The sequence below is a fragment of the Manis javanica genome, chromosome 2, assembly GCF_040802235.1.
Source record: "Manis javanica isolate MJ-LG chromosome 2, MJ_LKY, whole genome shotgun sequence".
Taxonomy (NCBI): Eukaryota; Metazoa; Chordata; class Mammalia; order Pholidota; family Manidae; genus Manis; species Manis javanica.
In genome coordinates this window covers 92100209-93240230 of record NC_133157.1, presented here as the reverse complement: position 1 = coordinate 93240230, position 1140022 = coordinate 92100209, and the positions used below count along the sequence as shown (strand labels likewise).

General features: G+C 47.0%; 16 protein-coding genes, 2 long non-coding RNA genes, 1 other non-coding gene and 2 pseudogenes across 78 annotated transcripts; 13 read left to right on the top strand and 8 right to left on the bottom strand.

Moving 5' to 3' along the window:
* Positions 1 to 73407: 73407 nt before the first annotated feature.
* WNK2 (WNK lysine deficient protein kinase 2) lies at positions 73408 to 180053 on the bottom strand. 17 transcript variants are annotated; one of them, XM_036991180.2, is made up of 31 exons: positions 179830 to 180053; positions 178807 to 179450; positions 151399 to 151571; positions 151023 to 151243; positions 147719 to 147876; positions 146929 to 147017; positions 145385 to 145604; positions 141327 to 141606; positions 138441 to 138643; positions 136035 to 136166; positions 135541 to 135732; positions 133931 to 134464; positions 131727 to 132020; positions 131199 to 131248; positions 130502 to 130667; positions 130300 to 130416; positions 129784 to 129954; positions 129615 to 129660; positions 129031 to 129150; positions 111336 to 112126; positions 110945 to 111014; positions 109344 to 109382; positions 108970 to 109049; positions 108190 to 108875; positions 105831 to 106045; positions 104852 to 105040; positions 104051 to 104149; positions 98138 to 98182; positions 96618 to 96859; positions 76021 to 76132; positions 73408 to 73603 (listed from the first exon to the last, which is right to left on the bottom strand). In XM_036991180.2, the coding sequence occupies exons 2-31, from the start codon at positions 179446 to 179448 to the stop codon at positions 73578 to 73580; spliced, it is 6402 nt and encodes a 2133-aa protein (XP_036847075.2). In that variant the 5' UTR covers positions 179449 to 179450; positions 179830 to 180053; the 3' UTR covers positions 73408 to 73577. The 17 variants fall into 17 exon arrangements, with proteins under 17 accessions (XP_036847075.2, XP_073084999.1, XP_073085000.1 ...); XM_073228898.1 differs by having other exon boundaries at positions 135541 to 135714; XM_073228899.1 differs by lacking the exon at positions 98138 to 98182.
* Positions 180054 to 220990: 40937 nt separating this feature from the next.
* Positions 220991 to 229466, top strand: NINJ1 (ninjurin 1). 14 transcript variants are annotated; one of them, XM_036991307.2, is made up of 6 exons: positions 224486 to 225059; positions 225277 to 225313; positions 227067 to 227292; positions 227652 to 227844; positions 227942 to 228104; positions 228981 to 229466. In XM_036991307.2, exons 1-6 carry the CDS (start codon positions 225022 to 225024, stop codon positions 229035 to 229037), a joined length of 714 nt encoding a protein of 237 aa, XP_036847202.1. In that variant the 5' UTR covers positions 224486 to 225021; the 3' UTR covers positions 229038 to 229466. The 14 variants fall into 14 exon arrangements, 11 of the variants coding, with proteins under 11 accessions (XP_036847215.2, XP_036847210.2, XP_036847205.2 ...); XM_036991313.2 differs by lacking the exons at positions 224486 to 225059; positions 225277 to 225313 and adding an exon at positions 221048 to 221369 and having other exon boundaries at positions 227946 to 228104; XM_036991309.2 differs by lacking the exons at positions 224486 to 225059; positions 225277 to 225313 and adding an exon at positions 221057 to 221369 and having other exon boundaries at positions 227655 to 227844.
* Positions 229467 to 234791: 5325 nt separating this feature from the next.
* CARD19 (caspase recruitment domain family member 19) lies at positions 234792 to 247406 on the bottom strand. Of its 2 annotated transcripts, XM_017653534.3 has the most exons (6): positions 247273 to 247406; positions 238099 to 238241; positions 236615 to 236768; positions 235628 to 235684; positions 235423 to 235494; positions 234792 to 235062 (listed from the first exon to the last, which is right to left on the bottom strand). In XM_017653534.3, exons 1-6 carry the CDS (start codon positions 247277 to 247279, stop codon positions 234947 to 234949), a joined length of 549 nt encoding a protein of 182 aa, XP_017509023.2. In that variant the 5' UTR covers positions 247280 to 247406; the 3' UTR covers positions 234792 to 234946. The 2 variants fall into 2 exon arrangements, with proteins under 2 accessions (XP_017509023.2, XP_036847219.1); XM_036991324.2 differs by lacking the exons at positions 238099 to 238241; positions 247273 to 247406 and having other exon boundaries at positions 236615 to 237036.
* A 106-nt stretch (positions 247407 to 247512) lies between these two features.
* On the top strand, positions 247513 to 256070 carry LOC140847753 (uncharacterized). Of its 2 annotated transcripts, none has more exons than XR_012127875.1 (3): positions 247513 to 248999; positions 251970 to 252158; positions 255281 to 256070. It is a non-coding gene; the product is annotated as an uncharacterized lncRNA (long non-coding RNA). The 2 variants fall into 2 exon arrangements; XR_012127874.1 differs by having other exon boundaries at positions 253760 to 256070.
* On the bottom strand, positions 252197 to 266618 carry SUSD3 (sushi domain containing 3). Of its 3 annotated transcripts, none has more exons than XM_017653529.3 (5): positions 266111 to 266605; positions 258306 to 258494; positions 256667 to 256811; positions 256019 to 256156; positions 252210 to 253223 (listed from the first exon to the last, which is right to left on the bottom strand). In XM_017653529.3, exons 1-5 carry the CDS (start codon positions 266196 to 266198, stop codon positions 253028 to 253030), a joined length of 756 nt encoding a protein of 251 aa, XP_017509018.1. In that variant the 5' UTR covers positions 266199 to 266605; the 3' UTR covers positions 252210 to 253027. The 3 variants fall into 3 exon arrangements, with proteins under 3 accessions (XP_073084998.1, XP_017509018.1, XP_017509024.1); XM_017653535.3 differs by having other exon boundaries at positions 253074 to 253223; positions 256045 to 256156; positions 266111 to 266607; XM_073228897.1 differs by lacking the exon at positions 258306 to 258494 and having other exon boundaries at positions 252197 to 253223; positions 266111 to 266618.
* A 10997-nt stretch (positions 266619 to 277615) lies between these two features.
* Positions 277616 to 308995, bottom strand: FGD3 (FYVE, RhoGEF and PH domain containing 3). Of its 7 annotated transcripts, none has more exons than XM_036991349.2 (17): positions 308855 to 308993; positions 302512 to 302669; positions 301826 to 302345; positions 296389 to 296478; positions 295575 to 295711; positions 293946 to 294102; positions 292223 to 292361; positions 291625 to 291683; positions 290218 to 290364; positions 289987 to 290079; positions 288632 to 288711; positions 287676 to 287706; positions 286805 to 286909; positions 285641 to 285700; positions 281465 to 281623; positions 280053 to 280193; positions 277616 to 278531 (listed from the first exon to the last, which is right to left on the bottom strand). In XM_036991349.2, exons 1-17 carry the CDS (start codon positions 308957 to 308959, stop codon positions 278412 to 278414), a joined length of 2301 nt encoding a protein of 766 aa, XP_036847244.2. In that variant the 5' UTR covers positions 308960 to 308993; the 3' UTR covers positions 277616 to 278411. The 7 variants fall into 7 exon arrangements, with proteins under 7 accessions (XP_036847244.2, XP_073084996.1, XP_073084994.1 ...); XM_073228895.1 differs by having other exon boundaries at positions 302512 to 302637; positions 308855 to 308985; XM_073228893.1 differs by lacking the exon at positions 308855 to 308993 and adding an exon at positions 308672 to 308777 and having other exon boundaries at positions 302512 to 302637.
* Positions 308996 to 393367: 84372 nt separating this feature from the next.
* Positions 393368 to 446655, top strand: BICD2 (BICD cargo adaptor 2). Of its 3 annotated transcripts, none has more exons than XM_073228890.1 (8): positions 393368 to 393725; positions 423540 to 423752; positions 430169 to 430321; positions 431585 to 432019; positions 432595 to 433602; positions 433758 to 433909; positions 434865 to 435075; positions 444512 to 446655. In XM_073228890.1, exons 1-8 carry the CDS (start codon positions 393486 to 393488, stop codon positions 444812 to 444814), a joined length of 2715 nt encoding a protein of 904 aa, XP_073084991.1. In that variant the 5' UTR covers positions 393368 to 393485; the 3' UTR covers positions 444815 to 446655. The 3 variants fall into 3 exon arrangements, with proteins under 3 accessions (XP_073084991.1, XP_017509036.2, XP_017509037.2); XM_017653547.3 differs by lacking the exon at positions 444512 to 446655 and adding an exon at positions 436769 to 438842 and having other exon boundaries at positions 434865 to 435145; XM_017653548.3 differs by lacking the exon at positions 444512 to 446655 and adding an exon at positions 436769 to 438842 and having other exon boundaries at positions 393369 to 393725.
* A 6642-nt stretch (positions 446656 to 453297) lies between these two features.
* LOC118967079 (centromere protein L-like) lies at positions 453298 to 463967 on the bottom strand (annotated as a pseudogene).
* A 6492-nt stretch (positions 463968 to 470459) lies between these two features.
* IPPK (inositol-pentakisphosphate 2-kinase) lies at positions 470460 to 514379 on the top strand. Of its 5 annotated transcripts, none has more exons than XM_073228887.1 (14): positions 470460 to 470689; positions 475684 to 475731; positions 477068 to 477163; positions 480932 to 480998; positions 482271 to 482392; positions 483676 to 483765; positions 498188 to 498246; positions 498555 to 498627; positions 501273 to 501552; positions 503208 to 503358; positions 503749 to 503851; positions 509909 to 509988; positions 511844 to 512754; positions 513101 to 513235. In XM_073228887.1, exons 1-13 carry the CDS (start codon positions 470609 to 470611, stop codon positions 512064 to 512066), a joined length of 1473 nt encoding a protein of 490 aa, XP_073084988.1. In that variant the 5' UTR covers positions 470460 to 470608; the 3' UTR covers positions 512067 to 512754; positions 513101 to 513235. The 5 variants fall into 5 exon arrangements, with proteins under 5 accessions (XP_073084988.1, XP_073084989.1, XP_073084987.1 ...); XM_073228886.1 differs by lacking the exons at positions 470460 to 470689; positions 475684 to 475731 and adding exons at positions 475871 to 476154; positions 513906 to 514379 and having other exon boundaries at positions 513101 to 513167; XM_073228888.1 differs by lacking the exons at positions 470460 to 470689; positions 475684 to 475731; positions 513101 to 513235 and adding exons at positions 475858 to 476154; positions 510636 to 510786 and having other exon boundaries at positions 511844 to 512028.
* Positions 513932 to 788537, bottom strand: CENPP (centromere protein P). Its single transcript, XM_036991366.2, has 8 exons — positions 788183 to 788537; positions 762249 to 762430; positions 760527 to 760615; positions 741322 to 741410; positions 705233 to 705329; positions 515443 to 515522; positions 514434 to 514525; positions 513932 to 514084 (listed from the first exon to the last, which is right to left on the bottom strand). Exons 1-8 carry the CDS (start codon positions 788398 to 788400, stop codon positions 513942 to 513944), a joined length of 990 nt encoding a protein of 329 aa, XP_036847261.2. The 5' UTR covers positions 788401 to 788537; the 3' UTR covers positions 513932 to 513941.
* ECM2 (extracellular matrix protein 2) lies at positions 514540 to 602338 on the top strand. Of its 4 annotated transcripts, XM_073228883.1 has the most exons (11): positions 514540 to 515323; positions 551798 to 551847; positions 581055 to 581362; positions 585397 to 585585; positions 587501 to 587962; positions 589928 to 590043; positions 591521 to 591656; positions 594583 to 594740; positions 596542 to 596681; positions 597730 to 598056; positions 601249 to 602338. In XM_073228883.1, the coding sequence occupies exons 3-11, from the start codon at positions 581062 to 581064 to the stop codon at positions 601412 to 601414; spliced, it is 1995 nt and encodes a 664-aa protein (XP_073084984.1). In that variant the 5' UTR covers positions 514540 to 515323; positions 551798 to 551847; positions 581055 to 581061; the 3' UTR covers positions 601415 to 602338. The 4 variants fall into 4 exon arrangements, with proteins under 4 accessions (XP_073084984.1, XP_036847260.2, XP_036847258.2 ...); XM_036991365.2 differs by lacking the exon at positions 551798 to 551847 and having other exon boundaries at positions 587501 to 587659; XM_036991363.2 differs by lacking the exon at positions 551798 to 551847.
* ASPN (asporin) lies at positions 613135 to 634591 on the top strand. The gene is made up of 8 exons (XM_073228889.1): positions 613135 to 613342; positions 618933 to 619195; positions 622064 to 622176; positions 625950 to 626163; positions 627210 to 627320; positions 630527 to 630620; positions 630958 to 631096; positions 633332 to 634591. The coding sequence occupies exons 2-8, from the start codon at positions 618955 to 618957 to the stop codon at positions 633527 to 633529; spliced, it is 1110 nt and encodes a 369-aa protein (XP_073084990.1). The 5' UTR covers positions 613135 to 613342; positions 618933 to 618954; the 3' UTR covers positions 633530 to 634591.
* OMD (osteomodulin) lies at positions 643105 to 665769 on the top strand. The gene is made up of 4 exons (XM_017644009.3): positions 643105 to 644388; positions 649048 to 649093; positions 660571 to 661523; positions 662069 to 665769. The coding sequence occupies exons 1-4, from the start codon at positions 644364 to 644366 to the stop codon at positions 662389 to 662391; spliced, it is 1347 nt and encodes a 448-aa protein (XP_017499498.3). The 5' UTR covers positions 643105 to 644363; the 3' UTR covers positions 662392 to 665769.
* Positions 672252 to 701146, top strand: OGN (osteoglycin). Its single transcript, XM_017644013.3, has 6 exons — positions 672252 to 672544; positions 674481 to 674574; positions 691166 to 691324; positions 693288 to 693490; positions 698592 to 698687; positions 699455 to 701146. The coding sequence occupies exons 1-6, from the start codon at positions 672371 to 672373 to the stop codon at positions 699623 to 699625; spliced, it is 897 nt and encodes a 298-aa protein (XP_017499502.1). The 5' UTR covers positions 672252 to 672370; the 3' UTR covers positions 699626 to 701146.
* LOC108400270 (single-stranded DNA-binding protein 2 pseudogene) lies at positions 743645 to 745149 on the top strand (annotated as a pseudogene).
* A 220-nt stretch (positions 788538 to 788757) lies between the features above and the next one.
* Positions 788758 to 822018, top strand: NOL8 (nucleolar protein 8). 7 transcript variants are annotated; one of them, XM_073228875.1, is made up of 17 exons: positions 788763 to 788920; positions 789856 to 789999; positions 790555 to 790617; positions 791986 to 792064; positions 793440 to 793575; positions 794047 to 794117; positions 795691 to 797530; positions 798771 to 798887; positions 799346 to 799468; positions 799732 to 799822; positions 811915 to 812053; positions 812767 to 812841; positions 818239 to 818510; positions 819760 to 819886; positions 820431 to 820501; positions 821055 to 821137; positions 821610 to 822018. In XM_073228875.1, the coding sequence occupies exons 2-17, from the start codon at positions 789861 to 789863 to the stop codon at positions 821658 to 821660; spliced, it is 3477 nt and encodes a 1158-aa protein (XP_073084976.1). In that variant the 5' UTR covers positions 788763 to 788920; positions 789856 to 789860; the 3' UTR covers positions 821661 to 822018. The 7 variants fall into 7 exon arrangements, with proteins under 7 accessions (XP_073084980.1, XP_073084979.1, XP_073084976.1 ...); XM_073228876.1 differs by having other exon boundaries at positions 789773 to 789999; positions 821058 to 821137; XM_073228873.1 differs by having other exon boundaries at positions 789773 to 789999.
* LOC118967081 (uncharacterized) lies at positions 821029 to 824601 on the bottom strand. Its single transcript, XR_005053881.2, has 3 exons — positions 824247 to 824601; positions 822233 to 822320; positions 821029 to 821161 (listed from the first exon to the last, which is right to left on the bottom strand). It is a non-coding gene; the product is annotated as an uncharacterized lncRNA (long non-coding RNA).
* A 15-nt stretch (positions 824602 to 824616) lies between these two features.
* On the top strand, positions 824617 to 937856 carry IARS1 (isoleucyl-tRNA synthetase 1). 4 transcript variants are annotated; one of them, XM_073228870.1, is made up of 36 exons: positions 824633 to 824765; positions 825273 to 825363; positions 828729 to 828792; positions 830389 to 830514; positions 831201 to 831357; positions 831613 to 831732; positions 833707 to 833789; positions 845130 to 845247; positions 858307 to 858454; positions 861852 to 861939; positions 862223 to 862283; positions 864963 to 865058; positions 867600 to 867722; positions 868196 to 868287; positions 868848 to 868946; positions 870493 to 870619; positions 871830 to 871903; positions 872267 to 872461; positions 874001 to 874087; positions 876016 to 876099; positions 877028 to 877172; positions 878603 to 878723; positions 880938 to 881029; positions 882096 to 882173; positions 883012 to 883133; positions 883503 to 883605; positions 883849 to 883932; positions 885752 to 885926; positions 888055 to 888167; positions 889667 to 889762; positions 896719 to 896895; positions 897690 to 897795; positions 907932 to 908057; positions 911550 to 911693; positions 912384 to 912536; positions 937356 to 937856. In XM_073228870.1, the coding sequence occupies exons 3-36, from the start codon at positions 828749 to 828751 to the stop codon at positions 937436 to 937438; spliced, it is 3840 nt and encodes a 1279-aa protein (XP_073084971.1). In that variant the 5' UTR covers positions 824633 to 824765; positions 825273 to 825363; positions 828729 to 828748; the 3' UTR covers positions 937439 to 937856. The 4 variants fall into 4 exon arrangements, with proteins under 4 accessions (XP_017521015.2, XP_073084971.1, XP_073084973.1 ...); XM_073228872.1 differs by lacking the exon at positions 828729 to 828792 and adding an exon at positions 825610 to 825762; XM_073228871.1 differs by lacking the exon at positions 828729 to 828792.
* LOC118967094 (small nucleolar RNA SNORA84) lies at positions 827362 to 827494 on the top strand. Its single transcript, XR_005053899.1, has one exon. It is a non-coding gene; the product is annotated as a small nucleolar RNA SNORA84 (small nucleolar RNA).
* Positions 937857 to 950871: 13015 nt separating the features above from the next.
* Positions 950872 to 1006260, bottom strand: ZNF484 (zinc finger protein 484). 3 transcript variants are annotated; one of them, XM_073228880.1, is made up of 5 exons: positions 1005931 to 1006227; positions 982310 to 982419; positions 964774 to 964900; positions 964411 to 964506; positions 950872 to 958896 (listed from the first exon to the last, which is right to left on the bottom strand). In XM_073228880.1, exons 2-5 carry the CDS (start codon positions 982310 to 982312, stop codon positions 956588 to 956590), a joined length of 2535 nt encoding a protein of 844 aa, XP_073084981.1. In that variant the 5' UTR covers positions 982313 to 982419; positions 1005931 to 1006227; the 3' UTR covers positions 950872 to 956587. The 3 variants fall into 3 exon arrangements, with proteins under 3 accessions (XP_073084981.1, XP_073084982.1, XP_073084983.1); XM_073228881.1 differs by having other exon boundaries at positions 982310 to 982416; XM_073228882.1 differs by lacking the exon at positions 964774 to 964900 and having other exon boundaries at positions 1005931 to 1006260.
* Positions 1006261 to 1130677: 124417 nt separating this feature from the next.
* On the top strand, positions 1130678 to 1137552 carry LOC108407894 (NUT family member 2F-like). The gene is made up of 9 exons (XM_073220063.1): positions 1130678 to 1130815; positions 1131087 to 1131255; positions 1132860 to 1133577; positions 1134429 to 1134557; positions 1134910 to 1135049; positions 1135378 to 1135784; positions 1136339 to 1136455; positions 1136782 to 1137087; positions 1137196 to 1137552. The coding sequence occupies exons 1-9, from the start codon at positions 1130678 to 1130680 to the stop codon at positions 1137550 to 1137552; spliced, it is 2481 nt and encodes an 826-aa protein (XP_073076164.1).
* The last annotated feature ends 2470 nt before the right edge of the window (positions 1137553 to 1140022 follow it).

Below are 1140022 nucleotides of genomic sequence, written 5' to 3'. Positions count from 1 at the left end.
TCTTATGGCTGAATAATATTCCATTATGCATATATACCATGTCTTCTTTATACATTCATCTACTGATGGACACTTAGGTTGCTTCCATATCTTGGCTATTGTAAATAGTGCTTCAGTAAACATAGGGGTGCATCTGTCTTTTTCAAACTGGGCTGCTACATTCTTAGGGTAAATTCCTAGAAGTGGAATTCCTGGGTCAAATGGTATGTCTATTTTGAGCTTTTTGAGGAACCTCCATACTGCTTTCCACATGGTTGAGCTAATTTACATCCTCACCAGCAGTGTTGGAGGGTTCCCCTTTCTCCACAACCTCACCAACATTTGTTGTTGCTTGTCTTTTGGATGGAGGCAATCCTCACTGGTGTGAGGTGATAATCTCATTGTGGTTTTAATTTGCACTTCTCTGATAACTAGCGATGTGGAGCATCTTTTCATGTGTCTGTTGACTATCTGAATTTCTGCTTTGGAGAACTGTCTGTTCAGCTCCTCTGCCCATTTTTTAATTGGATTATTTGCTTTCTGTTTGTTGAGGTGCATGAGCTCTCTATATATATTGGATGTCAACACTTTATTGGATCTGTCATTTATGAATATGTTCTCCCATACTGTAAGGTACCTTTTTGTTTTATTTCTGGTGTCCTTTCCTGTACAGAAGCTTTGCAGCTTGATATAGTCCCACATGTTCATTTTTGCTTTTGTTTCCCTTGCATGGGGAGATATGTTCATGAAGAATTCGCTCATGTATATGTCCAAGAGATGTTTGCCTATATTTTTTTCAAAGAGTTTTATGGTTTCATGACTTACATTCAGGTCTTTGATCCATTTCGAACTTACTTTTGTGTATGGGGTTAGACAGTGATCCAGTTTCATTCTCTTACATGTATCTGTCCAGTTTTGCCAGCACCGTCTGTTGAAGAGATTGTCATTTCCCCATTGTATGTCCATGGCTCCTTTATCATATATTAATTGACCATATATGTTTGGGTTAATGTCTGGAGTCTCTATTCTGTTCCACTAGTCTGTGGCTCTGTTCTTGTGCCAGTACCAAATTGTCTTGATTACTGTGGCTTTGTAATAGAGCTTGAAGTTGGGGAGTGAGATCCCCCCTCCACACTTTATTCTTCCTTCTCTGGATTGCTTTGGCTATTCGGGGTCTTTGGTGTTTCCATATGAATTTTTTAATTATTTGTTCCAGTTCGTTGAAGAATGTTGTTGGTAATTTGATAGGGATTGCATCAAATCTGTATATTGCTTTGGGCCGGATGGCCATTTTGACGATATTAATTCTTCCTAGCCAAGAGCATGGGATGAGTTTCCATTTGTTAGTGTCCTCTTTAATTTCTCTTAAGAGTGTTTTATAGTTCTCAGGGTATAGGTCTTTCACTTCTTTGGTTAGGTTTATTCCTAGGTATTTTATTCTTTCTGATGTAATTGTGAATGGAATTGTTTTCCTGATTTCTCTTTCTATTAGTTCATTGTTAGTAAAGCCACAGATTTCTGTGTGTTAATTTTATATCCTGCAACTTTGCTGTATTCCGATATCAGTTCTAGTAGTTTTGGAGTGGAGTCTTTAGAGTTTTTTATGTACAATATCATGTCATCTGCAAAAAGTGACAGTTTAACTTATTCTTTACTAATCTGGATTGCTTGTATTTCTTTGTTCTGTCTAATTGCCATGGCTAGGACCTCCAGTACTATGTTGAATAACAGTGGGGAGAGTGGGTATCCCTGTCTTGTTCCCAATCACAGAGGAAAAGCTTTCAGCTTCTTGCTGTTCAGTATGATGTTGGCTGTGGGTTTATCATATACGGCCTTTATTATGTTGAGGTACTTGCCCTCTATACCAATTTTCTTCAGAGTTCGTATCATGAATGGATGTTGAATTTTGTCAAATGCTTTTTCAGCATCTATGGAGATGATCATGTGGTTTTTGTGTTTCTTTTTGTTGATGTGGTGGATGATGTTGATAGATTTTCAAATGTACCATCCTTGCATCCCTGGGATGAATCCCACTTGGTCATGGTGTATGATCCTTTTGATGTATTTTTGAATTTGGTTTGTAATATTTTGTTGAGTATTTTTGCATCTACGTTCATCGGGGATATTGGTCTGTAATTTTCTTTTTTGGTGGGGTCTTTGCCTGGTTTTGGTATTAGGGTGATGTTGGCTTCATAGAATGAGTTTGGGAGTGTCCCCTCCTCTTCTATTTTTTGGAAAATTTTAAGGAGAATGGCTATTATATCTTCCCTGTGTGTCTGATAAAATTCTGAGGTAAATCCATCTGGCCAGGGGGTTTTGTTCCTGGGTAGTTTTTTGATTACTGCTTCAATTTCTTTGCTGGTGATTGGTTTGTTTAGATTTTGTGTTTCTTCCTTGGTCAGCCTTGGAAGGTTGTATTTTTCTAGGAAGTTGTCCATTTCTTCTAGGTTTTCCTGCTTCTTAGCATACAGGTTTTCATAGTATTCTCTAATAATTCTTTGTATTTCTGTGGGGTCTGTCATGATTTTTCCATTCTCATTTCTGATTCTGTTGATGCATGTTGATTCTGTTTTTCTCTTAATAAGTCTGGCTAGAGGCTTATCTATTTTGTTTATTTTCTGAAAGAACCAGCTCTTGGTTTCATTTATTTTTTCTATTATTTTATTCTTCTCAATTTTATTTATTTCTTCTCTGATATTTATTATGTCCCTCCTTCTGCTGACTTTAGGCCTCATTTGTTCTTCTTTTTCCAATTTCAATAGCTGTGACATTAGACTATTCATTTGGGATTGTTCTTCCTTCTTTAAATATGCCTGGATTGCTATATACTTTCCTCTTAAGACTGCTTTTGCTGCATCCCACAGAGGTTGGGGCTTTGTGTGGTTGTTCTCATTTGTTTCCATATATTGCTTGATCTCTATTTTTATTTGGTCATTGATCCATTGATTATTTGAAAGCATGTTGTTAAGCCTCCATGTGTGTGGGGTCTTTTTGCTTTCTTTGTAAAATTTAGTTCTAGTTGTATCCTTTGTGGTCTGAAAAGTTGATTGGTAGAATTTCAATCTTTCTGAATTTACTGTGGCTCTTTTTGTGGCCTAGTATGTGGTCTATTCTAGAGAATGTTCCAGTGTGCACTTGAGAAGAATGTGATCCTGTTGCTTTTGGATGTAGAGTTCTATAGATGTCTATTAGGTCCATCTATTCTTCTGTGTTGTTCAGTGCCTCTGTGTCCTTACTTATTTTCTGTCTGGTGGATCTGTCCTTTGGAGTGAGTGGTGTGTTGAAGTCTCCTAGAATGAATGCATTGCATTCTATTTCCTCCTTTAGTTCTGTTAGTATTTGTTTCAGGTATGTTGGTGCTCCTGTATTGGGTGCATATATATTTATAATGGTTATATCCTCTTGTTGGACGGAGCCCTTTATCATTATGTAATGTCCTTATTTATCTCTTGCTACTTTCTTTTTTTCGAAGTCTATTTTGTCTGATACTAGTACGGCAACACTTGCTTTTTTCTCCCTGTTGTTTGCATGGAATATCTTTTTCCATCCCTTGACTTTTAGTCTGTGAATGTCTTTGGGTTTGAGATGGGTCTCTTGTAAGCAGCATATAGATGGGTCTTGCCTTTTTATCCATTCTATTACTCTGTATCTTTTGATTGGTGCATTCAGTCAATTTACATTTAGGGTGATTATTGAAAGATATGTACTTATTGCCATTGCAGGCTTTAGATTCGTGGTTACCAAAGATTCAAGGTTAGCTTCTTTAGTATCATACTGTCTAACTTAACTCACTTATTGAGCTATTATAGACATTGTCTGGTGATTCTTTATTTCTCTCCCTTCTTATTCCTCCTCCTCCATTCTTTATATGTTAGGTGTTTTATTCTGTGCTCTTTTGTGTTTCCTTTAACTGCTTTTGTGAGTAGTTGATTTTATTTTTTTCCTTTAGTTAGTATTTGGTTGGTCTGCTTTCTTTGCTGTGATTTTATTTTCTCTGGTGACATCTGTTTAGCCTTAGGAGTGCTCCCATATAGAGCAGTCCCTCTAAAATAGCCTGTAGCGGTGGTTTGTGGGAGGCAAATTCCCTCAACTTTTGCTTGTCTGAGAATTGTTTAATCCCTCCTTCATATTTAAATGATAATCGTGCTGGATACAGTATTCTTGGTTCAAGGCCCTTCTGTTTCATTGCATTAAATATATTATGCCATTCTCTTCTGGCCTGTAAGATTTCTGTTGAGAGGCGGAGCCAACATGGCGGTGTGAGTAGGACACTGGGAATCTCCTCCCAAAAACATGTATATTTTTGAAAATACATCAAATACAACTAATCCTAAAAGAGAGACCAGAAGACACAGGACAACAGCCAGACTACATCCACACGTGCGAGAGCCCAGCGCCTGGTGAAAGGGGTAAGATACAACCCCCGGCCAGGCGGAACCTGAGCACACCTCCCCCCAGCTCCTGGCGGGAGGGAGAGGGAGCCCAGGACTGCTAAACACCCAGCCCCAGCCACCCGCACCAGAGTGCAGACACAGTGCATGCGTGGAGGGCTGGAAACTAGGGAAATAGGGCAGCAAGACCTCTGAGCAGGTTCCGAAGCTGATGCCCCTGTGACAAAGAAAAGCGAGTGCTTTTTGAAAGTCTTAAAGGGACAGGGACATAACAGCTGGATGGATACAGCACAAGTCACAACCCAGTGGCTGGAAATTACAGGGAAAACCGGGTGCACTAAGCCCCTGGGCAACATCTCTGAGACCCCTCACGGAGGTGAACAGCCAAACAGCCCCCCAGGTCCATTACCCCTCTGGGTGCTGCGAAAGCAGAGAAACAGCCTATGGCAGACTCCGCCCACAGAAAGGGAAATTCCTCCATATCAGCTGGGCAAGACACAAAGACCCAGTCTACACGCAATTATGCAACACAAGCCACTAGGCGTCGCAGTTGCCCAGTAAAGAAAGGCCAGTAGCAAGTGAAAAGTTTGGCCCTCCCAGCTGACACTCAATAGCACCTGCCAACATGAAAAGGCAAAAAAATACAATACAGACAAGACTAACCCAGACAGCTTCGGCATCTGCCACATCTTCCCCTGAGAAGGAACCTGGGGAGATAGATTTAACCAGTGTTCCTGAAAAAGAATTCAAAACAAAAGTCATAACCATGCTGATGGACTTGCAGAGAAATATGCAAGAACTAAGGAAGGAGAATACAGAAATAAAACAAGCTCTGGAAGGACTTCAAAACAGAATGGACGAGATGCAAGAGACCATTAATGGACTAGAAAACAGAGAACAGGAACACAGAGAAGCTGATGCAGAGAGAGATAAAAGGATCTCCAGGAATGAAAGAATTCTAAGAGAGCTGAGTGACCAATCAAAACAGAACAATATACACATTATAGGGGTACCAGAAGAAGAAGAGAGAGAAAACAAGATAGAAAGTGTCTTTGAAGAAATAATAGCCGAAAACTTCCTGAAAATAGGGGAAGAAATGGCCTCTCAGACCACAGAGGTACACAGAACTCTCATGACAAGGGATCCAAGGAGGGCAACACCAAGACACATAATAATTAAAATGGCAAAGATCAAAGACAAGGACAAAGTATTAAAGGCAACCAGAGAGAAAAAAAAGGATACCTACAAAGGAAAACCCATCAGGCTATCATCAGACTTCTCAACGGAAACCCTACAGGCCAGAAGAGAATGGCATGATATACTTAATGCAATGAAACAGAAGGGCCTCGAACCAAGACTACTGTAACCATCATGAATATCATTTAAATATGAAGGAGGGATTAAACAATTCCCAGACAAGCAACAGTTGAGGGAATTTGCCTCCCACAAACCACCTCTACAGGGCATCCTACAGGGACTGCTCTAGATGGGAGCACTTCTAAAAAGAGCACAGAACAAAACACCCAACATATGAAGAAGGGAGGAGGAGGAATAAGAAGGGAGAGAAATAAAGAATCATCAGACAGTGTCTATAATAGCTCAATAAGTGAGTTAAGGTAGGCAGTAAGATACTAAAGAAGCTAACCCTGAACCTTTGGTAACCACAAACTTAAAGCCTGCAATGGCAATAAGTTCATACCTCTCAATAATCACCCTAAATGTAAGTGGACTGAATGCACCAATCAAAAGACACAGAGTAATAGAATGGATAAAAAAGCAAGATCCATCCATATGCTGCTTACAAGAGACTCACCTCAAACCAAAAGACATGCACAGACTTAAAGTCAAGGGATGGAAAAAGATATTTCATGCAAACAACAGAGAGAAGAAAGCAAGTGTTGCCGTACTAGTATCAGACAAAATAGACTTCGAAAAAAAGAAAGTAGCAAGAGATAAATAAGGACATTACATAATGATAAAGGGCTCCGTCCAACAAGAGGATATAACCATTATAAATATATATGCACCCAATACAGGAGCACCAACATACCTGAAACAAATACTAACAGAACTGAAGGAGGAAATAGAATGCAATACATTCATTCTAGGAGACTTCAACACACAACTCACTCCAAAGGAGAGATCCACCAGACAGAAAATAAGTAATGACACAGAGGCACTGAACAACACACTAGAACAGATGGACCTAATAGACATCCATAGAACTCTACATCCAAAAGCAACAGGATACACATTCTTCTCAAGTGCACATGGAACATTCTCCTCTTCTCAAGTGCACATGGAACATTCTCCAGAATAGACCACATACTAGGCCACAAAAAGAGCCTCAGTAAATTCCAAAAGATTGAAATCCTACCAACCAACTTTTCAGACCACAAAGGCATAAAACTAGAAACAAACTGCACAAAGAAAGCAAAAAGGCTCACAAACACATGGAGGCTTAACAACACGCTCCTAAATAATCAATGGATCAATGACCAAATCAAAATGGAGATCCAGCAATATATGGAAACAAATGACAGCAAAAACACTGAGCCCCAACTACTGTGGGACACAGCAAAAGCAGTCTTAAGAGGAAAGTATATAGCAATCCAAGCATATTTAAAAAAGGAAGAACAATCCCAAATAAATGGTCTAATGTCACAATTATCGAAATTGGAAAAAGAAGAACAAATGAGGCCTAAGGTCAGCAGAAGGAGGGACATAATAAAGATCAGAGAAGAAATAAATAAAATTGAAAAGAATAAAACAATAGCAAAAATCTATGAAACCAAGAGCTGGTTCTTCAAGAAAATAAACAAAATAGATAAGCCTCTAGCCAGACTTATTAAGAGGAATAGAGAGTCAACACAAATCAACAGAATCAGAAATGAGAAAGGGAAAATCACAACGGACCCCACAGAAATACAAAGAATTATTAGTGAGTACTATGAAAACCTATATGCTAACAAGCTGGGAGACCTAGGAGAAATGGACAACTTCCTAGAAAAATACAACCTTCCAAGACTGACCCAGAAAGAAACAGAAAATCTAAGCAGACCAATTACCAGCAATGAAATTGAAGCAGTAATCAAAAAACTACCAAAGAACAAAACCCCCGGGCCAGATGGATTCACCTCGGAATTTTATCAGACATACAGGGAAGACATAATAGCCATTCTCCTTAAAGTTTTCCAAAAAATAGAAGAGGAGGGGACACTCCCAAACTCATTCTATGAAGCTAACATCACCCTAATACCAAAACCAGGCAAAGAACCCACCAAAAAAGAAAACTACAGACCAATATCCCTGATGAATGTAGATGCAAAAATACTCAACAAAATATTAGCAAACTGAATTCAAAAATACATCAAAAGGATCATACACCATGACCAAGTGGGATTCATCCCAGGGATGCAAGGATGGTACAACATTCAAAAGTCCATCAACATCATCCACCACATCAACAAAAAGAAACACAAAAACCACATGATCATCTCCATAGATGCTGAAAAAGCATTTGACAAAGTTCAACATCCATTCATGATAAAAACTCAGCAAAATGGGTATAGAGGGCAAGTACCTCAACATAATAAAGGCCATCTATGATAAACCCACAGCCAACATTATATTGAACAGCGAGAAGCTGAAAGCTTTTCCTCTGAGATCAGGAACTAGACAGGGATGCCCACTCTCCCCACTGTTATTCAACATAGTACTGGAGGTCCTAGCCACGGCAATCAGACAAAACAAAGAAGTACAAGGAATCCAGATTGGTAAAGAAGAAGTCAAACTGTCACTATTTGCAGATGACATGATAGTATACATTAAAAACCCTAAAGACTCCACCCCAAAACTACTAGAACTGATATCAGAATACAGCAAAGTTGCAGGATACAAAATCAGCACACAGAAATCTGTGGCTTTCCTATACACTAACAATGAACCAACAGAAAGAGAAATCAGGAAAACAACTCCATTCACAATTGCATCAAAAAAATAATAAAATACCTAGGAATAAACCTAACCAAAGAAGTGAAAGACTTATACTCTGAAAACTACAAGTCACTCTTAAGAGAAATTAAAGGGGACACTAACAGATGGAAACTCATCCCATGCTCATGGCTGGGAAGAATTAATATCATCAAAATGGCCATCCTGCCCAAAGCAATATACAGATTTGATGCAATCCCTATGAAACTACCAATAACATTCTTCAATGAACTGGAACAAATAATTCAAAAATTCATATGGAAACACCAAAGACCCCGAATAGCCAAAGCAATCCTGAGAAAGAAGAATAAAGTAGGGGGGATCTCACACCCCAACTTCAAGCTCTACTATAAAGCCATAGTAATTCAGACAATTTGGTACTGGCACAAGAACAGAGCCACAGACCAATGGAACAGACTAGAAGATCCAGACATTAACCCAGACATATATGGTCAATTAGTATTTGATAAAGGAGGCATGGACATACAATGGCAAAATGACAGTCTCTTCAACAGATGGTGCTGGCAAAACTGGACAGCTACATGCAGGAGAATGAAACTGGACCATTGCCTAACCCCAGATACAAAAGTAAACTCAAAATGGATCAAAGACCTAAATGTAAGTCATGAAACCATCAAACTCTTGGAAAAAAACATAGGCAAAAACCTCTTAGACATAAACATGAGTGACCTCTTCTTGAACATATCTCCCTGGGCAAGGAAAACAACAGCAAGAATGAACAAGTGGGACTATATTAAGCTGAAAAGCTTCTGTACAGCAAAAGACACCATCAATAGGACAAAAAGGAACCCTACAGTATGGGAGAATATATTTGAAAATGACAGATCCGATAAAGGCTTGACGTCCAGAATATATAAAGAGCTCACACGCCTCAACCAATAAAAAACAAATAACCCAATTAAAAAATGGGCAGAGGAACTGAACAGACAGTTCTCTAAAAAAGAAATACATATGGCCAACAGACACATGAAAAGATGCTCCACATCGCTAATTATCAGAGAAATGCAAATTAAAACTACAATGAGGTATCACCTCACACCAGTAAGGATGGCTGCCATCCAAAAGACAAACAACAACAAATGTTGGCGAGGCTGTGGAGAAAGGGGAACCCTCCTACACTGCTGGTGGGAATGTAAATTAGTTCAACCATTGTGGAAAGCAGTATGGAGGTACATCAAAATGCTCAAAACAGACTTACCATTTGATCCAGGAATTCCACTCCTAGTAATTTACCCTAAGAATGCAGCAATCAAGTTTGAGAAAGACAGATGCACCCCTATGTTTATCGCAGCACTATTTACAATAGCCAAGAATTGGAAGCAACCTATATGTCCATCGGTAGATGAATGGATAAAGAAGATGTGGTACATATACACAATGGAATAATACTCAGCCATAAGAAGAGGGCAAATCCTACCATTTGCAGCAACATGGATGGAGCTGGAGGGTATTATGCTCAGTGAAATAAGCCAAGCGGAGTAAGAGAAATACCAAAGGATTTCACTCATCTGAGGAGTATAAGAACAAAGGAAAAACTGAAGGAACAAAACAGCAGCAGAATCACAGAACTCAAGAATGGACTAACAGGTACCAAAGGGAAAGGGACTGGGGAGGATGGGTGGGTCAGGAGGGATAAGAGGGGGGAGAAGAATGGGGGTATTAAGATTAGCATGCATGGGGACTGGGAGAAAGGGGAGGGCTGTACAACACAGAGAAGACAAGTAGTGATTCTACAACATTTTGCTATGCTGATGGACAGTGACTGTAAAGGGGTTTATAGGGGGGGACCTGGTTCTACAGAGGATCAAATCCTAAGTTGGCTATCCCAAAAATGAACTAAGATACGATATGAAAAAGAACTTCCAACATCAGCACTCTCTGGAAGACTCATGCCAGAAGATGATCATCAAAAAACCCCAACAAAGTTCCACGCGCTGCTACAGGTGTAGATGCACTCATCCCACCAGTTCCTGGACTTGCCATGGGAATGAAGAAGGAGATATCTAAGCTGGCCTGTGCCTACAGTAAAACAACAAATTTGACTGGATCTATACTGTTGGAACCCAACCAAGAATTAGGAGAAGTGCAAATTGTAGCGCTCCAAAATCTTACAACTACAGACTATTTACTGTTAAAAGAACATATGGGATGTGAACAGTCCCCAGGAATGGGCTGTTTTAATTTGTCTGATTTATCTCAGACTGTTCAAGTTCAGTTGGACAATATCCACATAGATAAGTTTTCACAAATGCCTAAGGTGCCTAACTGGTTTCACTGGAGATGGCTGGTAATTATAGGTATGCTTTGGTTATGTAACTGTACTCCTATTATGTTAATGTGTCGGCACAATTTAATTAGTAGTTTAAAACCTATACATGCTTATGTTACTCTACAAGAAGATATGTCAAAGAAATAATCTTCCCATGTTTTCTTCCGCCTTCTACTTCTATAACTTTTCTTCTACCTTCCTAATTACAACCCTTAAATTGAATTTGTCCCTCATATTGAATTTACTGTGTATCATAATTCTTCCAAGTGGTAAAGATACCTCAAGACAAATGCTGGGCATAGAATCCACAGGGCATAAATATTCAAAGAAGTAAAAAACTAACCTTTTCAAACAATAAGGCTTCTCTCTCACTTACCAACTTTACATTTCCCTGTATGGCCCCGGAAGATGACTGGTTATCCAGAGACGGGTAAGATTCCTCAAGGGAGGAACAACCTAAGACAGGCACAGTCACAGGGGGCCATCAGGTGAGAAATTGGGGATCAACAGAGGTGAGGCTTAGAACCTCTCCTCCCTGTTCTGAGAGAAATCTGCTGCGTCCGTGGATGTTTTATTGCCCTTGTCTAGCTTGGATTAACACATAGTCTACAGGCACACACCTGATCATCTACATTTGCTCTCTTACAACATTAAACTATGTTTTCTACCTTTATCTTGCATCTACCTACCACTTCAGCATTTTATTAAAAATAATAATAATAAAGAGAGAAATGTATCCACATATAAATCAAGTATAAAAATCAAAAGAATATTCATATTTGACCTGATTGTTTACAGTTTGTAGTGCGTGATCAAAACTGAAAGTTTCTGTGATGACTGCCCTTGTACTGTTCACCATGTAACTTATTCACTATGTAAGAATTTGTTCTCCATGTAAGAACTTGTTCGTTACACTTCAGAAGATTGGAGACTGACGAAAATTAGGCTTGGGGTGGATTAATGATTGTGCATTGAGCATTGACTCCCCTATACAGAATTTTATTGTTGTTAACAACCATTTGATCAATAAATAGGAGAGATGCCCTCACACACACAAAAAAAAGTACACACTTCCACTTGTAAAATAAATAAGTAACTGGGACATAATGTATAGCATAAGAAATATAGTCAAAATATTGTAACAACTTGGTATGGTGATAGCTGGTACCTACAATTATCATCTATATAAATGTTGAATCACTGTGTTGTACACCTGAAACTAATGTAATACTGTGTGTCAACTACCCTTTAATAAAAAATAATTATCTACAAAAAAAAAATTTCTGTTGAGAAGTCTGATGATAGCCTGATGGGTTTCCTTGGTAGGTGAGCTTTTTCCTCTCTCTAGCTGGCTTTAAAACTCTGTCCTTGTCCTTGATATTTGCCATTTTAATTATTATGTGTGTTGGTGTTGTCCTCTTTGGGTCCCTTCTGTTGGGAGTTCTGTGTGATTCTGTGGTCTGAACGATTATTTACTCCCCCAGTTTGGGGAAGTTTTCAGCAATTATTTCTTCAAATACACTTTCTATCCTTTTTTCTCTCTTCTTCTTCTTCTGGTACCCCTATAATGTGGTTATTGTTCCTTTTGGATTGGTCACTCAGTTCTCTTAAAATTGTTTCATTCCTGGAGATCCTTTTATCTCTCTTTGCATCAGCTTCTCTGTGTTCCTGTTCTCTGGTATCTATTCCATCAATGGCCTCTTGCATCTTATCCATTCTGCTTATAAATCCATCCAGAGAGTGTTTCATTTCTGTAATCTCCTTCCATATGTCATCCCTTAGCTCTTGCATATTTCTCTGCAGCTCCATCAGCATGGTTATGACCTTTATTTTGAATTCTTTTTCAGGGAGATTGGTTAAGTCTATCTCCCAAGATTCCTTGTCAGGGGAGGATGTCTGGATTCGTCTAGTCTGTATCAAATTCTTCTGCCTTTTCCTGGTGATAGAGGCAGTTGTTGGCATGTGTGTTGGCTGGGAGAATGTCCCTTCTTGCTGGTTTGTGGCCTTCCTCTCCTGGGAGAACAGCGACTCCTAGCAGCTTGTGCTGGGCAGCTGCATGCAGATGGGGTCTTTGATTCTTGCCCAGCTGCTATGGAGTTAAGCTCCGTGGTCGCTGTGGTTGTGGCCTGCCTTGGGCTGCTGCTCCACTATGGCAGAGTGGTGTCAGAGGGGAAATTGGCGGAAGGCTGTTTATCTCCATGAGGGACCTCCGAGCTGCTCTGCTGTCCAGGGGGTTAGGACGCCCAGAGTTCCCCAGTATTCCCAGCTACTGAGCTGATTGCACCGGGGCCCTTCCATCCAGCTGTAAGGCCTCTGTCCCTTTAAGATTTTCAAAGGGCACTCACTTTTCTTTTGTCCCAGGTGCGCCAGCTGTGTGGACCCGTTCACAGGTCTTACTGTCCTGTTTCCCTAGTGTCCAGCACCCCACTCACTGTGTGTCAGCACTCCGGTGCAGATGGATAGGGCTGGGTGTTTGGCAGTCCTGGGCTCCCTCTCCCTCCCCACTCTGACACCTCTCCTCCCACCAGGAGCTGGGGTGAGGGGTGCTCAGGTCCCGCCGGGCTGCAGCTTGTATCTTACCCCCTTCGTGAGGCACTGGTTTCTTGCAGGTGTGGATGTAGTCTGGCTGTTTTCCTGTGTCTTCTGGTCTCTCTTTTAGGAATAGTTGTATCTGTTGTATTTTCAAAAATATATATGGTTTTGGGAGGAGATTTCCACTGCTCTACTCATGCCGTCATCTTGGCTCTGCCTCCTCTACATCTCTTTTATATTGTGTATCCATTAACAAATTATTGTAGCTATGGTTATTTTTAATACTTTTGTATTTAGCTCTTATACTAGAGTTAGAAGGGATTTTCACATCACTATTATAATACTAGAATTCTGAATTAACTCTGTATTTACCTTTACCAGTGAGTTTTATACTTTTATTTGTTTTCATGTTAGCAATTAGTATCCTTTTCTTTCAGCTTGAAGAACCCCCTTTAACACTATTTATAAGGCCTGTCTCATGATGATCAGCTCTTTAAGGTTTTGTTTGGGAAACTTTTATGTTTCCATCAATTCTGAAGGACAACTTTGCTGGGTAGAGTTTTCTTGGTTGGTTGGCTTTTTTCTTTTAAAACTTTGAATATTTTATCCCATTCCCTTCTGGCCTGCAGGGTTTCTGCTGAAAAATCCTATCTGATGATAATTTCATAGGGGTTTCATTTGTATGTAGCAAGTTGATTTTCTCTTGCTGCTTTTAAAATTCTCTCTGACTTTTACTTTTGACAATTTAATTGTAATGTGTCTTGATGTGAGTCCCTCTGGATTTATCTTTTGTGGTAGTTTTCTTGGCCTCCTAGATCTGGATGTCTGTTTATTTCCCCTGGTTTGGAAAGTTTTCAGCTATCATTTCCTTGAATAAGCTCTCTGCCTCTCTGTGTTCTCTTTCTGTGACACCTGTATGCATGTATTGTTCTATCTGATGGTGTTACATAGTCCCTTAAGCCATCTTCACTGATTTTCATTTTGCCCCTCAGATGGATAATTTCCACTGACCTATCTTTTATTTCACTGACACTTTCTTCCATTTGCTCTAGTTGCTGTTGAGTCCCTCTATTGGATTTTTCAATTTAGTTACTGTGTTCTTCAGTTGGTACTTTTTAATGTTTCCCATATCTGTTGAAATTCTTATTTTGCTCATGCATTGCTTTCCTTACCTCAGTGAACATCTTTAAGACCATTATTTTGGACTCTCTACCAGGTAAATCATTTACCTCCATTTCATTAAGGTCAGTTTTGGGGGATTTATCTTGTTCTTTCATTTGTAACATACTATTCTGTTCTTCATTTTCCTTAGCTTTCTGTGTTGGTCTCTGTGCATTCAACAAAACAGCCACCTTGACAGACTGGTTTTTTATAGGAGAAGAACCCTGTCGATCCACCTAGCCTGAGCTTCTAGTGGCCTCTCAAACCTTTGTGATTGTTCAAGTTGCTGTGCTAGTGGCTTCCAATAGTGTGCCAAAGGTGTAGAAAATTCCCAGATACTTTTTCAAGCTCCTGGAGGACCAATCATTGCCTGCCCTTGAGATCCCCACTGCAGGCTAATTGAAAGCCTCACCTTCAAGCAGCGGCTGGGAAAGTCAAGACATTCATATGCACTCTGGCCTCTACCAGAAAGAAACAAGGAACTTTTGTTTTTTCCTCCTCACGCTCTCTACCTAAGGGGACCAGCCATGGGAGTGCTTGTACACCCATGTAGAAACATGTTTTTTGTGGCCCTAGGGAACCCATGAAAGCAGAGATCTGTCAGTTCCCAGAAATAAGTAATTTGGGAGCTGGTCCCTCAGGTGGCAGCCATAACAGTTGGGATACTAGATATGTGGATATGATATCTTCAAAGATAAGCTGGAGACTTGGTTTTATTGTTGGAATGAGCCAAGGACAAATGTGTCTGCTAGTTCTCCCCTGGGTGGGACCCAGTCAGCTCCCATGTGCAGGGAGATTAGAAGCCAGGCCCTCAGGCAACAGCTGGTAAGGTATGCAGTCATCCCCTTCCAAGGAGACACTGTGAGATGGACATTTTTGCCCATTCCCTCTGTACTGAGCTTGAGGGTACACATGCAGGGAGTGCTCACATGTCCACGTAAAAACTGCTTCCTTACACCTGACACTAGTTTTGTTATATGTCAATTATACCTCAATTAAAAAAAACCTGTATGTTTCCTATGGTCTTTGGGACTCATGAATGCAAGCACTTTTGGCTCTCATGGCCAAGGAATATGGGCGCCTATTACTCAGGTGGCAACTTTAAAAGTTGGGGCATTAGATGTGTGGTCCAAACCCTTCACTCCTCATGCAGAAGCTGGGAGCCAGGGGCTGCCTCCTGATTGCAAGGTGCTGTTCAGGGTGTTTATGGGTAGTGCTTCTCAGCCTTTCTCTCATCTCAATGTGGGTGTTTTCTCAGTCCTCTGATGTACAGAACTCACTCAGCTGGTTTCTGAATTTCTCTTAAAGGGAATTGGTCTATATGTTGCTGTATATTTGGTGCTTCAAGGGAAAAGGGACATTCAGAAACCTCCTATGTCACCATCTGGGTGATGTCCAGTAAATAATTTTTTTAACTCTCCAAATAAAGCCCACATAGGCAATTTCATATTGTACATAACTAATGGCTACCCCCCACCCCCACACTCATTCTCTGTCCTCTCTCTTGGCCAGTACCTCAGGGCTGACCCTTGTGGACAGCAGTACACAGGTATCTCATTTTGTAGGCTCCTGGTTGGCTTTGGTCAGTGCATGGAGGTCATAGAGCAAGCAGAGAGAGCGATGTCAGGGCATTTCGATCTCCTCCCCCTCCTGCCTGCAGGGGCTGGATTACACTAAGGTAGTAAACCCCTACAGCTCCAGCCCTCCCTGGCCAGTCACACCATCCCTGCCCATGTCCTTTCAGGCCTGCTTGGTAACATCCTCCCACTCTCACTAGACCCCAGGTCTCTAAACATCCTGTGCTATTTGCCTTAGCCCTGGCCACATCTTGGTCATGAAGCCCATTGTGAAATTCTCTTCTAAATCACAGATGAGTATATGTTTTATTTTATGAAAAATTCTGACAAGTACATAAAACTTATCTAATTATTATTAAATAAAAGTAAAATTAATCAATGATAAACAATATAAATAGATAATTTTTTTAATTTTGCACAAGGGAAAGCTAAGCATTTTAGTTTATATTATTTAAAAGTAGAAAAGTTTTTTCCAGAGATTGCTGTTGATCAATCAGATTGTGTTATCAAAAAGAGGAAAATAGTCCCCTTCCTTTCCAGGTTCTTCCAAAGATGTATTCATCAAGCCCTTCCCTTCCCTTGGTAACAGGTCACCCTGCTATTAGAGAATTGCCTCTCCTTCATTCTTTGTGGATCTGGAATGGGTCCTAAATGTGACTCCAGGACCTTCTGGCTATAATTATGGGCACATGACCCAAACCAGGCTAGTCAGCTTCTCTTATCAGGATCATGTAAGGGGAAAGTGAAAAGATTTCTCTTTCTCTAAGTCTACTATCTGAGCTGATGTAAGTCAGAAGTTCCTGTGGCTGATTTCTACACTGTGACTTCTAACACTACTTCAGAGAGGAAGCCCAGTTGGGGAAAAAAGAGGAGACTCACACTGGAGTCACATTATTTGACCTCTTAGATCCGCTTATGTCTGATGTCCTCTCCCCTCCCATACCTCAAAGTTATACAAGCCATTATTCACTCAGCAAAGTTGCAGGATACAAAATCAATACACAGAAATCTGTTGCATTCCTATATACAAATAATGAATTAGTAGAAAGAGAAATCAGAAAAACAACTGCATTTACCATTGCATCAAAAATAATAAAATACCTAGGAATAAACCTAACCAAGGAGGTGAAAGACCTGTGCTCTGAAAACTACAAGACACTTATGAGAGAAATTAAAGGAAACAACAATAAATGGAAATCTATACCATGCTCGTGGATAAGAAGAATTAATATTGTCAAAATGGCCATCCTGCCTAAAGCAATCTACAGATTCAATGAAATCACTCTCAAAATACCAAAAGCATTCTTCAATGAACTAGAACAAATAATTCTAAAATTTATATGGAACCACAAAACACCCCACATAGCCAAAGCAATCCTGAGAAAGAAGAACAAAGCTGGGGGTATTATACTCCCTGATTTCAAGCTCTACTACAAAGCCACAGAAATCAAACCAATTTGGTACTGTCACAAGAACAGACCCATAGATCAATGGAACAGAATAGAGAGCCCAGATTATAAACTCATATATATATAATCAATTAATATATGGTAAAGAACCATGGGCATACAATGGGGAAATGACAGCCTCTTCAACAACTGGTGTTGGCAAAACTGGACAGCTCCATGCAAGAGAATGAAACTGTCTAACCCCACACACAAGAGTAAACTCGAAATGGATCAAAGACCTGAATGTAAGTCATGAAACCATAAAACTCTTTGAAGACAACATAGGCAAAAATCTCTTGAACATAAGTATAAGCAATTTTTTCCTGGACACATCTCCTTGGGCAAGGGAAACAAGAAATGAACAAATGGGACTACATCAAACTAAAAAAGTTCTGTAGAGTGAAGGACACCATCAACAGAACAAAAAGGCATCCTACAGTATGGGAGAATATATTCGTAAATGACTCATCTGATGAAAGGTTAACATCCAAAATATATAAAGAACTTACACACCTCAACACCCAAAAAACAAATAAACTGATTAAAATATGGGTGGAGGACTTGAGAAGACATTTCTCCAAAGAAGAAATACAAATGTCCAACAGACACATGAAAAGATGCTCCACATCGCTAATCATCAAAGAAATGCAAATCTAAACCACAGTCAGATATCACCTCACACCAGTTAGAATGGCCACTATCCAGAAGACAAGAAATAACAAATCTTGGTTACAACTGGGAGAAATGGGAATCCTTTTACACTGTTGTTCGGAATGTAAATTGATGCAACTGCTATAGAAAGCAGTATGGAGGTTCCTCAAAAAACTAAAAATAGAAACACCATTTGATCTAGTAATTCCACTCCTAGGAATTTACCTGAAGAAAAAATCCCTGATTCTAAAAAATATATGCACCCCCGTGTTTACCACCACACTATTTGCAATAGCCAAGATATGGAAGCAACCTAAGTGTCCATCAGTAGAAGAATGGATAAAGAAGATGTGGTACATATACACAATGGAATACTATTGAGCCATAAAAAGAGAAGAAATCTGGCCATTTGCAACCACATGGGTGGACCTAGAGGGTATTATGCTCATTGAAATAAGCCAGGTGGAGAAAGACAAATACCATATGATTCCACTTATTTGTAGAATAAATTTTTTAATGAAAAATGCAAAGCCAAACAGAGGGACAAAACAACCATATAATCATAGACACTGAGAAGTGACTGGTGGTTACCGAGAGAGAAGGTTTGGGGCAGTGTGTGGCAGGGTGAGGGAGAAAAAGGAGAACAATAATTTGTAATCACAATATAAGTTGTTCACAGGGACAGTAATACAGCATGGAGAATAGTAGTCAGTGTTTCTGTAACCTCTTTCTACATTGATAGATAGAGGGGATGAGGATTTAATAATGTGGGTAACTGTTGAACCACTGTGTTGTACATTTGAAACCAATATAAGATTGTATATTAATAATACTTCAATAAAGAAAATTGTACAAGCCAAAAAAAGAAGAAAGTAATCAGTGTTAGTAGTTTTCTTGATATTTTTTATGTCTTCAAAAATAGATTTAATGATCAAATACCTCTCCACTAAATAACTATGCTGAAATTGAACATTTCATAATGCATTGGTTTTTGTATATCGTTCTGAACGTAATCATAGAATACAAATAATTTTGGAATGTGTAGACTTAGTTTTAAAAGAGTTTAAAAAGCGAATTATTACTTTTTCTAACCGAAATTCAAAAGCAGACTATATGCAAGGTGCGATGGAGCACCTTCAATTCCAAATGACAGGGTAACCGTTTTCATCACCTCGTGAGACCGCCTAAAATTAGAGGAACAGCATAAAAAATATATTAAATCTACAGCTGTAAAGAAAGCAGAAAAAAACATCAACAGATAAGAGTTATTTCTAAAGGCGAGCTAGAGGGGGAGGTAATCGGCTTGGCGGGGCAGAGGAGGATCAACCCCGCAGAGCTTGCGAAGAGCTCCCGCAGGGAGAGCGCCGCCCAGGGCCGCGGGACCAGCTTTCAGCGCCTGCCCGCAGGGCGCCGACCGGCTACGCGCCCGCCTCTCCTCCCCTGCGGGGCCCGGGTGGGCGAGCATCACTGTCCTTGACTCTGGCTAGAGACCACAGATTTGTTTTCTATTGACACTGAAACTTAGCAGATCCAGACCCCGGGACACCAGACGCATATGAGAGGTGAGGCTCTGAGCTGAAAAAGGGGAAAAAATCTTTTCAAGGATCTGCAGACCCACCATGAAATCCTTGGCGCTCTCCCTTCAAGAGGAAGGAGATACTGGACCACCTCTGGTCGTCGGGCTTACGTCCACCCCAACCCAGGGGCCATCAAAGTGCCCCGGCGTCGGCGGACACGGGCCTGCCCAGAAAAGCACTCGGTAGATGGCAGCAGTGGCCTTCCTGAATCACGGTAATGCCAGTTCCCCAGCGATGGTCTGGGCAGCGCGGTACAGGAGCTCTGGACACTGGCCAGTTAACGGTCCAGATTAATCACTCAAAAACCTTTGCACACGCACGCACATGCACACGCACGTACAGGCTGTGTACACTGTTTGTAAGGTGATTTTTTTCAACATCATAACATATTGGAACAAAACTTCATATCACAATTGCACATCCAGGTCATAATTTATAAATAGCCACACTGTAGGGTGTTGCATGGACCAATATTAAATGAACCTCTTACTGTGGGACACTTAAGTAGTTCTTCCTTCCTCATCCTCCTTCCCTGCCCTCCTCACTCCTCCCCCCAGGGTGGCCCTGGACAGGCCCCCCCAACAGGCACCATCAGTGCGGACTCCGTGCGCTGGGCGCCCCCTGCCTGATCACACCTGGCGCCTGGTCCACCCACCTCCTGTCCAGCCAGCTTGAGGCAGACTGGGCTCAGCGCCACCTCATCCACCCCCGGGCTCAGACAGGAGCACCTGTCCCCAGAACCCTCCCCCGAGAGGGAAGTGACAGAATGCCAGTAGAGGTCAGTTGGGGCCGATGGGCAGAGCTCAGGCCAGGGCCTGATGTGAAGCATGCAGGCTCTGACGAGGACCCAGGACCCGCAGGGAGGTGGCTGGGGGGAGTGAGGAGGTTCGTGGGAGGGCCTGGAGCCCAGCTCTCCTGTGTGACTTCCCAGCAGCAGCCCAGGACCCTCACACAGTGAACTGTCCTGTGCTTCTCTTACAGTGGTCCCGCTCCTCTCTGTTTAATTCAGATCTCATTATTTAAATGAAGCTTACATAGGTGTGATACAGCATTGTAACTGCCATGTAGCCTTTTAATGGAGATAGTTTTAATTCTATGAATACATTATTTCCACAATATGTGACCCCTAGAATTACATAATGTAAGAAAGTATTTAAATTTTGGTAAAAAGACCCCTTCCAATTGTCAATAATTTTTGACATGGATGGAAATGTTGAACAAGAAAGGCTGTTTTTTATGCTATAAATTGTTATTAAAAATCTGTGTATATAACAAAGCGAAACTGAAGGAACAAAACAACAAACCACTCACACACTCCAAGAAGGGTCTAGTAGCAGTTACCAAAGGGAGGGGGTTGGGAAGGGTGGGTAGAGCGGGAGGAAGAAGGGGATTAAGGAGCACTATAATTAGCACTCACAATATAGGTAGATCACCGGAAAGGCAGTACAGCACGGAGAAGACAAGTACTGACTCTATAGCATGTTACAACGCTGATGGACAGTGACTGCAATGGGGTGGGTGGGTGGGACTGATAATATGGGTGAATGTTGAAACCACAATGTTGCTCATGTGAAACCTTCATAAGATTGTGGATCAGTGATTCCTTAATAAAAATAAATAAATCTGTGTATATAAATATGCCTGAATAAATTTTGGTTGGTTTGAAAAACGATGCAAGTAAAGGAAGATAAACAACAAACTTCCCTGTTAAACTTGCATAACGTTATGCAGGTTCATCAACTAATTTAGGGACTGACGGGCAATCGTTTGGCTTTTACTGTATTGTGTTTATACTTTGTTGTTTTGTTTAATTGTTCCTAAATTTTATGGAGTTGAAACAGTTTTTCATCTGACAACACAGTGCTCACATGCCAAAACACAATGCATATAGGAGGCATTTTAGCTGGCATGCCTGTTTCATAGGAAAATGTGAAATTGAAAGACCTGTGAATTCTGCAAAAAATTTTAGATCAATAAATGGAGAAAATAATTGCACACACATACATGACTTGTATGTACCCTAGATCTTCAAACACACACACAACAGGGTTCCCTGAAAATCAGAGGGGGTTCCAACAAAACCTCAGCCAAACAGTAAAGCCAAGACATGGATGGTTCCCCACACGATCCCTCCTGTTGGGGAATGGGGGTGAGGCAGAGACACAAGGCCCCAAACACCAGCAACAGGGCAGCTATCCTGCGTGCGCCAGGGCGCTTGGGGAAGAAGAGGTGTCATCTAAGCCCAGTAAGGAGCTGACAAGGAACCCTGGCCCGTGGCTCCCCTTCTGGCTTCCCACTTATGAGAGCACCAAACATCAGCAACCAAGTGCCTGTGTGTGCGTGCCGCCCCAAGGATAGTGTTCTGGGCGGAGCCGGCCAGACGAGGCCTGGAACCCATGGGAAAGACCAGGACTATGGACTCAACATCTAAACTCTGTGGGTCCATGGCCTCTTCATATCCACTTATTTAAATCTGCTGAGCTTCTGTGACATCATCTGCAAGTTCTAGGGGCTTGGGAGGCAATGACAGAAGACATAGCCAAGAGGCCGGTGGAACCCGGGGCTGACATTCTAGTAAGGGGCAAGGTCAAAACAGGGCAAATAGAATGTGGAACCCCTGATTTATGATTAAAGATGATTTACGATTAAAGACAGAGGCTTCCTCCTAAAACCGCATATAATACTAAAATATAATACAACTAATCCGGAAAGAGGACTGCGCCACACTGCATACACCTAGAGAAAAGAGCAGACATCACAGAAAAGGGTAACGTACCAAAGCTGTGGCCCGGCAGGACCCAAGCCCTTCCCCCACCCCAGCTCACCAGTGGGAGGAAGAGAAACAGAGTGGGGAGGGAGTGGAGGCCTGGGACTGCTGAATACCTAACTCTGGAGGTCTGCTCTGGGAGCACAAGCCTACATTTCATGGTGCTTGCATGGTACTCTCATGATTAAGGGGTTGGAAAGCTAAGACAGGCAGAATTCCTGAAGGCATCTCCTCAAGCAAGGGAAACAAAAGCAAAAATGAATTCATGGGATTACATCAAACTATAAAGTTTCTGTCCATCAACAGAACAAAAAGGCATCCTTCAGTATGGGAGAACACATTTGTAAATGGCATATCCGACAAGGGGTTAACATCCAAAGTATATAAATAACTCACATGCCTCAACACCCAGAAAGCAAATAATCCAATTAAAACATGGGCAGAGGATATGAAGAGACAGTTCTCCAAAGAAGAAATTCAGATGGCCAACAGACACATGAAAAGAGGCTCCACATCATAATCATAAGGGAAATGCAAATTAAAACCACAATGAGATATCACCTCACACCAGTAAAGATGACCAGCATTGAAAAGACTAAGAACAAATGCTGGCTAAGATGCGGGAGAATGTGGGACCCTCCTTCACTGCTGATGGGAATGTAAGCTAGTTCAACCACTGTGGAAAGCAATATGGAGTTTCCTCAAAAAACTAAAAAAAGAAATACTGTTTGCCCCTGGAATCCCACTCCTTCGAATTTACCCAAAGAATACAACTTCTCAGATTGAAAAAGACATGTGCACCCCTATGTTTATTGCAGCACTTTTTACAATAGCCAAAGTATAGAAGCAACCTAAATGTCCACCAGTAGATGAATGGATAAAGAAGAGGTGATACATATGTACAATGGAATGTTATTCAGCCATAAAAAAGAAACAAATCCTACCATTTGCAACAGCATGGATACAGCTGGAGGACAGTATGCTCAGTGAAATAAGCCAGGCAGAGAAAGACAAGTGCCAAATAATATCCCTCATTTGTGGAGTATAACAAGCAAAACTAAAGGAACAAAATAGCAGCAGACTCAGAGACTCCAAGAAGGGACTAGTGGTTACCAAAGGGGAGGGGTGTGGGAGGGGGTGTGGGGAGGGACAGAGAAGGGGATTGAGGGGTATTGTGTTTAGTACACATGGTGTGGAGGATCATGGGGAAAACACCATAGCACAGAGAAGGCCAACAGTGAATCTGTGGCATCTTACTGCACTGATGGACAGTGACTGCATTGGGGTATGGGAGGTGACTTGATAATATGGGTAAATGTAGTAACCACATTGTTTTTTCATGTGAAATCGTAAGAGTGTACATCAATAATACCTTAATAAAAAATTTTTTAAAAAAGGAATGTGGAAATCCTGCTCTGCAGACAATCAGGGTGACACGTGCCAGCAGTGATGGGTCACACCCAGGTAACATTTAGCTGCCATCAAGGTAAGAAGAGGCAGTTGGGAGGGTCGAGGAGAATATTCCAGAAAGAAAGCACAGGTGATCTAAAGGACCTTGGGCCCTGACTCTGGGTCTGGGGGATGGACAGGGTGCGGGTCTGGAGGGTGAGTGGGGCCCCAGACACAGGCAATATCCCAGGCAGTGAGGGTCCCCAAGATGGCCGGTGCTGGTGGACCGTTGTGACTCGTGTCCACCCTGGGCCCCATGGTTCTGGGGCTGGCCTGGGGGATCATGGAGATGAAGAGAGGTGGGAACTCTCTGATGGCCCTGCTGACCCCACAGTGGGGATGCTCCTCCTGGCCTGAGCAAAGTGCCCACAGCAGACCCGCCAGGCCAGACACAGAAGGAGGCATATGAGCTGCCCCTGTGGTCTGACTGGAAGGCATGTCTGGCACCCACCGGTTCCCAGGAGGTGAGGAGCTCCTACAGGGACCCACCCAGGGAAGAAAGGCTGAGTGTGGCCCATGGAGGCCTCACAGCTGTGCTGGGGCCACACGATGCTGCTGTTGGGGGAAACCAAGGTGCCCTTGCAGTCTGGTCTCTGAGCTCATGGCAGAGAAAGACTGAACTAGAAATGTAATGTGGGGCACACTGCAGCTGGTTGGGCCGCTGTCCCTGCCCCTGAAGTGGGAAGGAAGGTCAGAGAAGGCTCCCCGGAGGAGGGGGCCCTGAACTGAAGACAATAGGCATCGTCTACAGGCTCTTCAAACTCCAGGTGCTTTACCATCACTTGGAAACCGTGTTGCAGTCGATTGTGATCCATCAGGCCCCAGGGTGGACATGGGGCCCTGCACTGCCCACATGATGCCCATTAGCGTACTCATGCCCACTGTGGGCACTCCTGGGTTCTCAGGGGGTCATACTGCATGAGCGAGTGGGATGCATGGGAGGGACATTTCCGGAAGAAGCCACTGCACAGCACATCACAAGCTCCTGAACAGCCAAGGCAGGGATGATGGTGGCTGGTTCATGCAGGCATCATCTGGGGACTTGGCCTCAGGCAGGCTGAGCACTGACCGCTGAGACGTTCCTATCCCTGCAGGCTCCTTGGGTGCAGCCATGGGGGAAGCCAGAGGAGCCTGCAGGATAAGGGCCTGGGGCGTCCCCCCAGCTCCCACTGACAAGGCAGCCTCAAGCTGCCTCTGTCCATGGGCTGAGTCTGCAGGGTGCTCCTGGGACTCCTCAAGCCCCCACTCCCCTGTGTCCCCTCAAGCTTGGAGAGTGTATTGGTTGGGTTGCCCCTGCCCCAGGCTCCTGCCCATTGTTCCCTGTTGGTAGATCACCACAGTCTGCTACTACAATTTGAAAGAGCACAGATTCATTATCTCACAGTTTGGGGGACAGGAACCCAAAATCAGTCTCTGTGAGCTAAAGTCAGGGTATTAGCAGGCCAGCTCCTTCTGGGGCTCCTTCCACCTTTTCCAGCCCCTAGAGGTCACCTGCATCCTTGTCTGCAGCCCCTTCTCCCACCACCCAGGCCGTGAACAGCACCTTCCCTCCTGGCTGATCTCGGCGTCTGTCATCCATCTCTTCCCGGACCCTCTGCCTCCTCCTGTAAGGACCCCTGTGATTGCATCGGGCCCACCTGGATAGGCAAGGACAGTCTCCCCATGTCAAATTCCTTCCTTCACCACTTCTACAAAGGCCCTTTGGCCATGTGGAGGGTGACATATCCACAGGCTTTGGCCATTAGGACGAGGACATCTCTGGGGGCCCACTCTTCTTCCCACCCCACAATGGCTCTGCATTGCTTCCCACAGCCTCTCCTGTGGTTCCCCAGTCCCTAGACTTATAAGCCTCCTCAAAGTGGCTACTCCCAGTGTCATCTGTTTCCCTGATAACACATCCTTTTGTTCCATCCTTGGCGTTTATTGAAATACTGGGTTGAGAAGGTCAACTTACTTAACATTTAAACAAATATCTTTCCAAATAAATACATCAGAGTAGTTTACTGATAATTTAACTGTTCTTTGGAAATATGCAAAGTATGAATGGATATCTTGGTGGGTTCTAGACCTAAGGCTCCCTGACAAGGCAAGAAAATGAAAATCATTACTTCAAAAAGGTTACAGTTTTCAATTATTCTGTGCAGATTTGGTATAATGCAAAACAACTGTGATTAATATGCTAAGGGATTTAATGGGCAATGTGCACAGAGATGGGGATTCTAGAAAGAATGAATAGGAAATCTTAGAGATTAAAAACACTCTTAGAGAAATGAAAATCTCTTTTGATGGGCTCATTAGTAAACCAGTAAGCTCTGAGCCACCAGATATATCAATAGAAACTTCACAACTGCAAAGCAAATGGAAGAAATGACTAGAGAATATGGAAGAGAATATGTAAGCACTGTAGGACAACCACAAAAAAGTGTGATGTATGCACCATGTCAACAGAAGGAGAAATAGAAGAAAGAAGATGTATTTGAAGAAATAATACCTGATATTACCCAAAATTAGAGTCAGGTCCAGGAAGTACCAGAGGGTACCAAGAACCTAAATGATAACAAAATAAAAGGAAAGAAAGAGGAAATTTTACCTTTTCATGTTAACTCAAACTACAGAAAATCAGAGAGCAATCCAGTGGGGACGAAGGTGATCATGCACACCACCCTGGCTCAGAGCAGCACAATCAGAAAACTCTCAGCCATGAGCTTTCTCTGGAGGGGAAGACAAACTGTACATTTGTCCTATGTTCAGGATTCTCAGGGGCTGCCTGAGGTGCAGGTTTCTGACTTGCTGGTCTCAGGGTTTAAAAGACCAGGTATAACCTGAAACTGAGAGCAAAACATGTGGACAGTTTGCAGCTCCTCTTGAGGATCTACAGTGCAGCAAGCAAACATCAGGGGAAACCTGAGAGTTTAGTGCCTCCAACAGAAACGGCAGACCTCCAGGGGCTCCCTGGTGAGGGTTTTCCCAGGTGAGTACCATCCATAGAGATCTGCAGGTGGCTGTTCTATCAACACTGACACAAACACACAGGGCCAGGGAATGTTAACAAGTATGGCAACATGTCCCAAACAAAGGTACAAAATCAGTCCACAGAAACCAACTCCAAAGAAAAGAGGTGTTTGAGGTTATTGTAAAAAAATCCTCAATAACCATCAGAGAAACATTCAACAAGGTCAGGAAAATGATGTGCAAACAGAGTATTTCAAAGGACAGCTTGAAAATATTTAAGTAAAACAAAATTATACCTGAAGGATACAATAAACTGAAAAATTCACTGGGAAGGTTCCCAATGTCAGACTTGATGAAGCAGAAGGAGCAATAAGTGGACTAATAGAGAAGTCATTTCAAATTATCAAGTCAGAGGAGCAGAAAGAAAAAAGAATTTAAAAAGTGAAGAAAATTGAAGGACAGGTGGCTTAAAGATGGCAGCATGAGAAGTGAGACAGAAACCTCCTCCCAAAACCACATATCATACAAAAATAGAGCAAATACAACTAATCCTGAAAAAGCAACTGGAAAAAAAGACTGTGACATGCCACCTACATCTGGTGAAAAGAGAAGACCTCATGGAAAAGGGTGGAGTAGCAAAGCTGTGATTTGACAGAACCCAAGCCCTCCCCCCACCCCAGCTCAATGGTGGAAGGAAGAGAAACAGAGCAGGGAGGGTGTAGAAGCCTAGGATTGCTGAAAACTTAGCCCTGGAGATCTGCTCTGGGAGCATGAACATATACAACATGGTGCTCTGGAGATTAATGGGGTTAAAGGGCAAAGACAGGTGGAATACTTGGTGAGACTGAGATTCCAGTCACTTGTGGACAATGGGTACCCATAACCAGCCACTCTGGGACAAAAGAAAGGTGGGCACCTTGAAAGACTGCCTAACAGTGAGAAGGCTGCTAAAGGGACAAGGATTGCACAGAGCCTACTGCTCAGGAGAAAGGACAGGTGGACAAAATCATCCCTGCACACTCAGCCCAGCAGGTTGGGAACTTTCAAGAGTTTTAGGTGCTCCATCTGCCTGGCTGGTGACACTTGCTGAGGTGCCCCCACTGCAATATGCACATTGCTGCTCCTTCCTGTTGGCCAGCACTGGTTTGCAAACCTGTAGCCCCTGTCATCGTGCAAGGACAGCAGGAGGGAAGCCCTGCCGACAGGAGCTATGGGGGCGTAACACAGAGTCTCTTTCCTGCACACTCAGCCCACTGGCCCTGGCAGTGGAGGCAGACACTGCAGCCGGGAAGAAGGAAAGAGAACTTCCCTCCTGGCAGGCACCAGTGCCTCTTTCCTGGGAACCCTGCCATCACTCCAGATGCTGAGCAACTCATGAGAGTAGAGCTTCTGGGGACTAGAGGGTGCCACCTACACAAAGTTATTATTCCATTGTAATCATTACAAATATGAAACAGCAAAAGAACCTGACACAAACCAAAATACCACAAACACCAGAAAGATGGCTAAGTGAAACTGAAATCGCCAATCTTCCAAAAAAGATTTCAAAATAAAAATCATAAACATGCTAACGGAGCTACAGAAAGCCCTCATGGAGGACTTCAAGAAAGAGATGGAAACTTTGAAAAATACATTACCTGAAGCAAAACATACAATGGAGGGATTTAAAAGCAGATGAGATGAAGTAGAGGAAAAGGCAAATGAAATAGAAATTAGAGAGCAGGAATACAAAGATGCTGAGGCACAGAGAGAAAGAAGGATCTGCAGAAATGAAAGAATATTAAGAGAACTGTATGACCAATCCAAATGGAAGGCAATATTTGTATTATAGGGGTACCAGAAGAAGAGAGAAAAAGGGACAGAAAGTCTCTTTGAGAAAAGAATCACTTAAAACTTCCCCAATGTGGGAAAGGAAATAGTATCTCAGGCCATGGAAGTGCACAAATCTCCCAACACAAGGAAACCAAGGAAGACAACACCAAAACATATAATAATTAAAATGGCAAAGATCAAGGACAAGGACAGACTATTAAAAGCAGCCATAGAGAGAAAAAAGGTCATATAGAAAAGGAAACCCATCATTCTATCATCAGACTTCTCAGCAGAAACCTTACAGACTAGAAGGGAGTGACATGATATATTTAATACAATGAAACAGAAGAGCCTTGAACCAAGAATACTCTACCTAGCAAGATTATCATTTACATTTGAAGGAGGGATTAAATAAGAAAAAGTTGAGGGAATTTACCTCCCACAAGCCATCTCTACAGTGTACTTTGGAGGCACTACTATGGATGGAAGTGCTCCTAAGACTAAATAGCTGTCACCAGAGAAAATATATAAAACCACAGCAAAGGAAGTAGACCAATTAGTTACTAAGCAAATGTAAAACTAAATCATCTACCCACAAAGTCAGTCAAAGTATACACAAAGAGTACAGAATGTAACACCTAATATATAAAGAGTGGAGGAGCAAGAAAAAGAGGGGAAAAAAAGAACCTTTAGATTGTGTTTGAAATAGTGTACTAAGTGAATTAAGTAAAACTGTTAGATAGTAAAGAAGCTACTCCTGAACTTTTGGTAACCACAAATCTAAAGTCTATAATAGCAATAAGTAAATATCTATCAATAATCACACTAAATGTCAATGGTCTGAATGCACCAATCAAAATACATAGTTACTGAATGCATAAAAAAATAAGGCTTGTCTATGTGCTGCCTACAAGAGACTCACTTAAAACCCAAAGATATACACAGACTAAGTGGGATGGATGAGAAGATTAGGCACAACAAATGCTAGCAAGGATGTGGAGAAAGAGGAACTCTCCTACACTGCTGGTGGGAATGCAAACTAGTTCAACCATTGTGTAAAGCAATATGGAGATTGCTCAAAAAAGTAAAAATAGAAATACAATTTGACCTAGGAATTTCACTCCTAGGAATTTACCCAAAGAAAGCAAAATCTCAGATTCAAAAAGACATGTTCATCCTTATGTTTATTGCAGCACTATTTACAGTACCCAAGATATGGAAGCAACCTAAGTGTCCATCAGTGGTTGAATGGATAAAGAAGATGTAGTGAATAGACACAATGGAATACTATTTAGCCATAAGAAAGAAACAAATCCTACCATTTGCAACAACATGCATGGAGCTAGAGGGTATTATGCTCAGTGAAATAAGCCAGGCGGAGAAAGAGAAATACCAAATGATTTCCCTCATTTGTGGAGCATAACAGTGATGCAAAACTGAAGGGACAAAATAGCAGCAGACTCACAGATTCCAAGAAGGGACCAGCACTTACCAAAGGGGGTGTGTGTGTGTGGGAGGGTGGGTGAGGAGGGAGGGAGAAGGGGATTGAGGAGTATTATGATTAGTGCACATGGTGTGAGGGGTGACAGGGAAGACAGTGTAGCACAGAGAAGACAAGTAGTGACTCTGTGGCATCTTACTACACTAATGTTCAGTGACTGCAATGGTGTATGGGGTCGGGACTCAATAACATGGGTGAATGTAGCCACCACATTGTTTTTCTTGTGAAAGCTTCATAACAGTGTATATCAATCATAACTTAATAATAAAAAAATGAAGGGATGGAAAAAGATATTTCATGTAAATAACACAGAGAAAAAAGCAGGAGTTTCAGTACTTGTAACAGACAAAATAGACTTCAAAACAAAGAATGTAACAAGAGAAAAAGAAGGACATTACATAATGATAAAGGGGTCAGTCCAACAAGAGGATATACCCATTATAAATGTCTATGCACCCAACATAGGAGCACCTATGTATGTGAAACAAATATTAACAGAATTAAAGGGGAAAATAGAATGCAATGCATTTATTTTAGGAGATTTGAACACTCCACTCACTCCAAAGGACAGATCAAACACACAGAAAATAAGTAAGGAGACAGAGGCACTGGAACAACACATTAGAACAGATGGGCCTAAGAGATACCTAAACAACACTCCAACCAAAAGGAGCAGGGTACACATTCTTCTCAAGTGCACAAGGAACATCTTCAAGAATAGATCATATACTAATCCACAAAAAGAGCCTCAGTAAATTCAGAATTGAAATTGTACCAACCAGCTTCTCAGACCACAAAGGTATGAAACTAGAAATAAATTATGCAAAGATAACAAAAAAGCTCAAAAACACGTGGAGCCTTCACAACATGCTCCTAAATAATCAACGGATCAATGACAAAAAAAAAAAAACAAAAACAGAGATCCAGCAATATATGGAGACAAATGAAAATAATAATTCAACACCACAAAATCTGTGGGAAGGCTGTGGTAAGAGGGAAGTATACTGCAGTAAGGCTTACCTCAGGAAAGAACAATGCCATAGGATTAGTTTAAACTCACAATCAATGAAACTAGAAAAAGAAGAACAAATGAGGCCCAAAGCCAGTAGAATGGGTGACATAATAAAGATCAGAGCAGAAGTAAATATATTCAAGAAGAATAAAACAATAGAAAGAATCAATGAAACCAGGAGCTGGTGCTTTGAGAAAATAACATAGATAAACTCCTAGCCAGACATACCAAGAAAAAAAGATAGTCCACTCACATAAACAGAATCAAAATGAGAAAGGAAAAATCACTATGGACACCACAGAAATACAAATAGTTAATAAAGAATATTATGAAAAATTATATGCTAACAAATTGGATAAGCTAGAAAAAATGCACAACTTTCCAGAAAAATACAACCTTTCAAGAACGACCCAGGAATAAATAGAAAATCTGAACAGACCAATTACCAGCAATTATATAGAAGGTGATCAAAAAACTACCTAAGAACAAACACCCTGGACCAGATGACTTCACTGCTGAATTTTATACAACATTTAGAGAAGACCTAATACCCATCCTCCTTAAAAATTTCCTAAAGGTAGAAGAGGAAGGAATACTTCTAAACTCATTCTATGAGGCCAGCATAACTCTAGTACCAAAACCAAGCAGAGACACCACACACACAAAAAAAAAATTACAGACCAATAAGCCTGATGGACATAGATGCAAAAATATTCAACAAAATATTAGCAAATCAAATTCTAAAACTCATCAAAAAAGACAATCTGTCATAATCAAGTGGGATTTATTCCAAGGATACAAGGATGGTACAATATTCGAAAATCCATCAACATCATAAAGCACCACAACAAAAAGAAGGACAAAAACCACATGACCATCTCCATAGATATGAAAAAGCATTTGAAAAATTCAACATCAATTTGTGATAAAAGCTCTCAATAAAATGGGTATAGAGGGCAAATACCTCAACATAATAAAGGCCATATATGACAAGCCCACAGCCAACATCATACTTAACAGTGAGAAGCTGAAAGCCTTTTCTCTAAGATTGGGAACAAGACAAGGATGCCCACTCTCCCCACTTTTATTCAACATAGTTCTGGAGATCCTAGCCACAACAATCAGACAACACAAATTTTAAAAAGGCATGCAGACTGGTAAGGAAGAAATTAAACTGTCACTGTTTGCAGATGACATGATATTGTACATAAAAAACACTAAAGAAACAACCTCAAAACTACTAGAACTAATAACCGAATTCAGCAATTTTGCAGGATACAAAATTTATACACAAAAATCTGTTGCTTTCCTATATACTAACAATGAATTAGCAGAAAGAGAAATCAGAAAAACAACTGCATTTACCATTGCACGAAAAAAGTATAAAATACCTAGGAATAAACCTAACCAAGGAGGTGAAAGACCTGTGCTCTGAAAACTACAAGACACTCATGAAAGAAATTAAAGAAGACACCAATAAATGGAAACACATCCCGTGTTCATGGATAGGAAGAAATAGTATTGTGAAAGTGGCCATCCTGCCTAAAGTGATCTACACATTGAATGCAATCCCATTCAAAATACCAACAGCATTCTTCAATGAACTAGAATAGTTCTAAATTCATATGGAACCACAAAAGACCCCGAATAGCCAAAGCAATCCTATGAAGGAAGAATAAAGTGGGGGGAATTTGATCCCTGACATCAAGCTCTACTATAAATCCACAGTAATCAAAACAATCTGGTACTGGCACAAGATCAGACCCATAGACCAATGGAAAAGACTAGAGAGCCCAGATATAAACTCAAGCATATGTGATCAATTAATATACAATAAAGGAGCCATGGATATACAATGGGGAATCGACAGCCTTTTCAACAACTGGTGTTGGAAAAAAAGGACAACTACTAAAAGATGGCAGCGTGAGAGGAGAGACAGAGGCTTCCTCCTAAAACTGGATACAATTAGAAAATTTAATTGGTGCAACTAATCCTGAGGGAGCAATAGGAAAGAGGATGGCGTCAGACTGCACACACCTGGAGAAAAGAACAGACCTCAGCAAATGGGGTAACGTACCAGAGCTGTGGTTCTGCAGGACCCAAGCCCCTCCCCCACCCAACCTCACCAGCGGGAGGAAGAGAAACAGAGCAGGGAGGAAGTGGAAGGCTTGGGACTGCTGAATACCTAGCTAAGGAGATCTGCACTGGGAGCACAAACCTACATTTCATGGTGCTTTCATGAGACTCACATGACCACCGGGTTGGAAAGTTAATACAGGCAGAGTTCCTGCGGAGACTGGGATTTCGGCTGCTTATGGAAAGCAGGGATCCATATCCGGCTGTGCTGAGACAAAAACTTATGCCTGTGTGACCAGCCCACTGGCTCAGGCAGTGGAGACAGGCACAGTAGCCAGGAGGCAGGGAACAGCTCTTTCCTACCCCAGGTGCCAGTACCGCTCCCCTGAGACCCCTGACATTGCTTCAGGGGCTGAGCAGCTCCAGAATAGAGCTTCTGGACACTAGAGGGCGCCTTATACAAACATGAAATGCCAAAGGAACCTTGTCCAGAGTAAAATTGTTAATACAACTCCTGAGAAAGATTTAAATGATATGGACCTCATGACTCTTCCTGAAAGGCAGTTCAAAATAAAAATCATCAACATTCTAATGAAGGAATGGAAAGATATCCAAGAATTCAGGAATGAATTCCAGTCACAGATCCAATCATTGAAGAGCACAAAGGAGGGTATTAAAAGCAGGTTGGACATGGTGGAGAAGATGATAAATGAAATAGAAACTTGAGAAGAGGAATACAAAGAAGCTGAGGCATAGTGAGAAAAAAGGATCTCTAAAAATGAAAGAATATTGAGAGAACTGTGTGACCAATCCAAGCGGAACAATATTCACATTATAGGGATACCAGAAGAAGAAGAAGAGAGAGAAAGGGATAGAAAGTGTCTTTGAGGAGGTAGTTGCTGAAAACTTCCCATATCTGGGGAAGGAGATAGTCTCTCAGGCCTTGGAAATCCACAGATATCACAACAAAAGGGACCCAAGGAAGACAAAAACAAGACACATAGTAATTAAAATGGGAAAGATCAAGGATAAGGAGAGACTGTTAAAAGCAGCCAGAGACAGAAATAAGATCACATACAACAGAAGGCCCATCAGGCTAACATCAGACTTCTCAGCAGAAACCTTACAAGCCAGAAGGGAGTGGCATGATGTATGTAATGCCATGAAGCAGAAGGACCTGGAACCAAGATTACTTTATCTGGCAAGATTATCATTTAAATTTGAAGGAGGAATTAAACAATTTCCAGATAAGCAAAAGCTGAGAGAGTTTATCTCCCACAAACCATCTCTGCAGTCTATTTTGGAGGCACTGCTATAGATGGAAGTGTTCCTAGGGTTAGATAGCTGTCACCAGAGGTAATAAATCTACAGTAGAGAGGGTGGAGCAGCTAATTGCAAGGCAAATGCAAAATTAAATTGACTATCCCCAAAGTCAATCAAGGGATAGACAAAAATACAGAATTTGATATCTAATATATAAAGAATGAAGGAGGAAGCAAAAGGAGGAGAAATAGAAAAGAACCTTTAGATTGTGTTCATAACAGCATACTAAGTGAGTTAAGTTAGACTCTTAGATAGTAATGAAGTTAATCTTAAACCATTGGTAACCACGAATCTAAAGCCTCCAATGGCAATAACTACATACCTATCAATAATCAGTCTAAATGTAAACGGACTGAATGCACCAATCAAAAGACATAGAGTCACTGAATGGATAAAAAAAAAAACAAGACCCATCTATATGCTGCCTCCAAGAGACTCACTTTAAACCCAAAGACATATGCAGACTAAAAGTGAAGGGATGGAAAAAGATATTTCATGCAACTAACAGAGAGAAAAAGCAGGAGTTGCAGTACTTGAATCAGACAAAATATGCTTCAAAACACAGAAAGTAACAAGAGACAAAGAAGGATGTTACATAATGATAAAGGGGTCAATCCAACAAGAAGATATAACCATTATAAATATCTATGCTCCCAGCACACTTACATATGTGAAACAAATATTCATTGAATTAAAAGCAGTAGAATGCAATGCATTCATTCTAGGAGACTTCAACACTCCACTCACTCTGAAGGACAGATCAACCAGACAGAAAATAAGTAAGGACACAGAGGCACTGAACAGCACATCAGAACAGATGGACCTAACAGACAACTACAGAACTTTACACCCAAAAGCAGCAAAATACACATTCTTCTCAAGTGCACATGGAACATTTTCAAAAATAGATCATATACTAGGCCACAGAAAGAGCCTCAGTAAATTAAAAACAATGAAATTGTACCAAGCAGTTTCTCACACCACAGGGTATGAAGCTAGAAAAAAATTATGCAAAGAAAATAAAAATCCCACAAACACATGGAGGATTAACAACATGCTCCTAAATAACCAATGGATCAATGAGCAAATAAAAAACATAGATCAAGCAATATATGGAGACAAATGACAACAATAATTCAACATGGCAAAATCTCTGGGATGCAGCCAAGGCCATGCTAAGAGGGAAGTATATTGCAATACAGGCCTACCTCAAGAAAGAAGAACAATCCCATATAAGCAGTCTAAACTCACAATTAATGAAACAAGAAAAAGAACAAGAAATGAGGCCCAAAGTCAGTAGGAGGAGGGACATAATAAAGATTAGAGCACAAATAAATAAAATTGAGAAGAATAAAACAATAGAAAGAATCAAAGAAAGCAAGAGCTGGTTCTTTGAGAAAAATAAAAAAATAGATAAACCCATAGCCAGACTTATCAAGAAAAAAAAGAGAGTCTACTCACCTAAAAAGAATCAGAAATGAGAAAGGAAAAATCACTACAGACACCACAGAAATACAAATAATTATGAGAGAATACTATGAAAAATTATATGCAAACAAACTGGATAACCTAGAAGAAATGGACAACTTTCTAGAAAAATACAAACTTCCAAGGCTGACCCAGAAAGAAACAGAAAATCTGAACAGACTAATTACCAGCAATGAAATTGAACTGATAATCAAAAAACTACCTAAGAATAAATCCCCTGGATGAGACAGCTTCACCACTGAATTAACATTTAGATAAGACTTAATACCCATCTTCCTTTAAGTTTTCCAAAGAGTAGAAGAAGAGGGAATACTTCCAAACTCATTCTCTGAGGCCAACATCACTCTGATACCAAAACCAGGCAAACACACCACAAAAAAAGAAAATTACAGACCAATATCCCTGATGAACATAGATGCAAAAATACTCAACAAAATATTAACAAACCATATTCAAAAATACATCAGAAAGATCATCCATCATGATCAAGTAGGATTTATTCCAGGGATGCAAGAATGGTACAACATTTGAAAATCCATCAACATCATCAACTACATCTATAAAAAGAAGGACAAAAAACCACATGATCATCTCCATAGATGCTGGAAAAGCATTTGACAAAATTCAACATCCATTCATGATAAAAACTCTCAACAAAATGGGTATAGAGGGCAAGTACCTCAACATAATAAACGCCTTATATGACAAACCCACTGCCAACATCATACTTAACAGTGAGAAGCTGAAAGCTTTTCCTCTGAGATCGGGAACAAGACAATGATGCCCACTTTCTCCACTTCTTTGCAACATAGAACTGGAGGTCCTAGCCACAGCAATGAGACAACACAGAGAAATAAAAGGCATTCAGATTGGTAAGGAAGAAGTTAAACTGTCCCTGTTTGAAGATGACATGATATTGTACATAAAAAACCCTTAAGATTCCACTTCAAAACTACTAGATCTAATACTTGAATTCAGCATTGTTGCAGGAAACAAAATTAATACACAGAAATCTGTGGCATTCCTATACACTAACAATGAAATAGCAGACAGAGAAATCAGGAAACAATTCCATTCACAATTGCATCAAAAAGAATAAAATACCTAGGAATAAACCTAACCAAGGAAGTAAAAGACCTCTACTCTGAAAACTACAAGATACTCATGAGAGAAATTAAAGAAGATACCAATAAATGGAAACACATCCCATGCTCATAGATGGAAAGAATTAATATTGTCAAAATGGCCATCCTGCCTAAATCAATCTACAGATTCAATGCAATGCCTATTGAAATGCCAACAGCATTCTTTAATGAACTAGAGAAAATCGTTCTAAAATTCATATGGAACCACAAAAGACCCCAAACAGCCTAAGCAATCCTGAGAAGGAGGAATAAAGCTGGGGGTATTACACTCCCCAACTTCAAGCTCACAAACCAACAATAATCAAGACAATTTGGTACTGGCACAAGAACCGACCCACAGACCAGTGGAACAGACTAGAGATCCCAGATATAAACCCAAGCATATATGTTCAATTACTATATGATAAAGGAGCCATTCACATACAATGGTGAAATGAGAGCCTCTTCAACAGCTGGTGTTGGCAAAACTGGACAGCTACCTGCAAGAGAATGAAATTGGATTATTGTTTAACCCCCTACACAAAAGTAAACTTGTAATGGATCAAAGACCAAAATGAAAGTCAGGAAACCATAAAACTCTGAGAAGACATCATAGTCAAAAATCTCCTGAATATAAATATGAGCAACTTCTTCCTGAATATATCTCCTTGAGCAAGGGAAACAAAAGCAAAAATGAACACATGGGCCTACATCAAGCTAAAAAGCTTCTGTACAGCAAAGGACACCATCAATAGAACAAAAAGGCATCCTACAGTATGGTAGAATATATTTGTAAGCAACATATCTGACAAAGAGTTAACATCCAGAATATATAAAGAATTCATATGCCTCAACACCAAAAAAAGCAAATAACATGATTAAAAAATGGGCAGAGGATATGAAGAGACAATTCACCAAAGAAGAAATTCAGATGGCCAACTGTATAAAGTTTTAGTAAGGCTAAGGACATCATCAACAAAATTAAAAGGCATCCTACAGTATGGGAGAATATATTTGTAAATGACATATCTGACACAGGGTTAACATCCAAAATATATAAAGAACTTACACACCTCAGCACCCAAAAAACAAAGAACCCGATTAACATGAAAAGATGCTCCACATCACTAATCATCAGGGAAATGCAAATTAAAACCACAATGAGATATCACCTCACACCAGGAAGGATGGCCAGCATTGAAAACTCTAAGAACAACAAATGCTGACGAGGATGTACAGAAAGGGGAACTACTACACTGCTGGTGGGAATGTAAACTAGTACAACCATTGTGGAAAGCAGTGTAGGAGGGTTCCGCTTTCTCCACATCCTTAGCACTTTATATTCTTAGTATTTTCAATGCTGGCCATCCTTACTGTTGTGAGGTGACATCTTATTGTGGTTTTTATTTGCATTTCCCTGATGATTAGTGATGTGGAGCATCTTTTCATGTTTCGGTTGGCCATCTGAATTTCTTCTTTGGAGAACTGTCTCTTCATATCCTCTGCCCATTTGTTAATCGGGTTCTTTGTTTTTTGGGTGTTGAGGTGTGTAAGTTCTTTATATGTTTTGGATGTTAACCCTGTGTCAGATATGTCATTTACAAATATATTCTCCCATACTGTAGGATGCCTTTTAATTTTGTTGATGACGTCCTTTGCCTTACAAAAACTTTTTAGTTTGATGTAGTCCCATGAGTTCATTTTTGCTTTTCTTTCTCTTTCTCAAGAAGAAGGGTTCAGGAAGAAGTTGCTCATGTTTATATTCAGGAGGTGTTTGCCTATGTTGTCTTCTAAGAGTTTTATGGTTTCATGACTTACATTCAAGTCTTTAATCCATTTTGAGTAACTTTGGTGTGGGGGGGTTAAACAATAATCCACTTTCATTCTCTTGCATGTAGCTGTGCTGTTTTGCCAACACTAGCTGTTGAGGAGGCTGTCATTTCCCCATTGTATGTCCATGGCTCCTTTATCATATATTAATTGACCATATATGGTTGGGTTAATATCAGGGCTCTCTAGTTTGTTCCACTGGTCTATGGGTCTGTTCTTGTGCCAGTACCAAATTGTCTTGATTACTGTGGCTTGGTAGAAGAGCTTGAAGTTGGGGAGCATAATTCCCCCTGCTTTATTCTTCCTTCTCAGGATTGCTTTGGCTATTTGAGGGCTTTTGTAGTTCCATATCAATTTTAGGACGATTTTCACTAGTTCATTGATTAATGCTATTGGTATTTTGATAGGAATTGCATTGAATCTATAGATTGCTTTAGGCAGGATGGCCATTTTGACAATACTAATTCTTCCTATCCATCAGCACGGGATGTGTTTTTCTATTTATTATCTTTAATTTCACTCATGAGTGTCTTGTAGTTTTCAGAGTAGAGGTCTTTTACTTCCTTGGTTAGGTTCATTCCTAGGTATTTTATTCTTTTTGATGCAATTGTGAATGGAATTGTTTTCCTGATTTCTCTGTCTGCTATTTCATTGTTAGTGTATAGGAATGCCACAGATGTCTGTGTATCAATTTTGTATCCTGCAACGTTGCTGAATTCAGATATTAAATCTAGTAGTTTTGGAGTGGATTCTTTAGGGTTTTTTATGTACAATATCATGTCATCTTCAAACAGGGACAGTTTGACTTCTTACTTGTCAATCTGGATGCCTTTTATTTCTTTGTGTTATCTTATTGCCATGGATAGGACCACCACTACTATGTTGCATAGAAGTGGGGAGAGTGGGTACCCTTGTCTTGTTCCTGATCTTAATAGAAAAGGTTTCAGCTTCTTGCTGTTAGGTATAATGTTCACTGTCGTTTGTCATATATGGTCTTTATTATGTTGAGGTACTTGCCCTCTATACACATTTTGCTGAGATTTTTTATCATGAATGGATGTTGAATTTTGTCAAATGGTTTTTCAGCATCTATGGAGATGATTATGTGGTTTTTGTCCTTTTTGTTGATGTGGTGGATGATGTTGATGGATTTTTGAGTGTTGTACCATCCTCACATCCCTGGATTAAATCCTACTTGATCATGATGGATGATCTTCTTTATGTATTTTTGAATTCAGTTTGCTAATATTTGTTGAGTATTCTTGCGTCTATGTTCCTCAGGGATATTGGTCTGTAATTTTCTCTTTTTGTGGTGTGTTTGCCTCATTTTGGTATCAGAGTGATGTTAGCCTCACAGAATGCATTCAGAAGTATTCCCCCCTCTTCTATTTTTTGAAAACTTTAAGGAGAATGGGTGTTAGGTCTTCGCTAAATGTTTGATAAAATTCAGGGTGAAGCCATCTGGTCGCAGAGTTTGTTCTTAGGTAGGTTTTTGATTACCAGTGCAATTTCATTGCTGGTAATTGGTTTGTTCAGATTTTCTGTTTTTACCTTGGTCAGCCTTGGAAGTTTGTATTTTTCTAGAAAGTTGTCCTTTTCTTCTAGGTTATCTGGTTTGTTTGCATATAATTTTTCATAGTATTCTGTAATAATTATTTGTATTTCTGTGGTGTCCGTAGTGATTTTTCCTTTCTTGTTTCTGATTCTGTTTATGTGAGTAGACTTTTTTTTTTCTGGTTAAGTCTGGTTAGGGGTTTATCTATTTTGTTTATTTTCTCAAAGGACCAGCACTTGCTTTCATTGATTCTTTCTATTGTTTTTTTCTTCTCAATTTTATTTATTTGTGCTCTAATCTTTATTATGTCCCTTCTTCTACTGACTTTGAGCCTCATTTGTTATTCTTTTTCTTGTTTCATTAATTGTGAGTTTGGACTGCCTATATGGGATTATTCTTTCCTGAAGTAGGCCTGTATTGCAATATACTTTCCTCTTAGCACAGCCTTGGCTACATCCCACAGATTTTGCTGTGTTGAATTATTGTTGTCATTTGTCTCCATATATTGCTTGATTTCTGTTTTTATTTGGTCATTGATCCATTGGTTATTCAGGAGCATGTTGTGAAGCCTCCATGTGTTTGTGGGATTTTTCATTTTCTTTGCATAATTTCTTTATAGTTTCATACCTTTGTGATCTGAGAACCTGGTTGGTACAATTTCAATCTTTTTGAATTTACTGAGGCTCCTTTCAGGCCTAGTATATGATCTATTCTTGAAAATGTTCCATGTGCACTTGAGAAGAATGTCTATTCTGCTGCTTTTGGGTGTAGAGTTCTGTAGTTATCTGGTAGGTCCATCTGTTCTATTGTGTTGTTCAGTGCCTCTGTCTCCTTACTTATTTTCTGTCTGGTTGATCTGTCCTTCAGAGTGAGTGGGGTGTTGAAGTCTCCTAGAATGAATTCACGGCATTCTATTTCCCCTTTTAATTCTGTTAGTGTTTGTTTCACATATGTGGGTACTCCTGTGTTGGGAGCACAGATATTTATAATGGTTATATCTTCTTGTTGGATTGACCCCTTTATCATTATGTAACATCCTTCTTTGTCTCTTGTTACTTTCTGTGTTTTGAAGCATATTTTGTCTGATTCAAGTACTGCAACTCCTGCTTTTTCTCTCTGTTAGTTGCATGAAATATCTTTTTCCATCCCTTCACATTTAGTCTGCATATGTCTTTGGGTTTAAAGTGAGTTTCTTGTAGGCAGCATATAGATGGGTCTTGTTTTTTTTTTATCCATTCAGTGACTCTATGTCTTTTGATTGGTGCATTCAGTCCGTTTACATTTAGACTGATTATTGATAGGTATGTAGTTATTGCCATTGGAGGCTTTAGATTCGTGGTTACCAATGGTTTAAGATTAACTTCATTACTATCTAAGAGTCTAACTTAACTCACTTAATATGCTGTTATAAACACAATCTAAAGGTTCCTTTTCTTTTTCTCCTCCTTTTTCTTCCTCCTCCATTCTTTATATATTAGGTATCATATTCTGTAGTTTTTGTCTATCCCTTGATTGACTTTGAGGATAGTTAATTTAATTTTGCATTCGCTTATTAATTAGCTATTCTACTTTGTTTACTGTGGTTTTATTCCCTCAGGTGACAGGTATTAAACCTTAGGAAAACTTCCATCTATAGCAGTCCCTCCAAAATAGACTGTAGAGATGGTTGGTGGGAGGTAAATTCTCTCAGCTTTTGCTTATCTGGAAATTATTTAATCCCTCTTTCAAATTTAAATGATAATCTTGCCAGATAAGGTAATCTTGGTTCCAGGCCCTTCTGCTTCATTGCATTAAATACATCATGCCTTCTGGCCTGTAAGGCTTCTGCTGAGAAGTCTGATGTTAGCCTGATGGGTTTTCCTTTGTATGTGATCTTATTTCTCTCTCTGGCTGCTTTTAATAGTCTGTCATTATTATTGATCTTTGCCAATTTTATTACTATATGTCTGGGTGTTGTCTTCCATGGGTCCCTTGTGTTGGGAGATGTGTGTATCTCCATGGCCTGAGAGACTATCTCCTTCCCCAGATTGGGGATGTTTTCAGCAACTACCTCCTCAAAGACACTTTCTATCCCTTTCTCTCTCTCTTCTTCTTCTTCGGTACTCCTATAATGTGAATATTGTTCTGTTTGGATGGGTCACACAGTTCTCTCAATATTCTTTCATTTTTAGAGATCCTTTCTTCTCACTATGCCTCAGCTTCTTTGCATTCCTCTTCTCTAGTTTCTATTTCATTTATCATCTTCTCCACCATGTCCAACCTGCTTTTAATACCCTCCTTTGTGCTCTTCAATGATTGGTCTGTGACTGGAATTCATTCCTGAGTTCTTGGATATCTTTCCATTCCTCCATTAGAATGTTGATGATTTTTATTTTTAACTCCCTTTCAGGAAGAGTCATAAGGTCCATGTCATTTAAATCTTTCTCTGGAGTTATATGAATTTTACTCTGTACCAGGTTCCTTTGGCATTTCATATTTGTATATGGTGCTCTCTAGTGTCCAGAAGCTCTACTCTGGAGCTGCTCAGCCCCTGAAGCAATGTCAGGGGGTCTCAGGGTAGTGGTATTGGTGCCTGGGGGGAGGAAAGAGCTGTTTCCTACTTTCAGGCTGCTGTGCCTGTCCCCACTGCCTGAGCCAGTGGGCCGGTCACACAGGCATAAGTTTTTGTCCCAGAGCAGCCAGATATGGATCCCTGCTTTCCACAAGTGGCTGGGATCTCAGTCTCCCCAGGAACTCTGCCTATATTAACTTTTCCACCCGGTAGTCATGCAAGTCTCATGAAAGCACCATGAAATGCAGGTTTGTGCTCCCAGTGCAGATCTCCAGAGCTAGGTATTCAGCAGTCCCAGGCCTTCCACTCCCTCCCTGCTCTGTTTCTCTTCCTCCTGCCAGTGAACTGGGGTCAGGGAGGGGCTCGGGTCCCATGGAGCCACAGCTCTGGTATGTTACCCCATTTGGTGAAGTCTGCTCTTTTCTCCAGGTGTGTGCAGTCTGACGCCATCCTCTTTACTGTTGCTCTCTCAGAATTAGTTGCACCAACTATATTTCCTAACTGTATATGGTTTTAGGAGGACGCATCTATCTCTCCTCTCATGCCGCCATCTTTAAACCTCTCATAAAATTGGACCACATTATTTTTCAATGTGAAACCTTCATAAGAGTGTATATCAATAACACTTTAATAAAAAATTTTTAAAAAAAGAAGGTGTGGGTGGAGAAACTGGCAAGATGGCGGCGTGAGTAGAGCAGCAGAAATCTCCTCCCAAAACCACATTTATCTATGAAAATATTAAAAAGACAACTCTTCCTAAAATAGAGACCAGAAGACACAGGACAACATCCAGACCACATCCACACCTGCGAGAACCCAGCGCCTCATGAAGGGGGTAAGATAGAAGCCCCGGGCCGGCTGGACCCGAGAGCCCCACTCCCCAGCTCCCGGTGGGAGTAGAGGAGTCAGCAGGGAGGAGGGAACCCAGGACTGCTGAACACCCAGCCCCAGGATTCTGGACCATAGTGCAGACACAGTGCATGTGCGGGGTCCCAGATGCTAGGGAAACAGGGCAGCAGGACTGGTGAGTGGGTGCCTGAGGCTGACACCAGAGAACAAAAAAAACGGGAGCAGCTTATTTTTTTTTCTTTTTGGCGAGTGCTTCTTGGAAGCCTTAAAGGGACAGGGACCCCAATGCTAGGGAAACAGGGCAGCAAGACTGGTGAGTGGGTGCCTGAGACCGGCGCCTGAGGATAAAGAAAATCGCGTGTTTTTCCCTTTTTAAAAAAATTATTTATTTAATTTTTTCTTTCTTTTTTTGTTGCTGTTGTTGTTTTGGTTTGGAGAGTGCTTTTTGGAAGTCTTATAGGGGCAGGACAGGACACTTAGCCCAGAGGCAGGAATTCTGGGGATCTCTGGGCACTATAACCCCCTGGGCAGCAGGGAGCACAGAGGCCCATTACAGAGATAAATAGTCTCCCAGCCGCTCCCCCTCCAACGCGGCTCCACCATTTTGGAGGAGCAGCCCGAGCCAGGCCACGCCCACAGCAACAGCAGAGACAAACTCCATAGCAACTGGGCAGGAAGCAAATGCCCTGTCTGTGCACAGCTGCCAAGCACAAGCCACTAGAGGTCACTATTCTCCCAGGAAAGGAAGGCTACAAACCAACAAGAAGGAAAGCTCTTCCAGCGGTCACTCGTACCAGCTCTGCAAACTATCTCTATCACCATGACAAGACAAAACTACAGGCAGACAAAGATCACAGAGACAACACCTGAGAAGGAGACAGACCTAACCAGTCTTCCTGAAAAAGAATTCAAAATAAAAATCATGAACACAATGATGGAGATGCAGAGAAAAATGCAAGAGCAATGGGATGAAGTCCGGAGAGAGATCACAGATGTCAGGAAGGAGATCACAGAACGGAAACAAACCCTGGAAGGATTTATAAGCAGAATGGATAAGATGCAAGAGGCCATTGAAGGAATAGAAGCCAGAGAACAGAACGTATAGAAGCTGACATAGAGAGAGATAAAAGGATCTCCAGGAACAAAACAATACTAAGAGAACTATGTGACCAATCCAAAAGGAATAATATCTGTATTATAGGGGTACCAGAAGAAGAAGAGAGAGGAAAAGGGACAGAAAGTCTCCTTGAAGAAATAATTGCTGAAAACTTCCCCAAACTGGGGGAGGAAATAATTGAACAGACAACAGAAATACACAGAACCCCCAACAGAAAGGATCCAAGGAGGACAAAACCAAGACAAATAATAATTAAAATGGCAAGGATCAAGGACAAGGAAAGAGTTTTAAAGGCAGCTAGAGGGAAAAAGGTCACCTATAAAGGAAAACCCATCAGGCTAACATCAGACTTCTCGACAGAAACCCTACAGGCCAGAAGAGAATGGCATGATATATTTAATGCAATGAAACAGAAGGGACTTGAACCAAGGATACTGTATCCAGCACAACTATCATTTAAATATGATGGCGGGATTAAACAATTCCCAGACTAGCAAAAGCTGAGGGAATTTGCTTCCCACAAACCACCTCTACAAGGCATCCTACAGGGACTGCTCTAGATGGGAGCACTCCTAAAAAGAGCACAGAAGAAAACACACAACATATGAAGAATGGAGGAGGAGGAATAAGAAGGGAGAGAAGAAAAGAATCTCCAGAGAGTGTATATAACAGCTCAATAAGTGAGCAAAGTTAGGCAGTAAGATACGAAAGAGGCTAACCTTCAACCTTTGCTAACCACGAATCTAAAGCCTGAAATGGCAATAAGTACATATCTCTCAATAGTCACTCTAAATGTAAATGGACTTAATGCACCAATCAAAAGACACAGAGTAATAGAATGGATAAAAAAGCAAGACCCATCTATATGCTGCTTACAAGAAACTCACCTCAAACCCAAAGACATGCACAGACTAAAAGTCAAGGGATGGAAAAACATATTTCAGGCAAACAACAGTGAGAAGAAAGCAGGGGTTGCAGTACTAATATCAGACAAAATACACTTCAAAACAAAGAAAGTAACAAGAGATAAAGAAGGACACTACATAATGATAAAGGGCTCAGTCCAACAAGAGGATATAACCATTCTAAATATATATGCACCCAACACAGGAGCACCAGCATTTGTGAAACAAATACTAACAGAACTAAAGAGGGAAATAGACTGCAATGCATTCATTTTAGGAGACTTCAACACACCACTCACTCCAAAGGATAGACCCACCGGGCAGAAAATAAGTAAGGACACAGAGGCACTGAACAACACACTAGAACAGATGGACCTAATAGACATCTATAGAACTCTACATCCAAAAGCAACAGGATATACATTCTTCTCAAGTGCACATGGAACATTCTCCAGAATAGACCACATACTAGCTCACAAAAAGAGCCTCAGTAAATTCCAAAATATTGAAATTCTACCAACCAATTTTTCAGACCATAAAGGTATAAAACTAGAAATAAATTCTACAAAGAAAACGAAAAGGCTCACAAACACATGGAGGCTTAACAACATGCTTCTAAATAATCAATGGATCAAGGAACAAATCAAAATAGAGATCAAGGAATATATAGAAACAAATGACAACAACAACACAAAGCCCCAACTTCTGTGGGACGCAGTGAAAGCAGTCTTAAGAGGAAAGTATATAGCAATCCAGGCACATTTGAAGAAGGAAGAACAATCCCAAATGAATAGTCTAACATCACAATTAACGAAACTGGAAGAAGAAGAACAAATGAGGCCTAAAGTCAGCAGAAGGAGGGACATAATAAAGATCAGAGAAGAAATAAACAAAACTGAGAAGAATAAAACAATAGCAAAAATCAATGAAACCAAGAGCTGGTTCTTTGAGAAAATAAACAAAATAGATAAGCCTCTAGCCAAACTTATTAAGAGAAAAAGAGAATCAACACAAATCAACAGCATCAGAAATGAGAACAGAATAATCACGACAGACTCCACAGAAATACAAAGAATTATTAAAGACTACTATAAAAACCTATATGCCAACAAGCTGGAAAACCTAGAAGAAATGGGCAACTTCCTAGAAAAATACAACCTCCCAAGACTGACCAAGGAAGAAACACAAAAGTTAAACAAACCAATTACGAGCAAAGAAATTGAAACGGTAATCAAAAAACTACCCAAGAACAAAACCCCGGGGCCGGACGGATTTACCTCGGAATTTCATCAGACACACAGAGACGACATACTACCCATTCTCCTTAAAGTTTTCCAAAAAATAGAAGAGGAGGGAATACTCCAAAACTCAGTCTATGAAGCCAACATCACCCTAATACCAAAACCAGGCAAAGACCCTACCAAAAAAGAAAATTACAGACCAATATCCCTGATGAATGTAGATGCAAAAATACTCAATAAAATATTAGCAAACAGAATTCAACAGTATATCAAAAGGATCATACACCATGACCAAGTGGGATTCATCCCAGGGATGCAAGGATGGTACAACATTCGAAAATCCATCAACACCATCCACCACATCAACAAAAAGAAAGATCTCACTCCCAAACTTCAAGCTCAAAAACCACATGATCATCTCCATAGATGCTGAAAAAGCATTTGACAAAATTCAACATCCATTCATGGTAAAAACTCTCAGCAAAATGGGTATGGAGGGCAAGTACCTCAACATAATAAAGGCCATATATGATAAACCCACAGCCAACATTATACTGAACAGTGAGAAGCTGAAAGCATTTCCGCTGAGATCAGGAACTAGACAGGGATGCCCACTCTCCCCACTATTATTTAACATAGTACTGGAGGTGCTAGCCACGGCAATCAGACAAAACAAAGAAATACAAGGAATCCAGATTGGTAAAGAAGAAGTTAAACTGTCACTATTTGCAGATGACATGATATTGTACATAAAAAACCCTAAAGACTCCACCCCAAAACTACTAGAACTGATATCGGAATACAGCAAAGTTGCAGGATACAAAATTAACACACAGAAATCTGTAGCTTTCCTATACACTAACAATGAACCAATAGAAAGAGAAATCCGGAAAACTATTCCATTCACAATTGCATCAAAAAGAATAAAATACCTAGGAATAAATCTAACCAAAGAAGTGAAAGACCTATACCCTGAAAACTACAAGTCACTCTTGAGAGAAATTAAAGGGGACACTAACAAATGGAAACTCATCCCATGCTCATGGCTAGGAAGAATTAATATCATCAAAATGGCCATCCTGCCCAAAGCAATATAAAGATTTGATGCAATCCCTATCAAATTATCAGCAACATTCTTCAATGAGCTGGAGCGAATAATTCAAAAATTCATATGGAAACACCAAAGACCCCGAACAGCAAAGCAATCCTGAGAAAGAAGAATAAAGAGGCGGGGATCTCACTCCCAAACTTCAAGCTCTACTACAAAGCCATAGTAATCAAGACAGTTTGGGACTGTCACAAGAACAGAGCCACAGACCAGTGGAACAGATTAGAGACTCCAGACATTAACCCAAACATATATGGTCAATTAATATTTGATAAAGGAGCCATGGACATACAATGACGAAATGACAGTCTCTTCAACAGATGGTGCTGGCAAAACTGGACAGCTAAATGTGGGAGAAAGAAACTGGATCATTGTCTAACCCCATATACAAAAGTAAACTCAAAATGGATCAAAGACCTGAATGTAAGTCATGAAACCATCAAACTCTTGGAAAAAAACATAGGGAAAAACTTCTTAGACATAAACATGAGTGACTTCTTCTTGAATATATCTCCCTGGGCAAGGAAAACAACAGCAAGAATGAACAAGTGGAACTATATTAAGCTGAAAAGCTTCTGTACAGCAAAAGATACCATCAATAGAAAAAAAAGGAACCCTACAGTATGGGAGAATATATTTGAAAATGACAGATCCGATAAAGGCTTGACATCCAGGCTATATAAAGAGCCCACATGCCTCAACCAACAAAAAACAAATAACCCAATTAAAAAATGGGCAGAGGAACTGAACAGACAGTTCTCTAAAAAAGAAATACAGATGGCCAACAGACACATGAAAAGATGCTCCACATCGCTAATTATCAGAGAAATGCAAATTAAAACTACAATGAGGTATCACCTCACACCAGTAAGGATGGCTGCCATCCAAAAGACAAACAACAACAAATGTTGGCGAGGCTGTGGAGAAAGGGGAACCCTCCTACACTGCTGGTGGGAATGTAAATTAGTTCAGCCATTGTGGAAAGCAGTATGGAGGTTCATCAAAATGCTCAAAACAGACCTACCATTTGACCCAGGAATTCCACTCCTAGTAATTTACCCTAAGAATGCAGCAATCAAGTTTGAGAAAGACAGATGCACCCCTATGTTTATCGCAGCACTATTTACAACAGCCAAGAATTGGAAGCAACCTAAATGTCCACCAGTAGATGAATGGATAAAGAAGATGTGGTACATATACACAATGGAATACTACTCAGCCATAAGAAGAGGGCAAATCCTACCATTTGCAGCAACATGGATGGAGCTGGAGAGTATTGTGCTCAGTGAAATAAGCCAAGTGGAGAAAGAGAAATACCAAATGATTTCACTCATCTGAGGAGTATAAGAACAAAGGAAAAACTGAAGGAACAAAACAGCAGCGGAATTACAGAACCCAAAAATGGACTAACAGGTACCAAAGGGAAAGTGACTGGGGAAGATGGACAGGCAGGGATGGATAAGGCAGGGGGAAGAAGAAAGGGGGTATTAAGATTAGCATGCATGGGGGGAGGGAGAAAGGGGAGGGCTGTACAACACAGAGAGGACAGGTAGTGACTCTACAACATTTTACTATGCTGATGGACAGTGACTGTAATGTGGTTTATAGGGGAGACCTGGTATATGGGGGAGCCTAGTAAACATAGTATTCCTCAGGTAAGTGTAGATTAACGATTAAAAAAAAAAAGAAAGAAAAGGGGTATTACTCCTTGATAGGATAAAACTAATGGTAAATCAAAGATTAACGCATGCTTTAAATATCCTTAATTTTGATCACTTAAAGGGTGTCAGACGATCGGATATGGAGGTACACTTTTCTGATAATATTCCTTTCTCTTAATAAAAAAAAAAAAAGCAGTTCCTGTGTGGTGACCTCCAATGAGTTCTACACAATGGTGGTATAATGGGTATATCAAAGTGTGGGCAAAGGGTCTGTTTGTTTTTATACATAAGATCAAAGCCTAATTTGGCTACCCAGAAAATGAACTAAGATACGATATGAAGAACAACTTCCAACATCAGCACTCTCTGGAGGACTCATACCAGGAGATGATCATCAAAAAACCTCCACAAACATCCAGGCGATGCTGCAGTTGTAGCTGCATCCATCCCACCATTTCCTGGACTTGCCATTGGAATGAAGAAGGAGATATCTAAACTGGCCTGTGCATACAGTAAAACAACAAATTTGACTGAATCTATACTAATGGAACTCAACCAAGAATTAGGAGAAGTGCAAGTTGTAGCGCTCCAAAATCTTACAACTACAGACTATCTACGGTTAAAATAACATATGAGATGTGAACAGTCCCCAGAAATGGGTTGTTTTAATTTGTCTGATTTCTCTAAGACTGTTCAAGTACAGTTGGACAATATCCATCATATCATAGACAAATTTTCACAAATGCCTAGGGTGCCTAACTGGTTTCCTTGGCTTCATTGGAGATGGCTGGTAATTATACATCTACTTTGTTTATGTAACTGTATTCCTATTATGTTAATATGTGTATGCAATTTAGTTAATAGTTTAAAACCTATACATACTTAAGTTACTCTACAAGAAGATATGTCAAAGAAATAATCAATCCTCCCATGTTTTCTTCCATCTGCTACCTCTATAGCATTTCTTCTTCCTTCCTAATTACAACCCTTAAATAGAATTCATGCCTCATATCGAATTTACCGAGTATCATAATTCCTCCAAGTGGTAAAGATACCTCAAGACAAATCCTGGGCATAGAAGCCACAGGGCATAAATCTGCAAAGAAGTAAAAAGCTAACCTTTGCAAACAATATGGCTTCTCTCTCACTTACCAACTTTTCATCTCCCTGTATGGCCCCAGAAGATGACTGGTTAGCCAGAGACGGGTAAGATTCCTCAAGGGAGGAACAACCTAAGACAGGCACAGTCGCAGGGGGGCCATCAGGTGAGAAATTGGGGATCAACAGTGGTGAAGCTTAGAACCTCAACCCCACTGTTTTGAGAGAAATCTTCTGCATCCGTGGATGTTTTAATGCCCTTGTCTAGCTTGGATTAACACATAGTCTACAGACACACACCTGATCATCTACAATTGCTCTCTTACAACACTAAACTGTTTTCTACCTTTATCTTGCATCTACCTATCACTTTAGCATTTCATTAAAAATAAAAATAATAGTAATAAAGGGAGAAATGTGGGATCCACATATAAATGAAGTATAAAAATCAAACAAATATTCATATTTGACCTGATTGTTTACAGTTCATAATGCGTGATCAAAACCGAAAGTTTCTGTGATGACTGCCCTTGTACTGTTCACCATGTAAGAACTTATTCACTATGTAAGAATTTGTTCACCATGTAAGAACTTGTTCGTTATGCTTCAGAAGAATGGAGACTGATGAGAATTAGGCTAGAGATGGATTAATGATTGTGCATTGAGCATTGACTCCCCCATACAGAATTTTATTGTTGTTAACAACCATTTGATCAATAAATATGAGAGATACCCTCTCAAAAAAAAAAAAAAAGAAGGTGCAGAGTGATTAAAAATGGCCGCGTGAGAGAAGAGACAGAGACTTCCTCCTAAAACTGGATACAATTAGAAAATTTAATTGGAGCAACTAATCCTGAGAGAGCAAATGGAAAGAGGACGGCACAGGCTGCACACTCCTGGAGAAAAGAGCAGACCTCAGCAAATGGGGTAATGTACCAGACCTGTGGCTCCATGGGACCTGAGCCCCTCCCCCACCCCAGCTCACCAACAGGAGGAAGAGAAACTGAGCAGGGAGGGAGTGGAAGGCTTGGGACTGCTGAATACCTAGCTCCGGGGATCTGCGCCGGGAGCACAAACCTACACTTCATGGTGCTTTCATGAGACTTGCATGACTACCGGGTTGGAAAGTTAATACAGGCAGATTTCCTGGGGAGACTGGGATTCTGGCTGCTTGTGGAAAGCAGGGATCCATATCTGGCAGCTCTAAGACAAAAACTTATACCTGTGTGCCCGGCCCACTGGCTCAGGCAGTGGAGACAGGCACAGTAGCCAGGAGGCAGGGAACAGCTCTTTCCTACCCCCAGTACCGCTCCCCTGTGACCCCTGACATTGCTTCAGGGGATGAGCAGCTCCAGAATAGAGCTTCTGGACACTAGAGGGCGCCTTATACAAACATGAAACGCCAAAGGAACCTTGTCCAAAGTAAAATTGTTAATACAACTCCTGAGAAAGATTTAAATGATATGGACCTCGTGACTCTTCCTGAAAGGGAGTTCAAAATAAAAATAATCAAAATCCTAATGGAGGTATGGAAAGACATCCAAGAACTCAGGAATAAATTCAGGTCAGAGATCCAATCATTAAAGAATACAATGGAGGGTATTAAAAGCAGGTTGGATATGGTGGAGGAGATAATAAATGAAATAGAAACTAGAGAAGAAGAATACAAAGAAGATGAGGCACAGAGAGAAAAAGGGATCTCTAAAAATGAAAGAATATTGAGGGACCTGTGTGACCAATCCAAGCAGAACAATATTTGCATTATAGAGATACAAGAAGAAGAAGAGAGAGAAAAAGGAATAGAAAGTGTCTTTGAGGAGGTAGTTGCTGAAAACTTCCCATATCTGGGGAAGGCGATAGTCTCTCAGGCCATGGAGATCCACAGATCCCCCTACACAAGGGACCCAAGGAAGACAACACCAAGACACATAGTAATTAAAATGGGAAAGATCAAGGATAAGGACAGACTGTTAAAAGCAGCCAGAGGCAGAAATAGGATCACATACAAAGGAAAGCCCATCAGACTAACAACAGACTTCTCAGCAGAAACCTTACAAGCCAGAAGGGAGTGGCATGATGTATTTAATACCATGAAGCAGAAGGGCCTGGAACCAAGATTACTTTATCCAGCGAGATTATCATTTAAATTTGAAGGAGGGATTAAACAATTTCCAGATAAGCAAAAGCTGAGAGAGTTTACCTCCCACAAACCATCTCTGCAGTCTATTTTGGAGGGACTGCTATAAATGGAAGTGTTCCTAGGGTTGGATAGCTGTCACCAGAGGTAGTAAAATCATGGTAGGGAGGGTGGAGCAGCTGATTGCAAAGCAAATGCAAAATTAAATTGACTATCCCCAAAGCCAATCAAGGGATAAAGAAAAAGTATAGAATCTGATACCTAATATATAAAGAATGAAGGAGGAAGAAAAAGGATGAGAAATAGAAAAGAACCTTTAGATTGTGTTTGTAACAGCATACTAAGTGAGTTAAGTTAGACTCTTAGATACTAAGGAAAGTAACCTGGAACCTTTGGTAATCACGAATCTAAAGCCTGAAATGGCAATAAGTACATACCTATCGATAATAACCCTAAATGTAAATGGCTGAATGCACCAATCAAAAGACATAGAGTCGGGGGCGGAGCCAAGATGGCGGCGTGAGTAGAGCAGTGGAAATCTCCTCCCAAAAACACATAGAGCTATGAAAATATAATAAAGAAAAATCTTCCTAAAATAGAGACCACAGGACACAGGACAACATCCAGACCACATCCACACCTGCAAGAACCCAGCGCCTTGTGAAGGGGGTAAGATACAAGCCCCAGCCCGGCGGGACCCGAGCGCCCCTCCCCCCGGCTCCCGGCGGGTGGAGAGAAACCGGAGCGGTTTTTTTTTTGGCGAGCGCTTTTTGGAAGCCTTAGAGGGACGGGCCCCCGTTGCTGGGGAGGCAGGGTGGCGGGACCGGTGAGGAGGTGCCTGGGAACGGCGCCGGAGGACAAAGAATATCCCGCGTTTCTCCCTGCGAGACCTGGGGGCGGGTGCCTGAGACCGGTGCCTGAGGACGGAGGAGGTCGCGCGTTTTTCCCCTTTTTTTTTTTTCTCTTTTGGGCGAGCGCTTTTTGGAAGCCTTGAAGGGACGGGGACCCCAGTGCTAGGGAGGCACGATGGCGGGACTGGTGAGCGGGTGGCTGGGACCGGCGCCTGAGGACAAAGAATATCCCCCACTTTTCCCTGCGGGACCGGTGGGCGGGTGCCTGAGACCGGCACTTGAGGACAGAGGAAATCGCGCGTTTTTCCCCTTTTTTTTTTCTCTTTTCTGCGAGTGCTTTTTGGAAGCCTAAAAGGGACAGGGACCCCGGTGCTAGGGAGGCAGGGCAGCGGGACTGGTGAGCGGGTGCCTGGGACCGGCACCTGAGGACAAAGAATATCCCCCATTTTTCCCTGTGGGACCGGTGGGTGGGTGCCTGAGACCAGCACCTGAGGACGGAAGAAATCGCGCGTTTTTCCCCTTTTTTTTCTCTCTTTTTGCATAGTGCTTTTTGGAAGCCTTGAAGGGACAGGGACCCCGGTGCTAGGGAGGCAGGGCGGCGGGACTGGTGAGCGGGTGCGTGGGACCAGTGCCAGAGGACAAAGAATATTGAGCGTTCCTTCCCTGCGGGACCGGTGGGTGGGTGCTTTTTGGAAGCCTTGAAAGGACAGGGACCCTGGTGCTAGGGAGACAGGGCAGCAGGACCAGTGAGCGGGTGCCTGGGACCGGCACCTGAGGACAAAAAAAAAAAAAAAAAAAAAAAAATCGCTTGTTTTTTCCTTTTTTTTTCCTTTTTTTTTTTTCTCTTTCTTTCTGTTCCCTCTCTCATTGTTGCTGTTGTTGTTTTGGTTTGGAGAGTGCTTTTTGGAAATCTTAAAGGGGCAGGACAGGTCACTTAGACCAGAAGCAGGGAATCTGGGGATCTCTGGGCACTCTAACCCCCTGGGCAGCAGGGAGCACAGAGGCCCCTTACGGAGATAAATAGTCTCCTGGCTGCTCCCCCTCCAACGGGGCTCCACCATTTTGGAGGAACAGCCCCAGCCAGGCCAAGCCCACAGCAACAGCGGAGATAAACCCCAAAGCAACTGGGCAGGAAGCAGAAGCCCTGTCTGCGCACAGCTGCCCAGCACAAGCCACTAGAGGTCGCTATTCTCCCAGGAAAAGGCTACAAACCAACAAGAAGGGAAGCTCTTCCAGCGGTCACTTGTACCAGCTCTGCAAACTATCTCTATCACCATGAAAAGGCAAAACTACAGGCAGACAAAGATCACAGAGACAACACCTGAGAAGGAGACAGACCTAACTAGTCCTCCTGAAAAAGAATTCAAAATAAAAATCATGAACATGCTGACAGAGATGCAGAAAAAAATGCAAGAGCAATGGGATGAGATGCAGAGAAAAATGCAAGAGCAGTGGGATGAGATGCAGAGAAAAATGCAAGAGCAGTGGGATGAAGTCCGGAAGGAGATCACAGATGTCAGGAAAGAGATCACAGAAGTGAAACAATCCCTGGAAGGATTTATAAGCAGAATGGATAAGATGCAAGAGGCCATTGAAGGAATAGAAGCCAGAGAACAGGAACGTATAGAAGCTGACAGAGAGAGAGATAAAAGGATCTCCAGGAATGAAACAACACTAAGAGAAATATGTGACCAATACAAAAGGAAAAACATTCGTATTATAGGGATACCAGAAGAGGAAGAAAGAGGAAAAGGGATAGAAAGTGTCTTTGAAGAAATAATTGCTGAAAACTTCCCCAAACTGGGGGAGGAAATAATCGAACAGACCATGGAATTATACAGAACCCCCAACAGAAAGGATCCAAGGAGGACAACACCAAGACACATAATAATTAAAATGGCAAGGATCAAGGACAAGGAAAGAGTTTTAAAGGCAGCTAGAGAGAAAAAGGTCACCTATAAAGGAAAACCAATCAGGCTAACAACAGACTTCTCAACAGAAACCCTACAGGCCAGAAGAGAATGGCATGATATACTTAATGCAATGAAACAGAAGGGCCTTGAACCAAGGATACTGTATCCAGCACGACTATCATTTAAATATGATGGTGGGATCAAACAATTCCCAGACAAGCAAAAGCTGAGGGAATTTGCTTCCCACAAACCACCTCTACAGGGCATCCTACAGGGACTGCTCTAGATGGGAGCACCCCTAAAAAGAGCACAGAACAAAACACACAACATATGAAGAATGGAGGAGGAGGAATAAGAAGGGAGAGAAGAAAAGACTCTCCAGACAGTGTATATAACAGCTCAATAAGCGAGCTAAGTTAGGCAGTAAGATACTAAAGAAGCTAACCTTGAACCTTTGGTAACCACGAATCTAAAGCCTGCAATGGCAATAAGTACATATCTTTCAATAGTCACCCTAAATGTAAATGGACTTAATGCACCAATCAAAAGACATAGAGTAATAGAATGGATAAAAAAGCAAGACCCATCTATATGCTGCTTACAAGAAACTCACCTTAAACCCAAAGATAAGCATAGACTAAAAGTCAAGGGATGGAAAAACATATTTCAGGCAAACAACAGTGAGAAGAAAGCAGGGGTTGCAGTACTAATATCAGACAAAATAGACTTCAAAACAAAGAAAGCAACAAGAGATAAAGAAGGCCACTACATAATGATAAAGGGCTTAGTCCAACAAGAGGATATAACCATTCTAAATATATATGCACCCAATACAGGAGCACCAGCATATGTGAAGCAAATACTAACAGAACTAAAGAGGGAAATAGACTGCAATGCATTCATTGTAGGAGACTTCAACACACCACTCACCCCAAAGGATAGATCCACCGGGCAGAAAATAAGTAAAGACACACAGGCACTGAACAACACACTAGAACAGATGGACCTAATAGACATCTATAGAACTTTACATCCAAAAGCAACAGGATATACATTCTTCTCAAGTGCACATGGAACATTCTCCAGAATAGACCACATACTAGCTCACAAAAAGAGCCTCAGTAAATTCCACAATATTGAAATTCTACCAACCAATTTTTCAGACCACAAAGGTATGAAAGTAGAAATAAATTCTACAAAGAAAACAAAAAGGCTCACAAACACATGGAGGCTTAACAACATGCTACTAAATAATCAATGGATCAATGAACAAATCAAAATAGAGATCAAGGAATATATAGAAACAAATGACAACAACAACACTAAGCCCCAACTTCTGTGGGATGCAGCGAAAGCAGTCTTAAGAGGAAAGTATATAGCAATCCAGGCACACTTGAAGAAGGAAGAACAATCCCAAATGAATAGTCTAACATCACAATTATTAAAACTGGAAAAAGAAGAACAAATGAGGCCTAAAGTCAGCAGAAGGAGGGACATAATAAAGATCAGAGAAGAAATAAACAAAATTGAGAAGAATAAAACAATAGCAAAAATCAACAAAACCAAGAGCTGGTTCTTTGAGAAAATAAACAAAATAGATAAGCCTCTAGCCCAACTTATTAAGAGAAAAAGAGAGTCAACACAAATCAACATAATCAGAAATGAGAATGGAAAAATCACGACAGACTCCACAGAAATACAAAGAATTATTAAAGACTACTATGAAAACCTATATGCCAACAAGCTGGAAAACCTAGAAGAAATGGACAACTTCCTAGAAAAATACAACCTGCCAAGACTGACCAAGGAAGAAACACAAAAGTTAAACAAACCAATTACAAGCAAAGAAATTGAAACAGTAATCAAAAAACTACCCAAGAACAAAACCCCGGGGCCGGACGGATTTACCTCGGAATTTTATCAGACACACAGAGAAGACATAATACCCATTCTCCTTAAAGTGTTCCACAAAATAGAAGAAGAGGGAATACTCCCAAACTCATTCTATGAAGCCAACATCACCCTAATACCAAAACCAGGAAAAGACCCCACCAAAAAAGAAAATTACAGACCAATATCCCTGATGAATGTAGATGCAAAAATACTCAATAAAATATTAGCAAACAGAATTCAACAGTATATCAAAAGGATCATACACCATGACCAAGTGGGGTTCATCCCAGGGATGCAAGGATGGTACAACATTCGAAAATCCATCAACATCATCCACCACATCAACAAAAAGAAAGACAAAAACCACATGATCATCTCCATAGATGCTGAAAAAGCATTTGACAAAATTCAACATCCATTCATGATAAAAACTCTCAGCAAAATGGGAATAGAGGGCAAGTACCTCAACATAATAAAGGCCATATATGATAAACCCACAGCCAGCATTATACTGAACAGCGAGAAGCTGAAAGCATTTCCACTGAGATCGGGAACCAGACAGGGATGCCCACTCTCCCCACTGTTATTTAACATAGTACTGGAGGTCCTAGCCACGGCAATCAGACAAAACAAAGAAATACAAGGAATCCAGATTGGTAAAGAAGAAGTTAAACTGTCACTATTTGCAGATGATATGATACTGTACATAAAAAACCCTAAAGACTCCACTCCAAAACTACTAGAACTGATATCGGAATACAGCAAAGTTGCAGGATACAAAATCAACACACAGAAATCTGTAGCTTTCCTATACACTAACAACGAATCAATAGAAAGAGAAATCAGGAAAACAATTCCATTCACCATTGCATCAAAAAGAATAAAATACCTAGGAATAAACCTAACCAAGGAAGTGAAAGACTTATACTCTGAAAACTACAAGTCACTCTTAAGAGAAATTAAAGGGGACACTAATAAATGGAAACTCATCCCATGCTCATGGCTAGGAAGAATTAATATCGTCAAAATGGCCATCCTGCCGAAAGCAATATACAAATTTGATGCAATCCCTCTCAAATTACCAGCAACATTCTTCAATGAATTGGAACAAATAATTCAAAAATTCATATGGAAACACCAAAGACCCCGAATAGCCAAAGCAATCCTGAAAAAGAAGAATAAAGTAGGGGGGATCTCACTCCCCAACTTCAAGCTCTACTACAAAGCCATAGTAATCAAGACAATTTGGTACTGGCACAAGAACAGAGCCACAGACCAGTGGAACAGATTAGAGACCCCAGAAATTAACCCAAACATATATGGTCAATTAATATTTGATAAAGGAGCCATGGACATACAATGGCAAAATGACAGTCTCTTCAACAGATGGTGCTGGCAAAACTGGACAGCTACATGTAGGAGAATGAAACTGGACCATTGTCTAACCCCATATACAAAGGTAAACTCAAAATGGATCAAAGACCTGAATGTAAGTCACGAAACCATTAAACTCTTGGAAAAAAACATAGGCAAAAACCTCTTAGACATAAACATGAGTGATCTCTTCTTGAACATATCTCCCCGGGCAAGGAAAACAACAGCAAAAATGAGCAAGTGGGACTACATTAAGCTGAAAAGCTTCTGTACAGCGAAAGACACCATCAATAGAACAAAAAGGAACCCTACAGTATGGGAGAATATATTTGAAAATGACAGATCTGATAAAGGCTTGACGTCCAGAATATATAAAGAGCTCACACGCCTCAACAAACAAAAAACAAATAACCCAATTAAAAAATGGGCAGAGGAACTGAACAGACAGTTCTCCAAAAAAGAAATACAGATGGCCAAGAGACACATGAAAAGATGCTCCACATCGCTAATTATCAGAGAAATGCAAATTAAAACTACAATGAGGTATCACCTCACACCAGTAAGGATAGCTGCCATCCAAAAGACAAACAACAACAAATGTTGGCGAGGCTGTGGAGAAAGGGGAACCCTCCTACACTGCTGGTGGGAATGTAAATTAGTTCAGCCATTGTGGAAAGCAGTATGGAGGTGCATCAAAATGCTCAAAACAGACCTACCATTTGACCCAGGAATTCCACTCCTAGGAATTTACCCTAAGAACGCAGCAATCAAGTTTGAGAAAGACAGATGCACTCCTATGTTTATTGCAGCACTATTTACAATAGCCAAGAATTGGAAGCAACCTAAATGTCCATCTGTAGATGAATGGATAAAGAAGATGTGGTACATATACACAATGGAATACTACTCAGCCATAAGAAGTGGAAAAATCCAACCATTTGCAGCAACATGGATGGAGCTGGAGAGTATTATGCTCAGTGAAATAAGCCAAGCGGAGAAAGAGAAATACCAAATGATTTCACTCATCTGAGGAGTATAGGAACAAAGGAAAAACTGAAGGAACAAAACAGCAGCAGAATTACAGAACCCAAAAATGGACTAACAGGTACCAAAGGGAAAGGAACTGGGGAGGATGGGTGGGCAGGGAGGGATAAGGGGGGGGGGAAGAAGAAGGGGGGTATTAAGATTAGCATGCATGGGGGGGAGGGAGAAAGGGGAGGGTGGGCTGCACAACACAGAGAGGACAAGTAGTGACTCTACCACATTTTGCTAAGCTGATGGACAGTAACCGTAATGGGGTTGTTAGGGGGGACCTGATATAGGGGAGAGCATAGTAAACATAGTATTCTTCATGTAAGGGTAGATTAAAAATTTAAAAAAAAAAAGAAAGAAAGAAAGAAAAGGGGATTACTCGTTAACAGGATAAAACTATTGGTAAATCAAAGATCAACGCATGCTTTAAATATCCTTAATGTTGATCACTTAAAGGGTGTCAGATGATCAGCTATGGAGGTACTCTTTTCTGATAATATTCCTTTCTCTTAATTAAAAAAAAAAAAAAAAAAAAAGCAGTTACTGTGTGCTGACCTCCAATGAGTTCTGCACAGTGGTATAGAGGGCATGTCAAAGTGTGGGCAAAGGGTCTGTTTGTTTCTACGCAGAAGATCAAGGCCTAGCTTGGATACCCAGAAAATGAAATAAGATACGATATGAGGAGGAGCTTCCGGCATCAGCACTCTCTGGAGGACTCGTGCCGGGGGATGATCATCAAAAAGCCTCCCCAGGGATCCGGACGATGCTGCGGTTGTGGCTGCATCCAGCCCACCGTCTCCTGGACTTGCCATAAGAAGGAGGAGGGAGATGTCTAGGCTGGCATGTGCATACAGTGAGACAACGAATTTGACTGGATCTGTACTGTTGGAACTCAACCAGGAGTTGGGAGGGGTGCAAGTTGTAGCACCCCAAAATCTCATGACTATAGACTATCTATGGTTAAAAGAACATATGGGATGTGAACAGATCCCAGAAATGGGCTGCTTTAATTTGTCTGATGGTTCAAGTACAGCTGGAAAATATCCATCATATTATAGATAAATTTTCACAAATGCCTAGGGTGCCTAAATGGTTTTCTTGGCTTCACTGGAGATGGCTGGTAATTATAGATTTGCTTTGTTTATGTCACCGTATTCCTATTATGTTAATATGTGTGTGCAAATTAGTTAGTAGTTTAAAACCTATACATACTTAAGGTACTATACAAGAAGATATGTCAAAGAAATAATCAATCCTCCCAAGTTTCCTTCATATGCTACATCTATAGCTTTTCTTCTTCCTTCCTAATTACAAACCTTAAATAGAATTCGTGCCTCATATCGAATTTACCGAGTATCATAATTCCTCCAGGTGGTAAAGATACCTCGAGACAAATGCTGGGCATAGAAGCCACAGGGCATAAATCTGCAAAGAAGTAAAAAGCTAACCTTTGCAAACAATATGGCTTCTCTCTCACTTACCAACTTTACATTTCCCTGTATGGCCCCGGAAGATGACTGGTTAGCCAGAGACGGGTAAGATTCCTCAAGGGAGGAACAACCTAAGACAGGCACAGTCGCAGGGGGGCCATCAGGTGAGAATTTGGGGATCAACAGAGGTGAGGCTCAGAACCTCACCCCCCCTGCTTTGAGAGAAATCTTCTGCATCCGTGGATGTCTTGCTGCCCTTGTCTAGCCTGGATTAATACTTAGTCCATAGGCACACACCTGATCATCTGATCATCTACATTTGCCTTCTTACAGCACTAAACTATGTTTTCTACCTTTATCTTGCATCTACCTACCACTTCAGCATTTTATTAAAAATAAAAATAATAATAATAATAGGAGAAATGTGGGATCAACATATAAATCAAGTACAAAAATCAAATGAATATTCATATTTGACCTGATGGTTTATAGGTCATATTGCATGATCAAAACCGAAAGTTTCTGTGATGAATGCCCTTGTACTGTTCACCATGTAAGAATTTATTCACTCTGTAAGAATTCGTTCACCATGTAAGAACTTGTTCGTTATGCTTCAGAAGATTGGAGACTGACGAGAATTAGGCTTGAGATGGATTAATGATTGTACATTGAGCATTGACCCCCCTATACTGAATTTTATTGTTGTTAACAACCATTTGATCAATAAATATGAGAGATGCCCTCTCAAAAAAAAAAAAAAAAAAAAAAGACATAGAGTCACTGAATGGATAAAAAACAAGACCCATCTATATGCTGTTTACAAGAGACTCACCTCAAACCCACAGACATGCACAGACTAAAAGTCAAGGGATGGAAAAAGATATTTCAGACAAACAATAGGGAGTAAAAAGCAGGTGTTGCAGTACTAGTATCAGACAAAATAGACTTCAAAACAAATAAAGTGACAAGAGATAAAGAAGGACTTTACATAATGATAAAGGTCTCAGTCCAACAAGAGGATATAACCATTATAAATATATCTGCACCCAACACAGGAGCACCAGCATATGTGAAACAAATACTAACAGAACTAAAAGAGGAAATAGACCACAATGCATTCATTTTAGGAGACTTCAACACACCATTCACTCCAAAGGACAGATCCACCAGACAGAAAATAAGTAAGGACACAGAGGCACTGAACAACACACTAGAACAGATGGACCTAATAGACATCCATAGAACTCTACACCCAAAAGCAGCAGGATACATATTCTTCTCAAGTGCACATGGAACATTCTCCAGAATAGACCACATACTAGGCCACAAAAGAGCCTCAGTAAATTCAAAAACATTGAAATCCTACCAACCAACTTTTCAGACCACAAAGGTAAAAAACTAGAAATAAATTGTACCAAGAAAGCAAAAAGGCTCACAAACACATGGAGGCTTAACAACACGCTTCTAAATAGTCAATGAATCAATCACCAAATTAAAATGGAGATCCAGCAATATATGGAAATAAATGACAACAACAACACAAAGCCCCAACTTCTGTGGGACACAGCAAAAGCAGTCTTAGGAGGAAAGTATATAGCAATCCAGGCATATTTAAAGAAGGAAGAACAAACCCAAATGAATAATCTAATGTCACAGTTATCAAAGCTGGAAAAAGAAGAACAAATGAAGCCTAAAGTCAGCAGAAGGAGGGACATAATAAAGATCAGAGAAGAAATAAACAAAATTGAAAAGAATAAAACAATAGAAAAAAATCAATGAAACCAAGAACTGGTTCTTTGAGAAAATAAACAAAATAGATAAGCCTCTAGCCAGACTTATTAAGAGAAAAAGATAATCAACACACATCAACAGAATCAGAAATGAAAAAGGAAACATCACTACGTACCCAACAGAAATACAAAGAATTATTAGAGACTACTATGAAAACCTATATGCTAAAAAGCTGGAAAACCTAGAAGAAATGGACAACTTCCTAGAAAAATACAACCTTCCAAGACTGGCCAAGGAAGAAACACAAAATCTAAACAAACCAATTTCCAGCAAGGAAATTGAAGGGGTAATCAAAAAACTACCCAAGAACAAAACCCCCAGGCCAGATGGATTTACCTCAGAATTTTATCAGACATACAGAGAAGACATAACACCTATTCTCCTTAAAATTTTCTGAAAAATAGAAGAGGAGGGAATACTCCCAAACTCATTCTATGAAGCCAACATCACCCTAATACCAAAACCAGGCAAAGACCCCACCAAAAAAGAAAATTACAGACCAATATCCCTGATGAATGTAGATGCAAAAATACTCAATAAAATATTAGCAAACCGAATTCAAAAATATATCAAAAGGATCATACACCACAACCAAGTGGGATTCATCCCAGGGATGCAAGGATGGTACAACATTCGAAAATCCATCAACATCATCCACCACATCAACAAAAAGAAAGACAAAAACCACATGATCATCTCCATAGATGTTGAAAATGCATTCGACAAAATTCAACATCCATTCATGATAAAAACTCTCAGCAAAATGGGTATAGAGGGCAAGTACCTCAACATAATAAAGGCCATATATGATAAGCCCACAGTCAACATCATACTGACCAGCGAAAAGCCGAAAGCTTTTCCTCTGAGATCGGGAACCAGACAGGGATGCCCACTCTCCCCACCGCTATTTAACATAGTACTGGAGGTCCTAGCCACGGCAATCAGACAAAACAAAGAAATACAAGGAATCCAGATTGGTAAAGAAGAAGTCAAACTGTCACTATTTGCAGATGACATGATATTGTACATAAAAAACCTTAAAGACTCCACTCCAAAACTACTAGAACTGATATCGTAATACAGCAAAGTTGCAGGATACAAAATTAACACACAGAAATCTGTGGCTTTCCTATACACTAACAATGAGCCAATAGAAAGAGAAATCAGGAAAACAATTCCATTGACAATTGCATCAAAAAGAATAAAATACCTAGGAATAAACCTAACCAAAGAAGTGAAAGACATATACCCTGAAAACTATAAGACACTCTTAAGAGAAGTTAAAGAGGACACTAACAAATGGAAACTCATCCCATGCTCTTGGCTAGCAAGAATTAATATTGTCAAAATGGCCATCCGGCCCAAAGCAATATACAGATTTGATGCAATCCCTATCAAATTACCAGCAACATTCTTCAACGAACTGGAACAAATAGTTCAAAAATTCATATGGAAACACCAAATACCCTGAATAGCCAAAGCAATCCTGAGAAAGAAGAATAAAGTGGCGGGGATCTCACTCCCCAACTTCAAACTCTACTACAAAGCCATAGTAATCAAGACAATTTGGTACTGGCACAAGAACAGAGCCACAGACCAGCGGAACAGATCAGAGACTCTAGACATTAACCCAAACATATATGGTCAATTAATATACGATAAAGGAGCCATGGACATACAATGGGGAAATGACAGTCTCTTCAACAGATGGTGCTGGCAGAACTGGACAGCTACATGTAAGAGAATGAAACTGGATCACTGTCTAACCCCATACACAAAAGTAAATTCAAAATGGATCAAAGACCTGAATGTAAGTCATGAAACCATAAAACTCTTAGAAAAAAACATAGGCAAAAATCTCTTGGATGTGAACATTAGCAACTTCTTCATGAATATATCTCCCCGGGCAAGGAAAACAAAAGCAAAAATGAACAAGTGGGACTATATCAAGCTGAAAAGCTTCTGTACAGCAAAGGACACCATCAATAGAACAAAAAGGTACCCTACAGTATGGGAGAATATTTTAGTAAATAACAGATCTGATAAAGGGTTGACATCCAAAATGTTTAAAGAGCTCACGCTCCTAAACAAACAAAAAGCAAATAATCCATTTAAAAAATGGGCAGAGGAGCTGAGCAGACAGTTCTCGAAAGAAGAAATTCAGATGGCCAACAGACACATGAAAAGATGCTCCACATCACTAGTCATCAGAGAAATGCAAATTAAAACCACAATGAGATATCACCTCACACCAGTAAGGATGGCTTTTGGATGGCCATCCAAAAGACAAACAACAACAAATGTTGGCAAGGTTGTGGAGAAAGGGGAACCCTCCTACACTGCTGGTGGGAATGTAAATTCAGTTCAACCATTGTGGAAAGCAATATGGATGTTCCTCAAAATGCTCAAAATAGACTTACCATTTGACCCAGGATTTGCACTTCTAGGAATTTACCCTAAGGATGCAGCACTCCAGTTTGAAAAAGACAGATGCACCCCTATGTTTATCGCAGCACTATTTACAATAGCCAAGAAATGGAAGTAACCTAAGTGTCCATCAGTAGATGAATGGATAAAGAAGATGTGGTACATATACACAATGGAATATTATTCAGCCATAAGAAGAAAACAAATCCTACCATTTGCAACAACATGGATGGAGCTAGAGGGTATTATGCTCAGTGAAATAAGCCAAGTGGAGAAAGACAAATACCAAATGATTTCACTCATCTGTGGAGTATAAGAACAAAAGAAAAACTGAAGGAACAAAACAGCAGCAGAATCAGAGAACCCAAGAATGGACTAACATTTACCAAAGGGAAAGAGACTGTGGAGAATGGGAGGGTAGGGAGGGATAAGGGTGTGGAAGAAGAAAGGGGGTATTATGATTAGCATGTATAATGTGGGGGGGGGGAAAGGGGAGGGCTTTGCAACAGAGAAGACAAGTAGTGATTCTACAACATCTTACTATGCTGATGGACAGTGACTGTAATGGGGTTTGTGGGGGGGACTTGGGGTAGGGGAGAGCCTAGTAAACATAATGTTCTTCAAAAAAAAATAAGAAGAAGAAGAAGAAGAAGAAAGGGGAAAAAAAGAGATGACTAACTGATTAGTTATTAAAAATCAGTGAATTATATTGGAGTATAGTAATGAGAAAAAAAAAAAAAGAAGTGTGCTATGGTGCCCCAGAAGTTCAAGATTCTTTACTCTCTAGTGCCTGGTTCTATCTTGTAGGGGCCCCAGCTCTTGGTGTGCCATGAGTGGGGCCACCTGTTTGTGTGGCTTCTGTAGTGGTCTAAGCCTGGGCAGGCAGTCTGCTTTGGCTGCTCCTTTGTGATCAGCTCAGGAGTCTCTGCGGAGCTTGCTGTGGGAGGGGCCGCCCTCTGCCTGGCCTGCAGCAACAGCGCGGCTGCAGGGTTATGGGCCGGACAGGCTGATGTGCTGCCCCAGCCTGATGCAGAGCACCAGGTAGGGACACCTACGGGGAGGAAGAGGCACTTGGGGCTGGCTCCCACAGGCACCTCCCTGGTTGGGCTGAAATGTATCCAGGCAAATTGGGAGAGTCTCCCTCTGCCTGCCAGGCAGCAAAGTCTGATGCTGCCACTGGGCCACGTGGGTTGGCTCCCAGTAGTGCATTCAGGTAGGAGCCTCAAGGCTGCACTGCCGGCGAGGGGGATGGAGCGTCTAGTGCTCCTGAGATTTCCCGATCTACTGGGCCAAGAAGGGCTGGGGAGATGTGGTGTACCTGCTCTTTCTCCTGAGGAGAGAGCTCGGTCCAAACCTCGCCCCTCTGGCACCCCTCCCACTGCTAGCAAGTCCTTCAAACTGCCGTCTCTACTCTGGCTCTCAGAACTGGCAGCGTGTGCCTGTGCTCCACACCGGCTGGAGTCTCAGCCTCCCAGAACGTGCTGCCTGTCCCTGGTGTCCACCCCGCTACTCACCAGAAACCAATATAATGCGGGCCCATGATCCCAGGAAGATCCCCAGGACCAGGTGTGCAGCGCTCCCGGGCTCCTGCTTGCTCCCCGCTGCGTTTCTTTCTCCTCCAGGTAGGTTGCGGTCGGGGAGGGCTCGAGTCCCGCCCAATCTCGGCTTTGTCATCTCACCCTTTTCTGTGTGGTCTTCTCTTCTTCCTCAGGTGCAGGGGGTCTGTTCTTCAGTCTTCAGATTATCAGGTTTAGTTGCATTTGCTTTATTTTCTTCTTTTATGTGTTTTTGAGAGGAGGTTTCTGCTTTGCCTTCCTATTCCACCATCTTTAATCCTTGAGCTGTACAACTTACTCAGATTTTTTCTTCTTTTTTTCCTAAAGTTTTACACTTAGAGGTTTTATATTTGGGACTATGATCCATTCTGACTTGATTTTCACATAATGGTAAAGTATGAATCAGAGTTTATGTTTTACACAACTGACCCAGCAGCATTTGGTGATAAGTGATCCTTTCCACACAGAATTACCTTTGGTTTTGTTGAAATCAGGTGTTCATGCATGTGTAGGTCTGTTTCTGAATTCCTTACTCTTTTCCCTTGGTTTATTAATCTATCTTGGTGCCATTAGCCCACAACTGTGATCACTATAGTTCCACATATGATTTAAAATCAGGTAGTGTTAGTCCTATGGTTTCACTCTTTTTCAAAGTTACTTTGGGTGTTCTAGGTCTTTTGTGTTCCCACATGAATTTTAGAATCAGCTTCTCAATTTCCGCAAAACATACCAGCTCAGAGTTAGGCTGGCATTGCACTGAATCTTTGGTCAATTTGGAAAACTGACATTTTTAACTTTAAACCAGTGAACTTAGCATATTTCCCCATTTATTGGAGTCTCTTTGCTTTTTCTCAGCTTCATATAGGTGCTATAGGTCTCTCACAGCTTTGGTCAGATTTATCTCTAAGTATTGCATAATTTTTGGCATTATTATATTAGTGTTAATGTTATATTGATTAATTTTTGAAAGTTGAACTATCCATGAATTCCTGGGACAAATTCTATTTAGTCATATATTGCTGCATTCAATTGGCTAATATTATGTTGAGAATTTTGGTAGGATATTGTTCTGTTGGTTTTGTGGAGAGGGCATTTGTCATAGAATGAGAGCAGAATTACCTAGAAGAGTTTGTATAGAATTTGCATTATATCTCTCTTAAATATACATAAGAGTTCATCAATGACACCATCTGTGCCTGGAGTTTTTTTGTGGGGGGGGGGCGAAGTTTATTAACTACAAATTTATGTCAAAGACATAGGGCTATTCAGGTTATCTGTCTTCTTAAGTAAGCATTGGGGATTTGTGTATTTCAAGTAATTTGCTTATTTCATCTAAATTGTCAAATTAATTGGCATAAAAATGTCCATAAAAACCTTTATAATCCTTTTAATACTATGGAATCAAGCTTTGTCCCCTCTTATTTGTGATATTGGCAATGGTGTCTTCTTTTTTTCTTGATCAGTCTAGCTAGTGAGTTTTCAGTTCTATTGGCTGTCTCATGTATCAGCTTTTGGTTACTTGATATTCTCGATTTTCCTGTTTTCTATTTTGTTCATTTTCATTACTCAATTTCTTAATGCTTACTTTGGACTTTATTTCTTCTTTTGCTGGTTTGCTAAGGTGGGAGATGAGGCTCTGATGCGATCTTCTTCCCCAGTGTAGGCTGGGTCCTGTTGGTTTCCTCCTGAGTGATGCTCACACAGTATGCCTCCAGTTTTGCCATGTTGTGCTTGCATTTTTATTGTTTAAGTTTTTCTAATTTCTCCTCCGATTTCCTCTTCAATTCATGGACTATTTAGAAGTGTGTTATCTCACTCCAAGATATTTGGCTGTTTTCCAGAGATCTGTTCTTGATTTACAACTTAAATCCATTTCAGCCAGAGAACCCCATTTGTATGACTTGAATCTTTTATTGTCACTTGTTTTTATGGCCAGAATGTGGCCTACTTTGGTACATGGACTATGTAAACATAAAAAGAATATGTGTTCTGCCATGGGTGGGCCATTTTAGAAATGTCAGCAGGCCATGCCTGTTGAGCATGGTGCTTGTCTTCTGTCCTTAGTGATTATTGGGGTCACTGCAGAAACAGGAGGGATCTCCACCCAAAAATTGGTTCAGATATTGAGACTGATGATGCTCATACACACACACACACGTTGAAAAGGTTTGTACTCACACAATGGGGCTTTTGGATCCAAAATGGATTGAGGGAGCAGGGGAGGGAGCCTGGCTTGGAGTTTTGATGGTGATTGGGGGTAGTGTCAGGATGAAGCTTCCACTTACGGCGTGGGTTTCCCACAGGCCAAGGAGCCAAGAGCTTCTTAGCGTGCCCAGGTAAGGACAGAGGGGATGAGGGGTAGGGAGGCTTCTGTAGCGGTCAGTCAATAGTCAGACACCAAAAACAGAATCAGATTCTATTATGGCAGTTTCTGGTCCACTTGTCCTGTCAGTCATTGAGGTACCCATCAAACATCCAAATATCCAGCTACAGTTGTGAACTGGCCTGCTTCTCTTTGCTGTCTGGGTGCACTCTGAAGCTCTATTACTGTGAGTGTTTAGAATTGTATATTCTCCTGATAGGTGGGCCTCTTTCCATTACGCATGCTTGCCTGTGCCTCACAGTCGGCCTCACTCTGGAATCTGCATTGAGATCAGATAGTCATTCTGGCCCCCTTCTGATGCTGAGGGCTCACCTGCCCACCCTGGCTCTGTGTGTCTTCACATGTAAAATCTGACTGTATGCATCGCTGGGTCTGTCCTTGCATCCCATCTATTTCTTTTACCCAAAGTGGTCAGACCTCCTGAACTATTACAAAATGTGTCCATGAATATGAAGTCTATCACCTGACTATTTGTTTTTTGTCTGTTTCCCTTTCTCTCTTTTTTCTGTCTGTGCACACTGGAGTTCTGAGCCAAGCACTCTGCATCCATGCACTGACCAGCACAACGCAGCTAGCCTGGCGTGTTCACTCCTGGCCACTGCCTGCAGGGCATGATGCTCATGCTTTAGGGTGGGAAGGGGGGCTCAGCGCATCCCCCGTGAGCTCATGTGGGGCCCAGCCAAGGGAGCAGAAGGTAATTCCTTTCAGTTTTCTGCCACAAGTTTGTCTCGACCCTTGCCCATTCCTCCTTCTCTTTCTTTGTATCTATATATTTGGTACTCAATATTTTAGCTTTAAAATATGTGTGTGCAAGTAGACACAAGTATAGATAATTTTTACCTTACAAATGGATGGTGTACCCAAATTATTTAATAAGTCCTGTGATATGGATCAAATGTTTGTGCTTCCCCCAAATTTATATACCTGAAGCCCTAATCCCCAGTATCTGGTGATAGGGCCTTTAAGGAGGCAATTAAAGGCAAATGCAGTCATAGGGGTGGGGCCCTGATCTGATAGGATTAGTGTCCTCATGAGAGGAAGAGAGCAGAGCCCACTCACTCTCCACATACACACGAACGCCATGTGAGCACACAGCAAACTGGTGGCCATGGGAAGGGGCCTCAAAATGAAGCCCACTTGCTGGCCCCTTGCTCCTGAACCCCCAGTCTCCAGAGCTCTGAGAACAAATGTGTATTGCTGAGCTGCCTGATCTGTGGTACTCTGTTACAGAGGCCACAAATGCTGTGTGTTTGAGTTTCCCAAAGAAACAACAGAGTGATCAAGGTTGGGCTCCCCGACTAGACACACTCAGTGACATGGAAGTGTGGAGCTAGACCGGCAGAAGCAGGTATGTGGAGCCCTGGGCAGGTTTGCTGTTGTGTCCAGGTTTCTCCAGTCACAGTCAGCCACCTCTTTACTAGGACACACAGGTCAGGGTTGCTGCTGTTCAATCAATCAGAGCAGCTGGGGGGGCTGAGCACCTGGAATGAGAGCCAGAGGAATGGGTGCATCTGGTGAAGCTGCCCTCCTGCCCCGGGGGTACCAGGCAGAAGCTGCTGTGGCAAAGGGACCTGGCACAGGTGTGCCCTTCCCACCCAACCAGCAGCAGGGAGCAGCCACCTAGGCTCCCAAACGGAGCTTGTCTGCCATGGCTCATCCAGCAGCAGCTGAGCAAGGTGACTGCTGTCCTGGGAGGTGTGGGATTCAAAAGATGCCCTTAAGTTCTGCCTTTGGGAGGTTGAAAACCAAGTGTGACACTCTTGTGCACAAGCGAGTCCCCTGGGGGTCTGGTGAGAGGTTCCCACAGACCCTGCCACAGAACTCCGCAGAGAGGACATTCAAGGAGGCTGGGAGGGCCAGGGGGCAGGGGAACAGCAGCACAGCGGTAAGGAGCCAGTCGTGGACATATCTGCCAGGGAGGCTGGCCACAAAGAGCCTTGGACTCCAAGATGGGGGTGGGGCTTGTCCTGGGGGCTCGAGAGAGCCACTGGGCATTTCTGAGTAGGAATGAGGCTGGGTGTGCAGGAGACCTCACCCCAACCTCACGGTGGCTTCACCATCACCGTCAATGGACACTCCCCCACTGTGCTGACCAGCACACCAGTCCAGATCTGCTCCCAGACAGCATCCCCTTCAAGAAGGACCTGGCAGCACCCCGGGTGGGGGCAGACTCTATTTGGGGTCCTGGGAGGTATGGGGTGCTGACTGGCTCCCACTCTGGAACATGTTGGGGAAATGGTGAGCTTCATCCCAACTCCCCCCTCCCCTGCAAACCTACCCCTAGGAAGGAATCTTGGTGCTGCCTACACAGAAATTTGGAGGAGCCCCTGGCCCTGGGCCCTCATGACCAGGGGCTGCCAGGACCGCCTGTGTGCACACTGGGCTTTCAGACTTCGGCATCTGTCCTTGTCACGCTCACTGTGGCTCGTGCACTATTTTTACCATCTTACTGCTGGTCACAACTACCTTACCACCAAGTTTCCACCGTTAGCACCTGAACTGCTGCTTAATTGGATGGGGTGAATAAATTTGCTCTCTGAAAAGGTGCATTACCACTGCCAACAGAGTGTCAGCTGCAGGAGCACAGACAAGATGGAAACACAGGCTGTCCTTGTGCCCAGGCACACAAGGGCTCTGTCCCCCACGGGCTGTGGCACCAAGAGCTGGTGAGCGGGGTGGGCACCCCAAGGAAGTGGGGTAGGGCACACCCTAACTGTGCCTGCATGCCCCCAGGAAGCCCCACTGCTGGTCTTCTGCCAGCCAGGTGGACAGGACTTGATCTTCAGGGCTGGTGGTTTGCTGGGATTAACACAAATGACATCTGGGGACCGCTGGGGCAATGGCAGTCACATGCAGCACTGGGGGCTTCAGCAGTAGCCCTGCCCCACACTCGTCACTAGACGTAACACCAAATCACACTCAGAGGTTAAGGAAAACAAAGATGCAATTTCCCACCTGACACAAGCCCTGAGCTCTACCCAACCCCACTGGCCAGGCCATGTGGCACCCCTGGGAGGCCCCAGCAGGTCCTGCTTCTCCCATTCTGCACCACGGCATGCAGCCTTGCCAGGGCCTGCGGCCCGTCCCACCAGGACCAGAGGTCTCAGACCCTGGGAGGGCCTCTCTGGGTGGTGCACATCGACTCTGGAAGCCAGGCGGTTTCTGGCTGCTGTGGGAGCCACCTTGTGCCTGGGGCTGGGGTAACGGAGCAGGGGAGCCCAAGGGCTGGCATAATGAATGGCAGAGTCTATGCAGGTTGGGGTCAGCAGCCTAGACAGGCACCACCACTTGGCCTCCCGAGACCAAGGCCGCAGGGACCCACAGAGAACAGGGCCTGATGCGGCATGATGGGCGACCACCTGAGAACAGCCAGGCACCCACAACCAACATCTTTGACTGCTTCCACGCAATGGGGGAACTCATGGCCCGGCCACCCTGTCTGGCTGCCGTCCTGCCCAAGGACCTGGGCTTACAGGCGCTGTAAAGCCCTGTATACACACACAACCATCCCCACAGCAGGAGCCCCTCGCCAGGGCACCCCCACCCCTCACTTGCTCACCACTGTCCCAGGCCACTGGAAAGAAGAATTTGAAACACCAAAGTCCTTTTTCCCCCAAAATATTTTTTATTCTTGCATTACATTTGTTTCCAGTTGTGAATAAAAAATGCTTAGAAAGTGGTTACAAAACACCATGAACTGGATACGGGGTGCAGCTCTCCCTGTCCTTGCGTGAGGACACAGGGCCTGGAGTGGGGTGGCTGCCTGTGGGGTTCAGTCGAACTTCTCACTCTCAGAATCTAGAAAACAAAACCGCCACAACTCATTACTGGCCTAGTGTGGCCATACCAGGCCCTGGGCAACAGATTGGCGCTGCCCAAGCTGCCGCGCCCCTCAGGGGGCCATGCAGGCCCCATGCCCGCACTGTGCAGACCCCAACAGCCACTGCCGCCTGGCCCCCTTCAGCACTGAGCAGCTGCCCAGCCAGACAGGGCCTCTCACACCTGCACGCCCACAGCACCAGGCTCTGGGCTCTTCCAGGGAAGCAGCCACCAGAGGGCACTGGCCCCTGCCCAGGGCCATCGCAGGATGAGCACCAAACTGGCTGGGGACCCCTCCTTCAGGGCAGGAGGCCAATGAGGGCAGGCTGCACAGGAGCACTAGCTGAGCCCACGGGGCCCCTCCCTAAGGCTCTGTGCCTACAGGTCAGCAGAGCCCCTCACGTGACCCTGGCCAAGTGCTCTTCACAGGCCTGTGAGCCCAAAGATGACCCAGGGGAAGGGACAGAGGAGCCCTGCCGCCCCAGCTCTGTCCCCAGTGAGTCATGTGCTCTGGCTTTCTGCAGTCAGCCAGTGTGGACAGGGCTCCATTGACCACAAGACGCACGCCCTCCCGCCCTCCCCAGGGCAGAGCCCACTGCATGCCTAAATGCAGCTCGATCTCAAAAGTGGTTGGAAGCCAGTGAACAGGCTGACCAGGCCCAGAGCCAAGACAGCCTGGAGTCCTTGGGTCCCAGACCACACCTGGAGGGCACCATGCGCAGAAGACAGGGTCCTACCTGCCACGCCACAGTCATCCCCTAAGCTGGGTGAGCTCAGTGCCAGCATACCTGGCTCCTGCCCGCCCACCATTCCACCCCAGGCCTCTCATAGCTGCCCACCTCCTAGGCAAGTATCCACAGGGGCACCGAACTGGGCACAAAGCCCACCCACCTGGCTGCCTGCTCCTGTTCTCACACTCAGCCAGTCTGCTGTTTTCACATGGACAGAGGGTAACAAAAGATCTTGTCCCACACCGTTTTCAAGCAAAGATGTTTATTTTTCTCCTTAACATATACAATTTCTTGGGGATGCTGTGCACTGACTGCCCAGGTACAAGGCCAGGACTCCTACCTCACATCCGGGACAGTGGGGCGAGCCTGAGGGGGTGGCTTCCTCCGCCCTCAGGAACCAGGCACATGAGATTCCCAACCAAGGGGCCTGGGGTCATGCCAAAGAGAGCAGAAATTTCTCACTACAGCATCATGCCCCACTGAGACTCTGCAGTCACCTAGAAGATTTAATTCTAAAAGAATTGATGGAATACTATATTTAGACCAAAATGACTTGGCCGGTCCTAGTGAAGCCCCAAGTACAGCACAGCTGTACAACTCCAGGGGCCAGCTGCCTCAGCAGGAAGCGGGGCGTCTGAGCTGGGGAGGAGCAGGCCTTCACCTCCCACCAGGCGCTGCGTGGCACCTGGCTGGGGTGCATCTGTCTGAAATCTCTAGGAGAGGAATACCCCCACCCGGAGGGGCAGCCTTGGTGCCTGGAGAGCAGCCTGGGCACCAGCACACAGCAGAGCCCAGGATAGGTAAGGGAGGAAGGCCGCAGGCGGGTGGGTCTCTGCTGTGCTCCCACACCCCCCACACACCCACCCCCATTCTCACAGCAGCCCCACCTGTGATGGGGCAGGTGGTGTGTTTGGTGACCACTCCCATCCCCTACTCCGTTCACCTAGCATTTTCTGCAGGCTCCACAGAGCCAAACACGGGTGCTGGCTGTTACTACTCTGACTTTTTTTTTTTAAGGCATTTACAACAGAAAATTAAATATCAGACTTTAGCTTCCGATTTGTAAACCACTCATATCTCTGCAACTTAAAATGGGGAATAAAGAACATCAACACCCAAACCCACTGTAAAGGAAGTACACCTTTTCCAGTGTGATTTTTTACATCTTCCATCATAGAAAGAAAAGCAGGAATTCAAGGCACTCTGCTTTGCAGATACTACAATACTCTAACCATCAATCCAAAGACAGGAGAGGGTGCAAGGCTGTGGGAACACCACAGGAACCTAAAAGGGAGCAGGTCTGCAGCAATAAAGGAAGCAACGATTGCGTGTCACTGAGCACCCACAGCAGGTGGGGCAGGACCAGGAGGCCAAAGCGTGACCCCGCTCCTCTGGGCCATTCAGTCCGGCATGTTCCATCGGCAAGTGTTAGGACAGAAGGCTATATGATTCGCAGCCTAGGGCTGGGCAAGCTAGCTGCAGGTGGCCACAAGAACACAGGGAGCGCAGGCGTGCCCACTGAGCCCAAGCCTGGCCCCGGGACAGGGCTCCAGCTACCCACCTGGGCTGCCCAGGGCTCCCAGGACACTGGAGCTTGGAGCAGGCTTCTGAACTGGCCCAGAGGCAGTGCACAGGGTGGGGCTGGGAGGCCAGAGAGGGCAGTACCTGGTATGGGCCCGAGCAAGGCCAGGGCGGCTCCAGGAATGGCCGAGGTGTGGGAAGGACCAGGCACCGGGACCAGACACGGCATCCCCACTGTTCTTCGAGGCATATTCATCTACAACATAGAAAAGGAAAGCATGCTGGCTGCAATCAACTGGCCTCCCCCAGTGGCTCCAGGGCCACTATAGTCTCTCCATGCTCAGGAGACTATGGTCCCAGGGCCTGCCATGGAGTGTCTTCTAACAGCTGACAGCAGTGACAGTGTGGGGCAGGGGAGCAGCCACCTGCTCTCCTTCACTCCTCAGAGCTGCACTCCAGCCACTTCTAGGGCTATACACCCAGGTGTCCGTGGGCCAGGGTGGGCTTTAGAGCAGATCCTGCGGGCCTGGCTCCCAAGGGCACAGTGAGTAACCTCACACCCCACCCAAAGGCCGGCTGCCTGACTGGTCAGGGTCATTACAGAAGGACTGGAGCAGCTGAGAGGTGCACGGGTGTGTGTCCAAAGCCTGGGTATCTGTGGCAGGGCAGGCCCTGCTCTCCACACCAGAAGAGGAGCACTACAAAGACAGGGGTGTGAATGGTGATGCCTCTGAGAAGAGGACAGCCATGATGTGGAAGCCTGCTGAGGCCACGTCAGGACAGGACCACAGACCTCAACCCTAGACACCAACGTCAGCAGACCTAGACCAACAATTACAAAAAGACAGCACATCAGGCCAAGAAGTGTTGACCCCAGGAAGGCGAGGCTGCTGTCCCTGGGGAAACGGCTGCCCCTCGGCTCAGTCACACCAGAGGGGGAGAACCAGGTGGTGCTCTCCACAGGGGGAGGAGAGTGTCTGGGGAGCCCCACGTTCTTGCATGGGAAGCACAGCATCGAAACAAAGCTCGTATTACTCAAATTAGGTTGTTGGAAGTTTAGGGTGTTATTTATAATCCCCAAGGTAACTCATAATAAAATAACTAAAATACACAGTAAAGAGGAAGGGAATCAGAAGTATACACTATAAAAAAACAACTAAGCTTTTTTAACAGCAATAATGGAGGAATAATAACTTGTAAGACATACAGAAATCAAATAGTTGAATGTCAGAACTTGTTCCCTATCCATAATTACTTTAAATATAAATGGACTACACTCTCCAATTAATAGGCAGAGATTGGCAGCACAGATAATAAAACATGGCTGCTATCCATGCTATCCATGAGAGACTCACTTCAGATTCAGAGACACAGAGGTTGAAAGTAAATGGAGGGAAAAAAGAGAGCTGGGGTGGCTATTTTATCATAAGACAAAATGGATTTTAAGTCAAAAATGTTTACATTAGACAAAAAAGGATTTTATATGCCAATAAAAGTTTTGGTCCATCAAGATATAACAATTATAAACATCTATGAACCTAACAACAAAGGCCCACATTGAATGCTGCAAACCAGAAACTGACAGGATAAATAGCCAATTCTATACCAATAATTGTAGACTTCAATATTTTGTTTTTATAAAGCAATAGAACAACCAGACAAATAAGAGCAAGAACACCAGAACATCACCTTAAGCCCAATGCCCCTCCCACTCACTCAGGGACAGCAGAATACACATTCTTCTCAAGTGCACACTGAACAGGCAGCCTTCTTGAGTAGGCCACATTAGCCCATAAAACAAGTCTTAATAAATCTCAAAAGATTGTCATAATAAAAAGTATCTTTTCAAACACAACAAATGCAATTAGAAATCAATGTCAAAAAGAAAACTAGAAAACTGACTCATACACATAGAAATTAAACAACATACTCTTAAACAACCAAAGGATCAAATAAATAATCACAAGGGAAATTAGAAAATACCTGGGGAAAAATGAAAAGGAACACACATCAAAATCTATCAACTATTATCAAAGAAGAGTTAGAGTGAAACTTGTAGTTGCAAATCCTTATATTAAACAAGATCTTAAATCAACAACCTAACTATACAGCATAATAAACAAAATAGAGAATAGAAAAACAATAAAGAGAAATCAATGAAACCAAAAGTTGTTTCTTTGAAAAGATGACCAAATAGAAAAAGATTTAGTTACCAAACAGATAACTTACAAGTAACTGAAGAATTCCTAGAAACACACCAACTACCAAAACTGGCTCAAGAAGAAACAGAAAATCAGAATAACTAGCAATGAGACTGAATTAGTAAGCAAAAACCTCTCAACAAAGAAAAGGGTAGGACCAGATGGCATCCCTGGTGAACTGTACCAAATAAATCAGAATTAAAATTAATCTTTTCAAACTCTTCCAAAAAGCTAAAAAGGTGGGAACACTTCCTTAGCCCATTCTATGTGGCCAGCACTATCCTGGTACCAAAACCAGATAAATACAATGCAAGAAAAGAAAATTACAGACTAAAACCTCTGCTGAATACTAATGCAAAAATCCCCAATAAAATATTAGCAAACTGAATTCAGTAGCATATTAAAATCAGTATACACCATGCCAGGTGGGATTTATCCCAGGCATGCAGGGGTGGTTTAACATAGGAAAATCAATATAATGCACCATTAATAAGATGAGAGAAAAAATACATGATCATCTCAACTGCGAAAAGGAATGTGACAAAATCCAACACTCTTTCATAATAAAAGTACTCAACAAACTAGAAATAGAATGTAACAAGCTCAATATGATAGAGGCCATATATGAAAAAAAACAGAGCTAACATCATACCTATGGTAAACTTTTCCTCTAAGATCAGGAGCAAGAAAACAATGCCTGCTTTTGCCACTTCTATTCAATATATTAGAAGTTCTGGCCAGAGAAATTAGGCAAGAAAAAAAAAGAGCATCCAAATTGGAAAGGAAGACAGACATGTTTAGAGATGACATGATCTTATGTACATACCCTAAAGAATACACAAACACACACGTGTGCGTGCACACACACACTCTTACAGCTAATTCAGAAATTCAACAAAGTTGCAGGGTACAAAACCAACACACCAAAATCAGTTCATATGCTATTTCTACAAACAATGAACAATTTAAAAGAAGATTAAGAAAACAATTACATTTTACAACATTAAAAAGAATAAAATACTTAGGAATAAATTGAAGGAGTTGAAAGACTTATACATTGAAAACTACAAGAAGTTTCCAAAAGAAAGTAAGAGGTAAATAAATGGAAAGACACTCTGTGTTCAGGGACTGGAAGACTTAATATTGCTACTGTGTCAATACTACCCAACGTGATACATATTCAATGCAATCACTATTAAGTCTCAATGGCATTTTTTCAAAAAAGGGAAAAACCCATCCTAAAATTCATACAAGTTCTCAAGTGACCCCCAATAACCAAAACAATCTTGAAAAACAAAGTTGGAGGATTCACAATTTCTGATTTCAAAACTCACTGCAGAGCTATAGAAATCACAACAATGTGGCACTGGCACAAGGACAGATGTATAGACCAATGGATCAATAGAGGCCAGAATAGACATTTGTATATATGGTCAATTGATTTTCTACAATGGTGCCAAGACCATTCAGTGAGGAAAAGCAGTCTTTACTCCTTTTTAATCGATATAGTTGATAAACAATTGGTTTCAGGTGTACAACACAGTCATTCAACAACTACCTTACTAAATGCTCACTATAAGTGTAGTTCCATCTGTCACCATACAAATATATTATGACATTATTGACTATATTCCCTATGCTGTGCTTTCATCTCCATGACTAATTTATAATTGGAGCTTGTATCTCTTTATCCCCTTCACCCATTTCATCCAACCCCCACCTCTATATCAACCACCAGTTTGTTCTCTGTATCAAATAAGAGTATATGTCTGTTTTGTTTCATCATTTTTTTATACTCCACATACAAATGAAATGATGTTGAATTTATTTTTCTCTGACTTACTTCACGTAATACCCTCTAGGTCAATCCATGTTGCAAATGGTAAGATTTCGCTCTTTTTCAAGGCTGAATAATATTCCACTGCATACATGTACCACATCTTTATCCATGCATCTAGCAATAGGCATTTGGTTTTCTTCCATACCTTGGCAATTGTAAATAATGCTGCAATAAACAGAGTACATATATCTTCAAATTGGTGGTTTTGTTTTCTTTAGGTAAATACCCAGAAGTGGAATTACCAGATCATATGTATTTCTATTTTTAATTTTTTGAGAAACCTCCATACTGCTTTCCACAATGGCTGCACCATTTTACATCCCCACCAACTGTACACAAGGGTGCCCTTTTCTCCACATCCTCACCAACACTCATTACTCCTTGTTTTGTTTTGTTTTCCTACTAGCCATTCTGACTGGTGTGAGGTGGAATTTCACTGTGGCTTTTGATTTGCATTTTCTTGATGATTAGTGATTTTGAGCATCTTTTCATGTGTTTGGTGGCCACCTTTGTCTTCTTTGGGAAAAAAATCTAGGTAGGTACTTTGCCTATTTTTTAATCAGATTGTTTTCTGGTGCTATGCGAGACTTTATATATTTTGGGTATTAACCTCTTATCAGATATATCATTTGCAAATACATTCTCCCATTCAGTAAAGCTGCCTTTTCATTTGTTGGTTTCCTGCTGAAGCTTTTTTAGTTTGATATTGTTCCACTTATTTTTTACTTTGTTTCCTTTGGAGAAATATATCCAGAAGAAAATTACTAATGCCAGTGTTTGTTTACTGTTTTATGATTTCAGTTCTTATATTTAGAACTTTAATCCATTTTGAGTTTATTTTTGTATATGGTATGACAGGAATCCAGTTTCATTCTTTTGCATGTGCTGTCCAGTTTTCCCAACACCATATACTGAAGATAAGGTCTCTTCCCTATTGTATAGTCTTTCTTCCTTTGTAATATAGTAATTGACCATATAAGTGTGGGTTTATTTCTGGGCTCTTTATTCTGTTCTATATAACTATTTCAAGCTTATTTGAAACCAGGAAGCATGATACCCCCAGATTTGTTCTATCTCAAGATTGCTTTGGCTATTCTGGATATTTTGTAGTTCCATACAAATTTTAAGATTAATCACTCTAGTTCTGTGAAATATGCCATTGGCATTCTGATGCAGATTGAATCGAGTCTGTAGATTACTTTGGGCAATATGGCCATTTTAAACAATATTAATTCTTCCTATCCATGGGCATGGAGTATCTTTCCATTTACTTGTGTTGTTTTCAGTTTCTTTCATCAATGTCTTAGGCTTTCAGACTACAAGTATTTCACCTCCTTGGTTAGATTTATTCCTAATTTGTTTATTTTCATGGAATTTTAAATGAGATTGTTTTCTTAATTTCTCTACTAATTCATTATTTGCATATAGAAACAGTCTATTTATGTATATTGATTTTGTATCCTGCAAGTTTACTGAATTCATTTATTAATTCTAATAGTTTTTTGGTGGAGTCTTCAGGGTTTTCTACATATAGCATCAGGTCATCTGCAAATAGTGACAATTTTACATCTTCCTTACTAATTTGGATGCCTTTTATTTCTTGTCTGGTTGTTCTTTGTTGACTACGCTGACTTCTCACCATTGAGTATTATGTTGAGGGTGGGTTTGTCATATATGACCTTTATCATGTTGATACATATTCCTTCTATATAAACTTTGTTGTGTTTTTATTATGAATAGATGTTGAATTTTGTCAAATGTTTTATCAGCATCTATTGAGATGATCATATGATTTTATCCTTCTTTTGTTGATATGGTATATCACATTGATTGATTTGCAGATATTGAACATCCTTGTATCCCTGGAATAAAATCCACTTGGTTAACAATCCTTTCAGTGTATTTTTGAGTTTGGTTGGCTAACATACTGTTGAGGATTTCTCCATCTAAGTTCTTCAAGGATATTGGTTTGTAATTTCCTTTTTTGGAGCATTTTTGTATTGTTTTGGTAGTTTTGATATTAAGGTGATTTTGGCCTTGTAAAATGGATTTGGAAGTTTTCCTTCCTCTTCAATTTTGTGGAACAGTTTGAGAAACCTTGGTATTAACTCTTCTTTAAATATTTGTTAGAATTCTCCTGTGAAACCATCTGGTCCTGGATTTTTGTTTATTGGCAGTTTTTTGATTCTTGATTCAGTTTTATTACTCATAATCAGTCTGTTCAGATTTTCTATTTCTTCCTGGTTCAATCTTGGGAGATAGTATGTTTCTAGGAATTCACCCATTTTTTCCAAGTAGTCCAATTTGGTGGCATGTAATTTTTCATAGTAACCTCTTATAATCCCTTTGTATTTCAGTGGTGTCAGTTGTAACTTCTCCTCCAGTTCTGATTTTATGAGTCCTCTCCTTTTTTCTTAATGAGTTTAGCTACGAGTTTAGTGATTTTATCTTTTCAAGGAACTAGTTTTTAGTTTCATTGATTTTCTTTTTTTGGTCTCTATGTCATTTCTGCTCTGATCTTTAGTATTTCCATCCTACCAACTTTAGGTTTTGTTTGTTCTTTTTCTGTTTCCTGTAGGTGTAGAGTTAGACTGTTTATTTATTTCCTATTTCTTCAGATAGGCCTGAATCACTACAAGCTTCCTTCTTAGAACTGCTTTTGCTGTGTCCCAAAGATTGTGAACTGCTGTTTTTATTTTTATTATTAGCTAAGTACTTTTTTATTTCCTCTTTGATTTCTTGTCTCTTATAATAGCTTTGGTTTTAAAGTTCATTTTGTCTGATACAAGTTATGCTACTGCAGATCTTCTTCCATCTGTTCAGTTTCAGTCTGTGTATGTCTTTAGGTCTGAAAGAGTCTCTTGCAGATGTGTATAGATGAACCTTGTCTTTTACCCATTCAGTACCCCTATGTCTTTTGAGTGGAGAATTTAGTCCATTCACATTTAAAGCAATCACTGATAGGTATACTTATCACCATTTTTTTAAATTGGTGGGGAGCTAAGATGTCGGTGTGAATAGACGAGCAGAAATCTCCTCCCAAAACCATATATATTTTTGAAAATACAATACAACTATTCCTAAAAGAGAGACCAGAAGACACAGGACAACAGCCAGACTACATCTACACCTGAGAGAACCCAGCACATCGTGAAGAGGGTAAGATACAAGCCGCAGTCCAGCAGGACCCGAGCACCCCCCACCCCAGCTCCCGGCGGGAGGAAAGGAGTCAGAGCAGGGAGGGAAAGGGAGCCTAGGATCTAAACAACCAGCCCTAGCCATCCGCACCAGAGCACAGACACAGTGCATGCGTGGGGTGCTGGATAGTAGGGAAATGGAACAGTAAGACCTGTGAGCGGGTCCCTGCAGCCAGCGCCCCTGGGACAAAGAAAAACGAGTCTTTTTTGAAAGTCTTAAAGGGACAGGGACCCCACAGCTGGACAGAAGTGTCCCGGGACACTTAGCGCAGCAGCTGGGAATCCCAGGGAACTCCAGGTGCCCTAACCCCCTGGAGGCCCCTCAGGAAGATAAACAGCCTCTCGTGGGTTTCCCCTCAGATACCGCTCTGCCATAGTGGCAGAGGCCACACCCACAGCAACCAGGCAAAGCTTCTTCCACAGTGGCCGGGCAATAATTAGAAGCACCTTCTCCACTCAGCTGCCCAGCACAAGTTGCCAGGGGTCACCATTCTCCCAGGAGAGGAAGGCCACAAACCAGCAAGAACGGATGTTCTCCCGGCCGACAGATATGCCAACTCCCCACAACTAGCTCTATCACCATGAAAAGAATTTGATACAGACCAGACTAACCCAGACATCCTCCCCTGACAAGGAATCTTGGGAGATAGACCTAACCAATCTCCCTGAAAAAGTATTCAAAATAAAGGTCATAACCATGCTGATGGAGCTGCAGAGAAATATGCAAGAGCTAAGGGATGAAGTCCAGAAGGAGATTACAGAAATGAAACAAATCCTGGAAGGATTTATAAGCAGAATGGATAAGATGCAAGACGCCATTGATGGAATAGAAATCAAAGAACAGGAACGCATAGAAGCTGATGCAGAGAGGGATAAAAGGATCTCCAAGAATGAAACAATATTAAGAGAACTGTGACCAATCCAAAAGGAACAATATCTGCATTATAGGGGTACCAGAAGAAGAAGAGAGAGAAAAAGGGATAGAAAGTGTATTTGAAGAAATAATTGCTGAAAACTTCCCCCAACTGGGGGAGGAAAAAAATTGTTCATACCACAGAAGTGCACAGAACTCCCAACAGAAGGGACCCAAGAAGGACAACACCAACACACATAATAATTAAAATGGCAAAGATCAAGGACAAGGACAGAGTTATAAAGGCAGCTAGAGAGAGGAAAAAGGTCAACTACAAAGGAAAGCCCATCAGGCTATCATCAGACTTCTCAACAGAAATCTTACAGGCCAGAAGAAAATGGCATGATATATTTAATGCAATGAAACAGAAGGGCCTTGAACCAAGAATACTGTATCCAGCACGATTATCATTTAAAGATGAAGGAGGGATTAAACAATTCTCAGACAAGCAAAAGTTGAGAGGATTTGCCTCCCACAAACCACCTCTACAGGCTATTTTAAAAGGACTGCTCTAGATGGGAGCACTCCTAAGGCTAAACAGATGTCACCAGAGAAAATAAAATCACAGCAAAGAAAGCAGACCAACCAAATACTAACCAAAGACAAAAAATAAAATCAACCACCCACAAAAGCAGTTAAAGGAAACACAAAAGAGCACAGAATAAAACACCCAACATAAAAAGAATGGAGGAGGAGGAATAAGAAGGGAGAGAAATAAAGAATCACCAGACAGTGTCTATAATAGCTCAATAAGCGAGTTAAGGTAGGCAGTAAGATACTAAAGAAGCTAACCCTGAACCTTTGGTAACCACAAATCGAAAGCCATCAATGGCAATAAGTACATATCTTTCAAAAATCACCCTAAGTGTAAACGGAATGAATGCACCAATCAAAAGACAGAGAGTAATAGAATAAATAAAAAAGCAAGACCCATCTATATGCTGCTTACAAGAGACCCACCTCAAACCCAAAGACATGCACGGACTAAAAGTCAAGGGATGGAAAAAGATATTCCATGCAAACAACAGGGAGAAAAAAGCAGGTGTTGCAGTACTAGTATCAGACAAAATAGACTTCAAAACAAAGAAAGTAGCAAGAGATAAAGAAAGATATTACATAATGATAAAGGGCTCAGTCCAACAAAAGGATATAACCATTATAAATATATCTGCATCCAACACAGGAGCACCAGCATATGTGAAACAAATACTAACAGAACTAAAGGAAGAAATAGAAGGCAATGCATTCACTTTAGGAGACTTCAACACACCATTTACTCCAAAGGACAGATCCACCAGACAGAAAATAAGTAAGGATACAGAGGCACTGAACAACACACTAGAACAGATGGACCTAATAGACATCTATAGAACTCTACATCCAAAAGCAACAGGATACACATTCTTCTCAAGTGCACATGGAACATTCTCCAGAATACACCACATACTAGGCCACAAAAAGAGCTTCAGTAAACTCAAAAGGATTGAAATTCTACCAACCAACTTTTCAGACCACAAAGGAATACAACTAGAACTATTGTACAAGAAAGCAAAAAGGCCTACAAACACATGGAGGCTTAACAACATGCTCCTAAATAATGGATCAACAACCAAATTAAAATGGAGATCAAGCAATATATGGAAACAAATGACAACAACAACACAAAGCCCCAACTTCTGTGGGATGCAGCAAAAGCAGTCTTAAAGAGGAAAGTATATAGCAATCCAGGCATATTTAAAGAAGGAAGAAGAATCCCAAATGAATAGCCTAATGTCACAATTATTGAAATTGGAAAAAGAACAAATGAGGCCTAAAGTCAGCAGAAGGAGGGACATAATAAAGATAAGAGAAGAAATAAATAAAATTGAGAAGAATAAAACAATAGAAAAAAATCAATGAAACGAAGAGCCGGTTCTTTGAGAAAATAAACAAAATAGATAAGCCTCTAGCCAGACTTATTAAGAGAAAAAGAGAATCAACACACATCAACAGAATGAGAAATGAGAAAGGAAAAATCACGATAGACCCAATAGAAATAAAAAGAATTACTGAAGAATACTATTAAAACCTATATGCTAACAAGCTGGAAAACCTAGAAGAAATGGACAACTTCTTAGAAAAATACAAACTTCCAAGGCAGACCCAGAAAGAAACACAAAATCTAAACAAACCAATTACCAGCAAAGATCTTGAAGTGGTTATCAAAAAACTACACAAGGAACAAAACCCCCGGGCCAGATGGATTTACCTCGGAATTTTATTACACATACAGAGAAAACATCATACCCATTCTCCTTAAAATTTTCCAAAAAATAGAAGAGGAGGGAATACTCCCAAACTCATTCTATGAAGCCAACATCACCCTAATACCAAAACCAGGCAAAGACCCCACCAAAAAAGAAAATTACAGACCAAAATCCCTGATAAACATAGATGCAAAAATACTCAACAAAATATTAGCAAACCGAATTCAAAAATACATCAAAAGGATCACACACCATGACCAAGTGGGATTCATCCCAGGGATGCAAGGATGGTACAACATTCGAAAATCCATCAATATAATCCACCACATCAACAAAAAGAAAGACAAAAACCACATGATCATCTCCATAAACACTGAAAAAGCATTCCACAAAATTCAACATCCATTCATGATAAAAACTCTCAGCAAAATGGGTGTACATGGCAAGTACCTCAACATAATAAAGGCCATATATGATAAGCCCACAGCCAACATCATACTGAACAGTGAGAAGCTGAAAGCTTTTCCTCTGAGATCAGGAACAAGACAGGGATGCCCACTCTCCCCACTGTTATTCAACATAGTACTGGAGGTCCTAGCCATGGCAATTAGACAAAGCAAAGAAATACAAGGAATCCAGATTGGTAAAGAAGAAGTTAAACTGTCACTATTTGCAGATGACATGATATTGTACATAAAAAACCCTAAAGATTCCACTCCAAAACTATTAGAACTGATATTGGAATATAGCAAAGTTGCAGAAAATCTGTGGCTTTCCTATACACTAACAATGAACTAATAGAAAGAGAAATCAGGAAAACAATTCCATTTACAATTGCATCAAAAAGAATAAAATACCTAGGAATAAACCTAACCAAAGAAGTGAAAGACCTATATCCTGAAAACTACAAGACACTCTTAAGAGAAATTAAAGAGGGCACTAGCAAATGGAAACTCATCCCATGCTCTTGGCTAGCAAGAATTAATATCGTCAAAATGGCCATCCTGCCCAAAGCAATATACAGATTTGATGTAATCCCTATCAAATTACCAACAACATTCTTCAACGAACTGGAACAAATAGTTCAAAAATTCATATGGAAACACCAAAGACCCCGAATAGCCAAAGCAATCCTGAGAAGGAATAAAGTGAGGGGGATTTTGCTCCCCAACTTCAAGCTCTACTACAAAGCAACAGTAATCAAGACAATTTGGTACTGGCACAAGAACAGAGCCACAGACCAGTGGAACAGAATAGAGACTCCAGACTTTATCCCAAACATATATGGTCAATTAATATACGATAAAGGAGCCATGGACATACAATGGGGAAATGACAGTCTCTTCAAGAGATGTGTTGGCAAAACTGGACAGCTACATACATGTAAGAGAATGAAACTGGATCACTGTCTAACCCCATACACAAAAGTAAATTCAAAATGGATCAAAGACCTGAATGTAAGTCATGAATCCATCAAACTCTTAGAAAAAAACAGAGGCAAAAATCTCTTGGACATAAACATGAGTGACTTCTTCATGAACATATCTCCCCAGGCAAGGGAAACAAAAGCAAAAATGAACAAGTGGGACTATATCAAGCTGAAAAGCTTCTGTACAGCAAAGGACCCATCAACAGAACAAAAAGGCATCCTACAGTATGGGAGAATATATTCATAAATGACAGATCTGATAAAGGTTTAACATCCAAAATATATAGAGAACTCATGCACCCCAACAAACAAAAACAAATAATCCAATTAAAAATGGGCAGAGGCGCTGAACAGACAGTTCTGCAAAGAAGAAATTCAGATGGCCAACAGACACATGAAAAGATGCTCCACATCGCTAGTCATTAGAGAAATGCAAATTAAAACCACAATGAGATATCATCTCACACCAGTAAGGATCCCCACCATCCAAAAGACAAACAACAACAAATGTTGGTGAGGTTGTGGAGAAAGGGGAACCCTCCTACACTGCTGGTGGGAATGTAAATTAGTTGAACCACTATGGAAAGCAGTACAGAGGTTTCTCAAAAAGCTCAAAATAGACATACCATTTGACCCAGGAATTTCACTCCTAGGAATTTACCCTAAGAATGCAGCAGCCCAGTTTGAAAAAGACAGATGCACCCCTATGTTTATTGCAGCACTATTTACAATAGTCAAGAAATGGAAGCAGCCGAAGTGTCCATCAGTAGATGAATGGATAAAGAAGATGTGGTACATATACACAATGGAATATTACTCAGCCATAAGAAGAAAACAAATCCTACCATTTGCAACAACATGGATGGAGCTAGAGGATATTACGCTCAGTGAAATAAGCCAAGTGGAGGAAGACAAATACCATATGATTTTACTCATCTGTGGTGTATAAGAACAAAGGAAAAACTGAATGAACAAAACAGCAGCAGAATCACAGAACCCAAGAATGGACTAACAGTTACCAAAGAAAAGGGACTGGGGAGGATGGGTGGGAAGGGAGGGATAAGGGTGGGGAAAAAGAAACGGGGCATTATGATTAGCATGTATAATGTAGGGGGGGCATGGGGAGGGCTGTGCAACACAGTGAAGACAAATAGTGATACTACAGCATCTTACTATGCTGATGCAACTGTAAAGGGGTGTGGGGGGTTCTTGGAAAAGGGGGGAGCCTTTTCCAAGTAAACATGTTCTTCATGTAATTGTAGATTAATGATAACAAAATTTAAAAAATTGCTTACCTGGTTCTGTGATTCTTTCTTCTTCTCTTGCTTCCTTCCCTGTGCATGATGACTTTTAGTGTATAGGTTAGGTTCCTTTCTCTTTATTTTTCATGCATCTATTGCAGGTGTTTGGTTTGTGGTTACATGGGGTTCATGTATCACATCCTACATACATATAGCAGTCTGCTAAGTTGCTGATCCCTTAAGTTCAAATGCATTCTAACAGCACATTACTCCTCTCATTTTATGTATACGATGTCATACCTTTTTATGTAATGATTCTCTTAATTTTTAGATGTAATTGATTTTACTACTTTTGTTCTTTAACCTTCATACTAGCTTTTAAGTGGTTGATCTACTGCCTTTATTATATGTTTGCTTTTACTATTTATATATTTTTTCCTTTCATAAATTTTGTTGCTTCTAGTTATGGTCTCTTCTTTTCCTCTTTAAGAAGTTCCTTTAACATATCTTGTAAGGTTGGTTTAGTGATGGTGAACTCCTTATGTTTATCTGAGAAACTTTTCTCCTTCCATTCTGAATGATAACCCTGCTGGGTGGAGAATTCTTGGTTGTAGGTTTTTTTTGCTTTCAGCACTTTGAATATATCATGTCACTCCCTTATTGCCTGTAGCATTTCTCCTGAAAAATCAGCTAATAACCTGACAGGATTTCCCTTGTACATGACTTGTTTCTTTTCTCTTGCTGCTTTTAAGATTCTCTGTCTTCGATCTTTGATATTTTAATTATTAATGCCTTGGTGTGAATCTCCTTAGGTTCATCCTGTTTGGAGCTCTCTGTACCTTCCCTGGGTTCGGTAGACTGTTTCCTTCCCCAGTTTAGAGAAGTTTTCAGCTATTATTTCTCCACGTAAGTTTTGACTACTTTCTCTCTTCTCCTTTTGACACTCCTAGGATGTAAATGTTAGGATATCATGATGTTGTCCCAGAGTTTCCTTAACCTACCTATTCTCATTTAAAAATTTTTTTCTTTTTCTACTGTTTAGCTTGAGTGCCTTCTATAACTCTATCTTCCAAACTGCCAATCTATTCTGCATCCTCTAATTTGCTGTTGATTCCCTTTAGTGTATTTTTCATTTTATTGTATTCGACTCTGATTTATTTAAATTTTCTCTTTACTGAAGTACTCTCTGAGCTCATCCATTCTTCTCTCAAGTCCAAAAGCCACTTTATAACCATTACTTTGAACTTTTCATCAGGTAGACTGGTTGTTTCATTTAGTTCTTTTTCAGAAGTTTTGCTTTGTTCTTTGCAGCTTATTCATGTCTCATTTGGTTTAACTTTTTGGTGTTTACTTCTATGAATTATAGGTAAAACAGCTACCTTCCCTAGTCTTGAAAGAGTGGCCTTGTGCAGGAATATCCCCTGGATAGACTGTGTGTATCTGGAGTTTTGGCTGACTGGCTGGAACCAGGTGGCCATGGGCCCAGGCTGTCCCAGTGCTGGGACTCCCAGGTGGGTGTCGGGCTGGGGGCGAGTTGGCTGCAGTCTGGAGGACTTCTGGGTGGACCTCAGTAGAACTGCTGGATTTCCAGAAGGTGCATTTAGATGTGGGTGGGGACTGGAAGGCTACCTGGGTTTCATTTGGATCTGGTGTGTGTGCCCAGATGGTGCTGCCCTCTGGACTATCAATGTGCAGGGGGAATGTAAACAAAGGCACTTGCCAGCACCTCTGACCCTGGAGAGATTTCTATAGTTTAGGTGCTTTAGTTCTGAGAATTAGCTTCCTTCACTTACAGTGTAGTTCCCCTTTAAATGTGTTTTTTTTTTCCTGTGCCCCAAGGAGGCCAGTCTGCCCCCCAGCCCCTCAGTGTCCCTCCACTGCAGGACTGTGTTGAAACGGGGTCACCACCATTGCCCTGTCTCTGCCTCTCCAGCCATTTTCCATGAGATCTCTGTAGTCTTAGCTGTGCAGAAGGTGTTTGCTCAGGTCTCAGTTACTCCTCAGGATGAACTGCTCTGCATGTAGGTTAGATTTGATGTGTGCATGGGAGGAGGTGGGCTCAGATTCTTTCTACAAGCCATCTTAAGGACAGTTTTTCAATAAACATGGGAAAACTGGATATCCACATGCAAAAGAATAAAGATGAACCCTTACCTAACACCCCATACAAAAATTAATTAAAAATTGATAAAAAGCATAAACATAAGAACTAAAAGTATTAATATCTTAGAAGGATACATGAGGAAAAAACTTTGACATTGGATTTGGCAATTTCTAGGTAAATGAACACAAAGACATACAAAGGAAAAAACACATTGGTCTCCATGAAAAGTAAAAACTTTTGTGCATCAAAGGACACTACCCACAGAGTGAAAAAGTAACCTGCAGAATGAGAGAAAATATCTTCAAATCATATATCTGATAAGGGACTAATATACAGAATATATAAAGAACTCCCACAACTCAACAACACAAAAATCATAAACAACCTAATTCAAAAACAGGCAAAGGACTTGAATTGTTACTTCTCCAAAGAAGATATACAAGTGGCCAAGAAGCTCAAGAAAAGAAGCTTAACGTCTCTAATCATTAGGGAAATGCAAATCAGAACTCCATACTAATTAGAATGGCTGCTATAAGAAAATGATAAAGTACTGGAAAGGATGTGGAGAAATTGGAACACTTGGAACTGTTGGTGGGAATGTAAAATGCAGCCACTGTGGAAAAGTTTGGTGAGTCCTCAAAAAGTTAAAATAGATTACCATATGATCCTGTGATTCTACTTCTGGCTATATACCCAAAAGAACTGAAAGCAGATATTTGAACACTCATGTTCATGGCAGCATTATTTACAAAAGTTAAAAAAAGAAGCAACCCAAGTGTGCATCAACAGATGGATGGATGAACAAAATGTGGTCCATCCACACAATGGAATATTATTCAGCCTTACCCAGGGAGGAAATGCTGACACCTGCTCCAACTTGGATGAACCTTGAGGATGTTAATGATAAATGTAATAAGGCAGTTATAAAAAGGCAAATAGATTCTACCTACAGGTCTCTGGAATAGTCAAATTCATAGAGATAGAAAGCAGAACGGTGGATGCCAGGGGTTGGGGGAGTAGGGGGGGGAATGTGAGTTATTTTTCAATGAGTATGTTTTGGTGTTGCAAAATGAAAATTTCTGGAGATGGATGATGATGATAGTGATAGCTGAACAATATGTATGTATTTAATGCCATTGAACTGGCACTTTAAGATGGTTAAGATGGCAAACTTTATGTTACGTGTTTTATCACAATAAAAATAATTGGAAAAATAAAGAATGACATTCTGACACAGGCTACAACATGGATGGACCTCAAAAATATTATGCTCAGTGAAAAAAACTCAGAGAGGAAAGGGCAAATGCTGTGTGACTCCACTCATATGAGGGACATAGAGTCGCCAAATTCATAGCAATAGAAAGCAGAATAAAAGTTAAATAACCAGATGTACCAGAGGGGACACTGGAGTTATTTCTTAATGAGTAGTTTCTACTTGGAATGATGAAAAAGTTCTACCGTATGGTAGTTGCACAACATATATGCACTTACTGCTACTGAATTATACACATAAAAATAGTTAGAATGGTAATGTTATATAGATTTACCCTAATAAAAAGAATAGACAAATTAAACACCCGGGTAAGAATCCCAGCCCTTTGAATCACAGGATATGCACTGTTGACTGGCAGAGCAAGGCCCAGCATGGGCTGACATCTGAGCAGAGCCTGGCCTGCCTGCCCAGAGCCCAGGGTGCATATGCCACAGGGCCTTGGGCTGTGTTAAGGATTCTCAACTTTGTCAAAGGAAAATGGATAATGGATTTGAGGATTTGGGCTTGCTGCAGCATCAGGAGGGTGTAGCAGTCAGAGGGGAAATCTGGGAGGGTCAGACTGAGGGTGTGGATGTGGGAGGGAAAGAATGGGGTGACCTCATCATGGGTGGGGCAGTGAGCAAGACTGACAACGGAGACCAAAAGTCACAGAACTGAAAGCAGAGTTTGTTCCCCTACCGTAGTGCAATCAAGCTAAAATGATGTAATGAAAAGATCGTGAGAAAATTAACAACTATATTACTTCAAGTCACAGTGAAAATTACAAAGTATTTTGAACAGAAGTTTAAAGAAAATGCTGCATACCAAGGCCCTCGGACACATATAGAGAAAATAAAGGTTCCTGTGGCCAGGATTCTCACCTGGCCCTGGCTGGCTTGCTCACTGCACAGGAGTGGGCAAAACATTGCTATTGACTCTATATAAAGAGCTCCACCCAGTGCTCTGGGCGACATGGTGGCACGGCTGCAGCAAGGCTGGAGGAGAGCAGAGGCTGGAGTGGTGGCAGCACCTGTAACAGAGCCTGAGACGGCTGCAGGGGCAGAGGGGCCCAGAAGCAGAGCCCAGCTTGCTGCGTGCAGACTCGCTCTAGTGGTCGGGATTCTAGCGCTTGACCGGCCACCGTGGAAACAGAGTATAAATCCTTTCACCCCAAGAATGTTCCCTTTTTCAGTCTCACCAAATCAAGAATGAACTTGCCCAGGGCTGAAACCTTCAGGTAAGACAATTGGTGACGTCAGCAGGATTCGCTATAGACTGAAGGAAGAGGCTGCCCTCATGGAAGAAGTGTTTCAGGGGCTGCCCCTGTGGATGGGGAGACTTTCAGTGTCCGCCAGTGGGCAGGCGGTCTGAGGTGGCTTGCCTCCTAGAGGGCTGGGGCCCTCCCCTAGGCTGGGGACAGGTGGAGGTGACACCTGAGGCAGTAAAGTTGGCCCTCAGCAAATTAGAGAATTCCTTAAAGAAACAGTGCCCATGAGGCCGCAGGAACGGTGGGATGGCTTTTTCTCAGTGTTAAGAAAGGCCATTAGGGAGAAAGACGTCCTCCTGCAGGAAGCACGAGAAGAGGCAGCACCAGAACATGAGCTGCGAGGTGCCACAGAGGAGGTAAAACATTTGTTGGTGACTGAAATGGCATCACTGCGAGGTGCTGTGGAGATGGTAAAGGATGTCACAGCAGCACGAGAGAATGCAGCATGAGAATGTGGGCTGCGAGGTGCTGTGGGACAAGTGAAGGGGGTAGGGGAGCCGTCAGCCCGAGAAATGGAGGAGGAGCCAAGGTTTGATGAACAGGTTGGGGTGGAGGCCGTGCTGGTGCCAGAGGCATCAGCCTTCTTTGTTGAAAGCCCGCTGGGTTGAAAACTGGCTGAAAGCCTGCCCAGCGGTAGTAAAGAAAATGAAGACACAGCAACAGTGGGTTCCTCTAGAAGAGGTGCAGCCCCCCTCCCTACTAGATGGTGGAGCGTTCTCTGCTCCGCCCCTGTACTCAAGCTGAGCTGGTGGGTTTGGACTCCTGACAGCAGAAGCCCTCGGAGTCAGTATCAGCTTGGCTCCTGCATCTGTGGGACATAGGTGTTGATAGAATTATTCTGTACAGTTTAGAAATGTTTACAAAACTAGCTTCCCTGAAAACTCACCCTGCCCTGAGGCAGAGACTGCAAAATGCACATCAGACACCAGAAAATCACTCTCTCCTCGATTGGATTATGGCCACTCTGGGATGTGTGGCCCAATCAGGATGATTTACCATCCTCCCCTGCTAGATGGCAGATGTATGCTGAGCTCCAACAGGTGTTACAGGACCTAGGCATGAAAAATGCCATTTATACTCCAGAGAATTTTGGCCCAGATGAGATTTTTACTGCAGGGATGAGAAATGTGTGCTTCAAATGGCTCCCCCGTCCCTCTTTGGGCCCCTAGTGGCCAGTTGTGCCCCTCACTTATGACAACCCATAAATGAGGTTACCCATATGGTAGAAGACTTGGGAGAGGCTGAAGCAATGACAGCACAGAAAGAAGTATGGTCCACTACTCAGAGGAAGAATTTAAAGGGCCCTGTGAAGGTCAAGAGGACCCAGATGTGGGTTGTTTTGATAAAGGCAGGGGCAGAGAGAAACTGGATTGGAAGTCAAACAGATTTGTACTGGAGCTATGGCAACAGACGAAACCACAGCAGCAGTTCCAGCCATTGAGAACAAAGCAGCAGAGGCCAGAGACAGAGCCACAAGTCTGTCCTGTGTGTCTGTAAGACTTCCTGCTGGAGAGGCTGGAGAAGCCCTCCAGGCTGGAGAAGGTGGGTTTTGTAGGGCCCACCTGTGGTCCCTTTGGTTAACTCATCTGAGTAGAAATGGTTTGAATACAACTGGGATGACCACTTGGAGGCAATGGATCTCCTCAGGCTTGAGGGTTATTATAATTTGTAATCTGTACCATAATTTTTGTTATCTGTATATTGTTATAGCTTCTGCTCTAACTCTGGAATTTGGTTACAATGTTCCAGCTTTCTCGAATAGAGACAATTATGGAAGATTGAGGGCACATAGATGAAGAGGTGAGAATCCTGGAGGGTTGAAGTGTAGAGAAAATGAAAGTTCCTGTGGTCAGGATTCTCACCTGGCCCCGGTTGGCTTGCTCACTGCACACGTGTGGGCAATATGTTGCTATTGACTCTAAGTGCTCTGGGCTGCACAGCTGCAGGAGAGCAGAGGCTGGAGTGGTGGCAGCGCCGAGGACAGACTGAGACAGCTGTGGGGGTGGGGAGGCCTAGAGGCAGAGACCAGCTTGCTGTATGCAGACTCGCTCTGAGGTGTATGGGATTCTAGCACTTGACCTGCCACCGTGGGAATAAAGTTGGGTATAAACCCTTTCTCCCAAGAACATTCCACTGTCACTTCTCGGTCTCACCAAATCAAGAGTGAACTTGCCCAGAGTTGAAACCTCAGGCAAGACAATGCAGCTAAAATCATTTGATTTTTATAGCCAAATGCTGGTATTATAAACAAAGAAAGGGTAGAAACTGACAAACCACACATCTCAAGAAACTTTCTAGAACAAAAAAAGCAACCCAAAGGTAGAAGGGGAGAAATAATAAAAAGAAATTAATGAAACATACAATAAAGAATATCATCATTAAAGCAAAAATGAATTCTTAGAAAAGGCTAATAAAATTTGTAAACCCCTAAGGAGACCACATAAGGAGAAAGAGAGGAGAGAGAGAGAGAGAGACAGGGAGACAGAAAAAAACAGAAAGAAGAAACAGTATTCAAGTGGTACTGGAATCATAAAAGAAATTATATCCGTAAGGAAAACCTGACCCTCAAGGGATGGGGAGATGTGTGCTAAACACATCAAGGAGTCAGCCCCAGTGTGCGGAGAGGGGCACGTGGAAGCGTGGTGCAGGACTCTTCTGCATGACTGAAGTTTTTCATGCAACTCTGGGCTCACATGGCTTCATCAGTGACCTCAGTTAAATTTTTCTAAAAGAGAGAACTCAGTGTGGCCCAAGCTCTTCCAGAGACTGCAAAAGAGATGGTCGGCCCTCCTCCAAGCAGGTGTGACGCCAGCAGTCTGGTGCAAGGTCACCATCACACCACAAACCCAGCACCACACTGGCTGAAACCCACCAAGGGGTGGCCCCAGTGTGGCATGCAGACCCACCCACTGGGCCAGCTCGGGGTCAGAGGGAGGCCGCAGCACCCACCAGCTCTGGGCAGGGCTGGTGGCTCTGCTGGGGTCTGGGGCTGTGGCCCTGCCCTGCCACCTCTCCCGCCCCAGGCAAGCCCACGCCCTGCACCCCACTTACAGCCTGTGCCTCGCTGGTGGCTGGGGGCCAGCCCCGGGCCCCCACACCATGCTTCAGCTGGTTGAGGGAGGGCTTCAACTGCGTAGCCACAGCCGTCCTGCAGGCCCACTCGTCCACCAGCTTGTGCAAGTCGTCTGTGAAAGGGCCCCTCTTGTTGTTGCTGTTATTCGCCTGTGCCTGCACGTGCAGGGTGGGCGGGGGGCCTGGCTCAGGGCCTGGGGCCAGGCTGCTGGTGGAGGACCCTGGGGAGACACACAGGCCAGGGTTGGTGGACCTGTGGCAGCACCACTAGCCAGCTAGCCACTCACACAATGGTGTCGCTTAGGCCAGGCAACACCTTGCTTCAGGAGATGGTCTGCACTCGGGGGCCCACGAGCCAGGGTGGGATGTGGTGGGGCTTCCACAAGCTATGCTAGGGTACCAGGCAGATGCCACCCATCTCTTCAGCTGGGCTAGGACCCCAGCAGCCAGTAGCCCTGCCCAGGACCACCAGTCTCCCGTGCAAGGGAGCTCAGAAAACTCCCGGTGCAGCAGACAAAGCAGGGCAAGTTCCTTGGGCCTCAGTGCTCTGATCACAACATGAGGACTCAGAGGGCATGCCATTGTGCTTTGAGCAGAGTGCTGAGCATCTGCCTCTGTCCTTCCAGCGAAGGCACTCGTGGTGTGGAATTTAAGACACAGAAATGTGCCTCTCCCTACCAGAGCATGGAGGTGCAGGCTCGGCACATGGGCTGATGCCACAGAGGGAAGACGGTGAGGCCAGAGACCAGAAGGCCTGGGGCTGTGGTTCAGGGAGAGCTGGCACACATGGTACCCTAGGCCATGTCACCGGAAGATTTCTTTTAAGTAACCAAAATGGGACTTTCAGAAGTTTTTTTTAATTATGTCCCCTTCATCCCTCCCAACACATAATTTCTGCTTGACCCCTTTCAATTTAGAATAAGCCATTTCTAAATTTAAATTCTCTGCATTAAAAAGATAGCCTAATGACCATCTCTTCAAGCAACCTGTTGCAAAATGTAGTTTACTTTAGTGGCTAGCAATGAAGCACAGACACAGTTAAACATTAGTGATGAGATTTTATATACACGGAGCTACTTCTACATGAACATTTCAGCCAGAAAAGAAAAAAGGAAAAAAAGGAGAGGCAGGAGATGCAAGCGGCAGCCCAGGTGAACTGATGCCCGTTTCGTCCCAGCATCTCCCCTCTGGGGGCACTTATCTTTAGCACCTCAGGGAAATACTCATTCCTACAGTTTTAGAAAAGGAGCCAATTAATGATTGGTACTGGGGGCACTCCAGAGGAGAGCCTGAACTGGCAAGGAGGCACAAATTCTAGGAACCAGGAGACGCCAGATGGAGGCGAAGGGGCGCCCCAGGAGGGTGGGTGCAGAGTAGGCCCACACCGCCCACCCGCCAACCCCTCAGCTCTGGCTTGGCCACAGAAACTCTGATGTGCACCAGCCACAGTGAAGCCCATGCGGTGAAGAGCAGACAAGGGGTAAAAACCCAATAATTACGACTGCTGTGCTCTTTGCCCAGACAGAGACGCTTCAGGGCAGACCCTGCAAGGGAAGAAGAAATGACACAGGACCACAGGGTTAGGCAGGACAGCACACACAGGGGACAGGCCACCACTCTAGGCAGAAGTCATCAGTGTGCGCGGAGGAGCAAGGCTAGCAGCTTAGGCAGAGGGGCCGGAGCTGGGCTAGCAGGGTGGCCCCGAGTCAGTGCCTAGGGTGGAGGTGAGGGCCCAGCCCCAGCCTCAGGTACAAGTGTGTGTGTCTCTAGAAGCATATTCCCAAAAAAAGGAAAGAAGAAGAAAAGCAAAACCAAACAAGGCAAAGCGCACTGCTTGGCTTCCAAACATAAGGCTTTTGGGAGCCCCACTGGCTGATGCGGGAAACCCAGTAAAAGTCAGCCAGGAGGGCTCTCAGTGGAGGGTGAGGCTCTGCAAGGCCCACGGGAGGTTTTCCAAGTACAAAAAGATACATTGTTTTGCAGGTCTGAGGCCAGTTCCGGATTCCGGATGGCTGCCCTGACCAGCCCAGTGGTGGACATCAAGGGGGAAGGGCCAGTGGTCCTGTCTAGTGGGTGGGAGGCAGGGCTGGCCTGCTTCCCTGCAATGCTGCTGCCTCAGCTGCTGTCCCATCTGCAGGGGGGCCTCCCTGCCATTGGACCCCCACTGAGATGCTGGACCCGCACGCCCCAGAGGCTGTCTGTGCCAGGATAGTTAGCAATGTGCTGACTTCAGAGTCTGCCAGGACCTGATGGCCAGTGCCCTTTGGGAGGGCAGAGAAGCTGGCCTTTCAGGAAGCTGGGCAGGCAGAGGTAGGAGGCACGAAGGCTCAGGCATCCCCAAGGTCACTCAGCAAGGCCACATGGCATGGGAGTCTGTCTACACTTCTGCCCACAGCTCTGACCACGAGCATGCCACCTGCACACGCTATGCTCTGCCCAGGCACCCGCTGCAATGCCATCCCCAGCATGCTGGCGGGCAAGGCAAGATGCAACCTCCTGCATTTGGGGAGGGGGTAAAGGTGGGCCTAGGCTCCTGGGGAAGAGCTACATGCATGCTATTTGGAAACGTAGCTCCAACTGAATTGTTCTTATTTCAGCTCACGTGGCATGTTCTCTGCATCTGACTTGGGGAAAGGAAGGTGATGAACTGTCAGGGTCTCTACTGTGCCAATTAAAACAGAGGCCAGGTGGGGTCCAGACTTCAGTGCTCAGTGGGAGCTTTGAAGGGCCCCTGTGCATTTGTCCTGAGATGGAGCTTTGCGGGGGGTTTGGGACCCACAGGGGCTCTTAGGCTTTAGGGGCAGGGTCCCAGTTCTGGGACTGCTGAGCATGGAGTGAGCCCAGAGCCCCCGCAGTATCCCTATGGCTGTAGCATCCTCTGGACTGCAGCAGTCCCTATAGATGCCCTGAGGAGAGGACCAGGGGCCAACTATCCTGCTAGGTTCCCAGAGGCAAACAGGAATGGACTTCCTAACATGGTCTGTGCCTGCAGGTAACTCCCAGTATGACTGAGCCCCGCATTCAGACTGATACCTGTGTTCAGACTGATGTCTCCCTAGCAAGAACGCTTAGCACAGGAGTGCAGCCTGCCTGGTCACCGGAAGGAACCTGGGCCTGCAGTCAGAACTCTGAATTTTCTTCTGGGAACCTAGCATCGGGGCCATCAGCTGCCCCAGGAGGCAACACCCAGAGCTGAACACAGGCTCCGAGGACCAGGGCACAGGCAGCTGCCAGTCTTCAAGGTGGACCTTTAAACACAAACCAACCAGACTGGGCCCCTCCGCACCGAGGTCACGCTGCCCAGCTAAATATAGAGCAGCAGCCAAGGGGCCACTACATGGCCGGTGCCCGGCCCGTGCTCGCCAGAGCCTTGTCCATCCTTGGGTGGCCCCTTGGGTCTCCTCCCCAGTGTCTGTGCCTGGCCTCGGTCTTGCTTTTGATGGCCATCGTGCAGGTGGACAAAGCTCCACCCAGCCGTACTCACGATGATCCACGCTGGTGTATACACCCTCTGGGCTCTGACAACAGAGTCACCTTCTACAAGGCAGTACTGCATGGGTGCAGGGGCTCAAAGGCCACACAGGGCCCGTGGGATGCCCCACGTGATGCCCACACAGGGCCCCCATGGAGCACGATGGCTTGGACCAGCCCACCCTGGTTCCCGTGGACAGTGGAGGTCTCCCCTATAGGATTTTGTCCTTAAACAGGTCTTGGGAAGAGCTGGCCTCAAGGCCCCAGAATTACTTGGGGAAGCTTCCAGAGGGCAGCCTGGGGGTGGAGAGCCATGCAGCTTGTGAAAGGGCAGCACACAGGACAGCCTGGTACCCCATCCTTGTACAGCACCTATCTGCAAGGGACCCTCATGGCCAGGCCAGGCCTGCGTGCCATAGGACTCCTGCTCAGCCACCCACATGCACTCTGGCATGGAAACAGGGGCTGCCCCCGGTGTGGACAGACAGCCTTGCAGGGTACCCACCCCACAGAGCCCAGAGGCTGGCTGCTAGGAGCACGCCTCCCATCCAAGGGAATTCGATGAGGCCGGACTGTATGTCAAGGGCCCAGGCCTGAGGGGGTTCCACAAGGACAAAGCTCACCAGGAGCTCTGGGGCAGCTGGGGCCCGGAACCTCCCGCTAGCCCATGACAGCAGGCACACCTCCACGGGTCGGCTCCCCTAACAGCGACATCAGACACTGGCAACAAATGACCCTGCAGTGCCAGAACGCCATTCGGGCCGTCTCCACATGGAGCCACCAGGTTCTCCAGCTGAGGAAGATGGCAGAACAGAAGCAGCCCACCAGGCAGGCTTTGCGGGGGTGTCCTCCCTGGAAGCCCTGCCAAGGGCTCTCTGCCACACTGCTGCAGTAGGTCCCCACAGGAGAGGCTGAGCATGCTGGGTGAGGGCAGGCTCCGGGGGCTACGCGGCGGCACTGGGGGTCCCAGAGACAAACTTGCCACAGCATAGGCACGAGGCTGCTAACACGCATGAGGAGGACACACAGCAGACGCCATGATCCATGTGTGGTGCGGCCCAGAGGCTGGGCACCTGCTCTGCACAGATGATGGCCCGAGGCAGGCGAAGCCCATGGGCCTGAGCTCTGACCGGCAGGACAGCAGGATGGCAGGACACCAGGATAGATGACTTCTGCAACCTGTCCGTCCCCCCAGCCACTGCAGCAGTGGTCCAGGTCCCCAGGGAGGGCTCTGTGCTCAGACCTGAACCCGTGCCCATCTGCCCCAGGGCACAGCCTTCCCTGGGGCCTGACCCTGCTGCTAACGGCAGGCCTGTCCTGGCACCCACCCCTTGGAGGCAAGGAGGCGTCACGCCCTACCCCACGCTCTCTGGCCTCTACCAGTCTCTCCCACACAGGCGACCTCCCGGCCTGGAGCTGCCTGTGGCTTGACCAGGAACCCTGCCAATCTCAGGCCTGGCCTGGCCTGGCGCCTGCCCTAAGGTCACAGAAGCCCGGCCTTCTTTCTCTGTCTCTGTTCAGTCTATGGTAACAGTCACAACACCTTCTCTAGTTCGGTCTCTGCTCCGGCTGGGCAGTGCCCTGTTCACGGTGGCAGCACTCAGCCGCTCCCCTCGCTGCCCCGGACCTCCTTGGAGCGCCTTCTCCTGCAGATGCCTGCACACTTCCACAGACACAAGCACAACCTCCCTTGAGGCCTCAGAGTCCCTGGTCACTCAGGGACCAGCAGACAGATGGCGGTTCCAGAAGGGGCCCGGAATGCCGGGCATGCACCGGGGCACTGGAGCACCAGAACGGGAGGGGTCCCAGCATCTTCTGCCCTTAGTGCAGGTTGTTGGGTGTGGAGGTGAATCTCAGCTGAGTCTTCACACGTCCCTGTTCAAGTGGCCAGGGGCAGAGGGCTCAAGGCAGGAAGCCTCACACACTCCCCTGCCTAGTAACTGCGCCATAAGGGACTCTGCTGGGAGCGCCTGAGAGGGCAGGTGGCTCACAACCCAGAGCCAAGGCTGCGGGCACCACCTCGACCAGCTGGTCCGGGGCCCACCTGCCCAGCCGTGCCTCACACATCCCTTCCTCCTGCCACAGGGGCAAACTCGAGACCTCAGCCCTTTGTCTTGTGGAGCCCCTAGCTCTTTAATCTTACAACAATTAGTGAAACAAATGAAAACCCTTAAAAAGGGAAAGCAAAGCCAGGGGGTCCACAGGTGAGTAGGGGTGGCCTCAGAGTGGGCAGGTGCTGATCGCTCACACACCTTTACCCTGGGCCCCAGGAAAGCACACAACGCCAACCTGCCTCCCATGCCCAGTCCACAGCCTTCCTGGTAAGGGCGCAGCTGCCCTCTGGGGACCCAGGTGCTGCCACGCTGCGGTTCCCAAGGGAGCAGTACACACTGGGTCAGAAGGGGGCCAGAGAGCGACGGGGAGGTGAGCTGGGGGCCGGGCACACGCAAACCTCCTCAGTCCCGCTCCCACTTGGTGGCTAACCAGCAGCTCATGCAGGGCACCTGCTAGTAGACGGGTAGGGCTGGGCAGTCCCTGGGCGGGTCTATGTGGCCCTGTACCTCCTGGAGTACCCTGATGGGGATGGACACCCACTGTGGACATTATCTTGGGTCCCAACAAACACAATGTATCTTTATTGTACCAGCAAAAAGCCACATGCCCCAAACAAGCATGTCTAATCCAATTGGTAAGCTTAATTTTTATGTTAAAAAATGAAAACCTGAAAAACCCAAGGCTTTTGATTTATTTGCCAATTGTGCTGAGATAAAAATGATTTTGGATGGCCCCTTCAGGATCACCATCTCTGGACACAAGTCCCTGGGAACCAGCAGGGCATCCCAGGGACTCTGAGGATGACTGGACTGAGTTTGGGCTTATCAGAGGAATGGTGTCTCTGGCCTCATTTCTGCAGTCTGAGAAAAGTAGGAAACACAGCAAGTAAAGTGCTCCATCCAGAGAGGAGGCCGGGAGGGCCGGGCTGGAGGAGGCAGAGAAGAGGCTGGGAGGGCCGGGTTCAGGGGAGGCAGAGAGGAGGCCGGGAGGGCCAGGCTTGGGGGAGGCAGAGGGCCGGGAGGGCCAGGCTGGAGGAGGCAGAGAGGTGGCCGGGAGGGCCTGGTTGAAGGAGGCAGAGAGGAGGCCGGGAGGTCCAGGCTGGGGGGAGGCAGACAGGAGGCCGGGAGGGCTGGGCTGGAGGAGGCGGAGAGGAGGCTGGGAAGGCTGGGTTCTGGGGAGGCGGAGAGGAGGGCAGGAGTGCTGGGCTGGGGGGAGTCAGAGTGGAGGCCAGGAGAGCTGTGTAGGCAGAACCTGGCAAGACCAGGGAGCTCCCAAGAACCAGGGTGAACCCAAGGGGACCAGAGGAAAAAAGGGCAGGGGGATCCCATCTGGAGCACGTTCTCAGCATTTCCACGTGCAGGGGTGGGATGGGTTAAGAGCACTGACATGGCCTTCATACAGTGACACCCTCCAGTGACTGCAGAACTGTCCCAGCTTGCTACATGCATGTCTTCAAAGTCCAGACACCAAGCCTGTAGGGAAGGCGGGGCTGCCTTTGTTGTTGCTGTAACTGTGGACAGTGGACGTGTATATTTGCCACAATTGCAACAGAAATAAAATCACATCCAACATAAGAAAAAATTAAACTAAGGCCAAGAGAAACAGAGAGCACCATGGGGCATAAGGGCAGAGCGGGCAAGGCTCGGGTGGGCGAGCACTGCACATGCTTTTGGAGCCCGGGCCCCAAGCCGAGAGCATGCACTGGCTGGCGCTTTCTGGGGCCAGGAGAGCAGGTGCGGACAGGGCCCCGTTTCTGACATAAACAGGTAACTTCAGTGGGGTAGGGGAGGCTTCCTACAAAATGTGTGGAAGGAAATGAAGATAGGGAAGGGTAGGGGAGAAATCAAGGGCCAGGAGATGATAAAATACAAAGAACAAATACAGACAGATGGACACAGACACGGGTCCACTGAGGAATCGAGCGCGAGGTTTGCTACTAGACTTATACGTCAGCCTCTCAGACGTTGGGTGGTAAATCGTCCAGCCTGCAAATGAATATAAAGGGAAGAAAACAGAGAGAGAGGCATCAAGTACAGTGTCTAGGATTCCTGCTACACACCATCAGCCGCATCAGCCTCGTCACTTAGCATCCGCAGCTTCACGTGGCCCAGCCTGGAGGACTGTGGCCACTGACTGCGTAATGGAAAGGAGGCAGCGTTGCAGTGGAACAGACATGGACCCTGGGACAGCGTGCAGGGTGGGGGTCAGGGGAGGACGCTGTCAGCAGTCTCTGAGACTGCTCTGGACAGAGCAGCAGGGTACAGCACCTCATCGCAGCAGCTGCGCCCACGGCAGTGGTGATAGGCACTTCCTCCTCAAGGCCCAACTCCCAGCTCAGAGCTGTGCCCTGATCCCCCCAGCCAGCCTTCCTGACGGAGGACCCGTGTTCTGCAGGCCACATGGCCAGATGTCTAGGGCCTGGCAACTGGCACAGAACACACATCTGACCTCTCCATGGTCATGGCGCATTCCCCAGGCTGGCTCTACAAGGCACACCTCCCTGAGAGCGGCTTACAGCCTTACAGCAAGATTCGCGGTGGGTGGGCCATCCACTCTTCATTCAGAGGCTATGTCTAACACGTTTCTTTAAGAAGCTGTCAGCAGCCCCTGCTGCCACTCACGTCCCCTCTACACCACAGGGGCCCTGCTTGCTGGTACATGCTCCAGACGGGCAAGCTGGGAATCACCTTGGCCACGTGCTCCACCTCCATCAGTGGCTAAGCCGGGGCAGATGTCCGCACACAGAGAGGCCCGCACGGAGCAAGGCTGCTGGGTCTGTATTGCCTTCCCACTGGGGTCTGAAGCTGCTGTGGGCCCCGCCCCGGCTTGGGCAGGGTCCTTAGCAGAAGGGGCGCTGCTGCAGTCTGACAAGTGACCTGGGGGCAGAAGGTGACAGGCACGCTGAGGCACTGCAGGACAACCCAGCCAGCACAGAGCAAAACCTGACCTCCTGCCCTTTTCTGGGTGACCTTGGGGAAGTCAAGTCCTTGCAGGAAATGGGCGTGTGGCTGAACACCCATGTGGGGGTGTCAGGAAGGTTAAAGAAAATGACCACAGTCTCTGCCAACTGCCAAGGCAATGCCACTGTGGTGGAAGTCACACAGTATGTGTCAGTTGGCACACTTGGGCCCAAGTGGGCAGTGTACTTCCTCACACTGATCAGGCTCCTGTTAGCTTTAGGAAATAGCACTGTGTAATTTATGTAATTCTTGCAATTCATGGACTTGGACCCTGCAGATCACCCACTGAGAGGGGTGCTTATGGTCGGCTCACTCCTGGCCCACGCAGGGGTTTCAGCCTGCTGGATCTCAGCCTGAGTGCAGGGGCTCAGGGCCATGGCTAACAGGCCTAGGAGTCCAAACCATCCTCCCCTTCCCCTGAAGGCAGCCACTCGATATCCCCCTCCACAGGTGACACTCGCCTGAGAATCGGGGGCCCAAGAAGCCCCTGGCCCAGGAAGCACCCTGGGAGGAGCAGGTGGGTGAAAGGGCCCCCCAGCAGGCCTGCCTCACCAGCCTTCCCTCTGGGCAGAGGCCCTGGCCTTCCACACCTGCCGGCTCCCCCTCCAGTGAAGGCAATTTCCAGAAGCCTCTTCCAGGGCTGGGTGCCTGCCCCTGCATGCCCTGCCCCTGCCCCAGCCCCCCCGTCAAGAAGGAGCCAGCCAACCTGTGCTGGAGGCCACGGCCTTGAGCTGCTGTACCAGTGGGGTCAGTAGCTTGCCGGCCTTCAGCTTGCTCCTGCTGCTCTTCCTCCGACATCCGGCAGGGGGCGCTGTGCGGAAGAGGCCCAGGTCGGGCGGCAGCGGCTTGCCCAGGCGGCGGTACAGGGCCTCCACCTCCTGCTTCTGCTGGCTCTGCAACTCAGAGATCTCCCTCAGGTGCCTGTGGGAGGGGAGAGGGGGACAAGTGGGCATCCCAGGCGTTTCCAGCATGCGGCTACTCCAGGAGGGTGGTGGTGGGTTGGGCTTGAGGGGTGGGGAGCACCTGCAGCCCAGCCTGGGGAGATGGGCCACTTATAGGAACACAGAGACACTTAACTGTCACTTTGTTTTCCCCTAAGCCAAGCGGGGGATACGGCCACGAACACACCCAGTGACAGAACTGCGTGCAGGCTGGCTTGGGAACAGTGAGTTACCGGGCATCGAGACTCACAACACTGCTGTGCTGGGAGTTGGGGGAACAACAACACCCATCCACACTACAACACAAACCCTGCGATAGACACAATGGAGGAGACGCAGTCATAGCCCAGCCTGAAGGCTGCCAGAAGTGTTCCTTCCAGGTAGGGGACGCTGCTGAGGAGCAAGTGAACAAGGTACTGGCTGCCAGCCAGGGCCTGGGGCACCACCTGGCAGCCGCCAAGACCCTGGGCGTGGAATGGAGGCTGACAGGTGGACTTGCTGAATGTGGGCAAGAGAAGTTTCTAGAACAAGCCAGGGAAGGGCTGCCTGGTCCCTGTCGGCCCCCTGTGGAGACTCGGTTGATGCTCCCCTGCCTGCCAACCCTCCTGCCACTTCCTGGCCAACAGCTGATGCCAGGCCCTCAGGAGACTCTGGTGGGTCCTGGTCGCCTGGCCAGAGGCTCAGCCCCTCTGCCTCCCCCACAGGGGCAGCCTGTCCCACCATGCCCAGGTAGGAAATGTGTTTTTAAGGTTGGACAAGGCAGCAGGTCCTAATTATATCTCTTGCATCTTCAACGGCTGCCACCTTTGTTTTAGAAAAATAACTCTCAACAGTAAACCGCTGATGCATGAGATCAGCCCTGACTGGCTGTGACATTCTGAGGTGCAATGGTGGAAGGGGTGCATCCCACTCAGGAGGGTATGGGGGAGACCACTCTCCCACTCCCACCCCAAAGCCCAGCCTAGTGTTGCCCCTTGGCTGACTTGGGCATCACCAAGCCAAGGCCCGAGGGCTCTGAGAGCCACAAAGGCTCAGGGCGGCCCCTGGGTGCCCACATGGTGCCCAAGGGGTGTGATGCAAGCCACAGCCCTCCTATCCAGCAGGACCAAGTCCCTCATTTCAGGACCAAATCTCCCCACCCCCTTCTAAACTGCCCCCTTCCCACTTTGCTCACCTCCCTCCCACCACTGGACAGTGCCTAGACTCACTCCTTTCCCTCCTCCTGGCCCTTGCCCCAGGTCCGCAGGTCCCCAGACTACAGGCCCCACCCCTTCTAGCCTGCAGGCACTGCCAGGCCTATGTGTTGCCCTGCAGGCCCCCTGGAACCACAGCAGCCACTGTGGGTTCTCTAGCACCCAGAACCCTCCTGGTGCCTGCATGGCTCCCCTCCCTGTGCAGGGCAGCAGTGCCTGTGCCCCCATGCCTCCGTGTTCCAGTTGACTGCAGGCCCCCAGGGTGTCCCCCAAGGGACAGTGGACAGACCAGTCCCACTACCCTGGAAGGGCCCCTCTCATGCTGCCAGTGGCCCTTCCCCACCCAGCACTGTGCTGTCTGGGTACCAGGAGGAGGGGGCTACAAAGATCCTGCAAGTCTCCAGCGAGGGGGCACCATGTGGGTCCCCAGGCCATACCCACAGCCCCATGGAGGGACCAGAGGGAGGAAGGGCACCAGTCCTTGCTCTGCACCTGCCATCTCTGGGCCAGTCTGGCCAGCTCCCAGCTAGAGGTCACTCCTTTCCAAGAACACCAGCCTCTCCTCCTCAGTACCTACACTGTGTGCCCGTCCTGAAGATTTCCGTGGGCAGCTGCATCTTGGTGTCCCCAACCACAGTTGGGCAAGTGATATTTGCTGGGGAGAGTACTAGGGTGAGGAAGGTGGGGACTGTCCTGCTCAGAGCCACAGATGGGACCAGGGACCCAGCCGATAGGTGGCAGGGACATGGCCTCTGTCCTGTCACCCAGCCCAAGTAGATTCACATGGACATGGTGGGAATGGGCCTGAGCTGCCCATACTTCCTGACTCATGGCCTGGACCCCACAGCCCGCCTGCTGGTCATGTGGACATGGCGGGAATGGGCCTGAGCTGTCCAAGTTCCCCGACACTGGCCAGTCCTACAGAACCTACTTCTCTCGCAGACTCTGCAGCTCCTTCCTGATGTCAGTATCCTCCATCTCTGAGTCATTGTCACTGCTGATGTAGGACGACTGGGAGTGGAATGAGGTCACACTGATGGTGGGGACCTTCACGCCTGTCCTGCTAGGCGTCTCTGGGCCAGGGGAGCATGCCCCTGCGGACCTGTGCAGGAAGGCGCCGGCCTTCTTCATGAAGTCGCTGGCCACACCGTCACCGCTGCTGGGCAGGGAGGTGTGCTTCTGCATGGGAGAACTCCTGTGTGGGCGCTCATCCCCGGAGTCGCTGGACACGGGCTCACCCACACCGACCTCAATGGAGGAGGCCGTCTGTGCCCGCCGCACAGCCAGCTGCATATCAGGACTATGGGGGACCTCATCCAGGTACACATCAGGTGGGGCAGAGTACCGTAGGCTGTGGGGGGAGGCCAGGGTCCACTCATCCTGGGTGCTGACCACCGAGAACCGGCCCACAGTTTTGGCTGGCGAGCTGCTGCCCTGCTGCCCTGGCTGAGGGGACCCCAAGGCCAGAGCACCCTGCAGCCGAGGGTGACCGGACTGGCTGCCCTCAGTCAGTGTCCCCAGGAAGCTCTGCATTGGTTCAGCTGAGGTTTCCCCAGGGACCCTGCTGCTCCAGACTGTGGGCTCCAGATGTGCAGGGACGGCAGAGGCAGTGGTGGCCTTGGGAAACAGTGGAAAGGAAAAGATTCCACAAGAACACCAGCAGACAGCAAACCCCTACTGGCCAAGTGTTCCATCGGAGAAAACTCCTTACCTGGGGGGCGATGGGTACCTCACGTGAATGGGAGGCCACTTGTCCTCCATCAGAGCCCAGCATGTGGCTCAAAGACAATGCTGCTGTAGGAACATCAGAATCGTTACTTGGGCAGCTGCAGGGACCAAGGCAGGGATGGCGGGAGGCCCAGCTGACAACAGCGGGAGAGCAGTCAGCGGGAGGGAGAGGCAGCTGGCAGTGAGGACCCAAGTGTGTGCCCGTAGCAGGTAGGAAAACTAAAAACACCCCTTCCCATCCTAACCCCACCATTTCACAAGAGGCACCCCATGATGACCCAGGGATGGGAGGTGTCAGCCTGACCACTTGGGTCCCTGCAGGCACCTGCTCCAGACCCTCAGAGGTCCTCTACACACCTGATGGCATCCTGACGGCATCACCTGTCTCACCTGCATCTGTACACACAGAAGAGTATCACTCTGTCTCACCTGCCATCCCTACTGGCTGATGGCCATCACCTGTCTCAGTTGCCATCTCTGCTCACCTGATGGCATCACCCTGTACTGTCATCTCTGCTCATGTGATGGTGTCACCCTGTACTGTCATCTCTGCACACCTGATGATGTCACCCTCTATTGTCATCTTTACATACCTGTCTCTCCCTGACATCTGATAATAAGGGCTCTATGAGGTCCTGATCAGTAGGGCTGGTCCCTAACCCTGCTTCTCCAGTGTCTAGGAAGGGTCCCTGTCATCTGAGGCTGCCTCAGTCTCATACCCCATAATGGGGACACATGATGATATTTCTGACCTGCTTTCCCAGGACTGCTTTTGTGTGGGAGGCTGGCCTGAGCTGAGTCCCACGCATGACAAAAGCAAGCTGTGGGCAGGCCAGGGCTGTATCAGTCCCAAGGTGGGCAGACAAGCCACAACAGGGAGCCAACAGGCCTCAGCAAAGTCATAGGGCTGCCCCTTGCAGCTCCTAGGGACACCCAGAGCCATCAGCATACACCCCCAAGCCCATGGGCAACGCCTGGCGCCCCTCCTCACAGGCTGCAGGGTGTCATCCAACTTGTCATTTCCACCTGCAGGAACCAGCCACACTCCCAACAGCACTTCGTTTTGGGAATACTCTACCAGAGAAGTTTACCTTTTCAGACTAGAACCCACTTCCTTACAGCCGCCCAGGAGGTCTGCACTGGGAGGAGGAGACCCCGGGGGATCCAGGCTTGCAGGCCCTGGCTGCCCACGGTGCATACCCACCCAAGGGCAGAGGGGCCAAGGCAGGCACCGACTCCCACACGGCCCTGCCTCCTCCCTCCTGCAGCGTGCTCCTGCTGCACCGGGACCCTCACCTTCCCCAGGCAGACACCAGGGGCCACAGCACCCAACCCCACCCCTCCAGGTGCAGCGTCTACAATGACCGCAGCGCCCTGGGTCCAGCCAGAGCCCAGTGGGCTCTGCAAGCTGGGGGTCATGCCTGCTGCCACCACACACCCAGCGTCCTGCTGCAACGGCAGCTGAATCCTTACCTTGCTAATCCCCCAAGAAACTCCTGCACCTTAGGAGGTCAGACCAACTCTCTTAGACTGAGACACTGGTATTCAGGTGGTCAGACGTGCACTAGAGCAGGAGCTCACCCAGAATGGCACAATACTCAAGTGCACAGGGGAAGTCCCCTCTCAGGACCTTCACTCTGTGCAAAGTTAACTGCAAGCATCATGTACCTTCTAAAGAAATGCAGGGCTGGGGAATGCCTACCAGAGAGCATTAAGAGCACTAGGGGGTTTGAACGAGCCTGACTCCCACTTGCAAGACAGAGGACTTCGTGGGCTATGCATATGTGGTTTGGGCTAGACCTCAGTGGGCTTTAAGTAAGGCATCATGATGGGCTCTGGCCACATCAGGCCCACCTAAGATGGTGCAGGGGTGAAGGGTGGAGATGCAGAATGTTCTGGAACAAGGGAGGCTGGTGACACCTCAAGAGCAACAGGGATGGGGACCTGGGGCTCATTACCTGTCACTGGTGAGGATGTGGCCTGCATCAAATTGGCCCCTAACTCATGGGCTGTTTCTGACTTTTCCAACTGGAGGAAGACACAGAAGGGAAAGAGCCATGAGCCTCACATTGACATCTCTGCGGCTAAACTGCAAGTCCCCTGCTGGAAGGCTGGGCTTCTCCCCAGGCCAACCCACACAGGGCCCAATCCTGGGCTCCATACATGCTGGTCCACCCAGCTGGGTCCTGCCCCTGCACACACATGCCCCAAGTCCCCAGACAAATCACTTGTTGCAAACACATGTATGCAGGTGGGGCGCAGGGCTGAGGCCAGGCATTCTGCACCACTGGGACACCTGCCTGCCTGGGCTTGCCCTGAACAGAGCCTGTGGGCAAGGATGGCACTCACCGAGGGCTGGGGCAGCAGGGCCTGGTCCCCCACAGAGGGTTCCATGTGGGGCTGGTCCCCTCTCTGGGGCTCCAAGGCCAAGTCGCGGTCGCCTGCCTCCATGGGGGTCCCAGCCAAGGCTGAGGACATGGGCACATGCTCCTGGTAGAGCAGAGTCCGCAGCTTCTCATCCAGGCTTTTGATGGTGCTGTCCACAAAGCCCACCCTGGGGGGCAGCCCTTCCCCATCCGACTCCAAGGCTGAGGGAGGCTGGGGCAGGGCAGTGGGCCCCAGCGGGGGACTGGGGAGCTGGGGGACAGCCAGGCTGATAGCTCCCACTGCAGCGGGAAGCGGGGGGAGGGGCTGGCCCAGGGCAAGCTGAGCGGCTGGAGCTGGCAGGGGGACCCCCTGGGTGCTGGCCTCCCTGGCTGAGGCAGGCTCCCCGAGTCCTGTGGAGTGGGGGGGGACCTCCAGAGGTGGGGCACAAGGTCTTTGCTCCACACCCAGGGATGGGGTGGCAAGCTGGGTGTCCTGAGTCTCTGCCAGTGGCTGGGGGGTCTCGTGTTCACTGGCCATTGCCTGAGGGGTCCTTGGGACCCCTGCCTGTACACCCATTGCTGGCTCTGGCTTGCGGCTGGCAGCTGGTGTAGCCATGTCCTGAGGCAGAGCAGTCACAGGAGTGGGGGACGGCACGGAAGGGGCTGCCGCATCACCAGGGGGATCCCTGGGGCCCAGCTGGCTCATTAGCTGTGGACCGGTGGGGAAGACAGGTTTTTCGCTCAAGGACAGCTGGTCTTTACAGGGCACCGTATCTAGAAGAAATAGGGAAGATGTCTCTGCACCAGCCAACTCTAGTCCTATTTAGCTGGCTGTCCATCAGCCAAAAAAGTGACCTCTCAGAGCTGGCAGCATCCCGCACACCGGCCTCCCCAGACATCTCTGCCATCTGGAGGCCACCAGCTTCCCGCGTCTGGCCACCAGCCCCTCCCACTGCCCTGGCTGACCCACTCCTCCCTCCGCTCTTCCCTCAGCTCCTAGATCTGGACACCAGGTGGGAGGTGGCAGGCGGCACTTCCCAAGTGGCTGGGCCTTTGAGCCCACCTCTCTTTACTTAAAAAGGCAAAAAAAAAAAAAAAAACCTTTCTGTTTTTGAAAACACAAACACATACAGCAAAGAAAAGCTAAGATTAAAAGGAAAGTGCCAGCCCCTCAACCCCAAGCCCTGCACACTTGCAGTGGCTGCTTTCTGCACAGCAGGCCCTGCACTACACGGCCTGGCTTAGCTCTGCCTAATTTGAGCGCTCGCCACTGGACTCTTTCCTGCCTGGCTTCTCTGAAACCCTCTCTAGGACACATGTCCACGTGGTACATCTACAAACGGTTCTGCCCCACAACTCTCCCACCACCACACCATGGGGCTGAGCACTCTGGCTTGCTGCCAGCTGAGCCTTGAGCAATACCAATGCAGTGTGTGTGCACTGGCTGAGTGTAGCCAGGACTGGGAGTTCTGGTCAGCAGGGCCTCACCTTCAGGAGTAGACACCAGCCAGCTACCCAAAGCAAGGTGCCAGTTCCTCCCAATGCAGCCTCTGAGCACTCCGGGCTTGCGCCCTCCCCAAGGCATCCTGGGGCTGCTACCAGATCTTAGTGTGATTTTGTTTTTTGTTTTGTTATGCCAAGAACACACAACATGCTCTAAAGAGCTGCCCTCTTGAAATTGTAGGTGCACAACCCCATACTGTCACCTAGAGGTGTAATGTCAGACAGCCGGCCTCTAAAACTCATTCACCCTGTTGGAACCCGACACTGGGAACAGCTCCCCAACCCCCACCCTGGACCCACCCTTTACTCTCTGCTTCTGCCTCTGACTCCTCCAGGGACCTCATATAAGTGGAGTGGCAAGTATTTGTCTTTTTGTGACTGACTTATTTCACTGAGCATAAAGTCCTCCAGGTCCATCCATGTTGTCACAAATGGTAATAATTCCTTCTTTTTAAAGGCTGAATAATATTCCACTCTGAGTAGAAATCATACCTTCTTTATCCACTCATTTGTCAATGGGCACAGGTTGTTTCCCTGTCTTGGCTACTGTGAATGACACGTGGGGGTGCAGCTACCTCTTCAAGATCATGACTTCATTTCCTTTGGATAAATACCCAAAATGGGATGCAAGATGATATGGTATTTCCACTTTAAATTTTTTGAGCAACCTCCATATTGTTTTCCATGGAGGTCACATCATTTTACATTCCTACCAACAGAGCACAAGAGTTCCCTTTTCTCCATACCCTCACCAGCACTTGACTTTTTTTTTATACTAGCCATCCTGACAGGTATGAGGAGATATCTCATTGGGTTCTGATTTGCATTTCCCTGATTGGTGATGCTGAGTACCTTCTCATTACCTATTGGCCATCTGTATGTCTTCTTTGGAAACATGTCTATTCATTTATTTGATTACTTGGAGATGTGTTTTTTGTTTGTTTGCTTGCTCATTGAGCTGTATGAGTTCCTTAACATATTTTAGTTATTAACTCCTTATCAGACTTACGATTTACAAATATTTTCTCCCATTCTGTAGGTTGCCTTTTTATTTTGTTGTTTCTGTTGCTGTACAGAAGTTTTCGGTTTGATACTTACAATTTTTGCTTTTGTTCCTTCCATTTTTAGTGTCATATCCAAAAAATCATTGCCAAGATCAACCTCAAGGAGATTTTTCCCCCATGTTTTCCTCTATGAGTTTTATGGCACCGAGTCTTATGTTGAAGTTGGTAGTCCATTTTGAGTTGATATTTGTGAGTGGCATGAGATAGGGGTCCAATTTCATTCTTCTACCTGTGAATATCCAGTTTTCCCAGAACCAATTTATGAAGAGACTTTCACCATGGCATGTACTTGGCATTCTATGGTTAGTTGACCATCTAAGCATGGGTATATTTCTGAGCTTTGTTCCATTTGTCTGTGTCCGGTTTTTAGGCTAATACCATCCTGTTTTGATTACTACAGCTTTGAAATGTAGTTTGAAATCAGGAAATTATATGCCCCCAACTGTTCTTTCTCAAGATTACTTTAGCTATTTGGGGTCTTTTGTGATTCCATATGAATTTTAGGATTTCTATGAGAAACGGCATTGGAATTTTGATACGGATGGCACTGAAGCTTTAGATTGCTTTGAGTAGTATGGCCAGTTTAATGATATTAATTCTTCCCATCCATGAACATCAAATACTGTCCCATTTATTTCAATGTCTTTCATCAGTGTCTCATAGCTTTCAGGTCTTTCATCTCCCTGGTGGAATTTACTCCGAAGTGTGTTATTGTTTTTCTTGCTATTGTAAACTTATCTTTCATTTTCTTGTTAGTATACAGAAATGCAGCTTATTACTGCATGTTGTTTCTGTATCTGGCAATATCACTGAGTTCATTTATTAGCTGTAACAATTTTTGGTGGAGTCTTTAAGGTTTTCAGTGCATTAGATTAAGTCATCTGCAGAGACAATTTTACTTATTCCTTTCCAATTTAGATGTCTTTTATTTCTTTTTCTTGCCTAACTGATGTGGCCAGGACTTCCAAGATTATGTTGAATATAAGTGATGAGGGTGGACATCCTTCTCTTGGTCTAAATCTAAGAGGAAATGCTTTCAAATTTTCGCTCTTCAGTATGACATTACTGTGCGCTTGTCAAATCTAGCGTTTATTATGTTGAAATACATTCCCTTTATATCTTATTTGTTGCAGGTCTTTTTATCATGAGATGATGAATTTTGCCAAGTGTTTTCTCTGCATCTATTGACATGATCAATATGGTTTTATCCTTCACTGCTAATGCAGTGTACCCCATTTATTGATTTGCCAGGATGAATCAACTTACATCTCAGGAATAAATCCAACATGATCATGGTGTATGATTCTTTTAATATGCTGCTGAATTGGATTTGCTAATATTTTGGTGAGAATTTTTGCATCTTTATCTATCAAGGATACTGGCCCATAATTTTCTGTTCTTGTAGTATCCTTGTCTGTCTCTGATATCAGAGTAATGCTAGCGTGGTAAAAAAAGTTTGGAAGTATTCCCTCCTTAATTTTTTTGGAAGAGTCTGAGAAGGGCTGGAATGTATTCTTCTTTCAATGTTTAACCACAGGAATAAAGATGGCAGCATGAGAGGAGAGACAGAGGCTTCCTCCTAAAACTGGATATAATTAGAAAATTCAATTGGCGCAACTAATCCTGAGAGAGCAACAAGAAAGAAGACAGCACAGGCTGCACACTCCTGGAGAAAAGAGCAGACCTCACCAACGGGGTAACACACCAGAGCTGTGGCTCCACGGGACCTGAGCCCCTCCCCAACCCCAGCTCACTGGTGGGAGGAAGAGAAACGGAGCAGGGAGGGAGTGGAAGGCTTGGGACTGCTGAATACCTAGCTCTGGGGATTTGCGCTGGGAGCACAAACCTGCATTTCATGGTGCTTTCATGAGACTCGCATGACTACCGGGTTGGAAAGTTAATACAGGCAGAGTTCCTGGGGAGACTGGGATTCTGGCTGCTTGTGGAAAGCAGGGATCCATATCTGGCTGCTCTGGGACAAAAATTTATGCCTGTGTGACCATCCCACTGGCTCAGGCAGTGGAGACAGGCACAGTAGCCAGGAGGCAGGGAACAGCTCTTTCCTACCCCCAGTACCGCTCCACTGCAACCCCTGACATTGCTTCAGGGGATTAGCAGCTTCAGAATAGAGCTTCTGGACACTAGAGGGCGCCCTATACAAACATGAAATGCCAAAGGAACCTTGTCCAGAGTAAAATTATTAATACAACTCCCGAGAAAGATTTAAATGATACGGACCTCGTGACTCTTCCTGAAAGGGAGTTCAAAATAAAAATAATCAAAATCCTAATGCAGGTACGGAAAGACATCCAAGAACTCAGGAATGAATTCAGGTCGGAGATCCAATCGTTGAAGAGCACGATGAAGGGTATTAAAAGCAGGTTAGATACGGTGGAGGAGAGAATAAATGAAATAGAAACTAGAGAAGAGGAATACAAAGAAGCTGAGCACAGAGAGAAAAAGGACCTCTAAAAATGAAAGAATATTGAAAGAACTGTGTGACCGATCCAAGCGGAACAACATTCGCATTATAGGGAAACCAGAAGAAGAGAGAGAGAAAGGGATAGAAAGTGTCCTTGAGGAGGTAGTTGCTGAAAACTTGCCATATCTGGGGAAGGAGATAGTCTCTCAGGCCTTGGAGATCCACAGATCTCCCAACACAAGGGACCCAAGGAAGACAACACCAAGACACATAGTAATTAAAATGGGAAAGATCAAGGATAAGGACAGACTGTTAAAAGCAGCCAGAGGCAGAAATAAGATCACATACAAAGGAAAGCCCATCAGGCTAACATCAGACTTCTCAACAGAAACCTTACAAGCCAGAAGGGAGTGGCATGATGTATTTAATACCATGAAGCAGAAGGGCCTGGAACCAAGATTACTTTATCCAGCGAGATTATCATTTAAATTTGAAGGAGGGATTAACCAATTTCCAGATAAGCAAAAGCTGAGAGAGTACCTCACACAAACCATCTCTGCAGTCTATTTTGGAGGGACTGCGATAGATGGAAGTGTTCCTAGGGTTAGATAGCTGTCACCAGAGGTAATAAATCTACAGTAGAGAGGGTGGAGCTGCTGATTGCAAGGCAAATGCAAAATTAAATTGACTATCCCCAAAGTCAATCAAGAGATAGACAAAAAGTACAGAATTTGATACCTAATATATATAGAATGAAGGAGGAAGAAAAAGGAGGAGAAATAGAAAAGAACCTTTAGATTGTGTTCATAACAGCATACTAAGTGAGTTAAGTTAGACTCTTAGATACTAAGGAAAGTAACCTGGAACCTTTGTTAACCATGAATCTAAAGCCTGAAATGGCAATAAGTACATACCTATCGATAATCACCCTAAATGTAAATGGACTTAATGCACCAATCAAAAGACACAGAGTCACTGAATGGATAAAAAAAACAAGACCCATCTATATGCTGCTTACAAGAGACTCACCTCAAACCCACAGACATGCACAGACTAAAAGTCAAGGGATGGAAAAAGATATTTCATGCAAAGAATAGGGAGAAAAAAGCAGGTGTTGCAGTACTAGTATCAGACAAAATAGATTTCAAAACAGATAAAATAACAAGAGATAAAGAAGGACATTATGTAATGATAAAGGGCTCAGTCGAACAAGAGGATATAACCGTTATAAATATATATGCACCCAACACAGGAGCACCAGCATATGTGAAACAAATACCAACAGAACTAAAGAGGGAAATAGACTGCAATGCATTCATTTTAGGAGACTTCAACACACCATTCACTCCAAAGGACAGATCCACCAGACAGAAAATAAGTAGGACACAGAGGCACTGAACAACACACTAGAACAGATGGACATAATAGACATCTATAGAACTCTACACCCAAAAGCAACAGGATACACATTCTTCTCAAGTGCACATGGAACATTCTACAGAATAGACCACATACTAGGCCACAAAAAGTGCCTCAGTAAATTCAAAAACATTGAAATTCCACCAACCAACTTTTCAGACCATGAAGGTATAAAACTAGAAATAAATTGTACCAAGAAAGCAAAAACGCTCACAAACACATGGAGGCTTAACAACATGCTCCTAAATAGTCAATGGATCAATGACCAAATTAAAATGAAGATCCAGCAATATATGGAAATAAATGACAACAACAACACAAAGCCCCAACTTCTGTGGGACACAGCAAAAGCAGTCTTAGGAGGAAAGTATATAGCAATCCAGGCATACTTAAAGAAGGAAGAACAATCCCAAATGAATACTCTAACGTCACAATTATCAAAATTGGAAAAAGAAGAACAAATGAGGCCTATATAATATAGGAGGGATATAATAAAGATCAGAGAAGAAATAAACAAAATTGAGAAGAATAAAACAATAGAAAAAAATAAATGAAACCAAGAGCTGGTTCTCTGAGAAAATAAACAAAATAGATAAGCCTCTAGCCAGACTTATTAAGAGAAAAAGAGAATCAACACACATCAACAGAATCAAAAATGAGAAATGAAAAATCCCAACAGATACCACAGAAATACAAAGAATTTCTAGAGACTACTATGAAAACCTATATGCTAAGAAACTGGAAAACCTAGAAGAAATGGACAACTTCCTAGAAAAACACAACCTTCCAAGACTGACCAAGGAAGAAACAAAATCTAAACAAACCAATTACCAGCAAAGAAATTGAAGCAGTAATCAAAAAACTACCCAAGAAAAAAAACCCCGGGCCAGATGGATTTACCTCGGAATTTTATCAGACACACAGAGAAGATATAATACCCATTCTCCTTAAAGTTTTCCAAAAAATAGAAGAGGAGGGAATACTTCCAAACTCATTCTATGAAGCCAACATCACCCTAGTACCAAAACCAGGCAAAGACCCCACTAAAAAAGAAAATTACAGACCAATATCCCTTATGAACATAGATGCAAAAATACTTAACAAAATATTAGCAAACCGAATTCAAAAATACAAAAGGATCATACACCATGACCAAGTGGGATTCATCCCAGGGATGCAAGGATGGTACAACATCTGAAAATCCATCAACATCATCCATCACATCAACAAAAAGGACAAAAACCACATGATCATCTCCGTAGATGCTGAAAAAGCATTTGACAAAATTCAACATTCATTCACAATAAAAACTCTCAACAAAATGGGTATAGAGAGCAGGTATCTCAACATAATAAAGGCCATATATGATAAACCGACAGCCAACATCATACTGAACAGTGAAAAGCTGAAGGCTTTTCCTCTAAGATTGGGAACAAGACAGGGATGCCCACTCTCCCCACTGTTATTCAACATAGTACTGGAGGTCCTAGCCATGGCAATTAGACAAGACAAAGGAATACAAGGAATCCATATTGGTAAGGAAGAAGTTAAACTGTCACTATTTGTAGATGACATGATATTGTAAATAAAAAACCCTAAAGACTCCACTCCAAAACTACTACAACTGCTATCGGAATACAGCAAAGTTGCAGCCACAAGAACAGAGCCACAGACCAGTGGAACAAAATAGAGACCCCAGATATTAACCCAAACATATATGGTCAATTAATATATGATAAAGGAGCCATGGATGTACAATGGGGAAATGACAGTCTCTTCAACAGATGGTGCTGGCAAAACTGGACAGCTACATGTAAGAGAATGAAACTGGATCACTGTCTAACCCCATACACAAAAGTAAATTCGAAATGCATCAAAGACCTGAATGTAAGTCATGAAACCATAAAACTACTAGAAAAAAACATAGGCAAAAATCTCTTGGATGTGAACATTAGCAACTTCTTCATGAACATATCTCCCTGGGCAAGGGAAACAAAAGCAAAAATGAACAAGTGGGACTATATCAAGCTGAAAAGCTTCTGTACAGCAAAGGACACCATCAATAAAACAAAAAGGTATGGGAGAATACATTCATAAATGACAGATCCAATAAAGGGTTGACATCCAAAATATATAAAGAGCTTACACAACTCAACAAAAAAAAGTGAACAATCCAATTAAAAAATGGGCAGAGGAGCTGAACAGACAGTTCTCCAAAGAAGAAATTCAGATGGCCAACAGACACATGAAAAGATGCTCCACATCACTAGTCATTAGAGAAATGCAAATTAAAACCACAATGAGATATCACCTCACACCAGTAAGGATCCCCACCATCCAAAAGACAAACAACAACAAATGTTGGCGAGGTTGTGGAGAAGGGAACCTTCCTACACTGCTGGTGGGAATGTAAATTAGTTCAACCACTATGGAAAGCAGTAGGGAGGTTCCTCAAAAAGTTCAAAATAGACATACCATTTGACCCAGGAATTTCACTCCTAGGAATTTACCCTAAGAATGCAGCAGCCCAGTTTGAAAAAGACAGATGAACCCCTATGTTTATTGCAGCATTATTTACAAAGCCAAGAAATGGAAGCAACCTAAGTGTCCATCAATAGATGAATGGATAAAGAAGATGTGGTACATATACACAATGGAATATTATTCAGTCATAAGAAGAAAACAAATCCTACCATTTGCAACAATATAGATGGAACTAGAGGGTATTATGCTCAGTGAAATAAGCCAGGTGGAGAAAGACAAGTACCAAATGATTTCACTCATATGTGAAGTATAAGAACAAAGAAAAACTGAAGGAACAGAACAGCAGCAGAATCACAGAACCCAAGAATGGACTAACGGTTACCAAAGGGAAAGGGACTGGGCAGGAGGGTTGGGAAGGGAGGGATAAAGGTGGGGAAGAAGAAAGTGGGTATTATGATTAGCATGTATCATGTGGGGGGTGGGAGAAGGGGAGGGCTGTGCAACAGAGAGAAGACAAGTAGTGAGTCTACAGCATCTTACTACACTGATGGACAGTGACTGTAATGGGGTTTGTGGGGAGGGACTTGGTGAAGGAGGGAGTCTAGTAACCATAATGTTCTTCATGCAATTGTAGATTAATGATAATAAAATGAAGAAAAATTAAATAAATAAATAAATAAATGTTTAACCAGTGAAAGCCACCAGGTCCTGGACTCTTCTTTGCTGAGTCTTTTGATTACCAATTTAATCTCCTTGCTAGTTATAGGCCCATTCAGTATTTTATTTCTTCATGATTCAGTCTTGGTAGTCTGTATATAGCTCTAGAAATTTATCTGTTTTGTCTTAGGTTATCCAATATAACGGCATGTAATTTTTAAGTATAATTGACATAAAATACACTATTATTTTCAGTTGTATATCATGATTCATTATTTTTATACATTTTGAAATAATCAATGTAACTCTAGTTACTATCTATGACCATAAAGTGTTATTACAATATTATTGACTATATTCTGTATGCTGTACATTATATCCCTGTGACTTAAAACTGTAAGTTTGTACATCTTGATCCCCTTCACCTACTTTACCTGCCCCCCTAGCCCCTCCCACATCTGATAACCAACACTTTGTTTCCTGTCTCTATAGTTTTGTTTATTTGCCTTGGTTTTTAGATTCCACATATAAGTAACATCATAAAGCTTTTGTGTATCTCTGACTTATTTTATTTAGCACAATACTCTTCAGTCCTTTTCATGTTGTCAAAAATGGCAGTATTTCATTTTTTTATAGCTGAGTTATACTCCACTGTCTGTATGTACCTTATCCTCTTTATCCATTCACCTATATCAGTGATTGCATCCATATATCTTTGCTATTATAATAATGCTGCAATAAACATAGGAGTACATGTATCTTTTGAATTAGTGATTTTGTTTTCTTTCAGGTAAATTCACATAAGTGCAATTACTGGGTAGTATGGTATTTCTATTTTTAATTTTTTGAGGCACCTCCATACTGTTTTGCATAGTGGCTGGACCAATTACATTCCCATCAACAGTGCATGAGGGCTCCCTTTTCACCACAGCCTCATCAACATTTGTTTCTTATCTTTTGGATAATGGCCATTCTGACTGGTATGAGGTGATTTCTCACTGTGGTTTTGACTTGCATTTCCCCGATTAGTGATGTTGAGCATATTTTCATATGTCTGTTGGTCATCTGTATGCCTTCCTTGTAAAAATGTCTATTCAGGTCCTCTGACCATTTTTGTTGTTCTTGTCTGTGGGATTTTTTGGTGTTGAGTTATATGAGTTTACAATATATTTTGGATATTAACTCCTTAATGGATACGATTTGCAAATATATTCTTCCACTCAGTAGATTGCCTTTTCATTTTGTTGATGGTTTCCTTTGTTGTGCAGAAATTTTTTAGTTTGATGTAGTCCCACTTGTTTATTTTTGCTTTTGTCTCCCTTGCCTAGGGAGATGCATCCAGAAAAAAACTAAGACTGATGTTAAACTGCTTACTGTTTCCTTCTAGGAATTTTATTGTTTCATGTCTTACATTTAAGTCTCGGTCCACTATGAATTTATTTTTGTATTTGGGATAAAATAGTGGTCCAGTTTCATTCTCTTGCATGTAGCTGCCCAATTTTACCAACACAATTTTTTGAAGAGACTGTAATTTCCCTACTGTGTATTCTTGGATCATATCTCATATTAATTGACCAAATGTAAGCATGGGCTTATTACTGGGCTCTATTCTCTTCACTGATCTATGTGTCTATTTTAATACCAGTACCACACTGTTTTGATCACTGTAGCTTTGTAGTATAGTTTGAAAGCAGGAAGTGTGATACCTCCAGCTTTGTTCTTTCTCAAGAGTGCTTTCACTATTAGGGGTCTTTAGGGGTTCCATACATATTTTTGGATTCTTTGTCCTATGTCTGTGAAAAATGCCATTGCTATTGTGATGGAGACTTGCACTGAATCTGTAGACTGTTCTGGGCAGGATGGCCATTTTAACAATACTAATTCTTCCTATCCATGAGCATGGAGTATCTTTCCATTTATTTGTGTCTTCTTCAATTTCTTTCATCAGTGTCTTACAGTTTCCAGAGTACAGATTTTTCACTTCCTGGGTTAGACTTATTCCTAGGTATTTATTCTTTTTGATACAATTATAAAGATGCAACTATTTGCTCATTATTAGTATATGGAAATGCAACTGATTTTTATATGTTAATTTTGTATCCTGCAATTTTATGGAATTTATTTATTAGTTCTATTTTTATTAATTTATTTACTTTTTGGTGAAGTCTTTAGGGTTTTCTCTCTATTGTATCATGCCATCCACAAATAGTGATGATTTTACTACTTTACAATTTGGATGCCTTTAATTTCTTTTTCTTGCCTAATTGCTGTGACTAGGACTTCCAATACTATGATGAATAAAACTGGTGAGAGTGGGCATCCTTGTCTTGTTCCTGATCTTAGAGGAAAAGCTTTCAGCTTTTCACCACTGAGTATGATGTTAGCTGTGAATTTGTCATATATAGCCCTTATTATGTTGAGGTATGTTCCTTCTATACCCACTTTGGTGAGATTTTTATCATGAGTAGATGCTGAGTTTTTTCAAATGCTTTTTTCCACATCTATTGAAATGATTCTTTTTATCCCGTTTTGTAAATGTGGCATATCATGTTGACTGATTTGTAGATGCTGAGACATCCTCGCATCCCTGGAGTAAATCCCACTTGACCATGATGGATGACCTTTTTGATGTATTTTTGAATTCAGTTTGCTAATATTCTGTTGAGTATTTTTGCATCTATGTTCATTAGGTATATTGGTTTGTAGTTTTCTTTTTTTGTGGTGTATTTGCCTGCTTTTGGTATTAGAGTGATGCTGGTCTCACAGAATGAGTTTGGAAGTACTCCCTCCTCTTCTATTTTTTGGAAAACTTTAAGAAGGATTGGTATTAGGTCTTCACTAAATGTTTGATAAAATTCAGCAGTGAAGCCATCTGGTTCTGGAGTTTTGTTCTTAGGTAGTTTTTTTATTACCAACTCAATTTCATTGCTGGTAATTGGTCTGTTCATATTTTCTGTTTCTTCCTGGGTCAGTCTTGAAAGGTTGTATTTTTCCAGACAGTTGTCCATTTCTTCTAGGTTATTCAATTTGTTAGCATATACTTTTTCATAGTATTCACTAATAATTCTTTGTATTTGTGGTGTCTGTACTGGTTTCTTCTGTCTCATTTCTGATTCGGTTTATGTGTGTACACTCTCTTTTTCTTGATAAGTCTGGCTAGGGGTTTATCTGTTTGTTTTCTCAAAGAACCAGCTCCTGGTTTCATTGATTCCATTGTTTTATTCTTCTCAATTTTATTTATTTCTGCTCTGATCTTTATTATGTCCCTCCTTCTATGGACTTTGGGCCTCATTTGTTCTTCTTTTTCTAGTTTCATTAATTGTGAGTTTAGACTGTTCATTTGGGATTGTTCTTCTTTCTTGAGATGAGCCTGTATTGCTATATACTTTCCTCTTAGAACTGCCTTTGCTGCATACCACAGAAGTTGGGGTATTGAGTTACTGTTTTTAATTGTCTCCATATACTGCCTGATCTGTATTTATTTGGTCATTGATCCATTGATTATTCAGGAGCATGTTGTTAAGCTTCCATGTGTTTGTGGGCTTTTTTTGTTTTCTTTGCATAATTTATTTCTAGTTTCATACCTCTGTGGTCTGAGAAGCTGGTTGGTATAATTTACTTGGATGTGGTATATGATCCTCTTAATATGCTGTTGAATTTGGTTTGCTGATAGCTTGATGAGGATTTCTGCAGCTATGTTCATCATTAATATTAGTCTATTTGTGTGTGTGTGTGTGTGTGTGTGTGTGTGTGTGTGTGTGTGTGTGTGTGTGTGTGTGTGAAGCCTTTGTCTAGTTTTGGTACCAGGATAATGGCTTTGTAAAATAAGTTTGGAAGTATACATTCCTCCTCAGTTTTTTGTAATAAGTTAAGAAGGATAGAACTAACTCTTCTTTAAATATTTGGTAGAATTCACCTGTGAAGTCATTTGATTCTGGATTCTTGTTTTTTGGGAGTTTTCAAATTATTGATTCAGTTTCATTACTCACAATCAGTCAATTCAGATTTTCTAATTCTCCATAATTGAGTCTTGGGAGGCTATTTATCAATTTCTCCTAGGTTGTAATGTTTCTTTTTATTCCTGGTAATTTTTTTTGCTCTGAAGTCTGCTTCGTATGTAAAGCCATTCCAGGGGTCCTTTGATTAGTGTTTGCATGGCATATCTTCTACCATGTTTTTCTTTTAATTTATCTGTATATCATTAAACTTGATGTTTCTTGTAGATACCAAATACTTAGGTCAAGTTACATTTTTAAAATCCATTCATACTATCTCTGTCTTTTAAGTAATGTGCTAAGATCACTTATAATACTTCAATTATTGGTATGCTTATATGTTGGTCTATGATTTGTTTCCTGGGTTTTGTATTCCCTTTTAAAAAATTCCTGTTTCTCCTTGTTTTCCTTTTTGGGGGATTATTTGAATTTTTGTTCATATTCTGTCTTAATTTATCCATTATGATTTTGACCATATTTCTTTAAACAATTCTCCTAGTGGTTGCCCTAGGAATTACAAAATACACACTAAACTTTTCAGTCTACTTGGAATTAGTATTTTATTACTTCAAGTGGAATGCAGAAGTATTATAACATACAGGTCACTTTATCACCTCCTACCATAGTTGTGTCATCACATCTACATATATTCCAAGTCCCATCAAATGAAGTAATTTATTTCAAATGTCAGGCATGTTTTAAAGAACTTAAGAGGAGAAGAATAGTATATTATATGCACCCAGATACTTACCATTTCTATTCCTCTTCTTTCAGCCCTGATATTCCAGACTTCCTTCTGGTATCATTTGCTTCTGTGTGAAGATCTTTAACAACTATTTTAGAGCAGGTATACTGGCTATAAATTCCCTTACTTTTCTTTTCCTAAGAATGGCTTTATTTCAGTTTCATGCCTGAAGAATATTTTCTCTGAATACGGAGGTCTGGGTTGACAGTTATTTTTAAAATGCCATGTTGTTTCCTTCTGGCCTCCATGGTTTCTGGAGAGAAGTGAGCAATCATTGAACCAGTGTTGCTCTCTAGGTAATGCACTATTTTTCTTTGACTGCTTTCACAATTTTTTTTTGTCTTTAGTTTTCAGCAATTTAAGATTTGTCTATGTATGGATTTCTTTGGGTTCATCCTATTTGGTATTTGTTTAACTTCTTGAATCTGTAGGTTTATGTCTTTCCCCGTATTTGGCAAGTTTTCTATATTATTTTTTCAAATATTTTTCCAGCAGTACACTCTCTTCTCCTGGGACTCATGCCACAAATGTTAGTCCTTTGCTATTGTCCCACAGTCCTTGAGCCTCTGTTCACTTTTTAAAATCTTTTTCCCTATGTTCTGATTGGATAGTTTCAGATATTTTAGTTTTCAACTTTAAAATTTCCATTTTTCTCTTCTTTGTACCAACTTTTTTATTTTACATTTTAACATTTTTTTCAAGAATGTTTGTGATTGCATGTTCAAGTATTTTTAAGTAATTGCTTAAAGTCTATCAGACTGTCAGATTATTACAACATCTAAGTTATCTTGTCAGTGTCATGTGTTTGTGACTTTTACCAATGCAAGTATATATTTTTATGGTTCTTCATTTGATGAATAACTTTGGATTGCATTGGTTGGATTGGATTAGAATGGGTTTTGAATAATATTATGAGATCCTAAAACCTATCATAAATGCTGATAGTTTTGCTTCAGCTGATGATTGACCTGATTAGTTTCAAGTTTCAAGTTACAACCTGCCTTCTATGAGCTGTAGCTACAACGTCAGTCTAGTTTTCAATGTCTTTGCAGTACTAATCTGATCAGAAACGTGTGTGTACCACTCAGGGGCCAGTAGGGAATCTGGATGGGAGTCTATCCATTAGCTCAGTTCTCCAAGTTTGTTATATGCTAATTAGGATCAGACCCGTGCATGCACAGGTTGGGGGTGAGTTCATAAACAACTTTGTGGGGTTGCTTTCCAAAGCTTCTCCCTTTCTGTGATCTCTCTGGTACTTCCTGGTTCCCAGGGGTCCCCTTTCTGAGGCTGTGGCTCAACAGTTGTGAGAAGCAGGGTGAAGAGGCAGGACAGAAAGAGAAAAATATGTAATGAGTTCTGGTCCTGCACTCTGAGCCCCGGCCCCACGCAACAGAAAGGGAAACTCTTCCCTCTCACAGTTCTGGCTCCTGTTCCCTGCTGCTGCCCCTCAGAACCACCTGGAGGCTGGGGCACAAGAGAAGGGGAAAATGAAAAGCAGAGAGAGACCTGCCCCCAACTCTCTAAGCTATAGGACTTCCTTTCCTTGCTCTTTGAGCCAAAATGAGATGGTGTCTCCTGGAGTTTCTCTGTCTGCACCCAGCACTCACTTTGTTTTCACACCGCCCTTATCTCAGGCCAGGATGCACCAGAGGGAAAATGCTCAGGTTACCACCAGCTCACAGGTCCTTGGAATTCTGGTGTTTCTCCATCCTCTAGCTGCTACTTACTTCCCAAGTCCTCAAAGAGCTGTGCGGCCAACTGTATGGCTAGGTTCAGCAGAGAAGAGCCAGTTGTGTGTGCCCACTCCATCTTTCCCAGAAACAGAACTCTCTGCCTAGTTATTTTTCATTATGTGCCAAGCATTGTGTTCACAAAATTGTTTGTACAAGTATTGTGAGAGCCAAAACAGTGTTCCATCCCTGCAGGGAAGACCTGTGTAGTTCTGGCTGAGCACATGACACTCCAAGATCACCTTCATGGGGGCACTGTGCTCTGCGGTGGCTCCTCTCTGCCTGGCCTGCCTATTTCCCAGAGGCCTCTCCTTCTCCAGCACAGCCCTGGAGCAGGGCCACCTGCTCGGCCTGGGGGCTCTGAGCACCTTTTCTCTACCCTGTTGAACTGTCAAAGCTTCCGTGCTCCACCTCTTAACTACCCTGCAGGAATGGGAAATGCCCCCAGGGGAACAGGGCCAACGTTGAACTCACCCACTTCCTGGGTCTCCATCCACCCTAGACCCTGGCCTGATAATTCTCCACCGTCTTCACATTTCCCAGATACCATCAAGCCAATGATCTTTAAAACATGTCCAACTTTTTGGTCATCCTCAGTGAATGGTTAAACCCACATTAACAGATCTGCTGTCCCTGCACATGGCTGCCTCCTTTCTCCTTTACAGATAAAGAAACTGGCTATGAAAGGTTTCCTGAGGTCAGCACATAGGTGAGGAAACCAGGGTTTGACTCTAGGTGTGTCTTCTTAACCACTGCACCATACTGAAAATTAGCTTTATTTTTATGAGGGCTTTTCTCCCCCCAGTTGTCTGTGTGTGCTAAAATCAAGACATAATAGATAAGCATATTCTTACTTAAAATGGAGCCACTGCAGACAAAGCAGCTTCTCTCTGACCCCTAAGTCCAGGCTGGGCTAGGAGATTTACCAGAGGCTACCAGGTCTGTTTATGGCTCTACTGTGGATTTTGTTATTAGGCTGACCTGTTTCCCATGAAACCATCTCCAAAAGTATAACAGAGGTCACTGGAGACACAATACGAAATTAAAAATGATTTACAGGTATTTCTCATGAATATACCATAAAGTTAGCTCAAGTTATATAATTGGCAACTTTTTTCTGCTAGCTTACAGGAAATTAAATCTTAAATCTGTTCAAGTAACTGTTTTCAGCTTCCTAAGGGACCACAAAACCAGGATTTAACTAACAGCTCCAAGGACAAGTTTGCTGGCATCTGTTCACACAGGTGCAAATCACTATCCAAGTGCTGGTTTTCCATGGGGACAATTTAAAATCAGTCACAGCCCTGAAGGGACAATCTCACCCCACCCATGAAACAAGTAGAACAAGCAGGGGTGTGTCCCTGCAGGTGGGTGGGCAGAGGGAAGGGGCAGGGACTTCAGGAGCCACTTGGGGTCAGAGGCCTGTCAATGCCCACCTGTGCGGCCTGCACAGTGAAGGTGAGGGCGGACCCAAACCCTTGACTTACCTCATTCACTGGGAACCAGTCTGCAGGCTGCTCTGAGCTGTGAGGCAACAGTGCAGGCTGAGCCAGCAAAACATGAGCACAGATAAAGCCAGGATAGGGACCAACGAGGTGATGCCAGGAGGAGGCATGCCAAAGTACCAGTGTGGGGGCTGCAGGTTCTGGCTGCTCCTACCTTGGCTGGCTTCTGGCTGCAGGGAGCTCAGAGGAAGCTGGGTGGAGGATTCGGGGGCCTCTGATGCTGGGTGCTCAGCCACTGGACAGATGATAAACCATCGCTTCCCGGTGTGCAGGACTGCGGGCAGGACAGAACAGCAGATGAGCACACCAGTGAGTCCTCCCACTGCCGGCGGGGCCCCTCATTGCCTATACCCGACCTGAGTGACAAAACCTGCCATGGAAGGCTTAGGGGACATGCAGCTTCTCAGGAGACCTCCCTGGCAGCCATTGCCTCACCCAGCTACCCCCAGCAGAGCTTGGTACTGGGATACCCATGGTGCTGTTAGTGAAGGGGTAATGCCGCCCGCGGCACCAGCAGGTGGTGGGGTCCACACCACGCTCAGTCCCCACCAGGGCCAGATGTGGCTCCCCAGACAGGGGATGCTCACCACACACTCCAACAACACCCCTGTGTGACAGCCAGACCCCCCACAATATGCTCAGTGGAGCTCTTATCAAATGCCTCCCAGAAGACAGGGCGGGCGATGACGGCCGCACCCCCAGGCTTGTCAGGTTCAGGGGGCCGGGAAGCAGACGCACCATTCTGCTGGTACACAGGGGCGTGTGCTCGTGACTGGTGACTCTCCTGCAGGTGGAGACTGGAATCAGCAGACCGCAGGGACGAGAGGACTCATGCTCTCAAACACAGAGACGCCTCCCTCCTGGCCACCTCACCCAGCACCACAGACCCACTGGGGCTGGGACGCACCTCCCTGGCACCCAGGCTGCAGGTGCTAAGGGGCGGTGGGCTCGTCCCTGGGTCAGAGCCATGGTCCATGTCTGTGTCTTCGCTGAGCATGTCCTCAGCCTTATCCATGATGTCCTTCATCTGTTCGATGAAGGTCTCGCGCTCGGCCTGCAGGATGAAGTCGTGCTCCACCTGCAACAGCATACAGCCCTGCTGCACCACCCCCAGTGCCGACCCCTCAGGGCCCCACTGGCTGAGTGGCCCGGGTTCTGCTGGGCACTAAGCCAGGGAGAGGTGATGGGGCCAGGGACCGGACCCCGCCTAGGGGCTGCATGGCTCAGCAGAAGATATGGCTGGACCAGCCCCTCTCAGGGGCAGAGCAGGCAGCCACCTGCAGAGGCCGAGGGGAGGCAAGGCTGACAACCAGCTGCCCCCTGGCAGGGCTGGTAGGCACACGCTCAAGAGACCTGGAGGAGAGGGCCTTGTGTCTGGCACATGCCGCTGACTGCACAGACCAGACAGGATGCCCAGCCTCACCATGTAGGTGGCGATCTCGTCGGGTGCATCCCCATCCAGGTCGAACTTGAAGGTGACCATCTTGTGGTTGTGGGTTTCCAGCTGGCACTCCACCATCTTGTCACCCGTGTTGCACACCTGCGGGACCCTCAAGGGTGAGACCAGGCCAGAGACTGCGCCCAGTGAGCCCTGTGCCCGCAGGCCTGCCTGCCCAGCTACTCACGTTCAGGATGGTGAGCCGGGGCCGGCTGGTCCTCTCCTGGCGAGAGCGCGCACGCGTGGACCTACGGTGGTGCTTCCGGGCGGCCTTGCCTTCCAGCCTTCCCCCACCAAACACGCCATCACAGTCGCTCATCTCCCTTCCAGAGGCAATGTCAGCACCTCCGTAACTGCAGAAGAACCAAGAATGTCCCAGTGCCCACGAGAGCAACTTGCGAGCCAACCTCATGCAGGGAGCTTGGTTTTTCAGTAGACAGCCAGATGCGCCAGCATCTGCGTGTGCTCAGCCAGAGAACTGGGGGTTCTGAAACCAGCCATGACAGGCAGAGACCCCGCGCCCACCAGCAGGGCTGCAGCCCTTCCTGCTGCTGTCCTAGGTGGCACTGACCCACTCGAAGCACCCAGAGACTAGGTGTGGGCTGGACTCTGCCTTCCCTGCAGCCTCCCGCAGCCTCCCGAGCCAGCCAACCCTCTGCCCACAGCCTCTCCCTCCTGGAACATCCTCAGCACCAGAGCCTGGTGCCAGGGCCCAGGACCCAGAACACAGCCAAGAGCACCGCAAGACCAAATTTCAACAGTGCCAACAGCCCTGCGAGGAGCCCTGGTGCTCTTCCAGGTGAAGCCGGAGACAGTGGCCTTGCAGGAATGGGGCATGAGGGCCAGCCCGCACCACCCACCCAACCAGGAGGCTGGGCTGTTACCTCTCACAGCTCTGCGGGAGGCCAGGCTGCTTGTCCTGCAAGGCCTGCTCCTGGAATGAAACCACAAAAAGGAGGACAGCTTACATCCACTGTCCCTGGCTGGCCACCCCACCTGCTGACCCCCTACCTCTGGCCCAGCCTCTGCCCACTCCCCTCCAGCAGCAAGCCCACCACACAGGGCAGTGCCTGGGGATTTTATCCTGTCAAACGCTTAGAGCCAAGCAATTCCTAAAAGCTGGGCCACCCCCTCCCCAATCACGCTGACCTCTTCTAGCCATCCCTGTGAGTGAGCACACAGTCCAGGAAGGCTTGTTGGAGGCCTTCCATCACCTCCGAGGTAACACGTCTAAATCCAAGGGACAATGACACTCTCCCCCAAGGAGCTAAAGGGAGGTGTGGCCCCCAATCCCAGGACAGCGGAGCAGGTAAGAACAGTGCCCGGGCTGTCCTGTAAGGCGGGGCACTGCCACGATGCGGGGTCGGGCTGGGACGGCATGCTGGGCCCTGGTCTGTGGGGTGGGCACACACCTCCAGAATGGGCCCCGCCGCCAGCTGGATGGGAGAGCGGGGGCCTGTGATTCCAGGTCCCCGGGGCAGTGGCAGGGCAGCGGGAGGCGGGAGAGCAGCAGTCGGGACAGGCAGGCTCTGAGTGGCCGCCAGCACCACGGGGGCCAGGGAGCCAGGCAGCCGAGGCGGCACATCAGGGGCGGCGGGAGGCAGCACTTCTGGCAGGGGTGGGGAGAGGACGGCAGCGGGCGCGGGCACTGCAGGTATCTGGGTGGTGACATCCATGACAAACGGAGGCGGGTGGCCAAGCAGGATCTGGGGGCACAAGGGACAGGAACGCCAATCGGGGGGGAGGCCTTCGCTAAGGGTACCTGGGGTTCAGGCATGGGGGCACACAAGATGTAGGTGATGCCGACGTCCCTGTCCATGGCCCACTGGCAGGTCCTGGCCTTGGGCTCATCAACATTCAGATTTAACAGAAACAACAAGAATAGGCACTCAAATCTAAAACCATTTATGAACCTTTAGCCAAGCACGTGAGAAGCTGTGGGGGTGGCAAACACTTACACCATGTGGGCCCTCCCATGCGGAGACCCTGACCGCCACACTGCCCCCTTCCCAGCCCCTTCAGGCCTGAGCCTGCACCCGTCCCTGCCACACATGGACGGCCCTGACCCAGGCCTTCCTTGGGTGGCTCTGGGCCTACCATCCCTTCTAACAGCTCTAGGGGTGGAGGGAGGGCCTGGCCTGAAGGGCCAGGAGCCCCCAGCTGCCCCTGCTCGGGGTTGAGGCCCAGAATGGCAAGGACCTGAGGCCGGCCTGCTGGCGTGAAGCCTGTCAGTGCCTGCGTGGGGTCAGACACTGAGGCCACAGCTGTGAGCCTTTCTCTCCCGGAAGGAAGCCTGCTGCTGCATTCAGCGGGGTCTCTGCCCTCAGCACAAGAAGGCCTGTGGGGCAGCCAGCCCAGCCCACCAACAAAGCCCAGGCCTTCTTCAGCTAGGTAGTGGGGCGGCCGCCAGGCCTGACCGGAGACCTCTGAGAGCGCAGCACCTCCCAGGGCCCACGGTGTGCAGGCCAGCACTGGCCGCAAGGTGCTGGGCCAGCCCTAACCACAGACAGGCCCCCTTGGGTTTCCCCAAGCAGCCCTGCCCCATGAGTCGTGCTACGGGGTGATACGCAAGCAGGCGCCCGCTCACACAGCACACTGGGCTGCTGACCTCCTCGCACACCAACAGCATCCTGCCGGGCGACAAAAACCTCCCCTCCCTTCTCCATGTACAAACCCTTCTGGAAACAAGGTCCAGAAGAACTAACACGCTCCTTACTGCAGACTGGAGTGGGTGCACGAGCCAGGGGGCCAGGCACTGCTAGAGGCTCGGGATGGGGCTTCACAGCAGATCAAATGGGGGCCGCCAGCCTGCCTTACAGGGGGGCAGTCCAAGCTCCCAGGGCAAGGGGCACACCCAAGGAGCGCAGCCGCCAAGGCTGGCAGGGCAGGGCCAGGAGGGCAGCCCCTGTGCCGGCTCCTTTCCTCACTCAGGATAATATGGCAGCCCTGCAGTTCTGAAACACACGTGGGCTGCACAGGTGTGTGAAGCCACGAGGCCCACCCACCCAGTGACACGGCCTGTGTCCCATATCACCGTCAGTGTGGAAGGCTGCCTCAGCACCCCACCTGACTCTGGGACACCGTCCTTGCCCACCATGACCACCTCGGAACCCACAGCCCCTGTGCCTGACACAGCCCAGTCCACTTCCCCTAAGGACCCTGTGTGACTCATTTCCTGGCTGCCAAGAGTGGAGTTACCACAGCCTTGCTCTGACAGGTGACAAGACGGGCAGTGTGAGCTTCCCAGGTGCCCAGAGAGGGGCTGATGTAGGCAATCCTTCAAGGAGGCTGCCAGACCCTGCCCAGTAAGGCAGGCGCCTCAACACCTGCTTGGTCCGACACTCACATCCCAGGAGCTGCTGGCCCTTGGAAAGGGCCACTAGCGGGACCTTCAGCCACCCACTCCTGTGCCTCCTGACCTGCGCTGGGCAGCAGGACACAGCGTATGCCCCCAGGTTGAGGATCCACCATGAGGGACAGCACTACTGTGCACCTGTCCCAATGTGACCCCAGGCCAAGGAGCTGAGCAGGAGCAGAGGCCTGGGAGCCCTCACCCTTGGTGCTCAAGGGGTTCCCAGTGGCTGGAGGATGGGTGCCAACCAGTAGGCTGGATTACCTGGCTCCCTGCCGCAGCAGCCTGCGCCGAGAGGCAGGTGACACTTGGCTGGTGCAGCTGCGGCAGCGTGGGGGGCACCGGCTGTGGAGGGGTGGCCCGCACGCTCTGCACCACATGGAGGGGAGAAGGTGGCACATCGCCGGGCACCACCTGTGGGAAGGTCACTGGGTACACAGGCTGGGCTGGGAGCTGGGCCACAGCAGGGTGAACGGACAGGGCAGCCACACCCTGTGGGGCCACAGCCAACAGAGGGATGGCAGTGGCTGCCACATTTGGCACAATGGTCCGGCATGGCATGGCCAGAGGTGCCCCAGCAGGATGGGGCAGCTTGACCGCCTGCAGTGACATGGCTGGCGACGTTGGCAAGGAGGCGGCATTGAGTGGGAGGCTGGGCAGGAGGACAGTGGGGGGGAAGTACTGAGGCGGGGCAGGCATGGTGGGCCCGCTGACGGCTGGCTGGTCGGGGGGCGCTGCCGGGATACTGTTGACGGTGGCCACTGGTGCGATGGGGGGGACGCCAGGGAGTGGAGGCACCTGGAAGAAACAGAGTGCTTCAGCCCCCCAGGGTGTGGCTGCCCGAGAGCTAACCCCAGGTTCTGTCCCAGCACACAGCTGCGCAAGAGCCACTGGGCAGAACCAGGCATACAACTCACACAGAAGGCAGGCAGGACGCCTGGTGGGGCGCAGACTGCGCAGCCCTGGGAGCACCCCCAGGGCACCATGGCAGGAGGGCCCTTGCATGACCACCACGCAGCGCCACTGACACGAGCTTGGCAGGCTCGGCATGCTCCCACTGAAGGCCAGTCTGTCAGAGCCACCACTGGCCCAACCACTGGAAATCACTTTGCCCGGTTCCCCCAGTCTGTGCAAATTCACTGAGACCAGACCCTTCAGCAGGGTGGCACCGCTGCTGGGCTGGGGGAGCGCAGTGTCTCCCCCGGCAGAGCCCCAGAACCTCCCATGTCTGGTCTTCCACACTCAGCACACCAGGACCTGACCTTGTAGATTTAGCACCTCAAACATTCACAAACTTCAAAAGAGGCCTTTCTTTAATACAAAGCTTTTCTGGTGAGGGCACATGAGCAGCCCACAGCACATCTGCAAGTGATGCAAGGGCAGCAAAGACATGTGAGCCAACCTCCTGTGCGTCGGAAAGACACTGAATGCCATGAGCACCGATGAGCAGGACGGCAATTTAACCAGATGGTGAAAGGGACCCAATGGGCATGACAAGGACAAGGCTGGCTGACAGGTGGTAGCTGCCAGAATCTGCCGCGGGTACCCCTAATGTGCAGGGACACCCGGCCTGCAGTATGAGATAGCACTTCCCAGCCAGCCCTGAGGACACTGATGGACCCAGGAGCTGAAAGCTGTCCCGCATGACCACCGATGGAGTTGGTCAACTGATGGTCGCCAGCCACGTGCTGCCCAGAGTCACTGGTCATGCAGTGCTCCTCAGACCCCAAGGAACACCAGCACGTGGATGTACCAGGGACAGGCACTGAGGGAGGTGGGCACAGGCCACCCAGCCACCCCATCAGTAGGAGTATTCCCACCCCACACCCAAGACTGGCAGCCAGGCTGGGCAGAGGGCGGCGGAGGAGAGGTACCTGAGCAGAGACTTGGGCAAGTGGCTGCAGGGGTGCTGGTGGCTTCTGGAGGGGCTTCAGCTGGGCAGAGGCCACCACCTGGGTAGTTGGAGCCAGGTACGGAGGCAGGTGGGGGGGCACCGGCTGGAGCGGGCCCATGGGCAGCGGGGCCAGGACCGGAGGCAGGGGTCCCGGCTGGGTCAGAAGAGAAGGCTACAGGGAGGGATGCACTTAGACCAGCGCCTGCAGAGATGCCCCCACACTCTGACAGGACAGAAGCCAACTCACACACTGCCTTGAGCCGGAACTCACAGATGAATGAACTCCACAGCTACAAGACCCACGAAGACCCAGGGAACCAGCCCAAGGAAAAATGCAGGGGCCCAAGCCTGCCAGGGGGCTCACAGACTCAGGCCCCGGCCTGAGGCCAGCTGAGCTGAAGCCTGCAGACAGGGCCAGGCAGCTTGCCACGGAGACCAAGGCTGATGGTGGCCAGAGGGCCAACCTGCACTCACCTGGTGGCAAGGGGGTGCAGGGGCACTGGGCGGTGGCAATACAGGGGCGAAGCTCAAGGCCAGCTCAGGGAAATGCTGCTGGGGGTGCGGAGGGTGAGAGGGGATGGGGCCGGAGCCCATGGACAGGACAGGCTGCAGAGGACAGAAGGCCATGCTCAGCCACTGCCCTAAGGACCCCACCCAGGCTGCCACTTGGCAGGCACAGGGACCCTCCTTCACTCCCAGCGCCTGCCGTCCTGCTAGAGCACTTTCCTGCAAAGGATTCGGCACAAGAAGGATATGCTGGCTCCTAAACCCAGAAGAGCCCCAACTCCCAAGCAGGGAGTATTTGGACATCAGCTCTGTGACTATTACACAGCTGTGAGACGAGATCAGCATGAGGTTGTTGGAGAACCGTGGAGAAACACTTGTCACAACATTCAGTGAGGGGACATGTGCTTCTTATCTACTGGACTATATAAAATGCATATGTGCAGATTCGTTCACAGGTGGAAGACAGAAACATGGGGACAAACAGCAGGACAGAGCTGGAGTGGTGAGGACTCCAGTGACTTGGCCCCCAGGAGAGAAGCGGCCACATGCATGCGCCCTGACATACACTGCTGAACGGACCCGGTTGGGGAGTCAGAAATCTGAGCACTGGCTGTTGAATGCTATTAAGGAACAGCAGCTGATTCAGCTTTTAGGTGTAATAACAGTGTTGGGTTTTGTTTTCAAGAGCCCTGATCCTACAGATACAGACTATGATGTTTATGGCCAATCATCTTTCTGGGATTTACTTTAAAATACTGGGGATGTGAGAAGATGTGCTACAGGGGGACAGGTTTCACCAGAGTGGGCCTCTGAGCTGAGGCCCTGTTCTGCACATCAACAGAGGAAATTCTCTGGATTTCTGGATGAAATGGGTGACGGTGATTTCCAACACTGTCACTGGTCTTGTCTTTCACAGTAAATGCTTTATGCAGAGCTGCTTGGCTGGCACAGAACTGCTCTTCTCTACCTGGAACCATGGAGCAGAATGAGCTACTGGGCACCTGTTCCCGGAGCCCCAGCCCCTGGCCCAGTGGGAGGGGCTCCATCAGCCTGGAGGCCACCACCCTCCTGTGCTGTCCCTTCCCCTTCATGGGTCACAGGGAGGCAGGAGGGCAGCACACCTCCCCAGCAGTCCATGGCACACCCGGGGCCCCGAGGGCCTACCCTTCCCTCCAAGTTATGTGTAACATGGGCAACAGCTCTAGCCGGCTCTGTCCGGGGTGTGTCCAGGCTGAGCCTTTGCCTCCCCCACTTCCCACCCTGTGCTCGAGCATCTCAGACAGCACTGCAGGGCCCGGGCAACAATGCATGGCATGGCGAGGGCAACCCTGGCCCTGCCTAGGAAGAAAGGGAGCCAGCGGAATGTTCCAGCTGTCACTGCTTGGAGCCCCAGAGCCGAGAGCTCTGAAGCTGCACCTCCTTTTCCTAAATGAGCTCTTCAGCCTTTAACCCACATTTCCCTTCATCCCGAGAAATAAGCAAAACTGCAAATGCAGACTGCATGAGTCCTGGGCTCCGGTCGGCAGAGCCACAGGCTTGACCTGCTTTCCTGAAGGGCGTTGAGTCCCCCAAGTGGCAGAAGGGGTGGGATGAGAGAAGGCTGCCCAAGGCTATGCGCCCAGGAGGCGCCCAGGGCACTGGGAGTTTGAGGAACAGCAGGCGGGTGGCTCCCTGGGGTGGGGGTGCCTTGACTGACCCACATCCAGGCCTGAGGCCTATCTCCCTGGGACCCCCTTCATTGCCTGGATCAAGGCCAGCTGCTCTGCGGCCAGCCACTCGTGACTTTGAAGCAAGGGACTGTTTTGCTTTCTTTGGCATTAAATCATAATTCAAACCAAAAAACAAAGATCAAATGCAACTCCTCACCCAGCAATTTCCACCCCACCTACCTCTTTCCCTCTCACAAATTTTCCCACTGGCATAAGCACCAGGTCCCTTCAACCCTGCTTCTCAGCCATCACTCTTGCCTCTAACTAACAGCTGCATAAAACCCAGTGGGGAAATGCCAGGAGACACCCCACCATCCCTCAGTGAAGCTGCACACTGAGCCAGAAGCCAAGGTCTAATTTCTACAGATGAGGCCCTTCTGTGACCTTTGCAACAGTCCGGGATAACTGCAAGCCCAGCCGGGCCACCGAGTGGGACCCTGCCAGCATTACTGCAGCTGTGCAAGCACAGGGCTGTCTTCTGTTTTCCCATCTGGTGGGCCTTCCAGGGTCTGACCCAAGCTACTCCAGCCTGCAGCCCCACAGTGACCTGCGAGGACAGAGCCCCATGAGCGGCGTCTGCACAGCCAGGAACTGACCACAGGCCAGTCACAGACTCCAGGCAGTGGAGACACGGGCTCTGGCCCAAGGGGATGGGCTGACTCACCTTGGCGGGCTGCTGGTAGGACCCCACCGAGGGCAGGCTGCACGGCAAGACGGGCCCATCCCCCAGGCTCACAGGGGGGCTGCATACGCACTGGGCCGCAGATGGTGTGGCGTCTGCCAGGGAGCCCAGCACCACGCTCTGCTGGCTGCTCTGTGAGTCCGAGTACACGGTGGAGCCCTGGCCGCTGTCGAATGTGCTGTCCGCTGTGGAGGACAAAGGCATGGCTCAGAGTAGCCCAGGGGCCACCCCAATGGCAGACCACTCACATCTCAGGGAAGCAAGCGTGGGCTCAGATTGAAGTGCTAAGGTAGCCCATGTTTTCTTCCACAAAACAGAGACCTGGTCACGCTTCCAGATCATGTGAAGTGACACATGCATGTTGTGTCAGACAGGCAACTACAGGACATGTGGAGCACTGCCCAGCAGCCTCCCCCATATTGCCTGCAGTCTGAGAGTGCTCACCCCAGGCTGCCATGCGTCCCAGTTGGGCCCCATGCACAGCCCTCTTTGGGCAGCACAGCCGTATCCACTCAGCCGGCCTCAGAGCTGGCCTGGGAGGTAGGCATTCACTTGGCTCTTCAGAGCACAAGGGGCCTTGGGAGGCTGGCAGAACATCCAAATCAGGAGAAGTGATGTCGCCTTTTGGGCAGGCATTTCATGGGAGGATCCTCAGGACTCTGACCACCTTCACTCACCATGACCAAGAGCGCAAGGGGAAGACACGATGCAAATATGATCCCTCGCATCGTGGGCCTGGCCCTAAGCTGACCGTGAGTGGGGGCCCCAGAGGCTCTGCAGCCCAGGATAGCTCAGCCAACCTGGAAGGAGCTGCCCGTACATGGGGCACAGACAGGACCCCACTCGCAGGCGCAGGGCACCAAGGCGCACCTGGAAGGTGCATCACTGTGTGGCCATGCCAGAGAAAAGCAAAAAGCAAAACCCTGTTTGAAATGGCATTTTCCATTTACTGCTTCCAGAGTCTGAAAGCTACACATACAATTTCCCACCTACAACCACCTAGCTATCTCTGTGGGTGCCACTTTTCATAGTGCCTGTCTGTTGTAATTTAAACAAATATGGTAAAGGGGGAGGGCTGCTAGCTTTGCATCAAAATAATTTGTCCTGAGGCTGATCAGAACTTTTTTTAACCTCAGAAGACTGTTAAGGATGCTGGGGTCTCATTGTACAAAGCCAGCTAGACAAATGGGTCTGATTTGTAATGAGGTGGCATGTAGTCATTTCCACTTATAAAGAGAAAAAGACAGAGATGGAGAAAAAAAGACAGAGACAGAGATGGAGAGGGAGAAACAGAGACAGATAGGCAGGAGAGAGACTGGGAATGTGTACAAACCTGACAAATTTCACACGAAGCACCTCTAACCATGTATGTGACATTTTGAGTCTTTAAAGTGAATGTGCTCACTATTTATATAATTAAAAATTATGTTTAAGGTTACTAACAGATTATACTCTGGAAGGGCTGGGCACTGGCCCAAGCCCTCTGCTGAGCTTGATCCGACTACAGCTGGAGCTTCAGAAAATGTACTGGATGGAGGGTCATAAAGTGGTCGCAGGCTGCACCTGCCTACACACAGAGTATGTTTGCCCATCTTGGTGCCTGAGACAAGGGCCCCTTCTCTAGTGACACATGTGCCACCTGGCATCCCCATCGATCTACCTTTATGAAGCCCAGCACGGTCCAGGCACCCTTGAACACCATGGCCTGAGACCACCAGCCACGGGCTCTGACCACAGCCAGGCACAGAAGCATGCGTGCCAGCTGTTGGATTGTGGAACAGAGGGAGACATGGATGTTTGCATGTGTGTGCACACACGTGTGCCACACACATGTGCATATCTATATGCCTGGTGCCCTTGCACATGTGCATGATCACATGTGTTGACTCTCAAAGTCACATTTAAAGACGTAACATCAGTAACCTCTGAGGAGGAAAATTACTGATTTTGCTGTACACCCTCTGGGCTTTTTGAATTATATATGATATAACTACGTTATCAACTTAAGAAATTAACAAACAGGTAAAAATGTGTTTGAGAAGTGTGGCCACAGTGTGAAGCACACAGATTTGTTCTAGTTGGACAGGATGGAACTGTGTGCAGAGAGGGCATGTCTGAGCCTCAGGAGTCAGTCCTCATGACAACTCCAACCACAGCGAGCATGTTCTAAATCTGAGGTTGTTTCTCTTCAAAGTGCAACAAAAAGAGGTTTCTTAATTCCTTCCCAGAAACTGTTCAACCAACAACCAAGATCTTTAACTGTAGGAATGTCTGATGTGGAGAGCTTTCTCCTGCAGAAAGTGTGCACTCCTTAAGAAATTTTTTGGTTCATCGTAAAAGGGAGCTGTGATGGAGTGATTTCATTCTCCAAAGCAAACCTGAGTGGGCCAGGGGGAAGTAAATGCTAACAGCCAGCCAATGGTTTGAATTCAAACAGCCTCCCCGGAAGAATGCTTAGCTTGATTTTTCATGATAAACGGAGGATGTGCCTATTAAATAAACTACACAGGCTATTTCAGTCTTTCCACACCAACACCCAAAATAGCAGGCTCAGCAGGTGAGCAGGCTCTGCAATTCTACTCTGCCTTTACCCACAGGACAGAGAGCTGCATTTTCTGGATGCAGAGGACAGACGTGCAGAAATACCAGGCTCTCATCCAGGTGCAAAGTGATTCCCAGCGAGTCCTGGGTGGCACCCCCGGGAAGCACACTGAGGGCCTCAGAGGGCTGGCACTAGAGGGAGGTAATCTGGGGACGGATGATCCTGGTAGTTGAGGTCATAGCACCGAGTCCCCTCCCTGGAAGGCCATGCCTGCCTAAGGCCCACACGATGAGGGCAGAGGAGGGGGCGTGGAGGGGGGCACTCACAGGCCAGGGAGGTGGCACTGACTGGCAGCGCGGGGGTCAGGTGCTGGTCAGCCTCAGGCTCCTCAGGCTCCGGCGGCCCGGCCTGGGGGTGGTAGGTCACCTGCGCCTGCAGGGGCATGGCTGGGCCCCTGGCCTTGTCAGGGCTGCTGGGGTCCTGCTGTTCCTGGGGTTGCAGCGCCGGCCAGATCCTCTCCCGCCGCCACTGGATCAAGGCCACACGGTCACGGATGGACTTGGCTACAATTTTCATGTCACTCTCGTGGAAGAATCCCGACTCAATCTGCAAAGGGAGCCGCCTCCTGGTTACTGGGGCCAGGGCCCCCCGCCATCTGCACCACTGCCTCCTGTCTGTGGGGTCTGCACCCCAGGTCCCCTCCTCTGCCCCTCCATCTCACTGGATGGCACGCTGCATCAGAGCAAGGACATCCTTGGGAAGTAAAGGGGGTGTGCAGGCCAGCATGGGCGCCAGGCTTCCCACGGCAGACATGGGACATTCTGAGCATCCACACACGCACAGTGACCCCCCGGCTGCTGGAGGGGGGCGCCCACAAGGGACACACGAGAGGGCCACCCGCGCGGCCCCCACCTCTCCTGGCGACTGGCCGTCTGTCTCTCCCTCTCTTTTCCTTTCTACCTCCCCTTTCCTCTCTGCCTGTCTCTCTCTCCCTCTTCTCTGTATGTTTCTGTCTCCTCCTGTCTCTGTCTCTCCCTTTCTGTCTGTCTGTCTCTGCCTCTCTTCCCCCCTTTCCAGCTCTCTGCGGTCTCTGTCTCCCCCCTCTCTCTTTCTATCTCTTCTGTCTCTCCCTTTCTGTCTCTGTCTCTGTCTCTGTCCAACCCTCCCTCCCAAGGATCACTTTTTCCCACCAAGTTGTCATGAGTGACCCTATGAAACAACTCTCCAGGCTGGAAACTGTGGCCAACTGCCAGGTGAGCACATGTGGACCCCAACCTGGCCCTGGCAGCCCCAGCTGACACCCCCAGCCACACCTCATGAGGGGCCCCAAGTGGCAGCACCCCGAGATGCTCCCAGGTCCGACCTCAGAGACTAACAGGCCACAAGTGCCTGGCGTGGCATTCAGAGTGACCTGCTCTGTGACAGCAGGTGACAGCACTGCAGCACAGGGCCCGCTCAGTCTGCAGGCAAACAGTGGAGAGCCGGGTATTTACACAGCCTCAGGCAGGTCCCACCAACCAGACACTGATCGTAGCACGCAGAGCCCCAGGCAGACAGATGCCCTCGACCATCATCACTGTGCCCTCAGGAAGGGCCTGCCTGGGAGAGGGCACAGTCCAACCAACCACCCCTACAGACACGCTGGCGTGAGGAAAAGAGAGGCGGGAAGGCAGCAGGGTGGTGGCGCAGCAGCAGGCAGGGCCTGCCTGAGCTCTTACCCTGCAGGCATCGTGGAGCAGTGGGGCTGTGGGCAGGGCTGAGCTTGTTCAGCTGATGGCCGGGCAGACGTGGGGACAGGCCCTATTGGTGCATTTGGGTGATAGGCCAGGGCCTCATCTCAACAGCCTATGTATGAGTTGGTGACTGTCCAAAGCTCACTTCAGAGGACAGCTCCTCTTGGCAAAATGAGCCGAGATGGGTCTGCCGCAGGGCCTGCACAAGGCCTGTTCCCCACCCCCTCCGGGCCCAGCTGGAGGCAGGGACGTGAGGAGGTCTGCAAGCGGCCAGGACTGAGCAGATCCGTGGAGGCGGTGGGGCCCTGAGGCCCACCTGACCAGTCGTCCAGCAGATGCACCGCTGCCACTTCTATTTTCTGCCCATGACCCACTTCTCCTCTCATCTCTCCGCGGTCACCCCCACCCTCCTCTCCAAGGGCTTCTTCTATCTTTTCCCAAACAAGAGGATTAATCCACATTCTGTGCCACCCCAGATGGCCCCATGTGAAGGCCAGAGGGAGGGCTGGCACTGCGGACCCGAGATCCCCCAGCAACCAGCCCCCGACCCTCCCTCCCTGGGGCTCCCCACCAAGGCTCACTGCCAGATCAAAGCCAGCCAGGTGCCCAGAGAACTGGCTCTTTATCAGCCCCCAGGGTCCTGCATCGATTCAGATCCACACGTGATCCCTGGAGCCCCCCCACCCCCAGAACCGGGCAGGCGGTGATTTCAGGGGCTGAAGAGAAAGCTGTCCGTGGCCTCCCTCCCACCCTCAGGCAGCCTCCTCTGGTTCTAGAACATCTTCAACATCCATCACTCGCTAATCTCTGGAGTTGACAGGAAGGCAGCCCAGCCCCAAAGGGACAGGGGCCCAGGAGAGGTGGGGCATCCATGCTTCTGCCTCTTCACTTTGTAAAATAACATCCTTTGAGGGTGACCCCAGCATTTCCTTGTGGGCCTCGTCTCTGAGTGTTCTATGTTTTGAAGAAGTAGGTGTGTTGGTACAGTTATCAGTAGGGGGACAGAAGCCTGAAACGCTGCCTCACAGGGCCCCCCGGTCGGCCTGGCCCAGGACAGGAGGCAGCCTCCGCCTGGGGACTCTTGCACAGCTTGGGGGAGGAGCAGAGGCTACTGCCTGGTCCAGGGCCCAGCAGCGACCCAGTGGCCCTCCCTGGAGCTAGGAGCAGCAGCCAGGTGGGACCAAGGCACTGGGTTCCCACAAGGGCACAGGCCTGCAGCGGGCTCACCACAGGCCTGGGTGTTCTGCTCCCACACAGCGCATGTTTTCTAACTGGACAGCAATGCGCCTTCTGCTCAGAGGACATTTCCCATGAACAGCTTTTAAAGGGGGTGGCGCTTGGCCCAGGGGCTCCGCTGTGAGCTTGTTGAGATGCTGCACTGAGAACCCAGTCCATGCCGGGGACTTGGAGAGGATGGCCAGGCCTGCAGGTGTTGCACACAAGGGCCTGGGCAGGAGGCTGTGCTGTGTCCAGGCAGAAAAGGAAGGAGGAGTCCTGCTGCTACTGTGGGCAGGCAGCTCCAGGAACCACTGCAGTCTCACAGACAAGGAGCACACGGGACAGATAGGGAGCCCACAGGGGTGGCCCCATGAATCATGTCCTCGATGTGCCGCCTCGTGGAGTCTGCTATCCTCATTGCACTGCTGGCCACCACCCAAATCCCATCTTGGGCAGGAGGCTTTCCTCTGGTGCACAGACCAGGCACCGTGCTCAAGGAGACAGACTGCAGCTTGCCACGTGTGCTCTCTGGGTGTCCTTGCCTGCAGACCTCAGCACCATGTGGACATGCCTTCAGGCAGCCCAGGGAACCCACCTGTCTGCAGGCAGATATTCCCCCCACTCCTCTGCCACCTAGATGGCATGGCTGCACTGGGTCACCCAGTCCCTGCCATCCCTCCAGGATGGTCTCAACACTCAGCCCGCACCCCAACCTAATGTGACCACAGTGAACACAGGGAACACTTCACACAGCCACCTCATTTTTCCTGCTGAGCAGGGCCCCACACCTCCACCAGCCTCAGGGCTGCACCTGCTTCTCAGCCCAGGGAGAGTAACCAGGAGGAACCCTCAGGCACACCTGGTGACTCATGTGCCAGGAGCAGTGTTATGCTCACGTAGCATGGGGAGAGAAGGCACCTCTGGGGTTGTGGGTTCTGGCCGGCGGCCACACTCTCACTGTCCTGGGAAACACACGCTCACTTTCCCTCTCGCTCCCTTTTGCCCGTAAAATCAGTGTCTGGCTTCTCACATTCACCTCCTTCCCTCTGGACGCTGAGCATCTGTGCAGCCTCACTCCGACCAGGCTGCCCAACCTCAGCACCCCTCAAACACATGGAGATTAAACTCACAGACCCATGATTATGCAAGGCCAGCAAGAACCTGGTCAAAGTGCGGCCTCTCCTCATACACCACTGACCTGTCCACCCCCCCATGGATCCCTTCACACCACCTCAGGGCTGACATTCTGTGTCCATGGCAGGGACATGATCTATGTGGACCTCCACAGCCACTGGCGGGGACCCTGGTTCCCAGAAGTACCAGCTCACCTGGGACCATGCTCCTTTCCTGATCATTCTAATCTTTTCTTCGTTCTCACATGGATTTGCCAAGGCCCACCCACCGCCTGCTGCAGTGCGCCAGCACCACGTTACCATCTCCTGGGCCACATCATCAGGTGTCTCCCTCTCCAGGTCAAAGGTGAACTCGATGGCCCCATTGTCCTTGGGCTTGCCCTTCAGTTTCTTGGGGTCCTCGACCCAGAGCCGCAGGGCAATGGTGGACTTCCTGCCATGGTCCTCCTCCGCCAGCTCCACCCTCACGCCAGTGTCCTCTGCAAAGAAGGCGTGGCTGAGCAGGTCCTTGATCTCATACCTGGAGTTGGGGGAAAGGAAGTGACAGGCAGGGGACCCCCGGACAGGAGTGTTGGACCATGCCCCATCCAGCTCCCTCTAGAAAGCTCCCTGGCTAGACTACCCAGTGGGCAGGTGCTGCCTTCAGGAAAAGAACACAACAGTTTACATCTGCATTCTCTTAACTCCCAGGGACAAACACTACATGTGAATTCATCTCACTGTATAGCTTTTAAGACCTTTATTTCTCTCATAACAAGTAAATATTCCCATTGTGTAAGATTCAGAAAAGGACTTTTAAACCAGGCTGTGCACTGCAGACACAGGTGCTGGTAAGCTTCCAGGTGTCACAAAGATACCTACCTGCAGGTAAGTCTGAGCTGGACTGGAGGAGACAGACCCCCCACTTCCCACAGCCCTGAGGGATCCTGGCCTCCTGGAAGCAGGGATGGTAGGGTAGGGGGGTTCAGAGGCTCCTCAGGATGGGGCTGGGGCAGCTGCCAGTGTGGCCTTGGTAACCACTTCGCCACCCCACCTTAAACATTAGCTCAGTCTGGTCTCCACCAGGAACAGGCAGTGAGCTCCGCGTCCTGGCTTTCTCCAGGTCCTGTGGTCACCACAGACTGCCAGCTCCCTGACTGCTGCTGAGGCTCCAAAGCCCATGCACAGGTACCACCCATGAAAGGGGATGGCCAGTAAGCAGCAACAGATGCCAGTGGGACCTCTGGGGGCTCTGTCCTGGTCTGGGAGTGACTTCGCAGGGCCAGTGCTCCCTAGGCACTGCGTGGGTGGTCATTTCTGAACTTTTCTGATATGTTACATTTTGCAACTTTTTAGCATTTTGTATTAAAGAACAAAACATGATAACCTGCAGGAGGCAAGAGAGAAGGTCCGGGACCAGGCCAGGGCTTGTGTGAGATAAGACAGGAGTGGAAAAGGTCAGTGACCAGAGCTGGGTGTGCAGGGCGGGGAGGGCACAGAAGGGGCGAGGATGGGAATAGGGCTCAAAACACTTGCTCAGCTTCCTGGCTGCCTAGCTGAGACTGGGATGGCCTGAAGTTGAGCAGGGAGGGAGCAGGGCATAGGGGTGCCCTGCAGGCCAGAATGGAGAGACCCAACAGGGACAACAGGGAAAAGCAGGGGCCCCCGCACTCCAGTTTGTGTGGGTGGGCAGCAGCCAGCAAGGGGCCCAGGATGGTCCCCAAACCAGGATGCTGCTCCAGGTGGCAGAGGGCTGTGGCCGGCCCCCCCAACTCCCAGGCCTGTCTAGAGAGGCCCTACAGCGAGGGTGCCACTCTTCTGGAGGGAGCAGCCCCAGACCCAGCACCACCTGCCCAGAACCTCACCTTTCCTCCTTGTTTTTGCAGATGCACTCCCCAATGATCTCCTTGATTTCGGGGTCATGCACTTTCTCAAAGCTGGCTGGCTTGATGCCCTGAAGACAAGCAGAGTCACCTGTCACCAGCTGCTCCCGGGTTCTGCTTCCAGGGCATCACTTGAACCCCAGCAGAAGAGAAGGCACTGCTGTTGCCACCCCACAGGCACTTTCACTCCAAGTCCCTCCAGAAGCTGTCTGGAGCACTCAAGTCTGGGGGGATGCCTCTCACACACACCTCACAGCTGCCCATGCCCAGGGAAGGGGGGCAGGCAAGTGCCTGGACCAGGACCCGCCCTCAGAGCAGGCCTTTCCCATGCATGCTCCTTGAGGATATGTGAGCATTTGTGGTCACTGCCACTCGCCACATCGTGGCCACCATGGGCTGGCTTCCAAGGCCTGGTGGCTCGACGCTTTGCAAGCATCCGTGCCATGGCGTTCCATGGCCAGAGGCCAGGCCAGATGACTTTCCAGGTTGAGCGCATCAGTGAGCAGCTACTGCTAGGTGGCAGGCAGGGAGCAGAGTGCAAACCCCACAGGTACACAGGATTCCAGGAGAAGCAGGGACCAGACCCAGAGTCTATTTGCAATCTGCTGGGGGAGGGGCTTGGGGTATGGGCAATGAATTTTTTAACATTTTAAACGTGTTGAGGGCTCAACTATCACATTTCTCCTCCAGCAAGACTCTGGCTTCTGCATCCCCACGCTGGCCTTTGTGCCCATGCCCCGCTCGCAGGCTGTGTGTAGCACAGCGCACTCACACAGGTGACCTTGCGGTAGATCTGGGCAGCATTCTGGCACTCCGAGTAGGGGTACTCGGACGTGGCCATCTCCAGCATGCACATCCCAAAGGCGTACACGTCCACAGACTCGTCATAGTGCTCCTCGTACATCTCAGGGGCCATGAACTCGGGGGTCCCTGTGCCCAGGAGCAATGGACACAGGGTCAGTGGTCCCCTCTCCTCACCACAAGCCTCCCCACACCACCCACGGGCTGGCCCTGCCCTGTGCTCCCCACCAGTCCTAGAACCTGGGATGCAAACAGGAGTACTTTGAAATTCCCCCAGACCCTTCTGATTCCAGGGCAGGTTGGTTCACAGGGATGGGAACCCCACAAACTCCCAGCTGCCACAGTGCTAGGACACTACTGCCAGGGATCGGGTCTGACTGAAGTCTGGGGTGCCTCTCACCCACGAGTAGGACTGAGCACACGCCTCCTGCCACGGGCCTGACAACTGGGGCAGACAGAATTTGCAGTCACCAGAGTCGCTTAGGCTGTAAAGCCCAGAAAGGCCCCGAATGTCCCCAGACTGGAGCACCCCAAACAGGGCACCAGCAGCCCCATGACCTTCTTCCTGAGGACAGCCGCCTGCAGGCAGGTCCCAGAGAGGTGTCAGGGTGGGGGCTGCATGGCCATTCTAAGCACAAGAGGTTTTGAAATGATGTTCACTCTGAATTTTTACAGATGTGGGAGACCTAAAACAGCCTGGTCTCTCCCCATTCTAACAGGCTGAGCACATGCCAGGATGACCCACCCAGCGGGGCAACAACTGGTTTTCCTTAGTCACACAGATCTAGGCTTTTTAATTTTCCTGTAACAAACCTCTGGTTTAAAAATCACAAAATGCTTTTATTACAATAGGTTCAACTGAGTATGTGTCAAGCTGAATGCAAAAAACGACACCATAAACTTCTCTCATTGTTGATTTTAGAAAAGACTTCAAAATGTTTTTTTAAAAAGCAGATGCAAAACAGCCCAAACTCACTATTGTGTTAAGAACACACAGGAGGCAGGGGATGGGGGGTCATACAATCTGCTTGGCTTCTCTGAGATGCAGGTAGATTTCAGGTGATTTTAATTTTTTCCTGCTTCCCCATAATTTCAATTTAACATACATACATTCAACAAAAAAGTTAACATTTTGGATAAGAAACAGGGAAAACAAGAATCTGTGTTTAGATTTTCATATGTACATAAAGAATTCTGGAAGATTCCATCAGAAATAACAAGAAGTGGGTAGAGAAAGAACAGGAGTCTGAGACCTTACACCAGGAGTTTTTCATTCTTTTGAGTTTTTGAACCACTGATGGCACTGAAAGTGTTTTGTGTTGGCCACATCCATCCTCAGGAAGAAGGAAGGAGGGGAGCCCAGGACTGTTGGCGGGAAGCCTGGAGCTGAGCCAGCATGAGAGACCCCACTCAGCCACCCACCCAGGGAACCACCACCGCCCAGCTCGGCCTCTTCTGAGACCCTTACAAACCAGGAAGGCTGCTCTGCAAGAAACCCCCCGAGGCCCAGACAGTTCTGGGGCACGGGGGTGGGGGGCCCTGATCCCTGCTTCCATACACGTGCTTGGGCCACAGACATGCTGGAACCTTCTCCCCTCCTCACACTGTCACTACTTAAACTTGAATGTTAAGAACATGTGTCCAGGGCCCTCTGGTAGATGCACCTCCCCGGACCCATGACCCCACATTCCCCGCACCCACCATACCTCTACCTGCAGGGGCCCAGCCAACATAAACATAAGAGCCCGCTGCATCAGTGTGAGGCCCGGGTGGCCCTCAGGGACAAATCCAACAAAGGGCTTGTACCCCACAGCTCTGTGCATACCCGTGTCCGAAGCCAAGGCCACGGCTCCATGAGGACACTGCCAGGGCCCTGGGCACCTTCCCATGCTGTCAGCTAACACAAGCCCCCAGGGCCTCACCAAGCCCCTTGGAGCAGGGGGCAGCACAGCAGGGGCCACAGCCACCAGGTATCCCAAGTGGGCCACATCTAAAGTACAAACCAAAATACCTGCATAAAACCCCCAAGAGCCATGCTCAGGAATGGGTCCATGGCATCAATTGCCCCCTGACCCAGAGAACCCTGGACACAACACCTCCATCTGACAACCCCCACTCGGCTACTGCCCAGACATGTTCATCAGCCTCCTGGGCTCCAGCTGAGCAAAGTTGGGTGACCAGCTGAGCAAAGCTGGGTGACCAGCAGCCCTGCAGAGCTGGGCACCCAGTATGGGCTTGGGGCCCCCTGTGCCTGCTGGAAATAGCCAGCCCACAGCTAACCCTACCATACCACCTGGCCCATGCTCAGCAACCTGAAACCCTGTTTCTGAGAGAGAAACAGCTGCCAGCCAGAGAAATCCCAGTGGACTCTACCAGATGCCCCCACTTCCAAGGCCAAATCGGCAAAACCTGCCCAAAACCGTGGGCAGCTCAGAAGCCTAGAGGTGCCCTGTTGCCAGGCCCTCAGCCTGGGGAGACTGAGGTCTGGGTCAGGCCCTGCCCCATCACTCTGCTCTCCCGGCTCCATAGGGCACCCCCAGGCAGCCGCCCTGTCCCAGATGTCCCATTCCAAACCCACCACCCCACCAGAGAAGTTTCCAGGTTCTCAGCAGTTTCATTTTCCATAAAGAAGCCAAGTTCTGTCCCCAAACACACAGTAAAAACATACACTTGCAAAGCCCCAAGATCACCCTCTTGTCCTGCTTGTGTGGAGCCTCAGTCCACAAGGGAGCTTCTCCTGGCCCCATGCCATCCGTCTGATCTGATCAGGGCTTCTGGAGCTGCACCCTGGAGCCACTGGCCCTGCAACACCTCAGCCCCACCTGGGCCCAAGGATGGTCCCACCTACCCAGGCCATGGACTTCTCCCACCCTCTGTGCACCTGGCCCAACCCAAGCCCGTGGATGGGCCCACCCACTGTGTGCCAGGATCCGACCTAGCCAGAAAGGCCCAAGGGGTGGGGGCTTCTCAGAAACAGAAAAGCCAGCAGCTACACTGTCTCCCTAGCCCCATGTCCCACATGTTCGCTCCTGCCTGAAAACCCCATGAGCTCCCTTTCATGGCTCTCCTGGCCTGAAGCTCCTGTCTTCCTGCCCAATGACACCAGCTCTGGCCTCAGTGGCCACACAGTCCCTGTAGGGCCTCCTTCCCCTCCCAAGTGCTAACAGCCTACAGCCCCAGGGGCACCGCTGGGCTCACCCCCCGACCCACACACCACCAGGGACTCGCAGGCCGTTCAGGGCTGCAGCCTGAAGCACGGGGGCACAGGGGCTCACCTATCACGCTCTTAGCAAAGGATGCTCTCTTGAGGGTGGCCAGGCCCAAGTCGCCAATCTTTACGGAGCCAGTGGGCCCAGTGATGAAGATGTTGTCGCACTTGAGGTCACGGTGGATGATGGGGGGTGTGCGGGTGTGCAGGAACAGCAGGCCCTTGAGGATCTGCCGGCACCAGCTGCGCAGAACCTTGGGCTTCATCACCTTGAACCGCTTCAGGTACCTGCAGGGGCCGCTCATGGGGAGGCGCTCTCGCGCATGTGTCACCCAGGCAGGGGTACCCCATAGGGGGCTCCCACCAGCCAAGAACCTGCACACCAGCCCCGCAGCCCCTGCACCTAGCCAAGCCCACCACGAGGCCCCAGCAGCCGTGCTCACGTCTTTAGTGTCCCCGAGGTCATCAGTTCAGTCACCAGCACGATGCACCGTTTGCCCCTGGCACTGGACTCCCAGAAGTCATAGAAGCGCACAATGTTGGGGTGCTGCAGGCCCTTCAGCATCTCCGCCTCCTCCTTGAACCGCTGTCGCTCCAGCTTACTGAGCTTGCGGTCCTGTGAGAGTACATGGCTGAGGCGCTGCCTCACCACAGAGCCCACCCACGAAGCCAGATCTGCAGTGGCACCCGGACAGCAAGGTGGCCAGTGCCAGCCACACGGCCCCAACATCCATGACAGACAACCCTACTGCCACTGAGCCCTGCATGGGGAGCTCCGTGGAAAGATGTGTGGGCTGGAGACCTCAGAAACCCAGCTCACACCCACACACTTCCTCCCAAGCACCCTGGCCAGCTCCCAGCACCCCGCACTGCTCAAGGAAGCAGCACCCTCTGCCTCTATGGTACACATGAAAGGGTGCACTGGCCACCTGCTCCCATGCCCCCACCCCACCAACAGCTGCCCCTGTCCCACCCCTGCAGCCTGGCCCTTCCCTCCTGAAGCCCTGGGATATCCTCAGCACAGAGCACTCTCAATCTTCACCCTCACCTCTGGGGGGCCCATAAAGCCTTCTCCCCTGTGCCAGGTCCAATGCACCCACAGAGCCCACACCTACACCCTCCCACCAGGAAGGGGATGTAAACAAGGAACAGTGAGTGTGAGGTGTTCCAGGAAGACAGGAGCAGGTAGATTGGGGCAGACAGAAGGAGAAATCACACCTGAGGGGAAGCATGAGCCGAGACCCCTCAGTCCTTCCCGAAGACCCCCAAGGATGTCAGGCTCAACTCCAGCAGGTCCAGACAGGCGGGGCCCAGGGCAACGACGGGGCCTCCTGGCTAAGGAGTTCTACCCCATGTACAGCAGTGCCCCTCAGGCCTTCTTCCTCCTGTCAGCCCCAGCCACAACCCTCATCAGCCTCTTCCTGCTCCACCAGAGCAAAGACCAGGGGGGATCATAGGCACCCCTGGTCCCAGGAAGGAAACTCAGGGACAAAATCAACTTCAGAAAAATCTGGTTCACATCCTCTTAAGGATCCAAGAGGCTGACACACGAAGAAGAGCAAGCTTCCGCTTAAGGGAACAACCCAGGAGAGCAGCTGCAGATTAAGTCTCCATGTCTCAAAACAGGATGGCCTGAAATCCAAGGACACATATTGTACAAGAGAATCAACATTTTATCTAGATAATAACATGGAAACATGCTCTGCCCATCAAAAATGATGGTTTATACAAGAAAATAAAATCACCAATTGACAGAAACCATCCTCAGTAACACATTTGACACAGACCCGCATCCAGAGCACAGTGCTCCCGCAACAACATGGAAACACACCACACCGGAAGATGCAGAGACAGCCAAGAAGCATGTGAAAAGGTGCTTGGCATCATGAGTCACCAGGAAAATGTCAGTTACAACCATAAGACACCACTTCACACCCACCAGCAGGCTAACATATAGGACCATTCCAACTGCCCAGACAAGCTGAGCCCTCCGGGCACACAGCTGCTGGAAGTGTTAGGTGGCGCCAGTCCACCACTGGGCAGAGATACCCCCGGCAGGGTTCAGACCTGCTCCAGCCCACTCCCCTCTGGTGCCCGCCCAAGACGAGGAAGACATATCCACACTGGTGGGAACACAGGATTCAGAGCAGCTCCATGCAGGGAAGCCCCAGCTGCACACACACAGAACTAATGTGAGGCTGACACCCAACGGCCCAGGAGATGGTCCCTGTTGTCACAAAGGACGTAGCATTTGTCAGAGCTCAACAACCTGTTGCACCACAGATCTGTTCTGTTCTATGTAAGAAGTCCTGAGTGCATGGAACAGGAGCTCCAGGAGGAGAGAACAGAGATCAGAAAGAAGGAGAAGGTGGGCAGCACGTCCCTGAGCAGACTGGGGACCACCTGGCACAAAGCAGGTGCCATGGCCAGGTCAGAGCACATTGGTGCACGTCACCTTCCAGTGCCACTCAGACCCTGAGGACGGGCCATGTCTTCTAAGTGCTGACTCCCACCTGGAGTCCTACACGCAGCCGAACAGGCCCTGAACCATGCAGTCCACACACACACTCAGGCACACGAGGCACTTCCAGACCCCCAAGTGAGACAGCCACAAGAAGAAACATTTCCACAAGACAGCATGATGGGGTGAAGGATAGGCAGCACACTGGCCCACTCAGTCTGGGGGGATAGGCACCGGTTTTGGGGAACAACACCTGGTTCCCTTCCAACAACCTGCCAGGGCCTTCGCACAAACTCAGACCCCCCCAGGGTTCCGGAGTGTATGTATGTGCTTCCACCAGGATTTCAGCACCGACCCACAGTAGTGAAAGATTTCCCTGTGGCTTCTGAGCAGGATGCTCAGGCCTAAGTGACACAACCAGCCAACCCAGGACTGAGGCAGAGAACGCCTGGCTAGCCAGCACCTCCACTCCCGCGCTAGCTGCAGGTGACAGACCCACACTCAGCTCCCCTCGGAGCTCAGCCGGGCTCTCGGGTAGAAGGGGACCTCTCACAGTCTAAGCCACCTGGTTACTTTTAACCTGGTGACACACACCGTTCGATAATTTAAAAGGTCGGCTGGTGTATCCGCAGAGCCCTGCCCAGAGTCACCTGCAGTCCGCGGCCCTCAGAGGACTGGCCCAAAGCTCTCGCCACCACTCCAACCACTGGTGGCCCATCAGGTTGGCAGCTCTGTGGAGGCAGAGCCCCCCATCCACCTGGCACACTGGCACTCTCGTGGGATGCGTGCCTAACCAATGTGCTGGGTGACCCGAGGTCACCAGCCAGGGCAGCACACCTGTGAGGCCCCAAGTCTGGCCAGAGCCAGTTTGCTCTGGAGATTTGGCGTTTTGATGGGTGGGTTCCCTGCTTACATAGGGACAGGGTGGGCCCCAGATGGGGTCTGGGGACACAGTGGGCCTGGAATTGGGGGTCACTGGCCCCCTCCCAGCATCTTTGCACACCTTAGCCTCTGGTGGATGTGACCCAGGCCCAGCCCTGACTGTGGGGCCAGCACATCACCCAGTGCCCTTCCATCCTAAAGCAGAACAAAGGTGCTGGGCCCAGGGCCCAGGGCCCTGGGATGTCTCTGGGGTGGTGAGTACACAGGGTGGAGATGCGTGGGCAGGGCGCTGCCATGGCCAAGCTCCTGCTCCTGGTGCTGTCCATGTACCTCACATAGCCAAAAGACAGCTGCTGAGGATCAGAGCGCACAGGAGACAGATGTGGGCCGCCTGGGCCAGTGGGGACCCAATGGCCTTGGAAGATGGGTACCTGCAGGCCAGGCATCCTGGGACAGAGGGTCCTGTGTGCGAGGATGAGGCCCCAGGGACAGGGGGTCCCGAATGGTCTGCAGGTGGCACTGGGCCCTGCCTTGGGGCTGGCGGCTTGGTAGGGCTGTCCCAAACCCTTGGCTGAGCTTCCACAGGGCGACAGAGGTGATGTCGCCACACTTCTGCTGTGAGCTGCCACCGCCCCATGTGACTGCAGCTGAAATCTCCTTAACCCCATTCCACTCCGCGATAAAGGATGCGGCAGTGCAGGTGGCCAGCGTGTGCTTTTCCTAATTCACATTTCATATAAAGTTATCAAAATGTAAAGTCCTCCTGCCACTGCCACGTTAAGACATGTCCACATTTTGGGAAGCACAGACCCCACTCAAAAGGTCCGCGGAGTCACAGAAAAAGGAAGGTCCCTATAAAGGCCACCAGGGCCCCTGCCTATCCAAGAAGCAAAGCCACCCACAGGCAGCCTGTGAGCACTACAGAAAGGCTGTGGGAAAGCAGGCTGCCCACGTGCGAGCCAGCATCTCAGTCACGTCATCAAGGTTTCAGTGGCTGGAAAGGATGGTATCTCCAGCACTTGATAGTGGGGACATGTTTAATGCTCTTTGAAAGGCTCCCAAGGAATCTTACCGTCTTCTGGCCGTTTTACGAGCATGTGAATGAAAGTGTCTCTAGCCCCAGCGGGGTCTTCCACTCCCACACACCTAACGACACAGCTCTTCCTGGAAGTCTTCCTGCCCACATCTCTCTACCACACTGTGAAGTGCTGCAGAATTTGGGATTTTGTTTCCTCTAATCTTTCAGCTCTGAGGCTACACGTCCTTGTGGATCGCCTTACTGGACAGCAGGGCACAGCTTACCAGAGACAGGTGTCTGGGCACCACTTCTGGCCAAGCGGAGAGCCCTGGTCCATTCCGCACCCTCATCCTGGGTGAGCCCCAGCTGCCACTGAAGTCAGGCCACACTGGTTCTGTTCAGCTCTGGCTCAGGACAGCAAGCAGACAGGGGGGTCCAGTTTTGGCCACGTCACAGAGCAGCCCATTAGGACTAGATGGCAGCCCCATCAGGGCCTCCTCCAGGTCCAGGACAGACAGTGGTGTCTGTCGCCACCCCCTAAGGCGGCCCCCACCCCTCAGCCCTCACTGGGGTCTGTGTCACTTTGTTCTGGGTGAATATGACTGTGTACCCCCGACCCCCATCAGTGTCCCCATTCCCAGCATGAGCATGGAGGGTCAGTTTGGGACAAGCCCTCTGTGCTGGGTGCCTACTAGGGCTCTGGGTCACAGGTAGGGACCCCATCCACCCCAGATCCACCCACTACCTTTTTCACAGGCACAGACAGAGCCATAGGTGGAAGCCAGTGGGCAGGGCAGGACAATGGCTGCTTGGGCACACAGCTTCGGGCTGCCAGCATCCCCACATGCAGTAGCCCACTCCGCAGGCCCCCATCCCACAAAACCCCTCCTGGGATGTCAGGCCTCACAAGGGCCACAGAAAATCCCAGAAGGTGGGCAGATAGCCATGGCCAGGATGGGCTTCCTCTGGTACACCCCAAGCCTACCTCCCTGGCAAGGCCAGGACAGTCAGCCCTCCACTGTCCAGCCAGCCACGGGGTCTTGCCTCCATGTCTGGGCTCACTGGCCTCATCTCCTCCACACAGCAGGAAAGGACTCAGGGCTCTCCCGGAAGAAGGGGAACGCAAGGCAGCAGGGTGCTGGGAAGTGGGGTCTGCGAGGCCAGGGCAGCAGACCCACAGAGTGTAGCCGCTGAGGATGGCTTCGCTTCTCTCAGGGAAAGGCCGGCACCCCAGGCCTGAGCTGGTCATCAGAGGGTAAGATGCAAACAATCCAGTAAGGCAGCAAGGGAGGCCCGCCTAGCACTCCTTCCTCAGGCTCCCCAGAGGATGCCTGGACTCCCACCTGACCAGCAGGGTCAGCACTCCCGAGCCGACCCGCAGGCTCAGCAGGCAGAGGCTGGGAAGTGGCCACCCCTGCACCTGGTCACACCACAAGTCTGGTTTCTAGGAAGGACCCCCACCCCCAGGTCACTTCCCCTAAAGGACACCTTAAGACAGATGGGAACACACCTGGATACAGACCAGCCATGACGAACACCTCAAGGCAGCAGAACAGGACAAAAGCAACATGTGTAAGATATGCTCCAAAGTTTTCCAAAACTGAAGCAAGACTTCCAGACTCAGGTACAAGCTGTGCCATAAACCTGAGCAGTTTAAATACAAAGAAAACCATACTCGGCGGCACACTGCCATAAAATAAAATGAAACGGAACAAAAATCTCAGAAGCAACATCACAAAAGGCAGGCCGGGTGGGTAGACAAAACTCAACACTCAAGGCCCTCGCATTGCTTGGAAGGTGGCAGATGTGCCGGTTCTTGGCAAATGTTAATAACTCAGGGGTATGTGTTCTAATCCTAGCAGAACCACTGAAAAACAGAAGAATGCAGAACAAACTCCGAACTGCCAAAGCCACAGCTCAGGCACAGTTCATCCAGTCGAGGGCAGACGCAGCTGAGGCCAACCTCAGCTGTCACACCGGTTGCTTATGTGGACATGCAGGTATGTCATGAAACAATGACCCTGTGAAATGAAGTAAAACAAAGTGACGGGAAATAAGCATGCCACCCATCACCCTGCTCCCTGTCACCCTCCACACTCCTTGTCGGTGGCCCAGCCTGCAGCCAGGGTCTCCCAGAAGTGGAGCCACCCATGCTGCCCCAGTCACATGTAGGAAGACAACACCCATCCTTCCCAAGCTTGGGCTGGAATTCTGGAGGCACTGAGAGCCGGTGTTCAGTGGGGTTCCTGAAGGCAGGTTCCTCCATAGGTGATGTGAAGCCACCTCCCCACATCACCTTCAAAAAACTGGCCCCTTCAGAAGCTGAGTCTGGCACTCCCAGGGGCTTCTCCACATCCACCTGTGATGTCTCATCTCCAGCAGGTGGGAGCACTCAGTGAAACCCTGAGGTCTGGCCCTGAGCAGAGGGCTGGGAGGGCCGCGTGCATCTCCTTGGCACACACATCCTGACGGGGGGAGCCCCACCTCCTCCACATCCCCTCCTTCTCCCTTCAGCTTTCACCGTCGGCCACAACCTGCTGCACAGCCATGTGCGAGCCCACAAAAGTGACTTGGACACAAGCCCTCTGCCCACAGGGCTCGCTCTGAACCATGCAGGCCAACGCTGCCCCCTTGGGTGGAGGGGTCCAGCACCTTGGCCAGTGGCCAGTCAGTGCAAGACCCACCGGCTGGGCACTGCTGCTCCAGAAGCATGCCATGGCCACAGGTACCACAGGGCCTGAGGGTCCCCAGCCCTGGGACCAGGGCCCAGCAGGTTCCCCAGATGGGCTGGGGGTGCCCTCACATGCTGGGGCCCCTGGAGGTGAGCCACCCAGGGCACAGCCCACACTTGGCTCAACCTCAGTGCTGGCACTGCCAAACCCAGAGCAGCCCAGGAAGAAAGGGGGCATATCCTGTTCTGTAGGGAGATCTCCAAAGAGCCTGGGGGTGTACCATGATGATGGACACATGAGCAATGCACAGGTCAGAGGGAAACATCAAGCGTAAGTGAGCAACTGCAGGACAGAGGAGCAGAGAAGGCTGAGAAAGGAAGCAACGCCAGCACACACTTGGGCCACACAACGGGACACAGGCCACACAGCACACAGTGGGTCATGTCACACAGGCCACAAGGCACACAGGTCATGTCCCATAGCAGGTCACCTGTCACATCATGTCATGGCCCCCTCTCCCTGTAGGGTGGGGTGGTTTTACTCTTGCCCATCTGCATCTTGCAAACATCCCATTCTAAACTGTACAAAGGCCAGCGACCTCTGGGCACTCCCTCCAATACCAGAGCCAACAATCACCTCCCAGATGGGGATGCACGGCCAAGCCTACCTGGGGCAATGACCGCCCCATCCCCTATGACCGGCCCCCAGGAACTTCCCGTCCCACTGCTCAAGCACCTGTGTGTCCCTGAGCCTGGACCCCAGGAAGGCAGGCCACATTAACCTATCCCCCAAAGCCTGGACAGAGAGGGACCACAGTGGTGTGCTGGGCTCTGCCAGGGGACCCCCTACCTGGGTGTGTGGTCTACCCCTGCCCTCCACTTAGCACCCCCAAGATGAAGGACCCCCAGGTGGAGGGCCTGCTCTCTCATCCCCCCTCTTCTGACTCAGCTGCCCAGGAATGTGGACCTGAGTCCAGGTTGCGGCTCTGCGGACGTGGTGGGTGCAGGGGAAGCCCAGCTGTTGACAGCAGCTGGAGCACACGGAGCTCTGGGTGGACAGGGAGCACTGCGAGGGTCCCAGGGCCCACGCAGGGCAGGGTGCAGTCTGACAGTCACCCCCAGCTCACCCCCGTAAGGCCTCTGTGCAGACAGCCAGGCGCTCCACCCAAGCAGGGCTTGCAGGGTCCCTGGTCACCAGCACAGGCCTGGGAGCCCGTGGCACCTGGCCTTCCCACACCTGCCCAGCCGCATTCACCTGGCACCTCTCCCGAGACAAACAGCTCTGCCACCCCCATACTGCATGGGCCTCCGAGAACCACACACAGAATCAGCGAGGCCTGGGGGTGGCACTTAGGGGGATGGAGACACCAGGCCAGTGGCACTGTACATACAGCGGTAAATGGACCAGCCACCCCCAGGGCCCTGACTATCATCCTCACAGCACAACCCGTTCCCCACAGCACCAGTGTTCAGCAGCATCCCTCTGGCCACAGCTGGCCACAGGTGGGCTCCCCCAACCATGGTGACCCGATGACTCTCCAGGCCAGGGCCACGGCTCAGCTGTCCGTGTCCCACAAACTGCTCCTGTGGGCTTCCTCACCCATGACATGGGGATTCTTCTTACAGGGGTCCTGAGACAGGGCCACTCGCCCAAAGGGCAGGACATGCTGTGCTCATGGCCTCCTCTTGTTGGGTCCCTGTAATTTTCTGCAAAACAGACACACAGAGCAGCCCCCAGCCCTGGAAGGAACCTCGAAGCACCACACAGCCACCGGGTGGCCACACAGCAGGGCCACGCCAAACAGCAGGTCACAAATTACACACCAGTTCATGTGGCATGCCACACCATGGGCTACATGTCACACCACCCTCACTTGGCCACACAAGCCAGACGCCTACTCCTGCCATTTGGCCTGCACCCCCCTTGTCCTCAGATAGGCCCTGAAGCCCCCCAGAGCCCAGACCGGCTGTGCACCCCTTGGGAGACACAAAGATCGCGGCACAGAACTGTACCCACCCAGTCTCCATGTGCCTTTCCATCGGGCACTGCAGTGGGAAGGCCACGTGCTCAGCATGGCACCAGCCCTCTGTTCCCCACAGGAAAGCCATCCAGAGCCGAAACACCTGCCTACACATCTGGAGGTCTTCACTGAGAGGTTATTTATAGCTGTGGACACATCACTGGACATTCCCAGGTGGCCTGCTGGTGGTGATGAAGGCCACGTGGTCCTTGGGGCCATGCAGAGCCCTGGCTGCTAGGGAAGCAGGAGCCGGGTGAGCCTGCATGTGGCCGTACGGCTGCCCTGTCCCCCGCATCCCCATCCTCTGCAATTCCCAAGTGTCTGAGCCTGAGGGCCTCTGGGTTCTCGCCAGGTGTGTCACAGCAGGCTGCGTACACCCCAGCGGGGACACCACGGTGCCTGTTTCCTCGGCACTTCCTTTGCTGTCCTATCAATGGCCTCAGGTTTGCACTGAACATGCTCACCAGACAGAACGCCTGATTCTGTAAAACCCACAAACCCTGAGCGCTCCTCCCTGGTGGATGGCGGGCCCCGAGGGAGAGGTGCCGGCCATCTGGCCCTGAGCGTGACCACGTGCCATGGTCGGGCCTCCCTGCTGGATGGGGAAGGACAAGGTTCCCTCAGAAACCTGGGCAGGTCTGCATGTGGGCGTGTGCTGGGACTAAGTGAGGAAGACACAGAGCAGGAGCTCCGACAGGACTGAGCAGGGCAGCGGGAAGGACCCTCACAGTCCTTTATGCCTCCGGCCTATGGAGACTCACATGATGGCAAGTCAGGGTTACAGTGTTGGGGTCTGGCCCTCAGGAGGCAGCCGACTGGCCTTGCCCCTGATTTGGACACATCTGGACACGCAGTTGGGGCGACCTAGCCAGAAGCAGGCATTGTGGGTGACCCCACACTCCCCTGCAAGTTGCTATCACCCCCACTCACCAGATGAAGAGACAGAGGGTCAGAAAGCTACTCTCAAGACACCAGGGTCTGCAGACCCAGACGCCCCCAGAGCACCCTCCCCGGGACACCAGGAAAAGGAGTGGGTGAGCCTCAGAGGGGCTGCACCAGGCTGGACTCGCTTGCCAAGGGGGCATGGCTCTCTCCCTGATGGCAGGCCTTGTCCACAGGACCCCTCTGGGAAGGCTCTGTATGCACAGGACCCAGGTAGCCCTCAGGCATGGTGCCCCAGAGCAGAGCTTCCTTGAACACCGCCCAGCTCTGTCTGTGTGGTTCTCACTGAAACCGTAAAAGTCAACACCAAAGATAAAATAAAATAAAGTCTCTCCACAGCGCCAAAAATACCTCCCCATGGGATGAGGGAGCTGACGCCAGCTTCCACAGCAGCAACTGTTACCATAGATACAGGGCTCCAGTCAGTGTGGGAAGTGGGGGAGGCAGGGGAGGGGACAGAGATGAGGGAGGAGAACCGAGGGGGGGGTTACAGAGGTGGGGGCAGACATAGGGAGAGGCACAGGGACTGGGGAGGTGGGCAGAGGTGGGGGACAAGGGACAGAAGCGGAAGAGGGGAACAGAGGGAGACAGGGATGGCGGGCAGGACGAGCCACTGTGGTCGGAAGGGACAGAGAAGACGTCCCCTCCACACCCCCAGCCCCATCAGGTCCGAGTGAGCAGGTGTGCACAGAACACCGGAGGGGGCTGGCAGGACTCCCGCACCAGGGGGAAGTAGGAGAGCAGCCACTGTTTCTGGCTGGGGCACAGCAGGTAGAAGCATCCCGAGAGCCCCTTTCACCATCCTGACCCCCACTGAGGCCCCACACCTGGGCCTGGGGCCCGCCCTCCCTGCACTCTCCCTCCTTGCCAGGCAGACCCCAGCTGTGGGCACTGCGGGCTCTGAGATGGGGATTGAGCTGTGACAGGGGTTGAGCACAATGCCCCCCAGAGCCAGGCCTGGTGCAGGAGCTTTCCAGATGGAGCCCCGAGTCCTCCTGCCCCAGCCACCCTCTGCCTGGGCTGCTCCAGCACTGCACATGCAGCCACCAGGCTTTGTCCCTGAGCCCTGTTTCCACATCACCCCCAAAAGCCTTCCATAGTCCCTCACGTCCACTGACCAGGCAAGATGGCAGACAGGCCCCCAGCGTGCCCTCATGGCCTGAGCAATTCCACTCCAGCCCACTCCAGACACACCCCCATGAGCGCTGGCCTGGACCCACTAAGGCCCTAGCCCCACTCAGAGCGAGCCCTGCCCATAAGCCCTGACAGCCCTCCACTGGGCCCGCCCCTCGGCTGCGCTCCATCCACGTCCCGGGGAGGCAGGGTGGCTCCCTGTGGCTGTCCTTGCAAAGCCCCTCTTCTGCTGCCCAAACAGCATTCAGGGCCAAAGGGAGAGGGCTGCCTTATGGTTGAGGTGCAGCTCACAGGGCTGCTTTCTTCTGGCACCGCGTGACTCCTCTTGTCAGCTTCTAGGGCCTTAGCGTTCCCTGGCCCAAGGCCCTCTACAGCACCTTCTGTGGCATGTCTCTCTGGAACTCTGCCCTCCTTATCAAGGTCCACTGGTGACCTTGGCCCCCCCATCTCCCATCCTGGGTCCTCAACTCAGTGCATCTGACAAGCACCCAGCCCCACCAGGGAGCATATTCAGTCGGGGTGTGAGGCTGTGGACGCCTCCAGCCTCCCTCCCCCAACCCGCCTGACTCCAGGCCTGGCCCCAGGGGCCACCCCCTTCCAACATTTCCTGGGGCAGCACCACCATCTCTTAACTTGCTCTTCCTTCTCTAAATAAAGGAGGAAACCCACGTAGGGCATCTTCAACTGCATCTCCTCCACTGCTCCCAGCAGGGCCCCTCTGTCCACAAGCCACATCTGTGTCCTCTCCTGGCCACGTGTTCCCAGGGCCACACACCATTGCTGGCTGGTGTCATCACTCTAGCTCCACTCAGGGGCTTCAGCAGAGTGCACTCAAGGTTTCTGATGGCGCCTGTCCCCAGGCCTGACAACCAGCCACCCTCAGAGCCCTCCCAGCCCCAGGCGGTGGGCTCCCGCGGGACCCCAAGCAGAGGCACTGCTACAGGGACTCTCTAGCCAACAGAACTGCAAAGCAGCCCTGGGCAGTGGAGGCCACCTCCAGGACAAATTCTGTGGGCCCCAGTCCCCCAGGACAAGCCAGCAGCCCGGCTGCCACAGGACTCGAGGAGGGGACGCTGGCCAGTCTGCCCAGAGTCAGAGAACCTCCAGGGGACCATGCTGGCTGTTATCACACGTTAGTAGTTACACTCAGAGGCAAAGGCCTTTCTAAACTCTCCAACAGGCCATGCCTGTGCCAGCCCCACCTACGGCATTTGTCTTTCCCAAAGAGAATACATGACAGACAGCCTCTGTGGAAAGGCCATCAGCCACAGAGCTCCCACCCTCCCAGAGCACAGCCCCCAGGCCAGGCTACCACCACAAAGGGCTCCCCATTCCCATGGAAGCACCTGTGGGCAAGCAGGCCTCTTCCCTGGCATACAAACCCAAGACAACACAGTCACAGAGGCCAGCAAGGCCTGACAGGGCATCTTCACTGCACATGTGGTCCGCATATAGCAGCCAGCTGATGGGGGGGCCGGGCTCAGATACCACTGCTGCCACACACAGGCCACAGGGGCCCAGACACAGGAGCAGAGCAAGGAGCAGGGCCAAGGGCAGGACAGTGACAGCAGGAACACAGAAGCAAGCCCACAGGAGCACAGTGAAGGAGCTGGACCATGGGAGCAGGGCCACGGGAGGAAGGTCAAGTGGAAGGACCACAGGAGGAAGGCCATAGCATCAGGACCACAGGGACAGAGTCAGAGGGCAGGACCACAGGGACAAGCATGTGACATGCCCGTGGCTGCCGTGCCAAGCACACCAGGGCCCAATGGTGCTGGGTGGGCACAGACCACATGCTGTACTATCGGGCACGTATGCCAAATCCCAGTCCCCTGGGTTCCTCTGAGCCCCTCCCCAGGGCCTGGGGCCAAGGGTTTGTCTTACCCCAAGTTACATCTGAAGGGCAGGACCCAACTGTGACCTCCAGACAGCTGGCAGCCTGGTTCCAAGTGGAAAGCTGGCAACACTGCCTTCATCCCGCCTTGCCAGGCTGCCAAGGGCCTGCCCCACCCATGGACATAAAGGGCCTGCCTCAAAACACATCCATAACCACTCCAGGAAGCAGCCAGCAGGGCCAGAACTTATCAGCGTCACCTTCCTGTTCCCTTCTGAGAACAGAGCAGGCCTTTGTGTGTTGCCATCATCATCATCCAATATTTACAGAGACTGACAGACCTTTCCAGGCAGACAGGTTTGAGCCCAACGGCTGGCGGCCTAGGGCATGAGGAGGCACCAGTGAGCAGGCAGGGGCTGGACATCTGGACCCAGGGCTGGCTGCCACAGGGGCAGAGGGGCTGGCCCTCCATGCTTGGGCCTTCCAGCAAGCTGAGAGGGACTGTGAGACTGCAGCCACCCAGGGCAGGCAGGGCCTCATGCTGCCAAGGACCAGGGAGAGAGCAGCCCCGGGCCCCGCCCACCTCAGCCTCCAGCCTCCAGCCTGTAACTGTCCAAATGGGAAACCGCCCATGTGTCGGGCAGTGATGGACAGACTGACAGACTGCAGACGCCCACATGTGGGAAAGCAGCCAACCTCTGATCCACATGGCTGGGGCCCACTCTCTAGGGCACCGTCAAACACACACCGCTGCTGTCACACAGGCCACGGGGGGCAGGCACGGAAGACTGGACACACTGCGTGACCCACACGCAGGAGTTCTGGCACAAGCAGGCAGTCCACAGGACAGGGAGCGGCATGCTGCCCGAGCAGGGCCTACGGGGTGGAGGCCTCCCGGGTGGGCCCACAGCGTACTTGGCTGCCTGCCCCGGGTTCCCTCAGGCCTGCCCTCTCTGAGGGACGGCCAGCTGAGCACACTCAGCTCCCAGCAAAGGCAGTTATGTGCAGACTCCCCCCCAGACAGAGTGGGTCTGCGGCCTCAGCAGCTTCAGAGGCCGCAGAACACATCCCATGCAGGCTCCTCATGGCCCAGGGGGTGCCATCCAGCGGATGTTAACCTCCAACTTGCAGAGGCAGCTAAGCAAGGCAGGAGAGACCCCTGTGGCTGGGCTCAAACCCAGGAGATAGTGGGGGTGAAGTAGATGGGTCCACTGGTGTTGAAAGGCCAGGAACCCTACCCACAGACAACACCACTGAGGCCAGAGACCACAGTACAGAGCCAGGGATGCCCCGTCTCACACCCACACCCACCCCAAGTGACTTCAAATGACCTGCACTGATAGAAAAGCTGCGGTGTTCTCCATCACCCCATGGTGAAACCAGAAATCCCCCAGTGGCCCAGCCCAGCCCACCAGAGGCAGCAGGAGCCAGTGGCCCAGCCTGGCCCTCCCCAGGCAATGGCCCTTTCCCCCTGCCAGCTCCTCCAAGCAGGATCACCCCCACCCCCATGTGTCAGCTCCAGTTCAGGTCTCCCGGGCACCTGCACAAAGCGGCTCCTGCCCTGGCCCCACATCCTGGCCCAGAGCCCTCAAATGCCAACTTGGGAGTGGCTGTCTTGGGGAAGAACCACTCCCACTAGGATGCCCCAGGACATTTCTGGAAGCCTGCCTCAGAAGGATGGCCCCACGGAGGGCAACTTTATCCCCAGGAACACAACAGTCCTGGTGACAGGCTGTCTCGCCAGTGGGTCTCAGCCCCAGACAAGCTCACTATGGGTTCAACGTGACCAAAGAAATGACAGCAGAATGTTATTGGGGTGAAAGGGTTTATACCCAACTTTATTCCCATGGTGGCAGGTCAGTCACTAGAATCCCATCCACTCAGAGTAAGTGTGCATGCAGTAAGCCAGTCTCTGCCTCTGGGCCTCTGCCTGTGCAGCCGTCTCAGGCTCTGTCCTTGGCACTGCCACCACTCCAGCCTCTGCTCTGCTCTCCTGCAGCTTTGAAGCCATGCCACCATGTCACCCAGAGCACTGGGTGGAGCTCTTTATATAGAATCAATAACGACATATTGCCCACACGTGTGCAGTGAGCTAGAGGGCCAGGTGAGAATCTTGGCCACAGGAACCTTCATTTACTCCACACCTGCACCCCCTCCAGGATTCTCTCCTCTTAATCTACGTGCCCTCAATTCTCTGCAATCGTACCTGTGCAAGAAAGCCAGAACATTGTAACCAAATTCCACAATCACAACAGAAGCTACAATATACAAATAACAAAAATGATAAATTTTAATAACCCTCCAGCCTGAGGAGATGCATTGCCACCAAGTGGTCATCCTGGCTGTATTCAAACCAATTCTAACAAATGAGTTAACCAAAAGGACCATGCATGGGCCTTGCACAATGCCCACCATCTCCAGCCTTTCCAGCAGAAAGTCTTGCAGACACACAGGCCGATCCTGTTGATTTATCTCTGCCTTCTGCTTTGTCCTCAGTGGTCCGAACTGCTGTTCCAGTCTCAGTTGTTGCCACAGCTCAGTATTCTATTTGAGTTTCCATCCAATTTCTCTCTGTCTGCTCCTGTCTTTATCAATCAACCCACATCTGGGTCCTCATGACCTACACTGGGCCCTTTAATTTCTTCAGGAAGCAGACTATTTTTTCTGTTCTCCCATTGCTTGAGCCTGAGGATAGAAGCAGAGCACGGAGTGCTCCACAGCCTGGGAAGGGGGTTGCAGTCTCCTAAAAGAACCTGCGGTTGCCAAGCCTTTAGTTTCTTTCCGGCTTTCCACCAGCTTTCAGCCAGGTGGGGTTTCAACTGAGGAGGGGCTGATGCCTCCAGCACCGGTGAGACAGGGACCATGAGTGTAGAGTGGGGTGAGGGCCTCCGGAAAAAGCAAGGCAGGATATGTACAGTCAGAGCAATGTAGCTGCATGCAAGGAAACCCCCTACCAAAACTCTGGGTTAAACACTAAGCTCTAGAGTCATTCTTCAGTGAGATCAGTTAATACTCCCCAGATAACGAAAAGTAGCCCATGGTTTTATTATGCTAACCATTTGTAATCATGTGTAAGATTCACTTCAGCTAAAAGGCCCAGGTCTATGTGCTGTCTTTCCTCCTTCAGATCTGATGAGGTGATCTGCAAACTGGGCAACTAATATAGCAGGCAGGCCCAGCTGTAAACAACATAATAAAAGGCAGGAAGGATTCCATCTTAAAGATAAGATTGTATTTTAATACCCAGGAAGTTAAGAACATTCTTAACTTACTCTTTAGCAAACAGACAATATACCTCAGCCCATATTGGGGACTGGGTAGGTGGTCTTGTTTGATATCCTCCCACACCAAGATGCTAGTATCTCAGGGAACAATCAGAGCAATAAATTTCTTGTGTTAAGTTAATTTTAAGTATTCAGGGACCACTTAACAAGTTCACACCCCTAAGCCCTTTATCACATTCCCAACTGCCTATAAAACCCCTAGACAACCACCACTACTGGCTCTCCTGTCCCCTCCTGGCCTGAGCTGGGAGCTCTGTCCTCTCACCTTACCTCTACATAAAAGCCTCTCCCTGCCTCTCCTACCTTGAGTGTTTGCTAAGTTCATTCTTTGACTCCCGGAACAAGAACCCCAGCATCCAAGAACCCCAGCATCACTGGCAGGGCCTCCACCAACACCTGTTCGTCAAACATCCACTCCTCCTCTATTTCTGGGGCTGACAGCTCCACTACATCCTTCACCTGCCCCCCTGGCGGCCTGCGTTGTTCAGCTTCTTCTCGGACTACCCTGGCATCCTTTACCATCTCCACAGCACCTCACAGTGATACCATTTCAGTCACCAACAAATGTTTTATCTCAATGGCTCCTCGCAGCTCATGTTCTCGTGCTGTCTCTTCTCGTGCTTCCTGCAGGAGGACATCTTTCTTCCTTATGGCCTTTCTCAATATTGTGAGAAAAAAACACCCCACAGTTCCCACAGCCTCATGGGTACTGTTTCTTTAAGGAATTCCCTGTTTTGTTGAGGGCCAACTTTACTGACTTAGGTGTCACCTACACCCCTTCCCAGTCTTGGGGTGGGGCCCAGTCCTCTAGGAGGCAAGCCACATCAGACCACACATCCACTGGGGGACACTCGAAGGTCTTCCCACTCATATGGGCAGCCCACTGAAGCACCCCTCTGTTAGGCAAGAAAATAGATATGAGCAGGATGGAAAGAGAATAAGGCCAGGAAAAAGCCCCCTAAAAAAGACCCAGAGTTAATCTGTTAAAGCTCAAAAAGCCAGGAGCAACTTGGCTTTGAGACAGAGCAGGAGGCCACCTTCCTTCTGGATGTCCCTGGGGCGGGATGGGGAAGCAGCCTGGCTGAGAAGATGCACGCACAGGGCACAGGGGTGGGGAGGCAGCCCCACATGTCAGGCCCCAGCCCCAAGGTGAGAGAGTGTTTGGAAAACTGTGCCCAGCTACAGGCAGGGCTGGGGCTGAGCCCACCATGAAATAAGCGCCAGGCTGGGGAGACTGGTGGCTCTGACCCTGGTGGCAAGTGGAGCTGCAGGCTGTGCTGTGACTCCCCACCACTACACACAGTAGCACAGCCCACAATCATGATTCTGCAAAAACACCCTGAACAGGAAAAAGAAACAAGAAGGATGCTTCCCCAGGCAGAAACTGCAGTGTCAGAGGAAGGGGGCTGGGGCAGCTTTCCTTCTCCCAGGCTTCAGCATCTGCCCCCTCTGCCACCGTCCCAGGAGCAGATGTAGCTGTCAACACCCTCACATTGGCCTGCCCTCCACTGCCACCCCCTCCATCCTCACAGTCCCTCTCACTGCAGGGCCCAGGGTAAATGGGGAGACACGGGGTGAATGGGGGCCAGATACAACCCAGACCCGATGGAGCATCTTGCTGGCAGTGGGCCCCATGACAGGGCCTCCTCCTGCAGGACTCCATGCAGATCACTGCCCAGGGCTCCCCGTCCAGGCAGACGGGGGGCCATTCCCACTCAGGCACTTGGGTAGGAAGGCAGGAGGCCACGGCCCCGAGCCAGCAGCAAGCCACACCCAGCCTCCTGGCAGCAACCCCCACCCCACCCAGGCAGCCCACTTCACATCTGGCCCCGCTGCTCACTGCCCACTGGAACGGAACCAACAGGATCAGATTTAGTTTTCCTGGGTGATTCCAAAAGGATCATCTGGCCTCTGTGGCCTCAGGTCAAAGTTCTTAGGGGCAGCAGAGTGACCCCTTGCAGAGCCCCTTCACCACCACACATGTACACACCCCAGCCAGGAGACCCCAGTTGGAGTGCTTATGAGAGGCTAACCTGACCTGCGTCTACAACCTATACCAGTGCACCCGCGCCAGAACTGCAGCCCACATGTGTTCCAACAGAGCCCCATATCCCAGCTTGCGGACTCTCTCAGAGAAAAAGGCAATGCCCCAAAGACTCAAAACAATGACAAAAAAAGGTGGAGGGACTGTTCTAGGTTAAAGCAGACACGACTACCAGATCAACACACGATTCTTGCCTGGATCCTAAATCCAAATAGGAAAACTAAGGAGCACAAGTGGGAGGCACAGTCCATGTCAGATGTGTGGCTGAGCAGCCAGATGAAGTGCGAGAGTGACGCCAAGCTGTGGTTCTGTAGGAAAACATCCTCACTACCCCAGGAGGTGTGTGCTCAAGTGTTCAGGGCACATGGAGAGCATGTGCTGTACAGTGATACAGCAGGTGTGGTAAAGTGTCAGCATGCCATTTCAGTCACCAACAAAGTTTATTTGGGGAACTATGTCCCTAAGTTCCCCAAATAAAAATGGAGAAATGAAGACCAGTCACTGGCAGAGGGGAGGAGGCTCAGAGGAGGGAAGGGAAGAGAGTTGGTGGCAGGCAGGGGGCCAGGTGGCCTCCCCCAGAGGGCCAGGGAGGGGAGGGGAGGAAGTCCCTGCTCCAGACACAGATGCCCAAGGAGGGAGGGGCAGGGCAGGGAGAAGCATGCGACCCTGCAGGCACCCACAAGCAGGGGAGTGTGGGTTGGTTCTGCTTGAGAGGCAGGCCCAGGTGGAGGGCCTCATCGTACATGGGCACCAACAAAAGCTTCTGTGGAGGGCTGAGGTAACCAAGACAGACACAGGCAGGGGTCCCCCACCTAGAGGGTACCACCCCCTCCTACCAACAAAACATATTGTGCCCAGCCCCAGGGAACAGATCATAACTCATCTACACCATCAAGCCTTTCCTAGATGCCATTGCAGCTAAGGGAGGCCACACAATCCCATTCTAACCAGAGAAACCAAAGAAACCTATGGGGAAACATTTTTCTTCATAGATTAAAATATGGACACCCAACCAACTCTCCACATAACCACCGATTTTGCTTCCTGCCTTCAAACGTGGTTGTGATGCCTGGTGCTGTGGCAGCCTCTTTGCAGTTATAAGGCAAAAAGACTAGGCACAAATCCAACCTGGCTGAGAGTAAAAGAAAAAGCAAGGAAGCACCATTATCCCTGCTGATACTTCTGAGCCACTTGGGCCCTCGGCTGGCCATCCCCAGGTTTCAGATTCTGGGGACAAAGGTCTGCATTGCTTAGGCACACTTGGCTCACAGCTGGGAACTTTCACAGCTCACCTGCTCCTGAGCAAGAGCTAGGAGAGCAGGGGGGGCCTGGGAGGAAGAGTGGACATCAGAGTGGGAACAGGTCCCTCCAGGGGGCTTCTCACCTGACACAGGTAGGGAGTTGAGGGCAGGGCAGGCTTTCCATCTAACTCCAAGCCTGCCAAGAGCACCACTAATGAACGGGATGGGAGCCCCCACAATGTTTGCAGTGGAACCAACACATGCTGTGGGAACACCTGCACCTCTACCAACAGTTGACCAACACGCCACTCCCCAGAGCCCATCCTGTTCCCAGGAGGGGATGGGAAAGTGAAAGAAAACAGGGAGGGAGAGATTCAGATCACAGCAGGCATCCTAAAGGCTCTGAGAAGTCCTGCAACAGCGACACCTGCCTGACCCAGCACTCCCCCAGCCCCCTTTCTGCACCAATCCACTGGACACATGTACAAGATGTCGATCCAGGGGAGAGGTCTGGTAGTGCCACCAGCCCATATCACTGAGCTTGGGTGTGAGCCACCTCCCTGGACCTCCTGTTCATCTGCACAGAGTCCTGAGACTTCTTAAGGTGGTTCTGAGGCTTGATGAGCTCATACATGGTCTAAGGGTCCAAGAAAGTCCACACCACGCCACAGCTTCCTCCCTGCCCTGCCCTCCTGCTCCCAGTCTATAGCCAGCTGACAGCCAGGCCTGGACCTCCCTTCTGAGAAGGCCCCCCAAGCCAAGCCAGAACAGGCCTGCACAAAGCATCAGGACCCAGGGCACCAAGCCTCAGTCAGCAGTCCCCTGACCCTGCTGGCTCCTCTGCCCAGGGCTCCCACCATGATGTCTTTCACTTCTGGAGAGAGAGATCACTCCCAAACACTCTCGGAGACGCGCCCAGCTGAGGGGAGGTGGGCGCAAGGGGGACTGCCTGCCTGGGCCTCCCAGCAACAGGCAGCTGAAAGCAGACACTCAGGGAGCCCACAACCGTGGCCACCACTCTGTGGCTCATGAGGCTCTGCCCAACCCCCTGCCTCCCCCAAAGCACGCCTCAACAGAACTTTCTAGAAAAGCTCTCATATGGCTCAGAATATCAAGCACAAGCACAGGGATAAACCCTGACCACACACAGCCTCTCCTCAAACAAACACCCACAAAGCCAAAAGATACTCTAGCAACAAATAAAAAGACTTGAAAAGCTGTGACAGGAGCTATAATTGTAAAAGATGTGTCCATGAAGGAGAACTTGAAAGTAATACACAAAAGTAAAAGTAGTTGTATTCACTTGTGTTAGGAGTGGTTTTTCCATTTGCAAATTTCTTTAGCAAAGCTGTGACACTTTTTTTTTAATTAACAGACTATTTTTTAGAGAAGTTGTAGGTTTATGGAAAGAACAGAAAGTCCAGAGTTCCCAAGTGCTCCCCTTTAGCAGTCTCCCCTACTGCTAACATCTGGCATTGCTGTGCTGCAGTTACTGTGACTGATGAGCCAAAACTGATACATGGAAGTCCATGGCTCCCCTCGGAGTCCCCTCAGCGTGTTGGACATTCTCTGAGTTTGGACAAGGACATGTACCCACCATTAGTGTCACACTCTAAAAAAAGCAGCTTCACTCCCTAAAAGTCCTCTGGGCTCCACCTGTTCACCCCTCCTCCCCCGGGCCCCTGGCAGCCCTGATCTCCTGCGTCTTGCCTTTTCCAGAATGTCACAGAGTTGGAATCATGCAGTATGGAGCCTTTTCAGACAGGCCTCTCTCAGAGATATGCACTTAGGTTTCCTCCATATCATTTCATGGCTTCATAGCTCATTTTTTTTAAGGCTGAGTAATATGCCCTTGTCTAGATGGACCACAGTTTATTTAACCAGTCACCTACTGACGGGCATCTTGATTACTTCTGTTTTGGCAGTTATGAATAAAGCTGCCATTAACACCCCTGTGCAGCTTTTTGTGTAGACTTAAAGTTTTTAACTCATCTGGTGCATTTTCTGGATCGTATGGGAAGAGTTAAGCCATTCAGTTGTGCAAGAAATGTCAACTGCCTTTCAGAGTGGCTGCTCCATCCGCATTCCCACCAGCAGTGAGCTCCTGATGGTCCACATCCCCGCCAGCAGTGGTGTTGTCAGTGTTCTGGATTTTGGATATTCTTATAGGTATGTAGTGGTTTCACTGTTGTTTTAACTTGCATTTCCCTGATGACATATGAGGTGAAGCATCTTTTCATGTGCTTATTTGCCATCTCTGTATCATCTTTGGTGAAGTGTCTGTTAAGATCTTGGCCCATTTTTTAATCAGGTTGGTTGTTTTCTTACTGCTGAGGGTTAAGAGTTCTTTGCATATTCTGGATAACATTCCTATATCACATGTATGTTTGGCAAAGATTTCCCCCCAGTTTGCATCCTTTCTTTCTATCCTCATATACTGCCTTTGCAGAACAGATGATCTCATTTTAATGAAGTTTATATTATGAAGTTTTTCTTCCACAGATTGTCACATTGGTGCTATACCTAAAATGTCATTGTCAAACCCAAGGAGTCTTATGGTTTTGCACTTTACATCCCAGCCCACGACCCATTTGGAGTGGACGGAGTAAAGCCTTCTCAGCAGGGAGGTCCAGGCCTGGTGTCAGCTGGCCTCTTTTGCACAGGGATGTCCAGTTGTTCCAATGCCCCTTGTTGAAGAGCTGACCTTTGCTCATTGTGCTGCCTTTGCTCCTGTGTCTGAGGTCCACAACTATTTATGTGGGTCTATTTCTGGGCTCTCTGTTCTGTTCCATTGAACTATATGTCTATTTACCAGCACTGCAAGGCCTTGATCTCTTTTCTTTTATTATTTTCTAAAAAGTTAACATATATTTAAAGAAAGTTGACTTAATTTAAAGGTAGTAATCAAGTATTCTGGGAAATCTTAGAATTCAGCCTTTCAGATCAGAACAGGATTTGAACCCTGTCTGAATAGAGAAAGGCTGCAGTCAACCTTGCACAGGCTTCTTTCTGGCTCTGAACTATCCTTGCCCAGGACCCTTCACTCAAAACACAGCCCCTGCACTGCCTGGTCAGAGGCAGATCCAAACCTGCTTTTCAGAGATCCCAGCTACTGTGTTCACACTGTTTCCTTATCAGCAGCATAAATGATAAGGAGGCAGCAGCCAGGTGCTTCCAGAGCCAGGCCCTCAGCCTGCTTGCAGGCACTGCCCTCCAGGCTCAGCCTACTCTCCACTCCACTAGGCTTTCCAGAGCTGTTTGCAAGGGGAGCAAGCATGGAGCAAGAAGGGGCTTCACTCTGAGTACCCACTACGTACTCAGTGGCATGACTCAGTCCCCATGGCTCACTGAGGGACGGCTAGCACTATTCCCACTGCACAAATGGGCAAACCAAGGCTCACATAGGCAGGTGCCTTCCCCCGGGCTTCCTCACTGGGGCCCCTGCTCTCGGGGGCATTTCTGTGCAGCCTGGCTGGAAAGGCTACCCCACCCCACCACTGCAGGCTGACACCAGTTTCCACCTCACCACTCATCCAAGCAGACCAGGAGGAGACCCAAGCACCCAGCCCAAACCTCTGCAGGACCCGGGGAAGTTCTCTTCCATCAAAGTAGTGACCTGGAGCTCAGTGTCCTGACCTTGGGTGTTGTCCAACTCCAGCCTAAGCAGCCCAAGCCACAGGCCCCAGTAGATGTCTAAGGCCACGCACATAGCCCCAAGTCTCTGCAGTTCTGGAAGGCGAGTGCCAGTGGGGGGCCAGCCCAGGCCTGCAGGACAGCCTCTGCCCACACTCACCTCCTCACCCCACACCTCCTGAGGACCTGCTCCCCCATTGTGATATGCTCTGTCCTGCTCACTGTGTACCCTGGGCTGAAACTGGGCACATGCTCAACAAATGTGGGCTGAGCCAATGAACCAAACCAGCCTGCCCTGCTTCCCACCTCCCACCCCCACCCCGACATGGACATAGAACCTTCTGGAACAGCCACTCCCTCTCCTCCACGTCATGATTTTTTCCCACCACTATCATGTTCTGGCTAACAGCCCACTAGCAAAGCTTGCCCACCTCAGAGTAAGCCCCCAACTTCCACCTGGAAGTGGCTCCATGGGTGGGGAGACACCACTAGCCCTCCAAGCCAGTTAGACAGTTGGGGGGTTCTCACTCTGGGGCCCACATCACTGATTTGGGCCTAATCAGGTTCATCCCAGCACCCACATGCCAGGGCCTCCAAGGACTCCCTGAAAGGCACCCACTTGGCCACGGGAACACCTGCTTCCAACAGGGAATGAGCCATAACATGCCCACAGCAGTGACCTGGAGCCCAGGGGCACATCCATCACCGGGGACCACATGCACTGCCACGTAGGCACAAGGCCTCTGGAGCTGGGCGTCCCATTCTGCACTGGAGGGCGGAGGGAAAGCCCTGTCTTCACAGGCCTCTTGTGCAGCTGGCGCCAACCCTTCTCACCAAGCAAACTAGAACCATGGGCCGTGTGGCGCACAAAACAGCCCTCAGGCAAGCACACTCAGGGTTGGCATTCGAACTGACTTCAAATTACAACTCTCCCAACAAAATTAAGCTCTTGGGAGATTAAAAAACTAAATATTAAAAAGCAGGGTGACCACCAGCCAAACCATGCTCAACATCGTGCTCCAGCGAGCAAGCACTACCCCCTCTGCACGCCCTCCCAGCACCCGGGGAAGCAGGGTGGCTATGGGGGCTGCTCAACATCACAGGGCATGTGCCTGGCTGGTCCACGAAAGGCAACGGTGCAACCTGTGCCTGTAGAGGTGTGCCAGCTTAGCGCCCAGCACAGGTAGAGCCCCCACAGCCACAGGAGGGACTGGGCCACACGGATGGCAGGCAGCCCCAGCTATACTCCGAGGACAGTGAGAGTCCAGTGGGCTCGGCATGGCCGCACACAGCTAGCCCTCATGAGCACCATCCCATCCCTGGGCCTAGGCAGGTGAGCAGGACACATGGCGCCTCCTTGGCCGCATAGAGAGGATGCGGGCATGTCACACCATCTGGTCCAGTGGTACCCATGTCTGCCAGCCCCTCCTGGTCCACAGCCCAGGCCATCACCATCCCACAGGGCCCAGCTGCCCTCAGGCAGCACAGAGAAGCATGACAGCACCTGGTGGATGCAGGCTCCTGTCCCTGCCTGGTGAGGACTCAGCCCCCAGGGGTTCTCTGTAGGACCCACATGACCCTGTGAGGCCCCTGCAAGTGCTCTGGGCAGAGCCTCAAGGACCAAAAGCCCCATGAAGCAGAATGAAACGCATGCTGGGCAAGGCCCAGATGTCAGCATGGGAAACTGAGGCTCCAGGGGGCCCCAGGAGACAGTGCCTGGTCCTACGGCAGCCGTTGAGGACCTTCCACGGAGGACCTGAGATCTGTCTCCTCTAAAGGCAGGGGGCCACTTGTGGAATGGGGCTGAAAACCAAGGCTCTCTCCAAGATCCCAAGGAAAACAGGAGAAGCAAGCAGACTAGGAGAGGCCAACAGGCCACCTCTGGTGAGGTTTCCAGACACAAGTGGTCTGAGTTGGCAGTGATTTCCCTCCTGGAGACCCTCGCCAGCTCAGAGGTGGCTGCAGGTAAGAGGGTGTCCAAGCTGCGCAGGACAGCACTGGTGGTCCAAACCTGTCCCCCAGGCAGCCCAGAGCCAACGAGGAGCCCCCAGCTACCCCAGCACTGGTGACAAGACAGGGTCTGGCAGGACCAGAGCCGGCCCAACATGCCACAGGGACATGGGAAACATGACCCAGAGCAGAGCAGCAGTCCAGGCATGACTGTGCTTCCCCCACCACTCCTGTGCTATGTGCTGGTGCCAGGGACAAACATTCATTCAAAAGAAGACAGACAGGAAGTGATACTTTAAAATGGTCTCCCAAAAAGCAGCATCGGCTTTGGCTGCCTGGAGAAGTCAGGAGGTGGCAGGTCTGGGTGCCCTTTGCTGTAAGGCCAATGCATAATCCCACCAAAGCCCTTTCAATACTAACTTATGGAAGGAAATTGGTAGCCACAAGATCTGACGTCCTTCAAGCCAGGGCCAGAAGTGAGGCCTTTCCTCCCTAGGGGACTCTGGAAAAGGCAAGCGGGTGATGCTGTCTCAGTTCAAGGGGAGGGGGGCAGTGCCAAGCCCCAAGTGTCCCAAGGGTGAGAGAAGAAAACAGTCTGCAGGGTCAGTTTCCGGGAATTCCAAAGCTGCCGGGCAGGCACTTCTCGGAGTAAGGAAGGCAGTGGCAGGGTGGGAGGAATCCTGCAAATCTCCCCATTAAAGGCAATGCTCCCAGAACCCGGGGAGCCCTGGGGACCTCTGGAGGGTGACCGTCTCCATGCCGTGCAACGAGAAAGCCCTGCACCAGGCACAAAACCAGCACCCACCCGTAACCCTCCCCAGTGCATGGCAGTCTGGGAGGCCGACTCATCTCCTCTCCTGAGTGGACGGCCACACCAGGCTGGTGATCTCCCATGAGGCTTAGACCCACCTCTGCCATCTGTGTCCTCACCAGTGACCTTGGGAGGTGCTCGACAATAAAACAGGATAAACAGCTTTCTGGTTGGGGAGCAAGCAGCTAACACAGCAGGTTCTGGCTACTGTCCTCAGCTGGTCAAGGCCCCCTCAGACCCACCAGCAGGAGGCAACTGACCCTAAATGCTGCACAGTAGCCTGGAACAAACGTTAACACTGCCCTCTTGTTGGGGAACACATGGGGACGGTATCCCTGCTGGAGAGCTCCCAGTATCTCCTGCTCAAGAACTGTCACCAGACAGACTAGGAAGCCATCTCCAGCCCTCCCACCATCACCCTGCAGCACCCAGGAGTAAAGGCTTCTGAACAGTGGCCACACGCCACCCCAGCATAGCTCCACTCTGCTCAGGGACCTGAGGCAGAGCCGCCTCCCTTGCCTTAAAGGGAATGGGACTCAATGACCTCCCAGGCCCAAGTTTCCTGCAATGCCTCAACAAGCTCAGCAAGGCTCTGCAGAGAGTCCCAACTCAGACTGCTGCCACGGCAGCCCTTCTCCTGCCCCCAGCCTGCAGAGGCCACTCCAGGCAGAGCAGCACTTGGCAAGACTGAAACAGTGGGGAGGGGAGGCACAGGGCCACGCTCCAGAATGCGGAATTCTCCCTTATACTCACACAGCAGGGATGCCCAGCTCACTCTCATGCCATCCCCAGGGTCCCCACAGCCCCCAGAGGCCACCCCTCAGCAAGGCCCAGAACCTAGGCTGTGAGGGCCAGGAGCTGAGTTCCTCCTGAAGGAGGCCACAGGATGCCACCAGCCCTGCCATTAAAAGTCCACATTTCCATGGCAGGACCATGGGCCTGCAGAGAGGAGTGGCCCCTGGGGCTTTTTGTCTCTGGAGCCAGCTCAAAATGGGTGGACACCCAAGGAATTAGCCCACTCGCATGTGCCCATGCACACACACAGGTCACCCTGTAGGGCCCTGGAGGCAGAACCAAATCCCATTTCTGGGCCAAAAGGCAGGCAATCTGCAGCAAGGCAGGCAAGCCTGGCAGCTCTGGCTAACTTTACAGGGCACTGGGGTAGGTTTACACCACGAGGCCGCTCTCACACAGGCCAGCCTCGTGCTGACAGCTGCCCCCTCCCCCCCGCCACAGGAGGGAGGGCTATGAACACCCACTGGCCCAGGGCAGCTCGAGTTACCATTTATACAATCTTCCAGGACTGTGACTGACACACCAACATGAGGGTAAGAGGATAAAAAATGCATGTCTGGAGCCTCTGCACCCAAAAACACCCCACCACACCTGCATTCTCCATGACTTGGTTTAAGGCCTCTCACCACCCACCTTGTAACCAACAGGCCCCAGGAGCCCCGAGAGACCTATATCAGCCCTTCAGGCCCTAACCAGCAGGCCCCACCCCTGACAGAGGAGAGAGGATCAGAAGAAGTCACTTTGGCTTCCACCCTGCTAAGGGCACCTCCACCTTTTAAGACATGGGAGGTGCTCACCTGCAAGCAGCTCCCTGTCCCCCAGCCCCTGCGGGCTGCCTGGACACACTGCTTCTGCAAAGGCACGACATGCAGACAGCCTGGGTCGGTTCGGCGGAGCCAGGAGTCAGAAGCAGAACACTGACAGTAACCCAACCCCCAGGGGCCCACGCTCTGCCACGTTAAAACCGCACACCGGGCGGTCCGACACGCAGCGCCCAACGCGCGCCGCACACACTGCCCACAGCCGGCCGCCCGGGGGCCCTTGGGCCAGGTGGGGCCGCGGGCCAGAGCAGGGCACGCAGCGGGACGCACACGCACTCGCCCCCCACACCCGCACCCGCAGGCCCTCACCTGCAGCTCGCACCAGGCCACCTCTACCCAGGTCTCCGTGTCTAGCCCCTTGTAGACCGTCTTGAAGGAGCCGCGACCCAGCTCGATGTCGAACTTGAGAAAGCGGCCGTCCAGGGAGGTGGCCACGGCCTTGAGGTCGTCCTCGTCGTCCTGCTCCTCCTCAGGCTCATCTCGGCGTGCGCGCCCCGGCTCGGGCCTCGCCTCGGGCGCCCCCGCGTCCCCCTGCCTGGAGGCTACCGCTTCCGGCTCCTGGGGGCCGCCGGCGGGCGTGGGCGCGGGATCAGGCCCAGGCTCCGGTGCGCCCGCGGGCTCAGGGCCGAGGTCGACGGGGGCGCCGGGCGGTGCGGCGGGCTCAGGGGCGGCGGCGGGGCGGCTGCGGGCGCGCTCGGCGATGAGGCGGCGCGTCTTGCAGAGCAGCTGCACCCGGCGCTGCAGCGGCTGCGGGGGCTGCGCGCCCAGCGCCTCGGCTACCTCCAGGCTCGGCGGCTCCTCCTGGTCTGAATCCACCACGCTGCGCCGCAGGAAACGCTGGGGCCCGGGCCGCGCCGCCCGCGTCCGCGGCACTGCCGGCGGCTCCATGCCCGTGGGCCCCGCGCCGCGCCCGGCCTCCCTCAGCGCGCCGGGGCCGCCATCGCCATCCATCTCTGCGGCAAGGACACCAGGCCTCGTGAGCGCCAGCCCGCCGCACCTGCCCGGGCCGCAGATGAGACAGCGCCGCGGGCCCGCCCCCGCCCGCCCCACCGCCCCGCCACCGACGGCCCCGCCACACAGCCCTGAGGAGGGGGCTGTAGAGGGGGCCGGGAGGTCTGGTGGGGGGACGGCACCCGGGGTCCCAGAGGAGGGGCACTTGGGCCCTGCCCAGATCCCAGGAAGGCGACCAGCAGGTCGCAGGGGTGGGAGGCACCAGCCAGGCGGCGGCTCCACAAAGGACAAGGCCTGGGGCTCTGGAGGGGCGCGCGAGGAGGGGGCTGCGGCCGCCCGGCGCGCACACAAAGGCGGCGGGCGGGGGTGCTCGGCACTCACAGGGCAAGCGGGCGCCGTCCATGCCCGCAGCCCCGCAGCCCGAGGCAGGCGAGGTGCACGAGGCGGATCTCCGGGCCGGGGTCCGCGCTCGGGGCCGGGTAGCTCGGAGCCCGGGTCGGCGCTTGGGGCCGCGGTGCTCCCTCGAGCGGGCCGCTGCGGAACCGCGCTCCCGCGTGCTGCTCCTGCTCGGCGCGGCTCCGCTCCGGCACCGGCTGCGACCCGGCGCGCGGGGAGGGCGGAGCTTCGGCTGCCCGCCCCGGCCGGCGCGGTGGGGCGGGGCCTGGCACGCCCACCTGGCCCCGGCGCGCGCGGCCACCTGCGGACGGGCTCCGGCCCCGCCCGCGCGCCGGGACCTCGCAGCGATCGGGGCCCCCAGGTCCTAGTGAACGCTCCGTAGAGCTGCTGGCCGGAAGGCCCCCGCGCGCTGCCGAGAAGAGGCGCAGGCGTACGCCTCACCTAGTCCTCCAGGCTCGCCAGACCTCGCAGGCCCACGCCAAACAGAATGGGCAGGCTAGAAGGTGGAGGCTGGGGCGGTGGTCCCCCACTCTCAGAAGGGCCATGAGCCTCCTTGACACCCCAGCCTGGGCTAAGCCTGGTCGGCAGTGGGAGTGTCCTTTCCTCTTCCCACTTAGATAAGACCTATCAGGGCCTCACCACCAGAAGTGCACCATAATGCCCATTTTGCAGTTAAACAAACCGAGGCCCTCAGACAGAAGTATCTACCCGGAATCCCAGAGCTCCTAAGGCAGAAGCTGAGCTAGATGCCAGTGGACAGAGGCTTGACCCACAGCTTTCTTCCCACATGGCTGCCAAATGCCAGCCACCCCACCAGCCTTCCCTGTAGCCCTCCCACCCCCTTCCTCCTCCAGACACCCAGACAAGTCCCTCTGGGCTGCTTGAGTCTTATTGCAGGGAAATGGCCTATGGCAAAGACCTCACTGCTGGTCTCTGAGTCCCACTCCATGCAAGGCCCTGAACTCTCATCTCTCAGTAGTCCTCAGTGACCTTGTGACATGCAAACACTGGCGCACTCTACGTGAGGAAACAGAGGCACTGGGAGACCACTGTCCCAGGGGAGATGTCAGGCTGTTCTCACCTTGGTCCAGCTCCCCTGCACATGAATACTATCAAACTCAAGGGGAGCCCCTGGGCTCCAAGCCACTGGCACAAAGTAACTCATGCAACATCAAGCCCTCACAATTAGAGAGAAGGTGTGCCAAGCTGACTGCTACCCAGAGCAGCAGGACTTTGGAGCAAGGCCTGCAGGATACTGGCATTGGGTGCAGGATCCAGCTGAGGCCGGTATCTCTTCCCACCTGTTCAGTGCCGCCCAGCAATGCTCACAGAATTTACACCATGGAAATGGGCAGATGCCACAGACCAGGGCTTCTCCCCACAGTGAGTGGCTCCACTGCATACTGGCACCAGGCTGGGCATTTGGCACATGCTGGCTAAATATATTCTCCAGTGCTCATATCTACCTTGGGGAACGTGTCCATCACATAGCTCAGACCAGGAAGAGACAACAGATGCTGGCTCTGTCAGCCTGAGGCCCCTGTGAGGTGGGGATCTGAGTGGGACTTCCCAGGGTGGGGCATTCCAGGCAGAAGTGGGGTAAGGGAGGCTCTTTCTGTCTTCCCTGTGGAGGCAGAGACCCCAGCCTTGTATGGCCTTGGGTGAGTCCCCTGGTCAAGCCTCAGTGTCCCCTGCAGAAACAACCTGACCAACCTGTTTGTCCACCTCCAAGTTCTCCAAGTTGCCAAGTTCTCCAAGACTCAGCCAGTCCTGGAGGGCACCCAGAGTCCCAAGCCTCTCCATGCTGGCAGCACCCAGGCCTTCCAAGGGAAAATCGTGAAACAGTGGAGCTAAATGTGTCTGGACAGACGCATGGAAGTCTGGCCTCCCCACTCCTGGGCCATGCTGGCAGCCTGTGGGCACCACACACCTGGTGATGGAAGAGCTGGCTGCCCTCCACCCCGTCACCAACTGGCTGCTGCCCACCCCCAGCTGGTAGATGCACACACTATGACAGCAGTGTCCCCACACACTGAAGCCAGGGTTTGGGGAGGGAAGAACCGTCTTCATGTGCTCCATGAGCCCTCAGCAATGGTTTCAGGCAGCCCTGCTTACACGTCTTCCATGACAGGGAGTTTATTCCCTCTGATGACCATGACCATTGGAGTCCACAGCTGAGCATCTAGCAGACAGGTCATAGTCCCTTTTGCAAGAACCCTTGGGCTGGGCTCAAAAGCAGGTCCTGGGATCCAGGAAGAGGGAGCCTGACAGACTTTGGTTCCAGGGTTTTGCCAGGGTCACTGTGTCCTTACCCAAGTCACTTGACATCTCTGAGCCTCTATCTCCCTGGGACAGTGAGCACTGCCCACCTGCTGTGCTGGCCTTGTTGAAGCCCACACAGCCAGGATTGTGGAAGGACATCCCACAAGCCACAGGCCCCAGGCTGGTGGTAAAGCTTCTCTTTGCTACCTGGAGCAGCCTTCTCTGCAGCTGTCTTCCGAGTGGGCCCAATGAGGGCCAGCACAGAAATGTTTCCACTTTAAGTAGCTTGCTCATGACCATGGACCTGGGACCAGCGTCCCCCACACCTCCCACATCTGTCCCCTCAGCTCCCCAGGACTTCAGTACCAAGGAGCCCCAAGCAAGTCAGTCCGCCCTGGAGTCTCAGCCTGGTCAGGGCGGACCCCTGTGGGCTCACACCTGCCCTGCACTTCTGGGGCCATGCCACCACCTAGTTTGTGAGCTGGATGCAGTGGTGGTGACCAAGGGGCAGGGAGGGGAGACAGGGCCTGCCTCTGCCTGTACCCAGCTTGGCTCACTAGTGGGAGGATGGGGTCTGCCCTTGCCCCGAGGGGGCCCACCACAGGTACTTTTGGGGTGGGTCTGCCTCTGGGTAGGCTCTGGCTGCCCGGGCCTGTGGCCAGTCTGGTGGTCAGACCCAGCACAACAGGGCCACCTCCTGAAGGGCCCCACACAGGCCACTGCATGGGGAGGTAGGCCCTCACTGCAAGGGGCCTCTCAGCATACACTGGTCGCTTGTGGGAGGGCAGGTGGGGGAGGGGTCTGGGAGAGGAAGGGCAGGGAGTGAGGGGCAGTTAGGATGTCCTGGGGGGACCTTCGGAGGGTGCTGGGGCCAGCAGATGGGGGTCATGGCCTCTGAAGTTGGGGCTGCTGCTCCCTACAAGGCACGTGCTGCGAGGGTAAATGATGTACCTGGGGCAATTCACCACACTGCTCACTTTTCTCAGGTGGTGTAGCATTTCCTCTACCCTAAAATTTAAAAACAGGTGTTGATTTTTTAAATAACAGCTTCACTGGGATAAAATTCACTCTTTCAAAGTGTGCAATCCATCAGCTTTGAGTGTATTCATAGAGGTGTGTGTGGTCACCACTAACTCCAGGATGTTTCCTTCACCTGGGAAGAACAGGCGTGGGAAAGTGCCTGCCTTGCCAGCCCAGGACCCAGCCAGCACGTGCTGCTGCAGTTTGCCTGCTCAGGACTCCCCGCTCCATGGGATCCATGCACTGTGACCCTGTACGCCAGGCTTCTCACAGTGTGGTGTTTCCACATCACCCGTGCTGTGCCTCACTCCTTTTCACAGCCAGATAACATGCCATTGAAAGGACACACATACTGGTTTTTTATGAGTACATACTCTTTACAGAAAATTTAAAACAGAAACAGTGGAAATAAACAGTTTTTTAAAGTTGTCTATGTGTCACTACCTGAGTAAGTGGGACTCCCACAGTGTCCTCCTGGCAGGCACAGGCCTGCTAGTGCACAGCTGTCCACACTGAAGATGCTCAGAGCTGGCATCAAAAAGCAAACTGGATTCGAACCTTTTTCTCCTTTGCATGGAGTCCTTTTTATCACATTTCACTCAGGCTCACACAAATACTAGGTTGGATGTCCTGGTTTGGGCCAGAGCACAAGGCTGTAGCCCTCAGATATCCTGGGACACATAGGTGCTTAGAATCCTCCAGCCAGCTGAGGACCACTCCCGCACGGTGCCACTCGGATCCTGGCCCTGGGGCTTTTCAAATGGACACACTTTTCCAATGGTCTGTTTCCATTTTCTGTTTAAGAGCCTGAGGGAGAACAGTGAGTTAGACTCACTGGTCAGTCCTGCCTTTACATCAGCCTGAGCGGTGGGGACTTCAGTGCAAAACTGCTAGTCAGCTTCAGAGGAGCCAGCGAGGTGTTGGGGCGGAGGTAGAGCGGGTAGCTGCAGCGCATCAACCTGACCAGTCCCACTGGGGGCAGCCTGCCCTCCATCCCAGCCCCTTCAGGACACACCACGGAGTGCACATGGGAGGCACTGCCACAGACTCCCCGTCACCTGCTGTCAAGCCCCGTTAAGTGTCTCAGAGCAGGACCTAAGCTGGTGTGCAGACAGAAGGGCCACATGGCCGACAGGCTTGCAGAGGTCACAAAACTTGGGGGTAGGCAGAAAAACCCTGGCCGCTTTCCACGCTCCATCTCCCCTTAAATCCAGGAATTTGGCCTGGGGATCTTTAAAAGCTCTCAGCATCCAGAAGGGGGCAGGTCACTGAGCATGGGTGGTGGTACCCCAAGGAATCATGCTGCTAAAAGGACAATAGTGGTGACATGACCAACACTCCCGCGCATGGGCCATGTGGGCTATACCAAGCACTGGGCCATCTTTGCAGGAAACCTGCTTGCCCAGTGCCATCCTCAGGTGGTCCAGTTCCAGCTCGGAAACTGCAGAGGCTCAGCAGAGAGCTGGGAAGGGCCCCCACCCTGAGCTGCTCTAGTCTTGACAGCTCAAGGGGAAGGCTCTTGCCCCCTGGTGTGAGCCCCACAGCCTCCTCTCTCCATGTGGCCCCTGTATCCAACTCTACTGGCTCTGCTCCCCCCCACTACCCATGCCCCCAGCCCACCTCAGGCCCCCATCTATACCCACTAGGCAGGGGACAGAGGGCTCCCCACCAGGCTTCTCCTGCCAGAGCCTGCACACCTGCACACACCTCCCCTATCCTCTGAGGGAGCAGCCCACATGCCCTCCATGCCTGGGGCTGAGCCCCACCAGAGGTGGCAGGCCCTCTGGGCAACCCAGCTTCCTCTGTCCCCAGCCCAGGTGTGAGGTGTTGCCTGGGTCCCTGCAGAGCCCCATTTGGGTAGAACCGAATCCCTTCTGCTGAAAGCACCTCCCAGGGGCCCCAGTCTCAGCCCAGGCTCTCTACTCCAGCTCCAAACTCCTTTCTCTCACAGGCGCCACGCTAATGGACCAGCCATGCAGTCAGGACCCTCCCTAAGTTACAGCGTGACCTCAGGCCTAACCACATCTGTGCACTGCCCTCCAGAGTGGCCACTGCCCAGCGAGGCCTTGAATTCTGGATCATGTTCTCCTGTGGCCTGGGGTCCCCCTGCCCCAGTGGACCCCCTGGGGAGACTGGCTCAGGCTCCCTGAAAAGCCATTTGTGGCTGGACCAAGAGCCTTAACACCATGGATACCCTTTGAAGCAGCAATTCCTCTTGGGGAGTTTCCTCAAAGCTAGTGACCAGCCATGCGGGTGGCCCTGCACAGAGACCTCCAACAGAACTCTAAGCACAAACAGAGGAAATGCTTAGCCACTGGGAATGTTTGAGGAAAACATGTTATTCCTCATAAGCAATACGATGAAGCCATTAAGTGCTTGTCCCAGAGTACAATATTTCACAGGAAGGGATCAGAGAGAAAGCTGTGTGCCTGGGAGGACCAAGTGGAAACACAATGAAATATGGCCACAGGGGCTGTGGCCCTGGTGCCCTTCTCTGCACCTGCCTAGGGCGGCTCTGCCAGCGACTGCCTAGCTCTGGGGAAGGGCGTGCACTGACAGGGTAGACCCACAGAGGGTCAGCCAAGCACTAATCTGGGGGCACAGCCAGTTCACATCCTGGCATCACCTACTGGTTGTGACCCTTGACCCTTGGCTAATTCCTCTGGACTTCAGTTGGGAATTGTGGCTGGTAGAGGCATGCTCCTCCCGGGGATATGGGTGAATTGCAGAGGAAGTCTGGGGGCCCCACACTGGGGGACTGAAACCAGTGGGCTGCCCTCTCCCTGACCCTGCTGCCCTGCCCTGCAGTTCTCCTTGTAGGTGGGACCTGCCCACAGAGAGAGGAGCAGTTCCATCTCCACAGGGGGTGTGGGGGCTTGGGGGTGCAGGCCACGGGCTCATGCGGACGGAGCAGAGGGGAAAGCATGAAGAGCCAGGCAGTCACAGACTCTGGTTCCCGCCTATTAGGTGTGGCTGCGGCCCTCGGGCTAGAGCCCTGGTCACTGTCCAGAACAGGTGCTGGCCGGTGGCCGAGGAGGGCTGTCCTGCCAGCAGGGGCAGCTGACGCAGGCTCTGGGCTGGCAGGGGCCTCTCCTGCCCACGCTGCCCCTGTGAGAGTCTGGTAGGGGCTGCACACCACTCTGCATCATGTGGAAAAGGCTTATGCCACCAGGCAGGAGCTCGGCCTGCCTGCTTTGGGCTTTTCCAGCAGACTCAGTCAGAACTGGGGCCTGCTCCTTTAGGAGTACCCGCTCCTTCAGACTGGAGAGGTGCCCAGGTGACAGACCCCATCATCAAACACCCTGTGCATACCAGGCTTACATGCTCATGTGGGAGACAAAGGTGCCCAGGCAGAGGGAAAGGTGTGGGGGGAAGAGGGGAGGCAGAAGATGAAACATGTCATTTTCTCCATGCAGGAAGACACACATCCCAAAGCTGGGTCTGTTGTGGATGCTCACTACACACAGCTGCTGCATTCTGTGACATCACTGCAAACACTGGTTTGGTGAACATTGAACCACAGGCCCTGGGGAGCAGGGATGGGGCCCACAAGCCTGGGGCACATTTTCATCAATGCACCAATGCATACGTGGCTATGTGTGCTCTGTTTGTGCTGTCGCTCATTGACACCTTCAGTCAACAGCACGAGACTCACTGGAACGAAGCTGGTCTAAAAAGTGCCATGCTCTCTCCGGAGGCCCTCTTGCACTCAGGAACATGAGATGGCACTTCAGCACTGTGCTTGGGGCCATTTTAAACAGCGAAATCACCGTCAAAAGGCACAAAAAGGCAGAAAACACAATGCAAGAGATTGTGGACAAGACACTTGTTTGCATAAGGGCTTGTCCTCCACACCAACCAGGCTTCATCACTCAGCCTGTCCACAGGCGAACTTGGGAAGACAAGTATTGATCATGGGGTCACAAACAAATTTTAGCAAGCAGGTAAATTCCCAAGTATGGAATCCACAAGGAATGAGCATCAGCTGGGTTCACACCTGCAGAAAAGACACATGAATTATTTACGTAAGACTCTGCCTGCCATAAGGTAGAAAGACAAAGAACTCACTTATTCATACAGTTCCCACAAATCAGCAAGTAAGGACCAGCAACCCAACAAAAGAGCAGGCAAGCTGTGGAAGTTGAGAAGTAACAGAAAAGGAATAACATTGTCTCATAAATAGAAAGGCCGTGGATGCACAAAACCAGTTTGGTCTCCCCAGAACAATCAGAAGGCAGATGAGATGAAAGGGCAGTTCCTGCGCGGCCAGGCGGTCCTCATTTCCATAGTGAGGCCCATGGCCAGAGAGAGCGCAGACAGGCAGCCCTTAGGAAAGCAGTCTGACTGCCATGCTTGTTCCTAACTGGAGACAAGCAGAGATTTAGGCCTAGACTTTATGTTTATCTCAGAGTCATTAACAATGCCAAGAGGCTGGAAACCAGCAGGAAGGCCTAGCAAACTTATTAATTAAGCTACAGGGTTTGAGATCACTTGTCACTGCAGCAAACACTGTCTGATACGCTCAACGCTGGGTTCCTGGCACCACAAAAGAATGGTGGAAGCTCAAGGAACAATCATTAAAACAGCAAATGACTCAAAGTACTGTGAGAAGACACACCAGATATATTGGTGGAATTCTCTTTCTTTTCTCTGGTGTTTTCAAATGAAAGTTGCAGCAGGCCCACAGCCAGGCCAGCCCTGAGACAGCTGCCGGATCAGAAGCTTTTCTATCATGGTAGGTTTTGCCCAATCACCCTCGGGACCTACACTCCCGCCAGCCACGTGGCCTTGCCTACAGAGCACTAACTGACTTGCATCAGGAGGAGAGGAGAACCCTGGTGGCAGTTTAATTTCTGTGTGTCCTACGACGTGGGGCTCAGCCTTTGCTCTCGGATCCAGGGCTGCTGGACCAGCCAATCGTCTTTTCTATTGCCTGCTGTCATCACCCTGCCCCAACTCCAGCCCCAAACAACCACTCTCAGTTCCTTAGGGGTCAAGTCTCCTGGGTCAGCCCTGGCCTGTAAGTCACCTTGCAGAGAGATGGACCCCTGCACGCTGTGCAGCCCTGGTAAAATCGCCCTCATGATGACCCGTGCAGGGTGCCTGCCCCCACTGGCTCCAATGCCAGACTTCCAGGTGTGCCCAAGCTGATGGAGGCAAATCGTGCTGGGTGAGTGAGCCCAGCATGCTCCTCCCAGGCCCTGCCACCCCAGGCCACACCCTAGTCTGGGCACTGCCACAACCTCACCCCTTGGGCCTCAATTTCCCATCTGTCCATGGCGTCATGGTGCCACTGATCCCCAAGGTCACTGTGAGAGTGACAGGATATGTTCAGTGCTTTGCACAGGCAGCCTAGGCTAGGGCATACAAGGGTCAGTCACTGCAGCTAAGACCCCGGGCTCCAAAGCCCCCAGCCTCCCCCAGATCATGCTGGGCCTGGGTGAGCACCCCAGTCCCAGGCCCCACAGCCAGCCTGCACTGTGGTGGGGGTGGGGGCTGCTGTATTGGCCACTTAGCCCACACCTGGTCTCTGCTGGCCAGAGCCCACCACACTGGACACCAGGCACCAATGAGGCCAGTCTCCAGGCAAGGTCAGTAGGGGACCCCAGACAGCTGCCTCCACTGCTCCCAGGTTCCCAGGCTGCCTGCAGCCCATACCAGGAACCGGGGGTAGAGCCAGGGTCCCCCATGCCACCTGCACTGATGGCTGTGGGTGCTCTTGGGTGGCACCTGGGGATAGACCAGCACCAGCTCCACTCATGGGTCCCAAGGCAACCACTTCAGGAACTTCCAGGGTTTCCCCAGGAAAGGTCAGGCCCTGACAGCACCCTGCTGGGGTTTGATCTCCTGTGGTCAGTTGTGTGGTGCAACCAGCTCGGAACTTCCTCACAGCAGCATTTAACCCACCCTTTCCCACAGAGACACGGTGGTGACATGTAGCTTCCGGGCGGCCAGGGCCTCTCCCTCCCCTGCCCAGCCCAGCTGCCCACAGCCACAGGAAGGTCAGCAGCTGTGTGTGCAGGGCTATTTTCTCCACAGAGGTCCTTTTGCCCTGGGTTTACCAGGTGGGTGGGTCAGTCCTTTGTATCCTTTCACTGATTTATCTGTTTCTATGGTGACCCCTTTCAACTGCACACACTACACACCAGGAAAGGGTGACACCAGAGAGTCACCTCCAGGCATGCTCACAGGGCACCCTGGTCCTGGCACCCCTGAGGTGGCCCTGTCCTGCTCTCGTGGCAGTCACAGCCCAGATGTAGTGGCCAGTTTCCTGCAGTTTGGCCCCCCAGTGAGCCCCCATGCCCTGTGACTAACTTGCCCAGGACCGGGCAGGCAGGGAGGCCTGGGGACCTTTCCTAGGGTGTGAACGCTCTGTCTGGAAGGCACAGGGGGCTCCACCAAGGCCCTGCCCAGTGTGTGGGTGCACATGGCCTGGGGACTGTGGTCACAGGCTCCCCACACTGGTGACATTGATGTGATGGCACGTCTCAGGGAGGCCGCTTGGCACACCATGGTCCAAGCCTCTCCTGGGCCGGGTGCTTTCAGGAACTTGTCCTGTGTGCACTCTGGGGACTATGCCACTGAGCGTGCTTGCACGAGCTCCCACTGTGCTGGGCTTTCCTGGGCTGCACCTACATGGCCTCACCCTAACCTCACTGCAGATGGTCTCCAAAATGCCTAGAGGTCAGATGGTGAGGCAGGCAGATCTTTTGGCAGTTCTGAGGCAGGGCCGGTTGTAAAACTGTTTGTTGTTCAATTACTTAAATTAATCTACTCTGAGCTCCTACTTGTCCCCTACTTTGGACCTGGAATTGACCCTAGTGAAGGTGGGCTTTAGGACATGGGTCTGCGATCTCCTTGGCCTGCTGCCTTTCCTGGCCTGGGTTGCGGCGAGTAGCATATCCGGGACTCAGTGACACAACTGGCTCTCAGGCCCCACACTGCACTGAGCAGCAGCCTTTGAGGTTGAGGCATAACTCACTCACCGTGATGTTCCCCTATGACGGCACGCAATGAAGCGCTTGCCAGCGCATCAGACAGGTGTGGCAGCTACCCTGCCACAGCCAGAGGGCCCTCCCTCCTCACCCCCCCTGGGTGGCCTGGCTCTCACACCCCAGCCCAGGGACCACACCAGAGTCACACTGGCTCCAAGGAACTGGCCACCCCCACTGCACCCACCACTCACCACTTCAAAGCAGAGAGGAAAGGGGTTTTGAAACTGTAGTTCGGCCTAAAGACCACGAAACCAGATGCTCCAAGACGGCAGACAGGAGTATGGGAGCCACAGCAGCCACTCCAAAGTTTGAATGTGTCCCAGCTGCTCACTGTCCTTTTGAGATTCAGAGATGGTCAGACTTGAATGTGGAAAGAGGGACCTGGCACCTTCGGCACGGAGGCAGCCACATGTGGCTGCCCATGCAGAACCTACAGGTGAGTGCCACTCGGAGGCTGCTGCCCTGGTACCAGTGCCCCCCGGTCAGCCTGCGAGCCCACCAGGCAGGTCTCCAGACCGCTGCCGCTGGCAGGAGCCCTGACTCCACGCAAAACCCGAGCCTGCCTGCGGGTGAACCAGCACACTGGCTGTGCGCACTCAGCCAGCCCTGATGGCCGCAGGCATGTTGCTGGCCACGGATGCAGAGCCCACGGCGGATGTTCCCCAGTCCAGCTTCCCACCTGCCAAATGCACCCTGCCCTGTGTCAGGAAATAAAACATCTCTTTCTTGTTCTAGAAAGGAACCTGGAATACTGACAGTGTTCCAGAGAGCTGCCATCACTGTGGTTTCTTCTGTGAAACTGAGAAAGTGGGGAAAAAGTCACAGCAGCCAGACAAAAGACACACACACACCCCTCTCCTCCCTACCCCGCCACCCCCTGCTCACTCCTCCCCTCCCTTCCTACCCCCTCCCCACTCTTTTCCTCCCCAGCCCCTGACCACCACGAAACCACTTTCTGCCTCTGGACCTGCCTGTTCTGTTCTGCGCATCTCATATAAACAGAATCACACACCACGTGCCTTCTGTGTCTGGCCTCCTTTGCTCCATGGATCTTCCTGGGGGCCCACCATGGCACAGTGAGGGCCAGGACTTCACTTCTCCTGTGGCTGACTGATGTCCCGTTGTGCAGGGGGACCCCCTTCCATGATCCATCACCTGAAGATGGACATTTGGGCTGTTTCCACTTAGGGCTGCTGTGAACACCTGGGGCATGCATTTGGGTGTCCCTAAGTGGGGTTTCTAGGTCAACCCATGAGGGCCCCCAAGCAGTCTCAGCAGTGACAGCACCCCATTCCACCGTGGGGTCCTGGGCGCCGGTTTATCCACACCCTTGCCAGCACCCACTCTCCACCTCTGCAGTTCTAGCCACCCTGCTGGGGGTGAGACGTGTCCTGCCCATGGTCCCCACTGTGTTTCCCTGACGGGTAGTGGTTGATTTGTAGGGGTTTTCTGTATACTTTGGACACCAGACCCTGGTCAAACCCTGCCCACTCTGTGGGTGTCTTCCATTCTTTTGGCATGGTCCTTTGATTCACAGATGTTTGATTTTGAGGAAGTTTGTCTGTCTTCCTTTGGCTGCCTGGCCAACGACCTTCGCCTGAGTTCTCCCCTCTAGCCTGCCGAGTCCCTGTCCCCAGGGCCATGGACGCAGGCGCCCTGCGCCCCCTGCTGGCGCTCGGCCATGCACACATGCGAATGGGGCGCGCCCTTGGCAAGCACCCAGCACAAGCAGTTGAGGAAGGTCGGAACTAGCTGAGGACATCTATGCTCAGGCACTCTTCTGAGAAGGGAAGGGGAGGTAAACCCATGTGCTCCCAGGCCATGGCCACCTGCCACTGGTCCTCCTAGGACATTGAGGTGCAGATGCCTGTCCCCACAGAGGATGAAGCTGAGACCCAACAGGTCCAGGGAGGGGCAGGTCAGAGGCCCCACGGTCCTGCTCCTGCCAGGCTGGCTGGCCCAGACAGCAAAGGTACGGTACAGAGCAGGACCATGAACAGGCAGCCCAGCCTCAGCCTCGCATGGGTAAACACACACCTGTGTCCGTTTCATCCCTTCCCAGCCTGGGATTTGGGAAGGAGACTGAGCACCATGGGGTAGTGGGCGCCCAGGGGGTTTGCACACAGATGGCAGGCTTGGAGGCATTCTTTAAATTTTTGAGTCACTTAAATATGACCATTCAAAAATTTAAAAAAGGATGCTCACAGTGTCCTGTAATTGATTATACTGGGTGTACAGCTCTGAACAGAGTAGCTCCCATGGGGCACCACTTTGTGTGTTGAGATGGGGTGTGGATTACTTCCTATTCGGGATGAGGGGACTGGGGGACTGCCTTATGCTCTGAATGTCATTCCGTGGAAGAGCAGGAGGCCAGAGTAAGCAATGGGCCTCCAGGCACGGAAGTATCTGCTCTCAGACTTCAGCAGGCTCAGGACTCTGAGCCTGCGGAAACATGGATTCCTGGCCTTGCCCCGACCCTCTGCTTCAGTGGGGCTCAGGCAAAAGTCTGGGAGTCTGCACCTCTGAAAGTCCCCACTAATGCTGGGCTGGTCCTGAGACAGCCTGAGAACAACCGGCCCGGAAGACCCCTGCTGGCACTAAGTACCTCTAGGGGCAGGAGTCGGGGGGGTTACACCAGCATATACCCTGTGAATTTTATATTGTGGTATCATGCTATGTAACAGAAATTATATAAGCAAGATTTAAACTTCAGAAATCATTAGAACCTATGAGAATTGGGTATGTGTGGCAGAGATGGTTAAGTGCCCTACACAACCCATTCCCTTCTTCCTCAGTCACAGAAATCCTGAACTTCAGTTGGGAACATGGATGCCTAAGATAGAAAGTACATCCCCCACTCACTTGCATCTGCATCTGGCCACATGGCTAAGTTCTGGCCGTAGATGTGAGCATGTCCAGAAACTTCTAAGAAGTCTTAGAGTATAGGGCGAACCCTTCTTTCTCTCTTGCTCCTTCCCAATGTCTGGGATGCAAGCATGATGACTGGAACTCAAACAGTCAACTTAGGCCATTAGGTAGAATGGCATAGCAAGAAGATAGGAGGGACCCGGACCCCTGACAGTGTGGAACTGGCATCCTAGGCCCGTCCCGCTTGCCTTGGGACATCGTCCACATAATAAGAAGAATGTCTCTTGCTTGAGCAACTGGTACTTTGGAGTTTGTGTCATTCACAGTCACACTCAGCTGTGTCAATAAGTGACACAGTATATGAAGTAGCTGGCATAGCACCCGGCCTGTCATAGTTGTTCCAGCTGAGGATGGATCAGTTGCACAGTCGCAAAGGGATGGGGTAGGAATGAGTCAGGCCTGGGATCCTAGGTGGGGCATTGATGTAGAGAAAACCATGCCCAGCCTTGGCCCAGTGGCTGGATGTCAGGCCTTACTCTCTGAAGGCCATCACTGCCAAACAAGATGACAGGTGTCAAGCCACATGCTCTTCTGACCACACATTCTGCCAGTTGAATTAGATTTCCCTCTGGGTGATTTGGAGTGAGTCTTCATTTCCTGGTCATCTGCTGTTTGGGTGGCAGGAGCCTCCTCTGGGTACCAGAGGAGAAGCAGCCAAGGTTGAAATGTCCCACAGATGTCCCAGGGGCAGAGGGGCCATGTTGGTTTTCCCAGGGAGGCCCCGATAGCCATGTCATGCACAAGGGAGTGGAAAGGCTGCACAAGGGAGTGGAAAGGCACAAGGGAGTGGACATACATAAAAATAGGTGACAGGAAGCTCAGAGTGGAGGTGTGAGCATGTGTGAGTGTATGTAGCTGTGTGATTGTGAGCATGTGTGTACATGTGAGTGATTATGTGCATGTGAGCATGTGTGTGTATATATGTGTATGCATCTGAACATGTACTGTGTGAGTAACTCTATGTGTGAGCACATACATGTGTGTTTGCATGCATGTGAGCAGGTACATGAAGCTCACTTCAAGGTGTCCAGGGAGCTGCCACACACCCAGCAAATGAGCGATAAATGCACAGTGACATGTACATACAATGGGACATCATTCCGCTTTAGGAAAGATGGGAGCCCTGGACACCTGCTATAGCGTGGATGAACCTTGAGGACATAACGCTGAGTGAGAGAAGCCAGGCATAAAGGACGAGCACTGTCTGATTCCACCCCGGGGAGGTCCCTGGAGCCATCAAATTCACAGACACAGAAAGCAGCATGGGGGAGCAGGGGCTGGGGAGGGGGAGAGGGCTAGTGTTTAGTGAGGACAGAGGTCCAGTTTGGGAGGATGAGAAAGTTCTGGAGGGGATGGTGGGGGTGGTCACACAATAACATAAATGTGCTACATGCCACCATGCACTTAACAGTGGTTAAGATAATTAAGAAATATTTATCTATCTACATACATATCTACTCTTATGTATCTATCTGTCTTTACAAATATTGGTAGGCATTGTGTCTGACTGGTCACCGAGCCTCTCTCAGAGGGACCCCTGTGACTGTACCGTCTGTGTCCAGTCAGGGGGTAAGGACCACGCAGACCTGAACAGGACACATAATACAGTAAGTCAGTGAGTGCTGAGAAGACACAGAAAGCTCCAGGAACCCCAGGGCTGGGGGCCTCGCTTGGACAGGATGGGGTCTTGGTGGAGAAGGTGTGCCTGTGACCCACTAGACATCAGGGAAGTCCCGGCCTGCACAGACCTGGTTGGTTTGTAGCTGCCACAGAGCAGGTGCTATGCCTGAAAGCCTGGCACGAGGCAAGCTCAGGGTCTCAGGACAAGAGTGGAGGCCTGGGGTGCAGAACCTGCATTGAGAGGCCCTGGGAGGTAATCACCAGGCCAGGGTGGGGCTGCAAGGTGGCAAGGGAATGCCACTGGGCATGCACTGGGCGCCAGATGTCCTCACCCATGCCGTGGGCCCTCAGCTGGCAGAGCACCTTCCCCTCACCGGGGAGCCCCACGTGCACTGTCACCATGGAGGAGAAATGTCTCCCCAGGGCAGGCAGTTAAGGGGTTCAGAGCACAGACACACAGTGTCCTGTGGGAAGACGCCTCCTGGACAGAAAGCCAATAAGATGACCACGAAAACACATGACCATAAAATCTGATGGACTGGACCCCACATTGCAAATTTCTGCTGATCAAAACACACCATTGAAAAACCATAGATAAGACTCATACTTGGAAAATTATTTACAATAACTGTATCTGAAAAAGGACATGTAAAAATTAATACAGGGAGACCTCACTAAAGGTGGAGTTAAGAAGCCAGAAAAGGAACACTACCATACCTTGTCAATCACAAGAAGAATTGTTAATCACAGGGAAGATCATCAATCACAGGCCCCAACAGGGAAAGATGTATACTGCATCTCTTGTAAGAAACCGACCCCCCACCCCCACAGCTCAACCAGTGAGAGACTCTCATCACCCTGAACTACTTTTCTCCAGTGGTACTGCCTTCAGAGCACCCCCTGCCCACTCCCCCTTCTTCTCCATGAAGTAACGTTCTTCTCCTGTTTGTGGGATTGGCCTGTGGTTTTGCAGTAGCTGCAGGTCCCGAATTGCAATTCTTTGCTGTTCCTGAATAAACCCATTTTGCACGTAAAATAATTGACTTTTATTTTTAAGGTTAATGTTACGTGGTGGCAGGAGTGCGATCCAGAGATGACCCCCAACAGCTCCAAGGCTGGCAAGCAAACAGGTGCAGGTGCCCACAGAGCCTACTGAGCTCACTGCTGTCTTGTTGCCCCTGAGTTGGAGGTAAGTTTTCTCCTAGATTTTGAGCTCCACTCTCTTTGTATTTTTGAGCTCTCCAGGCTTTATTTGCAATCTGATTTAAGACCTGTTCTTTCTGAGGGTAGGTACTCTTTTGGCCTTTGGTCTTTATCCTTTGGGTTTTGAATTGTTCCCTTGGAACTGTGGTAGCCTTTAGTCTGATCCTTTGGGAACCAGATGTTCCTGTTGAAACTCTGCTGTCTAGGAATCTTCATTTGCTCTAGAGAAAAACCTCTAAGAAATGAGATCTCATCCAAATGCTTTAAGTTGGTTCCCTTCTGCGACCCTCAGTGGTTTTATGTTTAAAAATTATGGTCTGGGATCACAGGAAGATGGTGGTGTGAGTAGTTCAGAAGAAATCTCCTCCCCAAAATATATATATTTATGAAAATACAATAAATACAACTATTCCTAAAAGAGACACCAGTGGATGCAGTACAACAGCCAGGATACATCTACATCTGCGAGAACTCAGCATCACACAAAGGGGGTAAGATACAAGATGCAGCCAGGCGGGACCCGAATGCTCCCTCACCCCAAAACATGGCGGGAAGAAAGGAGTCAGAATTGGGAGGGAGTGAAAGCCCAGGACTGCTAAACAACTAGCTCTAGAAATCCGCACCTGGAACGCAGACACAAGGTGCACGGGGTGCTGGATATTAGAGAAACGGAAAAGCAAAACCTGGGGGCAGGTCCCCACATCCGGCGCCCTGGAGACAAAAGAAAAGTGAGTGCTTTCTGCAAGTCTTAAAGAGACAGGGACCCCATAGCTGGACGAAGTTGTCCCAGCAGCTGGGAGTACCAGGGAAACTTAGGCACCCTAAACAGAGGCAGTGCAGCTCTGAAGCCCCTCACAGGACTAGGCAGCCTGCCAGTCGTTCCTCCAACTGGCGCGGACCCCGACACATGGGCCCAGTAGCAGGAGAGTGGGAGTGTGCACTGGGGCAGAAGGGCTAGAAGGAACTGAGAGCAGACCCGTGCGCTGCAGGGCTCACCCGCAGCAGTGCAACCAAACAGCCCAGGTGTGGCGGCAGTGAATCCAGAGCCTGGAAAAGCCCTACATGCACCAGCAGTGGAGCCAGAGGGAGCAGGTGTGCTCCCAGGAGCCAACCAGAATCCCAGCCCAATATGCACAGCCGCCCGGGCCAGACCCAAAGGCCGCTGCTGCCACACAGCTGCCCGGCAGGGTCACCGCTAGCACGGAGGAGCTCACCTGGCATGCCTGCCACTCCCAGCAGGGCTCCACGCTGCTCTGACGGACACCTCACCCACAGCAGCTTAGGAGATTAACCCGGTGGCTGCTCCAGGAGTGCAGGCAGCCATCACAGGCAGTGGAGAAGGGCAAGGCATCCAGCAAGCAGGAAAGGACTTTCTTCTCCCAGCTGACACACCCGCAACCTGCCTACACCCACTGCAATCACCATGAAAAGGCAAAAAAATCTGATTCAGACCAAGATAGTTACACCTGAGAAAGGATCTGCAGAGGCAGACCTAACCAGTCTCCCTGAAAAAGAATTCAAAATAAAAATCATAAACATGCTGACAGAGCTGCAAAGAAATATGCAAGAGCTAAGGGATGAAGTCCAGAGGGAGATTACAGAGGTCCGGAGGGAGATCACAGATGTCCGGAGGGAGATTACAGAAGTGAAACAAACTCTGGAAGGATTTATAAGCAGAATGGATAAGATGCAAGAGGCCAATGATGGAATAGAAACCAGAGAACAGGAACACTTAGAAGCTGATGCAGAGAGAGATAAAAGGATCTCCAGGAACGAAACGATATTGAGAACTGTGTGACCAATCCAAAAGGAACAATATCCACATTATAGGGGTACCAGAGGAAGAAGAGAGAGAAAAAGGGATAGAAAGTGTCTTTGAAGAAATAATTGCTGAGAACTTCCCCAAACTGGGGGAGGAAATAGTTGCTCAGACTACGGAGGCACACAGAACTCCCAGGAGACAGGATCCAAAGAGGTCAACACCAAGACACATAATAATTAAAATGGCAAAGATCAAGAACAGGGACAGAGAATTAAAGGCAGTCATAGAGAGTAAAAAGGTCACCTACAAAGGAAAACCCATCAGGCTATCATTAGACTTCTCAAGAGAAACCTTACAGGCCAGAAAAGAATGGCATAATATATTTAATGCAATGAAGCAGAAGGGCCTTGAACCAAGGATACTGTATCCAGCACGACTATCATTTAAATATAAAGGAGGGATTAAACATTTCCCAGACAAGCACAAGTTGAAGGAATTTGCCTCCCACAAACCACCTCTACAGGATATCTTAGAGGGACTGCTCAAGATGGGAGCACTCCTAAAAAGAGCACAGAACAAAACACCCAACATATGAAGAATGGAGGAGGAGGAAAAAGAAGGGAAAGAAATAATCATCAGACTGTGTTTATAACAGCTCAATAAATGAGTGAGGTCATACAGTAAGGTAGTAAACAAGCTAAACTTGAACCTTTGGTAACCACAAATCTAATGCCTACAATGGCAATAAGTACATACCTTTCAATAACCACCCTAAATGTAAATGGACTGAATGCACCAATCAAAAGATACAGAGTAATAGAATGGATAAAAAAGCAGGACCCATCTATATGCTGCTTACAAGAGACTCACCTCAAACCCAAAGATATGCACAGATTAAAAGTCAAGGGTTGGAGAAAGGTACTTCATGCAAACAACAGAGAGAAAAAAGCAGATGTTGCAATACTAGTGTCAGACAACACAGACCTCAAAATAAAGAAAGCAACAAGAGATAAAGAAGGACATTACATAATGACAAAGGGCTCAGTCCAACTAGAGGATGTAACTATTATAAACATATATGCACCCAATGCAGGAGCACCAATATATGTGAAACAAATACTAACAGAATTAAAGAAGGAAATAGAATGCAATGCATTCATTTTGGGAGACTTTAACACACCACTCACCCCAAAGGACAGATCCACCAGACAGAAAATAAGTAAGGACACAGAAGCACTAAACAACACACTAGAACAGATGGACCTAATAGACATCTATAGAACTCTACATCCAAAAGCAACAGGATACACATTCTTCTCAAGTGCACATGGAACATTCTACAGAATAGACCACCTACTAGACGACAAAAAGATCCTCAGTAAATTCCAAAAGATCGAAATCCTACCAGCCAACTTTTCAGACCACAAAGGTATAAAACTAGAAATAAATTGTACAAAGAAAGCAAAAAGGCTCATAAATACATGGAGGCTTAACAACATGATCCTAAATAATCAATGGATCAATGACCAAATTAAAATGGAGATCCAGCAATATATGGAAACAAATGACAACAATAACACAAAGCCCCAACTTCTGTGGGACGCAGCAAAAGGAGTCTTAAGAGGAAAGTATATAGCAATCCAGGCATACTTAAAGAAGGAAGAACAATCCCAAATGAATAGTCTAATGTCAAAATTATCGAAATTGGAAAAAGAAGAACAAATGAGGCCTAAGGTCAGCAGACAGGGAACATAATAAAGATCAGAGAAGAAATAAATAAAATTGAGAAGAATAAAACAATAGAAAAAATCAATGAAACCAAGAGCTGGTTCCTTGAGAAAATAAACAAAATAGATAAGCCTCTAGCCAGACTTATTAAGAGAAAAAGAGAGTCAACGCACATCAACAGAATTAGAAACAAGAAAGGAAAAATCACGACGGACCCCACAGAAATACAAAAATTATTAGAGAATATTATGAAAACCTACATGCTAACAAGCTGGAAAACCTAGGAGAAATGGACAACTTCTTAGAAAAATACAACCTTCCAAGACTGACCCAGAAAGAAACAGAAAATCTAAACAGACCAATTACCAACAATGAAATTGAATTGGTATTCAAAAAACTACACAAGAACAAAACCCGCGGGCCGGATGGATTTACCCTGGAATTTTATCAGACATACAGAGAAGACATAACACCCATTCTCCTTAAAGTTTTCTAACAAATACAAGAGGAGGGAACACTCCCAAACTCATTCTATGAAGCCAACATCACCCTAATACCAAAACCAGGCAAAGACCCCACTAAAAAAGAAAATTACAGACCAATATCCCTGATGAACGTAGATGCAAAAATACTCAACAAAATATTAGCAAACCGAATTCAAAAATACATCAAGAGGATCATACACCATGACCAAGTGGGATTCATCCCAGGGATGCAAGGATGGTACAACATTCGAAAATCCATCAACATCATCCACCACATCAACAAAAAGAAAGACAAAAACCACATGATCATCTCCATAGATGCTGAAAAAGCATTTGACAAAATTCAACATCCATTCATGATAAAAACTCTCAGCAAAATGGGCATAGAGAGCAAGTACCTCAACATAATAAAGGCCATATATGATAAACCCACAGCCAGCATTATACTGAGCAGCGAGAAGCTGAAAGCATTTCCTCTGAGATCAGGAACAAGACAGGGATGCCCACTCTCCCCACTGTTATTCAACGTGGTACTAGAGGTCCTAGCCATGGCAATCAGACAAAACAAAGAAATACAAGGAATCCAGATTGGTAAAGAAGAAGTTAAACTGATACTATTTGCAGATGGTATGATACTCTACAGAAAAAACCCTAAAGACTCCACTCCAAAACTACTAGAACTGATATCGGAATACAGCAAAGTTGCAGGATACAAAATTAACACACAGAAATCTGTAGCTTTCCTATACACTAACAATGAATCAATAGAAAGAGAAATCAGGAAAACAATTCCATTCACCATTGCATCAAAAAGAATAAAATACCAAGGAATAAACCTAACCAAAGAAGTGAAAGACTTATACTCTGAAAACTACAAGTCACTCTTAAGAGAAATTAAAGGGGACACTAATAAATGGAAACTCATCCCATCCTCATGGCTAGGAAGAATTAATATCGTCAAAATGGCCATCCTGCCCAAAGCAATATACAGATTTGATGCAATCCCTCTCAAATTACCAGCAACATTCTTCAATGAATTGGAACAAATAATTCAAAAATTCGTATGGAAACACCAAAGACCCCGAATAGCCAAAGCAATCCTGAAAAAGAAGAATAAAGTAGGGGGGATCTCACTCCCCAACTTCAAGCTCTACTACAAAGCCATAGTAATCAAGACAATTTGGTACTGGCACAAGAAAAGAGCCACAGACCAGTGGAACAGATTAGAGACTCCAGAAATTAACCCAAACAAATATGGTCAATTAATATTTGATAAAGGAGCCATGGACATACAATGGGGAAATGACAGTCTCTTCAACAGATGGTGTTGGCAAAACTGGACAGCTACGTGTAGGAGAATGAAACTGGACCATTGTCTAACCCCATATACAAAGGTAAACTCAAAATGGATCAAAGACCTGAATATAAGTCATGAAACCATTAAACTCTTGGAAAAAAACATAGGCAAAAACCTCTTAGACATAAACATGAGTGACCTCTTCTTGAACATATCTCCCCGGGCAAGGAAAACAACAGCAAAAATGAGCAAGTGGGACTACATTAAGCTGAAAAGCTTCTGTACAGCTAAAGACACCATCAATAGAACAAAAAGGAACCCTACAGTATGGGAGAATATATTTGAAAATGACAGATCCGATAAAGGCTTGACGTCCAGAATATATAAAGAGCTCACACGCCTCAACAAACAACAAACAAATAACCCAATTAAAAAATGGTCAGAGGAACTGAACAGTTCTCTAAAAAAGAAATACAGATGGCCAACAGACGCATGAAAAGATGCTCCACATCGCTAATTATCAGAGAAATGCAAATTAAAACTACAATGAGGTATCACCTCACACCAGTAAGGATAGCTGCCATCCAAAAGACAAACAACAACAAATGTTGGCGAGGCTGTGGAGGAAGGGGAACCCTCCTACACTGCTGGTGGGAATGTAAATTAGTTCAACCATTGTGGAAAGCAGTTTGGAGGTTCATCAAAATGCTCAAAACAGACCTACCATTTGACCCAGGAATTCCACTCCTAGGAATTTACCCTAAGAACGCAGCAATCAAGTTTGAGAAAGACAGATACACCCCTATGTTTATTGCAGCACTATTTACAATAGCCAAGAATTGGAAGCAACCTAAATGTCCATCGGTAGATGAATGGATAAAGAAGATGTGGTACATATACACAATGGAATACTATTCAGCCATAAGAAGTGGAAAAATCCAACCATTTGCAGCAACATGGATGGAGCTGGAGAGTATTATGCTCAGTGAAATAAGCCAAGCGGAGAAAGAGAAATACCAAATGATTTCACTCATCTGAGGAGTATAAGAACAAAGGAAAAACTGAAGGATCAAAACAGCAGCGGAATTACAGAACCCAAAAATGGACTAACAGGTACCAAAGGGAAAGGAACTGGGGAGGATGGGTGGGCAGGGAGGGATAAGGGGGTGGGGAGAAGAAGTGGGTATTAAGATTAGCATGCATGGGGGGGAGGGAGAAAGGGGAGGGTGGGCTGCACAACACAGAGAGGACAAGGAGGGATTCTACAACATTTTGCTAAGCTGATGGACAGTAACCGTAATGTGGTTGTTAGGGGGGACCTGATATAGGGGAAAGCATAGTAAATGTAGTACTCTTCATGTAAGTGTAGATTAAAGATTAAAAAAAATAAAAGAAGGAAAAGGGGGATTACTCCTTGATAGGATAAAACTTGGTAAATCAAAGATCAACACATGCTTTAAATATCCTTAATGTTGATCACTTAAAGGGTGTCAGATGATCAGCTATGGAGGTACTATTTTCTGATAATATTCCTTTCTCTTAATAAAAAGAAAAAAAAGGCAGTCCCTGTGTGCTGACCTCCAATGAGTTCTGCACAGTGGTATAGAGGGCATGTCAAAGTGTGGGCAAAGGGTCTGTTTGTTTCTGTGCAGAAGATCAAGGCCTAGCTTGGATACCCAGAAAATGAACTAAGATACGATATGAGGAGGAGCTTCCGGCATCAGCACTCTCTGGAGGACTCGTGCCGGGGGATGATCATCAAAAAGCCTCCACAGGGATCCGGGCGATGCTGCGGTTGTGGCTGCGTCCACCCCACCGTTTCCTGGACTTGCCATTAGAATGAGGAGGGAGATGTCTAGGCTGGCATGTGCATACAGTGAGACAATGAATTTAACCAGATTTGTACTGTTGGAACTCAACCAGGAGTTGGGAGGGGTGCAAGTTGTAGCACTCCAAAATCTCATGACTATAGACTATCTACAGTTAAAAGAACATATGGGAGGTGAACAGATCCCAGAAATGGGCTGCTTTAATTTGTCTGATTGTTCAAGTACAGTTGGACAATATCCATCATATCATAGATATATTTTCACAAATGCCTAGGGTGCCTAAACAGTTTTCTTGGCTTCACTGGAGATGGATGGTAATTATAGATTTGCTCTGTTTATATCACCGTATACCTATTGTGTTAATATGTGTGTGCAAATTAGTTAGTAGTTTAAAACCTGTACATACTTAAGGTACTCTACAAGAAGATATGTCAAAGAAATAATCAATCCTCCCATGTTTTCTTCCATATGCTACATCTATAGCTTTTCTTCTTCCTTCCTAATTACAACGCTTAAATCGAATTCGAGCCTCATATCGAATTTACCGAGTATCATAATTCCTCCAGGTGGTAAAGATAGCTCGAGACAAGTGCTGGGCATAGAAGCCACAGGGCATAAATCTGCAAAGAAGTAAAAAGCTAACCTTTTCAAACAATATGGCTTCTCTCTCACTTACCAACTTTACATTTCCCTGTATGGCCCCAGAAGATGACTGGTTAGCCAGAGACGGGTAAGATTCCTCAAGGGAGGAACAACCTAAGACAGGCACAGTCGCAGGGGGGCCATCAGGTGAGAAATTGGGGATGAACAGAGGTGAGGCTCAGAACCTCATCCCCCCTGCTTTGAGAGAAATCTTCTGCATCCGTGGATGTTTTGCTGCCCTTGTCTAGCTTGGATTAATAAGTCCATAGGCACACACCTGATCATCTACATTTGCCCTCTTACAGCACTAAACTATGTTTTCTACCTTTATCTTGCATCTACCTACCACTTCAGCATTTTATTAAAAATAAAAATAATAATAATAATAAAGGGAGAAATGTGGGATCAACATATAAATCAAGTATAAAAATCAAATGAATATTCATATTTGACCTGATTGTTTCTGGTTCATAATGCGTGATCAAAACCGAAAGTTTCTGTGATGACTGCCCTTGTACTGTTCACCATGTAAGAATTTATTCACTATGTAAGAATTTGTTCACCATGTAAGAACTTGTTTGTTATGCTTCAGAAGATTGAAGACTGATGAGAATTAGGCTTGAGATGGATTAATGATTGTACATTGAGCATTGACACCCCTATACTGAATTTTATTGTTGTTAACAACCATTTGATCAATAAATATGAGAGATGCCCTCTCAAAAAAAAATCAATGAAACCAAGAGCTGGTTCTTTGAGAAAATAAACAAAATAGATAAGCCTCTAGCCAGACTTATTAAGAGAAAAAGAGAGTCAACACACATCAACAGAATTAGAAACAAGAAAGGAAAAATCACGACGGACCCCACAGAAATACAAAAATTATTAGAGAATACTATGAAAACCTACACGCTAACAAGCTGGAAAACCTAGGAGAAATGGACAACTTCCTAGAAAAATACAACCTTCCAAGACTGACCCAGAAAGAAACAGAAAATCTAAACAGATCAATTACCAACAATGAAATTGAATCGGTAATCAAAAAACTACACAAAAACAAAACCCCCGGGCCAGATGGATTTACCTCGGAATTTTATCAGACATACAGAGAAGACATAACACCCATTCTCCTTAAAGTTTTCCAAAAATAGAAGAGGAGGGAATACTCCCAAACTCATACTATGAAGCCAACATCACCCTAATACCAAAACCAGGCAAAGAACCCACCAAAAAAGAAAATTACAGACCAATATCCCTGATGAACGTAGATGCAAAAATACTCAACAAAATATTAGCAAACCGAATTCAAAAATACATCAAGAGGATCATACACCATGACCAAGTGGGATTCATCCCAGGGATGCAAGGATGGTATAACGTTCAAAAATCCATCAACATCATCCACCACATCAACAAAAAAAAGGACGACAAGAACCACATGATCATCTCCATGGATACTGAAAAAGCATTTGCCAAAATTCAACATCCATTCATGATAAAAACTCTCCACAAAATGGGCATAGAGGGCAAGTACCTCAATATAATAAAGGCCATATATGATAAACCCACAGCTAACATCATACTGAACAGCGAGAGGCTGAAAGGTTTTCCTCTGAGATCGGGAACAAGACAGGGATGCCCACTCTCCCCACTGTTATTCAACGTGGTACTAGAGGTCCTAGCCACGGCAATCAGACAAAACAAAGAAATACAAGGAATCCAGGTTGGTAAAAAAGAAGTCAAACTGTCACTATTTGCATATGACATGATATTGTACATAAAAACCCTAAAGACTCCACTGCAAAACTGCTAGAACTAATATCAGAATTCAGCAAAGTTGCAGGGTACAAAATTAATACACAGAAATCTGTAGCTTTCCTATACACTAACAATGAACCAATAGAAAGAGAAATCAGGAAAACAATTCCATTCACAATAGCATCACAAAGATTAAAATACCTAGGAATAAACCTAACCAAGGAAGTAAAAGACCTATACCCTGAAAACTACAGGACACTCTTAAGAGAAATTAAAGAAGACACTAACAAATGGAAACTCATCCCATGCTCTTGGCTGGGAAGAATTTATATAGTCAAAATGGCCATCCTGCCCAAAGCAATATACAGATTTGATACAATCCCTATCAAAGCACCAACAGCATTCTTCAATGAACTGGAACAAATAGTTCAAAAATTCATATGGAACCGTCAAAGACCCCGAATAGCCAGCACAATCCTGAGAAGGAAAAATAAAGTGGGGGGGATCTCGCTCCCCAACTTCAAGCTCTACTACAAAGCCACAGTAATCAAGACAATTTGGTACTGGCACAAGAACAGAGCCACAGACCAGTGGAACAGAATAGAGACTCCAGACATTAACCCAAACACATATGGCCAATTAATATTTGATAAAGGAGTCGTCGACATACAATGGGGAAATGACAGTCTCTTCAACAGATGGTGTTGGCAAAACTGGACAGCTACATGTAAGAGAATGAAACTGGATCACTGTCTAACCCTATACACAAAAGTAAACTCCAAATGGATCAAAGACCTGAATGTAAGTCATGAAACGATAAAACTCTTAGAAAAAAACATAGGCAAAAATCTCATGGACATAAACATGAGTGACTTCTTCATGAACATATCTCCCCAGGCAAGAGAAAGAAAGGCAAAAATGAACAAGTGGGACTATATCAAGCTAAAAAGCTTCTGTACAGCAAAGGGCACCATCAATAGAACAAAAAGGTATCCTACAGTATGGGGGAACATATTCATAAATGACAGATCCAATTAAGGATTGAAATCCAAAATACATAAAGAGCTCACGTGCCTCAACAAACAAAAAGCAAATAATCCAATTAAAAAATGGGCAGAGGAGCTGAACAGACAGTTCTCTAAAGAAGAAATCCAGATGGCCAACAGGCACATGAAAAGATGCTCCACATCGCTAATCATCAGAGAAATGCAAATTAAAACCACAATGAGATATCACCTCACACCAGTAAGGATCGCCATCATCGAAAAGACAGACAACAACAAATGTTGGTGAGGTTGTGGAGAAAGGGAAACCCTCCAACACTGCTGGTGGGAATGTAAACTAGTTCAACCATTGTGGAAAGCAGTATGGAGGTTCCTCAGAATGCTCAGAATAGAAATACCATTTGACCCAGGAATTCCACTTCTAGGAATTTACCCTAAGAATACAGAACTCCAGTTTGAAAAAGACAGATGCACCACTATGTTTATCGCTGCACTGTTTACAATAGCCAAGATATGGAAGCAACCTAAATGTCCATCAGTAGATGAATGGATAAAGAAGATGTGGTACATATACGCAATGGAATACTACTCAGCTATAAGAAAAAAACAGATCCTACCATTTGCAACAACATGGATGGAGCTAGAGGGTATTATGCTCAGTGAAATAAGCCAAGTGGAGAAGGACCAGTACCAAATGATTTCACTCATATATGGAGTATAAGAACAAAGGAAAACTAAAGGAACAAAACAGCAGTAGAATCACAGAACCCAAGAATGGACTAATAGTTACCAAAGGGAAAGGGGCTGGGGATGATGGGTGGGAAGGGAGGGATAAGGGCAGGGAAAAAGAAAGAGGGCATTACAATTAGCATGTATAGTGCATGGGGGACACGGGGGGGAGCTGCGCAACACAGAGAAGACAAGTAGTGATTTTACAGCATCTTACTATGCAGATGGACAGTGACTGCAAAGGGGTATGTGGGGGGGACTTGGTGAAGGGGGGAACCTAGTAAACATAATGTTCTTTCTGTAATTGTAGATTAATCATACCAAAATTTAAAAAAATTAAAATTAAAAAAAATTATGGTCCATCCTCATGTGTATTTCTGACTAAATGGGCCAGTTTATCCAATGGTAATGTAGAATACCAACAGCTATTTTATGGAACATTTGATCTCCCCAAACTTGTTCTTCTCAAAATTAAATTAGAAAATTATGGCTCAAAAAGAAGAAAATTGAATGGGATGCCTGCATTGACTGGTATTTTGAAGCTTCCAAATAATTTTAGGAATCTTAAATTGCCTCTCTGACAAACACAATGTCTAGACTGAGGCAGATAAACAACCAAATAAGCAGAAAACAGCTTCTGAGGCCTGTATTCCAATCCCCCATTTTCTCTGATCCAGGACTCCAGGCAGCCCCCTCGTGCCCAGGCCGTGGAGTCCCAGCCATCTTCTTTCCCCCTCCGCACTGCCCCAACTCCTCTCTACCTCAGTCTCCCCATCCTAACTCTGTCAACAAATTTAAAAGCTGGTGTCTAAAGTTAAGTCTTCTGAGCATCTAAATAAACCCAAGTTTCTCATGTTCCCTGTCCTAAGGGAACATTGTGAGTCATAGTTACAGAGTTTCCTGAGGTGATTCAGGACCCCCATAGGTGTTTTGAGAAATCTGACACACATAGGCATTCAAACTTACCAACCTGGGTTCTGAGATTTGTATCAACTCATCCACATGGCTGCTGCTGATGGCCAGGCCAGGCACTGGATGAAACTGGCTAGATGGGAACATCCTGAAAGGGATTTGGAGAAACAGACCCCTAACCTTTGGCAAAATGCTAGAACACTCGCTGGAAACCTCCACTGAGCAATTACAGTAACTTTTCCTAAGCCTGTGGGTTGGGATAAGGTTCAGGCTCACACACAAAGCCTGAGGCACCTGTTCATGACTATTCCAATCAACTTCAGATCATTTTTGAGGAAAATTCTGATCTTTTAGATGCTGAATCCATATGGGTAGGCTTTAACTCTGTTTATTAATGGGCTGAATTGGGGTCTTTCCCTTCTAGTTAAAAGGACCAGAATAGAATGGGAAACTATGTCCACTCCAGATCTAGTCAATTTGCAAGCCAGCTTGTGTGTGCCCTAGATGAGTCACCTAGACGAAAGACCACTAAAGTCCTTAGCTTTCAGCTCTTGGAAATGAAAGCCCCTAAACAAAAAACCAAAACCTCCTAGTGTTTGCCGTCACTGCAAAGAGCCAGGGCGCTGGGGGAAATCTGCTGCAGATTCCAGCTCTTCAAGCACCTTCAGCCCACTAGCCAGCCCTCCCAATGTCCTGATGCCCAGCGATGGGGCTCCAAGGAGCTGCAGAGGCTCTTCCCAGCCCTTCTCCTTAATTGGCTTGGAGGAACCAGCCTGGGTGGGAATGAATCTCTCTCTGTCCTTTTTGACTCTGGGGTTACACTCTCTGTGCTCAACCCCACTGGTATAAACCAGCCCTCACCTCAGAATACTAAAAAATAATGCAGGTCTCAAATAAACCCTGACAGGTTTTCCTGTGTCTGGACCTATTCCCTTTTGTTTGGGGCCTTGGGAGACACACACCCTCTTCTCCTTAGTTCCTCTGCCCTATTCATTTATTGGGCTAAGGTTTCTTAAAACTGTATGCATCATGCCAGAATTTCTTTCTCTCAAAAGGAGGAAATAATTCTAGAATTTTAGAATAGTAATCAAAATAACCAAGCAGAGGGATTAAGAGACTTTAAAACATCTTTTATTTTATACTATAGCTGAGTCTGGGGACACAGATCATTCATTCCTATTGGATCAGCTAGCATCCTCATTATGGGTGAAATCTCCAACTGACATTGTCAGCACCCACAGTGCACCTCCCTTCAAGATTCAAATAGATCCCTCAAAACCTCTCCCCATAGTTAATCAACATGCTGTAAGTATTGAGTATTGATACTTATTGATACCTCAATTCAAGGCATCGAGCCCATGATAGAAGATCACAGGCTCAGGGCCTCAGCCCTGCACTAGTCCCTGTGATACCCCTGCTTCACCTGCTGCCCTTCTCAAACCTCTTCCAGGAAGGGAGTATCCACCTGTTAAAACTTTTGACCTTTAAGGGGCACGAAGTCTCTCAAGGAAGATGGCAGTCTGCTCACATGCAGGTTCAATGTTTAGGACATAGGACCACATTTGAATCCAGGTGGGCTTCGTGACACCCTGCACTTCAGAACCTAAATCTGAGCACCAGCTTCCTCGGACCGGCTGGCTCCTGCTTGTGGTTCAGCCTCTGCATGCTTCACCAAAAAATGATAAAACTGGCCCTTTTTTGAAAGATGGGGATGACATGGCTTTGGGAACTTTAAAGAAGGGCCTGATAAAGCTGTTGGAAATCCTAATTATCAACTTCCCTCTCTCCTGTCAGTACGTGAGAGGGAACGGAATGCCCTTGGAGTCCTCGCCCAGAAGCATGGGGACCATCCCCAACCCACAGGGCATTACACCACAGTTAGACCCATGGCCCAGGGGTATCCCCTTGCTTCAGAGCCATTCCTGTCACTGGCCTTTACTAGGCCTATGGACAGAATGATAGCCTTCGTGAACCAGTGTTGGTGGGAAACATCAGTAGGCCACAAAAGTGCTGACCGTGCTTGCACCTCCTGCACAAAGTGCAGCCCTGGGAAACCCAGGCATTTTGAACTGCCCTGTGGACCAAGCACTCAGGATTTGGGAGAGGGACTTCATATGGCTTCCCTGTCTCATGGATATAAATATACTTAAGTCATGGTTGTATGTTTTCTCACTGGACCAAAGCTTTCCCTTGTAGACAGGCCACTGCTGTTTCTGCGGCTAAAATTTCTGTTAGAAAAGATTTCCCATCGTTGGGGAAGCCCGTTCAAACTTTGCTGTGGCGAGGGAGCCCACTTACTGGCCTGGCGCTGTGGCTAGCCTGTGCCATCAGGGCGGCTTTATGACGGTCTCTGTGAGGGAGCCCACTTACTGGCCTGGCGCTGTGGCTAGCCTGTGCCATCAAGGCGGCTTTATGACGGTCTCTGTGGATGGATATCTTCATCAGTCTTCAGGGTTAGTCGGATGCACTTAGGGCACTACTGCCACCCAGTTGGCAAAATTTGTAGAGACCCTCCACACACCTTGGCCAAAATCACTGCCATTATTCCTAAGTCTCAGATACCCCGCTTTGGGACTCATGGACTCGTCCTTTTGGAGAGTCACAGGACGTCCAGTGCATGTGGCCCTGCCTCCTTTGCCCCACGGTGGATAAAAGGAGGCCCCTCAATATTGTGGAGACCCAATTCCTTCTATTAAAAATAACCATGCTTTAGCAGAGCAGTCTTCTCATGGTGCACTCAGCCTTGCACCTCCAGGCTGCAGCACATCAGGGACTGCTAACCCATCTTTGTGCCAGCAAACTCCAGGGAATAGACTCTTGGACTCACATGGCATCTAAAGAAAGCACCAAACTGTGACTAGGCCTGCCCCTCATCTGGCGACCTGAAAATAAAGATTTCCCAGAATTGGAGCAGATGAGGTCGGGTGAAACAGCTTCCCCACGGGGTCTGGACCAGGCCTGTTAGCAGGTTTAGCACTTACAGTCTCTCTTTTCCATCCAGGCTAGTACCTGACTCTGGATTCTTATCCAAATTTATAGTCTCTGAATTTACAGCCTTACAGGCTGTGTCACTGATACTACAGTTGTCCCCAAACTGTTCTTTTGAGATAGCAGCACTCTTTTAAACAGCTTTGAAGTTTTGCTGCTTTGCAACAGGTCACCAACTGTTTACTTCATGTTTGTGCCCTCTCTAGGTCTGCCCGCACACGACTGGGGATCTCAGTGTGCTCCTAGAGCATGCACTATCCTGCTTCCATGGCCACTTTAAGCAGGGTTTGCCCCCTCGGGGAGACCTATTCTGTGCCAAGTTGGAGTAAGTGCCAATAAATATTTCAGTTGGCTACTTCCAGGCCTAGGGTCCTGGTTTAGGACCATCCTGCGATTTTGAATTATCATGTTACTTTTGATTCTGTACTTGCTGCCTGCACAACCTTTGTACAAGGAGATGACCTCTGGTGCGTACAGGCCTGATGGATGTGGGCTCTGGTTGGAGGTGCGCAGGAGCTCCCTCTGACCCCACTCTATGTGGATGTGCCCTCACCAGGGTTCTGATCTGTACAGTTTCCCTCCAACATGGGGCAGGACTCCCAGGAAAGATTCCTCCTGGCACCATGGGACAAAAGGCCACTGAATTAAGAAAATATGACACCTGATCAGTGACGCTTCCAGATAAAGATCTCGATCAAAAGTCAGAAATGTGAAAACTAATCAAGAGAAACCGCACTGACATGAAGCTGGGAGACCAGAAGGGGGAGCTCTCATGCCCTACCTGGGACATCAATCACAGGAAGGATCAGATAGTCAACCAGAGGCCCCACAGGAAAGGTGGGCGTTGCGTCTCCTACACAAACCGACCGCCCTCGGAGCTCATCCGGAGAGAGATCCTCATCACCCCGAACTGCTTTTCTCCAGTGGGCTCGCCTTCAGAGCACCCCCTCCCTACTCCCCCTTCTTCTCCCTAATGTTCCTCTTTTTTGTGAAACTGGCCTGTAGTTTTGCAGTAGCTACTTGTCCCAGATTGCAGTTCTCTGCTGTTTGCAAATCAGTTTTGCTGGTAAAATAGCTGACTTTTATTTTTAAGGTCAACAGATGTGTATGTACAATATATAAAGAACTTTAGAAATCAAGGCTAAAAAGATGAACAATCAAAATTTTAAATGAGCTGAAGACTTGAATAGACACGTCACAGAAGGTTCACACACGCCTTGGGCACAGGAAGGTACTGCCCACACCATCAGCCACTGAGGGGGTGTCCATGAACCTCAGAGGCACGTCTGCAAACCACTGCAACTGGGAAAATTTAGGAGACAGAAAACACCCAGGTGAGGGAGACGATGGGGCCTGTGGGCTGCACTTTGCTGAAAAGAGGCAGCTCAGCTCCCTGGAGATGGCCTGGCAGGTCCTTACACAACAGAGCACATGCTCACCAGGGACTACCCTGCACTTGCCCATCAGGGGTGAGGTCACTCAGCACCTGAGTCCTTGCACACCACGTTCAGAGCAGCCTCTCTCAGATGGAGGCCGCCTCTGCGGGCCAGCAAAGGATGAAGCCAGGGGCCGAGAGGCGGGAGCCACTGGTCCCAACCACACTGTGTCACCGCGTTTTGTGAGTCAAAGGAGCTAGACACACAACGAACGATCCTGTGCCGCCTGTGACCCCAGGACGGGCAGAAGGGTCAGAGCAGGTGCCTCTGTCTGGGAGGGGCCTGGCTGCAGGCCGAGGGGCCTTGTGCACAGGGCTGTGAGAACAGCATCTGTGGAGGCCACCACATGTCCTCCAAATACGTCGGTCTGAGCCGCCTGCCCCCCTCACTCTCAGACTGTCTGTCTGTCTCTCCCTTTGTTTCTCCCTCCGTCTGTGCCTCTCCTTCTCTCTCTCTTTCTCCCTCTCCATCTCTGCCCCTCCCTCCCTCTGTCTGTCTCAGTCCCTGTCCCCTGTCCCCACTCCATCTTGTTTACAGGAACTGTTCTCTTCCATCTCTTCTGTCTGCTCTGGGTCGGGACAGCCAGGGCTGTGGTGGGCAAACAGGGACTGTGTCACCCCATCTACCCCCATACGGGCTCGGTGGTAGAGGCCTCCCTGACCAGCTGTGGCCCCTGAGTGAACTCCTGCAGCCTCAGGCCCATTGGCAAGTGTGACAGGGTGGACAGACAGATGGGTCCTGCCCATGCCACGGGTCTGGGCACCCTGCTCACAGCGGTGGGCTTGCACCATGTCTGTCTCTCGTAGACCCACCTTGGGTTCCTGCAGACCCTGTGCCAAGGCCCAGAGCCTCGGGGCTTAGGGACATGAGCGCTCTCAGGCAGTCCCCCAGCTGACGCCTCTGGCCAGGTGCCCCGCCTCCCTGTGTGAGCTGATGGTGGCCCCAGTCTGGCCTGGGCTTGAGCCCACCCTGGCCCTGACCTCACAATCCTGGCCTGAGCCAACGAGCAGCTCGACCACCCACTAGCAGGGCCATCCCCACAGCCACCAGAGGAAAGCACTCCCACAGCCTCCCCCAACGACTAGCCCTGTGGCCCTCTGGGCCTCAGTTTTCTCAGCTATAAAATGGGATAATAGCCTCCCACAGCTTGGCTTGCGAAAGACGTGGGCAGGCCGTCCCTCCTACTCCAGGACACCCTCCACCAGGGCTGGGGTGGGCTTTCCTCAGCACCCAGGCCAGGGTGGGGGACTCCACCACAGGCTCTCACTGGGGCTTATCTGGGCCAGGATCTACTCCCAAGCGATGCCCTCCCTCCTGGCAGGTTGGTGCGGGTGGCTGTCCTCACAGCATGGCAGCAGCTCCCAGAGCAACAGACCCAGGAGAGAAGGGCAGCACCTATGAGGGCCTCTCTGACCCGGCCCAGAAGTCACACACCTCCACCTCTGCCCTGAGTCACTGCTGGGGCAGCCTGCACATGACAGCTTGGGAATGAAAGCTGGGCTGAGGGGCCACTCGAGGCTGGCTCTCTCACCCAGTAGATTCACTTTTAGAAATTTATTCTTGCCCTTAAGGCCGCCATCTCTGTTCCCAGCCTCATACAGATGTATGGTAACAAGCGAAAATCACAGTTCGTAAGTTGATATCCTTCTTTTCTCTGAAATTACGTTGTAAACCCTGTTCCATGTTACTATGTGTCCTTCAAGAGTACATTAAGGTGACTGACAGGATTCCCACCCAGTGACCAGAACACAGCGTGCTCCTGTTGGAAAGACAAGTTATTTCAGAACTGCCATGCTTAGTGGTCATGGGACTGCAAATATATTCATGCTTGTGCATTTTGTTTCTCTGTGTTGTTTTCTAAGGATGAAGTCACAGATTTGGGACTATATGGGGTGGAGTGAGTGTTTTACTCCCTCTCGATGTGTATTTAAATGTCCTCCTTCCAGGAGTCATCCAATGTACCTCTCCGTCAGCTGCACTCACAGGCGCCATGCCCCTCTTGGACCCTACACCTGCTTCTTGCTGTGGTATCGGATCCCCAGCAGTCATCTTGGGCCACGAGGCTACTTTAGGGAAGCAAGTGCCACACTGCAAGGCAGAAAAGAAAGATCCCCAAGGGTATCGTGGAAGAGCCATGCCAGCCTTAGATTTCCTATTTCCATATGTTTGTTTCATGTGAGAGAAAAGATCTCTGAGGTTTAGATCTCTGTTATGAGCTACTTCTTAACCTCTTCAAACATTACTAGGATTGGCTTTAGCATGCTAAAGATTTCTAAGTTATTTACAGGTGTCGAGTGGGACTCAAGTGTCACCTCACAGTGCATTTTGGGAGGGACATTATAGGCAGAAGGAGAAGGACAGCCATTCTCAGGGACACAGAAGTAACTTCCTGGAGTGTGAAGCTGTCTGCTCTCATCTCAGTGGAGAGGGTATCAGGTGTGACACGGACTCACACCTTCACGTCATGGGGAGCATTGGAGCAGAGCGTCTGGACGGAGGCTTCCCTGTGGGTCTGTGCTTCCATCCTCTCTCCCTATGCCTCTGTCTCTGCCTCTCCTCCTTCCTGCGCTCTCTCCCCCTGCCCTTAGCAGGAGAGGGGCCAGCGAGTCCCCTGTCCAGGACAGGGAGAGTGACTCACCATGCACATGGGCGGGTTGCACAGCTTGGAGGAGAAGCTGGGAAACTGACTCCCTGCGAAGCAGGAGAGCCCAGCCCTGCTGGCACTCTGTGAAAGGCTATTTCTGTCCTCCTTGTGCTCAGATGGAGACACACCATCCAGCCGACAAATGCCCCTTTGTGCTGGATGGGTTTCCATCAACTTGTGAGATGCCCTTAACAAGAGCTGGCTACACAGTGCCCTGGGCTCTGACCAGAGAAGGCCTGCTGGGTCCTGGCCCCCTGCCAGCCTACAACACTAAAACACTATGTCTGCCTTCCACGTGCTCCTGGTGGGAAGGAGCGAGAGTCGGCCTTGGGCAGGCTGCGTAGCCCCCAGGCCGCAGGCAGCAACTGTGAAGTCAAAACGGAATATCCCCACTCCCCAGTCCTCCCTATCAGCCTTGAAGAGCAAGGAAAGAACCAAAGTCCAGCCGATGGAGCAGGATACCATGAACTTGGAAGAAGCTGTTGAGGCCACCATGTTCAGAAGCACAGACCAGGTCTTCCAGCAGTCAGGCAACAGCCAGAGAGCACCAGGCTGGGTTGAAGTGGGTCCCACACCTGCCTGACACCCTACAGCTGTGCCCAACAAACAAGGTCCCCCAGGAAGAAGGCAACCTCATCATCCACCACGAGATACTCATGGCAGGACCTCACCTGGTCGCTGGGAAACCAATACAACCCAGTCAAAACCACTACTTGATTCAAACTCCCACCAGGCTCAGCCTGGGACCCCTGGACCAGCTGTGCTGGCCTCCCCAGGACCTGGGTAGAAATGAGGGGATGGGCAGGCAAGCCGCATCCCTCAGTGGTTCTGTATTCCCAGCTGAGGCAGCACACCGATGCCTCCTGGACAGGTGCCCTGCAGGCATAGGTGCAGGGGCAAGGAGGTCGAATCCACGGGCCAGCCTGGGGTCTGAGGTGGGCTGTGCTTCCCAGAGAAGAGAGAAGGGCCTGAGGCAGCCTGGCAGTCCTGAGCCTCCCCATGACCTCAGGAGCTCCCGGCACTGTCTGGGGTGGGGTGGGCAGGGTGGGCTCAGGAGACCTGGGTTCAAATCTCAGCTCTGGGAGCCTCAGTTTCCCCCTAGGGAGAGCACACACGAAAGCCCAGCCTGCCACAGCAGCCCTGCTGGTGCCACCCTCGGCCTCTTGGTGGCAGTGTCTCCTCTTGGTTGTGACCTATGGGATCCTGGTCCTATCTGGTGACTAGACCCCAGCAGCCGGGGCAGGAAGCATCCTGGAAGCTGTGGTGCTAAAAGAGGAGCCCCCTGAGCCTCAGTGTCGGGGGGGCTAGAGGGGCAGGAAGAGTGGGGGTGCCGCTAGGGTACCCTCAGGGACACAGGAGGCTTCCTGGAGGAGGGGGACCCCAGACTTGGAGAATAAGGAGACTCTGACTCTGGGCAAGGGGAGGCGGGGAACGGGGATTGTGGGCTGGGTTCATCAGCAACTGTCCTCTGAGCACTGGGGCTGGGTGCAAGGCCCAGGCTGGGCCTCTAGCCCAGATGGCTTTCTGGGCAGGCCAGGGCCAGCAGATGCCCTTCAGGAGAGGAAGTGGGTACCAGACAAGACTTGACCTGCCAGCAACCACTCTTCACCAGACCACAGACCACTGCCCCACAAGGTCCCAGACACCCATCCAAGCTCCATAGTCACCTGTGGCCCAGCAGCTGCGTGGCCTGAGTCAACGATTGAAGTCAGGGCCAAGAATATAGAGCCTGGCAACCTGTCATTAGTGGTTTGCAGACCATGGGCTGGGCCAGGCCACCTGGGTCAAGGGACACATGGGCCTGGATAAAGAGGACATGACCAGGGCATGCCCCAGGCAGCCATCAGGTATGGGCTGCGGTTCAGCAGGGCCTGGGGCTTTGTTTATGGGGAGGGGCAGGGGGGCACAGGGCAGACAGTATATATGCAAATAAGAATGGTGCTTTCAGGAGCTAACCCAGACAGAGCACAGGGTGAGGGGGATCCCAGCCACTGCAGACAGATGGTCTGTGGTTGGGTGACAGGAAGGAACCCACCATGCAGAGGCCTGGAGGCAGGATCTTCAGGTGGAGAAAAAGGGGTGCAAAGGCCCTGAAGCAGAGAGGAGCCCATGGGACAGACAGGTGGCAGAGCGGAGGGGATGCAGGTGCACAGAGTCCAGGAGTGAGGATTTTCACAAGAAGATTTCAGAGGGATTTAAACTGGCCAATGACATAATCTGATTTGCTTTTTCAAAATAGGATTGGGGGAGACAGGGAGTGTTTCAATCTGTTATCTGTTCTGTGTTTAAATGTATTTATTAATGAAAAATATATTAGTATTTAGATAAGCTCTGAGTATCAGAAAAAAACCCAGAATTACAGTGTCTTCAAAAAAGATCATTCTTTTCTTGAGGTGGGCAGCCCAGGGAGGTTCAGTGCTGCAAGCCCTGGGGACACAGGCTCCTTCTTCTTTAGCTTTGCTGCATGAGACTCCCAGGCCTAAGTTTGCCTCATGGTCCAACACAGCTGCTGGAGTTCCAGCCATTACATCCATATTCCAGGCAGCAGGAAGGACGAGGTAATGAAGAATGGCACAGCTCCACCGTTTAAGGTCCCTTCCCTGATGTTGCACACTTCCTTCCATTGTCAGGATGTAGCCATTCGATCACCCAGCTGCAGGAGAGGATGGGAAATGAGCTTCTACTCTGGGAAGCCATTTGCTGAGCTACAGAATCAGGAGTCTGTGACTGAGGGAGAAGGGGAGAACCAAAGGGAGGAAAGCACTGCCCCTGCCACCTTTGCCCTGGCTGCTGGGTACAGGGGCTGTGCTGGGCATAGATGCCCACAGGGGACAAGAGGAGTCAACCTTACCACACCTTGGAACATGGATGCACAAAGGAGCATGACAGATGGCCGGGTCATGGACATTGCCTCTCACTGTCCTCTCCCCCAGCAAGGGCTGGTCCTTCCTGCCTGCTGCCTGGAGGTTAATGGCTGTGTGATATTCCAGAATGCGACAGCCATAACTCAGCCACTCACTGTGGTGGGTGCCTGCTTCTGGGTTCAGGGTCTTCCAGGGTTGGCCATGCTTTATTGGCAGCCTTGGTCATGTCACATCTCACTGGGGGCCCCCTTCACCATACCTGGCCTGTTAGCACCAATCAACCTCCTCCGTCTCTACAGTGGGGGTGATGACAGCACCTCCTCACAGAGCTGCCTCCATCCTGTCTCCTGGAATAGGGTAGCCCACTAGCTGCTGGGGAATGGTCCCCAGGGTGGGTGAGGCAGGCAAGCAGCCCCCAGTGCGTGCCTGTCCTCCTTGGCAGTGGGCATGTGCAGGCTGGCCTGGGTCCGGCAGAGGCAGGGGCAAGCACCCACCTGCCTCACTAAGCCTGGGGTGCTGCAGAGGTTCACAAAACGTGGTTTATGTGAAAGTATATCTTCCCAGGCCCGAGGTGACACGTTGTGCTGTCCCCATGTGACTCCCAGGGGCTGCAGGGCTGAGGCCCCTTTCTGGCCAGGAACCCGTGTCCCTCCTGACGAGGGGTGATGGGGCCAGCCTCTGCCTCCTGCAGGACTGGAGCTGCTGCCTCTACATGGAGTCACCTCTGGGGCCTGCTCTGGGTGGCAAAGGGAGAAGGGACTGGCATTCAGGCCTCTGTTGTCCTCCCCCAGGCTGGATCACCTCATCTGCATCTTCCACACAGGAAGTGCATCTCCAGGCTCACCCAGCTCAGAAGGGACAGGTGACCTCGGCACCGCTGTGCAGCAGGCGTGTCTGCGTGTGTGCACTGGCTGCCTCTCAGCCCCCCGCCATGTGCCCGTGCCTTGCTGGAGCATGCCGGCCTGTTCCTCCCCAGCCAAACCCCTCTCTGGCGACAGCCCCAGAAGGTCCCTTCCCCATGGTCCTGGGCCTCAGGTCAGTGTTTGGGACATGCGTCAGTTGCTCACGTGTTCATGACATCTCTCCAGGAGATTTGGAAGTCATGCAGGTGTGAGGTCTGCCTCTTTCCATCTGCCCTGGGAACTGCCTGGAAACAGTTCACAGGCAAAGGAGGAGGACACCACAGACCCAGGAAGCCACCCATGAGGATGCACGCAGGGGCAGGCGGGGCTGCTGTGGCTCAGGGGGAAGGAGAGCCATCCAGGCCCCGGAGGCCAGCAGTGGGGGTGCCACACCCCAGCTCTAAGTGCTCACCTGTTTGGCCTCCATCTATCCTGCTTCCTCCTTCTGGCTGAGGGAATGCTGCCCCTGCGTGGGGATCTGTCCCATACGGCTGACATGGGGTGTGCTTTCGCGTGGGTGGTATCAACATTTGAAGTTGATCTCCAGTTGCTCGGAACAGTCAGGCATGGGGTATGTGGGCACAACAGTAACTGTAATGTGTAAGTGCTTAAACGGGCCGCCGCGCCCAGACCTGCCCGGAGCCCTGGGCACCCGTGTCCTGCCCACGCAGCCCCGAAAGCAGGAGCAAGGCAGCAGCCCTCTGGAGCCATGTTGTGGCAAAGAGCGCCTTCTCCATGGGATGGCCTGGCAGGGGCAGAACCAATCGATGCCCCCAGGACTCACAGGCCCTGGGAGGCGTGCCGGGCTGGCCGTGCTCATGCTTGCATACATGGGGCCTGGCAGTCTGAGCTGTGGGCTTCGGGACTTGAGAGCTGTGGCCAGGATGAGCTCCCGCGCAACCCCACACCCTATGCCCCAGGAACCCAAGAGGCAGAGTGCTGAGGAGTGGAGCCCGAAGGCTCTGTGAGTGGATGGGAAACCACCTTGCCACCCATCCCCCATGCCGGGAGGAGTGGGCTTCCTGGTTTAGTGGAAGATCCCTGTTCTGATGAATCCCCGGTGACCTGCACTTTCTTTGTCTCCGGTTTCACTTATAAAACTTCCCCCCACAGCAGGGCAGGCACAAGCCGGGTGGGAGCCCCATGCCCACAGAGCCGCCTGCTGTCCCACAGGCTGCCAGGCGTCCAGCTCACATATTCTCCCAGGGATTCTGAGCGCATCCTCGGGGCCTCTCCCCTGTACCGTGTGGAGGATGCCCTCTCCCCAGGGCTTGAAAGCAGAGGCACACCTGGCCCCACGCGGGGGTGCCCTGGCTGCTTCGGTGCAACCTCAGCGCCTAGGACAGGGCCCAGCATGGGGCAGGTGCTGGTGAGTGCAGGGTGCCAGCTAGTGCCCGGCTTACTGCCATGGGGACTGTGCTTACCCGTGCTGGAGAGCTCATGCCCACACAGCCAACCTTGTGCTAAGGCACCATGTTGCCTGGCAGGTGGGGACACTGTGACACAGAGAGGCCAAGCCACCTGCCTGAGCCCACTAGCACTTGTGAGGGACCACCCTGCCAACACAGGGTGGCTGAGAAGGCCAAGGGGGACTGTGCTTGCTGCACACTGTGGGTTTTGGGGACATCAGCAGACATGAGGAGGAAGGTAGGAGGCGGGAGGGGCAAAAACAGCTGGGGCTGGAAGTGGGCTTCAGGGTCTGGACTAGGGGACTTGGTGGCCCCAACTTTCCTTACCAGCCCAGGAGATATTGCCCAGTCCCTCCGCCCCCGCATGCTTGGGAGGGGCCTGCCTCAGGCCTGAGGCCTTGAGGCTTCCTGGTAAACAAGGGCCGACTGAGCGGGGGCCTGGAGGAGCCAGCGCTCTCTGGCTGCCAGAGCGGCTAGCACATAGGGAGCCGCCACAGGCTCTGGCCCGCCTCCCGCCTGGAGAAGCAGGAGCTGGCACAGAGCCGGCGGTGATCCGCTTTGTGCCTCTCCCAAGAGCGCGTAGGAGGCTTTCGTGCCTTCATTTACCGGGAGGAAAGGCCGAAGCTGGGCGTGCAGGCCCAGACCCAGGTCTCCCGGGGCGCAGACCAGGAGCTGGGCTGTCAGGGCGCGCACGTGGGCCCCAGGTTGGTCGCGCCCGAAATGGCCAGGGCAAGGCTGATTCTAGGCCATATTTAATAGGTTAGAAGGGTCCACGACGGGGTCGCAGAGGAGGACGTGCCTTGCACACGCTGATGTGAAACCTGGGCCTGGGGAAAACACGCTGCTCCCGCCCTTCTCGCCAAGACAGGGAGCGTCCCCGGAGGCCCCCGGGCTGGGCCTGCAGGCCCCCGGCCCGCCCCGGTTGGGGCGGTGTCTGGGGGCGGGCCGGGGGGCGGACGCTCAGCCGGGTCCCCGCCCGCGGAGGCGCGGGCTGCGCTCAGGCTCGGAGCTAGGCGGCCCCAGCGGCCGCACCATGGACTCGGGAGCCGAGGAGTACGAGCTCAACGGCGACCTGCGCCCGGGCTCGCCCGGCTCCCCGGACGCCTCGGTAAGCGTCCCGCCCGCGCCGCTGTGGGGCCCGGGCCGGCGCCCGTCTTCTCTGGGCGCCTCGCTCGCGGCTCCCCGGGCACCTGCGGGCGCTGGCCGGCTGAGCGCAGCGCCCGCACTGCAGGGTGAGTGGGGTCGCCGCGTCGGCGCGTCCCCTACATCCCGCCCCGTCGGGGCCCCGAGAGGTGGCCCCACGTTGCGGCCATCGCTGCAGGTGAGGGGGGCGCGGGCGGAAGTGCGTCCGCGGCCGGGCCAGGTGCTGCCTACGCCCACGCGGGCGCCCCCCTCCCCCCTCCCCCCCACCGCCCGGGCCTCTAACTTCGCCCCCGCATTTCCTCCCGCTCCCGCCCGGAGGATCCCAGCCTCTGGGCCCCCGGCCAGCAGTGGGCAGACAGTTACGTCACCCCACGGTGTCCACAGCGACCGCACAATCTGGTGCGTGCTGGTGGGGAACTTGGGGCCGCTGTGGCCCCGCTGGCACCTCTACTTGCAGGCTCCTGCGGCTGGTGCAGAACTGGCCTGCACCCGGGAGCATTCGGCCCAGGCAGGAGCCAGGCAGTGCTTCTGCCCCAACATCAGAGCATGTGCCTTCCAAGCGTCTCTTTCCATAGTCCCGGGCGCGACCTCTGATGACTTGTTGACTTTGGCTGTTCTTTCGGTTTCTACCCCATGGGGATGGAGCAAGGACAGCAGCCTCTCAACCGTGTGAGCCAGGCTGGAGCAGACTGGTGCTGCCCAGGGTGGGCGACCAGTCCTAGGCCAGACCGTGGTGACAGGCCGTGTTCAGGGGTCAGGGGCGACCGGAGCCGGCCCCCACGCGTGCCCCTGGTCCCACCACAGTGATCCTCCCTGCCCTTTACCATCTTGGCGGAGCCTTTCCAGCGCCCAGCCTCCATGCGGCCATTCAGGAAAGCCTGATGGCCCTAGGGCAGCACAGGACGTTTATTCCAAGTGAGAGGTGAGGATAGTGAGGGCTCAGAAAAGCCCTCATGTGGCCCTGCCGCACATGTGAGCACTTTGGACCAAGGGGCCGCATGGCGGAGAGGCTGCTTCACCTCTGGGCCATCGATCCTGAGTGCACAAGGGGAACCAGTGACCCTATCTGCCTTCAGGGAAGTGAGGCAGCAGGCCAGCGACTAATGGGGCAGGTGGGCTTGAAGGGAGGGGCCCTGCTCACCTCCCAGCCCTTGGCTGCACCCTCCTCTCCAAGCCTGACCTGTTCACCGTGGCTTCCACAGGCACGATGGGCACACGGCAGGCCCGCAGGGTCGAGTGGATGTGCTCAGGGATCACTGCATGGGCTGTGGGGCCAGTTGGGGGGCACTCGGCCCCAGCCACGTAGCCTCTGTCTGAGCCCTAAGCCCAGATGGACTGGGCTGAGCTCCCAGGGGCTTGTGTGTTGGAGGGCAGTAGCGGGCTCAGGAAAACTGCCTGCACCGTGAGGATGCTGGTCCTGGGCCCCGGAGGACCAAGTAGGCTGAGGGTGTGACCTTCTGCAATGAGAGGAAGGGTGTCCCAGGCAGAGGGCACAGCCCAGAGAGAGGCCCAGAGGCTGGACCACAGGGCACACTGAGGCTGGGGAGGAGGCATGTGACTGGAGGCCAGGCCCTCTGCACCTGGGGTTCAGTTCCAGGAGGAGGCTCCAGGAGGGGTGGCAACCTCAGGGCCCCTCTACTTGCCCCCCTAGGGCCCAGGACCCCAGCGGAGCTCCCCAGCATCACCTTCCCCTTCCCACCATCAGGACCTGCTCGCTGTGTTCTTGGCACATCACTCTCTGCCTCAGTTTCTCACCCATGTGATGTGATAGCAGTGCTGCCCTCGAAAGTGTGGTGAGCACAAGTGTGAAGTGCTGCCACTAGCAGGGCACGCTGTTTATTCCTACCTGCCCCACAAGACCTTTGCCAGGACGTGACTCCCGGGCAACTGTTTGGAGAGGGCAGCACCTGCCCTCCTGGCCAACCCTCTAGGTGCTGCTGTGTCCACTTCAGGCTCCTGAGTGGGTGCGGGGTGGGAGGAAAATCTTGCTGGGATGAGGGGCAGACCTGGGGTCTTCAGACATGTGCTAACTGGAGCAGAAGCTGTGGACAGCAGGGTGTGTAGGCTGGGTCACTCCTGTACTCCAGCATGCCCCTGGGGTGGGCAGACTGACTGTGCGCCGCCAAATAGCCTTGGGCAGTGCAGAGCTTCTTGAGCCCACACACATCACATCTGCCCTTGTGTGAAGCTGGCAGGCCTGCTCACCCCGAGGCTGCACACCAGGAGGAGTGTCCATGTAGCCGCTGCACAGATGAGCCTCAGGTGCTCCCTCCGTGCGCGCAAGGCCCAAGACTCTCACATGAGGCTGGCCACCAGGGTCTCTGCGGGAGTGGGCTGGTGTCTTTGTTAAGTCAGCTCATGTCTGGGGGGCAGCAGGGGGAAAAGTAAGCATTTTGTTGTGAGAGTGGCCCTCGGCTGAATCATGCTGGGTGGCCGGGTGTCATGGCTTGGGGGCAGCTGTGTTAGACCCTGCAGGTGGCACTGGACCCAAGGCCAGCTGAGGACATAGCAGGAAGGTGGCAGGAGAGTGACGTAGCCCCTGGGGCTACATCTGGGTTTTGCACAGCCCTAGCTGTTGGGGGGAAGTTTGCTGTTTTTTTCATTTCTGCTTTCCCAGCAGATCCCGAGGCTGTTGAGGTCTTGGCCAAGTTAAAAAAGCATGCCTAACGTGGCTCTGGGGTCACTGTGGGCCAGTGCTGAGCCCACAGGAAGCAGGTCTGCCCAGCCCACGCCCTGTGGCCGTGGGAACCCCAGTGAGACTTCCTGCCATGATGCAGAGGGCAGAGCTGGTGGCCCCTGCGGGTGTGTGCCCTCAGGCCTGTGGGCAGGCTCCTGCAGCTGAGCCTGCTCCTACAGTCCTCTCAGGTGTCTCCCCTGCACGTGCCCTCCCCACCCCGACACTGCCCAGCCCCTGTGCTGCCCCCACCTGAGTGGAGGGGCTCTGGTGGGCCAGCAGCTGGAGCTCAACCCCCAGGCCCTGTTCTTAGCTCCCATGGCCATTTCCCCGGCTTGACCACTTCCCCAACTTATCGTCCCCCTTGTGAGAGATTTGGTGTGGAGTTACAGAGTTGTGCAGCCCATTTGCTAGGCAGTGTGACCAAGCTGGTGGGGAGGCTGGGCGGTGAGGGGGAGGGACATCCAGCCCTGCCTGTGACACTGTTCCTCATCCAGGCCCCTGCAGTCCAGACCCACAGGGATCCTGGTGGACTCCCCAGGACAGGGCCTCCCTGGGACTCACGCAGTAGCCAATCCCTGCCCAAGGCTCAGCTCCATGCAGCCCCCTGGACCTCCTCCCCAGGGCAGATCTGAGGCCAGCCTACTGTCCCAGGCAGCCCTTGGCATGGGGCAGGATTGAATTCTTATCTGCCTTCCCTTGAGGTGGCCCTGGGAACTCCCACCCAGCCTTAGTCTCCAGCTCCCCTTTCACCTCCAGCAGGGAACCCACTGGGGATGCTTCCCAGAGGGTGTAGAGATGGGGAGACAGGCCGGCAGAGGGGAGTGTGCTGCCAAGCCACACTGCCAGGCTGTGGTTAGCCAGGGCTTGACTGCCCCCAGCCAGTGAGCCAGGAGCCTCAAGCCATTGCTCCGTATCAGTGCCCAGGTTGAGCAGGAAGCAGATGGCTGCGTGGGCAGGAAGCACCCTATACCAGGAGAGGTACGTGGCCAGGGCCCTTGCTTGCCTCTTCAAGGCTCTGAGACAGTGGCCCAACCTCCAGAACCTCCCAGAGTGCCTACTGCGGCTGGAGCTTGGGGCAGGGGGCCTCTGGGTGCTCAGCACCCTCCAGGGGGTCCGTGATATCAGTTACCAGGCTCCTGATCCCAAGAGCCTGGGTTCAAATCCCAGTGAAGCCTTCATGTGCTGTTGGTTTCAGACAAAATGCCTCCCATACTAGCCTCAATTTACCGATGGTAAGTGGGTGTGGGGACAGGGGGCTCCCTGGGGGAGGGCACGTGTCTGAAGGACAAGTAAGATAATGGGCTGTGCCTGGGGCACCCAAGGTAGAAAGCAGGGCACACCCGTACTGGGGTGCTGCCGTGACGCCCATGTTGTGTGTGCGAACATGCCCGTGGCTGCATGGCTAAGAAAGACTTGAATGGTTCCAGAGAGCTCAGAATAAAAAGAGCAGAGCTTCCCTCCGCTCGCCAATTAGCCTGGGCATATGCGCATTTGTTTGTGTATGTGTGTATACACATTATGCATGTATGTTTATACACGTGTGTGTGTTTGTGTATGGATGTGTATGATGCATGTGTGCATATGCTCATGCATGTATGTATGTGGGTGTGTGTATGTGTGTATATGCTCACATATGTGTATGTATGTGTGGTGTGTGTAGGTAGGCTTGCATTTGTATATGTTTCTGGCTCCCCTGCTCCCTGCAGGTGGGAGGTTCCCTTGAGGTCTGCATCTGTCTTTGTGTCCCTAGGACTGGGGACTGGGGTGAAAGGTGGCATGGGCTTAAGGGAAGGCACTTGGGTGGCAGCAGTGTGCAGGTATGGGGCAGCCTGCCCAGCTGTTAGTGGAGAGGCGAAGGCCTGGCTGTGTCTGGAATGCCCCCAAGAGGGCCAGGCTGCAGGGCCCAGAGAGGTGTCCCAAGTGTGCTTGCACTGAGAATGTTCAACCAAGTGGATTTGCTCCACAAAGTGCCATTGGGAGAGGTGGGGCAGGTAACTCAGCTACCAGTGTCCTGCGTGCCAGCCTCCCTTCTTCCTGGGCATGTTCTTCTAGAATAAATTCAAGCCTAAGAAGGCAGACAGAGCGAGGTTCCACCCTTCAGCAGGTCTCTCTTTTTCCGTGGTGAAATGTCCAGCTGGAAAAAGTAGGGGCAGCCATAAGTGCTGGGCCTGCTCCTGGGCTGGCAGCCACTCCTGGGCCCACATCTTCCGTGAGCTTAGAAACAGAATCTCCCAGGTGACTGGTCCCAGGAGGCTGCGGCCTAGGGCCTGGGCCCAGGGGCACCTGTGAGCAGGGGGCCAGAGCCAAGGGGCACAGGCTTGTCTTGGGGCCTGGGCAGAGGCAGCTCAGTCTCAGGGGAAGAACTGCCTTCCAGTGGTAGCGGTCCCCAGAGATGAGCTCCTGTCTACCACAGAGGTGAGCCCTCTCTTGCCTTGTACCCACTGCCCTCCTCCAGCCCTAGAGAGAATGACCTGTCTGTCCTCCAGCAGAAGATATGGGAGCTTCCTGGAGGCAGTGGCCTCTGGGCAGGGCCTAAGGAATGTAGGGCACTTGGGGGTGGCAGGCTGGCCCTGCAGCCCAGAAGTGTGCTCAGGCCAATGAACGTGAGGGCAGCATGTTGCCACCGCAGCACTGAGGGCAACTGCAATAAAGGAGCTCAGATAGGGTTTTTAAAAATAAAAATGAGGGACACTAAGCTCAACTGCAGTGTGAACTGCTGAGATCTACTGAGCACAGCTGTGTGCCCTGCACAGCAGGGAAGTGGCATGGGTGGATGGGCGTTGGTCAGCTGGGAAGGCCTGTTTCATATCTGGACAAGTGAACTGGGTCCCCCACATGTCACTTGACGCTGGCCACCAGCCACTACGCAGACCTGAGGAGAGGCTGGAGAGGCAGGCACCCAGCAGACAGGTGATGGTGGTGGCTTCCCTGGGAAGCCAGTGTGCCCTTGTGCCCTGAGGCTGACACCCCCCGACTCTCACGCAGCCTTCCCACTGGCGCAGGAACCGGCCCATCAACGTGAACCATTACGCCAACAAGAAGAGTGCGGCCGAGAGCATGCTGGACATTGCGCTGCTGATGGCCAATGCCTCCCAGCTGAAGGTGGTCATCGAGCAGGGCCCCAGCTTTGCCTTCTTCATGCCGCTGGTGGTCCTCATCTCCATCTCCTTGGTGCTGCAGATCGGCGTGGGTGTGCTGCTCATCTTCCTTGGTGCGTGGAAGCAGGGCCCCGTGTGGAGAGGGCTGGGCCGCCCACCTTGGCTGGCTTTGCTTGCACAGCCTGGGATGGGGCGCTTACCACCTGACATGCTCTAGGCATGGGGGTTTGCCGGCCCACCTCGCTCAGCCCTGTGCAGCCCCGAGGGCCCCTGTGTGTCTGTCCTACCTGCCCATGCTGAGGACATAGGAAAAGAACTGAGGTGTATTGAGCACCTACCATGTACCAGCTGGTCCTTACAGTCCACAGGGACTAGAGGGTGGCCCCTAGGTGAGGGTCTGGACTAGGTCATAGCTGTGTGACATCGGGCAGGTTACTTGACCCTCTGGGCCTTGGTCTCCCTGCCTGTAAAGTAGGTGTAAGGACGAGGCCTGGAGTTGGTGTGAGGATTGCTAGGTCACTGTGCATAGTGCTCAGAGGTGCCTGCTCAGCGCTCTGTGCCTTCAAACCCAGACCTGGCCGTGGGCATGCCTTGCGGTCACTGACCAGACACTGGCTGCTTGTGAGAAAACAGGGGTTGCAGGGAGATGGACGTCAGGCTGCCAGGTGAGCCCACTGCCCGCGGGTGTTAATGCAGGTGCGTCCCTCTCTGGGAGATGCACTCAGCCCACCCGCAGCACCCCTCAGCGTCCACTCCCCCCAGTCAGGTACGACCTCAACAACCCTGCCAAGCACGCCAAGCTGGATTTCCTCAACAACCTGGCCACGGGCCTGGTGTTCATCATTGTAGTGGTGAACATCTTCATCACTGCCTTCGGTGTCCAGAAGCCTGGGGTAGACGCAGCGCCCCGGCAGTAGGGGCTCAGGTGAGCCGCCCCTACACCTTCTGGCTCCCATGTAGGCCTGGGGGGCTCCAGCCTTTCACACCCAGCCCCGTGAGCACGCAGAGTAGGCGCACCCGCCAACGTACAGCCCTATCCTTGCCCAAAGAGGCCAAGCACCCACCCAAGGTCACCTTGCTTGGAGCAGGAGCAGCAGGGAGGCAGGCAATCCTCTAGCACACCAGACAAAGCAGCCCCTCCTGTATGGGCCCAGGGTGCCCAGACATAGCACCCAGGGAGTGGAGACACATGGAAGGTGGGCATGTGCCATGTGCCCTGCATCGACCCTGGCCAAGGCTGCATGGCATCAAGGCTACCCCTTAGGAGGGTGGGCCCCTTGGCCCACCAGCAACGCCCCAGGGCTGAGAGGACAACAGGCTTCCCAGGCCCAAGTGTTGGGAACATCCTAGAGAACTTTCCAGAACACTGGGAGCATGCACCCCTGCCCAAGCCTTGGCCATCAGCCCTACCTAGTGCCCAGCTTGCCGCCTGACTGCTGGCCCCCAGGTGCTATTATATTCATGCCCTGCAGAACCCTCTGGATGCCAGCCTGCTCCCTCACACGTGGTGGGGTGACCAGGCCATTTATTAATCACCTGCTGTGTGTCCCAAACAGCCCTTCCTCTCCCATGGGTCAGCCCAGCCCCTGCTCCCTCCCCAAGGGAGGGACACAGTGAGGGCAGGCCTCTAAATCCTGACAGTGACCCAGGAGGGGAAACTTTGCCCAGGTTAGCCCTGGGCCCTGCTGATGCCAGAGGCAGAGGCTTGTGGGCTGGTCACTGGATACACCGCTGAGGCAGGGCCACCAGGGCAGGGTGGAGGCCCGGCAGCCCTCACGCCTCTCCTGTCCCTTCTTTGCAGATGCCCCCATCACACCCTGCTGCAGCTGCCAGACCCCGGGAGCCACCTGACCCCTGAGGTCTACTCCCTGCCTGAGGCATTCCCCGAAACCACTGGAGCCCTGACCGGGCCCACTGGACTGTGTCCCGGGTTAAGCCTCCCATGGTTAGGCCACCAGGGGCCAATGCATGGCCTGCTCTGCCCTCAGCTGCTCTCCCTGGAGTGTGGGCTGGTGAGGTCCGAGACAGAACTGGCGAGCCCCCAAGGAGGGTTGTCACCACGGCCACACGGCAGGCCCAAGGATGGACTGGCCAGGGCCAGAGGGGTGGGGAGACACCCTACCCCATGCCAGCTGTGGGCGGCCCACAGCCTCCGTGCTTCCTGGACCACCAGTGCCCCCTGTCCACTGCTGTGAGTGCTGGTACGGCCATCTGCCAGCCATGCCAGGCAGGCCCCAGCCCCACTTTCCTAAGCAGCCACACCAATAAAGCTAGCTGAGGCCCCTGCTCCAAATTGTGTAGCTCCCAGTGCAGCCCTCTCCCCACTTCCCCAGGCCCTGCCCCTGCCCTGCAGGCCCCAGCCCACGTGGGCCCCCCGACTTCTGACATGGCACCCCACATGTCCTCAGGACACGCAGCCACAGGTCCCTGGCCAGCCTTTCAGGGAGGGCTCCAGTTCTCAGGCTTCCTGCAGTTGGCACACACTCCTCCCCTCCAAACCCACAGCCCAGACCCCTGCTGCCTGAGCTGCTGACCAGTCAGCTGAGGGGCTGAGGAGGGCAGGGTTCGTACCAGGTATGGGCCTGCCTGTGGGTCCTCACCTCACCTGGATGGGAGCCCTGTCCGCCTTCGAGGCCTGCAGGGCCAGAGCCCACCCACCACCGCCTCATCCTTCCTTCCCAACCCCCCACCTCGCCCGCACCTCCTCATCTCCTTGGGGCATAAGCTTGCCCTCACTTGGCCCCTCCAGGTGGGATACCTGGCCCCCCACCTGCGGCCTTCGCAGCCTCTCTGAGCCACACTGTTGGGGCACGAGCCCTCAGAGCTGCCAGGCCCCTCCCCCTCGTGGTTCTTCCAGCAACCGTCTGTGCCTGGGGCAGCCAGCACTGGGTCCTGGTCCCACGGGACCTTCAGGTGGCCGGGCCTCTATGGTGTGAGTGACGGTAGGTAAACAGTAGCGCATTGGGGTTAGCTTGAGGTGGCCTGCCTTAGGCTTGCTTTAAAATACTCCAGGACAAGGGGGGAGGGGGAGGTGCCACAGAGCTGAGCCAGGCCACAATCTGGTGGGAGTCCTCGTGTCCCCCTAAGGATGGTGGTTGACAGTGACCCACCTGTTGGGACGAGGCCCACCAGGATCAAGGCGCGCAGGCGGACAGTGAGTGAGCGTGTTCCCAGCCACAGGGCAAGGTCCCGGGCAGACACAGTGGGGGTCGGGCCAGCCCTCCTGCTGTGTCACTGTGGCATGCTTCACCAGACAGCTGGGCTTTCAAGCTCACACCTGTGACCTGCTCCCCTACCTGCCCTTGTGTCAGTTGGCCTGATGCTCCCCATCCAGTCCTCTTTGCTCTCCCCTCCTGGCTGTCCCAGTGTGTCCAGGACAGCTCCAGGCCACTTGCCCAGGCCAGCCTGCCTGGGCCTGGCAAAGGTGGTGGCCTCCCAGCACCAAGTCCGGGGTGCTGGAGTGCGTGTCATGTGGGCAGCCATGTGGGGTGGCAGCCCCTGTGTTGGTCTCACAGGGCAGGACCCTGGTGGCATGGTTCCCCTTTCAGCCAGGACAGGAAGTTCGCCAGAACATAGCTGGAGTAGAGTCCCCCATGGCTAGACTGAGTCCTTGGCCACCAAGTCACAGTGCTGGGGACCCTGGGGAAAGGGCTAAGCAGTGGGCGGGTCTATGTGGCCCAGCCTCAGGTGGCCCCCAGGATTCATAACAGCCCCCACCTTCCCATGCGGAAGCAGCAGGCTCATCCTGGCCCTCCAGACACTGTCCAATCTCAGGGCCTTGGCATGTGCTGCCCTCTCCAGGGCACTGTGCAGCAGGCCCTCTGGGCTTACTCTGCCTTTGGTGCTGTGTCTGAGCCCTGCCTGCCCAGCTGTGCCCCAAGAAGGGTTCCTGGGGGAGGGTCAAGAGGCTAAGGCTTGAGTGGGAGAGGAGGCAGCCCCCATTCATGCCTTCCTCCTGTGTGCTTATGGGACCTCATGCTCAGCTGTCCTGCCAGATGCCACCACCTGCAGCCTTGTCCTTGGCACCGTGTGAGGCATATCGTAGGTGCTGTCCATGCGAGCTGGGCCCTGTGTGTGTGTCAGGATGCCCAGGCCACAGCGAGTGCAACAGCCCTGGCAGGAATGCAGCCAGCCGCCCCCTGCTCAGCTTTGCCCTCTCGGGATGGTGGGGACCTGAGCGTAAGTGGGGGGTGCTTAAGAAGGATGTGCACATGCAAGGATGCAACAGAGAGCTGGACGCTTGGGAGTGGAGACGGGGTGGAGAGGGTGGCATGGCGCAGCTGGAGGACAGGTACTAGCTTGCCTGCCAGGAGGTAAGTGGTCTAGGTTGGTGACAGATGACATGTGGGTCACAGATGGCAGGAGAGGGCATGCCGGCTACTCCAGCTGTCCTGGTCCCTGCACCTCATGTGCAGTGAAGCTGTTACTGCGCAGCTAACCCAGTGTGTCCCTACTGTCCCCATCTGACCTGCACTCAGGATGGATGAGGGTTGTCTGGAGACCGCCAGGGGCAGAGGGACTGAGCTGGCAGCCGTGCTGTGTGCGGGTGTCCCTCCATCTTTCATAGGCAACCAATGCTCTTCCAGCCCCTCTCGCATTCACTTCAGGGCAGACACCACTTTACTGGGTGCCCAGCCAGCGGGCCCTGCCCTCATCACCATGCACTCAGGGCCCTGCTGCCCCACCTGGGACAACTCGGGGGTTGCCAGGCCAGCACAGAGGGAGGGGCCCTCAAGCCCAATGGCACAATGCTGACCAGGGACTGGATGCCACCCCTGTGTCTGCAGGGCCAGGCCGTCCTGGCCCTGCATAGTCAGCAAGCCCTGGAGGCTCCTGGAGTTGTGCAACATACAGCTCCAAGTCCAGCTGTGAAACAGCCTCTGTCCCCACGTGGCCAAAGCCACATGCCACGCCTGTGGCGTCAGGGCCAAACGGGTCCCAGGACCCCCACCTCTGGAGAGCACCTCCTCACCTCTGCTTACCCTGCTGCCTCCCCAGCCCACACACCCCCTCAGCCTCCTCCCTCCTCCTCTCCCCTCCTCCTCACGTCCCTTTATTGCCCTGCCCTGTAGTGGGGGCTCCCCCCTTCCCTGGCAGTCCTAGGGAAGGGGCAGACTGCCCAGGTGGCAGGTGGGGCGGCCTGGTGGGGACGGACTGAGCCTAGACATGGCTGCCCCTTGCTCACCTCCTGAGCCCCAGCCTAGGAACAGAGGCCCTGCGTGCCCCAGGCAGTCGACAGGGGTGGCCGGGACCTCAGTGGAGAGGTGGGCAAAGGCCTGATCATGACCAAGGGCTGACTCTGGGCAGTGAGGGAAAAGCCTCGGTGGGTCGAGGTTGGAAGGGGAAAGTAAGCAAAGGAAGAGAGCCAGCGGGAGCCTGGGTGGGCACCCAGCACTGCAGCTCAGCAGGCAGGTCCTGGGGCCCCGGGCAGGCACTGCCCTCCCCACCTGGGGAGGGGACCCCTGTCACAGGCTCACCCGAGCAGCGGCCTCCCTTGTGTCAGGCGCACAGTGCCACGGTCTTCCTGCTGCAGGCCTGCCGGGCCTGCCTGTCTGGGTCGGTTCCCTGGAGGTGCTGTCCTAGTTTGAGGCTGCTCCAGCAAAGGCCCACATGGGGAGGCTTGTAAGCAGCAGATGTTTATTTCTGGAGGCGTGAAGCCTGCATTGTGGCACCAGCAGACTAGGTGTCTGGTGAGAACCTGCTTCCCCGGGTGTGCTCCCATGGCAGGAGGGCTGAGGGGCTCCCATCACGGGGGTTATACCCTCATGACCTCATCCCCTCCCAAAGGCCTCACCTCCTAACACCCTCGCCCTGGGGGTTAGGAATCAATGTGTGGATCTGGGGGCACAAGTCTTCACACTATCACACTATGGCCTGTGTTTTCTATGACGGTGACATTTTAACACCACTTGGTCTCCCTTCACCTTCTGGGGCAGCTCTGCCCTGACTGACCCTTCATCTGGTCAGCCTACCACCTTCACCAGGAGAGCAAGACAGGCACAGAAAACACCCTAGGAAGAGATCTACCCGAGTTGGTGTTGCAGCTCAAGATGAGTGGGGGATGCAGACTGGACAGCAGCCACAGGGGTCTGCTGACCTCGAGAAGCCCCGCCGCCTCTGACAGTATCCAGGACAGGTGCGGGCACCTGGCCCCTGGTCTGGCCGGCCAGCCAGTGTGGCAACAGAGCTGGTTTGTCAGGAGTCTGGAGCACGGCACACCTTTCCAGTCACCAGGTGTCCGGAGGAGGGCTGGAGGGGAGCAGGTAGGTTCATAGGCCACTCGCCCACCCCCGAGCAAGGCCAAGTGGGGCTGTGCGCAGCACACAGCGCGGGGGCAGTGGCCTGCCCTAGGCACATGTACCCCCACCTCCCCCACACGCTCAACCGCCAGCCTGAGACCAGCTGCCCAAGCACCTCCGGAAACCCCATACCCTGTGGAAAATGCAAACTCATGATGATTCTTGGGTGGACAAATGTGCTTGTTTCCTTAAAAACAGGCTTGGGGTGGGGTGGGGGTAGCAGACGGGGTTGGCAATCAGGAGGAGGGCCTGAGCCTGGCGTGTGAGCATGTGTTTGCATGTGCATGTGTGTGCACGTGAGTGTGTGGAGGGAGGGGTGGTAGAACCCCATCTGGGCTGCTGAAGCCTTCTGCTCTGCAGTGGGGGTGGAGGTGCCCTGTGAAGGGGCGCCTGCAAGAGGGCAGGGGTGTCTGGGACCCAGTGTCAGGGATGTGGTTGCTCACAAGCCCCCAGGGTTGACAGTGGGTGCAGAGGGCGGGGCCCTAGGCCCGCTTGGACTCGTACACCCCCCCTCGCGTCCACAAGAGATGTGGGCACATCAGGGTCCTAAGCCTGAGGCCAGCAGGTGACAGGCAGCACACGCACCCTGATGGAGAGGACAGGTCTGGTCCCTGATCAGGAGAGGCCAGGTTCAGTCAAACCCCAGGCTGTTGAGGACGATATGAGGAGCAGGAGCCCAAAACTGTTTTTCATCTCTATAAGTTCTAGAAGGTTCTGTGGACTGTTCTGAGTCTTGACCCCCTGGAATCCAGCACAAGATTCTGTGTTCTTTTTTAGGCTCTCACCATAGCTGTGCCTGACCCTGCCCCAGACCTGCCAAGCCCAGGAGGCAGGGGCTCTGCTCCCAGGACTTGGTACGGGGCAGGAGAGTTGTTGTTGATTCTGGTGCCTGGACAGGGACAAGGGGGCTGAGGCAGTGGGCCTCCTTGGACACATCATGGAAGGGGAATAGGGACAGTGGCCGAGCTCAGATCCCCTCACATACCAGGTGACTCTTTCCTAGCTGAGTGACCTGTTTCCTCTTTGAGAAGTGGGGGACCGCAGCTCACCTGCCAGGAGGAATTGGTTCAGGGGCATCTCAGGTGTGTGGCTGGCACTCCCCTACCCCCACCTGAGGCTGCAGGTGGGGAGTGGGGTCCGGAGAAGGGCCATGGAGGGGACAGACACATGGCAGGGAGCCCACGTGGGGGGGTGAGGCGCAGGCTGCAGGAGTTCAGAGGGCGGCCTGGGCAGGACCTGGGCCCAGGCTGGACGCGGGACACTGGGAGCCCTCAGGTCAGCCCCTGCCAGGAGAAAATGCACAGGAGCCAGTATCATCTAGAAAACTGAGTGAAGAGATGAGAGAAGCCTCCACATTTAATTCCGCTGAGCTACTTTGTAAGGCAAGGGTGAGCACTTAACAGGATTATAAATACAGGAAGCAAGTTCATAGAGAAGATGCTGTTCACCCCAGGGCAGGGCTGGGGTGTCAGAGCCTCAGTGGGGCATCTGTGAGGAAGGCCAGCAGGAAGCGGCTGACGTGCCTGTCAAGGATGATGGGGGAGAAGCCCAGGACGCGCCTGGCCCCTGGCAGCACCCTGGGGTCTGGAAGACAAGGGGGTCTCAGCCCTGCCAAGGTGGACTCCTCTGAGCCCCACTGCAGAGCACATCAGCCCACCACAACCTCAACAACTTGGTGTGGAGGGAGAGGACAGTGGGGCTTTCCCACTGGGCCATGACACAGGCCCAGACGTGGGGTGCTGTGTGCCTCATCCTGTGAGGGGCTGTCACCCCCAGGCACGGGCGTGATGGCCACCCGGGCTGGGCCTGGTGGGCTTGGGCCCCACCGCATATTTCTCCTGCGCTGTGCAAGGTGGGCCCTGCACCGTGCTGCCCACGGGGAGGGAACATGCATGGAGGGCCAGAGGGTGGGGGTGGGGGTGGGGGGTGGCCAGCAGCACTCACCGCGAGGGCGGCCATAGGCCAGGAGCGCCAGCCCTATGGCTAGGCCGAGGTAGGCCAGGAAGGCCACCGGTCCTGCGGAGACAGACAGGGCTGCCTGAGCCTAAGGGCGCCCCACCAGCCCCAGGGGGCCACCCAGCAGGAAGCCGGAAGGAGCCTGCCTGGGCAACAAGCCCCGAGGCTGAGGCCGAGCCAGGGCGAGCTTTACCCCTGTCACTGTGTGCGCGGCCGGTGCCCGAGGCTAGCTCTGTGCAATCTGAGTTCTCTGGAAGCAAAGTCACAGGAGTGGTTAGTGGAGGGCCAATACAAAGGAACCCAGGGGGCTGCTGAGGCCCCTCCCACAGAGCCCTGGGGGAAGTGGGGAGGGGAAGGGACCCTGCAGTTTGGAATCTTGTCCTTTTGTCTGCTTCCTGGGACCTGGATGGCCACAGGGTGGGGCCAACACCCGCCTGTCCAGTCTGATGGTGTGCACAGGACAACAGGGCCTTCTGCCCCCACCCCCCGCCTCCTGGGGCTCCCCAACCAGCCACGTTATGGTGGCCCGCCAAAGGAACCAGGAGTTCAGAAGGTGTCTGATTCACAGCAGGACTGTGGGGCCCTGGCTGCTAGCATGACGGGACGTTTGGGTGCTGGAAGTCAGGGCCCAGTCCTGCTGGCCTTTCCTTGGGGTCAGAGGAGCCAGCCCTGATGGCCTAGGATGAGCCACCCTGTCCCTTGGGATCTGCAGCCTCTCATGCGAGAATCGAGGGACAGTAGCTGCTGTCCCCGGGGACTGAGCGACCATTCCTGCCTACAGCTCCCTGTCCCCACCCTGCAGCTCAGAGGATCCTCCAGGCTCATGTGCCTTCTGGGCCCACAGGGAGGGCCCTCTAAACCAATACACATGCCCTGGACCAGCTGTCTGTGCTCTACACAAACACCCACACTGTGGCGACCTCGTGGACATCCACTGTGGGGTGAGTTCACTCAAGGCTGAGGCCGCCCACAGTGTGAGCCAGTCCCATGAGAGCGTAAGGTGTACTAGTTACAGAGATGCTAGTTTTGTGTGAAAATTTGCACAGAGAGAAGAGGGACAGGAGGTAGGGACAAGGAGACTGAGGAACAGAGACAAAGGGAGACAGAGGACAGAGAGAGACACACAGAGCTCTGCATTGTCCAGACTTTCCTCTGGTGGAGGAGGTGGTGGGTGGCTTACGGGGGGCAAGCCGGCTGGGCAGGTGGCTGTGCAGCAGCTGGGCATGGATGTATAGGGCCCGGTAGAACTCCTGGCAGTCCCTTTCACTGCTCCGCTGCAGGTGGCCCAGGAGGTCACACAGCCGCACGCGCAGGGATGCTTTGGGGTTCCGAAACTGGGGGCATAAGGGAAGATGAGGTGCGGAGTGGCAAAGGTGGCTGTGGGCTGGAGGCCCCAGCTTCCTCATGGGGTGTCCCACCCAGGTGCTCTGAGCACCCAGGGATGGGGTGACCAAGAGCCACGCCCACATGGGGGTGGGGCAGAGAGCGCACATCACAGCAGGCCTGTGGAGGCCGGGTCAGGTCACCAGGGAGGTTGGCAGCAACACTGTTGAAGTGGGGGGTCCTCGTGCTCACGTGGAACTTCACAGGTCACTTCACCCCTAAGACCAGGTCTATCATTTGTAAAAAAGGAGTAAAAAACCCACATGTAAGGATAAGCTCGACACAATGATGGTGTAAGTGGTAACTTAGTTTATAAGAATGTGACTCAACCATTCAATAAATTAAGAGATAAGAAAAAAATGTGGCTTCTTTGAAGTGTTTCTTGGAGAAATGTGTTGTTCTAAGGTCAGGGGACAGGGCACTTGGCACTGACCCCATGACCTAGAGGCTGTGATCTGGTGCTGCCACCTGGTGGCACCATGTCATTTTACATGGAATCAGTGTTAACAGAAACTGCAAAGCCAAGTGCCCAGCAGGCGCCCCAGGTACCTGAGGAAAGGAATTGTGCAAGTGTGTGCAGACAAGCACACTTCTTGTATAAACATGTGCAACTTCTCAAGTTTTTTTTACAATAGACGTGTATTACTTTTGATTACCAGATATAAATTTGAGCCTCTACTTTAATAATGTCAGCAGCATCTGAATTAGCAGGGCCCATGTGGTTCCAGTTCGGTTGAGGACCAGCCTCACCTGCCCCAGGAGAGGCCCCAAGCCTGCGGACAGCCCTGCACAAGCATGGCTACCCTGCATACAGGAAGGAAAAGCCAGGGCTACAACAGGAAAAGGCTCTCTCCAGGTCCTTGTCTGCTCTCTGGCACCCCCACAACAAGGGAGCCAAAGCGTAGGAGTGGACAAGGGTGCCCACTCCCACCCGTGTCCCTGAACAGGAGGCCAGGTCACACCCAAAACACTGGCTCATTTTGAGCCTTTGGAGTCACGGGCCCCGTAGCACCCTGCTCCCCCAGCCTCCCTACCCACTGCCCCCACACCCCCCAGGTTTATCGCGTGCAGTGGCATGTCTCGTCTACTTTGGTGCTCCCCATGTGTCTGGAAGCCCAGCAGACCCGAGGACATGGGAAGAGACAGGCTCACGAAACACGCCCCGGGTCCAAGGTCGTCTCAAGCCCACAAGCTCCTACCTCCAGGGACCTGTCCTACCCCCACCTACCCACTAGGAAGAGACGGGAGCACAGCCCAGACCCACACCCGCCCTTCTGCCACCTTTTCCGCGTCCTTGTTGCTGAGGATCTGGGGGTAGTAGCGGTTCAGCTGCAGGATGATCCTGTCCACCTGCTGCTCACTCAGGCGCCCGCAGCCCATCAGGAAAGGCGTGTCCTGGACCAGGCGGTCACAGTAGGTTTGCTCTGGAACGGCATAGGGAGTGAGACAGTGCAGCCTGCAGAGGGTTGGCGGGACCCGTGGTGCCACAGGGTCTGGACAGAGACCCACGCAAGGAGGCCCCTAGGAGGTGCCCAACTGGTGGTATCCCAGCATGTCCCTGTGTCCTGCTGACCCTCTCCCAGAAATGGGGTGGCTGGTCCAGAGCATTCAAAAGTAGGGCTAAGCCCTCAGCCCCTCCTCTATACTGGGGACCTCCTCACCAAAAATCAGCAAGAGGTTCACCAGAAGCAGCTGGGCCTGTAGACATTACGGGAGCCCGAGAAGGCTGGCCACCACACCCACAGGACACACGGTCAGAGCACGGGGCTCGGGCGGCCGAGTCAGCACGCCACACATGTCTGTGTGGCCTGGACAAGCTGCCAACAGCAGGTTAGCAAGCTTGCCAGTGAGGGGGAGGCAACCATTCAAACAACCTTGTTGCACCTTCTTCCCATTAAGAAGGTTCCTGTGAGTGAGGGGTCTTTGAGGCAAAGGGCGGGGCAGGATGGCCCTGAGCCCCAGCTGCCTTTCCTCCTCAAGGGGGTGGGTAGGTGGGGCTGCACAGGAATGTTTGTATGTGAATGTTGGTGTCCATCCAAATTAGAGGGCTGTAACTTCAGATGATAACTTTTAGATGTCATGGGCAAGCCTCATGGGAACCACAAAGAAAATATCTGCAAAATATACACAAGAGGCAATCAAATGTTACTAGAGAAAATCAGCCGAACACAAAAGGCAGTAATGGGAGAAATTAAGGACAAAAAAGCCACAAGACACACAGAAAACACAGCAAAAAGGCAGGAATGAGTTATCCATTATCAGTAATTACTTAAATGTAAATGATTAAACTGTCCAGTCAAAAGACAGACATTGGCAAACTGGACTTCTGAAACTGTGATTTGTAGTAAGAAATCTGTACTTGGTCTTTGTCCGATTTCTGGCACAGTCTCTGACACTCTCAGCACTTCCGGAGCCATGAGCCAGGAAGGTGACGGGCATCCTCTGTCATTCATAACAAGCCCATTTCAGCCTCTTCTCACTGTTATGAGGTGATTTCTGGAAAGCCCCTAAATAACCACAGGGCGGCAGCTGGTTGCCATGGAGCCAGCCACACGCTGAGAGGACTGGAACTCTGGCCCCCACCCCAACCTCCAAGAAGGGGAGAGCAGCTGGAGGCTGGGTCAGTCACCAATGACCAATTATTTAGTCACTGAAGCCCCCTAAAAACCCTTCAGATGGATGGAGCTTGGAGGCTTCTGAGTTGGTGGCCACATGGTGGTATTGGGGGGTGGCCTATCTGCTGGGGCTCCCCACCCCTCCCACAAGCTTTGCCCTAAACATCTCTTCACTTGGATGTTCATATGTGTCCTTTGAAATATCCTTTGTAGTAAAACAGGCAATAATGGGTAAAGTGTTTTCTGAGTTCCATGACCTATTCTAGCAAATGATGGAACCAAGGAGGGGTTGTGGGAACGTTGAGCAATAGCTAGTTGGTCAGAAGCACAGGCGCCAGCCTGGACTTGGGACTGAGCCCTTCACCTGTGCGGTCTGACACTCTCTGGGTAGATGGTTTTTGAATTAAGTTGGGAATCCAGTTTGTGTCCACTAGAGAACAGGAGAATTCCTTGGTGGGAAAACCCACAAATTTGGTGGCCAGAAGAGTCAGAAGTGTGAGAAGTATGAGCATTATATATAGGAGTAGAGGAGAAACAGAGCATTTTCCTCTCAGGATTTAAAAAGGATGACTTACCTATATGTTGTCTTCATAAGACTCATTTTAGGTCTAAAGACACAAACAGGTTTAAAGTGAAAGGATGGAAAAGGATATTCCATGTAAATGTCCAAAAGAGAGCTTAGGTACCTATACTAATATGAGAAAAAATAGACTTGAAGTAAAAAACTGCTGTAAGTATCAAAGAAGTACATTATGTATAATAAAAATGTGAATTCACCAAGAAGATCTAACAAACATATGCACCAAATATCAGAGCCCCAAAATATACAAAGCAAATGTTAGCACAAAGAAGGGAGAAGCAGACAGCTTTAAAACAATGGAGACTTCAATAAACCACTCTCAAGAACAGAACCACATGGAAGAACAAAATAAGGAAACTGAGGATATGAACAGTCCCATAAACCAAAGATACCTAACAGAGAGATGTGAACCTTCCATCCACAACAGCAGAATACATCTTAAGTGCAAATGGAACATTCTCCAAGATACACCACAAAACAAGTCTTAATATATTTAAAAGGATTGAAAGCATACAAAGGATCTTTTCTGATCACATGGAATAAAACTAGTCATCAGTAACAGAAGGAAAATAGAAAATTCACAATTATGTGGAAAATAACCAATAGATCAAAAAAGAAACCACAAGGGAAATTAGATAGATCTAATTCTAATTAGATATATCAAATACCCTGAGATAAATGAAAATAAAAATACAACCTACCAAAACTTGAGAGACGCAGCAAAAGCAGTTCTGAGAGGGAAATTTATAGCTGTAAATGCAGACATTAAAACAGAAGAAAGATCTCATCAAATCAATAACCTAATGTTACACCTTGAGAAACTAGAAAAGCAGAGCAAACTGAACCCAAAGCTAGCAGAAGGAAGAAAATAATAGATTGGAGTAAAATAAATGAAATAGAAAAACAATAGGAAAAGAATCAATACATGAAAAGTTGGTTCTTTGGAAAGATCAATGAAATTGACAAAGAAAACTCAAATAACTAAGACCAGAAATAAAAGTAGGGACATTATTATCAATTTTACAGAAACAAAAAGGATTATAAAAGAATACTATGCACATTTGTATGCCTACAAATTGGACAACCTAGATGAAATGGACAAAGTCCTAAAAACACACAATCTATCAAATATGAAGAAATGGGAAATCTGAATGGATTTTATCCAGAAAAAGGATACTATAAGAAAACTACCAATATCCCTTATAAATATTGATGCAAAACTCAACAAAATACTAGTAAACCGAATTCAGCAGCATATTAAAAGGTGTATACACCATGACCAAGTGGGATTTATTCCCAGAATGCAGAGATGATTCAACAGATGAAAATAAATCATTGTAAGAAATCACATTAATAAAAGGAAGAAAAAACAATCATCTCAAGTGATACAGAAAAAGCATGTGACAAAATTTAATATACATTCTTCATTTAAAAAAATTCAATAAATCAAGAAAAGAAAGAAAATTCATGATTAAGGTCATGATTAAGATCATATATGAAAAGCCCACAGCTAACATCACACTCAATGGTAAAACACTAAAAGTTTTTTCCCTAAGATCAGGAACAAGACAAGGATTCCCACCCTCACCATGTGTATTCAACATAGTACTGGAATTGTAGCCTGAGCAATTAGGCAAGAAAAGGAAATAAAAGGCATTCAAATGGAAAGGAAGAAGCAAAATTATCTCTGTCGACTACATAATCTCTTCTACAGAAAACCTTAAAGATAAAAAACTATGTGAGAACTAATCAACTAATTCAGTAAAGCTGCAAGATACAGAATCAACACACAAAAATTAGTTGCATTTCACCTAAATGTCCATCAGTAGATGAATGGATAAAGAAGATGTGGTACATATACACAATGGAATATTACTCAGCTATAAGAAAAAAACAGATCCTACCATTTGCAACAACATGCATTGAGCTAGAGAGTATTATGCTCAGTGAAATAAGCCAGGTGGAGAAAGACAAGTACCAAATGATTTCACTCATATGTGGAGTATAAGAGCAAAGAAAAACTGAAGGAACAAAACAGCAGCAGAAGCACAGAACCCAAGAATAGACTAACAGTTACCAAAGGGAAAGGGACTGGGGAGGATGGGTGCGAAGGGAGGGATAAGGACAGGAAAAAGAAAGGGGGCATTACAATTAGCATGTATAATGTGGAGGGTGTACGGGGCGGGCTCTACAACACAGAGAAGACAAGTAGTGATTTTACAGCAACTTACTACGCTGATGGACAGTGACTGTGAAGGGGTATGTGGGGGGACTTGGTGAAGGGGGGAGCCTAGTAAACATAATATTCTTCATTTAATTGTAGATTAATGATACCAAAATAAATTAGTTGCATTTCTATACCCTAAAAATGAATGATCCAAAAAGGAAAACTAAAACAATTACAATGGCATCAAAAAGAATAAAATACCTAGGAATAAATTTAACCAACAAGGTGAAAGACTTATACATTGGAAACTACAAAACATTGCTAAAAGAAATTAAAGAAGACACAAATAAATGGAAAGACATCCCATGTTAATGGACTGAAAGACAATATTGTGAAGATGACAATACTACCCAAGATTGTCTACAAATTCAAAATCATATCCAAATTCCAATGCTTTTTGTTTTTCATCCTAAAATTCATATGGAACCTTTATAGCCAAAACAATCCTTAAAAAAGAAGAACAAAGTTGGAGGACTCACAACTCCTGATTTCAAAGTTACTACAAAGCTACAGGAATCAAAACAGTGTGATACTGGCATAAGGATAGACACATAGACCAGTGGAATGGAATAGACAGCCTAAAAACAAACCCTATTTTGAGTGTGGGGGAAGGTGGAAAGACAACCCACAGATGGAAGAAAATATCTGCAAAGTATGTATCTGATAAAGGATTAATATCCAGAATATATAAACAACTACAACTCAACAACAAAAAAATCCATAGACAACCCATTCAAAAATGGACAGAGGACCTAAATAGGCATTTAAGAAGATATATCAATGACTGTTAAGCACATGAACAGGTACTCAACATCACTAGTCATTAGGGAAATGTAAATCAAAGCTCAATGAGATACCATCTCATACTCATTAAGGTGATACACATATTTATATATGAACAAGAATGTGGAGAATGAGGATGAGGCTATGGAGAAACTGGAACTCTCATGCATGCTGGTGAGCATGTAAAGTGGTACAGCCACTATGGAAAACAGTACGGTGGCTCCTCAAAAAGTTAAACACAGATTTACTACATGATCTGGCAATTCTACTCCTAGGTATATACCCAAAAGAATTGAAAGCAGGGACTCAGATTCTTGCCCACCAATGTTCCAAGTAGTATTACTTACAATAGCCAAAAGGTAGAAACAACTCAAGTGTCCATGAATGAATGTATAAACAAAATGGGGCATATTACAATGGAACATTACAATGGAATATTACACAATCATTAAAAAGAATGAAATTCTAATAGCTACAACATGGAGGAACCTTGAGAACATTATGCTAAATAAGTCAGACACAAAAGGACAAATATTGTATGATTCCTCTTACATGAGTATCTAGAGCAAGCAAATTCAAGACAGAAATAGTGATTACCAAGAGCTTGGGCAAGGGAGAAAGCAGAGTTAGTGTTTTAACAGGGACAGAGTTTCCCTTTGGGATGATGACAAAGTTCAGGAAATGGATAGTGGTGATGGTTTCACAATATTGTGGATATATTTAATATCACCAATATGATTAAAATGGAAAATATTATATTCTGTATATTTTATAACACAACAAAGGCTAATGGATAATTAAACTGTGGTTCAGTTTAATCAGTTACAATGGACTATAATTCAGTAATAAAAAGAAAGACCTACGAAGTCATGAAAAGACAGAGGAAATCTAAAATGGGTATTGCTAAAAATGAAAAAAGCCAATTGGAAAAAGCTATATACTGTATGATCCCAACTATATGATATTCCAGAAAATGCAAAACTATGGCGACAATAAAAAGACAGTGGTTGCCCAGGGTTTGGGGGAAGGAGGGGTGAACAGGTGGAACACAAAGGATTTTTTTGGGCAGTGAGACCACTCTGTAAGACACTGTAATACTGGACATAGGATACTGTGCATTTTTTAAAACACAGAACTGTATAACACAAGGACTGAGACATAATGTAAGCTATGGAATTGAGTTAGTAATAATATTCATCAAGTGTAACAAATATACCACACCAACGCAACATGTTAACAACTGAAGAAATAGGTGGGTGGTGGGTGGGAATGGGACTTTGTATTATGTGCCCAATTTTCTGTAAACTAAAACTGCTCTAAAACCTGGGTCGGGTGGGATTACCTGGCAAGGAGCACAAAGGAGCTTTCTGGGGTGACAGAAATGGTCTGCTTTGATTGTGCCTGGGCTGGTGTATGTATATATTCTATGCATGTATATATTTGTCAGACTTACAGAATAACTCCCTAAAAATGAGGGTGTCCATCTGTAAATAAGCAATGCCTCAATGAAGTTGATTCTTTCAATGGGGTCTTTTGTTGGAACAGGTGGGGCCTTCCCCCTGATTTCTTCCACAGGGGAGACTGCAGAGACTGCCTTTCTTCACCTCACCTCCTTCTGGCTGGCCTCTCCCCAAGTAGGGCTCTCCACCTTCTGACTCCCAGCCCCTGAAAGTCTACCTGCACAACAGAATCATCACAGCCCCACACAGTGGGGAGGCCTGTCCAGGGACAGCCCTGCCACAGCCACTTAGCAGGGCCCTCCAAGCTGCTGGCTTTGGCTCCAGAAGCCTTCCGATTTAAGAGTTAAGCATACTGGCCACAGCTATTGGAGAGTGCCCATGGCCCAGCATCCTGGGGCCTCTGAGCACACTCCTCATCCTTCTGTCAGCTCTGCAACACGAGCACAACCAACCCCACCCATTTTCAGATGGGGAAACTGAGGTATAGCAAGTAGGTGAGATACCTGACCAAGACCTCAGCCAGCTGGGGAGTGGTGGAGAGAGGCATGGTGTTGGGGCAAACTTTTGACAACATCCAGCCTTTTGCCCCTCAGTTAACATACTAATTACCAGCACAGTTAGCGACATCATGTCTGTTATTGGTCAGGCCCACGAGGGCAGACCCAAGGCTGCTCTGCCAGGTGCTACCTACACAGTGTGCACAACTGTACACAAGTTGGCACACAGTGGGCACTGATGAAAGAGTTCTGGAATGACTGTAGGTCCGAGGCCCACGGGTGATGGCTTTTGGAGGATGACGGGGCCTCTGCTGCCACGAGCCATTGAGTCATCTGGCATGGTGGCACAGCCTGGGGCCAAAGCTTCCTGTGGTTGTGGTGAGCTGTGCATGAACACCACACCCAGATGGCTGCACCCAGGCATGAACAAGCACTCAAAGGAAACTGCTTTGTCCTAGTCCTGATAAACAGTCCCAGGTGTCTTTTAAAGGATAAAGGAAGAGAAAGCCTCAGGCACAACTCACCAGGCCTTTGCCAGCTCCCTTTGCCAAGCACCGCCTTCTTCGTCTTCTTGCCCAGCTAGTGCCAGGCTCACAGACCCCCAACCTGTTGTCCTGACCTGGCCCTGCAGGCCCTGTGGGAGCCACCCCACCTGCCCTTACCCCATGCCCCTAAGCAATCCTACACAGAAGTCCCCATCTGTACCCTGGTGCCCAGGATACCTGCAGACCTGCCCCTGTGGCTTCCACCTGGCTAACTCATGTTCAGCTTGCTGTGCTCCCCAAAAGGCCTTGCTGAGAGATGGCTCACTCCCCAGCAGAATAAGGCAGGGACTGGTTCCTCAGCAACAGTGACAGCTGCAATGACACTTGGCCAGTGCTGGCCCTCTGCAGACACATCAGGACCCACATGCTCACCCTGCAACCCTTTTCAGCATGAGGCAGGCCCCCGGTCTGTGCACAGGGACAGTAGTCAGAGACTTCAGGCCTGCAGCCATGCAAGGCTGTCCACTTGACCCTCCTGGGCCTGCCCTCTCCATTCCTTTACCCAGAAATGAAGGACTGTGAGGGAAGGGGTCTCTAGAGGCCCAACACACAGACACTAGGGAGAAAGGGGACTAGGGGTCCTGGGCAGGACACAGGTCTAGTCCCAGCTCTGCCACTAAACACCCAGGCAGCTGGGGCTTGGCACCTGCTGAATCTGAGCCTTTGTTTCCTCACCCACACACAGAGATGACATTCCACATATCTGTATATGGCAATTCTGGGTAAGAAGAACTCAGTGCAGGGCCCAGCACACAGATGCTCAGAAATGGCAGCCACAAATGAAAAGGATTCAAAGGGACACTGGGGTAGGTGTAGCAGCTGGGGTCTTTTCTGGCCCAAACTGGGATATTTGTGTTCCAAAAGACACCAGGTTCCAGCCCATGAAATCCTATTTATGTGTAGGACCTAAGCTGGAACTCAAGCTGAGCACTTGGGAGGGAGAAAGAGGACTTCTGGGGCTTTCCTGACCCCCTATGCCACACAGAGGCAACTTCTGCCCCATGGTAAATAGTGTAGCTTCCAGAAGCCACCAAATTCCCTGACCACACAGCCATGAGGTCCATCAGCACCCACCACCCTCATGGAGCTTCCTCATCAGTGGGAAATCCACAGAGCACAGGGACCCTGCTCCGCTGTGGTCAGGAGGGAGGCGCACACCCCAGGCCAGAAAGGCTGTGGGAGGGCAGCTGGGCTGACGGGCCGCCCAGAGTGGAAGAGAAAACCCTTGGGGAATCAGTCTGTGCCCCCAGTGTCCCTGGGCCTGTCTCTGGGCGATGGGCATGGCCCGAGAGGAGCCACAGAGTCCACAGGGCACCACACACTACCAGGAACGCATCACCTGGGCGGGCCCACCGTCGGTGCAGAAGGGACAGTCTGCATCCCCAGGCAGACGCACGGCAGGACCACAGGCCACGCCTGGTGTCGGGTTACTGTCACCTCCCACCCTGTCAGGGGGCTTCACCAGCACCTCCCCACCCCAGATACATGTGGGCCCCGCCCCCCGGGGCCCTCCAGGGCCTTACCGCAGCCCTTGGCCCCCAGAACCTTTCAAGGCTTGACCCAGCCTCTTCCCGCAGAACCCTGCAGGGCCTATCAACGGCCCCTGATACACGACCGACAGGGAAGGTGGTCACAGGCCAAGGTCACTCGACCACCGCAGCGAGCGGGGGCCGCCAGGCCCTGGGGCTTCCGAGGCTGCGCACCCGTTCCGGGACGGCAGGAACAACCCTGGCCCAGCCCGCGCTCACCTGTCATGGCGGCGGCACGGCGCGCCCTCGGCCGGCTCCGGCCCGTCGGATCCCACTGCTGCCAGGCGTCTGCCGGGACGGTGCCAGCCAGCCGCCTGCCGCCCTGCTCTGCGCTCCCGGTCCCCCCGCAGGCCCCGCCCTGGCGCCAGCGGCACCGCCTCCGCAGCCCTAGCCCCACCCCTTCCGGGAAGGGCCCGCCCCCCGTCGGGCGCTGTGCCTCCTTCGGAGCCTTAAACTCCGACCCCCCTCAATTCCAGCACCAGCCGTGACGCAACTCCGCAACGGCCGTCGCACGGCCCCGGTCGCTCTCCGGCCCCGGCCCTCGCCCCGCCCCGCGGCCCGGCGGGATCCCGGCTCAGTGGGCCGCCGCGCTCCGGTCACTGCGCAGTAAGCCCGTAATGGGGACTCAGGCTCTGAGAAAGGCTTACCCAGGGACACGGGGGAGAGCAGGCCTGGGGGCGTGCAGTATTCCCGAGGGATCAGCCCAGGAGCGCAGGGTCTGTATATAATGCTCCCCAACCCCGGGGCGCGGTCGACCCAAGGTGTGGCCCTGACCGGAAGGCGGTTTCATTGCCTGCACCTGCTCCCAATCTGCGGGTACCTTCCCCGAACCCACCCCTCGTGTCTCAGCCTGGCCTTGCAGGCGTGCACCACGGGCCCCCAGCCTGTGCAGCGGGGATCAGTGGGGAGGACGAGGCAGTTACAAGACGCAGTTGCAGACAGGTTTGGGGTTTTACCGGGTCCCTCCCCTGCAGGCTGCCCATTAGTGCGCTCTAAGGAGAGGAGCCGTGGGTCTTCAGATCAAGAGTTAACGCCTCGACAAGCACAGGCACTCACACCCCAGGTCCGTGCACCCCCACGTCTGTGCGTCAGTAGTCCCCAGTAAAACGGGGCTGGGGCCGCCTATTGCGCAGGTGTAGATGCGCTTGGGACCACCAGAGAACCAGTGCAGGCATAGCCTGCAAATTCCCAAACCCCAGCACTCCAAAGCAGGAGGGTTGTGACCTCGCTAGGGGTCCCTCCTGGCCTCTACCCTGCTTGTGCACCAGGGTGAGTCCCAGTTGGCTCTGGGGCCCAGGGATTCCTTCCCACAGAAGCCTCCAGAGAGAGCGCCTCCTACACCCCAGAGGACACAACTTGATCCCTGTATTCCACATCATGTACACTCTGTTCTGGATGCCAGTGTTTACCTCTTGGTTCTTATCACCCAGGGTAATGTCAGGGCCAGAAGGCAGGGGCAGTGGGACACAGTGGGAGAGCATGAGGTCCCAGGCTTACCAACCTTCAAGGAGCCCCAGCCTAGCCCCTTCCCAGGTGGCCAGCATTCTACCTTCACATCCACTTCCTCCATGGGACAGACAGGGAAACAGGCTTGGAGGGGCAGGGTCCCTCACCCAAGGTCCAGCAGCCAAGTTGGGGCCTCCTAGGTGCAGGATTCACTCCATGGGCCCCATACCCCTTGGATATGCCCTCCAGGCTGGTGGGCAAGACCTGTAGCCCAGGCAGGCCAGCAGCTGGGTGAGAGGGCTACCAGCCTGGATCCCCACCCGGCTACCAGCAGGTGGGCACAGACCCAGGGTCAAAGGTCAGGTCAGGCACTCCCCCCAGGCTGGGGCACAGCACTCTCCCTGTTGGCGCAGCTGACGTGGACACCACTGCACCCAAGCAGATGAAGGTGACCGTTGGGGTCACTGTGGGTCTCGAGGCAGAAGGCACTGGATAGCCAGGTGAGGATTTTGCAGTACCCACTGAAGTTGCTCCCCACGTGGCCCTGATCCCTTCCCCCTCAGAATTATGCCTCTTTGAAGTTTTGTAACCGTGGCATCGCAGCTTTGACCAGAAAGCAAATACCGTTTTAAGAGGGAGCTGCTTGATTCCATTGTGATGAGAATTTCCTGTTTCATGGACCCAGTTGGCACAAATCTGAGTTCCTGATCAGACCTGTGGGACTGGCGGTAGGGAACGCCCCACCATGGGGTACCCGCAGGCTCTCAGCGCTGTCCGCAGCACTTCCGGCTACCTGTTCCCCACTGGAACATCAGCTCCCGAGGACAGGGGCCAAGTCTGCCTTGGTCATGGCTCCAGGCATGCAGCCAGTACTCCATATATGCACTTAAAACCAGACAAGATGAGCTGAAGGAAAGGGGAACGTGGGCCAGAGGCAGGAGTAGCAGGGCACGCCCAAGAGCAAGGGGCAGCCTGTGGGGCTGAAGCCGATTGGTCGAAGGGAGGCGGGGGTGATGGTCTGGGCGTGGAGGAGTAAGGACACTCCTCCCACTTCCTCACTGGCCAAGGGCCGCCATTCATTCAACAAGACTCCTCAACACCTGCGCTCAACCCAGACCTTGAGGTTCCTGGGCAAGGCTGAACGGCCCTGTCCCCACAGAGCTCCTGTCAGGAAGCCACTGCGTGTAGACCCTAGTGTTGCAACAAGCTAATAGCTGCCTCCAAGGTGGCCATGATCCTTGAAGCCTGGATCCTGCCTTTCTGCATTTCCTGCCCTGGTGAATCAGGCAGGTCTGTGTAACTGAAAAATGTGGCAGAGGCGTAGGTGTGACTTCTGGCTGGGTAGAGGCCCTCGTGGCTGCTGCCCTTCTCTCGTGGGTACCTAGCTTTGGAAGCAGCTGCCAGGCCGTGGAGGGTGTCACTTGAAAATGGACCCCGAGCCAGGCAAGCTCCCAGGTGAGGCCACATCCCTGGCCGACACCTGACTGCAGCCTCACCAGAGACCTGAGTCACAGCCACCCCACCAGGCCTACCCCAAACCATGGCAGTAACAGATGCTGCCAGGTTCATTTTGGGGTAACTCCGCAGCAGTGTGCAACTACTGCTCTAGATGTCTGGGCAAAAAATGAGGGAGGGGCTGACTTCAGCAAACCTGGGGAGGATTCCAAAGGACAAGGTGCACCCAGGGTGCAGTTGACAGGCAGGCCAGATGGCCAGAGCCTGCAGTTTGAGGGTTATGAGCTGAGGGGAGGGTGTGGTCATCTACCTTACGTTTTGAAACAACCCTCTGTATACACACAAGGACCGAACGCAGGGTCTCAAGAGCTCTTTGTACCTTTGTGCACAATGGCGGGATTCACAAGAGCCAGCAGTGACTATCAGCAGATGAGCTGGTAAGACAAATGTGCTCATGCAGGCTGAAGTATACGTCAGCCCTAAAAAGGAAAGACGTTGACATGCTCTGCGTGGATGCACTGGAGGACATTGTGCTGAGTGATATATTGTGCAGTATCATAGGAAATCTATATTTGGTCTCCAGTTTTTGGCACAGAGCTTCTAAAATCCTTGGCATTTCCTAAGTCGCAAAGGAGAAAAAGGTGCCTTTTGTTATATCTGACTTTGGGAAGCCCCTGGGTCACGTAAGAATGGGGACTGCTTGCCAGAGAACCCATCTGTGGGGTTAGAGGGCTGGACTGTCTGTCCCACCTGTGACCTCTGACTTCCAGGGAGGCAGGGAAAGGGACAGCTGGTGGTTGAATTAATCACCAGTGATCACTGACTTAACCAATCAAGCCTGTGTAAGAAGCCTCCAAATGTTTGGAAAGCTTCCAAGTTGGTGAGCATAGGGTGGTGTGGGAGCAGCATGGGAGCTCTGTGCCCCTTCCTCACACCTCACCCCATGAATCTTCACCTAGCTGCTCCCGAGTGGCACTAGTAAGTAAAATACCTCTGAGCGGCTCTAGCAAATGAACTGAACCTGAGGGGTCATGGGAACGCTGACCTACAGCTGGCTTGTCAGACATGCAGGTGAGGGCAGTGGGGGGAGTCTTCTGGGGCTGAGCCCCCAACCTGTAGGGTAGTTGACATCAGACCCGAGTTGAGTTGTAGGACACCCAGCTAGTGTCCAAGAATTGCTTGTTGTAAGGAAAAGACCCCCTCCACACACTTAAGACTGGGTACTCAGAACACAGAAGACCGAAATAAGCCATCGCCGAAGGTCAAATTCTGACTTCACTTCTCCGAGGCCCCTGGAGGAGTCATATTCATGGTGACAAAAGGTAGATAGTGGGGTGGGAGCTGGGGAAAGGTTAGTGTTTAGTGGGAACAGAGGTCCAGTTTGGAGAACGAGTTCTGGAGGGGACAGTGAGGGTCACACAACAGTGAGTGTCCTTAGTGCCCCTGTGCACTGAACAGTGGTTAAGAGGGTAAATTTTGTTGTTTTGTTTAAAAACTTAAACCTGTAGCTGTGTGAAAATTCACTTGGGGGTGGGGGGAAGCAGATCCAAAGCCCTGCAAGGAGCCTAACATGACCCTCCACAAGGGACCCTTGGAGGTTGTGGCCGAGGGGCACTGCTCAGGAGGCTCAGAAAAGCAGGGGAGAGCCCAGGCTAGCAGGGATGCCACCACGTGAATGCTGCACTGCTTTGGTCCAGTGCTGTGGCTGAGCCTCCCTGCTGGTGTCACCATGCCCCTAGGAGCATGATGTGAAAACTGCCACATGCCTCAGTGAGCACATGGACGTCCTGTGGCCTCACAACCACACTCAGGAACAGCTTCCCACAAACAGGCCCTCAACACCAAAAGCAACAGCTGAAAATGTGGGAGCACCCAGAGTCCCTCTGTGGGCTTTGCACACAAACCACGGGACAGGACCACACTGTATAACCTGTAGAGGATGCGTTGACAAGGGGTGAAAACGTGGCAAATGTGGTCCTTCAGGACTGCAGCTTGCCTTCTCTGGGCCCCTCTAGGTGCTGCAGGGAGCCCAGGCAGGAAGCAGAGATTGGAGGGCAAACCAGAGCCACTTTCCTAGATGGCCGAACAGGTCACATTCCAAATCACAGGATGCAGAGGTCAGAGCCTAATGGCCAGGACAGATGTCGGCTCACTGGCAGGAGACATGCAGAGACCAGGGTGCACAGTGAGCCGACACATCTTCGGTGAGTGAACAGGATGCACACTAGCAGACGCATGTCTGGAGTCACACCTGCAGGGTGTGCACACAGACATATGCAGTGCGGGCTCCCATTCCCTTGGGGAGGGGTTCAGGGATGAGCGACATGGCCATCTTTTGTCTGACTGCTTGGACAAGTGATGAGCTGGGTGACCACAGCAGCTCTGAAGGTGCCCGTGCCTGACCGTCAAGTGGGAAGAGGCTGTGCACCCAGTGACCTCCAGGCCTGAGGCAAGGCTCATACAGGGACTCACCATGAGGCCAGTACGCTGGACACCGCACAAGGTCTGCCGACAGTAGCCCTGCCAGTGGGGCTGTCGTCCTGCTGAGTGCCTGCAGGCACGAGCCGAGCTGTGGCAGTAAGGAACTAGTTCTACACCAGTGCACTTGGGATGGAGGATCAACACAGGAATTTTTACCTTTGTATTTTCAGTATTAAGAATTATTTATTTCACACCTCTCCCACTACTTCAAGTGACAGATGCAGCGCCCTGCCCTGCAGAGGAAGATGCCAGGCGGCCAGTGGTGACTGCTTGGTCCACTGCTGGCTTCCCCCTTGGCTATGCAAATCTAGGTTTGCTTAAAATGTCCTGCAGTCTCTCCAGGGGAGCTGGGCTTAGAGGGAAGCTGCAGCCAGTTCTGTTAACCACAGTGCTGGTTTCAGGGAAGGTTAGCTATAAAAACTGCTGCAGCTGGGCTTCCTTGGGACAAGCCACCCCCACAGGGGTCCCCAGCACAGTGCCGAGGGAATCCCTACACCCTGAAGCTGATTTCACTGGTCACTCTGGAGCTGGACACGTGGAGATGCAGGTGGCTGGCTGGCGGGCGTGACCTGGCCCTTGGCCTCAGCCTCTGTCACCCAGGGGCAGAGGCTGTAGGCTGTCCGGGCATTTCCAAGGTGGGCCCGGAGGCAGGCAGGACTGGTCCCAGGTTTGCTGTGTTCACCATCACCTGGGCGTGTGGTGAGCCAGTAGGGCCACTGGGGACCCAGGGGTCCTTGTCCATGCCACAGGCCACACCGACCAGCTCCCTGGGGCCCTCACCAAGGTCCCTGTGGGAGAGGAGACATAAGCAGGAGGAGAACCAACCTCTGGCCCTGGGCTGCACCCCCTACCCCAGGCCCCTGCCCCGTTCCTCCTGTCAGAGCTGCTCTAAGCCTGTGGAGGCCCCTCCAACGGCACCCTTCCCTGGACCTCAGGCCCTGATCCATGAGGGGTGTGGTCTATGGAGCAGCATGCCTACCTCCGGGGGTGGAATAGGGCTGTGTGGAAGAAGGGGCTCATCCATCATGTGTGTGCTCCGCAGCTGGGGCACCCCAGGCCAAGCAGGGACCTGGCCCAGGGACACCCTGCTCCTGCCAGGTGGTCTACCAGCAGTCTGGGGCCAGATCAACCACCTTCTACAGCTTCAGTTACACTGGGCCCCCCTACCCCTCACCTCCCAAACCACCCCATTCTACAGGATTAGACCCTGCCCACGCCACGCACCCGGCCCTACCCATCTCCCTCACTCCAGCCTCTGCTTCCTCCCCCATTTCAGATGCTCTATACCATCCCCAAAACAAGTCTCCCAATCTGCTTGCTTTAGGTATCACCTCCTCCAAGAAGCCTTCCCAGATCTGCTTCCACCCACACCTACTTCTCAGATAAGCTGTACAAAGTAGTAGGACTTAAGAAGTCACTTGTTGGTGCAATGAATAAGTGAATAAATCAGTTAATTAGTGGAAAGAAAAGACAACTTGGTGGACTTTAGCCAGAAAGGCTGAGTTCAAATCCAGATTCATTCTTGTAGATGTGAGTCTGGGTAAGTTTCTTCAAATGCGATAAAAATAGCACCCACCCCTAAGTTCAGAGCAAGGCATATTTGGAAGGGTTTAGAACATGTGCTGGGAAGCATTTATGAAATAAAAGCAAGGTCAAGGGGAAGCCTCGCCTTGCTGAAGACAGTGTCACTGCCTGTCAGAGCTAGAACTTGCCCAGGCCATACCAAGGGCAGCTGGCTGTTCTCCTGGACCCACCACACTTGCCCAACTGAGACAGAGGACAGTGTGTCATAGCAGGCGCCGCTGGCGAGGGCGACCAGCCAAGGACATCTGACTGTGAAGGAATGCATTAGCCGGGACTACCCCAACAAAATGGAAATGAAATGAAGTGCCTGCAGCCCAGTAGCAGGAAGGCTCTCTTTTGCAATGTGACAGGCCTCAGAGTATTTAGAAGAAAAACATCAGCAGAATTCAGCAGAGCAAACAGGGACGACCCAAGCGAGTGTTGCAACTGGTAACCAAAGGTGTGGAAAACACCCTTCTTCCACATTAGTCAAATGCCAATGGAAACCAGCACATTGCTGACACCTGCTCGCAGGTGGGTAACAAATCATGACCAGTGATGGGGCAGTTGTCATAACAATGCCTCAAGTAAGCTGTGCTGGATTCCTAGAGAAAAATCTGGCAATAAAAATATTCAGACTAGTTGGCCTAAACAGTCTGTTCCTAGGATTGCCCCAGAACATGGTCTGAATAAAGGAAAACAGCTCTAATCACTCAAACCTGGGGGACCCAGAAACCACTTCCTCCCCACAGGCCAGCAGTGCTGCTGTAGATGTCACAAGGCTAGTGCCTCCCAATCTGCTCATCTGCTCCAAGTGCAGGACTAACAGCTATGGGTGGGGCCAGAACCTCACTGTGCAAGGTCACAAGGGTACCTGGGTCGGCATGTGGCTCTCTGAGAAGGTTCCAGCAGGGCTGGCAGAGGCTCAGTTTCCAAGCCCCTCCACCCTTCTCCCTGGAGGAGCGGCAACCCCATGGCTGGGGCAGACAAAGCAGGGGGTGGCCAGAGCATCTTGTGGGCAAGAGGAGGTATCTGTTCAGGGAACAGGGGCATGTGTGTGGCAAAGCAGGGCTGCCACCGAGGAAGGAGGGAGCCTGCAGGAACGTGTGTCCAAATGGCCCGGGAACGGGAGGCTTGGTGCACCATTCTGCTTCTGTGTATGCATGAAATTTCCCCAAAATAAAGTTTTAGGAAAGAATACTAGTGAATTCATAGTGATAAGAAAACAATAAAATGAACAAAAAAGGAATAAAGAGTCAAAACTCATCCCCATTCCTCACAGGAGTGACAGAATCACGACAGAATGAAAATCAGTTTGGAACCCAGGCAAATACTGCGCAGCTGCATCACCCCTGGACACTGAGGCCCTGGGTCAAAGGTCATGGGAGCAGTGGAGGCCTCTTCACAGAGCCCCTCGCTGATCACCTGATGATTGTACCTCAGCCAGGAGACCCCAGACTGCATGCCCATGGAGCCAGCCTGACCAGAATCTGACCCATCACCAGGGAACCCGTGCCAGAAACAGCTTGAGCATGATCCAGTGGGAGCCCCACATCCCAGCTTGTGGGCTGTTAGGACCAGCATCTTACAGCACACAAAAGGCAACACCCTGAAGACTCAGCAGCGGGTGCCATGCATGGTCCTGGGCCAGATGGCAGGGGCTCAAGCTGCCATGACCCTGGAGATGTCCACATTCAGCCAGGATGAGATTCCACGTCAGAAAAAGGTGCGCAAGAGAATGTGCATTAGTTCAGAAAAAGGTGTGCATGTGTGTGTTGAAAGAGGAAGGGCAGGGAGCCAGGTGCTGGCACAGCATACCCCTGTGGGCATGAATTCTCAAGGTAAAGGTGGGGGTGGGTGGCGGCCCTCGGGGACCAGCATGGGACCAGCACACTCTCACAGGGACAGGAGCGGAGGCCCAGGCAAGCTGAGCAGTGTGAGAGGGAGGGTGCCCCTGGGGTCCTGGTTCTCAGGCCCAGTGTCCCGACTGAGCCTCTCGCCCTGCCCTGCCGGTACCCACGTGGTGAAGCTGTAGTTATCGTGCACCTGGCTAGGCCAGCTCCTGGGCTCCCTTCCGCCGAGGCCCTTGAGGCCGAGGTAGGCGGCCTGCACTGTCTCCAAGTCCTGGCCTCTTGGCTGCAGCCACAGCTGGGCTGCCCTGGAGAGAGACGGAAGATGGTCAGGGTGCCACCCACAACCTGCACAAAGTGGACAGCACCTCAGGGCCACACATTCCTGTAGGGACCACCCAGCAATACCGCTGGCATGAGTGTGGTCACAGATGGTGGGCCCCCAGAGGGCACAGCTGTATGCGGAAAAATCACTCACAGAGGCAGGTGCACACTGAAGCAATGCCTCGAGCTATACGATTGCCCTCGGTTAGGGAGGCGGCTCCCAATAAAGTGCTTTTTAGGAGGCTGCATTTCAGTGAATTGTGGTGGTGGACCAGACCAGGCGTGTGACCACGATGAGCTGCGCCTGAGGGCACATGTAGAGTAGCAAAGCCAACGGCCACAAGCCAGCCAGGAAAGGCCAGGTGGGAGGGGCCACGCCCCTGCAGCTCCAGGAGCAGCAGGGTGGGGAGCGAGGTCGGTGCGGGAGTGGGGGCGCTTGTGTGCATGCTCGCTGCCCGTGGCACCGGGGCTGCTCCCAGAAGATGCGGCCTCACCTGTCGGACCATGGCTGCCGGCTCTTCACACACTTCATGAGGCAGCAGGTGAGGAAGGCCATGGACATGAGCAGGATGATGGCACAGCTGACAATGGAGGCGATCACAGCCACCTTGAAGCCAAAGGTCTCATAGGGTGGCACGGCTGTGAGGGAGACAAGACAGCTCCTGGGTGCTCACCCAGGCCCTTCAATGGACAGGACAGGCCACCCCACAGTGAACATGACCCACAGGGGTGGCAGGAGGTGCTGGTGGCCAAGGAAAGGGTCTGTGCAAACTGTCAGAGAAGACTGCCCCCAAGGAGGGATGTTTGAGCAGGGTTTTGGAGGGTGTGTAGGAGTTTGTGGTGGCACACTGAGCACAGTTCTGACAGGGAGTTCAGTGGTGGGCCCCAGCTCCCATATACTATGGCCCGGCCCCAGGAGGGTGGCAGCAGGCTGCTCTTGGTCTGTTCTCATCACATCCAGCCTGGCAAACCCTTCAGGCCTGTGTGTCTCCTTGTCACTTTTCAGGAGGAGGAGGACACCAAAGCAAGGAAAACACCCATATTTGGAATCCAAGGGCCTTTGCCACATGTCAGCCATGTGACCTCAGCTATGCACTAAGAACTAGTACTTTCAGGTTGTAAAGGGTGCTGTGGGAAATGGGGCCCGGCAGCTCATGTGAGCACACACCCTCCCCTGCAGGGACACTGCTCAGCCCTCCAGGCCCTGCCCTCGCTGGACTCTGGACATCCAAAGGAGCCTGCCTCTCCCCACCTCCCCTGCAGCTGCATGTGGTCACACAACTGCATTCTGGCCACCTTCTGAGAGCCTGCCTTGCCCTGTCCCTCTCCCACAGCTGTCTGGTACACGGGTGCTGCCATCTGGGTCATGCCCAACAGAGGTGCCACATGAGCCCTGGATTGCCCATCTCAAGGGCCACAGGCAGGAGGATGCTCCATTTCATTTTAACCCTGTTATCTTGGGCTTTCCATCTCTGGCAATCTAATTCTGACATTCACCCTTTCCCAGAGACTCATCCAGCACATGAGCATTTTAAAGGCTCTGAGAAGTCCCACAGCCTATTAATCCAGCATTTTCCCAAACTGGTTGACTATAGAGCCCTTTTAATGCACAATACACATGGCCTCACTTTGGAAGATGCTGTGCTGGGTATTATCCATCAATACCCGGCACAACAAACACAACTAGAAGACTGGAAAGCCATCCCCTCCCCCGGCCCTGGGTGGGGGCATCCTGGCCTCAGAACTCTCACTTCTAGAATTCTTAGCACACAGAATATCCTATTAACGTATGCAGTGTGCATGCCTGAAAGAATGACGGAGAGGAACAAATGTAGTTTCCTGCCTAACAAATAACAAGAGCTCAAGCGTGGACAACACAAGTAGCCTCTTGGAGGTGACAGGCCATGTCAGTGGCAGGGTAGGACTCATACCAGCTACTACGGCTCGAGTCCACAGGTGGACATGGAGCCCCAAGGGTGCTGGCCAGTCCCCAACACCAAGATCAGGACCCCACCAAGAGGCCAAGTGCTCACACCCACCATGCCTTTCCAAGGGTGCTCCTGAGGCCCACATGCTGGGGTCAGGCCCCACCCACCCAAGGAAGCTACAAACAGTGGGGGAAATGGGCCTCACACTTGCACAGAGGGGCTGCTGAAGACCACTCGGCGACACTCTGCTTCCAGACACAGGTGAGCAGGCCGGCCCCCACCATCTGGTGGCCCGAGGGGCAGTGGAACACGATGACAGTCCCCACAGAAGTGCCATTGCCACGAAGGACTTGGAAGGTGCCCCTCAGGGGTGGCTGCACTTGTGAGCATGTGCCTGGGGAGAGGGGAGAGATGGCATGAGGGCCTGCTGGAGGGTGGGGCTGGGCAGGGGCCCCTGCCTGGGACACGCACTGATGCTCCAGCAGCCACAAGGCCCCAGAGAAGGGCTCACAGCTAGCCAGACCGGTGGACAAACAGGGAGCTGACCCCCACACTGCGTGAGCTCTGGATGCTCTGAGACCCACGGCGCTGAGGGCAGTGTGCAGCAGAAGACAGTAAGGCAAACAGCCAGTATCCAAGTGCAGCTGCAAAGGAGGGCAGGCCAGCAGATGTGACCACACAGAAGCACAAAGCAAAAGCTTGTTGCTCGCTAGTAACTGGGACATAAACTCAGATGGACAAAGTTGGAAAATGTTAATCAGAGAATCTCAGGCAAAGGCTCAACACCCTTAGCTTATAAAGAGAAACTCCCACATCCATAAGAGCTGACCCTCCAGAGCTGACTACGAACACACCCCGAAGAGACAAGCGGCTGAGAGAGAACAGTGCGAGCCCTCGGTGACTGAACACTAGTTCACAGGAGCAGTAATATTTTATTCCTCAACTTGGCAACAAGTGAAAGAGCAAAGACCTCATGTGAAGTCACGAGGGCCTGGGAGCACCTCCTCGTGGACTTCTCTGGTGGGGGAGCGGATCCAAACCTTTCTGGGTAGAGTTTGGCAGACGGATCAAGAGCCTTACGTGGTGTTCCCATTGGATAATTGAGCCAAAGAGAATAATTAGGAGTCCGTTGCCAGCGTTTCTGTACTGGGAAACCGGAGCCACCAATGCCCCAGCTGTGGGGGTCAGGGCGGTGAATGCTGGACAGATGCCCCGTGTGGGACAGCGAACACAGCATTTGTGAAACAGCAAAGCCAACAGCTGGCCCTTGTAAGACACCAACTGCACTAGGCACACAGGGACTCACCCATCCAACAGCATTAACACTGTCACCCCCCATACCCCCAGCAGGTGGGCAAACTGGGGCACAGGCTGGGTGAGTCACTGCCTGAGGTCACAGCGCAGGCACAGTTTAGGGACCAGGCCAGGTGGCTCCAGTCCTGCTTCTTGGCACATGTACATGCCATGGGCCTGTCGGCACTCGCGTGCTGGGCACTGGCCTGCCGAGGTAGAGTATAGGCCAATTGCAGGAGGGCCCTATGGCATCCTGCTCCCCACCAGTGGCTTTGAGCTGCATTCAGCACCTCTGGATGAGGCCGCAGGACATCCGGTGCGAGCTTCCTGCTATCACAGCACAAGAGGCGCTTCCCTCTGCTCTTCTGGGAATTTCCTGTTTGGAGCACTGGCTGCACCAGAGAGAGGGCCTAGAGGCAGGGCTGCCAGTCTTGGACAGCAGGGGGCCAGTGGTGCTGGCAGCCTGGCCTAAGCTCAAGGCAAGACCGCATGCTTCACGGGGCCTGGATGCCCTGCCAGCATGTCCAAGCACACTGTCCAGGAGCAGGGGTGGGGAGTGGAACAGAGCTGCCCACCCAAGCGAGGACCCCCATCCATGAGATGCCACATGGTCATTCACCTGCCAAACACTGCATGGAGAGGGCAGCTAGAAACTGACATAGACTTAAGAGTCCTAATTTAACAAGAGATGAGGGAGTGTGGGCCTTTGGGCCATATCTGCAACTGTTAACATACTTGTGACCATAGAAGTAGCACCTATGTTAGTGAGACAACGATGAAAATCACAATGGAAAAGAAAGGATAAAATAGGAAGGAAAAGAAATGGCTCAACTAATGCCCAGGGGGCAGAGCATTTAGTTAAGACAATTAAGTAAAAGGCATCCACACTGGGAAGGAAAAAGCAAAACTTCCCTATTAGATGACATCTCGTCTCTAGAAAGTCCCCAGGAATCCACTCAAAGTCTCAGGAACTAACGGGCAAGCCCAGGCAGGCTGCAGGATGCAATACCGACACCTGGAAGTGCAGTTTCCATACAGGGCGAGGAACACACTGAAAATGAAGTTAGGAAACGACCTCATCTATTGTAAGGACAATACATTAGAATACACTTAATGAAAGGATAAAACCTAAATGCCAAAAACTACAAAAGAAAAAATAAAACAATCGCCACATGCCCTTGAGTGGGGAGACAACGCTGTTGGGATGGTGCCTCTGCAGTCTGCTCCCCTACAGACCCAACATCACCCTGATCCGCAGCGGCTGAGGCCTCCGCTGAAATGGACAGGCTGAGCCTAAAGTTCAAAGGGAAATGCAAAAGCCCTAGAATAGCCAAAACCTTGAAAAAGGAGAACCAAGCTGGAGGACTCACACTTCCCTATTTCAAAACTTACCACAAAGCTGCAGTGATCAAAACAGAGCTGTCCTGGCATACGGCTGATGTCACAGAACAGAACTCAGAGCCCAGAAATAAACTCATCTTTACAGTCCATTGATTTTCGACAAGGACGCAAAGACAATTTTTCAACAACTGGTGGTAAGACAACATCCACATGCAGAAGAATAAAGTTCCCCCTCTCCACACGTCACATACAAAAACCGACTGACAGTGAGTCAAAGACCTGAATAGACACTAAAGTATAAAACTCCTAGAAGAAAGCATATGGATAGATCTTCCTGACCTTGGATAAAGCAATGATTTCTTAGATATGGCACCAAAAGACAAAGGAAAAAATAGATAAACTGACTTCATCAAAATTAAAGACACTGTGCTTCAAAGAACCATAAAGAAAGGGAAAAGATGACCCCAGAGGGAGAAAATACCTGCAGATCACCTATCCAATAAGGGACTTGGATCTACAATGTAGGAATGATTAAACTAAATTATGAAAAGACAACCCAATTTAAAAATGGGCAAAGATCTGAACAGACACTTCTCTAAGGATACACTGATGGCCGCTGACAAGTGTGTAAAAAGATGCTGCACACCCGCCACCTTCAGGGAGGTGCCAATCAAAAACACACGGGGAGGTGCCCCTTCACACCCAACGAGCCTTCCATACAGGAAAAAAAGGCAGACTACGGTGTGCCGGGGCGGGGGAAACCGACCCTCCATGCTGTAGGTGGGGGCGGAACAGGGTTCACACAGCTTCTCCAAGTCAAGCAGGAAATTAGTGAGTGAGAAAGCAGTGTCTCTCCTAGCTCCATGCCCGGGAAGTATGAACACATGTATTCACAGCAGTGCCGGGCACAACAGCCAAAGAGTCAAAACCACCCAAATGTCCATCCGCTGATGAATGGATAAACAAAATACCATATAATCTACCTGGCAGAGCATTACTGAGCAATAAAAGGCAAGGAGTGCTGGCAGCGCACTGAGGGTGACCTGGAGGATGTGACATCAGAGCGATGGCCGACAGACAGGACCACATAGCGCGTTGTTCATTTCATATGAGGGGTCCAAAGGAGGCAAATCCATACAGATAAAACGCAGATTAGGGGCTGGGGGTCGGGGAGTTGGGACATGGCCACTGAAGACTGCAGGGGGCTACCCTTCTATTTGGGATGTGAAAACATTCTATAGCTGACGCGGTGATAGCTGCAGGTATCTGGGAACGTGCTGGAAGTCACTGAGTTGGTACACGTAAATGCATAACCCACATGGGTGAATCGTACAGTATGTGAATTACACGCCAATAAAGCCATTAGAAATATTCAGAATAAATATGTCAAAGAAATGTAAATTTAAAACCTAAACTGTTTTTGGCCTCTTAGCTAGGTTAAAGTTGAGAGACTGGTCCACTAAGTTACAAGGGTGTGGAGGAAGGGGTATGTAAACCCTGGCAGGGGTATAGAGGACACAGCTCCCATCCACCATGCCCATCTGGACATTTCCTGCCTCCCCTCTCAGGCCCTGGGCCAGTGGTGGGCACTCATGGCACAGTGGGACTCCAGTCCTGACTCAGAGTCCAGCCTTCTCCATGGGCATCTAGTCATGGCCCCACCTCCACAGGCCCCAGGACACCTCCACCTGCCCCCACAGTCCACCGGGCCCAGGACACCTCTGCCTGGTCCCATAATCCACGGGACCCAGGACACTTCCACCTGCCTCTATGTCCATGGGGCCCAGGACACCTCCACCTGCCCCCCAACCCCATGGGGCCTCCTGCATCCCTCCCCTAGGCCAGAAAGACCAGCAAACACTTTCTGGCCCATTTTCCAGAGGGACAGGTCCACAGACCTCCTTGAGGCCTTGGAGTGCCCGACAGCCTCACCAGACTCTCCCCTAGGCCTCCTAATGCAAAGCCAGGATGGGGTGGGAGGCAGCATGCTGCCAGGGGATCATGGGGGTTTAGTCTGGTCTACCCAGGCCCCCATCCCAGAGACAATTTCAGGAATCACCAAGGCCTGGTGGATGGGCCAGCTGGCTCTACCAATATGCCTCCTCACCACTGCAAAAAACCCAGCAGCTACTCGTACCCCACACTGCCCCTCCCAGCCGTCTGGGCACCCCTGGACCCCTCGCTGCCCTCTACCCCAGCCTGGAGACCCCCAAACCCTTCACTGCCTCCTTCCCAAACTGGAGAACCCCAGACCTTCTCACTAACCACCCCCAACAGCCCCTCCCCACACCTGGCATCTAAGAGAAAAGTCTCAGCTCACCCCCACCCCAACCACACACACCTCCTAGGCCTGGCCCCTGCAGAGGACACCCCCAAGCTGTCTTTCCTCTTGGCCCCACCCTGCCCTGGTGCCCCACCCAACCCACCTGCTCCTGGGACCTTGGAAGCTACATCTCCTGCCCTTCATTGGCTGGACCAATGCACCCCTCAACCTTTTTCCCTGGCACCATTTATGACTCCTGTTTATAATGTGCAGATAGATCTTAAAGCAAAGTAAAAACAAAAGAAAAAACAGGGTGAATGGATTTGACACAAACTGGAAACAAACCCTATGGGCTCACTGGACAAAGGATGCAGACCTGCCCGTTGGGCCGCCCTTGCGCACCCAGTGCCCAGCTGCCCTGGCCAGCCTCCTCCAGTCCAGCCTGCTGGCCAGTGGGGGTGAAAACAAGCCTTGCTTGTTAATCTTTTATCTGGAACCTTGGACCACAGGCCCACCCCTCCTGGATCCCACATGACCCCCAAATCCTGACCTCACCAGATAGGGACCAGGTAAATGAGTTACCTTTTATGCTGGCCGAGGCTGTGGACTAGAGGAATACTGGGAGAGGGAGGCAGGCCATTGGGCCCAGGGCCTGAGTCCTGTGCCACGGGAGAGTGGCTGCCCTGCTGAGTCTGTTTCCCCAACTGGAAAGGGGAACCCTCAGGACGAAGGTCTCAGAGAATTCAAATGGGTGATGAGTACACAGAGGTGCCCTATGGAGAGTGGGAATGCCAAGACCCTGGCAGGGGGACAGCACATGTGGGAGGCCCACAGGCCTTGCTGTACATCCTCAGGCAAGGAGCTTGCCCTCTCTTAGCCTGCCTCCTTTCCCTGGGAGGGAGGGGAGCCACAGAGTCCACCCAGCTCTCCTAGCACTCCCATGAGGCTTGCCCACGTGTGTGGAACAGGCTCTGCTCCAAAGGCCAGACTGACCCCGCCCCAGGGGAAGAACACGGAGGCTCTGGGAGGCCCACCCAACAGGTCCGCTGCACCCTGGCAGGGAGCAGGGGCCCCAAGGGCACAAGGACGACATCCAGATTCGCACCCCTACCCTCACACTCGCTCTGGGCCTCAGCCTCTCCTCTAAATTGGGCCAGTCCGGCTGCATGGCCAGCTGCAGGAGTGAAGCCAAGGGCACCCGCCCTCACCCTCCAGGCAGTCCTGCTGCCCCCTCTCCAGGCCCTCCTCCAAGGTCTTTCCAGGGATGGGGCTGGGGGGGTCACCTCCAGCCCCTGGAGCCCTGGGTTCCTCCTCCTGCAGGGCTGCGTCCCTGCTCAATCTCCCAGATCAGGGAGGGTTGGTGCTGCCTGGGAGCTGGGCCAGGGACCAGCAGAGGCCTGCAGGCTGTGGCAGGGCAGCCTTCCCCACAGGCAGGGCACTCAGCCCCCTCCTAGGCAGCCATTCAACAAACTGAACCCCTGATGAGCCAGTTGGCCCTCCCGACCACCACTGCCATGCAGGGAGAGGGGGGAAGTGCCCCGGACAGACTGCATCCGGCTAGCCCTTCACACCCACCCAGGAAAAGCAGAGTGATGCACCCACTTTACAGAGAGGGTCAAAAATCCCACCTGTTCACCACCCTAGACAGTGCCTAACTATCTCCCAAAGACCCCCGCACCCCGCACTCTTCCCCTCACTGCCCAGCAGGGAGGGGTCGGCACCCATTTCACAGCCAAGAGATGAGCCACAGGTTGGAGCAGCAGGGTGGCTGGGGGGCTGGAGGCGGGGTCAGGATGCCGGTGTTGCCCCAAAACAACCCCAGCCAACATGTTGGTGCGCCAGGCTCTCCTTGGCTCTGCCTGGCCTGTCCACAAGCCTGGGGCAGGCATACAACGTCCACCACCCAACACACAAGGAAACTGAGGCACAGAGGCGGTGAGACACACCCCAAATCAAAAGCGGGTTCTAAGCTCAAATTCCACGAAGGACTCACAAGCTGGAACCCCCAGGGCATGTGTCTGGGAAGAGGCTGAGCCACAAAGCAGAACCAGGGCAGAGGCGGATCTGAGACGCTTTCCCCAGGTGAGCGCCAGCAAACAGCCTTTCATATGCAAAGAAACCGGGGCTCCCTCCCTCTCCTTGGCTGACCTTGGGCAAGTCCGTCCACCCGTGGCAGACACCACCTCCCAGATAGTGCGCACAAAGCTGACTGTTTCACACAGAGGAGCAAAGCACCAAATTTGGAACTGCAACAGGCTGCGGGGAGGCGGGGAGCAGGTCAACTCCCACACTTCCAAGCCACGCCTCTGCTCTGCCCCAGGACTTACTCCCCTTGGCCTCAGTTTCCCCATCTGACAGGGAGAGGAAGCCACCCCACAGGCGCCTCCAGGGTGGCAGGCATCACGTTTTAAGCAGGCAGGAGTGGCTACACTCTGGAGTGTGATTTGGCCAGCTCGCCCCTCCAGGCCCACCTGCCACCTGTGCAGAGAGCTCAGTCCAGCGTCCGGCCTGGGGCACAGGTGAGTCCAGGCCTCAAGGAAAGGGGGCTTGTGCGCTAAAGTGAAGCCTGGAACACCTGGGGCACAGGGGACGGATTTGGCTTTGTTTCTAAAAGGCTGGATTCTAGACACACGGAACCAACTGGGCCCCAGGTGCCTTTCCTCCGCCCTAGCTGCGGCACCCAGTGAGGCCTCTTCAAAACACGCCCGACATCAAACTGAAAGACAATCATTCTCCCGCCTTTGGGGGCCTGGCTGCTGCAGGACCTCGGGCATTCGCTCGTTTCCAGGCTGCTTCTCCACCTGCGAGGTGGGGCTGCGGAGCTGGCCAAGTAACCGGCGTCTCTCCACTTGTGCGCCGCGCCCAGCAGGGAAAAGGCGCGTAGTGGCGCCGAGTTCGGCTCCACGGGGCCGCCCGCTGGGTGATGGAGGTGGTCCAGCTCCGGCCGGTCTCTGGCTGTGCGGAGCCCCAAGTCTACTCTGCGACCCAAGCTGTGCACCCCCACACCCACCTGTGCGCCCCCAGATTGCGCACCTCCTGCCGGCTGTGCCCCCGCCCCTCGGCTTCCCAGTCAGTGAAATGGGCAAGGAACCACCCTAGCGGCCCCGGCTCACCTGTGCCGTCCTCCGGGGCGGGCGTGGAGTTCGCCGCACGCCCCCCGGGCCTCGACCTGCGGCGGAGGGTCGTGGCCGTCCGCAGCATCCCTGAGCCCCGCCACGCACTGGGGGACTTGCGGGAAGAGGCCGGCGGAAGGGGCAGCCCGGACACGCCCACCGAGGCCCCGCCCTGTGGGTCTTGGGGCAGGGCAGGCCCTGCGGGAGCTTCAACCCCTGAGAGTACGAAGCAGGAGGGGCAGGAAGTCTCGCTCCGGGCCCTCGCGGGGGCGGTCCTCTCCGTCCCACCTTTGACCTCCAAGGTCCCCAGGCCCGTGTTCTTGTGAGCAGCAGGCGCCTGGAGCAGGACCCCATCTGTGCCACTGTGGGCTGGGACCCTAAGGTGGGGGTCGATGTTGTGCGTCTTCACTGAAGGAGCCCCCGGGTGTGTGGACAGGATTCGTATCTCCTGGGTCCTGGACCGGCGTGCGCACCCGGGGTACCTGTTCTCCCCGGTTCTTCCCTCCAGCCCAGCTCCTCCTGCAGCAGCCGCCGGCTGTGCCCGCCCCTTCCTCTCCCCCTGACTCCACCCAGCCCAGGCGCATTGCCCCACAACCGCCCTGCGGCCCTGGGACCACAGACAAGAGAACTGGTAGAAGCAGTCCAGCAGATGCAAAGGCCCTGAGGTCGGAATACTTTGGAAGCTTGAGGCACTGCCAGAAGTCCAGTGCGACTGGCCCAGGAAGTCTGGGAAGGAGGCCCAGGTGGACAGCACTGGCTTTGGAGAGCCTGGCCTGTGGCAGCAAAGAGATGTGTGTTCTTCCAGGACCACAGGGCAGATGCAGTGTACCCGTGGTGGAAGCCCAGGCTCACTGTGCTGTGGCGTGAGGGGTCCTCCACTTTCCTGGATATAGGCTGGTTTCTCTGTAATATGTTCCTCCCACTGCAGACTGTGGGCCCTGTGTGATGGCCCCTAAAAACCCTTGACCATGCCTGTGTGTCCATCTGCCACAGTAGGAAGCCATGTGAGTCCACAGGGCCCTCTGTGACCCTCCCGATGACACTTGGGAACTGGAATTCTCCTCCAAATGATCCAAGCCCTCCTCTGGGCCTGCGTGGTCTTCTCGCTGCAACTGGCCCCTGTGCACACCACTAGGCTGAGGGCAGCTGCCTGTGGTACAGGGATGGGGCTGGGAGGCGAGATGGGATGGGCTGCCCACACCACCACACTCTGGCCCAGGCCTCCAGGAGCCCAAAAAAGCTGAAAGGAGCCTGGTCCTCTGGGGTGTGCATGCTGTGAGGGGCTGCTGCAGCACAGTGCCACAGACCAGTGGCATCAAATAGCAAAAAATGTGTCATCTCAGGGTTTTGGAGGCCAGAATACCAAGGCTGGGTGTCAGCAGATCCACCACCCTCCCAAGGCACTGGAGAAAGTCTGGTCCAGGCCCCTTTCCAGCTTCCTGTAGTCACTGGGCTTGTATCAGTGTCACTGCAGTATCCACATAGCCGTGTTGGCACTTTGCTTGTCTATCTCAGTATCCAATTTCTGCTTTTTATAGGGACACAATCCTGGGAGATTAGGGTCCCCCTACCAACCTCATGTTAACTTGTTTGACTTTATAAAGACCCTATCTCCAAATAAGGGCACGTTTTGAGTTTTCGGGGTTAGGAATTCTGCACTCGAATTCGATGGGGATACAGTTCAGCCCATAGCAGATGGTATCAAGGGGGATTGGAATTTTTTCTTGTCCGTCTATGGCTTGGTGACATGTGGCTGGCCTCCACTAAATACCATTAAGACCCGAGACCTCTGTCACATCCTATAAGAAACAGTACACTGTATCATGCTTCCAAACACCCACTTGCCACCAAAGCCATCTTCAGAAGCAGGAGGAGGCACTGGAGTGGCTTCTGGAGGTGGGACCTCAGTCCACATGAGCTGTATGAACCCATATGAAGCTGGGTTGCCCCATACATTCTTTTCCAGGGCCTGTTGGAGAGCCCAGCAACACTGACCACATGCAGGGAGGGAAACTGAGGCCCAAGAAGAAGGTACTCAACCTATCTTGGACCACAGACTGCCTAGGTCACCCCCTGCCCTACCACCTCAACTCCCCCCATCTACCCTGTTAGATGGTGGCTCTGAGGGGCCTCCCCCATGCCCTGGGCCATAATGTTCTCATTGGAGAAATAGAGAATGTCCTACCACCCTCCCAAGATGAGGGAGGTCATGACGTGTTCAAGGATGGAACTGTGCCACATGGCTGGGCCGCGCACGCCCACCAGCATTTGACTTTCCCCCATACACACCTACTCTACCCAACTTCCCCTCTATCTCTCCATGCTGCCCAAGACCCCTGGTTCTCTGTGTCCCAGGAAAGACTAGGAGCAGTGCCTGGGCTATGCCAGGCTGGTGTTTCCTTGCTCTTAGGTCCCAGCCGCCACCTCCAGGGAACCTTCCCTGATGGCCTGCCCCTTCAGAGCCTTGTGTGACCTCAAGGCCTGTGCTGTGTCTGCACCAGACTATGGCTCCCCAGTGGAGGTGGTGGTTATGGCAGGGGATGGGAAGGAACATGTGGGAGGCTGTTGGAGAGGCAAGGAGCTCCTTGCCCACCAGAGCCCAGCTCTGACCACTGTGCTGTCCTCCCTGACCAGCAGCCTGCACAACCAAGGCTCGCCTTGACTTTCACAGAGGAGATGGGTGAGTCACCCCAGGTGACACTGAGCTGGCCCTCAGGTTCACAGTGATGCCTCAGAGACATGGGCAGGGTGCCTGGGAGGGGGTGGGTCTTGGGGCTGTGTGCATCCTGGAGGGTGAGAGCAGGTAACATGTTCCTGGAACAAATCTGACCTGCCCTCCTGTGTGCCAGGCCTGCACAGGAACTGGGGCACAGTGGGCATTGGGGGCCGAGCCTGATGGGCTGCTTCCCAGGGCTCCTCGCTGCTACCAGACCACGGGTATTTCTTCCAGCTGCTTGGCTCTTCTCTGTGTTGTTGAATTTCATACAGTGAGCATGAATCTGTTCTCTAATCAGAAAACAGGAAACTGAAGACTTTAAGGGTAGGCACATGTAAGCGATCGCCTGACTGCTGTGGTCTGAGCCAAAACGATAGGACTTGGGTGCCCCAACTGCTCCCAGGTAAGCAGGGCAATAAGAAGCCCACGGGCGGGTCAAGAGCAACCCAGAGGCTTAGTGCTTGTGAGCCAGTTAAGCTTCTTTGATGGAGCCCAAGTCCCTGGTCACTGGAGAAGCGTGAGAGCCTGCTGGTGGCCTTGGGAAAGCCCCGCCCATTTCCAGGCCCTGTCGCCTCCCACTGTGTCCACCATCACTCAGGGCTCTCTGTTCCAGGGGGCAGTTCAGGGGCTTGGGCTTGGGGCTGGTTCTTGCCCTGGGGGAGGCATTCCTGGGGCCTCCCAGGTTGGGCCCTTGGAGGGCTCCCACTTTACAGATGGGGATACTGAGGCCTGGGGTAGGAACTGCCCCCGACAACACGGCTTGGCCCAGACCTGCCCCACAAGGCCCAGGCTCTGTGCTTCTCAGGGCATCTGTAAAACGGGAACCAACACCGCTCCCATCAGGGACCAGGGAAAGATGAACTGCACAGGCCTCCAGCGTGTCTAGTGTGAGGCCCACAGTGAGGGCCGGCAGGAGGGGCTTTGTGCTGTCTGGGGACAGTGGAGCAGGAAGGGGCTGCACACCTGCTCTGCTTCTTCACCGAAGCATGACAGGGATGCATTACTAGTCAGGAGAGTTTCACTGTCTCCATTTCACAGGCGAGGCCGCAAGCCACACATTTGCTAAGTGGTTGCTCCATCAGCTACAAGAGACGGAAACCCAACAGCCACCCAGGGGAGATTGCTCCTGGCAGCTTCAGTGTTCTGAGGAGGGCCTTGCAGCCAGGGCCACAGGACTGGGGGATGACTGTCCTGGCATCCCAACACCTCACCCCAGGGGAATACGGGGCCACCTGCTCATCCCTGGGCCAGTGGCTACAGCCAGGCAGAGACACTCCAGGCATTCTGGAACATGTGGCTGCAGAGCAGCAGAACTGCTTGTGACAGTAGCAGACATTCCTGCTCACAAGCTGTGGTCCAGGCAGGTGGGGCTCAGCACTTCTTTCTGCTCAACAGAGAGAGCCCATCCCAGTGCACTGGCGCTCTGTGGGGCCACTTGAGCTTCCTACAGCATGGCACCACCTTCCAGGAGCAAGCGCTTCCAAGGAGGATGCGGAACCTGCCCATTTTTCCAGGTCACGGCCCAGAATGTCACTTCCCAGCAAGCAGCTGGGAGCTCAGGCTTCAGATGTAGAGACAGACCTCCCTTTACAGCAGGAAGAGGATCCCCTGAAATATAAGAGCCATCTGGGGCAGGCATGGGCCAGGTTGATCCAAACTCCTCCTGGGTATCTGCCAGGCACCCGCACACCAGCAGCTCTCTCCAAACTAGAAAAATAGGGTCATGTGTACATGCGACCTGCTGGCTCTGACAAAGCCAAACGGGCACCAGCCAACGCCAGGTCGGGAGGGCTGGAGGCTCTAGTGCCAGGTGGTGTGGGTTATGGCTTGGCTTTATTCTTGGTTCTGATGCACGTGCTGGGCTGCTCAGTGGCACGCACAGATTATCGGTCTAGCCCCGGGCTTTAGGGACACCATCTGTGGGCAGGCAGCCACAGCCCATGACCAAAGCTAAGCTCATCTCGAGCAGGCCGGCACAAGCACACACGGAGTCTCGGGGACCCCACACAGTTTTCATCTCATCCAGGCCCAGCTCCACGTGAGGGGGCCCAGGTCATGTGGTTGCTCTCTTCCCTCCTGTCCCCACACCCCCATGGCCCTGGCGACTCCCTCATCCTCAGCTCCTCTGAAAGGCACGTGGAGAGTGGGGCTGGCCAAGGCTAGCCCATTTGGTGAAGGCCAAGGCCCCAAGGGTGGTACAAAGGCTGGATCTCAGCGTGTCTGCATGATCACCAGGGCCCCTGTGCAGTATACAACCTGCCTAACTGAACACGGCCATCCTCAGTGGGGAGCGTGCCACTGCCGCCTTCAGAGGCCCTGTGGAGGGCAGCTGTCATCTCAAAGGGGACAGAAATCTAAAAGGCCCCTTCCCGGCCCCTCCCTGCCTCATTCCCTCCAGTCACCATCCCAGGTCCTGCCTGGACTGTTCTTGCTCCTGGCTGCACCATACTGCTGGCCTCTGATCTCTCAGGTCCATGGAGCTTGGGGTAAAGCCCTCAGTAAAGCTGACTTTCCTCCATTCTACCCAGCCCTGTGGCTCTGCTTGTTTCTACACTTGGATCAGTGCTGCTGCCTCCAGGAAGGACTCCCTGCCTACTCAGCTGGGTTGAGGCAGACCTGGCTTGTTAGCCCTTCATGCCCCATAGATGGACTGCACTGGAGTGGAGAATTACTCCTGGTTCATTTCTCTGGCCCTGGAGCCCAGCACAGGCTGGACACAGGGCAGGTGTTGCTAGCAGATTGTAGATCTGAGAAAGAGGCAGTCCAGGCAGTGATGTTCCTGACACCCAGCAGGCATCTGCTCTGCTCTTCTCTCCACTCACCAAATCAAGCTGAAGTACAGGTGAAGGAATTTGGCATCGACAGCCTTGAGGTCAAGCCCTGCCACAGCTGGGGGACCTTGGGCAGGTCGCCTGGGGCAGATGCTGCCTATGCACCAGGGCTCCTCAGCCTGGCCCACTCAGCCCCGCTGCCTGAGCCCCCCTCTGGGGTCCCAAATTAGTCACCTATTCTATTCCTGTGTTGTGAGGCTTTGACAGCCATGCTGGCCCTTGGGGGATGGTCCCTCCCTGAGCTAGCCAATTCCTAGAGATGGTAAAGGACTCTCTAGAACTGGACTTCATGTACAAGCCACCATCCAGAGCCCACACCTCCAGAGGCTCACACCGGGCCACTGCCTACCTGCTCCTGTCACCCTGGGGCAACTAGCTCCCATTAAATCACCCAACCTGGCAATCTAAGGCCACTCACCTGCTTGCTGCCCATTCTTCCCACAGAAATGCTCTCTACCCCCTGCCCCCGCCCTCAGGCTCCCACGTGGCCACATGGCCCCATGCATGGCCTGCCCAGCTCCTTCCCCCTGGGTAGGAGCCTCTGCTTTTGAAGTGAATGGTCATGGGTCACAGCGTCAGGCCAGACCACTGAGAGATACACACCATCCCCTGGTCCTGTGCAGGCCCAGGATGCGCCAAGGCACTAGACAGAGGAAAGAACTCCAAAGAAAGTCACCCATCTACCTGGCTGCAGCTTCCCCTACTTTCTGATACAGTCAAATGATAAACAGAGAACCAGCCCACCTACCTGCACCCACTCAGCCCTGCTTCCTTGAGCCCTCCTCAGATAACCCTGTATGACCAAACCTCCTCTAGGGCTCCCCATTGATCGGGGATGCTGTGCTTTCCACAGCATGCACTTGGCCAGCCCACAGTAGGGCAAAGCCCAGCAGGTTGACCACGGGGTGTGCCAGGGACTATGCCCTCAGGATGCCCAAGCTCCAGTTGCCTCCAGATTTACAGTGCTTGGTGACACTGTGTCAGTGTCCTGGTGCCACCAAATAAAGCACCACAAATGTGGCTTCAAACGGTGGATGGACCTGAGTGCCCCTTTGCATGAGCTGCACCATTGCGATCTCAGTCCCTTGGCCACGTGGCCTTCCCTGTGTCCTCTCTTCCTCTTGTAGGTACACCACCATTGGATTAGGGCTCCTTATTTTAACTAACTACATCTGCAAACACCAATTTCAAATAAATGTCACTTCCTGAGATTAAGGGAGACATGAGCGTGGGGGGACACCACTCCCCCACGACATGTGTATTGGCCTCCCTTCTCTGCCTCATTATTCACCCCGCCTTGGTTTCCTGTGTCTCCTCCTACACGACTCCTGGCTTCAATCCCTGTAGTTAAGGTTTGCTAGCAGAGTCCCACCTACCTACAGCCCCTACCCTGAGCTATGGGGACCCACCTACCTACAGCCCCCTGCCCTGAGCTGCAGTGGCTCCACTGTGCGTAGAGTGTAGACGATAGCCCCTTCCTCCAAGGTTTTGGGAGGACAGAGGAGAGAATGCTAGGGGCTTGGGCTCATGACCATACATAGCGAATGACCACTCCCTGCCTTGGGAATGACTTCGATATTTTTTCGTGATGTGGATGGGCTCCCAGGTGTCAGTGATTTTTTGGTGCCCCTTTAGGGGCAGATGTTTTGGGAGAGTAGGCTGCCTCTCTGAGTTTTGGTGTGGCCAGGGAAGGGACCTCTGTGTCTGGGGCGGCAAACATGGGCAGGTGGCATGTGCATTCCCAGAAGGTGGAGCTGGCACACTGGAGACCCAGCTTGGGGCAGGCTGGGCCCTGGCAGGAAAGGGATGCTTCATCCCCTCAGGGTCATGTGAACCTGGATTCCCTGGGATAGGGCCAAGGCAGGAGGTTTGGAGGCTGTCCCTGCAGAAGCAGAGCTGGTGGACTGGTGGGGTGAGTGGCAGTGAGCAGGGTCTCAGCTACACCTGAACTTGATTCTCCCACCTTTGCTGCTTCAGGTGAGGTCAGAGATGGGTTTCTTCCTTCCCCTGCTTGCCAGTCCTGGCTTGGGCCCTTGGAAGCCCTTCCTTCTGGTGCAGGATGGCCCCCAAGTGCGCAGTGCTGGGCCCCTGCACCCCAACACTGGGCACCACCTTGGGTACACAGTCACCCTGGACCATGCTGGAGGGGTGGGAGAGCTGCCTGGGAGATAGGAGGTAGAGAGGAGTCCCCTGCCTGCACACCTTCACTTTCCAGACCTCAGGGCCAGGTAGCCCCTGACCCCCCACCATTCTCTGGCAGGGAATTCTCCAGGCACAGCTTTGCATTGAGGCCCTGCTAGTAAAAGCCCTCAGGAGGGAGGGCCACAGCTGCTGGAGCAGTGTAGGCATGCTCCATCCTCAGGGCACCTGGAAGGTCCTAACGGGTGTCCCTGGGACCTAGCAGGCGGGGGCCTGAGCACACCTGGGCCTCAGGGAGACGAAGGTAGGCTGGGATTGACCGCAGGGCCTCCACCTGTGAACAGGGTGCTGCACCCACATCCATCAGGTCAGCAGGGCTGCACGGGTAGGCCTGATGGCCAGGAGAGGCCAGTTTTCCAGCATGGAATGTGCAGAACATGGGGGCAAACTATGACAGCTCCCCACGCCTGCCCCAGTCCTGCCCACCTTCGCAGGCCTGCTGTTTTATTCTCATAAATGGGGCATCCTGGCCTCATTACAGATGGTAGCCTCAGGACCAACCAAGCTCCCCCTAGATCACCTGAGCCCCCAAGGACCACCTGAGCCCCTCAGACTTAGCCCCTGGGAACAAATGAGCTCCTTGGGATCACCTGAGCCCCCTGGGACCACTTCTCAAGAACTTCTTGGGGACTGTGGCTGCCTGATCTTGGAGAGAGTCAGAGATGCTGTGGTGACAGGGGCCTGGGCCTGGACTGAATGCCCGCCAAGTGCCAGGTGCTGCCCATGAGGACTTGCTCTCAGTGCACACAGATTGCCCTCCTCCATGACCAGGTGGCTGAGTGGGAACCAGGGTGCAGAGGAGGTGTGAGGACCTCAGGCACTGCTCTGGGAGGCTTTCCTGAGAGAGCCCTGCAAGGAGGGTGGGGGTGCCTGACAGGGATGGGTTGTGGGGCCCACAATGTAGCCACCCTTGGGTGCCAGCTGGGCGTCCAGGAAGGATCATTCAGAGGGAACTCATCTGCAGACCAGCTGCACATGGCTCTGGGGGAGGTGACCCTACCCTCCTCCCTGGACATCCAGAGGTTAGTCCTGGCCTCTCTTTGAGCAACTGGGAGGCACAGGAGCCCTCCAAGACCTTGGCTCAGGGGGCTAGGGTAAGCCAGGGCTTTGGGAGTGATCCTGCCACCTCCAAATGCACGCACAGAGGTCTGCTGTCCCCTGGGAGGGTGGAGGGCAGACACAGCTGTGAGTCAGAGCCATGCATCCAAACGCCTCTCTGCTGTGTCCTAGAGCAGGGCAGCCCCTCTGGGTCTGTGTGCCAGTCTCCAACGGGACCAGACATCTGAAGAAGAACTGGTTGTGTGTCCCCGAGACCCAGGGACCCTGGGGAGGCAAGGGAGCGCTGGTTCTTTACCAGCCCCGGCAGCCATCCCAAGTGCTCAAGGACCACATGGTCAGAGCAGAGTCCCCGAGCCTTCTCCAAGGCTGCTGGCAGATGCCCACTGAACAACTGTCATGTGTCAGCCACTGTGGTGGGTGCTGTGTCCTGAGCTGCTGTGCCATCTGAGGAGGTGGAGGGCAAATGAGGGCAAATGCCCAAGAAAAGGCAGGGGAGTGAGAGGGCTCTGCACAGGTGTCAAGCAGGCTCTTGAACCCCAGGAAAGTAGAAGAGAGGGTGTGTTCGAAGGCCCGGTAATGGGAGCCCAGTGACCTGATGGGGTGGGAACGAGGCCGGAAATGTGGAAGGGCAGACGCTGTAGGGTATTGTCTGTCGCCAGCCCCAGAAATCCCTAAGCCTGACACACAGGTGTGTCAGCCTGGCCTGCCACTCAGACACATGGGTGAAGAGCCCCGACTCCCGTGTGACCTTGGGCAGTGTTTCTCTCTCTGAGCTCAGCTTTACTGCCACTAAGACGCCCTCTGACATATAATTCTTTTCAGTGAGCAGCTGGCTCCTTCCTCTTCCCAGGACTGTGGGGGACACGGACTGCACCCACTCTGGGCCCGGTGGGGCATGTGTTCCCTGGCTGAGGGCTCAGCAGCCCTGGAGTCCGTGGTGGGAGCTGGCTCCAGCCACAGGCAGCCTCTGCCAAGGCCCTCCCTCTCTCCCCCCCTCATACTGGCCTTTCTGTCTCTGCTCCCCTGTGGTGGAGACCCTCTCTAATGTGCATGGTGCTCCAACCACAGCCCCAAGCCTGATGCCAGGACCCCCAGCTGGTAGCCCTGCCCCCAGGGATAGGTAGTAGAGCATGCCCAGGCTTTGGGGCAGGATGGGGCCAACGGGGGGGACATTCCTAACAGAGGGAGCAGGACAGGATGGGGTCCAGAGAGCAACCCACCTTCTGGGGCCAAATACCAGCTACCTGTGAACTGGGCCTCCACAGGAGTGGCTAACACCATCAGGATCCTTCACAAGAGCCCCCAAGTTTCTCTATCTCCTGGAAAGCTGGAAGCTGCAGGCTCAGGTGCCCATTGCAGGGGTCTGCATCGAGGCCCACTGGAGCCACAAGGCCATGTCTCCATCCCTGCTCTGACTGATCCCACTGTTAAGACCCCCAAGCCCGCCTGTGGCCCCTGCCTCTCAGAGCAATGCCAAAGGAGACCCACGGACACCTCAGGGCTGGGTGCCCCTACCCAACACGCCCTGCTCCACTCCATGCCGGGCTCCGCTGGCCCCTACGGCCTTGGTGGTCCTGCCCTGGCTTGGGCACTCTCCCGGCAACACCTGCCCTAGGGGCCTGAGTTGGGGAGTCTCCCAGGGGCTGCACGCCCTCGCTGGCTTGGGTCCTTCCAAGCTTGCACCATTTCCTGTGGCCATCTCCCTGTCTCCTCGCTCCATGTCCTCGCCCAGCACTGCCTAAAGTTGACAGCTAGGGCACTTTCCTAGTCCTGCTGCAGCCATGGCACATGGGGGCCCTGGGTGGGGGCCCACTGTCACCCTCAGACCCCAGCAGATGCCTCCATGACAGCAGATCAATTCCAGCTGCCCCCTCAATTTGGAGCTTGTGGGACTTGTTGAGACCTCCTGTGACTCAGTTTCCTCAGCTGTCAAGTGGGAACATCCTGGGGGAAGAAGCTCAGCTGACCCAGCTATATGCAGTAGGTGCCCAATCAATGCATGAGGCAGTGAGAGCAGAACTGGGAGAGGGCAGGGACTGGACAAGCCAGAAGGGGGCCTTCATGGCCTCTGCCGTCAACTGTCCCTCCTCCTGCTGGACAAGCCCTGCCCTCCAGAGCCTGTTTCCTGGCTGGAGGCGGGGCCAGGACACCCTCTGCAGGTGAGCACTCACAGAGGCGGGACTGAGGCCCAGGTGCAGAGCAGTTACACAGCTAGAGCGGCATGTCACCAGGTAGACCCATGGGGGTGTAGGGAGGAGCCCCGGCACCTGCATAAGCTCACCTGGGCCCTGCCCACTTCACCTAAGCCTCAACCCCACCACACTTGGTGACCAGTTTGCCCATTTCTGGCTCCCACACTGACCCACCCATCCCCAGGTAGGTGCCCTGTGGGTATGCCCACAACTGTGTAGTGACAGGGGTCCTGGCATGGTGTCACGGGATGTCAGAGGGTTGGGAGTCTCTCTGTGTGCTCCTGAGGCCCTATAAGCAGCATTCATCTCTGTGGCCTCCCCGACATGGGTGGGAATGCCCAGCACCCTGCCCTCCCAGTGGAGCCTGCCTCTGCCCAATGGGAGAGCAGGTCTCCGGGCACAGCACAGAGCTGGGTTGAGGTCCAGGCCTTTCCCACCACTGTGCCTCTCTGTTAACCACACACCTGACCATAGGTGGGCCCACTGGGGACCCTGCCCCAAGGCTGTGTCCAGCTGCTGGCTGCCAGCATTTATTTACTCAGACAGGCACTGCCTGCTGCCCACCAGGGGCACAGGCACAGACCTCAGTCCACCACGTGATGCCAGTGGGCATGCTGGTGAGGTTCTCAGCAAGGTCTGGTGGGGCAGGCCCAGGCCCATGGCCCACACTCCCCATGGGGGTGCTCCCATGGTAGCCAGCTGCCAGAAGAGGGCAGAGGGGGGAGGAGGAGGCGGGGCTTGTCAGGTTCGGCTCACAGAGTAAATGGCGCTGACAGGCAGGCAGCAGACAGAGGGACAGCATGACCACGGGCTCCACCAAGCGTCTCTGGGCCCCAACCAGGGTGCTCACTCCACCTTCCTGAGCCAGATTCTGCATGGCCACATGGTTTGGGCCTGGCTCGTTGTCAGCCGGCGCCCCGCCCTGGGCTTGCTGCTGGGGCTGCTGGCAGAGGCCAGGCTCTTTGTGATGTGCCAGGTGACTCTGGGCATATGGTTGCCCTTCTGGGCCTCTGTTTCCTCCCCTCTGAAGCAGAGGGGTGCTCCAGGGCCAAGTGCTCTGTGGCCTGTGGGCACCTCCACAATCCTGGCACCCTTTGTGCCATCATGTGGCCTCTGACACCACCTCCCAGATGAGCACAGGCTCTGCCCTGGGGGCTCACAGAGCTGAAGGTGTGGCCAAGATTCAGCTCACGGGTGCTGGAGCCTGTGACTGCGGGGCCCCCAGGCTGCGCGGGGCCTGGGCTCCTTGGGTGGCAGTGGTCAGAGCCTCCAGCCAGCGCTGCTGCAGCTCGGTGAAGAAGCACTCAGGTACAGGGCCTGCAGGGCTGGGCGCAGCCGCCACACACGCCTGTGTGCAGCCCCTCCGCAGGGTCCACGCTCACTGTGCAGCTGGAGAGGGGCAGGGCCTGCAGTGGCTGGCCATCCTGTTGAAAAGGAGTCACAGATCAGCACCCAGCCTCTGGAGCCCTGGTGTCACTCAATACTGTCTCCCTGCTAGCAGGCAGCCGGGGAAACTGAGGCCTGCAAGGTTGGAGAGCCCAGGCAGCGTGTCCCAGGCCCCTCTGGGCAGCACACCTGGGGTTCTGGGCTGCAGGGAGAGAGGCTGACCCCGACACAGCCCTGTGGGTGGGACACCCCTGACCACCCCCTGCAGGTGCAGCACTAGCTCCTGGGGGCTGACTCTAGGATGGTGGCCCCCACCGAGCTGCAGGCCCACTGCTGCCCAACACACCACACACAGCACACATCACACACCATGCACACAACAGAACAACCACACGCCATACACACATACATACACACCCCTCTCTGCTGACTGTCCGGAGCAATCATGGTGCACACTGTAGGGTCGGGGAGCCCCCAGATGCACATGGTGGTGGAGTTCCTGCTCAGACCTCAGCACTGGAGGTCCACATGGAGGAATGCCCTGTGCCATGAGGGTGCTCCCTGGAGGAATGCCCTGTGCCATGAGGGTGCTCCCTGGAGACTGTTCTACACTCAGTTCCCTTAGATGGGATTCAGCCACAGCCTGGCCCACCTAGAGCCCTTGGAGCCCTTGGAGAGGGAAAACAGAATAAACAGCTTCCCAGGGGACCCCGATATGCAGCTGGCCTGAGAACCATGGGCTATGTTATGTGGAGAAGACAGGAAAGTGCACTTTTTTGGAAAACCACATTCTCTACTCCCCAGTTTTCCTGTCACCACTTGGACGAGGGCTTGAAAGGTGGTGGCTACCCCCGGGAGGGCAGGCCACCCCTGGGAGGGGCTGGTGCACACCCTGGCCCCCCAGCAGTGGCTCAGGTGAGGCATCTCCCCTGCAGGCCCTCAATCAGGGTGACCGTGAGTGAAGGTGGGACTTGTTCCCATCTGCTGTGCCCTGAACTGGGGCCCCCAGATCCATGTGTTGAAGCCCTAACCACCCCTCACATGATTGTATTTGGAAATGGGGAAATTTAGTTAAATTAGTGGGCCCTGATCCCATATGACTGGTGTCTTTATAGGGAGAGGAGATCATGACAGACACACAAAGGGATGGCCACGTGGGGACACAGGGAGGACAGGGTGTCTACACCCAGGAGGCAGGCCTCAGGAGGACCAGCCCTGCCAGGACCCTGATCTTGAAATCCAGTCTCCAGGACTGGAAGAGAATAAATTTCTGCTACTTAAGCTGCCCTGCCTGTGCTATTTTTTATGCAGCCTGAGCTGACTGATGCACCATCTAACTCCTGGTATAAAGGGTTCCCAAGCCCTTGGCCATGACTGGATCCTGAGAAGCCCAATAAGCACACAAGATATTTGGTGTTCAACTGCCAGCTGCTCCCAGGGCCTGTAGAACCCTGCCCGGTCCTGGTGGCAGGGAAGCCGGCAGTTCTGGGAGCACAGCCTGCCAAATGTGCCTGGAACGGATGCTCCCTCCAGAAGGCTCACAGGATCTGCCCACCTACCTCTGTGCTGTGCTCGGACACAGGCAGCACCTCGAGGCTCAGGCTCGTGGGAGCCACCGGCTGCATCAGGAAACACCCTCGGCAGACACGGCTCTGCCTGCCATTCTCAGCCTTGAACTCAGAGCACTTCCCACAAATGATCTGCAGGACAGAGAGCACCTGTGATCCCAACCTACTGAGGACTGTCCGGGAAAGCTGTCCGGGAAGAGGCCGGCCGGGCCACAGGCCAGGAGAGACAGCTGCATGTGGAGGGGACAGGCTTCTCCATGGGCCCTGGGGGCGGGGGGCCTGGGCGGATGACCTGCCCCCTTGCCTGGAGGGTCCAAGGTCCAGGGGTCTGCATGCAGGGAAGGAAGACTGGAAGGAGGCAGTGAGCCAGGAGAAGGGTCCAGCAGAGAGAAAGAGGACAATGAACCAGACGCAGCCTGAGAGGTGGGAGGAGTTGAAATCGGGAAGAGGGAGCTGAGGGGCCTGCCGGTGGGGGTGGGGGGAGCACAGGTTAGTAAGAGGTATGGAAAAGTCACTGAGAGGCTTAATTCTCACCTGCCTATCCATCCATCATCCACCCCCTCACTCCCCACCCCCCCATCCATCCACCCACCCACCCACCCACCCAGCCACTATCCATTAGTCCACCCATCCATTCACCCACCCACCTACCCATCTGCATACCCATCCATCCACCTGTCCATTCGTCCACCCATCCACCTGGGTACCCACCTACTCATCCACCCACCCATCCACCCATTCATCCATCCATCCATTGGAGGACCCATCCATTTATCCCCCTTCCCTGCCACGTGCTCAAGGTTTTAGGCAGGGGTGTGACAGCAAACACCGTACTAGGCCTGGCTGCCATTACCCTTTGGAAAAACAGCTCCAAAGCTGGGACCCACTTGCTAACATAGATTTTAATTACTTAATCTAAAACAACTTGAGTCCACAGTCGTCCTTTCTCGGGGGTAATTTTTCTTCTTCATGCCAAACAGCCATCCTCAGAAGAAGGACTTTGGGGGTGGGCCAAGTCAGGGGGAGTGGAGAGGCATGCACCTGAGTGCCCACTGGAGGCAGCACCTCTCATGAGGGCCCACTGGACCTTGGGCACCACTGCAGTGCCAGGACCCAGGTAACAGAAGGGGCCCCTCCATGGCCATACCCTGCACCTGTTCTGTCCCCTTCACCTCCCTCCCATCCCCCTGCTCTCAGGCCTCCCACCTAGGGGCTCTGTGGTTCCAAATCCTGCACTTTCTGAAGTGCAACATGTGTTGTCAGACACCAGAGAGAATGAGACTAGCTTCCACTTCAGACAGGCTACCTCCTGTCTGCATGAGGGCGTCTGTCCTTGTGTGTCCTTGGGACCCAGGTGGAGCTGCTGTGGGACCACGGGGATGGCACTGGCGCCCCAGACTCACCACCCCGCATAGCTTGCAGCGGTGCTTCCTCTTGGTGATGGAGTTGAAGGTCTCCCCACAGCTCCAGCAGCCCTGCTTCTCCTTGTCCCACCTGCTCTTAGAGGACCCCCTCCAGGGCTCAGGCTGCAGGAGGTGAACGGCTGCAGTCAGCATCCCAGTCTGCAGAGGGAAGGGAGCAGGAGCCCCTCTGACGCCCACTTCACAGGCCACCATCACCATCTCCCCCAGTAACAGTCAAAGGGGTCCAGGACATTATGCTTGGAATGACTTGGCCCTACACAGAGGGCAGCAGAGATAACCTGGTGACAAGTGGGAGAGCCCACGCTGGGAAGGGCCTGCACAGGGGCCCAATGCTGGGGCGGGGGTGTCTGGGCCCCTCCCACCCACCCTGGGGTCCAGAAGCAGGTCTGGGGCTTTGGTCCCTGCCTCTGTCCTCCGCTACCTGAATGTCCCACCAACGAGGGCAGAACTGAGTCAAGTGAGAAATGACAGGAAGTCATGGACACAGCGTAGCTCGTGTTTACAGACGTTAGAGCTCTCAGACAGCCGCGAGAACACCCTAAAATGTTTCTAAGCTTAAACATGCTGTGTCTTTAGGTCGAAGAGATTGCAAGGACCACATGAGCTCCTCAGAGTAAGGAGGGATTGGGGCTGGAGGGGGTTCTCTTCTACTTTACCACCTGAGCTTTTACAAATGAGTATTTGCTCTTTTCATTGTTAAATGTGTTAAAAACTTTTTGAAAATCTGATGCTGTTCAACACTAAGGCATAGGTGCCATGAAAAGGCCCAGGTTGTGAACAGGCCAGACTATTGAAAGGCGCCAGGTCACACTGCTAGGGGAGACCGAGGTGCCAAGCAGCAGACCACACACGGACACCGGCACCAGAGGATACGGAGGGGCATGGCTGAAGTCTGCGTGGAGGTGCCCAGAGAATCCCACAGCTGTTTGGGGTAAGGGGAGCTTTTTTTATCTGACTCTCTTAGAGGATTTTCTCACTTATTCACCAAGAACATCTTGTGAAAGAGGAAGAAAACCAATAAACAAGTGAGGTTGGGTGGGATTGGCTCAGTCTAGGGGCCCACCCACGTGGTGGGGGACAGGTCTTCCTGGTTCCCTTTGGGATGAGCTGATAAATGGACACAGGCTCGTGGGGACGTCAGGAAGGCCTGGCCCACATCTTCCATGGAGGGGCAGAACTAGGGCTGCCAGCAACTGCCAAGTGCCTCCTCCCTAAGTGCCCAGCCAAAAGGTTTCCTGCCAAGGGCCTGGGGCATTTCAGCAGCCTTTTCACTTGAATGGGGTTTCAAGTGGTGGTCTTGCCCACCAGCCCCTGCGGATGGAAGCTCCCAGTCACCCTTGGGTCCTACAGGGTGAGAACCAGTCCTGGGTCTCAGCCCTAGCTGCTCTGCTGTTGGGCAGCTCTGCCCTGGAGCCCAGAGGGTGGGTGCAGGGCAGAAGGACAGGGCCAGCTCTGTGCATACCCCAGGTGATGGGGTGGCAGCAGAGACTTAGCTCACATTGTGGAGGGGTCCACCTGTTGCCAGAGTGGGTCTGGGGCCCCAGAGGCCTTTCAGACTCTTTTCAGACTCACTCCTGTGCTTCTGAAGAGCTATGGGACTTTTGCAGAATGGGAAGGCTTGCTTTCTTCAATGCTGCCTTGTGAAACTTCCTGGTCTGGGCTTATCTTCTCTTAGGAAAGTGGGGTTGCAGGAACCATGCATCTGAGGACACTAGGGTTCAGGAGTCAGACCAGCACACCACATGTGGGTTTCCTCTTCCTCCCCAGATGGGCTAAGAAAAACTTAAGTGTGGCTCTTTGGAGCAAGGTCACTTTTTCTGGTGTCAGAATTAAAGCTAATTTTGAGTGCCTTCCACAAACACCCCTGAGCATATCTCCAATCAAGCCCTGCGTGGCCCCAGACTGAGATGCCCAGGCCCACCAGCCCCACTCACAGGACAGAACCATGGCCAGCCACTTGCACAGCGGCTGGAGCTGTATGTCTGCGGCTGTTTTGTTTGTCTTGGAGCCTGGCCGCAATGTCAGGGAAAGGGACAGGGACAAGAGACCTGAACTTACGTGGTGACCCGAAGCATCTGGCAAGTGACAGATGCTGTGGAGCCTGAGGAAGGCTGAGCCACGGGCAAAAGATCCGGCCGCCGAGCACGGCCATCACCACCTCCAGGTCTGCTGACAGGTGAACTGGCCCAGGGGACTCTTCCAGTTACCTTCTCACCCACGGAAGGATATGGGTAGCTGATGAGGGACACATGATCGGAGCTAACATGGCTTCTTGCTCATGTCTCCACCCAGGTGGACATTGAAGGTGGGGGCGCTGAGGAGTGGGGACTTTCCCTAGGACTCCTGTCAGGACCCACATCACAGGTTAAAACATTTAAAAACGTGGCCTTCAGGTCCTTTCCGGCTAGAACATTCTCTGATGGACCAGCCCCACCTCCTGCTGCTCTCTCCCAGCCTTGAGGCCTGGTCTTCTCTGCCCAGTCCCTCTGACCACCCTTCCACCTCCCTGTGTCCTGGGACTGAGGTCTATCTCCAGCCCCCTGCAGACTTGTGTCCCCAGGAGCACACATTCTACACAGACGGGGGTCTCTTACCCACCTTGATGCCTCCAGACCTGCCCCAGGCTGAGGACTGGATGACATAGAGCCCTGTGTGGGGTCTAACTTGGCTCCCCCGAGGGGCAGGGAGGGCTGTGCTCTGGGAAAAGGGTCATCACAGAGGCTGTCAGGGACCCTGGGCTGAGGGACCTCAGAGCTGACTGGGAGCCTCAAGTCTTGCACAGAGCAGATGTAAGTGAGACCTTCTGGACAGAGGGGACAGCAGGTGCAAAGGTCCTGGAGTGCTGCTGTGCAAGGGGAGGGCAGAGTATGACAGACAGAGAACACCACCTGGGGAATTTATGGGGCTGTGACCCGATAGTCTCTCTTCTACCCCAGCTGCTTTCTGCCGTCCCAGTTACAGTGAATTACTGCAGCCACCATGTGGCAGCACCTTTCAAATAAGGGGCCTCCCTTCTCTTACTTGACCCCCATGCCTATTGTGACCCCAAAATGCTCCATCCCTCCCCAGGAGCCCAAGAGCTTCTCAAGGCCTTCCCCACAGCTTCCCCAGGCCATGGGGATTCAGGGGGTGCTGGTGGCCCAGCCAAGCTTCTGTTCTCCTCATGGAGCAGGTCAGGTGCTGGCATCCTCGGGGCACACAGCATGGTCGAGGGGACCCAGGTTTTCTTACTAAAAATTCAAGTCTCAACAAGAATGCTTATGCCTGTGACCAGTGAGACAGCTGCCCTCCTTGCCTCTGCTGCCTTCCCACCATGGGAGTTTGTGGCTAGAGGCCAGGCCTGCTCATAGCAAGCTCATTTCCTCCTCCTAAAATGGGGTCATCCATGGCAACACCCAGCCCAGCCCCTGGAAGAGAACCTACAGGGTAGTGCTGGTTCCCAGAGAGGAAGGAGCTCTAGGACTTGGTACTGGATTCAGGCTGACTCACGCCTGTGAACCAAGGGAATATGGGGTGTTGCCTAGACCCCAGGAGGAAAGCCCTTCAGGAGCAAAGTGTGGCTGGGGCTCATGCAGCCCAAGTGGGCAGGACTCCGGCTGTTGCCCTGAGCCTGGAGAGCAGAACCAGGGTGCCCAGGAGAGTCCCCTTGCAGAATCCAGGGTGCTGTACTTCCCACGTGGCCAAGGGCTGTCATTGCCATTTGTAGTCACTGCGTCTAGGCCTAGTGGCTAATCAGGATGTCCTCCTGTCCTGACGCTCACTATACACTAGGTGCACACACTTGCCCTCCTATCTAGTCCCCCCAACAACTGGCAGAGAGGAGGGATTGCGAAGTCCAGGGGCCCTCCTGACTGAGCCCCTTCCCATCCCCCAAAACCTTTCTCTTTGGAAGGCTGGCCTCCTATGTCTGGGCGCCCCCTCGATTCCTGTCTTACCCACACCCATGAAGCAAAGAGCACGGCCCAACTGTGTGACAGCACCCAGCCAAGGGCCCTGGGGGCTTCCGCCAGCCCTGCCGCACAGCTCCCAGAGGTTGTCAGTGTGGGGCCTTGAGTCACATGGCATGGGGTTGGACCCTGCAGCTCACCCTAAGGTCAGCCTGCTCTGACCCCATCCTCTGCCTCTTGCTCCTGGTGGAGCTGGGAGGTCACTCACCGCTGCAGCCGCCCCTCTGCCATGGGCCCCCACGGGCTCCTCAAAGCCAGGGCCCACCATCTGCAAGGGAGAGCCAGCCAGGGTGAGCAGAGGTTCCCTGGTGGGGGCTCAGCAGGGACCACAGGGACATCCCAGCCCTTCTGTCTGGCCACGGGGTCAGGAGAAAGACTGAAGCTTGCTGTGACTTTGAGGCACCCAGTTCCCCTGGCCCAGCTTCTCCTGAGTCCTCATCCACTGTGGGGTGGGTGGCGTGATGTTCCAGGTGGCTCGCCTGCCCAGTTGTGCCACACCACTTCAGTGATGTGGCCTGGATTCTAGCCCCACCCTCACGCCTCCTGGGGGAGAGCTGCACTCTGCTTCTAGGGCAGGGTGGGGGGCGCCTCTGGGGGACTTTAAGGGTAGCTGTGGTCAGGTGTTCTGTTCCTGGCCACCTCCTTTCAAGGCAGGCAGCGGCATGTTCCTTTATCTGGGAGTGATGCAAAGCTTCCTCCAACATGTCCAGAAAGCAAACAAAATCCAGTAGATTTGATGCAAATGTTATGAGGAAAACAAAGTGGCTTGGACCACAGACCTGGTGAGGCTGTGGGAGGCCCACCCAGGTCTGGTGCTGCCTTCTAGGGGCTCTGGTCCTGCTGGGCTGTTATTGCTTGACTTCTGGATGCTCTGATGGGGGGCTCAGAGAGGGGCCCTTGCTCTGAAGTTCTGTGCCCAGCTAGGAGGTGGCCAGGGCCTGGGGCAGCCCCCAAGGGGCAGCTGCAGCTGAGCCCCACAGCTGGCCCTGGTGGGGACCCTGCTTCCTGGCTGCCCCAAGTTCCTGGAGTGGCTCTGTGTGGGAGTGCAAGAGCTGCCCCCACTGATAAGACCACAGCCCTGCGGTGCCTGGGAGATGTAATGCCTCCTGTACAGCATCATCCAGCCCAGTTTCCTTACTGCCCACCTGAGTGCCCACCCTTGCTGAGAGGTCCAATGTCCCCATGTGGGCACTCATGTGGGTGGGCAGTGAATGCACTGACCAACCCCTGGTCCCCGGCTTCCCTCCCAGACTCCAGCCCTCAGGCACGCAGCCTGGACCACCTGGTGATGGGCACACGGTCCCTGTAGCTACTCCCCGTCCAAGTGAGCTGTCAGCAGGCCCTCCCATGACCCAGGAGCCCTGGCACTCACAGGGGGTTCTGGAGTGAGAGTGGCCTCATCCTGGCCGAAGGAGCTGCTGAAGGCCTTGAAGCTCTGACTGTTCTGCTTGTGCTGCTCCATGGTGGCCTGGATGACCTGAAGTGAGACCAGAGCACATGGGCCTGGAGAGCTCATCCAGAGGGGGAGAAGGGGGGCCTGTCTCCCTGAGGATGGGGTCCAGTGGGCAGCTCCAGTGCACCTACAGGCAGCTGGGCCCCTCCTGCAGTCTCCTCCCCCCACAGGCTTTCTGGTGGTGTGTGGATTCCCAGTTTCCTGCACTGGCATTTCCACCTAATTACTATTTGAATTTATTTCTTCTCACCCAAATCTCTCTTCTCCCCAAGTCTAACCGTCAGCTTCCTGCCCCAGCCCTGCTCTGTGGCAGCCCTCCTGACCCTCACCATCTCAGGCTTATGTCACTGTCCCATCTGTTCCAACGGTGGCCAGTTCTGAGCTGAATTGGCTCTGGCTGCTCCAGAGTGCCACCCCGCCAGGCCTGCCTGGAAGCCCAGGCTCTGTCCCGCCAGTGGCACACACTGCTCGCCCCACAGGAGCCGGCTGTGGCAAGGGGACAGTGCTTCTGGACAGTGGACACCTGGCCCTGCGACAGGGGCGCCTCCCAGCCTGCCCACCACAAGGCTCTTCATGGTTATGTATTCACTGGGGCCCAACACACACAAGAAGTGAAGGCACGGGGCATCTGAAGGCCCTCTGAACACCGTCACACCACCACCTCAAGGCAGGCAGTGGGCAGGAACTTCCTGGGGAGTCACAGGCCACCCCATCCGTTGTTCCAAAGTGAAATGGCCATGCTGGTCAAGAACGTGGTCATTTGGTTACTTTAGAACTTTAGGGTCTTCACCTGAATCCATTCTTTCTTCTCCTCTTCTGTCCTATAAAAATAAAAGCAGTATTTTATTAATCTGGGCTTGGATACAGCCTACAAACTCCCCTCAGGCCTGTAGCACCTGCCCAAGCTGCTCACTGCCTAGGCCCAGTCAGCCCAAGGTTTGCGAGATTGGCCCTGAGGTCTATGGAATGCTGGCCAGATGTGGCCAGGTGGGGTCAGGCACAGTCAGGTGGGTCAGGGGTGGCCAGGTAGGGGCCAGGGGTAGGGGGAAGAACTCTCTGCAGTGGTTGCAAATCAGTGCCGCTCTAGACCATGGTGGGTTGCTATACAGGCCTCATGTCACTGGCAGAAGTGAGAGATGGGAGGTCCCACACACCCTGCCACCTGGTGCCGCCTTGCTGGGCAGTGGGACAACAGCCCATGAAAGGTGAAGCACCTGTGCTGCCCTCCGGCCAGCAGTCCCACTCCAGGAATCCTGCAGATCTAATGGCACATGGGTACAAACCCAGGGCAAGGATCTGAAGCACCATTTGCAAGAACAGCAGGCCCCTGCTCATGCGTGCCTGTCTGTGAGAATGGGTGGATGATCACAGGGGAGAACTATGCTGCTTTATGGGAGGGGATGATTTCTGATAAACTAAGTGAAAAAAGCAAGATGCAGAACAGGCTGCACAGTAAATGGCCCTTTGAGACTTTAGATTTTAATACTCATGGTTGAGCACAGAAATTCTGGAAGGATACATCAGAGATGCTTAAGAAAGCCTGCTGGGGGCAGGGGACAGGAATAGGGCAGAGGGGTAATTTTCTTTGACTTTCTCTTAATACTGTTATATTTTAAACAACAAATAGTGAGTAAGATGAATAAAAGACAACAGATCATAGGGCTATCCAGTTTAGAAAAGAAGCCACCCACAATGTCAGGTCAGAGACATTCATGCAACAGCAGACCCTGAGGCAGCCCAGCATACCGTGTTTGCAGCTCCAGGGACCTTTTCCTTCCCACTAGGATGAAAGTGGGGGCTGAGTTCGGCTTGACGACATCCTGCACCTAATAGCACAAAGACCAAGACTGACACAAAGCAACTGGTCACTTCGCAGCCCTGAGCTGCGGCTCCATGCTCTCAGACACGGTCTTCCTGGAGGAGGGGGCAGACGTGACCCAGTGGGCTGGACACCGTATGAGCTGATCCATGAAGGGGAGCAGACCTCTCAGCCTCTGCGCTTGGAACTGTGCTGGCCAGCCCACCTGCCCTGGACCCCCAGGCCCTTCCCCATCCAGACACCCATGGCATGACCCCTGACAGAGGGATGGGATGCTCAGAAAAGCCAAGAGGATCTCCACCACTCTGCTGGGGCTCCTGAGCCCCAGGGTGCAGTGCCCTGGGTCTCCCAGCCCCCATGAGGTGGAGAAACCCCTCACCCCCAACACCCTATCCCACGGCCCCTCAGCCTGGCCACCTTCAGAACCACAGCCTGTGCTGTAGGGAGATACAGGCCTGGTCTGCCCAGAATCTGGGCCGGTGGTCTCCCAGCAGGACTTCCCCCGATGCCCCAAGGTTGAGAATGTCTATGTGAGCACATCCAGCTAAGCACGCATGACTGATTTCTTACAGAGAAACATTGGAACATGATTTATTCTAACTATGGAAGAAAGAAGGTTTTTCCTAGTTAGTCATTATTTTTAAAGGTGTTTTTTTCAACCTGGATTCAGATAATGTCAAGGTAAGAAGTGATTTTTTTTTTATTATCGGTAACCTTCACTTTAGTACTGACTAAAGTATTTTATGTAGCCAATATTTTTGGGGTGCCCCTTAAATTCAGAACCTCCTCCACAGGAGAGGAGGCTGATTCCAGGCCCTGCAGCCCCCACGCCAGGGGACATGCATGGTCTCAGGAAATAGGGGCAGCGAGGGCAGTAGGTCTGGATTTGGGGCAGAGACACCTTTGAAACCTCCTCTATGTCTGAGATGGTGTCGGGGAGGAGAGAGCATGAGATCAGGGGGTCAGGGGCCAGGAGGGAGGACGCCCCTTCCCTGTGCACCCTGAGTGCCAACCTCACAGGAAGCAGGGGTCTGCCCAAGTTCTGAGGCTGACTTCCGTCCACGAACACCAGGCCAGGGGCACCCTGGCAGGCAGGCCCAGGAGAGGGCTGGGGATCCTGCCCGGCGGGCCCAAGATGCCAGGCCAAGTCGTCCTCGGTGATGTTCCTGCCACGCCTGGGTCACAGACTGAGCCGAGCCCACAGGAGCATGTGGGAGGAGGGGTGATGCTTCAGGTCCCACCCCGCCCCATGCCCTCCCAGGGGAAGCAGGGGCTCACCCACCTGGAGGTCCGAAATGTCCATCTTCTCCCGGACACTGAATTTTTGCCCCATGAGCCGCAGTTTGGGCACGCAGTAAAGGATCATGCTGTTGAACTGCAATGGGGACAAGCCCGGGTGAGGGGAGGTGGCAAGGGTGCCAGGCGGGAGGCCCCCGGGAGAGAGGTGTCCCTGGGGCAGGGGATGCAGGGGGTGTGGCCCCGGGGTGGGCTGGGGCTCAGGCGGCGGGCTCACCAGGAAGAGGTGGCGGTCCTGGGCTGCGCCACTCTTGGCCGACAGCTTCTGAATGTGGCCCTCCTTGATGAGCTCGTTGGCAGGGTTGACAATGTTCTCCTCCCCTCCCAGCCGCTCGTACACCTCCAGGAGCTTGTGCATCTTCTCCTGTGGGAGACAGGACTCAGGCGGCCAGTGGCCACAAGAGCGGGCCTGATGGCGGGAGACCCAGAGAGGACCGGAGATCGGCCTGCAAAAGTGTCAGGTGAGGCGGGCGCTGAGCCTGCTGACCACGGGAGTGGAAAGATGTGGGACCGTGCCGAGGACAGCAGCCAGTCAGGAGGGTCCCCATGAGCACAGCGCAGTATTAACTCACTGAGCTCCAGCACAGACCCTGAGAGGAGGGTGTCAATTGGCCCCAGTTTACAGAGAAGGAAACAAGGCACAGAGAAGTCAAGTGAGCTGCCAGAGGAAGACATGCGTGTAGACAACACATCCCCATACAAGCAGCCACTTCTCATTTCTCACTTGTGAGAGATGTGGGGTGAAAGAAATAATTCACTTTCTTTCTCCTCAAAATCCAGAGTTCCCGTGTGACCATACCCAGGTCTCAGGATGGGGACAACCAGGGTCAGGTGGGGACTGGAAGCCTGGACAGCCAGCCCTGTGAGGGGGCCGTGCCCACCCAATTGACGTGACAGGTTGCAGTGTGGGCCCAGAGTTTCTGGGGTTTTCTAGGAAAGCCAGGAATTTGGGTTTTCTTGGGATGCCCTGAACTGTCATTCTGGCAGGACATAGAGATTCCTGCACCCTGACCGATATGCATGCCCAGCTGGGTCCAGGAGGCTTCCCCGGCCTGCAGACCCCATTACTTGGTGTGAGATCAAGGGTTGCCATCCCCTCCACCTTCAGGCTGTGTATGGAGGTGATTGGTGTAGGAGGTCATGGTCATGAGGGGGGACCCACAATGGGATCAGAGCCCTGAGATCCCTCTGCCCCCAAGAAAATGCTGTCTGCAGACCACACACAAATCTGCAGTGCCTGTGTCTGGGACTTCAAACCTCCAAGCTGCAAGCAAGATCTGGAGTGGAAGTTGCCCGTCTGGTGGTTGCTACAATCTGACTGTGGCTGGCACCAGTGAGTGACAGGGATACTAGAGCTAGTGTTGCCTGAGCCAGGTCCTATGCTGAGCACTGTATGAGAGTGGCTCTCAATCCCAACACCCCATGAGGCAGGCTCTGCCAGTGACCTCAGTTTACAGATGGGGAAACTGAGGCATGGGTGCTAAATAGCTTCCAGTGCTGGTAAGGGACAGGCCACCTGGCCCCATGCTGGCCGACAGATGGGTGAGAGTGGGGCTGGTGGCGCCTGCTGTGCTGTGCCCTCATCACATGGGCACATGTGCCCCACCCCCTGCCCCGCACTCACCATTTTCCGAATGGCAGCGTTGGAGTGCTTGGCGGCTGTGGAGATGAGCTCCAAGGATCCTACAGGGTGAGGACCTGGAGTTGGGCCAGGCTCTGCCCTCTCCGACCCTTTCCCAGGGGGGTGCCCAGACTGCTTGTGGCCCTGCACACACACCCCATTTGCTGGGGCTTTGCTGGGGCCACTACCCTGCACAGATCCTTACCCAGGGCTGCCCGCCAGCTGCTGCTCAGGGACCAGGACTGGCCTCCTCCTCAGAACAGCATCCACCCCTCACACCACATGGCTGGGGGGGTTTTCCTCCACCCTCAAGGGCTCTCAGCCACTTCCCCCAGTGTGATTAGGGGGTGCTTGGCACGCTCCCTCCATCTCTCTCTCTCTGTCTCTCCGCCTCCCTCTTTCTGTCTCTATCTCCCTCTATCTCTGTCTCTGTCTGTCTCTCTGTCTCTGTCTCATCTCTGTCTCTCTCTTTCTGTCTGTGCGTCTCTGCTTTTCCCTCTCTGTTTTTGTCTCTGTCTCTCTCTTTTCGTCTCTCCCACCCTCGTGGCTTTGGGTTTCCTCCCTGCTCCTGCCCCAGGAGCCCCTGGCCCCACTGGCTCACTCTGTGCGTCTCTCCGGTCAGGGGCATCCCCTGGGAGCCTCAGCAGGTAGTCCTTGAGCAGCAGCTCATAGCGGGGCACCCTCTGCACAGGCTCCAGCATGTGGTGCTGCAGCGTCAGACTCCCACACACCTCCTGCTTCTGCGGGGAGACACGTGTGGCCCTGGCCCCACCTGCTTCTGCCCCCTGCCTCCAGAAGCCCTGGAGGAGAAGGAGGCTGCCCGGTGCACCCACACTGCTGGCTGTAGACACATTTCACCACAGGGGAAACTGAGGCCAGAGAGGCTGACCAACAGAGCAAGCCCCAGGCCGGGTCAGGCGGGCTGCTCTAGAGCAGCGCTTGCTGCAGCATGCATGGCGCCCCTTCCTGTGACCTTCCCCCGAGCACTGGCTCAGGGGCCAGAAGCTGGGCTCTGCTAGGAAGTCAGCCTTCAGAGAGGCAGGGGCCCGAGGGCCCAGGGGTCACGCCTGGCAGCTGCTATGGGTGCTGCCGTCCCTCTGTGATAAGCAGCACAGTGGGCGCGGGTGTGGGGCAGGCTGCTGAGCCCCAGCACCTTTCACGGTGCCCACCCTCTTTCCGGAACACAGCCCCTGCCCTCAGCCCCCCAGGACCTTGTTGGGTCCTGCTGGCCCCTCAAAGCTGGGTCAGCTGTGGGCACAGCTGGCAAGCTGGAGCAGATGTGGGGTGGGGGAAGCCAGGGAGGGCCCCAACATAAGGGAGAGGGTGCAGGGCAGAAGGAAGGGCACTGCATCAGTGTCCTCTCTGAGGAGGCATGCGGGGGCACCTAGGGCCCCTCACTGGGGACTCCTGGGCCGCTGCCCAGTGACAGCAGGATCTAGGGGGAGTGTAGAAGGTCATCAAGGGGCCACCCTGAATGCAGGCCCACCTCCAAACCCTCAGCAGAGAGGGCTCAGTGCCTATTAACCCTCCAGAGCACAGCAAGGAATGTATACATGTGTGTACGTGTGTGTGCACGTGGGTGTTCATGGGCATGGCACTCATGGTAAGTAGGTTGTTGGCACAAGCAGCTAACTAAGTCTTCATGAAAATAAAACTGGACTGTGACTTCATACCAGACTCCATCTGGAAACTATTCTGGGATAGCACTTTTAATTTCTAAAATAAAGCCATAACATTAGAAGATAACATAATTTATATAATCATGGGTTGGGGAATGCATCTGTAAGCATGACTTCAAAAACTTTTCTAAAGCATTATTTTATTAAGAAATGGGTGAACGTGGCTACTTAAAAACCCAAACAGCATTATAAATAAGGTAAAAAAAATAAAAGATTAGTGGGGAAAAATAATCTGTAACACATATGACAGACGACAGCTGAGGTTCTTAGCATATGCAAACCTGGAGACAGGTAAGAAGAGGCAACACGGCAGGAGAGGACAGCAGCCAGACAGGCGAGCAGGACGCTCGCAGGAGAGGAAGGAAACGGCAAGGCAGCGGTCCCCAGACGCCTGCACTGGCCTCAGAGGGAGAGACTGGCAGGCCAGGCCGGCAGGGCAAGTTGGCAGCCACACAGGCCACACGACCTCTTTAAGGCACCATTTCCCCACCCATGAAATGAGAATGACGGTTTGTCCCTGGGGGTTATTTTAAGGATCAAGGCATGGACAGAGCATCTGGACACATACCACAGTTTTACTGATTTTCTCTGTGTTAAACCACAAACCTGGCACCAGGTCTCTGGAAGCCACGGCGGCCACCCTACCTGGATGCCGTGCACGATGTCCTTGAACAACAGTGAGCGCTGAGTCCAGGAGCTCACCAGCTCCACTGCCCTGTCGAAGTTCTTGACATACTCGCCATACATCTTGAGGAATGGGGCCAGCTTCTGCAGGATGTCTCCAAGCCGGGGCTTTGTGTCCCTTTGTGCGAGGGTGGGATCATCAGAGAGTGAGCTCTGGCTGAGGCTTGGGGGGCAAGGGGACGGCGCCTGACTTTTAGCTCTGGGTGGTGGGGGGCAATCCAGTTACTGCCTCTGACTTGTGCGCTCTGCTGTGGCACGTGGGTGGAGATAGAGCATGACCTGGAGGTCATTGGGAGGGTCAGCACAGCCATGGGACCATGGTGCAGAGCCAGGCAGTGTTAGGAGAAAGAGAATGGCTCTGGCACAGGGCCAGGGTTACCAGAGTCAGCACAGTCCCACTTTACTCCTGTAAAGTGAGGAAAGATGAGACAAAATGGGACAGTCCGTGCTCATGATGCCGTGGGAAAGCAGCCCAGGGAGGCACTGACAGTGGCTTGAACAGGGGTTTGGAAATAACTTTCAAGAAACGTAAAAGTAGTCTTCAACTTAAGCACTGTGGAGCATTTATCCTAAAGGAATCATGCAAAATGAGGAAAAACTGCACAGGCACAAAGCCATCCTCTCAGGATTAATGGAGCCCCTGCATGCTCTTACTCAAGGAGCCACACGAGCGTCTACATGCTAACAGCGTCTCCAGGGCCTTGAGGAGAAAACCGGTTCCTAGCAGGTATGGGCTGTGTCAGCCAGAGAGCCAGGCCAGCCCTGAGCTTTGACCCGATGGCCCTGGGGACATAGCATGACCTACTCTTCAGGTGGAGTGCATCCTTCTAGAGATTCATAAACTGACCTGGATGCTGGCTGAGCCTTCTCGGTGAAGGGACACCCCTCCCAATGAAACTCCTGGCCTCCGTGCTCTCCCTGGCCTGGCTGTAGCTGAAGAGGGGGCTCTTGTGTCCACAAGGGGCCAGGCTCCTGATTCCACAGTAGAAACGCACGCTGGCCAAGGCTGGGCCAGGGAAGAGAGGACAGTGCAGAGGCCCTTGCAGCAGCACCCAGAATGGGGGGTGGGGGTGGGCACCAACGTGGAGAGAGGTTGGGGCCACCCTGCGATGCTCATTATCGTGACTCCCTGCCAAGCTGTCCCTCTGCTGAGAATGAGCAGAAGTGGCAGAGGGGCAGAACAGCCCAAGGTAGCATGGGATACAAGGTGCTCTATTGAGGGGAAATCTCATTTTTTTCAAGCAAAGGAGGGAAAATAAACCAAGCACATCAGACCTCATTGGAAGTCCCAGGAAGCCCTGAGCAGGAATTACAGGCCACTTGGTCTGCAGATGAAGAGGCTAAGGGTTGGCCACACTGAGAAGCCACGGGTCAGAGTTGGCCCAGGACCGAGCAGGAAGGAACCCAGGGCACTGGGAAAGGGGCCCACATGCGCCTGTCTGGCTCTAAGGCCCATGAGCCCCAGATGTAGAGGCCACTTGGCAGTGAAAATTTGACAAAGCCGCTGGGACCCTCAACCAGCAACAGTGTGGGAGCAAACTCCTCGGGGGGCGCTGACTGCCCGCTCCAGGCGCCATGAGTCACACTCACCACTCCTCAGTGATCCGCGTGCGCAGCTCAGGCAGGAGGAACTGCCCGTGGAAGCGGTAGATGGAGGAGATGTTGGAGAAAATGCCCGTGGTGACTTCCGGGGGGATTCCTGCTGCTGTCAGCCGGGCACAGAAGACCTGGGCAGGAGAAACCCACACAGTGGCCAGTTACGACAGCTGCTGCTGCAAGTGTGGGGGTGTGGGAGAAGCCGCCACCACCTCTCGCCTTCTCAGAGAGCCGCCTTCTGTCGGGCTGGCTTGGCCTCATGGCCTTAAAGCAGCCTTACTTATGGCTGAGGACCAGAGGTGAGGCAGAGACAGTCCCCAGTGGGTGGTGGCCCATCTGTCCCCCTCCCACTCCTCGTGGGAAATGAAAGTTCCCCATTTCCTTTCTTTGCTCTGTGAGCTACAAACAGAAGCAACACCTGTCAGAAACCTGGGTTTCTTCTGGAGTTTTACTTCTGTGCTCATAAACTCCACACTTTCACATGCACTGGGAGAGTGCCATCCATTATCCCAATCTCTTATGCAGAAAGATGTCCAGAGGCCATTTACATGCTCCGATAACATGACTGTCTTGAAGAAGGCCGCCAAGGTGACAGGACAAAACCTTTGTTTGCCCTGGAGCTATAACCTTTGAAAGCAAAAAGTAACAATTTCTGGAAGAGACTTAACTTTGCCCAAGTTTTTTTTATTTAAGTCATTTGTGCTCTAACTGTAAGACCTATTCAATGCTAGCAGGCAGAATTTGCCTCTGAAACTGCCACTAAAGCTCTGGTGGTGGACAAAGGCAAGACCTCAAACACGTGGGCTACCTGGTCTAGCAGGTGCAGCCGCCTCACATAGGTCTCCTCGGTGCGCAGGAGCTCCTGGGCAATGTGGAGCAGCTTCTGGGGCCCAGAGCACTGTAGAGAGAGAGCCACAGCTCATCTGGGGAATATGAGCCTGGGGGAGGCAGGGTCTGACAAGGGATGACCAGGGGCCTCAGAGGGCCAGGGGAGGCTGCTAGGACTGGGATGTGGGGCTCAGTTCTCACAGATGGAATTTCCAGGGAGTTTTCTGGAGAAGGAACAACAGTTTCTGCCACCCCCTAAAATCTTCTACAGCCCAGAGACAACTCTCCCCTCCTAAGGCCAGACCACGGAGCAGCTGCAGTGGCCACATCAAAATATTCTGTGGAGTGACATCAGCAATATGGCAGACAGGAAAGCCACAGGTCCTTCTTCCCCTATAGAGATGAGGAGTTACCAACAATATATAAACCAGAATACCTTTGTGTGAACTTCAGAGAACCATGGAAAAGATGCAGCCCTGAAGCCACTGTAGATCCAAGAAGAGTTTCCAGAGAATGGGGCGGGGAAACTGACAACCTTGGTCTGCCCTTTCAGTCACCCCCCATGCAGCACAGCGCAGCATGAGCAGGGAGAAACCTCCTGCGCCTGAGTTCCTCTTTCAGGATGCAAACAAAGGAGTAAAGTGTGCAGTATATATTCTGCCTTGTCTGGGGTTGCCTGAGGGACTGGTTTCTGTCTTGCCTGATTGGAATGCTGTCACGACTAGTGCCGATTTTTGAAAGCCAGTGAAAACAGAGGCAGGCAGCATGTTAGACCTGGTGGTCTGCAGGCAGATGCCAGAGAAGCAAGAAATCAGAAAAGTTAAAAAAGTCCTAGAACCTATAGCCAGGCTGAATGGTGAAGGTCTCCCCCTGCACAAAGGCCATCATCGAAGACTGGAAAGGTGGTTGCTTTCCAAATGTCAAAATTCCAGCAAAAAAAAAAAAATTACAAAGAAACAGGGAAACATGGCTCAAATAAAGAACAAAATTAAATTCTAGAAACCAACCCTAAAGAAACACAGACCTATGAGCTCATAAAAAATTAAAATAGATGTCATATAAAAATGTTCAATTAACTATAAGACAACAAATAGGCAACTAAGTGAAATCATGAAAGTGATGCATGAACAAAGTGAGAATATCAACAGAGACAGAAATGTAACAAAGAGCTGAACAAATTTAGAAATGAGAAATACAATTAACAAGACTGACACACTCACTAGAGAGTTTCAACAGTAGACTTGATCAGGCAGAATAAAGAGTCAGCAAACTTGAAGATAAGTCATTTGAAATAATTGAGTCAGAGAGGAAAAAGAAAAAAGAATAAAGCAAAGGGAGCCTAAGGGACTTACAGGACATGATAAAGTGGATCAACATGTGCATTATCGGAATCACAGATGGAGCAGAAAGAGAGAGAGAGTGGTAGAAGGCTTATCTGAGGAATTAATGGCTGAAAACTTCCCAAATCTGAGGTAAGAAATGGGCATATAAGTTCAAGAAGCTCACAGAATTCCAACTAGGATAAGTTTAAAAAGCACCACACTGAGACCCATTACAATAAAAAAAGGAGTGAGATGATAAATTTAAGTGCTGAAGGAAAAAAACTCACCCCAAAATACCTGATCTGTGAAAGTTATCCTTTGAAGGCAAAGAAGAAATCAAGACTCCCAAATAAAAAATGTTGGGGAATTCATTACCACTAGACATGCTCTACAAGAAATGCTAAAGGGAGTACTTTGAATTGTAATAACATGGTAGACAGCAACAAGAAGCTGTTAAAAATATAAAGTTCTTTGGTAAAGGTAAATGCAGGGACAAATATAGTAACCTATATTATTGTAATTTGGTATATAGAATTTAAATGACAAAAACATTTAAAAACTGTTTGTAAGTCTATGTTAAAGGGCATACAATATATAAATATGTAATCTGTGATATGAATAACAGAGTGGGGGAAGAGGGAACTGTAAAGAAGTTGTTTCTGTGTGCCATTGAGATTGAGTTTTTACCAGTTTAAAATAGAATGCTATAACTTTAAGATGTTTTATGTAATTTCAATGGTAAATACAAAATGTCTATAGAATATATGCAAGAGGGATTGAGAAAGGAATCAAAGTACATCATTACAAAAAATTCAATGAAAAAAAGGGAGGCAGTAAAAGAGGGCCAAAAACCTATAAGATATACAGAAAACAAATAACAAAATGGTAATAGTCCTTCTCTCTCAATAATTACTTTAATGTAAATTTAAACCCCCTAACCAAAAGGCATGGATTGGTTGGATAGATTTTTTTAAAAGCACCTAACGATATGCTGTCCACAAGAAACTCACTTTATATTTAAAGACATACATAGGCTGAAAGTGAAAGAATGGAAAAAGATATTTCATGTGAATGATAACCAAAAGAGAGCAGGAGTGGCCATGCTTACATCAGACAAAATAGACCTAAAGTTAAAAACTGTTCGTGATGCAAAGAAGGACATTATATAATGATAAAAGGACCACTTCACCATGGAGATATAACAATTATATATATTGATGCACCAAACCTCATAGCTCCTAAATACATGAAACAAACTGACAGAATTGAAGAAAGAAACAGCAACAAAATAACAGTAGACTTCAATACTTTGCTTTCAATATTGAGGACATGAAGTAAGGAAACAGACAACTTAAATAGCACTGTAGACCAAATGGACCAAACAGACATATATAGAATACACATTCTCCTCAAGTGCATGTGGAACATTGTCCAGGACAGACCACATGTGAGGCCCCAAGACAATTACTAACAAATTCAAGAAGATTGAAATAATATAATGTGTTTTTTCTAATCACAATAGAATGAAACTAGAAATCAGTAGCACAAGGAAAACTGAAAAATCCACAGATAGGTGGAAATTAAATAACACACTCTTAAATAAGAATTAAAGAAGTCACAATGGATACTAGAAAATAGCTAGAGACAAATGAAAATGAAAACACAACATACTGCAGCTAATGGAATGCAGCAAAAGCAGTGTTAAGAGGGATGTTGATAGTGATAAATGCATATGTGAAAAAGGAAGAAAGATTTCAAATCAACTTAACTTTACACCTCAAGAACTTTAAAGAACACACTAAACCCAAATCAGTCAGAAGGAAGGAAGTAATAGAGATTAGAGAAGAGATAAATGAAACAAACAATAGAAAAACAGTGGGCAAAAAAACAACAAAATGGAGTTGTTTTTTGAAAAGACCATTAAAATTGACAAATCCTTAGCTAAATTAACAGAAAAAAAAGAGAGAAGACTCAACTAGTATCAGAAATGAAAGAGGGAACATTACAACCAATGCAAATAGAAACTGCTGTGAACAGTCATACACAAATAAATTGGACAACCTAGAAGAATGGATAAATTCCTAGAAACATACAACGAGCCAACATTGAATTATGAAGAAGTAGAAAATCTGAACAGAACAATAATGAATAAGGAGATTGAATAAGCAATGAAAAAAAATCTTCCCAACAAAGAAAAGTCCAGGATCAGATGGCTTCACTGGGAAATTAGTACCAATCTTTCTCAAATGCTTCCAAAAAATTGAAAAGGAGAGACCATCTCCAACCTCATCCTCTGAGGCCAGCATTACCCGAACATCAAAGCCAAAGACACTACATAAAACTATAGACCAATATCCCTGATAAATATTAATGCAGAAGCCCTCAAGAAAATGCTAGCAAATAGAATTCAATAGCAAATTAAAAGGATTATATACCATGACTTGTTCCTGGAATGCCAAGAGTACTTCAATGCATGAAATTAACCAAGGTAATGTACTACATCAACAGAATATGGAGAGGAAAACCATACACAATCATCTTCATTGATGCAGAAAAAGCATTTGACAAGATTCGTGATGAAAACAGTCAGCAAACTATGAATAGATGGGAACTTCCCCCACATAATAAGGGCCCACCCGATGTGTGTGCACCTGCCCCATCCTACCTGGAAGTGGGGCATAAGGCACTATGTCCCAGGGTTCCTGGTCCAGTGCCTTAACCCAAGGATGGGTCAGTGTGTGACAGACAGTGTTCTAACCAGACCCTGTGACGGAAATGAATCCAGAAGCACTGGCATCTTCCTATTACAGACATGAAGACTTGGGCCTTCCCCAACCAGCCTCTGGTGGCCCTGGGTACACCCCTGGAGCCCCTGTGGGCAGGAGGGGGCCAGGCCTGGCATCTGCACCTACTCCAGCCCCCAGGAGACTGAGGCAGCCAGCAAGTTCTACTGGAGCACACCTTCAGAGCCATAGCTGGTGTGGCCCATAGTAACCAAGACACTTATTTTCTCTATTTCATGATGCATGTCCACCCTCCCAGGGCTGGCTGAGTCACAGAGGCAGGAAGGCCCAGCTGCAAGCCAGGCTTCACATGCAAACCAGCTCCTGCAGAGCCTCCATATCTGCTAATCCCGTACCCCAGTCACCCAGTCTGGTTCCAGATATCCAGGGGCAGCCTGTGCCCAGAGTCCACTGAAATCAGCCCACTCCAATGTGCCCACCCTTCCCCACTTCTCCCTTCTCCCAAAAGCCACAGTAGAGGTTCCTCGCTCACAGTTTCCACTCCCCTGCCTCCTGACTGAGCCTGCTTCTAATCGTGTGTCCCTTGCACAGCACGCCCCTCCTCTAGGGAACCATGAGTGACAAACTCCTTTTTCAATGGCAATTGTCCCCTGATTTGTTGACCTCACCACAACTGAGTAATAATGAAACCTGGGTTAAAACAAGGCCCCGTCCCAGCTCCCAGGAAGTTGGCTGCCATGCTGCCTTCCCCCGCCAGGCCCGTCCCCTGGTGCTGGCCAGGTAGCCAGTGCCATGCCCTGGGAGCCAATAGGTCCAACCCTGGCCACATGCCACCTGTGCTTCTCTTGGGACCCTGTCACCTGCAGCCTCTCCAAGCCATTCTCTGCATGCACAGAATGGCCTCTCTAAGCCAGGAACTGTCTGCTTTATTTCCGTGTCCCCATGAGTTCCAGGACCCAAGGGATGCAGACAAGCTTTCTCTCTAGGCAGACCCACCACTCTGTGGGCACACCTGCTTCCCTGGGCTCTGTGCTTTGGGCCCCACTCCTGTGCCTGGGCTCCTTCCGCATCTCTGCCACATCCGGGGGTGTCCTGGGGTTTCCTAAGATGGGGTGACAGTCACACTGCTTTCCTCTCAAGCGCTCCGCAAGGCGGGCAGGAGCCACCAAGGAAGTATGCTAGCTGTGGCACCATCACCACTGAGGCTGTGCACCTGGTCCCACCCCGGCCACCTTGGGGCAGGGTCTCTGTGCCCCAGGGCCTGTCCACCAACCCATCACTGCAGGGGCCTCTCCGAGTATGGGCATCTGGCCAAGCATGGGTGATGCCCCTGGGCAGAAGGGCAGCCTACCTTGGCAGGGTCCACGTCAGCCCTCAGGGGGCTGTCCTCAGGATTGGGCTCCTCGCTGCTGTCCTCACCCACGTCACTGTCGGCCTCCTCCCGCAGGGCTTTGTCATCGGGGGCCCTCGCCAGGAGCAGCCCCTGGACGGCGTGGCCTGAGCCCACCTCCCTGCCTTCCTCGCGGGGGATGTGCCCCTCGGCCACACTATAGGATGGACTGCCGATCCTGCTGTCCCAGTTAGGGATCTTTGTGCCCCTGCTGGGCCCCCCAGTGGGGCCTGTGTCCAGGGGGCTATCTCCTGCAGTGGCCTGGCTGCCAGCACTCCCGGGGACAGGGTTCCCACTGTGGGCACCCAGCCCGATGGGCAGAGCTTGGAGCTTCCCCTGGTCTGTGCTCGGCAGCTCCACAGAGCAACAGCCAGGCCCGGCATCTGGCATCCCTAGGGCAATAATGGGGGCAGGGGGCCCTGGAGATCCCCCTCCTGACTCCATCCTCAAAGCTGAGCTCTCTGAGCCGAGTGGGGGCTTCCTGTTGGGGAGAAATGAGCATGGTCACCACCACTGGTTGGGCCAGCCTGGGCATCTGCTGAGGACAGTGTGGGGCCGCACCGGAGGGGAATGGACTCTCAGTGCTGAGCCTGTGGAGGGACCAGGAAGAGTGGGGAGCATGGCAGGGAGGCTGGCAGGCTGCTTACCTGGTACACAGCTCCACTGAGGGCAATGGGCAGGCGCTAGGTTCCCTGCTGGCCACATCCGTCCAGGTTCGGCCACCTCCAGCAGCCTGCAGGGCTGGGGGCTCCGCTGAGAATCTTTTTCTTGTCCTGCAAGTTGAAGGCCAACAGTTCAGGAGGTCCTAAAAGAACAGGAAGGGATTGAGAACTGTCTCTCTGCCAGCAGTGGCTGGCAAAGTGGCTCTAAGGAGGGCAGAAGGGCAGAGCACGGCCTGGGATGGTGGAGCTCAGCAGCCCCCCGGCCCCCAACACAGGGCACCTGGCAGCTCCTGGAGCCCAGCTGCAGCTTGGGCCAGAACCGAGTTTGGCTTGGTCACAGGGCACCTCCCAGTGCACAGCCATGCTGGGGCTCGAAGCCCCTCAGGCCCCATACTCATGCCCTCACTCACTGCTCAGCCGCGCTGCCTGCAGCCTCTCCACATGCCCGCCTCGCATGAAGTAGAACAGAGAGCTGCTGGTGCAGACGTGGTCTCACAGACACAACCAAACTGGTGTCTCCAGCCTGCCCCACCCCCGCCTGCCCCCACCACGCAGGGGTAAGGGCTGCAGAAGCCTCCCCGCGGGCCAGCGTCCTCCAGAGCCGGCCTTGCTTTAAGTGACGCCACACCAGGGCAGGATTCATGTTTGTCATTGGCTGTGCTGCACTCTTAAGGAGCTGAATGCAGAGATACCGTAAGATTTCTAAACAGAAAATGCACACTTTGCTGCGTTCCTCTCACAGCACAAGAGACAGACTTGAGTTTCCAGAAATCAGACATAGCACAGCTGCGAAAACATGCCAGATGGAATGCGGGCCGGGCACTGAGCTTCAGTGCGGCCCAAGGCAACCAGCTGGCACCAGGTGGGACCCACTGCAATCCCACCTCAGGGCTCCCTGCTTCTGGTCAAGGGGGAGTAACAGGAACCAGAGTTGCTCTCTCCCCTGAAACAACCAAAAGTGGATAAAACACATGGAAGAGCAGCTTGAGAGATGCGGTAGCCAGGCAGCCGAGAACAGCAGGGCTGATGCAGCCAGCCCCTGTGGCCTGGCTCCCTGCCTGAGAAGGGGGCCCCAGGTAGACCCCTGAATGAGGAGTTGGAGCTGAGAGACCAGAAAGACCAAGGCAGCCAGAGGTCACAGGACACAGGAGGGCAGTCCTGCAAGGAAAGAGGGCAGAGGGCTGTGGAGAGAGGAGTGGGCTCACACAAGTGCCGGGAGGCTGTGGGGAGGGGATGGCTAGGTCTGCTGGCGCAGGTGCTGGGAAAAGCACAGGGCTCAGCATGAAGACATCCTCCAGGGTGTGGAGTGTGGGAGGGAGGGAGGTCCTGGGTGCAGAACAGCTGGAACCACCTCCACCTGATTCAGGAACCTGCAGGAGTGGCTCACTCACTAAGTCTGGTGCCCTGCTGCCTTTCTAAGGCCAGGGCACACCAGGCAAGCCAGCCTGCCCTCCCACTGCTCAGGGCAGTGGGGCACTTCAGGGAGGGGACACATGTGCTCATATGCCCACACATACACACATTTCCACAATGTGCACACAAGCACACACATACATATAAACACTCCCATGATGTGCCAGGAGCTATGTAGGCACTTCTGCGCTCACTCAGTCTGACACCAAGGTGTGGCGTTCTGAATCTCAGAAAAGGATGCCAAGAGCGATACTGGCAACGCTGGCCTGGCAGGAACCAGCACCTGGGAGCTGCGCCCACCACAGATGCTGTATGAACCCTTGGACTCAGCCCAGGGGCCAAGCCATGCCATCACATGGGAGCTGAGGGGCCGCCAATTCTCTGCCCGGCCACTCAGCTTCCTCCTTAGAAGTCCTGCGCTGCCTGAGCTGAGTGAGGCCCCAGCTCCCACTGGTCCATGCCTAGGTGAGCTGTGCCCAGGTGAGCCAACCCCAGGTGAGCTGCAGGACTTGGCCAGGGCCTTGGACACCTGGGCTGTTAGCACTCCGCAACAAAGGCCCCAGTATGGACTAGGGGAGGCTTGGGAACTGCAGAAACATGGAGAAATTAAGTGGTCCCACTATCCAGGGTGTCATGGGCCATTTCAGCAGCTGCGTCCACAGCAGCCAGGGGATGGGACAGCAGAAGTGCTGCAGCCCCTGCCCTGGAGCCCTGTGCTGCTCGGTGGTTGCACAAGAAGGACAGACGGACCGTGAGCCTGCCAGCCCCCCAGCTCCCCTGCCACCAGATATCCCATCATTGGGGGCAGCATGGGAGCCCCTGAAGGCCACCACACAGATCCCAATTGTTGCCTGGCACCTGGCACGCTGGGGGACACACAGGCAGGGGATGCCCTTCTCTGATCCCAGAAGATAGCTGGCATGAGTCTGAGAAGAAGCCTTAGAAACTGTCTCCACCCTCCTGGCAATGGCACCAGAAAACCAAGTGACAGCTGCCGACTGCGCCTCCAGCCCAGGTCTGGGAGATAACAGTGCTCGGTGGGGCTGCTCTTTATGCCACCACAGTCGGGCCACTGGTTACCTGGAGCAGGTAATGTGAAAAACACTGACCAAGCCCTGGGTGTGCAGCGCACCTGCATGCATGGGCATGGCTGGGAGACAGGTGGCAGAAGCCTGAGAGGCTGCATCCACAGTGAGACAGGCCTTCCACACTGGCCATGCCAGGCAGAGTGCCCCGTGCCAGTCAGAGAAGCTGCCCCATGACCCAGAGGGGCATCAGCTCCAGGGTCAGGCTTGGAAGCACGGGGCCTCCACCTGGAAGGTGCTCTTGGCTATAGCTGGTGTGGCCCAGGATCTCCACACTGTCTGCTGAGAACACAGAGTAGCCACAGGTGCCACAGGTTGCCACCTGCTTGGGGCTTTGACTGCAGCGTGGGACCTGTAGGGAGGATGGGGTACCAGGGAAAGCAGAGCGGGCAGAAAAGGAGATGGTTCACCTGCCTATCCCTGCTTTCTGACACACCTGGTCAGATGGTCCCCAAACTGCTCACAGCATCACTTCCAAAGTTACTGAACTTTTTAAAACTGTGTGACTGATGGGCCCTTTTTAGAAAACTTAGAAATTATGGGGAAACAAACAGGAAATAGCAGTTCCCATCACCCTGGCACTGGGATATTTATATAGGTGGTGGCTGCAGGTGGCCCCACAGGCTGGGTGACAGGGGGTCCAGGTGACTGCAGCTCTTCTCAGGCCACCAGTTCCACCAGTTCCAATACAAATCCACTATGTCCTCAAGAACAAATTTCTCCCAGAACTGAAGGCAGAGACTCAACAGGTATCTGCACGGCCATGGTGACAGCAGCATTATTCACAACAGCCGAAAGGTGGGCGTGGCAAGCTTGGCTTCCTCCAGCCTCATCTCCTTGCCTGTAGAATGCACACAGCAGTCCTGCCAAGTCCTGAAGCCTGAGGCCCCGTGGGGCACTCCATCCCACTCGTCACGTGGACGTTGTCACGGCGTGGGCAGACCAACCTGGCTGGGACCACTCGTGGGCCAAGGGCTTCACCCAGTTGTGTTACCATGTCATGGAGCAGGTGGAAAGGCTGCTGAGCCCCAGCAGGACCTGGCAAAAGCATGCAGTAAGCATGGTGATGGTGGTTTGTGCCCAAGAAACTCCCGGCAAGCAAGGCCAAGGGCACACAAGGCTGAGGCTAGAAGTCCAGCTCAGGACTGCATGTGCCTGGGAACAGACCACACACACGGCTCTGACTTAGCCTTGTTACTTAGACATTTACTTAATATTTTTCTTTTACTTCCTGTTTTTATTTTCTATTTTAAGTTTTCTATACTAATTTATTGAATTTCTACCTTCTGTTTGGTTTCTGCTTTTAGTTTACCTCATCTAGAAGGACTAAAAGCACATCAGTCACTGTCTTGCCATAAAGAAAGAAACTGTAAAAATAAAGTCATGACCTTTACGATGGACAGTGTGCCCTCACTCCATTGATAGCCAGATGTGTGGTGAAGCAAGTCTCAGGGTGGGCACAGCAAAGCTCCTGGAGTTTGGCTGCGTGTTTGCAGTTTTTCACAGTTAAGTTTGGGGGACCTGCTGATCCTCGCAGCACTGCAGACCCTGGCCAGTGCCTGGGGTACGGCAAGGGCCCCCCTGGCCATGGTTTCCACTAGTCCGACTGACCTCCGCTGGGCTCACTGAACAATTCTTTCTACATGGATTACGTTTGAAATTTTCATTTTAGAAAAGGAATGAAACAAACAAGAACCTTCTGACACCTTCCCACCCTGAACACTGTGGCGGCCCCATTCCCCGCGAGCGGTCCTGCAGCAGCGGCTGGGTCCTACTCCGGGTGAGCCTCCACTCTCCCGTTCCCCAGGGGCTCCTGCCCTGCCAGCCCCGCACCTGGCTGTGGGCTGGGTGGAGACCTCCTCAGCCACCTGGTTTCCCTCCTGGCACACAGGACCTGGCAAGTGTTTGGTGACCAAAGGAACAGCCTACATTTCCCTTCCAGTATATGCTTCTACATAAATATTCAAAAACATGCTTAGCTGAGTCCAAGTTTTGAAAATACAAAATCTAAATTGATATTACAGAAGGTCAAAAGCCACCTCCTACAGCTATGTCCCGGGTGCTGACAAGCTCCCAGTGACCTAGCAAAACCCTGGGGCTGATCATTGTCCAACTCACTGGGGACCATGAACAGTCATCACCACCATCCCTGGGAGCCCAGACACAGGGAACATGTCCCATTAGGGGACACATCCCAAACAGAGGGCAAAGAGCCCCAGCCAGAGGGAATAGCATCCCAGACTAAGGGAACAGCAACCCAAGACACAGGGAACAGCATATCAGACGGGAAGGGCACAAAGGCAAACAAGAGCCAGCTGTCTGAGAGCGGGCAGTGTTCCCAGAGGTGGAGCGGCCAGGACCCAGGGATGGCTCCATGGCGCATTTCAGAGTCACAGGCAGCCAGGGGGCAATGCAGGTGGGTGACATCCCCTCCAGGTCTGTCCTCCTGGTGACCCCATGCTCATCCCTGCTAAGGTGGGGCCTCTATTTCCCCTTTTGTCAGTGCAGTCATCGAAGCCCACATGGGTGGGAGAGAGGCTGTGGCAACGCGTTGCTCCCGCCCAGCCCCGCCCATCGCTCTCAGCGCTCAGGCCTGCAGAGCCTGCCCTCAACTCATTTACCTCAGCTGCCTCCACCCACCAGCGAGGCCAGGCCTTTGCATGTCAGAGCACACAGGCCTGTCCAGTTTTAGGGGCTCTGCACTAAGAGGTGCTGGCCCTTGTGCTGAGATAGGCCTCAGCAAGGAGGAACCAAGCCTTGGCCTCCTGCCACTCCAGGCCAGGAACAAACCACTTCCTCCCCCCAAACCCAGTCCCACCCAGCCCTAGGGCTGCCTGTTAGCGAGCCATCATGCTGAGAAGGTTTGGGCTTGGGCCCCACCGGTCAGCTCCAACGCCGTGGAGGGCACAAGGGGGTCTCTGTGTGCCTCCATTTCCTCTCCTGCAAAAAAGTCCTAACGTGTCGGTCCTGGGTGCCCCTGAAGACAGATGCAGCAGCAGAGAGTTGCCGCAAGCACGCCAGCCCCACAAGTGCCCTGCTCGCCTTGGGAGCCTAGCCCTTGGGCCCCACTTCACAGGCAGAAGAGCAGCTGCCCATCATGGGGCTGGGACGGACTGTGCCAAGGGACCCTGTGGCCCTCCAACAGTCCAGGCACTTCCCCTGCTGGCTCTCCCCAGTAGGGTCCCAGAGGCATCCTTCTATCCCCCATGGGGGCCCCACAGCACCTCCCAGACCTCAGAAAGCTGGAAAAGGGGGCTCAGCCACATCTCAGGACCCCACTCTGCAAACCGAGGGCAGGGGAGCAGGCACTTTGAGGGCATCTGGGCCCTACAACATTACTGCATCACAAACAGGCAGCATCTGGCTGTTCCCACTGCCACCATGTCCTGTCCAGCCTGCCAGCCACAGTCCATCTGTCAGTATCTAAACTTCAAATCACACAGAAACCTTACAAAGCCAGTTGTGTTGGAAGGCCTGGCCCCCTAGGGACTGTGTGTGAAACCATCACACTCCCTGGCCCAGGCAAAGAAAGGCCCACCCTGACTCAGGCCTACCTCTAAATCTGGGCAGCCACAGCCCTGGACCCCCCAGGCCAAGGTTCATCTTTGCAGGCAACACTGGCCCTCCCAGTGGAGCCCCACACTTGCCGTCTGATGCTGCCCATGAAAGCCAGGCAGTGGGTCACAACCAGGAGCCACCGGGCGCACAACAGAAGCTTCCTGCCTTGAAGACATCTGGCACCAACAGCCCCAGCTCTGCATGTCCCCAGTCTCCCAAAGGACCCTCCAGGACCACAGGGCCCTCAGGTGGCAGAAAGTGGCTCCACTCACCTGTCTCCTGGGCACACACTTCTCTCTGATGACTTTGCACAGCAGCAAAGCAACTTCCTTGTGTTGGTTTTCACAGCCTGGCTCACCAGAGACGGGTGTTTGCATTTCCGCCCTGTCACAGTGAGCTGCCGGTCGCTGCCTCCTGTGAGAAAATACAGCCCCAGTTGGCTGGAGCCCTGCCCTAGGGTGGCTTAAAGGTTAACGGACTGGCCCTGGGCTGCCAGCAGGGCGGGGGCAGCAGCCATCTGCCCATGCCTGGAGGCTTTGCGAGCAGGCCCTCAGGTGGTCCTGCTGAGGACGGCCCAGCAAGCGTCCCAGGCGTAGTGGTCTTTCTAGGTAGGAGCAGAGGAAACTGCCAGGGATCAACTGAGCTGAAAGCTGGTTGTTTCAGTTATTTGAATGGTGCTCTGGGTGCCCCCTCCCCCGGGAGGCCTTCCCCACGAGGGTGTGATTTCCAGAGAGAATAGAGACCCAGGGTTCCCACAAGGCTTAGGCCACGAATTCTGACACAGTGTAAACAATGGCTTCTCAGCCAACCCTACAAGCTTTCTCAAAAACAAAGTGATTTCTCTGGGCCTCGGTTCCTAATGCCTCCAAGGGCCAGGGGTGCACATGTAGAGCCTCCCTCCTGGAGGCAGTGCTGGACATGCATGGAACACATGAGTGTGATGAAATCAACAGGGGCTAGCTGCATGGGCCTCCTGGGGCGCATGGCAGGGCATCTGTGCACTGTCCAGGGGTGCATGGTGGGATGTCTCTGCACCACCCAAGGGTGCACAGCGGGGTGTCTCCGCACTGTCCCAGAGATGTCCACACAGCTGGAGAGCACTGGCTCCCATGTCCACTTCCTTCAAAAATCTGTTGCTGCTGGGGCTGAGGGACACTACCCATTTTAATGCCACCAGATGCTCTTCCTTTTAACCCCAGATTCCAAAAATTCTAAGGCTGAGTTGCTGACAGGCACTGGTACCCCGATGAACTATGGTCAGAACCACAGAGTGCCAGCCCGACTGACTGCCTCCAAGAATCTGAACAGTGGGTGGGGATGAGACCCATCTTGCCTGCTGGCCAGCCCTCATCGCCAGGAATCCTGAGCTGCCCCAGCCAGAAGGCCCGTGTCTCAGGGCCTCTAGGCTCACACACTTGCTTGTGGGCTGTGACCTCCTTGAGCTGTGGAACCCCTCAGAGCCCCAGTCACTCCTCCACAACTTGTAAGAATGCAGGATGCGAGGCTGGAGTTTCTGGAGGAGCAAGAGCCTGGCAGGGGGTTCCTTCTGATGCTTCCAGCTGGGCTGGAAGGACAGTACCTGCCACCCTCCCCAGACAGCCTGGCACCACCTGGAGTCCCAGGCTCAGACCCTTATTGTGTGGAAACGGCATAAGAAGGCAGAGAAGCTGTAAAGACAAAAAAACACCATGTCCCTAGGTCATGTGGGTGCCTGGCCAGAAAGCAGCCCTGGGGCAAGAGTCCGCACATACTAAGGGGCACCTCGGCTGGGGAGGTGACACTGCCCGACAGGAGACATGCTTGTGGCAGCCGGCCCCCAGGACAGCCGGGTGGTGGTGGCCACCTGGCATCCTGTGTGGGGCAGCAGTGCCCCCTCTGGATCATGCTGACCTAGCGACGTGGCCCACAGGACCAGCGGAAATGCTGGGGTGACTCCTGGCCAGATCAGAGAGACCTTCGTGGCTACTGCCTTTCTCTCCTGGGTCCCTTGCTCTAAGCAGCAGCCAGGCCAGGAGGACCACCACTGACCCCAGCTTACTGGGGTGCAAGGAGTCACCAGACAGGCCCCCAGCTGAGACCACAGCTCCCAGACAACCACAGCCTCGCCAGAGACTCTGCACTGGAGCCAAGCTGCACCCAAATTTCTGACCCACCAAAACTAACAGAATTGACAAGAATTTCTGTTCTTTTAAACAACTGGGTTTGGGGTGATTTACAGTGACAAATGGGTGATGGTGACCTAGGTCCAGGCCAACCCACAGTGGGGAGGCATCTGCAGGCACTGAGGCACATGTCCCTGATTCCCCACCCAGTATTTCACTCATGATCCCCAGCCTGAGGGTTCCCGGTGGTGATAGCTCCACAGGTCAGAGGCTCTCAGTGAGGGCTGCCCACCACTCATCCACCCTCCAGGATGGCACAGGGGCCATGCTCATGAAGGGTCCTCAGAGAGCCCCAGCCCCTCTGCAGAAGGCAAAGGGACCCAAAAAGCTGGGTGCCCAGAGGGGCCTGTGTGACCAAAGGCTGTAGTGGGCAGGTGGGCAAGACCCTTCACCCAGGGGGCGGCCACTCTTTTCCCTTAGGAGGTGACCCACGGGAGAGGCCTGGCCAGCTGAGAAAAACCGTAGGGGAATGCTGGCTGGGGCAGAGCCCACACCCTTGGGCTGCTTCCCCAGGAAGGTCTGCACAGTGCAGGGTGGGAAGAAGGATGTGGCCTCACTGGTAAAGGCCAGGCTCATAGAGTCCCTAGGTCACGAGTGTGGATTCTGCCCAGCCCCCAGCTCCCTGGTTCACTGTTCACTCCCAAGCACACGACATCTGCTGGCAGGACAGAGACGGTCATGGCCCTGGGTGTGGCAGCCTGTGCAGGTGCACATTGGCTCCTCTGCCGTGATCTGGTGTGATCTCACCAGAAACCCCCAAACAAGCATATTATTCCCATTCTGCAGATGAGGCGTGGAGGCTCAACCCCAATCTCCAGGGTGAATGGAGGATGAGGCCTTCAGGGAACACAGAGGTGGGACGTCTGCCCAGGCCCACCCAGTGACAGCACCAGGCTGCAAGTGAGCAAGGTGTGTATGTAGGGCAGACACCCTTGCAAATTGGTGAGGAAAGCATGAGCTGCAGAAATGAGGAGAGGGGTAAACATGGATCACCACCTCTTATCATACACATAAATCAATTCCAGATGAACCCAGACCAAATATGAAGAGCAAGGAAAGCCAAACCTTTTGGAATAAAATTTATAAAAGGGTCCTTATGACTTCAGGTAAAAGAAAGTTTTAAGCATAATTCATAAAGGAAGGGGATTGATGCACATGAACATGTAGACTGTCTACACAGCCAAAGAAACAAAAACACAAGGGGAAAGGCCAGCAGGGGCCATGCCTAGAACACAGAGCAGGTTTATAGTTCTCAGGACCAGGCACCCTCCAGGAGTCCAAAGCTGGAAAGAGGCAGCCAGATGTTGAGACTCCTGGGCACACGACACCCAGAGTGAGCATGCACCCTTCCATGTTTTGGGTTTTAGACTGTACTTTTTTGAAAGTAGGAATGTTGACAGGGCACCACACTTCCAAAGGCTCAAAGTGGTGCATGGTATGTGCATGGTATGAACGTCTCTGCCCAGGATGCATACAGGCTCTCCTCCCCTGACAGCACACCTTGGTGAGCAAGGGCAGGAGTGGCAGATCTGAAGGGGCTGGAGGCTTAACTGAGACACAGAGGGACCAGGAAGCTGGGTGTAGGGGCTGCAGTGGGGGAGACCCGGAGCTGCCTGGGCCCAGTCCAGGCCCTGCACCCACCGGCCTCACAGGCTATGCCTGCAGTCACTGAACACAGACACGCCAAGAGGCTCACAGCCCCTTCCCCAGGCTACCACGAAAAGGCCTTTTAATTTGAAAATGACAACACTGTTTTGAGCATTTTATTACAGAGTTTTTCCAAACACAGGTTCTCTGATGGGTGCACAGAACATCAGGTCTCAGTTTAATTGGGGTTTTTCAGAGCCCTGGAGTTCTGGGGTGCTGATTCAGGCCCACTGGCGGTTCTGTGGGGGAGAAACAAGAACGTGGCAGCCAAGCCTACCCTTCTGTGGTGTGAATATACCCCATGGGCTATTTGGGGCATGGCTTTGTCATGGGACATACTTACATGGCTGCTTGTCATTCTCCTGAAATTCCATGCTTTGTCTCCCAACCTTAATTCCATGCCACTAAGCTGGGCCTAGCTGGTCCCTGGGAGCCCAAGGTGAGGCTAGGCAGCCACACACAGCTAGCTGCCTTTATCCCCCATGCAGACGGGCTGACCCACGTCAGGGGCCCACACCCTGCCACCACGCCCTCCCGTCCCGCCCCAGCTGGGCCATTGTTTGGCCACCACAGTCCTCTCCATTAGCACTGGGACCCTCTCTAGGTAGGGACAATGAGCTTTTCTCTGCACCATTGGCTAAAATCAAGTGACGGATGCAGGACACCCACACGGCACCACCCGGGTTCTGGAAAAGGCTCAAATGCTTTTCATGCTCCTACGACCAGGGCCATTGGAAAGGTTTATCCTCAGCTAGCAACACCGTTCTGGGGCATGCTGTGCTTCCATGGGTGTGGCTCCCTGGACAGGCAGAGGTGAGCCCGCATGTGTTGGCAGGCCTTCTTGCAAAAGTATCAGAACAATTAACATCACAATCCCAGGGCCCATTTCAACGCCTGTGCCAAAAATGAGGGTTTTTACAGTATGAAATACCAAACAGTGTGAACTGGCAGCTTGCTGTGGTTTGTCCGCATCGTGAGCGTGAGGGGGCAGAACAGCGGCGCCACACCCACTTCACTAAATACACAGTGGCATCCAAGATAGGGTGCTGGTGCCATCTGACTACAGTCTAGCTTCTGGTGTTCCTAAGTGCAGCCCAGTTACAAAGGCACTAACAGTGGAAAATCTATGTGGAGGGCATACAAGAACTCTGTATGATCTTGTTCCAGAATAAAACTATATTAACTATAACCTACAAAACTATAAAATAACTATAAAGCTATTCCAGAATAAAAGGTGTTTATGACCAGTTGTTGATGTTTTAATGAGCTGGGACAATCCCTTGGTAGGTCACAGAGGGTTAGCTCTGCGCCAAACTCTTATCCCTGAAAACATTTCACGTTCTGAACAGCTTCCAGCTCATGTGTGAATCAGGAAGCAGCCTGAGGACAGAGGATCAAAGCCATCACCAGATATAAAGCATGTCTGATGTTGACATGACTCAAAACACATTTGATTTTGTTGCAAAATGGCTCAGGTTTTGTTTTCTTAAGATTCAGATGGATGCCCCCCGTGTGGGTCACCACCGTCATTTAGTCTCTGTGGGGCACGAGTGGGCTGTGGAGTGATGCAGAAGCCAGTGACTCAGGGCATGGGGGAGAACAGATAAGTCACAGACAAGGAGGCCTAAGGGGCTCCTGTATGTGACAAGGGCCCCCGCACGCCTGGCGAGTGTGTAGAGCACGCACTGATTCCCCCTGTCCCTGCCAGACGGGCCGTGACTGGAGGCTGTGGGTGAGAGGCTGTAAGGGGACAACCACTCTATGCCCTGCACCCACCCCTCTGGAAATGGGCGCCACAGGCTCACCTGCCTAGGTGCACAATGACAAGGAGCCAGGTGTCCCTGTGTTGGAGTCAGTAAGAGCAGAGCTGGAAATGCCAGGCCCACCCAGAGGGGACTGGGTGGGAGTCCACAGCCCCTGCAACTGCCGAGGGAGACACACATGTGGACAACGCAGTCCTGTGGTGGAATGAGGTGCCTGGGGCAGTGTGCTCCCCACATGGGCTCTGCAAATTTTTTTAAATGGTTCTGAGAAAAGAAGTCCACTTATACGTGGGCAGAAGGCAAATGTGGCAAAATACTGACACTTGGTAATCAACTGCAACTTCATGTAAACTTGAAAATTTTTAAATGGTTTAAAATGGTCATTTATGGAAAACAAGAGTGAAGCTGAATGGAGGCAGATGGGAGAGAGGGTATATTTTTGGATTTTTAATCATGTAACCATAATCATAGAATGAGTGGACATCCATATGGAAAATAAATCATAATGATTTATTTAATACATAAATGATTTATTTAATACATAAATGATTAAGGATCAAAACCTTAATCATTTATGTAAGACTTGATAATACAAACACAAACAAACACCTGTACTTCCTCCTGTGGCTTGTCTCCATGACAAAGTGGAGCCAAGATGTGACGGCTCCACAGGTACAGCCAGGGGCATGGGGCACACAGGGAACACAGGAGCCATGGGAGCATGGGGCACACAGGGGACACGGGGGCAAGGGGGAGTCTGGGATGTGGGGAGCCCAGGGGGCACGGAGGGCACTGCTATCCCACAGAGGTAGGCCAGTCTGGAAAGGCATGCAGTTGGGGTGCACCCTGCCCCCAGGAAAGCTGTGTGTAGCTCAACCAAAGCAATGAAGCCATGACAGCACCCAGCTCACCCGCCCCCCAGCCGAGCCCCCGTGCAGATCGTCATGCCCACACAGAGAGGCCATGACACTCAGTGTAGCCAAATCTGCCGCAGGGCAATGCCAGGGGGAAGGGTGTGTGTGTGCCCACAGTGGAGAACTAGCTCAGCAGACTGCCACAGAACGGACTTCCTACAATAAGTAAAATGATTTACTACATGAAATAATTACTATAATAATAAAAGTGAATTAAGCTAGAAACAAGACAGTGTGGTGTCAGCCCAGGGGTAGAGAAGCAGATCATGGGGGCAGAATGGAGTCCAGAAATGGGCCCACAGCCGTGTGGTCACTGATTTTCAGTGAAGGTGCCAACCTTCCTCACAGTAAAATGAAGTCCTCTCAGCAAGCTAGAATGAGTGGACATCCATATGGAAAATGACCTCTGACTGTCACTCAGAGCACACAGGGAAAACAGCTCGATGTGGGCAAGATTTCCTGGGCCAAAAGGCACTAGCCACAGAAGAACAACTCAATAAACCAAACTTCATCATGAAGAACAGGTTTTCAACAAAGAACCCCATGAAGAAAATGAAAAGGCAAGCCACAGACTTGGAGGAAATATTTGCACTACATCTATTTGACAAAGAATTCCTACAAAACAACAACAACAAAGACAAATGATCCAGTAAAAATAAATTGAAGAAGAGACTGGGCCAGATACTTGACTCTAAAAAGTTATGTGCATGGAAAGTAAGCCCGTGGGAAGACACTCAACAGCTCCTGTCAGGGGAATGCAAATTAAAACCACAGCAAGGTATCATGACACCCATCAGAATGGTGACAGTGATGAAGACTGACAATACCAAGTGTTGACAAGGCCATGAGCACAGAACCTTACATGGTGCCAGTAGAAGCATAAAATGTCCACTAACCAGAGGATGAATAAGAGAAGAGTGGTATAGCCATTATATGGTATAAAAAGGGGTGAAATAATGATATACTAATAGCATGGGTAGATCACAAAAGAAGCCAGACACAAAGACTGCATCAGGTGAGAGCCAAGAAGAGACAGAAGTCATGAAGTCAGAGCAGTGACAGGCTCTGGACTCTGGCGGGGGGCAGGGTGATCAGTTTGCTGGGGGTCCAAAACAGAATCCCATAGAAACAACAGCAGAAATTCATTCTCTCCCCATCCTGGATGCTTGGGGTCTGAGATCCAAGTGCTGGCAGGGCTGGTCCTCCTGAGACCTCCCTCCTGGGTGCAGGTCCCCATGTGACCACCCCTCTGCGTCTGTGTCCTGATCTCCTGTCCTTATGAGGACACCAGTCAGAAGGGACTGGAGCCCATCCATATGACCTCATTTTAACTCAATTACTTTTTAAAGGCCCCATCTCCAAACACAGCCACGTTCTGAGGTCCTGGGGTAGGACCACAACATGTGAATTTGGGGGGATACAGCTCAGCCCATAACACCCCCTAAAGATGGGAACAGGCAAAGGTGTCATATTTTTATTCATCAGAATAGTGGGTGGTCTAGCCTGTAAAATAAGGCAAGGCAGGGAACTCCCTGTGCGTGGAGTGGGGTGGAAGACATGAAAGTGTCCACATTTGCAGATGATATGATCGTCTTCAAAAGAAGTCCCAAGAATCCATACACACTCTCCAAGAGCCGGTGAGCTCAGCAGGTCGTAGATATAAGGTCATTTCATAAAAGTCATTGCTGGCAATGAAAATGCAGACACCAAAAATTTGAAAATACAGTGCCATTTACACTAAAAAAAAAAAATCATCAAATATAAATAAGACTTGAACTTAGCTTGCATGCTGAAAACTATAGCATGCTGATAAAAGAAATAAAAATCTAAAAGACAAAAAAAGGCATGTGTCATGGCTTGATGATGCAGTGAAAGAAAAAAAGAGCATCATCCCCAAAATGGTCAACAAGGTCACTGCAGTTTCCATCAGAACCCCAGCGAGATTTGTCATAGATCTGAGATGCACCCATTCTAAAATTTAAATGGAAAAGCACAGGCCCCTGCATAGCTAAGCAACTTTGAGGAAAAGAGAGGAAGCGGAGGAGTTGCCGTCTGACAGTAAGTCTCCCTCCACGGCTACGGCCAAGACGACACTGGGGAGAGGCGTGGATCAGTGGGACAGAGCCAGGGACCCAGGCGGCCCCACCAAGAACAGGGGTTTTGACAAGGGTGCAAAATCAATTCAGGGAGGAGAGCCAGCCTCTCAACGCAGTGTCTGAGCGATTAGACATCCACGGACACATGATCAACCCCGACCGACCAGAACTACCCACCTTACACCAGCTCGAACTCAGCTGGTCACAGATTTAAACGTAAAATATAAAGCTAAAAAGTTAAAAGAAAAAAATAGGAAAAATCTTTGGGATTGAGGACTAGGTGAACAATTCTTAGACTTGACACCAAAAGCATGATCCTCAACAGGAAAAGTAGACAAATCTGAGTTTTTCAGAATCTGAAGCCTCTGCCCAAGGCCCTGGAGGGAGAGTGAGCGGTTGGCCAGATGGGCAGCGTTGGCAATTGCCCCCACAGGGCTGCTCGCAAAGCACGGGAGGACCCCGCAGCAGGACAAACGCCCTGCTGGACACAGGCCAAAGGCACCCAGAGGCCCCAGAAAGAGAGGACACACAGACAGCCCAGAGGCATGGATGGGCCATCGCCACCCTGGTGAGTGCCTGCTAAGGCCCTGAAAGGATGAGCACAGCGAGCCAGAGGCTGGCGCAGGCGGGTGGGGGCTGGGCACTCACACGGGCAGGCCACACGCCACGGGGCAGCCACTCTGGAAACCAGTTGGGCAGATTCTGTGTAAGTGGGCGCAGCCACCCGACACCCCACGACCTGGCACAGCAAGTGGCCCCACAGGGATGATGGCGTGGCCCATGCGGGCACCACGCTCATGACCAGGCGGCTCTCCCTTTCCAGCCCCAAAGTGCGAGCCAAGGACCTGCAAGGGCACCACTGCCCTGTGGCAAAGCTGTGCCACAGCCACGCCACTGACAGCCTGGAAGGAGGGGTGCTGGTGCACAGCACAAGCTTCTGGAGGTGCAGGTCAGTGGGAAGGCCCCTGCCACATGGCCCCGCCACGGGCTTTCTGAACTAGTGCTGCGGCAGCCAGGAGCACGGGTGTGGGGAGAGGGATGTGAGTGCGAGGCAGGGCTGGAGTGCCCGGAGCCTCTCAGGTGGCTGGGACTGGATCAGCTCTTGCACTCTGCAGGGCGGCTCCACCGGGGAGCAGGTCTTTGTGAATCTACAGGTATTTCAACCCAAAAAGTTTGATTTTTATAAAAGGCTCATGGAGTTCCTGGGTCCTTAGGAGAAACAAGTCATGACTGGACCAAGGCAGCCGCTAGAATCCTTATCAGATGCAGAGAGGGAGGGAGGAGGCCGACCTGGTGTCACCGTCCTCCTTGGCCAGACTGAGTCCCCACAGACACTGAGAGAATGTGGTGCCACCTCAGAGCCATCCCCATTTCCTTTCCTCAGGAGGGAAGCTGCAGCTCAGAAGGTGGCATGATTGCTGCAGCCACACCTCTCAGGGCCACGCTGCTCAGGGGCCACCCACTGGTGGATCATGTTGCATGAGGACCAAGCCACTCGGGGCCACGCTGTTCTGAGCTGTGCAAAGGACAAAACCCAATGCACAGGGCAGAGGTGGGCAGGGAGCACGGAGGCTGCAGGGCCAGAGGAAGCCCTGGAAGGAAGAGCTCCAGTACCAATAAGGAAGCTGAAGCTCAGAGATGCCAGGTGCATCAGGCAGGCAGTCAGCCAACAACCATCTCCGAGCAGCCAGCAGGAGCAATGGCAGGCCCAGAAAGCAACTCCCAAACGGGGGCCACTCATGGGCCGCACAGGGGCTGGCAGCACCTGTCAGACCATGGCGATGGCACCAGGGGTCCAGTGCTGTCATCTCCCTCCCCAGGGCAGTGAGAGCCACGGAAACGCCCACCAGCCGGGGTGGGGTGCTGGGCAGCCTGCTTCGGGGGGTTTCCATCTTCCCTCCACGCTTCTCCATAACACATGAATGTCTACAAAGAACATTGATTATATTTGCACTTGGGAGGAAAGCCAGCCCACTTAGAAGTAAGAGACTAAAAACCGTCTCCACAGCTGGTGGGAGGTTCCAGGCCTCCGCAGTGGCCATGAAAGCTGTCTCCGTGCTGGTTGCCTACGGGAAACTTAATTCCCACTCAGCGGCCTGAAATCTGAGGAGCAATGTGGTCAAGAAACCCAAAAGGACGCCAGGTTCAGTTTTGCTCTCTGAATACACACGTTTTCAAAAAGTGCTCTAGGTTGGCTTAAACCAAGACTGCACCTTGTTCAAAGATGGAAGCTAGCCCTCGGTCTGTGGCCAGGGCTGGGAGGGTGGACGGGTGGACCAGCACTATGAGGCTGGCTGGCTGGGTGCACGGAGCCCCCTCCCCAACACCATGCTCAACACCCAGAGGCTGGGCTGCGGCAAGTGGAGCCTCCTCACCACTTGCTTTACTTCCTTACTTAAGCAAAAACAAACCAGAATTCTCTGGAAACATTTTACGGGTACTCACCTCAGCCTGCGGTGTTGCTCCAGATCCCAGGAAGGTTGGGTGATCGCAGAGCCTGGCGCCCTTATCTTCAACCAGGCACTGTGGTCACCCTGGAGGAAAGTGGGGCTGTATTTTAACTGTGCGGGAACATTTTAACAGCACGAGCAGGGCTGTGAGCACTCAGGCAGTAAGGGCTGCGCACACTGCCAGGCTGGGGCCTGAGCCGGGCGGTGGGGACCCTGCCCTCAGGGCCCTGAGCAGCCGCTGGCACCCTTTCCTATTCGGATTGCAGGCTCAGCTCACAGGGCGTCTGCTGCCAGAAAGGAGGGCAGAGGAGAGAGGGAACCTGTTTGTCCCTCAGAAGGGATCTGCAGCCAGGACTTTCTCAGAAAGTAGCCGCAGGCTGGAGAGACTGCTGACCCCATAATCATCAGTTATTTCTTCAGCAGCACAGCTTGGTTTGCAGTTTTTTGGAACTTGGTATAAGACAAAGTGTCACAGGGTGATCAGGGGACCAAATAGCCACTTGCCACCCAAGGTCTTCGACTCTGAGCTTGCACCTGCCCCAGCCCCTCTGTGTGGGCATGGGGCCTCTCTGCAGCAGCTCCTGGCATCAGCTAGGCCACCTGCCTTGGCTTCCCATGGACACCCCTGCACATGAAGCCCCCACACAGATGCAGGCAGCTCCTGGCCCACCCCTGGGGTCCTGGTCAGTCACCCAGGAAGAAAGACAACAGCCGCCCTGCCTGGGACCTGTCTCTGTGGAGCAGCACAGGCTGCCGGGAGCCCTGAGACCACACCTCAGATGCCAGGCTTTATCCAGTTTGCAGCCACACCAGCTGTTTGGATCCTGAGGCCAAGATGTTTCAAGGACTAAGAACACAGGAGCAGACAGAAATGAGCCCCATCTGCATGGGACAGTAGTTTGTTTTAGGATGTTACAAGTTCTGTGTAAGACACACCCAGCAAAAATTTAGCCTTGTCTGGCTCTGTCCAGGCAGAATATTCTGAGGCACAAAATTACACACCCAGAGAAGACAGGCTAGGAATTACCAGGAATCAATCAATGGTGTTAAAAAATGAAATTCAACCAAGTAACATTGAAGACCTAATTGGCTTTATTAAGTGACTGGAACTGGGCAGAGTGCCCTCTGGCAGGTGGAGATGCTCTGCGGTCACAGGAAGGGGGGCAAGGATGACATGATCAGAGAAAAGGGTTATTCTGGGTGAGGCTACCCCCATCTGGGGACAAAAGGGTCTCATTAAGTGGATACCTTTGGGGGATGGAGAGTCAGGGTGCTGACCGGAGAAGTCCTGACTGAGCACATTCTGGGGAGGGGGACACATCAGTGCGATCAGGCATCAGACCCGGGTCTGGTGGGTCAGCCAAGCAGGAGTGAGCCCATGTTGGGCCTCTGTGTTTGTTTTCAGTGCTGGGAAACAAAGGGCCTCCTCATTATCTGGCCAAGCATCTATCGCAAGTAGCTTTTAATTTTAAAAGCCCAGTGGAATTCCCTCTAAATGCTCTACACTCACCTCGGGGTCTCAGCCTGGGGCCCACACTGGGGCCTTGGCCGCTGCTATTCCCTGCCCCTGGTCCCTGCAGGAGACTGAGCAGCCGAGAGGACAGATGTCCTGGGAACTGGACAGGGGGCAGCGCCCAGGAGGCCCTGGGTAGGGGGGTACGGCCCTGTCCCTGAGGCCCTGTCCCACACTGTACAGACCTCCTGAGTGGGCTCTCTGGCTCTGGGCTCAGTTCTTCAGCCCACGTCACCAGGAGCTCACAGTCTCCCATGACGCCCAAGGGCCTGACCTGGAGGCGGGAAAGACCTCCAACCCTAGGGCTCCCTTGTCTTCACGGCTTTCTCCCAGTGACCCAGGCCCTCAGAGGGTGGCCCGTGTCCCACGCTCACAACTCCCAGGGACGCCACCCAGCTGAGGCTTCCTACCCCACCAGCTCTGCCTCTCATGTGTGTTCCCCTGTCTCTCTATATCCTGTGCAGTTAGGCTGAAGCGAATGCTTCCCGGGCCAAGATGGGGAGGCAGGAAGGAGGAAAAGCAAGCAGGCGGGCAGGGGGTGGGTGCCAGCTAGTTGGTCAGCGGCCGGTTAGTGGCTGGTGGGTCAGTTAGTCGGGCTACCAGGGATGCTGCCTTTGCTGAGGGCAGCGGGCAGCTGAGAGCCTCTCAGGGGTTATGGCCTGAGGGTCTGGAGCAGATGGATATTCCCTGCAAACTGGCCCATAGCAGCAGGACCGGGGCAGAGCTGGGGCCTGTAAGCTTAGGGGCAGTGTTCCTGCCACACAGGCAGTGAGACAGGCCGCGCATGCCACAGGGCACAGCCCTCAGCCCCACTGGACTGCTGGGGAAACTGAGGCACTGGCCGAGCACATGCCACAGAGGTGGACACAGACATGTCCCGGTCTGAGCTCCCCAGCATGTCAGTGTGCTCCTGGCGCCCAGAGTAGGGCCAGGCCCCCATGGCGCAGGCTGAGGCTGCTGAGCAAGCAAGCCCTCTAAGGGCCCAGGGACCAGCTGTCAGGACCCCACGGCACAGACGAGGAACTGAGGCCCAGCCCAAGCTCTGGCAATGGAGTCCCTGCACAAAGGACACAGCCCAGCATAGAGAAGGCCCTGAGTCCAAAGCCGCCGGCCTTCAGTCGACCTGCTGGCAGACCTGGGCCTGGAAGGGAAGGCGCCCCACCGAGGCAACTCTTCTGCACCATGTTTGTAGCCTCCATGATGCCTGGGGCTGCCTGGGGGCTGTGTGCCATGGACAGAGCACACATGTCTGCACTGTCCACCTCAGGCTGGTTCTGACCACATGGCTGCACTCCAGTCACCCCGGAAGCCCAGCGCCAGCTGGAACATGCTCATGTCCTCATCACAGATGTACAGCATCTGGTTCATGCCACCAACGAGCCAGAACAGGCTATCACCCCAAGGACACCTTCCAGCCTCTTTAAAGAAAAGCCCCTTGCCCACATTTATCTGAAGAACTTGTTTCCCTAATGAAAATGAAAGTGGGTGAGAGAGAGACAGCGCTCTGAATAGCTCCTTGAGGGAGCCCTGGGACAGGCCCAGTCCTGGAGCCTCGGGCTGTAGAGGGGCCCTGCCATAGCCTCCCTCCCGCAGACCTTAGGAGTCCTGGCCACAGGGCATGGACCACCTGAATGGTGGCTGCTTTGCGGGGTGCAGACACCCACTGCAGCTGCAGAGGCACATGGGGGTGGACCAGCTCTGAGGTCTGCGTGGGGATATGTTGTGTTGTAGTGTGTGTATGCTGTGGTTCATGTGTGTTGTATGGTATGTACTGTGTGGTGTGTGTGTACAGTGCGGTATATGTAAAGTGTGTGTGGTTTTGTGTGTTGTATAGTGTATGTATTATGTGGTGCTTGTGTTGTGTGTTTGTTTTGTGTAGAGTGTGGTGTGTGCATTGTGTGATGTATGTGTAGCGTGTATGCATGTGGTGTGTGGTGTGTGATACGTGTGTGGTGTGTGTGTTGTATGTGTTGGCATGTGTTATATGTTCTGTATGATGTATGTGATGTGTGGTGAGTGTGTTCTGTGTTGTGTGTGGTGTGTGTAGTGTGTGGTGTATGTGGTGTGTGCTGGGTATTGTATGTGTGGTGTGGTGTGGTGTGTGGTATATGTTGTGTGTTGTGTGTGTGGTGTGCGTTTTGCGGTGTGTGTGGTATGTAGTGTGATGTGTGTGGTATGTGGTGTGTGTGGTGTTGTGTGGTGTGTGGTGTGTGTGGTGTGGTGGTGTGTGTGGTGGTGTGTAGTATGGTGTGTGTGGTGGGTGTTTTGTGGTATATGTGGTGCATGGGGTGTGTGTGTGGCATATGTGTGTGTGTGGCGTGGTGTGGCGTGGTGTGGTGGTGTGTGTGCTGTGGTGTGGTGGTGTGTGTGTTGTGTGTGGTGGTGTGTCTGGTGTGTGTTTTGTGGTGTGTGTGGTGGTGTGTGGTGTGTATGGTGTGTGTGGTGTGGTGTGGTGTGGTGGTATGTGTGTTGTGTGTGTTGTGGGGTGTGGTGGGTGTTGGGGTGTGGTGGTGTGTGTGCTGTGGAGTGTGGTGTGTGTGGTGGTGGTGTGCAGTGTGTGTGGTGTGTATGCTGTAAGTGTTGGGTGTGTTGGGTGTTGGTGTGTCTGGTGTGTGTGGTGGTGTGTGGTGTGGTGTGGTGGCATGTGTGGTGTAGTGTGTGTGGTATGTGGTGTGGTGTGGTGTTGTGTGTGGTGTGTGTGGTGGTGTGTGGTGTGTGTGATGTGCTTTGGATGGTGGTGTGGTGGTGTTGTGTGTGGTGTGTGGTGTTGTGTGTGGTGCAGTGGTGTGTGTGGTGTGTGGTGTGTGTGTGGTGCGTAATGTGAGGTGCAGTGCGTGGTGGTGTGTGTGGTGTAGTGGTGTGTGTGGTGTCGTGTGTGGTGTGTGGTGTGTGTGGTGTGTGGTGGTGTGTGTGGTGTAGTGGTGTGGTGTGCGGTGTGTGTGATGGTGTGTGGTGTGTGTGGTGTGTGTGTGGTGGTATGTTGTACTTTGTGCGGTGTATGTGGTGGTGTGTGTGTTGTGTGTGTGGTGTGGTGGTGTGTGTGGTGTTTGGTGTGTGTGGCATGTAGTGTGGTGTGGGGCGTGTATGGTGTAGTGGTGTGTGTGGTGTGGTGTGTGGTGTGTGTGGTGTGTGGTGGTGTGTGTGGTGTGGTGGTGTGTGTGGTGTGGTGTGTGTGGTGTGCAGTGTGTTTCATGTAGCAGTGCGTGGTGTGAGTGGTCGTGTGTGTGGTGGTGTCTGTGGTGTGTGGTGTGTGTGGTGTGTGTGGTGCGTGCAGTGTGAGTGGTCATGTGTGTGGTGTGTGTGGTGGTGCATAGTGTGAGCAGTGGTGTGTGTGGTGTGCAGTGTGGTGTGCAATGCATGTGGTGGTATGTGGTGTGCAGTATGGTGTGTGTAGCAGTGTGCAGTGTGAGAGGTGGTGTGTGTGGTGTGAGTGGTGGTGTGTGTGGTGTGCAGTGTGGTGTGTAGTGTGGTGTGCATGGTGGTGTGCGGTGTGAGCAGTGGTGTGTGTGATGTGTGTGGTGTGAGTGGTGGTGTGTGTGGTGTGTGTAGTGTGCAGTGTGGTGTGTGCGATGTGTGCAGTGTGAGTGGTGGTGTATGTGGTGTGTGGTGTGGTGTGGTGGTGTGTGTGGTGTGATGTGTTTGGTTTGTGGTGTGTGTGGTGTGTGTGGTGTGGTGTGTTTGGTTTGTGGTATGTGTGGTGGTGTGTGGTGTGTATGGTGTGTGTGGTGTGGTGTGGTGTGGTGTTGTGTGTGTTGTGTGTGTTGTGGTGTGGGGTTTATGTGGGGTGTGGTGGGTGTTGGGGGTGTGGTAGTGTGTGTGGTGTGGAGTGTGGTATGTGTGGTGGTGGTGTGCAGTGTGTGTGGTGTGTATGCTGTATGTGTTGGGTGTGTTGGGTGTTGCTGTGTCTGGTGTGTGTGGTGGTGTGTGGTGTGGTGTGTGTAGTATGTGGTGTGGTGTGGTGTTGTGTGTGGTGTGTGGTGTGTGTGGTGGTGTGTGGTGTGGTTTGGATGGTGGTGTGATGGTGGTGTGTGTGGTGTGTGGTGTGGTTTGGGTGATGGTGTGGTGTGTGTGGTGTAGTGGTGTGTAATGTGGTGTGCAGTGTGTGTGGTGTAGTGGTGTGTGTGTTGTGGTGTGGTGGTGTGTGTGGTGTTTGGTGTGTGTGGCATGTAGTGTGGTGTGTGGTGTGTGTTGTGTGTGGTGGTGTGTGTGGTGTAGTGGTGTGGTGTGCGATATGTGTGATGGTGTGTGGTGGTGTGTTGTGCATTGTGCGGTGGATGTGTTGGTGTGTGTGGTGTGTGTGGTGTGGTTTGGTTTGTGGTGTGTGTGGTGTGTGTGGTGTGCAGTGTGGTGTGGTGGTATATGTAGTGTGCAGTGTGGTGTGTGCGATGTGTGCAGTGTGAGTGGTGGTGTATGTAGTGTGCAGTGTGGTGTGGTGGTATGTGTGGTGTGGTATGTTTGGTTTGTGGTGTGTGTGGTGTGCAGTGTGGTGTGTGGTGTGCAGTGTGCTGTGTGCAGTCTGCGGTGTGTGGCTTGAGCGGTGGTGTGTGATGTGTGCGGCATGAGCGGTGGGGTGTGTGCAGTGTGCAGTGTGGTGTGTGCAGCGTGAGCGGTGGTGTTTGTGGTGTGTGCAGTGTGCAGTGTGGTGGTGTGTGTGGTGTGTGGTGTTTGTGGTGTGCAGTGTGGTGTGTGTGGCATGTGCATTGCAGTCTCTGGCCCATGCCAGTCCCGGCCCACGCACACTTGTGTCATGATACCTCTTGCGGCTCCAGCTGTCCCAATGTGCCGAGCCCTGCACAGCCAGGCACGGTGACAGGCCAGCGGCTCCGTCGCAGCCCCACCTGCAGGATGGCCATGCCGCCGGGGCTGTGCGCACACGCACATGGCTGGGGCCGCGGCTGATGCGGAGGACGGAGGTGGCCTGCAGACCCCCAGGGCATGTCCCTGAAGCTGCACCCAGCTCCTGCCCGGCTCCTGCCCTGGTGAGGGCTTTCCCGGGGCCCCGTTGCCCAATGCCCAGGGGCCTGCTCTCCCGCACTGCCCGCCAAAGAGGTGGTGGCTCCCTGCGGCCCCACACCAGGCCGCCCAGTGAACGCTGCCTCCCCCTGGCTGGGCCCATGGCTTCGCAGTGTCTCTCTCGTGCTCCCAGGCTGGAAACAGGTGGGAACCTGCCAGCCTGCAGGGGCGCCTCTTGTGCCAGAGCTGAGGCAGCCGCCCCCAGCCCCTGTCCATCCACACTGCCCGCTGGTCCCAGCTTCTCCTCTGGGTCTCGCAGGGGCCCTGCAAGATCACAGTGCTGGAGTGGTCTCACGCCTCCTGTAGGGAGGGCAGCCTGCAGCCCAGGCCCACAGAGCCTTGACCCCAGGTTTCCTGCCGTCACAGCCAGTGTGGGGCATGCACACACACGTGGCCACGTGGTGAGCGACAGCCATGGGCGTCAGGGTCCTTGGCACCTGGGGAGAACCGTGCCTCTACTTCCACCCAAGACAGCACCAGTGTCCCAGTGTGGCCTCTGCCCTCCACCAGGTGGCAAAACCCAGACCCACCGGCACAGGCTGTGGTTATCTCCCAATGCGCTGAAGCAGGCACTGTGGTCAGGACCTAGGAGGGCTGTGGCAGTGGGGGAAAGGCAGCATAGTGGAAGCTGTGACTTTCAGCAAAGGTGGGGGGTGAGGGGTGGCCTCATGCAGATGATCCTTGTTCCCATGCTGTTGTGGTGAAAAACGTGCAATAAACAAAACCCAGGAGAGAAGAGAACTACCTGCTTTCTGAGCTCTCATTGCATTTCAGGCACTTTCCACAGGTGGCTTCATTAACTGTCCAAAGCCAGATCTTTTCCCCCAAAACTAACACCGGACTTCTCTCAGAGAAAGATTCCTCCCTGTCCCAAAGGTCCAGGGGCTGTTTAGGGATTGGGACCCATGTCCTGTCCAGGTAGGCGCCCTGCGCCACAACCAGGCGTCAGCAGGTAACTCAGTCCCTGGGCCTGAGCTCACAGCTGGCTTTCATTCAGAGGCCTCAGCAAAGAAAAGGTGTCTTTATGTGAGGTGGGAGCAGTGTGATTTTCCTGTGGTGTGTAGAAAAATGGCAGAAATACTTCAATTCCAAGATTTCTCTGCTGAGCTCAACAATATCTGTGCAACTGCCCCATCCATGGGAAATTTCTCCTGTGCCACCCACAGCATAAAGGAGCTCGTTTGCTGAGCTGGAGCAGTGCTACCTTCAGCACCCGGGCAAGTCAGACCTGCTGGGGCCACAGCCCAGGAAAGGGCAGCTGCCTTCAGACACACTGAACCAACCTGCCCAGACAAACACAACCGCAAATTATTATGCAAGCAATGTAAACTGAGTCAGAACTGTGCACTGACTATTCTCAAAGGGAACACACAAAGCAGAAGTCTTCTTGAACACTGGTGCATGCCAGGCTCGCTCACAAGGATGCCTCCTTTGGCCCCAGGGAGGTAGGCATCCTTAATTCTATTCACAGATGGAGAAACTGTAAAGCTGGTAAATGGCTCTGGCATTGCAGTTCTGGTGAGGGGAGCGAGGGCCTCTGGACAGCTGGGTCCTCCTCCCTTGGCGGCAGGACTGGAGGCTGGTAGCTAGAGGGCAGGACAGGTGAGCCCCCCACACAGGGTGGCCCAGCAGGCTGCACATCTGTCAGTCTTGGAGGCCCAGGGGTCTCTGAGTCAGAAGCCCTCCCCAGGCAGCCTCAGGAGCGACCCCCAAGAGCCAGCCTGATTGTGCTCCTGCTCTGATGATAGCCCTGGACCACTGCCCAGGCCTGAGTGTGCACCGGGCTGGGTGGAGGCAGCCCCACAGGGAGGGATACCCGTCCAGCTAGCCAAGGCCAAGTCCACCATGAGGGAAGATGTCTGGACCCTCCCTGAGCTGCCCCATGGGAGCCCTCCCACTTCCCGGAAATTGTGCAACATGCCAGCCCCTGGAGGATGCCTCCCAGACCTGGTGGTTATGTCTGTGCCACTCAAGCACATGGAATGCACGGGTTCCTGGCTGGGCCACTGCAGACATGCTTCACTGCAAGCTTAATCATGAACACGTCAGAGTCTCAGAAGGCCATGCTTGCATCCACACCGACTCTCCCTAGGAGAATGGCAGATGCCACAATTCCATGTGGACACTGCCCCCATTCAGCCCAGCAGGGTGTCAGGGGTGAGAAGCCCAGCCAGGCTGCTGGGGCCTCCCTGGGGTTCAGAGTCCTGTCTCTGCTTGGGCCTGGGCACCCCTACAGTGAAGGGGGGTGACAAGAGCCACCCCTGGGACTGAAGGCCTGAGAGATGTGTGCAGAGCAGGTGGGGGTCACCACCATCCCCTATCCTCAGTCTTCCAGGAGAGGAAGGGGGTGTTTTGTCTCAAGTTACAGATGCAGGAGAATTTCATGGAGGCCCAAACCCAGGTCTGCTCAGCCGTGGACACCTCCACAGGCTCTTGTGTACAGAAATACATTGGTTTCTGTGTATTGATCTTGTATCCTGCAACCTCACTGAACTTGTTTATTAGTTCGTACAAGACCATACCATCTGCAAATAGATCATTCTGCCTTTTGCTTTTCCATCGGGATGTCTTCTGTTTATTTTCCTTGCCAACTTCTCTGGCTAGATCCTACCTGATGGGGAACAGAAGTGGAATGGACGCCCTTGCTTTGCTGTGACAATGGGGAAGCAGGTGTCTGCAGTGACAGATGAAAGAAGAAAGGTGCCCCTCCCTGAGGGTTGTCCACAGATGCCCTTCATCACTGAGGCTGAGGAAGTCCTTGCAATTCCCAGTGTATTAAGTGTCTTTTATCCTGAAAGGGTGTTGGATTTTGTCAAATGCTTTTGTACCCATTGAGATAATCATGTAGTTTCTGGACTTTATTCTATCGTATGGTGTATTCCAGTACCATGGACTCGATGTTTGTGTTCCGCTAAAATTTATGTATTGAAACCTAACCCCCAAAGTTTTGGTGTTAGGAGGCGGGGCCTTTGGGAGGTGAAGAGGCCCTGAGGGAGCCCTCATGATGGGATCAGAGCCCTTATAAAAGAGACCCCTGAGAACCCCCTGCCCCTCTGCCAGGAGAGGACACAGCAGGAAGACGCCATCTAGGAACCAGGAAGCAGGCCCCCACGAGACACCAAATCTGCCAGCGCAGGTCTTGGACGTTCAGAACCATGAGAAACTTCGAAATATAAGTCACCCAATTCATGGTATTTGTTACAGCAGCCAGAACAGACTGAGATGGACAGTCCTCATTACCTGCAGTCGTTGTGCTCTGTAAAGTCACCTGGAACACTGAATCAGCAAACACAGGGCTGCTGCTCCTGAGAGAAATCAAGGTTAGGATGCCACGAGCCACTGGTCACACTTCTCCTTCAACCGATCGGTGCATAACCTTGGCTTATGTTTGTTTCTGTTCAAAGGCACCTTATTTAATATATATTGTTGATTTACAAACACTGAACTCTCGGCCACCAGCACTGTGACTCATGTCCAAAGGAGGCCACTGAAGGCAGGACTGTCTCCTGCGGCACATCACAGCCCTCTCTGCACTTAGAGACACTAGATGGCACTTCAGCACTATGCTTGGGGCCATCTTAGACAGAAAAATCACCAATAAAAGGCACAAAAGTGGTAAAAAATAAGGCACTAAATGGCCCTTGGAAAGGCGTTTGCAGTCTGAGAGCTGAAACAAGAAGACAACAGCACCTTGTTGCCCTCTGTGGGGATATGAGCCGCAGTGATGCAGATTTCAGCCACACACGTCTGTGAACAGCCATGAAAGTCCCATCCTATCACCTCAAGGAGCTGCATTCTCCCAATGACCCAGATGAGCAGGAGACAGCTTCTCTCTGAGCCCCCGGGGGTCACAGCCCTGTCAACACCTTGGTTTGGGCCCGGGAGACCTGTCGCCAGACCTAAAGAGCTGCACAAGATAAGTCTGTGCTGTTTCAAGCCACAGGGCATGTGGTGATTTGTTACAATGACAATAGAAAACTAACACAGGATTTTTCTTTGAATTAGAGAAACTGACTCAAAAATTCACCTAAAAAAATACCAAAAATTCAAGACCTAAGGCCTATTTGAAAAAGAAGACCAAGGTGGATGTAGTAGGTTGAATTGTGTCCCACGCAATAACGCTCAAGTTCTCACCCCCAGCACCTGTGAATGGGACCTTATTTGGAAATAAGGTCTTGGTAGACATAGTTAAGGGTCTTTGCAGGATGAGATCATCCTGGATTAGGGTGGCCCTAAATCCAATGACTGGTTTCTTTTTAAGAGAAAGGAGACAAACACAGAGACACACATGTGAGGACAGAGGCAAGAGACAAGGGATGCAGCCACAAGCCCAGGGGTGCCTGGAGCCCCCAGGAGCTGGCTGAGGCAGGAAGGACCCCCCACTACTGGAACCTCTAGAGGAAGCGCGGCCCTGCCCCAACTGAACCTCAGATTTCCAACCTCCAGGCTGGGGGAGCACACATTTCTGCTCATCTCACCAAGTTTGTGGAAATCTGCTGCAGCTGCTCTAGGACATGCACATGGTGGGCAATCATGCATCATCGGTAATGAGGCTTGGGCACAGACAGGGGCACACAGACTGGAACACCTGCCACGTATCCCAGTGGAATGAACCTGTGTGGGACAGTGTGCATAGTAAACCTGGGTCAGAACTCAACTCAGTTGTGCCTCTCTATGTCCTTCCTGACCACAGCTGATGTTCTGTCAGGAGTTTAGGAGTGTTACAATTTTGTTTGGGACAAGATTGGTCTGTGATTTGTCTTTCTCACATATACCTGGGCATGTTTTAGCCTCATACAATGAACAGGAAGTGTCTCTTCCTTTTCTGTATGCTGCCAAGTTTGCAGGACATTGAAATTATGTGTTCCCTCCAGTTCTGGTAAAACTGCACTGTGGGAAGATTTTTAATTGCTGATTTTATTTCTTCGTTGGTTATGGGAATATTCAGGATGTTTCTTCTTGAGTCAGTTAAGTAGTTATATTTTTCTAGATATTTGTCTATTTCATGTAGTCTTGCAAATTTACAGGCATAACAATATTTTTAATAGGCTAGCTAATTTTATTTATTTATTAATGTTTGAGGTATTAGTATCTCTTGTACATAGCAAGAAAAAGCAGGAAGGGCCCCTGAGGTACAGGACTATTCATTGAAACATTACTGTTAGCCAGCAAAGTCAGGCATCCACAGTCTGAATGTATTGCGGTATATCCTGCTGTAACGGAATGCAGTTCAACAGTAAGAAAAATGGGCTGAATCTACATGTCAACACAGGAATTGATTAACACGACCTCGAGTGGCCAAAGCAAGTTCCAGAAACTTAAGTTCTGAAGAAAATCACGAAGGGAAACTCAGAGATGAGCTGAGGCTGGGACTTGAAGAACCGGCAGCACAGGCTGCAGGGAAGCCATGTGAAGGTGACTTCCTTTCTTCCACAGTCTCTTTTGACTTGTCACACTGTCTTATATTAGCTATTTAATTTCATTCAAAATAAAGAAAAGTTTTACATTTTAGGTCATTGGCCTGGCGTCCTGGTAATCTCTGTGGTGTGCCTAGCCAGTGCCGTCCAAAGGCGTGCGATCTGTTTTGGAGCTCATTTCTGGTGGGGTGCTGCAAGCTGGCCCCAGAAAGCCTGGAAGGAGGACAGAGGGTCCCCAGCTGGGGGTCAGTGGAGGGAATGCTCCTGGATATGGGGTGTTCTCAGGGGTGCAGGCCCTATGGCCCCCTGGCCTCCCTCCTGCCAGTTGGAGGGGCTTTGAGGAAGGTAGGGCCTCTCTGCTCCCTACAGCCATCACTCTGAGGTGTTTTTAAACCTCAGGTGTGCTCAGACCTGGACACTGCAGCACCTCACTCTCAGACATCCCAGCACGGGCAGGCCTGACCCCAACCCTCCTGCAGCCTCCTGCACCCACACCCAGCCTCCCGGGCCAGCTGGAGCTATCTCTGCTCAGGTAGCTTGTGGCAGGGGAGGCTTGGCAGGGCCTGAGAGCCAGAATGAACCTGTCCCAGGGAAGCAGGAGTGTGGAAAGTGGTCGGATCACTGGGACATTGCACAGGTGCCATTGTTCCAACCTCTCTGACAAAATACAGGTTCAAAGATGGATGAATGAAGGTCACAATGGTGACCTCAGAGTATCCATCCGCCAGGTGGGGGCCCTCCCTTCCAAGTGAGCACGGAGGCCTGATGACTGCACAGTCTCAGCCACTCCAGGGCCTGCACCCACCCACCTGCACCTACCACCCTGGGGGCCCCACAACCCAGTGAACTCATCAATGCCTGCACTCCCCATCCCAAAACCTTGCCCAGGGACTCATTTTCCTCACCTGTAATGTGGCTGATCACACACACCTGACAGGAGCCTCACTGGGGCCCCCACCCTGCACTTCTCCACGCTGCTCCGCCAGCACTCAGGCTTAGGGCCTGCGTAGGGGCAGTTGACTGCTCCCCAGGACCCAGGCCCACCTCCCTGTCTGTGTAATCAGCACAGGTCCCTGGCTGTTCCCCATACCTGGGCTATACGAGTATCTGTGTCCCTCCATGTCCAGCCCTGCAAAACACAGGCCATAAAAGCCCGGTCAAGAAGCCTGGGGTGCACCCTTCCTCACAACGTCATCCCTGAAGACCAAAAAAAGGTCAGGCTGGACTGTGGCCACCTCCTTCCCCAAGGAATCAGTAACTCCTACTGCTCAGAGCTTCCACCACAGGGGAGAGCACAGGGCAGGGCCGTTGTGCATAGACAGGGCCAAGGCCTGGTGCTTGGGCTCCAGAACCAGGCGCATTCCCCAGGTCCTGCTCGCAGGACCACAGAGGCTCAGAGCACTCAGGGTCACACAGCTGGGAGCCAGGGTAATGAGGCAGCTGCCCTGCCCCCCACTAGGCTGAGTGCCTCTTGGAAGGGAAAAAGAAAAGGCCCCCTGTCACAACAGGAAGGCCCATCTCACGGCAGAGGCCTGCAGGATCATAGCCGGGTGCTGAGCGCATCTCCTCTGTCTTGTGGAACCCCACAGCTGCCGGTGAGATGGGTTCCACCATTAAACCCTTTGCAGATGGGGACCCTGGGGCCCAAAACCTTGAGCAGCTTCCCTAGGTCACCCGGCTGGGGGCACTGTGACTTGTAGGGCTGTGGGACTGAGCATAGGTTGAGCTTCTCGGAGCCCTGTGAGCACAGCACATTAGCTGATGGTTGCTGCAGACAAGGTCAGCCTCAGTGAGAAGCCTGAGGCACTAGACCTATCCAGACGGTGTTTTCCAAAGGGATAAATAAACCCTGCAACAGCGACCAGCCTGGGAGACCTGAGCCTTGCCTCCACCATCTCCAAGAGGGGAATCATTGAGAAGCTGCCCCCAGGCATGTGTGATCTGTTGCTTTTCCCCAGGAGCATCTCAGGGAGTAGGCGCCTCTGAACAGTTTAGAAAAGTCCCATCAGAGAGTATTGTATTGAAGGCCAGCATGTGCTTACACCCTGTGAGTGTGATGGGGAGAGAGGGAGCAAAACATGCCACAATCATTTCTGAGTCTCAGAAATAACTCAGTGCTGCATGGAGCCCTGGAGACTCAAGTGGGCACAGATAGGCAGTACCAGCCACCTCTGACATCCCAGACACGCCTGGGGGGTCTGGCCCGAGGCCACAGTGGGTCAGCCTGGAAGGCCAGCAGGCAGAAGGATGTTTACGGATCAGTGCTTAATAAATGCCTTGTACAAGTACAGTATGTCAAACCCCTGGGTCCCTGCTGTCTATTCTATCTATGTCAAACTGATTTATGCTGATGGATGTCAGATAAACTGGTCTCCAGAATGATACCATCTGAAGAAGCAGATGGTGGTCAGTTAATCCTCAAATAACCATGGCCTCCCCGTATTTTAGAGTACATCCCACAATGGTCTGGGAATTACAAATCAAAGCAACAAAATACTATTTCACACCATATGGGCAAAACTTTCAAAGACCAATGCTTGGTGCTGGCAGGATGTAGAGAAATAACACCTTTCCTCCATTGGTGATTGGAGACCCAGGCCCACAACCTTTTTCTGTGTCTGCTTGTGACTAAAAGGCACCGAGGAGCATCTTTATGTAGCCCATTTGAGAGGAAAAAGCAAAGCCACAAATAAACTTAAGAAACCAAATCTTCAGATTTATTGTAAATTAAAATATTTTGTGAGTTGGTTTTTCTTTTTTTCCTTGAAGACAGTTTGTCTTAAACTTCAGTTTATCAGCTCAGATAGTCATGAACCAAGAGTCTGCATTCCAACAGTGCCAATGGGGGCCCCACAACCCACTCTCTACCAAAATACATGGTTCACACAGAGCTCTTAAAATTTTTTTTTAGGATCCATCATTTCTTTTCTCTGTCTTTTCAAGAGAGTTTCTTTATTTGATGTCTCACTGACCTTACTGAAGTATACTTACATGTACACAGTCTACATACATACAGTGTACACCACACACATACATGTGCATACATGCACATAGTACATGAAGTAGTCTTCACATGTTTAACAACACAGACAAACTGAGGAAAAAGACAAGAATGTGAAGTGCTGTAGGTTAAAAATGATCTTATTTGTATAGGTGATGTTTGGCTTGAAATGCAGTTTCTCCAAGAACATGATGACATCCCACTGGTGTCTGAAGCCTGCTGGGACAGAATCCTCCAGCCCCACTGCCTGCTCCTCTCTGAAGGGAGTTTACCTGGATTTGCCCTCACCCACCTACTGTCTCTCCCATGCCAGCTGCACTGGTTGTCAGTCTTGCAGGTGGGCCACCTGGCTTTGGCAGCCAGCCATGGGTAGCCCAGGCCTGGGCATGAGTCCCGGCTTGGCCAGTGAGGTCTGTTTTGAGCTCCCAGGGAGTTTTTTCTTGAATTTCAAAAGAGATAAAGAGGAGTTGTCTCTCAGAATTAATGCAGAAAAATCCATGATGAGCAAAATATCCAAATTTTAAATAGAGCAGGAACCAGAATGAGGGTGAGGTGAGGAAAGAGCAGCATAGCAGGCTGCGGTTCGTCTCAGTCGGCAGGAGCACGGGCAGATGCTGAGTGCTGAGTCCCAGTGAATCTCTGCTAGAGAAATTCTAGGGTGATGCTGATGTTGAGGACCCTGAAACATTTGACAAATCTCAAAAAGAGTAAACCGAAAGAAATCCGTGTCTGGACTTATCCTAATCAATCGTCTGAACATGAAAGACAAAGAAAAATATTGAAAGCATCTAGAGAAAAGCAGTGCATTACCTACAAAGCAGAAAAGATGCAGATGGCAGTATTTCTCACCAGAAATCATGGACACCAGATAAAGTGCCTATATTTCAGATGCTGAAAGAAAATATCTTTTATCCAGAATTTTATAGCTAGTAGAAAATATCCTTCAGGAATGAAGAGGAAACAAAGACGTTCTCCCATGCAGAAAAACTAAGATAATTTATATATAATATACCCATTCTAAAAGAATTATAAAAGAAACATCTTCCAACAGAAGGGATGTGATAGCAGAAAGAAACTGGGAGAATCGGAGGTGATGGAAGAGCAACAGAAATGGGCAAATATAACAGACTAATCTCCCACTGAGTTCCTTAAAACTAATGATTTTTAAAAGAACATTGTCTGCTGGGTTTTTTTTTTTTGGTATCACTAATCTACAATTACATGAGCAACATTATGGTTACTACACTCCCCCCATCATCAAGTCCCCCCCACATACCTCATTACAGTCACTGTCCATCAGCATAGTAAGATGCTACAGAGTCACTACTTGTCTTCTCTGTGCTATACTGCCTTCTCCATACCCCCCTGCTACATTATATGTGCTAATCATAATGCTCTTTATTCCCCTTCTCCCTCCCTTCCCACCCATCCTCCCCAGTCCCTTTCCCTTTGGCAACTGTTAGTCCATTCTTCGCTTCTGTGAGTCTCCTGCTGTTTTGCTCTTTCCATTTTTTTTCTTTGTTCTTATACTCCACATATGAGTGAAATCATTTGGTACTTGTCTTTCTCCGCCTGGCTTATTTCACTGAGCATAATACCCTCTAGCTCCATCAATGTTGTTGGAAATGGTAGGATCTGTTTTCTTCTTATGGATGAATAATATTTCATTGTGTGTATGTACCACATCTTCTTTATCCATTCATCTACTGATGGACACTTGGGTTGCTTCCATATCTTGGCTATTGTAAATAGTGCTGCGATAAACATAGGGGTACATCTGTCTTTTTCAAACTGGGCTGCTGCATTCTTAGGATAAATTTCTAGGAGTGGAATTCCTGAGTCAAATGGTATTTCTATTTTCAGTTTTGTGAGGAACATCCATACTGCTTTCCACAATGATTGAACTAATTCACATTCCCACCAGCAGTGTAGGAGGGTTCCCCTTTCTCCACATACTTGCCAACATTTGTTGTTGTTTCTCTATTGGATGGTGGCCATCCTAACTGGTGTAAGGTGATATCTCATTGTGGTTTTAATTTGCATTTCTCTGGTGATTAGTGATGTGAAGTATCTTTTCATGTGTCTGTTGGCCATCTCAATTTCTTCTTTGGAGAAGTGTCTGTTCAGATCCTCTGCCCATTTTTTAATTGAATTATTTGCTTTTTGTTTCTTGAGGTGCATAGCTCTTTATATATTTTGGATATCAAGCCTTTATCGGACATGTCATTTATGAATATGTTCTCCCATACTGTAGGATTCCTTTTTGTTCTATTGATGCTGTCCTTTGCTGTACAGAAGCTTTTCAGCTCGATATAGTCCCACATGTTCATTTTTGCTTTTGTTTCCCTTGCCCAGGGAGATATGTTAATTAAGAAGTCACTCATATTTAAGTCCAAGAGATTTTTGCCTATGTTTTTTTCTAAGAGTTTTATGGTTTCATGACTTAAATTCAGGTCTTTGATCCATTTTGAATTTACTTTTGTGTATGGGGTTAGACAATAATCCAATTTCATTCTCTTACATGTAGCTGTCCAGTTTTGCCAACACCAGCTGTTGAAGAGGCTGATATTTCCCCATTGTATGTCCATAGCTTCTTTATCGTATATTAATTGACCATATATGTTTGGGTTAATATCTGGACTCTCTATCCTGTTCCACTAGTCTGTGGTTCTGTTTTTGTGCCAGTACCAAACTGTCTTGATTACTATGGCTTTGTAGTAGAGCTTGAAATTGGGGAGTGAGATCCCCCTCACTTTATTCTTCCTTCTCAGGATTGCTTTGGCTATTTGGGGTCTTTGGTGGTTCCATATGAATTTTAGAACTATTTGTTCCAGTTCGTTGAAGAATGCTGTTGGTATTTTGATAGGGATTGCACTTAATTTGTAGATTGCTTAGGGCAGGATGGCCATTTTGACAATATTGATTCTTCCTAGCCAAGAGCATGGGATGAGTTTCCATTTGTCAGTGTCTTCTTTAATTTCTCTTAAGAGTGTCTTGTAGTTTCCAGGGTTTAGGTATTTCACTTCCTTGGTTAGGTTTATTCCTAGATATTTTACTATATATGGCCTTTATTATGTTGACATACTTGCCATCTATACCCATATTGTTGAGAGTTTTTATCATGAATGGATGTTGAATTTTGTCGAATGCTTTTTCAGTGTCTATGGAAATGATCATGTGGTTTTTGTCCTTCTTTCTGTTTATGTGGTGAATGATGTTGATGGATTTTCGAATGTTGTACCATCCTTGCATCCCTGGGATGAATCCCACTTGGTCATGGTGTATGATCCTCTTGATACATTTTTGAATTCGGTTTGCTAATATTTTGTTGAGTATGTTTGCATCTATGTTCATCAGGGATATTGGTTTGTAATTTTCTATTTTGTGGTGTCTTTGCCTGGTTTTTGTATTAGAGTGATGCTGGCTACATAGAATGAGTTTGGGAGTATTCCCTCCTCTTCTATTTTTGGAAAAGGTTAAGAAGAATGAATATTATGTCTTATCTATATGTCTGATAAAATTCCACAGTAAATCCATCTGGCCCAGTGGTTCTGCTCTTGGGTAGTTTTTTGATTACCAATTCAATTTTATTGCTGGTAATTGGTCTGTTTAGATTTTCTGTTTCTTCCTGGGTCAGTCTTGGAAGGTTGTATTTTTCTAGGAAGTTGTCCATTTCTTCTAGGTTTTCCAGCTTGTTAGCATATAGGTTTTCATAGTATTCTCTAATGATTCTTTGTATTTCTGTGGGGTCTGTCATGATATTTCCTTTCTCATTTCTGATTTTGTTGATGTGTGTAGATTTTCTTTTTCTCTTAGTAAGTCTGGCTAGTGGTTTATCTATTTTGTTTATTTTCTCAAAGAAACAGCTCTTGGTTTCATTCTTTTTTTCTATTGTTTTATTCTTCTCCATTTTATTTATTTCTTCTCTGATCTTTATTATGTCCCTCCATCTGCTGACTTTGGGCCTCATTTATTCTTATTTTTCCAGTTTCAATAATTGTGACTTTAGACTATTCATTTGGAATTGTTCTTCCTTCTCTAAATAGGCCTGGATTACTATATACTTTCCTCTTACAACTGCCTTCGCTGTGTCCCACAGAAGTTGGTGCTTTGTGTTGTTTTTGTCATTTGTCTCCATATATTGCTTGATCTCTATTTTAATTTGGTCATTGATCCATTGATTATTTAGGAGCATGTTGTTAAGCCTCCATGTGTTTGTGAGCCTTTTTGTTTTCTTTGTACAATTTCTTTCTTTTTTTTCTGTATTGATTTTTTAAAAATTATTTTGTTATCATTAATCTACAATTACATGAAGAACATTATGTTTACTAGACTCTCCCCTACCCCAAGTCCCCCCCACCACAAACCCCATTACAGTCACTGTCCATCAGCATAGTAAGATATTGTAGAATCACTACTTGTATTCTCTGTGTTGCACAGATCCTCCCCTTTCACCCACCCCACACATTATACATGCTAATCATAATACCCCCTTTCTTCTTCCCCACCCTTATCCCTCCCTACCATCCCATTCTCCACAGTCTCTTTTCCTTTGGTAAATGTTAGTCCTTTCTTGGTTTCTGTGATTCTGCTGCTGTTTTATTCCTTCAGTTTTTCCTTTGTTCTTATACTCCACAGATGAGTGAAATAATTTGGTATTTGTCTTTCTCCACTTGGCTTATTTCACTGAGCATAACAGCCTCTAGCTCCATCCATGCTGTTGCAAATTGTAGGATTTATTTTCTTCTTATGGCTTAAGAATATTCCATTGTGTGTATGTACCACCTCTTCTTTATCCATTCATCTACTGATGGACTCTTAGGTTGCTTCCATTTCTTGGCTATTGTAAACAGTGCTGCAATAAACATAGGGGTGCATCTGTCTTTCTCAAACTGGGCTGCTGTATTCTTAGGGTAAATTCCTGGAAGTGGAATTCCTGGGTCAAATGGTATTTCTATTTTGATCTCTTTGAGGAACCTCCATATTGCTTTCCATAATGGTTGAACTAATTCACATTCCCACCAGCAGTGTAGAAGGGTTACCCTTTCTCCATAACCTCGGCAACATTTGTTGTTGTTTGTCTATTGGATGGTGGCCATCCTTACTGGTGTGAGGCGATATCTCATTGTGGTTTTAATTTGCATTTCTCTGATAATTAGCGATGTGGAGCATCTTTTCATGTGTCTGTTGGCCATCTGAATTTCTTCTTTAGAGAACTGTCCGTTCAGTTCCTCTACCCATTTTTTAATTGAATTATTTGTTTTTTGTTTGTTGAGGTGGGTGAGCTCTTTATATATTTTGGATGTCGAGACTTTATCAGATCTGTCATTTAGGAATATATTCTCCCATACTGTAGGGCACCTTTTTGTTCTATTGATGGTGTCCTTTGCTGTACAGAAGCTTTTCAGGTTGATATAGTCCTGCTTGTTCATTTTTGCTTTTGTTTTCCTTGCCTGGGGAGATATGTTCGTGAAGAAGTTGTTAATGTTTATGTCCAAGAGATTTTTGCCTATGTTTTTTCCTAAGAGTTTTATGGTTTCATGACTTACATTCAGGTCTTTGATCCATTTTGAATTTACTTTTGTGTATGGGGTTAGACAGTGATCCAGTTTCATTCTCTTGCATGTAGCTGTCCAGTTTTGCCAGCACCATCCGTTGAAGAGACTGTCATTTCCCCATTGTATGTCCATGGCTCCTTTATCGAATATTAAGTGACCATATATGTTTGGGTTAATGTCTGGAGTCTCTAATCTGTTCCACTGGCCTGTGGCTCTGTTCTTGTGCCAGTACCAGCTTGTCTTAATTACTATGGCTTTGTAGTAGAGCTTGAAGTTGGAGAGTGAGATCCCCCCCCACTTTATTCTTCCTTCTCAGGATTGCTTTGGCTGTTTGGGGTCTTTGGTGTTTCTATATGAATTTTTGAACTATTTGTTCCAGTTCATTGAAGAATGTTGATAGGAATTGCATCAAATCTGTATATTGCTTTCAGCAGGATGGCCATTTTGATGATATTAATTTTTCCTAGCCAAGAGCATGGGATGAGTTTCCATTTTTTAGTGTCCTCTTTGATTTCTCTTAAGAGTGTCTTATAGTTTTCAGGTTATAGGTCTTTTACTTCTTTGGTTAGGTTTATTCCTAGGTATTTTATTCTTTTTGATGCAATTGTGAATGGAATTGTTTTCCTGATTTCTCTTTCTATTGGTTCATTGTTAGTGTATAGGAAAGCCATAGATTTCTGTGTGTTAATTTTGTATCCTGCAACTTTGCTGTATTCCAATATCAGTTCTAGTAGTTTTGGGGTGGAGTCTTTAGGGTTTTTTATGTATCATGTCATCTGCAAATAGTGACAGTTTAACTTCTTTTTTAGCAATCTGGATACCTTTTATTTCTTTGTTTTGTCTAATTGCTTTGGCTAGGACCTCCAGTACTATGTTGAATAACAGTGGGGAGAGTGGGCATCCCTGTCTTGTTCCTGATCACAGAGGAAAAGCTTTCAGCTTCTCGCTGTTCAGTATGATGTTGGCTGTGGGTTTATCATATATGGCTTTTATTATGTTGAGGTACTTGCCCTCTATACCCTTTTTGCTGAGAGTTTTTATCATGAGTGGATGTTGAATTTTGTCGAATACTTTTTCAGCATCTATGGAAATGATCATGTGGTTTTTGTCTTTCTTTTTGTTTATGTGGTGGATGATGTTGATGGGTTTTCGAATGTTGTAACATCCTTGCATCCCTGGGATGAATCCTACTTGGTCGTGGTGTATGATCCTTTTGATGTATTTTTGAATTTGGTTTGCTAAAATTTTATTGAGTATTTTTGCATCTATGTTCATCAGGGATATTGGTCTATAATTTTCTTTTTTGGTGGGGTCTTTGCCTGGTTTTGGTATTAGGGTGATGTTGGCTTCATAGAATGAGTTTGGGAGTATTTCCTCCTCTTCTATTTTTTGGAAAACTTTAAGGAGAATGGGTATTATATCTTCTCTGTATGTCTGATAAAATTCTGAGGTAAATCCATCTATCCCGGGGTTTTTTTCTTGGGCAGTTTTTTTTATTACTGCTTCAGTTTCATTGCTGCTAATTGGTTTGTTTAGATTTTGTGTTTCTTCCTGGGTCAGTCTTGGAAGGTTCTATTTTTCTAGGAAGTTGTCCATTTCTTCTAGGTTTTCTAGCTTCTTAGCTTATAGGTTTTCATAGTATTATCTAATAATTCTTTGTATTTCTGTTGGGTCTGTCATGATGTTTCCTTTCTCATTTCTGATTCTGTTGATGTGTGTTGATTCTCTTTTTCTCTTAATAAGTCTGGCTAGAGGCTTATCTATTTTGTTTATTTTCTCAAAGAACTAGCTCTTGGTTTCATTGATTTTTTTCTATTGTTTTATTCTTTTCAATTTTATTTATTTCTTCTCTGATCTTTATTATGTCCCTCCTTCTGCTGACTTTAGGCCTCATTTGTTCTTCTTTTTCCAATTTTGATAATTGTGATGTTAGACTATTCATTTGGGTTTGTTCTTCCTTCTTTAAATATGCCTGGATTGCTATATACTTTCCTCTTAAGACTGGTTTCGCTGTGTCCCACAGAAGTTGGGGCTTTGTGTTGTTGTTGTCATTTATTTCCATATGTTGCTTGATCTCCATTTTAATTTGGTTGTTGATCCATTGACTATTTAGAAGCGTGTTGTTAAGTCTCCATGTGTTTGTGAGCCTTTTGCTTTCTTTGTACAATTTATTTCTAGTTTTATACCTTTGTGGTCTGAAAAGTTGATTGCTAGGATTTCAGTTTTTTTGAGTTTACTGAGGCTCTTTTTGTGGCCTAGTATGTGGTCTATTCGGAAAATGTTTCATGTGAACTTGAGAAGAATGTGTATCCTGTTGCTTTTGGATATAGAGTTCTATAGATGTCTAGTAGGTCCATCTGTTCTAGTGCATCCGTGTCCTTACTTATTTTCTGTCTGGTGGATCTATCCTTTGGAGTGAGTAGTGTGTTGCAGTCCCCTAAAGTGAATGCATTGTGTTCTGTTTCCTCCTTTAGTTCTGTTAGTATTTGTTTCACATGTGCTGGTGTTCCTGTTTTGGGTGCACATATATTTATAATGGTTATATCCTCTTGTTGGACTGAGCCCTTTGTCATTATGTAATGTCCTCCTTTATCTCTTGTTACTTTCTTTGTTTTGAAGTCTATTTTGTCTGATACTAGTACTGCAACACCTGCTTTTTTTGCTGTTATTTGAATGAAATATCTTTTTCCATCCCTTCTCTTTTAGTCTGTATATGTCTGGGTTTGAGGTGAGTCTCTTGTGAGCAACATATAGATGGGTCTTGCTTTTTTATCAGTTCTATTACTCTTATTACTCTGTGTCTTTTGATTGGTGCATTCAGTCCATTTACATTTAGGGTGATTATCGTTTGATATGTACTTATCACCACTGTGGGCTTTGGATTTGTGGTTACCAAAGGTTCAAGGGTAGTCTCTTTACTATCTAACCATCTAACTTAACTCTCTTATTAAGCTATTATAAACACAGTCAGATGATTCTTTATTTCTCTCCCTCCTTATTCGTCCTCCTCCATTCTTTATATGTTAGGTGTTTTATTCTGTACTATTTTTCATTTCCTTTGACAGCTTTTCTGAGTAGTTGATTTTATTTTTTGCCTTTAGGTAGTATTTGGTTGGTCTGCTTTCTTTGCTGTGATTTTACTTTCTCTGGTGACTTCTATTTAGCCTTAGGAATACTTCCATCTAGAACAGTCCCTTTAAAATATCCTGTAGAGGTGGTTTGTGGGAGGCAAATTCCCTCAACTTTTGCTTGTCTGGAGATTGTTTAATCCATCCTTCAAATTTAAATGATAATCTTGCTGGATACAGTATTCTTGGTTCAAGGTCGTTCTGTTTCATTGCGTTAAATATATCATGCCATCCTCTTCTGAACTTTAAGGTTTCTGTTGAGAAGTCTCATGATAGTCTGATGGTGTTTCCTTTGTAGGTAATCTTTTCTCTCTCTCTGGCTGCATTTAATACTCTGTCCTTGTCTTTGACCTTTGCCATTTTAATTATTATATATCTTGGTGTCTTCCTTGGGTCCCTTGTGTTGGGAGATCTGTGGGCTTCCATGGTCTGAGTGACTATTTCCTTCCCCAGCTTGGGGAAGTTTTCAGCAATTATTTCTTCAAAGACACTTTCTATCCCTTTCTCTCTCTCTTCTTCTTCTTCTTCTGGTACCCCTATAATGAGAATATTGTTCTGTTTGGATTGGTCCCACAGTTTTCTTAATATTCTTTCATTCCACCTAGAGATCCTTTTATCTCTCTAGGCCTCAGTTTCTCTGTATTCCTGTTCTCTGATTTCTATTCCATTAAGTCTCTTGCACCTCACCCAGTCTGCTCTTAAGACCTTCTATCGGTTGTTTCATTTCTGTCATCTCCCTCCAGACTTCCTCCCTTAGCTCTTGCATATTTCTCTGCAGGTCCATCAGCATAGTTATGACTTTAATTTTGAATTATTTTTCAGGAAGATTGGTTATATCTATCTCATCAGGCCCTCTCTGTGGGGTTCTCTGAGTGATTTTTGACTGGACCAGATTCTTTTGCCTTTTCATGATGATAGATGTGTTGTCATGGAGGTAGTGTGTGTGTCAGCTGGAAGAACAAAGTTCCTTCCAGTTTGTTGGTCTCCTTGTACTTCTCTGCTGCCTGTGCTGTCTATCTGCACACCGGGAGCAGTCTCTGGGATAATCTCTTGAGCTGCCATGGGTGGGGCCGCCCTTGGGATAGCCTAGCACAGTGCAGGGATCGCAGATGTGCCGGATGTGTTCTCCTGTGATAACGGCACCCCTTTAGGCCTTCTGGACTTTTCTCTGGCTTCCGCTGCCTGTGTGGGTTACCCACACACTGGAAGCAGACTCTGGGATAGTCTCCTGAGCTACCATGGGTGGGGCGGCCCTTGGGATAGCCTAGCGCACTGTGGGGGTTGGCAGACATGCCGGGTGTGTTCTCCTGTGAGAATGGGGCCCCTTCATGCCTTCCAGACCTTGCTCTAGCTTCCTCTATTTGTCCTGATTAGCTGCACGCTGGGAGGAGACTCTGTGTCGTTGCTGTGAGTGGGGTTGTTCTCCGGCTGCTCCACAGCTGTGGTGGCTGGTTTGCTTACAGCACTGGCTGGGGGGAATGAATCACAGGCTCCTTATCACTGTGAGGGGCTTCCAACCTGCTTTACCCCCTGAGGGTTGGAGGCCTGAAGTTCCTCAAGATGCCAAGCCTACTGGCCTGAGTGTGCTGGGACAATTTTGTCCAGCTGTTGAGCCCTTGTCCCTTTAAGACTTTAAAAAAGTGCCCACTTTTCTTTTGTCCCAGGGGAGCCAGCTGTGGGGACCCGCTCATGATCTCCATCTCAGACTTTACTTTCCCATTTCTCTCATATCCAGTACACCAGGCAATGTGTGTCTGTGCTACCAGTGCAGATTACTAGGGCTGGTTATTTAGCAGTCCTGTGCTTCCATTCCCTCCCAACTCTGATTCTTTGCCTCCTGCCAGGGAGCTGAGGTGGGGGGAGTGCTTGGGTCCCACCAGGTCTCGACTTTGTATCTTACCTTTTTTGTGAGTTGCTGAGTTCTCACAGATGTAGATGTAGCCTGGTTGTTGTGCTGTATCTTCTGGTCTCTCTTTTAGGAATAGTTGTATTTGTTGTATTTTCAAATATATATAAGATTTTGGGAGGAGATTTGCACTGCCCTACTCATGCTGCCATCTTGAGCCCCTCCTCCATCTGGTGGAGTTTTAATGTATGTAGATATAGTATACAAGACAACTGTAACATAAAGTATGGAGAGTAAAGGGGTTTGATATGGTGGCAACATTTCTACATTACACTCAAAGTGGTAAAATTTTCGGTGTAAGTAGAATGAAAAGCTAGGCATGCATATTGTCATCCCTATAGCAACTACTAAAAAAGCTATACAAATAGATAAAATAAAAACAGATGATTTAAGATGAAATACTAAAGGTAAAAATTATCCAAAAGAAAGTAGGAAAGAGGAAACAGAGGAAAGAAAAACATGTATGATAAATAGAAAACAAATAATATAATATTAAGCCTAAATACAAACATATCAATAACTACATAAAATGTAAATGGTATAAATTTAGGACAGAGATTGTCATAATGGGTTTTTAAAAATGACCCAACTGTATGCTCTTTATAAGAAACTCACTTCAAATATATTATTTAGGAAGATTAAAAGTAATATAATGGAAAAAATATATCATATAAACAAAAACACTAGAGTAGCTATATCAACACAGACAAAACAGACTCAGATAAAGCAGAATTACCAGAATAAAAAGGGACATGACATAATGATGAAGGGTCACTTCATCAATACATATCTCCTCAATATCTCTGAGGTATGCCTGTAGTTTTGGACTTTCTATTCTGTTCCTCTTGGCTATCTATTCATATGTCAATTCCACACTGTTTTAAGTACAAAGAATCATATTATGTTAAAAATTTATTAAGTCCCCACTTGCTGTTCTTTTTCAAACATTTCCTGGGTATTGTTTTCCATCTCCTACCTCTATTACAAATTCTAAAATCACCTTAGCTAGGTGAAAACAACAACAACAACAACAACAATTCCCAGAAGCATTTTTATTAGAGTTGAGTTAATCTAGAAAATACTTCAGAGGAGTTTGGTGTTTTTCTTATTTTGGGGTTTTCCTCTCCAAGAACTTCATGGTTTATCCATTCATTCAAGTACTTATGCATTCTTTTTCAGGTCTGCTCAAAAATTTTATTTATAGGTCTTTGTGTTGGGGGTCCCCATGGCCACATTCAGGTTCAGTGATTCACTAGAATTATTCACAGGACCCTGGAAAGCTGTTATACACATGGTTAGGGTTTCTTATAGCAAGAGAATTAAAATCAGCAAAGGAGGACAAAATAAATTTTACTAAGTTTAAAAGACTGAAATCATATACAGTACATTTTTTGCTCAAATGGAATGAAACTAAAAAAATCAATAGCACAAGGAAAACTGTAATTTTCACAAACATGTGGAAATTAAGCAGCTCATTCTTAAGCAACCAGTGGTTCAAAGAATAAATCACAAAGAAACCAGAAAATGCCTTGAGACAAGTGAAAACAAAAACACAGCATCTCAAAACATACGGAATGTAGTGTAAGCAAAGCTAGAGGGAAGTGTACAGCTGTAAACACATACATTAAAAAATGAGAAGAATCTCAAAAAATCAATAAACAAAGTATATGCCTTAAGGAACTAGAAATAGAAGAACAAATTAAACCCAAAGCTGACAGAAGGAAGTAATAAAGACTAGAGTAGAGATAAACAAAATAAAGAGTAGATAAACAAAAAAATGAATGAAGCAAAAGTGGGTTCTTTAAAAGATCAACAAATTTGACAAATCTTTAGCTAGATGGACTAAGAAAAAAATATTCAAACTATGAAAATCAGAATTGAAAGTGGGACATTACTACCTATTCTACAGAAATAAAAAGGATTATAAAAGAGTGCTAACCAGGGCAGAGGCTCAAGATGGTGGAGTAGGAAGGCTACATGGAAACCTTCTCCCACAAACACACCAAGGAAGCAACTGTAGTAATACAACTAAACCTGAAAATGAACTGAAGACTGCACAACAGACCACTTATGTCTGGGGAAGAAGAGAAGAACACACAGAAAAGGGTAAAGTGGCAGAGCCACACTCAAGTGGGACCCAAGCCCATTCCCCATCTCAGACCACAAGTGGGAGGAAGAGGAACAAAGTAGGGAGGGGATAGGCACCCAGGAACTCTACACACCTGGCCCTGGAGATCTGCTCCAGGAACACTAGTCAATATTGCACTGGGTTCAGGTGATTAACAGGGCTGGAGAACAGAGACAGTTGGAACACTCTGGGAGGTTGAGACACCAGCTTCCTGTGGAGGAGAGGCACACATGCTTGCTGGTCCCCCTGAGAACCAATGCAGAGGCAGCAGTTTGAAAGTGCTGCCAGCAGTGGGAGGGGAACGAGAGGGGTGAGGGTCAGATGAAGCTATCTTTGCAGAAGAAAGGGCAGGTGGGCAAGACCTCCCCAGTCCTCCCACAGTCCAACAGGTCAGGCACTCTCAGGAGCCCCAGATGCTCCATCCCCCTCGCTGGCTGCTCAGCCCCAGGGCGCTTCTCCACCACCCCACTCAGCTCAGTAGTGTCAGATTTTTCTGTCTTGCAGGCAAAGGGAAATTCTTCCAGCTTTCATTGCTCTGTTACAGCCCAACTGGGGAAGCACCTGCAAACCTGCAAGAGCCAGCTCTGAGAACTCCTTTCTACCCATGGGTGGCCAAGCCCAGTGCTGGGTGCCTCACTGCAGCTAGGGGATATCTATGCAATTTGCTGCAGCAGCTGTGCCCTGTGGTATAGCCTTCCACTATGCACATCGCACCACCTCCACAATTCCATGTACCCTTCCACAGTGTAACTCGTGGCCTCTGCACAGCCATACACCAACCCAGTGCATGACTGGCTACCAGTGGTGCCAGGTGCCCCATGCTCTGTAACCAGACAATTTGTCCCCAGCACAAGCCCATGCATCCTGCCATTGTGCAACTCACTATGTAACTTCCCCATTCACCCTGGAAGCCCTGCCGTCACTGCATGTCAGGTAGAGGGTGGCCCCTCCCACAATGATCCCAACAGAAGCTACTGCTCTGATCACAAAGTGCTGGCTGAGGCAAACTCCTGGCCTCAGCAGACTGACAACAGACAGAAAGAAAGGCAACCCTGCTCATTGCCCACCACCACCAACTGGGGCTCTAGAGCAAAGGAGAACCAGGCATCAAAGAGGAAAGTGCCCTCAGCTTCTGGGAATGACAGCATGCCTTCTTCATGAAACCATTACTCTCTAAACAGGAAACATAGCAGATATATCTAATACAAAGGAAGAAACACAGAAACCCTGACAAAATGGGGAGGCAGAGGAGTATGTTCCAAGCAAAACTACAGGATAAGACACCAGAAAGAGAGCTAAATGAAACAAATATGACCAATCTTCTTGATAAATATTTCAATGTACAAGTCATAAATATGCTCACTGATCTGCAGAAATGTATTAAAGATCTCAGGGAGGACTTCAACTAAGAGATACAAGAGCTGAAGAGTATAGCAACTGAATTGAAACATACAGTGGAGGGAATAAGTAGTAGATTGATGCAAGTAGAGGAGACAATCAATGAGATGGAAATTAGAGAATGGGAACATAATGAAGCTGAGGAACAGAGAAAAAAGGATCTCTAGGAATGAAAGAATGATAAGAGAGCTGTGTGACCAATCAAAGGAAACAAGAGTCACATAGTAGGTGTATCAGAAGAAGAGAGAGACAAAGGAATAGAGAGTGTCTCTAAGAAAATAATTGTTGAAAAATTTCCCAGTCTGGGGAAAGAAATAGACACATAAGTCATGGATTCCCTGACAGAAGGAACCCCAGGAAGACATATAATAATTAAAAAGGCAAATATCAAGGATAATAAGAAAGTATTGAAAACAACCAGTGAGAAAAAAGGTTACTTATAAGGGAAATCCCATCAGGCTATCAGCAGACTTCTCAGCAGAAACTACATGTGAGAAGGGAGTTGCATTAAATATTTAATGTACTGAAACAGACTTCAACCAAGAATCTTCTACTCAGCAAGATTATCATTCAACTATGAAGCAGAGATTTAAAAATTTCCAGATTGAAAAAGGTTCAAAGAATTAATAACAACTAAACCAGCATTACTAGATATGTTACAGGGACTGCTGTAGATGTAAATGTTTCTAAGGCTAAATAGTTTTTACCAGTGAAATTAAACCCATAGTAAATGTAGCAGACCAATTAATTACTAAGCAAGTATGAAATGAAAATGATAAAAGTAGCAAAACCAACTGTACACAAAATCAATCAAGGGATACACAAAAGTACAGATTATGACACCAAATACATAAAGTTTGGAAGTTTGGAGGAGGAAGAAGAATTTAAAAAGTACTTATAGATTGTGTTTGAAACAGAACAATCAGCAACTCAATATACACTGTTATATAGTCAGGAAGCTATCCTTGCATCTTTGGTAACCACAAACCTAAAGCCTATAGTAGATACACAAAAATTTAGACAGACAAATCCAGCCACTAAAGAAAACCATCAAATAACAAGAGAAGAGTATAACAGATGAAGAAAGGAACAGAGAGGAGATATAAAAACAACCAGAAAACAACTAATAAAATGGCAATAAGTACATATGTATCAATAATTACCTTAAATGTAAATTGACTGAATGCACCAATCAAAAGACATAGAATGGCAGAGTGGATAAAGAAACAAGACCCATCTATACACTGCCTACAGGAGATTTATTTCAGACCCAAAGACATACACAGACTAAAATGAAGGGTTGGAAGAAGATATTTCATGAAAATAATAGGGAGAAAAAAGCAAAGTATCAGTGCTTGTATCAGACAAAATAGATTTCAAAACAAAGTAAAAAGAGACAAAGAAGGATATTACATAATGAGAAAAGGATCAGTCCAACAAGAGGACATAACCATTATAAATTACTATGTACCCAACATAGAAGCAACTATAAATATGTAAAGCAAATACTAACAGAATTAAAGGGGGAAATAGATTACAACACATTCATTGTAGGAGACTTTAACACATCACTGACATTAATAGATCAACAAGACAGGAAATAAGTAAGGAAACAGAGGCACTGAACAATACATTAGATCAGATGGACTTAGCAGATATCTACAGATTTTTCTGTAGGATATGGAAGCAGCAGGATACACATTTTTCTCAAGTGTACATGGACTGTTCTCCCAAACAGATCATTTACTAGGCCACAAAAAGAGCTTCAGTAATTCCAGAAACTGAAATTGTATCAAGCAGCTTCTCAGACTGCAATGATATAAAACGAGAAATAAACTACATAAGAAAACAAAAAAGCCTACAAACACATGAGGGCTAAACAACATGCTTCTAAATGATCAATGGATCAATGGCCAAATTAAAAGAGAAATCAAGAAATACATGGAGACAAATGAAAACGAAGATACAACAGTCCAATATTTCTGGGACACTGAAAAGGTCACTATTAGAGGGAAATACATAGCAATACAGGCCTACCTCAAGAAACAAGAGCAATCTCAAATAAATAATCTAACTCACATTAAAGATACTAGAAAAAGAAGAAAAAATGAAACCCAAAGTTAGTAGGAGTGACATACTAAAGATCAGAGCAGAAAAAAATAATACAGAGAAGAATAAAACAGTAGAAAAAATAATGAAACTAAGAGCTGGTTGAGTAGATAAAAAAAAATAGATAAACCCCTAGCCAGACTTAATATGAAAAAAAGAGAGAGTACACAAATAAAGAAAATAAGAAACAAAGAAGGAATAATCACAACAGACACCAGATAAATACAAAGAATTATTAGAGAATACTATGAAAAATTATATGCCAACAAATTGGGCAACCTAGAAAAAATGGTCAGATTTCCAGAAAAATACAACCTCCTAATAGTGACCCAGGAAGAAACAGAAAATCCAAACCAATCACCAGCAATGAAATTGAATTGGTAATAAAAAAAACTCCCCCACCAAAGAATACCAGGACCAGATTGCTTAACAGTTGAATTCTACCAAACACTTAAAGTAGAGCTAATATCCATTCTTCTTAAAGTATTACAAAAAGTAGAAGAGGAGGAAATACTTCTCAAAAAAACTTATTTTTTGAGACCAGCATCACTCTAATACCAAAGCGAGAAAAAGAAACCACAAAGAAAGAAAATTACAGACCAATCCCTGTGAATATAGATGCAAAAGTCCTCAACAAAATATTAGCAAACCAAATTGAAAAATACATAAAAAAGATCATCCCACATGACCAAGTGAGATTTATTCTAGGGATTCAAGGATGGTATAATATTGTAAATCAATCAGTATGACATATCACATTAACAAAAAGAAATATAAAAACCACATGATCATCTCAATAAATGCCAAAAAAGCATTTGACAAAATTAAACATCCACTCATGATAAAAACTCTCAACAAAATGATTTTAGAGGGTATGTACTTCAACACAAAAAAGGCCATTTATTACAATACCACAGCCAACATTATCTTAATGGTGAAAAGCTGAAAGCTTTTCCTCTAAGATTGGGAACAAGACAAGGATGTCCACTCTCACCACTTTGATTCAACAAAGTACTATAGGTCCTAGCCACAGCAAAAAGACAATACAAACAGATAAATGGAATCCAAACTGGCAAAGAAGAAGTTAAATTGTCACTATTTGCAGACAACATCATATTATACATGGAAAACCCTAAAACTCCACAAAGAACCAATTAGAACTAATAACTGAATTCAGCAAAGTTGCAGGATACAAAATTAATACACAGAAATCTGTTGTATTCCTATGTACTAACAATGAATTAACAGAAAGAGGAATCAGAAAAACAACTCAGTTCAAAATTGCATAAAAAAGAATAAATACTGAGGAATATACCTAACCAATGATGTGAAAAGCCTATACTCTGAAAACTACAAGACAATCATGAGAGAAATTAAAGGAGACACCGACAAATGGAAATCTACCCCATACTCATGGATAGGAAGAAAGAATATTTTCAAAATGGCCATCTTGCCTAAAGCAATCAACAGATTCAATACAATCCCTATCAAAATACCAACAGCATTCTTCAACAAACTAGAACAAATAGTTCTAAAATGCATATGGAACCACAAAAGACCCTAAATGACCCCAAATAGCTAAAGAAATCCAGAGAAAGAAAAACAAAGCTGGGGGGATTATGCTCCCTGACTTCAAGCTCTACTGCAAAGCTACAGTAATGAAAACAATATGGTACTGGCATAAGAACAGACCCATGGATTAATGGAAGAGAACAGAGAGCCCAGATATAAACCCACACATATTGTCAATTAATATACAATAAAGGAGTCATGAATATACAGTGGGGAAATGACAGCCTCTTCCATAACTGGTATTGGGAAAACTAGACAGCTACATGCAAGAGAATGAAACTGGATTGCTGCCTAACTCAATATAAAAAGTAAACTCTAAATGGATCAAAGACCTGAATGTAAGTCATAAAACCATAAGACTCATAGAAGAAAACAGGCAAAAATCTCTTGAACATAAGTATATGAGCAATTTTTTTCTTGATACATCTTCTCAGGCAAGGAAAACAAAATTAAAAAAATGAACACATGGGACTACATCAAAATAAAAAGCTTCTGTACAGCAAAGGATACCATCAGCAGAAAAAGAAGGCAACTTACAGTATGGGAGAATATATTCATAAATGATTTATCTGATAAGGAGTTAACATCCAAAATATATAAAGAGTTCATAGGCCTCAACACCAAAAAATAAAATAACCCAATTAAAAAGTGGACTAAGGACCTGAACAGACATTTCTCCAAAGAAGAAATACAGATGGCCAACAGGCACATGAAAAGATGCTCCACATTGCTAATCATCATGAAAATTCAAATCAAAACCACAGTGAGATATCACCTCATACCAGTCAGAATAAGCATTATCCAAAGAGAAGAAATAACAAGTGTTGGTGAGGATATGGAGAAAGGGGAACCTTCCTACACTGTTGGTGGGAATGTAAATTGGTACAGCCATTGTGAAAAGCAGTATGGAGTTTCCTAAAAAATTAAAAATAGAAATACCATTCAACCCAGTAATTCCACATCTAGGAATTTACCCAAAGAAAACAAAATCCCTGGCTCAAAAAGATATATGTACTCCTATTCCTATCGCTGCATTATTTACAATAGCCAAGATATGGGAGAAACAATAGGTGTACATCAATAGATGAATGAATGAGAAGACATGGTACATATACACAGTGGAATATTATTCAGCCATTAAAAAAGCATGCCATTGTAGAGAAAAATGGAAATTTCTGACCAGGGTACTTGCCTGGCCTAATATCAGCCACTGTGTACACAGAAACCCTATTTGCATATCTATGGGCAGCAGGATGTTTACTGGGGACAGAGTGGCTGGTCAGTCATGGGAATACCGGCTCAGAGGAGGGGTGGAGAGAAAACACCCATTGTTTCCTCTGCTCAGTTCCTGGTAGGAAACTGGTCAGGCATCTATCAATCACCACAGAGACTTACCCACAGAGTTCCTTCAGGTGCTAGGGGTGGGGAAGTAGAAAGTGGATAAGGGAAGTCTGGAAGGGGAGCCAAGAGAGAATGGAGGCTGACAGAGGAAAGCCCTGGAGCCCAGCTGCCACTAAGCAAAAGCAGTAAGGAGACTGAGCCACCAGCAGGAGGCAGTGTCTAGGAAGAGAAAAGGAGAAGTGGAGAGCTTGCAGGGGTGGGGGATGGGTAGAGATAGAAAGTAGAAGAGAGAAGCTGCACAGCCCCAATGCTACTAGAGGATTAAGCCTCAGGCTGGGGAGCAGCAAACAGGCACAAGAGACTGGGATGTCTTGGCCAACTTGTACATATCTGGGTGGATGGGACTCTACCACTTGAATTACTGCTGTGCGAATAAAGCTGGGTGAGAATGAGTCCCTTTTAACCTCACCAATTTGTTCATGTCTTTATTCAGTCTCAGAAAATTCATAGTGAACTTGCCTGGAGAGGGGAACCCCCTCCTCCTGGAGCAACAGCCATTTGCAATAACATCGACAGATCTAGAGAGTGAGAGTACTATGCTTATTGAAATAAGCCAGGTGGAGAAACACAAATACCATATGATTTCCCTTATTTGTGGAATGTAAACACAAAGCAAAATAGGATGAACAAAACAGCAGACTCATAGACACTGAGAAGGGACTGGTGATTACCATGGGGAGGGATTGGGGTGGGTGAGTGGGGAAGTTGAGGGGGATAAAGGGACACAAAAATTCTCAGTAATAATGTAGGTCACAGGTGTAGGAGTATAGCATGGAGAATATAGCCAATGATTTGTAACATCTTCCTATGTTGACAGATAGTAGCTGAACTAATGGGATTGAGGTAACTATTGAACCACTGTGTTGTATACTTGAAACTAATAAGAGTATATATCAGTAAAAAAGAAAAAAGGAGAGAGAGCTATCAATAACTGTACACCAACAAACTGGATGACCCATATAAGATGGACAAACCCCTAAATCACAAAATCCACTGAGACTAGACCACAAAGAAATAAAAAATCTGTATAGACCTATAACTAATGAGATTGAATCAATAATGAAAAACCTCACAAGGAAAATTCTGTACCTGATGGTTTCACTGGTATATTCTACCAAACATTTATTTTTTATTTTTATTTTTTATTTTTTTGAGAGGGCATCTCTCATATTTATTGATCAAATGGTTGTTAACAACAATAAAATTCAGTATAGGGGGGTCAATGCTCAATGTACAATCATTAATCCATCTCAAGTCTAATTCTCGTCAGTCTCCAATCTTCTGAAGCATAACGAACAAGTTCTTACATGGTGAACGAATTCTTACATAGTGAATAAATTCTTACATGGTGAACAGTACAAGGGCATTCATCACAGAAATACCAAACATTTCAAGAGTTACAACTAATCATTCTCAAACTATTTTTAAAAATAGAAGAGGAGGGGGAGGAGCCAAGATGGTGGCATGAGTAGAGCAGTGGAAATCTCCTTCCAAAATCATGTTTATTTTTGAAAATACAACAAATACAACTATTCCTAAAAGAGGGACCAGAAGATACAGGACAACAGCCAGGCTACATCCACACCTGCGAGAACCCACCGCCTCATGAAGGGGGTAAGATACAAGTCGTGGCCCAGCAGGACCCAAGCACGCCCCTCACCCTAGCTCCCTGGCAGGAGGAGAGGAGTCGGAATGGGGAGGGAGAGGGAGTCCAGGACTGCTGAATACCCAGTCCTAGTCATCTGCACTGTGAGCACAGACACACAGTGTGTGGTGTGCTGGATACTAGGGAAATGGGACAGTAAAACCTGGAAGCAGGTCCCCTCAGCTGGTGCCCCTGGGACAAAAGAAAAGTGAGTGTTTTTGAAAGTCTTAAAGGGACAGGGGCCTCAAAGCTGGATGGAAGGTCCCGGCACACTCAGCCCAGCAGCTGGGAATCCTGGGGAACTCCAGGTGCCCTAAACCCCTGGGCATCAGCGCAGCTTGGAGGATCCTCACAGCAGTAAACAGCCTCCCACATGTTCCCCCTCTGGTGTGGCCCCACCATAGCGGAGTAGCAGCCTGAGATCAGCCATGCCCATAGCAGCCAAGCACAGTCTCCTCTGCAGCTGCCCAGGCCAGACTCAGAAGCTCTGTTGACGTGCAGCTGCCCAACACAAGCCATTAGGGGTCGCTGTTCTCACAGGAGAGGAAGACCACAAATTAGCAAGAAGGGATGTTCTCCCAACTGACACATGCACCAACTCCCCACAACTACATCTATCGCCATGAAAAGGCAGAAGAATTTGATCCAGACTAGAATAACTGAGACAATGCCTGAGAAGGAGCTTGGGGAGATAGACCTAACCAATCTTCCTGAAAAATAATTCAAAATAAAGGTCATAACCATGCTGATGGAGCTGCAGAGAAAAATGCAAGGGCTAACCGAGAAAGTAGGGAGGGAGACTACAGAAATAAAACAATCTCTGGAAGGACTTAAAAGCAGAATGGATGAGATTCAAGAGGTCGTTAACGGAATAGAAACCAGAGAACAGGGATGCAGAGAAGCTGCTGCAGAGACAGATAAAAGGATCTCTAGAAATGAAACAATATTAATAAAAACTGTGTGACCAATTCAAATGGAGCAATATCCACATTATAGGGGTACCAGAAAAAGAAGAAGAGAGAAAAAGGGATAGAAAGTATCTTTGAAGAAATAATTGCTGAAAACTTCCCCAAACTGGGGGAGGAAATAGTCGATCAGACCACGGAAGTAAACAGAACTTCCAACAGAAGGGACCCAAGGAAGACAACACCAAAACACACAATAATTAAAATGGCAAAGATCAAGGACAAAGACAGAGTTTTAAAGGCAGCTAGAGAGAGGAAAAAGGTCACCTACAAAGGAAAACCCATCAGGCTATTATCAGACTTCTCAACAGAAATCTTACAGGCCAGAGGAGAATGGCATGATACATTTAATGCAATGAAACAGAAGGGCCTTGAACCAAGAATACTGTATCCAGCATTATCATTTAAATCAGAAGGAGGGATGTATCTTAGAGGGACTGCTCTAACTGGGAGCACTCCTAAGGCTAAACAGATGTCACCAGAGAAAGTAAAATCACAGCAAAGAAATCAGACCAACCAAATACTAACTAAAGGCAAAAAATAAAATCAACTACCCAGAAAAGCAGTCAAAGGAAACACAAAAGAGCACAAAATAAAACACCCAACATATAAAGAATAGAGGAGGAGGAATAAGAAGGGAGAGAAATAAAATAACATCAGACAGTGTTTATAATAGCTCAATAAGTGAGTTAAGTTAGACAGTAAGATAGTAAAGAAGCTAACCTTGAACCTTTGGTAACCATGAATCTAAAGCCTGCAATGGCAATAAGTACATATCTTTCAATAATCACCCTAAATGTAAATGGACTGAATGCACCAATCAAAAGACACAGAGTAACAGAATGGATAAAAAAGCAAGACCCATCTATATCCTGCTTACAAGAGACTCACCTCAAACCCAAAGACATGCACAGACTAAAAGTCAAGGGATGGAAAAAGATATTTCAGGCAAACAACAGGGAGAAAAAAGCATGTGTTGCAGTACTACTATCAACAAAATAGACTTCAAAACAAAAAAAGTAAAAAGAGATAAAGATGGACACTACATAAAGATAAAGGGCTCAGCCCAACAAAAGGATATAACCATTATAAATATATATGCACCCAACAGAGGAGGACCAGCAAATGTGAAACAAATACTAACAGAATTAGAGGAAATAGAATGCAAAGCATTCATTTTAGGAGACTTCAACACACCACTCACTCCAAAGGAGAGATCCACCAGACAGAAAATAAGTAAGGACACAGAGGCACTGAACAACACACTAGAACAGATGGACCTAAGAGACATCTATAGAACTCTACATCCAAAAGCAACAGGATACACATTCTTTTCAAGTGAGCATGGAACATTTTCCAGAAGAGACCACATACTAGACCACAAAAAGGGCCTCAGTAAATTCAAAAAGATTGAAATTCTACCAACCAACTCTTCAGACCACAAAGGTATAAAACTAGAAATAAATTGTACGAAGAAAACAAAAAGGCTCACCAACACATGGAGGTTTAACAACATGCTCCTATATAATCAATGGATCAACAGCCAAATCAAAATAGAGATCAAGCAATATATGGAAACAAATGACAACAACAACATAAAACCCTAACTTCTGTGGGAGGCAGCGAAAGCAGTTTTAAGAGGAAAGTATATAGCAATCTACGCATATTTAAATAAGGAAGAACAATCCCAAATGAATGGTCTAAAGACAAAATTATCGAAATTGGAAAAAGAAGAACAAATGAGGCGTAAGGTCAGCAGAAGGAGGGACATAATAAAGATAAGAGAAGAAATAAACAAAATTGAGAAGAATAAAACAATAGGAAAAAATCAATGAAATCAAGAGCTGGTTCTTGGAGAAAATAAACAAAATAGATAAACCTCAAGCCAGACTTATGAAGAGAAAAAGAATCAACACAAATCAACAGAATCAGAAATGAGAAAGAAAAAATCACGATGATACCCACAGAAATACAAAGAATTATTAGAGAATACCATGAAAACCTATATGCTAAGAAGCTGGAAAACCTAGAAGAAATGGACAACTTCCAAGAAAAATACAACCTTCCAAGACTGACCCAGGAAGAAACAGAAAATACTAAACAGACCAATTACCAGCAATGAAACTGAAGCAGTAATAAAAAAACTACCCAAGAACAAAACCCATGGGACAGATGGATTTACCTCGAAATTTTATTAGACATACATAGAGGACATAACACCCATTCTCCTTAAAGTTTTCCAAAAAACAGAAGAGGAGGGAATACACCCAAACTCATTCTATGAAGCCAACATCACCCTAATACCAAAACCAGGCAAAGACCCCACCAAAAAAGAAAACTACAGACCAATATCCCTGATGAACGTAGATGCAAAAATATTCAACAAAATATTAGCAAACCAAAATAAAAAATACATCAAAACGATCATACACCATGACCAAGTGGGATTCATCCCAGGGATGCAAGGATGGTACAACATTCGAAAATCCATCAAGATCATCCACCACATAAACAAAAAGAAGGATAAAAACCACATGATCATTTCCATAGATGCTGAAAAAGCATTCGACAAAATTCAACATCCATTCATGATAAAAACTCTCAACAAAATGGGTACAGAGGGCAAGTACCTCAACAGAATAAAGGCCATATATCATAAACCCACAGCCAACATTATACTGAACAGCGAGAAGCTGAAAGCTTTTCCTCTGAGATCGGGAACAAGACAGGGATGCCCACTCTCCCCACTGTTATTCAACATAGTACTGGAGGCCCTAGCCACGGCAATCAGACAAAACAAAGAAATACAAGGAATCCAGATTGGTAAAGAAGAAGTTAAACTGTCACTATCTGCAGATGACATGGTATTGTACATAAAAAACCCTAAAGATTCCACTCCAAAACTACTAGAATATCAGAATTCAGCAAAGTTGCAGGATACAAAATTAATACACAGAAATCTGTGGCTTTCCTAAACACTAATAATGAACTAATAGAAAGAGAAATCAGGAAAACAATTCCATTCACAATTGCATCAAAAAGAATAAAATACCTAGAAATAAACCTAACCAAAGAACTGAAAGACCTATACCCTGAAAACTACAGGACACTCTTAAAAGAAACTAAAGAAGACACTAACAAATGGACACTCATCCCATGCTCTTGGCTGGGAAGAATTTATATAGTCAAAATGGCCATCCTGCCCAAAGCAATATACAGATTTGATACAATCCCTATCAAATTACCAACAGCATTCTTCAACAAATGGTTCAAAATTCATATTTCAAAAATTCATATAGAACCACCAAAGACCCCAAATAGCCAAAGCAATCCTGAGAAGGAAGAATAAGGTGGGGGGATCTCGCTCCCCAACTTCAAGCTCTACTACAAAGCCACAGTAATCAAGACAATTTTGTACTGGCACAAGAACAGAGCCACAGACCAGTGGAATAGAATAGAGAGTCCAGACATTAACCCAAACATATATGGTCAATTAATATATGATAAAGGAGCCATGGACATACAATCGGGAAATGACAGCCTCTTCAACAGCTGGTGCTGGCAAAACTGGACAGCTACATGTAAGAGAATGAAACTGGATCATTGTCTAACCCCATACACAAAAGTAAATTCGAAATGGATCAAAGACCTGAATGTAAGTCATGAAACCATAACACTCTTAGAAAAAAACATAGGCAAAAATCTCTTGGACATAAACATGAGCAACTTCTTCATGAACATATCTCCCAGGCAAGGGAAACAAAAGCAAAAATGAACATGCGGGACTATATCAAGCTGAAAAGCTTCTGTACAGCAAAGAACACCATCAATAGAACAAAAAGGCATCTTACAGTATGGGAGAATATATTCAAAAATGGCAGATCCAATAAAGAGTTGACATCCACAATGTATAAAGAGCTCATGCACCTCAACAAACAAAAAGCCAATAATCCAATTAAAAAATGGTCAGAGGAGCTGAACAGACAGTTCTCCAAAGAAGAATTTCAGATGGCCAACAGACACATGAAACGATGCTCCACATTACTTGTCATCAGAGAAATGCAAATTAAAACCACAATGAGATATCACCTCACACCAGTAAGGACTGCCACCATCCAAAAGACAAAGAACAACAAATGTTGGTGAGGTTGTGGAGAAAGGGGAACCCTCCTACACTGCTGGTGGGAATGTAAATTAGTTCAACCATTGTGGAAAGCAATATGGAGGTTCCTCAAAGAGATCAAAATAGAAATACCGTTTGACCCAGGAATTCCACTTCCAGGAATTTACCCTAAGAATACAGCAGCCCAGTTTGAGAAAGACCGATACACTCCTACGTTTACTGCAGCACTGTTTACAATAGCCAAGAAATGGAAGCAACCTAAGAGTCCATCAGTAGATGAATGGATAAAGAAGATGTGGTACATACACACAATGGAATATTATTCAGCCATAAGAAGAAAACAAATCCTACCATTTGCAGCAACATGGATGGAACTAGAGGGTATTATGCTCAGTGAAATAAGCCAGACAGAGAAAGACAAGTACCAAATGATTTCACTCATATGTGGAGTACAAGAACAAAGAAAAACTGAGGGAACAAAACAGCAGTAGAGTCACAGAACCCACAAACGGACTAACAGTTACCAAAGGGAAAGGGACTGGGGAGGATGGGTGGGAAGGGAGGGATAAGGGCAGGGAAAAAAGAAAGGGGGCATTATGATTAGCATGTATAATGTGGTGGTGGGGCACGGGGAGGGCTGTGCAACAGAGAGAAGTCAAGTCATAGGGTTAGGGTTAGGGTTAGGGTTAGGGCTACGGCATCTTACTAAGCTTATGACAGTGACTGTAGTGGGGTTTGTGGGGGGGACTTGGTGAAGGGGGGAGCATAGTAAACATAATATTCTTTTTTTTCCATATTGCTATAGATTTTAATTCTTTAAGAGAAATTGCTCATGTATACCAAAGTGTCAATACATTTTGCTTAAAGTTCATAGTTTTATATTGAGGTATCCCTTTCCAGTATTAAATGATAAGAAAATCCCTCCATACCTTATTTTTAAAGAACAGAGACGTGTATCTATTTTCTAACCTTTGTTAATGAGAAAAATACATCAGAGACAAGTTCTTGACTATTCAAAACAATATATGTAAGTGGGTTATAGAGGTTCTTGTACAAGGTCCATGAGACAATGTAATTGAGAAATACAATTAAATCCTTAATAAATTTCCTTTTCATCTAACTGGTATAGGAAACACTTGCCTAAAACTAAAACTAAAAACATTTAAAAAAGCTGTAAGTTCAAACTTATTTAGTCTTAGAAACCAAAAACATTTAAAAAAACTAAACAGAATACCTATTTTAAAACATTATCCTGAAAAGCAAATTTGTGGTTACCTGTCTCAGGAGAAGCACCATTCCTCTATCAATCAACCAGGATCATCCAAAGTCTAAATCTCACTGCCTAACTTGTGTCAGTCACAAAAGTAGCATGAAGGAAATGTGATACTGCCCTGCCAGAGTAATGAAGGGTATTTACAGGGTTCTGTGGCAGATTCAGGGACAGTCATTTAGAACAGACTGCTCTTTCAAATCAGCTTTAATAACTCAGTCTGGACGATGATCTTAGCCTGGATGGATGGTGGGGGTGGATAATGACTAAGATGATTAGGGAAATAAACTATCTTGCTCTCTCCTTAGATTAGATGAAAAGGATAATAATGATGAAATTTTACAGAATAAAGGATAAGGAATGCACAAAATGTCCACACATAGGATGCATATAACATGTATAAATATCTTCGTATGTTACAAAACAGAGAATATGGTCAATATGCTTATTGAAGTATATATGGGGAAAAATCAATTATTGTAATATTTAATGTATGTTCCCTCAATATCTGGGTAATTAGATTAAAGTTTTACTATGTTGTTTCCATGAAAACACAATATAGCTTCCTCACTTGTGCTCTGGATATGGAGGACTTATCAAGTTTACACTTTTTTTTTTGAGAGGGCATCTCTCATTTATTGATCAAATGGTTGTTAACAACAATAAAATTCAGTATAGGGGGGTCAATGCTCAATGTACAATCATTAATCCATCTCAAGCCTAATTCTCGTCAGTCTCCAATCTTCTGAAGCATAACGAACAAGTTCTTACATGGTGAACGAATTCTTACATAGTGAATAAGTTCTTACATGGTGAACAGTACAAGGGCATTCATCACAGAAACTTTCAGTTTTGATCCCGCATTATGACCTATAAACAATCAGGTCAAATATGAATATTCATTTGATTTTTGTACTTGATTTATATGTTGATCCCACATTTCTCCCTCTATTATTATTATTATTTTTATTTTTAATAAAATGCTGAAGTGGTAGGTAGATGCAAGATAAAGGTAGAAAACATAGTTTAGTGCTGTAAGAGGGCAAATGTAGATGATCAGATGATCAGGTGTGTGCCTATGGACTAAGTATTAATCCAGGCTAGACAAGGGCAGCAAGACATCCACGGATGCAGAAGATTTCTCTCAAAGCAGGGGGGTTGAGGTTCTGAGCCTCACCTCTGTTGATTCCCAAATTCTCACCTGATGGCCCCCCTGCGACTGTGACTGTCTTAGGTTGTTCCTCCCTTGAGGAATCTTACCCGTCTCTGGCTAACCAGTCATAATATTCTTCATGTAATTGTAGATTAATGATACCAAAAAAAAAGTAGAAGAGGAGAGAATACTTCCTAACTTATTCTATGAGGCTACCACAACCCTAGTGCCAAAGCCAAAGACACTACAAGTAAACTATAGGCCAACATCTCTTATGAATATAGATGCAAAAATCCTCAACACAATGCTAGCAGCAAATCAAATTCAGCAGTATAGTGAAAGGATTATACACTATGATCAAATGCAATTTATTCCTAGAATGCAAGGACAGTTCAACATACAAAAATCAACTGATTATTATCAATGTAATATCTATTACCACACTAACAGAATGAAATGGGGAAAAATATCATCTCAATTGATGCAGAAATGGAACTGACAAAATCCAACACCCTTTCCTGGTAAGAACACTCAATAAACTAAGAATAGAAGGAAATTTCCTCAACGTGATAAAAGCCATATATGAAAAACCTACATCATACACAATGATGGAAGACTGAAAGCTTTCCCCCTGAGATCAGAAACTAAACAAGGATGTCCAATCTTACCACTTCTAGTCAACACAGTACTGGAAGTACAAGCCGGAGCAATCAGACAAGAAAAAGAAATAAAAGGCATCCATATTGGAAAGGAAGAAGTAAAATTACCTTTGTTCACAAATGACATGATCTTTTATGTAGAAAACCTTTAAGACTCCACAAAAACAAACTGTGAGGGCTAATAAATAAATCCAGCAAAGTTGCGGCATTTCTCTGGGGGCCTATGAGGGCCACTCCTTTCTCTGGAACCTACAGAGTTTGAGTATTTAGACCCCTTTTACTGCACAGCCTACCCCTGTGACACTCAGTCATAAGTTCTCTTATAGCAAAATGACTATATTTGTCTGAGTACCTATATTTAGTACATTTATAAAATAAGTACAGCAATAGCATCAAAATGATATGCCTAACATTTGGAGGAGCTAGTGAGGGGTAGAGATAAGTTGAAAGAAACAACTAGCCCATCGTATAAGGTCATTACCTACATTTTCCTATTTTTGTACTAATTTGGTGACTTGTTTCCCTCCTAGACCCACTACCATTTGTACCTTCTGATAATCTTGAATAAACTACGAAGCATAGAAATTCACTTATAGTTGACTAAAACCAGTTCTTTCTTAAGTCCAGTGGTTTTCATCAGCATTATATCCTGAGGAGGCTTTAATTCAATTTCCCAGTATCAGTATTATGACAATATCATCAACATCAATATTATCATATGATTTACCTACATAGGAAAGTTGAATCTTATCAACAATGCCAGTGTGATGCTGCTTGCAGGATGTCATGGTTCTTCATTAAAGAACAAATCAGTAATTATTACAGAGAAATTTGCTATGTCTTCCTAATTGAATTAGTCCATGCCCATGTACCAGATATTATTATGGACAAGGGTCATTACAGCTGACCACGACCCAGTTATTTTCAAGTCAGTTGGAGATGAAGTTAGCCACCTTGCCTCAGTTTGAAGACTTGTAGCAAGACTGGCTTCTGTTGTGTACTGACATACAGCAGGGCTCACTTCCCGACTATAGGGATGCAGTAGGTATTCAGACTGGATCCTTTCCCTGATAAGCGTACTAGGTATGATTCTGATCTTTCTGGAGTCAAGGGCCACCATAGCACACTGATGTAAGTTACAAGTGCCCCAAGAAACTTCCATAGGTTTAGGAGTCCATAAGTTTCCCCCACGTGTGCCCTCTGAGCCTCAGCAGCCAGGACAGAGGGTCACTACCCCACGGCCATTGTGCCTTGTATACTATAAAAGTCCCAGAGGCCCTGTTGGGTCAGGGTATGGCCCTTCCCCAAAGCTGGGTCCTGGAATTACCCGAACTATTTATTGAATTTGCCCGGCCCATGTCACTAAAGCCTCATCATCTTTCCAGGCTGACTCCCAACTCCTACCCCTCCCTTTTCTGTCTCTGGGCCAATGTTGGTTATTCCACCATGCAAAATGCTGGGTCCTCCTGCTAGCGCTAGAGCGGTGGCCACATCCAGGTGTAATTCGGTCTGAATGAGACACATAGTCTCTCTTGTTCAGGGCGGGTCTGTTCCCAGGGGAACTGGAACCGACCACATGGCCCCCAACTGCCATCCTGTCAGGAACCCCTGATGTTCCCACTCTAGCAGCTCTCCATCCACCGAGAAAGGGTGGCAAGTGCTCATGAAGACTGTGTCATAGTGGTGTACCAGGACTGTACTTTATGATACCTGGGGACACTTCCAAGTATTCATTCACAAGGTTTACAGGCACAGCAACCAGTCTGCCGGCCTGGCAGGGAGCTGCTCCTAAGCGGCAGCCTGTGTGGCGGACGTCGCCGCAAGGAGCCACGGCACTGGCGCTCACGTGGCTTCCTCAGGCCATCGGAAGCTGGACCCGGGCACCTTCTCTTCATACGGCCGCCGTGTCTCCCAGAGTGATGTCACCAGGCTGCCATTTGACTTTGTTACATTCCTATCTACCAGTGGGGTGCCCCCCATGCTGAGTGTGAGCACACGCTCATGAAGTTGTGGAAACCAGCTCCTCATGACTTTACCTTTCCCATTTGAGATGATGACTCCCACCAACCACCTCAACTGTCTGTCACCGCTGCTCGGAGGATTGACTGCAACACGGCTTGTCAACCTGAGGTCTCTGCTGTGCAGAAGCTCTGAAGACTGCTCCTCCCTCTGAGGAAACACGACCCGGGGGCTGCAATGGACTTGGAGTCTTACGGAGTCCCTTCATAGCACTGCGGGCAGCCGCCATTTAGGGTCCCCGGGCCACTGGCAGCAGCGCCCTGCTTACCAAACAGATACCTGTGTGGAACCCGCTCAGCTAACTCTATTCCACTTCTTGATACTGCACATCAGCCAGTACCACCAACCTCCCACTTGCGGTGAGGACGGGCATCTAGAGGCACACCGTCTCTCCCTTCCTTCCACGTCATCTTTTCAGGTCAGGGCGGGAAGCACCACAAACGAAGAAGGACAAGGACAGAGCTGCTGTTATCTGTGTATACAGAAGCCACCGCCTTCCTGTGCTTGAAGCAAGTCCTGCTTAGAGTGGACGGTGGCCCTGGTGCCCACACAGCCCGCTTCCCAGTGACACCATCATGCCCTCCCCTGGTGTTCCCTCCACTCGGCTTCATTTAGCCCTGCGCACAAGGCCCACTACCACTGCCCCAGAACTGTTCTGTTGGGCAAGATGTGTCCCTGACTGCTCCTCCAGCCGGCCCTGTCCTTCCCTCAGAAAGACAACCACAGTCCCTGGGCCCTGCATTCTGCAAGGCGAGCTCGAGCCGGGGAGGGAAGAGAGAAAAGAGATAAACAAGAGAGCCAGTAAATGCAAGGCCACCCTCTCCAAAGCAGGGCGGGGGCGTGAAGGGGCAGAGCGGGGCCCCTGATTGGCGGGCAGTGAGGAGGCGCCCTGTAACTCGTCAGAGGAGCAACCCTGGCAGAAGGCTCAGCACCCCCCAGTCAGAGGCAGGGGGCCGCGGGAGGAGCCCTGGCGGGCGGCCTCCGCAGGGCGGGGCTTAGGGCCCTGGCGAGGGAAGGCGGCTCCAGAAGGGCCGGGAGTAGAAGAGTAGACGAGGGCAGCTCCCGGCGGGAATGCACCAGGGGCAGAACAGGAGACCCGAAGGTGCGCGGTAGCAAGGAGGCCCTGGAGTCCGAGAAGAGGCATCCCGCTGCCAGGGCACGTGGCCCAGGAGCAGTGTCAGCGCAGGGCTATAGGACCAGAGCTGTCAGTTACTTCCCGCTATGGAGGCTTTATTCTGGAGTTGGGGAGGTATTACAGATAGGTAATCCGCACTTGTCAGAAGTTTGCAGGCCACATTGCTTTTACGAAAGACCTACATTAGTGCCAGTTTTTGCAAACTGAAAGAAATCTGAAGAGGATATTTGCTTTTATGATAAAAGGCAAAAAGTGAAATAGCCTTCAGTGCTTTGCACCTGGCAGTCAGTTACAGAAGCAATGCGGGGAGGGCGGCGCTACGAGGCTCCCTCCCCAGCACCGCACTCAGCATTCCAGCATTCAGCTGCCGGAGCTTTGAAGTGAGTGCGCATTGGAGCTCTATCTCCCTTCATTTTGTGCATCCTCAGCAAGTTGTGTCCCAAAGCAGAAATGCCTGAGGAGCTATTGTTTGGCTCTGCAAATGCCCCAAAATATTTCCATGTAAATTAATGGTAATTGTTTCTTCACTTAATGCCATTTTGGCCTAGGAAAGGTTTCCTAGGAATGCTCTACTTTCAGATAGTGGGGATCCTGTGCTCCTGATTTGACCTCTCTCCAGGGGATTACCTAGCACAGCCCAGGCCAGAGCTGGCCAGCCACCTGTTTTGTTACTGTCCATGAGCTGAAATGATTTGTGTTCTGAAATGGTTGAAAACAATTAAAAGAAGAATATTTCATGATACACAGAAATGACATGAAATTCAAATTCCAGTGCCTATAAATAAATAGTTGAACTGTAACATGACCACTACTGGACGTGTTGTCTATGCCACTTTGTACTGGAAGGACAAGTTGAGGAGTTGGCACACAGACCAAGCGGCCACAAAGTCTGGGCCCTTTACAGAATCTGTCAATGCCGCTCTAGTGGCTCAGAGAAGGCGGATCTTTCCTTCTCACTTAGTGACTGCCACACACACGGAGGTAAGGAAAGGGCAGGCAGGGCAGAGACGTGTTAGCATTCAGATCCAAAACATGGGCTGTGTGTGGAAACTGAGTCCTGAAAAGCAGCTTCAGGAGGCTGCTGTGTCGTTCCAGTGAGATGCAAGACCTTAGGAGCTGATGAGAGGTATGTCCAAAAGTGGACATGGTAAGCATGGATAACAGGCTGGACAAAGGGAACACGGAGAATTGAATGGAAATGGACTGCAGCTTGCAGCCAGGTTTCCACTAGGGAAAAAGGACTCACCTTTGGAAGAAGAGATTCATCTGGTTGAGATACAATGAGAAGAGATCACAGTGGACCCAGAGTTTGAACTCTCCCTTAGGCAGACATGAGCTGGAAGTGAGGATGAGGAATCCAGATGCAACACAGGCAGCCCTCAACTCAGAAAGGACCACAGGGCTTGGGAAAGAGCTTGCAGCAAGGGGACTCGGAAAAGATGCCACAGAGGAGGAGGGGAGCTTGGAGAATCTGGAGGCATCACACCAGAGACAATGGGAAGCCCCCTGAGGAGGGTGACCTCAGTGTCAGTTCTTTATGTATTTTGGATGTTAGCCCATAATTAGATATATAATTTGGAAATATCTTTTCCCACACAGTAGGTTGCTTTTTCATTTTGTTGAGGGTTTCCTTTGTGGGGCAGAAGCTTTTTAGTTTGATGTAGTCCCACTTGTTTATTTCTGCTTTTGTTTCCCTTGCCTGGGGAGACATACCCAGAAAAAAGTTATTAATGCTGATGTTCAAGAGCTCACTGCCTAAACACATGGAGACAAATGAAAACAACAACTCAATAGCCCAAAACCTGTGAGATGCAGTGAAGGCAGTTCTAAGGGGAAAGTACATAGCAATACAGGCTTGCCTTGAGAAACAAAAACAATCCCAAATGAATAGTCTAAACTGAAAATTAAACAAACTAGAAAAAGAATAACAAATGATTCCCAAAGTCCATGACAGGGGGGACAAAATAAAGACCAGAGCAGAAAAAAATAAAATTGAGAAGAATAAAACCAGAGAAAGAACCAATAAAACCAGGAGGTGGTTCTTTGAGAAAATAGAAAAAAATAGATAAACCCCTAGCCAGACATAACAAGAAGAGAGAGAGAGAGAGAGAGAGAGAGAGAGAGAGAGAGAGAGAGAGAGAGAATGCAAAATCAGAAACAAAGAAGGAATAATCACAACAGACACCATAGAAATACAAAGAATTATTAGAGAATACTATGAAAAATTACATGCTAACAAATTTGACAGCCTAGAAGAAATGGACAAATTTCTAGAAAAATACAACCTCCAAGACTGACCCAGGACGAAACAGAAAATCTGAACAGACCAATTACCAGCAAAAAAATCAAACTGGTAATCACAAACTACATAAGAACAAACTTCTGGACCAAATAAATGGCTTCACCACTGAATTTTATCAAACACTTAAAGAACAGCTAATACTCATCCTTCTTAAAGTATTCAAAGAGTAGAAGAGGGAATACTTCCAAATGCATTATATGAGGCCAGCATCCCTCTAACACCAAAACTAGAAAAAGACACCACAAAAAAAGAAAATTACAGAGTGGGAATATAAATTAGTTCAACCAGTGTGGAAAGCAGTATGGAGGTTCCTCAAAATGCTCAAAATAGAAATACCATTTGACCCAGGAATTTCACTTCTAGGAATTTACCCTAAGAATGCAGCAGCCTAGTCTGAAAAAGACAGATGCACCCCTATGTTTATCACAGCACTATTTACAATAGCCAAGAAATAGAAGCAATCTAAATGTCCATCAGTAGATGAATGGATAAAGAAGATGTGGTACATGTACACAATGGAATATTATTCAGCCATAAGAATAAAACAAATCCTACCATTTGCAACAACATGGATGGAGCTAGAGGGTATTATGCTCAGTGAAATAAGCCAGGGGGAGAAAGACAAGTACCAATGATTTCACTCTTCTGTGGAGTATAAGAGCAAAGAAAAACTGAAGGAACAAAACAGCAGCAGAATCACAGAACCCATGAATGGACTAACAGTTACCAAAGGGAAAGGGACTGGGGAGGATGGGTAGGAAGGGAGGGATAAGGGCGGGAAAAAGAAAGGAGGCATTACAATTAGCATGTATAATGTGGAGGGGATACCGGGTGGGCTTTACAACACAGAGAAGACAAGTAGTGATTTTACAGCATCTTACTACGCTGATGGACAGTGACTGTGAAGGGGCATGTGGTGGGGGGGGGGACTTGGTGAAGGGGGGAGGCTAGAAAAAATAATGTTCTTCATGTAATTGTAGATTAATGATACCAAAATAAAAAAAAATTACAGACCAATACCTATGATGAACATAGATGCAAAAGATCTGAACAAAATATTGGCAAATGGAATTCAAAAATAATTTAAAAGATCATCCATCAAGAAAAAGGGATTTATTCCAGGGATGGTACAAAATTCATAAATTAGTCAATATCATACACCATATTAACAAAAAGGACAAAATCATATGATAACCTCAATAGATGCTGAAAAAGCATTTGACAAAATTCAACATCCATTCATGATTAAAAACTCTCAACAAAATGGGTATAGAGGGTAAGTCCCACAACATAATAAAGGCCATATATGACAAACCCACAGCCAACATCATGCTTAACAGTGAAAAGCTGAAAGCTTTTCCTCTAAGATTGGGAACAAGTCAAGGATGCCCACTCTCACCACTTTCACTCAACATAGTACTGGAGGTCCTAGCCATGGCAATCATACAACACAAAGAGATAATAAGCATCCAAATTGACAAGGAGGAAGTTAAGCTGTCACTGTTTGCAGATGATATGATATTCTACATAGAAAACCCTGAAGACTTCACCAAAAAACTATTAGAATAACTGAATTCAGCAAAGCTGCAGGATACAAAATTAATACATATAAATTTATTGCATTCCTATATACTAACAACAAATTATCATAAAGAGGAATTAGGAAAACAATTCCATTTACAATTGCATAAAAAAGAATAAAATACCTGGGAATACACCTAAGCAATGAGGTGAAGGACCTATACTCTGAAAACTATAAGACACTCATGAGAGAAATCAAAGAAGACACCAATAAATGGAAATCTATTCCATACTCATGGATAGGAAGAATGGATATTGTCAAAATGGCCATTCTGCCTAAAGCCATCTACAAATTCAATGCAAGCTCCCTCAAAATACCAACAGCGTTCTTCAACATACTAGAACAAATAGTTCTAAAATGCATATATAACCACAAATGACCCTGAATAGCCAAAGCAATCCTGAGAAGGAAGAACAAAGCTGGGGGGGGATTATGCTCCCCGACTTCCATCTCTACTACAAAGTCACAGTAATCAAAACAATTTGGTACTGGCACAAGAACAGACTCATATATCAATGGAACAGACTAAAGAGCCCTGATACAAACCCAACCATATACGGTCAGTTAATATATGATGAAGGAGTCATGCACATACAATGGAGAAATGACAGTCTCTTCAACAGCTGTTGTTGGCCAAACTGGACAGCTACATGCAAGAGAACGAAACTGGATTATCATCTAACTCCATACACAAAAGTAAACTTGAAGTGGATCAAAGACCTGACTGTAAGTCATGAAACCATAAAACTCTTAGAAGAAAACATAGGCAAAAATCTCTTGAATATAAACATGAACAACTTTTTTGTGAACACATCTGCTTGGGCAAGGAAAACAAAATAAAAAATGAACAAATGGGACTACATCAAACTCAAAAGCTTCTGTACAGCAAAGGACACCATCAGCAGAACAAAAAGGCATCCAACAGTACGGGAGAATATATTTGTAAATGACATATCCAACAAGGGGCTAACATTCAAAATATATAAAGAACTCACAGGTCTCAACACCCAAAAAGCAAAGAACCCAATTGAAAATGGGCAGAGGATTTGAACAGACATTTCCTCAAAGAAGAAATTCAGATGGCCTACAGGCAGATGAGAAGATGCTCCACATCGCTAATCATCAGGGAAATGTAAATTAAAACCACAGTGAGATATCACCTCACACCAGTTAGGATGGCCAACACCCAAAAGACAAGGAAGAACAAATGCTGGCGAGGATGCAGAGAAAGGGGAACCCTTCTACACTGCTGGTGGGAATGTAAACTAGCTCAACTATTGTGGAAAGCAATATGGAGGTTCCTCAAAAAGCTCAAAATAGAAATAACATTTGACCCCAGAATTCCACTCCTAGGAATTTACCCAAAGAAAATAAGATCCCTGATTCAAAAAGACATACACACCCCTATGTTTATCGCAGCACTGTTTACAATAGCCAAGATACGGAAGCAACGTTAAGTGTCCATCAGTTAGATGAATGGATAAAAAAGGTGTGGTACATATACGCAATGGAATATTATTCAGCCATGAGAAGAAAACAAATCCTACCATTTGCAACAACATGGATGGAACTAGAGGGCATTATGCTCAGTGAAATAAGCCAAGCAGAGAAAGACAAATACCAAATTTTTGATGATCTCATGTGTTCCACCAAGCTGTATCTATTCCTATACCATACCACACAATCTTGGTTACCATAGCTATGTAAAAACACTTAAGATTGCTTCCCAATTATTTTTTCTTCCTTTCTGATATGTATGCCTTTTATTTCATTTTTGTATCTTATTATGCTGGCTGGGACTTCCAGTACTATACTGAACAGCAGTAATGAAACAGATTTCCTTGCCTTGTTACCAATACTAGGATGTATTTATTATAATTTCTTTTTAAAATATTTTATAAAAGTAACCAGTGATGCCTCTGGGCCATGTTTTTCTTTTCTTTGTGGGATATTTTTTATTTCTAACTGTATTTGCCTAATTAATTGTTACAAGTCTATTCAGATAGTCTTTCTTCTTGAGCCAATTTGCTCTTTTGTGTCTTTCTAGGAATTGTCAGTTTTAACGAAATTGTCAAATTTGTTGCTATAAGTAGTTCAAATATTTTCTCATAAAAATTTTATTTCTGTAAGGTTAGTTGTGAGGTCTACTCTCTCACTTCTGGTTTTGATAATTTGTGTCTTCTCTCTTATTTTCTTAGTTAATATAGCTCAGGGTTTGTCAGTTTTTTTGGCCTTCTCCTGGAATCAAATTTTGGTTTCATCATTTATCTCTATTGATTTGTTTTCTATCTCATTGATTTCTGCTTTTAATCTTTATTTCCTTCTATTTGCTTTATGTTTAATTATTCTTTTTCTAGTTTCTTATGGTGGATTCTTGGGTTGTTGCATTAAGACATCTTTTCTTTTTTAGTATTGGCATTTAATGCAATGAATTCTCCCCTGAACACTGCTTTAACTGAATCCCCTGTATTTTTATTTGCCGTGTTTTTGTTTTAGTTGTGTTAAATCTTTTAAATTTCAATCTTCCTATATTTTCTTCAGCCTATGGATTATTTAGAAGTTTGTAGTTTAACTTCTAAATACCTGAGGTTTTTCCAGATTTCTTTCAGTTATTGATCTTGATTTTAATACTACTGTGGACAGAACACATACTTTGCATGGTTTGTACCTTTTTCTTAATTAATGAGACTTGTTTTGTGTCTGACATATGACCTACACTGGAAAATGTTCCATGAGTTCTTGAAAATAATGCGTATCCTGCAGTCATTGCTATATGTTCTACAGCTGTTCCTTAGGTCAAGTTAGTTAATAGTGTTCCAATCTTATTTATTCTTTCTGACTTGTTGCCTGGTTGTTTTTTCAACTACTGAGAGTAGTGTACTGAAATTTCAAACAATTATTTTTGAATTGTGTATTCTCCCTTAAATTCTGTCAAAGTTTGCTTCATGAATTTGTTGTTAGGTATGTATATTCTTAAACTTTAAATATTCTCTTGGTATATTGTCCTTTATATGGTAATGAAATGCCTCCCTTTGACTCTAGGACTATTTGTTTCCCTGAAGTCTGTTTTGTCTGATTACAGGATAAACTGGGATACATTCCTTCTAGTTCTCTTACGATTATTGTCTAGTATGTTTTTTTCACATCTATTTATTTGAACTTCAGATGCTTCTCTTGCAGAAAATAAAGTTAGGCCTTCATTTTTTCATCCATCCTCACAATCATACCTTTTGAATAAGATATTTAGTACACCTACATTCAATGTTTCATATGGTTGGATTTACACCTGTCGATTTGCTATTTGTTTTCTATATGTTTCATATTTTGCTTGTTCTTTCTTTATAGCCTTCTTTTGTTCTAAACAATATTTTTAGAGAACACTTAATTCATCTATTGATTTTTTACTATATTTTTTGGTTATTTTATTAATAATTGCTCTAGGGATTACAATGTGCATCTTACCTGGCCATAATTTACTTTAGAATAATACTAACTGATATATGGCAAAATGGAGAATACCTGCTCAACTTTATTATCATTTCCTTCCCTGTCCGTTACACTATTATTATTGCCATATATATTATATCTATATATATTATAAATCTAACAATACAGTATTATGATTCTTCATGTACTTTAATGAAGAAATTGAGAAGTGTCTTTGATACTTATGGATTTCTTCCTGTGCATTAAAGGTACTATCTGGTATCACTGTCTTTCAGCCGGAAGTACTTCTTTTAGTATTTCTTGTTAAGCCAATATGCTAGCATCTCTTAATCTTTATCTGGAAAAAGCTTTATTTTATTTTTATTTTCACAGGATCATTTTGCTAGCTATAGAATTCTTGTTTGACAATCTTTTCCTTCAGGACTTTAAATATGTTGCTCCACACTTTTATGTTCTCCACTGTTTCTGTTGAGAAGTTATCTGTTAATTGTATTATTATTCAATCATACACCATTTTACATTCTTGCTCTCAACAGTTTGATTTGGATTTCAATTTTTTGGCTATGAAGCATTTAGCTGTGGATCTCTTTGTGCTTATCCTTCTTGGGTCTGTGGTTAATATTTTTCATCAAAGTTCTGAAATTTGGTCCCTTATATCTTTAAATATTTTTTCTGTTTCTCTTTCCCCGTGCCTCTGAGACTCCCATTATATTTAGGTATATTCCATTAAATTTGATTTTGTCTCACAGATGCATAAAGCTGTCTTCATTTTTAAAATCTTTTTTCTCTTTTTCTTCAAACTGCCCAATTTTTATTGATCTATTAAGTCTAGTGTTTCTTTTTTTTTGCCATCTTAATTCTGTTTTGAGCTTCTTCAGTAAAGGTTTCATTTTAGTTATTGTAGTTCTCCATTCCAGAATTTCCATTTTTGTTCTTTTGTATGACTTCTATATCTTTACTGAGCTTCTCTATTTGTTGAGTCATTGCTGTAATGTATTCCTTTAGTTATTTAAATATGGGCTCCTTTAACTCTTTTAACTTAATTTAATATTATTTATAATATCTGCTTTGAAGGTTTTGTCTGCTAAATCAGTATCTGGAGATAGAACCAATTGCTGCAGAATCTTTTTTTCTGAGTATGGGTCACATTTTGTTGTGCTTTTACATGTCTTGTAATTTTTTCTTACATAGATAATGCATTATAGCAACTCTGGATTCCAAATGCCTTCTCTCATGCATCACTTTCATTTGGAAACTTTGTCTCCCCAGAGATGTATGGATGCTGATATATCTGCTCAAGTTTTTTTTTCTTATTTTTATGTTTTGGACCTCTTTCTCATATTTTCTGTCTGTAACTATAGCTTAGTGACCAGGCAAAGATTAATCAGAATATGCTCAGTGTAAGATAAATTCTAGCTGGAATAAGCAGGCGAAGAGAGGCAACAAAGGGCCAAGTAGTTTATTTGAAAGCAAATTCCCAGGTGATGTTCCGCGGTCTGGCTATCACAGGCCGGGGAAGTCACACTCAGCAGGGCAAGCAGCAAGTTTTTAAAGAAGGTAGGGGGAGGCAGAGCTTAGATTTATAGCCGAGGATTGGCTAGCTTAAGGCACATTTTTCAGGTTGGGAGGGGGCAGCAGCCGAGGACTTTGGCACGTCATCAGTGTCTGAAGTGCTCACCCCTCTCCCCAGTGCCTTCAGCCTTACACTCAGGACTAACGAGGATTTGCCTTCTGCTGATGGGTCTGTGTGTGGGCAAGGAAGAACCTTCTAATCGGAGGTGACTTTCAAGTGTATCCTGGCTTTCACATTCCACTAGAATCTTTTGCATTTTCTCTTTCTCCATATAAAGCCATACTCTGTTGGCCAAGGATGTGTGTCTTCGGCCTCCTCCAGTCCTTCTCACATAGGCACACACCTTGTCAATCTGGGATATGTAGAGTTATCAAACCACCTGTTGCTATCTCACTTTTTGGAACTTCCTAACAAATTCCAAGCTTTCCTTCTCGTCCATTGCTTGCTCAACATGGTCCTGGCCTGTTAGCAGAGCTGTTGGCCTTCCCTGGCCCTTAACAATGAGGTCTACTTTAACTGACAAAACTCCAAATCAAGTGTGATATCTCTGGAGGTAGAATCAAACATGTTCATTTTCTTGACCTGCTCCACATTTAGAGAACTGAACTACAGTGATGGGAGGTGACAGCAGCTTACTCAAGCAAGAACATCATAGACTCTTGCTGTCTGTAGCCAAATTTCACTAGTTTTCATGAATAAATGCTTCTCAGTTTTATGTTGATGTCTGGTGAATTTCCAAGCACTGAATAGTTTTTTGTTTTTTGTTTTTATGGTTTTGATAGTTTTCTCCAGCTTTCCTAGATGACTTTTGGGGAGAGGATTTGTGGGCCTGCTCACTTTGTCATGTAAAAAACCCAAATAGCCAGTTTGTTGTAAAAATTCTGTTCTACATAGTAGTGCTAGACAATCTATTTTCACTCAACATCCATTTCTACAATATTCATTCTCCCACACCGTGTGCAAGGGCTGGAAAGCTAAAAACTACATTTCCCAGAGACCTTTGCTCCCAGGGTTTTGGACTGATTGGCTTTGGCTCTGTCAACGAGATGTGACTGCATGAGATATATATGTAAGGTAGAATGGAGGCAGGTGCCATTCTCCTGGCAGTGGTGGCATGTGATGTGCAGGCTCTGGTTGTGAACTTTTGCAATGGCCTGATTCCTGGTCCCACTAAATTTCACCCAGTTTCATGGGTGTGGGCAGTTATGACCGTGGCAATATTTTTTTGTTTTTTTACAGCCTCTTGACATCTGGATTGCAGCTGCCATGGCATGACTTTGAGGTCTAGTCAAAGTCCCACTGATTTCTATTTTTTCATTCCTTCTCAAGATTTTGCAAGCAATTAATTTCCTATATTAAATCTGTTTGAAACATCTAGAGGAATTTATATTTCCTGCACTACACCCTCATCTATACATTTATCCTTTGAGGGCCTAGGGGGTGATTTAACTTTCAGACAGTGGTCCCTGGTCCACTGAGGAGCTGCATCCAGACCTGACTGAGAACATCATGAAGAACTCTTGCTCCTGGACAGGATGCAGCAAATAGATGAAACCGGGCTTCTCTCCACTGGCCAGGGCCGATATGTATTTTATGTAGGCATGGTTGTTATTTAAACTATGCATATGGGAAAGGGGTAGTGAGAAGAGTTGTTTGTTATCCAAGTCAGATATTTCAGCTCAGGTGCCCAGACCCCAGCTGTGTGGAGCCTGGGAGGTGAAAATCCGACCCTTCTGTGGGCTTCAATCCTGGGCAGTCAGCTTCTCTTCCATCAAGACTCACATGATAGGGACATCTCTCAACACAGAAAAGAGTTCTGGTCCTGTGGGCCCAGAAAACCTACAGATCTTCATAGCAGCAGTCTGGATGGAAAGATGGGAAACCTCTCCAGAACCTAAGCTGGCACCCTGATTGTGGACTTCAGCTTCTTGGACTGTGAGAAATAAATGTCTATTGTGTAAGCTGCCAGTCTGTGGTGTTTTGTTTGGGTGTCCTGAGATAAGACCTTCTAATATCATTATTAAAGTGCAGGATTTGTGCATGTAAGATTTCCCCTCACTACCCTCCCTCCCCGTCTATCCTGCTTCCCTCTCCCTCCTGACTCACTCATCCTCCTGTAACTCAAGCCTCCTACTTCTGTCCCCAGGTGAAAACACATCCCTCCAGGCCCTGCCTAGGCAGGCCCTCAGATGCAGAGCCATGTGCCATCAGCAGAAGACATGGGGTCACTGGCCAGAACACTGGACTGACCCCAGGTTTTGGAGGTTGACTTCCAAGTAAACCTGTGCTCAAGGCATTCTGAATGTTAAACCTTATCTGATATATAATTTGAAAGATTTTCTCACATTCTGTTCTTAATATTTTGCTTTGAAGCACAGATTTTAAATTTGATGAAGTCCAACTTACCTATTTTTTCCTTTGCTTGTGCTTTTTGCATCATTTCTAAAGAACCATTGCTTAATCCAAAGTCACAAAGATTTATACATGTTTTCTTCTAAGACTATCATACCTTTAGGTCTTCCTTTAGGTCTTTAATCCATTTTGAGTTAATTTCACATCTGGTGTGAGGTGGTGTTCCAACTTCATTCTTCTGTGTGTGGATTTCCTATTGTCTGAGGAGTATTTATTGAAAATCAATTTACCATAAAAGTGTGGGGTTATCAAAATATCAACAGCATTCTTCAACAAACCAGAGCAAATAGTTCTAAAATTCATATGGAACCACAAAAGACCCTCAATAGTCAAAGCAATCCTGAGAAGAAAGAATAAAGCAGGGGGGATTATGCTCCCCGACTTCAAGCTCTACTACAAAGCCATAGTATTCAACACCATTTGGTACTGGCACAAGAACAGACCCATAGACCAATGGAACAGACTAGAGAGCCCATATATAAACTGAAGCATATATGGTCAATTAATATAGGATAAAGGAGCCATAGACATACAATGGGGAAATGAGTCTCTTCAATAACTGGTGCTGGCAAAACTGGACAGCTACATGTTAGAGAATGAAACTGGATTACTGTTTAACCCTGTACACAAAAGTAAACTCAAAATGGATCAAAGACCTGAATGTAAGTCATGAAACCATAAAACTCTTAGAAGAAAACATGGGCAAAAATCTCCTTAATATAAACATGAGCAGCTCTTTCCTGAATGCATCTCCTCGGGCAAGGGAAAGAAAATAAAAAATGAACAAATGGGACTCCATCAAACTCAAAAGCTTCTGTACAGCAAAGGACACTATCAGCAGAACAAAAAGGCATCTTACAGTATGGGAGAATATATTTGTAAATGACATACCCGACAGGGGGTTAACATCCAAAATATATAAAGAATTCACATGCCTCAACACCCAAAAAGCAAAGAACCCAACTGAAAAATGGGTGGATATGAACAGACACTTCTCCAAAGAAGAAATTCACATGGCCAACAGACACATGAAAAGATGCTCCACATCACTAATTGTCAGGGAAATGCAAATTAAAACCACAATGAGATATCACCTCACACGTTAGCATGGCCAAAATAGAAAAAACTAGGAACAACAATTGCTAGCGAGGATGCGGAGAAAAGGGAACACTCCTATGCTGCTGGTGGGAATGTAAACTAGTTCAACCATTGTGAAAAGGAATATGGATGTTTCTCAAAAATCTAAAAATAGAAATACCATTTGACCTGGGAATTCCATTCCTAGGAATTTACCCAAAGAAAGCAAGATCTCAGATTCAAAAAGACACATGCACCCCCCCTATGTTTACTGTGGCACTATTTACAATAGCCAAGATATGGAAGCAACCTAAATGTCCATCAGTAGATGAATGGATAAAGAAGATGTAGTATATATACACAGTGGAATACTATTCAGCCATAAGAAGAAAACAAATCCTACCATTTGCAACAACATGGATGGAGCTAGAGGGTATTATGCTCAGTGAAATAAGCCAGGCGGAAAAAGACAAGTATCAAATGATTTCACTCATCTGTGGAGTATAACAATGAAGCAAAACTGAAGGAACAAAACAGCAGCAGACTCACAGACTCAAGTAAGGGACTAGCAGTTACCAAAGGGGAAGAGTGGGGGAGGGTGAGTGCGGAGGGAAGGAGAAGGGGATTGATGGGTATTATTATTAGTACACATGGTGTAGGGGGGTCATGGTGAAGACAATGTAGCACAGAAAAGACAAGTAGTGACTGTGGCATCTTACTACATTGATGGACAGTGACTGCAGTGGGGCATGGAAGGGGGGCTCGATAATATGGGTGAATGCAGCAACCACATTGCTTTTCTTGTGAAACCTTCATAAGAGTGTTTATCAATGATACCTTAGTAAAAAATAAAAAATAAATATGTGCTTCTAGGAAATTGTATATGATAGTATATGATATACACATGTGCTGATGACTGTTAATCATACATTATAATATATTTCAATGAAAAGAAATATGTGCTTGCATATATCCTTGTGGGAGAAATATACCCTTGTGGGAGAGGTTTCTTTCTGCATTTTTTTATGTATACATGTTTAATTTTAATTTTATTGTTTCTCTCTGACAGAAATGAGCACTTTGGGTTAAGACCTTGCTTATCAAATTAAAAGCTACAACAGACTTTCTCAATTTATATTTCTAGTATTTTTCTTGTAACTATAGTACAATATTACACCCAGGAAGGGTTATTGATACAAGCCACCATCTAACTCAGATGCCACAAGCTTTACATGTACTTGGTGTATGCTAGTTCTGTGCAATTTCATCATGTGTGTATATGCATGTCATCTGTCATGGCAAGATACAGAATATTTCCATCACCACAAAGGTCTCCCATGGCCTTTCCTATCCCTCACCCCATCCTTAGCAACCACTAATGTGTTCACCATCTCTTTAATATTATCATTTCAAGACTGTCACATAAATGGAATCATACATTCTATAACTTTTGGAGATTGGCTCTTTTCTCTGTAATTCTCTGGCGATCCAACAGGTTGCTGTCTGTATCCACAGCATGTTCCTTTTTATTGCTGAACAGTATTTCCTGATATATGTGTGCCAGTCGGTTTTTCTTTTAACTGTCAAGCTGATGATGAAAGACATTTTGGATTGTTTCCAGTTTGAGGGTTTTACAAATACAGCTGCAAAGAACATTTCGTATATGTTTTTATGTGAGCACAAGTTCTCAACTATCTGAGATAAATGCCGAGGAATGAAATTGATGAGTCCTATGACAACAGCATATTTGGTTTTAAAAGAAAATGCCAAATAGCTTTCTAGAGCAGCTGCACAATTATACCTTTCCAAAAGCAGCGTAAGTGGCTCTGTTTCTCCATATCTTGGCCAATATTTGTCGCTGCCATTGTTTTTTGTTTCTATTAGTTTTGTTTTTGCTACTTCAGCCATTCTAACAGGTTGTATATTCTTTAAAACTGAAATTTTGAACATGTGCATATTACCTAAACACAGTAACAGTATTTAAAAAAATTAGTGCTTCTGGGCACTAGAGGGCGCCACCTACACAAAGTTATTATTCCATAGTAATCATTATAATATGAAATGACACAGAACCTAGTACAAAACAAAATACCACAAATACCAGAAAGAGGGCTAAGTGAAACTGAAATCACCAGTATTCCTGTTAAAGATTTCAAAATAAAAATTATAAACATGCTCACAGAGCTACAGAAAATATTCAAGACCTCAGGGAGGACTTCAAGAAAGAGAAAGTTTGAAAAATGCAGTATACAAAATGAAACACACAATGGAAGGATTTAAAAACATATTAGATGAGGTAGAGGAGACAGTAAATGAAACAGAAATTAGAGAAGAGGAATACAAAGAAGCTGAGACACAGAGAGAAAAAAGGATCTCTGGAAATGAATAATATTAAGAGAACTGTGTGACCAATGCAAATGGAACAATATTCACATTATAGGGGTACCAGAAAAACAAGAAGAAAGAAAAATGGATAGAAAGCATCTTTGAGGAAATAATTGCTGAAAACTTTCCCAATCTGGGAAGGAAATAGTTTCTCAGGCCAGGGAGGTGCCCAGATCTCCCAACACAAGGGACCCAAGGAAGACAACACCAAGACATATAATAATTAAAATGGCAAAGATCAAGTACAAGGACAGAGTATTAAAAGCAGCCAGAGAGACAAAAAAGATCACATACAAAGGAAAACCCATCAGGCTATCATCAGACTTCTCAGCAGAAACCTTATAGCAGAAGGGAGTGTCATGATATATTTAATGCAATGAAGCAGAAGGGCCTTGAACTTGAACCAAGAACACTCTACCCAGCAAGATTATCATTTAAATTTGAAGCAGGGATTAAACAATTTCCAGATAAGCAAAAGTTGAGGGAATTTACCTCCCACAAACAGTGTTCTTTGGAGGGACTGCTATAGGTGGAAGTGTTCCTAAGGCTAAATAGGTGTCACCAGAGAAAATAAAACAACAGTAAAGGAAGTAGACCAACTAATTACTAAGCAAATGCAAAATTAAATCAACTACCCACAAATTCAGTCAAGGGATACACAAAGAGCACAGAATATGACACCTAATATATAAAGAGTGGAGGAGGAAGAAAAAGAAGGGAGGGGAAAAAAAGGAGCTTTTTGATTGTGTTTGAAATAGTGTACTAAGTGAGTTAAGTTAGACTGTTAGACAGTAAAGAAGCCATCCTTGAACATTTGGTAACCATGGATCTAAAGCCTGCAATGGCAATAAGTACATACCTATTAATAATCACCCTAAATGTAAATGGACTGAATGTACCAATCAAAAGACATAGAATTACTGAATGGATAAAAATACAAAACCCATTTATATGGTGCCTACAAGAGACTCACTTCAAACCCAAAGACATACACAGACTAAAAGTGAAGGGATGGAAAAAGATATTTCATGCCAACAATAGGGAGAAAAAGGGATTTGCAGTACTTGTATCCAACAAAATAGACTTCAAAATAAAGAAATTAACAAGAGGCAAAGAAGGGCATCACATAATGATAAAGGGGTCAATCCAACAAGAGGATATAGCCATATGCATAACTATATGCATGTTATAAATATCTATGCACCTAACATAGGAGCAACTAATTATGTGAAACAAATACTAACAATTAAAGGAGGAAATAGAATGCAATGCATTCATTTTAGGAGACTTCAACACATTAGTCGCTGCAAAGGGCAGATCAACCAGACAGAAAATAAGTAATGAAACAGAGGCACTGAACAACACATTAGAACAGATGGACCTAACAGACATCTATAGAACACTCCACCCAAAAGCAGCAGGATACACATTCTTCTGAAGTGCAATGGAACATTTTCAAGAATAGACCATATTCTAGGCCACAAAAAGAGCCTCAGTAAATTCAAAAAGATTGAAATTGTACCAACCATGTTCTCAGACCACAAAGTTAGGAAGCTAGAAATAAATTATGCAAAGAAAACAAAAAAGCCCATAAACACATGGAAGCTTAACAGCATGCTCCAAAATAATCAATGGATGAATGACCAAATAAAAACAGAGATCAAGCAATATATGGAGACAAATGACAAAAATAACTCAACACCGCAAAATCTGTGGGATGCAGAAATGGCTGTGCTAAGAGAGAAGTATATTGCAATACAGGCTTACCCTAAGAAAGAAGAACAATCCCAAATGAACAGTCCAAACTCACAATTAATGAAACTATAAAAAGAAGAACAAATGAGGCCCAAAGTCCATAGGAGGAGGGACATAATAAAGATCAGAGCAGAAGCAAATAAAACTGATAATAAAATAATAGAAAGAATGAATGAAACCAGGAGCTGGTTGTTTGAGAAAATAAAAAAGAATAGATAACCCCCTAGCCAGACATATCAAGAAAAAAAGAGAGCATATGCATATAAACACAATCAGAAACAAAGAAGGAATAATCACAACAGACACAATGGAAATACAAATAATCATTAGAGGATACTATGAAAATTTATATGCCAACAAATTGGACAACCTAGAAGAAATGGACAACTCTCTAGAAAAATACAACCTTCAAGACTGACCCAGGAAGAAACAGAAAATCTGAACAGACCAATTACCAGCAATGATATTGAAAAGGTAATCAAAAACTACCCAAGAACAAAACTCCGGAACCAGATGGCTTCAGTGCTGAATTTTATCAAACTGTTAGTGAAGACCTAATACCCACCCTCCTTAAAGTTTTCCAAAAAGCAGAAGAGGAGGGAATACTTCCAAACTCATTCTATGAGGCCAGCATCACTCTAATATCAAAACCACACAAAGGTACCACAGAAAAAGAAAATTACAGACCATTATCCCTTATGAACATACATGTAAAAATACTCAACAAAATATTAGCAAACCGAATTCAAAATTACATCAAAAAGATCATCCATACTGATCAAGTAGGATTTATTCCAGGGATGTAAGGATGGTACAATATTAGAAAAATCCATCAACATCATCCACCACATAAACAAAAAGAAGGACAGAAACTACATGATCATCTTCACAGATGCTGAAAAAGCATTCAACAAAATTCAACACCCATTCATGATAAAAATTCTCAACAAAATGGGTATAGAGGGCAAGTACCTCAACATAATAAAGACCATACATGATAAACCCACAGCCAACATCATACTTAACAGCGAGAAACTGAAAGCCTTTCCTTTAAGTTCGGGAACAAGACAAGGATGCCCACTTTCTCCACTCCATTCAACATAATACTGGATGTCCTGGCCACAGCAGTAAGACAACACAAAGAAATAAAAGGCATCCAGATTGGTAATGAAGAACTTAAACTGTCACTTTTTGCAGATGACATGATATTGTACATAAAAACCCTAAACAATCTACACCAAAACAACTAGAATATGTCAATTCAGCAAAGTTGCAGGATACAAAATTAATACAAAAATCTGTTGCATTCCTATATACCAATGATGAACTAGCAGACAGAGAAATCAGGAAAACAACTCCATTTACAATTGCATAAAAAAGAATAAAATACCTAGGAATAAACCAAACCAAGGAGGGGAAAGACCTATACTCTGAAAACTACAAGACACTCATGAGAGAAATTAAAGAAGACACTGACAAATGGAAATGCATCCTGTGCTCATAGAATATATTCAAAAATGACATATCCAACAAGGGGTTAACATCCAGAATATATAAAGAACTCACATGCCTCAACACCCAAAAAGCAACCAGATTAAAAATGGGCAGAGGATATGAACAGACACGTCTCCAAAGAAGACATTCAGATGGCCAACAGACACATGAAAAGATGCTCCTCATAACTAATCATCAGGGAAATGCAAATTAAAACCACAATGAGATACCAACATCCAAAAGACAAGGAAGAACAAGCGCTGGCGAGGATGTGGAGAAAGGGGAACCCTCCTACACTGCTGGTGGGAATGTAAATTAGTTCAACCATTGTGGAAAGCAATATGGAGGTTCCTCAAAAAACTCAAAACAGAAATACAATTTGACCCTGGAATTCCACTCCTAGGAATTTACCTGAAGAAAACAAGATCCCTGATTCAAAAAGACATATGCATCCCTATTTTTATCACAGCACTGTTTACAATAGCCAAGATATGGAAGCAACATAAGTGTCCATCAGTAGATGAATGGATAAAGAAGGTGTGTGTGGTACATATACACAATGGAATATTATTCAACCACAAGAAAACAAATCCTACCATTTGCAACAACGTGGAGGAACTGAGGGTATTATGCTCAGTGAAATAAGCCAGGTGGAGAAAGACAAGTACCAAATGATTTCCCTCATTTGTGGAGTATAACAACAAAGCAAAACTGAAGAACAAAGCAGCAGCAGACTTACAGACTCCAAGAAGGGACAAGTGGTTACCAAAGGGAAGGGGTGGGAGAGGGCGGGTACGGAGGGAGAAGGGGATTGAGGGGCATTTTGATTGGCACCATGGTGTTGCAGGGGTCACAAGGAAGACAGTGTAGCACAGAGAAGACAAGTAATGACTCTACAGCATCTTACTATGCTGATGGACAGTGACTGCAATGTGGTGTGGGAGGACTTGATAATATAGGTGAATGTAGTAACCACAATGTTGCTCATGTGAAACCTTCATAAGATTGTATACTAAAGATACCTTAATTTAAAAAAATAATAAAGAAATAGGGTGAAGCATGATATCAGAATTCATGTCCACTAGTCAAGCATTTTGTTCCTAGCAGGCACAGCAACCTAGAAGTTAAGTGACACTCAAAGCATAGACAGGTAAATATCTTTTGTTACTGTTGTCTTCTCATGCTTTATGGAGATGTGAAAATTTTATTAAAAAATTTCAAAACAGACCCAAAAGTCAAGAGGGTCAGGTAGCAGTATGTGTACCCACCCAGCTTCAACTATCTCCAACAACTTCTGCTTGTAGCAGTATGTGTACCCACCCAGCTTCAACTATCTCCAACAACTTCTGCTTGTTTTATATCCCCTTTTCTCCTGGAATATTTTTAGACAAATACCAAACATCTTTTCAGGTGTATCTATATCTAAAAAAGCATTTTCTTATGTAATCATACCTAAAATTAATAATAATTCCGTTACTGAAAAATGTTGAAGGAAAAATAACTTTCCATGCTTTCATTCAAACCACAGCAATTCCACTTCTCCAGTGGAAGTAGGGAAGGCCCAGTTCCACAGTGGCAAGGAATTTCTAGTTTCTTCCCTCTCCTAACATTGTATCATGCTCAGTTTCATGTAACCCTATCATCTTAATTGTAGGAGTTGGGTGATTTTTATATGTCTTTAAAAACACCTTCCTTATACATCATTTACCTTTATGAACACTGATGCAACAATCAACAGCATGCTAGCCAACCAAATTCTACTGAATATTAAAAGGACTATAAACCATGACTAAATGGGTTTTATTCCCAGAATGCAAGGATAGTTCAACATGTAAACATCAATCAATGTAATACAGTAAACTAACAGAATGAAGGGGGAGAAAAACATATGATCATTTCAATTAATGCACCAAACCATTTGACAAAGTCCAACACCCTTTTATGATAAATATACTGAACAAATGAGGAATAGAGGGAACTTCCTCAACATGATAAAGGCTGTATAAGGAAAACCCACCGTGAACATCATACTCAGCGTTAAAAGACTGAAATCTAAGACAAATGCTGGGCATAAAAGCCACAGGGCATAAATCTGCAAAGAAGTAAAAAGCTAACCCTTTCAAACAATATTGCTTCTCTCTCACTTACCAACTTTACATTTCCCTGTATGGCCCCGGAAGATGACTGGTTAGCCAGAGACGGGTAAGATTCCTCAAGGGAGGAACAACCTAAGACAGGAACAGTCGCAGGGGGGCCATCAGGTGAGAAATTGGGGATTAACAGAGGTGAGGCTTAGAACCTCACCCCCCGTTTTGAGAGAAATCTTCTGCATCCGTGGATGTTTTGTTGCCCTTGTCTAGCTTGGATTAATACTTACTCTATAGGCACACACCTGATCATCTACATTTGCTTTCTTACAGCACTAAACTATGTTTTCTACCTTTATCTTGCATCTACCTACCACTTCAGCATTTTATTTAAAAATAATAATAATAATGATAATAATAATAATAAGGGAGAAATGTGGGATTCACATAGAAATCAAGTATAAAAATCAAACAAATATTCATATTTGACCTGATTGTTTATAGCTCATAATGCGTGATCAAAACTGAAAGTTTCTGTGATGACTGCCCTTGTACTGTTCACCATGTAAGAACTTATTCACTATGTAAGAATTTGTTCACCATGTAAGAACTTGTTTGTTATGCTTCAGAAGATTGGAGACTGATGAGAATTAGGCTTGGGGTGGATTAATGATTGTGCACTGAGTGCCCTATACATAATTTTATTGTTGTTAACAACCATTTGATCAATAAATATGAGAGATGCCGTCTCAAAAAAAAAAAGCTGTCCTTAAGAAAATAAATAGTTTACTGATAAAGTTAAAAAAAAAAGACTGAAATCTTTTCCCTTAAGATAAGGAACAAGACAAGGAAGCCCACTTTTGCCACTTCTATTAAACCTAGAACTGGAAGTTCTAGCCAGAGCAATTAGGCAAAAAAATGAAATAAAAGGCATCCAAATTGGGAAGGAAAAAGTAATAGTATCTTTGTCCATAGATGAACATGATCTTATATGTAAAATGCCCTAAAAATTCCACACCAAATAAAAAAAAAGAACTTCAGAGATAATAAATTCAGCAAAGTTGTAGGATACAAAATCAATGCACAAAAATCAGTGGCATTTATATATCCTAGCAATGAACTGGAAATTCTGAAAAGGAAATTAAGACAGCAATTGTAGACAATAGCATTTTAAAAATACATAGAAATCAACTAAACCAAGTACGCAAAATACTTGTATACTGAAAACTGGAAAACACTGCTGAAAGAAAGTAAAGACATAAATATGGAAAGACATTCTGTGTTCACGGACTGGAGAAGAGTACTGTTAAGATGACAACACTATACAAAGCACTCTACAGATTCAATACAATCCCTATCAAAATCCCAAAGCAATTTGGGCAGAAATAGTAACATGTATCCTAAAACTAATATGGAATCTCAAGGAACCCTGAATATCCAAAGCAATGCTGAAAAAGAACAAAGTTGGACTCACACTCCCCTACTTCAAAATTTACTGCAAAGCTACTGTAACCAAACTGTTGTACTATCATAAAGAAAGATGTATAGACTAATGGAATAGAATAGTCCACAAATAAACACTCACATATAAGGCTGATTTTTCACATGGGTGCCAAGGCCATTCAGTGAGTAAAGGATAGTCTTTTCAACAATGGTGCTAGAAAAACTGGATGTATAATATAGGCAAAAGAATGAAGTTGGATGTTTACCTTACCCCATATATAAAAATCAGCTCAAAATCGTTCAAAAACCTAATTGTAAGTACTAAAACTATAAAACTCTTAGAAGAAAACAATGTGGGGAATCTTCATGACACTGGATTTGATAATTTCTTAGATATAATACCAAAAACACAGGCAGAAAAAAATATACAAACTGTACTTTATCAAAGTAAAAAACTTTTATGCTTCTAAGAATACTTTCAGAAAGTGAAAATAAAACTTACAGAATGGAAGAAAATATTTGTAAATCACATCTGATAAGGGATTAATATCTGGGATGTATAAAGAACTCCTACAGCTCAACAACAAAAATATAAATACTCAATTCAAAAATAGGCGAAAGACTTAGAGACATTTCTCTAAAGAAGATCCACACAATGTCCAATAAGCACATGAAAAGATGCTCAAATAAGTAGTCTTTAGGGTAATATAATTAATCAGAACCACAATGATATACCATTTCATACTTATTTGGACGGCTATTTTTTTTTAATGGAAAATAACAAGTGTTGGTGAGAATGTGAAGAAATTGGAACCCCAGCACATTGCTGGTGAAATGTCTCCATATGATCCAGCTATCCCCTCTTAGGTATATACTCAAAGGAATTGAAAGTACAGACTCAAACTGATATTAGTACACCAATGTTCAAAACAGTGTTATTCATAATTACCAAAAGGTGGAAACAACCCAGTGCCCATTAGCAGATGAATGAATAAAACAAAATGTGGTTATCCCCATACATGGTATATTAGGCCATAAAATGGAATCAAGTTCTGATACTTGCATTGTGCTAAGATGTAACAATTGCTGCTCCCAAAGCGGTCCCAGCTGAGCTGACTACACCCTCCACATGACGGGCATGAACTGAGTGGGGCTGGTGAGGCGTGGTTCAGACCACAGTGAAGTTCAGCTTCTTCTGCTGCCCCACCTTGCTGCTTTCTCTTTCCTTCCACAGATCTTGGTCCCTAATAGGCATCTTTCACCCCAAACTTCCCATTTCTGAAGAACTCAACTGGTGACAGACCCCAAGTGGATCTGGTCAACACCAGCACACACATGCATGAATACACACACACTGCACTGTACCGTGAATTCAGCCCCTGCTCCAACCTCCAGCCATGCTCATTGATGATTCCACCTCTTTGTCTCTCTGGGACAGTCTTTTCCACCTTGCGTGCACACCCTTCAGGACCCAACTTACTGCTACCCACACTGCAATGTATTTCTAGTCCTCCAGATCCAGTGTTATCCCTTGCAGGGTCCTGCATGCCCCATCTGCATTATGGTAGCTGAGTTAACTGGTTAAGTCTCTTCTCTGCAATGTGAGCCACTGAGGCCCATGTCCTGCCCCACCTAGGGAAGGCTGGGCGTCAGTCTGTGGACTCACACAGACCTGGGTTCAGATTCTGGGCTTCTCCCATACAAGGTATGTGACCTCTTTGTGCCTCAGTTTCCTCATCTATAAAATAAGAACAATGGATCTGCATTGTGAGGCTTGTAAGAGATGGTGAATGCATGCGAAGTATTTGGCATCAGGCTTAGAGCAGAGTAAATACTGGGGTCTTCACTGCCGTCATTACTTGTCTGAACCAAGGTCTGGCACAGAGTTAACCAAATGTATAACATTTGGGCCAAAGACTCATCTGATGCTATACAGCAAGAATATGTGGGGGACACCAAGCCATTCACTGTGCTGGCAGCTACGCCATGTACATGGAGGTTGTGCTTATCCAACAGGAGATGGCTTTGTTCCTTGGCCCACAACTGGGTAGCCATTGGCAGAGAGGGAACAGGATTCAGGGAGGGCTCACGTGGGCATGCAGGGCTTGAGGGGCAGCAAGGAAGAGAGCTGAGAGGCTGACAAAGTGGCCACATCCAGGCTACCTGTGGGCACGAGCATTCTGCCCCTTGCCCAGGACAGGAGAGGAACCAAGTCTTTGCTTACAAAGGCAGAGTGGGTTCCTGGGAGAACTTCACTTCCCTTTGCCCTCAGGATAAGGGTCACCATGTCGCTCTTGGTGAGGGCATGGCAGGCATTCCCTGGCATCCTTCCCACCAGGGCTGCCTCTGTCCTTTAATGCATTCCTTCCTGGCAAGAGGTCTGGGCGTGGGGGATGAGGACAGCCTCGTGTTCACCAGCCAAGTCCTGACCCTGATGGCTGGAGCCCCTGGTGAGGGCCAGACTTTGGAGGCCTGCTCGAGGTCCCTGCCCTCCCGGAGCTGACATTCCAGAGAGAAAAAGGTGCCATGGAAAATGAGCACAGTGTACAGACCACAGCGGAGGGTGGCCAGTGGCTGTACCAAAGGTGGGGGGCACAGCCAGGAAGACAGAAGGCCACTTCTCCAGCTGGGCAGGGCTTGGGAGCAGCTGCCATATTAGGCTTTGCCTCTGGCAGAGTGCTATAGTGTGGAGGTTTGTAACCTCAAATCCACATCCACACATTACTCATAACCCCCAGGGCAAGGGTGTTAGGTGAGGCCTTTGGGAGGGGATGAGGTCATGAGGGTATAACCCCCGTGATGGGAGCAGTGACCTCAGGAGGCCCCAGAGAACCCCTCAGCCCTCCTGCCATGGGAGCACTTCCGGGGGAGCAGGTTCACACCAGACGCCTCGTCTGCTGGTGCCACAATGCAGGCTTCATGCCTCCAGAACCCTAAGAAGTAAACATTTGCTGCTTATGAGCCTCCCCATGTAGTATTGTTATCCCAAATGTACTAAAACAAAGGGTTTTGAGCAGAGCAGTATGGGTCTGTCTTGGTTCTAAGGACCCATCTGCTGCTGGGAGAGTAAAGTTAAGTAAGTGCAGGGAGTAGTTGCAGCAAGGCCAGAGGGAAGTCGACTGCAATAGTCCAGGCAGAGGTGATGGGGCCTGGGCCAAGAGTGGGGTAGTCGGAGGGCAGGAAGCTGAGCCTGGGTCTGTCTGTGATGAGGCTGACAGATCCAACAAGGCTGATACTGAGGACTTTTTCCTGAGAGCCTGTTTCTTCATTTGTAAAACGGCTCAATGTTGGAGGCCCAGTGGGAGCCCAACAAGGGGTGGTCCTGCTTCTCATCCTTGCTTGTCCCCTGGTCTGGCAGCCTGATGATGACCTGTCCCTTATCTCCACTTAGGTGTCACCTCCTCAGGGAATCCCCTCCTGATGCCCTTCCCAACACCTGTCACAAATCACGTTTTCTCCTGCAAGCTCTAACCTGGACAACCAGAGCCACTGTCCCTTAGCAAGCCTAAGGTGGCAGTGACAGGCCCTCTGCCCTAGTGGCTAGAAGAACTCAAAGCTCCATGGCCGATGTCTACATCAGATTCGCACAGCATTTCCCTCTCCTTCCTCGGGCCAGCCTCACATGGTGTGGTGTGGGGGTGGGGGTTCCAAGTCTGGACAGCGTAGGTTGGAAGCGGGGATTGCCCGGAGACTGTGTGACCTTCAGAGAGCTACTGTTTTCTTAGTGCATCAGTCCTTCCTCCTACACTAACCTCCCTCAAACAAGCTTGCTCCTTCCCCCTTTCTATAGGATCTCTCACTTTGGCTGACCCGTGTGCCCAGGCCTGAGGGTTTCCCAGGACTTGGACTCTGTGCTAAAGGCAGGACAGTCCCAGGCAAACGAGGCTGGCTGGGTATCCTACTCCTTTGTGGTTGGACACCATAAAAATTGTTTAACTTCACAAATAAAATTATACACATGCTCCTCATAGAAATGAAATATTAAACCACTAAAGGAACCAGGGCTCCTTGGAAAAATCTGATTCCAGGTGCAAGACAGTACAACTTATATTAGAAAGTAAAGAAGTGCTAAAAATTTATGACATGTTGAAAGGACACAGAGCCAAACTGGAAGAGCGCCCACTGGCCAAATGCGCCACTATTTGAGCATCTAATGGACTGCACCTCCATTAGGAGTGTAATGGATTGTAACTCAATGAGTAGAGTAAAAATCCATGGATCCATACGCTAAAGAATGAAACATCCTTCAGAGTGCAGAGCTAGTAAGTGCAAAGAACACAGAAATAGCACGGTAACAGCTCCTTTAGGCAGGGAGTAGCAACGAAGACCAGCAGGCCGAAGCAGGAGCTACGGGCAGCCAGCAGTCGAAGCGCCTTCTCAAGGGAAGCTCACCGCCAAGGTAGAGGTCAGCCCGCCTACCCTGCACAACCGCGCACTCCGGAGGGCCACGGTCACAAGCCAGCGAGGGGGGCTCGTCCAGACGGGCGTCGGGCCGGGGCGCGTCGGTACCAATGTGCACTGCCCCCAAGTCGGGCTCAAACCTCCCGCACCTGCACCCATTTCTGCGCCTTGCCCCGCAAAACCTACGCAGCGCCTGACCAGCCCCCAGACGCATCCTGAACAGACCGCTCCGAACCCTCGCAGGCTACTGCTCTGCGCCCTCCTCCAGCACCGCGGCCCTCCTTCCCCACGCGGGCCAAGTCCTCAGGGGGCCCGGCGCGCTGCCCGCAGAGTAACTCCCACATAATACAGAGACCTGTCTCCCGCCCGCCTCGCAAGCTAGGGCGGACGGCACCGGAAGGTACTAGAGCTTCCGGCTCTGCGACGGCAAAGGCGCGGACCAATCATGGCCCGGGGCGGGCAGCGCGAGGCACGACGGGCCTTGGTGGGCTCACGGGAGGGACTACGACCCCGATAGTGCCCCGCGCGGTGGCAGCGGAGGCAGTGGCCCTGGAAGGAGCGACCCCGCCCAGGCCTCGGGCCAATCACGACCCGGAATTGGAAGCGCAGGGCACGACGGGACTTGTAGTCGCGCTGGCGGGACTACGGCTCCCACAGTGCCCCGCGGGGCGGGGCGTGTGATGCGGCTGCGCGGCGGCGGCCGGGTGCCGTCGGGCTGGGCGGCGGCGGCGGCGGCGGCGGCGGCGAACGAACCCTGGCCTGAACCTCGCTGGGAGCGGCGCGAGCCGGCCGCGGCTACCATGTCGGCGTCGTCTGAGGAGGAGGAGTACGCGCGGCTGGTGATGGAGGCGCAGCCCGAGTGGCTGCGTGCCGAGGTGAAGCGGCTGTCGCACGAGCTGGCCGAGACCACGCGCGAGAAGATCCAGGCGGCTGAGTACGGGCTGGCGGTGCTGGAGGAGAAGCACCAGCTCAAGCTGCAGTTCGAGGAGCTCGAGGTGGACTACGAGGCGATCCGCGGAGAGATGGAGCAGCTCAAGGAGGTAAGGAGCAGGGCGCGCAGTGCCCGGCCCACCACGACCCCCGACCGCGGGCCGGGCCGGCTGCGGTGGGCAGCGCGCGTGGGTCCTGGCCCTGTGGGTAGGGGCTGCGGTGGGGTTTGTCTCCAGCCCGCGTGCTCCTGCGGCCCTCCTCGGGCGCGGTGGGATAGGGTACCGTGCGGTGCGTGGCTTCTCAGCGCGGAGCCTGGAAGTGGAATTGATACAGGTGACAGGCTGGGAAAGGCCAGGCCTGGGCCTCCATTACTTCCAGACACATCACTTCCCCTTCCTGGGGCTTCCAGCGTCTCCGGTGAGCGCTCGAGGCAGGGAAAGGCCCGGTACAGGGGCTGGCCCTGCTCTTGGTTTTCGAGGCCGGTGGAGTGTCCCCCATGGCCTTCCCCAGGCTCAGCTGCTAACGCCCGATGACTTATCTGGGACGCAGTGCTTCCCCACCCACTTCCTATCCTGGCTTCCCTCCCAGGCTCGGGTGGCAAGTCTGTGGGTGTTTGTCAGGGAAGGTGCCAGGTGGCTTCCACTCTGGTGAGGAGGTCAGACCCCCAGGCTGCCTGTGGGGTTGCGGGAGGCTGGCTGGGCAGTCCTTCTGTGAGGCAGTTCTCCTGGGTGATTGATTGAAACTCACATTTTCTCCCAGTCCTGGCTGACTCCCTAGCCCTGTTGTAGGGGTTGAGGAGGGAGAAGTTGCTTTCTGGATGGGATACTCAGGTTTGGACCCAGACCCTGCCTTTTGCTGTTGATGTGGCTGTGGGCAGGGGTCTTAGCTTCTTCCTCTGCAGCACTGCCTACCAAGAAAGGGTTCATATGAGGGTTGTATATTATTTGAAAAATCCAGGCACAGTATCAGACATGTGGCCTCTTGGTTTCTGTGACAACATGCCTCCTCCTCACCTGACTCTTTACTTGTCCAGGTGGGCTTTAAAGGCCCTTGGTCTCAAGTTCACCGTGCTTGCTACTTCCCTGACCGCCCACCTTCTGGCACCTCTGCTGCTGGTGACCTTGCACATGCCTGGAGTGTTCAGAGCCTCCATGCTCACTGAGACCAGCAGTGTCCCCTTCTGATAGTGAGAACAGAATGAATAAATCCATCAGGTGCTTAAATCTTTACCTGGCAGATAAGTGCAAGTGCTTAGTTAGCACCAGTGAGCCACTGGCATTGGGTGGAGGGGTACAGGTGGCAGCTCATCTGACCCAAGGTCCTGTCACCTGTCAGCATTGGCTCTTCCTCCAAGCCAGTCTCGGCTGGCACTGGATTTACAAGAGGGGGTGTATGACACATGACCCCTCCTACAAGAGCCCCTCTGGGGGTGTACCATCGCAGAGGGAGGAGGTTGTGAGAACAGGTCACCAAATGCTCTGTTCTCAGTGTGGTCTCCCAGGCCTCTAGAGTGCACTGTGAGCCCATGGCAGCAAGCATAGTTCCCCTTCCGGTTCACAGTCTTGTCTCCTGTGAGAAGGGGCCAGAGTGGACCTTCACAGACGAGTTAGTCCCTGAATGGGGGCCTTGCAGCTGTCAGCTCTGGACTATCACAGACGTGACTGTTTTGGCCAGGCCAGGGATCTGGCTTGGTTTTGTGGGGTGTGTCTGCAGGGTGGGTCCCAGGGAATTAGGTGGAAGGTGGATGAGGCCATAGGTGCCCTTCAGGCGCCTGCCTGCTTAGTTTGATGTCACATCTTGGCCCCCATATGCAGTGGCCACATAGTCTGGGGGGGACACATTGCCCCTGTCCTGATCTTCGGTTTCCCAGTTGCCCGTGGAATAAGAATGGTCCAGTTGGAAATCCCAGCAGAAGCAAGAGGAGGGAGCATCAGAGTCTCAGTAGATGTTGCCAAGAAGCCCTGGCCCATGTACTCCCACACATGCCAGCATGCCAGCCAACCCCTTTAATTTCATTGACGTCATATTCACAGACATTAACCCTAATTTTAAAAACTGAGATTTAAGGAGGTAGTATTTGATGGGCCTTTTTTCCTCCTGTAAGAGGTAAACCATCTTTGTTCTTTTAAAATTGGTTTCTTCAACTAAAGTGGTTTCAGTTACTAACAGTGATGCTTCAAGCAGAGGTGCCCACACCCTGCCCAGCCTTTGTAGATGAGCCCATCTTTGGGAGGGGAAGCTGGCTGGCCGGTCCCAGGTAAGTGGGTGGTGCCAGAGCTGAGGAGAGCCCTGTGGTGGATTGTGGGTGGTTGGGTGGTGGGTGGCTGTGCTGGCCATTTCTCACTCAGTAAGTGCATGTGTGTCCTGTTGACGTGCTGTCGGGGGGATGGGGTGAGGGAGGCGCCCACCAGCCTATTTTGCCTAACCATTTGCTAGTGATTGAGCCTGGTTTAATAAGGGCCCCATCCATCCCTAGTCGTGCTTGTCCCCTCTCTGCTGTGGTGGGGGAGAGTATCAGATGGACTTTAGTGATAGCAGGTGGTACCAGGAGTGGGTGACCCTCATGGGTGGGGGTGTGGGGGCTGGCAGGCAGGCCAGGGCCGGGGTCCTGGTAAGGAAGCAGGGAATGCGGTCTGGACGCCCTCCTGCCTTCTGTGCCGCCTTGGACCCAGTCTGCAGAGCTGCAGTGTGTCATACTTAAGTACTTACTTAGTACCTGCTGCCTGGTGTCATCACTCTTTCCCGCCACCTCACTCCGGTCTGGGTTCCCTCCTGCTGTCCCTGCCCCTGTCCCACTGTCTGTAGCTGAGCCATGGCCTGGGGCCTCCGGCCTGGCCTGGCCAGCACCACTCCCCTCATCCCAGCCAACCATGCCTCTCCTGACTCCTGGGAGCCCCACCTGCGCTTCTGGGCCTGGCCACCTCTGAGCCTTCCTTGCTGCTCTAGACTTGCCCAAGCCCAGCACCCAGTGCCAGGCCCTCCCATCCTGCAGGCTCAGCCAGGGCAGGGCTGCTGGGGCAGCTGCTCCGTCCCCTTGCTGCCTCCCTCTTGTCATCTCCCAGAGGGTGGGGAACCGAGGCAGGCCCTGTAGCTCGGGACTTGTGGGAAGGGATCCTCAGGCACCGGGTTCCCGCCCAACTTCTGGGCTGTGAGCTGCCTTAGTTTCACAAAGGAGGGCAGTGAGGCTGCCCCGTAGGCAAGCTGCTCCAACTTCCTCCTACGCCAGCCCTGGGGACCCCACTGTGGTGTGTCTGGTGCAGCTGGGGCAGCTAGGCACAGAGAAGCTGAGTCACGCAGGGCTGTGTTCCAGGTGGCCTGTCCTCAAAGAGCAGGCACCTGCTGAGGAGGGAAGGTGCTCAGAGGCCTGTGTGCGAGGCCCAGCTTCCTCGGGGCAGGGTTCCTGATTCTGGAGAGAGCCCACAGGGGTTCCGTGAAGCAGACAGCTGGTGGCACCAACGGGCCTGACTTGGGGTGGAGGCTGGGGTCTGAGAGGTCCTGGTGGCCCTGAGGTGACCCTTCCCCCTAGGGGTCCGACATCCTGGAGAGGCAGCTACAGGCATCTAAAGATGGTGGCCATGTAGCCCATGGTGGCTGCGCTAATGGGCAGCCCCCCTTTCCCACCTTTCAGGCGGGGGTCCTGAAGCCATCTGGAGCTCTTCTGTTAAGGACACAAGGCACCCTGTCGTCATGTTCCCTTGTGTGGGGCCTGGGGGGCAAGCAGCTGTGCACCTCACATCCTCAAGGTGTGACCTTGCACATGGGACTGGCTCATATGGCCAGGGCACAAGCAGGGCAGAGAGAGGCTTACCCTGCACCTGTGCTGTCCTGGGTGGGTCTTCATGCCCTGGCTCTGAGGGTGGCTGGCACCCTGCCTATTCCTCAGGAGCCTGTGGCCAAGGACAACCAGGACAGCTTCCCACGGTGCAGTCACCACAGCCATAGCGCCTGCAGTACGCAGGTGAGCGGGTGGTGGCCAAGGCTGCCCACAGCTGAACAGTCTTCTGGCAGGCCTTATGGGAAGCCCCCCGGGGGACCCTGTGGCCCCTCAGGCCCGCCTTTCCCTGGAGGGAGAAGGCAAAACAGTCTAGCTGTGTAAAAAGTGGACATGATTTTCCCTCCTCAGTTGGGGCAGCCACCCCACTTCCCTACATCTGTGCACGGGGAGCAGCTCTACCACAGCCAGTAGGGCAGGGACTTGATTGCCTGAGATTTTGAGGTGAGGGTGGCCAGAGGCAGCACTGGCTAGGACCTTGGGAAGTGGACAGAGAGGTGGGATGTGGGCTGGAGCGAGCATCCCGGTACAGGCAGCATCTGCTACCTTATTTGGGAGTTTTTTGCTTGGGGACTTGTCTCTTCCCCATTTATTTATTTATTTATTCATTCACCTTTCAATATATTTTTAGGAGCTGAGGGATGTTTGCCTTGTATTTTATATTTGGGTTACAATCCCATACTACTTCATTTTGTTGTTCAACTTGCCCCGACTTTGTCCCCTGGCAGCCCTTTCGTTTGGCTGGTGTGCCCCTTGACAGCATCCCTGTGATTATCCCCCTCCCTCCTCCTTCCTCTCTCGCCCTCCCTCCCTTCCTCCTTTATTTTCTCTCCAGTTCCCTCTCTCCTGCCTTGCCTCCCTACCTTTTTATTTCTCCCCCTACTCCCTCCCTCTTCGTTTCCCTCCTGTATTCCCTTTCCTGTTGCGCCCTTCCGTGCCCTCCAGGGTTATGACATGCTCCAGGCTCATCCTGCAGGTTCCCTGCCCTGGTCCTGGAATCAGCCCTGTTCCCCTGACTGGAGAACAGTGTTAGAAGTCAAGGTCTGGGCACCAGGTATGTGTTGCTGCCCAAGTCTCACTGCTTCTCAGAGCCAGAAGAGATGTCCCCCAGTCCATGGGCAGTCATCTACAACAAGAGTAGGTGTGCTGCCTGCCTGTACATGGAACGGAACGTGAGTTCGTGCCGGTGTCTCCTGCTCTGACCCGTCTGCTCAGTCCCTGCACTCGTGCACAGGTGTGTCAAAACCATCACTCTGCACTCCGCTGGAAATAGTTTGTCAACTAGAGCGTGGTGCTTATGTGCAGACCTTTGCCTGTGGTGTTAGGCACTCCCTTATCTCCAAATGAGTTACCTAAGCAAGCCCTTCAGGGAGGTGGTTTCATCCCCTTGTTACACAGCTAGATTGCTTTGCCACATTCTGCATTCCATCCTGGAACCCCCAGACCTAAATAACTGTCTAAAATGTGTGTATATTAGGGTTCACTCTTTGTGCTGAAAGATATCTTGGTTTTGATAAGTGGATAGTGTCATTTATCTGCCATTATAGAATCATACAGAGTTATTTCATGGCCTTAAAAAAATTCCCTGTGCTTCACCTGCTCGCTCCCTACCCCATGAGTCTCTCGCGACCGCTGATCTGTTAATGTCTCCATGGCTCTGCATTTTCCAGAGCGTCACATAGTTGGGACCATACAGTGTGTAGCCTCATCAGACTGGCTTTCTTCACTCAGCAGTATGCATTTAAGGTTCTTCTGTACCATTTGTTGGTTTCATAGCTCCTTTTGCTTTTTCATCTCTGAATAATATTTCACTGGATGTATACCACTGTCTGTTTATCCATTCAAAGTGGGCATCTTGGGTGCTCCCAGTTTGGGCCGATGATTAATAAAGCTGCTATAAACAAGTGTCTGTGCACACATAAGTTTTCAACCCATTTGAGCCAACACCTAGCAGTGCAGTTATTGGATTGAATGGTGAGAGTACGTTCAGTTTTCTGAGAAACAGCCATACTGCCTCCCTGCATGGCTGTGCCTTCTGCATCCCCACCAGTAGTGAGCTCCTGTAGTTGCACATCCTCTCCAGCAGCTGGTGTCATGTGTGTGGGGGTTTTACCCATCCTAGTAGGTGTGTGGTGGTATTTCACTGTTTCAGTTTGCATTTCCCTGCTGACATGTGGTGTTGAGCATATTTTCACAGGCTTATTAATTGTATGTATATCTTCTTTTGTGAGACTACAGTTCTGATCTTTTGCTCACTTTAAAATTTATTGTTCTTTTTTTTTATTTTGGTATCATTACTCTACAGTTACATGAGGAACATTATGTTTACTAGGCTCCCCCCTTCACCAAGACCCCCTCACAAACGCCAGTCACTGTCCATCAGCGTAGTAAAATGCTGTAGAATCACTACTTGTCTTCTCTGTGTTGCACAGCTCTCCCCGTGCATCCCCACATTATACATGCTAATCGTAATGCCTCCTTTCTTCTCCCCCCTTAACCCTCCCTTCCCACCCATCCTCCCCAGTCCCTTTCCCTTTGGTAACTATTAGTCCATTCTTGGGTTCTCTGATTCTGTTGCTGTTTTGTTCCTTCAGTTTTTTCTTTGTTCTTATACTCCACATATGAGTGAAATCATTTGGTACTTGTCTTTCTCTGCCTGGCTTATTTCACTGAGCATAATACCCTCTAGATCCATCCATGTTGTTGCAAATGGTAGAACTTGTTTTCTTCTTATGGCTGAAAAATATTCCATTGTGTATATGTACCACATCTTCTTTGTCCATTCATCTACTGATGGACACCTAGGTTGCTTCCATTTCTTGGCTATTGTAAATACTGCTACAATAAACATAGGGGTGCATCTGTCTTTTTCAAACTGGGCTGTTGTATTTTTAGGGTAAATTCCTGTAAGTGGAATTCCTAGGTCAAATGGTATTTCTATTTTGGGCTTTTTGAGGAACCTCCATACTGCTTTCCACAATGGTTGAACTAATTTACATTCCCACCAGCAGTGTAGGAGGGTTCCAATTTCTCCACAACCTCGCCAACATTTGTTGTTGTTTGTCTTTTGGATGGTTGTGATCCTTACTGGTATGAGGTGATTATCTCATTGTGGTTTTAATTTGCATTTCTCAGATGACTAGTGATGTGGAGCATCTTTTCATGTGTCTGTTGGCCAACTGAATTTCTTCTTTGGAGAACTGTCTGTTCAGCTCCTCTGCCCATTTTTTAATTGGATTATTTGCTTTTTGTTTGTTGAGGTACGTGAGTTCTTTATATATTTTGGTGTCTTTTGCTGTACAGAAGCTTTTCAGCTTGATATAGTCCCACTTGTTCATTTTTTCTTTTGTTTCCCTTGCCCGGGGAGATATTTTTATGAAGAAGTCGCTCATGTTTATGTCCAAGAGATTTTTGCCTGTTTTTTTCTAAGAGTTTTATGGTATCATGACTTACATTCAGGTCTTTCATCCATTTCGAATTTACGTTTGTGTATGGGGTTAGACAGTGATCCAGTTAAATTCTCTTACATGTAGCTGTCCAGTTTTGCCAACACCAACTGCTGAAGAGGCTGTCATTTCCCCATTGTATGTCCATGCTCCTTTATTGTATATTAATTGACTATATATGTTTGAGTTAATGTCTGGACTCTCTATTCTGTTCTACTGGTATGTGGGTCTGTTCTTCTGCCAGTACCAAATTGTCTTGATTACTGTGGCTTTGTAGTAGAGCTTGAAGTTGGGGAGCGAGATCCCCCCCACCTTATTCTCCCTTCTCAGGATTGCTTTGGCTAGTCAGGATCTTTGGTGGTTATATATGAACTTTTGAACTATTTGTTTCAGTTTGTTGAAGAATGTTGCTGGTAATTTGATAGGGATTGCATTGAATCTGTACATTGCTTTGGGCAGGATGGCCATTTTGACAATATTAATTCTTCCTAGCCAAGAGCATGGGATGAGTTTCCATCTGTTAGTGTCCTCTTTAATTTCTCTTAAGAGTGTCTTATAGTTTTCAGGGTATAGGTTTTTCACTTCTTTGGTCAGGTTTATTCCTAGATATTTTATTCTTTTTGATGCAGTTGTGAATGGAATTGTTTTCCTGATTTCTCTTTCTATTAGTTCATTGTTAATGTATAGGAAAGCCACAGATTTCTGTGTATTAATGTTTTATCCTGCAACTTTGCTGAACTCCGATATCAGTTCTAGTAATTTTGGAGTGGAGTCTTTAGGGTTTTTTATGTACAATATCATGTCATCTGCAAATAGTGACAGTTTGACTTCTTCTTTACCAATCTGGATTCCTTTTATTTCTTTGTTTTGTCTCATTGCCATGGCTAGGACCTCCAGTACTATGTTGAATGACAGTGGGGAAAGTGGGCATCATCTCTGTCTTGTTCCTGATCTTAGAGGAAAAGCTTTCAGCTTCTCGCTGTTCAGTATGATGTTGGCTGTGGGTTTTTCATATATGGCCTTTATTATGTTGAGGTACTTGCCCTCTATACACATTTTGTTGAGAGTTTTTATCATGAATGGATGTTGAATTTTGTCGAATGCTTTTTCAGCATCTATGGAGACGATCATGTGATTTTTGTCCTTTTTTTTTGTTTATGTGGTGGATGATGTTGATGGATTTTTGAATGCTGTACCATCCTTGCATCCCTGAGATGAATCCCACTTGGTCGTGGTGTATGATCCTCTTGATGTATTTTTTAATTCTGTTTGCTAATATTTCGTTGAGTATTTCTGCATCTATGTTCGTCAGTGATATCGGTCTGTAATTTTCTTTTTTGGTGGGGTCTTTGCCTGGTTTTGTTATTAGAGTGAACTGGCTTCATAGAATGAGTTTGGAAGTATTTCCTCCTCTTCTATTTTTTGGAAAACTTTAAGGAGAATGGGTGTTATGTCTTCTCTGTATGTCTGATAAAATTCTGTGGTAAATCCATCTGGCGCGGGGGTTTTGCTCTTGTGTAGTTTTATGATTACCGCTTCAATTTCTTTGCTGGTAATTTGTCTGTTTAGATTTTCTGTTTCTTCCTTGGTCAGTCTTGGAAGGTTGTGTTTTTCTAAGAAGTTGTCCATTTCTTCTAGGTTTTCCAGCTTGTTAGCATATAGCTTTTCATAGTAATCTGTAATAATTCTTTGTATTTCTGTGGGGTCTGTCATGATTTTTCCTTTCTCGTTTCTGATTCTGTTGATGTTTGTTGAATCTCTTTTTCTCTTAATAAGTCTGGCTAGAGGCTTATCAGACTATTCATTTGGGATGGTTCTTCCTTCTTTAAAGATGCCTGGATTGCTATGTACTTTCCTCTTAAGACTGCTTTCGCTGTGTCCCACAGAAGTTGGGACTTTGTGTTGTTGTTGTCATTTGTTTCCATATATTGCTTGATTTCTATTTTAATTTGGTTGTTGATCCATTGATTATTAAGGAGCATGTTTTTAAGCCTCCATGTGTTTGTGAGCCTTTTTTTCTTTCTTTCTACAATTTATTTCTAGTTTTATATCTTGTGGTCTGAGAAGTTAGTTGGTAGAATTTCAATCTTCTTGAATTAACTGAGGCTCTTTTTGTGGCCGAGTATGTGGTCTATTCTGGAGAATGTTCATGTGCACTTGAGAAGAATGTGTTATCCTGTTGATTTTGGATATAGAGTTCTATAGATGTCTAGTAGGTCCATCTGTTCTAGTGTGTTGTTCAGTGCCTCTGTGTCCTTACTTATTTTCTGTCTGGTGGATCTCTCCTTTGGAGTGAGTGGTGTGTTGAAATCTCCTAAAATGAATGCATTGCATTCTATTTCCTCCTTTAATTCTGTTAGTATTTGTTTCACATATGTCGGTGCTCCTGTATTGGGTGCATATATGTTTATAATAGTTATATCCTCTTGTTGGACTGAGCCCTTTATCATTATGTAATGTCCTTCTTTATCTGTTGTTACTGTCTTTGTTTTGAAGTCTGTTTTGTCTGATACTAGTACTGCAACACCTACTTTTTTTTTTCTCCCTGTTGTTTGCATGAAATATCTTTTTCCATCCCTTGACTTTTAGTCTGTAGGTATGTTTGGGTTTGAGGAGAGTCTCTTGTAAGCAGCATATAGATGGGTCTTGCTTTTTTGTCCATTCTATTACTCTGTATCTTTGATAGGTGCATTCATCCATTTACATTTAGGGTGATTATTGAAAGATAATGTACTTATTGCCATTGCAGGCTTTAGAAATGTGGTTACCAAAGGTTCAAGGATTGCTTCTTTAGTATCTTACTAACTTAACTTGCTTATTGAGCTATTATAAACACAGTCAGATGATTATTTCTCTCCCTTCTTATTCCACCTCCTCCATTCTCTATATGTTAGGTTTTTTATTTTGTGCTCTTTTGTTTTTCCTTTGACTGCTTTTGTGAGTAGTTGATTTTATTTTTTGTCTTTAGTTCGTATTTGGTTGGTTTGCTTTCTTTGCTATGGTTTTATTTTCTCTGGTGACATCTATTTAGCCTTAAGAGTGCTTCCATCTGGAACAGTCTGTCTAGAATACCCTGCAGAGGTGGTTTGTGGGAGGCAAATTCCCTCAACTTTTGCTTGTCTGGAAATTGTTTAATCCCTCCTTCATATTCAAATGATGATCGTGCTGGATACAGTGTTCTTGGTTCAAGGTCCTTCTGTTTCATTGCATTAAATATATCATGCCATTCTCTTCTGGCCTGTAAGGTTTCTGTTGAGAAGTCTGATGATAGCCTGATGGGTTTTCCTTTGTAGGTGACTTTTTTTCTCTCTCTAGCTGCCTTTAATACTCTGTTCTTGTCCTTGATCTTTGCCATTTTAATTATTATGTGTCTTGGTGTTGTCCTCCTTGGGTACCTTGTGTTGGGAGTTCTGTGTGCTTCCATGGTCTGAGCGACTATTTCCTCTCCCAGTTTGGGGAAGTTTTCAGCAATTATTCCTTCAAAGACACTTTCTATCCCTTTTTCTCTCTCTTCTTCTTCTGGTACCCCTTTAAGGCGGATATTGTTCTGTTTGGATTGGTCTCACAGTTCTCTTAATATTGTTTCATTCCTGGAGATCCTTCTATCTGTCTCTGCATCAGCTTCTCTGCGTTCCTGTTCTCTGGTTTGTAGTTCATCAATGGCCTCTTGCATCTTATCCATTCTGCTTTTAAGTCCTTCCAGAGATTGTTTTATTTCTGTATTATCCCTCCCAACTTTATCCATTAGCTCTTGCATTTTTCTCTGCAACTCCATCTGCATGGTTATGACCTTTATTTTGAATTCTTTTTCAGGAAGATTGTTTAAATCTATCTCCCCAGGTTCCCTCTCAGGGGATGTCTGTGTAATTCTGGTCTGGATCAAATTCTTCTGCCTTTTCATGGTGATAAAGGTAGTCGTGGGCAGTTGGTGCGTGTGTCAGCTGGGAGAACAAAGTCCCTCTCCTGCGAGAATGGTGACCCCTAGCGGCTTGTGCTGGGCAGTTGTGTGCCGACGGGGTCTCTGGGTCTGGCCTGGGCAGGTGTGGAGGAGGTTCAGCGTGGCTGCTGTGGGCGTGGCCGGTCTCAGGCTTCTGCTCCGCTATGGTGCGGCTGCCTGGATCGGGAACAAGCGGGAGGCTGTTTATCTCCGTGAGGGGTCTCAGAGCTGCACTACCGCCCAGGGGGTTAGGGCGCCCGGAATTCCCTGGGATACCCAGCTGCTGGGCTGAGTGTGCTGGGATGCTTCCTTCCAGCTGTGAGGCCCCTGTCCCTTTAAGACTTTCAAAGAGCACTTGCTTTTCTTTGTCCCAGGGGTGCCAGCTGCGGGGACCTGGTCACAGGTTTTACTGTCCTGTTTCCCTAGTTTTCCAGCACCCCATGCACTGTGTCTGTGCTCCTGGTGCAGATGGCTAGGGCTGGGTATTTAGCAGTCCTAGGCTCCCTCTCCCTTCCCACTCCGACTCCTCTTCTCCCGCCAGGAGCTGGGGGGAGGGGCGCTCGGGTACCGCTGGGCCGCGGCTTGTATCTTACCCCCTTCATGATGCTCTGGGTTCTCCAGGTGTAGATGTAGTCTGGCTGTTGTCCTGTATCTTCTGGTCTCTCATTTAGGAATAGTTGTATTTGTTGTACAAAAACTTATGGTCTTGGGAGGAGATTTCCACTGTCCTACTCACACCGCCATCTTGGCTCCTCCCCTCCTCTATTGTTCATTTTTAAGAGTTTTTATCTCTTTGGGTAGAAGTCCTACTTTGCTTGTCTTTTCATTTTCTTACCAGTGTCTTTTGTAGAGGAGAGTTTTTCATTTTAATGCCAAAGTAAAGTCAAAATGGATTGAAAACCTCAGTGTAATACCTGAAGCCATAAAATTTCTAGAAGGAAAAATAGTACTCTCTTGAATATAGGCATTAGTAATTTTTTTTCTAGATATGCCTCCCTTGGCAAGGGAAATAAAAAGCAAAAATAAACAAGGGAGGCTCTTACGAGTCTAAAAAGGTTCTGCACAGCAAAAGACACCATCAACAAAATGAAGAGAGCCTACTGAGTGGGAGAGCTTATTTGTAAATAATGTATTTGATAATGGGTTAATATCCAAACTCAACACCAAAAAAGTAAATAATCAGATTTAAAAATAGGCAGAGGACCTGAATAGACATTTTTTCAAGGAAGGCATACAGATGGCGTGCTAACAGATACATAAACATCCTCCACATCATTAGTCATCAGGAAATGCAAATCTAACACAGAATGAGATATCACCCACACCAGTCAGAATGGCACTAACCGAAAGACAGGAAATAATCTGTGCTGGCGAGGATGTCAAGAAAAGGGAACCCTCCTACACTGTTGAGGGGAATGTAAATTGGTGCAGCCACTGTGGAAAACAACATTGAGTTTCCTCAAAAAATTAAAAATAGAAATACCATGTGACCCAGTAATCCCACTTATGGGAATTTACCAGAGGAGATAAAAATGCTAATTCATTAAGCTATATACACCCCTGTGTTTACTGTAGCATTATTTACAATAGCCAAGATACGAAGCTACCAAAGTGACCGTCAGTAGGTGATGGATAAATAAGATGTGCATACATACAATGGAATATTATTCAGTCATAAAAAAGAAGGAAATCTTGCCATTTGCAGCATGAGAGAGGGATCAACTTAATGAAATAAGTCAGGTGAAGAAAGATAAATACCATAGGTTTCACTTATATGTGTAATCTAAAAACTAAACATGAATAAATGACAGAAAATAGACTCATAAATACAGAGAACAGACTGGTTTTGGGGTGGGGGTATGGATGGAGTGGGAATAAAAAGGCAGTATTTGTTAAACAAATAGTCACAGGACGAAGGCGTATTCTGGAGAACATAGTCACATTACAGTGTGTGGTGACAGGTGGTGAGCATGTTTCCTGCGGTGAGCGTTCCTTAATGTGGAAAGCTGTCAAATCACGATGTTGTTCTCTGGGACCAACATGATGTGGTCAGCTGTACCCAATGAGATGTGCGCCAGACCCAAGACCACAAAGATTGCTCTTTTGTGTTGTTATCCAGAAGCCTGTGGTTCTTCACTCTGCATCCTGGCCCACGACCCATTTTGAGTTTGCATTGGTGGAGGGAGCAAGGTCTGTGCTCAGACGTTCTTTTTTGCACAGGGACAACCGGTTGTCCCTGTGTCTGGGTCAGTTGGCTATGTGCACACCTGCTCCTGGGCCCTGTGTCTTGCTCTATTGATTATCCTTTTCCTGCTGTCTTGATTATGTGTTACTGGTTTCTTAGAAATCTTTTTGTGTTGCTGACAGGTCTTACCCTTGAGCTCCATGGTTTGGTTGTAGGCCCAGGACTGTTGGGGCTAGTCCTGCTCACCATGACTCAGTGTAGTCCTTTTTTTTTTTTCAATCTTCAGAAAAAGTAGTAGAGGGCACATGGCTAGGAGGGAAGTCAGCAGTGCATTCGTTGGATTCTTGGTAGAAGGCGAATGTGGCCCTCCCCTGTCCCTAGGCCCTGTTAGGTTGGAGGAAGGAAAAACAAGGACATGCAAACAGAACAGAGATGCCATAGGGGGAGAACAGACAAGACCCCAAGGTCCGTGCCTTTTATGGAAAGGGGACAGCTCTTCCTGAATTCCATCCTTCTGATGTGCCAACTAAGACCTGGATGTCAGCCTCCTCCCTATTTTAAGGAAAAAAGTTTCTAGTTGTCAATTATGTCACCTTTAGCCAGTCGTACCTCTCCACACCCGCTAGGATAGCTTGCCCACTCCTCCCCCTCCTAATCCCTTATAAGCCCCCACCTCCCTGACCAGGTGTGACTTCCCTGGCCTGTAATACCCAGACCGCGGAACATCACCCGGGAGTGGCATTCAAATAAACTACCTGGCCCTTTGTTGCCTCTCTTTGCCTGCTTATTTCGGCTAAAATTTATCTTACAGGCCCCATCCCTAAAGTGGTCATGAACAGAGCCCTCCTCTGCTTGGGCTAACTTAACTTCTAGAAACCAGCCTGTAGTCTGCTTACCTTGTGCATTTGATTTGACCTCGCGGCACATAAGGGAGGGCTGTGTGGTCAGCCACAGTCAGACCTGGGATCACACCCCTTCAGGCAGCCATGAGCTGCTGCCCACAAGCAGGGGCCAGCAGCTAGGTCCCTCTGAAAGTGTGTGTGATATTGATATAATGAGTTATAAGAAATACATATTTGGTCATTCATATGACCACATATATCTTGCCCATGTGTATTTGGTCTTCATCCACAGTTCCTGAAAACACTGCAGTCTTGAAGGTAAAATGGGTGTTTTGTCATGTTAATGAGAGACTTTTGAACCCCCGCCCCCACCCCAGGGCGGGGGCTGGAGGCTGAATCAGCCAGTGGCCAATGATTTATTTAGTCAGTCGTGACAATGCAGTGAAGCCCCCACAAAAACCCCTAAGAGCTTGTTGCTCTTTCTGCTCTGCTGTGCTTGGTCGTGTCCTCATTCTCCATCCAAGAGAGCTTTTAAGCTTGGGGAGCCAGAGCCCCTCCATATGCTGCCGAGCCGGGCTCCAAGCTCCATGAGGATAGGAGCTCTTTCATTTGGGAACTTGCCCTATGTAGCTCTTCATCTGGCTATTAACTTGTTGTAAGTTCAGGGAGAGGAAATCCTGGGGCAAAATACCTCTAAAAACCAAAATCAGTCAAAGGGAGAAATAAAGTTTAAAATCCATCTATATCTTCTTACAAACTGTAGTCCGGCCCATCTCTCCCTCTTGCTCCAGCAGCAGCAAACCTGGCCCTCCCCCTCACCTCTCAGGTACAGATAAGCCCTCCTTGCCCAGGTAATTACCAATAGGGAGATGAACTTCTCTCCACCCCTGAGGATATGCAAGTGCACTAAAGCCAGGCGAGATACTCTGGAAATGTTACAGTTTTACTGACACTTGTATTCTTTATGCTATCCTTTATTAAACTAGTCAACGGTAAGTGTTAGGAATTCCTGAGTTGCTACTCTAGCAAATTAATCGAACCTAATGGGGAGGTCTGTAGCTGGTAGATCAGAAGCACAGGAAACTGCAGCTGCGATTGGTGTCTGGAGTGGGGGATGGAGGGCAGTTTAGTAGGACAGAGCCTTTAACCTGGGAATCTGGTGCTGTCTCCAGGCAGATAGCATCAGAATTGAGTTGAGTTCTCCAACACCCTCCTGGTGTTTGAGAATTGCTTGGTGTTAATATGTGTGGGAAGACCACCTCCCACATACTTAACACACATTGGAATTGGGTCTGGGAACTCAAATGGAGTTATACTATTACTGCTGTGTAATATTGTTATTGTTATACATATATATAAAAACACCATAGGATTTAGTGTCAGAGGAACAGGAGTTACAGGTGACAGTGTGAAGCTGTGCCCATTTGGGTTTCAAGTGCCTCCAGTGTTGTTTCAGGTGCCTGCCACCCTCCAGAATCCCCTTTACAGCCTGCTGGCCCATGCTTAGGTGCTGGGGCTATACTCCACCCCACATCCGCCCTCCTCTTCCTGGCATTGGGACAGGTCTGCAGAACCCAGGAATCTGTGGTTGGTGCAGGTGGTGCCCTGCACACACTCGCTACGCCTGCGTGCAGGGCCTGATGGGGCAGTGAGGGTGCTGGGAGCACTCAGGCCCTGCCGTGGCATCTTCCTCGGCTGTGGCTTGCTGGTGGCTGCTGGGACGGAACGGTGTTGGGGCTGTTGTGATGGGATACACCAGGGCCTCAGGCCAGCACTGTGGCAGAGGGGATGTGTGCAGCACAGGGTGTCCCTCAGGACTCACCCACTGGTGACATCGAGGTAGGGGATGAGGCTGGATCCCAGATACCTGGCTTTCAGCACAGGCTTCCAGCTGGCTCCCCCTGGGGGGTGCTGCTCTTCATGGGCAGGCAGTGTCCTTGGTTCCTGGGGCACCCAGCGCTGACCCTACCAGGGCAAATGTGACATGCCTGATGTGGACACTCACCCCTAAGATCTTCCCCAGCCCTGGCCACAGTCACTGACAGGCCTGTCCCCAAGGCCACAGGACTCTGGGTCCTGCAGGAACATGACCTGATGTCAGGTGTCTGACCACTTGCTGATGTAATGGTGTGCCTTCTTGAAACAGGGCTGATAATGTAGGGCTGCCTCCTGGCCCTTTCCCTGCCCAGCTTGGTGGTGCCTGCGGCCTGGGGCAGATGGGAGCTGGCAGCTGCACCAGCTGCAGGCCGGCGAATGCAGGTTTGCGTTGGGCAGCTACCTGCTGTGGAACTTAGGTTCTTCCCCAGACTGGCCTCTGTGTCTGTCCCTGGGTAGAGGGGCGGAGTCTGTGGGGACCACCACCACCAGCCCTAGGGCTCAGCTGGCCAGAAGCCTGTCTGCTGATACTGAGGCAATTACATATAATCTTCTTTAAATGGTGCCCGATTCTGGCCAAATCCCTCCTGCCCGGGAGGGGATTCCCAGTTTTCTAAAAGCAGCTTAGTGTTTAGACGCTGCTCAGGGCACCTGGGGTTTGTGGTTGGCAATAGGATGGGGTGGGGGTGACAGTCACCACAGCCACACTTTGTCCCTGTGCAGATGCCGGCCCTCAGGCCTGGTTTTTCTGATCCCCGCAGCCAGTGTGCAGGTGCTCCAAGGGGAAGCTGAGGCCAGGCGCACAGTGGAAAGGGCCGGCAAGTGAGGACAGTAGTTACGCATGTGCCCCTCCCAGGTCTTTGGAAGGCGTCTGGACTGAGGTGGGCTCTTGGCACGCTGCTGATGGGTGAGGTTGGTCTGCCAGGCAGGGAGTGTGTGGGAGGCCCCATCCTCTCGTGCAGGGATGTGTATGGCCTTCCCAGGATTTCCCCGGTTGCCACGAGGCTGTTGGGGCTCCTTGGGGCCCAGCTCCTCCCCTCCCCACCTACCCAGCTCTGAGAATCACTTTGCTAAAAAGAAAAGAATTGTTTCTGGGGGTGAGAAGCCCTGTGGTGCCACTTGAGCAGTCACCTGGCCTCCCTGAGCCCAGTGGCTCACCTGTGGGGGGGTGGGGGTCAACTGCTGAAGGTCTCGTCTGCAGGCTGTTGTAAAAACCTGATGAGACCTAAAGCCACCTCTTTCCCCTTGGGCTATGAGCCAAGCCTTCTCAACTTACCACTGGGGTCTGCTCAGGAATACCCAGAGCAGGCTGGGTAGGAGGGAGCCTGGGAGCTGTGCCGGACCCAGTCCAGGGGGCATGTCCTCCCTGTCCTGTAGCCCATCCACAGGCCAGGTGTGGGTCCTCTGCTCCAGCCCTGCACCCCACTGAGGAGGCACGCACGGCTCAGGGCCAGGCTTGGGGTGTCCCCAGGCTCACCAGTGCTTTCTGCCCTCCCTGTGAGAGGCGCTGCCTTGTCCTGCCACCCTGGCTGGACTGTGTATCTGGGGCTTGGGCCCTGCCCCCAGCCTTTCTGTGCCCACAAACTGAAGTGCTAGTGCTCCAGCCCTAGGCATGGACTGAAGGAATTCTGGCAGGACAGCACGAGGTCCCACAGAGTCTCTATCTGCGCTCCCTGCTCTCTCTGGGCTGACTGCTCTTCCCTTGCTTCCCTCCCCTGACGAGCCCTGGGAACAGTGGCTCTGGGATGTGGCCCAGTAGGGACCTGGCAGGGATGTTACAGGGCTCTGTGCAGCCCTCCAGAAGGTTCTGTAGGAGAGCTCAGCTTCACTCTGAAGCTTCTCCCTGGAGGCTTCTAGGAAGCTGCTCCCATCCCAGCCACCCTCACGTGCTGGTGGGGATTTGGGCCAGTCACTATGAGGCATTGCTGAGCCCTCTTCCCCAGGCTGCTCTGATCAGGGTGGCCACTGACTGCTGCCCTGGTGCTTCTGTCCTGTAAGCAGCCCTCTTTCTTTCTTTTTTTTAATTAAGGTATCATTGATATACAATCTTATGAAGGTTTCACATGAGCAACACTGTGGTTACAGCATTCACCCATATTAACAAGTCTCCCCACACACACCCCATTGCAGTCATTGTCCATCAGTGTAGTAAGATGCTGTAGAGTCACTCCTTGTCTTCTCTGTGCTATACTGCCTTCCCTGTGCCCCCTCCTATATTATGTGAAGCAGCCCTCATTTTTAAAGTGAGGCGTAATTGACCTGCGAGAGATGCAGAGCTGTCTGCAGTCCTGTGGCTCTCCACCCTGATGCCTTCTGGCTCAGCTGCTGGCCACTGCTGCTCTAAGCAGGTTACGCTCCAGGCTGTGTGTGGATGGACATGGGCTGCATGTGTCAGTGGCTGGCTTCTGAGCAGTGTGCCTGTGTAGGTGCCTGAATCGCCAACACCTCCTGGTGGACGTTGGGGTCTGGCTCAGGGAGCACGGCCTCAGGAGCCTGCATTTGAGCCTGTGTGGACCATACCTTCCTCTCCTGTGTCTGGGACAGTTGCTCGCAGCCACCCAGGTGCCTGGCAGAAAGGCCAGCCCCTCCTGGGCTCTGCTGCTTCACAGAAGCACCACCCAGTGGTGGTGGCCGAATGCCAGCTGGGGATCACCTCTTGGGATCCTGGAAAGTTGGGTGGGGCCAGCATGACCAGCCTCAGCCAGATCTGGGGATTAAAAACCACTGCCCAGTATACCTGGGAACAGATGTTTCGGCTCCCCAGGTGATTTGGAGGTGTGGGCAACTGAGCCATGGGGTATGGGCCCAGGCCTGGTTCTGCTTGCTGACCTCTGCCTCATCTTTCCTGCCTTCACTGGCAGTCTCACGTGGACAATGATGTGGAGGTGCTGGTTCTCACCAGGGAACAGAAAGAGCAGCACAGTGCACAGGCCTGGGGCATTGCCCGCCCACCCACCGTGTCAGAGCTGGGAGCAGGCAGCTAGGCCTTGAAGCCACTCCGTTTCCTGTGCTTGGGAAGAGCCCTTCGTGCCACAGGGCCTTCTCAGGAAGTCTTTCTAGGTGTGTCTCTGTGGATTGCCAGCTCCAGCCCTTCTCGCCCCTTTCCCATGTTGACTGGCTATTTGGAGACCCTCCTTTCTGAGAGCTTATTAGGACCACAGCCAGTTTTCTGCGGGGTGCCAGCCTTGTCCATACTGTCAGGTGGGAGTCTACACTCTGGATAAGGACCCCCTGCCCCCAGGCAGCAGTTCTGACACTGACACTAAAGAAGGCATCAAGTGCCAATGTGCCCCTGCCTCGTGGGGCCTTCTTTTCTTCTGCTGTGACCTGAGAACTTGAGTTCTGAGATCTTGGAGGTAGGCATTGGATGAAATGGTATACCTCAGGAGACTTATAAGTGGTATGTCTTGCTGTTACTAATTTTTTTAAATGGGAGGAGATCTCACTTTTATCTAGGATACAATCAAACACACAGAGTAAAAAGTGTTAACAGGCATGGGGAGAAATCAAAGCCACACTCTGCTGGTTAAATGAAAGGTGGCATGGCTGTCCTGGCAAGCAGTTTGGCAGTTCCTCAAAGTGTTAGAATGGCCCAAGTTGGGGAGAACGTGCAACCAGCAGTGCACTTCCCCCCGTATGCCCGAGAGAGTACGAATGTGTGCCCAGATGTTCACAGCAGCACCGTTCAAAACAGCCCCGAAGTAGATACCACCCAAATGTACCACCAAATGCTGGTATGTGCCACATGAATGGGCCGTGAGCCATGCTCACACAGAAGTCAGTCATGGAAGACCAGAGGGTGTGTTTCCCTTTCTGTGAAATGTCCTGAATAGGCACATCCACAGACAGAAGCACGTTGGTGGTTTTCATGTCTGGGGAGGGGAGCTGGCAAGGGACTGCTAATGGGGATGGGCTCTGTTGGGGGTGCTGAAAATGTGGAATTAGATAGTGGTGATGGTCACATGCCCTGGGAACACACCAGACCACAGAATTGCATGTTAAAGGCTGGATGTTGTGGAGTATGAATTACATCTTTAAATTTTCAGAGGAGGAAATGGGGAGTCTTTTTGCTTGCTCAGTGGTCTGGGGAAACTTCACCCCAAAGGATTGGGGGCCCTTTCCTCATTCTTAACTACTGTGGGTCAGGTCGCAGGATCCCTGTGGCGACTGGCACCTTGCCTCCTGCTCAGTCTTTTCAGCACATGTATCCTTCCTGTGAGTTGAGCTGATGTTTTTTTATGTCAAGATTATAAATGTAATTACTTTTCTTAGTATGTATTCCTCATGTAACAATTTACCTTGGGGGGATTGGAGATCTCTAAAAGACCTTCTTAGAGATGTTTCTCAGTGTATTTTCTGGATAAAATCATCACCAGCAAACAGCATGGAATTAATTCATCCTTTTTTCTGGCCTCTGTGCAGTGAGTGTGTTGAGAGGTCCCTTGCCTCATCCTCTTTAGGGGAGGCTCTCCAGTGCTTGTATGTTATTTACTCGTGTATCCTGCTCTTTGTTAACACTCGCTCTTAGATTCGTCTGGGTAGATTCACTGTAGATGCTCTTTTTCTGGAATTAAGGAAGTCATACATCCATTTTTTCAGAGCATCTTAGTGCAGCTGGTGTCTTCCGTTAAAGTTGAATTGATGCTGCTGGCTTTGTGTCCTTGGGTGTGTGGGTGAGTCTCAGGTGGCCTGCCCTGTTGGCAGAGGTCTCCCCAGACTTACATGCTGAGTCTGTGGAGCTGTGGAGGGGATGCGCACCTTCTGAGCCTGCCTCGTGCGGGGGCTGCATGTGGAGCACTTTGGGCCTGGCTGCTAGTTTTTCTCTTATGTTTGGGTGTTTGTTGTGTTACTTCCACACAGCCTGTTACGTTGTTCTGGCTCTGTTTGTGTCACGCATGCGTGCGTGTGTGTGGGTGTGGGTGTGGGTGTGTTCAGTGCTGCCCCTCCCCCAGCACAGCGCCGTCTTGTGGTGACCCTATGCTCTTGACGGATTTTGCTGTTTCTGTTTGTGTTTATTCAGTTTCCTGTTTGTTCTGTGAACCCTCTGGGATGCACGTGGTATTGAGCTGTTTTCGTGTGTTTGGGTGTGTACCAATACATTTTTAAATAGCTTTTATTTATTTATTTATTTATTTATTTATTTATTTTTTGGTACCATTAATCTACAATTACAGAAAGAATATTATGTTTACTAGGTTCCCCCCTTCACCAAGTCCCCCCCACATACCCCTTCACAGTCACTGTCCATCTGTGTAGTAAGATGCTGTAAAATCACTACTTGTCCTCTCTGTGTTGCGCAGCCCTCCCCGTGCCCCCCCATTATACATGCTAATCGTAATGCCCTCTTCCTTTTTCCCCACCCTTATTCCCTCCCTTCCCACCCATCCTCCCCAGTCCCTTTACCTTTGGTAACTGTTAGTCCATTCTTGGGTTCTGTGATTCTGCTGCTGTTTTGTTCCCTCAGTTGTTCTTTGTTCTTATACTCCACATATGAGTGAAATCATTTGGTACTTGTCCTTCTCCGCTTGGCTTATTTCACTGAGCATAATACCCTCTAGCTCCATCCATGTTGTTGTGAATGGTAGGATCTGTTTTTTTCTTATGGCTGTGAAATACTCCATTCTGTATATGTACCACATCTTCTTTATCCATTCATCTACTGATGGACATTTAGGTTGCTTCCATATCTTGGCTATTGTAAACAGTGCAGCGATAAACATAGGGGTGCATCTGTCTTTTTCAAACTGGAGTGCTGCATTCTTAGGGTAAATTCCTAGAAGTGGAATTCCTGGGTCAAATGGTATTTCTATTTTGAGCATTCTGAGGAACCTCCATACTGCTTTCCACAATGGTTGAACTAGTTTACATTCCCACCAGCAGTGTAGGAGGGTTCCCCTTTCTCCACAACCTTGCCAACATTTGTTGTTGTTTGTCTTTTCGATGATGGTGATCCTTACTGGTGTGAGGTGATATCTCATTGTGGTTTTAATTTGCATTTCTCTGATGATTAGTGACGTGGAGCATCTTTTCATGTGCCTGTTGGCCATCTGGATTTCTTCTTTAGAGAACTGTCTATTCAGCTCCTCTGCCCATTTTTTAATTGGATTATTTGCTTTTTGTTTGTTGAGGCATCTGAGCTCTTTATATATTTTGCATGTCAATCCTTTATCGAATCTGTCATTCATGATTATGTTCTCCCATACTGTCGGATACCTTTTTGTTCTATTGATGGTGTCCTTTGCTGTACAGAAGCTTTTTAGCTTGATATAGTCCCACTTGTTCATTTTTGCCTTTGTTTCCCTTGCCCAGGGATATATGTTCATGAAGAAGTCACTCATGTTTATGTCCATGAGATTTTTGCCTATGTTTTTTTATAAGAGTTTTATGGTTTCATGATTTATATTCAGGTCTTTGATCCATTTGGAGTTTACTTTTGTGTAAATAGCTTTTATTTTTTAAGAACAGTTTTAGATTACAGAAAATTTGTGGAATACACAATTTTTTATTTTGTTCTGCCATCGTGCACATGGAATGTCTTCCATTTTCAGGTTACTGTGATATCACTGCATCCCATTGTTCCTCTGTGCTGTTTTACAGAGAGGGTACGCTTCCACCTGCTGTTGGTCTTCTCACCTTTGATGTAAATTCTGATCACCTGCCTGCGCGCCTTCTGTCACAGCATTCAGGGCTAGACCTTTTGGGCCAGTGAACTGGGTGTGGATAGAGCCCTCAGCCTGTCATTGCTGTGAAGTCCTTACCTCTCTGTCCCGTCCTTGAGCTCATACCTGTTTCCCTTCTCAGCTTGAGCCCCATTGAGTTGACAAGGCTCCTGTGGACGCCGACTTGCTGTGGGTCCCACCCTTCCCAGCCCTCAGAGGCACCACCGGGTCTGCCTTGGCGGCAGTGATGGGTGAAGCCATGCAGCTTGTGCTGGGGGCACCTGTGTTGGAAGCCCACCCCGTCGATCAGTGTCTGTTGAGCTTGGGCTGTGCCATGGCCTTGCATTGAGCTGCTGTCCTTCCTCATGGCAGCAGTGGGCAGTTACGCGCCCAGCTGGGTAGTGAGCACTGCCCCCAAGGTGATGCCTCTTGGGGTTCTGGCACACACCTGCCCTGAGGAGCTGTTCCAGGGGCAAGGTGCTGTTGTGAACACCACTTAACTGGAAGGGAAGTGAGCGACGCCTGGGGGACAGCGAGGCTGCAGTGCTGGCGGTCAGTGATCTGTAGTCAGGACCACCGATGAGCCATGGTGTGACCCTGCAGTTTGTTCTGTGGTTGCCCTGATGCCCAGCTTTGGAGTCCCTCCAGCTGGGACAGAGCTGGGTGCTGGAAGTGCTGCCGTGCATGGGGCAGGAATTCCAAAAACAAAGGGCCAAGAGTTCCAAACCCCAGCATCCTTGAGCAGACTGGCCTCATCTCATGGGATTTTCTCCTGGCGTAGTGTGTGTTGGCTCTTTCGGGCCAAACTGGTGTCCCTAGAACCACCCTGCTGCAGGCCTGGCTCCCACCACCGCTCTGGCCATGGTTGTGGGCTGGCTGCGGTCCAGAGCTGGGCCAGCCCACCTGTGCAGGTCTGCCTCTTGTCCCTGGTTGGTGTGTCAGAGGTGGGGCCAGCCTCTGCAAGCCAGGCTGATGACCAGGGCTGATGGCGGGGATGTCCACACCTGTTCTCCACTGCTGCAGGACAGACGCACCTCCACATGGGGCGCTCGCCCTTCCAGGAGTGGCACAAGAGGAAGTGGCACCTTAGTACCAGCTTGGCATTGCACATCATGACTCAGTGAGGGGAGAGCTGCCAGTGCCGTGGGGCTCACACCAGCTCTCCTGCCCGGTGGGGGCTGACAGCTCCCATGGCCAGGAGGAGGGGGCCTCCTCCAGGGCTCAGAGGCCTGGTCTCAGGACCTCCTCCCAGCCTACCTGTCCTGCTTCTGGGCCTTTCTAGTCCGTTTCTGCACTGGAGCCCCCATCCTTCTGGGCTGGGGTCCAGTGTACCAGGCCCAGGGATGGCCCTTGTGACACACACTACAGCTTCCCATGAGGAACCACAGGGAGGGGGTTCTGGCCAGGCCAGGGCTCAGCATACTGCTTGAGGCCACATCCGGCTCTCAGCCTGGTTTTGCAAATAATGTTTTACTCGCTTTTACTGCTATGTCTCTGTTGCTTTCACAGCACAGATTTGAGAGTCTTGCAGCAGACCCCACACCTGTGTGAAGGTTGTTTTTATGTGCCACCCTGGCTGGGCTGAGGGCACTGGATAGCTGGGGAAGCATCATTTCTGGGTGTGTCTGTGTGGGTGTCCCTGCAGAGGTCAGCATTTGATTCACTGGGCGGGCCTCACCCAGTCCCTTAGGCTGAAGAGAAGAAAGCTGAGCGGGCGCTGCGCTCTGCTAGAACTGGGCCAGCACCCTCTGCCCGCAGCACCAGTGCTTCTGGCTCTCCGGCCTCCCATGGTCGCGGCTTGCAGATGGCGGTGGTGGGCCTTCTCGGTCTGCCTGAGCCCAGTCCTTGAACAAATCTCCTGTGCAGCCTTATGTGTGTCCTCCGGGTTCTGTTTCTCCGAGGAGCCCTGGCGAGCACAGCTCTCTTCCTGTTTGCCTCCCCTCAGGCCTCGTCCCAGCCGGATGCCCCATCAGAGACGCCTGTGGGGAAGGAGTGCTGCAGCCTCTCCAAAGGCTCCTTCTTTCCTTGAGAGGGCCTGTGCCCTGAGCTGGATGGTCAGGGAAAGGCAGATGAGACCTTCTGCCTGAGAAGTCCACACTCTCCCCATGGGCACCAGGCTCTCAGTCCCCTTCTGGTTGACCCCTGTGTTTGCCTGGGACCCACCCAATGGCTCTCTCTGAATCCCAGGCCTTGTGCTCATGGACTCTTGCCAGCCCATTCCAGATTTCCCATTTAGGTGTGTTCCAGTATAGCTTTACCTGCAGAACCAGGCTTGGGCCAGACGTGGCAGGTGGGGCCACTGTGTACCAACTGTCCATGTCCAGGAGTGCTTCAGGTGGGCAGTGAAAGCCTCTGGTCTGTAGTTGCCATCTCTGCTTCTCTGGCCTGCCTTTGTCTCCAGATCTCGGCCTGGTCAGGTCAGTGGGGCCCTGGGTCTGGACAGCAGAGCATGGGCCGGGTGTCTGGGGCCTCCTGTGTGCCATGTCCTTCTTGGGGCTGTTGGGGTCTGGGCATTTAGTACCATCAGAAATGCCAGCTGTGGGGGCCTTGGTGGGCCCCCACCTCAGGGGAAGCCAAGGTTTGGCTTGTTGCCTGAATGCACTGTCTACGGGAGCCCCACCTTCACAGGGGAACCCTGGTGGCTCCATTGTCTCCAGTCCAGCATGCCCTGAAGTCAGGCCTCATGCTCCACTCCTGCCGTGAGCCCCTGGACAGGTGCCCCACATCCTGGGCTCACCACCCTTGACACCTGATCCAGGCTGCATTCGCCCTCCCAAAGCCCCCTGCTCTGTCTGCACTCTTCCAGTGCCTCTGAGGCCCCCACTCCTGGCACGCCACATCATTGGTGCCCTCCACACCTGGCTTTGAAATCTTGCCCTGGGCTCCCTCGTTTGGCAAACCCACCACTTCTGTCCCTGGCCTGGGTGTCTGAGCGAGCAGGTAAATTTGAAGCAGGCTGGCTGTGACATCATGCCTGGACTTGCCCAGCCCAGGCAGCCCCAGGGGGACATCAGGGCATTGCCACTGCCACCTAGAAGCCCAGACAAGTGTGCTGTGGTTAGAAGGCTGTCAGCCAGGGGGTTTTGTGGGTGGCAGTAGGTGGAGGCCCAGGCTGGATCCTTGGTATGCCCTGGTGGAGGCCCTCAGGTGGACAGCAGCCTGGGTGGGACACAGCCTGTGAAAGTGGCTGGGACTAGTAGGCCCACAGCCAGGTGTGCAGTCAGGCAGCACATGCTGTGCTCTGAGCACATATGGTGTGGGCGGGGCGAGGAAGGCAGGTGAGCTTTGAGCTGGAGTCAAGGCCATGCAAGATGGCGTGCAGATGGGTAGCTGAGTGACTGGGCATGATCTCCATCCAGCCTCTCACCCTCTGTTCTGGGCGCTGGGACATGTGCGCAGGGATGAGGCCCCCTAGGTTTACCCTTTCTGGGATTGGATAGGATGCTAGTTGATCAGTTCTCTATGGGTACACGCTCCTGAGATCAGCCTAATCTAGAAGACAGAGATATCCGTGACCCTGGCAGCCATGGCACACATTTAATCTGTATTCCCTGGAGTCTTTTGTGACTGGAGTCATGCAGCACAACTGCATTTGGCCTGACTTTCCACCCAGTATGATCTCCGTGCATCTGTACCATGCATGCCACTGTGTACTGCAGAGTGGCATTCCATCGTGTGGAACCTCTGTTGTGCCACTGCTGTCTTATCAGTCCCTTTCAGCCCATGTGGTTGTCTTGTTTTGACTGTTGCAGATATGCTTCCACTGCTCTAGGGTAAATGCCTAGGAGTGACTGGCTGTGCTCTGCCTCACATACCTGCTTAGCTTCCCCAGAGTCTGCCCATTCTTTTCAAAGTGCTTACACCATTTTATATCCCCACCAGCAGCAGGGGCTGCCCCGCGCCCGAGCCAGCCTTGTGGGTCAGGGTCTTAAACATCCCTGTAGCTGTGTGGTGGGGCCTCATTGAAGCTGTTGCGTGTGACTCCCTGGTCACTTATTTGCATGACTTGAACGTCTTCTCTTTTGATTCTTTTCCATTTACCCTCTAGTGTTCAATTATTTTCCCACTGTTCATTAGTTTTTCCTTGGCAAGTTTTGAGAGTTCCTCTATTCTGGCTGTAAGTCCTTTATCAGATGCGTGATGTACACATTCTTTCCAGTCTCTGACTTGCCTTTTCCTTCTCTCTCTCCTTGTGAGAAGAGTTCTGGACCTTGGCTACACAACAGTGTGAATATTTGTAACACTTGTGAACTGTGTGCTTAAAAAATGGATCAGATGATAAATTACTTTCAGCTTTCTTTGTCCTTATTTTTGTCCCATATAAGTCTCATAAACAGCATATAGTTGGTTGGGTTTTGGGTGGGGATATTTCTTATATCCAGTTTGAAAAGCCTTTTTTTAAATTCTGATCACTGTAACATGCGTTCATGTCTTCAAAATCATGTGTATTGATGTTTCTCAACAAAGTGTGTGATAATGAATTTGGATTGCCAAGACACCCATTATTAATTTTAGTCAATTTTTAACCACCCCCTTCCCCCCCGCAACTATGCCCGACTCCTTGCCTCTGGCAGCCACTAACCTGTTTACTGTGTCTTTGAACTTTGACTTAGTGGGGTTTGTTTGTTTGTTTGTTTGTTAGGTTCCACATTAAGACAGACTCTAGGTGTTTTTCTGTGTCTGACTTACTTAGCATAATGCCCCACAGCCACTCAGCCCTGGTTTAGCCTTTTTTCTGTGTGTGTTTCTGTTGGGTAATCTTAGCCGGTTCTCCGAGTTCACTGCCGTCTCTTCTGCGTCTCTAACCTGTGGTGGGCCCACCCAGGCCCCTCAGGAGCATGCTGCATCTCTTGTCAGTCCCTACCTGTGTGTTCAGCACCAGTCTGCTCCACAAGCTTGAAGAAATCCGTCCTCCCCACCTTGCCCTGCCCTGGTCTGGCTCCCGGCCCACTGGGAAAAGCTTCCCTGCCCCTTCTTTCACCTGCCGAAGCTCCAGCTGGATTTCACCAGCTTGGAAGATGGTGCTGGTACTCCTATGTGTTTTCTTGGCTTTTTTGGGATATAGTTTGATGCTTTTATGTTTTGCTGTAAAGCTTTGTGCCAAGGACCAGAGAACATTCACCAGGCCCCAGTTTGGCTGGGCCTGCAGTGTTCAACCTGCTGCTTGGGGCCTAGGGACACCCTCTGGTGGTGGGAGCCGGCGCTGCTTTCAGTCTGTGTGAGCAATGGAACTGTTCTGTCTCTCTGGGCGGCCTTTTTGCAGTGGCTTCCTCACAGGCCTGCACTGGCAGCTCCTCTGTGTGCCCCTCTGCCACTTTCCCACCTTGTGCCCTGCTTCCAGAACTGCTGCCTCTCAGGCCTGCTCGCTGCCTTGAGCCTCTTTCTGTATGAAGTTCCTTCTGGTGGGGGGTATGAAGTTCCTGTCGTGGGCACACCTGTGTCCTGCCCTCACTACCTGGTGTTGAGTGGCGTGAAAACCATTGCTTGTCACATACACTAACAGTTATTTTTAGTTTTCCACCCAAGAGGTAGACCAGTCCCTGCTGCCGTGTTTTGGCAGGAGATGTAGGTCGCCACCTCTGATGTCTGAAGAGCCAACAAGTGCTTGTGCGCCAGGCTGGAAGCTGGGCAGAGGTGAAGATTCAGTTCTGAGGCCAGCAGGCCTGGACTGGCTCTTGCATGTGTGTGTAGTGTGCACACATCCACATGCATGCATGTGTGGCACAGTGTTCAGCCACCTTGCCTCAGGACAGTCTCATGGGGACATAACGCCTTGTGAAATGTCCACACTCCGGCTTGAGGTTCATGAGTGGCTTGGCTCTGGTTGCCCAGTTAGACTTGTCTGCAGGTTTGGAGAGACACCCTTGAGTTGGCCCATGTTTTCCAGAGCACCTGCCCAATGGGTCAGGTCCTTCCTGTGTGTTTGGAAACCCGGCAGGTCTGGTAAGCCCAGGGCTGGTATGCAGCTGGGGATTGGGCTATTGCCCGGGGTGAGGCAGGTCCTGGGTAGACACGGATTTGTGCCTTGGTCTTTTCCTGAGACCAGGTTGGAGGAGGAGGAACACAGAGACAGAAATCCCAGAGCTGAGTGGACTTACTTTGAAAAGAAGCCAGTATCTCCCAGGGCGGCCTGTGTGTATGGCTGTGTGTATGAGCAACACCTGCCCCGTGCTCAGAGGGAGAGCGGTCAGCCTGCCCAGACCTTGCCTCTCGTAGCCAGTGCTCTGCTGACAGAGACCCGTCGCTTTCTGCATTTTGTTTTTTTGTAGTAGAAACTGTCTTGCTCAGTAGCATCCTTATATACAGTTTTGTACATTTTCCCCATTGTTTTCTTGGGCTCATTTTGCAGACTTCCTGTGAAATACTAAATGAGTGAAAATGCTCCTCTTTCTCTCAGGAAGTAAGAGTATCAACTTCCTTTTCCTTAGGAGCCTTATAAAGAGACAGGGTTCCCTACATGGGGCAGTGGGAAAGGGACAGTGCAGAAGACATACCCGCAGGCCTGTGGTGTGGGGTCCTGGGTCCTAGGCAGTGCAGAGTGAGAAGGCAGGGGAAGCAGAGGTGCTGGCCTGGCCCTTTGCTGGCTTGATGGGAGGCCAGGGATGCCCAGACCTGAGGTTTGGGGAGGGGGCAACCCCTCTCCTTCTGGTACTGTCAGTGCTGCACCCAGGCCCTGGCAGGCAAGTGGGGTCTCCCAGCTGGGGCCTGTGTGCTGGCCTGTTGACTAGTCCTGCTGTCCTCAATTGGGCGGGACGTGGGCTCCCACCTTCAAAGGCCTCCCCAGGTGCAGGTGTCAGGTATCCCCCAGGACAAGTGAACAGAGGGTCAGGATCAGGAAGTGGAAGGGTGCCTCCCTGGGCCTCGGTTTCCCGTCTGGAGTGTGGTGGAAAGGGTGCTCTGTGGGCTGTGGGACCGCCCTGGGGTCAGGACCTGACTCTCAAGAGGGCCACGCTGCGAGTCTGCACTGATCTCAGCAGCCCGATCAGCCCGCCCGGTCATTACCCACCCCTGCGGCCTGGCCCCACCCACCCTGTCACTGTCCGCCCCTTTGGTCCCGCCCCCGTGGCCCCGCCCACCTGGTCTCTGCTCCTGGCCCCCACCCCCACCCCCACCCCGATCCCTGGCGGTGTGCTGAGGTGTTTTGTATCCTCCTGTGCACCTCCCGGTGGCCCCTCAGCAGACCCTCTCACGGTGTCTGCTCTCCACAGGCCTTTGGACAGGCGCACACGAACCACAAGAAGGTGGCGGCGGACGGCGAGAGCCGGGAGGAGAGCCTGATCCAAGAATCGGCGTCTAAGGAGCAGTACTACGTGGGCAAGGTGCTGGAGCTGCAGGCCGAGCTGAGGCAGCTGCGCAACGCGCTGGCCAACGCGCAGTCCGAGAGCGAGCGCCTGGCCTCCGTGGCGCAGGAGCTCAAGGAGGTACCACGGGGCTGGGGAGCCCTGCCACACCACCTAAGCCCACCTGCCAGCCCCGCTGTCCGGGGGCTCCTGCTGCTGCCCCGACTCCTCCCTGCAGCCCGCCTCTTGTGGGTGCAGGTCTGAGTCTTCCTGCCTGCCCCGCCCCAATGGGCCTAGCCTAGTGGTGAGGGGTGGGCAGGTGCCTGGCTCCCCCTGAGAAGTGGGGGCAGGGCTCTGTTCCCCCCCCCCCCCCCCGGGAGGGGGTTCCTAACCACAGACAGCCACAGGCAGGATAGTGGGAGCCCATGGGAGCCCTGCCTCACCTGGGGCCTCAGAGGCCCCACAGTTCTCATCTAGAGGGTGAAGTGCCTGTTCTGGGCAATGAGGAGACCTGCTCTCTGCCCTCTGTTCTCTGGGGTGACAGGAGCAGATGCGGGCAGTTCTGAATGGCCAGGCCAGCACCGAGGGTGACAGATCAGACCTGAGGGCATGTGGCAGTCAAGGTCTCACAGGGCTGGGAGGGGACACTTGCAAGATTTAGGGCAGAACCTAGGGGCTGGCATCAGTGGGGAGCAGCTGCTGGGGGTCAGAGGTTTCCAAGGCCTAACCTAGGAGGAGCTTGGCAGCCCTGGGAGACTGGGACCCCAGCATGTGTCACTCCTCCCAGGAGGCTCTGGTCAGTGGGAGGAGGGGCCATCAGGAAAGGAGCTCAGTGGTGCAGAGCTGCCACAGAGCAGGTCTCGGTCAGAATTGCTGCTGCTCCTGTTCTCCCACTGTGACCCACTGTGCACCTTCTGTGCCCTCCATCACTGGTTCTGTCTGAGCATACCCTTCCACAGGCCTTCTGTGGTTCTCGGTCCTGCTGTGTGACTGAGCCAAGCCCCTCCGTGGCCTCCTGCATGTGGCTCATACCCAAGGCTCAGGCCTGATGAAGGAGCCTGGACTCCAAGAATGTGACTCTATACACCACCCCCAACACCATCCCCATGAGTGCCAACCTACTCTTTGGCATGCCTCAGCAGCACAGGCCTTGCAGGGTCATCCAGGAGACTCCCCTTCCGTGAGGAGGGCTTCTCTGCCCAGTGTCTGGTGCCTCTGACCCATCTTACCAGCCCCATTTCTCTCTGACAACCAGCTCAGATGTCTGTTCCCCATGCCCAACTGTCCAAGAGGACCTCTTGGCCTCCATGGTCTGATGCACGTAGCAAACACTTTCAGTGGTGGGATAGTCCAACTGCCCTGTAACTCACCCTGTCCAAGACCCTTTAGGCATCGTTACTTCCCTCATATCGTGAGTGGGAAATCAAGGTGCAGGTCTGGCTACGAGTTGAAGGTCCCTGGGCTGACAGTGTAGTGTCCTGATCTCTGACCTCTGCACTGTGTGGACAAGCCCTGCCAGCCTCCATCCTTGATCCTTGCTTGGGTCCCATTTTGCAGATGGAGAAGCAGAATTCCAAGGAGCCAGGCATGGCTACCACTGGCTGGAGGCAGATGAGATCCTTTTCACGTGCTGGTCTTCCTGCCCTAGTGGGTCCTGGCCTTGCCACCCCCAGTGGCCCCCATATGTTTTGGGCTCTGTGCAGGCCCAGGAGTGAGTGACAGAGATGTCCCACCAGGAGTCCTCCCTTTGGCCTCCCCATGCCAGGAGCCAGGAAGTAGCTTATTTCTTGCTGTGGTGGCATCTGGGCCACCAGGAGTCTGCTGGAGGGAAGCTGGGCATTTGGTCACAAGCTGAGGTAACTGGTAGGTCAGAAGCAGTAGCGCAAGGTGCCAGGGTGGGCTCTGTGCTGTGGGTTGGACAAGCCACCACAGGACACCTGCCAGAACCATGGATTGGAGGTGGTGGCTGTCACATGGACAGAGAGCCTGGAGGCTCGGAGATGGACCTGGGTGTGTAGAGGAGGCAGCGGGGATGGAGCCCTTCAGGGGAGGAGGAGCTGGGGGCCTGCAGGGTCCTGAGGGAACGGATCCCCCAAGGAAGCATACATCCCTCCCGGGGAGCAGGGCTGGACCCAGCTTGCTTAGGGTGTGACATCTAGCAGCCCCAGGAGATCAGGGAGATTGGCAAGGGAGGGTCTTAGGGTGGATGCCCCCAGAGTGTGCTCACTGCACCCTAGCCTCTAAAATCACATCTGGGAAGCACAATACCACTGGTAGTGGATGCTCCTTAGACTCTCAATGCCTGGTTGAAGGTGCCCCGGCCCTGCGCAGGCACACTGCCCTGGACTTCTCTTGGCAGCCACAGCTGTGGGCACTGGGCCTTCCTAGATGCCAAATTCTAGTTTATAGCTTAATTTTAACAGTGTAACCAGCCTCGCTCACTTTATGGCTATAACGTGCACTGTAGCCCTAGAACCTTCTCCATCCACATGGAAGTGGCAGTGCCTGACCTATCCTGTGACCCTGGTCAGACTGCCCCAGTGTCTACCTTGGGACCAGGGGTTCAGCCTGGGTGGCCACCTGTCACCTCCCTGGAGCCTAGTGGGAGAAGAGTGGCAGGAAGTACAGCTGAGGCCCACACCCGTGGGACCAGCAGGGGAGAACCCTCTCCTGGCGGGCCCTGGCTTTTGACTCCTACACTATTCTGTTCCCGGGGTCCCTCCCCTGATGCTCCATCCTGTCCCTTGTCTCCTTGCTCCCCACAACCCCCTGCTGCTTGGGGCCCCTGTGGGCACAGCTCAGGCTGCAGGACCCCGTCATGCAGGGAAACACACTGCTGCTCTGGAATCTTGTGGACAGGGAGGATACCCCGTCTATCTGGGGGCCTGGCACGCCCACCTTGGGCTTTAGTTTCTCCTGGGGTAGATGTGGAGAACAGGCAAAGGCCTGGCTCGGCCCAGGTCCTGCTCTCAGATCTGCCAGAGCATCCTGCCCCACATCTCCTCTGCTGGCCAGAAAAGGCTGCCCCCTCTGGTGAGGCCCGCTGCTCTGTCCTCCACGGGCCTGTATATGCTTCCTCTCCAAAGGGAGCATCTTCCCCCACTCCCTGCTCAGAGTGCTGGGGGCCAGGCCATGATGTGCTGGATGGACCAGCATGTGAGGGCAGTTCTCAGAGGCACAGGTGAGGGTGGCCGACTCAGTAAGGTACCTCCTGGGTCCCAAGGCTGGCTCTTTTTGTTGACAGGGAACATGAGGTCTGGGGGTCCCAGGGGAGGGGACAGGCGTGCCCAAGTCCATCTGGCTGCACCCTGTGGGGTCTGGCCTCCACAACTGCTGTGGCTGCCCTCATAAGGACTGCCATCAACAGGCATGCCCAGGAGAAACCAAAGCCCTCCAGGGCCAGTCAGAGATTGTCTGAGCCTGTACTGGGCATGTGCTGGGTGGAGATGCCTAGCCCCGCACGGCAGGAGCCTGGTCGGGGTGAGAACCAAAGGGCCGGCTTGGTTCCCATTGCACCAGCAGACAGCATCTCATCCACTGTGTGGTGTGCAGGCCAGCTCGAGACGTGGTTTGGGTCGCTTCACTGCCCACAGGGCTCGCTGCAACCTGCAGGGGCCTGCAATGCCTTGTCAGCCAGGGAGCAAGGTAGGAAACGTTCCCCAGGGCCCACATGGACCCTGCCACCTGCCTGTCTGCCCCAGTCCCAAGCTGGGAAGGTGGCATCTGCCCCAAGTCTCTCCATAGCCCAGAGGGCCTCCTGGGCCTGTTGGTCCTGATGTGTGAACCTGTGGGGAGGTGATAGGTTTCAGGCCTCACCTGGTGGCCATCACTCAAGGAGAGAGGGAGCAGTTGGCCAGGGACCAGTGGGGCACCCATGGGATGGGGGAGGCTGTGTGCAGGCAGCAGGTGCTGGAGGGGGTGAGGCAGGCGCAGGTGGAAGGCAGTGGAGCCAGTGAGAGGCTCCAGCCAGCTGACTGGAGCAGCCTGCAGTGTGGGGCGGTGGATGGGTGCGCATGGGCCCCTCGCCTGCCCAGATGGCGGCATTGCTTCACCCTGCCGAGCCAGTGTAGGCCTGTTGTGGCCTCTCTAGGGGGTTCCACCAAGGTGATGGTATGTCTGTGGCAGGGTGCCCAGAACAGCTGGTGCTCAGTGTAAGGGTGCCAAGCACCGTATGGTACAGGCTCACAGTGTCTGTGATAGGCCCCTGAGGCAGAGGATTCACGTGGCTGGGCACTCCTGGGACATCCAGAGAAGGCAGGTCCACTGAGACTGGAAGCAGACTGGTGTTGGTTAACTGGCACGCTGTTTCTTTTAAGGGATGAATCTTCTGGAACCAGGTAGAGGCACACGCCCTGAGTACACTGAAACCTCTGCACGTGTGCTTCCCGAGGCTCACTCACAGCAGGTGCCCCGCCCTCAGTAAGCGTGGCCTTAGCTGTGCCAAGCAGGTGATCTCCAAGGCCAGGCGGTGGGGGTCCCTGCACAGTCCACCCAACCTGTGGCCTTCACATCCTCTTCCATCTACCACAGACCACTTGTTCTTTGAGGGGAGTTGTTGAGTTTTAAATACAGCCTTCTCAGAGGGATGGGAATGTGATGTGCTCCTGGCTACCTCCCGGCTAACCTCCCGTGTCCTCCCATGCTGAGTGGGCAGGGTTCCCACAGGGGTGTCTACCTAGTGGACTGAGCTGCAGGCAGAGCACCCCTGCCCACCTCTCCAGGCAGAGGCTGTGACACAGTCACGGATCCCATGTGGGCATGATAGCGGGTGTGGTGGGTGGGTGCGTGGGGGGAGAGGCAGTTACAGCGAACAGTGCCCACGAAGTGTGACTGGGCCAGGGAAGAGTGGCCATGGCAGCAAGTGTCCCAGGTCACCATCAGGCAGGTGGTCCCCTTGTAACGGAGGGCTGTGGTCTTTTGGAAACCCTTCCACTGACTGGATGAGGACCTCCACCTATGGATCATGATGTGCCCTACCCGTAGGTTATGATTAAATGTTAATCTCATCAGCAGTACCTGCTTGGTGGCATCTAGACTGGCGTTTGACCCAATGTCCAGGTCTCAAGACTTAGCCAAGTCAACATGAAAATGCCACTACCGTGGTTCCAACCAGGAACCAGGGAACCACCGTGTTGAGGTCGTGGACGGTGGAGGTCATGTGGGCTTCATTAGGGATTCTGGCTGCCCCTCCGGATAGGTGAAAGTGAGTGAGTCTGTGCCCTCCTGGTGCCAGTCTCACCGTATGGTGTGTGTACTTCTGACTGGTGAATGGGGTTCGCTTTCTGGCAGCCTTGTTCTTCTCCAGCGGTAACTGGGTATCTACCTCTGGTTGCACTGCCGCAGGGCCCAGCAGCAAGCGCAGGCCATGAACTCGCAGGCAGGCATGCCCCCCACTTCCTGTCGCTTTCCCTTTTCTCTTGTCTTCCTTTTTGGTCCTGTTTTCCTTTACCTGCCCTACATTACCGTTACATGTGTGCTGCGTGGAACCTTATGTACAGCCCATGTGCAGGGAAGTGGCTGTCAGAAACCCCCGCAGCGGTGGGAGCTGGCGTGCTGCAGGCAGGCAGCCAGCAGGGGGTCCCGGCCAGTGGTGTTGGCCCCGGGGGCCCCAGATCTCTGCGGGTGTGCAAGGAGGCCGCGTGGAGCTGTGGAAACAGGCTCCAAGGGGGACAGAGGTTTGTCTGGGGGCGATTCTGTCCCCAGGGAACACTGGCCATGTTTGGAGACACTGTCAGTTGTTGAAACAGTGGCGAGCTGGATGGCTCCATATCATGCAGTGGGTAGGACAGCCCTGGAACATCACAGGCTGAGTCCGAGGGGCCTGGGTGGCAGCAGCCTGGGCATTCCCAGCCATCTCTGCTGCACAGCACCCGCCAGGCTGTTCGTGGGCACTGCATCCCCAGGCAGCAGATTGCTGAGATAACTCACCTCCCTTTGTGCACCTTCCAGTGGGCTCCAGTGTATTCAGACTCATAGCCAGCCCAGGTCAGCCTCACCCCGCTCCCCTCTGCTTCCTGTCTGAGGGTGTGCCTGTCCTGGGTGCCTCCCGTACATGGGATTGTGGTGCATGACCTTTGGGTCTGGCTTCTTTCACCCATAGTAGCATTTCTGAGGCTCATTGGTGTCACCGTACATGGGCACATTATTCCTTGTTAGGCTGAGTAACATTCAGGGTGTGCACATGCCACATGCTGTCTATCTGTCCACCAGTGGGTGGGCTGATTCCACTTTTGGCTGTGAGCTGCCTGCACCCTAGTGTGGACATGTGTTCTTGTTCCTCCGGAGGGCATGCTGAAAGGGGCCCTGCTGGGACAGAGGTGACTGCAGAACCATGGAAGAGCTGCCCCGCCAGCTGTCCATCCATGGAAGAGCTACTCCCAACCCTTCTACAGATGAAGAAAGCCTGTGTCCAAGCAGACTGACACTTACCCCACACACCTTATTGCCTGGGGCCCTCTCCTCCACAGCCACCCCGTGTGCCACGGCAGGCCAGGGCTCTCAAGTCCCTGCTGGGTGGCCACCAGGGTGGGCCAGTCACACCTTCCTTCCCCTGGCAGATCAACCAGAACGTGGAGGTTCAGCGGGGCCGCCTGAGGGATGACATCAAGGAGTACAAGTTCCGGGAGGCACGCCTGCTACAGGATTACTCGGAGCTAGAGGAGGAGAACATTGGCCTGCAGAAGCAGGTGTCCCTGCTCAGGCAGAACCAGGTGAGTATAGGGCGTGGTCCTTGCCATCTGCCACCACCTTGCGTGGCGTCTCTGTGATTAGGAAGTCCTCCATACCCCCAAACTAAGGGCCTGGCCCCTCTAGCCTCGCAAAACAAGGCTGTAGTGTCAGCTGACCCTTGGCCTGGCCAGGGTGTCCCAGCAGCAGAAATGAAACACAATGCAGAAGATGGTGACAAGGTGACACCGAAAGCCCCAGAGGCCGGGCCTCCAGCTCCACCCCCTCAGGTGCCAGCAGGAGGCCCAAGACTACTGTGGCCCGTGGGACCCTGCAGCTCCTGCTGCTCCCCTTGCCCCACTTCCTCAGGTTTGCCAGTCCCCTTTGTTCCTGTGGCCCCAGGCCTCAGGGTAACCCTCCAGGTGAAGCTGTGCAGGCCTTGAGCAGTTTGGAGGTCACAGCCCCACGCCCTCGGGGAAGCCCAGCAATGGGGGGTATGAGGAGGGACCCTCCACCCCATGATGGGGCAGGGGCAGGAGGGCCCCCATGATGGCACACCAGGGGTCCTGGGCACACGGCCCCTCGAGGCCTGCCCTGCCACTGACCTCTGCAACAGCTTTGCAGGGCAGCACCGGGGCCCTTCCCAGGAGCCCCCTCAGTGCGTGGGCCCTGCACCAGGGACAGCAGAACTGCCGTGGGTGCAGCCAGCATAGAGCCACTCAGGATGCAGCCCAGGAGCTCCTCCTCTGGCTGCATAGCAGGCCCGCCAAGGAACGGTGCTCATCAGCACCACCATCACACATAGGTGTCCTGAGGGAAGCTGAGGCCATGGGCAGCTCGTGGTGGGGCCTGAGGGGTCCTCCCTGGCACTCTGCTCCCCTGGCACAACCCAGAGACCTGCTCAGTCCTCACCTGCAAAGTTTGGCAGGTGCGACTCTGGATTCTGCCCCCCACTCCCATTGGGTGTCTTGGATCTAGTGCCGTCTCCGTGAGTGCCTCGGGCTGTTTGTCTTGGAATATGATTGGAAAGGTCGTAGCATACGTCCAGATTCATGTTTCATGTGTCCTAAGATATTTAGTAACTGTTGTTACTTCAGTGGTTTGTAGAAGTTGGTACACAGGTGGTGGTGGCACCCCGAGTAACCTAACACACTGGCAGCGTGGAGGGGCCGCTCTCACTCCCATGCCGTGTGCAGCTCTGAGCAGTCTCACACCTTGGGGCAGAGCATGTCCTGTATGTCCGCCTCTACCTGGGATGTATGTCCCCATGGCTCAGTCTCAACAGAGCATTTCCCTCTCTGTGTCAGGTGGAGTTTGAGGGCCTCAAGCATGAAATCAAGCGACTGGAGGAGGAGGCTGAGTACCTCAACAGCCAGCTGGAAGATGCCATCCGGCTCAAGGAAATCTCGGAGCGGCAGCTGGAGGAGGCACTGGAGACGGTGAAGACTGAGCGGGAGCAGAAAGCAAGCCTGCGCAAGGAGCTGTCCAACTACATGAGCATCAACGACTCGCTCTACACCAGCCACCTGCACATCTCCCTGGACAGCCTCAAGCTCGGCGACGACGCAGAGGCCCTGGCCAATGGCTTTGAGCATGGTGGCTTGGCCAAGTTGCCACTAGATAACACGACCTCCACACCCACTAAGGATGGCCTCTCTCCCCCCTCACCCAGCCTCGTGTCCGACCTCCTCAGCGAGCTGAACATTTCTGAGATCCAGAAGCTGAAGCAGCAGCTGATGCAGGTGAGCGGCAGGCAGGGACCCCACCCCCAGGGGTCTCATTGCAGCCCTGTGCTGGGCCCATGCACACCGTCTGTACCTCCACTCTGGTCCCGTGTGGCATTGGCTGGCTTCCAGGACAGCGCTTGCCCAGCTGGCACCTTGCTGATGCCACGTACCTTGCTTGCATCTTGATCCCTGTGATGTTGCCAGAAGTGGTGGGACTGTGGCGTTACAGACGGAAGTCCCAGGGTGTAGGTTCCTGACCATGAAGGTTGGGAGGTTTGGGCCTGCCCCAGGTTTGCTCATGCCCCTCCACAGAGCCCGCACAGTCTCCGTGCTTTGTCCTGAGGACAGGGCACATCTGGGTTTCTGCCCTGGACTGAACAGCACCCTAGGGTCTGTGCTGCAGCCTCTTGGTTTGCTGTGCATCTCTGAGGAGAGGCCCCCAAGCCTCTGGGTATCATAACACCCCCCCACCTGTGTCACACACATACCAGCAGTGTGATGGCTGTGGTGTGGGTGGGGCTCGCTGATGGGACACTCAAGTGGTCCTCCATGGGTCAGGCTACTAACGGGCCCTTTCTGTGCCTCTGCAGGTGGAGCGCGAAAAGGTGGGTCTGCTGGCGACACTGCAGGACACACAGAAGCAGCTGGAGCAGGCGCGGGGGTCCCTGTCAGAGCAGCAAGAGGAGGTGAGCCGCCTCACTGAGAACCTGAGTGCTCTGCGGCGCCTGCAGGCTAGCAAGGAGCGGCGGGCAGCCCTGGACAGCGAGAAGGAACTCGACAGCCATGAGGATGGTGACTACTATGAGGTGGACATCGACGGGCCTGAGATCCTGGCCTGCAAGTACCGTGTGGCCCTGGCAGAGGCTGGCGAGCTCCGGGAGCAGCTGAAGGCCCTACACAGCGCACATGAGGCTGGCGAGGCCCAGCATGCAAAGGAGAAGGACCAGCTCGAGGCTGAAAACCGAGCACTCACCGAGAAGGTCGCCCTGCTGGAGAAGGCTAGTCGCCAGGACCGGGAGCTGCTGACCCGGCTGCAGATGGAGCTGAAGAAGGTGAGCGACATTGCAGGTGAGACCCAAGGCAGTCTGAGCGTGGCCCAGGATGAGCTGGTGACCTTCAGCGAGGAGTTGGCCAACCTCTACCACCACGTGTGCATGTGCAACAACGAGACACCTACCCGCGTCATGCTGGACTACTACCGCGAGGGCCCAGCTGGCGCCGACCACAGCAGCCCTGAGGCCCGCGGGCGCCACTCACCTGTGCTGCCCAAGGGGCTGCCAGCTACAGAGGGCGGAGCGGGGGACAGCAGCTCCTCACCCAGCTCCACGCTGCCTTCGCCCCTGAATGATCCGCGGCGGGAGCCCATGAACATCTACAACCTTATAGCCATCATCCGCGACCAGATCCGGCACCTGCAGGCAGCCGTGGACCGCAGCACGGAGCTGTCGCGGCAGCGCCTGGCCTCGCAGGAGCTGGGCCCCGCCGTGGACAAGGACCGGGAGGCGCTCATGGAGGAGATCCTCAAGCTGAAGTCTCTGCTCAGCACTAAGCGGGAGCAGATCACCACACTGCGCACAGTGCTGAAGGCCAACAAGCAGGTGTGGGTGCCTCCCCAACCCGGGCCTGGGGGTGGGGGCACCCAAGCCCACCAAGGCCTCCGGGGGCAAAGGCATCTCGCTCCACCTGGGCCCCTGGGGGCAGGTGTCTCGCCCCACCTGGCTCGCCCCACCTACCCCCGTGTCTCTGTCCCCAGACAGCCGAGGTGGCCCTCGCCAACCTGAAGAGCAAGTACGAGAACGAGAAGGCCATGGTGACCGAGACGATGATGAAGCTGCGCAACGAGCTCAAGGCCCTCAAGGAGGACGCGGCCACCTTCTCCTCACTGCGCGCCATGTTCGCCACCAGGTGCGTGGGGCCCGGCACTGACAGACAGGGACTGTGTCCAAAGCTTGCAGGCAGGTGGCAGGTCCAGCTTCCTGGGTAGGGCTCCCAGTGCCCCACCTGCCCCCGCCAGTTGGCCAGTGGGTGGCAGCTCTTTCCTGCCTGAGGGCTGGGCAGAGGCAGGCTGCAGCCAGGATGCCTCTGAGAAAGTGCGTCCCCCGAAGCCTCTGGGAGGCTGCTTTGGGGCCAGTTCTGGATGTTTCCACCATTGAGGGGGTTTTGGTGCCCCCTGCCAGCCAGTCGGGCAGGTACAGGGACTGTCCCTGAGTGGTCCTGCATCCTGGTTAAGGGTGGGATCTGGGCAGTGGGGGAAGAGGGGTGGGGTCGAAGGAGGTGGGTACCAGGCTGCTCCGGAGGCTTCCTTATCCCTGGCAAAGTGCTTGGCAGGGCCTCACTGTCGGTCCTCAGCATTTGGCGTTTGCCTCATTTCCTCAACTCACGTCACAGAAGAGCTGATCTCCTGCGGAGCTCCAGAAGGAGGCCTGGCCAGGGGCTCAGGGAGGGCGTGCTCCTGCCCCTCCACCAGGCTCTGCTCCCTCCCTTAGGGACAGAGCCTGAGAGGGTGGTTCTCTCTCCCAGCTGCACACTGGGTGGGGCACATGTCACAGTTAAGCAGATGCTGAAACAGGGCTGTTGGTGGAATCAGTGCATGCCTTTCCTGGCCACTCGGCACAGTGGCCAAGCAGCTACTGCGTGCACATGCTGGACTGGGACGTGGCTGAGCCTCCCCTGGGGTCACCGCACACCTGAGGGCCAGGTGCCACGTCACGTGCATCCAGCCCCCTACCCCAGGCCACCCGGGGTTGGAGCATGGGCTCACTTCCAGCCTTGTGAGCAAAGGACCCTGTTGAGACCCTGGCCCATAGTGTGGGGGTGCACCTGACATTCAGCCACACATCATCCTCTCGTATCCATGCAGGTGTGACGAGTACATCACACAGCTGGATGAGATGCAGCGACAGCTGGCAGCGGCTGAGGATGAGAAGAAGACACTCAACTCGCTGCTGCGCATGGCCATTCAGCAGAAGCTGGCACTGACACAGCGGCTGGAGCTGCTCGAGCTGGACCATGAGCAGACCCGGCGGGGCCGCGCCAAGGCCACCCCCAAGGCCAAGCCCAGCACCCCGAGTGTAAGTCACACCTGCGCCTGCGCCAGAGACAGGGCTGAGGGTGCCGGGCTTGCTGCCCAGGTGCTCTGCGGTGAGAAATACCATATTTACTGCGATTAGGGCCGCGACTGCAGCCACCCTGCCACATGCACCTGCCTGCTTCACCTCAACTAACCGGCAGCAGCGGGACTGCTGTGCTAGGCTGGCCCTAACCAGGACTAACGCACAGAGGGAAGGATTTAGCCGAGGCAGCAGCTGCTCCACAGGCACTGTGAGCTTGTCTGTCTTCATCTCGGGACCACCTTCGCAGCAGCTGTGCTTTTGCGGCTGGGGTCAAGGTGGGGTCACAACTGTGTGTCCTGCAGAAACAGGCTTTCTGGGGCCTGGGTATTGTCAGCCCCTATGTCAGGGGTCAGAACCTGAACTGAGGCTTGCATGTTCCCCTCATGTGTCTAACCTGTCCACCCTGTGCCTAGAAAACAGGCTCTGGCCCAGGTCCCGGTGCAGCCTCAGAGGACGTGCTGTGCTTGGCAGTTTGCAGTGAGAAATATACTTCGTGGTCTGCGGCATCTTACTGCAAATCATATTCAGGACAAAAGCATAGAGTTCCTTCCCTCAAACCCAGGGAATGCTGTGCAGTGTCCATATCTCCCCACCAGGCTCAGGCACAGGCACGCACTGGGCCTTGATCACACGGGCTCTACAGGGGCATGCCTGGCCACCCCAGACCCAAGCTCAGCGGGCTAGCTCCCCTTTACAGGATGCACTTGAGGGTCTGGTGGCCTGTGTAGTGACAGACTGGTGGGCCTGAGGCCTGGGGTTTTTCATTGAGTAAGACTTCCAGGTGCCTGGCTGACCCCTTCCTTGTGGGAAGCCCAGCTTGTACTTAGGATGTCCTCAGCTTCCAGGGTGGGTTTCTCTGCCCTCTGCCCCTTATCAGGACTTCTTCCCTGGGGCTTCAGACCCCAAGAAAGAGGGCTCTGGATGCCCCCTCCTCCAGCCCAGCCTGAGCCTGAGCTGCCAGTGGGCCAGGCTGAAAGGGGCACCTGCAGCTGCCCTCATGGGCCCAGGGCCAGTTCAGGATTCACCGCAGGAGGAGTGTGGTCCTCTGTCATGCAAGTAGCCACAGGCAGGGGGGACAGCCTAAGGGCCCCCATTCCCAGAGGCTGTGTCCACAGCAGAGCCGTGGCGGCAGGCCTGTGAGTGAGTGCTCTGTCAGTATTCTCTCTTGTCACCCCGTGGGGACCACCAGCACAGGCTGTAGTCTTGGTCCTGTGGGACCCGTTGCCGCATTTCTTCTTGGGCACTCCCATGACAGGGTGCCCCCCTCCACTCTGCCCCGCTCCTGAGTGGCCCCAGTGCCCGTCAGACTCCAGAGGCTACAAACCACCTTGGGTTTAGCAGACTGCCAGTGGGGAGGGAAGGGGGCCGTGCCGTGCGTGCCCCTCTGCATGCCTGTCCCCACGCCGCTGCTTTGCTGATGAGGTCTCAGCTTCCCCTCCCCCAACCTAAGCAGGACTTCTGGGGGCATGGCTGCCTGGCCCTGCATGCCGCACCCCTGCTCTTGTGCTGGCAAGGCGCTCACAAGGCGCCCAGAGCCTGCCCCTAACGCTGTCAACTAGCGTGCCCGGGCCCTCGTCCTCACAGCTGTGCGGGGCTCCGGGTGTCTGGCGGGTGACTGTTCTAATGCTGTGTTGTTTTCTCCTGTTTCCAGCTGTAGAGTAGCTGCCAGGAGGACTTGGCCACCGGCCCTGTCTGCGCCCTCCCTTCCCCTCCCGTGGGCCCACGCGGAGGAAGGAAGGGCGCCTGAAAGTCCACTTAGAAACGCTTTTGGATGTGCCACTGCAATTCTTTTCAAAATAGCATTCCCTGAGTGTTAATGGCAGAGGAAAAAGCTTTAATGTTGAGAATGCTGCCATCTGCTGCTTGAAAAGGCGCTGACAAGTGCTGAAGAACCTGCCTGGACAGGACCTCCAGGCTCGCTTAGGAGCCCACTAGAGGCGTGCAGCTGGGGTCTAGACCCCTACAACGGATACTTCTTATCCAGTCAACTTGCGCACTTTTTGATACTTTGATACTCTTTGCTTCCTAGTCCCTCACATAGATGGTCTCCGAGGCTAGGGTCTGTCTTGTGGTCCTGTCGTGCTCCGTCTTAGCTCCCACTGTGTTGATCTGACATCAGCACGTGGCACAGACGTGTCCTCCTAGCGTGTAGCTCTGGACTGTATATACGAAGGCTTGGACCCAGCAAGGAGCTCAGTTAAATGTATGCACGCTGTGGCTCAGCTGCCTTCAGATTATACGGCATTGTGATTCATGTTTGAAATTACAGATTTTAAATGCCATGTTCATTAAGAAATCCAGGGTATTCCAATTCTGGGGTTTTTCATATTGTATTATTATTATTCTTAGGAATAGTTCGACGTAACAAGAAGAAAACTTGACCTTTGCTCTGGTTAAGCAGTAAAAGGCACTTGAGAATAAAAAGAAAAATTATTGAATGAGTAGTATTACCTATAAATTCCAGAATTTTCTGGGTTTTGGGACATTGTAAAGCATGACTGATTAACAGAATTTTATACAACTGTACCAGTGAAATTCCAAATTGGAATTGTGTTGTTACTCTGGTTGTTGTGCCAAATGTGGTACACTTAGGAAACCCTCCAGCCGTTGATGTTGAGGGTGTTCTGCCTCAGCGCCTTTGTTAGAAATCATTGCCAGTAGTGCCTTCATCGGGTAGGGGAGGTGTCCCAGCACAGTGTGTTCTCTTCACCAGCAGTGAGCAGCTGGTTGGGGTGCTGTGTGGCCCAGCAGCTGTGAGAGGGCGCACACCTTCACCCTTGACCCTGGGCATCTCCATTGAGGGAAAGAAACAATTGTGCAAAATTCTGTTAGTCAGTGATTCCTTACCCTGAAGATCCTTGCAAATTCAGGGGCTGAGAAACAAAAATGGACACAAACCTTGAGTGTGCTTTGGGAACCAAATGGACTTTATAGGGCAAGCTAAGCAAGTGGTTTGAACAACATGCCATGTTTGTGGAGAGCGGGATGCAGGGGAGCCGGCACTGTCGGTCTCGTGCAGTGGGGTGAGGGCTAGCCATAGTATTCTTTGCAATTGTGAGGAGAGAGAGTATATGTTCTCTTGCTTGGTGTAACTAATCACTGTTGATTTCAGGAAACAGAATTCGCTAAAGCTCTTTAGCAAGCTAGGTCTGTTCCCTGCCCACTTTGCTGAGTGAGGCTATGCGGATAGTCCGATTGGTACCTGCAAAGGAAGGGAGAAAAGGTGTCCTCCTTCCTCCAAAATAAAGGGCAAATTACAATAATACAAGTAACAGGAATGAAAGAATTCTGTTTCCTGGAATAAGCATTTCTTACTCCTAGTTGTAGGGACCTCTATTTTTACCTTCTATTACAGTGTCGATTCACAAGAAATAATGTTACATTTGCCATATCTTCATCTGTATGGGGTATTTATTTGCAATGATGTCTGAGTACTGTATTTTTTTCTGTGCATTATCTTAGCGTCAGAATGTTGTCTTTATTTTAACATCAGTGCATGGTCTCCTGCCAAGGAACCTTTACACAGACCCAAGAAAAACAAAGACGCCTTCCAGAGTCTGAGAAAAGGAGGCAGAGCATAGAAATGAATAGGAAGGAGAAATTATTTGCAACGTGGAACACAGAGAAGTGGTGCAAATGTCCACGAAGCCAGTGCGCATAGGAACAGTGGGCTGGTAAAGAGTCCTGAGGCAGGAACAATGAATAAAGGACAGTGAAAAGCACAAGGCTCTTTCTTGTGGCTGCCCTGGGTGACTGCGGTGCCCTGACCCCGCCCCCGGGTGACTGCGGTGCCCTGACCCCACCTCTGGGTGACTGTAGTGCCTTGACCCTGCCCAGGGCACTTTGGTGCCCCGACCATGCCCCCAGGTGACTGTGGTGCCCTGACCCCACCCCCCGGGTGACTGTGGTGCTCTGACCCCGCCCAGGTGACTTCAGTGCCCTGCCCCTGCCCCTGGATGACTGCGGTGCCCTGCCCCTGCCCCCTAGTGACTGCGGTACCCTGACCCCACCCCCAGGTGACTGCTGTGCCCTGACTCCGCCCCTGGGTGACTATGGTGCCCAGACCCCACCCCCAGGTGACTGCGGTGCCCTGACCCCGCCCGGGGTGTGTGATGGTCATGAGCACTCCTAGGCCTTTTGGGGTGCATTGGCAGTCTCCTGAGTGGGAGGGGTCAGTTGGTGTTGAAAGGCCTCGCATTCAGCCCTCCCTCCCAAGAGGGAGTGTCCCCTTCCCACCCCTCCATGTCCAGGCAGTGGCTTTCACCCAACCTGCACCCTGGCAGGTTACCAGAGCAGAACAACAGCGCCATCTTGGAGATGAGCCTTTGGTTACCCTCTTTGGTGGTTGACTTGTCCTCTCTGAGCCTCAGTTTCCCTCTCTAGGTGGGGGAGGATAGTTTTTTGCTCAAGTCCTGAGAACCCAGCCAGCAGCATGTGTTCAGTGGGTCACTGTTGCTTATGTTGTTCTTGCTGCCATCATGACCACAGTGCAGGATGCCAGGCCATAGAGCTAGGCCTTTGTGCTGTGGGGAGTGTGGTTTTAAATCAACTTCATACCAAAGCATAATCCAGGTAAGTGCACACTTCATAATGTATAGCCAGATGCACATGCTGAAACACCTGTGTAGCCAGCAGCCATTAACCTACCTGGGCCCTTCCCAAGAGTGCTCTTTGGGGCACACATTAACAGGGTGCCCCTGTCTGCCAGCCCTGGGAAGGAACTGGGCTGACTCCTGCCCATGGGGACCTCCCAGGAGAACAGACATTCTGACATGAGCTGACATGGGGCTTTGTCAAGATGGGCTCCCATCAGCCTCTGTGCGCAGAGCCATTTGTGTTTGCTCTGTGTCTACTTACCTCTCAGCTGTATACAAACAGAGCTGGAATGGTGTCTTTCACTTTGTTAGATTTCTGTGGACCAGCACACTAGCTCTTGTGAGTTTACCTTGCTTATCATCCATGACCTGCCTTTGTAAGCCCTAGTCCTTGAGGTGAAGGGGTCTCCCAACACACAGGGCTCCTTCTAGGCAGGAAAAGGCAATGCCATAGTACCTCCCCCACAGAAAAAGTCTGCCTGCATGGATACTGTGAGCACAGCTACTCATGGGCCTCTTCTGGAGGAGAGACAACTGGAATCAGTCACACCCCAGGATCCCTTTTGCTCATCTCTCAAGTAAAGAATCAAGATTTGGCTTATTTACCCTAAAGTGTTTATTAAGCACATACACACATGGATGCAACATGAGTGTCCACTGGCTGGATTTCTGCAACCAAACACTGTGCAGCCACCATCCAGATAAGCAAACAAGGGCAGCCCTTCCAAAGCCCTCATGCTCTGTGTACCTACTTCTTCCAGGGAAAAGTTCCTGAGTCAGTGCAGTCACTTGTGCCTATTTCTGTACTATACATAAATGGAAGCATACAGTGGGGACCCAGAGCTTGATAGACTTACCAAACTGCATTGATTTCTTGCACCATGATCAAGCTATGTATTTATAGGTGTCTTCCTTCAGATTCAAAGATATAAATCAGTTAAATATAAAAGAATGGAAAGAGATATTCCATGCAAACAGCCAGAAGAAAATGAGTGGCTTCAGTAATATCAGACAAAATAGATTTTGAGACAAAAATTGTTATGACAGGAAAAGAACATTATATATATATATATATGATGATAAAAGACTCAATTCTCCAAGAAGAAAATATAACAGTTACAAAAATGTATGCACCAAATTACAGGGCCCAAAATACTTTTAAAAAATTGCCGGAATCAAGAGAAATAGATAGTTCTACAACAATAGTTGGAGGCTTCAATAACCTACATTCAATAATACAATATTATCAACATAACAGAAAGAAAATAGAATACTTGACTAGAGCTATAAGCCAGCTAGACCTGATATATTTGTAGAACACTCCAACCAACAAAAACAATACATTCTTCATTAGTGAATATGTAACATTAACCAGGGTAGACCAAAAAAGAAGTCTGAATAAAGAAGATTGAAATCATTCAAATTATTGTCTAATGACAGTTGAATAAAATTAATGAAATGTGGGAAATTCACAAACGTATGTTAAACAATATACTTCTTAAAAGTTAATGGGTGAAAGATACCAAGAGGGAAGATAGATCTCAAATCAATAGCCTAACTTCTCCCCTTAAGGAGCTAGAAAAGAACAAACTTAGCCCAAAACAAGCAAAGGAAACAAAATAGTAAAGCTTAGGGTGGAGATAATGAGGGGAAAAATGAGGAAAATCAACAAAACCAAAAGTGTTTTCTTTAAAATGATCAGCAAAAATAACCTTTAGTCCAAGAAAAAAGACTACTAAAGTCAGAAATGATCATGGAAAAACTAGTGATTTTACAGAAATACAAAGAATTACAAAATTACTATGAACAATTATACAACAAAAAATTAGATAACCTAAACCCAACACAAACAGAGAGTAGTAAAGATTAGAGCAGAGATTAATGGAATAGAGACACCAGTATAAAAATTCAACAAAACCGAAAGTTTTCTAGGAAAGTTTTGCACATTGACAAACAGCTAGACTGACAAAAACAGATGACTCAACTTACTGAAAAAACTACATATGATGATAATGGAGATGTTATTAAAGACCTTACATAAGTAAAAAGGATTGTAAGACAATATTATAGTGCCAACAAATGAGATAACCTTGATGAGATGGCAAATCAGTAGAATCACACCACCAAAACTTACTCCAAAGGAAATAATTTTAATAGACCTATAACAAGAAATTAGTAATAAAAGAAGTCATCACTTTGTTCTAACAAGTAAAAAACTGAAGCTGAAAAACCAATAACCCTCCTTACACCCATAAAAGAAGTGAGATCACAGAGCAAACCACTGTAAGCCAAGGAGACAGATACACAGAATCACAACTTAAGAACAGTTGTAACCAGTACCTGGGCAGGACGCCCTGACCTGGAATTGACAGAGTGCTGGAGGCTCAGTGTGGACAAGACTAAAAGAAAAAACTCCAGTCATAGGGGAACCTTCACCTCCAGGAGGTCTACCAGGTTCTCACAGTGAAGATTGCAGACAAATCCCCTCAGGGGTCCAGCAGCAGAAAAGGAACAAGTATAGCCATTTTGAAATACCCTAGAGCATTCTATTCATGTCCAGGCCTGCCCTCAAGACCGACTATACTATACCATATCCAACCTGGAGGATGGGAAGTGTCCAATTCTGGTCCCCTCTGACCATACTTCACCACTGAAGGGGGTGAAAAGAAATACCATTTGGCTTAATGAAATGAAACATACACACACACTTTTAAGAGACAGAGCAAGCATCAGAACTAGATTTAGATATGACAAGAATGTTCAAATATCAGACCAGGAATTTAAAATAACTTTAATAAGCATATGACATGGCAAAGGTCAATAATGGAAAAGGTAGACAACATGTAAGAATAGAAGGGTAATACAGGCAAAGTCGAAATAATCTAAATTTCAATGCTAGAAATTAAAATATAACAAAGCCTTTGATAGGCTCACTTAGGACATCAAAGAATCTGAGCTTGAGGATATGTCAATAGAAACTTATAAAACTGAAGCACAGAGAGAAAAAACCAGGGGAAAATGGAAAAGAATATCCAAGAAATGTGGAACAATTACAAAAGATGAGAATGCAAGCTGTGAAGTGCTATGGAAGAAGTAAAAATTTTGTTGAAAAATGAAATGGAGCTGCTCTGAGGCACTGTGGAAGAGCTAAAGGCCATGAAGGAGAAGGATGTACCCTTGTGAGGAGCACAAGAGGAAGCACGAGAATGTGAGCTGTGAGGTGCTATGGAGGAGGTAAGGGATTCTTTGCAGAATGAGACAGCAGCTCCGCCAGGTGCTCTGAAGGAGGCAGAGGTCATGGAGGAGAAAGATGTACTCCTGCAAGATGCACAAAAAGAGGCAGCATGGATCAGAGATGGGAAAGCTGGCTTCCCAGACAGTTCATTCTTCCTTAAGGCAGCAATTACAAAATGAACATGAGGCCGCAGAAAAACCACTTCCTCCTCAATTGGCTTATGGCAATGCTTTGTTCTGTATGGCTCAACCAGGGTAATTTGCCATCCTTCCCCATAGATAGCAGATGTATGCTGAGCTTCAACAGGTGTTACGGGAGTTGGCATGAAAAATGCCATTTATAGTCCAGAGACTTATGGCCCAAATGAGGAGGCTTTTACAGCAGGAATGAAAAATGTGCTTCAAATGGCTCCCCCATCCCGTTTTGGGACCCTAGTGGCCAGTCGTGCCCCTCACTTAGGACATCCCATAAGTGAGGTTACTCATATGGTAGCAGACTTCGGAGAGGCTGAAAGAATGAGAGCACCGAAGGAAATAAGGTCTGCTACTCAGAGGATGAATTTAAAGGGCCCCATGAAGGTCATGCGGATCCAGACGGGTTGATATAGTAGGGGCAGAAGCAGAGAGAAATTGGATGAGAAGTCAAGTAAAATCTTACTGGAGCTGTGGCAACAACTGAGACCAGAGCAATGGTTCTGACTGCTGAGGACCAAGAAATGGGTGCCAGAGCCAGAGCCAGAAGTCTGGCCTGTATGGCTGTAAGACTTCCTTGTAGAGAGTGAGCCAACCTCATCTGAACCTGCATGGGAAGATGACTGGGGGATACAGTTTGACCAAAGGGAGGGTTGAGGGACCCACCCTGAGGCACCAGCAGGGGACCAGAGGCCACATGTTGAAATATTGATTCATTAGTTCACAGTGAACATACAACATATCCTGTCTTTGGTAGACAAAGGACCTGAATGTTCACGGATTTATGGCAACCCTGAGCAGTTCCCTGGGACACCCACTGTTATAGATGGATGGGGGGCATAAGGCTGTTAGAATGAAACAAGTCCAGATATCACTGGGAACCCCCAAAAGAGTATACTCTGTATAATCTTTCCCATCCCTGAATATATTTTGGGGATGGATATCCTGCAGGGTCTATGGTTGCAGACCACTGCAGATGAGTTCAGACTGAGGATATGGGTGGTAAAGGAAGTTCTGAGGGGACATGCTAAGCACCCACCCATAGTTTAGCCTGAGCCTCAGCAGGTAACTAATACCAAACAATACAAATTGCCTAAAGGGCATAAAGAAATTGGAGAAACCCTCCAAGAAGTGGAGAAGATGGGCATTATAAAGCCCAAAAGCCCATTCAATTGCCTGGTGTGGCCAGTAAAAAAGCCTCATGGCTCCTGGCATATGACTGGATTACAGAGAAACTGAATAAAGTCATACCCCCTATGCATGCTACCACCCCCTCTATTGCACACCTGATGGATACCCTCAGACATGAACTAGGGACATATCATTGTGTTATGAATCTTGCTAATGCCTTCTTTTCCATTAACATTGAGCAGGAAAGTCAGGAACAGTTTGCCTTCATGTGGGAAGGACAGCAATGGACTTTCACCATCCTTCCACAGGGATACCTCCACAGCCCCACCATCTGTCATGGACTTGCAGCCCAGGACTTGGCTACATGGGCGAAACTGCCAACGGTGCAGCTGTACCATTATATTAGTGATGTCATGCTCAAGTCCTATTCTCTTTCAGATCTAGAAGGTGTAACATCTACAGGAGAATGGATGGGCTGTGAACAGCACCAAGGTTCAGGGATCTGGTTTGTCTGGCAAATTCTTGGGGGTCATCTGGTTAGGTAAGACCAAAGTTATACCAGAAGCAGTTACAGACAAAGTCCAGGCCTTTCCTACCCCTACAACTGTGGCATTGTTGCAGGAGTTTTGGGGTCTTCTAGTCTATTGGAGAGTGTTCATCCTACACTTGGCATAAATTCTGAAGCCCTTATACCATTTGATATGAAAGGGCATGACTGGGGTGAGACACATCTGCCTTTACTGCTGCAAAATGGGCAGTCAAGGCCATGCAGGCCTTAAGTTTGATAGACCCATCAAGGCCCTGTGAGCTGGATGTCCATGTGACCAAAGATTATGGCTGGGGTCTCTGGCAGCAGCTTGAACAAACTTGCCAACCTATTGGATTCTGGTCACAACTCTGGAAAGGAGCAGAGATATGACACACCTTGCGAGAAAAACAATTGGCTGCTGTGTATCACTCTTTGCTGGCTACAGAACCCATCCCTGGAACAGCTCCAATAAAGGTAATAACCACCTATTCCATCATGGGATGGGTACAAGACTGGACCCAAAAGCCACAGGGTGGTGTGGCACAGATTCCTACACTGGTCAAATGGGTTGCATACCTACAGCAATGTGGTGCTCTCTAGTATCCCCTTGAATGAGGAACTCCAACACTTACTGGGGCCAGTGACATGTAACAGCGAAAGGTAGGAAGAATTTACTTAAGAGCCACTAGTAGCGGAGAGCCCTTATCAAGAAGGAAGAGCCCCTATACCTGAAGATGCTTGGTACACAGATGGCTCCAGCGTGGGCAGCCCCCAAAGGGGAGGGCCATAGCATTTCCTAAGACTGAGACATATGGATAGAAACCAGAGAGGGAAAGAGCAGCCAATGGGCTGAGTTGCAGGCAGTATGGCTTGTGATCAGCCAGGAGCTTTCCCCTGTAGTTGTGTGCACTGACAGCTGGAATGTCTAACGGGTCTTGACCCTGTAGCTACTGACATGGTATCATGCCAACTGGTTGCTTGGTCACTGACCCTTTTGGGGACAAGAGTTGTGGCAAGACCTGTGGGCCTGTTGTCAGATTAAAACAGTTGCAGTATATCATGTGACAGGTCATTTGCCCCTGGCACCCCCAGGAAATGATGAAGCAGACACACTGGCCCAGGTACATTGGCTATAAGGAAAGCCTACCTCTGATGTGGCCCAACTGTTACATCAAAATTTGTTGCATGTGGGACAGAAGACAATGGGGGCTGTAGCCCATCGGTAAGGCCTGACTTGACCTTTGAAGAAATGAGGAGAGTACAGCAGGGAGTGTATTGTAAGCTCTAAAAGTGATCTACACTGAGTCCCGCAGCAACCTGGAATGATAGCTAAGGGGCCGATACCCCTCATCAGGTGGCAGATAGACTATATTAGGCCTGTACCCATGTCAGTAGGGTACCCGCAAGCTATGACTTGTGTAGACACAGCTACTGGAGTTCTGATTACTTTTCCTGTGTACTGTACAGACTAGTGGACAAATAAAAGAAGTCTGGAGCATCTCTTTGCCGCTTATGGCTGACTGTAGGTAATTGAGAGTGATCAAGAGACCCACTTTACTGGACATGCACTACAAGAATGGGTGCAACAATTAGGGATAAAATGGAAGTACATGTACCATATAATCCTACCAGGGCAGGCATGATAGAGAGGTACAATGGTTTGTTAAGATCTGGCCTAAAGTCAGACACCAGTAGTTTATGGGGCTGGGCATTCTGCTTATGGACAGTGCTATGGTGTCTGAGAAGCCTTAGAAGATGGCATTGAGCCCTGTAGACAACAAACATTGCTGCCTCCCCTATACAACTGCAAATACAAAATGAGGAGTCATTGAAGCTGAGGTTTGGCCATGAGAATAACATCTTGCTGTCACCACCAACTGAAATAAACCCCAGAGACTCCATTGAGTGGACATGGCCTTGGACCTTTCGACACATGGAGCAACAATGGCTGGCTCTCCTGGCACCTTGGGGACAAGGCCTGGAAGCTGGCCTCCTGTGTAGTCCTGGAGTAACAGCAGAGTGACCCCCAAAGATCACAGTAGTATATCCTGGATGGCCAGAAGGGTAGGAGCATCTTACCACGGAGTTTTGTTTTATCTTTATGGTATGCACCTCCAGTAGCACTATATATATACCCCTCAGTAACCCCCATAGGGAGAGGGGTAGAGGTATGGTATACTAGACCCAGACAGGACTCCCTTCTTGCCACTGTCCTATCACAGGACCACTCTCTTGCATGCATCCTACCTGATGGACAAGATTTGCCTATGTTAGTGTCATTAAAACGTGTTATTGCCCTTAAGGTAATCTCTAACGTCTTTGTGGTCTGGGCACACACCCTAGCAAAAGCTGCTACTCACTAGGTGTGCATGGGGCTCCCTATCAGTACCACTACTGGCCTCCCATGGAAAGTGTGAATCATGAACTGGGACTGGTTTGAATACAGTTGGGATGACCATTTGGTGGCAGTTGATCTCCTCAGGCTTGAAGATTATTACAATTTTTGTTGCAAGGTTCCAGCTTTCTCACACTGGGACCATTGCAGAAGATTGATTCTCCCATAGAAAATGCCTATCATGGACTCATCTGTGTAGAACTGGTTCGAATACAGCTGGAATTACCACTTGGTGGTAATTGATCTCCACAGGCTTAAAGATTATTATAATTTTTGTTACCTGTATCATAATGTTATTATCTGTATGCTACTGTTATCCTCTGTTACAATCTGGTTACAATGCTCCAGCTTTCTCACACAGGGACCATCATGGAAGTTGAGTGCATGTAAACTGAGTCAAGAATCCTGGAGGGGTGCAGTGTGGGGAAAATGAAGTTCCTATGACCAGGATCCTCACCTGACCCTAAACTGCTTGATGATGTAACTGGCCTACTGCTAGGCTACTGCTTCCACACCCATGGGCAATTAGCTATTATTGACTGAGTCACTATATAAAGAGCTCTGCCCAGTGCTCTGGGTGGAGGCAGAGATGGAGGAGGTTTACAGACCTGCAGACTGCTGGATGCAGATGTGATTCTAGTGCTTGACCTACCGCCATGAGAATAAAGCTGGTATAAATCCTTTTACCCCAAGAACGTTCCCTTGTCATTTCTCAGTCTAACTGAATCCATAGTGAACTTGCCTGAGGCTGAAACCCTCAGGAAAAACACCATCTGCTTTTACATATTGTCTGCCCTTTCCATTAGTTCCTTTATATTAATCAGTTATTTTAAATCCCTGGTTTGATAATTCCAACATTCCTGCCATATATGATTGTGATTCTGATACTTGCTCTGCCTCTTTTAACTGTGGTTTTGCCCTTTATTATACCTTGTAAATTTTTGTTGAAAGCCAGACAAGATGTACTGGGTAAAAGGAATTCCTGTAAATAGGACTTTAGTGGTGTAGTATAAACTGTGGGATGGGGGCAGTGTTCTATGATTAGGTCTGTCTTTTGTAAGCCTGCTGACCTGGGATCTGACATTCACAATTAACTGTTTCCCCCTCTTAGGTGGAATAGGATGGCTAGGGAGAATAGAGTTATTTCCCTTCCTCAAAGGCTGGTTAGACTCTGATGAAACCCCAATAGGTCAGGTTCTAGTATAATGGATTCTCCTGAGGCAGACCTTTTTAGAAGGAACAGAATGCTCCATATGTTTTAAAATGGTTATTTCCTCTTCCCCGGCTGGGTTTTTCTCCAGTATTCACTGTGAGAATCTGCTAGACCTCCAGGAGCTAAACTCATGAAAGCAGGGAGGTTCTGAAAGGCTGGGTCCCCAGAAGCTTCTTGGACATGTCCACCTGAGCCGCCAGCAAACCACCAGTTACAGTCCAGGTTTTCCCACCCAGTACTAGTTCCCACAGGTGCTTTTCTTTTTTGAGGGTTTCTACTCCAATAAGTTATAATTCTGTCTGCCTGTCTTACCAATTTTTCTGGCAGCAGTTTGCCCTGTGACCTCACTTTTATAGAGCTAAGATATGTTGATTTCCAATTTGTTCAGCTGTTTACTTGTTAGAACAGAGTGACAACTTCCAAGCCTTTTACATGCAAGAAACCCGAAATCCCCTATATATTTTTTTATTTTATCATATGTACATCACAGTGGTTCAACACTCCCCCTCACCCTTGCCTCTACCACCCCCCCTCACCCTCTTGGTAACCACTAGTCACTTCTTAGTGTCTGTGAGTCTAATGCTGTTTTGTTTTGTTTGTATACTCCACAAATAAGTGAAATCCTGTGGTATTTGTCTTTCTCTGCCTGGCTTATTTCACTGAGCATAATACCCTCTAGATCCATCCATGTTGTTGCAAATGGCAGGATTTATCTTCTTTTTATGGCTGAATAATGTTCTGTTGTGTATATGTACTGCCTCTTCTTTATCCATCCACCTACTAATGGACATTTAGGTTGCCTCCATATCTTGGCTTTTGTAAATAATATGGAGATACACATAGGGGTGTATGTATCTTTTCAAATCAGGGATATTGTTTTCTGAAAGTAAATTCCTGGGTCAAATGGTATTTCTATTTTCAGTTTTTTGAGGGACCTCCATATTGCGTTCCACAATGTTTGAACTAATTTACATTCCCACCAGCCCTGTAGGAGGGTTCCCCTTTCTCCATATCCTCACCACATTTGTTGTTCCTAGTCTTTTCTATTTTGGCCATCCTAACTGGTATGAGGTGATATCTCAATGTGGTTTTAATTTTCATTTCCCTGATAATTAGTGATGTGGAGAATCTTTTCATGTGCCTATTGGCCATGTGTATTTCTTCTTTGGAGAAGTGTCTGTTCAGCTCCTCCACCCATTTTGTTCATCAGGTTATTTGATGTTTGGGTGTTGAGGCATGTAAATTCTCTATATATTTTGTATGTTAACCCTTGTCGGATATGTCATTTACAAATGTATTCTCCCATCCTGTAGGATGCCTTTTTGTTCTTTGCTGTACAGAACCTTTTTAGTTTGATGTAGTCCCATTTACTTTTGCTTTTGTGTCCTTGCCCAAGATATTTCCATTGTTGCCCTTGCACAAGCAGATGTGTACAGAAAAAGTTGCTCATGTTTATATTCAAGAGATTTTTGACTGTTTTCTTTTAGAGTTTTATGGTTTCATGACTTACATTCAGGTCTTAAAACATTTCAAGTTTACTTTTGTGTATGGAGTTAGACAATAATTCAGTTTCATTCTCTTAAATGTAGCTGTCCAGTTTTCCAACACCAGTTGTTCAAGAGGCTTTTGTTTCCCCATTGTATATCCATGGCTCCTTTATCATATATTAATTTGACCATATATGCTTGGGTTTATATCTGGGTTCTCTATTCTGTTCCATTGATCTATGGGTCTGCTCTTGTGCCAGTACCAAATTGTCTTGATTACTGTGGTTTTGTAGTAGAGCTTGAAGTTGCAGAGCATAATCCCCCCAGCTTTCTTCTTTCTCAGGATTGCTTTGGCTATTCAAGGTCTTTGATGATTCCATATGAATTTTAAAACTATTTGTTCTAGTTTGTTGAAGAATGCTGTTGGAATTTTGTTTGGGATTGCACTGAATCTGTAGATAGCTTTGGGCAAGATGGCCATTTTGACAATATTAATTCTTCCTATCCATGAGCACAGGATGTATTTGTATTTATTGCTGTCTTCTTTAATTTCTCCTATGAGTGTCTTGTAGTTTTCAGGGTATATAGGTCTATCATATCGTTGGTTGGGTTTATTCCTAGGTATTTTATTCTTTTGATTCAATTGTAAATGGAATTGTTTTCCTGATTTCTCTTTCTGCTAATTCATATATACAGGAATGCAACAGATTTCTGTGTATTAATTTTATATCCTGCAACTTTGCTGAATTCAGTTATTAGTTCTAGTATTTTTGGGGTGGATTCTTTAGGGTTTTTTATGCACAATATCATGTCATCTGCAAACAGTGACAGTTTAACTTATTACTTACCAATCTGCACACCCTTTATTTCTTTGTGTTTTCTGATTGCCATGGCTAGGACCTCCAGTACTGTGTTGAATAACAGTGGGGAGAGTGGGCATCCTTGTCTTGTTCCTGATCTTAAAGGAAAAGATTTCAGCTTTTGGCACTTAAGTATGTTGTTGGCTGTGGTTTTGTCACAAATGGCCTTTATTATGTTGAAGTACTTGCCCTCTATACCCATTTTGTTGAGAGTTTTTATCATGAACGGATGTTGAATTTTGTTGAATGCTTTTTCAGCATCTATGGAGATCATGTGATTACTGTCATTCTTTTTGTTTATGTGGTAGATGATGTTGATGGATTTTCAAATATTATACCATCCTTGCATCTCCACTTGGTCATGATGGATGATCTTTTTATTTTATTTTATTTTGTTACCATTAATCTACAATTACATGAAGAACATTGTTTACTAGGCTCCCACCTTCACCAAGCACCCCCCACACCTCTTTACAGTCACTATCCATCAGCGTAGAATCACTACTTGTCTTCCCTGTGTTGCACAGCCCACCCCATGCCCCCTCTAAATGCTAATTATACATGCTAATCATAATACCACCTTTCTTTTTCCCCACCCTTATCCCTCCCTTCCCACCCACTATACCAAGTCCCTTTCCCTTTGGTAACTGTTAGTCCATTCTTGGGTTCTGTGATTCTGCTGCTGTTTTGTTCCTTCAGTTTTTCTTTATTCTTTTTTTTTTGAAGAACATTATGTTTACCAGACTCCCCCTTTACCAAGTCCCCCCCACAAACCCCATTACACTGTCCATAACTGTAATAGGATGCTATAGAATCACTACTTGTCTTCTGTGTTGTACAGCCCTCCCTGCACCCCCCACATTATACATGCTAATCGTAAGACCCCCTTTCTTTTGCCCCACCCTTATCCCTCCCTTCCCACCCACCCTACCCAGTCCCTTTCCCTTTGGTAACTGTTAGTCCATTCTTGGGTTCTGTGATTCTGCTGCTGTTTTGTTCCCTCAGCTGTTCTTTGTTTTTATACTCCACATATGAGTGAAATCATTTGGTACTTGTCTTTCTCCACCTGGCTTATTTCACTGAGCATAATACCCTCTAGATCCATCCATGTTGTTGCAAATGGTAGTATTTGTTTTCTTCTTGTGGCTGAATAATATTCCATTGTGTATATGTACCACATCTTCTTTATCCATTTATCTACTGATGGACACTTAGGTTGCTTCCATTTCTTGGCTATTGTAAATAGTGCTATTATAAACATAGGAGTGCATCTGTCCTTTTCAAACTGGGCTGCTGCATTCTTAGGGTAAATTCCTAGAAGTGTAATTCCTGGGTCAAATGGTATTTCTATTTTCAGTTTTTTGAGGAACCTCCATACTGCTCTCCACAATGGTTGAACTAATTTGCATTCCCACCAGCAGTGAAGGAGGCTTCCCCTTTCTCCACAACCTCGCCAACATTTGTTGTTGTTTGTCTTTTGGATGGTGGCGATCCTTACTTGTGTGAGGTGATATCTCATTGTGGTTTTAATTTGCATTTCTCTGATGACTAGCGATGTGGAGCATCTTTTCATGTGTCTGTTGGCCATCTGAATTTCTTCTTTAGAAAACTGTCTATTCAGCTCCTCTGCCCATTTTTTAAATGGATTATTTGGTTTTTGTTTGTTGAGGTGCATGGGCGCTTTATATGTTTTGGATGTGAATCCTTTATCGGATCTGTCATTTATGAATATATTCTCCCATACTCTAGGGTACCTTTTTGTTCTATTGATGGTGTCCATTGCTCTTCAGCTTGACATAGTCCCACTTGTTCATTTTTGCTTTTGTTTCCCTTGCCTGGGGAGATATGTTCATGAAGAAGTCACTCATGTTTATGACTTGCCTATGTTTTTTTCTAAGAGTGTTATGGTTTCATGACTTACATTCAGGTCTTTGATCCATTTCGAATTTACTTGTGTGTATGGGGTTAGACAGTGATCCAGTTTCATTCTCTTACATGTACCTGTTCAGTTATACCAGCACCATCTGTTGAAGAGACTGTCATTTCCCCATTTTACGTCCATGGCTCCTTTAGTCTGTATTAATTGGCCATATATGTTTCGGTTAATGTCTGGAGTCTCTATTCTGTTCCACTGGTCTGTGGCTCTGTTCTTGTGCCAGTACCAAATTGTCTTGATTACCGTGGATTTGTAGTAGACCTTGAAGTTGGGAAACAAGATGCCCCCCCCCCCCCACTTTATTCTTCCTTCTCGGGATTGCTTTGGCTATTTTGGGTCTTTGGTGTTTCCATATGAATTTTTGAAGTATTTGTTCTAGTTCATTGAAGAATGTTGTTGGTAATTTGATAGGGATTGCATCAAATCTGTATATTGCTTTGGGCAGGATGGCCATTTTGACAATATTAATTCTTATCCAAGAGCATGGGATGAGTTTCCTTTTGCTAGTGTCCTCTTTAATTTCTCTTAGAGGGTCTTATAGTTTTCAGGGTATAGGTCTTTCACTTCCTTGGTTAGGTTTATTCCTAGGTATTTTTTGAGAGGGCATCTCTCATATTTATTGATCAAATGGTTGTTAACAGTTAACAACAATAAAATTCTGTACAGGGGACTCAATGCACATCCCACCCCAAGCCTAATTCTCATCAGTCTCCGATCTTCTGAAGCACAACGAACAAGTTCTCACATGGTGAACAAATTCTTACATAGTGAATAAGTTCTTACATGGTGAACAGTACAAGGGCAGTCATCACAGAAACTTTTGGTTTTGATCACGCATTATGAACTATAAACAATCAGGTCAAATATGAATATTCATTTGATTTTTATACTTGATTTATATGTGGATCCCACATTTCTCCCTTTATTATTATTATTATTTTTATTTTTAATAAAATGCTGAAGTGGTAGGTAGATGCAAGATAAAGGTAGAAAACATAGTTTAGTGTTGTAAGAGAGCAATTGTAGATGATCAGGTGTTTGCCTGTAGACTATGTGTTAATCCAAGCTAGACAAGGGCAATAAAACATCCACGGATGCAGCAGATTTCTCTCGGAACGGGGGGTGAGGTTCTAAGCCTCACCTCTGTTGATCCCCAATTTCTCACCTGATGGCCCCCCTGCAACTGTGCCTGTCTTAGATTGTTCGAGGAATCTTACCTGTCTCTGGCTAACCAGTCATCTTCCGGGGCCATACAGGGAAATGTAAAGTTGGTAAGTGAGAGAGAGGCAATATTGTTTGAAAAGGTTAGCCTTTTACTTTTTTGCAGATTTATGCCCTGTGGCTTGTATGCCCAGCATTTTTCTTGAGGTATCCTTACCACTTGGAAGAATTATGATACTCGGTAATTTTCTATATGAGGCACAAATTCTACTAAAGGGTTGTAATTAGGAAGGAAGAAGAAAAGCTATAGAAGTACCAGATGGAAGAAAACATGGGTAGATTGATTATTTCTGTGACATATCTTCTTGTAGAATAACATAAGCATGTATAGGTTTTAACAAACTACTAATTAAATTGCGTACACACATTAACAGAATAGGAATACAGTTACATAACAAAAGCAGACCTACAATTACCAGCCATATCCAGTGAAACCAAGAAAACCAGTTAGGCACCCTAGGCATTTGTGAAAACTTATCAATGATATGATAGATATTGTCTAACTGAATTTGAATAGTTTGAGAAAAATCAGACAAATTAAAACAACACATTCCTAGGAACTGTTCACATCCCATATGTTCTTTCAACAGTAGATAGTCTATAGTCGCATGATTTTGGAGCACTGCAACTTGCACTTCTCCTAATTCTTGGTTGAGTTCCGACAGTATATATCCAGTCAAATTTCTTGTTTTACTCTATGCACAGGCCAGCTTAGATATCTCCTTCTTCATTCCAATGGCAAGTCCAGGATCTGGTGGGATGAATGCAGCTACAACTGCAACAGCACCAGGATCTTTGTAGAAGTTTTTTGATGATCATCCTCTGGAATGACTCTTCCAGAGGATGTTGATGTTGGAAGTTCTTCATATCGTATCTTCATTCATTTTCTGGGTAGCCAAATTAGGCTTTGATCCTCTGTATAAATACAAATAAACCCTTTGTCCACACTTAGATATGACCTTTATACCATTGTGAAGAACCTATTGGAGATCACCACACAGGAACTGCTTTTTTCTTTTTTAAGAGAAAGGAATATTATCAGAAAAATGTACTTGCTTAGCTGATCATCCGACACCCTTTAAGAATTCAAAATTAAGGATAAGTAAAGCATGCATTAATCGTTGATTTCCAGTTAGTTTTATATTATCAGGGAGTAATCCCCCTTTTCTTTTTTATTTTTGTTATCATTAATCTACAATTACATGAAGAATATTATGTTTACTTGGCTCTCCCCTATACCAGGTCACCCCCACATTACAGTCACTGTCCATCAGCATAGCAAAATGTAGAATCATTGCTTCTCTTCTCTGTGATGCACAGCCCTCCCCTTTCTCCCACTCCCCACATTATGCATGCTAATCACAATACCCCTTTTTCTCCCCCCCATCCCTCCCAACACACACACGCTCCCGAGTCCCTTTCCCTTTGGTAACTGTTATTCCATTTGTGCGTTCTGTGATTCTGCTGCTGTTTTGTTCCTTCAGTTTTTCCTTTGTTCTTATACTCCACAGATGAGTGAAATCATTTGGTATTTGTCTTTCTCTGCTTGGCTTATTTCACTGAGTATAATACCCTCTAGTTCCATCCATGTTGTTGCAAATGGTAGGATTTGTTTTCTTCTTATGACTGAATAATATTCCATTGTGTATATGTACCACATCTTCTTTATCCTTTCATCTACTAATAGACACTTAGGTTGCTTCCAATTCGTGGCTTTTGTAAGTAGTGCTGCGATGAACAAAGGGGTGCATCTGTCTTTTTCAAACTGGAGTGCTGCATTCTTAGGGTAAATTTCTAGGAGTGGAATTCCTGGGTCAAATGGTATTTCTATTTTGAGCATTTTAAGGTACCTCCATACTGCTTTCCACAATGGTTGAACTAGTTTACATTCCCACCAGCAGTGTAGGAGGGATCCTCTTTCTCCAAAACCTCACCAACATTTGTTGTTCTTTGTCTTTTGGATGTTGGCCATTATTACTGGTGTGAGGTGGTATCTCATTGTGGTTTTAATTTGCATTTGTCTGATGACTAGTGATGTGGAGCATCTTTTCATGTATCTGTTGGTCATCTGAATTTCTTCTTTAGAGAACTGTCTATTCAGCTCCTCTGCCTTTTTTTAAATTGGATTATTTGCTTTTTGTTTGTTGAGGTGTGTGAGCTCTTTATATATTTTGGATGTCAATCCTATATTGGATCTGTCATTTGTGAGTATATTCTCCCATACTGTCAGATACCTTTTTGTTCTATTGATGGTGTCCTCTGCTGTACAGAACCTTTCAGCTTGATATAGTACCATTTGTTCATTTTTTCTTTTGTTTCCCTTGCCTGGGGAGATATGTTCAAGAAGAGGTTACTCATGTTTATGTGTAAGAGATTTTTGCCTATGTTTTCTTCTAAGAGTTTTATGGTTTCATGACTTACATTCAAGTCGTTGATCCATATCGAATTTACTTTTGTGTATGGAGTTAGACAGCGATCCAGTTTCATTCTCTTACATGTAGCTGTCCAGTTTTGCCAGCATCATCTGTTGAAGAGACTGTCATTTCCCCATTGTATGTCCATGGCCCCTTTATTGAATATTAGTTGACCATATATGTTTGGGTTAATGTTTGGAGTCTCTATTCTGTTCCATTGGTCTGTGGCTCTGTTCTTGTGCCAGTACAAAATTGTCTTGATTACTGTGGCTTTGTAGTAGAGCTTGAAGTTGGGGAGGGAGATCCCCCCCACTTTATTCTTCCTTCTCAGCATTGCTTTAGCTATTCGGGGTCTTTGGTGTTTCCATATTAATTTTTGAACTATTTGTTCCAGTTCGTTGAAGAATGCTGTTGGTAGTTTGATAGGGATTGCATCAAATCTGTATATCACTTTGGGCAGGATGGTCATTTTGACGATGTTAATTCTTCCTAGCCAGGAACATGGGATGAGTTTCCATTTGTTAGTGATCTCTTTAATTTCTCTTAAGAGTGTCTTATCGTTTTCAGGGTATAGGTCTTTCACTTCCTTGGTTAGGTATTTTATTCTTTTTGATGCTATTGTGAATGGAATTGTTTTCCTGATTTCTCTATTAGTTTATTGTTAGTGTATAGGAAAGTCACACATTTCTGTGTGTTAATTTTGTATCCTGCAACTTTGCTGAATTCCGATATTAGCTCTAGTATTTTCGGAGTGGAGTCTTTAGGGTTTTTTTATGTACAATATCATGTCATCTGCAACAGTGACAGTTTAACTTCTTCTTTACCAATCTGGATTCCTTGTATTTCTTTGTTTTGTGTGATTGCCGTGGCTAGGGCCTCCAGTACTATGTTGAATAACAGTGGGGAGAGTGGGCATCCCTGTCTTGTTCCCAATCGCAGAGGAAAAGCTTTCAGCTTCTCGCTGTTCATTATGATGTTGGCTGTGGGTTTATTATATATGGCTTTTATTATGTTGAGGTACTTGCCCTCTATACCCATTTTGTTGAGTTTTTATCATGAATGGATGTTGAATTTTGTTGAATGCTTTTTCAGCATCTATGGAGATCATCGTGTGGTTTTTGTGTTTCTTTTTGTTGATGTGGTGGATGATGTTGATGGATTTTCGAATGTTGTACCATCCTTGCATCCCTGGGATGAATCCCACTTGGTCATGGTGTATGATCCTTTTGATGTATTTTTGAATTTGGTTTGCTAATATTTTGTTGAGTATTTTTGCATCTACATTCATCAGGGATATTGGTCTGTAGTTTCCTTTTTTGGTGGGGTCTTTGCCTGGTTTGGTATTAGGGTGATGTTGGCTTCATAGAATGAGTTTGGGAGTATTCTCTCCTCTTCTATTTTTTGGAAAACTTTAAGGAGAATGGGTATTATGTCTTCTCTGTATGTCTGATAAAATTCTGAGGTAAATGTATCTGGCCTGGGGGTTTGTTCTTTGGTAGTGTTTTGATTACTGCTTAAATTTTGTTGCTGGTAATTGGTCTGTTTAGATTTTCTGTTTATTTCTGGGTCAGTCTTGGAAGGTTGTATTTTTCTAGGAAGTTGTCCATTTCTCCTACATTTCCCAGCTTGTTAGCATATAGGTTTTCGTAGTACTCTCTAATAACTCTTTGTATTTTTGTGGGATCTGTCATGATATTTCCTTTCTCATTTCTCATTCTGTTGATGTGTGTTGATTCTCTTTTTCACTTAATAAGTCTGGCTAGAGGCTTATCTATTTTGTTTATTTTCTCAATGAACCACCTCATGATTTCGTTGATTTTTGCTATTGTTTTATTCTCAATTTTATTTATTTCTTCTCTGATCTTTATTATGTCCCTCTTTCTGCTAACCTTAGGCCTCATTTGTTTTTCTTTTTCCAATTTAGATAATTGTGAAATTAGACCATTCATTTGGGATTGTTCTTCCTTCTTTAAATATGCCTGGATTGCTATATACTTTCCTCTTAAGACTGCTTTTGCAGACTGTGGGATACCACAGTATTTGGGGCTTTGTGTTGTTGTCGTCGTTTGTTTCTGTATATTGCTAGATCTCCGTTTTAATTTAGTAATTGATCCATTGATTATTTAGGAGCATGTTGTTAATCCTCCGTGTGTTTGTGAGCCTTTTTGCTTTCTTTGTACCATTTATTTCTAGTTTTATGCCTTTGTGGTCTGAAAAGTTGGTTGGTAGGTTTTCAATCTTTTTGAATTTACTGAGGCTCTTTGTGGCCTAGTATGTGGTCTATTCTGGAGAATGTTCCATGTGCACTTGGGAAGAATGTGTATCCTGTTGCTTTTGGATGTAGAGTTCTGTAGATGTCTATTAGGTCCATCTGTTCTAGTGTGTTGTTCAGTGCCTCTGTGTCCTTACCTATTTTCTGTCTGGTGCATCTGTCCTTTGGAGTGAGTGGTGTGTTGAAGTCTCCCAAAATGCATGCATTGCATTCTATTTCCTCCTTTAATTCTGTCAGTATTTGTTTCACATATGTTTGTGCTCCTGTATTGGTTGCATATATATTTATAATGGCTATATCCTCTTTTTGGACTGAGCCCTTTGTCGTTATGTAATGTCCTTCTTTATCTCTTGTTACTTTATTTTGAAGTCTGTTTTGCCTGATACTAGTAGTGCAACACCTGCTTTTTTCTCCCTATTGTTTGCATGAAATATGTTTTTCCATCCCTTGACTTTTAGTCTGTGCATGTCTTTGGGTTTCAGGTGAGTCTCTTGTAAGCAGCATGTGGATGGGTCTTGCTTTTTTTTTTTTTTTGTTTATTTTTCTTAGTTTTAATTGATATAATATATAAATTTGATCAAAATAATAATTCCAATACATTTGATCTACAGATTCAATGTAATCACTCATAATCCAGCTACTTATTCACCAGCTAACTTTTTTACAGAAATTGACCAAACTGATCCCAAAATCCTTATGGAAATACCAAAGAACCATAATAGCCAAAATAATCTTGAAAAAAGGACAAAGTGGGAAAGCTCACACTTGCTCATTTCAAAACAGTACAAAGCTACAATAATCAAAATTGTGGTACTGGCATAAAGGGCAGACATATAGATCAAGTGAGAGTCCAAAAGTAAACCCAAACTTGTATGGTCAGTTTCTTTCTAAGAAAAGTGACAATTCAATGGGAAAAACAAGTCTTCTCAGTAAATGGTTACAAATGATATCTATATGTAAAATGATGAATTAGATGCTTACCTTATAACAAGAAAACCTCAAAATGGATTATAGACTTAAATTTAAGAGCTAAAACTACAAAATCTTTAGAAGAAAACATAGAAGTAAATCTTTGAAATCTCTGGTTAAGCAATGATTTCTTAGACATGACACCAAAAGAAATAAATGAAAAAAATTTAGTAAATTGGACTTCATCAGAATTAAAGTTCTTTACATTTCAAAAATAAATGAGTTCAGTCTGGTATTTCCAATTCAAATTTAATATTACAGAGTTTCTACTTAGATTACTTGATTTTATAATTGCTATCTTTTCTCTTACACTGAAAATCATGGTTCCTAACATTACTATAATTACATTTGCTTTACCTTATAAATTGTGGTAAAATAACAATACCAATATTATGAACAAGATAACTGAATGCAATTTAAGATTTCTTGCTGCTCTTTTCCTAGAATATATAGCCCACTGAAGATAATAGTTAGGTTCACTTGTTTTCAATTTTAAGGACTACTTTCTTAAATCTAATTTTGTTTCATAAGTACATAAAACACATAGTTCCAAACTACAAACAAGGAACACTTAGATATGTCTTAATCTTTCCTTCCTGCCCCTCTACCCAGTTCCTTCCTAGAATTATTAGTAAACACTTGTTAGTTTTATCTTGCCATTGTTTTTGATAACATAAGGAAATACACACACATACACCTTTATTCCCCCCATTCCTTCCACAAAAGACAGCACTCTGTCCTTATCTTTCACGTAACATATCATAGAGATCACTCCATGGCAGTATTAGGTATCTTCCTCAAACCTCTTTATAGTTACATAGTAGTAATTCACTGTGCAGCTATATCAAAATATATTCAACCAGTCCCCCTCTGATGAGCTTTTGGGTTGTTTTTTATCTTGCTATTATAAATACTAGGTTGCAATAAATTGCCTTATATATGCTTCATTTTGTACCATTCCCAGTGAATTTTGGAGATAGAATCCTGGAATTGGGACTGCTGGTCCAAGGGTAAATCACACATAATTTTGTTAGATACTGCTAACTTCCCACAGAGGTTGTTACGGTTTTAACAACCTTTTTAACTGTTTTCCCTCTTCCATTCTTGTCCACCTACTACTCATCCTCTGATGGTTTATAAAATCACAAATTGGGTCATACTGCTCTCCTGCTTAAAACTTCAGTAGCTTCTGATTACATTTAGAATTAAAAACCAATCTCTTCATAGACCCTACCTCTCTGTATCACTTAGGATTAAGGTTTGGCTACCAGCAAGAGACCCAAAATAACAATAGATTAAACAAGATAGAGAAGTTTACTTCTCTGACATGAAGGCCTGGAGGAAGACTGCCCAAGGCTGGCACTGGGGTTCTGCTTCAAGAAGTCCTCAGGGCACAAACTACTTACAGGCCATGATCTGCCATCCCTAGGGCCTGACTCTCATCCCCATGACCTAAGAGCAGCTGGAATACTAGTCATTACATGTATTCCTAGCATCGAAGTTGGAAAAATAAGAAAAGGGCAAGGGGAACACACCTACTTTTGTGAAGGAAGGTTCCTAGCAGTTCTACATACTTCCATTTACATGCCATGGGTCAGAACCTAATCTGTTCCTCTGAAACAGGCTGAAAAATGTCATTTTTATTCTGGGCAGCCACATGTCCAGCCAAAAATATGAAGTTCATAACACCACCAAAGACGTCTCTGCTGCACAATCTTTTCAGTTTCACCTCCTATTATGCCCCCCTTACTTGCTATGCTCAAGCCACACAGACTTCCTTTATTCCTCAGATAAGCCAAGCTCCCTTTGTTAAGGCCTTTGCTCTTGCAGTTTAACCTACCTACCACACCCTTCCTCAGATCTCCACAGAGCTGGTCCCCTTTCATCTTTCAGTACTCAACCCTGCTTCATATTGTACTGCCTTATTTCTTTACAGCACTTATCTCCATCTGAAATCACTTATCTTTTGCCTTCCTCCATTAGAATATAATTTCTACAGGACAGGGATCTTGTCTTCCCTGCTATACTCCTATCACCCAGTACAACTACAAGTACATGGTAGGAGCTTAACATTGTTTTAACGAATCAATGTCTGAGAAAAGCCCATGCTTTTTTCCCCACTATCTCTGCTGTTTCTAGTATGTGAAATAATATCCCACTCCAGAGATTACTCTGTTTTTAGAAGAGAGATTAAAGAACAGCCTATTAAAGTGACTTTCTTTCAAGCAAAATGTTTTGAAAAAGATTGTTTTTAAAGTAAAACAAAATCTTCCTATGCTCAGTAAGTAGAGATTTAGATATAACATCTTGGGCAACTTTCCTGAATTGCTTGATCTCATAGTTCTCATCAGTAAAATGAAAGAGTTGGTTAAAATTCATTCACTTAAATCTATAGGTATCTACCAAGCACTGTGCTAAAGCAAAATTAAAGACATGAAAGTTAAACAAGACAATTTCTGCCCTCAAAAAGAAGCATAGGTGCCTTTCAACTCTACAGTTTGTATGATCCTATTTAACTGCTGGTTTGTAGCCTTTGTGCTAGAGAACAGGCCTATGACTTCCCATTCCTGAGACACTGAAGATAGGTCACCAAGACACTGATAAAAACACAGTGCTTTGTTTTAAAAGTGAATAGTTAATTCAACAATGCCATAAGTGAACTACATTAAAAACAGAAGCGTATCAGTGACTTTAAAAATGTATATTAATCTTTACTTTCCTTTGGAGAGGATTCTGATTGCCAGTTCTCTACAGGGAAATGATGCTAGGAAAATATCTTTAGAAGAGAGAAATTCCCTCTGAATGCAAGTCTAAAATGCTTAAAAGGAATGAAAGTATTTAAGACACAAATCAGAAATACTCAATATTAGGGATATCCAACTTGAATCCTGTAAGTTTGACATAATAAACATTATATATATATTTTTAGAAAGATGGCCCACAAATTAACAACTTAGTATTTTCTAGAGACTGGCATCCCAGATCATCATGACTATTACAGAGCACCAAGCTGTGGTTCATCTACTACCACTTTCTTTGTTCTTCTATATCCTTCTTGGCTTTCATCCCGGCAATTCCAAAATCACTGTGAGGAAAACAGATGGACAGATAGATGCCCATTTGTCCCGAAGTCCCTCTCAGCATAGCAATTAGGCAAACAGCCAGTGAGAAAAAGGTATATAATCCATAACTTATAGTTCCCACAAGACCTCATTCAATTTGAAAAATTGCCAGTTCTGTCAAATATGCCAACACTCCAATAAGGTACTTATGACACAGGATCTTTATTTTCCCATCTGTATGTGCTGAAGCTACAGCTGTTGAAACATGAACAAATCTTGTGGCTGATAAATGAATTTTGAAATGCCTGTAGAAGTGTGAAAAAAGGCAGTCCATGAATAAGTCAACTTCCTCCTGGGTAACTTCCCCAGGTGTTTTGTGGACACTGTTCCATAAAGCTTTTGCATCCTCTGGATGTATAGCATAAGAAATGTGTAGACTTTGAGGGCTACAGGGTACAGACCAACGAAATTCCGTAGTAGCCATATAGTGGTCCATTTTGCATGCAGTCCACATTGCAGCCATCCAGGAAAGATTAAATGCATTGATTGATAATGGACTGAAATAACAGTCAAAAGTTTTCTGAAATTTTGGTTCCAATTATGGCTGTATTAGTCTCTGCTCCATTTGCAAGGAATAAGGGTAGACAGGTGAAATCTTCTGAAACGGTCTCTAAAAGACTATTTCCAAATATACAGCAGAACCAACCAGTCCACAACACTTTACCATCTCTGTTCTCAGATGGTAATTGAGATTTTGACAGAATCTCCAGGCACCTTTTTTGTGAGGGAAACCACTTATCTTGTTTAATTCACTGTTATTTAGGCTTTCTGTTATATGCAACTGAACCTAATCCTAGGAATCTTGAGATCCTTGCCAATACCATGATTTATACCAGGAGTCAGCCAACTTTTTCGGGATAAGAAATGCTTCAGAGTCTCTTTGTGTTCCTTTCATTTCTGGGAGAGTAGAGAAAACTACTCTGATGCTGAAATCATTTCCCACTTCCACAGCAAGTCCTCTTTGCTTTTCAGCAGCAACAAATGCACTCAGAAGTCTAGAATACTCTTTGAGATAGGCATAGGAGAATTTATATAGGGGAGTTAAACTATATAAAGTCCATTGTTTATGCAGGAGGAATGCAACCTTTTGTGAATTAACATCATCCTGCAGTTGTGAACACTGGGGGATTTTCCTTCGAGGTGGAGTCGGGACACATGAGGTCCGCTTCCTGACTGATTCTAATCGTTTCTGCAGAGGGGTGGCACCTATAAAGTAATCTTTAAGTCTTGAGGTCGCAGTTTGACTAGGAGTCAATTCTGGTGCATTGTAAGAATCCATTGTCAATAAAATGCCGTAATGACGCTGTACCCATTCCCGCAGCACCAATCATTCTTCAAGTCTGAATCCCAAACTACGTTGAGACAGATATCCCCCTTCTCCACTTGAGCCCTTCAGCGGCCAGGTCCAGCTCGGGAGCTCAGCTGTTGACAACCGGGGGGTCTTGCTTTTTTATCCATTCTATTACTCTGTGTCTTTTGATTGGTGCATTCAGTCCATTTACATTTAGGGTGATTATTGAAAGATATGTACTTATTGCCATTGCACGCTTTAGATTTATGGTTACCAAAGGCTCAAGGTTAGCTTCTTTAGTATCTTACTGCCTAACTTAACTCGCTTATTGAGCTATTATAAACACTGTCTGGTGGTTCTTTATTTATCTCCCTTCTTATTCCTCCTCCTCCATTCTTTATATGTTGGGTGTTTTATTCTGTGCTCTTTTGTGTTTCCTTTAACTGCTTTTATGGGTAGCTGATTTTATTTTTTTGCCTGTAGTTAGTATTTGGTTGGTCTGCTTTCTTTGCTGTGATTTTATTTTCTCTGGTGAAGTCTGTTTAGTCTTAGGAGTGCTCCCACCTAGAGCAGTCCCTCTAAAATATCCTGTAGAGGTGGTTTGTGGGAGGCAAATTCCCTCAACTCTTGCTTGTCTGGGAATTGTTTAATCCCTCCTTCATATTTAAATGATAATTGTGCTGGATTCAGTATTCTTGGTTCAAGGTCCTTCTCTTTCATTGCATTAAATATATCATGCCATTCTCTTCTGGCCTTTTAAGGTTTCTGTTGAGAAGTCTGATGATAGACTGGTGGGTTTTCCTTTGTAGGTGACCTTTTTCCTCTCTCTAGCTGGCTTTAAAACTCTGTCCTAGTCCTTGATCTTTGTCATTATTATGTGTCTTGGTGTTGTCCTCCTTGGGTCCCTTATGTTGGGAGTTCTGTGAGCTTCCTTGGTCTGATTGATTATTTCCTTACCCAGTTTGGGGAAGTTTTCAGCAATTATTTCTTGAAAGATACTTTCCCTTTTTCTCTCTCTTCTTCTTCTGGTACCCCTTTAATGCGGATAGTGCCTTTTGGAGCGGTCACACAGTTCTCTTAATATTGTTTCATTCCTGGAGATCCATTTATCTCTCTGCGTCAGCTTGTATGTGTTCCTGTTCTCTGGTTTCTATTCCATTAATGGCCTCTTGCATCTTATTCTTTCTGCTTATAAATCCTTCCAGAGATTGTTTCATTTCTGTAATGTCCTTCCGGACATCATCCCTTAGCTCTTATGTATTTCTCTGCAGCTCCATCAGCATGGTTATGAGCTTTATTTTTAATTTTTTCAGGGAGATTGGTTAGGTCTATCTCCTTCTCAGGGATTGTCTCTGTGATCTTGGTCTGTATCAAATTGTTCTGCCTTTTCATGGCGATAGAGGTATTTGTGGGGAGCTGGCGCTGTGTTGGCTAAGAGAAAGTCTCTTCTTGCTGGTTTGTGGCCTTCCTCTCCTGCAAGAACAGTGACCCCTAGAGGCTTGTGCTGGGTAGCTGTGTGCAGGCAGGGTTTCTAATTCTTGCCCAGTCACTGTGGAGCTCCGCGGTTGCTGTGGGCGTGGCCAGTCTCAGGCTGCTTCTCCAATATGGTGGAGCTGCGTCGGAGGGGGAACTGGCAGGAGGCCATTTATCACCATGTGGGGCCTCTGAGCTGTGCTGCCGCCCTAGGGGTTAGGGTGCCTGGAGTTCCCTGGGATTCCCAGCTGCTGGCCTAAGTGTCCCGGGACGCTTCCATCCAGCTGTGGGGTCCCTGTTTCTTTAAGACATTCAAAAAGCACTCACTTTTCTTTGTCTCAGGGGCGCCAGATGTGGGGACCCGCTCACAGGTCTTACTGTCCTGTTTCCCTAGTTTGCAGCACCCCACACACACACTGTGTCTGCGCTCCGGTGCGGATGGCTAGGGCTGGGTGTTTAGCAGTCCTGGGCTCCCTCTCCCTCCCTGCTCCGACTCCTCTCCTCCCGCCTGGAGCTGGGGTGAGGGGTGCTCGAGTCCCGCTGGGGCCACGGCTTGTACCTTACCCCCTTTGCAAGGCGCTGGGTTCTCGCAGGTGTGGATCTAGTGTGGCTGTTGTCCTGTGTCTTCTGGTCTCTCTTTTAGGAAGAGTTGTATTTGTTGTATTTTCAAAAATATATATGGTTTTGGGAGATTTCCGCTGCTCTACTCATGCCACCATCTTGGTCCTCCTCTAATCTGCTTTTAAATCCCTCCATTGTGTGTTTCATGTGGATAGTGTATTTTTCAAACTTTGTCTTTCTTGAAGTCCTCCCTGAGGTCTTGAATCTTTTTCTGTAGCTCTGTAAGCATGTTTATGATTTTTATTTTGAAATCTTTATCAGGAAGTTTGGTGATTTCAGTTCCACTTAGTCATCTTTCTGGTGTTTGTGGAAGTTTGGTTTGTACCAGGTTCTTTTCCCATTTCATAATCCTAATAATTACTATGGAATAACTTTGTGTAAGCAGCACCTCTAGTGCCCAGAAGCTCTACTGTCTGGAGCTACTTACCCCCTGGAGTAATGGCGAGGGTCACCATGAGGAACCAGTGCCTACTGGGAGAAAAGATCCCCTTCCTGCTTCTCACCCACAGTGCCTGCCTCCACTGCCAGGGCCAGTGGGCCGAGTGCACAAGGTGGAGCCTCTATGCTAGGCCCTTGTAGCTGCTGGCGGGGGGGACTGCCCTCTGGCTGTCCTGGCGGGGACAGCAGTTTACAACCTGGTGCCACTGGGAGGACGAGTGGCAGGTTTTGTACTGCAGTGGGGAGTTTTGGTGCTATATTGGCAGCCAGAGTGCTGGAGCATGTGAACCTACTGAAACTTCCCAACCTGCTGGGCTGAGTGTGCCAGGACAATTTTGTCCACCAATCCTTTCTCCTGAGCAGCTAGGTCTGGGTAATCCTTGCCCCTTTAGCAGCCCTCTCACTGTTGGGAATTCTTTCAAAGTGCCTGCCTTTCTTTTGTCCTGGAGTGGGCAGTTGTGGGTACCTGTTCTCCACTAGTGGCTGGAATCTCAGTTTCTCCGAGTATTCTGCCTGTTCTTACTTTCCACCCCCACAGAGCACCATGTAATATGGGTTCATACTCCCGGAATAGATCTCCGGGCTGGGTATTTAGCAGACCTGTGTTTCCAGTCCCTCCCTGCTCTACTTCTCTTCCTCCCATCTATGAGCTGGGGTTTGGATAGGACTTGGGTGCCACCGGATCACGGCTTTGCTCTTTAGTCTTTTCTGTGAGGTCTCCTCTTTCCCCCAGATGTAGGCTGTCTTTTCCAGTCTTCTTTCCAGTTGCTCTTTCAGGATCAGTTGTATTTGCTGTATTTTTGTGTTATATGTAGTTTGGGAGATTTCTACTTCACTTCTCATGCTGTGATCTTGTTTAATCCCTCATGTTTTTCTTTTTTACTCAAACTCATTTATTCCTGTATCAATAAACTTAGCATGACCATCTTTCCACATGCATTCATAGTGGTAGATTTACCTCATTTATATTGAGAATGTGTTGATTTAAAATTACAGAAGTGCCACACAAATACGTCTTCGTGCCTGTCCACATCCCTGATGACCCAGCTGTGATGAGCCCTGGTCAGGTATCTGTAGAATGTTCCACAATTTGGATTTGTCTGATGTTTTTCTAATGAGGAGACAGGGTTTCTGGGCTTTAGGTGAAATACCACAGAGGTTGGTGCCTTTTTCATGTCATGTCCTACCAAGTAATACATGGTATCATATGCTTCCTTCAAGAATAAAAACTGTTTAGTAGGAAAATTCCTTATATATGTACACAAAGACATACATAAAAATGTCAGGAACAGAGTTAGTACTGTTCACTGGCTGCCAGTTACCAGTGTTTCCCATTGTTTCTGGATCCTTTTCCATGTGCTTGAAAGATGAGTTTTCTGCCTTCCTTTTTTTTCCTCTTCTTTCCTTCCTCCTTTTTTTTCCCCAAAAGGAAAGCATTTTATTCGATTGTTTTGGGACTAAGTTGTTAGTGACTCCCTTCTTTTTTAAACACAAAAGACGGTGATTAACAGTGGAGAGAACATAGCTGACAGCTAAACAGAGGAGCATCAAGCATCTAGGCAAACTGACATGCAGGAATTCCTCCCGTTTATGGCCTTTTGGTCTTTGCCACACTTCCAGTTCCACCTGAGGTGACTGGTCCATCCCATATACTGTATTCCCAGTCTAGACTCCTCAGGCTGACAGTGAAAGGGACCTGAGTCAAATTGTTTAAGCAAAAGATGAAATTCACTGGCTCAGAGACTTAAGTAATCAAGTAGAACTTGATCCTTGGGCTCACCTGGTGCCCCTTTCCTTGCTGTTTCCCCTCTGTGGCTCCCATTGGAGATGCCCAGATCACTGCTGGCAGCATGCACTGCCTTCCAGGTTCTCAGTCACCCAGGTGAGGGCAAGTCTCCCCACAGTCACTTCAATGCAAACCAAAGGAGTGAACTTCATCATACGAATCTGGATCACTACCCTGCATCTCCTGGGCCCATCACTGGGCTGATGTAATTCTTTGAGAATGTAATTCTTGATAACTCAGCCCTGAGACTAAGACTTGAATTAATTTAAGTAAGACCACATGGGATGAATAGAAGAAAAGGTACTTCTCCTAATAAAACCTGAGTTAGTGTCATAAAGCAGGTTGTGGCTCGATGTAAAACAGTAAGCCATCCCTCCAGACACCTTGCCCATGTCTTTCTTTCCCATCCTCTCCTCTTCTTCCAACGCTGGCCGATGGGCCCACTCTACTCCATGTCCCTCACCATTACCCCAAAATAATTCTTTCAAAGCACATTTCCTTTGCCTGTAGCCAGTCAGGTACCATGCTGGGGGTAGACAGGGCACAGCCCACTCTATGTGCATCTGTGGAGAATTTAAAGACAATCAGGAAACTGAAATTAAATCTTTTTATCATCTCTGTATGCTAGTAATTCTAAACAGTGTCGGTCATGGTCCTTGAGAAAAAGAAAAGACATGCAACATTTCTGGCACCACAGAGGCTTCTTTAAGGAAATGTTTTAAAACTTAATAATCTGATCCCAATTTTCCATTCACAGATGCTGGAAACTCAGTCTCAGACATGCTTAGGGTCCCCTGGCCTTGTGGGGATGGGGAAGGCGTTCTCACTTCTACTATTAGTGTCCCCTTCCCCTTGGGGATTATTTACCCACAGGAATAGGCTGTTTCTGCCCCCACTTTTCAACCATCCCTGGAGAAGGTCCTGAGCAACTTCCTACTTGGGCCAACTTTTTGGGGCCTAGGGTAGGGCAGAGGGGCTCAATGTTAACAGCTCATTTTCCTGACTCACTGTCTTCATTTCATTACTATTCCCAAAGACTTGCCAGGTGTCCAGTGGTCCTCTAAGCTGTTCTCAAAGTTGCTCTGCAGGTCAGCCAAGTATATGAGGCTGGCTTTTCTTTGCATATCTTATCCAAAGCAGTATAATGCAACAGATTGAATGCAGCAGCAGATGTCAGAATCCAGCTATCTTCTATAAAGCCAGACTTGAGAGGTTTTCAAAAATACAAAACTACCACTCTGGTTATTTTTGGTAAATAAAAAGAGTGAGCTTATGTTTAAATGAAAGAAAACTTAAAACATTGTAAAATTTACAATAAATTTATGGTATAGTAAACTTGACTGATAGAACCCACATTATCAAAACCTTTTTGAGACCCTCAATCATTTTAAAGCTAAGAGTCTGGGAAACGCTGATGTAATTTACTCCTCACAGCAGCTCTATTAGGGAGTGTTAGTCCCAGTTCCAGTTCATAGATGGAGAATCTGAGGCCCGGAGTTGGGGTATCTGCCCTCTGCCTCACCGCTCTTGGGCCGCCCGGGAGCCTCGTGCTCAAGGCTCAAAAAAACTATGCCGGTGAAAGCGCCACTGGATAGTCCGCTAGCCTCCAGGCGGTTTTTCTCGTTTGCAGGGCGGAGCGGGGAGGCCGAATTTACTATCTTATGGGGCCACTGCGCTGAGTCTGTTAGGTAACGAGAAACAGCGCTGTTAACCTGAGGAGTGAGATGAGCCATATTCCATCCACAGGAAAGAACGGTGAGGCCCAGAGTCAACCAGCGCTTTGCTGGGTCCCACGATTGAGCGGTCCGGGCCCCAGAAAGCCCTTCCGCCGTGCGCCTGCCCCGCCCCCTCCCACCTGCCGGGACCCCAGTTCCCGCGCCAGACCACTCAGCGACCTGCAGCCAGCCATCCGCTCCTCCCGCCCGCCTTACTTCGGGTGCCCAGCCTGGAAACCTCCCTTCCGCTTCTCAAGACCGCGCTCCGGAAATGAGTTCCAGCCTGGAAACCTCCCTTCCGCTTCTCAAGACCGCGCTCCGGAAATGAGTCACTAATGCCAGTATCTAAGATGGCCGTGACCCGTGCGCCATAGTAGTCAATGGAGGAGAAGCGGATGCGAACCCGGAAGTTGCCAGGCTCGGCCATGGCAGCCTCAGGAGGCGTGGCTTCCGGCGGCCCTCGTCTGCTAGTGGGGGCGGCGGGGTCGAGTGGAGCCACGGCTGACAGGCACTCCTCCCCCGGTGGCGGCGGCTGCGCCCAGGCGGACTGGCTGCCCTAGCTCGCGGCCTCGCGACGCTCCAGGGCCGCACTGGGGCATGGACGAGGGGAAGATGGACGAGAATGAATGGGGGTACCACGGCGAAGGCAACAAGAGCCTGGTGGTAGCCCATGCGCAGGTGAGTGAGGGACGTCAGGCACGGTCCGGGGCTCCTCCCTCCCCCCCGGCGGTACCACGTCCCCCCAGCACTTCTCTCTCCGTGTTGGTCCCCTAGCTTCTCCTTCTCCCGGCTCGGCCTCCCAGCACCCCTGTCCCTGGTCCGCTTCCGTCTGTCCCCAGCGCCCCATCTCCCGGGTCGGTTCCTCGTTTCCCCCAGCACCCCTTGTCCCTGGGACGGTGCTCCGTCCCCCCAGCTTTCCCCTTCTCCGGAACGGTGCCGTGACCCCCAGCACTCCGGCCTGGCGTCACGCGGTGCGGCCTCCAGCTGCCCGGAGCGGCGGATACCAGACAGAGACGGAGGTTCTGGCAGCTGCGGAGGGAGAATCCCAGCGCCAGGATAGTGCCACCTCTCCGCTTGGAGGGGGCTGAGCATCTGAGACCAATCACTGCTGTTCTGCTGCTGCTAAGTAACCGAACTCTGCCCACGGGCTCTTCCCCAGCGCCTTCTAGAACTTAAAGGGCTTCCCTTTTTTAATTCAGTGAGGATGGGAGTTCCAAAGAACTCCTAAGGAGGTGAATCCAGTAAGACCAGTTTGTGGGTTTGTGTGAAAGCCCAGGTCTCTCTGACATCTTTCTGCCTAATAGAAACAGATAGGCATGTGGTGAGCGGAGGGGAGGAGCCCTAGGTTGGGGGTGGATTGTGGGCAGGGGTGTTGGATTAACAGAGCTGGCAGAATCCCAGTCCTGCCACTGCCTGGCCCAGGCTCAGATTCTGCATTTGAAAGTGAAACTAGCAACACAGTCCCTTTTGTGGAATTGCTAGAAAGATGGTGAGCAGAGCTAGACTAGCTATGCCTAGCAAGTGACAACTGTCGTCCCTTTGGACTCATGGTGAAGAGCCCTGACCCAGTCCTGCAGCTCCTGGGTTGGTGCAAGTTCTGAGAGGTTCCATAAGGGGTGTGCTGGGTCAGCTCCAGGGTCAGCTGCAATCAACCCAGGTGGCCCCTGAGCTCTGCCGTTGCATCTTGTGCCCTGTTAGCACAGTCAGGGAGCTGAAGGACTGAGTACAGGCTTTGCTCAAGATCTTTAGATGAATTAACAGACAAGATGTACCCGGAAGTCATTCTTCCCTATGCCATCTACTGGGCACCCTTGTGTTTCAAGGTTGTGTTTCAAGGTTGGGTGAAGTGTGGGGTATTCCAACATGAGCTCCTTCTGTTGGACTATTGGGGTGACCCCTGAATGATTTCACAAAGACAAGTATTCCACTTCCAGTGCCTTAGTATGGGATGGCATACATTCTTTTTATGTAAAGCAGGCTCCCCAGGTCTGCCCCCTTTGTTCCAAGGCACAGGGCAGCCTTCCTCAGGCCTCTTCCATACCTGGAGACAGACTGTGTTGAAGGTCATCATCTTCTTCCAGAATTGAAAGTCTTTAAAAAGTGATGAGTCTGTTTCCCTCCTCTCCAGTGTCAGAATGCAGGAGCCTTTAGGCAGCCAGTGCCAGGCCTAGGACCTGCAGTGAAGGACCATGGGGTCAGATAGACAGACAGACTCACTTTGAGGACTGCAGGGCTTGCAGAAAAGGGGGCCTGAGGATGGAGGAGCTGAGCACAGGCTGTAGGAGGGCTAGGCAGTGAGGGCAGTGTGAGACGCCAACAGTAGGCCCGGTCCTTCCTTTCCCGCCGAGGTGGCCCTGGTGCCTGGCGTCTGTCCCCCTCAGCCTGGTGCACCCTTGGGTGCTAGCGCTAATCCAATCCTCCCCCAGTACTGACCCTCCAAGGCGCTCCAAGGCTGTGGTGGCTCAGCTCTGCACCTCGTGGGCCCAGAGCCCCAGGCGTTGACCCTGTGAGATTTTGGGCAAGGGCTTTGCCTTGTGGACAGGTCCTTCCCTTCCCTCATGCAGCCTGAAGGTGCTGCTACTCGTTCTGGTGGGAACGTCACCCTGTGTGCCTGATGAGCTGGCCAGGACACCTGCGGCTGCCCTTGTGGGCACTGCTTCACCTTCACCTTGCTGGCTTTGGCTCGGCACCCTGTCCTGTGAAGGTCACCGCAGTCTGTTCTGTCATTTGATCTCTCCAGAGGTAGGAGTGGCTGAGCAGAGCAGGCAGAGAGCCCAGGGCTGCCCTCAGCTGTCCATCTGCAGGGTGCCGGGTACACAGTGGCAGCCGTGCCTGTCCCTGTTCAGCAGGCATGACGCTTTCCTTCTTGTCAGAGGTGACCTGGAAGGCCTGCCAATGAGGGTCGTTTGTCAGAAGCATGAAGAAGCTGCTCATTTCCCATCTTCTGGGTTTTATGTTCTAAGACTCTGAGGGGCTTCAAGCCCTTTCTTTCTGTGAAAGTTCTGATGCCCTGCGGTGTTTGCCTGCATCCTGAAGATGTGAGGTCCAAGCAGTAGGGGGCTGTTTCTCTCTTGTGCCTTGTATTTTAGGATTTTTGGCTCATAGATCATACTGCTTAATGGAGAAGTTGGAAGCAAATGAGAATTGTTCTGTTTTTTTGGGAATATGATATATTCAAGTCCTGGGAGTCCAGCTTTAATTTTCTCCTGAATCTGGTGCAAGAGTCCACTTTTTGTTGCCTCTAGTACTTTTTTTTAACAAGTAACTTACTCTGTATTTGAGAGTTTTAATAATATTGGTACAGGCTGCTATAGCAGCTGTGGCTTCCCTGGCGAGGTCTCAGAGCGGGCTACACGTAGCCCTGACTTACTTATTCCTGGGGTCTCCCAAGTTAAATGGTTAGGATTTGTTTTTTCCAAACCCCACTCCCTTTGGTGGTTTCCAGCTTTGGCCTTGGCAGGCACTGAGCTCTGCCGTGCTAGCACGGGAGGGTCTGCCCAGTCGGGGTGGCCTCAGGCTCTGGGCGCTTCCTGGCCTGGCCAGCCCTCCCCCGCTTCCCCTTCCGCCTCCCCGTTCCTCCCCCTCCTTTCCATCCTCCTTCCTCCCCTCCCTGGCCAGCAGAACTTTGGACAGCAGCTGTCTGGCTGTCCTGTTTCTGTGCCCACTTGAGAAGGGCCAGGCTGGGGCGCCAGCCGCCGCCTCATGGTGTGTGTGTGGACAGTGCTGTGGCCTGAGGGCCTGGGGACCGTGGAGGCTCCCCGCAGACCTGCTGGAGCTTCTGTTTGACACCCTCACTGTGCCCCTGCAGTTGTGGGTTTACAGATCATGTGCTTCTCTTCTGCATGGTGGATTTCCCACCCTGTCAGGGACCATGTGGGCACCTCACTGTCCTGCCCCAACTGTCACCTGGGCTTACACCTCACTGTGCTGCCCCCACCACGTGGCTCACACTGCATCTGCTTCAGCCCTACAGGGAGTCATGTCCTGACGGCTCTCCGGCCTGGGCCTGTCCTCCAGCGTGGAGGCCGTGGCCTGAGATGCCAGTGTGCTGATGCCCACAGTCTGGGAAGCCCTCTCCTTGTCTTTGCTGAGAGGCCCTGGAGTCCGAACTCTACCTAGCCTCCCTCCTCAGCCTTGAATGTATTGTTTCTTGGGGTCTTTTATTTTTATCTTGCGTCAGTTAATGCTTCTTCCAACTGCCCCACAGAAGGTAAGAAAGCACCCAGTGTTTTCCCACTGGAAAAAGTAATTGCTGTTGACACTCTGGTGCACTTCCTCCCCTTGTTTGGTTGGAGACTTTAGAATCCTATGTTTCCTGACAGCATAAATATGTAGAAAATCCTTTATCCACATCTTCAAGGCCACAGAGCACTCAGTGGCCAGAGACCCTGATCCTGTGCTGTCACCCACATTATTATTCTCTAATAATTTTTTGTATTTCTGTGGGGTCCATCGTGATTTTTCCTTTCTCATTTCTGATTCTGTTGACGTGTGTTGATTCTCTTTTTCTCTTAATAAGTCTGGCTAGAGGCTTATCTATTTTGTTTATTTTCTCAAAGAACCAGCTCTTGGTTTCATTGATTTTTTTTTCTCATTTTATTCTTCTCAATTTTATTTATTTCTTCTCTGATCTTTATTATGTCCCTCCTTTTGCTGACGTTAGGCCTCATTTGTTCTTCTTTTTCCAGTTTCGATAATTTTGACTTTCGACTATTCATTTGGGATTGTTCTTCCTTCTTTAAGTATGCCTGGATTGCTATATACTTTCCACTTAAACTGCTTTCGCTGCCTCCCATGAAGTTGGGGCTTTGTGTTGTTGTTGTTTGCTTCCATATATTGCTTGATCTCTATTTTAATTTGGTCGTTGATCCATTGATTATTTAGGAGCATGTTGTTAAGCCTCCATGTGTTTGTGAGCCTTTTTGCTTTCTTTGTACAATTTATTTCTAGTTTTTTACCTTTGTGGTCTGAAAAGTTGGTTGGTAGAATTTCAATGTTTTTGAATTTACTGAGGCTCTTTTTGTGGCCTAGTATGTGGTCTATTCTGGAGAATGTTCCATGTGCACTTGAGAAGAATGTGTATCCTGTTGCTTTTGGATATAAAGTTCTGTAGATTTCTATTAGGTCCATCTGTTCTAGTGTGTTGTTCAGTGCCTCTGTGTCCTTACTTATTTTCTGTCTGGGGCGTCTGTCCTTTGGAGTGAATGGTGTGTTGAAGTCTCCTAAAATGAATGATTGCATTCTATTTCCTCCTTTAGTTCTGTTAGCATTTGTTTCACATATGCTGGTGCTCCTGTGTTGGGTGCATATATGTTTATAATGGTTATATCCTCTTGTTGGACTGACCCCTTTATCATTATATAATGTCCTTCTTTATCTCTTGTTACTTTCTTTGTTTTGAAGTCTATTTTGTCTGATATTTTTATGTGGAATTTTAAGCAATACTTATTCAGTAGCTGAAACCTGCACATCCTTAGTTGTTTCCTTAAGGTGTACTCCTGGCAGTGGGTTGGCTGTGTCAAGTTTTCTCCCTTTGCATGTGGCCCAGTGCTGGCTCCCCTGGAGATCTGGGCTGCCGGTGGGCCATGCAACTGAGGATAACCCCCAGCCACCTGCCCTCACCCTTGGGCTTTGTGCAGATACTAATCAGACTTCATTTTATTTCCCTACAGCGCTGTGTGGTACTGCGTTTTCTGAAGTTTCCTCCAAATAGGAAGAAGGTAAAATCAGTGGATTTGCCACCCAGTCAGTAAAACAATTATTTAAGAAAACTTTGACTTTTCTTCTGATGCAGAAGTATTAAAGCTAATATAGGAATTTAAACATGACCTAGTGTGCAGTGCAGGGGTGTCCTCACTCCTGCAGGTCCTGGGCATCAGCTGCTGGGGGCACCATGGGCCGGTAACTTTGCCTGGGCCCTTGCCTTACAGCCCGCTGCCTAGGTTCCTGTCTGTGGGATTGCATCAGGGACAGTGATGCCTGTGATGCTGGGCCAAAGGTCAGTGTTACAAGTCACAACAGGCGGTTCAGATGGAGTGTTGGGTTTCTGCTCACTGAGTCATCCAAGCCAAATACTGTGGACGGCCTCAGGAAGCCGCTGCCGCCTGCCCACCCAGTGGCTGTCATCCTCAAGGGGAGACAAGGCAAGAGCCACAGGGCACAGCCCACCAGGGAGGGTGGCGGTTGTGTGTGGGGAGTGGAAACTGGGTGCAATATTGGGGTATGGGAGAGGGGTCAGCACCTCGTTTTGAGTCTGGAGAGGCAATGAGAAAGGGGATGAGGCAGATGGCTGATGACCATTCAGGGAAAGGCAGAACCACCAGGGAAATGCAGGGCCTTGGGGGTTAGCCTCCCAGAGGGAGGTGGGCCGGGGAGAAGCCGGGCGGGAGGAAGGTGAGGGCCAGGAACCTGGGCGTTTCTGCCTCAGCTGCTGCAGTCCTGCAGGCGCTATTCCCCCATCCCCAAGGGGGCGTGAGTGCCGGGGAGGCTGCCGCAGCCTCCCCCTCCCCACTCAGCATCTGGGAGCCTCTTTGGGTTTTCCTGTTTGCGTTTCTTGAGAAGGCATCTTCAAGGAACAATATACATCTTTATTATATAAAAGGCATGATGTGACACCAGCTGCCTTACTGGTGGGTCAGAGTGAGGGACGTGACTGGTTTCCTGTCCCATCCAAATCTCACAGCTTCTGGGTTCCCTAAGACTCAGACTGGGAGGAAGATACTTTATTCCATGTTTAGAGGCTGCAGAGTAAAGTCTAAATACCTGGTGGTTTTTGGACGGGAGAGATTTTCAAAGTTGATTCCTTGGGGGGAGGGGACACAGGCAACTGTGAGTGTTCCTGGAGGGAGGAGGATGGGGTGCAGGTCTTCTCAGACCAATGGCCCCAGGGGAGTGCAGAGGCAGCCTCGGGGGTCTGGAGGCCTTCCCAGCAAGACTTGCCCTTCTCCAAATCCAGGGCCACTGGCTTCTGTCTGAGAGGCAGGCCTAGTCCACTGCTTCCAGCACACCCTCGGAGGTCTCGGTCATTGAGGCTTTCCTGTGCTTCTCTTCTTACAGACCTTGGAAGAGATACTGCAGCACCTGCAGAACATAGTGGACTTTGGCAAAAATGTCATGAAAGAGTTTTTGGGAGAGAACTATGTTCATTGTGGGGTAAGTGATTTTTATGTGCGTGGATTAAGTTCATGGGTACATTCTGGGTTGGTCATACCAGCTCCTTGAGAAGAATTTGGAACTTGTCACTTGATTGTGGACCCTCATGTCATTTGCATCCTCCACGTGCATGTGTGTGCTGAGCACTGACTTTTTCCTAGCTGAGCAGCGTGAGGTTCAGAGGGACCATGTGAGACCCCCACGTGCTGGGACCCCAGCCTCTGCACCAGCCCCTGGAGGCCTCCAGCTTGGTGAGGACTCCTGAGTGAGCTCCACACGCTGTCACCGAGCACTCTGCCCCTGAGGGCACCTTTGAGCAATTTAGGGAGAAAGGGCCTCGTGCTGGGAGATGTGCCCTGCCTGGTGGGAGAGCCCCTGCCCTGGGGCGGTCTGCCCTGCTGGCTCTTTCCGAGCTCAGTATCCAAGAGGAGTGCCTGTTCAGGCGTGGTCTGCTGTGTGAACACAGGTGCTGGGGTGGCGGAGGAAGCCACAGTGGCCCTGTGGTCCTGGTGAGCTTCAGAGCAGGTGACCTGGGCCCCGCCTGGGCTGGTTGCTCTGTGCCCCGGCTTTGATTGCATCTGCTTCTCTGCTCCTGTGGCCTTTCCACGTGCCTCGCATCAGAGCCCTGAGCAGGCCAGCAGCTCTGCCACCTGCGCCCCCAGAGCCCTGCCTGTTTTGTATGGACGGGCTGCATCCCATGTCCACCCCAAGGACGCCACCCTGAGGACAGTGAGTGGCAGCTGCTTGGGAGCTGAAGGGCTGCCTGACTCCCCCTGAGGAGGGCCCTTCCATGGCGTCCGTGGACTAAGGGTGGTGCCGTGGGGCACTGGGGCTGTGCTCTCATCTGGAGGCTGGTGGAGGGGCCCTCCTCTGGTGTGGCCCAGCCTTGCAGCATGGTGGTCCTGACGTGGACTCAGCCCAGTACCCCGTGCAGCCTCAGAGGAGGCCTGGCCCAGTCCTGCTGCTGTTTCCACAGCATCCAAGTGGCTCTGGTGGTGTGGACAGCCCGAGGCAGTGTGGCACCGCACAGGGGAGTCACCACCCCAGGGAGATCCCCAGATGCTCAGTGGGTTATAAACCTGAAACTGGGTCTGAGCGGCCTGCTCGGGCAGCCACTGGCATCTGAGTGAGTACGGGTGGGCCACTGGGAGTGTGTCCCTGCCCTGCTGATGGAAAGTTCTTTGTCTTGCATCACCTGGGGCTCTAGGCCTGCGTCCCGAGGGTGAGAGGGCTGGGGTGCCAGCGGCACAGAAGGGTGATGCAGAGTCAGGGTTCCATGGGCGGGGCTTGGCAGGTTGAACAGCGTCTGGATGTCCCCCAGGGCCTAGGGCTTGCTCTGGCTTGTCTGGTTCTGTTTACGGGGTGGGGCTCTGGGCAGACGTGGTGAGCCCGTGCGGTCACATCCTGGGAGCGTCTGTTCCACAGAGAACCTCCTCCAGGAGGCACAAGGCAGTGGCTCTCCCTCCAGGCGGGTGCACCCCTCAGGCCCAGGCAGGGCCGATGGGTGGGAGCAGCACCTCTCTGGCCACACGAGACCATGTCCAGGTAAAACCAGGCTGTGTAAAACATGCTCTTTTCTCTGGCTGCAGACCTGGGTCGGGCCGAGTAGCACTCCCAGAAGTGGTCCTTCTCTGTGTCCTGGGGCAAGGCCCAGACCCAGCAGCAGACACACCTCATACTGCGCCACCTTAGCCCTGCCAGGCTGGTCTGGGGACGGGCCTGGGCCTGTCTCCAGGGCAGCTGGCAATTAGGAACTGGGTCGAGGCTGTTCATTGCCCTTGTGCTGCCAGGCATCCGCGCCTTCAGTGCAGGGGCAGTGGGCCACAGTGGGATTCAGAATTTCTGCCTCTCTTTGGCTGACTCGGCTCCCCGAGGTGGGATGCCGCAGGGCAGCCTCTGCTTCACACATGAACTTGACATGGCAGAGGCGTTGGCCGGCCCCCAGGTGCTGAGTGAGGGGATGTGTTCCCAGGGAACTTCCAGAAGACTGGATGGGATGCTCTGCTCAGCCCTCCAGGCTGGTGGCTCTGTCCTCGCAGTGTCCCTTCACCCCTGCCAGGGCTGGTGTGTCAGCAGGGAAGCCTCTGTGTCACACTCCGTGGGAGCATTGGTGGGCTCACCAGCTTCTCCCTAAGTGGATGCACTGTGTGGGGCAGGCCAGCCACCTGGCCATCAGGTGGGAGGTCACAGTGAATACTGGCTTGTGAATCTGAATCAAGGGTTGGTAATGCAAACTGATGTTAAGGATGCCTACTGGAATCATTGTTCTAACTTAAAACATAGGTAGAGTTCCTTATAAAATCAGGAATTTAAGGTTGTTCAAAGAAGTGTGCTTTTCCTTTTCACTCTGGTGCCTGTGCCCAGAGACCAGGCCATGTCAGCAGGTAAGCACGGTGGCGTGAGTAGCCGAGCCGCTTTTGGCTCTCACTTGACCCTGTCTGCTCCTCTCCAAGTCTCCATCATGCAGCGAGGATGCCTGTGCCAGGCTAGATCCCTTGCCCAGCCAGTGAGCATCTGGAGCCCACCATGTGTGGCCTGGGATGGGCGTGGCTGGCGTGACAGGGTGGGACAGGGAGAGATGGAGAAGGTCCTCCAGGACCTTGTGGTGTGCGGGCCAAGGTGTTCCTGTGAGAGGATCTTGATGAGGTTCTCTATCTTTCTTGCACAGCAGCTGTAATCTTCACTTTGTACTTGTGGTTTCTTTAAAGTGAAGGGAAAACTTGGTCTTTTGTGAGATGGTCTAAGTTTTGAATTTTTTAAATTATTACTCCTTTCCTTTGTTTCATTTTACCTAATTCAGAACTAAATTTTTTAGTAACTCATCTGTTATCAGTTTGTAGCATGTTTTGGTAAATGGCAAAATCATGAATTAAGTTGTACAGCAGCCTGGCAAGGAAACTACGTTGGAACCAGAGCAAACTGCAGGCCGGCCATGGGCCCACATGCATGTGGCAGGATGGGTGTGCCCATGTGACGGTGCAGCCGTGGCCTGCACATGCATGTGGCAGGGTGGCTATGGGCCAGCATGTCCATGTGACAGGGTGGGACAGGGAGAGATGGAGAAGGTGCAGCATGTAGGAGGCAGGACTCGGGCATTCTCATTCTAGGTTGGTCTCTTAAGTCCTGTGGGGACTTCTTCAGAAGTCAGCATTCTGCCACACTGTAAACAAGGGGAGACAGTGAGCAACATAGGTTAGGTAAAGCCTCTTACTTAGGAAAACTGCAAAAAAACAGCAAAGGGGAGAGAAATTACTCTGTTTTCCACTCAAATGCACTGAACATCAGGCCCCCTGAGTCCCGTGGCTGAGGGCCACACAGGATGCCTCACCTAGAGGTGGGTAACTCAATCTAACCCTTTCCTCCAGTGCTCCTTGGTGGGTGTGAGAAGCCTGATGCTGTCCGAGGAGAAAGCCGGAGGGGAGTGTTTGTGCAGGCAGTGAACTGCTTCTGGCCCCCGCCCACTATCCACAGACCACGAAAGGGAGACAAGGTGCTGGTGGCCGTCTGCTTGTCCCCACCATCGTGGACACCAGCTGCTCTGAGGAGGGCCTCTCTCAGTGAAGAGAAACAGCATGTCTCTGGGTAATCAGAATAGGTCCTTAAATCATGGAGCTACTTTGACCCTAAAACCCACATACTGAATATTTCCTGAATGTGGTAAAATTTGGGCCACATAAACTTTTCCATTTTTCAGCATGCATTTCTGTGGAATAAAGTGCATTCACGTTGTGCAACACAATGCTGAATATTTCACATTTGTTCTTACAGGAGGTTGTTCAGCTGCCTTTAGATTTTGTGAAACAACTTTGTTTAAAGATACAGTCTGAGAGACCAGGTAAGGTCTTTTACCTTGTAAGCTTTGTAATTTAAAATACTCCATTTAAAAAGTGTTTGTTATTATCACTCATGTTGGGTAGACACTGTTTTGAGCAATTCTTTTGCCAGAAACTTCAATATCAAGGGTAGAAATCCTAGGAGCTCAAAATTCCATTCAGGACAGCAGTTGCCAAATACCCTCCCTCTCTGCCCGCGCCCCTCACATGCCCTCCCCGTTCCCTCACGTGCCTCCCCTCTTGCCTCAAGTACCCTCCCCACACTTGCTCATGGGGTAACGACAGTAACCACATTAAAGCCTTTTCTTTACAGTCAGAGACTGAGTCACAGGAAGTCTTCTTGTCGGAGTGGCCATGCCCTCTCCAAGCCACAGCCAGGCAGTCAGGGTATGCAGGTGGCCCACCTGGCATCCTTCCTCCTTGGTTAGAAAGTGGAAAACAAACAGGACACATGCCCTGGAGCTCCCAGTTTGGCAAGCAGCAAGGAACAGAGCTCCGTGTGTGGGAAAGGGCGGGGAGGAGGAGGGGGCTGCGGGCATGTCACCACAGGACCGTCTCAGCTGTTTTCCTTGGGACCAATCAGCCTGACGCCTGCTCTCGGACTCTGCGGCCCAGCCACTAGTGCTGCTGTGTGTCATCGCTTTAGTTTATAATTAGCAGTTGGCTCCATACTACTTGATGGCACTAAACTCTGTCCCCCTTGTGATAACGACTCATCATCACCCTGCTCAGTGGCAGGACACCGACTCCACTGGGGCCTGAGGTGGCTTTTGAGTGGCTGCCCAGAAGAGCCCCTTGCAGCCGGGGCTGAGGTAGCACATGTCTGGGCGTTGTGAGGGAGCCACTCTGCCACCAGCAGGAGGCTGCGGCCTCCCTCCTCTGAGCCCCTTGATGAAGTGAATGGCAGGATGGAGCAGTCCTGAGACTGTCCTTCTTCTAAGGACAATTGCATGTTAGGGAGTCCCCTAGAATAACCTCAGGTCTGATCACTTGCTGGAAGGATTCACGAAGCTGTTCTGTGAGCTTTGAGCGTCCGCCCCCACCAGAGTCGTGCGGATGGTGCCCCCTTCTCCAGCACTGATGGTGAATGGGCACAAGGAGGATGCCTGTGTCGGCTCCTGTGGATGCTTGGCTGCATGGGCATAGGACTACCTGTGTGGCTGCCCCAGCCTCCGCCAGCCCTCCTTGGGGCAGGACTGATCCCCCGCAGAAGCCCACCAAGCTGCCTTTTCTCTCTTGTGCCAATCCTCAGGATTTCCCTTGCTGTTTTCCAGAATCTCGCTGTGATAAGGACCTGGACACTCTCAGTGGTTATGCTCTGTGCCTTCCTAACTTAGCCAGACTTCAGACCTACCGTTTTGCAGAGCACCGACCGATTCTGTGTGTAGAGATCAAGGTGAACTTTTGGCAGTGGGAAGTGGTGTGGGGAGAGGGAAAGGTGAGTCCAGGCTCTGAGTCCATGAGTCACCTGCTGGAGCACACTTTCCATAGCAGCTCCTGTTCCCTGGGGCCCTTTCTCAGGCCCAGGCCACCCCCAGCTCCCAAAGACTCGGCGTGCTTCCTGCTGCACCTCATGACTCTGGTTTCTTCTACTGGCCAGACCCGAGGGGCATGGCTCCCCAGGGCTCCAGATGTGGCCCGCTCCTGGGCGTTACTACAGGCAGCCAGCCAGGGATGAAGCCCTGGCCAATGTCTACCAGGGGGAAATGGGTCAGGTTCCACCCTCCCTAGAGGTTTTCCCTGGAGGGTGCAGCTCCCCAAGCTCCCTGACCTCCTTAGGTCCAGCCATGCCCTCATAGCCACTTGGTGACACTGCACCCCATGCTACCAGAGCTCAGTTTGAAGGTCACCCTTTAAACCAGGTAGCCCTCCATTCCTTAGCTTCTGTCCTGCTCTGGAGAGACCTCCCTAGGGACACAGAAGCATATATGACTTTGAAGGCTGCAGTCTGTTGCAGCCAGGAGTCCTGAGGCAGGGGTGACAATGGGCATCACTTGTCTCCCTCAGGAAGCCTCCCAGATGACCCAGGCCTTTTCTACCTCCTCTGCCAAACCCCTGTGGGGACATCTGGGTTACCTGGGGCCCTGAGCACTCATATGCCTGGGTGCTCAGTGTAGACTGTTGTTTTGTTCCTCCAACCAGAGGTGCGTGTCTCAGGTGTCACAAATGGCAGGCGGCATGGTTTTCAGTGCCCTGACAGCAAGCTCAGGCTTGTATGTCATGATGACCAAAACCGTGGCTTACAAAGGCAGCTGGAACTGGGAGCCTAGCCACCGTCAGATGGGCCCTGCCATCCCCACCTTCTTGCCAGAGGGCACAGGGTTCTGCCTCCTGGAGCTTACGTGCTCGGGGCAGCTCCACACTCCAGGACACTTTGCAGTTGCTTTCTGTAGTGAGGACCAAAGCCACTGTGTCTGCTTTGCCAAGCCAGCAGGTGAGGTACGGCTGCTTCCCCTGTGAGAAGGAGGCAGCGGCAGAGATGTTTCTGTGATGCGATGAGCAAGGTGTCAGTTCCCACTGCAGCCTGAAGAGAAAAGCGGCCTTCGGGGATGTTTCTATGTAGCCCTTGCTGATTGTCCTGGGTATTGCACTTCATCATCTTGTAGTTGCTTATATATATACTTAAAGGTACATGATTTCTCCCTAAGCATTTTTTCTTCTTCCATATTTATTTTGCAGCCAAAATGTGGGTTTATTCCTTTCTCCAGTGATGTCACGCAGGAGACTAAGCGTCGGGTGTGCCGGTACTGCATGCACCAGCACCTCAAGGTGAGCCTGCTGCTGGCCCACTTCCCTCTGTGCAGAGCTTGGGGCGGCGGCTGGCCCAATGTGTGGCCACTTGCAGTTTTCAGAAGAGAAAAGAAAATGTAGATATTTATTCTTTACTTTTCATTTCACAAATAGTTAATGCTTAGCCATTTTTTGGTTTTAATTTGGGATGTAATTTAGAGACCTAAGATTCACCCGTGAAAATTATATAATTCAGTGGATTTCAGTATATTCACAAGTTGTGCAACCATCACCACTACCTAATTTCAGAGCATTTTCATCACAGAAAGAAGTCCTGTCTCTGTTGGCAGTCCTCTCCAATCCCCTGTCCTGCCAGCTCCTGGCAACCCCCATCCGATCTGTCTGCCTGGAGATCTCATGGGAACGGACGCGTGGCGTTGTGTGCTCTCCCGTGACTGTCCTCTTCCCTGAGCACGATGATGGCGAGGCCTGTCACGCTGCCGGCTGTGCCAGCCTGTTGGGCCGCTTGCAGGTGGAGAGGTTCTGCCGCAGGGCAGCACTTGGTCTGTCTGCTGTTCCTGTGGACATGTGGGTTGTGCCTGCCTTTCGGTTGGCGTGGATAGTGTTGCTCTGAGCACATGTACCTTCACTTGTTAGAGTCTGCTGTGCTTTCAGTTCTTCTGTGTGACTCCTAGGAGTGGAATTGCTGAGCCCTAGGGAAATTCTGTTTAACCTTTTGAGGAAGTGTCAAACTGTTTCCACAGCAGTTACACCATTTTATATTCCCACCAGGGATGTATGAGAGTTCTGATTTCTCTGCATCCTGGCTAGCACTTGCAATTGTCCATTTGTGATGACAGCCATCCTGATGGGCTTGAGGATGTCACTGTCATTTTCATTTGTATTTCCCTAATGGTTAATGATATTGAACACCTTTTCATGCGCTTACTGGCCATTTGTATGTCTTGGAGAAATGTCTATTTTGCCCATTTTTGAATTGTCCCTCTTTTCATGTGTTTATTAACCATTTGTATGTCTTTGGAGAAATGTCAAATCTTTTGCCCATTTTTGAATTCGGTTGTTTCTTTGTTGTTGAGTTTTAGGGTTCCCTATAGATTCTGGATATTAATCTTTTATTAGATACATGGTTTGCCAATATTTTCTTCCATTCTGTTTGTTGCCTTTTTACTCTGTTGAAAATGTCCTCTGCACAAAAATCTTTAATTTTGAGTTGAAAATGTCCTCTGCACAAAAATCTTTAATTTTGATAAACTCTTACCTTTTCTTTTGTTGCCTGTGCTTTTAGTCTCATATCCAAGAAATCTTTACCTAAGCCAAGGTCATGAAGCTTTTTTCCTATGTTTTCTAATGACAATTGTATAGTTTTAGCCCTTACATTTAGATCTTTGACCCATTTTGAGTTAATTTTTGTATATGGTGTGAAGTTAAGGGTCTAATGTCATTCTTTTGCAGATGGATGTCCAGTTGTCCAAGCACCATTTGTTGAAAAGACAGTCCTTCATTGAATGATCTTGGCACCCTTATTAAAGATGTTTTTGGCAGCTTATGTGATGGTTTATTTTTGGGCTGTCTATTCCATTCCTTTGGTCCATATGTCTGTCCTTATGCCAGTAGGACACTATTTTCATTCTGTAGCTTTGTATTAGGTTTTGAAATCAGGGAGTTTTGGTCCTCCAGCTTTGTTCTTTTTCAAGATTGTTTTGGCTACTTGGGGCCCCTTACAACTATGTATCTTTCAAGGATTAGATTTTTCATTTCTGCAAAAAAAGGCTGTTAGAATTTTGACATATTGCAGGAATCTGTAAACCCTTTGGGTAGTATTGCCATCTAACACTATTAAGTCCTATTAAGTCTTATAATCATGTTGTTGCCTGGCTGTCTTTCCACTTTTCTAGGTTTTCTTTAATTGCTTTCTGCAATGTTTTGTAGTTTTCAATATACAGTCTTTCACCACCTTCATTACATTTATTTCTAGGTATTTTATTCTTTTGGAATATTGTAAATGTGATTACAAATGCAATTGCTTCCTTAATTACCTTTTTGGATTGTTCATTGCTAGTGTATAGAAGCACAACTCATCTTTGTGTGTTGATCTTGTACCCTGTAACTTAGTGAATTTTTTATTAGCTCTAGTGGTTTTTTTTTGTAGATTCTTTGGAGTTTTCTGTATATAGGATTTTGTTGTCTGTGGATAGAGTTTTACTCCTTCCTTTCCAATTTAGATGTCTTTAGCTTCTCAATTTCTTCAGAGAGACCACCTGGGATTTTTGATAGGGTTTGGGAGGTGTTGTAAATCGGTTTGAGAGGTGTTGCCACTTTAAGAGTATTAATACTCTATGGACAGATGATGCCTTTCCATTTATTTAGATCTTTAATTTCTCGCCACACTGAAACTCTGTACCCATTAAACAACTCCACGTTTCTTCCTTCCCCAAGTTCCTGGCAACCACCACCATAGTTTCTATCCCTATGAATTTGACTACTGTAGGGACCTCATAAAAGTGGAATCGTACAGTATTTCTCCATTTGTGTCTGGCTTTTTTCACTCAGCATAATGTTCTCAAAATTCATCCGTGCTGTGACATGTGTCCAAATTTCCTTCTTTTTAAGGCTGAATAATGTTCTGTTGTATTCACATACCACATCTCGTTTATCCATTCATCCACTAATGGACTCTCGGGCTGTGTCTGCCTTTCTGTTGTTGTGAATAATGCTGCTGTGAACATCCATGTGCAAATATCTTTTGAGACTCTTCAATTCTTTTAAGTATATGCCCAGGAGTGGAATTGCTGGATCACATGTAGCTCTGTTTCTAATGATGAGGAACCTCCCTGCAGTTTTCCATGGCGGCTGCAGCACTTCACATCCTACAGCAGTGCACAGGGGTTGCAATTTCCCCACATCCTGACCAGCACTTGCTCCTTTCTGTTTTGTGAGAGGGGCCATCCTAGTTAGTGGGTGTGAGGTGAGATGTGCAGTTGGGTTTTGTGTATTGATCTCTTATCCTGCCACCCCTGATGAACTTGTTTCTTTGCTCTAATTTCTTGTTGTTTCTTAGGATTTTCTAGATAAATGACACAACCATTTGAAAATAGAATTTCACCTCTTTCTTCCGAATGTGGATGCCCTTTCTTCGTTTCCTCCCTAATTCTGGCTGGAACTTCCAGCATAGTGTTGTGTAGAAGTAGCAGGAGTGGGCCTCCCTGTCTCGTTCCTGATCTTAGGGGGAAGCTGTCAAGTTTTCTCTGTGGAGTGTTCACTGTGAGTTTGTCACAGACACTATTTTTGAGTGTTTTGCTTCTTTTTTTCAGTCATGAAAGGATGCTGGGTTTTATCAAATGCTTGTCCTGCATCTACATAAATGAGCACTAAGTGTTTGCATCTTTCTACCGATGTGGTGTATTACATTGATTTTCATATGCTGTACCACCCTGTGTTTCTGGGATAAATGACACGAGTATAGGTGTATAATCCCTATGTTGCCAATTTGGTTTGTTAGTTTTTGTTGAGGATTTTTTTCTTAAGGGATATTGGTCTGTGGTTTTCTTTTCTAGTGATGTTTTGTCTGGTTTTGGAACCAGGGTAATAAGTGGCTTCACAGAATGAGTTAAGAAGTGTTTCTTTTTCTCTGCTCTTCAAATGTTTGGAAGAGTTTGAGCATCTATGTTGATTCTTCATTACATGTTGTGTAGAATTCACAGTGGAGCATCCAGTCCTGGGATTTCCTTTGTTGGAAGGTTTTTGATTACTGATTCAGTCTCCTTTTACTGGTCTATTTGAATTCTCTATTTCTGCTTGAATCAGTTTTGGCAGTTGTGTACTGCTAAGAATTTGTCCATTTCATCTAATTTGTTGGCAAACGGTTGTTCATAGGATTCCTGTAACATTCTTTTTAGCTCTGCAAAGCTGCTCACCATAGCATTTCTTTCATTCCTGATTTTAGTCATTTGAGTCCTTTTCTTGATCTAGCTAATGGATTACTGTATTAGTTGATCTCAGAGAAACAACTTCTGGTTTTGTTCATTTTCTCCATACTTCCCCTCTGTTCTCTGCTTCATCTGTGTCTGCTCTAATCTTTACTCTTTTCTTCCTTCTATTTGCAGTGGGTTCAGTTTGGTCATATTTTCTAGTTTTTTTTTTTAGGGTAGAAAATTAGGTTATTGATTTAGTATAGGAGTTTACAAGTACAAATTTCCCTCTAAGCACTGTGTTCTCTGCTTCCCACAAATTTTGTTATATTGTATTTTCATTTCAGTTTATCTCAACTTACTTTCTGATTTCTTCTTTGACTCACTTATTGGGAATATATTTTCACATATTTGTGTTTCTCAGATTTCCTTGTTACTGATTCCTAACTTCCACTGAGTTTAGAGAATATTTACATAATTTCATGACTTCCTAAATTTACTGTATTGTGGTTTAACAAATGGTTTCTCTTCCAGAATGTTTCATGTTTACTTGATTAGAATGCGCAATCTGCCGTTGTTGGGTGGAGTGTTCTGTAGGTATTTGTTAGGTTAATAGTTTTGCTCAAGTCTTCTACTTCCTTGCTGATTTTCTACTTAGTTGTTCTTCGTATTAATTTAACATCTTAACCTAAACAATCTAGCTCAATTAGTACCAATTTAATCTTGATGGTATACAAAAGCTCTCTTGTGCAGCTTTGTTGCTTCCACTCCATTGGTTACTGTCTTTACAAATTAAACTTTTATACATTGTGTGCTTGTTGATACAGATTTGTAATAGTTTCCTTATGCTGGGGGTGGTGGTGAATGGGACCATGTTATTTCTTTTAAATGGTAAAGGATAAAAAAGTTACAAACAACATGTATTTAGATGGTCTTTCATATTTACCGATGCAGTTCCTGCAGTTCCTTCCCTGAGCCCTTTGTTTCTTCATATGGATTCGAGTTACTGTCTGGAGCCCTTTCATTTCACCTGCAGAATTTTCCTCAGCATTTCTTGTAGGGCAGGTTTGCTAGCATCAGATATTTGTAGTTATTGTTCATCTGGCCATGTCTTAATTTTTCCTTCATTTCAAAGCTTAGTTTTATAGATGAACAATTCTTGGTGATGGTCTTTCTCTTTTAGCACTGGTGGTCTGCCACCCTCGTGCCTTCCGGTCTCATGGTTAATTTTAATAGAGAGTCTTTTGTGCATTGTGAGTCATTTGTCTCTAGATACTTTCAAGATTTTCCATTTCTTTTTGGACAGTTTTACTATGATTTGTTGATCTCTTGACTTTATCCTAAAACTCAGTTCATTCCACCTACTCAAGTTTTCTGGCAAGCTCCTCCAGGGACTTTTTGATTTTAGCTATTGTACTTTTCAGCTGTCTAATTTCTATTTGGTTCCTTTTCTTTTTTTTCTATTATTTTGGTATCATTAATCTACAATTACATGAGGAACATTATGTTTACTAGACTCCCCCCTTCACCAAGTCCCCCTCACAAACACCATTACAGTCACTGTCCATCAGCATAGTAAGATGGTGTAGAATCACTCCTTGTCTTCTCTGTGTTGCACAGCCCTCCCCGTGCCCCCCCCCCACATTATACATGCTAATCGTAAGGCCCCCTTTCCACCCTTATCCCTCCATTCCCACGCATCCTCCCTAATCCCTTTCCCTTTGGTAACTGTTAGTCCATTTTTGGGTTCTGTGAATCTGCTGCTGTTTTTGTTTTTTTTTTTTTGAGAGGGCATCTCTCATATTTATTGATCAAATGGTTGTTAACAACAATAAAATTCTGTATAGGGGACTCAATGCACAATCATTAATCAACCCCAAGCCTAATTCTCCACAGTCTCCAATCTTCTGAAGCATAATGAACAAGTTCTTACATGGTGAATAAGTTCTTACATGGTGAACAGTGCAAGGGCAGTCATCACAGAAACTTTTGGTTTTGATCACGCATTATGAACTATAAACAATCAGGTCAAATATGAATATTCGTTTGATTTTTATACTTGATTTCTATGTGAATCCCACATTTCTCCCTTATTATTATTATTATTATTATTATTTATTTTTTTTTTTAAATAAAATGCTGAAGTGGTAGGTAGATGCAAGATAAAGGTAGAAAACATAGTTTACTGCTCTAAGAGGGCAAATGTAGATGATCAGGTGTGTGCCTATAGAGTAAGTATTAATCCAAGCTAGACAAGGGCAACAAAACATCCACAGATGCAGAAGATTTCTCTCAAAACAGGGGGGGGGGGTGAGGTTCTAAGCCTCACCTCTGTTGCTCCCCAATTTCTCACCTGATGGCCCCCCTGCGACTGTGCCTTTCTTAGGTTGTTCCTCCCTTGAGGAATCTTACCCGTCTCTGGCTAACCAGTCATCTTCCGGGGCCATACAGGGAAATGTAAAGTTGGCAAGTGAGAGAGAAGCAATATTAGTTTGAAAAGGTTAGCTTTTTACTTCTTTGCAGATTTATGCCCTGTGGCTTCTATGCCCAGCATTTGTCTTGAGGTATCTTTACCACTTGGAAGAATTATGATACTCGGTAATTTCGATATGAGGCACGAATTCTACTTAAAAGTTGTAATTAGGAATGAAGAAGAAAGGCTATAGAAGTAGCAGATGGAAGAAAACATGGGAAGATTGATTATTTCTTTGACATATCTTATTGTAGAGTAACATAAGCACATATAGGTTTTAAACTACTAATTAAATTGTGTACACACATTAACAGAATAGGAATACAGCTACATAACCAAAGCAGAACTACAATTACCAGCCATATCCAGTGAAACCAAAAAAACCAGTTAGGCACCCTAGGCATTTGTGAAAACTTATCAATGATATGATGCATATTGTCTAACTGAATTTGAATAGTTTGAGAAAAATCAGACAAATTAAAACAACACATTCCTGGGAACTGTTCATATCCCATATGTTCTTTTAACAGTAGATAGTCTATAGTCAAAAGATTTTGGAGTGCTGCAACTTGCACTTCTCCTAATTCTTGGTTGAGTTCCAACAATATAGATCCAGTCAAATTTGTTGTTTTACTGTATGCACAGGCCAGCTTAGATATCTCCTTCTTCATTCCAATGGCAAGTCCAGGATCCGGTGGGATGAATGCAGCTACAACTGCAGCAGCGCCAAGATCTTTGTTGAAGTTGTTTGATGATCATTTTCTGGAATAACTCTTTCAGAGAATGTTGATGTTGGAAGTTCTTCTTCATATCATATCTTAATTCTTTTTCTGGGTAGCCAAATTAGGCTTTGATCCTCTGTATAAACACAAACAGACCCTTTGTCCACACTTTGATATGCCATTTATACCATTGTGAATAACTTATTGGAGATCAACACACAGGAACTCCTTTTTTTTTTTTTTTAAGAGAAAGGAATATTATCAGAAAAATGTATTTCCATAGCTGATCATCTGACACCCTTTAAATGATCAAAAGTAAGGATATTTAAAGCATGCATTAATTGTTAATTTACAATTAGTTTTATCCTATCAGGGAGTAATCCCCCTTTTCTTTCTTTCTTTTTTGTTATCATTAATCTACAATTACATGAATAATATTATGTTTACTAGGCTTTCCCCGATGCCAGGTCCCCCCCACAAACCCCTTTACAGTCACTGTCCATCAGCATATCAAAATGTTGTAGAATCACTACTTGTCTTCTCTGTGTTGTACAGCCCTCCCCTTTCTCCCATGCCGAGTCTGCTGCTGTTTTGCTCCTTCAGTTATTTTCTTTGTTCTTATAATCCACAGATGAATTAAATCATTTGGTACTTGTCTTTCTCCACCTGGCTTATTTCACTGAGCATAATACCCTCTAGTTCCATCCACGTTGCTGCAAATGGTAGGATTTGTTTTCTTCTTGTGGCTGAATAATATTCCATTGTGTATATGTACCACATCTTCTTTATCCATTCATCTACTGATGGACACTTAGGTTGCTTCCATTTCTTGGCTACTGTAAATAGTGCTGCGATAAACATAGGGGTGCATCTGTCTTTTTCAAACTGGGCTGCTGCATTTTTAGGGTAAATTCCTAGAAGTGGAATTCCTGGGTCAAATGATATTTCTATTTTGAGCTTTTTGAGGAACCTCCATACTGCTGTCCACAATGGTTGAACTAGTTTACATTCCCACCAGCAGTGTAGGAGGATTCCCCTTTCTCCGCAACCGCAACAACATTTGTTGTTGTTTGTCTTTTGGATGGTGGCGATCCTTACTGGTGTGAAGTGATATCTCATTGTGGTTTTAATTTGAATTTCTCTGATGACTAGTGATGTGGAGCATCTTTTCATGTGCCTGATGGCCATCTGAATTTCTTCTTTGGAAAACTGTCTCTTCAGCTCTTCTGCCCATTTTTTAATTGGATTATTTGCTTTTTCTTTGTTGAGGTGCGTGACCTCTTTAAATATTTCGGATGTCAACCCTTTATCGGATCTGTCGTTTATGAATATATTCTCCCATACTGTAGGATGCCTTTTTGTTCCATTGGTGGTGTCCTTTGCTGTACAGAAGCTTTTCAGCTTGACATAGTCCCACTTGTTCATTTTTGCTTTTGTTTCCCTTGACTGTGGAGATATGTTCATGAAGAAGTCACTCATGTTTATGTCCAAGAGATTTTTGCCTATGTTTTTTTCTATGAGTTTGATGGTTTCATGACTTACATTCAGGTCTTTGATCTATTTCTAATTTACTTTTGTGTATGGAGTTAGCTAATGATCCAGTTTCATTCTCTTGCATGGAGCTGTCCAGTTTTGCCAACACCAACTGTTGAAGAGGCTGTCATTTCCCCATTGTATATCCATGGCTCCTTTATCGTATATTAATTGGCCATATATGTTTGGGTTAATGTCTGGAGTCTCTATTCTGTTCCACTGGTCTGTGGGTCTGTTCTTGTGCCAGTACCAAATTGTCTTAATTACTGTGGCTTTGTAGTAGAGCTTGAAGTTGGGGAGTGAGACCCCCCCCCCACTTTATTCTTCCTTTTCAGGGTTGCTTTGGCTATTCGGGGTCTTTGGTAGTTCCATATGAATTTTAGAACTATTTTTTCCAGTTCATTGAAGAATGCTGTTGGTAATTTGATAGGGATTGCATTGAATCTGTAGATTGCTTTGGGCAGGATGGCCATTTCGCCAATATTAATTCTTCCTAGCCAAGAGCATGGGATGAGTTTCCATTTGTTAGTGTCCTCTTTAATTTCTCTTAAGAGTGTCTTGTAGTTTTCAGGGTATAGGTCTTTCACTTCCTTGGTTAGGTTTATTCCTAGGTATTTTATTCTTTTTGATGCCATTGTGAATGGAGTTGTCTTCCTGATTTCTCTTTCTGTTAGTTCATTGTTAGTGTATAGGAAAGCCACAGATTTCTGTGTATTAATTTTGTATCCTCCAACTTTGCTGAATTCCGATATCAGTTCTAGTAGTTTTGGAGTGGAGTCTTTAGAGTATTTTATGTACAATATCATCTCATCTGCAAATAGTGACAGTCTGACTTCTTCTTTACCAATTTGGATTCCTTGTATTTCTTTGTTTTGTCTAATTGCCATAGCTAGGGCCTCCAGTACTATGTTGAATAACAGTGGGGAGAGTGGGCATCCCTGTCTTGTTCCAAATCTCAGAGGAAAAGCTTTCAGCTTCTCGCTGTTCAGTATGATGTTAGCTGTGGGTTTTTCATATATGGCCTTTATTATGTTGAGGTACTTGCCCACTCTGCCCATTTTGTTGAGAGTTTTTATCATGAATGGATGTTGAATTTTGTTGAATGCTTTTTCAGCACCTATGGAGATGATCATGTGGTTTTTGTGTTTCTTTTTGTTGATGTGGTGGATAATGTTGATGGATTTTTGAATGTTGTACCATCTTTGCATCCCTGAGGTGAATCCCACTTGGTTATGGTGTGTGATCCTCTTGATGTATTTTTGAATTTGGTTTGTTAAAATTTTGTTGAGTATTTTTGCATCTATGTTCATCAGTGATATTGGTCTATAATTTTCTTTTTTAGTGTGGTCTGGTTTTGGTATTAGGGTGATGTTGGCTTCATAGAATGAGTTTGGGAGTATTCCCTCCTCTTCTATTTTTTGGGAAACTTTAAAGAGAATGGGAATTATGTCTTCTCTGTACATCTGGTAAAATTCCACAGTAAATCCATATAAATGGGTCTTGGTTTTTTATCCATTCTGTCACTCTGTGTCTTTTGATTGTTGTATTCAGTCCATTTACATTGAGGGTGATTATTGAAAGATATGTACTTATTGCCCTTGCAGGCTTTAGATACATGGTTACCAAAGGTTCAAGGGTAGCTTCTTTAATATCTAACTGTCTAACTTAACTCACTTATTGAGCTATTATAAACACAGTCTGATGAATCTTTCTCTCCCTTCTTATTCCTCCTCCTCCATTATTTATATGTTAGGTGTTTTATTCTGTGCACTTTTGTGTTTCCTTTGACTTCTTTTGTGTGTAGTTGATTTTTGCTTTTAGTTAGTGTTTCTGTTGGCTTCTTTCCTGTCTCCGACCCGCAGATAAAGGAGGTGATGTGATGAGATATCGAAGACTTGAGTAGGCCAGCTAGGGGACTCAAGGCATACCAGCTCAAGAGTGGTGCTGAGAGGTCACCTCTCGTATTTATTAAGTCACACAAATACATCCAAGGACAGTTGGTGATCTCATGCATACAACCATTGGCTTGTGATCTCAATGCACAACTCCCTCCGCAACATTCCCCAGCACAACACAATAGGGGAGGTAATTATGTTGCGGGAACTGGCCTTGGTTAAGATACAGCATTCTTTTAAGGCACACACTACATTCATCATCACTGATTAATAGAGAAGAACAGCTGAGTCATAATATTTTGAGCCCACAATTTGGTTGGTCTACTTTCTTTGCTGTGATTTTATTTTCTCTGGTGACATCTATTTAGCCTTAGGAGTGCTTCCATCTAGAGCAGTCCCTCTAAAATACCCTGTAGAGGTGGTTTTTGAGAGGTGGTTTTTGAGAGGCAAATTCCCTCAGCTTTTGCTTGTCTGGGAATTGTTTAATCCCTCCTTCATATTTAAATGATAATCCTGCTGGATACAGTATTCTTGGTTCAAGGCCCTTTTGTTTCATTGCATTAAATATATCATGCCATTCTCTTCTGGCCAGTAAGGTTTCTGTTGAGAAGTCTGTTGATAGTCTGATGGGTTTTCCTTTGTAGATGACCTTTTTCCTGTCTCTGGCTGTCTTTAATACTCTGTCCTTGTCTTTGATCTTTGTCATTTAATTATTATGTGTTTTGGTGTTGTCCTCCTTGGGTCCTTTGTATTGGGAGTTCTGTGGGCTTCCGTGATCTGAGAGACTATTTCCTCCCCCAGTTTAGGGAAGTTTTCTTTTATTTCTTCAAAGATACTTTCTATCCCTTCTTCTCTCTCTTCTTCTTCTGGTACCCCTATAATGCAGATATTGTTCTGTTTGGATTAGTCACACAGTTCTCTTAATATTCATTCATTCCTGGAGATCCTTTTATCTCTCTATTCGTCAGCTTCTCTGCATTCCTGTTCTCTGATTTTTATTCCATTAATGGCCTCTTGCACCTCATGCAGTCTACTCTTAAGTCCTTCCAGAGATTGTTTTATTTTTGTATTCTTCCTCCCAACTTTATCCGTTAGCTCTTCCATATTTCTCTGCAGCTCCATCAGCATGGTTATGACCTTTGTTTTGAATTCTTTTTCAGGCAGATTGGTTAAATCTCTCTCCCCAGGCTCCCTCTCGGGGGTTGTCTGGATTATTCTTGACTGGTTCAAATTCTGCTGCCTTTTCATGGTGATAGAGGTAGTCGTGGGCAGTTGGCATGTGTGTCAGCTGGGAGAACAAAGTCCCTTCTTGCTTGCTAGTCACCTTCCTCTCCTGTGAGAACAGCGACCCCTAGTGGCTTGTGCTGGGCAGCTGCGCACTGATGGGGTCTCTGGGTCTGGCCCAGGTGGCTGTGGAGGAGGCTCTGGGCGGTTGCAGTCGGTGCAGCTGCTCTCAGAATGCTCCCCTGCTATGGCGGAGCTGCACTGGAGGGGGAATGGACGGGAGGCTGTTTATCGCTGTGACAGGCTTCAGACCTGTGCTGCCTCCCAGGGGTTAGGGTGCCCGGAGTTCCCTGGGATTCCCAGCTGCTGTGCTGAGTGTTCCAGGATGCTTCTGTCCAGCTGTGAGGCCCCTGTCCCTTTAAGACTTTCAAAAAGCGCTCACTTTTCTTTGTCCCAGGGGCGCTGGCTGCAGGGACCCACTCGCAGGTTTTACTATTCCATTTTCCTAATATCCAGCACACCATGCAATGTGTGTCTGCGCTCTGGTGCGGATGGCTAGGGCTAGTATTTAGCAGTCCTGGGCTCCCTGTCCCTGCCTGCTGTGACTCTTCTCCTCCCGCCGGGAGCTGGGGTAGGGGTGTCGCTTGTGTCCCGCTGGGCTGTAGCTTGTATCTTACCCCCTTTGCAAGGTGCTGGGTTCTCCAGGTGTAGATGTAGCCTGGCTGTTGTCCTGTATCTTCTGATCTCTCTTTTAGGAATAGTTGTATTTGTTGTATTTTCAAAAATATATATGGTTTTGGGAGGAGGTTTCCGCTGCTCTACTCACGCTGCCATCTTGGTTCCTCCCTGGAGGAATGAAATCTGTTTGGTACCTTTTAGTAATTTCTGTCTGTTGGTGCTCTCTTGACATTGCTTTCCCGTTTCCCTCAGTTTTTTGTCCTTTGTTTCCTTTTGCTCTAGGGATACTTAAGGTATTTGATTTAAAGTCTTTGTCTAGCAAGTCTGAAATTCCTTCTGGATGCCTGGGATATGCTGGAGCTTTTCAGAGCCTTGCGTACCTCTCATTCCTCAGCCTTTTCTGTTTGGCTCTGAGTTGGTCTATTGTTTGCCACAATTGTTATTCAGTATCTCAGGCAGCCATGAAGTTAAACAATTGCCTCTGGTTACTTTTTTACAAATGCTCCTGGGTGGGGAATACCCCTTTGGCACCTGGTAAGCTTGGAGTTTGGTCAGTGAAGATGGGAAGCAAAGAAAGTCAGATATGACCATTCTCTGGGAAAGAGGCTTTGGAAAGCCCTCCCAGGTTCCCTCTGGCAGCTGCCAGGCTTCTGCTTTTGCCATGAGTGAGTTTGTTGGTTTTCAGGGTTCACTTGGAGAGGAAGTGGGACTGGTTTTAAAAGTGCCATGAAGCTTGCTTTTCCTACTTAGATTTGGCTGTTTTCTTGAGTAAATCCTCCCCAGATTGTTGTCAGCCTTTGGTTAATTTTTGAGTTCTGGAAATTTTGATTCTGACAAATTTTCCCATTTTCTCATTGCTGTGATACAGTGGAGGAGGTTCTGTAACCTTGTAGGTCCTTAGGGGAAAAAGGTCCATGAGCCATCTGCTGTTAAAAGACAGTTTCCATGGTCACCAGCCATTTTTAACATACTTAATGGGTTTTTAAAAACTGCTTTTATTATGAAGCAATATTTGCTTGTTTAACTGATAAAATATGGAAGTGTATGCATTAGGTCACCTGCCTGCATGAGATAACATGTCCATTTTTATGTCCTTCCTGGCTTCTTCCTGTGCCACCACGACATACATGTTGGCCAAGTGGGCACAAGGCAATGCCCTTCCCTGTGGTCTGAGATGTGCCCATGTGCAAAGCATTCTTACCATATGTAATTGTTCTGTTCTTCGCTTCTTTCACTTAAATAGAGCTAGAGGACTGTTGGTTGTTATGTCCTTCAAGGCTTTTCCAGCTCATGTTTGCATACATACACGTACCATGTATGTTTGTGTTCAGTTTTTTGAGCAAAAGTGACATCATTTTCAGTTCTGCTTTTCCCCTTCCCCTTGGATCACACTTTGTGATTTCCAGCTCAGCTCTTTCCATTCATGGCTGCATATCCTTCATTCATTCGGCACGTGGCTTCCCTGGTCCTGGAGAGCAGTGTCCATGAGAGTGGGCGTGCTGTGCTTCACGCAGTGGGTTCCAGAGCTCGCTCCTGTGGTCAGGCTGCGGTGAACGGCCTTGCCTTGCTCCTTCCTCATCGATGTACCCAGTCAGGGGACACTTACATGTAAAATTTTGATGGAAACCAGCAAGTTGCCTTTCAGAAATGTTGTGCCAATTTATCTCTCACCAACGTGAAATTACTTGTTAGCCACACTCTCCCCTTCCTGGATATTGTAGTTTTAAAGATTTGTTCATCTGATTACCAGAATTCAACCACATCATTTTGAAGGGAGCTGCTTTCCTTCTCCCATGGGGGAGCAGATACATGAGGCTCGCAGGAGGGCCAAAGTCTCCTGGGGTAGGAGCCAGACGCCCACCCTCCCTGCTGGTGATGTGCACTCAGAGGGCCCAGCATTTGCTGGATCACCTGTCACCTCACAGTCACTCTGGCTGTCCTGTGAGCTGGAGTTGCCCTGTGCTGCCCAAAGCAAGTCATTGACACCACCGGGTGGTTTCTTAACAGGTGGCGACTGGGAAGTGGCAGCAGATAAGTAAATACTGTCCCCTCGATCTCTACTCAGGGTAAGAGAGCCCTGCTCCTTTGTCCCTAGAGCTGCCTTCCCTGTAGATGAGGGTGGTAGAGGTGATCTGTGAGTGGGGGCTGCTTATCCACAGACTGTCAGGGTTCTTGCCATAGGTTCCTGCAGGTTCTCTGTGGGTGGAGGGCAGGTGGGACTGGGGGTGTCCGTGAGGAGGGCTGGGGAGAATGTGGCTCCTTAAGCCATGAAGCTCAGGGACCTCATGGGGCCACTCCCAGGTACTTCCCCTGAGCCATGGGCAGGTGGCTGCAAAGACTACCTGTGATTCTGTCAATAACACTTCCCCTCTAGAAACAAACAGAGAATGCACTTTGCCCTGAAAAGCTTGTTGCAGGAGGCACAGAACAACTTGAAGATATTTAAGGTAAGAGTCGCTCTGGTTCACCACACTTTTGGGGTGGGGCTGGCAGGTGTCTGAACACGCCCACACACCTCTGGTCCTGATGGGGCTCTGTGACCTCATGGACAAGGATGTCGCAGACAGGCTGCCTTGGCAAGCCCTTTGGGTCCTTTTCCCAAGCCTCACTCCACAGGACAGCAGCCTGTAACCTGGGGTGTGTGATATCATGTCCCTGGCCACTGGGGAGTCTGGGTGGGGTCCCTTGGCGGCTGACTCTGATTCTGGGTGAGGAGGTCCCTGAAGGTTTCAGGCTGCATCTTGGTGGCCTGTGCAGTCGAGGCAGGGGGTCTGGAGGGTGTGCTTTTGCTATATTTGAAAGATCTCTGTCAGTGAGCAAGTTCTCAACAGTCCCTGGTGCCATTCCTTGGCGTCCTGGCTGCTGGAAGGGATCCACACGCGAAGCATTGCCATCTGGCATGGGCATCTTTGGCTGCCTCATTGCCACTATGGCTGGCACCCTGACTGGCTGCTGAGCCTGTGGTTCCCCAGCCTGCCTGCTGTGACCGAGTTGGGTGTGTTGGGGGAGGCATGGCAGAGAGTGTGGGGAGAGGAGAGCAGGCCTGGTCTGTGTCGGACATGTGCCCCGAGGTCCTCGTCACCCTCCTCCTCGCCTCTGCCTGGTTCAGCTCCTGTGCTGTCCCGTTGAAGTGTGACAGTGTGAGTTCGCAACAGGCTCCAGGCCTGGACTGGTGTGGACACCAAGAGGTGGAGCCTGGACAGCCTTGAGCAGTAGGTCCTGCCCGATGGGGTGGGCCTGCCCTGCACACCGGGCCCCTCAGAGAGGGGGGAGCCTGGTTTTGACTGGCTTACCCCATCTGTCTCTACTTCCTGAATCTAGAAAAGGAGGATGTGTTTCAAAGTCACTTTTTATTTTTAATTCATATAAAGACTTTAGGATTTTATATTTAAATCCTTAAGATAGATTCCGTTTTCTCTGGGGATTTATTTGGAACCTATAGTGAGGCTGGTGTTTTGTCCCAACTGAACCCTGTTTGGAAGATGGGGGGGTGAGTCTGGGTCTGCCGGCTGGGCTGCCCTGTCCCTCGAGACTGATAGGCCTGGATGCCTGCCGCTCTGTCGCCACCAGCATGAGAAAAGGCCGGGAGCAGTCTGGAGGTTGAAAAGTGGCTTGGTGATGCCTGTGCAGGCGGTGCTCTGGGGAGTGTTACTCACTGGCCGGCAGGCCTGGTCTGAGGCTCTGGTAGGCTGAGACTTTCTGGGTCACATTGTGCCACTTTGTGTTGATGGATCCTTCTTATCTGCCTAGTGGTGCTCACGAGACACATGGGTGGCTGTGGAGCTTGGGATGATGGCTCTCCAACTGAATGTACCAGACCTTTGAATGCCTGTCTACCTGGACTTCAGACGCTGGGAGAGGAGGCCTCCCTCTGTCCAGCGCTCACTCCCACTAGTGGAGCCCTGGCCCCACCTCCTGGCTGCAGCCTGAGGTGCTGGCCTTGCTGGGCACTTGGTCTTGGCCTGCTTTCCCCTGGGGGTCCTGCTTCCCCTTGCTGGGCACACCCCAAAACTGTGAGGCTCCCTCAGAGTCAGTGTCCCCTTGTGGCTTCTCCTGCACACCCACGTTTGTGAGCTCTGCCAGGGATCCCAGGGCCTCCCTAAGGAGGGGCACCCTGTTCCCCTCTTGTTGTAATGCACTGACTCCCATCTGCCTCTGGGGGCAGAGCAGGACTGTCTTGGGTATTACCTATTCTGCATGACAGCTGCCATGTCACCTCCTGTGGCCTGGCTCCTGCTCCCTCTGGAGGCTGTGTTCACACTGAAGGCCTGCGGGGGCCAGGAGCTGCTCCTGGATGGCGCCCCCATGGCCATTGGCAGGAGGCCTTAGTTGCTGGCCACTTGGGCTCCCTCAGGCTGCTCGACATGGCCACAGGACCTTTTAACTTAACCTTGCAGGATGTGCTGTTGCTCCGCTCTGTTCTGTTGGTCACGCAGACCAGACCTCTGGTGTGGAGGGAACTATGCTGTGTGTCAAGGCATGTGGGTCCTTGAGGGCCATCCCTCCCCTGGGGTCAGCTGCTGCCCAGGGCTGTGGGTCTCCCCCAGACACACATACCCTGGTAAAAATCAGAGCTGTGCCCACTGGGTGCTGCTGCCTGCGGCCCTGGGAACATGGGTGCTGGAGGGTGTTTCTTTGCTGGACTTGGGTTTAGGAGGCACTAGTGATGCTGACGGCCTCACCTCTGCTGGCAGGAGCCTGCCTCCGAGGACAGAAGCCCTCTTGGTGTTGGCAGCCGGCAGAGCTCCACACTGGCCGAGGTTGCCTGCTCAGGGTCAGACTGATGTGGTTGGTCCCTCAGCACCATGTCCTGCGGCCCCTTGAGGAATGGGCGGGGTGCTGGGGAGCCTTGGGCCAGTTTGCCTCGAGCCTAATGTGCTGTGTTCTGCACTGAAGGTTTCTGAGAACTTTCCTTCTTTTCACATTTCCATGGGCTTTGTCTCTTGGTGGGTGGCATCGGGTGTGGGGATGGCTTCCCTGGAGAGTGCAGCAGGCACGGTGAGCATCAGGGCCCCTCTGCCTGCCTGTGGGTGAGCAGCGGGCTTCCAGCAGCCTGTTGGAGGTGACTTCCCTGTCTCTCTCCTGCCTGAAGAACGGTGAGCTGATTTATGGCTGCAGAGACGTGTGCAGCCCTGTGGCTGATTGGAGCGAGCTGGCCCACCATCTGAAGCCGTTCTTCTTCCCATCCAACGGCCTGGCCAGCGGGCCCCACTGTACACGGGCTGTGATCCGGGAGCTGGTGCACGTCATCACGCGGGTGCTGCTGAGTGGCTCGGACAGGGGCAGGGCAGGTGTGCTGCGGCGGGGGCCCAGCCCCCGGGGCCCGCACGTCTGTGAGGCCAGCCCTTTCAGCAGAAGCCTGCGGTGCCAAGGTAGGCCAGGCTGGGCTGGGGTGGTAGAGCCTATGGCATGTCTTGCCAGACCTCGCAGAGCTTCTGTGGGAGCAGCCTGGGTGCCTCGGGGCTCCCAGTGCTGGGCCTGCTGCCATCAGCCTTGGGAGGGGAGATCCCTTCACGCCTTTTTATCTGGGTTTCTAAACCATGGCTCATGGTTGGGCATGGGGCTTTCCCCCAGCAGTGCCTAGGGTCTGTGTGACCTCCGTGGGGCGCTGTGTGCTCCCACCATTGGTCCCTTCTCCTCATTGCCACTCTGGGGGTTGTCCTTGGCCTGGTCCTTAGGTGGAGAACTGAAACCTAGAACGTTGGGAGTCCTCCAGTGTGAGGCCCCTGGGGCCAGGGTGGCCCAACAGATGGCAGTTTGCAGACAGGCATGACCACAGGTCTGTGGCTACATCCTCAGACCTGCTGGAGGGCCGGCTGTGACTTGGTGGCTGTCATGCTTGGAAGTGGCCCAATGTCTGGTTTGGGCTTTTTCTGTGACTGCTCACGGGTCACGTGGTTGCCCACTGGCAGCCCCACCACACACTCAGGTCTGTGGCATATGGAGCCACATCTATTAACTTATTTTGGGGGTTGACTAGGGAGGCTCAGTCTATTCTGGGTTTGGGCTGCAGACGCCTGTGGTCTCTGAGGACCCCCTGCAGATGGCCATGGGGATATGATGAAGGATAGGGAAGACAGCCCTGCTCCTGTGTTTTGTAGGCCTGTTGTTTATGCTGCGTGATTGTCCAGGTGCAATTCTCCCTAGACCTGTCCCCCAGGCCCGGTTTTTCTTAGCACAAATGAATCCTGTGGGTTTTTCTCTGGTGCCAGAGTGAAACTGATCATTTCAGAAAGTTCTGGTGAGGTTATGCCCACACTGGGTGCCTCTTCCCGTAAGCAGAGGCAGCCTGCTGGGGGGACATGATGGACACTGGTTACTGTATTGTGGGTCTTCCAGACCTTCCCAGGCATGCATGCATGACCCGTGGGACCTCCAGTCTTAATACAAGATCACGATCCACTTACCATTCTGTAACCTACTGTTTTTGCCTAGTTAGCACAAATCTGTATCTACATCAGCAAATGTGTTTTTGGACTTTTATTGGCCACGAGGTAGGTATCCACTGTGTGGGTGGCCTCTAGTTTAACAAATCCCCTCCAGCTGGGCCTGTGCACTTTTACTCTTTCTGTAGTGGCCACACATACCCTGCCAGCAGTGGGAGGTCAGTGGTCAGAGCACACGACTGCACATGGCCATGGCTGCCCCTCAAAGGGTGGGAGTGGGCTGGGACCCCTATCTCCCCAGCCCCCCAGCCCTGGTCACAGCAGGAACCTGAGAATGGGTGTGTACAGAGTCTCTGCAAGAGCAGCTCCATGCTGTGCTGCCCACCCTGGTGTGGGGTGCCTCTGGGCTCCACAGGCACGGCCTCACAGACTTGGGAGGCGTTGGCATGGTCGTTTAGGTTTTGTGCCTTGTTATTAAAACAGGGCCATCTCTTCACTTGGTCTGGCCTGGTGGGATGGAAGCTGCAGGAGCAAAAGGCACAGAGTGACTCGCAGGCCCAACCGCTCCGTGAGGCGGGTGTGGCCTACGCACCTTCTTCATCCTGACAGTAACCTCTCATTCTCCCTGATGTTCTTGGTAGGAAAAATCCCCCCGGAGCGCTCGGGGTTACCGAAGGACTGTCTTCTGTACAAAACCCTCCAGGTGCAGATGTTGGACATGCTGGACATCGAGGGCCTCTACCCTCTGTACCGGCGGGTGGAGCGGTACCTGGAGGAATTTCCGGAGGAGAGGTGAGGCCTGGCATGGTGTCCTGCCCCCGACGCCAGCCTGGTGGGGTTCAGAGCCTCTCCGCCCTGAGTTCACTTCTGATTTCTAGAGAAGCAAGGCAGGCTGCTCTGGAAACCTGAGCCCCGTCTTGGGTTGGCTGAGCCTGCAGGGGGCAGTGCTGCTCCGTGCTGTCGGCCTCCCTGGCCCTGCCCTTCCTCCGTCCCTGGCCCTGACCCCAAATGGGAGACATGCTGCCAGGGGTCAGGTCTTGCAAGTCTTATTTTAACCCTGACACCCAGGGCCGAGTTTAGTGTCAGGAGGAGGTGGGCCCCTCAGATGTAGTGTGGGTGCTAGCATTTAAAGAATGGGCTCCAGGCAGCTCTGCCATCCTGTCTTCTGTGCTCCCCCTCCAGAAAAGCGCTGCAAATAGACGGGCCGTATGATGGAGCATTCTACCAGAAGCTACTTGACCTTTCCACCGAGGATGATGGGACCCTGGCCTTTGCGCTGACGAAGGTGGGGCACCCTTCTGGGACCTGCCGCAGCCCAAAACTCTGAGCTGGACTCTGGCCTTTCTCAAATGGTGTCATCTCACTGCTTACCCTGAGCTACAGCAGAGAAGGTGCTCCGTGATGGGCTGGGCAGGTGTGGCTACATCACCTGAGCTCTTAGGGATGACTCTCTCTAATGCCAGAGTCCAGGGCTGCTCTTCCACACATCCCTCTCCCACAATGGCTGTGTGTTTCCTTCCCCAAAACTCAGGCTGAGGGTCAGCCTGGGAGATTCTCAGGGCAGGGCCTCTTCCTGTTCCTCTGGTTCTGTGAGCTTGGACAGGAGAAAATGCACATCTTTGTTTCCATTCTTCTAATTGAAATTAGTGGCCCATCTGTCACAGACATGGTCAGCAGGACCTCCACTTGGCTTCTGGGAGAGAGCAGGTCTTTTCATGACACACAGTCATGACCGAGCCACTCACGAAGCCTGCATATCCATCACCCCTGGGGTTTTATTACATAGTACTACTAATACTATGTAATTTGTTTTTAAAAATATTTTGGTATTTGACAGGGTCACTTTGTTCTTGAGTTTATGCATCTAAAAAAATCATCCCCAGGCTTCACTGGGCTGTCAAAGGTTTGCTGGCTGCTGATGCAGCGCAAGGGACCCTGTAGAGAGAGTACAGGGATGAAAGGCAGGACACCGAGCCGTGGGCCCACCTGCTGGGCCCTCGTGTCTGGGTCCCGGTGGCCAGATCCTCACAATCATCTCTGGCCCAGGTCGGCTGCTCACCTCCTGCAGCTGCTGGGTTTTCTGGGACCAGTACCCTGAGGGCCCCTCTGAAGTGGTCTGTGGGGAAACGGTGCAGGTGGTGAGAGAAGCTGCGTGCAGTCTCTGACCTGTGCCGTGTGCCCTGGGGGGGGCATTAGTTCAGGGGTAAGTCACAGCAGTGCTTCTTCAATAGAAGAAACATGGGACTTTACTCCTTTTATGTATATTTCTATATTTTTCAAAATTTCTAAGGAAGGCTGGATTAATTTTTTTTTTTTTTTTGGTCTCATTCATGTGTAGCGTGATTTTGTTAGAGACTGAAGCAATCATTACACGGTTCCAGAATGACTAAGATAAGTTTGCTGGGACAACATGGAGACTCTCTGTGTGGTGGGTAGGCTGTGCAGTGGCTTCCTACACACCCACAGCCAGCATCGCACAGAGACGGGCAGGGAGGCCTGATCAGATGCGCCTGGGACTGTCTGCAGCCCCGTCTTGTCAGCTGGAAGCCACACATGCCTGTGTCTGACAACAGGTGTCCTGGAATAGGCTCCATGGGCCAGACACTCCGGGGAGCTTGGGGATGACAGCCAGCCCCAGGTCACAGCCCAGGGTGTGTGGGATGCCCTCACAGGACCAAGATGAGTGGTTGCTGTGGGCTCTGGAGGAGGTGAAGAGGATGTGAAGGGAAGGATGGAAGAGGAAGGAGGGAAGAGGAGGTGAAGAGGATCACATGTGTGTGATCCTCTGCGTGCCATTTGAGGGATGTCCACATTTTATGTGGAATGTGCCAGCCCACACTTAAGGTGGTGTGCCTTGAGGTTTCCTGGTTGGAATGCTGGGCTTACCTCTTTGTTGTAGGGAGTCAGGTTCTAGTAGTTGGGGTCTGAGGAGGGTGGTGAAGTGAAGCTGGGAAGCAGGCCAAGAATGAGCCAAGGATTACTGGAGTTCCTTTGTGAATAGTATTTATCTTATTGGGCCTGTGCATCTGATGACAGGAGGGGATGTGTCTGTTTTGAGCTGGTGTCTGCAGCCCTGAGTGGCTCTGGCTTCTGCCATCCAGGCTGTGCAGCAGGGTGAGTTGGCACACCCTCCCACAGAGGTCTGCCGGCACCTGCTTCCTCTGCCGTCACAACCCCAGACAGCCACCAGCAGCAGATGGGTGCACTGTGTCCCAGAGAAACATGTACAAAGACTGGGCAGGCTGGACCCAGCCCCACCAGCAGTTTGCTGACTTCTGTTCACTTCTGCGCGTGAGGTTTTACACCCCATGTTTTGCTCTGTTGGTTCAGTGAACACTGGTTCAGTTTGAACGGGTGTATTTAAAGTCTGACCTAATATCCTGCCCAGTTTCTCTCCCAGCTTACTTGCAGTTATGGTCTGGCATGTGGTCTGGCATATGGTACAGCTTATTAGATTTGGGTTTCCTTTTTGGCTATTATGAATAATGCTGCTATAAATATTTGTGTACAGATTTTTGTGTGGACATGTTTTCTTGGGTAATACCTAGGAGTGGAATTGCTGGGTCACATGGTAACTGATGTTTAACTTTTGGAGGAACTGCTGCCAGACTATTTTCCAAAGTGTCTGCATCATTTCATGTTTGATGTCTCCTTGTCTTCCACAGCACTTACTTGTCCTTGTGGCTTTGGCCATCCTAGTGGGTGTGAAGTGTTATCTCATTGACTTTGATTTGCATTCCCCTAATGACTGAAAGCATTTTTCATGTGCTTGTTGCCCACTTGTATTCCTTCTTTAGAGAAATATCTATTCATATCCTTTGACCACTTTTTAATTATCCTACTTGTCTTGTTGAATTCTAAGCATTGTGTATGTTGTGGACAGTGGGGCCCCTAAGAGGTGTATGACTTGCAGATATTTTCTTCCATTTTTTTCAGATGTCTTTTTCACTTTTTGATAATGTCCTTTGATGCAAAAATGTTTTTAAGTTTTGTGAGTTCCAATTTTTCTTTTTGTTGTTGTTCATGTTTTTGGTGTCATATCTAAGAATTCAAAGCTAAATCCAAGGTCATAAATATTTTCTCGTTCTAAGAATTTAAAAATTTCAGCTTTTACATTTAATTCTTTGATCCATTTTCAGTTAATTACTGCATGGTATTTGAGGTAGGGGCTCAACTTCCTTCTTTGCCTGTGGAAACCCATTTGTTGAGGAAGGTACTTTTCCCCATTGACTGGTCTTGGCGCCCTGGTGGAAGGTCAATTGGCCATCACTGTGTGGGCTTATTTCTGGGTGCTTAGTTGTGTTCCACTGATCTGTGTGTCTGTACTTGTGCTCTACCATGTCTTGGTTACTCTTGTTTTGTTTTTTCAGCAAGTTTTGAAATTGGAAAGTCTAAGTTCTCCAACTTTGTTGCTCTTTTTCAAGATTGTTTTGGCTGTTGGGAGCCCCTTGTAATTCCATATGAATTTTAGAATCAGCTTGCCAGTTCCTGCAAAGGCAGCTGGGATTGTGATGAGGATTATGGTGAATTTGTAGATCACTTTGGGTAGTTTGGCCATCTTAACAGTTGTTAAGTTTTTCAATTTATTAACTTGGGGTACTTTTCCATTTATTTAGATCTTTGTTCTTCTTTCAGTAGCCCTGTACAGTGTTCAGAGAATATATTTTCTACTTTAAGTTTATTCTTGAATGTTTTGTACTTTTTGATGCTGTTATAAATGGAGTTTTCTTCCATTTTCAGATTTATTATTGCAAGTATATAGAAATACAGTTGGGTTTTGTATATTGATCTTGTATTCTGTAACCTTGCTGAATTTATTAGTTCTAATAGATTTTAGTAGATTCCTTAGGATTCTCTCTATCTAAGATCATTATTGGATAGACATAGTTTTACTTCTTCCTTTAAAAACTTGAACATCTTTTATGTCTTCTCCTTGCATAATATCCCTCGCTAGACATTAGTACAATGTTGAATAGGAGTGGCAAGAGCAGACATCCCTGCCTTTTGTTCCTGGTCTTACTGGGACACCAGTCTTTCATTGTTATATATATCATGTTAGCTGCATTTTTTTTTTACACATTTATGGCTTAATTTAATCTCACAACAACATTATGCATGAGGTATTTTTTTTTATATCATTGATCTACAATTACATGAAGAACATTATGTTTACTAGGCTCCCCCCTTCACCAAGTCCCCCCCACCCCACCCCATTACAGTCACTGTCCATCAGCGTAGTAAGATGCTGTAGAATCACTACTTATCTTCTCTGTGTTGCACAGCCCGCCCTGTGCCCCCTCCACATGTTAGCTGCATTTTTTGTAGACATCTTTTGTCAGGTTGAAAAAGCTCCCTTCTCTTCCTAATTTGTTGAGTGTTTCTTTCATTGAAGTATATTTTTTGTTTTTTGTTTTTACCTATCTTCCAGTGTAGTTTCTTCAGCTTTTTCTAATCTGATGTTAAATTTATCTGTTGAACTCATAATACTGATTTTGTACTTTTTAGTTCTAGGATGAGTCTCCAGTCTCCTCAATTTTATCATCTGTTCTTTCAGCAGAGCAGGTTGTTGTGTCTGGTGCATCCAGCAGCCAGAGCCCAATTGCTTCTCTTTCTTCTGTTGTAAATTGTTGGGTTTTTGCTGGTTTTCATTCATATCATCTTGTTTTGTGCCTGGATTTTTTCTGCTATGTGTCAGAAATTGTTATTTGTTCAGTTCTTTTGGAAATAATAGGATGATACCTTCTTCTAGAGAGAATGTTAGGTTTGCTTCTGCCAGGGCCTGGGACACACAAGGATGCTGGGGTCATCTTAATCTGGATTTGGTGACAACTCTTTGAAGCAGAGCTGCAGCTTCTCACTCGGCCTTGAGGTACATCGCTTTGGGTAGTAACTTGAAGAGGGGGCACATCCAGGTTATTTGTCCCCATGACTCTGGAGGTTGGTTCAGGTGCCTTTCAGCTGACCTTCCAGAATTGTCATGACCCTTCCTGGGCAGAAAAGACCCAAGCATCTTTGTCTTCCCCCTGCTCTTATTAGCTTTGCCTTTAAAACACATTTTCAATATTTTGTGCAGGTTTTTCTCATTGTCCTCAGCAGCTGGCCCCAGTGACACAGCCCAGCATTACTCATAAAGGATGTGCAGCCTTCCTTCCTATGATAGAGACAGATATTTAGAGCTGTGCCCCTCTAGTAAATGAAAAATAGTTGTTATAATTTGCATTTCCTTTAAAGTTGAGCATCTTTTCTTATATTTATTGGCTGTTTTTCTCTGTCAGTTCATTTGGTCCATATTATTTCCATAGTGACTGAGAGCGCTTCCTGCGTTCTTGATGCTGGTCACCTGCTGTGGCTGCAGGTACTTGTCCCTTCTCATTTGAGTTGTGACTATCACATAAAAGCTTTTAATTTTTAGGTGTCCAAATCTATCAGTCTTTTATGGATTCTGAGTTTTGTGTCTTGCAGATTAGGACATAAATATTTTATACTTTTTTATTACTTAATCTCTTTAATGTTTGAGTATTTTGTGAAATACCTGATTTCTTAGCTAAATGGATCGAGTGTGAGGAGGGAGCTGCTGGTCCCTCCTTGGCAGCCCTGAGGCGACTGTGGGTTCCTGGCCCTGTCCTGGCTGAGGGTGTTTTCTCAGGCAGCCCTCTTCACGTGCTGTGGGGAGGGATGGCCAGGGAGGGGTGAGAGGCTGTGACCACAGTACTGAGGCCCACTTCCTTTTCTGTGGCAGTAAGAGCTAGTTAGTCCAGGAGATTCGGTGAGGAAAGGGGAGAGTGCCCCAAGTTCCACACAGAGGGGACCATCTTTCTGGATCTCTCCCTGTGTGTGCCACTCGTGAGTTGGACACCGTGTGCTGAGTCGGCGGCCTCAGTGGGTGTTGCTCCAGGCCTTTGTATACTGGTCTGCATGCACTTGCAGCAGTGTCTGGTTTGCTTGTCCACAAATGGGGCTGTCTGCCGTGCCATGCGTGGGGTTGCCCATGGCATCTGTGTCAGTGCTCAGTGTGAGGCAGAGGGACCTTGGGTTGCCCTAGGCAGGGCCTCGGTGCACGTCTGTGCCACCGCTGGAGGTGTGGGGTGATGCTGATGTGGCAGGGCTGCCCTGGGGCTGAGGCAGAGCCTCTCCCAAGGCAGGCTTGGCGTGGGCTTCAGTGGAGAGAGGCTGAGGCCCGGGGCTCAGCGCTGGGTCTGCAGGCTGCTCGCCGTGACAGGGCAGAGGTAGGGCTGGTCTCTGAGGAGCCCACTGGCTTGCGGCCTCCTCATGCCCCCCTCCTTCCAGAGCTCCGGCTCCAAGCAGCATGTGGGGCGGTGCTGAGCCGACCTCCCTCCCACAGGTGCAGCAGTACCGGGTGTCCATGACTGCCAAGGACTGCTCCATCATGATTGCGCTGTCACCGTGTCTGCAGGACGCAAGGTGAGGTGCCTGTGCTGCATAAAGTCTCCCTGGTCTAGCAGGAGGTATGGGTTCATGACCCCCTCACCCTGCCAATATTTATGGGGGCCCTGCAGGGTCACATTCCCTAGCAGGCCCACCTCCAGGTCCCGTGATATCAGGACCTGTTTCTGGTAGCTCATAAATCAGTCAGAAAGACATTAACAGAATAATTCAAAAGGATTGTTCTGTTAAATTGAAGATTACTCTTATCTCCTAAGGAAGTACCCCAAGGATTAAGAAGCAGCTTGGTCCCTTTCCCTCAAGGAAAGCCCCAGGCTCTCCCATGCCCTCTGCCAGGTCCTGAGGGCCTCCCAACCATCACCTGCCCTTCTCCATTTGCAGCATGTCTCCTTGGATGTTGCTGTTCACGAGGCCCCAGCTGCCTCTCTCTAGGAGTTCAGGAATACTGATACTCTCAGGAACTGAGTGGTATCCTCAGCAGGCCTCAGGGGTGCCAAACCCCACACATAGCCCTTGTGGAATATTCCTCATCTTCTGATGTGTTCCTGGGTCATGATGACCTTGTCACTGGCTGCCAGCCTCCTGTTTTTCTGATGCTTTTTCTGGATGTTCTCTGGAACATTCCCAAAAGTTCTGCAAGCACAGAACTCTCCATTTCCTTACAGGAAACACAGGGCATAACAAGCACAGAAAAGGTGGTCTTTTTGGCTGAGGACTTCTGTGGTCCCCTAGGAAAGTGCCCCAGTGCTCAGTGAGGCATCATCACCTGCTGGACCTGATGGGAGAAGCCATGGGTCCTTCCCCCTTCTGAAGCAGGTACAGGCAGAATATAGGACTGGGGCAGTGCTGATATACTGGGACAGGCATGATGACACATGGCCAGGAACTTGTGATGCAGGGGGCACCTCCAGGGCAGAGAAGCATCTTAGAGCTGGGCCCTGGGCCTCGGAACTGGAGGTCAGCAGGGGTGGCCTTGGGAATCTGTTGATTCCTTGTTCTCGTTGTCTCCTTGGATGCTGGCTCTGATAGAAGAAATCGAGGTATCCCTTAAAATGTCACCCTGACAGGTGTTGGAGTCACAGGCTGTCCCAGCCCAGCAGTGAGGAGCTTGGGCTTCAGGCCCCGGGCCCCAAGAGTGGGACTCGGAATCAAAACCGTAATAGTAACTGTTCTCTTCTGTTCAGAGGGCGTAGCTAAGACCCCGGCTGCTGAACTAGGGGCTCATTTCCTACAAACAGCAGGTCAGACCAGAACTGAGTGAGAATCTAGGCCTGGATCAGCTCCATCAAATGGAACATGGTCATCAGCTTCCCTCTCCCAGATGGAGCTTTTGGAGTTGTTTTGTTTTGTTTTTAATGATTCTAAATCTAGAAGAGTAGTGAGCACAGGGAAACCAGGTGTTCCCAGTACTGCCTTCGGACTGGGCTGAGCTCATGTGTCTGAAACCAGTCACTGGGTTACATACTAAGCACCTGAGAGCTAAGCAGTCTCATTGCAAGGTTAGTGTTATTCTGAAAGTGTCTTAGTTACAACTAATTGTCCATATTTTGTTATAAGCATGGGACTATTCCGATAGAAAACTCACAAAACTAAGCCCAAAGAAACAAAATCAAAACACTGAAGCTGGTTTGAGAGTAAAACAGGAAACCAGGCCCTTCCCAATGGGAGAATCCCATCCTGTATATCCAGCTATCTCCTGCTCTCCCTTTTTTTCTGGTTTTCTGCCCCATGGCTCACGATAAAGTGACTTCTTCAGTACCATGCACCCTGTGGAGGCACCTTATGGAAGCCTCTGCCTGGCATGGTGGGCAGGGTGCCCTGTGGAACTGGGCACTAGTACGGGCTGCCTCTTGAACCTGCTCTTTACTTCCAGCCATGAGCCAAGGCCGGTTGTGCCATCATCTGGGTCCCGGCTCGCCTTCTCTGTGTCAGTGCTTGACCTCGACCTTAAGCCCTACGACAGCATCCCTCACCAGTACAAATTGGATGGCAAGATCACCAGCCACTACTCCAAGGCCATGCGTGCTGAGGGTGCCATGCTGTCGGCGCGGTTCCAGGAAGGCGAGGATTGCACATTGGTTCTCCACAAGGTCTAGCTCCTCCCATGGTGTCCTGTGAGTTCAGTGGTGGCCTGTTTTGGCTGCAGGCTGTGTGTTTCTGCTTCAGCCCTGTTCAGTGGCCACCTTGGGTGCAGTTGGAGCCATGGGGATGCCTTCTGGCCATGTGATCCTGCTGCCCCCCTCCCCAGCTCTCAGCCAGTCTCTGATGCAGAAAGCTTCATTAGGAGACCAAGGTCTGGATCTCTGCCACCAGATGCTAACATAGGACACATGAATTGTTGCATTTGGACAGTTAAAATATGGAGCCCCCATGAGGTGCCTGGCTGCCCTCAGCCATCAGCACTTGCTGTCACGGGGTGGCTCAGGGCGGCAGTGCTGGGTCCCTGCTTAGTGCCATCTGCCCACTCAGGTGTGCCAGGAGCGCAGGAGCTGGTTGGGTGGACACCATTCAAGCAAGCACTGTTTTTTTGTCTTCTTGCTGAATGCTTTTCTCTCTGACTCAACAGAAGACCGGGGGTTCTTTCCAGCCAGGAACTGCTGCTGTGGAGGCCGGAGGCAGGGCCGCTCCTCTGGGATGCTGGCCCGGGGTGCCACATCCTACTCTGTGGAGCTGGCACCCACTCTCCCTGCCTCACAACCCTGTCCCCCTTTGAGCTGAGTGTTGTCCACGGCTTCAAGTGGTGCTGGGTGCCTCCCATGGCTGTCTGAGGTTCTGCTCCAGCAGGTGGGCGGCTCTTGGCTGGCACCAAGAGGGTGCTTGGGGGACCACCATGTATCCCGGCTGCTATGGAAATTGTTGGGAATTTTGGCTTCAGTTTTTTATTCTATGGTGGATTGTACAGATTATTTATATCATTATTTTGAGGGACTGATGAAGGCTTATTGTAATATAGTATTAGTGAAACAAAACTGTATGAAAATGCTATGTGAAAAATAATATTTTGCTGATTGTAAATTTTTGTGGGGAATTTTGTGATAACTTGAGAATTACACTTCTTTGAATCAAACCAGTTCTTCTGAAATTCATCGTCCATCCTGTCCTGGCCCTTAATTCTTACTTCTATGTGCAGAGATTCAGAGAGAGATGCTGGTGGCGAGGAGTCTGAGGTACCTGGTGGTCAATGGTTTTGGCCTGAGGTCAGTCCTGGTTGTTGGTCTGGGGTGAGAATAGGCTGCCTGGCACTGCAGTGCAGAGGACCCTGCCCCCACTGTGTGCATGGCTTCGGAACCCTGGCCCCTTGAAGAGGTGAGCTGGGCAGCCCCCCGGGCCGTCCTGGCTGGCTGGACCAGCCAGCATGCCTTGGTGGGAAGAGGTCACAGGTGACCCTGCCAGGGGGTCATGGCTGGGCCCCTCCCTGCTATATGTTCACTTCACTGAAACCTTGTTCTCCCTGAGTCTGAGGTAAGGGAAGCCCCGAGACTGGGGACTTGAACAAAAACTGTTTCTTCTGTGTGGAGGAGCCTTGGGAGCTGGGGCCCTGTGGGAAGGGGCTTACTGCATTTTTAAAGCTAAGGGTTTGGTGGAGGCCAAGCAGAGCGGATGTCAGGATTGCTGAGAAGCCCATGGGTACCAGCAGGAGCTCCTTTTCAGAGCAGGGGGCAAGGAGAGTAGCCATCACCTGGGGTGTCTGAGGAATGGTTAAGAAATGGGGACCCACTGGCAAGGGGCTTCCCAGAGTGGGGTGGCGAGGGGAGGGCTGGCCTCTGAGCCAGCTCTGCTGCCATTGCCTCAGGCTCGGTGTGGGGCAGGCGCAGCAATCCACATCCAAAGATGGATACCCACCCCTGTACTAGCTCAAAGGTTAAGCTTATTTTTAAAGTCAGTGTGTGTCAAATGGGTTGGCATTTTGTACTTAAATAGCTGTTTATTTCCAGTGCCCTGGCAGTTGATGTGCAGTGCACTGTAACCGCTCACTGTGTGGGGACCAGCCTTCCTCCTCTGCGCAGAGTGACTATCAGGCTCTCCAGAGCGGCCTCGATGCCCAGCGCGCCCAGTAGGGCTCGGAAGCTGACAGGAGCGGCTTCTATGATTCCGTTCTGGTCCAGCTCCAGGGCTGCAGAGGAGACAGACGGGATGAGAAACTTCCCCAAGACCCTCCCCACACCCTCCAGAGCCCTGAGGACCCTCCCCGTGCCCATTGGTACCCTGAGGGAAGGCCGGAGGGCTGTGTTGCAACTGTGAGCAAAGCTGGAGGCAGACAACGCCCCCATCCATCCAGCCCAGGAGGATCTCAGGGGAGCAGCACCCCTTGCATGTGCTTTTTGAGTGATTATTGGTAAAAATATTTTTAAAACCAATGTAAAAAGTGTGTACATCAACGAGATTTTTAATTCTTGCCACATACACCCAGATGATGCAGGTGGGTGCTGCTGACCCACCGCATGCCCCCACGCCTGGCCTACCTCGTTGTGGTACCCTGGGGAGCAGGTCCAACTTCGGCACGGCCCTCCCCTCGTCATCCACTTGTATCCTCCAGACAATCACTAATTCAAATCTGAAAGAAGGGAGATGCTGCTATGTGCCTGTGGAAATCTGGTCAGAAGGACAGGTACACAGCCCCTGTCTGTGGATGAGGATGCCTGCCCACTGGGCCTGCTGCCCATAGTGTGGCCAGTTCACCACGAGACACTTGGCATCACCGACAAACAGGAAACAGGGCTCGGTGCAGTAGGTGGATGGGTACCTGCTAGGGGAGCCCAGTAGGTAGGGCGGCAGGGGCAGAGCAGCTGGTGGGGCCTCTGAGAAGACTCGCAGTCACAGAGCAGTGCCTGCCCCTGAGCTGGGACCTCACTTTTGGGCATGTGCCTGCCCAGGGAAGCTGCTGCATGGTATGTGGGGTGTGAGCAAGAGTGACAGTGGGAAAGGGCCAGCAACCCAAATGCTGGAGACCTGAGGAGGCTGTGTGTACGTTTCCTGGGGGAGTGCAGCTTGTGAAGGCCACGCACCACTGCAGGTAGACTTAGGAATCATGCTGGGTGACAGAGGACCGAACCTGCCTAATAACAACACTGTTTTGAAGCTTGAAAATGAAACCACATATCTTCAAGGGCAACCGGGGATGGCCTCACTGCACGCGGTGCTGAGATGGTGAGGCCCCTCCCTATTCACTGGCTGCCCCAACCTTTCTTGAAGGAGGCCATCAGGATGGCTCTGCCTCTTCCCCCTGCCTCCGGCCCCCTGGAAGGCTATAGGGACCCAGTGTGCTGGCTCCTCCTGCAGCACGGATGGGCCACCTCTCCTCTCCACGGGCTGTCTCTGATGGGACTGCCAGACATTTCCAGGCACCAGCTGGGTAAGCTTACATTTGTCCTCTGCTATTTATAGCCTTGTCTTTAACGGGTGTGGCAGCCTGGGTGCTGGGGAAGGGCCTGGTCAGCAGGGACAGCCGGGCCTATGGGTGTCTGTACTCACTCTGGATGGCTGGTGCTCCGGACCCCCATGCAGGTGGAGGAGGCCCCCTCCGAGAGGTGCACAGCCTCTGGGTACTTGTCCTGTGGGGAGAAGTGGCAGTTACAGAGAAGCCAGGGCACAGACCCTAGTGGGACACCACTCACATTCCCTAAATGTCTCACAATCCCAGACCTGCTGTTTGCTGGTCCCACACAGCACAGTGGCACCACCGTTGTCCCTGCTCCTGCCTCCTGTGCTCACCGGCACTGCCCATTTTAGACTCTTCAGCTGCTGCAAGGCCTCCAGGCCTCCCATTCTACTGTCCCGATGGGTCCGTGGGCCCCAGCACCTGCCCCATCCCCTCCTCAGCCCCCTCCCCCCATCCTGTCTCCTTGGCTACCCTTTCGAGAACAGACGTGGGGCTGGGTGGCACAGGCTGCATGCACGAGCTCCACGGGACCTGTGTCTGGGGTCACTCTGAAAGCTGTTTCCTTCCCCTCCCCTCCCAGACCCCAGGGCTGACACTGAGGTCAGATGCAAGCTTGCTGCACCTCAGCCCAAAGCCAGCTGGCACGGTTTCTGAGCCCTGAGGACGGTGAGAGGACCCCGAAGACCAGGGCCAGGGGTGGCCCCGGGGAACCAAACCAGCTGTGTCAGATGAGGGCTTGTCACAGATTCTGAAGGGTCAGCCCACAGACTGGTGAGCTTGTGGCCAGCCTGAGGCCAGTGCTCCCAGACCAGTGTCAGAGACGCCCACAGAGCAAGAGCATGGCCAGACACCACGCTATTCTGACCCAGTGCAGGGCTGGGCATGGGTTATTTAAGCTTACAGGCGATTTTCTAACTTCAAGGAAACAGTTTTTATGAGAAAATGTATACCTATGTGTTTTAAATGGAATGTGCTGGCTGATTTTTAAACCTCAAGCTCCTCTAAATTAATAACAACTGTGTGAGGAATGTAAAGGACATGTGGACGTGGCAGTGTGACTCAGGCTGGGCTGCAGCACACGAGGCCTGGGCTGGCTCCAGCGTGAGGCCTGCGGGTGGCAGAAACCGCTGCCGGCTGGGCCTCCAGGCAGCCATATGGGCCTCATGGGCAAAAGTAGGGTTTAGATTAGAAGCTTTCACTAAGAAATGGTGTATTCCCTTTGGTTTTTGAAGTAAACAAAAGTAGAAATGCTGACTTTGGAAGTAGCACAGGCCTCCCAGGGGTGGTGTGGGAAGTGCTTTTTCTATGTTAGGAATTGCCTGTGTGTCCAGCTCCCTTCATCACCTGGATGCTGATCAGAAACAGGGTGGGGTGTGGATGGGAGGCACCCAGGTGCCCTGAGGGGGTAGATAGGGATGCGATGAGGCACACAGTGGGGCTGGAGCCACTAGCAGATCAGCATGCTGCCTACACCACTGCATGTGATGTCTGGAAAGATGACCTACGCAGGGTTGGGCTCGATGTACCCCCGGCCTGTGTGGTCTGGAATACCTTCCATGAGAAGCAGCTGCACACAAAGGCAGGCTGACTGGGGAAGCATCAGCCTGGCATGGAAAGTGCTGTGGTTAGCGACATCACCATCTGCCACCAGGCCCCACTGGCACGTAAGGGGCAGATGGAAGTTTGTCCTAAGTGGTGGTTCAAAATGGGGATTTATGCAGCTGCTCACCATCTGCCTGGTGTTCTGTTGCAAATGGCTGATTTCCTGAGATGGGAACATGGGGGAAGGCCAGAGCGGGCCAGGCCGGAGCCCAGGAGGAGGGGTCAGGAACCCCACCTGGTCTTTAGTGGTGTTTCGCTTTGGGAAGCAGCCCTAGGGAACTGCACGGGGTAACACGGGCCCGGCTGAGTGCCAAGCAGCCTCGGAATATATGTGGTGCTGTAGCCTGCTCTCTCAGTAAGACTGTCCCTGCCCCACAACTGAATGCGTCCTTCTTTTTTACTCTACTTTCCCTGAATGCCTTCTTGTCCCCAACACTCCTTGGGCCAGGTTCAAGGGTCATCTCCCTGCTTCCATGGGGGCTGCAGAATGCATCTCAAACCCATAAGGAAGAAATTCCCAACTGAAATGCCTGATTCCCATAACCATATTTCTACTTCCTTAGTTTTTGCATTTTTTCATATTTCATCTCAATTATTATGCTACAAAAGTTCCTCAGAAAACCCCTCAGTTATTTAATGTACAACTGTGTATTTAAATTATTCACATGCCTCTAGGAGCACCCTCCACCCTGGAGATACAGCATGTCTCCTGCCAAGCAGCCCAGCCTCCCCATCCCTCATCAGGGCTCACGCTGAGCCGGGTGCCTTCCTCCAGCTAGACCTCCATAGCAAGCAGCACATTTAGGAAATGCGTTGCTGTTGGGAGACACAGCCACATGCCAGGTCCTGGAACAGGGGTGGGGTGGGGTGGCACCCTGGGCAGAGCACTGTGGCCTTCTAGGCTGGGTGTGCCTTCCCACCTCGGAGTGGAGACAAGCAGCATCAGCTTGTATGCTGCCAGGAACGCGTCCTGCAAGCCACAGCACCCTTAGAAATAAACGCCATTAACCTCTAGACAGACATATCATTTCAGGTGGGAAAGTCAGTTCTAGCAGCTGTTCTGTTTCCAAGGTGACCTAAGATCATCAGGTAACAAACATGTACTTCAAAAGTGGTTCTGTTCCTTCCTAGTCTAATAATTAAAAGGTGACCAGGCTGGTTTCTTTTAAAATAGCCAGAAATACTAATTAAGAAGGTAGACACACACATACACGTAGTGATCAATGCTGGAAACCCGTTAGAGGTAATTTCACAACTTCCTCCTCATACAGTTGTTAACATGCAGCTGTGCATGCAGGTGATGACAGTGGTTTCCAGATATTCACTGGCAGTTTTATCAGTACTAAGGTGTAAACTCATTATTTCATAAATCTCCAAGTGATGTCTAACACATTAAATCTGATGGTAGTTTAAAGTCTGTAAGTCCGGGGAGAGGAAATCCCGGGGCAAAATACTTCTAAAAACCGAAATCAGTCAAAGGGAGAAATAAAGTTTAAAACCCATTTATTGCTTACAAACTGCAGTCCCGGGCTGTCTCTCTGCTCCTGAAGAAGCCAGCAAGCCAGCAAGCAAGCAAGCCCCTCCCCTTAAGCTCTCAGGTTCAGACTCGCCCTCGGTTGCCTAGGTAATTACCAACAGACATGGAGATGAACTTCTCTCCACCCCTGAGGACATGCACTAAAGCCAGGCGAGATATTCTGGAAATGTTACAATTTTACCCAAACGGTCTCTTATAGTTTTTTCATGGAATCATAGGCTTTTTTAGTTTATAAGATCTTAAGTTTCCTAAAAAACAAAAATAATCACACACACACTGCCACACCCAATTTATCTACCCCTTCGCCTTTGCAAGCCCTGTGCCCTGACACGAGTCGCACAACAGTATTGGTACGAGGAAACAGGCTCAAAAAACTGAGATAGTTGCTCAAGATTACACAACCAGTAAGCTGATTCAAACCTAAGAGAATCAGATTCCAGCTCGTAAACTTCTGCCATATGCCCTTCCAAAGTTCAGATACCTGCTCTCATGACCACCGTGGGACACGATTCCTGCTGGCAACTGGCTTGATGGAATCAACAGAAACATTTTTGTTGGGGAACACAATTGCCACAAAAGTTTGTTCACATATTCCACATGACACACCAGACAGGAATAATGCAGCTGTACAGGCTCCCGATTTGGGTATGGGAAGTGGCTAGGCCTGCTTCTTATTAAAGGTCCCAGTTTCTCCTGGAGGAGGCAGGCTAAGCCAGGCCTTTCTCAGGTAAACCTCCTGCCAGGACAGGATAGACAGGCTCCCCCTCCTGCCTGCGGCCTCCTGTGGGCAGCCCCAAGCTGGGCATCCTCAAGTGCCATGCAGTCTCTGCATCCCTGTCCTCCACACACTCGCCATCCACAACATCATCTTTAAGACCCTCTCTAATGGTGGGCATTTCTGAAGGTGTTGGCAGGGTTTTAACCTGAAGCCTGATCAAGGCTGTGTGTTCCTGTACTCCGTTTTTGAGGCCTTTCATGTTTAACAATATTTAAACATTTCCCTCTTACATGACGAATAGTTTGGGTATAGAACTCAAAGTTTAAATAATACTTAAATTATATTTTATATATATAGTCCAAAGATGTACTCTAGAGTCCTTCCTGTGTCAAACACTTTCAGTGTTTAAAATGGGGAAGAGAATAAATGAGCCATGAGGAGTCCTCTATAAGGAGCAGGCCAGATAACCAGCACAGGAAGTATCTTCTGTAAATGAAATGAGAATGGTTGAAATTCTGCATTATTATCAAGAAATGACAGCTAAAGAAAAATACAATAAAATGAATTTTGGGCAAGAGGAAGACAAGCCTTGGTGGGTAGCCCAAAGGACACAGTAACCAAGTGCTTCAGGACAGTCCCCGTTCGCCTGCCACTACATGTTGAGTCAGAGCACCTCTGAGGCAAGGGTAGAGATTATGCCCACTTAAAAAATAAGAGGTGAGGCTCAGAGACATGCAAGGCTACTGCAACAACCAGAGCCCAAAGCAAAGACAAGCCAAGCTGGACTTCTGATCTGGGCAAATTTCGGGAGCCCTGTGGCCAGTTCAGAACTGATTGGAGCTGATATGCCCAAGACCAGCAGTGTATGTGTGCCAGGCCCCTCCACATAGGCAACTTCCAAGCCCTCCACCAAATTTTTGCAAAAGTAAACTTTAAGAATAGCTTTAGATTGACAGAAAACTGCAAAGGCAATGTGCGTTCCCATGTTAAAACCTAAGGCCACCACTTCTGTAAGTTGAGTCCACACTTTACTCAGCTCCCCTAGTTCTTGCTTATTGTCCTTTCCCCGTTTCAGGATCCCTGTGGCATCTGCGATGACTTACCTGGATGTCTTTTCCTCACTGGCCCCAGGAGCATGCTCAGTATTTTTCACTTAAAGAATCTTAGGAGAAAACGCATACTTGTTCTTTGGGTCCTGGAACAGCCTGCGCCCTGCTGTCTGGCCACAGACCACAGAGCAGCCCTGTCACTGCTGGCCCTTGTAGGCTGGGCTGGCTGCTCTGGGGCCTGGCCTGGTACTCAAAACAATGAAAACTCTTGTATTCATTTTCCAGAGACTTTTTTGGCTGACCTTAAGCTAATTTCTCTTCCTCAAGGACCCCTTAGTAACAGTATTTCCAGGTCAGCCCCTGCATGAGGAGGACCCCCCAACCCGATGCCCTCACAGACCCATGTCTCAGGCCTGCCCCATTCACAGGGGCTCTGGCCATCACACGTTGTGCTCCTCATGTGGCCAGTGGCCTGTGGGGGCCAGTTGACTGGGACGAGGCCTTTTCTTCAGAGCTTGCTTGGCTGGGAGGACATGGCTAAGGCCTCATAACCTGCAAAGAGCTGGGCAAGAGGAAGGTACCCCCAATCTGGGTATGCTCCCGGGGCTGCGCTGGCACTCTGTTCAGTGACAGGCGTATCCTAGTGAAGCTTTGGGGAAGTGCTGCTGAACCACAGTGGAATGCACAACACGCACAGCTGAATGGCTGCGACTCCTAAAGCTGAGCACACGTCCACACCGAGACCCAGCAGTCCCACCCAACAAATGCACATGGGTCACAAAGACATGCACCCAGCAGCACCATGTCCGAAGGCCAGAATCCGGGGAGGTGCAGGGACGGACCGTGGGGTGGACACCATCGCTCTGCACCAGCTGTGCAGGTGGCTCCATGCAGACAGCCTTCTGGGGGCTCTACGCAGTGATAGTGTAGAAATTACCAGCTGTGTATTTGGGATGTGTGCCTTTTTTTGTATGTATACACCTGAACAAAACCTAAAGACATGCATGTTGGCATCCCTGTGCTGTGAGTCTCTGACCTAGTGGAGGACACAGCCCACTGAGGTGCCACCGGCGCCATGTAACCAGCTGCAGGCTCCTCCCTCCATCTGAAGCTTTGTCCCGCCATCGCAGTGCCACCTGCCTGGCCTGCCCTGTCCCTCCTTTCCTGCTCTGGGGAGCAGTGTCCCTAAAGCCTGGAATTCTTTGTGTAGATACTCCAGGACTTGATCTGTGGTCACGCAGTCTGTCTTGCTGCCCTGACCACAGAGGCACAGGAGCCAACAGGCACCGCCATGTCTTTTTCACACGACTCTGGATTCCTGGTCCTGGAGGTGTTATCTCAGGCACAACAATTTCTGATTACTTTCTGAATTCCCTGGTAATGCTTTTGGTGCATTCCCATCCTCCTGATTATTTCAATGTGTGGAAAGGCTTAAAGTTGTCTGAAAAAATGGAGATTTTATTGTTGGTGCCCTCTTGGCTCATTTACACAGAAGTTCACATATTATTCAACTATAAATGCTGCTTCACATTTGAAATAAATGGGCCAAAAGCTGCAGCTTAGAGTCTTTGTACTAGGAACACTTTAATTGCAAACACTTTAAATGCTTATGAGCTTTCTACTTTCCTTTTCTAATATTCTACTAAGAATTCAGTGAACCTCTAAGTTCAAATAATATTTGAAGAAACATTATCTCCAGAGGCCAAAGCTGACCAAAGAAAGGGAAAGGCCTGTATGATTCTTAGCTTTGTTTGGATACAAAGACATCTTATTGAGGGTCAGGAAGGGACTCAGGCCCCAGGACTCCAGAGGGCACGTGGCACTGCCACCTGGGCCTCATCTCCCACAATGGGCACACGGCCCTCCAGGGCCTCTCCACAGAGCACCTGGGCGGGCTTCCTGGGAACACGCTGGGGACTTCTGGGGACCCATGCACCTCTTCATCTGCCCATTTTCCCATGCCATCCAGACCGGTCTGGGCTGGCTCAGCTGCTGAGGGAGCCAGACGAGGCCACAGCTTCTATTTCTGAGTCATGCTCTGCTTCTCTGGAGTGGCTGTGCTGAACCACCTCATTATGTGCTTCTTAACTTGTGTATATTCCATCTAGTTATTTTTCTGTTCTTTTGAGGATTCCTTCAAATCTAATTTTCTCTAGCAGTATCTAAGCTGTTATTTGATTTGTCCACTGGTTTTTAAATTTTTTTAATTCTTATGGTACTTACAAAAACTCACAGATGTGAACTTGTTTCTTTTTCCAATAGGCTGTTTTTAAATTAGGTTCCGTTTGCTGCGCCGGATAACAATCACGGTGATGACTTCAGCCATTTGCTTATCATTCCTGCATGGGCTGTTCTGCAGCTTTCACTTAGTGGAGGTTTATTTTTCCTGTGACTTGCAGTTCCTCACTGGGCACTTGCTTCCGGGCTGGTTTCCCTGACCGTTCTGGGCACAGGGTGTCCCCAGGGCTTTTCTGAGCCAGGGGCTGGTGGGGGGAGGTGGGCTGTACCTGGGCTGTGGTGGTGCCCACCTGACAACCTTCTGGAACCCTGAAACACCTCAGAATAAATACCAGGGATGAATGAGTCACACTGCACTCATGGAGCCACGTGAGGAGGGAGCCCAGTGGGCTGGTTCGCGCCACCCACAGTGGGTGCCCTGCGGGCCAGGAATTACAGCTCACCCAGTGAGGCTTGCACAGGGTGGTCAGCCCAGGGAGCGAGGTGGCCTGGCCTGGGGAGGGAAGAGGCCTGGGGGGTGAAGGGTACCGGGGAGTGAGGAGGCCCAGGAGGTGAGGGGGCCTGGTCCTGGGAACAGGGGGCCCAGGGAGACTGGGGGAGCAAGGACACCAGGCTGTGTGACCTGGGCCCCATAGCAGGTGGGTGTGGGTGCAGCAGGGGTAGCAGGAGGCCTGGGAACAGTCAGCAGCAAGTGTCAAAACAAGGTCACCCTCCTTACTGCACATCATCCCTAATTTCTTGACTCTCTAAATATTCACACAGTTCCAAAATTACCTTCCAAAACATGAGTGTTTTCATGTCATGATCCTGCTCAAAATCTTCAGTGATTTGGTGTAGAGCCCTAAGATAAGGTCCTCTGTGAACCCCCAAGGTGCGGTCCCCCAGCTCCTACAGGCTCTTGTGCTATCCCACATCATCTCTGTGCCCTCTTGTAGGTCCCCACCCACCCACCAGTTACAGAGGTCACCGTGACTGCAAAGAACTGAGCATACCATCCCTCTGACTAAATGGGGGCCACAGAGGGCCTGCCACTTGCCATGGGGACTGTCCCAGGGCCGTGGCAACAGTGAGGGCTGGGTGCCACGACCTATGGAGGGAAGCACTGGACGGAAGACAAGGGATTTGTTTTCCCAGATGTAAAACCTTGTTGGGAAACAAGGTTTTAAAGAAGAAACAGGAACAAGGATGCTTTTAGATAGACGTTTAACATAAAACCTCTGGAACTTTAGGAATGCACGTGGCCTAAGACAGGAGCAATTCTTGCAACTCTGGGCCCGTGCACTACAGAGTCAGCAGCTCCCCTGGGAGGTTAGAATGCACCAGTATGCTCATGCTTGGCTGGCACCAGGCTTGCTGGGGAGGAGCCCGTGTCCAGCCCAGGACGGCGGTCACGAAATGTGCAGGACTGCAGTGTTCGGACAACGGTCCTGATAAGCGAGAGCAGGGAGGACCGGCCACGGTGTCCGATGCAGCTGGAGGCTCCCGCACTACCCCAGTGCGGATTCCGCATGGGCCGTGACCCTGAGTTGCAGGGCCCGTGTGTACCACAGTGTTGAAGCCAGGAAGCCTGGTTGCCACCAAGTGCCCCAGCGCTGCCATCCTCCACAAAACACGATGAAGCCGGCTCAGCAGGGAGGCACGTGGAGGGTGCACTTGCGGTGCTGCAGCCTGGACCACTCGGCCTGCACCAGGGGCAGATGACGCTGCTCCTCTGGCGGTGGCAGCAGAGGGAAACAGTGTTTGTTCCGCTGGAGCCTACTTGGAATTAGTTTAAAAGCAAAATAACCCTTATCTACGCAGTTGTTTTTTTGTATGTTGTAACTAATGGTTTTTAACCACCCTCCAAAAAAAAAAAAAACAGTCTCGGTAATTCAAGTATATATTCAGAAAAAATGCCAAAAATGAAATAAAGTGACTAGTCTTTCAACCGTGACTGTAATTAAGGACAACCCTCCTAAGGCAGAGCTAAAACCATATCCCCTATGAATACTGTTGTAAATGAGTCAAATGCAAAGGAAATCCGTCAGTCAATCCTGACAGCTCAGCAGGCACAGAGCTGCACCAGGACGCCCTCCAACAGAGGGAATGCACCCACAGGGCTCCGTGGGAATCTGACGCAGCAGCCCAGCCGGTCTGCTAAACTGCTGAAACCCAGGGCCCCTGTCCTGGCACTAGGACTCCAGCCCTTCCAGGCAAAGTGCTTCTCACATGGTTACCTAACCTCACCATCCAATGGTCCTTTTCGTTCCATGGTGAATGGAGCGTGGCATGGGGTGGGCGGGCAGTGTTTTCAGAAGGACCATGGTGGGCATCATGAATGAGCAGCTTTAGGAGAAGCTGGAATCAAGTTCCTTGCTTTGTGTTCTTTGCCTTTGGTGAATCTCCGGAATCCTGAAAGGTCCTCTAACTATTTTTCCAGCTTCCCTTTTCTTGTGGAGAAGACAAACGAACCTCTTTCATTCTGCAATAGTTAGAAGTCTCACAACTGACTTTCCTAATTTTCTTTAAAATTTTTCTTCCTTGCCTTCATTATAATTAGCTATTATAAAACTTGCTTTCCCCTATATTAGTTGGGAAATTATAAGCTCTCCTCCTGTTTGCCAAATATCTTCTTAGATAGTTTACCATGCACACTCACCAAAGTCTGAATCAACCCATGCCTCAATCCTCACAAAGGACTTGCACAGCATTTCAGTTTCAGTCACCCTCTACTGCTGTGTACTTTCAAATTACAGCTTTAAAAAAGACCTCAATTGACATTGTCATGATCTTATTACATCATGTTTGATGCATTTCTCTTTGCTCTTCATTACTTCTTGCATCTCAAGCCTTTCTTCTGGGATCATTTTCTTGCTGCCTGAAGAATATCCTTTCATTCTAAAATGAATGTGTACAGAGGTAAATTCTCTCAGTGTCTGCTTATATGGCATTGTCTTTATTTTGTTTTCTCTTTTCCCAGTTTTGTGGAGATATAACTGACATGTAACACTGTATACAGATTCAATATTTGGGCCTATTGTGAAATAGTCACCATGCAACAAGTCTAGTTAACAACTATCACCTCATCACCTCACACAGTCACACTTTTTTTCTTGTGATGAGAACTTTTAAGATCTGCTCTCTTAACAACTTTTCAACTATGCAATCAGCATTACTAACTATAGTTGCTGTGCTGTACGTCGCATCCCCAGGGCTTATTTATTTTGAAACTGAAGTTTGTGTTTTGATCCCCTTCACCCATTTCACCCACACCCACCCCTCTTGTGGCACCCACCAATCTCTTCTGTGCATCTATGAGTTTGATTTTGTTTTTGTTTTTTGTTTTGAGACTTCACATAGAAGTGAAGCCATATGGTATCTGTCTTTCTCTGGTTTATCTCAGTCTAATACCCTCTAGGTCCACCCATGTTGTTGAAAATGGCAGGATTTCATTATTTTTTAGACTGACTACTGTTCTACTGTGTGCACATCACATTTTCCTTAACCAATCATCTGGAGATGGGCACTTGGGTTGTTTGCATTTCTGTCTTGGCTGCTGTAAATAATGCTGCAGTGGACACAGGATGTAGATGCTGCTACACTTTTCATTTTTGAGAAATTGTTTGCTGGTGGAGCAGGTCTGACAGCATTTTCCCCCAGGATCTTGATGTCATCAGTGGGCTGCTTTCCCATTTCCACAGCTGCTGGAAAGTCAGTTTGCTACTTTGAAGTGATGCAGTCCATTTTTCCTCTGGCTGCTTTAAAGATTTTCTTTTTGTCTTTGGCAATTGCAGTTTCACTATAAAATATTCAGGTAAGAATTTCCTTCCATATATTTTTCCTACTTCATTTGGCTTCTTGAGACTAGATTTTTTTAAATGCAGAGACTATAACATGTCTTAAGAATGCAAAAAATGCATGACTTGTGATGCACAAGGTCACAGAACCTGGCTGGCATCCCAGAAGCCCCCTGGCCTTCCTCATTTTCCTTTGCAGGGGACAACTACCTTGATTTTTATGCAAGTGACTTCCTTGTCTTCCTTTACAGTTTTTCCACTGAAATGTCAACCCCACACCCTACAGTTCAGTTCATCCCTTTTAAACCTCACGTGTACAGAATCATAAAATGTTTTTTGTTTGGGTTCTGCTGCCCAGGATGTTATTTGTGATATGCAACCATGATGTTGTGTTCTTTTCAATTCTGAATGGTATTTCATGGCATGAATACATCATAATTTACTATTTTCCCATTCTTCATTAAAGAATGTTTGGACTATTACAAATACTGCTGCTGCGATGTACATATTTCTTGGTATACTTGTGCACACATTTCTTTGGGATAAATGCCTAGGGGTATGTGTATCTTCAATCTGTAGAGGCGATATCAAAGTATTTGTACCAATTTACAGTCAAACAGCAGTGTATAAGAATACCTATTGTTCCATGTACTGCCAATTAATACTATTTTTTACTTCTTCATATTTTTTACTGATAGTCCTTTTACTATTAATTGCTCTGGGGGTGTGCAGTGGTGTCTCCTGTGATTTAAAATAGCTTTTCTTTTACCTTCCTAGTGGAGCTGAACACTTATATGCATTTATTGGCCATTTGAATTTTGATTTTTGTGAATAGTCTGTTCACATTGCATGCCCATTTTTCTACTGGGTATCTGTCATTTTCTTATTGATTTTTGGAGTTCTTTACATATATGCCTTGGTTTACCAAATGCTCAATAAAACATACCTGCCATACATACTTACGATTGTTTTTGCCATTTAATGTGTCTAAGATACATCTCATATCAATAAACATAAGTCTACTTTGTTATTTTTAAGGCAATAAGGTAAGCCACTGTATAGATCTATAATATAATATAGCCAACCTTCTACTGATAATCTTTTTGGCTTATTTATAATTTTGCACTATTTTATGCACTATACACATATCCTGTAAGATATTTTTGTACATTTGTGCAAAAAATGTTGTTAGAACCTTAGAAGCAGAATGGTGAAATGACCTATGGAGAAAGTCTACCATTTACATATTTGTCAGTGATGTGTAAAAGTGCTTATTTTGGAGAGATTTAAACTTCTTTTCTTTGGGCTCCTGAAGTTCTTACAGCCACTGCCCGCAGGCCTGGTTGCACCTTGTGGTTCATGGTCTTCTGTGAGAATCCTGAACACCTTCCAGGCCTCTGTGCTGAGACAGTGCATCACCCCACTCCACTTGCCTGTGCCTGTAGCAGGAGAGCTGGGAATGCCTCCAAGAAAAGGTCCTGCCACAGCAGGATGAGGGGAGTGCGCCTTTGTGCCTGTCAGTGGGGACACAGTCCCTCCCCTCTGGCATAAAGTCGCTGGGTGGAGTGAGCACTGCCCTTTAAAGTACTAAATTACAGGTTAGTTGTCTCAACAGTGTATGATGATGGATGATTCTAGTCTTCTTTACATTTTCCAGCAATTTCTAAATTTTCTATTCTGCCATAATTTGGGAGGAAATGTTTTAGTTCTGTTCTTTTTAAGATCAGAGTTTCATTTGAAAGGAAATGAGAAAAGAACTTAATTCAAAAATAATACTCTTGTACATAAACAAAAAGCCAGTACTTTCCAGAATTCTATTCTTGGAAAAATTCTATAATCCTGAATATAGTTCGAAAACCACTTCCACATATCTGGCAGAATTAAAATTCAATTTCTCTTTAAAAATGGAAATATAGCATAATAAATGGAGTTAACATTAGTTTTTCCTGCTCCTGGATGCTGAAAGATTCTGATGGAAATGAAATGATATCACTCACCAGTAATGGAGAAAAAAATGAGGCCATGGGCAGACACACTGTGTTTTGATTTACTGAACCTGGGACGAGCTCACTTTCTCCCCCATGAGTGATGCTTTGCTGGCAGCCAGTCCTCCCCTCACCAAAAGCCTCTGTTGATGCTGTGGCTGCTCTGGTTACAGCCATTGCCTTCAGACAGTATATCAGTGTAAAAGAATCCCCATTCCCAGCAAATGTGGAAACTGCCACATGTGTAATCATCTCACAAGCCTCACGCGAAGCATGGGCTCCAGGGTCTGCAGGAGGAAAATTACAGGAACAGAAGAGCTCAGCAGGCTGTGGCTGCTCTTTGCAGAGTGCCAGACAGGACCCGTGAGGTGCCTCCCCTTAAAGATATGACGCTGGGCATGATACCCAGTCCTGGGGCGGGGTCCACAATGCACCCCCTGCTGGTATGTGGCCACTGTCCCTGCATTGCATCTTTCTTCAGATGTGGGCAGTCTGGGCCCCCCACCCAGAGGCTGGTGGGTTTGGGGCCACAGAGGGGATGAGAGTTGGTCCCCTGATGCCCCTTCCTCCCATGTCTGCTGTGGAAGAGGGGACTCAGATCAGCCTGAGTCCATTGGCCCCATTTCTCAGCAAGTTGGGTTTCTCAGTTGGCCTTCCTTCTCTGTGAACAAGACACACCACATGGCATCAGGTGTCTGCCTTACTGGGAGCACATGGGTGCACGCAAGTGGGCACCAGCACTACGGGCTCGCCAGTGCCCCTCAGCCCCAGGCCACAGGTGCAGGTGTGCAGGACAGGCAGACCCCACTCTGCTACGGACACATGGACGCACCTATTCTTGGGTTATATCTTAAAATCCTACAACTAAGTACTGAGTCACATGTTTCATTTTTCACTTTGCACGCACACACTTATGGCAAAAAACAACTTACTATAGTTTTAAAGAATGGAAATTGATATGTAAATACCAAATGTGGTTTTCTTTGTACAAAATTTCTCCTGAAACCTAAACTACCTTGAACTCTTGACAGAATATCACATGTATTTGCTTGTACAAAACAGGTTAGTTTGTATAAGGAAATAATATCCTGACTGCAGGGATATGATACAAACTCGTATCTCCACCCAAGCCTAAACTTAGATAAACAGCTATAACTTAGATATACAGCTATGAAAAGCAAAGATGAATGTAAATTTAAGCTGCTCCAACCAGTAAAACCTGTGGTTAGGCAAACCTTACATTTCTGCATCTATCTCTACAAATTATCTACAATACCAAACACAGGAGGAGTAACAAGTTTGGGGGCCAGCCAGCATGCCATGCTCCTCTGGATGTGCTGATGAGGTGCTGGGGAGCCAGGCCGACCCAACCACATGGAAGCCAGTCATCTGGGTACAGGGCTCAGCAGTGCCAGCTGGACTGCTTTATGCTTCTTAATAACAGGACCCTAAGACCGAGCAAGGATGGAGGGAGAAGAGGCTGAGGACTACGGACATTTGCCACAAGGAAGGACAGCAAGTCAGGAGACGGGCCTCCAAGAGTGTGGAGATCACAGGAAGTGACAAGGAGGGCACACGGGGGGACTGGGCCTCAGCAGCACTGGGCCTGTGGGACGGGGCCAGGAGGCACCTCTGTGGGGAACACAGTGTGGAGGGCATGGGAGGCTCTTTCAGGCTAACAGAAGATTTGAGTGTATCAATAGGTGAAGAAGACCAAATTAAGATCATGCAAACAGCCAATACTGAGTCAAGGACATGGGGGAACAGGCCTCACTCTGATCCCCCATTTAACACTGGGCTCGAGGGTCACACTCTGGGGACAGGGGAGGCATTCAGGCTCAGGCCATAAGCTTTAAAGGATGGACACTGGGAGGAGTGAATTCCCCTCATTTTCCTCCCAAGTGTAGTCAAGTCCGGAGACACCCCTGGGCCAATATGCAGATGACCCCCCTACACCAAACCATGTCAGAAGTTGCCTGTATTAGTGTTGCACCAGGAACACTTCCCTCATCTCAAGAGCCATGTACATGAAGAGACACAGGACATCATGGAGGACACCACTTTGGGGCACCATGCTGTCACCCTGAGATCCTACACCACATTCTTAACAGAGGTTGACAGATTTCTCCCTAAGTATCTTTGTCCCTGAAAACGATGGTTTCCACTCATGACACTTCTTGGCTTCCAGGCATCTGAACTTGGCTCCAGGCTGCCCTCCTCTGGTCCGGCCCCTCCCTGCTAAGCAAGGCATCCGTGGGCTCTCTCAGCCTTAGCCTCCCCTTGAGAGCCTCCTCTGGGCACTAATGCCCCAAATTTCCTGCCCAAGTAGGAATTCAAAATAAAGGCCATAACCATGCTGATGGATCTGCAGAGAAATATGCAAGAGCTAAAGAAGCAAGTACAGAGGGAGACTACAGAAATAAAACAATCTCTGGAAGGACTTAAGAGCAGACTGGATGAGGTGCAAGAAGCCATTAATGGAATAGAAATCAGAGAACAGGAACACAGAGAAGCTGAGGCAGAGAGAGATAAAAGTACTTCCAGGAACGAAAGAATATTGAGAGAACTCTGTGACCAATCCAAACGGAACAATATCCGCACTGTAGGGGTACCAGAAGAAGAGAGAGAAAAAGGGATAGAAAGTGTCTTTGAAGAAATAATTGCTGAGAACTTCCCCAAACTGGGGGAGGAAATAGTTGCTCAGATCACAGAAGCACACAGAACTCCCAACAGAAGGGACCCAAGGAGGACAACACCAAGACACATAACAATTAAAATGCAAAGATCAAGGACAAAGACAGAGTATTAAAGGCAGCGAGAGAGACAAAAAAGGTCACTTACAAAGGAAAACCCATCAGGCTATCATCAGACTTCTAAATAGAAACCTTACAGGCCAGAAGAGAATGGCATGATATATTTAATGCAATGAAAACAGAAGGGCCTTAGCAGACTCAGAGACTCCAAGAATGAACTAGTGGTTACCAAAGGGGAGGGGTGTGGGAGGGCTAGTGGGGAAGGAGGGAGAAGGGGACTGAGGGGTATTATGTTTAGTACACATGGTGTGGGGGATCACAGGGAGAACAGTGTATGACATAGAAGGGACATAGTGGATCTCTGGCAACTTGCTATACTGATGGACAGTGACTGCATTGGTGTATGGGTGGAGACTAGATAATATAGGTAAATGTAGTAACCACACCATGTTTTCATGTGAAACCTTCATAAGAGTGTATATCAATCATAACTCAATAAAAAATAAATTTTAAAAAAAGAAACAGAAGGGCCTTGAACCAAGAATACTGTATCCAGCACGATTATCATTTAAATATGAAGGAGGGATTAAATAATTCCCAGACAAGCGAAAGTTGAGGGACTTTGCCTCCCACAAACCACCTCTGCAGGGTATTTAAGAGGGACTGCTCCAGATGGGAGCACTCCTAATGCTACATAGATGTCACGAGAGAAAATAAAATCACAGCAAAGAAAGCAGACCAACCAAATACTAACTAAAGGCAAAAAATAAAATCAACTACCCACAAAAGCAGTCAAAGGAAACACAAAAGAGCACAGAACAAAACACCCAACAGATGAAGAACAGAGGAGAAAGAATAAGAAGGGAGAGAGAAATAAAGAATCATCAGTGTTTATTATAGCTCAATAAGTGAGTAAAGTTAGACAGTAAGATAGTAAAGAAGCTAACCTTGAAACATTGGTAACCACGAACATAAAGCCTGCAATGGTAGTAAATACATATCTTTCAATAATCACCCTAAATGTAAATGGACTGATCGCACCAAATAAAAGGACACAGAGTAATAGAATGGATAAAAAGGCAAGACCCATCTCTATGCTGCTTACAAGAGACGCACCTCAAACCTAAAGACATGCACAGACTAAAAGCCAAGGGATGGAAAAAGATATTTCAAGCAAACAACAGGGAGAAAAAAGCAGGTGTTGCAGTAGTATCAGACAAAATCGACCTCAAAACAAAGAAAGTAACAAAAGATAAAGAAGAACATTACATAATGATAAAGGGGGCAGTCCAACAAGAGGATATAATCATTATAAATATATATGCACTCAACACAGGAGCACCAGCATATGTGAAACAAATACTAACAGAACTAAAGGAGGAAAGAGAATGCAATGCATTCATTTTAGGAGACTTCAACACACCACTCCCTCCAAAGGAGAGATCCACCAGACAGAAAATAAGTAAGGACACAGAGGCACTGAACAACACACTAGAACAGATGCACCTAATACACATCTATAGAACTCTACATGCAAAAGCAACAGGATACACATTCTTCTCAAGGACACATGGAACATTCTCCAGAATAGACCAAATACTAGGCCACAAAAAGAGCCTAAGTAAATTAAAAATATTGAAATTCTACCAACCAACTTCTCAGACCACAAAGATATAAAACTAGAAATAAATTGTACAAAGAAAGCAAAAAGGCTCACAAACACATGGAGGCTTAACAACATGCTCCTAAATAATCAGTGGATCAACGACCAAATTAAAATAGAGATCAAGCAATATATGGAAACAAATGACAACATAAAGCCCTAACTTCTGTGGGACGCAGCGAAAGCACTTAAGAGGAAAGTATATAGCAATCCAGGCCTAATTAAAGAAGGAAGAACAACCTTAAATGAAATAGTCTAATGTCACAATTATCGAAATTGGAAAAAGAAGAACAAATGAGGCCTAAAGTCAGCAGAAGGAAGGACAAAATAAAGATAAGAGAAGAAATAAATAAAATTGAGAAGAATAAAACAATAGAAAAAACTCAGTGAAACCAAGAGCTGGTCCTTTGAGAAAATAAACAAAATAGATAAGCCTCTAGCCAGACTTATTAAGTGAAAAAGAGAATCAACACACATCAACAGAATCAGAAATGAGAAAGGAAAAATCACAACGGACCCCACAGAAATACAAAGAATTATTAGAGAATACTATGAAAATCTATATGCTAACAAGCTGGAAAACCTAGAAGAAATGGACTACTTCCTAGAAAAATACAACCTTCCAAGACTGACCAAGGAAGAAACAGAAAATCTAAACAGACCAATTATCAGCAATGGAATTGAAGCGGTAATCAAAAAGCTCCCCAAGAACAAAACACCCGGGCCAGACGGATTTACCTTGGAATTTTATCAGACATACAGAGAAGACATAATACCCATTCTCCTTAAAGTTTTCCAAAACATAGAAGAGGAGGGAATACTCCCAAACTCATTCTATGAAGCCAACATCACCCTAATACCAAAACCAGGCAAAGACCCCACCAAAAAAGAAAACTACAGACCAATATCCCTGATGAACGTAGATGCAAAAATACTCAACAAAATATTAGGAAACCAAATTCAAAAATACATCAATAACACAAGTGGGATTCATCCCAGGGATGGAAGGACGGTACAACATTCAAAAATCCATCAACATTATCCACCACATAAACAAAAAGGACAAAAACCACATGATCATCTCCATAGATGCTGAAAAAGCATTCGACAAAATTCAACATCCATTCATGATAAAAACTCTCAAAAAAATGGGTATAGAGGGCAAGTACCTCAACATAATAAAGGCCATATATGAAAAACCCACAGCCAACATCATACGGAACACCGAGAAGCTGAAAGCTTTTCCTCTGAGATTGGGAACAAGACAGGGATGCCCACTCTCCCCACTGTTATTCAACATACTACTGGAGGTCCTAGCCATGGCAATTAGAGAATACAAAGAAATACAAGGCATCCAGATTGGTAAAGAAGAAGTCAAACTGTCACTATTTGCAGATGACAGGATATTGTACATAAAAAACCCTAAAGACTACACTCAAAAACTACTAGAATATTGGAATTCAGCAAAGTTGCAGGGTACAAAATTAATACACAGAAATCTGTGGCTTTCCTATACACTAACAATGAACTAACAGAAAGAGACATCAGGAAGACAACTCCATTCACAATGGCATCAAGAAGAATAAAACACCTAGGAATAAACCTAACCGAGGAAGTGAAAGACCTATACCCTGAAAACTACAAGACACTCTTAAGAGAAATTAAAGAGGACACTAACAAATGGAAACTCATCCCATGCTCTTGCCTAGGAAGAATTAATATTGTTAAAATGCCCATCCTGCCTAAAGCAATCTACAGATTCAATGCAATCACTATCAAAATATCAACAGCATTCTTCAACGAACTGGAACAAAGAGTTCTAAAATTCATATGGAACCACCAAAGACCTGAAATAGCCAAAGCAACCCTGAGAAGGAAGAATAAAGTGGGGGGGATCTCGCTCCCCAACTTCAAGCTCTACTTCAATGCCACAGTAATCAAGACAATTTGGTACTGGCACAAGAACAGAGCCACAGATCAGTGGAACAGAATAGAGACTCCAAATATTAACCCAAACATATATGGTCAATTAATATATGATAAAGGAGCCATGGACATACAATCGGGAAATGACAGTCTCTTCAACAGATGGTGCTGGTATAACTGAACAGGTACATGTAAGAGAATGAAACTGGATCACTGTCTAACCTCATACACAAAAGTAAATTCGAAATGGATCAAAGACCTGAATGTAAGTCATGAAATCATAAAGCTCTTAGAAGAAATCATAGGCAAAAGTCTCTTAGACATAAACATGAGTGACTTCTTCATGAACATATCTCCCCGGGCAAGGGAAACAAAAGCAAAAATGAACAAGTGGGACTATATCAAGCTGAAAAGCTTCTGTACAGCAAAGGACACCATCAATGGAACAAAAAGGTATCCTACAGTATGGGAGAATATATTCATAAATGACAGATCCTATAAAGGGTTCACATCCAAAATATATAAAGAGCTCACACACCTCAACAAACAAAAAGCAAATAATCCAATTAAAAAACGGGCAGAGGAGCTGAATAGTCAGTTTTCTAAAGAAGATACTCAGATGGCCAACAGACACATGAAAAGATGTTCCACATCGCTAATCATCAGAGAAATGCAAATTAAAACCACAATGAGATATCACCTCACCCACTAAAGATGGCTACCATCCAAAAGACAAATAACAACAAATGTTGGTGAGGTTGTGGAAAAAGGGGAACCCTCCTACACTGCTGGGTGGGAATGTATGTTAGTTCAACCATTGTGAAGAGCAGTATAGAGGTTCCTCAAAAAGCTCAAAATAGAAATACCATTTGACTCAGGAATTCCTCTTCTAGGAATTTACCCAAAGAATGCAACAGCCCAGTTTGAAAAAGACAGATGCTCCCCTATGTTTATTGCACTATTTACAATAGCCAAGGAATGGAAGCAACCTAGGTGTCCATCAGTAGATGAATGGATAAAGAAGATGTGGTACATATACACAATGGAATATTCTTCAGCCACAAGAAGAAAACAAATCCTACCATTTGCAACAACATGGATGGAGCTAGAGGGTATTATGCTCAGTGAAATAAGCCAGGTGGAGAAAGACAAGTACCAAATGATTTCACTCATATGTTGAGTATAAGAACAAAGAAAAACTGAAGGAACAAAACAGCAGCAGAATCACAGAACCCAAGAATGGACTAACAGTTACTAAAGGGAAAGGGACTGGGGAGGATGGGTGGGAAGGGAGGGATAAGGGTGGGAAAGAGAAAGGGTTTGTGGGGGGGACTTTGTGAAGGGGGAGCCTAGTAAACATAATGTTCTTCATGTAATTGTAGATTAATGATACCAAAATAAAAAAATAAAAAAAAAAACCCCAACTTTTGGGATTGTTGATCCTATCTACTGTATATTTGTTTTGTACTTCATTGATATTTTTGCTCAATATTTCTGTTAAACACTCTCAAGATAAAAAGCTTTGCCAGGTACTCTTGGAGCAAGGCTAGTGATTCCTCAGCCTTTTAAAATGCCTCATTGATGACTTTTAAGATGCTTTATATGGACCCAGCTTTTTCAGTTGTCTTTGATAGTAAGGTGGTAGGACCACCTTATCTGCCAGTGTTGGATATAAAAAAACTGAAAGTTTCAAGTGTATACTTTAAAAATTTATGCTATTTGTATGTATTACCTATTCAAAAATATGAAAATCACTTAAAAATTGAAATGGCAGGAAAATGGGCATTCTTTGTTTCTGGTTGGAGCACGAATCATTAGTATCTTTTTGGAATGCAGTCTGGAAACACACATGAAACTCAAAGAGGAGACAGGACCCAAAGCCAAGGGCAGGTGCTACCCCGCCTGTTAGCACTCCCAGTGCCCATGTTCCAGGGCACAAGCCATCAGAGCAACCCAGCACAACAGTGAGAAGTAGCCAGGGAGACACCTGTGCTGAGCGGACAGGACACAGAACAGGCCTGGGAGGGACAGGCTGCCTTCCTGAGAGGGCCCTGCTGACCTTCCTGAGCTTTGCTCTATGGCAGAGCTGTTGCATGGAAAGCAAACATCCCCTTAAAGGGTGAGCCCACCCACTGGAGCTCTCCACCTCCACACAAACTCCCAGAGGCCATTGCACCCAGATGCCAGGGATGGGGGATGGGGAAGTGGAGGGACAGGAGGCCACATCACCCCACCTTGTGGCCCGGGCACCGAGGGACCCACTCCCCTCCTTGCTGAGGACCAACATCAAACTGCAGAGCCCGGTCACAGCCAAGTGTCAGGACATAGTTAGGCTGCAGTTATAAAAGGGAGGAAACTTGAATTTCAGTGTTTCCATGTACTATTGTGGTTAAAATCGTTTCTGCAGAAGGGCTCATGGAACAGTCCATCCAGCACAATATGCTGTGCAGTGACCTCAGAAACATCCAGCCTGGTTTCTGAAACCTTGCCAATCCTGAATTGATAACTGCTGCCACTTCTCCATGCTTCTTTCAGTTACTTCTGATAGTTTAAATTCTTTAAAAAGGTTACTCTTTTTCTGTTCTGATTAGAAAAAAGCTCAAAATGTTATAAAATTCTGTTATAAAAATACAGAATTACATAGTACCCCAGAATTCCATTACCCACACAACACCACTATTAACAGTCTGTGGCTTATTCCTTCCAGTTTGTTCTCTATGGAGATGCTAAATTGCATACTTTAAAAGAAGGTAAGATCATACCATGTGTACTGTTTTGAAATTTCCATTTCTTCTTGGTGTGTACTGTGGATGACTCTGTGTCTGCACAGCAGTTACTTCAGCTTCTCTATGGAGCTTTATGGCAGCCCTTTGTTCCCTATCAATATACAACTGGATTAACTTTTTTATTTTTTCAGGGTTACAATGCTTCAAAGTACTTTCTCAGTGGCACGCTTGTGGACAGAGAGATGTGTTTTCATCATGGATCCCTAGCAGGGAAATACTGGACAAAGCATATCCGTTGTTAAGCTGTCCTCAAAGAACACAAGTTTTTGTTTGCCCTAAATACTGTGTCCAACACTAGATGTCATCAATATTTTTTTCACCCCAAACTATGTATTTCAGATCACATCACATTCTTTCAAAGACTGTTTTTTTTAGAGCAGCTTTGGATGCACAGAAAAACAAAGATTTTAACCCCCTACAGATGGTGCCCTGCTGAGCACTCACTGACATGCCATCGTCACCCAGAGTCCATAGTTGATATTAGCTCACTCCTGGTGTTGGACCTGCTATGGGCTTACACAACTATATGACGACACTATCTATCCACCATTGTGGTGTCAGAGCAGAGTCAATGCCTGAAAAATCATCTGTGATTTACCTGTTATTCCCTCTCAGCACCTGCCCCTGGCAGCCACTGATCTCCTTACTGTCTCCACAGGTTTGTCTTTTCCAGGATGTCATACCCTCCTTCACTAGTGATACGCATTCAGGGTTCCTCCATGTCTTCACAGCTTGATAAACAATTTCCTTTTAGCACTGCTATTCCTTTGTCTGGATAGATCAGTTTGTTTATCCACCTACTTGCAGAAGAACATCTTGTTTGCACATGTTTTGGCAACTGTGAATAAAGCTGCTGTAAACATCTGTATGCAGGTTTTTCTGAGGATAAGTTCTCAACTTGTTTGGGTAAATACAAAGGAGCATGAATGACAGATCCTATAGTAAGAACATGTTTAGTTTTCTATGAAACCACCAACTGCCTTCCAGAGTGGCTGCCCCACCAGCATCCCACCAGCAGTGATGACAGTACCTGGTGCCCACATCCTCATCAGCATGTGGGTTTTTGTTCTGGATTGCTGCAGTTCTAATAGGTGTTTGGTGTATCTCATTGTCAATGTAATCTTTTCTCACTATGTGTATGTATTTTGGGAAAATGTGAGGAATTCTCCCCTCTCTAATGCTAGATTCTTCCCAAATGTTTAGTGATCTGGGTACACAGGATTAAAACACTGACCCAAAGCTCTGCACATGTTGTAGAGATGCCAAGTCTGTGCTGTACTGGGTTGCACTAGTAGCGGGTTTGGATTCTGAACTTGGAGTTCCCTGTTTCACCAGCCCCCACGAGCCAAGTGGATGAGAACATGGGTCCAATTTGGAGGCAAATGTCTAATCCTTGGAACAAATGATGGAGACATAAGGAGGATTGGAGTCACCTCCCAGGATCTGAACCTGGAACCCCACATTGCTGACCTCCTCCATATTGGCCTGTGGTGCTGTCCATGAGCCCATATGCCTTTAGTCTGTAGGAATTTCTCAGCATTTCTTGCTTTCTAATAGTGAGACAGGGACAGTGGGTATTGTCAGAGTAGGATGAGGGCCTCTGGAAAAACCAAGACTGGATATTTACAGTCAGAGCAATGTAACTACATGCAAGGAAACCCCCTACCAAAACTCTGTGTTAAACTGTGGGTAAAATTGTAACATTTCCAGGATATCTCGCCTGGCTTTAGTGCGTTTTACATATCCTCAGGGGTGAAGAGAAGTTCATCTCCATGTCAGTGGGCAACTGAGAGCGTGTCTGAACCTGAGAGGTTAAGGGGAGGGCCTTGCTTGCCTGCTGGCTTCTTCCAGAGCAGAGGAGAAAGATGGCTTGGGACTGCAGTTTGTGAGCAATAAAAGGGGTTTTAGACTTTATTTCTCCCTTTGACTGATTTCGGTTTTTAGAGTTATTTTGCCCCGGGATTTCCTCTCTCCGGATTTACATTCTGGCACAGTCGGCAGGGTGCCTCTGAACCCCAAAATCTGTAATAATGGTGTGACCTTTGGGAGGGCCGCTCCTGTGGATGGTGGGGAGGCCCCAGTGGATGCAGGGGCAGAGGGTGTCGCTTCACCTATAGTCTACAGTCATACACCAGGAGCCGTCTGGCTTTCTCTCTGGCCACACTGGGGAATTAAAAGGACTATGAGTGGGCTTTATGATGCCCACCCTCTCCAACTCCTATAGTGTTTCTCCAATTTCCTTGTGTCCCCCAGGCAATTTATACTACTTAGTATTTGTCACACACACACCCCACTTTGCATGCTGCTGTCCCCTCTACAGCAGACATTCTGGACACCCTCAGCCATGAACTGGGAACGTATCATTATGTAGTAGACCTTGCTAATGCTTTCTTCTCTATTAACATAGCACAGGAAAGCCAGGAACAGTTTGCCTTCATTTGGGAAGGCCAGCAGTAGACATTCACTGTCCTTCCACAAGGATAGCTCCACAGTCCCACCATCTGTCACAGACTTGTAGCCCAGGACTTGGCCACATGTAAGAACCACAAACAGTGCAGTTGTATCACTATATTGATGATATTATGCTCACATCTGATTCTCTTTCAGATCTAGAAGTGGCAGTTCCTAGAGGGTTGCAAAATCTGCAGGAAAAAGGATGGACTGTGAACAGCACCAAGGTTCAGGGACCCAGTTTGTCTGTGAAATTCTTGAGGGTTGTCTGGTCAGGTAAAACTAAAGTTGTTCCTAAAGCAGTTATAGACAAGGTCCAGGCTTTCCCCACCCCTACCATTGTGGCAGTATTACAAGAGTTTTTGGGTCTTTTGGGCTACTGGAGAATGTTTATCCCACCCTTGGCACAAATTCTGAAGCCCTTAGACTGGGTGGTATGAAAGGGCATCAGGTGGAACAGGGATGATACATGTGCAGCTGCTTTTACTGCTGCCAAGTGGGCAGTCAAGGCCATAGAGGCCTTGAGTGTGATGGACTCATCAAGGCCCTGTGAGCTAGATGTCCATGTAACCGAAGATGGTTATGGATGGGGTCTTTGGCAGTGGCTTGAATGGACACTCCAACCTATTGGGTTCTGGTCACAATTATGGAAAGGAGCAGAGGTCCAGTACACCTTGATAGAGAAGCAACTGGCTGCTGTGTACCATGCATTGCTGGCTACGGAGCCCATTGCTGGAACAGCTCCGACCAAGGTAATAACTACCTATCCGGGGTGGGTGCAAGACTGGACCCAAAGGCCATGGAGTGCTGTGGCTCAGACACCTACACTGGCCAAATGGGGCACATATTTACAGCAGTGCAGAGCCCTCTCCACTAGCCCCTTAAGTGGAGAATTCCAATGCTTATTGGGGCCCGTGACCTATACCAGTGGAAAGCAGGAAGAACTTGCTTTTGAGCCATTGGTAGCCGAGACTCCTTATTAGGAAGGAAAAGCCCCTATACCTGAAGATGCTTGGTACACAGACAGCTCTAGTCGTGGGCAGCCTCTGAAGTGGAGGGCTGTGGCTTTCCATCCTAAGACTGAGACAATATGGATGGAGGATGGACAGGGGAAGTGTCGCCAGTGGGCTGAGTTGCAGGCAGTATGGCTCGTGATCACCCAGGAGCCTTCCCCCATAGTTGTCTGCACTGACAGCTGGGCCTTCTGTCATGGCCTGACCCTGTGGCTACTGATGTGGTACTATGCCAACTGGATGGTTGGTCACTGGTCCCTTTGGGGGCAAGAGTTGTGGCAAGACATAGTGGCCTCAGGTCAGACTAAAACTGTACTGTATGTCATGTGACTGGCCATTTGCCTTTGGCATCCCCAGGGAATGATGAAGCAGACACATTGGCTCATGTGTGCTCTCGCTGGAAGGAAATCCTGCCTCTGATGTGGCCCAATGGCTGCACCAGTGTTTGTTGCACGCGGGGCAAAAACAATGTGGGCTGTAGCCCATCAGTGGGCTTGCCATTGACCTTTGAAGAAGTCAGCAAAGCCTGGAAGGAGTGCCTTGTGTGCTCTAAGAGGGACTTATACCAAGTCCCACAGCAACATGGGACAATAGTAAGGGGGGCCAATACCCCTTGTCAGGTGGCAGATAGACTATATTGGGCCTCTGCCCATATCAGAAGGATATCGGTATGCCACGACTTGTGCGGACATAGCTACTGGACTATTGATTGCTTTTCCTGCACGTCGTGCAGATCAGCAAACCACCAAGAGGGGGCTGGAGTGTCTCTGTGCAGCCTATGGCCAGACGGAGGTGATTGAGAGCAATCAAGGCACCCACTTTACTGGACATGCGTTACAAGAATGGGTACAGCAATTAGGAATAAAGTGGAAATTTCATGTAACATATAATCCTACCGGGGCAGGATGATAGAGAGGTACAGCAGTTTGTTGAAATCTGGCCTGAAGTTGGTCACCAATAGTCTATGGGGTTGGTCAGTTTGCCTATGGACAGTGCTGTGGCGTTTGAAAGAGAAGCCACAAAAAGGAGCTTTGAGCCCTGGGGATATGCTCACACACCTTGCTGCTTCTCCTATATAATTGTACGTCCAAACCAAAGAGGAGCTATTGAAGTCAGCAGAGCAACACCCTCCTGCCAGCCCCTACTGCATTAAACCCTGGAGACTCTGTTGAGTGGACATGGTCCTGGACATTTTGACACATGGACCAGCAATGTCTGGCTCTTCTGGCACATTGGGGGAAAGGCCTGGAAGCTGGCTTTGTGTGTATTCTTGGAGTAACAGCTGAATGGCCCCAAAGGTCACAGTAGAGTACCCAAAACATCCAGGAGGTAAGAGCATCTTGTGGGGAAGTTTTATTTTATCTTTATGGCCAGTGCATGTATTTCCTGTAGCCCCCATCTGTAACCCCCACAGGGAGGGGTATGAAAGTCTGGTATATTAGACCAGGATGATATCTCATTCCTGCCACTGTTCTATCACAGGATCACTCTCTTGCTTGCATGCTACCTGATGGACAAGATTTGCCTATGCTGGTGTCATTAAAACATGTATCTTATCACCCTTATGGTCATTTTCTCCAACAGTCCTTGTGGCCTGAATGAACCCCCTGGCTGCAGCTGTCGCATGATGATTGCTCTGAACCCTCAGCTACTGCCTGCCTATGGAATGGACGAGCTATGGAGTTAATCTGTATAAGACTTTGAACCTAGCTGAATCCTCTGGCTTGAGGATTGTCACAATTTTATTGCTGTTGCGATTGTTTTGTCATTAGTCTGGTCACAATGCTCCAGTTTTCCTGTCCAGGGACCATTGCTGAAGAAGGGGAACAAGTAGATAGTAAGGTGATATTTCTGGAGGTGCGGCCTGTGGGTAAAATTGTAACATTTCCAGGATATCTCGCCTAGCTTTAGTGCATTTGCATATCCTCAGGGGTGGAGAGAAGTTCATCTCCATAACCTGTGAAACCCAGGATGTGTTTGAACCTGAGGGGGCTGGCATGCTTGCTTGCTTCTTCCAGAGCAGAGGAGAAAGATGGCCTGGGACTGCAGTTTGTGAGCAATAAACGGGTTTTACACTTTATTTCTCCCTTTGACTGACTGCAGTTTTTAGAGGTATTTTGCCCCAGGATTTCTTTCCCCAGACTTACATAAACATTAAGCTCTAGAGTCATTCTTCAGTGAGAACAGTTAATATCCCCCAGATAAAGAAGAGTAGCACATGCTTTTATTATGCTAATCATTTGTAATCATTGTAAGATTCACTTTAGCATGCTAAAAGGCCCAGGCCTATATGTATTTTTCCTCCTTCAGACATGATGAGGTGATTTGCAATCTGGGCAATTAATAATGGCAAGTAAGCCCATCCATAAACAACATAGTAAAAGGCAGGAAGGATTCCACCTTTAAGATAAGATTGCTAATATCCAAGTTGAAAGGAAAGGAGCGACACATAGCAGCAATTCACCAGAGAGTTCCGCTTTATTAGGGAAAGGTGCTGGGTTATATAGGAGGGGGCATGAATTGATTGAGGTGTCACTTCTACGGGGCTGGTGGCTGTTGGCTAGGTGCTGGGATTGGGAGGGGGGCGAGAGGTGATTGGGCTTCAGGTGGCGCCGGCGGGAACTGAGGACCCGGAAGAGAAGCCGGAAGTTTGCCATCTTACTGGTGGGGACCCTTCATTCCCCCCTTTCTCCTCTATGGGTTTGTGGACGTTGCTTTCTCTCTGGCTGCTTCCTGCTGAACAGGGGCGGAGAAGGGAGTGAGGGCTTGAGGATTGGGAGGAAAGGGTTGATAGGACTCCCCGCAGTAAGGACGAGTAGATGTGGACTTCTTCAGGTTTGGAAATCAATGAAGGTTCCCTGTAACTATAGGTTGGCTAAGAGGATATGGGTGTCAGAAGCCAGGCGTCTGCGGCTATTGTTTCCAGGAACAGTTTCTAGTGGAGAGAGGGGTCCATCTCAGCGTGTGGTGAGGAGGACATGTGAGGGTGAGGGATCTTCTGTGGCCAGAAGCTGGTAGTTCCTGAGTAAAAGCTGGTTGAAAGCTTGATTAGAGATTTTTCCGACTTGGGATTTGATGAACTTTATTATACAGGGTAAGAAGAGACAGGCGAGAAGAATTATTATGGGGCATGCAATGGGCCAGAGCCAGGTGAGGAGGGGGTTTGTTAGTATTGACGAGAATGGGTTGGAATTGGAAGCAGAGTGGAGACTGGAGGCAAGGTCGGTGAGTTTGGTAATGTCAGTTTCTACAATGCCAGATTCGTTGATGTAATAGCAGCACTCTTCCCAGAGGAAGACGCAGGTGCCGCCCTTCTCGGCTGTAAGCAGATCTAGGGCCCGCCGGTTTTGAAGGGTGACTTTAGCTAGCGAAGTGACCTGTCTTTGGAGAGAGGCTACAGAATCGGCAGTGGATGTCAGGGCTCCCTCAAGTTTGGCGTTGAGATTTCTAACTGCCTATAGAGAGTGACCCAAGGCTTCTCCCGAAAACCCTGCCCCAATGGCTGAGGTGATCAAAGAGCTACTGACTATGATGGGAAGGAACGCAGCTCTTTTTGTGCGCGAGGGCAAGGGAGGTTGGAGCTCAAGGAATTCTGCCATGCTGTAAAATGTTAACTGTGGGATTAGGGTGACGAGAATGCAGGGTGTATCGGAGTTGAGAGGCAGTGAGTTGAAAAGACTGCTATTACACTAAAAGAAGTGTCCCGGTTGCATAAAAGTCTTAGAGCCGGAGGTAGGGGTGTAGATAGAGAGGCAGTGAAGTGCGCTGGAAGCGGGTGGAGTTGGGCTTACACAGTAGTGGATGGTGAGATTATCTGCGTATTCTGGTTCCCATAGGGGTATGTCTGCCAGGGGGCAGAGGGGTTGTCTTTCTGCATGGAAGGAGTAGTTGGAAATATTAAGGGGCACGGCGGCCAACACTGGGCGCTGCAGTGATGCGCACAAGAAACAATTGGCTTTGTTAAGGGTGTGGTTGAGAAAGATGGTGGTGTCCTGAATGAGCTGTAATGAAGAGTAGGAGAAATGGGAAGAGGGGTGGGGATAAGAAGATGAAGAGGCACTATCAAGAGTTTGGATAATGACTTTTTCGGAATGTCTGCTATCTGATGCAACTTGAGAGATCTGGGAATGAGAGGACAACATACTTTCGAGAGATATGAAGGGTACTGTGGAGGGTCGAGGACCCCCCGTAGTAAACTGAGGCTGTGACTCTGGCAGCCCATCGAGAGTCCCAGGGATCTGGGATTGATAAGGAGAATGAGCCATTGGGATATTTCATGAAACGGTTGGAGGAGTAATACTGTGGGTACTGGAAGTTACCTATGTAGTGAATGGTGCAAGACTAGTAGGGACATTTCCTGTAGGTATCTGGCCATCGCCTGCAATAGGCTTGTTTTTGGTCATAGAGGAAGCAGAGGTAGGGAGAATAAGGGTAGCTGCTAGTGAACACTTCAGTGGAGGGAGGAAAGTGGAGGTATAAAGGCTCAGAGCAGCTTTTCAGAGGGCAGTCTGGTGTGGCAATGAGGGCAGTAACTTTTGTTTGATGCTGTGTGTAAGTCTGTCTGACTTTGAATCGCCATACAAAAGAGGCTGGGGTGTTGGGGAAGACAATAGGAATGAGGAAAAAAAGCAAGAGAGCAGTAAAGGAGGAAAAAGTCATGATTTGGGTATGGATGGCAAAGGGGGTGAACGGGATTTTGGAGGAAAGAGGACAGTAAGGTCAGGAGTCTGGAGGGAGGGAGAGTCTGTAAACTTTTGTAGGTTAAGAGATCTTTTAGGTGATGTGGGGACAGAATGGTAAGGGGCGCTCTGAATGTCAGTTTATGAGCTTCTTTCTGCAAGAGCTGTCTAGCGGCTAATGCTCGTAGGCAGGGGGCCTATCCCTGAACTGTGGGGTCTAATTGCTTGGAGATATAAGCTACTGGGGCAAAGCATATTGGCCTAGGACTCCTAGAGCTTGACTGGAGCTCTCATGAATGTATAATGAGAAGGGCTTCGACAAATCAGGAAGATGGAGAGCTGGGGCTTCTGCAAGGGCTTGACGGAGCTTAATGAAGGAGTGTTGGGGTGAGGAGGATAATGGTTTTTTAGGGGGGCTCTTGCTGAGGTTGTATAGGGGTCTTGCTAACAGGGTGCAGGGAGAAGTTAGGGATCTACGTTCTAAAATATCTAGCAAGGCTTAGAAAGGGCCTAGAAAGGAAAGGATTTTTGTCTTGGTTTTGGGAATGGGCAGGTCAGAGAGGAGCCATTTTCTGTCTAAGGTAATGGACTTTCTTTGTTGAGATAGAAGGAATCTGAGGTAAGTGATAGGAGGGGGAGAGATTTGAGCCTTGACGGGGGATACTCGGTAACTTCTGGAAGCTAGAAGGTTAAGTAGGGAGGCAGTGTCAAGTTGAGACCGTTCCCACGAGAGACTACAGAGTAGAAGATTGTCTATGTATTATAAGATGGACTTGGAGTGATCATGATGAAACTGTTTGAGGTCCTGAGCTAGGACCTGTCTAAAAATATGGGGACTATCTCGGAAGCTTTGTGGCAAAACTGACCAAGTGAGTTGTTTAGAATGTCTTGTGTATGGGTCCATCCAGGTGAAGATGAAAAAATCTTGGGAGCAGGGGTCTAGAGGGATAGAAAAATGGGTCTTTGAGATGTAGGACTGAGAAGTGGGATGCTGAGGCTGTATGGATTTGGAACTAAGGGATGGATAGGGACAATGGCTATGTTGATGAGGCGAAGGTCTTGGACAAGGCGGCAAGATCCGTTGGTTTTTTTAACAGCTAATATGGGGGTATTAAATGGGGAGTGAGTGGGTCTGCTTGAATGATGGGTTGGAGGCCTATGAGGGCTGAAGTGGTTAGGGGGTATTGGGCCTGACAGATATACTGAGAGGGGTCACATAATTTGATAGAGGCAGGGGGACATAGGGCCACGGAGGGGCTTGTAATGTCCCAAACTTTGGGATTTACACGGTGTATGAGGGCAGAACCGGAGCTTTCATTGGGTAGAGGGGGGTCGTCGGCTATGAGGGCCATCAGAAAGGGAGTACTGGGGGCTGTGGGAGTGGATATAGTTATGGAAACGTGGAGGAGGGAAAGGATGTCTCGTCCTAGTAAAGGGATGGGACACTGGGGCATAACCAGGAAGGAGTGGGAGAAAGGTATGGGATTGTCTTGGATTGTGCATAAAAGGGTGGGTGGGGGGTTTAATGGGAAAATCTGTTTACCTCCTACTCTGACTATAGGAGTAATGGCTGGCATGGTAGGGCCCCGGTATTCTCACAAGACTGAGAAGGTGGCTCCTGTATCTAGGAGGAAGGAGATGGGGTGACCGTCTACTGTTAAAGTAACCCTGGGCTCCTGTTTGGTGATGGAAATGGTCGGGCGAGAAGCCCCCGGGCCCCATCAATCTTCTTCTGCCAGCCCCACTACGGTGGGCTTAGGATGGGGGTTGTTCGTCCAGCCTCCCCTTCGGGTGGTTGGGCAATCAGACCCCCAGTGGCCCTTTTTGTGGCATCTGGGGCATGGGATGGTAGGAGATCTGGGGGAGGGGCACGCCCTTGACCAATGTCCCTCTTTTCTGCACTTGAAACAAGCTCTTGGGGGGGCTTGTTTGTAGAGGGGCGCCCAGGTTGTGGTTTTATCAGCTGGGCCAACATCTGGAAATTGGCCTGATCAGCCTTTTGTTTACGGCATTCTTTCTCCTCCTCCCGCTTATGGAAGACTTTAAAGGCCACTGTTAGGATCTCAGTCTGTGGGGTAGCGGGGCCCTGTTCTAACTTTTTGAGTTTAGCTTTAATGTCAGGGTAGCCTTGAGCTAGGAAGTATGTCATAAGGACATGTCTTCCTTCAGGTGTTTCTGGGTCCAGGCTGGTATACTGTAATAGGGCTTGAGTGAGTCTAAGAACTCGGAGGGGATTTCATCTCTCTTTTGAATTATGTCTTGGAGCTTTTGAAAATTGACTACTTTACAAGCTGCCCTTTTTCAGACCTGCTATTAAGCAGGAGGCAAAAATATCTCGAGAGCGGAGACTCATGGCGGTGTTATAATTCCAGTGGGTCTTGTTCGGGGACAGCAGTGGGGCCAGGGGGATAGGTGGGGTCAGTCCTGTGGGTTTCAGTAGCCTGCATTTGGGCGAAGTCCTAAACTCGTCTACGCTCTTCAGGGAGGAGAGTATTGGCCAGGAGCATGAAAATGTCATGATGTGTGAGGCTGTAAGACTGGAGGGTCTATTGAAACTCCCTGATGTATGTCATGGGATCAGTGGAAAAGGAACTTAGGCATTTCTCTAGTTAGGCTAAATCTCTTAAGGAGAAAGGGACGTGAACGCGCACGATGCCTTTGGATCCTGCTACCTCCCGGAGGGGGGCGATAATTTTGGGAGGCTCTCGGGACTGAGTCTGAGGGGGACTGAAGGGTTCTTGCTCAGTCTGTGGGGGATTGACGCGGTCTAGCCGTGCCTAGTCGAGCAGGTCCTGAAGTGCAGAAGGGGGGCAAAGAAAATAAAGAAAGATAGAATCAGGCCCACATGTTGCCAGCTAGCAGCCCAGCTGCTTGCCCTTGCTGCTTTAGTTGGGCTTGAACTCATGACTCTGAGGTTAAGAGTCCCATGCTCTACTGAGCTACAGCAGGGCTCCAGTTAATTGCTTATGGAGTGCGTTGTTTTCTATTCCTGCCACATCGGCAAGTGGGGGAAGGGCATAGCTAGAAGCAGGGGCGGTGTTTCTACACATCTTCAAGGTCTCCCTATTTTCAGAGTGAGGAGTCTTGGCAAGATATGTTTTTGTGGACAGATAACTTCTAGGGACTGCACCGGTTCTCTAGCTTGTGCTTTCCCATGCTGCGTTCAGACATGGGGGGAGGTGCTTTCCCATTCTCTCTACAAACATGTGAGAAGACAAAGGCGGTCCCTAACAGGGGAGAAACAGGTGATGAGGGCAAAGACGGAGGAGGCCCCTGGGACCTAGTTAAAGGGGGGCTGAAAGGCTCAGGCTTAATCTGCAGGGAATGAAGGTGGAGGAGGTGAGATGGGGGAGGAGATGGTTGGGGAGGAAGGGAGAAGGGCTGTTGTAGAAGAAGGGGAAGGGAGTGAACGGGAGGCTTCTGCGGGGGCGGCGGCTTGCAGGCTAGGAGAACTTGGGAGGGGGCGGGGAGAGGAGGAGGCGGAAAGCTTCGATATAGGGAATCTCCTTCCATTTTTTCAGGCGCTGGCAGTAGTTAAAAAGATCACGAGTGATGTTAGGATCAAGAGTTCCCCCTGCGGGCCATTGCTTGTTATTGTCTAGGGGGGTATGTCGGCCAATCTTGGGAGCAATATTTAGGGAGAAGTTTTGGTTTTATGTCAGGCGTCAGGGAGAGGGTAGCCAGATGCTTAAGCAGGCATTCAAGAGGTGAACTTTCAGGGAGGGATGAGGAGGCTCCCATGGCTAAAGGACAGAGAAGGAGACAAACAGGGGAAGACGAACGGAGATCCTCGGACTGGAAGCAGACCACAAGGAGACAAAGGGCATCCCCGATGATCCTTGGTGGTCTGCGGAAACTCGTATATGAGTCGGAATTTCTTGGGAAGTGTGGGTCGTCACCCAGACTTCCCTAAGAAGGCAGAGTGCCGGAGTCACGAGGTACCTAGCGCTAGGTGTTTTCGGCGGACGGAGCAGAAGGAGGAGGGGGAGAAAAGGGAGCGTTCTCATCCACAAAGGAGTCACCTCGTTTATGGCTGTTGGAGGGGGGTTCCTGAGAGTCAGCCGCAGCCGTGAAGGCCTGAGGCGGGGATTTATGACTGTCAGAGGAGGGGTTTGAGCATCCGCCGCAGCCGTAAAGGCTTGAGGCAGGGATTTATGGCTGTTTGGGGAGGGGCCTGAGGGTCCGCCGCAGCCGTGAAGGCCTGAGGCGGGGAGAGTTCCCTCCTCATCCCCGAGCGTCAGGGCCTTGCCGGACGATCACGGTCAATGGCACTGCGATAGCTCGGGGAAGAGTGGCCCACCCTGGGGAAATTTTGCTTAAAAACTTTCAGCACTGATGGAAGGGATGGTGAATGTGTTTGACTGTTGGAGGAGGGGCCTGAGCGTCTGCCGCAGCCGTAAAGGCTTGAGGCGGGGATTTATGGCTTTTGGAGGAGGGGCCTGAGGGTCCGCCGCAGCCGTGAAGGCCTGAGGCAGGAGCGTTCCCTCCTCATCCCCGAGCGTCAGGGCCTTGCCGGATGATCACGGTCAATGGCACTGCGATAGCTCGGGGAAGAGTGGCCCACTCCGGGGGGAAAACTTACCTAAAGGCCAGAGAGGAGTGGTGAGTGTGATGAGCCAGCGCCGGAAAAAGAGGAAGAGGGCAAGCTGCTGCTGGTGTCGGGGGAAGACGGGCCCAGTTGGGGTGTCCCGTCTCCCGGGTTTCGGCACCAATGAAAGGAAAGGAGCGACACATAGCAGCAATTCACCGGAGAGTTCCGCTTTATTAGGGAAAGGTGCTGGGTTATATAGGAGGGGGCATGAATTGATTGAGGTGTCACTTCTACGGGGCTGGTGGCTGTTGGCTAGGTGCTGGGATTGGGAGGGGGGCGAGAGGTGATTGGGCTTCAGGTGGCGCCGGCGGGAACTGAGGACCCCGAAGAGAAGCCGGAAGTTTGCCATCTTACTGGTGGGGACCCTTCACAAGTTAAGAAGTAAGATTCTTAACTTACTCTTTAGCAAACAATACCTCAGCCTACCTTGGGGGCTGAGCAGGCAGCCTTGTTTGATATGCTCCCAGACCAAGATGTCTGTTATATCAGGGAGAAGTTAGAGCAGGAAGTTCCTTATGTTAATTTAATTTTAAATATTCAGGAACCACTTGACCAATTCACACCCCTAAGCCCTTCATCACATTCCCCCAAATCCTAAATTGCCTATAAAACTCCTAGACAACACACAACTACTGGCTCTCTTGTCTCCTCCTGGAGCTCTGTCCTCTCACTTTATCTCTAAATAAAGGCCTCTCCCCTGCTCTCCTACCTTGAGTGTTTCCTAAGTTCATTCTTTGACACTGAAAACAAGAACCCCGGCATCAATAGTAGTGGTTATTTTGCAACCAGTTTACATTTTTAAAAACAAAAACAGTTTTTGTTATTTTAGGAATCTGGGTGGTACATGTGCTTAGTCCATCTCCTTGATCTCAAAATTTTGGAGCAAGAAAAATGTAGCTCCTCTCTGTCAAATAATGTGAATTCTTGAGGTAAAACAATACAAATTTTTAAAGCAGATATTATATAATTAGTCTGTGACAGGCACTTTATATGTTACTAATTGGCTTTACATAAGAACTTGAAAGGCAAGTGTTGCCATCCCAGTTGTGCAGAAGAGTACATGTGGGTGAGAAACATCGGGCGGCTGGAGCCTGACCCGCCCCTGACCTGCTTACTGGCAGATGAGGAAGTGGAGCGAAAGCAGACAAATAATATCCCAGAGGCACGGCTCCCTGGTTTTGCTTCAAAGCTGGAAGTTACATAATCTCACTGACATTACTATGTAATAGCCGTTTTGTTTTGTTGACAACACTGCCTCTGAGCCCCAGGGGTGGGGGGTGGGGCACCGTGCAGGGTGTAGCGATGTCCCTGACCCCAGGAAGGCGGTCCTCCACAGCAACAGAGCTCCCCACCACTGGAGAAAGCCCTTGTGGTATCACACAGGCTAACAGATAAGAAACAGTCCATGAAAAGCAATTCCTCAACAAGCTCCACTTCCCTGCTTCCAACTTGGCCTATCCTCTGGGCTGCTCTCCACTTTTCCTGTGATTTAACAACAATATTTCCCTTGGTAACCATTTTCCCTGGTTACTCTCTTGGCTGATTTTTCTGCATAAAGAACTGAAAGCATTTGTCCCCAAGGGAAGCAGTTATTTTAGATTTTAAGAAGTCAGTTAACAATTTTCAACATTCACTACTTTCTTTGTTTTAAAGAAAGCTCTGGTTTTGTTTCATTTTCAGCTGGAGACTTAGATGACACCAAGCAAAGCCTACTTAGTTTAGACTTTCAGGTAAAAAAGTTTTAAATTTTAAGTTTCTACTAAAGCATGTGGAATGGTTTTAATATTTGGGTGTTTTATGTTTAACACTTGAGGAAAATTAGCTCTTACTAATAGATCTTAAAAGTTTAAAGTACTATTATTCTGTTTACTTGCTTTTTGTCAGGATGAATACTTCCCAAATATTTTAGACTTTATGGAATTAGGATTAAGTATATTATTATATGTTTAAATAGAGTTACATGCTCAGTTGAAGTATTAGTTGGTTTGAATATTTAATTCTCTGTTTTTAAGTCCTAAAAGAACATAAAGGATTAATTTAAAATGTTTTTCATTTTAAGCCTGTTGAGTGAAAGGGAAAACAGACATCTTGTGGTTTTATGTAGAAGTTTAAAATTCTAAATTTAATATTTTGGAAGCTTATTAAAATAGCTGATGAAAAACCTTAAATGGAGAAGAACAATAAGTTAGCCAAAATTTACAGATTATATTTAATGTTTGGATAAACACAGTAAGTGCTAGAAAAATCTTGATTAAAATGATACCTACTGTGATTAGAGTACCATAAAATTTTATCACTAGGAACATATTCACTTATCTGAAAAGTTGCTTCTTGAAGTAAATATTAAATGCAATGCAAAATTCTATAAACTGCTGAAAATAACGAAGACTAAGCAGTAATTGTAAAATCAGTATTAAGAGACCATTTCATAAAAATGATCTAAAAATTTCAATGAGACTATTTAGATTCTGATTTTGTTAAAATTAAGATGGAAATTTATTTCTCTACATATCTATTCAGATTTTTGGATAAGTGAAAGTGAGCCAATTTTTGGGGGAGGGCAGGGGGAAGAGAAAGACCAAGGACGATGACTTCCAGGGTAGGGACCTTGGGAGAGGGGTGAGCTCAGCAACGTACTGCAGAGTAAGTGCTAACAGGAGGACCAGAGACAGCAGGCTGCCTGAGACCCTCACAGGACTTTATCCCTGGAGCCCACAGGCCCTGGCCTGACTGCTCCTAATTTCTGCCCACCATAGCAAGGAAGACAGTCTGCACATACAACTGTCAAAGCAAGGCCACTTGCAGGTGCATGTCTTGTGTAAAGTGTAGCACGTTGGCCCTCACCAGACAGCTTCCCTGGCCAGCCACTCCACAGATTCACCTTCCACCACCTCACTTGCTACCATTACCACTCCTTCCTGACAGGTTAGCTTGCTCTCAAACTAACCTTTACAGTTTCAGCTGCCAATCAGATAAAGGACCTGCTTTTTCCTTACATTTGGCATGCTCATTTTTCTAAAACTAGATTACAAAAAGTTGTTCTAAAATAGTTTCATTTCAATGACCTACAATAAAGGTTTTGAAATTACTGCAGTAATTAACAAAAGTCCACATGCTAAGGTTATCTGATGAAGATAACCCAGATGCTGCTGTTTGTTCAGCTAAGGTTAAGTGGTGGCAACTCAGAATATGATCCCAGTGAGACCTGCCTAGAGGGCGATTCTGGAGGATGAAGTCATAGAAAGAGCTCTGAGGCTCAAGAGGGCATCCAGAGCAGACACCACAGCCTTTGTCCTCTCACCAAATCCCCAGAAGTAACAGACGATCCATTATAAGCAAATACACATGTGAATCTATGGCAGCACCAGGAAATAAGGGGAACTCTGGTGAGACAGAAATGGGAGTCCTTCCAAGGTGGAGAGAAGACAGGAATGGGTTTGAAGAGGGAAGATGCAGCCTTTAACAGGTGCAGGTGAGAACTGAGGGGCAGAGGGCTTTGTGAAAAGTGAAGCACTTAAATGATGAAAGTTCAAAAAACAATCTACACTTTATAAACTTCTGAATATTAAACATGAATTTTAAAAATCTGAAAACAGTATATAAAAAGGGAAATATTTTTTACAAATAGATGAGAATCAGATTCAAAGTAAAGTTCTCATCAGAAACTAACAGAACAGTATCTACAAAGTATTGGAGGAAAATGACTTTGAAATTCTAATTATATTTCCAACTAAACAGAATATTTTCCGACATATAAGTTGTTAGAAATTTTTAAAACCCACATCATTCTCTTAGAAAGAGGACATATTTCAGCAGGAAATAAATTAACCAGAGGGAACTTATGTTTCTAGTAATGGTGGATTAGGTGATTCAGACCTACCAACTCACTTGGAATAATTAGAAAAGAAAAATAACAGGGTCAAAATTTGGGACAGGACTGAAACCCAAAAAGGTTTGGAGCAACTTTTCTTCTGGAGGCCTTGTGGATACAGAAGAGGTGGCTGTGAAGTTTAGTGTAGCTTCACAACAGCCTCCTGAGGCAAAGGAGGAACAAAGCTCAAGAAACAGGGCTGCCTATTATAGCAAGGAGAGAGTGCACATGGAACTGTCTGTGGGAAAAGCAATGCCAGAGAAATCACTAGGCTTTGATTTGGGAACCAGAGTGTAATTGCTAACTGGATATAGCAAAGTTTAGCTTCAAATCACTCAGTCTGTTGCTGGTAGTGCCCTTAACCTCATGCCCAAAGCCGATATAAATCCTCTTGAGATAAAAAATATATCATCCCAGGGAGGATTAAAGATGGCAGCATGAGAAGTGAGACAGAGGCTTCCTCCTAAAACCGTATTATACTATGAAAATATAATTAATACAACTAATCCTGAGAGAGCAACAGGAATGAGGCCTGCACCAGATTGCATACACCTGGAGATAAGAGCAGACCTCACGGAACTGGGTAATGTACCAAAGCTGTGCCCTGGCGGGACCCAAGTGCTTCCCCCACCCCAGCTCACTGGCAGAAGACAAACTGAGTGGGGGACGGCATGGAGGCCTGGGACTGCTGAATACCTAGCTCCAGAGATCTGCTCTGGGAGCACAAACCTACATTTCATGGTGTTTCATAATACTCTTGTGATTATGGGGTTGGAAAGCTGGGACAGGCGGAGTTTCTGGGGAGACTGGGATCCCAGCTGCTTGTGGAAAGCAGAGATCCATATCCAGCTGCTCTGGGACAAAAGCTTATATCTGTGTGCTTGATCAACTGTTTAAGGCTGTGGAGACAGGCAGAAAAGCCGGAACGCAGGAAACAGCTCTTTCCTCCCCCATGGACCAATCCCACTCCCCTGCAACCCCAGACATTGCTTCAGGGGCTGAGCAGCTGCAGACAGTAGAGATTCTGGACACTAGAGGGCACCATATACAAATATGAAATGCCAAAGGAACCTGGTACAGAGTAAAATTAAGATAAATGTGGAGAAAGATGACATGGACCTCATGACTCTTCCTGAAAGGGAGTTCAAAATAAAAATCATTAACATGCTAATGGAGGTATGGAAAAATATCCAAGAATGCAGGAATGAATTCCGGTTGGAGATCCAATCGTTGAAGAGCACAATGGAGGGTATTAAAAGCAGATGGATATGGTGGAGGAGACGATAAGTGAAATAGAAACCAGAGAAGAGGAATACAAAGAAGCTGAGACACAGAGAGAAAAAAGATCTCTAAGAATGTAACAATATTGAGAAAACTATGTGACCAATCCAAACGGAACAATATTCGTATTATAGGGATACCAAAAGAAGAAGACAGAGAGAAAGGGATAGAACGTGTCTTTGAGGAGGTAGTTGCTGAAGATTTCCCTAATCTGGGGAAGGAAATAGTCTCTCAGGCCATGGAGATCCACAGATCTCCCAAAACAAGGGACCCAAGGAAGACAACACCAAGTTAAACAGTTATTCAAATGGCAAAGATCAATGGTGACAGACTGTTAAAAGCATCCAGAGAGAGAAATAAGATCACATACAAAGGAAAGCCCATCAGCCTAACATAAGACTTCTCAGCAGAAACCTTACAGGCCAGAAGGGAGTGGCATGATGTATTTAATGCAATGAAACAGAAAGGCCTGGAACCAAGATTACTTTATCTGGCAAGATTATCATTTAAATTTGAAGGAGGGATTAAACAATTTCCAGATAAGCAAAAGCTGAGAGAATTTACCTCCCACAAACCATGTCTACAGCCTATTTTGGAGAGACTGCTATAGATGGAAGTGTTCCTAAGGTTTAATAGCTGTTACCAGAGGTAATAAAACCACAGTAAAGAAAGTAGACAGTTAAATACTAAGCAAATGCAAAATTAAATTAACTATCCCCAAGGTCAATCAAATGATAGACAAAGAGTACAGAATATGATACCTAATTTATAAAGAATGGAGGAGGAAGAAAAAGGAGGAGAAAAAGAAAAGAACCTTTACATTGTGTTAGTAATAGTATATTAAGTGAGTTAAGTTAGACTCTTAGATAGTAAGGAAGTTAACCTTGAAACTTTGGTGACCATGAATCTAAAGCCTGCAATGGCAATAAGTACATACCTCTCGATAATCCCCCTAAATGTAAATGGACTGAATGCACCAATCAAAAGACACAGAGTCATTGAATGGATAAAAAAACAAGACCCATTTATATGCTGCCTACAAGAGACTCACTTTAAACCCAAAGACATACATGGACTAAAAGTGAAGGGATGGAAAAAGATATTTCATGCAACTACAAGGGAGAAAAAAGCAGGAGTTGCAGTACTTATATCAGACAAATAGACTTCAAAACAAGGAAAGTCACAAGAGACAAAGAAGGACATTACATAATGATAAAGGGGTCAATCCAACAAGAAGATAATAACCATTATAAATATCTATGCTCCCAACACAGGAACACCTACATATGTGAAACAAATACTAACAGAATGAAAAGGGGAAATAGAATGCAATACATTCATTCTAGGAGACTTCAACACATACCACTCACTCCAAAGGACAGATCAACCAGACAGAAAATAAGTAAGGACACAGAGGCACTGAACAACACACTAGAACAGATGGATCTAACATACACCTACAGAACTCTACACCCAAAAGCAGCAGAATAGACATTCTTCTGAAGAGCACATGGAATATTTTCAAGAATAGATCATATACAATGCCACAAAAAGAGCCTCAGTAAATTCAAAAAGATTGAAATTGTAACAACCAGTTTCTCAGACCACAAAGCTATGAAAAGAAAATGAAAAATCTCACAAACACATGGAGGCTTCACAACATGCTCCTAAATAACCAATGGATCAATGACCAAATAAAAACAGAAATCAAGCAATATATGGAGACAAATGACAACAATAATTCAACACCATAAAATCTGTGGGACGCAGGAAAGGCCGTGCTAAGAGGAAAGTATACTGCAGTACAGGCCCACATCAGGAAGGAAGAACAATCCCATATAAGCAGTTTAAACTCACAATTAATTAAACTAGAAAAAGAACAAATGAGGCCCTAAGTCAGTAGATGGAGGGACATAATAAAGATTAGAGCAGAAATAAATAAAATCGAGAAGAATAAAACAATAGAAAGAATCAATGAAAGCAAGAGCTGGTTATTTGAGAAAATAAACAAAATAGGAAATCTCTAGCCAGCCTTATCAAGAAAAAAAGAGAGACTAGACACATAAACAGAATCTGAAATGAGAAAGGAAAATCACTACGGACACCACAGAAATACAAAGAATTATTAGACAATATTATGAAAAATTATATGCTAACAAACTGCATACCCTAGAAGACATGGACAACTTTCTAGAAAAATACAACTTTCCAAGGCTGACCAAGGAAGAAACAGAAAATCTGAACAGACCAATTACCAGAAACGAAATTGAACTGGTAATCAAAAAACTATCTAAGAACAAAATTCTGGGACCAGATGGCTTCACTGCTGAATTTTATCAAACATTTAGTGAAGACCCAATACCCATCCTCCTTAAAGATTTCTAAAGAGTAGAAGAGGGAATACTTCCGAACACATTCTATGAGGCCAGCATCACTCTAATACCAAAACCAGGCAAAGACACCCCAAAAAAGAAAATCACAGATCAATATTCCTGATGAACAAAGATGCAAAAATACTCAACAAAATATTAGCAAACGAATTAAAAAATACACTGAACAGATAATCCATCATGATCAAGTAGGATTTATTTCAGGGATGCAACGATGGTACAACATTTGAAAATCCATCAACATCATCCACCACATTAACAAAAAGAAGGACAAAAACCACATGATCATCTCCATAGATGCTGAAAAAGCATTTGACAAAATTCAACATTCATTCAGGATAAAAACTCTCAACAAAATGGGTATAGAGGGCAAGTACCTCAACATAGTAAAGGCCATATATGACAAACCAACAGCCAACATCGTACTTTAACAGTGAGAAGCTGAAAGCTTTTCCTTTAAGATCAGGAACAAGACAAGGATGCCCACTCTCCCCACTTTTATTCAACATAGTTCTGGAGGTCCTAGCCACGGCAATCAGACAACACAAAGAAATAAAAGAAATCCAGATTGGCAAGGAAGAAGTTAAACTGTCCCTGTTTGCAGATGATATGATATTGTACATAAAAAACCCTAAAGACTCCACTCCAATACTAGAACTAATATCTGAATTCAGCAAAGCTGCAGGATACAAAATTAATACACAGAAATCTGTGGCATTCCTATATACTAACGATGAACTAGCAGAGAGAGAAGTAAGGAAAACAATCCCATTCACAGTTGCATCAAAAAGAATAAAATCACTAGGAATAAACTGAACCAAGGAAGTGAAAGACCTATACACTGAAAACTACAAGACACTCTTAAGAGCAATTAAAGAAGATACCAATAAATGGAACGTCTTCCCATGTTCATGGATAGGAAGAATTAATATTGTCAAAATGGCCATCCTGCCTAAAACAATCTATAGATTCAATGCAATTCCTATCAAAATACCAACAACATTCTTCAACGTACTATGGAAAATCTTTCTAAAATTCATATGGAACCACAAAATACCTCGAATAGCCAAAGCAGTCTGAGAAGGAAGAATAAAGCTGGGGGCAGTACGCTCCCCAACTTCAAGCTCTACTACAAAGCCACAGTAATCAAGGTAACTTGATACTGGCACAAGAATGGACCCATAGACCAATGGAACAGGCTAGAGAGCCCTGATATAAACCCAACCATATACGGTCAATTAATATACAATAAAGGAGCCATGGATATACAATGGGGAAATGACAGCCTCTTCAACAGCTAGTGTTGGCAAAACTGGACAGCTACATCCAAGAGAATGAAACTGGATTATTGTTTAACCCTATACACAAAAGTAAACTCAAAATGGATTAAAGACTTGAATATAAGTCATGAAACCGTAAAAATCTTAGAAGACAACATAGGCAAACATCTCCTGAATATAAGCATGAGCAACTTCCTGAACGCATCTCATTGAGGAAGGGAAACAAAAGTACAAGTGAACTCATGGGACTACATCAAGCTAAAATGTTTCTGTATGGCAAAGGATACCATCAGCAGAAGGAAAAGACATCCTACAGTATGGGAGAATATATTTGTAAATGACATATTCGACAAGGGGTTAACATCCAAAATATATAAAGAACTTAGATGCCCCAACACCCAAAAAGCAAATAACCTGATTAACAAATGGGCAAAGGATATGAAGAGACAGTTCTCCAAAGAAGAAATTCAAATGGCCAACAGACACAGGAAAAGATGCTCCATATCACTAATAATCAGGGATTAAAACCAAAATGAGATATCACCTCACACCAGTAAGGATGGCCAATATCGAAAAGACTAAGAACAACAAATGCTGGTGAGGATGCGGAGAAAGGGAAGCCATTCTATACTTCTGGTGGGCATGTAAGCTAGTTCAACCATTGTGGAAAGGAATATGGAGGTTCCTCAAAAAACTGAAAATTGAAATACCATTTGACCCGGGAATCCCACTCCTTGTAATTTACCCAAAGACTACAACTTCTCAGATTCAAAAAGACATATGCACCCCTATGTTTATCGCAGCACTTTTTACAATAGCCAAAAAATGGAAGCCACCTAAGCATCCATCACTAGATGAATGGATAAAGAAGCTGTAGTACATATACACAATGGAATACTATTCGTCCATAAGAGAGAAACAAATCCTACCATTTGCAACAACATGGATGGAGCTAGAGGACATTATGCTCAGTGAAATAAGCCAGGCAGAGAAAGGCAATTGCCAAATGATTTCCCTCATTTGTGGGGTATAACAATGAAGCAAAACTGAAGGAACAAAATAGCAGCAGACTCAGAGACTCCAAGAGTAAACTAGTGGTTACCAAGGGAAGGGGTGTGGAAGGGCAGGTGGGGAGGGAGGGAGAAGTGGATTGAGTGGTATTATGTTTAGTACAGATGGTGTGGGGGATCACGGGGAGAACAGTGTAGTCCAGAGAAGGCACATAGTGGATCTGTGGCATCTTACTACACTGATGGACAGTGACTGCATTGGGGTAAGGGCGGGGACTTGATAATATGGGTAAATGTAGTAACTACATTGTTTTTCATGTGAAACCTTCATAAGAGTGTATATCAATCATACCTTAATTTTAAAAAAGCCTAAAAAAAATATATATATATATATATATTGTCCCAGGCTTTAAAGTATTTACATAATTTTTCATATACAATGTCTGGCACTTAACTAAAAGCCCTCAGGCATATGAAGAAAGAGTGACGTGGCTAAAAACCTTAAGAAATAACAGATAATAGAAATAGACATATAGAGGGTCCAGAACATGGAGTCTTCAGATAAATATAATTAACATGTTCAAAAAAGTAAAAAATAAGTTTGGAAATTTCAATAGAGAATCAGAAATAAGAGGAACCAACTAGAAAACTAAAAAAAGCACAATAACAAGTAAGTCAGTGAATGGATTTAACAGCAGATAACCTGCAGCTGAAGAGATAATTACTGAACTGGATGATAGGTTCAAAGAACCAGGGTGAAACACAGAATGCCAGAAGAATGAAAAATACAAGAGTGGGAAACAAACATCAAAGATATGAGATGGCCAACATATCTGTAACAGCAGTTCTTAAAAGAAAGAGGAGAGACAAAGTGGGAAAGAACTATCTGAGGAGATAAAGGCTAAGCAATTTCCAAATTTGATCAAGGGGTGCTCGGAATCCCAAACAGATTTAAAAAGTAGACAGTCATATTTATATAAAAAAAGTGAAACAGATGAAAATGAAAGCCAAAGAGAACATCTTTAAAGCATCCAGAAAAAAACCTTAATTTTAAAGGAGCAATGGATTGACAGATAACTTCTCAGTAGAAACTATGGGAACAGGAAGACACTGGAATAAAATCTGCAAAATGTGAAAACACCTGTCAACCTATAACAAATACATCCTTTCAGAATAACATAAATATAAACATTTTCAGATAAACAATACAATAATTAGGCATCACTACTCCTACACTAAAGGAATTACTAAAAGGTATTCTTCAATCAGAAAGACAATAATTCCATGGAGGATTGAAAATGTGGGAAGGAATGAGGAGGAAAAAAATGATAAATGTTTAGTAAAGTCTATATTAGTGGTTCTCTGATCGGGGCATGGTGATTCCCTCCATTTCCCAGGAAGCACTTGGTAATGGCTGGAGAAATTTTTTACTGTCATAACTGAAGGGAAGGTGTGGGTAGCATTTACTGGGTAGAGGACAAGGATGCCACTAAATACAGCTCCCCACAAAAAAGAATTATCCCACCCACATGTTAATAGTTCTAAGGTTGAGACACTTGATGTAAAGCCTTTGAGGGTTTAACATATATGAAGAATTAAAATGTATGACAAGAGCAGCAATATGTGCCAGGATGACAGGATAAGGTAACTTTAGTCAAGGATCTATGTTGTAATCTCAACAAAGATCAAAATAGTAAAAAGTATATAATTACTAATAGGATAATTAAAATTAAGCAATGAATTAAAATGCAAGCAAGAATGGAATAAAAGAACATAGAATAAGCAGGACAAATACAAAGCAAATAGTCAGAAAATGATTTAAACCAAAACATATCATGTTACATTAAACATAAATAGGCTAAATGTTCTAATTAAAAGGCAAAGATTGTCCAACTGCTTTAAAAACACACAATGTGTAATAATAAAAGGTATATTGAAAATATAAGACTATTATAAAGTTTAAAAAAAGATGTAAAAAATTTATTAAGCAGACATTAACCAAAAGAAAACTATATTACTAGACGAAGTAGATCTTATAGCAAAAACACTACTAGTGTACCTATTGATGCAAGCACTAAAGATATAACAATTCTAAATTTGCATATATTCACAACATAGACTCAAAACATATTAATGAACATGACCAAAGTGACTTATAAATATTAAATTATATAAAAAATCTAAAGGATAATAGTTTAAAAACAATAGTATCTATTATTACATTATTTGTAAGTTAAAAAGTAAAATTAAGAACATAAAAATACTTCCATGAGATATATGCACACGAATGTTTAGAATAACTAAAAATTGGAAAAAATTAAATACCTATCTCCAAATTGTAAAATAACTTGTGGAGTGAAAATAGAGCATACAGACCAGACTGACTTATTCACACTGACATTCCACATGCTACCCTTTATTAGTGAGTGGAAAGAAAATAGGTTGCAGCATATCATATACTGAAAGATTTCACTTATGTTTAAATATATGTTCATGTATGGTTAGAAGCGGTCATGAAGGATACATTCAACTAGGGATCATGAAACTATGCCCACAGGCCAAATCCTGTCTTCTAATCAAAGTACTATCATAACATCATCATGCCCATCTGTTTACTTATTATCTACAGCTATTTTTGGGCTACAAGAACAAAGTTGAGTTGTTTCAAGAGGCTGTTGGCCCATAAAGCCAAAAATATTTACCCTCTGAACCGTGAAGAAAAAGTGTGCCTACCCTTCTATTAAATTATGAATTATGCTTAGTCTTTTCTGCCTTACACATGTATATATCATTTTGAGTTTTTAAAAAAATATGTACGATTTTTATAAATTTAATCACATCTTAAAAAGCATTGATAGAAAAAGATTACAAACTCTAGAGAGAGAAAACTGTGAACATGGCTTTCATCTTTACATCTCTCAGGGGCTATATGCAGACAACAACCCAATCAAAGAAGGCCTTTGTGACAGAGCTGTGTGGAAGATAAAGAATTCCCATTACTCGAAAAGTAGAAGACCTCAAAGCTTCATTCCAAAGATGAGTTCTATACAGTGATGAACCATTGTGAACTACTAGGCTAGAAAATAGATTACAAGGAAATAAAAGCATCATCTGAGTGCAACAGAACTGCAATCTGAAAGTGGGGTCAAAAATCAAGGAACATATACTTCTGATCACAAAAGCATCTGCATGAGACTGGAAACAGATCAAAAGAAAAGAATGTCTTGGAGTCAGGAGAAAAATCTTGGAAAAGAGATTACCATATGGAAATGATGATTCCTTTATAAGTAACCATTTAAAGACCCTATCTAGCTATAATTCATTAATTTTTCCTGCAAACAACTCCTGATTAAAAAGCCATCAGTAACTCTATTTCTCTAAACCAGGTTTCTTGAACTGAAAACTACCGATGTTTTGGGTGGACTAATACTTTGTTGTGACAGGCTGCTGTAACCACTGTAAGACATTTAGCGGCACATTCCTAGACTCTACGTCCTGGGAGCCTGGATTGCTTCTCCCAGTTGTGACTCCTGAAAATGTATCCTGACATCACCAAATGTCCCCAGGGGGCAAATCACCCTATAAATTATGGGTTGGTAAACTTTGGCTGCATACTATTTTAGATTTTGCAGCCACACTGTTAGTTTCTGTCATGACTACCCAACTCTGCCATTGTGCCCAAGTAGCCATAAACACTAATGAGTATGGCTGTTCCAATAAAGCCTTATGTATGGATAATGAAATTTTAATTTCATATACCTTAATCTGTCATGAAATATTCTTTTAAATGTTAAAATATGTATTGTAAAATACAAAAACAATTTTTAACTTGTAGATATACAAAAACAAGCAACAGGCCAAATCTGGTCCCTGGTCCCTAATTTCCTATTAATCCTTGATCAAAGCTACTGCTGCCAACTGAAGCCAGTAAGCCTATTGTTTTAAGAAGGATAGAGTTAATTCAGAGTCTTACTGGCCCATCACGACAGTCCATTTGAGAGAGCCACTATCTGGGAACAGTTTATAAACTTTTTTTCAACAATGGGTGCGTGCAGAAAAGTGACATTTACCAGTGTATCCAAGCAGTGTGTCAAGGATGCGTCTGGTTAGTGTCTTAAAAAACAGATTGCACATGCTGCTGCTGTCCATCCAAGAGCAGGCAGGGACTAGGACTGCTGCTACTCATTTTCCTAAAGAATTCCACAAAGGACATGAGAACCAGGCTCACATTGTTTTTTATTTTTTTTTTTGAGCTCTTCCTGGCTGTGGTTAAGGGGCTATGGTGATCTTGCTAATACAGGTGAGAACGGAGGCACAACATCTTCATGGCATGGGCTGTCCAGCTGGCAGGGGCCTCTGCAGCCTGCATAGCTCTTCTCCCCGGTGGGGAATGATAACATTTCACTTTACAATCTACCATACAGCCTGGTCCCAAAGTCCTCCCTGAGATGACTTCACCTCTGAGGAAAGGTCCAGATTGTACAACATTCCTACTTGGCTCAGACCATTGGTATTGTGGAATCGTTTGGTATGTGATTTAGATGTGTCATTCCAAACAGCCACCCTCCTACTCTGAACATCAAAGAGGCAGCCCTATCCAAATGTGATAGTAGAGATGATCAAAAATTAAAATGCATACATTTAAAGTATACCTGTCAAGCCATGACCACAATCAAGAAAATGAGTGTATCTATCACCCCCAAAAGGGCCCCTAAGACCCTTCCTTGGTAATCTACACCTGCCTGACTGCCAAACACCCAATCCTGTCTCGTGGCAACCACTGACAGGCTCTCCCTATATAGGAAAGTTTGCATTTTCTACAGTTTATATAAATGTAATCACATATATATACTCTTGTGTAAGACTTGTTTCATTCGACATAACTATTTTGAGATTCACCCATTGTCATTGCTAAGTAGTGTTCTACTGCATGGATACCTTACAATTTGTGTATCCAAAACACATTGATGGAAATTTGGATGGCTTCCACTTTCTGTCTAAAACAAAGAAACCTGCTATGAACATTCACACACAAGACTTTGGACGTATGCTTTCATATTTTGGGTAAGTTTATAGGAGTGGAATGGTTGGGTAATGGTAGATGCACACTTAATTTTTGAAGAGGGGCCACCAAACTTATTTTCTAAAAATGTTTATGCCATCTTACATCGCTAAGAGCATTATATGAGAATTCTAGTTACTCCACATACTTGCCAAAACTTGCTGTGGTCATTTTAATTTTAGCCATTCCAATAGGTGTGTAGTGGTGTCTGAGTTTTTAAGTTCAATTTCCTGGATGCTATTAGTGTACCTTCTTTGAAGTGTGTTCAGAGCTTTGGGCTGTTTTAACAACTGGGTTGTTTTTCTTCTCACAGTTCAATTGTAAGATTTCTTTATTCCTGATACAAGTCCATTGTCGACTATGTATTTTCTAATTTTTTTCCTAGTATGTGGATGGTTTTTCATGTTTTCAACAGGGTCTTTTGACGAGAAAAAGATTTCAGTTTTGATGAAGTTATAGTAATTTAAATAATACTTTTATTGCTCTATTTAAGAAATCTTTGCTAAACGCAAGGTCACCAAAACTTGTCCCATTTTTATTCTACAACTTTTATACTTTTGCTCTTACATTTATCTATGATGAATTTTTTGAATTTTTGTTTTGTATATGACTGCACAATTATTCTAGTACCATCCCTTTCTACTTTAAATTGTTTTGGTACCTCTGTTGAAAACCAATTGACTGCATATGTTTAGTCTATTTCTGGACTCTCTATTCTGTTCCACCGATTTACATGTCTAAGTTAACACAGTATCATACTATCTTTATTCCTCTAACTTTATAACTTAAGTATTGAAATCAGATAGTGTTAGATCTTTATTCCTCTAACTTTATAACTAAAGTATTGAAATCAGATAGTGTTAGACCTTTTTTTCAAAGTTGCTTTGTCTATTCTAGGTTCTTTGCATTTCAATAGAAATGCTAGACTCACCCTGTCATTTAAAAAATTAAAAAAAAGGCCTGCTATCATCTTGTCTTCATGACAAATCTATGGATGAATTTGGGAGAGGATTGGGAATTTAAAGCTGAGTTGCCTGACCCATATACAATATGTATCTCTGTTTATATATGTCTTCTTACATACACCTGCCTCAGCAGCACTTTACAGTTTTCAGGGCAGTAATCTCATACATCTTTTTGTGAGAAGTATTTTTAATATTTCACATTTTAATGCTACTATAAATGGTTTTTTTCTTTAACTTCATTTTCCTCTTGTTAACATACAGAAATAACCTTGAATTTTAAATACTGATCTTGTATCCTGAAACCTTACTAAACTCTCTTATTAGTTGTAGGAGCTTTTCTGTATGCACTAGAAGAACATGACATTTGTGAATAAAGCCAGTTTTACTTCCTTTCCAATCTGGATCCATTTTATTTCTTCATATTACCTTACCATACGGTCTAGAACATCCAGTAAAATGCTGACTAGAAGTGGTGAGACCACATATCCTTTCATTATTTCTGATCTTTAGGGGAAAACATTGTATTTTGCAATTAAGCATGACGTTAGCAGTAAGGTTTTTAAATATGTCAATTACCAGATTTAGGTTCATTGCAAGTTATAATTGGTGAACCTACACTGATACATCATTTCCACCAGGTCCATAATTGACAGTTCCCTTTTGGTGTGCATTCTGTGGGTTTGGACAAACATATGATACCCACCATCGGGGACAAACATAAGATGCATACCCACCATCGGTGTCACACAGAGCAGCTGTACTCCCTAAAAATCCCCGTGCTGCATCTGTGCATCCCTCCCTCTCCCTAACCCGATCCTTTATTGTCTCCATGGTCTTTTCTTTTCCAGAATGTCAAAGAGTTGGAATCATACTGTCTATAGCCTCTTCAGGTTTGCTTCTTTCACTTAGTGATACGCATTTAAGGTTTCTCAATGTCTCTTTATGGAGTGATAGCTTCTATCTTTTTAGTGCTGACTGAAATACCCATGTCTGGAAAGGTCACAGTTTATTTATCTGAAGGACAACTGCTGAAGGCCATCTTGCTTACTTCATGTTTGGGCAATTATTAATAAAACTGCTATAAATAACCTTGTCTAGGTTTTTGTGTAGGTATTTATTTTCAGCTCCTTTGGGTAAATACCAAGGAGAATGACTGCTGGGTTGTATGGTTAAGAGTGTGTTTAGTTTTGTAAGAAACTGCCTAACTGCCTTCCAGAGTGGCTGCCCATATGCATTCCCACAAGCCATCAATGAAAGCTCCTGATGCTCCACATCTTTACCATCTTGTGATGGTGTCAGTTTCTGGATTTTGGCTGTTCTCACAGGTGGAGAGTTGTATTCTGTATTTTAACTTGGAATCTGTGCTAATTTTAAAATCGGTATTCGAAACAGCAAAGTAGAAATTTTGGATAACTATGTATTTGTCAATTTCTCCTCATAGTTCTATCAGTTTTTGCTTTATGTTATTTTGAAGCTGTACTACTCAGTATATAAAGGTTTAGGATTGTTGAATCTTTTGAGAATAAATCCCTTTATTATTATGCAACAGCTCTTTGACTGCTAATATTCCTCTTCATCTGACCTGCATCATCTTACATTAATATAGCCATTCCACATTTCTTTTGATTAGTGTTACCATGGTATGTGTTTTCCTATCCTTTTAGTTGTCATTCATTTGTATTTTTATATTAAATGTGATTTTCTTTTAGGCAGCAAAGAGCTGGGTCTTGCTTTAAAGAAAAATCATTCTGACAGTCTCTGCCTTTTAACTGTGGCATTTAATTTACAGTTAATATGATTCACATAAGTATGTTTTAGACTATTTTTTCTTATTCCACTTTGTCTCTTTGTACAGGCTTATTAGCTATAACTGTTCAGTGGTCAATTTATGGCTGAAAGTTACGCACTTCTAACTTAGGCAGCTCATGGGGGTCCCCCTCACTGGGCATAAGGGTCTTACATCTTCCTTCCTCTAGGTTTCTGCAGTGTACATTTCACTTCTACTCATGCTAGGAATCTCAAAATACACTAGGATTGTCTTAGTTCAATTGTTAAAAGACATTGTATAATACAGCTAATTTTCTTTTTTTCTTTTGGTATCATTAATATACAATTAGATGAGCAACACTGTGCTTACTAGATTCCCCCCATTATCAAGTCCCCACCACATACCCCATTACAGTCACTGTCCATCAGCATAGTAAGATGCTATAGAGTATGTACTTGTCTTCTCTGTGCTATAGTGCCTTCCCTGTGCCCCCTTCCTACATTACGTGTGCTAATCGTAATGCCCCTTATTCCCCTCCTCCCTCCCTTCCCACCCATCCTCCCCAGTACCTTTCCCTTTTGGGAACTGTTAGTCCATTCTTGGATTCTGTGAGTCTGCTGCTATTTTGCTCTTTCAGTTTTTGCTTTGTTCTTCTGTTCCACAGATGAGTGAAATCATGCGGTACTTGTCTTTCTCTGCTTGGCTTATTTCACTGAGCATAATACCCTCTAGCTCCATCGATGTTGTTGCAAATGGTAGGATTTGTTTTCTTCTTATGGCTAAATAATACTCCATTGTGTGTATGTACAACATTTTCTTTATCCATTCATCTGCTGATGGACACTTAGGTTCCTTCCATCTCTTGGCTGTTGTAAATAGTGCTATGATAAACATAGAGGTGCATATGTCTTTTTGAAATGGGGCTCCTGCATTCTTTGGGTAAATTCCTAGGAGTGGAATTCCTGGGTCAAATGGTATTTCTATTCTTAGTTTTTTGAGGAACCTCCATATTGCTTTGCACAATGGTTGAACTATTTTACGTTCCCACCAGCAGTGTAGGAGGGTTCCTCTTTCTCTGCATCCTCGCCAGCATTTGTTCTTCCTAGTCTTTTCTATGTTGGACATCCTTACTGGTGTGAGGTGATATGTCATTGTGGTTTTAATTTGCATTTCCTGGATAATTAGCGATGTGGAGCATCTTTTCATGTGTCTGTTGGCCATCTGAATTCCTTCTTTGAAGAATTGTCTCTTCATATCCTCCATCCATTTTTCAATTGGGTTATTTGCTTTTTGGGTGTTGAGGCATGTGAGTTTTTTTTATATATTTTGGATGTTAACCCCTTGTCAGATATGCCATATACAAATATATTCTCTCATACTGTAGGATGCCTTTTTGTTCTGCTGATAGTATCCTTTGCTGTACAGAAGCTTTTTAGCATGATGTACTCCCATTTGTTCATTTTTTATTTTGTTTCCCTTGCCCAAGGAGATGCATTCAGGAAAAGTGCTCATGTTTATATTCAAGAGATTTTTGCCTATGTTTTCTTCTAAGAGTTTTATGGTTTCATGACTTACATTCAGGTCTTTGATCCATTTTGAGTTTACTTTTGTGTATGGAGTTAGACAATAATCCAGTTTCATTCTCTTGCATGTAGCTGTCCAGTTTTGCCAATATCAGCTGTTGAAGAGGCTGTCATTTCCGCATTGTATATCCATGGCTCCTTTATCATGTATCAATTGACCACATATGTGTGGGTTTATATCTGGGCTGTCTAGTCTTTTCCATTGGTCTGTGGGTCTGTTCTTGTGCCAGTACCAAATTGACTTGATTACTTTGGCTTTGTAGTAGAGCATGAAGCCAGGGAGTGTAATCCCTCCTGCTTTATTCTTCCTTTTCAGGATTGCTTTGGCTATTTGGGGTCTGTTATGATTCCATATGAATATTAGAACTATTCGCTATAGTTCATTGAAGAATGCTATTGGTATTTAGATTGGGATTGCATTGAATCTGTAGATTGCTTTAGGCAGGATGGCCATTTTGACAATATGAATTCTTATCCATGAGCACAAATGTGTTTCCATTTATTGGTATCTTCTTTAATTTCTTTCATGAGTGTTTTGTAGTTTTCAGAATATAGGTCTTTCATTTCCTTGGTTAGGTTTATTCCTAGATGTTTTATTCTTTTTGATCCAATTGTGAATGGAATTGTTTTCCTGATTTCTCGCACTGCTAGTTCATTGTTAGTGTATAGGAATGCCACAGATTTGTGTATGTTTAGAATCCCGCAACTTTGCTGAATTCAGATATTAGATCTAGTAGTTTTGGAGTGGATTCTTTAGGGTTTTTTTGTTCTTTGACATAACTTCTTGTAGAGTAACATAAGCATGTATAGTTTTTAACAAACTACTAATTAAATTGCGTACATAGATTAACAGAATAGAAATACAGATACATAACAAATGCAGACCTACAATTACCAGCCATATCCAATGAAACCAAGAAAACCAGTTAGGTACCCTAGGAAATTGTGAAAACTTATCAATAATATGATGGATATTGTCTAACTGAGTTTGAAGAGTTTGAGAAAAATTAAAACAACACATTCCTGGGAACTGTTCACATCCCATATGTTCTTTTAACAATAGATAGTCTATAGTAGTAAGATTTTGAAGCACTGCAACTCGCACTTCTCCTAATTCTTGGTTGAGTTCTGGCAATATAGAACCAGTCAAATTTGTTGTTTTACTGTATGCCCAGACCAGCTTAGATATCTCCTTCTGCATTCCAACAGCAAGTCCAGGAACTGGTGGGATGAATGCAGCTGCAACTACAACAGTGCCAGGATCTTTGTTGAAGTTTTTTGATGATAATCTTCTTGAATGACTCTTCCAGAGGATGTTGATGGTGGAAGTTCTTCTTTATCTTGTATCTTAATTCGTTTTCTGGGTAGCCAAATTAGGCTTCAATCCTCTGTATAAGCACAAACAAACCCTTTGCCCACACATTGATGTGACCTTTATACCATTGTGAAGAACCTCCTGGAGACCACCACACAGGAACTGCTTTTTTTTTTAGGAGAAAGAAATATTATCAGAAAAATGTACTTCCATAGTGGATCATCCAACACCCTTTATAAGGTCAAAATTAAGGATATATAAAGCATGCATTAATTGTTGATTGGCAGTTAATTTCATCCTATCAGGGAGTAATTCCCCCCTTTTTTTCTTTTTGTTCTCATTAATCTACAATTACATGAAGAACATTATGTTTACCAGGCTCTCCCCTACACCAAGTCCCCCCAACAAACCCCATTACAGTCACTGTCCATCAGCATAGCAAGATGTTGGAGAATCACTACTTGTCTTCTCTGTGTTGCACAGCCCTCCCCTTTCCCCTACCTCCCACATTATACATGCTAATCATAATATGACCTTTCTTCTTCAATGTCCTTATCCCTCCCTACCCTCCCATTCTCCCCAGTCTCTTTCCCTTTGGTAACAGTTAATCCATTCTTGGGATCTATCATTTTGCTGTTGTTTTGTTACTTCAAATTTCCCATTGTTCTTATACTCCACAGATGAGTGAAATCATTTGGTATTTGTCTTTCTCCACTTGGCTTATTTCACTGAGCATAATACCCTCTAGCTCCATCCATGCTGTTGCAAAATGTAGGATTTTTTTTCTGCTTCTGGTTGAATAATATTCCATTATGTATATGTACCACATCTACTTTATCCATTCTTCTTCTGATGGGCACTTAGGTTGTTTCCATTTCTTGGCTATTGTAAAGAGTGCTGCAGTAAATATAGGGGTGCATCTGTCTTTTCAAACTGGAGTGCTGCATTCTTAGGGTAAATTCCTAGAAGTGGAATTCCTGGGTCAAATTGTAAGTCTATTTTGAGCATTTTTGAGGAACCTCCATACTGCTTTCCACAATGGTTGAACTAATTTACATTCCCACCAGCAGTGTAGGAGGGTTCCAATTTCTCCACAACCTCGCCAACATTTGTTGTTGTTTGTCTTTTGGATGGTAGCCATCCTTACTGGTGTGAGGTGATATCTCATTGTGGTTTTAATTTGCATTTCTCTGATAACTAGCGATGTGGAGCATCTTTTCATGTGTCTGTTGGCCATCTGAATTTCTTTTTTGGAGACCTCTCTGTTTAGTTCCTCTGCCCATTTTTTAATTGGATTATTTGCTTTTTGTTTCTTGAGGTGTGTGGGCTCTTTATATACTTTGGATGTCAAGCCTTTATTGGATCTGTCATTTACGAATATATTCTCCCATACTGTAGGGCACCTTTTTGTTCTATTGATAGTGTCCTTTGCTGTACAGAAGCTTTTCAGCTTGATATAGTCTCATTTGTTAGTTTTTGCTTTTGTTTTCCTTGCCTGGGAGATATGTTCATGAACAAGTCACTCATATTTATGTCCAGAAGATTTTTGCCTATGTTTTTTTCTAAGAGCTTTATGGTTTCACGACTTACAATGAGGTCTTTGATCCATTTCGAATTTACTTTTGTGTATGGGGTTAGACAGTGATCCAGTTTCATTCTCTTACATGTAGCTGTGCAGTTTTGCCAGCACCATCTGTTGAAGAGACTGTCATTTTCCCATTGTATGTCCACGACTCCTTTATCGAATATTAATTGACCATGTATGTTTGGGTTAATTTCTGGAGTCTCTAATCTGTTCCACTGGTCTGTGGCTCTGTTCTTGTGCCAGTACCAAATTGTATTGATTACTATGGCTTTGTAGTAGAGCCTGAAGTTGGGGAGTGAGATCCCCCCCACTTTATTCTTCTTTCTCAGGATTCCTTTGGCTATTCAGGGTCTTTTGTGTTTCCATTTGGATTTTTGAACTATTTGTTCCAGTTCGTTGAAGAATGTTGTTGGCAATTTGATAGGGATTGCATCGAATCTGTATATTGCTTTGGGCAGGATGGCCATTTTGACTATATTAATTCTTCCTAGCCAAGAGCATGGGATGAGTTTCCATTTGTTAGTGTCCTTTTTAATTTCTCTTAAGAGTATCATAGTTTTCAGGGTATAGGTCTTTCACTTCTTTGGTTAGGTTTATTCCTAGGTATTTTATTCTTTTTGATGCAATTGTGAATGGAATTGTTTTCCTGATTTCTCTTTCTATTGGTACATTGTTAGTGTATAGGAAAGCCACAGATTTCTGTGTGTTAATTTTATATCCTGCAACTTTGCTGTATTCCGATATCAGTTCTAGTAGTTTTGGAGTGGAGTCTTCAGGGTTTTTTATGTACAATATCATGTCATTTGCAAATAGTGACAGTTTAACTTCTTCTTTACCAATCTGGATTCCTTGTATTTCTTTGTTTTGTCTAATTGCCATGGCTAGGACCTCCAGTACTATGTTAAATAACAGTGGGGAGAGTGGGCATCCCTGTCTTGTTCCCAATCTCAGAGGAAAAGCTTTCAGCCTCTCGCTGTTCAGTATGATGTAGCTGTGGGTTTATCATATACGGCCTTTATTATGTTGAGGTACTTGTCCTCTATACACATTTTGCTGAGAGTTTTTAACATGAATGAATGTTGAATTTTGTCGAATGCTTTTTCAGCATCTATGGAGATGATCATGTGGTTTTTGTCCTTCTTTTTGTTGATGTGGTGGATGATGTTGACGGATTTTCAGATGTTGTACCATCCTTGCATCCCTGGGATGAATCCCACTTGGTCATGGTGTATGATCCTTTTGATATATTTTTGAATTCTGTTTGCTAATATTTTATTGAGAATTTTTGCATCTACATTCATCAGGGATATTGGTCTGTAATTTTCTTTTTCGGTGGGGTCTTTGTCTCGTTTTGGTATTATGGTGATGTTGGCTTCATAGAGTGAGTTTGGGAGTATTCCCTTCTCTTCTTTTTTTTGGAAAATTTTAAGGAGAATGGGTGTTATGTCTTCTCTGTATGTCTGATAAAATTCTGAGGTAAATCCGTCTGGCCCGGGGATTTTCTTCTTGGGTAGTGTTTTGATTACCACTTCAATTTCTTTGCTCATAATTGGTTTGTTTAACTTTTGTGTTTCTTCCTTGGTCAGTCTTGGAAGGTTGTATTTTTCTAGGAAGTTGTCCATTTCTTCTAGGTTTTCCAGCTTGTTAGCATATAGGTTTTCAAAGTAGTCTTTAATAATTCTTGGTATTTCTGTGGAGTCTGTTGTGATTTTTCCATTCTCTTTTTTGATTCTGTTGATGTGTGTTGATTCACTTTTTCTCTTAATAAGTTTGGCTAGATACTTATCTATTTTGTTTATTTTCTCAAAGAACCAGCTCTTGGTTTCACTGATTTTTTTCTATCGTCATATTGTTCTCAATTTTATTACTTCTCTGATCTTTATTATGTCCCTTCTTCTGCTGACTTTAGGCCTCATTTGTCCTTCTTTTTCCAGTTTTGATAATTGTGATGTTAGACTATTCATTTGGGATTGTTATTCCTTCTTCAAGTGTGCCTGGATCGCTATATACTTTCCTCTTAAGACTGCTTTCGCTGCGTCCCACAGATGTTGGGGCTTTGTGTTGTTGTTGTCATTTGTTTCCATATATTGCTTGATCTCTATTTTAATTTGGTCGTTGATCCACTGATTATTTAGGATCATGTTGTTAAGCCTCCATGTGTTTGTAAGCCTTTTTGCTTTCTTTGTACAATTTATTTCTAGTTTTATACCTTTGTGGTCTGAAAAGTTGGTTGGTAGAATTTCAATGTTTTTGAATTTACTGAGGCTCTTTTTGTGGCCTAGTATGTGGTATATTCTGGAGAATGTTCCATGTGCACTTGAGAAGAATGTGTATCCTGTTGCTTTTAGATATAGAGTTCTATAGATGTCTAGTAGGTCCATCTGTTCTAGTGTGTTGTTCAGTGCCTCCGTGTCCTTACTTATTTTCTGTCCGTTGGATCTATCCTTTGGGGTGAGTAGCGTGTTGAAGTCTCCTAAAATGAATACATTGCATTCTCTTTCCTCTTTTAGTTGTGTTAGTATTTGTTTCACATATGCTGGTGCTCCTGTGCTGGGTGCATATATATTTATAATGGGTATATCCTCTTGTTGGACTGAGTCCTTCATCATTATGTAATGTCCTTCTTTATCTCTTTTTACTTTCTGCGTTTTGAAGTCTATTTTGTCTGATACTATTACTGCAACACCTGCTTTCTTCTTCCTGTTGTTTGCATGAAATATCTTTTTCCATCCCTTGACTTTTAGTCTGTGCATGTCTTTGGGTTTGAGGTGAGTATCTTGTAAGCAGCATATAGGTGGGTCTTGCTTTTCTTCCATTCTATTACTCTGTGTCTTTTGATTGGTGTATTCCATCCATTTACATTTAGGGTGAGTATTGAAAGATATGTATTTATTGCCATTGCAGGCTTTAGATTCGTGGTTACGAAAGTTTCAAGGTTAGCTTCTTTAGTATCTTACTGCCTAACTTAGCTCGCTTATTGAGCTGTTATAAACACTGTCTGGAGATTCTTTACTTCTCTTCCCTTCTTATTCCTCCTCCTTCATTCTTTATATGTTGGTTGTTTTATTCTGTGCTCTTACATGTTTCCTTTAACTGCTTTTTGTGGGTAATTGATTTTTTTTGCCTTTAGTTAGTATTTGGTTGGTCTGCTTTCTTTGGTGTGATTTTATTTTCTCTGGTGACATCTGTTTAGTCTTAGGAGTGCTCCCATCTAGAACAGTCCCTCCAAAACACCCTATAGAGGTGGTTTGTGGGAGGGAAATTGCGTCAACTTTTGCTTGTCTGGGAATTGTTTAATCCCTCCTTCATATTTAAATGATAATCATGCTGGATACAGTATTCTTGGTTCAAGGCCCTTCTGTTTCATGGCATTACATATATCATGCCATTCTCTTCTGGCCTGTAAGGGTTCTGTTGAGAAGTGTGATGATAGCCTGATGGGTTTTCCTTTGTAGTTGACCTTTTTCCTCTCTCTAGCTGCCTTTAAAACTCTGTCCTTGTTCTTGATCTTTGCCATTTTAATTATTATGTGTCTTGGTGTGTCTTGGTGTTGTCCTCTTTGGGTTCCTTCTGTTGGGAGTTCTGTGTACTTCCATGGTCTGATTGATTATTTCCTCCCCCAGTTTGGGGAAGTTCTCAGCAATTATTTTTTCCAAGACACTTTATATCCCTTTTTCTCTCTCTTCTTCTTCTGGTACCCCTATAATGCGAATATTGTTCCTTTTTGGTTGGTCACACTATTCTCTTAATATTGTTTCATTCCTGGAGATCCTTTTATCTCTCTCTGCGTCAGCTTTTATGCGTTCCTGTTCTCTGGTTTCTATTCCATCAATGGCCTCTTGCATCTTATCCATTCTGCTTATAAATCCTCCCAGAAATTATTTCACTTCTGTAATCTCCCTCCAGATGTCATCCCTTAGCTCTTGTATATTTCTCTGCAGCTGCGTCAGCATGTTTATGATTTTTATTTTGAATTCTTTTTCAGGAATACTGGTTAGGTCTATCACCTTCTCAGGGGTTGACTCTGTGATCTTGGTCAGCCTCAAATTCTGCCTTTTCATGGTGATAGAGATAGTTTGCGGAGCTAGCACGAATGACGGCTGGGAGAACGTCCCTTCTTTTTGGTTTGTGGCCTTCGTCTCCTGGGAGAACAGCGACCTCTAGTGGCTTGTGTTGGGCAGCTGCATGCAGATGGGGCCTTTGATTCTTGCACGGCCGCTGTGAAGTTTAGCTCTGCAGTTGCTGTGGTCGTGGCCTGCCTCGGGCCGCTGCTCCGATGTGGCAGAGCTGCGTTGGTGGGGAAACGGCCGGAAGGCTGTGTACCTCTGTGAGGAGCCTCCAAGCTGCCCTGGTGTCTAGGGGGTTAGGGCACCCAGAGTTCCCCGGAATTCCCAGCTCCTGGGCTAAGTGTCCCGGGACCCTTCCGTCTAGTTGTGGGGTCCCTGTCCCTTTAAAACTTTCAAAAAGCTCTCGCTTTTCTTTATCCCAGGGGTGCTGGCTGCAGGGACCCATTCACAGGTCCTACTGTCCTGTTTCCCTAGTTTCCAGCACCCCACGCATGCACTGTGTCTGCACTCTGGTGAGGATGGCTGGGGCTGGGTGTTTAGCAGTCCTGGGCTCCCTCTCCCTCCCTGCTCTCACTCCTCTCCTCCTGCCGGGGGCTGGGGTGGGGGTGTCGCTCAGGTCCCACTGGGCCGCAGCTTGTATCTTACCCCCTTCATGAGGCACTGGGTTCTTGCAGGTGTGGATGTAGTCTGGATGTTGTCCTGTGTCTTCTGGTCTGTATTTCAGGGAGAGTTGCCTTTGTTGTATTTTCAAAAATATATGTGGTTTTGGGAGGATATTTCCGCTGCTCTACTCACACCGCTATCTTGGCTCCACCTCTCTTTAGGGTTTTTTATGTACAATATCATGTCATCTGCAAACAGGGACAATTTAGCTTCTTTTTCGCCAATTTGTATGCCTTTTATTTCTTTCTGTTGTCTGATTGCCGTGGCTAGGACCTCCAGAATTATGTTGGATAAAAATAGGGAGAGTGGGCATCCTCGTCTTGTTCCTGATCTGAAAGGAAAAGCTTTTAGCTTCTCACTGTTGAAGTATGATGTTGGTTGTTGGTCTGTCATATATGGCCTTTACTGTGTTGAGGTACTTGCCCTCTATACCCATTTTGTTGAGTTTTTATCTTGAAAGGATGTTGAATTTTGTCAAATGCTTTTTCAGCATCTATGGAGATGATCTTGTGGTTTTTTTCCTTCTTTTTGTTGATGTGGTGGATGATGTTGATGGATTTTTGAATGTTGTACCATCCCTGCGTCCCTGGAATAAATCCTACTTGATCATGGTGGATGATCTTTTCGATGTATTTTTGAATTTGGTTTGCTAATATTATGTTGATTATTTTTGTATCTATATTTATCAGAGATAATGGTCTGTAATTTTCTATTTTTGTGATGTCTTTGCCTGGTTTTGGTATTACAGTGATGCTGGCTTCATTGAATGAGTTTGGGAGTGTTCCCTCCTCTTCTACTTTTGGAAAACTTTAAAGAGGATGGGTATTAGGTCTTCACTAAATGTTTGATGAAATTCAGCAGTGAAACCATCTGGTTCAGGGGTTTTTTGTTCTTAGGTAGTTTTTTTGTTATACAGCTCATTATCTTTTAGAGAGATTTTAAAATAAAACAGAATATTTATCTATAAATTTACCATTTCCTGTGTTCTTCACCCCTGTGTGTAGGCCACAATTCCCTCAGCTCTCCTATGTCTGAATATGTCTTTATTTTGCCTGTGGTTCTGAAAGACATCTTCCCTGGTACAGAATTCTAGGTGGACCATTTTTTTTTCTTTTAGGTCCTTACAGATGTTCCTCCACTGTCTTCCAGCTGGTACTGTTTCTGATGCAAAGTCTGCTTTTATTCTCATCTGTCTTTTTCTCTGGTTACTTTTAAGATTTTCTTTTTATCATTGGTTTCAAAGCAGTTTGATGAGGAATACCTTGAATAACTTTCTTCATAGTTCTTATGGGGTTTAATTTGGGTGTGTGGGTTTATAATTTCCCATCAAATTTGGAAAATGACTGGTCTTTATTACCTACAATAGTTCTGTACCTCCCTAGTCCTTTGGGAACTGGATGTGGACATATATTCATTTGCTTGAGGTCTCTCCGCAGTTCTGGCATGTTCTGTCCATGTGGTCATTAGTCTCAGGGGTCTGGGTGCTTCATTTCCAATGATTTCTATCTATGGCTATGCTTTCAAGCCCACTAACCTTGCTCTGCAAGGTCCGATGTGATACCCTTTGTGGTGCAGTTTTCATTTTTAAAAGTTCAATTTGGATCTCTAAGTATCTCTCCCCTGCCTTCATGGACAGATGGACTGTGGTCACAGTAACTGTGGGTGACCTACTCAGTGATTAGGTCAGCAGAGCCACATCTGGGTCCGTTTCAGCAGATCGATTTTATCATCATCACATGTCAACTGCTTGCTTCATTGTGTGCCTACGTAGTTTTTGTCAGATTCCTGGGCACTCACTGGGTGCTCTGGGACATGGTGAAGTTTTTGGACACACTGCGATCCTTCCAGAAAGGTTTTTCAGTTTTGCTCAAGAGAACCAGAGCAACTGTCCGTCTGGAGCAAGCTGCTCCCTCTGCCAGGCAATGCCCTCTGAGTACCTGCCTGCCTCTGCCAATGCAGATCCCCTGTGATGGGCAGGCACACACTGCTCAGGTTCCTCAGCACCCTTTCTCCGCCGAATAGTGCACTTCAGGACTCGGGTGGAGCCTCCAGGTCTCTGGAAGGCCCTCCCTGGGCAGCTCTCTCCCCCTCTGCTTTTTCCCTGCCAACTCCTGACCCACCCCCCAACCCCTGACCCACCCCCCAACCCCTGGGCCTACGTGAGAGCAATCACAGGGTTCACCTCAGATTCTTCTTCTGCTCAGGGACCTCTGTTCTGTGCTGCTCCATGGGTAATGTTTGAAAAATGCTGTTTCATTATTTTGTCCTAATTTTGAGGAGTTTCAGGTTGGGGTCTCTGTTACTCCACATTGGCTGGCCGCATAAGTCGAATTTGGTAATTTTGTTACAAACTGGTATAATGTCTGGTATGTTCTCTAGGAGGTGACTGTAAATTACCTTCCAGCCTCTCTGGGAGTCATTCCTCATGGGCCAGTCAGGTTATTAAGTTGTCCACCTGGCAGGAATGTGGCAATGCAGGAAGGGTGACCCCTACAAAGACTGTTCATATTCTTGGCCTTCAGGTGGTACACTGTGGCAGATGGTCAAAATAGGTCAGTGAGTGACAACTGTACTGTGGCAAGTACCCAGGGTTGTAACCGTCATAGGTTCCCACTGAGAGAAGCCCCAGTATTTGGCTGGACTGATCACCGCCCCCATTCCTACAGATTTGGATGGTGGGCACTGGGGCTCAGGAAGGGCCACTTCACTCTCTGCACGTTTCCCATTCAGATGCCCTTGGGATTCCCACAACTCGCCATGGGATTTGAAGCAGTCCTGTACCACAGTAGCATTGATACCAGTGTGTCCCTCGTCTCACATGGAAGGACTGAGTCTGGTGTGTGGACGGCTTCTTGGCTCTTTTCAAAGGCCTGAGACTGCTGGGTGGCCAGAGTCTGGGGTCACTCTGGCCGTTTGAGCCTCCTTTGCAATTTGGCCTTTTCATTTCTGTATGTAGTTACCATTCCTGCTTGTCATCACCAGCCATCACTACTTCGCCTTCTGAGCTATAATGAAGTTGTCTTGGGATGGACATGGATGGTCAAGGCAGGCCTGTCAGGAGTAGGACAGATTTCATCACTGAGAAAGCCTGCCACTTTGGTAATGATCCTGGGTTGTTAGGGTCCCTGGGTTTTTACCCTGTTGTGTGGCAAGGGCATGCCATCTCAGAGCATGGACGGGGAGGGAGCCTGTGTGAAGCCATAAGCCTAGGATGAGCGCTCCCTGCACAAAGCTTCCTTGGCAGGACACACCGAGGCCAGAGTATGCTGCTAGCTGCAGTCTTCAACCAGCGCCTGCAATCACCTTGCACAGAGTTTCCCTTCAATTGTCCTTGCTACCTGACTAAGGGCCTGGCCCAGCCTGGCTGACCACAGTGCTGTGACCACACTTAATCTGCATCATCAAGAGTAGGATTCATTTCTCAAATATGTTTTCAGCTCTGCTCCTCCTGAGACCAGCTGATTTAATAAGAGTTTATCTCCATCCTTCTTATGTCTTTATATAACTGACACTAGTTTTGTTTTTATGTATCATGCCCCTCCTCCTGAAAAAGAAAATTATAAAGATAGAAAATAAAAGAACCAAACAGAAGTGTGGAAAATGGGTGTGAATAATGTTTGTCACAGACGAGCAGGCAGACAGGTGGACAGCAATCTCCTGCACAATTTCTGAAAATCTACTGCACAGTGGTCCAGAGATGTGTTGGCACCATGGCCCAAGGCCAAGTCTGACCCACTGCCTGTCTTACTGGCACATGGCCACACACATTTGTTAACACACTGCCTGCTTTTGTGCCACAAGGGTTGAGTCGTGTAGTTATGTCAAAGACTGTATGGCTAAAATATTTACTATCTGGTCCTTAATAGAATGTGTGCCCATGCCTGATTTAGAGATTAAGATAAGATACTAAAAGTTCTTTGAATCTGATAGAAAAACTATAAATTCTGATTTGGCAGTAATACTGTAGCCTATGGTCCACACATCGTATGTGTTATGTCCCAAAGATTCTGCAGAGACATACAAGCAAAAACAGGCCAATTTTCAGAGGTAAAAGTTCAGTCACCACTAATTCCAAAACTGTTTCATTCCCATTCTAGGAATTGTATGGTGAAAAAAGCAAGCATGAAGTTGGCAAGCTTGTTTTGTTTTCTGCTTATCATTTTTCAAATTGACTTTGGACAAAATGAAGACACTCCCAGGAAGCAGAGGAAGATGCATCACCACAGATGGCAGAGAGGCTCTACGCCCAGCCATAGTCCCAGCAGACAGCTTGGACTTCGGCAGTCAGGGACAGCCACACCAATAGCAGCACAGCCCGTGGTGACTGTGGGTCACAGTGTGGAGGAAAAGTTTGAATCCTTGTTGAGTGTTCTTGGAGTAGAATCAAGCTATAATGTGCTACCAGGTAAGATAACAGTAAGAGAGTGTGCAAGAGTGAGAACACCTCTGTGAAGATAATTTCTCCCTAAATTCAAGTTATTAAATTATCTTTTGGTTTAATCTATTGTTAAGTCCAGGGAAAGGACATCCCGGGGCAAAATACCTATAAAAACCGAAATCAGTCAAAGGGAGAAATAAAGTCTAAAATCCGTTTATTGCTTACAAACTGCAGACCGGCCCATCTCTCTCTCTCCTGCTCCAGCAGCAGCAAACCTGGCCCTCCCCTCACCTCAGGTAAGGACAAGCCTCCTTGCCCAGGTAATGTCCCACTGATATGGAGATGCACTTCTCTCCACCCCTGAGGATATGCAAATGCACTAAAGCCATACTCCTTTCCACCTCTGAATGCCTACTGATATGCAGATGTACTAAAGCCAGGCGAGATATTCTGGAAATGTGATAATTTTTCCCACATCTACAAAGATGAATTTTGAAGTAATTTAAAATTCATTTACAAAATGTACTGACAATACAAAATTATTGGAAAGCAAAAAAATAATTAGCTATCCTATAATTATATTTATAAAACCATAATTCCTATTTTGGTTTATTTATTTCTAGTCTATTTATTATGCCATGTATTTTATACATAATAATCATAATATAGATAATATACATACAAACTTGTGAACTGTTTTCATTTATAGACCATCTAGTATGTAAAAAATATTCAGATAATGCTGTGAAGATGTGGCTATTAAATATTTTCAACCAAAAATAAGGGGAGGCCACTGAATATATAAACTAAATTACTGAATTTTAAAGGCATTTAAAAAAAATTAGTACTTTAATGGTCCACATTTTTCCAAGTTTAGAAGAAAAAAGTAATTATATTACACATTTGTTACCATTACATAAAATTTTCAGAGAAAAAAAATCATCATATAATATTCTGTTGCCAATACTTCATAGTCTCAAGAAAACCAAATGGTTTTAAATGATGTTACTTCCATAAATTTAACAGAAATAATATACAATTACCATGAATATAAACAATTTAGGCCACATTATAGCATGATCAGGGAAGAAAGATTCTGGAGGCAGGGAAATCGACTAAAAAAATATAATAATAGCGTATCCATAACTGCTCAAGAACGATGGGGGCAATTTCCCTGGCTAAGTGGAAAGGTATTCGGAGTTATAATTATAGAAAATTAAAAGGTTAAAATGTAGTATGCATAAAGTGATCTCAAATGTTTTAAAAATATGTAATATAGGGTCATATGCATAAAAAGTATAGAAGATGTGTACTAAACATTTCTCAATTGTCCTAAAATGTTTTCCAGTGGTTTTGTAGTACCTTTTTAAAAACTATGATAAAACACACATAAAACCTATCATTTTAACCATACATAGTGAGAAATTACCCCATTTCACCCTCCCCCAACCCGAGGCGATCACTGTTCTTACTCTGAATTTGCCTCGCCTAGATATTTCATATACAAGGAGTCATGTATTATGAGGCTTTTGTGTCTGGCTTCTTTCCCTTGGCATCAGGCCTTCAAGGCTCACCCATGCTGCAGGGTGTGTCAGTGCTTCCTTCCTTTTTTTTTTTTGAGAGGGCATCTCTCATATTTATTGATCAAATGGTTGTTAACAACAATAAAATTCTGTATAGGGGAGTCAATGCTCAAAGCACAATCATTAATCCACCCCCAGCCTAATTCTCATCAGTCTCCAATCTTCCGAAGCATAACGAACAAGTTCTTACATGGTGAACAGTACAAGGGCAGTCATCACAAAAACTTTCGGTTTTGATCACTCATTATGAACTATAAACAATCAGGTCAAATATGAATATTCATATGATTTTTATACTTGATTTATATGTGAATCCCACATTTCTCCCTTTATTATTACTATTATTTTTTTTTTAAATAAAATGCTGAAGTGGTAGGTAGATGCAAGATAAAGGTAGAAAACATAGTTTAGTGTTGTAGGAGAGCAAATGTAGATGATCAGGTGTGTGCCTGTAGACTATGTGTTAATCCAAGTGCTTCCTCCCTTTTAAGGCTGAAATATTCCATTGTGTGGTAGACCAGTTCATTTATTTATCCATTCATCTGCTGATGGACATTTGGGTTGTTTCTACATTTTGGCTGTTGTGTTCAAATTTCTGTTTAAATTCCTGTTTCAATTCTCTTGGATATGGCACCTAAAGGTGGAATACAGGGTATCTAGAAACTGGTCCATATGCTATTTCTATGTTTAATCTAATGAGAAGCCACCATGTTTTCCACAGAGGCCACACTATTTTATATTACCACCAACAAAGTACAAAGATTCCAATTTCTCCACATCATTGCCATTACATGTTATTTTCTATTTAAGAAAAAACAGAGCCACTCTCACGGATGTGAACTGGTACCTACCTTACTGTGGTTTAATTTGCATCTGCCTAATGACTAATGAAGTTGAGCATTCTTTTATGTGTTGTCCATTATACATATTCTCTGGAAAAATGTCTATTCACATCCTTTGCCCATTTTTAATAAGTTGGTTGTTTAATGGGTTGTCTGTTGACTTTTAGGAGTTCATTATGTATATTCTGGATATTAAACCCTTATCATATATGATTTACAAATATTTTCTCCCATTGTTTACAGTCCTTTCACTTTCTTGACAATTTCCTTTGATGCATCAGATTTTTAATTTTGATGAAGCCTACCTACTTTTTCTCTTGTCGCTTGTACTTTCACGAGTCATATCTAAAAAGCCACTGCCAAATATAAGTTGTGGAGGTTTACACCTATTTTCTTCTATGAATAGTATAGTTTTAGCTCTTATACTTAGGTTTCTGATACATTTTCAGTTAATTTTTATATTTGGTATAAGGCTGGGATCCGATTTTTTCCCCTGAGTGTGGATGTCTGGTTGTTCCAGCACCGTTTGTTGAAGAGACTGTTTTTTTCTCCATCAAATGGTCTTGGCACCCTTGTTGAAGATCAATTGGCCATAGATGTGTGGGTTTATTTCTGGGCTTTCAATATTCCATTGGTTTGTATGTCTATCCTTATGCCAGTAACACTGGCAAAAAAAAATGAGTAATGTTGTTCTTTTTTCCTCCCACAACTGTTTTGGATATTCAGGGCCCCCTTTATAGACTTTAGTACTTTCATACTTGGGCAAAACCTCATACACACCTATTTTTTCCTGGGGTTAGAACTGGGTGGGTGTGACTGGCCTCCTGCAAGTATCCCCATAAGAGGGGTTGGGCATGAATCGGGACAGTGGGGGCAAATGTGAGTGCTCACTTTGGGGTAGGGTGAGGGTCAGAGCCCACCAGATGGAGGAGAGTTATCAGGAATGATACTAGGTCAGAGGAAAAACATCCCCTTATTATTCAGATCAAAGCAGCTTACTTAGTCAACACACTTATTCACATACCTACAACCCTGTATGTACTAAACATACTAAAATCCAATGGAATGAATATACTAAATGCACTGTCTCACTGAGGCTACCATCTGCCCCTACTTCCATGAGGATCGGTGGGGTGTGGGCTTAGCACAGGCATATTCCAGCCCTCTGCTCTCTGCAAGGGATGGAACCAGACAGCCTCGCCTCTGCTGCCATTAGGCGTGGCCGTGTAACTCACTTTGGACAGTGTAACTGGACATTTTAGGGTCCCCACTGCTCTGGCAACAGGGCAGCCTGCCTGGAGTTGAAGCTGGTTGCTTCACTGAGTGGCTCTCTTGAGTAGAGCCCATAGACCCCTGGACACGTGGCACAAACAAGAAATAACAGACTTTGGGGCTGTCATTTGCTGCCATATGACTTAGCCATCCTGACAGACACAGGACGGAGGTACAGTCCACTCAGAGCAAAAGTTGGAGGCTGAGTGCAGAGTATGAGGAGAGCATTGCGGAGGTCTGCACATGGACACACGTGCACCCCATTCCCGTGTGGTTCGGTCAGCCAGACTTTGCGCTGTGCTTGCTTGTACTGGCAGGTGCTGGTGGCCATTGGGAACATAAATATGTCACTGTTCTCTCCTAGGGAGAAAGGGGCACTGTGTGGTAAATGGGATGGCCATGCACAACACAGCCGTGTGGTCCCCTGGGCCCTGCACTACCTGCCTCTGCTATGGTGGAAGAGTGCTCTGCGATGAGGCCGTGTGCCCCTCACGGGCATGCCCCCAAACACGCATACCTGATGGAGAATGCTGCCCAGTCTGCTTTGACTCAGGTATAAATATTTAGAAACAAAAGAGCATGTGTGTGATTGTCTTGAACTTCCATTTGTTTTTATTTTGTCATGACCTTAACTTTCAAATGATAAGCCAGTCATCAAAGTACTTAAGATATTGGCACAGTAATGATAAACATGGCAATTATTTGGGAAACGTATGGGAGAGGACAAAAATAAGAGATCTTGACTTTACACTTTAGCCCTATCAGACTGAGTAAACTTGGAGCGGATCACAGCCCACACTTGACTCTCCACTTCAGAGATGCAGCAGCAGGGTCCACACAAGCCCACAGCTCCAAGTGCTCGGCTGGAAGTGAAGAGTGAAGCTCTGCTTAGTTCCCACTTACTCCAATGCTGAGTGGGCACAGCTACCATCCCAAAGGGAGGGGAAGAACCTTGGTGCATGAAGGGAGGAGTGGTTTGTGTTTGGACAGCAAAACTACCCCCTCATCTCATGAGGCTCGTGCCTGAGGGAGGAGCCAACCTTAGGAGGGAGTCCGGGGGTTCCTCCACCAAGAGCCTGGCCAATGCCATGCGAAATAAATGAGGGGAGAAGGGTTAAGTGATTTTACAGGAAGGGATGGGGATATTTTCTTTGGTCTATGATCAAGTTAGGTTATTTTGTGCAAATGGGGATCATAGGATAAGTGTCTACAAGTCTCCTGCCAGGAAGAACTTTAGAATACTGAGGGATTTTATTTTGGTTTATACTACCAGCTATTTTACCAAGTATTATGTCTTTAAATTATGTTAGAAAATAAAAGTGTTTAATGAAACTGACTTGGGGATGAAACAAGGTTTATACAGGAAGATGCAGAAGTTTTCAGACATTTGTCAAAAGACTTGAAATATTCTTGAAATGCTGTGGTTATTTTGGAATACTAACCTTGGATAAATAGGAGGACTAAATATGTCAATAGAATAGCTTTAGTTTCCTTTGGCTAATTTGTTCCTATTTTCCTTTTGCATGTTCTGCTGGAGATGTGAAAAAAATAGCTCACAGACTTTACAATATATACTGAACTGAAATTTCAAGTAATGACTTTAAATATATTTTCTGAGTCCTTTTGGAGTGATTTACATAGTAAAATAAAAGCAGGACAGTGACTGAGTGAGTTCCTGGGCCTGTGAGCTCCCTCCTCCGAGGCTGATCATTTGGAGCGAGTCCCCGCCAGGACCCCCGACTCCCTCCTGAGGCAGGACAGCACAGGGGACAGGCCTCTGGGGGTCCCTGTCCCCCTCCTGCCATCAGAGACATGCCTGGGTTAGGACAGCTTCCATATCTCAAGCTGTTACAGTGAGAGTCTGGGAGGGAAAAGGTAACTCTCTACAGTTCTCAATTTTAGAGAATGCTTTTTTAGGGACCCACAGAACTGAAAGAAAATTGGACAAAAATAATGAATCTATAAACAAAAGTTGGTTTCATTACCATAAGCAGTTAAAATACATTTCACTTCCTTATGTCTGACGGTCTACAAATTCTTACATTATCAATAACCCCAATTAGCTAAACAAAACTGCTTATAAAGGTCACATCTGATTGCACTGCAAGCCCACACAGGACTTCTCACCATTCTGCAGCACATGCAATATTATTCCCTCTTGAGTCACTGGGCAGCATGACACTCGGGGTAAAATAAATCCTAAAGCCCATGGGCAAAACTAAATTGCCTATAACAGATCTTAAAAAATGGAAATTATGCTACTATTAAAACCATTTGAGCAAAAATTTCAACCCGCACTCAAATACCTGGAGGGAATAATACTTGCTAAGCCGGTTTCCCCAGTGACTTTTCCTTTATTAACATCACTCCTGCCCTGCTGTACCTCATCATGTGCTCTGTGGCCTCCTACTCACTACTTGGCAGTGGAGCACCTCATGACACAACTGAGCTTTCTCGTGATTCTTCAGAACCAAGAGAACCATCCAGTGTGCAGCATGCACCACCGCCACCCCTTCAGGAGGAGAGGGACCACACGGGCAGCAAAGAGGGGCTTGGACTGCAGGAGGAGGAAACCAAAGAGGACGCAGATGGGGGCAGCCTTCCTGACACAAGGCGGTACAGACAAGGTGGGCAGCAGAGCCCTGGAGAGGAGGGGAGGCATGCCGGCCGACACAGAGGTCCAGCCAGGGAGCAGGTCAAGGGCGAGGAGCAGGACGACGAGGACGTCGAGGACGAGGATGAGGAGCGGACTGTTAGAGGGAACACGTTCCTGCCACCCTCGTGGCACCCAGGCCCTGCCCTGCCCCAAGCCATGCCCCGTCTACCCAGCAGCTGCTCCCTGTCTTATAGGACCATCAGCTGCATCAGTGCCCACCTCACACACATCCCGCCACTCATGGCACCACAGATTACAAGTCTGGAGCTCATTGGTAAGAGATGTTCACATGTTGGTTTTATCTTGTGATTTAAAAGTAAAGAGCCCTCACTGCCCATGAAGGTTACATTTTAATTTCATAATATAAACTGGGCCCTGGTAGACTAATTTCACAATCTTCAAAATATAAATAAACTTTGCAGAAGAGACATGTGTTTACTGCAGAACAACAATTAGGTACAAGGCAATTGTCTCCAAATCAGATCATGGCTCGCAAGGACTTTTCCCTAAAGTCAGCCGTGCTGAGTACGACTCACACACAGTCAAGCATACTTTCAGCATACTCCCGAGCCCTGACCCATGTATGTGGTTGTGTCAGCACTGCAGTTGAGGCCTGGCACATTCACCACTTCCAGGATTCCCTTGCGCCCCTGCTCTCACAGACTGGCCACCAGTCTCCCATCTCCAGTGTTGCCTTTCCCAGGGTATCACGGAAATGGAGCCACACAGTACAGCCTTCCATTAGGCTTGCCTCTGGGTGCTGCACAGCAGTAGCTTGCCCCCCCCTACCACTAATTGCCATGCCACTTTTTGGAAAGATCACAGGTACTACCAAGGGTGTCTGGGTCACTTCCAGTTTGGGGTGACCCTGCACACGTCTACCATAAATATTCAAAGCCAGAGGTTGTGTGGGCCCAGGTTTCCTTTTCCCAGGGGAACACCCAGGACTCGGGCTTCTGGGTGACAGGTAAAACACCCATGTTTGACTTTGTAGGAAACGACCAGCCAGCTCCCTGCAGCAGCTGGAACATTCTTGCTGCTCTGCACTGTCAGCTGTCCCCTTCTTTAGCCATTCTGGGGGCCTTGCACGGCCCAGTCCTCCTGCCCATGCTCCTACAGTGCCAAAGGGAGGATTCTGGAGGAATGGTGGGATGAGGTGTGTGTGAGGCTGGTGGTGGGCTGACTGGGCCAGTGGATAACCTCGGGTATCTGTCTGGGGACAAAGCCCATGCGGGGTGGCCCTGACCATGCACGGGTGAGAGCATCAGAATGGGGCTCCAGATGTGTCTTGGGGGAAATCACAGCAATAAACTACCTCAGAAATAATGACCATATAAATAATAATCAGTGGACATGGTCTGACACCTTTGTTCAGGATGGTCAGTCTGAGGTAGGACTTGGCCAGGGCGATGGCTTTCCCAGCACCACATTGGAGGCCTCCTAAGGAAGTCCTTGCATGTCTGAGACCCCTGCTCCAGCAACATCCTCCTCACACAGCCTGCATGCCATGTGTGATCTGCTGTGAGAAAACCCAATGAATGAAAGGTCTTAGAACCTGTGTTCAGTGACATAGTCTTGGTTTTATAAGGCCACCATGTGGTTTTTGCATCACTATTTCTACTACGTTCATTTTCTGGGTTTAAAATCAACTGCGGTACTTAGCTAAATGTCAAAACAAAATCCCATAAATTTAAGGCATGTAGGAAATTCTGTAGATTGAAATTGTTGAATTATAACAGTAGACCTGGAGGTGAGCTGAGACATTATCCCCCAGATTATTCAAAGGAGACTGATGCTCAGAGACATGAGCCCCAGAAGCACTGATACAACAGCACCACATTTCTGGTCCAGGGTAGAGAGTGTGTCAGTGGGAAAATATGAAGGACTACAAAAATCAGCTTCTACATAACCTTCAGAAACACCTTTGTGGTGAGATACCCCATGAGTACAGAACTGTTGAGTGAATCACAATCTGGCTATTTCAGCAGCCACATCTCAAGCATGATATTCTGGAGCAGGCAAGTCCTGGGTGGAGGTGACTGTGAAACAGCCTCGTGCAGGCTGTTATTCTTCCAAACATGCATTTGCTTATTATCTAATGAACATGCCATCCTAGATAGGAGCAGTGCTCTCCCAGGTAAAGGTCTCTTCTGCTGTGCACACATGTGCATGCATGTGCACACACATGCACATGTGCAAACATGCAACAGGCCTAAAGTACAACTACTCTGTGTCCTAGGCAATCCCATCACCTCTGTTCCAGATGAAGCATTTAATGGGTTGCCGAATTTGGAAAGGCTTGATCTCAGCAAAAATAACATCACCTCTGCAGGCATGGGTCCAAAAGCTTTCAAGGTAAACACATGCTCTAGTTGGTGAGTAGCAGGTGTCCACCTGGACGGTTTTCCCCATTTGTACCCACAACAGGGGTGGGGGGTGGATGTGTGACTCGTTTCCTCCTCAGTTAAGAGTATCTGACATATTTCTAGCTGGTCCTCTTATGCTTCACCTTAGCGTACTGACAACAGCATCCATGTTTTTCATTCAAGGAGTGGTTTCTCCCCAAGTAGCTGAAAACATGTGGAAAATTGGTCTCTCAGCACATGAGGTATTTCTGGGAATAAGGGAGAGGTTATCTGGAAACTCAATTAACATTTTTGGGCCAGCAAGACAGACCTTCCTTACTCTGTGCTAGGAGCAGACTCTGCAGGAGGAGGGGCTCAGCAACAGCAAAGGGGCTCAGATGACAATCAGCATGGGGCAGGTCGGGGAAAGGAGAGGGAAAATGAGACGACAGGAAATGGCTCAGAATAAACCTCTGAGATGCTCAGATTTGACTAACATTTTTTCAGAAAAGAAGAAAACAGAGGATCAAAGAACTTCAGAGAAACAAAGGTAGAAGCAATAAAGGAGGGCCTGTGTGCTAACACACCTTCAGAAATGTGTGTGGGCTTTGCAAAGTGCAGCACTACAAGGTCAGGCTTCACGCCCTCCACGACTCTGCCCCCTGGGCACAGACCATGGGCCTTGGCACCCTCATTCCCAGCTCTGCAGGTGTCTCTGTGTCCTTCCCACCAGGCCCAAGACTGGCTTCACCCTTGCCATCCTTGAACATGGCAGCCAGACTCATGCATTTCTCATACTGATCAAAAAGGAAAATACTGCACAAATTCACCTCCTTTTCCTGTTGTGGGGTTCTCTGTCCCATTCCCAAACTGCTGACGTTTGACTCTGTGCGTGGCTGACATGCTCCACTCCACTCAGGGCATTGGGCTTGTCAGGCCAAAGAGCACAGAACCCAGACATGAAAACGCACATGCAGACAGTCGAGGTCTCTGGGGTACATACAGGAGCCATGTGTGATGCTCAGCATGTCATCCTGAAGAATTTTCACAATAATCACTGCTATTTTATGAGTGTTTCCATTAGTGCAGATAGAAAACCGAGGCTTACAAATACACTAAAAGGATTCAGACTGCTGCCCTACTCACACCCCTTACAGATTCAGATCACTGCATGGTTTAATTAAACTAGTACCTACTGCTGAGAAGATGAAAACCTAAGACCTAGAAAAATATGACTGGTCTAGAGTGATAAGAGCTTTCTCTTGCTTACAAAAACCACAGGGTAAGTGTGGGTAGGTGGGGTACAAAACCCAGCAAATGCCATTTGGTGAAAACACCTGGGAAGAACTCTATGGGCAGATCAACAACCACCTGGCAAGAAGGGTGTGGGGTGCTGTCTAAACCAGAGCTGGTGGGGATGGTTGGGATACTAGAAACTACTGCCTTCTGACCAGACATAAAAGTAACTCTGAGATTTGCCTTTTAAGCTTCTGAACAAGTTAATGCGCCTGAACTTGGATGGGAACAAGTTGGTAGAGATTCCTTCCAAACTGCCATCAACGTTAGAGGAACTGAAAATCAATGAGAACAACCTTCAGGCTATCGATGAAGAACGCTTGTCAGGTATCAGCACGGGCTCTATGCCCCGTCCTTATAACCTTCATGTGCAAAATTTCATTGCAACCAAATGAGTAACCTACAGGATTAGGCACCTTACCATTTAAGGTGATAAAACTTATTTTAACTAGTGAAACTTTTAAAAACTATCTTGAACTACCCTGGTCTTTAAAAAGTACTCTAACTACAAATAAGCCTTTGAGCCATTTTAGGCTCTCATCCTTCCCTAGTCAGTGACCCGAGAGCAGGTCTGAGACACCCCGGGTGTGGTGCTGCAGGGCTCTCAGCACACCTCGCCCACAACTCCCGCTCCTCCACGTGCCCTGACATTTTCATTTGTCACGTGTTGATGTGTAGCTTAGATGAGAACTCCGTGTAAGGTGAGTAAGTGGGCACTCCAGGCTGAGGGCGACCCTGCAGTCACAGCATGTGCACGTCATCGTCACCACCATGGCCCTAACAGTCCTGCTCCCGAGATGGTGGCTGTGGTGGTTCTGCCACCTGGGTGTCAAAGGCACATGGGCCCCACAGGGCCAGGGGATGATATGCCTCGGGGGTGTGGCTGCTGCGGAGGCTTGGAGGGGGCGCCAGATGACCAATAGGCGGTTTCTGCTCCGAGCTGGCTGACTCACACTGTCATGTTGTGAACCCGGATAAAATATTCAGTGTTACAGCTAGCCTTTCACAAACTCTAGCTGGCCTTTCACTAGATTTTATGCTTCTATAAGACAAAACTGCCAGATTTTTCTCTGTATCTTCAAGCTTAGCATAGCTCTTGAGGTATATCGGGCTCAATACACTTTTTACTTATTTGAAATATATTTATTATGTTAATGTGGACAACAAAGCCTTTAAAAAGATGAAACAGTTATTTCCTTTCACTCCCAAAACTTCACAGAACAAAACCCTTGTGGTGCTGGGAGAAGCAACAGGAATGAGAAGTGGCCAATCTGAGGGTTAGAGTTATAGTGACGCTTTTCCAGACTGGTTTCAGGACACAAGTGAAAGATATTAATTAATAAAAATCACGATGGGCTATGACATATGGAAAAGACTTAAAAGCCCAGTTTCTAACTGCCAGGTGAACAGAGGCCAAAGGAGCACCTAATTTAGATCAAGTGCACTAATGGTGAGGGCACGTCACAGCTGTTACCAAAACAATATGATAGGAGGACGTCTCCCAGTCCTGCGCCTGCCCCCTGCTCACTCCCCTCCCGGCTCTGTGCTCCATCACAGGGAGGCCTGGCCAGTGAGGGGGCTCCCTGCAGTCCCCTTGTCCAGATAGCCCTGCACTGTGGGCTCCTCTGCTGTTCAGGCTGGGCTCTGAGTCCTCTTGCCTCTGGCTTCTCGGCTCTCCCCACCCCCAAAAGCAAGAACTTCCTACCAACATCCTGCTTAATAAACCCTCTTTCTACTCCAGGTCTAACTGCAGGCACCTTATCTAATACTGCCCTGGCTCCCGTTACATACACACCATACACTTTTTCCTATACACGCAAGCACTCATAAACCAGAGAGTAACTGTAACATGACACACAGCATCTATCTGCATTGCATGTATGTCTCTGTCTTCTGGGAGGTCATGTAATGACCATTAGTCTACTTCTATTATCTGTTTTCACTGGAAATCTACTAAGTCCCCCAAAACTCAACTGTGTATTAGATAAATAAGCTGGATTCTCAGATTCTCTAGCTTTGGAAACTGAAGAGAGGGCAGAAAGCATACCAATGAACCACAGCTTACTGTTCGGCCTCTCTAATACTGTCTCTCAGCCCTTCAAGGGCTCCTAAACACAACCACCAGAGAATGTTCTGTCATGCTGTCCGCTGCCCAGGGACTCCTGGCTGCTGAGGGGAAGCCAGACCTTGCCCATGCACAGAGGCCGGCACAGCCCTCCTCCACCCCAGCCCTCACCTGCTTGCAATGGGCCTCTGTCCCACATCTGGGCACCTGGGTCCTCACCTGGGTGTGTGCCCCCCGGCTGCCTTTGCCCACATCTCCCTTCCTAACAGCTGGCCCTGCTAGGTCTACACTGCCACCCTACAGTGCCTCTGAGGGTGCTGAGCTGTGCAGGGTGCTCAGCAGGCCCAACGACTTGAAATGAGGAGCGTATTATCTCTGTTCTGGGATTTTGGCCACTGAGCAAAGTCCAAAGTCACATCCTGAGTGTCTGACTCAGGCACCTCTGTGAATCATCATTGCTGGGCCACCCGCCCTTAAGCTTTCAGCTGATACAGACCATTCCACTCCTGAGGCCAGGAGAGACATTTAGAAGAAAACTTGTTAGTATAAAAGCCTTTCTTGGTAGCTCAAGCTGAATGTGTGGAGAATTTTTTAATTCTCCTTTCAAAATGTCCATCTCCTTGCATTCTCTGCCAGGAAGAGAACAACAGCAATGGGAATTCTCTGCTGCAACCCCCTAGTTCAGAGAGAGGTTTGCCAGGCAGAGTGCTCTGTGTCCTAGAAAAAGGACTCACTCATGCATTACACTCCCCCATCCATCCCCGAAACCTGCCACCCCACACCGAGCTGGCTGCACAGAAAGACCTTCCACAACCTGCTACACCCACTCCCCACCCCAGGTCCAAGACCCTGCCTGGCCACCGCTGCCTCTGCGGTACACCCCGGCTCTCATTCCTGCCCTGCTCTTCCCTCCCCCTCTTCAGCCTCTTCCTTAGTCAATTTCCATCACACGCCACGATAGTGACTCCCTGTAGGCCCAGAGCCCCCACCAGAACACGCACTCAGCATGCAGTGCAGGCTGAGCTGAACATTATGGGTTGAGTTTTGGAGAAAGGCTGTATATGGGGATACAGATACAGAAGCTATGGCATCTGCCCTCCAAACTTAACATTTCACATTTGTAAAGATTATAGAAACTGCATGGATTTTCAGTTATCCTAATATCCTGATAATTTTATTTTTTTATAGACTTAAATCAATTGGTCACCTTAGAACTGGAAGGAAACAGCCTGAGTGAGGCCAATGTCAATCCTTTAGCTTTCAAACCTTTAAAGAGCCTAGCCTACCTGCGTCTGGGAAGAAATAAATTTAGAATTATACCACAGGGTCTTCCTGCTTCAACTGAGGTACTAATAACTTTCTTCTCATGTTTTACAGTTTAACTGCAGTATACTACAACAAAATAAAGTAAGATTCTAAGATGCATACTGAACTCAGTTTTGGTGTTGTTTACAGAATTTACTATCATTTGAGCATTACTTTCTCTTAATACTATGAGTCAAAGTTATAATTACTAGCAGAGACCCTCAATAAGGTGAAAGTTGGTCCTGCTAACAGCTCCTAGGGAGAGAATGGGGAAGATGAACTGAGGTATGAAAAGAACCTACAACTTGCAAAAACTGCTCTGAATTGTGCAGTGCCTAAAGCCCTGAGCTTCCCAGCTCCTACCAGAGGCCATGCACTGTCCTGTCTTCAGCCACTGGAGACACTGCTGAAGCCCAGGTTTGTGCTGTCCCTTGCTGCAGCAAGGACACACTTCACTGAGGGGGTTCTAGGGGACCTCACTGCTGAGTGTGCACCCCAACTCTCTGCATGAAGAGTAGAGGTCTGGCAGTCCAGCTGTGGCCCAGGGGGCTTCCTCTGAGCTCTGTTTCTGCCATACATGGCCACTCAGCAAGAAGTCAGGACACAGCTTCCCAGCTGTGGACCCAACCAAGCCAGAAGAGAGGGACTTAGGCCTCAATCTGCTTCTGCCACAGCCACCCATCCTCCTCCTCTATCTGCAAATTAAGATATGACCTCAGAATTTATCAAAATCATAAAGATCAAGGTTGCAAATCCAGTGTTACATCAGAATCACTTGAACCCTAAAGAAATACAGACCCTTGACCCACCCCAGACATCCTAAATCAGGGTCTTTGGAAGGTGGAGTCAGCAAATTTTAAATGGACAGTGCACATGCACAGTAACACACACACAACTTGCATAATACAAAAGAGTGGTGTGTCTCCATTCCATGTCCAAACCCCCCTGTCCCTGGTTTCTCTTTCCAAGGGAACCCTCTCCCTGGCCTGGGAGATGCTATCCACACAGGTGTGTTCTGACTCCTCGTAAGGAGTGATTCTAATACACAGCCAAGTTTGGGTACCGCTGAGTAAATAACATACACAGGAAGGTAAAAGCCAAAAGCTAAAAATCACTTTACCCATTTCTAACAAATACTAAAATTAAGTGACAAAGAGGGGAAATGACTGCATTGGAATAGAAAGTTACACTGGAGGTACATAGCAATTCTGCTTGTGATTCCAACAGGATCTCAGAGAACAACTCCCTCTAACGCCAATGGATCTTAACTTGAAGGCAGCTAGCTGATGAAATCTGGCAGTAATTCTAGCAAACTTCACTCTTCTATCAATTCTAAACAAATAAAATATTTACAGACAGCATGGGCTTGGGAAGCAGGCAGAGCTAGCTGAAGCTGGGGCCCGGCGGGACCATCACTCCCAGGTGTTCACGTGAACCTGGGCCCATTTCCTCTCTATGCCTGGGCTTCCTATTACTAAATAGGGATGATAATTTCCACCTATTTTCCAGGGTTTTGAAGCCCAAATGAGATAATTTATGTAAATGAGTTTTGCAAATTGGAGTTTTATACAATTATTATGGAATGCTGTATTTTGTAACATTTTATGGTTAAAAAATAAATAAAATAATTTAATTCCATAACCATGATAGACAGCACATTTAACTTTTTTTAATTAGTAGGGAAACTTGACAACTTAAAAAAATGAACTCAGTTTGAAGAGCAGAAAAAGACTCCAGGTAATACTGATGAGAACAATCTGTAATGCCATTTTAGTCTCTGTGAAATTGAATATATTTATTCAACAAACAAGAAAATTAAGTTTTTTTTTATCTTAACTATAGGAATTATACCTAGAAAATAACAACATTGAAGAAATAACTGAAATCTGTTTCAACCATACCAGAAAGATCAGTATCATTGTACTACGCTATAATAAAATTGAAGAAAACAGGATTGCTCCTTTAGCCTGGATCAATCAAGAGTAGGTATTGGTATGACTTCTTCCTCTTGCCATTACTGAACAGGATGCAAACGTGGGAGATGAGATAGAGGGCACAACATCCCTTCTCAGTGATCCTTCCTTTCCTGAAACTCAGCTCCTTGTAGGGAGCTCAAGCTATCCATGGCCTGCCTGGTGTCACAGTGGCCGAGGTCATGGTCGGACGCCCTGCCGGCACAGTGCTGAGCCCGAGGTCTGACAAGTCCTTCCCACTCTGCCCCCCTCACAGGTCAAGTTTAAGTGAGCTACCTCCTTTTCCCAGGAGGGATGCTGTCCCCCCTGCAGGTGGAGCACCCAGCCTCACTGTTCTCACCACATCACCATCCCTCCATGCTGTTTCTCTACCTCAGTCTCACCAACTGCACGGTGTGTGGCTTAAGCATGGAGGCAGAGACAGGACCCATTGTCCTGGAGAGGGCTCAGTGGCCAGGCAGCTGCCGCGGCCAAGGGCCAACCTGATGGAGGGGACAAGTAGTGTGGGAAGGCTAGCCCAGTCTGTAGTGAGGGAACGGGCCTGGGAGGCAGAGCGGGGTCAGGCATCCTTCAGAAGGAGGGCAGAGAGGAGAGGCCTTATCAGCAGGATGTGACCTGGCAGGGCAGTGGTCTTCATCAGAAGGCACAGGGGAGGCTCCTGAAACAAGCCAGGTAGCTCAGCACGTTTCCCAGACAACCTTTGCTAGATCCCTCCGTTTATCCAGAAGTGCTGGGGGTCAAGTCAGCAGATCAGTGGTGGAACAAGAATGAACAAACCCCACACACCACCACATCCTTGTTGGAACCAGAGATGGTGTTAGGGACAGGCAGGCAGATGCTGGCTAGGACTTGACGTCATTCCTGATCTAAGATTGGCCTTAGAGATGTTGGGGGTCTGCTCTGGGTTCACAGTTGCCCAAAGATACGAGTTTTCCCTCTGAACTCGAGCAGACAGATGGGGGCAGGCCCCAGGCCACCCCATTTGCACCAGCCTGTCAGCACTGGGGCTCTCAGTAGCTGCTCTGAGGCCCCACCCTCCCTCCTCTCCTTGCTGCAGAAACCTGGAGTCGATTGACCTCTCCTACAACAGGCTCTACCACGTCCCCTCCTACCTGCCCAAGTCCCTACTGCACCTGGTGCTCCTGGGGAATCAGATCGAGCGCATCCCTGGCTACGTGTTCGGCCACATGGAGCCAGGCCTGGAGTACCTCTACCTGTCCTTCAACAAGCTCTCGGATGATGGCATGGACCGCGTCTCCTTCTATGGGGTATACCATTCTCTCAGAGAGCTGTTTCTGGACCACAATGACTTAAAATCCATACCCCCTGGGGTACCGGACATGAAAGCACTACATTTTCTGAGGCTGAACAACAACAAGATACGGTAAACTTTGGCTTTTTCAAGTATCAACTTAAATTGTTGTAGTTATCCACATGTATGATTAAACACCCACTGCATGACGTCTGGGATTTACTTTAAGGGAGAACAGTGACAGAGGCTGTCTTAAACAAGATTGGTACATGCTAAGAATTGTCGAAGCCAGATGGTAGGTGCAAAAGGATTCATTATATATGTTTTCTTCTAAACTTCCAAAGGAAAATATTTTAAAACAGACTATTATTACCTAAACTTGGAATCTTAGAGATAGGTTGAAAAGAGACTTCAAGGCAATAGATATGGTGCTGCTCCCACATATAATTTAAAAAACTCGAACTTGTAGAGTATAAAACCCACATATATGCTAAAATTAAAATGGCTTCTATCTAGATTTTTTTAAGGCAAAATTCTGAATAAATTCATTGAGTCCATGTCCCTCACTTCTGGGGATGCATTATTCTATGTGTTCAGTCTGCCTGCAAAGCAGGGATATGTCAAGAGTGAACCTGAAGAGTTTAGTGGTGCAGGCAAGAGGCAGGTCCTTAAGGATTATGCCCTAACTTCTCCCCATCTCTTCAGTCTGAAACACAAATTTCTGGAAAGAAAACAAAACAGAGAGAATCCAGATCTTACAAAGCACTGAGGGAGGAGTTGGGGCAGGGAAGGCTTTGTAAGATTCTGTATTAAATATTTTCGCTAAAATGCTTCATAGGAGGCATACTATCTATGCCTCTGACTGCAAGGCATTAGGAGGTGTGCCTTGTCTGTCTGTCCCTCTGCTGTGGGATCTCCGTGGCCATGTCTGGTGTCTCCACTAGAACCAGTGGCCTCTCTCATAGATGACTGCTGCTTGAATGTGTGATTTCCAAAATGCTGAATTCCTATTTTTGTCATTGTGACATTTGTTACCTGGAATTCCTCTGTAAAGCATTTTTTCTTATCAACAAGAGCCACTGTGTTACTCTGAAAGTTAAGATAAATGCTCAGTTCTTTCCTTTCAATTGCCAATCAGCGTAAGAAGTTGGCTATGAATCTGTAATGTGCCAGTGATGAATGTTAACTATATTTCCTGTGGGGATCACGTCACAGTATGTCTAAATATCAAATCACCACATTGTACACACCTTAAACTAAAACAATGTTAAATGTCAATTAAATCTTTATAAAGCAGGAAAAAGTGACACATACGCATTACACATGAATGAAAAAGATGATAAAATATAGTAAAATGTTAACAGTGGCTGCCCCAAGAAATAAAAAGAAATTGGTGGCTGTTTCTGCTTTATGATTTTGGCTTTGGTTTCTGCTCTTGGCTTGTTCTTCCTCTCTAGAGAATCAATGTACACTTATGGTTTTATTTATTCAGAATGTTTTAACTGGTTGTAATTATTATTAGTTTTAACCTCCCCTCTTTGGTGATGGCAGTCTCTGGGCAGCTCCTGTCTTAGGATAGGCCCCCATCAATCTTGGGTGGCTCACACTTGCATTCCTTACTAGAGACCTAGAGACCTGCACCAGCCTCACTCCTAAACCCCTGCTCCTCCTACAACAGCACTCAGAGGCCCACCCCTGAGCAACAGGCATGCTCCTGTCCAGTGTGTTGCTACTGTTTCACGGGCTTTAGGTGTACACCAGGAAATGTGTAGTACACACTGACACTCCTGCCCAAATGTAACATTATTATTTCTTCTGTTTTAAACTTGTTTCTCTGACACTGAAAATCTATGTTCCCAACAATATTAATATTAACTTAATGTTTATTACCTTACAGTATATACACAATGGTTTCAAAATGACAATACCATTATTACAACAAAAGTATTGTGTTAACTTTACCATGTGTTCGGCAGCTTTATTCGTGTTTAGAATATGTTCCTTGAAGGATGTACAGCTGAAATACAGTGGCTTTCTCTGTGACAATATATCAACAGCTTAATATTTTCAGATAAGTCATTAGTTTGTTTTTAGATTTTAGGAACTGCTATTTTCTATTTGATTACTATTATTTTTATTGTTAAACATTTATATAATTCCAAAGTTAAAGCTGTATAAAAAGGTATATTAAGAGAAGTCTTTATTCTATGCCTGTCCCTTACACCACATTTCACCCCCTCTCCATAGGTTAAATTTTATTAATTTTTAGCTTACCCTTCCAGTATTTCTTTCTACAAATATAAGCTCATATTCCACCAACCCCTCCCACAATTTTTAGATCACTACACAGAAGGATTTCTCTTCTCTCTAGAGAGAGAGACTGTGTATTTTTTATACTCTTTGTTTTTTAAAATGACCAGGATGTCCTGGTTATCACCCCATATCAGTATATAGAGAATTTACTCATTCCGTCTTACAACTGAATAGTATCCCATTATGTGGCTATTCTATTCAGCCAGCTCCTGACTGACAGACATTTGACTGTTCCAATCTTTTGCTACTGCAAATGATGCCCTAACATATAACTGTGTCAAGCGTCATTTTGCATTTTTCCAGTCGAACTTTGAGGCAGCTTCGTGGGAGGGGGATCACTGGTTGAGAGGGTAGAGCCCATACGTAGTTTTGCTAGACACTGCCATGCCTCTCCCCACAGCTGTGCTGCTCTGAACCCCTTCAGTGAAGTCTGATGCTCCCTAGCCTCATCCTCAGAACTTGCTGAGGAGCTTTTGGATTTTGTGTGTGTGTCAAATCTAGTAAGTGAGAGTGCCAGGATGGTTCCCACTCACATTACCCTTATGAACAAAATGAGCATTTTTTCACATTTACATATCAATTCAGGTTTTCTTCTGTGAATGCTAACCCAGGTACACTTTTTTTCTGCCCAGGTTTTAGGAAAGCTCTGTGTATTAGCCCTTTATTTGTGACCTAAGTCGCAAATACTTTCTCCAAGTTAGTTTAACTGCATTTTTAAAAAGCTGTAGCTAATTTATTAATCTTTTCTTTTAGTGCCAATTGAGTCATAAATGGGAAGATTTTTCCCCATATTTAATCCCCAGGGTATAACTATGCTTTGTTCTACTATGCTTCAGTTTTCACATTTAGATTTTTGACATACTTGCAATTTTTTCTGGTGTATAATGTAAGAAAAATATCCAATTTTATTTTAAAAAGAAAGATTTTTAAACAAATGTAAAACAACTTCTAAATTATGAAGGCCAAATATTAGGAGGACCATTAGTGACTTACATGTCTATCTTTCCTTAGGAACATCCTTCCAGAACAAATTTGCAGTGCTGAAGATGGTGATTCAACCCTGGGACATCTTCATCTTGAAAACAATTACATTAAAACAAGAGAAATATCATCCTATGCATTTTCATGCATAAGATCATATTCAAGCATAGTTCTTAAACCACAAAATATCAAGTAATCCAAATCCCCCTTCATCTTTTATAATTGTACTCATGAGTCTGTGGTACAGCATTTGTTATCAGTAAGGGACACAACCTGACTCGCCGTCCAGATGAACAGCCCAAATCAATAAGTGGCTTTCCAACAGCTGCAGAGTTTCAGCCTCACACTCCAGAAAGAAGCCACTGCGAAGTCCCTTGTGAAAGGCTCTGCACTGATGTCTAGACTAGGGGCTCCCTATGTCCCTGTAAAAGTTATGTGTGTTAGGGTTCAAAGCCAAGAAGTGTACAGCAGGAAAAAAAAAACACCAGGTAGAATTTATGTATTAGTGTTATTATCCTACTGTTAAAATAATATTAATTTTCTGTAAGACACTATGCCTCAATTATTGGCATAAATACACCTAATTACCAGCCTAAATTTAGTTCCTTCTATTAATTACATTGTAAAATTAAAACACTATTGTAATGTTAGTTTCCTGGTTCAGAACTGTACTATGTTTATGCATGTGGGTTATTAGCATTAGGGGGAGCTGGAGGATAATATCTGAATTCTATACTACTTCTGAAACTTTTCTGTAAGTCTAAACTTTCTGCACAAAACAGTAAAACAGTATTTTACTATCACCCTCATTATTCTTTAAACAAGATCAAAAGACTTTACGGAAAGTAGTGGAGCTTGCTTACAATATTGGGTAACTATCTTTGACTATAACCTTGTAAATGTAAACCTACTGCATGAAATTTTGAAAATTTGTCCTCCATTGGCCATTGCTGGCACATATCGTCCCTCTAATTTCCTCAAAAGGTATCCTTTTATTCAGTTCAATTTAACATAAAGTGATTACTATGTATTAGAACCTACTACCCAAACTATATAGCATTAAATTTTTCATTATGTAATAACCTCTTATATTTATTTATAAAATAATTTATGAAAGATACATATGGAAACAATGTCAACTTTTCTTGGTATTGGGTTCTATGCCTTGAAAAAGAACACCAGGTTAGGAACTTCAGCTCAGGTTACTCCAGCTTTTCAAACTTCAGTTACTGGGTCTTCCGCCCACTTTCTCACTACCCACTTCACAGAGCAGTAGTGGAAACCAGGCAATTAAAACATCTGGAATGTGGTGTGCACGTGAGTGCACCAGTCACTACAGATTTTCACATAAAATTGAGAGTCACTAGCATATTCAAGCAAAGTTGACTGGTCCCTAGGCAACTTCCAAGATGTGCATATTTGATATACCCCACTCGAGTTAATATTACTTTTAAGCCTTTCTTTCTAAGTGTCCTCTCTCAACAGCTAAGATTTTGAGATTACAACATGAACAAGGGTAATATGCTGCAGACAGTTAGAATCAAGGGCCAAAGGCTTATGTGTGGCTAAGAACAGAAGTAGAACCTTATGGGAAAAAAGCTGAGATTTATAACCAGTTTAGGAATGCAAAAGACAGACAAAAACAGAGAGACAGGGCTACCCACTCATGTAGAGAGCCCAGAGCAACCTGCTCCTCCTCACTGTGGGAGTGTAGACGCTGTGACATAAAAGCCCTAAGGCAATCTCAGCCTTTCACAAAGCTGGCATCTCAGACTGAAAAATGGGAGTCAACAGAACAAGCGCCCTGGAGCACACAGGCACCCCTCACTCCTGCCCTGTGTACCCTGACTGCCATCAGCCAGGTCCAGATGCTGTTCTAGAGACAGGGACTCTGCTCTCTTGGAATACACTGTAGTAGAGGCAGACAAGCTGCCAATTGGGCAGATGATCAAGGAAACAGCCTGCTGTGATGAAGCCGTAGAGCAGGGGGCAGCATGCAAGGCTGGGGTCCTGTACTTCTTGGGTTCAGGTGTGCAAGCTACAGGAGTCACAGGGCAACTTGGCCACCCCCAACAGCCCCAGGGTTACACTTCCTGTGTGGAGGGATGCATGCTGAGACTCTACTGTGTTCTCAGGGACACCCTGGCAGTGGCAGAATCTCTAGGAAGTCTGAAAGTCAGACTGACTGATGGATGCTTTATTGTTAAATTGGAAGATGCTTTTACTTCAACTGTTTTTATAATTTAAAAGATAGAATGTCAAGCATTGAATTTGTTTAGCCTTGAAACTTCATGCGCTGGATAGCAAGTTTGAATTCCACTAAAAAAAAAGTGATGAATGTCCTCTAGCAAATACTCTTTACAATATAATGTTAAAAACAACCAGATGTACTGTTTGGCCTAGAAATATGCTCTAATTACTAACACATATGTACTCTAAGGAAATCCTGGCCTAGCCATGGTCTGAAAACATTCATGGTGTGTCCACTTTGCACATATGTAAAAGGAATGCTAACTAGATTTTAATTTTGAGGTCTGGCTTATTGTAGGAGAGACTATTTCAAAAAGCACTGAAGGTATGATATGGTAAGACATGTACAGCCTGGAATGGTAAGGCAATAATTTAGGAGCCAGGACACAGGAGTGTCTGGCGTGGTCTCCACTGATCAATTTTGCAGTCATTTTGCTCTTTTAGGACTATTTGACTCAAACATAAAACGTTTGGGACAGATAAGTGGTCTCCAACACAGCTCATCACAGGTTGGTGGCACCTGGGGTGGGAGTAACCCCAGGGGATGTACACGCTCTCCCCTCAGCCCAAGCCGCTTCAGAAAGGTCTTGTTGCCCTGGCCTCCTTTTTCTCTGGGACCACTAAACAGGCACTCTAAATCTCACACCAGTTTCTAGGACTCACAGAAGACAATGCTGCCCACGCCCTGGTCCTCCCAGCCCCCTGCCCGGCTCTGCCTGTGTTCCTGAGCCCAGCTGGAGCCCAGGGACACTCTTCTCAGGTACAGGGGTCACCATGGCGTGGGCACAGCCAGTCTCCTGTATGCTAGGGCAGGAAGGTCTGGCTGGTGTGTCTGCCCTTTGTGCTCCAGAGCTTGGGCTGGGATTGGCCCCCAGAGCTGCTCCGTGACAACCAGACCACTGACCTCTGACAGGGGACACCAGGAAGGCTGGCTGTAGAATGCATGCGGTGGCTGTGGCCCAGCGCTTCAAGGCATAGGCAGGCTGGCATCCTGTCTATGCCAGGCCCTGCGGCTCCCCATGGAGCAGATAGGTCAGTGCTCTGCCAGGCTGGGGTACAGAGGAGGGTGCTGAGAGGCTGAGAGGACAGATCGGGAGCGAAAATGCTAAGCTGGGGTCTGTGCGGATCCATAGGCAAGGACAGGCACCAGGGTGTGTGAGGAGGGGCAAGGGAGCCCAGCCCTCCAGGTGGGCAGGCACCACCCTGGCATATCCAACTGTCCTGACCTCAGGGGCTTCCCGATGTCCAGCTCTACACCCTGCTGCTGACAGATCTGGCATATGAGTTAGGTTTGTACTGATTATTTCTTTGCATATGGGGTGTTGCATGGCAGACAAGTAGGGGGTATATCTTGTTTCTCCTGAAGGTTGCTAAGCTTAGAAAAACAGAGACAATTCATTTATTGGATCTCTGTATCTATGCCCAAAGGAGACGCTAACTGTTGACCCCCCAGGCTAAACATCACCCAGTAAGCTGACATTGGTATTAACACTACTCCTAAACAAAAGGGGAAGAAGGAATATTCAAAACCTAACCATTTTTAAATGAAAATTGAGAAACTGAACTGAAAAAGATTTCTATAGGGCCAGAAAATTAAGGAACAATTTCTCTTCCTAACATTCCCTGACATGGGCACTGGAAAGCACAGAGTGTACTTTGTGAACAATGAAGTTATGCTTTGACAACTGGTAATCAGTTTTCTAAGTCATCATTTTTAAACACCCTTTGAATTACCAGGTTCACAGATGCTGCCATAGAAAAATTAACTACTCAAAATCCGCTGTTTAAGTGAAACCTCAAAGGGCTGGTAAAGCACTCTGTGATGTCTCCCCCACCCTCTCCTTTATGCAGAAGATGGGTGGGTTTGCTTGCAAGAGAAGCACTCAGACAGTGAAGGATAACTGAACTATCCAACTCTCCACAGCTATGGATTCTGATCCTCAGGCAACTTAAAATTCAAGAACATTCAAAGCACCCACAAACACAGTGAGGAGCTTCTGCCAGCTCTAACCTATGTCAGATGACTCCCGGGGCCCTTAAGCTCTTGAAGCTTATGAAAAATAAGGTCTGATTCCTGTAGAAAGAAGACACATATGGTGATTCTGAACTGGAATCCTTACTGGCTGCAGACTTGACCAAGCTTAGATCTGACTTTGTTTCCTCCCTATGAGATTAGGGGGAATGACATTCACCTCACAAAGGTGCAGGGACAGTCAGGTTAGGTAATGTCCATGGCTACTGGACACAGATGAGGCGGGTGCCCATTCCTTCACTGATGTTATCAGGAAACCAGCAGGCTGGAAGGTCTGATGACTAGCTCAAGGCTACCAGGCTCTAACTATAATAGCTATGAATTATTTAAGGAAATGGATTCTTTAGAGTGTGAAATGCAGTGGGGAGAGCAGCGGACCAGCCTGCATTCCCCATGAAGGTCCAGGCCTGGGGGACCCTGCAGCCACACCAGTGACAAACCCTGGCCAGCAGCTTCTGACGTCGCTGCAGGCTCACACCCAAAGACAGCGCAGGGCGAGGCTGGGGGGAGCTCTGGGACCAGGGAGAAACTGGGTCTCTCAGAGTGGAAGCTATTTCTAGTTATAGACATGGGAATAGTGAAGAAGCAGAGTTTTTAGAAAAAAATCTTCATTACAGGGAAGAAAAGTCTGACTTATAAATGTGATTCACTGTGGTTGTTCTAAAAAGAGAGATACCGCATTTAGCTTCAAGCTCAGTCAGAGATGGCCCATGAGTGGGCCTAGGGGTACTTGCCTTGGCCTCCCCTTCCGCAGCCAGGTGGCACGTGGGGGTAGATGGCTCTCCCAGGGCATAAGTGTTTCATTACTACCCCTGAGGAACCTCAGCTTCAACTGCACTAATCCAGCGAACCAGACTGTAACCAGTGTCATCACATGTTAGTATATATTTGATCCTGCGTGTCCTAAACAATGCTTGGGCATATTCTATAATTTCTTACGTGTCTTTGCTTCTACATAAATAGGGAACTATTGAGACAGTGAGCTCTGTTGGAATTTGGTCTGTTCTATGCTGTTATTTGCAAAAAAGTGAATGTTCCTACACAGTAAATAGAGCTTGGTGACTACACAACTAAAAAATAAAGGCACGACTATTTCTTCTTTGAAGTTATGTTTCTCTTTCTATGTGAAAATGGGTAAAAGCTTACAGTCTAGCATATTTTTTCCTTTGCACAAAATGTGAAGAATGTGAATCCACACAAGGGAGAGCAGATCATATTAAAAATAACATGTGATTGCACTAAACACATATTAGTTTGGAAGAGAAAAGGAATACATCATGTTATTAAAATGCTATGGTGTGTTTCTAAGTAACAGAATCTCTGTGGTCAAATAAACTTACACTAAACCATCACTTGATACCAGCGCTCCAGAGCTCCTTTAAGTTGGAATCTGCTAAAGGTTCCTTTGTTTTACTAAGTTGAGAATTATATTCACCAAAATTACCAAATTTATATGTGACCTGTCTGAAATGCTAATCATGGTGTTCAGAATAAAGAATGCACTATCAATTCTACAACTATTTCAGGACAGCAGTTCTTAACTATGTGAAGGACGGACCCCTTTGAGGGGGTGATGGAAGCTTAGACAGGCCCTCTGTACAGAAAATACACATTCACAATGCTGCACATATCAAAGAATCCTCTAAGCATTCATGTACCCTAATCAGGGAACCTATCCAGGGCAACACTTAAAATAACTTGAAATAAATTTTATACATAAATAATTCTTTAGAGTTAAGGATAAGTAAAAGAGTTAAAATTAATTTAAGGCAAACTGCTTTTTTCCTACAATTATTCAGCAATATTTTTTTTTTTTTTTTTTTTTTTTTTTTGAGAGGGCATCTCTCATATTTATTGATCAAATGGTTGTTAACAACAATAAAATTCAGTATAGGGGGGTCAATGCTCAATGTACAATCATTAATCCATCTCAAGCCTAATTCTCGTCAGTCTCCAATCTTCTGAAGCATAACGAACAAGTTCTTACATGGTGAACGAATTCTTACAGAGTGAATAAATTCTTACATGGTGAACAGTACAAGGGCAGTCATCACAGAAACTTTCGGTTTTGATCATGCAATATGACCTATAAACCATCAGGTCAAATATGAATATTCATTTGATTTTTGTACTTGATTTATATGTTGATCCCACATTTCTCCTATTATTATTATTATTTTTATTTTTAATAAAATGCTGAAGTGGTAGGTAGATGCAAGATAAAGGTAGAAAACATAGTTTAGTGCTGTAAGAAGGCAAATGTAGATGATCAGATGATCAGGTGTGTGCCTATGGACTAAGTATTAATCCAGGCTAGACAAGGGCAGCAAGACATCCACGGATGCAGAAGATTTCTCTCAAAGCAGGGGGGGTGAGGTTCTGAGCCTCACCTCTGTTGATCCCCAAATTCTCACCTGATGGCCCCCCTGCGACTGTGCCTGTCTTAGGTTGTTCCTCCCTTGAGGAATCTTACCCGTCTCTGGCTAACCAGTCATCTTCCGGGGCCATACAGGGAAATGTAAAGTTGGTAAGTGAGAGAGAAGCCATATTGTTTGCAAAGGTTAGCTTTTTACTTCTTTGCAGATTTATGCCCTGTGGCTTCTATGCCCAGCACTTGTCTCGAGGTATCTTTACCACCTGGAGGAATTATGATACTCGGTAAATTCGATATGAGGCACGAATTCTATTTAAAGTTTGTAATTAGGAAGGAAGAAGAAAAGCTATAGATGTAGCATATGAAGGAAACTTGGGAGGATTGATTATTTCTTTGACATATCTTCTTGTATAGTACATTAAGTATGTATAGGTTTTAAACTACTAACTAATTTGCACACACATATTGACATAATAGGAATACGGTGACATAAACAAAGCAAATCTATAATTACCAGCCATCTCCAGTGAAGCCAAGAAAACCATTTAGGCACCCTAGGCATTTGTGAAAATTTATCTATGATATGATGGATATTTTCCAACTGTACTTGAACCATCAGACAAATTAAAGCAGCCCATTTCTGGGATCTGTTCACATCCCATATGTTCTTTTAACCATAGATAGTCTATAGTCATGAGATTTTGGGGTGCTACAACTTGCACCCCTCCCAACTCCTGGTTGAGTTCCAACAGTACAGATCCAGTCAAATTCGTTGTCTCACTGTATGCACATGCCAGCCTAGACATCTCCCTCCTCCTTCTTATGGCAAGTCCAGGAGATGGTGGGCTGGATGCAGCCACAACCGCAGCATCGTCCGGATCCCTGTGGAGGCTTTTTGATGATCATCCCCCGGCACGAGTCCTCCAGAGAGTGCTATTCAGCAATATTTTAAGACCACAGAACAGTTGGAAGAATAATACAGTGAATACCTGCATGCTCTTCACCTACATTCACTGATCAGTACCATTCTGTCACGTTTTCCTTACTGCCTCCTCTCTCCAGGTCCACATCCCTGCATATTTGTGGGGACTGGGCTGGATCATCCAGATGTAAGCTGTGGGTCTCACTGATATCCACCCAACACTTCAGCAGGGCTTAGACCGAGGACACTTCCTTATGCAATCATGTGACAACCACATTCCCTCACATCACCAAACCAAGACACTTAGCACTGATTCACGTCCTCTAACTTAGGCCATATTCTGATTCCCCAGTTGTCCCAGCAGTGCCTTAAACTGTTTTGTCTATGTGTGTGTCTTTTTGTGTCTGTGTGTATGGTGTATCTGTACATGAGTGTGTTGTGTGTCCATGTGTCAGGGTCAGCATCTAGCAGACTGCAGGCCAGCCCCTCATTTCCTGGGCTGCAATGGGGGATGGTCCCCCACCTACAGAGTGCCCACACCTATACCTGAAGAGTCCAAGCCAGTTACTGTGTAGAATGCCCCTAACCTGAATTTGTCTGATGGTTTTTTCATAATCAGATTTAGGTAAAACACCTGGGGTGAGGCCTCCACTCAGGCAACACCCTAAACTCCTTATGCATCATGGTGGGGCATGTCAGCTGCCTGTCACTGGTGGCACTGAGTTGTGGCTGATGTGGCCACCACCCCTGAGGAAGAAATGATCAGCAAGGTGCTTGGGTCCGTGTGGGTCTCCTGCCAGCCAGTAACCATCCCCTGGGTGGCCTCATCAACCACTGACTGAAGGTTTCTAACTCAATACTCCTACTGAGCAGTCAACTTTCTTCTATGAAAAAGCTCTGGCCCTTTTTACCCTCTTTTCTGTGCTGTTGCCAATAGGACTCTGCACATGGTGTGCTGTCAGCCATCATCGCATCCTCACTCTGCTCACACATCCGTCATTGCCCTGCTCCCGTGCCTGTCGTACACATGGTGTCTCGGGCATACCTATGCATCCCCTAGCCCCAGCCTGCTGTGTGCCATCTCTCCCTGGAACACTGGTCCTCCTCAGGAGAAACAGTCTTTGGAAACACAGATCTGGAAAGTAGATGAACTCACTGCTTTCAGGTTTTCCCATGGTGACAGCTAGGAAACCTATTTAAAACAAAACTATTATTCTACCCATTCCTTAAAGCACACTGATTTTTGAGGCACTACTTAATTCAGAGAGAATCTCCGATGGGTGAGGACGGGATCTCAGCTTGCAAGCCCAGAAACCCTTACCTGCACAGTACAGGGCAGGAGGCCAAGGGGAGGCCCAATGTCCATCTAAGGGATCCTCCTACAGCTTACCTGCAGCTGAACTGCACAGGACTCAGGGCCAGCTTCATCAGATTGATTTTTAAAGATATGCTGTAAATTTAGACATTGACATAAAATGTTCTGGTTTTTAAAAACACTGTATCCTCCACACAAAGCACACCTGCAGGCTGAGGAGTGCAAACAGGTCGTGCCTTCTGGCACAAAGTCTGCACAACCCGAGCCAGAGCCAAGTCCACGAGGGAGGCGCGGACATGTAAAACTACACACCAGGTCATCCCCTCCCCCATTCAGACATCCTTGTGTGAGCCGACCACACACAACCTCTGGGTTGTAGAGGAGCAGGCGTTCCCAAGTGAGGACTCAAAGCCTAGAACATTCTCAGGAGGCCCTGTGCCTGTGCATGACACACACGTCATTGTGTGAACAGCCATAGCCAACCCCTCGAATGCAGCCATGACACCTGTTGCCCATCATTCCACTGAGGCAGACTGGGCTCTGGCCCCACAACTCCCCAAAGCTACTGCATGGCCCCCTCATTAGCCATCGGAGCTGTAGTTGGCAGATGATCCCAAAGGTTCTTCTCAGTCCTGTGTGTTTGGACTCTGACCATGGTTCTCTGCCTTTGCAGCAGGAGAAGGTCAGGAAAGAGTTTTGGAAATTACATGAGAGTTTGGCTTAAGAAATTTATTTTTATTTTCACCATGGTTGGAAAATATCAGGTCATGCAAGAAATTTGTGTTTAAGTTCCTTTTATGGCAATCAATGCTTCTGTTCATAAAATGTCAGCACAGAGAATACCAGTTTTTCAGTTTTGTAATCTGTCTTATTTATAACATACTGTGCCCATTATTCATGATTTCCAAATATATTATTTGATATAGTAAAAATAATTCTCCAATAGTTAGAGCAAAGCCTGATGAGGCAAAAAGCAAACAATAAAAAAATAACACACCACACACAGAAAAGAATTAAGTCCTCTACACTAGACCCTGACAGGAACATAAAGTGGAGGTCTCTTCTTCACAAGGGAGGGGAAGAGCTTTAGGGAATAGCAGGTGCGCTGTTGTGCCTGGAATGATGACCTGTAGGAGCCTCCTGCCACACTGCAGAACAGGATGAATGACCCAAACACACTACCCCACCCCAATCACTCCAGGGCCACCTCCCTTCCCAAGTCTTCTGACCAAAGGCCAAAGGCAGATGCTGAGGACAATGGGCCACTCACACCTTCAGAAGGATGGGCACATGGCAGAGCCCAGGACTGAGGCAGGGCGGAGGCTGGGGGAGAGTGCTGGAGGGAGATGGGCTGCATGGGGGCACAGAGGCAAAGGTGCTTAGTGGGAACTGGCCCTGCAGGTGCTGCCACATAGAAGAGGAGCCACACATGAGCAAAGCTCCACTGCTCAAGAGAAGCTCAAACCTCATTCTTTATATACATCAATTCTACCTAACAAAACACATACACATGAGCCTCAAATGACAGATTAACGACTGTTCAAATGATTATAGCTGTGTTCCAAGTGGGAATGAGCCCAGCTGAACGTCTGTACAAAGACAGGATTTGTGGTATATTCATACAAGAGCGTTCCATGCCATAAGGACAGCAAACAGACCACTGCTAACCACGTGATCTAGATGGCCTCCAAACAAAACATCACATGAAGAAAGCCAGACACAGGAGAGAATACACCATATGATGCGCGCAGGTGAGCCAGGAAATGGTGCTTAAGGGCAGGCGGGAACCTCTGGGAGGGCAGGGATGCTCTATCCAGGCTCTTTGTGAAAGTTAAATCGAGCTGTACCATTACGATGTGTTCACCTTTTTGTTCTATACTTCAGGGAAAAGTTAAAAAACAAAACAAAGCACTGTACAAGACAAACACAATTTTGCCCCAGGGCTTCCCACCTATGGCCACAGCTCTGACAGAACTCAGGTTAGCAAGTTCAGTTCAACATTCATGGTGTCCCAATCTGTCAAGGTAACATACATGATCTCAACTACACATAACAGAACAGGTGGACATGTAGCATTCCAACCATACAGGAAGACCATCACCCCTCAGGCGCTGCCCTGGAGCAGGCCTGAAGCTCAGGGGGCCAATGTATGGGGTGTCTGCTGCCCGGCCAGGGTCTGCCCTCCCCACTGGAGGCACAGTATTCTCTCTACAGCTGCAGCTGACTCGCTTCAGGAGGTGACACTTCTCTGTGAGGTGGGAAAGGACAGGGTCTTCATAGCAGGAGAGCAGATGCTGCCAGCCCACTGGAAACATGCTTCACAAACAGGTTGGCCCCAAATCTGCATGCCGTGTAGACAGCTGGATCAACCTGCTTTGATGAGGCTTTCTCGCCACACTTAGGAAAATGTCCTCTTTTGAAGGACAATGTCTGAATTGCTGTGGGAATCAGGCATTCTCTTGGGGGTAGAGAGTGTGCTAACAATGTGCTCTTCTCAGACAACAGTGTCTTCCCACTCTAAGCACTTGAGTAACAGCTGATGTTGTCTTGAAAAGGGAAAGTCCAAGCAGGTGTCATCTGGACCCCTTGTCAAGTCTGTGACAGCAGAGGCTGGGCCAGGGCATCGTTTCAGCGAGGACCTGAGAAGCACGCCAGGGTGCGGCTGTGGTCGTTGGAAGGCAGCAGCGAGGGTCCTGTCACAGGCACGCCTGCAATTTGGGTTTCTGTCTCAATGATGTGGGTGTCTGTACTAAGATTGATTAATATTTTCTTAGTCTATATGGGGCCAATGATTTTAAAAGTTGTAATTTATCAGTATTCATTCAAGACTCATAAACTATTTTTTCAATCAGGTATTCCTTGAATGACTTTGACTATACTTTCAATGGCCAGTTGCCACACGTTATTAAGCTCTCTTTTTCTTCAGAATCTTCCAGTAGACGTCGAGAGTTTAGCTAGAAGTCTTGGCTATGATACAAACAGTGATGGAAAACACATGAGCAGTAACAAGTCTTAATCTCACTGCTCAGTCCTGACACGGGCTAATCTGTGGGAGCAGCTCACTCCAGTGTCACCCGGGGAGCTGCCTTGCTCTGCAGAGGGGTTCCTTGAAATGTCACGCCCTCTCTTCATTTCTGCCTAAACAGACCTGAGAACACTCACATTATAGACAGATAAGCAGTGCATGGTGGAAAACTCTACTTTCAAGAGGACTTACTTTCCTCTTACAAGGTATGTTTCCATGTCTTTTATTCATGTATCAGTGTATCTTACCAAGGGGACACTAGTGTAATTAACATAAGTGCTTGTAAATTGCATAATGAAGTTTAAAGTTTATTCTCTATAATTTCTTAAAAATCAGCACTTAAACTACATATCAGCCTAAAACTACTCCAGCTTTTGTATTTTATATATAATGGATTTATTTTCAATATAACTGTGACTTTTTATTCTACAGCTAAGTGAAACCTCTCATACTTTACCATAAATGTTAACATGATTGATTTTAAAAAATCACTTAACAAGCTACTTGTGAGTAGGAAAACAACATTGCCTTAATAATTAGTGATAATGAAGTTTGGGGATATCACAAGTACATTAAATGAAATAGTAAATATTTCCTTTAAAATGTAAAACTATGATATTTTCTAATGTATATTTTTAAGTATGCCAATTATTCAAATGTTGTTTTTACCCATGCATTTGAACATACTATTTTTCCTTGATGAATGTCTTCCTTAGTCCTTTGTAATGAAATGCTAATAGTTAAAATGGAAATCCACATATTTCCAATTCATTTATCTGCAATAGTTTAACTAGCCCCATATTCAATATAAAAGATTAGGAAGTTCTTTTCACGAAGGCCAAACATAATTTATAACAAAGATTTCCTTTGTCCCCTCCCAAGGAATCTTACTAATCTTAAGTTTAAAAATAATAAACCATGTGTGGGATACTCTACTCCCTTGTAGTCTAAGTGGAACACAGCATTCCCTCCTGTCTGCTCAGAGGTGTGGCAGCCATAAATAGTGGCCGCATGGTATAGGGTACGTCACAGAGACCTCAAGAGTCTGCGGCTCTCTAAAAATAGTGTGGTGGTTTTTTTTTTCTTCTCTCAAATCCACCAAGAATCTTTGAGTTGTTTAAAAAGAAAAAGGAAATAAAAATAAATCATCAGCCCACACATGTGACAGCATCCTTATGTTTTTGTTTGTTTTTAGTGTTGAGCAATATAGTTCAGTGTGAGAAGAGGGGGTATTCAGTCTTCTGTTACCACTAACACACTCATCTGACTGTTAACTAGCTCAACACTGAAGAGGAATTCTTGGCTATGTGAGGTGGAGACAAAACAAAACTGCAGGCCCTGTCTGTGGACGCCATGTAGGAAACAAGAAAACGAAGCAGGACTTTTTGTTCAGGACCCAGCTGGTCGCTCGTGCTGCTCAGGGAGGCTGTGAGGGACAGGCTGTAGGCGGGGGAAGGGGCTGCGGCTCTGACGGGAGGCCAGGCACACTGCGCAGGCTCGCCACTGTTTCTTAAGGAGGGCGTGGTCTTCAGCAGCACCAAGATGCACTGTGAACGAGGATCCAATGCATGTTTGTGTAGTGCACTTGCTTACTCCCACCTGTGCCCTGATGAACCTGAATTCAGCCCGCATTCCCTCTGGGAACACAGAGCCTGCTCTGTCACATTCATATACCGGACGCCACTACTGGATGTGGACCGACAGGAGTATTTCCGCCACAGGGACAGTTGCCAAGTGGACCTTTAAGCATGGGATTTAAAACCACTGCAACTTAAAGACTCTCCTAATAATAGTGTCTAACATGAAATACCCTTTCAGTTAGACAAATTTTCCATTCTAAGTTTGTGGAACATTTAAGTGGAAAATAAAAGTTTATGCAAATTCAGAAAAAGTTCTCAACTACATTTCCTGTCCTGAGAAACTGGCCAAACCACCCGCCTGTCCTCTGCAAGGAGTCTGGTTACTGTCTGGAAGTCACTGTGAGATTAAGACCTGAGCAGGAAGGAACAAAGCAGGAGCAAGGGGCTGGTGCTGGCTCTCTCTACAGTGCAGAAGGCAGGGAGCAAAGCCTTGAGGGCCTCTCGTGGCTCTAACGTGCCAGGGCTTATTAAGAATAGCAGTAGCACAAAAGTAATATTCCAAATACTATTATGATTAAGAAAAATTTGAAATTAAAATCCAAAGCCTTTCATGAGTAAGAACTCTGGAAAAACTGGTCGAATTCAGGGAAACACTGCAGTAAACTCAAAATTTTAAAATAAGGCAAACAACTAAATGTCATACCATTTTAAGTGAGAAATAATATTCTCTATATTATTTCTGAGTATCAGAGAAAAACACTGCTGTGCAGTGTTCCCTCCTGGACACTATGATACTTTTCAAACACTGATAAAAAGTTGCCTTTGGATAGGGTGAGACTGGGGGTGCTGTCATTGGTACTTTACCCATCACCTAAGAGGGTGCAAACAGTGACGTGCAGAGCCGAGGCCAGCCTGGACTCTCCAAGTGGCCAGGATGCAAGATGCAGAGGCTGGTCAGTGACATGCGGCAACCAGTCAGCCAGCACAGAGGAGACCATGCCAGAGGCACTGTGTGACCTCCACCTGAAGGGCTTCCCACCATGCAGGAGATGCCCAGGGAGCCGTGCCCATGCCTCTCCCCAAGTCCCGCAGGCAGAGCATCTGTAATATTCTGGGAAGCCCCCACCCCAGGAGAGGGTTTCTTCCAGAGGACCAACCCCTCCCATCTCCATGCTGAGCACTCTACTCACCAGGGACAGCCCAGGGTACCGTGGCAGGAAAAGCACATGGAGAACTAGTTTTATTGGTGGACTTGTATTTAAAACATTTAAAAAGGCAGTGTTGTAATTTGCACCAGGCAAAGGAAAGTAATCCTTCCACCCCACCCTTACAGGTGCGCCTGTTCATCAGTCTCTTCCTTGCGTGCAAGTATGTGTTACAGCCATTCTCCTATCTATGGGCTTACACGGTTAACTGAGGTTATGAGGGGTGAATGGGTCACAGTGAGGAAGTTCACTTCCAGGCCTGGGACCACACATCTAGAGCTCCCTTCAGACAGTCAGAGCCACTGTATATGGTCGGCACTACTTGCAATTTAGTTCTATTTCCTAACTTGGGCATTTGTCTCTGAGTTTTTCTATCATGTCCAAGTACTGACTTGTACAACCCTACACTCACCTAAGAGTGGGGTTATAGGATGTGGTCTTGTTTTGAGGGAAGCAGGTTGGTGGCCCAGAAGCCCTACTCCACAGATTCCACATCCAAACACTGCCTAGTGCACAGTGGCCTCCTGACAAATGCCCGCTGAACAGGTCCAGCAACCCAAAGGCACAGGATCTAACAGCTTCTCTTGCCATGATCAGACTAGGTCAGGGACAGCTATGGACCTAGAAGACAGAGTTGCAACACAGAACAAAGCTAAAAAAAAAAAAAAGGCAGTCCAGGGACAAGCTTTGATTTAACTATGAACCAAGACTGAATTAACTAGGGAACAAGAGTTCTGGAGGTCAAGGCAAAGCTGGGAACCAAGCATTAACGAGTCTGGAACCACCTAGAACCACACACAACTGCCCGGAACCATTTGAAAACTTAAGGTCAGGAAATATAATGGATCAAAGTTGGGCAGGTAGCCAAGAAGCAGAAATAATGTGCAGAGAAGTATCAATGGAACTGAAGCTCACTGGACCTTAACCTGGAGCCCCTAGCAGGATTGCAGGGTGACTGGGCCTCGGGTTATAAACTGCCTGCCAGCAGCTGACAGAGATCCTTGGGCACACTTTTTCTGCACATCCAAGTCTGGGCACATTATCCCCATTCCTACCCACCAGCCCACTCCATGTGCCTTGGTGCACAGACTGGCACAGACTGGTGCTGGAGGAGACAAGACAGAGAGTGCCTGTCAGGCGTTCGATTTCGAGATAAAAGAAGAGCGTGCTCTGGCGAGGGCATAGATAATGAATTGGGACATAGGGGTTCTGGCTCCCACCACGTGGTCCAGTGGCCTTGGGGAAACTGCTGACTCTCTCTGTGCCTCTTATTAGCATGAGGGACACTCCTGGAATGGACTCTAAAGTGACAGGTCCTCACAGCAGTGCAGAGATGGGAGGCTGGGACTGGCTCTGAGGTGGGCCCCAGAAAAGGGTTTTAAAAATAAGAAAAGCTTCTGCTGGTCTCAGGCCCACCCTGTATTTTCTCTTTCCCAGCACAGTCGAGGTCTACTTATCATAGACAAACCTCACACATGGAGATGGTAATGTCTAGCCAAGCGTGGGCAAAACGCTTGTGTTGCTATTTAGGTTCTAAGAATTAAATAATGTTAATTATCAGATTAATAACACATGACAGTAGGGTTTTTTGAACCTCGAGAAAGGTATGTGATTAAAAGACATCCCATATAAATGAATATTTAAGTCAAGTTAATTAATTCACTTCTGATTCCTAAATCCAGAAAAAGCAAGGCTGTGGTGAGACATTAGAGCTGATTTCTGGGTCCTGGGAAACTGTGAGCAGCTGGTATGATTCCAGGATGTGGAGGTCAGGCCCTCCTGCAGCTGGACCTCCCCAACTGAGCCTGGAAGACCCTTGCCGCTAAGGTGCTACCTTTTGTGGGCGTGGCAGGCCCCTGTGTTGCTAGGTGGCTGGTGGAGTGTGGATTCTCCCTGCCTAGATGTAGCCTCACCCATGTGTGTCTGTGGGCAGCCAACTGTAGCCAAAGGCAAGGCTGGCATATATCTGTGGTGATGATTTCATAGTGCTTTTAATTCTTAAAAATCACAAAGAATGTATGTTTCATAGGTGATGGTTAAGAAACCACAACATGTAGGCACACCTGTGGGAACATCTGCCACCAGATAATAACATGTCTATGCTTTACACTCCAGTTTTATGCAGGCCTTAAAAAGTACAACTAAAAACAACCCACCACCTAAGTAGACAAGCAGAACTCAGTGGAAAGATGAGTAAGGAAGAATGGTCTGGACTTAGATGCTTTTGATTAGGTATTAGACAACAGTACAGATTAGAAGGAAGAAACCCTGGGGACAATGTGGAAAGTGACCACCCTGAGCGTGATGCAGGGGTCAGCCCAAGATGAGCTCCTGCATGCCAAGGAAAGTGCCACTCTGAAAGTGACAGTGACATAGATAGGCTATGGAAGGGTTTCAAGAATGGAGTCAGGTAGGATAATGTTTTTGTTTTTATTAGCTTACTTAATAGGTTCCTAACTATTAAAGCAGTACTTCCTGCTCATTATAAAAATTAAAGGAAAAAAAAAAGACACAGGTAATTCATGGTTCTACTACCCACAAATTATCAGCCATTAGGCATATTTATGCGAGATTTTTTGAGTGTTTTGTAAGTACATCAGGTATCGATTTTTAGTATTCTTTTAATTAAAAAATGTCCTACTTTTAAACATCTTTGTGGATTCCAAAGTATTTAATGAAATAAATGCACCCTATTTTATTTCACTATTTCCCTTTAACCACTAGTATTAGTTTTTTTGCTGTTATATATAATCTTGTAATGAACATCTTCATGTACATTGGAATTATTTCCTGAGACTAGATTCCAAAGAGTAGAATTACAGGATGAAAAATAAAAATACCTCTAAAGCTTCTAGTGCATGTTAACCAGCTGTCTTCCAAACATGTTTCCTCAGTGGACACTTGCATAGGGCCAAGAGGGCCCCTGCATGGAGCTCCCGCAGTTCGAGTACCCAGACAGGCGGACGTGTGTGTGGACTGTGGCTCATTCCCCATTGTCTATTTGGTCCTAGGCTGGCCCTTGCATGAGGGGACATGAAGGAGTGTGTGCTCCTTGTTCTCCTGGCCCTGTGCTCTGCCAAGCCCTTGTTCCACCCTTCACGGGTGATGCTGAAGGACATGATGTTGGAGGACACGGAGGACATGGAGGATGGTGATGCCACCTCTCTGCTGCCCATGAAGGAGCCTGTCAACCCATTCTTCCCGTTTGACCTGCTTCCAGCCTGCCCATTCGGGTGCCAGTGCTACTCGAGAGTCGTGCACTGCTCCGACCTAGGTAAGGCGCATTCTCTCGCTGGAAGAATTGTCATCCTGACAGAATTAAAAGGACAAGGGAAGTCCTCATGGAAATTTAAAAAACCAGCTCATTGATTATAAGGGAATTTTTCATTTTAATTTTTTGAAAGTACAACAAACTCTATAGTACAACTAAACTTATTTTAAAAATCCAGAAAATCAGAGCAAAACAAGGGAAATTTCATAGGCAGACCATTCTTTCATCTTCCCAGATTTGAATTAAGTGCTTCATTTTAATTTCCATCACAGGGTATGCTTTTCCATTGACATTTTCTCTCCTGTTAATTTTTGGTACTGTGGTCTCATCTTATGAACCAGCAGGCTGAGATTGTGCTTTCTAATAAAATTTCATAATAACCAGTAAGGTGCTTGTCCAGAGCAAAAAATAGGTTATTGACTTTGTGAAATCTCTAACCCAGACATTTTAAAGACAATGATCTATTTGTTTTGAATGATTTGGTTTTGGAAATATCTAAAAATGACTTGGCTGAACTATATCAGTTTCTAACATCTTTTAAAAATGTGTAATTCTTTGTTGAATATTTTATTTTTTAATTCTTCTAACAAAGGCACTCTCAAGTAAAGGGGCACACTCATGTGCTGCCCAGAGAGCAGGTGGGGTGGGGATGCACACCAGGAGCAGCTGTGCCCAGTTATTTCCCAAGGGCTCAAACCACGGGGAGCCATTCGGGGCTGGAGGCCCAGAGGGGTCCCTTCCTCAGTGCTTGTAAGCAGGTAAAGACTCTGAAAACTTTAGACTAAGATCGTGCTGCCACAGGAAACGTGACCATAGTCAAAGCCTGTTGCAATCCAATCTAGTAATAAAGTGTGTTATTAAGGGACAAAATAAGAGAGGGAAACAAAAAGCCTTCAGAAAGATTATTATGAGCTACAATCACAGGGAAAGCCTTAATGGAATATATAGGCTAGGAAAAAATGGGTTTTAAGTTTTACCTGTGGCATTCTTAGGAGAAAGATGATAAGAGCAAGCAACTTTCGGGAAAAGCTAGTCTGGAAGGATGTGCAGAATGTGGTAAGAGCAGCAAGCTGGAGAAAGGCAGGAGCTGAGATGAATCCTGTGGTGAGAAGTCAGCTGCACTGTCATTCCCCAGCTGCATTCTAGGCGGGAGAAGCACACTGCCCATTTGTTGGGCTGGTGCAGGTGTGAAACAGCAATGAGAATGAACATGCAGGGGTCTACACAGACATAGCTGGATGTGAACTGAGCAGGGTTCTGGGCAAGAGGGACTAAGGAGATGAGATGCCCCCCACAGTGCAGACCTTCCTGGTGTGACAGGAAACCGAGTGTCTGCTCCAGCCCTGGGGCCTCACAGGACCCTGTGCATCTCTGTTCCAGCACACGGCTGTCCTCAAAGGCCTAGGAAGACCACATCACCTTCACAGACAGCTGGCTGAAACACTGTTTTCCTTAGTCTCCTGAATATTAAGCTCTGAAAAAAATCTACTGCACAGATTCCCACAGTGCAGACGTCTGTAGCAGTCTGGTGTGTGTCTTTAAGACGGCTCATTACTGTTAGTGGCCTGTACCTCCCCTGCCCTAGGCTTGGAATGGAAATGAAATTGCTCTCAGTGCTCCAGTGTCATCGGGGTGGTGTGGAAGGGCTGCCTCATCTGTGTCATCAGGTCGTCTCTGCAGGCCTCCAGCTTCCTGCAAGAACCTCCACTTCACATTCTAAAGTCAAAATAATCTCCGTACTACACTGCCATACTGTGAACCCATCCAGTTACGTATGGCCCAGCTTCTTAAAAGAGCTACCAATTTTTAAGCAGGATGAAGTCTCAGGGTGGCAGAGTGGGGTGCTGGAGCTTGTGGTGCTTTGATACTGAGGTCCTTGCCCCAGGCTCAGGGGCAAGGACAGCTTCCCAAGTGAACTGACCCTGACATGTCTGTAGGGTAGATGGAAAGATGGATCAATGATGGGCAGTGAACAGTCTAGGAAAGTGTGAAAGAGGCTGTGGGTTTTCACTGTAAAATTCTCTTGACTTTTCTGCATAATTGAACATTTCATTATTAAAATGTTGGGAAAAATCACAAAGGCCCCACGTTCATCCAGCATAACGACCACATGGAATACCTGACGATGAGGGGAGGCGTGCCCAGCATCTGGGGAGCAAGATAAGTAAGGAAGCAAGCACCATGTACAGCTCCTGCTAATTTGCTGCTCTTTTTGTCTTTTAACTCAAGGGGAAAGCCATTTAATAACTAGGCTAGCACTTACTGAGTGCCCAAATGAGGAGGAGGAAGGCACAGCTTTACCTCCACCTGACATGACAGGTGGATGGCTCACTGAATCTGGGGGCAGAAGTGCTTACAGGCAGGCCAAGGCAACATGGGGCAATGGGTCAAGGAAAAAGTGCTGGGGGTGGCCCAGCAAGGGGGTACCCCCACCTCTGTGTCAATGTGAGTCACAGATGAGCATGTCTCCTAAGTCAAATAATCTGTGATCAGAGGAGCTCACTACTGATACTATACATGAAAATCATCGATAGTCTATTTTCTAAGCACAACTTTTTACATGTTGGGGCTTCTTAAAATGGTCAAAACCCACAGGTTCCAATTCAGCACAACAGCCTGACAACCTGCAAAGAACACTGGCATTCCTCGGCCACTGGTATCCAGTGCCAGCCCTGGGCCCCCGCAGCCCACTGACCTCCTCTCAGTGTCCCCTGGCAGCAGACAGCTCCACACCTTGTGGAAACAAATGTGGTATGTGAAAGGTCTGTAGGCCCTTCCAAAGAACGATGTTTTGTCATGTGTAACAGATTTAATAAATGCACATCTCTATCCCATTTGCAGCTTCATGTAACATATCTGTTTATTTCTCAGGTTTGTCCTCCATCCCCAGCAATATTCCATTTGACACCCAAATGGTTGACCTTCAAAACAATAAAATTAAGGAAATCAAAGAAAATGACTTCAAAGGACTCACTTCACTTTATGTAAGAACATATGCTCTTATTTTCAAATATTTAAGTGAAAATCTCTAGCTCAGCCAGATGATTACTCATATTGCATTTGTATAAGCAATTTTTAGTTTTCTGTATGAAGAGTGACAAAGTTCCTGTTATTCAGTGCTCTGGTTAGTGAAAAATTATAGATTTGACTCAGTAATTTAATTCAACTAATTTTTACTGTTTAACAGCCAGGTGAAAGGCAGTGGGCTCAGAATATAAGTAAATGATCCTTAAATGAGCTTATGACTATTCAAGTAATTTAGTCACTGCACACTAGAATGAGTAAGACTATTTTATTAATAGGAACCAAGCCTGCTGACTCACCTTAAGACACCACAAATCTCTAGTGGCAGCAAACACAATGTATCTCATTGACTAATATAGACCTGTATTGCTTCTTTTCTAGATTTTATGGATTAGAAAGGTTTTTTTCCTTACTATATTTACTAATATTTTTAATTTTCTAAGGTTTAAAATATTCTTATTTTTCTGTTTAATATCTTGGGGCTCTGTATTTTATTTTTATTTTATTTTATTTTATTTGTTCATTCATTCATTCATTCATTCACTCATTCATCCATTTATTTATTTATTGTCTTTTTATTAAGATATGATTGATATACACTCCTTATGAAGGTTTCACATGAAAAAACAGTGTGGTCACTATATTTACCCATACTATCAAGTCTCCACCCATACCGCAATGCAGTCACTGTCCATCAGTGTAGTAAGATGTTGGGTCTCTGTATTTTAGCAAGTAAAATTTCTAATTTGATTTGGAATTGGTCTGGGAGAGCCCAAGTCCACAGTGTGCAGTGCATGCTATCCCCACCCTCTATATGGAGCTGGTGGGGTGCCCTCGTTCTGCTAGGTGGTAAGCCTAGATGCTCTCACAAGCCATTTCCCATGACTCATGCCAGACTACAGAGAAGAAACACAAGGCCTGCTTTGTACAGAGCAGTTGTGGCTAAAAGAAGGTAGAGACCCCATGACCGCATCACATCCCTGCGGACACGTGCTCTTCCTGAATGGGATGGGCACAAGGCCGCCTGCGCTGCCTGCCAAAACCCCTTGGCTCAGTGTCTTAAGTCCTGCTGACCCGTAGCTGTAGTCAGCAAAAGGAGACCACAGAATCCATTATGCAAACCAGTGCCTGCCTGTCAGTTGATGGGGAAGGACTCTCAGGCCAGCCACGCTTCAGGCACCACAGGGGACATTCTTTACTTAGGCGCTCACTCCATCCACACACCCAGCTGTCTGGCAGGGTGTGGCACCCACAGGAAGCCCAGGTCAGCCTCTGCAAAGCCGCTCCTCCCTGTGTTGCCAAGCAGCCAGGTCCTTCGCTGCTCCCTGCCTTTCAAAGGCACTGAGCACCCAGCTCACATCTGCAGAGGCTCCAAATGTAATAAAGCTTTCATACAGAAAAAGTCAACTGGGAGAGCACTATTATCCCTGAGGCCTTACCTAAACTTTAAGACCATCAGAGATACTACAGTGGATGCCACAACGGACCCATCCAGTCCGCTCTTACCTTCAGGCCACAGAAACTTTTGGAGAACAGCAAGGCCATTATTCTACTCTCAGAAGTTGGAAATATAGCCTTTGAATGCTTCTGTCACTTCTTCAACCTACATTCAGCTATGCAACCAAAGAATAATCTTAAAATCACAAACCAAAATTATCAAAAGCTTTTAATTCACTTTGTTCCATCATTATTTTATTACATTTCAGGGGCATTCCAGGGACTTAGTCCACATGTACTCCATTACTCATTGGGAAATGGACTCTTGAAGGTACCAGGAGTGTCTTAGGTGCCCAATCTTCCTTTAATGTCCCTATATGGCATGGTGCTGGGAGGCTGAGTGTTCTAAAGTCAGGCAGCCCTGGGCCCAAACCTTGGCTCTCCAGCAATGTGCACTGCACTGGGAGAGGGGCTTACTTCTCTACACTTGAACTCCCTCAGCTGTAGAGGGGATGTAACAATGGTGTGGACTTCAGAGTGGTTACGTAGATGGGTAAACATATGTGAGGTGCTTGCACCCAACTGTTATTTAGGACTACCAGCAGCCTAGTGCTTCCAGACCAACTCGCTGTATCAGGAAAAGCACTTTTAGAGCACATACTTTATATGTGAATTGTGGGCAGGTTATGTTTCAAAACATCTACTTAATTTTAATGTCATTTTATATGGTTCCTGTCTTTAAAGAGAATCAAAATATTTTTCAGATATTCTATAAATTTTCTGTATTATGTTTTAACCGCTTGTTCAGCATTCTGGTTCTTACACTGTCTCATTACCTAACCCTTACCAAAATGAGCACTGTGGTCTTTATGTGACCTGAAGTGGGCGCATCAAAAGACAAGCCAGCATTAGAGCAGGGGGTGCATCATGCATGTGCTTGTGACCAGTTTACTGCAGCCACAGTCATATCAAAGACACTCTCCTCCTTCTGAAAGACTATACTTTTCTCATTTTCTGTTCTTCCCTATAGCCATACTGTCTGGGACTCTGACTGCTGCTTTGGGATTTTCATGGGAAAGCCACACTCAAAGTACAGTTTAACTGAAGCCTTGGGACAACATGAATGTTACCATGTAGAAACTCCAACAACCACATTATTTTCACTAGAGAAACAAACCCCAGGCATGATGCTGGACCTCACAAGGCCACGTGGGCTTCTAACGTGGAGCCCACACAGCAGGAAGGGCAAAGTGTGAAGGGAGGTCAGGGGGCAGGCTGCCTTTCTACACTGTGCCATCCCTTCACCACTAAAAGGAGGGAGAATTTCTGCTAAATTCATATCATGCTGTGGCCTGAGGGTTCGCCAAGCTTCAGACTCTTAAGTGGCAGCACAAAGAAAGCAGGATGTCCTACCAGTTGGTAACAAAATGTAGTTTTACCTCCTTTCCTAGGCTTAAGCTTACTGAGGTGAAATTTTTAACAGTAGTGGTATGTCTGAAAGGAAGATAAGAGAAGGGAGAAACACGAGGGAATATCATAAAATGGGAGTTCAGCTATCTACATATTTGTATTTCTCTTTTGGAACAACAGCAAGGTGAGCAACACCAGAAAGACATATTCAGTCCGTCTGGAAACAACAGGAAGGATGGGGCCTAGAGACAGAATTCGTAAGAGGACTGAATCTAAAACTGCTCCCTGACAGAACGGGAGTGTCCCGATTAGCAGAGAGGCATAAAAGGCCCCAAGGAATGCCAAGCCACCTGCCATCATCCTTGGGAAACTGGAAATTCTGCAGAATCTAGCAGTAAAACAAAGGCTAAGCAAGACAGCTGCACCCTCCTCTGCAGCAAGCCAGAGCAGAGGGTTCTAAGCTCATCCCTCATGTCTCTATGCTGGGAAAAATGGTCAACATGTAAACATGACAGAAGCAAGGTTTTAAAAGTAGATAAAAACTTGTAAAAATCTGTTTGGTGGCACTAGACTTAATTTTGTAGAGCAAAAATAAGATAACAATAAAAGTGTCCACCACTCCCATATGGGGAAATGGGAGGGGCCTTCACCTTGTGAATGAGTCATCTGAGAAGATGAACCATAGACACAGCACCAAGCTGGTCCAACCTGGGGTTCTTATTACCTCAGACTGATAAGACTGATCAGGTTGGGATTTATTCACATGGTTAACCAAGTCTAGGAATAACATAATTTGCACTGATTTCCGTGGGTGACTATTCGCACTGGAGTATCAGTAAATCAAACCCACTTCCTAATACAATGTAACTTTTTGTGTTTTATCTAGGCTTTGATTCTCAACAACAACAAGCTAACGAAGATTCACCCAAAAGCTTTTCTAACCACAAAGAAGTTGAAAAGGCTGTATCTGTCCCACAATCAACTAAGTGAAATACCACTTAATCTTCCCAAATCATTAGCAGAACTAAGAATTCATGATAATAAAGTTAAGAAAATACAAAAGGAGACATTCAAAGGAATGAATGCTTTGCATGTTCTGGGTAAGTGCTTGTAGATGGGACATTTCAAAATCATATGTAATGTGCAGATGTAGGGACCTTTATCATCACTACTAACAATTTTTAGGGCTGATAATCACAAAAATGAATTTTTTAATCTAATGATCTTACTTAGATAAGCCATTTATAAATCAAAGTATCAAAAAAAATCTGTAACACTTAAAGAAACATGCCTTTTGAATACACACACGCAATCTCAAGAATTCCCTTGGCAATAGGTATGTGGTTTGTTTTCCAGCTGCATCCTAACTGGTAAACTCTGTTATTCTTATTTAATTTAAAGGTAGTACTTTTAGTGTATTACATAAGCTACTCCAATGCAATATACAAAATTAACTTAGCTATCATTTGGAATGTACATCTAACTTTTCATTACCTGCTTTAAGATCAGTAGCTAAGGAAAATTTTTGTTCTACATTTTAAATTCTACCCTGTTTTACTTCTAACACCCATGGTATAACCATGCCACCTCCCCCTATGATACACATCCAAGATTCCTAACCAGTCTTCTCATTCATTTATTCACTATTTAATTCAACAAACCGCCTGGCACTTACTCAATAGCCTCACTTACTGGCATTTCCTCAAAATTATATTTCTGTTAATCGAATAATAATTTCTAATTAACTTATAATTTTAAAAGTTTAGGTGGAAAATGTACACTAGAATATAAACATTTTGAATTATATGAAGGGTGATCTTTCTTCAAACATTATACATTAATATAACTACATTAATTTAAACATTATACAACATTAATACATTAATACAACAAAGGCTTCATCATGGCATGTCAGAAAAGCATGGTAAGTCACTGATTCAGGGAGCCTGTTATATGTTCCAGCCTATGTAATGTACATTAGTAGTGTCTGCGACAGACAGAAGCAGGGTAGAGAGATGCAGAGACAGCCACACTGAGTGAAACAGTCTGAACCACGAAGTTCACATTGACTAAGTTTTCTTGGGATGTTTCTTTGCATTGTGAGTTTCCGTCTTATGTATGCTAAATTATGTAATTTCCCCCACAGAAATGAGTGCAAACCCTCTTGATAGTAACGGGATTGAACCAGGGGCCTTTGAAGGGATGACAGTGTTCCATATCAGAATTGCAGAAGCTAAACTGACCTCAATTCCTAAAGGTTTGTTATTTACTTTACTTACGATTTTTAAAATGGCCATTAAATGTAATGCTACAAACTGCATACATTGTCAAAACCACAGTGTGGGGAGTCCTCACTGCCAGACTATGGGCAGCACTGGGGGAAGCCTAGTGCTGCTCAGCATGCAGACCTAGGTGTGGGCTGGGTTTTTTTCTTTTTCTTCAGTATGATACCCGAATCTCTGTTCCCAGTGGGAACAAACATTACAAAGCAATGGACTTTTTATTTTCCTTTTCCTCCTTTTATTTACTCTCCTGTACTCGTCATTTGGTGTGGAAACTGCTAGAGGTGGGAATTCCGTGGGGAAGCAAGCAGGGGAGGAGCCTGGTGCCACAGGCCCTTCCCAGCTGTGCAGCAGGGCCAGATGGGGCCTGTGGGGCTCAATGGGAGAGACGCAGACTCTGTCAGGGTCAGGCGTGCACCCTGATTCTTCCCGGGTGTGCCATGTAGATCAATGGGCACAGAAGGGTCTGAGGGCAGGGTCCGCCTCACGGTGAAGGCCATCTCATTACATGGCCCTTACCAAGATGAGCACTGTGCTCTTTATGTGACTTGAAGCGGGTGCCACAAAGCAGACAGCTTCCTAAGTTTGCTAGTGGACCTATTTTCTAGACCCTCCAAGCTCTGAGTTGTGGGATGCCCTGAACAGGTTTTCTTGGGACCCTGCTCAGAATCTTGCCCCAGCCTGACAAGGACCCCCTCTCTGCCAGGATGACTGCCTGGGTCAGATGCAGTCCCTGGGAGTAACAGTGTCTCTTCTTTCACACAGCTCTAGCCTTCAGTGTCCCCAGTAAGAGCACTGAGCTCACCAAAACCCCTTTCTATCCCTCACCTGATCCAAAGACTAACAAAACAAACATCCACTGATAATTGAAAAGACACAGCAAAGCAAAGCTGCTATTATTAATTAAGTGGTGATCCTTCACTTAGAAAAATTACCTACACTGAAAGTGGGAAGATGATTTTTTTATACAGGAAAAATCAGTTTAATTCAGACTACACAATTAAGAATGATCCTAATTTAGTTTTCAGGGTGGTGGCTGCTTTCCTACAAGAAACCTAAAATGTTATATTTACCCTCTCATCTTCAGAACAGCAACAAAACTACAACCCCTACCTAACAAGTTATTAAGTACATAGAGTCCCTGCCAATGCTGGAAGCAGGCCCAGAGTAAGACGAGCAGAAAGTGGGAGAGAGGGCATGTGCATTTAACTTCTCAAACATCAGCATCCTTTGCGGCAGGATGAAACTGGGCAGAAGTCCAAAGGGTCCTTAGCAGACCTGACAAGACAATGGGAGGAGAGTGAACAAAGTTCTGGGGAATTCTGCTACATAGGTGTGTGTGGAAGGGAGGAGAGGCCTGCTGGGAGCTGGGGTAGGGATTGAAATACTCACTGAGATACTACCCAAATTCAAGGCTCTGTTCAGGCTACTGCACTCTTCTCTGGTGACCTGTCCTTCCATGCCCCAGGGGACAGACCAGTCCCGAGTTCCACACACCCTCCACCAACAAGGCCCCCTGACTTCTCAGCATGAGCAGAGGTTTCTGTCTTTGACTTGCTACACATATTCTAGAAGAGGCTGGCACAATCTGTAATGTTTTTCTAGTCATTTTGTACATATGATGGATTTGCTCAACTAGTATATAAGGTCTTTGAAGACAGAACCTTTTCTTTTACATACTGGAGAAAGAAGAGTCATTCCATAAATATAATTAAGCTCCCCTAATCAATATTCAAGAAGTTAGAACCCTCGTAGGTTAGAATCATTCTCCTGATCTTTGGTGTATTTTTAAAATCCAAAGTAGATTCTGGAGTCAATATAAATCCAGCCATGTAAAGTGCTGATATTCATAAGGATGCTTTGATTGCCTTCAGCAGTCTGCCACTAATAAAGGAAGGAAATACTTCAGTTAGGTGTGCTTTCCCCAGCTAGCTAACCAGCACCTCTGGCTGACAAACAACACCTTCCATATATGCCTGAATTTTCTGGTTACTCTCTTTCATTCCAGCTTCAGTCATTGAGGGTGGTGCTGGGAAGGAGGGGCTGGGGCCAGAACCCCCAGGTGTGTGAAGAGAAGGTGCCAACGTTCATGGGGTCCTGCCCTGTGCCACATGGTGCTGCAGATGCTTCTCTTAGTTTATGCAGAAACTACTACAAATTTAAAAGAAAAAATACCAAAATGGATCAGACAAAGGTAAAAATCCATGTGCTCAGAATGATAAAAAAAGAATCACTGGTCTCCTCTGGGCATTGCATTACCTGAAGGAATCACGCATCCATGCTGCCTTTTCTGTAAAAGCTATATAACAAGTTGAATATTTGATGAAGGAAAATTCTTTAGAGAAGAATTCCACCTAAGATTATGTGTAAAAAGGACAAAATCAGAAACTCACCATTTTCCCATTCTTAATGAAATCATGGGTCTAGGTAAGTACATCAAAGAATCTAAGACCATCAGGTGAAGGGGTGGCTGACTGAATCTACCTGGTCCCCAGACCCAACACCAGGTCATATGAAATAAGGGGGCCAGAGGATGAAGTTGAATGGTATCATGTGAAGCCACAGGCCCAATCCACAAATGAGAATCACACACAAATCAATACACAAGGGAGAAAAAGGAGGGAGTATGTAGCATCAGAAGAGACTTTAGAGATATACGAGGCAAATGATCTGTCAACTTTAGTTGAACCAGGGCTAGAACAAGCCCACCTAAGACAGTGTATCTGAGATCACTGGGGAGACAGACATGGGATGATGGTACACTGTGGCTGATTTGTCAGGTATGATCCTGCATGACGGTTCTATGAGAACAGACACCCTGTGAGTTAGGGGCATGTGAGGTCTTCACAGGGGAGGTGACATTATATATGGATGTGAATTTAAACATGCCAGCCAAAATATATACATAAATAAAAACAAGGCAACAATAACTAATGTGGTAGATGAGAAAAGACTAGAAAAATGGAGAAAATTGTTGAATCTGGGCAACAGTGTGGCAGTTCATAATGCTGTTTTTTATTTTTGTGTATATTTGATATTTACCAAAGTAATGGGTTAAAAAAGAAAAGCAGATCTCTAAAAAACTGCCAAACTTTATAATGTGAAATTAAACCAGTAAATAAATAATCAGTGGGCTGGGACTTACTTGATTTAACATACACATTTCTTTTCTTATCACAAGAACTACCATCAACTTTATTGGAACTTCACTTAGACTATAATAAAATTTCAACTGTGGAACTCGAGGATTTTAAACGATACAAAGATCTGCAGAGGTAAGGGACCCCTCAAACCCAAACCTAGAAGTGGCAGTCCACCTGATGCTTACACTGAAGAACCCCAGGGGGCCTGCATCCAGCAAGCCCTGGACAGCGAGGGGGAACCACCAGGAATGCTTGGGAATGGGTGGGCAGGACCCCTCTGTCGAACGCAGGGCAGAGGAGCAGAGGAGAGTGCTGCAGGCTGCTCTGGGTTATTAAGTAAATGGAAAGCCTTCCTCTGACATGTATGTGAATAGGACAGGTTTGTATTTCCAATCAGTCACGGTGCTTCTGGCTAACTGTATTACTCCAGAATTTGCTTAAGAGCTGACTTATTTTATACCACTTTTAGGCTGGGCCTGGGAAACAACAGAATAGCAGATGTTGAAAATGGAAGTCTTGCTAACATACCACGCATAAGAGAAATACACTTGGAAAACAATAAACTAAAAAAAGTCCCTGCAGGATTACAGGAGTTGAAATACCTCCAGGTAAAATATTCTATTTGTGTTTTGTAGATATTAGTACTTCCCTTTGTTTTTATGAAACATCTGAGTATCTGAAGCAAAGACCAGGCAAGCAGTGAGGGTAATGCTTATAAAATGACCCCCAGGTTGCCCACATGCTCTACGCAGGACAGTGCCAGGAGAAAGGCTCCAGTGTAGATGTCAGGATATCAGATGAATGCTTAGGTACCCATTTCCACCCTCAGTTTCTCCTACTGAAACTGCTCAGGCTGCTGTGGCTATCACTGACCCAGCTAGTTTCAGGCTCTGGGGTGGCAGTGTCTCTGTGAAGGCAGGCCTGGTGGAGAAGAAACCAGGAGGATCACACCTCCTTCCATTCCAGAAACATATCATGAAAGCAGAGTCTGTGGACAAGGTCCCGGGTATTTTCACTATCAGTGGGTGCTAGATTAGAAGCGTGTATGCTTTTTGAAAAATTCAGGCCAGAATATATAATCAATAGTCAGTATGTGGAGTATCATGGGCTCACAGTTCTTGTTCTTCAGTATGAGAAACCTTTTCCTTTCAATCTGGCAACTCTTCACTAGTTGGGAGGGGCCACAGAATCCTGGGAGAATCTGAAAAAGCTTTAGATCCTCCCCAGAACAAAAACAAAGACACTATTCTGCACATACTTTGAAGAGTTTCATAGATCCCCTGAATTCTCGTCCAGACCCCAAACTATGAATCCCTACCTGACCCCATTTCACGTTCGACCATTTTTCTCATATGCTTTCCTTCACATCCTCACCTTTCAAGATGCAAAAACACATTGAAAACAAACTGGGCCTCAAGTCACTTGTTTTATCTGGATTTCTTTCCAAATTATCTTTGGATACATTTGTTCACTGTACTCCTTTGAGACAGACACCACCAAAACGGACGTGCTATGGGCAGGTGTTCATGTCAAGGCCATGATGACTCTGCTGTGTCTAAACACCCACTGAGCCAGTAGGCACCACCTTGGTCCTTCATTGGATCGACTGTCCTGCCCACGTACCTTTCTCCACAACTCTGACCTCAACCTCTGCTTGCTCCTACATCTACTTATATTCCTGTTAGCATTTTTTAAAATAATAGAATTATACCACAAAAAGCAGACTTATACAGAAGAACGTAATTCCTAAGTACTGTCCACAGAGCAGACCCACCCACAGCCAGCACTGTTTCCCACGGCCAGTGAGGTCAGTGCTTGCTGCGCTATCCCCGGCATGGACACTGAGCAGCTGGGAAGGCCAGAGGCCACTTAAAGCATCTGCCACAAAATTCCCAGGAATAACAGAGGGCAGAGGAGCTCCAATATCAAACTGAAAGGTTTTCTCAGTGCCTAGGGTTCTCATGACCAGCTCAGATCAATCCCACTGAGATGTAAAGGCAAAATCTAGAGGTAACAACAGCAGAACTGGTATCTTAAGCTTTGCCAGCAAAAGGTCCCCACTTCTTATGTGCCAAAACGCTGGTCAGTTAAGTAGATTGTTTTTACTTCCCAGAAATATCAGTTGCCAAAAAAAGACCAAAGAAGGAATTTAAAGGGCTGTTAAAGGCAGTATAGGGAAATCTCTATATTGTCCATTCTTTTTGAATAATAATTAATCTAAAAAGACATATCCACAGCCTATAAAACTATGTAAAAACCAGTGGACAAATAAGTCCACTGGTGCAATACTCAACTCTCAATGCTGTATTACACATAGGTACTTGGGACGTCAAAAGACATTTTCTATAAAACAATTAAAAAAAAGCAACTCTACATTTCTCTCTCTTGATCACAGAAAATGCTAGTCAACAATTCTCACATTCATATTGCTAATCCTTGGAGGATTAAATTCTATTCTGCTCATTCTTAACACATTCAAAACCATTATTGTAAATATGGTACTGAAGTAACCATCCACACATACACACCCTTCCCCCTGCCATATACTTACTGTAGGGAAGGAGGGTGGCATGTGCTGACCAGGCAGTATGCTCTGGGCCTTAGCCTGAGTCCCACACCACACATCACACACAGCATTTCTATGTGTAACACATGAGCCTGAGCTGTTACAGTAAGTATTAACAGGAAAAAACAAGTACATATATTTTAAGCAAAATATATTCAAATCAGTGTAAACTTTTTAAGTAGACAAACTCATGAACAAGTGCTGACTATAAAGACAATTATCTTCTGTTCACATTTATTGTGTATTTTTAATCTATTCTTTTTCCCTACTACAACAGATAATCTTCCTTCATTCTAATTCAATTACAAAAGTGGGAGTGAATGACTTCTGCCCAACAATGTCAAAGATGAAGAAATCTTTATACACTGCAATAAGTTTATTCCACAACCCGGTGAAGTACTGGGAAGTACAGCCGGCAACATTTCGTTGTGTTTTGAGCAGAATGAGTGTTCAGCTTGGGAACTTCAGAAAGTAATAATTAGTAATTAGTAATATCCACTGAATATAAAATTCAAAAATTATTATATTTGTAATAATTGAACTCTATTAATAATGGTGGTATTAGGCACATAAGTAAAAATCTATTCCCATGTGGTAAGCCCATTGATTTGCTTTATGACAAAAATTTCAACAGAATTTTGCAAAACTATTGATACATCAGGATTAACAGAAAGTCTCTATTGCAGTTTCCTTTTTGCATAAACCTCATGCTTGAATATTCTTTCTCAGTAACAAAAAATAAGACATATATTTAACACTTAGTTTTCAAGTGCATTTTTAAGAGACCTGTACTGTAAATGGAATGCTTGACTTAGCAAAATCTGTGTTCTTTCATTTGCTGTTAGGAAAACAAAATTGAGGATTGTTATATGAAGAGTATATTTTACTATTCTTAGTTTTCCTTTAATAACTTGGGTAGTACTATAATATTTCTGATACTTTTGAACAATGGTTTGATATAACCTTATTCAAGTTCTCATGTCTTAAGAGTCCTACTGGCTTTAGGTTTCAATTAACCTCTTATTATAAAGCCTTCAGTTAGTGTTTATTACAACTCGACAGATGCTATTCATAACAGCTGTTTTTACGCTATAGGACATGCTTTTCTTTTTTAATTATTATTATATGATGACAAATCTGCTATAAAAATGCAGAGTGTTTATCTAAAATCTGTAACGTACATTTTTTATTATCACATGTATAAGCTTTTAACAGTATGTCAATTGTTATGTTATATAACATTGCCACCTCAACACTAAGAATATTTTTGAGATGTCCTTTTCTAAGACTTGGGTTGGAAAAGCCTGGACACAACTGATTCTCCACCAAATTGTTTCCTCAAAGATGCACAAACTGGAAAGCTCTGAAAAACACATTTGGTATATATGAATAGGCAGAGCATTAAATGAAACACAGAAACTAAAAGCTCTGGATATGAATATTTTATATTCATTTGGCATTTAACATAAGTTAAATAAAATTAGAAAATGAGGAAAACATTAAAATACTGGTTTGTAATAAAATATTTGTGCTTTGGTTTAATTTTTCTTCTTTCTCCCAGGAAGATAAGCTATTTTTCAGAAAATTTTAATTTATAGATAACATTTTTAGCATAGCATTGATGGTTATTCTTAACAATATTAAAATGCTCTAAATATAAAAATGTAGTGTTTTATGTTAAATTACCTAAAAAACTAGATTTTAAATAATTGGGTTGAAGTAGAAAATATTGGTTAGAGATAACTAAGAAGTAGTGGAGGGTTTGGATATCCAGGTCAAGAATGGGAAAATAGGTCATGTTCCTCTAGCAAGGTCCCCTAACTGGCATGTTGACACTCTGGGTGGGTCACTCTTGGTGGGAGGGGCTGTCCTGCCCTTTCCAGAATGTCTGGCAATTCCCTGGTGTCTACCCACTAGCTGCCCACCTTCACAGTGCCGCAGTCAACAATTTTCTACAGACAGTGCAGGAGTGTGTGTGTGTGGGGGGGGGGGGTGGAGGGGTGGCAGGCAAATCATAGCTGGTTGAAAACAACTGCTTTACAGAAAATCTACTTAATTTCAAGTTCTGACACAAGTTTAGAAACCTGGAACAAAACAGCTATTTTTGTTCTGTAAAACTGTAGGGGCAAGATCAAAGTGCAATTAATTAAAGTAATGAAGTGACCACCAGTAGTGATATAACAGAAAGCCCAGGATGCACAGCTTTGAGTTGAAAGAAGGTAACCAGGAATCCAGTCCTGCTTATCGTTTTGGACAAGTCACCATCTCTTTGAACCTGTTCTCCTTTACTAAAAACAGTAGGGTAACAATATTGACCAATTAGGATGCCATGAGGATTAAATGATAAAAATGTGTGTGAAGATGCTTTTTAAGCCTTAGAAGTTCCTAAAATAAGTGTAGCTATTCCACTGGACAATTACTGACTGATGAGAAAAATATGAAGTCCATAAAATAAAAGTGACTATTGTTCTTTTCATTCATCATTGTAACTAAATATATTATCTTCATTGTTAAATACATAATAATCATTCTAAAACTAAAATATTATAAAGTTCCAATGATTTTAATAAATAAAACACACTTATCTGTATCAAAAACATAAAATTGTAAAATCATGGCACTTATAAGAACATGAGTAAAAGTCAATATTCACTGAAATTGTAAGAATAGTAAAATGTTGAAATTACCTAAATTCATAAGAATTAACTAAGGTTAGAATCAGCTAAACAGATTAGCATATGATCTGAGTAGTGGAGCCTAAAGAAGCCAAGTTAATCTTTTTCTGAAACAAACAGACAGAACAAAAAGTTTTCAAATACTGCAAATGATTCCTGAAATCACTGTAGTTAATTTCTTGTAGTTAATGTTTGTATTTTTCATTCCTCAGCTGTCAACCATTTTTGGTTAGAAGTCTGCAAAACACAAATCCTTAATAAAAATCATAACCAAAACTGCATACAAGTTTTCTGCCACAAACCCATTTTACAGTAAATATAAAATATCACCCTCTTGAAATTCACTAAACTTTGGCAACAAATGAATTGCTGCAACTTACTTGGTTTATTAAGAACTTCAAGAAAGAAAAGTTTCATAGGCCATCTATCTGTATTTCGTCCCGAATACTAATAGTAAAAAATGATCACTGAGTTCATGACACAAATAAAATATTATTAGGAAATCTCATAAAGTCACTAAAACTAAAGTTTTGTTTTTTAAAAAAAATCTATTTTGTTCTTCTTTAAAGTACTGAATCATTTCCCTTTCCTTCATAACTTCATTTTTGAAAGACTTATCTTTTACTACCTCTGTACACACATGGTCCTTAACTTACTGCAACTGACTTAACAGTTCTCCTGAATCTATTTTCCCAAAATCATACTATATGAATAATTCTAATCACTAATAGGTGCATTTAAGGAATATTTTCAGACATTCTTCCAAACTGACATCCTCACTCTGCATCCATGCATCTGACCCTTGCAATGGTCCTGTGAGGCAGTCACCTTTCCTTACACCTGGTTCTCAGGTGGGGACATGACCGAGCAGGGTGAATGGGTGTGGCTGGTCTGGGATCAGATCCCGGCGGCAGTGACTACTTTGAACCATGACAACACACTAATTCTTCAGTACTGGTCATTCCTGCTGCTGCCTCCTTGGCTTCCACGTAGCCCACCTGTGGGGTGCTCCTCAGGGGCTCCTGTTCCCTGATATCCTTCTTTTGGCCTCCTCTCTCTGCCCTCTGGCAGACTTCTCTGTTGCTCTGCATTTAGCTGTAACCACCAAGGTGAGAACTCTGAAGGCTACCTCTCAAACTTGGACCTTCCCCGGGCAGAATAAACCCTCAAAAGGAAACCTGAAGGTCTGGAGACATACGACCAAAATCAAAAGCAACACCATGAATAATTTCTTTCAAATGCACACTGTCCCTCGTGACCTGTCCTCTCCCGGCCTTCAGGATTCCCACGCCCTCCTCATGTCTGCAGCCCGGGTGCCAGGTCCTGCTCTCAGCCATGTGCTGGGGCCACCCTCCCTCTTCTGCCCTCACCGAGTCCTCACTGCATCTGCTCACCTGGAACAACATCAGAGGCCCATCCAGCCCCAGTGTGACAGCCTTGGATGCACAGCTTTGAGTTGGAAGAAGGTAACCAGGAATCCAGTCCTGCTTATAGTTTTGGACAAGTCACCATCTCTTTGAACGGCAGCTTACCATGCCACCACTCCAAGCAGCCATAACAAGGTGACCACCCACAGCAGTGAAACTCCCCCACTGCTAAGACATAATGCTGCAACAAAGAGAACTGGTTTAAAATGGCCCCTTCCACAGACGGGAACAGGCTTACAAGGGCCTGAAGAGCACAAACCACGTTCTGCATGCTGTCTGCTCATGCAGTCCCCTGCTCAGACCCTAGAGGGGTTCCCACTGAGACGGAACCACAAAAACTTCGTCAGCCTCTCAAGCCTGTCCCTGATCACACTCAAACATGATTTTGAGCTTTTATTTCACAGGTGCCTCTTCTCTGGTCCCCCCTGTGCCACCTGCTTCCAAGGATGCAGTCAGGAGTACGCACCTCAGCTCCCCGACACAGACGGGCTTCCCTCTGCCCCAGAGCCATCCCAGCGCTTCACTGTACTTTGCTTTCATCTTTTCACTATCTAACCTCACACAGTTGCTCACACGTTGGTCTTTCCTTTACTGACTCCCAGGGTTCTGGCCACCGTGGCTGCCATCTCTGCCTCTTGTCTTTCTCCCTCACTGAGGCCAACTGGCCACCTTGGCTCAACACTTCTTTGGACTGAATTTTTGGTGAAGGGAAAGAAAACTTCCTTGGACTTCTTTGGTGAAGGGAAAGAAAACTGCTGTCCTTCCCCTAGGAGCCTGGCATATTACCCTCCAAGTCCTCCAGCAGGGAGCAGCTCACCATGCCACCAGCTCCCCAAAGACGCCCCACACAGGGCCTGCAGATGTGCACAACGGCCTTCCGCGTTACTGCAGGGTTATCACAGTTTCCATCTCAGGCTCTGGGGAGCTTGAAACAGGCCCTCCCACTCCAAGCAGCCATAACAAGGAGACCACCCACAGCAGTGAAACTCCCCCACTGCTAAGACATAATGCTGCAACAAAGAGAACTGGTTTAAAATGGCCCCTTCCACAGACGGGAACAGGCTTACAAGGGCCTGAAGAGCACAAACCCGGCCCAGCTGGAGCACACCATGGCACAGACTTGCGGTTTGTGTGCTAGAGGCTTCCTTCCAATCAAGGAGAATTTATGACAGAAGCAAAAGTAGATAAAATATATTATGACTTCTCACTCAGTTTTAAAAATTCTCAACTCACAGCCAATCATATTCACTTGCACTCCAATCTCTATTACTATGTTTAATAACAACTTTACCGAAATAGAATCCACACGCTGTACAACTCTAGTACATTCAGGGATAGCAACCATTACCACAATCAATTTCAGAACATTTCACCACTCCAAAAAGAAGCCCTGTACCCATTAAAAGCTACCCAATTCACTCTACATCCTAGATAACTGCAAATCTTCTTCCTGTCCTTATGGATTTGCCTATTCTGGACATTTCATAAAAATGGAATCATGCACTATAATGTTCTTTTAAGACCAGTTTCCACTTAGCGTGATGTTTTCAAGGGTCATTCATGTGACATAGCGCATGTCAGTACTGCCTTTCTTTCTACTGATGAGCTTCTGTGGGGATGTCTTCATTTTTTGGGGTATATATTTTAGGAGTGGAATTGTGGGTCAAATGACAACTTTATATTTGACTTTATGAGAACCTGTACACTAATTTCCAAAGTGACTGACTGTTTTATATTCCTAACAAGATAACACAGATTCCAACTGCTCCACATCCTCAAGGACCTCTTCACTGCCCTTTCTTTGACTGTGACCATCCTAGAGAATGGGAAGTGGTGCTTCACATGGCTTTGATTTGCATTTCCCTGAAGACTAGTGATGCCAAGCATCTAGTCATGTATTTACTGACCACTTGCCATCTTCTTTGCAGAAAAGTCTGTTCAGATGCTTCACTCTTTTTAGAAACGGTTATTATTACCATCACTAAGTAGTATGAGTTCTTTATTCTAGACAAGTCCTTTATCAGACATAAAATCTGCAAAATTTTTCTCTCATTCTGGGCTTTTTTTCCCCCTCCACTTTCTTGATGATATCCTTTGGCACAGAAAAGAAATTTTTATTTTGATGATATCCAATTTATCTATTTTTTCTTTTGTTTCTTGCATGTTTAGTGTCACATATAAGAAACTGTTGCTTAAGCCAGGTCATAAAGACTTACATCTATGTTTTCTTATAAAATCTAACAGTTTTATGTCTTAGGCTTAGCTCTTTGTTCCATTTTGAGTTAAATTTTGCCTGCGGTATGACGTGGGTATCTAGTTGTCTTAGCCCCATCTGTTCAAAGAAGACAGAGAAGTAAAACTCCTCCCTTGGCCCACAAGCTCTTCCATGCCTCTACCTTATCTGGACCTGACTCCCCCAGCAAATGGCCCCTTCTTCCCTCAATCAGACCTGTTCACCCCAGAACCCTGGCACCTTCTCCTAAAAAATTTCCTTTTATAAACTGTCTTAATAACATTCTGCTTCCCAGGTCCATATTACAACAACCCCCTTCCCACACACACACCAAAAGAGAATATTTTCCCACTAATTTGGCTAAGGGAAACACATCTTACTCTATTCCAGGTCAGAAACTGCTACTTATTGGTACTTAGTCTCAGGTAGTACAAAAGAAACAGACGGGTCATGTAGACAACGATTCTGAATGGTGTGTAATGTCCTGGACTTTGCCTATGAGGGGTAAAGTACTGGCTGCCCCCTGCACCTCAGATGCTCCTTACACTCTACTGTTTGGGCTAGTTAGTGTGCAAGTCATTTTAAAATTCTGCTGTCTTAGTGGGAGGGGGATCTCGCTTCCCAACTTCAAGCTCTACTACAAAGCCACAGTAATCAAGACAATTTGGTACTGGCACAAGAACAGAGCCACAGACCAGTGAAACAGAATAGAGACACCAGACATTAACCCAAACATATATGGTCAATTAATATACGATAAAGGAGCCTCTTCAACAGATGGTGCTGGCAAAACCGGACAGCTACATGTAAGAGAATGAAATTTGATCGCTGTCTAACCCCATACGCAGAAGTAAATTCGAAATGGATCAAAACCTGAATGTAAGTGATGAAACCATAAAACTCTTAGAAAAAAACATAGGCAAAAATATCTTGGACATAAACATGAGTGACTTCTTCATGAACATATCTCCCCGGGCAAGGGAAACAAAAGCAAAAATGAACAAGTGGGACTATATCAAGCTGAAAAGATTCTGCACAGCAAAGAACACCATCAATAGAACAAAAAGGTACCCTACAGTATGGGAGAATATATTCATAAATGACAGATCCAATAAAGGGTTGACAACTGAAATATATAAAGAGCTCACACACCTCAACAAACAAAAAGCAAATAACCCAATTAAAAAATGGGCAGAGGAGCTGAACAGACAGTTCTCCAAAGAAGAAATTCAGATGGCCAACAGACACATGAAAAGATGCTCCACATCACTAGTCATCAGAGAAATGCAAATTAAAACCACAATGAGATATAACCTCACAACAGTAAGGATCCCCACCGTCCAAAAGACAAACAACAACAAATGTTGGCGAGGTTGTGGAGAAAGGGGAGTCCTCCTACACTGCTGGTGGGAATGTAAATTAGTTCAACCGTTGTGGAAAGCAGTATGGAGGTTCCTCAAAAAGCTCAAAATAGAAATACCATTTGACCCAGGAATTCCACTCCTAGGAATTTACCCTAAGAATATAGCAGCCCAGTTTGAAAAAGACAGATGCACCCCTATGTTTATCGCAGCACTATTTACAACAGCCAAGAAATGGAAGCAACCTAAGTGTCCATCAGTAGATGAATGGATAAAGAAGATGTGGTACATATACAATGGAATATAATTCAGCCACAAGAAGAAAACAGATCCTAACATTTGCAACAACATGGATGGAGCTAGAGGGTATTATGCTCAGTGAAATAAGCCAAGCAGAGAAAGACAAGTACCAAATGATTTCACTCACATGTGGAGTATAAGAACAAAGAAAAACTGAAGGAACAAAACAGCAGCAGAATCACAGAACTCAAGAATGGACTAACAGTTACCAAAGGGAAAGGGACTGGGGAGGATGGGTGGGAAGGGAGGGATAAGAGTGGGGAAAACGAAAGGGGGCATTACGATTAGCATGTATAATGTGGGGGCGGCACAGGGAGGGCTGTGCAACACAGAAGACAAGAAGTGATTCTACAGCATCTCACTACCTGATGGACAGTGACTGTAATGGGGTTTGTGGGGGGGGGACTTGGTGAAGGGGGGAGCCTAGAAAACATAATGTTCTTCATGTGATTGTAGATTAATGATAACAACAACAACAAAAAATTCTGTTCTCTTACCTCCTTATTTGATGCAGTTTCTATGATGTCAGCTACTTTTGTTATCATATGGTTTATTGATTTGAAATGTACTTTTTACCTCCCATGGATTATTTGGGAGCTAACTGGGTGAAACACAAACCAGCAGTCCAACTGTCTGGATACTGATGATTTACAAAACGTCACTTTCAAATAAAGTGCTATCCCCTTACAAGCAATGAAAAGGATGTAAAATGATTATTTGCATATGAGCCACTGGTACCTAAAAAACCCAACAAACTAAAAAATGATGAACACAGTCATATGCATAACTAACAAAGATTGCTGTCCATAATATATTATAAAAAAAGCCCCTAAAAATGAGTGAGGGAAAAAACAATAAACAGAAAATGAACAAAAACATTAATGAGCATATCTCAGCAAATCAAATAGCTGAAAAACATTTGAAAAGCTATTAAACCTCAGTAATCATGGAAATGGAAATTAAAATAGCATATCTATCCAATTGGGGAAAAAGTTAAATAATACCAGGTATTAATGAAATTTCCAACAACTGCAACCTTACCTACTCACAGTGAGAATGCAATCTGGTGTAATGAATTAAGAACTTAACATGGTACCTTGTAGAGTTGCAGATGATCCCTCTGACCTGCAATTCTACCCCAATGAAACCATGCAAGTGTCCCCAAGAGATATGTTCAAGAATATTCACAGTGTTATCTTTGTAACAGAAAAGAAAGAGCAACAATTTAGATGTCTTTTCATAGAAGAAAAAAGATAAATGCTGGTATTTTCATACAGTAGTATAAATAGTATACAACAATGGAATGAATGAGATATAATGTTGAGTGAAAAAACCAATCTATAGAATACCTAGAGTACTGCATCATTTATATAAAACTCAAAAGCACAAAATTAAGTAATATATGGTTTAGAGATCCATACTTAGACATAGTATATATGAAAGGTCAAGGAACATTAAAACACGTGATTTGAGACAGTAGTCCCCCTTGGCAGGAGGACAGAGAGAAACAAGTATAGGGTCTTCAGAGGCATCAATAATATCCTGTTCTTAAGCTGGATGGTGAGTGCATATGTGTTTTTTTTCATTAATCTTGGTATCTTATGCTCATTACAGTTAGTCTTTACATATATGAAGTATACCATTAATGAGTCTATCACAAATAAACAGAGTAAGCTGAAGGACAAAGGAAATCACCCTCAATGTGAAACATATGGACAACCTTAACACTGGAAAATATGAACACCAAGGAAATATGCAGAACAAGTCAATCAAACAAGGCAGAAGTAAGAACATTTAGGCAAATTCTGAAGAGGGATGAGGGGAGCAAGTCCTACCAGATCTCAAAAAGCTGCAACAATCAAGTCACATGGCCCTGGGCAAGTGACAGATCATCTCGTGACTGTAGTTAATGCTACTGGGACCCCAGGAGAGCCACTGGCAAGACATTCAGTGGATGACACCTCAAAATAGCTGTTGTAAATTCTAGCAATTCAGAAATTTAAGTGCAAAAACTAAATAGAAAAAGAAATCATAATGGTACTAGCAGAAACTATGGGGTCCTTGGGAGAATTTTTCTTATAATGGGAAGGTGGAGAAGGAGGTTCTATGACACAAAAGTCAGGAGGGCCTTCAGTAGAAATGTATGAACTCAATGACATAACAAAGTCTTCACGGCAAAGCTGTCAAGGCAAAGCCAGAGGACCAATGGCAAATTGGAAAACAACAGTCAGGAGTCTTGACACACAGGCCCAACTTCCCCAGAACACAGGAACTTTTCAAAGTCAGCCAGGAAAAGACCTGCAATACAATTGAAAAAAGGCAGAAGACATAGGTCCAGAAAAAGAAGCATTTGTAGCTATAAAGTACATGAAGAGATATTCAAACTCACAGTAAGGAAAATGAAAGCTCACATTATGATACCATTTTGACCTCCCAGACCACCAAAAATAAAAACTTAATAACCTGTACTGAGGAGTATTTAACAGGTATGCTTGGGTGCTCTGTGGAAAGCAATTATAGACACACATGCCCATGCCTACAGATTTATCCCTCAGACGTACTTGCACACACATGCGATGACATACAGAAAGTTGTTAATTACATCAATTTTTACATTAGGAAAAGATTAGAAACAAAATTTCATGTAAGAATTGTTTTCGTAAGTAATGATTTTTACACATATATTTGCTTCTAATGCATAAAATATCTCTGGAAGGATCCACAAGAAAATGACAAGACTATTCTACTGAAGGTCTCAACAGCAGTGACCATGTGCCCTGGAATCATGCAGTGTGGCTACTGGGATAAGACACTATAGGGTGTTTTTGAGGAGTCTTTGTGACATGAGAAATATGCATTTGGTGTCTGCCCTAGTTCCTGACAGGGGGCTCCTAGAACCTTATAACTTGCTAAGTGATAACAGCACCCAGGAGAATCTTTTGCTCTAATGTTTGTCTTTGACCAAGTTCCTGACTCAGGGCTTATAAATCCCTTGGAACCTTCTGGGTGGTGGGAGGGTCTTTTGTTCTAAGGAGCAACTCTGGTGGAGCATGGTGGCAGTGGGCAGATGGGGGTTCCTGTATGGTGGCTGGTCTCCAGAAAGACAGGGTTGTGATCAGTTGCTGGGAATGCTCAGCCCCTCTCCCCTCTTCCAGGGAAGTGCCAGAGACTGGGTTAATAATTGATCATGCCCACATGATGGGCTTCCATAAAAACCACTAAAGTACTGGGTTCTGAGAGTTTCCAGGTTGGTGAGGACACCCAGGAGCTGGAGGGCACACCTCAGCTTCACAGGACGGAAGCTCCTGCACTCATGACCCTTCTAGACCTCGCCCTAGGTATCTCTTCATCCTGCTATATATTGTATCCTTTGCTTTATGCTTTATTATACAATAAACCCAAAAATATAAGTGTTTGGGTTCTGTGTGCTGTTACAACAAATTAACCTGAGGAGGGGTTTGTGGGTACCACAATTTGTAGCCAAGTCAGAAGTGTGAGGAACCTGCAGATCTACGACTTGCATCTGGCCTTAAAGTGAGAGTTGTCTTGTGGTTCTAAGCACCTAACCTATGGGATGTGATGCTGACTAGGTAGATGGTGTCAGAATTTAGTTAAATTGTAGAACACCCAGCTGGTGTTGGATAATTGGTTGTTGTGGAAAAACCCAAACTTCTGGTGTCAGAAGTACTCTGAATAAGGCAGAGTAGAAGAAATAACGTTCCTTTTCAACCTCTGAGTCATTTAAACACATACAATCAGCTCTGTTACATCCAGAGCCTCCACAGTGATTCTGACACTGTGCCAAGTATAGGAACTACTCATTTCTCCTTGCCCTTTGTAGAGTTGATAATTTCAGCCAACTAGTTACTGATTGCCTTTTCTCAGTGTTACTGTAGTCATGCTTTTATGTTAATAAATGTTGGCACTACATACAGGACACATGCTGTCCACTGATGGTCAGGGAGCTGATGTTGAGGACAAACAGAGGACAGGGCTCTGGGGTGATAAAGGGCAGCTCTCCAGGGGAACCTTTCCTCCTACAGGCAGGAGAAAGATATTCAGAAAACAGAAACAAGGAAGTACCCTGGAGGAGAGTGTGCATTCACTCATTTAAACAGTATCTACTGATACCCCACTATGACAATCTGGGGGCATGTCAGCATGTGAGAATCTAGCAGGAAAGGAGAAATCAGACAGGTAATTACATTCATTATTTATCACAATGGGGATCAGCAGCATCTGAAAGATAAACAGGAGCTAGCTGGTACCAAGGTTGTGTGTGTATGTGTGTGTGTGTGCCCAGTATTCTGAGCAGAGGGAAAAGAACATGGGGAGGCCTGCATGAGGGAGGAGCAGGGTAGCTTGAGGCCATAAGGAAGGCCAGCCCAGAAACTTATCAGGTCATGTTTATGAGGCAAAATGGGCACATATGCCTTATGAGGCATAAGTGGGCACAGCCCAGAAACACAAGTCAACTGGCCCAAGGATTGGCAACAGTTGGCTGTCAGACCTTCCACAAACAGCAAGGTCATGTTTAGAATTTATTTTAAAATACAAGGCAGCACTGGAGGTCTTTAAGTAGAATCTTTGTATAGTTAGATTTATTTTTACAGAGAACAAGATGAGAAACAGATCAGGGAAGGAAATGTGTGAACATGGGGAGAGCGGTCAAGACACTTCTGACAAGAGAGACACTGGTCACTGGAAAGAGGTCAGTGACAGTAGGACCCTGGCAGACATACTAAAAAGATACTCAGGTGTTGGGACACAAAGGGCTGCATAATAGATCTAACTTGAAAGTGAGGGACAGAAGGTCCTCTGGACCAGTGGTTCTCGAGTTTTCATAGCACCTGGGACACTTATTAAAAATGTTGGCTCCTGGGCTGGCGCTGAAGTCCCTACGCTGCAGGTCTAGGGTATGGAGATGCTGGCCCCTGAACTTTACACTAGCTCCAGCAGTTAGGGTGGTGACAGATGTCCCACAACATTTGGGATGCACTGACTGAGAGGACTACCATGCTTCTGGCTCGTCAGAGTGGGTGAGGATGGAATGGGGCACCATCTGTGGGTGACGAGGAGAGGACAGGCCACAAGCTCAGCAGTTTTAGGTTCACAGAAAAATTGAGTAGAAGGTACAGAGATTCCCCACATCCCTTTCCTGTGTGCCCCTCGCAGCCCTGGGGGGAAGATGCACAAAGATGCACTATGTGTGCTCGGCAAATGGGACTCTAGTGATTGGATTACTTCTGTAGGGCTGCCCAACTGGGCTTCTGATAGAAGCTGCTCATCAGCCAAGTGCCATTTTGCCTCATAAACATGACCTGATTTAAAATGTTGGGAGACTGAGTTTCCCAGTGTGTCAGCAGCAGTTGTCCATTCATCCTGATGCTGGCCCTGGCTGCCTCTGGGAGGGTGCCCCTCCACTCTTCCTGGAATATGTGGCCCCGCCATGCTGTCTGTTGCCCTCTGACACGAACTTGGCTGGCCTCCCCACTATATTCAGGTTTTTTGCTAAACTATCTAAAAGAGTAATTTCCCTTTCTAAAACTTATTAATAGACTTTACTTTTTAGGGCAGTTTTAGGTTCACAGAAAAACTGAGTAGAATGTACAGAGATTCCCCACACCCCTTCCTGTTGTGCCCTTCCCCACGTTCTGGTGCTACACTATGCTCCAGGCTCACCCTGAAGGCTCTCTGCTCTGGTCCTGGAATCAGCCCTGCTCCCTTGACTGGAGAACAGTGTTAGAAGCCAAGACCTGGGCACTGGGTGCATGTTGCTTCTTGAGCCTCACTGCTTCTCAGCCTCCCAGCTGACAGGGCCAGAGATGTCCGCAGGCCTGTGGGTATGCATCAACAAACAAGACCAGGTGAGCTTCTTGCTTGTGCATGGACTTGAACGTGTGTCATGCCGGTGTCTCCCACTCTTACCGGTCCCCCCGTGGCCTGCCCCCACTGCCTCTCCTGCTATCTCTAGCCCCCCTCAAGCATAAGCCCTCCAGCTCCCCATCATACACAGCTTGGTATCTGCTCCACTCCAGCACACACTATTCTGTGCTCTGGGCTTGTTCATTTTTAATACATCCTCCCACCCCAGCCCTACCTTATTACTCTCCACAGCTCTCCACACTTGTTGATAGACACTCATGTTCTGTTCTCCTCCGTGACATCAGGGACTTTAACTTTCGATCTCCCAAGCTCCTAAAACTGCCTTGTACAAAGTAGGTGCTGAATGAATAAATGAATGAAAAACCTTTATGCTTGTTTTCACAATTAATCAGGTCTCAGTCTGGCCTTTCCTAGCCAGTACTAGCTATTCAGTTTTGAAGATCTACTTCAAACTGTAATCATAGAATATAATTTAAACTTTTCAACAATTTGACCTACTACTCTCCCCAACAGCTACAATTAGAACCACCTAACTAAAATGGTGAACCATCGCAGTCACTTACAGCTTCTACTTTTCCTCTGCGGTCTGACTCAAACCCTACCTCACCCACCACCTCAATCTCCTGGACACTGGCAAACTCATTTACATTCCCCCCAAAATATTTTGGTCCTGGCTGATTCCAGGACCAGGGCAGTATACTAACAAAAATGTAGTACTTAATCAGTTAACTGCTATTTTTCAGAAGAAACACCTCAGTGAAATGAGGAAATGTTTGTGGCTCTGTTAGGCAAGAAGGCGAGGATGGTGACAGCTGACAGAAAAGAAGGCATGATTCTTTGTATGGAAAAGTGATGTGTTGATAAATATCCTTTCCATAACTGCTGGGAACAATATAACCATGATCATAAGTTTCAATTGCAGAATTAAGTGAGGAATTACGTGAAAATTAAGCTGTTGTTTTAAAATTAATCTTCCAAAGAATTGTAAGGGCATGTAAGACAATTTTTGGAAAAAGTGCAGGTTTGTATAAGTCAGAGGTTTAACAACAAAGACCAAGAGGAAACATATGGAACAGGTCAATAACAAGAAGAAATCTTGACCCAAATCCAGTCTGTCATGTTTTACATACCAGTGTCTCAAATAATAGATGAGAATTTTATATTATTGCCAAAGTATCACTTGCAACACTGTATACTTTTTAAAAATGTGAAGTATAACGAAATAAATCTTGTGAGTTCTTTGTAAAAACCTAGGGATAAGTGAGGAAACAAAAATGGGCTGCAGGATTCACTGTAGTTCATTAGTTCATACAAGCTTGAAACAATCTCTGGAGAACGAACTCAAAGTTCACTGCTAATAGAAACAAGTTAACTCCTTGTTCAAAATATGAAAACTTTAGTGTTAAAAATGTAGTATTTAAGCAGTTAACTGCTACTCTTCAAGAGAAACAGCTCAGTGAAATGAGGAAATTTTTGTGGCTCTGTTAGGGAGGAAGGCGAAAACAGTGATAGCTGACAGAAAAGAAGGCATGAATCTTTGTATGGAAAAGTGATGTGTTGAATCTGTGTCACCAAGGAGAAGCTATTTCATTTTAAAAATAAATTTGATGTGAAATGCTTTGTTTCTGATCCTGGCTCCTTGTCTTGATACACTGGTGTGAACATAAGGTATCAGACAAGCGGGGTTTCAGGATGACTCTGAGGTCCACCTTAAAATGCCAAGAAGCTGAGTTCCAGGCTATGCTGGATCTTAACTTGAAGAATTCTTTGGCATGAAAATGAAAATAAAAACAGTAATCAGTACATGCTGTTTCATTTAGTTCTGTTTGCCTTTCATATTAGAGGATATTCTTGCCACACCTCAAACCAAAACTAAGGGGAAAAGAAAGATGCTAGCCACATAAATCTGACCAAGAGCATAAGCACCTTAATTTGAATCCATTGAGTTTCGGGTAATGAAAAAAAATACATAATTTTAATTCAACCCCAGTATTTTCCAAGCACATTATATTTGCTTAAGTTGCTACAGTAATTCAAGGACAGCCCTGACTGGACTACTGGGGATTTTTAAGAGTCAGTTAAAGAATTTAGGAATTTCTTATTTTTCACAGGATTTGCAAATTCTTCAACCCCTGAAAATCAAAGCAGACTCATCAGGTATGATGATAAAGTAATTTTAAAATTTTTAAAGAAAGTATTCCTGTTAAAAATAAAAGAGTATATTTGTTTGCTTAACAGTAAAATAGATTGCAGCCATTGTTAGAGAACAATTTTTGGAAGCAGTATCTGATAAAAGTTACATTAAAATTTTGGTCAGTCAAATATTCAGGGAAGAATTATAGTGAATTTTCAAACTTTAGATTTATCCAATAAATAATCTTTGTTTAGTTTTTTTACTATCAATGAAAGATTCTTAGGTTAATGGAATCATCATTTTGTCTCCTCTCTTGCACGCTCTCTACTTTAAATGACCAAAAAAAAAAAAAAAAACAGCAAATGACTTTGAGCCACACTTCTGAGCTGCACTAGAGATTCTGGCTGTAGGAATGATGGGTATTTGTGTACATTTCATTAAAAACTTTTCCAAATTCCTCTACTGATCAACTCCTTGATATCAGAATGTGTTTGGTTTTGTTTGCCTCTTTCTCAAAGGGAAGATATGAGTGCTCTATCTGGTACTGAAGAATCTAGTTTCTTGGATTTCAGTTAAGATTAAATTGTATTATAGTTAAAAATGATTTTGAGAATTTCATATTTTTAATAGCAAAAGAGTCTTACTTCCTTAGGCCTTGGATGTAATAGTGATGTACACTGCTTTAACTTTACAGAGTTAAATTTAAAACTGCTTTGGAAAAAATTCTGAATTGTATACTAATACTTGGTTTCTTATATCTAGTTTCTGTGGCATACCAATAAAATAATTAAGTCTTGAAAAAAAAATCTGTGAGTCTTTCTAATTACTTTAAACTTTCCAGAACAAAGTTCTACCTCATTTAACCAGGACTTTCTGGATGAAAGCACAAGTGCCCTTTTCCAAGTGGAACTGTGACGGCACAGGACTTTTACAGCCGTAATGAGAAAAACTCACTAATGGGGAATTTTCAAACACTGGTAACATAGTTTACTTTGCTTTAAGCTTTGTTTTTCACATTTATTATTTTTCTACTATACAGTGTAATAGCAAAGTGAAGAATACAGCTGGAGATCTTATCAGAAAAGAGAGCAGTCACATTCTCTGTGAATGTGCTGCTTTAAAGAAATCACTGTGGTTGACTGCAATGGGGTGGAGGGACTTGATAACATGGGGGAATGTAGTAGCACAATGTTGCTCATGTGAAACCTTCGTAAGATTGTATATCAATGATACCTTAATAAAAAAAAAAGAGATCACTGTGGTGAAGTAAATGCCTAAACAATCAGCTTTAGTAGTGACAGGAATCCCTAACAAGATGTAATATATAACTTAACAATTCAGTCATTCATTCAACAAATCTTTCAGCACTTACTGGGCATTATACTAGATTCTGTCAAAATTTAGAGATAAGGAAATGAAATGACTGACTTGAGTTTTCTGGTAGGGAACAAGGCATAAATTGTAGAACATCAAAGGCAGAAGTAATAAAAATATGCTTAGCAAATGGCTAGGAAAAGATCAGTTGAATGAAAAATTTGGATGAAAAGAAATACTGTAACAGGAAAGGGGTCTGGGAAAAGCCGAAGAGCAAGAGAAAAAACAATGGGCATAAGGAGGGAGTCAGGGTGGATTTCAGACCTCAAAACCACACTCAAAGGGCCCCATACAAAGCACCCACAAGGGATGAGAGACGACGGAGCGCAGATGAGGGAGAGAAACTGTCTCTGGAATAGCCTTTCTTCTTAGGGGCCAAGAAGACCAAGTGCAGACAGCACTACCATTCCCTTTATTCTCAGGCCACCCACTGAGGTCCTGCTTCCAAGTCAAAGGCATGAAATTAAGGGCAGGTCAAAGCATCTCCTTCTTTCCCATAATTTCTCATAATTGTTGAACAATAGAGCCATGACTTTAATCCTCAAAGTAAGGTTACTAATTGATGATTGATTGCTAATGTTCTTAACCCAAGCATAAATTCAGAGCACTCTTTTAAAAGTTCAACTGTAGAACTGTCAGCTTCCAAGACTCTGTCTCTGCCTCCCTGTTCTGCTTCTTTCTGGGACATAGCAGCCTTACCCCAATGTGCAGTGAGACAGGAATAAAGTAATGACAAGTGCTTCCTAAAAGAGCTAATATGCTATATTATAATGAGCACAATGAAGTGCCAGAAATGTAATACATAAAATGTTATCAACCAGTGAGTAAAATAATTTTGAGAATTTCTTATTTTTAACAGCAAAAGAGTCTTACGTCCTTAGGCCTTGGATGTCATAGTGATGTACACTGCTTTAACTTTACAGAGTTAAATTTAAAACTGCTTTGGAAAAAATTCTGAATTGTATAGTTTCTGTGGCATACCAACAAAACAATTAAGTCTTTAAAATTAAAAAAAAAAATCTGTGCATCTACAGGATATTCTACACCCATTCCTGCTAATCTCCCAAAGTCTGGGTCAAATGATGTTAATGCAGCCTTCCCTTCCCTGTATTCCCCAAGCAGGGTTAAGCAACTGGTCCCACAGGACTAGTATCCCCTGTCCTTTGAACTGTATGCTCTTTGCAGGGGCCATACCTGCTTCAACCTGTGTTCCCCAACAAGCTGGGCTGCACCTCCAGAAATAATTCAAGATAACTGTTAAGTGAAATAGTCCAACCAAACTGCCTACCTACAAAAATTTGTAAGATGCTTCACTCTGTTCACATAAAACATCTAGTCAGGCATTGACTACAGTGAATGAAGAGCATCCATTCAGACCCCGGGGAGCTTCTGGATATCATCTGGGTCAGCCAGCATGGGAAACCACCCTTTGGGACAAGGCCACACTCCTTCCTTCCTCTCCTTCCAGGGCTCCCTCCCACCTCACACAGGAACACTGCACAGTGAAGATCACAGTTTGACTGCACTGATGAATTAAATTAGGTGTTTGTTCAGAGTGCAAACTCCCTATTGAAACTGCGGCCCTTCAGAGATTGGTCCAGGCTAGATGTAAGAGTCTTCTCTTGCTCCTGCAGCAGCTGACCACCATTTCCCACCCCATCCCTTGTTGTTCACATGCCTTGTTTATCTCTTTCCTATCTCCTCCATGGGAATCCCAGTATTCCCTCAAAGTCTAGCGCAAATGATACATTTTTCATGAATCCCACACATCAGAAGGGATAGTGGATGTAGTCTATTTAGATTTGTAAAAGGAAACTATGAGTTTCAATATCACAGACTGTTTAGAAAGATCAAAACACTGCTATTTTGGCATTTTCTGTAGGTAGGGCAAGGGTAGATATAACAACATATATTAGAGTAAATGATTGTTTTATTCTATTTTCTTAGCCAAGACAGTAAGGTCATCATCTAAAACCAGTGGGGAATGAGGTTCAGAGGTCTCTCTGGGAGAAAGTGAGGGGTGGCTTCTGGAGTGTCACTGCCATACTCTCATGATATTCAGCTGCATGAGTCATGCTGGGAGTGGATGGACAACCACAGTGGCCAGGGTTGGAGTTTGCCAGACAAGTGCAGGGTATACAGGGCCAGGTGGCCGTGGGCATGTGCAGAGGGGTGGTCACAGCACTCTGGGGTTTAGGCTAAAATGAAGGAATGGAGCACATTAGGAGAAATGGGTGAGAGGTGGTGAAAACACTGCAGGATGCTCATCTTCTAGGTACCACTGACACTGAAGAATTATTGCAATTGGAATTGCTACATGGAGTCAATTACGAAGAGTGGAGATAGTGGTCAGGGTGTGAAGGGGCTGCAGTGCTGGTAGTGAGCAAGTCCACAGTATGGGCCATGGGAGGGAAGGCTGAGGATGCTGGAGGAAAGATCACTGAGGGAAGGGAGGTCAGAGGTCTTTGACTCTGCTTGAATAATTACTGCAAATCCAAAATACACACAATATTTACATTCTACACATTTTCAGTTTCTGGCAAGAAAAGAATCTGAGATGTTAGAGTCTAGGGTCTCCTTTCTCAAGTGGGTCTCCATCACAGAAAATGATTTAAGTAACTATTTTCTAAATTATCAGAATGATGAAAAATAGCTACTACCATATTAGATGAATAGGAGATAAGTTCTTTCATTACATGCAGTGGTGTGTTAGGACATTAATTCTCTCATGAATCCCTGCATAAGAAGGGTAGAGGAAAATGGCCTCAGAGTAAGAGGTATGGTTGATCTCTTTCTTTTTTTTAACCTTTTGTTAAAAAAAGGTTACATTTTTATACATGCACATCTCATACTGTTACAGTTCCTGTTCTGTTGATGAAGTAAGAGGCAGATGTGTCAAATGACTCCCGACCTTAAGTGGTGAGCTGAACCAGAGGCTCTCGAACTCCTCACCTTGCACAGCATCCACAGCAACTGCACCCAGGAGTGCAGACAGTTGAGTCAGGTGCCCCCTTACCCTCCTTGCACTCCTGCACAGTCCTGTCCACTTCTCTGCTTCTCTACCAGACCTCAGCTCCTGGGAGACAGGACAGTGCACTTGTAATATCTGTATGTTCAGGACTTAACTCAAAAACAGTGGGGGAGACAGGAGCCACGATGGCAGCGTGAGTAGGGCAGCGGAAACCTCCTCCCAAAACCACACATATTTTTGAAAATACAACAAATACTCCTATTCCTAAAAGAGATACCAGAAGATACAATACAACAGCCAGGATACATCTACGTTTGCGAGAACCCAGTGCCTCGTGAAGGAGTTCAAGCCACGGCCAGGTGGGACCTGAGCACTCCCCTGACCCCAGCTCCCCAGCTGGAGAAAAGGAGTCGGAGCAGGGAGAGAGAGGGAGCCCAGGACTGCTAAACATCAAGCCCTAGCCATCTGCACCGGGAGCGTAGACACACATTGCATGGTGTGCTGGATATTAGGGAAATGGAACAGTAAAATCTGCGAGTGGGTCCCCGCAGGTGGCGCCCTTGGGACAAAAGAAAAGCGAGTGCTTTTTGAAAGCCTTAAAGGGGCAGGGGCCTCACAGCTGGATGTAATCGTGCCAGCACACTCAGCAGAGCAGCTGGGAATCCTGGGGAACTCCAGGTACTCTAATTCCCTGGAAGACAGTGCAGCTCTGAAGCCCCTCACAGCGATAAACAGCATCCCATCCATTACCCCTCCAGCACGGCCCCATCATAGCACAGAAGCAGCCTGAGAGTGGCTGTGCCCACAGCAACCACCCAGAGCCTCCTCCACAGCCGCCCGGGCCAGACTCAGAGGCCCCGTCAGCACGCAGCTGCCCAAAGAGACAGAGGAAGTGAGGGCAAGGTGCGAAGGGGTGCCGTTCTCACAGGAGAGGATAACCGGGGTGCCTGCCACTCCCCGCAGGGCTCTGGGCTGTCCCGCCCATGGCGGCTCAGAAAATAAAACCAAAAGCTGCTCCCCGTGTGCGGGTAATCGGCACAAGCAGTGGAGAAGGGCAAGGTGACCAGCAAGCAGGAAGGGACTTTGTTCTCCCAGGTGACACATGCACCAACTGCCTACAACTACCTCTATCGCCATGAAAAGGCAGAAGAATTTGATCCAGTCCAGAATTACCCAGACAAACCCCAAGAGAGAGCTTGGGGAGATAGATTTAACCAATCTCCCTGAAAAAGAATTCAAAATAAAGGTCATAACCACACAGAGGGACCTGCAGAGAAATACGCAAGAGCTAAAGTATCAAGTTAGGAGGGAGAATACAGAAATAAAACAACCTCTAGAAGGACTTAAGAGCAGACTGGACGTGATGAAAGAGGCCGTTAATGGAATAGAAATCAGAGAACAGGAACACAGAGAAGCTGAGGCAGAGAGAGATAAAAGGACCTCCAGGAAGGAAAGAATATTAAGAGAACTGTGTGACCAATCCAAAGGGAATAATATTCGCATTACAGGGGTACCAGAAGAAGAAGACAGAGAAAAAGGGATAGAAAATGTCTTTGAAGAAATAATTGCTGAAAACTTCCACAAACTGGGGGAGGAAACAGTCTCTCTGACCATGGAAGCCCACAGATCTCCCAAAGCAAGGGACCCAAGGAGGACAACACCAAGACACATAATAATTAAAAAGGCAAACATCAAGGGCAAGGACAGAGTATTAAAGGCAGCCAAAGAGAGAAAAAAGGTCACCTACAAAGAAAGACCCATCAGGCTATCATCAGACTTCTCAGTAGAAACTTTACAGGCCCGGAGGGAGTGGCATTATATATTTAATGCAATGAAACAGAAGGGCCTTGCCCAAAAATACTGTATCCAGCACGATTAACATTTAAATATGAAGGAGGGATTAAACAATTCCCAGACAAGCAAAAGTTGAGGGAATTTGCCTCCCACAAACCACCTCTGCAGGGTATTTTAAAGGGACTGCTGTAGATGGAAGCACGCTTAAGGCTAAATAGATGTCACCAGAGAAAATGAATTCACAGCAAAGAAAGCAGACCAACCAAATACTTACTAAAGGCAAAAAATAAAATCAACTACTCACAAAAGCAGTAAAAGGAAACACAAAAGAGTACAGAATAAAACACCTGATATATAAAGAATGGAGGTGGAGGAATAAAACAGAAGAGAAATAAAGAATCATCAGACTGTGTTATTAATAGTTTAATAAGCGAGTTAAGTTATACAGTTAGATAGTAAAGAAGCTACACTTGAACCTTTGATAACCACGAATCTAAAGCCGCAATGGCAATAAGTACATATCTTTCAATAATCACCCTAAATATAAATGAACTGAATGCACCAATCAAAAGACACAGAGTAACAGAATGGATAAAAAAACAAGACCCATCTCTATGCTCCTTACAAGAGACTCACCTCAAACCCAAAGACATGCACAGACTAAAAGTCAATGGATGGAAAAAGATATTTCATGCAAACAACAGGGGGAAAAAGCAGGTATTGCAATACTAGTATCAGACAAAATAGACTTCAAAACAAAGAAAGAAACAAGAGATAATGAAAGACACTACATACTGATAAAGGGCTCAATCCAACAAGAGGCTATAACCATTATAAACATATATGCACCCAATACAGGAGCACCAACACATGTGAAACAAATACTAACAGAATTAAAGGAGGAAACAGAATGCAGTGCATTCATTTTAGGAGACTTCAACATACCACTCACTCCAAAGAACAAATTCACCAGACAGAAAATAAGTAAGGACACATAGGCACTGGACAACATACAAGAACAGATGGACCTAATAGACATCTATAGAACTCTACGTCCAAAAGCAACAGGATACACATTCTTCTCAAGTGCACATGGAACATTTTCCAGAGTAGACCACATACAAGGCCACAAAAAGAGACTCAGTAAATTCAAAAACATTGAAATTGTATCAACCAACTTCTTAGACTGCAAAGGTATAAAACTAGAAATAAATTGTACAAAGAAAACAGAAAGGCTCACAAACACATGGAGGCTTAACAACATGCTCCAAAATAATCAATGGATCAATGACCAAATTAAAAGAGATCCAGCGATATATGGAAACAAATGACAACAACAACACAAAGCCCCAACTTTTGTGGGGCTCAGAGAAGGCAGTTCTAAGAGGAAAGTATATAGCAATCCAGGCCTATTTTAAAAAAGGAAGAACAATTCCAAATGAATAGTCTAAAGTCACAATTATTGAAACTGGAAAAAGAAGAGCAAATGAGGCCTAAAGTCAGCAGAAGGAGGGATATAATAAAGATCACAGAAGAAATAAATAAAATTGAGAAGTATAAAACAATAGAAAAAAATCAATGAAACCAAGAGCTGGTTCTTTGAGAAAATAAACAAAATAGATAAGCCTCTAGCCAGACTTTAGAGAAAAAGAGAATCAACACATCAACAGAATCAGAAACGAGAAAGGAAACATCACGAGGGACACCACAGAAATACAAAGAATTATTAGAGAATACTGTGAAAACCTATATGCTAACAAGCTGGAAAACCTAGAAGAAATGGACAACTTCCTAGAAAAATACGACCTTCCAAGACTGACCAAGGAAAAAACAGAAAATCTAAAGAGACCTATTACCAGTAACAAAATCAAATCGGTAATCAAAAAACTACCCAAAAGCAAAACCCCCGGGGCCAGATGGATTCACCACAGAATTTTATCAGACATACAGAGAAGACATAATACCCATTCTCCTTAAAGTTTTCCAAAAAATAAAGAGGAGGGAATATTTCCAAACTCATTCTATGAAGCCAGCATCTCTTTAATACCAAAACCAGGCAAAGACCCCACCTAAAGAGAAAATTACAGATTAATATCACTGATGAACATAGATGGACAAATACTGAACAAAATATTAGCAAACAATTCCAAAATACATCAAGAGGATCATACACCATGATCAAGTAGTATTCATCTCAGGGATGCAAGGATGGTACAACATTCAAAAATCCATCAACATCATCCAGCACATAAACAAAAAAGGACAAAAACCACATGATCATCTCCATAGACACTGAAAAAGCATTCAACAAAATTCAACATCCATTCATGATAAAAACTCTCAACAAAATGGGTATAGAGGGCAAGTACCTCAACATAATAAAGGCCATATATGATAAGCCCACAGCCAACATCATACTGAACAGCAAGAAGTGGAAAGCTTTTCCTCTAAGATTGGGAACAAGACAGGGATTCCCACTCTCCCCACTGTTATTTAACATAGTACTGGAGGTCCTAGCCATGGCAATCAGAGAAAACAAAGAAATACAAGGCATTCAGACTGGTAAAGAAGAAGTCAAACTGTCACTATTTGCAGATGACATGATATTGTACATAAAAAAGCCCTAAAGACTCTACTCCAAAACTGCTAGAACTGGTACTGAATTCAGCAACGTTGCAGGATATGAAATTAATACACAGAAATCTGTTGGTTTCCTATACACTAACAATGAACTAGCAGAAAGAGAATTCAGGAAAGCAATTCCATTCACAACTAAATCAAAAAGAATAAAATACCTAGGAATAAACCTAACCAAGGAAGTGAAAGACCTATACCCTGAAAACTATAAGACACCCTTAAGCGAAATTAAAGAGGACACTAACAAATGGAAACTCATCCCATGCTCTTGGCTATGAAGAATTCATATTGTCAAAATGGCCATCCTGCCTAAAACAATCTACAGATTCAAGGCAATCCCTATCAAAATACCAAGACCATTGTTCAACGAATGGGGACAAATATTTCTAAAATAGCCAAAGACCCCAAATAGCCAAAGCAATCCCAAGAAGGAAGAATAAAGTCAGGGGAACCTCGCTTCCCAACTTCAAGCTCTACTATAAAGCCATGGTAATAAAGACAATTTGGTTCTGGCACAAGAACAGAGTCACAGACCAGTGGAACAGAATAGAGACTCCAAACATTAACCCAAACATATATATAGTCAATTAATATACGATGAAGGAGCCATGGACATACAATCAGGAAATGACAGTCTCTTCAATAGCTGGTGTTGGCAAAACTGGACAGCCACATGTAAGAGAATGAAACTGAATCATTGTCTAACCCCATACACAAAAATAAATTCGAAATGGATCAAAGACCAGAATGTAAGTCATGAAACCATAAAACTCTTAGAAAAGAGCATAGGTAAAAATCTCTTGGACATAAACATGAGCGACTTCTTCATGACTTCCCGGGCAAGGGAAACAAAAGCAAAAATGAACAAGTGGTACTATATCAAGCTGAAAGGCTTCTGTACAGCAAAAGACACCATCAATAGAACAAAAAGGTACCCTACAGTATGGGAGAATATATTTGTAAATGACAGATCCGATAAAGGCTTGACATCGAAAATACATAAAGAGTTCACGCACCTCAACAAACAAACAGCAAATAATCCAATTAAAAAATGGGCAGAAGAACTGAACAGACAGGTCTCCAAAAATGAAATTCAGATGGCCAACAGATACATGAAAGATGCTCCACATCGCTAGTTATCAGAGAAATGCAAATTAAAAGCACAATGAGATATCACCTCACACCAGTAAGGATGGCTACCATCCAAAAGACAAACAACAACAAATGTTGGCGAGGTTGTGGAGAAAGGGGAGTCCTCCTACACTGCTGGTGGGAATGTAAATTAGTTCAACCGTTGTGGAAAGCAGTATGGAGGTTCCTCAAAAAGCTCAAAATAGAAATACCATTTGACTCATGAATTTCACTTCTAGGAATTTACCATAAGAATGCAGCAGCCCAGTTTGAAAAAGATAGATGCACCCCTATGTTTATCGCAGCACTATTTACAGTAGCCAAGAAATGGAAGCAACCTAAGTGTCCATCAGTAGATGAATGGATAAAGAAGATGTGGTACATATAGACAGTGGAATATTCTTCAGCCATAAGAAGAAAACAGATCCTACCATTTGCAACAACATGGATGGAAATAGAGGGTATTATGCTCAGTGAAATAAGCCAGGCGAAGAAAGACAAGTACCAAATGATTTCACTCATATGTGGAGTATAAGAACAAAGAAAAACTGAAGGAACAAAACAGCAGTAGAATCACAGAACCCAAGAATGGGCTAACAGTTACCAAAGAGAAAGGGACTGGGGAGGATGGGTGGGAAGGGAGGGATAAGGGGAGAGGGGAAAGAAAGTGGGTATTAAGATTAACATATATAATGTTGGTGGGGTGGGGACGGGGAGGGCTGTGCAACACAGAGAAGACAAGTAGTGATCCTACAGCATCTTACTATGCTGATGAACAGTGACTGTAATGGGGTTTGTTGGGGGGACTTGGTGATGGGGGAGTCTAGTAAGCATAATGTTCTTCATGTAATTGTAGATTAGTGATACGAAAAAAAAAAACGGTGGGAAGAGGGAATCTAGGAAGGTAATAAGAAAAAAGTATAGAATAACCAATTAGAAACTAAAACTTTGTAGAATGTAAATATTGTGTGCATTTGGGATTTGAGGTAGTTATTCAAGTAGAGTCAGAGATTGAATAATTGGATTCTAGAATCTGTTTCAAGGGAAAAATCTGGAGTCATCCTTAGACTTAGAAAACACTAAGAGGAAGCGTGATAGTTTTTGATATCTCAAGCTCTCAATTAAAAGGGAGTATTTCATGTTCTTCCAAAGGGCAGAAGTTGTAGTGGGAAGATTCTGGTTAATATTAAGGGAGAATCACCAGGTAAAAGCCAGTACCCTGAGTCTCCCTCATGGAGGGCCAAAACAGTGTGTGAGCCCAGCCAGTGCCAACAGTGGAGAAACTCACGGCTTTGGGGTTGGCCTGGGTTGTGCTGCCATCATAGGCCTACAGAAAACCAGACAGACTGAGGTTCTCTTAAAAAATGGTGACTGAGTCTGGTTAAGGGATTATGTGACTTTTTTTTCTTAATCCCACCTTATTGGTATGTAAACAGTAATTTGGTTTAAGCATTGCTGATTCATTCTGGACATTCCTTCCAATATTTCAATACAGACATAGAGATTATATATTTTATATAACTGTCACTGTAAGAATTACTCTAAGTCTCACTCACTTTTCCCACAATATATCCCCTTTTCTCCTTGCCATAGGATAAAAAAGAACATGGGCTTTTTAAGTCCAGTATGTGTTCTTTTCTTCTTTCTTGGAGTCAAAATATATTGCCAATATGAAAGTCCTCAGTGGGATGAAGATTACGACCAAGAGCCAGATGATGTATATCAACCAGAATTCCAATTTCATCAAAATGTAGACTATGGAGCTCCTTTTCATCAGTATATGCTAGGCTGTGCTTCTGAATGCTTCTGTCCACCTAGCTTCCCCTTGTCAATGTACTGTGATAATCGCAAACTCAAGACTGTCCCAAACATCCCAGCACACATTCAGCAGGTCTATCTTCAGTGCAATGAAATTGAAGCCGTGCCTGCAGATTCATTCACAAATGCGACTCATCTTAAAGAAATCAATCTCAGCCACAACAGAATTAAATCGCAGAAGATTGATCATGGTGCGTTTGCTAAGCTGTCAAACCTATTGCAGCTTCACCTACAGCATAATGATTTAGTAGAATTTCCGTTTCCTCTTCCTAAGTCTTTGGAAAGACTTCTCCTTGGTCACAATGAGATCTCCAGACTGCAGACAAATGCCTTGGATAGGCTAGTAAACTTGACCATGCTCGATCTCTGCTATAATCATATTGATGACTCTATGTTACAAGGAAAAATCCTTGCCAAAATGGAAAAATTAATGCAACTCAACCTATGTAACAACAGGTTAGAATCAATGCCATCTGGTTTGCCTTCTTCACTTATGTATCTGTCTTTAGAGAATAATTCAATTTCTTCTATACCAGAAAATTACTTCAACAGACTTCCAAACCTTCATGCTCTAAGAATGTCACACAACAAACTACAAGATGTCCCACACAATATGTTTAATCTGTCCAGCCTCATACAGCTCAACATTGGGCACAACAAACTGAAGCGAGCATTTTATATCCCAAGAAATTTAGAGCACCTATACATAGAAAATAATGAAATTGAAAGTACGTAAAATTTTATTATTTCTTACAAACAGAAAGAATAGCATTTTTACCTTTTTAAAGAACAAGTCTTTAAAAATCTGTTTTACCCATTGCTGAAAAGGGTTGTTTTGAATTTGGCTAAGAAAATGACAGAAACTGGCCCCAGAGAAATGTGTGCTATAAAAATATAGTCTTTTCTGTTCAATTTTATCATGTTAAACATTGAGAAACTGTACAGTTTATGAAGAAATATGAACATCCTTAGTAATGGACTATGGGTGATTTTTCACTTTTTTCTTTTTGAGATTGTTTCTCCCGAGAATGCATTATTTACATAATTTATTATTTAAATAATTACTTTAAAAAGCCAATGAAGTCATCATTTATTTTGATAACATAAGATTTACTTAGTTTCACTTTCATTTTACTGATGACTATAAAATAATTAAACCTAATTCTAAGTATTTTAATTGATAAAACCATACACCATATAACACTTTAATAGAACCCAATATAAGACTGTGGATGTGATGCAGCAGGATTAACTTTTCATTTCTGTTTTCCAGGTATCAATGTTACAGTGATGTGTCCTTCTGTTGACCCACTACATTACAACCATTTAACCTACATTCGTGTGGACCAAAATAAGCTAAAAGAGCCAATAAGCTCATACATTTTGCTCTGCTTCCCGCATATCCGCAGTATCTATTATGGTGAACAAAGAAGCACCAATGGTCAGACAATACAACTGAAGACCCAAGTCTTTGGAAGATTTCAAGATGATGCTGACAGTGACGATGATGATGACCACGAAGGCCCAGAACGTGGAGCGGCAGAAGGAGACGTGGAGCCCCACTATCATGGAGGGCAAGAGTGGCAAACTATCTAGGAATACATTTATACTCCACAAAATATTGCTCAATATAAATCTAAGCATGCATAGCTCACAGTAATACACCTAGAATAATATATTAGTGTAAGATGAAACTGAATGTAAGTTGTTGCTAACAGTGCATCAGCTCATTTTATTAAAAATATAATTAGCATAAGTGGGAATAAAAAACTAAACTTTAAACACAACAATATTATCATGTTGAGAAAAAAAGTATGCCATTTCTATTAACAGTACTTTTCCTAAGAATGATGGAAAAAGCATTACAGAAGCTGAGACCTGTAGGCCATGCACTCTCAGTCACCAGGACAGCGTTAAATGCCAGGTGGCTGCAGCATGGAATAGGCAGCCATCCATGTAAGGAGTAATTATTTTCTTTGACCAAACCTTCAAAAGTTTTCACACTTGTACTAGAGATCTCCATGACATCCCCAACCCCACTCCACCCTTTTGAGCGATGGATGGTATTTTTGATTTTCAAAAGAGGCTATCCTACTGTTAGGCAGGAAAACAGATACGGGCGGATGGAAAGAGAAAAAGGCCAGAAAGTCCACTAAAAGGACCCAAAATTAATCAATTAAAGCTCAAAAGGCCAAGAGCAACTTGGCCTGGAATGTTTGAATGTTCCCCAGATAAAGGAGGGTACGTCAGCACAGCCCATCTCTTTATTGTTAATCATGCAGGCCCAGCTTACTTCTTTACCTTTATTTACTTATATGCTGTTTTTTTCTCCTTCCAGACCTAATTAAGTAGTCTGTAACCTAGGCAACTAATTTAGCATGCGGGCCCAGCTGTAAACAACACAGTAAAAGGCAGGAAAGATTCCATCTTAAAGACTGTATTTTAATACCCATGAATTTAAAAATGTAAGATTCTTAACTTACTCTTTAGCAAACAGACAATTGCTCAGCCCACCTTGGGGGCTGGGGAGGCAGCCTGTGTGATCTGCTCCCAGACCAGGACTCCGGTATCCCACGGAAAATCAGAGCAGGAAGTTCCTTGTGTTAAGTTAATTCTGATTATTCAAAAGAGCACTTAACAAGTCACATTCCTAAAGAATCCTTAAAAAGGGGAACCCCCGGTCTTTCGGTGCATTCCTCTCTCTGGGGTCGCCCGCACTTTCTAAGTGTGTATCCTTTTTAATTTTTTCCCAACCTTTCTGGGGCGCCTCTTCTCTAGGGCAGCCCACACTTCCCTTTCTCCAACTGTGCTCCTTTTGCCTTAAATAAACTTCTCACTTAAACACATTGTCTCTGTGCTTTTCCAGTAGTAAGTGTTTTATTACTTTGCTTTGTCATTCTAATCCTCCCAATTCTGGCTTTAACCTTCACTCTGTCCTATCTCAGACAAGTAATGAGAGGCTGCTGAGAGCTCAGACCTGGGCTTGCAAATTACCGTCGCCATCCAGGCAGGGAACTGCATTTTACAGTCATGCTCTTTAGTAACCTGTTTGAAAGTCTCTCTTCTTTACCTATAGGAAGTTCACAGGACATAATCTCACTCCACCTAGTGCTCTGGGCACTTCCCCAAAGCCTGGGATGGTAGGGACTCGGTCCCCACGCCGTGCAGATCCAAGCAGACGCTGGATGCCAGGTGACCATGGCTTAAGGAGTTAGCAGGGGTTGTACCCCATGCTGAGCAGCTGTTCAGTGAACTTCCTTTATTATTCTATTCTGTCATTCCCTAACACTCTTACTTTAATGAATTCCTTCCTCACTTTGTCCTCTGACTTCCCTGTGTCACCAAACCAAACCCTGCCTAACATATTTTGGTGCCGTGCCTCGGATGGATTTCCATCCCTGGTAAGCAGAACCACCCTAACACTACTAAGGATCCAAGGCATATATAGATTCATGAAATGTCTTGTTTGTCTCTCAGAGCACCAAAACAGTAAAATTTTAAGCCCTTTATTTTAGTAACTAGAAAACACCAAATTATCTCATCACAACTGTATTTTAGCAAATCTCAGCAATTGTTTAAAACAATCTTTACTGTTCCATTTTTAACTGGGATCATGTGTTTATAGTAAATATCTGAGAGAAAAGTTTCTTTTTTTAGTTACAAAGATTTGCTAATAAATAACTGCTTTGTTCATAAGGTTAAGTTAATTTAGCACAAGAAAGTACATCAACACTATTAAACATTCTGTTTTCTTAGCAAAATAAATTAGAAACCTATATGAGTATCAGCCAATGCTTTATTTTAAAATTTGGACAGGCTTTGGTATCTTCTTTAAAACCTTAACAATCACATATTAATCTATCATTTTTAAGAATTTTAAGTATGTTATTTTAAGTATTTTAAGTATGTTAATGAGATGCTGTAACTAACTCCTGTGATGAATGTTCCTGATCACAAGGCTAACATCTCAAGAATCCCTCAGATAAGGAATAAACACAAGTCTGGGACTGCCTACACAGGGAACCCTAAGAAATAATAGTTTGGGCAAAATGCAAAGACCAGACAAGCAAAACTATTTTAGAATCAGTTTTCAAGTGGTGAATCTTTACTTTTCTGGAGATGACAGTTTAAAATGAAGCCCCTAATGTTCTCTCCCTCATGCTCTGTGAGCAGGTTATCAGCATTAAAAAATAATTAAGAAAGTAAGATCAAACAACTCATTCTAACACAAGGAAGAAAAGAAAATGCTAAGGTGGCATACAGGAACTATGAAAACAATGTGAACACAGGTATTGTAACTTCACTTCTGGCCCAGATGTGGTGAAGAAGCTGAAGACTTCAAGGAACCGGTGGAACCTTGATGTGTAAGTAGGAACAGAGTGGCAGGAGCAGAGAAAACAAGGTCCAGAGGTGAGATTAATTTAAAGACGTGGTAATTACTTATTTCACCTCTTGCACAGTTAAAAACCAAACCAAAACAACAACCGAAAAACCCTCCAATTTTCAGAATTCTGGATCTTCTATTCTTATCTCCTCCTGAATTGTAAGAATAGAAATAGGTTAGCATAAGCATAGCCATCTTAAAGGCCTAGAAGCCATTTTCTGAGTATGTGACTTAGAAAGAAAAACTGGAACTGGGTAAGGCCTTGAAAAACAAGCTAATCATGAGCACCGGGTGGTGGGCAGCTGTGGCCTTTAGTCAGCTAACCTTGGTCAGCTAATCCTACATACCAAGCTTATCATGCAGAACCTCCCTGACAATTGAGGAGTGGTCTTATCTTGCTCCTGCCTAACCCCAGGATGTATGTCTTGCAAGAATAATGTGCAGCTGTGGAAAATTACTATGAGTTAAGTGTTTTGAAAATGCTATATAAACCCTTGGCTTTGAGTGCTCGGGGTCCTTGTTGAGACCCGCTGCATCGGGCTGACTTGGACCTCAGCTAGCTAGCTGAATAAAGACTTTGCTTGAATTTACATCTCTATGCCTGTGTAGTTTGTTCTCTGGGGAAGCCTCGGAAGCCTGGACCCTAACAGAATAAATAAAAGAAAACATATTTAAATCGTCAGCCACAAGGAAGAATATAATAGCACAATTTAGCAATTCAAAACAAGGAATTTAAAACTAGATAAGCATGGGTGGAAGCCTGACTTCTAAACTGGTAAACAGCCTTTTAGCACTTCTACAAGGTGTTTCTCCAGGGCTGTCATAAGGACAGATAACAGAGCATTTAACAAAGAGCTTGTGTCACAGGGTTCCAGCAAGCAGTGGCTATAATCTCAATGGTCCAGCCCCGGTCAGCTGGATCTAAGTGCCCCCAGATATCAGCTGTGCTTTGCACACCTGGGTGCTCTGTCGGGACTCCCGAATGGACCGGATATCTCTTGGAGTTCCTTCTAAGATTCCACCCTTACAAAAGATTAGTTAACAAGACAGATACTACTAAAGGTTTCATTAGGGAGAGAAAAAAAGGTGCTTAAATAACATACTCATAACAAACACATTCCAAGTCCCTATTAGATAGCTCAGCTTTCCAAAGCACCCCTACACAGTAACCCATGGTGGGAGCAGAGGCACCCGCACCCCTCACAAGGCACCTGGCCATCCAGCTCTCCTGGCCAGAGGAAGGCCAAGTTCCTCCCACCTACTAGGAAAAAGAGGTCAACTCTCCTCTGGTTCCCGGTTCCCAAGGATGCATGCAAGCATCCCAGGTGTCCTTCAGCAGGGAGGATGAGGAGGCAGATCAACACCCATCGTTTATTACTCCAAATGCCCTGAGTAACTAATACTCAGCCCAAGTATTTCTTATAAATCAAAGCAAACAATCCCCAAGGCTTTCCTGAGGAGAAACTCAGGAATGAAGTGCCTCTTCAATGAGCATATCAAGATTGCAGTTGGTCCCAGAGCCCAGACAAAACCTGTTAATTTGATATTTACAATAGGAAAGAAATTCATCTATTTTCTCAGAAAACTTCAAAGTGTTAGGAAGGAAGGTACTCAGCTCCCTGTTGCAGGGAAGTCAGAGTGAGATGAGAAACCAAAGTCAAGAAAGCAAAGTCAGGTTTACAGTACTCTGGTGTAACAGAGCAGACCTGCCTAAGGTTAGACAGGCCCAGATGCTGTTCATTCTGAGGCCTCCTTTCTGTCGTTTTGGCAGGGCAGAGGGGTCCTTGATTGACAGCTCTCAGACTTACAGGCTTGTTCTGACTGGTGAAATGAGGACATGGGCTGTGCTGTGTTGTGCGTGGGCTTCTGATGTTTCTTTTCTGGGGAGACCCTAGACATTTCTGGAGTCACTTTTGGATGCTGTGGCTTCATCTAATTAACTCTCTGAGTCACTTTTTGGGGAACCCCTCTCTCCTTTTCATCCCACTTGTTTCTTTCTTTCTACTTAATAAAAATACTATTGTATTAGCTACTAGGCTGAACTGTGCTTGTGACCACTAACAAAGAAATCCAAATCACACCATGAACTCAAGCTTAGTTAACAAACATAAAGGCATAACATACATTTAAAGCTTTTAGAAAGGAAATATAAATAAATGATATTTCACAAATCTGCTCACAATAAAACTTGCTAAGAATGTTTATCTTGTGTTTGAATATTACCTGAAACACTATACATTTTCACTTTCTTCCTTGAGTTGGGACTGAGCTAAAATGCAGATGTATGCGTATCATGTAACACACTTAGCAAACCTTGTCTCTTCTGTATACTTCTACTGTTGCAAAGAATTCATATGATCCCAAGGACAGCTAGAACCCAAATCCTGGTTTCCTATTTCCAAATCCATTTTTTTCTAAATCTTGGAAATAAAGTGTAACAGTAGCTGGAAACAAAATTAAACTGTAAGAGCTAAAAATTCAAAGTTTCATATACGCTCCAATTTCCTAAATAAATATATAACTATTCCTGGCAACTAAATATCACAGTATCATGGACATGTTTGCACTGTGGATTCATATATGGAGATTCATGTGCTACTCAGAAAAATTAAGCTCACAAATATGTTTTTCAAAGGATCCCTTTCTTATATTGAGTCGTAATTCCCTTCGCTTTAAATTCCACCCTTTGGCTTGGGAATTATTGGGTTCTCACTTTATTTCATTTGACCAAATTACTGGGCTGTAGGTACAGCAGGTTTGAGATGGAGAGTCAAACCATAGGTTTTCCATAAAATCCTAGAATGTTGGGTTTAAAGGGTTCTATACATATTCAGTAACTCGGTGTTTCTCACTGGAGACAATTTTGCCCTCCAGGGGACATTTGCAAGAGTCTCAAGACAATATTGGTCGTCACAACCGGCAGGGTATAGGTGGGTAGAAGAGAGTTACTAACATCTGGTGGGCAGAGGGCAGGGTTGCTGCGAAGTGGCTTTACCATGCACAGCATGCCCACACCACAAAGGATGATATGGTCCAAAAGTTAACTAGTACCAGGTTGAGAAACTCTATAGTAACTAGATTCAAGTTGAACAGATAAAGAAATTGAGGTCCACAAAAGTTAACTTGCCTAAGATAAGGGGACTGAGGGGTATTATGTTTAGTACACATGGTGTGGGGGATCACAGGGAGAACAGTGTAGCACAGAGAAGGGACATAGTGAATCTCTGTGGCTTCTTACTACACTGATGGACAGTGACTGCACTGGGGTATGGGTGGGGACTTGATAAAATGGGTAAATGTAGTAACCACATTTTTTCATGTGAAACATTCATAAGAGTGTATATCAATAATACCTTAATAAAAAACAACAACAACAACAAAAAACAACCTTAGTTTCAAACATATTTTATACTGGGAACTGTATGATAAAGAATTTGACCCCCCAAAGAGGTCTGGGCTTTGTCATCAGCTTCTAGGAGAAAATCTATGTCTTCATTTAGGGTGGAGTCATCACATCAGATCTTAGGGTAGGACTGGACACATCAATAGTCTTAGGGATTGGCTTAGTCATGCCAGAAAGACAACCTATGATTTAGGATGGGGGCTTCAGGTCATGCCGTGTCAGCAGACTGGAGGTTGAGTCCTACAACAGAGAAGCTCAATCAATCCATCATGCTTATGTAAAGAGGCCCCAGTAAAAACTGAGCAGTATGGTTTGGTACTGCTCCCGTAGTTGGCATGACACTGTGTCTGTTGTCACACATCACACTGGGAGTTAGTACAGCCTGAGAACGGAGATTGTACACCCAGGACCCTGGCTGACTCTTCCCAAGGCATCTTCTTTTGGCTGATATCTATGTGTATTCTTTCCCTGTAATTAATAAAGTATAACCAGGACTATAATGGCCTTTGGTGAGTTCCACGGGCCCTTCTAGCAAATTATCAAACCCTGAACTTGCACTTGGTGTAAGAATTAAGGATAGTTGTGGGGGCTGTGCCCTCTAATGTTGAATTTGGGCTAACTGTGGGCACGAACATACTTTATTTTCAAGGGCAATTCTGAATATTTCTAGAATCTCGCTTTGTATAGGTACCTCTCTTTCAGTGTGAATGTGACCTCCAACTTGCTTTTAGCTAACAGAATATGGCAAAGGTGATGGAATATACATGATTATGTGTTTATGACTGCCAGAGGCCGGCTATGCCCACCTGCAAGGAGATAACAGTGGCCTCCACCAGTGTCCAGCATGACACTAAGACCCTGGGTCCTACATTCTGCACAGAACTGTGGCCAACAACCACATGGGCACAAATTTGGATCCTTAATCCTATTCAGCCCTGAAGTGAGGATGTAGCCCCAGTCAACACTTTGACTGCAGCCTTCAGTTGAGATCCTGACGCAGAGGACCAAGTAATGGCAGGTCCAGACTCCTGACCCACAGTCACTGTGAGACAATCAATATGTGTCACTTTAAGCCAATAAACTTGTAATAAAAACAAATACAATAGACAAGCAGTGGTATTCTTCAGAAATGCAACATTAGAGGGATATTCTAAAATGAAAATAGGATCATGTCACTCACTCAGCAAGGGTAGAAAGGACTCTCATGAATCTCACCTCTAAGCCCCTGCCTGATCTCTCATATCCTCCACACTCCTTCCTTCCTCTCTCCCTCAGTTCCCGCCATATGTGACTGACCAGAAATCTCCATGGTGCACCCAACTGTGCTGCTCCTCCTGGAATACCTCGCCTGCTGCCCTCTGGACCTCACCCTCTCCCAGGCCACCCCAGAGCCATGCACACATTCTGGGGGAGGAAGTCCCACTGTCCTGCCCCTCTGTCAACTGACACACTACCAATTGCTTGAGTGAGAAACTCAGTTTTGCTTCTCTGTTCATAGTTCTGGCAGAGAACTGGTGCTCACTAAACATTTCCTCAGTGAACAAATGCTGGTAAAACTGCATTACTGGTCCTAACTTTTCAAGGAAAGGTATTATAATTCACAAAATAATTCTTTGTAGTACAAAGTATCAAACTGTATATATACCACTAATAAAACTGAATTAAGATTCCCTAAACCTGACATTTCACATTTATCCAATTAAGTCTCAACATCCTGTTAAACCTGCCACACAGCTCAAAGCTAGTCAATATTTGCTGTTTTAATATTAGATACTTTCAAAGACTTGAAAGTTTTATTGTATTCCTAAAGCAATAAAACTGATAATTTATATCAACCAAAATGAGAGAATATCACCACTGAATTTAAAATAATTCACATTCAAATAAAGATGTATTCCAGTTTTAGTTTATCCAAGCTTTAAGGTGAAAGGCTCTAAAGACAATTTTGAATAGAAAGGAAACCAAATCAGTATTCTTTCATTTTCTATTTTTTAACAAACTGTTTATCTATATCCATATTTACTGAATTTTTAGCATAGAGAAGAAATATTACCTTGACTGACAGAAGCACCAGTGATAAAGATAAAAATGAATCTTTCAAGATGTTCATGTAGTTACCTAAATTACCACTTAAACTTTTAAAAATCAAATTTAATATTAAAATAATTTTTCACAGCTTCCTTCATTTAGCAAACAAAAACATATTTTACTATCAAACCCTAAACTATAAACCAAATTTATTTTTAAAAAGTTGTTTCTCACACTTGAGTTTTTGTTACATGTAATTAAAGAAGGGAGGACCCCAAATGACTAAATTATACAATAATCTGTGCTCATTTTTACATGGGAATTTCTTATTTTTACTAATTATACTATCAGATTACTTCTGATAAAATTAAAGAGCATAGATTTTGCTGTGGTTTAATGTTTTATTTCAGTCAAACACCAGATGTTTTATCTCCTGGGAAAGCAAAATGAAAAGCATGATTTTTCTAACTATGCCATCTTCCTAAATTAACGTTCATGAACCATTAGCGTTTATTACATAAAGTAAAAGTAACACGAACTTATGGCAAGCTGTAGCATAGACTGAACACAGCATTACAGCAGCTTAAGTATAGTTCTCTAGCACAGCACCCTGCCTTCACCCTGGAGAAAGAATGTTGGCAAAGATCCCCCGACGGACATGGCCTGTGAGGTGGGGCCCAGTCTCCAATGGCGCCGACCGGCTAATGCCCAGGGGTGTTCAACGCCAAATGGCTACAACGGCGGCCCTTCCTTCACGTATTATTTTAAACATCCTTTGCTAAAGTGAGACTCATCTTCAGTGTGATTAAACACAAAGCCCTCTCTGCCTTCTGCAGTGCCGGTCCATCCAGCACGAAGCGAGCCGTGGTGAATCCTCTCATGCAGGCGCGGCTAGGACGCCGCACAGCGACAGAGCCGGCTATCCCTAACTCCAGCCACTGGCATCCACAGGCACACCAGCTGCTCTGAGCGATCCTGTCTGAAGTGATGGGAGGAGTTTGAAATGTGCACCCCTAGTAAGCCTGAGAGAATCCTTCCATTCCATTCCCCAAATCTTTGAAGTTCTATTTTTGCCTAGTTTGCAATACTGTTTTTGCATTTTCCATAGTTTAAGTTTAAAAAGCAATGTTCTTAACTAAAAACAGCAATACCTGCGAAAATTACAAAACTAAGAAAATTACAGTTATAGCTTTTCTTATATTCTGTGCCACCTAAAAGTGTTAATGACTGCTCTTCACAATGCTAAATTTAAAGTTTAAGTTTTAAAACTCTTCTTACAACTTGTTTCTGTTCACACAATATAAATCAGGAGTTCTTATAAAGTAGCAAAGTTGAAATATGATATTTTTAACTCACATGAGACAGGATCATGGGTCTTCATTTTAACCATTTATACTACAGGTATCCTAAAAAGGTTTCAATTGTATACAAGTACTTTTAGCTCAAGGCCCCTAATTATTAAGAAACTAAATTATCAACACTGCTTGAATTTTTAATAGAAAAAGAAAGAAAACCACTTTCTGAAGCTATTTTTCAGAATGGCACTGATACATAAAAACTTTAAGCATCTAATTAAAGATCACTAAGGGTTAAATACTTGTTCTCTGGCCCCTACTGCTGCACCCTGCCAAAGAGTCCTGTAAGCTTTTAAATATTGCTTGGATGGGATGCGTTTGTATTTTCAAGGAAAAGAAAAGCGTTGTCCCACAGTCCGCAGGCCATTTGCTTATTAGCTTCTAGCCACCTTGACTTCTGCTGAAATGAAGACTCTGCAGCCTACCCTTCTTCTGTTGCTGGTTGTGCCTCTGACAAAGCCTGCACCACCAACTCAGCAGGGCTCACACATCAGCTACGATTATGGAACAGATAATTTTGAAGAAACATTATTTAGCCAAGATTTTGAGGATAAATACCTGCAAGGAAAAAATATCAAGGTACTTTATTTCTACTCTAAATTTAACTTCTACAATAGTTGCCCATTTAAATGCATGTTTTAGTTTTCTGAATGTGCCTGGTAAGGGTAAGGGGAAAAGAAAAGCACTTTAAATGATTCAAAGTAATTCAAAATAACTGTCCCTAAGATGATATTTTTAAAGTATGTATGCTTCCCAAATTAATAAATAGAATCTATGGCAACCAAAAAGTATCTATAGGACAGGAATGTTTTCTGTAATATAAACATAAAATGTAAGGAAAACTAAACTTTAAGATGATCTCTGACCAGCTGAGATTTACATGTTTAGTAATGGTATACCATGCCCTATATTTGCATATTATGTTGTCTCAAAACAAGGTAAGAGAAATGTATATTAGGAGAAATAATCTTGGATTTCTGGCTTAAGGTTTATTACTTTAGGAAGAAGTGGTTCAAGAGAACAAATAGAATACTGCTTATTTTTGTATCTTTAGCATTTCACAATAACTTACATATGCCAACTATACATGATACCAAAAAAGGAAAAACAACTTAATATGGGGTTTAACTTTTAATCAGTCTCAACAATTTAAGACTACCAGTTTGTAAATAAATTGTCCTTTAGTTAATACTTTCACACCACATCTTTCATACTCTACTTGTATGGCTAAGATGACTTGTGGTTTTCTTGGCACACAAAAATGAATGCTGAGTAAGGAAAAAGTTAACAGAGCTCACAGTATCTGCTGCCCGCCTTCTCTCTGTGTCTCTCGCACACACACAATGGAAAATGAGAAGTGCAGCCAGATGTGCAACAATGCTGGTTGCTTCAAAACTTCTTCTCTACCACAAATAGGGTGGTAAAGGTTTTAAGAGTGACCAGTCATAACTGTTTCTTTCCTTTTTTTATTTTAGTACAATAAGCAAATATTAACACTAGAGGAATTTCTTTCAATAGAGTTGGTTAATAATGTGCTAGGTACTATTGTTGCCCAAAATTAAGAAAAAAGGAGAGGTATCACTAGTTGGCTTCAAAACAGAAGACCCATTATAACAACAAGCTATTATTGGCTCACAGGGGTAATTTAAACCTATCAGTTAAGATCATTTTCAAAATTCCTTGGTCCCTAAAAAGTAATCAGTAATAAATAAGTTCTCTGCTTTTTCTCCTTGCACTGCTTTAGAATTCTCTCTATTGTAATGTAAATGTAGGTAACTAAAGTAATTTGGGAAGCAGAGCAGAGGTCAACCATGCTTCATAAAAACATGCATGTGGGAGAAAGGAGTTGAGACTGAGGATAATGGTCAGACATGCTTCCCCAGGGCAGAGGGACCAGAACCCTACACAGTACACTATAGTCTAATGGGGAAATGTTCTCTCCCAGGACAGAAAGAGGCCCAACTATCCCAGAGCTAACGGCCTGGACTAGGAGTCCAGGAGGGGCAGAGGGGCTTCCTGGATGCAGGCAGGTAATGAAGTGTCACTTCCAGAATAGAGCAGAAGAGCATCCCACATGTCAGATAACTGACTCTTTAGTTCTGCTCAACATAGTAGAATCACACAAGAACCTTAAATAATAATTAAAAGAGCTACTCTACATAAAGATGATCTCAGAAACAATTTCATTCCAAGTCAGAGAACTCTCTCTTAGTTCCCATTTGGAATTTTAGTATATTCAACATTTAGGAAGTACTGAGTTTGGAGATATAAAGGTAAAAAGGGCTGGTTCTTCCACTCAAGAGGTCATACTCTGGAATGAAAACAAACTAAACAAATACCTACCTTACAATCTGGTTAATGAAGAAATGGAATCATGCATAAAATCCTGGTGGAACACATGCACAAAAATGCTACTAACTGACTATAAGAAGGTGGGTGTTGTCCATGACCCTCAGCTTTATAGTCAAAATTAGACTTTATCATACCCGATAATACACTTTTATTTTTCAAAAAGGAAAAAGAAACTATGATGATACCTGATGAGAAAAGTATCCAGTTACAAAAAGATGAGAGTGTAACACCATTACCCCCCAAGAAAGAGAATGATGGTAAGTGTGAGTACTCTATCATGTAACTTTTATAAAAGGAGGTTCATAAAACAGCTTATAATGTAACTTTATTTTTTACAGAAATAAAAAAATTCACCTCAGGCTATGGTAAACAGTGGAATTTTATCTCCAATGATAAAGTAAAGTATGCATTGGGAATGCGCATGATATCCCACCCCACACTATGGGTGAGAAATGTGGAATAGGAACATTTAAGACCCAAAGCTCATTCTGAATTCAAGCACTACAAAATGTGTACTTTTGTCTATATAAAATCCAATCAAGAAATACTTACTAAAAACTGATTATCTGCAAATACTATGTACAGCCTAAAGTAAATAAAATGTAATTCTTGCCTTCATGAGGCTCATAGAAGAGAAACAGCTATATAGTTATAATGCATATTTCAGTTGAAACAATGAAAACTTAGAAAATAACATATTATAAAGTCCTACTTAATAACTCCTCTTTGGTTTATTCTTGTGCTATCACAGAACACATAAAAATCACATGACATTAAAAAAGAAATCATATGTTACTTTATTGCTACAAAACTAAAATGGACTAAAACAGAAACTACATCTTAAGAAAATTTAAAAGTATCACAGTAAAAATAAACTTGAACAAATAGAAAGACATCCCTTGCTCCTGAATAGGATGACTCAATATCATAAAGATGTTAGCTTTCTCCTAAATGTGTAACAATAAACTTCCTTAAAGAGCTGGTAAGATTGATTCTCAAGTTCACATGGAAAATCAAACCTGACTGGATAGCCAGGAAAACACTATAAAATGAAAGGTATCTGCAGAAACCAGACATACCACACATTACAATATACTTCAAAGCCTCTATACTTAAAAATAAAAGTGTGATACCAGTGCATGAATAAAATAGAAAGCCTAGCAAAAGATGGAAATGCATGTAGAAATTAAGTAATATAATAAAAGAAGCATCTTAAGTCATTGAAACAAAGATGATATCGTTTAAAAAATGGTGTTGGACAACTGAGTAGTGAACTCAAAAGGGATAGAATTAGATCCATACCTTACACAGAAAAATAAACTCCTAATAAATGAGGGTCTAAATGTAAAAAGTGAAACCATAAAAACCAGAAGATAACCTGGGTGTGCAGTGCCTGAAAATTCAGAGACTATAATAGAAAAGATCAATAAATTTGACCCCATAAACTCAAACTTTTGTATGGCAAGAAACATCATAAACAAAGTTAAAGACAACTGAAAGCTGGGAACAGTATTTGCAATTTATATCACTGATAAAAGAGTTAATACCTCTAATTTATAAAGAACACATAAAAATCCAGGAAAAAACAGACCAAAACTCTATAGGAAAAACTGGCAAGAGATGAACAGGTGATTCAAAAGATGATACAAAAATAACCCTTACACACATGAAAAGATGTTCAATCTCACATACAGAGAAACTATACTAAGATACAATTTTTAAACCTGATTTACAAATGTTAAAAGTGTGACAATATAATAATATATTCAACTAGCAAGGCTGAGGGGTTATCACACTCTCATATACTGCTGGTGCAAAGTCAAATTGGTACACCACCACTGGACAGGAATTTGGCTGACATAGCTATTCACTTTTAGGAATTCATTGTGAAGACACAACTCCAAAAATCACTGAAGCATTACTTTCAACTGCAAAATACTGGAAACACTCTAAATGCCCATACATTGAAGAGTGACTGAATAAAATGTGGTACATCTATCTATGCAAGGGAGTACTACATAGTTGTAAATGAGTAAGATTTCTATGAACTAACATGTTGTGCTTTCCAGAATACATTATGTGAAAAAAACCAAAGTGCAGTAGTATGTTGCCTTTCATCTAAGAAAGTCAGGGATGTAAGAAATATACATGCATCAGCTCACTGCAGGAAAGGAAGCTATAGAAGGGTAATTAAAAACTGAGACTAGGTACCTATAGGTTATCAATGGGACCAGGGGTGGAAAGGAGGGGAGTTGGGAACTGGTGGGTGCTGGGACTTCTCTGAGCAAACACCACTCATGTATGTTTGATTTTGGAACAAGGTTATATTTCACATAGGCAAACAAAACACATTCATAAAGTCAACAAGATACCTTATCAATAAGATAAAAAGAACCCAAATTGGCATACAAACAGAAAAACAGAAACAACTTCATTTTAAATGAGTAACAAAATATTCCAGAGGACAAAAAAAAATCTAATCCAAGTATCCCTTAGTATTTCGACTATATAACTTAGGCTAAAGACAAAATAGAATAGAAAAGTAGTAAAATTCCAGTGAGTAGGTTTGTTTTTCAGCATCATAGTTAGCAATGATGAAACTACTTGATGTGTGCTGTAGGACTGAGTGAAGTAGCCATGTTTCTGAGGAAATGAACCACGTTCCTGTCAAAGAAGGGTCACCATGACGGCACAGGGGAGGTTGGGATGCTCAAAGGCAGCTGCACTAGGACAGAAGGTGTCAGTGCATGCCCATATTTGTACAGAGAGACACAAATAGACAAAGGCAGCATTGTTTTATTGGGCTTCACTTCATTATACTTTAGGGACACTGCATCTTTCACAAATTGAAGGTTTGTGGCAACCCCAATTAAGCAACCCCAATTAAGCAAGTCCATTTGGCTCCATTTTTCCAACAACATTTGCTTGCTTTCTGTCTCTCTCTCACATTTTGGTCACAACAGTGTTTGGTTACTGTGTTTCTGTGTCACCGTTCTTACAATATTTCAAATGTTTTCATCAGCAGGGTGTATGTTATGGTGTCTGTGATAAGTGGTCTTCTATGTTACCACTGTAATTGTTTTGGGGCTCCAAGAAACAAGCCCAAGTAAGACAGTGAAATTAATCAACAATGCTGTGTGCATTCTGACCACTCCACTGAACACCACCACCCATCTCTTTCCCTCTTCTCGGGCCTCCCCATTCCCTGGGAAACAAGAGTGCTGAAATCAGGCCAGTTAGTGACCCTGTGGTGACCTCCTAAGTATTCAAAGGAAAGGGAGAGCCTCACGTTTCCCACCTTAAATCAAAAGCTAGAAATGACTAAGCTCAGCGAGGAAGGCGCGTTGAAAGCCGAGGAAGGCAGAAGCCTGGCCCCAAACAGTGAGCCAGGGTGTGAAGCAAAGTTTGTGGAGGATGTTAAAGGTGCTCCTCCAGGACCGGGATGAGTGATGAGAAAGCAAAACAGCCCAACTGCTGATGTGGAGACAGTCTGAGTGCTCTGGCTAGATCAGAGCAGCCACAACATTCCCGAGAGGCAAAGCCTCATGCAGAGCAAGGCCCTGACTCTCTTCAATTCTGTGACGCTGAGAGAGGGGAGGAAGTCCCAGGAGAAAGTGTGAAGCCAGCAGAGGCTGGCTCAGGAGGTTTAAGGAAAGAAGGCATCTCCCTAACATAAAAGTGCAGCAAAAGCAGCAGGTGCTGATGCAGAAGCTACAGCAAGTTATTCAAGGTCTCACCAGGATCATTCATGAAGGTGGCTGCACTGAACAACCGATTTTCAGTGTAGAGGAAACAGCCTCATCTCGGGAGAAGATACCTTCTAGGACATTTATAGCTGGAAAAGAGAAGTCAGTGCCTGGCTGCAAAGCTTTGAGGGACAGGCAGGCTGACTCATGTTAGAGGCCAGTGCAGCTGGTGACTTTAAGCAGAAGCCAATGCTTGTTGACCATTCCAAAAATCCTAGGGCCCTTAAGAACGAGGCTAAATCTGCTCTGACTATGTTCTAGAAATGGAACAACAAAGCCTGGATGACAGCACATCTGTTTACAACATGGTTTACTGAAAATGTTAAGCTCACTGTTGAGACATAGTGCTCAGGAAAAAAGATTCATTTCAAAATACGACAGCTCTTTGACAGTGGACAGGGTCACCCAAGAAATCTGATGGAGGTGTATGAGATTAATGTCATTTTCATGCCTGGTAACACATTCTTTCTGCAGCCTGGGGATCAAGGAGTCATTTTGCTTTCAAATTTTATTTCTGAAGAAATACATGTGATTCCTGCCATAGACAGTGATTCACCTGGTGGATCTGGGCAAAGTATACTGAAAACCTCCTGGGAAGGATCCACCACCATTCTTGATGCCATTAAGAATTTTCATGATTCATGGGAAGAGGTCAAATCATCAACATGAACAGGAATCTGGAAGAAGTTGATTCCAACCCTCATCAATGACTTTGAGAGGTTCAACACCTCAGTAGAGGAAGTAACTGCAGGTGTGGTGGAAACAGCAGAAGAACTAGAATTAGGAGTGGAGCCTGAGGATGGGATTGAATTGCTTCATCTCAGGATCAAACAGAGGAGGAACTGCACCTTATGGATGAGCGAAGAATGTGGTTTCTTTCTAGAGATTGAATCTATTACCAATGAAGATGCTGTGAAGATGCTGAAATGACCATAAAGGGCTTAGAATATGACATAACTGTGTGGATGAAGCAGCAGCAGAGTTTCAGAAGATTTACTCCAATCTTGAAAGCAGTTCTACTGTAGGTAAAATGCTACCAAACAGTATCATATGCTACAGAGAAACTGTTCATAAAAGAGTCCATTGATGTGGTGAACTACATGTTGTTTTATTTTAACAAATGGTCACAGTCACCCCAACCTTCAGCAATCACCACCCTAATCAGCCAGCAGCCATCCATAGTGAGGTAGGACCCTCCACCAGCAAAAAGATGACAACTTCCTGAAAACTCAGATGATGGTTAGCACTTTTTAACAATAAAATATTTTAATTAAGTTTTATATATATATAGTTTTCTTGCAATAATGCTTTTGCACACTTAATAGACTGCATTACAATGTACACATAACTTTTATGTTCACTGGGAAACAAAAAAATACATTTGACTCGCTTTATTGCAGTGGTCTTGAACTGATCTCACAATATCTCCAACGTATGCCTGCACAGACATGTTCGTGTCACTGCTTATTTATGTGTATGCATGTATGTCTATATGTGTGCATATACATATGTATATGTCTATACACATGTGTACGTATTTTTGTCACATATGGAGAGAAAGACAAATATACACACATATATTTCTTAGCTCTCTCTGCCTAAAGAGTATAAAGAACAAGATTCCAGTAGCAATGAGTATATCCATACGCAGATCTAGGTTTCTAAATACGATTCTCACTAAAAGGAACCAGTACTCCTTGAAGAAATAGGTGATTTCAGGCTTGGGGAAGGGAAAAGGCAACATTTCTCTGGAATATCTTACCATTCCAGAAAATAAAGAAGTTCTCAAAGAATAATGGAGATTTTAAATTTTTTGAAATAATCAAAATATAAAAAACACATACATACAAATTTGTAAAAATGTCTAAGACCTGTACACTGAAATATAGATGACAACACTGTGAGAAATTAAAGAAAACTCGAATATATGGATATATTGTGTTTCAAGGACAAGAAAAGTCACATTGACTTTTCCCAAATTATCTGTTGATTCAGTGCAATCCCAAATATAATTCCAATTGACTGGACTAAGTGGTGGCATGAGAGGTGAGACAGAAACCACCTCCCAAAACAACATATAATACGAAAATATACCAAATACAAGTAATCCTGAAAGAGCAACAGGAAAGAACACTGCGGCAGACTGCCTACACCTGGAGGACAGAGCGGACCTCATGGAAAAGAGTAAAGTACCAAAGCTGTGATCTGGCGGGACCCAAGCCCTTCCCCCACCCCAGCTCACGGGAGGGAGGAAGAGCAACTGAGCAGAGAGGGAGTGGGGGCCTGGGACTGCTGAACACCCAGCTGTGGACATCTTCTTTGGGAGCACAAGCCTACATTGCATGGTGCTCTGCAGATTAGTGGGGTTGAAAACCTAAGAAAGGCAGAATACTTGGAGAGACTGAGATTCCGGATGCATGTGGAGAACAGTACCCACAACAGGCCACTCTGGGACCAAAGAAAGGCAGGCACTCTGAGAGACTTCCTAACAGCAAATGGGACACTAGGGGGGGCAAGGACTGCACAGAGCTTGCTGCTCAGGAGAAAGGACAGATGGGCAAAATTGTCCTGGTGCACTCAGCCCAGCAGGTTGGGAACTTTCAAGAGCTTCAGACGCTCTACCCCCTGTCTGGTAATGCAGCTACAAGGCCCCCACTATGATATGCAGCCTGCCACTCCTTCCTCCCAACCCACACCAGCTTGCATTCTGCCTGCCTACCTACAAGTGCACAGCAAAGAGGCTCTGTCCTGTGCGCTTGACCCACTGGTCCTGGCAGTGGAGGCAGGCACTGCAGCTGGTAAACAGGAAAGAGCTCTTTCCTCCTGGCAGGCAGCAGTGCCACTCACCTGCAACAACTGCCATTGCAACAGGGGCTGAGCAGTTCCAGACAGCAGAGGTTCTGGGCATTAGTGGGCACTACCTACAAACATGAAACATCAAAGGAACCTGATTCAAACAAAAATCTCACAAACACAAGAGAGCCAAGTGAAACTGAACTCACCAATCTTCCTGAGATTTCAGAATGAAAATCATAAACGTGCTCAAAGAGCTACAGAAAAATATTCAAGACCTCAGGAAGGAATTCAGGAATGAGATACAAACTTTGAAAAACAGAGCATCTGAAATGAAAAATACAATACAGGGATTTAAAAGCAGACTATATGAAGTACATGAGAAAGTAACTGAAATAGAAATTAGAGAACAGGAATACAAAGAAGCTGAGGCAGAGAGAAAAAGGGATCTCTAGAAATGAAAGAATATTGAGACGTGTGACCAATCCAAATGGAACAATATTCACATTATAGGGGTACCAGAAGAAGAAGAGAGAGGAAAAGGGATAAAAAGTGTCGTTAAGGAGGTAATTCCTGAAAACTTCCCCAATCTGGGGAAGGAGATAGTCTCCCAGGCCAGGGAGGTGCACAGATCTCCCAACACAAGGCACCCAAAGAAGACAACACCAAGACATATAATAATTAAAATAGCAAAGATCAAGGATAAAGACAGACAATTAAAAGCAGCCAGAGAGAGAAAAAAGATCAGATACAAAGGAAAACCAATCAGGCTATCATCAGACTTCTTAAACAGAAACCTTACAGGCCAGAAGGGAGTGGCATGATGTATTTAATGCAATGAAGCAGAAGGGCCTCATACCAAGAATACTATACTGAACAAGACTATCATTTAAATTTGAAGGAGGATTCCTTGTATTTCTTTGTTTTGCCTAATTGCTGTGGCTAGGACCTCCAGTACTATATTGAATGACAGTGGGGAGAGTGGGCATCCCTGTCTTGTTCCCCATCTCAGAGGAAAAGCTTTCAGCCTCTTGCTGTTCAGTATGATGTTAGCTGTGGGCTTATCATATATGGCCTTTATTATGTTCAGGTACTTGCCTTCTATGCCCATTTTGTTGAGAGTTTTTATCATGAATGGATGTTGAATTTTGTTGAATGCTTTTTCAGCATCTATGGAGATTATCATGTGGTTTTTGCCCTTCTTTTTGTTGATGTGGTGGATGATGTTGATGGATTTTTGAATGTTGTATCATCCTTGCATCCCTGGGATGAATCCCACCTGGTCATGGTATTTGATCCTTTTGATGTATTTTTGAATTCAGTATGCTAACATTTGGTTGAGTATTTTTGCATCTACACTCATCAGGGATATTGGTCAGTAGTTTTCTTTTTTGGAGGGATCTTTGCCTGGTTTTGGTATTAGGGTGATGTTGGCTTCATAGAATGAGTTTGGGAGCATTCCCTCTTCTTCTATTTTTTGGAACACTTTAAGGAGAATGGATATTATGTTTTCTCTGTATGTATGATAAAATTCTGAGGTAAATCCGTCTGGCCCGGGGGTTTTGTTCTTGGGTAGTTTTTTGATTACCACTTCAATTTCTTTGCTCGTAAATGGTTTCTTTAACTTTTGTGTTTCTTCCTTGGTCAGTCTTGGAAGGTTGTATTTTTCTAGGAAGTTGTCAATTTCTTCTAGGTTTTCCAGCTTCTTAGCATATAGGTTTTCATAGTAGTCTTTAATAATTCTTGGTATTTCTGTGGAGTCTGTTGTGATTTTTCCATTCTCGTTTCTGATTCTGTCGATTTGTGTTGATTCTCTTTTTCTCTTATTAAGTTTGGCTAGAGGCTTATCTATTTTATTTTCTCAAAGAACCAGCTCTTGGTTCATTGACTTTTTCTATTGTCTTATTGTTCTCAATTTTGTTTATTTCTTCTCTGATCTTTATTATGTCCCTCCTTCTGCTGACTTTAGGTCTCATTTGTTCTTCTTTTTCCAGTTTCGATAATTGTGATGTTAGATTATTCATTTGGGATTGTTCTTCCTTTTTTAAGTATGCCTGGATTGCTAAATACTCTCCTCTTAAGACCGCTTGTGCTGCATCCCACAGAAGTTGGGGCTTTGTGTTGTTGCCATTTATTTCCATATACTGCTGGATCTCCATTTTAATTTGGTCGTTGATCCATTGATTATTTAGGAGCATGTTGTTAAGCCTCCATGTGTTTGTGAGCCTTTTTGCTTTCTTTGTACAATTTATTTCTAATTTTATACCTTTGTGGTCTGAAAAGTTGGTTGGTAGGATTTCAATATTTTGGAATTTACTGAGGCTCTTTTTGTGGCCTAGTATGTGGTCTATTCTGGAGAATGTTCCGTGTGCACTTGAGAAGAATGTGTATCCTGTTGCTTTTGGATGTAGAGTTCTATAGATGTCTATTAGATCCATCTGTTCTAGTGTGTTGTTCAGTGCTTCTGTGTCCTTACTTATTTTCTGTCTGGTGGATCTGTCCTTTGGAGTGAGTGGTGTGTTGAAGTCTCCCAAAATGAATGTATTGCATTCTATTTCCTCCTTTAGTTCTGTTAGTATTTGTTTCACATATGTTGGTGCTCCTGTATTGGGTGCATATATGTTTATAATCTGGCACTGCCAGCGCACGCAGGCTACTCCTGGTCCCCTCTGGCACCGCCGCCCATGGTGTGCGCTGCCACTCTCCCACTACTGGGTCAGTGTGTCGGGGTCCGCGCCAGTTGGGGGAACGACCAGCAGGGTGCTTAGTGCTGTGAGGGGCTTCAGAGCTGCGCTGCTGCCCAGGGGGTTAGGGCGCCTAGAGTTCCCTGGGATTCCCAGCTGCTGGCTAAGTGTGCCGGGATGACTTCGCCCAGCTATAGGGTCCCTGTCTCTTTAAGACTTGCAAAAAGCAGTCGCTTTTCTTTTGTCTCAGGGGCGCCGGTTGTGGGGACCTGCCCACTGGTTTTGCTTTTCTGTTTCTCTAATATCCATCACCCCGTGCAGCTTGTGTCTGCGCTCCAGGTGCGGATTTCTAGAGCTGGTTGTCTAGCAGTCCTGGGCTTTCACTCCCTCCCCATTCCAGCTCCTTTCTTCCTGCCGGGTTCTGGGGTGGGGCTCGGGTCCCACCTGGCCACAGCTTGTATCTTACCCCTTTCGTGTGATGTTGAGTACTCACAGATGTAGATGTTTCCTGGCTGTTGTACTCTATCCACTGGTGTCTCTTTTAGGAATAGTTGTATTTATTGTATTTTCTTAAATATGTATGTTTTGGGGAGGAGATTTCCACTGAACTACTCACGCCGCCATCTTGGCTCCACCTCATCAAGAGGCTTTTTATGTTCAGGGTTTTAGGCGGGCTCTTTGAGGGGACAGAGAAAAGGTGGGGCTTCTGGCTTGCTGACATGTCCTCTGGAGAATGCTTGTAGTCTTGGTAAGAGAACACCTAGGTCTGTCTGAGATGGTGGGTGGGCTTATTGGAAAGGTGGTACTCAGGTCCAGATTCTATCATTCCTGGCTCTAAGAAGGTATAGAAAGATGGGCTGCCATTCTTTTCTTCGCCACTTCCTGCTGAGAAGGGGCAATGAAGGGGGTTTTCTAATATTTTGAAGTAGGAAGGTGGTACTCAGGTCCGGATTCTATCATTCCTGGCTCTAAAAGGGTATAGGAAGATGGCTGCCATTCTTTTCTTCGCTACTTCCTGCTGAGAAGGGGCAATGAAGGGGGTTTTCTAATATTTTGAAGTAGGAAGGCCATTTGGAGGTGTTCTTGAGTAGTTACCCAGGAAATGGCTGCCATTTGATCCTGTAAAAATCTTTGAAACAGGTTACTTAAGCAGGGAAGGAAAAGAAGGAGGGTGATGAAGGTGAATGGGGCCAGACAGTGGCCAGCAGAGGTAGAAGGTAATTGAGGGTTGTACTTGGGCCAGGGAGAGATGGGTTAGAGCCCAGTGGCTGAGAAGTTCAGAGAGGTTGTGTGAGGAGTGTACTTTATAGGGGCTGATGAAAGAATTTTTGGGCTTCGGGGATAAGGAATGCAGCTGACACCAGGATCTGTAAGCAGAGAGGCCAGCCTTTTATCACAAGGTGGAGTTGTTTGGACAAATAGGCAATAGGATGGAGGGAGTCTCCAGCTGATTGTGCAAGTAGCCTTAATGCTTGACCCTTTTTGCTGGTTAAGAAAAGAAAGGTTTGAACTCGGATTCAAGATAGCGGCGTGAGAGGTGAGACAGAGAACTCCTCCCCAAACCACATATAGTACAAAAATACAGTTAATAAAAATAATCTTTAAACAGCAACAGGAAAGAAGGCTGCACCAGACTGTGTACACCTGGAGAACAGAGCAGACCTCATGAAACAGGGTAATGTAACAAAGCCCTGATTTGGTGGGACCCAAGCCCTTCCCCCACCCCAGCTCACCAGTGGGAGGAAGAGAAATGGAGCAGGGATGGGGTGGAAGCCTAAGACTGCTGAATGCCTAGGACTGCTGAACACCCAGACCTGGAGGTCTGCTTTGGAGCACAAACCTACATTGTGTGGTACTCTGGAGATTGGTGGGGTTGGGGAGCTGGGACAAGCGGAGTGCTCGAGAGACTGAGATTCTGGCCGTTTGTGGAGGGGGGATCCACATTCGACCGCTCTGGGACAAAGTAAACGCAGGCAGTCTAAAAGGCTACCTAGCAGCTAGAGGGCTGATGAAGGGGCAGGGGTTTGCATGGAGTTTGCTGCACAGGAGAAGGGATAAGTGGACAAGGTTGTCTGGGTGTTCTCTGCCCAGCAGGTTGGAAACTTTGAGGAGCTTCAGCCACTCCATCCCCCTGGCTGTCTGCTCAGCTCCAAGGCCCCCCACTGTGACATGCAGCCTGCTGCACCTTCCTCCTGGCCTTCTGGCACCAGCTCACAGACTGGCAGTCACTGCACTGCCATCAGGCCAGCCAGAGGGAGACCCCGCCTGCAACACCTAGAGACGCAAAGCACAGAGGCTTACACCTGTGTGTTTGGCCCACTGACTCTGATACTGGAGACAGGCACAGCAGCCAGAAAGCAGGAAACAGCCCTTTCCTCCCACCAGGCACCAGTGCCACTCCCTTGGAACCCCCAACCTCAATTCAGGGGCTGAGGAACTCCAGAGACTAGAGCTTCTGGGCTCTAGAGGATACCACAGAGAAAGATGAAATGTCAAAGGAACCTGGTTCAGACCAAAATCTTACAGACCCCAGAAAATGGGCCAAATGAAACTGAACTCACCAATCTTCCTGAAAGAGAGTTCAAAATAAAAATCATAAACATGCTTATGGAGGTACAGAAAACATTCAAAAACTCAGGAATGAATTTAAGACAGAGATTCAATCATTAAGAAATTCCATATCTGTATGATCCACATGGTATGGGGGATCACGGGGAGAACAGTGTAGCACAGAGAAGGTACATAGTGAATCTGTGGCATCTTACTACATTGATGGTCAGTAACTGCATTGGGGTATGGGTGGGGACTTGATAATATGGGTGAATGTAGTAACCACACTGTTTTTTCATGTAAAACCTTCATAAGAGTGTATATCAATCATACCTTAATAAAAAAAAAAAAAGAAATTCCATATCTGAAATGGAACATACAATGGAGGGATTTAAAAGCAGATTAGATGTAGAAGAGATGGTAATTGGAATAGAAATTAGAGAGGAAGAATACAAAGAAGCTGAGGCACAGAGAGAAAAAAGGATCTCTAAGAATGAAAGAATATTGAGAGAACTATGTAACCAATCCAAATGGAACAATATTCAAATTATAGTGGTACCAGAAGAAGAGAGAGAAAAAGGGATAGAAAGTGTCACTGAGGAGGTAATTGCTGAAAACTTCCCCAATTTGGGGAAGGAGATAGTCTCTCAGGCCAGGGAGGTGCACAGATCTCCCAACACAAGGGACCCAAGGAAGACAACATCAAGACATATAATAATTAAAATGGCAAGGATCAAGGATAAAGACAGACTTTTAAAAGCAGCTAGAGAGAGAAAAAAGATCAGATACAAAGGAAAACCCATCAGGTTATCATCAGACTTCTCAACAGAAACCTTACAGGTGAGAAGGGAGTGGCATGATATATTTAATGCAATGAAAAAGAAGGGCCTTGAACCAAGAATACTCTACATGGCAAGGTTATCATTTAAATTTGAATGAGGGATTAAATAATTTTCAGATAAGCAAAAGCTGAGAGAATTTACCTCCCACAAACTGTCTCTACAGTGAATTTTGGAGGGACTGCTATAGATGGAAGTATTCCTAAGGCTGAATAGCTGTCACAAGGGGAAATAAAACCACAGCAAAGTAGAACAATTAATTACTAAGCAGATGCAACATAAAAGCAACTGTCCCCAAAGTCAATCAAGGGATAGACAAAGAATACAGAATATGATTCATAACATATAAAGAATGGAGGAGGAAGAAAAAGGAGGAAAAAAAAAGAATCTTTAGGTTGTGTTTGTAATAGCATACTGAGTTAAATTAGACTGTCAGATAGTAAGGGAACTACCTTTGAACCTTTGGTAAAAACGAATCTAAAGGCTGCAATGGCAAAAAGCACACACCTATCGATAATCACCCTAAATGTAAATGGTCTGAATGCACCAATCAAAAGACATCAGTCACTGAATGGATAAAAGAACAAGACCCATCTATATGCTGCCTACAAGAGACTCACTTAGAACCCAAAGACATACACAGAATGAAAGTAAAGGGATGGAAAAAGATATTTCAAGCAGGAGTTGCAGTACTTGTATCAGACAAATAGACTTCAAAACAAAGAAAGTCACAGGAGACAAAGAAGGACATTACATAATGATAAAGGGGTCAGTCCAACAAGAGGACAGATACTCTTAGGAAACTAGAATCCAGGATCTAGTCTATTTTACAATGAAGAGTATTAGAATCTAATAGTGATGAGGCTGCACTACTGAAACACAATTTTTCTTTCTCTCTAAAATTACCATCATTTATATTAATATGAAATAAATTTAGCTTTAAAATGGCCTGATTATTTATTTACACAAGTGCAGCGAGAACAGCCATTGATTGCACAGGCTCTTTTAAATGTGCTTTGCTGGAACTTTTTATAAGGAATTTCAGATTGAGCTTTTAAAAGCCTCTCAAGGCAAGAAAGCCAAGCGAGACTTGCCATCAGGTTGCCTGCAATATCTGTAGATTTGGGTGAATTCCTCTGTTATCAAGGTCCCCAAGATACTGTGAGGTTCCTGCACCTGCCAGGAAGTGACCTTCCTTACTCACCTGGTAAAGCTGCTGGGAACCCTGTAAGCAAGGTACCAGGCCAGTTCTTCCAAGGGCTTTGTTAGCTCCTTTAATTCAATCTAGTTCCTTAAAGCTGTCTGTTCATATCTGAGTTTATGCACGTTGTCTCAAATATGACATTCCAGTCAAGCTCTTGGTAATATAACCAGTGTTTTCAATCAGTCCTGTTACAAGGAGAGCAGATTCTTTTTGAACTTAATGAAAATAAAAATGTTGCCATAAAATATGAAAATAGTCACTAAGAGTTTTTAAATTCTGGAGGGATCAGGTAGAGATAGAGAAATGTTTCAATTCTGCTTTAAGGGTATAATTTACTAAACTGTTGCAAGCCAGCTCAAGAGAAAAAGGTCAAGTTTGTTTTTCTATTTAAAAGATTAGCGACATTTGCGTGAAATTAAAATCATCTTCCTCAGTTTACTTAATTTTACATAACTAATTTTTCCTCTGCTTGAATCGAGTTCTTTACTAGTTAGGAGTAATAAAATGGTGGCTATAAATGACAAAAGACTTATAATTGACAATTGTTAAAGATGTGATGAGAAATTACTGTAAGACAGTTGATATAAGGATATTTGGATATTTCTGTAACATATCAACTTAGCTTTTAGCTCTTTTAATATTAATATCTTATTTTAGACAACTCATTGAGACCTTAAGCATGAGAAATCATTTTGATACAATTAGAAAAACCCTTCACAATTTTTCAATATTAAGAGCAGACTAATAGTTCAAGAAAACTTACTCTTCAAAAGACATTGATAAGAAAATAAAAAGATAAGCCACAGACTGGAATAAAACATTTGTAAAACATAAATCTGACAAATGACTTTTAGCTATAATATATACTCTTGTAATTCAGTAATAGTAGCAGAAAAAACCCATTTAAAAAGTTGTTGGACGAAAGTTTCTGTGATATGACTGCCCTTGCACTGTTCACCATTTAAGAACTTAAGTGTAAGAACCTGTTCACCATGCTTACATGGTGAACCTTGTTTGTTATGCTTCAGAAGATTGGAGACTGTTGAGAAATAGGCTTGGGGTTGATTAATGACTGTGCACTGAGGTCCCCTATACAGAATTTTATTGTTGTTAACAACCATTTGATCAATAAATATGAGATGCCCTCTCAAAAAAAAAAAAAAGTTGGTGGAAAGACATGAAGAGACATATTTTCATCATGAAAATATGTGGATGGCAAATAAATATATAAAAATATGGTCAGTACATTGGTCATTAGGAAAATGCAAATTAAAACATGAGATACCACAAGACACCTTATTTGAATGGTTAAAATTAAAAAGCCTGACCATACCAGATGTTGATGAGGATGTGGAACAACTAGAACTCCCATGTACTGCTGGCGGGAATATAAAATGGCAGAACCACTTTGGAAAAAAAGCTAGGGACTTTCTTCAAAAGGTGAAGTATACACCTGTATAACTCAGCCGTTCTACTCTTAATATTTAATCAAGGGAAACAAAAGCATTAACCCACACACACTTGTACATAAATGTTCACTGCAGCTTTCTCTGAAATAGGCAAAAACTGGGAACCCAAATGTCCGTAAAAGATGACAGTATAAAAATTATGTATATTGACAAAATGAACTACTGATACATGCAGTAATAGATGAATCTCACAATCAGTGTGCATTGTGAATGAAGCCAGATGAGACAGCATACACTGCATGATTCTTTGATAAAAAAATCTCAAAACTGCAAACTAATGTGTAATGACAAAAAGCAGATAAGTGGTTGCTGGAAGGGAGGGATTACCAAAGGGCATGAGAAAATTTTCTGGGGTGATGGATCACTCAATTGTGGTGATAGTTTCATGGGTACATACAAGTGCCAAAAATTTATAAATTATATAAATATATACAACTTATTGTATATCATTTAAGCATACAAAGTTGTGGCCAAATAAAAAAAGAGCTTAAAGGAATTGCCCTTGCTAATCTGTAACAATGTGATTATCAAAATAAGTATGATGGTGATATATTATGATCCATAGGATAAGAAATTCATAAGTTCATACTGCTACAAATTAACAGGAAAGAAGGGAATGTTCCACCTTATACCAGAATGTTCACTAACCAATGTAGAAGGCATGATGGAATTAGAAAATCACTATTTCCCAATTATGCTAGTGGTAAATGATTCAGGTAAGAATCACCAATAGATGATGGAACTAGTGGGTGAATGTGTGATGACAATCCAGATGTTTAGAATCTCAAGGTATTTCTCCAAAACATATTTATTAATTACAATGTGAAAACCAGTAACTTTACAGAAACCTGGCAGACACCCACTGAGCTATGTGACCGAAGTGAGCATCATCAGGAACGGGACAGACATCCAGAGCTCCCTGACACACAGCAGTGAGGACCCAACATCATTTCCCTGGTATTCTTGTCAAAAATAAGGGGCCCCAGAGAAACCCCAATTGAAAGATATTCTGCAAAATAAATGCACTGAAAAATAAAACTTTGAGAAATTATAAAATTTTCAAAAAAGCAAAAGCTATGAAAAATAAAGACTAGGAAAATGTTCTGGGTTGAAGAAGCTGGAGAAGGGGGGCAAGGATGCAGTGAGCCCCATGGGGCTTTGATGACTCTCATTCTCAAGGTAATGGTTTGCTTATTTAACTAGTGGTTTATAAACTCATTAGCTACTATCACCAACCTGAAATGTGTTTGTGCCACATCAAGTGATCAATCAACCTTGTATTTACCGTAAGTCCAGTTTTATGAATTTTTTTTTTGGTATTCAAATGAGGAAATGATCCGAGAGAGAGAATAAAAGAGGATTGTGGATTTCAGCATCTACAATTCTGGTGAGTTATCAGGTACAATACAAGTCAAGCTAACATGACCATATCTTTCCTGCTATCACGTATAGTTCTGTAAAACAGTTTTCCAAATTAGAGAAATAACATTCATGAAAACAATTAATCTGCCACTAGAGGCCAAATATGTTTAAACTACTTTACAATTTTGTTTTCCAATTTAGAAATGCCCACCTGCCTGTTGTGTGTGTGTTTAAGTGGTTCTGTCTACTGCGAGGAAGTTGATATCAATGTAGTACCACCCTTGCCAAAGGAATCAGCCTATCTTTATGCACGATTCAACAAAATTAAAAAGTTGACTGCAAAAGATTTTGCAGACATACGTAAGTTCATTTTAAGTAAGATATTGGTATTAACTGATGTTGGTATTTAAGTCCTACAAACACAAGTCTCTAGGCACTGTGGCCAATCATATCGAGGCAGTCACTCTTGGGAGTATTTAAACCACCACATTTCACGAAAACCTGTTTGTTGGTGACTGTCCTTTCTGTTTATATGTTCCACCACATATGATTATTTATGTAGGTACTGAAAGCCTAGTTAACATACAGGCAGCTCTGGCCTCTCAACCCTGGCATCTCGAGATCCCTCTTCCTCAGCTAGCTGGCAGCACCAATACAGTTGGATGCTTCTCCAACACAAAGCTTTATTTTCTGCCCTCAGTACAAAAGCACAGAAACTACTTTTCCTTACTTTAACTCATGGTTTTTAAATTTGGCTGCATATTAAAAATATCTGGGGAAGTATTTTTGAATGCTGGTACCAGATTTTAGTCTTCCAATTGAGGTCTGGGGAGTGGCCCAGATGTCATCTTTAAATACACCAAACTCCTTAGACAGTTCTAAGATGGGGCTAGTGCTGAGAAAGAGGCATTTAACCCTTCCAGGGTCAATGACAACCTTGGACTATGGCGTCCTCTCAAATCTTCCAACAGCTGGTCACTGGGCATGCCATGAGCATGCGGAAGCCCCCATTCTGCAGTGCCATACTCCAGTCCTGGATCCCTAATGCCTCTAAGGTTTCTAGATTCCATGTTGTCAAATGCTTCTGAAGAAAATCACACCAAGAAATGCACGCTGGCCACATACACATTTATGAGATAAACCATAACTTGGATGCATGCTACCACTGCTAGTTCCCAACTGACTGAGGCAGAGTTGTTTCCCATTATCTGTGGACTCCATGTTTTCATACTTACCTGCTTGCTAAAATTATTTGTAACCTGAAACATACAGCCCTTTCTTGGCCATTTGCACAGCACAGGTCTGAGTCAGCCTGTTGTAGCCGCACTAGCACTGTGCTGCCCTTATGTTCCAGTTCCCTCATGTGAATAGTGTCCTGTTCCGTCTATTCACTGCCATGTGTTTCACACGTCTGTGCTTTCTGCTATTTAAAATGCCACCTATTTATAGTGCTGATGTGCTGTCTAGTGTTCCTAAGTGCAGGATGGCTGTGCTGTGCCTACAGGGAAAACACCGTGCTAGGTAAGCCTCCTTCAAGCATGAGCCAGAGCAGTGAGGGTTGAGTCCAGCACTAGCGCACTAACGGCAAGCATGACAACCGCGCCTTCACAAGTAAACATGCATGATGTTCTGTACTGACTGGTTAATGAGAATGTGCCACCAGAGGCTGGAAGGCACCTCATCCTGGGTATTTCCTAGGAGCCACATGGTTCTGTATTCACTGATTCAGTGTTCACGGTGACCTGGCAGACATGACTCCTTAAAGCAGTGAGAAGGGACATGTCCTAATCATTCCAGACAGACGAAAGTGGTAAGATACACACACTGAATTTCTCCTTCTCAGTCTGCATCACATTTACAAATTAGGGAACATTGTTGTCTGCTGTTATGCAATAAGGTACAGAGAGATTAAGATGACATACCCACAATCACAGTGCAACAGACCAGCAAAAAAACAAAAAATATTTATGTGATAATATTCAATCAAAAGTAATGCTTGTTTTCCATGACTTGCAACAAGATTTTCTTTCAAATTGCCTGAAGACCATGAGAATTCAAGCAGAAAAGGACAGAAGGACTCCATCTACTTTAAGCTCCCTTCCAAACCTGAGAATCTAAGGAGAAAGGTCATCAGGGTCAAGCAGAGTAGATGTTCAAAGTTAATTCAATAAAACCTGATGTAACTGTAGATGCTGTACCAGAGGCTAAAAATAAAAGGTGGCTGCATAACCTGTTAAACAAATGCTCTCCTTCAGTCCACACAAATGAGAATTTAACTTCATATTTTTTGTATATTTTCTGTATTATTTGTATTTATTTCAAGCTAACTTAAGAAGACTTGATTTTACGGGAAATTTGATTGAAGAAATAGAAGATGGTACTTTTTCAAAACTTACCCTGTTAGAAGAACTTACACTAGCTGAAAATCAACTATTGAAACTTCCAGCTCTTCCTCCCAAGCTTACTCTATTTAATGCAAAATACAACAAAATCAAGAGTAGAGGGATCAAAGCAAATGCATTCAAAGTAAGTATTTTATACTATGAACACAGTATCAACTTTACATAGCTGCTGACAACATGATAAATTGTTCTAGAATTTTGCTCTATATATTAAAACAATTTTAATTTACTAAATGAAGACTTTATTTACATAATAAGCAGCCATACTATAAGGCTGATTTAGTCTAGGTATGCCAGTACCACACTTACCACAACCCTACCTTCTTTCATGGGACACATTGCCTTCCATCTTTTTGACTTGTTCACACAGCAAATATTTATTTACGTAGATATAGTTCGCACTCTTATGGCACCAACACGCTACAAAACCTCAAGATGGGAGTTTTTGTCTGTTTCTTTTTCCTTACAGTATTAATAATTAAAAAATGACAGAAAGAAAACATGAAGTAAACAATGAATTTTACTTTTAATATGTAAAAGCATCAGGCCACAAAATTCTGTTAAGTACATTTTCTCTTAAATTTCATGATGGCACCTAATACAAAATTACGTATGTAGTAAAAAATAAATATATTTCTTAACTTAGTAATTCAAGAAAATAAATGTATAGAAAAAGGCAAGGTGATCTACTCTGATTTAGGTAGCCAGGTTATCCCCAAATGCAGTCTATGCAGAAAGAATCTGCAGCACAGGTCCTCCACTGCTGATATGACACCCCCAATCCTGGAAAGAGCCCACACAGGAGGAGGAGATGGTCACACTACTCTTGGCAACAGACAACTCATTCAAAAGATTTGTAGCTTCTATCAGAAGCACCTAAAACTATCAAATATTCACTATTATAAGGTTCACGTAATCACAGAAATGTACAATATTAGAAAATGTAAAAACATTCCATTTCTCTTTTTGTTTACAATTAAGGCATTCCTTTTCAACTTTAAGGGACATTCTAAAGATTCATCAGAGTTCCTCAGAAGTTAAGAGACTTTTGAAAACTGCGCTCACTTTAAAAAAAAACAATAAAACCCTTGTAATTTGAAGATATGTAATTCAAGCTATTAAGCCTTTGAATAACTGGCATGTTAAAAACCTAGGAAAGCTGATCTGCATTTCAAAAAAGGAATGTCTGAATGATTTAGATTTATTTATTTAATTATTTATTTATTTACTTAGTTGTCATTAATCTACAATTACATGAAGAACATTATGTTTACTAGGGTCTCCCCTTCATCACGTCCCCCCCACAAACCCCATTACAGTCACTGTCCATCAGCGTAGTAAGATGCTCTAGAATCACTACTTGTCTTCTCTGTGTTCCACAGCCCTCCCCGTGCCCCTCCCCTACATTATACATGCTAATCGTAATACCCCCTTTCTTTTTCCTCCCTCTTATTCCTCCCTTCCCTCCCATTTTCCCCAGTCCTTTTCCCTTTGGTAACTGTTAGTCCATTCTTAGGTTCTGTGATTCTGCTGCTGTTTTGTTCCATCAGTCTTTCTTTTTTCCTATATTCCACATATGAGTGAAATCATTTGGTGTTTGTCTTTCTCCACCTGGCTTATTTATACCCTCTGGCTCCACCCATGTTGTTGCAAATGGTAGGATTTGTTTTCTTCTTACGGCTGAATAATATTCCACTGTGTATATGTACCACATCTTCTTTATCCATTCATCTACTGATGGAAACTTGGGTTGCTTCCATTTCTTGGCTGTTGTAAATAGTAGCTTTTGGATATAGAGTTCTATAGATGTCTATTAGGTCCACCTGTTCTAGTGTGTTGTTCAGTGCCTCTGTGTTCTTACTTATTTTCTGTCTGGTGGATCTATCCTTTGGAGTGAGTGGCATGTTGAAGTCTCCTAAAATGAATGCATTGCATTCTCTTTCCTCCTTTAGTTCTGTTAGTATTTGTTTCACATATGCTGGTGCTCCTGTGTTGGGTGCATATATATTTATAATGGTTATATCCTCTTGTTGGACTGAGCCCTTTATCATTATGTAATGTCCTTCTTTATCTTTTGTTACTTTCTTTGTTTTGAGGTCTATTTTGTCTGATACTACTGCAACACCTACTTTTTTCTCCCTGTTGTTTGCATGAAATACCTTTTTCCGTCCTGTGGCTTTTAGTCTGTGCATGTCTTTGGGTTTGAGGTGAGTCTCTTATAAGCAGCATAGAGATGGGTCTCGCTTTTTTATCCATTCTATTACTCTGTGTCTTTTGATTGGTGCATTCAGTCCATTTACATTTAGGGTGATTAATGAAAGATAAGTACTTATTGCCATTGTAGGCTTTAGATTCATGGTTACCAAAGGTTCAAGGTTATCTTCTTTAGTATCTTACTGTTTAATTTAACTCACTTGCTGAGCTATTTTAAACACTGTCTGGTGATTCTTTATTTTTCTCCCTTCTTATTCCTCCTTCTCCATTCTTTATATGTTGGTTGTTTTATTCTGTGCTCTTTTGTGTTTCCTTTAAGTGCTTTTGTGGGTAGTTGATTTTATTTTTTGCCTTTAGTTAGTATTTGGTTGGTCTCCTTTCTTTGCTGTGATTTTATTTTCTCTGGTGACATCTGTTTAGTCTTAGGAGTGCTCCCATCTGGAGCAGTCCCTCTAAAATATCCTGTAGAGGTGGTTTGTGGGAGGCAAATTCCCTCAACTTTTGCTTGTCTGGGAATTGTTTAATCCCTCCTTCATATTTAAATGATAATCGTGCTGGATACAGTATTCTTGGTTTAAGGCCCTTCTGTTTCATTGCATTAAATATATCATGCCATTCTCTTTTGGCCTGTAATGTTTCTGTTGAGAAGTCTGATGATAGCCTGATGGGTTTTCCTTTGTAGGTTACCTTTTTCCTCTCTCTAGCTGCCTTTAAAACTCTGTCCTTGTCCTTGATTTTTGACATTTTAATTATTATGTATCTTGGTGTTGTCCTCCTTGGGTCCCTTCTGTTGGGGGTTCTGTGTACTTCCGTCGTCTGATTATTTCCTCCCCCAGTTCGGGGAAGTTTTCAGCAATTATTTCTTCAAATACACTTTCTATCCCTTTTTCCTCTCTCTTCTTCTTCTGGTACCCCTATAATGCAGATATTGTTCCTTTTGGATTGGTTGCACATTTCTCTTAATATTGTTTCATTCCTGGAGATCCTTTTATCTCTCCCTGCGTCAGCTTCTATGCATTCCTGTTCCCTGGTTTCTATTCCAACAATGGCCTCTTGCATCTTATCTATTCTGCTTATAAATCCTTCCAGAGATTGTTTCATTTCTGTAATCTCCTTCCAGACATCATCCCTTAGCTCTTGCATATTTCTCTGCAGCTCCATCAGCATGGTTATGAGCTTTATTTTTAATTCTTTCTCAGGGAGATTGGTTAGGTCTATCTCCTTCTCAGGGTTTGCCTCTGTGATCTTGGTCTGTATCAAATTGTTCTGCCTTTTCATGGTGACAGAGGTAGTTGTGGGGAGCTGGCGGTGTGCTGGCTAAGATAAAGTCCCTTCTTGCTGGTTTGTGGCCTTCCTCTCCTGGAAGAACAGCGACCCCCTAGCGGCTTGTGCTGGGTAGCAGCATGCAGTCAGGGTTTCTAATTCTTGCCCAGCTGCTGTGGAGTTTAGCTCCTTGGTTGCTGTGGGCATGGCCAGCCTCAGGCTGCTTCTCCAATATGGCGGAGCCATGTAAGAGGGGGAACTGGCAGGAGACCATTTATCGCCGTGAGGGGCCTCCAAACTGTGCTGCCGCCCAGTGGATTAGGGTGCCTGGAGTTCCCTGGGATTCCCAGCTGCTGGGCTAGGTGTCCTGGGACGCTTCCACCCAGCTGTGGGGTCCCTGTCCCTTTAAAACTTTCAAAAAGCACTTGCTTTTCTTTGTCCTTGGTGCGCTGGCTGCGGGGACCCGCTCACAGGTCTTACTGTCCTGTTTCCCTAGTTTCCAGCACCCCACACATGCAGTGTGTCTGCACTCTGGTGCGGATGACTAGGGCTGGGTGTGTAGCAGTCCTGGGCTCCCTCTCCCTCCCCGCTCTGACTCCTCTCCTCCCGCCAGGAGCTGGGGTGAGGAGCGCTCGGGTCCCACTGGGTCGTGGCTTGTATCTTACCCCCTTCGCGATGCACTGGCTTCTTTCAGGTGTAGATGTAGTCTGGCTGTTGTCCTGTATCTTCTGGTCTCTCTTTTAGGAATAGTTGTATTTGTTGTATTTTCAAAAATATATATGGTTTTGGGAGATTTCCGCTGCTCTACTCACGCCGCCATCTTGGTTTTCCCTGAATGATTTAGATTTTACACATGCACTGCAAAAGGGATTCACCACAAGTTAGCATGGAAATATAAACTTGGCTACTTTGTAATTTTCCTTCATGCCCTAGACTGCAATAGCCATGGATAAAATCACATTTCTCTATCTAACTGATATAGAGAGGCAAAATGGGAAAGACGGGCTTTGTGCCCATAAGGTAGTTGATAGGATGCTTAGGAAAGGATTAAAGTAACAGCAAATTAACTCTAAAAACAAAACAAACAAACGAACAAAATTAGCAAAATCTGCAGCAGGATGCATATTAAAGATTAGATAAAAGATCAATGTCAGGGGAAATTGTATCTTGAAATTGTATTATGAAATTATACACAATAGATTCCTGATTATGATGCGTAATCCATCATAAGCCCCTTAGGGAAAAAATCATACCTAGACAAGTATTTGATAAATTACTTTGGGAAACATCTTACTAACAAGTGCATGTGTCTTAAGAGTATTCATTTTGCTAGAAGTTGGTGGAGCTGCCATGGCAAGTTCTGGAAATTCAAGGGAGGTTCTGGAAGCAGCAGGATGTAAATTCAGTCCTGCAAAGGGAGTGATCTCATTAGCTCCTCCGAGACAGAGGCAAAGGGCCCAGAAACTGACAGGAGGACAGAGGCTGTTCCTGGCTGGGCTTTCAGGAGTCAGAGGAGCAGACAGAAGTGTGGGTACGAAGCAGGGTTCTATCGCCCTTTGTCAAGGACCAAAATATACTGCTTGTGAAGCCAAATACAAACAAACCAAAAAACTACCATGCCAATGATTACTAGTGTTACATGTTTACTTCAGGGTGTGCATCTGTTCACATGTGTACATACATGTGTGTACACTGAGGAAATGCACTGGCCTCAGTAACACTCAAGGAAAAGTGTTTTTTTCTTGCAGAAATTGAATAACCTCTCCTTCCTCTACTTGGACCACAATGCCCTGGAATCTGTGCCTTTTAATTTACCAGAAAGTTTACGTGTAATTCATCTTCAGGTATGATTGCTCCTTTCATGATATCTGACTTTACTTTGAATTACTATGTGTGAAGCCTATGACTCATTAGGAAACTCACTCACTCACACGTACATTTTGCCAATTAAAACTACTGCTATTTAGCCCAATGCATGCTCTTGACCAGAGCACCATGAAAGGACCAACAACACAGGGTGTGAGGTCTGCTCTTAGCATGGGGTTTATCACCAGGTGTGCACTGAGCATCTCCTAGGTAACTGACAGGTGGATCTGAAGGTAGGGAACATAAAGACCTTTGGTTTATGCTTCTTGTTCTAAATAGCAGTAAACATTTGCTTTCAGAGACTTTCCAGCCAACTTTATTGTCCAACATCAATTTGAGGTAATAGAAAAGTGAAGAGGGAATAAAAATAAACTAAAATTGGTCTTTTGGCATCACAAGAATTCCTGTTTGTTCTAGTTAGTTCTTTAAAGACTCAGCACCACCTCTGGTAGACATCTGTATGCAATCCTTCTTGCACTGGGCATAATCTTACTTAGACTCCAGACTTCCTGCTACCTGAGTGTTACTCTGAGTACTATAGTAAGTAGTCTGCTCTTCCAAAGGAACACTGTAGACCTAAAAAAGGGGCCCACACTGCAGAGGGGTTTTATTACCATGAAGACACATAGTACATACTGTATTTTAAGAATCCCTTTTTAGGTAAAATATTCTGTGAGGTCCCATTACATAACACACAAAAGGTTGATTTCAGATTTCTGAGTAATTTTTCCTTTTTATTTTCCAGTTTAACAACATAACTTCAATTACAGATGACACATTCTGCAAGGCTAATGACACTCGTTATATTCGGAACCGCATTGAAGAAATCCGCTTGGAGGGCAACCCCATTGTCCTGGGAAAGCACCCCAACAGTTTTATCTGCCTAAAAAGATTGCCTGTAGGGTCATACTTTTAACTACTATCAATGCATCATATAAACTAAAATATATACACACCTATAATCTATCTCAACAAAGCATAAATATTCCTTTAGTATTAACTGCATCCCACTATGAACTAATTTTACGTTTTAAGCAAGGATATTAAGAAATCTTACATATACCAATGAGTAAAAAAGTAAGATTGGCTCTGTAAGCTCGAAACAAAGTAATGTGAAAAGATTTAAATATCATTACAAAATCCTTGTAGTTTATATTACAGTGCCATTTAAAAGGTATGTTTTTCTATAAATACCCAAGTTTAAGAAGCATTACTTCCATTACTAATGAAGAGAGGATAAATCCAAGAAAGTTTCAACTGTTTGCTTTCCTGGCCTTTGTAGGATCCCTCAAGCATTAAAAGAAGACATTCCAAAAATTCTGAAAAGCTAAATATTTCCAGTGATCTCTCATTTTTCTTTTATGATTCACACATTATTCATCATGAAGCAGGAACTTTGTTTTCTTTCTAAGAAGGCAGCTATTATATTTTTACTTAGTCTGAGAATTAGGGTTTGGTCTCATACCTAGGCAAAACTTTCCCTCTTGATTTCACCCTCTAATCAAGAGCTAAATACAGTAATACTCAAAGTTATTCTGCTTTGTAGTCACACAGTCAATGGCTTCAATAAAATAGCACAAAATTTTCTTTTATCTAAATATTAACATTCTAAGTCTACTGTAAAGCATTTTAAGAAGTCAAGCAGACCAAAATCAGTATAAAAAATGCTGAGAATCTATCCCATTTCTCAGAAAATAGCCATAAAGTTTTTCATTGTAAAATCTTTCAAATATGATGTATACAGCAAAATGTTTTCTTTTCACACTAGAGGAATGAGAATTTCATCAATGTTTGTCTGAATGGAAGACATGAAAATAAATTGAATTCTGTGGTGTTAACTGTACACTACCTAACCACACACCCACATGTATCCATGTTCATGCAAACAGACTATATATTCACAGGAAAGCTTCTGAGCAACATTTTCTAAAGACCCATGATTAACTGGTACATTTAATGGTGAGAAGTCATCTTCAGTCTATTAGTGATGATTTATGATGACACAATGCTGCCAGATTAAAGTTCTTAAAATAATTTTCCTCTTGCCCAAACCCCACCAGAAAGTCTTAGTCTCCACATTGGTTTGGGGTTACATACAAATTATCAGTGCTTTAGAAACATGAGTTGGAACTGCATATATAAAAGTTATCAGCATTGTTTCCACACAGATTATGCATTAGAACCAAGTTGGTATCTGTATACTATTCCCAGAACAAATACTTATTCCTATTTTTAAGCATTTGCTTCCACTTTTTCCCTGCCTAGAATGACCTCCTGTTTCTCAATTTTCCTCCCATTTGTCAAGGCTGACCCCAAGACAAAGCTTTTTCATTAAAACATCTGTGATCTCTTAAACCCACAATTCCCCTATGACACTTATTAACTCATTTATTTTATTTTGATAAACTCTAATCATTATTATACTGCTTTTTCATTATTTTGTGTGCTTGCCTCATTTCTGTGTCTGAAAACTCCCTCTGTGCACTGAACACATCAATATTTCCATTATACTTTCAAAGTGCCTAGCATGATAGTGAGCACATCTGAATTGAACATACAGTAATTAGTGTAAAATAAAATCTATCTAAACAGAAGTGCTCTGTTTTATTTGGAGAAAATAGAATCTTCAAACAATCAGTCTTGAATAAATCAATGGAAATAAACTATAACTTTAAATGGAAATATAAACTTGACAAAGGATAGCTGAGTGGTAGGACCAACACTGGGGAAAGCAGTCAGGGGACACGTCTCTTCTGTTTCCAGATGTCAAAAGAATGATGAATTCCTACATTCTTTATATAAACTGAAAATGAAAACACATCACTAAATAACTTTAAAATTTTATAGAATCTAAAAGTCAGCTGCTTACATAAAATAATAATTTGGGAAGAGCACTGGTAAAAATCTGAAAATACAGAATTATCATTTAAAAATAAAATTAAGACAAGGATGCGCAGAAAGAGGAAACCTCCTATACTGTTGGTGGGAATGTAAATCAGTTCGACGATTGACCGTTGTGGAAAGCAATATATCAGGTTCCTCAAAAAACTAAAAATAGAAATACCATTTGACCCAGGAATTCCCCTCCTAGGAATGCGCCCAAAGGAAACAAGATCTCAGATTAAAAAAGACATATGCACCCCATTGTTTATTGCAGCACTATTTACAATAGTCAAGATATGGAAGCAACCGAAGTGTCCATCAGTAGATGAATGGATAAAGATGTGGTACATATACACAATGGAATATTTTTTGGCTCTAAGAAAAAAACAAATCCTACCATTTGCAACAACATGGATGGAGCTAGAGGGTATTATGCTCAGTGAAATAAACCAGGTGGAGAAAGACAAGTACCAAATGATTTCCCTCATTTGTGGAGTATAACAACAAAGCAAAACTGAAGGAACTAAACAGCAGCAGACTTACAGACTCCAAGAAAGAACTAGCAGTTACCAAAGGGGAGTGGTAGGAGAAAGTAGGTGGGAAGGGAAAGAGAAGGGGATTAAGGGGCATTATGATTAACCCACATAATGTAGGTGGGTCACGGGGAAGGCAGTATAGCACAGAAAAGACAAGTAGTGACTCTATAGCATCTTACTATGTTGATGGGACAGTGACTGAAATGGGGTATGTGGGGGGGGACTTGACAATACGGGTGAATGTAGTAGTAACTACAATGTTGCTCATGTGAAACCTTTATAAGATTGTTTATCAATGATACCTTAATAAAAAATGCAAATAAAAAATGATAATATTAAGACTTATAGATAAGAAGATATGAACATGGGTACCTGAGAACCTTATATTCACCCTTAAATCACAAATAAAATACTGAAAGTAAAAATATGCTGATCCCATTATCTTAAAAGGATACTGTTTCATTCTTGACACTGATGATTAATGATAGAGGCTTAAAATTAAAAATATTTACCCTTACAAACATTCCTGAAAGAAACATAAGGCAGACGTAAATGAAAAGACATGTGTTCATAAAATGGAAGACTGAAAAGTTAATATATCCATATTACCCAAAGCAGTCTACAGATTCAATATAATCCCTACCAAAATCCCATTGACATTTTTTGAAGCAACAGAAAAACTCACTTTAAAATTCATGTGGAATCTCAAGGGACTCCAAACAGCCAAAACAAATTTGAAAAGGACAAAAATAGGAAGACTCACACTTCCTCATTTCAAAGCTTACCTACAAAGCTACAGTAATAAACATATGGCATAAGGAGGAGATAGACTAATGGAATAGAACAGTGATCCCAGAAACAAACTTTCACATGTATGATCAAATGATTTTGACAAAGGTGCCAAGACCACTCAATGAAGAAAAGCCAGTCTCTTCAATAAGGCGTACTGGGAAAACTGGATCTCCATATGCAAAAGACTGAAATTGGACCCTTAGTCCATTTAGGACATTGAATTTTACAAAGATTTCTTAGACATGGCATTAAAGCACAGGCAACAAAAGAAAAAATAGAAAAACTGAACTTTATCAAAATGAAAAACGTCTCTGCATCAAAACGCACCATCAAGAGAATGAAAAGACAATCTAGAGAATGGGAGAAAATATTTGTCATATATTTGATAAAAGATTAATACGGAAAACATATAAAGAACTTCTGAACTTCTATAACTTAAAAACAAAAAACAAATTAACTGTGATTCAAAAATGGGCATAGGACTTAAATAAACATTTCTCCAAAGAAGATACATGAATGGCCAACAAGACATGAAAAGATCTCAACATCACTAATCATTAGGAAATGCCGGTCACACCACAGTGACAATACTTTTTCATACTCATTAGGCTGGCTGTGGCCAACAAAACAAAAACAAAAACTAGCAAATGTTGGCAAGAATGTGGGAATCTGGAAGCCTGGCACAGTGTTGTTACCACTGTAAAATGGTGCAGCCACTATGGAAAAGAATATGTGGTTCTTCAAAAAATTTAAACAGAATTATTATACAATCCAACAATTTCACTTACAGGTATATACTTAAACAAACTGAAAGTAGGGACTCAAACAGATACTTATACACCAATGTTCATAGAAGCACTAATTACAACAGCCAAAAGGTGGAAACTGATTCAAATGTCCATCAAACTGATAAATGAGCAAAATATGGTAAAAAATTATAATGGATTATTATTCAGCCTTAAAACAGAATGAAATTCTGACACCTGTCTATAACACGGATGAACCTGAGGACATAGTGTTCAGTGAGATAACCTAGGCAAAGAGGATAAATATTATGATTTCACTTAAAAGAGGTACCAAGAGTGTTTCAATTCATAGAAACAAAACAGAATGGGAAGGAGGGAAAGGTAAGCCTGTATGACAGAGTTTTGGAGATGGATGGTGGGGATGGTTACCCAACAGTGTGAATATTTCTCTGCATTCTAGTAATTTTATTACCAGCAAAGACCAGTTCACATATGCAATCAATCCTCTATTGGAAAAACATACCAATTGTACTTCTACACCTACCTTGAAAGCACCTACAGGCAAATGGGCTCTGGAAAGGGACTAGCATTCACATTTCCCACACCCATTCAATGTGTGAGTAAACAGTCATATCAGTCACACCATTACTGTCAGCATACTCCTCAGTCACTACTGCACTTTACCAACTGTGACACAGAGCTATTTAATCGTGCTTGTGCAAGAGCACCTACAAATAAACAACATAATCACAAGGATTCCTCAAAGAACCACAATACAGGTACTGGCATGTTTCATTCTAAAGAAAATCCTATGCAGGCCAATTTTATTAGCTCAACCAAATAGAATGCAAATAACAGAATAATGTTAAAAAAGAATCCAAAATAAAGGAGTTAGTAATGGTCACGAAAACAATAGTCATGAGGTGGTTAGGCTTGGGTAACCCTGAACCTTGAACCATTAATGATGCTGACTCTTTCAGAACTTGTTTTTAGTGGATCACTGCTGCCAGTAATTCGTGCTGTCCGACTAAAGAAGCCTGGGGTTTACAATGCAGCCATACAGAAATCTACTTATGCCAGAAAACAAAGGGAATAAAAAGAAGTCTTTAAGTGTCTCCACATTAGACTCATAAAGCATCACTTTACAATAACCAGGCTTCAATACTGAAACTTGAAATATATAATAATTAAGAAACTCAAAATACAGTCTGACTCAGGAAGTAAAGATTATACTGTTGTGTGATAAGCCTGCTTGGTTAATATTCATTATTAGTATCTGTCATTTTACTTCAAGTACCCTTAAACAGGTCAATTTTCAAAATGTGTATGATAAAACAAGTAAGAAAGAAGTATACTTCTTTCAAGATACACCATAATAATATAAATGTTGTACTGATTTATACAGAAGCATTCCTCCTCCATCTATTCCAAATAATTGCAAATTCCAGAAGCCAATGGAAATATTTTCTATTGTTTAAAAACTCTAAGGAAAGAATGTTATGTTAAATTCTCCAACACCAGTTTCACTTTTCATGTATGTTTAAATGTAAAGACTTTAGACTCTACCTTGAAATGTTTAAATGTGCGCTTACGATATTCACACCACTCCACAAAAAAGTGTAGGCTTCGGAAAAACATGAACAGATCCCTTCTTTCTTCTGCTCTGTAGGAATGAAAGATTCTATGGTTAATAAATATCATCAAATGAGAGCCCCAACCTGGTTTTCTTTACCTTATCATTGCTTTTTAAATATCCTACACTAACACTAAAGTACTTAATGTGTTTCTATATACTGAACTCTGTGATTTCAAGTGTGCACCCCTGTAGGATACTTTCTTTGCCCGAATGCCCTTATCCCCATCTTCAAATGTTTAAATCCCACCCACCTTTCAAGATCTCCCTGAAATGCCACATTCTCCTTGAAATTACCATGGTATAAAATAAAGAATATATCTGGTATTTGTTCTCAGTTCCTGGCAGAGCTTCAAAACCTCTTGGAATCTCTGTGTGACAATGGTGCCTGTTACGCTAATGAGGTAACTTGTGGTTTCCCCTACATATCCCCTGGGTGGGGGCTGGATGTCAAAAAGACCAACCACGGATTAGAGGGTTGGAATTTTGGGCCAAGCAGACCTCCAAGGAGGAGAAGGGGGCTAGAGGAGGTCAATCACATGGCCAGTCATTTAATCAATGATGCCTTATGTAATGAAACCCCAATAAAAACTCAGGACAACAAAGCTCAGTGGATCTTCCTGGTTGGTGACCATGTTGTGTGGAGAGGGTGATGTACCTCATTTCCACAAAGAGAAGGAAGAGAAACTCTCCATTTCTTCTCTTCCCCCTAACCCCCAACCCACCCTACACCTTGGCCTAAGCATTGCTTCCATTTGTCTGTTTTTCTAGATTGTAGATTTTATAATAAAAATGTAATATTTAGTATAACACTTTTAGGGAGTTCTCTGAGGCATTCTAACAAATTATCAAACCTAAGGGGACCATGGAGAATCCCAAAATCTAGTAGGTGGGAAGTACAGGTGGTCTCTGAGGACTATTGGCTGATATCTCAATTGGGGCAGTCTCATGGAAGACGCTATCCTCAGTCTATGATTCTGTACTAAATCCAAGCAGTTAGTGTCAAAACTGAATCAAATAATCAAACACCCAGTTGGTGTTAGAGAACGACTGTCTGAACAATGACCTTGCCACCATGCCACATGTCCTGTTCCAAAATATCTACAAATATGGGCTTCCATAGGAATTTATCTTAATTCTCTTAATACTTATACCTACTGTTATATTGACACCCACAAACATTTAGAAGCAAGTTTAAGTATGATGCATATGTTCATTTGATCACTCATTCAGTAAGTGACTGGGATTTAGTTCCCATTCTAGTCACAATGGAGTAAATAAGAACATTCCACCTGAATGCTGCCATGAATTAAAATTTAGAACCATGGACATAAAGCAAGTATTGGGAGATTCTGAAATGTGGACAAAAAGCAGAATGGGTAGAGACTTCAGGAATTAAGGGAAGACCTTGGAGTTTATTTTTGCCTCCTGTAGATGCCAACCTGGATGCCAGAGCAGATGGCAATCCACAACTACCAAAGGGTAGAGTAAAAATATACAATTTTTATCTACACTATCTAATTTAGTTAAGTATATTTAAAATAGCTGATTTAAAGTCTTTTTTTATAAAACGTCCAGTATTTGGGCTTCCTCAGGGAAGGTTTCTATTGATATTCTATTTTATATCCCTACATATGGCCATACTTTCTTGTTTTACTCAGTTTCGATTTTGCCTGTCTTGTAATTTCTATTGAAACCTTAACATTTTAAGCAATATATGTGGCAGTTCTTGAAATTAGATTCCCTGTCTCTTCAGGGTTTTTGTGGGGTTTTTTATTGTTATTGTGATTGTTCTTTTCATATAGTGAGACCTATAACTCATGAGACCTATAACTCACATGTCTCCCTGTTAGCTAATATCTGGACAGCTTTACTCAAGCATGTAGAACTCATATGTCTCCCAGGCTTTGCCAACAGGGTCTTTGTGTGTGTTGGGGTAGGCCTCCAACGCTCAGTACGGCAACTGCCAACACAACCTCAGCCTTCACTCCCTGCTTTTGCAGAGTCTCATGACTAGCCAGTGCTGAGAACTCAGGGCTGACCTGTGGCTTTCATGAACAGGGTGATAACCCTGGGAATGAGTACAGTGCAACACAAGGGTAGAACCTTCTAGATTCCCAGCAGAAATCACAGCTTTTCAAAGTCCCTATGACCATCCTGTTGTCCAGCTTCCTTTTAAACTTTCTGGTTAGCCTCTTAATTCCCCCAGTTGTTATCCACCACCTCCAGCAACCACAAAGTTTAAAAACTGCCTCCAAATATGTCCAAAAAATGCACCCACCGAAAAGGCTTTCACAGAGGACAAGTTCTGAGTCAGTTCAAATAAATACAGCCTTGCAAGCAATACACCCACCCCCAAGGTTAGCCAGTTCCTAGACAATGAACAACTAGCTTGTGAGTGTGCTCTTCAGACACGATCCAACTAGTGCAACTGGGTATACTATAAATAGTGGTGGGCACATACTTACTAAAGGAGTTTAGGGATCTGTGCCACAAGTATGTAAGATGAAGCAATTTTATGGAGAGTGGGTGGTCCAAAGGAACAGTATTTTCTAGATCCATTTTGCTGAGAAGCATTCCCCAAATATTCATGATCTCTCCATGTTGTAAATGAGACCTCAGTCCCAGGTGTTCTTCTAAAAGCTCTATTATTCTAATTCTGATAAGTTCTGTTATTTATCAGAAATATTTTTATTGTTTGTTAAACAAACATGAACTTTAGGAATGAAGAACTGTATAAATAATTTTATCCAGTTTCATTTTGCAGATTAAGAAAAAGCTCCACAGAGATGAAATACTTTTTCAATTCAGTGTTAATCATGTAGCCTAAGGAAAAAACCAATGAAATATGTGATATGAAGATACACCGTTGTTATCACATATGTAAAATTTATACCAAGGATAAGATACATATACTGCATGATAATAATACAAGGTAAAACGTGATACACTTTGAATTTCTGGAGATGATATCCCTTTGGACACATCCAGGCAAGGTGAGCTCCTGCCCCACTCACATGCCAGCCTCACCAGAAGGCCTGCCCAACCACCTCGAGCATGGATGCCTCTCCACACCTGCACACTCCCACCTCCCATCCTACCTTACCTTCCCCACTTCACTTACCTCTATCTAACCTATTACCTGTTTTACATGCCAGTTTTGTTTGTTTGCCCTACTAGAAAAAAAGCTTATGAGGGTGGAGGTGCTCTGCTTTGTTCACTGCTACATACAACAATGTTGCCATGTGGCAGGTCTGCACTCACATTCCTGGATCACTCACCCCAACAATGACCATGCCATGCATTACTGGTTTTACTCATTCACAAGTTTGTCAGCTTCACAAAGTCAGACATTATGTACCTTGTTCATCTATATGTTTAGTCACTAATGCAGTACAAAGTATATAATATGTTTCAACACACATGTATTTACTTATTTTTAAATTTACATACTGGGGCAGAAGAGGTATATTTTGAGCCTGGAAAATCTTCTTATGACAGAATATAGGGAAGTGCTCAAAAATATATGAAGGAACATCACACAGATTTAGCAGCCAGCTTGAAGGGGTTCCCATTGATCAAGTCTAAGATAATCTGAGCACCGAAATAAGGAAAAAGAGTAAGGAATTATAAGTCATTGAAAAAATAATGAGTGAAACCACACATATAATAAACAAATAGGTACATAAATATACATACAGGGGAGAAGGCTGGTCTCTTTCTTAAGCACAGGCCTAACATCTATTGAGAAATGTGCAGGAAGAGAAAGACTGGAAACATCATCATTTTGCAACCACCACAGTTGAAAGGAAAGGAGCGACACATAGCAGCAATTCACCGGTGAGTTCCGCTTTATTAGGGAAAGGTGCTGGGTTATATAGGAAGGGGCATGAATTGATTGAGGTATCACTAGTCACAGCATTCAATCACCTTTCAAATCAGCTCAGCTTGTAGAATTATTTGCTATCCTACAAATTTTCAAAGTGTTGAGTCAAGTTCCTTTTAACCTGTATACTGACAGTGCTTATATAGCATATTCAGTTCCGATTCTAGAAACAGTCCCTCACATTAAGCCTTCTACCAATGCTGTTTCCCTCTTCCAACAACTCCAAACCTTTATATTACGCAGACAAGCCCCTTTCTATATTGGACACCTACGAGCCCACACCGACCTTCCTGGTCCCCTCTCCCAAGGCAATGCCCTTGCAGATCAAAATACCCGCTTCACATATTCTGTTACAACCGATGCAGTTACCAAAGCTAGTCAATATCATGCTCTTCACCATGTGAATGCTCACACTCTTCGGCTTTTATTTAAACTTACTAGAGAACAAGCTAGGCAGATTGTTAAAGACTGTTCAGGGTGTGTTACCTCACTGCCCCTCCCCCATTTAGGAGTCAACCCGAGAGGTTTACTCCCTAATGAGATCTGGCAAATGGATGTTACCCATATTCCTGAGTTTGGAGCTCTTAAATATACCCATGTAACTATTGATACTTACAGTGGTTTTATATTTGCCACCCTTCACAGTGGAGAGGCCACTAAGAATGTCATAGCCCATGTTCTTCAATGCATTACTGTTATTGGTAAGCCTCAGACTATTAAGACAGACAATGGACCTGGATACACTTCGCAAGCATTCCAAAATTTTTGTCACCAATTTCAAATCAAGCATATCACTGGTATCCCGTACAACCCCCAAGGACAAGGAATAGTCGAGCGGGCCCATCAGACAATAAAGAGTACAATTAACAAACTTAAAACCAACACAGCATACCCTATAAGAGGCTCTCCAAAAAACCTCCTTAATCATGCTTTATTTACACTCAATTTCTTACAATTAGATAGCCACAATAAGTCAGCCGCCGACAGGTTGTGGCACCAAGAAACAAAAACCCAATTTGCAGAAGTCCTATGGAAAGATCCTTTAACTTTTAAATGGCATGGTCCCGACCCAGTTCTTATCTGGGGTAGAGGTCACGCCTGTGTTTATGATACACAGGGAAACGGACCTCGATGGTTACCCGAACGCCTTGTTAAACCCATCAATACTTCTTCAAAACGAAATTGTAATAATTCAATACATTCCAGGGAGGAGAATCCACCCTGAGAACAGTTTTTCCTTGCCTTTCAGGGAGAAGATAAATATTCATCATCATTGGACAAGGTAAGCCCATCTGACCTTTGTTAGCACAGTTGTAGGGCCCACTACCAGTGATCTTGCCTATTTTCATTTAAACCCTAAAATGTCATCATGTCTACTACCCATTCCCTTATCGCTACTGTAATAGTCACTGTTGTCCTAGGAGGGTTTGGACCCCCTCCAAATAAGGAAGAACTCCTCATTCAGCTGTATGGAAGCCCTTGTGATTGTAAGGGAGGAGTGATGGATTTAGAACCTAGCCTGAGAGGACATACACAAATAACATCTCAAGGGACAAAATATTTACCTGGTCAAATTATTACCAGAAGACCCGTAGACTGCCAAGACAAACTAGCATACCTCACAGCAGATATCTCTGCATCTGGAGTGGGTTGGACTCCCCAGTCTTGGAAATGTGTAAGAAAACCCAAAATTATACCTACAATTGATGGCAAACCAGGGCCTTGTCCCGACCCCTGCCAAAAAGCCACTGAATTACACTCTACCTGTTACCGCACTGTCCAACAGTGCACTGGTGCCGATGGCAAAAAATATCTAACAGCCATCTTACAAAATGGTTATGCTGGTTCCTTTGGAGGCGAGTATGATTATAGCAACCCCCAAGGACATTCTAAATATGCTCAAGCCTCCTGTCATGGTAAACTTGGCAAGGCGACCTGCTGGCCACTGCAAGCCCCAATCCACATATCTGATGGTGGTGGACCAACAGATCAGGTGAGAGAAGCCCAAATTCAAAAGAAAATTGAAAAAATTATCAAAGAAATATACCCTCCCCTAGAGTATCACCCTCTAGCCTTGCCCAAGTCTCGTGGCATAGATCTTGACACCCAGACTGCTGATATTCTAAAAGCCACCCATAGCGCACTAAACGCTACTAATCCCAGCCTTGCTGAAAATTGCTGGCTATGCATGACCCTTGGTACGCCTATGCCCCTCGCAATTCCCACTAACGCTACCACTACACTGCCAGAACAGAATTGTACTCTTAACTCACCCTTTAGAGTACAGCCTGTAGGATTTAACACATCCCTATGCATACAAAAGCAGCCCCAGAATAATAGTGATGACGTGAACGTAGGATTTGCCTCTTTCACAAATTGCTCCCAAGTTTCTAATTATTCCTCAGCTCTCTGCCCTGCTATTGGACAAGTTTTTATCTGTGGAGGAAACCTGGCCTTCACTGCCTTACCCTCAAATTGGACTGGGTTATGTGTGCAAGCCAGTATTCTCCCAGATATTGATATTATCCCAGGAGAAAAACCTATCCCCATACCCAGCTTTGAGTATATGGCAGGGCATTCACGCTCTAAAAGAGCCATCCAGCTTATCCCAATCCTAGTAGGCCTCGGGATTACTACCACAATGGCCACAGGAACAGCAGGGGCAGGAATAGCCATACATTCCTACCATAAGTTATCCCATCAATTAATTAATGATGTTCAAACACTCTCAGGAACAATCAATGATCTCCAGGACCAAATTGACTCACTTGCAGAGGTAGTTTTGCAAAATCGTCGAGGTTTAGATCTCCTCACAGCAGAACAGGGAGGTATCTGTTTAGCTTTGCAGGAAAAATGCTGCTTCTACGCCAACAAGTCAGGCATTGTTCGGGATAAGATAAAGATTCTCCAAGAAGATCTCGAGAGAAGAAGGAAAGAACTCCAGAAGAACCCTCTTTGGACAGGATTGAATGGACTCCTCCCGTACCTCCTTCCTATATTAGGCCCTCTTTTAGGATTACTACTATTGAGAAATGTGCAGGAAGAGAAAGACTGGAAACATCATCATTTTGCAACCACCACAGTTGAAAGGAAAGGAGCGACACATAGCAGCAATTCACCGGAGAGTTCCGCTTTATTAGGGAAAGGTGCTGGGTTATATAGGAAGGGGCATGAATTGATTGAGGTATCACTTCTACGGGGCTGGTGGCTGTTGGCTAGGTGCTGGGATTGGGAGGGGGGCGAGAGGTGATTGGGCTTCAGGTGGCGCCGGCGGGAACTGAGGACCCCAAAGAGAAGATGAAAGTTTGCCATCTTACTGGTGGGGACCCTTCATTCCCCCCTTTCTCCTCTATGGGTTTGTGGACGTTGCTTTCTCTCTGGCTGCTTCCTGCTGAACAGGGGCGGAGAAGGGAGTGAGGGCTTGAGGATTGGGAGGAAAGGGTTGATAGGACTCCCCGCAGTAAGGACGAGTAGATGTGGACTTCTTCAGGTTTGGAAATCAATGAAGGTTCCCTGTAACTATAGGTTGGCCAAGAGGATATGGGTGTCAGGAGCCAGGCGTCTGTGGCTATTGTTTCCAGGAACAGTTTCCAGTGGAGAGAGGGGTCCATCTCAGCGTGTGGTAAGGAGGTCACGTGAGGGTGAGGGATCTTCTGTGGCCAGAAGCTGGTAGTTCCTGAGTAAAAGCTGGTTGAAAGCTTGATTAGAGATTTTTCCGACTTGGGATTTGATGAACTTTATTATACAGGGTAAGAAGAGACAGGCGAGAAGAATGATTATTATGGGGCCTGCAATGGGCCAGAGCCAGGTGAGGAGGAGGTTTGTTAGTATTGACGAGAATGGGTTGGAATTGGAAGCAGAGTGGAGACTGGAGGCAAGGTCGGTGAGTTTGGTGATGTCAGTTTCTACAATGCCAGATTCGTTGATGTAATAGCAGCACTCTTCCCAGAGGAAGACGCAGGTGCCGCCCTTCTCGGCTGTAAGCAGATCTAGGGCCCGCCGGTTTTGAAGGGTGACTTTAGCTAGCGAAGTGACCTGTCTTTGGAGAGAGGCTAGAGAATCGGCAGTGGATGTCAGGGCTCCCTCAAGTTTGGCGTTGAGATCTCTAACTGCCTATAGAGAGTGACCCAAGGCTTCTCCCGAAAACCCTGCCCCAATGGCTGAGGTGGTCCAAGAGATACTGACCATGATGGGAAGGAAAGCAGCCCATTTTGTGCGCGAGGGCAAGGGAGGTTGGAGCTCAAGGAATTCTGCCATGCTGTAAAGTGTTAACTGTGGGATTCGGGTGATGAGAATGCAGGGTGTATCGGAGTTGAGAGGCAGTGAGTTGAAAAGACTGCTATTACACTAAAAGAAGTGTCCTGGTTGCGTAAAAGTCTTAGAGCCGGAGGTAGGGGTGTAGATAGAGAGGCAGTGAAGTGCGCTGGAGGGGGGTGGAGTTGGGCCTACACAGTGGTGGATGGTGAGATTATCTGAGTATTCTGGTTCCCATAGGGGTATGTCTGCCAGGGGGCAGAGGGGTTGTCTTTCTGTATGGAAGGAGTAGTTGGAAATATTAAGGGGCATGGCGGCCAGCACTGGGCGCTGTAGTGATGCGCAAAAGAAACAATTGGCGGTGTTAAGGGTATGGTTGAGAAAGATGGTGTCCTGAATGAGCTGTAATGAAGAGTAGGAGAAATGGGAAGAGGGGTGGGGATAAGAAGATGAAGAGGCACTATCAAGAGTTTGGATAATGACTTTTTCGGAATGTCTGCTATCTGATGCAACTTGAGAGATCTGGGAATGAGAGGGAACATACTTTCGAGAGATATGAAGGGTACTGTGGGGGGTCGAGGACCCCCCGTAGTAAACTGAGGCTGTGACTCTGGCAGCCCATCGAGAGTCCCAGGGATCTGGGATTGATAAGGAGAATGAGCCATTGGGATATTTCATGAAACGGTTGGAGGAGTAATACTGTGGGTACTGGAAGTTACCTATGTAGTGAATGGTGCAAGACTAGTAGGGACATCTCCTGTAGGTATCTGGCCATCGCCTGCAATAGGCTTGTTTTTGGTCATAGAGGAAGCAGAGGTAGGGAGAATAAGGGTAGCTGCTAGTGAACACTTCAGTGGAGGGAGGAAAGTGGAGGTATAAAGGCTCAGAGCAGCTTTTCAGAGGGCAGTCTGGTGTGGCAATGAGGGCAGTAACTTTTGTTTGATGCTGTAAGTCTGTCTGACTTTGAATCACCATACAAAGGAGGCTGGGGTGGTGGGGAAGACAATAGGAATGAGGAAAAAAAGCGAGGGAGCAGTAAAGGAGGAAAAAGTTATGATTTTGGTATGGATGGCAAAGGGGGTGAATGGGATTTTGGAGGAAAGAGGACAATAAGGTCAGGAGTCTGGAGGGAGGGAGAGTTTATAAACTTTTGTAGGTTAAGAGATCTTTTAGGTGATGTGGGGACAGAATGGTAAGGGGCGCCCTGAATGTCAGTTTATGAGCTGCCTTCTGCAAGAGCTGTCCAGCGGCTAATGCCCGTAGGCAGGGGGCCCATCCCCGAACTGTGGGGTCTAATTGCTTGGAGAGAAAAGCTACTGGGGCAAAGGATGGGCCATAATATTGGCCTAGGACTCCTAGAGCTTGACTGGACCTCTCATGACTGTATAATGAGAAGGGCTTCGACAAATCAGGAAGATGGAGAGCTGGGGCTTCCACAAGGGCTTGACAGAGCTTAATGAAGGAGTGTTGGGGTGAGGAGGATAATGGTTTTTTAGGGGGGGGGCTCTTGCTGAGGTCGTATAGGGGTTTTGCCAACAGGGAGCAGGGAGAAGTTAGGGATTTACGGTCTAAAATATCTAGCCAGGTTTAGAAAGGAAAGGATTTCTGTCTTGGTTTTGGGAATGGGCAGGTCAGAGAGGAGCCATTTTCTGTCTAAGGTAATGGACTTTCTTTGTTGAGATAGAAGGAATCTGAGGTAAGTGACAGGAGGGGAAGAGATTTGAGCTTTGACGGGGGATACTCAGTAACTTCTGGACGCTAGAAGGTTAAGTAGGGAGGCAGTGTCAAGTTGAGACTGTTCTCACGAGAGACTGCAGAGTAGAAGATTGTCCATGTATTATAATAAGGTGGACTTGGAGTGATCATGATGAAACTGTTTGAAGTCTTGAGCTAGGACCTGTCTAAAAATATGGGGACTATCTCGGAAGCTTTGTGGCAAAACTGTCCAGGTGAGTTGTTCAGAATGTCTTGTTTATGGGTCCGTCCAGGTGAAGATGAAAAAATCTTGGGAGCAGGGGTCTAGAGGGATAGAAAAATGGGTCCTTGAGATCTAGGACAGAGAAGTGGGATGCTGAGGCTGTATGGATTTGGAACTAAGGGATGGATAGGGACAATGGCTATGTTGATGAGGCGAAGGTCTTGGACAAGGCGGCAAGATCCGTTGGTTTTTTTAACAGCTAATATGGGGGTATTAAATGGGGAGTGAGTGGGTCTGCTTGAATGATGGGTTGGAGGCCTATGAGGGCTGAAGTGGTTAGGGGGTATTGGGCCTGACAGATATACTGAGAGGGGTCACATAATTTGATAGAGGCAGGGGGACATAGGGCCACGGAGGGGCTTGTAATGTCCCAAACTTTGGGATTTACAGGGTGTATGAGGGCAGAACCAGAGCTTTCATTGGGTAGCAGGGGTCGTCGGCTATGAGGGCCATCAGAAAGGGAATACTGGGGGCTGTGGGAGTGGATATAGTTATGGAAACGTGGAGGAGGGAAAGGATGTCTCGTCCTAGTAAAGGGATGGGACACTGGGGCATAACCAGGAAGGAGTGGGAGAAAGGTATGGGATTGTCTTGGATTGTGCATAAAAGGGTGGGTGGGGGGTTTAATGGGAAAATCTGTTTACCTCCTACTCTGACTATAGGAGTAATGGCTGGCGTGGTAGGGCCCTGGTATTCTCACAAGACTGAGAAGGTGGCTCCTGTATCTAGGAGGAAGGAGATGGGGTGACCGTCTACTGTTAAAGTAACCCTGGGCTCCTGTTTGGTGATGGAAATGGTCGGGCGAGAAGCCCCCGGGCCCCATCAATCTTCTTCTGCCAGCCCCACTACGGCAGGCTTAGGATGGGGGTTGTTCGTCCAGCCTCCCCTTCGGGTGGTTGGGCAATCAGACCCCCAGTGGCCCTTTTTGTGGCATCTGGGGCATGGGGTGGTAGGAGATCTGGGGGAGGGGCACGCCCTTGACCAATGTCCCTCTTTTCTGCACTTGAAACAAGCTCTTGGGGGGGCTTGTTTGTAGAGGGGCACCCAGGTTGTGGTTTTATCAGCTGGGCCAACATCTGGAAATTGGCCTGATCAGCCTTTTGTTTACGGCATTCTTTCTCCTCCTCCCGCTTATGGAAGACTTTAAAGGCCACTGTTAGGATCTCAGTCTGTGGGGTAGCGGGGCCCTGTTCTAACTTTTTGAGTTTAGCTTTAATGTCGGGGTAGCCTTGAGCTAGGAAGTATGTCATAAGGACATGTCTTCCTTCAGGTGTTTCTGGGTCCAGGCTGGTATACTGTAATAGGGCTTGAGTGAGTCTGTCTAAGAACTCGGAGGGGATTTCATCTCTCTTTTGAATTATGTCTTGGAACTTTTGAAAATTGACTACTTTACAAGCTGCCCTTTTTCAGAACTGCTATTAATCAGGAGGCAAAAATATCTCGAGAGCGGAGACTCATGGCGGTGTTATAATTTCAGTGTGGGTCTTGTTCGGGGACAGCAGTGGGGCCAGGGGGATAGGTGGGGTCAGTCCTGTGGGTTTAAGTAGCCTGCATTTGGGCGAAGTCCTAAACTCGTCTACGCTCTTCAGGGAGGAGAGTATTGGCCAGGAGCATGAAAATGTCATGATGTGTGAGGCTGTAAGACTGGAGGGTCTATTGAAACTCCCTGATGTATGTCATGGGATCAGTGGAAAAGGAACTTAGGCATTTCTCTAGTTAGGCTAAATCTCTTAAGGAGAAAGGGACGTGAACGCGCACGATGCCTTTGGATCCTGCTACCTCCCGGAGGGGGGCGATAATTTTGGGAGGCTCTCGGGACTGAGTCTGAGGGGGACTGAAGGGTTCTGGCTCAGTCTGTGGGGGAGTGACGCGGTCTAGCCGTGCCTCGTCGAGCAGGTCCTGAAGTGCAGAAGGGGGGCAAAGAAAATAAAGAAAGATAGAATCAGGCCCACATGTTGCCAGCTAGCAGCCCAGCTGCTTGCCCTTGCTGCTTTAGTTGGGCTTGAACTCATGACTCTGAGGTTAAGAGTCCCATGCTCTACTGAGCTACAGCAGGGCTCCAGTTAATTGCTTATGGAGTGCGTTGTTTTCTATTCCTGCCACATCGGCAAGTGGGGGAAGGGCATAGCTAGAAGCAGGGGCGGTGTTTCTACACATCTTCAAGGTCTCCCTATTTTCAGAGTGAGGAGTCTTGGCAAGATATGTTTTTGTGGACAGATAACTTCTAGGGACTGCACCGGTTCTCTAGCTTGTGCTTTCCCATGCTGCGTTCAGACATGGGGGGAGGTGCTTTCCCATTCTCTCTACAAACATGTGAGAAGACAAAGGCGGTCCCTAACAGGGGAGAAACAGGTGATGAGGGTAAAGACGGAGGAGGCCCCCGGGACCTAGTTAAAGGGGGGCTGAAAGGCTCAGGCTTAGTCTGCAGGGAATGAAGGTGGAGGAGGTGAGATGGGGGAGGATATGGTTGGGGAGGAAGGGAGAAGGGCTGTTGTAGGAGAAGAAGGGGAAGGGAGTGAACGGGAGGCTTCTGCGGGGGCGGCCGCTTGCAGGCTAGGAGAACTTGGGAGGGGGCGGGGAGAGGAGGAGGCGGAAAGCTTCGATATAGGAAATCTCCTTCCATTTTTTCAGGCGCTGGCAGTAGTTAAAAAGATCGCGAGTGATGTTAGGATCAAGAGATCCCCCTGCGGGCCATTGCTTGTTATTGTCTAGGGGGGTATGTCGGCCAATCTTGGGAGCAATATTTAGGGAGAAGTTTTGGTTTTATATCAGGCGTCAGGGAGAGGGTAGCCAGATGCTTAAGCAGGCATTCAAGAGGTGAACTTTCAGGGAGGGATGAGGAGGCTCCCATGGCTAAAGGACAGAGAAGGAGACAAACGGGAAGACGAACGGAGATCCTCGGACTGGAAGCAGACCACAAGGAGACAAAGGGCGTCCCCGATGATCCTTGGTGTTCTGTGGAAACTCGTATACGAGTCAGAATTTCTTGGGAAGTGTGGGTCGTCACCCAGACTTCCCTAAGAAGGCAGAGTGCCGGAGTCACGAGGTACCTAGCGCTAGGCGTTTTCGGCGGATGGAGCAGAAGGAGGAGGGGGGGAAAAGGGAGCGTTCTCATCCACAAAGGAGTCGCCTTGTTTATGGCTGTTGGAGGGGGGTGCCTGAGAGTCGGCCGCAGCCGTGAAGGCCTGAGGCGGGGATTTATGACTGTCGGAGGAGGGGCCTGAGCGTCCGCCGCAGCCGTAAAGGCTTGAGGCGGGGATTTATGGCTGTTTGGGGAGGGGCCTGAGGGTCCACCGCAGCCGTGAAGGCCTGAGGCGGGGAGCGTTCCCTACTCATCCCCGAGCGTCAGGGCCTTGCTGGATGATCACGGTCAATGGCACTGCGATAGCTCGGGGAAGAGTGGCCCACTCCGGGGGGAAAACTTACCTAAAGGCCAGAGAGGAGTGGTGAGTGTGATGAGCCAGCGCCGGAAAAAGAGGAAGAGGGCAAGCTGCTGCTGGTGTCGGGGGAAGACGGGGCCCAGTTGGGGTGTCCCGTCTCCCGGGTTTCGGCACCAATGAAAGGAAAGGAGCGACACATAGCAGCAATTCACCGGAGAGTTCCGCTTTATTAGGTAAAGGTGCTGGGTTATATGGGAAGGGGCATGTATTGATTGAGGTGTCACTTCTACGGGGCTGGTGGCTGTTGGCTAGGTGCTGGGATTGGGAGGGGGGCGAGAGGTGATTGGGCTTCAGGTGGTGCCGGCGGGAACTGAGGACCCCGAAGAGAAGATGAAAGTTTGCCATCTTACTGGTGGGGACCCTTCAACAGTGAAGAACGGAAAAGGCAGGAATCATCAGGGGATGCTAAATCTAAGCAGACATTTTAAAGAAAAGCAGTATCTGCATGGCCATGAAGTGTCTCCCCACAGACTACTAGTTGAAAAGAGAAAAAAAAACAGTGATGATACATGGAGAAACAGACACCATTTTCACTGTATGGTCAAAATTATTATTACCTATGTGTGACAAGTATCTGAGAAAGACAAAATATCACCGATACAGTATTTTTGCCTAAGGATACCTAACAAGAAAATATCAAACAAAATAAGGAACATTCTACTAGTGGGGGTAGAGGGTGAGAGAACTGTATTTTTTAAAGATGGCAACATCTTAAAAGGCAAAGAAAGGCTCTGAAACTGTTCCAAATTAAAGAAATCTATGAAGATATGACAGCTAAATGCAGTACTTGACCCTAGACTGGATCATGTACTGCACTGGAAAAGAAAATGCAATAAAGGACACTATTAGATCAACTAACAAATTGGAATATGGATGGCATATTAGAAGTATTGCATCAGTGTCAAACTATGAAGTCGGTCACAGCACTATGAGCATATAAGTGAATATCTCTATTCTTTGAAATGCACACCACAGTATTTAGAACAAAGCCATGGTATATGCAGTGTGTTCTAAAAAGTTCCATCAGGATGAGCAACAGAAATGGTAAAAATCTGTGTAAATATCACAAACTATTAGTCTTCTCTTACGTTCTTTAATTCATATAATGACAATTTAAAGTTAAAAATCCTAACATTTTCTTACAGGGTTTCCAATGTACACATATGAATGTACTTCATATGAAAATGACAAAACAAAGCACGGATGGACAGGGGTTGTGCAGTTAGAAGGTTTTGGACTGTACCTGTAGGGGTAAAGCATTAAATCTAAGTAGACCATTAGAAGTCAGGTTATGTACGTTGCGATCCTTTGACACCAAAAAACTAACCAGACAAGAGAAAAAACAGAAATGGCCAAAGTCAGTAGACAAATTGAAAAAGAATACTAAAATTACTTAAATAATCCAAAAGAAAGCAGGAAATGGAAACAGAAACAGAAAGAACAAAAGCACACACTCAGAAAAGAAAAATAAAATGGTGCTTTAGCATACAGCTACAAAAGTATGTTTTACAGGGAATACCAGAAATTAAGTATTAGAACTTACTCCAACACCTAGTACAAAATATTTTAATATCTGAGAGGACAAATTACAAGAATATAGGCCTATAAAGAGCAGCAGTAACTTCATTAGAGCTCACACTCCAAAGTGATGTAATATTTTAATCTCCATCAAACAAGGGAGCAAAAAATAGGCTCTGAATCATGTGATGAGGGACTGAGCTAAGAAAAAAAAAATCTTAGGAACTATAAGCAGCCAAAGTGTATACACAAACACACATACATACTACAAACACTGAGAGAGAAGGAGAAAGAGACTGTTCTGTTACACACATTTTAAATAAGAGCTTGTGTTAAAGTGGGGTAAGTCACAGTCCTTCACTCTGGTCCGCTCTCCATAAGGGTTAGCCAGCTGTCACAGCAAAATCACCATCATACAAAGTATGTGTGTGCGTGTGCATGCGTGTTGGCTCTGACAGCTCTAAGGGGGGTTGTAATTTATCTGTTTTTCCCAAGCACAGTCCAAACTTCATGAAATGTAAAACAGATGTTATGGATTTCTTTCACAAAATGTTGGCAATGACACATTTCAATTTCAACTAGTCAGAAAAGTAAAATAACTCCAAATGTCTCTTCTTCAAGGATAAAGCAAAACATAAAGAGAAATTTAGAAAAAAATTCTAAACTTTAATTTTAGCAATATACACCTAGGAAGATTAGGCCTAAAATCAGGTGAATATCACAAGTCAATTCAATAAAATGTTATCAGTCACTCATATTCTGCTGCTGGGAACACAAAATGGTATGGTCACTCTGGCAAACAGTTTGGCAGTTAATTATACATGTAAACATATCTTTATCATATGACCCAGCAATCCCACTCTGGTTATTTACCCTAGAGAAAAGAAAACTTACAGTCCCAAAAGAACTTCCTGTTTACAGCAGCTCTATTCATAATCACCAAAACTGGAAATAGCCCTAATGTCCTCCAATGGGTAAATGGATACATAAACCAGTATTCACAGATGGAATATTACTCAGAAATGAAAAGATGGATGAATCTCAGAGACATAATTCTAAGTAAGGAAGCCAGCCTCAAAAAGTTACACACTGTGTCATTTCATTTATTTGACATTTTGTAAGAGGCAAAACCCTGGTAATGAAGCACAGGGTAGGGGAGGGTGTGATGGGTGGGGAGGCCTAGAGCTATTCAGTGTCCTGAGTAGAGGTGAGCACAGAGAAACCATACAACCTAAGTGCCACAGAAGAAAAAGACACAGATACATGTGGATGAAGCCAAAAAAGGTTTTATATTCTTATAATCAGAGACCCAGAAGCAGAGGAGAAATAAATATATATGACTATATGATATGTAAGAGATATAGCAAAACATCTAATTAAAATGGAATATTAAAACATATTCAAATAACCCAGAAAAGAAATGCAAGGCAAAACAGAAGAACAAAACAGAGAGAGTACAGAAAATAAACTACCAAACAGGTAGACCTCAATCAAAACAGATCTGTGGTTATTTTGTTTTGTATCTTAAAATGTACATGAAGTTACATTAAATAAGCCATAGTTCTATATGTGTAAGGTAAAACTATAAAAATTCTAAAAATTTTGAAGACAGTCTTTATAACCACAGGTTAGGCAAAAATCTCAGACATCATATCAAAAACATGAGCTATAAGAGAAATAAAAAATTGTCTTCTTGAAATCAAAACATTCTAGTCACTGAAAGATACTGTTAAGAAAATGAAAAGACATGCTACAAAACAAAATACTTGCAACTATGTAGATGACTTGTATGCAGACTATATAATTGACTCTGAAAACAAGAAGAAAAACCCAATGAGGCAAAAAGTAAAAGGCTGGAACGTAAACCTCACCGAAGAGGGTAAACAGATGGCAATTATGTAGAGGGAAAGATGCTCATAATGTCAACCATTAGGAAAATGAGGTACACTGCATGCCTACTAAGCATGGCTAAATTTAAAGCTACGTAAATACCAAGTGTTGGAGAAACCGGAACTCTCAAACACTGCTGGTGGGAATGCAAAATGGCACAGCCTTGTGATGTGAGCAGCTTCTCATCAAGTAAAACATATACTTGCCATATGACCCAGCAATCCAACTCCCTGGGATTCACCCTAGAGAAATCAGTCAACGGTCCTCACCAGAGCCACATGCTACATATTTCAACTGCAGGCCTTATGATCTGTGTTGTGTCACAGTTACTTAAGTCTGCCACTACAGCATGAAAGTGACTACAGACAACATTTAAAGGATGGGCATGGTTGTGTTGCAAAAAAATTGTTTTTTTTAAGTTAGGCAGCTAGTTTCTGAAACAAACTTTGAACATCTCTGCCTAACAGAAATGAAAACAGGTTTGTACAAATGTTTTATAGCACTTCTATTCATAATAGCAAAAAAACTGGAAATAACTCAAATGTCCTTCAGCAGGTAAATGGATAAACACACTGCGGAATTTCCATACAATAGAATGCTACTTAGCAATGAAAGGAAAAGCCTATAGAAAACATGCAACAATGCAGATGATCCCAAAGGCATTGTCTTGAGGGAAATAAACCAGTCTTTAAAGTTTACATACCATGTATGGCCTTTGTGCATCTCCATTATCAACAGGTGTTTCCAAGGGGTGGAGAGATGTAGTATCTCCATATCAATAGGTAATTACCTGGGCAAGCAAGGGCTTATCTAGACCTGAGAGGTTGGGTGGGGTCTCTTCTGCAGCAGGGTCTTGAGAGACATGGGAGAATAGAAGTGGACTGCTTGTAAGAAATAAACAGGCTTTATTTCTCCCTTTGACTGATTTTGATTTCAAAGGTATTTTGCCCCAGGATTTCCACAGCCTCCCTGTCCCTCCCCGCCATCCCCTGGAGTTCCATCATGTGATTCTCTGAGGAAAAGACAAAACTCTCCTGACAGTGCAGATCAATAGCTTCCAGGGCATAGGAAGAGGGTGAATGGGGTGTCCTATCTTAAAAGGGCATCATGAGGAAGTTTTTTTTGTATTACTTACTTGTTCTTTACTCTGATTATAATGATGGTTACACTAATTTATATTTGTGTTAAATTGATAAAGACTTCTATGACACTAAAAGTCAATTCCACTGTATGCTAAATACATAAAAAGAAATTTAAAAAAGAAAGAATGAAAAGGAAATTATAAAAGAAGTCACCAGAGAACCTTGAGAAATGACTGGTAAGTAAGACTGAAAGATCAGTGAATGGGTTTAATAACAGATGAGATACAATTTGAAGAAATAATTATCCTTTACTAAAATATACATCTAAGGAAATAACCTAGAATAATTACATGGAAAAGCAACCATTAAAAACAAGAAGACACTAATTTAAATAGACAAAACTACAGAAAAGAAACACAGAGAATTTTAAAAAATGACAAGCACTATTGAAATTGAAAACTCAATGGATAGGGCTTTCAGAGCAAATTAGTTAGAAAATGAAGAAATAATTACTGAACCAAAATACGGAACTAAGGAATAATCAAGAATAAGAACAAAGATATGCAGAAACAGAAAATATAAAGAAAGGGTAAGACAGATGCAGAAGATAATACACCCCAAATTCTAAAATGAGTCAAGAACAAAGAAAGAATTCTACTTGGGATATAAAAGCTACAGAGAAGGCCACTCTCAATCTAACATCAAGGAACACCCGAGTCATCTATTAAATCATAACATTTCTTGAGCCCATCAAAGACCTGAAGTCACAAGGCAACGAAGTGAATTAAAATTCCTCTCCCTCAAAGGAGGCAGGACACATGAACTGTTCCCCCTTAATTAGACACAGGGGAGGGAAGCACCCACCATACTAGGAGTAAAAACAAATCAGCCATAATTTTGACAAAGTCTTAAAGGAAAAATGTGGGGTAGTGTCATTGTGGAACAGATGAGAACCCCAGAAACAATCTCTACAAGAAAGATCAGGTTACAGCAGAAGCCCAGCGTGTGCTCCTCTCCTCTTCGGTGGCACAGGCATTAAGAGGGGACCAGCTGCTCTGTACAAAATGAAGCCAGGACCTGTGCTTTCAGTAAAACAACAAATTTGACTGGATCTATACTGTTGGAACTCAACCAAGAATTAGGAGAAGTGCAAGTTGTAGCGCTCCAAAATCTTACAACTACAGACTATCTACTGTTAAAAGAACATATGGGATGTGAACAGTTCCCAGGAATGGGTTGTTTTAATTTGTCTGATTTCTCTCAGACTGTTCAAGTACAGTTGGACAATATCCATCATATCATAGACAAATTTTCACAAATGCCTAGGGTGCCTAACTGGTTTTCTTGGCTTCACTGGAGATGGCTGGTAATTATAGATCTGCTTTGGTTAAAAAAAAAAAAAAAAAATGAAGCCAGGAGTCTCTCTTCTGGTGGAAAGAAAGCCTAAGCCACTGAAGAAGACACAGCAAAGCCATGGAAGAAAAAATCCCTTGATTCCAAGGGAGAAATAGAAGTAAAATTCCTCTGACTTTGAGAGAAGGCAGAAAATACCCCTACTACCAAGACAAAGATCCACCGCTTTGGGAAGAGCAGCAGAGTCAAGAATCCTGTTCCACAGGAGGGGCAGGATCCTATATGCATACCAAGAAAATTTCTGCTACTACTGGGGAAGGGACAAGGACCCCTTTACCACCCAAGACCAACCACAGGGAGGGAGAGCAGGAACACAGGAAGGCTCCACCTGTGAGGACAGAATGTGAAAAAACAGCTTCCTTTGTTTCTATCATGAGGTTAGCATCAAGAACCAAGCATCACATGGACCACTGGGGGAATGCCACATGCATGGAGAGACCCTCTGGGCCAGACATTGATATAAGGACTGCTAGAGGCATGCAGCTGGAACACTGCAGAAAATCTGATTCAAAGCATGAAGAACAGCTGAATTTGACTTTGAATTCACCCTGGGAAGAATTTGAAATCTGCAGCACCTAATAGTATTTATACTTCAGTCTCCACTGTTTTTCCCCAATATCCATCATTCAGTAAGAAATTATGAGACACAAAACCAGCAAAAAACAACCCACAGTAAACTAATCAGTGGAATCAGACTCAAAGATGATTCAGATGTTGTGCCATCAGAAAGGAAGGTTAAAATAACTACGAATAAAAGTCATAGAGACAGAAATAACAATGGAGATTTCTAGATTCTGTGTGGAGGGGGAAATGGAAGTTATGTTTAATGGGTACAGGGGTTCAAATTTACAAGAAGACAAAGACTGTGGTAATGGTAGTACATTATGAATGTATTTAATACCATTTAACTGAACACTTGAAAGTGGATAACACAACAAATTTTATATTTATTTTACCACAATAAAAACTTCTGGGGGGAGGAAGAAGCTAGTACAAAGAAGTATATTGACATATCTTGATTGTGGGTAGTGATTTCATGAAGCTATACAGGTGACAAAATTACACAGAACACACAATACAGTTTTCAAAATTTATAAAATTTTGAAGAAGCTCAGTGGATTCCTCTGATGTTAATTTTCTGGGTTCGACAGTACACTATAATTCTGCAAGATGTTACCATTGTAGGAGACTGGATGAACGGTGTATGAAACTCCTTATATACGGGTACTTTCCCAACTTCCTGGGAATCTATAATTATTTCAAAATTAAAGTTAAAAAAGTGCATATGTAAAAATAGATGAAATACAATTCTCAAGATGGCGGCATGAATAGGGTGGCAGAAATCTCCCAAAATCATAAATATTTTGAAAATACAGCAAATACAACTATTCCTAAAAGAGTGACCGGAAGATACAGTACATCAGGCTACATCTACATCTGTGAGAACTCAACATCTCACAGAAAGAGGTAAGATACAAAGTAGTTATCTGGCAGAACCTGAGCACTACCCTCACCCCAGCTCACCAGCCGGGAGGAAAAAATTCAGAGTGGTGAGGGAGTGGAAGCACAAGACTGCTAAATAACTAGCCCTAGTAATCTACACCAGGAGCACAGACACGCATTGCATGATATACTAGATATTAGATGAGCGAAAAAAGCAAAATCCGAGACTAAGACTGCAAACAGGTTCCCATATCCAGCTGTTCTGGGACAAAAGAAGGCACTGTAAAAGTCTTAAAGGGACAAAGGTTTAACAGGTGGACAAAATCATCCTGGCACACTCAGCCAAGCAGGCTGGGAACTTTAAGGAACTTCAGGCACCCTAACCCAACTCCCTGGGTGGCAATGCAGCTCTGAAGACCATCACGGCAGCGATAAGCAGCCTGCCACGATAATTACCCCCACCAGCACTGCAAGCAAAATGGCTAGCCCACCACTGCTGCAGAACAGACAGGGAGCAGCCCTGCCAACAGAAAGCACAAAGAGGCTTCTCCCTGTGCGTGGTGACACAGCCCAGACCCACAGGCTGCCCACTGTGCAGTTGACCTGCACAAACAATGGACATTGGCACAAAGTCTGGAAGGCACAAAAGGGCTTTGTCGCCAAGGCAAAAACATGCTGATCGCCTGCAACCCCCGCCAGGGCCCTAAACCATACTGAGTGCAGCCCGGGCCATGGCAGCTCAGAGGATTAACCCAGACGTTACCCAAAGTATGCGGTTGACTGGCACAGACACAGGAGAATGGCATAGAGTCCAGGAAACACAAAGGGCACTGTTCTTGCGGCAAACACAAGCTGCATGCCTGCAATCCCTCAACAGTGCCTTAGGCCATTCCGAGGGCTGCACCACCCACAGCAGCTCAGGGGATTAAGCCCGAGGCTACACCCTGTGTGCGGGTGCCCAGCACAGGTAGCAGAGATGGGCAAGCAGACCAGCAAGCAGTAACAGACATTGTTCTCTCAGTTGACACACACACCACTCACTGGCGACTATTCCCATCACCATGAAGAGGCAGAAGAACCTTGTTCAGTCCAAAATCCCTCAAACACCAAAGAGAGGGCCTGGTGGGACTGAAAAGACCAATCTTCCTGAAAAGAATTCAAACTAAAAGTCATAAGCATGCAGATGGATCTGCAGATAAATATGCAGGAGCTAAGGGATGAATTCTGGAGGAATATAACAGAAATGAAACAAACAATGGAAGGATTTGAGCGCAGACTGGACAAGGTGGAAGAGACTGTTACTGGAATACAAATCAGAGAACAGAAATACAGAGAAACTGTGGCAGAGAGAGATAAAAGGATCTCTAGGAATGAAATAATATTAAGAGAATGGGGTGACCAATCCAAATGGAACAATATTCGCTTCATAGGGGTTCCAGAAGAAGAAGAGAGAGAAAAATAGATAGAAAATGCCTTTGAAGAAATAATTGCGGAAAACTACCCTGATCTGCAGGAGGAAATAGCCTCTTAGACCATGGAAGTCCACAGATCTCCCAAAGTAAGGGACACAAGTAGGAAAAATTGAAAACATATCATAATTAAAATGGCAAAGATCAAAGACAAGGACAGAATACTAAAAGCAGCCAAACAGAGCAAAAAGATCACCTAAAAAAGGAAAACCCATCAGGCTATCATCAGACTTCTCAGCAGAAACTTTACAGGCTAGAAGGGAATGGCATGATATATTCAATGCAATGAAACAGAAGGGTCTCGAACCAAGAATACAGTATACAGCAAGATTATCATTTTAATTTGAAAGAGGGATTAAACAATTCCAAGATAGCATAAGTAGAGGGAATTTACCTCCCACAAACCATCTCTACAGTGTATTTTAAAGGGACTGCTCTAGATGGAAGTGCTCCTAAGGCTAAACACATGTCACCAGAGAAAATAAAACCACAGCTAAGAAAACAGAAGAACTAAATACTAACTATATGCAAAATAAAATCAGCTATTCACAAAATCACTTAAGGGAAACAGAAAGAGTACAGAATAAAACACCTGATAAATAAAGAGTGGAGGAGGAAGAAAAAGAAGGGAGAGAAATAAAGAATCACCAGACTGTGTTTATAATAGCGTAATAAATGAGCAAAGGCAGATTGTTAGGTAGTACAGAAGATATACCCTTGAACCTTTGGCAACCACAAATCAAAACCCTGCAATGGCAATTAATACATATGTATGGATAATTACCCTAAATGTAAATGTACTGAATGCACCAATCAAAAGACACAGAGTAACAGAATGGATAAAAAAGTGAGATCCATCTATATGCTGCCTATAAGAGACTCATCTCAAACCAAAATACACAAGTTAAAAGTAAAGGGATGGAAAAAGATATTTCATGCAAACAATAAGGGGGAAAAAGCAGAAGTTGTAGAACTTTTATCAGTCAAAATAGACTTCAAAACAAAGAAAGCAACAAGAGACAAAGAAAGACATTACATAATGGTAAAGGGGACAGTCCAACAAGAGGATATAACCATTATAAATATCTATGCACCCAAAAAAGGAGCAAATACATATGTGAAACAAATACTAAGAGAATTAAAGAGGGAAATAGAATGCAATGCATTCATTTTAAGAGACTTCAACACACCACTCACTCCAAAGGACACATCAACCAGATAGAAAATAAGTAAGGACACAGAGGCACTGAACAACACACTAGATAAGATAGACCTAACAGACATCTACAGAACTCTACACTCAAAAGCAGCAGGATAGACATTCTTCTCAAGTGCACATGGAACATTTTCCAGAATAGGCCACATACTAGGCCACAAAAAGAGCCTTAGTAAATTTAAAAAGATTGAAATTCTACCAACCAACTTCTCAGATCACAAAGGTATTAAACTAGAAATAAATTGTACAAAGGAAACCAAAAGGCTCACAAACACATGGAGGCTTAACAACATGCTTCTAAATAATCAATCGATCAATGACCATATTAAAACAGAGATTAAGTAATAGATGGAGAAAAATGACAACAACAGCAAAAAGCCCCAACATTTGTGTGATGAAGCAAAGGCAGTTCTAAGAGGAAGGTATACAGCAATCCAGGCCTATTAAGAAGGAAGAATGTTCCCAAATGAATACTCTAAATTCAGTTATTGAAACAGGAAAAAGAACAGCAAATGAGGCCCAAAGTCAGAAAAAGGAGGGACATAATAAAGATCAGAGAAGAAATAAATAACACTGAGAAGAATAAAACAACAGAAAAAATCAATGAAAAGAAGAGCTAGTTATTTGAGAAAATAAACAAAATAGATAAACCCCTAGCCAGAGTTTATAAGAGAAGATGATCTACACACATAAACAGAATAAGAAAAGAGAAAGTAAAAATCACGACGGACACCAGTGAAACACAAAGAATTATTAGAGAATACTACGAAAACCTATATGCTAACAAGCTGGAAAACCTAAAAGAAATAAACAACTTTCTGGAAAAATACAACCTTCCAAGACTACCAAGGAAGAAACAGAAAATCTAGAGACCAATTACCAGCAGCGAAATTGAATCAGTAATCAAAAAATACCCAAGAACAAAACCCTCAGACCAGATGGATTCCCTGCAGAATTTTATCAGACATTTACAGAAGATATAATACCCATTCTCCTTAAAGTTTTCCAAAAAATAGAAGATGAGGGAATACTTCCAAACTCCTTCTATGAAGACAACATCACCGTAATACCAAAACCAGGCAGAGACACCACCAAAAAAGAAAATTACAGACCAATATCCCTGATGAATGTAGATGCAAAAATACTCAAAAAAATATTAGCAAACCAAATTCAAAAATACATCAAAAGGAGCATACACCATGACCAAGTGGGATTCATCCCAGGGATGCAAGGATGGTATAACATTAAAAACTCCATCAACATCATCCATCACATCAACAAAAAGGACAAACACCACATGATCATCTCCATAGAACTGAAAAAGCATTCAACAAAATTCAACATCCATTCATGATAAAACTCTCAAGAAAATGAGTACAGAGGGCAAGTATCTCAACATAAGAAAGGCCATATGTGATAAACACACAGCCAACATCATACTAAACAGTGAGAAGCTGAAAGTTTTTCCTTTAAGATCGGGAACAAGACAGGGATGCCCACTCTCCCCACTGTTACTCAACAGAGTACTGGAGGTCCTAACCACGGCAATTAGACAAAACAAAGAAATACAAGGAATCCAGATTGGTAAGGAAGAATTCAAACTGTCACTATTTGCAGGTGACATGATATTGTACATAAAAAACCCTAACGACGTCACTCTAAAACTACTAGAAATAATATTGGAATTCAGCAAAGTTGCGGGATACAAAATTAATACACAGAAATTTGTTGCCTTCCTATACACTAACAATGAATTAATAGAAAGAGAAATCAGGAAAACAATTCCATTCACAATTGCATCAAAAAGAATAAAATACCTAGGAATGAAATCTGTTGCCTTCCTATACACTAACAATGAATTAATAGAAAGAGAAATCAAGAAAACAATTCCATTCACAATTGCATCAAAAAGAATAAAATACCTAGGAATAAACCTAACCCAGGAAGTGAAAGACCTATACCCTGAAAACTACAAGACACTCTTAAGAGAAATTAAAGAGGGCACTAATAAATAGAAACTCATCTCACGCTCTTGGTTGGGAAGAATAAATATAATCAAAATGGCCATCCTGCCAAACGCAATATACAGATTCAATGCAATCCCTATCAAATCACCAACAGCATTCTTCAACGAACTGGAACAAATAGTTCAAAAATTCATATGGTAACACCAAAGACCCCGAATAGCCAAAGCAATCTTGAGAAGGAAGAATAAAGTGGGGCGGGGGGAATCTTGCTCCCCAACTTCAAGCTCTACTACAAAGCCACAGTAATCAATACAATTTGGAACTGGCACAAAAACAGAACAGAACAGAAACTCCAGACATTAACCCAAACATATATGGTCAATAAATATACAACAAAGGAGCCATGGACATACAATGGGGAAATGACAGTCTCTTCAACAGTTGGTGCTGGCATAACTGGACAGCTACATGTAAGAGAATGAAACTGGAACACTGTCTAACCCCGAACACAAAAGTAAATTCAAAATGGATCAAAGACCTGAATGTAAGTCACGAAACCATAAAGCTCTTAGAAAAAACATAGACAAAAATTTCTTACATATAAACATGAGCGACTTCTTCATGAACATATCTACCCGGGCAAGAGAAACAAAAGCAAAAATGAACAAGTGGGACTTTTCAAGCTGAAAAGCTTCTGTACAGCAAAGGACATCACCAAGAGAACAAAAAGGCATCCCACAGTATGGGAGAATATATTCATAAATGACAGACCTGATAAATAGTTGACATCCAAAATATATAAAGAGCTCACACAACTCAACAAACAAAAAGTAAAGAATCCAATTAAGAAATGGGCAGAGGAGAAGAACAGACAGTTCTCCAAAGAAGAAATTCAGATGGCCAACAGACAAATGAAAAGATGCTCCACATCGCTAGTCAACAGGGAAATGCAAATTAAAACCACAATGAGGTATCACCTCACACCAGTAAGGATCGCCACCATCCAAAAGACAAACTGCAACAAATGTTGGCAAGGTTGTGGAGAAAGTGTACTTTACACTGCTGGTGGGAATGTAAATTAGTTCAACCATTGTGGAAAGCAATATGGAGGTTCCTCAAAGAGTTCAAAATAGAAATACCATTTGACCCAGGAATTCCACTCCTAGGAATTTACCCTAAGCATGCAGGAGCCCAGTTTGAAAAAGACATATGCACCCTATGTTTATTGCAGCCCTATTTACAATAGCCAAGAAATGGAAGCAACCTAAGTATCCATCAGTAGATGAATGGATAAGGATGTTGTACATAAACAGAACAGAATATTATTCAGCCATAAGAAGAAAACAAACCCTGCCATTTGCAACAACATGGATGGAGCTAGAGGGTGTTCAGTGAAATAAGCCAGGTTGAGAAAGGTAAGTATTAAATGATTTCACTCGTCCGTGGAGCATAAGAACAAAGAAAAAACTGAAGGAACAAAACAGCAGCAGAGTCACAGAACCCAAGAAAATTAGACAAAGGACAGATGGATTCAAAAAGACATGCCTCCCTGTAGGCAATCCCATTCCTGCTCTTGCCTTTATCTTCCACCCACTAACAGTTACCAAAGGGAAAGGGACTGGGGAGGATGGGTGGGAAGAGAGAGAGAGAAGGTGAATAACACATTTCTGGTGTGGAGCCAGGATGGCAGCATGAGTAGAGCAGTGGAACTCTCCTCCCAAAACCACACAGAATTATGAAAATATAATAAAAACAAATCTTCCTAAAATAGAGACCAGAGGAGACAGGACAACATCCAGACCACATCCACACCTGCGAGAACCCAGTGCCTTGCGAAGGGGGTAAGATACAAGCTCTGGCCCGGTGGGAGCCGAGCGCCCTTTCCCCCGGCTCCTGGCGGGTGGAAAGAAACCGGAGCATTTTTTTTTTCTTTTTTGGCGAGTGCTTTTTGGAAGCCTTAAAGGGAGAGGGACCCCAATACCAGGGAAACAGGGCAGTAAGACCGGTGAGCAGGCGCCTGAGACCAGTGCCTGAGGACAAAGAAAATCGCGTGTTTTTCCCTTTTTTTTTGGCGAGTGCTTTTTGGAAGCCTTAACGGTAAAGGGACCCCAATACTAGGGAAACAGGGCAGCAAGACCGGTGAGGGGGTGCCTGAGACCGGTGGCTGAGGACAAAGAAAATCGCGCATTTTTCCCTTTTTTTTTTTTTTGCGAGTGCTTATTGGAAGCCTTAAAGGGATAGGGACCCCAATACTAGGGAAACAGGGCAACAAAATGGCAGCAAGACTGGTGAGCGGGTGCCTGAGACGGGCGCCTGAGGATAAAGAAAATCGCGCATTTTCCCCCTTTTTTTTGGCGAGTGCTTTTTGGAAGCCTTAAAGGGACAGGGACGCCAATACTAGGGAAACAGGGCAGCAAGACCAGTGAGCGGGTGCCTGAGACCGGCGCCTGAGGACAAAGAAAATCGCGCATTTTTCCCTTTATTTTTGGCGAATGCTTCTTGGAAGCCTTAAAGGGACAGGGACCCCAATACTGGGGAAACAAGGCAGCAAGACCGGTGAGCGGATGCCTGAGACCGGCGCCTGAGGACAAAGATAATCGTGTGTTTTCTCCTTTTTTTTTTTCTTCCTCTTTCGTTGTTGCTGTTGTTGTTTTGGTTTGGAGAGTGCTTTTTGGAAGTCTTAAAGGGGCAGCACAGGAAACTTAGTCCAGAGGCAGGGAATCTGGGGATCTCTGGGCACTCTAACCCCCTGGGCAACAGGGAGCACAGAGGCCCATTACAGAGATAAATAGCCTCCTGGCCGCTCTCCCTCCAACGGGGCTCCACAATTTTGGAGGAGGAGCCCCAGCCAGGCCACACCCACAGCAACAGTGGATATAAACACCATAGCAACCGGGCAGGTAGCAGAAGCACTGTCTGCACACAGCTGCCCAGCACAAGCCACTAGAGGTCGCTATTCTCCCAGGAGAGGAAGGCCACAAACCAACAAGAAGGAAAGCTCTTCCAGCTGTCACTCGTACGAGCTCTGCAAACTATCTCTATCACCATGAAAAGGCAAAACTACAGGCAGACAAAGATCACAGAGACAACACCTGAGAAGGACACAGACCTAAAGAGTCCTCCTAAAAAGAATTCAAAATAAAAATCATGAACATGCTGACAGAGATGCAGAGAAAAATGCAAGAGCAATGGAATGAGATGCAGAGAAAAATGCAAGAGCAATGGGATGAAGTTCGGAGGGAGATCACAGATGTCAGGAAGGAGATCACAGAACGGGAACAATCCCTGGAAGGATTTATAAGCAGAATGGATAAGATGCAAGAGGCCATTCAAGGAATAGAAACCAGAGAACAGGAATGTATAAAAGCTGAAATAGAGAGAGATAAAAGGATCTCCAGGAACGAAACAACACTAAGAGAACTATGTAACCAATCCAAAAGGAATAATATTCGTATTATAGGGGTACCAGAAGAAGAAGAAGAAAGAGGAAAAGGGAAAGTCTCTTTGAAGAAATAATTGCTGAAAACTTACCCAAACTGGGGAAAGAAATAATCGAACAGACCACGGAAATACACAGAACCCCCAACAGAAAGGATCCAAGGAGGGCAATACAAAGACACATAATAATTAAAATGGCAAGGATCAAGGACAAGTACAGAGTTTTAAAGGCAGCCAGAGAGAAAAAGGTCACCTATAAAGGAAAACCCATCAGGCTAACATCAGACTTCTCGACAGAAACCTTACAGGCCAGAAGAGAATGGCATGATATATCTAATGCAATGAAACAGAAGGGCCTTGAACCAAGGATACTGTATCCAGCACGACTATCATTTAAATATGATGGCGGGATTAAACAATTCCCAGACAAGCAAAAGCTGAGGGAATTTGCTTCCCACAAACCACCTCTACAGGGCATCTTACAGGGACTGCTCTAGATGGGAGCAGTCCTAAAAAGAGCACAGAACAAAACACACAACATATGAAGAATGGAGGAGGAGGAATAAGAAGGGAGAGAAGAAAAGAATCTCAAGACAATGTACATAACAGCTCAATAAGCGAGCTAAGTTAGGCAGTAAGATACTAAAGAAGCTAACCTTGAACCTTTGGTAACCACGAATCTAAAGCCTGCAATGGCAATAAGTACATATCTCTCAATAGTCACCCTAAATGTAAATGGACTTAATGCACCAATCAAAAGACACAGAGTAATAGAATGGATAAAAAAGCAAGACCTATCTATATGCTGCTTACAAGAAACCCACCTCAAACCCAAAGACTAGCACAGACTAAAAGTCAAAGGATGGAAAAACATATTTTAGGCAAACAACAGTGAGAAGAAAGCAAGGGTTGCAGTACTAATAACAGACAAAATAGACTTCAAAACAAAGAAAGTAACAAGAGATAAAGAAGGACACTACATAATGATAAAGGGCACAGTCCAACAAGAGGATATAACCATTATAAATATATATATGCACCCAACACAGGAGCACCAGCATTTGTGAGACAAATACTAACAGAACTAAAGAGGGAAATAGACAGCAATGCATTCATTGTAGGAGACTTCAACACACCACTCACCCCAAAGGATAGATCCACTGGGCAGAAAATAAGTAAGGACACACAGGCACTGAACAACACACTAGAACAGATGGACCTAACAGACATCTATAGAACTGTACATCCAAAAGCAACAGGATATACATTCTTCTCAAGTGCACATGGAACATTCTCCAGAATAGACCACATACTAGCTCACAAAAAGAGCCTCAGTAAATTCCAAAATATTCAAATTCTACCAACTAATTTTTCAGAACACAAAGGTATAAAACTAGAAATAAATTCTACAAAGGAAACAAAAAGGCTCACAAACACATGGAGGCTTAACAACATGCTTCTAAATAATCAATGGATCAATGAACAAATCAAAATAGAGATGAAGGAATATATGGAAACAAATGACAACAAAAACACTAAGCCCCAACTTCTGTGGGACGCAGCGAAAGCAGTCTTAAGAGGAAAGTATATAGCAATCCAGGCACACTTGAAGAAGGAAGAACAATCCCAAATGAATAGACTAACATCACAATAATCAAAACTGGAAAAAGAAGAACAAATGAGGCCTAAAGTCAGCAGAAGGAGGGACATAATAAAGATCAGAGAAGAAATAAACAAAATTGAAAAGAATAAAACAATAGCAAAAATCAACGAAATCAAGAGCTGGTTCTTTGAGAAAATAAACAAAATAGATAAGCCTCTAGCCAAACTTATTAAGAGAAAAAGAGAATCAACACAAATCGACATAATCAGAAATGAGAATGGAAAAATCAGGACAGACCCCACAGAAATACAAAAAATTATTAAAGACTACTATGAAAACGTAAATGCCAACAAGCTGGAAAACCTAGAAGAAATGGACAACTTCCTAGAAAAATACAACCTCCCAAGACTGACCAAGGAAGAAACACAAAAGTTAAACAAACCAATTACGAGCAAAGAAATTGAAATGGTAATCAAAAAACTACCCAAGAACAAAACCCGAGGGCCGGAAAGATTTACCTAGGAATTTTATCAGACACACAGAGAAGACATAATACCCATTCTCCTTAAAGTGTTCCAAAAAATAGAAGAGGAGGGAATACTCCCAAACTCATTCTATGAAGTCAACATCACCCTAATACCAAAAACAGGCAAAGACCCCACAAAAAAGAAAATTACAGACCAATATCCCTGATGAATGTAGATGCAAAAATACTCAAGAAAATATTAGCAATCTGAATTCAACAGTATATCAAAAGGATCATACACCATGACCAAGTGGGATTCATCCCAGGGATGCAAGGATGGTACAACATTCAAAATTCCATCAACATCATCCACCACATCAACAAAAAGAAAGACAAAAACCACATGATCATCTCCATAGATGCTGAAAAAGCATTTGACAAAATTCAACATCCATTCATGATAAAAACTCTTAGCAAAATGGGAATAGAGGGCAAGTATGTCAACATAATAACGGCCATATATGATAAACCCACAGCCAGCATTATATTGAACATCGAGAAGCTGAAAGCATTTCCTCTGAGATTGGGAACCAGACAGGGATGCCCACTCTCCCCACTGTTATTTAACATAGTACTGGAGGTCCTAGCCACGGCAATCAGACAAAACAAAGAAATACAAGGAATCCAGATTGGTAAGGAAGAAGTTAAACTGTCACTATTTGCAGATGATATGATACTGTACATAAAAAACCCTAAAGACTCCACTCCAAAACTACTAGAACTGATATCGGAATACAGCGAAGTTGCAGGATACAAAATTAACACACAGAAATCTGTAGCTTTCCTATACAGTAACAATCAACCAATAGAAAGAGAAATCAGGAAAACAATTCCATTCACAATAGCATCAAAAAGAATAAAGTACCTAGGAATAAACCTAACCAAAGAAGTGAAAGACTTATACTCTGAAAACTACAAGTCACTCTTAAGAGAAATTAAAGGGGACACTAACAAATGGAAACTCATCCCATGCTCATGGCTAGGAAGAATTAATATAGTCAAAATGGCCATCCTGCCTAAAGCAATATACAGATCTGATGCAATACCTATCAAATTACCAGCACCATTCTTCAATGAATTGGAACAAATAATTCAAAAATTCATATGGAAACACCAAAGACCCCAAATAGCCAAAGCAATCCTGAAAAAGAAGAATAAAGTAGGGGGGATCTCACTCTCCAACTTCAAGCTCTACTACAAAGCCATAGTAATCAAGACAATTTGGTACTGGCACAAGAACAGAGCCACAGACCAGTGGAACAGATTAGAGACTCCAGAAACTAACCCAAACATATATGGTCAATTAATATTGATAAAGGAGCCATGGACATACAATGGCAAAATGACAGTCTCTTCAACAGATGGTGCAGGCAAAACTGGACAGCTACTTGTAGGAGAATTAAACTGGACCTTTGTCTAACCCCATATACAAAGGTAAACTCAAAATGGATCAAAGACCTGAATGTAAGTCATGAAACCATTAAACTCTTGGAAAAAAACATAGGGAAAATCCTCTTAGACATAAACATGAGTGACCTCTTCTTGAACATATCTCCCTGGGCAAGGAAAACAACAGCAAAAATGAGCAAGTGGGACTACATTAAGCTGAAAAGCTTCTGTACAGTGAAAGACACCATCAATAGAACAAAAAGGAACCCTACAGTATGGGAGAATATATTTGAAAATGACTGATCCGATAAAGGCTTGATGTCCAGAATATATAAAGAGCCCATACGCCTCAACCAACAAAAAAAAATAACCCAATTAAAAAATGGGCAGAGGAACTGAACATACAGTTCTCTAAAAAAGAAATACAGATGGCCAACAGACACATGAAAAGATGTTCCACATCGCTAATTATCAGAGAAATGCAAATTAAAACTACAATGAGGTATCACCTCACACCAGTAAGGATGGCTGCCATCCAAAAGACAAACAACAACAAATGCTGGCGAGGCTGCGGAGAAAGGGGAACCCTCCTACACTGCATGTGGGAATGTAAATTAGTTCAACCATTGTGGAAAGCAGTATGGAGGTTCATCAAAATGCTCAAAACAGACTTACCATTTGACCCAGGAATTCCACTCCTAGGAATTTTCCCTAAGAACTTAGCAATCATGTTTGAGAAAGACAGATGCACCCCAATGTTTATCGCAGCACTATTTACAATAGCCAAGAACTGGAAGCAACCTAAATGTCCATCGGTAGATGAGTGGATAAAGAAGATCTGGTACATATACACAATGGAATACTACGCAGCCATAAGAAGAGGAAAAATCCTACCATTTGCAGCAACATGGATGGAGCTGGAGAGTATTATGCTCAGTGAAATAAGCCAAGCGGAGAAAGAGAAATACCAAATGATTTCATTCATCTGAGGAGTATAAGAACAAAGGAAAAACTGAAGGAACAAAACAGCAGCGGAATTACAGAACCCAAAAATGGACTAATAGGTACCAAAGGGAAAGGAACTGGGGAGGATGGGTGAGCAGGGGGCGATAAGGGAGGGGAAGAAGAAGGGGGTATTAAGATTAGCATGCATGGGGGGGAGGGAGAAAGGGGAGGGAGGGCTCTACAACACAGAGAGGACAAGTAGTGATTCTACATTTTGCTATGCTGATGGACAGTGACCGTAAGGTGGTTTTTAGCGGGGACGTGATATAGGGGAGAGCATAGTGAACAGTATTCTTCATGTAAGTGCAGACTAAAGATTAAAAAAAAAAAAAAAAGAAAAGGATTACTCCTTGATAGGATAAAACAATTGGTAAATCAAAGATTAACACATGCTTTAAATATCCTTAATGTTGATCACTTAAAGGGTGTCAGATGATCAGCTATGGAGGTACTCTTTTCTGATATTATTCGTTTCACTTAAAAAAAAAAAAAAAGCAGTTCCTGTGTGCTGACCTCCAATGAGTTCTACACAGTGGTATAGAGGGTATGTTAAAGTGTGGGCAAAGGGTCTGTTTGTTTCTATGCAGAAGATCAAGGCCTAGCTTGGCTACCCAGAAAATGAACTAAGATACGATATGAGGAGGAACTTCCAGCATCAGCACTCTCTGGAGGACTCGTGCCGGGAGATGATCATCAAAAAGCCTCCACAGGGATCCTGGCGATGCTGCGGTTGTGGCTGCGTGCACCCCACCGTTTCCTGGACTTGCCACTGGAATGAGGAGGGAGATGTCTAGGCTGGCATGTGCATACAGTGAGACAACGAATTTGACCGGATCTGTACTGTTGGAACTCAATCAGGAGTTGGGAGGGGTACAAGTTGTAGCGCTCCAAAATCCAACGACTATAGACTATCTACGGTTAAAAGAACATATGGGATGTGAACAGATCCCAGAAATGGGTTGCTTTAATTTGTCTGATTTCTATCAGACTGTTCAAGTACAGTTGGACAATATCCATCATATCATAGACTAATTTTCACAAATGCCTAGGGTGCCTAAATGGTTTTCTTGCCTAAATGGCTGGTAATTATAGATTTGCTTTTTTTATGTCACCGTATTCCTATTATGTTAATATGTGTGCGCAAGTTAGTTAGTAGTTTAAAACCTATACATACTTAAGGTACTCTACAAGAAGATATGTCAAAGAAATAATCAATCCTCCCATGTTTTCTTCCATATGCTACCTCTATAGCCTTTCTTCTTCCTTCCTAATTAGAACCCTTAAATAGAATTCGTGCCTCATATCGAATTTACTGAGTATCATAATTCCTCCAGGTGGTAAAGATACCTTGAGACAAGTGCTGGGCATAGAAGCCACAGGGCATAAATCTGCAAAGAAGTAAAAAGCTAACCTTTTCAAACAATATTGCTTCTCTCTCACTTACCAACTTTACATTTCCCTGTATGGCCCTGGAAGATGACTGGTTAGCCAGAGACGGGTAAGATTCCTCAAGGGAGGAACAACCTAAGACAGGCACAGTTGCAGGGGGGTCATCAGGTGAGAAATTGGGGAACAACAGTGGTGAAGCTTAGAACCTCACACACCGCCCCCCCCGTGTTGAGAGAAAGCTTCTGCATCCATGGATGTTTTATTGCCCTTGTCTAGCTCGGATTAGCACATAGTCTACAGGCACACACCTGATCATCTACAATTGCTCTCTTACAACACTAAACTATGTTTTCTAACTTTATCTTGCATCTACCTACCACTTCAGCAGTTTACTAAAAATAAAAATAATAATAATAATAAAGGGAGAAATGTGAGATCCACATATAAATCAAGTATAAAAATCAAACAAATATTCATATTTGACCTGATTGTTTATAGTTCATAATGCGTGATCAGATTCGAAAGTTTCTGTGATGAATGCCCTTATACTGTTCACCATGTAAGAACTTATTCACTATGTAAGAATTCGTTCACTATGTAAGAACTTGTTCGTTATGCTTCAGAAGATTGGAGACTGACAAGAACTAGGTTTGAGATGGATTAATGATTGTGCATTGAGCAGTGACTCCCCTATACAGAATTTTATTGTTAACAACCATTTGATCAATAAATATGAGAGATGCCCTCTTAAAAAAAAAATGACATTTCTGATGTGTACTTCAACAGCATTGTGTAACTCTTCTCTAAAGCATTTAACATAGCCACAATTTTGTTTCTGTGATTATTTAATATCTGACTTCCCCACTAAGCTATACATTACATGAGGATCAAGGATTATATGTGCTACTGCTCACACTTTAATGCCTACCATACAGGTAAATAAATTTTGGTTGAATCAAAGAATAGATATAGAGAATATACATTTAAATGTAAGCCATAATAATGTGCGATGCTTTCAGTTATTTGTTATTTACCTATCATGAAAAAAGAAGAGGTAAACTTAAGACTATAGAGTATAAACAATCCCTAAAAAGATAAACATGTAAAATATCTTACCTAGACACAAATTCACTTAATTCTGAATATTCGGTGGGCTCCATTATTATGTTGAGGTCAGTAATTACAGAAGATAAACTCTCCTCATCCTAAAAAAAGAAAAAAAAAGCTCATGTACCAAGCACAGTAAACTTGTAAATATTAAAAAGACAAAAATACTTTTATTAAAGTATGCAGAATGAAATGCTACCAATTAATAGGAAAAGGTAATCAGGAAAAGATACTGAAAATTAGCTAAAAGAGAAGCAATAAACTGAGAAAAAATGTTACCATAAAAATAAGGAGATGTGAAAACAAAAGAAAATGGTAAAGGACACGAACTAAAAACTCAAAGGGCAATACAATTTATATGGAAAAATGTTCAGTCTCCTACTAATAAGTATAAATTAAAACAAGATGACATTTTTACCTATAAAATCATTTTCACAATGCATAATTTAAAATACTCATATTCTGTGTCCTGGAAATTTTATTTCTAAGAATTTATGAAAAGTAATAAGAAATGAAGACAAAGACTTAATGGCTACTTATTATAAAAAGCCAAAAACAAGTCTTCAATTTAATAATGTGGATTGTTACATAAACTGCTAAATATTTTGATCTACAAATTCAGGTTTTCTCCTTTTCTGTACTACATTTTATTCTATTATATATTTGCCTACAAATTTTCTTTCACTTTCTTTCTTTTTATTTTTGGAAAAATCACATAGTGAGTCTTCATTGTATCTTCCATATTTTTCTTCTTTCTGATTGCTCTTACAAGTGAATTTTTTAAGCCTATGCTCCATATCCTACTCCTGGCTCCTAATACAGTTTCATGCACCACGATAATTTCTTCCTCCTTTGTTTCTTTCTCTCTCTTAGCTCTTTTCCTCTTACTCAATTTTCTTTAAATGCTTTCATTTGCAATTCAGAGCGATTTCATGCCTTTATATAGCATGTTCTCCTAGTTTTTGGATTAATCCTTTCAAAGTGAATTTATCTCCATTTTCTTATTTCCTTTCCGGGCAATATTTTAGCATAGGTCCCAAATGATGACTGAAGAACTCCACACCATCTTTATGCTCTGAACTGTATAGCTCCTGGTTTTTCATAGCTGTAAACCTAGTAATGTTTGTGATTTCCTAAAAATAGAATGAGTGGATAACTCCTTGGCTTTTGCTTATTTGTCTGGGATTACCTGACTTGTCTCTTTGTATTCTGAACTGCTGGGAAATGGGTAGTTATGGTTTATAATCTTTGTTTAGTTTTCTCAGCTCCTCGAGGGTACAGTAGGAATTGTCAGAAGCAGCGACAGCTTAAGTAGGCTGCATATGGTCATCTACTTACCACTGTTTCCAATCAAAAACCAAATTCCAGAGGTACCCTTACAACTCAGTAAGTCAACCCAATTAAAAACTGAGCAAAGCAAATTCATTCAAAGATAATATACAAATGGGAAATAAGTGCATGAAAAGGTGCTCAGCATCATTAGTCACCATCTGGTAGTTCCACTTGACACAGTAATTCCACTCCCAGATATATTATACCCAAGAAAAATGAAAACATACGTCCACTTAAAAACTTTTACATGAAATGGTTATGGTAACATTATGCATTAACAGCCAACAAGTAAAAACAACCAACTGATGAATGCATAAACAAACGTGATATGTCCTCCCAGTGAAATAGTATTCAACCAAAAGAAAAAGAAAAGAAGTAATAACACATGCTACCACATGAATGAACCTTGAAAACTATGCTAAGAGAAAGAAGCCAGGTTACAAGGGCCACATATTCTATGAAATGTCCAGAAGAGGCAAATCCATAAAGATTGAAAACAGAGTAGTTGATGCTTAGGTCTGGGCAGGAGGGAGATTGAAGGGTATATATGGGGATTCTTCTTGAGATTATAAAAATGTTCTAAAACTGATATGGTGGTGATGGCTGCACAACTCTGAATATACTAAAAAGTACTGAATGTATAATTTAAATGAATGAATTTTATGGTATATGAATCAAATCTCAATACAGATTTTACAAAAAACAAAGAAAAAAATATCAGAGAACACTGTCTTTTGTCAAAGTACATAGAGGTTTGTTAGATTTAGTTTTTCACCCATTAGAACGGGCAAATAATCCTGTGACCATAATGCCTATGATTTACTGGTGTTTGTGTGTGTGTACACACATACATGTTTTTGTTTTTCTTTCTTGGTGGGATATGAACTCAGTTCAGACACTGGAAAGCTGCCTTAAAGATACGGTTTCTTCAACTCCTTCCTGCCTGTCATATTGCAAATCAAAACCATATTGCAACTTGATAAGAGGGGGAGTCTAGTAACCATAATGTTGTTCAAGTCATTGTACATTAATGATACCAGAAGAAAAAAAAAAGAAAAAAAACCATATTGCCATGCAAACCAGGTCAATCCTCCCCAGTTGGAAATGAGAGTAAAAAATCTGACTGCGAAACCTGGATATTGAAAGGACTTATACCCAGTGTCATGATCTTTGAGTCATAGCGCTGTAGCAGCTCCCAGCCCAGTGTTAGGAAACATTCCCCTAGGAGATGGCATGCCAGTAGGTCCTGTACCACCAGGGTTCTTTCAGCCTTTTATGTCACCTCGATACCCTGGAGGTCCAAGGCCCCCACTGAGGATACCTAACCAGGCACTTGGAGGTGTCCCAGGAAGTCAGCCATTACTTCCCAGTGGAATGGACCAAATTCAACAACAAGGGCATTCAAATATGGGTGGGCCAATGCAGAGAATGACTCCTCCAAGAGGAATGGTGCCCTCGGGACCACAGAATTATGGAGGTGCAATAAGACCCCACTGAAGGCTTTAGGTGGCCCTGGAATGCCTGGAATAAACATGGGTCCAGGTGGTGGTAGTATACCGTGGCCAAACCCAACAAATACCAATCTGGTACCATACTCCTCAGCATCTCCTGGGAATTATGTAGGTCCTCCAGGAGGTGTAGGGTCACCAGGAACACCCATCATGCGTAGTCCAGCAGATTCAATGAACTCTGGAAAGAACATGTGTACTAAAATGAATGTAGTACCACCTGGACCTAACAGGCCTAATTTTCCAATGGGCCCTGGGTCAGATGGTCCTATGGGTGGATTAGGAGGAATGGAGTCACATCACATGAATGGCTCTTTGGGTTCAGGAGATATGGACAGTATTTCCAAGAATTCTCCCAATAACATGAGCCTGAGTAATCAACTGGGCACTCCAAAGTAAATGGGGGGAAATTTCTTGAATACTTTTCAGAGTGAGAGTTACTCCCCTAGCATGACAATGAGTGTGATCCATTACCAAGTCTCCTCATAAAAACCACAGTGAGTCAGCCCTTCACAGAACTACTACAGAAGAAAATTATTCATCACAGTGCATAAACAAAAGAATCTGTCACACCAAACCAACCTTTTGATTCCCTGCTCTCTCCTGAATTTTGTGAAGAAAGTCGGTCCAAATGTGATTCAAACAACTGTACAGAGTGGCATATTAGAATTGCCCTAAACTGAACTGCAAATAATTATCTGTGTGTGTGTATGTGTATGTTATATGGACATACACACACACATACATTGACCCACAGAACACTGTAAAATATCATCACATGACATCTTAAGTAGAAATAAGTAGGGACTTCTATTCCATCTTTTTTTCACATGTACATTTTAATTATTAAAAGTTGCTCCTGCCCCTCCCTGAAGAAAAACAAAATCTGACCTCCACACATTCCTTTCTACCACCGTCCATTTAAATTAAGTGTGCAGTTCTCATTGTTCCCTATGACTGAAGAACTGTGGGAGAGACATTCAGAAAATGTGACGTTGTTAACGTCACAAAATTTATATACTGCTTATTAGTCACCCTATATGAGATTTCAATGTTTACTTTCATTAGGGTTCAAATGTTCTCATATCAGGAACATTTTCTGTGGAGGCTATAGTATTATATTCTTTTTTTCTTTCAAATGAGATATAATTTTCATACAATATTATATTAGTTTCAGGCAGACATAATATACATAACAGATTTGATATTTGTACATATTGTGAGATGATCATCACAGTAAGTCTAGTTAACATCTGTCACCAACCATACATACTTGAAATTTTTTGTGTGTATGATGAAGACCTAAAGATTTACTCACCTAGCAACTTTCATATATGCAATACAGTATCATTAACCATGACTTAGTAATAACTGGAAGTTTGTATCTTTTGATTCCCTTCACCCCCATTTCAGGGCCACCTCATCCCCTGCCTCTGGCAACCACCAATCTGTTCTCTTTATCTATGAGTTTACTTTTTTCCTTTTCAGATTTCACATCTGAATAAATGAAGTCATTTTTATTTATCTTTCTTTCTCTGACTTATTTCACTAAAAGCATAATTTCCCCAAGGTCCATTCATGTTGTCAAAAGTGACGAGATTTCATTACTTTTTAAAATTAGACCATAGCTGATATACAATTTTGGTTTTGGATGTCCAACATAATGATTCAATAATTATATATATTACTAAATGCTCACCATGGTATGTATAGTTACCCTCTATCATACCAAGATATCACAATATTACTGGTTATATTCTCTATTCTGTACTTCCATTCCTGACTAATTTTATACCTCTTTATCCCCTTTGCCTATTTCACCCATCTTCATACACCTCTTACCTACTAATTTGAAAAGACATATGCACCCCTGTTTATTTGCCATATTATTTACAATAGCCAAAATAGGGAAGCAACCCAAGTACACAATAGATAATGGATAAAGAAGATGCAGTACATATACACAATGGAATATTACTCAGTTACATAAAAGCAGGAAATCTTGCCATTTGCAACAACATGGAATGGACCTAGGGGGTATATGCTAAGAGAAATAAATCAGATAAAGACAAATACCATTTGATTTCACTTACATGTGGAATGTAAAAAACAAAACAATAATGAAACAGACCCATAAACACTGACAATAGATTTCATTACTTTTTATGACCAAATAATGTTCCATTTTACACACACACACACCCACTCCAAAATTTATTTACCCATTCATCACTTAATGGATGCTTAGGTTGTTTCTGTATCTTCACTAGTATAAAAAATAATGCAATGAGCATGGGAGAACAAATATCGTCTTGAGTTAGTATTTTAATTTCCTTTGGATAAATACCCAGAAGTGGAAAAGTGGAATTGCTTGACTATATGATCATTCTATATTTAAACTCCTGAGGAACCTTCATACTATTTTCCATAGTGGCTGCACCAATTTACATTCCCACCAACAATGCATAAGGATTCCCTTTTCTCCACATTCTCACCAACAATTGTTATTTCTTGTCTTTTTGGTAACATTCTAACAAGTAAGATGTGACATCTAATTATGGTTTTGATTTGCACTTCCCTGATACCTAAGGAAAATGTTGAGAATTTTTTCACGTACCTGATGGCGGTCTATATCTTCTTCGGAAAAATGTCTATTCAGATACTAGGCCCAATTTTTTAATTGAATTGTTTCTTTATTTGCTTCTGAGTTGTATGAGTCTATATATATTGGATATTAACCCTTTATCAGATATATTATTTCCAAATAAATTCTCCCATTCAACAGGTTTTTTATTTTGCTGATGGTGTCCTTTGCTGTACAGAACATTTTTAGCAGATGTAATAGCACTTGTTGATTGTCGGTTTTGTGGTCTTTGTTTTTGGAGTCAAATCCAAAAAAATCACTGACAAGACTAATGTCCAGGAGCATGCTGCCTGTTTTCTTCTGGCACTTTTACAGATTTAGGCCCTACATCCAAGTCTTTTATCAACATTGAGTTAATTTCTGTGTATGGTATAAAACAGTGATCCTTTCCTTTTTTCCCAACACCATTACTGATGATAACCCATTCCCCTTGAATAGTCTTGGACTCTGTTATAAAAAGTTGACCACAGATGTGTGGGTAAATTCTGGATTCTCAATTCAATACCATTAATTTGTGTGTACCTGTGTTTATGCCAGTACCATACTGTTTTGATATTTATTGATCTGTAACATAGTTTGATATCAGTAAGTGTGATGTGTCTAGCATTGCATGTATTTATCAAAATTACTTTGGCTATTCAGGATCTTTAGTGGTTCCATTTGTTCCTAAAAACAAATATTAGGATTGTTTTTCCTATTTCTGTGAAAACTGCCATTGGATTTCTGTCAGGAATTACACTGAATTTGTAGATTGCTTTGGGTAGTATGGACTTTGTAAGAATATTAATTCTTTTAATCCATGACCACAGACTATCTTTCCATTTATTTGCATCTTCTTCAATTTCTTTCACTAATGTCTTTTAGCTTTCAGAAGATAGATCTTTCACCTCCTTGGTTAAATTAATGCCTAGGTGTTTAATTCCTTTTGAATCAATTGCAAATGGAATTGTTTTTTGAATTTCTCTGATAGTTTAGTTTATTATTAATGTATAGAAACAATTTCTGTATATTGATTTTATATCCTGTAACTTCACTGAATTCATTTCTCTCTCCTAACAGTTTTTTAGTGGAGTCTTCTACCAAAAATTATGGAGTTTTTTACATAGTGTTACGGCATCTGCAAATAATGAGTATTACTTCTCCCTCTCCCTCAGACTAGGACTTCCAGTATTATGTCGAATGAAAGTAACAAGAGTGAGAATCCTTGTTTTGCTCCTGATCTTAGAGGAAAAGCTCTTAGCTTTTCACCACTAAGTATGATGTTAGCTGTGGACTTCTCATAAATGACCTTTATTATGTTGAGATACATTCCCTCAGTGCCCACTTTGAGGGCTTTGATCAAATATAGATATTGAATTTTCTCAAATGCTTTCCTATATCTTTTGAGGGATAGCATGGTTTATTTTTATTTGTTGGTATCATTAATCTTCAACTACATGAGAAACACTATGTTTACTAGACTCCCCCCATCACCAAGTTCCCCCTACAAACCCCATTACAGTCACTGTCCATCAGCAAAGTAAGATGATGTAGAATCACTACTTGTCTTCTGTGTTGCACAGCCCTCCCCGTGCCCCCCTCACATTATACATGCTAATTGTAATGCCCTCTTTACTTCCCCTCCCCCCTAATCCCTGCCTTCCAACCCATATGCCCAAGTCGCTTTCTCTTTAGTAACTGTTAGTCCACTCTTGGGTTCTGTGATTCTGCTGCTGTTTTGTTCCTTCAGATTTTTATCTGCTCTTATACTCCACATGTGAGTGAAATCATTTGGTACTTGTCTTCTCTGTCTGGCTTATTTCACTGAGCATAATACCCTCTAGCTCCATCCATGTTGTTGCAAATGGTCGGATTTGCTTTCTTATTATGGCTGAAAAATATTCCATTGTGTATATGTACCACCTCTTCATTATCCATTTACCGACTGATGGACACTTACGTTGCTACCATTTCTTGGCTATTGTAAATAGTGCAGCGATAAACACAGGGGTGCATGTCTTTTTCAAAAAAGGTTGCTGCATTTTTAGGGTAAATTACTAGCAGTGGAATTCCTGGATCAAATTATATTTTAATTTTGAGCTTTTTGAGGAACCTCCATACTGCTTTCCACAATGGTTGAACTAGTTTACGTTCCCACCAGCAGTGTAGGAGGGTTCCCCTTTCTCCACAGCCTCGCCAACATTTGTTCTTTGTCTTTTGGATGTTGGCCACCCTTACTGGTGTGAGTTGGTATCTCATTATGGTTTTAATTTGCATTTCTCTGATGACTAGCGATGTGGAGTATGTTTTCATGTGTCTGTTGCCCATGTGAATTTCTTCTTTGGAGAACTATCTGTTCAGCTCCTCTGCCCATTTTTAAATTGGATTATTTGTTTATTGTTTGTAGAGGTGCATGAGCTCTTTATATATTTTGGATGTCAACTCTTTATCAGATCTGTCATTTATGAATATATTTTCCCATACTGTTTTTGTCCTATTGATGGTGTCCTTTGCTGTACAGAAGCTTTTCAGCTTGATATAGTCCCACTTGTTCATTTTTGCTTTTGTTTCCCTTGCCCAGGGAGACATGTTCATGAAGAAGTTGCTGATGTTCATGTCCAAGAGATTTTTGCCTATGTTTTTTTCTAAGAGTTTCATGGTTTCATGACTTACATTCAGGTCTTTGATCAATTTCGAATTTACTTTTGTGTATGGGGTTAGAAAGTGATCCAATTTCATTCTCTTAACATGTAGCTGTCCAGATTTGCCGACACCAGCTGTTAAAGAGGCTGTTATTTCCCATTGTCTGTCCATGGCTCCTTTATCATATATTAGTTGACCGTAAATGTTTGGGTTAATATCTGGACTCTCTACTCTGTTCCACTGGTCTATGGCTCTGTTCTTGTGCATTAGTGTGGCTTTGTAACAGAGCTTGAAGTTGGGGAGGGGGATGCCCCCTGCTTTATTCTTCCTTCTCATGATTGCTTTGGCTATTTGGGGTCTCTTGTGCTTTCAAATGAATTCTAAAACCATTTGTTCCAGTTCATTGAAGAATGTTGTTGGTAATTTGATAGGGATTGCATCAAATATGTATATTGCTTTGGGTAGGAAGGCCATTTTGACGATATTAATTCTTCATAGCCAGGAGCATGGGATGAGTTTCCATTTGTTTGTGACCACTTTAATTTCTCTTAAGAGTGTCTTGTAGTTTTCAGGGTATACGTCTTTCACTTCCTTCGTTAGGTGTATTCCTAGGTATTTTATTCTTTTTGATGCTATTGTGAATGGAATTGTTTTCCTGATTTCTCTTTCTATTAGTTCATTGTTAGTGTATAGGAAAGCTACAGATTTCTGTGTTATTTTTGTATCCTGCAACTTTGCTGAACTCTGATATTAGTTCTAGTAGTTTTGCAGTGGAGTCTTTAGGGTTTTTTATGTATGATATCATGTCATCTGCAAATAGTGACAGTTTGGCTTCTTCTTTGCCAATCTGGATTCCTTGTATTTCTTTGTTTTGTCTGATTGCCGTGGCTAGGACCTCCAGTACTATGTTGAATAACAGTGGGGAGAGTGGGCATCCCTGTCTTGTACCCCATCTCAGAGGAAAAGCTTTCAGCCTCTCGCTGCTCAGTATGTTAGCTGTGGGTTTATCATATATGGCCTTTATTATGTTGAGGTACTTGCCCTCTATGCCCATTTTGTTGAGAGTTTTTATCATGAATGGATGTTGAATTTTGTCGAATGCTTTTTCAGCATCTATGGAGATGATCATGTGGTTTTTGTCCTTCTTTTTGTTGATGTGGTGGATGGTGTTGATTGATTTTTGAATGTTGTACCATCCTTGCATCCCTGAGATGAATCCCACTTGGTCATGGTGTATGATGCTTTTGATGTATTTTTGAATTCATTTTGCTAATATGTTGTTGAGTACTTTTGCATCTACATTCATCAGGGATATTGGTCTGTAGTTTTCCTTTTTGGTGGGGTCTTTGCCTGGTTTGGGTATTAGGGTGATGTTGGCTTCATAGAATGAGTTTGGGAGTATTCCCTCCTCTTCTATTTTTTGGAAAACTTTAAGGAGAATGGGTATTATGTCTTCTCTGTATGTCTGATAAAATCCTGAGATAAATCCGTCTGGCCCGGGGGTTTTGTTTTTGGGTAGTTTTTTGATTACCTCTTCAATTTCGTTGCTGGTAATTGGTCTGTTTAGATTTTGTTTCTTTCTGGGTCAGTCTTGGAAGGTTGTATTTTTCTAGTAAGTTGTCCATTTCACCTAGGTTTTCCAGCTTGTTAACATATAGGTTTTCATAATATTTTCCAATGATTCTTTGTATTTCTGTGGGGTCTGTCGTGATTTGTCCTTTCTCATTTCTGATTCTGTTGATGTGTGTTGACTCTCTTTTTATCTTAATAAGTCTGGCTAGAGGCTTATCTATTTTGTTTATTTTCTCGAAGAACCAGCCCTTGGCTTCATTGATTTTTTCTATTGTTTTATTCTTCTCAATTTTATTTATTTCTTCTCTGATCTTTTTTATGTCCTCTGTCTGCTAATCTTAGGCCTCATTTGTTCTTCTTTTTCCACATTTTGATAATTGTGACATTAGACTATTCATTTGGGATTGTTCTTCCTTCTTTAAATATTCCTGGATTGCTATATACTTTCCTCTTAAGACTGCTTTCACTGCGTCCCACAGAAGTTGGTGCTTTGTGTTGTTGTCCTTTGTTTCCATTTATTGCTGGATCTCCATTTTAATTTAGTCGTTGATCCATTGATTATTTAGGAGCATGTTGTTAAGCCTCCATGTGTTTGTGAGCCTTTTTGTTCTCTTTGTACCATTTATTTCTGGTTTTATACCTTTGTGGTTTGAAAAGTTGGTTGGTAGAATTTCAATATTTTGGAATTTACTGAGGCTCTTTTTGTGAGCTAGTATGTGGTCTATTCTGGAGAATGTTCCATGTGCACTTGAGAAGAATGTATATCCTGTTGCTTTTGGATGTAGAGTTCTATAGATGTCTATTAGGTCCATCTTATCTAGTGTGTTGTTCAGTGCCTCTTTGTCCTTACTTATTTTCTGTCTGGTGGATCTGTCCTTTGGTGTGAGTGGTATGTTAAAGTCTCCCAAAATGAATGCACTGCATTCTATTTCCCTCTTTAATCCTGTTAGTATTTGTTTCACATATACTGTTGCTCCTGTATTGGATGCATATATGTTTACAATGGTTACAGCCTCTTGTTGGGCTGAGCCCTTTATCATTATGTAGTGTCCTTCTTTATCTCTTGTTACTTTCTTTGTTTTGAAGTCTATTTTGTCTGATACAAGTACTGCAACACCTGTTTTTTTCTCCCTGTTGTTTCCATGAAGTATCTTTTCCCATCCCTTGAGTTTTAGTCTGTACATGTCTTTGGGTTTGAGGTGAGTCTCTTGTAAGCAGCATACAGATGGGTCTTGCTTTTTTATCCATTCTATTACTCTGTGTCTTTTGATTGGTGCATTCAGTTCATTTACATTTAGGGTGATTATTGAAAGATCTGTACTTATTGCCATTGCAGGCTTTAGATTCGTCGTTACCAAAGGTTCAAGGTTAGCTTCTTTACTACCTTACTGTCTAACTTAACTCACTTATTGAGCTATTATAAACACAGTCTGATGATTATTTCTCTCCTTATTCCTCCTCCTCCATTCTTCATATGTTGGGTGTTTTGTTCTGTGCTCTTTTTAGGAGTGCTCCCATCTAGAGCAGTCCCTCTAAAATACCCTGAAGAGGTGGTTTGTGGGAGGGAAATTCTGTCAACTTTTGCTTGTCTGGGAATTGTTTAATCCCTCCATCATATTTAAATGATAATCGTGCTGGATGCAGTATCTTTGGTTCAAGGCCCTTCTGTTCCATTGCATTAAATATATCATGCCATTCTCTTCTGGCCTGTAAGGTTTCTGTTGAGAAGTCTGATGATAGCCTGATGGGTTTTCCTTTGTAGGTGACCTTTTTTCTCTCTCTGGCTGCCTTTAATACTCTGTCCTTGTTCTTGACCTTTGCCATTTTAATTGTTATGTATGTTGGTGTTGTCCTCTTTGGGTGCCTTCTGTTGGGAGTTCTGTGTGCTTCTGTAGTCTGAGCAACTATTTCCTCCCCCAGTTTGGGAAAGTTCTCAGCAATTATTTCTTCAAAGACACTTTCTATCCCTTTTCTCTCTCTTCTTTTTCTGGTACCCCTATAATATGGATATTGTTCCTTTTGGATTGGTCACACAGTTCTCTTAATATTGTTCCTTCCTGGAGATCCTTTTATCTCTCTCTGCATCAGCTTCTATGCATTCCTGTTCTCTGGTTTCTATTCCATCAATGGCCTCTTGCATCTTATCCATTCGCTTACATATCCTTCCAGAGATTGTTTCATTTCTGTAATCTCCCTCCGGATGTCATCCCTTAGCTCTTGTATATTTCTGTGCAGATCTGTCAGCATGTTTATGATTTTTATTTTGAATTCTTTTTCAGGAAGACTAGTTAGGTCTATCTCCTAAGGTGTTGTGATTTTGGTCTGTATCAAATTCTTCTGCCTTTTCATGGCGATAGAGATAGTTTGCGGAGCTGGAGCAAGTGATGGTTGGGTGAACGTCCCTTCTTGTTGGTTTGTGGCCTTAGTCTCCTGGGAGAACAGCGACCTCTAGCGGCTTGTGCTGGGTAGCTGCGCGCAGAGTGGGCTTCTGATTCTTGTCTGGCCACAGTGGAGTTTAGCTCTGTGGTTGCTGTGGGCGTGGCCTGCCTCAGGATGCTGCTCCAATATTGTGGAGCCACGTCGGAGGGGGAATAGGCAGGAGGCTGTTTATCTCCGTGAGGGGCCTCCAAGGTGCGCTGCTGCCCAGGGCATTAGGGTGCCCAGAGTTCTCTGGGATTCCCAGCTCCTGGGCTAAGTGTCCTGGGATGCTTCCGTCCAGCTGTGGGGTTCTTGTCCTTTCAACACTTTCAAAAAGCACTCACTTTTCTTTGTCCCGGAGGTCCCGGCTGCCAGGACCCACTCACAGGTCTTACTGTCCTGTTTCCCTAGTTTCCAGCACCCCACACATGCACTGTGTCTGCAGTCTGGTGCGGATGGCTAGGGCTGGGTGTTCAGCAGTCCTGGGCTCCCTCTCCCTTTCTGCTCTGACTCCTCTCCTCCCGCTGGGACCTGGGGTGAGGGGTGCTTGGGTTCCGCTGGGCCGCGGGTTGTATTTTACCCCCTTTGCGAGGCACTGGGTTCTCACAGGTGTGGATGTAGTCTGGGTGTTGTCCTGTCTTCTAGTCTCTCTTTTAGGAAGAGTTGTATTTGTTGTATTTTCAAAAATATATATGGTTTTGGGAGGTGATTTCTGCTGCTCTACTCATACCGCCATCTTGGCTCCCCTGAAGATAATTTTTTTAAATTTAGCTTTTTATTTTTTCACTGAGTAATTGGTTGTTTAGTAGCATGCTGTTTAATCTCCATACATTTGTGATTTTTCCAATTTTTGTAACTGATTTATAGTTTCATATCATTGTGTTCAGAAATGATGCTTGTTATGATTTGAATCTTCTTAAATTGTTAATACTTGTTTTGTGGCCTAACATATGATCTGTCCTGGATAATGCTCCATGTGTACTTGAGAAAGTGTATGACATTACTTTGAGATTCAAAGTCCTATATGTGTTAAGTCCATCTGGTCTAACATGTCACTTTGAGGCCAATGTTTCCTTACTGATTTTCTGTGTGGATAATGCATCTATTGATGTAAGTGGGGTATTAAAAGTCCCCTTAATTTTTGTATTACTATTTCTCCCTATGGATCTGTTAATATTGGCTTCATATACTTAGATGCTCCTATGTTGGGTGCATAAATATATAGAAATGTTATATCCTCATGGTTAGATTAACCCCTTTATTATTATGTAATACCCTTCTTTGTAGCAAGTCTTTGTTTGAAAATCTGTTTTGTTTGATATAAACATAGCTACCTTAGATTTCTTTTGGTTTCTATTTGCATGGAACATATCTTCTATTACTTCACTTTCTGTGTGTGTGTGTTCTATATCTGAAGTGAGTTTCTTGTAGGCAGCATAAAGATGAGTCTTGTTTTTCCATCCATTCAGTCACTCTGTGCCTTTTGACTGAAGAACTTAGTCTATTTACATTTTAAGTAAGTATTGATAAGTATGTTCTTATTGCCATTTTGTTAATTGTTTTCTGGTTGTTTTACAGTTCCTCTATATTCTTCTTCTCTTGCTCTTTTTCTTTGTAGTCTGTAGACTTTCTTTAGTGGTATGATTATATTCCTTTCTTACCTTTTTTGTATCTACTACAAGTTTTTGCTTTGGGGATACCATGAGGCTCACATACAGCAACTTATATTTATCACAGTGTGTTTTAAGTTGATGACAACTTATGTTTAAACACATTCTAAAGATCCACATATTTACTCTCTTCCTACCCTACATTTTACATCTTTTCATCATTAGTATCTTTTAATTATGTAATTAGTTATTTTTACTATTTTTGTCTTCTAGCCTTCATATTATCTTTACAAATGATTAATCTGCCACCTTTGCTATATATTTACCTTACCAATGAAATTTTTACTTTCATATGTTTTCTTGAAGTGATTAGTATCATTTCTTTTCAGATTAAAGAAATCTCTTTAACATTTCTTGTAAGTCCCATTTAGTGGTGATGAACTCAATTAGCTTTTATGTGTCTGGCAAACACTCTCCTTCAATTCTGAATGATAACTTTGCAGGATAGAGTATTATTAATTGGTTTTTTTTTCCTTTTAACTCCTAGAATATACTATACCACTTTCTTCTGGCCTGCAGTTTTGGCTCAAAATTCTGGTAGACTTGTAGTTCTCTTGTGTGTATCAAGTTGTTTTTCGCTTGCTTTTAAGATTTCTGTATGTCTTTAATTTTGACATCAATGTGTCTTGATAAGGGTCTCTTTGGGTTTATTTTAATTGGAACACTCTGGGCTTCCTGGAACTAGATATGTGTTCTTTTCTCCAGATCAGGGAAGTTTTCTGCTCCTTTCTCTCTCTTCTCCTTCTAAGACCCCTATAATGCAAATGTTAGTCGGCTTGATATTGTCCCATGAGTCCTGTATGCCATCTTCACATTTTAAAATTCTTTTTACTTTTTCCTGTTCTGATTGGGTGAGGTCCTCTACCCTGTATTCAAGTTTACTTGATCCTTTCTTCTATTTCATCTAGTCTGCTGTTTGGTTTATTCAGTTCAACTATTATCTTCTTCAGCTATATGATTTTGGTTTGGGATTATCTTCTTTCTTCTACCTTGTTCTTGAAGTTCTCACTGTATACATCCACTCTTCTTCTTAGTTCAGTGAGCCTATCTATGACCTTTCAACTCTTATCTGTATTTTGAGCTCTTTATCAGATAAATTATCTGTTTCATTAAGGATTTTTTCTGAGGTTTTATGTTGCTCTTTGGTTTGGAGCATATTCTTCAGTTTCTTCATTTTGCTTGACTCTCTGCGTTGGTTTCTATGCATTAATGAAACAGCCATCTCTCCCAGGTTTGAAGGGATTGTTTATGCATTAATTGAACCTTATCGCTCAACTCTGCCCTAGCTCTTGATTCTCTCTCAAACTTCGGTCAGTATCCAAGTGGCCCTTTTTATTTTTTATAACCCCTAGCCAGTGGTATGCGAAGACCAGATATTCCTTTAAATTTACAATTTTCCCTACTTTTGAATCATATTTTTTATTTCTTTAGGTTTCAGGAAGATAACTTATGAAAACATACTTAATCTACACTTCTCCCACAAACTGTCCCCCATCTGATATTTTATTCTGCATGGAGTATGAATGCTGACACATGTTAATTCTGATGCTCTTGCAACTCCACACAAACAGTACAGAAGTGAAGTGCTAACAACATCAGACAGAATCTGGGGAACAGAATTGTATGCTCCAACCACATCCGAGAACAGAAGCTGTGGCAACATAGGTAATCATTCAAACTGTTTTGCTGTATGTATTTCCCAAAATAGGAGGGTTAACCTAGATATTCTACAAAGTCACTTTGGTTCCAACATTGTACTACTATGATTTTATTGTAACAGTACTGTACAAGTAAGACAGTTTTATTATTTAGGTTACTTTTAAATTTTCTGATAGCTAAATATCTCCCTCTAGTGGAAATTTTTTAAAAAATATTTAGGAACACAAAAGGTTGCTCTATCTTCATTTTTATGTCTATGCTATTAAAATCTGTTTAATATATAAAGGGTAAAACCATTCTAGAAGGCAATTTTGTACTACTGATCAGAATTTACATGTGTATTTCCTTTGACATAAGCAATTTCTTAAAAATAAAATTGAATTTTAAAGGTATATGAGTAGGTTTAGAATATGTGAGGATTTACCATTAAATAATAAAAACTAAAAAAATAATTCTCATCATCCCATTCCATCAGAATTCTAATCAATAAAGAAAACTAAGTTGGTCCTTTGTTCTTTTCTTCCCCAAGAATGCCTATGAGACCTACCTATGACTTATTATTAAAATCCTGCTGATTAAAGAGTTGTTTGTGATTGCCTCCAATATCTTGTTTAGCAGTCTGGTTTTCAATAAGATTTATAAAATTGGAAAGGTACGGAAACAATGTGTTCTTAACATAGCCTGGGGGTGCTCTTTCTGTAAAAAATTAAGTAAAACAAAGAAATTAAAAATACCTACATACTTTGAAAGGTGAAAATGACAACTTTCACCACTTTAGAGATTCAGCATTTACTGTGTTCTTTCAAAGACTAGCCACTGTTCCTTTTCTTAAATATTTTTCCTGCATCCCCTAAAGCATATGGGGCAGAAACTGCTGGAATCCCCAATATCTGTACTTCCTTCTTGCCCCAATTTTTCACTGGCTAAATGGCCATGCACAGTGAAGAACTAAATTCTAAATTCCAGCCTCCCTTGCACTAATTGGTCAATAGAACATAAGTGAAAATGATGAGTATTACAACTTCTACAAAATACAACTTCCAAGAAAAAGGTGAGTCCAATTTACTCATCCACTTTCTTGATGCCTGAAATACTAAAGTGATCATTGTACTATGATTTGGAAGTCACTTGTGTGATGGCAGAACCTAAAAACCATGAAGCCACTATCCTAGCCCTTGAAAAATTCCCCTCAATTAAGAACAAAATAGCAGACTCAGAGACTCTGAGAAGGGACTAGTGGTTATCAAAGGGAAGGGGTTGGGGAGGGAGAAGGGGATTAAGGGGCACTACAATTAGCACTCACAATATAGATAGGTCATGGAGAAGGCAGTATGGCACAGAGAACACAAATAATGACTCGACAGCATCTTAACTATGCTGACAGACAGCAGCTGCAATGGGGGGAGGGGAGGACTTGATAATATGGGTGAATGTTGAAACCACAATGTTGTTCATGTGAAGCCTTCATAAGATTGCATATTGGTGAAACTAAAAATACCCTTCAATTTTGTTTAAGCAAGCAAGAAAGAAACTTCTAGTACTTTGAATTACCTTTATTTTTAAGTTTTCTGTTATGTGCAGCTCAACTAATTCTAATTTATCAGCATGCAAGCTAGTAGTATAATTTTATGCCAACAGCAAATGGTCACAAAATTTTCAATCATCTTTTGGTAGTCATTGATGCTTTCTTTCAGAGGCTTATGGTGACAAAGTATGCAACTTAAACAAAATGAGGTCAAATAGTTCATTCTATTTTAATAGTTCATTCTGTCTGGCCACAGCCCCACTAATGATCACACCAATTAATCTTCGGGTACAACCATCCTGAAATATACAGCTCCTCTAAGCTTCTCATTCACTTCAACTTCAGAGGTTTTTCTTTTCAATTGGGCTTGGGGATAAACCTCCCAAGGAGCCTAATTTTGCCAACAGTCTACCTTCTCTCCAGATAATCTACAGAGTGACTGTGAAAGGAAGAAATGTACAGCAGAGAAAGCCTGTAGGACCCCAAGGCTACAAGGATGCCCCTGAGCCCTTTCCTAGGCAATGTAAATACTGCCAGTATAGATATTGTCAGATATGGAACTGGACTTTAATCTACAACCCACCAACCTGACATGGACTGTCGGCTTGGCCCACTAATGGAGGCCAGGATGCAGTGAGCATCTCATACATCACCAGAGAGATCAGGACCACAAAGAAAGAAAACTCAGTTATTTGACCACACAACATTCTACAATGGGACACCACCAAGGAGTTCTGGGACCACCCAAAAGAGAAGCCAGGGGCCCTGGGCATTGGCTGTCCATCCCAATGAGACCAATCCATTTGGGTCGATGTTCTTAGTCTTCAGCAGATGATCTCTGAAGTCATGCAGAATAATATCGCTTTGGTGAACCTGACTAGCCCCAAGACCTAGTGTCAGTCTGGGAAGTGTACCTCCCCTAGGGCCACACATCACCCATGCCCCTGAGTCTGTTGCAGCCTACTCAGCCGACCTTGGCATGGCACCCTATGGATGCTCTTTATCACCTTGGTAATGTTGAAGGGGGATACTCTTGAGGTGAGAGCAAGCTAGGAGTTTTGTCATCAGATGAGGAAGCTAGACATCTGTTAGCCCTTACCAGCCCTTTCCAGCCTGCCAGGGCCAGTAGTTGCAACGAGGGACATGGACTGCAAAGAGTTCTCAGGAAGCAAAATCTCTAGCCAGATACCCAGTCCCAGACACTCTTGACTAGTCAGGTGTGGTTGTCTGATACTTATGGAGATGGGATCCTGATTACCTAAATAAATTTCTGACCCATATAGAAAGGGACAACTTGGGGTTGTTTCTGTGGCTTAGCACAAGGATTAGGAATCCTGGCATATGATCATGAATTCAAGCAAGTAATCTGTCCATAGGACTTGGTTGTTATGACTATCTACAATCCACTGTCGTTATAAGTTCAAGGGAGGCAGCCTGCCTGCCCTTCCCTGTTCATCCACTCTACCCATACTCCCTTGGCCCAGCTCATAAAACCAAATGGTTGAAATTGCTTTGTGCTATCAAAGCACGTGCCCAGCCCCAGCCAGTTCTCAAAATCACACCTGGATCCCACTTTTCTTGGAGCAAGACTTTGAAGGTGTCAGAGCCTTTTCTGCCCCACCTTTGGGAGGCTGCACATCACCATTTTGTCTGCGTCCTGACTGTATGTAAAAATTTTAGCCAAAAGTATCTTCCTCCAGTGTGTGTCTCAGCAGTCCAGGGTAATGTACTAGCATAACCATAAACCAGCCCTGAGGAATCTCAGATGACTGGTCCCAGATGACTCTGATCACATGAGTGACCTTTAAGCAAGTACACTAAAGTGAGCTGCTTCCAAATTCATGAACCACAGAAAATGGGTGAGATAATGTTTTTTGTTTTAAGCCATCAAATTTTGGGGAAGTTTGTTAAGAAGCAATAGATAACTAATAGATAATAGATGGCTGGCATATCAGCTGACTACTGGGAGCATTCACGATAGTTCCCATAACCACAGGGCTTACACTGGGAGCCCAGGAGAATCTTGCAATGTGTCCTCCAATATAGCATCTATGCCATCAGTAACAACCCTATCTTATGCAGTTGCCAGGGTATTTACATTCTAAAAATCTTTTGAAATGGTATCACTTTGCACAAAGGTACCACAAGTGGGCCCTGACACATGAACTCCTCCTCAGCTCAGCCACTGCTGGAGGCTAGGGAATGGGAAGTTTTTATTTCACAGCAGCAGAATCTCTATTATCACAACACACTCCTTAATTTACCTGGATTTCCAGAATCTGAAATTCAAGTTGAAATGTAATCATGTGGCAACTTCCTGATAGTCTGTGTCTCTGTTTAACTTTCTTTACACCTGTAAATCAGAAAAACAAATATTTTGTTTGAAATAACAATTATCATCAAATACCTATTATTTAATTTTGTGCAAATAGCTGTAATACATATGTATTATAGCATATGTGTGAAAGTTTATGTATTTGCAATTGAAAATATCTGAAAAAATGTTTACCAAATTGATTACTCCTTTGCAAAACAGGATTAAATACAACTTTTACTTTCTACTTCTTAATTATACCAAAGATTAAGAAATAGAAATATGCTAGTAAAACTATAGATAAGTTTGAATCATGAAGTTAGATGTTTTTCATTTTTTTAACATTATCTGGTTCTAGTTAAAGATGGTAAATTGAATGTATGTGTTTACCTCTATTATCTCTCTCAAAACTTTACTGAAACGATAGCAGTTTTTTTAGATATAACATGAATATACTTAAATGCACAAAATGACGTGTTCTTAAGTGTACAGCTCAATATATATTTTTTAGATATGTGTTTCTCATGTAACCATCAAGATCAAGATATAAAATTTTTCAAGTAAAGCTCTCTTATACCCTTTTCTCAGCCTATACTTAGAAGAGATAACCACTATGTCGACTTAATCACCATAAAGTTTTGTTAACGAAGGTGTTCTTAGAAGGGAACAATTCTATAAGGATAGGAGAAAGATGACAGTAACCTAATTTTGGAAGCTGAAATCACATAGCTAAGCTAGATATTACACAGAAAAGTAGAACTGACCTGGAAGACCCATGAAAACTGAAATCAAAGACAGCAATGGCTTCAGAATCAAGCTTACTGAAAGGCATTCTGAATTGGCAACACCAAGTACCCCTATAGAGGTGAATTAGGAACTCAAAATAGGAAGACAGAGACTTTTGCACTAGTGAAAGTCTGATATCTGGCCTAACCTCCCTCTCTATCCACTCTGTATTCTATCCCTTCCTTTCAAATACCCGAAGAGTCTAAATTCCATCACTCATTTTCATATGCAATTTAAATTTCCATGAGGTGATCTGCCCAAGACCCTCTTAGGGTCACTCTTCCTCTTCCCTGTTGTGATGACTATTTCAATGGAAAAGTCAGGATACATTTTCAAAAGTGATTCGTTCTTTAGGGAATGCTATTCTTGTCTGAAGTTCCCAACTCCAACTGCACAGATGAATTAGCTTCCCCTTATCAGTACTGCGTTACAGAGCCTGGCAATAAAACTTAGTCAATGGGACAAGAAACCCTCCTCTGCAAATGGTTCAGCTGCTGAAACATTTGTCTGGCCACAGGCCATGTTCCACTGTAGCAGAGCACTGTGGATGAGGTTATGCTCATGTCAGTGAGGAACAGCTCCTAAAATGTACAGACTAACGGTGCCATTGTTCTTACAGTCACTTATCTCTGTTACTTGACTATTCAGTTACCTAATGACAGACTGCCTCTTCCTTAATATCTACCTCAGGCACCTTTTAAGAATATTGAGCAAACTGTGATTTTCAAAATAAACCTGACAAAACAAGTTTACCACAGCCACACATTCAAATAGTTACCTCATAAAATTTCAATTCCACAATGAAATGCATGGAAAATGACAACCAATTTTCCATGCATAATAAAGTAGGCTTCACCACCAGTACTGAATTAAAATTAATGCTTACTCTTTTCTGTCACCTCAGTGCTTGTTAGATCCTCTGTCTTCTTGGAGTAATTTCTTATACTGATACCGGTAAGCGTACTTATAAATAGAAGTTCTGATTCTAAATGTCCAAGGTGACTTCTCAGATCTTTTAAAGAGTCCCATTCTTCAGAAATTGATTCTTGCATTTCTTGAAATGATTTGCTAAAAACCAAATATCAGAAATAATTACTCCAATGAAGAAACCACTAAAAAGTATTTTATCTAATATCCACAAATTTCTTCAAACCATTCCCATTTTGTGGTTACATTTTTCCCATTAAAATTATCTAAATTTTTCTCAAAACCAGTGTGGCTACTAACATTAAAATCTTTAATCTCAACATATAGCAAACCGAATAAAAATTTATTACCATATTTTCCCATATTAGAAACTATAAAATAAATTATAATAGGAGTACTTAGCATAATTACAAAGCCCATTTAGGTTGAAACATTTTAAATATTCCAAAGACACCTCAAATTACTTTTAAAAGATGTCATGAAATTAAAAACAAAGTAAATTAGCTACCTTAACATCTAAAACAAGTAAAGTATCACAGAGCATTTTATACACAGAAAGAGATTCTTGGGAAATCTAAGAATATAAGGGGTAAAAATTCCAAAGAAATAAGGTATAGCATAACCTCCATAAATACTATAACCAAACATTCTTTGTTGAAAACATAGAACTCTATTTTTCTTGGAAAAGAGTAAAGTTTCAGCTAGTAATTGATTGCATTGAATGGGGTTTTACATTTTGTCATCCTTTATTGTCATGTTCTCTGCCACATTCTGTACTGTTCATTCCTGCCATCTTAAAACATGTCTTCTTTGGAATCATTCCTTAGGGAATAATTATCCTGATTCTCATTTTACATCTTGGGTCCTGCTTCTTGTTTCCAACCTTAGAAGAAAACCCTAACACTCTTGCCTCTGCATTCTATAAATATGCATTGTGTCATTCCAGAGGAATACTTGATTAATCTCAGCTCTTCTATGCCAGTAATCCCTAAAGCATGCCTCTAATCATGTATCTCTTCTTACTACAATGTAAATTTAGCTCAATAACCCAAGAAATGTTTTTTCCTCAAATTAACCTTTCTCCAAGTCTCCCTCATTTTCCTAATGATAAAATCTGTTGTTGATATCTGAGGTTCCATATCACTGGAGTCATTCTTGGCTCTGTTACTCCCTTCACATCTGGAACTATTGCCATATATTTTATTTTACTACACTAGCCCAAGCTCTTTTAACCTTATGCCTAACTCTGTATTTTTCACACTGGGGATCCAAAACTTGCATAAAATCTGTAAAATTTTCTTAGGTTTCCTTTTAATGCCATCTTCAAACACTAACATAAGTATATTCTACATCATCTGGGAGACTACCACACATTCTTTTGTATTTACTGTCATGGATTGATTAGAGAAAATTGCTCTTTAATAAAGAAAGACAATGAAAAAAGAAGGGACTCTGTGTACACATGATTAAGTTCCAGTGAAGTGAATACCAAGTAATCTTACAGTAAGTTATGAAAAAAAATTTCAAGGTATTTGTAATGCAGCAAGTTGATAAAGAACTAAATCATTACCTTACTGGAAAGATATGCAGAATTCAAAAAAGAACCTATCACTCAGAAAGGGCAATTGGTAGTTATTGTTTAATGGGTAGTTTTATTTGGGGGCAATAAATAAGTTCTAAAGATGGATATTGGTAATGGTTGCACAACAATGTGAAAATACTTAATGCAACTGAACTGAATAAAGATAAAATGGTGAGTTTACACTACGAATATTTTAGCAAGAAAAAGACAACCTGCATATTCTTATTCACAGCAGTTATTTGAGCAAAACACCACTGGTCCATTTGAATGATGGACTAATGATTTGGAGTTATTTAATTGGTTTTGTAGTTCATTTTTTATTTGTAAATCTGTCTTAGCAGAATTTTTTTGATCAAAATGAGAGGATGACAAGAAACTTTAATCTTTCAAAACAAACCCATACAAGACTTGAGTTTAAAAGTCAATGATGGAGGATTCTGGGAAGATGGTGGAGTAGGAAGAACCAGGAACAGCTAGACGACATGGACTGGCAGAATCTAATTAAACTTTTTTGGAATTCTGGAGTTCGCTGAAGGCTTGCAACTTCCAGGGGAAGGCTTGAACATAAACAGTGGTAAATCTGGGGCAATTTCAACTCTTAGCACCATAGTAGCTACGCTTCCCTTATTCCAACAATGTGGCAGACAGCTAGCCACATGTTCTTAGGGCAGCATGCACACTGCATAGGGGAGCAAGAGTGGGCAAAAAGGGTTCTGTCCCCTTAACATAAGCTCTCTGTGCTCCAATTGCTGACTGCTGCTTCTGATCACAAAAGTATAAAGAGGTGGACAGCCATTACTGGAAGCACCTCCCCTCCACCTCATTAGTTTCAAGAGATTTAAAGAGCCATTGCTCTTTTTCCCCCCATCAATTTTTGCTTTTCCCCTTTCAGAATCCACACACTAAAGCCTATTACATTCAAAACCAACCACATATGTGGGGAAAATTAGAAAATGACTGCAAATTCCCAAGGAAGGACTCAGAAAAGACATAAGAAGACATTAAGTTTATATCTCAGTCTGATCTTTGGCACAGACAAGAACCTACAATAAAAAAATAAAAATCAATAAAAACAGCAAACCCTGGGGAAGAGGGGAGCATATAATTTCCAACATTTTCACTAATAGATCAAAATGTCCAGTACTCAACAAAAAAAAAATCACAAGGCATACAATGAAATAGGAAAGTATGACCAACTCAAAGGAAAAAAATAACAGAATCTGTCCCTGAAAAAGACTTAATGGCAGATATATTAGAGGAAAAAAAACATTTAAAACAACAGTCCTAAGGATTTCAAACAAATAAAGGAAGATGTAGAGAAAGTTAAGATAGTATGTTTAAACAAAATGGAAACATCATGAAGAGATAAAAAACAACCTAAAAAGAAACTGAAATGAAATTCTGGAGCTGAATAATACAATAACTGAAATAACAAATACACAAGAAGAAGTCAAAGGCAGATTTTAGCAAGCTGAAGAAATAATCAGTGATGTTGAAGATAAGACATAAAATTATGGAGGCTGATGGACAGAAAGAAAAATGATTCAAGATAAGCAAATAGAGCCTAAAAGACCTGGGATCTCTTCCACTGTGAGGACACAGCAAGAAGATGGCCATCTAGGAGACAGGAGGTGGCTCTCTCCAGACACTGAATCTGCCAGCACATTGATCTTGGACTCTGAAGTCTCCAAAACAATCAGAAAGCATAGCAGAGACATCTAATGCAAAGGAAGAAACACAAAATCCCTGACAAAATGAGCTAGCAGAGGAATTTGATCTAATCAAAACTATAAGAGGGCCCCAGAAGAGGGCCAAATGAAACAGATCACCAATCTTCTTGATAAAGATTTCAAAATAAAAGTCATAAACATGCTCACAGATTTACAGAACAGTATTCAAGACCTCAGGGAGGACTTCAACAAAGAGAAAAAAAACCTGAAAAAGAGTCATTCAGAACTGAAGAATACAGTATCTGAAAGGAATTTCAAAGTAGACTAGATCACGTAGAGGAGATGGCTTACAAAACAAAAATCAGAACAGGAAAACAAAGAAGCTGAAGAACAAAGAGAAAAAAGGATTGCAAGGAACAAAAGAATGATAAGAGAGCTATGTGACCAATCCAAATGAAACAATATTTGCTTAATGGGGTGCCAGAAGAAGGGAGAGATAAAAGGGATAGAAAGTCTCTTTAAGGAAATGATTGTCCAAAATTTCACCAATCTGGGGAAGAAACAGACACTCAGGTCATGGAAATTCAGAGATCCCCTAACAAAAGGAACCCAGAAAGACAACACCAAGACATGTAACAACTAAACGGCAAAGTTCAAGGGTAAGGAGAGAGAAAAAAGATTACTTATACAGGAAATCCCATCAGGCCATCAGCAGACTTTTCAACAGAAACTCTTCAAGCCAAAAAAGAGTGGAACGACATTTTTATTTTTGGTATCATTAATCTACAATTACATGAAGATTATGTTTATGAGGCTCCCCCCTTCACCAAGTCCCCCCCACATACCCCTTCAAAAACACTGTCCATCTGCGTAGTAAGATGCTGTAAAATCACTACTTCTCTGTGTTGCACAGCCCTCCCCGTTCCCCCACACACTATACATGCTAATCATAATGCCCTCTTTCTTTTTCCCTGCCCTTATCACTCCCTTCCCACCCATCCTCCCCAGTCCCTTTCCCTTTCATAACTGTTAGTCCCTTCTTGGGTTCTGTGATTCTGCTGCTCTTTTGTTCCTTCAGTTTTCCTTTGTTCTTATACTCCACGTACGAGTGAAATCATTTGGTACTTGTCTTTCTCCACCTAGTTTATTTCACTGAGCATAATACCCTCTAGCTTCATCCATGTTGTTGCGAATGGTAGGATCTGTTTTGTTCTTATGGCTGAGTAATATTCCATTGTGTATATGTACCACTTCTTCTTTATCCATTCATCTACTGATGGACATTTAGGTTGCTTCCATATCATGGTTACTATAAATAGTGCTGCGATAAACATAGGGGTGCATCTGTCTTTTTCAAACTGGAGTGCTGCATTATTAGGATAAATTCCTAGAAGTGGAATTCATGTGTCAAATAATATTTCTATTTTGAGCATTCTGAGGAACCTCCATACTGCTTTCACAAGGGATGAACTAATTTACATTCCCACCAGCAGTAAAGGAGGGTTCCTCTTTCTCCACAACCTCACCAACATTTGTTGTTGTTTGTCTTTTTGATGATGGCGGTCCTTACTGGTGTGAAGTGATATCTCATTGCGGTTTTAATTTGCATTTCTGATGATTAGCGATGTGGAGCATCTTTTCATGTGCCTGTTGGCCATCTGGATTTCTTCTTTAGAGAACTGTCTATTCAGATCCTCTGCCCATTTTTAATTGGATTATTTGCTTTTTGTTTGTTGAGGTATGTGAGCTCTTTATATATTTTGGATGTCAATCCTTTATCGGATCTGTCATTTATGAAGATATTCTCCCATACTGTAGGATACCTTTTTGTTCTATTGATGGTGTCCTTTGCTGTACAGAAGCTTTTCAGCTTGATATAGTCCCGCTTCTTCATTTTGGCCTTTGTTTCCCTTGCCCTGGTAGATATGTTCATGAAGAAGTCAAGTCACTCATGTTTATGTCCATGAGATTTTTGCCTATGTTTCTTTCTAAGAGTTTCATGGTTTCATGACTTACATTCAGGTCTTTGATCTATTTCGAATTTACTTTTGTGTATGGGGTTAGACAGTGATCCAGTTTCATTCTCTTACATGTAGCTGTCCAGTTTTGCCAGCACCATCTGTTGAAGAGACTGTCATTTCCCCATTGTATGTCCATGGCTCCTTTATTGTATATTGATTGGCCATATATGTTTGGCTTAATGTCTGGAGTCTGTATTCTGTTCCACTGGTCTGTGGCTCTATTCTTGTGCCAGTACCAAATTGTCTTGAGTACTGTTGCTTTGTAGTAGAGCTTGAAGATGGGGAGCGAGATCCCCCCCCACTTTATTCTGCCTTCTCAGGATTGCTTTGGCTATTCGGGGTCTTTGGCAGTTCCATATGAATTTTTTAACTATTTGCTTCAGTTCATTGAAGAATGCTGTTGGTAATTTGATAGGGATTACATCGAACCTGTATATTGCTTTGGGCAGGATGGCCATTTTGACAATATTAATTCTTCCTAGCCAGGAGCATGGGATGAGTTTCCATTTATTAGTGACCTCTTTAATTTCTCTTAAGAGTGTCTTGTAGTTTTCAGGGTATAGGTCTTTCACTTCCATGGTTAGGTTTATTCCTAGGTATTTTATTCTTTTTGATGCTATTGTGAATGGAATTGATTTCCTGATTTCTCTTTCTATTAGTTCATTGTTAGTGTATAGGAAAGCTACAGATTTCTCTGTGTTATTTTGTATCCTGCAACTTTGCTGAATTCTGATATTAGTTCTGGTAGTTTCGCAGTGGAGTCTTTAGGGTTTTTTATGTATGATATCATGTCATCTGCAAATAGTGACAGTTTGACTTCTTCTTTGCCCATCTGGATTCCTTGTATTTCTTTGTTTTTTCTGATTGCCGTGGCTAGGACCTCCAGTACTATGTTGAATAACAGTGGGGAGAGTGGGCATCCCTGTCTTGTTCCCGATCTCAGAGGAAAACCTTTCAGCCTCTCGCTGTTCAGTATGATGTTAGCTGTGGGTTTATCATATATGGCCTTTATTATGTTGAGGTACTTGCCCTCTATGCCCATTTTGTTGAGAGTTTTTATCATGAATGGATGTTGAATTTTGTCAAATGCTTTTTCAGCATGTATGGAGATGATCATGTGGTTTTTGTCCTTCTTTTTGTTGATGTGGTGGATGGTGTTGATGGATTTTCAAATGTGTACCATCCTTGCATCCCTGGGATGAATCCCACTTGCTCATGGTGTATGATCCTTTTGATGTATTTTTGAATTCATTTTGCTAATATGTTGTTGAGTATTTTTGCATCTACGTTCATCAGGGATATTGGTCTGTAGTTTTTTTTTTTGGTAGGGTCTTTGCCTGGTTTTGGTATTAGGGTGATGTTGGCTTCATAGAATGAGTTTGGGAGTATTCCCTCCTCTTCTATTTTTTGGAAAACTTTAAGGAGAATGGGTATTATGTCTTCTCTGTATGTCTGATAAAATCCCGAGATAAACCTGTCTGGCCCGGAGGTACTGTTTTTGGGTAGTTTTTTGATTACCTCTTCAATTTCGCTGCTGGTAATTGGTCTGTTTAGATTTTCTGTTTCTTTCTGGGTCAGTCTTGGAAGGTTGTATGTTACTAGGAAGTTGTCCATTTCTCCTAGGTTTTCCAGCTTGTTAGCATATAGGTTTTCATAGTATTTTCTAATGATTCTTTGTATTTCTGTGGGGTCCGTCGTGATTTGTCCTTTCTCATTTCTGGTTCTGTTGATGTGTGTTGACTCTTTTTTTATCTTAATAAGTCTGGCTAGAGGCTTATCTATTTTGTTTATTTTCTCGAAGAACCAGCCCTTGGCTTCATTGATTTTTTCTATTGTTTTATTCTTCTCAATTTTATTTATTTCTTCTCTGATCTTTATTATGTCCTCCATCTGCTAATCTTAGGCCTCATCTGTTCTCCTTTTTCCAATTTTGATAAATGGGACATTAGACTATTCATTTGGGATTGTTCTTCCTTCTTTAAATATGCCTGGATTGCTTTATACTTTCCTCTTAAGACTGCTTTCACTGCGTCCCACAGAAGTTGGGGCTTTGTGTTGTTGTTGTTGTCCTTTGTTTCCATTTATTGCTGGATCTCCATTTTAATTTAGTCGTTGATCCATTGATTATTTAGGAGCATGTTGTTAAGCCTCCATGTGTTTGTGAGCCTTTTTGTTCTCTTTGTACCATTTATTTCTGGTTTTATACCTTTGTGGTCTGAAAAGTTGGTTGGTAGAATTTCAACATTTTGGAATTTACGGAGGCTCTTTTTGTGGGCTAGTATGTGGTCTATTCTGGAGAATGTTCCATGTGCACTTGAGAAGAATGTATATCCTGTTGCTTTTGGATGTAGAGTTCTATAGATGTCTATTAGGTCCATCTGTTCTAGTGTGTTGTTCAGTGCCTCTTTGTCTTTACTTATTTTCTGTCTGGTGGATCTGTCCTTTGGTGTGAGTGGTGTGTTAAAGTCTCCCAAAATGAATGCACTGCATTCTATTTCCCTCTTTAATCCTGTTAGTATTTGTTTCACATATACTGTTGCTCCTGTATTGGATGCATATATGTTTACAATGGTTATAGCCTCTTGTTGGGCTGAGCCCTTTATCATTATGTAGTGTCCTTCTTTATCTCTTGTTACTTTCTTTGTTTTGAAGTCTATTTTGTCTGATACAAGTACTGCAACACCTGTTTTTTTCTCCCTGTTGTTTCCATGAAGTATCTTTTCCCATCCCTTGAGTTTTAGTCTGTACATGTCTTTGGGTTTGAGGTGAGTCTCTTGTAAGCAGCATACAGATGGGTCTTGCTTTTTTATCCATTCTATTACTCTGTGTCTTTTGATTGGTGCATTCAGTTCATTTACATTTAGGGTGATTATTGAAAGATCTGTACTTATTGCCATTGCAGGCTTTAGATTCGTCGTTACCAAAGGTTCAAGGTTAGCTTCTTTACTACCTTACTGTCTAACTTAACTCACTTATTGAGCTATTATAAACACAGTCTGATGATTATTTCTCTCCTTATTCCTCCTCCTCCATTCTTCATATGTTGGGTGTTTTGTTCTGTGCTCTTTTTAGGAGTGCTCCCATCTAGAGCAGTCCCTCTAAAATACCCTGAAGAGGTGGTTTGTGGGAGGGAAATTCTGTCAACTTTTGCTTGCCTGGGAATTGTTTAATCCCTCCATCATATTTAAATGATAATCGTGCTGGATGCAGTATCTTTGGTTCAAGGCCCTTCTGTTCCATTGCATTAAATATATCATGCCATTCTCTTCTGGCCTGTAAGGTTTCTGTTGAGAAGTCTGATGATAGCCTGATGGGTTTTCCTTTGTAGGTGACCTTTTTTCTCTCTCTGGCTGCCTTTAATACTCTGTCCTTGTTCTTGATCTTTGCCATTTTAACTGTTATGTGTGTTGGTGTTGTCCTCTTTGGGTGCCTTCTGTTGGGAGTTCTGTGTGCTTCTGTAGTCTGAGCAACTATTTCCTCCCCCAGTTTGGGAAAGTTCTCAGCAATTATTTCTTCAAAGACACTTTCTATCCCTTTTCTCTCTCTTCTTTTTCTGGTACCCCTATAATACGGATATTGTTCCTTTTGGATTGGTCACACAGTTCTCTTAATATTGTTCCTTCCTGGAGATCCTTTTATCTCTCTCTGCGTCAGCTTCTATGCATTCCTGTTCTCTGGTTTCTATTCCATCAACAGCCTCTTGCATCTTATCCATTCTGCTTATAAACCCTTCCAGAGTTTGTTTTTACTTCTGTAATCTCCCTCCAGACATCTGTAATCTCCCTCCTGACGTCATCCCTTAGCTCTTGCATAGTTCTTTGCAGCTCTGTCTGCATGTTTATGATTTTTATTTTGAATTCTTTTTCAGGGAGACTGGTTAGGTCTGTCTCTGCAGATCCTCTCTCAGGTGTTGTCTGAACTATCTTGGACTGGACTAAATTTTTTTCACTTTTCATGGTGATAGCAGTGGCTGTAGGCAGGTTGTGGGTGTGTCAGCTGGGAGAAGAAAGTCCTTTCCTGCTTGGTGGATGCCTTGCCCTTCTTCACTGCCTGTGTTGGTTACCCGCAATCATGGAGCAGCCACTGGGTTTGTCCCCTAAGTTGCTGTGGGTGGGGTCTCCGTCAGAGCAGCGCGGAGCCCTGCTGGGAGTGGCAAGCACAGCAGGTGTGCTCCTCCGTGGTAGCGGCGCCCCTGCCAGTCAACTGTGTTCTACAGCGGCCTTTGCGTCTGCCCCAGGAGCTGTGTGTTGGGCTGGGATTCCGGTCGGCTGCTGGGAGCGCACCTGATCCCTCTGGTTCCACTACAGGTACGTGCAGGGCTCTCCTGCACGGGCCTCTACTGGGCTCCTCTGGCTCCACTGCTGCCAGTGTGCGCGAGTCGCACCCGGGCTATTCAGTCGCCGCCGCTGTGGGCTCACACAAGCGTCTCCTGGTCCCCTCTGGCGCCGTTGGCGTACGTGATCTGGTCCTGGTCCCTTCTTGCGCCACCGCCCCCGGCACGTGCTGCCACTCTCCCGCTACTGGGCCTGTGTGTCTGGGTCCGCGCCAGTTGGAGGAACGACTGGCAGGCTGCTTTGTGCCATGAGGTTCTTCAGAGTTGAGCTGCCTTGCCTAAGGTTCCCCAGGATTCCCATCTGCTGGCTAAGTGTGCTGGGACAACTTCGTCCAGCTATGGGGTCCCTGTCTCTTTAAGACTTGCAGAAGGCACTCGCTTTTCTTTTGTCTCAGGGGCGCCAGTTGCGGGGACCTGCCCACAGGTTTTGCTTTTCTGTTTCTCTAATATCCAGCACCCTGTGCACCTGTGTCTGCACTCCAGGTGCAGATTTCTAGAGCTGGTTGTTTAGCATTCCTGGGCTTTCACTCTGTCCCTGTTCCGACTCGTTTCTTCCAGCCGGGTTCTGGGGTGGGGGAGCGTTCGGGTCCCACCTGGCCGTGGGTTGTATCTTACCCCCTTCCTGTGATGTTGAGTTCTCACAGATGTAGATGTATCCTGGCTGTTGTACTGCATCCACTGGTGTTTCTTTTAGGAATAGTTGTATTTATTGTATTTTCATAAATATATATGTTTTGTGGAGATTTCCTCTGAACTACTCATGCCACCATCTTCCCGTGATCTGGCACGACATACTGAATGTACTGGAACAAATGGACCTCCAACCAAGAAATCTTCTACTCAGCTAGATTATCATTTAAATTTGAAGCAGGGATTAAACAATTTCCAGGTAAACAAAATTGAAGGAATTCACCACTACTAAGCCAGTCTTACATGTTATGTTAAAGGAATTCCTGTAGATGGAAATGACCCTAAGACTAAATAGCTTTCACCAGTGAAAATAAAACCATGGTAAAGGTAGTAGACTAACTAAATACTAAGCAAGGACGAGATTAAAACAAAATAGAAGAAGCAAAATCTACTATATAGAAAATCAGTCAAGGGATACACAAAAAGTGCAGATTATGACATCTAATACGAAAAATGTGGAGGAGGAGGAAGAAGGGAAAAAAGTACCTTTAGATTGTGTTTGAAACAGAGTAATCGGCAATTTCAGATAGACTATTTTATAGTTAAAAAGCTATCCTTGAACTTTTGGCAACCATAAAACTAAAGCCTACAATAAAGATACACACACACAAATACATTAATTAAAAAATCCAATTACAAAGGTAACGAAAAACATCAATAACAAGAGAAGAGTATATAAGAGAAAGAAAGGAACAGAGAGGAGATACTAAAAAACAACCAGGGAACAATAAAGTGTCAGTAAGTACATAACTATCAAGAATCACCTTAAACACAAATGGATTGAATGCACCAATCAAAAGACATAAGAGTGGCAGAACGGATAAAACCCACCTATATGTTGTCTACAAAAGAGTAATTTTAGACCGAAAGATATACACAGACTGAAAGTGAAGGAATGGAGAAGATATTTCATGCAAATAACAGGGAGAAAAAAAGCAGGAGTAGCAGTACTTACAACAGACAAAATAAATTTCAAAACAAAGAAAGTAAGAGACAAAGAAGGACATTACATATTGATAAAAGGGTCAGTCCAACAAGAGCATATAACCAAGCATAATGGTTGTATCTATGCAGCCAACATAGGAGCACCTAAATATGTAAAACAATACTACCAGAATTAAAAGGGGAAATAGAGTGCAACACCTCCATTTTAGTAGACTTTAACACACTACTCATATCAATAAACAGATCAACCAGCTGGAAAATAAATAAGGAAACAGAGGCACTGAAAAATACATTAGATCAGATGGACTTAGATATCTACAGCCCATTCCACTCAAAAGCAGTAGGATATATAGCAGAAAAATGTGTATTTTTCTCAAGTGTACATGGAACGTTCTCCAGAACAGATCATATATTAGTCCACAGAAAGAACCTCAATAAATTCAAAACAACTGAAACCGTATCAAGCAATTTAGCAGACCAGGTATGAAACTAGAAATAAACTACACAAAGAAAAGAAGCTCACAAACATATGGTGGTTAAACAACATGCTTCTAAACAATCAATGCATCAATGAACAAATTAAAACAGAAATTAAGCAATACACGGAGATAAATGAAAACAAAAATTCCTAGGGATATAATGTAATGCATGTTGACTATAGTTAAAAACAGTATAGTATATTTGAAAATTGTAAAGAAAAATCTTTTAAAAGTTGTCATCAGAAGAAAAAATAATTTGTAGCTATATTCAGTGTTGGAAGTTAACTAGACTTATTGTGGTGATCAGCTGTATACCTGAAACTAATACTGTATGTCAAGTATAGCTCAATAAAAAATAAAGTAAAATACCAGTTGGAGACTTTAATACCCCACTCACAATAATGGATAGAATGACCAGACAGAGGATAATTAAAGAAACAGAGAACTGAACACAATAGACCAATTTTATCTAACAGACATACACTGAACATTCTACAAAAAAAAGAGAATACAAATTCTTCTTAAGGACACATGGGATGCTTTCCATATACTGGGCAACAAATTAAATCTCAATGGATTTTAAAAGATAGGTATCATACTAAGTATCTTCAGCAACCACAGCGGGATGAAGTCAGAAATCTGTAATAAAAGGAAGATTGGAAAAATCACAAAATTGTGAAAATTAATATAATTTTAAGTAATCAATAGATTCAAGAAGAAATCACAAGGGAAATGAGAAAATAGTTAAAGACTAATGAAAATGAAAACACAACATACAAAAACTTCAGGGATACAGCAAAAGGAGTGCTAAGGGGGAAATGTGTAGCTATAATCATTTAACAAACAAGAAAGACCTCAAATCAACAACCTAATGTTACAAATTAAGGAACTTCAAAATAGTAACTTAAACCAAAGGTAGCAGTAGGAAATAAAAAAGGTTAGACCAGAGATAAAAGTAACAGACAATAGAAAAATAGAGAAAAATCAATGAAAACAAAAGTTGGCTCTTTGAAAAGATCAGCAAAATTGACCAACCTTTATGTAGATGGATCAAAAAAAGTCATAAGACTCAAATTACTAACGTAAATGAAAACAGGGACATTATTAACCAAATCTACAAAAATATAAAGGATTGAGTACTATGAACAACTGTATGCCAATAAAATGGAATGGCCAAATTCCTAGAAATACAAATCATACTAAGATTAAATCACAAAGAAAAAACAAATATAAACAGACCTATTAAGTAGTAGAGATTCAATCAGTAATAGAAAACATCCCAACAAAGAAAACGCCTGAACCTGTTGGATTCATGGGTGATGTTTACCAAACATTTAAAGAGGAATTAATACCAATCCTTCTCACACTTTTCCAAATTGAAAATGGAACACTTTGTAATTCATTCTGTGAGGTCAGCATTATTGATAAAACGAAAGACAATCCAAGAAAAGATAATCATAGGCCAATGTTATTTATGAACACTGACATAGAAATCAACAAAAATCATAAACCAAATTGTGCAGCATAGTAACAGGATTATACTTTATGACCAAGTGGGATTTATTTCTGGAATGCAAGTGTGGTTCAACACTGGAAATCAATGCAATACACACCACATTAACAGATTGAAGGGGAAAAAAAGCACATGATTACCTCAATTGATTCAGGAAAGGCATTTGACAAAACAGTCAAATATCTAGGGCTACAAGGAAACTATCTCAACATGATAAAAGCTGTATATGAAAAACCCACAGCAAATATTGTATCAATGGTGAAACATTGAAAGCTTTTCCTTTAATATCAGGAACAAGGCAAGGACTCCCACTTTCACCACTTCAACAACATACTAAAAACTCTAGGTAGAGAAATTAGGCAAGAAATAGAAATAACAGGCCTCCAAATTGGAAAAGAAGACGCAAAATTCTCTGTTTGCAGATGGTGTGATCTTATATGTATTCAACTCTAAAGATTTCAAATTGCTTCAGGAGGGAATTCCCTATCCGGGGCAAGTTTGCTATTAATTTGCTGAGACCTAATAAAAGCAAGGGCAAGGAGTTGTGGATTTAAAAGGGGGTTTATTCTCATGGCAGTAGGTCTCAGTCTCTTCTCACTCCCCTGCTCTCTCAGAGACAGGCTACTTACCCTGCCCGGAGCACCAGGAACAACTCTGTGTGTGGGTCTCTGGTGACTGGCAGACACCTGACCAATTCCATACCAAGAACTGAGGGAGGAGAAAGTGGGTGTTTCCCCTCCAAACCTCCCCTGTGCCAAAACTGCCACAATGAACCAGCAGCTGTTCTCTCTCTCACTCACTCACACACACACACACACACACACACCAGAATAAATGAATTCAGGTCAGAAAGTCCCATTTTCTCCACATTTCTCACACACACACACCAGAATAAATGAATTCAGGTCAGAAAGTCCCATTTTCTCCACATTTCTCACACACACACACACACACACACACACACACACACACACACACACACACACACACCAGAAGAAATGAATTCAGGTCAGAAAGTCCCATTTTCTCCACATTTCTCACACACACACACACACACACACACACACACACACACACACACACCCCAGAATAAATGAATTCAGGTCAGAAAGTCCCATTTTCTCCACATTTCTCTCTCTCACACACACACACACCAGAATAAATGAATTCAGCAAAGCTGCAGGACACAAAATCACCACACAAAAATGAGATGCATATCTATACAACTATGAACAATGACCAGGAAATTACAAAAACCATTCCATTTAAAACAGCATCAAAAAGAATATAGTACACAGGAATTTAACCAAGAGGGTAAAAGACCTATACAATGAAAACTACAAAACATCACTGAAAGACATAAATAAATGGAAACACTTCTCATGTTCATAGATTGGAAGACTTAGTATTATTAAAATGTTCAGTATGACTCAAAGTGATCTACAGATTCAATGCAAACCCTATCAACATCCCAATGAGTGTTTTGCAGGAATAGAAAAACCAATTTTAAAATTCTTATGGAATCTGAAGGGGTCCCAAACAGCCCAAGGAATCTTGAAAAAGAACAAGACTAGAGTACTTGCACTTCCTGATTTCAGTATTTGCCTCAAATCTACATTAATCAAGAGTGCAGTATGGCAATAAATATAGACATACAGATGAACAGAATAGAATAGAGAACCCAGAAATAAACCCTGGCATATATGATTAAATGAGTTTTTAACACTGTCAATACCATTCAAATGGTGCTGGAAAAACTGGATATATATATGCAAAAGAAAAATTGGACTCTCACCTAACATCATATACAAAAAAGTGAACTCAAACTGGATCAATGTTCTAAATGTAAGACCTAAAACAAAAGTCCTGTAAGAAAACAGGACAAAAGGTTCACAACTTTGGATTTGGAAATGTTTCTTAGACAATGACACCAAAGACACAGATAACAAAAGAAAAATAGATAAATTGGACTTTATGAAATTTTTTAAAAATATACATCAAAAGCTGGGTAAAAAGGCAATTCACAGAAAGGGAGAGAAGATTTGCTAATCAAATATCTGATAAGGAATTAATATGTCAAATATATAGTGAACTCCTACAACTCAACAACAAAAAAACAACTTGATTCAAAAGTGTGCAAAGAACTTGAACAGACATTTCTCCAAAGGAGAAGGGAACATACAGGAATGGATAGAAGGATATAGGAAATGGCTGTAGTGTAAGCCCTCACAGTTGGCTTTCCTTTTTTATAATGCAACCATCTGACTTAAGCTATTCCTGAGGCATCTACTTCAAAGAAGATGTATTTCAATGAAGGTAATCTCCAACAAACACACAGTTACCCACATGACTCAATAAAGACCCAGGCCACCTTCTCCCACTTAGTCTCTGTGGTTTTAGAGATCTTGATTTCAACAACTAAACATTTGGGCCACTTGTGTTTTAAAGGCCACTTCTTTGCTTCAAATTCCTGCTATTTCATTTTAAATTCACGAAGAGCAAGCCCATGAAACCCTAGGCACCCACAACCCTAAATAAATGCAGACCCCTTGGCATGTGACTCTCTCTCCCTACCCATGACCTCAGTGTATGCCCCTTGTATGCTCCATGGCTTGTAAGTAATAAATTCTTTTTTCCTTCCAAGTTTCTTAATGGTTATTGAAGAAGGGAATGTTACAATCATAAGAACCACAATGTTATTCCAGTTGTAACAATGGTTTGAGATGGGGCAATGTCTGTGGGAAGGTCACAGGGCTAAGGTGAGAGCTGCCAAGCATTTCTACTCTGCTGGATTACTATCCATAGGCTGAGTCTGGCACAAAACAATGGCCAACATACACATGAAAAGATGCTTAACATCACTAATCATTAGAGAAATGCAAAACAAAACTACAGAAGATACCACCTCATACTCACTAGGATGGTGGCTAACAGAAAAAAAAAAAACAGAAAACAAGTGTTGGTAAGGATGTGGAGAATCTGGAACCCTTGTGGACCTTTAATGAGAATGTAAAATAGTACAAATGTTGTGGAAAATAGTATGGGTTTTTTTCAAAAAGTTAAAAACATAATTACCATGATCCAGTAATTATACTTTCTGATACATACCTAAAATAATTGGTAACAGGGTCTTGAAGAGATTTTTGTTCATACAAGCATTATTCACAATGGCTAAAACATGGAAGTGACTCTAGCACCCACCAGCAAATGAATGGTGTGAGGAAAATGGAACTTTCTAAAGATCAGGATTCCCACCTGGCTTTAATAGGTATCCTGTTCGCATGCACATCTATGGGATATTTTATCAGTGGCAGAGTGGCTGGCCAGTCACAGGACTGCAGTACCCATTCTCTCCCCCTCCATTCCTAGTACATAATTGGTCAGGCACCCACCAGTCACCTGCCCAGAGAGTTTCCCTCACATAGGTGCGTGAGGGGTACTGAGACAGCACTCCTGGAGGGAAGGAGCTTGAGCTGTGGAAGAGAAAGTCCCGACCCATGCAGGCAAGGAGATTGAGCCATGAGAACAAATCCCTTTAATTCCAAACTTCTTGCCCTTGTCTTTCTTTGGTCTCAGCAAATTCAAGGAGAACTTGCCCCCACCCAGAGAACCCCCTTCTCCTAGAGCTACAAACGGATAAGAAAAATGCGTTAACACAGAAGACAATGTTACTCACCCTGATTAAAGAAGGACATTCTACAATATGCTACATGGGCAATCCTCGAGGATATTATGTTTAATGAAATACGCTAGTCCCAGAAAGACAAATGTGTACAATTTTGTTATAGTAGACCCACACATGACAGGCCAGGGGGTTGTGGACTTCAGCTGTTATTTACATTCTCTACATTCCACGGACAAACCTGCTAGTTCCAAGATGGAGCAAAAGTTACCCCAAACTTCACCCCAAAGCTTATTATACTTTCATTACTGACATTAGCATTGCAGTTTTGCCACCCCCACCTCGCAGGGACAATTGCTGAAGGGTCCCCACCAGTAAGATGGCAAACTTCCGGCTTCTCTTCGGGGTCCTCAGTTCCCGCCGGCACCACCTGAAGCCCAATCACCTCACGCCCGCCTCCCAATCCCAGCACCTAGCCAACAGCCACCAGCCCCGTAGAAGTGACACCTCAATCAATTCATGCCCCCTCCTATATAACCCAGCACCTTTCCCTAATAAAGCGGAACTCTCCGGTGAATTGCTATGTGTCGCTCCTTTCCTTTCATTGGTGCCGAAACTCGGGAGACGGGACACCCCAACTGGGCCCCGTCTTCCCCCGACACCAGCAGCAGCTTGCCCTCATCCTCTTTTTCCAGCGCTGGCTCATCACACTCACCACTCCTCTCTGGCCTTTAGGTAAGTTTTCCCCCCGGAGTGGGCCACTCTTCCCCGAGCTGTCGCAGTGCCATTGACCATGATCGTCCGGCAAGGCCCTGACGCTCGGGGATGAGGAGGGAATGCTCCCCGCCTCAGGCCTTCACGGCTGCGGCGGACCCTCAGGCCCCTCCCCAAACAGCCATAAATCCCCGCATCAAGCCTTTACGGCTGCGGCGGACGCTCAGGCCCCTACTCCGACAGTCATAAATCCCCGCCTCAGGCCTTCACGGCTGCGGCTGAATCTCAGGCACCCCCCTCCAACAGCCATAAACGAGGTGACTCCTTTGTAGATGAGAACGCTCCCTTTCCCCCCCCCCTCCTTCTGCTCCATCCGCCGAAAACGCCTAGCGCTACGTACCTCGTGACTCCGGCACTCTGCCTTCTTAGGGAAGTCTGGGTGACGACCCACACTTCCCAAGAAATTCCGACTCGTATATGAGTTTCCGCAGACCACCAAGGATCATCGGGGACGCCCTTTGTCTCCTTGTAGTCTGCTTCCAGTCCGAGGATCTCCGTTCGTCTTCCCCTGTTTGTCTCCTTCCCTGTCCTTTAGCCATGGGAGCCTCCTCAGCCCTCCCTGAAAGTTCACCTCTTGAATGCCTGCTTAAGCATCTGGCTACCCTCTCCCTGATGCCTGATATAAAACCAAAACTTCTCCGTAAATATTGCTCCCAAGATTGGCCGACATACCCCCTAGATAATAAAAACCAATGGCCTGCAGGGGGAACTCTTGATCCTAACATCACTCGTGATCTTTTTAACTACTGCCAGCACCTGAAAAAATGGAAGGAGATTCCCTATATCGAAGCTTTCCGCCTCCTCCTCTCCCCGCCCCCTCCCAAGTTCTCCTAGCCTGCAAGCCGCCCTCGCAGAAGCCTCCTGTTCACTCCCTTCCCCTTCTTCTCCTACAACAGCCCTTCTCCCTTCCTCCCCAACCATCTACTCCCCCATCTCACCTCCTCCACCTTCATTCCCTGCAGATTAAGCCTGAGCCTTTCAGCCCCCCTTTAACTAGGTCCCAGGGGCCTCCTCCGTCTTTGCCCTCATCACCTGTTTCTCCCCTGTTAGGGACCGCCTTTGTCTTCTCACATGTTTGTAGAGAGAATGGGAAAGCACCTCCCCCCATGTCTGAACGCAGCATGAGAAAGCACAAGCTAGAGAACAACTGGTGCAGTCCTTAGAAGTTATCTGTCCACAAAAACATATCTTGCCAAGACTCCTCACTCTAAAAATAGGGAGACCTTGAAGATGTGTAGAAACACCGCCCCTGCTTCTAGCTATGCCCTTCCCCCACTTGCCGATGTGGCAGGAATAGAAAACAACGCACTCCATAAGCAATTAACTGGAGCCCTGCTGTAGCTCAGTAGAGCATGGGACTCTTAACCTCAGAGTCATGAGTTCAAGCCCAACTAAAGCAGCAAGGGCAAGCAGCTGGGCTGCTAGCTGGCAACATGTGGGCCTGATTCTATCTTTCTTTATTTTCTTTGCCCCCCTTCTGCACTTCAGGACCTGCTCGACTAGGCACGGCTAGACCGCGTCACTCCCCCACAGACTGAGCCAGAACCCTTCAGTCCCCCTCAGACTCAGTCCCAAGAGCCTCCCAAAATTATCGCCCCACTCCGGGAGGTAGCAGGATCCGAAGGCATCGTGCGCGTTCACGTCCCTTTCTCCTTAAGAGATTTAGCCTAACTAGAGAAATGCCTAAGTTCCTTTTCCACTGATCCCATGACATACATCAGGGAGTTTCAATAGACCCTCCAGGCTTACAGCCTCACACATCATGACATTTTCATGCTCCTGGCCAATACTCTCCTCCCAGAAGAGCGTAGACGAGTTTAGGACTTCGCCCAAATGCAGGCTACTGAAACCCACAGGACTGACCCCACCTATCCCCCTGGCCCCACTGCTGTCCCCGAACAAGACCCACACTGAAATTATAACACCGCCATGAGTCTCCGCTCTCGAGATATTTTTGCCTCCTGCTTAATAGCAGGTCTGAAAAAGGGCAGCTTGTAAAGTAGTCAATTTTCAAAAGCTCCAAGACATAATTCAAAAGAGAGATGAAATCCCCTCCGAGTTCTTAGACAGACTCACTCAAGCCCTATTACAGTATACCAGCCTGGACCCAGAAACACCTGAAGGAAGACATGTCCTTATGACATACTTCCTAGCTCAAGGCTACCCCGACATTAAAGCTAAACTCAAAAAGTTAGAACAGGGCCCCGCTACCCCACAGACTGAGATCCTAACAGTGGCCTTTAAAGTCTTCCATAAGCGGGAGGAGAAAGAATGCCGTAAACAAAAGGCTGATCAGGCCAATTTCCAGATGTTGGCCCAGCTGATAAAACCACAACCTGGGCGCCCCTCTACAAACAAGCCCCCCCAAGAGCTTGTTTCAAGTGCAGAAAAGAGGGACATTGGTCAAGGGCGTGCCCCTCCCCCAGATCTCCTACCACCCCATGCCCCAGATGCCACAAAAAGGGCCCCTGGGGGTCTGATTGCCCAACCACCCGAAGGGGAGGCTGGACGAACAACCCCCATCCTAAGCCCGCCGTAGTGGGGCTGGCAGAAGAAGATTGATGGGGCCCGGGGGCTTCTCGTCCGACCATTTCCATCACCAAACAGGAGCCCAGGGTTACTTTAACAGTAGACGGTCACCCCATCTCCTTCCTCCTAGATACAGGAGCCACCTTCTCAGTCTTGTGAGAATACCGGGGCCCTACCACACCAGCCATTACTCCTATAGTCAGAGTAGGAGGTAAACAGATTTTCCCATTAAACCCCCACCCACCCTTTTATGCACAATCCAAGACAATCCCATACCTTTCTCCCACTCCTTCCTGGTTATGCCCCAGTGTCCCATCCCTTTACTAGGACGAGACATCCTTTCCCTCCTCCACGTTTCCATAACTATATCCACTCCCACAGCCCCCAGTACTCCCTTTCTGATGGCTCTCATAGCCGACGACCCCCCTCTACCCAATGAAAGCTCCGGTTCTGCCCTCATACACCCTGTAAATCCCAAAGTTTGGGACATTACAAGCCCCTCCGTGGCCCTATGTCCCCTTACCTCTATCAAATTATGTGACCCCTCTCAGTATATCTGTCAGGCCCAATACCCCCTAACCACTTCAGCCCTCATAGGCCTCCAACCCATCATTCAAGCAGACCCACTCACTCCCCATTTAATACCCCCATATTAGCTGTTAAAAAAACCAACGGATCTTGCCGCCTTGTCCAAGACCTTCGCCTCATCAACATAGCCATTGTCCCTATCCATCCCTTAGTTCCAAATCCATACAGCCTCAGCATCCCACTTCTCAGTCCTAGATCTCAAGGACCCATTTTTCTATCCCTCTAGACCCCTGCTCCCAAGATTTTTTCATCTTCACCTGGACGGACCCATACACAAGACATTCTGAACAACTCACCTGGACAGTTTTGCCACAAAGCTTCCGAGATAGTCCCCATATTTTTAGACAGGTCCTAGCTCAGGACCTCAAACAGTTTCATCATGATCACTCCAAGTCCACCTTATAATACATAGACAATCTTCTACTCTGTAGTCTCTTGTGGGAACAGTCTCAACTTGACACTGCCTCCCTACTTAACCTTCTAGCTTCCAGAAGTTACCGAGTATCCCCCGTCAAAGCTCAAATCTCTTCCCCTCCTATCACTTACCTCAGATTCCTTCTATCTCAACAAAGAAAGTCCATTACCTTAGACAGAAAATGGCTCCTCTCTGACCTGCCCATTCCCAAAACCAAGACAAAAATTCTTTCCTTTCTAAGCCCTTTCTAAGCCTAGCTAGATATTTTAGAACGTAGATCCCTAACTTCTCCCTGCACCCTGTTGGCAAGACCCCTATACAACCTCAGCAAGAGCCCCCCTAAAAAACCAATATCCTCCTCACCCTGACACTCCTTCATTAAGCTCTGTCAAGCCCTTGTAGAAGCCCCAGCTCTCCATCTTCCTGATTTGTCAAAGCCCTTCTCATTATACATTCATGAGAGCTCCAGTCAAGCTCTAGGAGTCCTAGGCCAATATTATGGCCCATCCTTTGCCACAGTAGCTTATCTCTCCAAGCAATTAGACCCCACAGTTCAGAGATGGGCCCCCTGCCTACGAGCATTAGCCGCTAGACAGCTCTTGCAGAAAGCAGCTCATAAACTGACATTCAGAGCGCCCCTTACCATTCTGTCCCGACATCACCTAAAAGATCTCTTAACCTACAAAAGTTTACAGACTCTCCCTCCCTCCAGACTCCTGACCTTACTGTCCTCTTTCCTCCAAAATCCCGTTCACCCCCTTTGCCATCCATACCCGAATCATGACTTTTTCCTCCTTTACTGCTCCCTCGCTTTTTTTCCTCATTCCTATTGTCTTCCCCACCACACCAGCCTCCTTTGTATGGCGATTCAAAGTCAGACAGACTTACACACAGCATCAAACAAAAGTTACTGCCCTCATTGCCACACCAGACTGCCCTCTGAAAAGCTGCTCTGAGCCTTTATACCTCCACTTTCCTCCCTCCACTGAAGTGTTCACTAGCAGCTACCCTTATTCTCCCTACCTCTGCTTCCTCTATGACCAAAAACAAGCCTATTGCAGGCGATGGCCAGATACCTACAGGAGATGTCCCTACTAGTCTTGCACCATTCACTACATAGGTAACTTCCAGTACCCACAGTATTACTCCTCCAACCGTTTCATGAAATATCCCAATGGCTCATTCTCCTTATCAATCCCAGATCCCTGGGACTCTCGATGGGCTGCCAGAGTCACAGCCTCAGTTTACTATGAAGGGTCCTCGACCCCCCACAGTACCCTTCATATCTCTCGAAAGTATGTTCCCTCTCATTCCCAGATCTCTCAAGTTGCATCAGATAGCAGACATTCCGAAAAAGTCATTATCCAAATTCTTGATAGTGCCTCTTCATCTTCTTATCCCCACCCCTCTTCCCATTTCTCCTACTCTTCATTACAGCTCATTCAGGACACCACCATCTTTCTCAACCACACCCTTAACACAGCCAATTGTTTCTTGTGCGCATCACTACAGCGCCCAGTGCTGGCCGCCGTGCCCCTTAATATTTCCAACTACTCCTTCCATGCAGAAAGACAACCCCTCTGCCCCCTGGCAGACATACCCCTATGGGAACCAGAATACGCAGATAATCTCACCATCCACCACTGTGTAAGCCCAACTCCACCCGCTTCCAGCGCACTTCACTGCCTCTCTATCTACACCCCTACCTCCGGCTCTAAGACTTTTACGCAACCAGGACACTTCTTTTAGTGTAATAGCAGTCTTTTCAACTCACTGCCTCTCAACTCCGATACACCCTGCATTCTCATCACCCTAATCCCACAGTTAACACTTTACAGCATGGCAGAATTCCTTGAGCTCCAACCTCCCTTGCCCTCGCGCACAAAAAGAGCTGCTTTCCTTCCCATCATGGTCAGTAGCTCTTGGACCACCTCAGCCATTGGGGCAGGGTTTTCGGGAGAAGCCTTGGGTCACTCTCTATAGGCAGTTAGAGATCTCAACGCCAAACTTGAGGGAGCCCTGACATCCACTGCCGATTCTCTAGCCTCTCTCCAAAGACAGGTCACTTCGCTAGCTAAAGTCACCCTTCAAAACCGGCGGGCCCTAGATCTGCTTACAGCCGAGAAGGGCGGCACCTGCGTCTTCCTCTGGGAAGAGTGCTGCTATTACATCAACGAATCTGGCATTGTAGAAACTGACATTACCAAACTCACCGACCTTGCCTCCAGTCTCCACTCTGCTTCCAATTCCAACCCATTCTCGTCAATACTAACAAACCCCCTCCTCACCTGGCTCTGGCCCATTGCAGGCCCCATAATAATCATTCTTCTCGCCTGTCTCTTCTTACCCTGTATAATAAAGTTCATCAAATCCCAAGTAGGAAAAATCTCTAATCAAGCTTTCAACTAGCTTTTACTCAGGAACTACCAGCTTCTGGCCACAGAAGATTCCCTCACCCTCACGTGACCTCCTCACCACACGCTGAGATGGACCTCTCTCTCCGCTGGAAACTGTTCCTGGAAACAATAGCCGCAGACCCCTGGCTCCTGACACCCATATCCTCTTAGCCAACCTATGGTTACAGGGAACCTCCATTAATTTCCAAACCTGAATAAGTCCACATCTGCTCGTCCTTACTGCGGGGAGTCCTATCAACCCTTTCCTCCCAATCCTCAAGCCCTCACTCCCTTCTCCGCCCCTGTTCAGCAGGAAGCAGCCAGAGAGAAAGCAACGTCCACAAACCCATAGAGGAGAAAGGGGGGAATGAAGGGTCCCCACCAGTAAGATTGCAAACTTCCGGCTTCTCTTCGGGGGTCCTCAGTTCCCGCCGGCGCCACCTGAAGCCCAATCACCTCTCGCCCCCCTCCCAATCCCAGCACCTAGCCAACAGCCACCAGCCCTGTAGAAGTGACACCTCAATCAATTCATGCCCCCCCCTATATAACCCAGCACCTTTCCCTAATAAAGCGGAACTCTCCGGTGAATTGCTGCTATGTGTCGCTCCTTTCCTTTCAATTGCCATGACAGTTCCAGTGAGAACCAAATAGTCAAAAACTTCCCCAACCCAGTGTGATGGTGGAGCAAGCCCGAACTCTGAGAAGACTCCCCTGTTCCCTTTAAAACTTACCACCACTTAGTGAATATTCATCTCTCTACATAAAAAATGCGCCCTATTGTCTGCCTGTTGCAACTTCCTCTCGGGTTTGCCCCATGCTGAACTCTCCAGCAAACACAATGTACTTCTGCTTTTCTTTGAATTCTTATTTTCCAATAAACTCAGCAACTTTGTATCCATCCTTGAATTCTCTCTTGCAACTAGACCAAGCACCCTTCTATGGTAAGAATTTGATTTATATGAGGTGCCTAGAGATGTCATTTATCAGAGACAGAAAGAATGGTGGTTGCCAGAAACTGAGGGGAAGGTGGAAATGTAAAGTTAGTGTTTAATGGGTACAGAGTTTCAGTTTTACAAGAAGAAGAGTTATGGAGATTGGTGCTAATGAGAGTTGCACAGCTTTGTACACTTAAAAAGGGTTAAGATGTTAAATTTTATTTCATGTATTTTACCACAGACAAAAGAGCTTGATGCACAGGTCGTAATCTTCCTTCTCCACCACAATGAATGGAAACTTCACATTTCCTGGAAGGGGGCACCCGCTGTGCTAATGCTTCCAATATATGGAGCACCCCTGGAGTAACAAGGGTCTTTCAGTGTATTTTACACTTCCACCTGTAGAGGAACCCGTGTTCCCTGTTCACCAGCTCCCTCTCCCTCTCACCAGTCGCAGCTTCTTCTACCTCCATGAATGAACCCACCCAACATGGAGGCAAACATCTTGAGAATTTCTCCTCCTCCCCATTTTCTACCAACTCGTGTCCAGCTAGCTCAGGAGAAAAATCTCCTTTCTGCACCTGGGTCAAATCAGTACTGACTGAAAAACAGAAGATAGTTTCTGCTGTCAAGCAGCTTGCAACCTTGAGACAACAGATACATAATGAAGTGTTATGGATCCTTTCTCTCCCTCAGTTAAGCAAAGTGCCTGGGCTGTGAAGTCAGGGGCTTGGGTTCCAGTCCAACTCTGACACTTACTTTCTCTGAGACCTTGGACACGAAAGGTAATCTCTCCGAGACTCAGTTTCCTCAACTTTAAAGCGGGGAGAAGAATAGCACCTACCTCAGAGGATGTCCTGGGTACTAAAACAGATGCACAAAACCTTGGCATTTCTCAGTCTGGCCCCTTAATAAGCAACCGGTAGACCGTAGCTGTCACCAGTAACGAGGACGTTACGAAGAGGCCGCTGCCCTGTGGCGGGGGGCGCTCGGGGTCCTCGGCCTGTAGTTAAGGCCCTGCTCTTGGAACAGGGGCGCCCCTCCTCCCCTTTCAGCGGCGCTTCTCCCTGGGGAGTTTTGACAGTTTCCGTCGCCGCTTTAGCCAAATTCTCCTTCAGACACTATTACCTACTTTTATCTGTAAATTTACTTTGCTTTTTATCTAAATTCTCTCTCAAATATACAGTCAATACAAATTGCCAGTCAGGTGACCTATAGCGACAAACACCACGAACCCAGTTATCAAATCCCAATCAGGCAGGGCCGCCCACTCCAGGCAAGCTGGAAGGGGGCACTAAGCAAGGCTCCCGCACCGACGTCAGCCCCAGAAGGGGAACCGGACGCGACGCTCCCACGGCCGCAAGCACACCGGTGTCCACCGGGCACGTGGAGGTCACCTACTGCAATCGAGCAGGGTCCCCGTCGGGCGCGCGCAACTCCCCGCACGCCAGCCTCAGCGCAGCGACCTCGGCCTCCAGGGCGCGCACCTTAAGGCGCGCAGCTTCCATAGCGCTGCTCAAGGGAGGCGTCTGCATCCGCGAGCCTCCCGAGCGCTTCAAGCCTCGCGCGCGGTGGGTGCGGACCATCCGCAGCTGGGCGTGGGGGAGGACGCGGGGCATCACCGAGACCCGCGAGTGGACGTCCGGCGACGCACAGCGTCCCGGTGCTCGTCACCGTCCCGCCAGTCCGTATCCGGCTGGACCCAGGGTCCCTACGCTTCGACAGAATCGGCTGGCTCCACCCGCAAGCCCGAGGGCGCGGCCGCCACCCTGCGCTGGGGGCCTCGTGGTACAACCCGGACGCGTGCGCTACTGAGAAAGATTCGGTACTGTCGGAGTGTCTCAATTTTTTTTCTGCTTCCTTACATCCGCCGACCTAGTCCGGAAGTCAATGAACGCAATGCGATGACCCTCTTCAGTACGAATTAGGAACTTTGGGTTAGGGTCCTTTGCGGACTTTGTGGGCAGCGTGGGCGGAGTCAAACGAAATACCAGAGGACGGGAAGCGAAATAAAGAGCACGCGGAACTAAGTGTGGTGTCGGAACCCTAGGAGACTGGGTCGAAAATCCGGTAGGAAGGAGAAGAGAATGCGCCTATCGTGACACGTGACTGGCAGGTCGGGGCGCGGGGCTGCTGGAGGTGCGTAGCGAGGAAGTGGGTTTGGGGAATGGGTAGTGATCGGGCCCTTTGGCCTGTCCCATCTCTTGTCCTCTGCCATTTTTCAGGAGGAAGATGGGTAGGTGGGTAGGTGCACGGAGCCTCTCAGCTCTTGGGAAGGGACGGGGTGGGTGCTATGCGGCATGAGATGTTCTGATGGGCCTCAGATCTCCACCTTCGGGAGTTTTCTTGAGGTCCTTCTATTGTGTTAAAAATTACAGATTCTGAAATTAGATCTGGGTTCCACCACTGATTCTCTGAAGGCGTTGGGAAAGTGACATCACCTCTCGTGCTCAACTGAAAATTTAGATGCGTGCAAACATCTTAGTACAAGGCTGGCATACAGTGTAAAAAAGAAAGTATAGTAGCTATACCAGTAGCTCTCTTTATGCTTGAACAACACCTCGCAAATGCTTCTGTTGTGGCACAGTGTTGTGACTGTGGCATTTGCTTCTCATGTGACTGAGGGGCTTTAGGATGGAGAGCTTTTTGTTCTTTAGCATAATAACCTGCCACATCCCATTTTTGTCTGCTTTTGTTAAGGTGAATAAATGAATGTATGGTAAATAAAGGAAAGACCTAACAACATGAATAAAAAAATGAAGAGGGGTGGAGTATGATATTGTCATTTAGAGGGAAAGCATCTGTATGTGTGTAGAGGTTCTGTTGTAAAGTGCATTCATGGTGAACATAGATGTAGTGCTTGAACAGTCTCCAGGGATAAAATTTGGAAACAATACAATAGGAAGTGAAACTCAGGTCCAGGCAGCCAATTTGGCTAGAAGGTTCAGGGAAAAGTGTTGGGTTTAATTTAGTTTTGTTTTGTTTTTTAAGATTTGAGAAGAACTAAAGGAAAGAATAGTTCTCTGTACATAGAAATTATTTTTCCCATTAAAACATACTGAGTATATCCCCAGCTGTCATGAAAGCCAACAGAGAAATGAAGCGCCTTTTTGTGGGTGGCCTTGGCCAGAACATTTCCAAGGCAGACCTACATAATCAGTTCAGCAGGTTTGGAGAAGTTTCTGATGTGGACATCATCATACGGAAAGATAATGAAGGTAAATATACAGTCCTTCCCTGATAGTTAAAGACATGTGTAACTCATGTCAGGTATCACAAAATGAAGGAACTCCAGATATGACCGCTAGCCCTGAACACTGGAGGTGATGCATGTTTTGTTACAGGGTACCATTGTGTGTACACTACCACCATCACCACCTGGAGGTGTTATGTATAAAGTGAAACTTGCCCAAAATTACATCTTTGAAATCAAAATAATTTTAAATTCCAAAACATTTGATTTCTGAAACATATAGCTAAGTTTTCAGAATTGAAATTTTGGTATTCGTTATGTGTCTTATTAAGTAGAATATCACTAACGTGCAAACAATCAAAATGCTTCTTAACTACCTGACTTTTTTTTATTACTAATTTTTTTGGTAATAATTTGGTAGCTATGTTTAGAAAAATGCAGTCTTTGCATCCAATGAACACTAAGCAAGGTTTTTCCTTGAAAGATTTAAACTTCGAAAGATCATTTCTTAAATTAGAAACTTAATCATTCTCACATTGTTCTGGGGTAAGAGTTTAAATAAATTTGTTTTTCTTATTAGGAAACCCACAGAAAGTCTTTGCGTATGTCAACATCAGAGTAGTAGAAGCAGACCTCAAAAAATGTAAGATCATGTTTTCTATACTATTTGCCAATTCATGTCACATGTAAGTTGGAATAACTCTGGTTCTAAATCTGAACCTCAGCAGCCACCTTTAAGTCATCCAGAAGCAGCCATGATTAAGACAATTCCAATTTCCTACAAGCCAGCAGCTTTAGGTCCAGCCCATTTGTTGTCAGCTGACATGGTCATACATTGCTAGTGAGTTTGCCCAGAAATGGTATTCTCAGATATTTTGGACAAGGGAGCACATTTGCACAGAAACTGCTTGTTACACATTTCCCACGGGATAGGATGCCTTACACTCCACAACCTGTGTGTTTATTTCTCAGGTGGCAAATTCTTAATATTAAATGCTGTTAGGAGAGAGCTTTAGAGTATGCCCTTATAAGATCATGTCCTTGAAATTATGAAATCTGTTGGTAAGTTTAGTAAAGCTGAGGACAAAGTGTACCTTCAGTGAAGAAGGAAGGGGCAGTGATTCACAGTGCCACTGATACAGTAATGTATTCTAGTTACTTGAAGGCTGACAAGTCAACACTGAAGGGAACATGCTAGTAGAGAGGGCAAGCAGCCTTTGGTCAGTTCATTTGGAAGAAATTGATTTATTATTCAGTGAGGATGTAGGTATGACAAATACGACTGTGGTTGAGAACACATCAATGCTGTGACCTATGGCACATTATTTGAACTTGAAGCTCTGGTTTGCTTTCTGGTATGTGAAAAATAATGCTTGCCATATAACCCTGCCTGAAAGATTAAATTGAATAATAACTTTGTATCTAACATATTATCTACCACATAGAAACTTCTGTTAGTGGTTGTCATTAAGGAATTGGACAGCAAATATTGCAAAAAGTCAACTACTTGGGCACAACAGTTCAGAGGCAAGTTAGTTGCAGCTATTTTGTTTATGAGTTGCACAATGATAGATAATCAGTATGAGGTGACAAAGAAAAGGTGCACAGGATTCCACAGTGTCCTCAGATTTGCCCTGGAAGATTACATTAAATTTTTATAGTTTCACTGTAGGAAATAACAATGAAATGTTACAGAAATATCAGTCATTCATTAGAGGTACCTGATAGTATGGCATTACTTTATGAACAAATGACAAACTTTGCTCTATGTTTCACATATCTGCCTCACTCAAATCCTCCAGTGACACTGGGAGATAGCAGGGTCCTCTGGTAAGAGGTTTGAGACCAGAATGTGGGCCTCTGTCTCCCAGTCTCATTTTCTTTATTTCTTTTCCTCTGTGTCTCTTTGTGATAAACAAGTCTACTTTCCTTGGTACTAGTTAGAAAAAGCACTTGTTGAAATATGTTTTTGCATTGCCATGTACGTCAGTAATAATTCTTTACTTTGTAGGTATGTCTGTTTTAAATAAAACAAAATGGAAAGGTGGAACACTACAAATTCAGCTAGCAAAAGAAAGCTTTTTGCACAGGTAAGATTTGCTGTATGTGGATTTAAACCCTATTTCTGTTGTAAATGGTTTTCGATATTCACTTTATTGATATGAAATTATCAAGTAATATGTTATGACAGCCTGAGCATATTCAAACCGAACAAGTAAAGCTAAAAATTAACTGACTCCTCATGACCCCGGACCCAACCAAAAAAGATGATGAAATACGTTTACATACTATATTTTAATTACTAAAAATGTGTACTTATTTCATCTTTTTTTAGTACAGCCTTTAATCATGAGGTAGAGCTTCTCTCTCTTTTGTAATGACTGGCACTGTTTCAGAAAATGGCTGTACCACAGTGTAATTGATCATCCCCCATTAATGGACATGTAGACTGTTTCCACTTCTTTGTGATAACAGATGACCTTGAGGATGTCTCCTGCATATGTGCAAGGGTTCCCTGGGGTTCATGTCAGCAAAGGGAGTTGCTGTGTCTTAGGGTTGTATACATTTAAAAATTTAAGTCACTACTAAACTGCTTATGTTGATTTTGACTTTAATACTAGTGTGATACAAAGGCATAACATAACAGGAGAGTACCTTCACGTGGGGCATAGGTTGATTACACAAATAACTTCAGAACAAGACAGCATAATAACTGTGAGAGCACTTTGTGAGTATAAAGTTATTCTCAGGGAGAAAAGATTATTTAAGTCTGGGAACTTTCAAAATAGAAAACAGCTTAGGAATGTACAGAGTGACCAGGACAGTTGATAAGATTATTCTGGCCAAGGAAAACAAGGTGTCCAACATGTGGCAAGCAGCCTATGGAACATGTGTTTTGAGGGAATGGTCTGGTAGGAAAAGTAAGAATGTGATTTTGTTCTTAGCTGAGGGCCTCTGAACGGTATCATGATGGGGTTTTGATTGGGCAGCACTTCAGCACCTACTGTGTGCAGGAACAGGGGCCCTGGTCCCAAGCAGGGTGAGCACACAATGCTGCTGCCTGGAATGTCTGCCCAGGTGCACCTGCGGAGCACAGACCCTGCAGTCGTCCTGGAAGGGAATGTAAAGGAGGCAGGCCAGAGGCAGAGAGGCCAGTGAGGATTGGTCAGTGCACATGTCAGGCCTGAATAAGGGGGTCGGGGAGGTGAGTGGCATTCTTCATTCTCTTCACTGTGAGGATAGAAATGATGAAGACTGGGCAGATGGACTCTGAAAGACACCTTGTCCACATAAGGAAGAGTGAAGGGAACAAGGATAAAAGGCCTTAAGTTTAAGGGGAAAATTGAGAGATCCTAGGTGACCAGCATTGTGTCAAATAGTTACATAGTATTTAACAGAATAAAACCAAAACACTGTTGGTAGTGTGGCTGGCCATCTTAGCTTTACATACTCTCTTATTTGCAGACTGGCCCAAGAGAGAGAGGAAGCGAAAGCAGAGAAAGACCAGGCAACATCAGGCAGCACCGGCTGTCTTGGCAACATGGGAGCCATGGACTTCCGTGCAAGAGCAGTGCCTGGGACAGAGATTCCAGGGCACAGAGTGAGTCCTCCCGGGAGCCTGAGTAGCCCAGGAAACAGCTCCTGAGGCCATGTGACTGGGCATCGTGTGTGAAGCATTATTTACCTTTTCCCTTGTTTGGAGCAGTTGATGTAGGCAGTGCCTTATGGTTTTCATAGCACATTTACAGCTCAGTACCCCTCATGTTATAGAGAGAGGAACCCAGTGGAAGTGGGTCTCCCGAAGGGCAGTGGTAAGTGCAGGCAGGTCCCAGGTGTGCCTTTTCAAAGTGGCTGGTATGTTTTATGTAGATCTGATGTGGTTTATATGAGATAAACAGCTGCCCCAATCTCCCTTTTTTCTCTTCTTTATACACTTTTTGAGAACTTGTGTTTCTTTGTCAGAAAACTAAGCCTAACAGTGATCATGGTGTAGTGCGAGTGCAATATGCAGTGTGTTGATCTTTTCCATTTGTGATACTTATAGTAAATGTGTTCTTGTTTTTTCTTTTAGAATTGGGTTGTGGGTAAATTTGGAAGAGTCTTACCTATCCTTCACCTAAAGAATCAACATAAACGTAAAATATCCTTTGCAATTGGCCTTTCAGAATAACTGTAATGTGCCACTGTTGCCGAAGTTTACTTCATACCTTGAAACTTCACTGCCTCTGAATTTAGATGTTCATTTAACAGTTTTTGTGTTCCCAGTGTTTAGGCACAGGAAGAGAGAATGTGGTGAAGTCTACACCAGTGAGTGAGACAGGCAGTGATCATCAAAGAAGCACCTTCACATGTCAGTTTTCATACCCTCCTCTCCTTTCACAGGGATCCAGAGCTGCTGCTGAAGGCGCTGAGGGCAAGGTTAAAGGAGGCTTTGGGGGACGTGGGGTCGGTTTATGTTAATAGAGAAGTCATAGTAAGAAACCAGGAAAGAGGGAAATAGAAGTATGTAGGCAGGCAGGAGCTTGGCAGGTGGAGAAATAGCAAGGAATACCAGCTGCCTGTCCCATTAGGGAAATGAGGTCAGATGCATCTTGGACCTTGAGTCCTGGCATTGGATGTTTGGGCAGTGGTGTGAGCTGTGTGTCCTTTAGCTCTAACTCTGTGACAGTTGGAAGCAGAAGTGCCCAGGTATTTCAAACAAGCATGCAGTACATGCACTTGGTTAAGTGCTGGAGGGGCAAGAGCTAATGGTCAGGCTGTCCAAGGATTAGCAGCTGGAGAAACACTGCCGCCTTAGGAATAAGGATTCAGAAAGGTTGTGTCCTCTTTGCTCACAGCTACTATGCCACTGAAGCCCTGGAGCAGTGGCTTTGGCTGCTCTCTCTGCCACAGGCAGTGCACCAGGGAGATGCTGACCTCTCTCCCTCCACTGTGGCTCACCACTGAAGGCATCACTGACAGCTAGGAGGGAATGAAAGGGCAGTGAAGCTGAGAGGATGCTGGTGCACATCACCTATTTGGTATGTTTTGAATAGTTATTAAATGAACTAAGGGACGTTTCAAGAGTGATAGCTTAAAGCAACTTACACTTGACTGTTCATATGTTTTAGGAAATCAGCAAATGCCTGTTCTTGTCATGACACATTGACATTAACTAGGATCTTTCTGGACTGTGTCATCCTGTAAAGAATTACTAGTTTGTTAATAAAGTGAAGACCTGCAGAATGCTCTGTAGAGCATGAGTAGAATGTGAGATGTATATTACTGGACTAGGAGGATCTGAGTTAGGATGGGCCAGCATCAACAAGGCAGGAATGGCCAAAACAGCTTGAGACTAAAGGACATGCAGTATCCATCTGTGCCTGCTGGTATCCCTCTGTACTCTGCTATACGTCAGCTCAGTGGATGGGCTTCTTGCATTTACATAAAGTAGCCTTGTGGCCCCTCTACCTGGAACATGATCTGAATCCATTTGTTTTGATATCAGGTGATTTCTGCTGATTAATGGTTGTAGTTCTTGGTTTTAATATGGACATGCCATAGTTTTAAAGATCCCAAAGCCCCCTAGTAAAGTCCTTATTTTGCTTAATAGGAAACTAAGGGTGACAAGTAAGTGATTTGCTTAAGGCTAAGCAGTATTCTTTTTCCTTCACCAGACTGATGGGTTTTCCTAAAACCTAATGCCTTTGTTTTTCACCTTGACTTTTGGTAACATCATAAAGTATGATCCATCAAAATACTGCCACAACTTAAAGAAGATAGGTGAGGATTTCACAAATGCAATCTCTGTATCCAGCCTCACGTGGGAGTTGGAAGGAGGGAATGACCCTAAGAGTAAGAAACGGCGAGGAGAGTTCTCTGACTTTCACAGCCCTCCCAAGAAGACAGTAAAAGAGCAGAAGGGTGCAGTTCCCACTGTGTCTCAGGCTGCAATACCGAGATCCCAGAGGATAATAGGGAGTCCATGCTCAGCACAGCAGCAGGCTGCACAGAAAACATCTTGTGATCCTGTTAGTCCTTCTGAACCACCTCTATGTATATCTGGTTCTGAGAGCCAGAGGCCTAAAAATGTATTTTTTCAAACTTCTGGCTTGGAAACTACCAGGAAGAGAAATCACATGTCTGCCAATGATACTGATTCTGAAGATGAATTACAGCAAATGATCGAAAGAGAGGAAAACTTAGAGGAAACTACATGGTCCTTAGTAAATGAATCTGAAAATGATTCCTTTGACATAGTAAAGAATGATTTCAAATCAAATGTTCAGAAACTTCATTCTTTAACAGGTTTAGGCATCAAACATAGTGTCTCTTGCCTCAGTAGCAAAAGTGCTGTTGTGGGAAATGATCACGACTATGATTCAGGAGATACAGATGAAATCATTGCAATGAAAAGGAATGCTGGTGAAGCCAACAGCAATACAGGGTTTTCACAAATGGAAAATTCTACATGCAACAAGACTTTGAAAAATAAGAAAAACCATGAGCTGTCTTCTCATCATATTAAAGTACAAAAAAGAAGCAGCAACATAGAGCTAGCTATCAATCCCAGAGTTAAGCCTCTTAATTGTGAATCTCCATCCAACTACAGTAGATGTGAGGATGTGAATTCCATGTCGGGATTGGCTGGGGCTGAAAGAGGTGAGTATGATGCCATGATGAAAAACTGTCTCCAGGTGACTCTCACTCTGGCTGATTGGGAACACTTGGCTGGCAGTGACCTGGAGGCTCCTAAAGAAGATGCTGAGCACCATGGCCAGGAAACTACCTCTAAGAATTGTGGGCCCTCCAAGAGCCACAGGACTCCTGTTGGCCTCTGCAGAGGCCAACAGTGCCTCCACCCTGAGAAAATAGTGGCTTCTCTTTTGGAAAGAGAAGAGAACACCCATGGAAAACAGAAACCAGAGGGAAACAAATTCCAGGCTTTCAAGGGAATAGGCTGTCTCTATGGGAAGGAGTCCATAAAAGACTCCTTGGGAGAGAGTGCTGCCTCTGCCAATATGTCTAAAGACCAGAATTCTTTGAAAGCTAAGAACCCCAGCAGCATGTCCATGGAAGAAAAGGGGTCTCTGTATGTTAATGACTCAGCAAGCAAACCAAGTCCTTTCCAGTGTGCAAGGAAGGCTGATGACCCAAATCATGCTTGGCCTCAAAACAGGCAGGCCACTTTTGAGAACGAGGATCACAAGGCAGTATCCCCTAGTAGTTTGGAAAAGGGAAACAGAAACCTTTTTTCTGGTCTGTCACCATTAAAAGATAAGAAATCTTTAAACCTTGGTGCAGAGACTCGCCGGATCGGCTATGATAAAGAGGGTTGCCATGAGACCATGAATACAGAGCCCTCTGATTACAGGCCAGATGTGAACAGCCATGAGGCCCCTGGGAAGTCACGAGCAGTCTCCTCCTGGAGAGGTACTTCTGTTAAGGGCTCATCGGGCATTAGTGCTAAAGAGATGCATGCTGGAGATAATCTGAAGCGTTTGGCAGCCATCGCGGCCAGGCAGAAAGCAAAGGAAGCACAAAAGAAGCTGGTCCATAAAGCTCTGGCAAATTTGGTGAGTAATTTCCAGTCTGGACTTACCTAGCCTAACCCCTCCTTGTAAAGGCAGGTGCCCAGTAGAGCTCAGTGCCTCAGCACCCCCACCTTTGTGTTTCCTGTTCATTGGAAGCTCTTTTCACCATACATCTGCAGTACATCCTGAAGAATGAAGTGACATTATTAAATGTGACTTGCTGAAACATTTCTAATTTGTTTTCATCTAAAGATTTCTTCCTAATTTTCTTTCCTTTTGAACCTTAACTGTACTTATGTGACTATATCCTTGTATGTCTGAAATGACATATAAATCACTTGCCAGGATTCACTGTAATGAGCCTTTATTAAGTATTTATGAAGTTCTAGGCCTTCTTGGTCAGTGTGATTTACAGAATGAGGATGGTGGCTTCTGCCCCTGAAAGCTTTTGATGATGTGATGGGCAGAAGGTCACAGTTGAGGTCCGTAGGCTGTGCACCCTGTCAGTTGGGTAGAGGGGGTGGGGGCATCCTCAGCCTGAACTGGGTCTGTGTGAAAGGGTCAGTGGGGTCTGCTTGGTTAGAAGCAGAGTGGGAAAGTAGAGGAAGGGCGCCCATGCAGGGCAGCACTAGCACCGTGGGAGTTAGTGCAGCATGTGACTGGCATGTGGAGGGAGGTGGCAGGAAACAGCTCAAGAGGCGAGGGGGGTAAGTCACAGGCGTTGGGGCTAGGGCTTTATTCTTAGGGCCATGGGAGGACCAAAGAACTTTGAGGGAGGTGAGCCAGGTATGTATTGGAACAGAGTTTGGCAAAGCTTGTGGGCCACATAGCCCAAGGCCTGTTTTGGTATATCCTCCAAGCTAAGGAGGGCTTTTACATGTTTAAAAAGTTGAAAAAAGAATAATACAGGACCTAGGTATATATGACCTGCAAAACCTAAGATATTTACTCTCTGGTCCTTGTAGAGAAAGTTTGCCAACCTCTGGAAAAGATTGTTCAGGCCATGATGAACTACAAATCAAATAGGCAAACTGGAACCAGGGGTGCCTTTTAGGAGGTTGTGAGCCAGAGGCAAGTATGGCCACAGGAACAGCTTTAAAAGATACCAAGGAGGTCAATGTGGGAGCAAGAGACTTCGTGGTCAACTGCATACAAAAAAAAGAAGCCATAAGTTTCTGTCTTGGAAATAAGTAGATGAAGGCATTCACTGGAAAAAAAGAAAGGGCAAGGGGAGAAAGGGAGGGCTTGCCAGGAGACGTAACTCTTCTGATGACTGCTCTAGGACAGTCCTGCGGAGGACAACAAGCCAGTGCACATCATCTTTGGTTCCAGCAGTGAAAGTGAAACAGAGGAGATGCTCACTCAGGATCAATGTCACCTGAGAGAGGAATTAGCAAAGGTACGATTAAGGGTGTCCCTGTGGCAGTCCTCACTAAGCTGACCCATTTCTGCCTGTTCCACAGCAAGACCTCCCACAATGGCTGGGTTCAACGTAAGAACCAGGGCCCCCAGATGACCACACACAGACCAGGGGACCATGGAGACTTTGTCCCATGTGAATCTCCTCCACATTGTCTGCAGCAAGACATCCATATTAGTGAGCCTGCAGCGTGTCTTCTCAGGTAGAACAGCTGCCCCCCAATCCAGGCTGTGTTTGGGAGCCTCTGGATTAAGTATCTGAGAGGCAAAGTAGATGTCACTGAGTCAGAATTTTCCATTCTAACCACCATCCACCCTTTCCTGGAAGATGCATTTGGATTATTGGTTCTTAAATACAACGGAGAAGATTACATTATGAAGGAGATGCTGATTGCCTCAGTTACTAATAAATACTTGTGTCTTTTATCTGTGTAACAGGAATCTGTGAATAAAGCATCTGGGAAGCTGTTTGACATCAGTGATGATGAGGAATCTGGTTCCGAAGATGACACTAACAGGTTCACAATTAAACCTCATTTTGAGGGCAGAGCCGGACAGAAGGTTAGTAAAGACTGGAAATAATAAAACTGGAAATGTGCCCTTATTTTTTGACATAAATATCCTTAAATCCAGGAACCTGCAGGCAGACCTTGACACACCCTACAGTGCTTAGGTGTCTATTTTAAGGGCGAGTCCTCCAAGACCCTCTCTGGTTGATTCCTGGGTAGGCAAGATTATTCAGGAATGTCTGGTTGTGGGGGGTTGTCTGTAGAAATGCTCTCTTGAGAACATTGCTCTCCATTGTGTGTGTGCTTTGTCTGCAGCTCATGGATTTGCAGTCTCACTTTGGCACTGATGACAGATTTCGCATGGACTCCCGATTTCTAGAAAGAGACAGTGAAGAGGAACAGGAAGGTAAACATTTGATTGTCCAGAAGTCCTGATGTTGAGCAGGGAGGTCCTGAGGACTCATGTGGTCTGGGTCCTTGACTTATCACGTGAAGGAACCACATGCCGAGACATTGAATCCTGGAGCTCATAGTCCAATGTTGGCTTACTCACCAGTCCTGGAGTTTGTTGTTTGTACATATTAATTCCTTCAGAAAATCTTTAAGTTACTTGAAGCTGCCAGAAAGGACATGGATAGGTGGCAACCACCAAAGACACCACCTTCCTCTGTCCTGGGCCTGTTGTGAGAGAAGGCGAGGTCCCTACCTGACGGTCGTTGGGTAGGTCCTGGTGAGAGTATGGAAGATAGTTAAGTGAAGGAAGGGTCTTCACTGTCCCTCTGATTTTTTTTTTTTTTTGAGAGTGTATCTCTCATATGTATTGATCAAATGGTTGTTAACAACAATAAAATTCTGTATAGGGGACTCAATGCACAATCATTAATCAACCCCAAGCCTAATTCTCAACAGTCTCCAATCTTCTGAAGCATAACGAACAAGTTCTTACATGGTGAACAAATTCTTACATAGTGAATAACTTCTTACATGGTGAACAAATTCTTACATAGTGAATAACTTCTTACATGGTGAACAGTACAAGGGCATTCATCACGAAAACTTTTGGTTTTGATCACGCATTATGAACTATAAACAATCAGGTCAAATATGAATATTCATTTGATTTTTATACTTGATTTCTATGTGAATCCCACATTTCTCCCTTATTATTATTATTATTATTATTATTATTTTTAATAAAATGCTTAAGTGGTAGGCAGATGACAGATAAAGGTAGAAAACATAGTTTAGTGCTGTAAGAGGGCAAATGTAGATGATCAGGTGTGTGCCTATAGACTAAGTATTAATCCAAGCTAGACAAGGCAACAAAATATCCACGGATGCAGAAGATTTCTCTCAAAACAGGAGGGGTGAGGTTCTAAGCCTCACCTCTGTTGCTCCCCAATTTCTCAGGCCCCCCTGCAACTGTGCCTGTCTTAGGTTGTTCCTCCCTTGAGGAATCTTACCCGTCTCTGGCTAACCAGTCATCTTCCGGGGCCATACAGGGAAATGTAAAGTTGGTAAGTGAGAGAGAAGCCATATTGTTTGAAAAGGTTAGCTTTTTACTTCTTTGCAGATCTATGCCCTGTCGCTTTTATGCCCAGCATTTGTCTTGAGGTATCTTTACCACTTGGAAGAATTATGATACTCAGTAATTTCATTATGAGACACGAATTTCACTTAAGGGTTGTAATTAGGAAGGAAGAAGAAAAGCTATAGAAGTAGCAGACGGAGAAAACATGGGAAGATTGATTATCTCTTTGACATATCTTCTTGTAGAGTAACATAAGCATGTATAGGTTTAAAACTACTAATTAAATTGTGCACACACATTAACAGAATAGGAATACAGCTACATAACCAAAGCAGACCTACAATTACCATCCATCTCCAGTGAAACCAGGAAAACCAGTTAGGCACCCTAAGCATTTGTGAAAACTTATCAGTTATATGATGGATATTGTCTAACTGAATTTGAATAGTTTGAGAAAAATCAGACAAATTAAAACAACACATTCCTGGGAACTGTTCACATCCCTTATGTTCTTTCAACAGTAGTAGTCTATAGTTGCACGATTTTGAAGCACTGCAACTTGCACTTCTCCTAATTCTTGGTTGAGTTCTGACAGTATAGATCCAGTCAAATTTGTTGTTTTAATCTATGCACAGGCCAGCTTAGATAACTCCTTCTTCATTCCAATGGCAAGTCCAGGATCCGGTGGGATGAATGTAGCTACAACTGCAACAGTGCCAGGATCTTTGTTGAAGTTGTGTGATGATCATCTTCTGGAATGACTTCCAGAGGATGGTGATGTTGGAAGTTCTTCATATTGTATCTTAATTCACTTTCTGGGTAGCCAAATTAGGCTTTGATCCTCTGTATAAACACAAATAAACCCTTTGCCCACACTTTGATATGACCTTTATACCATTGTGAAGAACCTATTGGAGATCACCACACAGGAACTGCCTTTTTTTTTTTTTTTAAGAGAAAGGAATATTATCAGAAAAATGTACTTGCTTAGCTGATCATCAGACACCCTTTAAAAGTTCAAAATTAAGGATATGTAAAGCATGCATTAATCGTTGATTTGCAGTCAGTTGTATATTATCAGGGAGTAATCCCCCTTTTCTTTCTTTTTTATTTTTGTTTTCATTAATCTACAATTACATGAAGAATATTATGTTTACTAGACTTTCCCCTACACCAGGTCCCCCCCACAAACCCCATTACAGTCACTGTCCATCAGCATAGCAAAATGTTGTAGAATCATTACTTCTCTTCTCTGTGATGCACAGCCCTCCCATTTCTCCCACTCCCCACATTATGCATGCTAATCATAATACCCTCTTTCTTCTTACCCCCCTTATCCCTCCCTACCCACACATCCTCCCCAGTCCCTTTCCCTTTGATAACTGTTAGTCTATTTGTGCGTTCTGTGATTCTGCTGCTGTTTTGTTCCTTCAGTTTTTCCTTTGTTCTTATACTACACAGATGAGTGAAATCATTTGGTATTTCTCTTTCTCTGCTTGGCTTATTTCACTGAGCGTAATACCCTCTAGCTCCATCCATGTTGTTGCAAATGGTAGGATTTGTTTTCTTCTTATGGCTGAATAATATTCCCTTGTGTATATGTACCACATCTTCTTTATCCATTCATCTACTGATGGACACTTAGGTTGCTTCCAATTCTTGGCTATTGTAAATAGTGCTGCGATAAACATAGGGGTGCATCTCTCTTTTTCAAACTTGAGTGCTGCGTTCTTAGGGTAAATTCCTAGGAGTGGAATTCCTAGGTCAAATGGTTAGACTATTTTGAGCATTTTGAGGAACCTCCATACTGCTTTCCACAATGGTTGAACTAATTTACATTCCCACCATCAGTGTAGGAGGGTTCCCCTTGCTCCACAACCTTGCCAACATTTGTTGTTGTTTGTCTTTTGGATGGCAGCCATCCTTACTGGTGTGAGGTGATACCTCATTGTGGTTTTAATTTGCATTTCTCTGATAATTAGCGATGTGGAGCATCTTTTCATGTGTCTGTTGGCCATCTATATTTCTTTTTTAGAGAACTGTCTGTTCAGTTCCTCTGCCCATTTTTTAATTGGATTATTTGTTTTTTGTTTGTTGAGGTGGGTGGACTCTTCATATATTTTGGACGTCAAGCCTTTATCAGATCTGTCATTTACAAATATATTCTCCCATACTGTAGGGTACCTTTTTGTTCTATTGATGGAGTCTTTTGCTGTACAGAAGCTTTTCAGCTTAATATAGTCCCATTTGTTCATTTTTGCTGTTGTTTTCCTTGCCCGGGGAGATATGTTCAAGAAGAGGTCACTTATATTTATGTCTAAGAGGTTTTTACCTATGTTTTTTTTCTAAGAGTTTTATGGTTTCATAACGTACATTCACATGTTTGATCCATTTTGAATTTACTTTTGTGTATGGGGTTAGACAATTTCCAGTTTCATTCTCCTACATGTAGCAGTCCAGTTTTGCCTGCACCATCTCTTGAAGAGATTGTCATTTCGCCATTGTATGTCCATGGCTCCTTTATCAAATATTAATTGATCATTTCTGTTTGCGTTAATGTCTGGAGTCTCTAATCTGTTCCACTGGTCTGTGGCTCTGTTCTTTTGCCAGTACCAAATTGTCTTAATTACTATGGCTTTGTAGTAGAGCTTGAAGTTGGGGAGTGAGATTCCCCCTACTTTATTCTTCTTTCTCAGGATTACTTTGGCTATTCGGGGTCTTTGGTGTTTCCATATGAATTTTTGAATTATTTGTTCCAGTTTGTTGAAGAATGTTGCTGGTAATTTGATAGGGATTGCATCAAATCTGTATATTGCTTTGGGCAGGATGGCCATTTTGACGATATTAATTCTTTCTAGCCATGAGCATGGGATGAGTTTCCATTTGTTAGTGTCCCCTTTAATTTCTCTTAAGAGTGACTTGTAGTTTTCAGGTTATAGGTCTTTCACATCTTTGGTTTCACTTCTTTGGTTCGAATACCTAACCTATTCCTAGGAATTTTATTCTTTTTGATGCAATTGTGAATGGAATTGTTTTCCTGATTTCTCTTTCTGTTGGTTCATTGTTAGTATATAGGAAAGCCACAGATTTCTGTGTGTTAATTTTGTATCCTGCAACTTTGCTGTATTCCGATATCAGTTCTAGTAGTTTTGGAGTGGAGTCTTTAGGGTTTTTTATGTACAGTATCATATCATCTGCAAATAGTGACAGTTTAACTTCTTCTTTACCAATCTGGATTCCTTGTATTTCTTTGTTTTGTCTGATTGCCGTGGCTAGGACCTCCAGTACTATGTTAAATAACAGTGGGGAGAGTGGACATCCCTGCCTTGTTCCCGATCTCAGAGGAAAATCTTTCGGCTTCTCGCTGTTCAGTATAATGTTGGTTGTGGGTTTATCATATATGGCCTTTATTATGTTGAGGTACTTGCCCTCTATACCCATTTTGCTGAGAGTTTTTATCATGAATGGATGTTGAATTTTGTCAGATGCTTTTTCAGCATCTATGGAGATGATCATGTGGTTTTTGTCTTTCTTTTTGTTGATGTGGTGGATGATGTTGATGGATTTTCAAATGATGTACCATCCTTGCACCCATGGGATGAATCCCACTTGCTCATGGTGTATGATCCTTTTGATATACTGTTGAATTCAGTTTGCTAATATTTTCTTGAGTATTTTTGCATCTACATTCATCAGGGATATTGGTCTGTAATGTTCTTTTTTGGTGGGGTCTTTGCCTGGTTTTGGTATTAGGTTGATGTTGGCTTTATAGAATGAGTTTGGGAGTATTCCCTCTTCTGTATTTTGGAAAATTTTAAGGAGAATGGGTATTATGTCTTCTCTGTGTGTCTGATAAAATTCTGAAGTAAATCTGTCTGGCCCTGGGGTTTTGTTCTTGGGTAGTTTTTTGATTACCGTTTCAATTTCTTTACCCGTAATTGGTTTGTTTAACTTTTGTGTTTCTTCTTTGGTCAGTCTTGGGAGGTTGTATTTTTCTAGGAAGTTGTCCATTTTTTCTAGGTTTTCCAGCTTATTGGCATATAGATTTTCATAGTAGTCTTTAATAATTCTTTGTATTTCTGTGGAGTGTCTTGTGATTTTTCCGTTCTCATTTCTCATTCTGTTGATTTGTGTGGATTCTCTTTTTCTCTTAATAAGTTTGGCTAGAGGCTTATCTATTTTATTTATTTTCTCAAAGTACCAGGTCTTGGTTTCATTGATTTTTGCTATTGTTTTATTCTTCTCAATTTTGTTTATTTCTTCTCTGATCTTTATTATGTCCCTCCTTCTGCTGACTTTAGGCCTCATTTGTTCTTGTTTTTCCAGGTTCGATAATTGTGATGTTAGACTATTCATTTGGTATTGTTCTTCCTTCTTCAAGTGTGCCTGGATTCCTATATACTTTCCTCTTAAGACTGCTTTCGCTGCGTCCCACAGAAGTTGGGGCTTTGTGTTGTTGTTTTAATTTGTTTCCATATATTCTTTGATCTCTATTTTAATTTGTTTGTTGATCAATTGATTATTTAGGAGCATATTGTTAAGCCTGCATGTGTTTGTGAGCCTTTTTTTTTCTTTGTAGAATTTATTTCTAGTTTTATACCTTTGTGGTCTGAAAAGTTGGTTGGTAGAATTTCAACATTTTGGAATTTACGGAGGCTCTTTTTGTGGGCTAGTATGTGGTCTATTCTGGAGAATGTTCCATGTGCACTTGAGAAGAATGTATATCCTGTTGCTTTTGGATGTAGAGTTCTGTAGATGTCTATTAGGTCCATCTGTTCTAGTATGTTGTTCAGTGCCTCCATGTTCTTCCTTATTTTCTGCCCGGTGGATCTATCCTTTGGGGTGAGTGGTGTGTTGAAGTCTCCTAAAATGAATGCATTGCAGTCTATTTCCCCCTTTAGTTCTGTTAGTATTTGCTTCACATATGCTGGTGCTCCTGTGTTGGGTGCATATATATTTAGAATGATTATATCCTCTTGTTGGACTGAGCCCTTTATCATTATGTAGTGTCCTTCTTTATCTCTTGTTACTTTCTTTGTTTTGAAGTCTATTTTGTCTGATATTATTACTGTAACCCCTGCTTTCTTCTCTCTGATGTTTGCCTGAAATATGTTTTTCCATCCCTTGACTTTTCGTCTGTGCATGTCTTTGGGTTTGATGTGAATTTCTTGTAAGTAGCATATAGATTGGTCTTGCTTTTTTATCCATTCTATTACTCTGTGTGTTTTGATTGGTACATTAAGTCCATTTACATTTAGGGTGACTATTGAAAGATCTGTACTTATTGCCATTGCGGGCTTTAAATTTGTGGTTACCAAAGGTTGAAGGTTTGCATCTTTAGTATCTTACTGCCTAACTTAGCTCGCTTATTGAGCTGTTATATACACTGTCTGGAGATTCTTTTCTTCTCTCCCTTCTTATTCCTCCTCCTCCATTCTTCATATGTTGGGTGTTTTGTTCTGTGGTCTTTTTAGGAGTGCTCCCATCTAGAACAGTCCCTGTAAGATGCCTGTAGAGGTGGTTTGTGGGAGGAAAATTCCCTCAGCTTTTGCTTGTCTGGGAATTGTTTAATCCCTCCATCATATTTAAATGATAATCGTGCTGGATACAGTATGCTTGGTTCAAGGCCCTTCTGTTTCATTGCATTAAATATATCATGCCATTCTCTTCTGGCCTGTAAGGTTTCTGTCGAGAAGTCTGATGTTAGCCTGATGGGTTTTCCTTTATAGGTGACCTTTTTCTCTCTAGCTGCCTTTAAAACTCTTTCCTTGTCCTTGATCTTTGCCATTTTAATTATTTTGTGTCTTGGTGTTATCCTCCTTGGGTTCTTTCTGTTGAGAGTTATGTGTATTTCTGTAGTCTGTTTGATTATTTCCTCCCCCAGTTTGGGGAAGTTTTCAGCAATTATTTCTTTAAAGACACTTTCTTTCCCTTTTTCTCATTCTTCTTCTTCTGGTACCCCTATAATACGGATGTTGTTAATTCTGGATTGGTCACACAGTTCTCTTAACATTGTTTCATTCCTGGAGATCCTTTTATCTCTCTCTATGTCAGCTTTTATGCATTCCTGTTCTCTGGTTTGTATTCCATCAATGGCCTCTTGCATCTTATCCATTCTGCTTATAAACCCTTCCAGGGTTTGTTTCACTTCTGTAATCTCCTTCCTGGCATCTGTGATCTCCCTCCGGACTTCATTCCATTGCTCTTGCATATTTCTCTGCATCTCCGTCAGCATGTTTATGATTTTTCTTTTGAATTCTTTTTTCAGGAAGACTGGTTTGGTCTGTCTCCTTCTCTGGTGTTGTCTCTGTGATCTTCGTTTGCCTGTAATTTTGCCTTTTCATGGTGATAGAATAGTTTGCAGAGCTGGGACGAGTGACGGCTGGAAGAACTTCCCTCCTTGTTGGTTTGTGGCCTTCCTCTCCTGGGAGAACAGCGACCTCTAGTGGCTTGTGCTGGGCAGCTGTGCGCAGACAGGGCCTCTGATTCCTGCCTGGCTGCTATGGAGTTTATCTCTGCTGTAGCTGTGGGCGTGGCCTGTCTCGGGCTGCTGCTCCAAAATGGTGGAGCCGCATTGTAGGGGGAGCGGCTGGGAGGCTATTTATCCCCGTGAGGGGCCTCCGTGCTCCCTGCTGCCCAGGGGGTTAGAGTGCCCAAAGTTCCCTAAATTCCCTGCCTCTGGACTAAGTGTCCCGCCCTGTCCCTTTAAGACTTCCAAGAAGCACTCGCCATAAAAAAACAAAACAAAACAAAAATAAATAAATAAATACTTAAAAAAAAAAACGCTGCTCACTTTCCTTTGTCCTCAGGTGCCGGCCTCAGGAACCCGCTCACCGGTCTTGCTGCCCTGTTTCCCTAGTATCCAGGACTCCATGCATGCACTGTGTCTGCGCTCTGGTGCGGATCGCTGGGCTTGGGTGTTCAGCAGCCCTGGGCTCCCTCTCCCTGCTCTGACTCCTCTCCTCCCGCCAGGAGCTGTGGGGAGGGACTCTTGGGTACCACGGGGCTGGGCCTTGTATCTTACCCCCTTTGCGAGTTGCTGGGTTTTCACAGGTGTGGATGTGGCCTGGTTGTTGTCCTGTGTCCTCTGGTCTCTGTTCTAGGAAGAGTTGTCTTGGTTATATTTTCATAAATATATGTGGTTTTGGGAGGACATTTCCCCTGCTCTACTCACGCTGCCATCTTGGCTCCGCCCTCTGTCCCTCTGATTTTTAAAAGCAGTGTGCCACTGAATGCCACTTTGCTTGACAGCAGCAATGCTACCAAAGGCATCCTGATTCTACTCTTTTTGACTTCCTGTGGCATTCTTTATGGAATTGTTTCCAAGTATCTTAAAAGATCTTCTCTCCTTCCCTTGCAAGAGACCTTGCATCCTTCTTGACCGAGTGGGGCCCCTCTAGAGAGCCCCCGCTTCCTTCCCTCTTCTGTCCTGGCCACCTATCTCCTTCCTAAGTTCCGGTCCGAATATTACTTTTCCGTTCATACTTCCTACGTGCCCAGCCTTCCTCTTCTTCCAGCTCCTTCCTTGTTCAGCTGACACAGGTCTCAGTTCCCAAAAGTGCCATTCTTTCAATCCTGACTTTTTTATTTTTTTGGTATCATTAATCTACAATTACATGAGGAATAGTATGTTTACTAGATACCCCCCCATCACCATGTTCCCCCCACATTCCGCATTGCAGTCATTGTCCATCAGCGTAGTAAGATGTTGTAGAATCAGTACTTGTCTTCTCTGTGTTGTACAGCCCTCCCCGTGCCCCACACACATGCTAATCATAATGCCCCCTTTATTTTTCCCTTCATCCCTTCCTTCCCACCCGTTCTCCCTTTCCCTTTGGTAACTGTTAATCCATTCTTGGGTTCTGTGAGTCTTCTGGTGTTTTGCTCCTTCAATGTTTTCTTTTTTCGTGTACTCCACATATGAGTGAAATCATTTGGTACTTGACTTTCCCTGCCTGGCTTATTTCACTGAGCATAATACCCTCTAGCTCCATCCATGTTGTTGCAAATGGTAGGATTTTTTTTTTCTTATGGCCGAATAATATTCCAGTGCATACATACACCACATCTTCTTTATCCATTCATCTACTGATGGACACTTAGTTTGCTTCCATTTCTTGACTATTGTGAATAGTACTGCGATAAACATAGGGGTGCATATGTCTTTTTCAAACTGCACTGCTGCATTCTTAGGGTAAATTCCTAGGAATGGAATTCCTGGGTCAAATGGTATTTCTTTTTTGAGGAAGCTCCATACTGCTTTCTACAATGGTTCAACTAGTTTACATTCCCACTAGCTGTGTAGGAGGGTTCCCCTTTCTCCACATCCTCGCCAACATTTGTTGTTGTTTGTCTTTTGGATGGCAGCCATCATTACTGGTGTGAGGTGGTATCTCACTGTGGTTTAATTTACATTTCTCTGATGACTAGTGATGTGGAGCATCTTTTCATGTGTCTGTTGGCCATCTGAATTTCTTCTTTGTCTACAGCTCTTTTCTGTTGTTTTCCCTCTGAGAAGCTCACCAGATGTGTTTTTTCTGACTCAGCCTCTTCAGCCTGCCTGTGCCACTGGTCTGTCAGCCATCTTTGAAAGCTTCTCTCCCCTTCGCTTCCCCTGCACCATGACTTCCTTGTTTTCCTCCTTCCTTGTTCCCAATTCCCCTTTGTCTGTAGATGTAGACTCCTCCCACTGTCTATTAAGTCCCTGCCATTAGCCTTCCATCACTTAGGGCTTGTCTTTTCCCTGGGCTGTTTCTCTGAGCTACCATCTGTTATTTTCTTGGTGTTTGATGGGTGTGTTTCACAGGCACTCCTGGGCCTGTGCTTAAAACTCAGTAAATCCTAAGTTGCATCTCTCTGTCAGCATCTTCAGGCTGTTCTGTTCTTAGGGCAGTCAAATCTATAGCCTCTGTCTCTAGTTTCTTTCCTTACCAACTTTTAGGATTAATTTTTTTGTAAATTTGAAGTGTTGGGGGGGCGTTGTGTATTTTCCTTGGTCCTTGTCCCCGTTGCGACAAAGAATTGAAGGGCAGAGACACAGTAGTGAAGCAGAGTAAAAGTCTTATTTAAAGTTACTTAAAGAGAGAAGTGCAGCAGGCAACCTCAACAAGGAGAGGCGCCCTGAAAGATTTGGAGAGAGAAAGTTTAAGATTAAAAGGTTACATTCTTACAAAGTGTGGGTGACCTCAGAGAGAGGATCGCGCCCTGAAAGGTTGAGAAGAGAGAGTTTAAACTTAAAAGTTTATGTACTTAGAAAGTGCAAGTGACTTCAGAGAGAGGAGCCCCCTGAAAGGTTGGGGGTTCCTCTTTTTAAGGATTCTTTAGGAATGTGACTAAGGGCTGGGGGTGCAGACTTGTTAAGAGGTCTTTGAATGCTCAGAGTTAACACAAGGAAGTTCCTGCTCTGATTTCTCCCTGGGATGCTGGTGTCTTCATCTGGGAGCAGATCACACAGGCTGCAGGCCCAGCCCCCAAGGTAGGCTGAGCTATTGTCTGTTTGCTAAAGAGTGAGTTAAGAATTTTACATTTTTAACTTCCTGAGTATTAAAATACAATCTTGAAGATGGAATCTTTCCTGCCTTTTACTATGTTGTTTACAGCTGGGCTGTAACCATCTTTGCTGAAGTAGTTGCCTAGGTTACAAACTACATAATTAGGGCTGGAAGGAGAAAAAAAACAGCATATAGGTAAAGGTAAAGAAAATAACTGGGCCTGCATGATTAACACAATAAAGACATGGGTTGTGCTGAGGTACCTTCCTTTATTCAAACATTCCAGGCCAAGTTGCTCTTGGCTTTTTGTGCTTCAATTGATTAATTATGGGCATTTTAGTGGACTTTCTGGCCTTATTCTCTTTCTACCCCGCTCGTATCTATTTTCCTGCCTAACAGAAGATCTGTCATGCAAGTAAGCAGTATTGTGGCCTACAGCACCTTGGACCCTCTCTAGCATTGTGTTCTATGTCCTTCCTGTTAGTTGGTATTAGGTTAAAATTGAAACTGCCGTTTTTTAAGTCAGGGTTGCTGAGTATTAGCAGCTTTGTATGGCTCAGCCTACTGTACTGTACACTCTGCACTTTCCTTCTTCAATATACATGTGCATACTGTCTCCTACACCTGGCATGCCCTCACCCGTGGTCCCCCTACCCTCCACCCAGAACCCACTCTCTGTTCCCTACCTTAGACTCCACCTGGTTTTACAAAGCATTTCTTGATCCAGTTGAACAGAATCCGAACCTCCTTTGAACTCTTAGAAACTTCTGGGGCCTTAAACTCACCACAATGACCATTTTATTCTAGCTTCTGTAACTTGGTAGTTTATATCTTGCAGTGAGTTGAGAGGGTGATTAAAGCTTATCCTTATTTTGTATTTCTGTCTGTAGTCCATACTAGCTGTTTCACCGTGCTCTCTGATCTAGTCTGTTTCTTGTAGCTGCAGATGACGTTACAGGCTTGGACCGTGCCCTGTGCACAGGGCCGGCCTATGTCTCTCTCCCAGCAATATTTATCACTGAATCAAAGACTGAAGCAGCTGTGCAGTAACACAGTAGTAGTCAGTAAAATTTCCATCTTTCACTGTCTTTCATTTTTAGATTTACTTGTAATTTAGATCACATTCTTAGAATGTTAAATCAGAGTTTGCAGTCACTTTAATTTTGTGATTAGCATCTTTCTTTATCACATCTATCAGTCTTTACCTTAAGAACTTGTAGACCTGCCACTGAAAGCCATTAAATCCAGATTTTATTTTCATAATTACAGTTGGAAATGGGACTGTTTGCTGGTTATGCAGTTTCTGGATTCACTGTGTTGATGCTGTTCTTGGGGACTGGGAAGTTAGTAAAATGAGATTTACCTTCTGTCTTACTATGATTGGCACAGGTTTAAGTACATGATAAATATTTGATAATTGAGACTTCTCAAGTTATGTTTACCAAGAGATTACTAATTATCCTTTTCTCTCTTAAGAGGTAAATGAAGAGAAAACTGCGGAGGAAGAAGAGCTTGCTGCAGAGAAATTGAGAGCCCTGAGTGTTGTACAGAGTGTTTTGCACATCAACTTAAGCAATTCTACAAGCAGAGGATCAGTAGCTGCTAAGAAATTTAAGTATGGCTTATGTTCCATCCCCTCCTAACCTATTTTCCTTTGATATAAAAGCCTCCTTGAACTCGGTTTAAACTAATTTTACGCCATTTTAAACTTCCTGGGGAGAGCAGCTGGCAATATGTATCAGAACATACTTAACCCTTGACCCAGTGATGCACGTCAAGAAACTTATCTTTATTCCTGTATTTATGTACTGAGATATCATAGCAGCATTGCATCTGTCTGTGAAACAGTTGGACAATGGGTTAAATATTAACTGTAGCATAAAGCAATGTAAATGTAACTTTTATTTTTTTTAAAGGAAAATTTTAAACATAGTTTAGAGAGACTAATGTAATGAAAACTCTGGTCACCAGCACTCAGTTTCTGCAGTCACCAGTATGGACCAGTTTTCTCTTCACACCTCTTCTCACTCCACTCTGCTTCCACCAATAAATGTTTTATGCAGATAAAATAGTATATCATTTATCTGTATATATTTTAGTATGTTTAAAATAATTTTTATTAAAAGAAATATCCAGGGACACTCAAAACTAGATAGTTTAAAATAATGGTTGTTTCTATCTAACAAGATCCTAATACTTCTCTTTGGTATTGTGTATCTTTGTCTTGCTCAAAAATTAGAATCAGTCCAGTTTTTAATTTGCTGTTAACGTTTTGCATTAATGTTCTAATTTATCTCTTTCAACTTCTCGCTCTCCTTTTTTACATAGGGATATCATACATTATGATCCAACGAGGCATGACCATGTCACTTACGAAAGAAGTGATGAGAAATCAAAAGAAAGGTAAATCAAGCTATGTCTCTTAGTAGCAGGATCATAGGAATTCATCTCATTTCAGACAGTGAGAGAAGTGGACAGTAACCAACATCCCATCTATTGGTCCCATTGTATTTACTTTAAGACCAGGGAGGGAAAGTTGGAGTGGGACTGCTGACATAGTGCAGAAAGTCATAGCTCTCTAATGAGGGAGTCTCACATGTGTAGCAATGCATGTGCTCCTCCCCCAGTAAGCTCCTCCTCATTATATCCACTTCCTGTGGCTGCTGTAACAAACCACCACAAACTTAGTGGCTGAAAACCACCACATTTTCTCATATTTCTGGAGGCTTGGAATCTGAAATCAAGGTTATTGATAGGGCTGTGGTCCCTCAGGAGGCTTGGGATGGGGTAAACCACTTTGTGCCTCTTTCTTAGTCTCAGGTAACTTCTGGTAGCTGTGACATGCCTTGGCTTTTGGCTGCACTGCTCCAGTCTCTGTCCTCTTCTTTGCCGTGTTCCCCTCATCTTTGTGTCATAACGGTACTTATAACACCTTTGGGTTCCAGAAAATAGGGACATACTTTTGGGGGGCAACCATTCATTCTGTCCCATTGTGCTAGTGTGGTGGGAACTGTTCCTTGCTGCACATGTGCTGTCAGTTTGATAAATGCTGCAAACTGAAGAGCCAATAACTCTTCCTGGCCTAATTGCTTATCATTAGAGGCAGTGTGGCATCCTGAATTAGATCCGGGAACAAAAATATATCTTTCTGTGGAGGAATTGGTGAGATGAGAATACCGTTTGAGTGGTGTGAGTAGTGCTATCCTGGTGTGAGTCTTTAGCTTTGTGACTGCATCATAGTTGTATAAGATGCTACCATGAGGGGAAACCAGGTGAAGGTTACTTGGAAATGCTGTATGTACATCTCTGCAACCTTTCTGTAAATTTAAGATGTTCCAAAGTTAAAGACTTCTTGTAAGAAGAATCACATATTGGACTAAAGTAGTAGCAGCATAAATATTACCTGTAATGTAGATTTTCGTATGTTATTTAGATAATACACATTAAGCATGGTACATAAGTTGGGGATATTTTGTATAATATTTTAGGTTTGTTTTTATTTATATCTAGGGTGCATTAGTTTTTTAGTGTTGCATAAAATATTACCCAAAACTTAGCATCTTAAAAACCACAACCATTTATTATCTCAAAGTTTCTGAGTCAAGAATTTAGCGACTTCTTTAGATTTGCTGACCAGGTTCTCTTAAAAGGTTTACGGTGAAAATATTGCTTGGGTTTGGTCTCTGCTGCTTGACCAAGCCCGAACAATGTGCTTCCAAAGGGACCCACTCACATGGCCGTCGCCCAGTCCCTTGCCTTGTTGCCATCTCCATTAGGCACTTCTGTGCCTTCATGGCATGGCAGTTGGCTTCCCCCTGAGCAGGTGACCCCAAAGAGAGAAAAGGGGGAAGCCACAGTGTGATTTATGACCTAGTCTTAGAAGTCACACACCACCACATCTACCTTACTCAATTTTCTTGAAACATATCACTAAGTCTAGCCCATACTTTAATGGGAGATTAAATACAACCTCTCAGGGAAGAAGCATTGATGAATTTACAGACATAATTAAAGCACCACAATTCAACATCTGCCCACAAATTGTTTATGTTCCTGCCACATACAGAATATACTACCCCCTCCCTAGACTTCCCAGGAGTCCCACCTCTTTACAATGATCAGTTCAGATTCCAGGATGTTATCCAAATTGGATCTAGGGGCAGAGGAGGCTTATCTGTTGCAGTTCCTTGAGGGCAGTTATTTCTAATCAGAAGACCTGTGAACTAAAGAGATAAGTTACCTGTCCCTCCTTCAACATACAGGGATGGGAGAAGCATTGGATAACCTCTGTAAGTACAATGTTGCACAGAGGAAAATGAGGCAGGGCATCCCTGGTCCGTGGTGGCTCTGAGATCTACACAGGCAAATGCTGGGAGTTCTTTGGGTAGAACTGAGGGTCTGGGACTAATACTCCATGGTTCCTGACTCTTCCTTTTTCATGAATGGTGGCCCATGCTTGCAGCTGAACTCTTTTCTCAACCTGTTTTTTGGTTGTATAAATGTGGTGTCCAAAAGCATCTCCATTGTATGGGATGTCTCTGTATCTAATCAGTCCAGGCTCTTGGTGTTTCTGTTAATATAGTTCTCTTAAAATATGGGTAGGTCTGTAATGGAGTATGTGTTGGGGACTTGATAATGGGGGAATCTAGTAACCACAGTGTTGCCCATGTGATTTTATATTAATGATACCAAATTAAAAAATACATATGGGTAGGTCTTCAGTGAATCTTCTTGATGCTCACTCTTTTAGACAAAAGCCACACCTCCTAATGTTCTTGAGATAAGCCTTTTTTACTGTGGGCTTATGCTGAGACTCCAAGACAACAACTTTGAACCCCTCAGAAGCCCTGCTGTTTGAATGATTGAAGTTTCCAAGCTGTGTCTGGGGTCTTAACAGAAGGTTTTATATTTAGACTTGGGTCTGTAGAGTTTTCTGTTAAGGGTCAGGTAGTAAATATACTAGGCTTTGCAGGCCAACAGGTCTCTGATGCAGTGACTACACTCCAGCTTTATAGTAGGAAAGCAACCACAGACAATACATCGGAGAATTGGGGCATGTGGCAGGTGGCAGGCTGTATTCCAGACTATTCGTAGGGTACTGAAGTCTGCACTTCATTACCATTGTGCATGTCATGAAATCATCTTTTTTTCAAACTACAAACACTATTCCCAACTTGCAGTCCATACATAAATAGGCAGCAGCCTGGATTTGGCCCATGGGCCAGTTTGTCAACACTTGCCTTATACCATGTTTTCCAGAGTCTTAGATTTGATCTTTGCTTAGAAGCCATTTCTTAAATTTCATGTTATTTGCCTTCTGGATAATAGTAGTCTTCCTAATCTTCCTAAAAACCATGAGGTATTTTTAAATTTAAAGAATTTTAAAAATTCTTACTTTAGTTTCACTGTCTCAGTTTATATTTTTCTGTAAGCAGCAAGAAGAAGCCAGCAGATAACCTCCAACAGCTTTCTGGACATCTTAGCTAGATCACCCATTCATTAGGTTCATTTTCTACTTTCCACTTTAACAAAAGTGAGTGTTGCTGAATGTTCTATTACTACATATCAAGGATTCCTCTCTCTAGTTTCCAGTAGCATTTACCTCCCATCTCTGCAGGCCCTTGCGTGTAGCCTCCTCACTGCCCATGCTATATCAGGCTTTTGTTAGCATCCTCCTCAGTGACCTTTGAACTTCTGCTCATTGCTTGGGTTCTGCAGCCACTCCCACATTGCAGGTTTTTGTTACAGCCATACCTACTTCTAGGTACCCAAATCTGTCAGTTACGTACTACAGTGTAAGAAATTGCCCCTAAGCTAAACAGCTTGAAACCTCAAATATTAATTAGGCCCCATTTTATCTGGCTCATAAGTCGAAAAGTTTATCGGAGATCCTGCTTCACTGGGCACTTCTGGCTTGGGGGCTCTCAAGAGGGCTGCAGTCTCTGAAGGCTTGAGATCTGCTTGGACAATGAGTCACACCATCACGTCTGCCTCAGTCTGTCAAAAGAGGTCCTTAAGTCTGGCCCACATTCAACGGATGAGGGATATCATTTCCCCATCATAAAGAAAGAAGTATCAAAGGATCTTTGGACCACTTTTAAAACCACCACATGGTTCAATGGAAGTTTTTGTAGAGCTTGGTTTCATAGGAGACATATCTATTTTAAATCCTAGCCAGGTTGGTTTTTTAAATAAAGAATTAGAAGTTTCTCTTTGTGAGAATCTCCTCCAATAAAATGCTCATTTAGGACATTTTATTCACTTACTATTTTATATTTTAGATAATAGAGTTAGGATTTTGGCCTAATACTATTGATGATAAATGGAGTGGATTCTTAATAGGAAAAAGGATTTTAATCTTTTATTAGCTAGAAATTCAATATTGGAAATTGCCATGTAACTTTTTGTTTAAGATCAAAGAGAAAAGCATATTCTTAAATGTAGAGCAGGTTTATGATAATAACAAAAATTTCATTTCAAAACAGACTAGACTTAGCACATTTTTTTTGTATTTTATTTTATTTATTTATTTATTTATTTATTTTGAGAGGCATCTCTCATATTTATTGATCAAATGGTTGTTAACAATAAAATTCTGTATAGGGGAGTCAATGCTCAATGTACAATCATTAATCCACCCCCAGCCTAATTCTTGTCAGTCTCCAATCTGAAGCATAACGAACAAGTTTTTACATGGTGAACAAATTCTTACATAGTGAATAAGTTCTTACATGGTGAACAGTACAAGGGCAGTCATCACAAAAACTTTCAGTTTTGATCATGCATTATGAACTATAAACAATCAGGTCAAATATGAATATTCGTTTGATTTTTATACTTGATTTCTATGTGAATCCCACATTTCTCCCTTTATTAATATTATTATTATTTTTAATAAAATGCTGAAGTGGTAGGTAGATGCAAGATAAAGGTAGAAAACAGTTTAGTGTTGTAAGAGAGCAAATATAGATGATCAGGTATGTGCCTGTAGACTATGTGTTAATCCAAGCTAGACAAGGGCAATAAAACATCCACAGATGCAGAAGATTTCTCTCAAAACAGGGGGGATGAGGTTCTGAGCCTCACCTCTTTTGCTCCCCAATTTCTCACCTGATGGCCCCCATGCGACTGTGCCTTCTTAGGTTGTTCCTCCCTTGAGGAATCTTACCTGTCTCTGGCTAACCAGTCATCTTCCGGGGCCATACAGGGACATGTAAACTTGGTAAGTGAGAGAGAAGCCATATTGTTTGAAAAGGTTAGCTTTTTACTTCTTTGCAGATTTATGCCCTGTGGCTTCTGTGCCCAGCATTTGTCTTGAGGTATCTTTACCACTTGGAGGAATTATGATACTCGGTGAATTTGATATGAGGCACGAATTCTATTTAAGGGTTGTAATTAGGAAGGAAGAAGAAAAGCTATAGAGGTAGCAGACTTAGCACATTTTGAAACTGAATTATGACCAAATCTTTTTTTTTGCAGATGAGGAAACTGGGGCTTGTTGCTGTTAAGTGATTTTCTTACTCAAAGTTAATATCTTAGGTAAAATTTCTGGAACATAGTTCTAGAGGCTAAGATAAGGGAACATAATTCATGTTTAATATTTGGGGCTATTTGACAAGGTTTTGTGTATTAAAAAGCTTATTGGAGATCTGCTTTTATGCATACAGTTTTATTTGTGGATTCTTGGGTGTTTGAAAGGATGGGATTAAAATTCAAGGTGTTTTCCTTCCCTCTTTTCTGGAAATTGTCTAAATGCTGACTGTTTCTTTGTGGCGTACATATTTGTATGTGTTAATGAAGTAAAGCAAAACGAAAGAAGAAAAGAGAGGAAGCTGAGAAGCTACCTGACGTATCTAAAGAAATGTATTATAACATTGCTACGGATTTAAAAGAAATATTCCAACGTGCAAAAGATACTGATGAAAAGGAAGATGGCTTGCCCCAGAATGAGGCCTGTGGCGGAGAGAAAGCCAAAGCAGCCCACAGCCCTGCAGCTCTGGTGACTGGGGCTGAGCGGCCTGGCATGTTCATGTTTTCCTTTTTTGAATCAGACACTAAAGCTGTAAATGAAGGTACTTTTTTTTTCCTATTTCACTGTGGGCAATTTGAACCTACTTGATGGAGTGTATACATTAAGTGTAACGATTTAACATTAGCTGAAGAAATTTCCTTCCAATCAGATAATCAATATGAGATTCAGTATATTTGACCATACACATAATGTGCCTGGATGTGTTTAACACAGCAAGGAACTGTTTTTGAATTTAAAGGAGCAAACCTCTAGCTAGCTGCCATATGAAGGGAAGCACCCCTTCTGAGTACAAAGAGTCATGAAATAGAATTAGTCATATAGTTAAATAGCTTCATGTCTTAAATGCAGTTGGAGAAGCCATGACTTAGGAAAAGCCATTGCTGTGTGGTAGGGGAAGGGAAGGAATATGTAATTGGCTTTATACAAATATGCAGTTGTCACTGTGCCAGTTGTTTTCAAACTTTATATTTGGAGATTTGCCAGACCTACAGAAAAAGAAACAGCTGTGTGTGCAACATTGCATTCCATCTCAGGAGGTTACCTCTGAAGGCCAAAATGGCCGAAAGTTAAAAACACCTGTTCTAGTGTTAAAGATTGGAAGTGCAGCTTTTCTGAAAGCCTGCCCTAAGATGCAGGATATACCTTCACAGGAGAATACGTGCACATTTGAAAGGGATTCTGCTTTAAAGACTGGTAGTTAAAACAAGGTGTCCAGCAGGTACATTAGGGGCACAGCAATCCAGTGAAATTGCTCTAAGACACAATATATCATGTTCTTGCTTACTTTTTTTCCCAGTGTCCATTTGAATGCCATCAGTCCTAAACTGTTGAGTTGGGTTGGCCTGATAATGGATATTGACTGTAGTTCTTTTAGGGGCCAACTTTGAGAAATTGGCCTTGAAATGATTTGGAAATGTAAGGGTATGTTCGTTTTCTCATGAGTAAGTAGGGAAGCCTGGTTTTGCTGCATAGTGTTAACAGTTTAGGCTTCTCATGCTTATACAGTGCCATGCTTATTTTGTTCTTTTAAACCATGTTGCTCATTTATAAAGCTTTAGTTTTTATCTTTTTGTAATATTACGATATTCCTTATCAGATCATCCTAGCAATGCCAAAAAATATAGCTTCTCTCAATATTTAAGAATCTAAAAAGATACTACCTAAATGAATAATTAAGATACTGGAAATTCAGAGATGTGTACATGGTGAAAGTTGTCAAATAAGTATGCTCAGAAATACTTGGTTGTTGAGTTATTATCCTGTCATCTTTCATTGATACAATGATACAGAGACCTATAGAGCTGAGACAGTGAAACCTGTGAAGATTGTCTGGCAAGGAGCTCCTCATTTCCACGATAGCAGTTCAGAAGAGGAAGATGTTACTGAAGAAACAAATGACAGAAAGCCTAGCCCTGGGTAAGCAGTTTGTTTCTGCACAATATATTTAATAATTTGTAAAATCCAAGTTAGACAAGCTTTAGAAACCTTATGGAAGGATCTAAGCTTATTTTCATAAGACCAGTTAATTTTCTTCTCTCAGAACCTTTAGAGAGCTCTCTAGCTATTTTGTGATGGGAGCATATTTCCTTTTCCTTTAAGTTTGGATAGCACTAAGTGGGGGATGAGAGCCTGAAACTGAAGTCCCTGGTCTAGAATGAGGCTGTGTGGCTGGCTGGCCCCATTGGAAACACTGGCAAATGGGTAATAGTAGTCCAGTGAGAGTATCCGCAGCCAGGCAAGGGAAGACAGAGCTTGTACATAAACCAGTCTTCACTACCAAACTTCAGATAGAAGAGCAGAATGTTGAGGATAGAGAAAGTGGAGTCGCTTAAAATCAGGGCAAATAAGCAAACACAAAACAGATTGAGGGAATGTTTATATTTTTAATGTAAGCATTTCCTCTTAAATATGAAAACCAATATCTATGTCTTGGCCTCCATCCTTTTCTCTCTCATTTCAGAGAAATATCATTACCTGAGAAGGAAACCACTAGATTTTTCTTTTTCTCCAAGAATGATGAAAGACTTCATGGTAAGTCCATTTTTCAATTATATACTACAAAACAGGTAATACTATAGCTCTCACCACTGTGCATTCTGATACCATAAAATGCATCCATGCAAGAACTACTTGGCAAAAATTCTGACCCTTTGCAATATCATATGGTTTAGCCCCTTGTAAGACTGATGCAGGTTGACTTGGAAAGTTATGGAGGGCCAGCAGCTGCCACACAATGCCTTCCTGACTCATCCATTATCATCAAGGACTTATTTTGTTCCAGGGAGTTTAAAATCAAGATGTACAAAATTTGTTAAGTCTACAGTACCCTAAAAGTGCATGTGAAAACTGAGGCTTTTGGTGAAAAACTCATTTCTTAAAGCCTAGCACAGAAACCAAGTTATATATTAATGAATGGTATATATATATGAACAGTAAAATCCCAGCAATTGTGCATTTTTGTTTTGAAAATTAGCATAAATTAAGAAAAAAAACATTCTTACCTAGAATTGAAGACCTTGTTAATGCCAACAGTAGATTACTGTCTGTTCTTCTATTATTTTGCTGCCCCTTTATTTTCCCTTAGTAGGTTCTGGCTTATTCTGGAGAGGAGTGGGAAGTAGTATTAGCAGGAATTCTTGGGAAGCCAGAACAAACAACTTGCGCATGGTGAGTAGTTGTATATGTTGTCTTCTAAAATAGATAAGGTGTTATCTTTGTGTTAATAATTTGCCTGGTGTAAAAAAATGGGAATAAGGTATGAAACTTAAGACAAAAAGGTAACAACTGAGAATATGATTTAGATGTTTAGAATTAGTGTTGGAACTGAACTTAGAGGTTAAATTCAACCCACACACATAGTATAGGTGAAGGGACTGACAGGTGGCCCTGCTGAGTGACTGGTCAGTGTTCTAGGCATGCTTACTAAGTAACAGGAAATCATTTTTGAAGGACTGTGAAATACAGTTTTTACTGTAAATATTCAAAGCCAAAGGTTTGGATATTCCCTGTTCATCCCAAGTGAGCACTTCCAAAATTGTTTCCACAACCCTGACACTGAATAACCTAAATTTTACTTTTTAGTTACCGAATGAACACTTTGAAAAAGACTTACATCTCTAACAAACTTTTGATTCTCTAGGATTGTCGGAGGAAACATAAAGATGCCAAAAGGAGAGTGAAACCAAAATAATAAATGGTCAGCATCAGTTTTATACCAAATGTGAACAAGGCTCACCCATGGAAATTTGATGATCTGGAAAATAATGTTAGCTGAGAAAGAAGAATTCAGAGTGAAGGAATATTCAAAATCTGGCTGGTAGATATAATTGTGATTGCTCTTCTGTGGATTTCCTCTGTATTTCTCCCGAAATACTCTTTCAAGAAATTAACCTGAACTTTTTTTTTAATGAAGCACAGGATAGTCCATTGAAACAGTTTTTGTACATAATCTTGTTGCCCTCCATCCTTAATAACTCATGAGCATCTCTGCAAGGTTTACATAAGTCTTTTTAAATATATGATGAATAAAAGCACTTGTGTTTTCCAAATTAGGGTTTGTGTGAATTATAGGCTACTTGAAATATTTGTTTCGGGTTATACCAAAAACACCTGACTCCCATTTTGTCATTTTTGTTTAGGACATTGAACACAAATCAGCCTTGACTTCTGTCCTAATGAATACCTAACTGAAATGCATGATATTCTTCAAACCAACATTAGAGTCTGTGAGGACTAAGAAAGGATGCTAAATACAAAGTTTACCTGTTCTTGGCCTCCGGTAGTTGATAGAAGCAAGCCCATCAATCCCAAAATTCTAGTTAGACCAGAGGCTTGTGAAAAATCCAAGATGCTGAAAGATACATAGTAATAGGGGTCAGGACCCTGAATTTAGATAGGGAAGCAGATTTAATACCTTGTCAAAATCAGCCTGGTTAGGATTCTAGACAGACATGCCTCCTATCAAACTGGGCTCTGTTCAAAATTGTCACATGTAGACAGTTCCTAGGGATTCTTACTGAGCCGCAATGTGTGGCTGGAATTAAGGACTTGAACTCATTTACATCTTGATTGAATATAAAGCCTATGAGGGCTGAGATGTCATCTGGTTTGTTAACCATTATGTCCCCACTGCCTAGAACTGTCTAGTACATAGTGCTTAGTACATACATTTTTCAAAAAATTGTTCCCAGGAACTAGGAGCTGAAGAGTCATTTGGGATTCCTGTTTTCAAGACTTCAGACTTCATAGAGAATGGAATCACCACTCAGGACAAGTCCAAATGTTCACCTTCTCTTAATGCACATGACCTTAATAGCTTTTATTGCCACATAACAAGCCATCCCAGTAATAGTCTTTTGCTCACAAATAAGTAGCTTGGTCAGGACTCAGTGGGGCTGCCCATCTTGAGTCTGTGTTAGTGTCACTGGAGGGCTCAGCTGGGGCTAGAGGATCCTGCTTCTACCATGGCCCTCTCAGTGCCTGTGGGTTTCCCCACAGCGTGGTAACAAGGTTTCAGTAGCGGGTTGCAGATGCTGCTGGTCTCTTACAACCTAGTCCAGAAACTGGCTCAGTCATCTCCACTGTATTCTCAGGTCAAAAATGACACAGTTCACAGACTCAAAGGGAGGGAACAGACCATCTCTCATGGGAGGAATGTCAAAAAATTTGTGGCCATATTTAACTCTGTAACACTCTGTCTCCAAAGCAAATTAAGTGATATCACATGGCCTTGCTCACCCCCAAATCCTGCTCCCCAGATGCAACGACCTTCAACAACTGTATCTGTCTCTATGATACCAAATTCCGTATTTCTACCTAACATGCTTACACTGTAATTTCTTGTTTTTTTTCGGTTTTGTACATTACCTATTGGCTTCCTACTGTGAAAATGGATTTGACTGATTCAAGTAGAGCATTTGACCAGTTTTTCCGGAATCTTTTTTCACTTAACCTTCTTCTAGATGTAGTCTTCCCTTGCCTTCCAACAGCACCATAAAATGTTTCTCAATCCAGTCTTAAATAATACATTTGTCATCCCCATTTTTAAATAGACTTTTTCCCTGGGCACATCTGTCTGAGAGCTGCCCTGCACTGGTCAGGGTTGTCTGGACAGATAATTAAAGTGAACAAGGTGGCAACTTGAGGAATGTGGAAATGTAAAACACAAAGTACTTCTAGTCATAATATGAATATACACAACTACAAAAGACTTAAGTTCAGTGAGATATTATCCCTTTGAGCAAGGGCACGAGACCATTTATGCCAATCCCTGACACGGAGTGTGTTGCTGCACCATAAGTGACTATTGAAGGAATGCTACATAAACTACCAAAATACTCAATTTACTGAAGAAGTACTTTCTACATATTCTTGCATGGCTCCGGATTCCCTTTGGTTTTTAACCAGCAGGTGTGGAAGGTGCCAGGCAGACACGGCGGTGACATAAACATTTAAGAACTACGCAAAGATTAATTTTGCTTTCATTACAGGAAACAGTTGAACAGTAATTTTAAAGCTGGTGACCGGCCATTTCCTTCCTTTTTGTTTTCTCCCTCCATATTGCCGTTTATCGTGATTTCTGAAGTGCAACCCAGAACTCTCCGGGAGGCACAAGAACACAGTAGCGGGGTTTCCCAGGGACGCCACTGACGGCCAGGGCCTCGGGCGCTCCCAAGAAGCGGTTCCGCGGCCTCTGCTTTCCCGGCAGAAGCGAGGTTTCCCGGGTTTGTTGCGCAGATAGCCGCGACGCTGTCACCGGGCCGACTTCGGGACCCACCCGGAGACGGCCCGGCAGGCACAGCGCGCGCCGGAACAGCATCCCGGGCCCAGGGTGAGCAGGCACGGGCGAAGCCGCCTAGCGGGAACGCCCCGGGACCTCCACCGCCGTCCCAACACGCCGCGCTCACTGTCCCGCGGTATAATCGCCGGATTCGCTTTACGCGGGGTGACGTGAGCCGGGTAACAGCCCTGGGCGCCCTCCCACCAGCCCCGCCCCGGAGGCCTCCGGACGAGCGGTGCGTACAGCACTCAGGCCTCTGCGAGCCGCCGTCCCAGCGTTGCAGCCTTCTTCACAGTACGCTCCCAGAGCGCGCACGGCGGGCGTGGCAAGGGCCCCTTGCATCCAATCGGAGCCCGCCTTGTTAATGGGTGTCGAACCGCGCACGCTGATTGGCGGATGCGGACTGGCCCCTCCCTCTGAACCCCGCGCTGTGAGGGCGTTGCATCATCTCCCGACGCCCTGCAGCGGCGTGGACCGGGCTTGTTTCCGAAGCGCGCTGACGCGGAGACCCTTCAGGTAAGCCTCGTCCTGCCCGCGCGGTCTCTTAGGTACCCAGCTCCCATACCTGCCTGCGGCCTCTCAAATACCCGATTTTTTTAAAAGTCAGGGCTGGAGATTAGTTGTGTGCACGTTTATTTCCAAGGAGCAAGACCAGGAGTGGAGCTAAAGAACTCAGAACCGGGTACGAATCTTGGCCTGGCTTTTAGGCCAAGGATTGCAGCCTTCAGAAATCTCTTAGCTTCAGGCTGGGATCCTGAGTCGCCGGGTGGTGTGCGTTTTGATGGGAGGTGGGCAAAATTCCCCGACCCTACCGCGTTTTCGAGGAGGCGGCTTTCGGGACTGCGCCGGCCTAGGGCCCTGCGGTGGGGACAGGGAGCGCCGGAGAACCGGCTGCAGGTTGACCCGTGTGCTGGCTCAGGAGATGCAGCGAAGCATCTCAGGGCGGCTCCGGGAACAGTGGGAGGGGGCACTTAGTCTTCAGCCTTGTGAACGTTTGGGTAAGGTGGGTTTTTTCTAACGCAGGCGTTCAGGTTCTTCAGTGACCTCAGGAGGGAGGAAACCAGAGGCAAAGTAACTGATTTAGGGGAATTCTAATATGATGACATTTTAAAAAGTAAGTACCCGGAAAATTGTGGACACTCCTTGTAAGTGACTAAAGAGTTAAGTATAGAGGGGAAAAAGGCAGCAAAGTGTAGATTGCCCTTTAAATGTTTTTGGAACATGAATGATACAATGGCTGGACAAGGGCAATACAGTGGAATTTGTGGGCAAAAAGTAATGGCGTGATTGAAGCCGTCTGTGATAGCCATGATTTCACCTAACATTCACTTAGCGTGTGTTTATGATCTTTATCTTACAGATGACAGAATTGATACTTAAAGGTTGAGTAACTTTTCCTGTAGCTCACCTTCTGAGTGGTGGTACCAGAACTGTCAGATTCCAAAGCCCCATCCTCTTAGCCATTAACCTGTGCCAGAAGGAGCCCACTTAATGGGATAGATTGGAAAGGCAGGTAGGAGACGTTTCGCTGTCAAAAACTAACGCTGACAAAGGGTGTGTTCAAACAAACGATTTGAGCCTTACCACGTGTAAACACACGCTGGAAATGAGATAGTAGAATGCTTCTGCCAGCCAGCAAGTTTAAGTTGATAGAGAATGTGTGGGGCATGCAATGCAAATAAACCACAGTGTGTAGGAGAGTAACAGACTCAGGATGGGGATACTGGTTCTGAAAAAGAGTTGGTAAAAGCCTCAGAGGAGAGTACATTTAAGCTAAGTACTGCTAGAGTATACAGAGTCTATGGAGTATATCAGGACAGAGGGCCTGATATAGGCAAGCAGTTTTGTTTCTCAGTGTCCCCGAGTGTGATGTAGCTGAAGCTTGAGTTTTAAGAGTAAAGGTCTTAGTAAGAGTAGAAATCTGGGGTAGGATCATGGTGGCCTCCAGTGCCCCACTGAAGAGTATACAGAATTAGAATTCCTTTGGGAGAAAGAAGCCATTGGTTTTTTTTTTTCTTAATACAAAATTGAAATTTTCAGAGCTTCACTAGGTAGGTTAATCAGCAGTGGTTATATATAATATATAGAATATCTAATATTTTTCTCTGTGTTGTTAAAGTTTTCTGATAAAGTTAATATATACTCAAAAAAAAAAACCCAGTAATATGAAGTAACACAAAAATCTGTCCTTTCATGCCTTCCCCTCCTAATCCTACTCCCTGATGGTAGCCATAGTTAAATTTGGTGGGTAGCTTTCTAAATTCAAATGCAAAATTACTAAAACATATATATATGTATATATATCTTTTTAATGTCTTAGTAATTATAATGCACATAGTTATAAATTGTTATAACTGTGACTTGCTCCTTTTGCAGATAGATAGGTAATATGTAAATTTGCTACATTATGATTTTCATTTTTAATGACTGGGTGATGTCGATCTACCATAACTTATTTCAGTCACCTAATCATTGATACTTAAGATCTTTTCAGATATATATCAATAGGAACAATGCTTCAGTTAATGTATATATTTTATACATTTCTGTAAGTATATCTTTGGGGTATATGGTAACAAGATATAACTAACTGAGACAAGATTGGAAGATAGACCCATCTATGGGGTTAAAGTTGACTTAATGTAACATACTATGAAGAACTGAGATAAGAGGTAACATAAAAATAGAGGTCAGATCTGCATGACTTTGGTGATCGTTTGATATGGAGATCATCTGGGGCTGGTATTCAGAGTGACTCAGGATTTCCAGGTAATGGGAAGGAGTAGTGGAACTCCTGGTACAGCAGAATTAAAAATGGTAGCAGATATGGCATGGAAGATTGTGAGGTTTATTTTAGACAAAAAAATTTTTTTGTATGCATTTCCTAGATCTGTTGAGGTAAATACAGGGTTAAGGAGGGTATCTAGAAATTGCTGAACAGGAATTTGAGGCTAAAGAAATCTGAAGGAGTCGTGGAATAAGAAAGAGTGGTGGGCTTGGATTATAGTAAAAGCAAAGAAGAGGAGATTGCTTCTTGAGCATAGCTTGATGAGGTTAATCTCCCTCCACTTCTATGGGTGCCCTTCCCACCACCACCAGGTGATTTCTCCATGCCCTGTGGTTACTGGATGCTGTTGTGCAGGTACAGCTCTCCAGTGGATGTAAGGGGCCAGAGCAAATCCTGTGATTTATGCTTGGGGCTGTTTCTCCTCAGCAGCTGCCATAGCCCGGTCTCTGATACATAACTTCTCTGAAATAATTAATGCCATTACACTGGGTATTTGTATTTGACATAATAATGCATTGATTCTTAATATTTTGGGGAATAGAAAAATTCAGAAAATTTTATGAATGTTGTGTAGCATAACATTCCTCACCATCCTCACAGAAAGCTTGAATCTCATTTTCTTAAAAAAAAAAAATTAAAGATAGTACTCCTGAATAATGGTCAGAATAGTTCCAGAGTAATGACTCAAACTTTTATGTGCATGCTGATCCCCAGGAATCTTGTTAAAATGCAGATTCTAACTCCTCACTCCTAGGAAATCAGAATCCCTGGATGTGTGTACTCCAATCACCTCCCATAGGTGCTGGCAATCACAAGGCCAGCCGTGATGTATGTGAGAAGTGACAAATGTGTTTATATCTAAAGATCTATGAGTCTTCATATATAATCCCTTAAGTTTCAGTTGGCCTCTAAGAAGGTAATGATGTAATCAATAGGTCCCTCTAATAAAGCAGTAAATGCACAGATGTACACCTCTTTCTATCCTTGAGAGGATGGAAATTGAAACAAACTGAAGATCTGAAATGCCTTCCAACTCCTGTTTAGTACTATTTTAATGACACACTCTAATCAGAAATGGATAATTGACTTAATTAAATGGCTCACCTATTTGTTTCTTATTGTTTTCCTATATAAAACTCAAAAGCACTCTCACATCTCAAATGAAAGAAAAGGAGACACGCTGCTTTGTCACAGAGTTAAAAATTTTTTTGATGGCGTGGGTCAAGTATTGTGCTTAGGCTTTGATGCTTTCAGAATTGGTTGAGCTATGTAAGCCTCTTTGCTTCTATAGTCACTTATCCCAGACTGTTAACAGTTCTTGAGTTACTAAGGTTTTGTGTCTTCTCTGTTGTTTTCTCATTATTAGCAGTTCTGCCCCTTCTAATCTGATCTTGGCTTGGAAATCTGGGCACCAACCTTATTAGTAAGAATGAATAGGCTTTGGGAGGAATGGGCTTGAGGATACTCACTGGTTAGTTAAGCCCCAGGTGGATAAGTGTTTCTGCTGGAGATTAGAAGCAAAACTAATAAAAAGACACTAAGATTTCTCTCATTAGTGACTAAATCAGAGAGGTACACAGTTTGCATTCAAGTCATGAATAAGCAATAAAAGGGATAAATGAAAGATTGGAATGAGCTCAGAAGTATTTGAATGTGAGATTCTCATCTATTTGGCTTTAAAATTTTTTTAGGTTTTATTTTACTCAAATGGATGAGGTTATTTCAGCAGAAGCGCTTTCTATCCTATGAATATGGGTAAGAATTCTTACCTACTTTGAAGTTTATTTTTTCAGATTATTAATGAATTTTTAGTATATTTCCAAGATTTTCTTCTTAATTTTTTTTATTTTGGTATCACTCTACAATTACATGAGGAACGTTATGTTTACTAGACTCCCCCCATCACCAAGTCCCCTCCACATACCCCATTACAGTCTCTGTCCATCAGCATAGTAAGATGCTGTAGAGTCACTACTTGTCTTACTTCTTTATTTTTAGAAACATATTGTCTACAATTACTAAGTGTTATACTGTAGTTGAAAACTTAAATGAAAAGTGTATTTTGGACACAATTTGTGCAGTAATTTCAAAAGTACTATGTATTCCTGCTTCACACTATATACAAAAATAACTTGAAATGGATCAGCAACCTAATTATAATACTAAAATTTCACAACCTTGTTTTGGATTCTGGTTTCCTAGATACAACACTAAAAGCTCCAGTAATAACAACAAAATAGATAAACTGGACTTCACTAAAATAAAAAATAATTGTGCTTCAGAGAATACCTTGAAGAAAATAAAAACAACCCACAGAACAGGAAAAAAATTTTATGAATCATGTAACTGATAAGGGACTTATATTTAGAATATATAAAGAATTCTTACAACTCAGCAATAAAGTGACAACCCAGTTAAACAGTGGGCAAAGGATGAACAGACATTTCTCCGAAGAAGATACAGAAATGATCAATAAGCACATGAAAAGGTGTTCCACATTACTAATCCTTAGGGGAATGCAAATCAAAGCCACAATGAGATACCACTTAATGCCCTCTAGGACTTCCTGTAATCCAAAAATAGACAATAAAGAGTGAGCATAGAGAAATGAATCCTTACTCTCTGCTGGGAGAATGAAATGATGCAGCAGCTTTGGGACATTTTGGCAGTTTCTCAAAAAATTAAACAAAATTAAATGACCCAGCAGTTCCACTCCTAGGTATATACCCAAATGAAGCATATGTTCACACAAATGTTTATACATGAATGTTCATAGCAGCATTGTTCATAATAGCCAAAAAGTGGAAACAGCTGTAATGTCCATGAATTGATCAATGGATAAACAAAATGTGACATATCCATGGGATAAAATATTTAGCCATAAAAAGTAACAAGGTATGAATACATGTTACAACATGAATGAACTCTGAAAACATTCTTAGTAAAAGAGCCAGACATATACGTAATTCCATTTGCACAAAGTGTCCAGAATAGAAAAATCTGTATAGAGGCAGGAAGCAGATTAGTGATTACTGAGGAGCTGGGGAAGGACGGAATGAGGAGTGACTGCTAAGTATACAGGATTTTGAAGGCAGGGGAGGGAGCAGTGATTAAAAATTTCTGTAACTAGAAAGGGACGATGGTTGTACAATCTTGTGAATATGCTATGAACACTGAATTGTGTATTTTTAAATGGTGAACTTTGTTGTATGTGAACTTGACCTCAAAAAAACTAATTTTCGTAAAGTACCATTATCAAGGATTATGATATATACACTGATTTTTATGTGTGGTACTCTGTTATTCCTAGACTTCTCTTTTTCAGAATAATAAATTTGATTTCTCTTGCAGCAACAAAATGGCTCAGCAAGTTCGAGAAAACATCAATTTTCCTGCTGAAGAAGAGAAAATCTTGCAGTTCTGGTCCAAATTTAATTGCTTTCAGGAATGCTTAAAACAATCAAAACATAGGCCAAAGTATGTGCATTTCTTTGATAAAGGTAGCCCTTAAGAAAAGTCATTTCTTGACTGAGTTGCATTAAGGCAGAAACTCAGTTCATCCTTGTAGCACCAGAGTGTTTAACTGTATTGTGAACACTCTTAGTAATAGATACCCATTGAATGAATGAGTCCTTAATTATTAAGGTAGATTCAGTTTCTTTCATAAGTCTGATGAATAGAGTTTATGTATCACCCACTTCCTTTCCACTTTTCTGTCACTGCCGTCATTTAAGTACTTAAACTAGTCATAGCCTCCTGTTGGAATACTTCCTCCCTTTAGTCTGTCCACCTGAAAATCGGTCTTTTCTTTAATTACTGTTTTCATCATGTGTCTCCTATGCTCAGAAACTACTTTAGATAGGTGGTGGTGTTGCCCTGTCTGATGAGATGACTCAGGGTCAGGCTGAATACCTTGCCTTATGTCATGGAATAAATGAAGACTGGATGGTCCATTGAAGGGCTTTCCAGTTCTGTTGTAATTAATTTTTAAAGGTAGGGTCTCCTATAAATATCTGATCAGTTATGTCTGAATTTCTCGGTCTTGCTGCTTTTATTCTCCCTGAAGACTATGCTGTGGTAGGAGCTATCTATAGAAAAATATTGTCCTAAATTTTTGCTATCCATTTTGAAGTAACTTAACATATTTTTTAAATTTCTGTTAGATTTACCTTCTATGATGGGCCTCCTTTTGCTACTGGACTGCCTCACTATGGACATATACTCGCAGGGACAATTAAAGATATAGTAACAAGATATGCTCACCAGAGTGGGTTTCATGTTGACAGAAGATTTGGATGGGATTGTCATGGCTTACCAGTGGTATGTTTCAGTTACCAACCTTATAATGTTACGATTTTTTTAATAAGCATTAGATTTCACCATGTAACACATTAAAGTATGGTGAGTTTTTACTATAATCAGACTTTTTCTTCGTTTCTGTAATACTATTTATAATTCATTTTCTCTGTAAACTTTTTGGGAACTGCTTTTTAAGTCTACTTTATTTTCTGGAGTTACTGAGTTCCATTTGTTTCAGAGGGCAGGGATGTTAACAATCTTACTGCAAATTTTCAGGAATATGAAATTGATAAGACACTGGGAATCCGAGGACCAGAGGATGTAGCCAAAATGGGGATTGCGGAGTATAACAATCAGTGCCGAGCAATTGTAATGAGATATTCTTTTGAGTGGAAGGTATGTGGGGTTATTTTCATTAGAATTAACAAAAAAAACTTTTAATGGGAGTTGAAGTGGTTACTGTCCTTTGTGCTTTTTATGAGATGTGCCTAAAAGTATGGCTATCCATGTGACATTGTGACATAAGAGGATTTGACCATTCTCTTTAAAGAAGTGTTTAGCTTCCACCTCCAACCCTATTACTCAGACTGTTAGCTTACACTAAACCCCCTCTGTATTCTGATTTCTGTGTGCTTAGTTGGTCTTTCATATTTAATCTCCTGTCTACTCATAATAGATGCCAGGAATAAGGCTGTCCCACCAAACAGAGTACCTTGAATGTTTCAATAAAAAAATTCAGATGTTTAGAATAATCTAAATTTGGGCCTATTGTTGCTGTATTAATTTAACCTCCATCTGATAACTTTGAGTAACTGTCAAGTGCTAGCAGAGCCCCTGCCCTCTCTTACGGGTTTAGGAACAAAGGTCCTCAACTCCCTCTTTCTTCTCTGGCCCTCAGATTAGTATGTCTGCCCAACTTAAAAATGTGTCTGGTTTTTTGCTTTTTTTTCCCTATCTTCACCATTTGTTTTATCACTTTGACTTCTCAAACTTGCTGTCTTCAGAATTCTCTGTTGTGCCAGTGGTTTTAGTCTTCCAGGCTTCAAACATTAATCCTCATGATCAAACTAAGTGCCAAATCCTATCAAGTCTTTTTTCTTTGTACAGCATATCTAGTGATTTTATTCCTGTAGCCTCTCACCCAATAATGCCTTCGTTTCTATAATAATTTCCCAATTGGTCTCTTACTCCTATTTGTTCCACTCAACCTGCAAGTCATCTTCCCCTGAAGACTGTGTTCATTGTGCCCTTGCCTGCTGAAAAGTTTAAGCAGCTCCTTTTTATTGGTGAATAAAATCTGAGTTTGTCCAACTGATCATCAGCTCCTCAATTTTCTTAATTTTTTTTAATTAAAAAAATTTTTTTAACTTTTAAAAAATATTTCTGATGGAACTGTCTTTAATATAACTTAATTGCCTAGTTTTCATAGAGAAAAATCCTGAAGAATATCATATGTGTGTGGCTTTTTTTTCTTAATATTATTTTAACTTTTCATTTAGAAATAATTCAGTTATTTAAAAATTGCAAAATAAAAAAGGTATAAGTTCCCTTGTACCCTTCACCAGCTTCCCAAATACTAACACCTTCAATATCCACAGTATAATTATCAAAATAAGAAAATTAATATCGATGCAGTAATATAGACCTTATTCAGATTAAACCAGTTGTCCCATTAATTTTTATTTCTGATCCAACGTCCAAATCTAGGAACATGTATTACATTTAGTTGTCATACCTCCTTACTCTAGTTCAATCTGGAACATTCTCCCAATCTTTGTCTTTCATGGCTTTGTCACTTTTAAAAAGTACAGATTAGTCATTTTGTAGAAAGTGACTCAGTGTCAGGTGTTCCCTCGTGATTCAGTTTAGGTTGTGTAGTTTTGGAAAATATGTAAGGAGTGACAGCTGCCCTTCTCTGTCATATCAGGAAACCTGTGATGCTAGTATTTCTTACTGGTGATGTAAGCTTTATTCATTATGGTTATATCTTTCAGATTTCTCCATTGTGAAGTTGTAGTTTCTTTGTAATTTTAAGTGTCCTGTAGAGAGATTCTTTGCAAAGACCCCTTGTTTCTTACACATCCACACATGAATTTTAGCATCCATTTTTGATTCTTACCAGCAGTAGTTACATTTACTATTTGCCAATGGTAGTTTTGGTAGACTTTTATAAAATAATATTAATACTTACAAGTAATACTATCTGCCTGTAGGATGAATCTTAAGAAAACTGGTTCTTAACCTTATGTAGTGTATTGTTTGCAATATTTTCCCAAGATCACCCTATGTGGTGATAATAGAAGTAGAACATACTGATGTACAATAGCAAATATCATTGTCTAATAACTCTTCATATGCATATTTTTAAAGTCTACTGTTACCAGACTTGGGAGATGGATTGACTTTGACAATGACTACAAGACGCTGTATCCACAATTCATGGAATCTGTCTGGTAGGCTTATTTGAAATTGTATATATATTGAGTATTCTGTTATATTGATTAGTGGAAAGATACTCTAGCATGAATCAGTCTTTTCAGGTCCACAGTAATTTATCTGAAATACATGGGCATATATTTGTTTTGTTTTTACCTTTAAAAACTTTATTTTTCTTAGAGCATTTCTGAGTTCATAGCAAAATTGAGAGGAAGGTAGAGATTCCCATGGAACCTCCCACACATGCATGGTCTTCCCCCATTACCAGTATCTCCACCAGATGGTGCATTTGTTAATATTGATGAACCTACATTGACACATTATCACCACCAAAAGTCCATGGTATGCATTAGGGTCACTCTTGTATATTCTGTGGGTTTGGACAAATGAGTAATAACATATATCCATCATTTCTAGAATCACACAGAGTATTTTCACTGCCCTAAAAATCCTCTATGCTCCACCTATTCATTTCTTCCCTAGATTCGTTTTGGAGTTCAACAAATTTTGGATTATAGAAAGGTAATACAATATGCTTATATTCTATAGTATATAATGGTCCTAGCAGATTGAGCAGCAACTTACAATCAAATACATTAGTTTTTCTACAGCAGATATAGTTGTTCACACTAAGTAGAATAAATAAAGAATATAAATGGCCTTATGTCAGGTGGAGTTTTTTGCCAAATTGATGGGTTCCAAATTTAGGGAAAAACAGGTTTCAGAAATACTTCTTTTTTTTCTTAAGGAATCAAGTCTAAGAGATGTGTATTTGAATTTTATACTTAAAAAGGTTCTACAGTGCAGTCACTGTTGAATAAGAATTTCAAAATGAATTTTATTTCTTTTTACCTTATAAGACAACTGTTGCAATGCCAGTCTTGATAGGTGTTTTAACTGGAGCGTCTTAAAGTAGCCTGAGAATCATTGGACATCATTAATGGGTAAACAGGCACCATTATTATGACTGCAGAATGCCCTATGTTGATAAATCAGGCCGTGAGCAAGTCCTGCTTTTATTAAATCGTGTAATTACAGACGAGTTGCAAAGCTACTGTATAAGATGCACTTTCTTTGTGCTGCATTGTAGGTACTGGTGGCTCTTACTCCTCCTGTCTACCTGCTAACATTTCTTTTAGTCAAGACTTGCCCATGCTTGCACATGTCCTTTGCCTTTGAGGAATGAGATATCTTAGGACAATTCTTATACCCTCTGACTCTGTGAATGCATTTCCAGACCCATATACCCAAGGGTTGAAGCTGATCAGATTCTCTGACATGTCAGACTTCAGAGAGGGGACCTCCCATTCACTGAGCAGCTATAGTTCTCATGATTAGAGCATCTAAAAACAAGGGTTTGTGTTAAATGCATGAAAAAAAAGGTACTATTTATACTCTAGATAATGAAATAGAGATAAATCACCCAGCTACTACAACCAAGAAACTGAATTTCTAATTTTAATGAATTTAAATAAACATTTGTGGCTGTTGCCTACCATCTTGGATAATACAGCTCTACTTCATATTTCTTAATTCACATAAGCATACTTGAACCAGGGAAATGGTTTTTAAAACCTCTTGGTAGTAGAATGTTAGCTGTTTCTAAAGAACGTGTTGGCATATAAACAAGACATATAGACCTTGGGTGAATCTAAAAATAATAGTAGGAGATACCTTTCATAATGGTGATAATTTAGGGTTGGTGCTTTTGAGTATATACAGTACTTCCACATATGTATTTCCAGGTGATTTAGGGTCCAGTAGATTAGTTAGGAGACTGTTCAAGGTGAAGGCAAGTGGTTATGACTTGCCAGAGATCACACTGCTAATTTTATGACTTATGATATCTGGGTCTTATGATATCAGATCCACCACTCTTCCTCTATTCTCCTGCGAATGTCTCTGCATCAAAGTATATAATTAAAGACTGAGTTTAAACTTGGGAAATTTGTGCTGGACAGCAGACCCACTCATCTCCACTGATGGACATACCATATCTCCAGCTCCACATGTAATGATTCTCTCTGAAAAAATACATGAAAACTGGTTGAACAGTTCCTTCACAACAAATAGGAAAAGGACCACATCGAGTCAAGTAGGAGAGGCAGACATATAGTCTCACCAAAAACCCCACCCTGGCATAGGGACCTCCAATCAGGAGAGATCTCACAAATCTGGAGCTTCTCCCTGAATAAAAGGGGTTCATTCCCCATGTTAGACACCCTGACCCCTGGGACCTGCACCAGAGAGATGAACCTCCAAATTAATGTGGCCCTGAAAACATGTCCAGGAGACCCAAAGAGTTGAAGTGAATTGAAATAGTGCTCTTAAAGGGCTATGAGCAGACTTAGTTGCCCTGGGACCCAGTGCAAAAAGAGCAATTTGAAAAGTGACTAGACGATCCATGAAGAAGATTCATAGAGTGTCTGCTGGAGGAGCAAGGGTAGAGGCTCTGGTTAGTGCCATTCTTTTTTCTGGCTCTCCCTCTACCTTCCTGGGGTTGGTGGGCACATGAAGTCACTGAACTCTCCCAATGCCCTGCTAAAATCAGCAGGTACACCCAAGCCCTGCACTCCCACTGCCCTTTACTAAAGCTGAAGGTTGTGCATTCCATAGGGAACACCCCTCGATCACCTGGTTCTGGTGTCCAGGGGGGCTTGCAAACCTGGACCCAGTGGGAGTGTAAAAATTGGAAAGATAGTTCTCAGTTAGCTACCACTCGTCTAGGTCACTGCACAGACAGCAGATTGAGAAACATATCTAGTCTTCCTGTAAAGTTTTGTATTGTCCTACAGCTTCAGCCTAGTGAGTAGACTTCAGGTTTATAACAACTCTAAAGGCTACTGTGGTACTGTTGGGTACTTAGACCAGGAGACCCCATTTTTGCCCTCTCCCTCAGCCTCTGTACAGCTCACCAGTGCCTCCAGAAAAGAGCTTATGTGCACACATCTGGAGCTCTGATTTTTGTAGCTGTCACCCAGTGGACACATCCAGATCAAATGGTCTTGGAAGCCACTAGGGTTTATAATTGTGGTTCTGTATATGTTTACATACTTTAAAAGCTGCTGCCTGAGTGTCTGGCCTCCAGTCACCCCAAAGCTAGGTGCTGATACCTCCCTCATTTGGAACACTGATCACACCCTCAGCATCTAGGACTTAGGGTAAAGCAGGAAAAAAAAAAGCTGCTTAGAAAATCAGTTTTGAGAGACCACTGAAAGCTAGGGCAAGATTGAACAAAAACAGTCATCTCCTATACAATGCCATTCCTTCATGTCTGTGAAAGACAGTTGTTTCACCTAATACGTAACAACAGAGTCAAGGAAAATGAGGAAACAGGAATATGTTCCAAATGAAAGAACAAGATAAAGCCTCAGAAAAAACCTTAATGAAATATTTTACCTGATAAAGGGTTCAAAGTAATGGTCATAAAGACACCAAACTTGGGAGAAGAATGAGTGAGAACTTCAACAAAGAGAAGGTATAAGAAAGTACAAAACAGGTCACAGAGCTGCAGAATACAATAACTGAATTAAAAAAGCACTAGAAGGGCTAACAGTAGACTAAATAAAGCGGAAGAAATGATCAATGATCTACACAGGGCAGTGGAACTCACCCAACACAGCAACGAAAAGAAAAATGAATTTTAAAAAGCAAAGATAGCACAAGGGCCCTATGGGACAAATCAGGTAGAGTAAACTTTGCATTGTAGAGGTCCCAGAAGAAGTGAGAGAAAAGGACAGAAAACGTACTTGGAGAAATAGTGGCTGAAAACCTCCTTAATCTGGGGAAAGAAACAGTCATCCAGATCTAGGAAGCCCAGATTGTTCCGAATAAAATGAACGTGAACAGACTTTGATCAGGCACATTACAATTAAAGTGTTATGAATTAACGATAAGGAGAGAATCTTAAAAGCAAGAGAAAAACAATTTGTTACTACAAGGGAATCCTCGTAAAGCTATTGGTAGGTACTTTAGCAGACACTGCAGACTGGAAGAGAGTAGCATGATATATTCAAAGCACTTAAAGAAAAAAAACTTCCAACCAAGAGTATTTTACCTGGCAAGGTTATCATTTGGAATTAAAGAAGGGAGTTTCCCAGACAAGCAAAAGCTGAAGGAGTGCATCACCGCTAAACTGGTCTTGCAAGAAATGTTAAAGGGGCTTCTTTAACTCCCAAGACAAAGGACAGTAATTAATAAAAAGAAAACATATGAAAATATAAATTTCACTGGTAAAGGTAAATATATAGCAAAGGTAGTAGATTAATCACTTATAAAATTAGTATGAAGGTTAAAAGACAAAAACAGATATAGGAGAAAAACATAAGTACAATAATGATATAAAAAATAAAAAGATGTAAAATGTCATATCAGAAACATAAAACATGCTGTTACTAGGCGGCAGGTTGTTGAATAGCTCAGTTCTTCTAAGAGGAAAGAATTCAGTCAAGAGACCTGACAGAGAGTTAAAGCTGCAAAGGCTTTTTTATTTAGCAAAGTGACAGGCAAGTACACTCTAAAGACAGGAGCAGGCTGACCCTGAGGGTGGGTAGCAGCCCACCAGGTTTTACATTGTGCCTTTTTATGGGGAATTTGGTTTCCTCCCCCCTGTTTTGTCATTCTTACATCATCCTTTGGCTCTCCCTTGGTTCTGCCCATTCAGCCTCTTTGTGCAAGTTTCTGTTTATCATTTTTCCCATGAACACCTAAGACTCACAGTGGGGCCAAAACTGCAATGTAGTGATATTATAGTGCCTCAGGGTTATTAGTGGACGAGGTTTTCCGTAAGTGCACATGCTCCAAAATCGAGAGAGTTCCAGTGACCCAAATCTTTCGCTTATCAGTTTGTGCTGAACCACAAAAGGGGTGGTTTAAGGGAGACAGGGCAGACTCTGGGGGAGACTGGGTGGTCTGTTGTCCTTTCTCCCCTCCTGCTTATGTCTTTCTAAATGCCTGCTCTAACAATGCAAAGGAACTATAAAAAAAAGCTGGGAAACAACAAAATGGCAATAAGTACACGCCTATCAATAATTACTTTAAATGTAAATGGACTAAATTATCCAATCACAAGGTGTAGAATCGCTGAATGGATTTCAAAAAAAAATACCTATCTTTATACTAGTACAAAAGACTTGAGGTGTTAAGGACACACAAAGACTGAACGTGAAGTGATAGAGAAAGATGTTCCATGAAAATGGAAACTAAAAGAAAGCTGGGGCAGCTGTACTTACAAAGAAGAGCATTAAATAATGGTAAAGTGGTCAGTCCAATAAGAGGATATAACATTTCTAAATGCTTATGTCCCCAACATTGGAGCACCTAAATAAGTAGAGCAAATATCAGACCTAAAGGGAGAAGTAGACTGCAATACAGTAATACTAGGGGACTCTAGTACTGCATTTACATCAGTGGGTAAATCATTCAGGCAGAAAATCAATAAGGAAACATCAGCCTTAAAAGACACATTATACCAGATGAACTTAATAGATACATATAGAATGTTCCATCTGAAAGAAGCAGAAACATGTCCTTCTCAAGTGCACATGGAATATTCATGATAGATCATGTTTTAGGCCACAAAAAAGTGTTTAAGAAGATTGAAATCATATCAGCCATCTTTTCTGACTGCAGTGGTATGAAACTAGAAGTCATTTACAAGAACAATTTGAAAAATTACAAATCTGGAAATTAAGCAGTATGTTGTAGAACAACCAATGCATTATATAAGAAAGGAGAAATTAAAAATAACCTTGAGACAAATGAAAATGGAATAACATCATACCAAAATCTGGGATTCAGCAAAAGTGTTTCTAATTGGGAAGCAGGGTAAAGGCCTACCTCAATAAACAAAACTCTTAAGCAATCTAACTTTACACTTAAAGGAACTAGAAAAAGAAGAACAAATGAAACTGGAAGTTAATAGAAGGAAATAATGAAGGTCAGAGCAGAAATAAATGAAATAGACAATAGAAAAAGTCAGTGAAAGAAAAAGCTGGATCTCTGAAAAAATAAAATTGGCAAACCTTTAGCTGGACTCACCAAGAAAAAAAAAAGTCTCAAAGTCAGAAATGAAAGAGAACTTGTAACTGATACTGTAGAAATGCAAAGGATTTAATGTGCCAACAAATTGCAACCTAGAAAAAACAAAGAAATTCTTAGACACAGTTTTCCTAAACTGAATCAGGAATAGAAAATCTGAATAAACAATTACTAAAAAGAAGATTGAATCAGTAATCAAAAACTTCCCAACAAAAAAAAGCCGGCAAGATGAGTTTCACTGGTGAATTCTACGATTCAAAGATGATTCACAAACTCAAAAATTTAAGAGTAGTGAACACTCCCAAACACATTTTCCAAGGCCAAAATATTAGCGAACTGAATTTAACATTATATTAAAAGGATCCTGCACCATGAACAGGTGGCACTTACTTAGAGATCTAAGTATGGTTCAACATCCACAAATCAATGTGATGCATTGCCTTAACAGAGTGAAAGATTGTAACTGTATCATCTCAAAAGATACAGAAAAAGCATTTGACAAAACATCCAATTATGATTTTAAAAGTCTCCACAAACTGCATATGGAGGGAGTGTTACCCATCATAATAAAGGCCATATATGACAAGCCCACAGCTAACATACTCACTGGTGAACAGGTAAAAAGAAAGCTTTTCCTTTAGGATTAGGAAAAACCCAAGGATGCCCACTCTCGCCACCAACACAGTGTTGGAAGTCCTAACCAGAGCAATTTGGGAAGAAAAAGAAATAAAAGGCATCCAAATTGGAAAGGAAGAAGTGCAATTGTCATTGCAGATCATGTGGTTTTACATATGGAAAACCCTAAAATCTCCAGCAAAACACCATTTGAACTAATAAAGGAATTCAAATGCAGAATACAAAGTCAATAAACAAAAACCTGTTGGGTTCTATACACTAACAGTGAACTGCCAGAAATAAAAATTGAGATAAATCCCATTTACTAGTGCGTGAAAAAGAATAAAATACCTAGGAAAAATATAACCAAGGAAGTGAAAGACGTATATGCTGAAAAGTATAAGATACAACAAAAGAAATTGAAGACAACACATAAAAATGGAACGATATACCAGGCTCAGGGACCAGAAGAGTTATTGTTTAAAAATCTATATTACCCAGTAATCTACAAACTCATTATAAACTCTACCAAAATTCCAATGACATTTTCACAGAAATAGAGCAAACAGTCCTAAAATTTGTATGGAATCACAAAAGACCCTGAATAGCCAAAGCACTCTTAAGAACAAAGCCAGAGGCGTCACACTCCCTAGTTTCAAAATACACTACAGACTATAATAATCAGAACAGTATGATATTAGCTTAAAAAAAGACACATAATCAGTGGAACAGCACAGAGTCCAGAAGAAAAGCCACATACAGACAAGTTAAGGCAAAGGAGGTGAGAATATACAAGGAGGGACAGTCTTTTCAATAAATGAGGCTGGGAAAACTGAATAAACAGGTTTGGAAGGTGGACAGAATGGGTGAAGGAGGTAAAGGAGGTCAAACTTAGAGCTTTTAAGTCACGGGGATGTAATGTACAGTATCATGAGTATGATCAATAAAATTGTAGTGCATATTTGGAACTTGCCAAGAGAAGTAATTCTTGAAAGTTCTCATCACTCAAAAAAAGAATTGGTGACTTTGGATGGTGATAGATGGTGACTATAGACTTATTGTGGGGATCAATATATATAAACTGGATCGTGTACACCTGAAGTCAATAGTATATGTCATTTATGCCTCAGTAAAAACAAACTTGGAAAATTGTTAGTAATACTACTTTTTAATCTTTATTTAAAGCTACATAAAGGAATCCCATGAAAAAATATGCAGTTTTTCTTAAAAATATGTTTTAGCAAATGGGAGATAGTTTAATTCATGTATTATGTCAGGCACCTAGAAATTAGACTATAAGAATGAACTAACTAAAGCCATAATTAAGGATTTCCACCAGTGCATTCTGGCATCCAATTGAGAGAGCTGTGTCTTTACCAAAGAAGAACCTGAGATGAACATGGCCATTTCTTGGTATGTATAGCTTAAAGCAGTACATTTAATTGCTTAATAAAAGTTTTTGACTAATGTAGTAGAGCAATCTGATCCCAATCCCAGTGCTTTACACTTTCTAAATTGCCTTTGTAAAACTTCCCACTATCACAGCTGAATTTTATCAAACATTTAGTGAAGACCTAATACCCATCATCCTTAAAGTTTTCCAAAAAGTAGAAGAGGAGGGATTATTCCCATACTCATTCTATGAGGGCAACATCACTCTAATACCAAAACCAGCAAAGACCGCAAAAAGGAAAATTACAGAACAATATCCCTGATGAACAGAGGTGCAAAAATACTCAACAAAATATTAGCAAATCTGATTCAAAAATACATCAGAAAGATCATCTATCATGATCAAGTGGGATTCATCCCAGGGATGCAAGGACAGTACAACATTCGAAAATCCATCAACATCATCCACCACATCAACAAAAAGAAAGACAAAAACCACATGATCATCTCCATAGATGCTGAAAAAGCATTTGACAAAATTCAACATCCATTCATGATAAAAACTCTCAGCAAAATGGGTATAGAGGGCAAGTACTGCAACATAATAAAGACCATATACGAAAAACCCACAGCCAACATCACACAACAGCGAGAAGCTGAAAACTTTTCCTTTAAAACTGGGAACAAGACAGGGATGCCCACTCTCCCCACTTTTATTCAACATAGTTCTGGAGGTCCTAGCCATGGCAATCAGACAACACAAAGAAATAAAAGGCATACAGATTTGTGAGGAAGAAGTTAAAACTGTCACTGTTTGCAGATTACATGATATTGTACATAAAAACCCTAATGAATCCACTCCAAAACTACTAGATCTAATATCTGAATTCAGCAAAGTTGCAAAATACAAAATTAACACATAGAAATCTGTTAAATTCCTATACAGTAATGAATTAGCAGAAAGAGAAATCATGAAAACAATTCCATTCACAATTGCATCAAAAAGAATTAAATACCTAGGAATAAACCTAACCAAAGAAGTGAAAGACCTATACTCTGAACTACAAGACACACATGAGAGAAATTAGGATACCAATAAATGGAAACACATCCTGTGCTCATGGATAGGAAGAATTAATATTGTCAAAATGGCCATCCTGCCTAAAGCAATCTACAGATTCAATGCAATTCCTGTCAAAATACGAACAGCATTCTTCAACGAACTCTGGAATATCTTTCTAAAATTCATAAAGAACAACAAAAGACCCCTGATAGTCAAAGCAATCCTAAGAAGGAAGAATAAAGCTGGGGGGATTATGCTCCCTGATTTCAGGCTCTACTACAGAGCCACAGTAATCAAAACAGTTTGGTACTGGCACAAGAACAGATCCATAGACCAATGGAACAGACCAGAAAGCCCAGATACAACCTAAGGATATATGGTCAATTAATATATGATCAAGGAGCCGTGGATATACAATGGGGAAATTACAGCCTCTCCAACAGCTGGTGTTGGCAAAACTGGACAGCTACATACAAAAAAATGTAACTGGATAATTGTCTAACCCCATATACAAAAATAAACTCAAAATGGATCAAAGACCTGAATGTAAATCATGAAATCATAAAACTCTTAGAAGAAAACATAGGTAAAAATCTCTTGAATATAAACATGAGCAACTGTTTCCTGAATGCATCTCCTCAAGCCAGGGAAACAAAATAAAAAATGAACAAATGAGACTACATCATGCTAAAAAGCTGCTGTACAGCAAAGGACACCATCAGCAGAAAAAAAAGGCATCCTACAGTATGGGAGAATATATTTGCAAATGACATATCTGACAAGGGGTTAACATCCAAAATATATAAGAAACTCAATGCTTCAACACCCAAAAATCAAATAACCCTATTAAAAAATGGGCAGAGGATATGAACAGACACCTCTCCAAAGAAGAAATTCAGATGGCCAAGAGGCAGATGAAAAGATGCTCCACATCGCTAATTATCAGGGAAATGCAAATTAAAACCACAATGAGGTATCACCTCACACTCGTTAGGTTGGCCAACATAGAAAAGACTAGAAACAACAAATGCTGGCGAGGATGCAGAGAAAGGGGAACCCTCCTACACTGCTGGTGGGAATGTAAATTGGTTCAACCGTTGTGGAAAGCAGTATGGAGGTTCCTTAAACTAAAAATAGAAATACCATTTGATCCAGGAATTCCACTCTTAGGAATTTACCCTAAGAATGCAGGAGCCCAGTTTGGAAAAGACATATGTTCTCCTACGTTTATCACAGCACTATTTTCAATAGCCAAGATATGGAAGCAACGTAACTGTCCATCAGTAGATGAATGGATAAAGAAGAGTTGTTACATATACGCAATGGAATATTATTCAGCCATAAGAAGAAAACAAATCCTACCATTTGCAACAACATGGATGGAGCTAGAGGATATTATGCTCAGTGAAATAAGCCAGGTGGAGAAAGACAAGTACCAAATGATTTCACTCATCTGTGGAGCATAAGAACAAAGCAAGAACTGAAGGAATAAAACAGCAGCAGACCCACAGAACCCAAGAATGAACTAAGTTGCCAAAGGGAAAGGGACTTGGGGGTGGTGGGTGGAAAGGGAGGGAGGAGCTGAGTGAGGGGCATTATGATTAGCACACATAATGTGGGGAGGGGGCGCACGGGGAAGGCACTATAGCACAACGAAGGAAAGTAGTGACTATCATTTTACTACGCTGATGGACAGTGACTAATGGGATATATGATGGGGACTTGATAATAGGGGGAATCTAGTAACCACAGTTGATCGTATGATTGTATATTAATCATACCAAAATAAATAAAAATAAATAAAATTCAGGGGAAAAAAACAACCCACTATGGTAAAATTTAAGCAATACACCAGGAAACTATTACGGAAAAACAGCTTTGAAATCCCAACCACAGTTAACATATTGGTGAAAATCTGGTCTTTAAGCATCTCCAAAAAAATGTAGACATGTATACTGATAGGTACAGTCTTACATAATTGGTCCCCCATTGTATGTTGTTGTGTCAGTTGCTTTTCTCATCCATCCTCAGTCAATGAACATCTTTCGATGTCAACAGATATTAGTGCTGTTGCTGTCTACATATCTCATTTTATTGACCTGTTGCACTTCACCACCTAGTTCCCAGTTGGGAGACATTGTGTTTCCACCTCCTGGCTGACAGGAACTCTATAAACAAAAACTGGCATAAATTTGAGGAAACAGAATTTTGGTTCCATAATTGTAAAACTTAGTCTCTTTATTGCTAGGTGGGTCTTCAAACAACTCTATGACAAAGGCCTTGTTTATAGAGGTGTGAAAGTCATGCCCTTCTCCACCGCATGCAACACTCCGCTTTCCAACTTCGAATCTCACCAGAATTATAAGGTACGTGAGTCATCACTGGGCACTAAGTTATGTGTATAGAAATTATACAGTTGTGTTGATCATGATAACCAGTTAGTCCCAGTGTGGAATGTCAGTCTGGGGAGTCGGTGATTTTCACCATTTCATACCAAGTGCTGGTAATGTTGCCAGTCACTGAGTTAAGTTTCTGTTAAGATGAAAAATTAGGGACTTTTTTTTTCCCCATGAAATTGTGAATGATGTATCTTACTGTGACAGGTTTTGCTTGTTTTGACCATATTTTTGTCCCTCTCTTTTATTAACTAGTCCAGCTCTGCCCTGTTTACCTTCAGTCACCGTTTCATAAGGATTATTGGTTTTGGTGATTGACTTCACAGTATCATTTATTTCCTTATAATATTAGGAAGAAAATCTCATGGGGGTTGGTGGTTAGTATTACAATCTTTTCTCTAATGAATGGAATAACTTTCTGTGGTTGGTATGATAGAAGAGTTTAGCTGTGTTGTGTCCCATGTTTACAGAGTATAGTGCTGTACCTTATCTAGGTAGGAAGTAAAAGCAGTAATCCTTCCAAAGCATGAGCAGTTTGTTCTCATGTGCGTGTATTCAAGAGGTGTTTTCATTTCTGACAGTTTCTCTAATCCTCTTTGTTTTTAAAGGACATTTGTTTGGGATTCTTATTTCATGGCTTAGGTTTGGAAATTGTATTATTTGAAACTTACATTTCAAAAGCACTTTTCATCTTAAATAATGCTTTCATACATCCTATTTGATCTTTGTAAATCCTTGTGAGGTGGGCATGATTATAACTCCTGTCTCTTAAATACCCTCCTTTGATAGTGCTCATGTTGTGTTGTGTTTTTTTAATAAAATATTTTTAGCACATAAAAATGTAGAGAATAGTATACTAAACACTTGGGCATGAAAGACTTTGCTTTGTTAAATCTTAATATATTGCTATATTTATAGCTTACTTTTTAAAAGCACTAACAGAGACATTCAAGCATCCACAAAAGTAGATGGAATAATGTAATCAACTCCCATGTGCTTGTCAGGCATCCCCAACAACTGTTGACCAGTGGTCACTTGTGACCCCCTACACACGTTCCCTGGTACTTTTCAAAGCAAATTTTAGATATATTTTATCAGCAAATAATCCATTATATACCTTTAAGATAAGAAATCTTGTATCTTTTTTTAACATTGCCGTAGTACCATTATATTGCCTAAAATTATTACAGTCATTTTTTTTTTTTTTTTTTTTTGTGAGGGCATGTCTCATATTTATTGATCAAATGGTTGTTAACCACAATAACATTCTGCATACGGGGGGTCAATGCTCAATGCACAATCATTAATCCACCCCAAGCCTAATTCTCATCAGGCTCCAATCTTCTGAAGCATAACGAACAAGTTCTTACATGGAGAATAAATTCTTACATAGTGAATAAGTTACATGGTGAACAGTACAAGGGCAGTCATCACGGAGGCTTTGGTTTTGCTCACGCATTATGAACTATAAACAGTCAGTTGAAATATGAATATTCATTTGATTTTAATACTTGATTTATATGTGGATACCACATTTCTCTCTTTATTATTATTATTATTATTATTTTTTTTTTTTTTTTTTGAGAGGGCATCTCTCATATTTATTGATCAAATGGTTGTTAACAACAATAAAATTCAGTATAGGGGGGTCAACGCTCAATGTACAATCATTAATCCATCTCAAGCCTAATTCTCGTCAGTCTCCAATCTTCTGAAGCATAACGAACAAGTTCTTACATGGTGAACGAATTCTTACATAGTGAATAAATTCTTACATGGTGAGCAGTACAAGGGCATTCATCACAGAAACTTTAGGTTTTGATCATTCATTATGACCTATAAACAATCAGGTCAAATATGAATATTTGTTTGATTTTTGTACTTGATTTATATGTTGATCCCACATTTCTCCTATTATTATTATTATTTTTATTTTTAATAAAATGCTGAAGTGGTAGATAGATGCAAGATAAAGGTAGAAAACATAGTTTAGTGCTGTAAGAAGGCAAATGTAGATGATCAGATGATCAGGTGTGTGCCTATGGACTAAGTATTAATCCAGGCTAGACAAGGGCAGCAAGACATCCACGGATGCAGAAGATTTCTCTCAAAGCAGGGGGGGTGAGGTTCTGAGCCTCACCTCTGTTGATCCCCAAATTCTCACCTGATGGCCCCCCTGCGACTGTGCCTGTCTTAGGTTGTTCCTCCCTTGAGGAATCTTACCCGTCTCTGGCTAACCAGTCATCTTCCGGGGCCATACAGGGAAATGTAAAGTTGGTAAGTGAGAGAGAAGCCATATTGTTTGCAAAGGTTAGCTTTTTACTTCTTTGCAGATTTATGCCCTGTGGCTTCTATGCCCAGCACTTGTCTCGAGGTATCTTTACCACCTGGAGGAATTATGATACTCAGTAAATTCGATATGAGGCACGAATTCTATTTAAGGGTTGTAATTAGGAAGGAAGAAGAAAAGCTATAGATGTAGCATATGAAGGAAACTTGGGAGGATTGATTATTTCTTTGACATATCTTCTTGTATAGTACCTTAAGTATGTATAGGTTTTAAACTACTAACTAATTTGCACACACATATTAACATAATAGGAATATGGTGACATAAACAAAGCAAATCTATAATTACCATCCATCTCCAGTGAAGCCAAGAAAACCATTTAGGCACCCTAGGCATTTGTGAAAATTTATCTATGATATGATGGATATTGTCCAACTGTACTTGAACCATCAGACAAATTAAAGCAGCCCATTTCTGGGATCTGTTCACCTCCCATATGTTCTTTTAACTGTAGATAGTCTATAGTCATGAGATTTTGGAGTGCTACAACTTGCACCCCTCCCAACTCCTGGTTGAGTTCCTACAGTACAGATCCGGTCAAATTCGTTGTCTCACTGTATGCACATGCCAGCCTAGACATCTCCCTCCTCCTTCTTATGGCAAGTCCAGGAGACGGTGGGCTGGATGCAGCCACAACCGCAGCATCGTCCGGATCCCTGTGGAGGCTTTTTGATGATCATTCCCCAGCACAAGTCCTCCAGAGAGTGCTGATGCCGGAAGCTCCTCCTCATATCGTATCTTAGTTCATATTCTGGGTATCCAAGCTAGGCCTTGATATTCTGCATAGAAACAAACAGACCCTTTGCCCATACTTTGATATGCCCTCTATACCACTGTGCAGAACTCACTGGAGGTCAGCACACAGTAACTGCTTTTTTTTTTTTTTTTTTTTTTTTTTAAGAGAAAGGAATATTATCAAAAAAGAGTACCTCCATAGCTGATCATCTGACACCCTTTAAGCGATCAACATTAAGGATATTTAAAGCATGCATTGATCTTTGATTTACCAATAGTTTTATCCTGTTAAGGAGTAATCCCCCTTTTCTTTGTTTCTTTCTTTCTTTTTTTTTTTTTTTAAATTTTTAATCTACACTTACATGAAGAATACTATGTTTACTATGCTCTCCCCATATCAGGTCCCCCCTAACAACCACATTACGGTTACTGTCCATCAGCTTAGCAAAATGTTGTAGAGTCACTACTTGTCCTCTCTGTGTTGTGCAGCCCACCCTCCCCTTTCTCCCTCCCCCCCATGTATGCTAATCTTAATAACCCCCTTCTTCTTCCCCACCCCTTATCCCTCCCTGCCCACCCATCCTCCCCAGTTCCTTTCCCTTTGGTACCTGTTAGTCCATTTTTGGGTTCTGTAATTCCACTGCTGTTTTGTTCCTTCAGTTTTTCCTTTGTTCCTATACTCCTCAGATGAGTGAAATCATTTGGTATTTATCTTTCTCTCCTTGGCTTATTTCACTGAGCATAATACTCTCCAGCTCCATCCATGTTGCTGCAAATGGTTGGATTTTTCCACTTCTTATGGCTGAGTAGTATTCCATTGTGTATATGTACCACACCTTCTTTATCCATTCATCTACCGATGGACATTTAGGTTGCTTCCAATTCTTGGCTACTGTAAATAGTGCTGCGATAAACATAGGAGTGCATCTGTCTTTCTCAAACTTGATTGCTGCGTTCTTAGGGTAAATTCCTAGGAGTGGAATTCCTGGGTCAAATGGTAGGTCTGTTTTGAACATTTTGATGCACCTCCATACTGCTTTCCACAATGGTTGAACTAATTTACATTCCCACCAGCAGTGTAGGAGGGTTCCCCTTTCTCCATAGCCTCGCCAACATTTGTTGTTGTTTGTCTTTTGGATGGCAGCTGTCCTTACTGGTGTGAGGTGATACCTCATTGTAGTTTTAATTTGCATTTCTCTGATAATTAGCGATGTGGAGCATCTTTTCATGTGTCTCTTGGCCATCTGTATTTCTTTTTTGGAGAACTGTCTGTTCAGTTCCTCTGCCCATTTTTTAATTGGGTTATTTGTTTTTTGTTTGTTGAGGCGTGTGAGCTCTTTATATATTCTGGACGTCAAGCCTTTATCAGATCTGTCATTTTCAAATATATTCTCCCATACTGTAGGGTTCCTTTTTGTTCTGTTGATGGTGTCTTTCGCTGTACAGAAGCTTTTCAGCTTAATGTAGTCCCACTTGCTCATTTTTGCTGTTGTTTTCCTTGCCCAGGGAGATATGTTCAAGAAGAGATCACTCATGTTTATGTCTAAGAGGTTTTTGCCTATGTTTTTTTCCAAGAGTTTAATGGTTTCATGACTTACATTCAGGTCTTTGATCCATTTTGAGTTTACCTTTGTATATGGGGTTAGACAATGGTCCAGTTTCATTCTCCTACATGTAGCTGTCCAGTTTTGCCAGCACCATCTGTTGAAGAGACTGTCATTTTGCCATTGTATGTCCATGGCTCCTTTATCAAATATTAATTGACCATATATGTTTGGGTTAATTTCTGGGGTCTCTAATCTGTTCCACTGGTCTGTGGCTCTGTTCTTGTGCCAGTACCAAATTGTCTTGATTACTATGGCTTTGTAGTAGAGCTTGAAGTTGGGGAGTGAGATCCCCCCTACTTTATTCTTCTTTTTCAGGATTGCTTTGGCTGTTCGGGGTCTTTGGTGTTTCCATACGAATTTTTGAATTATTTGTTCCAATTCATTGAAGAATGTTGCTGGTAATTTGAGAGGGATTGCATCAAATCTGTATATTGGTTTGGGCAGGATGGCCATTTTGACGATATTAATTCTTCCTAGCCATGAGCATGGGATGAGTTTCCATTTATTAGTGTCCCCTTTAATTTCTCTTAAGAGTGACTTGTAGTTTTCAGAGTATAAGTCTTTCACTTCTTTGGTTAGGTTTATTCCTAGGAATTTTTTCTTTTTGATGCAATGGTGAATTGAATTGTTTTCCTGATTTCTCTTTCTATTGATTCGTTGTTAGTGTATAGGAAAGCTACAGATTTCTGTGTGTTAATTTTGTATCCTGCAACTTTGCTGTATTCCGATATCAGTTCTAGTAGTTTTGGAGGGGAGTCTTTAGGGTTTTTTCTGTAGAGTATCATACCATCTGCAAATAGTGACAGTTTAACTTCTTCTTTACCAATCTGGATTCCTTGTATTTCTTTGTTTTGTCTGATTGCCGTGGCTAGGACCTCCAGTACTATGTTAAATAACAGTGGGGAGAGTGGGCATCCCTGTCTGGTTCCTGATCTCAGAGGAAATGCTTTCAGCTTCTCGCTGTTCAGTATAATGCTGGCTGTGGGTTTATCATATATGGCCTTTATTATGTTGAGGTACTTGCCCTCTATTCCCATTTTGCTGAGAGTTTTTATCATGAATGGATGTTGAATTTTGTCAAATGCTTTTTCAGCATCTATGGAGATGATCATGTGGTTTTTGTCTTTCTTTTTGTTGATGTGGTGGATGATGTTGATGGATTTTCGAATGTTGTACCATCCTTGCATCCCTGGGATGAACCCCACTTGGTCATGGTGTATGATCCTTTTGATATACTGTTGAATTCTGTTTGCTAATATTTTATTGAGTATTTTTGCATCTACATTCATCAGGGATATTGGTCTGTAATTTTCTTTTTTGGTGGGGTATTTGTCTGGTTTTGGTATTAGGGTGATGTTGGCCTCATAGAATGAGTGTGGGAGTATTCCCTCTTCTTCTATTTTGTGGAACACTTTAAGGAGAATGGGTATTATGTCTTCTCTGTGTGTCTGATAAAATTCCGAGGTAAATCCGTCCGGCCCCGGGGTTTTGTTCTTGGGTAGTTTTTTGATTACTGTTTCAATTTCTTTGCTTGTAATTGGTTTGTTTAACTTTTGTGTTTCTTCCTTGGTCAGTCTTGGGAGGTTGTATTTTTCTAGGAAGTTGTCCATTTCTTCTAGGTTTTCCAGCTTGTTGGCATATAGGTTTTCATAGTAGTCTTTAATAATTCTTTGTATTTCTGTGGAGTCTGTCTTGATTTTTCCATTCTCATTTCTGATTATGTTGATTTGTGTTGACTCTCTTTTTCTCTTAATAAGTTGGCCTAGAGGCTTATCTATTTTGTTTATTTTCTCAAAGAACCAGCTCTTGGTTTCGTTGATTTTTGCTATTGTTTTATTCTTCTCAATTTTGCTTATTTCTTCTCTGATCTTTATTATGTCCCTCCTTCTGCTGACTTTAGGCCTCATTTGTTCTTCTTTTTCCAGTTTTAATAATTGTGATGTTAGACTATTCATTTGGGATTGTTCTTCCTTCTTCAAGTGTGCCTGGATTGCTATATACTTTCCTCTTAAGACTGCTTTCGCTGCATCCCACAGAAGTTGGGGCTTAGTGTTGTTGTCATTTGTTTCTATATATTCCTTGATCTCTATTTTGATTTGTTCATTGATCCATTGATTATTTAGTAGCATGTTGTTAAGCCTCCATGTGTTTGTGAGCCTTTTTGTTTTCTTTGTAGAATTTATTTCCAGTTTTATACCTTTGTGGTCTGAAAAATTGGTTGGTAGAATTTCAATATTTTGGAATTTACTGAGGCTCTTTTTGTGAGCTATTATGTGGTCTATTCTGGAGAATGTTCCATGTGCACTTGAGAAGAATGTATATCCTGTTGCTTTTGGATGTAGAGTTCTATAGATGTCTATTAGGTCCATCTGTTCTAGTGTGTTGTTCAGTGCCTGTGTGTCTTTACTTATTTTCTGCCCAGTGGATCTATCCTTTGGGGTGAGTGGTGTGTTGAAGTCTCCTACAATGAATGCATTGCAGTCTATTTCCATCTTTAGTTCTGTTAGTATTTGCTTCACATATGCTGGTGCTCCTGTATTGGGTGCATATATATTTAGAATGGTTATATCCTCTTGTTGGACTGAGCCCTTTATCATTATGTAGTGTCCTTCTTTATCTCTTGTTACTTTCTTTGTTTTGAAGTCTATTTTGTCTGATATTAGTACTGCAACCCCTGCTTTCTTCTCACTGTTGTTTGCCTGAAATATGTTTTTCCATCCCTTGACTTTTAGTCTATGCTTATCTTTGGGTTTAAGGTGAGTTTTTTGTAAGCAGCATATAGATGGGTCTTGCTTTTTTATCCATTCTATTACTCTGTGTCTTTTGATTGGTGCATTAAGTCCATTTACATTTAGGGTGACTATTGAGAGATATGTACTTATTGCCATTGCAGGCTTTAGATTCGTGGTTACCAAAGGTTCAAGGTTAGCTTCTTTAGTATCTTACTGCCTAACTTAGCTCGCTTATTGAGCTGTTATATACACTGTCTGGAGATTCTTTTCTTCTTTCCCTTCTTATTCCTCCTCCTCCATTCTTCATATGTTGTGTGTTTTGTTCTGTGCTCTTTTTAGGGGTGCTCCCATCTAGAGCAGTCCCTGTAGGATGCCCTGTAGAGGTGGTTTGTGGGAAGCAAATTCCCTCAGCTTTTGCTAGTCTGGGAATTGTTTAATCCCGCCATCATATTTAAATGATAGTCGTGCTGGATACAGTGTCCTTGGTTCAAGGCCCTTCTGTTTCATTGCATTAAGTATATCATGCCATTCTCTTCTGGCCTGTAGGGTTTCTCTCGAGAAGTCTGATGTTAGCCTGATGGGTTTTCCTTTATAGGTGACCTTTTTCTCTCTAGCTGCCTTTAAAACTCTTTCCTTGTCCTTGATCCTTGCCATTTTAATTACTATGTGTCTTGGTGTTGTCCTCCTTGGATCCTTTCTGTTGGGAGTTCTGTGTAATTCCATGGTCTGTTCGATTATTTCCTCCCCCAGTTTGGGGAAGTTTTCAGCAATTACTTCTTCAAAGAGACTTGCTATCCCTTTTCCTCTTTCTTCTTCTGGTATCCCTATAATACGAATATTATTCCTTTTGACTTGGTCACATATTTCTCTTAGTGTTGTTTCATTCCTGGAGATCCTTTTATCTCTCTCTATGTCAGCTTCTATACGTTCCTGTTCTCTGGCTTCTATTCCTTCAATGGCCTCTTGCATCTTATCCATTCTCCTTATAAATCCTTCCAGGGATTGTTTCACTTCTGTGATCTCGTTCCTGACCTCTGTGATCTCCTTCCGGACTTCATCCCACTGCTCTTGCATTTTTCTCTGCATCTCATCCCACTTCTCTTGCATTTTTCTCTGCATCTCATCCCATTGCTCTTGCATTTTTCTCTGCATCTCTGTCAGCATGTTCATGATTTTTATTTTGAATTCTTTTTCAGGAAGACTAGTTAGGTCTGTCTCCCTCTCAGGTGTTGTCTCTGTGATCTTTGTCTGCCTGTAGTTTTGTCTTTTCATGGTGATAGAGATAGTTTGCAGAGCTGGTACAAGTGACCGCTGGAAGAGCTTCCCTTCTTGTTCGTTTGTGGCCTTTTCCTGGGAGAATAGCGACCTCTAGTGGCTTGTGCTGGGCAGCTGTGCGCAGACAGGGCTTCTGCTTCCTGCCCAGTTGCTTTGGGGTTTATCTCCGCTGTTGCTGTGGGCTTGGCCTGGCTGGGGCTATTCCTCCAAAATGGTGGAGCCCCGTTGGAGGGGGAGCGGCCGGGGGGCTATTTATCTCCGTAAGGGGCCTCTGTGCTCCCTGCTGCCCAGGGGGTTAGAGTGCCCAGAGATCCCCAGATTCCCTGCCTCTGTTCTAAGTGACCTGTCCTGCCCCTTTAGACTTCCAAAAAGCACTCTCCAAACCAAAACAACAACAGCAACAATGAGAGAGGGAACAGAAGGAAAAAAAAAGGAAAAAACACGCGATTTTTTTTTTTTTTTTTTGTCCTCCGGTGCCGGTCCCAGGCCCCCGCTCACTGGTCCTGCTGCCCTGTCTCCCTAGCACCAGGGTCCCTGTCCTTTCAAGGCTTCCAAAAAGCACCCACCCACCGGTCCCGCAGGGAAGGAACGCTCGATATTCTTTGTCCTCAGGCGCTTGTCCCAGGCACCCGCTCACCAGTCCCGCCGCCCTGCCTCCCTAACACCGGGGTCCCTGTCCCTTTAAGGCGTCCAAAAAGCCCTCGCCAAAAAGAGAAAAAAAAAAGGGGGAAAAATGCGCGATTTCCTCCGGTCTCAGGCACCCGCCCGCCGGTCCCGCAGGGAGAAACGCGGGATATTCTTTGTCCTCAGGCGCCGGTCCCAGGCACCTGCTCACCGGTCCCGCCCCCTGCCTCCCTAGCACCGGGGTCCCTGTCCCTTTAAGGCTTCCAAAAAGCACTCGCCAAAAAAAAACCACTCCGGTTTCTTTCCACCCGCCGGGAGCCGGGGGGAGGGGCGCTCGGGTCCCGCTGGCCGGGGCTTGTATCTTACCCCCTTCGCAAGGCGCTGGGTTCTTGCAGGTGTGGATGTGGTCTGGATGTTGTCCTGTGTCCTGTGGTCTCTATTTTATGAAGATTTTTCTTTGTTATATTTTTATAGCTCTATGTGTTTTTGGGAGGTGATTTCCACTGCTCTACTCACGCCGCCATCCTTGCTCCACCTCCTATTACAGTCATTTTTAATCCTTTATATTAAGTATTCTATCAGTGTTTAATTCTTGGATATCATCTGTATTCACATTTCTGTTTGTCTCATATAAAATCATACCTTTTACCCTGAGGTTATTTTTAATGTGTTTTTTTGTTTGTTTTAAAGCATGAGCTAAGGAAGGTTCATACATGTAATAGTTGTCTTTTAGGTCTGTTTTAATCTGCACATCTCCATTTCTCTTTTTCCTTTTTTTTTTTTTGCCCCCTCCTGCCCTCTCGCAAGTCATTGTTCCGGAAACAGATTTTGCCTCAAACGAGTTTTTCAGTCTGATTTTGCTGATTATATTTCCATGGTCTAATTTAGATCAGATGCTCTGTATTGTCTCTGTCCTCAGTATTTTATACAATTTTTATTTTGTTTTTGTGTTTTTTTTCCCCCTTCGGCATGTATGTATGTCATTAAGCTTCATTGTTTTATGGGGTTTTTTTGGGTGAAGGGGGTGTTAAAATTTTTATGCAATTACCCCACTTGATGGGTTCTAGTAAATGCATCTGTTTTTTGAAAAGATATATCAAGTATTACAGATGGCAGTTGATTAATTTTGCCTGTTTCTGGACTTTGTGGAAATGCAAAAATCCAGTATTCTTTTGTATCTGGTTTTTCTCATTTGTTATATGTTTGTGACAGTCACCCATGTTGTGTGTAGTTGTGGATCTTTTGCTCTAAGTTTTGTGTAGGTGAGTATACCACAGTTTATATATTTACAGCACCTTTCTCTTTTTCCATTTTCTTCCTTACATTTGATAGTTAACAAGAATGATGAATTCAGTATTTCTTTCCGATGCATATTTTTATACTTGTTTCTGTCTACAAGAGTATCGATGAACAATACACAGCATTGTTCTGCATGCTTTTTAATCCCTCCTCCTATACCTATTCTGCACTAACCTTTGTTGTAAAGATGCTTCATATTGATACATGTAGTTTTAAGTTTACTTTTAACTGCTATATAGTGTTTCATATAACAAATAGATTTCAATTTATTCATTCTTTTGTTAGACATTTGAGTTGTTTTGAGGGTTATAGCCCTTTTTTTAAATGAAAACAAAGAAAGTTGCTATAAATATGTTTTAATATAAATCCTGTGTACTTATGCCTGTCTTTGGCAACTAAATTTTACATTTTAGACTCCGTATTAGCTTGTGAGCTAGAGTTTTCTAAGGTTATACTCATTTGCAGGTAATACTCTCTCATTGGGAAAAAGCAAGTTGTGTGAAAGTAAATTGAGTTATGGGAGCAAGTCCTTCCAATTGTTTCAAAAGGTAAACCAGTGGATATATAAAAGTATAATTTATTTTTTATAATGTCTAAATTTGTGATTTTTAGAAATCTGGTTGATTTGTTTATGAAGTTCATGCTCATTATGGAAAATTTAGAAACAATAGAAGATATAGAGGAGGAAAAAATTATGATCTCAGTACCCAAAGGCAGTCACTACTACTGTTTTACCTAGGTTTTCTGTCCATGGTTTTGCCTTTTTTTTTATATTCATTAATGTACACACCACAAATAATGTTTTATGTCTCAGTACCTGTTGCCTAGCTTAGTGAGAAAACAACAGTTGTTTGCTTCTCTGTTTACTTGCTCTACTCCATCTACCTGCACAAAGTGAATTCATCATTAAAGCCAGCCCCCAGAGAAAGTAGCAAAGAACCTTATCAACCTATCAAAGCTCTCCCTTCTCGTGGTTCCTTCAGTTAGCTGCACGCCACCCCCCATCTCAGTCACCACTGTCCTCACTTCTAACAATATTGATTTGTTTGCTGATTTTGCATTACATAAAAGTACTATCATACTGTGTGTTCCTTTTTGTGTCTGACTTCTCTTGCCCAAGATTATGTTTGTGAAAATCATCCATGGTGAGTATAATTGTAGATCACTTTAATTACTGTCTAGTGTCTAATTTATCCATTTCATTGTTGATGGGCATTTGGGTAATAATCAATATTTGGCTGTTATCAGTAGTGTTATTGTGACCATTCTAGAACTTGTCTTTTGGGGAGCATATATACACATTCCTGTTGGTTACATACCCAGAGTAGAATTGTTGAGTCACGGGGTTTACTGACATTTAGCTCCAGTACAGGGGTCAGCAAGCTGTGTAAAGGCCTAAATAGTAAATATTTTAGGCCTTTTAAGACAAATGGTCTCAGTCATAAGTACTCAACTTTGTGAAAACCATTATTAGCCCTTGGACTGTATGAAAACAGGTGACAGCCAGCTTTGGCCTGTGGACCAACGTTTACTGTCTTCCACTCTAATAGAAACTAGCGAAGAGTTCTCCAAAGTGGTTGTACTGGTTTACGCTCCTGCTGGGTAGCTCTGATTATTCTGCATCCTTGCCAATGCTAGCATTTACCATCTCTTTTCAGTTCAGCCCTGCTGTGTTTGTGTATTTTATGCAACTAAGGCTTATTTTTGTTTTTTGACATTATTTCAGACTTACTGAAATGTTGAAAAGAATTTTAATACACCATTCATTGAGATTCTCTAAATTAACCTTTTATCATGTTTGCTTTACCCTCTCTAAGCAGTGGAGGTGGCACAGGACCCGATGCGAATAAATTGCAGACACGGTGCCCCTTTTCCTCAAGATACTTAAATATATATTTCTTAAAATCACTACTGTTCTCATAAGTAATTGAAAGTAAGGAATCAACATTGATACAATATATTATCATCTGATCTGTAGAACTGATTCTGATTCTCTTAATGGTCCCAATGGTAAACATTTTAGCAAAAGAAAATCCCAGCTTGTGTATTTTGTTCCTTGCTGTCTCTAATCCTCTCTTAAACAGTCCCTCAGTCTCTTCACATTTCACGGTTCTGACATTGGAAGGGCACAGTACTCATCAGTTCTTTTGATGTTTTTTTTGTATGAATAAGTTGAAGTTTGTAGAGCTCTTTTTTTCTCAAGGCACCTTAGAATGCAGTTGGTTTGTGTCAGAGATGAGTTTTTCTACTTTGGAGAAATTTATTAACTTTGGAGCAATTTGTTAAATACTTTAGAAGTTCAGTTTATTCTCAAAAATGGTTTATTTTATTCTTTAGGATCAGCTCCCTTTTCTTCATGTCATTTATTATGGATCTTGTTAATTCTTTGTATCTCATTTTGTTTCAGGATGTTCAAGATCCTTCAATATTTGTAACTTTCCCTTTGGAAGAAGATGAAAATATATCTTTGGTTGCTTGGACAACCACTCCCTGGACTCTACCTAGTAATCTTGCCCTCTGTGTTAATCCAGATATGCAGTATGTGAAGATTAAAGGCAAGTGTGAGCCTGGTTACTTATGACATGAATAAGATAATTTTAACATATTTTGGGAAAGAATGAAGTTTACATTTTCCTAGAGTAAAAAATGTTTTTGAAAAATGTTAGACTTAGGCAGAAAAATAACCTCCAAAAGGTTTTTTTTAACTCATTTCTGAATGAAAAAGTAACACAAAACAATTACTACTACAGAGATATAAAAGCAAAAATTCCTTATAATTTTCAGATTATAATATACTTTTACACATCATTCGCCTATTATAGATGAAAAACTAGAGATTCAGGCAGGTGGCTTCTCATCATTAGGAATCTCTGGTGTGGTTTGTTTTTTCAACACCACCAAGCAATTAACTCAATTCAGACAACAGTTACGTGGAGTTAGTGTCAGATTCCACAGGTTAAGGGTTTAGTCCTGCAAAACTCACTACACCCCCATTTCATACACCAGTCACAAGTCCAGGTTGTCACATGTACTTCTGGCAGACCTCTGACCCTTCCTCGAGTTTAATTTGCTAATGGCTCATAGAACTCTGTGAAGCAAAGAAAACTGTATTATCAGAATAGCAGCCCAACATGAAGGCTGAGGAGCTTTTCCAAATCTGCCTTGCCCCATTGAGCGAAAGGCCAAGTTATATACAATCAGCAAAGAAATGTGGGGGTTGGGGCATGAACTTGGAGGGCCTTGGAGCTTCTCAGAATTATGGGCTGATCCCAACCTCCTCCTGCTGCCTGGGAATCCTGGTGTGGTTCATGTTGACACCACATTTGGTATCAACTCTGCAACACAGATGTTATCAACCAACATCACCCACCCCCATAACTGGCTTCAGGGAAGAAGACAAAGGACAAAAGGAGGTTAATGATCCTTGAAGGTGACTGTGGAGAGCCTAGTGAAGGTCTAAGGGAATAAATAGTGGCTGTCTTTACTCATGAGATTACCAGCTTATTGTAAAAGGCTAGTATAAAGGATACTCGCGGACAGTGCTTGAAATTCACACGGAGAGGTTGTGGAAGGGAACTGAGTACAGGTACTAATGCCCCCATGGAGCTGGGCTGGTAAATGCGCTCACTAACCTGGAAGCCCTCAAAACCGCATCCTTTTGGGTTTTTCTATCAATATGTAGGCATCATTGAGCTCCCTCCACCACTGGCCAAGGATTTAATTAATCTCCAGTACCTCTCCTCTCCATAGGTGGGGGGGATACAAGTCAGTCCTGTAATCTTGTGGTTGGTTCCCCATCCTTGAGTTGCCTTGGGGGCTTTCCAAAAGTCATCTCATTAACATATCAAAAGACGCCTATGGTTCTCATCACTTAGGAAATTCCAAGGGTCTAAGGAGCTCTGCCAGGACTGGGGACTAAAACCAAGTCTGTATTTATTAGAAATCATATCACAGAATTGGTACTAGGACTTAAGGACTTTGTGCCTTTCAAGTATTCCTTGGTAGAGAGTTAACCATAATCTCAGTGAGGCCCTTTGCATAGATATTTGTATGAAAAAGGAAGAGTTACCTTCAGGTTTTGATAGTTTATGGAGGGAGGAGGGAAGCCAGGGAAAGAAAAGAACTCATGAACAGAAAAAAGTCTGCCATACAGGTGTTTAAAAACAAAATTCAGCTGAGTAAATCTGAAGATGTAATTGCGTTTATTGAGTGGTTCATGAATCAGGCAACATCCAGTCTCGCACATAGATGTTCCAAGGAGTTGTACAAAATGAAAGATTTTCATAGGATGGAGGGCGGTGCAGGAAGTTATCAGCAAAGGAAAAGAAGTGACTGCTTCTAGCCAGGTCTCCTTCCCTCAGGAAGAGCAGGGGGTCTTGTCATGCAGATGGCCTCATTTTTGTGGGAGATGCTGAGGTGCCTGTGACAGATTACCTCTTAGGTGCTGACCAGAAAAGTCCTAGTTGACTGTTAAAAGGTCATATTCCTGGAATTGGTGAACCTGTCAGTCTTGGTTTGGAGGCCAAATGACTTCATAGTGGGCTTTTGGAGCATTCTTTGTTTCTTAGGCAAGATAGTGAACTTGATTCCCAGTAGCTTGTGCTGGCTAGCAAAGCATATTGAGAAAGGAATGGGAAGGTACTGGGCCAGAAAACGGGTATTTTTATTGTTATTGAGCTGTGCACTGAGAGTGGACAGGACAGAGAGTTGGTGGTGGTATTAATTTAGTTGTGCATTGGGAGTGGACAGGACCAATGTTATCTACTGGGAGAGAGTTGTTGTCTGCACAGTTTGGCTCTGTGTCTGCTGCTACCTCTCTGGACCTGCAGCTTGTGTTCCTTTGTCATCCATGGGAACGTGGCTATTCTGTGGTAAGCCTAGCAGCCTTTGGGGCATCGGCTGTAGATTTCAGTCATGTCAGCTGTACTGCCTGCATACCACTCTTGCACTTGGTAGGCTTAGTATCCTGAGTTTTACTCATAAAATGCAGATTCCACTTATTGTGAAGTCCTCTGAGGTCAGAGCTGGTGAGTGGAAGAATTCGTTATTTGCAGCAGTGTTTCCATAAACTGCAAAAGCCTTCAGAACAACCCATACTCATTTTTCTTGTAGTGAACTGAATGTACATCATAGGCTATAGTAAATTCTTGGATATATCATACTTCACAGGTGGGAGTTTAAATTAGCCTAAATTTTGTGAGGCAGTTTGTCAGTATCTATTTCAATTTTAAATGTAAACCATCTTTAATAAAAACTTGTATATACCTTTTCTGTTCCTAGGATGGTATCTTCCAGAAACACTTCCAGTGAGGGTACAAAAATACATACAAGGATGTTCATTATCCCAGTGTTCATAGTAGTAACAATTTGAAAACGACCTTAATATCTAATATTAGTTATGTTAAAAATAATTTGTACCTCCATAACATTGAGCACTACAGAGCTATTTATAAGAATGAGAAGGGTTTGTGTGTTTTAATTATGGAAAGGTATTCACAAAATACTATGTGAAAACAAGTTGCAAAACTGTCTGAGTTACATCCTATAGTTATTAAATTACCTGTTTAAATAATATGTATGTTATGTACATATGTAGAAAAATATAGATGCTCAAATGATAGTGTCTGGGTGGGGATGAGATTAGGCATACTTTTACTTTGTGAGCTTCTTGAATTTTTAAACATTTACACATGCTACTTTTGGTTGGAGAAAAATAAGATTAATTTTGTTAAAACTGGTAGTGATGCAGTTAACAACTGCTGAGCTGCCTAACCACATCTGGTGTTGTCTTTTCCATGTCTGGAAAGCAGCGGGCCTGCATTCTTTGCAGTGTGTCTTTGAGTGCTGAGTTCCTGATGGCAGGAGCCCAATAGCATAGTATGCTGCTGTGCGTCTTCAAAGTTTGCCAGAGTCTGAATATCCCTGAAGTCCACTTTTCCCTTACTCTCACAGATGTTGTCAGAAGAAAAATACTCATTTTAATGGAAGCCCGATTATCAGCCCTCTATAAAGTGGAGAGTGACTATGAGATCCTGGATCAGTGAGTACACAAATCAGCATTATTTGTGGATGTGTGTTCCTGCATGCACACATGTGGATCTTTGTTGTAAAAAGTGAGGCACTTTTTCACCCAGAAGCTATTAATAATCAGAATTAGTTTTAAGTAGTAATAGTGAGTATGTTCAGGTCACTTGTTCCAGCATTAACCACTAAGGAATAAGTAAACCAGAAGAGAGTGGTGACTTGAGGTGGCTGATGTAGCTGCAGCTCATTTATTTGACAATTTTAGTCTAATTGTGAATTTGCCTTTCTCTATTTTCTAGATTTCCTGGTATCTACCTCAAAGGCAAGAAATACAAGCCTCTGTTTGACTATTTTGTGAAGGTGAGTTCAGGGTGTCTCTCACAGGGCTCTCCACCACTTGTGCACTCTCAGCTGGAGTTGTGTTCACATTGTGTTGCTGTCATATTGTTTGTATGAGTGCACCTGAGTCGAAAGTCTGTTTCAGTACTAACAAAATTAAATCCTCTTTGTATTGCATTTTTGTTTTAATAATTAAAATCTTGAAGGAATTTTGTAATACTTTTTACTCAAATTACGTAAGAAATCATTCTTTGGTAAGAATTATATCTGTGTATTTTTATTGTTTATAGTGTACATATCTCCTGGGACATTTATTTATTTTTAAAAATTTATAAAAGTACTCAGAATAAAGCCTTGTGTATGAAAGTGAAGAATTCATTTCAAAGAAATTGATGAGGTGATTGTTTTAAATCAGGTACCACAACAGAGCTCATACATTTATAACTTAGTTTTCTTAGGAATCATAAAGCTGTTTTCATTTTCAAACAACAGAGAACCCACAGCTGTGGTTGCAAACCCCATCACCACCAACAAAAGAACAAGGTTAGCAGGAATTTCCCATTGTCCTTATTTATAGGTCTAGAAGTAGAACAATGAGAGCAGCACCCTCAAACCAGGAATTCTATAATTAGAATTCCTGGTTTGAGTAAATATTCCTGGTTAGGTGTAAATATATTCAGTTGGGCATAGCATTAGTCTGCAGAACATTGCTTAACAACCGAGGCTAAAACATTTGCTTACCTCTCTGTTCTGGTTCAATGCAGGAGAGGAGTTTGGTTACTGCAAGTGACCTCTGCCTACTGGGCTCTGTCCAAAATATCACTCACTTCTGTCTCTTCATTTTTGTGGACCTTGAGTGTTTTCCCATGTTTCCTGTCTGCTGAGTAATGGCATTATTCCTCATTGTATATAGCTGCTGAGGGGCTTCTGTAGCTCTGCCTGGTCCTGTCCCTCCTGTGGGCCTGTAGTCATTTGCTAGCACATCCCTTGCCAGGTGTTCTGGCAAGGTGTCCTAACCTCACCCTCGAATGTTTTAAACATATTCTTATTTCTGTCAAACTGACCCTTTCTTTTCCTCCTTTCTACCTTTGTTTTCATTAAGTTTTTTCCCTGTTTAAAAAACCCCTCCCCTTTCTTTAATATCACATTTGTTCAAATACAACCCACTTTTCAGGGCTGAAGTCAAATAGCATCTGAAAAAGCATTTTTTGAAATGGTTTCTCCATCTGAAAAATGTCATTATTGCTCTCTTTGTATTTGTTAACATTTTCTATTTTATGTCATATTTTTTGTCTTAGAATTCTTCTAGTAGATCAGTGCCTCTTAATTGAGAACCTGAGGAAAGCTCAGCCCTCTCAGAAAGAACACATGAACACACTGGTTAGGAACTTTGGGTTAAGTTAGAGGTCTGTCTGGAATATACACTCAGGACATACCAAATTGAATTGAATCATACCTGTCCTTCTAGTTAGCTTCCTGAAATTTCTGGGACCTTCAGTGAGTTTTGGACAAATGATGTAAATTCTTTGACTTAGGACAGAATCATCTGATGTATACCTAAAAAACATATATTCTGAAATATTGCGTGGGAGCTCTCTCTGGTGACTGCTGACACCACTCAGCCTTGGCAGGATTCAGAGCTAGACCCTGAGAGACAGGAGTGCAGTGGGGTTTCTTTGGCTCCACTTAGAAACACAGCTGATTCTTAGGACACGCACATTCTGTCCTACTCTGTACACTATTGAAGATGCACCTTTTAGCACACATCATACCAAACATATTTCCAAGTGATTTAGATTACAGCAATTAAAAATATAGGTTATTTTTCAAGTTTAGTTTTAAGCCAGTGCCAGAGAAGTAAAGAGCTGTGAGGTAGTTGAAAATAACATTATCTTTGGAACCAGAAGACACTTTTTTGGGTCTAGTATTCATCATTTTCACTAAAGTAATTCGGACAAACCATTTCATCTTTGTTCTGAGTTTTTTCATCTGGGAAATGGAAATAGAACCAGAATATTTTAAAACATGGGCATACTAACACCTTTTTCACAGGATCATAGGATTTAATGTGAAAATTATTTCCATAAGTACTTTTTACAAAGGCAGAGAGATAAGAAAGCGAAGGGTTTGTTTGACTGAAAGGAAGGGTGTGTGGAAAGAAATGGGGGAAGGGGTAGGTGGGAGAATTACAGCAGTGTACCTATTGACCCAACTTTCATGTTCAGAGAAAATCAAATTGAAAGCATTTCCCCCAGTGTCACAGTGGGCAAAGTACCTGTCAATAGAACATGTAACTGTGGGCACACATGCTGACTGAGGAGCGTGATTGAGAATACTAAGTGCACAGGGCTGGTCTAGGAACACACTGAGACTGATAACAGTATAGGTGGTCAGGCTAATGGGTGGGGGATTGGGAGAACTCAATGAAAAAAAACAGTTTTGTGGCCAAGGAAGTTAGAAAATTTTCTCTGCAAGTCTTCAGATAATTATTTCATGTTTACCTGATAAGTCATTATTCATGGAAAAGATGTGTTGTATTCACATGTTTCTTCCCAGTCAAGATTATTTTGTCTTTTCTATTTATGAAAATAAGTTTTCATGTTAAAAGTTCTTTTGGTCTCTTACCAAACACTGTTACTGAATTAATACTGTGATACAGTAGTGTTTCCCCTGTTAAGCCTGCTGTCCTTTCTTTTCCAGTGTAAAGAGAATGGTGCTTTCACAGTGCTTGTTGACAGCTATGTGAGGGAGGAAGAAGGCACAGGGGTCGTGCACCAGGCTCCTTACTTCGGTGCTGTGAGTAACATAAATCGGCAGACATACATATAGGACATGAGTGTCAGTGACCGCTGGATCATGTGCGTGCATGTGTGGTGCTCCTCATCCTTGTTCATTCCGGGGGGAGTCCAACTCTTTTCAGGCTCACTGCCCCCAAAAATGGCTTGTAAAAAACCTTGTATCTGCAATTCCTTTTCACACTGAGCTTATTTCTAAAAATGGTGGCTAAGGCCTGGGTGTTCTGTGTTTTCTCATTTTCTAAAATGCATTCCATGTTTTGTCCATTCACAGTTTACACGTGGTATACTTTGCTCTTTGTGGTGTGCACATCTTGTGAGTTTTGAAAAGGGCAGAAACGTAGTCACTGACTGTCAAAATGCAGGAGGTCTCCATCCCCTCTCCTGTGTTTCTGACTACCTACCCTAGGAACAGAAGGAGACTTGACATATCCTCAAACCTGTACAATGAGAATAATTTTAAATTTTGCCCAGAGTAGTTTTTCTAAAACTATTATTTTTAATGTAATATATATGAGTATAAAACAGATGCATAGGGGTTACGAACACCTGTTTTAGAGCAAACTAGACCTCACCTCAGGTCAAGCCTTGCCCCTAACAGGCAGCCCAGGTAAGTTAGTGGCTTCTTTTGCTTCCTTTAAGTTGGGTGATTGGAAGGGTAGATGCTTGGCTTTTAAGAATGGACCCAGCCCCCTTAGAGGCCTGCAAGCTCACTCCTGGGTCATTTTGTCAGGGGCCTGGGCAGCAGGGAGCTAGTCTGTCTCTGTCATTTTACTATCATACTCACCCTCTGTGGGGATTTTCATTACAGAAATGTTGAAACACATGCACAGAAGTAAAGAAAATACTCTAATAAAACCTTATGTTCACCTCATCTAGCTGCTTTAAGTATCAATATTTTGAAAATTCTGTTTTATCTGTTTAGTTCTCTGTTCCCATCCCCACATCTTTTTTATTTTGTCTGGAGGGTTTTGAAGCAAATCATGAACATCATGTCTTTCATCACAGATACTTCCACTCTTGACTGATAAGGACTTATTTTTAATATGACCACCATGCCATTGTGATAGCCAATAGATCAACAATTTCTTAATATCACCTTATACCTGCTCAATATTCAAATGGATTGGAAGCACTCTTGAATATACTATTTATTGTGTTTTAGGAACTGGTCAAGTTTCAGTTACTCATAATTTTAGAGTCAACTGGTGTGGTTGCTACACTGAAATTTGAAAAAGACCTCTTGGTTTGAATTATAGTTTAGTTTTTCTTTTAAAGTGTATTTGTCATTTACTATAGTAAACCTTGCATATCTGTCCTCAGTGCCAGGCAAGTTAATGTTGTAGACAATCAAATCTGTAAACTGTAACCTTCATCCCATTTGGTAGACATTTTCCAACAGACCTTCTATGTGGCAGCCTTGCAAGGTGTGCTGAGTGGCTTCTGCAGACTCTGCCCGGTCTTTCTGGCTGCTCTGTTCAGGAATGCTGCTCTCCAGTCAAAGTGGGTGGGCTGTATGCTCTACACAAAATAGCTCACATTGCTGGGCTTTGGCGCTTTTCCTGTCTGTGTTGCATAGGGTGTTCCAGTTGTTCTCTCATGGCCCCACAGTTACACCCTTGCTCCCAGCATGCCCACCTGTGGTACCCCATCAGGCAGCCTCTCAGCACAACGAGAGGTGAACAAAGCCCAAGCAGAAGCACACTGATTTTCCACCTTGTCTTGGAGTCAAATCAGAGTGTGGTTTGACCATGTAGCATAAGGCAGTCCTTAATTTTGGAGTCAGGCAGCCTAGCACAGCAATGAAGATCTTGGACGTGGGAGCCAGGCTTTTGAATCTAAGCATTGCCACCTTGCAAGTGAATTACTTCTTTGTGCTCCAGTTTCCTCATTTATAAAATGGGGTAGTTGGTGGTTTGTGCGAGCGAACACATGGTAGAACCCAGTGCACTGTCTGCCTTCCTGGCAGGCTTGCTGCGAAGAATAAATGAGCTAACGCATAATGCAGTCTGCAGTCAAGCCTTCAGAGCACTGTGGACAACACTTCATAAATGCTTGTTCTCATTATTGCCAACACTGCTCACAGTGTGTTCCTGAAGCACCATTGTGTCATCCAGGTGAGCTGCACCACTTGGGCCCAGTCCATTAACCCATAAAATGAATACTTCAAGTTTAGATCAGTGTTGCCATCCTGGGCATGCCTTGACAGGATGCAAATCCATGCACACATCAAGCTTCATATGGCAGTAACAGGTCATGCCTTATACCTAATGTGCTTCTGCTTTGTGCATACGTGGACTGCTGTTGTAAGTCGTGTGATTGAGTTTTAATGCATTTACATATGTCATTCAGTGGATATAAAATTATAGGGGTCTGTGATGGCTGGCAAGATTGGACTAGGTGGTCCACCTCCTGTTAAATTACTTTCAGTTGAGGGGAAAGTTAATGTTGATTACATTTATACAGAATGATGAGTCATTCTCTCTTGTAAATCCTCTCTCTCATACCCACACTTGCACTGTTTTTTCTTCCGTCTCCTCAGGATGACTATCGTGTCTGTATGGATTTCAACATCATTCAGAAAGACTCTCCCCCTGTTTGCCCTGTGGATGCTTCAGGCTGTTTCACAGCAGAAGTGATAGACTTTGCTGGACAGTATGTGAAGGTCCGTGTCTGTGACATAGGAAAGTTGCTTTCATCATATTTCTCTTGTTAATAATTTTTTATTAAATAATTTCCACAGCTGGTGAAAGGAAGTCATTTTTGTTTCATTTTGTTTCAGCACATAAAAGCAGAAAAGGTAGATCTAAAGTCAGTTTCATTCCAAGGGTCTTGTGCCTTGAGAGGAAGCATGCTATAGTTTCAGGGACAGGGGTCACAGAAACTGGGCTCCAGGAGCAGCCTGTGGCCTTGGGCAGTCGTGCTGTTTGAAACCTCAGTACCTTAAATGGTTTGGAATATACTTGTAAAGTACTTAAAGTGTTACAGTGGCTAAAATGTAGATCAATTATTTTTATAATACATTTATTGTGCCTGTTGCTCATAAAGGTATCAAAATACCAGATTTTAGTAACATACTTAATTGTATTGTAAAATATTGTAGGGTATCTTAATGGCTGGGTTTTAATTTTTCGACAGGATGCTGATAGAACCATCGTCAGGACCCTGAAAGAACAGGGCCGACTTCTTGTTGCCGGTACCTTCACTCACAGCTATCCTTTTTGCTGGAGGTGAGAAGTGGAGACCGTTGTAGCTAGAACTTCAGATCCATGGGCATGCTGGGCATGTGCACCCATTCCACCTGCTTGTGGTTCCCATATCATTGTGTAAGAAAAATAGACATACAAATACGTTTTGTGTTGGGGCCACATTTCTTCAGGATGAGATGTCTCTAAAATTTTCTAATGGAATGTAGGGAGAAACAAAATGTGATAAAAGTTTTAATCCAAGATCACACTATAAAGATGTGGGTGAAACAGAATGCTTAGTGCATGAGGTTCTGCTCCCATGTTTCCTCTGTACTTGAGTTGACATTATTCCCTAAACAACTCTCACACACTAGTAGAACTAAGTTTCCTTTTTTGTTCTGGTCTTTTATTAGCTCTTGCTTTCTTGGTATTGTAGAGGCAGATGACTGATGCTGTGGAGATAGGTAGTATTTGCAATAAAAATGAATATTGAAAGAGGACCCAATAGGTGGTGGTAACATCAGTAAGAAACTAAAGGTTGGTCTTACCTTGAGTGCCAGCAAACCTGTCTGACCAGCCAGGCTCTGCCTTTTGCTTCCCAGGTCAGACACACCCCTCATTTACAAAGCAGTACCCAGCTGGTTTGTGCGAGTGGAGCACATGGTGGAACAGCTGCTGAGGAATAATGACCTGTGTTACTGGTAAGTAGTGAGATTGGTGTCTTCACAATGGCCTGTATGTAATGGTCACACTTCCCTCAAATGGTGATAATTTTAGTAGACATCTTTCACTACATATTGTGGTAATAACAACTTTTTTATCCTGTATTTTCAGGAACACAAAATAAATAATGCTGTATAAAGAACTAGCATTCTTCTTATGATACAGCATATGGGGGGAAGCATTTTTGTTTTTTTTAAACCCAGTGAAAATGAGAAATTGCCATTTACTTGACTTAAAGAATGGAATGACTGGAAAACAATCTGGCTGTACTCTCAGAGTATTGTTAAGTTTAAGTAATAGTCATTTTCAGGATAAACATTCTTGAATGTACCTACAAAGCCATTATGCTCACTACTTTGGTGCTTGCTTAGGCCCTAGAATGTGGTGATGTCCTATGCACACTGGTTCTGGGGTAAGCACTGCAAAGAGGAGCCCTGCATCAGCTCCTGTGTGACCTGCAGAAGTACCACTTCAGCCTCAGGGGCAAGAGGAAAAAGACCCGAGTCTGTATGTTCCAGCATAGTGTTTTCACTGAGTGTTTTGAGAGCAAATCACTATTTCTTTCCATGAGGACCCAATTCAACTTAAAAAACTTTATTTGATTTTAGAAGAACAGGGTGAATCTCAGGGCATTAAAAGGAAATGATTATAAGCTATAGCCTCTATATTTCCCAGCAAAGTGACCCTGATTTCTCAAGGAAAAGCAGCTTTTCCATTTTTATACCTAGGAAACTAATGTTGTGAGGTGCTTGGTATGGACTGTTAGTACAGTAGCCTCATGGTATATAGGCCTGTAAACTGACCTTTATATACAGGACAGCAACCATGGTGCCGGGGAGCAGGGTGTTTGGGAGCCTAGGGGTGCCCTACCTCAGCCTCAAGCTTGGGAAGGTTTTCCACAAAGCTGAACCTCACAGGATGCAGAACATTTACTAGGCAGGGACAGGAGCAGCCCCAGGGGAGGAGGTTTGTGGGTGGAGGATGGCAGAGCCAAAGGGCGGTGAGGTGAGAAAGCACATTCCGTGGGGCTGTCCTCATCGCTAGAGCATTGGCAGGGGACCCACAGGTGAGCTACTGAAAGCTGGGCCTTGGGGAACTCTGATTTTGTAGGTGATTGGGAACCCTTGCTAATGAGTTTCAATAAAAGTACTACCTGTGGCTGACCTGAAGACCACCTGAGTGGGGCAGGCTGGGCAGCACTGTGGTGGCTGGTGAGAGGACTGTCAGTCCTCCGTGGGGAGCAGGCCCGGGAAGTGCCTCTGTGGGGTTCCCTGGTGGAGAGCAGCCTCCCCGGGAGCTTCGCAACAGATGGAGCTGCTGGACGTCATCTGCACTGCCCATGCAGAAGACGGTTTCCTAGGAGTGAGCTCAGCGTTCCACAATGCCAGGTCCACAAAGCATCGCACAGAGACATATTTACGAATTTACTGGTTTACTAAACAGGGAATTTATGAATTTACTAAACAGGTCTAATTTACTTACTAATGATCTTACGTGGATGGTCATCTGATCTGTTCATTGCAGGGTCCCAGAGTTTGTACGAGAAAAAAGATTTGGAAATTGGCTAAAGGATGCACGTGACTGGGCAATTTCCAGAAACAGATACTGGGGCACTCCTATCCCTCTGTGGGCCAGTGAGGACTTCAAGGAGGTGAGGCGGGGTGGCGTCCCCATGCTAATTTTGCTGGAGTGCTTAGTTGGTACATCTCACTGTGGGGTGAGAGAGTCTGGTTTCCTTTTTCTTTGCTCCCTTCTTAGTCCATCTGTTTCTCTCTCTATCCTTTCCTAGAATCATGACATAAATAGGAAAATGTTTTGAGGGTTTTTAACTTACTCCTACTTTATTTTTACTTCCATTAAACAGTAATTAAAAAATTTTTCTTCCGTGTAAAAGTGAAGAATTAAATTTATATTTTTCTCCAGAAAAGCCACACATTAAGTTGTTTGTCTTGTGTTGCTTAGATCTCTTTTTCTCCTTGTGAATTATTGGTGAACAGAAACTCTAGACCCTGTACTAAGTCATAATATATCAAACCCACCTATGGTGAAAAAGGAAGGCTTAAAATAGAATTACCAAAGCATTGCCAGACTTTAATTTACAAATGAAGTGATTTTGTGTGTGTGTATAACATCTATAAGGTAGGTAGGTGTATTTTCATGACATGGCTTCTATCCAGCATTTGCACAATCATAAGCAAGAGCAGCCCAGGGACCTCGGTAAATTGCCCATAGAGACCTGCAACAACAGCTACATCAGGAGACATTTCAGCACTTTAAGGAAGGGCAGAGAAAGAGGCCACTCCGTGGTAAACGCCACCTGGGTGAGAAGCCACACCAGCTCGTACTGGTGCAGTCAGGCCCATCAGATGACTTCCCCTGTCCTGAGTGCCCCAGTTGGGCCCACTGCATAGCCTCCTTACCCGGACATGATCCTAAGATCTTTCAACCTGATTAGTTTGATCTGTCTTTGACTTAGAAAGATCCCAAGTTAAAGAGCCAAACCCCAAGCACTAAAAAGAAACTAAGATGCCTTAGAATTGTAGTCCAGGCATTTCATTTAGGCTGGTTATTTGTGGCAGAGATTGGACCCAATAAACCCTCAAGAAATATTGGTGAGGCTGTGAAATCCTGTCCACGCAGGGACTTCCTCTGATGCAGGGGTAGGTAGCAAAGTTGTGAGGTGTGCTCACCTCTTCAGACAGTTACCTGCAACCTTGTGTGAGAGTATAAGGGATATTAGCAATAGCAATCAATGTCCTGTAGATCGAAGGTTTCTAAAACTAAATGTGAACACTGTATAGATTTACTCTGTGTGATCTTTGGCTCTGAGGGTCTCCTGCTTTTTAAATTTGTCTTGACAGGTAGTATGCATTGGCTCAATGGCAGAACTTGAAGAACTGTCAGGGGCAAAGGTCTCGGATCTCCACAGAGAGAGGTCAGTTTCTGCATGATGGGTTCACTTCCTTTCCATCACTCAGATCATCAGGCTGGGGGCTAGTTTGTGAAGACATGTCTCTAGCAGATTACAGAGCTCCATGTGGAAATCACTCTATTTGATGAACACTTGGTTGATGACTCATGTCATGCTGAGGCAAGGTGACCTCTGACAGGTAAATGTCAGGTGACTTTGGTATGCAGTCTTACAGATGGTGCTCTCTGGAAGCCTGTAATAACTGCCAGTATTTCTGTTTGCAGGTGCATACGAAGGAGCTTGTCCAGGCATTGTGTTTCCTCTTGGCAATTAAACTGCAAGTTCTTTGTGGTTAGAATTCATAGACATGCCCATTTTGTTTCTTAGCATTGACCATCTGACCATCCCTTCACGCTGTGGGAAGGGGTCATTGCGTCGCATCTCGGAGGTGTTTGACTGTTGGTTCGAGAGTGGCAGCATGCCCTATGCTCAAGTGCATTATCCATTTGAAAACAAGAGGGAGTTTGAGGATGCATTTCCTGCAGACTTCATTGCTGAAGGCATTGACCAAACCAGAGGATGGTATGTTCCTTGTTCTTTCAAGTGTTTTATTGATTTGATTTGATTTAGCAGATATTTTGCTGAGCACCTCACATGTAATCAGCTGGTGCCAGGGAGATTGTGTCACACAATACCAGCTCTGCTGCCCTCTGCCCCTCACCACCAAGCACACGATCAATGTGTTGTTTGAGTAGGAATCTCTCAGTACAGCAGGGCTGCAGTTTTAGAGTTTGGATTATTTCACTGACATTTTGGAATATAGAGATTTATTATCCTAGGAGATTAAGTGATACAAAAAACTATGTGTTCTTAGCTTGTTACTTCAGTGCTCAAATGTTTAATGAGTATTTCTATACAACATGGGTTGGATGCTACAAATCTGAGGTATACAAACATGGGGGATTTTGGCATTGGTTTTTCTGGTGTCTCATTTAAAGCACTACCTCATCCTCTTAGAGTAAGGCAAGCTGCCTTCTCTGAGGATGAGCTTGGCTGACCCAGGTTCCAACTTTACTTTTTGTTAGTAATTTTTTTTGTAGCAGCGTTTAAGGAATGTTGGTGTTGTTTTCTGCTTGTACAACTTGTAGTCATCACAAACTAATGGAATTCCAGCCTTAATGTTCTAGGATGTGCTTCTTTCAGCTTCCAGTCCAATTATCTGTATGAACAGCTACCTGGCACAAACTCCTCTTCTTAGAGAGAGCCAGATGGCTCACCAGGAAGTTTTTTCTCAAGAGTGGTAATGTCTGGCAGCTGTTAAAAGTCCTCGTGGGTCCCCTCATGCACACTGGCTCCCTCTTTCCTCAGGTTTGGACTGCCTCTCCCAGGAGCCAGGGCCCTCCTGTGCCTCCTTCCCCTCCTGCCCTGCAGAGAGAGATGACTGGTCAGGCCTTTATGTTAGTCATTGGGTCTCATCTCCACCCTCCTCAGCTTATGTCCCATGATGTTCTTGAGGTGCAAAATCAGGTTGGAGATGGCACCAGAGCCCCTCTTACTGGGACAATGTGTAGAGATGTGACGGGATCTTCAGTGAATAAACTAGCTAGCACACAAATGATGCACATAACACCTGACAGAACAAAAGCATTTCTGAGCCCTGTAGTCTACCTTTTGACTTTCGGATGAGGGTGCTTTTGCATCTTTTCTCACCAAACTGTCCCACATGACTTGTGCTAAAGGTGACATGCTCCTCTGGGTTTTCAGCCTGAGAGACCTCCCAGTACCACCCTGCTGTGCCCTGTGGCTGGCTGGCTAGCTGGCTCCCAGAGGTGGGCAGTGGCACTGCCCACAACTTGTGGGGGAACAATACCTCATTCTAGGTACCTTTTTTTTCCCTGATCAGAAGCTCTTGTAAAATTTGGTCCCCAATGGGTCCTCTGCATAATTTTTCAGTGCATCATAGAGAATGTTAAAGTGCCAAAATGATTAATAACCTTTGTTTTAAGTCATTATCAAGAATTACAACTCATCTGAAATATAAATACAGTTCAATAAGTGAACACAGTTTTTTCCTATGCTTAGAATTCTGTTTTAATTGAACTATTTCTCTGGGTCTTCCAGGTTTTACACACTGCTGGTGCTGGCCAGTGCTCTCTTTGGACAGCCACCTTTCAGGAACGTGATTGTGAATGGACTCGTCCTGGCGAGGCACGTGCACCCCTTGGTGGCATGCTGGGCTCCCTTTGTGCTTGAGTTCACCTTCTGGTTAGGTCTGCTTGTTCTTGGTGAATAGAGGCATACAGGAACACCCAGCTCTGCTTTTATGCTTTTTGCTGCTCTTCCTTCTCATCCACCTCCTCTCCTGTCCACTTCTCCATCCCTCATTGTGTCCACGTGCCCCTTGATCCTAGGGAGAATGGCTGGGGCACATGGCATCCCGTGATGCTGCTAGTGATAAAATAACACTTGTCATTTAGGAGTTTATAAGATACCTTTCCTTGTAGCATTTAATCTGTGTGCTAGTCCTTTTGTGTGGATTTTTGTTGTCTTCTTTTTAATATGGTAACACTATAGGTTCTAGAAGTTTCTAGCATTATGAGGGAGTCTTTTTCCTTTGCTTCTATTGCCTGTAGTCATAAAAAGTGAAAATATAAATAAAATTAGGAAAATAGAATGTTATGGAGATGCCTGGCTTTGTGTGCTGTGCAGGGGCAGGAGACCCCCAGCACTGCAGGCCCTGCTGTGAAACATTCACACAGCTTCACTCATTTAAGCCCCAGAAGTACTGGAAATGGGTCTTTTCATTCCTGTTTTGACATTGAAAAATTTGAAGTAGAGAAAAAAATAATTTTCCCATAGTTACAGAGCAAACGGGTGGTAAATTCAAGCTCTATGCCTAGGCAGTCTGGCTCTCCAGTCTGTGCTTTTTTTATTTTAATTGAAAACTTTATTGAATTGTATATTTGCGTTCAGTTGTAAAAAACATAGGAGACCCTCCGCTTGGTGTGCTTTGCCCGACTTCTTCCAGCAGTCACATTTTTCTTAACTATCACTTCCAGGACGTTGCTACAGTCTGCCAGTCCTGCTCAGTATTATTTACATGTACTCGCTGCTTTGTGTAGTTGTCTCAGCATTACCATACGTGTAGGTCCTAGTGTAACCAGCAAAGCCAAGAGCTGGACGGGCTCAACATCACATCCCTGTTGCCCTTCTGTAGCTGCTCCTTCACCCTCTTCCCTGACTCCTGCCAACCACTACTGTGTTCCCCATCTCTGTCATTTTGCCATTTCAAGCATGTTGTATAAGTGAATAGTACTGTATAGTTAACCCTTGAACATGGGGTTTAGAGTCAGCCAACCTTGTCCTGTGCAGTTGAAATTGGAATATAACTTTTGACACCCCAAAAGTTAACTACTAATAGCTTACTGTTGACCAGAAGCCTCACCAATAACAAAGAGCCAGTTAACACATATTTTGTCTGTTATATGTATTATATATTATATTCCTATATAGAAGAGTAAGCTAGAGAAAAGAGAATGTTTTTTCAAATTGTCACAAAACTCCAAAAATTTTTTCTCTATATTTGTTGAAAAGTCCGCACATAAGTGGACCCTCACAGTTCAAACTATATTGTCCAAGGGTCAACTGTGTGACCTTTGGGTTTGGCATTTGCCCAGAGGTGGGTCCCTTGCAGGTCCTCAGGTTGTGCACATACACTTCCTTCTCACTAAGGAGCAGGATTCCATCGTGGGGTGGCCCACACTTTGACAATTCACCTGCTGAAGGATATGAGGTATCTCCAGTGTTTACTATGATTAAAGCTATGAACTTTTATTACAGGTTTTTGCATGAATATAAGTTTTGAGTTCTCTGGATAAATGCTGAGCCCATGTTTTCACCTGTCACACACTGGCATCTGCCTTCCTACTGCCATCTATCCTGAAGCTTCCCCACTGACTCCCCACTATATCCATAAAGCAGTTTACAAATATTAACAATATAACTTCATTGTTGTACTTCACACTGGCTTGTATTCCATTTGCATTTGTATACCAGTTTGCAAATACTCCTTAACCATATAGAGAGATAGGGTATGATGTTTGACATTAATTGGCATCTCCCTTTTGTTTTTCAAGTGATGGCCAGAAAATGAGCAAACGAAAAAAGAATTATCCAGACCCACTTTCAATCATTCAGAAATACGGTGCTGATGCCCTCAGGTACAAAGCAATGTTCTGCTTTGTTTATCTTTCTCATTTTTTATGTAAGCATCTCTCATTCTGTTGACCATGTTCCTTATATTTGGTTTATAATGAGCTTTTTAAAAATGTATCTCCATTATACAGAGAGGTACACTGGTATGGTGTTGGCTTTAACTCCTGAGATGGCTTTCTAGGTACAAAGTCAGGAGATGTCTTTGAGGGCAAGGACCTCTGCTGCCCAGCCATTTGTTGGTGTTAGAACTCCCTTGCATCATTTCCTCCTCGGAACAGCTGTGTGAGGTATATTTATGCTAGAGCAAATAAAAATTAATACTGAAAAGCGCTAGAGAAATGTGAGCTAGAAATAGTCATAGTCATGAACATTGAGGCACAGAGGCTTTGTTCACCATCCTCCTGTTCAAGACACGGTGACTCACCCTGGGCTGATCCCTAGCATTTCCTGGACACTGTGTGGCCCAGGAGCAGGTAATGTGGTATCCTGAGATCCCCAGTTCCCTGTTAGCCTCACCTCGGCAGTGCTGACAACCTGGGTGGATAATTGTCTGTGCCTGGTCATGGAGATGGGTGCTCTGCAGCATTCCCTGCCTCTGCCCTCTGAGAGCCCCCTCTATGCTGGCAGAGCACAACGGGACTGCTCCTTGTGAATCCCTGTGGCCTGTGTATGGTGTCCTGTGGGGCTGGTGGCTTCCTCAGCACTGCCAGTGCCCTATTTTAGGGTAGGGCTACATCTCTCCTTTATGGTTTGCTAGGTCCCTTACACAGGTTAAGAGCTTTGTCAGTTTTAAATCGACCATTAGAGGAGTAGTCATAATTCCCCCCTTCAGTAGGAAAAAATGCTAATTTTGGTGTTGCCCTGTCAGCACATCAAATAATAAGATTTGGTGTACTATATGCATTCCTTTTCCATATTATTTTTCTCCTCCAGATTATATCTGATTAACTCCCCTGTGGTGAAAGCAGAAAACCTGCGCTTTAAGGAGGAGGGTGTGCGTGATGTCTTGAAGGACGTGCTTCTCCCTTGGTACAATGCCTACCGTTTCTTCATCCAGAATGTCCTGAGGCTGCAGAAGGTTGGACTGCGGTGCTATGGGCGGGGGTCTACCCTGCCAAGCTGGGTTGAGCTGGGTTTATGCGGGACAATAGGGGGTGGGCTGCACAGGGGAGCTACGTAGGTGATGCAGCAGGGCCAGCCTTGTGAGCAGGGGCTCAGAGCCACTGGAGAGGCCATAGTGAAAGCAGGATGGGTGTCTGGCCTGTGCTGGCTGGGAGCACAACACCACACCTACACCGGCTGGGAGGCACACCTCCATGGACACAGGGGCCTTGCCTGTGGGAAAGTTGCATTGGAGTCATTTAACCAGACAGCTACCCACTCATGAAACCAGTGTGGGGGAGCCAGGGAAGAGTCAGCTGCTCCCAGAGAGTGAGCTGGGCTGTTAGGAAGAAAAGGTGATGATTAGGACTCCAGTGAGTATCTTTCCTGCTGCCTCATTGGGCCTCCTTTGGGGGCTTCCTCCCCTGCCCCGCAGGCTGCTCAGGCCAGCGGAATGGCCGCACATGTGCCTGGCTGTGCTTTCAGGGCTCAGTTATCACTCATCTTTTCATCTCCAGCACCTCACAGGTGGAACTCCTTAGTGAGTCACTTGACGACATGTGATGTATTCCTTCCTGAGAAACTGGTTGGAGACCAGAGCTTTGAGCAGTGCATCCAGCAGGCTGGTCGCTCACTGCCCGCTGCCCCTGGCTCATCTCAGACTCTGATCACGATCCCTCCTGGTGTGGGCTTTTCCCTGTGAATTGAGGACAGGCATCTTCTCTAGGCCCCAGTGTTGCTCCTATCTTTTTGATCCTACCACCTCTTGGGCCAGGTCTTCAGGCAGGTCTTCTGCAGGTCTCTGCTGGTGTGGGTCTTAGGGACATGGGCAGGGCAAACCTCCCACAGCTGGAGCTAGTCTGGACAAGATAGCAAGGGCCAGCGTGGCCTCTGCCCTGCCAGCCGAGAGGTGATGCTATGTAGGAGGCATGGGGAGTGGGCCTTCCAAATGAAGGAGGATTTTGCAAAGGAAAAGAAGGGATGGAGTAGAGCACACTAGGTTAAGTTGAACAGTATAAGTTAATTCTTCCTGCTCATTTTCAGTTTTAGACAGTTACCCATGCTAGCTGGTTTTACTGAGTTTCTCAGGTTTAAAGTAACTAAATCCTGTACTTAACTGGCAAGGCTTTGAAATATTTCTCAATTTATAATCACTTTTTGCTGCAGAAGGATATTTTTTTCTAAATTCTCCTTAGTTCACTCAGAAACATAATTCAGGATTGTAGACTAAATGTCCCAAATTCAGATCTTTCTTGGAAAATATTGCTGATAATCAGAAATGTAGATTGCCAGTGGGGTCTGGGTTCTTTGTGCTTTTGGTTTGGTCAGCTACTTCTTTTAGTTTAAGTGATTTAAAAAGTTCATTTCCCTCAAGCATGCCAATATGTCAATAATTCTACTTCATAGGAGGAAGAAGTGGAATTCCTCTACAATGAAAGCATAGTCAAAGAAAGCACCAACATCACAGACCGCTGGGTCCTGTCCTCCATGCAGTCACTCATCAGGTTCTTTGAGACTGAAATGGCAGGTGCGTCTCTCTTGGGCTGCCCTCCAGGAATAAGGACTCTTCTTCTCTTTATAATTGCCCTTTTGAGAGTTAGCTTTTTCTTTATAAACACAGAGGAAATTATAGAGAGATTTTGAGAGGTACAGAACAATAGATAAATTGTTTCCTTTAATCTCTCAAATACAGTTTTGTTAAGGCTTGTTACTTGTAGAAATGTGCTGTTTCAAGGCCTGGGGAGTTACCTGGGGTGTGTCCAGTGACCTCATCTCTCCACAGACACCATGTGGTCCCTTGGAATCACAGGCTTTGGTACTGGAGGGCTCTGGGTTCAGGACCCAACTCTGTCACCTGTTCTTGTGGGAAGCATTGCTTTAAAGTTTGTAAGCCTCAATTTCTTTCTCTGAAAAATGCTGGGTAGAGTTATTATAAGGTTCAAATAGAGATTATGTACAGAAAGTAGCTGGCAGATATTAGGTACTTGGTAAGTAAGGCTTGTTATTAATATGTATTCATTTTCAGGTCTTCTTTAGTTATTGAATAAGTAGTCCCTGCACAGTTTAGAAAAACTAGGAAATAACAGAAAAGCAATAACGAAATGAACATTTCCCTGTATTTCTGTTAACTAATGAAAATAAATTTGGTTTTAGATAGAGGAAAAGTAGCTTATGTTGGTTTCCTCAAGGTTATGGTAGAACAACCATAAGTCAAGGTGAGAAATGCCAGAAACTACCAACTAGGAGACCTGAGATGGGTCTGAGCACATATGAGTCTGATAAAATCAGTGGGCAGAGGCAGAGAAACAGCTTTGGTGTACATGCCCTGGTGAGGTTAACCTTCCTCCCCAGTCCTGTGATCATGCAGGGGCTGCCAAGCAGGTGCCGGCTCCAATGGACTGGGAGCCATTGGCAGAGGCTACCATCTGGGGCCTGGTCTACCTGGGAACTAGAGGTTAGGCAGCAGTTGTAACACAGGTGTGTGGGAGATGGGTGCAGTTCCCCACTGCCCAACCTATCGGCTTTGTGCCCACAGTCCCTTATCATGGAGACCAGAGCAGTCTACAGGCTGGAGTGCTCCTGGCTCCCATTTATTGTGTGGTCATTCCTTGTGGGCGTCATTTACTCTGTAAGAACTGGAACCTAAACACAAGAAACTGACTTTCTAGAAGATGAGAAGTGTAGTGAAGCCTAGAAATACTTAGGCCCTCCTTTACAGGAGAGGCCTCCAATCACACAAATCACCTCTCTAGGAACCTGGGGTCTGGCCCATTGTCAGGTCTAGCCTTGATGAGCCTGGCAACTCTTGGCGTTGGCTTAGACCAGGAGCCACATGAATAGCCACTGGGCTCTTCATGTTAACACAAAGTGTTTATGATCTTTGGTCTTAATTTTCCTTGGTTTTGGTGATTGTGTGCAACAAAGTATCAGTTATAAGGGGAAGGTGAATGGGAATGTCCTTAAAATAAGCCTGTGCCTCAAACAAGATTAGCCAGATGCCTTTCCCTTCCTGCTTTCCCTCAGTTCCTTGGGGGCCTTTGACTTTTAACCCCACAAGGCTCTTCTTTCCTTCTGCTGCCTGCTTTAGCTTTCTTTCCTTTGCTACTTTATCCTTATGAAAGCCTGTTTTCTTTGCTGCCCACTTGTGCCAAGTTTCCTGGCAGCAGCCCTGTGACGGTTGGGCCAGGTTGCTCTCTGTGATGGGGCTGGGCTGTGCAGTGGTTTACTGTCATTGAGCAGCAGCCTTGGGTCCATCCACCAGATCCCAGGAGTATTCACCTCCCCAGTTAGTCTCCAGACATTGCCAATATCCCTGTGGAGCAGAGTTACTCTGATTGAGGAGCACTGGTCCATCCTGGGTCCCCTAGCATGTACTTAGAGCTTGTATGTCTCTCTGTTGGGTACAGGACAGCACAGTGAAAGGAAGTCAACTATCGTAGTGCTGTGGCCTTGCAGAGCTCCAGGTAAATGGGGCCTCATGGAGCCATGTGGTGCGTAGGTGTGGCCTCTCAGCCACATGTACGGCATTCCCATTTCTCACTGACACGGGAGTTTGTGTGTATCCCTCAGGGGATACCCCTGGCCACCGTGGCTGCTGTGTCCTAGGCCCTCAGTGAACAAGCTGCTGAGATTGCATTGGCTTGGTTCTTTGTTGGTGGGCAGGGCTGCTTGCCCTCTCTCATACTGTGCAAGCACCCTGATAGCATACCTTTTCTCTGCTTGATCCCAACCCCACTTCTAGCTTACAGGCTCTACACTGTGGTCCCTCGCCTGGTCAAGTTTGTGGATGTTCTGACCAATTGGTATGTCAGGATGAACCGCAGAAGATTGAAGGTAAGTGCATGCTGCTCAGGAGAACAAAAAATGTGGGGTGTGTGAGAGGTAAGAAAAATGAGCACAGCCAGAAGGAAAAGGAACATTTTCAGATGCTGGCATTGTTGGAAGTTTTTTTTCCTTATCTTTCACAATGCATATTAGCTATATTTATTGCCATTTGATGGGTGGTAACCTGTAATTTCTAAAAGTCATCTTGTGTAGTTTCAAAACACAATTGTGGACATGTCATACTGGAGGGAAAGTCTGAGGGACCACACAGGATTGATGTGAACAAACCTTTTAAAATCCAAAATACATTCATGCAATATTTTGCAAATGTCAGGTGTGGCTGTGATCTTAGGAGGGATGCCTTCTTACCTTTATCTCTGGAGGGTTAGTCGGTTACTGACAGAACTCCTCCCTAAGCCTCTTGGGGCTTGAGGGTGAGTGAAGCATGGGTCTGTCCCAGGACCTGAGCCGTACATAAACACTGATGGTGAATACAGGGTGTGAGACAGGAGGTGGCAGCTCCCCCCACTTGTCAGTCCTGCCTTCAAATGCATTCATGAAAGAAACCCAAAATAAAGCAGTAATTTCATTTTTGTTAAAATACATCTCACACACTTATGATATGGCTAGAAGGACATACACTAAGATATTTACAGTAACTTAATTACTGCAACTTAATTATGGGTGAATTTCCTTTTCATTAATTTTTTCCTACAGTGAAATAACAATTATTTTTTAAATACACTGTATATATTTTTAAAAAAAATAGAAATCTTACCTAAAAGTGCCAAATTTTCCAGTAAGCACCTGTTCTGTCTGTTGTATATGAATCCTACACTTAGCTGTCAGGCCCTTGCTGTTAACAGAGCCCTTGTCCCTCTGCTCAGCCTCAGAGGTTGGGTAGTAAGACCTGGCCTGGCCTCTTGCTTTGACCACAGGCCACCTATGGCTCTGGTCATTTGTCCTAGCTTATCTGTCCTGCCTGTATGTTGTGTGCTTTCTGTGAATTGCCTTCTTCTAATAAATGCTTTATTTTTTCTGACAGTTTAATGTGTGTTTCTTTTTTATCCACTAGGGTGAAAACGGCATGGAAGATTGTGTTATGGCTCTAGAGACCTTGTTTAGTGTTCTGCTTTCTCTGTGCAGACTGATGGTAAGATGCTTGAACCGTTCTGAACCTCCACCCACGGGCTGCTCACAGGGCCAGGAGACAGCAGCCTCTGTATCCATTCTGCATTTGTTCCACCAGAAACAGAAATAGAAATTTTAAAACAACTTATCTCTAGTTCCTTTTCAGAAATCTTGTTGGCTTATCTGTGTCAAGTAAGGGCTAAGAAATAACTTCAAAAGCTGGATTCTTTGTTTTCACCACTGGCTGTACATTACCAGTCAAGAGCCAATTTCCCCATGAATGACAAGTCATCTTATGGGAATTTTGGATTCCCATAATTGAGCTACTGGGAAGTTCTTGAGCTAGTGTCTAAGAAAACAAATATATCACAAACAATATCCAGCCAGTGGAGATACTAATCAAATGATATGTAAGTAAAAACTAGTTTTATTCCTAGTGTCCTGTTCCTGTTACTCAAGGATGATGTTATAAGCCTTCTGCTTGTGTCTGGGCACATGCAGAAGAGTTGGCTTTGTGCCAGGTCCTGTGCCCGGTACCTCCCATCCAGCTTCATTCACCACATCCTGTGAAACAGGTAGTACTTCTCCCATTTACGGATGAGGCTTCTGAGGTGTGGGACACCCGGTCCCCTGCATACTGATGCAGCTGTCATGTGAACATGGCTGCCAAGCTTCGTGGGTGTCCATACTACCAGAACAAAGTGAGGGCCTTTGTCCTTCAGAGTGTGTTTATAACCTCACATCCACCTCTGTGCACTTTGCTATAACACCCTCCAGACTGTTGAGTTGGCTGTTTTCCAGTCTAAATTAGTTAGTGATGGCAGCACATGAACGACATGCCGTCCTCTGTCCTCATTTAGGCCCCCTATATACCATTTCTTACTGAATTGATGTACCAGAATCTAAAGATGCTGATCGACCCTGTTTCAGTCCAGGACAAGGACACACTCAGCATCCACTACCTCATGCTGCCCCATGTTCGGTAAGTCAAATAGACTAAGCCTTGCCTGGGCTATGGGGGGTGGTTCATAGAGATGCACTGAGAGGTCCCAGCTCCCTGCTCCAGCCCCTCAGTGCCCTTCCTTCTACTTGAGCTGCTCTCCCACAGTGGGTGGGAGGGATGCTTACAGTTGACCCCCTGTAGAACTGTGGGTGTAGGCAGCCTTACTGGGGTCATCAGGGAGCTGTTGGGCCCTCAGCAGGTGAGCATGCTTCCCAGCTGCCTCACAGGAGGCTTGGCCACACTGTCACATTCTAGCCTGACTCTCTTTCTCACTTAGGCATGCCTATTGTTTGAGGTTTTTTTCCTTGTAAATCTGATCTTTTTCACATCCCTGCCTCTGCCAATCAGAGAGGAATTGATTGACAAGAAAACTGAGAGTGCAGTGTCAAGAATGCAGTCTGTGGTTGAACTTGGGCGAGTGATTCGAGATCGAAAAACTATTCCGATAAAGGTTTGGCATTCTATTTATTTGACATTGCACAGACCTGAATATTTGTATCTTTGGAGTATTTTCTTAATGTAGAGAGCTTCCAGCAATGGCATAACTTTTTTCTGCAATAAGGGCATGAATAACTTAGTAGTAGTTGTACCTAATTAGTCTGGAGCTTGAGATTCAGATACGACATTTAACATTCTTTTTTTCCAGTTTAGAGGACTGCTGCTTAGTGACCTTTCTGCTCCCTTTTCCTCCTAGTATCCTTTGAAAGAAATTGTGGTTATCCATCAGGATCCTGAAGCTCTTAGTGATATCCAGTCTTTGGAGAAGTGTATCATTGAGGTGAGACAGTTCATTTGTTTTGGTCCAGACAGGTGTCTTTCCCTGAGAAAATTATTTAGGTTAGTACCCCTTAATGAGCCATCCTTTGAGTGTATAGTTGATCCTTTTCCTTTTGTATATCAGTGTATACATAAATTTAACCATCCATGAATTGTTATACTTTGCTTAGAATCATCATGAATTTTTACAATTCAAGATCAGTGAATTTCTTTATCTTACTTAGTAAGATCATTTATTACCTTTACTTCTCTTCCCCAAAGTACTTTTTGATAATTAACAAAAGAAAATTTTGTTCCTTCAAACTATACAAGTAACACGAGTGAGGACACATTGGTGTAAACAGTTCAAGCAGTAGCAGCAGATGCACAGTAGTCCCTGCCCATGCAGCCGCTCCCTGTAGTCTCCATCCTGGGGATGTTTGCCAGGGTATCTCCTGCCAGAGTCGTTCTAGCATACACACATGTATACACACGTCTGTACGTACTTATACACACACACATGCACACCGTTTGTTTTGTTTGTACATAGTGTTTCTTTTATACTCCCATGTCAAAAAAGAGACCTGCTTTGTTCTTTTAACAGCTGTATGGTATGTACTGTCTGGCTACATGATAATTGTTTACTCTCCTTTTGTTAGAAATTGAGGTTTCTGATTACAAACAAGGTGTGTGTTTGTCTTTTTTAATATGTCAGAGTGTGGACTTTGGATGGATTCCTAAAAGTGGGATTTGGGAGGGTTGGAAGTTTAAACTGTTTGTCCTCCTGAAAAGTTTTATTCCATGATAGTTTAAAAACATGTACATCTTATATTTAACTTCATTTTTATTCCTTTCTCAGGTAATATTTAAAACTGCTTTATAAAAAGTACTAATTTCTATATTTGGTTTGAATTGCTTATGAATTCCAGAAAAATATTAGAAACTGCAGAGTTAGATTATAAATTCTACAATTAATGCTTACAGATATAGATTAAAAATGGAATATATTTAAATAGATTACCTTAATCACTATAATGAGATCAGATAATACAGTTAAATATAATCTCTAAACTAGACCTATTTCCCTGCAATTTGTTTAGTCCAGTTCTGTGGTACCTCATATTTTTATTTCCTGCCATGCCATCGTCATTTCCTGCTGTATTAGTAGTCCTTAACCAGCATGATGGTGGCATGAAATGTGGTTCGTTGATTCTTCTGGTTAATGGATAGGTAGGTAACCTTGTGCTCTAAAATTGAGCAAAGGTTGCCCTGAGAGGTGAGAAAGTGTTTATAATTCTAGAGTTCAGTTGTGCTCAGCTGTCTTCAACTGATCTGGACAAGAGGATTTTTTCATACCATACAATTCAGCAGTTTTTTAGTATTATTTATGGCGTTCTGCAGCCAGCCTTTACATGATTTCTTAACATTTCATTACCCCATATAGAAACCCAGTATCCATTAGCATTCATGACCATTTTCCCCTAAAGGTCCCAGAAGCCCCTGGCAACCACAAAATTATTCTGTCTCTGGGTTGCCCACATTGCCCACATTGCCTATAAACGGGGTTCTGTAATATGTGGTATTTTGTATCTGACTTCCTTCACTTAGCACCAGTGGTTATTTGCGTTACAGCTAGTATGAGTACTTCATTCCTTTATATTGCTAAATAATAGCCCATTGTGTGGAGAGAGTACATTTTGTTTGTCACTTAATAGTTGCTGGCCATCTTGGCTGTTCCCACTTTTTGCTTATTATGAATAATGTTGCTGTGTACATTTGAGTGCAAGTTTTTGTGGACAAGTTTTCATTTCTCTCATTTTGTTTTCTTATCTACCAACTAGGAATTGAATGTTCGAAAAGTTACACTGTCTACAGATAAAAACAAGTATGGCATTCGCCTAAGGGCAGAACCGGATCACGTGGTCCTGGGGAAGCGTCTGAAGGGAGCCTTCAAGGCAGTGATGGCGTCCATTAGGCAGCTGAGCAGTGAGGAGCTGGAGCAGTTCCAGGAGAGCGGTGGGTGTCTGCTCCACCAGGGCACCGTTTGTGGCCTCCCGAACTTGGGCTTCTGTGTGACTTTTATTGTCACAGCCTTTTCTTACGTAAAAACTTTCTCTGGCCATAAAACTGTTTATTAGGAATAATACTGACAACTTAGATTGAGGTGTAGACTCTGTTTTTTAATAGTGTTGTGGAGTACTGTTAAAATTCTGATTTATTTCCTTCTAGTTACATACACAGTCGAGTAATTACAGCCTTAGAAAAGAGATCCCACTGCAATTTTAAATTTCACATTTTTTACTCATGTATTTTTATATTTTGGTATATTTATATTTACCTTTTTTCTTTGAATTTCCACTTTACATTATAAGCATTTCTACATGTAATTTGTCTTTAAAATGCTATCTCAATAACTGCTGCAGTGGTTTTCCTTCCTTTGAATTCCTGATGGTGTTCTTAACCACTCTTAGTTGGTAGTGCTTTAGGATGTTTATATTGTTTTAATGTTATGAATAATTGCAGTGAATATTTTCACATGTAAATATTTTGTGACTTGATTCCCTTTGGAATTACTGAACCATATGGGTGTACCATTGAATTCTACAATTGATGACCTGAGCCTAGAAAATCTGCCCTTGTAGAGGGCAGAACCCTATGGGGCTTCATCACCAGCCAGTGGTGTAGAGTTTATCAGATGCTGCTTGTGGAGAAAAAGGTAACTTTTGGAGGTGTCAGAATGAAGACTGGAAAATATGGTAGAGAAAGGGATTTAGCATTGAGTTTTAGAGCTTCTCGTGAAGGAGAAGTGGTTCAGAACTAACCAGTTCCTCTAAAATATCTAGAATCCACATTTTAGTCTCAATTGGGCAAGACTGGATTAATTTATTCAGGAAATGTATTTTTTAAAAGCACTTCTGCCTGGCTGACAATGGGAACATAGAGTTAACACAGACACTGTCCTCAGCCTCATGGTGCTGGTAGACGTTAAAGATTTATGGAAATAATCTTTGCTTTGATAAATATTCTGAAGGAACAGTATAAGACAGCATGAGGAGGTTAGGAAAGGGGACTCAGCCCCTTCCTCCTCTCCTTTACAGAGCCTTTCCAGGTGCCCATGACTTCCCAGCTCTCCCATGGTTACAGTCTTGTGGAGTCTTTTGGCTGCTTGACAGCCTGCAGCTATCCTATGGCACAAGGGACTTGATTGTTAGAGCTCCCTCTAAGGTTGAAAACCTTAAGCACCAAGGGGTCATAAGGAGAGATTTAAGGACTGAGAAATCAGGTGACTGATTATAGCAATTGAGGAAATGTCCTTAAGATTCCCCAAATTTTTAGATAAACTATATAAAACATAAGAGGCTAGCAACTAAAAATGGTCATTACTAATTTTACTTGGTATGTTAAATTCTTTGACCATTCTTCAAATCACAAATCTACATTGTTTCATTAGATAGAAAAAACAGCAAAAATTCCTGAAGTAAACCCTGTTTGAAACCAAAAGCCTACAGTTTCTAAACTTTAGTTTCTGAATGGATTGTTCTGCACTGATGGAAAGCAAAATAGTTTTCAGAACACAGTGACATAAAATGAAAATGACATCCCAATGCTCAAAGATCAAGACCATTGTGGGTGACCACAGCAGACTTCCCTGAAGGTAGGAACTGTCACCCGCGGCTGTTTTTACACTGCCTACTGCAGATGGGCATGACATTTGGAACTCCATGCCCCTCTCTGCATCATACCCCTTCACCACACCCTGCTCAGCAGGCAGTAGAGCATCAGAGTCCTGCAATTCCAGAGCAGTGGGCCTCTGTCCAGTTTGACTCTGCAGAATGTTTTCTTCTTTACATCATGCTGCTCTGGATTTACAGTGGGGATATGTCACCTGCTTGTGCATGTCTCTCTGGACCTGGAAGCTTATGTTCAGGAGCAGACATTGGTGGCAATTTAACTGTCCTCAAGTATGGTGCAGTCTAAAGAAAGTTTGTCATACATGAGTCAACAGGACATGATGTCATGAAGTCTCTGCAGGTTGATGCTATGAAGTTTTATTCAAAAGTAGCATGGCACAGTACACTAGAGGCAGGGCAGCTTGAGGCAGGGGGTGCTGACTGACTGACAGTGGCAGTTGCTTCTCCAACAGGGACCATTGTTGTGGAAGGCCATGAATTGCATTCAGAGGACATCCGCCTCATGTACACCTTTGATCAGGCAGCAGGAAAGACAGCACAGTTTGAAGCACACTCAGATGCTCAGGTACATTTCTGCTTCCCAGAACATTTCTTTACCAAAAGATGAGAACATTAGCAGAGAAAGTATTTGCCTATACCTTTCCTGACAGTGTTGATAGCTTGTCTTGGACTAAACCAGCTATGCTTTTTAGATTGGCTTTATTAAGAACTCTGTTATATGCCCTTATCATACATATTTCTATAACAAATACATAGACTTTTGTGATTTCTACAATTGTGCAATTGTTCTTAATTAATTAGGTTGTACAAAAATGAATAAGATGTAATCTCACCTTTCAAGGGAACAGTCAATTGTGGAGACAAATATAATTCTTACTGTACTGCCTGATAAATACTTTGAAACAAGTACAGAGAAAGGCTCCTCTCCATGGTCTAGGGTAGAGGTGGTTAAGAACATTCCTTGAGGAGGATAGATAGGCAGTGATGAATTCTAGGGTCAACTCTTAAACAGACCTCTGCAGGCAGATAGGATGTAAGGTCTCCAGTGTGGGAGTGGGGGGGCTTGCTGGAGTCCCCTTATGCTTAACATGCCACACATTGTGGAGGCGGGGAGTACCTCAAATGAGGAAGGCCAGCTTCCAGCCTTCACAAGGGCGTAAATTAGGTATAGGCAGAGCTCCATGCAGCACAGGAGAATAGCTGGGCAGTGAGGAGGTTTGTAAGCAGTGAGGGCAAGTACTTCCTGATGACAGTCAGTGGGGGTGTGGGCCTGAGTAACTCCACGCTTACAGAGGTGCTTCTGGGTATTGACGCAGTTTATGTTTTATTCTGTGGTGTCCCTGCCCTGTTTTCAGTTCTACCTCCTGTGCCTTTGTGAAGTGCAGCAAGTTTGTCAGCTTCTGTTGGAGATTCCTCAGAAATGTAAATGTGGATGATGCCTAATTCACATGTGTCCCCACTGTAACAGGGGTGAGCTGACACTGTCCTTAGCACATCATCAACACCCTTCAGAACAAACAGGCTAGAAACAGGTGAAGTTGACAAGAAGATGGCAGTTCACACTCAGTCTCGTAAAATGTGTTCCTTCTAGAAATTGTGTTGAGTCACACTGACAAACCAAAAGTCATGGTTTAAAAAAACAACTGACAACTGCTCTGAGACTCTCGCTCCACCTCTTTGTGCTGTGGAAGTTTTGATCTATAAGGGCTTCGTGATTGCTGTTCTTATTTATTCGAATTGTTGATACTGTGTGTATTAGGTAGGCAAAAAATAGAGTTAAATTGTAGAGTCTTATACAGGCTAATGTCAGTGCATCTCCTGTGAGCAGCCCCCACAGAAGAAAGGAGAAAAAGCTGATCCTGTCCAGAGATGAAGGAAGAGCTGGCTACAAAGGACCTGCACTATATACAAACTAGACTAATATTATGTCCTTTTACTCAGTTGTGTGAATAAGCAGTTCTGCAGTATAGACTTCTCAGAATTTAGTTTTAAGTGGCATTTTGCTGAGTTTGAAAAAGCCACGTCTTCCCTATTTGTCATGGTGTACATTGTTCATTCCTACAGGCTTTGGTTCTTCTAGATGTCACTCCTGACCAGTCAATGGTGGACGAAGGAATGGCTCGGGAAGTCATCAATCGCATCCAGAAACTGCGCAAAAAGGTCAGTTTGTCAGATTAAGAACAAGCTGCTGTTTGAAATTTGTTTTGGCTTTTTGTTTTGGTTGTTTGGAAGGACTGCAGAGACAGGTGAACCTGGCTAAAACATAGTAATCAACTAATGATAATCTGATCATACTGATATATGGCCCATGCAGATTGTACTCTGCAGGGAAGGCAGGTCTTTCATTCCCAACCTGGACTAGTCTCCTTGATTTCTCTGATCAGGTGCTTTCAGCCAACCTAGGCCCCTTGTCCTCCTTTCTCAGCCTCTGTAAAACCATTCCCTGGGTAGATAGCCTTCCCGACTGCTACAGAAAGTCATCAGAGATGACAGTGGGTATCTCAGGAAAGTAGAGGTACAGTCAGTGTGGAAAGGCTCCTAGCTCATGGAAGAGATTGTTGGATCTCCATAGAGTGGGATGGTTCTCCCTTATTTGAGACCTAGGAGCTAGGGCAGGCATGGGGAGCTCATTCCCTGCCCCCACCAACTGAGGGGGCCAGGGACCCCCTAACCCCAGATGGGCTCCCACAGGTCCTCCTCCTCAGGCCGGGTATCTGATATCTGTAGTTCATGGTCCGATAGGGCCACTCCAGCAGATAACAGGGTGCTTAAAACTCTGCAGTTCAGATATTTGTGAGCAGGGTTCCTTTTTTCTTTGTTTATTTTTGTATTAAGGTATCATTGATATACACTCTTATGAAGGTTTCACTTGAAAAATAATGTAGTTACTACATTCATACATATTATCAAGTACCCCCATACCCAGTTGCAGTCACCTTCTATCAGTGTAGTAAGATGCCACAGAGTCACTACTTGTCTTCTCTGTGCTACACTGTCTTCCCCATGACCTCCCCCAAACCATGTGTACTAATCATAATACCCCTTATCTCCCTTCTCCCTCCCTCCCCACCCACCCTCTCCTTTGGGAACCACTAGTCCCTTCCTGGAATCTGTAAGTATGCTGCTGTTTTGTTCTTTCAGATTTGCTTTGTTGTTATACTCCACAAATGAGGGAAATAATTTGGTATTTATTTGTCTTTCTCTGCCTGACCTATTTCACTGAGTATAATGCCCTCTAGTTCCATCCATGTTGTTGCAAATGGTAGGATTTATTTCTTTCTCACGATTGAATAGTATTCCATTGTATGTATGTATGACTTCTTTATCCATTCATCTACTGATAGACACTTACGTTGCTTCCATGTCTTGGCTATTGTAAACAGTGCTGCTGTAAACATAGTGGTGCATGTGTCTTTTTGATTCTGAGAACTTTTCTTTGAGTAAATTCCTAGGAGTGGAATTCCCGGGTCAAATGGTATTTCTACTTTTAGTTTTTTGAGCAGCCTCCATATTGCTTTCCACAATGGTTGAGCTAGTTTTCATTCCCACCAGCAGTGTAGGAGGGTTCCCCTTTCTCTGCATCCTTGCCAGCATTTGTTCTTCCTAGTCTTTTCAATGTTGGCCATCCTAACGGGTGGGAGGTGATACCTCATTGTGGTTTTAATTTGCATTTCCCTGATAATTAGCAATGTGGAACATCTTTTCATGTGCCTGTTGGCCATTTGAATTTCTTCTTTGGAGAATTGTCTGGTCATATCCTCTGCCCATTTTTTAAGAGGGTTATTAGCTTTTTGGGTGTTGAGGCATGTGAGTTCTTTATATATTTTGGATGTTAACCCCTTGTAGGATATGTCATTTACAAATATGTTCTCCCATACTGTAGGACGCCTTTCTGTTCTGCTGATGGTGTCCTTAGCTGTACCAAAGCTTTTTAGCATGAGGTAGTCCCATTTGTTCATTTTTGCTTTTGTTTTCCTTGGCCAGGGAGATGCATTCAGAAAAAGTTGCACATCTTTATATTCAAGAGATTTTTGCCTATGTTTTCTTCTAAGAGTTTTATGATTTCATGGCTTACATTTAGGTCTTTGATCCATTTCAAGTTTACTTTTGTGTATGGGGTCAGACAATTATCCAATTTCATTCTCTTGCATGTAGCTGTCCAGTTTTGCCAACACCAACTGTTGAAGAGGCTGTCATTTCCCCATTGTCTGTCCATGGCTTCTTTCTCGTGTTATTAATTGACCATATATGCTTACATTTATATCTGGGCTCTCTAGTCTGTTCCATTGGTCTATGGGTCTGTTCTTCTGCCAGTACCAAATTGTCTTGATTACTGTGGCTCTGTAGTAGAGCTTGAAGTTGGGTAGTATAATCCCCCCAGCTTTATTCTTCCTTACCAGGATTGCTTTGGCTATCCAGGGTCTTTTGTGGTTCCTTACGAATTTTAGAATGATTTGCTCTAGTTCATTCAAGAATGGTGTCGGTATTTTGATAGGGATTGCATTGAATCTGTAGATTGCTTTAGGCAGGATGGCCATTTTGACAATATTAATTCTTCCTATCCATGAGCACGGGATGTGTTTCCATTTATTGGTATCTAATTTCTCTCATAAGTGTCTTGTAGTTTTCAGAGTATAGGTCTTTCACTTTCTTGGTTAGGTTTATTCCTAGGTATTTTATTTTTTTAGATGCAATTGTGAATGGAATTGTTTTCCTAATTTCTCTTTCTGCTAGTTCATCATTAATGTGTAGGAATGCAACACATTTCTGTGTACTGATTTTGTATTTTGCAACTTTGCTGAATTCAAATATTAGATCTAGTAGTTTTGGAGTGGATTCTTTAGGGTTTTTTATGTACAATATCATGTCATCTGCAGACAGTGACAGTTTTAACTTTTTCCTTACGAATCTGGATGCTTTTTATTTCTTTGTGTTGTTTGATTGCCATGGCTAGGACCTCCAGAAATAGGTTGAATCAAAGTGGGGAGACTGGGCATCCTTGTCTTATTCCTGATCTTAAAGGAAAAGTTTTCAGCTTCTTACTGTTAAGTATGATGTTGGCTATGGGTTTTTCATATATGGCCTTTATTATGTTGAGGTACTTGCCCTCTATACCCATTTTGTTGAGAGTTTTTATCATGAATGGATGTTAAATTTTGTTGAATACTTTTTCAGTATCTATGGAGATGATCATATGGTTTTGGTCCTTTTCTTTGTTGTTGTGGTAGATAATGTTGATGGATTTTCAAATATTGTAGTACCATCCTTGCATCTTTGGAATAAATCCTACTTGATCATGATACATGATCTTTTTTTTTATGTATTTTTAAATCAGATTTGCTAATATTTTGTTGAGTATTTTTGCATCTATGTTCTTAAGGAATATAGGTCTGTAATTTTCTTTTTTTGTGGTGTCTTTGCCTGGTTTTGGTAGTAGAGTGATACTGACCTCATAAAATGACTTTGGAAGTATTCCTCCTCTTCTACTTTTTGGAAAACTTTAAGGAGGATGGGTATTAAGTCTTTACTAAATGTTTGGTAAAATCCAACAATGAAGCCATCAAGTCCAGGAATTTTGTTCTTAGGTAGTTTTTTGAAGACCAATTCAATTTCATTGCTGATATTTGGTCTATTCAGATTTTCTGTTTTTTCCTGTGTCAGTCTTGGAAGGTTGTATTTTTCTAGAAAATTGTGCATTTTTTCTACTTTATCCAGTTTGTTAGCATGTAATTTTTCATAGTATTCTCTAATAATTCTTTATTTCTGTGGTGTCTAGTGATTTTTCCTTTGTCATTTCTGATTATGTTTATGTGTGTAGACTTTTTTCTTGATCAGTTTAGCAAGGAGTTTATCTATTTTGTTTATTTTCTTGAAGAACCAGCTCTTGCTTTCATTGATTCTTTCTATTGTTTTATTCTTCTCAATTTTATTTATTTCTGCTCTGATCTTTATTATGTTCCTTCTACTGACTTTGGGCCTCATTTGTTCTTCGTTTTCTAGTTTTGTTAATTGTGGGTTTAGACTGTTCATATGGGATTGTTCTTCTTTCCTGCGGTAGGCCTGTATTGCAATATACTTCCCTCTTAGCACGACCTTCCCACAGATTTCACAGTGTCGAAATATTGTTGTCATTTGTTTCCATATATTGCTTGATCTCTGTTTTTATTTGGTCATTGATGCATTGATATTTAGGAGCACGTTACTAAGCCTCCATGTGTTTGTGGGCATTTTTCCTTTTCTTTGCATAATTTATTTCTAGTCTCATACCTTTGTGGTCTGAGAAGCTGGTTGGTGCAATTTCAATCCTTCTGAATTTACTGAGGTTCTTTTTGTGGCCTAGTATATTGTCTATTCTTGGAAGTGTTCCATGTGCACTTGTGAAGAATGTGTATCCTGTTGCTTTTGCGTGGAGTGTTCTGTAGATGTCTGTTAGGTTCATCTGTTCTCATGTTTTGTTCACTGCCTCTGTCTCCTTATTTTCTGTCTGGTTGATCTGTCATTTGGAGTGAGTGTTATGTTGAAGTCTCCTAAAATGAATGCATTGCATTCTATTTCCCCCTTTAATTCTTTTAGTATTTGTTTCACATATCTAGGTGCTCCTATGTTGGGTGCATAAATATTTATAATGGTTTGTATCCTCTTGTTGGACTGACCCGTTTATCATTATGTAATGTCCTCCTTTATCTCTTGTTGCTTTCTTTGTTTTGAAGTCTCTTTTGTCTGATCCTAGTACCGCAACTCCGTCTTTTTTCTCCCTATTAGGTCCATGAAATATCTTTTTCCATCCCTTTACTTTTAGTCTGTGTATGTCTTTTGGTTTGAAGTGAGTCTCATATAGGCAAGATGTAGATGCATCTTTTTTTATCCATTCAGTGACTCTGTGTCTTTTGATTGGTGCATTCAGTCCATCTGCATGTAGGGTGATTATTGGTAGGTATGTACTTATTGCCATTGCAGGCTTCGGATTCATGGTTACCAAAGGTTCAAGGGTAAATTTATTACCATCTAACAGTCTAAGTTAATTCACTTAATATGCTATTACAACCACAATCTAAACGTTTTTTTTGTTCGACCTCCTCCATTCTTCATTATTATTTTCTGTACTCTTTGTCTATCCCTTGAATGACTTTGGGAGTAGTTGATATGATTTTGAATCTGCTTAGTAATTAATTGTTCTTTCTTCTTTATGGTTGTTTTATTTCTTCTGGTGACAGCTACTTACCCTTAGGAACACTTCCATCTATAGCAGTCCCTCCAATTCTCTCTGCTTTTGCTTACTTGGAAATTGTTTAATCCCCCCTTCAAATTTAAATGAAAATCTTGCTGGGTAGAGTGTTCTTTGTTAGAGGCCCTTATATTTGCCACCCCTTTCTGGCTTATAAGGTTTCTTTTGAGAAGCCTGATGTGTTTTCCTTTGTAGGTGATCATTTTTCTCTTGGCTGCTTTTAATATTCTGTCCTTACCTTTGATTTTTGCAGTTTTCGTGATTATATGTCTTGGTGTTGTCTTCCTTGGGTCCCTTATGTTGGGAGATCTATGTACTTCCATGGCCTGAGAGACTGTCTCCTTCCCCACATTGGGGAAGTTTTCAGCAGTTTCCTCCCCAAAGACGCTTTCTATTCCTTTCTCTCTTTTCTACTTCTGGTACCCTTATAATGCTAATATTGTTCCCTTTGGATTCGTCACACAGTTCTCTCAATATTCTTTCATTTGTAGAAATCCTTTTTTCTCTCTTTGCCTCACTTTCTTCTGTATTTCTCTTTTCCAATTTCTATTGCATTTACTGTCTCCTCTACTACATCTAATCTGCTTTTAAATCCCTCCGTTGTATTTTTCCGTTTGAGATATTGTATTCCTTAATGATTGAATCTCACTCCTGAATTCTTCCATGAGTTCTTGAATATTTTCTATACCTCCATGAGGATATTTATGATTTTTATTTTGAAATCTCTTTCAAGATGATTAATGAGTTCAGTTTCACTTTCCCCTTTTTGTGGTGTTTGTGGTGTTTTTGGATTGAACAAGGTTCCTGTCACATTTTGTGTTTGTATTTGGTGCCCTGTAGTGTCCAGAAGCTCTACTCTCTCAAGCTGCTCAGTCCCTGAAGTGATGGCGAGGGTCGCAGGGGAATGGTGGTGGGGCCTCCGGGGGAAGAAAGAGCTGTTTCCTTCCTCCCAACCAGTATCCACTGCCAGAAGCAGTGGGCCAGGCACACAGGTGTAAGCCTGTGTGCTTTGTGTTTGTAGCTGCCATAGGCAGGGCCTCCCTCTGACTGGCTGACACCAGTGCAGGGGCTGCTGGGTTGCAAGCCGGTGCTAGCCAGGAGGAAGGCACAGGTGCAGCAGGCTGTGTATAAAGGTGAGGAGGCCTCAGAGCTGTGTAGCCAGCCAAGGGGATGGAGCCTCCCTGAAGTTCCTGAAAGTTCCCAACCCACTGGGCTAAGTACACCTATTCGATTTTGTCCACCTGTCTTTCTCCTGAGCCGTATGCTCTGTTGCCTACCTTTCTTTTGTTCCAGAGCAGCCAGATGTGGTTCCCTGCTTTCCACAAGCTGCTGGAATCTCAGTCTCTCCAAGTATTCCACCTGTCTTAGCTTTCCAACCTGACTAATCTCTAAAGCATCATGCAATGTAGGTTCATGTTCCCAGAGCAGATCTCCAGTGCTGGGTGTTCAATAGTCCTAGGCTTCCATCCTCTACCTGCTCCATTTCTTTACCTCCTGCTGATGAGTTGTGTTGGGGGAAGGGTTTGGGTCCCACCGGATCATGGCTTTGGTACATTACCCTGTTTCATGAGGTCTGTTCTTTTCCTAGGTATATACAGTCTGGTGCAGTTTTCTTTCCTGTTGCTGTTTCAGGATTAGTTGTATTAACTATATTTTCATATTATATGTGGTTTTGGCAGGAGGCCTCTGTCTCACTTCTCATGCCATCATCCTTAATCCACTCTATGTGAGTGGGTTCTTATTCAGTCAGTGCTTTGTTTCAGAGGAGGACTTGGTAGATTGTACTCTTCCATAACTGTTGAGCATGGGATCATCAGTCCTGTTCACTCACCAACCTGCATTTTGATTAACAAATATGCTTCCCTTTTAAATTTTGTGTATTCGCTTTCAGTGCAATCTGATTCCAACTGATGAAATAACAGTTTATTATCATGCAAAGTCTGAAGGCAAGTATCTGAATAATGTTATTGAAAACCACATGGAGTTCATATTTGCCACCATAAAGACTCCCTTGAAATCATATCCAGTTTCTACATCAGATAAAATCCTTATTCAAGAAAAAACACAGGTGAGTTCTTTGTTCTGTTGAACTATTAAGAGATTTAGGATTCAATTTTGTTAATTATATGTAATCTCATATTGATAATTCTGTCCCCCAGTAGCAATTGATACAGTAATCAGCCCTGCTGTATCGCTTAGGATACTGGTGGGAAGGATGAGAATGTTAGGAGGGAGGGCAGGTATTGTTGTTCTTCCAGGAGTTCTCTTGGAAAGGTAGCCAGGGAGGTGCATAAGAATTGCCAGGAGATAAGATGGCTACATAGGCCTGTTTTATCTAAAACAGGAAATTAGAAAAGTCACAAGTCAATATTGTGGATTCTGGGGTTTACCACTGAAAATTAAGCAGCAAAAATCAGCAAAATTAAATAAATATTATTTACTTAATACTTAATAAAATTTTGTTAAATGAATGCAAAAAAAATTTTTAAACAGCAATTGACTGGAAAACAGTTAACTTTTCTGGAAAATGGTCCATAATTCAGAGATAGGTCATTTGTAATAGGGGAGCACATTCTTTTCTGTATCAGTCATTTATTCTTTGTCTCATTCCTACTTTATATGAGACAGATAGGACAGATGGTGGGCTAAATGTGACTGTCTTTTCAGTGGGGCATATTTTCGATTTTGCATATTTTTTTTAAATGGCAGAAAAATTGTAGCTTTTGACTATTTTAGTGATGACACTGAATATGCTGTCAGAATCACATAGAGCTCTTGTTTTGAGAAGGAAGAGTTGCTGTGTTTGTGGGTGACACTGATGAGATGGTGTAGTCGCTCAGTCACATATTCTCATGTGCTCAGATAAAGGGGTCTGACCTGGAAATTACACTCACCAGAGGATCATCCATGGCTGGCCCTGCTTGTGCATATGTCAATCTTAACATTTGTGTCAGTGGCAGTGAGCAAGGTAAGAGTAACTGAATTCCATGATCTGTATGTTATTTTTTCAGTTAAATCTATAATAAATGTCTTTAAGGCTATTACAAGAGAATTGGTAAAATCAGATTAACTCTTTCTAATTGTCATCAAGATGAATCCACAAAAATGAATGATTGGACTTGCATTCCTAGGAAGTTGAAATAGACGTACTTTTCTCTATTCCTCCCACCAAGAGTAGCTAAACACCCTGGATATGATATATAAAAATAAACGTAAGAAGACTGTTAAAGGTAAAAGGAAAGAACACAGACCACCTAGAGATCTTAAGACTACATAATGAAACAATGGAGAGTTCCCTCATTTTTCTTTCAGCTTCATGTATCCCAGACTTGAGCTGAGGAAGATGGCAATCAGGAAATGCTAACAAGCACAGAAAAAATGCCCCACACTATTCCTGTTCTCTCTAGAAAAAGAACTAGGGAGATGGAGCCTAGCAAGACAGGAAAACATCTAGACAATGATTGCTTTATCCCAGCTAAATGTTGCAGAAGAAACTGGCCTCATTACCACTCACACCAGCACATGCCAAGTGGGGAGCCTAGACCTTTGCCAGGCTGAGAAGCCTCAAGTCCCCACCACTGTGGTGGAGTCAGGGAAGACAAATTGGTGAGCTGGGGATTTTCGTGCTACCTAGGCAGTAACAAGCCCCTCTTATCTACTAGTGTCAGTGTAGACCATGTGGAGAGTATGGACTTCCATCCCACTGAAGAGCAGCAAGGCATTCCCTCCCCTTCACCTGCCCAGTGGCAAGGAGGCCATATAGCTCTACCCCTCAACTGAGAGGTGAAGGCCACATAGGGATCAATAAGGAGGCATTCCTACCCTTACCAGGAAGTATCAGTGGAGGCCAAAAGGAGAGTGGGAACTTTCTCCCCCACACCTCCCCACAAAACCCCCAGAAATAATAAGGAATTCTGACCTTACTGACAGTGGAGGCTCAATATGGAACCCAGATCTCTTCTTCCTAACAGGCAGTGATGATGCAATGCCCCCTTTCCCCTGCCAGTGTGTTGTCAGACAAAGTCATTTAAAATAGAGGGTTTAAATAAGAAAGAGTTTTATACTGTCTAATAACATGTTCAGGTTTTGATTGAAAAATTACTCATCATACCAAGAACTGGGAAGATTTTAAATTGAATGAAAAAGACAGTCAATGCAAGTGAACACTAAGATGACAGAAATGTTAAAATGACCTGACAGAATACAAAGCAGCCATAATAAAAGTACTTCACAGAGCAATTATAGACACAGGAGAAATAAATGAAAATAGCCTCAGCAAAGAAATAGAAGATACTAAAATCAAATGAAAATTTTAGAACTCATAAATTCAATAACTACAATATAAAAACTTGGTGGATGGACTCAACAACAGAATAGAGGAGAAAAGAATCTGTACAGTGGAAGATAGAATAATAGGAATTACCCATTCTAAACAACAGAGAGTTAAGAGGAAAACATGAGGAAACTGAGCAGTCTCAAGGATCTGTGGGACATAACAAGTTTAGTATTGTTTGTCACTAAATTTTGGGAGAAAGAAAACAAAGGACAGGACTAGAAATGTATTCAAAGAAGTAATGACAATAAAACCACAATAAAGAAAGTAGAACAATTAATTACTGAGCAGATGCAAAATCAAATCAACACTCCCTAAGTCAATCAAGGTATAGACAAAGAGTACAGAATGTGATACCTAATATATAAAGAACAGAGGAGGAAGAAAAAGTAGGGGGGAAAAAACCCTTTAGGTTGTATTTGTAATACCACAGAAAGTGAGTTAAATTAGACTTAGATAGTAAGAGAATTACCCTCGAACCTTTGGTAACCACAAATCTAAAACCTGCAATGGCAGTAAGTACATAACTATCAATAATCACCCTGAGTGTAAATGGTCTAAATGTACCACCCAAAAGATAGAGTCACTGAATGGATAAAAAAAGACCCATCTATATACTGCCTACAAAAGACTCACCTCCAACCCAATGAAATACACAGACTGAAAGTAAAGGGATGGAAAAAGATATTTTCATGCAACCAATAGGGAGAAAAGAGTAGGAGTTAGAGTACTTGTATGAGACAAAATAGACTTCAAAACAAAGTAACAAGAGACAAGGACATTATATAATGATAAAAGGGTCAGTCCATAAGAGGATATAACTATTATAAATATCTATGCAGCTAACACAGGATCACCTACATACATGAAACAAATACTATCAGCATTAAAGGGACAAATAGAATGCAATGCATTTAGGAGACTTCAACACAACACTCAATCCCAATGACAGATCAACCAGACAGAAAATAAGAAGGAGACAGACGCACTGAACAACACATGAGAACAGATGAACCTAACAGACATCTACAAAACACTCCACCCAAAAGCAACAGGATGCACATTCTTTTCAAGTACACATGGAACATTGTCAAGAATAGATCATATACTAGGCCACAAAAAGAGCCTCAGTAAATTCAAAAAGATTGAAATTGTACCAACCACATTTGCAGACCACAAAGGTATGAAACTAGAAATAAATTACACAAAGAAACTGGAAAAGCCCACAAACACATGGAGGCTTAATAACATGCTCCTAAGTAATCTATGCATCAATGACCAAATAAAAACAGAGATCAAGCAATATATGGAGACAAATGTCAACAATAATTCAACACTGCAAAATCTGTGGGAAGCAGTGAAGCTATGCTAAGAGGGAAGTATACTGCAATACAGGCCTACCTCAGGAAAGAACAATCCCATACGAACAGTCTAAACTCACGATTAACGAAACTAGAAAAAGAAGAACAAATGAGGCCCAAAGTCAGTAGGAGGAGGGACATAATGAAGATTAGAGCAGAAATAAGTAAAATTGAGAAGAATAAAACAGTAGAATCAATGAAAGCAGGAACTGGTTCTTCAAGAAAATAAACAAAATAGGTAAAACCCTAGCCAGACATATGAAGAAAAAAAGTCTACACACATGAACAGAATCAGAAATGACAAAGGAAAAATCACTACGGACACCACAGAAATAAAGAATTATTAGAGAATACTACACAAAATTATATGCTAACAAACTGGATAACGTGGAATAAATGGACACCTTTCTAGAAAAGTACAACTTTCCAAGGCTAACATAGGCAGAAATAGAAAATCTGAACAGATCAGTTGCCAGCAGTGAAATTGAATTGGTAATCAAAAAACTATCTAAGATCAAAACCCTGGACCAGATGGTTTCACTGCTGAATTTAATCAAACATTTACTGAAGACCTAATACCTATCCTCCTTAAAGTTTTCCAAAAAGTAGAAGAGGGAATACTCCCAAAGTCATTCTGAAAGACCAATATCACTCTACTACCAAATCCAGGCAAAGACACCACAAAAAAGGAAAACTACAGACCTATATCCCTGATGGACATAGATGAAAAAAAAACTCAACAAAATATTAGCAAACTGAATTCAAAATAGTCATCCATCATGATCAAGTAGGATTTATTCCAGGAATGCAAAAATCAATCAACATCATGCACCACATCAACAAAAAGAAGGACCAAAACTACATGATCATCTCCATAGATGCTGAAAAAGCATTCAACAAAATTCAACATCTATTCATGATAAAAACTCTCAACAAATTGGTATAGAGGGCAAGTACCTCAACATAATAAAGCCCATATGTGATAAACCTACAGCCAACATCATACTTAGTAGCAAGAAGCTGAAAGCTTTTCCTTTAAGATTGGGAACAAAACAAGGATGCCCACTCTCCCCACTTTTATTCAACATAGTTCTGGACGTCCTAGCCACGACAATCAGACAACATAAAGAAATAAAAGGCATCCATATTGGCAAGGAAGTTAAATCTGTCATTGTTTGCAGATGGCACGGTATTCTACATAAAACACCCTAAAGAATCCACTCCAAAACTACTAGATCTAACATCTGAATTCAGCAAAGTGGCAGGATACAAAATGAATACACAGAAATCTGTGGCATTCCTATACACTAGCCATGAACTAGAAGAAAGAGAAATCAGGAAAACAATTCCATTCACACTTGTACCTAAAAGAATAAAATATCTAGGAGTAAAACTAACCAAGTAAATGAAAGACCTACACTGAAAATTACAAGACACCCATGAGAGAAATTAAAGAAGATACCAATAAATGGAAACACATCTCATGCTCTTGGCTAGGAAGAATTAATACTGCAAAAAAGGCTATCCTGTGTAAAGCAATCTACAGATTCAATGCAATCACTATCAAAATACCTATAGCATTCTTCAACGAATCAGAACAAATAGTTCTAAAATTCATACGGAACCACAAAAGACCCTGAATAGCCAAAGCAATCCTGAGAAAGTGGGGAGGATTACACTCCCCAACATCAAGCTCTATGACAGAGCCACAGTAATCAAGACCATTTCGTACTGGCAGAAGAACAGACCCACAGACCAATGGAACAGACTAGAGAGCTCAGATATAAACGCAAGCATATATGGTCAATTAATACACGATAAAGGAGCCACGGATATACTATGAGGAAATGACAGCCTCTTCAACAGTTGGTGTTGGCAAAACTGGACAGCTACATGCAAGAGAATGAAACTGAATTATTGTCTAACTCCATACATGAAAGTAAACTCAAAGTGGATCAAGGACCTGAATGTAAGTCATAAAACCATATAACTCTTAGAAGAAAACATAAGCAAAAATCTCTTTAATATAAACATGTGCATCTTTTTCCTGAACATGTCTCCTTGGGCAAGGGAAACAATGTCAAATGAAAAATTGGACTACATTGTGCTATAAAGCTTCTGTACAGCAAAGGACACCATCAGCAGCACAAAAATGCATCTATAGTATGGGAGACTATGTTTGTGAATGACATATCTGACAAGGGGTTAACATCCAAATATATAAGGAACTCAATGCCTCCACACTCAAAAATCAATTAACCAGACAGTTCTCCAAAAAAGAACTTCAGATGGCCAACAGCACATGAAAAGATGCTCCACACTGCTAATTATCAGGGAAATGCAAATTAAAACCACAATGACGTATCACCTCACACCAGTTAAGATGGCCAACATAGAAAAGACTAGGAACAACAAATGCTGGCGAGCATGCGGAGAAAGGAGAACCCTCCTACACTTCTGGTAGGAGTGTAAATTAGTTCAGCCATTGTGAAAGCAATATGGAGGTTCCTCAAAAAACTCAAAATAGAAATACCATTTGATGCAGGAATTCGACTCCTAGGAATTTACCCTAAGAATTCAGGATCCCAGTTTCAAAATGACATATGCACCCCTATGTTTATCGCAGCAGCATTTACCATACCCACGAAATGGAAGCAATGTAAGTGTCTGTCATTAGATGAATGGATGAAGAAGATGTGATACATATACACAATGGAATATTATTTAGCCATAAGAAGAAAACAAATCCTCCCATTTGCAACAACATGGATTGAGCTAGAAGGTATTATGCTCAGTGAAATAAGCCAGGCGGAGAAAGACAAGTACCAAATGATTTCACACATCTGTGGAGTATAAGAACAAAGCAAAAACTGAAGGAACAAAAGAGTAGCAGACTCACAGAACCCAAGAATGGACTAACATTTGCCAAAGGGAAAGGGACTGGGGGAGTTGTGTGGGAATGGAGGTAGAAGGGGAATAAGGGGCATTATGATTTGCACACATAATGTAGGGGGATACACAGGGAAGGCAGTATAGCACAGAGAAAAGTTAGTGACTGTAGCATCTTACTACACTGATGGACAGTGACTGTAATGGGGTATGTGGTGGGGATTTAATAACGGGGGGAATCTAGTAACCACAGTGTTGCTCATGTAATTGTAATTAATGATACATACATACATACATACATACATACATACATAAATAAAACATCAAGTAACTCAGAGGAAGTTTTGAAAGGAAAACAAGCAGAAAATTGATTGAAAGACTTAAGCTTAACATCAATAATGACACTAAATATAAATGATCTGCATATATCTAATTACGAGATTGGTAGAGTGATAAAAATTAAAAGAAATTGTAAGAAAGTCTTCAAATACAATGATATCGGTATGTTCAAAAACATATATATATATATATATATATATATATATATATATATATATGCAAACATTTACCAAGGAAAGCAGGTTTAGTCAAAGTCTGTGTTCATTTCGTTAAGATAGCCTTCATCCTAAAGTAAATACCAATGACATTAAATAATTATACAAATGTCACTTCACAAGGAAAACATTAGATCCTAAATGTCTTTGTCCCTAACAAAATTGATAGACCTTCAAGAACAATTGGAAAATCCATAATTATAATTTGAAGATTTAGTATAACTTAACAATTGATAGAACAGACCTTATCAACTTTTATGAAACACCTCACCCAACAGCAACAGAAAGCATATTCTGTCCAAGCTCCACAGAAGATTTATCAAGATAGCTTATAGCCTGGGCCATAAAACAAACCTCAAAAATTTAAGAGTTGAAATCATATAGAGTATGTTCCCTGACGACAATACAATCAAACTCTACACCAGTCATAAAAAGATAAAAGCAAAATCTACACACTTGAAAACTAAACATATTTCTAAAAAATCCATAGGGAAGAAGTGTCAAGGAAAAAAGTACATAAAACTGATGAAAAGGAAAACATAAAAAATATGGCATGCACCTAAGTTACATTTGTAAAGAATAACATTAGAAAAGAAGAAAGGTTTAAAATCAGTAATGTAAGGTCTGACCTCAGGAAGCTTAAAACACACGTGTAAAATTAACCCAAATCAAGCAGAAAGAAGGAAAAAGGTAAGAGTAGAAATCAGTGCAATTGGAAATAGAGTAATGAAGAATATCATTGAAGCAAATATGAGGTCTTTCAAAAAAAATTAAAATGAATAAACCTCTAGTGAGATTGATATAGAACAAAAGAGAACACTAATTACCTATATCAGGAATCAAACAGGCTATCAGTACAGACTAGAGAAATCAAGAAGCTAAGCAAATACTATGAAGAACTCTCCACACATAAATTTGACAACTTGGCTGACGTGAACAAACTTCTAAAAAGCACAAACTACCTCAACTCATCCAATATGAGATAGATGTATATATAGCTATTGAGATTAAATTTGTAATTTAGAAACTCTAAAGAAAGTTTCATGGTCACTTAGTAATTGAGTCTAAGCTAACACTGTGTTACACAGTACAAATGTCCTCAAAGTGGTATACTACATACCAGGTAAAAGTAAATTTTTCTGCATCTTAAAATATATTTTTAATGTTAAAAGCAAGTGTCAAGTTTCACAATTACACATTCAGTGGGGTAGCATACGTGTATGATTTCACTTATTTGTGGAACCAAACATACAACAGAATCAGATTGAGAGATACAGGAAACAAAACTGTTGGTTACCAACATGGTGAGGGCCTTTCGGGGTGGGCAAAACAGGTGATGGGTGACTAAAAGATACAAACTTCCAGTTATAAAATGAGTAAGTCATGGGATGTGTAAAGTACAGCACAGGGAGTGTAGTCAATATAATTTTATATGGTGACAGGTGATAACCAGACTTGTTGTGGGACATTTTGTAACGTAAGAATATTGTAATAATCTGATGTATACCTGAAACTAATATGACATTCTGGGTCATTTGTACTTCAGTTAAAAACCAAATATGTCACTACACATTGTTTATATATAGTCATGTATGTATTGGAAATATGAAGACATGGACTTGAGAAACAGTATGTAATTTTGTCATGGGAAAGGGAGGAGGTGAGTCTGAAGAGAAAAATAAAAGAGGTGACAATTAGAAAACAAAACTCAAGAAATCTCCAGACCCAAATAGTTTTGCTAGAGAATTTAACCAGACTTAATAAAAATTAACACCAATTCTTCAAGATTGATCCAGAAAATAAAAGGAAAACTCCCCATCTCATTTTAAGGTATTACTAACACCAAAGCCACATACCAACAGTACAAAAAAAGATAAACTGCAGACCACTATCCCTTATGAATATAAATAAAATTCTGACCAAGGTGTGAAATAGAATACAGCTATGTGTACAAGGAAAGGAGTTTTTTTCCAAGGATGCAAAGATAGTTCAATATTAAAAACCCAGTATAAACAGCCAGCTAATACACTCGAAGATTACATGATAATACCAATTGTTACAGAAAAATCATTTGACATAATTTAATACCTATTCCTGATTTTAAAAACTGTCAAAAAATAGAACTTTGTCAGCATTGTAATGAGCCTCTACAAAAACCTACAGGTAACATTGTACTTAGTGGGAAGAGATTGAATGTTTTCTAATAAGGACTAAGTCAAGGATGCCTGTTCCCGTTACTCAGCATTGTACTTGAAGTTCTTGCCACTGGAATAAGGAAAGAAAAGAAAAAAGTGTACAGATCAGAAGGGAAGAAATAAAACTGTTCCTATTTGAAGATGACTTGGTTGTTTACATAGAAAACCCCAAAGAATCTACAGATGGAGATGTGTCTTAGGACCCCTCCATTCGTTTGCCAACCAGTACCATAATCAGCTGTTCCCATTGGACTTTTGATGGTGCCTCAGATGATACATGGACCTCTGTTGCCTCAGGAGTTCAGTAATACGTGGCGTGGGGGTTGGTCTGTCATTGGCTGTCTCAGATGGGGACAATCAGGTGACCCTTTAGGAGTTGGTCAGATGTGCAGTGGATGTGCACCAGTGCTACCAACAAAGCCAGGGTTGTGTGTCCTCTCCAGTCACAGGACAGCAGAGTGAGCAGTGATAAAACAGAGGAGCCCAGCTCCCCTATCTGCTTTGTCTACTGTCCCTTTTCTGGGCCTCTGATCAAATGGCAAAAACCGCCCCCAACTCCAATAAAATTGTTTTCCCAGGAATAGTTACAGATGCAGCCACAGTTTAATCATTGACTTTAATATTATTTGATGTGATTTGTAATTTACTGTCTGGCTAAGAGCACCCATGGAAAAAACTACAAATGATTATTATAATAAAGTATTTTTGGCTAGTTTATATACTTGTTGGGTTCAAACATTAATTATGGGGTTTTGTTTCCAAAGTAAAACCAATAAAATATTGCTCAGAAAAAGGAAAGAGATGAAAAACAATTACAGGATATAAGATAAACATACACAAATCAATTAATTTTTGTATACTAACAATGAACACGTGGAGAGTAAAATACAAAATAAATACCATTTACAATTGCTCACAAAAAAGACACATGTAAATATAATAGAACATGTAAGGACTTTTATGCCAAAAACTACAAAATACCCATGTAAAAAAATCAAGAATGTAAATAAGTGGAGAGAACATATAAATGACATGTTTACAGAATAGAAGATTCAACATATTAAACATGTCAGTTCTCCCCAAATTAACTCCTCAAGTTAATTAAACTCAATTCCAGTCAAATCTCAGCAGTATTTTTCTGTAGATATAAACAATTATTCCAAAATTTATCTGGAAAGAGAAAGGAAACAAAACAGATAAAACAATTTTGAAAAATAACACAGTGGGAGAAGTCACTATAGCTAATTTCAAGACCTGTCTGAAGACTATGTGGCATGAGCAGAGACTAGAAACAGATCAATGTCATATATAGAGAATGAGAAAAACAGATCCACTGAATGTGGCCAAATGAATTTTGAGGACAGAACAAAAGCAGTTCAATTGAGGAGTCTTCTCATTCTGTGTTGCTAGAGCAATTAGGTTTCTTGTGCAAAAGAAGTCCTTGACCTAAGTCTTAACATGTTTTACAAAAATTAACTCAAAATGGACCACAGACTTAAATGTAAAACTGTAAAACATTTAGAAAAATGATAGAAAATCCTCAGAATTCAGGACTAAGCAGAGTTTTTAAGACTTGATACCAAAAGCACAATACATAAAAGAAAAACTGATAAGAAACTCTGAAAAGTCAGCAGTTAAAAAACAAATCCCATTATAAAATAGGAAAAGACATGAACAGGTATTTACCAAATATACAGATGAGGTGTTGCCCTTGGGTTTTCATTCAAATTTTACTTTTTTCTTCAGTTTTACTTATTTCTGTGGCTTTTTAGTTGGAGTATTACTTCTGGAAAATCCAAAAGGCGATAATACATTGGACCTCTTAAGGCTGAAGAGTGTTGTTAGTGGCATTTTTGATATAAAAAATGTGGAGCTGGCTGTCTTCCATGGTGAAACAGGTATGTGCAAAGTCAAAAGATACCCATGTCCTTGGTGGATCTGCAAAGATCTTAATTTTATATCAATTATACTACCAAGCCTTTGCCTTTGTCCTGATTCTGTGAGGCAGGGCCAGGCTCCTCAGAAGGGCCTGCCTGCACTATCTCTTTGTGCCTCCCTACTGTGTGGTATGGCAGAAAGAACATTGGCCTTAACAGGCAATGGATGTTCTAATCTCACCTTCTCACATAATAGCCACGTGGTAAATGCAGAGATTTCCCTGGTGAGTTTTAACTTCCTTAAACGTAGAGCCTGCATTTTGTTAAATGCAGATTCTCAATAACACATGCCTAAGTAAAATTTCAAAGAACCATAGGTACATTCTGTCCCACTGTCATGGGTTGAATTGTGACACACACACTCTGACCCACCTCGGGAAAAAAAAAAAAAGGTTTTATGTTGAAGTCCTTACCACCACTACCAACAAACGTGACCTTCCTTGGAAGCAGGGTCACTGCAGGTGTAAATCAGTTAAGATGAGATCATGCTGAAGTAGGTGAGCCCTCCTCCAATAAGATTGGTGTCTTCATTAGAAGAGGGACCAAGAGAGATTAGAATTAGGTAGCTGCAGGCCAAGAACACCAAAGGTTGCTAGGAGCCCTCAGAAGCTAGAAAAGAAAAGAAAGGATTTCCGAGAGGCTTCAGGGAACATGACTACTAACACCTTGATTTCAGACTTCTTACCTCCAGAACTGTGAAACACTTTGATGTTTTAACCCCTGCAGTTTGGGATTCTTATAGCAGCTATAGGAAACTAATAAACTCACTTTACAAATCTGAATGCCCATTTCAGAAACTATTGAATAGCTTTCAAGAGAAAATCTAATTGGATGATAAAGGAAAAACTGCCAAACTTACGTGCTGCCAGATAAGCAAAAACTAGGTAAGTTTCAGGGAGTCATTGTTGTCAGAGATGCTGCACTGACATCGATGGGCCCACTTGTGGAAACCTTTGCATCTGATGAGGGCTGTATGAGGGAGGAGACATGTTAGGAGAGACTGGAAGTGGATGTCTGGAGGAAGGTGGTTCATTGAGGATCTGAGAAATACCCTGACCAGGATCCAGCCAGAGATGCTGGTGAGTGAGTAGAGGGTGGTGTGGTCCCTACCTGGAGCTGCTGTAGAAGTAGAAAACCCAGGCACACAGGAGGCCCACATATCCAAGCCACGTCTAACACTGACAGGCCAGCAGAGGCAGCTTTGCTGAAGATGCTCATGCACCTGGCCCAGGGGCTGAAAGAACACAGGAACTCTGACCCAACAAGTAGTAGCCATAAAACCCAAGTGGTGCCTGGAACCCACACTGACTTTTGGAGCATAGTGGCTGTAATTAAACTACCTCCCAGCACCTGTGCACCTTTTCTCTGGTCATTCCTAAGCCAAACTAGGCCAGGCAGTGTTCTGGGAAACAGTTCTGGCTTAGCTAATTTGACTCAGCCAAACCACCACAGTCCGCCCCTTATGATCCAGGCATCTACATAGCTCTGTAAACTGTATCTAACTTCTACATTGGACTACCATAAATTTCAGACTGGACATTGTCAGGTACCCCTTGTACAACTGAAAACATGCTAACCCTGTTACCCACAGCTGGTTAGATAGTCACCTTATGCATCTTTGGGTGATGTTGATCTTATTTCCGCTTTGCTGTCCTTTATAGTTAACTTATGCAAATATATTCTGTGTTACATAGGAAAAAATAAGAATCAGTTAACATATACACGAATACATTCTTAGATCTAAGAGGTCATAACTATTAAAATCTCAGTTCTGTAACTGATCACATGGTCAAAGCTTTCGTCTGTCATACTACATATGGGTCTCTGATTTAGAACAGGGGTCAGCAAACTTTTCCTCAGATCAGATAGTAAATATTTTAGGCTAAGAGATCTAACTGCTATTATGGTGCAAAAACAGACACAGTAACATTTTTTTACATAGGTAAAAAATGGGCAAGGCTGTGTTTCAGTAAAGCTTTATAAACGGCAGCCAGCTATAATCAGTATGTTCCTGATTTAAAGCATGAAGGGCATCTCATTATCCCTGCCAGGTATTGCCACCCAGGTGGTCCTGAAACTGAGTCTCCAAAGGGCCATTCCACTGTTTGCTAGACCAGCCGCATCATAATTTGGGGCATATAGTGTGGCCAGTGAATTCTGAACATGAGTGCTTTGCTGTACTTGGTTTGCTGAAAAATTAGTTCCTTGACCAGGAGCAGTGCTCTGTGAGATGCCATGTTGGTGAATTAGACATTGCTTAAGTCAGTGGATGGTGGGTTTGACAGAAGCGTTGCAAGCAACAAAGACTAATCCCTATCCAAAAATGTGTCTGTTCCAATAAGAACAAGCCACCACCTTCTTCATGAAGAAAGTGGCCCAATAACCAGTCTGCTCTTGGGCAACCCACTCATATCCCTGGCAGGAATGTGCTATCAGAAGCTTAGTTGTGACACTTGTTGGCAGATGGGATTCACTGTAGTGACTGTAGCAAAGTTGAAGTTGGAGGTTGTGTTGCTAAGCCTGTATATAAATGACTTCTGGCCAAGGACGGCCTCTCTGCACATTGATCCAGGTCCCTGTCCACTTCCACTCAGTCAACCATTAGCCCACTGCTCATGGAGCTGTGTGGAGCCCTTAACAGGATGAACATCCAGCTCCCTGAACAAAGTTATGCCGCCTGAGAGGATTCCCTGCCACTATCGTCCTGCAGGGTCAGCAGGGCTGTAGGGCCAAAGTCCCCTTCTGCCGGTGCAGCATGGCACAGAACCTCCACACAGCAGGCCTCAAGGGCAGTTTCTCTGTTCCCTGGTCCCCGGAGTTCCATGAAGCCACAGGTGTGGGTCGGCAGAGACCAGGTGGCCGAAGGCTGGGCAGGGGCTTCCAGCCACTTCCAGGCTGGGCATGGGTTTCATACATGCCATATCCACTCCCTGACCTTGGTCACACCCACCAGCAATCATTCATCTTGTTTGCATCCCTGAGCAATGTTTACTTTTACGTACTACGGGTGTTCTGTGTGTCCTGCTGTTTTCCACTGTGTACATGTGTCAAATAACTTGTTACCTCTTGAATATAATTATTTTTTTTTTAACATAAGGCTTTTCGTGGTGAAGTATAGGATTGTGCCATAGGAAATTTTAAGAAGAATTAAGAGTATACAGGGATAGTACTGAAAGGAAAAAAGCTTGTAAGTTATAAATATTTTGCCATTTTGTAAAATTGAGATTTCCTACTATTTGCATTTCATTACAGCCTGATTTTATAGGAAAAGCAATGTACTTTGATAAATAGAGAAGTGGAGACATCACTGTAATGATAATATATATATGATTATCATATATATATCCTATATATTATCATAGTCTGATAATTATATAGGAAAAAGTGAATGACTTCAGCTCTGAGCTGTCTACCCCTGAAAAGAATTATTTTTTTGTTTCATTATATTTTTAGAAATACAAAACCAAATCGACTTACTGAGTCTTCATGGAAAGACACTCTGTGTAACAGCAGGACCAGCTCCCACTATGACAGACCACCCAGGTGCTCTACTCTGCCAGTACATCAACCTGCAGCTCCTGAACTCAGACCCACAAGGTGTGTGCACTCCAGCAGTGAGCCTTCAGCAGGCAGCTGGTAGGGTGCTGGCTGTTAAGGTTTCCTTTAATGTTCAACCTCCTGACTTTGCATGGATTTTACAAGTCAGCTTCAACATAATGATTTAAGTGTAGACTCCCACACTGCTTTGGGGAGCACACATAGGCTTGTTTCCTTTGGTATGTTTATGTAGAAATACCGTCATCCAATAACGTGGTCAGGAAATGAGATAAATTGGTTAGGTTAAAAATTACAGTTAAAGGAAGTTGAATTAAGTGTCAAAACATTTTGATTTGTTATTTTCCTAATTTTTTTTCTTGGGAAATACTCTGAAAACTGTTGTATACACCCATGCCTTGATTAACAGACTAGAGAGTTATTTCTCCATTATGTTTTAGAGTCCTTACTGTACACATTTCTTCCTAATGTCTTCAGGCTCTTCATTTGACTGATCACTGAGTGTCTCTTCCCCAAGCTACTGGGCTTTTATACCAGTTGGGCCCTGCCCCTTTCCTTCTGCAGTATCAGCAGCTATTTCTGCTGACTGTACAGCTGTCCCTCTGCCACTCCCATGCCCACTGCTGGCAGCTCTGACCTTTGGAGCTGTCTGCACTCATCCCCTCTGCTAGGGAACAAGCAGCTGGAGGGTGAACTCTCAGCATTCAAACCAGTTTGTTCTTTCTTCTGTAGAGTGTTTAAAGGGAACAGTGGGCACTCTCCTGCTTGAAAACCCTCTTGGGCAGAATGGACTCACCTACCAAAGTCTTCTGTATGAAGCAGCCAAGGTGTTTGGCCTTCGGAGCAGGAAGCTAAAGCTGTTTATGAATGAGGTTCAAATGGATGGTGAGGAAGTAACAAAAATGTTTAATTTCTTTACTTTTGTTTTCCTTTTCCCAAAAGTAGGTTTTGATACCATCAACCAATTGTAGATTGTATGTGAGGTAGGACTGTTTTTTTTTTTTCTCTTTCTCCAGAAGTTTTACCATACTGTTAAAAAAAAATAATTAAAAGGATGGTTACTTTTTCCTTTGGAAACCATCTAAAAATTATATTGATATTTTTTAAGGATACCCAAGCTTCTAGGTAAATTAGCATGTTTGCCAATCCTAAAATTGTTCTCTTCCCCAAGAATCAAAATGATAAATGTTGTGAAATGACAGCTTGAAGGAAGCTTGTAACTGACATTGTGCCCGTTCCTCTACACCTCATAAAGCATGCTTGCATGCTTTTTCTAAGTGAGAAAGAATGTAAAGCACTAGACCATCAGTTGACATTTTCCCCATCCAATAATCAAAACAGCCTCAGGACGATGGCTTACACAAGGCACAGCTGATTGTCTGCAGGACGTATTTTCTCCCATACTTTATCCACTTCTGTGAATTCTGCTGCTGTGGCTGTTCTGAGAACTCTTTTGACATCTTAGCCCTCTCTTCTGAGTTTTGTTCTGTACTCCCTATTACTACAGATCAGACATGGAATCATTTCCCCAAAGCTTCCCTGGATAGGGTCTGTTTTTTCTGTTTATAGCTGACCTTGTCATTCCAATTCAAAACCTTGTACCATTCCATCTTTTCAATTATACATCCTAACAGCCTGGGATTCATTGAACTTTCTGAATCAGGATTTGTGGCTTCCAGCACTGGTGGAAATTTGCCAGACAGTGTCTTTTTTAAAGTTATGTCTTGTCTTTGATTTTCTGCAGTTTGAATATGCTATGCCTGGGCATAGATTTCTGATAGGAGGCATCCTTCATTTCTCTGACAGTGTTTTGATATCTAGCATTTCTTTTTAATTCTTTACGTTTCCATCTTTCTGCACACATTGCCTGTCCTTGTGTGTTGTCCACTCTTTCCATTAGAGCCCTTCATACATTATTCCTGGTTATTTTAAAGTCCTTGTCTGATAACTCCACAATCTCTCCGTATCTGTGTCTGGTTCTGATGCTTGCTTTGCCTCTTTCTACTGTGTTTAGCATTTTAGAATGCCTTGTAATTTTTTGTTGCTAGGTAGATATGATGTATTGGAAAAAGGATCTGAGGTGAACAGTGTGAGGACTTATGTTTATCTGTTGAGGAGTCACACTGTATTGCTTACACTAGCTGTAGGTGTCAGAGGCTAAAATTCCGTGTCCTTGTGTTTGTCTCCTCTGTTGTCTTTTGGTTGCCGAGGCGTTCCTTTTTATATATGGTCAGAACTTGGCCCATTCTTTCAGCTGTAGCCTCCTGTTATCACATAGGAGCCGGTGTGATGTCACGATAGAGTTGGAGGTCAGGGAGAGGCTGGAGGGGTACAGTTTGGTGAGTAGGTCTTGGTCTTTTGTGGCCCTGTGCCTCTGGGCTGTGGCCTTCATTGTGTTTCTCAACTCCTTAGGTGAGCAGGAAAGGCTGTAGGGGGCTAGAGTTTGTTACTTCCCTCCCTCTAGGTCAGTTAAGTGAGTTTTATTTATTTTTTAAAGTAATTACTGATAAGGAAGGACTAGTTTTGTTTTGTTTGTTGGGATATTTTTTTCTGGAAGTCTAATACTTTTCTTGTCCCTCATTTTCTCTATTACTGACACCTTTTGTGTTTACCTGATTTTTTGTAGTATACTGAGTGCACTGATTCTCTTCTCACTTCTTTTGTGCATTTTTTAGCTATTAATATTTACCATGGGGATTACAGTTAACATCCAAAATTGATAACAGTATAGTTTGAATTGATACCAATTTGACTTTTAATAGCACACAGAAACTCTGTTTGCCTACATGCTGTGCTCTGTAGGCATAGCATACAGCTTTGCTCCATAACTACATCTTTATCTTTATACACTGTATTCCCCAAAACATGAACTTTTGTTTTTTTTGTATTTTTCTTTTCAATCGTGTAGAAACTAAAAACGAGTTACAAACCACAGTGCAGGAACCATAGGTCTTTCAGTTGCTGTCTAGCATCCTTGCCTTTCAACTGAAGGATTCCCTTTACCATTTCTTGGAGTGCAGGTTGTGGAGACCAGCTCCACAAACCAGCTGAACCAGAGAGGAGGGGATGAGGAGATTAAGGGAAACAGAGAAAGATGTAAGAAAGATATGAAAACAAAAGCTGGGATCAGGAGGTCCACTGACTGCTGGTGGCAGACAAGTGATACAGTTTATTTTTTTAGCACAATTTATATGCACAGGCTTATAATGATGTCACTTCTGGACTGAGCTCATAGCGAGTGTTCTCACTTCTGCTTCTGGTGACATCACTTCCTGGTGTTCGGATCTGGTGATGTCACTTTTAAGGTGACATCAATTCCTGGGTGATATTGCCTCTGGCCCTCCACATCTTCCCCCTTTTTCCTTATTAAAAATGTAGGTGGTAAATATGAGATCATAGAAAGCTTTCTGTTTAATATCCCATTTTTAACAGCCCTTCCCTTACATTCCCATAGAAAAAGATAGAAAATAGCTTTTTCTTTAATTTCCCACAGTGGAAGAGAAAAGTGGGATCATGACCACAGCCTGGTTCTCAATCTGAGCCAAGCATGGGCAGTGAAGCAGCCATAGGAGAAGGAGGAGACCTCTCTCAGAGATGGTGAAGGTTCAGGCCTCTGCAAGGTCAGGGGGTGGTGAGGATCTGCGCCTCACCTCTCTTGACCCCAAATTGTCTCCTGTTGGCCCCTCTATGACTGTGACTGTTTTAGGTTGTTCCCCTCCTGAGGAATCTTACCTGTCTCTGTCTAATCAGCCATCCTCTGGGGCCAATCAGGGTGATGTGAGTGAGAGAGGAACATTCTTCAAGAGGGTCAGTTTTCTGTCTCCTTGGTTGTTTATGCCTCCATGGCCTCCATGCCCAGCACCTGCCTTGGGGTTCCCTCACCAGCCAGCGGAATCCTGGCTTTTGGACTACAGTAGACAATGAAAAATGCCCTCCCTGTTGTATGTGGCAGGGAGATTTAAAAAGGGCTTTGTTCGAGGAAGAAAGAGAGATAGAACAGAACCAGCAAACAGTAAGAAAGGTGAAAAGATTGGAAAACCTTCTTAAGATTGGAAAAACCTCAAGGGGCTGGGAGCTCTCCCCCCTCTTTCTTTAGTTGAAGCCATAGGTGATGTAGGTTCATTCAGTCTGCGTGGATTCTTTTCTGGAGGGCTTGCCAGCTGATTGGATGGCAATGATGGCTAACATCACTAGGAGCAGCTTATTAGGCATTAGAGTCAGATTGTCTTGTCTGACCATCTCTTCTTCCTCCTGAGTCAGCCTCTTGAGCTGTTCCCACGTCAGAGGATGGGCTCTCCACGTTTGTTGTGAAGTTGGATGTCAAGTTTAGGAGTAATAAACTATAATAAAAGACTTACTTATGACAGTGGTTAAAGATCTGATGAGAGCTTACTATAAGACAGTTGATGTAAGGATATTTGGATATTTTTATAACATAAAACATTGAGTAAAGTTCAGCATTCTTTTGACAGTGCTTTCTAGGTAATTAAGCAGGTAATTATCTCAAATAAATAAACCGAATTAGCTAAATATTTTCCCCAATGAGGAAAAAAGATTCCTCTGACATGTTCCAGGGGCCCTCTGGAAAATATCAGAGTTAACTAGAGGTGAAAGCACCTTTTTGAATTTGGTGTTGGGAAGTTGTCAAAAGAAAGTTTTTAAGGCACTTCCCTGAATAGAATTATATGTTGTTATTAAGTAATACTATTTAACCAGAATGATAAAAAGGTTTAAAGGCAAATATAGAAGATTACACAGTTATTAACAACACTTAGCTTACGGTCCTTTTAATATTAAGATCTTATTTTCTTAAGCACCCAATAAACAGCTGTACTTAAGAACAGTTACCTTCTTCTCCTTTCAATACAATGCATTTCTATTTTTTATACTTTCTCTTATCAAAACACATTCTTTAGCATACAGAAATGTCTTCCTTATTATATTAAGTAGTTTTAATTATAATTTAAAACCATTAGGTACCTTAACTTTCAGTGAACACTGAAAAATAGGCCTTTTAAGCTGTTAACCCAGCATTCCTCAGATTGATACATTTATGAACACATTTTATCATTTCTGGAAATGTGCCTTACAGCACAATTTCTCACTGAGCACAAAATATGTCATATACTTAGCAAAACTTTAAGAACTTTGGTTACCACAAACATTCTAAGGCTGTTTGCAGATATACACACTGTTATACATTAACACACTGTTATTATTAAGATGTTCATTTGCTACACTTTTTTACTCTTCCTTAGCAACCATGCTAGATTACTCACAAAACTTCTACCAAACATTAGACAAAACTTTTACCAAACATTAGACAGTCAAACCTCTCTTTAAGCATCTTCTTGAAAGATTTGACAAGTAACAGCAACTTAAATGACTAAGTAAACAAGCAGCTGGTAACTATAAGGACATGTCCATTTCAGTAAAACTTAAATTAGCATTAAAGCTTAATATCCTTTATTAGAATTTCTGGAAGTTTTAGAATGCCCAATTTTTACAAGCACTTGTCTGTAAATTAATTTTTATTAATATCTGGAGGTAGAAAAATATTTTTCATTTACACATTTAGACATACAAACATGTAGATTGAGAGGTAATGACTACTGTCAACATAAAAGAATACATTCACAGACAGAAACATACAAAGATTTTTTAGTTACTAATGTCCAGTTGCAAAATGATGATGTAATTATGGGCTGAGCTATTGTCTGTTTGCTAAAGAGTAAGTTTAAGATGGAATCCATCCTACCTTCCACTGTGTAGTTTACAGCTGGACCTGGATGCTAGATTAATTGCCCAGGTTGCAAATTACTAAAGAGAATGCAGTATACTTGCAAAGGGAGAGAGCGGGAGATAAGGAGAGGTTGTTTTAGACTTCCCAAGGTCAGCTAGCACATACTCCGAAGTCCGTAGGTGGATCCGCATCATCATCCTTCTCCCCCACCCCCATGACCCAGATTCTTTCTTGTTTCTCCTGAGTCAGTTCCTGCTCATATTCGGGAGGCAAAGATTCATCACTCCCTGAGGCCGTGGATTTTACAGGCGCCTCATAGCCAGTCACCATTTGTTTTAGTTGTTCAGCCACAAAGTTGCCTTCAAGAGGTTTATCTGGCAACAGGTTTTTGGGGAGGGGTTCTAAACTTACTTTCACTAAATTGCACAAAGCACATGTTTCCACAGGAAAGTCCCAAGGCTCGTGGAGAAGTGAAGCTCTGTTTAGGCTGCAGCCCCACTTCTTGCAAAGTCTGCTCAAAAGCAAAAGATTTTAACTGTCAGCTGCACACATTACTGCTGCAGGTGTGAAGCATAGCATTAAGCATATGTACAAAGAATGCTCGGTCTTTTGATCCAGACTGTCTCTTATTTATATCTTTAGGCATATATACAAAATACAGAATTTTTATGGTGGACCTGACAGTCCTTTGAACCTTGCTATCCCAAGTTTTACTCCCGATACTAAGCTCCCATACTGTCCCCTGGACTTTATTAAGTCTGTACCGTATCGACGTATTTCTGTTCTCCTTTAGGAGGCTCCTCACTGAAGTTGCCAGCCTTTTATGTGAGACCTGACCTTCTCAGGTCCCCTTTACTCCGTACTCAGGTCCCTGTTCCAGCACCACCTGCAGAGACCAGCTCCACAAACCAGCCGAACCTGAGAGGAGGGGATGAGGAGATTAAGGGAAACAGAGAAAGATATAAGAAAGATACAGAAACAAAAGCTGGGATCAGGAGGTCCACTGAAGCTGGTGGCAGACAAGTGACGCAGTTTTATTTTTTTAGCACAATTTATATATACAGGCTCATAATGATGTCACTTCCAGACTGAGCTCTTCGCGGGTGTTGTCACTTCCACTTCCAGTGACATCACTTCCTGGTGTTTGGATCTGGTGATGCAACTTTTAGGGTGACATCACTTCCCAGGTGATAATGCTTCTGGCCCTCCACAGCAGGTCTAGAAGTAATGAAACTCTCTCTCTCAGCTTTTGTTTGCTTGAGTATTCCTTAATCACTCAATTTTTGCCAGATGGAGAAATCTTGTTGGTAATTTTTTCTTTCAGCATTTAGAATATGCCTCCCCACTGCCTGTTTCCCATGGTCTGACTGGAAAATGGATGTTCATCTTGAATATCCCTGGTGTCTTGCTTCTTTCTTGCTGCTTTCAAGAGTTAGTTGTTATTTCGTCAAATACTCTTTCTATTCTTTTCTTTTCTTCTCCTTTTTCAGACTCAGTAATGTGTCCCACTGGTCCCCTAGGCTCTGTTCACTTCTCTTCTTCTTTATGCTCCTTCAGTCTGGATTATTTCAGATGTCCTATCTTCAAGTTCACTGATGCTTCTGACTGATCAAATATGCCATTAAGCCCCCGTAATGACTTTTTTAATTTCAGGTTTTGTGCTTTTCAGCTCCAGAATTTCTATTTGGTTCTTTTATGGTTCCTCTTTATTGGTATTCGGATTTTGTTCATCCATTGTCTTCTTGGTTTCCTTTGGTTCTTTGTCTCTGGTTGCCGTTTGTCTATTGTTTTCCATTTAAGACAGTTGATTTATAGCCTCATGTCTGTTAAGTTCAAGTTTTTTATGCTTCCTCAGGGACAGATTATCAGTTAATTTGAATTAACTAATTAGTGAATGTACAGTACCTTCCTCTATCTTTGGATGCCTTTAATTTTTTGTTTTTACTGTTAAAAACTAGACATTGGAATACTATAATGCAGTAACCCTGGAAATCCTCCCTACAGTTTGCTGTTTTTGATTGTTGAAGGCTGAAATTGTCCATTTGTTTTATGACTTCCAAACTGTTTTTGCAAAGACTTTATTTCCGGTTATGTTTAGTCACTGAAGTCTCTATTCATTTACCTTGTGAGCAGCTACTGTTTTTTGGTGTTTTTTTAATTAAAGACATCATTGATATACAATAATGTTGATTTCAATTATACAGCACAGTAGTTCAACAGTTACCCATATTATTAAATGCACACCCCTTCTAGCACAGTCACTATCTATTAACATAGTAAGATGTTACAGGATCATTAACTTTATTCTCTGTTCTGTACTACAATCCCCGAGACCAACTTAAATTGTGATTGTGAATTATTGTGCCCATTTGTCCCCTTCCCCCTCGCTCTCCTCCCTCCAAACGCCCCCCACACTTTGGTAGCCATGAGTCCCTTCTCAGTGTCTATGAGTCTACTGCTATTTTGTTCCTTCTGTTTTGCTTTGTTTTTATACTCCACAAAGAAGTGAAATCATAGGGTTTTTCTTTCTCCACCTGGCTTATTTCACTGAGCATAATACCCTCTAGATCAGTCCATGTTGTTGCAAATCATAGAATTTCTTTTCTTTTTGTGGCTGAATAGTATTCCATTGTGTATATGTACATCTTTTTTATCCATTCATCTATTGATGGACACTTAGGTTGCTTCCAGTCAGTGAGGCAATAAAGGCATGCATATGTCTTTTTGAATCAGGGACTTTGTTTTTTTCAGATAAATTCCTAGGAGTGGAATTACTGGGTCTAATAGTATTTCTATTTTTAGTTCTTTGAGGAACCTCCATACTGCTTTCTACAACAGTTGCACCAATTTGCATTCCCACCAACACATGTAGGAGGGTTCCTATTTCTCTGCACCCTCACCGGCATTTGTTACTTCTTGTCTTTTGGATAGTGGCCATCCTAACTGTTGTGAGGTAATATCTCATTGTGGCTTTAATTTGCATTTCTCTGATGATTAGCCATGTGGAGCATCTTTTCATGTACCTGTTGGCCATTTGTATTTCTTCTTTGGAGAAGTGTCTCTTCAGGTGTTCCACCATTTTCTAATAGGGTCATTTATTTTATGGATATTGAGGTGTAAGAGTTCTTTATATATTTTGGTTGTTAACCCTTATCAGATGAGTCATTTAGAAATACATCTCCCATACTGTATGGTGCCTTTTTCTGCTGATTGTGTCTTTTGCTTTATAGAAGCTTTTTATTTTGACGTAGTCCCATTTGTTCATTTTGTATTTTGTTTCCCTTACCTGGGAGGTGTGTCCAAGAAGAAGTTGCTCATGTTTATATTCAGACATTTTTGTCTATTTTCTTCTAAGACTTTTATGGTTTCATGACTTACTTTAGGTATTTGATCCATTTCAAGCTTACTTTTATGTATAGAGTTAGACAGTAATCATTTCATTCCCTTACATGTCATCATCCAGTTTTTCCAACACCAGTTATTGAAAAGGCTCTCTCTTCCCCATTGTGCATTCATGGCTCCTTTATTTTATATTAATTGACTATAAATGCATGGGTTTATGTCTGGTCTCTCCATTGGTGTATGGGTCTGGTCTTGTGCCAGTACCGAATTGTCTTGATTACTGTGGCTTTATAGTAGAGCTTGAAGTCAGGGAACATGACTCCCCCAGCTTTGTGCTTCCTTCTCAGGATTGCTTTGGCTATTCAGGGTCTTTGGTGGTTCCATATGAATTTCAGAACTGTTTTAGTTCATTGAAGAATGCTTTTGGTATTTTTATAGAGATGGCACTGTAAATTGCTTTGGGCAGGATGGCCTTTTTGACAGTATTAATTCTTCCTAACCATGAGTATGGATGTATTTCCATTTATTGGTGTCTTCTTTAATTTCTCTCATGAGACTCTTACAGTTTTCAGAATAAAGGACTTTCATCTCCTTGATTACGTTTATTCCTGGGTATTTTGTTCTTTCTGCTGCAAATGTAAATGGACTTGTTTTCCTGATTTCTCTTTCTGCTAGTTTGTTGTTAGTATATAGGAATGCAACTAGTCTCTGTGTATTAATTTTGTACCCTGCAACTTTGCTGAATTCAGTTATTCTAATAGTTTTTTGGTGAAGTCTTTACGGTTTTCTATGTATAATATCATGTCGTCTGCAAAAAGTGACAGCTTAACTTCTTCCTTACCAATTTGGATTCCTTTTATCTCTTTGTGTTGTCTGATTCCCATGGCTAGGACCTCCAGTACTACGTTGAATAAAAGTGGGGAGAGTGGGCATCCTGGTCTTGTTCCCAATCTTAGAGGAAAAGCTTTCAGCTTTTCAGTGCTAAATATGATGTTGACTGGGTTTGTCATATATGGCTTTTATTATGTTGAGGTACCTGCCCTCTATACCCATTTTGTTGAGAGTTTTATCATGAATGGATGTTGAATTTTGTCAAATGCTTTTTCAGCATCTGTTGAGATGATCATGTGATCTTTGTTAATGTGATAAATGATAATGATTGGTTTATGAATATGGTACCATCCTTGCATCCCTGGAATAAATGCCACTTGATTATGATGGATGATTTTTTTTTTTTTTGAGAGGGCATCTCTCATATTTATTGATCAAATGGTTGTTAACAACAATAAAATTCAGTATGGGGGGTCAATGCTCAATGTACAATCATTAATCCATCTCAAGCCTAATTCTCGTCAGTCTCCAATCTTCTGAAGCATAACGAACAAGTTCTTACATGGTGAACGAATTCTAACAGTGAATAAATTCTTACATGGTGAACAGTACAAGGGCATTCATCACAGAAACTTTCGGTTTTGATCATGCATTATGACCTATAAACAATCAGGTCAAATATGAATATTCGTTTGATTTTTGTACTTGATTTATATGTTGATCCCACATTTCTCCTATTATTATTATTATTTTTATTTTTAATAAAATGCTGAAGTGGTAGGTAGATGCAAGATAAAGGTAGAAAACATAGTTTAGTGCTGTAAGAAGCAAATGTAGATGATCAGATGATCAGGTGTGTGCCTATGGACTAAGTATTAATCCAGGCTAGACAAGGGCAGCAAGACATCCATGGATGCAGAAGATTTCTCTCAAAGCAGGGGGGGTGAGGTTCTGAGCCTCACCTCTGTTGATCCCCAAATTCTCACCTGATGGCCCCCCTGCGACTGTGCCTGTCTTAGGTTGTTCCTCCCTTGAGGAATCTTACCCGTCTCTGGCTAACCAGTCATCTTCCGGGGCCATACAGGGAAATGTGAAGTTAGTAAGTGAGAGAGAAGCCATATTGTTTGCAAAGGTTAGCTTTTTACTTCTTTGCAGATTTATGCCCTGTGGCTTCTATGCCCAGCACTTGTCTCGAGGTATCTTTACCACCTGGAGGAATTATGATACTCGGTAAATTCGATATGAGGCACGAATTCTATTTAAGGGTTGTAATTAGGAAGGAAGAAGAAAAGCTATAGATGTAGCATATGAAGGAAACATGGGAGGATTGATTATTTCTTTGACATATCTTCTTGTATAGTACCTTAAGTATGTATAGGTTTTAAACTACTAACTAATTTGCACACACATATTAACATAATAGGAATACGGTGACATAAACAAAGCAAATCTATAATTACCATCCATCTCCAGTGAAGCCAAGAAAACCATTTAGGCACCCTAGGCATTTGTGAAAATTTATCTGTGATATGATGGATATTGTCCAACTGTACTTGAACCATCAGACAAATTAAAGCAGCCCATTTCTGGGATCTGTTCACATCCCATATGTTCTTTTAACCATAGATAGTCTATAGTCGTGAGATTTTGGAGTGCTACAACTTGCACCCCTCCCAACTCCTGGTTGAGTTCCAACAGTACAGATCCGGTCAAATTCGTTGTCTCACTGTATACACATGCCAGCCTAGACATCTCCCTCCTCATACCTATGGCAAGTCCAGGAGATGGTGGGCTGGATGCAGCCAAAACCGCAGCATCATCTGGATCCCTGTGGAGGCTTTTTGATGATCATCCCCCTGGCACAAGTCCTCCAGAGAGTGCTGATGCCGGAAGCTCCTCCTCATATCGTATCTTAGTTCAATTTCTGGGTATCCAAGCTAGGCCTTGATCTTCTGCATAAAAACAAACAGACCCTTTGCCCACACTTTGACATGCCCTCTATACCATTGTGCAGAACTCATTGGAGGTCAGCACACAGTAACTGCTTTTTTTTTTTTTAAGAGAAAGGAATGTTATCAGAAAAGAGTACCTCCATAGCTGATCATCTGACACCCTTTAAGTGATCAACATTAAGGATATTAAAAGCATGCGTTGATCTTTGATTTACCAATAGTTTTATCCTATCAAGGAGTAATCCCACTTTTCTTTCTTTTTTTTTTTTAATTTTTGATCTATACTTACATGAAGAATACTGTGTTTACTACGCTCTCCCCTATATCAGGTCCCCCCTAACAACCACATTACGGTTACTGTCCATGAGCTTAGCAAAATGTTGTAGAGTCACTACTTGTCCTCTCTGTGTTGTGCAGCCCACCCTCCCCTTTCTCCCTCCCCCTCATGCATGCTAATCTTAATACCCCCCTTCTTTTCCCCCCCCCCTTATCCCTCCCTGCCCACCCATCCTCCCCAGTTCCTTTCCCTTTGGTACCTGTTAGTCCATTTTTGGGTTCTGTAATTCCGCTGCTGTTTTGTTCCTTCAGTTTTTCCTTTGTTCCTATACTCCTCAGATGAGTGAAATCATTTGGTATTTCTCTTTCTCCGCTTGGCTTATTTCACTGAGCATAATACTCTCCAGCTCCATCCATGTTGCTGCAAATGGTTGGATTTTTCCACTTCTTATGGCTGAGTAGTATTCCATTGTGTATATGTACCACATCTTCTTTATCCATTCATCTACCGATGGACATTTAGGTTGCTTCCAATTCTTGGCTATTGTAAATAGTGCTGCGATAAACATAGGAGTGCATCTGTCTTTCTCAAACTTGATTGCTGCGTTCTTAGGGTAAATTCCTAGGAGTGGAATTCCTGGGTCAAATGGTAGGTCTGTTTTGAGCATTTTGATGCACCTCCATACTGCTTTCCACAATGGTTAAACTAATTTACATTCCCACCAGCAGTGTAGGAGGGTTCCCCTTTCTCCACAGCCTTGCCAACATTTGTTGTTGTTTGTCTTTTGGATGGCAGCTATCCTTACTGGTGTAAGGTGATACCTCATTGTAGTTTTAATTTGCATTTCTCTGATAATTAGCGATGTGGAGCATCTTTTCATGTGTCTCTTGGCCATCTGTATTTCTTTTTTGGAGAACTGTCTGTTCAGTTCCTCTGCCCATTTTTTAATTAGGTTATTTGTTTTTTGTTTGTTGAGGCGTGTGAGCTCTTTATATATTCTGGACGTCAAGCCTTTATCGGATCTGTCATTTTCAAATATATTCTCCCATACTGTAGGGTTCCTTTTTGTTCTATTGATGGTGTCTTTCGCTGTACAGAAGCTTTTCAGCTTAATGTAGTCCCACTTGCTCATTTTTGCTGTTGTTTTCCTTGCCCGGGGAGATATGTTCAAGAAGAGGTCACTCATGTTTATGTCTAAGAGGTTTTTGCCTATGTTTTTTTCCAAGAGTTTAATGGTTTCATGACTTACATTCAGGTCTTTGATCCATTTTGAGTTTACCTTTGTATATGAGGTTATACAATGGTCCAGTTTCATTCTCCTACATGCAGCTGTCCAATTTTGCCAGCACCATCTGTTGAAGAGACTGTCATTTCCCCATTGTATATCCATGGCTCCTTTATCAAATATTAATTGACCATATATGTTTGGGTTAATGTCTGGAGTCTCTAATCTGTTCCACTGGTCTGTGGCTCTGTTATTGTGCCAGTACCAAATTGTCTTGGTTACTATGGCTTTGTAGTAGAGCTTGAAGTTGGGGAGTGAGATCCCCCCTACTTTATTCTTCTTTTTCAGGATTGCTTTGGCTATTCGGGGTCTTTGGTGTTTCCATATGAATTTTTGAATTATTTGTTCCAATTCATTGAAGAATGTTGCTGGTAATTTGAGAGGGATTGCATCAAATCTGTATATTGCTTTGGGCAGGATGGCCATTTTGATGATATTAATTCTTCCTAGCCATGAGCATGGGATGAGTTTCCATTTATTAGTGTCCCCTTTAATTTCTCTTAAGAGTGACTTGTAGTTTTCAGAGTATAATTCTTTCACTTCTTTGGTTAGGTTTATTCCTAGGTATTTTATTCTTTTTGATGCAATGGTGAATGGAATTGTTTTCCTCATTTCTCTTTCTATTGATTCATTGTTAGTGTATAGGAAAGCTACAGATTTCTGTGTGTTAATTTTGTATCCTGCAACTTTGCTGTATTCCGATACCAGTTCTAGTAGTTTTGGAGTGGAGTCTTTAGGGTTTTTTATGTACAGTATCATATCATCTGCAAATAGTGACAGTTTAACTTCTTCTTTACCAATCTGGATTCCTTGTATTTCTTTGTTTTGTCTGATTGCCGTGGCTAGGACCTCCAGTACTATGTTAAATAACAGTGGGGAGAGTGGGCATCCCTGTCTGGTTCCTGATCTCAGAGGAAATGCTTTCAGCTTCTCGCTGTTCAGTATAATGCTGGCTGTGGGTTTATCATATATGGCCTTTATTATGTTGAGGTACTTGCCCTCTATTCCCATTTTGCTGAGAGTTTTTATCATGAATGGATGTTGAACTTTGTCAAATGCTTTTTCAGCATCTATGGAGATGATCATGTGGTTTTTGTCTTTCTTTTTGTTGATGTGGTGGATGATGTTGATGGATTTTCAAATGTGTACCATCCTTGCATCCCTGGGATGAATCCCACTTGGTCATGGTGTATGATCCTTTTGATATACTGTTGAATTCTGTTTGCTAATATTTTATTGAGTATTTTTGCATCTACATTCATCAGGGATATTGGTCTGTAATTTTCTTTTTTGATGGGGTCTTTGTCTGGTTTTGGTATTAGGGTAATGTTGGCCTCATAGAATGAGTTTGGGAGTATTCCCTCTTCTTCTATTTTGTGGAACACTTTAAGGAGAATGGGTATTATGTCTTCTCTGTGTGTCTGATAAAATTCCGAGGTAAATCCTTCCGACCCCGGGGTTTTGTTCTTGGGTAGTTTTTTGATTACTGTTTCAATTTCTTTGCTCGTAATTGGTTTGTTTAACTTTTGTGTTTCTTCCTTGGTCAGTCTTGGGAGGTTGTATTTTTCTAGGAAGTTGTCCATTTCTTCTAGGTTTTCCAGCTTGTTGGCATATAGGTTTTCATAGTAGTCTTTAATAATTCTTTGTATTTCTGTGGAGTCTGTCGTGATTTTTCCATTCTCATTTCTGATTATGTTGATTTGTGTTGACTCTCTTTTTCTCTTAATAAGTTGGCCTAGAGGCTTATCTATTTTGTTTATTTTCTCAAAGAACCAGCTCTTGGTTTCGTTGATTTTTGCTATTGTTTTATTCTTCTCAATTTTGCTTATTTCTTCTCTGATCTTTATTATGTCCCTCCTTCTGCTGACTTTAGGTCTCATTTGTTCTTCTTTTTCCAGTTTTAATAATTGTGATGTTAGACTATTCATTTGGGATTGTTCTTCCTTCTTCAAGTGTGCCTGGATTGCTATATACTTTCCTCTTAAGACTGCTTTCGCTGCATCCCACAGAAGTTGGGGCTTAGTGTTGTTGTCATTTGTTTCTATATATTCCTTGATCTCTATTTTGATTTGTTCATTGATCCATTGATTATTTAGTAGCATGTTGTTAAGCCTCCATGTGTTTGTGAGCCTTTTTGTTTTCTTTGTAGAATTTATTTCCAGTTTTATACCTTTGTGGTCTGAAAAATTGGTTGGTAGAATTTCAATATTTTGGAATTTACTGAGGCTCTTTTTGTGAGCTAGTATGTGGTCTATTCTGGAGAATGTTCCATGTGCACTTGAGAAGAATGTATATCCTGTTGCTTTTGGATGTAGAATTCTATAGATGTCTATTAGGTCCATCTGTTCTAGTGTGTTGTTCAGTGCCTGTGTGTCTTTACTTATTTTCTGCCCAGTGGATCTATCCTTTGGGGTGAGTGGTGTGTTGAAGTCTCCTACAATGAATGCATTGCAGTCTATTTCCATCTTTAGTTCTGTTAGTATTTGCTTCACATATGCTGGTGCTCCTGTATTGGGTGCATATATATTTAGAATGGTTATATCCTCTTGTTGGACTGAGCCCTTTATCATTATGTAGTGTCCTTCTTTATCTCTTGTTACTTTCTTTGTTTTGAAGTCTATTTTGTCTGATATTAGTACTGCAACCCCTGCTTTCTTCTCACTGTTGTTTGCCTGAAATATGTTTTTCCATCCCTTGACTTTTAGTCTATGCTTATCTTTGGGTTTAAGGTGAGTTTTTTGTAAGCAGCATATAGATGGGTCTTGCTTTTTTATCCATTCTATTACTCTGTGTCTTTTGATTGGTGCATTAAGTCCATTTACATTTAGGGTGACTATTGAGAGATATGTACTTATTGCCATTGCAGGCTTTAGATTCGTGGTTACCAAAGGTTCAAGGTTAGCTTCTTTAGTATCTTACTGCCTAACTTAGCTCGCTTATTGAGCTGTTATATACACTGTCTGGAGATTCTTTTCTTCTCTCCCTTCTTATTCCTCCTCCTCCATTCTTCATATGTTGTGTGTTTTGTTCTGTGCTCTTTTTAGGGGTGCTCCCATCTAGAGCAGTCCCTGTAGGATGCCCTGTAGAGGTGGTTTGTGGGAAGCAAATTCCCTCAGCTTTTGCTAGTCTGGGAATTGTTTAATCCCGCCATCATATTTAAATGATAGTCGTGCTGGATACAGTGTCCTTGGTTCAAGGCCCTTCTGTTTCATTGCATTAAGTATATCATGCCATTCTCTTCTGGCCTGTAGGGTTTCTGTCGAGAAGTCTGATGTTAGCCTGATGGGTTTTCCTTTATAGGTGACCTTTTTCTCTCTAGCTGCCTTTAAAACTCTTTCCTTGTCCTTGATCCTTGCCATTTTAATTACTATGTGTCTTGGTGTTGTCCTCCTTGGATCCTTTCTGTTGGGAGTTCTGTGTAATTCCATGGTCTGTTCGATTATTTCCTCCCCCAGTTTGGGGAAGTTTTCAGCAATTACTTCTTCAAAGAGACTTGCTATCCCTTTTCCTCTTTCTTCTTCTGGTATCCCTATAATACGAATATTATTCCTTTTGACTTGGTCACATATTTCTCTTAGTGTTGTTTCATTCCTGGAGATCCTTTTATCTCTCTCTATGTCAGCTTCTATACGTTCCTGTTCTCTGGCTTCTATTCCTTCAATGGCCTCTTGCATCTTATCCATTCTCCTTATAAATCCTTCCAGGGATTGTTTCACTTCTGTGATCTCGTTCCTGACCTCTGTGATCTCCTTCCGGACTTCATCCCACTGCTCTTGCATTTTTCTCTGCATCTCATCCCACTTCTCTTGCATTTTTCTCTGCATCTCATCCCATTGCTCTTGCATTTTTCTCTGCATCTCTGTCAGCATGTTCATGATTTTTATTTTGAATTCTTTTTCAGGAGGACTAGTTAGGTCTGTCTCCCTCTCAGGTGTTGTCTCTGTGATCTTTGTCTGCCTGTAGTTTTGCCTTTTCATGGTGATGGAGATAGTTTGCAGAGCTGGTACAAGTGACCGCTGGAAGAGCTTCCCTTCTTGTTCGTTTGTGGCCTTTTCCTGGGAGAATAGCGACCTCTAGTGGCTTGTGCTGGGCAGCTGTGCGCAGACAGGGCTTCTGCTTCCTGCCCAGTTGCTTTGGGGTTTATCTCCGCTGTTGCTGTGGGCTTGGCCTGGCTGGGGCTATTCCTCCAAAATGGTGGAGCCCCGTTGGAGGGGGAGCGGCCGGGGGGCTATTTATCTCCGTAAGGGGCCTCTGTGCTCCCTGCTGCCCAGGGGGTTAGAGTGCCCAGAGATCCCCAGATTCCCTGCCTCTGTTCTAAGTGACCTGTCCTGCCCCTTTAGACTTCCAAAAAGCACTCTCCAAACCAAAACAACAACAGCAACAATGAGAGAGGGAACAGAAGGAAAAAAAAAGGAAAAAACACGCGATTTTTTTTTTTTTTTTTTTGTCCTCCGGTGCCGGTCCCAGGCCCCCGCTCACTGGTCCTGCTGCCCTGTCTCCCTAGCACCAGGGTCCCTGTCCTTTCAAGGCTTCCAAAAAGCACCCACCCACCGGTCCCGCAGGGAAGGAACGCTCGATATTCTTTGTCCTCAGGCGCTGGTCCCAGGCACCCGCTCACCAGTCCGGTCGCCCTGCCTCTCTAGCACCAGGGTCCCTGTCCCTTTAAGGCTTCCAAAAAGCACTCACCAAAAAGAGAGAAAAAAAGGGGAAAAACGCTCGATTTCCTCCGTCCTCAGGTGCCGGTCTCAGGCACCCGCCCACCGGTCCCACAGGGAAAAACACGCGATATTCTTTGTCCTCAGGCGCCGGTCCCAGGCACCTGCTCACCGGTCCCGCCACCCTGCCTCCCTAGCACCGGGGTCCCTGTCCCTTTAAGGCTTCCAAAAAGCACTCGCCAAAAAAAAACCGCTCCGGTTTCTTTCCACCCTCCGGGAGCCGGGGGGAGGGGCGCTCAGGTCCCGCCGGGCCGGGGCTTGTATCTTACCCCCTTCGCAAGGCGCTGGGTTCTTGCAGGTGTGGATGTGGTCTGTATGTTGTCCTGTGTCCTGTGGTCTCTATTTTAGGAAGATTTTTCTTTGTTATATTTTCATAGCTCTATGTGTTTTTGGGAGGAGATTTCCACTGCTGTACTCACACCGCCATCCTGGCTCCGCCCTCTGGATGATCTTTTTGATGTATTTTTTAATTCAGTTTGCTAATATTTTGTTGAGGATATATGCACCTGTGTTCCATCAGAGATATTAGTCTATAATTTTCTTTTTTTTCTGGTATCTTTGTCTGGTTTTGGTATTAGTGATACTGGCTTCATAGAATGAGTTTGGAAGTATTCCCTCCTCTTCTTCTTTTTGGAAAACTTTAAGAAGGATGGGTATTAGGTCTTTACTAAATGTTTGATAAAATTCAGCTCTGCAGCCATCTGTACCTGGACTTTGTTTTTAGGTAGTTTTTTGATAAGAGTTTAATTTCATTCCTAGTAATTGGTCTGCTCAGATTTTCTGTTTCTTCCTGGGTCAGTCTTGGAAGGTTGTATTTGTCTAGGAACTTGTCCATTTCTTCTAGGCTGTCCAGTTTATTGGCATATTTTTCACAATATTTGCTAATAATTCTTTGTATTTCTGTGGTGTCCACTGTGATTATTCCTTTTTCACTTCTGATTTGGTTTGTGTGTACACTCTTTTTTTCTTGGTAAGTCTGGCTAGGGTTTATCTATTTTGTTTATCTTCTCAAAGAACCAGCTCCTAGTTTCATTGATTCTTTTTTTCTACTGTTTTATTCTTCTCTATTTTATTTCTGCTGTGAACTTTATTATGTCCCTCCTTCTACTAACTTTGGGCTTCATTTGTTGTGTATCTTTTTCTAGTTTTGTTCATTGTGATTTTAGACTGTATTTGGGATTGTTCTTGTTTCGTGAGGTAAGCCTTTACTGCTATGTACTTTCCTCTTAGAACCACCTTCCCCACAGGTTTTGGGCTGTTGAGTTGTTTTCATTTGCCTCCATATGTTGCTTGGTCTCTGTTTTATTTGGACATTGATCCACTGATTACTTAGAAACATGTTGTTTAGCCTCCATGTGTTTGTAGGCTTTTTTGTTTTCTTTGTGTAATTTATTTCTACTTTCATACACTGTGGTCTAAGAAGCTGCTTGATACAATTTCAATCTTTTTGAATTATTGAGGTTTTTTTGTGGCCTATTAAGTCATGTATTCTGGAAAACGTTCTATGTATACTTGAGAAGAATGTGTATCCTGCTGCTTTTGGGTGGATGTTCTGTAGATATCTATTAAGTCTATCTGATCTAATGTATTGTTCAGTGCTTTTTTTTCCTTATTTTCTGTCTGGTTGATCTATTGATCTGTGGTGTGTTAAAGTCTCCCCAGATGTGTGTGTCACAGTCTGTTTCCCCTTTAATTCTGTTAGTATTTGTTTTACATATTGAGGTGCTCCTATGTTGAGTGCATATTTATAATAGTTATATCCTCTTGTTGGACTGCCCCAATTATCATTATGAAATGTCCTTCTTTGTCTCTTGTTACTTTCTTTGTTTTGAAACCTATCTGCTAAAAGTACTGCTACTCCTGCTTTTTTCTATTATTTGCATGAAATATCTTTTCCATATCCCTTCACTTTTAGTCTGTGTATGTCTTTGGGTCTGAAATGAGTCTCTTGTAGCAGCATATAGGCCGGTCTTGATTCTTTTTATCCATTCTGCCACTGTATGTTTTTTGATTGGTGCTTTCAGTCTATTTATATTTTAAGTGATTATTAATAGATATGTACTTATTGCCATTTTATTAATTGTTTTCTGGTTGTTTTTATATCTCCTGTCTGTTCCACTTTTTCTCTCTTATACTCCTGTTATTTGTTGGATTTCTTTAGTGTTGTGATTGGATTTTCCTTTCTTTTTTGTGTATCTGTTGTGGGCTTTAGTTTCATGGTTACCAAAGGTTCAAGGATAGCTTCCTTACTATATAACAACCTATCTCAAATTGCTGATTACTCTGTTTTAGATATGATCTAAAGGTACTTTGTTTTGTCTTCTTTCTCCTCCACATTTTATGTATTAGCTGTCATAATCTGTACTTTTTGTGTATCCCTTGACTGATTTGGGGAGTAGTTGATTGCGCTTGTTTGAATTTCATACCTGCTTGGTAATTAATTTGTCTGCTACCTTTACTGTGGGTTTATTTTCACTTGTGAAAGCTCTTTAGTCTTAGGAACATTTCCATTTACAGCAATCCCTTTAACATATCCTGTAGGGATGGCTTAGTGGGGGTGAATTCCTTCAACCTCTGTTTATTTGAAAATTGTTTAATCTCTGCTTCAAATTTAAATGATAGTCTTTGCCAGGTAAGTATTCTTGGTTGGAGGTGCTTCTGTTTTATCATGCCACTCCCTTCTGGCCTGTAAGGTTTCTACTGAGAAGTCTGCTGATAGCCTGATGGGGTTTCCTTAATAGGTAATCTTTTTTCTCTCTCTGGCCGCTTTCAATATTCTCTCCTTATCCTTGATATTTACCATTTTAATTATTATCTGTCTGGTGTTATCTTCCTAGGGTTCCTTTTGTTAGGGGCTTCCTCTTCCTCCATGACCTGAGTTTCTATTTCCCTCTCCAGTTTGGGGACATTTTCAACAATTATTTCCTCAAAGAGACCTTCTATCCCTTTGTCTCCCTCATCTTCTGGTGTCCCTATTATGCAGATATTCTCTTTGGATTGGTCACACAGCTCTCTTATTACTTTTATTCCTAGAGATCCTTTTTTCTGTTTTTTGGCTTCATTGATTTCTTGTTACCTTATTTCCGTATCATTTACAACTTCTTCAACCTGTGATAATCTGCTATTAAATCTCCATTGTATGTTTCATTTCAGATACGGTATTCTTCAGCTCTGAATGGCTCTTAAAGGTCTTTTGTCTTTTTGTTGAAGTCCTCCCTGAGATTTTGAATATTTTTCTGTAGATCTGTGACCATGTTTATGACTTTGACTTTGAAATCTTTATCAAGAAAATTGGCAATTTCTGTTTCATTCAGCCCTCTTTCTGTTGTTTTGTCCTCTGCATGGAACATATTCCTCTGCCTCATTTTGCCAGGTTCTCTGTTTCTTCCTATGGAGTAACAGCTTTATGAAGGAGGCACCCTCTAGTGTGGAAAAGCTCAAGACGCTTTACCACACCTTTGTGGTCAGTGCAGAAGACTGCTGTAGTTGCTGTGGGCAAGGTCACCCTCTGCCTGGCCTGCAGTAATGGTGTGGGCTGCAGGCACCTAGGTCCCTTGCCCGCATGGGGGAAGGAGCTCCTGGGGCTGGCTCCTGCAGGCACCTCCCCAGCTGGACCAAAAGGCAACAGAAAAGCTGGGAGGGCTTCCCTTTGCTTACCTTGTGGCCAAGTCTGACACTACCACTGGGCCAGGAGGGTTGTCTGCCAGCCACACATGCAGGGAGGAGCCTTGGGGCTGCATTGCCTGCAAGGGGGATGGAGTGTTGGGCTCCCGAGAGTTCCCAACCTGTTGGGCCAAGGGCCAGCTGGAAAGGTATCATCCACCTGCCCTTTCTCCTGAGAAGAGGCCTCTGTCTAACCCTTATGCCTCTGGCACTCCTCTGTCTTTCCCACTGCTGGGAAGTCTTTAAAACTGCCCACTTTGCTTTTGTCTCAGTGAGCCTGCCTCTTCTCCACAAGCGTCTTGAACCTTAGCCTTCCTAAGTGTCCCACCTGACTGTATTGTCCAGCCCCACTAATCACCAGAACACCATGTAGTGTGGGCTCGTCCTCCCAGGGCAGATCTCTAGGGCCAGGTGTTCAGCGATTCTGGCCTCCTTACCCCTTCCCCATTCCATTCCTTTTTCTCCCACCTGTGGGCTGGAGTTGGGGGAGGGCTTGGGTCCCAGCTGGATCTCAGCTTTGCCGCTTTACCTTTTTATGTGAGGTCTTCTTCTTCCCCGGGTGCAGGTTGATAGGTCTCCAGTCTTCAGGTTGTTTTCAGGTTTAGTTGTATTTGCTGTATTTTCATGTTCTACATGTTTTGGGGAGGAGTTTTCCACTTGCTTTCCTACTCCACTATCTTTCTCTCCCACAGCTAGTGTTTTGACAGATTTTTTTGACCCCAGAAGCTAAACATTTTTAAACAAAATGCTCACCTCTCCCAGTCTTCATGGACAGGCTCTGCTGGACCATTCCTAAAGCACAGCCAAGCCATTTACAACTCAGCTTCAGCCTTCATTTCCTGTTTGCACTGAGCCTGAAGGTCGGATCTGGCCAGAAAAGCTTTTAACAAAGCTTTTAACTATTTGCAGAATTGAAAATTTAGGGTCTTCTCAGGTCTTTTCTGTGTACAGCTCCTGCCCCAGGCATACATGTTGGTTTTTGAACAATTCAGTATTCATGGGCACTTACATTGATGCCCTAATTGTCCAAACTGCTTTTTTCCCATGCCTTTCTTCCCTGGAAAGAAGTTTATTGTATGTTTCAAAGTCCCCAGGCAGCTGTGGGCTTTTTGTTTGCTTAACAATGTTTCTAATGGTACCAAGGCTTTTCCACCTAGAGTTCCAACTAAGGCAAACCAGAGAGAAGCAGTCAAGTACTCCCTTCAGGTAGACCCCACAAATGAGAACACAATACTTTTGCTCTGCTGTTCCTGGGACTTAGCTTTCTTCAGGCCCACTGCCAAGGTAGGAGGGGTTGGGCCACACACAAGTGGAAACACCATAGATCTTTCCAACCCTTTTCAGATTCCTTTTTCTTGAGTCAATATTGAATTTGAGTTGGCTGCTTATAAATCTGGAGTTCTGTCTAGAGTTCTGACAAAGTTGATTCTGTTTTGTGATGTTTCTGTTGAAATCCAGTTTAAAGAAGCATTTCTCTAGTTCTTTAGGGCCACTGACAACCCAGGCCCACTTTATACTCAGATATTTGAGGCTACAGAGAGCAAATATATAAGGGCCAGAGTTTTCATGAGGACATGTTCTGTCTATTTTTACTCCAAAAGAAGGCTGAGTGAATCAAGTTCTCTATAGTGGTTTGTTGAGGTGCATGAGCTCTTTATATATTTTGCTTGTCAACCCTTTATCAGATATGTCATTCATGAATATATTTTCCCATACTGTAGGACGTCTTTTTGTTCTATTGATGGTGTCCTTTGCTGTACAGAAGTTTTCAGCTTGATATAGTCCCGCTTGTTCATTTTTGCTTTTGTTTTCCTTGCCTGGGAGATATGTTCAAGAAGAGGTCACTCATGTTTATGTCTAAGAGATTTTTGCTTATGTTTTTTTCTAATAGTTTTATGGTTTCATGACTTACTTTCAGGTAGGACAGCCATTTTTTTTTTTTTTTTTTTTTTTTGAGAGGGCATCTCTCATATTTATTGATCAAATGGTTGTTAACAACAATAAAATTCAGTATAGGGGGGTCAACGCTCAATGTACTATCATTAATCCATCTCAAGCCTAATTCTCGTCAGTCTCCAATCTTCTGAAGCATAACGAACAAGTTCTTACATGGTGAACGAATTCTTACATAGTGAATAAATTCTTACATGGTGAACAGTACAAGGGCAGTCATCACAGAAACTTTCGGTTTTGATCATGCAATATGACCTATAAACAATCAGGTCAAATATGAATATTCGTTTGATTTTTGTACTTGATCTATATGTTGATCCCCCATTTCTCCTACTATTATTATTATTTTTATTTTTAATAAAATGCTGAAGTGGTAGGTAGATGCAAGATAAAGGTAGAAAACATAGTTTAGTGCTGTAAGAAGGCAAATGTAGATGATCAGATGATCAGGTGTGTGCCTATGGACTAAGTATTAATCCAGGCTAGACAAGGGCATCAAGACATCCACGGATGCAGAAGATTTCTCTCAAAGCAGGGGGGGTGAGGTTCTGAGCCTCACCTCTGTTGATCCCCAAATTCTCACCTGATGGCCCCCCTGCGACTGTGCCTGTCTTAGGTTGTTCCTCCCTTGAGGAATCTTACCCGTCTCTGGCTAACCAGTCATCTTCCGGGGCCATACAGGGAAATGTAAAGTTGGTAAGTGAGAGAGAAGCCATATTGTTTGCAAAGGTTAGCTTTTTACTTCTTTGCAGATTTATGCCCTGTGGTGGACAGCCATTTTTAAGGAAAGTTCATCCTTCCCTTAGAATTCAGATCTGGCTAGAAGCAGTAAGCAAAGAACTTCTTAAAATTATCTTTTCCTTCCCTCTTTCTCCCCAACTCCCCTGAGCTCTTATACATCCTGTGTGTTTTGAGCAGTCACATTTGTGTTACACTCTGGGATGCTCATGTGTTTTCTCCCTGGTGCATTGTCTTTTCACTCTTCAACATGAGCCTGCCGTCTGACAGCTGCTTGCTTTCTAGCATTGCAAGGTGTCCTGGGCTTATCAGGTTCATCCTCTTACCTGCCCAGACTTGGAAATTCTTGCTCTCCTTTTCAAGGGAATTAATATTTAGAAACCACAAATCTGGGCTGCTGGCTTAGCATTTCTTCCAGGCCTCTTCTGTAGGCAAAGGTAATACTTGTCTGGGAAATACCTCCAGAGATCTGCCCAGGACTTCTAAACCCAACTGAGGAGTTGGGGTCCACCTGCAAACCCATGAAAGTCCACACAAGATGGTGGCCACTTCTAGCACCAACTGTAACATCAGAGGGTTTCCCAAAAACCACCTTCAGTTTTGATCATTTGCTAACAGGGTTCACAGAGCTCATGGGAGCTACTGTGCTCATGACTACATTTACTGTTGGAAAGGGTAAAAAGACTAGAAAGGAAGAGGGGCCCAGGGCCAAATCTGCAAGGGATCCCAGCATGGCACTTCAGGGTGTCTTGTCTGCATGGAGTCATTGACAGTGTGACCTCCTCCTGTCCCTGATGTATGATTAGAGGTATGTACAGTGTATCACCAACCAGGAACAGTCACTTAAGCCTTGGTATCCAGTCTCTGTTGAGGCTTCATTCTTTGGGCATGATTGATTCCTCTCCTAGAAGGTGGGTCTCAGTGTCAGGTGAACTACATGACCCTAATCATATGGTTAGTCCTTCTGTTGCAGCCCACTCCTCCCCAAGTCATCTCATTAGCATAAACTGTCAGATGTGTTCAGGGTCTCACCATTACTCAGGAAATCCCAAGGGTTTAAAGGTTCCCCCAGGAGCTGGGACAGGGTCTGACCTTTCTTAGGGTGAGGCCAAATTCCTTACTATGCAGGCAATAAATATTTTTTTAATGTTCATGCAGAATAGGTAGAAAATTGATTTCTTAAAAGCTGCTGCTTTCTTTCCTAGAAATTACAGAAGAAATCCCCATGAAGACTTTGAACACGAAGACCGTGTATGTTTCTGTATTACCAGCAGTGGCAGATTTGTAACATTGAGTAATCAGTGTGGTCTGGTCAGCTACACACACATGCTGAAGGTATTTCCCTCAAGTGTATATATATACTCTGTTTTTGGTCTTACGTTGAAATGGGATTGATTTTTCAAGTGACTTGAAACCTCACAGTAGTACTCACACTTTACTGTTAGAAACTGCAGTCTGTGGAAGGTTACAGTGTTACCTCAGCACTATAGAGTTTATTTCCATACTTAGTGATTCTTTAGTGTAGGAGGTACAGGTGATTTAAATGACATAGTATACATATTCTGTTCTATGGCCTTTTAAAATTTGAGACCTCCTGAAGGAATGGACAATGTTAAATATTTCTGCTACCTGGATTTTCTGGGATAGTTTGACAGAATATTTTAAGTTTCTGTAAGTCAGAACAATAAACACTTTCTCCCAGATAATGTGTTAGAAGTAATTCATTTCCCATACTTTAATGAAGCTTGACATTTGTAATCTTTAAAGATTATTAGTGACTTCTGTATTAATACAGTAGAATAAAAATGTGATTTCACTTACTCCCAAAATCCTGTGTGTCAAGCCAATGCCAAGACAAAATTAGATGTCCAAGAATTTATTGGAAATTTACATGAAGGATAAAGGGGAGGAGGAGCAGGCATAGAGGGATAGTTTTGATCACATTTAGGTCTGACACCTGGGAAAAGAGAGGAGGAAGGAAAGGAGATTGACTGGAAAAAACCTAGGCCACAGTGCAGCTCTGGGCAAGTATTGTTCAGGCCACTGGAGAGTCCCCAAGCAAGGGTCTCTGTAAGACACAATCCGAAGTTTGGCAGAAATGACCCAGCTTTGTACCCCTGCCTTGCTTGGTGGCTTGGAGTGACAGAGGGGAACGTGGCCTCAGCACAGATTCCTTGGTGAATCTGAAAGGGCAGTAGCTGGAGGCTGACAACCAGCTGTTCCCTTTGCATCAGATTTTCCCAAAGGGAAATCTGAACAGTGCGTCTTTGGCTGCTACAATAAATGCATTCAACTCCAAACCCACAAAGTTGGAGGAGACAAAACAAGATAACGAATGTTAACAAGGATTGGAGAAATTGAAACCCTCACACATGCTAGTGGAAATGTAAAATGGTGCAGTGTAGCATAGGAGCTCTGCTCCTGGCAGGTTTACACTGGATTTGGTAAGACTAAAAAATGACAACTCTGTAGGATCCATACCAAGCTTTCTTCTCATGGTGGCCAGTCTAGTGGTGAAATCGCATCCGCTGTGTCTGCCTATAGCAAGTCTGTAATCCACAATCCACAGTAGAGCACTAGGCAGAGGTCCTTACATAGCAACACAGAGACAATAGTGACCTCCTGCCAAGGTACCTAAGCCTGCACAGACATGAGCTCATGGTGCATGCACACTGAGGAGTCATAGACAGCACAGCGTGTGCCAAGTGGGCAAGTTGGTCAGGGTCAGCCGGGCATCCTGGCCATGGGAACTCCATTTTCCCTACATGCAACCACTGTGGAAAACAGTAGGGAGAGTCCTCAAAAAACTAAAAATAGAACTATCATATGACCCAGCAGTTCTCTGGGTATATATCTGAAAGAATTGAAAAGCAGGACCTTGAAATACTTGTATACCCAGATTCGTCGCAGCCTTATTCACAACAGCTAAGAAGTGAAAGCAGCCCAGTGTCCATAGAGGGATGAATGGATAAAGAAAATGTGGCCTTTACATGCAAGGGAGAATCATTCAGTCTTCACAAAGTAGGACGACCTTGTGCTAAAGTGAGTTAACCCAGTCACAAAAAGACAAAGGCTGCATGATTCCACTCTTACAAGGCATCTAGAGTCGTTCCAAAACAGTAAGTACAGTGGTGGCTCTCAAGCTGCACGGGGAAGAAATGGGCAGTTGATCAAAGGGAATTGTTTGGTTTCACAAGAGGAAAGAGTTCTGGAAGTCTACTGCACAACAAGGTGAATACTAAACTATATCCTTAAAAGTGATTAAGTTGGTAAGTTTTATTTTTTACCACAATTTTTAAGTTTCTTAAATGTGAAGGGTACTTGTCAAAGGGACAGAAATCAACATGAGAAGGCTCACAGGAGCCAGAGTTGGAACAATTAGAAAAAGTTTAGTATTGGACTAAAATCCAAAATATAAATTTCTGTGACCTATATTGACGTAAATGATTAACTAAATGGGACAGAAGAGACAAATCTGTACAGAATTCCAAGTAACTCATGTATTTAGTCCCTACACCTTAAGAAAAGTGACCACAGTTTAGAAAACTGGCAAATACTACCACAGACAGGATAAAAATTAACATCATCAGTCATGGCAGCAGTACTCTTGATTTGATGTGAAAATGATACATTCATCTCTGGTCCTCCTGAGAGCCTGTTAGCTCAGTGTAGCCATGAGAAAGACATCAGACAACCCCATATTGAAAAACATTATACAAATGTGATTCTCATTCATCCAACACCAAATGGCAGTGGTGTATGTTTTCCCTACATATATATAGAACAGTAACAATATTGTACACAGTAGTTAATAGTAGTATAATTTCATTCGGGTACCTGGACCTGATTCCAAATGTGTGTAAATATGTGGGAAGGGTTCTTCCCACACATACTTACACCAAGCAATTTTTGAACACCAGCTATCTGCCCAGAGAAAGACAGCACCAGAGTCCCAGGTTAAGGGCTCTGTCCTACAAGACTGCCCTCAACCCCCCAAACTCCAGACAGCAGTTGCAAGCCCCAGGCAGTTACGTGTGATTGTGATTTTCTGGCTACTGACTGGAGGTTCCCACAACATCCCCCTTACATTTGATTAATTTGCTAGAGCAGCTCATAGAACTCAGGAAAACACATTTGCCAGTTAAATAAAGGATGCCATAAAGGATACAAGTTAACAGCCAGAATAAGAGAGACATAGGGCAGGAGAATGTATTTGCAAATGACTTATCCGACAAGGGGTTAACATTCCAAAGTATATAAAGAACTCAACATGCCTCAACACCCAAAAAGCAAATAACCCTATTAAATGGGAAGAGGATATGAGCAGACAATTCTCCAAAGAAGAAATTCAGATGGCCAATGGGCACATGAAAAGATGTTCCACATCATTAATCACCAGAGAAATGCAAATTAAAACCAAAATGAGATAACCCCTCACACCAGTTAGGATGGCCAACATAGAAAAGACTGGGAAAAACAAATGCTGGTGAGGATTCAGAGAAAGGGGGACCCTCCTACACCGCTGGTGGGAATGTAAATTAGTTCAACTGTTGTGGAAAGCAGTATGGAGGTTCCTCCAAAAGCTCAAAATAGAAAATCCATTTGACCCAGGAATTCCACTCCTAGGAATTTACCCTAAGAATACAAGATCCCTGATTCAAAAAGACATATGCACCCCAATGTTTATTGCAGCACTATTTACAATAGCCAAGATATGGAAGCAACCTAAGTGTCCATCAGTAGATGAATGGATAAAGAAGATGTGGTACATATACACAATGGAGTATTATTTAGCCATAAGAAGAAAACAAATCCTACCATTTGCAACAACATGGATGGAGCTAGAGGGTATTATGCTCAGTGAAATAAGCCAGGTGGAGAAAGACAAGTACCAAATGATTTCACTCATCTGTGGAGCATAAGCACAAAGCAAAAACAGAAGGAACAAAACAGCAGCAGAATCACAGAACCCAAGAATGGACTGACAGTTATCAAAGGGAAAGGGACTGGGGAGGGTGGGTAGGAAGGGAGGGAAAATGGGACAAAGGGGCATTACGATCAGCACACATAACAGTGGGGGGCACACAGGGAAGGTAGTACAACAGAGAAGATAAGTAGCGACTGTAGCATCTTACCACACTGATGGACAGTGACTATAAGAGAGACATAGGGAAAGGTCCCAAATAAAGGAGTTTCTGCCTTTGTGGAGCTTGGGGCCTGGCTCAGCGCATGGAGGCATTCTGATTCCCCAACTATAGAAGCTCTCTGTGATCAAGAAGGAGGATCCAACCGAACAGAGCAGACAAAGCAGAGAGAGAGCAAGCACTTCCCAGGTTTTTGTGAGGGCTTGATTGCATAATCATGATTAAGTAAATTATTGGCCATTGGCTGATCCAACCTCCAGCCCCTCTGAGGATCCACAAGTCTCATTAAGACAAAACACCTGTTTCAGCTTTAAAATGTGATAATTTGTTACAGCAGCAGTAGGAAACACACTGGGCAAAGTCTTAACTAGGTTACAAAAAACAAACCATAAAAGAAGATAATAAATTGGACTTAAAAATTAAAGACTTTTTATTAGACATTGTATAGGCAATAATAGGCAACCCACAGACAAGATATTTCAAAACATGTAAAAGATTTGATCAGATATTTCACCAAAGATGTGCAAATGACAAGTAAGCACATAAATTGTTTCAGCCTTAAAACTTCAGGGAAATGGAAATTAAAGTCTCAATGAAAAGCATTATATGCCCACTAGAATGGCTCAAAGTTAAAATCCTGATCATGTTATGTGTTGGCCAGGATGTGAGAGCAACTGGCCCTCTCTGACACTGCTGTTGGGAATGTAAAATGGGACAATTAACTTGGAAAACTGTTTAGCAGTTGTTTTAAGTTAAATGTAGATGTTGGATCCATACAAGATGGCATAGAGCTGGTTCTACTTGCTCCTCTGGGTAAGAGCAGCTATAAACCACAGAAATAACTAAAGAGCCAAACTCAGACTACTGGAGAAATAACACAGTGGTAGGTTCTCTTAAATTTTCCCACCCAACATTGCAACAGAAGACAGCCAGGTAGGTTCATTCCTACCACAGTCCAAACAGGAGCCTGCACAACACTGCCACTGGCACAGGAACCCTGTTAGCATCAACAAGGGATGTGTCCCTCCTACCCAGAGACCTGGCATTACTGGAGGTTATCAGTAGGGGACATCCTACCATAAGCACCCAGACAAGACAGCCCCTTCATCTTCATGGGCCTGAGACTCCCCTCCCCCACCCAGGACACTAGGTGACTGGGGTATCTGGTGAGGGTGCAGGTGTCTCACCATAATCATACAAGTGGCAGTGCTCTGTCTCCACAAGGTAGGCCAGGACACATGTACTAAGCAGAATAGAGTGCCTGCCACTGAAATAGAAGATATACTGGGATCCAGTCTCCCAACAGTAGAAAATCACCACTTACAGGGAGAACTAAGAAAAAAAAACTTGAATGAAAAGACAGTCAACTGACACGAACACCAAGTTAAACGTTGAAATTACCAGACAATTTTCAGGTGGCCATCATAAAATTACTTCAAAAATTACAAATTATCCTGAAACAGTGAAACTAGATTTTAGCAAAAAAGTTGTAAGAACCAAATAGCGATTATAGAACTGAAAATAAAACAGAAATAAAAAAAACTCACTTAGTAGGCTCAGTAGTAGTAGAGCAGAGATGACAAGAATCAGTGAGCTTGAAGAGAGGACAACAGGATTGATCAAATCTAATCGGGAGAGGCTATATATTGGGGGGGCTGGGAAGCCTCACAGGGATCTGTAGAACATCTATATGATAGTGTCCCAGAAGTAAAACAAGTGGAGGAAAAAGCCGTATCTAGAAATATGGCTGAAAACTTCAAATATGGCAAAAGTCACAAATCTAGAGGTTCATGAACTGAAAAAATCCAAAGCAGGATAAATCCAAAGAAATCCAAGTCAAGGTAAGAATTGGTTTGCTGACATAGGGCCATTAATGTGAGTGACTTCATCTGTAGGCCTGTGGTTTCCTTTTTAATACAACACATGGTATAAGATTATTAATACCCAACTGAGTGAGCTCTGAAGGGAGAAAAGCAGTGAGAATGGGAGGTCCTGACTCCCCAACACAGAACAGACCTTATTTTTGAACAAGCAACTCTAGATGTCACTAAAGCATGCAAGGAACAGAAAGCATTACAGAGCTGGAGCATCTTTGAAACAGGAACAAATATGGGTTATTGGAGGACCTCAACAGCAGCAAGGATGGCTACAGAAGGCATACGAAGAGCACAGAGACAGTCACAGTTTTGTTGTCCTTTTGAAGATCTGAGGCTTTATCTTAAGATGAGGGGAATTTTCTATGGCTTTGAGTAGCAGAGTGGTACAATTTAAATATCAAAAGAGTACTTTAATATATGTTTGAGGAGGATTGGAAAAGGTGGTGTGAGAAGTGAGGCAGAAATGTCCTCCCCAAACTATATAACATGAAAATACAGCAATAAAACTAATCCTAAAAGAGTGACCAGAAAGAAGGCTCCAACAGATGGCCTATTTCTGGGGAAAAGAGATCTCACAGAAAAGGGTAAAGTAGTAAAGCTGCAATCTGGAAGGAACACAACCCAGCTCACAGGTGAGAGGAAGAGAAACAGCAGGGAGGAGGCAGTAGAGGCCAGGAATGCTAAATAACCAGCCCTAGAGATCTCTGGGAACATGAACCCACAATTGCATGGTGCTGTGGAGATTAGAGGGGTTGGAAAGCACGACAGGTGGAATACTCAGAGACTGGGATTCCACTTATGGAGAACAGGTACCTACAACCAGCAGCTCCAGGACAGAGGAAAGATGGACACTTTGAAAGACTTCCCAACAGTGAGAGAGCTGCTAAAGGGGCAAGTATTACACAGAGCTTGCTGCTCAGGAGAAAGGATAGGTGGACAAAATCATCCCAGCACACTCAGTCCAGCAGGTTGGGTGGGAACTTTCAGGAGCTTCAGGCCCTCCATACCCCTGGCTGGCAAGGAAGCCACAAGGCCCCCCGGTGTATTCCACAGCCTGCCACTCTTCCTCCTAGCCAGCACCTCCTCATGAACTGCTTCCCCAGCCATCGCTCCAGGCCAGCCAGAGGGCAGCCTCACCTATGGCAGCTTAAGGGACATATTGCAGAGGCTGCTCCCTGTACCTTGGTTCACTGGCCCTGGCAGTGGAGGCAGGCACTGTGGCAGAGAGTACAGCTTCTGGGCACTAGATGGCACCACCTACACAAAGCTATTCCACATTATTCATTAGGATTATTAAAAAGCAGAACCTTGTTGAATCCACAATCCCACAAACACCAGAGCCTCAGTGAAACTGAAATCAATTTTCCTGAAAAAGATTTCAAAATAAAAATCATAAACATTCTAACAACTACAGAAAAATATTCAAGAGCTCAGGGACGAATTCAAGAAAGAGAAACTTTGAAAAATACAGTATCTGAATTGAAACCTAAAATGGAGGGATTTAAAGGCAGACTAGAAGAGGTAGAACAAATGGTAAATGGAATGAAAAGAAATTAGAGATGCTGAGGCAGAGAGAAAAAGGATCTCTAGGACTTAAAGAATTTATAAGACAACTCTGTGACCGATCCAGATGGAAAAATATTTGCATATAGGGGTACCAGAAGAAAAAGGAATAGAAAGTCTCTGAGGATATAATTGCTGAAAATTTCCTCAATCTGGGGAAGGAAATACTCTCTCAGGCCATGGAAGTGCACAATCTCTGAAGACAAAGGACCCAAGGAACACAACACCAGGCCATATAATATTTAAAATGACAAAGATCAAGGACAATGACAGTATTAAAAGCAGCAAGAGAGAGAAAAAAAACCCACAAAGGAAAACCCATCAGGCTATCATCAGACTTCTCAGCAGAAACCTTACAGGCCAGAAGGAAGTGGCATGATGTATTTGATGCAATGAAACAGAAGGGCCTGGAACCAAGAATACTCTACCCAACAAGATAATGATTTAAATTTGAAGCAGGGATTAAACAATTTCCAAAGAAGCAAGTTGAGTAACTTTGCCTCCCACAAACCATCTCTACAGTATATTTTAAATGGCTGTTATACATGGAAGTGATCCTAAGGCTAAATAGCTGTCAACAGAGAAAATAAAACCACAGTAAAGGAAGTAGACATTTTGCTAAGCAAATACAAAATTAAATCAGCTTTGCAAAAAGTCATTCAAGAGTTACACAAAGAGTACAGAATATGATGTCTAACATGTAGTGTGGAGGAGGAAGAAAAAGAAGGGAGAAAAAATCTTTGGATTGTGTTTATAATAGCGTAACGAACAAGTTAAGTTAAATGGTTAGACAGTAAAGAAGCGGCACATGAACCTTGGGTAACTATGAATCCAAAGCCTGCAATGGCAATAAGTACATATCAATCAATAATCACTCTAAATGTAAATGGACTGAATGCACCAATCAAAAGACATAGAGTTACATTCAGTATTATAATGAGCAAGATAAAACGCATTAAAAAAGCAAGACCCATCTATGTGCTGTCTACAAGAGACTTCAAAACCAAAGACACACATAGACTAAAAGTGAAGGGATGGAAATAGATTTCATTCAAACAATAGAAAAAAGCAGAAGTTGCAGTATTGTATTAGGCAAAATAGACTTCATAATAAAGTAAGAGATGAAGGACATAATGTAATGATAAAGGGGTCTGTCCAACAAGAAGATATAACCATTGTAAATATCTATGCACCCAATATAGGAGGACGCAAATGTGTGCAACAAATATTAACAGAATTAAAGAGGTAAATAGAATGCAATGCATTCATTTTAAGAGAGTTCAACACACCACTCACTCCAAAGGACAGATCAACCACACAGAAAGTAAGGAGACAGAGGCACTGCAAAACACTTTAGAACAGAAGGACCTAACAGACATCTACAGAACAATCCACCCAAAAGCAGCAGGATACACATTCTTCTCAAGTGCACATGGAACATTCTCCAGAGTAGACCACATATTAGGGCACAAAAAGAGCCTCAGTAAACTCAGTAGGATTATAATCATACTAACAAGCTTCTCAGACCACTAAGGTATGAAACAAAATAAATTACGGAAAACAAACAAAAGCCCACAAACAAATGGAGGCTTAATAACATGCTTCTAAATAATCAATGGATGAATGACCAAATAAAAACATTAAAAAAGCAATATATGGAGACAAGTTAGAACAACTGCTCAACACCCCAACTTCTGTGGAACACAGTGAAGGCAGTTCTAAGAGGAAAGTATATAGCACTACAGGCCTATCTCAACAAAGAGCAATCCCAAATGAACAGTCTAAAATCACAATTAATGAAACCAGAAAAAGAAGAAAAAAAGAGGCCCAAAGTGAGTAGAGTGACATAAAAGCCAGAGAAGAAATAAAAAAGTATAAAACATAAAGAATTAATGAAACCAAGAACTGGTTCTTTGAGAACATAAACAAAATAAATAAACCCTGAACAAGAATTAAAAAGAAAAAAAGTCTATACACACATGAACAGAATCAGAAATGAGAAAGGAAAAATCACTATGGACACCACAGAAATGCAAAGATAAATTGGATAATCTAGAAGAGATGGACAATTTTTTAGAGAAATATAACCTTCCACGATTGACCCAGTAAAAAACAAAATCTGAACGGACCACTTACCAGCAATGAAAATGAGTTGGTAATCAAAAACAACCTAAAAACAAAACTCCCTGACCAGTTAGCTTCACCACTGAATCTTATGAATCATTTAGAGAAGACCTAATACCCATCATTCTTAAAAGTTTTCCAAAAAGTAGAAGGGGAGGGAATACTTCCAAACACATTCTATAAAGCCAGTATCACTCTAATACCAAAACCAGCCAAAGACACCACAGAAAAAGAAAATCACAAAACAATATCCGTGATGAACATAGATGCAAAACTATTCAACAAAATATAAGCAAACCAAATTCAAAAATATATCAAGAGGATCATGCACCATGATCAAGTGGGATTCATCTCAGGGATGCAAGGATGGTACAACATTCAAAAATCCATCAACATCATCCACCACATCAACAAAAGGACAAAAACCACATAATCATCTCCATAGATGGTGAGAAAGCATTCAACAAATTTCAACATCCATTCATGGTAAAAACTCTCAACAAAATGGGCATAGAGGGCAAGTACCTCAACATAATAAAGGCCATATATGATAAACCCACAGCCAACATCATACTGAATAGTGAGAAGCTGAAAGCTTTTCCTCTAAGATCAGGAACAAGACAGGGATGCCCAACTCTCCCCACTAATATTCAACATACTACTGGAGGTCCTAGCCACGGCAATCAGACAGAACAAAGAAATACAAGGAATTCATATTGGTAAAGAAGTTAAACTGTCACTATTTGCAGATGACATGATATTGTACATAAAAAACCCTAAAGACTCCACTCCAAAACTAGTAGAACAAAGATCAGAATTCAGCAAAGTTGCAGGATACAAAATTAATATACAGAAATCTGTGGCTTTCCTATACACTAACAATGAACTAATAGAAAGAGAAATCAGGAAAACAATTTTGTTCACAGTGGCATCAAAAAGAATAAAATACTTAGGAATAAACCTAACCAAGGAAGTGAAAGATCTATACCGTGAAAACTACAGGACACTCTTAAGAGAAATTAAGACACTAAGAAATGGAAATTCATCCCATGCTCCTGGCTAGGAAGAAATAATATCGTCAAAATGGCCATCCTGCCCAAAGCAATATATAGATTCGATGCAATCCCTATCAAATTACCAACAGCATTCTTCAATGAACTGGAACAAATAGTTCAAAAATTCATATGGAACCGCCAAAGACCCTGAATAGCCAAAGCAATCCTGAGAAAGAAGAATAAAGTAGGGGGGTCTCACTCCCCAACCTCAAGCTCTACTACAAAGCCACAGTAATCAAGACAGTTTGGTACTGGCACAAGAACAGACCCACAGACCAGTGGAACAGAATAGAGACTTCAGATAGTAACCCAAACATATATGGTTAATTAGTATATGATAAAGGAGCCATGGACATACAATGGGGAAATGAAAGCCTCTTCAACAGCTGGTGCTGACAAAACTGGACAGCTACATGCAAGAGAATGAAACTGGATCACTGTCTAACCCCACACACAAAAGTAAATTCTAAATGGATCAAAGACCTGAATGTAATTCATGAAACCATAAAACTCTTAGAAAAACACATAGGGAAAAATGTCTTGGACATAAACATGAGCGACTTCTTCATGAACATATCTCCCCGGGCAAGGGAAACAAAAGCAAAAATGAACAAGTGGGACTATATCAAGCTGAAAAGCTTCTGAACAGCAAAGGACACCATCAACAGAACAAAAAGGAATCCTACAGTATGGGAGAATATATTCATAAATGACAGATCCGTTAAAGGGCTGACATCCAAAATATATAAGGAGCTCACATACCTCAACAAACAAAAAGCAAATAATCCAATTACAATATGGGCAGAGGAGCTGAACAGACAGTTCTCCAAAGAAGAAATTCAGATGGCCAACAGACACATGAAAAGATGCTCTACATGCTAGTCATCAAATTAAAACCACAATGAGATATCACCTCACACCAGTAAGGATCACCTCCATCCAAAAGACAAACAACAACAAATGTTGGCGAGGTTGTGGAGAAAGGGGAAGCCTCCTACACTGCTGGTGGGAATGTAAATTAGTTCAACCACTGTGGAAAGCAATATGGAGGTTCCTCAAAAAGCTCAAAATAGAAATACCGTTTGACCCAGGAATTCCAATTCTAGTAATTTACCCTAAGAATATAGCAGCCCAGTTTGAAAAAGACAGATGCACCCCTATGTTTATCACAGCACTATTTACAGTAGCCAAGATATGGAAGCAACCTGTGTCCATCAGTAGATGAATGGATAAAGAAGATGTGGTACATATACACTATGGAATATTATTCAGCCATATGAATAAAACAAATCCTACCATTTGCAACAACATGGATGGAGCTAGAGGGTATTATGCTCAGTGAAATAAGTCAGGCAGAGAAAGACAAGTACCAAAGGATTTCACTCATATGTGGAGTATAAGTACAAAGAAAAACTGAAGAAGGAACAAAACAGCAGCAGAATTTACCAAAGGAAAAGGGGCAGCGGAGGATGGGTTGGAAGGGAGGAATAAGGGCAGGGAAAAAGAAAGGGGGCCTTACGATTATCATGTATAATTTGTGGGGGGCTTGGGGAGGGCTGTGCAACACAAGGAAGACAAGTAGTGATTCTACAGCATCTTATTACGCTTATGGACAGTGACTGTAATGGGGTTTGTGGGGTGAAGAGGGGAGTCTAGTGAACAATGTTCTTCATGTAATTTTAGATTAATGATACCAAAAAAATGTAATGAAAAAAATCCTAATAAAAAATGCATGGCTGAGTATATAAAATATCAATAGAGAAATGACAGATTAGTAAAAAATTTGTGTAAGGTATGTGACAAAGGGATCATTTTGAAAATATATGGAATCAACAAATAGTAAAACAACGGGGAAAGAAAATAAGCACTTCACAATGAAAGAAAAGTAGTTAAATAAAAAAAATACACACAAAATTCTAAATTAAAAATTCTACCTTTTTGTCATAGTTAAACTATGTATATCTAGCTATGTTTTTCACATATCAAAATGTGATGGAGTAAATAATAGTGGTACGTCCATTATTAATGTGTATATATAACATCTATAATATAAACATTTTAAAAATCAGTGATACAAAATATAGGTATGTTAACATCCAGACTAATCACATGCCAATTTTCTGCCCGTATTTTAAAGATTATAAATGGCAGAGGAATTGTGGGAGCTGTCAAATAGTGGTGGTACTATTTACTACTTTGGTAATGTTTTGAGTATTTTATATATTTATATATATATGACATTAAATATATATATATATATTCTTTGGTAATGTTTTGAATGTTTTAAGCAAGTGCATATATTGTCAATAAAGATTATATTCTCACACAATTTGTTTTAAACCCTCGTGCCACTGAAATCTATTCATTTTGTTTTATATTAATACTTGAATTTTCTCATCTTATTTCACATGCCCTATTTTGTAATACTATGTGAAATAATAATGGTAAGAGGAAAACCGTAATTACTGATTTTAATTCAACTTTATTTCCATTTAAAATGTCATTGCTATTAAAGAAATGATTATATTAGGTTTTCTACAATGCCTGTTGTAGTAAAGAATGTTGAACTGATGATCCCTTTTCAACAAATACCGATATATTGCTTTTCTTTTAATTATCCTATTCCTTGATATTCCATCACTTCTCAATCTTATTAAAATCATTACTAATTTTCATTTTTTATACTGCCAAGACACTATGAGCTAAAATGTTACTTAGGATTTTTGCATCTGTGGTCATCTAAGTGACATGAGTCAATAATTCCTCATTTTTGTATTGTATTTATTATGATGGTCATATGGTGAAGGTAATTTTTCAAATTGCGATGGAGCGATGAAAAGAAATAAAACATATTGGGAAACACTATCTTCAGGACTTGGAATAATTTTAATTAATTTAAATAATTTTAACTAATAAAATTACCTGGTCTGTAAACAGAATGAAATCAGATAGGAATCCTTTCGTGTTATCTTTACAAATCAACTTTATTCATGTAACTTACATACAATAAATTGCATCTATTTAGGGTTCAATTCATTTTGAGTTTGTACATCTGTGAAACCACTAACACAACAAAAATACAGATCATCATACCAAAAGAATGCTATCCTTTTGTTTGCCATCTTTTCCTCAACCTCTAGTCCCAGGCAACCATTTATCTGATTTTTTCACTTCACAATTTATTTGCATTTCTAGAATTTCATATAAATGCAATCATTCAGTAGATAACTCTTTCTTTTATATCTGGTGTTTTACTCAAAATGATATTAAAATTAATCTGTTGTCACATACACCAGCAGTCTATTCTTTTTTATTGCTGAAAAGTGTTGTAGCATTCATTTATGGGTATGCCACATTTTGCTTACCCACTCTTGATGGACATTTCCCAGTAGCTAAATCTGTCCCTTTTCTTAAAAAAGTTTTCCCAGGACACATTTCCCAGTGTTTGGCTTCTTCAGGCCTGAGTCGGAGCATCTGGCCACTGCCATTTTCAAAAGATTCTAGTGAAATTAGTAGGGGTGGAGTATTGGAATTGCTCAGCAAACCAACATGATCTGTAACTGTGAAAGTGGCTCACCCCGTCCAAACAAAATTAAATGACTTTCCCAAAACATACAAAATATTCATTTAAAAAATACATATTTTTTAAAACCCATATTATGTGAAGCTTAACTAAGACTAGTTTGGAAAATGTAAAAAAATGGACAGACATAAACATGTAAAAATTATGTGAATGGAGAAATACATACAAAGTTGAGACAAACAGCCCTTTTTAAAGGAGTTATTATCTTTAACATATAAAAACCTGGTACATACAAATTGACAAGACAATCCAAAAAGATAAATATAAGTGGCGTATGAAGGCAACTTAAAGAATATCAAGTTAAATGTAAAGAAGTATATTATGCAAATTAATAAAATTAGTGATCACTTTGAAATCATAAAACATAAAAACAGTTACTGAGTAGAGAAGGGGTACATTTATATGCTAACACTGGAAATATGAAACGCTACCATCTTACTCCAAATAAATCTGGATAATTTCTATTAAAAGAGGACAATTCAATCTACTCATCTCACTGCTCGAAGTATGTTACAAAGAAGAAAAAAAAGCCCCAGTAGGTAAGGGCTTGATTATGCCTTCCCACTAAGCCATTATCTGTGCCACCTCTTGGGGGTGGCTATCAGACCACTTTTCCTATAGACAAAAATGTGAATTAACAGTAGCAAGGTGGTTGAACAACTTACAGCATGTCCACATCATAGACACTTTTCAGCTAGTAAAGTTGTTGAGTACAAAAGATGCAAAAACATGTATACAATCCCACTGACAATGAAAACACATGTGTACACAGATAATGTATTAACGTGTATGTGACTGAAAGAAACAGTATGAAGCTGACTAGCATTGCTTATCTGCTGACAGCCTGTTGGTGTGGCTGGAGTTACTATGAGTGGAGAAAATACAAAATGCAAGAGATAAAATATATTCCAGAAGTCACACTTATGTAGTTTAATGTGTGCACACACGTGTGTGAAAAAATTTTCAATTAAAGGAATTGTTGGGCTATTTGTCATCATTGGTTCTAGAGACAAATGTATGAAATTATAACCAATAAATACAATGAATCATTTATGGATTTGCTTCTATTTCTTGTGGAATTTGCTTCTATAGGACTTCTGCTGTACCAAACTAGTTTCCTCCCATATGAATTTTATGGCATTTTAAGAAAATGATGTATTCTTAGAATACCTATTCTTCTCACTTATGATGTCCAGTAAGGTGGTTTTGACATATAATATGCATATACAATAATCACAGGCTTTTCTGTAGTACAAGTAATTTATAATTGGTTCACTTATGTGAGACTTTTTTGTCTCAGCAGAAATTTTCTGATAACTCCCAGGTAAAGGGTTTGATTCCAGTCCCCTTTTTTAGATTTTTCTCTCCAAAATGAATTTCTGGTGCATAATGATATTTGACCTGTTATTTCTCTCATGCGTGAATCTGCTGACTTCTCAGTGGATGATTTTCTACAGTGATAGTATTCATAAGGTCTCTCTCCAGCATATATGCTATGTAATAAAGTGTATGATTTGTGAATGAAGCCCTACCTGCATTTAGTAAGACAAAAATACTACTCTCCCCTATGAATTATCTGATGTATAATTAAACACTGCTTTGAGTGTACGTTTTCTTACATTTGCTGAATTTACAGAATGAAATTCCTTTCTGAAAAATTAAAAGTTCATTTTTTATTAGATTGTAGAACTTTTTAAATAGTTTTGCTGTAAATACAAATGAACTGTTATCAGCACTGGCATGAAAGGGTATGTCTGATTCACAGTGATTCTCGGTGAAGTCCGCAGCCTGCACGCCCTCCGTGCACCCCCACCTTGGAGCCCCACCCTGAGATCCAGCCCCCATCCCGCTCATGACTGTCCACCGTCAGCTCCCTGATCGACTGCCAAGTGTCCCTTGACATAGATAATGGAAGCCCACGAAAGAACGTTTTTCTTTCTACTACAGATTAATACTGTGCTAACAAAAGGTAAAGTGTCTCTTTTGCCTTTTTTATCTTTTATTTTGGCTTGGTAGAATTTTATTTTTTTAAAGTGTCCCTGAAAATCACTCTCAGTAATCCTATTAATCTCTGAAATTCTTATGTTCAACCCCTGGGCTCTTAGACCAGTCTTCATTAACCTCATTTTATGTTAATTATCCAAAGGAAAAAACCCTATTAAAGAAATCTGAGAGGCTCTTAGTCAATCACCTCCTTTTGTTAAAATTTGGCAGTTACTATCATAAAATTTGACCAGAAGGGATTTTCTATCATGTATCAAAGTTTCTAAAGTCTTTAACTTTAAAGAATGAATGCCTTCACCTTTAGCAACAAAAACTGGGAATAAAATAATTATCACAAATCAGAGCATTTTCATTTTTAATTTGAAAAGTTTTGGTGATTTAAAAAACATTTCTGGACTCCACACTTCTTAAATAGAAACCGTTATTTCAGCAAATTGAAAACTATATGGACCAGTACTTCCTTTAAGAACTGAAAAAGGTGAAAGAACATATTAAATGCATTAAATTTTGTGATAACACTGGACAGTTACCGAGAGAAAATGTAGGAATAAGAGATAAGACATAGCTTCTTGAATTTGGAAATGTTTATTAAAAAGAGGTGTTTCCTAATTCATTCTTAAAACAAAATTGGGCAAGAAAGTTTGAGTTTTTTTGTAAATTTATGGGCCTTTATAAAGGGACAAATACTAGAAAAAAGGTCCTTCCAAGTCTGAGGGACCAGATAAGTCTCCCAAGTCCTAAGTCTTAATAAGACTGGGGGGAAATAAAAAAAGATGAGCCTTCACAGGGACTGAAGACTAGTTTCAAATAATCTTAATACATAACTAGATGAATGCTATCAATTTCCAGTGTTCCTCACCTACTCACCTGTTAGAAGCAAAGGCAGATCCTCTCTGGAAGATGATATAATCCAGACCATCTAATTATCACTCTACAATTTTTAATATGTAGTGTCTACTGGTTGATTTAAAATCACCAGGTATATGAGAAAACATAGCACCAAAACCCAAGAGAAACAGTGATGTATAGAAAAAGGTGAACAGAGGATACAGATAATGGGAGTATCTCTAGACAAAGCAGAGGAAGGTAGATGCACACTTTGAATAAATAATAGCTAGAAATTTTCCAAATATGCAACAACAAAAACCCTCCAATAAGCTGCAGATTAAAAAACCCTGCAAACCCCAAGCAGGATAAATCCATCCATTGAAGATCACTGCATATCATTGTGCAACTGTTGATAGCCTAAGACAAAGACATGAATTTCAAGGGAAAAGATGGGGGGAAAAAACACTATATAAAGATTGAAAGCTTACTTTTCAACAAAACAAGCAAAGACACACCATAATAAAATATCTCCAAAATGCTAATAGAAAGTAACTGCCAACTTGGAATTCTGCATTCTGTAAAAGTTTCTTCAAAAATGAAGGCAAAATAGGACACTTCTAACAAACAAAAAGGGCATTTTTCACTAGCAAACACACTAGAAGAAACACTAATATTTGTTCTTAAGTAAGAAGGAAAATGATTCTACAGGGAAATTTAAAGGACAAGAAGTAATAAAAAAAAAGTAATGAAAGAGTATATACGTGGATTGAGTGACTGATTGAAACAATGGCTGCATAAACATATATAGTATTCAAATGCCTAACATCAATACCATATAAGCCAAGAAGGGATGAAATGGAGTTAGTGCTCTAATTCCTCACCTTGTCAAAAAAGTGGTGTGAGTACTAAATTATACCATCCTTTAATAAGTGAAAATTGCATATTGTGTTAATATCTGACTTAGTAAATATTAAGGCAAGAAGCACCACTAGAGATAAAAACGGACATTTCATAATGACTAAGTTTCAATTAACCAGGAAGACTGTAAGAATTCTAAAATTGAGTGTATTTAAAAACACTCAAAATGTACAAAGTAAAAATGGTAAGTTGAAAGGGGAGACAAATTTATAATTAGAAGATTATAACATACTTCTTTTAGTATATCAGATAAAGGACAAAAAAGTCTACAATATAGAGGATTTGAAAACACAAATTAAGATTAATTTGTAGAGATTGGGAGGGGATAGGAGTATTCTTCCAAATGTGTAACTATTTCTTCTCAAAAACCAAGCTCAAATGCAAGACACTTGTCTCCTATAGTAACCTAATGTGTAATGAATACATAGAGAATGTATTAACAAAATCGGAAAGAAAAAATTTTAGATTTTGAAAGCCATGTTTTGTTTCTTTTCCAAAAATCAGTGACTAGTATAGGTTTCCATGGACAAGGCTAGGAATTCAAAATGCTGATATCCAGATCTGTAACCTGTGTTCCATGATCTCAGGCCAGTTCTAAGGTGAAAAGTAATTTATGGGGCTACTGCTTACATCATTCATCACTTTTGGGATACAGGCTGGGAGCACTTTATATCTCGAGTCAAAGTTACCTCTTGCCATGGGGCAAGGAATTAATAAACGAGGTAACACTGGTTTCCTAAAGATGACTGTGAATATTCAGTAAGCCTGGGGTTTTAATTTGATAATCTCAAAGTCAAATTGTAAATTAAAAATTTTTTATCCAAAGTCCACATTCTAGTAGGTACTATAAATAAATAGTGACTTCCCAAAGGAAAAAAAGGAGAGTCCTTTCTTTTGGTCTTTTAATGTCAATTTTCACAAAAATTTCTGGCTTCTCTACATTATAGACCTGAGCATTCTACACTTTTGCCTTGATATCAGTGTCTTTAGGATAATTAGACAATGACACTTAGCACTCTATTAAGAAATTCCTTTGGTCAATACTATTTTTCCTACCCAGGGCATGAAAAACTCAACAGCCCTAAATTTATAAAGCTGCTTATCCAAAACATGAGACAAGACAGACTACCAAGTCATTCCTTGCATTTGCGGGGGCTTGACAGTCCTAGTATCTGTCCAGTAACTAGGCATGACCATTATACATTGCTCCAACACTTTCTCCAAAGTGTCTCCCCATATTTGTAACTGGCAATCAGCTATGTGACCCAGATACTTGCACTTCTGACTAGATAGAGGAAAGGTGTCTTTGGTTACCTCCTGCTTCTTAGTCATGTGGTAGCCTCACTTTGTATCCTCACCCCATGATTGTGGTATTGGGCACTCTACTTCCCCGGATTCAGACTTCTGATGTATACTGAGTTGTGGTTCCCAGCCTAAGGCTCTTCTAAAGTCACTGCATGTATAGGGTTTCTGTTTAGTATGAATTTTCTGGTGTTTAATAAGATTGGATCTGATGGTGAAGGCCTTCCCACATTCAGCACATATATATGGCTTCTCTCCAGTGTGAATTCGATGATGCTCATGGAGTTGTGATTTCTTAATGAAGGCCTTCCCACAGTCACTGCATTCATAGGGTTTCTCTCCAGTATGAATTCTTCGATGTCGATTTAAGTGTGACTTCTGGATGAAGGACTTCCCACATTCAGTACAAAGGTAGGGTTTCTCTCCTGTATGAATTCTCTGATGCATAATAAGAGTCGATTTTCTAGCAAAGGCTTTCCCACATTCACTGCACTCATAATGTCTTTCTCCAGTATGAGACTGCTGATGTATATGGAGGCCTGACTTCCGAGTGAAGGCTTTTCCACAGTCACTGCATTTATAGGGTTTCTCCCCAGTATGAATTTTCTGGTGTGTAAAGAGATTGGATCTGTCAGTGAAAGCCTTCCCACACTCAGCACATCTGTAGGGTTTTTCTCCTGTGTGAATTTGTTGGTGCACATGCAGCTGTGATTTCTTAGTGAAGGATTTGCCACAGTCACTGCATTCATAGGGTTTCTCTCCAGTATGAATTCTCTCATGTGTAATGAAATGTGACCTGTGAAAGAAGGCCTTCCCACATTCAGTACAAACATAGGGTTTTTCTCCTCTGTGAATTCTCTGGTGCATACTTAGTGTGGACTTCTGGATGAAGGCTTTCCCACACTCACTGCACTCATAATGTCTCTCTCCAGTATGACATTTCTGATGTATCCTGAGCCGTGACTTCCAGGTGAATGATTTTCCACAGTCACTGCATTTATAGGGTTTTTCCCCAGTATGAATTTTTTGGTGTTTAATAAGATTTGACCTGTCAGTAAAGGCCTTCCCACATTCAGTACATATATAGGGTCTCTCTCCAGTATGAATTTTCTGGTGTATAATGAGATTCGTCTTATGAGTGAAGACCTTCCCACATTCTGAACATATAAAGGGATTCTCTCCTGTGTGAACTCGCTGATGCACATGGAGTTGTGACTTCTTTATAAAAGACTTCCCACAGTCACTGCACTCATAAGGTTTCTCTCCAGTATGAATTCTCTCATGTGTAATAAAATGTGACTTCCGGATAAAGGCTTTCCCACACTCAGAACATTCATAGGGTTTTTCTCCTGTATGAATTTTATGATGCATACTTAGTGTTGACTTTCTTGTAAAGGCTTTTCCACATTCAATACATTTAAAGTGTTTCTCTCCAGTATGAATTTTTTTACATATACTGAGGTTTGCATTCTGAAAGATATTTTCCCCACATTTACTGTAGTCATAGGATTTTTCTTTTGTATGAATTTCCTGGTATCTGAGCAGATCTGACTTCTGGTTAAAGGCTTTTCCATATTCATTGCATTTAGAGTGATTCTCCACAGTATGAGTTTTTTCATTGTTTGACTTGAGAGAAAAGTCCTTCCTATATTCAGTGCATATATAGGGTTTCTCTCCTGTATAAACTTTCTGATGTACAGCAAATTGAGATTTCTGAGTGAAGACTATATCACATTTGTTGCACTCATGATGCTGTTTCTCTTCAGTATAAATATTCTCATGTGCAAAGAGGTGTGACTTCTTGGTGAAAAATTTTACACAGTCAGAAAATAAATAGAGGTGCTTCTCAGCATGAAGTTTCTCATCTTGAATGAGAGCTTGTGTATGATTAAGAAGTTTCTTACACTGATCACATTCACAAGCATTCATTTCTGTATAAAAATTCATATGAGTGAAAATATTTCCATATCCAATGATCTTATCAAGATTTTGTGTTGTTTTGTTTGTATTATATGTACATAAGTTTACAGTTGGCTTCAAACTTTTTCCAAATGAATCATAGTTATGGAGTCTTTTTCTTGAAGGAATAAGGTGTGCATTTACATGAACTATTTTCCCAATATCCTTATATTCACACTTCTCAGCTGGTGTTTCCCTGTTGTTGAAGGAAACATGACTTAAGTTTTTATTCTGGTTTTCCTCATATCTCCTTGTCTGTTCATCATCTTGCCACAATACTTCTAAAATGGAATATGGGTTATCTCTTGGGAAGAGATTAATTTTCTCAAACTGGATTTTAACTTCTTTAGACATTCCTTTTTGTGAAGTTTCAAAATGAATATCGCCATCTAAAAGAGAAAGAAAAATAAAACACACAAAGAACAGTTAGCAAAATATAGAAGGAATGACAAATAGTTCAGATTCTGGGTGAACACAGAGAAATGGGATAGAGCCTGTCTATGGAATATAACTGTATATGTATATATAAGAGTACTAAGTGCCAAGCACCTGGCTGCCTCAGAACAACTGATCTTTCCAGTCTCATTTGTCATTAGGTGAAGCTACATAATTCAGTTCCCACCAATCAAGTGTGAGTAAAAATCACGTTTGTTTTGAAAAGGCCAATGTCAAGGAAGTGGGTGTGTCTACCCAAATCCTCTTCTCTTCCTGCTGATTTTATTCTATACCTGCAGCAGCACAGCTCCATGCAGCTGGCAACACCCTATGCAGAGGTCAGGAAACTAAATCTAAGGCTGTACACAAAAGCTTAGATTGGATTTTACATTTTGAATGGTTCAAAAAAATCAAAGGAAGAAATACTTCATGACATCTGAAAGTTATATGAAATTCAAATTTCTGTGCCCATGAAGTTCTTATTGGAACACAGTCACATCTCTTCATTGATGTATTGTCTATAGATGCTTTGGGGCTACAACAGCAAAACTGAGTAGTTATGACAGCAATCGTGTGGTTCACAAAGTCTAAAATATTCACTTCTGCGCTTTTACAGAGAATGTTTACAATCCCTGCTCTAGGGGATGGTGCACAATTATTTTCTAGAAACTTTGTCTCTGAAAGGCCATCAGAAGCAGAGTTTCCTAGCATACCTGAACTGCTCACTTTGGAACTATCATGTGATGGGTCAGTGTTTATGTTCCCTAAGACTGCTTCTTGGGGTCTCTCAGTGACAGGAGTTTGGCTTTATTCTACTACTAATACCATTCTTGCTCAGAATAAGAATCACTAATATTCCAAATTCCAGAGTAGCCTATAAGACATGGTAGATCCTCAGTAAATATTTATGTTAACGAAAAATATTACTAACTTATTCTACTAGAATTCTTTAATACTGACACAGTCTAACCCTATATCCATTTTATTCTGTCTCTCACCCTATTACATTGTTATTCACATTAATGGCTTTCATTAATCCTGAGGGCATCTAATACTGGATTCCTAAACATGGAGTTTGACCTTTTGAAACCTTTCACTTTCTGTAGTCTGCAAACACATTATTATGTCTGACAACAATTACATTACCACCAACAATGTTCAATGTAAAAATCTGCACCTTTAGTAAGTTTAGTTGTGTATAATTTCTCTGTCACAACTTATTCAACTACTCATTCAATAAGAAAAGGGTCATAATTCAGGCCAACGAAGTGTGTATAGGTAAGTTATCTTTCCAAGTTACTGAAGTATATTTTATTACTGATTCCAAACATATATTGTCCTTTTCTCCATTCTGCTTTCTTTCTAGTCCTCTGTTTCTAGTTAAAATTCACTGTTCATCATGCATCATGTAGGATTCTATGCCCAGAACACTAACCTCAAACTCAGCGCAACTCTAGGGAGGCTCTTTGCTTTAATTTTAAAAAAAGACAGCAACAAACACCAGATATTCTGAGCCACTCATGATCATACTTAACTGACACAGACATGTGCCATAACAAATGCTTAATGCACAAAGGCTGAAATTTAAAACATTTCATGCAATCATATTCCCTTTCCAGCAACAATTATTCGTCCTTTGAATTGCTCCTAGCAGAAAAAATTTTAAAGCTCTCTGAAATAGAGAAAAATAACATCCTCTGCATAGTACACAAATTCAAGAATTTAATTTTGCTACATATTCTCTAAAGAAACAACAACCAAAAAAAAAAAGGAGCAAAACATTAAAATGAAGTAAACACAATTACGTAAATTAAACGGAGACAAATGTGAATTGCAAATATGAGGAATGTTTTTCCTTTAGCTTACCAGCCAACTGAGAGAAGATTTGTCATAGGTTGGATAATAGTAGTAACTTGAGTTTTGCTCTATATATAATAGCTATGACAGGATAAACAATGCTTTAAGCAACGAAATCTATGAGCAGCATCTAAGATAAGCATTTAAAAAACTCGGGGGGAATCAACACATCTAAATAGGGTTAGAAAAATCGAGGCAGGAGGAAATATAGACATGGTTTTAGGTGATATCACCTAAAGGTGATTTAGAGGACAAAAGCATCTAAATGATATTTTCTACAAGAGAATAATTAGTAGAAAGAGCAGGAAGAATGGTCTGAGAGGATGAGTCACAGGGAAAGGCAAAAAACAATTAACAGAATATGACATTTTGGAAGGTGAGCCATCCGTTCCTAACATATGGCACTGTACCCACTCTTCCCCCACATATTCCTCCCTGATGGGCCCTTACATGCACAAGGTATCAGCAGTTCCCTGAGGGCTTAGAAACAGGGGCCAATGCCTGCTTGAGACACACAACCAACAGTAGCAGGGAAAAGACCCATTCCCCTGAGCCAGGTATCAGTGACAGCTTATGCTGGAATTGAGACACATGATTCAACCTGAGACACACAGATAGTTCCAGGCTGACACACACAACCCTAGATTTGGTTCAGACATCAAAAGTGGTGATGCAATGCATGCCAAGAAGATATGAAAGTTTCATTGCTCGATAATGAGTCTTCACAGAGAAAGCTCCCAAGCAGGTCCAAAGTCACTTGAGAGAGCAAGAGAGACTGACTGGGTTTTTTATGTCAATTGTAGGGTAAGGCCAGGCTGATTTTCCCCATACCACTTCTTGCCAATGCCAAGGGAGGGAGCACCTGACCTTTCTTATCAGTTTGCCCAGATGTGGGGCAGAAGGGGAAAAGAAAGGGGTGAAGCTTTCATTTCATAAAAAATAAAGTCAGATGTGACACTAAAGCACAGGCAACAAAAACAAAAATCAACAAGTGACAACATCAAACTAAAAAGCTTCTGCACAGCAACACAGAGAAGACAGGTAGTGATTCTACAGCATCTTACTACACTGATGGACAGTGACTGTAATGGGGTTTGTGGAGGGGGCTTGGTGAAGGGGGGAGCCTAGTAAACATAATGTTCTTCATGTAACTGTAGATTAGTGATAACAAAATTTAAAAAAGCTTTTGCATAGCAAAGGAAGCCATAAACAAAGTGGAAAGAAAATCAGTATATAACTGATAAGGTGTTCATATCCAAAAAATATGTAAGAATTGATGCAACTCAACAGCAGAAAATCCATCTACTTAAAAATTGGGCAAAGGACCTGAATGGACATTTCTCCAAAGAAGACATATGAAAGGCCACGTGTGCATGAAAAGCTGCTAAACATCCCTGATCATAAGGGAAATGCAAGTTAAAACACAATGTGGTATGACCTCACACCTGTTAGAATGACCATCATCCAAAAGACAAGACATAACAAACACTGGTGAGCATGTAGAGAAAAGGGAACCCCTGTGCAGGTGGTGATATTGTAAACTGGTGCAGCCACTATGGAAAACAGAATGGAGTTTCCTCCAGAAATTAAAACTAGAACTACCATACGACCAAGCAATTCCAATTCTGGCTATTTATCCAAAGGAAATAAAAACACTAACTCAAAAAGAATTCTAGACCCCCATATTCATAGCAGCATAATTTACAATAGCCCAGACATGGAATATTAAGTGTCCACTGACGGATGAATAAAGAAGCTGTGGTCTGTATACACAATGGAATATTATTCAACCAACCAACCAACCAACAAACAAACAAGGAAATCCTATCTTTTGTGACATCACATATAGACCTTGAGGACATTGTGCTAAGTGAGATAAGACAGAAAAAGACAAATACTGTATGATTTCACTTATGTGTGGAATCTCAAAAAAAAAAAAACTCATAGAAAAGAGATCAGAGGTGGAGGGGAGAGGGAGAGGGAATTGGAGGAAGGTGATCAAAAAGTACAAACTTCGAGTTGTAAGATAAATAAGTCCTAGGGACGTAATATCCAACATAACTATAGCTAACACAGTAGCAAGACATGTAAGTTCTTAAAGGAGTAAATCCTGAGTTCCCATCACAAGGAAAAATTTTCTTCCTTCCTTCTTTTCTTTTTATGGTAACTATATAAGATGGATGTTAGCTGAACCTATGGTGACAATCATTTCACAATATAAGTAAATCAAACCATGCAGTACACCTTAAACTTATACAGAGGTGTATGTCAATTGTATCTCAATAAAACTGTAAAGAAAAATGAAGTCAGAAGTTATTACAAGATACATGATGAATGTTCAAAATATTTTATTAGAAAAACAAATTAAAACAATAATTAAAACTTAAAATCCATTAGATTAGCTAAATTATTAGAATTTTTGGCAGTGTAGAGAAACTAATACCCTTGTACACTCAGGAGTTTGTAGACTGAAACATCCAAACTAGAAAATACAGTGGTCATACTTAGTCAAATAAATCACTAGCGCACCCAGTGATAAAACAATCCCACCATCCTTCCCCAAGAAATTCTCATTTCCCAGAAGAATAGTTCATGAAACAATTACTGCAGTACTGAGTGTAGTAGCTGGGAAGTTGGGGAAGTGAAATGTGGTGCATATCCATACTATGGAAGGCTATCCACCAGAAGCAATGAACTAGAAAAACACATTGCAGCAAGAACCCATCTAGTGGAAGAGGGAAAAAATTAAGAAAAGGAGTAGGATATATAGCATGCACCATTCCTATAAATTAAAAATACCAACTTAATTCTTACAAATATTCTGCAGATTCAAGGATAGAGAAAAACTTCCTATCCTTGAGAGTATCAAATGTACTAGAGCAGGCACCTCTGGGGAGGATAAACACTGACTATGGGGAGTGAGGCTTAAAAGGTATAAAGAAATAAAGAGGAGAGGCTTAAGCACATTGGTGACCTTATCAACTGCAGTTACCTCAACTTCCTGCACACCAGCTACAAAAACTTTTTGCAAAATAAATCAGTTTTATGTAAAATAAGTAAATTTTTATCTAAATAAATAAGTCAGAAAGACCAAGTCAGTATTGCATTACACTAGCCAAGTAGAAAGAAAATTTCAGGAAGCATAATTACTAATATCACACACATCAAAAAGTTCTCCCCTAAATGTAGTGATGATACCCTCAGAGCCAACATTTGGAGGAGCAGAGGTATGGGAGATGATAAGATAAGGCCACCTTCGGATGACAGTTCTGAAGCACCAAGGAAAAGAGAGAAAGTGAAAAGAAACCAGCAGGTGTGTGACCCACCGTAAGTTTCTTAAAAGGTACACCTATGAGTATCTGAATGGGTGAGAAGATTAAAGACCTTGATGTGATTGTGAAAAACCAAAAAAATATGATCCTAGCTATTTTAATACATTCCCTCTGAAAGTGGGGGTGGCACAAAAACTTCCAAGGGGCCAAAATCAACTCTTATCCACACAGTCCCAAAAGTTTAGAATGTTACAGAAAACACTGTCAGCAGAATTTCAGAGCTGCCATTATGGCAGAGTTCAAGCACACTGTCTCCCATGCTCTTAGTTCCCTACTCACCTAGCCAGCTTGGCCTTGATATTTCACCAACCAACATGCATGGGTCTTCTCCTTTCTCCACATTGAAAATGACTTCTGGTTTGGGAACTTGACAACCTATTAGCAGCAAATAATAGAAGACTCAATTTCAGAGGCTATACAATAAAGTGTTCCATTTACTTTTCAGAAAAGTTCACAGGAAAGAGAGGTATATTCATAATACTCTAAAGAGATTATTAAGAACACAGGCTAAAGTCAGATGCCCTGCAGTCTTTATTTGGAACTGCCACATACCCTACAAATACCACAGATTTTAGAAATTCCATTGAGAAAGAAAATACACTCAAACAGGTACAGCCTTATCTTCAGCAGAGCTCTGCTTACCCACTGAGATCAAGTTAAAATAGTTTTCCACCATTACATCCCTGTAGAGGCTTTTCTGAGCACAGTCCAATTGTTGCCACTCCTCTCTGCTGAACGCTACAGTCACATCCTTGAATGACACTGACACCTGTAAAAACAGACTCCTGTTCAGTGTGAAGAGTCAGGATTGCTGGATGGGAACAAGACATTTGTACTTACCTTTAATAATTTTGAACATGATACAACATATAAGATTCTGACTATTTTTTACATTACTATTTTGAAGGGAAAAATAACTTTAAAAAACATCATGCTATTCTTTCTGTGATAACGATTTTTTTTTGTTTTTTTTGCTTTGTTTTTATCTCTATGCTGGTTACAAAGGAATAAGCTATGAAAATTCATCAAGCTGTAGACATATCATTTGTGCATTCTTTTCTATATATGCCATGTTTCATTAACACTTCAGTTAAAAAAGATAATATATTCTGCCATACATTTTGCACCCATTAATTCACTGAATAAATCTTTTATTTTTAAAAAATGATTACATGGATGGAGCTAGAGGGTATTATGCTCAGTGAAATAAGCCAGGCGTGGAAAGACAAGTACCAAATGCTTTCACTCATATGTGGAGTATAAGAACAAAGAAAAACTGAAGGAACAAAACAGCAGCAGAATCACAGAACCCAAGAAGGGACTAACAGTTACCAAAGGGAAAGGGACTGGGGAGGATGGGTGGGAAGGGAGGGATAAGGGCGGGGAAAAAGAAAGGGGGCATTACGATTAGCATGTATAGTGGGGGGGGGGAGCACAGGGAGGGCTGTGCAATACAGAGAAGACAACTAGTGATTTTACAGCATCTTACTACCCAGATGGACAGTAACTGTGAACAGGTATGTGGGGGGGGGACTTGGTGAAGGGGGAAGCCTAGTAAACACAATGTCCTTCATGTAATTGTAAATTAATTATACCAAAAAAAAATGATTAAAAATAGGCTTTTTTCAAAACCAGTGTGGTATAAGCATAGACAAGTTGGAATGTAATAGAGAATCCAGATGAACCCTTATTTATAGTCATTCGGGAAAATAGTCTTCACTAGGACAAATGGATATCCACATGCAAAAGAATGAAGTTGGATCCCGACCTCATGCCACATAAAAAAAAACAATAAACTCAAAATGGATCAAAATGGATTTGGCCAAACATATTTTAGCAAAAAGGGGTAAATAGTTGTGACACTGCATTTAGCAATGATTTTCTTAGATATAAAATCAAAAGCATAAGCAAAGAATGAAAAATACAGATAAACTAAACTTCATTAAAATTGAAAACTTTGTTGAAAGACCTCTACCCTGAAAACTACAAGACACTCATGGGAGAAATTAAAGATGACACCAATAACTGGAAATACATCCTGTGCTCATGGACAGGAAGAATACTGTCAAAATGTCCATTCCGCCTAAAGCAATCTACAGATTCAATGCAATCCCTATGTAAACACCAACAGCATTCTTCACTGAAGTAGAAAAAATAGTTCTAAAATTAAAATAGAATCACAAAAGACACCAAATAGACAAAGCAATCCTGAGAAGGAAGAATAAAGCTGGAGGGATTGTGCTCCCCAACTTCAAGCCCCACTACAAAGCCACAGTAATCAAGACAATTTGGTACTGGCCCAAGAACAGACCCACAAACCAACAGAACAGACTAGAGAGCCCAGATATAAACCCAAGCATATATGGTCAATTGATATATGATAAAGGAGCCATGGACATACAATGGGGAAATGACAACCTCTTCAACAACTGGTGTTGGCAAGACTGCACGGCTACATGCAAGAGAATAAAACTGGTTACTGCCGAACTGCATGCACAAAAGTTAAACTTATAATGGATGAAAGACCTGAATATATGTCATGAAACCATAACACTCTAAGAGAAAAACATGGGCAAAAATCTCTTAAATATAAACATGGGCAAGTTTTTCCTGAACGAACCTCCTTGGGCAAGGCAAACAAAATAAAAAACAAACAAATGGGACTACAACCATGCTAAAAAGGTTCTGTACAGCAAAGGACACCATCAGCAGTACAAAAGGCATCCTACAGTATGGGAGAATATATTTGTAAATGATATATCCAACAAGGGGTTAACACCCAAAATATATAAAGAACTCACGGAAATAACCCTGTTAAATAATGGGCAAAAGATACGAACAGACACTTCTCCAAAGACGAAATTCAGATGGACAACAGACACATGAAAAGATGCTCCACATTGTTGATTATCAGGGAAATGCAAATGAAAACCACAATGAGCTATAATCTCACACCAATTCGGATGGCCAACATAGACAAGACGAGAAACAACAAATGCTGGTGAGGATGTGCAGAAAGGGGAACCCTCCTACACTGCTGGTGGGACTATAAATTAGTTCAACCATTGTGGAAAGCAGTATGGAGGTTCCTCAAAAAACTGAAAATAGAAATACCACTTGACCCAAGAATTCCACTCCTGGGAATTTACTCTAAGAAAACAAGATACCCGATTTAAAAAGACATATGAACACTATTAAGAGAACTGCGTGACCAGTCCAAAAGGAACAATATCCGCAATATAGGGGTACAAGAAGAAGAGAGAGAAAAGGGATAGAATATTAAGAGAACTGCGTGACCAGTCCAAAAGGAACAATATCCGCAATATAGGGGTACAAGAAGAAGAGAGAGAAAAGGGATAGAAAAAGTATTTGAAGAAATAATTACTGAAAACTTCCCCAAACTGGGAGGAGGAAATAGTCACTCAGACCACGGAAGCAAACAGAACTCCAAACAGAAGGGACCCAAGAAGGACAACACCACGACACATAATAATTAAAATGGCAAAGATCATGGACAAGGACAGAGTATTAAAGGCACCTAGAAAGAGGGAAAAGGTCACCTACAAAGGAAAACCCATCAGGCTATCATCAGACTTCTCAACAGAAACCTTACAGGCCAGAAGAGAATGGCATGATATATTTAATGCAATGAAACAGAAGGGCCCTGAACAAAGATACTGTATCCAGCATAATTATCATTTAAATATGAAGGAAGGATTAAACAATTCCTAGACAAGCAAAAGTTGAGGGAATTTGGCTCCCACAAACCACCTCTACAGGGTATTTTAGAGGGACTGCTTTAGATGGGAGCACTCCTAATGCTACATAGATGTCACCAGAGAAAATAAAATCACAGCAAAGAAAGCAGACCAACCAAATACTAACTAAAGGAAAAAAATAAAATCAACTACTCACAAAAGCAGTTAAAGAAAACACAAAAGAGCACAGAATAAAACACCCTAAATATAAAGATTGGAGGAGGAGGAATACGAAGGGAGAGAAATAAAGAAACATCAGACAGTGTCTATAATAGCTTAATAAGCGAGTTAAGTTAGAGAGATAGTAAAGAGGCAACCCTTGAACCTTTGGTAACCATGAATCTAAAGCCTTCAATGGCAATCATTACATATCTTTCAATAATCACCTTAAATGATATTGTACATAAAAACCCTAAAGACTCCAATCCAAAACTACTAGAACTAATATTGGAATTCAGGAAAGTTGCAGAATACAAAATTAACACACAGAAATCTGTGGCTTTCCTATACACTAACAATGAACTAATAGAAAGAGAAATCAGGAATACAATTCCATTCATAATGGCATCAAAAAGAATAAAATACCTAGAAATAAACCTAACCAAGGAAGTGAAAGACCTATACCCTGAAAACTACAGGACACTCTTAAGAGAAATTAAAGAGGACACGAACAAATGGAAACTCATCCCATGCTCTTGGCTAGGAAGAATTAATATCATCAAAATGGCCATCCTGCCCAAAAGCAATCTACAGATGCAATGCAATCCCTATCAAATTACCAACGGCATTCTTCAATGAACTGGAACAAATAGTTCAAAAATTCATATGGAACCACCAAAGACCCGAAACAGCCAAAGCAATCTTAAGGATGAAGAATAAAGTGGGGTGGGATCTCACTCCCCAGCTTCAATCTCTACTACAAAGCCACAGTAATCAAGACAATTTGGTACTGGCACAAGAACAGAACCACAGACCAGTGGAACAGAATAGAGACTCCAGATATTAACCCAAACATATATAGTCAATTAATATACGATGAAGGAGCCATGGACATACAATGGGGAAATGACAGCCTCTTCAACAGCTGGTGTTGGCAAAACTGGACAGCTACATGTAAGAGAATGAAACTGGATCACTGTCTAACCCCATACACAAAAGTAAATTCTAAATGGATCAAAGACCTGAATGTAAGTCATGAAGCCATAAAACTCTTAGAAAAAAACATAGGCAAAAATCTCTTGGATATAAACATGAGCATCTTCTTCATGAACATATCTCCCCAGGCAAGGGAAACAAAAGCTAAAATGAACAAGTGGGACTATATCAAGCTGAAAAGCCTCTGTACAGGAAAGGACACCATCAACAGAATAAAAAGGCAGCCTACAGTATGGGAGAGTATATTCATATGACATACCCAATAAAGGATTGACATTCAAAATATATAAAGAGTTTACATAAGTCAACAAAGAAAAAGCAAATAATCCAATTAAAAAATGGGCAGAGGAGCTGAAGAGACACTTCTCCAAAGAAGACACATGAAAAGATGCTCCACATCACTAATAATTAGAGAAATGCAAATTATAACCAAAATGAGATATCATCTCACACCAGTTAGGGTGGCCAACATAGAAAAGACTCGGAACAACAAATGCTGGTGAGGATGTAGAGAAAGGGGAACCCTCCTACACTGGTGGTGGGAATGTAAATTAGTTCAACCGTTGTGGAAAGCAATTTGGAGGTTCCTCAAAAAACTAAAACTAAAAATAGAAATACCATTTGACCCAGGAATTCCAATTCTAGGAATTTACCCTAAGAGTATAGCAGCCCAGTTTGAAAAAACAGATGCACCCCTATGTTTATCGCAGCACTATTTACAATAGCCAAGAAATGGAAGCAACCTAAGTGTCCATCAGTAGATGAATGGATAAAGAAGATGTGGTACATATACACAATGGAATATTATTCAGCCATAAGAATAAAACAAATCCTACCATTTGCAACAACATGGATGGAGCTAGAGGGTATTATGCTCAGTGAAATAAGCCAGGTGGAGAAAGACAAGAACCAATTGCTTTCACTCATATGTGGAGTATAAGAACAAAGAAAAACTGAAGGAACAGAACAGCAGCAGAATCAGAGAACCCAAGAATGGACTAACAATTACCAAAGGGAAAGGGACTGGGGAGGATGGCTGGGAAGGGAGGGATAAGGGGGTGGGGGAGAAAGGGGGCATAACAATTAGCATGTATAATGTGAGGGGGGCCACAGGGAGGGCTGTATAACACAGAGAAGACAATAAGGGATTCTACAGCATCTTACTATGCTGATGGACAGTGACTGTAATGGGGTTCGTGGCGGGGACTTGGTGAAGGGGGGAGTCTAGTAAAGATAATGTTCCTCATGTAACTGTAGATTAATGATACTAAAATTTAAAAAAAAGTATGAATGAAAGAGAAGACATAACAAATGATACCACAGAAATACAAAGGATCATAAGAGACTACTATGAACAATTAAATGGCAACAAATTGGGCAACCTATGGAAATCCCTAGAAATGTACATCCTACTAAGACTGAACATGAAGAAATAGAAAATACAACCCTAATAGTATCAAAAAGAATAAAATACCTAGGAATAAATTTAACCAAGGAGGTGAAAGATCTGTACACTGAAAACTAAAACACTGATGAATTGAAGATGACACAAATAAAAAGAAAAATATCCTGTGTTCATGGATAGTAATTAATATTGTTAAAATTTCCATACTACTCAAAGCCATGTACAAATTCAATACAATCCTTATCAGAATTCCAATGGTATTTTTCTCAGATATGCAAAATAATCTTTAAATTAATAAGGAACTATAGAAGACCCTGAATAGCTAAAGCAATCCTGGGTATGAATCACACAGCTGGAAGCATCACACTTCCTGGTTTCAAACTATAGTACAAGGCTATATATATTTAAATAGTACAATACTGGTAGAAAAGTAGACACAGACCATTGGAGAAGAATGGGGAATCCAGAAATAAACCCACACACATGTGGTCAATTAATCATCAATGAGGGAGCCAAAAACACTCGAAAGGATAGTCTCTTTAATAACTGTTGTTATAAAAACTGCATATTCACATGCAAAATAATAAAACTGGATTCATATCTTACACCGCTCACAAAAATTAACTCGAAATGGGCTAAAGATATAAATGTAAGACTTGAAACAAAAACTCCTGGAAGAACACTTGGCGGGTCCACTTCGTGACTCTGATCTTGGCAATGACAGTTTGGCTGTGACAACAAAACTACAAGCACCAAAGCAAAAATAAACAATTGGGACTACGTAAAACTAAAAAGCTTCTGCACAGCAAAAGAAACAATCAACAGAGTGAAAAGACAACCTGTGGAATGTGAGTAGATATTTGTAAACCATGTCTCTGATAGGGTGCTAATACCAAAAATATGTGAAACTCATATATCTCAATAACAAAGACACAAATAATCTGATTTTAAAATGTGGGCAAAGGAGCTGAATAGACATTTTTCCAAAGATAAACAACTGGCCGACAGGTATATGAGAAGATACTCAATGTCACTAATCATCAAGGAAATGGTAGTCTAAACCACCATAGGATATCCCCTCATACCGGTTAGAGTGGTTATTTTCAAGAGAAAAGATAGTAAGTTCTGGCAAGGAAGAGAAAAGGGAGCCCTTGTGCACTAAGGTAGGAATGTGAACTGTTACAGCCACTATGCAAAACTGTATGGAGTTTGCTCAAAAAATTATCAATAGAGCTACCATATGATCCAGCAATTCCACTTTTGGGTATACATCTAAAAGAAATGAAATCACTACCTGGAAGAGAGATCTGCATGCCCATATCCACTGCAGTGTTACTTACAAGAGCCAAGATATGGAAAAGTGCCCTTCAACAGAGAAATGGACAATGAAAATGTGGTGTGTATGTATATGTGATGGAATAATATTCAGCCACAAAAAGAAGGAAATCCCATCACCTGCAGCAACATAGATGAACCTAAGGGCAATGTGTTAAATGGAATAGGTCAGACAGAGAAAAACAAATACTTTATGATCTCACTTATATGTGGAATTTAAAAACACTGAAATCATAGAAACATAGAAACTAGGTGATGGTGGTCAATGGGCAACAGTTTCAGCAGAAAATGCACTGAGGATCTAACACACAGCATGGTGACTATGCTGAATAGCCTTATTGTAGCACCTGAATGCTGCTGAGAGTAGATCTTAAAAGCTCTCCCATCAAAACCACAAAAATGGTAACAATGTGAGGTGATGGATGTATTCACCCTTACTGTGGTAATCATTTTGCAATATACATGTATATCAAATCATGTCATGTCCTACATGTTAAATTTACACAGTATTATATGTCAGTTATTCCTCAAGTAAGTTGAAAAAGAAAGTCAATTACTGGTCATGGAGAAAATCAAGTCCTGCAATTGTATGTAAAAAATATCTTCCTAATATAAGTAATTCATTTATTCAGAAATATTGAAAATTTATTACATGTTGGCACAGTATTGTTTTATTGCCACTTTTAAACACTTTACACTTTGACATGATTGTCCAATTATAAGTATTTTTTCTAAATGTTTACAAACATTCTTCAGGAATAGGAAATTATTGGATAATTGAATATCTGAAGACCAATTTTTGAGTATTTCTACGTATCAGGTTAAGCAGCAGAAACATCCACTAAAACATTGCCGTTCTTCCTCTCCTTCCTCAAGGACCTGCCCCATGAACACTGTGTATGAGAAGTGTGCTAGAAATTATCATTCTGTACTAACATCGTAAGACAAATGGGCTATGTGGGATAAAAAAACACTTATCCCAAAACTCCCCACCAGAATTTTAAAATTAGTCTCTTGGAGGTTTACCCAAGAATTGGAATAATCTTTGTTAATAATAAACCTAACAGTGCTTTTGCTTGCCATTTCTTCTTTACCAGGGCTTGATCTGAACATTAACGTGTATTAGCATGGGGAAAACTATTCTAAAAGATGTTCCAGGCAATACCAGGGCTCAGTGGCAGTAAATAAAAAACAAAAGAAAAAAGTAGAAAATAATAATACTCCATTTTGGACCTACTGAGCAGATGGGAGAGATTTATAAAAAATAGAAAATAAAAAGCATTTGTTGTTTCTGGAAGCAAAAATATGCTATTACTGTGTTTTCAAGTGTAATTTTATTTCTTCTATTTTCCATAGTATGAAAGCACAATTACAGGTTGATTAACACATTTAGGATTTCCCAAGTGCATGGGAATAAAGCATTTCATTAAGGCATGTTACGCTGTTACTTCAAGGGTCTGGTCAGTTACACAAGTGTGTGATCATCATTTCCCACCCTGAGATTCCATCTAAACCTATAAATGTTACATGGAACTTGCTTGCAAAGCAGCACTGAATTTGGTTTAAAGAATGTGCATTTTATTATTAATTGACATTAAATTTCAGGTTATCCTGAAACTATAAAAATGTAAAAAACAAATATGTATTTAATTAATTACATTCTATTCTGCCCAACATTCATGGTAATGTCTTTTTGTAAATTAACAGTAATTTTGGATTATGCTTCCTAACTTATCAAACCGTTCATGGAAAAAGTGACCCCTCCCCATAAGAAAAGGATAGATAATGTGGATGTGTAAGTACATTAGTTTGGCCCACCAACTCATCATTTAGTGAGACGGAAGAACCAGTGGTGGCATCCAAGTGGTGTGAATGAGGACACATCCAAAAAGTCAACTCTGCTCCCTTAACGTGAGTCACATGGGATCCATCTACTCTAAGTTACCTTCTTCCGCTCTCATCCCTCAGGCCAGGGCTTCAGTAACTACCACAGCTACATCCACAGCACCTTCCAGTTGTCTAACTGGAAAACTACTTGCTTTATGTCTGCTAATTTAACTGAGATCTTTACACTCCACTAGAGAAAGGCTTTAATGTCTGTGATGTTAAAAATACCCAGTCATTTATGTATTGGTTTGATTATTTTTTTCTGCTAATTTTAACTGAGATCTTTACACTCCACTAGAGAAAGGCTTTAACGTCTGTGATGTTAAAAATACCCAGTCATTTATGTATTGGTTTGATTATTTTTTCTGCTAATTTTAACTGAGATCTTTACACTCCACTAGAGAAAGGCTTTAACGTCTGTGATGTTAAAAATACCCAGTCATTTATGTATTGGTTTGATTATTTTTTATGTTTGTTAAATATTCATGATCAGAATACTTAAATCACTCTTCCACAGACCATCAAAATCTATTAAGAGATACTAAAACACTAGAGATAATCTAAAGCCTTCAATAAATCACACCTGATTTTGAATTCTTTTGTTCATTATTTCAGGTTAACATAAGGGAGATAAAATCAAAACCAATAAAAAATGAATTTGTAACCAACTCAGTTGATTGCTAACTAAAGCATTAAATTAAAATAACAATAAATAGTTTTCTTCATTAACAAAAGCAAATTTTATTAAGATTGGTATCCTGCTTTTTCACTCTGAACTGCAGGAATCTGAACAAAGAATAAAACTACTCCCCATGCTAGAGAATCCTCATGGTCATAGAGTTTAATACAAAATAATACAATCTGACATCAAGAAGAGCTATGGCTTGAGATTACCCCATTTCCTTTATCCCCAGCCCAATCTCACTCAGTGCTTCAGTGGTAATGACTATCTAATAAGGCTATGCAGCAACACCATCTAAAGTGAAGAAACAGAACCTAAATTTTGGCAATGAATGAAATAACAGACTTAAGTGTATTATGAACAAAATGAAGAGTTAAATTGTTCATTTTGTTGTAGCTGTAGTTGCTTTGATTTGGTAGCTCAGACCCAAAGCATGGTGGTGTCCTGGCCGTGTGATCCAATGGTGAGGGAAAGGAGAAGATAAAAAGAGGTGAGCATCCGCAGAAATGCCCCAGGTCCTGGAAGTGCTGTAAGATACCAGAGAGCAAAACAGATTGCTAAGGGTGAACAGAAAGCATGGGCGGGGATAAAATTGCAGCATTTCCAGAAGCTCTCATCTGGCCTTGTGTATCTCTGTATCAATAGGTATTCCCAAGGGTGGAGAGTAGTCCATCTCTGTATCAACAGGTGATTACATGAATGGGGGGAGCAAGTGTATAACTGGGGTGGAGAAGTTTGCTGGGGTCCCTTTTTGTAGCTGGGTTGCAAGAGACACGGACAAGCAGAAGCAGACAATTGCTTGTAAGAAATATACAGGTTTCTCCCACTTTATTTCTCCCTTTGACTGAGTTCAGTTTCGAAGGTATTTTGCCCTGGGCTGGGAAAGTATTTTCCACCCGAGTTACATCTGGCATAGCTGGCAGGATCTCTGAACCCAAAGTCTGTCTTCATGGGTGCGACCCTTGAGCAGGCTGTCCCTAGAGTTGGTTGGGAGATACATAGAGCCCCCACTGTGGATGGTGGGGAGGCCCCAGTGGCTGCAGTGCTGGAGGGGGCAGCTTAACCCCGGAACCTCCTATCTGTGGGGCTTCCAATTCAGGAACCCATCCATAGTGGGGAATTGGTCTAGGGTAAAGCACCTCCTAGAGGGGTGGGGCCTTGCCCAGAATTTGGGAAGGGTGGACACTGGAAGCTGTGGAATCAGCTCTCCATGAGCTAGAAGACTGCTTAGAGGCCCAGAGAGGCCATGTAGCAGCTGGGATTGTGGGATGTCTTTTTCTCGAGATAGTGGAAAGGATTATCGAGGAGAGAGAGACACTTCAGCATTGGGTGGTGGAGCTGGGTGGTGAGCTATGGGATGCCCTTAAGAGAGACAGTTATTGATAAGACGGGTCACACTCCCTGGAGGTATGTTAGCAGTGCGGGAGGAGGCAGCTGAAGAATCTGCATTGTAAGAGGCCGCTGGGGGTGGGGAGGAAGGAGCGGTGCCTTCAGCCCTGGAGATGGTAGAGGAGGTGTGCAGGGAGGATGAGGGGGTGGGGATGAGGGCCAAACTGTTGCCGAGGCCGCCGCCTGAGGTACCTGCCTCTCCTGTATTAAAGGTCTGCCAGGTTGTAATTAAGAAAATAAAAACACAACCACAGTGGGCTCCTCAGGGGGAGGAGTAGCCGCCCCCTCCCTGGGTTGTGGAGCACCCCATGCTCCTCCCCTATACCTAGGATGAGCTGGTGGACATGAGCATGCAGTTTCAGCAAAAGCCGTTGGAACCTCTGCCTACATGGCTTTTGCATCTTTGGGGTATGGAGATGGAAAACGTCATGTTGGGTTCTGAAATGAGTAGACTGGATTCCCTGACCACTTACCCTTCCCTATGGCAGCAGTTGCAAAGTGCCCGTCACACCGCAGGGAATCAGGCACTTCTAGATTGGATGGCAGCAGCTATCAGAGCAGTTTGGCCTAAAAAGGGTGATTTACCAAACTTACCCACTAGCTGGGAAACGTATGCAGAGCTCCAGCAGGTGCTACGGGGGTTAAGCATGAAAAATATTTTTCCTATAATATGGACTTCCAGGGCCCTGATGAGGACTTGCTCGCTGTAGGAATGAGAAATCTGGAGCTCCATATGGCTCCCCCATCTCTCTTTGGGACCCTAGTGACTATTCTTCCCCCAACAAAGGGCAACCCATAGTGAGGCTACTCCTACTTTAGCACAGCTGGGGGAGGTTGAAACAATAAGAGCACAGAAGGAAGTATGAGTTACGAGGGCCCATAAAGGAGTTGCAAAGGGCCCCATGAAGGTCTCAAGGACCCAGATGTGCGTTGATTTGATAAAGGCGGGGGTAGTGAAAGAAAAACTTGATAGGCAGCCCAAAAGGATCTTGTTAGAACTGTGGCACCAATTAAAGCCAGGGCAGCAGTTCCAGCCGCTGAGGTCCAGGACATGGAAGCTGAAGGCAAAGCCCCATGTCCAGCCTACGTTTCTGCAAGACTTCCTGGGGGACAGTACTCAGGCTCCGCCTGGGTCCTCATCCCCACAGGAGGATAATTAGTCATCATGGTTCGACTGAGGGAAGGGTCAAGGCCCCCACCCTGGGGGACATGGTGGGGACCGGAGGCCACACATAGAATTAGTAATTCATTGCTCCCCTGTGAATGTACAATGTAGCCTAGCACTGGTGGATACAGGAGCTGAGTTCTCTGATTTATGTCGACCCTGAGTATTTTCTTGGGACGCCTGCTGGGACAGATGGCTACCGGGGTAAGGCAATTAGAGTGAAGAAAGCCCAAATCCCATGGGGGGATAGGGCGTTTACCCCCAAAGGAGTATACCGTGTACATTTCTCCCATCCCTGAATATATTTTGGGGGTAGATATCCTACAGGGCCTGTGGTTACAGACCACTGCAAGTAACTTCAGACTGAGGGTACGTGTGGTAAGGGCTGATCTGAGGGGACATGCTAATCACCCATTCATAGCTCTGCCTGTAACTAGGCAGGTGACAAATACTAAGCAGTGTAAATTGCCTGGGGGATACAGGAAATTGAAGAAACTCTACGTAGTTGGAGAATGTGGGCATCATAAAGCCCACTCATAGTCCTTTTATCCCCTGCTGTAGCCAGTGAAAAAGTGTGCGGCTCTTGGCATATGACCATGGATTACGGAGAACTGAATAGTCACACCCCCTTTCGCGTGCTGCTGTCCCCTCTATAGTAGCCCTTATGGACACCTTCAGTCATGAACTAGGGACATACCATGTTGTGGACTTTGCTAATACTTTCTTCTCTTATTGATATAGAACAGGAAAGTCGGGAACAGTTTGCCTTCACATGGGAAGGCCGGCACTGGACATTCACTGTCCTTCCACAGGGATACTTCCACAGTTCTACCATCTGTCACGGACTTGTAGCCCAGGACTTGGCCACACGGAAGAAACCACAAGTGGTGCAACTGTATCACTACATTGATGATATCATGCTCACATCTGATTCTCTTGCAGATTTAGAAGGGGCAGTTCCTAGAGTGCTGCCACATCAACAGGAGACAGGATGGGCTGGGAACAGCACCAAGGTTCAGGGACCTGGTTTGTCTGCAATGTTCTTGGGGGTTGTCTGGTCATGAAAAAGTAAAGTTATTCCAGAAGGAGTTATAGACAAGGTCCAGGCTTTCCCCACCCCTACCACTGTGGCAGTATTACAATAGTGTTTGGGTCTTTTGGAGAGTGTTTATTCCATGCTTGGCACAAATTCTAAAGCCTTATTCCGGTTGATACGAAAGGGCATCAGGTGGGACTGGGATGACATATGTGCAGCTGCTTTTACTGCTGCTAAGTGAGCAGTCAAGGCTGTGCAGGCCTTGAGTGTAATGGACTCATCAAGGCCCCATGAGCTAGATGTTCATGTAACTGAAGATGGTTATGGATGGGGTCTTTGGCAGTGGCTTGAATGGACATACCAACCTATTGGATTCTGGTCTCAGCTATGGAAAGGAACAAAGGTCCGGTACACCTTGATAGAAAAGCAACTGGCTGGTGTGTACCACACCTTGCTGGCTACAGAGCCTATCACCAAAACAGCTCTGATCGAGGTAATAACCACCCATCCCATTGAGGGGTGGGTGCAAGACTGGATCCGAAGGCCACGGAGTGGCATGACACAGATGCCTACACTGGCCAAATGGGGTGCATATTTACAGCAGTGTAGCACCCTCTCTACTAGCCCCTTAGTGGAGAACTCCAATGCTTACTGGGGCCAGTGATGTATACCAGTGGAAAGCAGGAAGAACTTGCTTTTGAGTCATTGGTGGTCAAGAGTCCTTATCAGGAGGGAAACGTCCCAGTATATACCTGAAGATGCTTGGTACACAGACGGCTCCAGTTGTGGGCAGCCCCCAAAGTGGAGGGCTGTGGCTTTCCTTCCTAAGACTGAGACAATGTGGATGGAGGATGGAGGGGGAAGAGCAGCCAATGGGCTGAATTGTGGGCCATATGGCTCATGATCACCCAGGAGCCCTCCCCTATACTTGTCTGCACTGACAGCTGGGCCATCTATTGTGGCCTGACCCTGTGGCTACCGACATGGTACCATGCCAACTGGATGATGGCTGGTCACCAGCCCCTTTGGGGGCAAAAATTGTGGCAAGACCTATGGGCCTCTGGTCAGACTAAGAGTTACCATGTATGATGTGACTGGCCATTTGCCTTTGGCATCACCAGGGAATGATGAAGCAGACATAGTGGCCCAGGTGCACTGGCTAGAAGGAAAGCCTGCCTCTGATGTGGTCCAATGGTTACACCACTGGGGCAAAAGACAATGTGGGCTGTAGCCCGTTGGTGGGGCTTGCCAGTGACCTTTGAAGAAGTCAGCAGAGCTCAAAAGGAGTGCCTTGTATGCTCTAAGAGGGCCTTACACCAAGTCCTGCAGCAACATAGGACAATAGTAAAGGGGCCGATACACCTTGTCAGGTGGCAGATAGACTACATTGGGCCTCTGCCTGTATCAGAAGGATATCAGTATCCACCACTTGGGTGGACACAGCTACTGGCCTGTTGCTTGCTTTTCCTGCATGTCATGCCACCAGGAGGGGCCTACAGCATCTCTTTGCAGCCTATGGCAGCCGCAGGTGACTGAGAATGATCAAGGCACCCATTTTACTGGACATGCATTTCAAGAATGTGTGCAGCAATTAGGAATTAAGTGGAAGTTTCATGTACCATATAATCGTACAGGGCAGGCATGATAGAGGTACAATGGTTTGTTGAAATCTGGCCTGAAGACGGACACCAATAGTCTATGAGGCTGGTCAGTTCACTTACGGACAGTGCTACGGCATTGGAATGAGAAGCCCCAAAAAGGAGCCCTGAGCCCCATGGATATGCTAACACACCTTGCTGCCTCTCCTGTACAACTGTGTATGCAAATCAAAGAGGCATTATTGAAGCCAGGATATAGCCAGCAGAACAACATCCTGCTGCCAGCCACAACTGTATTAAACGCTGGAGACACTGTTGAGTGGACATGGCCCTGGACATTTCAACACATGGACCAATGATGGCTGGTCCTTCTGGCACCTTGGGGAAAAGGCCTGTGTACTGCTGGATTCACAGCAGAGTGGTCCCCAAAGATCAGAGTAGTGTACCTAAAATGTCCTGGAGTTAAGAGCATCTTGTGGGGAAATTCTGTTTTATTTTTATGGCCAGTGCATGTACCTCCTATAGCCCTATATAGTGACCCATCTGTAACTCCCATAGGGAAGGGGGTGAAAGTCTGGTATTCTATACCAGGACGTGATCTAATTCCTGCCACTATCCTATCACAGGACCATTCCCTTGCATGCATCCTACCTAATGGACAAGATTTGCCTATGCTGGTATCATTAAAACATGAATCTTATCGCCCTTAAGGTTATTTTCCTCTGCAGTCCCTGTGGACTGGACCTAACCCCTGGCTGCAGCTACCGCATGGTGATTACAATGAACTCCCTACCCATTCAGCTACTGCCTGCCTGTGGAATGGGTAAGCTTTGGACTAGATCTTCATAGGACTCTGAACCTAGCTGAATTCTCTGGCTTCAGGATTATCATGATTTTATGGCTATTGTGACTGTGTGTTATTAGCCTGGTTATAGGCTCCAGTTTTCTCCACAGGGGTCACTGCAGAAGATGGAGAGTGAGTAGACTGTGAGGCAAGATTTCTGGAGGGGTGGGCTGTGGGTAAAACTGAAGTATTTCTAGAATCTCTCACCTGGCCCTGTGCATCTACGTATCAATAGGTGTTTCCAAGCGTGGAGAGAAGTAGTCCATGTCTGTATCAACAGGTGATTACAAGGATGGGGGGAGCGAGTGTACAACCAGAGTGGAGAGGTTTCGTGAGGTCCCTTTCTGTAGCCGGTCATGAGAGACACAGGCAAGCAGAAGTGGATGACTGCTTGTAAGAAATAAACGGGTTTCTCCCACTTTATTTCTCCCTTTGACTGATTTCGGTTTCAAAGCTATTTTGCCCTGGGCTGGGAAAATTATTTTCCACTTGGAGTTACAACGGGACCGGGCCCATGGTCCAGAGAAGGAGGGAGCTTTTCCCAGCCAGGAGCCCTGTTGCTCCTAACATGTGGTGTGTCCACTGACTTGTGGTCCGTCAGGTCTTCTGCGTGGTCACTTGGGGAGTAGTAACTGACTAGTTGGAGGATCCTCACTACAACTGACTACATTAGGTATAAACCTATTAAAAGACAAAAACTCCACTGTGCCATATAAATATATAATCCCCACTTAAAATTTTTTATTATTTTGCACTTTTTAGCAATTGCTTTAACTGACACACATTCACACTTTATCTTACTTACATAGAAACATAAAACTAAGTTTTAAAATAAAAACAGATGTCTATTAACATGATAAAAGTGATTTTAAAGCAGCTTTATTAGAGTAAGTGCTTTAAGTGAGACGTATATTCTGATAACCATATTGCCTACAATAAAGGCCATAATATATTTGTGGTCCAATGTGAAGTGCCCTAAATAAGCTCAATTAGTGAAAACACAAAGGAAAGCAAAAGGGAATAAAAAAAACAGAAAAGCACAAATAATAAGGAAGGCAATAAAGAAATAGGAAAGCATAATACTAATAGTGTTAACACTTCTGGTGTATTTTTCTTACATGCCGACAAATATTTTTTGTTCATAATGTAAATTCAATTTCCTGAGAATTCACTCATAGAAGTTTCACCTCAGTTTTGGCTCAGAAAATGCCAGGGTGATGCCCTGTCACCATGCATATGGTGATTTGAAGTTTCCTATTATTTATATAGCAAGATAGCATTCCATTTTCTACACTTCTGTTTAGCATATGGAAAAGAAACATAGGCCTCAAATATATGCTTACAAATATAAACAGAATATTCACAATGGAGCGTGAATAAGCCATTATTATCCCTATTCTTCCTTACTGGGTGCTAGCGAGAGAATCAAGTCAGGCACAGTAAGAATAAACTAAGAGTTACAGTTAAAGAATATTCAAAGCCTAATCTTTTTAAAATGCTTCTTATTCTGTTAATTTTCTTGTCCAAATAGAGATCATTTAATAATCTGGGATAATGTGCTGAAGCAATGTATACATGTGGTAGAAAAAAAAATTCAAGATAAACAAAAGGACATGAACAATTCTTACGCCTTCAATACTTGGATCTGGAAATGACTGTACGGAGTTGAGACACTCTTAAGTCAGGGGTGACTTCTTTCAGTGCCCTCAGGACGGTACTGACAGAGGCCCAGTGGGGCCAGAGTGACAAAGTGATTAACTTACTCATGTCAGATACACCCTGGAGGTTTAAATGTGAGCCAGTCTGCTTATTTGGAATTTTATTTCCTTCCTCAAGACACCAGTCATAAAATTGTAAGTATTTTATTAAATGAAAATGCAAAGAGATTCACCAAGTACGAATAGGAGGGAAAAGGCAGACTCACCATCTCTGCACCAAGCCTTGCAAACCCAGGGCTGAGGCTGCTGGACAGTTCCCAGGAGCTGCTGAAGGACGCAGGAGGCAAGAACGCGAAGGGAGCACTGCAACCATCTGCTAGGAGAAAACACCATGATACAGTTAACACACAGGCTGAAGCTGAGGGAGAAATAAGCAATAACAACAAAAAAAGAAATACATGGAGACCTAGGGGAAAGATCCTTCTTGTTTTAAATTAAAAGATTTGAACACGTGTACTGCAGAGTAATTTGCACAGAGTAAAACTCACCCTTTAAAAAAGCGTGTACAGCTCTATTAGTTTTGAGAAACACATGCGACCATGTAACCTCCACCATAATGAGGAAGCTGAACAGTCCATCAGCCCTCAGAATTCGCTCATGTCCTGCATTTTCATGCTTCTGCAAGGTGTCTGGGTGCACCACCGACCTATAACCACTTTCTGCTAAACCTGGTGCTCAGGTACTTTGGGTGCAGACACAGGAGTGTGAATGCTGTGTCTACACCTTACTGTGCTTAGGAAGGCTCAGGGCACTCTGCAGAAAACCTGTGCAGTGGCACACAAGGCTTGGAGACTATGCACATGTTCAGATCAGTTACCTTCATGAAGCTGGACCCATAAAGGCATCATCTGTAGTGGGGAACTAGAAGACCCCAAGCTCCAATCTCTCCTGAAGGAATTGCTGGGAGGTAATGCCCATGAGGGCCAAACACCCCTCCTTGGGGCTGGTGGTTCTAGTCTCCCAGGAATTTCCCTGCCTTTCCAACCCAAGGCCCCTGTACCTCACCGTCAGCCAGGGATGATCACCTGTTGCTTGTGTTCTGGTGTAAATGAAGTGCTGGGGACTGGGGAGTATTTGGTCCAGATAAACTCACTTGTCATCCTACCATGAGCACCTTCAGAGCCCTGCTGTCCTGGTGGCCACAACTGTGAGCCTGAGGAGGCCCTGGGTCCACTCCACCTCAGGCAGCTCCTCTCTTTATAATTGTGGGGGTGATATCTGTGTTCTTTAGTCTAATCCTGTGCTTTTTTTACTAAGATACTACCTGTTTTCTCATTCAGGCAGCTATCCTTTCTTATTTTCTAGTCTACTTACTGACTTATTAATTTTAAACATGTTTTATGTCACATGTTGGGATAGTTTTGTGGGAGAGGAACACTACACCTTGGAAATATCTTTATAATATTCTGCATATTCTGTAAGTACCCTTTTCTTTGGGATCAACTTGTCAGGTTCACTGAAGGAAAGAAACATATAGAATTAACTATATTGTTATGATTCAATAAAAACTCAGCTATGTTTAATAAGATAAAGATGCAGTCCAAAGTCTTTCCTGCTGACTTGTTAGAATACATTCATGATATGAGGCACAACAGAGAGAAAATTTAGTGCACAGAATTGTCTGAATGAAAATGATTTCATATAAAAATACTGGAATTATAACAGCTTTCTAAAAACAGGTCAATGTCATTAAGACGGTAACATGTCTTAAGACTTGACAACAGAAAAAACCAACAGCTCATTGTGAAACATTTACTCCACAATATGGGAAACAGTACTTCACTGCTTAGTAAAACACACAAAATATTTGATACAGAAACATCTTTCTACATATTCCCTACAAGTGACAATGTTACATATATGTGGGTGAGTCAGACAGTAATACGTGTGATATTTACATGTAAAAAATAGCATAATCCAGCTTAGAAACTACATTTAACAATGCTTGCCACAAGGAGCGCCTGTTATTTTCTAAATGTAATCACGCAAAATAAAGGTCTGCCCTGTCTCTGGCCTTCTTAAATATCCCCCTCCAGTGTTTACCTGACAGTGACTGCAGCCTGTCTTCATCTCCCCAGGGACATGCTGTCTGGGTAATACAAAGCAGTGATGATTCTCAGGGTACGGCAGATACGCTATGTAGTGGGCTAAGAAATACTAATACAACTTGCTAAAGATTTGACTTAAATTTTCTAAAAGGATGTACAGACACTGAAGAAGCTGAGATGCAAGAAGGCGGCTAAGCCTGTACTCCATCTCTGGACAACAGGCCCACACACCATGAAGTGGTCAGGGCAGACTCCAAGAAGGACAGACAACACCAGTGAGGGAATACTGCCTTAAGTTCATCTGTCTGATGTTATTTCCTTCTATTTTTGGTTACTTTGCAAAAAACCTCCCATTTTTGCTGGCAAAATAAATCCATGAATATCTTTTAAAGTGGTATTCAAATGTTTCCCATAGAAACTACTTGATATAATAGAAAACATTCTAACTACACTCACAGTGCTCACGCACCACAATATCTGTCCCACACTATGGCACTGGGCTTTTTGTGTGTCCCTGAGATGCCTGGCTGACATGTCTCCCTCCCTGGTGAAGGATGCGCTCCTTGAAGGCTAAGTAGAAAAAGAGGGAAACAAATAACAAAACTGATTTCTATACGGCACTAAGGAGCCCAGTAACACTGGAGGCACCAGCAGAGGTGACCCAGTAGCACCAGTGACTCTCTGGCAAAGAGGAGGGAAGTGAGGAGTAGAAGCCTACCTGGCCCCACAGGCCACAGCTGGGGGGTCTCCTTGCTCTTTAGTGCTGCCTGGTCCTCTGGAGCCAGACACCTGACCGGGGAGGGAAAGGCAGAGGAGGAGGGCAGAGAAGCAGGTCACCCGTTATTCCCTGCTGTCAGCCCCGCGAATCAGCAAGAGGCCCACTCAGGGCTTCAGAGACACCCTCCCTTGAGGCTCCCCCTACCAGGGCCACGGGCATACCCGAAACCCCCAGGGCCGGGCACAAGCCTTCCCCACTCTGCTGCCAGCCCTGTTTCCTCGTCTTTTTGAGCGCTCTCTCAAATGCAGCCACTGAGCAGCTCCCGTAAGAGAACCCAAAAATGTGTGCTATAGTGCCACCTGCTGGAAAATGAAAGAAAGTCCTTTAATTGCCAAAATTGGACTGTGTACAAAGAAAGCTTTATCTAAATAAAAAAGGTGTTGGCTAGTTCAAATGTACCAGCAAAGGCACATGTCATCAAACACTGTGAAAAGTCACGGTAGTGCACTGTCACAAAAAGAAAAAGAAAATTCTCCACCAACCGAACACAAAGATATAGAAGATTGCAATCTGATGAAGAATTCAAAAGAGCTGTTATGAAGAAATTAAATGAACAAGAAAACTCTAAAAGAATTCAATGAACCCAGGAATAAAATTAATGAACAGAAGGGGTACTTAACCAAAGATAGAAATTTTTAAAAAGAACTAAACAAATTCTGGGACTAAAGAACTCAATAAATCAGATGAAGAATGAATTAGGAAGCACTGGAAATAGAGCAGATCATATGCAAGAGCAAATAGCCAAGTTTGAAGATGAGAATCTAGATACAACTCAGGTGGAAGAGACAGAACTAAGAGTTTTTAAAAGGGAACGAACCCTATGGAGAACTATCAATAGTTTAGCCAACCGAAGTGTAATGGGTATACCAGAAGGAGACAAGAAGGCAGCAGAGAGTTTATTTAAAGAGATAATAGCTGAGACCTTCCTAAACTTGGGGAAAGAATTGGACATACAAATCCATAAAGCTAACAGATCACCTTATTATTCTAACACAAAAGGCCTTATCCAGAGCATATTATACTAAAGCAGTCAAACATCAATAATAAAGAAATAATCCTAGAGGCAGCAAGGGGAAAAAAAGAAAGTAACCTACAAAGAAACTCTTCCGCCCTTAGGCTATCAGCAAATTTCTCAGCAGAACCTCTACAGGCCAGGAGAGAATGGAATGACATATTCAAAGTATTCCAAGATAAAAACTGCCAGCCAAGAATACTCTATCCATCCATAAGAAGAAAAAAAGTCCTACCATTTGCAACAACATGGATGGAGCTAGAGAGTATTAGGCTCAGTGAAATAAGCCAGGCAGAGAAAGACAAGTACCAAATGATTTCACTCATCTGTGGAGTATAAGAACAAAGAAAAAACTGAAGGAACAAAACAGCAGCACACTCACAGAACCCAAGAATGGACTAACAGTTACCAAAGGGAAAGGGACTGAGGAGGATGGGTGGGAAGGGAGGGAAGGGGGGGGGGCATTACGATTAGCAGACATAATGTAGTGGGTGGGGGGCCCGGGGAGAGCTGTATAACACAGAGAAGACAAGTAGTGATTCTATAGCATCTTACTAGGCTGATGGACAGGGACTGTAATGGGGTTTGGTGGGGACTTGATGATGGGGGGAGTCTAGTAACCATAATGTCGCTCATGTAATTGTAGATTAATGATACCAAAAAAAAAAAAACCAATAAAAGAAAAAAATAGAATACTCTATCCAGCAAAGTTATGCTTTAGATATGAAGAAATAAAGTCCTTTCTGGGCAAACAAAAGCTGAGAGTTTCATCAAGAAATACTGAAAGGTGATCTTTTCTGAAATGAAAAGACAAGAGTACACAAAACTCTGAATAAGGTGAGAGAATCAGAAAACTGTAATTCTATTTAGAATGGGGTATTGAACTCTTACTAATAGCATAAAGATTGAAGTAAAAAGCATTAAAAGTAACTTTAGTGACTACAATTTGGTAACAGACTCAAAGTATATAAAGTGATAATTTCTGAAAGCAAAAATAGTGACAGAAATAGTGACAGAAAAAAAAAGACAGAACCTGTATAGGCAAATGAAGATACAAGCTAACAACACAAAGAGGATTATTTTACTTATGAGACTCTTCATGATAACCTCATGGTAACCACAAAATAAAATCTAAAGCAGAGATATGAAACATGAAGAAAGGGGAAACTGAGCAAATCATCATGCAAAGCCAATTTTAAAGGTAGGCAGAAACTTAAGGTGGATGAAAACATAAGGAAAAGTGGAGATACAAAACAACCAGAAAACAAAAGTAAAAATGGCAGTGTTAAGTCCTTACATATCAATAATTACCCTAAATGTAACTGCATTGGAATCACCAATCAAAAGGCATAGAGTCCCTATGTGGATTAATAAACAAGGCTCAATTATGTGCTGCCTTCAAGATACTCATTTCAGCTCTAAAGACACACAGCTCTAAAGGCTATCTAAAGATAGCCTCAAAGTGAAGGGATGGAAGATAATACTCCAAGCAAATGGTATCCCAAAAAAGCAGGTGTGGCCATACTTACATGAAACAAAATAAACTTCAGATCAAAAAAGGTAACAAGAGATAAAGGGGTAAATATATCAAAACACAACAATCAAATATATATGCTCCAAAAATGTAAGTACTGAAATGTATTAAGCAAATGCTAACAGATATTAAGAGACAAACTGACAACAATAACAGTAAGGCACTTCAATATTCAATACCCCACTATCAGTAACTGCTAGATTGTCCAGACAAAAAGTCAACAAAAACATGCTGGAATGGACACGTTTTAGGACAAATTAACAGGTAGACAGAACATTCCATCCAACATCAGATACACATATTCTCAAGCGCACATGCGATATTCTACAGGACAGATTGTATGATAAACCACTAAATAAATCTTAGCAAATTTAAGAAGACTGAAATCATTCCATTTACCATCTTTTGATTACAATGGGATGAAATAAACAAGAGGAAAGTGAGAAGATCTACAACTATGTGGAAATGAAACAATACATTTCTAAACAACCAATGGATCAAAGAAATAAACTACAAAATGATCTCAAAACAAATGAAAATGTCAAATTTTGTGGGATGCAGCAAAGGCAGCTCTGAAAATCTATAGCAATAAATGCATATATTAAGAAATCAGAAAATATCTCAAATACACAACCTAACTTTATACCTCAAGGGACTAGAAAGAAAAGAATAAACTCCAGTTAGTAAAAGGGAAGAAATACCAACTGTAAGAGACTACTGTGAATAATTAATTATATGCCAAAAATTTTTATAACCTAGAAGAAATACACACATTTCTAGAAACAACCTACCAAGACCAAATCAGGAAGAAACAGAAAATCTGAACAAACCGATAACAAGCCAAGAGATTGAGTCAGTAATCAAAAAACTCCTATCAGAAGATTCCAGAACCAGACAGCTTCACTGGTGAATTCTACCAAACATTTAAGGAAGAATTAACATCAGTCCTCCTCAAACTCTTCCAAAATCTCAAGAAGAGGGAACTCTCCCAGACTCATTCTATGAAGCCAGCATTACCTTAATATCAAAACAATGAAATCACAAGAAAACTACAGACCATTATCCTTGATGAATATAGATGCAAAAGTTCTTAACAAAATACTAACAAACTAATTTCAATAAAATGTCATTATACACCAAGACCAAGTGGGACTTATCCCTGGGATGCAAGGATGATACAACAAATACAAACCAATGAAAGTAAATCATCACATCAATAAAATATAAAATTGTAAAGATAAAATCTTTTAATAGAGATAAAAATCACATGATCATCTGAAAAGGTACAGATGGTGCATTTCACAAAATACAACATCCTTTCATGATAAAAACCCTTAACACTGGGTATAGAAGGAACAAACTGAGACAGGGACCATGGGCTTACCCAGAGTAGGGTGAGGACCTCTGGAAAAAACAAAGTGGGATAATTCGTTGTGGAATTTGCTTTGGCTTCCAAGGGGGACCCAGCTTATTTTTTTGACTTTACTCAGGTGCTGCTTTTCCTCCTCCAGCCCTAATCAAGTGATTTGCAACCTCAGCAAACAAGCCCAAAACAACTGTAAAAACAGGAAGATTCCATTTTGAAAATAAGATTGTATTTCAAAACCCAGTTGGTTAAAAAGTAAGTTTCCTAACATACTCTTTAACAAACAGACAATAACTCAGCCCACCTTGGGAGCAAAGCAGGCAGTTTTTAGCGATATGCTCCCAGGCCAGGAAACTGCTATCCTGGGAGGAAATCAGAGCAGTAAATTTCTTGTAAATAACCAGGAAGACTAATAACAAACTTAATGTCTCTTCAAAGATAAACATTTTGGGATCACTTAGCAGGTGTGCACCCCTAGCCCTTTGTCTCTCAACCACCTATAAATCCCCTAGACAACAGCACCACCCTGGGGTTCCCTGGTCACCTCCTGGCCTGAGCCAGGAGCTCTGTCCTCTCACTTTTATCTCTAAATAAAAGCCTCTCTGCCTTGCTCTCCTACCTTGAGTGTTTGCGAAGTTCATTCTTGACTCTGCAAACAAGAACTGTGGCATCAAAACCTCAACAAAAAAGGGTCATATATAACACCCACAGCTAACATTATACCTAATGGAGAAAAAAGTGAAAACATTTCCTCTAAGATCAGGAACAAGACAAGGATGCCCACTCTCATCTCTCCTATTCAATATAGTACTGCAACTCTATTTAGGGCAATTTGGCAAAACAAAAAGGCATCCAAATGGGAAGGGAAAAAGTAAAATTCTTGCTATTTGCTGATGACAGTTTACATAGAAAGACCCCAAAAGTCAATAAAAAAACTGTTGGAATTAATGATTTCACTAAGGTGGAAAGACACAAAATCAACATACAGAAATCAATTGTACACCTTTAAAATGGTGATTAAAGACCAGAAAAAAATGAAGAAAACTATCCCATTCACAACAGCATCAAACACAGTAAAATAATTATGAATAAATTAAATCAAGGAAGTGAAAGATCAATAAAAACTATAAGACGTTTTAAAAAAAAAATCAAAGACAAACAAATGGAAAGACATCCTATGTTCAAGGATCAGAAGAACTAATATTGTTAAAATGGTCATATTACCCAAAGCCATCTACAGATGCAGCACAATCCCCAACAAAATGTCAAAGACATTCTTCACAGAAATAGCAGAAACAATCCTAAAATTTCTGTGTAAGCACAAAAACCCAAATAAGCCAAAGCAATCTTGAGAAAAAAGAACAAAACTGTAGGTGTCATACTTTCTGACTGAAAACTATGCTGCAAACTATATACATAATAATAAAAACAGTATAATACTGGCATGAAAATAGACTCTTAGACAAAATATAGAGCAGAACAGAGAACCCCAAATGAAGAACAGAATAGAGAGCACAGAATTAAATTCTTATACAAACTGCCAACTACTATTTGATGAGGAAACCAAGAATACCCAATGGGAAAAGAATGGTCTCTTCAACTAACAGTGCAGGGCAAACTAGAGACCCACATTCAGAGCAATGAAAGTGGGCCCTTATATCACACCACTCACAGAAATTAACCCAAAATGGAACAAAGACTTAAACATAAGACTTGATATCATAAAACTCTCAGAAGAAAACATTGGAAAGAAGCTTATATGTTACATTGGTCTTAGCAATGATGTTTTCGCCATGACACCACAAGCACAAATAACAAAAGCAAAAGATCAAGAAATGCGACTTCATCAAACTCAAAAGCTTCTGCACAGCAGAAGAATTTAAAATGAAGACAGCCTATAAATGGGATGAAATTTTTGCACACCCATGTATCAGAGAAGGGGTTAATATCTGAAATATTTAAAGAATTATAAAACTTAATAAAAAAAACAATCTGATTTAAAAACTGGCAGAACCAAACAGACATTTTTCCAAAGAGAACATGAAAATGGCCAACAGGCCATGAGACAATGCTCAACATCACAAATTATCAGGGGCACTGCAAATAAAACCCATAATGAGATACCACCTTACACCTGTTAGAATGAATATCATCAAGAAGACAAAGGACAAGTGGTACTAGTAAGGATATGGTGAAAAGGGAACCCATGTATGTGTTGGTGGGAATGTAAATTAATCCAACCACTATGGTAAACAATATGGAGGGTCCTCAAAAATTTCACTAGAAATCTGCCACGCAATCCAGCAATTCTACTTCTGGGTATATCCCAGAATTCCATTTCCTTATGACCAAAGGAAGTGAACACAGGAATTCAATGAGATGTTTCAATAAGCAGTCCCATGCTTATCATAGCATTATTCACTATAGCCAAGATATGGAAATAACCTAAGTGCCCATCAGTAGATGAATGGATAAAAAAAGATGGGGTGTAATATGCACAATAGAGTATTATTCAGGCAGGAGAAAGGAAGATATACTGCCATTTGCAACAACATGGATGGACCCTGAGCACATTATGCTAAGTGAGGTAAGTCAGAGTCAGACAAGTACTGTATGATATCATGTATATGTGGAATCCAGAAAAGTCCACCTGTGGAAAAAATTAAATAAAAAATGGAGAGTAAAATGGTGTACAAACTTGTAACAAGTACTAAATAAGCCATAGAGGTCTAAAGTAAAGCACATCGAATGTAGACAATATAGTACTAAATGTAATGTGATAGTTATAATGGCAACCATATTCCAATAGTAAATGTATCAAAGTAATACACTGTACACCTTAATCCTACATGTCAAATTTATACAATAAAATAATAAATATATAAATATAAAAAAGATGCTCCAAAATGCCTCTTTATTTCCTGGGATGCCCTTGTGTAATTCCTACCCCCGTGTGTGGGTAGGACCTGTGACTTGCTTTTAACCAACCACATAAAGTTGGGATGATGGTATATATGTAACTATATGGAAATGAATATATAATTACATAAAATTGTAAAGCCCATGATTTGTAAAGTATCCATCTTCCTTGCTGGCTCTAAAGAAGCAAGCCACCATGTAGGGGAACCCCATGTGTCAAAGAGCTATGAGCAGCCAGCCGCAAGGAGCTGAGGGGACCCCAGCCAAACATCAGCAAGAAACTGATGCTCAGTTCTACAGCCATAAGGAAATGAATTTAGCCAACAGCTTCAATGAGTCTGGAAACAGATTCTTCCCACTGAGCCTCAGTGAGATGGCAGCCTAGCTGATACTTTAATTGTATCCTTGAGACCCCAAACAGAGCCCCCTCAAAGCTGTGCCTGGACTCCCAACATGAAGAAACGGTGGGATAATAAATGTGTGTTGTTTTAAGCTGCTAAAGAAATGATTTCTGTAGACACCAAATATGACTGAGAATTTAAAAATAATAATTTGAAGACATTATAACCAATGCTATTACAAACCTAGCTATAGCTTTAAGAAACAGGCAAATGTGAACTTTTGCTAAAGAGCAATGAATACTACTTCCTATGTAACTCTGAGATTTGACAGATTAGTACCCGAACCAGAATACCAGGAATGAGAAGGGTATAGAGTCTTCCAAGATTTATTACACAGGGACGGAAAGAGGGTTGTATGTCAAATTTGTAACATCTCAAAGAGACGTCATGCCCTCAAAGGCCAATGTAGACTGGAGAGCATTGGGAGCAGAAGAAATGGAAGAGAATTTAAGTAATCCTGAAGTTAACAGGCAACAGACACACTCTAGACATATTAATCCATCAGCATGACTGACATCAGCCAGAAGATTTTTTTCAGCGCAAAGTAATAAACCTGCAAAGTATCACACAGGTTCCTTTGTCTGCTTTTGGCTTCAAAGCAGTTAGTAAGGGGCAGTGTCAGAATCCTTGAGAAAACAACAATCATGACATCTCAGGATTTACTGTGCCGAGGAGGGAGCCCTGAAAATAGTCAGATGTTTATCTGAGACCTCAAAAATTATTTGAAAAAGTCAGGAAGATGGTAAGCATATTCCAGTGAAATATGTCTTCTGTGTGAATTCTAACTCTAATAATAATTTCAAGCTCTGTGATATTAGAGATTTGAGATGGTTTTTTAATTTGAAGATAGTATCTGAGAAAAAATGGGAAATGTTACATAATATCACCTCACAGACATCAGAGCACCCACATAAAAAGAGACATTATCATTCCTATCTACTCAGAGGTACATAGGAAGGAGTATTCATTGCTCTTTAGCAAAAGCTCACATTTACTTGTTCCCTTAAATCTATAGCTAGATTTGTAATAATAGTTCAGCAATGTGAAAAGCTATCAGAATGAAATCCAGACCAGATGACTCCAGTGAAGTAGAGAGAAATGGGAGAAGGGGCCAAAGAAAGAGTATTTGTGACCAAAAGGAGCATTAGCACAACTTAAAAGGAAGCAAAGTGAAGGAAGCTAAGGCCCAGAATAAACGAACATTTGCAAAGATTGTTTTAAGCAACCAAAGAAACTTTTCAGTATGCCTGTGAGAAAAACAAGACCAAAGAAGCTGTAGGTCCTCTCTTTGGGCAAAGCTCATAAAGATAAGACGAAAATAGAAATAACTTGTGTTTGGTTTTCACCATCTGTAAAGAAGGAATTTCAGACGGGAAAATGTAAAACAAATGCCAACAGAAGGAACTGAAGCCCAAGATGGGGGATGCAGATGTAAGAAATACCTTAGCTGTCAGCAAGTTTGGCTCCTAATCTAAACGCAGATTTCAGAAGGTGATGACAGAAGTTCTGGGCTAAAGCGCCACATGGACAGGGCGGCCTCTGGGGGGTGAGAGGCACAGGCCCTTCTGATGTTCTGGAAAGCACAGCTTTCATTACCTGTCCTCTGGGTTGTTTGGTGGCTTGCTTATTCGCAGTCTCTATCTAAATAGGATCTAATTCATCAAAAGTAATGAAGTGGTGATTAATTTCACATCACAACTTGACTGAGCTACAAGGTACCCAGGTATTTTGTCAAACATTATTCTGGGTGTTTCTGCAAGGAAGATTTTGGATGACATTAACATTTTAACTGGTAAAGCCATTTGCTCTCCATAATGTAGGTGGGCTTGTCCAGTTACTTTCTGAAGGCCTGAACAGAACAAGACGATGAACTCTCGTTGGAAACAGAATCCAGCAGCCTGCCTTTGGGCTTCGCCATAGCACTGGCTGCTCCTGCCCAGCAGCCTCCGAACTCGAACCCTGGCTCTCCCTGGGTCTCCGCCTGCCAAGTCACCCTGCAGATTAGACTTGCCAGCCTCCATAAACAGACAAGCCATTTCTTTACAATAAATCTTATACATATATTGTTTTTCCAGAGAACCCTATTACAATGCTATAAAGGAAATCCAGGGAGTGGAACAAAGAAACAATCTGTATATCCAAATGACCTTGACAGATTGGAATGGATGTTTGAATGACTCTAACTACAAGATATTTACTGGGTTCAAACTGCTGGCTGCAAAAGTAAATGGATTTTTAGATCAAAGCTACCTTTTCAGCTTTACCTTTATAATACCAAGCTGAATGCTACAATGCTTTTGACCTATCCAGTCTCATCTTTCCTTGTATTATCATCAGTCTGTGGCACTGATCCCTTTATTCACTCTCTATATATTGAATACTGGTTATAATCCGAACACTATGCTAAGTGCTGGTGGTACAAAATCACCTCTCAAATATATCAGTTTTGTGAAAGTGATGCACTAAAAAAGAACTTGCAATGCAATATGCTCAGTATAATTGGAGAAGTCCAGAGGAGACTGGCTTGGGGAAGGCATCATACAGCAGGTGACCTCTGATCTGAAAGCACTGTCCAGGAGAAATCAGGGAGAAAAAAACGTGGATATTTCAGGAAAAGCAGCAGGATATGCAACAATACGGTAGTAGGAAAAGGTGCCCTGCCTGGTGGAAGAAGACTGTATTATGGAGCAGGACAGATGGGAAGGTGAATTAGTAACTCAGAAAAACCTCAAGAGATAGTCAAGACAGTTGATGAATATACTGTTTTTCTGTTTTTAGAAGCTTGAATTTAAGATTGAAAAATCTAATAATGAAACGTAGCATGAAGACAAAACTTGCTTTCCTAACATAAGTGCATTAAAATTAAAGAAACACGTAGATTTGTTCTACAGACAAGTTGTAGAATCTTCACTCTACTTTCCCATGGGCCTTGCCTGCCCTTAGCTCCAGAGGCAAACACCATCTCTGTCTCAGGAGGCTGCAGCCTTGGAAGGAAGGTGCCTCCCGTGTAAAACATGGACAAGTAAAGTGGAGTTAATTCAGTAGGACTCATGATCACTTCTGATATAAATCTCTCAAAGTCCAAGTTTTATTAATAAATGTCTTAAGCTTATTTATAAACATGAAGGATAGCAAACTGTTATTCTCATAATATCTGAAAACTATGTGATATTTTTATTGGCTTCATCTTATTACAATTTTATGAGTATTTGGATTCCTTGAAATGTCATTGGACCATCAGAACAGAGCAGATACATTAGGTGCTTTCTCAAAGCTAAACATCTTTTCCTAAGTTCCAAAATTTTTCCTAACTTCTAGCAATGTTCACAAGTTTTAGGCTCTGAAACACTGTGCTATAAAATTTCATGGCTCAGAAGCATTTTCTTAATATAAATAGTGGACCTTTTCTCTAGTGCTGTACAACAGTTTAAATTAGCATGTGAATCACATAGAACAAGACAGGCTATTTGAACAGCTTTCTGACATTACACAAAAATTAATTTTCTTAATGTTGATGCTATATTATTTTTCTACCAATCTTCTTATAATAAAATCATAAATATCTTAATTACAGTAAAACTCAAGTTATATCACAAGTCTAAAATTGGGCCTTATCAAGAATTCAAATATATTTGTTGTTGGAGATATACTCTTCAAAAACCATATACAACTGGAAACCAACAGTGAACAATTCTTAAAATGTCCTCTGACATAACAGAGGCTTTTCTTACTTTTCTCTTTGTATCTGTGTTAACCATTGATTCATCTTCAAAGTTAAATTCAGGTCCTAGTCTCCATTCCTTGTGCCCAAAGAGACCAGACCACAGGAACTTGTCACAAGCTGGATTAAATATTGGATGTGCAAGAGGACATCTCCTTTCATGGTTTCCTGAGTGCATGCATGTTGAGACAGGGACTGTGGGTTTGGACAGAGTAGGATGAGGGCCTGGGGCAGGGGGAGGGAGAGGGAAGGGGGAACAAAGCAAGAGAATCCATTGTGGTATTTGCTTTGGCCTGCTGGACCGCCCAGCTTATTTTTCTGACTTTACCCAGGTGCTGCTTTCCCTCCTCCAGCCCTAATTAAGGGATTTGCAACCTGGGCAATTTAGCAAGCCAGCCCAAAACAATGTAGTAAAAACAGGAAGGATTCCATCTTGAAGATAAGATTGCATTTTAAAGCCAAATTAGTTAAAAAGTAAGTTTCTTAACATACTCTTTAACAAACACAATTACTTAGCCCACCTTGGAAGCAAAGCAGGCAGTTTTGATAGATATGTTCCCAGACCAGGAAGCTGCTATCCTGGGAGGGAATCAGAGCAGCAAGTTTCTTGTAAATAAACCCAAACACTAACATGAAACTTAATGTCTCTTCAAAGATAAACATTTTGGGACCATCTTGGAGGTGTGCATCCCTATTTGTCTCTCAACCGCCTACAAGTCCCCTAGACAAAGCACCACCCCTGGGCTCTCTTGTCCCCTCCTGGCCTGAGCCACAGCTCTGTCCCTCTTGCTTTATGTCTAAATAAAAGCCCCTGCCTGGCTCTCCTACCTTCTTGAGTGTTTGTGACATTCATTCTTCAACTCCATTAACAAGAACAAGAACATCATTTTGGTCTTTAAAATTTTTTCCAGATTTTTTTGAATTACAAAAGGCACATTTTTACAGTTGTATAAAGAAAATAATAATTTGCTACCACCACCACCCTGACCCTACTGAAGTTAACAAATTGGTATACATTTTCCTAATTTTTGCCCTTCCTATATACAAACCCTGTAAGGGTGGTGGTGGTAATTTTATTTCGATGTGCTTTGCCCTGTACTTATCATTCTGCAATTTCATCTTCTCTTATAGTAATGTAACATGTGCATTCCAGTCTAAGCCAGAACGTATAGTCCTTCAATTTTCATTTTTAGAAAATAGTGAGACAGTAAAAATATAACCACATTTCTCCTGCCAACTTTATAGCACTTTAAGTCCTAGTAAAAATATAACATTTCTCCTGCCAACTTTATAGCACTTTAAGTCCTAAATGGATCTTCTCTTACAAGTATTCCACATCTCTAAAAATGCTTTTCTTTCTTACAATATTTTTTAGGCAATGTAATGTGACACTAATTAAAAATACCCTGTTGCATTCCTCAAGGCCCAGGCAGACCTCACCAAGATGGCTTTATTAAGAGATTTCAAAGTACAGGTAAGGGACCCAACAAGAGATGTGACACCAAAGACAGGCAGTAACAGAAAACCATTACTGTCATTGCCAGAGAGCAATGGGAGGAAAGGCTGTTGTCAGGGCCCCAGAAGGGCAGCCGCTGTCAGAGCCTGGAGGGTGTTGTGAGTGGGGAGGAAACACTGAGCTCTGAATTGTCAATCCCGGCTATCTATGCCAGTGTCTCCCATTAGCCAAACCAACTGCACGTCAGCCAGCAACGGAGCCCCGCTGGCGGTGGGGCAGGAAGGACAGAGGTGATTCCAAGGCGTTGAACAAAGGGGCCCATACATCCTGAGAACAGTGACATTTATGAAATGAAAAGTGATCATAAATGTAAAATGTTTATTTTTATTTTGGTGATGAGTGGCTTATAAAGTAGTGTCAGTGTAGAAATCTAAAGCTTTGATCTTATTTGTTTATTTATGTATTTTTCCTATGCTATACTTCTTGTATTTATTTATTTTTTAGTTTAAGAGTCAAAGTAATTGTACCTGTTAAAAATTATACCAGAGCTTTCAAGTCAACTATTTTACTTTTTCTTCTATGGATATTAACAAGGAAGATTACCTGTGCTGAATATCATAGTTTGAAATGGAGTTTTTCAACCCTTTAGCATCAGGAAGTCATTTGAGTCCACTTAGGTTTCCTACTTTTTCATGGAATACAAAGGTTGATCTTCATTTATATTACAGAGAAAGCTTAACTCTCTCATGACTTTCTGACCTCCATCAGTATTTTTAGGAGAACAATTCTCACCTTTCAGGGCCAATTGGGGAAGGACCTTGACCTCAAATAAAAAGGAAATTATTTTTTAATTAAAACATTATATAAATTTTTCTGTGAAATCAAGAAAAAACTAACCCTTCCCAACTATATAGTATGTTCAAAAATAAGTAGAGAAATGGTAAACAAGCTGAATTTTTCTTCTCAGGTTCTTGTCACTAGGTGATTGGGAAGTTAAAAGAGGAGAGACTAATCATCAATGGCTATTTCACAAATAATTTGCTTAACTGTTTTATTGAGACTGGTTCTATGTAGGGCCCCTGGTTTCATAAGGATGTGTAGGGTAAGGCACATTAACACTGTTATGTAAAAAAAATACCGTAGTTTCTTCTGTATCAAGGAAAACATCCTCTCATAGGCTTTCTTTCATATAAGAAGACTTTAACCCTAAATCTGTGTCACTCTTGCACATAGAAAGAGTAGGTGGTCCCAGTTAGAATATGATTTTAGAGACTAGAAAACTAGACCCAGACTTCATCAAATCAATTTTCTACCACTGAGGTGTGCTGATAATGAGCATGATATAAAACCTCACAGATTTCATATCTTTCCCTGAAGGTAAACTTCAGCATAGGAGAGAGTACCCAAATTGGGGTCCAGGGTAGGGAAAATGAGAAGAGGAAATTACCAGAAGAGGTATATATATATATATATCGAGGTGGGAAAGGGTGAAGAGAAGAAAGAGGTTGTTAAATGTCAAAAATTAATTTATTCACTTTACAGTTTTGTCTAGAGTGAAAATCAAAATATAAACGAGACGCGAGGAAATGCCTCTTCAACCAGGCATGGATAAAGTTGTAGAATGTCAAGTTTAAACTGATAGGACCCTATATTTGGGATATTTTTTTTAACTCAGCTGACTTAAGAATATAAGGAAACTTTGTTCCTATTTAAAGGACAAGAACTGATAGAAATGGCTTTGGAAGAATTTTTAGATTTGCCTATATTTTTGTTTCAGATTTCTGAATAGCCTCATGGCAAGCCTGAATTTCTGAGTTTAATGAAAACAGGAAACTGTTTTGCCTTAAGCAGATCCAAGGAACTCAAATCCATTCACAATCAACATTTTGGGTACTGCACAGCATGCTGCAAGGACACCAGCAGAGGTGCCTCCCAACGCCTTAAAGAAACACTTTGACCACAGGCCTGTCAATCTTGCTACAGGAGGACTTACTTGGAGTTCAACTCCTACTGGTAAAACTGGCTATTGTTTGAGCAGACACCATGAAGGTGCCCTAAAGAAATTAGATACAAAAATGCCAATTAGAAAACAGGCTTTTATATGGAGTGAAATGACCACACTTTCTGCTGTGGCAAATCTAAGCAGGCATGGTGAGGTGGGTAGTATGAGGGGGATAGTTTGATGTTGTTTCACACAGAAGGTTTCAGATAGTTGGCAAAGGAATGTTTACAATTTCAAATGACTCACGGTATAAAAACCTATAAAAATGGAAAACTTGCATTCTCCTTATGATACAAAATATTTTCAGCTAACTCAAATGTCTAACCAGGCTGTATTCAGGATCTGTGTAGTTTATACTGAACATGCCCACCCTGGTGACAAAAATAAAAAACTGCTGATCACATACAGGATAACTTTCTAAGAATACTAAATTGAGATGCTACAGAGCAACTTAGCATGCATCTCCTGGTCTGAAATTTAAATTACCCTGGGCATAAGGTGAAAACAAAGAGGGTGGGGGAAGCCAAAGTTGAAATGGTAAAATATGTGGCAGCACCTAAGATTTAGGAATACCTGTGATTCAGCAAAATGAGATGGTCTTTGGAGTCAGGCTAATAGCTGGAGCTTTTCAAACCAGCTCTTTGCATGCCAGAGCAAGATACCAAATCCTTCTAAACCTTTTTCACATTTTTATAATGAACATAATTATGCCTCTTTTCTGGGTATCTGTGAAGATTATTTAAGATTAATGGAAAATGACCACTGCCTATAATAAACTACAAGTTCGGTAAATTATTCACATTGTCATTGATTAAAATAAGCCCAAATCGTATTAAGAACTTTTTCAAAGACTGACAGTCATAGGTGTAACATGCTTTCTGGTCTCCATGTGTCTTTCCACCCCATATATTAGACTCTTGTTTATCTCTAAATGATAGTTCAACATATGGTTCCCAGGAAGGGCTATCAATAAATGCTGGTTTTTGGCCCCCTTGGGTTCCTATAGTTCTTTTTTGTGGCATAATAGAATGAGGCTTTGCCAGAATTATTTCCACAGTATCATTAATACAGTGCACCTTTAGGGGTTCAAGGGTTTTGTGCCAACCCATTTATTTTCTCTAATGCCCAATGTAAATTTATAAAATGTTAATATTCTTCAATAAACATCTAAGCATAATTACAATTAAATACAGATTCACAATTTTGTTAGCACTACTGTTTATTTTGTTTCCTATGATTTGTTCTTATTAACTTGTTTCTGTCAACAAATCTAACAGATAGTAATCTGTCAAGTGCCTGTTATGCATATGATGCCTAGTTATACTCGAGGCTTCCTTACACTCGGCTCATCTTCCAAAAAGTGGCAGAGCTATAGAATGTTCTCAAAAGAATGGGTAAATACATGTTAAAGTTCTACATTCTTGAGTAACTTTCACCCTTAAACAGAAATTCAGCTAATTATACTAATCCGATAAAGAGTCATTTTAGACAGTCCTAAAATGTTCTTATAATTTAAGCTCTGGTTGATGAAATGTCAGAAGTATTGCTCTATTAAGTAAGCCAGTTCATCTTTTTTGTGTAGAAGTTAATTCTGATGTATTTTGTTTCATCTTAAAAACTTATATTTTAGTCTACCTTTCAACATATTTTATGGTAAAGGCATAGTTTTATTCACCTATGGGACATGGTTTACTTACTGGGTAACTCTGGGCAAACTACTCTCTTAGCAATATGTAAGAAAAAAAAAAGAAAAAAGTGGAATTTATATGCTAAGGAGAAAAAACAGAATCATACAAAATGCTCAATTAAAAGTAAAAGCCAGAATAAATTGTGAAGGAGGAAAAAATTAACAATGAACAAGAGCAACACACAGAAAAAAGTAACAAATGGAACAAATGGTAGGTACTAATAATCCAAGTATACCAGAGAGGGTGAGGGGGATAAAAGGGCACCAAAATATCAATCACAAGTTAGTCACAGGGATGGTAGTACAGCATGGAGAATACAGCCAATGATTCTGTAACATCTTCCTATGTTGACAGTAACCGCACTAGTGGAGGTGAGGATTTTAATAACATGGATAACTGCTGAGCCACTATGTTGTATACTTAAAACCAATATAAGATTGTATATCAAAAATACTTCAATAATAAAAAAATCTAAGTATATCAATAATAATCATAAATATCAATAGTCTAACTACAACGATTAAAAAATGAGACTGAAACAATGGATCAAAAACAAGACTCATATATTGTCTACCTGAAAACCACTTTAAATATAAACACTCATATGAGCTAAAAATGAAGAGATGAAAAAAGATATATCATGCTAACACTAACCAAACAAAAGAAAGCAAGAGTAGCTATATTAATTTCATACAGAGCAGACTAGAGAATAACTAAAGTTATCAGGGACATTGCTTTATAATAAAGGGGTCAACACTCCAGAAAAATGCAACAGCTCTTACTGTGTATGTGCCTAATGAGTGTTAAAATATGTGAGGTAAACATTAATAGAACTTCAGGGAGAAATAGATGAATCCACTATTATAATTGGAGATTTTAACACCCCTCTATGAGAAATGAACAGTTCTAGCAGGCAGAAAAACAGTAAGGGATGGTTAAACTCAATAGCACCACCAATCAATTGGATATAATTGACATCTACAGACTACTTCATTCAACAACAGCGGACTGAACATTTTACTCAAGCTTATCTGGAACATATTCATCAAGCTTACCAAGCTAGATGAATATCTGTGCCATTAAAAACACTTTAACAAATGTAAAAGACATAAATCATACAAATTATGTTCTCAAATCATGAAATTAACCTAGAAATTAATAGCAGAAAGATGGCTAGGAAACCACAAAATACATGGAGATTAAACATTGCATTTCAAAAAAACACATTTATCAAAGAAAAAGTCTCAAGAAAAATTTGAAAAGGAGCTAAATGAAAATGAAAATACAACTTATGAAAATTTGTGGGATGCAGTAAAATTAGTACTTAGAGGAAAAATTATAGCATGGAATGAATACATTAGAAAACAAGGAAAACTCCAAATCAGTAATCTAAGTTTCCACCTTAGGAAATTAGAAAAAGAAGAAAAATTATACTCAAAGTTAGCAGAATAAAAGTAATAAAAATTCAGAAATCAATGAAATTGAAAACAGGAAATCAATAGAGAAAATAAAATCAAAATTTCTGTAACTCCATAAAGGAATATGGTTTATTTGGAACAGTATGGGGAAGTTCCAGACTAAAGCTAATTTCAAACACAATGGATATATTGGTGGTCAACAATAAAGATACAGAGCAGACTAGATACAGAGCTGGTAGCATGATAGCAGTAAGTGGAAATGGCAGACCAGCTAAATATTTTACAGAGAAGACTCAAAATGGACAGCTGAGAAGAACCCAATAGTATCAGAGCCAGTCTCAAAGTTTAGCCTCACAAACTTCTTCTACAAAGGAGTCCAACTATTTTGCAGTAATTTATGTCCCAGGAAACTGCTGATAATAAAAGAAACCAGCTAGTGAGTAATGGAGACTAATAGCTGGATGTGATACCAGTAAAAACATACCAACTATAAACTTAACAGGAAATTAGGGAAAGAGACAGTCAAGAAAGCCCAGCCAAAAAAAACACAGAAATCCTGGTAGGTGGAGAATCAGGGCAACTGAGTATATACCCAAGGGTACAAACTATGAGAAGGGACTTCAGAGATGGCTCAGTAAAGAGGAAATGTACTTCACATTCTAAGTCAGTAAGCATGTCAGTAAAGAAATATACAACCAAACAAGCAAAGCAAGTATTGGTGAAGGGAGATAAGTATCCAGAGATGCTACAACAAATTAAATAAAATGTAGTTTCCAATTTTAAAAACTGAGACATGCAGAGAAACAGAACTAAATGTGATTCCGACATGGGGATAAAAGCAGGCAACAGAAACTACCTGTAAGAGGATTCAGTTGCCAGATTTAACAGATTTGAGCAGTTATTCTAAATATGTTCAAATAATAAAAATAAACTATGTTTTAAGAAGTAAAAGATAGGATGACAATGTCTCATCAATCAGAGAATATTAACAAAAAAAATAGAAATTATATAAAAAAGAATCAGATGGACATTTTGGAATCAAAATGTAGAATAGCCAAAATGAAAAATCCACTAGAAGGGCTCAACAGCAGGTTTGAGCTGGCACAAGAAAGAATCAGCAAATGTGAAGATAGATTAATAGAGACTTTCAAAGCAAAGAACGGAGAAAGAAAAAGAATATAACAAACAAACAATGGAGCCTTGTAGAAATGTGGAACACCATTAATCATACCCACATATGCATAACTGGTTTACCAGGAGAAAGAAGATGAAAAAAAAATCTCAAATATAATGGTTAAAATACCCCAAATTTGATTAATGGTGTAAATAATAAAAATAAAAATAATATTTTATACAACCAAGAAGCCAACAAATCCAAACAAGATAAATGCAAAGGCAGATATCCACACCCAAAAGTACTATAGTCAAAATGTTGAAACCCAAACACACAGAAAATATTTAAAGTATCAGGGTAAAAATGAGTTATCGCATAGCACATAGAGAGTTACAACTGACTTGTCATTGTAAACAATAGAAACCAGAAGAGTGGAATGACAAATTCAAGGCTCTGAAAGAAACCAAGAAGTCAAGACTCTTACATGTAGTAGCATTATCTTTCAATAATAAAGGTGAAATAAAGACATTTCTAAATATATCTAATGAGAAAATGTTTTTATAGGAGACCCACCTTATAATAAATACAAAAGATCTCCAGGCCAACCCCTGACTGTGATTCAAATCCACATTGGAAAAAAAACAAGCCATTAATGATAATTAAGTAAGTAATTGTTAAAGAGAGTAAAATTGCATATTTCCTCTACCTCTCTCTCTTAACTGATTTAAAATGCAGTTGCATAAAACAGTATGCATGTGCTTACATTTTGGGGCCTATAACAGAAACATGATATCTTTGGCAATAATGGCACAAAGGAGGTGAAATGAAGCAAAGCTGTAGTGGGGCAAGAGTGATACCAGATAATTATGTGAATCTACAGAAAAAAATGAGAACCAGAAATGGTAAATAGGAAGGTTAATATCACAAACTATAAATATGTACTTTTTCCCTCTCTTCTGTGGACTTCTTAAAAATAAATAAAATCATATAAAGTAATAATTACAACAATGTGTTGCTGGGTTTGCAGCACATAACATTATTATCCACAAAAATAACGGAAAAGGGGGAAGGGGAACAGACATATATAGGAGTATCATTTTTATGTATCTTGCTGGAATGAAGTAATATATTCTGAAGTAGATTCTGACAAAATATATGAATAATTCTAATGTGTTTTAGGCTACAGGGGTGGTCTCTAGTTGCTTAGTACGTGCCCTAGGATGATTTAGGTCAGGGGAAACCTGGGCTAACTGTGTGAGATTAGATAAAGGGGGTAGCTAGGGCAGTAGACTCTGGATTTGTTGGATTGCATATGAAAGATGAGATCCCAGTGAGCCCTTTCCTAGCTCTTGACAATTGGCTAGTCCTAGAAGGGACAGTCTCTCCGCAGCCACACAAGCTTAACATGTCAAAACGGAAAAAATAAACATATGATTAATGCACTGCACGCCATCTGCCCACCAGGACCTCCCAACCTGGTACCCAGGTGCCAGGACCACACAAGTGCAGAAGGGGCACCCACATGTCTAAGGCACAGACCTCCCCCAACCCACAACTCCCAACATCTACAGGGATTCCTTGCCCTAAAAAGGGCCAGCCCAAGGACGAACCATGCGATGACAAGATGACCAGAGTGTGGGCACAAAGGGCCACCAGCCCCAGGGTCCCGCTCACAATTCACCTGGAGTCTTTCACACATGTACATGCTTCACCCACACCAGTGCTCTGCTGGTAGAGGCTTAAGAAACAGCTCTCAGGGGTAGTCCGGAAAGACGTCGCCTGTGGTGTGTACTTGGTACAAATATTCCGAGCGTGCCCCACTTCTGGCGACCGAACGGGCAGCACTGAGCAGAGCTGGGAAGAACTGTGCAGCATCCACTATCCCAAGACAGAAGGAGCCGATTCCACGGCGCCCCGCCCCTCCGTACCAGTATGTGACACAATCCACCGGCACGAAACTAGGACGCGCAACTCCCAGCCCAAATGCACCCATGAAAGGGCACACACGTGCCTTCCTACCCTCACTACCTAGACAACAAATTCTATCCCCAAATCTTCACGGACAAACCCTGACCATTCACATCCACACCTACAGTCGCCAGAAGCCCCTGAGCGTGAGGTGCTCCGCACACCACACCCGTCACCCACGGACTCCAGCATGCTGAGGCCTTCTGCACCCCCAGTGCACAGACGGCTCTGCGCTCCCCCACGACCCTCCCCCACACACACGCGTGCCGCCGACGAGCCAAAACCCCCACCCCACGATTCCTCCACACAACCCCTGCAAACCGTCCTTACAGACACCGGCAGGTCTCCCATCATCACGATACACCTTGTGATACCCACCCTCGCCGCGAGGTCTGTACTCACCAATTCCACGAGTCAGACAGCGTCAGGCCTAGAAAAGGCACCGCGAGAACCGGGCCAGGCGCGGGCTGGAGCGCTGACGGGGAGCCGGAAGGAATCCGGAGCAGCAGCAGCTCCCCGCGGAAAGCCCGCGAGGTGCTGGAGACCGGCAACCGCCCCGGCGTTCCCTCACCCAAGAATCTCCCGAGAACCCCGACCGAGAAAGCACTGAAAACGCCCCCTCCCGAGCTAGGCGGGGCTAGCCGCCGCGACCCCCGAACGGCCGCTCCGCCCTTGGCCCCGCCCTGCGATCTCGTGGGCAGCCCGAGCGGTCCGCCGCAAGGGACCCTGGGAGCCGTTGGAGCCGCTGGTCCGCGCGCCCGGAGCCCGCTCCCTGGGCGTGTGGCGCGCGTGCGCGCGACGCGCCAGGCGAAGCGGGAGTCCGCGGCTGGCAGGACCCGGCTTCAGGGTCCCGGGGCCTCGGAGCCGGGCCTCCTTTCCGCCGCCTGTGGACTGCGCAGCCCCAGCCCGCACCCTGCGCTCGGCGGCCCGCGCACCGCGGGCTGGCTGCCTCGCAGCCGTCCTGTCTCACAGGCCTCACGGGCAGCGGGCTGCCTCCCTAGGTTCGCGCCCCGCCCCCGAGTCCAGGGGCGGCCCTCCCGAGAGACTGGCGGGAGCTTCCCGCCAGACCTCATGGATAGGAAAAACATTTGCTCTGCCAGTGATCGCCTTAACAAGATGGAAAGACCAGTTACAGACTGGGAGCAAATACTTGCAAAACATACGTCTCACAATGGACTAGTACCTAAAACTTAAAAATAACTCTCAGAGAACACTCCTGGCTCAGAGCTCTAGACCCACCCGGGGAACACTCGGGCTTCTTCCGCGGGCCTGCTGCACTAGGTGTCCCCTTCACGGCACCTGCTGAGTGCATGCAGGTTTCCCCCTGAGCACGCCTCCGGGTGGAGGGTGGCGGGCACACCCTCCTCCGTGAGCATGGCGCCTCTGACCTGGATCCACACGGGCCAAGGGGCCAACTGAAGTTGCATAGCAGGCAGTGTAGGAGTAGCTTCGCTCCCCTCCTCTTGCGGAGGGAATTTTGCAGCATTGGAGCTGGCAACGAAAAAGACGGGCAGCAGAAGCCACTTTGGGACTTGAGTTTGTAATGCATTCCCAGAAGCTCCACACACCCGTCCGGCCTGTTGCAAGGTGGGTACCGGGTCTCAACCCCGCAGCTTCACCTACCACACTAAAACCTTGGGTGCACACGTGATCTCCCCATTCTGCTGCTCCTCCCTGACTGGGAGGAAGATCCTCTGTCCGCTAAGGCCTGAGACGCACGTCTGGAGATTTCTGTTTGCTCGAAAGACACCCGCCCCTGGCCTTCCTGCAGGAATGGTCAGAAATCAGAGTGCGGAGGACTGTCATCTCCCCCCTTGCATGGCTGGTGTTTTCAAACACATTTGGGCTAACAATTCTGTCTGCTTCTGGAGCCTAGGCTTTTTGATGGAGTCATATAAAAAGGGGTGTGGAATTGGGACGAGATAATTTTTCCACAATGCAGTTTTCCAGTCGGTGGTCCTGAGAAGAACAAGCAAATCCTACATGAAAGCCGTGAGGGAGAATCTGGTCCACAATTGGTGGAGGAAGCAAGAGGGAAGCCTGCCTTTCGTGAGTGTCTCAGTACCATGCTTTGCTTCATCATCCCGCTGAATATGAAGTTCCTTGGTGAAAGTCATCTAAGGTTTCCCATGATAAAAACCCAAGTCCTGGGAGATGTCTGCAAGTTGTTCTTTTTTCCATCCCCAGCAGGAGTTCTGTAAAATAAAGCTCACTGTGACTTGCTTGCAAGGCTGTAAATATCTGCAAATATATCAGAACCTAAATGAATTTTCACCAGAAGAGAAAACTGAAAGCATTTAAAAAATAAGAAGAGAGTGCATTTGCCTATGGCCACATAGCACATGTCTGAGAAGATCTGCACAATCAGATGACACTGGTTCCCGGTGGACAGAGATCTGGGCTGCTGGGAAAGAGGCGGGAGGAGGACTCGCCACTGTACTTTCCGTGTTTACAGTGGACTGTGAATCATGCGAAGGTCTTACTTGTGTGAGATAGTCCATTAAAACCACTGAAAAGGTAAAAAGCATATTTAGCAGGAGGGTGATGTTCCAAGAAACGCAAAGGAGGAATTTCTGGTCTTGGACGTGGAGGCTGCAGGGCCTTTCTTTGATGGGCTGGGCCTTTCCAGCAACGGGGGCCTGGCTGGGGTCTGCAGGGCCTCCTCACACAGCCCTGGGGACGCACGGGCTGCTTCCTGAAGCGCGATGGGCACAGTGCCCCGAACAGGCCGCGGCTGCACGGACATCCCCATTTCAAACGCAGGGCTGCCCGTGGCCATGAGTACCTGTGTGCTCATCAGAGCGCCTGTTGCCATGGGTTCAGAAAGCCTAGCCTCTGTGGAAGTCAGTGACGGGCAGTAGGAAGCAGTGGGGCCCCGGCCGCAAACTAGGTCGATGGTCACAGAATGAAAGTGGCGGGAACGTCAGCTAGGACCTTGGTGCTGTGAGCCCGAAAAACGATTTGTAAGAGGCCAAGAGAGGCACCCACCGAGGGTGTGGCGCTGTCAGCTGGAAGAGCACCTGTGCTCTTGCCCACCTGCCAGAGTGCCCGTGGAATGGCTCCCCCTCCCTCGTGCCCCCAGCCCGCCTGCCCTCTGCCCCTCCCCCACTGCAGAGTGTCTTGGGCCCCTACATTCTAGGCCTGTTTACATTCAAACTTGCCCTGCCTGAGTGGGATCCTGAGCAGTTGGTGGAGGAGGCTGCTCTCTGGGCTCGGTTCCCCAGGTGGAACGGCCAAGCAGCTGCGGTCGGATCTCGGCCTGTGGGGATGCGTTCAGGAGGAGGTAAGGCCTGAAGGCTGGGTGGCAGTGTTTCAGGGGCCACCGCCCACCGGTCCCTGGGATTCAAACGTGACTGTTATCCGGGCACAGTGGTTAGACCGTCAAGGGGGGAGAGAGCTCTGGGGCCCCAGGGTATCTCACCTGGGAGGTGGGGGAGGAGGGGAAATCTGGAAAGCTGAGGAAGCCCTGGGGAGGTGGCTTCTGGAGGTGGGTCAGGTGACACAAGGGAAGCGCCCTAGGCAGGGAGAAGGGACTGCCGCCCACACGCTGCTGCTTTCTAGAAAGGAGACGCGTCGTGGACCCTGCGTTTGGGGAGGCTGCTGTGGCGGCACAGAGGCGGGGAGGGGGGGTCCCGGGAAAGCCCAGCCCTGAGTCACCCTCCTGGGCACAGGGCTGGCCTCACGATGTCCTCCCAAGGGATCTGAACTGCATTTTACCAGACCCCACAGTGCGCTGGGAGAGGTGAGAGACTTGGCCTGAGCCAGAAAATTGTCCAGGGGCCCCTTCTGTGGCCAAGTCTTCAGGCACATGTCCTCTCCACGAGCAAGGCCACAGTGTCCCCTGGCTGCCGGAGCCCAGACCTCCCGCCCTCCCTCCAGCCAGAGCTCTTCTCCTCAGGGCAGTGGGCTGTTGTTGGGCTCAACGGGGACAGGGCAGCCGGGTGATGCCAGCAGGATAGGGCTTGGGTTCCTGAGTCATCCTGAATCCTTCTCCCTGTGAGGAGAGTCCGTTCTGCAGAGCCACTTCCTCCTGTCCAGTGTCTCACATACTTGAGCTTTGCGTTTCACCTTCGAGATGAGGCGTTTGCTTGTGTGCGAGTCACTAACCCAGGGATGATAGTGGACATGGAGTATGGTTGCCTGTCCCGTGGGACATCTACACGTGCTGATTCCTTTCCAAAGCGGAGGGATCCTCCCCTGACTGCCCTCTGCCCTCCGTTCCCAGCCCTTCCCCAGGCTCTGCAGCTCGCACTAGTTGTCGAGTGACAGAATTCAGGGCACACGAGACCTCCTCCACTGACCCTCTCCTGGGAATGGAGCTCCTGAGCGGTGGCAGGGACCCTGGCCCATGTTAAGGGTGTGCTGTGGGTGGTTCTGGATGGGTTATGTCAGTCAGGGTCCCGGGGCCTTTCCTGTGCAGAGGGACATTTCAAGTGCGTTGGTGTGCTGTGTCAGGCAAGAAAGAGAGGGATTTATGTGGGCACGGGCACCGCAAAGCAGAGGGGCGTGGGCCCTGGTGTTTTAGACACTGCCGGGTCTCAAGGCCCCAGGTCCCGGACCATACCTGGGGGATGAGTGCCCTGCCGCTCACGGGCTGTGGTCAGGGTCGTCCCCGCAGGCAGGTGTCTGCAAGTCTTGTGTGGAGACAGCCATGAGGCCAGGGCCTGGTGGCACAAACGCGGCACCTGCTGGGGGGTCTCTTCTTGGCAGAGTGGGCCGGGGGCCCGGGTGGGGCAGACATTTCCAGGGGAATGGTCTCAGCTGGTCGGGGCCTGACTGTCCCCTGCGGACAGCTGTGCCCTGCACGGTCCCACCAGCAGACGGGCCCCTGAATCCCGGGCACCCTGCCCAGGACAGATTCTCTCAGCACCTCTCCTGTCTTGACAGCGTTTCCGGTGCCGGGCCCGCAGGGGACCGCCAACCTTGGCACCTTCGTGTCATCTTTCACAGTGCTGCCGTCAGCCCCTCCCGTCCTCGGCCCGCCACACTGGACCCCCTGGCAGCAGCACCCACCGAACCTCCTGGGCCCAGTGTTGCCCCCAGGAAGCACCCTGGTGCTGCCGGCTTTCCCCAGCACGCCGTTGGTGGCCGGACAGGCCAGCTGTGGCCCAGGCTGGCCTGGGGCCGGCAACGTCACTGTGCACGTCTGGCCGGAACAGAGGCCCGTGCAGGCTCCCCAGCCTCAGACCTTTGTCGTGACTCAGGCCCCTCTCCATGGGAGCACTCCTGGGGCCCTCCGTGGGGGTGCTGTGTGTCCTGTGCCCCAGTTCCTGGCGGCCTCGGGAGTGAAGACCATCCTGCCCGCCCCTCCTGCCTGGAGCACCCAGGCTAGCGATGGACGCTGGTCCCTGCACCGTCCACCTCGAACTGCAGTGCCAGCTGCCCAGCTGGCCTGTGGCGAGCTCCCAGCGATGGCCAGGCCTCGTCCACCTGGGGCTGCTAGGAACAGCGGCCCGGCCTGCTCGCAGCCCACCGCCTCGCCCGGGAACGCCAGCCACCGCACCAGCATGAACGAAAAGTTCCGGCGCTGGCAGCACTGCAAGTCCCTGGCCCGCAGGTACCTGCCCCAGAGTCCCGATGCGGAGGCACTGTCCTGCTTCCTCATGTGAGTGTCGTCCGGCGGGGAAGCCACGGTGTCCAGCCGGGATCAAGGGCGGTGTCATCCTCGCTCTGACCGGGCTGGTTGTCGGGAGGCGGTCACTTCAGGTGGCGGCGTCCTTCAGGCCGCATCTCGCGGGCGGCTCCTGTGAGCCAGCCGGCCTCTGGCCGCAATGCTCACCACAGGCTCACTGTGGGCTCACAGTGGGGCCCCTGGCCGGCAGGCCCAGGGTTGGAGGCTCTGCTCTCCGGGCTCTGTCCCCTTTTAACACGGGGCTGAGGGGTGATGCCTGGGCATCCCTTCAGGGACGCGGGGGACCCCAGGGCCCAGGAGACAGCTCTCTGCCCAGCTGCCCTCCTGGGTGCAGGCTCCAGGCCTGGACAGGCAGGGGGGACTGGTGCAGGGGTGGGGGGGCGGCACACTCGGAGCCCAGAGCGGGGTAGCCCCACCATGGCCGGGCCGCTCCTGACTGGCCACTCCACTGCATTCAGAGGCCTGCAGAGCACGCGCCTTGGGCTGTCCAGGCAGGGTGTCTGATGGCGTGGCCTGTGCTCGCCCATTTGACGCCTGTCGTTGTTAGCCGGAAAGGGCCAATTTGAGGAGCAGCCCCGCTCTCCATTCCGCAGTGGGCAGCTGCGGTGTGAGGGCACGGGCGGCCGCAGTCCATGGCGGAGGCTTGTGGAGTCAGGTGGTGACCACAGTGGCCGGGAAGGCTGGCCTCTACCGCCAAGACCCTGCCGGTCTCCTCCTGGGCTTAGTCCTCTGTGCTGGGGATGCGGGCTCCACAGTGTGAGGTGGGGTGGGCAGGTTCCGGGCTGCAGACGGTGACTGACCCCAGTGGGCGAACCACAGCCCAGTGCTTCGGACCCTGGCCCGCCGGAACCCCACCATGACCCTGGAGGAGGGCCTGCAGCGGGGCGTGCAGGAGTGGCATTGTCTAAGCAAGTCAGAGCGCAGCATCTACTATGAGATGGCGGGAAGGTGAGTCAGGGCCCCGGGCCAAGGGCCGGATGAAGACCTGTACCCCTCTGGAAGCATGCCCCCCACTTTGGGAGGCTGGCTACTCTTTTCCCCTGCCCCAGAGCCTCACATGGCCAGACCCTGACCTTTTCTGTCTAGACATGAAGGTCTCAGGACATTGGGGGTGGGGGTGGGGATTCAGACACTGGCCCTGGGGCTGTACATGGGGTCGGGTGCCCCAGGCAGCCTGCCTCCCCACCATGGCCAGGGCCATGACACCCCATGCCCTTGTCGTCTGACCTCTCCATTGACTGCTTCCCTGCCTGGGCCCGGGAGGCCTCCTCCTCAGGGGTCCGTGCCTCCCTCGCCCCAGGTTCACGGAGTTCGAGGCCGAGGAGGCGAGGCAATGTCAGGACGCACAGTGGATGAAGGCGGCACAGGGCGTGCCTCCTCCAGCACCCCTCAGGCCTGTTCCTCGGGCGCCCTCAGCCCCAGAGCGGGGCCAGAAGCGAGGTATGCCACCGTGTTCCCCCGGAGCCAAAGGCCAGAGGCAGAGCAGTGGGAGCCTGGGAAGGTCGCGGTACCCAACACGGTCCCTTCTCAACCCCTGGGGCATTGGGCAGTGACCTCGAAGCCACCAGTAGCGTGGGGTCTCCCTCGGTCCCGACGGGAAAGGGCCAAGGTTTAGGACATGGCCACCCCCCTCTGCTCTGCCCTGATCAGAGACCCACAGGGGGTGCTGGAAGGGGCCGGGGACTGGGAGGAGGGCGGGCCTCCCTCCCCAGCATGAAGCCCTCGGAGGCGCTGTGACCCCTTCCACACCTCGGTGCCTGCGGACCAGCTGGCCATGATCCCCTACGGGAATGTCCCCGAGCTCGGTCCTTCCTGAGCACGCTCAGTGCTGGGGAGGTGCGGCCGGGCCACCCACACTCCTTCCCTGCACCCTCCTCAGCACGCATCCGCCAGAAGCCCGGCGCCGCGGCCCAGCCCGCCACCGCCCAGCCACCGCGATGCCGGCGGAGCCCGCACACCGAGGCGCCGACCGAGATCCCCCTCGAGGCCGTGACAGAGGCCCTGGAGATCATGGAGGGGCTGCTGGGTCCCGGCGACCCAGCTCAGGGGCTGCCCGGCGGAGAACGTGGGGAGGATAGCTCCAAGCCGCCACAGGGAGAGGAGGGCGTCTATCCCGACCCGGGTCTCCTGACCTACATGAATGAGCTTTGTGCCCAGGGAGACTTTCTCAACAAGGTAGGCTGGCCCTGGCCCGGGTGCTACAGGATTTCGGGGAGCGGCACTCCCACCACCCAGGCCGGGGTGGTGCCCATGCAGCTGGTGTTGTTGTTTCTTATTCCTGAGCTCTGGTGTGTGTGTGTGTGTGTGTGTGTGTGTGTGTGTGTGTGTGTGTGTGTGTGTGTGATGGTGCATGTGCATATGTAGCTGAGTAAATGTGTGTGTGTGTGTCTGCGTGTTGTACAGGGGTAACACAGGTGAGCCAGGGTTGTGCGGGGTGTTGGTGTGCATGCTTGTGTGTGCGTGTGTGTGCATAGGTACCTGTATATGTACTTGTGTGGCTGTGCATATGTTTGCATGCACGTCTCGTGTGGGGTGTGTGGCACGCACACATATACGTGTGTATATGCTTTGCGTGTGCATGTGTGCCTGTGGTCGGGGACCGTGACCACGTCTTTCCAGCACCCCCTTGTTGTGGAGGCTGGGGCTGGTCTCTGCTTTTCCCTCGCCCTCCGGGTCCTCTGGGTGCCCAGGGGATTCCCTCCAAGGATGCTCACAGCCTCTTCCTTCTGGGCCAGGCGGACGCAGTGCTGCACCCACGCTTCCTGGCGGAGTTGCCCTGCCCGGAGGCCGAGCTGGATCTCGTGGCCCTCGCTGAGGAGCTGGAGCAGGAGGAAGGACTGTCCTTGGCACAGGTGAGCTGGGAAAGGGAAGGAAAACAGGTGAGCCTGGAGAGGGAGGGGCACCCCGGGTGTGCCAGGGCAGGGGACCCCAGGATAGGATTCCTTCCTGACCGTCCCCCTGCGTTGCATGGCAGAAGTGGCAGGGAGGGCCTCTCTGAGGGTGGGGGCCGGGCAGGAGGACGGCAGGGAGAGGATGGGGGGAGCCGGGGAGGAGAGGGAGGACGCAGGCCGGGGCACCAAGCTGGGGGGTGAGGTTGGCAGGAGAGCCGCAGCGGCTGTCATTGGCGTGGCACCTCCTCCCCTCTCGGGCCGCCTCACGGTGCCCTCCCTCCTCGCAGCTGGAGGAGAAGCGACTCCTGGAACTGAAGCAGGAGGAGGGTGTGCAGGCCCCCCCGAGTCACGGCACACCCCGACTGGACTCAAGGCCTTCTGGGTCTGAGTCCGGCCAGGATCCCCAGAGGCACGGCCGCGGCCCCCAGCTAGGGGCCAGCGACCAAGCCTGCCCACCAGAGGCTGGTTGCGGGCAGCGCCAGGCGCACAGCCGAGGAGATGCTGGCGTGTCCAGGCCCGAAGCCTTCGCTGCCTCTCCAGGACGCCAGGAGCCCCCTCCCCTGAAGGCTGGCTGGCGGCCCCCTGCCCCCCAGGCTCGGTGCCGCACTTCCCCCAGCCTGGGGCCCAGGCTCGCCACTGCTCCGGGAGAGACCTGTCCTGCTCGGGAGCCCCTGGGGCCCACGGGCAGGCCCAGTGAGGGCGAGGAGGAGCTCCCCAGCCTGGCCTTCCTCCTGGCCTCTCAGCACACGCTGCCATCCTGGGGACTGCCCCAGAGTCCTACTCCGGGCTCAGACCTCCTCCGCCCTGGTGTACCCCAGGCCCGCTGTCCCCAGAAGCCGGGCCTCAGCCCTGCCGGCCCTCCAGCTGGCAAGGCCAGCAGTCGGGCCCTGTGTGCAGGCCCAGCCCCTGCTGGGAAGACACCCCTGCCAGGGGCCAGCCTCGGGGTCGCTGGGGGACCAGCCTTGGCTCTGGGGCTGGGCCGCCCCTCACAGCCCCAGAAGAGAAGGGGGGACCCTTTCGTCACAGGGAAGGGTAGCAAGCGGCGCTGCAGCCAATAGGGAGGAGCCGGCCCTCCAGGGCAGCTTCGGGCTCCTCCACGTCCCAGTCCTGATCCTGGCTGCTGTGGGACAGGGAGGGTGGGGTGGGAGAGGCGGGAGGGCGGGGCCCCTGGGGGTGGCTGGTTGGGGGGTGGGATAAGAGGGTGGTGGGAAAGGTGTGGGGCGGTGGGGGGGTTCCGTCCATTTCGGCCTTGTACGCAAATGCAAATAAAGGCTGTTTTGTCACAAAATGCTCTGGGTCTCTGCCCCTAGTGGCATCCGGGCTTCTCCATGGGAAGGGACGCCGAAAGCACGAAGGTCCCGGGCTCCGGGACCCAAGGCGATGACGTCCCCGTTCCCCCTCCACATTCACGTGCATTCTCCTGATGGCTCCCGAGAGCCCACCTCCCCCATAACCCCCACCCCCCGCCCCAACCCTGCTCTCCTGGAGGCCGCTTTTGGGAGTCCCCAGGACACAGCATCATCACAGGACCCCAAACGTCTAAGGATGGCAGCTGCTTTGGCCCTGTGCCCTCTGCAGCACCAGCCCACTTTCTGGACAGAGCCTGCAGATAGCCGTTGTCTAGAGGTGGCCCTCCTTTTCTCGCTGAAGCGGGCTGGGGCGCTGGGGGATTCTCAGGCATCAGGGTCTCCTTGTGGGGGGGGGGGTGCTGAGCAGAGTGGAACGGCATGTCATGAGGGGACAGGCTCCACAACCGACGTAGAAGGCCCATCCTCCGGCCTCGGTGGGCGCATGAAATGTGTGGGCTGGTGGACAGTCCCTCTTCCCTCAGCACAGAGAGGGCATCGGGCTGGGAGGGGAATCGGGGCACTCGGAAAGGAGATTGGGCTTGGCGGGGGGGGGGGGCACCTTGTCTCTCTGGGGGATTTCTGTGCAGGAGCGTCTCGTCCACTGAGGTAGGAGGCCCCATGTAGCTGTGGCCTGAGAGGCTGGCCTCGGGACCTTTGCATTTCAACGATGCCCACACTGCTGTCCCATCGCCTCCCCCCAGGGCTGGACCCTCTGTGAATAGGGTAATTTGGTGCTTTTGTTTAGACACATGACTGCTTTCCATACGTTGATTTTGTATTCTGCAAGTTTGCCGAATCGGTTTATGAGTTCTAAGAGTTTTTGCTGTTGACACTTTAGGGTTTTCTTCATGTATGATCATGACACGCATGAGCAGAGATAGTTTTACTTCTTTTCTGATTTGGATGCCTTTTATTTCTTTCTCTCCCCTAATTCCCCTGACTGGGCCTTTCGGGGCTATTGAATAGAAACAGTGAGGGTGGGCACCTTTGCCTTGTGCCTAACGTTAGAAGAAAAGATTTCAGTTTTTCATCAGTGAGTACGTTTGTTGTGGGTTTTTCATATATGCCTTTATTGTGCTGAAGTACATTCCTTCTACACCCAATTTGTTGAGAGTTTGTACCGTGCAAGGGGTGCTGAATTTTCTCAAGTCCCATTTCTGCATCGATTGAGATAGCTTATTTTATTCCTTCCTTTTGTTAATTCAGTGTGTCACATTCATTTGGGTATGTTGAACTGTCCTTATGTCCCAGGAATAAATCTTACTCGATCATTGTGTATGATCCTTTTAATGTGGTGTTGAATTTGATTTGCTACAATTTGGTTGAGGATTTTTCCATGTATGCTTATCAGGGATATTGGCCTGTAATTTTATTGTATTGTATTGTCCTGTCTAGCTTCAGTATCAGGTAATGCTGGTCATCTAAATGAGTTTGTAAGTGCTCCCTCCTATCCAATTTTTTGGGACCATTTAAGGACTTTTTACATTTCTCTTTAAGTGTTCGGTAGAGTTCACGAGTGAAGCCATGCCATCTTGAACTTTGCTGTTTGGGGAGGTTTTTAAAAATTGATTCACTCTCAGTTGCTGTTGGTGTGTTCAGACTTTCTATTTGAGCTGGATTCAGTTTTGGTGGATCACGTTTCTAAGAACTTATCCGTTTCTTCCAGGTCATCCAATTTGTTGGCACATAGCTGTCCATGATGATCTGCTATGACCCCTTCTCTTTCTGAGTCATCAGCCGGGGCCGCTGCAGCTCCGCGCCGAGAGCCCGCGAGCTGCTGGAGGCCGGCAGCCGCCCGCGCGTCCCCGCCCCCAGGCAGCGGCCCCGGCCCCGCCCACGACCCCACCCCGCAGCGAGGAGGCGGCGGCCACGCCCCCTCCCGCGCTGGGCGGGGCTAGCCGCCGCGGACCCCCGACCGGCCGCTCGGCCGTTGGCCCCGCCCTGCGCGCTCGTGCGCAGCCCGAGCGGTCCGCCGCAAGGGACCCTGGGAGCCGTTGGAGCCGCTGGTCCGCGCGCCCGGAGCCCGCTCCCTGGGCGTGTGGCGCGCGTGCGCGCGACGCGCGAGGCGAAGCGGGAGTCCGCGGCTGGCAGGACCCGGCTTCAGGGTCCCGGGGCCTCGGAGCCGGGCCTCCTTTCCGCCGCCTGTGGACTGCGCAGCCCCAGCCCGCACCCTGCGCTCGGCGGCCCGCGCACCGCGGGCTGGCTGCCTCGCAGCCGTCCTGTCTCACAGGCCTCACGGGCAGCGGGCTGCCTCCCTAGGTTCGCGCCCCGCCCCCGAGTCCAGGGGCGGCCCTCCCGAGAGACTGGCGGGAGCTTCCCGCCAGACCTCATGGATAGGAAAAACATTTGCTCTGCCAGTGATCGCCTTAACAAGATGGAAAGACCAGTTACAGACTGGGAGCAAATACTTGCAAAACATACGTCTCACAATGGACTAGTACCTAAAACTTAAAAATAACTCTCAGAGAACACTCCTGGCTCAGAGCTCTAGACCCACCCGGGGAACACTCGGGCTTCTTCCGCGGGCCTGCTGCACTAGGTGTCCCCTTCACGGCACCTGCTGAGTGCATGCAGGTTTCCCCCTGAGCACGCCTCCGGGTGGAGGGTGGCGGGCACACCCTCCTCCGTGAGCATGGCGCCTCTGACCTGGATCCACACGGGCCAAGGGGCCAACTGAAGTTGCATAGCAGGCAGTGTAGGAGTAGCTTCGCTCCCCTCCTCTTGCGGAGGGAATTTTGCAGCATTGGAGCTGGCAACGAAAAAGACGGGCAGCAGAAGCCACTTTGGGACTTGAGTTTGTAATGCATTCCCAGAAGCTCCACACACCCGTCCGGCCTGTTGCAAGGTGGGTACCGGGTCTCAACCCCGCAGCTTCACCTACCACACTAAAACCTTGGGTGCACACGTGATCTCCCCATTCTGCTGCTCCTCCCTGACTGGGAGGAAGATCCTCTGTCCGCTAAGGCCTGAGACGCACGTCTGGAGATTTCTGTTTGCTCGAAAGACACCCGCCCCTGGCCTTCCTGCAGGAATGGTCAGAAATCAGAGTGCGGAGGACTGTCATCTCCCCCCTTGCATGGCTGGTGTTTTCAAACACATTTGGGCTAACAATTCTGTCTGCTTCTGGAGCCTAGGCTTTTTGATGGAGTCATATAAAAAGGGGTGTGGAATTGGGACGAGATAATTTTTCCACAATGCAGTTTTCCAGTCGGTGGTCCTGAGAAGAACAAGCAAATCCTACATGAAAGCCGTGAGGGAGAATCTGGTCCACAATTGGTGGAGGAAGCAAGAGGGAAGCCTGCCTTTCGTGAGTGTCTCAGTACCATGCTTTGCTTCATCATCCCGCTGAATATGAAGTTCCTTGGTGAAAGTCATCTAAGGTTTCCCATGATAAAAACCCAAGTCCTGGGAGATGTCTGCAAGTTGTTCTTTTTTCCATCCCCAGCAGGAGTTCTGTAAAATAAAGCTCACTGTGACTTGCTTGCAAGGCTGTAAATATCTGCAAATATATCAGAACCTAAATGAATTTTCACCAGAAGAGAAAACTGAAAGCATTTAAAAAATAAGAAGAGAGTGCATTTGCCTATGGCCACATAGCACATGTCTGAGAAGATCTGCACAATCAGATGACACTGGTTCCCGGTGGACAGAGATCTGGGCTGCTGGGAAAGAGGCGGGAGGAGGACTCGCCACTGTACTTTCCGTGTTTACAGTGGACTGTGAATCATGCGAAGGTCTTACTTGTGTGAGATAGTCCATTAAAACCACTGAAAAGGTAAAAAGCATATTTAGCAGGAGGGTGATGTTCCAAGAAACGCAAAGGAGGAATTTCTGGTCTTGGACGTGGAGGCTGCAGGGCCTTTCTTTGATGGGCTGGGCCTTTCCAGCAACGGGGGCCTGGCTGGGGTCTGCAGGGCCTCCTCACACAGCCCTGGGGACGCACGGGCTGCTTCCTGAAGCGCGATGGGCACAGTGCCCCGAACAGGCCGCGGCTGCACGGACATCCCCATTTCAAACGCAGGGCTGCCCGTGGCCATGAGTACCTGTGTGCTCATCAGAGCGCCTGTTGCCATGGGTTCAGAAAGCCTAGCCTCTGTGGAAGTCAGTGACGGGCAGTAGGAAGCAGTGGGGCCCCGGCCGCAAACTAGGTCGATGGTCACAGAATGAAAGTGGCGGGAACGTCAGCTAGGACCTTGGTGCTGTGAGCCCGAAAAACGATTTGTAAGAGGCCAAGAGAGGCACCCACCGAGGGTGTGGCGCTGTCAGCTGGAAGAGCACCTGTGCTCTTGCCCACCTGCCAGAGTGCCCGTGGAATGGCTCCCCCTCCCTCGTGCCCCCAGCCCGCCTGCCCTCTGCCCCTCCCCCACTGCAGAGTGTCTTGGGCCCCTACATTCTAGGCCTGTTTACATTCAAACTTGCCCTGCCTGAGTGGGATCCTGAGCAGTTGGTGGAGGAGGCTGCTCTCTGGGCTCGGTTCCCCAGGTGGAACGGCCAAGCAGCTGCGGTCGGATCTCGGCCTGTGGGGATGCGTTCAGGAGGAGGTAAGGCCTGAAGGCTGGGTGGCAGTGTTTCAGGGGCCACCGCCCACCGGTCCCTGGGATTCAAACGTGACTGTTATCCGGGCACAGTGGTTAGACCGTCAAGGGGGGAGAGAGCTCTGGGGCCCCAGGGTATCTCACCTGGGAGGTGGGGGAGGAGGGGAAATCTGGAAAGCTGAGGAAGCCCTGGGGAGGTGGCTTCTGGAGGTGGGTCAGGTGACACAAGGGAAGCGCCCTAGGCAGGGAGAAGGGACTGCCGCCCACACGCTGCTGCTTTCTAGAAAGGAGACGCGTCGTGGACCCTGCGTTTGGGGAGGCTGCTGTGGCGGCACAGAGGCGGGGAGGGGGGGTCCCGGGAAAGCCCAGCCCTGAGTCACCCTCCTGGGCACAGGGCTGGCCTCACGATGTCCTCCCAAGGGATCTGAACTGCATTTTACCAGACCCCACAGTGCGCTGGGAGAGGTGAGAGACTTGGCCTGAGCCAGAAAATTGTCCAGGGGCCCCTTCTGTGGCCAAGTCTTCAGGCACATGTCCTCTCCACGAGCAAGGCCACAGTGTCCCCTGGCTGCCGGAGCCCAGACCTCCCGCCCTCCCTCCAGCCAGAGCTCTTCTCCTCAGGGCAGTGGGCTGTTGTTGGGCTCAACGGGGACAGGGCAGCCGGGTGATGCCAGCAGGATAGGGCTTGGGTTCCTGAGTCATCCTGAATCCTTCTCCCTGTGAGGAGAGTCCGTTCTGCAGAGCCACTTCCTCCTGTCCAGTGTCTCACATACTTGAGCTTTGCGTTTCACCTTCGAGATGAGGCGTTTGCTTGTGTGCGAGTCACTAACCCAGGGATGATAGTGGACATGGAGTATGGTTGCCTGTCCCGTGGGACATCTACACGTGCTGATTCCTTTCCAAAGCGGAGGGATCCTCCCCTGACTGCCCTCTGCCCTCCGTTCCCAGCCCTTCCCCAGGCTCTGCAGCTCGCACTAGTTGTCGAGTGACAGAATTCAGGGCACACGAGACCTCCTCCACTGACCCTCTCCTGGGAATGGAGCTCCTGAGCGGTGGCAGGGACCCTGGCCCATGTTAAGGGTGTGCTGTGGGTGGTTCTGGATGGGTTATGTCAGTCAGGGTCCCGGGGCCTTTCCTGTGCAGAGGGACATTTCAAGTGCGTTGGTGTGCTGTGTCAGGCAAGAAAGAGAGGGATTTATGTGGGCACGGGCACCGCAAAGCAGAGGGGCGTGGGCCCTGGTGTTTTAGACACTGCCGGGTCTCAAGGCCCCAGGTCCCGGACCATACCTGGGGGATGAGTGCCCTGCCGCTCACGGGCTGTGGTCAGGGTCGTCCCCGCAGGCAGGTGTCTGCAAGTCTTGTGTGGAGACAGCCATGAGGCCAGGGCCTGGTGGCACAAACGCGGCACCTGCTGGGGGCTCTCTTCTTGGCAGAGTGGGCCGGGGGCCCGGGTGGGGCAGACATTTCCAGGGGAATGGTCTCAGCTGGTCGGGGCCTGACTGTCCCCTGCGGACAGCTGTGCCCTGCACGGTCCCACCAGCAGACGGGCCCCTGAATCCCGGGCACCCTGCCCAGGACAGATTCTCTCAGCACCTCTCCTGTCTTGACAGCGTTTCCGGTGCCGGGCCCGCAGGGGACCGCCAACCTTGGCACCTTCGTGTCATCTTTCACAGTGCTGCCGTCAGCCCCTCCCGTCCTCGGCCCGCCACACTGGACCCCCTGGCAGCAGCACCCACCGAACCTCCTGGGCCCAGTGTTGCCCCCAGGAAGCACCCTGGTGCTGCCGGCTTTCCCCAGCACGCCGTTGGTGGCAGGACAGGCCAGCTGTGGCCCAGGCTGGCCTGGGGCCGGCAACGTCACTGTGCACGTCTGGCCGGAACAGAGGCCCGTGCAGGCTCCCCAGCCTCAGACCTTTGTCGTGACTCAGGCCCCTCTCCATGGGAGCACTCCTGGGGCCCTCCGTGGGGGTGCTGTGTGTCCTGTGCCCCAGTTCCTGGCGGCCTCGGGAGTGAAGACCATCCTGCCCGCCCCTCCTGCCTGGAGCACCCAGGCTAGCGATGGAGGCTGGTCCCTGCACCGTCCACCTCGAACTGCAGTGCCAGCTGCCCAGCTGGCCTGTGGCGAGCTCCCAGCGATGGCCAGGCCTCGTCCACCTGGGGCTGCTAGGAACAGCGGCCCGGCCTGCTCGCAGCCCACCGCCTCGCCCGGGAACGCCAGCCACCGCACCAGCATGAACGAAAAGTTCCGGCGCTGGCAGCACTGCAAGTCCCTGGCCCGCAGGTACCTGCCCCAGAGTCCCGATGCGGAGGCACTGTCCTGCTTCCTCATGTGAGTGTCGTCCGGCGGGGAAGCCACGGTGTCCAGCCGGGATCAAGGGCGGTGTCATCCTCGCTCTGACCGGGCTGGTTGTCGGGAGGCGGTCACTTCAGGTGGCGGCGTCCTTCAGGCCGCATCTCGCGGGCGGCTCCTGTGAGCCAGCCGGCCTCTGGCCGCAATGCTCACCACAGGCTCACTGTGGGCTCACAGTGGGGCCCCTGGCCGGCAGGCCCAGGGTTGGAGGCTCTGCTCTCCGGGCTCTGTCCCCTTTTAACACGGGGCTGAGGGGTGATGCCTGGGCATCCCTTCAGGGACGCGGGGGACCCCAGGGCCCAGGAGACAGCTCTCTGCCCAGCTGCCCTCCTGGGTGCAGGCTCCAGGCCTGGACAGGCAGGGGGGACTGGTGCAGGGGTGGGGGGGCGGCACACTCGGAGCCCAGAGCGGGGTAGCCCCACCATGGCCGGGCCGCTCCTGACTGGCCACTCCACTGCATTCAGAGGCCTGCAGAGCACGCGCCTTGGGCTGTCCAGGCAGGGTGTCTGATGGCGTGGCCTGTGCTCGCCCATTTGACGCCTGTCGTTGTTAGCCGGAAAGGGCCAATTTGAGGAGCAGCCCCGCTCTCCATTCCGCAGTGGGCAGCTGCGGTGTGAGGGCACGGGCGGCCGCAGTCCATGGCGGAGGCTTGTGGAGTCAGGTGGTGACCACAGTGGCCGGGAAGGCTGGCCTCTACCGCCAAGACCCTGCCGGTCTCCTCCTGGGCTTAGTCCTCTGTGCTGGGGATGCGGGCTCCACAGTGTGAGGTGGGGTGGGCAGGTTCCGGGCTGCAGACGGTGACTGACCCCAGTGGGCGAACCACAGCCCAGTGCTTCGGACCCTGGCCCGCCGGAACCCCACCATGACCCTGGAGGAGGGCCTGCAGCGGGGCGTGCAGGAGTGGCATTGTCTAAGCAAGTCAGAGCGCAGCATCTACTATGAGATGGCGGGAAGGTGAGTCAGGGCCCCGGGCCAAGGGCCGGATGAAGACCTGTACCCCTCTGGAAGCATGCCCCCCACTTTGGGAGGCTGGCTACTCTTTTCCCCTGCCCCAGAGCCTCACATGGCCAGACCCTGACCTTTTCTGTCTAGACATGAAGGTCTCAGGACATTGGGGGTGGGGGTGGGGATTCAGACACTGGCCCTGGGGCTGTACATGGGGTCGGGTGCCCCAGGCAGCCTGCCTCCCCACCATGGCCAGGGCCATGACACCCCATGCCCTTGTCGTCTGACCTCTCCATTGACTGCTTCCCTGCCTGGGCCCGGGAGGCCTCCTCCTCAGGGGTCCGTGCCTCCCTCGCCCCAGGTTCACGGAGTTCGAGGCCGAGGAGGCGAGGCAATGTCAGGACGCACAGTGGATGAAGGCGGCACAGGGCGTGCCTCCTCCAGCACCCCTCAGGCCTGTTCCTCGGGCGCCCTCAGCCCCAGAGCGGGGCCAGAAGCGAGGTATGCCACCGTGTTCCCCCGGAGCCAAAGGCCAGAGGCAGAGCAGTGGGAGCCTGGGAAGGTCGCGGTACCCAACACGGTCCCTTCTCAACCCCTGGGGCATTGGGCAGTGACCTCGAAGCCACCAGTAGCGTGGGGTCTCCCTCGGTCCCGACGGGAAAGGGCCAAGGTTTAGGACATGGCCACCCCCCTCTGCTCTGCCCTGATCAGAGACCCACAGGGGGTGCTGGAAGGGGCCGGGGACTGGGAGGAGGGCGGGCCTCCCTCCCCAGCATGAAGCCCTCGGAGGCGCTGTGACCCCTTCCACACCTCGGTGCCTGCGGACCAGCTGGCCATGATCCCCTACGGGAATGTCCCCGAGCTCGGTCCTTCCTGAGCACGCTCAGTGCTGGGGAGGTGCGGCCGGGCCACCCACACTCCTTCCCTGCACCCTCCTCAGCACGCATCCGCCAGAAGCCCTGCGCCGCGGCCCAGCCCGCCACCGCCCAGCCACCGCGATGCCGGCGGAGCCCGCACACCGAGGCGCCGACCGAGATCCCCCTCGAGGCCGTGACAGAGGCCCTGGAGATCATGGAGGGGCTGCTGGGTCCCGGCGACCCAGCTCAGGGGCTGCCCGGCGGAGAACGTGGGGAGGATAGCTCCAAGCCGCCACAGGGAGAGGAGGGCGTCTATCCCGACCCGGGTCTCCTGACCTACATGAATGAGCTTTGTGCCCAGGGAGACTTTCTCAACAAGGTAGGCTGGCCCTGGCCCGGGTGCTACAGGATTTCGGGGAGCGGCACTCCCACCACCCAGGCCGGGGTGGTGCCCATGCAGCTGGTGTTGTTGTTTCTTATTCTTGAGCTCTGTGTGTGTGTGTGTGTGTGTGTGTGTGTGTGTGTGTGTGTGTGTGTGTGTGATGGTGCATGTGCATATGTAGCTGAGTAAATGTGTGTGTGTGTGTCTGCGTGTTGTACAGGGGTAACACAGGTGAGCCAGGGTTGTGCGGGGTGTTGGTGTGCATGCTTGTGTGTGCGTGTGTGTGCATAGGTACCTGTATATGTACTTGTGTGGCTGTGCATATGTTTGCATGCACGTCTCGTGTGGGGTGTGTGGCACGCACACATATACGTGTGTATATGCTTTGCGTGTGCATGTGTGCCTGTGGTCGGGGACCGTGACCACGTCTTTCCAGCACCCCCTTGTTGTGGAGGCTGGGGCTGGTCTCTGCTTTTCCCTCGCCCTCCGGGTCCTCTGGGTGCCCAGGGGATTCCCTCCAAGGATGCTCACAGCCTCTTCCTTCTGGGCCAGGCGGACGCAGTGCTGCACCCACGCTTCCTGGCGGAGTTGCCCTGCCCGGAGGCCGAGCTGGATCTCGTGGCCCTCGCTGAGGAGCTGGAGCAGGAGGAAGGACTGTCCTTGGCACAGGTGAGCTGGGAAAGGGAAGGAAAACAGGTGAGCCTGGAGAGGGAGGGGCACCCCGGGTGTGCCAGGGCAGGGGACCCCAGGATAGGATTCCTTCCTGACCGTCCCCCTGCGTTGCATGGCAGAAGTGGCAGGGAGGGCCTCTCTGAGGGTGGGGGCCGGGCAGGAGGACGGCAGGGAGAGGATGGGGGGAGCCGGGGAGGAGAGGGAGGACGCAGGCCGGGGCACCAAGCTGGGGGGTGAGGTTGGCAGGAGAGCCGCAGCGGCTGTCATTGGCGTGGCACCTCCTCCCCTCTCGGGCCGCCTCACGGTGCCCTCCCTCCTCGCAGCTGGAGGAGAAGCGACTCCTGGAACTGAAGCAGGAGGAGGGTGTGCAGGCCCCCCCGAGTCACGGCACACCCCGACTGGACTCAAGGCCTTCTGGGTCTGAGTCCGGCCAGGATCCCCAGAGGCACGGCCGCGGCCCCCAGCTAGGGGCCAGCGACCAAGCCTGCCCACCAGAGGCTGGTTGCGGGCAGCGCCAGGCGCACAGCCGAGGAGATGCTGGCGTGTCCAGGCCCGAAGCCTTCGCTGCCTCTCCAGGACGCCAGGAGCCCCCTCCCCTGAAGGCTGGCTGGCGGCCCCCTGCCCCCCAGGCTCGGTGCCGCACTTCCCCCAGCCTGGGGCCCAGGCTCGCCACTGCTCCGGGAGAGACCTGTCCTGCTCGGGAGCCCCTGGGGCCCACGGGCAGGCCCAGTGAGGGCGAGGAGGAGCTCCCCAGCCTGGCCTTCCTCCTGGCCTCTCAGCACACGCTGCCATCCTGGGGACTGCCCCAGAGTCCTACTCCGGGCTCAGACCTCCTCCGCCCTGGTGTACCCCAGGCCCGCTGTCCCCAGAAGCCGGGCCTCAGCCCTGCCGGCCCTCCAGCTGGCAAGGCCAGCAGTCGGGCCCTGTGTGCAGGCCCAGCCCCTGCTGGGAAGACACCCCTGCCAGGGGCCAGCCTCGGGGTCGCTGGGGGACCAGCCTTGGCTCTGGGGCTGGGCCGCCCCTCACAGCCCCAGAAGAGAAGGGGGGACCCTTTCGTCACAGGGAAGGGTAGCAAGCGGCGCTGCAGCCAATAGGGAGGAGCCGGCCCTCCAGGGCAGCTTCGGGCTCCTCCACGTCCCAGTCCTGATCCTGGCTGCTGTGGGACAGGGAGGGTGGGGTGGGAGAGGCGGGAGGGCGGGGCCCCTGGGGGTGGCTGGTTGGGGGGTGGGATAAGAGGGTGGTGGGAAAGGTGTGGGGCGGTGGGGGGGTTCCGTCCATTTCGGCCTTGTACGCAAATGCAAATAAAGGCTGTTTTGTCACAAAATGCTCTGGGTCTCTGCCCCTAGTGGCATCCGGGCTTCTCCATGGGAAGGGACGCCGAAAGCACGAAGGTCCCGGGCTCCGGGACCCAAGGCGATGACGTCCCCGTTCCCCCTCCACATTCACGTGCATTCTCCTGATGGCTCCCGAGAGCCCACCTCCCCCATAACCCCCACCCCCCGCCCCAACCCTGCTCTCCTGGAGGCCGCTTTTGGGAGTCCCCAGGACACAGCATCATCACAGGACCCCAAACGTCTAAGGATGGCAGCTGCTTTGGCCCTGTGCCCTCTGCAGCACCAGCCCACTTTCTGGACAGAGCCTGCAGATAGCCGTTGTCTAGAGGTGGCCCTCCTTTTCTCGCTGAAGCGGGCTGGGGCGCTGGGGGATTCTCAGGCATCAGGGTCTCCTTGTGGGGGGGGGGTGCTGAGCAGAGTGGAACGGCATGTCATGAGGGGACAGGCTCCACAACCGACGTAGAAGGCCCATCCTCCGGCCTCGGTGGGCGCATGAAATGTGTGGGCTGGTGGACAGTCCCTCTTCCCTCAGCACAGAGAGGGCATCGGGCTGGGAGGGGAATCGGGGCACTCGGAAAGGAGATTGGGCTTGGCGGGGGGGGGGGCACCTTGTCTCTCTGGGGGATTTCTGTGCAGGAGCGTCTCGTCCACTGAGGTAGGAGGCCCCATGTAGCTGTGGCCTGAGAGGCTGGCCTCGGGACCTTTGCATTTCAACGATGCCCACACTGCTGTCCCATCGCCTCCCCCCAGGGCTGGACCCTCTGTGAATAGGGTAATTTGGTGCTTTTGTTTAGACACATGACTGCTTTCCATACGTTGATTTTGTATTCTGCAAGTTTGCCGAATCGGTTTATGAGTTCTAAGAGTTTTTGCTGTTGACACTTTAGGGTTTTCTTCATGTATGATCATGACACGCATGAGCAGAGATAGTTTTACTTCTTTTCTGATTTGGATGCCTTTTATTTCTTTCTCTCCCCTAATTCCCCTGACTGGGCCTTTCGGGGCTATTGAATAGAAACAGTGAGGGTGGGCACCTTTGCCTTGTGCCTAACGTTAGAAGAAAAGATTTCAGTTTTTCATCAGTGAGTACGTTTGTTGTGGGTTTTTCATATATGCCTTTATTGTGCTGAAGTACATTCCTTCTACACCCAATTTGTTGAGAGTTTGTACCGTGCAAGGGGTGCTGAATTTTCTCAAGTCCCATTTCTGCATCGATTGAGATAGCTTATTTTATTCCTTCCTTTTGTTAATTCAGTGTGTCACATTCATTTGGGTATGTTGAACTGTCCTTATGTCCCAGGAATAAATCTTACTCGATCATTGTGTATGATCCTTTTAATGTGGTGTTGAATTTGATTTGCTACAATTTTGTTGAGGATTTTTCCATGTATGCTTATCAGGGATATTGGCCTGTAATTTTATTGTATTGTATTGTCCTGTCTAGCTTCAGTATCAGGTAATGCTGGTCATCTAAATGAGTTTGTAAGTGCTCCCTCCTATCCAATTTTTTGGGACCATTTAAGGACTTTTTACATTTCTCTTTAAGTGTTCGGTAGAGTTCACGAGTGAAGCCATGCCATCTTGAACTTTGCTGTTTGGGGAGGTTTTTAAAAATTGATTCACTCTCAGTTGCTGTTGGTGTGTTCAGACTTTCTATTTGAGCTGGATTCAGTTTTGGTGGATCACGTTTCTAAGAACTTATCCGTTTCTTCCAGGTCATCCAATTTGTTGGCACATAGCTGTCCATGATGATCTGCTATGACCCCTTCTCTTTCTGAGTCATCAGCCGGGGCCGCTGCAGCTCCGCGCCGAGAGCCCGCGAGCTGCTGGAGGCCGGCAGCCGCCCGCGCGTCCCCGCCCCCAGGCAGCGGCCACGGCCCCGCCCACGACCCCACCCCGCAGCGAGGAGGCGGCGGCCACGCCCCCTCCCGCGCTGGGCGGGGCTAGCCGCCGCGGACCCCCGACCGGCCGCTCGGCCGTTGGCCCCGCCCTGCGCGCTCGTGCGCAGCCCGAGCGGTCCGCCGCAAGGGACCCTGGGAGCCGTTGGAGCCGCTGGTCCGCGCGCCCGGAGCCCGCTCCCTGGGCGTGTGGCGCGCGTGCGCGCGACGCGCGAGGCGAAGCGGGAGTCCGCGGCTGGCAGGACCCGGCTTCAGGGTCCCGGGGCCTCGGAGCCGGGCCTCCTTTCCGCCGCCTGTGGACTGCGCAGCCCCAGCCCGCACCCTGCGCTCGGCGGCCCGCGCACCGCGGGCTGGCTGCCTCGCAGCCGTCCTGTCTCACAGGCCTCACGGGCAGCGGGCTGCCTCCCTAGGTTCGCGCCCCGCCCCCGAGTCCAGGGGCGGCCCTCCCGAGAGACTGGCGGGAGCTTCCCGCCAGACCTCATGGATAGGAAAAACATTTGCTCTGCCAGTGATCGCCTTAACAAGATGGAAAGACCAGTTACAGACTGGGAGCAAATACTTGCAAAACATACGTCTCACAATGGACTAGTACCTAAAACTTAAAAATAACTCTCAGAGAACACTCCTGGCTCAGAGCTCTAGACCCACCCGGGGAACACTCGGGCTTCTTCCGCGGGCCTGCTGCACTAGGTGTCCCCTTCACGGCACCTGCTGAGTGCATGCAGGTTTCCCCCTGAGCACGCCTCCGGGTGGAGGGTGGCGGGCACACCCTCCTCCGTGAGCATGGCGCCTCTGACCTGGATCCACACGGGCCAAGGGGCCAACTGAAGTTGCATAGCAGGCAGTGTAGGAGTAGCTTCGCTCCCCTCCTCTTGCGGAGGGAATTTTGCAGCATTGGAGCTGGCAACGAAAAAGACGGGCAGCAGAAGCCACTTTGGGACTTGAGTTTGTAATGCATTCCCAGAAGCTCCACACACCCGTCCGGCCTGTTGCAAGGTGGGTACCGGGTCTCAACCCCGCAGCTTCACCTACCACACTAAAACCTTGGGTGCACACGTGATCTCCCCATTCTGCTGCTCCTCCCTGACTGGGAGGAAGATCCTCTGTCCGCTAAGGCCTGAGACGCACGTCTGGAGATTTCTGTTTGCTCGAAAGACACCCGCCCCTGGCCTTCCTGCAGGAATGGTCAGAAATCAGAGTGCGGAGGACTGTCATCTCCCCCCTTGCATGGCTGGTGTTTTCAAACACATTTGGGCTAACAATTCTGTCTGCTTCTGGAGCCTAGGCTTTTTGATGGAGTCATATAAAAAGGGGTGTGGAATTGGGACGAGATAATTTTTCCACAATGCAGTTTTCCAGTCGGTGGTCCTGAGAAGAACAAGCAAATCCTACATGAAAGCCGTGAGGGAGAATCTGGTCCACAATTGGTGGAGGAAGCAAGAGGGAAGCCTGCCTTTCGTGAGTGTCTCAGTACCATGCTTTGCTTCATCATCCCGCTGAATATGAAGTTCCTTGGTGAAAGTCATCTAAGGTTTCCCATGATAAAAACCCAAGTCCTGGGAGATGTCTGCAAGTTGTTCTTTTTTCCATCCCCAGCAGGAGTTCTGTAAAATAAAGCTCACGGTGACTTGCTTGCAAGGCTGTAAATATCTGCAAATATATCAGAACCTAAATGAATTTTCACCAGAAGAGAAAACTGAAAGCATTTAAAAAATAAGAAGAGAGTGCATTTGCCTATGGCCACATAGCACATGTCTGAGAAGATCTGCACAATCAGATGACACTGGTTCCCGGTGGACAGAGATCTGGGCTGCTGGGAAAGAGGCGGGAGGAGGACTCGCCACTGTACTTTCCGTGTTTACAGTGGACTGTGAATCATGCGAAGGTCTTACTTGTGTGAGATAGTCCATTAAAACCACTGAAAAGGTAAAAAGCATATTTAGCAGGAGGGTGATGTTCCAAGAAACGCAAAGGAGGAATTTCTGGTCTTGGACGTGGAGGCTGCAGGGCCTTTCTTTGATGGGCTGGGCCTTTCCAGCAACGGGGGCCTGGCTGGGGTCTGCAGGGCCTCCTCACACAGCCCTGGGGACGCACGGGCTGCTTCCTGAAGCGCGATGGGCACAGTGCCCCGAACAGGCCGCGGCTGCACGGACATCCCCATTTCAAACGCAGGGCTGCCCGTGGCCATGAGTACCTGTGTGCTCATCAGAGCGCCTGTTGCCATGGGTTCAGAAAGCCTAGCCTCTGTGGAAGTCAGTGACGGGCAGTAGGAAGCAGTGGGGCCCCGGCCGCAAACTAGGTCGATGGTCACAGAATGAAAGTGGCGGGAACGTCAGCTAGGACCTTGGTGCTGTGAGCCCGAAAAACGATTTGTAAGAGGCCAAGAGAGGCACCCACCGAGGGTGTGGCGCTGTCAGCTGGAAGAGCACCTGTGCTCTTGCCCACCTGCCAGAGTGCCCGTGGAATGGCTCCCCCTCCCTCGTGCCCCCAGCCCGCCTGCCCTCTGCCCCTCCCCCACTGCAGAGTGTCTTGGGCCCCTACATTCTAGGCCTGTTTACATTCAAACTTGCCCTGCCTGAGTGGGATCCTGAGCAGTTGGTGGAGGAGGCTGCTCTCTGGGCTCGGTTCCCCAGGTGGAACGGCCAAGCAGCTGCGGTCGGATCTCGGCCTGTGGGGATGCGTTCAGGAGGAGGTAAGGCCTGAAGGCTGGGTGGCAGTGTTTCAGGGGCCACCGCCCACCGGTCCCTGGGATTCAAACGTGACTGTTATCCGGGCACAGTGGTTAGACCGTCAAGGGGGGAGAGAGCTCTGGGGCCCCAGGGTATCTCACCTGGGAGGTGGGGGAGGAGGGGAAATCTGGAAAGCTGAGGAAGCCCTGGGGAGGTGGCTTCTGGAGGTGGGTCAGGTGACACAAGGGAAGCGCCCTAGGCAGGGAGAAGGGGCTGCCGCCCACACGCTGCTGCTTTCTAGAAAGGAGACGCGTCGTGGACCCTGCGTTTGGGGAGGCTGCTGTGGCGGCACAGAGGCGGGGAGGGGGGGTCCCGGGAAAGCCCAGCCCTGAGTCACCCTCCTGGGCACAGGGCTGGCCTCACGATGTCCTCCCAAGGGATCTGAACTGCATTTTACCAGACCCCACAGTGCGCTGGGAGAGGTGAGAGACTTGGCCTGAGCCAGAAAATTGTCCAGGGGCCCCTTCTGTGGCCAAGTCTTCAGGCACATGTCCTCTCCACGAGCAAGGCCACAGTGTCCCCTGGCTGCCGGAGCCCAGACCTCCCGCCCTCCCTCCAGCCAGAGCTCTTCTCCTCAGGGCAGTGGGCTGTTGTTGGGCTCAACGGGGACAGGGCAGCCGGGTGATGCCAGCAGGATAGGGCTTGGGTTCCTGAGTCATCCTGAATCCTTCTCCCTGTGAGGAGAGTCCGTTCTGCAGAGCCACTTCCTCCTGTCCAGTGTCTCACATACTTGAGCTTTGCGTTTCACCTTCGAGATGAGGCGTTTGCTTGTGTGCGAGTCACTAACCCAGGGATGATAGTGGACATGGAGTATGGTTGCCTGTCCCGTGGGACATCTACACGTGCTGATTCCTTTCCAAAGCGGAGGGATCCTCCCCTGACTGCCCTCTGCCCTCCGTTCCCAGCCCTTCCCCAGGCTCTGCAGCTCGCACTAGTTGTCGAGTGACAGAATTCAGGGCACACGAGACCTCCTCCACTGACCCTCTCCTGGGAATGGAGCTCCTGAGCGGTGGCAGGGACCCTGGCCCATGTTAAGGGTGTGCTGTGGGTGGTTCTGGATGGGTTATGTCAGTCAGGGTCCCGGGGCCTTTCCTGTGCAGAGGGACATTTCAAGTGCGTTGGTGTGCTGTGTCAGGCAAGAAAGAGAGGGATTTATGTGGGCACGGGCACCGCAAAGCAGAGGGGCGTGGGCCCTGGTGTTTTAGACACTGCCGGGTCTCAAGGCCCCAGGTCCCGGACCATACCTGGGGGATGAGTGCCCTGCCGCTCACGGGCTGTGGTCAGGGTCGTCCCCGCAGGCAGGTGTCTGCAAGTCTTGTGTGGAGACAGCCATGAGGCCAGGGCCTGGTGGCACAAACGCGGCACCTGCTGGGGGGTCTCTTCTTGGCAGAGTGGGCCGGGGGCCCGGGTGGGGCAGACATTTCCAGGGGAATGGTCTCAGCTGGTCGGGGCCTGACTGTCCCCTGTGGACAGCTGTGCCCTGCACGGTCCCACCAGCAGACGGGCCCCTGAATCCCGGGCACCCTGCCCAGGACAGATTCTCTCAGCACCTCTCCTGTCTTGACAGCGTTTCCGGTGCCGGGCCCGCAGGGGACCGCCAACCTTGGCACCTTCGTGTCATCTTTCACAGTGCTGCCGTCAGCCCCTCCCGTCCTCGGCCCGCCACACTGGACCCCCTGGCAGCAGCACCCACCGAACCTCCTGGGCCCAGTGTTGCCCCCAGGAAGCACCCTGGTGCTGCCGGCTTTCCCCAGCACGCCGTTGGTGGCAGGACAGGCCAGCTGTGGCCCAGGCTGGCCTGGGGCCGGCAACGTCACTGTGCACGTCTGGCCGGAACAGAGGCCCGTGCAGGCTCCCCAGCCTCAGACCTTTGTCGTGACTCAGGCCCCTCTCCATGGGAGCACTCCTGGGGCCCTCCGTGGGGGTGCTGTGTGTCCTGTGCCCCAGTTCCTGGCGGCCTCGGGAGTGAAGACCATCCTGCCCGCCCCTCCTGCCTGGAGCACCCAGGCTAGCGATGGAGGCTGGTCCCTGCACCGTCCACCTCGAACTGCAGTGCCAGCTGCCCAGCTGGCCTGTGGCGAGCTCCCAGCGATGGCCAGGCCTCGTCCACCTGGGGCTGCTAGGAACAGCGGCCCGGCCTGCTCGCAGCCCACCGCCGCGCCCGGGAACGCCAGCCACCGCACCAGCATGAACGAAAAGTTCCGGCGCTGGCAGCACTGCAAGTCCCTGGCCCGCAGGTACCTGCCCCAGAGTCCCGATGCGGAGGCACTGTCCTGCTTCCTCATGTGAGTGTCGTCCGGCGGGGAAGCCACGGTGTCCAGCCGGGATCAAGGGCGGTGTCATCCTCGCTCTGACCGGGCTGGTTGTCGGGAGGCGGTCACTTCAGGTGGCGGCGTCCTTCAGGCCGCATCTCGCGGGCGGCTCCTGTGAGCCAGCCGGCCTCTGGCCGCAATGCTCACCACAGGCTCACTGTGGGCTCACAGTGGGGCCCCTGGCCGGCAGGCCCAGGGTTGGAGGCTCTGCTCTCCGGGCTCTGTCCCCTTTTAACACGGGGCTGAGGGGTGATGCCTGGGCATCCCTTCAGGGACGCGGGGGACCCCAGGGCCCAGGAGACAGCTCTCTGCCCAGCTGCCCTCCTGGGTGCAGGCTCCAGGCCTGGACAGGCAGGGGGGACTGGTGCAGGGGTGGGGGGGCGGCACACTCGGAGCCCAGAGCGGGGTAGCCCCACCATGGCCGGGCCGCTCCTGACTGGCCACTCCACTGCATTCAGAGGCCTGCAGAGCACGCGCCTTGGGCTGTCCAGGCAGGGTGTCTGATGGCGTGGCCTGTGCTCGCCCATTTGACGCCTGTCGTTGTTAGCCGGAAAGGGCCAATTTGAGGAGCAGCCCCGCTCTCCATTCCGCAGTGGGCAGCTGCGGTGTGAGGGCACGGGCGGCCGCAGTCCATGGCGGAGGCTTGTGGAGTCAGGTGGTGACCACAGTGGCCGGGAAGGCTGGCCTCTACCGCCAAGACCCTGCCGGTCTCCTCCTGGGCTTAGTCCTGTGTGCTGGGGATGCGGGCTCCACAGTGTGAGGTGGGGTGGGCAGGTTCCGGGCTGCAGACGGTGACTGACCCCAGTGGGCGAACCACAGCCCAGTGCTTCGGACCCTGGCCCGCCGGAACCCCACCATGACCCTGGAGGAGGGCCTGCAGCGGGGCGTGCAGGAGTGGCATTGTCTAAGCAAGTCAGAGCGCAGCATCTACTATGAGATGGCGGGAAGGTGAGTCAGGGCCCCGGGCCAAGGGCCGGATGAAGACCTGTACCCCTCTGGAAGCATGCCCCCCACTTTGGGAGGCTGGCTACTCTTTTCCCCTGCCCCAGAGCCTCACATGGCCAGACCCTGACCTTTTCTGTCTAGACATGAAGGTCTCAGGACATTGGGGGTGGGGGTGGGGATTCAGACACTGGCCCTGGGGCTGTACATGGGGTCGGGTGCCCCAGGCAGCCTGCCTCCCCACCATGGCCAGGGCCATGACACCCCATGCCCTTGTCGTCTGACCTCTCCATTGACTGCTTCCCTGCCTGGGCCCGGGAGGCCTCCTCCTCAGGGGTCCGTGCCTCCCTCGCCCCAGGTTCACGGAGTTCGAGGCCGAGGAGGCGAGGCAATGTCAGGACGCACAGTGGATGAAGGCGGCACAGGGCGTGCCTCCTCCAGCACCCCTCAGGCCTGTTCCTCGGGCGCCCTCAGCCCCAGAGCGGGGCCAGAAGCGAGGTATGCCACCGTGTTCCCCCGGAGCCAAAGGCCAGAGGCAGAGCAGTGGGAGCCTGGGAAGGTCGCGGTACCCAACACGGTCCCTTCTCAACCCCTGGGGCATTGGGCAGTGACCTCGAAGCCACCAGTAGCGTGGGGTCTCCCTCGGTCCCGACGGGAAAGGGCCAAGGTTTAGGACATGGCCACCCCCCTCTGCTCTGCCCTGATCAGAGACCCACAGGGGGTGCTGGAAGGGGCCGGGGACTGGGAGGAGGGCGGGCCTCCCTCCCCAGCATGAAGCCCTCGGAGGCGCTGTGACCCCTTCCACACCTCGGTGCCTGCGGACCAGCTGGCCATGATCCCCTACGGGAATGTCCCCGAGCTCGGTCCTTCCTGAGCACGCTCAGTGCTGGGGAGGTGCGGCCGGGCCACCCACACTCCTTCCCTGCACCCTCCTCAGCACGCATCCGCCAGAAGCCCTGCGCCGCGGCCCAGCCCGCCACCGCCCAGCCACCGCGATGCCGGCGGAGCCCGCACACCGAGGCGCCGACCGAGATCCCCCTCGAGGCCGTGACAGAGGCCCTGGAGATCATGGAGGGGCTGCTGGGTCCCGGCGACCCAGCTCAGGGGCTGCCCGGCGGAGAACGTGGGGAGGATAGCTCCAAGCCGCCACAGGGAGAGGAGGGCGTCTATCCCGACCCGGGTCTCCTGACCTACATGAATGAGCTTTGTGCCCAGGGAGACTTTCTCAACAAGGTAGGCTGGCCCTGGCCCGGGTGCTACAGGATTTCGGGGAGCGGCACTCCCACCACCCAGGCCGGGGTGGTGCCCATGCAGCTGGTGTTGTTGTTTCTTATTCTTGAGCTCTGTGTGTGTGTGTGTGTGTGTGTGTGTGTGTGTGTGTGTGTGTGTGTGTGTGATGGTGCATGTGCATATGTAGCTGAGTAAATGTGTGTGTGTGTGTCTGCGTGTTGTACAGGGGTAACACAGGTGAGCCAGGGTTGTGCGGGGTGTTGGTGTGCATGCTTGTGTGTGCGTGTGTGTGCATAGGTACCTGTATATGTACTTGTGTGGCTGTGCATATGTTTGCATGCACGTCTCGTGTGGGGTGTGTGGCACGCACACATATACGTGTGTATATGCTTTGCGTGTGCATGTGTGCCTGTGGTCGGGGACCGTGACCACGTCTTTCCAGCACCCCCTTGTTGTGGAGGCTGGGGCTGGTCTCTGCTTTTCCCTCGCCCTCCGGGTCCTCTGGGTGCCCAGGGGATTCCCTCCAAGGATGCTCACAGCCTCTTCCTTCTGGGCCAGGCGGACGCAGTGCTGCACCCACGCTTCCTGGCGGAGTTGCCCTGCCCGGAGGCCGAGCTGGATCTCGTGGCCCTCGCTGAGGAGCTGGAGCAGGAGGAAGGACTGTCCTTGGCACAGGTGAGCTGGGAAAGGGAAGGAAAACAGGTGAGCCTGGAGAGGGAGGGGCACCCCGGGTGTGCCAGGGCAGGGGACCCCAGGATAGGATTCCTTCCTGACCGTCCCCCTGCGTTGCATGGCAGAAGTGGCAGGGAGGGCCTCTCTGAGGGTGGGGGCCGGGCAGGAGGACGGCAGGGAGAGGATGGGGGGAGCCGGGGAGGAGAGGGAGGACGCAGGCCGGGGCACCAAGCTGGGGGGTGAGGTTGGCAGGAGAGCCGCAGCGGCTGTCATTGGCGTGGCACCTCCTCCCCTCTCGGGCCGCCTCACGGTGCCCTCCCTCCTCGCAGCTGGAGGAGAAGCGACTCCTGGAACTGAAGCAGGAGGAGGGTGTGCAGGCCCCCCCGAGTCACGGCACACCCCGACTGGACTCAAGGCCTTCTGGGTCTGAGTCCGGCCAGGATCCCCAGAGGCACGGCCGCGGCCCCCAGCTAGGGGCCAGCGACCAAGCCTGCCCACCAGAGGCTGGTTGCGGGCAGCGCCAGGCGCACAGCCGAGGAGATGCTGGCGTGTCCAGGCCCGAAGCCTTCGCTGCCTCTCCAGGACGCCAGGAGCCCCCTCCCCTGAAGGCTGGCTGGCGGCCCCCTGCCCCCCAGGCTCGGTGCCGCACTTCCCCCAGCCTGGGGCCCAGGCTCGCCACTGCTCCGGGAGAGACCTGTCCTGCTCGGGAGCCCCTGGGGCCCACGGGCAGGCCCAGTGAGGGCGAGGAGGAGCTCCCCAGCCTGGCCTTCCTCCTGGCCTCTCAGCACACGCTGCCATCCTGGGGACTGCCCCAGAGTCCTACTCCGGGCTCAGACCTCCTCCGCCCTGGTGTACCCCAGGCCCGCTGTCCCCAGAAGCCGGGCCTCAGCCCTGCCGGCCCTCCAGCTGGCAAGGCCAGCAGTCGGGCCCTGTGTGCAGGCCCAGCCCCTGCTGGGAAGACACCCCTGCCAGGGGCCAGCCTCGGGGTCGCTGGGGGACCAGCCTTGGCTCTGGGGCTGGGCCGCCCCTCACAGCCCCAGAAGAGAAGGGGGGACCCTTTCGTCACAGGGAAGGGTAGCAAGCGGCGCTGCAGCCAATAGGGAGGAGCCGGCCCTCCAGGGCAGCTTCGGGCTCCTCCACGTCCCAGTCCTGATCCTGGCTGCTGTGGGACAGGGAGGGTGGGGTGGGAGAGGCGGGAGGGCGGGGCCCCTGGGGGTGGCTGGTTGGGGGGTGGGATAAGAGGGTGGTGGGAAAGGTGTGGGGCGGTGGGGGGGTTCCGTCCATTTCGGCCTTGTACGCAAATGCAAATAAAGGCTGTTTTGTCACAAAATGCTCTGGGTCTCTGCCCCTAGTGGCATCCGGGCTTCTCCATGGGAAGGGACGCCGAAAGCACGAAGGTCCCGGGCTCCGGGACCCAAGGCGATGACGTCCCCGTTCCCCCTCCACATTCACGTGCATTCTCCTGATGGCTCCCGAGAGCCCACCTCCCCCATAACCCCCACCCCCCGCCCCAACCCTGCTCTCCTGGAGGCCGCTTTTGGGAGTCCCCAGGACACAGCATCATCACAGGACCCCAAACGTCTAAGGATGGCAGCTGCTTTGGCCCTGTGCCCTCTGCAGCACCAGCCCACTTTCTGGACAGAGCCTGCAGATAGCCGTTGTCTAGAGGTGGCCCTCCTTTTCTCGCTGAAGCGGGCTGGGGCGCTGGGGGATTCTCAGGCATCAGGGTCTCCTTGTGGGGGGGGGGTGCTGAGCAGAGTGGAACGGCATGTCATGAGGGGACAGGCTCCACAACCGACGTAGAAGGCCCATCCTCCGGCCTCGGTGGGCGCATGAAATGTGTGGGCTGGTGGACAGTCCCTCTTCCCTCAGCACAGAGAGGGCATCGGGCTGGGAGGGGAATCGGGGCACTCGGAAAGGAGATTGGGCTTGGCGGGGGGGGGGGGCACCTTGTCTCTCTGGGGGATTTCTGTGCAGGAGCGTCTCGTCCACTGAGGTAGGAGGCCCCATGTAGCTGTGGCCTGAGAGGCTGGCCTCGGGACCTTTGCATTTCAACGATGCCCACACTGCTGTCCCATCGCCTCCCCCCAGGGCTGGACCCTCTGTGAATAGGGTAATTTGGTGCTTTTGTTTAGACACATGACTGCTTTCCATACGTTGATTTTGTATTCTGCAAGTTTGCCGAATCGGTTTATGAGTTCTAAGAGTTTTTGCTGTTGACACTTTAGGGTTTTCTTCATGTATGATCATGACACGCATGAGCAGAGATAGTTTTACTTCTTTTCTGATTTGGATGCCTTTTATTTCTTTCTCTCCCCTAATTCCCCTGACTGGGCCTTTCGGGGCTATTGAATAGAAACAGTGAGGGTGGGCACCTTTGCCTTGTGCCTAACGTTAGAAGAAAAGATTTCAGTTTTTCATCAGTGAGTACGTTTGTTGTGGGTTTTTCATATATGCCTTTATTGTGCTGAAGTACATTCCTTCTACACCCAATTTGTTGAGAGTTTGTACCGTGCAAGGGGTGCTGAATTTTCTCAAGTCCCATTTCTGCATCGATTGAGATAGCTTATTTTATTCCTTCCTTTTGTTAATTCAGTGTGTCACATTCATTTGGGTATGTTGAACTGTCCTTATGTCCCAGGAATAAATCTTACTCGATCATTGTGTATGATCCTTTTAATGTGGTGTTGAATTTGATTTGCTACAATTTGGTTGAGGATTTTTCCATGTATGCTTATCAGGGATATTGGCCTGTAATTTTATTGTATTGTATTGTCCTGTCTAGCTTCAGTATCAGGTAATGCTGGTCATCTAAATGAGTTTGTAAGTGCTCCCTCCTATCCAATTTTTTGGGACCATTTAAGGACTTTTTACATTTCTCTTTAAGTGTTCGGTAGAGTTCACGAGTGAAGCCATGCCATCTTGAACTTTGCTGTTTGGGGAGGTTTTTAAAAATTGATTCACTCTCAGTTGCTGTTGGTGTGTTCAGACTTTCTATTTGAGCTGGATTCAGTTTTGGTGGATCACGTTTCTAAGAACTTATCCGTTTCTTCCAGGTCATCCAATTTGTTGGCACATAGCTGTCCATGATGATCTGCTATGACCCCTTCTCTTTCTGAGTCATCAGCCGGGGCCGCTGCAGCTCCGCGCCGAGAGCCCGCGAGCTGCTGGAGGCCGGCAGCCGCCCGCGCGTCCCCGCCCCCAGGCAGCGGCCCCGGCCCCGCCCACGACCCCACCCCGCAGCGAGGAGGCGGCGGCCACGCCCCCTCCCGCGCTGGGCGGGGCTAGCCGCCGCGGACCCCCGACCGGCCGCTCGGCCGTTGGCCCCGCCCTGCGCGCTCGTGCGCAGCCCGAGCGGTCCGCCGCAAGGGACCCTGGGAGCCGTTGGAGCCGCTGGTCCGCGCGCCCGGAGCCCGCTCCCTGGGCGTGTGGCGCGCGTGCGCGCGACGCGCCAGGCGAAGCGGGAGTCCGCGGCTGGCAGGACCCGGCTTCAGGGTCCCGGGGCCTCGGAGCCGGGCCTCCTTTCCGCCGCCTGTGGACTGCGCAGCCCCAGCCCGCACCCTGCGCTCGGCGGCCCGCGCACCGCGGGCTGGCTGCCTCGCAGCCGTCCTGTCTCACAGGCCTCACGGGCAGCGGGCTGCCTCCCTAGGTTCGCGCCCCGCCCCCGAGTCCAGGGGCGGCCCTCCCGAGAGACTGGCGGGAGCTTCCCGCCAGACCTCATGGATAGGAAAAACATTTGCTCTGCCAGTGATCGCCTTAACAAGATGGAAAGACCAGTTACAGACTGGGAGCAAATACTTGCAAAACATACGTCTCACAATGGACTAGTACCTAAAACTTAAAAATAACTCTCAGAGAACACTCCTGGCTCAGAGCTCTAGACCCACCCGGGGAACACTCGGGCTTCTTCCGCGGGCCTGCTGCACTAGGTGTCCCCTTCACGGCACCTGCTGAGTGCATGCAGGTTTCCCCCTGAGCACGCCTCCGGGTGGAGGGTGGCGGGCACACCCTCCTCCGTGAGCATGGCGCCTCTGACCTGGATCCACACGGGCCAAGGGGCCAACTGAAGTTGCATAGCAGGCAGTGTAGGAGTAGCTTCGCTCCCCTCCTCTTGCGGAGGGAATTTTGCAGCATTGGAGCTGGCAACGAAAAAGACGGGCAGCAGAAGCCACTTTGGGACTTGAGTTTGTAATGCATTCCCAGAAGCTCCACACACCCGTCCGGCCTGTTGCAAGGTGGGTACCGGGTCTCAACCCCGCAGCTTCACCTACCACACTAAAACCTTGGGTGCACACGTGATCTCCCCATTCTGCTGCTCCTCCCTGACTGGGAGGAAGATCCTCTGTCCGCTAAGGCCTGAGACGCACGTCTGGAGATTTCTGTTTGCTCGAAAGACACCCGCCCCTGGCCTTCCTGCAGGAATGGTCAGAAATCAGAGTGCGGAGGACTGTCATCTCCCCCCTTGCATGGCTGGTGTTTTCAAACACATTTGGGCTAACAATTCTGTCTGCTTCTGGAGCCTAGGCTTTTTGATGGAGTCATATAAAAAGGGGTGTGGAATTGGGACGAGATAATTTTTCCACAATGCAGTTTTCCAGTCGGTGGTCCTGAGAAGAACAAGCAAATCCTACATGAAAGCCGTGAGGGAGAATCTGGTCCACAATTGGTGGAGGAAGCAAGAGGGAAGCCTGCCTTTCGTGAGTGTCTCAGTACCATGCTTTGCTTCATCATCCCGCTGAATATGAAGTTCCTTGGTGAAAGTCATCTAAGGTTTCCCATGATAAAAACCCAAGTCCTGGGAGATGTCTGCAAGTTGTTCTTTTTTCCATCCCCAGCAGGAGTTCTGTAAAATAAAGCTCACTGTGACTTGCTTGCAAGGCTGTAAATATCTGCAAATATATCAGAACCTAAATGAATTTTCACCAGAAGAGAAAACTGAAAGCATTTAAAAAATAAGAAGAGAGTGCATTTGCCTATGGCCACATAGCACATGTCTGAGAAGATCTGCACAATCAGATGACACTGGTTCCCGGTGGACAGAGATCTGGGCTGCTGGGAAAGAGGCGGGAGGAGGACTCGCCACTGTACTTTCCGTGTTTACAGTGGACTGTGAATCATGCGAAGGTCTTACTTGTGTGAGATAGTCCATTAAAACCACTGAAAAGGTAAAAAGCATATTTAGCAGGAGGGTGATGTTCCAAGAAACGCAAAGGAGGAATTTCTGGTCTTGGACGTGGAGGCTGCAGGGCCTTTCTTTGATGGGCTGGGCCTTTCCAGCAACGGGGGCCTGGCTGGGGTCTGCAGGGCCTCCTCACACAGCCCTGGGGACGCACGGGCTGCTTCCTGAAGCGCGATGGGCACAGTGCCCCGAACAGGCCGCGGCTGCACGGACATCCCCATTTCAAACGCAGGGCTGCCCGTGGCCATGAGTACCTGTGTGCTCATCAGAGCGCCTGTTGCCATGGGTTCAGAAAGCCTAGCCTCTGTGGAAGTCAGTGACGGGCAGTAGGAAGCAGTGGGGCCCCGGCCGCAAACTAGGTCGATGGTCACAGAATGAAAGTGGCGGGAACGTCAGCTAGGACCTTGGTGCTGTGAGCCCGAAAAACGATTTGTAAGAGGCCAAGAGAGGCACCCACCGAGGGTGTGGCGCTGTCAGCTGGAAGAGCACCTGTGCTCTTGCCCACCTGCCAGAGTGCCCGTGGAATGGCTCCCCCTCCCTCGTGCCCCCAGCCCGCCTGCCCTCTGCCCCTCCCCCACTGCAGAGTGTCTTGGGCCCCTACATTCTAGGCCTGTTTACATTCAAACTTGCCCTGCCTGAGTGGGATCCTGAGCAGTTGGTGGAGGAGGCTGCTCTCTGGGCTCGGTTCCCCAGGTGGAACGGCCAAGCAGCTGCGGTCGGATCTCGGCCTGTGGGGATGCGTTCAGGAGGAGGTAAGGCCTGAAGGCTGGGTGGCAGTGTTTCAGGGGCCACCGCCCACCGGTCCCTGGGATTCAAACGTGACTGTTATCCGGGCACAGTGGTTAGACCGTCAAGGGGGGAGAGAGCTCTGGGGCCCCAGGGTATCTCACCTGGGAGGTGGGGGAGGAGGGGAAATCTGGAAAGCTGAGGAAGCCCTGGGGAGGTGGCTTCTGGAGGTGGGTCAGGTGACACAAGGGAAGCGCCCTAGGCAGGGAGAAGGGACTGCCGCCCACACGCTGCTGCTTTCTAGAAAGGAGACGCGTCGTGGACCCTGCGTTTGGGGAGGCTGCTGTGGCGGCACAGAGGCGGGGAGGGGGGGTCCCGGGAAAGCCCAGCCCTGAGTCACCCTCCTGGGCACAGGGCTGGCCTCACGATGTCCTCCCAAGGGATCTGAACTGCATTTTACCAGACCCCACAGTGCGCTGGGAGAGGTGAGAGACTTGGCCTGAGCCAGAAAATTGTCCAGGGGCCCCTTCTGTGGCCAAGTCTTCAGGCACATGTCCTCTCCACGAGCAAGGCCACAGTGTCCCCTGGCTGCCGGAGCCCAGACCTCCCGCCCTCCCTCCAGCCAGAGCTCTTCTCCTCAGGGCAGTGGGCTGTTGTTGGGCTCAACGGGGACAGGGCAGCCGGGTGATGCCAGCAGGATAGGGCTTGGGTTCCTGAGTCATCCTGAATCCTTCTCCCTGTGAGGAGAGTCCGTTCTGCAGAGCCACTTCCTCCTGTCCAGTGTCTCACATACTTGAGCTTTGCGTTTCACCTTCGAGATGAGGCGTTTGCTTGTGTGCGAGTCACTAACCCAGGGATGATAGTGGACATGGAGTATGGTTGCCTGTCCCGTGGGACATCTACACGTGCTGATTCCTTTCCAAAGCGGAGGGATCCTCCCCTGACTGCCCTCTGCCCTCCGTTCCCAGCCCTTCCCCAGGCTCTGCAGCTCGCACTAGTTGTCGAGTGACAGAATTCAGGGCACACGAGACCTCCTCCACTGACCCTCTCCTGGGAATGGAGCTCCTGAGCGGTGGCAGGGACCCTGGCCCATGTTAAGGGTGTGCTGTGGGTGGTTCTGGATGGGTTATGTCAGTCAGGGTCCCGGGGCCTTTCCTGTGCAGAGGGACATTTCAAGTGCGTTGGTGTGCTGTGTCAGGCAAGAAAGAGAGGGATTTATGTGGGCACGGGCACCGCAAAGCAGAGGGGCGTGGGCCCTGGTGTTTTAGACACTGCCGGGTCTCAAGGCCCCAGGTCCCGGACCATACCTGGGGGATGAGTGCCCTGCCGCTCACGGGCTGTGGTCAGGGTCGTCCCCGCAGGCAGGTGTCTGCAAGTCTTGTGTGGAGACAGCCATGAGGCCAGGGCCTGGTGGCACAAACGCGGCACCTGCTGGGGGGTCTCTTCTTGGCGGAGTGGGCCGGGGGCCCGGGTGGGGCAGACATTTCCAGGGGAATGGTCTCAGCTGGTCGGGGCCTGACTGTCCCCTGCGGACAGCTGTGCCCTGCACGGTCCCACCAGCAGACGGGCCCCTGAATCCCGGGCACCCTGCCCAGGACAGATTCTCTCAGCACCTCTCCTGTCTTGACAGCGTTTCCGGTGCCGGGCCCGCAGGGGACCGCCAACCTTGGCACCTTCGTGTCATCTTTCACAGTGCTGCCGTCAGCCCCTCCCGTCCTCGGCCCGCCACACTGGACCCCCTGGCAGCAGCACCCACCGAACCTCCTGGGCCCAGTGTTGCCCCCAGGAAGCACCCTGGTGCTGCCGGCTTTCCCCAGCACGCCGTTGGTGGCCGGACAGGCCAGCTGTGGCCCAGGCTGGCCTGGGGCCGGCAACGTCACTGTGCACGTCTGGCCGGAACAGAGGCCCGTGCAGGCTCCCCAGCCTCAGACCTTTGTCGTGACTCAGGCCCCTCTCCATGGGAGCACTCCTGGGGCCCTCCGTGGGGGTGCTGTGTGTCCTGTGCCCCAGTTCCTGGCGGCCTCGGGAGTGAAGACCATCCTGCCCGCCCCTCCTGCCTGGAGCACCCAGGCTAGCGATGGACGCTGGTCCCTGCACCGTCCACCTCGAACTGCAGTGCCAGCTGCCCAGCTGGCCTGTGGCGAGCTCCCAGCGATGGCCAGGCCTCGTCCACCTGGGGCTGCTAGGAACAGCGGCCCGGCCTGCTCGCAGCCCACCGCCTCGCCCGGGAACGCCAGCCACCGCACCAGCATGAACGAAAAGTTCCGGCGCTGGCAGCACTGCAAGTCCCTGGCCCGCAGGTACCTGCCCCAGAGTCCCGATGCGGAGGCACTGTCCTGCTTCCTCATGTGAGTGTCGTCCGGCGGGGAAGCCACGGTGTCCAGCCGGGATCAAGGGCGGTGTCATCCTCGCTCTGACCGGGCTGGTTGTCGGGAGGCGGTCACTTCAGGTGGCGGCGTCCTTCAGGCCGCATCTCGCGGGCGGCTCCTGTGAGCCAGCCGGCCTCTGGCCGCAATGCTCACCACAGGCTCACTGTGGGCTCACAGTGGGGCCCCTGGCCGGCAGGCCCAGGGTTGGAGGCTCTGCTCTCCGGGCTCTGTCCCCTTTTAACACGGGGCTGAGGGGTGATGCCTGGGCATCCCTTCAGGGACGCGGGGGACCCCAGGGCCCAGGAGACAGCTCTCTGCCCAGCTGCCCTCCTGGGTGCAGGCTCCAGGCCTGGACAGGCAGGGGGGACTGGTGCAGGGGTGGGGGGGCGGCACACTCGGAGCCCAGAGCGGGGTAGCCCCACCATGGCCGGGCCGCTCCTGACTGGCCACTCCACTGCATTCAGAGGCCTGCAGAGCACGCGCCTTGGGCTGTCCAGGCAGGGTGTCTGATGGCGTGGCCTGTGCTCGCCCATTTGACGCCTGTCGTTGTTAGCCGGAAAGGGCCAATTTGAGGAGCAGCCCCGCTCTCCATTCCGCAGTGGGCAGCTGCGGTGTGAGGGCACGGGCGGCCGCAGTCCATGGCGGAGGCTTGTGGAGTCAGGTGGTGACCACAGTGGCCGGGAAGGCTGGCCTCTACCGCCAAGACCCTGCCGGTCTCCTCCTGGGCTTAGTCCTCTGTGCTGGGGATGCGGGCTCCACAGTGTGAGGTGGGGTGGGCAGGTTCCGGGCTGCAGACGGTGACTGACCCCAGTGGGCGAACCACAGCCCAGTGCTTCGGACCCTGGCCCGCCGGAACCCCACCATGACCCTGGAGGAGGGCCTGCAGCGGGGCGTGCAGGAGTGGCATTGTCTAAGCAAGTCAGAGCGCAGCATCTACTATGAGATGGCGGGAAGGTGAGTCAGGGCCCCGGGCCAAGGGCCGGATGAAGACCTGTACCCCTCTGGAAGCATGCCCCCCACTTTGGGAGGCTGGCTACTCTTTTCCCCTGCCCCAGAGCCTCACATGGCCAGACCCTGACCTTTTCTGTCTAGACATGAAGGTCTCAGGACATTGGGGGTGGGGGTGGGGATTCAGACACTGGCCCTGGGGCTGTACATGGGGTCGGGTGCCCCAGGCAGCCTGCCTCCCCACCATGGCCAGGGCCATGACACCCCATGCCCTTGTCGTCTGACCTCTCCATTGACTGCTTCCCTGCCTGGGCCCGGGAGGCCTCCTCCTCAGGGGTCCGTGCCTCCCTCGCCCCAGGTTCACGGAGTTCGAGGCCGAGGAGGCGAGGCAATGTCAGGACGCACAGTGGATGAAGGCGGCACAGGGCGTGCCTCCTCCAGCACCCCTCAGGCCTGTTCCTCGGGCGCCCTCAGCCCCAGAGCGGGGCCAGAAGCGAGGTATGCCACCGTGTTCCCCCGGAGCCAAAGGCCAGAGGCAGAGCAGTGGGAGCCTGGGAAGGTCGCGGTACCCAACACGGTCCCTTCTCAACCCCTGGGGCATTGGGCAGTGACCTCGAAGCCACCAGTAGCGTGGGGTCTCCCTCGGTCCCGACGGGAAAGGGCCAAGGTTTAGGACATGGCCACCCCCCTCTGCTCTGCCCTGATCAGAGACCCACAGGGGGTGCTGGAAGGGGCCGGGGACTGGGAGGAGGGCGGGCCTCCCTCCCCAGCATGAAGCCCTCGGAGGCGCTGTGACCCCTTCCACACCTCGGTGCCTGCGGACCAGCTGGCCATGATCCCCTACGGGAATGTCCCCGAGCTCGGTCCTTCCTGAGCACGCTCAGTGCTGGGGAGGTGCGGCCGGGCCACCCACACTCCTTCCCTGCACCCTCCTCAGCACGCATCCGCCAGAAGCCCGGCGCCGCGGCCCAGCCCGCCACCGCCCAGCCACCGCGATGCCGGCGGAGCCCGCACACCGAGGCGCCGACCGAGATCCCCCTCGAGGCCGTGACAGAGGCCCTGGAGATCATGGAGGGGCTGCTGGGTCCCGGCGACCCAGCTCAGGGGCTGCCCGGCGGAGAACGTGGGGAGGATAGCTCCAAGCCGCCACAGGGAGAGGAGGGCGTCTATCCCGACCCGGGTCTCCTGACCTACATGAATGAGCTTTGTGCCCAGGGAGACTTTCTCAACAAGGTAGGCTGGCCCTGGCCCGGGTGCTACAGGATTTCGGGGAGCGGCACTCCCACCACCCAGGCCGGGGTGGTGCCCATGCAGCTGGTGTTGTTGTTTCTTATTCCTGAGCTCTGGTGTGTGTGTGTGTGTGTGTGTGTGTGTGTGTGTGTGTGTGTGTGTGATGGTGCATGTGCATATGTAGCTGAGTAAATGTGTGTGTGTGTGTCTGCGTGTTGTACAGGGGTAACACAGGTGAGCCAGGGTTGTGCGGGGTGTTGGTGTGCATGCTTGTGTGTGCGTGTGTGTGCATAGGTACCTGTATATGTACTTGTGTGGCTGTGCATATGTTTGCATGCACGTCTCGTGTGGGGTGTGTGGCACGCACACATATACGTGTGTATATGCTTTGCGTGTGCATGTGTGCCTGTGGTCGGGGACCGTGACCACGTCTTTCCAGCACCCCCTTGTTGTGGAGGCTGGGGCTGGTCTCTGCTTTTCCCTCGCCCTCCGGGTCCTCTGGGTGCCCAGGGGATTCCCTCCAAGGATGCTCACAGCCTCTTCCTTCTGGGCCAGGCGGACGCAGTGCTGCACCCACGCTTCCTGGCGGAGTTGCCCTGCCCGGAGGCCGAGCTGGATCTCGTGGCCCTCGCTGAGGAGCTGGAGCAGGAGGAAGGACTGTCCTTGGCACAGGTGAGCTGGGAAAGGGAAGGAAAACAGGTGAGCCTGGAGAGGGAGGGGCACCCCGGGTGTGCCAGGGCAGGGGACCCCAGGATAGGATTCCTTCCTGACCGTCCCCCTGCGTTGCATGGCAGAAGTGGCAGGGAGGGCCTCTCTGAGGGTGGGGGCCGGGCAGGAGGACGGCAGGGAGAGGATGGGGGGAGCCGGGGAGGAGAGGGAGGACGCAGGCCGGGGCACCAAGCTGGGGGGTGAGGTTGGCAGGAGAGCCGCAGCGGCTGTCATTGGCGTGGCACCTCCTCCCCTCTCGGGCCGCCTCACGGTGCCCTCCCTCCTCGCAGCTGGAGGAGAAGCGACTCCTGGAACTGAAGCAGGAGGAGGGTGTGCAGGCCCCCCCGAGTCACGGCACACCCCGACTGGACTCAAGGCCTTCTGGGTCTGAGTCCGGCCAGGATCCCCAGAGGCACGGCCGCGGCCCCCAGCTAGGGGCCAGCGACCAAGCCTGCCCACCAGAGGCTGGTTGCGGGCAGCGCCAGGCGCACAGCCGAGGAGATGCTGGCGTGTCCAGGCCCGAAGCCTTCGCTGCCTCTCCAGGACGCCAGGAGCCCCCTCCCCTGAAGGCTGGCTGGCGGCCCCCTGCCCCCCAGGCTCGGTGCCGCACTTCCCCCAGCCTGGGGCCCAGGCTCGCCACTGCTCCGGGAGAGACCTGTCCTGCTCGGGAGCCCCTGGGGCCCACGGGCAGGCCCAGTGAGGGCGAGGAGGAGCTCCCCAGCCTGGCCTTCCTCCTGGCCTCTCAGCACACGCTGCCATCCTGGGGACTGCCCCAGAGTCCTACTCCGGGCTCAGACCTCCTCCGCCCTGGTGTACCCCAGGCCCGCTGTCCCCAGAAGCCGGGCCTCAGCCCTGCCGGCCCTCCAGCTGGCAAGGCCAGCAGTCGGGCCCTGTGTGCAGGCCCAGCCCCTGCTGGGAAGACACCCCTGCCAGGGGCCAGCCTCGGGGTCGCTGGGGGACCAGCCTTGGCTCTGGGGCTGGGCCGCCCCTCACAGCCCCAGAAGAGAAGGGGGGACCCTTTCGTCACAGGGAAGGGTAGCAAGCGGCGCTGCAGCCAATAGGGAGGAGCCGGCCCTCCAGGGCAGCTTCGGGCTCCTCCACGTCCCAGTCCTGATCCTGGCTGCTGTGGGACAGGGAGGGTGGGGTGGGAGAGGCGGGAGGGCGGGGCCCCTGGGGGTGGCTGGTTGGGGGGTGGGATAAGAGGGTGGTGGGAAAGGTGTGGGGCGGTGGGGGGGTTCCGTCCATTTCGGCCTTGTACGCAAATGCAAATAAAGGCTGTTTTGTCACAAAATGCTCTGGGTCTCTGCCCCTAGTGGCATCCGGGCTTCTCCATGGGAAGGGACGCCGAAAGCACGAAGGTCCCGGGCTCCGGGACCCAAGGCGATGACGTCCCCGTTCCCCCTCCACATTCACGTGCATTCTCCTGATGGCTCCCGAGAGCCCACCTCCCCCATAACCCCCACCCCCCGCCCCAACCCTGCTCTCCTGGAGGCCGCTTTTGGGAGTCCCCAGGACACAGCATCATCACAGGACCCCAAACGTCTAAGGATGGCAGCTGCTTTGGCCCTGTGCCCTCTGCAGCACCAGCCCACTTTCTGGACAGAGCCTGCAGATAGCCGTTGTCTAGAGGTGGCCCTCCTTTTCTCGCTGAAGCGGGCTGGGGCGCTGGGGGATTCTCAGGCATCAGGGTCTCCTTGTGGGGGGGGGGTGCTGAGCAGAGTGGAACGGCATGTCATGAGGGGACAGGCTCCACAACCGACGTAGAAGGCCCATCCTCCGGCCTCGGTGGGCGCATGAAATGTGTGGGCTGGTGGACAGTCCCTCTTCCCTCAGCACAGAGAGGGCATCGGGCTGGGAGGGGAATCGGGGCACTCGGAAAGGAGATTGGGCTTGGCGGGGGGGGGGGGGCACCTTGTCTCTCTGGGGGATTTCTGTGCAGGAGCGTCTCGTCCACTGAGGTAGGAGGCCCCATGTAGCTGTGGCCTGAGAGGCTGGCCTCGGGACCTTTGCATTTCAACGATGCCCACACTGCTGTCCCATCGCCTCCCCCCAGGGCTGGACCCTCTGTGAATAGGGTAATTTGGTGCTTTTGTTTAGACACATGACTGCTTTCCATACGTTGATTTTGTATTCTGCAAGTTTGCCGAATCGGTTTATGAGTTCTAAGAGTTTTTGCTGTTGACACTTTAGGGTTTTCTTCATGTATGATCATGACACGCATGAGCAGAGATAGTTTTACTTCTTTTCTGATTTGGATGCCTTTTATTTCTTTCTCTCCCCTAATTCCCCTGACTGGGCCTTTCGGGGCTATTGAATAGAAACAGTGAGGGTGGGCACCTTTGCCTTGTGCCTAACGTTAGAAGAAAAGATTTCAGTTTTTCATCAGTGAGTACGTTTGTTGTGGGTTTTTCATATATGCCTTTATTGTGCTGAAGTACATTCCTTCTACACCCAATTTGTTGAGAGTTTGTACCGTGCAAGGGGTGCTGAATTTTCTCAAGTCCCATTTCTGCATCGATTGAGATAGCTTATTTTATTCCTTCCTTTTGTTAATTCAGTGTGTCACATTCATTTGGGTATGTTGAACTGTCCTTATGTCCCAGGAATAAATCTTACTCGATCATTGTGTATGATCCTTTTAATGTGGTGTTGAATTTGATTTGCTACAATTTGGTTGAGGATTTTTCCATGTATGCTTATCAGGGATATTGGCCTGTAATTTTATTGTATTGTATTGTCCTGTCTAGCTTCAGTATCAGGTAATGCTGGTCATCTAAATGAGTTTGTAAGTGCTCCCTCCTATCCAATTTTTTGGGACCATTTAAGGACTTTTTACATTTCTCTTTAAGTGTTCGGTAGAGTTCACGAGTGAAGCCATGCCATCTTGAACTTTGCTGTTTGGGGAGGTTTTTAAAAATTGATTCACTCTCAGTTGCTGTTGGTGTGTTCAGACTTTCTATTTGAGCTGGATTCAGTTTTGGTGGATCACGTTTCTAAGAACTTATCCGTTTCTTCCAGGTCATCCAATTTGTTGGCACATAGCTGTCCATGATGATCTGCTATGACCCCTTCTCTTTCTGAGTCATCAGCCGGGGCCGCTGCAGCTCCGCGCCGAGAGCCCGCGAGCTGCTGGAGGCCGGCAGCCGCCCGCGCGTCCCCGCCCCCAGGCAGCGGCCCCGGCCCCGCCCACGACCCCACCCCGCAGCGAGGAGGCGGCGGCCACGCCCCCTCCCGCGCTGGGCGGGGCTAGCCGCCGCGGACCCCCGACCGGCCGCTCGGCCGTTGGCCCCGCCCTGCGCGCTCGTGCGCAGCCCGAGCGGTCCGCCGCAAGGGACCCTGGGAGCCGTTGGAGCCGCTGGTCCGCGCGCCCGGAGCCCGCTCCCTGGGCGTGTGGCGCGCGTGCGCGCGACGCGCCAGGCGAAGCGGGAGTCCGCGGCTGGCAGGACCCGGCTTCAGGGTCCCGGGGCCTCGGAGCCGGGCCTCCTTTCCGCCGCCTGTGGACTGCGCAGCCCCAGCCCGCACCCTGCGCTCGGCGGCCCGCGCACCGCGGGCTGGCTGCCTCGCAGCCGTCCTGTCTCACAGGCCTCACGGGCAGCGGGCTGCCTCCCTAGGTTCGCGCCCCGCCCCCGAGTCCAGGGGCGGCCCTCCCGAGAGACTGGCGGGAGCTTCCCGCCAGACCTCATGGATAGGAAAAACATTTGCTCTGCCAGTGATCGCCTTAACAAGATGGAAAGACCAGTTACAGACTGGGAGCAAATACTTGCAAAACATACGTCTCACAATGGACTAGTACCTAAAACTTAAAAATAACTCTCAGAGAACACTCCTGGCTCAGAGCTCTAGACCCACCCGGGGAACACTCGGGCTTCTTCCGCGGGCCTGCTGCACTAGGTGTCCCCTTCACGGCACCTGCTGAGTGCATGCAGGTTTCCCCCTGAGCACGCCTCCGGGTGGAGGGTGGCGGGCACACCCTCCTCCGTGAGCATGGCGCCTCTGACCTGGATCCACACGGGCCAAGGGGCCAACTGAAGTTGCATAGCAGGCAGTGTAGGAGTAGCTTCGCTCCCCTCCTCTTGCGGAGGGAATTTTGCAGCATTGGAGCTGGCAACGAAAAAGACGGGCAGCAGAAGCCACTTTGGGACTTGAGTTTGTAATGCATTCCCAGAAGCTCCACACACCCGTCCGGCCTGTTGCAAGGTGGGTACCGGGTCTCAACCCCGCAGCTTCACCTACCACACTAAAACCTTGGGTGCACACGTGATCTCCCCATTCTGCTGCTCCTCCCTGACTGGGAGGAAGATCCTCTGTCCGCTAAGGCCTGAGACGCACGTCTGGAGATTTCTGTTTGCTCGAAAGACACCCGCCCCTGGCCTTCCTGCAGGAATGGTCAGAAATCAGAGTGCGGAGGACTGTCATCTCCCCCCTTGCATGGCTGGTGTTTTCAAACACATTTGGGCTAACAATTCTGTCTGCTTCTGGAGCCTAGGCTTTTTGATGGAGTCATATAAAAAGGGGTGTGGAATTGGGACGAGATAATTTTTCCACAATGCAGTTTTCCAGTCGGTGGTCCTGAGAAGAACAAGCAAATCCTACATGAAAGCCGTGAGGGAGAATCTGGTCCACAATTGGTGGAGGAAGCAAGAGGGAAGCCTGCCTTTCGTGAGTGTCTCAGTACCATGCTTTGCTTCATCATCCCGCTGAATATGAAGTTCCTTGGTGAAAGTCATCTAAGGTTTCCCATGATAAAAACCCAAGTCCTGGGAGATGTCTGCAAGTTGTTCTTTTTTCCATCCCCAGCAGGAGTTCTGTAAAATAAAGCTCACTGTGACTTGCTTGCAAGGCTGTAAATATCTGCAAATATATCAGAACCTAAATGAATTTTCACCAGAAGAGAAAACTGAAAGCATTTAAAAAATAAGAAGAGAGTGCATTTGCCTATGGCCACATAGCACATGTCTGAGAAGATCTGCACAATCAGATGACACTGGTTCCCGGTGGACAGAGATCTGGGCTGCTGGGAAAGAGGCGGGAGGAGGACTCGCCACTGTACTTTCCGTGTTTACAGTGGACTGTGAATCATGCGAAGGTCTTACTTGTGTGAGATAGTCCATTAAAACCACTGAAAAGGTAAAAAGCATATTTAGCAGGAGGGTGATGTTCCAAGAAACGCAAAGGAGGAATTTCTGGTCTTGGACGTGGAGGCTGCAGGGCCTTTCTTTGATGGGCTGGGCCTTTCCAGCAACGGGGGCCTGGCTGGGGTCTGCAGGGCCTCCTCACACAGCCCTGGGGACGCACGGGCTGCTTCCTGAAGCGCGATGGGCACAGTGCCCCGAACAGGCCGCGGCTGCACGGACATCCCCATTTCAAACGCAGGGCTGCCCGTGGCCATGAGTACCTGTGTGCTCATCAGAGCGCCTGTTGCCATGGGTTCAGAAAGCCTAGCCTCTGTGGAAGTCAGTGACGGGCAGTAGGAAGCAGTGGGGCCCCGGCCGCAAACTAGGTCGATGGTCACAGAATGAAAGTGGCGGGAACGTCAGCTAGGACCTTGGTGCTGTGAGCCCGAAAAACGATTTGTAAGAGGCCAAGAGAGGCACCCACCGAGGGTGTGGCGCTGTCAGCTGGAAGAGCACCTGTGCTCTTGCCCACCTGCCAGAGTGCCCGTGGAATGGCTCCCCCTCCCTCGTGCCCCCAGCCCGCCTGCCCTCTGCCCCTCCCCCACTGCAGAGTGTCTTGGGCCCCTACATTCTAGGCCTGTTTACATTCAAACTTGCCCTGCCTGAGTGGGATCCTGAGCAGTTGGTGGAGGAGGCTGCTCTCTGGGCTCGGTTCCCCAGGTGGAACGGCCAAGCAGCTGCGGTCGGATCTCGGCCTGTGGGGATGCGTTCAGGAGGAGGTAAGGCCTGAAGGCTGGGTGGCAGTGTTTCAGGGGCCACCGCCCACCGGTCCCTGGGATTCAAACGTGACTGTTATCCGGGCACAGTGGTTAGACCGTCAAGGGGGGAGAGAGCTCTGGGGCCCCAGGGTATCTCACCTGGGAGGTGGGGGAGGAGGGGAAATCTGGAAAGCTGAGGAAGCCCTGGGGAGGTGGCTTCTGGAGGTGGGTCAGGTGACACAAGGGAAGCGCCCTAGGCAGGGAGAAGGGACTGCCGCCCACACGCTGCTGCTTTCTAGAAAGGAGACGCGTCGTGGACCCTGCGTTTGGGGAGGCTGCTGTGGCGGCACAGAGGCGGGGAGGGGGGGTCCCGGGAAAGCCCAGCCCTGAGTCACCCTCCTGGGCACAGGGCTGGCCTCACGATGTCCTCCCAAGGGATCTGAACTGCATTTTACCAGACCCCACAGTGCGCTGGGAGAGGTGAGAGACTTGGCCTGAGCCAGAAAATTGTCCAGGGGCCCCTTCTGTGGCCAAGTCTTCAGGCACATGTCCTCTCCACGAGCAAGGCCACAGTGTCCCCTGGCTGCCGGAGCCCAGACCTCCCGCCCTCCCTCCAGCCAGAGCTCTTCTCCTCAGGGCAGTGGGCTGTTGTTGGGCTCAACGGGGACAGGGCAGCCGGGTGATGCCAGCAGGATAGGGCTTGGGTTCCTGAGTCATCCTGAATCCTTCTCCCTGTGAGGAGAGTCCGTTCTGCAGAGCCACTTCCTCCTGTCCAGTGTCTCACATACTTGAGCTTTGCGTTTCACCTTCGAGATGAGGCGTTTGCTTGTGTGCGAGTCACTAACCCAGGGATGATAGTGGACATGGAGTATGGTTGCCTGTCCCGTGGGACATCTACACGTGCTGATTCCTTTCCAAAGCGGAGGGATCCTCCCCTGACTGCCCTCTGCCCTCCGTTCCCAGCCCTTCCCCAGGCTCTGCAGCTCGCACTAGTTGTCGAGTGACAGAATTCAGGGCACACGAGACCTCCTCCACTGACCCTCTCCTGGGAATGGAGCTCCTGAGCGGTGGCAGGGACCCTGGCCCATGTTAAGGGTGTGCTGTGGGTGGTTCTGGATGGGTTATGTCAGTCAGGGTCCCGGGGCCTTTCCTGTGCAGAGGGACATTTCAAGTGCGTTGGTGTGCTGTGTCAGGCAAGAAAGAGAGGGATTTATGTGGGCACGGGCACCGCAAAGCAGAGGGGCGTGGGCCCTGGTGTTTTAGACACTGCCGGGTCTCAAGGCCCCAGGTCCCGGACCATACCTGGGGGATGAGTGCCCTGCCGCTCACGGGCTGTGGTCAGGGTCGTCCCCGCAGGCAGGTGTCTGCAAGTCTTGTGTGGAGACAGCCATGAGGCCAGGGCCTGGTGGCACAAACGCGGCACCTGCTGGGGGGTCTCTTCTTGGCGGAGTGGGCCGGGGGCCCGGGTGGGGCAGACATTTCCAGGGGAATGGTCTCAGCTGGTCGGGGCCTGACTGTCCCCTGCGGACAGCTGTGCCCTGCACGGTCCCACCAGCAGACGGGCCCCTGAATCCCGGGCACCCTGCCCAGGACAGATTCTCTCAGCACCTCTCCTGTCTTGACAGCGTTTCCGGTGCCGGGCCCGCAGGGGACCGCCAACCTTGGCACCTTCGTGTCATCTTTCACAGTGCTGCCGTCAGCCCCTCCCGTCCTCGGCCCGCCACACTGGACCCCCTGGCAGCAGCACCCACCGAACCTCCTGGGCCCAGTGTTGCCCCCAGGAAGCACCCTGGTGCTGCCGGCTTTCCCCAGCACGCCGTTGGTGGCCGGACAGGCCAGCTGTGGCCCAGGCTGGCCTGGGGCCGGCAACGTCACTGTGCACGTCTGGCCGGAACAGAGGCCCGTGCAGGCTCCCCAGCCTCAGACCTTTGTCGTGACTCAGGCCCCTCTCCATGGGAGCACTCCTGGGGCCCTCCGTGGGGGTGCTGTGTGTCCTGTGCCCCAGTTCCTGGCGGCCTCGGGAGTGAAGACCATCCTGCCCGCCCCTCCTGCCTGGAGCACCCAGGCTAGCGATGGACGCTGGTCCCTGCACCGTCCACCTCGAACTGCAGTGCCAGCTGCCCAGCTGGCCTGTGGCGAGCTCCCAGCGATGGCCAGGCCTCGTCCACCTGGGGCTGCTAGGAACAGCGGCCCGGCCTGCTCGCAGCCCACCGCCTCGCCCGGGAACGCCAGCCACCGCACCAGCATGAACGAAAAGTTCCGGCGCTGGCAGCACTGCAAGTCCCTGGCCCGCAGGTACCTGCCCCAGAGTCCCGATGCGGAGGCACTGTCCTGCTTCCTCATGTGAGTGTCGTCCGGCGGGGAAGCCACGGTGTCCAGCCGGGATCAAGGGCGGTGTCATCCTCGCTCTGACCGGGCTGGTTGTCGGGAGGCGGTCACTTCAGGTGGCGGCGTCCTTCAGGCCGCATCTCGCGGGCGGCTCCTGTGAGCCAGCCGGCCTCTGGCCGCAATGCTCACCACAGGCTCACTGTGGGCTCACAGTGGGGCCCCTGGCCGGCAGGCCCAGGGTTGGAGGCTCTGCTCTCCGGGCTCTGTCCCCTTTTAACACGGGGCTGAGGGGTGATGCCTGGGCATCCCTTCAGGGACGCGGGGGACCCCAGGGCCCAGGAGACAGCTCTCTGCCCAGCTGCCCTCCTGGGTGCAGGCTCCAGGCCTGGACAGGCAGGGGGGACTGGTGCAGGGGTGGGGGGGCGGCACACTCGGAGCCCAGAGCGGGGTAGCCCCACCATGGCCGGGCCGCTCCTGACTGGCCACTCCACTGCATTCAGAGGCCTGCAGAGCACGCGCCTTGGGCTGTCCAGGCAGGGTGTCTGATGGCGTGGCCTGTGCTCGCCCATTTGACGCCTGTCGTTGTTAGCCGGAAAGGGCCAATTTGAGGAGCAGCCCCGCTCTCCATTCCGCAGTGGGCAGCTGCGGTGTGAGGGCACGGGCGGCCGCAGTCCATGGCGGAGGCTTGTGGAGTCAGGTGGTGACCACAGTGGCCGGGAAGGCTGGCCTCTACCGCCAAGACCCTGCCGGTCTCCTCCTGGGCTTAGTCCTCTGTGCTGGGGATGCGGGCTCCACAGTGTGAGGTGGGGTGGGCAGGTTCCGGGCTGCAGACGGTGACTGACCCCAGTGGGCGAACCACAGCCCAGTGCTTCGGACCCTGGCCCGCCGGAACCCCACCATGACCCTGGAGGAGGGCCTGCAGCGGGGCGTGCAGGAGTGGCATTGTCTAAGCAAGTCAGAGCGCAGCATCTACTATGAGATGGCGGGAAGGTGAGTCAGGGCCCCGGGCCAAGGGCCGGATGAAGACCTGTACCCCTCTGGAAGCATGCCCCCCACTTTGGGAGGCTGGCTACTCTTTTCCCCTGCCCCAGAGCCTCACATGGCCAGACCCTGACCTTTTCTGTCTAGACATGAAGGTCTCAGGACATTGGGGGTGGGGGTGGGGATTCAGACACTGGCCCTGGGGCTGTACATGGGGTCGGGTGCCCCAGGCAGCCTGCCTCCCCACCATGGCCAGGGCCATGACACCCCATGCCCTTGTCGTCTGACCTCTCCATTGACTGCTTCCCTGCCTGGGCCCGGGAGGCCTCCTCCTCAGGGGTCCGTGCCTCCCTCGCCCCAGGTTCACGGAGTTCGAGGCCGAGGAGGCGAGGCAATGTCAGGACGCACAGTGGATGAAGGCGGCACAGGGCGTGCCTCCTCCAGCACCCCTCAGGCCTGTTCCTCGGGCGCCCTCAGCCCCAGAGCGGGGCCAGAAGCGAGGTATGCCACCGTGTTCCCCCGGAGCCAAAGGCCAGAGGCAGAGCAGTGGGAGCCTGGGAAGGTCGCGGTACCCAACACGGTCCCTTCTCAACCCCTGGGGCATTGGGCAGTGACCTCGAAGCCACCAGTAGCGTGGGGTCTCCCTCGGTCCCGACGGGAAAGGGCCAAGGTTTAGGACATGGCCACCCCCCTCTGCTCTGCCCTGATCAGAGACCCACAGGGGGTGCTGGAAGGGGCCGGGGACTGGGAGGAGGGCGGGCCTCCCTCCCCAGCATGAAGCCCTCGGAGGCGCTGTGACCCCTTCCACACCTCGGTGCCTGCGGACCAGCTGGCCATGATCCCCTACGGGAATGTCCCCGAGCTCGGTCCTTCCTGAGCACGCTCAGTGCTGGGGAGGTGCGGCCGGGCCACCCACACTCCTTCCCTGCACCCTCCTCAGCACGCATCCGCCAGAAGCCCGGCGCCGCGGCCCAGCCCGCCACCGCCCAGCCACCGCGATGCCGGCGGAGCCCGCACACCGAGGCGCCGACCGAGATCCCCCTCGAGGCCGTGACAGAGGCCCTGGAGATCATGGAGGGGCTGCTGGGTCCCGGCGACCCAGCTCAGGGGCTGCCCGGCGGAGAACGTGGGGAGGATAGCTCCAAGCCGCCACAGGGAGAGGAGGGCGTCTATCCCGACCCGGGTCTCCTGACCTACATGAATGAGCTTTGTGCCCAGGGAGACTTTCTCAACAAGGTAGGCTGGCCCTGGCCCGGGTGCTACAGGATTTCGGGGAGCGGCACTCCCACCACCCAGGCCGGGGTGGTGCCCATGCAGCTGGTGTTGTTGTTTCTTATTCCTGAGCTCTGTGTGTCTGTGTGTGTGTGTGTGTGTGTGTGTGTGTGTGTGTGTGTGTGTGTGATGGTGCATGTGCATATGTAGCTGAGTAAATGTGTGTGTGTGTGTCTGCGTGTTGTACAGGGGTAACACAGGTGAGCCAGGGTTGTGCGGGGTGTTGGTGTGCATGCTTGTGTGTGCGTGTGTGTGCATAGGTACCTGTATATGTACTTGTGTGGCTGTGCATATGTTTGCATGCACGTCTCGTGTGGGGTGTGTGGCACGCACACATATACGTGTGTATATGCTTTGCGTGTGCATGTGTGCCTGTGGTCGGGGACCGTGACCACGTCTTTCCAGCACCCCCTTGTTGTGGAGGCTGGGGCTGGTCTCTGCTTTTCCCTCGCCCTCCGGGTCCTCTGGGTGCCCAGGGGATTCCCTCCAAGGATGCTCACAGCCTCTTCCTTCTGGGCCAGGCGGACGCAGTGCTGCACCCACGCTTCCTGGCGGAGTTGCCCTGCCCGGAGGCCGAGCTGGATCTCGTGGCCCTCGCTGAGGAGCTGGAGCAGGAGGAAGGACTGTCCTTGGCACAGGTGAGCTGGGAAAGGGAAGGAAAACAGGTGAGCCTGGAGAGGGAGGGGCACCCCGGGTGTGCCAGGGCAGGGGACCCCAGGATAGGATTCCTTCCTGACCGTCCCCCTGCGTTGCATGGCAGAAGTGGCAGGGAGGGCCTCTCTGAGGGTGGGGGCCGGGCAGGAGGACGGCAGGGAGAGGATGGGGGGAGCCGGGGAGGAGAGGGAGGACGCAGGCCGGGGCACCAAGCTGGGGGGTGAGGTTGGCAGGAGAGCCGCAGCGGCTGTCATTGGCGTGGCACCTCCTCCCCTCTCGGGCCGCCTCACGGTGCCCTCCCTCCTCGCAGCTGGAGGAGAAGCGACTCCTGGAACTGAAGCAGGAGGAGGGTGTGCAGGCCCCCCCGAGTCACGGCACACCCCGACTGGACTCAAGGCCTTCTGGGTCTGAGTCCGGCCAGGATCCCCAGAGGCACGGCCGCGGCCCCCAGCTAGGGGCCAGCGACCAAGCCTGCCCACCAGAGGCTGGTTGCGGGCAGCGCCAGGCGCACAGCCGAGGAGATGCTGGCGTGTCCAGGCCCGAAGCCTTCGCTGCCTCTCCAGGACGCCAGGAGCCCCCTCCCCTGAAGGCTGGCTGGCGGCCCCCTGCCCCCCAGGCTCGGTGCCGCACTTCCCCCAGCCTGGGGCCCAGGCTCGCCACTGCTCCGGGAGAGACCTGTCCTGCTCGGGAGCCCCTGGGGCCCACGGGCAGGCCCAGTGAGGGCGAGGAGGAGCTCCCCAGCCTGGCCTTCCTCCTGGCCTCTCAGCACACGCTGCCATCCTGGGGACTGCCCCAGAGTCCTACTCCGGGCTCAGACCTCCTCCGCCCTGGTGTACCCCAGGCCCGCTGTCCCCAGAAGCCGGGCCTCAGCCCTGCCGGCCCTCCAGCTGGCAAGGCCAGCAGTCGGGCCCTGTGTGCAGGCCCAGCCCCTGCTGGGAAGACACCCCTGCCAGGGGCCAGCCTCGGGGTCGCTGGGGGACCAGCCTTGGCTCTGGGGCTGGGCCGCCCCTCACAGCCCCAGAAGAGAAGGGGGGACCCTTTCGTCACAGGGAAGGGTAGCAAGCGGCGCTGCAGCCAATAGGGAGGAGCCGGCCCTCCAGGGCAGCTTCGGGCTCCTCCACGTCCCAGTCCTGATCCTGGCTGCTGTGGGACAGGGAGGGTGGGGTGGGAGAGGCGGGAGGGCGGGGCCCCTGGGGGTGGCTGGTTGGGGGGTGGGATAAGAGGGTGGTGGGAAAGGTGTGGGGCGGTGGGGGGGTTCCGTCCATTTCGGCCTTGTACGCAAATGCAAATAAAGGCTGTTTTGTCACAAAATGCTCTGGGTCTCTGCCCCTAGTGGCATCCGGGCTTCTCCATGGGAAGGGACGCCGAAAGCACGAAGGTCCCGGGCTCCGGGACCCAAGGCGATGACGTCCCCGTTCCCCCTCCACATTCACGTGCATTCTCCTGATGGCTCCCGAGAGCCCACCTCCCCCATAACCCCCACCCCCCGCCCCAACCCTGCTCTCCTGGAGGCCGCTTTTGGGAGTCCCCAGGACACAGCATCATCACAGGACCCCAAACGTCTAAGGATGGCAGCTGCTTTGGCCCTGTGCCCTCTGCAGCACCAGCCCACTTTCTGGACAGAGCCTGCAGATAGCCGTTGTCTAGAGGTGGCCCTCCTTTTCTCGCTGAAGCGGGCTGGGGCGCTGGGGGATTCTCAGGCATCAGGGTCTCCTTGTGGGGGGGGGGTGCTGAGCAGAGTGGAACGGCATGTCATGAGGGGACAGGCTCCACAACCGACGTAGAAGGCCCATCCTCCGGCCTCGGTGGGCGCATGAAATGTGTGGGCTGGTGGACAGTCCCTCTTCCCTCAGCACAGAGAGGGCATCGGGCTGGGAGGGGAATCGGGGCACTCGGAAAGGAGATTGGGCTTGGCGGGGGGGGGGGGGACCTTGTCTCTCTGGGGGATTTCTGTGCAGGAGCGTCTCGTCCACTGAGGTAGGAGGCCCCATGTAGCTGTGGCCTGAGAGGCTGGCCTCGGGACCTTTGCATTTCAACGATGCCCACACTGCTGTCCCATCGCCTCCCCCCAGGGCTGGACCCTCTGTGAATAGGGTAATTTGGTGCTTTTGTTTAGACACATGACTGCTTTCCATACGTTGATTTTGTATTCTGCAAGTTTGCCGAATCGGTTTATGAGTTCTAAGAGTTTTTGCTGTTGACACTTTAGGGTTTTCTTCATGTATGATCATGACACGCATGAGCAGAGATAGTTTTACTTCTTTTCTGATTTGGATGCCTTTTATTTCTTTCTCTCCCCTAATTCCCCTGACTGGGCCTTTCGGGGCTATTGAATAGAAACAGTGAGGGTGGGCACCTTTGCCTTGTGCCTAACGTTAGAAGAAAAGATTTCAGTTTTTCATCAGTGAGTACGTTTGTTGTGGGTTTTTCATATATGCCTTTATTGTGCTGAAGTACATTCCTTCTACACCCAATTTGTTGAGAGTTTGTACCGTGCAAGGGGTGCTGAATTTTCTCAAGTCCCATTTCTGCATCGATTGAGATAGCTTATTTTATTCCTTCCTTTTGTTAATTCAGTGTGTCACATTCATTTGGGTATGTTGAACTGTCCTTATGTCCCAGGAATAAATCTTACTCGATCATTGTGTATGATCCTTTTAATGTGGTGTTGAATTTGATTTGCTACAATTTGGTTGAGGATTTTTCCATGTATGCTTATCAGGGATATTGGCCTGTAATTTTATTGTATTGTATTGTCCTGTCTAGCTTCAGTATCAGGTAATGCTGGTCATCTAAATGAGTTTGTAAGTGCTCCCTCCTATCCAATTTTTTGGGACCATTTAAGGACTTTTTACATTTCTCTTTAAGTGTTCGGTAGAGTTCACGAGTGAAGCCATGCCATCTTGAACTTTGCTGTTTGGGGAGGTTTTTAAAAATTGATTCACTCTCAGTTGCTGTTGGTGTGTTCAGACTTTCTATTTGAGCTGGATTCAGTTTTGGTGGATCACGTTTCTAAGAACTTATCCGTTTCTTCCAGGTCATCCAATTTGTTGGCACATAGCTGTCCATGATGATCTGCTATGACCCCTTCTCTTTCTGAGTCATCAGCCGGGGCCGCTGCAGCTCCGCGCCGAGAGCCCGCGAGCTGCTGGAGGCCGGCAGCCGCCCGCGCGTCCCCGCCCCCAGGCAGCGGCCCCGGCCCCGCCCACGACCCCACCCCGCAGCGAGGAGGCGGCGGCCACGCCCCCTCCCGCGCTGGGCGGGGCTAGCCGCCGCGGACCCCCGACCGGCCGCTCGGCCGTTGGCCCCGCCCTGCGCGCTCGTGCGCAGCCCGAGCGGTCCGCCGCAAGGGACCCTGGGAGCCGTTGGAGCCGCTGGTCCGCGCGCCCGGAGCCCGCTCCCTGGGCGTGTGGCGCGCGTGCGCGCGACGCGCCAGGCGAAGCGGGAGTCCGCGGCTGGCAGGACCCGGCTTCAGGGTCCCGGGGCCTCGGAGCCGGGCCTCCTTTCCGCCGCCTGTGGACTGCGCAGCCCCAGCCCGCACCCTGCGCTCGGCGGCCCGCGCACCGCGGGCTGGCTGCCTCGCAGCCGTCCTGTCTCACAGGCCTCACGGGCAGCGGGCTGCCTCCCTAGGTTCGCGCCCCGCCCCCGAGTCCAGGGGCGGCCCTCCCGAGAGACTGGCGGGAGCTTCCCGCCAGACCTCATGGATAGGAAAAACATTTGCTCTGCCAGTGATCGCCTTAACAAGATGGAAAGACCAGTTACAGACTGGGAGCAAATACTTGCAAAACATACGTCTCACAATGGACTAGTACCTAAAACTTAAAAATAACTCTCAGAGAACACTCCTGGCTCAGAGCTCTAGACCCACCCGGGGAACACTCGGGCTTCTTCCGCGGGCCTGCTGCACTAGGTGTCCCCTTCACGGCACCTGCTGAGTGCATGCAGGTTTCCCCCTGAGCACGCCTCCGGGTGGAGGGTGGCGGGCACACCCTCCTCCGTGAGCATGGCGCCTCTGACCTGGATCCACACGGGCCAAGGGGCCAACTGAAGTTGCATAGCAGGCAGTGTAGGAGTAGCTTCGCTCCCCTCCTCTTGCGGAGGGAATTTTGCAGCATTGGAGCTGGCAACGAAAAAGACGGGCAGCAGAAGCCACTTTGGGACTTGAGTTTGTAATGCATTCCCAGAAGCTCCACACACCCGTCCGGCCTGTTGCAAGGTGGGTACCGGGTCTCAACCCCGCAGCTTCACCTACCACACTAAAACCTTGGGTGCACACGTGATCTCCCCATTCTGCTGCTCCTCCCTGACTGGGAGGAAGATCCTCTGTCCGCTAAGGCCTGAGACGCACGTCTGGAGATTTCTGTTTGCTCGAAAGACACCCGCCCCTGGCCTTCCTGCAGGAATGGTCAGAAATCAGAGTGCGGAGGACTGTCATCTCCCCCCTTGCATGGCTGGTGTTTTCAAACACATTTGGGCTAACAATTCTGTCTGCTTCTGGAGCCTAGGCTTTTTGATGGAGTCATATAAAAAGGGGTGTGGAATTGGGACGAGATAATTTTTCCACAATGCAGTTTTCCAGTCGGTGGTCCTGAGAAGAACAAGCAAATCCTACATGAAAGCCGTGAGGGAGAATCTGGTCCACAATTGGTGGAGGAAGCAAGAGGGAAGCCTGCCTTTCGTGAGTGTCTCAGTACCATGCTTTGCTTCATCATCCCGCTGAATATGAAGTTCCTTGGTGAAAGTCATCTAAGGTTTCCCATGATAAAAACCCAAGTCCTGGGAGATGTCTGCAAGTTGTTCTTTTTTCCATCCCCAGCAGGAGTTCTGTAAAATAAAGCTCACTGTGACTTGCTTGCAAGGCTGTAAATATCTGCAAATATATCAGAACCTAAATGAATTTTCACCAGAAGAGAAAACTGAAAGCATTTAAAAAATAAGAAGAGAGTGCATTTGCCTATGGCCACATAGCACATGTCTGAGAAGATCTGCACAATCAGATGACACTGGTTCCCGGTGGACAGAGATCTGGGCTGCTGGGAAAGAGGCGGGAGGAGGACTCGCCACTGTACTTTCCGTGTTTACAGTGGACTGTGAATCATGCGAAGGTCTTACTTGTGTGAGATAGTCCATTAAAACCACTGAAAAGGTAAAAAGCATATTTAGCAGGAGGGTGATGTTCCAAGAAACGCAAAGGAGGAATTTCTGGTCTTGGACGTGGAGGCTGCAGGGCCTTTCTTTGATGGGCTGGGCCTTTCCAGCAACGGGGGCCTGGCTGGGGTCTGCAGGGCCTCCTCACACAGCCCTGGGGACGCACGGGCTGCTTCCTGAAGCGCGATGGGCACAGTGCCCCGAACAGGCCGCGGCTGCACGGACATCCCCATTTCAAACGCAGGGCTGCCCGTGGCCATGAGTACCTGTGTGCTCATCAGAGCGCCTGTTGCCATGGGTTCAGAAAGCCTAGCCTCTGTGGAAGTCAGTGACGGGCAGTAGGAAGCAGTGGGGCCCCGGCCGCAAACTAGGTCGATGGTCACAGAATGAAAGTGGCGGGAACGTCAGCTAGGACCTTGGTGCTGTGAGCCCGAAAAACGATTTGTAAGAGGCCAAGAGAGGCACCCACCGAGGGTGTGGCGCTGTCAGCTGGAAGAGCACCTGTGCTCTTGCCCACCTGCCAGAGTGCCCGTGGAATGGCTCCCCCTCCCTCGTGCCCCCAGCCCGCCTGCCCTCTGCCCCTCCCCCACTGCAGAGTGTCTTGGGCCCCTACATTCTAGGCCTGTTTACATTCAAACTTGCCCTGCCTGAGTGGGATCCTGAGCAGTTGGTGGAGGAGGCTGCTCTCTGGGCTCGGTTCCCCAGGTGGAACGGCCAAGCAGCTGCGGTCGGATCTCGGCCTGTGGGGATGCGTTCAGGAGGAGGTAAGGCCTGAAGGCTGGGTGGCAGTGTTTCAGGGGCCACCGCCCACCGGTCCCTGGGATTCAAACGTGACTGTTATCCGGGCACAGTGGTTAGACCGTCAAGGGGGGAGAGAGCTCTGGGGCCCCAGGGTATCTCACCTGGGAGGTGGGGGAGGAGGGGAAATCTGGAAAGCTGAGGAAGCCCTGGGGAGGTGGCTTCTGGAGGTGGGTCAGGTGACACAAGGGAAGCGCCCTAGGCAGGGAGAAGGGACTGCCGCCCACACGCTGCTGCTTTCTAGAAAGGAGACGCGTCGTGGACCCTGCGTTTGGGGAGGCTGCTGTGGCGGCACAGAGGCGGGGAGGGGGGGTCCCGGGAAAGCCCAGCCCTGAGTCACCCTCCTGGGCACAGGGCTGGCCTCACGATGTCCTCCCAAGGGATCTGAACTGCATTTTACCAGACCCCACAGTGCGCTGGGAGAGGTGAGAGACTTGGCCTGAGCCAGAAAATTGTCCAGGGGCCCCTTCTGTGGCCAAGTCTTCAGGCACATGTCCTCTCCACGAGCAAGGCCACAGTGTCCCCTGGCTGCCGGAGCCCAGACCTCCCGCCCTCCCTCCAGCCAGAGCTCTTCTCCTCAGGGCAGTGGGCTGTTGTTGGGCTCAACGGGGACAGGGCAGCCGGGTGATGCCAGCAGGATAGGGCTTGGGTTCCTGAGTCATCCTGAATCCTTCTCCCTGTGAGGAGAGTCCGTTCTGCAGAGCCACTTCCTCCTGTCCAGTGTCTCACATACTTGAGCTTTGCGTTTCACCTTCGAGATGAGGCGTTTGCTTGTGTGCGAGTCACTAACCCAGGGATGATAGTGGACATGGAGTATGGTTGCCTGTCCCGTGGGACATCTACACGTGCTGATTCCTTTCCAAAGCGGAGGGATCCTCCCCTGACTGCCCTCTGCCCTCCGTTCCCAGCCCTTCCCCAGGCTCTGCAGCTCGCACTAGTTGTCGAGTGACAGAATTCAGGGCACACGAGACCTCCTCCACTGACCCTCTCCTGGGAATGGAGCTCCTGAGCGGTGGCAGGGACCCTGGCCCATGTTAAGGGTGTGCTGTGGGTGGTTCTGGATGGGTTATGTCAGTCAGGGTCCCGGGGCCTTTCCTGTGCAGAGGGACATTTCAAGTGCGTTGGTGTGCTGTGTCAGGCAAGAAAGAGAGGGATTTATGTGGGCACGGGCACCGCAAAGCAGAGGGGCGTGGGCCCTGGTGTTTTAGACACTGCCGGGTCTCAAGGCCCCAGGTCCCGGACCATACCTGGGGGATGAGTGCCCTGCCGCTCACGGGCTGTGGTCAGGGTCGTCCCCGCAGGCAGGTGTCTGCAAGTCTTGTGTGGAGACAGCCATGAGGCCAGGGCCTGGTGGCACAAACGCGGCACCTGCTGGGGGGTCTCTTCTTGGCGGAGTGGGCCGGGGGCCCGGGTGGGGCAGACATTTCCAGGGGAATGGTCTCAGCTGGTCGGGGCCTGACTGTCCCCTGCGGACAGCTGTGCCCTGCACGGTCCCACCAGCAGACGGGCCCCTGAATCCCGGGCACCCTGCCCAGGACAGATTCTCTCAGCACCTCTCCTGTCTTGACAGCGTTTCCGGTGCCGGGCCCGCAGGGGACCGCCAACCTTGGCACCTTCGTGTCATCTTTCACAGTGCTGCCGTCAGCCCCTCCCGTCCTCGGCCCGCCACACTGGACCCCCTGGCAGCAGCACCCACCGAACCTCCTGGGCCCAGTGTTGCCCCCAGGAAGCACCCTGGTGCTGCCGGCTTTCCCCAGCACGCCGTTGGTGGCCGGACAGGCCAGCTGTGGCCCAGGCTGGCCTGGGGCCGGCAACGTCACTGTGCACGTCTGGCCGGAACAGAGGCCCGTGCAGGCTCCCCAGCCTCAGACCTTTGTCGTGACTCAGGCCCCTCTCCATGGGAGCACTCCTGGGGCCCTCCGTGGGGGTGCTGTGTGTCCTGTGCCCCAGTTCCTGGCGGCCTCGGGAGTGAAGACCATCCTGCCCGCCCCTCCTGCCTGGAGCACCCAGGCTAGCGATGGACGCTGGTCCCTGCACCGTCCACCTCGAACTGCAGTGCCAGCTGCCCAGCTGGCCTGTGGCGAGCTCCCAGCGATGGCCAGGCCTCGTCCACCTGGGGCTGCTAGGAACAGCGGCCCGGCCTGCTCGCAGCCCACCGCCTCGCCCGGGAACGCCAGCCACCGCACCAGCATGAACGAAAAGTTCCGGCGCTGGCAGCACTGCAAGTCCCTGGCCCGCAGGTACCTGCCCCAGAGTCCCGATGCGGAGGCACTGTCCTGCTTCCTCATGTGAGTGTCGTCCGGCGGGGAAGCCACGGTGTCCAGCCGGGATCAAGGGCGGTGTCATCCTCGCTCTGACCGGGCTGGTTGTCGGGAGGCGGTCACTTCAGGTGGCGGCGTCCTTCAGGCCGCATCTCGCGGGCGGCTCCTGTGAGCCAGCCGGCCTCTGGCCGCAATGCTCACCACAGGCTCACTGTGGGCTCACAGTGGGGCCCCTGGCCGGCAGGCCCAGGGTTGGAGGCTCTGCTCTCCGGGCTCTGTCCCCTTTTAACACGGGGCTGAGGGGTGATGCCTGGGCATCCCTTCAGGGACGCGGGGGACCCCAGGGCCCAGGAGACAGCTCTCTGCCCAGCTGCCCTCCTGGGTGCAGGCTCCAGGCCTGGACAGGCAGGGGGGACTGGTGCAGGGGTGGGGGGGCGGCACACTCGGAGCCCAGAGCGGGGTAGCCCCACCATGGCCGGGCCGCTCCTGACTGGCCACTCCACTGCATTCAGAGGCCTGCAGAGCACGCGCCTTGGGCTGTCCAGGCAGGGTGTCTGATGGCGTGGCCTGTGCTCGCCCATTTGACGCCTGTCGTTGTTAGCCGGAAAGGGCCAATTTGAGGAGCAGCCCCGCTCTCCATTCCGCAGTGGGCAGCTGCGGTGTGAGGGCACGGGCGGCCGCAGTCCATGGCGGAGGCTTGTGGAGTCAGGTGGTGACCACAGTGGCCGGGAAGGCTGGCCTCTACCGCCAAGACCCTGCCGGTCTCCTCCTGGGCTTAGTCCTCTGTGCTGGGGATGCGGGCTCCACAGTGTGAGGTGGGGTGGGCAGGTTCCGGGCTGCAGACGGTGACTGACCCCAGTGGGCGAACCACAGCCCAGTGCTTCGGACCCTGGCCCGCCGGAACCCCACCATGACCCTGGAGGAGGGCCTGCAGCGGGGCGTGCAGGAGTGGCATTGTCTAAGCAAGTCAGAGCGCAGCATCTACTATGAGATGGCGGGAAGGTGAGTCAGGGCCCCGGGCCAAGGGCCGGATGAAGACCTGTACCCCTCTGGAAGCATGCCCCCCACTTTGGGAGGCTGGCTACTCTTTTCCCCTGCCCCAGAGCCTCACATGGCCAGACCCTGACCTTTTCTGTCTAGACATGAAGGTCTCAGGACATTGGGGGTGGGGGTGGGGATTCAGACACTGGCCCTGGGGCTGTACATGGGGTCGGGTGCCCCAGGCAGCCTGCCTCCCCACCATGGCCAGGGCCATGACACCCCATGCCCTTGTCGTCTGACCTCTCCATTGACTGCTTCCCTGCCTGGGCCCGGGAGGCCTCCTCCTCAGGGGTCCGTGCCTCCCTCGCCCCAGGTTCACGGAGTTCGAGGCCGAGGAGGCGAGGCAATGTCAGGACGCACAGTGGATGAAGGCGGCACAGGGCGTGCCTCCTCCAGCACCCCTCAGGCCTGTTCCTCGGGCGCCCTCAGCCCCAGAGCGGGGCCAGAAGCGAGGTATGCCACCGTGTTCCCCCGGAGCCAAAGGCCAGAGGCAGAGCAGTGGGAGCCTGGGAAGGTCGCGGTACCCAACACGGTCCCTTCTCAACCCCTGGGGCATTGGGCAGTGACCTCGAAGCCACCAGTAGCGTGGGGTCTCCCTCGGTCCCGACGGGAAAGGGCCAAGGTTTAGGACATGGCCACCCCCCTCTGCTCTGCCCTGATCAGAGACCCACAGGGGGTGCTGGAAGGGGCCGGGGACTGGGAGGAGGGCGGGCCTCCCTCCCCAGCATGAAGCCCTCGGAGGCGCTGTGACCCCTTCCACACCTCGGTGCCTGCGGACCAGCTGGCCATGATCCCCTACGGGAATGTCCCCGAGCTCGGTCCTTCCTGAGCACGCTCAGTGCTGGGGAGGTGCGGCCGGGCCACCCACACTCCTTCCCTGCACCCTCCTCAGCACGCATCCGCCAGAAGCCCGGCGCCGCGGCCCAGCCCGCCACCGCCCAGCCACCGCGATGCCGGCGGAGCCCGCACACCGAGGCGCCGACCGAGATCCCCCTCGAGGCCGTGACAGAGGCCCTGGAGATCATGGAGGGGCTGCTGGGTCCCGGCGACCCAGCTCAGGGGCTGCCCGGCGGAGAACGTGGGGAGGATAGCTCCAAGCCGCCACAGGGAGAGGAGGGCGTCTATCCCGACCCGGGTCTCCTGACCTACATGAATGAGCTTTGTGCCCAGGGAGACTTTCTCAACAAGGTAGGCTGGCCCTGGCCCGGGTGCTACAGGATTTCGGGGAGCGGCACTCCCACCACCCAGGCCGGGGTGGTGCCCATGCAGCTGGTGTTGTTGTTTCTTATTCCTGAGCTCTGGTGTGTGTGTGTGTGTGTGTGTGTGTGTGTGTGTGTGTGTGTGTGTGTGTGTGTGATGGTGCATGTGCATATGTAGCTGAGTAAATGTGTGTGTGTGTGTCTGCGTGTTGTACAGGGGTAACACAGGTGAGCCAGGGTTGTGCGGGGTGTTGGTGTGCATGCTTGTGTGTGCGTGTGTGTGCATAGGTACCTGTATATGTACTTGTGTGGCTGTGCATATGTTTGCATGCACGTCTCGTGTGGGGTGTGTGGCACGCACACATATACGTGTGTATATGCTTTGCGTGTGCATGTGTGCCTGTGGTCGGGGACCGTGACCACGTCTTTCCAGCACCCCCTTGTTGTGGAGGCTGGGGCTGGTCTCTGCTTTTCCCTCGCCCTCCGGGTCCTCTGGGTGCCCAGGGGATTCCCTCCAAGGATGCTCACAGCCTCTTCCTTCTGGGCCAGGCGGACGCAGTGCTGCACCCACGCTTCCTGGCGGAGTTGCCCTGCCCGGAGGCCGAGCTGGATCTCGTGGCCCTCGCTGAGGAGCTGGAGCAGGAGGAAGGACTGTCCTTGGCACAGGTGAGCTGGGAAAGGGAAGGAAAACAGGTGAGCCTGGAGAGGGAGGGGCACCCCGGGTGTGCCAGGGCAGGGGACCCCAGGATAGGATTCCTTCCTGACCGTCCCCCTGCGTTGCATGGCAGAAGTGGCAGGGAGGGCCTCTCTGAGGGTGGGGGCCGGGCAGGAGGACGGCAGGGAGAGGATGGGGGGAGCCGGGGAGGAGAGGGAGGACGCAGGCCGGGGCACCAAGCTGGGGGGTGAGGTTGGCAGGAGAGCCGCAGCGGCTGTCATTGGCGTGGCACCTCCTCCCCTCTCGGGCCGCCTCACGGTGCCCTCCCTCCTCGCAGCTGGAGGAGAAGCGACTCCTGGAACTGAAGCAGGAGGAGGGTGTGCAGGCCCCCCCGAGTCACGGCACACCCCGACTGGACTCAAGGCCTTCTGGGTCTGAGTCCGGCCAGGATCCCCAGAGGCACGGCCGCGGCCCCCAGCTAGGGGCCAGCGACCAAGCCTGCCCACCAGAGGCTGGTTGCGGGCAGCGCCAGGCGCACAGCCGAGGAGATGCTGGCGTGTCCAGGCCCGAAGCCTTCGCTGCCTCTCCAGGACGCCAGGAGCCCCCTCCCCTGAAGGCTGGCTGGCGGCCCCCTGCCCCCCAGGCTCGGTGCCGCACTTCCCCCAGCCTGGGGCCCAGGCTCGCCACTGCTCCGGGAGAGACCTGTCCTGCTCGGGAGCCCCTGGGGCCCACGGGCAGGCCCAGTGAGGGCGAGGAGGAGCTCCCCAGCCTGGCCTTCCTCCTGGCCTCTCAGCACACGCTGCCATCCTGGGGACTGCCCCAGAGTCCTACTCCGGGCTCAGACCTCCTCCGCCCTGGTGTACCCCAGGCCCGCTGTCCCCAGAAGCCGGGCCTCAGCCCTGCCGGCCCTCCAGCTGGCAAGGCCAGCAGTCGGGCCCTGTGTGCAGGCCCAGCCCCTGCTGGGAAGACACCCCTGCCAGGGGCCAGCCTCGGGGTCGCTGGGGGACCAGCCTTGGCTCTGGGGCTGGGCCGCCCCTCACAGCCCCAGAAGAGAAGGGGGGACCCTTTCGTCACAGGGAAGGGTAGCAAGCGGCGCTGCAGCCAATAGGGAGGAGCCGGCCCTCCAGGGCAGCTTCGGGCTCCTCCACGTCCCAGTCCTGATCCTGGCTGCTGTGGGACAGGGAGGGTGGGGTGGGAGAGGCGGGAGGGCGGGGCCCCTGGGGGTGGCTGGTTGGGGGGTGGGATAAGAGGGTGGTGGGAAAGGTGTGGGGCGGTGGGGGGGTTCCGTCCATTTCGGCCTTGTACGCAAATGCAAATAAAGGCTGTTTTGTCACAAAATGCTCTGGGTCTCTGCCCCTAGTGGCATCCGGGCTTCTCCATGGGAAGGGACGCCGAAAGCACGAAGGTCCCGGGCTCCGGGACCCAAGGCGATGACGTCCCCGTTCCCCCTCCACATTCACGTGCATTCTCCTGATGGCTCCCGAGAGCCCACCTCCCCCATAAACCCCCACCCCCCGCCCCAACCCTGCTCTCCTGGAGGCCGCTTTTGGGAGTCCCCAGGACACAGCATCATCACAGGACCCCAAACGTCTAAGGATGGCAGCTGCTTTGGCCCTGTGCCCTCTGCAGCACCAGCCCACTTTCTGGACAGAGCCTGCAGATAGCCGTTGTCTAGAGGTGGCCCTCCTTTTCTCGCTGAAGCGGGCTGGGGCGCTGGGGGATTCTCAGGCATCAGGGTCTCCTTGTGGGGGGGGGGTGCTGAGCAGAGTGGAACGGCATGTCATGAGGGGACAGGCTCCACAACCGACGTAGAAGGCCCATCCTCCGGCCTCGGTGGGCGCATGAAATGTGTGGGCTGGTGGACAGTCCCTCTTCCCTCAGCACAGAGAGGGCATCGGGCTGGGAGGGGAATCGGGGCACTCGGAAAGGAGATTGGGCTTGGCGGGGGGGGGCACCTTGTCTCTCTGGGGGATTTCTGTGCAAGAGCGTCTCGTCCACTGAGGTAGGAGGCCCCATGTAGCTGTGGCCTGAGAGGCTGGCCTCGGGACCTTTGCATTTCAACGATGCCCACACTGCTGTCCCATCGCCTCCCCCCAGGGCTGGACCCTCTGTGAATAGGGTAATTTGGTGCTTTTGTTTAGACACATGACTGCTTTCCATACGTTGATTTTGTATTCTGCAAGTTTGCCGAATCGGTTTATGAGTTCTAAGAGTTTTTGCTGTTGACACTTTAGGGTTTTCTTCATGTATGATCATGACACGCATGAGCAGAGATAGTTTTACTTCTTTTCTGATTTGGATGCCTTTTATTTCTTTCTCTCCCCTAATTCCCCTGACTGGGCCTTTCGGGGCTATTGAATAGAAACAGTGAGGGTGGGCACCTTTGCCTTGTGCCTAACGTTAGAAGAAAAGATTTCAGTTTTTCATCAGTGAGTACGTTTGTTGTGGGTTTTTCATATATGCCTTTATTGTGCTGAAGTACATTCCTTCTACACCCAATTTGTTGAGAGTTTGTACCGTGCAAGGGGTGCTGAATTTTCTCAAGTCCCATTTCTGCATCGATTGAGATAGCTTATTTTATTCCTTCCTTTTGTTAATTCAGTGTGTCACATTCATTTGGGTATGTTGAACTGTCCTTATGTCCCAGGAATAAATCTTACTCGATCATTGTGTATGATCCTTTTAATGTGGTGTTGAATTTGATTTGCTACAATTTGGTTGAGGATTTTTCCATGTATGCTTATCAGGGATATTGGCCTGTAATTTTATTGTATTGTATTGTCCTGTCTAGCTTCAGTATCAGGTAATGCTGGTCATCTAAATGAGTTTGTAAGTGCTCCCTCCTATCCAATTTTTTGGGACCATTTAAGGACTTTTTACATTTCTCTTTAAGTGTTCGGTAGAGTTCACGAGTGAAGCCATGCCATCTTGAACTTTGCTGTTTGGGGAGGTTTTTAAAAATTGATTCACTCTCAGTTGCTGTTGGTGTGTTCAGACTTTCTATTTGAGCTGGATTCAGTTTTGGTGGATCACGTTTCTAAGAACTTATCCGTTTCTTCCAGGTCATCCAATTTGTTGGCACATAGCTGTCCATGATGATCTGCTATGACCCCTTCTCTTTCTGAGTCATCAGCCGGGGCCGCTGCAGCTCCGCGCCGAGAGCCCGCGAGCTGCTGGAGGCCGGCAGCCGCCCGCGCGTCCCCGCCCCCAGGCAGCGGCCACGGCCCCGCCCACGACCCCACCCCGCAGCGAGGAGGCGGCGGCCACGCCCCCTCCCGCGCTGGGCGGGGCTAGCCGCCGCGGACCCCCGACCGGCCCGCTCGGCCGTTGGCCCCGCCCTGCGCGCTCGTGCGCAGCCCGAGCGGTCCGCCGCAAGGGACCCTGGGAGCCGTTGGAGCCGCTGGTCCGCGCGCCCGGAGCCCGCTCCCTGGGCGTGTGGCGCGCGTGCGCGCGACGCGCCAGGCGAAGCGGGAGTCCGCGGCTGGCAGGACCCGGCTTCAGGGTCCCGGGGCCTCGGAGCCGGGCCTCCTTTCCGCCGCCTGTGGACTGCGCAGCCCCAGCCCGCACCCTGCGCTCGGCGGCCCGCGCACCGCGGGCTGGCTGCCTCGCAGCCGTCCTGTCTCACAGGCCTCACGGGCAGCGGGCTGCCTCCCTAGGTTCGCGCCCCGCCCCCGAGTCCAGGGGCGGCCCTCCCGAGAGACTGGCGGGAGCTTCCCGCCAGACCTCATGGATAGGAAAAACATTTGCTCTGCCAGTGATCGCCTTAACAAGATGGAAAGACCAGTTACAGACTGGGAGCAAATACTTGCAAAACATACGTCTCACAATGGACTAGTACCTAAAACTTAAAAATAACTCTCAGAGAACACTCCTGGCTCAGAGCTCTAGACCCACCCGGGGAACACTCGGGCTTCTTCCCGCGGGCTCCTGCTGCACTAGGTGTCCCCTTCACGGCACCTGCTGAGTGCATGCAGGTTTCCCCCCTGAGCACGCCTCCGGGTGGAGGGTGGCGGGCACACCCTCCTCCGTGAGCATGGCGCCTCTGACCTGGATCCACACGGGCCAAGGGGCCAACTGAAGTTGCATAGCAGGCAGTGTAGGAGTAGCTTCGCTCCCCTCCTCTTGCGGAGGGAATTTTGCAGCATTGGAGCTGGCAACGAAAAAGACGGGCAGCAGAAGCCACTTTGGGACTTGAGTTTGTAATGCATTCCCAGAAGCTCCACACACCCGTCCGGCCTGTTGCAAGGTGGGTACCGGGTCTCAACCCCGCAGCTTCACCTACCACACTAAAACCTTGGGTGCACACGTGATCTCCCCATTCTGCTGCTCCTCCCTGACTGGGAGGAAGATCCTCTGTCCGCTAAGGCCTGAGACGCACGTCTGGAGATTTCTGTTTGCTCGAAAGACACCCGCCCCTGGCCTTCCTGCAGGAATGGTCAGAAATCAGAGTGCGGAGGACTGTCATCTCCCCCCTTGCATGGCTGGTGTTTTCAAACACATTTGGGCTAACAATTCTGTCTGCTTCTGGAGCCTAGGCTTTTTGATGGAGTCATATAAAAAGGGGTGTGGAATTGGGACGAGATAATTTTTCCACAATGCAGTTTTCCAGTCGGTGGTCCTGAGAAGAACAAGCAAATCCTACATGAAAGCCGTGAGGGAGAATCTGGTCCACAATTGGTGGAGGAAGCAAGAGGGAAGCCTGCCTTTCGTGAGTGTCTCAGTACCATGCTTTGCTTCATCATCCCTCTGAATATGAAGTTCCTTGGTGAAAGTCATCTAAGGTTTCCCATGATAAAAACCCAAGTCCTGGGAGATGTCTGCAAGTTGTTCTTTTTTCCATCCCCAGCAGGAGTTCTGTAAAATAAAGCTCACTGTGACTTGCTTGCAAGGCTGTAAATATCTGCAAATATATCAGAACCTAAATGAATTTTCACCAGAAGAGAAAACTGAAAGCATTTAAAAAATAAGAAGAGAGTGCATTTGCCTATGGCCACATAGCACATGTCTGAGAAGATCTGCACAATCAGATGACACTGGTTCCCGGTGGACAGAGATCTGGGCTGCTGGGAAAGAGGCGGGAGGAGGACTCGCCACTGTACTTCCGTGTTTACAGTGGACTGTGAATCATGCGAAGGTCTTACTTGTGTGAGATAGTCCATTAAACCACTGAAAAGGTAAAAAGCATATTTAGCAGGAGGGTGATGTTCCAAGAAACGCAAAGGAGGAATTTCTGGTCTTGGACGTGGAGGCTGCAGGGCCTTTCTTTGATGGGCTGGGCCTTTCCAGCAACGGGGGCCTGGCTGGGTCTGCAGGGCCTCCTCACACAGCCCTGGGGACGCACGGGCTGCTTCCTGAAGCGCGATGGCACAGTGCCCCGAACAGGCCGCGGCTGCACGGACATCCCCATTTCAAACGCAGGGCTGCCCGTGGCCATGAGTACCTGTGTGCTCATCAGAGCGCCTGTTGCCATGGGTTCAGAAAGCCTAGCCTCTGTGGAAGTCAGTGATGGGCAGTAGGAAGCAGTGGGGCCCCGGCCGCAAACTAGGTCGATGGTCACAGAATGAAAGTGGCGGGAACGTCAGCTAGGACCTTGGTGCTGTGAGCCCGAAAAACGATTTGTAAGAGGCCAAGAGAGGCACCCACCGAGGGTGTGGCGCTGTCAGCTGGAAGAGCACCTGTGCTCTTGCCCACCTGCCAGAGTGCCCGTGGAATGGCTCCCCCCTCCCTCGTGCCCCCAGCCCGCCTGCCCTCTGCCCCTCCCCCACTGCAGAGTGTCTTGGGCCCCTACATTCTAGGCCTGTTTACATTCAAACTTGCCCTGCCTGAGTGGGATCCTGAGCAGTTGGTGGAGGAGGCTGCTCTCTGGGCTCGGTTCCCCAGGTGGAACGGCCAAGCAGCTGCGGTCGGATCTCGGCCTGTGGGGATGCGTTCAGGAGGAGGTAAGGCCTGAAGGCTGGGTGGCAGTGTTTCAGGGGCCACCGCCCACCGGTCCCTGGGATTCAAACGTGACTGTTATCCGGGCACAGTGGTTAGACCGTCAAGGGGGGAGAGAGCTCTGGGGCCCCAGGGTATCTCACCTGGGAGGTGGGGGAGGAGGGGAAATCTGGAAAGCTGAGGAAGCCCTGGGGAGGTGGCTTCTGGAGGTGGGTCAGGTGACACAAGGGAAGCGCCCTAGGCAGGGAGAAGGGACTGCCGCCCACACGCTGCTGCTTTCTAGAAAGGAGACGCGTCGTGGACCCTGCGTTTGGGGAGGCTGCTGTGGCGGCACAGAGGCGGGGAGGGGGGGTCCCGGGAAAGCCCAGCCCTGAGTCACCCTCCTGGGCACAGGGCTGGCCTCACGATGTCCTCCCAAGGGATCTGAACTGCATTTTACCAGACCCCACAGTGCGCTGGGAGAGGTGAGAGGACTTGGCCTGAGCCAGAAAATTGTCCAGGGGCCCCTTCTGTGGCCAAGTCTTCAGGCACATGTCCTCTCCACGAGCAAGGCCACAGTGTCCCCTGGCTGCCGGAGCCCAGACCTCCCGCCCTCCCTCCAGCCAGAGCTCTTCTCCTCAGGGCAGTGGGCTGTTGTTGGGCTCAACGGGGACAGGGGCAGCCGGTGATGCCAGCAGGATAGGGCTTGGGTTCCTGAGTCATCCTGAATCCTTCTCCCTGTGAGGAGAGTCCGTTCTGCAGAGCCACTTCCTCCTGTCCAGTGTCTCACATACTTGAGCTTTGCGTTTCACCTTCGAGATGAGGCGTTTGCTTGTGTGCGAGTCACTAACCCAGGGATGATAGTGGACATGGAGTATGGTTGCCTGTCCCGTGGGACATCTACACGTGCTGATTCCTTTCCAACGCGGAGGGATCCTCCCCTGCCTGCCCTCTCGCCCCCGTCCCCAGCCCTTCCCCAGGCTCTGCAGCTCGCACTAGTTGTCGAGTGACAGAATTCAGGGCACACGAGACCTCCTCCACTGACCCTCTCCTGGGAATGGAGCTCCTGAGCGGTGGCAGGGACCCTGGCCCATGTTAAGGGTGTGCTGTGGGTGGTTCTGGATGGGTTATGTCAGTCAGGGTCCCGGGGCCTTTCCTGTGCAGAGGGACATTTCAAGTGCGTTGGTGTGCTGTGTCAGGCAAGAAAGAGAGGGATTTATGTGGGCACGGGCACCGCAAAGCAGAGGGGCGTGGGCCCTGGTGTTTTAGACACTGCCGGGTCTCAAGGCCCCAGGTCCCGGACCATACCTGGGGGATGAGTGCCCTGCCGCTCACGGGCTGTGGTCAGGGTCGTCCCCGCAGGCAGGTGTCTGCAAGTCTTGTGTGGAGACAGCCATGAGGCCAGGGCCTGGTGGCACAAACGCGGCACCTGCTGGGGGGTCTCTTCTTGGCGGAGTGGGCCGGGGGCCCGGGTGGGGCAGACATTTCCAGGGGAATGGTCTCAGCTGGTCGGGGCCTGACTGTCCCCTGCGGACAGCTGTGCCCTGCACGGTCCCACCAGCAGACGGGCCCCTGAATCCCGGGCACCCTGCCCAGGACAGATTCTCTCAGCACCTCTCCTGTCTTGACAGCGTTTCCGGTGCCGGGCCCGCAGGGGACCGCCAACCTTGGCACCTTCGTGTCATCTTTCACAGTGCTGCCGTCAGCCCCTCCCGTCCTCGGCCCGCCACACTGGACCCCCTGGCAGCAGCACCCACCGAACCTCCTGGGCCCAGTGTTGCCCCCAGGAAGCACCCTGGTGCTGCCGGCTTTCCCCAGCACGCCGTTGGTGGCCGGACAGGCCAGCTGTGGCCCAGGCTGGCCTGGGGCCGGCAACGTCACTGTGCACGTCTGGCCGGAACAGAGGCCCGTGCAGGCTCCCCAGCCTCAGACCTTTGTCGTGACTCAGGCCCCTCTCCATGGGAGCACTCCTGGGGCCCTCCGTGGGGGTGCTGTGTGTCCTGTGCCCCAGTTCCTGGCGGCCTCGGGAGTGAAGACCATCCTGCCCGCCCCTCCTGCCTGGAGCACCCAGGCTAGCGATGGACGCTGGTCCCTGCACCGTCCACCTCGAACTGCAGTGCCAGCTGCCCAGCTGGCCTGTGGCGAGCTCCCAGCGATGGCCAGGCCTCGTCCACCTGGGGCTGCTAGGAACAGCGGCCCGGCCTGCTCGCAGCCCACCGCCTCGCCCGGGAACGCCAGCCACCGCACCAGCATGAACGAAAAGTTCCGGCGCTGGCAGCACTGCAAGTCCCTGGCCCGCAGGTACCTGCCCCAGAGTCCCGATGCGGAGGCACTGTCCTGCTTCCTCATGTGAGTGTCGTCCGGCGGGGAAGCCACGGTGTCCAGCCGGGATCAAGGGCGGTGTCATCCTCGCTCTGACCGGGCTGGTTGTCGGGAGGCGGTCACTTCAGGTGGCGGCGTCCTTCAGGCCGCATCTCGCGGGCGGCTCCTGTGAGCCAGCCGGCCTCTGGCCGCAATGCTCACCACAGGCTCACTGTGGGCTCACAGTGGGGCCCCTGGCCGGCAGGCCCAGGGTTGGAGGCTCTGCTCTCCGGGCTCTGTCCCCTTTTAACACGGGGCTGAGGGGTGATGCCTGGGCATCCCTTCAGGGACGCGGGGGACCCCAGGGCCCAGGAGACAGCTCTCTGCCCAGCTGCCCTCCTGGGTGCAGGCTCCAGGCCTGGACAGGCAGGGGGGACTGGTGCAGGGGTGGGGGGGCGGCACACTCGGAGCCCAGAGTGGGGTAGCCCCACCATGGCCGGGCCGCTCCTGACTGGCCACTCCACTGCATTCAGAGGCCTGCAGAGCACGCGCCTTGGGCTGTCCAGGCAGGGTGTCTGATGGCGTGGCCTGTGCTCGCCCATTTGACGCCTGTCGTTGTTAGCCGGAAAGGGCCAATTTGAGGAGCAGCCCCGCTCTCCATTCCGCAGTGGGCAGCTGCGGTGTGAGGGCACGGGCGGCCGCAGTCCATGGCGGAGGCTTGTGGAGTCAGGTGGTGACCACAGTGGCCGGGAAGGCTGGCCTCTACCGCCAAGACCCTGCCGGTCTCCTCCTGGGCTTAGTCCTGTGTGCTGGGGATGCGGGCTCCACAGTGTGAGGTGGGGTGGGCAGGTTCCGGGCTGCAGACGGTGACTGAACCCCAGTGGGGCGAACCACAGCCCAGTGCTTCGGGACCCTGGCCCGCCGGAACCCCACCATGACCCTGGAGGAGGGCCTGCAGCGGGGGCGTGCAGGAGTGGCATTGTCTAAGCAAGTCAGAGCGCAGCATCTACTATGAGATGGCGGGAAGGTGAGTCAGGGCCCCGGGCCAAGGGCCGGATGAAGACCTGTACCCCTCTGGAAGCATGCCCCCCAACTTTGGGGAGGCTGGCTACTCTTTTCCCCTGCCCCAGAGCCTCACATGGCCAGACCCTGACCTTTTCTGTCTAGACATGAAAGGTCTCAGGACATTGGGGGTGGGGGTGGGGATTCAGACACTGGCCCTGAGGGCTGTACATGGGGTCGGGTGCCCCAGGCAGCCTGCCTCCCCACCATGGCCAGGGCCATGACACCCCATGCCCTTGTCGTCTGACCTCTCCATTGACTGCTTCCCTGCCTGGGCCCGGGAGGCCTCCTCCTCAGGGGTCCGTGCCTCCCTCGCCCCAGGTTCACGGAGTTCGAGGCCGAGGAGGCGAGGCAATGTCAGGACGCACAGTGGATGAAGGCGGCACAGGGGCGTGCCTCCTCCAGCACCCCTCAGGCCTGTTCCTCGGGCGCCCTCAGCCCCAGAGCGGGGCCAGAAGCGAGGTATGCCACCGTGTTCCCTCCCGGAGCCAAAGGCCAGAGGCAGAGCAGTGGGAGCCTGGGAAGGTCGCGGTACCCAACACGGTCCCCTTCTCAACCCCTGGGGCATTGGGCAGTGACCTCGAAGCCACCAGTAGCGTGGGGTCTCCCTCGGTCCCGACGGGAAAGGGCCAAGGTTTAGGACATGGCCACCCCCCTCTGCTCTGCCCTGATCAGAGACCCACAGGGGGGTGCTGGAAGGGGCCGGGGGACTGGGAGGAGGGCGGGCCTCCCTCCCCAGCATGAAGCCCTCGGAGGCGCTGTGACCCCTTCCACACCCTCGGTGCCTGCGGACCAGCTGGCCATGATCCCCTACGGGAATGTCCCCCGAGCTCGGTCCTTCCTGAGCACGCTCAGTGCTGGGGAGGTGCGGCCGGGCCACCCACACTCCTTCCCCTGCACCCTCCTCAGCACGCCATCCGCCAGAAGCCCTGCGCCGCGGCCCAGCCCGCCACCGCCCAGCCACCGCGATGCCGGCGGAGCCCGCACACCGAGGCGCCGACCGAGATCCCCCTCGAGGCCGTGACAGAGGGCCCTGGAGATCATGGAGGGGGCTGCTGGGTCCCGGCGACCCAGCTCAGGGGCTGCCCGGCGGAGAACGTGGGGAGGATAGCTCCAAGCCGCCACAGGGAGAGGAGGGCGTCTATCCCGACCCGGGTCTCCTGACCTACATGAATGAGCTTTGTGCCCAGGGAGACTTTCTCAACAAGGTAGGCTGGCCCTGGCCCGGGTGCTACAGGATTTCGGGGAGCGGCACTCCCACCACCCAGGCCGGGGTGGTGCCCATGCAGCTGGTGTTGTTGTTTCTTATTCTTGCGCTCTGGTGTGGTGTGTGTGTGTGTGTGTGTGTGTGTGTGTGTGTGTGTGTGTGTGATGGTGCATGTGCATATGTAGCTGAGTAAATGTGTGTGTGTGTGTCTGCGTGTTGTACAGGGGTAACACAGGTGAGCCAGGGTTGTGCGGGGTGTTGGTGTGCATGCTTGTGTGTGCGTGTGTGTGCATAGGTACCTGTATATGTACTTGTGTGGCTGTGCATATGTTTGCATGCACGTCTCGTGTGGGGTGTGTCGGCACCCGCACACATATACGTGTGTATATGCTTTGCGTGTGCATGTGTGCCTGTGGTCGGGGACCGTGACCACGTCTTTCCAGCACCCCCTTGTTGTGGAGGCTGGGGCTGGTCTCTGCTTTTCCCTCGCCCTCCGGGTCCTCTGGGTGCCCAGGGGATTCCCTCCAAGGATGCTCACAGCCTCTTCCTTCTGGGCCAGGCGGACGCAGTGCTGCCCCCACGCTTCCTGGCGGAGTTGCCCTGCCCGGAGGCCGAGCTGGATCTCGTGGCCCTCGCTGAGGAGCTGGAGCAGGAGGAAGGACTGTCCCTTGGCACAGGTGAGCTGGGAAAGGGGAAGGAAAACAGGTGAGCCTGGAGAGGGAGAGGGCACCCCGGGTGTGCCAGGGCAGGGGACCCCAGGATAGGATTCCTTCCTGACCGTCCCCCTGCGTTGCATGGCAGAAGTGGCAGGGAGGGCCTCTCTGAGGGTGGGGGCCGGGCAGGAGGACGGCAGGGAGAGGATGGGGGGAGCCGGGGAGGAGAGGGAGGACGCAGGCCGGGGCACCAAGCTGGGGGGTGAGGTTGGCAGGAGAGCCGCAGCGGCTGTCATTGGCGTGGCACCTCCTCCCCTCTCGGGCCGCCACACGGTGCCCTCCCTCCTCGCAGCTGGAGGAGAAGCGACTCCTGGAACTGAAGCAGGAGGAGGGTGTGCAGGCCCCCCCCGAGTCACGGCACACCCCGACTGGACTCAAGGCCTTCTGGGTCTGAGTCCGGCCAGGATCCCCAGAGGCACGGCCGCGGCCCCCAGCTAGGGGCCAGCGACCAAGCCTGCCCACCAGAGGCTGGTTGCGGGCAGCGCCAGGCGCACAGCCGAGGAGATGCTGGCGTGTCCAGGCCCGAAGCCTTCGCTGCCTCTCCAGGACGCCAGGAGCCCCCTCCCCTGAAGGCTGGCTGGCGGCCCCCTGCCCCCCAGGCTCGGTGCCGCACTTCCCCCAGCCTGGGGCCCAGGCTCGCCACTGCTCCGGGAGAGACCTGTCCTGCTCGGGAGCCCCTGGGGCCCACGGGCAGGCCCAGTGAGGGCGAGGAGGAGCTCCCCAGCCTGGCCTTCCTCCTGGCCTCTCAGCACACGCTGCCATCCTGGGGACTGCCCCAGAGTCCTACTCCGGGCTCAGACCTCCTCCGCCCTGGTGTACCCCAGGCCCGCTGTCCCCAGAAGCCGGGCCTCAGCCCTGCCGGCCCTCCAGCTGGCAAGGCCAGCAGTCGGGCCCTGTGTGCAGGCCCAGCCCCTGCTGGGAAGACACCCCTGCCAGGGGCCAGCCTCGGGGTCGCTGGGGGACCAGCCTTGGCTCTGGGGCTGGGCCGCCCCTCACAGCCCCAGAAGAGAAGGGGGGACCCTTTCGTCACAGGGAAGGGTAGCAAGCGGCGCTGCAGCCAATAGGGAGGAGCCGGCCCTCCAGGGCAGCTTCGGGCTCCTCCACGTCCCAGTCCTGATCCTGGCTGCTGTGGGACAGGGAGGGTGGGGTGGGAGAGGCGGGAGGGCGGGGCCCCTGGGGGTGGCTGGTTGGGGGGTGGGATAAGAGGGTGGTGGGAAGGGGGTGGGGCGGGGGGGGGTGTTCCGTCCATTTCGGCCTTGTACGCAAATGCAAATAAAGGCTGTTTTGTCACAAAATGCTCTGGGTCTCTGCCCCTAGTGGCATCCGGGCTTCTCCATGGGAAGGGACGCCGAAAGCACGAAGGTCCCGGGCTCCGGGACCCAAGGCGATGACGTCCCCGTTCCCCCTCCACATTCACGTGCATTCTCCTGATGGCTCCCGAGAGCCCACCTCCCCCATAACCCCCACCCCCCGCCCCAACCCTGCTCTCCTGGAGGCCGCTTTTGGGAGTCCCCAGGACACAGCATCATCACAGGACCCCAAACGTCTAAGGATGGCAGCTGCTTTGGCCCTGTGCCCTCTGCAGCACCAGCCCACTTTCTGGACAGAGCCTGCAGATAGCCGTTGTCTAGAGGTGGCCCTCCTTTTCTCGCTGAAGCGGGCTGGGGCGCTGGGGGATTCTCAGGCATCAGGGTCTCCTTGTGGGGGGGGGGTGCTGAGCAGAGTGGAACGGCATGTCATGAGGGGACAGGCTCCACAACCGACGTAGAAGGCCCATCCTCCGGCCTCGGTGGGCGCATGAAATGTGTGGGCTGGTGGACAGTCCCTCTTCCCTCAGCACAGAGAGGGCATCGGGCTGGGAGGGGAATCGGGGCACTCGGAAAGGAGATTGGGCTTGGCGGGGGGGGGGGACCTTGTCTCTCTGGGGGATTTCTGTGCAGGAGCGTCTCGTCCACTGAGGTAGGAGGCCCCATGTAGCTGTGGCCTGAGAGGCTGGCCTCGGGACCTTTGCATTTCAACGATGCCCACACTGCTGTCCCATCGCCTCCCCCCAGGGCTGGACCCTCTGTGAATAGGGTAATTTGGTGCTTTTGTTTAGACACATGACTGCTTTCCATACGTTGATTTTGTATTCTGCAAGTTTGCCGAATCGGTTTATGAGTTCTAAGAGTTTTTGCTGTTGACACTTTAGGGTTTTCTTCATGTATGATCATGACACGCATGAGCAGAGATAGTTTTACTTCTTTTCTGATTTGGATGCCTTTTATTTCTTTCTCTCCCCTAATTCCCCTGACTGGGCCTTTCGGGGCTATTGAATAGAAACAGTGAGGGTGGGCACCTTTGCCTTGTGCCTAACGTTAGAAGAAAAGATTTCAGTTTTTCATCAGTGAGTACGTTTGTTGTGGGTTTTTCATATATGCCTTTATTGTGCTGAAGTACATTCCTTCTACACCCAATTTGTTGAGAGTTTGTACCGTGCAAGGGGTGCTGAATTTTCTCAAGTCCCATTTCTGCATCGATTGAGATAGCTTATTTTATTCCTTCCTTTTGTTAATTCAGTGTGTCACATTCATTTGGGTATGTTGAACTGTCCTTATGTCCCAGGAATAAATCTTACTCGATCATTGTGTATGATCCTTTTAATGTGGTGTTGAATTTGATTTGCTACAATTTTGTTGAGGATTTTTCCATGTATGCTTATCAGGGATATTGGCCTGTAATTTTATTGTATTGTATTGTCCTGTCTAGCTTCAGTATCAGGTAATGCTGGTCATCTAAATGAGTTTGTAAGTGCTCCCTCCTATCCAATTTTTTGGGACCATTTAAGGACTTTTTACATTTCTCTTTAAGTGTTCGGTAGAGTTCACGAGTGAAGCCATGCCATCTTGAACTTTGCTGTTTGGGGAGGTTTTTAAAAATTGATTCACTCTCAGTTGCTGTTGGTGTGTTCAGACTTTCTATTTGAGCTGGATTCAGTTTTGGTGGATCACGTTTCTAAGAACTTATCCGTTTCTTCCAGGTCATCCAATTTGTTGGCACATAGCTGTCCATGATGATCTGCTATGACCCCTTCTCTTTCTGAGTCATCAGCCGGGGCCGCTGCAGCTCCGCGCCGAGAGCCCGCGAGCTGCTGGAGGCCGGCAGCCGCCCGCGCGTCCCCGCCCCCAGGCAGCGGCCACGGCCCCGCCCACGACCCCACCCCGCAGCGAGGAGGCGGCGGCCACGCCCCCTCCCGCGCTGGGCGGGGCTAGCCGCCGCGGACCCCCGACCCGCCGCTCGGCCGTTGGCCCCGCCCTGCGCGCTCGTGCGCAGCCCGAGCGGTCCGCCGCAAGGGACCCTGGGAGCCGTTGGAGCCGCTGGTCCGCGCGCCCGGAGCCCGCTCCCTGGGCGTGTGGCGCGCGTGCGCGCGACGCGCGAGGCGAAGCGGGAGTCCGCGGCTGGCAGGACCCGGCTTCAGGGTCCCGGGGCCTCGGAGCCGGGCCTCCTTTCCGCCGCCTGTGGACTGCGCAGCCCCAGCCCGCACCCTGCGCTCGGCGGCCCGCGCACCGCGGGCTGGCTGCCTCGCAGCCGTCCTGTCTCACAGGCCTCACGGGCAGCGGGCTGCCTCCCTAGGTTCGCGCCCCGCCCCCGAGTCCAGGGGCGGCCCTCCCGAGAGACTGGCGGGAGCTTCCCGCCAGACCTCATGGATAGGAAAAACATTTGCTCTGCCAGTGATCGCCTTAACAAGATGGAAAGACCAGTTACAGACTGGGAGCAAATACTTGCAAAACATACGTCTCACAATGGACTAGTACCTAAAACTTAAAAATAACTCTCAGAGAACACTCCTGGCTCAGAGCTCTAGACCCACCCGGGGAACACTCGGGCTTCTTCCGCGGGCCTGCTGCACTAGGTGTCCCCTTCACGGCACCTGCTGAGTGCATGCAGGTTTCCCCCTGAGCACGCCTCCGGGTGGAGGGTGGCGGGCACACCCTCCTCCGTGAGCATGGCGCCTCTGACCTGGATCCACACGGGCCAAGGGGCCAACTGAAGTTGCATAGCAGGCAGTGTAGGAGTAGCTTCGCTCCCCTCCTCTTGCGGAGGGAATTTTGCAGCATTGGAGCTGGCAACGAAAAAGACGGGCAGCAGAAGCCACTTTGGGACTTGAGTTTGTAATGCATTCCCAGAAGCTCCACACACCCGTCCGGCCTGTTGCAAGGTGGGTACCGGGTCTCAACCCCGCAGCTTCACCTACCACACTAAAACCTTGGGTGCACACGTGATCTCCCCATTCTGCTGCTCCTCCCTGACTGGGAGGAAGATCCTCTGTCCGCTAAGGCCTGAGACGCACGTCTGGAGATTTCTGTTTGCTCGAAAGACACCCGCCCCTGGCCTTCCTGCAGGAATGGTCAGAAATCAGAGTGCGGAGGACTGTCATCTCCCCCCTTGCATGGCTGGTGTTTTCAAACACATTTGGGCTAACAATTCTGTCTGCTTCTGGAGCCTAGGCTTTTTGATGGAGTCATATAAAAAGGGGTGTGGAATTGGGACGAGATAATTTTTCCACAATGCAGTTTTCCAGTCGGTGGTCCTGAGAAGAACAAGCAAATCCTACATGAAAGCCGTGAGGGAGAATCTGGTCCACAATTGGTGGAGGAAGCAAGAGGGAAGCCTGCCTTTCGTGAGTGTCTCAGTACCATGCTTTGCTTCATCATCCCGCTGAATATGAAGTTCCTTGGTGAAAGTCATCTAAGGTTTCCCATGATAAAAACCCAAGTCCTGGGAGATGTCTGCAAGTTGTTCTTTTTTCCATCCCCAGCAGGAGTTCTGTAAAATAAAGCTCACGGTGACTTGCTTGCAAGGCTGTAAATATCTGCAAATATATCAGAACCTAAATGAATTTTCACCAGAAGAGAAAACTGAAAGCATTTAAAAAATAAGAAGAGAGTGCATTTGCCTATGGCCACATAGCACATGTCTGAGAAGATCTGCACAATCAGATGACACTGGTTCCCGGTGGACAGAGATCTGGGCTGCTGGGAAAGAGGCGGGAGGAGGACTCGCCACTGTACTTTCCGTGTTTACAGTGGACTGTGAATCATGCGAAGGTCTTACTTGTGTGAGATAGTCCATTAAAACCACTGAAAAGGTAAAAAGCATATTTAGCAGGAGGGTGATGTTCCAAGAAACGCAAAGGAGGAATTTCTGGTCTTGGACGTGGAGGCTGCAGGGCCTTTCTTTGATGGGCTGGGCCTTTCCAGCAACGGGGGCCTGGCTGGGGTCTGCAGGGCCTCCTCACACAGCCCTGGGGACGCACGGGCTGCTTCCTGAAGCGCGATGGGCACAGTGCCCCGAACAGGCCGCGGCTGCACGGACATCCCCATTTCAAACGCAGGGCTGCCCGTGGCCATGAGTACCTGTGTGCTCATCAGAGCGCCTGTTGCCATGGGTTCAGAAAGCCTAGCCTCTGTGGAAGTCAGTGACGGGCAGTAGGAAGCAGTGGGGCCCCGGCCGCAAACTAGGTCGATGGTCACAGAATGAAAGTGGCGGGAACGTCAGCTAGGACCTTGGTGCTGTGAGCCCGAAAAACGATTTGTAAGAGGCCAAGAGAGGCACCCACCGAGGGTGTGGCGCTGTCAGCTGGAAGAGCACCTGTGCTCTTGCCCACCTGCCAGAGTGCCCGTGGAATGGCTCCCCCTCCCTCGTGCCCCCAGCCCGCCTGCCCTCTGCCCCTCCCCCACTGCAGAGTGTCTTGGGCCCCTACATTCTAGGCCTGTTTACATTCAAACTTGCCCTGCCTGAGTGGGATCCTGAGCAGTTGGTGGAGGAGGCTGCTCTCTGGGCTCGGTTCCCCAGGTGGAACGGCCAAGCAGCTGCGGTCGGATCTCGGCCTGTGGGGATGCGTTCAGGAGGAGGTAAGGCCTGAAGGCTGGGTGGCAGTGTTTCAGGGGCCACCGCCCACCGGTCCCTGGGATTCAAACGTGACTGTTATCCGGGCACAGTGGTTAGACCGTCAAGGGGGGAGAGAGCTCTGGGGCCCCAGGGTATCTCACCTGGGAGGTGGGGGAGGAGGGGAAATCTGGAAAGCTGAGGAAGCCCTGGGGAGGTGGCTTCTGGAGGTGGGTCAGGTGACACAAGGGAAGCGCCCTAGGCAGGGAGAAGGGGCTGCCGCCCACACGCTGCTGCTTTCTAGAAAGGAGACGCGTCGTGGACCCTGCGTTTGGGGAGGCTGCTGTGGCGGCACAGAGGCGGGGAGGGGGGGTCCCGGGAAAGCCCAGCCCTGAGTCACCCTCCTGGGCACAGGGCTGGCCTCACGATGTCCTCCCAAGGGATCTGAACTGCATTTTACCAGACCCCACAGTGCGCTGGGAGAGGTGAGAGACTTGGCCTGAGCCAGAAAATTGTCCAGGGGCCCCTTCTGTGGCCAAGTCTTCAGGCACATGTCCTCTCCACGAGCAAGGCCACAGTGTCCCCTGGCTGCCGGAGCCCAGACCTCCCGCCCTCCCTCCAGCCAGAGCTCTTCTCCTCAGGGCAGTGGGCTGTTGTTGGGCTCAACGGGGACAGGGCAGCCGGGTGATGCCAGCAGGATAGGGCTTGGGTTCCTGAGTCATCCTGAATCCTTCTCCCTGTGAGGAGAGTCCGTTCTGCAGAGCCACTTCCTCCTGTCCAGTGTCTCACATACTTGAGCTTTGCGTTTCACCTTCGAGATGAGGCGTTTGCTTGTGTGCGAGTCACTAACCCAGGGATGATAGTGGACATGGAGTATGGTTGCCTGTCCCGTGGGACATCTACACGTGCTGATTCCTTTCCAAAGCGGAGGGATCCTCCCCTGACTGCCCTCTGCCCTCCGTTCCCAGCCCTTCCCCAGGCTCTGCAGCTCGCACTAGTTGTCGAGTGACAGAATTCAGGGCACACGAGACCTCCTCCACTGACCCTCTCCTGGGAATGGAGCTCCTGAGCGGTGGCAGGGACCCTGGCCCATGTTAAGGGTGTGCTGTGGGTGGTTCTGGATGGGTTATGTCAGTCAGGGTCCCGGGGCCTTTCCTGTGCAGAGGGACATTTCAAGTGCGTTGGTGTGCTGTGTCAGGCAAGAAAGAGAGGGATTTATGTGGGCACGGGCACCGCAAAGCAGAGGGGCGTGGGCCCTGGTGTTTTAGACACTGCCGGGTCTCAAGGCCCCAGGTCCCGGACCATACCTGGGGGATGAGTGCCCTGCCGCTCACGGGCTGTGGTCAGGGTCGTCCCCGCAGGCAGGTGTCTGCAAGTCTTGTGTGGAGACAGCCATGAGGCCAGGGCCTGGTGGCACAAACGCGGCACCTGCTGGGGGGTCTCTTCTTGGCAGAGTGGGCCGGGGGCCCGGGTGGGGCAGACATTTCCAGGGGAATGGTCTCAGCTGGTCGGGGCCTGACTGTCCCCTGTGGACAGCTGTGCCCTGCACGGTCCCACCAGCAGACGGGCCCCTGAATCCCGGGCACCCTGCCCAGGACAGATTCTCTCAGCACCTCTCCTGTCTTGACAGCGTTTCCGGTGCCGGGCCCGCAGGGGACCGCCAACCTTGGCACCTTCGTGTCATCTTTCACAGTGCTGCCGTCAGCCCCTCCCGTCCTCGGCCCGCCACACTGGACCCCCTGGCAGCAGCACCCACCGAACCTCCTGGGCCCAGTGTTGCCCCCAGGAAGCACCCTGGTGCTGCCGGCTTTCCCCAGCACGCCGTTGGTGGCAGGACAGGCCAGCTGTGGCCCAGGCTGGCCTGGGGCCGGCAACGTCACTGTGCACGTCTGGCCGGAACAGAGGCCCGTGCAGGCTCCCCAGCCTCAGACCTTTGTCGTGACTCAGGCCCCTCTCCATGGGAGCACTCCTGGGGCCCTCCGTGGGGGTGCTGTGTGTCCTGTGCCCCAGTTCCTGGCGGCCTCGGGAGTGAAGACCATCCTGCCCGCCCCTCCTGCCTGGAGCACCCAGGCTAGCGATGGAGGCTGGTCCCTGCACCGTCCACCTCGAACTGCAGTGCCAGCTGCCCAGCTGGCCTGTGGCGAGCTCCCAGCGATGGCCAGGCCTCGTCCACCTGGGGCTGCTAGGAACAGCGGCCCGGCCTGCTCGCAGCCCACCGCCGCGCCCGGGAACGCCAGCCACCGCACCAGCATGAACGAAAAGTTCCGGCGCTGGCAGCACTGCAAGTCCCTGGCCCGCAGGTACCTGCCCCAGAGTCCCGATGCGGAGGCACTGTCCTGCTTCCTCATGTGAGTGTCGTCCGGCGGGGAAGCCACGGTGTCCAGCCGGGATCAAGGGCGGTGTCATCCTCGCTCTGACCGGGCTGGTTGTCGGGAGGCGGTCACTTCAGGTGGCGGCGTCCTTCAGGCCGCATCTCGCGGGCGGCTCCTGTGAGCCAGCCGGCCTCTGGCCGCAATGCTCACCACAGGCTCACTGTGGGCTCACAGTGGGGCCCCTGGCCGGCAGGCCCAGGGTTGGAGGCTCTGCTCTCCGGGCTCTGTCCCCTTTTAACACGGGGCTGAGGGGTGATGCCTGGGCATCCCTTCAGGGACGCGGGGGACCCCAGGGCCCAGGAGACAGCTCTCTGCCCAGCTGCCCTCCTGGGTGCAGGCTCCAGGCCTGGACAGGCAGGGGGGACTGGTGCAGGGGTGGGGGGGCGGCACACTCGGAGCCCAGAGCGGGGTAGCCCCACCATGGCATGGCCGGGCCGCTCCTGACTGGCCACTCCACTGCATTCAGAGGCCTGCAGAGCACGCGCCTTGGGCTGTCCAGGCAGGGTGTCTGATGGCGTGGCCTGTGCTCGCCCATTTGACGCCTGTCGTTGTTAGCCGGAAAGGGCCAATTTGAGGAGCAGCCCCGCTCTCCATTCCGCAGTGGGCAGCTGCGGTGTGAGGGCACGGGCGGCCGCAGTCCATGGCGGAGGCTTGTGGAGTCAGGTGGTGACCACAGTGGCCGGGAAGGCTGGCCTCTACCGCCAAGACCCTGCCGGTCTCCTCCTGGGCTTAGTCCTGTGTGCTGGGGATGCGGGCTCCACAGTGTGAGGTGGGGTGGGCAGGTTCCGGGCTGCAGACGGTGACTGACCCCAGTGGGCGAACCACAGCCCAGTGCTTCGGACCCTGGCCCGCCGGAACCCCACCATGACCCTGGAGGAGGGCCTGCAGCGGGGCGTGCAGGAGTGGCATTGTCTAAGCAAGTCAGAGCGCAGCATCTACTATGAGATGGCGGGAAGGTGAGTCAGGGCCCCGGGCCAAGGGCCGGATGAAGACCTGTACCCCTCTGGAAGCATGCCCCCCACTTTGGGAGGCTGGCTACTCTTTTCCCCTGCCCCAGAGCCTCACATGGCCAGACCCTGACCTTTTCTGTCTAGACATGAAGGTCTCAGGACATTGGGGGTGGGGGTGGGGATTCAGACACTGGCCCTGGGGCTGTACATGGGGTCGGGTGCCCCAGGCAGCCTGCCTCCCCACCATGGCCAGGGCCATGACACCCCATGCCCTTGTCGTCTGACCTCTCCATTGACTGCTTCCCTGCCTGGGCCCGGGAGGCCTCCTCCTCAGGGGTCCGTGCCTCCCTCGCCCCAGGTTCACGGAGTTCGAGGCCGAGGAGGCGAGGCAATGTCAGGACGCACAGTGGATGAAGGCGGCACAGGGCGTGCCTCCTCCAGCACCCCTCAGGCCTGTTCCTCGGGCGCCCTCAGCCCCAGAGCGGGGCCAGAAGCGAGGTATGCCACCGTGTTCCCCCGGAGCCAAAGGCCAGAGGCAGAGCAGTGGGAGCCTGGGAAGGTCGCGGTACCCAACACGGTCCCTTCTCAACCCCTGGGGCATTGGGCAGTGACCTCGAAGCCACCAGTAGCGTGGGGTCTCCCTCGGTCCCGACGGGAAAGGGCCAAGGTTTAGGACATGGCCACCCCCCTCTGCTCTGCCCTGATCAGAGACCCACAGGGGGTGCTGGAAGGGGCCGGGGACTGGGAGGAGGGCGGGCCTCCCTCCCCAGCATGAAGCCCTCGGAGGCGCTGTGACCCCTTCCACACCTCGGTGCCTGCGGACCAGCTGGCCATGATCCCCTACGGGAATGTCCCCGAGCTCGGTCCTTCCTGAGCACGCTCAGTGCTGGGGAGGTGCGGCCGGGCCACCCACACTCCTTCCCTGCACCCTCCTCAGCACGCATCCGCCAGAAGCCCTGCGCCGCGGCCCAGCCCGCCACCGCCCAGCCACCGCGATGCCGGCGGAGCCCGCACACCGAGGCGCCGACCGAGATCCCCCTCGAGGCCGTGACAGAGGCCCTGGAGATCATGGAGGGGCTGCTGGGTCCCGGCGACCCAGCTCAGGGGCTGCCCGGCGGAGAACGTGGGGAGGATAGCTCCAAGCCGCCACAGGGAGAGGAGGGCGTCTATCCCGACCCGGGTCTCCTGACCTACATGAATGAGCTTTGTGCCCAGGGAGACTTTCTCAACAAGGTAGGCTGGCCCTGGCCCGGGTGCTACAGGATTTCGGGGAGCGGCACTCCCACCACCCAGGCCGGGGTGGTGCCCATGCAGCTGGTGTTGTTGTTTCTTATTCTTGAGCTCTGGTGTGTGTGTGTGTGTGTGTGTGTGTGTGTGTGTGTGTGTGTGTGTGTGTGATGGTGCATGTGCATATGTAGCTGAGTAAATGTGTGTGTGTGTGTCTGCGTGTTGTACAGGGGTAACACAGGTGAGCCAGGGTTGTGCGGGGTGTTGGTGTGCATGCTTGTGTGTGCGTGTGTGTGCATAGGTACCTGTATATGTACTTGTGTGGCTGTGCATATGTTTGCATGCACGTCTCGTGTGGGGTGTGTGGCACGCACACATATACGTGTGTATATGCTTTGCGTGTGCATGTGTGCCTGTGGTCGGGGACCGTGACCACGTCTTTCCAGCACCCCCTTGTTGTGGAGGCTGGGGCTGGTCTCTGCTTTTCCCTCGCCCTCCGGGTCCTCTGGGTGCCCAGGGGATTCCCTCCAAGGATGCTCACAGCCTCTTCCTTCTGGGCCAGGCGGACGCAGTGCTGCACCCACGCTTCCTGGCGGAGTTGCCCTGCCCGGAGGCCGAGCTGGATCTCGTGGCCCTCGCTGAGGAGCTGGAGCAGGAGGAAGGACTGTCCTTGGCACAGGTGAGCTGGGAAAGGGAAGGAAAACAGGTGAGCCTGGAGAGGGAGGGGCACCCCGGGTGTGCCAGGGCAGGGGACCCCAGGATAGGATTCCTTCCTGACCGTCCCCCTGCGTTGCATGGCAGAAGTGGCAGGGAGGGCCTCTCTGAGGGTGGGGGCCGGGCAGGAGGACGGCAGGGAGAGGATGGGGGGAGCCGGGGAGGAGAGGGAGGACGCAGGCCGGGGCACCAAGCTGGGGGGTGAGGTTGGCAGGAGAGCCGCAGCGGCTGTCATTGGCGTGGCACCTCCTCCCCTCTCGGGCCGCCTCACGGTGCCCTCCCTCCTCGCAGCTGGAGGAGAAGCGACTCCTGGAACTGAAGCAGGAGGAGGGTGTGCAGGCCCCCCCGAGTCACGGCACACCCCGACTGGACTCAAGGCCTTCTGGGTCTGAGTCCGGCCAGGATCCCCAGAGGCACGGCCGCGGCCCCCAGCTAGGGGCCAGCGACCAAGCCTGCCCACCAGAGGCTGGTTGCGGGCAGCGCCAGGCGCACAGCCGAGGAGATGCTGGCGTGTCCAGGCCCGAAGCCTTCGCTGCCTCTCCAGGACGCCAGGAGCCCCCTCCCCTGAAGGCTGGCTGGCGGCCCCCTGCCCCCCAGGCTCGGTGCCGCACTTCCCCCAGCCTGGGGCCCAGGCTCGCCACTGCTCCGGGAGAGACCTGTCCTGCTCGGGAGCCCCTGGGGCCCACGGGCAGGCCCAGTGAGGGCGAGGAGGAGCTCCCCAGCCTGGCCTTCCTCCTGGCCTCTCAGCACACGCTGCCATCCTGGGGACTGCCCCAGAGTCCTACTCCGGGCTCAGACCTCCTCCGCCCTGGTGTACCCCAGGCCCGCTGTCCCCAGAAGCCGGGCCTCAGCCCTGCCGGCCCTCCAGCTGGCAAGGCCAGCAGTCGGGCCCTGTGTGCAGGCCCAGCCCCTGCTGGGAAGACACCCCTGCCAGGGGCCAGCCTCGGGGTCGCTGGGGGACCAGCCTTGGCTCTGGGGCTGGGCCGCCCCTCACAGCCCCAGAAGAGAAGGGGGGACCCTTTCGTCACAGGGAAGGGTAGCAAGCGGCGCTGCAGCCAATAGGGAGGAGCCGGCCCTCCAGGGCAGCTTCGGGCTCCTCCACGTCCCAGTCCTGATCCTGGCTGCTGTGGGACAGGGAGGGTGGGGTGGGAGAGGCGGGAGGGCGGGGCCCCTGGGGGTGGCTGGTTGGGGGGTGGGATAAGAGGGTGGTGGGAAAGGTGTGGGGCGGTGGGGGGGTTCCGTCCATTTCGGCCTTGTACGCAAATGCAAATAAAGGCTGTTTTGTCACAAAATGCTCTGGGTCTCTGCCCCTAGTGGCATCCGGGCTTCTCCATGGGAAGGGACGCCGAAAGCACGAAGGTCCCGGGCTCCGGGACCCAAGGCGATGACGTCCCCGTTCCCCCTCCACATTCACGTGCATTCTCCTGATGGCTCCCGAGAGCCCACCTCCCCCATAACCCCCACCCCCCGCCCCAACCCTGCTCTCCTGGAGGCCGCTTTTGGGAGTCCCCAGGACACAGCATCATCACAGGACCCCAAACGTCTAAGGATGGCAGCTGCTTTGGCCCTGTGCCCTCTGCAGCACCAGCCCACTTTCTGGACAGAGCCTGCAGATAGCCGTTGTCTAGAGGTGGCCCTCCTTTTCTCGCTGAAGCGGGCTGGGGCGCTGGGGGATTCTCAGGCATCAGGGTCTCCTTGTGGGGGGGGGGTGCTGAGCAGAGTGGAACGGCATGTCATGAGGGGACAGGCTCCACAACCGACGTAGAAGGCCCATCCTCCGGCCTCGGTGGGCGCATGAAATGTGTGGGCTGGTGGACAGTCCCTCTTCCCTCAGCACAGAGAGGGCATCGGGCTGGGAGGGGAATCGGGGCACTCGGAAAGGAGATTGGGCTTGGCGGGGGGGGGGGCACCTTGTCTCTCTGGGGGATTTCTGTGCAGGAGCGTCTCGTCCACTGAGGTAGGAGGCCCCATGTAGCTGTGGCCTGAGAGGCTGGCCTCGGGACCTTTGCATTTCAACGATGCCCACACTGCTGTCCCATCGCCTCCCCCCAGGGCTGGACCCTCTGTGAATAGGGTAATTTGGTGCTTTTGTTTAGACACATGACTGCTTTCCATACGTTGATTTTGTATTCTGCAAGTTTGCCGAATCGGTTTATGAGTTCTAAGAGTTTTTGCTGTTGACACTTTAGGGTTTTCTTCATGTATGATCATGACACGCATGAGCAGAGATAGTTTTACTTCTTTTCTGATTTGGATGCCTTTTATTTCTTTCTCTCCCCTAATTCCCCTGACTGGGCCTTTCGGGGCTATTGAATAGAAACAGTGAGGGTGGGCACCTTTGCCTTGTGCCTAACGTTAGAAGAAAAGATTTCAGTTTTTCATCAGTGAGTACGTTTGTTGTGGGTTTTTCATATATGCCTTTATTGTGCTGAAGTACATTCCTTCTACACCCAATTTGTTGAGAGTTTGTACCGTGCAAGGGGTGCTGAATTTTCTCAAGTCCCATTTCTGCATCGATTGAGATAGCTTATTTTATTCCTTCCTTTTGTTAATTCAGTGTGTCACATTCATTTGGGTATGTTGAACTGTCCTTATGTCCCAGGAATAAATCTTACTCGATCATTGTGTATGATCCTTTTAATGTGGTGTTGAATTTGATTTGCTACAATTTTGTTGAGGATTTTTCCATGTATGCTTATCAGGGATATTGGCCTGTAATTTTATTGTATTGTATTGTCCTGTCTAGCTTCAGTATCAGGTAATGCTGGTCATCTAAATGAGTTTGTAAGTGCTCCCTCCTATCCAATTTTTTGGGACCATTTAAGGACTTTTTACATTTCTCTTTAAGTGTTCGGTAGAGTTCACGAGTGAAGCCATGCCATCTTGAACTTTGCTGTTTGGGGAGGTTTTTAAAAATTGATTCACTCTCAGTTGCTGTTGGTGTGTTCAGACTTTCTATTTGAGCTGGATTCAGTTTTGGTGGATCACGTTTCTAAGAACTTATCCGTTTCTTCCAGGTCATCCAATTTGTTGGCACATAGCTGTCCATGATGATCTGCTATGACCCCTTCTCTTTCTGAGTCATCAGCCGGGGCCGCTGCAGCTCCGCGCCGAGAGCCCGCGAGCTGCTGGAGGCCGGCAGCCGCCCGCGCGTCCCCGCCCCCAGGCAGCGGCCACGGCCCCGCCCACGACCCCACCCCGCAGCGAGGAGGCGGCGGCCACGCCCCCTCCCGCGCTGGGCGGGGCTAGCCGCCGCGGACCCCCGACCCGCCGCTCGGCCGTTGGCCCCGCCCTGCGCGCTCGTGCGCAGCCCGAGCGGTCCGCCGCAAGGGACCCTGGGAGCCGTTGGAGCCGCTGGTCCGCGCGCCCGGAGCCCGCTCCCTGGGCGTGTGGCGCGCGTGCGCGCGACGCGCGAGGCGAAGCGGGAGTCCGCGGCTGGCAGGACCCGGCTTCAGGGTCCCGGGGCCTCGGAGCCGGGCCTCCTTTCCGCCGCCTGTGGACTGCGCAGCCCCAGCCCGCACCCTGCGCTCGGCGGCCCGCGCACCGCGGGCTGGCTGCCTCGCAGCCGTCCTGTCTCACAGGCCTCACGGGCAGCGGGCTGCCTCCCTAGGTTCGCGCCCCGCCCCCGAGTCCAGGGGCGGCCCTCCCGAGAGACTGGCGGGAGCTTCCCGCCAGACCTCATGGATAGGAAAAACATTTGCTCTGCCAGTGATCGCCTTAACAAGATGGAAAGACCAGTTACAGACTGGGAGCAAATACTTGCAAAACATACGTCTCACAATGGACTAGTACCTAAAACTTAAAAATAACTCTCAGAGAACACTCCTGGCTCAGAGCTCTAGACCCACCCGGGGAACACTCGGGCTTCTTCCGCGGGCCTGCTGCACTAGGTGTCCCCTTCACGGCACCTGCTGAGTGCATGCAGGTTTCCCCCTGAGCACGCCTCCGGGTGGAGGGTGGCGGGCACACCCTCCTCCGTGAGCATGGCGCCTCTGACCTGGATCCACACGGGCCAAGGGGCCAACTGAAGTTGCATAGCAGGCAGTGTAGGAGTAGCTTCGCTCCCCTCCTCTTGCGGAGGGAATTTTGCAGCATTGGAGCTGGCAACGAAAAAGACGGGCAGCAGAAGCCACTTTGGGACTTGAGTTTGTAATGCATTCCCAGAAGCTCCACACACCCGTCCGGCCTGTTGCAAGGTGGGTACCGGGTCTCAACCCCGCAGCTTCACCTACCACACTAAAACCTTGGGTGCACACGTGATCTCCCCATTCTGCTGCTCCTCCCTGACTGGGAGGAAGATCCTCTGTCCGCTAAGGCCTGAGACGCACGTCTGGAGATTTCTGTTTGCTCGAAAGACACCCGCCCCTGGCCTTCCTGCAGGAATGGTCAGAAATCAGAGTGCGGAGGACTGTCATCTCCCCCCTTGCATGGCTGGTGTTTTCAAACACATTTGGGCTAACAATTCTGTCTGCTTCTGGAGCCTAGGCTTTTTGATGGAGTCATATAAAAAGGGGTGTGGAATTGGGACGAGATAATTTTTCCACAATGCAGTTTTCCAGTCGGTGGTCCTGAGAAGAACAAGCAAATCCTACATGAAAGCCGTGAGGGAGAATCTGGTCCACAATTGGTGGAGGAAGCAAGAGGGAAGCCTGCCTTTCGTGAGTGTCTCAGTACCATGCTTTGCTTCATCATCCCGCTGAATATGAAGTTCCTTGGTGAAAGTCATCTAAGGTTTCCCATGATAAAAACCCAAGTCCTGGGAGATGTCTGCAAGTTGTTCTTTTTTCCATCCCCAGCAGGAGTTCTGTAAAATAAAGCTCACGGTGACTTGCTTGCAAGGCTGTAAATATCTGCAAATATATCAGAACCTAAATGAATTTTCACCAGAAGAGAAAACTGAAAGCATTTAAAAAATAAGAAGAGAGTGCATTTGCCTATGGCCACATAGCACATGTCTGAGAAGATCTGCACAATCAGATGACACTGGTTCCCGGTGGACAGAGATCTGGGCTGCTGGGAAAGAGGCGGGAGGAGGACTCGCCACTGTACTTTCCGTGTTTACAGTGGACTGTGAATCATGCGAAGGTCTTACTTGTGTGAGATAGTCCATTAAAACCACTGAAAAGGTAAAAAGCATATTTAGCAGGAGGGTGATGTTCCAAGAAACGCAAAGGAGGAATTTCTGGTCTTGGACGTGGAGGCTGCAGGGCCTTTCTTTGATGGGCTGGGCCTTTCCAGCAACGGGGGCCTGGCTGGGGTCTGCAGGGCCTCCTCACACAGCCCTGGGGACGCACGGGCTGCTTCCTGAAGCGCGATGGGCACAGTGCCCCGAACAGGCCGCGGCTGCACGGACATCCCCATTTCAAACGCAGGGCTGCCCGTGGCCATGAGTACCTGTGTGCTCATCAGAGCGCCTGTTGCCATGGGTTCAGAAAGCCTAGCCTCTGTGGAAGTCAGTGACGGGCAGTAGGAAGCAGTGGGGCCCCGGCCGCAAACTAGGTCGATGGTCACAGAATGAAAGTGGCGGGAACGTCAGCTAGGACCTTGGTGCTGTGAGCCCGAAAAACGATTTGTAAGAGGCCAAGAGAGGCACCCACCGAGGGTGTGGCGCTGTCAGCTGGAAGAGCACCTGTGCTCTTGCCCACCTGCCAGAGTGCCCGTGGAATGGCTCCCCCTCCCTCGTGCCCCCAGCCCGCCTGCCCTCTGCCCCTCCCCCACTGCAGAGTGTCTTGGGCCCCTACATTCTAGGCCTGTTTACATTCAAACTTGCCCTGCCTGAGTGGGATCCTGAGCAGTTGGTGGAGGAGGCTGCTCTCTGGGCTCGGTTCCCCAGGTGGAACGGCCAAGCAGCTGCGGTCGGATCTCGGCCTGTGGGGATGCGTTCAGGAGGAGGTAAGGCCTGAAGGCTGGGTGGCAGTGTTTCAGGGGCCACCGCCCACCGGTCCCTGGGATTCAAACGTGACTGTTATCCGGGCACAGTGGTTAGACCGTCAAGGGGGGAGAGAGCTCTGGGGCCCCAGGGTATCTCACCTGGGAGGTGGGGGAGGAGGGGAAATCTGGAAAGCTGAGGAAGCCCTGGGGAGGTGGCTTCTGGAGGTGGGTCAGGTGACACAAGGGAAGCGCCCTAGGCAGGGAGAAGGGACTGCCGCCCACACGCTGCTGCTTTCTAGAAAGGAGACGCGTCGTGGACCCTGCGTTTGGGGAGGCTGCTGTGGCGGCACAGAGGCGGGGAGGGGGGGTCCCGGGAAAGCCCAGCCCTGAGTCACCCTCCTGGGCACAGGGCTGGCCTCACGATGTCCTCCCAAGGGATCTGAACTGCATTTTACCAGACCCCACAGTGCGCTGGGAGAGGTGAGAGACTTGGCCTGAGCCAGAAAATTGTCCAGGGGCCCCTTCTGTGGCCAAGTCTTCAGGCACATGTCCTCTCCACGAGCAAGGCCACAGTGTCCCCTGGCTGCCGGAGCCCAGACCTCCCGCCCTCCCTCCAGCCAGAGCTCTTCTCCTCAGGGCAGTGGGCTGTTGTTGGGCTCAACGGGGACAGGGCAGCCGGGTGATGCCAGCAGGATAGGGCTTGGGTTCCTGAGTCATCCTGAATCCTTCTCCCTGTGAGGAGAGTCCGTTCTGCAGAGCCACTTCCTCCTGTCCAGTGTCTCACATACTTGAGCTTTGCGTTTCACCTTCGAGATGAGGCGTTTGCTTGTGTGCGAGTCACTAACCCAGGGATGATAGTGGACATGGAGTATGGTTGCCTGTCCCGTGGGACATCTACACGTGCTGATTCCTTTCCAAAGCGGAGGGATCCTCCCCTGACTGCCCTCTGCCCTCCGTTCCCAGCCCTTCCCCAGGCTCTGCAGCTCGCACTAGTTGTCGAGTGACAGAATTCAGGGCACACGAGACCTCCTCCACTGACCCTCTCCTGGGAATGGAGCTCCTGAGCGGTGGCAGGGACCCTGGCCCATGTTAAGGGTGTGCTGTGGGTGGTTCTGGATGGGTTATGTCAGTCAGGGTCCCGGGGCCTTTCCTGTGCAGAGGGACATTTCAAGTGCGTTGGTGTGCTGTGTCAGGCAAGAAAGAGAGGGATTTATGTGGGCACGGGCACCGCAAAGCAGAGGGGCGTGGGCCCTGGTGTTTTAGACACTGCCGGGTCTCAAGGCCCCAGGTCCCGGACCATACCTGGGGGATGAGTGCCCTGCCGCTCACGGGCTGTGGTCAGGGTCGTCCCCGCAGGCAGGTGTCTGCAAGTCTTGTGTGGAGACAGCCATGAGGCCAGGGCCTGGTGGCACAAACGCGGCACCTGCTGGGGGGTCTCTTCTTGGCAGAGTGGGCCGGGGGCCCGGGTGGGGCAGACATTTCCAGGGGAATGGTCTCAGCTGGTCGGGGCCTGACTGTCCCCTGTGGACAGCTGTGCCCTGCACGGTCCCACCAGCAGACGGGCCCCTGAATCCCGGGCACCCTGCCCAGGACAGATTCTCTCAGCACCTCTCCTGTCTTGACAGCGTTTCCGGTGCCGGGCCCGCAGGGGACCGCCAACCTTGGCACCTTCGTGTCATCTTTCACAGTGCTGCCGTCAGCCCCTCCCGTCCTCGGCCCGCCACACTGGACCCCCTGGCAGCAGCACCCACCGAACCTCCTGGGCCCAGTGTTGCCCCCAGGAAGCACCCTGGTGCTGCCGGCTTTCCCCAGCACGCCGTTGGTGGCAGGACAGGCCAGCTGTGGCCCAGGCTGGCCTGGGGCCGGCAACGTCACTGTGCACGTCTGGCCGGAACAGAGGCCCGTGCAGGCTCCCCAGCCTCAGACCTTTGTCGTGACTCAGGCCCCTCTCCATGGGAGCACTCCTGGGGCCCTCCGTGGGGGTGCTGTGTGTCCTGTGCCCCAGTTCCTGGCGGCCTCGGGAGTGAAGACCATCCTGCCCGCCCCTCCTGCCTGGAGCACCCAGGCTAGCGATGGAGGCTGGTCCCTGCACCGTCCACCTCGAACTGCAGTGCCAGCTGCCCAGCTGGCCTGTGGCGAGCTCCCAGCGATGGCCAGGCCTCGTCCACCTGGGGCTGCTAGGAACAGCGGCCCGGCCTGCTCGCAGCCCACCGCCTCGCCCGGGAACGCCAGCCACCGCACCAGCATGAACGAAAAGTTCCGGCGCTGGCAGCACTGCAAGTCCCTGGCCCGCAGGTACCTGCCCCAGAGTCCCGATGCGGAGGCACTGTCCTGCTTCCTCATGTGAGTGTCGTCCGGCGGGGAAGCCACGGTGTCCAGCCGGGATCAAGGGCGGTGTCATCCTCGCTCTGACCGGGCTGGTTGTCGGGAGGCGGTCACTTCAGGTGGCGGCGTCCTTCAGGCCGCATCTCGCGGGCGGCTCCTGTGAGCCAGCCGGCCTCTGGCCGCAATGCTCACCACAGGCTCACTGTGGGCTCACAGTGGGGCCCCTGGCCGGCAGGCCCAGGGTTGGAGGCTCTGCTCTCCGGGCTCTGTCCCCTTTTAACACGGGGCTGAGGGGTGATGCCTGGGCATCCCTTCAGGGACGCGGGGGACCCCAGGGCCCAGGAGACAGCTCTCTGCCCAGCTGCCCTCCTGGGTGCAGGCTCCAGGCCTGGACAGGCAGGGGGGACTGGTGCAGGGGTGGGGGGGCGGCACACTCGGAGCCCAGAGCGGGGTAGCCCCACCATGGCCGGGCCGCTCCTGACTGGCCACTCCACTGCATTCAGAGGCCTGCAGAGCACGCGCCTTGGGCTGTCCAGGCAGGGTGTCTGATGGCGTGGCCTGTGCTCGCCCATTTGACGCCTGTCGTTGTTAGCCGGAAAGGGCCAATTTGAGGAGCAGCCCCGCTCTCCATTCCGCAGTGGGCAGCTGCGGTGTGAGGGCACGGGCGGCCGCAGTCCATGGCGGAGGCTTGTGGAGTCAGGTGGTGACCACAGTGGCCGGGAAGGCTGGCCTCTACCGCCAAGACCCTGCCGGTCTCCTCCTGGGCTTAGTCCTGTGTGCTGGGGATGCGGGCTCCACAGTGTGAGGTGGGGTGGGCAGGTTCCGGGCTGCAGACGGTGACTGACCCCAGTGGGCGAACCACAGCCCAGTGCTTCGGACCCTGGCCCGCCGGAACCCCACCATGACCCTGGAGGAGGGCCTGCAGCGGGGCGTGCAGGAGTGGCATTGTCTAAGCAAGTCAGAGCGCAGCATCTACTATGAGATGGCGGGAAGGTGAGTCAGGGCCCCGGGCCAAGGGCCGGATGAAGACCTGTACCCCTCTGGAAGCATGCCCCCCACTTTGGGAGGCTGGCTACTCTTTTCCCCTGCCCCAGAGCCTCACATGGCCAGACCCTGACCTTTTCTGTCTAGACATGAAGGTCTCAGGACATTGGGGGTGGGGGTGGGGATTCAGACACTGGCCCTGGGGCTGTACATGGGGTCGGGTGCCCCAGGCAGCCTGCCTCCCCACCATGGCCAGGGCCATGACACCCCATGCCCTTGTCGTCTGACCTCTCCATTGACTGCTTCCCTGCCTGGGCCCGGGAGGCCTCCTCCTCAGGGGTCCGTGCCTCCCTCGCCCCAGGTTCACGGAGTTCGAGGCCGAGGAGGCGAGGCAATGTCAGGACGCACAGTGGATGAAGGCGGCACAGGGCGTGCCTCCTCCAGCACCCCTCAGGCCTGTTCCTCGGGCGCCCTCAGCCCCAGAGCGGGGCCAGAAGCGAGGTATGCCACCGTGTTCCCCCGGAGCCAAAGGCCAGAGGCAGAGCAGTGGGAGCCTGGGAAGGTCGCGGTACCCAACACGGTCCCTTCTCAACCCCTGGGGCATTGGGCAGTGACCTCGAAGCCACCAGTAGCGTGGGGTCTCCCTCGGTCCCGACGGGAAAGGGCCAAGGTTTAGGACATGGCCACCCCCCTCTGCTCTGCCCTGATCAGAGACCCACAGGGGGTGCTGGAAGGGGCCGGGGACTGGGAGGAGGGCGGGCCTCCCTCCCCAGCATGAAGCCCTCGGAGGCGCTGTGACCCCTTCCACACCTCGGTGCCTGCGGACCAGCTGGCCATGATCCCCTACGGGAATGTCCCCGAGCTCGGTCCTTCCTGAGCACGCTCAGTGCTGGGGAGGTGCGGCCGGGCCACCCACACTCCTTCCCTGCACCCTCCTCAGCACGCATCCGCCAGAAGCCCTGCGCCGCGGCCCAGCCCGCCACCGCCCAGCCACCGCGATGCCGGCGGAGCCCGCACACCGAGGCGCCGACCGAGATCCCCCTCGAGGCCGTGACAGAGGCCCTGGAGATCATGGAGGGGCTGCTGGGTCCCGGCGACCCAGCTCAGGGGCTGCCCGGCGGAGAACGTGGGGAGGATAGCTCCAAGCCGCCACAGGGAGAGGAGGGCGTCTATCCCGACCCGGGTCTCCTGACCTACATGAATGAGCTTTGTGCCCAGGGAGACTTTCTCAACAAGGTAGGCTGGCCCTGGCCCGGGTGCTACAGGATTTCGGGGAGCGGCACTCCCACCACCCAGGCCGGGGTGGTGCCCATGCAGCTGGTGTTGTTGTTTCTTATTCTTGAGCTCTGGTGTGTGTGTGTGTGTGTGTGTGTGTGTGTGTGTGTGTGATGGTGCATGTGCATATGTAGCTGAGTAAATGTGTGTGTGTGTGTCTGCGTGTTGTACAGGGGTAACACAGGTGAGCCAGGGTTGTGCGGGGTGTTGGTGTGCATGCTTGTGTGTGCGTGTGTGTGCATAGGTACCTGTATATGTACTTGTGTGGCTGTGCATATGTTTGCATGCACGTCTCGTGTGGGGTGTGTGGCACGCACACATATACGTGTGTATATGCTTTGCGTGTGCATGTGTGCCTGTGGTCGGGGACCGTGACCACGTCTTTCCAGCACCCCCTTGTTGTGGAGGCTGGGGCTGGTCTCTGCTTTTCCCTCGCCCTCCGGGTCCTCTGGGTGCCCAGGGGATTCCCTCCAAGGATGCTCACAGCCTCTTCCTTCTGGGCCAGGCGGACGCAGTGCTGCACCCACGCTTCCTGGCGGAGTTGCCCTGCCCGGAGGCCGAGCTGGATCTCGTGGCCCTCGCTGAGGAGCTGGAGCAGGAGGAAGGACTGTCCTTGGCACAGGTGAGCTGGGAAAGGGAAGGAAAACAGGTGAGCCTGGAGAGGGAGGGGCACCCCGGGTGTGCCAGGGCAGGGGACCCCAGGATAGGATTCCTTCCTGACCGTCCCCCTGCGTTGCATGGCAGAAGTGGCAGGGAGGGCCTCTCTGAGGGTGGGGGCCGGGCAGGAGGACGGCAGGGAGAGGATGGGGGGAGCCGGGGAGGAGAGGGAGGACGCAGGCCGGGGCACCAAGCTGGGGGGTGAGGTTGGCAGGAGAGCCGCAGCGGCTGTCATTGGCGTGGCACCTCCTCCCCTCTCGGGCCGCCTCACGGTGCCCTCCCTCCTCGCAGCTGGAGGAGAAGCGACTCCTGGAACTGAAGCAGGAGGAGGGTGTGCAGGCCCCCCCGAGTCACGGCACACCCCGACTGGACTCAAGGCCTTCTGGGTCTGAGTCCGGCCAGGATCCCCAGAGGCACGGCCGCGGCCCCCAGCTAGGGGCCAGCGACCAAGCCTGCCCACCAGAGGCTGGTTGCGGGCAGCGCCAGGCGCACAGCCGAGGAGATGCTGGCGTGTCCAGGCCCGAAGCCTTCGCTGCCTCTCCAGGACGCCAGGAGCCCCCTCCCCTGAAGGCTGGCTGGCGGCCCCCTGCCCCCCAGGCTCGGTGCCGCACTTCCCCCAGCCTGGGGCCCAGGCTCGCCACTGCTCCGGGAGAGACCTGTCCTGCTCGGGAGCCCCTGGGGCCCACGGGCAGGCCCAGTGAGGGCGAGGAGGAGCTCCCCAGCCTGGCCTTCCTCCTGGCCTCTCAGCACACGCTGCCATCCTGGGGACTGCCCCAGAGTCCTACTCCGGGCTCAGACCTCCTCCGCCCTGGTGTACCCCAGGCCCGCTGTCCCCAGAAGCCGGGCCTCAGCCCTGCCGGCCCTCCAGCTGGCAAGGCCAGCAGTCGGGCCCTGTGTGCAGGCCCAGCCCCTGCTGGGAAGACACCCCTGCCAGGGGCCAGCCTCGGGGTCGCTGGGGGACCAGCCTTGGCTCTGGGGCTGGGCCGCCCCTCACAGCCCCAGAAGAGAAGGGGGGACCCTTTCGTCACAGGGAAGGGTAGCAAGCGGCGCTGCAGCCAATAGGGAGGAGCCGGCCCTCCAGGGCAGCTTCGGGCTCCTCCACGTCCCAGTCCTGATCCTGGCTGCTGTGGGACAGGGAGGGTGGGGTGGGAGAGGCGGGAGGGCGGGGCCCCTGGGGGTGGCTGGTTGGGGGGTGGGATAAGAGGGTGGTGGGAAAGGTGTGGGGCGGTGGGGGGGTTCCGTCCATTTCGGCCTTGTACGCAAATGCAAATAAAGGCTGTTTTGTCACAAAATGCTCTGGGTCTCTGCCCCTAGTGGCATCCGGGCTTCTCCATGGGAAGGGACGCCGAAAGCACGAAGGTCCCGGGCTCCGGGACCCAAGGCGATGACGTCCCCGTTCCCCCTCCACATTCACGTGCATTCTCCTGATGGCTCCCGAGAGCCCACCTCCCCCATAACCCCCACCCCCCGCCCCAACCCTGCTCTCCTGGAGGCCGCTTTTGGGAGTCCCCAGGACACAGCATCATCACAGGACCCCAAACGTCTAAGGATGGCAGCTGCTTTGGCCCTGTGCCCTCTGCAGCACCACCCCACTTTCTGGACAGAGCCTGCAGATAGCCGTTGTCTAGAGGTGGCCCTCCTTTTCTCGCTGAAGCGGGCTGGGGCGCTGGGGGATTCTCAGGCATCAGGGTCTCCTTGTGGGGGGGGGGGTGCTGAGCAGAGTGGAACGGCATGTCATGAGGGGACAGGCTCCACAACCGACGTAGAAGGCCCATCCTCCGGCCTCGGTGGGCGCATGAAATGTGTGGGCTGGTGGACAGTCCCTCTTCCCTCAGCACAGAGAGGGCATCGGGCTGGGAGGGGAATCGGGGCACTCGGAAAGGAGATTGGGCTTGGCGGGGGGGGGGGGGCACCTTGTCTCTCTGGGGGATTTCTGTGCAGGAGCGTCTCGTCCACTGAGGTAGGAGGCCCCATGTAGCTGTGGCCTGAGAGGCTGGCCTCGGGACCTTTGCATTTCAACGATGCCCACACTGCTGTCCCATCGCCTCCCCCCAGGGCTGGACCCTCTGTGAATAGGGTAATTTGGTGCTTTTGTTTAGACACATGACTGCTTTCCATACGTTGATTTTGTATTCTGCAAGTTTGCCGAATCGGTTTATGAGTTCTAAGAGTTTTTGCTGTTGACACTTTAGGGTTTTCTTCATGTATGATCATGACACGCATGAGCAGAGATAGTTTTACTTCTTTTCTGATTTGGATGCCTTTTATTTCTTTCTCTCCCCTAATTCCCCTGACTGGGCCTTTCGGGGCTATTGAATAGAAACAGTGAGGGTGGGCACCTTTGCCTTGTGCCTAACGTTAGAAGAAAAGATTTCAGTTTTTCATCAGTGAGTACGTTTGTTGTGGGTTTTTCATATATGCCTTTATTGTGCTGAAGTACATTCCTTCTACACCCAATTTGTTGAGAGTTTGTACCGTGCAAGGGGTGCTGAATTTTCTCAAGTCCCATTTCTGCATCGATTGAGATAGCTTATTTTATTCCTTCCTTTTGTTAATTCAGTGTGTCACATTCATTTGGGTATGTTGAACTGTCCTTATGTCCCAGGAATAAATCTTACTCGATCATTGTGTATGATCCTTTTAATGTGGTGTTGAATTTGATTTGCTACAATTTTGTTGAGGATTTTTCCATGTATGCTTATCAGGGATATTGGCCTGTAATTTTATTGTATTGTATTGTCCTGTCTAGCTTCAGTATCAGGTAATGCTGGTCATCTAAATGAGTTTGTAAGTGCTCCCTCCTATCCAATTTTTTGGGACCATTTAAGGACTTTTTACATTTCTCTTTAAGTGTTCGGTAGAGTTCACGAGTGAAGCCATGCCATCTTGAACTTTGCTGTTTGGGGAGGTTTTTAAAAATTGATTCACTCTCAGTTGCTGTTGGTGTGTTCAGACTTTCTATTTGAGCTGGATTCAGTTTTGGTGGATCACGTTTCTAAGAACTTATCCGTTTCTTCCAGGTCATCCAATTTGTTGGCACATAGCTGTCCATGATGATCTGCTATGACCCCTTCTCTTTCTGAGTCATCAGCCGGGGCCGCTGCAGCTCCGCGCCGAGAGCCCGCGAGCTGCTGGAGGCCGGCAGCCGCCCGCGCGTCCCCGCCCCCAGGCAGCGGCCACGGCCCCGCCCACGACCCCACCCCGCAGCGAGGAGGCGGCGGCCACGCCCCCTCCCGCGCTGGGCGGGGCTAGCCGCCGCGGACCCCCGACCCGCCGCTCGGCCGTTGGCCCCGCCCTGCGCGCTCGTGCGCAGCCCGAGCGGTCCGCCGCAAGGGACCCTGGGAGCCGTTGGAGCCGCTGGTCCGCGCGCCCGGAGCCCGCTCCCTGGGCGTGTGGCGCGCGTGCGCGCGACGCGCGAGGCGAAGCGGGAGTCCGCGGCTGGCAGGACCCGGCTTCAGGGTCCCGGGGCCTCGGAGCCGGGCCTCCTTTCCGCCGCCTGTGGACTGCGCAGCCCCAGCCCGCACCCTGCGCTCGGCGGCCCGCGCACCGCGGGCTGGCTGCCTCGCAGCCGTCCTGTCTCACAGGCCTCACGGGCAGCGGGCTGCCTCCCTAGGTTCGCGCCCCGCCCCCGAGTCCAGGGGCGGCCCTCCCGAGAGACTGGCGGGAGCTTCCCGCCAGACCTCATGGATAGGAAAAACATTTGCTCTGCCAGTGATCGCCTTAACAAGATGGAAAGACCAGTTACAGACTGGGAGCAAATACTTGCAAAACATACGTCTCACAATGGACTAGTACCTAAAACTTAAAAATAACTCTCAGAGAACACTCCTGGCTCAGAGCTCTAGACCCACCCGGGGAACACTCGGGCTTCTTCCGCGGGCCTGCTGCACTAGGTGTCCCCTTCACGGCACCTGTTGAGTGCATGCAGGTTTCCCCCTGAGCACGCCTCCGGGTGGAGGGTGGCGGGCACACCCTCCTCCGTGAGCATGGCGCCTCTGACCTGGATCCACACGGGCCAAGGGGCCAACTGAAGTTGCATAGCAGGCAGTGTAGGAGTAGCTTCGCTCCCCTCCTCTTGCGGAGGGAATTTTGCAGCATTGGAGCTGGCAACGAAAAAGACGGGCAGCAGAAGCCACTTTGGGACTTGAGTTTGTAATGCATTCCCAGAAGCTCCACACACCCGTCCGGCCTGTTGCAAGGTGGGTACCGGGTCTCAACCCCGCAGCTTCACTTACCACACTAAAACCTTGGGTGCACACGTGATCTCCCCATTCTGCTGCTCCTCCCTGACTGGGAGGAAGATCCTCTGTCCGCTAAGGCCTGAGACGCACGTCTGGAGATTTCTGTTTGCTCGAAAGACACCCGCCCCTGGCCTTCCTGCAGGAATGGTCAGAAATCAGAGTGCGGAGGACTGTCATCTCCCCCCTTGCATGGCTGGTGTTTTCAAACACATTTGGGCTAACAATTCTGTCTGCTTCTGGAGCCTAGGCTTTTTGATGGAGTCATATAAAAAGGGGTGTGGAATTGGGACGAGATAATTTTTCCACAATGCAGTTTTCCAGTCGGTGGTCCTGAGAAGAACAAGCAAATCCTACATGAAAGCCGTGAGGGAGAATCTGGTCCACAATTGGTGGAGGAAGCAAGAGGGAAGCCTGCCTTTCGTGAGTGTCTCAGTACCATGCTTTGCTTCATCATCCCGCTGAATATGAAGTTCCTTGGTGAAAGTCATCTAAGGTTTCCCATGATAAAAACCCAAGTCCTGGGAGATGTCTGCAAGTTGTTCTTTTTTCCATCCCCAGCAGGAGTTCTGTAAAATAAAGCTCACTGTGACTTGCTTGCAAGGCTGTAAATATCTGCAAATATATCAGAACCTAAATGAATTTTCACCAGAAGAGAAAACTGAAAGCATTTAAAAAATAAGAAGAGAGTGCATTTGCCTATGGCCACATAGCACATGTCTGAGAAGATCTGCACAATCAGATGACACTGGTTCCCGGTGGACAGAGATCTGGGCTGCTGGGAAAGAGGCGGGAGGAGGACTCGCCACTGTACTTTCCGTGTTTACAGTGGACTGTGAATCATGCGAAGGTCTTACTTGTGTGAGATAGTCCATTAAAACCACTGAAAAGGTAAAAAGCATATTTAGCAGGAGGGTGATGTTCCAAGAAACGCAAAGGAGGAATTTCTGGTCTTGGACGTGGAGGCTGCAGGGCCTTTCTTTGATGGGCTGGGCCTTTCCAGCAACGGGGGCCTGGCTGGGGTCTGCAGGGCCTCCTCACACAGCCCTGGGGACGCACGGGCTGCTTCCTGAAGCGCGATGGGCACAGTGCCCCCGAACAGGCCGCGGCTGCACGGACATCCCCATTTTCAAACGCAGGGCTGCCCGTGGCCATGAGTACCTGTGTGCTCATCAGAGCGCCTGTTGCCATGGGTTCAGAAAGCCTAGCCTCTGTGGAAGTCAGTGACGGGCAGTAGGAAGCAGTGGGGCCCCGGCCGCAAACTAGGTCGATGGTCACAGAATGAAAGTGGCGGGAACGTCAGCTAGGACCTTGGTGCTGTGAGCCCGAAAAACGATTTGTAAGAGGCCAAGAGAGGCACCCACCGAGGGTGTGGCGCTGTCAGCTGGAAGAGCACCTGTGCTCTTGCCCACCTGCCAGAGTGCCCGTGGAATGGCTCCCCCTCCCTCGTGCCCCCAGCCCGCCTGCCCTCTGCCCCTCCCCCACTGCAGAGTGTCTTGGGCCCCTACATTCTAGGCCTGTTTACATTCAAACTTGCCCTGCCTGAGTGGGATCCTGAGCAGTTGGTGGAGGAGGCTGCTCTCTGGGCTCGGTTCCCCAGGTGGAACGGCCAAGCAGCTGCGGTCGGATCTCGGCCTGTGGGGATGCGTTCAGGAGGAGGTAAGGCCTGAAGGCTGGGTGGCAGTGTTTCAGGGGCCACCGCCCACCGGTCCCTGGGATTCAAACGTGACTGTTATCCGGGCACAGTGGTTAGACCGTCAAGGGGGGAGAGAGCTCTGGGACCCCAGGGTATCTCACCTGGGAGGTGGGGGGAGGAGGGGAAATCTGGAAAGCTGAGGAAGCCCTGGGGGAGGTGGCTTCTGGAGGTGGGTCAGGTGACACAAGGGAAGCGCCCTAGGCAGGGAGAAGGGACTGCCGCCCACACGCTGCTGCTTTCTAGAAAGGAGACGCGTCGTGGACCCCTGCGTTTGGGGAGGCTGCTGTGGCGGCACAGAGGCGGGGAGGGGGGGTCCCGGGAAAGCCCAGCCCTGAGTCACCCTCCTGGGGCACAGGGCTGGCCTCACGATGTCCTCCCAAGGGATCTGAACTGCATTTTACCAGACCCCACAGTGCGCTGGGAGAGGTGAGAGACTTGGCCTGAGCCAGAAAATTGTCCAGGGGCCCCTTCTGTGGCCAAGTCTTCAGGCACATGTCCTCTCCACGAGCAAGGCCACAGTGTCCCCTGGCTGCCGGAGCCCAGACCTCCCGCCCTCCCTCCAGCCAGAGCTCTTCTCCTCAGGGCAGTGGGCTGTTGTTGGGCTCAACGGGGGACAGGGCAGCCGGGTGATGCCAGCAGGATAGGGCTTGGGTTCCTGAGTCATCCTGAATCCTTCTCCCTGTGAGGAGAGTCCGTTCTGCAGAGCCACTTCCTCCTGTCCAGTGTCTCACATACTTGAGCTTTGCGTTTCACCTTCGAGATGAGGCGTTTGCTTGTGTGCGAGTCACTAACCCAGGGATGATAGTGGACATGGAGTATGGTTGCCTGTCCCGTGGGACATCTACACGTGCTGATTCCTTTCCAAAGCGGAGGGATCCTCCCCTGACTGCCCTCTGCCCTCCGTTCCCAGCCCTTCCCCAGGCTCTGCAGCTCGCACTAGTTGTCGAGTGACAGAATTCAGGGCACACGAGACCTCCTCCACTGACCCTCTCCTGGGAATGGAGCTCCTGAGCGGTGGCAGGGACCCTGGCCCATGTTAAGGGTGTGCTGTGGGTGGTTCTGGATGGGTTATGTCAGTCAGGGTCCCGGGGCCTTTCCTGTGCAGAGGGACATTTCAAGTGCGTTGGTGTGCTGTGTCAGGCAAGAAAGAGAGGGATTTATGTGGGCACGGGCACCGCAAAGCAGAGGGGCGAGGGCCCTGGTGTTTTAGACACTGCCGGGTCTCAAGGCCCCAGGTCCCGGACCATACCTGGGGGATGAGTGCCCTGCCGCTCATGGGCTGTGGTCAGGGTCATCCCCGCAGGCAGGTGTCTGCAAGTCTTGTGTGGAGACAGCCATGAGGCCAGGGCCTGGTGGCACAAACGCGGCACCTGCTGGGGGGTCTCTTCTTGGCAGAGTGGGCCGGGGGCCCGGGTGGGGCAGACATTTCCAGGGGAATGGTCTCAGCTGGTCGGGGCCTGACTGTCCCCTGTGGACAGCTGTGCCCTGCACGGTCCCACCAGCAGACGGGCCCCTGAATCCCGGGCACCCTGCCCAGGACAGATTCTCTCAGCACCTCTCCTGTCTTGACAGCGTTTCCGGTGCCGGGCCCGCAGGGGACCGCCAACCTTGGCACCTTCGTGTCATCTTTCACAGTGCTGCCGTCAGCCCCTCCCGTCCTCGGCCCGCCACACTGGACCCCCTGGCAGCAGCACCCACCGAACCTCCTGGGCCCAGTGTTGCCCCCAGGAAGCACCCTGGTGCTGCCGGCTTTCCCCAGCACGCCGTTGGTGGCAGGACAGGCCAGCTGTGGCCCAGGCTGGCCTGGGGCCGGCAACGTCACTGTGCACGTCTGGCCGGAACAGAGGCCCGTGCAGGCTCCCCAGCCTCAGACCTTTGTCGTGACTCAGGCCCCTCTCCATGGGAGCACTCCTGGGGCCCTCCGTGGGGGTGCTGTGTGTCCTGTGCCCCAGTTCCTGGCGGCCTCGGGAGTGAAGACCATCCTGCCCGCCCCTCCTGCCTGGAGCACCCAGGCTAGCGATGGAGGCTGGTCCCTGCACCGTCCACCTCGAACTGCAGTGCCAGCTGCCCAGCTGGCCTGTGGCGAGCTCCCAGCGATGGCCAGGCCTCGTCCACCTGGGGCTGCTAGGAACAGCGGCCCGGCCTGCTCGCAGCCCACCGCCGCGCCCGGGAACGCCAGCCACCGCACCAGCATGAACGAAAAGTTGCGGCGCTGGCAGCACTGCAAGTCCCTGGCCCGCAGGTACCTGCCCCAGAGTCCCGATGCGGAGGCACTGTCCTGCTTCCTCATGTGAGTGTCGTCCGGCGGGGAAGCCACGGTGTCCAGCCGGGATCAAGGGCGGTGTCATCCTCGCTCTGACCGGGCTGGTTGTCGGGAGGCGGTCACTTCAGGTGGCGGCGTCCTTCAGGCCGCATCTCGCGGTCGGCTCCTGTGAGCCAGCCGGCCTCTGGCCGCAATGCTCACCACAGGCTCACTGTGGGCTCACAGTGGGGCCCCTGGCCGGCAGGCCCAGGGTTGGAGGCTCTGCTCTCCGGGCTCTGTCCCCTTTTAACACGGGGCTGAGGGGTGATGCCTGGGCATCCCTTCAGGGACGCGGGGGACCCCAGGGCCCAGGAGACAGCTCTCTGCCCAGCTGCCCTCCTGGGTGCAGGCTCCAGGCCTGGACAGGCAGGGGGGACTGGTGCAGGGGTGGGGGGGCGGCACACTCGGAGCCCAGAGCGGGGTAGCCCCACCATGGCATGGCCGGGCCGCTCCTGACTGGCCACTCCACTGCATTCAGAGGCCTGCAGAGCACGCGCCTTGGGCTGTCCAGGCAGGGTGTCTGATGGCGTGGCCTGTGCTCGCCCATTTGACGCCTGTCGTTGTTAGCCGGAAAGGGCCAATTTGAGGAGCTGCCCCGCTCTCCATTCCACAGTGGGCAGCTGCGGTGTGAGGGCACGGGCGGCCGCAGTCCATGGCGGAGGCTTGTGGAGTCAGGTGGTGACCACAGTGGCCGGGAAGGCTGGCCTCTACCGCCAAGACCCTGCCGGTCTCCTCCTGGGCTTAGTCCTGTGTGCTGGGGATGCGGGCTCCACAGTGTGAGGTGGGGTGGGCAGGTTCCGGGCTGCAGACGGTGACTGACCCCAGTGGGCGAACCACAGCCCAGTGCTTCGGACCCTGGCCCGCCGGAACACCACCATGACCCTGGAGGAGGGCCTGCAGCGGGGCGTGCAGGAGTGGCATTGTCTAAGCAAGTCAGAGCGCAGCATCTACTATGAGATGGCGGGAAGGTGAGTCAGGGCCCCGGGCCAAGGGCCGGATGAAGACCTGTACCCCTCTGGAAGCATGCCCCCCACTTTGGGAGGCTGGCTACTCTTTTCCCCTGCCCCAGAGCCTCACATGGCCAGACCCTGACCTTTTCTGTCTAGACATGAAGGTCTCAGGTCATTGGGGGTGGGGGTGGGGATTCAGACACTGGCCCTGGGGCTGTACATGGGGTCGGGTGCCCCAGGCAGCCTGCCTCCCCACCATGGCCAGGGCCATGACACCCCATGCCCTTGTCGTCTGACCTCTCCATTGACTGCTTCCCTGCCTGGGCCCGGGAGGCCTCCTCCTCAGGGGTCCGTGCCTCCCTCGCCCCAGGTTCACGGAGTTCGAGGCCGAGGAGGCGAGGCAATGTCAGGACGCACAGTGGATGAAGGCGGCACAGGGCGTGCCTCCTCCAGCACCCCTCAGGCCTGTTCCTCGGGCGCCCTCAGCCCAGAGCGGGGCCAGAAGCGAGGTATGCCACCGTGTTCCCCCGGAGCCAAAGGCCAGAGGCAGAGCAGTGGGAGCCTGGGAAGGTCGTGGTACCCAACACGGTCCCTTCTCAACCCCTGGGGCATTGGACAGTGACCTCGAAGCCACCAGTAGCGTGGGGTCTCCCTCGGTCCCGACGGGAAAGGGCCAAGGTTTAGGACATGGCCACCCCCCTCTGCTCTGCCCTGATCAGAGACCCACAGGGGGTGCTGGAAGGGGCCGGGGACTGGGAGGAGGGCGGGCCTCCCTCCCCAGCATGAAGCCCTCGGAGGCGCTGTGACCCCTTCCACACCTCGGTGCCTGCGGACCAGCTGGCCATGATCCCCTACGGGAATGTCCCCGAGCTCGGTCCTTCCTGAGCACGCTCAGTGCTGGGGGAGGTGCGGCCGGGCCACCCACACTCCTTCCCTGCACCCTCCTCAGCACGCATCCGCCAGAAGCCCTGCGCCGCGGCCCAGCCCGCCACCGCCCAGCCACCGCGATGCCGGCGGAGCCCGCACACCGAGGCGCCGACCGAGATCCCCCTCGAGGCCGTGACAGAGGCCCTGGAGATCATGGAGGGGCTGCTGGGTCCCGGCGACCCAGCTCAGGGGCTGCCCGGCGGAGAACGTGGGGAGGATAGCTCCAAGCCGCCACAGGGAGAGGAGGGCGTCTATCCCGACCCGGGTCTCCTGACCTACATGAATGAGCTTTGTGCCCAGGGAGACTTTCTCAACAAGGTAGGCTGGCCCTGGCCCGGGTGCTACAGGATTTCGGGGAGCGGCACTCCCACCACCCAGGCCGGGGTGGTGCCCATGCAGCTGGTGTTGTTGTTTCTTATTCTTGAGCTCTGGTGTGTGTGTGTGTGTGTGTGTGTGTGTGTGTGTGTGTGTGTGTGTGTGTGTGTGTGTGTGTGATGGTGCATGTGCATATGTAGCTGAGTAAATGTGTGTGTGTGTGTCTGCGTGTTGTACAGGGGTAACACAGGTGAGCCAGGGTTGTGCGGGGTGTTGGTGTGCATGCTTGTGTGTGCGTGTGTGTGCATAGGTACCTGTATATGTACTTGTGTGGCTGTGCATATGTTTGCATGCACGTCTCGTGTGGGGTGTGTGGCACGCACACATATACGTGTGTATATGCTTTGCGTGTGCATGTGTGCCTGTGGTCGGGGACCGTGACCACGTCTTTCCAGCACCCCCTTGTTGTGGAGGCTGGGGCTGGTCTCTGCTTTTCCCTCGCCCTCCGGGTCCTCTGGGTGCCCAGGGGATTCCCTCCAAGGATGCTCACAGCCTCTTCCTTCTGGGCCAGGCGGACGCAGTGCTGCACCCACGCTTCCTGGCGGAGTTGCCCTGCCCGGAGGCCGAGCTGGATCTCGTGGCCCTCGCTGAGGAGCTGGAGCAGGAGGAAGGACTGTCCTTGGCACAGGTGAGCTGGGAAAGGGAAGGAAAACAGGTGAGCCTGGAGAGGGAGGGGCACCCCGGGTGTGCCAGGGCAGGGGACCCCAGGATAGGATTCCTTCCTGACCGTCCCCCTGCGTTGCATGGCAGAAGTGGCAGGGAGGGCCTCTCTGAGGGGGGGGGCGGGGCAGGAGGAGGGGAGGGAGAGGAGGGGGGGAGCCGGGGAGGAGAGGGAGGACGCAGGCCGGGGCACCAAGCTGGGGGGTGAGGTTGGCAGGAGAGCCGCAGCGGCTGTCATTGGCGTGGCACCTCCTCCCCTCTCGGGCCGCCTCACGGTGCCCTCCCTCCTCGCAGCTGGAGGAGAAGCGACTCCTGGAACTGAAGCAGGAGGAGGGTGTGCAGGCCCCCCCGAGTCACGGCACACCCCGACTGGACTCAAGGCCTTCTGGGTCTGAGTCCGGCCAGGATCCCCAGAGGCACGGCCGCGGCCCCCAGCTAGGGGCCAGCGACCAAGCCTGCCCACCAGAGGCTGGTTGCGGGCAGCGCCAGGCGCACAGCCGAGGAGATGCTGGCGTGTCCAGGCCCGAAGCCTTCGCTGCCTCTCCAGGACGCCAGGAGCCCCCTCCCCTGAAGGCTGGCTGGCGGCCCCCCTGCCCCCCAGGCTCGGTGCCGCACTTCCCCCAGCCTGGGGCCCAGGCTCGCCACTGCTCCGGGAGAGACCTGTCCTGCTCGGGAGCCCCTGGGGCCCACGGGCAGGCCCAGTGAGGGCGAGGAGGAGCTCCCCAGCCTGGCCTTCCTCCTGGCCTCTCAGCACACGCTGCCATCCTGGGGACTGCCCCAGAGTCCTACTCCGGGCTCAGACCTCCTCCGCCCTGGTGTACCCCAGGCCCGCTGTCCCCAGAAGCCGGGCCTCAGCCCTGCCGGCCCTCCAGCTGGCAAGGCCAGCAGTCGGGCCCTGTGTGCAGGCCCAGCCCCTGCTGGGAAGACACCCCTGCCAGGGGCCAGCCTCGGGGTCGCTGGGGGACCAGCCTTGGCTCTGGGGCTGGGCCGCCCCTCACAGCCCCAGAAGAGAAGGGGGGACCCTTTCGTCACAGGGAAGGGTAGCAAGCGGCGCTGCAGCCAATAGGGAGGAGCCGGCCCTCCAGGGCAGCTTCGGGCTCCTCCACGTCCCAGTCCTGATCCTGGCTGCTGTGGGACAGGGAGGGTGGGGTGGGAGAGGGGGGGGGGGGGGGCCCGGGGGGGGGGGGGGGGGGGGGGGGGGATAGGGGGGGGGGGGGAAGGGTGGGGGGGGGTGGGGGGGTTCCGTCCATTTCGGCCTTGTACGCAAATGCAAATAAAGGCTGTTTTGTCACAAAATGCTCTGGGTCTCTGCCCCTAGTGGCATCCGGGCTTCTCCATGGGAAGGGACGCCGAAAGCACGAAGGTCCCGGGCTCCGGGACCCAAGGCGATGACGTCCCCGTTCCCCCTCCACATTCACGTGCATTCTCCTGATGGCTCCCGAGAGCCCACCTCCCCCATAACCCCCACCCCCCGCCCCAACCCTGCTCTCCTGGAGGCCGCTTTTGGGAGTCCCCAGGACACAGCATCATCACAGGACCCCAAACGTCTAAGGATGGCAGCTGCTTTGGCCCTGTGCCCTCTGCAGCACCAGCCCACTTTCTGGACAGAGCCTGCAGATAGCCGTTGTCTAGAGGTGGCCCTCCTTTTCTCGCTGAAGGGGGGTGGGGGGCTGGGGGATTCTCAGGCATCAGGGTCTCCTTGTGGGGGGGGGGGGTGCTGAGCAGAGTGGAACGGCATGTCATGAGGGGACAGGCTCCACAACCGACGTAGAAGGCCCATCCTCCGGCCTCGGTGGGCGCATGAAATGTGTGGGCTGGTGGACAGTCCCTCTTCCCTCAGCACAGAGAGGGCATCGGGCTGGGAGGGGAATCGGGGCACTCGGAAAGGAGATTGGGCTTGGCGGGGGGGGGGGGCACCTTGTCTCTCTGGGGGATTTCTGTGCAGGAGCGTCTCGTCCACTGAGGTAGGAGGCCCCATGTAGCTGTGGCCTGAGAGGCTGGCCTCGGGACCTTTGCATTTCAACGATGCCCACACTGCTGTCCCATCGCCTCCCCCCAGGGCTGGACCCTCTGTGAATAGGGTAATTTGGTGCTTTTGTTTAGACACATGACTGCTTTCCATACGTTGATTTTGTATTCTGCAAGTTTGCCGAATCGGTTTATGAGTTCTAAGAGTTTTTGCTGTTGACACTTTAGGGTTTTCTTCATGTATGATCATGACACGCATGAGCAGAGATAGTTTTACTTCTTTTCTGATTTGGATGCCTTTTATTTCTTTCTCTCCCCTAATTCCCCTGACTGGGCCTTTCGGGGCTATTGAATAGAAACAGTGAGGGTGGGCACCTTTGCCTTGTGCCTAACGTTAGAAGAAAAGATTTCAGTTTTTCATCAGTGAGTACGTTTGTTGTGGGTTTTTCATATATGCCTTTATTGTGCTGAAGTACATTCCTTCTAACACCCAATTTGTTGAGAGTTTGTACCGTGCAAGGGGTGCTGAATTTTCTCAAGTCCCATTTCTGCATCGATTGAGATAGCTTATTTTATTCCTTCCTTTTGTTAATTCAGTGTGTCACATTCATTTGGGTATGTTGAACTGTCCTTATGTCCCAGGAATAAATCTTACTCGATCATTGTGTATGATCCTTTTAATGTGGTGTTGAATTTGATTTGCTACAATTTGGTTGAGGATTTTTCCATGTATGCTTATCAGGGATATTGGCCTGTAATTTTATTGTATTGTATTGTCCTGTCTAGCTTCAGTATCAGGTAATGCTGGTCATCTAAATGAGTTTGTAAGTGCTCCCTCCTATCCAATTTTTTGGGACCATTTAAGGACTTTTTACATTTCTCTTTAAGTGTTCGGTAGAGTTCACGAGTGAAGCCATGCCATCTTGAACTTTGCTGTTTGGGGAGGTTTTTAAAAATTGATTCACTCTCAGTTGCTGTTGGTGTGTTCAGACTTTCTATTTGAGCTGGATTCAGTTTTGGTGGATCACGTTTCTAAGAACTTATCCGTTTCTTCCAGGTCATCCAATTTGTTGGCACATAGCTGTCCATGATGATCTGCTATGACCCCTTCTCTTTCTGAGTCATCAGCCGGGGCCGCTGCAGCTCCGCGCCGAGAGCCCGCGAGCTGCTGGAGGCCGGCAGCCGCCCGCGCGTCCCCGCCCCCAGGCAGCGGCCACGGCCCCGCCCACGACCCCACCCCGCAGCGAGGAGGCGGCGGGCCACGCCCCCTCCCGCGCTGGGCGGGGCTAGCCGCCGCGGACCCCCCGACCGGCCGCTCGGCCGTTGGCCCCGCCCTGCGCGCTCGTGCGCAGCCCGAGCGGTCCGCCGCAAGGGACCCTGGGAGCCGTTGGAGCCGCTGGTCCGCGCGCCCGGAGCCCGCTCCCTGGGCGTGTGGCGGCGCGTGCGCGCGACGCGCGAGGCGAAGCGGGAGTCCGCGGCTGGCAGGACCCGGCTTCAGGGTCCCGGGGCCTCGGAGCCGGGCCTCCTTTCCGCCGCCTGTGGACTGCGCAGCCCCAGCCCGCACCCTGCGCTCGGCGGCCCGCGCACCGCGGGCTGGCTGCCTCGCAGCCGTCCTGTCTCACAGGCCTCACGGGCAGCGGGCTGCCTCCCTAGGTTCGCGCCCCGCCCCCGAGTCCAGGGGCGGCCCTCCCGAGAGACTGGCGGGAGCTTCCCGCCAGACCTCATGGATAGGAAAAACATTTGCTCTGCCAGTGATCGCCTTAACAAGATGGAAAGACCAGTTACAGACTGGGAGCAAATACTTGCAAAACATACGTCTCACAATGGACTAGTACCTAAAACTTAAAAATAACTCTCAGAGAACACTCCTGGCTCAGAGCTCTAGACCCACCCGGGGAACACTCGGGCTTCTTCCGCGGGCCTGCTGCACTAGGTGTCCCCTTCACGGCACCTGCTGAGTGCATGCAGGTTTCCCCCTGAGCACGCCTCCGGGTGGAGGGTGGCGGGCACACCCTCCTCCGTGAGCATGGCGCCTCTGACCTGGATCCACACGGGCCAAGGGGCCAACTGAAGTTGCATAGCAGGCAGTGTAGGAGTAGCTTCGCTCCCCTCCTCTTGCGGAGGGAATTTTGCAGCATTGGAGCTGGCAACGAAAAAGACGGGCAGCAGAAGCCACTTTGGGACTTGAGTTTGTAATGCATTCCCAGAAGCTCCACACACCCGTCCGGCCTGTTGCAAGGTGGGTACCGGGTCTCAACCCCGCAGCTTCACCTACCACACTAAAACCTTGGGTGCACACGTGATCTCCCCATTCTGCTGCTCCTCCCTGACTGGGAGGAAGATCCTCTGTCCGCTAAGGCCTGAGACGCACGTCTGGAGATTTCTGTTTGCTCGAAAGACACCCGCCCCTGGCCTTCCTGCAGGAATGGTCAGAAATCAGAGTGCGGAGGACTGTCATCTCCCCCCTTGCATGGCTGGTGTTTTCAAACACATTTGGGCTAACAATTCTGTCTGCTTCTGGAGCCTAGGCTTTTTGATGGAGTCATATAAAAAGGGGTGTGGAATTGGGACGAGATAATTTTTCCACAATGCAGTTTTCCAGTCGGTGGTCCTGAGAAGAACAAGCAAATCCTACATGAAAGCCGTGAGGGAGAATCTGGTCCACAATTGGTGGAGGAAGCAAGAGGGAAGCCTGCCTTTCGTGAGTGTCTCAGTACCATGCTTTGCTTCATCATCCCTCTGAATATGAAGTTCCTTGGTGAAAGTCATCTAAGGTTTCCCATGATAAAAACCCAAGTCCTGGGAGATGTCTGCAAGTTGTTCTTTTTTCCATCCCCAGCAGGAGTTCTGTAAAATAAAGCTCACTGTGACTTGCTTGCAAGGCTGTAAATATCTGCAAATATATCAGAACCTAAATGAATTTTCACCAGAAGAGAAAACTGAAAGCATTTAAAAAATAAGAAGAGAGTGCATTTGCCTATGGCCACATAGCACATGTCTGAGAAGATCTGCACAATCAGATGACACTGGTTCCCGGTGGACAGAGATCTGGGCTGCTGGGAAAGAGGCGGGAGGAGGACTCGCCACTGTACTTTCCGTGTTTACAGTGGACTGTGAATCATGCGAAGGTCTTACTTGTGTGAGATAGTCCATTAAAACCACTGAAAAGGTAAAAAGCATATTTAGCAGGAGGGTGATGTTCCAAGAAACGCAAAGGAGGAATTTCTGGTCTTGGACGTGGAGGCTGCAGGGCCTTTCTTTGATGGGCTGGGCCTTTCCAGCAACGGGGGCCTGGCTGGGGTCTGCAGGGCCTCCTCACACAGCCCTGGGGACGCACGGGCTGCTTCCTGAAGCGCGATGGGCACAGTGCCCCGAACAGGCCGCGGCTGCACGGACATCCCCATTTCAAACGCAGGGCTGCCCGTGGCCATGAGTACCTGTGTGCTCATCAGAGCGCCTGTTGCCATGGGTTCAGAAAGCCTAGCCTCTGTGGAAGTCAGTGACGGGCAGTAGGAAGCAGTGGGGCCCCGGCCGCAAACTAGGTCGATGGTCACAGAATGAAAGTGGCGGGAACGTCAGCTAGGACCTTGGTGCTGTGAGCCCGAAAAACGATTTGTAAGAGGCCAAGAGAGGCACCCACCGAGGGTGTGGCGCTGTCAGCTGGAAGAGCACCTGTGCTCTTGCCCACCTGCCAGAGTGCCCGTGGAATGGCTCCCCCTCCCTCGTGCCCCCAGCCCGCCTGCCCTCTGCCCCTCCCCCACTGCAGAGTGTCTTGGGCCCCTACATTCTAGGCCTGTTTACATTCAAACTTGCCCTGCCTGAGTGGGATCCTGAGCAGTTGGTGGAGGAGGCTGCTCTCTGGGCTCGGTTCCCCAGGTGGAACGGCCAAGCAGCTGCGGTCGGATCTCGGCCTGTGGGGATGCGTTCAGGAGGAGGTAAGGCCTGAAGGCTGGGTGGCAGTGTTTCAGGGGCCACCGCCCACCGGTCCCTGGGATTCAAACGTGACTGTTATCCGGGCACAGTGGTTAGACCGTCAAGGGGGGAGAGAGCTCTGGGGCCCCAGGGTATCTCACCTGGGAGGTGGGGGAGGAGGGGAAATCTGGAAAGCTGAGGAAGCCCTGGGGAGGTGGCTTCTGGAGGTGGGTCAGGTGACACAAGGGAAGCGCCCTAGGCAGGGAGAAGGGACTGCCGCCCACACGCTGCTGCTTTCTAGAAAGGAGACGCGTCGTGGACCCTGCGTTTGGGGAGGCTGTTGTGGCGGCACAGAGGCGGGGAGGGGGGGTCCCGGGAAAGCCCAGCCCTGAGTCACCCTCCTGGGCACAGGGCTGGCCTCACGATGTCCTCCCAAGGGATCTGAACTGCATTTTACCAGACCCCACAGTGCGCTGGGAGAGGTGAGAGACTTGGCCTGAGCCAGAAAATTGTCCAGGGGCCCCTTCTGTGGCCAAGTCTTCAGGCACATGTCCTCTCCACGAGCAAGGCCACAGTGTCCCCTGGCTGCCGGAGCCCAGACCTCCCGCCCTCCCTCCAGCCAGAGCTCTTCTCCTCAGGGCAGTGGGCTGTTGTTGGGCTCAACGGGGACAGGGCAGCCGGGTGATGCCAGCAGGATAGGGCTTGGGTTCCTGAGTCATCCTGAATCCTTCTCCCTGTGAGGAGAGTCCGTTCTGCAGAGCCACTTCCTCCTGTCCAGTGTCTCACATACTTGAGCTTTGCGTTTCACCTTCGAGATGAGGCGTTTGCTTGTGTGCGAGTCACTAACCCAGGGATGATAGTGGACATGGAGTATGGTTGCCTGTCCCGTGGGACATCTACACGTGCTGATTCCTTTCCAAAGCGGAGGGATCCTCCCCTGACTGCCCTCTGCCCTCCGTTCCCAGCCCTTCCCCAGGCTCTGCAGCTCGCACTAGTTGTCGAGTGACAGAATTCAGGGCACACGAGACCTCCTCCACTGACCCTCTCCTGGGAATGGAGCTCCTGAGCGGTGGCAGGGACCCTGGCCCATGTTAAGGGTGTGCTGTGGGTGGTTCTGGATGGGTTATGTCAGTCAGGGTCCCGGGGCCTTTCCTGTGCAGAGGGACATTTCAAGTGCGTTGGTGTGCTGTGTCAGGCAAGAAAGAGAGGGATTTATGTGGGCACGGGCACCGCAAAGCAGAGGGGCGTGGGCCCTGGTGTTTTAGACACTGCCGGGTCTCAAGGCCCCAGGTCCCGGACCATACCTGGGGGATGAGTGCCCTGCCGCTCACGGGCTGTGGTCAGGGTCGTCCCCGCAGGCAGGTGTCTGCAAGTCTTGTGTGGAGACAGCCATGAGGCCAGGGCCTGGTGGCACAAACGCAGCACCTGCTGGGCGGTCTCTTCTTGGCAGAGTGGGCCGGGGGCCCGGGTGGGGCAGACATTTCCAGGGGAATGGTCTCAGCTGGTCGGGGCCTGACTGTCCCCTGCGGACAGCTGTGCCCTGCACGGTCCCACCAGCAGACGGGCCCCTGAATCCCGGGCACCCTGCCCAGGACAGATTCTCTCAGCACCTCTCCTGTCTTGACAGCGTTTCCGGTGCCGGGCCCGCAGGGGACCGCCAACCTTGGCACCTTCGTGTCATCTTTCACAGTGCTGCCGTCAGCCCCTCCCGTCCTCGGCCCGCCACACTGGACCCCCTGGCAGCAGCACCCACCGAACCTCCTGGGCCCAGTGTTGCTCCCAGGAAGCACCCTGGTGCTGCCAGCTTTCCCCAGCACGCCGTTGGTGGCAGGACAGGCCAGCTGTGGCCCAGGCTGGCCTGGGGCCGGCAACGTCACTGTGCACGTCTGGCCGGAACACAGGCCCGTGCAGGCTCCCCAGCCTCAGACCTTTGTCGTAACTCAGACCCCTCTCCATGGGAGCACTCCTGGGGCCCTCCGTGGGGGTGCTGTGTGTCCTGTGCCCCAGTTCCTGGCGGCCTCGGGAGTAAAGACCATCCTGCCCGCCCCTCCTGCCTGGAGCACCCAGGCTAGCGATGGAGGCTGGTCCCTGCACCGTCCACCTCGAACTGCAGTGCCAGCTGCCCAGCTGGCCTGTGGCGAGCTCCCAGCGATGGCCAGGTCTCGTCCACCTGGGGCTGCTAGGAACAGCGGCCCGGCCTGCTCGCAGCCCACCGCCTCGCCCGGGAACGCCAGCCACCGCACCAGCATGAACGAAAAGTTCCGGCGCTGGGAGCACTGCAAGTCCCTGGCCCGCAGGTACCTGCCCCAGAGTCCCGATGCGGAGGCACTGTCCTGCTTCCTCATGTGAGTGTCGTCCGGCGGGGAAGCCACGGTGTCCAGCCGGGATCAAGGGCGGTGTCATCCTCGCTCTGACCGGGCTGGTTGTCGGGAGGCGGTCACTTCAGGTGGCGACGTCCTTCAGGCCACATCTCGCGGGCGGCTCCTGTGAGCCAGCCGTCCTCTGGCCGCAATGCTCACCACAGGCTCACTGTGGGCTCACAGTGGGGCCCCTGGCCGGCAGGCCCAGGGTTGGAGGCTCTGCTCTCCGGGCTCTGTCCCCTTTTAACATGGGGCTGAGGGGTGATGCCTGGGCATCCCTTCAGGGACGCGGGGGACCCGAGGGCCCAGGAGACAGCTCTCTGCCCAGCTGCCCTCCTGGGTGCAGGCTCCAGGCCTGGACAGGCAGGGGGGACTGGTGCAGGGTTGGGGGGGCGGCACACTCGGAGCCCAGAGCGGGGTAGCCCCACCATGGCCGGGCCGCTCCTGACTGGCCACTCCACTGCATTCAGAGGCCTGCAGAGCACGCGCCTTGGGCTGTCCAGGCAGGGTGTCTGATGGCGTGGCCTGTGCTCGCCCATTTGACGCCTGTCGTTGTTAGCCGGAAAGGGCCAATTTGAGGAGCTGCCCCGCTCTCCATTCCACAGTGGGCAGCTGCGGTGTGAGGGCACGGGCGGCCGCAGTCCATGGCGGAGGCTTGTGGAGTCAGGTGGTGACCACAGTGGCCGGGAAGGCTGGCCTCTACCGCCAAGACCCTGCCGGTCTCCTCCTGGGCTTAGTCCTCTGTGCTGGGGATGCGGGCTCCACAGTGTGAGGTGGGGTGGGCAGGTTCCGGGCTGCAGACGGTGACTGACCCCAATGGGCGAACCACAGCCCAGTGCTTCGGACCCTGGCCCGCCGGAACCCCACCATGACCCTGGAGGAGGGCCTGCAGCGGGGCGTGCAGGAGTGGCATTGTCTAAGCAAGTCAGAGCGCAGCATCTACTATGAGATGGCGGGAAGGTGAGTCAGGGCCCCGGGCCAAGGGCCGGATGAAGACCTGTACCCCTCTGGAAGCATGCCCCCCACTTTGGGAGGCTGGCTACTCTTTTCCCCTGCCCCAGAGCCTCACATGGCCAGACCCTGACCTTTTCTGTCTAGACATGAAGGTCTCAGGTCATTGGGGGTGGGGGTGGGGATTCAGACACTGGCCCTGGGGCTGTACATGGGGTCGGGTGCCCCAGGCAGCCTGCCTCCCCACCATGGCCAGGGCCATGACACCCCATGCCCTTGTCGTCTGACCTCTCCATTGACTGCTTCCCTGCCTGGGCCCGGGAGGCCTCCTCCTCAGGGGTCCGTGCCTCCCTCGCCCCAGGTTCACGGAGTTCGAGGCCGAGGAGGCGAGGCAATGTCAGGACGCACAGTGGATGAAGGCGGCACAGGGCGTGCCTCCTCCAGCACCCCTCAGGCCTGTTCCTCGGGCGCCCTCAGCCCCAGAGCGGGGCCAGAAGCGAGGTATGCCACCGTGTTCCCCCGGAGCCAAAGGCCAGAGGCAGAGCAGTGGGAGCCTGGGAAGGTCGCGGTACCCAACACGGTCCCTTCTCAACCCCCTGGGGCATTGGGCAGTGACCTCGAAGCCACCAGTAGCGTGGGGTCTCCCTCGGTCCCGACGGGAAAGGGCCAAGGTTTAGGACATGGCCACCCCCCCTCTGCTCTGCCCTGATCAGAGACCCACAGGGGGTGCTGGAAGGGGCCGGGGACTGGGAGGAGGGCGGGCCTCCCTCCCCAGCATGAAGCCCTCGAGGGCGCTGTGACCCCTTCCACACCTCGGTGCCTGCGGACCAGCTGGCCCATGATCCCCTACGGGAATGTCCCCGAGCTCGGTCCTTCCTGAGCACGCTCAGTGCTGGGGAGGTGCGGCCGGGCCACCCACACTCCTTCCCTGCACCCTCCTCAGCACGCATCCGCCAGAAGCCCTGCGCCGCGGCCCAGCCCGCCACCCGCCCAGCCACCGCGATGCCGGCGGAGCCCGCACACCGAGGCGCCGACCGAGATCCCTCTCGAGGCCGTGACAGAGGCCCTGGAGATCATGGAGGGGGCTGCTGGGTCCCGGCGACCCAGCTCAGGGGCTGCCCGGCGGAGAACGTGGGGAGGATAGCTCCAAGCCGCCACAGGGAGAGGAGGGGCGTCTATCCCGACCCGGGTCTCCTGACCTACATGAATGAGCTTTGTGCCCAGGGAGACTTTCTCAACAAGGTAGGCTGGCCCTGGCCCGGGTGCTACAGGATTTCGGGGAGCGGCACCTCCCACCACCCAGGGCCGGGGTGGTGCCCATGCAGCTGGTGTTGTTGTTTCTTATTCCTGAGCTCTGGTGTGTGTGTGTGTGTGTGTGTGTGTGTGTGTGTGTGTGTGTGTGTGTGTGTGATGGTGCATGTGCATATGTAGCTGAGTAAATGTGTGTGTGTGTGTCTGCGTGTTGTACAGGGGGTAACACAGGTGAGCCAGGGTTGTGCGGGGTGTTGGTGTGCATGCTTGTGTGTGTGTGTGTGTGCATAGGTACCTGTATATGTACTTGTGTGGCTGTGCATATGTTTGCATGCACGTCTCGTGTGGGGTGTGTGGCACGCACACATATACGTGTGTATATGCTTTGCGTGTGCATGTGTGCCTGTGGTCGGGGACCGTGACCACGTCTTTCCAGCACCCCCTTGTTGTGGAGGCTGGGGCTGGTCCTCTGCTTTTCCCCTCGCCCTCCTGGGTCCTCTGGGTGCCCAGGGGATTCCCTCCAAGGATGCTCACAGCCTCTTCCTTCTGGGCCAGGCGGACGCAGTGCTGCACCCACGCTTCCTGGCGGAGTTGCCCTGCCCGGAGGCCGAGCTGGATCTCGTGGCCCTCGCTGAGGAGCTGGAGCAGGAGGAAGGACTGTCCTTGGCACAGGTGAGCTGGGAAAGGGAAGGAAAACAGGTGAGCCTGGAGAGGGAGGGGCACCCCGGGTGTGCCAGGGCAGGGGACCCCAGGATAGGATTCCTTCCTGACCGTCCCCCTGCGTTGCATGGCAGAAGTGGCAGGGAGGGCCTCTCTGAGGGTGGGGGCCGGGCAGGAGGACGGCAGGGAGAGGATGGGGGGAGCCGGGGAGGAGAGGGAGGACGCAGGCCGGGGCACCAAGCTGGGGGGGTGAGGTTGGCAGGAGAGCCGCAGCGGCTGTCATTGGCGTGGCACCTCCTCCCCTCTCGGGCCGCCTCACGGTGCCCTCCCTCCTCGCAGCTGGAGGAGAAGCGACTCCTGGAACTGAAGCAGGAGGAGGGTGTGCAGGCCCCCCCGAGTCACGGCACACCCCGACTGGACTCAAGGCCTTCTGGGTCTGAGTCCGGCCAGGATCCCCAGAGGCACGGCCGCGGCCCCCAGCTAGGGGCCAGCGACCAAGCCTGCCCACCAGAGGCTGGTTGCGGGCAGCGCCAGGCGCACAGCCGAGGAGATGCTGGCGTGTCCAGGCCCGAAGCCTTCGCTGCCTCTCCAGGACGCCAGGAGCCCCCTCCCCTGAAGGCTGGCTGGCGGCCCCCTGCCCCCCAGGCTCGGTGCCGCACTTCCCCCAGCCTGGGGCCCAGGCTCGCCACTGCTCCGGGAGAGACCTGTCCTGCTCGGGAGCCCCTGGGGCCCACGGGCAGGCCCAGTGAGGGCGAGGAGGAGCTCCCCAGCCTGGCCTTCCTCCTGGCCTCTCAGCACACGCTGCCATCCTGGGGACTGCCCCAGAGTCCTACTCCGGGCTCAGACCTCCTCCGCCCTGGTGTACCCCAGGCCCGCTGTCCCCAGAAGCCGGGCCTCAGCCCTGCCGGCCCTCCAGCTGGCAAGGCCAGCAGTCGGGCCCTGTGTGCAGGCCCAGCCCCTGCTGGGAAGACACCCCTGCCAGGGGCCAGCCTCGGGGTCGCTGGGGGACCAGCCTTGGCTCTGGGGCTGGGCCGCCCCTCACAGCCCCAGAAGAGAAGGGGGGACCCTTTCGTCACAGGGAAGGGTAGCAAGCGGCGCTGCAGCCAATAGGGAGGAGCCGGCCCTCCAGGGCAGCTTCGGGCTCCTCCACGTCCCAGTCCTGATCCTGGCTGCTGTGGGACAGGGAGGGTGGGGTGGGAGAGGCGGGAGGGCGGGGCCCCTGGGGGTGGCTGGTTGGGGGGTGGGATAAGAGGGTGGTGGGAAAGGTGTGGGGCGGTGGGGGGGTTCCGTCCATTTCGGCCTTGTACGCAAATGCAAATAAAGGCTGTTTTGTCACAAAATGCTCTGGGTCTCTGCCCCTAGTGGCATCCGGGCTTCTCCATGGGAAGGGACGCCGAAAGCACGAAGGTCCCGGGCTCCGGGACCCAAGGCGATGACGTCCCCGTTCCCCCTCCACATTCACGTGCATTCTCCTGATGGCTCCCGAGAGCCCACCTCCCCCATAACCCCCACCCCCCGCCCCAACCCTGCTCTCCTGGAGGCCGCTTTTGGGAGTCCCCAGGACACAGCATCATCACAGGACCCCAAACGTCTAAGGATGGCAGCTGCTTTGGCCCTGTGCCCTCTGCAGCACCAGCCCACTTTCTGGACAGAGCCTGCAGATAGCCGTTGTCTAGAGGTGGCCCTCCTTTTCTCGCTGAAGCGGGCTGGGGCGCTGGGGGATTCTCAGGCATCAGGGTCTCCTTGTGGGGGGGGGGTGCTGAGCAGAGTGGAACGGCATGTCATGAGGGGACAGGCTCCACAACCGACGTAGAAGGCCCATCCTCCGGCCTCGGTGGGCGCATGAAATGTGTGGGCTGGTGGACAGTCCCTCTTCCCTCAGCACAGAGAGGGCATCGGGCTGGGAGGGGAATCGGGGCACTCGGAAAGGAGATTGGGCTTGGCGGGGGGGGGGGCACCTTGTCTCTCTGGGGGATTTCTGTGCAGGAGCGTCTCGTCCACTGAGGTAGGAGGCCCCATGTAGCTGTGGCCTGAGAGGCTGGCCTCGGGACCTTTGCATTTCAACGATGCCCACACTGCTGTCCCATCGCCTCCCCCCAGGGCTGGACCCTCTGTGAATAGGGTAATTTGGTGCTTTTGTTTAGACACATGACTGCTTTCCATACGTTGATTTTGTATTCTGCAAGTTTGCCGAATCGGTTTATGAGTTCTAAGAGTTTTTGCTGTTGACACTTTAGGGTTTTCTTCATGTATGATCATGACACGCATGAGCAGAGATAGTTTTACTTCTTTTCTGATTTGGATGCCTTTTATTTCTTTCTCTCCCCTAATTCCCCTGACTGGGCCTTTCGGGGCTATTGAATAGAAACAGTGAGGGTGGGCACCTTTGCCTTGTGCCTAACGTTAGAAGAAAAGATTTCAGTTTTTCATCAGTGAGTACGTTTGTTGTGGGTTTTTCATATATGCCTTTATTGTGCTGAAGTACATTCCTTCTACACCCAATTTGTTGAGAGTTTGTACCGTGCAAGGGGTGCTGAATTTTCTCAAGTCCCATTTCTGCATCGATTGAGATAGCTTATTTTATTCCTTCCTTTTGTTAATTCAGTGTGTCACATTCATTTGGGTATGTTGAACTGTCCTTATGTCCCAGGAATAAATCTTACTCGATCATTGTGTATGATCCTTTTAATGTGGTGTTGAATTTGATTTGCTACAATTTTGTTGAGGATTTTTCCATGTATGCTTATCAGGGATATTGGCCTGTAATTTTATTGTATTGTATTGTCCTGTCTAGCTTCAGTATCAGGTAATGCTGGTCATCTAAATGAGTTTGTAAGTGCTCCCTCCTATCCAATTTTTTGGGACCATTTAAGGACTTTTTACATTTCTCTTTAAGTGTTCGGTAGAGTTCACGAGTGAAGCCATGCCATCTTGAACTTTGCTGTTTGGGGAGGTTTTTAAAAATTGATTCACTCTCAGTTGCTGTTGGTGTGTTCAGACTTTCTATTTGAGCTGGATTCAGTTTTGGTGGATCACGTTTCTAAGAACTTATCCGTTTCTTCCAGGTCATCCAATTTGTTGGCACATAGCTGTCCATGATGATCTGCTATGACCCCTTCTCTTTCTGAGTCATCAGCCGGGGCCGCTGCAGCTCCGCGCCGAGAGCCCGCGAGCTGCTGGAGGCCGGCAGCCGCCCGCGCGTCCCCGCCCCCAGGCAGCGGCCACGGCCCCGCCCACGACCCCACCCCGCAGCGAGGAGGCGGCGGCCACGCCCCCTCCCGCGCTGGGCGGGGCTAGCCGCCGCGGACCCCCGACCCGCCGCTCGGCCGTTGGCCCCGCCCTGCGCGCTCGTGCGCAGCCCGAGCGGTCCGCCGCAAGGGACCCTGGGAGCCGTTGGAGCCGCTGGTCCGCGCGCCCGGAGCCCGCTCCCTGGGCGTGTGGCGCGCGTGCGCGCGACGCGCGAGGCGAAGCGGGAGTCCGCGGCTGGCAGGACCCGGCTTCAGGGTCCCGGGGCCTCGGAGCCGGGCCTCCTTTCCGCCGCCTGTGGACTGCGCAGCCCCAGCCCGCACCCTGCGCTCGGCGGCCCGCGCACCGCGGGCTGGCTGCCTCGCAGCCGTCCTGTCTCACAGGCCTCACGGGCAGCGGGCTGCCTCCCTAGGTTCGCGCCCCGCCCCCGAGTCCAGGGGCGGCCCTCCCGAGAGACTGGCGGGAGCTTCCCGCCAGACCTCATGGATAGGAAAAACATTTGCTCTGCCAGTGATCGCCTTAACAAGATGGAAAGACCAGTTACAGACTGGGAGCAAATACTTGCAAAACATACGTCTCACAATGGACTAGTACCTAAAACTTAAAAATAACTCTCAGAGAACACTCCTGGCTCAGAGCTCTAGACCCACCCGGGGAACACTCGGGCTTCTTCCGCGGGCCTGCTGCACTAGGTGTCCCCTTCACGGCACCTGCTGAGTGCATGCAGGTTTCCCCCTGAGCACGCCTCCGGGTGGAGGGTGGCGGGCACACCCTCCTCCGTGAGCATGGCGCCTCTGACCTGGATCCACACGGGCCAAGGGGCCAACTGAAGTTGCATAGCAGGCAGTGTAGGAGTAGCTTCGCTCCCCTCCTCTTGCGGAGGGAATTTTGCAGCATTGGAGCTGGCAACGAAAAAGACGGGCAGCAGAAGCCACTTTGGGACTTGAGTTTGTAATGCATTCCCAGAAGCTCCACACACCCGTCCGGCCTGTTGCAAGGTGGGTACCGGGTCTCAACCCCGCAGCTTCACCTACCACACTAAAACCTTGGGTGCACACGTGATCTCCCCATTCTGCTGCTCCTCCCTGACTGGGAGGAAGATCCTCTGTCCGCTAAGGCCTGAGACGCACGTCTGGAGATTTCTGTTTGCTCGAAAGACACCCGCCCCTGGCCTTCCTGCAGGAATGGTCAGAAATCAGAGTGCGGAGGACTGTCATCTCCCCCCTTGCATGGCTGGTGTTTTCAAACACATTTGGGCTAACAATTCTGTCTGCTTCTGGAGCCTAGGCTTTTTGATGGAGTCATATAAAAAGGGGTGTGGAATTGGGACGAGATAATTTTTCCACAATGCAGTTTTCCAGTCGGTGGTCCTGAGAAGAACAAGCAAATCCTACATGAAAGCCGTGAGGGAGAATCTGGTCCACAATTGGTGGAGGAAGCAAGAGGGAAGCCTGCCTTTCGTGAGTGTCTCAGTACCATGCTTTGCTTCATCATCCCGCTGAATATGAAGTTCCTTGGTGAAAGTCATCTAAGGTTTCCCATGATAAAAACCCAAGTCCTGGGAGATGTCTGCAAGTTGTTCTTTTTTCCATCCCCAGCAGGAGTTCTGTAAAATAAAGCTCACGGTGACTTGCTTGCAAGGCTGTAAATATCTGCAAATATATCAGAACCTAAATGAATTTTCACCAGAAGAGAAAACTGAAAGCATTTAAAAAATAAGAAGAGAGTGCATTTGCCTATGGCCACATAGCACATGTCTGAGAAGATCTGCACAATCAGATGACACTGGTTCCCGGTGGACAGAGATCTGGGCTGCTGGGAAAGAGGCGGGAGGAGGACTCGCCACTGTACTTTCCGTGTTTACAGTGGACTGTGAATCATGCGAAGGTCTTACTTGTGTGAGATAGTCCATTAAAACCACTGAAAAGGTAAAAAGCATATTTAGCAGGAGGGTGATGTTCCAAGAAACGCAAAGGAGGAATTTCTGGTCTTGGACGTGGAGGCTGCAGGGCCTTTCTTTGATGGGCTGGGCCTTTCCAGCAACGGGGGCCTGGCTGGGGTCTGCAGGGCCTCCTCACACAGCCCTGGGGACGCACGGGCTGCTTCCTGAAGCGCGATGGGCACAGTGCCCCGAACAGGCCGCGGCTGCACGGACATCCCCATTTCAAACGCAGGGCTGCCCGTGGCCATGAGTACCTGTGTGCTCATCAGAGCGCCTGTTGCCATGGGTTCAGAAAGCCTAGCCTCTGTGGAAGTCAGTGACGGGCAGTAGGAAGCAGTGGGGCCCCGGCCGCAAACTAGGTCGATGGTCACAGAATGAAAGTGGCGGGAACGTCAGCTAGGACCTTGGTGCTGTGAGCCCGAAAAACGATTTGTAAGAGGCCAAGAGAGGCACCCACCGAGGGTGTGGCGCTGTCAGCTGGAAGAGCACCTGTGCTCTTGCCCACCTGCCAGAGTGCCCGTGGAATGGCTCCCCCTCCCTCGTGCCCCCAGCCCGCCTGCCCTCTGCCCCTCCCCCACTGCAGAGTGTCTTGGGCCCCTACATTCTAGGCCTGTTTACATTCAAACTTGCCCTGCCTGAGTGGGATCCTGAGCAGTTGGTGGAGGAGGCTGCTCTCTGGGCTCGGTTCCCCAGGTGGAACGGCCAAGCAGCTGCGGTCGGATCTCGGCCTGTGGGGATGCGTTCAGGAGGAGGTAAGGCCTGAAGGCTGGGTGGCAGTGTTTCAGGGGCCACCGCCCACCGGTCCCTGGGATTCAAACGTGACTGTTATCCGGGCACAGTGGTTAGACCGTCAAGGGGGGAGAGAGCTCTGGGGCCCCAGGGTATCTCACCTGGGAGGTGGGGGAGGAGGGGAAATCTGGAAAGCTGAGGAAGCCCTGGGGAGGTGGCTTCTGGAGGTGGGTCAGGTGACACAAGGGAAGCGCCCTAGGCAGGGAGAAGGGGCTGCCGCCCACACGCTGCTGCTTTCTAGAAAGGAGACGCGTCGTGGACCCTGCGTTTGGGGAGGCTGCTGTGGCGGCACAGAGGCGGGGAGGGGGGGTCCCGGGAAAGCCCAGCCCTGAGTCACCCTCCTGGGCACAGGGCTGGCCTCACGATGTCCTCCCAAGGGATCTGAACTGCATTTTACCAGACCCCACAGTGCGCTGGGAGAGGTGAGAGACTTGGCCTGAGCCAGAAAATTGTCCAGGGGCCCCTTCTGTGGCCAAGTCTTCAGGCACATGTCCTCTCCACGAGCAAGGCCACAGTGTCCCCTGGCTGCCGGAGCCCAGACCTCCCGCCCTCCCTCCAGCCAGAGCTCTTCTCCTCAGGGCAGTGGGCTGTTGTTGGGCTCAACGGGGACAGGGCAGCCGGGTGATGCCAGCAGGATAGGGCTTGGGTTCCTGAGTCATCCTGAATCCTTCTCCCTGTGAGGAGAGTCCGTTCTGCAGAGCCACTTCCTCCTGTCCAGTGTCTCACATACTTGAGCTTTGCGTTTCACCTTCGAGATGAGGCGTTTGCTTGTGTGCGAGTCACTAACCCAGGGATGATAGTGGACATGGAGTATGGTTGCCTGTCCCGTGGGACATCTACACGTGCTGATTCCTTTCCAAAGCGGAGGGATCCTCCCCTGACTGCCCTCTGCCCTCCGTTCCCAGCCCTTCCCCAGGCTCTGCAGCTCGCACTAGTTGTCGAGTGACAGAATTCAGGGCACACGAGACCTCCTCCACTGACCCTCTCCTGGGAATGGAGCTCCTGAGCGGTGGCAGGGACCCTGGCCCATGTTAAGGGTGTGCTGTGGGTGGTTCTGGATGGGTTATGTCAGTCAGGGTCCCGGGGCCTTTCCTGTGCAGAGGGACATTTCAAGTGCGTTGGTGTGCTGTGTCAGGCAAGAAAGAGAGGGATTTATGTGGGCACGGGCACCGCAAAGCAGAGGGGCGTGGGCCCTGGTGTTTTAGACACTGCCGGGTCTCAAGGCCCCAGGTCCCGGACCATACCTGGGGGATGAGTGCCCTGCCGCTCACGGGCTGTGGTCAGGGTCGTCCCCGCAGGCAGGTGTCTGCAAGTCTTGTGTGGAGACAGCCATGAGGCCAGGGCCTGGTGGCACAAACGCGGCACCTGCTGGGGGGTCTCTTCTTGGCAGAGTGGGCCGGGGGCCCGGGTGGGGCAGACATTTCCAGGGGAATGGTCTCAGCTGGTCGGGGCCTGACTGTCCCCTGTGGACAGCTGTGCCCTGCACGGTCCCACCAGCAGACGGGCCCCTGAATCCCGGGCACCCTGCCCAGGACAGATTCTCTCAGCACCTCTCCTGTCTTGACAGCGTTTCCGGTGCCGGGCCCGCAGGGGACCGCCAACCTTGGCACCTTCGTGTCATCTTTCACAGTGCTGCCGTCAGCCCCTCCCGTCCTCGGCCCGCCACACTGGACCCCCTGGCAGCAGCACCCACCGAACCTCCTGGGCCCAGTGTTGCCCCCAGGAAGCACCCTGGTGCTGCCGGCTTTCCCCAGCACGCCGTTGGTGGCAGGACAGGCCAGCTGTGGCCCAGGCTGGCCTGGGGCCGGCAACGTCACTGTGCACGTCTGGCCGGAACAGAGGCCCGTGCAGGCTCCCCAGCCTCAGACCTTTGTCGTGACTCAGGCCCCTCTCCATGGGAGCACTCCTGGGGCCCTCCGTGGGGGTGCTGTGTGTCCTGTGCCCCAGTTCCTGGCGGCCTCGGGAGTGAAGACCATCCTGCCCGCCCCTCCTGCCTGGAGCACCCAGGCTAGCGATGGAGGCTGGTCCCTGCACCGTCCACCTCGAACTGCAGTGCCAGCTGCCCAGCTGGCCTGTGGCGAGCTCCCAGCGATGGCCAGGCCTCGTCCACCTGGGGCTGCTAGGAACAGCGGCCCGGCCTGCTCGCAGCCCACCGCCGCGCCCGGGAACGCCAGCCACCGCACCAGCATGAACGAAAAGTTCCGGCGCTGGCAGCACTGCAAGTCCCTGGCCCGCAGGTACCTGCCCCAGAGTCCCGATGCGGAGGCACTGTCCTGCTTCCTCATGTGAGTGTCGTCCGGCGGGGAAGCCACGGTGTCCAGCCGGGATCAAGGGCGGTGTCATCCTCGCTCTGACCGGGCTGGTTGTCGGGAGGCGGTCACTTCAGGTGGCGGCGTCCTTCAGGCCGCATCTCGCGGGCGGCTCCTGTGAGCCAGCCGGCCTCTGGCCGCAATGCTCACCACAGGCTCACTGTGGGCTCACAGTGGGGCCCCTGGCCGGCAGGCCCAGGGTTGGAGGCTCTGCTCTCCGGGCTCTGTCCCCTTTTAACACGGGGCTGAGGGGTGATGCCTGGGCATCCCTTCAGGGACGCGGGGGACCCCAGGGCCCAGGAGACAGCTCTCTGCCCAGCTGCCCTCCTGGGTGCAGGCTCCAGGCCTGGACAGGCAGGGGGGACTGGTGCAGGGGTGGGGGGGCGGCACACTCGGAGCCCAGAGCGGGGTAGCCCCACCATGGCATGGCCGGGCCGCTCCTGACTGGCCACTCCACTGCATTCAGAGGCCTGCAGAGCACGCGCCTTGGGCTGTCCAGGCAGGGTGTCTGATGGCGTGGCCTGTGCTCGCCCATTTGACGCCTGTCGTTGTTAGCCGGAAAGGGCCAATTTGAGGAGCAGCCCCGCTCTCCATTCCGCAGTGGGCAGCTGCGGTGTGAGGGCACGGGCGGCCGCAGTCCATGGCGGAGGCTTGTGGAGTCAGGTGGTGACCACAGTGGCCGGGAAGGCTGGCCTCTACCGCCAAGACCCTGCCGGTCTCCTCCTGGGCTTAGTCCTGTGTGCTGGGGATGCGGGCTCCACAGTGTGAGGTGGGGTGGGCAGGTTCCGGGCTGCAGACGGTGACTGACCCCAGTGGGCGAACCACAGCCCAGTGCTTCGGACCCTGGCCCGCCGGAACCCCACCATGACCCTGGAGGAGGGCCTGCAGCGGGGCGTGCAGGAGTGGCATTGTCTAAGCAAGTCAGAGCGCAGCATCTACTATGAGATGGCGGGAAGGTGAGTCAGGGCCCCGGGCCAAGGGCCGGATGAAGACCTGTACCCCTCTGGAAGCATGCCCCCCACTTTGGGAGGCTGGCTACTCTTTTCCCCTGCCCCAGAGCCTCACATGGCCAGACCCTGACCTTTTCTGTCTAGACATGAAGGTCTCAGGACATTGGGGGTGGGGGTGGGGATTCAGACACTGGCCCTGGGGCTGTACATGGGGTCGGGTGCCCCAGGCAGCCTGCCTCCCCACCATGGCCAGGGCCATGACACCCCATGCCCTTGTCGTCTGACCTCTCCATTGACTGCTTCCCTGCCTGGGCCCGGGAGGCCTCCTCCTCAGGGGTCCGTGCCTCCCTCGCCCCAGGTTCACGGAGTTCGAGGCCGAGGAGGCGAGGCAATGTCAGGACGCACAGTGGATGAAGGCGGCACAGGGCGTGCCTCCTCCAGCACCCCTCAGGCCTGTTCCTCGGGCGCCCTCAGCCCCAGAGCGGGGCCAGAAGCGAGGTATGCCACCGTGTTCCCCCGGAGCCAAAGGCCAGAGGCAGAGCAGTGGGAGCCTGGGAAGGTCGCGGTACCCAACACGGTCCCTTCTCAACCCCTGGGGCATTGGGCAGTGACCTCGAAGCCACCAGTAGCGTGGGGTCTCCCTCGGTCCCGACGGGAAAGGGCCAAGGTTTAGGACATGGCCACCCCCCTCTGCTCTGCCCTGATCAGAGACCCACAGGGGGTGCTGGAAGGGGCCGGGGACTGGGAGGAGGGCGGGCCTCCCTCCCCAGCATGAAGCCCTCGGAGGCGCTGTGACCCCTTCCACACCTCGGTGCCTGCGGACCAGCTGGCCATGATCCCCTACGGGAATGTCCCCGAGCTCGGTCCTTCCTGAGCACGCTCAGTGCTGGGGAGGTGCGGCCGGGCCACCCACACTCCTTCCCTGCACCCTCCTCAGCACGCATCCGCCAGAAGCCCTGCGCCGCGGCCCAGCCCGCCACCGCCCAGCCACCGCGATGCCGGCGGAGCCCGCACACCGAGGCGCCGACCGAGATCCCCCTCGAGGCCGTGACAGAGGCCCTGGAGATCATGGAGGGGCTGCTGGGTCCCGGCGACCCAGCTCAGGGGCTGCCCGGCGGAGAACGTGGGGAGGATAGCTCCAAGCCGCCACAGGGAGAGGAGGGCGTCTATCCCGACCCGGGTCTCCTGACCTACATGAATGAGCTTTGTGCCCAGGGAGACTTTCTCAACAAGGTAGGCTGGCCCTGGCCCGGGTGCTACAGGATTTCGGGGAGCGGCACTCCCACCACCCAGGCCGGGGTGGTGCCCATGCAGCTGGTGTTGTTGTTTCTTATTCTTGAGCTCTGGTGTGTGTGTGTGTGTGTGTGTGTGTGTGTGTGTGTGTGTGTGTGTGTGATGGTGCATGTGCATATGTAGCTGAGTAAATGTGTGTGTGTGTGTCTGCGTGTTGTACAGGGGTAACACAGGTGAGCCAGGGTTGTGCGGGGTGTTGGTGTGCATGCTTGTGTGTGCGTGTGTGTGCATAGGTACCTGTATATGTACTTGTGTGGCTGTGCATATGTTTGCATGCACGTCTCGTGTGGGGTGTGTGGCACGCACACATATACGTGTGTATATGCTTTGCGTGTGCATGTGTGCCTGTGGTCGGGGACCGTGACCACGTCTTTCCAGCACCCCCTTGTTGTGGAGGCTGGGGCTGGTCTCTGCTTTTCCCTCGCCCTCCGGGTCCTCTGGGTGCCCAGGGGATTCCCTCCAAGGATGCTCACAGCCTCTTCCTTCTGGGCCAGGCGGACGCAGTGCTGCACCCACGCTTCCTGGCGGAGTTGCCCTGCCCGGAGGCCGAGCTGGATCTCGTGGCCCTCGCTGAGGAGCTGGAGCAGGAGGAAGGACTGTCCTTGGCACAGGTGAGCTGGGAAAGGGAAGGAAAACAGGTGAGCCTGGAGAGGGAGGGGCACCCCGGGTGTGCCAGGGCAGGGGACCCCAGGATAGGATTCCTTCCTGACCGTCCCCCTGCGTTGCATGGCAGAAGTGGCAGGGAGGGCCTCTCTGAGGGTGGGGGCCGGGCAGGAGGACGGCAGGGAGAGGATGGGGGGAGCCGGGGAGGAGAGGGAGGACGCAGGCCGGGGCACCAAGCTGGGGGGTGAGGTTGGCAGGAGAGCCGCAGCGGCTGTCATTGGCGTGGCACCTCCTCCCCTCTCGGGCCGCCTCACGGTGCCCTCCCTCCTCGCAGCTGGAGGAGAAGCGACTCCTGGAACTGAAGCAGGAGGAGGGTGTGCAGGCCCCCCCGAGTCACGGCACACCCCGACTGGACTCAAGGCCTTCTGGGTCTGAGTCCGGCCAGGATCCCCAGAGGCACGGCCGCGGCCCCCAGCTAGGGGCCAGCGACCAAGCCTGCCCACCAGAGGCTGGTTGCGGGCAGCGCCAGGCGCACAGCCGAGGAGATGCTGGCGTGTCCAGGCCCGAAGCCTTCGCTGCCTCTCCAGGACGCCAGGAGCCCCCTCCCCTGAAGGCTGGCTGGCGGCCCCCTGCCCCCCAGGCTCGGTGCCGCACTTCCCCCAGCCTGGGGCCCAGGCTCGCCACTGCTCCGGGAGAGACCTGTCCTGCTCGGGAGCCCCTGGGGCCCACGGGCAGGCCCAGTGAGGGCGAGGAGGAGCTCCCCAGCCTGGCCTTCCTCCTGGCCTCTCAGCACACGCTGCCATCCTGGGGACTGCCCCAGAGTCCTACTCCGGGCTCAGACCTCCTCCGCCCTGGTGTACCCCAGGCCCGCTGTCCCCAGAAGCCGGGCCTCAGCCCTGCCGGCCCTCCAGCTGGCAAGGCCAGCAGTCGGGCCCTGTGTGCAGGCCCAGCCCCTGCTGGGAAGACACCCCTGCCAGGGGCCAGCCTCGGGGTCGCTGGGGGACCAGCCTTGGCTCTGGGGCTGGGCCGCCCCTCACAGCCCCAGAAGAGAAGGGGGGACCCTTTCGTCACAGGGAAGGGTAGCAAGCGGCGCTGCAGCCAATAGGGAGGAGCCGGCCCTCCAGGGCAGCTTCGGGCTCCTCCACGTCCCAGTCCTGATCCTGGCTGCTGTGGGACAGGGAGGGTGGGGTGGGAGAGGCGGGAGGGCGGGGCCCCTGGGGGTGGCTGGTTGGGGGGTGGGATAAGAGGGTGGTGGGAAAGGTGTGGGGCGGTGGGGGGGTTCCGTCCATTTCGGCCTTGTACGCAAATGCAAATAAAGGCTGTTTTGTCACAAAATGCTCTGGGTCTCTGCCCCTAGTGGCATCCGGGCTTCTCCATGGGAAGGGACGCCGAAAGCACGAAGGTCCCGGGCTCCGGGACCCAAGGCGATGACGTCCCCGTTCCCCCTCCACATTCACGTGCATTCTCCTGATGGCTCCCGAGAGCCCACCTCCCCCATAACCCCCACCCCCCGCCCCAACCCTGCTCTCCTGGAGGCCGCTTTTGGGAGTCCCCAGGACACAGCATCATCACAGGACCCCAAACGTCTAAGGATGGCAGCTGCTTTGGCCCTGTGCCCTCTGCAGCACCAGCCCACTTTCTGGACAGAGCCTGCAGATAGCCGTTGTCTAGAGGTGGCCCTCCTTTTCTCGCTGAAGCGGGCTGGGGCGCTGGGGGATTCTCAGGCATCAGGGTCTCCTTGTGGGGGGGGGGTGCTGAGCAGAGTGGAACGGCATGTCATGAGGGGACAGGCTCCACAACCGACGTAGAAGGCCCATCCTCCGGCCTCGGTGGGCGCATGAAATGTGTGGGCTGGTGGACAGTCCCTCTTCCCTCAGCACAGAGAGGGCATCGGGCTGGGAGGGGAATCGGGGCACTCGGAAAGGAGATTGGGCTTGGCGGGGGGGGGGGCACCTTGTCTCTCTGGGGGATTTCTGTGCAGGAGCGTCTCGTCCACTGAGGTAGGAGGCCCCATGTAGCTGTGGCCTGAGAGGCTGGCCTCGGGACCTTTGCATTTCAACGATGCCCACACTGCTGTCCCATCGCCTCCCCCCAGGGCTGGACCCTCTGTGAATAGGGTAATTTGGTGCTTTTGTTTAGACACATGACTGCTTTCCATACGTTGATTTTGTATTCTGCAAGTTTGCCGAATCGGTTTATGAGTTCTAAGAGTTTTTGCTGTTGACACTTTAGGGTTTTCTTCATGTATGATCATGACACGCATGAGCAGAGATAGTTTTACTTCTTTTCTGATTTGGATGCCTTTTATTTCTTTCTCTCCCCTAATTCCCCTGACTGGGCCTTTCGGGGCTATTGAATAGAAACAGTGAGGGTGGGCACCTTTGCCTTGTGCCTAACGTTAGAAGAAAAGATTTCAGTTTTTCATCAGTGAGTACGTTTGTTGTGGGTTTTTCATATATGCCTTTATTGTGCTGAAGTACATTCCTTCTACACCCAATTTGTTGAGAGTTTGTACCGTGCAAGGGGTGCTGAATTTTCTCAAGTCCCATTTCTGCATCGATTGAGATAGCTTATTTTATTCCTTCCTTTTGTTAATTCAGTGTGTCACATTCATTTGGGTATGTTGAACTGTCCTTATGTCCCAGGAATAAATCTTACTCGATCATTGTGTATGATCCTTTTAATGTGGTGTTGAATTTGATTTGCTACAATTTTGTTGAGGATTTTTCCATGTATGCTTATCAGGGATATTGGCCTGTAATTTTATTGTATTGTATTGTCCTGTCTAGCTTCAGTATCAGGTAATGCTGGTCATCTAAATGAGTTTGTAAGTGCTCCCTCCTATCCAATTTTTTGGGACCATTTAAGGACTTTTTACATTTCTCTTTAAGTGTTCGGTAGAGTTCACGAGTGAAGCCATGCCATCTTGAACTTTGCTGTTTGGGGAGGTTTTTAAAAATTGATTCACTCTCAGTTGCTGTTGGTGTGTTCAGACTTTCTATTTGAGCTGGATTCAGTTTTGGTGGATCACGTTTCTAAGAACTTATCCGTTTCTTCCAGGTCATCCAATTTGTTGGCACATAGCTGTCCATGATGATCTGCTATGACCCCTTCTCTTTCTGAGTCATCAGCCGGGGCCGCTGCAGCTCCGCGCCGAGAGCCCGCGAGCTGCTGGAGGCCGGCAGCCGCCCGCGCGTCCCCGCCCCCAGGCAGCGGCCACGGCCCCGCCCACGACCCCACCCCGCAGCGAGGAGGCGGCGGCCACGCCCCCTCCCGCGCTGGGCGGGGCTAGCCGCCGCGGACCCCCGACCCGCCGCTCGGCCGTTGGCCCCGCCCTGCGCGCTCGTGCGCAGCCCGAGCGGTCCGCCGCAAGGGACCCTGGGAGCCGTTGGAGCCGCTGGTCCGCGCGCCCGGAGCCCGCTCCCTGGGCGTGTGGCGCGCGTGCGCGCGACGCGCGAGGCGAAGCGGGAGTCCGCGGCTGGCAGGACCCGGCTTCAGGGTCCCGGGGCCTCGGAGCCGGGCCTCCTTTCCGCCGCCTGTGGACTGCGCAGCCCCAGCCCGCACCCTGCGCTCGG

Bases quoted from the DNA above. Each gene is read 5' to 3' on its own strand.
- OMD (XM_017644009.3), top strand. From the start codon at position 644,364: ATGACCCTTCTAGACCTCGCCCTAG. The intron at 644,389-649,047 runs GTATCTCTTCAT...TATTTTTCACAG, and splicing joins CCTTCTAGACCTCGCCCTAG to GATTTGCAAATTCTTCAACC. The intron at 661,524-662,068 runs GTACGTAAAATT...TCTGTTTTCCAG, and splicing joins AGAAAATAATGAAATTGAAA to GTATCAATGTTACAGTGATG.
- OGN (XM_017644013.3), top strand. From the start codon at position 672,371: ATGAAGACTCTGCAGCCTACCCTTCTTCTGTTGCTGGTTGTGCCTCTG. The intron at 674,575-691,165 runs GTAAGTGTGAGT...TTTCCAATTTAG, and splicing joins CCCCAAGAAAGAGAATGATG to AAATGCCCACCTGCCTGTTG. The intron at 691,325-693,287 runs GTAAGTTCATTT...ATTTATTTCAAG, and splicing joins AAAAGATTTTGCAGACATAC to CTAACTTAAGAAGACTTGAT.
- ASPN (XM_073228889.1), top strand. From the start codon at position 618,955: ATGAAGGAGTGTGTGCTCCTTGTTCTCCTGGCCCTGTGCTCTGCCAAG. The intron at 622,177-625,949 runs GTAAGAACATAT...TGTTTTATCTAG, and splicing joins AAGGACTCACTTCACTTTAT to GCTTTGATTCTCAACAACAA. The intron at 626,164-627,209 runs GTAAGTGCTTGT...TTTCCCCCACAG, and splicing joins GAATGCTTTGCATGTTCTGG to AAATGAGTGCAAACCCTCTT.
- FGD3 (XM_036991349.2), bottom strand. From the start codon at position 308,959: ATGCAAACACCCGTCTCTGGTGAGCCAGGCTGTGAAAACCAACACAAG. The intron at 294,103-295,574 runs GTGAGTGTGACT...CCTCGCACAAAG, and splicing joins ACGCGGATCACTGAGGAGTG to GGACACAAAGCCCCGGCTTG. The intron at 286,910-287,675 runs GTGAAGACCCTA...GTCTCACTTCAG, and splicing joins AGAAGAAAGAATGGATTCAG to GTCATCCAGGCCACCATGGA.
- ECM2 (XM_036991363.2), top strand. From the start codon at position 515,256: ATGGGCCACCTCTCCTCTCCACGGGCTGTCTCTGATGGGACTGCCAGA. The intron at 581,363-585,396 runs GTAAGATAACAG...GTTCTCTCCTAG, and splicing joins AAGCTATAATGTGCTACCAG to GGAGAAAGGGGCACTGTGTG. The intron at 587,963-589,927 runs GTAAGAGATGTT...TCTGTGTCCTAG, and splicing joins TACAAGTCTGGAGCTCATTG to GCAATCCCATCACCTCTGTT.
- BICD2 (XM_073228890.1), top strand. From the start codon at position 393,486: ATGTCGGCGTCGTCTGAGGAGGAGGAGTACGCGCGGCTGGTGATGGAG. The intron at 393,726-423,539 runs GTAAGGAGCAGG...TGCTCTCCACAG, and splicing joins AGATGGAGCAGCTCAAGGAG to GCCTTTGGACAGGCGCACAC. The intron at 423,753-430,168 runs GTACCACGGGGC...TTCCCCTGGCAG, and splicing joins TGGCGCAGGAGCTCAAGGAG to ATCAACCAGAACGTGGAGGT.
- CENPP (XM_036991366.2), bottom strand. From the start codon at position 788,400: ATGCCCCGCGTCCTCCCCCACGCCCAGCTGCGGATGGTCCGCACCCAC. The intron at 760,616-762,248 runs GTAAGCATTAAT...TCTGATTTACAG, and splicing joins CACTGAGGTGACAGAAAAGA to GTGTAAAGAAAGTTAAACAG. The intron at 514,085-514,433 runs GTAGGCCAGGCG...TCTCCTCTGCAG, and splicing joins CCCCAGGGTACCACAACGAG to CCCTGGAGCTGGACCAGAAC.
- IARS1 (XM_073228870.1), top strand. From the start codon at position 828,749: ATGAGGTTATTTCAGCAGAAGCGCTTTCTATCCTATGAATATGG. The intron at 865,059-867,599 runs GTGAGTAACATA...CCGTCTCCTCAG, and splicing joins AGGCTCCTTACTTCGGTGCT to GATGACTATCGTGTCTGTAT. The intron at 871,904-872,266 runs GTCAGTTTCTGC...TTTGTTTCTTAG, and splicing joins TCGGATCTCCACAGAGAGAG to CATTGACCATCTGACCATCC.
- SUSD3 (XM_017653529.3), bottom strand. From the start codon at position 266,198: ATGCTGCGGACGGCCACGACCCTCCGCCGCAGGTCGAGGCCCGGGGGG. The intron at 256,812-258,305 runs GTGAGGCCCATT...TCTCCCTCACAG, and splicing joins AGCAGCCCCTCTGTGCAAGT to CCGTGCCACCCTATGAGACC. The intron at 256,157-256,666 runs GTGAGGCCGCAT...GTCTCTCTCCAG, and splicing joins CGGCAGCCATGGTCCGACAG to GGCAGCCCAGCTGTGGCTGC.
- ZNF484 (XM_073228880.1), bottom strand. The intron at 964,507-964,773 runs GTAAGCAGAGCT...TGCTGCTAATAG, and splicing joins TTTTAACTTGATCTCAGTGG to GTTGTCAAGTTCCCAAACCA. The intron at 958,897-964,410 runs GTGAGTAGGGAA...TTTCTCTTTTAG, and splicing joins ATCAAGGCCAAGCTGGCTAG to ATGGCGATATTCATTTTGAA.
- NINJ1 (XM_036991306.2), top strand. From the start codon at position 221,295: ATGGACTCGGGAGCCGAGGAGTACGAGCTCAACGGCGACCTGCGCCCG. The intron at 227,293-227,651 runs GTGCGTGGAAGC...CTGCCTGTAAAG, and splicing joins TGTGCTGCTCATCTTCCTTG to TAGGTGTAAGGACGAGGCCT. The intron at 228,105-228,980 runs GTGAGCCGCCCC...CCTTCTTTGCAG, and splicing joins CCCCGGCAGTAGGGGCTCAG to ATGCCCCCATCACACCCTGC.
- CARD19 (XM_036991324.2), bottom strand. From the start codon at position 236,927: ATGTGCGCTCTCTGCCCCACCCCCATGTGGGCGTGGCTCTTGGTCACC. The intron at 235,685-236,614 runs GTAAGCCACCCA...CTTTGCTTCCAG, and splicing joins GCCCAGCCGGCTTGCCCCCC to AGAACTCAGATTGCACAGAG. The intron at 235,063-235,422 runs GTGAGTGCTGCT...CTTGTCTTCCAG, and splicing joins GGCCTATGGCCGCCCTCGCG to ACCCCAGGGTGCTGCCAGGG.
- LOC108407894 (XM_073220063.1), top strand. From the start codon at position 1,130,678: ATGGGCACAGTGCCCCGAACAGGCCGCGGCTGCACGGACATCCCCATT. The intron at 1,134,558-1,134,909 runs GTGAGTCAGGGC...CCCTCGCCCCAG, and splicing joins TACTATGAGATGGCGGGAAG to GTTCACGGAGTTCGAGGCCG. The intron at 1,136,456-1,136,781 runs GTGAGCTGGGAA...CCCTCCTCGCAG, and splicing joins AAGGACTGTCCTTGGCACAG to CTGGAGGAGAAGCGACTCCT.
- IPPK (XM_073228886.1), top strand. From the start codon at position 475,987: ATGCCTGTGATGCTGGGCCAAAGGTCAGTGTTACAAGTCACAACAGGC. The intron at 482,393-483,675 runs GTGAACTTTTGG...TTTATTTTGCAG, and splicing joins TTCTGTGTGTAGAGATCAAG to CCAAAATGTGGGTTTATTCC. The intron at 501,553-503,207 runs GTAGGCCAGGCT...TGTTCTTGGTAG, and splicing joins CAGAAGCCTGCGGTGCCAAG to GAAAAATCCCCCCGGAGCGC.
- WNK2 (XM_036991180.2), bottom strand. From the start codon at position 179,448: ATGGATGGCGATGGCGGCCCCGGCGCGCTGAGGGAGGCCGGGCGCGGC. The intron at 151,244-151,398 runs GTGAGCACGGCT...CGGCCCCTGCAG, and splicing joins ACCTCGGGGACACTAAAGAC to GTACCTGAAGCGGTTCAAGG. The intron at 129,955-130,299 runs GTGAGGCTGGGC...ATGCTGTTGCAG, and splicing joins ACGAGATCGCCACCTACATG to GTGGAGCACGACTTCATCCT.
- NOL8 (XM_073228875.1), top strand. From the start codon at position 789,861: ATGAAAGCCAACAGAGAAATGAAGCGCCTTTTTGTGGGTGGCCTTGGC. The intron at 794,118-795,690 runs ATCCTTTGCAAT...TTTTGGTAACAT, and splicing joins AATCAACATAAACGTAAAAT to CATAAAGTATGATCCATCAA. The intron at 812,842-818,238 runs GTAAATCAAGCT...GTGTTAATGAAG, and splicing joins GATGAGAAATCAAAAGAAAG to TAAAGCAAAACGAAAGAAGA.